The following is a 952758-nucleotide window of genomic DNA, read 5'->3' on the forward strand; positions in this document are numbered from 1 at the left end:
CCAGGCAATTTGTAAATTTTGGGCCAAATTTTGAGTTTTTATTTTATGATCTAAAAAGATGCAGTAGGCTCTACTGATGCCTTTTTATGCAACTTGGACCGAGAAATAAGCTTTATTTAGGGAAATATTGGTACTTGAAAAAAGGGCCAAAATTGAAAAAAACGTCAAGGGGTAAGTCCAGGCATTTTGTCAATTTTGGGCCAAATTTTGAGTTTTTATTTTATGCTCTAAAAACATGCAGTAGGCTCTACTGATGCCTTTTTATGCAACTTGGACCGAGAAATAAGCTTTATTTAGGGAAATATTGGTACTTGAAAAAAGGGCCAAAATTGAAAAAAACGTCAAGGGGTAAGTCCAGGCATTTTGTCAATTTTGGGCAAATTTTTGAGTTTTTATTTTATGATCTAAAAAGATGCAGTAGGCTCTACTGATGCCTTTTTATGCAACTTGGACCGAGAAATAAGCTTTATTTAGGGAAATATTGGTACTTGAAAAAAGGGCCAAAATTGAAAAAAAACGTCAAGGGGTAAGTCCAGGCATTTTGTCAATTTTGGGCAAATTTTTGAGTTTTTATTTTATGATCTAAAAAGATGCAGTAGGCTCTACTGATGCCTTTTTATGCAACTTGGACCGAGAAATAAGCTTGATTTAGGGAAATATGGTACTTGAAAAAAGGGCCAAAATTGAAAAAAACGTCCAGGCATTTTGTCAATTTTGGGCAAAATTTTGAGTTTTTATTTTATGCTCTAAAAAGATGCAGTAGGCTCTACTGATGCCTTTTTATGCAACTTGGCCCGAGAAATAAGCTTTATTTAGGGAAATATTGGTACTTGAAAAAAGGGCCAAAATTGAAAAAAACGTCAAGGGGTAAGTCCAGGCATTTTGTCAATTTTGGGCCAAATTTTGAGTTTTTATTTTATGCTCTAAAAACATGCAGTAGGCTCTACTGATGCCTTTTTATGCAACTTGGCCCGAGAAATAAGCTTTATTTAGGAAAATATTGGTACTTGAAAAAAGGGCCAAAATTGAAAAAAACGTCAAGGGGTAAGTCCAGGTATTTTGTCAATTTTGGGCAAATTTTTGAGTTTTTATTTTATGATCTAAAAAGATGCAGTAGGCTCTACTGATGCCTTTTTATGCAACTTGGACCGAGAAATAAGCTTTATTTAGGGAAATATTGGTACTTGAAAAAAGGGCCGAAATTGAAAAAAACGTCAAGGGGTAAGTCCAGGCATTTTGTCAATTTTAGGCCAAATTTTGAGTTTTTATTTTATGCTCTAAAAAGATGCAGTAGGCTCTACTGATGCCTTTTTATGCAACTTGGACCGAGAAATAAGCTTTATTTAGGGAAATATTGGTACTTGAAAAAAGGGCCAAAATTGAAAAAAACGTCAAGGGGTAAGTCCAGGCATTTTGTCAATTTTGGGCCAAATTTTGAGTTTTTATTTTATGCTCTAAAAAGATGCAGTAGGCTCTACTGATGCCTTTTTATGCAACTTGGACCGAGAAATAAGCTTTATTTAGGGAAATATTGGAACTTGGAAAAAAGGGTAACAAATTGAAAAAATAATAATCTCGTAGTACATCATTGCAAGCAAAAATTTCAGTTTCAAATTTGGCCTATTCATCCTGGTAAGGTTCGTCAAAAACAGGGCTACCACGTGAAGGTCCCAGGATACCAGCCCCACACGCTTTCCAGAGTCGTCAGGGCCTTTGCACCGTCCTCCCGGGCGGGTCAGGTCCGCCTCCCCAGAGTTATCCAGGGTGGTCCCCTACTGTAGTAACGCGGTCCGCTAGCCGAAAAGACTAGCGGACTACTTCCGTTGGCCGACCATTTGTGATAACACCGGCACCATCCTCAGGTGAGGAGCCCAAATGCACCTTTAAGATCAGCCACCCAGTGGCCCGAGCCGGAAGTAGGACCCCACAAGCCACGTGCAAGTGTCCAGGTCCCTTTAATCATTCGTGTTGTACCACCGCATTTCCGGTTCGCAGGCACCACCAAATTAACCCCCCCAAAATGTGTAAATGCTTGCTTGCTTGCAATGGTGTATTTACAAGATTGCAGTTTAAGTGTTGTTAAAAAAAAAAAATAATCGAAGGTAACACAAATTTCAAATAATAATAGGTTATAATATCGTGGACACTTACTAGGTGCTAGATTGGGGGGCTTGTGACATGGGACATATCAAACCAACACATCTGGAATATTTTTATCTTACTTGACTTTTGAAGACATGATGCACAGATGACTTGCTAGGACGTCTTGACGATGCTGATCTTTTCAGACGTATTGGGCTACTCTACACCCTGCAGCCTTCAAGATGTCAGTAGGGGTGATTCCCTTCATATTTGATTTCAGGAACAACTGGATTAGAAAAACTTTAAATATCAAACCAACACATCTGGGATATCTTACTTAAAGACACTGGACACCTTTGGTAATTGTCAAAGCCAGTCTTCTCACTTGGTGTATCTCAACAAGTGCATAAAATAACAAACCTGTGAAAATTTGAGTGCAATTGGTTGTCGCAGTTGCGAGATAATAATGAAAGACAAAACACCCTCGTCACTCGAGGTTGCATGCTTTCAGATGCTTGATTTCAGGACCTCAAATCTAATTCTGAGGTCTTGAAATCAAATTCGTGGAAAATTACTTTTTTCTCGAAAACTATGTTACTTAAGAGGGAGCCGTTTCTCACATTGTTTTATACTATCAACATCTCTCCATTACTTGTTAATACCAAGTAAGTTTGTATGCTAAACATAATTTTGAGTAATTACCAATAGTGTCAACTGCCTTTAACGTTTGAAGACAACAATCGCTGGGTCGTTCCTTCATGATCCAGAGATGAACCGCTACGATGTCTTGACGATACTGTTGTTTACAGACGCGTTTGGTCTCATTTATACCCTGCAGCCTTCAAGATGTCAGTAGGGGTGATTCCATCTATAGTTAGTTTCAGAAACTTTGGTTTCAGGAACTACTGGCCCTGAAAGATCAAGTTAACAGATATTGTCTATGCAATTGCAAGTCAATATGTTTTTTATGTGCAAATAATCTTGCAGGGGTAAATACAATACAACACAAAAATGTTTTATATACCGTAATTTTATCAAGACCACAGCAGTTTCTGCTGATATACAGCAAAAGAAACGTGGCAATCAATGATACAAATATTTGGCCCAAATATTGAGTCACGATTTTATGCTCTAAAATAATGCAGTAGGCTCAAATGTAGCTTTTTATGCTGATATACAGCAAAAGAACTGTGGCAACTTGGACCGAGATATAAGCTTTTTTTAGGGAAATACTGGAACTTGAAAAAAGGGCCAAAATAATATAAAAAAAGACAAGGGGTAAGTCCAGTAATTTTTTCAAATTTGTGCAAAATTTTGAGTTTTTAGTTTATGCTCTTAAATGATGCAGTAGGCTCTACTGATGCCTTTTTATGCAACTTGGACCATAAGCTTTATTTAGGGAAATATTGAAACATATAGGAGTGGTGATACAGTGGTTTCATTCACAAAATGATGATCTTAAAATCGCAATTACCCATTCAACAGTTATGCCTTATAGTTTTGAAGAGTTTTTAATCACCTGAAAACACAAAACACTGTTTTTAACTTTTGAATCTGGCTCACTTCCTCACTGCTGAAAACAAAGAGCGGACTCCCTTTCTGAAACGGTCGTAATGTACACCCAAACTCTGCTTTGACATTTAGAAGGAATCCTATTCTATTATCTGAGTGGGTTTTGTTTAAATACCTCAATATTCCCGTCACCTTGGCAATGGCTATTTTGAGTCGTCTCCTACAATCCGTCTTTTCATGGGTATGAAGAAAGCTGGCGTATCACATCACATCGATGACATTTACCAGATAGTTGTAATTTCTTGCATCTTGTATGCTTTGGAAAACTCCACCATTCATCTCCCGTTCCTGAGAGTGTTTATCCCGCCATGCTCAACAAAAGCCTGGACACAAAGTGAAAGACAAAAAAAAACGAAAGGGGGGACATCGAGTGCTGCCTGAGAAGAATGGATTTCATTTCCGACAAAAGTTGGCCGTTTGTCTTGTGTTGATAAAAGGTTTGTGCAGGTGTATAATATAAGGTTCCCAGGTCCCGTTTTGTCTTGTAACAGAGTCCCACAATGGCAGCAGAAAGAGGAAGGGGACCGAATACAAACAACCATGTCCGTTTTAGTTGTGTGGGCTTTCTTCGTAAAAAGAACTATGCCCTGTTTCCATGAATGGGGAGATAGCATAGAGGGGAAAAGAGAAGGTTTTAAATTCCCTCCAAATAAAAGAAGCGGAGGGGAGGAAGAAGGGTAATGAATTGTTGAACAATACTGATAGAGCTTTGTGCTGTACATGAATGTGAATGTCAAATATCAGCCATATTGTCCGCATTCAAGAAAAATCTATTTGACTAAAATCTGTCCTTTTATTCCTATTTATCTTGACCGAAATTACTTGAAAGGCTCGTAGCTTTGCATTGTGATTGAATAAGAGATCTGCAGATACCTGTAGGCTAGTTTGATAATAAAAGTTTTTTATTTTTTTTGTCTCAGTAGTACATGAATTTAAAATGCTACACCCGAGATAAAACACAAACAACTCGGGAAAAGTTTAACTTGTGTTTGGCATCAACTCAAGAAATTTGTTCAAATACTTACAAAGTCACACTCAAACAATTCTTGTAACTTCTATGATTTTATCAGTAAGTGAAACTCCCTTTCCAAACAGGGCAGTAGAACATGTCAATTGTTTACAGAATAATGCATCCAGAGTTTGGGATAACACGCTAACGCCGAAAATAGTTAACAGTGTTTGCAACCAATGCTAGACTGTCATAAGAAATAACTCACTGAACTATAGTTAATCTTGTACATTGTTACTTCATCATGAAATGTTATCAATTAATTACAGCAGCAGGTAGTTAGTCTAGTTTCCATAATTGAAGTGTTCAGACACTTACACACCATTTGAAGAATAGTCGGCAGAAAGGAACATGTCTCTAAGTCTCTTGTTGCCACGGCGATGGTTGATGACAAAAAGAACCATTTATTGATCCAAAGTTGCCATGGTAACAGAACTTGCGTCTTTACATCCCCAGCTGCGTGGCTGTAGTCTGCGGAAGAAAAACACAAAAATCCTTAATGTTAATTGAGTCGAATACTTAATTACCAAAATAAGAATAAAAATAGAAATAATGAGTACATTCCCTTTGCATTAATTGACAAGCCGACAACGAAACAAGATCCAGAATAAGCTCATCGTAACAAAGGAAGATTATCATTCAGGAAATTGTTAATTTGTGATGAACAATGAGAAGGATTAGATCTGTTGTAATGCCGACAGACGGAAACATTTTTTATTGTTAAACTAATGATTGTGTTTTAACCAGAAAACAGTACCACTCATACCGCTGTTAACTGCCAAAGGGTTTAATTGCACGGTGATTAGCGGTAACAAGCAAAATTAGTAAAACAAAGCTTGTTGAGCTTGGAACAAACTATCTGTGCCCAAAGCAGGCACTTTCTTAAAGCTGGGTTTATTTTATGCATGAGGATAAGGAGCTCCTAACGTACACCTTATCTACAGCCTATAAGCAGGCCTTGAACTTTGTTCTTGAAGGGGCACAGCAGTTTTCCTCTGATGATAAGGGCCACTTTTATGAGGAAAATGTCAACTTGTATTTGAACTTTAGTAAGTGCATGCACCACAGCAAAAGCGTAGGGCACGTACACACAGCAGATGCTGTGGGTGCAATGAGATATTTTTAGGCTGGTAATGCATTTGTCAACGAAGTTAAAACCAATAGTATTACAAAACACAGCCCTCACTATAAGAGTTGCTAAGCAGATGCTTGTTGATTGATGTAGTCATCAAAACCGTGTAGGGAACCAGTCATAAACAGTATTAGCGACATGTTACTTTGGCAGGTAATCAGTTTCTGCTAAGCCTGAATTTCTGTACTAAGCAATTTTTTGAGATACAGTTTTTAAAATAGGTCATGGTAGTTGCATAGTTGCAAGCACTTTAAACCAAATATAGCGCCCTCATTGTTCACCCAAAGCCAACACTACACTGCCAAACCCATATACTAAAAACAGAACTCCATATTGCTTTTCATAGGTCGATGGTTTTTTTAAGAAGTAACAAAAACTACCCCAGGGTGTGATTTTCATTCTGACACATGATGCAACAATAGTGCGAACGCTCGAAAACCACCTCATGGCTGAAACAAATACGGTGAAAATAAAAACAGCAGTCAAAGCCAGGGCTAGCGTTAATGGAATAAAGAGAAAGCCCCACACCACAAACTGCCATGGATTGTGTGAATGGGGATTAGCATTTAGAAAGGGGGGGGGAGAGGGGGGGGGTTGTTTAGAGTATTGTGAGAAGCTCACATCCCATTTGGTATGGATAATATTTCTTTTATGACTGAATAGAAGTTACACAGTCTTCACACAGCATGAGGGCCATCCCTATACCTACATCCACTGCGCCAATAAACCAACTGATTTGATCATGAGGTCTATTTCTCCTCCTCATCAATCCAATATTTCTTCCTGGGGAAGTGAGGCCTGCTTTAATTTCACCACGCAATGCCGGAGATGAAAATAGCCATATGTGTAATTTTATTACAGAGAGGGTTTTTTTTCCTCTCGATATATTTTTTCTGATTGACTATTGGCTATAGTACAGAGTGGTTTATACAACGGGTAACCAAGTGCATCTTTCAATCAGCGGGCACAGTACCCTAATAGCATTATCAGAATCTAATCCTACAATTTTCATATTGTGAGAGGCCTTTTTACGGCCGGTGTATCCGCCCTCGCGACTGCCCTTGTTTTGCGTTAACGTAATTACCGGCCGGGAAACAAACAACGATAAGGGGATCACAATAACACGATGGTCTGTTTCTGTCTAGCTACACTGGGACTGTATTAATCAGCGTCTCATATCTACGATCCAATTAGAATTCATGACATGGAGACGGAGGAGTCTGATTGGTCAAGGGTGAGCCAATCAAATGGAGTGGACTGAAAATGACACACCAAAAAATCCCAAATGGTTATTACAATGGCTTACAATGACTTTGGCTCGCACAATAAGCCACTGAGCTAGGCTCAGAGGGGATGGATTGTTATAAAGTAACCATTTTCACAGTGGGCAAACTGACTACAGGCACACTGGGATGGGGAGGGTTGGGTGGGCAGGGTTAGGGGTTTAAGAAAACCTCTGCAATGTCTATCCCGTCTCAACTCAAAAAGCCTGAATTTTTTTTTTTTTTAAATCATTCACAAACCATAGAATAAAACATTTCAGACAGAGTTCACATAACTTGTCTGTTAAATTCAGTATTAGTAGCTCAAACAGCAGATATCACTTATTATGAGTGAGATATTTAACAATTACAAGATCCACAATTGAAGAAAAACCCAACATATCCTCACACAGTTGTTTCAGGTTTAACAAAAAGCGAACAAAATAAAAACAATAGCTCACAGGGATTGTGTGCCTACATAACTAGATCAATGAGCATCAGTTTATTCCTCAATGTTGCCTCAGCGGCCAAATGCAAAAGTTGAAAAGACAAAACTCCGTTCATCTCTTCTAGAACTTAAAACCATCTTTTCTTTCCGAGGAAGAATCAATTTCCACTTTCCCTGCCAAGTTTATTTTATCTCAAGAATGTATCCTCCAATGTTGCCACATCAGCCAAATAACGTTCTCTTCGTGAACTAAAAACCATCCTTTCTCTCAGAGAGACAGAATCAACTCGAACTAAAAAAGACAACAAAACGCTCTCCTCTTCCCAAACTAAAAACCACCCTTTCTATCCAAGAGCGAATCAATTCCCACTTTCCTTGCCAAGTTTATTTTCTCTCCCTAGTCCCTCCCATAGTCTCTCATTCGATGTTCGTCGGGGGCGCTTTTGTGGCCAATAACCCAGAGCAGCCGACTTGCCTGTTCTCTAGAGACGAAGAAGTCACAGCTTGTAATATGGTGTAAATCCGAGTCGATCCAACGAAACCGATCCACTCCCACAATTCGATTACGGCTTTCATTCGGACGCCACGCTCACTTGACTCCGCACAAGACCGCTTTTAGTAAAAGCACCATAATTTCACTTGCATATCACAACCCTGTCCGCTATACTTCAATTCATTTTTTTCTTCTTCTTTCTACCCTTGTAGTTGCCGGGGACAGTAATCAGAATAAATTGTGATCGGGGTAGATTGGCGTTAGCCAACCTTGGTTACTCCTAAAATCAAATAAGGGAAGAATATGCAGAGAGAAAAAGACACACAGGCGATAAATCTATAAAGTGGGCCTTCATATACCTCCCTACGATAGAAACAGTTAATCTCAGGATTTTGATCATGAAGGGGTTAGTGTAGTGGTCCGTTCCCGGTGGGTGGAAAATTGTAAATTAAATTAGAAGTTACAATAATATTAAAGCCAAACATATCCAGTTGAGCAATCTTTAGGAATAAACTCTTCTCATCCAAATCAATGGCATATAATTGGAAGACGAGAGAAATGGATGGAAATCGAATTAGCAAAGGACTGAACAAAATGAAAACGGATTAGATGAAGTTTCTGAAGGGAGAAGGTCTTGATTGTGATATGACTTGCTTTAAGGCTATTTACATAATTGACAGACATGACGGGAGCGAGAAAAATACATTTATACTTTATGAATTTTAAGTGGTTTATGATGAAATATAAAACGCCACGGCTCGACAGTATCATCCCCTCAACCTTTCTAAAAAAGACTCGACTATTTAATCAACTTTTGCTTTTCATGTATGTTATTAAAGCAATCGCACAACATTGGTAAACAGTATTGTCCAAAAAGGCCCACACTTTCTGTATCACAACTTATATATAAAATAACAAAACTGTGAAAATTAAGGCTCAATCGGTCATCGGAGTCAGGAGAAAATAACGGGAAAACCCACCCTTGTTTCCGCACGTTTCGCCGTGTCATGACATGTGTTTAAAATAAATCCGTTATTCTCGATATTGAGACAATTGTGTAAAGCATTTCAAGGGAAGTCTTTCACCATTACCTTCTGTAAACCCTGTCAGTTTTTTGTAATTCTGTGAAGTTTTAATTTTTGTTCTGTTCAGAAAGTGTCCAACGGCTATAAGAACAAGTTGTTTTTCACTTTACTCTGTGCTTACAAAATTTCCTTTTAGCAAAGTTCAACAGCTTTCTGAAGAAAAAAAACTGAAGAGAGAATTTGTACAGCTTCTTTGAACTGTGAATGACCAAAAATGAATGTATTTATTTATAAAAAGAAATGTGTAAGGAAACTGTTGTTCAAACGTCAGTTTTAATTTAGATTTTAGCCCTAGATGAATGAGTACCAAATCCATGAACAAACCATACAGACTAGTTGAGGTGTTTCGTGGCTTTCATAAGAAAGTGCAGCCTAAGTTTGATTTTAACTAAGTATAGTTCAACATGTTTTGTTGTCGAACAAATTGGAATAGCAACAACTCAGTAAAATCCTAAACAAATCCAATAAAATAAGCCCATGTCTCTAACAAATACAATGTAAAAGACCTACATGGAAAGGGTTATCGACAACCTGACCAGACAAAGTTATTTTAGATTCAAGATTATACACGATTGAAACAAAAACAAATTTAACGGAGCAGGACTAGAACCAAAGACCTCCGTATTAACGTACCGGCTCTCTACCAACTGATCTATCCAACCCTATGGTATTTCCCTATTATTAGTCAATATCTTTGTTCAGGAGTGCCAGGCTTTGTTCAAACCCAAGTTGTTCAGTGTCTTCCCAGTCAGTTTTTTATACATATAGTTTATTTCAGGATTTTAAAGTAGGAGATAATTCTATATTTCTACAATATGGTTTCACTTAGAAAGAAAGTATCTCCTGAAGACGAGCTGAGTTTGTTGTTCCAAATGCAAGACCACACCGTCTCTTTTCAGAGCCAACACTCCCACAAAAAATATTTTCACACGATTGTACCCGCAAGTTTACTATTTCTTTATAGTTTCTTCCTAATCCACACCATGCAAAGCTTCAAACAATACTTGAGGATGAACTTGTTCTTAACAAGCTTTATAGAACCATGACACACACTGACACCTCATATTACAGAGAAATATGCATCAAAGACCTGCCTCGGCCGAGAAAGAGTGAAACCACTACTGTCTGAATAATCCATTTGATTCTATCAAGCATGAAGTACAAGAAATTGAGTCACTCAAATCACTAAGAGCAAGAGGAACACAGATTCAAAAATCAATTAATTAAAATAAATCCAGCAATTGTAGGGGCAGTGAAATGCTATCATAGTCAGTGCTGGATGCATGCTCCCGCATCGCCCGAGCAAATCAGCCATCATCGCAGCTGTGGTTCCGCGGGCGACAGTTAACACCGCCGGCATGAACACGGAGATCGCTACCAAATGGGAATGTCATTCCGGACTTTAGGGGATCAATAGGACGTAATGTGGTATAAGATGTCTAGTGGACTATGATCAATACAACATTAAATTAATAGTGGGAATTTTTTTTTTTAAGTAAAGGGGGCAGATGACAAGTGGGGTTGTACTTGGTTTAGGTCTAGACATTTTCAGAAGTGTTAAGTCAGACTTGATGGAAGCCTACAGGAGCTTTGCAGGAATGATTTGTTGTCCCTTTTTAGAAAACACGATTGAGGGGGATCACATGGACACCTGTATTAACAATGATTAAAGAATAAAGACTTCTCTCATAGCAAATACTTCATCATCTTCAAGAAAATGCCCTTTACAAAAAAATATCCATCTGGAGGCAGCAATTAAGAAAGAGACGAAACCAGATAATAAGAAGTTTGTGAAAGTGTCATGGGATGTGTCTTCAAGTCACTTTATATTATGTACTCCTCCACCAACTTAGGCAACTTCTGGTCAAGTTTCTTATGTTCAGCTCAATTTTGTTTCTATACTACTGCCATAACTCAAACTAGACTTCTACCATATTCAACTCATCTCTTAACACAACCAAGGTGTGAAGGCAGTCTGGTGTCCCTTATAGGCATTATACAGAAATCTATAGAAAACACACAGGGAGCCCAACCAAGATGGCAGTGACTCCAGTCAATTCTCACTTCTAAAGAATAACATATAATAAGACAAATTACACTGCATAATGACTACATTATCCTACGCTATAAAGCGCCATTGTCAGTCGCAGAATGCTGGCGGAAATGGACACTCCGCTAAATTGATATACAGATGAGGATAGAGGAAGGGAGGAATCATGTACACAATTGATGTTTTCTCTGGGACGATCTAATGCATGTATTGACTGGTGACACCTGGCTAATCAATTAATACATTATACATTTCCTGTTCAATTAAGCAGATAGATACTTCATTAGTTAGATAGACTGTGAGAGGTTTTTGACCAGTAGACGAGAGCTATATTTACACTGGGGCGATCAATTTCACACTAACACAATGATGTCATTTGATAGAAGAGGAAATGATGCTGGAATGAATTGAGAAAAGAAACTTTTGTGTAAAGTAATTGTGGAAATGAATAAACTTGTAGAGAAATGAAACAGACAAACAAACAAACTTACCAGGGTTCACCATTAACCCTAGCCCAATATACATTGTCCAGTCAAAACTGCTGTAGGCTATTGAACAATAACTTGCGCAACCTACTTGCACATGTTGTAATACTCATATTTATTCCTTTTAAGATTTCAATAATAAACTATAATTATTTGTTAAGTTATTTACAAGTGTGTGAATGTAATTTCATTTGATCATTTAACCGGTTGTTGTTACTACCATTAATAGGCCTACTTTAGAAAGATATATTTATGACATCTTAAAGCCATTGGACCCTTTCGGTACAGGAAAAAAAAAAAAATGTTCACAGATTTACAAATAACTTACAGGGTTTACAGAAGGTAGTGGTGAAATACTTCTCTTGAAATATTATTCCATAAAATGCTTTACTTTTCGAGAAAACAGTAAAACAATATCAATTCTCGTTAACGAGAATTACGGATTTATTTTAAACACATGTCATGACACGGCGAAACGCGCGGATACAAGGGTGGGTTTTCCCATTATTTTCTCCCGACTCCGATGACCGATTAAGCCCAAATTTTCAAAGGTTTGTTATTTGATATAGCAGTTGTGATACACGAAGTGTGGGCCTTGGACAATACTGTTTACCAAAAGGGTCCAATGGCTTTAAGCCTTTAGCTAAAGCTTAAAGTCTTACTCAGTTTTAAGGTATGCTTTTCCAAATTTGTTTAGTTTTTGTTAATACTGTCTTCTAAACACTTTTCTACCTTTTCGAATAAGCCTTTGGGTTGGTTTTATTCTCGTTCTAGGATAGGCTCTAAATGTTTCTTTGTTCAACCCCGAATCTTTTAACAAATTTACCCAGTCAGATTCCCTTGTGGCGTATTGATATTTTTTTGAATAATATGTAAAGCGCACACAATGTCTGTACAAGTACAACTTGTGGTAAACTCCTTTTGAATTACCTCATCAATTAAAAAAAAGCCAAGTGTATATGGCTTAAGCAGTCACAAGGCACCCTGACAAAAACCCTTTTGTCTGCCAGCTCACAAATCTCTTAACTGGTTTAAAGAGAAGAATGCAATCATGGTAACCAAGTGGAATGATTATGTTTTAATTAGACACAATGGTCAAGATCTCAAAGGAGCCCCCAGCACAGTCACTTCCAAGGCTTCTGTGGATGTACTCAGCTGTTTTATCTAAACACTGGGGCGGACAATTGATTGGGTATTACTGGGGCTGTCTATTATAACAGCCTAATGATTAGGCCAAGCAAAAACAAATACCAGTTGATCGTCTGGGTTTTTCCAAAAAGAGGAGGAAGAGGGCATTTAATTTTTTATTTCTTTCAAGCATTTTATTCAGACTGGCCACCAACTCTTCAGTTTAACGTTACTACATACTTTATGCAGTTACAAGTTCTTAAAAGATTAGTAAGTTTAATGAGAAATACACAGAAAAAAAGTTAAATAAAAAAAAAATGAAGAAGGGACGCGGCCTCAAAAAAAGGATGAGGGAGGGGACGATGAACTGGTATTTTTTTTATTTGGCCTTTTTGAGTGCAACTTGCTTCCTCTTCAATGGAGATTACAAACCTTTTTGGGATGAAGGAAAGATTGGAATAAATGGTACTATTGAAGGGAGATTACGTAGGATTGATTGATTGTCAGTAGAAGTGTATTATGGAGATCATCATGTAATGAAGTGTAAGCCGGTAATTGGTGCGTTAATAAGGAACAAGGGGACAACAAAAATCATTGTAGTGAACAAGAGATTGTCATTGTAAAGATATGCATACAAAATCCTATAATGAATTAACTCTCACAACTTCAGGCCTGGAACTTCATCTTTAAAAGGGCAAGGCCATTTTCATTTTGCACGAGCACTTCCATTGGAAAATCTTGAAGTCTATGCTGTGAAACTTTTGAAGGGGCACCAAGGCCAAGATCAGGGGCAACGAAGGCCATGGCCTTTGTGGCATATGTGTAATTCTAGGTCTTTATTTTACTTTTGTCATCACACAGGTTGAATTTATTCAAATTCTAAAATTTATCTTCTATCTGCCAAGAAAATTTCTTAACTTGGAGTTGGCTTTATGGTTTCAACTCTGTGTAATTTTAAAATGTGAGCTAAATTTCAATATTTAAAAGTGAGCGTATTCGAATGTCACAAAACAGAAATACTTCATTCTGTAACTACCTTTAGTAGGGTGAATACTCCAAAATATCAATGACTTTAAAAACTTATATGGTATAAGAAGCACAGCTGTTGATAGTATAAACTATTTTGGGAAAGGATTCCATTCAAAACAATATGATTTGGATAGTTTTTCACACAAAAACATTTTAATCCGATAAACAATTTATGCATTCAGTTGTCTGAGGGTTTGCGAATGCAGTGGCCAGAGATGTCGCTCAAAGCTGCTGTTCCCTACATGTGCACAAACTCATAAAACTTGTTAAAAGACGATCAAAATCTCAAGAGTGCAGTGCTGTACACAAACTACATCCTCCAACCCCAACAACAAGGACTCAAGAAAACTGTCTTTCAAAGGACAGGGATTGAAAAGTACAACTCCAAAGGAAAGACGGGAGTCAATGAAATACCACAACAAATGGGAAAAGGGAAAAGTACAGATGACATATGTCCGAGATTCAATGAATCGTGGAAAGTACCGGACCCACCTGGTGCAAAACGTTACATCTTTATACAATAATCCGACGCTTTGCAAACACCTTTCTTCCAGTTGTTCTCCGTCCCCTCTAGGCATGTTCCCCCGCCTAACGCAACAGATCAGGAATTACGGCACAGTAGATCGTGAAAATACCGGGCAATTAAATCCCTCTGGATCACTTATTTCCTTCTCTCCATAGCGCGAAGAGAGGTTTCCAATGTTCCGTTTCAACGCACGGCAAATTCCCGTTTTATTGCCAGCTGTGTACTGTCCCTAACCATGCCTGATTTTGTTCTGAGCCTTAACTACCCTTCACTGATAGCTCCTCTGGGGCGTGGATAAACAAGTTTATTTCAATACAAGTTGTTGATTTTACCAGGCTAATTGGACTGACAGAATCGTAGAATTGCGTGTTTGTTCGATCAAGCGGACAATGGATAAGCCGGGAAGGCCTGCTTGGATCGTAAGGGCCTCACAATCACATCATTCTTAGAACTTGAACAAAACGTTTTGATTTATAAAATAAAATAATAAATAAACTTTTAAAAAATCTGCTTGTTTGATCATTCATAAACAAAGCCCAACTTCACTTTTTAGACAACTTATTTCTATTCTTTTCTTTTTCTCCCCTTTTCCGTCTTAAATTCTTACTAATTTTTAATTTTTTCTTAAAGGGAGGGGGATCATTGCTATTTCAAATCTATACATGCATGCTAACCAGTTAAAACTTCCTTTTTACAGAAGTCTACCGGCATTTTCACTTGTCCACTGTTTCTGTTTGGTTCAATTCAAAGCCACTAGCATGTCTCAAATGTCTTTCGTAGTAAACAAAATTTTTCCAACCTCATTATTTTGTCAGCCACTTGAATTTTAAACCTTTCAACAATTCGAACAAGATTAGTTCATGTACAAAATGCAAAGCAGAAGAGTCTCTCTCATGGGTCTTTGAGAAAGACTCTGCTAGGGATGAAACGTCGGGCCATTAACTATTTTTTTGCATTTTACCATAGGTCCTTTTGGTTGGAAAGCAGTTTGCAACAGCTTATTCTATTTTCTCAGTTCTAAATACTGTACAACTTATCAAGCATTTGAGCATATGATCTAACACAAATAAGCTGATGATGAAACTAATTCCTCTTTAAAAAAGAGTTCTACACAAAAAATACTTGCGCTCTAATCCCATGAATGCCAACCACGTCTAAAATGTTTTCATTATGTGTACTGATCAATAAACTCCCGCTCACCCATAAAATAGAAAACCCTGGACCGGCTTTGAGCAGACCATTTTACGATAACATATCTACTGTTCGTCGGGGCATTCCTACAGATACCTACTTTTTCACGAGAGTGCTGTCAAAACATCCAACAATACCCGTGATCAATGACTGGGTATTCTTTAATTAAGCAAATCCATGAGAGACTGGTTTGTGTCAATAGCGGAATCAAGTGTACACGACCAAATTAATGGCAACATCGATATATCTTTCATTACCGCGCAGCGATCTTGTTTTTCTTTCCTTCTGTAAATCTTGACGGCCAAGGATATCGGATGAAAGGGAAGGAAAGGCCGCCCCACACATTTTGTGTCACTGAGAAATAATATCACAATGGGATATTACCGGCTGATGCCCCGAGGAATTAGCGGTGGAAAATAGCAGCAAAATATTCTATTTCTGTTTTAAACATGATCAAGTTTCAGATAAATTTTACAATTTCATTTTATAATTTGCTTTAGATGCACTTACCACAGACAGTCCAGCTGACTTGAGTTTTGTTGATGTTCTGGTAAAAGAGAGTTTTGTTGATGTTCTGGAAAAGAAGACACAAGTTCCAGCATGGTTATCATTTCTAAATATAGAAAAAAAAAACATAAAGTGTTCCTCTCCAACAAGAAATGTAAATGAGGTTTTGGACTTTTTGCTTATGGTGAGCAAAAGTACAGAATTCGGCAGTAAGCAGCGCCATTAAACTGGGCCAGGTAACCTTGCTCATATGTAATAATAATTTTGATGCATAGAATTGAAAAGTACACTCAATAAGACAAGACCGGAAACTGTAGTGTACCTCAAGCTTTATATAAATTACGATAAAACAATTATAAATCACAAGTAATAATATTGTTTTCAAACTTTCTTTACTTTTCTCATTCCCAAATACTTCTTTGATAAAATGTTTGAGTTGGAGGTTGACAGTTTAATTAATTGAAAGTTTTCATCTAACAGACACAAGGTACAAGCAAAGTACAGCACTGAAATGAGTATTGACATGAACTCAAACAGCGACAACTTGATTTATTTTTTATGTTTCGGTAAATTACTGTCTGGAAGTCCCCCAGGAGGGCTGTGTTGATTGTGATTGTAGAAAGTAACGCATAGGTGTCCACGAGGGCAGCATTTACGCGATCAATAGCTTCTAAGCTAACAAGTATAGATCGGTCTGCGACTATTACAATAGCGTGGCCACCTAACATCTAATGGCAAAGGGTGATTGTTCCAAATTGCATCGTGTTTATGAAGCAATAAAAGCTACATGTCTAATAAATTTTTGAGGGGTGTATGAACGCCATCGCGCAGGAAAGCGAAGGAGAATGACCAACAAACGTCAGAATTTAATTGCTGAATAAATTGAGTAGTGGTTAATTGTGCAAAAAGAAATTGAATTGCACCAGCCAAAAGGAGAGAGGGTGTCTAGGGCTGTATGACCATTAGAGATAATTCACAACAAAGGGTTCTTTTGTTTCTTTTGTTTAGCTTTGTCAAGGTTTCAAACAAAGGAAGGACGTGGACGCAATTGAAGCCAAAGATAGACAGGGCAGGAAAAATCAATAAAGACAGAGAATTATACTCCTGAAATTGACGACGGACAATTTAACTAAAAAACAGAGCAGGGAGCCACGTTTTCATTGGGCTTCAAAATCTGGTATTTCTTTTAGAGAAAAGGAACCTAAACAACAGTATTGGTTAAATATCAGTTGACATCTTTTTATATTTTGGATTCTAATTGAAATATATTTTACAAAACAAGGTAAAGAGACAGCGTTGGTTATTCATTCACGAATTGATATTCATTTATGCTCTGTTAGTTCCAAGGTTATAATTATAATAAAAAAAAACACAAACAAAAGGTGGCAGCTGCCTAAAGTTATGTTGACAATTTAGACGATTTACAATCAGAGCAGAACAAAGATATTGACAAAATAGGGAGACCGCCAACATAGGGCTAGATTGTTCAGTTAATCCGGAGGTCATTTATAAGTTCAAATCCCGTAAGATTAATTTTTTCTTTGTTCAATGAGCAGTTTCCCGCTGGAGAAGATATACAAAAATAAATATGAAACATTTTCAAAATCTCTCGGCAGAAAATAAATGTTGTACATCTTCACATAAACATGTAGGTGAATCATAATTTCAAATCATTCAATGATACAGGTTGGGAGCAGTTTTATGTGACCACAAGTAACCCATCCCCACCCCCCCCCCCCCCACACACACACACACTAACACCCTCCCCTCTCTGTGACATTATGAAGTAAGACTTCATTCAGTTGTCTTGGGTAGTTAGAGAATTCAGACTTGATCCTTCTAAGTTTTACTCAACAGAACATTCCTCTGCAATATTTTCTGCTTAAGTAGTGGTAGGGCATGAACATGGGCCCAAGTAGGCTGGCAAAGGTTTTTTTTAAGGCACACAAATTCTTTCAGACAAAAAGAACAATATTATACCTAGGTTTACCATGTACACAAAGAATGAACATTGTCTAAAACTTCATCACTCAAAAGTTTATATTCATAGCAGAAATTTGTAACACTGAATTGTTGCCGATTAGTTAATTGTGCGTCTTTCAAGACTGTTGTTTTACAATCAGTCAATACCTGTTCATTAGTACTTATTGTTTATTGTCATTACATCCATCAGTCTCTATACCTCGAAGAAAACAACTTCCTTCCCCCAAACTGAGCGAATGCTCGTTAACAATAGCATCATTGTTGATTCGAAAGCTTCCTTGGTATGAACAATACTGAGGAATGTTCACGGTGAAGACATAGAGTAGACTAGAGAGTTGATTAGGTAGGTGCGCATGTCCGTGCGTTATTCAAAGGATGACTCATTAGCAAACCATTGTGTTTGAGCTCATTGTTACACCATTTTCTTTACTACAATCAAATGTCAAGTGTACGGTAATAGCCCTGAACCTAGGTCAAGCAAGCTAGGGTACCCCACCGAACAATGGAACTGACTAGACAAGTAAAAACAAAAGCTAGATAAATGATTGTCTACATCAGAGAGGAGGGATGGAAGGGGGTGTGGCAAGGGTACCAGACCGAACAATGGAACTAACTCGACAAGTAAAAACAAAAGCTAGATAAATGATTGTCTACATCAGAGAGGAGGTATGGAACGGGGTGTGGCAAGGATGGAGGAGCACAGAAGGAGGGTATCGCATAAAGAAAATTACCAAGAGTTTGTTGTATTGTCTGCTCTATGTTGAAATGAAGGACTGCAATTTACTAATGCTGTCAAAATGTATATTCATCGTTTTTAGGAGTGTTGTTGCAATCGCACTCCTCTGCTTTGCCGAACCTTGCCCAAGGAGTACAACAACATTAAACTTGAATATATTTTGATAGGAAAATTTAAATTTATTCATAGCACGAAATAATAAATAATAATAATAATAATAATAATAAATCTTATAAAGCGCTGGTATCTAGAAAACTATTCACTGCGCTAAAATATGACCAAGGGAAAAATTAATGGTAGGCTTGACTGAAGAGGTAAGTTTTGAGATTGGATTTGAATGAAAAAATGTCAGGTTGTGATCTAAGGGTAAGAGGCAGGTCGTTCCACAGGCGGGGGGCAGCAACCGAGAAACTTCTATCCCCATAAGTTTTCAACCTGGAAGGTGGAACGGCAAGCAAGTTGGCATCACTGGACCTTAGCTGGCGAACGGGCTTATTATGAACTGGGCCACACTTCATAATGCCTCTAAGAATAAATAAAAATGCTTAGCACAGAAAAATATTGCTAAGCAGAAACTGGTTACAATAAACATCTGGTATTTATATTTAACATAATTTTTGTTTTCTATCTTTAGTAGGTTTTTGTGCGTTTGTGGAATCGGCCAAGATTGTCCTAGATATATTTTTTCTTTCTTTTTTATTCATTTATTATTTGGGGTCGGGGAGTAGAAAATTCAGAAAGTAACTGTTTTGTGATACCCAAAAATATTAAGCAAGAATGAAGAAAGGTTGACATTCTAATAAATTAATTCCTGACACCTAGACTTTATAAATCATTATTATCTGTTTACAAACTTCAGCTTCATGTTCTTGATTCAAACAGATCAAGTATTTAAAATCTTTTTTATCCAGACAGTTATACCTCTTCATTGAACCATGTCCTTCCTCTACATTCAGACAATTGCCTTTACCCCTCAAGACACCAAACACCAGCTGAGAAAAAAGGGCCGATCACTTCGTCTAATCTTAAATACCGAAGGCTTGATCGGTTTAAGAGCCCTCCCCACTTTGAAACCCAGTGGAGGGTGAAAACGCTCAAAATGCACTTTCTTTGAAAAGACGGTGGGGGACGACCATTATTGGGCATAATGCCAAGCAAATTAAAGACCTGGTCCCCATGAATATTATTAAAGAGCCCCCATCGCTAACAAGATCCCGAGCCATTATTCTGATTTGGAGGCACGTTGGGCCAGTGTTTGTGTCCCCGTGTCAGCTCCAATTGAGTACCGGTGATCCTGGGTACCAATTGGATTACTCTGACTGTAATACCTGATGAAGACGGGAGTCAGCTACTGTCAGTGTCGCCCATTATAGCCAGGCTCAAATGAAATTAGGGTCCGCTAGCAAATGGAATTGGATTCTTGCTACGTGCAAGTCGGTTGAGCTGTCGTGAGCATTTGGCGTTATCGACCCTCGTAGCTGTCCATCGTCCGTTCGTATGATCCGATTCAATCAATTTAAAACGTTTATGGAGACATCAACGTATGCATGATGGCAGATAGAATCTCTATATTGCTCTTATGCCAGACTTGATTTACTAGTTCACTCCTTTCCCTCTCTCCACCCTCGACCGTCTATGTCAATGTTTTGCAGTTCCTAGTTTTCAATCTCATCAAAACATCAGTAAGCAGCAAATACTGCTTAGTCTATTTGCTAAGCGAAACCTCCTTTCAAGGAATCAGTCATATTGTATCGTATAGGTAAATTTATTGATTTGCTGGTTCACCCACTCCCCCTCCCCACCCTCCGTTCCCAACGTCAATTTTTTGCAGCTCCTGGTTTTCAATCTTACCAAACATTGGTAAGCAGAAAATACTGCTTATCCAGTTTGCTAAGCGAAACCTTGCAAGAAATCTGTACCCAATTTATAAAGCTGTTGAGCAGAAAAATGATGCTTGACAAATATCTTTGCTAAGCAAAAAAGTGAAGAGGGACACCAATTAGATCAATGTAAACATTATAGAATTTTGGTTGGTAACCAGTTTCAGTTAAGCAAGATTTGTCTGTGCTTAGCAAGTTTTTATGCTTACACCCAATGCAGATGATGTAATTTGAGTAGAGCGTCCTCTAGATCACTCATTGGCCTATCCTGTGAGCCGAGCATACACAGTGTTTTTACATTATTTCATCACAATTTTACTTTTAAAATGGCTGCATGATGGGCATCCATGCATACATCAATGCATAAGGCCTAGATTCTCAATTCTCATAGACAAAGCACATGATTTGATTTAGCAAGAAAAACACCATTATTAGTTCCAATTTGAAAGCTCATTAATTATAAAGCTTTGAGGAAGATACCGCTAGGGCCAATAACTACTTTTTGCATTTATACCAGGGTCTTCCTAGTCAGTAAGCAGTTTGCAACAGCTAATTCTATTTTCTTCTTAATTAAATTAACAATCCTCAAGAGAAATGTATCAATCAGACATTATTGTCCAAGCCACGGAAATATCACATGAAGACCACACACATCACTTGGTCTTGTTTTGATTGCCTAAACCAATTAAGATCTAGAATGGATTAGCTTATTAATAAACGTCCCTTAAAAACACAAACTATTTTGTCCTTGTTTGATCTCAATCTGGATTAATTATCTTAATGATTTTTTCACAGGTTGGTTTGATTGTGGGTTTATTTAAAAATGGAGGAAAAAAAAGAAACCTAATCCACCCACCCCCCCCCCCCCCCCTCAAAAAAAAATAATAAAATAAAAAAAGTAAAAAAATTGTAGGTTGATTGGTTTCCATTGAAGAACATTTGGGTCTGGTTGCAAAATAGGCCCACCTTAACTCTTTCGCTAGCGACCAGTTGAACTCCCTTCAGAAAAATAGTTGTAAACAAAAGTAAAACAATCGCACAGCTGGACAATTTTCAGAATGGAAAAAAAGGGCTCTTGATGGTGCTATTGTAAAATGTTTTGGTGTGGGTCGCCATTTGCAAATAAAATGAATTAACAATTAATTTGTCCATATGACATATTTATCCCTAAAATAATTGGTGTATGGTAGGGTTAATTCTATCCATTGACCACAAAAAAGTAAGCAAAATAATAATGCTTTACTTAAAAATGATTTGTTTCCAATTTGACAATTAAAGCATATGCCTCTCTGATTCAAGTTTGTGCCTTTTTGTAGAAACCTAGATGATCAATCTTCTACTAGATTTTTGATTTCAAAAGTCTCTAAAATTTGAAGTTTTTCCCACAAATAATTGGTTAAGGTTTCTTGTCAACCATCAACCTTTAAAGCTTTTACTAAATTCATTGTCAATTTGATTTGTAACTGGAAAAGTCTTTAACGCAAGTTCCTGTCCTCGTAAACAAAATCACCTTCACTTTTAACAAATCTGAAGTTGTAAATAAGTTCCCTTTACTTCACAACACCAAATTCTTCAAGTAATTATGCTCCATTTGACCCAAATTTCATTCTTGTTTTCAATTTGGAGACAGAGACCTACACACTTTAGCGTTTTGAATTTTCTTTCTTGCTCCATTTTGCGGGACCATAAACGGTCTGCCCTAATTCCCATAAAACACAACATCAAATCTTGTGAGTAATTTCTGTGCAAATTGACAGCGGACAAAACATTCGGCCTCCAGGCCACAGCAATCAGGTAATAATCACAGCAAAAGGAGACTTTGTCGGACCTAGATTTCATTTGGATTTTAGTGGGTTGAACTATTTCAATCAGTTTCTAAAGCGATGAACGGCGCACAATCGAGAGGTTTTTGTCGTTGCGGGACAAAGTTAACACAAAACGGTAAAAAGGTGTTGAGAATTAGATAATATCATAATGGCAGCATTCTTGACACATTTCCTTTGAATAGCTGAGAAAGGAATTCAAAAGGAATTAAGGGTTGTAAAATGTTTTCAATGTAATAAACATAAAATTAATGATAAAAGCCGAGTAATAAAAGCAACCGTCTACCATTTTGTTCGTGCCGCCACTTTTGGAGTATGTAGGTCCTACTCTTTCAATCATTCATCTGGTGCTTTTTATTGCTTGAATTTTACCAAAAGAGGTTTTCATTAAACAAGTTGCGACGTTTGAAAAGTTTTAAAATATTAAAACCGGTTTCCTGAATTTATCGTAAATGAAAAACAGACGCTGTGAACTCCCAGATCTTCTGCCAACACACATCAGTTTATGGGTAAAAACCAAAATTAATATTCTTTATCCCCGATGTAAATTTAACATATATTATATAGGTAAGTAATGTTTGTGGTGACACCATAGAAATCTCTTTTGGGTAGTGGTGGCTCTGAGAATGACATTTGGATCAGACTTTCAGGCCTCTATGAAGTATCAGTCCTAGATTTTTTATGGAAAATATTACTCCAAAACATTACATCAACAAGATGGTATAAAAATAATAAGAAACCATGATGTGTGCTAGTTAAGTATTGTTTGAAGCTTTGCATGGTGTGGAGAAATAAGAAGAAACTATAAATAAATAGTTAACTTGCGGGTACAACCATGTGTAAATCTTTTAGAGGGTAAGTGTTGGCTCTTAAAAGAGCCGGTTGGGTCTCGACGTTTCGAACAGTATACTCTGCTCGTCTTCAGGAGAGCAGAGTATCCTGTTCGAAACGTCGAGACCCAACCGGCTCTTTTTAGAGCCAACACTCACCCTAAGAGATTTACACATGGTTGTACCCGCAAGTTGACTATTTATTTATAGTTTCTTCTTATGTTTGCTAGTTACACGAGCCAAAGTATGGTGGCAACGCACAATGCCGTACAAGCTTTTCATTCCAACTGCATGACACGATTCCTCCCAGGAATAAAATGACAATGACTGATGATAACATACACAAAAGGTCTCATTAACCACAATACTGTGTTTGACAGAAAAGGTAATAAAAAAACAATATTTCCATGATAAGTCCTAATCATACAAATTCATCAGCGATCGTTATTGTTGATTGGTGATCATTAGCAATGGCATTGTCCCTGGGAATTTATTGTTCTGAAGTTTTGTTTCTTAGAAATGCCACCTCATCCGTCCAAATCTTCATCTCTTTCAATCTGCAGCCCTTGCACTTTTTTATATTACTTTTTTATGCAAATCTTTATCTCTTTCAATCTGCAGCCCTTGTACTTTTTGGAATTACCTTTTTATGCAAATTGGCCCCAAACAAAGCTAAAAGCCACTCTTGGCAAGGGGCTACAAAAAAAAGAATATAAATTATTATTATTATTATATTATAAAAGATGAACTCAATGGAGCTAAAGGTAGGAGTTGATATTCCTCTTAAAACAGTCTAGATTGTAGAATGGAGGGAAACATGCAAGGAGTTCCAAAGAGATGCAGTATTATGTGGAATAAAACTGTTGGAATGGCTCTTTGTTCTACATCTCAGCAAAGCATTCCCAATTGTTGTTACTTTACTTCTGGTAAGAAAACCAAAGAACCCCCGAAAGAGCCAGGCACTGTGACCTGTAGGACTAAAGAAACATCCAAAGTAAAGATAAGGAAAATGTCTGTTATAGATGCGGGAGGAAAACTCTGAAAACCCAATCCACATGCAAGACTCCAGACCAGGAATGGAACCACTAAGCCAACTTGGTTACTTCAAGATACAGCTATCTCAAGAACAAAAACTTCAGTCATTACTTTTACCCCCATCTCAGAAAATCCCTTCTGAAAAACACAGGCAGCAAAAACGAACAATACTTTTAATAGAATAATTCACTAGAGAATTCTTGTTTTACCATTGAAAAAAGATCAACACACCCACTATTATAAAATTTAAAAAAAGCTTTACAGAATTGTTTTGTCCATGAACAACGATGCAGTAGATATTTAATGATTACAAGGTTTGAGGGTTTCTTTATACAAAAGCTCAATTATTACAGCTGAAACATCATCAACATTGATGGATAGCCCAATTAACAATTAATATGATTTACATTCAAATTCATCATTCTTGCCATTAATGAGTAATTTGGACTCTTTCACAGAAAAAGGGAAATGAGCGTCATTCATATCAAACAATTGGTGACAATTCTACAAAAACGATTCACTGTAATAACAATGAATAATTAAAACAAATTTAATAGGTGCTAAATTTGCATTGGGGATGAAGAAAACAATTTGGTTTTACCCTTACAACGATGTGTGTGATTAGCACTGCATACTCCTTACTTTTTCCCCTCAAGTCCAGCGGAAACAAAATCCATATTTCTCGGGTGGGATTGGAACCAATGACCTTTACCATTCTAAAGCAGATTTCTAGAATAGTCTTTACCAACTAGACCACTGAGATAGCCAGTAGCTAGAGAACAGACACAATCACATTGTTAGAAATCTTGTACCATCCCTTTATCTGTACCTTCCCATTGCAGTACCCGCTGCCAAAACATAGAATTCGCACTGCCTCTAGCTACCAGGCAACCTCGGTAGTCTAGTTGGTAAGATACTGCTCTAGTATTGCAAGGGTCCTGGGTTTGAATCCCACCAGAGTAACTAGCCTGAGATATCTGTTCACAGGACTCGGGAAAGTACTGAGGAAACAGTGCTAACACACATCGGTGTATGGGTAAAAACCAGAATTAATATTCCCTTTATCTGTTAGAAATTCTGTTCAGAATTGAACAAAAAGGTACAAACATTCTTGTACGCTTCTTAGACAGTTTTCTTACAAGAAGATGCCATGATTGAATGCGATAACAACCTTGAACTGAGTTTACATTACAGACATATATTCTGAAATCATTTTAATCTCTGTACTTTAAATGAATTTTGTTTCTTCTCTTCAGAATTTAATTTTAAAAGCTGGACTGGTGACCGCATTGATTTTTGATGGCAATGCAATATTGTTACGGAAAAGGTGCCACACGCCATACTACTGTTGGTTTTACGAGCTGTATAGAGATGTACAATCAACATTTCATTACTTCCCCCGGTTATAGAAATCGCACGGCCGCTTGCATTTTGTGGGACTACGCGGCGATATGAAAGTGCCGTGGCTGGTGCCCAGGCGCTGCGGCCAAATGAAGTGAAATGCCGAACTCTGTCGTGTTATTCAGCGACACTGTGTAAAGGTGTCGATGCAATCAATATGTGAAGGCATTGGGGCTTGGGATCGAGGGAACCTCTCTCTCTCCGCTGTTGGAGCATTCTAAGAGGAGGTTAACGCTTACCCATCGATCACAACAGCTGTGGAAATAGCCCACTTCAAGTTTCATATCAGACACTCACTTAGTAATAACTCCCCGCACGGGGACATGGTGCCACAACCCTCACACCTCTCGCTCACCCCCGAACAATTCTACGTCCTGAACTAGTCAACACCTCCGTCGGGGTGCTTCACAAGGAAGGCGCGACGTGGTGTGTTTGCCGACACCAAAGCCAATATCCTGCATGAGACCGGGGGGCCCTCGTTTGGTCAGAGTTGAACAGAGGTGGGCTGAGGTGTGTTTTATGAGGGCGTCCAGGGGGGTTAGACCACAAAAACCTGCAGTGGGGTGTATAATTGCACTTTTGTATGTGATTCTTTGAGTTGCTGTGGAGCGTACATTGAGCATTGTTGGAAACAGGTGCCCTCGAGGGCCGGGGGATTTCAATTCCGACGAATTGATTCTATTATCTGTGACTATTTGGGCAGACTATTGGAAGAGCAACTCCAAGAAGTGTAGGCATGAGCATTGATCCTTACTCAATATCTGGGTCGTAAGGAAAGGTAGGGTAAAATAACCTTTGACAAATATTAAGGAACACAGGAGGGGGAAAAACAGATTTTAGTTTTTTGAAAAAAATTGAAATGGTAATTTTGAGCAAAGTATTTTTTTATTTTGTTGAGGGTATTGTGTCTCCTCAGTAAATACACAAGCAAAGACTTGTTTGAAAATATAACTAGAATAAAGACTGATCCGATATCAGATAACCTATAAAATAAGATTGTATAAATCCTTTTATTTTTCAGGTTATCTGAATAATCATTATCAGTAGTAAGCTTGCGAACACAAGCTTGCGAACCAGGCAGGTAACTTGATTTGTGTGCAGATGCAAATTAAGTCAACTATGCAAAACAAACAACTCCCCTCCCCCTTTTTTTCAAAAGAAAAAAAAAATTAAGAGAAAACTATAAAGAATGGTACAGATTGCACACTAGGGCTTTTTAAACCCGAGATAGACACCAAGAACAACACTTTCATCAGACATTGGTTTAATTCAGGGTGCTTTAATTGGCCAAACTCAACAAATTTGGTCAAAGAATCCCCACAATATTATTTGAAAAATCCTTGGACACTTCCCTAATAAATTAAGTTCTCAGGCAAACTTCACTAAATCCATAATCAATCTAAATCTATGTTGCAACACAGTATTAGCTACATCACAAGACCCCCCCCCCCCCCCCATACAACCATGGTGCCCCCTGCAATGTCCTACACCGACCGAAAACAATCCCAACTACGCCACTTGTTCAAACTATTCCACCAGTCTCCTGCTAAACCCATCACTGCTAGCCTGGGGACTTGGGTCTCCTGCTCTAGCCTCAGTGACCAGTCATCTTTGTCTGCCCAGGAAGTCGCCCCCTAACAAGTCCTGCTAAGAATCTAACACCCCCCCTTTCCTTTACCGACAATACGATCATTCTGAAGGTACCATGTGGTATTTGACGTCCTCCGCACAGTGACTTTACTAATGACAGTTCCCTGCTATGGCAATCATATTGGTTAATTATGTTCTGAGGTAGTTATTGGAGGGATTAGTGCATCCGTTCTGAAGTGAGAATTCAGCTGCTTGTCTTTTGTAAATAACTTAAATGGTCAGTTTCAAAGATTTATATTTGGGTATATTATAGGAAGGAAGGCCAAGATGGAATAAGTGGGGCAAGAAGGGGAGGGGACGGGGGCATAGTGTGGGAAGAAGGTGATTGGAGGGGAAATGAGTTTTGTGGCCTTAGACTGAATGAGAGAACTAAACTTTGTATTAAAACCAGGCTCAATGTCATGAAGTCTGTACAATTTTGCTGAACAGAAAAATATTACTTAGCAGTAATAGGGCCAGCTAAAATACCATAAAGTGTAAATTTTTATGACTGATTCCCAAGTAATGTTTTGCTTAGCAAACAAATTGCCAAGCAGTCTTTTCTACTTGACCGTTTTACAAAAAAAGCCAGAGTAGTAAATCTCCGCGGTCCAGGATGATCAAATCACGGATCACATACATAGAGTTAAAGCTTCGCCGTTTGAACACGAATCCTCAAACACAAAACACTTCAAATCAAATATTTTGAAGATTAACCCAAATGCTTAACTCATTTACAACGCGACCTGGGTTATGCAAAGTATGTTTATCTGGGAAGATGCCGATACTTTGGGTTCGTAAGAGAGATGCCGATAGTTCGGGTTCGTAAGAGACTGAGAGCATGGCCAAAGGTTATAAAAGACTTGTCCCCAAATTAGACCATCGTCCCTTCAGGCAACTGAAAATGAACTCTTGGTTCTTTTTGATTACCTTTCTTGTCATCACAGGGCAGATGACCAGTCCATTGGCTGCTAAGTTTTATTTTCCAGAATTGACCCTGGTGGTGGAAGTTTGGACATGGACATTGAAACTGGGTTTGAAAACCTACATTTTGGGGCAATGTTGTTACATATTTAGTGGGTTGAAGAGTGTCTATAAGTCAAAGTTAAAAGGACAAGTGAAAACAGAATCATGTCTACATTGTGTATTCATTCAATAAAAATAATGATTCAGAATTGTTACATGCAGGAACGACTGTTTCATTGTGTCATTGCAAACAAAACACTACTTCTTCTAAAACAGCATTTTACGCGCAACTTTGGAATTGTCAAAGCGTTTCTCGCTTAAGATGACCCAAATGTACACACAAAACAAGTACACACAATTAGTTTCTGCAAAGAGCATTTTTGTGTGAGATGTAATGTTTTTGCAAATTTGACTAGAAACACTTTTGCAAAACCTAGATAAAACAATTTGGCAGTTTCTTGTTTGCTTTGAAGAGACAAGATTTGACCACACATTACTACTCCAGAGAAAATAAATTACAATAGACTTACAAAAGGCAAACATTTCTTACAGAAAATGGGTGGTTTTTCACCAAACTGTGTTGTAAATAAAACAAAAAGACATAAAGCAAATTCACCCAAACAAGGCTTACAGCTTGGTATGGGCTAGACAAGAAAAACTATGAAATGGTCGTCAAATAATCTACCTTCATATCTGATGTGGCATTGTGTAAAAACAACAGGTCAACGTGAACGTGTATCTCAGCCTACGTCACAAGATTAAACCAACAAATACTAACCTCGCATGAAAGCTAGAACCAATTTTGACCAAATCTCTCATTTCCCGTCGCAAAAATATATCATGAACACAATCGTAAGTAGGAAAGGGCAACGATGTCGTCATGAAATCACAATGAAGACTCAAAACAACACAAGGACCAGGTGCTGGTCAGACAATCAGGACGGACAAACTACAATAGTTGGCGGCAATTAGCGCTCTTTTTCCAGATCAAAAAGCCATGTACTGGTGATTACTTGTTTCTAGACAGCTGTGGACCTACAGAATCCTTGGAGGGTTACCGAATCAGTACAACAAGAAGCTTAGCGTCTTAAAGGGTGTATGTACTTTTTGTAGAACAAAAAACACAATGTCCACAGATTTACACTAAACTGACACAGTTTGAAAATGATGATAGTAGAAAGCTTCCCTGAAAACATTACGTGCTGAGGTGCTGTAGTTTTTGGGTAATGAGTAAAACAATGTCATGAAAATAATTTTGGTCTCATGAGACGAAAATTATTCTAAGCATTTACAAACGTATTTTCATTACATTGTTTTACTCATTTCTCAAAAACTACAGCCCCTCAGTAAATAATATTTAAAGGGAAGCTTTCCACTATCATTATCTTCAAACCCTGTAAGTTTAATGTAAATCTATGGACATTTTGAAAAAGTACCCAATTCTTTTAAAGAATGTCATTGTATTTGGTGATTATGACAACTTCACAAGCAGGAACAAATAATATGTAAACAAATTTCTCGTTTGGCGGATGTACGCAGATAATCAACTATTATTTTTCTGAAAGCTCTCAGAAAAACTTATAACATCTAAAGCTTGGATTTTCAGCAAGCTTGCAAAAGGCCTCTTGTAACAGCTACTGGAAACTTTCATCCACAGATACATTCAAATAAATTCTCAAGAAAAAATACTTCTGTTAAAGATATCATCAAAAGTCTACACCAGACTTCAACTTTCTATGACAGTTTTGATCATCATCTTAAGATTATATCTACCCAGAAGACTTCACCAGTTCTTCTGCCTCAAAAGAACTGCAAGTTTAGTTTGTAAAGTTTATTGAAAAACCGTGATATTTTTTTCCCTTTCTATTCAGAACGAATTAAACTTTCTTTACAGTAAACACAATCGTGACAACACTCTTCATCACTCGGGATGCGTTTACCGGAAGGTTGTTATAGATTTACAGAATTTGACGACTAGTAATGATCTTTCAGACTGGTTTCTTCACATACCTTAGGATGTGGGGGCGTCTTACATTCTTCTTCTTGAAGTTTACTTTTTAAAACATTAAATGAATCAATTCATAAAAAATAAAAAAAGCCATTGACAAAAAGGGACTTGTTTTTCTGTCTCTCTCAGAGAAACAAATGTTGTGGCCCATATTTGGAAAAAAAAACAATCACCAAAATTTGAGAGACACTTTCAACTTTTCACATCAAAATATTGACACTTTTTGGGGGGAGCTGAGAAAAGTAACTGATCCAAAGATTATGCAGGCTGATGTAGAGGAATTAATCTGTTTTAGTTTAGATAAGAGATTATAATAAAGATATAGAGGCAAAATTGTGAAAGAAATCAGACAAAGTTTCTAAGAGTAATGAATTGGTCAGATTTCAGACACTTACAAGTAACAAATAATCCCATTTCCAAGTTCAGTAAGGATCTAACGACTTCAATATGACATCCAATCGAGAACTGTACACTATCCTTTGGTAATAATGCCTTTCCGTACTTTCATCAAAGAAATGTTATTCTTGATTTTGACGAGAGAATAGATTAGCTGATGCAAACTGCGTACCAACCAAATGGGCCGATGGTATTAATGCAAAACATAGGTAATGGAAAATGGCCCATCATTTCGACCCTAGCAGAGTCTTTTAGCAAAGGCTAAAGTCTTATTTTTATGTTGGAAATCTCGTTAGGATTTCAACCTATGTAGAGAGAAAAATTACGACTTAACTCAGCATCCAGAAAATAAAAGCCTCTTTCATAAAAAAAATTCTTGAGAATCTGCTCAAAATAGTAAAAGAACAAAACAAGTACCTTCCTAGGAATCCCCTCGGCAAATTGAAGGTGACATCAAATTTATCTCAAACAGTCTCAATCTTGATTCATAATCATCACCAACCGATGATAAAGTCATCAGAAAATAAGTCATGCCATAAAAAGCCAACAACAAAATGCCAGAAGTGTGTTCGTATCAATGTATTATCCCAACGAGGTAAGGGGAGTTGACAGCCTTAACGGAGTATGGCGTGGCCAACGACTTGACGCTGATGCTCCCCACCCTTCATGTAATAACCTTCAAGGACTCGTCAATGGCTTGAAGATGGAGTGGCACATCATCTGCGTTTGCTCTGCTTTCAGCGTCGACGACGGGGATTACTAACATTGTTGAAATCGCTCTCTCTCTCTCTCAGAGACTCGTCTCGTTGTGAAGACAAACATTTTTTGAGGAGTAAACGAGGGCCATGAAAGATGACAGCTGTGGAGGTTTGACTGTCACCAAGTTATGTCCAGAGGAAAGATGACCTTAAACTTAAACGTCCCCTCCTACAGCCTTGTGGATTCATCTTATATCACTTACCCTCTGAACTTTACTTTATATATCTCAATAAAAAAAAAATGGAGAAATGTCAAAGAAGTTTTATTCGATGATGGCTTCTTGTATTGTGTAAATCCAGCAAGAAGTTTGGCTGTTATCGCCTACGTGTACATTACCCGTTCCGACCCGCCCGGTATACCATGACTGTGTGACCTTATTATAGTACATGAAAAAGAAAAAACAACAACTTGACGGCCCTTGGTTGAAAAAAAACTAAGAAAAATGAAAGTGATGAGCACTCACTTGCTTCCATATAGTAGGTTACATCGTTCTGAACAAAAACCTCATATCAGGTTTCCTATAAAGCCATATAATACATAAGTAAAATTTTGAAACTTTGCACGGTCGAGATTAGTCTAGTTAAATTTGCAGTAACATCATGTACTTAAGATTTGAAACTGTATGATGTACATACAACAACAACTTGACAGCCCTTGGTTAAAAAAACTAAGAAAAAGGAAATAGATGAGCACTCATTTGCTCGTCAATCTAGTAGGCTTTCTGGTAAAGCTACATACATGAATTTATAAGATGTGAAACTTTCCATGGTCATGATAAGATCTAGTTAGGTTTGCAGTAACATGTATATAATATTTGAAACTGTATGATGTAGATCTTGTAAGATCAACCTGGTTTGGACGCTTAATTCCTACCAGGGAAATCTGCGAAAGAATTGTTCACATAACAGGGCGCTGTAACCACAGAATACCAACGTAAGCAGTACGATGAAATTGGCTCCTGTTTGAAACATTTAGTTTAAAGTCACAAACAAACATATGAAAACCCCAGCATCAATCACAACAAATCAATCTCAATTTTCATAAATCGGGAAATAAGGACCAATCAAAATACCAATTAACTCAAACTACTTTAGCAAATTCATAAAACATATGGAAAAAATACGTCAGCATTATAATTGTTGTTTTTCCGATGAATGATCTACTTGTCTAACAACTTAAACATAAAGTCAAAATTTCCAATAACCCTTTTATCAACCTTCCCGGTCCGTATAAGCCTGGCAGATAGAATCATGCCACATAGATTTGAGGTATTCTTTGAAAAACAAAAATGCGACCCTGTGCCCCATATTTTTTCCGTCTGTCGCTTCTTTGGAACAAACCATCTTTGAATGTTAGCCATCTAGGAAACATTAATGCAGATGCCATCCCGGCCAATCACTTTCAATTATCATCACTCGATGACGATACTTTTGACTGGGCCCTCATCGACTCTGACCTTTAACCTTCCCATCCTTGAAAGGTCCATCTCCGCCGAGTCGACCAGCTGTAGAATTATTCTCGCTAACCAACCGAGAAATTTCAACTCACTTTTCCACATGAGGGGCTCGTTTGACTTCAAACCCCGGGTCAGCGGTGTGCCTTTATCTTCACTTTATGTGCGGAGACCAACAAAGACACTTTATTCATCGCGCCATTTGGAATAAATATCCCTGTTAAATTGGCAACGAATGGTTGCTGGAAAATTTGGTGGTAAAGTTAAGAACCACATGAAGAAATCGTTTTAAGCCTTTTGTACTTTTTTTTTATCGGCGCCCAACAATGTATATCATACAGATATTGTAGACGTTTTGCGGGTTTTAATATTTAATGAGAATTCAAGGTGTTGGTGGTTATATGGGAATTTCAAACACATTTAGGAGTCGCTCTTAGTTTATATTTGTGAGACTTCACTTATTTTTCTGATTACTCAACAAGTCTTATAACACATCTTGATGAATGGTGTCAATGTGCTGAAGTAGCTCCAGTGTAATGAGGCAACTAAGACATGAATATGTACACAGTGCATCATGCTGTAATTAGGCTCAAGTCAGAAAGATTTATGCATAAAAAAAAAATCACACCTGACTGAATTTTGAAGACAGTTCACTCACCACCAACTCAACAATTGAAAACAAACACTTATCCTCTCAATGCTTTCAAATCTAATAGCTCAAATCTGCCACATAGGTAGTGCGTCAACCAATAAAATCTTGATTTTTTTGTTTTTGATAGGGGGTTTAGTTAAAAACAACAAACAAACTAACCCACTGAACTGAAAGAGAAAAATAGTGGTTACAATTTCCTGGGAAAAATCTAGATGCTACAAAAAATGATTAAATCCAGGGGATTATCAAGAACAAAAATTAATATATTCATTAATCAAGCTTGGAATGAGATTGGAGAGTTTGAGAATTGACCTTCCTAAGTAGCCAGACCACAAGTAAAGAGATAAACGCCTCAAGACCTCATTACAAGTATACCTTTTGATCACTATTGCCCCAGAGGGCATTAGAAGACTGCTAAATTACACCAAGTCAATAATAAAACGCTAACGCCCCAACAAACTATCACAGTGAGAAAACATGAGTAGGTAGCGCTTGATTAAGAGTTCGAATCCATTCAATTTATCAACAGCAACCCAGAAAAAACTTGTCCAAACTTTTCATCTGGTACTTGTATCCAACTGTCTGCTATAAATGAACAAAATAGCCCCAGTCTATTTTTCTGATTGAATTTAATTAGGACAATCTATGCCAGTATGGTAGCAAGTCGTAAGGATTACAGAAAATATGGAAGCAGGATTGTATTTGATTATTATTCAGAATAAATTGGGTAGTTTTGAGCCGGTTTTTTCATTATCCCTTGCTTGTGGGTAGAGTTTAGATAAATTAAAACCCTATGAAACCGTTGAATGTGGTGAGATTCGCTGGTGCTGGTGGCTATGAGGTTAGAATAAGAGATTTACTTCATGTTTTTGCAACAAATAATCAATCTGCTTTGAGGGGGAGAGGAAAATGAAATTATTTTACTTAAGAATCCCATGACATGTGTTTGAACGGTTTTTACACAATATCCAAGTGATATTTATAGTTTGGAATAATATTTTGAATTTATTACATGTTTTTTTAAGCCAAGTCCTTTAGCGCGCCTTATTCTTTGGGCCCTAAGCATTCTTGAAACCATTTAAACTCCTTTTGAGTATGCAGTACGGGCAGCGGAATCAGCACACAGATTGCTATAACCACTCACATCAACAATCTTTACCCTCTGTTTTCTAACTTTTTTCATTTCTGGATTCAGTCTCAAAACTGTTGTTCCGACACCCCTATGTTCCGACACCCCTATCTTCCGACACCCCTATGTTCCGACACCCCTATGTTCCTACATTCCTATGTTCCGACATTCCTATGTAACACCCCTATGTTCCGACACCCCTATGTTCCGACACCCCTATGTTCTGACACCCCTATGTTCCGACACCCCTATGTTCCGACACCCCTATGTTCCTACATTCCTGTGTTCCGACACCCCTATGTTCCGACACCCCTATGTTCCAACACCCCTATGTTCCGACACCCCTATGTTCCGACACCCCTATGTTCCGACACCCCTATGTTCCTACATTCCTATGTTCCGACACCCCTATGTTCCAACACCCCTATGTTCCGACACCCCTATGTTCCTACATTCCTATGTTCCGACACCCCTATGTTCCAACACCCCTATGTTCCGACACCCCTATGTTCCGACACCCATATGTTCCTACATTCCTATGTTCCGACACCCCTATGTTCCTACACCCCTATGTTCCAACATCCCTAGTGTATTTTCCTAATCTTAACCCTGACCCTAACCCTAGCGTGTATATCATCATGGGTTTTTCGGAACATTTTCAGGACATAGGGGTGTGGGAATATAGAGCAGTCACCCTACTGGTATCCCTAAACTTGTGCAATTATCAGCTGGTTTTATTTATCGTCCCACCGCCGACCACACCCAATCTTAACGGCAGCTACATTGCTCTCAGCAAGAGCAGGATTGGTCATAAAAGCCACACAATTTTAATCAAACTGTATTTAAATCTTAAGCAAATCCACCTCCAAGGCGTTCAACAAATTAATAGGCTCACAACCTTCTGGCTAAAATATATCTCTTTTGATTACCTCCTTCAAAAACGAAGAGAGAGAAAAAAGTCGGCGTAAAGGACAACAAAGTAAACCAAGCCTCTCCCTTCACTTTATCTCCTCAGCCGTGAAAAAAAAACATGTGAACACAACGCTCTAGTTTCTCAATCCCCTGCCGTGGATTCATGGTTTGTGCTAATCCGAGCAAAGTTAACTGAATGAGATTTTCTACCCAATTTGCCACGGGAGCTACGCGGCAATAAAAGCCGGCGGATGTCGTGATCTGGTACGATTGTCGGAGATGAGCTACGACAGGTTTTGATGCTTAGTTTCCTCGTGGATAAAAAAGCAAAGCAGTAATCGGTCTGGCATGGTGTGCCAAACACCTCTCTGTAGTCGTCTTTTTTTTTTTTTTTTTTTTTTAATCTCCCTGAAGCAGATATTTGGTCGCCTGGCCAAACTACGTCGGTCGCTCTTTGGTACCATATCACTGACAAAAAAACACTCAGCAAAGATTGTGGTAAGGTTTTAGCTGGCAGACTTGTTTCTTATCACCGATCGAAAAATAAAAAATTATCTTAATCTAGAGTGAGATTTTGTGATAGGCTAATGATTAAGATACTCAATTATTTCTGCTGATTAAAAAACAAAAATTGACGGCTCAAAAATACTTCATTGGAAATGACAATATTTTCTTTCATCCTCATAACACTACCAACGGTCTAAAAATGTATTATATCATCTTTTTCTTTTTTTCAATTAATTTGAGATGATATACAAGTAAAGTGAGTAAAACATATTTTCATGTCTCATCTAAAAGTTCAGTTTACTATCAGAATATTTCCCCCGATCTATAAATAGTCAACCTTTCTTGTTTTTCTTCGTCTTCCGTCAAACTTAACCAATTTAGATTTGTTTTTCCATTCCACTCTTGAAAACCATACTTTCTAATTCTCTCAATGTGTTAACTGATACAGTGCCAAGCACTAGGCATCAGTTATGTCTACACACATACTTACACTAAGTACTTAGTTCACTATATGTAATAAAACCCAGTATTAAAGACACCAAAACCAAAGGAGCATGCACGTTTTCAATTTACCGTCTTAGTCAACACGGCCTGTGACTGTCAATGCATTGGGTAGAAGAAAACACAGGACCGTACAACAGACTCGAGAAGTAGTGCCAATGGACTTAAACCGACGAATTAAGCCCAACATGATCCAATTTGTAGGGAAGCTGAGTGCATTTAGCAGGCTGCAGATTTGCTGTTCCTGCATTCTTCTCTAAACCTTTCCCCGATCGTTGTCGAGCGCGCGAATGAGATAATTCGTTTGTGCCGTCCCATTCTGTGGCCGACACCCGGCCATTTGTTACCTGCCGGAATTTTAACGCCCTGACAGTTAAGAGGGAAAGGGCTTGCAGATGATCCGATTGCAAGGAGACAAGAACTACCTCGGACAGCCAGAGCTCTTCTCTCTTCCACTCCCCTAGTGCGCCGTAATTGGTTTAAAAGAGCATGCTCTTTAAAGAGGTTTCTAGTCACATGAACAGCACGCTGTGTGTCAGGCTAGGGCTATCGTGTGACCATTTTAATTGTTTTGTTTGCAGAGAGCGGGCAATTGCAAGACTTTGATAGGATTAGACCATTTTACTCCGTTCTTTGCTAATTCGTTGGGGCTGGCAGGCCCGATCGATGGCAATGAAGTTACAGTACAAGCCCCGATTCCCTTCCACTGTACCCAATTTGTACTCGCCCACGATGAAATGAAGCTAACACAAATACTCCTGACACTTCTCGCCCATTTCTTCTCTTCTCATCTCGCTACCGGTAAATGCTACAAGCGATTCCTTTTCTTCAAAAACTATCTCCCCTCGACACTTACAGTGTGGGGAGTTATTCCATTTAGCAAGATTTCTCGGTAGGAGTATTTTGTTTGATATAAATAAACCAGATACCTTCAAGTCACAAATAAAGGGGGGTAGGATCGGAGGCACGGCCACGGATTGTGACAGCTTTTCATTAGATTTCATCTCAAGGAGGCTTTAATGGACTTTGCAAGAGACATCAAGCAATACTCCCTGCTTCTAAGAGCTATCACATCGGACTGTTTACCAAAGTAAACACCCCACTAGTACATCCGGGGTTCCTGCTAAAGGATCAAAATCTGAGATTGCCAAAAACTTAAGTTGCCTTTAGAAGCGGTCAATTCATCCCCTAATATCAACTTCCCCGTTTGGCCTCGCGCTGCTAAATACAGCATTCTTGCACTCCTGTCAAAGTAACACCATATTTAACGGCACTTTCACGCTCGATGCACAGGTGGAAAAACTGCGGCCCTCTGCGGGGGGCCTTCTACTCCCTTCACGCCCCTGGTCTAACACCCAGCCTGTATCCCTTGCCCCCATCATGGGACGACGCAACACAGAAAAATATTAATTTACTGAATAGATTAGTCACAGATTCCTTGGTGCGAAAGAAGGGTGTTTTGTTGCACTATGCCGAGTGGTAACGCTGTGATAGGGTGTATCATTCACTTATCAATTATCGTCACAAAAAATATATACACTAATTTCAAAGAATAATCTCTTGAGAATTATTCCAACTTACTTTCAGTCAAATTGTGTTCAGATGAGCATTCTAAAGATAGACATGGTTTACAAATGTGTAAGCTTAATGCTAAGCAACTAGTACAATGTATTGTTATACGATTATTTGATTTTAAAAAATCCTTTAAAAATAGTATGATAAGATAACTATTTTGATCAATTTATTGTTAAACTGGGAAATTTATTTACACAGAATCAGGTCTTAAAGATGGGTCTCAAAGATATGGATGTCTCGTCTTGACTGTGTAAAATTGTCTCACATTGAATTCATGATACAGGTAGCTAAAGAAAATGATCAAAATTTAGCACAGGTCTGGAAAAAAGAAAACTATCTCTGAACAAAACAGATTTAGTTGAGGGCGGGTCTTCTTTTTCATTTAAATCAAGCTCTTCTGAAAAAAAAAAGAAACGTTTTGTAGCAATGATTCATAACTTTATTAAAAAACTCTCTTGTAATGCATCAATCATCGGAAAAATTGTGCAGGAGTAATTTGATGTTCCTTGTTTACCTTCCTGTGTGTTCTTTCATTGTGGGCCAATGATTTGAAACAATCTCCCTACTGTCCTTAGTTGCAATCTGTTACTTCATCTGCATATCTAAAAATTCATCTTTCCATGTTAATTACTTTCATGTGCGCTATGATCTTGATGGAATAGCGCCTGATAAATTGGAATTTTTATGTTATCTTTGTTTAGCCCACAATTGAAACAAAAACATATTTCAGATGAATAACCAATTGACCTTGTAACTAAAATTACCCTAATTGGGTGTTTTTTTATACCATTGATTCTTTGTCATGTGTAGTGTGATTTTGAATGGTTTAATATTTTAATTGTACATTGTCACGCACCTTTGAACAGCATTGTCTGAAATTGCCGCAATATAAATTAAATTATTATTATTATCAAGGAGACACAATTACATTCAATAAAATTCTCAGAGTTTGCGGTTTTATTGGTTCTACAATTAGTTCTAGTTGTTTACCCTTCAGTCCACAAATGAAATAAACATTTATTTGGGGAATATTAGACCAAGTGACTGAACGACCTTGTAATGAAAATTACCCTAATTAGTGTTTTTTTTTTTATATGAATGATTCATTGTCATGGATACACAATAACATTCAACAAAGATTCTCTGAGTTTATGGTTTCATTGTTTCATACTGAGTTCTGGTTCTGATCGTTTCAACCAACAATTGAAAAAAAAAATGTTTTTGATATGACCAAGTGACTGAACAACCTTGCCCCCCAAAATGTCCCTAATTATTTAGGTTTTTTATTTCATTGTCATGGACACACAATTACATTCAATAAAAATTATCTTAGTTTATGGTTTCATTGTTTCATACTTAGTTCTGGTTGTGTTCCTCTCAGCCCCAATTTGAAACAAAAACATTGGTGTATGACCAAGTGACTGAACAGCCTTGCCCCAAAAATTACCCTAATTGAGTTTTTCTTTTTGTATGAGTGTTTCAATGTTATGTAAACACAGTTATATTCATTACATCTGCTCAAGGTTCGTGGTCACATTATTGGTTCCTACTTAGTTCTGGTTGGAGAGCATTGAATGGTATCATTGTTAACATCCAAGGCCATGATGCCCTGCCCCCACTCCTACCCCCGTTACATCCCAACACCAAATCGATCGCGACCTTTTTCATTCAGTAACTGGTTCAGGAGCAGCACCATTCGGGAGACACGATACCCTGCGCATTTAACCGGTTACCGCATCAGATCGTTATCTCATCGCAACCTTTGACACCATCGCCCAGCGATCCTCACAGCATTATAGTTATGAATGTTGGAGCATGTAATTTCATTGGAACTCATCCGCATGGGCCCCGTTGTCCTCGCCTCAACTTTGTTTGCAATTCCCTCAACACAGTCTTTTAGCGGGGCGGTAATGCTATCATTTATACCTGGGCGCTGTTGGACAATGCCGCAAAAACATCAGATCTCCACCAGGGGGTTTAGGGTTCTCATTCGGAAGCAGAGAAGTGTGAAATATAAGATTTAGGGACGACTATTGTTGAAGAGTGAGTCTCCACACCCTGGTTGGGATGAAGAATAAAATCACTTCTTATGCCTTTTTACATTTGGCTTTTGTAGTGATTCAACCGAAAGTAGGTTCAGGTTAATTGAAAGCGTAATGTGTGGCTTTGTATTCCATTTTCCTTTAACTTTGGACGTTTGTTCAGTCCTGACCAGGGGGTTGTCACTGATTTACAAAAAGGCTCACAATCAGGAGTGGAAATAATACACTTCCTCTTTTAAGTAATTATACAAAGAACTTCAAAATTCTTTCTCTGTGATGTTAAGCAGTTCAGCAAATTTCAACTTCTATCGTTTGATAAAATGTCTTTGAGGAATATTTACCTATTTAATAATTTGTTATTTTATGAGTCTCACAAACTTATTTAAAACGGGAAAGATTCACAACACCATTTTCTCAAAAACTTACAGCAGTTCCTTGAAAAATTGGTACAATCTTTTACTTCGTCAGCTTTTACATTAGCCTAGACAACCAACATGTTATTATGTGTTAGTGGATTACACACACTATACTTTAAATATTCATGTTTGGCTAACAACACCCTGTAACAATATCTGGTAACAAATCCCGTTAACGAAACCAGGAAACAACACAGGGTAACAATAGCGTGTTAATACAGGGTAACAAGCCTGTTAATAACACCGGTTAACACCAAGCAGCCGTTTTAGAGAAGATATTCAAAGTTCACACAGCTCCATTATCCCTCAGTAAGAGATTTTTAGTTAGGCTGATGTAAGTTACAAGTTATGACTAATTTATTTTTAAGTAGCTGAATCGGGGGATAGATAGTGCATGTTTAGCCGCACCAATTTGCCGAAGCTAGGGTGAGGGTGGAGTAAGTTCTCCGAACAGACACCTCAAAAAGGAGGCAACCTTCCAGAAAAAAACAAAAAGGGGCGACCTCTAAAAAGGAAGCAGGCGGTAACGCTAAACATGTTTTTACTTTTATTTGGCCCAGCCACCTTTTAATAATAAGACATGATTTTCAATCTTCAGCCCACAGTTTGAGTGACAGTACTCTCTCGAAACACCAATGTTTGTGTCTTCCTTTTCATCGAGACTCAATACCCCCCTTCCACATCATGTACACTTTTTTGCAATTTCATTCCGATTTCATTTACCAATATCACGTTCATGGATGGTCAATATTTGTTTACGCCAACCTCAGAGAGGGAAATTCATTAAGGGTTTGGGTGGGTGTACCTCTCACTCGGAAAAATAAAAAACCACAAGTTCAGGGAGAAAATACGTAATACTTTAAAGTACTTTATATGTGTAAATGTCTTTTCTGCAATGTCGTGGAGCATTTTTTAAATTGGATGAAGTGATGAAATTAATTTTCCTTTTCAAAAGGGAGCAACATTCATATTCTGAGGGACATCATCACTTCATGTCTACAAGCGTCCGGAAGTAATCAACTAGGGCAACTTAAGCTGTCCAGCAGAAACCAAGTTTGTTAATCAAAGAACATTTTGTTCAAATTGTTGTATTTTGAAGTAACAATATAAACTAATAATGTAGGGTTTATTAATTTTGGTTTTTACCTAAACATCGTGTGTTGGCACTGCATAATCGGCAAATTTAACATCAATGTAGGGTTTGTCAAATTTAAATGTAATGGTTTATTTGGTCAAAACAATTCGCTTTCAAGGTATGTTTGGAGTTAGTACAGTGCTGTCAAGATCCAGATAAATGGAGGTCCAATGATTTTTTTTATAGACATCACGCATTCAAGTAATCTACAATGAAGAAGAAAGTCTTAAAACATACCTGTTACTTTAGCTGCATGCATTGTTCAGAAGACTGCAGACAGCAATACAGGTTCTTGCCTACACCGTAAAAAAAAAACATTTGAATAATTTGTTTATGAAAAGTATTCCAATATTTAGCAGGCATGTTGAAATGATGTCAAACTTCATAAAGCTGCTTAAAGCTTAGCATATAAAGCAATTGAACAAAACAAAAACAATCTGTCACTGTTATCATACAGACTTTGGCTGAGCAGACAATTTTTCAGCAATATTTTCTGCTTGCAGCACGATGAAATTAGGCCCTGATCTGATTCAATTTCTACAATTGCAATAAGCCCAATATGGCACAAATTCCCTGACAAAATATATAATTTTTGTTGTTTTCACTAACACTTGACAGCAGAATACTACAGTTGCTTGGTTGTATGGAATATTTATGGCAAACTAGAGAATAGGAAATAATTAATACTTCCCAAAATACTTGAAGCATTTTCTCTGAAATTCTTGTTCAAATTTGTCTCCTGTTGTACGTTCTCTACTTTTGTGGCATCCAATTTAACGACTACAACACAACCTTACAGAAAATTAATTTGACAGGAACTTTTGCAATCAGTTCAATTTTGAGAAAATTACCGCAAGTGTTGACTGCCATTACATAAAGAGCCCTCTTTATTTGGGACTACGAGTTCCGACACTTATCTAACGTGTCAATTCATCTTCGTGATTATTAAGTGGCAATTTCCAGGCGTGTAGCTGGTCACTGGATTTAACGAGATTAGCAGCGATCAAGACAAAGTTTCAAAGAGATTAAGATCTCGACATAATGATCTAACCACCCAACACTTTATCTTCCTTCTTCTTTTTTTACAATTCCATATTTAAAAGCGATCATTTTCACTCGGCTGTAACAGCGAGCCTAAACTTGAGCAAAGAGTTGAAACGTAAGGGGTGTGGGGTCAAAACCCCAATAATTCTTCACCGGATTTATATTATATTTAAAGTCGGTGAATCAAAGGGGTAAGGGTTCCGGGGAAATCTTAGGGGAATAAAGTTCTGAGCCTGGCCCTTCCAACGTGCTGATTCTACCCCATGTTTCATAATATGGTTTGTTAAAGATAATTTCACGCTAAGAAACATCTGACAATATCGTAACTAACAAAAAAATTTAATAACAAATGTGATCAAATGGATTTTTTTTTTTAACCCGAGTTTGCTTGATACTTCATGAGAAATAATTCGGTGTGAATTACTGCCACATGTGAGTAAACTGTTCAACAACTTTTTTTCTATTTGACATCCCCCAATATTCCATTGCCCCGCCCCCTTCCCTCATACTCCCGTCAGATACTGTTACACCTGCATACACAGTTAGTGTTATAGTGTAGCCTCAAACCCCATAACTTTTCATAGCTTCATCAGTGCCTTCGGACAAACTAATAAACTAGCCACTTGAGAAACTCCTGAAGGGCCCAATTTGAAGCCATTAATAACTTCCTACAAAACCAGTTAAACTACAAAGCTATACGATATCAAAACGAGCACAAGAATCAACCATTGTGCCGGCCCGGTAATGTTTGCTGATACCAGAGGGCTCGCATTTCAAGAATCTTTTATTCCGGCACAGGATCGGGTCACAAACCAAAACAAACCCGATGCTATATATGTATCGCAGAGTGAACACTTCTACACGTTTCGTTTTCCCGTCGGATGAATAGAGGGTCGCCCTGCCCGCCCTCTCCACAAAAGCTTCTGTACTTTTCGTTTCTTTCCCTCTATTCAGGGGAAATGGGAACATTGAAGAACGAGCCATTGATGTTAAGTCAACACGATTGCCGTTCTAAACCTTACCCTATTCAGAAGCAGACTTTTCCCTCGAGTCCTGGCTCATATCGTCCAGGTTTTTTCTCTCTCTCTCTGTAGAAAAAATTGTACAGTGCTTTAGTCAACAGTAATTCCTATGTGCAAGATGGAGCAAGAAAAGCTTGCAATGTGGTCCTTTCTCCCGAATCTAAATCGAGTTTCCAAACCCAAACGGACCACTCTTAAGCTTAGAGTTGAGTAATTTTGGCGATGAAAAGAAAATCATTTTTTTTTTATGAGTGACAATCACTTTCTCGGACAACACTTGGTTTAGTAATATATCCTCAGAAATGTTTCATTTATCAAAAAGTGGTCAGAAATGTGTTTATTGGGTGAAGGTTTACAAATACAGAGATCGGTAAAACTTGGCTGATGTTGCCCAACAATACCACAGGAGTGGACAATATCAGTGCTTCTTCAAAAGTACATCTTGTAAGCTAAAGTTAGTCCTTACAAAAACTAGACTATACTTTGGAAGTACTACATTTCCTTCAACAACATTGACTGATGGAACCTGGCATAAAGACAGCAAAATGTGGTGCAGTCAAACATTGGGGTTTAAAATAAGCAATTGGTAGTAACAATAAACATGACATTTATAAAGCGCCTTTTACCAGCTGGAGATGGACAAAAGAGAAAAACAGGAAAAATGTGGGGATGCAGACAATATAAACCCAACTAACCTGCAAACAGAGACAAGATGGCCTGGTCTTCAGTGCCTAGGAGTCTGAGACCAGTAGCACTTTTTAAAGACAGTGAACACTATTGGTAACTGTCAAAGACCAGTCTTCATACTTGGTGTATCTCAACATATGCATAAAATAACAAACCTGTGAAAATTTTAGTTCAATCGGTCGTCGAATTTGCGAGATAATAAGGAAAGAAAAAAAAACCTTGTCACACAAAGTTGTGTGCTTTCTGATGCTTGATTTTGAGACCTCAAATTCTAAACTTGAGGTCTCAAAATCAAATTCGTGGAAAATTACTTCTTTCTCGAAAACTACGTCACTTCAGAGGGAGCCGTTTCTCACAATGTTTTATACCATCAACCTCTCCCCATTACTCGTCACCAAGGAAGGTTTTATGCTAATAATTATTTTGAGTAATTACCAATAGTGTCCACTGCCTTTAACAGGAGTGGGAAGTTAGTTTCATGGGCCCCTTGAGGAACAGAGACAGAATGTAGGGCTATGCAGGTACAACCCGGTTAGCAGATGCCCCCCCCCCCCCCCCCATTGAAACCTTGCCTCTCCCCCTCAACTGAAAAATTTCACAAAAGATATACTGTTTATTGTTGTAATACAATGTTCTGTTCTCTTCTTGTTTTATTGTTGTAATATTTTTCAAGCCATATCGACCGCTTTTTTTATTCTGCATCCACTGTAATTTTCTCAAACAGATATGTTACATTGAATTCAATCAAGACAAACCGCACCAGCAACAAAGTCTCATCTTGAAATAAATAGGCTATCCAACCTCAGGGAAGTAAGAAATGAGAGACTAACAATCTCCTTCTCCCAAAACACAAAATTTTGAGCTCTGATTCGTTCAAAACAAAAATTATAAAAACGAGTACTTTCAAAGAAGTCGCATCTCTGAGCCGGTTGACTTTGTTACAGAGAGAGCTTGTACGGCAGATGGCCCATGGCAACAATTTGGAACCCTTCTTGAAAACAAACACCAGTTTAAGGCAAAAAGCCGACATATACAAATGAAATCATCGGAGGGAGGGGGAAATAGGACGGCAGATAATCTATATCTTTTTTTATCAGACTCCGCCAAAAGCCTCGGAAATCCTAGTAACCCGCAAAATCCCGCCCCGACAAGAAAGAAAAAACAGGGGCCTGTAACTTGATCCGATTCAACGGTGTACTGACCGAACCAACACGTCACTGCGGGGGTATAGAAATCGTTTAGTGCCATTTTAGCCTAATGAAACGCGGTAGCGGAGGAGGAATAGACAAATGGCCCCCTGAGCCATTTGTGGCTGTTATAAGATTGACATAAGCTCACGGGCCGGACAAAAGAAGGCGGAGGGGTTTATTCTGACTCTCCACAGTCACCTAACAATGATAATCTGCCATGTTCAATTACCGTCAACTCGCCGTGGCAAAATACTTTCAACCCCAAACACTAGATCCAGACTTTTAGGTAAATTAATCGCTCTTGTCTCTCTTTACAATCCTTCCATGAGGGAATTCAGAGCCCTTCTAGAGGATTAGGGCTTATTTATTGTGGCAGATATTTCCTCTTTCTTACAGCCATTCATCACCATTACTTAAGACTTGGATTTCAATTGTGTATAAAATGAGGACGTGAAATGAGAAGTGCAAAGTGGCATCAGAAATACCGTCAAGATTTTAAAAATTAAACTGTGAATTGAAAGACGTTTCCATTAAATATCAGAAATATCATAATTTAAACAAAAAAAGTAGGGAAACAAATTCATTCACTTCATTTTTGGCAATTGAGCAGAAATGGTTTTTCATGAATGCTAAGGGATAGTGTTTAAGAAACTTGGCTGGAAAAATTTAAATAATTTATTGAAAAATGGTTTAAATTTTCAAAGATCTGTCTGAATTTGCCTAGATTTAAAACTAAAATCGTAAGTCATGAACATCTTGCAAAGCTGGTTTTTATGTTTCAGGTAATTACAAAAACCACTTAGATGACAGAATCACAGTATTCCCCATTATTGCATTTGTTATCTCCAATTTTCTTGTATCTAAATTGAAATAGATTTTGGATTGAACACAAAATAATTGACTGGAGCGGGACCTGAACCAATGGACTCCAGATTATCGTGCCAGGGCTCTACCAACTGAGCTATCTAGCCCTATGTTGGCGGCCTCCCACCTGTCAATATCTTTGTTCGGGTTGCCATTTAGAAGCGGTCAGTTTATTATTTGATGAATTGAAATAGAAGAGAGCTATCTTTGTGTAAGGGATCTGTCCTTGGCGGACTAAATTAATAACAACAACTTGCCGATATCACATCCTATTAATACTGAGCTACTTACAACAACATCAACGACACCAAATAAGACACAGTAGTGTCTTTGATAAACACAACACAATAAAGAAGTATTCAGTACATGAAAATATGAAACGCTGATACATGTGTATACTGCACATGTTTGCAAAGACGCTATAACGATAGAACGGACCACATTGAACCTATTGTGACACCGGACAATGGTAGACGTTATTGGACACATATGACAACAAAAATTGTCTGCACGAACCGCGGGCCAATTACCTCCTCGGTGGAGAAGAATCGTATCGCACGGTTGCGACAACGGCACTTTGCTCAATTTGTGTTGCCGTGGTAATGTCTACCTCCAAGTTTCCATTGTTGTTAAGTTTGCCTATTGTTATACATCAAGTGTTCAATAATATTCTATTGGGTAAGAAAATCTATTGAAATTGGCAAGAGTGAGGAGAGGAACGGAATAAAGGCCACCAGTGTGTTTGGTGAAAATTGAAAAAAAAATAAAATAATAGAAATAAAGGAAAATTTTTAGAGGAAAAACGCTCAATTGTCAGTTTGTCTGAAGGCCAGTTGAAAAATCATTATTCCACAACGAAGAAAAAAAAGGGCGTATGAAAATAAAAACAATCGATAAACACAAATGAATACAGAAACAAAGCAAAACAAAAAACGAACAAATCTATTGACTGTTCCTGTTCGCATGATGTACGGAGTTGATTCCACCGAAGTCACTCGACCTACATCATGCTTGCCAACATTTAAAAACAGTTTTTAAACAACTTGTTTTGAAACTGTGTTTTGTCATCATTGGTTATTCTAAACATAGGTTGAAAGGACAAACTAGTCTGATTCCTGTATTGGATCAACAAGAATCAGCATACTAAACAAGCAGGGTACTTGACCAAAACACAGTACAAAAAAACACCAAGAGATTTGATATTGAAAATAAAAATGGTTTCGTTTTCACAACAAACATTTACCTTTACAAATAATGAGCAATATTTGCCATTCAATCAACTATTTGCAAATGTCTCAATAATAATCAACTATTTTTGATGAACTAGTCGGTGGGAAAGTGCCTAGGGCATGGTTTATTTAGAACACACTCACCTCCACCTGCCCCACACACAAGAAGTTCAAAAATAAATCCCATTTTATACATTCTGTACTGCCCTCTGTTGACAGCTATTTTAAAACTTTTTTATATAAATGAGACATAGCCCCTACCATTGAGTAAAAAACTGGTAAAAAGATTTTTGTTTTGATTTTGAGTTTAATGAAGGGAGAATATATTTTTCTTTTAGTATTTTTTGTTTAAAGGGCATTTAGTTGTTATAATTAAGATATAGAGAATTAGGAGAAAGTTTTCAAAAAGTGTCCATTACATAAACAAATGCTGCTAAGAAAAATCATGCTACTTTAAAAAGACCATGACCAAATTTAATGGAGCTGCTTCAACAGAAAGATTAGCTTAGCACAAGAAAAACACGCTTTAATACTCAAATAAGATTACCAGCCAAAATGCCACTGTTCCACTTGTGACTGTATCTTGATTAGTGCTTAGCAGAAAAGTGTTTGGCATGCTGCTTTAAAGCAGTACTATGAAATTGTGTGTTATTCTGTGGTGACACCCCATAGAATCACAGGGATTATAATTTGGCAGTAAACAGACCCATGAAATTGGGTCCTGCTTGAAACACAAAAGCAGAATTGAACCATTCATTAACAATACAAATACATTATACCCATGCAAGTTTGCAAGCGAAAAAAAAAAACGGAATACAAAAAGCGTTTTACAATGTGCTTAATCCCCTACTGCAAAAGGCCATCACTGATTACACGCTATTTTAATCTGTAACCTATTTCTCTGCAGCAACCACTTTTATGCTTTGTAGCTTTTTATACAAAATTTTAAAAACGATCCGGGGTCCATAATGCTATCAAGCTGTCTCCCGCTAAGTAATTTTTAGTGCCAACTGTAGCAGAAAATTGTGCAAAAAAGGGTATGCATTAGCAAAAGGGTATAATTATAGGTAAAACCAAAATGAACATACTTTATCCCCGATCCAAATTTAACAACTATTAAATCGTTTGCAGTACCCGCTGCTTAAACATAGGTTTCAAACTGCCTCTCAGCTACCAGGCAATTTCGATGGTCTAGTTGGTAAGACACTGCTATAGAATTGCAAAGGTTGTGGGTTTGAATTGCACCCGAGTAATATGCCTGTGATGTTTTTCGTTTTTTTCACAGTACTCTGGGAAGTACTGAGTATACAGTGCTAACATACATCAGTGTGTATGAGTATAAAACCAAAACGAATAGCAAAAGAGTGTTTCATAAACGATGAAGAAGGTTTGACAGTGTGTGTGGAGGCATTAACAATGAAGCTGTATTGTTGGTTGGATCATTTCTCTATGGTTATACAAATCACCGATAAGCTAGCATGGTTCCTGATTTGCTTAGGTTTAGCAGCAATGAAATCAAAACCATTTTATAAGCCGCACTGTAAATAGAAAACATCTGCTTACAGGTTTTTATGAAATTGGACAATTAAGAATCTTGGGTGAATTTCTAACGCCCATAATCAAAACAAAAACTATTGTTTCAAATACATTGATGTTTATTACTTATATACCATAGCACAATTAGCACCAATATCAGAATGAATAGGAAACAAGAAGAAATGGCCAGTTTTAGATGTGAGAGGGGGAAACCCCAACGAGAAAAACAACGCCATCGGGTAGGGACTGAAAACCCAATTCACAAGCAAGGCCCTGGGTCTGAGGTGGGATTCAAACCAGGGTACACAGAGGTCTAAACAGGCATTGAACCTCGCTTTTGAAGGGGCGCAGCAGTTTCACTCTGGAAAGGGGCACTTCTATGAGGAAAATGTAAACTTGTATTGGGAACCTTGCAGTTCCAAGGGCACTAGAGCAAAATCACAGGGCACCGTGGGTTATTTTGAGGGCACCGTGGGTTATTTTGAGGGCACCGTTGGGTTATTTTGAGGCCAGGGAAAGAAACCACTGAGCCAAATTGATCCCCCCGTAACAATTTTTCTCATAAAGCAGTGTTGTGTATCATAACTTGACCTAAAGAAACCAAGTAAAAATAAGAGGCATTGACATGTCTCCACCATGTAACTAAACTAATTTTCATATTTGGGGGTGACTGATTGCCAATAACTTTCTAAAATCAGGTTGTCATGACCGTTGAACAAACCCCTTTGAGGGCTTTTCATATGCAAACACTGAGCAGGCAATGACAGTGGTGTCTGGACGGAGGTGGCTGGCTGAAACCCCTCTTTACACACGCCCTACAATAGCTGTCACAAAAGATGGATGCTGACAATGATGCTTCCGTTTCAAGACAAAACAATTTTCTGTTTTGATGATGAGAATAATACAGTTGCGTGTGACACGGTCCAGTGTGTTCGGCGCAAACAACCATTGTGCCCATTCAGTTTGCGATCACAATGTCATTTTTTATAATCCTTTCAGAACACATCCTATAAAAAGGAGGGTATTTTTTCTTCTTTTCTTTGCAATGCCTTGACTGAATTAGAGAAATCATTGTATCGGCCCACAGACAGATGAATAAAAATTCAGTTTTGTGCATTGATTGAATAGTTTCCGTCATTCATAGTCTATTATTCTAACCATAGAAGCATACAAACACAAATTTGCACACACTATGGAGCATGACAAATAGCGGACAAAAACCTCCTTTTTTGGTCAACTTTTTTTACAGGTTTGTAAAAAGCTCTGCCGCGGGCAACGATTTTGTTCCAGCTGATTTTTAAACAGGTGCGACAAGTTGCGTTTTTTTCTTCTTTTCTTTTATTGAAAAAGACAAAAATGTTGTTGCCATGGTCGGTGAGCCGTAGCGCTTGAATTGGTATAATCGCCAAATAACCAATTGTCGAGTGTCTAAAAAGTCAATGCATCGCCAGTCACACAATTCAATAGGAACAACCCCTGGTTTTAATTTTGTTGTTTACAGGTATTTTTTCCACTCTGAATGGGCCGAGAAGAATAAATTCGCTGAGTCAAGAGTTTGCTTTATCCGGATGAAAAGAGAGTAAAAGTTGTCCGTGGGAGGCTGTCATTGTTTTGGCAAGTTGGCTGGCTAGTTTGGTTAAGGTAGAATACATGCCTTGTGTGTGGCTTTGTAATGTTAAAGAATAGTCATAGCGTTCAAATTCATAAACTGAATCAAACTATTGTTGCTTGGAATGTGTTTATCTGCCAAAATCTACCACCCAGGGGATAAAAGAAAATGCTATTAATACAAACAAATTCAACGTGAGGGGAGCTTGTTTCAATCACTGGTTACCAAGACAAAATATATTAACAAAGTCTGCAGCTATTTGTCACATCAGTGCAACAATCTTACATGTAAACTTGAATTCTTCAAAGTGTAGTATCTTGCTTAAAAGTTCCAAGATGTACACATAGTCCAAGTACACACTCAGATATAATTGTTTGCATGGAGCATTTTCATACCAAGTATGATGTTTTAGCAAAACCAAGATAAAAAGATTTGGCACAGCCACAACGAATGGTACCCAAAGAAAATCTCAAAAACTAAATAGTAAGTAAATCTAATGATAACAGAAATGGTCATGTAAATCGGATGGAACAAGGCTTTATAAAAACAAAATGCACATTATTTCATTGACAGAGTTTTTGAAGCCATCATCCATCTTCATCGATCGGGACTTTATGCCAATTTAAAAAGGGGGATATTGTGGTGTCGTCCCCCCCCCCCAAGCACCGCACACCCGCACACGCAAACTGAAAGTAACGCAGCAGCTGGGCTATTATACCACTGTCTTCTTTTGTCTGGGCACAAACGTTGCCAGACTAAACACTACACTTAATATTTTAATTATTGTAGGTATAATAACTCTTGCGGTTAACATGTTGGATACAAATTGGACACCACATTATGCACCCTAAACCATTCTCTGCCCTTATCACATCCCCCCACCCCCTCTTCTAAGGGAAAGGGACAGTCGCGGAGGAGATAAAAAGAGAACTTGTAACTTCCAACTTGTAAACACCAATCTGATGGACAAAGAACTAATTATTTTCAAACACTTCTCTGGGAGATGAATAATAGGTCGATCTTGTCATCTTTATTAAAGAAAAAAAATCATTACACGCCAAAAAAGACTGTCAAACACAAACCCATGGTCAAATCTGGAAAATTCTTACAACAATATTTCGTCAAAAGGTGGTTTACTAGAAACGTTTTCGAACACATAAAAGTTTGTTTTATTTTTTATGGATGGGTAATTTAGTTTATTGTGCCAGTGTCCAGTGGCGGTGAATCTTTCACAGTTGGATACAATAAAACCGGAAGGCTTTCTTTGGAATGCAAGGTAAACATTTGACACTTGTAAGTCAGTTAATTTTAATCACACAAATAAGGGTGTGATTAACTCTTCGAAAAGGATATAGTTTTCTATTCAAATTGGAAGGTTAGCATATTTTCTGATGAATAAATGAGGCATTTCAGCGGTAAACAACCTATCTCCGAGTACAAAAAGCTAGCCTTGAACAAGATCAAAAGTCCTTCCTTTTCAATTAAACAAATTTGTGATTCAGAACGGAGTCAAGCTGACGTTTCATCAAGTTGTAAACCGACTGAGAAAGATTGACTTCCATAAAGCTGTAATGTTTCAAAGATTAATAAAAAATTTATCAAGAACAAAGCAAGAAAGTAGAGTAAACTAAACCTAAAAAAAGGCCGGGCTTGCTAGTTCAGTTCTGAAAAGCATCCCCAATAACATAAAAAAGTGAAAAAGCTGGGGGACTAGTAAAGTGACAATCTAACTAGTCCCGTTGGCTAGTCACTGGAAAAAGTTGAAAGCAAAACCAGCAATGGTCTTGTACAAAATCAGAGCAGATCAACCCACTTTTTCATGGATGGGACTCATTGGTTACGGCTATAATAGGTCAACACTTCTTTCGTAGTGAGTCGCTGCTCATAAAAGTAAATCAACCTGAACTACGAAGTGTATGTTCAGATTTCCAAGCGGGAAAAAAGGCTTTGATAATTCTCCATTGAAGTTCAGATTATTGTTTGGTTAAAAATATGCGTCCTTTTCCCTACATGATAGGGAATCAGGAAAACTGTTTTTAGTGCAGCCGTAGGGTAAAATTTAGGGTTGAACAGATAAAAAATGAATAGAGCAGGACATAAACTGCGACCTCCGGATGAGTGTGCTAGTACTCTACAAACTGAGCTACCTATAGCCATATGATGGCTGTCTCCATGTTTTGCCAGTATCTTTCTTCGAGGGTACCGGTCAGACGCCATGCAACCTTTCCCTATCTGAAAGGAGTGGAAGGGATAGGAGTACGTTTGCAGTGCAGCCGCGACACTAGGGTAGAATCTTAGGGTAGCCCAAAGTGGTATACTATTTTTTTTTTTTTAAAAGCTAAAAAAAATGTAAATGTTTTATTCTGGAATTTGAACCTCAAAAGTGCAGAAGGATGTATATAATGTACCCACTTTCTGAATAAAGCTACGGACAATTCCTACATTGGAATAACGATTTGGGCGTTTTCATTTAACCAAAGCCCTGCCTTTCCCAAACAAATAGAAATCATAAATGTGTGACTGAACAGAGACAGAAATCATAATCGGATGTAGCCTTCCCTTCAAAACTATCACGGTTGGCGATTTTGTCTTGTTACACGCCGTTCTCATGAATGCGTTTTGAACGAGCTACCAGTTGGTCGCCTTTCAGTGGATTGTTACAGAGACAATTGTGATTGAATCAAGCGTAGTGGTGTATTGACCAACAATAGTAGACCTGGTGGGAGTAGGTCTAGGGGTGTCTGTGAGGGGCAAGACTAGAGGGGAATGTCTGTCTGCTAGATGGTCAATGCTATGACTTTGACTGTTAATGACAGTCAACAATGGATGGCGTTATAAGTGTGACTGCAATGTTGAGACACAGGATATTAGCCAGGATTCGGTAGAAGGTTGTCCAGGTTTGCTGGAAACTTAAAAACTTGCTGTCCAAACTGTTCACTTACGATACATATTCTTGTAAATGACAGATATCTAGGGTATCCAAGACACCCAGCCACTCCTCTGGCTAACACTAAAGTCTGATCTGTCATCGATTTTCAAACATGTTCATTTGAATCTGAATTATAGCTCGTATCTGCATAGTTGAGCCGGCAAAAAAAATGTCTAAAGACACATCACATCAGCTTTGCGCATTGTGTGGATGGGATGGCTTAATTTTTGAAGTGCTTAGTGAGACTGAGGTGAGAGTGTCTTTGAAGATATCTAATGAGTTGCTGGAAATCAAACAACAGGGTAAGGCATTCCAGTCCTTGATGGTGGCCGGAAGAAAAAACTGCTGGCGTAGATTTTGGTTGAGTTGGCAAAACATCCTACTGGAAAGGTATCACAACAACTCTTTGTAGAGAAGACAATAAAGAAATTTCAGCTTTAGACATGGGATGAAAACCAGAGGAAACCCCTGCAGTCAGGTAGGGACTGAACACCCAATCCACATGCAAGGCTCTGGTCCGGGCTCGAACCGGGTCCATAGATGTGGAGACAGAGACAGAAACCACTGGGCCAACATGACTGACCAGAACTGTTGAAGATGCTATGTCAGATTTTTTGCCCAAATCATTAAAAAATATTTTTTTTTTTGAGTGAATGGTATTTCAAAGAGTATCACCCGCTCTAACGAAAAAAAGTTACTTTTACTTTTAATGGTCATGAACCATGACAAAATTTTAAACATTTCTAAAAAACACATAAGAATTGGTCACGTGATATTTTGTCGGGATGCAGACAAAAACTAATTTTGAGCACTTCATTTCACTGCTACTAATAATTGGCGGACTTTTTCGAGCAATGACTCAATCGAAAGCTTGTAACTTTCTCGACCCCCATCAAAATACCTATTAAATTTTAAATCAAAATTTTTGGGTCAAATCGGCCAAAAATCTGATGACATAGCATCTTTAAATGACTTGGCTCAGCTATTTCCTTTATACCAATAAACTTCATAATATTCTAACAAAAAAAACTTCTGCAAATTATTTTGTGAAACCATTGGAAAGTAAACTGTTCACCACATTTTTTACAAATGCCAGCCCAACCTAAACATGTGACTATCCATTTGTATAACATATAAATACTTTTGTGGCTTATGCACAACAGGCCAAGGTAGATTTCACCCGAAGTGTTTTGGACAAAACGAAAGAAATTGTGAAAGGTAAAAAGGTGAGGTGGGTATTAAGGATTAAGTCACATATATCAAAAGCAAGTTATGGCACTTAACCAACTTATTCAACTAGGCTCACAAAAACCTCCAAAGAAAACTTGTTTTCTCCCCTTTCTATTTTCTATTTGTGTACGCTAAGCTCGAGTCATTATGCTCTATTTACTCCCACGACGATTCTATTCTGAATATTTCTCAGACATTTTATTTTCAAGATGAATGAGTTTGTTTTGTTGGATCTTACACCTTTTGTGTCATACAATAAAATACTTTTTGTGTTTGTCTGGGAAGTCTGAAATAAAATGAGTTCATTCAGTGAACCCTTGAGTCCAGGAATAGTTTAACAACAGACTAAATTCTTAGCCCCTTTCACACTAGAGCAATTTAGCAAGGGTCCTTTGCTAAATTGAAGCAAGGTTGTAAAATTGTACAGAATGTACCTTGTGCGAAAGGACAACAAAATCTTGTCTAACATCGCTACATTTTTTTTCCAAGACAGTCTTTTATTTTCCTAAGAGTATGTGATATATAACAGCCGTTAGTGCTGTTTTTTATATTTTGAGTTGAGAAATTAATATCTGAAACATCCAGAGCCATTCACCGAAACGTTGGTTTCCCAAATGACAATGCTTGGGTTTCATTTGCCATGACAGACAGACACATCAATCTACCCGCAAATGAGCTTCAGTTTATATTATAGCACAATAAAACGACCAGGTCAGCTATCAAGCATGAATTCAATTCATCCAACAACAATCACATTACCTCAATGTGTTTTACTAAAGACACATTAACAACTATTTTCCAAAGAATGGTTCACAATATTTCTGGAATTGGAACAATAGTCTGATACTTGCAGGCAAAGTGACGCCTCACATCAGACAAAAACAACCACTAAATGCAGTGGCATCATCAGGCATTTTCATTGGGGAAAAGACACAAAGTCTTTGGGGAGAGAGGAGGGGTGGCTAGGTAATGTATCAGCCGACTCCTTTGTACATTTAGGGGGGTCTCAATTGGGGGAGGGGGGCAATGGGTGGAGGCCGCAAAGGCTGAGAGGACTTAGCATTATCCTGCCTTGTTCAGCGTACACACGACTTCCCTGTTGATATCATCAGGGACCAATTTCATAGAGCTGCTAAGCAGATAATATTGCTTAACATGTTTCTGCTAAGCAACAATAGGCAGGATACCAGTCACATAGGCTACATGTATGGTATTTTAGCTGGTAACCCTTTTCTGGTAAGCATGATTTTGTTGTGCTGAGCTAGCTTTAAGCAGCCCTATGAAATTGGGCCGAATCCTCAAAATAACCCATAGATGGTGCCCTGTGCTTTTGCTGTGGTGCCCTCTGCAAGTTTCCTCTACAAAATGTACATGTTCCTCATAGAGATGCCCCTTACCAGAAGAGCCAAATTCAAAGCCTGTATCATGATGTGTTTCTGAAAACTGAAGATGGTTTGATGTCTTTGAGTCATCCAAACCCGAATACATTCCGCTAAAATTTCCTTACTTTGTTTTCAGAACACGGATCTCTGCCAACTCAACCAAAATTCAATCACCTCTTCCCCGTGAAAAAAAATCCAGTAAAGAAAAAGTCATAGATTTGGCTATTTTAAAGCTTAACACTACCCGCCATCAAACCATCCCTCTATCATTCATAAAATCTACAGTCATCATTAATCATCGTCATAGCGATGAAGATGTTTAATACAATCAGCACCTCATCCCTGATTGCTCATCGCCTCTGGCAACCTCTCCACAGATGGAAGAATGAGAATGGGCTCCCAAGACCCCAAGCTCCCTTTATTTTTGTTCCCCTCCCTTTTTTTGCGGTAAAAACCGTTATCCAATTTGTAAAACTCTGATTCATCTATTTGGGTAGTAAGGATAAGGGGTGGTCCTTGGGGAATAGTCTTGAAAGATTCTCCTATAAGAAGGAGAAATGAATCGACACTTGGAGATAAAATAAAGGAAGACACTGTCTGGGGAGAGGTTAAGATTCTCTCAAGAGAGGGAACTTCAAGTCCACAGTTTTTTTCTGCTGCTTTTTTGTGTTTTTACTTTTTGTAGCTTGTGGGGGTTCTGTATGTTGTATATCACATAAAAACACAAAGAACATTAAAGGGTTAACAAAAAAAAGTTTACTAGTGCAGGATTTGAACCAACGACTTCAAGATTAATGTGCTGGCGCTCTTCTTTGTGTACTCTGTACAAATAATGAGCCATGAGGAAAACTGACTGGGTAAAATGTTACAAGATTTGGGGTTGAACAAAGATATACAAGTTGAGAATTGGTGTCAAAATTTTTTGGGGCATTTTATTGTAAAAACAGTATTACAATTTCACCCTGTTTGACTCATTGAGGGGGGTGACCTTCAAGCCCCGCCCCTTTCTAGAATCCAAGTGAGAAGTATTTCCCAATGATTAGTAAACCCTTAAGCATGAGACCACCGTAAGGCCATCAAGTACATACAGACTAAAGCCTAAATGCCAAGGTGACCCCCGCTGAACAAAACCTCCGCTGATGGATCCGCCAAACTTTCTATTGCGAGTTCACAAGGGTCGTACCCGGAGTACCAACGCTACTCTCAGCAAACACATTGTGCGTTTATCTCCGATAAACATAATGTGGCCCCCGATCACCCATCGATGACACATGCCAAAATCTACCCACTGAGACGATAAAACAAAGTTCAGATTCAGACGACCCTACCCACAGAAATACAGGAAAATCGCCTGGAGTTATAAAAGAACAACCAAGTCTTAGTTTAACCCATCCATGTCATAAGAATGTTCTCATACTCTTAGCGACAAAGACAAATGACACAAAGTGGACCCCCTCACCAGGCCTGGGTGAAGTTAGAGTTGTGCACTACAAAGGCGGTGAGAAGAAAAGGGGTCTTAAACATACTCTCGCGCCCTGTGGGTATAACACGGGGGCAGAATTGGAGAGCAATGACTTACACCCCATGGCTTAATAAAAAGGGGGCTTCAATGGCGGTGTATCCACACCTACATTTTTGAGCTTTCAGAGGGGCCATTCTCTTTGACTATCGTCACAGCTCATCAGCGGGATCGTATCGCTACCCCCCTCCATGATGTGGTAGCTGAACCCGCAGGGGGATCGCAACTTGCCAGGGGGCATGTTCCACCATCTGGAAAAGCCATGGCGGGGACATGGTGAGAAATGCCGAAATGACGATAAAGAATAAGCAAGTTGATGTATACACACAGGGGGGCGGTTTGCCCCGAAAATTGACTATCCAGATGCCGGGGTACCGGTCTCTTCCACAATGGATGACACTTTAGGTAATAATGACCCGGGTTGTATGGGAACCATCTATCAGGAACTCTTAAGTCATTTCATGAGAACATGATAATTATCTTATTGGATATACATTTATAAACGCCGCCGGCAACCACTGCCAAATCAATATGGTTGCCTTTACCAACGCAATGTGAATGAGGAGCGTAACAACGCGTGACATGCCTGGGTTCAAGAGTCAAGCTATGAAAGAGACGAAAATAAGGTGATACTGCAATCTTAGAGCCAAGATTATGGTGCTGTCGTGTTGAGTACAAAGATGTGTGGCAAATGTTTCTATTATAAGGGTAGTGTTTAACATTCAGTCATGAATGGGACCGATGGGAAAAGACAGACATACTAGATCAAGATTACACACAGTTTAAAGGCACTGGACACTATTGTTTATTACTGAAAATTATTGTTAGCATAAAAATTTACTTGGTAACGAGCAATGGAGAGCTGTTGCTAGTATAAAACATAGTAAGAAACAGCTTTCTCTGAAGTATCGTAGTTTTTTAGAAAGAGGTATTTTCGCACTCAAAATAAAAAACCTCAGCTGAAGCCTTTTATTACAGACTAGGCTTGAAGCACCAGGCCATTCACTTTTGTTTGATAGAATTGAAGCAGCTCCCTTTAACACCAGATTCCAACTGTACGCATCTAACTCCGACAACGACGACGTGATGAAATTTGGCGTTACCTTTTCCCTTTGAGTGAAATACCAAGCCCATCTCTGGAAGCCATTATCACAATACAAAATGGATGACTGCGGACAAATTTGGGCCATCAGCCATCTTTGGGGGCTCCCTCAGATACCCAGCAGGTAACTCCAGGGCACACCGTTTTGCAAATGATAATAGCTCACCTTTGAACTTCTCAAGTTGACCTTTGACATGTCGGGAATCCATCTCCAGAAGGCTTTTGTGAGATTCGGCTCTTGGGGGATTACTCAGCATCATGAATGCAAAGGAATCACTTTGATCTGTTTCGTCCAACCTGAAGCACAAAAGAAGTGAAAATATTGGCACAATGCTTAGAAAGCAGAATTCTACCCTACTCAAATCAATCAATCAATCAATCAATATACGTTAATATCCATACTGTCATAAATATACTCTAAACGTGTTATTTATTTAATATGTTTTAAATCCTGGTAGCCCTTAGTTAAGATGTTGCTTTCCTTCAGGGCCCTGTATTAAAAGTTTAAGAAAAGGGTACAATATAATTTAAGTCATTTACTCATCAGAATAAGTGATGTTTGAGGAAACTAACTAGAGAAAGACCACACCCGCCGGCTCTAACTCACTACCCTGCCAAATAATATTGTTGGAACCAGGCTATACTGATTTATACACTGTCTCATGACCAAATTGATCTTCTGACCACCATGGAAAGTCAGAGGCAACAACACCAACGGGAAACTGTCTTTGACACAATTATTGGTATACTGTTTTAAAGTATTCTCGAAAAAAACAGAAAAAAACAGAGGAAATCAGATGAACTGCTGAGAAGCTGCATATGGCTGGATTAAACTTCGTACTGAAACATTTTCGGGAAAAGAAATTTGTTTAAATCTTAGGTAAAGAAACTTTTAACAACTTAATTTATTGCAAAAAATAGTTAATGGCCTGACGTTTCGACCCAACCAGAGTCTTTCTCGAAGAAGACTAAACAAAATCTCATCATGGTTCCAGAAATAAAGTGATTGGAGTTACAACTCTTTTCAAAACCGCCACAACAAGTCTTGCAGACATTGTTCAAGGTGGTCCTCCTAATCTAACTTTCTAACTTCTTTCCCAGAGTTTCAAAAAGTCCTACTTCTCAGTTAAATCTTGAATTGATTATAAACCATCGCTAACTTGAAGGAAGACTCGCTGCTTTATAAATACTCCATCAAAACCGAACCGGCAACGCGACGGTGACAAATGACAACTCAACATTCTCACACTACTCTATCTCCATTTACTTTTATTTGTAGGATCCAAGCACGAGCCACGGGGGAGCGTGAACGGCGGGCCGCTTTACAAAGTCAGCCATTTTGACCCGCTCTTTATTTTGACAATCCAGGAATTGTCTAGCTTTGAATGGAGGGTTGGTGATACATCACGGCGTTGGTCCGCGCTGGAGCTCGAGTCGACCAACATGTGTTATACATCTTGGAGTGCCAAGAATACCTGGGAAGGAGGGCGTCCATCATTCACAGAGACTTCTAGTGTATCTTCACATTTTATCTATCAATACTTGCAAACAAACCTTGTTTTGTATGGAATGCTCCAACTACAACATAACAACTTTGCAATATGAGGCAAGTGAACGAGGGGCATGGAGGAAGACCTCTATTGGTAGTGGGAGAACTTTGTACGGGACAATCTGTGAGAATAGAGTTATACCTTAAGTTATTGCTCTTAAGAATGGTCATATCCAGCACCAATCCATTGGCTTTTTTGGGATGGTTCATAAAATAGGAATACAGCTTTCGCTCTGGATGTTTAAGGAAGATTTACCCCAAACCAAACAGTGCAATTATAATGTATCCACCGTTTCTTAAAAAAGGCTGGTGGGCATAGCTTTAACTGATGACAGTCGGCAAAAAGAAATGCATGAGTACTTTTAAACCTAGAGGTTTAAAACATCTCATTTAATCATCTTTAACAACTCATTCATCCATAGTGTTGCTCTGCTTTCTGTCACAGAACTTAATCACAAAATCATGGTTTCAAAAACTTTTTTTACAGAAAAATAGGCCATCCATCATTTAAATATAGCGACTCCACTAAATATTTATTAGCTAGGACTGCCTATGGGCATTCAGGATTTACAGAGGAACTAAAATGGGATGACAATCTGCCCAGACATGTTCACCTTGGGACTATTTAAAAGCAACACCCCACCACAGTTTACTTTATTATAAATTGACACCCGTTCCTAGAAGACACCTTCAGCAGACCCAACAAAGAATATGCAAATCTCTTTGAGATACCTCCAGACTCTTCAAGTCCTTGATGGAGAAAACCAAACACAACTCTAGACCTCGAGTTGTCTCGAGATGTCCATCTAAGACACCCGCTGCCTTAGATGAGTTTTGCAAACTCGAGACCCTTTCACACAACAGCAAATTTAGCAATGGTCCCTTAATTAATTTGGGCATGGCTGAACATTTTTATAAGAATAGGGGTGTAAATTGGTTTTTTCTATACATCAAACATACCAGTCATAGATATTTTCAATGGAGACAATTTCTTCTAAATCGATTAGAGGTAGGGAATCTTTAAAAAAAACATCAGGAAAATTTTTGAAGATGGCAATTTGAATAAACAGAAGACACAAATTTGGTCCCTGGCAACATCGTTGTTCTTAATTTCTGAGAGACAACAACTATTAAAGAACGAGCAGGATCATCAAGACAGAGTACCAGCGTGTGTTGGTGACCCAGATGACTACTTACAGCATAAGCTTGATGTATCACCTACAAAGACTCCAAGTCGCCAAATAGAGACCGAAGATAAGTCAGCGAGGATCGATAGAGACATCATTTTTAGCTCCGCTGAGATCGCCCGCTAGACGAACTTGCCACAATCTATCAAAGGGTCTCTGAGACTTTAAGAACCCTTGTTGTGTCATCTGCAATGTACAAAGAAGTTTAAGAACATTGGTCAAATGAGATTAATTTGTTACAGTGTTAGAAATCAATTGTTGATAATGTAAATTCTTGAACAAAACCATCTTCAATTGTGTTTTAAGATGTAAGCTTTAGTGTGAGTCAAGGGTGTCTGTGCATCAGCATCATCAAATACATTAAGTTTTTAATTTGAACAATCTGTTTTATTTGTTACTTGCATGTTAAAGTACTGAAAATGATCAATTCAGACAAGTTCTGTATCCAGAATGGTTGTTTCGACCCAAGCAAAGTCATTGAAAAGGCCTGTAGCTAAAATGCAAAAACAGATTTACAAGGGTCAGAACATTGGGCCGTTCACTCATTTTTTAAAACTCAAATAAATCTACAAGCTGAGAGTCAACCAGATAAAGGCAGTCATCACAACCAAATTGCTAAGCACAGATGAATCTCACTTAGCAGAAACATGTTACCACTCAAAAGTACCATGAAGTTCATGTTGTTCCTGGCTTGTGTACTACCCATTTTTTCAGAGCAAAGACGTTTCTTTCAAGAACTTTCTCTGCAAAACAGCTTTATGTAATTCAACCACGGTCATGGTCAGATAACCCAGACTTCAAAGACATCTGAACTTGGAATTGTGACAACTAAAATTACCCAGAAAACTTGCTTCATAATCAAAACATGTGACCACAATCAGACGAATCAAAGAGAACAAAACAGAAACTCCTGTGAAATTCTTCACCCACTCAATTTCTCCTTCATCCCAAAGTTCTTCGGCAACCTCAGGTCATCTGACCACTCCTCTCAAGATGAACCCTCACCCCAAGAATTCACCAAATAATGGACTTTCATCAACAGAGTGCCTCTAGTGCTAAGCCTGATGATGCCTTCCCCACAAATGGAACTTTTTTCCCGAAGGCCAGGATATCCAAAGACCACAAGTTCTTTTCCAGATGCATTGGTGACTGGTTTTAAATTAGGCAGTGTACAGAAGTGAGAAAAGACAGGGTGAGAAAAAACAACTTTGAGTTGAGAGTCTTTGATGGTGAAACCAAACAATTCCTTGGAAGTGGACATTTAATGAGATGTAAGTGTGGTAAAGTCCAATTCCAGATGCAAAAGTTTTTAAAATAAAGCTACAAACAAGAAGTATGAGATAGAGCCCTTTATCATATGTATGATTTAAAAAAGAGAATTTGAAAAAGAGAGCGTGAAGTACTGATGGAAATAATGTATCGTTGTAATTTTCAGGGGCAAGAGTCATGACTGCTGACAAAACAAGTCTGAAACTGGTATACAGATCTTAGGAGGTACAGTGAAATGATGGCAATGCCACCTTCTGATAACTTCTGGAGCAAATGGGGGATGGGGGGGGGGGGGGCTTTGAAATCGGTTGGGCCTAGCTTGAAGGGTAACACAGGAGTTACAGTCTCAAGCCATGCATGTCTCTTGCCACACAGGAACAAAATAATGTTACAAATGTGAGCCACAAATGCGCCATTGTGGCTTTAGATAAAATCAACAATAATGAGATTGCTGACAGTCATGGATGCCACGACTGAGGGCTGATGAGAACTCAGTCTGTTCATCAGAACGAGAAACATTGAACGCTTAGAGAAACAACAATATTAAGAGCCAAATGTTTAAGTCATAAGTATTCAATATGTCACCTCGTACAATCAATCATACTCGGTGCTTCTATGAAAATGGTCTGTGAATGTTTGGATACAGTCGTGACATTTCGTTTTAGGGTGTTTGTGCTTCAGCAAAGGACAACTGTAAAGCGAGGTAAACATTTACGATGGGGGCACCAAGGCAATGACCAGGGACAATAGGCCTTGTTTGCCTCTGCGATCAGCAAACCGGCCAAACCCCATCCTTGCGCAGTTCACCGAGTGGGGAACTTAGTTCAGCAGCTGAATGGGTTTAGCTATGAAGATTTTGTAAAGAAGCACTAAAAGTTGCCAACTAAGAGAAAGGTCATTATAGACCCCTTCCATAAGAGTCACAAGTCCAAACAGGGCCCTCCACTGAGGTCAATGGTAGCCATTGGCTTAGAGTTGTGCCCAATGCCTATTTGACCTCGCGATAGTAGCCAATGAAAGGAGTCTATATAGAACATTCTTGCAAATTATTAAGTAACACTTTTTATGAAACAGCTTTCTGATATTGAGCCCAAGTCGGGTCCTTATACATGAAGGCTTTCTGATACTGAGCCCAAGTTGGGTCTATGACTGAACATGTCTAGTTAGAGCCCAAATTGGGTTGCTCTATGCAAGAGTGCTTTTCTGAGCTCAAGTTGGATCCTTACTCTATGATTGGGCATATCTGTTCTGAATGGATCCAAGAACCCCACACTAGAGTGTGGGGTTTACGTCTTGGATCCATTTGCTGCCCAAGTGCACTCAGTTCTTCCTCACCCAGTACCCGCTGCACCTCTCGGGTCAAGCTACCACTCCTCCTCAGAATGAACCCTCACCCTATGAATCAAACCCCATAATGTACCCTCATCAACAAACAGCGCCTGGTGCACCACCGCTGCCCGACGACAACCCAACAATAAGCCCCCATGATGTATGTAACACAAGGGCATTGGGCGTCGCCTAAGGGGGCGTTGCTATTGCAATATGATCCCACAATCTGAACTTGAGAACCAAATCCAAGAAAGAATTTCTCCCCTTCTCTGTTTGTGATTTAAATGCTTGGCCTAAAGCTCTCGGAGCAATGGAAAATTGATACTTTGAATTGTTACTTTGTTTGCCAACTTTTTTTTGCCGTGATCCCCTGGGAACAATGTTGACGAATGAGAGCAGGAGTGCACTTCAATACCAATGCCCCTGTGAGCTCAAGCTAATATTCAGAAGCTATTCAAATTATCAAGAATGTAATAATTGCAAATCAAATTAGCTGCTTGATGAAATTTACTTCAATCGAAAAGTTAAAAAGGTGCTGAAAATTTATCAAGTGTGGTCTAAGAAAAAACAGAGAAAGTAACTTGTGATAGTGAACTTCCTACCATTCACAACTACAAAGATCTTTTGAGGTTACGTGTCGTTGCTAGACTACCAGCTTTTTCAGTTGTCGCTAATTATTTGGGTGTTAAATAGGGAGGCTTTTCAACAGTGATGTAGCTAGCCAGATTACATGGAGATATTTTTGGCTAGATTCTCAGGTGTTTAGTAACTAGCGTCTGGCATGTAGACCCTTTGCTACCGGTAAGAGGGAGACACTTTGCTTCTCAGGCACATTGTTAAAATTTACAAACAACATTCAAAGCTGTAACTTTTAGTTATAACACCAATTGTCTTGTGGTTTTCATTGAGAGGTAAACAAAATAATGATCAAATTGACTCTCTTAAACTTGTTGACTGGAAGTCACTCTTTTTAAAATTAAAAGTTACCTTACAATGTGGGGCTAAGTATATAGACAAGTCTCTTTGAAGTAAACACTGACCAGTGACACTCAACATTCATATATTTTGTTGTCCCTTTCTTTTTGTATCATGAGTGAGCGCTACGAGCGCCTTTTTGGGGGACGGATAAGTCTTCATTATTAGTACATTGATAAGTTTTAGAGACACAGTTTTGTTGAAAATAAAGGTCAATATAAGAATCAGTCAAAGAGTTTCTTCTCATTAAATGAAGTCATTTTAACAAAATACAAGACCAATTTAAAGAGGATATCCCTTTAAAAGTCACACACCAAATCGCATCGATTAAAAATTGGTTCAACTATGAATTTAACTACCATTTATTATCATAACCACACCATAATGCCCGACCAACAACCAATGCATTGAAAAGGTTTTCTATATTTTTCCCCTTGTCCCATTATGAACACTATCCAACAACTGGGCTGTCTGTAAATATTATGAGTGCAATAAGCAAAACAAATTCACTCCCATTGAACAATTTCAGGCTCAGTACAATGAAAGGCGAGGGAGGTTTGCAAAATGAAATCTAAAAGGCTTGAATAGTGGAACAAACCACAGGGGGTTGCTTTCATTCACTGCTATGTAATACACCCTCTATTGTCTGCCATTCAGAAACTGCAGCGAAGTATTTAGGGATTTATGGCCCATAGTTGGGAAACCACCGTTTCTTTTGATGATGAACTTCGGGTTATACTTTTTAGAGTTTGTTTGCAAAAACAGTTTTTGTTTGCGCCAACAACTGTTGTGAAAAAAACAGCTCAGTCATTGTCCATAAAATGAGTTTGTTAGTGATTATGGTAATACCATTGGTTGCGTTTAACCACAAAATATTTTTTTTTTAATCAAAGTGTTTATGTGGGGGAAAAAATTATTATTTTTCCCCAAAAATATTGAGATGTTTTTAAAATATCTTTAAAGGGGCGGTGTTTTCATGATCAAAGCAGGTCTGAGTTGGCTTTACATTGAATTACGAACTCTTACCAAGTTACTGCAATTATTATCAATTCATCAAAATCCAGTAGGGGGTGATTGTAACATACATGTACATGGCAGTATTTCAGTCAGTCAAGCTAACTTAAATCCATCAAAAACCTCAGTGTTTTTTTTTTTTTTTTTTTTTTTTTGGGGGGGAGGATTGCCACAGACATGGCAGTACTACAGTCAAGCTTACTTGAATCTAATCAATTAAAACCTTAATTTGTGGGGTGGGGGGTGATTATCACAGACATGGAAGTATTTCAGTCAGAGAATCAGTATGAGTTGAAAGTTTTTATAAAGCCCCTTTCACACAAGAGCAATTTAGCAAGGGTCTCTTGCTAAATTGTAGCATGGTTGTAAACTTTTATAAAATGTTCCTCATGTGAAAGGGCAACAATGTTTCTACTGTTCAAGTTCTCTTGCAGAATCTTGTCAAACATTGCTACAATTTACAACCATGCTAAAATTAAGCAAGGGACCCCAGTTAAATTGCTGCTTTGTGAATAGCACTTAAGCAGCCAGCTTCCAGATTTCTGTTTCTAATCCATATCCAAGATCTTCCTGTAATCTAAACATGTTCCAGAAGTTGCAAAACACCAGCCTCTTCAATTACAACATTCTTTCCAAACTCCTTTAGATTATCCGAAACCAATCAAAGAAAAGGAACATTTCTACATATCAAAAATACCATCTAACTACACGATCCTCACAATTCAGAGCTTACTGGCTTAAATTAAAAATTGGAGAAACTGCCGACAATGGTCCGCGCCGCAGCGAAAAACATCTGCGCCGGATACCCAACGCTATCAACGAGGAAGCGTTCTCGTTGCGAATCCAAGAAGAACTGATGTCCGGCCTTTTGTGGTTGTGTCAAGCGACCACTCGCTTCATTAAGTCTTCATAATGTCGCCGGAGTAACTTGAATGTGCTACTTTTGATACAACTAAATACTCGTTCATTGTCGTTCGTTAATCAACATGAAGAAAAAACATTCATTCGTTGTGACAACATTTTTTGTGGCGAAACATTATTTGTGATCGATTGTGAGGGGAAATTGAACTAGGGTCTTTATTTTCTCACTTTCTCTATCATGAAAGGAAAACTCAGTATAAAGTGGAAGTACTTTCTCATTTTGAATCGTGTTAGTTTCTTAGAAGGGGGTCTGTATTTTCCCATCGATTACTAATGCTTGAGTTAACAACAAAGGTTTTTTAAAAATCCAAATTAAAATATTAGTTCAAATATTAACAACTATTAGCTACATACCAACATTAATGCTCCAGAGGAGTATTTTGGGGTGGACAATATCCAAGTCCAGGAAAGTAGCACTTCAAAACCCTTAAAACCACCTTCCAAATCAATTCAATTCAATTCACTTTACTTAACATCAATGCATATTTTTATTAATAAATTTGGAGTAAAAGGCATTATTGTATTTTGTGACCAGAAGCAGCAGGAAAGTGGACGCAAAGAACAACTTAAAGACACTGGACACTATTGGTAATTGTCAAAGACCAATCTTCTCACTTGGTGTATCTCAACATAATGCATAAAATAACACACCTTTGAAAAATTTGAGCTCAATTAGTCGTTGAGGTTGCGATATAATAATGAAAGTAAAAAACACCCTTGTCACACGAAGTTCTGTGCTCTCAGATGCTTGATTTCAAGACCTCAAAATCTACTGAGGTCTCAAAATCAAATTCGTGGAAAATTACTTCTTTCTAAAAAATTACGCCACTTCAGAGGGAGCCGTTTCTCACAATGTTTTATACTATCAACCTCTCCCCATAACTCTTTACCAAGTAAGGTTTTATGCTATTGATTATTTTGAGTAATTACCAATAGTGTCCACTGCCTTTAAAGACCACTAATAAAAGTTGAGAAATTAATTATGAGGGAGCATTTATTTAACAACTTGGCAGTGATCCATTAAAATGTTGTGTAATATTTATATCATAAGATCTGATCACTGTAAACAGCCAAGTACGAGTCTGAGTGTTGTTGTTGGTTGTTTATGATTCTTTTGTGTGAATAATCTCAAATGAGTTCAGATCATTCCAAACAAAATTTACACCAAACTTTTTTTGGGTGGTACAAAGTTGGGTACAACGGGTCAACGTTTTGAGCTCGTACTTTGAAGGGTATCTGTTAAAACCCGCTGCACGGGAACAGGGTTTAAAGGTAAGGTCATATTTTGGTTGCTCCTGAATTTGTTTTTAATTACAGTCCAAAAGTTTACAACAATAGTATTAGTAGTAACAATCCTGCAAAATCCTTTTGTCTGAAATGCTCCCGTTGTTTAGAAATCAATAAAAGCATTTGAGTTTTGGTTGCTCAGTTTTCTGAGGGTTGGTGTCCATTCACAAATGCTGTGGCCAGAGATGCAGTTGGTACCAGCTGTTACCTCGCAAAACCAAAACATGGATGGAGTCTACGTTCTTATTTAAATACCATGGCAGTTTTTACTGGCCTATCATGTGACCAATCCGAAAGCTAAGTGTCCCTTTAAAGGAACATGACAGAATTGGTTTTTGCTAACAAAATAGTTGCTGGCAGTGTAAGCACTTTATGTAATCCACCATATACATAAACTGACAAACTTGTAGAAGTTTGAGATGGATCGGCCACCTGGGTCACGAGTTTTATGTAAATCTGTGATCTTCATGATTTTTGTTTCTTACCAATTCTGTAACGTTCCTTTAAGAGCGCTTACAGACTCTCTAGTTCACTTCAAATATCAATTTTGATGTTTTTGCGCATTAACAAAATAATATCAAATTTGAGGTTTTGCGCATTAAATAGGCTATCTCTCTTTTGATTGGTCAGTCACAAAAGGGAGTAAACAAAAATTAGGGAGCTGACAAATTTCTGATCTTCGATCTCAATGACAGAAACCTTCACCTTGCTAAATATGTGCTTGAAATACCTGGGGCACATTTCATTCCAATATCGAGACCTTTTCCTTACAGTAAATGAAACCCTCTAAAAATGTGGGAGGTCTGTCCGCTTTATAACGATCGTTATTAATCATTAAATAAATTGGCGGAACTAATCAGAGTCAAGAGTTAAAGAGTGGAAGACTTTGAACACACAAACTACAACAGTCTAGCAACAGGATCAGTTCAATGGACTCATGCCGTAGTCACAAAGCTATCGGGGCAGTTTGAGACACCAGGCAGAAAGGGTTAGATAAACCTCTATTCTTCCATGGAGAACTTTGATGTTGTTGACTATATTACCTTTTATACCCCGGACAAAAGAAGACACGATAGGGGATCAAACGGAACACACATTTGGTTTAATCATGGCTGGATTGAATGGGTCTATCAGGAATTGTAGATAGCCATAATGGGTATTTCAAGAGGGGTTCTTTTGTTGGGGTTCTTGTGATTTAAAGAAAAGTTTAATGACATTTTGGTGGTTGTTGATATGACTAGAATGGAAGCGGTTGTATAGTAAATAAAGGGAGGGATACGCTTCAAAAAGTGCGTTGTGAACTGAACCCGAAGTGCTGAACAACTTCACACCCAATAAAAACCAGAAAATACAGGAAAAGTGTATACTAAAGTATCACTGTCATTATTATCTTTCAGTTTTAAATCAAATCTAGGAGTTAATAAATGTAAATTTGTTTTTGAGGGTTTCTTTTTAAAGAACCTGCAAAAGCTCATTGCCCTTTGACTGATATGTTTGAATACGATGATGAAATTTGAGTTTTGGATGTGGGAGAAAACCCCAAATAGGGAAAACCCAAGCAATAAACTAAATTTACATGCCTGGCTTCCATTCAAGGAGTTACACCCGTCTCTTAGCTTGGAGAAACAAAAAAAAGAAGATTACACATATGATGAATTGAATAAAAATGATTTGAGAAGAGACTCTTAAAATCTGAGAAATGGGGAGACATTTGACAAATAAAAAGCGCACACAAAAAGATCTCTCAGCTATTTGACTTTAGCGAAAGACAGAAAATGTATAAATTAATTGGCGAAACGTATTGACCAAGAAACTGTTTACTATGAGAACACTAGCAGGGTGTGTTGAAACAATCACTGTAAACGCTTGGACAATTTACTTTGTCCCTTCAGTTCTCTGGCGATGTTTGGCAAACATTTTACAGATAACAGAAATTTAGGTCTATGGGTTGACATTTGATTGGGGTTACCAAGCAGGTATAGGAACAGGTGATGCTCTGTTTGTTGGTGTTGGCTGTTGACAAATTTGCAGATGCATGATCAGTGGTGGGCGTAAAAAAAAGGTTCTTTATAAAACAGGAATGATATTTTGTCCGTGGAAAAACGTAGGGACAATTGAGTACAAGGGAATAACCTACAGCCTTTTTAAGTTTTCGAGTTATGGGACCCATTTATGTAATCTTTATTAAAACTTACTATCTCCCTATGTTTTTTTTTTATTTCACAACGAATTGAGTGGTACCCTGATAAGGTTCAGCAGAAAGTTTCTTTCCCTGCCTTTCACCTCTGTGGACTTTGGTTTGAATCCCACCACAGACCAGAGCTCATGTATGTCGATTGGGTTTCCAGTCCCTTGGTTTTCCCCTAATGGGACTTTCGTCCCACATCTAAATCTGTGCTCCAATTCACTTTTCTACTGCGTCCTAGCGGAAAGTTACTGTGACCGTCTTTAATGTTGTTTTACCGTGTGTTCCCACCTGGACTTATTTTCCGCGAGGTTTTAAAGCGTGTTTGCGGAGCTGTATTGGACTTTTTAGAGTCCCTGATATGTTATCGTGGCTGCGCGGAAATCTTTCACGACCTCCTTCGGCCTGTTAGTTTCTCATCAAGGTCGCGGTAAGTTGACAGGGGGGTCAGTTTACCATGCGTCCACATTGGTTTATTTTTTTTCATTCTAAAAAGAAAAGTTGTTGAACTCTTACAAAAAAAATTCAAATGGAATATGGCTTAAACCTAAACAATTCTTTCCATTTCCCATTTATCCTGTTACTGACGCTAACCATGCTGTTGGGCTTGTAAAAATAAATAAGTCAATAAAATGGTGGCATTTATAAGGTATTGAAATATAAAAGGCTCTACTACTGCGTCAAATCCAACTGCTGATCACTTGCTATTGACTTCCTGTGTTAAGTTCTTTCTCTCTCGTCAAATCACACAATCAACACAAAGCACAAAGAACACAAAGATAGATGTCTTTCATCAAAGTCCTACCACAATCGCAGAGTCAACAACGATACTGTTCTTAATCCAGAATGTATACAGAACAGAACAAAAGTCTAAATCTATCTTATCAGGTTGTGATAGTTCACCAAGCTCTGTATAATAATATGGTATCCTCATTGTCTTTGTCACTTTGACCACCTGGGGACTCTGTCAGTCTGTTCTAAGCACCCATAGTCCACATCGTCCTGGGTCATCAGACTTTTTGGATATCTTCTGGGGTCATCATAAAACAATACTACGGGATGATGTAACAAATAAAAATACAACAAAAAAGGGGCAGGAGTAATCTGTTTTGTTTTGCTCCTTTAAATCTGTGAAATAGCCTACATTGTAAAAGCAATTTGTTATGTGCCCAGAAAAACAATTTGTAAAGCTCTCACCCTTCTTCCAAGCACTACTTTTGTGTGTGTATCCTGAGAAAATAAAATGGCATTACAGTTAATTTTTGTTGCTAGAATTATCCCCCAAGATATTTTTCCCATTCCCATTCTGAGCTCAAACTTTCTGTGAAGAAACCGATCAAACTTTCACGCTCAGTTTTTTCGAAACAACCTTTTGCATATTCATTGCTTCCACCCTTTTACTTGTAACTTGTTGCTATCTTCTGGGTAGACGCTGATTTTCTATTTTTGTCACTTTATGTGTCCCCTCTTAACCTATAGAAATAAGCTTGTCAGCCGTTGCCACCAAACAGGTCCCTCGCACTTGAGGGGAAACTGGGCACGGTGTACGACAAGTTAAGCAGAATGCGTAATGGGATTTTAAGAACCACGTAAGGAAATCTAGGATTCTTATTTTGAGATGTAGGTTTCAACTTCTAGAACTTATAATGACATGACGGGATCAAACAGCGCCCTCGAGGTCAAATGACGACCTCTCATTTGGGGTATTGACTCCGTGCACGCACGTCACACGCGGGCGACTGTGCCTCGCTCACCATTTTGGTGGGCAATAGGCTTACGTGTAAACGCCGCGTCGCCTAAAACGCGCACTTCACCGAATAACATACAGTGACATTAACCACCAAAATGGGGCATCCAAGACTATTCCTAATGACGACGTCAGGTGAATTGGGTCAATACATGTGCGACGAGTAGGCCTACACGAAATTTATCATTCTATTGTTACGGTACCCAATGCTAACACTAGGATGCCTCTAACCAGCGGGCTAGCTCGGTGGTATAGTCATAAGACCTGCTCTAGCAATGCAAAGGTCTTTAGGTTCGAATCTCACCCATGTGATTTGCATGTGGATTTTGTATTTAGAACTCGCGTATACAAATCAGTATGACTGGGTATTAAATCATTCTAGTTGGGGTCAACCAACTTCAAGCTTTTAATCAGTTCACTACCAGAAAAGATAAACAATCACAAAAGAAAACACACCCCGTTCTACTTAATATCTATACTATAATCCTTAAAGTATGTTAATCTGTCTTCATTTAGGTTTAATCAGAGCTTCTCCAGTTAGTAGGCTGGACACCAAAGGTTGAGTAAACTTTGTAGGATCGACTAGACGGGTTACTGAATGGTACAATGTAGCTATCTTTATATGGTACATGGTTCAAACATAAGGAGAAAAATCACTATTTACATTTCTGCGTACGTCACCTCTACGATGTAACTGAAGTCACCTTCCACCTGAATTTACCTGCCGCAAAAAAGCTTAAAGCGTTCAACAATCGTCCGCTGGCCTAATGCCAAAACACCTGAGGACCAATCTCGAAACTTCACTCTAAAGGCCTGTACACACTACTCTGTACCCCAGGGTTGCCCATAATGGCAGACCTTTTCACACTCATGATCGCTTTATGCCCCGATCTTCCCCTGGTCTGCCCCTGCTAATGGGCATACCCCCGGGATTAGCCACCCCTGCTCTGGAGTAGGGGTAAGCCGTAAAACCCTGGGGTATTCTGGAAATGTGCAACTGGAACCCTGTTGAATACGAACACAGTGTGAAAGTGCGCCAGGGCAACCCTGGGGTAAAACAAGTTTTTGGGGCCTCCCCAGGGCTGTTATCCACAGTGTGAAAAGGGCTTTAGTAGTCCAAATGGCTAGTTCAGTGTTGAAAAGCATGAAACAGAAAAAAGTTATCTTTAGTTTTGTAGGCAAAGGAAGCCATGTGAAGAATCAAGAAATCAGGATAGAATCTTGAAACATCACGCGCCTGCCAGCATTGTGCCTGATGTAGGTCCCTTTAAATAGAGGTGAAACTTGGTGTATCCCAACGAATGCATCAAATAACAAATAAGTAAAAATGTGGGCTCAATTGGTCATCGAAGTTGCAAGAAATTAATGACAGAAAAACACCCCTGCTGCACAATGTGTGTGCTTTCAGATTCCTGAAAAGACTTCAGGCCTAAAGTCTTTCTCAGATTCAAATATTTGAGTGAGAAATTAAACCTCTTTCTCAAAAACTACGTTACTTCAAAGGCAGTCGTTTCTCACAAGTTTTATAATATCAACAGCTCTCCATTGCTCATTACCAAGTATTTTTTATGCTCATTTACTTTGTGGATTATTACCAATGTGTCCAGTCCCTTTAAACCACTGTAGACTTGTGGTTTACCCTTGTAGTTAAAGTAAATAACCACAGAGTCAATTCATGGTCAAATCGATTGTCTTTAAGACCAGAGTGCTGGGTAAGAAGTCTCAGGTGATGTCATAGCCCACACAATAAAAGCACCTCAATTCAAAACAGTTGCTCATGGGGGTAGTGTAGTAGAAGGATTACATTACACCTCAACTACACCCGCAGGAGCACTCTACCCATTACACCTGACATCCTAACAGTAATGTAGACATACCAAAAGTACAAGGGGGTGGGGGGGGGCATGGAGACCAGAGCCCACATTCATAGCTCTTCAAGCAAACAGTCGCACTTTACAGAAGCAGGGAATAAGGAGCTTACGTCAAGCGAATTTCAAGGAAGTTTTACTGGTGCTTGTCTGACTCCACATTACCAGGCATTCTTTGCTTACTTTTGGGGATTAACCCCCCTAAAAAATAAAAAATAAAACCTAATAATAATAAAAAATTTGTAAAGAATAAATAAATAGTTTTCTAAAATGTAGAACAAAAAAATAATAAAGGTCATTACAATAATATTTGTTTCAGCTCAATACACATGTCCAGTCAAACAAGAAACAATAATTACTCTCTTTCTTCCCTTAGTCAGCCATATTCAAATTGAACAAAAGAAATACTGTCATCATCTAATCAGTTAAAAATACTAAGAATAATTGACAGCTAATGACTACAACAATAACATTCTTGGAAAACAAAACACTTGTAATCATTAATTTGCATCGGAATTTGCGGCTGGAATAAGAGGGGGGCCCAACAGCTCAGTCATGCCATCAAAATGTCCAAATAACCTTGATGCCTCAAATTGGAAGCAATTTAGCCAGAGACAAACACTATTGTTTGTTTCAGACCAACTAATCATCCCCTGTAACCACAAAAAGCAAAAACACCAGCCGAGTATAAAGAATGAGTAAGAAAGGGGTGACATGGCCAAAGTACAGGTACACCTGGTAAAGGGGGGGGGGGAGTCCGTGTTTTAGAAGAGAGTGGTGACCACACACGAAACACGCATTATGTATACCGGTGAACTGGAGTGAACTATACGCCAAGCCCACGGCGATATTACATTTCTATTACATTAGGTGCTGCAAAAACTTGAAACAAAAGCACCAACGCAGCTAGACTAGCCATCAACCTGGTGGGGATTCTTTTCTCAAGAAAGCAGTGACTACCTAGGGTTGGGTAGGGATAGATGGTTAGCGAGGCGCTGACAAACTTAAGGCCAGTGCTCCCTGGCCTTGGTGACCTCCGAGGGAGGGGAATGCCTAAAAACAAAAAAGTTGTTTTTCGGTTGGACTACTCTAGGGCAAGCACTGCTCTCTCTGTGTGTGAGGGTATGGAAGCGCAGAAGTGGGGCTTGTTTTTTGTTTTAGTTCATATTTTCATAAGATTGGTTTGGCTGCTTTTGTTTTGCATTTTATGTTTTGGTTTTCTTTTTGTTTTGTCAAACTGGCCTGTCAGTTTTTGAATATCAGTCATGAGATAACAAAACCTGTGTTTATACCTGGTTTCATATTTTGTTTTCTACTTCCTAGAAAACAGTTTGTTTCAGTTGTCCTTGTGAAACATTCAAGTGGCCAGCACCACAAAAAGAAAGAGTAACATTTTGCCACAAAAACCTCAACAGCCCAAAAAGACATACAACACCACAGATAAGTTCACTACACTTTCCACCCAACAATTCAAACACTTTAACAGAAGTGTTCCCATGCACATGGAATGTTGTTTTCCTGCCCTCCGCAGAAATACCTTCCAGATCGTTTTCTCACGTTCCAAGCTTCTTTTACAGTTTTGTTACAAATTAATTTGACAACGTCATAGAGATAACTGTCCGAGATTGAAAAAGCCACTGTGAATTATTTCTGAGGGCTGTAGTAGTGAAAAGTAACACAAACAGTACATGGTACTTCTTTGTGGCATCTCGATATCCAAATAATTAGTCAAGCTGATGGGCATCTTTAAAATGTGTTAGTCAATTATGACGGATAGGCAGAGATTGAAGTTATTTTTATAATAATGAAAGCAATGCCGGTGGAAAGATCCTCATTTTAAAATGACAGCTGCCTAATAAGCCATCTTATAATTGTCTCGATTCAAAACATTCCCAAATTGAGGCTCCATTCCAGGCTCAATTTGGGGATATGATTATTTGGAGCAAAAGAAAGCAATGAAGATGGTAAGATCCTCATTTCAAGATTACCGTTGCCTTCAAGAAATTTTAGATTTGTCTCAATTCAAAACAACATCCCCAAACTGAGGCTCCGTTCCAGTCTCAATTTGGGTAATAATTTTTTTTAAATAGTCGGGCAATTTTTTAATGATCGGAAAGGCGTTTTTATTATTTGAAGATTTAAAAACTAAAATTGCTATAAGTGATTACTGTAATGGTTAAGCCATCTCAGATTTGTCTCCATTCTAAACAACACACTCAAACTGAGGCAGAAAGGAAAAATAAAGTCAGGCTCTTTTTGAATACTGACAATCAGTATTCACAAACCACCACTGCAAAGAGGGAACATGACCAAAATGGTTACCCCTCTATCAATTTTCTTCCTCCATGGTTTAATCATAGAGTAAGGGTGTAATCAAAGCAACAGCAGTCCATTTGGTAACTTTGCAGGCAGTCCTTTTCTTTCTCTGAATTTCTGTGGCCACTCAGTGTGTTGGAATGCAACGGTCTCAAATGACCAATGATGTAGAGTCAAACTACTTCCTGTCTCTACACTTGTTTATTTCTCACCCAAGGTCGTGTTCTATCAATGGATTTGTAATTCTAAACTAGTTGAATAATACAGACTTTACTTTCTTTTTGAGGTGGAAATGTAACTGTTATCTGTCTCTCAGCTGACATTCTTGCAAAAGTTAGGAGTATGGATAAAAGCTTTTCAAGAAGTTTGCTCTTCCAAGGAATTTGATGTTTCTAAAGACATTTTTCTTGTTGTGTTTTGCTAGTTAGTGTACATGTTCAGTGCTAAATACAACTGATCTTCCCAACTTAATTGAGGGATAGACAATAATGGAAAATTCTCAACATGATTCCGACCTCGGTCGACTATAGAGCGATAATGATGTATAATTGGTTTGACTTCCCAAAAGGAACTGGCCGAAAACATTCCTTGAACTCTGAAAACGACTGAAATAAACCAACTTCGGATATTATTCTAGTGCCATTGCCACTGGCAATAGTATAAACTGACACAAATACTTCTGGTCAGGACACCCAAACAAACCTGACAATTGCTAATTGGCGTGATTGTGAGAGTTGAAGTGGTAGTGAACAGAACGGGATGGGGTACTCTACAAATGAATCGGACGTGACTTTGGGTGAATTGGACTCATAAGACAACAACACTTTCTTGGGTTCAAAGTGTGTCATGAGCATGTCAGAGGCATTGTCCTATAAAGGTCTTTTAAGATATTTTATAGATCAGCGGAAAATGACTGAATTATTTTTTAATCATCTTGGAATGGTCGCCAGAGTATACATACCTTCGCTGCTGTTGGGATTAAGGCCTATAAAGAAACTAAAAGACAATTGAACTGGTTGGGTTGGCATAATGGTCTCTTTCCTCACCTTCCACCTCTAGGACCCCAGTTCAAATCACGACGGGGTACTATGTGGATTAGGTTTTCAGTCCCGACCACACTGTGTTGGGTTTCACTAGATTAAGTTTATAGGGTTTTCCTCTCACAATTAAAACAAAAACTTCCTTCCTTGGGTTCTTGGCTAGTGTAGTGATTAAGTTTGATTTTTGGAGGATCCTTGGCTTCATAAAAAGAATAAATAATGAAAAATTTTTTTGTACTATGACCACATGAAACAATTGAGCCAAATACACTCACTTTAAGAAAAAAACAAAAGTATACACCAGTTGTCACCACCACAACAGAAACAAAAGTTCCCTGAAAACAGTTCTCAGTACAAACCAAAGCCCTGCCCCTAACCATGGAGGTCCTCTATACTCTACCCCCAAAAAGCATCAAGCGCAAACGCCAACAAATATATAGGGCATTGACCTATTGGTGTTGCGGACTCTCATACTCTGGCCCACACCCCCCTCTACCACCACAGGACGACGATAAACTAGAGGACCAGGGAATAAAACCAGAAGGAGAGCCCTCACCGAGAGCGCCGCACGCTTCATGACAAGATAGATTGGACTCAAGCCGGGAGCCCACGCCCCGATGACATCGCATAACCTCTCTCTCTCTCTCTCTCTACTCATAGAATTCAATCAAAATTACTAAACCATTTTTGGAGGGGTTTTAGTTGGCCGGAAATGTAAGGCCTAGGGCAAATTGTTTTATCACCAATGAAAAGTCCCACTGATTTGTGTGTATCCACAACTTTCACAAGACAATAACACCATGGAGGGTTCTTCCATGATAACCCTCAACTGTTTTGGGGTTGGATTTTTGGGAATGTTTTTTTTTTTTTTTTTTTGAGGGGTGGGGTTTGGATTTCTTAGTTTGGCTTGCAATTTCCTGCACCTGGTAATATAAACTGGATCAAAAAGAATCAAATGTTCAATTGTGAAAAGGCGTGGCAGATGTAATTTCTTTTTTCAAGTTTGAAGATACAGATAATTATAAACAAAACATAAAAGTGTTTTTAAATAAAACAACACCCAAAAGTCAGCAAATATAGGCCTACGTGTTAGCAAAACATAATATTAAACCCAAAATTTCTCAAAGAAAAAAACATAACTAAGCTACACATGAGATGCATGCGCATTGTCATTACGACACAACCCAGCAAGACATCGTATTCTTATCACATTGCATAATCCAGCAACCCCAAAGTTCTGAACTTCTACACCTAATGTCATGACCTCAAACTATCATCTCTCAGCTAACAAGAAAATATTTTGTGTCTAAAAGACGACTGCTGTCAATCCCACGTGGAGCGGTTATTGGCAGCTCCTTGAGAAACTGACAACATCCGAGAGGAGAAGCTGCGTCTAAGACAGCTCTTCGTCTCCCTTGTCCATCGTCAAACTTATTCACACTTCCAACACGGCGACCAACTGTTCAGAACAAACGCTTCTTCTGCGACACGGGACTGGCGTGCCGTCAGCATTCCAACCCATGGACAGTTGGTCCTCAGAACTATTTTTGTTTTCAGAGTTTCTTTAGTTTCATGAGGAGGGAACTAATTGCCGGGTAAATTGTTGGCGATTAAAATACCGAGGTGTGATGCAAGCACACTGTTAAGATCTGTCTGGTCATGCTGGCTTGGGTATGGAGGAACAAATGCCAGCTCTGCAGCCACAAAAGACTCTCATAAAGGGAATTCTAAAGATGCCCTTGGCAATTGGTATAAAAGGATGACTACATTATTCATATAATCTTAAACTTCAAATTATTAGAGAATTATTCAACAGTTAAAAACCAAGTCTACCAATAGTACTGCGTTCCACCTTTGTTTCACTGTGATCATAAAATCATTTTTCCTTGTGAGACTTTTAAAGAAACCTTAGGCAAAGAACAGTAAATGCTTGCTGTCTAAGGAACTTATCATGCTTAGCAAAGTGTTTCACCAGGGCCCAATTTCATAAAGCTGTTTATTAGCAGAAAATATTGCTTAGCAAGTGTTTTTCAGTTGCAACAATGTTAACTTTATATAAACAAAAAATTGAGAAAGATTTTCTGTGCTTAGCAAGTTGCTTACGGGCTTCATGAAATTGGGCCTCGCTTGTGATAGGTCCAACACATCTATCTGCTTAGCATACCAATTTGTTAAAACAATTAACAGTAAAGTAGCTGTATGACCTTGGGGCATGAGGGACTATTTCATAGAGGCACTCAACGCCATTGCCAAGGGTAGCAGAGCAGAGCCAATATCCTTCCATGAAGTTTCAGTAACTTGAGGAGAGGAATGTCCAATTGGTCATTCACCCTTGAAGAAAAATGCGTTTAAAAACTACTTTCATCTGGTAGTCAGTGTGGTGCTTAACAATCACTACATCATGTGTCAGTCAGGAGTAACTCCTCAGTACACTAGAAGAAGTGTCCGCAGCGAACCAAAACTAAAAACCTTTCCAATCCAACTTGATTCAAATCACCTGTTTCCATTTGTTATCACACTATTCAACTTACAAACTGTTTTTGCAGGCTGGACCCTGTGGTTTCCGATAATAATTACATAAAGAGAGGGTAAGTTTCCATTCATACTCACACCAGATCCAGGATCCTGGCACCCAAGACCCTCTGTCTCATAGAAAGCGTCCTTGAGTTTGCATTCCAGTAACTCCTACACCAGTAGGGGATGAACTTTGACCTCATGATGTCATCCTGGGATCCTTAGATGCCAATGACCTACAAAGGCAGCAACACAAATTGCTCAGTCTTTGTGAAACAATAAATAAGCACAAGGAATTTTATAATTTAGCGAATAATTGAAAAGAGCAGTTGGACAAAAGTTAAATATTCTTTATCTATCTTCCTCTTTGTTCCTTGATAACTACAGAGAACAATCTTACAAAAGAACAAAACTTCAAGCCTATTCTGGAGCCAAGTAAGATGTGAGGAAGTATCAATTTCCATACAAATTATCTTCAAAGACTTAGTTTTGAACTATGGATGTTTTCTCATCATTATTTTGTTTCAAAACATTTATGAGAAAATAAAATCACTTGGTGCAAGTTGTTTCAACCGAAACTAGTTAATAGGGCGATGTTTTGACCCTAGAAGAGTCTCTTTCTTGAAGGCTGAACATTTATTCCATTCATTCATTTGTTCTCACTTAAAGCAAAGAACAATTAATTGAAAACCCTTATTATTAAATAAGTTTATCTTGAATGTTGAAAAAAATCATCAATTAGAAGGTTCGTTTTAGAGTATTTTTTATCAAAAAAACAAAAGAATGAACCTCATAAACCCATTAAAAAACTCTTCACAATTACAACACAACCATTTCAATAAATCTTTCCAAAGTTAATTTCTCTGGTTTGAGGCAGAACACAGGAAGTTATATCACCAGTCACAAGATCTGAACCCCATGTTGTCTTTCAACCACTCCCACATGTTTTAATCACAGATGTTCAACCCCCAGGCCTACTTGTTTCACTGAGACAAACAAGTATTTAATTATGACATTATCCCATAACCAAGGGAGATGTCATTCACCTGTTTGAGTTATTGTAAACAGATGACTTGAGACTAAAACAATGGTGGTAGGGTTGACCTAGTGACCCCTTGAATGGAAAGCCACATGGGGTGGGCTTGGATCTCAATGCCCTTCTACTTCCAATGTAGCAAATGAGGTTCTACAACCTGTACCACTACCATTCAATCATACTTTCTTCATTCATAAATACAATGTAATATCTAGCGTAAGACAGTAGGTACCATCCAATGTAAAGAGGATTGATACAGTTATTGTGAAATGCGCTATATAAGAATTTGTTATTTAAGGTTTTGTGTCAGCAAAATTGCACAGTAGAACAAATTAGAAAGAATTTTGTGGGCATGGCAAACTAGATTTGTTCAAATCCTCTAACAATTCAATACACAATTCAGTGACAGTGACTTGTGGGAACCTACTACAGACAGTGCTATTCTGGATTGGAAGATTGGCAAAGGCTATGCAAGTCTAATTTGTGTTTGAACATTTTGAAGACCACTCGGTACATTTCTTATAATGCATAAAGGAAACAAACTTCAACAGTCCAAATGGTCAAATATGGGCGAGACTTGCACAGTGTATAAGTATTACTTGAACCATTTGGTTTTGGTATACCCCCCCCCCCCCCACCCCATTAGCTCCAGAAATCTTTCAGTCAGTCCCATCCTCTATGGTCGCATACAGGCAATTTATTAGAAAAAATTGACAGGAATGAATTTATTCGTGACGAAGTATATCCCTTTAAGGAGAAAAGCTTCAGGCAACATTTTTTAAAAACACCAGGATGAACATCATCCATTTAGTCGTCAAGATAACCACATGGCAAAATGTGTCTCTTGAACATCACACAACAACAAGCAACGTCAAGGTATCTTCCTCGAGATCCCCCCCCCCCCCCACCCCCAATTGGAAACCTTACTCAGGCTGTCACATACCGCCAATTTACACCCCGTCACTGAAATAATGGTCCCACTGGACATGACGCTATATATAGTTGATTACATGGATGGTGTACACAGCAAGGGATAGACTAAAAGAGAGTCAGGTGACTATAGGGACTGTCGTTGACAATTAAGAACCAATGCTGGGGTATTAAGGCATCAGTTGGGTAGCTTTCACCTTCCGATGAGCATCGGAATGAAGACAGGTTCAAGTGCATCGTTAACATTTTTACACTTTGCAAAATGCAAGACAATTTTTACTAAGAATATTAATATCCACTATGTGCAAATTTCATTGAGACCTCATAATTTATCAGTTGGGTATACTTCAACTTCCGAAGAGCATCTGAATAAGAGTAAGACATAAGTAGAGTAAGAGTAAGACAGGTTCATATACATCCTCAACATGTAATACACTTGCAAGACAGTTTTTACTCAAATGTAAATGTCCACTTAATGCAGATTTTATTGAGACCTAATGATTTATTTCATTACACATCTAATGGCGCCTTTTTATTTATTTATTTTTTTTTTTTTTTTTTGGAGGGGGATAGTGGGGCTCACTGAGACAACTAAATTTGATGAGTTTTTCATGTGTATTTGTTAACATCCACAGGATTTCCTCTTCCCCGAAACAAAACTTTACTCAGTTATATGCCCTAATTACATCCAGTGATTTTAGACCAAAAAAACTGTCAATTTCAAGAACGAAAACCATAAAGAAAAAGCTCAGAAATTACCTCTGAAATAAATTGAAAACAACAAAAAGAAAATCAACTGAACAGATTGAAAAGTGACCTCTGAAGAGAGCTCCTTGCAGCCAAAAATAAGACACTAAAAACAGCCTCTACTTGAAATATACAGCGTGACTGGAATCGCTTACATCGGACTCAAACCTCACAACCGCGAAAAAAGCCCAACCTGAAACTAAAGCCACCCCCAAAGAAAAGATGTCCGCTGGTCAATCAAGCCGGACTAAAAAAGTGACAAAGAAGTATCGTCCATCTTTACATTTCTCATTAACCAGTTTCCGATGTCACATCGCTTCTCCTCCTAAACTGTTGAGTCTGTTAAACCGGGAGTACACCATCAAATTATGACAATCTGGCAAGATACGATTACTCTCCGAAAACCATAGAGAGTAAAGTGTCCAGTGAAAAGTGCAACAACCTCTGTATACATTTTGATACAGTGAATGCAAACATGACGGGCAAAGTACAGCAATGGTTTCTAGGGTTTATAACCTTTAGTTTTCAACTTACAATACTAATTTTAAAAGCTTCACTTTCCAACTTACAGGAAGATACATTTCTTGGAAGAGAAATTAAACCACTTTTCCAAAAAGGGAGAAGTATAGAAAGTTGTTGAATTGAAGGGCTGCTTGGGGCTGAGGTAATTGCCAATTGCGCTGCCAGGAAGCAACATTCTGCTATCCATAATTTCTTAAGTTGTGTTTCTTTTGTCAAACAAGCAGTTGAACCTACATTAAAAAAGAATGCTGGTGATTACTAGTGATTACATAATTCACTGTTTTCTGACGAATGACAGAAAACAGTGAATGTTAAAAAAAAGGTTCAAAATCTCTAAGTAGTTCATTTGCTTCAGGCACTGTTCCAACCACAACACCCAAAAAAAAACTCTTTCTTCAGTGAAAACACAATCCTCTAAAGTTAACAAGCTACCATTATCATTTCCTTTCATTAAATACCACTTAATCCTCTCTGATGTATTTAACTGCCTCCATTAATGCCAACCCTCCCAGCCAACACAAACCATCTCTGTGTACAGATTTCCCCCAAACCACCTATGGAGTATTTCAGACAGTTAACATTTTTGACATTTTGTAACACCCCATGTTGATATGCCCTTTGTTCTTACATACCCCTATAAACACCTTCTTTTGTAACCCACTTCCTCCCTTGGGACCTGTCCAATAACAAGGTTTCCTTTCCCCCTGGGCAGCTGGGCTGCCTGCCCTGGCAGTTGATGGCGATAAAATATTGATAGAGACCAGCAGGAGATTGTTCTGTGAGAGTGTCACATTGTGCCTGAGCACAGACTCTGTACAGTTGTTTATGAAGCTGTGCTTTCCTCATTAACTTTGTAACATCAATTCTAAGAGAATGCAGAAGAATAGCTTCATTAAGCCTGTAAGCACAAAAATGCTAAGCACAGAATAGTACCACTAAGCAGAAACAGGTTAACAGCCAATTTTTGCTTGAAATTGGGCCCACTGCTTCCACTCTTGCAGAACAAACAAACTGAGTGATATCTTCAATAAGATGAATCTAAAATCTTATAAATCTGGGCCCAATTTCATAAAGCCTGTAAGCACAAATATTTGCTTAGCATGAAATTTCTTGCTTGATAAAAACAGGATTACCAACCAAATTGTCATTTGTTGCATATTGCTTGATACTGGTATTCAAATGTTGTTTGCTAAATCCTAAAAATCACGTGGAAATTTGGTTGGTAATCCTGTTTTTATCAAGGAAGACATTTCATGCTAAGCAAATTTTTGTGCTTACAGGCTTTATGAAATTGGGCCCAGGTCATGTGAACTTTCAATAACCAACAAGGACAATGTTTGCTGTAAATAATATTTTAAATCTTATGCACGTTTTAGAGATTTGTAATCTGCAACCAACTCATAAAGCTGCTAAGCAGAATATGATGCTAAACATTTTGTCTGCTTAGCCAAACATATTGATTTGAAAGAACCAGTTACAAACTATTGATCTAGTGGAATCAGAAAATTAGGCTTAGGTCATGCACTATTTATGACCAGTTTCCAAGAAAAAAAACATTTAACTGAACAGCAAGGAAGGTTTAGGGAGGCTGCCAACAAGGGCTAATGGATAGATAGCTTAGTTGGCAGAGCATTGGCATTAAAATTCGGAAGTCATTGGTTCAATTCCCGCTCTAGTATTTCTTTGTTCAATCCTAAATTAAGTAAAGTTTCAATAAAAGCACTCGGATAAGAAATCAGGTCGCGCTAACTTAGACTTTAGATTATTTCTTACTGACAAACACTTTCAAGAAAGTGTCCCTCCTTTAAACTAGTCTAGACTTTCCAAGTCCTTGGTGAACGACCCTTAAGCTTTCCAGCAGCAGGCTCCGTGCCTACACAGCAATTTTCCTCTAAAGTCCATTTTAAATGTTAATTAAATAAAGAATTAACAGTTTGCTCGCTGTTTCATTGACCAAATGGGTTAAGACCCACTGCATTTAAAAACAAATTAGTCTCAAATTATAACTGGAACAGAAAGAGTTTTCTTGAAGACATGTAAAGACCTTTAGTGGCGGCAAACGTCTGCGAGCATAGGGGTCAGTACGTGAGGGCGGTACACTCTGATGTTAATTATTCGTCTAGTTATTCCAACTTAATTATAAACATTCGCAGCATGGTTTATCGTTGTAAACAAATATTTTAATTCAAATGTTCAGACTCATGTAAACAAACACTGGCGACACTTTGTTAATTTTTTTTAAATATTGATTCTTAAGAACTATGTGTGTCAGGCGTGATACTTCACGGAGATGACGATAATCACGATTGCCTCCATGCCCCTGGTCAATTGTCTTCATTCCCTTGAAATGCTCCTGTTAGTAAATTCCCTCATTGGGTGCCCTTTACCAAGGAGAAAGTGTCTTGGTGCCCTTGCCTTTACCAAAAGCGAAGCATACAGTACTTTGTACGATACTTTGTGGTATTCGGGGAAGATTAACGTCTCAGTTGAACGAGCCTGCTTGAAAACAAATCAATTTAAATTAACACGTTCCCCTTTGGCCAAGGACAACCCAAGTAATGGAGGAGTTCAAAGGTGGAATGACAATCCCTCAGGCCTGACATTACATTAATGTTCTTTGTCTGAAAACAAGCGGTCAGTAACCCAAACCCTCCAAAAGACAAACAATTTAAGGAAAACAAAGTAAATGGTTTCTCTCGGTTACTGACTTCAAAAGCCGCCCCAACTACCCCCAACCACCCTAACATAAATTTTCTATTATAGTTACTTTGGTATTTTTACAATTTGCGTGACTGTAAGGGCCCAATGGATACAATAGTTAAGCATTAAAGTCACCTGGAAATAGATTTTTTTTTCTTTCAAACATAAGAGTATATGCTTACAATCAATAAAACAATTTTTTTAGTAAATGTTTGTCACGATTTATATGTTTAAAACATATATAAAGTTGTTTGGGGGCTGACTCCGCCTACCCCTTTTGTGACGTCAATCGAGGCAGACTTTGCCTGCAATGCGTATAGTAAACACACGTGTAAAGTACATGTACGTCCAAGTCGTGAGTTTGTACATTTCAAAAAGTGTTTTTCTGCATTCAGCAGCAATACACCTGGTCGGCATTGCCGGAAAAAAAACATTTTTTATTTTTTTGAAATGTACAAACTCACGATTTGGTCCGTACATGTACTTTGCAAGTGTGTTTACTATACGCATTACAGGCAAAGTCTGCCTCGATTGACGTCACGAACAGCGCTCTCTCGGGTTGGGGTCTACTCTTAAATTTGTAAATAACATAAGAACTGATTTTTTTAAAACCTTAGCTAACTGTTTATTCACATTCCACTCATCAAAACACATATATTAGTGACAAAAGCTTTATTTTGAAAAAATACCACTTCCAGGTGACTTTAAGTTTAGAAAAAGAATTGCATAAATATATTTATTCTCTAGTTTGGAAAACAGTTGACATAGGGCCTTAATACATTTATTGTGTAGAGGAGAAGGAGTTATCAATTAAATCTACCCAAAGTATTAGGGGCTATAAATTCAATACAGTTACCTCCCCCCACATCCGCCCCATCCATCACCACTACAAAGAAATCAAAATCAATCCATCAAAAAAAATCAATCAATTAAAAAAAAATCAATCAGCAACAAATAAATGATTTAGCAAGACCATTCTGTTTAAACAGCCTTCGAAAAAATTACACGCAGTCAATAGTTTCTTGTATGACAATTTGATATAAAAACTCTCACTGTCTGCTAGAAAACCTTTATAATGTTGTTTTGTGTTTTTTTATCAAGTAATAAACAACAAAGGAAACTGACTGGGTATATTTTTTTATAAATGGAATTGCGCAAAGAAAAGTTTACTTGAATGGAACTTGAACACAGCTGCAACCTCCAAACTAATGTACCGGTCGCCCGCACTCTACCAACAGAGCTTTCTAACCCTAAAAGTAGAATGGCAGTCTCCCTATTTTGTCAATAATCTTCTGCCTTTTTTGTACTCAAATTTAAAAGTTCCTGTGTTAAGAAAATACAACAACCCGCTAAAGGTTCCTCGCAAAAATATATTCAGCATGACAACAGGTGCTTATTGTGGACCCAAACAATGAATGCAAAGACCCAATGACTAATGTGTGTCACAGTTAAGCACACACACCCCAACCACAGTCAACACTACCCTATTGTTTTCATCAAGTACCCATAAAACGCATAATGTGGACATAGCATTTATACTGCTTTATGAATTGACCAGTGGACAATAGCGAACATTTGCACAAACAAGCCCCCCACACAAACCCTATTGAATGACACCACAACAGAACCTATAAAACCCAGATATGGGACTATATTCATGTTTACTTTCACAGCACTTGAAAACAAAAGAAGGGGAAACACACTTGTCTTCCGCCTTTGTTAAGAACTTCAGTAAATATTGCTGTGGACAGTTATAGTTTGATAGACCTATTAAAGGCAGAACACAGCATAGATTTCTAGATAACTGTTTTTTGAACGATCACTTTACCTTCCAGTTACATTACACAGCAATGATCTGGACCCAATATCACAGAGCTGCTTCAGCACAAAAAGTAGCTAAGCACAACAACATTATGCTTACCAGAATTTGATTACTAGCCAAAAAACATGCCTCATCTGTAATCTGTGACTGGTATCCTGCTATTTTTTTCATAGCAGAAGTATTGCAAACAATATTTTATGCATTGTTGCTGGTAGATTATTTCAATAAAGTTGAGTAACTTTCAAACAGCTTTTTTTCTTCAGCTAAACTTTCCTCCATTTGTCTTTTCTTAGTACAGATTTCTCCGACAATAACGACATGACTCAAGTTATTGTAACGTGAGAAATAACTAACTAAAACATGTAAGAACACTTAGCCCTGTCTAAGTATATCTTCAGTTCACCAGATATTTCTTCCATTAAAATTAAATTAATTTGAAAGTGTTGCCTTGACAGAAATAAATAGAAACTTACAGATGGTTAGTTGTTGATGTGTCCCTTAAGACGTAGCTAACCGGTTGCCAGCTACACAAATGTCTTTTTATGTCCTCTTTCTGCCCAACTATTTTAACGATCATGATCTAAACGGCAGTTGTACTTGCGCCAATTAAGTAAATCCATCGCAAAACATCGACGAATCGCTTTCGCAGATGCCCTGGCACGAAACAGCACCAAGAACCCTAACCCCCTCGCATTGACAAGATCATCAGGATTCCCGATCCAAGGAACTTAGGAAAGCTTTTCACCAGGACAGAAGCAAAGTAGAGAAAAGGACAGAGGGCAAAGTGTCATCGCACACTAAGAACGCTGAGGGAAGTTGGCTGATTGGTTAAATTTGTATGTCCTTGTGAGCAAGTTATCCTCAATGGATGAGTATTGGAAGACCATGTGGATGCACTATGAAATAAAGTGAGACGGAATTACGAAGGAGGTAAACCTCAGAAAGGGGGTTCTGTTACCATAATACGCAGAGCACAAAGAACTTTCTTTCTTATCAATATTCTGAAAATAAAAGACCATGGAGTAAGCACTTTGCCATCGCGACACCGTTGGGGCGACACAACGTCATCAGAAATTTTGACTAATAGATCGCACATGTTCTATGATGATTTTTTTATTAATATCGTAATTTTGTTAGAGGGAATCATGATGTGGGTCAGCAGGTATCAGGTAGCTTTGAAGGTTTGTAATGTGTTTTACACTTGTGGAAAGTAGTTTCTCATTGCGCAGTAAGTGACTGAAGTTGAGAAACTTGCAGACACTTGGCAGTACTATGTAATTTTGAAAAAGGGTAATAATAATATTATATAATATCAAAGTCTTATATAGCACACTTATCTACCAAACAAGGTACTCAAGGCGCTATGAAACCACAAACTTTCAGAAAGATAGGATATTGCAGTAATGAATTTTCAGACCTAATTATTTAGCACCTTAAAAGGGTTACAAGGTGCTACGGCGCATACAGCAGCCACAGCCAGGAACAGCGGGGCGAACCCCTTCTCTTTTCCAAAAGTGCACTGGGTTCTTTTACATGTGTTACACAACACATGGGACCAACGGCTTTACGTCCCATCCAAAGGACGAAGCAATGGTTAAGTGTCTTGCTTAAGGACACAAGTGTCACGGCTGGGAATTCGAACCAACACTCTGCTGAGCAGAAACACCAGAGTTTGAATTCGGTGCTCTTAACCGCTCAGCCACTACACTTAAAGTCCGTTATAACAAGATTGCCGGGACTGGCCAAATCACCTCTTTATAACAGGAACATTGCCAAACAAACACAAACAAAACAGAAATGAGATTCTGTCATACCATTAAAATACCACACCAGTTTCTTCATGTTTTCGCAACAAGTACACTGCTTCATCTGAAACTTTTACAGGTGACTTTTATTGTATCTCCATTGAAAATTTAGCCTATAGTCAGCATTAAGTTAACTAAATAAATAATTCAAGACACTACCTGTAAAGATTTGGTACAGTGTTGATGAGTTTTGGTGTAACTTTGGGGTGGGAATTGCTAATTTTGGTCTTCTAATACAATGATTAGTGGGTGGGGCAGCGAGTCAAAAGTCTTCTAGTCGTCAGAACTATCTTCATCAGTTGTCAAGTAATCCTAACCGGAAAGAGAGTTGGACTATATTTCATTGAACTTTGGAAAACAAATTGATCCCTGCTTTTAAAACGACAGTTTGAACTGGGTTGAGTTGTAGATGTACATGGGAATGACCCCTGAAATTTGTTTTCAATCAAAGATGATTTGAAAATGCAGAGGTTTTTAGAGAAAGAACAACTGAGATGGTGTTACTGTACATTTTCTAAGATCTGACATTCACTGTCCTAAATACCAGAGGTAAAATACAGCTGATGTCAAGAAACTTGGCTTGACAACACATCCTTTCAAGGATTGTTCTGTGCCAACAGAGAAAATAAAGTTATCTGTCATTTTGTCCTACTGTAAAGCCATCGTCAAAGAGAGTAGACGAATTGTAAGAATGGCAAATATTCATCCTCAACCCTTCTTCATTCATGTTTTACATTGATACAAATATCTCCAGGTAGTGTCATTGTACCTTCAGAATTTTCCAAGTCAGAATCGGTCGGAGAAAGTATCCAACACAAATCACAAAATTTCTTTTCTTTAAGAGGGATCCTTCAGAGGTGTAAACATCAATCTGTCTTGATTATCGAATAGGTGGAGGGCAGCCTGTAGGTATAACACGTCAAAAGGAACTAAAAACTTCGTCCAGGGTAGAGTTATTTAGGACAGACACTGGGGAAATTAACAGTGGTATAGAGATGTCTTTTTACACTAAGATTCACTCAAAAATCATCAAGAAAAGCTTGTAAAACTCGCACAAAAAGAGGAGTCCGACCGATGCAATACCCCCTCAAGATAAGCAGTTGAACACTTGAAAGCACTTTACAACGAGAATTATCTAGTGTGGGCACCGGGGAATACCAAGCAGTGTGACCGACTTGTTACTCGAGGTGACGGCTCACTTTTACGGGGTACCGATGTTGTGAAGGCCCTGGTCGCTGTTTCCAATTTGGGTTCTCGGTGATGATGTCTCAACGTCCCCAGAGTTTGGTATTTTTTAAGGATAGGCCAGTCGGCAACAGAAGCGTAAGATGATGAAATTAAATAAGACTGGAGGTTCAGGGGGAGTTTCTATACCACTAATGAAACTGCCTCTAATTTTTATCTAGTCTCCACCACCCTTCCAATCACAAAGTCAACATAACCAACGGACAAAATCATGGAGCTCTCGTCGTGGAGGGAAAGAAGGAAGAGAAAAAAAAGGAATTAGGGTACTATTCACCGACTATAAATGAGATTATTCAGGTTTGGGAGAAGGCAAATGCGGCTTACAAAATTTGATTGTGCAACCGTTATTTGTTATGTATTATTGACATTTGGATGATAAAGACAGCCACGGATCTGATTTCATCAACGTTCAAATTGCTATAAATCAATTTTACGAAACCCGGGCCTCATGGCCACGGACGATTCCTTGATAAATTTTTATTAATCCGTATGATGGGATCAGGAGCTTGCAGCCACACCGAATCAAATAACAAATGACGTCGCGAAGGGGCCCTCAAGCTAAAGGGAGGAGCATATTGTGCGACAATTTGCCTGCGAATGATCTGCAAACCCCAGCGCTGGAAGAGACCGAGGGGGGACTGGAAGAGAGCGAACGGGGGAAAAAACCTGGCGATCTAATTGGATCTGGATGCTTTTAATTCCATTACGGGAACTTGGTGTTCTGTAGCAAGCAGGCAATAAGCTCCTTAAAGAGTAGAAGAAAGATATCTGGAGTAAAAGCCCCCAGATGAGTGCACATCCTGAGCTTAGCTTAACAAGAGTGATTTAGATCGACCAACGACTGTATCTGTTTCATTTTCCTCTTCCTCCACGATTTATGATTCTCGATGAATGATTCAGAGACATCTATTGAAGATACTTCCTGACTAGGCTATGGGACTGCCTCCAAGATTAACATTTCATTCTCTGTTTTTATATAATATTTCTTACCATTGCTTTCCGAGGAAACCCTAAAATCCCCTGGGTACTGAGCCCCTCCAATGAATGACAGACACCATTTTCCTCGAAGGCTCCCACACGACGACAAAAAAAAACCCAGCGGTATCGTACTTTCGTTCTATTCATCCTCACCATCATTCAATTGCTGCTGTATTCTTTCTTGCATTGATTCCCCCCACAATGACCGCCTCAGTGTTTGCGCTCAATGAATGGGATGACATTTTGAATTCAAAGGGCAAGGCAGCCTCCCTAAGAAAAGACAGCGGAAACTGTTATTAATATTGAATCCTTGGTGCAGCAGTATTACGGCAGGATTACGGAAGACAGAACAATGGTTGCTGAAAGATTAGGTGACAGTTGCACAAAGGAAGCCTTGCAGGGTAGATTGAATATCCAACAAAGAGGTCTGTCTGGAACTAAATCTCAGAACTATTTGAATGAGGAGGTGGAATTTATTATAAAGACCCTTTTTTTGTCCTTAATCAATTATAAATGATAAAAGCAAAATCAAATAACTGTGACTTGATATGGCTACTTTCTGGGTGCTGAAGCAGATTATTTATCACAATTTTGATGTAATACTCAAGGTTTTTCAGAGACAGTGTCCAAAATGAAAAAACTCTCTTAAAATCTAAATAACACTTTCTTTTAGTTCGAATTCAATTAATTTTAAAAAAAACTAGCATCCTGTTATATAGGATGCTAGTTTTTATCTTAGTAGGAACGGTTCATGCGCTCTGTATCCCTTTTGCAAAAAGCGCTATATAAGAAAGGTTTTTGTTATTATCATTACATTTCGTTTTCACAGAAATGAGATCCTAAGATCTGCTTCACAGGTTTTATGAAGTAGTCACAGATAAGAGAAGATGAGACAAATCTGTTCCTAGTGCTTGAATGTGAAACTGTGTAGATAGCGTTGCTCTCGGTCTTGTCACAAATTCTCTGGCCCAGTAAAGGTTTTGAGTTAAAGCCCTGCAGTCTTGTGAATTTAAGCCCAAAATTCAAGCCCTGTAGTTGCTTCTTTAAGCTTATTTAAGACTGTGGCCAGCATTTAGTATCTCAGACCCCATCATAATAAGACTCAATGAATACCAATCAAGATAATTCCCACAGCTCAAAACTCTTCCTCACAAATAAGATTTTATGTTTTCACGGGCGTGATGCGATTAGCGTGTTTTGAAGGCCCAGGCTCACCATTCTATCCGCTAACAGGATTCCCGTTTTTCTTCCAAAGGCCCTACCTGCCTCTAATCAAATATTAACGTGTGCACCATGAAAGAGACTCAGAGTTTGGCTGATAGTATTAACCAGTGTTAAGTACAATAACCTTGCTTACAATACAATGTGTCATAGTTCGAGATCATTGGATTTATAGTCCGAGGAATATTGTTCAAGGGGGATATGGTTGGGTAGAGGAGGAGAAAACACAAAATCAAAACCTTGCATTTTTAATTCTCAATGTTTTTCTAATTACTACAGGCATGTTAACACTTGGAGATTATGCTAGGAGACCCTAATTATAGTTATTTGTTTGTACAGTAGTATTTGAAGTAACATCTGAGCATCGCGAAAGATGATGCAGTTGTACAACGGTGATCACTGGGCTGTACAGCATGGACTTCATTGAGTGGCTATACATGTAGTAGAGACCCACTCTGGAAAGGCCGTCCCGGCTACAATAGTTGCAGGTGAATAAGGAGGGGGCTGGGGCTGCTTCTGCCAACGCCTTTCTGGTGGGCTAACTGTGCATGTCCATAAAACTATATTTAAAATATTTATATGATAATAAACAAAGAAGAGAGTGTCATACAAGGGGAAGGGAACAAACAAACAACAATACAAAAACAAACCATTGACTGACCAAGAGAAGACGAAATGAAGAAGAAGCAGGGTTGAATGGTTATGAGAAAAGAAATGTCTTGAGGAGGCAATTGTAGACAGCGGACCATGCAACGCTGCTTCTTTTAAGACTTGGATTGGGGGTGACTCATACAGGCAATTGAGCATCCCAAGAATGTTTTTGAATGCGACACAAAAGTGAGAAAAGCCCTTAATTGAATCTTGTGCATGTCTTTAGTATTAAAAGATTAATATTAATAAAGCATTTAATTTGTGTATACCATTCGTGATTTTTCCCGACCATGCATAATGTGAATTATGCCTATTCAGGCTTTGGACTCTGTTTTTGAAAGGGCAAGGGCACAGGGCATTTTCTCCTTGGGCACCCTAAAGAAACTTGGTAGTTAATACTATACTAAAGCATTTCAAGGGCACCAAGGCAATGACCAGGGGGCATGGAGGCAATCCGTTAATTATCAGGCCTCACTGTTTGAAAGTGTTTTATTTTATCAAAAATAAAATCAAAATATAGCACCACAAAAAAATGCAGCAGCACTCTGCGCCACACATTTGAAACATCATCCTCAAATTGTAATGTGGCGCATTCCTAGACTCTATACAGTAAATTCTTCTCAGAAACGACAGAATTGATCCTTTGAATTGTCCATGTTCCTACTCTGACCAACAATTTCAGGAGATCCACCGAGCGAATGTCGGACGCCACAGGAACTCCCCTGGTCCCATGGTGAGATTGCTGCGATCCAGCTGAGATAAACAATGCTGGCTAAGGAACCCAATCTGGATTCCTCACAACTAAACATGGCTAGATTAAGCATTAAAATACTTGCTGAGATGACCATGGGGAAGCCCCTTGAAGGTCAAAGATCAAGGTCAGAGGTTAAAGTATCCAATCTCAAATGGGCTACTTTGGGTTATTTCAACTGATGTGGAACAAAAACTACATTGAGAAAATTTTGATTGATAAGGAATGTATTATCATTATAGATGCTCCTGCATTATGGGCTTTGTAAGAATGTCTGATATAAATATTATTAGAAACACAAAAGCTTGAGTCTGGTGCTCTTATCCGCTCGGCCATGACACGGCAGCGCCATGCCAAACTAACTGGTTTAAGATTGCTAATACCAAACTTCATTTGACATTTTGCAATACTTAGTGCAAGGTTTTTGGTGATGCAACTCATCTTGAATAGTTAAACTGATTTCAGATTGCAAGAGACGTTCATAAACTTGTTTAACCAGGCTCAGCAAGTCTTGACCGATAATAAACTATTCATCATTTGCTTTGACTTTACATCTAGATCAAGCGTCACAGTGACCAAAGTATCTGACATCAGAGACTGAACGAGACCAAATCCATCGGTATGAAAGTCAGTCTAAATATGTAATCCCTCATAAAAGCACTACATTACCCCTCGCCTTATTTAAAAAACTAAAAAGCGGCACTCCTGTCACAACTCTGATGAATTTCCGCATAGCTGAAAAGTTGAGCATTGCAGAAAAGTCAAGTAGGAAGAATAAGGTCATACGAACAAAGTCAATGATGACTGCCCTAGTTTAAAATAACGACCATCAAACGACTGCCCTGACAGTTCCATTGTCAGAAGTCTAGAGCACTCGGCGCTCTTTGTGTCTGCGTTGTGAATTACTTACTACTTCTATTCAAACAGCTACCTGATGGAAGGCCACTGCGTTAAAAAACAAGTGGGGCATTTTGAGGAAAACAGTAAAACAAGCGTTTTGGATATTTTTCCGATGGCCACATTCAATTCATCATTTAATTGTGTAGGAAACAAGGTTATTGTTTGTCATATAAAATGTGTACTAATTACATAAAAGCTTGAATAAAGGGGAAGTAATTGTGATGGCTCCATGCGCTTCATATTGAGGGTATATTTAACTACTGCCCTTTGGGGAAATCTTCAACCAGTATTTATCAGTCCATGTCAATGCTTGCATAATTTACAGTAATTTGTACGTGTGTCACGCTTTGAGAGTTTTGAGACAACAATTTGATGATTTTTTTTGTTATAACTAAGGCAGAGCGACATAACCATGCAAGTAACCAAAAAGATATTATATGTTTCTACTGAAATTTTATAAATTTATTTTCTTTACTGATAAAAATATAAATAAACCCTGGGAGTTAGACCATAAACAAAATCATTCCTTAAAATCACCTGGAAATAGATTATTCTTTTTTTTAAACATAAGAGTATATGCTTAAATGAACAATAAAACAATTTTTTTAGTAATTGTTTGTCACGATTTATATGTTTAAAAAATAGATAAAGTTGTTTGGGGGCTGACTCCGCCTACCCCTTTTGTGACGTCAATTGAGGCAGACTTTGCCCACAATGCGATTCACCGTGCAGGGTAATCCGAATGGACCGTCTGCTTGCACAGCAGCCACAGTGCGTGCAGTCTGCTCCGTGACCATAGTTCTATACGTAGGCATCATACCAATCAAGTACCCAGACGTAGTGTACGAAGCCGGACTACACATTTTCTCTTCAAGTATTGCGCCTCTTCAAATATTTTTCAATGTTTTTGTCCAAAGATCGAAAAATAATAAAGAATAATGAAAAAATAAATAATTTTACGTTGACTACAACTATAAAAACATGTAGGCCTAGAGTATTGCAAAAGCCTAATGTAATTTACTTGTAGCTGCATATTCAGTTTACATGCATTCTGGAATCACAGGTATGCAATAAAATAAAATAAAATCAAACATGGAGGTAAAATTGGACTTTGCCAATGTAGATGTAGCCACATAAATAAAAAAATTCAACATTAAAAAGCAAGACTTGTCCCCAAACTGCCTCAATCAAAAATTCAACAACACAAGTATAGAGTTCACAGCGCGATATTTATATGAGCATTTCTAGGTTTATTTCTTGGAAAAGAAATCATTTAACACGATAACAGCCCGTCATGCCCATGGCTCTGCTGTGCACACAAGGTTTCCATGCTGGTCAGCAGACAACATGACAGCTGCCAAAAACAGTACACAACCCCTAGCCCACGTTTTCCCGGTCGAGCATCACAAAACACAAGGCTTATTTACATCGTTCCTACAAAACGGTTCACAATATTTGTAATGCCAGCTTGGGCAGACAATCAACTAACTAACGTTGATCATGTTAAAATACTGTATGAAATCACTTACCTCATCAAAAATATGAGCAATAATTGAAAACGAACATCCTCCCGTAAATGTTTCGTCAGTCGCCATGTTTGACAGGATACAAGTAGCTATTAAAACATCAACCAATGGGGAGTCAGCTTTTCAACAGGTTGGGCGGAGTCACATTAATTATTATTCATTTATGCGCGTAATTATGTTACGTGTCAAGCAAACCAATCAGACAAGGGGGAATATAGGACAACACGCACTCTTTTTTGACAGGCACTTGGATTGGTCAATGTATAATTAATTCATACGCATTCTGTCACATAACTACCAATCTTGTTAGCTGTGCGCACGTTTGACGAATTGGTCCTTTTGAACTTTACCGCTCTGTCATGCCAATGAGAACTTGTGTTGTGTGTGTAGTGTATGTCACTGATATGGTAATACACTATTCCGTTGCTGTATTGTACATAATAGTTTTCAGAACTCCAGCGGTAATCAGTGGTGAACAGAAACCGTAGTAACTGGTTGTCGATACAGCGAGCTCCAGGATTTTCATAAACATACAAGTGAGCACTGTCGCTAAGAAAAAGAGACTTGATATTGAAGGAGGAATCTCTTGCTGGTCGTAGTTTTACACTTCTGTCTCCCGGGAAAGAACATCCAGCAGAATTATGGATGGGATAACCAAAGCTAACGAACATGTCAAGCGGCCCATGAACGCCTTCATGGTCTGGTCAAGAGGACAGCGCCGTAAGATGGCCCAGGAGAACCCCAAGATGCACAATTCCGAGATCAGCAAACGTCTCGGTGCCGACTGGAAGTTACTTTCCGAGGAGCAGAAACGACCGTTCATCGACGAGGCCAAACGGCTAAGAGCCCTCCACATGAAGGAGCACCCGGACTACAAATACCGCCCACGACGCAAGCCCAAAAACATGATGAAGAAGGACCGGTATGCCTTCCCAATCCCGTGTATACCCACAACAAGTTCCTACGGACCAGTTACAACATCAGCTAGTGATATAACAGCCGAGAAGATGAGACAGTACCTACCATCCGCCATGTCCGCCCACCCCTACTCAATCCTCGATCACCACAGCTCCAAACTCGACTCTTCACCGGCTATGCGAGCCGCTGAGATGGCCGCTGCAGCCGGGGCGCTATACCCCTCGCACCTGTCGCCGTACCTGTACCCACCAACACTACCAGGGAGTGCGTTCGGAAAGATCCCTCCAGGCGCAACCAGTCCAATCCCTCCACATGCTCACAGTGTACACAACCAATCTCAGTATATGATGCCGTACGGATGGCCAGGGAGTCCTGATATTCAACGACCGGTTGCGTACATCTTAGTCAAACCGGACATGGAGCCCCATTACGGGGTGCCCCATCCAGCCATTCGACCCACCGTACCCGTACCGACGAGACCCACCGCTGCAATATAAGACGAACTGCCGTCTTAAACAAAACTCTGTACAGCCTTTTAAAACTGAGACTTCTACGATGGCTTTCTGCTGAACTAAAGACAGTACGAAATGACGAGCTAGCTTCATTGCTAGTGATGTACTATTATTAAACACAGTACCTTTCATGAGTTTATTTCTCTGCGAACAAAGTTTGACAAGGGGTGAAAAAATTGTGTTTGTATATAATCTCTGACTAGATTGAATCCCCTATGTATATTATACTTATTTTTCGGCAGGTGTTTAAAATAAACTGTTTTAACACAGGGCTATTTCGGCTCTTTGCAAAATTCCTCATTCATGTTATTGTGATTGTAAAAGGTTTTAGCACAAAATAATACTACACAGTGTTTAAATTAGAGTGTGATGATTTTGACAATGATAAAGCAACTATAACTTTTGTACAATTATTATTTTCAAATCCTATACTTGGGAAAAACATAGTGTTATCTGATTGAAGTTTAATCCACTGTTTATTTGTTTTGTATGCAACTTATTTCCATGTTTATTTTACAACTTAGCCTATCATAGCACAAACGGTGTGTAAGATGCGCGAAAGAACTCATTTTGTTTCATTTAATACTTTTCTCTGAAATACCAATCGTGGCAAAAATTGCATACAAAACTAAAACTGGTTTAGATGAACACGAAACTTGTTGAAAACAAACAATTATTTGTCTCAAATGAGCAATATTAGCAAGTTTTAAGATGAATATTTTTAACCAGGGTGGAAGTATTCTCCTTTGTGGACTAAACGTTTTTCTCTACCTGGTAGAAATATTATATGGGTAAAAACAAAGTACTAAATTACTCAAAAATTATTCAGTTCTACTTTTTGTTTGTGGAATTTAAATTACGCAGTGTTTGAGCTAGCACAGTTGGGTTGTGTCCAAAAGAATGTTTACTAAGTTTTGTAACAAATTCAAAATTGTTCTTGGATGAGGAAAAGTCAACTTTGATCTTGAAACATGGGAGCAAATTTTATCAACCAATAACATTTTCAACAATTTTATGTTGGTTCTGTATTGTGGAAAGAAGATTTGAAAAAGGCAAAGACGCATAATTTTGTTATAAGATTGTATAAAATGTTGGTGAATTTCTTATTTTGAATACAGTTTGACCAGGCCTGGTCACATCCATTTTACTTGAATGATGATACTTCTTGATAAATTCATGACATGTTTGAACAGTTCTAATTCACAAACCCCTTTTGGGGAGCTGTCGTTTTGCTGACACAAAAAAATATATATTGAAATCTCTTGATGTTTAAGTTTGGAAATTTAACAAAGTTCGACCTGTTGTAATTAAGGGTCATTTTAAAGACTGTTTATGCAGACTTCCTCGGTATTTCTGAGGTCATTTAAATTCGTTTAACACTTCTACCTTCACTCACCAAATGGACTGCTCAAAATATTACTATTTTGAGCTAAATTTACTCATTTATATATCTAATTCTGTTTTTATATGGCATTTCTTGTATAAGTTCACACAGACAATCTCAGAGTTTTGAGACAGAACTAAGATTCTTCTTGGCATAAAGAAAACCTTCGCTCTATCTAACCCTACAATTTCAAATTCTCTAGAAACTTACTAGTTTTTTTTGTGGTTTGACAAGTGTAACTTTGGTTTGACAAGCTTACAAGTGTGTACTATTTACACTTAAAAGTGACAATTCTTATTAGAAATAAGGTAACAAAATACGCAATAACAGTAAGAGATTTGTTTTTCTTGAATTTAAATTTTTGTTTCAGTCATTTTTTTTTTTGACAGTTTTTTCCAGTTGTGAAATTTGGTAGCCCCAAAACACTCTTTAAAAATTCATAGTTTGTGGTGTGGGAATAGTTTTGGTGTATAATGTTATCTAGCTTTATTTTTACAGTCCAAAATGTTACCAAGTAAACACATGGTTTTTTTTTAAGTTCAACAACAAAACCAACTTCTCATTTTATTCTTTTTGGAAGATGGGTCCTGTTTAGAATTGACTGTTTGGTGTTTACTATCTGTAATTAATGTACATTTTTTGTTACCAATGTTGAAAATGTTTGTTACAACTGCCTGTGCAGTGGTAAACGATTTATGAGAAATATAACACGAAAGAAGCTAAAGCTTTATGGTTTCAAAATGTTTTGTCTTTATTGTGATTTGTGGTAATAGTTAAGTTTGCTTATTTTTAGGGAAGTCGGTTTTTTAGTACTCTATCTTCTTATTTGGTGGAGGAAATTTTCATTGCCAACATGGAGGTGCAATATTGGTTAGGGGGCTCGATATCATTTTCTGTTTCACAAATTGTAACTAACCAAAGAGATAAAAACAATGCAAACAAGATTGTTAGTGGCCTGACGTTTCAGCCCTTGCAGAGTTTTTCTCGAACTTAAAGAAAGACTCTGTTATGGTCGATATGTCGGGTCATTTACTACTTGTTTTTCATAATTTAATTGTTTCGATTATTAGAGAAAGGACCTCTCTATGCTACGAGCAACAATGACGAATAATTGGAAAGGACAATGCTGCCCAATTCATAAAATATGATCACCGGAAGTGTCATTTTAATAAGATAACTGAAAAGACTTAACACAAAAGAACATCGGAGTTATGTGTATGCCTACTTTAGAAGTTAACAACATTTTCATTTTGCCGCAGGGAGCAAAGCTTTCCATATTTTACAGTGGGGAGATACGCTTGGGATACTTTTGCAAATAGTTGTGAAAAAAAAAACACTGGAAATGTCACACTCACTTATTAGTCAGCTATCTCACTTTTACAAAAAAAGTTCAGGAATGCAAACTAGGTTTTTATTACTGAGTCATAAAATGGTGTGTTGTGATTATTTGAGCGCGGGTGCATTTTACTTTCCCTTTGCTTCTTCACAGACGCTGCACTATTCTACAAAGCCTGACTCAAAGGGGCATTACTTCATTCCACAGTGGTGCTTTCGTAGAAAGAAAAAGCTTAAAACTTGTTTTCTTGGCCTGTTACGCATTGTGTACCATCGCTATTCTTCCGTCCACAAAAGCAGCCCAAACACAAGTATAAAAGGCATGAATAGCCAAGTCATTGCTATGCAATCTAAGAGCGCTTAAAGCTTTTTTTTTTTTTACTTCACCCCATGAGCGGTAATTATATAAAAGAAAAATAACCGAAAAGGCATAAAATAACAACACAATAAAAAAACACGGGGAGACTCAATAGGCACGTATGACATAAATAAATAGATGAAAGGCAGATTGCGAAGAGCTGTTCACTGCTGAAAAGGATTTAAATGAAGCACGGACAATGAAGGGTTAATACTTAGTAATATGCATGATAATAAACGCCTAGAGGATATATTCAATGATGAATAGCCCGGCCTTGGCTGGAGTAAATAAGACTAAACCACTGTGAATAGACCAGCATGAATAGTTAGGTGTGGCTATTGTGCCTGGCTCAATAGGCAAGCTATTGAAGTTTGCAAAAGGGACAATAGCAATCCGGGGTGGATTTGTACAGCAGACTGGCCGCGTTGTCAATGGGGCGGAAGCTAAACCCACTACCAAAACACCTAACAGAAGATCGATTCAAAGTGTAAGTACAAGGGAGCGAAAAAATATATATCAGGGGGACTGTTTAGACGGTGAAAATACACCACTTGGAGCGGCGATTAAACCCGAATCTCAAATTAAAATGTTACAATTTAATGATGAATCGGACGCAGTTGGGACCTAGGAAGTCGTTCGCGCTCTTCGAAGCTTGTTGAGAGTTTGCCATAGAAATCTTTGAGTGTTTCTTTTAGTGATTCTTGTCCATCAGTTAGCACTGAATAAGTGACAACTCAAGGTTTTTTTTGGTTTAGCTCTTTTTGGTTGTTGCACACAAAGTAAAGGCCTAAACAATGACACGATTAGTCAAGGCATTGTTGGTCCAATGAATAGGCGGACAGCTGAAGAGGTTTGTTTCTTTAGAAAGTTGTGAATTGAGTTGGCGCTTTTTCCTGGTTAAAGATGAACACGTCTGCAAACGACCCGTGTTTCCTTTTAATTCCATGTTGTATTTTTTACTTTATTGAAACATACGTGCAGTTGACTTTGGTCACCAAAATGAGAAGACCAAAGATAGTTTTGTTGGGTGTGTACCACTGTTTTAATGGTGATAGAAATAAATTCTTACAATTAATGTGTTAATTTGTTACAAATATAACCGATTTGCTGCAGCATTTATAGTCCCAAGCGTAGCTACCGACAGTGGTTCACGAAGCTAGATCCATGAACACGCGCTCACAGGTTTCTTCCAAATAATTAAATTCTCTTCCTATATGAATGAAAATATAAAAAAATATGTAGGCCTACTCGTAATCGAACAAACTTAACTGTGAACATTTAAGTTCAAAGTGTGTAACTGTTTTTTAGACATTGCCAAAAATCCATCACACAGGAAGAATAATCCGTACCTGGAATACACAACCTGAGAAACGTTTATGACAGTAACGTTTCCCAGATTAAACTTTTGTGTGGATAAAAACTGCTATCTTTTTTTCACAACCACATGACTTCACCGTGGAACGATTCTCAATATGATTTATACTGTCGAAAACTGCTGTACTTCTAACAAAGTACAAAATTGTTGCCATTAATTTTAAGAGCGATTTAATACCGAACACTTTCCCTTGATCAGAAGTTTCAAGACATAAGAGCTTCCCCGAAGGCGAGCAGAGTATACTGTTCGGAAAGGCGAGACCACACCGGCTCTTTCCAGAGCCAACATTTTCATAAAAGGGATTTACGAGTTCTATCCGCAAGTTTACTATTTATTGATAGTTTCTTCCTATAAGAGCCCCATTTTGCGATCAGACATCACCAGGACCCAAACCAATCGATGAGTTTAGGACACATCTGTCAGTCATGACATGGACAACCAAATACATGTTAACTTTTCTGCCATATATCTTACTAAAATCTTCACAACTCATCATTGCAATTTTATAATAAATGTTGACTTCATGTGCAGTTCCAATTCTACATTTTAAAAGAAAATACATACAAGTGCATTAAGCGTCTGAAAATAGTCGCTCAATCTATAAGCTGTTACGTGTGGCATTCCTCATGCCACTCTTAAAAACATCACAATACAAAGCAATAAAAAGAGACCATAGTTGGACAAATTCCATGTGGACAACAAGCCCTTCTCAAGGACTGGAAGAAAAATACTTTGGACACAAAACACCGGCTGAAACTTTCGAATCTCTCACAGTCCCCTTTTCGTTGGGGTGTTTTGTCACTTTTGTCCGGGAGTGAAAAGCCAGATTTGTATCGCTGGCCGATTCAAACTGGCACAAAGAATCCATATTGAAATGTTTAAAGGAAGTCTTTTATGGGCAAGTGTACCTATTTACATGTATCTGGGTCGCTATGCGAAAATAAGAAACCCAAACTATACAGAAAAACACTTCTATTTTTAAACAAATTGTCATTTTTTGTACGTCATGTCTGGATCGTTGAGGCTACAGTTCTTATTTAAAAAGTTTGTTTTTATGTTGTCAACGAAGATTCACTGGTTATGTTTACCCCATTTCGAATCCTCCAGTTAAACGGTATTTTCAGCTCGCACAGAAATGGGTGAAAATAATTCAAAATCTTGTGTGCCAAATGGTGTTATTGCTTTGAAGATCAAAATGTACATTCTGTGACAGGACATCTCAACCTTTTTACAACATTTTGTCAACTAATTTTCGGGTGTCCAACCGACTACCGATCTAGTTGACAAGGGAAGTTGAAAGACGTAAAGGTGAGTTACTTTCGAACCTAGAAGAGAAGAAATAATATTGCAAGGAAAGGCAAAACAAGACTAGCGCAAATAACATGTTTCTGTTCGACTATATTCAAACCATTTAGACAGGAACCATTGTATACATAAAAAGGTTATCCCTCCTCCAACCCTAAGCCAAACCCAACCATTGTATACTCGATCAAATTTAACAAAAATCTTAATTGATACATGATTTCTTTTCAAGTTGAATTAAGCTTTAAGTCTAGCTTGGGGGATAAGTTTATAAAAAATATTATTTACATATCCTTTTGAGGTTTTCTGATAGAAAATCCCCTTGGGTCAAGAAGAGTTATTTTCAAGCAGAGGTTTTCAAAACAATGAAACTGTAAAAGAAAATCTGAGACAATGATGTATATTTTAATCTTAAGGCATCTAACACTGTAAATACATTATGAAAAGAAATGTTCTCGAAATGACACCAATAGGAAAAGAAGTCCAAGCAGAGGTTTTCACACAAAAAAATGAAGCTGTATAGGCTACGAAAAATCTGAGACAATGCTGTATTTTAATCTTAGTCTAATGGCATCCAACACTGTAAAAAAATCATGAACAGAGATGTTCTTAAATGACACCATGAGGGTAGGTTGGGACGGGGAGCAGCCCACAGATTCTCCTTAGAAATGCTAATTACTATTCAATCTATCTAATCTGAACACGGTCTTTTTGTCCTCCCGTCTATTCATTCCATTGTTGGGTACCACTGCTGAGAAAACTACTGAACAGACCCTTTAGTTGAAAGCTGAATCGTCGTGAATAGAGCGAGCATTCACTCCCTCTTCGCACCGGGGATAACTCTTCAAAAGCCCCCGTCGATATCCCATTCACGACCCGCTCGGCGGTCGCCGGACTATGAATGCCCCGAATTATTTCCAATTTGGGGGAGCACAATAGACACAAGTAACTCTGGAAAAAGCCATGTGTTGCTTTCATTAGATAGGAGAACAAAAGGAATACAAAACTCTATCCTAGTAAGCTCTATTCTTAGCTTTTCAGTGCTATTCAATGCCGCGTGCAAAGCGCTTGGTGGTTTCTGGCAGGTTCATCAAAAGCGGTCATTCGGGCCTATTGAAAAACCCTTACAGAAACTATGTACTGATTTAGCTGGCTAAATACTGAAAGCAATTACAAAAGTAAAGACAGCTTATTTCAAGTGGCTGTTTCTCCACTATCCTTATCTCTTGTTTTTGTCGAGGGAGGGTTTAGATGAGAGGAAAATGGTGCATATTATTCATGAGTTTTCACACTACGTTTTAACAGAAAAAAAAACCCACATCAAATTCTCACCCGGGATCAAAACTAGGCGGGAATTATTTCGACCCTTACACAATGGACTACTGAATCAACACTTATTGTTGGTTTATTTCTTGTTTTCAAAACCTTTTGAGCACGGGGCACATTAGTCTGCTTGGGGACACAAGAAATAGAATTACCTCGCAGTGAATGGGTGGAAATTTCGTTTGTGATTGTGTGGCGAAAAGAAAGGAAAAGCAATGCTCGTGCAATTAAGGCGTAATAAATCCACAGCTGATGCCCGCCAGAGCAAATTCGGATGCCGCGTGTTTTGAGCGGTAAACGGTATGGGTTTTGTTGTCAGTAAGAACATCGGCTTGGTAAAATGAATTGGGTAAAAATTAATTGGGGAAAGTTTACATGATTATGATTAAGGTTGTATGTTGTGTGTGTGTTTTTAGTGATGTAATTAGCCAATTAGGGCGTACATGTTTAATAAGGTATGTAGGCCTACTAATTTGATGATCATTCTGTATTGTTTTTGGCCTGCCAATCAATTGTGTTCATTGGATCGTAAGCATAGAGAAATGACAGACTGTTGGTAAGAAAAGCAAATTCTAAAGGTGTGTGCCAAAACCGAACGTTACTTATATTTGTTTATTCAAACAGGATATTGCACCAACTCACAACTCGTTTTTCGATGAATAAATATTAAATTTGAACTTGCCTTGCCACGATGAGGGAAAAATAACTATGTTTTCTTCTTTTATAAATGAAACTACGGGAAAAGGATGTCAAACTCATTACTTACTTCGCATCCCATCCAAACGATACGGTAAAATAATTTCTGAATGGTGACCAAAACGCCCTCACAAGGCGAGTGAAATATAACAAATAAGTTATCAAGAGGATGTATTTTTAGATTCTTCGCGGTTTTCTCTGTTACTCTGAATTCTGTACGTGAATGAGGGCTTACGCATTACCCTTGTGGTGTATTTTACACAATGGAAAATTGAACCCCAAAAAGTTTGTCTTTGTTCAACTTGGACCCCACGGATGAATTCTTCAGAAAAGGGAATAATAGAACCATGGACTTAGAAATACCTCCATAAATAGACCAACCATTGCAGAGCCCCATAAACCCGATCCAAGGTGCTTTGTTTATATTATGGATAATTAAATTCTTCGTGCAGATGAGAATATCTGACATTTGTTATCGAAAGGCAATACATGGGTAGAATTAAACAATATTTAGCGTTGCTAGAAGTACTAAACTGTGCGTTGATACTTCAAAGAAACGGCATATTAAAAATGTGGTTTAGTTGCTTACCACACTAACGCCACCGTATCGTATCCACGGCCTTGTGTATGCATCAACCACAGAGCGTGCAACTGCAAGTTCACAAGCATGTCCCAGAATTTACCCTTTTCTTCTGTTCTGTTGGCCACATTTATCCGGTTGTTGGGGTTTTCAATGTTATGTCTTGCCAACATAAGGTAGTTGACTTTGACAGTTAGTAGCGGCATTTCGAGGAAACTGCGCCGTGCCCCGTGCTGAGGAAACGGCAGGCAATTCCTTCAGATTCGTCATCTCTTTCGTACTTTACTTTTATTAAATGTGGTTTGTGGTTTTTTTAAGCTCTTAAAAGAGTTCTCAAGCTTGTTTTGGAACGACCGAAATGGTTGGACAATTTTTTCTGCCCAGGCCTCTCTATCCCATTATTTAAATAAAGACACATAGACCTACAAATATTGTTTTTTTTATGGTTAGAAAACAATCACAAAGAGCAAATTTTCTAAAGGAATGTTTTACCTCAGTAATCCTACTATAATAACATGAAATAGCCCTAACAAGTCACCAGTTTCTTATTTCTATTGACGCGATAGCACCCACAATCCAAGGTAGGCGCTCAAAGTCCCTACAATTTAAACTGAGACGATTTGCGTTATTTTAATAAAACACCATAACTTATGACGAAGTGTTCACACTGCAGCCCTGCAAATTGGTTGGAAACTTGACGATCACTCTTACCAAAGTTCACTCTTCCTAAAAACAAATGAATGTACAATGTACCTGCAATTATAATGTAATTACTATTTACTATTTTCTAGTTTGCAAAATGATGGCCCAACTAAAAGTAAACCCCCAAAACAAGCCTGTGATGTAGCGCCCTCTTACGACACGAGTGCTACAGTTTACAACCACCTCCTCAAGCCGTCACCACGAACCGCGCGAGCAACCGACAAAAGCATCGAACAATCACTTTGCTATGTTGAAATTAATTCCATTTCCTTAAAAAAAAGACGACAGCACACGAGAGCTGGTCCCATCTGCAAAAACCTTCAATCTACCTGAATTAAAATTAAGTTATGAAATTAGTTCCTTACACAGATCCACATTGTTAAAACTAAAGGAAGTAATTAAAGGTCATGTGCGCTTCATTAATCAGCGGTACATTTCCTTTTATATTCCGGTAATTTGTGAAGCTGTAGAGGAAGTTATCAATTACTTAAATCAGTTTGTATTTGCACTTAAGGAAACTCTCCTCACATAACCGCGTACAACGCCATTTATGTAGGGAATAGCAAATGCAACTTAAATCAACTTAAAATTAAGTTCTAAAGAACAATGTTTACAAAACATAGGGGCATACAGCCCTCTAAAACAGAGTACAATAGTCGAACCTTAATCTTCTTTCAAGACCATCAATTAAAACTTACATATTTTTTTCCCAGATGGTGTTCAGTGCAAATCTCAATCCACATCCTTTTGCTCTGACTTGTCTTATCCATCCCTTACAATAACTCATTATAAAGCACACAGGAGTAACTCATTATAACTCATTATAAACTCATTATAAAGCCCATTATAATGAGTTTATCATGAGTAACTATTGAAACTCTTGTAACTCATTATAACTCATCATAGAGCCCTTTGACAAGGGTCCTTTGCTAATTGTAGCAAGGTTGGAACATTTTCCGAAAGACAGTTAAGTAATGTCCAAGGTCCCTTTTCACCATTGTTCCTTTCATTTCACCATTGTCCCAATAATTATTTCTATATTTTTCGGAGGTCATGACCTCAATCTTCCTAAAGCGGAAGTTTTGAACAAGGACGTGCCCGAAAACATTTTGTGAAGTCTAGACTAATCCTTCCAACATCCCCTCCCGTTTCAAATCCCAATAGGGGTAATTTCCCCCGTTGGTGTTAACACATGTATTGTAAATGGCATGGGGTGATTATGCAACGAGAAGTGGACCGTGGAATTAACGGTCCTGGTAAAAGCGCCCTCTGTTGGCTACAATGGACGGTCGCATTTTTATAGCAATTCTAAATTGCAGATTTTCCGCAACTCAAAGTTAAAACTTACAGTTGCGGAAATCGAACCGTCGGATAAAGATCGAACTTATTTGTTTAGTTTTCCCTCCCCTTTTGAAAAGCATTCACAAGTGGAAAGTATCTTGAACTTCAAAGGTCAAATCATAGTAATTAAGTTGTAATGTGTTTACAGATAAATTTGCGTACGACATGAGCTATTTAAATATAAGTGTGACGTCATTCCATTGTAAACCACGCCCACTTTACGCTTAATTCTCTACTCGAAAATACTCAAAATGATATCTTGCTAGTTTGTCTTACGAGAATTTCGCAAAAAGCCAAGACGCTGAGTTTCAAAAATAGACTCTAACATTTGTATTTTTCTATCAAGTAATCAGTGCAAATGCTTCACTGTATTGTTTAATATAACACTACGTGTTTTGGCCGATAAAATCCGATAGTTGGTGTAAAATCTAGAACAATACGTTTCAGTGTCCAGAATACCCTCCCCCGCCCACCTCTTAAAGCGATGGCTTTGTGACAGTTTCTCAGACTTGACATTCCTCGATCATATGGAAAACAAAATTATTACCGATTTATTTTGGATTTAGCAGATTTGTGTTCATTTGTTTTGAAGTATTAAAAGTACGTCGTATTCTCACCGAAACCAAAACATCTTTCAATAGTTTTGAAGATATTACAAAAAAAAAATCATGTCTTTATTGGCGAAATAGATACATGTATCAATCTTCAATTCACAGACTTCCGTGTGCCGAAGCCAACCATATTAAATTTCCCTTCAACGCGTATACCCGACATAAAGAGGTATACTAGCACAAACCGGTTTTTAATAAGCGGTTGCTAGGTGCCATTTTCCACCAACAATTGATATTTTCTGCCGCAGCATAAAAGATAAAAAGGAGACGGTGCACTGAATGGCAGTAATTGCTTCCAGTAATGAAGTTCCACAGCAAACACAATTGGAAGAACACAGGGTGCCAGTCTGTACGTATATCGAATGAATAGGTGAGTATTTCACTGGTCCATTCAATAATAACCCAATTTGACATTTTCCTTCATTCATCTCAATTCTATAGGCTCTCTTTTGAAGCTTTCCCTCGCAGGGTGATATCTTGACAAGCCGCCATTATACACTGCACGTAGTAACTCCGACACTTAGAAGGACAGCGATTAATTTTGGCGCAAAAAAACCATGACAACCGTTTGGGGTCTTTTGAAAAGCACCGCGAGGTTGGGATTTTTGTTTGAAAAGGCTGTTTACAATAGATGCGTGTTATTTCATCGTGGCATTGGTGAGATTACATATCTAGGAGTCAATTGCATACCTGCAACACGATACCTATTAATACACCATCACTTTGGAAATGACACAATAAAGTCTATCTCTCAACAAGCTAGGAGTTTGATTCAGAATATAACCGCTCTACGAAAAAAGACTGGACTGAATATACACGCGATATCGTGAATATAAATAAAAAACATTTTCATTTAATAACAATCGCGGGCTTTTGGTGCACACAACACTACATCATCTTGTGTGCCATTGCTTCTTTAGAAATAGCCAGCAATTCATATATTCTGTACTTTTGTTACATGACTTGGCTATTGAAGGGCGATGAAAAGGCGCTTCTTTCTGTGGACACGAACGCCATCTGCTTTTGCCGCAATTCAGGCAAATCTGAATGCAATCCAGACAGTTTCTCTTGTTCTGTGGATGAAAGAGTTTCTTAAGGGAGCCGACGGGCAGAATCAACGCTGGTTTCGTCGACTGTGTAAATCTTCACAGTTTTTTCTCATTCAGAAATGACTGTGTGCGTAATGGAAGTAGGTTTGGTTGTGTGTCCTTGCTCGCAAGTGAGCTCTGGAGGAAAGGGTGGTTCATCAAAAGGAACGGACGGTTCACCAAGGATTACTACTCTGTCTTCAGTGCCAAGTTGTTTCACTGCTGCTTGTGGATACCTCCTGGGTTTACTGGTTTCTTCAGATTTATGTGACTGAATCAACTAAACATGTCATTGAGTCAACTCAAAATACAATTTCTCTGCGAGATGGTTCACCAAGGATTACTACTCTGTCTTCAGTGCCAAGTTGTTTCACTGCTGCTCGTGGATTCCACTTGTGGGTTACTGTGGTTTCGTCAGCTTTATGTGACTGAATCGTCCAAACCTGTCATGGAATCAACAAATCTCCACGGGATGATTCAGTCTTCGCCGTTAGTGGATTTTAAATCTTCAATGCGATCTCCCTGAAAGCTCTCATGAGCGGGAAATGGAAATATCTGATGAGGACTACGTTCTCAAGTTTACCAGGCCTCAATACACCACTTTCGGATTTCTTCTTTCGAAACAATATAGGCCTGAGAGGATACAATTTGTGACACCGTGATCCAGTATTTAGACTGCAGTACTGCAATCACAAGGTTGTAGGTTCGAACCCCACCAAGCTGCCCGCTGCTTTCACAATGAATAGAATAAGTATTGTCAGCTAATTACTGATTCACAACTTCTTGATTTGTGCAATTCATAATCACAGACGTTTTAACCAAAGTTTGTATGACAGAGAGATTGGCTGTTGCCAGCTTGGTGTTTTATATTCCCTATCCCTTGTGGGAGTTTGCCGAGTTCCCTTGACGGATAAAAACAAGGAGTTAATGACCTGTGAAACCTTTCAGTGGAGTGAACCGGAACGATACCCGGATTTGACACCTGTGGAACTGGGATATATATGGGATATTTCCCCGGTTTTCTCGACAACTAAAGACTTGTTGTCAATCTTCTAAAACAAGGTTTATCCTCAACATTTCGGCTTGGTTCACTGCAGTTTCCGTGAAAGATTGGTTTTTTTTTCTTCATTAAACAACCTGGACATGTGCGGCCAATAAGTAAATTGTGTATGCATTAATTCAACAATTGTTTACTTTAAGAGACAATGACGAATGACACAGCTTCGGTAAAACAATTCTAGAATTTTTTTTATATTCTGTGGCTGAAAAAATTATCTCGAGTGAGTTTAGCCTCAGGTGACGTCTTGAGTTACTGCGACTTCGCGATTCTTTACAAACTATTATCTGTATCTTACAACAAGTATTTCTTAATCTTGGCTGGAAAGTTTGCAGTTTGTGATTGAAATAAGATGGTGTAGCTGGATCATACTATACTCTACGATGTTCATTTATAAACATACACAAATACCACCCAGTGTGCTCATTCTTGGTACGTTATGGAGACCAATGACAAAACAAACAAGAGAAAACAAAAGACTCCATAAGGGAATTCTAAAGACTTGGATGCTCCACATGGAAATTTGTGTACATAGGATACTCTTATATGCATGGACACAGGAAAGCTCCACAAATACCACCATCAGTGTCTTAATCATCTGAAATGTATTGCTAAACAATAGATGTCAAGTGATCCCTTGTTTAAATTATTTCAACAAATTGTCATTGACGGAGCTGGAGTCGATGCGTTATCCTTTTTGGAATATTATTACTGTGCTACAGTAGGAGCTATATCGCCTGGTTGGACAGACATTGGACAAGAGAATAAAACATATCACCAACAAATGTGGTAAGTGACCTTGGGAAGCAGTTTTTCAATTGCTTTCTACGTCCCCCCCCCCCCAATTAGCCCCTCAGATTACCCATGGAGGAAGAAATTGCACCAAAATTATTGCAATGATGTTCAAGTTACCCTCGGTCAAGAATAACGCTTGCTCAAAGTAAATTCTTTTCTGGCAGTAAAACAATTAGCAATGAATGTTTTCCCCTTATATTTTATGCTTACACCTATCCCCCACCCCAAGAGTAACAGGGCCCAATTTTAAAGAGCTGCATAAAAAGTTGCTTAGCACAACAGCGTTTAGCTTTCCAGAATAAGGTTACCAACTAAAATACCATTGTATCCTGCAGAAAATAAGTTAATGGACAAAAGAGGGCGCTATTTAACATGAACGGTTGTATACCCGCGAGCACTGTGATGGTGCAGCTTTTTTTTTTTGACAATTTTGTTGAGTCTTTAAAGAATGATAATTTAAAGAGTCTTTAAATACCAAAAGAATGATAATTTGCAAAAAGAGTGTGCTTCATTACCCATACTAAATACAATTTGTGACATCATGACTGTCTGACTGTGACTAATGGTTTCATTAAACTCGATGAGGAGGTTGACGATGTAATTTATTCGTATGAAAACGATACATTTCACACTAAATAAACTAGCTTTACAAGCAGACAAACCTCAACACCTTTTTTGACCAAAGAACGCAGCGCACAAAATTGGCCCACAGACGAACATTCAAGGCGATGTTTTCGGCTGCGAATTATAAAAGTGGCAGACGGTACCGTACCGCGACAATGAATAGCGCCCCCACGAGTCATGCAAAACTTTGGACGAATTCAGATTTGTGTCGGACACACTCTCCCGCCCAAAATGAGTGAAACAAGATGGAAACGGACTTCTCTGCAGCTTTTGACGTAAAATGTAAGCATATTTATGTTCTATATTATCGACTGAACATGTAGGGCATGTTGAAAATTTATGTAGCTTTTGTTTCAACGAGCAAAAATGGTGTTAATTTTGAGTTCGTTTGGTCACCATTTTGAGTTCGTCATGTATACCTAATTAGCACGTGTACTGTAACGAATGTACGCGTTTGGGCCGCCTCCAACACAAACCTCCTAGCTTGTGCAGAAGCTGGTAGGAATTCACTAAACCAATAGTCGGTGTTCTTACACTTTAAAATTAGGTTAATTTAAATGACTAGCGAAAGTGGTATCTTCTTGTAATTGCTTTTAGGATGAAATTGATATCCAATCATATTATTGAGATCAAAATGTAGGCTACTACAAGTTGAAGTTTCTGACAATGGCAATTTGGAGGCCAGTACACACCAACCCATACCCCAGTCCAAAGGGAAATGCTCTACTACATTCAAATGTGAATGGGGGTCGTGACAAAAAAGGTGCATTAATATTGACGTTCTTGGTATTTTTGGAATGAGCGATTAAACCCTTTGTCATCATTGGATAAGTGGGATGCAGAAGCGCTTTGTTTTCTGCATCTTAAATTTTTAGAATACACTGAAAAAAATACCCGTTAAAACAACGGCACTTTACCTGGCAGCTAGGGTGCCAGGTAAAGTGTCGTAAATTTTATGGTGGAAGTTTTGTAAACTACCCCTTCAAAGCACAATATTACAAAACTTCCAACTTCCTAGCTGCCAGGTAAAGTGTCGTAAATGTTATGGATATTTTTTACAGTGTTATAGATGGACCCAATAGCCATTGCATGTCCCAATATGTATGACCTGCGCCCATGAAAATAATTTAATCTCATTTTTGCCCCTTTCTCCCAACATATTATATATATATTTTTTAAGAATAAGTAAATAATACTGATGAAAATAATGAAAAGAACGGTTTTGTTGAACTTGTTTTGCACTATAATTTTGGTTGACACACTCTTCCACTCAGTCCACAATACTGCGAATTGTGGTGTTACGTGGAGCACACATTTAATACTTTACAGTAATATTTATGCCAAAATTAGTTGACTTTGTGGGTGAAATGTTACTAGTGTAATTGTATGAGCCAGCTTAATGGCACCATTGTTTAAAAGGAGATACATTTATTTGAGGCTAGAAAAGACAAACAAGTCATCGTACAAGCAGATAGCTGCGGGGTATAATCTGTGTTTTTATTTTTAAGGCACTACAAAATAATATGTTTTCTTCTGCATAAATATTTTCAAAAATTGTATTTATTGATAGTACTTAGAGGTTTAGATCCTGGCTGAAAAATTTCCCCACCAACATTGAGTTTTTTTATTTAGAAAATTACAATATATAGACTTAGAATGTGATGAAAGTCAAACTATTTAAACAAAAAATCCTCGAACAACATGCCCACCCAAAACAAATTAGTGATCAGTTTATGTTGTCTAGCTCATCGAGTGAGTTTTGAAAACCAAAGGAATGGACTAATTGAACACCCAAAATCAATTTACATGTATAATTAATGATATGTAATAATACTATAGAAGAAATTTCAGATCATACATGTAATGATGGGAGTTTGTAATAAAGTAACACATTTTGTTCATCAATAAGGTTGTGCTCCTGTAGCATGTAGCTCGTGGGGTTATTCACCCTCCATCCACGCCGTAAGTTCGCCGGGCCGGCAGGTGCAAAATGCCCGGGTACTGTACCAGCACTCAGACGGTCAGACCAGACGCTGTAATTATGTCGGCTACATGATTAAAACATGCACTTTCCAAGTTCGTGTCGTTAAACCGCGGGCTGAGTTAACCACTTTGTAATAACCTTTTCGGAATGACGTCATCACCACTGGCTTATTTCCAGAGTGCGTTTACCTTCAAACTGGCGCAAAAACTGTGTTAATTTATTAGTTCTAACTCGGTTGGAGAAATAATGCTTCCCCAAGGCACTTGTAACAGAGAAAGATCACACGGTGTTTATTTGGGAAAAAAATAATGTCAAAATTGTTTCTTAGCAAAACTGACATATTTTCAGTCTTCACCAGTCAAAGTTGAAACATAATGACTAGCGCCCCCATGTGGTTGAAACGGTCCACGGTGGTTTTGGGAAAAAATTGTCAAATTTGTTTCTAAATATTATTTTTGTTCAGGCTTCAGTCACAGAATGACTAGCGCCCCCTTGTGGTTGAAATTGTTCATGGGTTATGTGAGGGCGCTAGGCAGTCTTCCGATATGTCTTTTTGTGTTGAAACGCCGCCAGGCTGTATGCATCAATATTGTATCGGTGATTTTTCTCGTTGAAGATAAATATAGAATGTGACATTATAGCATAGGTCCTAGTTTCACCTAAAAAGAAATGTAAAAAACGGCTCACCGGACATTAATTTATGGAGAAAAGAAAACGCTAGAGAAATTGTTTTTGCGTCCGATTTAAAAGAACAGGATTTCCCGGCTTCGATTAATCAAGTGATAGATTTCAAAAAAATCCTCTAAATTTAGTCATTGATGTTGAACTAGTATGATATCGAGACCAGCTTCAATGTTTTTCTTGGTGGGAGATGACCAGCGCCCTCTTGTGTTTGCAATCCTACTATTACCTTAGTCCCTCCCATGAAAGACTTTATCTGTTACTTCATACAATATTGCGGACTGTGAAATATTAAGACTTTCAATTCAAAAGAATATGAGACGTGGGTAGTGGAGTTGAAGATTTGGAAAGTAATACATTCCCGATTTTTCATTTTATCACCGTAAATACACGTTTAATGTTTAAATTGTGATTGCAAAGAAAGAAATTGTGAATATTTTTTGCAGTTTTTCGTGTAGAAGTTCCCTGTATCAATAATTGTCATTGAGAAGTTCCAGTTGTCTAAAATACTGCCATGTTCAAGGGTGTCTGACTCTATATAGGTCAGTATAATTGCGCCACTCACCCAAATATACAGTATAACCAAATGTGCAGTATATGGTCTGGTACCCTGTGTGCGCACGTGCGTTTTCTATAAAAAAAAAAAAACTTTTGAATTGACGAGCTGTGGCTTCTTGTCGCAAGTTGTCGCACTTTCTCAATACACGGCTCCGGCTTCTTGCATCTGACCATCTAATAAAATAAAATGGTCACAGATTAGGAATGTTTAAAATGAAAACTAGGTGATTGCTAAGAAAAAAAACTCTACACACAGCCAATATGTATGTCACATTAACAGTTAACAAATACCCTCACATTGTTAGATCTAGTCATATTCTTTATTAAAAGCAAAAGTCGTGCATGAGGAGAAAAAGATTTTACCTTATGGTCGAGATCAGAAAAATAAATAATTCGGGGCGAAAGTCAAACGTTCCTATTGGACTTCACTCAACTATAACAATAATTTCACTAGCTTGTAAATGCTTTACTTTTCTCTAGCGCATACAAAAATAACCTGCGAGAAGTATGAAAGAAAAAAATTACATGTTCCCTCTCGCATGTCATAAAAGAAGAATAGACTCAAAGCTTTAAATCAAATTGATCAAAACCTACTCATCACAAAAAATGTCTGGTGAAAGTTAGTCAAGCATCGTTGTTAATCTATTTTGTATCTTATAGTTTTATTTGCGTGATCCTTTGTCGGCTCAGGACCTCTACTTGGTTAATTTCAAAGCATTGTCCTGCAAGCCATGACCAATACATTTTCGTTCGGAATTCAGTTACGTACAGATGCTGAGTACAGGTAAATGACCAAAGAGAATGGAAATTCAAGCAGTCGAAGGGATATATTTATGTCTTTGTGATTTAAATGAGAGTAGAAGGTTTGATATTTTCCCGGACATCTTTTTTCTCTCCGACATTGTTCGGACGCAGCGGGTCGTCATTGTTTGGTTGTGAGGGAGTTCAAGGCTACAGAGCTGTCTGAGGCTCGCTCGAACCGTGGTGAAACCTCGGAGTCTTGGCTTTGGGACGCCGATTTATTTCTCTCCTAAATTTAGAAAGCTATAATTTTTGGATTGATAACGCAATATTATTTATTTTATGTTGTATGTGGTGTTCATCAGAATCTTGTCTTTGTTTCCTCCCTGACATAAATCCAGTCAGTTCTACAAAATGTTACATGGTGGACAAAAATGCGATTGAATTGATTATAAAACAATCAACTTGATAAAAAAAAATAACGAAACGTTAGAAATCTGGAATTTAAAATAATTATTGAAATTTATATAGATGAATAAATACATTCTGATAACTAAAGTTGTTACTGCACCCATGCTGCACTCAATTCTCGGAGTTAGAAACGATTTTAGCATTCAGCGAGCTTTAGTCGTTGTTAACACATGCAACGTCAGAGTAGCAGTCGTTGTTAACACATGCAACGTCAGAGTAGCTAAGTATTGTTTGAAGCTTTGCATGGTGTGGAGAAATAAGACAAAACTATAAATAACTAGTAAACTTTCGGATACAACCATGTGTAAATCTCTTAAGGTGAGTGTTGGCTCTGAAAAGAGCCGATTGTGTCTCGACGTTTCGAACAATATACTCTGGAGATCTCCTGAAGACGAGCAGAGTACACTGTTCGAAACGTCGAGACCCAACCGGCTCTTCTCAGAGCCAGCACTCACCCTAAAGAGATTTACACATGGTTGTACCCGCAAGTTCACTATTGTTCATAGTTTCTTCTTATCAGAGTAGCTGTTTTCACCTGAATTTCTGACAGAAAAATAAACAAATATTAGTGCAACCAAGTCAAAATTACTCCATTATTACAAATTCCATAACTCATTTTATTTTTATGCAGTACAAGTGTCACCCAGTGAATAACTATAGAGCACTCTGTAGTTGGAATAATATTGAGATTAAAATCAATCAGCTGTTTTTTTCGAGGCAATGGTTTCTTTCACATAATGTGCGTAAAACAATGGGTTTTGTAATGAAATCCTAGTTATTTTAATGAGTGAAGTCACTGGCTCGATTGAGGGGCGGGGGCGGGGGACATGTGACATATCACAGTTCTATAGATGCCACCTAGCGTCACAATAGTCCTACATCAAGTGAAGTTGACTGATGTTAACTGTTACATGTTAACACCATTTTACCGCTCATCGCAGTAAACAGGATCGTAAGTAAACACAAATTGAACAAACGTTGCTCAGAAAGGGGACGATTCTCAGTGGATGTAGCTGTTAGGGTCAGCAGAATTAGAAGTAATTTAATTAATTTAAACCATATTTACACAACAAAAGGAGGAGCATGTTCAAAAAGCGCCACCTTGCCCCTTTGAATTGTGCAGACAAACTGAGTAGACTCTCCAGTGTACATATCATAGTCTGACCACGACAGTTATGTCTCCAATTTGTTGACTTTTTTCATTTTGTTCGCCTGGGTTGGTCATAGTACGTGCATTCGTAGTGTTTTATCATTATTAGTCGTACCACAGCAAACTCACGTACGTCTACTCTTTAGACCTTCAATGTTTCCACTTTGGGGAAACAAATGAAATAGATTACGTCTTAAATAAATAAGAAGTTAAACAGAGATGAATAAAATTAATAGCGACTGTTTTATGTCGGTATTGTTAATCTAAAGTCTAGTTACATAATAGAAGTATGGTGGTCTTTGTTCTGATTGAATGAATAGTACATGAATGGTCGTCTGTTTAATCTTTGAGAAAACAAATCCTAATGGGAACACAAAGAACAATGATAAAAGTTACATTATGAAATATTAACAAGCAAATAAAGCACAACTGGTTGATTTCGAAAATAAAATGTAAACTTTGCAAAGACTCCCTTGATGAAAACACTTTGTTCTGATTTTAAGCCCCGTTTACGTCACACTTCTAGGAAGAATTGGGCCATGTATTTGGCGGTAGAACCACCCCGTGTAGGCTTCAAAAAGCCGTCTGAACAAACTTCCGAAACAGAAAGCATTTTGGAAGATACCAAACCACGAATTTTCTTTTCAAACTGGTTAAACGTTGCCATGGCAACATGCAGAGAGAGGACAATTTTTTGCTAGAGTCCCCCCACACAAAAATATAAATCCCTGTTCCATTGTTTGGGCTCACGTTTTAGGGTCCCTGGCAGTGGAAAATCGAAATGAATTCCACATGAAATCCTCGTTTTTATTAGGAGTGCAGATTTAGAGACACGCCCGTGAAACAAAGGCGGGGAAGGGCCACCGTGGGGACGAGTGTGACAGGCAGTTGGTCGAGCGACTGTAATGTGCAGAATGCGTGACTTCCCGCTCAAATTTTGGCGGGAATTGATGGGTGTGATTTGTCGTCTGTATGACTTAATTTTTAAGAACTACCAAATAGACAAAAAATCTTAAGTTAACCAACCGTTAAAAAGTATTTGCACTTTAAAGGGGTACGTCGTCTTCCTTTATTATAAAAACAATCAATAATTTGACGAGGAAACTTTCCTTAAAAATGCTACAGGATTTTAATGACATGATCCAATATCGTTTTCAGACAGTTACTAAAGTATATTCTTATTCAAAACCTCTAGTTTTCAAACACACAAGCCAAACAGCCTACACGAACTTTTTATAAACTTTTTTCCTTATGTTTTCTAGAGAACAATAAAAACAAAATTGATATTTTGCCGGTAGTATGACGCGTGTAGTTTGGAAGAAATTATACCAGCCTAACTTTGATATTGCTATTGATAATAATCGGAAAAGTCTCGAATATATCTTCTAAACAGAAGGAAATATATTCATTTTTTATATAATTACCAGGTCTCAGAGGTTTAATGCACTACAATTTCTTGACATGTGGATAGATATAGGAATTTTAAAAGGGACCCTGCATTAGGCATGAAAGTCTTTATTATTTTTGTATGGGGTTTATGAAAATGACCGGTCATGAATTTCTCTCAGTGACATTTGACTCTGTGCATCATACTCATTAATAAGGAGATATTGTTTAAACATTAACAACAAATGTTTATTTTAAGTCCTTTTATGGCCCGTCAACCTTGCTTCAAATGTTGAGAACACTGAGAAGTTTCCTTTAAAAAATCTGGGTTTAAAACCAAAGAATGTTTTAATTATATCTCAATTAGAACGACCATTCTCAAATCGTCAGTGCTATCTATGACCAGGACTTCACATTTCAGATTGGCTTGCACCAATTCTAATCGTCAATCCACAGTCCTTCGATATAAATACAACAATAACCTCTTCAAAAATACTACACGACACATTTTAAAGACCTCATATCAACATACGCGTACTCGCTTTTGATATAAAAGCATGCACCCGAGTCTAATGCATCTCTAAATACAAAAACCCTGAAATTGGATCCACAATAAAAACTGTATACGATCTCGATCTAGCATGTTCCCCGGGGAAGAGCGACGAGCGATCGCAATCACGGAGCGAAATCTACCCCGTCATTTGGCTTCAGATCTCCGGTCGTGTTTTACGTCTGTAATTATGATTTACCAATCCTCCCTCGACATGCTGTCTTCATGTTTAATAATCACGGTATACAAGAAGAGGGGGAAAGACATAAACCTAGGCTTGCTAATGAATTGGTCCCGGGTGGTGGGGGTAAAGCACACCAGTAGTGACCGGCCGTTCATCGCGGAAGAAACACGGCAGGTTTTTACTTGAACGTCAACGGTCGCCGGCTCATTTCGTAGATTGCCCCGGCCCACGACACTCGCCTAATTGTAACGGCAAACAACACCTTATGCCACGCTGCGTGGTTGGGTTTATACACACCAGTTATCATGTGTTATTACTCAGCTCGTATACAAACTGTAGCCAGGTATTTATTTGTTGACTTACATGAGCCATAAATGTCAAAGCAACGGCTCTCCAATGATAATTACTTGTTTGTTTAATATTTTAGTTGTTAATAAAAATGATATTCTGATAACATTCTTGAGGACTACCCATTGGGAAAACACAAATACCGTGTTATATCCGTGCATGTTTATTTTGTCTATGCATTCACTCGTGTTCTATACACATCTTACGGTTTATTATTTTATTATTGTGAAGCGACGAGAGTGTCTTTTATGATGATTTTAAGGTGCTTTTGTTTCTTTGAGCGCTTTATTGTTCTTTTGTTTAACTTTATCACATTGTTGGGGCGTGGAGTCCAAATTAGAAATGTTTAATTATTTATTTTATTTAGCAGAGGAGAAAGACAATTGTTTGAGTTACCTTAACCATTATGAGTCAAACTCATCCAGAGCCAGTCGATTTCACAAAGTGATAGTCCTATAGGCGATATTAAAAACGCACGGCTAGTTCTATAAGTTAGGACGAGTTAGTCGTCCTAAGAGTAGAGATAAGACTTGTCTTAACTCTTTGTGAAATCCACCCAGGGCTAGGATAGGGCTAGTGTTATGTTCTATTTGATTCCAGATGACTTTGACGAACCAGGGCCCAGTTTCATAGAGCTGCTTACTAAGCAGTGCTTAAGCAGAAAATATTGCTGAACATCTTTCTGCTTTTCCAGAAATGAGCAGGATACCAGTCACACATTCTACATGAGAACGGTCTTTCGGCTGGTATACCTCATTCTTGTAAGCTTAGTTTTGACCCCAGCTCGGATTTGACGTTGAACTTGGACTTCGGGTCACGTATGATCGTTTGAGATTGTAAAGACTATCATTTTGTAACAGAACTGACGTAGGGTCATGGTCAGTGTTATGGTCCGTTTGGTTCCGGTCAGGCAGACCCACAACTTGGATTTCAATTTTGTGATTTGAAAGGTTCTCGTTTGTAAAGGAAGAACCGATGCCGCTTGCCCCCCTTTAAACAATCTTACAATTGTTTTCATTTGTAAGTGGACCTCAGAGTCCTTTCCATATAGCACTTATCCATTTTCAGTCAGTTTTTATTCCTTTGAGTTTTACCGATGAAGCGTCTAGCAATCGTTCTTTTATCATACTAGGTCGTCCCTCTGGAGCTAAGCAACACAGCTTCATCTGAAAAGAGAACTCTTTACACTCTCATTTTTTGTCATCTTCTTCTCCACTCCTCGCAAGAATATTAACTACATTTTGAGCGCCTCAAATCCTTTTAGTATGTATTTACGTGAACTGTAGCACTCCATTTGTCCATACAGTGCTGTGTAAGAATGAATAATAAATAAAACACGTTCGTCACATGGGATTTAAATCCCGTGGGAGATGTAATGGAAACGGGTTTTTATCCTTCTCTCTTCCATTTATGTTTTATGGAGAAAATGAATCTAGTATAGAACTGTGGTTTTGTAACAGTTGTATACTGTAAGAGACTAAGCGCGCAGCGAGACTCTGTGCATACTTTGGCATACTTTAATGTCAAAAATTTAACAAAAGACATGTACAGGGTGCCAACTAAAGCCATGTGTTATTTGATGCAGTCACTTAGTTTTAGTGTCCATGTTTACCAGTTAAAACATGGGCCTTTTTACGAAATATGTACTTGGTAGCGTCTTGGGCTCTGTTCGCCCGATTGCAGATCCGTCAGGAAAGCTCACGTGTTTTAAATAACTGAGCCTGAGACCAAATCGAGCAGTGGTTTCGAAAAGGGTCATAATGAGGGACGTTTGGGACGCTAGGTGGCAGCAGACTTATCAGGTAAATCCATTGTTCTCGGCAATGCGCATTTTCAGTGAACTACGTAAACAATAGAACCTATATAGGCTTACGTCAGCCATTTTTAAGTGAGCAGTAATTGCAACACGGGCAGTTCTATTTGTTCGAGCTATAAGTACCTTGAAAACAAGACTACGGGTTCATAGTGTTACGTGTACTTTTCTTTTTTAATTAGTAAACAATGTTTTAGCGCCAAGCTTGTAATATATAGTCAGAATATCACCATTGTTAACTTGTCACCAACCTGTATTTTTTTTTGTTTTTTTTTTTTTTGGGGGGGGGGGGGGGGCTGTTAATGGCACGCAGTCACGCAGAGAGCTTCATTTTCCAAACAACAATGAAATTCATATCAGCCACGGGAAAACAATCTGGTAATTTAATATCCGTTTGGTTAACGAGGCGTGGCTGCATTGTTTAACAAACAATGGGAAACTTTTTATTATCTAGACTCGTCTCATAAATTATTTCGCGGCTTACTTGGTTTTGACCATGTTGTCTGAGCTACCTTGAAAAATTAATTAGATAATTTTAAGGCAATTACTGACTGTCAAAATGTCTACATAGTTTATAAAATATTCATAAAATATTATTTTATTTATATTTTACGTTTTGCACAGCACCTTTTCTGCGAAATGTTTGAAATTTGAAAAGTCTCTGCTAAAAAACTGAGTGTCAAAGCGCCTAAGGAACAATTCCCTGGTTAGAGGGATGTTTAAGTCAGAAGCAAATCCCTTTACTTGAAAGTTTTTTAAAGCAATTATGACATTATGTGCAACTTGTTCTTCGTAGGCATAATTACAATTCCTACTTTAGTCTGGTTTCCTATTGTTATGTCCATGGAAAAACAAATTGTAATTAAATAGCCAGAAAGGTATATTTAAAGACTGCACATTATTGACATTATTGGTAATTGTCAAAGACCAGTCTTTTCACTTAGTGTATCTCAACATATGCATAAAATAACAAACCTGTGAAAATTTTAGCTCAATCGGTCGTTGAAGTTGCGAGAAAATAACGAAAGAAAAAACACCATTGTCACACGAAGATGTGCTTTCAGATGCTCGATTTCGAGACCTCAAAATCTAATTTTGAGGTCTCGAAATCAAATTCGTGGAGACACTTCTTTGTCGAAAACTACGTCACTTCAGAGGGAGCCGTTTCTCACAGTGTTTTATACTATCAACAGCTCCCCATTACTCGTTACTAAGTAAGGTTTTATGCTAATAATAATAATTATTTTGAGTAATTACCAATGTGTCCTTTGTCTTTAAGCAGAGGTCAGAGGTCAGCCCTTGTACCCAAATGAATTGTCATTACCCTTTATCCAAGAACCAAATATCAAGCATGTTTTACTTCATAGCAGAATTTGTGAAAAAAAACATTAATGTGAAGTGCTTACAAAACATGCACAGCAGTTCCCCATCGAATAAAAACGAGTATACCTTTAACGTCGCTACCTCCGTAGGTTTGTCCATTTCAAATGGGTTCGTGATAAGTAGAATATTTAAAACAAGACAGTTCTCTACAGAACAAAATCTACCTGGCAAGTAGATACACATATGATGTTATCCCAAACCCAATAAATATTGATACCTCACCATGCAATGCCTCAAATCCATTGAACCCATTTAATACATTGTTTTTTTAGGTTTTTTTAATACAACTCCCGTAAAAAAATCCATTTTGATGTCACATCTAATGCATTCCATTATTAAACAAATCTTACTGGTGCTACCGAATAATAATGAAACGCATGCGTCAAAATGTCTTCGAGGTTTTCTTGATGTGAACGCAAGATGTCGTGTTAACCGAGTTGCCATTTTTATATATAAAGATTCCTTGTCTACGGCAGCCCACTCCAACAATTATAAGCTGACAAGTTTCCCGTTATCTTAACACTAGACTGAACACCAATGGATGCCGCAGCTAAAATTAAATTGCTTAATTACTCATTATTGTCAATGTCACTTTCTGTACATATGGTCGTTACTCTTGGATAATGCCTACATCTACAGTTCTCTTTTGCATTAATTCAAAGCACAGACACAAAAGATTGCCCCATACTGTTCCACATCGTGCACTCATTAGTAGAAGTGACATTGTCGCTAGTGGGGGAGAGAGAAAAAGGAAACCAGGGCTGTCCTGCAACAGTACTAAAACCCACACCGCCTTATTTAATAAGCGACGCATTAAGAAAATTGAAGGCTGTATGGTGGAGACAGTAATATTTCCCCTGTCCATGTAGACCGTCAGCGCCTACACCCCATCCACACTCTCCTGTTTTTTTTTTTTTTTATTTCCCAGAAGAGCGAGTAAGATACAGCACAAGTTACCAACGGGGGGATGGATGATGTCTCGCAAACCAAAATTCAAGTTGTAGTAGCTACTCGGAGGAAAGGAAACAGATAAATATAAGATGGAAGTGTGGGATTAAAGACAACACGTATCGAATCACGGTGGGGTGATGTTACACCGGTTAATCAAGCGATGTAGCTACGGGGGCCCTCAGGCCGTTCTGACGGCGTGTTGTAGGCCGCTGACCGGACAAGTCTGCTCTCTCGCAGTTCCACTCTCATGCTCTACTTTCCTTTTTATCTTTTTCTCCTCAAATATTCATGTTCATCCTTAGACGTATACGAAAGGCGTCATATCCATAGCAGTATACGTTGCTACATTTTGTAATCATGTTTTAGTTGCTGCTGACAAAATAATTTTGAATGGTACGTTGACGGGATATCAGGCTTAATAATTGTTAGCTTGACGTGTAGGCAAAACTGCTCTTACGGCTAATTAGTTGACGGGAGTTGACGGGAGTTACACGAGATGAACCACTTTGTCACCGTTTCGTTCATTTTAGGACGCTGACTGTTATCCTCGTTTTGATTTTGGAGATTCGGGTTCAGTTTCAGATTGCAGTCTGAAAACGTTATGTTTCGGCTCTGTCTTATAATGACGTCATAAGTTCAAGACAAATTTCAGGGTGTGTGGGTGAGAAGGGGGGGGGGGGGGCACAGTGGTATGTTTTTGTATTGTTCTCTCCTGCTCTCTTAAGAGCTGATTTTCATTGACGCCATTTTGTCTTCTGCAACTTATTTTTATGAATTTTATTGTTTTATTCAGTTTACCAAAGAAACGAGCTCGTATCAACTAGGGAAGATAAGTATGTAGATGAAACAGCCGTCAGCATCGCAACCGTCACAAAAATGGCAACTGTAGTTACTGTTATTTGCTCGGTCATCTCTGGAGACGACGGCAATTTAATCATGTGTATGCACCACTGGCCTTCTCCCGCGCTGTCGCTGGGGGGTCTTTTATAACATACTCCGCTGAAATAAGCTTTCCCCTCCTCGTCTTCACGAATTATTCAACACTTTATTTCCACTTAGAGCGATTGAGACAGACCGGAGCATAGGGACGCAATGGTCGACAAGCACCGGGGATTGGAGCGCCGTATGCTGGCGGACCCTCGCTGGAGGTCACGGTGGTGGCGCACGGTCCCACGGGGATTCCCCCTTTCCCTCTATGAACTCACTGAAACTTTTTTCTTCTTTCCCTGAAGCAGAGATGGTACACATGTAATAAGATTGGATTGTCGTCTCGTGGGGAATAAGGAACGGGCCAGTAGAACCCAAGTATGTTTTTAGTCCGCTCAGGGCGTGTGCTATCCCCGGAGATACCACTCTGGCATTTGATTGGATTGGTTTTGGTGATCGGAAGCCCAAAGACTTAGGAAATCTTTCTACATGCGGGCCAAGTTGAATTCAGCCGTATCCCTAGGCTGCTCAGTCTCTAGTTGTTTGTAGCCATTTTGTGATTTGTAATCCTTTACGATTGGACTGATTCAGTTCGATGTTAAATAAGTGTACAAGAAAGATGAAGAATCATGTCTTTGGATGGAGTGCTGTTGATGATTTCATGTTGAAATTACCCAAATAAATTATTTGAAAGACATTCTCTTTTCATACGATTCATAAGACAATGTTAGGCAATTTAATGTTATTTTAACGAAGATGCAAAGATTAGCAAAGTTTCGCGTATTGGTGATTTTTGTATCACCTAAAATACGAATGGTATTTTAGTACGAAATGGAGTTTGCAATATCAATTAAAGATATTTGCTTGTACAATTAACTAGGACATAAACTGTCACTTATACAATTTATGGAATATTAAAAATATAACGACATTGTAGATGATAAGATGACTAATTAAGTTGTAACGTTTTTCTTGATGCTTTTATTTAATCCTGTGTTGAAGATGGTACCATTGCAATATTTTGAAACGTTAATTTTTTCAAACCTTAAAAAAGTGATAATAATAATAAAATAACATTACACATCCGTTATGAAACTTCAGTTGAAGGACAGCATTTTCAAAAAAAGCGAAAATGCATTGAAGCTGTCAACTATTGATGTATATGATTTGTTTGCGCTTAAAAAATATAGATTTCTCATAAATATGAGTCAACAGCAAACATCAACAAGAACAGCAGGAACAACAACAACAACAACAACAACGACAACTCTCAAATACAGAAGGCAAAAATAATATACAAAGATGCATTTGCCAACTATTTAGAATAAAACAGGTAGACTAACGGTTTCAAAATTTCTTCCTCGATTAGTAAAAACAAAACCCTTAATATCTCGAAGCTTTCCGAGTTAGACAATACCTTCATTCCTTGTTTTTATTCAAAACACTAAGTTGTATACACTTTTCTTAATAACACTTTCGAGTCTAGATAATGTAATAAATAGTATTTTTTTAGGTTCTTCTCGCCATCTTCCAGTTCCATTATTTCTTGTTAGTCTACAGGAACAATATTGTCCACTTACTTAGCAATTTAAGACCAAAAATGACTCCCGTTTCTTCCCGTTTATTGCCATTAACTAAAAGCAAAATAATATCAACCCCAAATGGTTCTAAATTAATTATACGCAGACGAACGTCGGCGAAGAGGAAATAATTTTTCACTTTGTTTTTGGTTGAAACATTTTCAATCCATTATCTAGAAATATTGCATTATAAAAAATGAAAAAATAAAACAGACACTAAAATGTAGCATTGACGTCAAGGGTTTATCTTGAAGGAGGTTGTGAAGGAGAGGGGGGGGGGGGGTAGATAGTCCAGACATGCTATTATATTAAGCGATCCTGACCCGGTTTACGCGTGAGTTACTGCTAGCCGTTAGAAGACCTATATTATATTGTTTTCTTTGTTTGTTAATGACTACTTTACCGCCTCCTTCACTTTAAATTTTACTTGAGATTTCTTGCCTAAGCTTTTTAAAAATGGTTAGCACGTGATCCATTAGAGGGGGTGGGGGCGGGGGTTAGGGGGGAGGGAGGGTCGGTCTGTTACACTCGGTAGAGTACACAACTGCTTAATGCACGCGGTTATCGTATGGAATTCTTGTAGTGTGATAAGGCCGACCAGTGTGAAACACAGCGCCGAGTTACTGACTTTACAAACACTACAGTGTTAGGAATAGAACACGAGTTTTAATTTCGTCCATTTTGAACTAAAATGTTACGGTGTGTTAACTACCCGAACACTTGCTTTCGTATCTTGATTCGCCAAACCGCTGTTCAGATTTGTTTTCAAAACAAGTATTTGAATATCGTTTTAATCCTGTAGCCTTCAATGAGTATAAGAAGACCAACAAATGCTGAGATTCGGTTATACATCTCTTGACTGCCAGGTGCCTTGTATTTTAATGTTAGTGTTTCAAGTGAGGTTTGCGGTGACAATAATATGTTCATAAATCTCTTTTGAGTACTTTTGTGTTGGTTCTGAAAAAACCGGTTGTTTACTATTTGCATAATGTATTATTGACAAGGTTAATCCACATGTTAAATTTAAATCAGAGATAACGAATATTATGTAGTTTTATACACTGAAACCTAACTCAGTTTTTTCCCGAGTTCTGTGGAAAAATTTACAGCATTTACAAGGTTTATCCACTTGAAAATAATACAAAGAAATACCATGTTACCGAGAACTGCGTTGGCCAGCAACAACACGCATGCGTCGCCCTACCCTGAAGGGTCCTCAGCAATCGGTTGAATATCACATCGGTTATTGCCTACCAAGTGGTCTACTAAGACAAATCAATAAATATAACCAATTAGGTTTCTTCAGGGAAATTGTCAATGCTTATCGATTTTATTTTGATATGCTAAATTAAAACAAGAACTGGGTTACAAAGGACTGTTTTTCTTGAACATGCATTCCTATTCGGTGATATAAATTCGTTTTTTAAAAGGTATTCTGTTTTTAGATTCAAACTCGCTCATAGTTTTTCCTCCTGAAAAGACGAGCAGAGTTTACTGTTCGAACCGTTGAGACTACAAGTCTTTTCAGAGCCAACTCCCACAAAAGAGAATTATTACATGGCTGTACCGATAAGTTTACTATTACTTATAGTTATCGTTCAAATTTCGTTTTCTTAATCAATACTGCACAATTCAATGCTCTTGTATTTAATCAAGCTCTCTTCTGTTGTTGGTTGCAATTAAATATCCACTTGTCAGTTTTATATTTCTCAACTTTATTTGCTAGTTCTGGTACTTTCTCCCAAATGCAATTTTAATACTGTACAACTCAATGCTCTTGCTAATACATGTATTTAATAAAGCCCTCTCTGTTGTTGGTTATAATTACATATCCACTTGTCAGTCATTATGTCTTGATTTTATTTGATAGTTCAGATATATCCATGTTCTTCAAAATGCAATAATATATAAATTTCAAGTTCTATTCAGTTGCAGCTGTCATGATATCGCCACTGAAGAAAATTAATATAATTATATAACAAATCAGCTGAATGCTACGTGACCATGAAAGTATCAATTACTAAATTTGGAAATTCCAATCAACGACATCAAAATCATTTACAAGACATTTTATGAAATAATTTGTGTAATATTACTTTTTTTCGACAAGACGCGGAAAGATTAAAACTAAACAAGATTATCTGTCAATTCTTTGACTCTAATCCACACAAATCATATTTTTGTCCATCTTTTTAAACCATTGAACATGTCAGATGGAATCTATCCATGTTGTCAAATTATTCTCAATGAACAATAGATACAAACATTTAATCCTGTCATTATAAGACGATGTACCCTAAATGGATTTATATGAAGGCTATTTTGGGATTCTTAATTATATCCGAGCCCCTTGTCCTTGGTAGAGGAAGGACGCGAACGCCGGCATCTCGTCGTATTGGACGGTAGGAAAAACGAGTCGTGGGGAGGTTGTGATGACTACAAGATTAAAAATACACTCCATTCGCGTAACATGCTGTTTTTACAGATCATTTTTTTATCGGAGTGGGTTGCTTCTCAAACCGCAACAAAGACCAGATTTCCATGTACGAAGCTTCTCGTATCTTTCATTTTTAATTACATCGTTTTCGTATAGTGTTTTGATCACTGTTCATTCTTCTGAAGACGATCGGAGCATACTGATCGAAACGTTGAGTTATCAACCACCGGTTCATTTCATAACCAACACTACCCAAAAGAGATTTCCACGCGGTGTTTCCAAATCTTGGATAGCAATGTGACAATTGTAAGATTTAACCACAGCATCTTTCACAAACTGATAGCGTATGCTACAATCTTTATAGTTGAGTTTTGTCCGCCAAGTCACTTGATAGGTTTACATGTATTGTAAAACAAACTTCAATATTTCGCGTTTGTTCTTGAAAGAAATTGTACACTCCCGGGTCAGAGTTGATCCGGTCTCTGATCCCTGTGTGGATTTCACAAAGAGTTAAGACTAGTCTCATCTCGAGTTTAATACCCTCAATAGTCCTGGGACTAGTCCTAAGTACGGACTGTCTTTGTGAAATTGACCCCTGGGGCCTGACCCATTTATGGGTCGGTGTTACTAGGACTCTGTATATGACTCAGAAATGAGTCAAATTGACGCAGAATCCGAGCTTAAATCATATCATTTTTTTAAACCAGTTTCCAGATTTGCCTGACCCAGAAAGGGTCAAGCCCCTTGGACACGGGTCCGTAAGGTTGGGAGTGCGTACGGTATATATGTGTTTTGGAATTATGATATCAATCGGGCAGGTCTGAAGTTATACGGCACTCTTAAATAATTATAATTGACATTAGAGCTTTATAATGAAATTAAAGATTAAACAAAATAACATCATTTGTTTAAGGTTTTATAGAAAATAAAAAATAATTTATGGTGAAATTGTTTTCCCCATTATTGAGTAACATATACTTATCATCAATTGTAATGCTATAATCAATGCGGATTTATTTTGTTTAATCTTTTTCATGGACAGGCTACTCTCACCTTCAACTTGTGTGAACAAAATCGAGTTCAATCGATCGGTTTAAAACAATACCCCTGTGGGTTCTGCTTATGTAAACATATCCTTTAAAATATATATGAATTACTGAATAGATGCTTAAGTTTTACAAATCTTTTGATGCCAGTATTTATACTTTTGTTTTAACCTTGACAGCCCCTGTACAACTTGTAACTATTGTGTATGTCTAACGATTTAACATAAATTGTACCGCAACAAATCGGATACGTCAATTCGTAGTTAAAAACAAAAAGAAGACATCGCTTAAAAAAAATTTTTTTTATAAACTTGTTTCGCATTTTGTTGCTGTAAACAAATCCCATAAAATGCATATGAATTACTTTAATAGATGCGTACATTGTACTGTATAACCAATTGGATACGTTATTAAAAACAAGTACGTGTAGCAGACATCACTTAACAAAAAAGAATATGTTAGCAACTTGTTTCGTTTTTTTTTTGCCGGGTAAAAAAAATTCTCAGCAGCGGTTCCCTTTTCTATGGAAATTCAGGTGTTTCTTTACAAAGCGTCACGATCCAGTGTCACTATCGTCATGTTTATTTCGCTATCGCCGTGAGTTTAGCCCCGGGGTGGGGAGAAAAAAGTAGAGCACTCTGTCAAATTTCCCAAGATAATCTCTTTTGAATACATGCTCCCTGGAGGCAGGCAAAGAGACAGGGGGAAACGTAATTTCGATACTGCTCCCAGAGTTCGCATGTACATGACTATCTCCATGGAGTAACTATACCGTGCTTGATTTCCCACGCGGTGCGCTCGGCGACAATTTCAGGGGGAAATTACCACATGTTTTTCCCCGCGTTTTTTGAGTAGTCCGGCATTGTGGCGTGGTTGTCGCTGATGAAATTTTCTTGTTTGTTAGCGAGGGAAAAAACGAGCGGGTGCTTTTGTTGCTTGTATTTTAGTTCCTTTCTGGGACCTAGCTCGACAGGTGAAATTCACTTCGGTCTTGCATGAAAAGAAGAAGAGAGTAAAGGGAAAAAAAATACCGCGTATTTTTCTTTAGATGAAATAAGAAGAGTTTTTTGTATATGGAAGTGAGGAGAGCTCTTGTATGCGCGCGGGTAAAATGGAAGGGAATTCGCTAGCTGAATTGAAAAGTGGCCTTTCTTTTCTGAATGCATGCGAATGTAACGGCGGCTCGCCGTGCGCGGATGTATTGAAATAAATCAAATAGACATATCGACTAGAGAATTGAGGGCAATGCAATGTTTGCAGCTATTGTTCGCTACGTGAAAATCTATACGCGCAACAATGGGCCAGTCAAAGAAAGAAAGGGCTCACAGTATCCTTGGGTTTCGCGATGATTTTGTTTTCAGAATTGAAAAGAAGTCTCTTTTGATATTTTTTGTATCCATTGGTGAGACAGACAATGCCATTTTGTACAGGATTGAAACTATAAGTGGATGGCAGCTTGGACGGGGTTGTAGTCCAGCCAGAGAGTTGGTATTATGTAGTAGGCATGGCAGTCCGGGGTTGTCTGAGAGAGAGAGGATGGATGTTAAACACTACGCTATGATTTAGAAAGTAACGGTAAATACCACCAAATGGGAAATATAAACCACGTATTTTTGTTTCACCAGTAGCGGTCAAGGTGCTATGCTGTACATGAGAGTTTGGGAATCAAAGATGGCGGATATTTGGAGTTTGATATTTTCGTTTGGAGTGTTTTAAAAAAGTAGTCCGACCTGGAATAGGCCTTCGGTTCTAAGAGACCATGTTGGGGGAGAATATTAATCAAGGTGTTTTTGAACTTTGCCTTAAAGGATTACTGGTGTGGTTTGGTGACATCTTTTGGAGAAAAAGAGGTTGTTGCGCTTTGAGGATGTTCAGGCCATCAGAAACCCCTCTAGCGTGGGATAAGGTAAGCTGTCTTATCTTGATGGAGTAACACATTTTTTCTTGGAGTTCTATATTTGCATATTTGTACCACGTTTGTTTTAGGACACCATCCAGCTTTTCTTTTCGTCTTATAATCCAGTGTGAAATATTCCGAACATCCAGCGGAGAATGTTTCAAGTTTGCTGTTAGGATAAGACAAGAAAACTCTCACACAACGAACGGCTTTAAGACAGGGACTCAAATATTTGCGATTAATAATGGAACAATCTTAAGCCGTGTAGACGACGTGTGGTGGTTGAGGGTAGGTAGGCTGTCAATTTGTGGTCTTGGACCAGACTCGCCCTAGTGGGAAGTCAAGGCGTTATCGGATTAGCGTAGATACGACACAGGTTTGATATGCTTGGGGCGGGGTAATTACTATTGGCATACGGAGTGGTGGTCTTGGTAGCCAGGGGTGATGCTGGGACGGGTTTATAACTTGGGGGAAGGGGACGGTCGGGGGTATCCCAAAATAAAATCATAACAAGAATTTAAGATTTAAAAAAGAAATTATGCGAACAAGTATCTTAAGCGTTTTGATATAATTTATCATAACCTAATACATATCTTATTATGTATTTCTTTTTTTTATCTGATGAAAATGTTAATTTTCCTTGTGGTTTATTACTTGAAATGTTGCTGTAGAATATAAACTTTCAGGATAACTGTTTTTTTCTAAAGCAATTTTATAACCGGGGAATAGTATTACGATAAGACTAAACGTCTTAATATGTTTAAGTAAACTTTTGAATTATTGTATAACCTAATAATACACAACAACGTTTCTTGTGTGTACTTCCAGAGCTCTTTCTTAGCCCCTTGAATATTTTTTTTGACATGAGTCAAACCCTGTTTTTCAACACAATATAATTACATAACTCATATAATTGTTTTTTTTGCGCATAACGTATTTAAATTATAGACTGTGTTGGCAACAGTGACATGTTCCTTTCTGTGTAAACACAAATCGTCACTGTTAATGATAAATCCACAAAAGAGACCACACTAAATTGCTCCCGTACGTGACGTATGATAACTTCAAGATACCTCTTTAAAGACAGTAGTTAGTCCTGTGATTATACCAAACTAGGAGTCAGTAGTTCTGTGATTGTGACCTCACTTTCTTTAGGAGGCAGTAGCCTGTGATTGTCACCTCACTAGGGGCGGTATATGTGATTGTGACTACACTGTGTGAGGCATTAGTCCTGTGATTGTTACCTTTACCTTTAGGAGGCAGTAGTTGTTCTTGTAAATTGTGACCAGGCAGTAGTCCTGTGATTGTGAACTCACTTCACCTTTAGGAGGCAGTAGCCTGTGATTGTCACCTCACTAGGGGCAGCAGTTGTCATGTGATTGTGACCACACTGTGTGAGGCATTAGTCCTGTGATTGTTACCACACTTTACCTTTAGGAGGCAGTAGTTGTTCTTGTAATTGTGACCAGGCAGTAGTCCTGTGATTGTGAACTCACTTCCCCTTTAGGAGGCAGTAGTCTGTGATTGTCACCTCACTAGGGGCAGCAGTTGTCATGTGATTGTGACCACACTGTGTGAGGCATTAGTCCTGTGATTGTTACCACACTTTACCTTTACGAGGCAGTAGTTGTTCTTGTGATTGTGACCAGGCAGTAGTCATGTGATTGTGACTGTATTTTAGGAGGCAGGAGTCCTGTGATTTATGAGGCAGTAGTTAGTCCTGTGATTGTGACCGCACTTTACCTTAGAGGGCAGTTAGTGATTTATTACCACACTTTACCTTTAATTTTAATTCTGCGCGAGAGTCTACACACGATTGGTTTTTACTCTTTCATACCCTTAGGCTTTTGATTGTGCTGGATCGATACAGTAGTGACAGACGATGTCATTTTGGCGTCTCGGGGATATCACGTAACTCTCTCCGTCAGAAAATATCAGCACGTCTGAAAGTCTAGGCGAGAAATATGTGTAATTCTTTTTAAAGGGAAGGTAAACGTTTGGTAGTCACTCTTTAGAGTACAGCAGCTTTCGATGTATAGTATAAAGCATTTGGAGAAACTTCAAAGTTATGTGGTTATGCAAAAACGATATCCGTCTCCTAAAATTTGAATCTGGGAATCGTTATTTCAACTACAGAATAAAATTCCTCAAATAGGACACTTAAAGGCAGTGGACACTATTGGTAATTTCTCAAAATAATTATGAGCATAAAACCTTTCTTGGTAACGAGTAATGGGGAGAGGTTGATAGTATAATACATTGTGAGAAACGGCTCCTTCTGAAGTAACGTAGTTTTCGAGAAAGAAGTTATTTTCCACGAATCTGTCATCATTATCTCGCAACTTCGACGACTAATTGAGCTCAAATTTTCACAGGTTTGTTATGTTATGCATATGCTGAGATACAGCAAGAGAGAAGACATGTCTCCAATAGTGTCCAGTGTCTTTAAGATGGTTTCAGGAATGTGGCACATTGAACATTGAACATGGTGTGAGATACTTTCGATACAATGGTTAACAATGCCTTAACATGTCTGTTACTTATATATATATACATGTATTTTTGTTTTCAAATACATTTGTTTAACTTTTCGCCCGCGAAGAAAAACACAAGTTTTGTCTGTAAAAATAAAATAATAAACGCCACCTATTGTCGAGTTGTGGTTGGAGTGAGGACAAAGTGTGAATGCATTTGAAGTTGAGGAAAGTGCTAAAACAACACACTCCGTTATCCATCAGGCGGACGTTACCTTGTCAATGTATACCTGAGGTTTGTAGTATTGTTTTTGCTAAAAACATCAGCATTGAGGCATTATTTTAGCGGCAGCAACGTAAACACAAGTTGAACAACAGCCATGGCAACTATTCAATTATTGTCTGAATAGACAGGAATAACAGACAAATGTTGACTAAAAATGGCGAGGAATACCTGAAATGTCTATGTAAGTAAAGAAGTAAAATACAGTCAACATTCAGAGTGGACATGTGGGAATAAGAACAATCGAAAGACCATTTGTTATCTTTATTCTTTTGGTTTTTTTTTTTCAAATGAATGTTATAGGCAAATTGTTGATGTATTAGGAAAATTTAAATAGAGGGACTATTCATGAGTTCTCCACCAACAATAACATGTGCCCCCCATCATGATGCAACATGATTTTTAAATTATTTTTGTACTTTAACTTTCAATGGTTCTGTAAGTTTATTCTGTCACTAATATTGCCATGATCACAAAATCTGTCTATAGCTAAAACAAAACAATAAAGTAACATACATAAAATAATTTAAAAAGCCACAAACAGCGACACAGTTTTAAAGAAATTATCAATGATTGGTTGAGCTGTGTTTTTAGTGAAAACAAAATGGAATGATGATGGTGGCTCCTGAAATAACTATGATGTGAGATCTTCAACAAAAGATGATACATTTTTACCAAATACAACACTCCTTCTTTTCATTGAAAACATATTCATTTTTAAGGGGACAATGATGAGAATTTCTGAAACTATCCGAAAAAATAAAGACATATTTGTTTTTTAAACTTCCGAGAAGCCTAATCTGTTTAGAAGGACAAAGCTACCGTGTATTATTAAAACATAACTATCGTCCTTGACAACCTCAAGAAGACCTTGTCGATTTAAGCACCGTGAGTGATCCAATTTGTAATTATTTAGAACTCCCAATTATTTAATTACTTTTGATACTCGTTATTTTTTCCCATTGTATTATTTCTTTTAATATCTCATGAGAAACATCACATAAATTTAATATATGAAACAGAGAGGTGTTTGCTAATTATATTTATAAGAAATATTTTACCATTGAGATTTTTGTTTAGTTTTAAATTTGAGAAAGGTCCAGTTCCGGAAGCTATGGCAAACGCTCACAGTGAAACCTAGTTTTTATTTTCTCTCTTATAATTTATAAGTAACATTATTTTTTTTATTAGTTTTCCTCTCATATTTCCTCATATTTATTTTAGTATTTCTAAACTTGGGGAAGGCCCAGTTTTGTATTTTTGAACTTGGGGAAGGCCCAGTTCTTGATGCGATAGCAAACGCCCACAGTAAAAAAAAAAAAAAAAAAATTCATGTTGTAGTTCATTCGATCAGAAAGCAAGGAAATAAATATATTTTGATTCTCTCTCGCGATGTAATAAAATTGTCATCGTATTTTCATAATTTCTTCCACCCGGGTTCTCATCTTTGTATATATACCTCCTCAGGTCTTTCCTAGCCGCTAGTTCTATCAATCAAAAATGGAAATACACAACAAAATATATAAAGACAAGCTCACTTAAGGGTTTCAAGTGAGGGACATTTCGAGAACAATGGTTCAGGTTCGCCTGACTGGCTACGTAAACAGTCGGGGCTCACAGCCCTACTTGTGAAGTAAATTGCAAAATGTGATTAAGCTACCAACCAAGGCCAAGTCAGAACGACCAAGCTATTGTCAAAAGAAAATGCTGCGAATGTTTGGAGGGGATAATTTTAATGGCCTGAGAAGGTAGATATATAATTCTCACTTTGGATTATTTACCTCTGGCGTGCTTTTGGTTTTTTTATGTTTGTGTAAGGGTGGCTGGGTGTAAGGAAATATCTGAACCGTCAAGCGATGGATTGAAATATAGCACTTCGGGGGTTGTTAAAAAATACATAGTTTTTTACTTTTCAATAAAACATGGAATAGTAGGTTTTTGGGACTTGTTTTTAGTAAGACAACAAAATCATTTTGTAAATATATAACAGATAATTGTTATTGAGGAAATAATTATTAACTAGGGATGACTTTATAATGTCTCACATCTTCGCTAGTCTGACATTTTCCAAGAGACAAGACCATGTGAAGAGAACCTCATACCATAAATGTATTGAAGTTTTGTTTAATCATATCAATTACAGTAGGCTACTGAAGACAGCTATCGCATCTCCTTGATTCTGGAGGAAGTTCCCTGAAATTCAACCAATTATTCTTTGTTTTGATGCAAAAAAAGAAAATCTCCCTGATTATGGAAACTTGCCGTATTATGTTGAATTCAATTCTAGATATCTCCCTGCGTTGACTTTTAGAAGGAAACTATATTTTGCTTTTCTTTATCCCAGAGTTAATATCTTGAAAATATACACCACTACCAGTATACTTTATCATCATTGCTTTGTATTTTCGAAGTTTTCCTGATAAATCTTCTGCATCTTTGATAATTATTATTTTGTGTAACACACTGAGTTGGCAGTTATATATTTCATTAATATGCAGAAAAGAAGAATACCCAAACTGTAATTTAATATTTTACACATTTCTAAAAGAATGGGCTTTGTTCGATATTAATATGCGTGTTACTCTTTAAAAGTGTAGATTTTCAAGACGAGAAACTAACAAATTATAATTCGATTAAAAAGTTACCCTTTCTGCAATTCCTTCCTTGTTTGTGATTTTCTTTCCCTGTAATTTTTGTGTCTATAGTTTGCACGCTGGCAGTGGGAAATCAAGTATGATAATAATATCAGCAAATTGAAAAGCAACGAAGGTGTTATTGAAAATTAATTTTTCTGTCGTGCTTCAAAAATTGGACCTGCAGACTTGAGTTTTGACTGGGCCTTGTTGAATTAGTACGGAATGTACTCGTGGACACTTGCGGGGTAAATCTAGCGTGTAGCTGAACACAATGCCTGACAATGTGGTGTTTCACTAGATGCAGAAATTATGGGAGGTGATGGTAGACATGGATTGGGGAAAAAGGCAGGACTGTCAGGGGGTTGGGATAGAGTGAACAGCGAGGAGATGTTTAATTGTCATTACAAAGAGCAAATGAGTTGGTAAATGGCCAGGCGGGGATCGACCACGACTGCGGTATGTACGCTTCGCTACACCCCGGACGAGAGAAGTTGTTAGCGATCGCAGTTTTTCCCCCGTCGTGTATCACCTACCGTGATAGCGCCACGTTTAAATTCGTTGCGTTAAATTCGCCTCTCGATTTAGGCCATTAAAAACCACTTAAAGTACCCCCTTTTTTCTTTTCTGAACTGCCGCCCGAGCGATGGACAGGCTAAGGGTAAGGCCGACTGAGAGAGACAACAAAAAGGGGTGGAGGGGGAACGGAATTGCCTGGGAAGGTTTTAAGATGACTGCTTGGAGGCAGGGCCGATGGGTTCTTGTCCATTTATTTCCAGTAACTACAGTAAGATGCTTTTGTTCGAGTCTCTGTATTAGGAATCGCCCACCCACCACTCTAATATTCCTTTCAAATCAATCCTTTACAAATCTCTTGCTCCGGATATCCTCTTTTCACCGGCTAAATCTCCTCAGATATTTTTATTTTTTTGAGATTTTGAATTTTTTTTTAGGAATGCCGTGACTCCTGAGGGTATTGAGTAATATTTAATGGGTGTACGATCGCGTGTTTATTGCTAAGGAGTTCACTTTTGCTATAAAGCCCCCCCCCCTCCCCATTTTGATAAGATGCGCCACATATTGTATATTCGAGGTCTACACAAAATAAACATCAAATAATAGCCTACTTGTGTCAATAAATAGGTCGAATAGATGTGAATGGTGAACCGGGAACTGTTTACTTATTCAGTTATTTTTTGTATCTATATAGTGGAGTTCTTACATTGATTCACAATCCAATAACTATATCATTTCATCTTACATTAAACAAGAAAACCATTGATGCTTCAGATTAAACATAATAAAGTCTTTGAGTTTTGTGATTTGTTGTTGCTTTAGTTGGGTGACAATGGATAGGCAGAATCAAGCTTATCATGCAGTTGGAAAAACTCCAGCAAAGATAAAAGGTTGTGGAAGTGTCACTATACTTTTCTTTATTGTTCATTCATCTGTCTTGAACCAGCGTCTTATTGTTCATGGTGTGCCCGGATGTCATCTGCCAATACATCGTCTTGAAATAAACTCTTAATTGAAACTTAAGATGTTAAGTTAATCGGAAGGTTTCTATAAATCTATCGACAGAAAAGGTCACAAAGCAAACCCTTTGTTGTTCACTTTCAAATCTCATTCATAGTTGCTGAAGCTAAGATCGTATTAGCTGACCAGTGAGTACACTCAAGTATTTTCTTCACTAAATATGTGGAAAAATACTTCAAGGTCAGAAAATTTACCTTCACTTAGAAGGCCCTCTGGGGTTAAAACACCATCGGTACTCTCTCCAGATTCCCTCGGGGAAAAACAATTTCGTCTTTGAGAGAAAAAAAAAACCCGTGTAGACGCTCAAATTAAATAATATTTAAAATGAAATAAAGGGAGAGACGAAGAAAGAAAGGAATTTTGAATTGTCGACGTGGTGCGGGCAATATGATTTGTTCTTACTTGTTTAAGAAAGGGAGAAACGGTAAAAAAAATCCTGGTATATTTTGTTTGACTGCCAGGAAACTGAGCGAGTTGTTTGCGAAAGCCCCGGGGAGGAAAGCGATGAACAACGGCACTGGTTTCAACACGCTGTCGCTGTTAAACAATTACAAGCCCGGAATCAATTTCTCGCAAGATTTTTGTCTTGTTTTTTTTTTCTTCACTCTTGGAGAATTTTAAAGGGAGAGGGGAAGATGTCCCCAGGAGATGATTTTCTTACATAACCGTGGCCTTGGTGGTTGACATTGAAAACAAAATCTCAATGAGTTTGCTGTTTGATGATAATACAATTTTTGGGGGAAAAAAAATTGTTTTTATATTACGAGAGTTAAAAAGTAAACGAGATGTTCAGTCTCTTCAGGAAAAATAGTATTATTGTAAATTTAATTTATGATAGCCCTAACTAAAATAATAAAAAAATAATCCGCATATTATATTCAATTTTTTAAAGTAATTTTACTATACCAACAAGGAAAGTGACGTTTTATTTTAGTACATTTATACCAATAAATGTCACAGTGATATGCAACCAGATACTTACAATAAAAAGTAATTCATTTATTTGCACACAAACATAATATTGTTAACAATGCAAGTGCAAATTACAATGGCGGATCAGGCACGGACCTTACAATTAAGCTATTGTCATTGGGCAAAGCAGATGACAAAAGAAGAAAAGGATCAAATAATCGAATAACTAATTTCAATATTTGTATTGTCAATACTACAACACAGTGCGCCTCTTTAGACAAAATAAACTTGAGTGACAGCCAACAACCAACTTGTGAAACGCGTAAATTGTTCATTGGATATGAGAGTAAGTTTTGTTTGGACACTTCGATATTGGACATTATACATTTCGGACTGTACAAACCTACGGGAATGTCCAATATCCAATATCGAGGTACAAGGTAGACATTCACTGTACAAACCGATGTGAATGTCCAATGTCAAATAGCAAACTAACTTTACTATACAAACCCATTGTGAATGTTACATGTCCAATATCGAAAAAGCAACAATGACATTCGCTGTACACACATCTGTGAATGTTCAATATCCAATATCGAACCAACTTTACTATACACAAACCCGTGCGAATGTCCAATGACCAAGATTAAACTAACTTTACTGTACATACCCATTGAGAATGTCCAATGTCCAATATCAAACTAACTTTACTATACAAACCCATCATTAATGTCCAATGTCCAATATCGAAAAAGCAACAATGACATTGGCTGTTCACACATCTGTGAATGTCCAGTGTCAAATATCAAACTAACTTTACATACAAACCCATCGTTAATGTTCAATGTCCAATATTGAAAAAGCAACTATGACATTCGCTGTACACACATCTGTGAATGTACAATGTCCAATATCAAACTAACTTTACTCTACAAACCCATTGTGAATGTCCAATATCAATATCGCTGTACAAACCCGTGCGAATGTCGAATGACCAATATCAAACTAACTTTACTGCACAAACTCCTTGTCAATATCCAATGTTCAATATTAAACTAACTTTACTATACAAACCCATGTGAATGTCCAGTGTCCAATAGCAAATTCACTTTATTATACAAACCCATTGTGAATGTCCAATATCAAATATCGAACCAACTTTACTGTACAAACCCGTGCGAATGTCCAATGACCAATATCAAACTAACTATGCTGCACAAACTCCATGTCAATATCCAATGTTCAATATTAAACAAACTTTACTATACAAACCCATGTGAATGTCCAGTGTCCAATAGCAAACTAACTTTACTGTACAAACCCATGTAAATGTCCAGTGACGAAAGAATGCCAAGTTGCCTTGCCACACATAACACCATGCTGCATATTCATACAGTACGATAAATCATAATTTTCATCTTAATTATGAGATGAAAATCATCATTGAAATAGATTTTCTACGTCCTCGCAAGTCAGCTGTTCCCAATAAGGAACTAGAGGTCTTCGATCTTCTCTATCCGGAACGAATGTCATACGATACTGCGACCCTACCACTGACAAACCCCGGAGTTTGTCATCGAATACCTACACATACATCACAGCTAAAACACGGTTCCTTATTGTGTGTACACCCCGTATTGATAGTTGAAGCCAGGGACCGATTTCTACAAGCAACCGATGTCTATTTTCCCCCCTTCTTTTTAATTTCATTGTGAGGTTGGTTATTTGACACCGGTGTGCTACAAGACGACCACAGAAGAAGATACTAAAAATTCTGAGGGAAATTTTATTATGTTGACCTAAATGTTTGTTGATTATGGCGGGACGGGGAAGTGTGCACATGGCGTTTTTGTGTCGGCTGCATGATGACGAAATTCTGGTGGTGTTTTGTGCTTGTATTGAACGCCATCACAAGGGGAGAGGAATGAATTTGTGATGTAGATTGAAACAGGTTGGAGGAGGCTGGAGTAGGGGTAAAACAATTGCTTATCTCTTTTATCGTCAATGTATTGTTCTATAGTTTCTGTCTACGTTCTGCTACGAGCAAAATGTATATTTTTTAAATCACCTGCGTGAGTACTGAAACGTGCAGTGAAGACACCACTGCGTGTTGTTCAAAATTGCAGCTTAAGTTTTGCAGTTGTCATGATTACACTAACGTTGGGTTGAGGATACGTTATATCTATTTTTCTATATCTCGATTGTTACTCTTTGCAAGTGTTTTGAAAGGGAAAAGTAGGTTTTCTGAAATGGTGAAGTTGTCAGAAATGTGTAAAGCGTCTTGTATCTTTCCTGAAAATAAATGGTTGTGTTTCTATTCAAGCCCAGATGATGAGTTTCTTATACAGTTGTTTATTATACATTTTGGCTGTAAATTGGTATGTTTTAGTTTATACTTACTATGCCTTATATGACAATGGTCCAGTCTGAATCAAAGCTGAGGCCATTTCCCCTTCTATCATTATACATTATATGTATTGTATTAAGATATAGTGCTTTAGTTTTACTCTGGACGCTAAGAGTAATGTTGCCAACCAAATGAGATGAGAGTTACCCTTAACTTGAACTTTGCATTTGGGAAGGTTTAAATTTCACAGTTCCTTTTATTTGTTATAACCAATTATACCTCCCTAAACATATCTCCTGTATCAGCCTTTGTTTAGAAACCCAAGTCATTGTTATTGGCGAAGAGACGAAAATCCAATCGGCAGTTTATGTACATGGCTCGCTGTGCGTCGACTAAAGTCAATAAATACCCACTTCTCGTCTGCAGGAAACTTCGAGTTCACGTCACGCGGTTGAACTTGTACTCCTAAATTCCTACCTTACTTTTTTTTCTTAAGAAACTTTACCTTTCTCAAATACTCAGAATCAACTGTCAAGGTGGTACTAAGACGTAAAGTCATTTTAAAAGTAATAAGTGTAGTTGATTGGTACCCGGTGGGCGCCATTTTTAATTCAAGGGTCAGGCTGGGGTCATTTAGCTTCAGCCTGCGTTAAACTTTTAAACTTCATTCTCCTAGTACAATTTGAGATGTTATAAGAAGCGATAAAAGGCATCTCTAAGTAGGTATTTTGGAATTAAAATGAAAGTTTGTGCGGACGTTTTATCAGTATGGTACAATGTTTTGTTCGAAGTCTTTAACCAAAGCATTATAGGGCCTTTCCCCCTTAAAGTTTATTTATCCTAGAAACAAATCTGTCGAGTTGTCATCTTCATTAGGCCCTACTAAAAGCAAAAAATGAAACATTATCAATGTTTAGCTTTACAATTTAACTTATTTTATTCCCACATACTTTAAAACTGTTTGCAATAATTTATTTACAACGCGTGGTGTAACGCACCTTACTACAAGGGGTGAAAATTGCGAGGTAAAAATTGTTTCAGTTCATTTTGCAATGTTGTGAGTTTTTTTTAAATACATATTAATGTCACAGGTAGCAGAATTCATGTGTTATGCCAAAATACAACAATGTTGAATAAGCAATACCGTATAATAGTCATATATTATCAAGCAGTTAAGTGCAGTCACAACCGACCCTCAACAATAGCAAAAAGCAGTTTGGACAGTAGTGCTATAGTTTGGCATTGGGAGATTGCCTGGTCTTCAAAACATGGGTTTGTCAGAGACTCGAGAAAACCAATAACTCGAGGCTATCGCGTGTGCAGTGGTTTCACATGACCCGGGACTGTGCCCGGCAGCGGGCGCTAGCTGCGGTCTAGCACACCCTGGATTGAGACCACTACTCTCGGTGTCTGTTTTCACCGGGGTGACACACTCGGGGTGGGAGAGCGAGCCGGCCGTCATTGTGCTTCGGAACCCCGTATCGGATTCCCTCGTAGTGCTCCCCTACGCGCAGACATTTTCATGTAAACATCCTTTCTTACCTCTCATGTTTAAAGGTTCTCCTGCTTGCCTTGCCAATCACCCGAAATAACCTCAGTGCTAGTACGGCATCATCTTAAAGCTGTAGGATAAACTACTCCGCATATTCTTCATACACTTGAAAAAACTGAAAATAGTGTGATGAGAAATTATTACAGCCTGTATAATAGATGAGAATGCTGCCGACGAAGTGGCAATAAAGGAGTTTGGTCTGGGCGTGGAAGGGGGGGGGGTAACAAGTCAACACACAACCATCTGACATCGACTTGGTTTAAAGAGGAGCAATGCTTAGTTTGTACAGAAAACGTTCAGGCTCTCATTAGTTATTGTCGTTTGAAAAAAAGTTCAGAATTTATTCACATATAATAAATTTTTGGGGGGTGGATTGCTCACCATTTGTTAGCTCTCGTTATACCAGTACCAATCCTTCATTGACGTTTTCCTATCCAAACTACTATCAAAGTTAAGAGAGATAGCACTTGTGTCTTTGCCCCCCGCTTGCCCCTTTCCCAAATGAAAAAGTCTAGTTATTCCACAGATAACTCCTCACATCAATCTTGCTTATTTTAATTGACACAATCAAGAGCTACTCTAGTAGCTTTTCCCTCGTACTGTATCTCTTTGGAACTCCTTGCCTGATGTTTCCCTTCATCCTATGATCTGCCATCTTTTAAGAGGAATATCAGTTCCTACCTTCAGCTCCACTGAGTTTCTGCATTTCTATGTTTTCTTCCTTGTAGCCCTTTACCTAGAGAGGCTTTTAGCCTTGTTTTGGGCAAGCTTGCATATAGAAAAAATATAAAGAGGTAAAAGAAGCAAGTTAAAATATCAATCCTTTCGTTGTTTCACTAAAATTGTACCAGCGATGTTAATAATTGCTTGGATTTTATGGATTTTTTAAAATAATATAAAACAATAGGATGAGGATATATCTCAATTAACAACCTATTCTTTTAGAGGTACTGCTTCGGCCTCCCTCCTTTAAAGTTTAATCAGTGAGAAACGAGGAAGGACTACCATGCAATGACCGCCAATTTCACAACCTTTCTAGCCAATCTCAATGACAAAGTCGAGTTATTTTAGGATATTCCCTCCGTCATCAATCTATAAAAAGATGAAGTAATGAAATTTGTAACAAAGATTTTTGATATGGTTTAACCTTATGCTGGGATGTGAAATGAAGCTTATGTCTGTACGTGCACTGTGGAGAAAATGGTATATCATTGTGTTTCTTATAGATAAGATATGGTATCTCTTGAAAATTTGTTCATCTTCGAAAGCAAAATGCAATCAGTTAATTGGTTTTCCTAATTGTTGAACACTGCGTAACTCCGGGGGGGGGGGGGGGCTTGATTTGAAATAATTATACTTCGGTCAAGAACGCGAGCATTGTTATTTCATAAAACAACAATTACATGTAGAACTCGTTTTCCCTTATCAAAATGGAGCATTGAGTTAATATACTCACTAATGGGTTCAATATAACACTAGCGGTAGATGCAGACAAAAATTTACTTTGGATACAAAGTGAGTGAAAATATATCAGATATTGTGTTGAATACCAGGCCTTGAACTTCAGTCTTGAAGGGGTACAGCCATCTTCCTGGTAAGGGGCACCGCTTTGGGGATATGTAAGGTTGTATTGGAACCTTGCAGACGGCACCACAGCAAAAGCACAGGGCACCAAGGCACTTGCTCGATGTGGGTGCTGGATGTATATCGAGGCCTGGAAAATACAACGTCCATCAAACCTTTTGTTGTTTGTTGAAAACAAGATCTCCATTCTACCATAAAACAAATGCTCAAATCAACCCATAAATGCAAGTCTGTTTATGAAGGGAAACCCATTTAAAAGATGACAGCTCAATGAACATTATGATTGTCAATTAGTGCTCCCTCCCCTCCCTTTATTGGCAAATTCATCTTTGTATAACACTCGTTTTTTCCAGCATTATTATAAGCCCGGTCCAAATATTGACTGAAAGGTTTTGGTTGTTTGCATTTCATGATCACAGATATGTACTCAAACAAACCAAGCTAAAGATCGAATTTTGTGAACTTCAAACGGACGGAAAGAAATTCACTTTTTTGATCGTATAGGAATTGAGATATTGTTTAGTTTCCTTCATGGTATAACATAAATCATTAACTTGGGCTTCGATTGGTGGACTGAATAAATAGTGATGTCGAAAACTTCGCATTAATGGTTAGGATAGTAGACCATTAAAGGCAGTGGACATTATTGGTAATTACTCAAAATAATTATTATCATAAAACTGTACTTGATTACGAGTAATGGGGAGAGGTTGACAGTATAAAACATTGTGAGAAACGGCTCCCTCTGAAGTAACGTAGTTTTCGAGAAAGAAGTAATTCTCTAAGAACTTGATTTCGAGACCTTAAATTCTAAATCTGAGCATCTGAAAGCACACAACTTCGTATAACAAGGGTATTTTTTCTTTCGTTATTATCTTGCAACTTCGACGACCAATGAGTCCTCCAGAGAAATAGCTCCGTCTATAATTGTCAAGGGTATGACAGTACACACACCGTGATCTTATTTGCTTATTGCAGTTGCCCTAAAAGAAATGAGCCCCTTAAGAATGCGGGAAAAAACCTAAAGAAACATATACACCGTTTTACGTTGTTTTGACACAACCCCATTTGATGAAATGTCAAAGGTACTTGAATGTTGTTTCCGTTGAAATAGACCTTATGACGTCATTTGAGTTGGGCGCCCTCGGCTAAAGGGGTCAAAGGAAGGTTGCTCATTGGTCCATTCTGTGCAAGGCGCGTACGTGTGTTTTCCCATTGTTTGATGAACGTTTCACCTCTAAGATGGCGGCGTTATGACGTCAGTGCATTCCTTTAATTCCGTTCTCGAAGGGGCACATCAATTTCGTCTGGCAAGGGGCACTTCTATATGAGAGAAGTTTTAATTTGTATTGGAACTTGTCGTAAGGTCTATAATAGATGATTGGAATAATCTACTCGTAGAACAAAATATTATTATTGTTTTAGGTCAGGACGCATTATTTAAAAACCAAGTACAGGTAGATCATGCTGTGATGTTTAATATCATGACCTAATATTCTAACACGGTTGGAAACAAAGTATCCACAACTTGACTCTCCACCTACTGACCACACCAGATGGCAAAGGCCTCCTCTCTTCAGATTTCTTATCCGGTTTCGGGTTTGACCAGGAAAGTGTCTGTATATTAACCCGTCCTTTGAATCCGATACACCGGGGTTCAGGTTCCGGCTACTCCGCCTACTAAGTTCCGTTAATCTTGCCTCTGGGTGTACTTGGTGCATGGGCACTGGTAGGGTCAGCGAGAAGGTCTCCAGCTGTCACATGGGGACAATACAGGGGTGACCTTATAAATGTCTTGAATCCGAAGCAAAGCAACATACTGTATGTCATAATTGCACTGTAGCACCAAGGCGGTAGCAAGGAGTGGATATTGCACCCCCGCCCCCCCCCCCCCCCAAAAAAAAAAAAACACAAACAAAACAAAAATGTAATGTAGCGCTTTACCTATATGGCTGGTCTCTTCCTTCTTCCTTCTTTGCAGATAAGTTTGCTCTACACAGTATTTTGTTGTAAGTCAGCTTGATGAACTGGACCACGGGGCCAATGGGTATTTGTTTTATCACAATAGTTTCACTTGGTGTTACCGCAAACCTAACCTAATTATAACTCCACCATGCACAAATCTAAAATCCTACTCCAGAATGCTGTTAACTTTATAGATCCAATCAGTCGGTGACCATAACCTGTTTCTGATCTCTATTTTAAACCTTCTTGGGTGAGAGAAATGGCCTTATTTCATTCCTACAAAGAGACGTCCGTGATCTTCAAACACAGCTGAAATATAGATCCATCGATGGATGGCAATCATTGAGCCGTTTACGGGACATTTAAGACGGGTGTACTTGTCGCCACATCAGAAGTAGTCAAGCACACCCGACGACTGACCGTGGATGGGTAGTGATATACCGCTCTGTAAAGAGCTCTTGCCGAGGTGTTTTTCTTCACGCGGTCTCTCGATCCATTTTCAAGGACCTACTCGATTCACAAGGGTCTCTCAAGATGGTCTGAGGGACAGGATCTCTCGCCGATCAGACGCGGATTCATTCTTGAGACGGGGACATTGTTTTTTCTTTCTCTTCACCACTTTTGCCGGTGCGTTCGTGTACAGCTGTGTTGTCAGTCGATGCTGAGCTGTGGATGAGACAAAGTTTAAATTGGAAGAATGACTTAATTGCAGTTTGAGAATATCTGTGAGTTTTTTTTTTTAACCACAGAGTCGGTCATGCCTTAAAGATGACAAGTTATTTTCTACCTTTACCGTGTTAATGTGCATGTTAGACTCTTTCCGTTATGTCCTTTCCTTGGTTGTCATTTACCATCGGGTTTTCCATGCAATCCTCATCATAATCCCTCCATCTACGTGTCTTGCTGCCCATTTCCGTTTTATTTTGGTGTGAACTACTTAGTATTCAGTGTCAAGACCTGAAACGAATGTACCTGACTTGGACACTATCAGAAAGGACCTGACTTATTTAGGCACTGCCAGAAAGTATCTGACTGGCCTAAACACTAAACAACAAGTGCATGAGCTATAGACACTGCCATAAAGTACATGGACACTGCCCGAAAGTAACTGGCTGGTCTAGACACTGACAGAAAGTACCTGACTGACCTAGATCTAGGACACTACCAGAAAGTACGAAGACACAAGAAAGTATTTGACTGTCCTAGACACTGCCAGCAAGTATCTGACTGTCCTAGACACTGCCAGAAAGTATCTGACTGTCCTAGACACTGCCAGAAAGTATCTGACCTAGACACTGTCAGAAGGTACCTGAACACTGCCAGAAAGTACCTGACTCACCCGGACACCGACTCAATAAGTTTCTAGCTGACCTTGACCAAGTCAGAAAGGACCTGAATATTATTGAGAAAGTACTTTTAGGCAAATGAAGGTACATTAACATTTTCGATGATATAAAAACTATAGGATGCTCACAAAAGTAATCAGCGACACAAATATTCAGCAAAAATGGTATATAAATAATGTATGGCACATACTATAAAATTATACCTCTGGTATCTTGGTCAGGGACACACGCAACTATATTTAGAGGTGGGTTAGACAGGGCAAACCTGACCCAGTAACATAGTTAGATCCAACACTTAATCTATTCCATTCTCAACCCCTGAATTTTCATTCATAAGGGACCTTATTATATCAGAATATAATAAATAATTTGTTTTCCTACAGCAAACGACCTATATCAAATATCAACCTTTATAATGTGTGTGTGTTCGTGTGTGTTTGCCTTCATGCAAAATCTTCATTTTTAGAGCACTTTTTTCTTGAATTACTTTCGTTTGATAATAGTGAACAAGGGTTATCGCCTTCATAGTCCGTAAGGATGTAGGCATGGGTACCTTCCACTATTAGTGGCTGGGCTGGTAGAGCGGAATATACTATTATTGATTGAGGTGCATGCTGGTCAAACTTGATCGCTAGCTAGACCAGCATGCACCTCATTCCATGCCTGAAGCACGCATACCGAAATATTTGCGAAAGTTTCTGTGCACTACCTTCAAAAGTTAAAATAACGCCCTCATATTACTGTCAAATAAATGAAAACAGCTCCATTCGGGTTTGTGAGGTCATTTTGTCTCCTCTGATAAATAAAATCACAAGAAAATGAGGAAGAATGAAAAAGAAGTGAAAGCCCTTTTTCAACATCAAAATATTTGTTGAGGGGAGTTGGGCAGGTGAAGACAGCTTCTTGTCCCGGGGGTATGTCGAGCTTCCAACCCCCCTCGGTAGGGATCTTGTTGCGAGCTCAAACCCCTCTTGCACTTTTTAAAGGAACACATTTTGAAATTTGAGCGGACAATGGACATGTTTACCTAAGTTTTGAATGTCACGGATGGATTTATATGGAAAATGTTTGCTCCCTCTTGTATTTATCTTGTTCAATTTATGGTCGTAGTTTTAATGTCAAGCTGAATGCAGCGGACATGTTTTGTTATCATTTTGTTCTGATGAACTTTGTTCAACCCGGGTTTATTTTTTGAATGAAGGTTGACAATTCACCGAGTATGAACATTTGAACTGTTATTTATTGAATAAGTACCCCTGAGATGATTGTTTTAGTTTCTGCACCCTCTATTCTGTTAAAAATATGAAATGTCTTTTTGGAGATAACAAAATGAGGGAAAGAAACACGAAGAGTTCGTCAATTAAAAGGAAGAAAACACTGAAGTCCCCTTATTGGCAAATCTTATCATGCCCCTGAAAATAAAATGTATTTATCATACAATATTCCATTCACTGCTGCGAACATACAAACTCTTCCCTCCCTTTAAAGTGAAACACGTTCTCATTCAATATAACCACACAACTACAAATTATTAAATGTGTCTATAGTGTCTTATGGACACCCAAAGTGTGGTGCCCCTTTAAGCCTACAATGGGGGGCTACTGCGAGGCACAGGTCGAGTAGCATGAAACCTCCGGCTGCTCCGGGGCTGGGGCGAACAGGGAGGAAACGACGGGCTTGGGTTCCCAACCTCAGACCGGCAATTGGTGTAACCGAACGCGGCTATGGGACGCGCTCTTTATTTGGTTTGTAGCTCCGTGGTTTGGAGAAAAAGTATACCTTCATCAGAACCCTGGTCAATTATGACGGTGAAGAAAGTCTAATTTATTTCGGAATATTTGCTCTGTTGTAAAAGGTTCCTATACACTGAACACAATTACGCGTTGGCCTTACTGGTCATAACATGTATTAAGCCTACTATTTTAAATGTAGTCAATCATTGCCTTTGTTATATACATCCAAAGCTAGGGCTACAAGAACAAGAACAACAACAACAACAACAACAACAACAACAACAACAACAACAACAACAACAACAACAACAACAACAACAACAACAACAACAACAACAACAACAACAACAACAACAACAACAACAACAACAACAACAACAACAACAACAACAACAACAACAACAACAACAACAACAACAAGAACAACAACAACAACAACAACAACAACAACAACAACAACAACAACAACAACAACAACAACAACAACAACAACAACAACAACAACAACAACAACAACAACAACAACAAGAACAACAACAACAACAACAACTACCACAACAACAACAACAACAACAACAACAACAACAACAACAACAACAACAACAACAACAACAACAACAACAACAACAACAACAACAACAACAACAACAACAACAACAACAACAACAACAACAACAACAACTACCACAACAACAACAACAACAACAACAACAACAACAACAACAACAACAACAACAACAACAACAACAACAACAACAACAACAACAACAACAACAACAACAACAACATCAATATTAACAGCAAATCAACAAAGAACATTCTTCAAGACCACGAAGTATCATAAAAAGAAACATTAACAACAACAACATCAACAACAACAAATAAACAAAACAAACACATCAACAAAATTTTTAAAACAGTTAAAAAATACCAACAACAACAACGACCGACGTCAACAACAACATCATCATTATAATAACCATAATTCGTTTATGAATGCTTTTCAAAAATTTTATTTTGTTTTTGTCACAATTGAACCCAGTACAACGTTCATACTTTCCATTCAAGTTCATACTTTCAAATGAACAGCCAACAAGTCTGTTTGAAAAGAGGGCAATAATTCCCTCGTTTAGCCGTGAAAACCTGTCAGCAGAATTTGCCATTAATGATGGACAATGTTTCCCCTAGGGCGATTTATGAATTAATTGATTGATTCATGCAAAGTTGATTGCTTGCTTGCATCATACAGAACCAGCACACCTGACATGAAGCAGACCACACGTTCATCTCAAAACAAAAGAAGACAATAATGATGCATCGGTTTTCCGACTAACATGTTCCATCATATTTGAACAGTACAATGCACTGTTTATGAAGCCATTTGTCAAAGTCAGTCTATTGTTAGTTTTTTTTATGGTCAAACTACAGCAATGGACTTTTTGAGAAACGTTGACGTGATATTTTGCTGGCGCCATCTCAGTTATTCCTACTTTTGACCTTTTTATTTATTTGTTTGTATTTGTTTATCTTAAATGGTTGGAATGTCAATTGTTATTTTGTTCATTTTCTCCAGCCCTCAACGACAATATTATGTGAACTATAAAAATGTAAACTACGATATCCCTTTATTATGCCACTAGTTTTGAAAAACCTAAAATCTCAGATCAATATTTTTTAGTTGTAAAATATTACTGATTAACTTTCTCATAAAACCAATGTGATTGTATGGGGAAATTGATTGTGACATAACTTACTTTTTTATTTACACTCTGTATCTTTTGTTGGGGTGCAAAATTCCCACACTTTACTACATCATCAGCAGATGTGACGTGTAACCGGAAGGTTGCCATTGTCCAATTAATTCTTAATTTATTGCAACACTTGATTAGCCTAATTGTCAGAAATGTAAAGTGACAGTGCATAACAAAAGGCAGCAAACAGCCACAAGGAATAGATAAATTAAATTTGCATTTACGAATCATCAAAGTGTGATTGGGGAGAAGAAAAAACAGGTCATGATTGGGGGGGGGGGGGGGCTGCAAACTCTACGTCATCGTTAAGACAACCAATAGCAGCTCAGGCACAGGTGGACAATAACTAGGCGAGTTCAGTGGCGGGATTTTTAACACATTGAGTGGATGTTCCCCGCGTTTGACGCGCTAGGTTGCGCTGTGGAGAATCAGGTTCGCGCCATTACACGAGCTCGGCCACGTCTCGTGAAATACTCGGGGTGTAAATCAATCAAATATGACGGGGGAGAGGGGGAGCTGGACGAGGTGACGAAAGTACAGCTTTACACCAAGACGGGATTTGAGAAAGTGCAGAAGTTGATGTTTTGGCACCCTCCAACCCGGCTGTTCCCGGAGAGGGGACGCCCGAGTCGCGGAATTTATTATTAAAAAAAAAAATGATGGTTTAAGATATGAAGTAATGTATCATCCACATAACTTGGAATCTGTGTTATATTTCCAGCATATCATAAGAATATCTGACTGGCTTTATTGACTTGGGTTACATAAAACCGGTGTGTGTGGATGTTTAAACCTGTTTGGATGACTCCTTACAAAGGTCATGGGTTCGATTCCCACCCGAGTAGTGTACATGTGATTGAATGCGATTGCCCACATGCTCCCTGGAGAATTTCCAAGAAGAATTTATTGCTTATTAGTATTGCTTAACTACGTAAAAAAAGTATTGTTATCACATTTGTGGAGTTGATTAGCCGATTAGGGATTTTAATGATGCACTTTCAGGAGTACACTTTATTCGTTTTTTGAGAAATAATTTCAACCACAGTAATGATAATTTGAAATATTAATAATTCACACCTAAGGCATGGAGGCAATATTAATTTGTGATATTTCATGCAGTGCTGCGTAGACAGCTAAATTACATCAATAATTAAATATAGTAATTTTTGTAGTAATTGGTTAATAATTTTAATGGCGGCTTATATTTTTAAAGACAGACAACATATGTAGTTGTGGTTTTCTTGTGTATTTATGCTTTCCCTGTTTCTTAAATTGCGTTAAATATCGCCCCTGCCATGTTGGTTCATCGATACGCCCTTTATATTACTAGTGTGTTCACTGGCAACTAGCAACTAGCAACGAGCAACTAGCAACTAGCAACTAGCAACTAGTAACTAAACACAAGTAACTACTACATAGTTACTGATTACTGTTACCAGTGACTGACTGTAACCATAGTTTTAGCTGCCAATATGAACACCATCCCCCATGCCAGTTTGTATAGTTTGGTGTTGTATTTTTATATGAAAATAAACCAATTTTGAATTGAATTGAATTGAGTAGTGCATTGCTTATAAATCGGCACGCCATGACGGTTGCCTGTATTGCTTGAACTTGGGTTTCTCACAATATTATTTGCGCGTCGATCATGCGCATTGGACATGCATATTACATGTACTATTGACCAGAGTGCGTCCACCAATTGTTAAATTATATAGCAAGTATTCCAGTGGTGGCCACTGAAAAAAGCTTTCTTACAAATCAAATTACTAGTTAGTTTTTAGTAAAACCTGTGTTCAAAAACTGTTGTCCCCTGTGAGTCAACTATACTTTTTCCCCAGAATATTAAAAATGTCCAACAGTTATTTTCCCAGATTGGTCGTCCTAATAAATTAGCATTGCCAGTTGGATAGCTCTATACTGGTGTTATAATTGATTTTCAAATTTGTGCTTCTGTTTGGATACTTCAACACTTCTATTCCGCTCTTTGAATAATTTTTTACTCTTTCTTTATTTATTTTTTTCTTCTGGTGCGTGATTTATAATCGGGGGTGGTGGACCCCACAGTCACACCAACCGTGAGTTCGGCACTTACATCGGCCCAACGAAAGCGTCTATTTCACGCTCTTGGTCTGCCTGTATAACGCAGGTGGCCCAGGCACCCTCCGGGTCGTTTTGGAGTGGAAGAGAAATATCATCATCCGTAGCAATTAAATATTGATATGAAGTCTGACGGATTAAGCTTTTTTTCTTGTAAGTAGGGGAATAGCTAACAGGGAAGTTGGAAAGGATTACAATTTGTGGATGTCAGGACAACTCGAGAGCGATGGATAAAAATAAATCTACTTATACCTTTCACAACTTGAAATTAAAGGAATTGTAAATAAAGCTGCAATGGTTGTTCGCACATTTTCTTTTAGTTTTTCCTTCACCCCCCCCCCCCCCTCTCTCTTTTTCTTTCTCGGAAGTAAAAAACCCGCAGACATTTTAAAAGACCTGTTTCAGATTTAATTGATGGAAGGTTTGTTCAAACTTTAGATGAATGAACACCAGTCCTTGGGTTACTATTGAGAATGTGCATTTGCAACAGAGTGTGGGTTCGAATCCTAGGCATGGCACTTTTGGTCCCTGAGCAAGGCACCAAAATTGCTTCGTAAAAAGTTGGGAAAGTAGTGCAGTATGCTCTACCAGCAGGTTCCTTGTGGATGATACCCAAGCCCACATCCATATGGACTGTAAAGGGGGTAACCCTGATTCAGCCCTAGGAATAGGTGACTCCTAGTGGATGATACCAGAGCCTACATCCATATGGACAGTGAAGGGGGTAACCCTGTTTCAGCCCTAGGAATAGGTGACAAGGTGTCCCTGGTGACAGTTGATTTGGGTCGACAGCCCAAAAGTGAAGTGAAAGCCCTAACAATAAAATGGCCATCCGGTCGCGTTTTTTGGCGACTTCTTATAAATAAAACAACAACATAAGGTATTCTGCCCAAAACTTGATTCTGCAAATGACATTGCATTTTTGTACAGATTCATACAATTTAAGAAATATGCATTTGTTTTCTTATTTGTTTTCCCTTCGTGCCCCCCCCCCCTCACTTTTTTTTATTATCTAATTCATGCGTTTCACTTCTATTTAGACTTTGGTTAAATTTAGACTTTGCATGAAAGAGAAAATTACGTCGAAAAGTGCTGCACGTGTACATTTATTTTTATCATCTGTTAAACAAAAATGAAATTGTTTTCAATACATCAAATGCAATTATAAAACAGACAAAGAGATAGCTTTTGGCGCGAAGCAAATTTTAACCGCCACAAAAAAAAATCATTCTTTGAGTCTGGTGTAGACACTAAATCAACCGTGGTTTAAATTGATTTCTACATTCTATTCATCATTAAGTCTACTTGCTCTAAATTATGCATAAACGAGGCTTTTACGACAAACCCCACAGGTCGGAGTGAAATCGTAAGCGGATCGGGCATTAATATTTCACCCGGGAAATGACTACATTCACGGGGGGCTCCAGAGCTTGCTCTCGCCTCGTTCCTCCTGATGATGTCTCTACACAAAGGATAACAGGCTGTTCTTTTGAACGAAAATACCTAGCTTTGTTGAAGGTGATAGTGTCTTGTTGGAACCACAAAAAGATATCACAATGTAATTATTTCCTTTTTGTTTGACTAATGGCAGTGTAAAGTATTTTCACTGATACTTACAGTGCGTTATTTGGGCGATAGTGAGCCCAGCACGGCGCTTGTAATAGCGCGAAGATATTTAACACGGTATGTTATTTCCCACGATTTTGTCAACAGCTGTTTTCCTCCTAAAAACAGATGCAAAGGTCCCATTCGGTTTCTACTAGTATTGCTCAAGTAAATACATTAACTGTTTTTGGGAGGGATGGGTGCTTTTGTTTTTCTCAGTTTTTGGTTGCCTGATACATTTTCCTTCAGAACATCATTTAAGAAGAGATTCCAAAGCACTATATGTTAAGATGTTGATCTTGAATGATGTCAATATATATTCTGTTTGGCGGTAACACCATTGTGTGTATCTATACTTGATGGGTAGATCATGTTCTTTTGAGATCTTGTCTTGCTTTGAATAATGACACTCACACTGGAATTTTAAGTTTGTGTGTGCAACCCGAAAAGGGATTAAGGAAGAACAAGGCTTTTATACTGCATCTTGGGTTTGTAAAGGTGTTTTAAAAATGTGTCTTGTAAAGCAGTTGTTCCTTATTCATCTGGTGCAGTTTGTTTCCTCCACCTTTGCCTGTACCCACTTTGACCATTATGACAAAGCCCTCTACGTTAGTAAACGACTTGCCCTCTTTCCTCTGTCTTGTCTCATTACGTTGGATTTATATATAACTGGAAGTGGACAAATCAATACTGGCTGGATTTCTGCCATGCTTCGTGTACACGGTAAAACCTTATTTGTTAACATTTGGGTCAGCAAACACCAGCAAATACAACGGCAAACATTGCAGAAAATAACTCTGTTTATTTTCTCACGAATAATTAGTGCACGGCTAGTACTTGGTGCCTGCTTCTCCGGACCTCATATACAAGGGGCTAAAAATAATCATCAAGGCTGGTCTAGAGTTGGAAATTGGGCTTTGGGTGATGGCTATTTAGGGGAGGGGTAAATCTTCATAAAATTTACTAAATCCAAACGCAGTCCAAATTGTGATGAAAGTATACGTATGAGAAAATAGAATAAGCTGTTGCAAAATGCTTACACCCAAGGTAAAATGCATCCTAGAGTTGGAAATTGGGGCTTGTTAAAAAAATACTTGTAAGTTGAACAGCTCAAAACGCGGCCTATCAATGTACAAAAATGAGTTGCCTGACGTTTTGACCCTAGCAGGGTTTCTCGAATGCGAAAGTATATTATAATTTCACCTTTGAGTTCGAGAAAGACTATGTTATAGGATGTAACATTGAAAGGAATGTGCCTATATAGAGGCCCACTGTAGTTATATACAAAACCATGTTCGTAAGTCACAATACATTATTAATGAACACAGCTGTAGGTGGTTGACAATTAGCGTGAAATTTGTCGATTTATGATAACCGAAAGCGGATATCACTGAGGATTGAGATTCGTTTTAACAGTATTTATTGGTTTGATTTCACGGTACCTTTACACTAAAATGCTAATGTGTATAAGTGTGAGTCAAAAACAATAGCCTTCTTTATTCCCGATGATGATTACATCAAAATATTCTGGTTCAAATCTTACTCGAAAATATTTTTTCAGATTTAGAAATCTATATTTTGACGCAATATTTTACCAAAAACCATTAAAGCTGAAAAAGGGAAAAAGTAAGAATTCGGGAATCTTTAACGAAAGTATGCTGTCTCGTCTCTGAATGAAAAAAGAAAACAAGAAGGAAAAATGTACTAAATCATAATCAGTTTAAGATATCAAGGAAAAACTGCGAAACCAGTTTGGTTTAACTTAAGAATATGATGATCGACGCAGAGTGACAGAAGATTTTTTTTACTTTTCTAATAACATCGAGCCCTGACAAAAAAAAAACAGTGTTTACTCGTGGGTAAGTTTTTATTGCATACACTTCCTATTATCGATGTGTTTGTACAGGGATTTAGGTTGAGTAAATTTGCACGGACGTGGGGGACACAATTATTTGATGATAACTTTCTCCAAATCGGAGGAATATTTTTGTGTATAAGCTGTTCTCATTCAGAGCTATTAGTTTTATTAGGGCACAGTCGTACAATTGTATAAATGGAACTTAAGGCGGATGTTGATTGTGATTTGAAGTGACTAAAGTGACAGGTCTTTATTTGCTTTGTGAATGTTTGGATTGTTTTCGTTTCCCACGCTAACCTTGGACTGTCTATAGAGGTTTTTGTGGGGTTTGTAAAAATGAGGTAAATTATGCCTTGAAGAAACTTAAATCTACTCAACTTCATAGAAAAGAACGCAGCTAATCAGCTTAGGAGCAAAACGATTAAAAATAGGTATTTGTTGAATAGATGTCGCCATGATTGTAAAAAGTACATAACTGAAAGTCAAAGTGCCTGCTGCCAATTCTCTGAAAGGAAGAACAATTTAACGTTTTAAAAACACAAATTGGCAACGTTGCCCTTAACCAAACAAATGCAACCTTGTTTAAAAATAGCACTGTGAATGAAGGTTTTATTATGAATAAATGTATACGACTCTTTGAAAAATTCGGCTGCATAAGAAATTAAACAGAAAATGTTTTAAGAACAGAAAAATAATGAATGTTTGAAAAGCAGTTTTTACCCTTGATTGTCTTATAATCAAATAAATAATTTTAAATGTTGAACGGTTCAAAACCAAACAATATTAGACACTATTTACAAACACCACATTATCTTAAAATTCACAATGTTCAACGAAATTGTTTGTTGTTACAAGATGTTCACACAATTTTAACAAAAAGACTAAAAACATTGTCTCAAGACACAATGCCTTAAAAATAATATAAACAACATGATAAGACGGTTGATTTGTGTTTTGTGTAATAGGCCCACATCCCACAGTCTTTTTTTACAAGGGTTATCGTTCAAACACACACTAGCATCTACAAAACCGTGTCACCCACAAGAGTTGAAAATAATAAAAAATTTGACAATTAATTTTGTAGAACTTCACGCGTGGCTTCACCCTGTTTCAATACACAACACCTCTTATCTAATAAATAATACCGCCAAGCAGCGACCATCTTCAACTATTGCTCTGTCATATTGCATACTACCGGATATTCTTCACTGGAAACTCAGCCGCCCGCAAGACCGTTTCCGCGACATGAGCGAAGCTGAAATTGTATTACCATCTACTCCAACGTTCATGCATCCGTCCGTCCGTGCCGGCAACGGCTCCAAGGTTTTACGGCGAGTGACGGAAAACCTACAATGTCTCGGATGTGGTATATGCCACATGGTTTTTTTTTGTTTTGTTTTTTTTGTATATTAATGTCCGATATTAAATCAAGTGCAAGGTCGAATCTTTATTTGCAAAGTGAGTAACAACAGGTGATAATTGCATCTAATGATGTAAAGGGGAACAGACTGGATGTGTGCCAAGTCTTAGCCCCAGACGTCTTCTGGTTGTGTATAATGGTATACAAGTGATGAGAATTGACCATGGGATAAAGTCTGTGTAAGACAATCATTTACGATAATTGCAACTTATGATATAAAGGGAACCGAGTCTTAGTCCCTGACGTCTTACGGTGGTATGTGATGTTAACCAATGTATGAGAAATGGCAATGCAAGAAGGGATTGTGTCTATAAGTAGTTTTTGCTTAATGTCAACTTATTAAAAATAACGCTCTCAGTAAATGCAGTTGATGTCAAATGAACCAACAAAAAAAAAACCAGTTTACTAACTGGACAAGAATACTACTGTTTAATTAGGGTATTTTGGACCAGACTTTCAACATAACAACCAACATTTTAACTTCCTACTTCCTGTAAGAGTGAATATATTTGACAGTTCCGAAGTCGTCAATTCGGTGCAGTGAATGAATCTGGTACTATGAAAGAAGTTATTCACTTGTAGCCACAGCCAGGATACCAGACATGACGTCACTACATTTAGATTCGTAAAGAAACAGCATTAAAATTGGTCACCTCACTCCCAATAATCATATCTTTAAAATAAATATACACTCATTAACGTGCAAAACAATTGCAGTAAGTAATAAGTGTTAATTTAACACCTTTTGTGTAATGTCACATCACCCGTGCTGTCAATTTCAATACCCCATTTTCTGCAGTGATGCAATCAGGTAGGGCTTAAAGGGTCTGGTCTGGGGTGGGATTTGAACCGGGTCCACAGAGGTGAAAGGCAGGGAAAGAAACCACTGAGCCAACCTGATTGTTAAGGTGGTCCTAAGTTTTTAGACAGTTAGAACATACACTTTATACTACACATTTACTGTTAATATTTTTTAATTGTTAGTATTTGCGACATGATGTAGATAGGTTATTAATTATGCCACATAGAGGACTGTATTCGCTTCATTTTAAGGTGTTACAAGTTTTTATAAACTTAGAACGACACTTTATAATATAAGTTTATTTTTGTTCTAATTGTTAATATTAAAACATGTAGCTAGGTTAATTAATACGCCACATCGAGGTGTTTCCATTCCGAATGTACACGCTACATTAAACATTGCGCGTTTTGTCCGACTAGCATCATTACATACAACATTATTTAATTTTTCCCCTGCTGGGAGTTGACCTCGAGATTTTCCTCCCTCTTCCATTCCTTAATGAATTCGACAAGGGATTGAATCAGGATCTTTTCAATTCGTCGTTGAGTTTGATTTTTTGCCCATCCACGTGGAACGCCAAAAAGACCGGGGAATGCTAGAATGTTACCGCGAATCTCCCAGACCGTCGGGCGGTCGTTGTTATGTCTTGAAAGGGCCAAATCGCGCGTAAACATTGCAACCGTTCTAGGTCCTTTTCCCCTTTAGCGGTTCTGAAGTATAGAGATACCATTATGCCCCATATAGTGTAGCAAAGCATGTGCTTTTATTAAGAGCATAAAGAGATCTATACTGACAGCAGAATAAGAGCGCGTGTCTTTGAAGCTAAGTGTCTTACATATTAGATTACCTTTTATTTGAAACGCCACGCGGAGGCAAATTTGTGTACCTTTCTTAAGTGTCGATTAACTTTAATGTATACTTCCGCAAAATCAAAAAACGATAATAATTTACAAAAAAATCCTAGTATGTCGGTAGCTTATTTCTGACTTATGACCCGACTTTTGAACGCCAATTGGTAAATTTTGTGACGTCATCAAAAAGCGGCCATTTTGTTTGCCATTGTGATGCTATGTATAGTCAGTTCACTGATAGAGAATGTACAAGAAGAGACGAGGCCATGCATTGTGTTCATTACTCCATACGGAGTAGATTGCATGTGGTGTGTACACGCATTCTCAAATATGCATTCCTGTGGAGACTTATATTGTTCTTTCCTTTGTCCATGCACTTATCATCCTCCCATAATAGACTTTGTACACATAGTTCATCGTAGAGCTCTTTGGAATTCCCATTATAATAAGGAAACCTTTTGTTTTCCATTTTGTAGTCATCAGTCTCTTAAAGGTACCGAATGAACACAATGTAAAATTATTTTTTATTTGGATAATTTTCCCGTCAAGGGAAGTTGGAAAACTCTCACGAGGGGATATAAACACCAAGTTTGCAGCTAGTTAAAGTCACCTGGAAATATAATTTTTATGTTTAGAGTATGTTTATGAACAATAAAATATATTTTTTAGCAATTGTTTGTTACGATTTATATGTTAATAAGTAGATAAAGTTGTTTGGGGTGACTCCGCCTACCCCTTTTGTGACGTCAATCGAGGCAGACTTTGCCTCGATCGAACATCGAACACACGTACGTGCAAGTACATGCAAGTCCTAGTCGTGAGTTTGTTCGTTTCGAAAAAAGGTTTATTTCTCGCATTTTTCCGGCAATGTCGACCAGGTGTATTACTGCTGGTGTATTGCTGCTGGAGGCAGCAAAACAACTAAAAATGGGGTCAGTTTGCAAACTGGTCCGGTCCAACGTCTTTTCCAGCGCTGTGCAGCAAACACTTCGAGCCGTCGTGCTTCAAATATCGCGCCTCGATTGACGTCACGAACAACGCCCTCTCGGGTCGGGCCTACTTTTAAATTGGTTACAAAAATGGAAACTAAATTTTTAGAACCTTAGTTAATAACTGTTTATTCATATTCTACTCATCAAAACACATATTTAAGTGACAAAAGCTTTATTTTGACAAAATACCATTTCCAGGTGACTTTACCCTCCCTCACAGAAACATAATTTTGTTTAACGTTTGTTAATATGAATTGTACAAATCAACAAATTGTGATTCTGTAACCAGACGACAAAACATATTCTAGACATTGTATAAATCAACAGTCATCTTGGTAGGATTCGAACCTACAACCCTTGTGATTGCAAGTCCTGTAGTCTAACCATTGAACCCCTCGTATGATGTCCAGACAGCTCTCAACTCACGAGAGTGGGCTTCGTTTTTACTATGATCTGTCCAACGTACTTCACAATCGAAGTTGATTTTGAAGTCTGAAGCTAGCTTGGTTCCACTAGTACACCATTATGAAGGGTGACGCTTAACAAACCCCTGATATAACAAGCAAGGCTGCCGGTATGCTGAAGTCACGCGCATGTTGTTACGCCCGATGGGCAGCTGTTGTACCAATGAACTCTCCTCTTTCTCCTCGGTGAGGGCGCTTTTTAAAAGTGTGACGTCATATGCAAGGGTTCTATTGAAATGCGTCGGGCCCTCTTATCAAGAGGGAATCATTATTGGTTGTTGGTATTGAATACAGGGATCCAGACGAAGATGGTTGGGACGCATTAATTATGATACTTAAATAACAATAAAATATATACAGTAATTTAAGTATAAGTAACAAAATATTTTTGAAAGCAGATTGATTTAAAAACAAATAAAACGGAGCAAGCAGCAAACAACAAAACGAATCAAAATAATACATCTACAGCTTTGCTGATTGACTAGAAAGTCTTTAAAAATCTATGCGTCAGAAAGTCAAACTTACTGTAAACAAAGAACAATAGCAGGATTTGAACTTGACGTGGTGGGAAAACGATTCAGTTACAGTTACAATTCAAGTACAGTAACAACCGGTTTACTTAAAAACTGCAAAACCCGATGTGTTGAAATGGACACCGTGGGTATTTTCAAATAATTATGATACCAAACAGAGAATCAACTTAAGCATCGTATGCTGTTAAAATAACACCAATGTAATAGTTTTTGTAGAAATTAGTGTTATTTGAACACCCTGTGGTGTTCTGTGTATTCTGTTGTTGGTATCTACACGATAACACCCATGGTGTCAAGTTAACATCATAGTTTTTGCAGTGTATGTCCAATGAGTTGTGACGGTGTAGAAAACGACCAGTGGTGTTACAACCCGACGTTTCGATCAGTTTCCCCTGAGTGCTGATTGGTGTTCAGGAAAGACCAAATTGTTTGTTGTTGGAATTAAGTGCAGTTTTTATGTGGAAAATCCCCATTATTGTCCATTTCGTGAAAAAGCAATGGACAAAGTTTCCACACGTCAAACTCTCGTGTCAAACTCGTCCCAACAGTCACTTTATGTAAACAACATACTCCTCATACCTCCATAATAATACATTCTGAGAAAGAAAACGACAATTATATTATATCCACATCAAACTAAACACAAACGTATGAAATAATTATCGCACATTGTTTGTTTTATGCAACCAAGCGCCTTGGCTGAACCCTGGGAAATGGTTGCGCGTATTTTCTTTGCATTATTTCTACCCCGTTGCCGGCCGTAATTGCTGCGTGACACACGGCACACAGCGCCGGCCCGAGACGCGTGACACTCAGGCCGGCCTCTTGGTGAATTTCACGGCTGAGGTTGGCCCTTTCCGTACACGAAGGTGTCAAAATTGTTTCCCAAAATCAGCGGGAAGCTGCATCTTTTGGTTTAGGGGAAGCTAGTTTATGAATAATGGCATAACAAAAAAACAAATTTTTCATAATTCATAATTTTATACTGAATAGGTTGAAAGGATCGATCGTAGAGCATTTATGTATACACTTTCTTTGTTTTTCTTAGTTATTTTCAGTTTATTTATTTATTAATTAAATGTTTTGTTCTATCTGTTTGATGGAGACAGAAAATGGTGTTGAGTTTGACACGATCTAATCACAATGGTAAAGAGTTATTGAATGAAATAATTTAAAGTCTAAATGAACAAGTCTCAAAATATAATAATAGTAAAAATGTCAATATTTTTAATAGGCTTGATTCTAAATTATTAATAATTGTTTAATTGATTGATACATTTTGAAAAAGTACAAGGCGTTTTTAAACAGAACTATAATTTCATATTTCATCATGGAAGGTTCCTTGTGATACATGCTTGGGAATGGGCCCTTGTGCTGATGGAGCGACTAGATTTCCTGGTGATCTCATGTCGCAATGTGACACGGTGACGTTGTATCAAGAGCCACTAAAGTAATTTGGGTAGTGAGGCTGTTATCATATTCTGCGTGGGGTGAGTCGATGGCAATGCGTCAGTAAAATAAAACAAATTGTTATACAAAATAAAAATGACATGTCGTGTAGAAAAAAAAATGACATTTCCTATGGCACTTTCAGTAAAGATGCGCGCATATTGTGTAAGGGTAATGTCAAACTAATTTACAGGCAATCAGTTCCAGGCAATCTCCAAGAAGAGAATCCATTCACATTTTAATGTTCACCTATTATTTTTGGTGATCGTATAAGACATTGTTTGAAAAATTACTCATTTGCAACAAAATGGTCTTGTAGCATGCGATGCAGTTGGTTGCCTCCAAAGTTGCCTGTAAAAGTTGTCTCGTGTGACAAGGCCCTGACATCGTTATAGCAGGACTTATTAGTATACCGTGTTCCAATCCCAGTGCAGGCATGTATGCTTAATTTTTGAAAGGGCAAGGGCACCAAGGCATTTCCTCCTCGGTAAAGGGCACCCTGTGAGGAAATTTAAAATTTCTCCTGGAGTATTTCAAGGGCACCGAGGCAATGACCAGGGGGCATGGAGGCAATCGCCTTCGTTGCCTTCGTGAAGTATCAGGCCGTCCAGTGTTTTGAAACATCTCTTCGATTGACTGAAATCCAAAAATGCAAAATGGCGGACAATGAGCTCTTCTGAACATCACCTTGGACAATTAATTAAAACTGCCGGACGAATTTCCTTTCATCTCCGCTGCTCAAAGGAAGTCACAGCTTCAGTGGTATATATAACAAGAAATCATCTTTGCAACAAATGGCGCGAGATGGCCTAAGGCCACGAGGCTAATTGTCAATTTCAAACCATCATCGTCAATCAGGTATATCGACGACATCATAAAGATGGGAAATGCCTGGGGTTATGCTACATGCAGAGTTTGGGCGCCATTTTGTTTGCGTAATACATAATCATTTTGTTGCCTGCAGGGAAAATCCATAACTGTGATTTTATGAACAATGATGTTGTTATTGACAGTTAATTTTACATTTGGCAGAACTTCATGGACTGTTGAATTTTCTAAAAATATTTTACAAAGCAATGTGCGACGGTTTCAGTCTTCTTATGTTCCCTGAGATGCATACAGTAACTTTCTGTTACAGTAGGAATAGTATTGAATTCATTACCAATCTCAATGAATTGTTTGTTAAGATAAAAACCTTTTGGTGTGCCTTGGTTATGAGATTATTCATATTTATTTAGCCTAAAATACCTTGCAAAAAGTCATCTTATCAGGGCATACATGTTTTGTTTTAAAGTGTCTTTTTGCACACGTGTATCTCAAATAACTTTGGTGAAGCTTGGACCAATTTGTGGATTTTTACGATCAAATTGCTTCTCTGTTCAACCAGTCAAACTGAGTGTTGTCTTAAGGTAAATCAGTCTACACCAATGTACCTCACTGAAAGCATAACAATTTATCCCGTACTCAGTATTCATACATTTTTTATTTATTTATTTTCTCTGCAAAGTTTGAAGTCAGTAAGTCGACCATATATTTAAATGCCGCCCTCTTGCGTCAAGAAATCAACATTTTAAAGGTAGCGAGTTCACGTTACGGGCACGGTACATTGTCACGTGCTAACCCATTCAAGTAGAATCGCACTAAGGTGAACCATGACTTGCGAATACAAAAACAGCGAATATGACAATATTAGCGGGGGAATAAATTATTTGTTTGTAATCAAGTAAGCGTTTTTTACGAGATCTTCGACCAATCTTCGTAGGGCCTACATGGTCGGTATCCAATATTTATGACATTATACCCAACATAGACTTGAGGATACCAAAGTTGTCCTTTTTGTACTTGACAACTCTGCAGCAAGGGCCGTTGTTAGTACATGCTGAAATATTTGTGTTCATTGTCTTAACCATATCGTACACACTGGTCAGCACATGAAATGGTATCCTACACTGGACCATACCACACGTTCTAGAGGGGGTTTGAATCACCATGGGTCACTTGGGGGGGGGGGGGTGCTTGACAAAACTTTGCTATGCATCTTCCCTTGTGTACAATATCGGCATGTTATTTGATAGTTCCTTGCTCTATGGTAGATGAAACCAAATTACAAACATAATTAAGAAAAATAAATAAGTTTAAATTACCTGAAAGTGTAAACAGCACATTAAGATAAAAGAAATTGTTGCAAAATGAAGCATGTGGTAGCAACGTAGGGCAGCTTGCAACCAAACATCGCTTGAATGTTTTACACTACGAATTAGAAGTTAGTATTACAACAAGCTCGGATATCTTTATTTTACAGTTAATTTCAGTAAAATGAATACCGTACTACGTATAAATAGTGCTACCTGTCATACAAGGGGATAGTCGGTATAACATTGTGATTAATTGTACCACTGTACAGAAAGCCAAATCTTATCAAACAGAGTATAGGTAGCAGCCTTTTTAAAAATATTATTTTGAAACTTCTTAACCCTTTTAGTGATAAAACACAAAACATTTTCAAGCCGTGATTCCGATCCAACGACTGTTTGAGTTTGATGTTCATGCTTGATATAGATAAAGACATTAAAAATTTATTAAATTAGAGTTCAGTATTAAATAGTCGTTTGTTGATCGATCAGTCTTAAGGCTCATAGGTTAATCGGTAAATAATCAAGTTTAGTAAAATCTCATGACATTTCTATATATAGGCATATGTTATGAAATAAGTCATGCCAGTTACATTTATATGAACATAAGTGGGTTGACCCAGTTACTGGAGATAATTCTTATGGTACACGCCCTTCAAGGATAAATGGTGTTGTATTAATAGACTTTCCTATGAGTTATTTTAATAGTGTGTAAATTTCTATTATAGTCCGATTTGGCTTTACCTTGTAGTATCTGAATGAGGAATAATGATCTGAATAAATCTTCTCTTTTATTCCTTATCAAAATGAGCGGCGTTATCCAAATAAATACTTGGCCAGCATAATGAAGTGATGTCTGAAGCTATTCTCTTTATTGTTACCAACTGTTTGTCCGTCGGAGTTCACGTGGGGACATCCTTTATCATGCCGTCACAAACGACGCAAAGCCCGCATAGAATTGAGCGTAGGTTGCGGGTACTCGTAGTACAAACATGGCCATTGGGTCGTTTTGTAAAGCCCAGACGACGCACGACAAAAGGCAGCTTTTTACAAAGCCAATATATTATTATTCTCACACAAAATTATCTAGAAGAGCCTACAGAGGGTCTGAAGTACTACCTTTTGTCCCGGCCTTTTCTTTTGCTAGTTTGTTTTTGGTATAGTTACTGAACGAACCCCAACCTCGTCAATTGAACACTTTATAATAAAATGATGTAATAGGGCACAGGGATACGTAAATAAAGGCAACAATCTGAGAGGGGTTCCCCATAACATTGTGTGGTTGTTGAACTAAGAGGACTGTTGTGCTTCTGTATTATTGCTCCAAAAAAACAAAATGGCGGTTTGTGATTTGACTTAAACTATACCTCACCAATTGATTGACCACAAATCTTTAACCGAAGCCCAGCTGTATTTAACCATGGCATGGATGGTGCTTGTTTTTTGCGACGTTACTGAGTACAGAGTCTACATGCCGTCTGTGAAGCCTTACACAGGGTGGTTCCAACCTGGAGTTCCTACCGAAGTTTAAACACTGGTTTTTGAGTGACGCGTAGGGCGAGTGGCCGTGGCCAGGTTTTCGAGAGTGCCGGAAATATAGGCCCTTGTTTACCGATGTGTTTGCTGAATTCCACGGAGCTGAGTGTGTAGTTAGCGACCGAGTGCCTCGCCCTTCGTGGGGCCATGAGCACCGATTTGCGGTGTGTGACGAGTGCATTCTTTGGTAGTGATGATAACTTTTTTTTATTGTGTATGATTGCCTGGTAAAGTCAGTTAAGAGTTTCTTTGTAGCTGTATAGATTATTTTAGTCACTATTATAGTAAGAAAATTGCCACTGCTAAAAACTTTGTTTATTAGTATAAAGGCAAAGTTAGTTTTAAAACAAAGTGATAAAGAAAAACAGTTGGTTTGAATTTAAAACTGTACAAAATGTTACTAAACGAATTAGTTTGGTTTTTTAAATGCGTTTGTTGCATGTGTTTTAACTCAAGCTAATTCATCGGCTTCTTTTGAGATTCATTAAACTATTCTAAACTTTACAGAATGACGGAAAGCGGTTTTCTTCGTTTACCTTTCGTACATTGCTAAGCAACTCTTTGCGTAAGTTGTCGTTTTGTTTAATTAATTAAACAGGCTTTTGATAACAATACGATTGGTCGAAAAATACATTTTATGGTATGCATGATTATTTCGTTAGTTTACAATCCTTGAGTTTTGTAAAAGTGTACCGGATTTGCTCTCTAGTTGTCAGAGTTTCATACAACTTTTTCATAAGAGAATTTCATTAAACACTGTTAACTAAGCAGACGGACCCTTGTAATGTACGCTCCTTTTATAATGGACTAATGCCGGATGTTCATCCAGTTACTATTCAAAAGTTTTGGCAACGAATTTCACATAATGTAAATCCATATATTTATTTAATTGTAGTCGTTCCCTGTGTCGACTGTGTTGTGGCATGGTGGTGTATAAAAAATAAAACACAACTCTATAGTTATAACTATCTCCAGATTCAAATTGTTTTACTATGGGAAACTAATTTAATGACTTTTGTCCTAGTTAATATAAACATCAAAATATATCCGTTATATGAATCAATGTTAGACTTATCTACTTTAAAACTCCAAAGTCTAACTGTATGAGAACAAATTAACCTGCAGTTTCCTCCATTTGTTGTTTTCCTTTTTTGTTTTTTTTTTTACCCTGAACTCTTGCAACTGGGACCATATCTTACTGATAATCACCCGAGCAAACGAGACCCGACTTTGGGGTCTGCTTGACACTCAACGCTGACACTAAACAAACACAAAATACCCGGCCGATAATCTGGCGCAGTAGAGTGTCCCCCATCACTGCACCAAACAAACCCCAATGAGGCCCGGACGGGCCCCTAAATGAGGTGATCCTATCGGCCTGGGATCGAACTCTAAACCCCCGGTGTAGTCCCCCCGACAGGTGGGTGAGTTGAGCTGCGAGTTCCACGGTACTTGATGCTTGGACCCTGGTCCCTTATTCCCGAAACGAAACCTCTTAAAAAACACTATGTAAACCTTAGGCTTAGGACTAACCAGAGTGTCTGGCCAAAATGTGGGCTTTATTTTTTATCACTTTCCCCGTTGATCTTTTCTCTAAATATGCACACATCGCGGACTTGTGTTTGCTCTGGTGACATATTTGATTTTCTTATCAAGCAGACCTGTTCAAAATGAAGCCAGTAAGTAAGGCAAGCAACAAGGCACAGTAAAGCGAAAACTAGGGCAGCACAAAGTTAGTTTGACATTGTTTTTTTAAATTATAAAACAAGAACAACTACGGGTCCATCAATGTAATTGTTTCTAATTTGACTCATTCAACTAAATATTAAGCTGTTCCGTAGTGTTTCATGACGAAGCAGACATCATACCTTTTATATACAATAACAGTTTGACTGTGCCTTCCAGAATATGTAGTGGTAAAAGTGTTTTTCTCCTGAATTATTCACAGTAATTTTAAATTTAAATGTTTGCTGATTTTATCGAGCTGGTGACTTGTTAACTGATGCCAACAACAGAAGGCATTCCACGATAAAACAATATGAAGCAATTTGATCATTTCGCATTTTGTAAAAGCAACATAAGTGAACTGCTTGCGTTATAAAGCTAGCTCACCTGTTTCCGGAAATTATTGCACTTTGGCTTGGTAACTAGATTGCTCCTAAGTGAATTTGTGTTCTGTCTCGTTTGATTATTTAATAGCGGTACAAATTGTGTGAGCACAATGATGAAAGGTCAAAATAAAAAACTACAAAATGTACGGGATGAGTCTCACTAGCACTTGAATGAACATATAAATTCCCATAAGAAATGACTGTCCGTTGGACCCAAGAGGTTTGGACCAAAGCGTTATACAGTTCTTCCTTAAACTTGGCTCAATATCAATGATTGCGGTTTACACAGTAATCATCACGATCTAAATGGGTGATCTTGCTCACTATCCAGACAAACTAAGCCGGAATGGTATGTAAGAACAAAAACTCAGACTGGAAATATCACTTATAAAGTTTACAAATCCTGAGAAATCAGTAATGTCAAAGTAAAAAGCAAAATGTTTAAAACCATGAAAAAACGTTGTTTATTTCAATTGCCACAATCAAAACAAAAACATTGGCTCACTAGAATTCATGCTTTTCACACACAAAAAATCCCTGATCGATTTGATCCGGATTCCGGGTCCAAGAGGGCGTCGGACCCATTTCGGGGCCAGGCTGACACGAAAACTGGTTAGAAATTTACGTGGTTTTTGTTTCGAATTCTGCGTCAGTTTGACACAGTTTTTGAGTCAGTTTGACCCTCATTCAAGGTCAGCATGACCCATAAATGGGTCACACCATACCCGGAATCCAGAACAGTGCATAAGAGTGGCTTTCTCTAAGCGGGGCCACCTTAGTTGATGATTATTTTCTAAAGTCAGTTGCATGGTGAGTTTGTTACAAACCAGGGCAAGTTCGATTAGCGACCATTAAATCACCCATTTTGTAAATTATCAATGGTTACCTACGCATGCAATACATCCTAGGTACCAGGCAAAAGCACCCAATGGACGACTCTAGTCCGTCACTTGAACTTGCCCCCTGTGGATGGGAATGTTTTTACTGTTTTTTTTAACCAACAGAGCTAAACCTTGATTAACACACTCATCGGCGTATGGATAAAACAGAACAATAGTTCCTCGGTGCAAATTTGACGCTTACTGCATTTGGTGTGGTACCCGCTGCCCAGATAAAGGATTCAAACTGCCTCTAGCTACCGTGCAATCTCGGTTGTGTAGTATAAGACATAGCATAGCAAGGTCGTGGGTTCAAATCCTACCGAGTAATATGCATGAAGTTTTCTTTTTCACAGGACTGATGGAAAGACTGAGTACAGTGCTTAACATACGTCGGTGTGTTAAATAAAAATATAATATTTATTATCCCAGATGTAAATTTATAATGTATTGAAACGTTATATTAACCTTGGGTTAACAAAATAAATAAATTAATGAATAATATACCTTGCATTTATGCAATTTAGTCAGGTTTTAATATTCACCACATTTATACGTACAGTACTGATGTACGTAAAACAAATCAGTAAAAATCGAAACGTCGTCTTGTTTATACACTGCCACATTAGTGAGATGGTGTTGGCCTTTATATAAAGTAAAATAAATCAGTTTTCTCTTGGCTTATTATTGAGGCAGTACTTGTTTATAGATTATGAAGGTCAGATCGTGAACAATTTTCTCTCGAAGACATAAATTGTCGATCGAAACGTCGTCTTGTTTAGACACCACTGCTTCCAACTCATTAGTAAGATGGTGTTGACCTTTATATAATGTGAAACAAATCAGTTGTCTCTAGTTAATTAATGCAGTGTTTGTTTATTATGAAGGTCAGATCGTGAAATTTCTTCTCTTGAAGACGTAAACTGTCGATCGAAACGTCGTCTTGTTTAGACACCACTGCATCAAACTCATTAGTGAGATGGTATTACCGCAAACTTTACCAGATCATGTTCCAATGGTGAAATGAATCTCTGCTTGTTGACGTTTTCATACCAGACAAGGCAAGGCCGTGGAGTTTCTGTTTTCGGAAGTAGCCGTATAACTTTACGCGAAATATCCATTTCCTAAATAGACTGGATGTGTTGCTCAAGGGAGCTACCAATAGGGCCAAATTTTATTAAGCAAAAAGTACTGCTTAGCAAATTTATATTCTAAGCAAAATATAGGTCGGGCAGCAGTCACAACAATGGCAACTTTAAGGACTGTTGGCTGGTAACCAGTTTATGTTGGGTCTAAGTACTGTCTGTGCTTTGCAAGTTTTTGTGTTAGAGCTTTGTGAAATTGGGCCAGGCCAAATGTTTTTCAAAGCAACGATATATTCGCTAAATATGAAAAGCGTAGGTACCAGTCGCAATGTTGTGAACTGCATTGTGTTTTAGCTGGTAACCCGTTTCTACTCTTGGAGAAATTGTTTGCTTATCAACTTTATGAAGTATAGATCATTACCAATAATATAAAAACACATCTCAAGGTTATTTGTCAGTTTTTTGTTTTTCTCTAAACAAAACAGACCATTCATAACCAATGTAGATAGCAACTTCTCTGTTTAAACAAGGGTTGTGATTGTTCACTGCATTTATTAGTCACTCTAATAACAGTTCTTTGTACAAATACAAAATACAATCGTTAAACAACTGGCTGTGAAAAACAATGTATATTCCTAATGGCTTACATAAGAGGTTTTTTTTTTTTTTTTTTTTTTACAAGGGGGCAATTCAGTTTTATTTTCACGGAAGTAATAACCGATCTATCCCGCACCATTGATGTTATAAAACAACACCATTCGCCGACTGAAAATATGCAATTTACATGTCACCCGACGCCTAGCTAGCCAACCGCATCCAACTTCATAACTTCCTGTAACCGAAAACACCTATAACCTAGCGAGCCTGAAATAAAATATTCGATTTTTTATTCTCTCTTTTTCCCCTCCTGGCCCCAGCCCTAGTTGTTAATCATTGGCGATGTCTAGGCCAGCTGTACTACTACTGGAACGTGTGGCTAGGCTGCGAGGAGAAAAAGTGCAATGCCAGACGAAATTGGGGGTCATAAAGGCTGCTGGAATGTAGACTACGAAATGAATACGCGTTTAGAGGAAATAGAACCATCCAAGTTACAGAATCAAACGAACTACGGTGTGGGCGCACGGACGGGAAATTGTGGCGAGGTTTTTTTAAAGAGCAAAAAGGAACAAATCGCGTGCGAAGAGTTTTGCCTGAGCGTGGCCGAGTAGACAGACAGGCGGGCGATTAGGTGAAATATCTCCCTCTGACTTCAGTCGCGGTGTGCGCACTAGACTGGAAATGCTGGGCTGGTTGGTAATGATTTGTGTAATTCGAAGAAGAGACGTAGGTCCCCCAGTCAGTGCCTATAGTTTAGTAACGAAGTCAATAAATAATAAGTCTAGAAAAAAAGTACTGTTTCTTCTAACGTATGTAAGTTATGTAAACGCGGATCAAAAATACATAACAATACATCTAGATCTATGATAAACCAGGAAGCACATTTTGAAATTATCAACAAAATAACAAATCTACCAAGCAAGTAGATACAAACATGGTGTTACTGTAAACCTAAAGTTATTAAACTAAAAAAAAAGGTGCAATAACGTTACCAATACTCAACAAACAGTAACACATTATTGTTGGTATACTTGTACGTCTTAGGCTTACATGGTATGTGACGTCATGATTCACAGGTGCATGTGCCATATGACAACGAATAATGATAAAACTGTCAAAGGTGCCATTATTATGCAATGACTAAGCTCAATCAAACTTTCATATTTTATGTTTATGCATGAACTTTAGTTTGGAGACAGCTTATTGTAGTATGCATGTACTGATGGAGGGAGTTTCGCAGAATTATGTTTTTAGTGAGTTTTACGAGCTCTGTAAAGATTGTGTGGAGTATATCATAAACAAAAATGGCTAATGATTATGGTACAATTCAATGAACACTACATACTCCCAACATAATACATGGACCCACCGTGTTTACTTTTTAGCAACGTTGATTTCGCGCCATGTGCAATGAAAACAAGCAATCTTTCAAATATTCCATGTGATTGTTTTTCTTTCACCGTCTCCAAATACACTCGAAAAACATTTTGTTTTGTCGAGTCCTGAAGTTATAACAACAATCACAGCTCTGAGTAAATACGAACGCTTCCGCATTTTCATGTTTCGGTTGTGACATAATAAATGTACACATATCTTTTCTTAAAAGTACGAAAAGGAAGTTCTAAAAAAGAAACAAAAATGTCCATATTTGGAATGTTATAACTGTGTAGTGTTAAATCAGAAGCAGTTACTGGTTTTAATACTAGGATTGTGTGTTTAATGAAAACAAAGTCCTCAATGGAGAAATGTCATGTTCAGAAAATAAAGTCAGGTTAGGCCCGGGTTTACCGTAATAAGGTTACTAGCCAAAATAACACTCATTCCTGATATCATGTTCATGCTTAGCAGAAATTCGATAAGCAATATAAGCGGCTCGATGAGCTTAGGCCCAAGTTATCTCCACTATTGAAGAAACTGTTTAAAACTGACTTTCTAAACGCTGTACAAACCCACTTGCCATCGGATTGTGAAATTCCTTGAAGACCAAACGATTTCACAGCTCGAAACGTCGATACTCAACGTCTGGATTTATACAGACAAATACAAAAGAGACTGCTTTCAAAATTAAGAACAAATTACGAATAAATTGTTTAATTATCTTTACTTCTTAAAACCTCACTTGGCAAGCCCGTTTTTGCAACAGATGTTACAAAAAAAATCCGTAAACTGGGAACAAAATAAATAAGACTAAACTAAGATCAAAGCGCAAGAGCCAATATAACTCGCAAATTACTGCAAAAAGTTCACCTTCAACTTCAAATGAATTCTTTACAATTACACTGGTAATCGTTTCAAAACATGGCAGTACTCGTGCTACTTTCAATGGTACTCCAGTATAAAGAAGTCAATGTACACATTGGTTTCAATAATGGTTTCAATCAATGGGCATGTTGAAACACTGTACATTTGTATTGGTGTGATTTGTTTTGTGTTAAAGGCAGTGGACACTATTGGTAACTACTCAAAACAATTATTGGCATAAAACCTTACTTGGTAACGAGTAATGGGGAGAGGTTGATGGTATAAAACATTGTGAGAAACGGCTCCCTCTGAAGTGCCATAGGTTTCGAGAAAGAAGTAATTTTCCACGAATTTGATTTCGAGACCTCAGATTTAGAACTTGAGGTCTCGAAATCAACCATCCTCTTGCACACAACTTCGTGTGACAAGGGTTATTTTTCTTTCATTATTTTCTCGCAACTTCGATGACCGATTGAGCTCAAATTTTCACAGGTTTGTTATTTTATGCATATGTTGAGATACATCAATTGTGAAGGCTAGTGTTTGACAGTTATCAATAGTATCCACTGCCTTTAATGTAATACGCGATAATTGAGTATGTATAGGATTTATTCATTGGGATGTAATGGAGTTTTTTTCCACGTTTGTGGTTGGGAATTTTGAAGTTTTCAAACTACATTATAAACAATTGCATTGTGTGGTTTGTTTCGCTCCTGTTTAAATAAATGTACAGTATTGCGGGAGTACGTGGCGAGTGACAATTCCAATTTGATACAAGTTTATAATTATAAAAAAAATTGCAACTTGTAGGATTCCTTTAAAAATACTTTTCTGAGATTGCGTTTTAAATAGTTTGAGTTTTATTTGTTTTAGGATGTTCTGTTGAAATTAGTAATAATAAATTAGCTGTATAGTAGATTGGACTGTGGTTAGGGGGAACATTTTTATTCTGTGCTGGTGGCCCAGATTCTCTCCCTGAAGTTAAATAGGGAAGATGACGCCCAGTCATCCATTGTTTGGTAAGGGGAAATCTAGAGAGCAATATTCCAGTCAACGACCGGGGGTCTCGGTCCAGCAGGCAGGGTGAATGGTACCGGACCAAATCGCCTGCAGTCCCTGGGTTATCTCTTTGAAAGTTGGGGGTATTGAGAGGTAGTCGTGATGAATGGGGCGAAGTGATGGAATGAATAGCTCATGAGGGTGACTAAAAAAGCCTTGGTCGTAATAGAAAAGCTTTTAACCCAAAGAATAATCACCGGGTAGGGTTTTTGTGAGGGAAAGAATTGGGAAGGGATTTAATACCCTCCAAAAAAACCACTCCAATGTTGACAATCAGCCACTGGTTGCATCTGAAGGTATGGCAGTGGGGGTCACACTGTTTCCTTAGTCGGAAAAAGTGAAGGTATTTGGAGAGTTGTTGAACAAACTCCACATAAAAAGTACCATAAATGATCGAATTTGAAACCCTAACACCATGCAGTTTTCCCTCCCTTGACCAAACTTTAAAATTCCAGCATACAAACGACTAAGGCATTAACGCCAACATTTACGGCAATTGCCCTAGTTGTTTTCATTTTTTAACCCCCTTCTATGACCTAATTCTAGCTATGTTAATCCCTCGGACGAAAGACAAGTCAACAAAAGAAGGAATGCACTATAAACATTTACAATATATACATCCCCGCTCCCCCCAAAAAGCACAACTACGACAGGTTTTGTTTTTAACATCAAGGAATGTCCGAAACAAGACGCAAATGCAAGTTGATAAACTTTCATCAAATATCAGACAATAAACTCTAAAAAAAGACAATTTGTATGTTTGGCAAACTGTGACATCCACGCCAAGTACTAAAAAAAATAGCCACCGGAAAAGTAAAAAAATGTAATCTTCAACATATTTTAGCGAAATTATAGTCCGTGTGCTCATATTGGTTTCAAATTTATTGGCATGGCGTAGAATTTTTGCTTCACACATAAAACTACAAGACACAGGAAATTCATGAGCCTTAATATTTTCATTTTTGAGCAGGATATAACAATGATGAAACACTGTTTTACTGTCATCCTAAAAGCAGGTGCTACTAGCTACTGTTATCAATTATGACACAAGCTTGGCTAATCAAGTATATTATGCTATATTTGTATACAGATAACATTGCCATGCACTGTTAGATAATCTCAAAGCATTGAGTAACTGTATGGGACTTTCTATACACAAGTTATGTAGTGGAATGTGAATTTAGAACTAACTTTTCGCCCTTTGATTAAATTGATATTCTTTAATTTGATCACAGTGGTGGCTTATTTTTTTAAACTAAAAAATAGTTTTATGACGGTTTTATTTTTAGAGTGTGTTGTTCATGATTGTTTGCAGTGTTAATCATGTAGACAGATTATCGCCTAGAAATTTAGATTTGCTTAAGTTATTACATCTGAATTAAAATGTGATAATGAGTGGTTGTTTGAGGATCGGTAGCACCCCTGGCATATCAACAGCAAACTTTGTTATCAACTGTTGATGTTGAGCTTAATTTTATCTCCATCTTGGCTGGGGTGCAAGACGGGCTATCGCGAGCGGTTCGCGTGCTATCTTGGCCCCGCAAACCAACCGCATGGATCGGGTGTCATGGCGGGGGCTTACAGATCCGAATTCACCGATGAGAACTACACCCCGTGCACGCCTCAGTTAATAACCATATCAAGTGGTAACGAATGAAATACACACCGTTTTTTTCTTCTTGCAGATACTTGTTACTATTTCCAGTGATTTATTCGTTCTGGTTGCGTGAAATAAACATGTAAACATGAGGGTGTTGATGGGTGATCGAGGAAAATACAGAAGAGAAAAAAACATACCGCAGAGGGCGCTGTTAATGCCCCCTTGTATATAAGCTTGAGTCCAACAATTCGTGAAATTTACAAGAATTTACCCACAAAGGTGTTTTATAATGATAATTAACTGGTTTTAATTCCGTTAAATGTACGCAAGCGAATAACAACATAATTAGACGATGATTTAAAAACTAATGAAAATAATGGTAAAAGCAAGGAAATACCACAATCCCCCCCAAAAAATGAAGAAAAAACCCACCCTTACAGCACTTCCCAGACATGGACATTTTTGAACTTATTTTGTGTTTAATTGATGTGCCCTAAATGTTATAAGTGGCATTTATTGCAATGATCATGATTAATGTTAGATTGACTCTAATTAAGTTCCAACACTGTTTATACAAACATTTAGCTTTTGACTGAATGTAATCTTGAAAAGTTTATTGAGTTACAATGATGAGAATAAATAACGGTTTGTGCTACTTCAAACTATCATGATAAAGTCAAGGACTGAAGAAAAGACCCTTTTAAACAGGTTCATTTATGGAAGTCAATTCGGTTGTTAACAAATCACAGATAAGTAACCAAACTGATTCTAAAACTGACAATGAAGTTCTTTTGAATTGCATTGAAATGGTAGCTCACACTGCTGTACAAATGTATATTGTTGACAGTATATTGTTGTATTTGTTAAGATATGAATACAGGCCAGATAAATACAGCTAAAGTGGTGAGAATGTACTGTTAAGTTTGAAAATAAGATTCACTTGAGTGTATTGGGTGGAGATTATACTGTGACCTCTTAAGTTGTGTGTGTGTCATCGCCAGGGAAACGCAAGAGCTACAAAAGGGAATTTTGGGGTGAATTTTGTTTTGCAAACCCAGGCTGAAGCGGGGTGCATGATGGTAGAGCTAGCCCCTAAACCCCGCGTTATTGATACGGTATGCTTGATTGGCGCGTGGGCTTTGTGTCAGTCAAAGCCAGCTTTTTTTCCCCCTTCTTCTTCTTCACTTTTTTGCGTGCGCACACCTGCAACACAGAGTTCAGCTTGTGTTTGCCTATGGTTGGCATGACAGGTCGACCGGAGTTGTTTAACTATTCATAGCCCTGCGAGAGATGGACTCTGATTGGCTAGCTGCCGTGGTTGCTTTTGTGCGTGCATTCATGCTCTCAAAGGGAACACCCTTTCTGCTGCTCTCCATAACAAGGCAACCAATTATCAACGGGCACTACGTCACCTGTCAGTGCCGATGACATCAGTACTGCCTTGCTGCATAACAATAGAGGCTTCGGTCGTCAAGAACGCCGTCGCTGATTGGCCAAAGCACGACTAATTCTCTCACTGCCAATCAATTACACATGGACGTGATATCCGAAGTGGGCTAAAAATAACGAGGGCTTCACACTGAACAGTCGCATTCGAAGCGTAGCTCTCGTGCAAGGCATTTCACGTGTACTCTCTTCGTCAACACTCTATACAAGTTATACCACTACGGTGCTCAAATAATGTACAAGTCCACGTCTGATATGATGGAGCAGACGGAGTTGAAGCCGAATATCAGCGTTGCTGCTATGGCTAGCCCAACGCAGTCGATCAGCCAGGTACACCATGGCCAGCCTGGTACACCCGTAAGCATGGTGGGCACACCCGGAACTCCAGGCAGTGGCGGTAAGAACATTCCGAACGATAGAGTAAAGCGGCCCATGAACGCCTTCATGGTCTGGTCAAGAGGACAGCGCCGTAAGATGGCCCAGGAGAACCCCAAGATGCACAATTCCGAGATCAGCAAACGTCTCGGTGCAGAGTGGAAGTTGTTGTCCGACGAGCAGAAGCGACCGTTCATCGACGAGGCCAAGCGATTGAGAGCCGTCCACATGAAGGAGCACCCCGACTACAAATACCGGCCAAGACGCAAGACGAAGACCCTGATGAAGAAGGACAAGTATGCTCTCCCCGGAATGATCTCCCCGGGACAAGGCCCACCAGGCATGCAGAGACAAGTACCAGACGGCATGCAGGGGTACCACCATTTGAACGGTTATATGAACGGTGGCTACCCAATGATGCAGCATGAACAGCTCCAACATTTACAAGCCCACAGTTTCGGCGGTTCACAAATGGCCGGGAACGCTGGGCTTCACCCCCGCTACGAGATGCCCGGTCAACCCATCTACCAACCCATGACCTGCGCACCGACAGGGTCCTACCTGAACTCGGCAAGTTACTCCACACCGGCGTATGCCCAAATGCAACAGCAGTCCTCAAAATCCGATCAAGGGTCGGACCGTGCAGCAGCCATATCTGCCGCCCGGAACATCTCGAGCGATTCCCTACGCGACATGATCTCAATGTACCTCCCAGACGGTAATGATCCGAACGCCCAAAGACATGCGGCAATACAAGCTTACCAACAGAGTGTGTCCAGTGCCAACGGAACAGTTCCCCTCACACATATGTAAGATGAAGACTAAAAACTTTAAAACTGTTTTGTGATACAGGTAGTGAACGAGGCACACGCCATTTTTGATGACACTAGAACTTTGGACTAGCGTTGTTGCTATCGTTTCACGCAGACATTTTGAGGCCACAGTTTGGGAGTCTTCCCGCCCAATTTTTCTGTACGCAAACATGTACATTATTTTGTGACTTGTTTATTATACACGGGATCAAAATGGTTCATAGACGTGTGTTATTTTATACATAATGTTAACACGAGAAGTAACCCATTAACTTTACTGTACCTTGAGTTGTTTTTGAGTTTTGGAATTTTTTTAATGCCTCTGTTTTAGGCCACTTTGTGTGTATATTTTGGCAACCACTTTATTGACTAAACAGCGTGAAACATTTTACAAATGGCGGAATTACTTACCTACGCAAAAGTTTGGTTTGTTTAAAAATTTAAATTGCTGTTTGCAGTAGTGAGAGGTGTTGTCTCGAGAAGAGAGAAAAAAACTACAAAATGCTACTAAAAACTTTCAAAAGCCTCTGAAGGTTTGTCAATATATAATTTTTCCAGAGACTTTTTGTTAAAACTTTGTAATTGTCTGAATCATGTTGTATGAGGGTATAAACCTTAAAAAAAGATATTTTTGTATATATTTGCACTGTTGTAACTTGTTAAATATTTTTGCAATTTCTGAGACGCAGTCTCGTTTTGTTGAAAATGAGGCCCTGCACCAAAAAGGTTCAAATGGCAAAACAAGAAAAGAAAAATTACTTACGAGTTTTAAAAAAAAATAGGTAAAGCTGTTTGTACTGACTTAACCAGAAAATTCGTTTTGGTCGCTGGGAATTCCCCCTTCCTTTTGGGCCGTTGAGCTTCAAGTTTTCGTTTTCAATGTATCTATTATTTGTATTTATGGGCATAAGAATTGCCATTTATACTGTATAGGGTATCCCCATGCTATTGTGTAAGGCTTGTGTTCAGTGCCCATTCATTGCGCCCGGCGCTCAAAATATTGTTTCATCGTTAAAGAACTATGGACTGTGTAGGGACAATGGCGTAGTTTTTCCAATAATGGCGCGCTTGACAATGGAAACAATGCAGTATTTAGACGAGGGAACCCCCTTGCCTTGTTGGGTCTGGCTTCACTTAAAATATCGCTCAAAGTACATCATCGTAAATTGAGTTGAATTGATCGAACATGGTTAGAAGGTTTTTGATTTATATGGTGCTTTGCTCCTTACCTTCAGCGGTGCACTAAACAAGTAATTTAGTTTGTAGTTTTTAAAGAAATATACTTTGGGTGTTTTTTTAAGGGATTGCTTGCCACTTTGTTTTTCTCTCCATTTATTTCTTTGACTGACGCTATAAGAAGAAAAAATACGGGATAGTAATTTTTATCGGGAAATCTAGCTAGCTAGTTTATCTTTACATGTTACTAACACATTTTCAATTAATCTTTCTGAAATTTGATTTTCAAAAGTTCTACTTTTCAAATGACTACATTTTGTCTTAAGGAAATAAACGGGCTGTGTGCCATTGTATGTCAGGGTAAACTTGCTTTTCTTGTCTATTATTTTCTCAATTAAATTTTTACTTTCAGTTTTCAAAACATTAGTTTACAATACAACTTGTCTTAAAAATTTGATCTTTTTTAGTTACAGTTTCAATCACTTTATATATTTATCAAACTTTCAGATAAATTCATGTAGAATTAATTTGTTAAATCTTACCTTATGGGAACAGAACAAGAAATGTTTGAAGTGATGCTCTTGTAAAAATTATGCAGTTGCGTTTCGGCTTGGGTTTTTGGAAAGAACTTGGGATATTCTCACGATCTAAAAAACAATACGTTCAATTGATTTTACACTAGTTGCGATTTTTTTTGCATTAAGCTGTTCAGGTTTTGGAAAACGTTGACAGAAAATTGTTTACGGTTTAAAAAATATTTGGTATGATCATTGCCAACAATTTAATAGGTGGGGTTTTGCGTATTGAAATCTACTGAATGGTTTAGAAGTGGTTAGTTTTATCTGACGCAACATGGGGCATCGTTTCGCTTGAGACATTTCCATAAAGTTTATCGTTCAGGATTCACTCGTTGCCTTGGAAAATGTCTGATAAATGAGTAAATAGTTACAAAAATCAAAGGCCATTGAAATATATTAATGGTTATAGGGTCTTGTGGAAATATTTATTCACGATAAATATTTCAATAACAAAACTGACCGTCGTTCGCTACTCATTTCAAAATATGGAAGTAATGACTACATATTATTCACTGTTGTGATTTTTTGACAAGACTTTATAAGAAACGTGTTGGTTTTTTGGGGGGTCTTTTCCACAAAAGATAAATTTTTGTAAATTTGTACAACCTTACTATAATTTAGCAAAGGACCCTTGCTAAAATTCTCTCGTGTGACGGGGTCTCAAGATTCAATTCAGTATCGGGTGGGATAAGGACATGATTTATTAACAACACAACGTCGTGGTTTGCCTGAGTGAGCCACTTTCTCGTCGGCTATGCCCGAGTGAGCGCCAGTCGCCCGCAGCCTCAGTCGCTGTCCCTCGCTAATAATACAGCGCGCCAAAAACATCGCGAGATGAACGTGGTGAAGCCGCGATTCCAGAAAAATGTTATAACAATAATTATCATCACAGCATATAATATTGGCTTGAAAGTTGTTATATCATTTGGTGATGGTTTAGGCACAGCAGTATACATAATGAATTACATATTTAATATGAGTGACGGAGGCAATTTATGCACGGTAGTTGGTAAAATCAAGTGGGATTACTCTGCAATTTGCGATGTTTGACTTTCTTGTTGATGAGACACTTGGAGGTAAATAAAATTGACTTTTGGAAATGCAACGAATTTAGCGACTTGGAAGCTGATAATTCACACCGATTTTGCTGTGTCTAATCTTACGCGACAATATAGTTTTGAAGAGAAAGTATAATCATAAACTGTTTACATGCAATGATGCCACTGAGATTAAAGTAAACGAATTTAGGCCGGCATGTACATGTATCCACTTTTGCTCACACTCAAGATTGTTGGCAACAAACCAATACGTAAACAGTTATTTATCTTATCATTTTTAATTTATATTTTTCCCTTGATTATTTACTAATAAAGTTATAAAAACAAAAAATCTATTGGATGTTAAATTATCCAAATCAGAATATTATTTATTCAGGAATATTTTATGATCGATTTGCGGTTGTGAAATAACATTTGGTACCCTGCAACAAAAGTGACAATGTTAAAATCTTGTATACAAGGACCCTTGCCACCCCATTGGCATTTCATGCCCCTGTTATTGTATTTTTTGTCCCCGTTGTGAAAATGGTGCAATTCTGAATTCACAACTCTCCGACTATAGTCTGGCCCTCGGCGGTCGAAGCCCCGCCGTCTACCTCCCGCACGCTAAATTGTCTTGTTACGCTCAAGAGTAAAATACGACGAGTCGAAACTATACGATTGATGCTTATTTTATTGATCTGCTTGTTTCGGGGACGTTGCGTTAATTTACCAGCGCACTGGGATTTTGTCACTTTGACAACGGGGTGGATGGTTCGCCAACGCCCGGGGGGCCTGCTAGACTTGTTAGGTAGTTGCTCGTGTTCGTACCAACTTGCCCTAATTTCAGTTTGTACATTGAAGAGCAAACTTTGCCTGATGAGTATTTTGCACGCCGATAGATCATTGAACTCGGACCTTAGGCTGATCTCACTGGCTCTTGTTTACCGACCCAATTGTTTGAACGAATACCAGTTAAATGTGTTCCACAAACAGTACATTTACATTATAGGTCGGCCTAATGTTTGTTTATTATATGGGGCCTTCTATCTATACACGCTATGGCGTTATGATTGTGCACGACAAATCTTAGTGCGAAAGTACCATATTCATCTGAACACATGTTAATATTTTTTATGAGCTGAAATCATAAACAAAAATCAATGATTTCATATAAGGACACGTGCTAAGCTGACTGACCATGTGCTTGTTTGAAAAACCGATCATAGTGGGAAAAACAATTGCTGAGCAGTTGGGCGGGAAAACTGCTGGGTGATTGTTGTTTTTTACACTTGGTGACGAGGGTACAATTTTATGGCGCTGGCCTACGACAGAGTTGTTGCTCACAACCTTCGGAATTTCTACGCTTAATTGGGCAGTGTAAGCGAGAAAATCCATTTTGCAAGCTGCGGTGCCGTGAAATTTTACCCTTGTTTTTCAAGCAGCATTGTGAAAAACGACGTTTCGTCTGTGAGCAATAAATTCGGCTCTTGAACGTTATTGAATATTTTCACATTTTAAGTGAGTAGGATTTGAAACTTTTCATGTTGGAAATACGATATGGAAAGGTTTGCGTTAACACCATGAAATGACTTTCTCTAATGAGTTGGGGTGGTTCTGAAAAAACCGTTGATTTCAACTCGACGTTTCGATCAGTATGCTCTGATTGCCTTCTTGAGAAAGCAGGAGACGTTCAGAGCATACTGATCGATAACCTAACGACAGGTTGTCATACTTGATACTATGACAACCTACGCCAAGTTGTCACACTCAATATTCAGATTTATGTGACAACCTACAACAAGTTGTCACTTTTGATATTTATCCATCACATCCATGTGACAACCAAGTGCTTCATTCGTGTTTACCTTATTTATCTATGTACGTTGTGGTTGTGTGGATGTATACGCAAGCTGTATGCCACTGTAAAACCCAAGGTAATTAGTTACGTAAAATATGCGCTGGTAAAGTGTACTTCATTAGCTCCTGGAATTACTTTGATTAAAACCATGATTGGTAAGAATAAAATAAATCTAAATTAAGAAGGGTTTTTTCTCTCTTGATATTGTTGATTGTGGTGTGGAAACAATTCGACTTAATACAAGTGTAGATTTGAATTTAAATTGTTGAAAAGAGGCTGTTTTTTTGACCGGATATTTTTTTTACAAAATTAACCATGCACAAAACACAAACAAGCAACTATCCCTTAAAACATGTGCTTAAAATATTGCTTAGCTGCACATCAAACAAACCATGGGCCAATTTCACAAGGAGTTGAGATTGATCTTAACTGTGTATCAGTCTAACTTGCTAAGCAAAGTTTGCAAAGTTTGATGTCACAAAAACTATCATGGTAATACTGATAACTCGTCTTAAGAGATTGAGAGAAACAGGTCCCTCTGAAGTAACGTAGTTTTATAGACAGGTAATTTTTCTCTCAAATAAAAAAAAACTTCAGCCAAAGCGTTTCAATTCTACCTGAAAGCACACAAATTTGTGCAACAAGGGTGTTTTTTTCTTTATCATTTCACCAATTGAGCCCAAATGTTCACAGGTTTGTCATTTGATGCATAAGTTGGGATACCCTAAGTGACAATACTGGTCTTTGACAATTACTAATAGTGTCCAGTGCCTTTAATACCGCAATGCCAGACCGTGTACTGGAGAATGACGTGACATAGGTGTAGCATCAGTGTGAACACAGACAGCCAAATGCAGTCATGTTTTTGTTTTGTTTTACGCTGGATTTAGACGTCATCTAACAAGAGAGTTGTTTGTCTCATGTAAGATGTGCGAATAGCTCCCAATCATAACAATATTTCTGTCATTCTTACCCCTGGTGTTGTTCCTATAGGTCAAAGGTCATGGTGATTCATTAGACGAATGAAATAAGCATAACATGTGATCGTTCAAGAAGGTATTCCTGGGGATTCAACGAAATTGTGAAACTACCCACAGGCGTGCGGTTTCATAAAAAACATATTTGCAAAATAGTTTTTTATTTTCATGAAAATGGAAATAAAAAACTCTTTTGCAAACACCCTTCTGGGAAAAACTGAACGCAAGTTAAAAACAGACAGAACCCGAGTTGGTGGCTACAGCTACGGCTTCGACTGTTGCTAGGGGTGTTGCTAAGGACGCACTCTATGCTTCAACGCATTATGACGTGGTGATCCAGCCGTAATGCAGACGATAAAATTGTCTTTATCATGTTCCCTCCATCTTGGTCCTGTACCTTGTACCAAACAACATAATTGAATGCTTATATTCACTGTACACAGAGGATCCAGACTATTCATCCTTTCAGCCTCGGTTTGGTTACATTGATTTGAATGGAAGAAAAATCAAGATGGCCGCACCATGATAAAGGTCTATTGGACCTCTCAACTTCTTCGCATGCCTTTTTGTTAAAATATTTTAATAAAATGTACAGACATGCGGATGCTCTCTTAAGGTGAATCTCGCGTCTTAAAGTGTTTAGCAAAACAGGTGGTGGTAAATTAGGATTTGGCGAGTTGAGCTGTGCAAAGGTTTTCCCATAGTCTGAGTAGTAAACCAAGATATTAAGATATCGTATTCATACACGGATATAGATACTGGCGTGTAGGGAGAAAGCAGTTCAGTTGTATGGAGTCGCGTGGAGCAGGTGACTTTTAAAGGGAAGGTAGTGCCACAGAGCAACGGTAGGGACTTCCTTATTGAGATTACTCCACAAAATTTATGATCTTCAAAAATGACTTGGCGAAGAGCACTGGAGAGCTGGTATTATAAGATATGGTGCAAACAATCCACTTAACAGAAACATAGTTAAAGAGGAGGAGAGAACATGTCATCATAAAATTTAATTTGAGGAAAGCTTCATGCATGAAGCCTTTCTCTGGCACCTACGTACAGGACCACCCATGCATCAAGGCTGTTTTGTTCTTTCATTATTTTCTTGCAACTTCGATGATAAATATTGAGCCCAAATGTTCATAGGTTTGACGTTGGGATACATCAAGTGGGGATACGAGTCTTTGAAAGTTACCAAAAGTATACCCCCTCTTTAAAGAAAAATCCAGGCATGAATATGAGCCAGCCAAAGGATATGAAACACTTTAATACCGAAACTAGAAACTACTGCTTAGCAAACCTCGTTGCTTAGCAAAAATTGAGCGGGGCACCAGTTTGATCAATGTAAGCCTCACGGAATGTTGGCTGGTAACCAATTTCTGTTCAGCAAGATTTGTCTATGCTAAGCAAGTTCTTATGGTTACAGGATTTATGTAATTTTGCCAAGATTTGTTTGTTTTCATTAAACCTTAAAGTCTGTGTAATGTAGTCGATGGTCGTCTTCGTGTTGCCATCTATAGATGTGTTAATACAGCCTTTATGTTGCAACAGGGTAGTTGAATGCAGCCGGTGTCTTATAGTGAGATATCATACCAGTATCTTACTTGCGATTAACCCTAATGTTTACATTGCATCGACGTTACCATGGTGATAGATTAAACTATCATTCAGGCTTCATCGGTGTAGGCTTTTCCCTAACTGGTTGTCAAAATAGCTTGTGTTGCACTTAGATATTGTCAATGCAGTTTCAATGTGTAGATTGTTATTAGTGCTATTGATGGTTGCTATTTTTGGTTTTGAATCTTGATTTGTTTCTTCATGTGTAGAAACTGAAGATTATTAGACGATCGTCTTAACATCAATGTTGTCTCCAAGGATGCGATGAGAAAAACCTCTTTTTGTATAAACATCATGCATATTTTTTTTTTAATTATTGTGGTTTAAAACATGGCAAAAGGAGATACTGTTTAGAAAGTGATATCTGTTAGACCATGTAACCTCTGACATCACATGTTTACATAATAGCCACAGACCCTGGACTTTCTGCAGGCACGATTTGTACACAACTCAATGAAAGAAAACATAAAATCTGTTATTTTATGGAGATTGCACCGTCTAATTTTCTTAATTTTTGTGTAAAAGAAAAGGGGGAGATCTCGAAACATGTTCAGCTGCTGTTGATTTATGAGGAAGTTGTGACACAAAATGTAAAACTCCCATATGACCAGTGCAGTATCTTGCCTGCCAGAAAAGCACTGGGGTGTGCAAAGTTAGTTTTTGTAAACAAAGGTCAAGTCTATATTGTGTTTTTATTGAGGCTTGGACAAGGCATTGGAAATATAAAACTTACATTTTTTATATTACACAATTTATTTGGCAGATTTTTTAAGACACTACTTTTGTGTGATTGTTTCTTATGAAATATAAAGGAAATTGGTGAATATCTTACGTGAATGACGGAGAAATGTGTCAAATAATTAAAACTGCCTTTTGTTTCTACTGCCGTAATGCTTTTAACTGTTGAACCAGGCGGCATGGTATCCACAACCTACTCAAGCGTAGACTTGTCGAAGGCGCTCCTTTAATATTTCTCAAGATATAAAAAATGATTAATTTTGCCACATCTAACCTTGCTAAGAAGCAATTACTGTTAGGCACTTGCTCACAAGGCGTTGTTCCTTTGTCCTAATTCTCACAGTAACAATGGTGGTTGCTGTTGATACTGTTTCGTCACAATAGAGCTATTGTTCTCCCGGCGTATAATGCTGAAATTTTCGCTCAATTTTCTCTCATTCCAGGGTTAGAGCGAGCTGGTGCAGCGCGTTGCTAGCAAGGCTCCATGGTCGACAGTCAAAGGGAATAATGAGGTGTTTTTGGTAGATTCGCGTCAAAGCTTCGTCCTTAAAATATCAGCTAAATGTGGTAAGTATTTGAGTAGTGGGTTATCTTCCATGTGATGTTTAAAGCTTTGCATGATGTGAAGAATAAGAATAAACTATAAATACAGTCAGAGTAAACTTGCGGGTGCAACCATGCAATGAACCTGTTTTAAGAGAGTGTTGGCTGAAAACAGCCGGTTAGGTCTCGACGTTTTGGACAGTATACTCTGCTCGTCTTCGACAGCTTGAAGCTCAGGTTATCTTCTCAATTGTGTTTATGTTATGACAAAAGGCATGGTATACTTGGTCTTGTGATATTATTTTAAGAGATGGCAGACCCTCATTTCTTTTCATTTGTGATTGTCAACAGATTATTATCACGTACAAATTGTTGGCAGTGATAAAATTAAGATTTTATCTTAGATAGTCTTTTTAAAATTCTGTTGAAAAATACACATGATATTAATTCAGGCTAAAACAGTTTTGCAAAGAACTTTATGCCACACTGCAATATAGTTCCCGTAGACCATTTATTGTTGTCTTACGGAAAATTCATTAAAAAAGTTTCCGCTGAAAGTACAAAATAGTTTCGTATATTTAAAATGATAAAAAAAAGGTACCGATTAGAAATGTAATACCCATCCATCACTTGGGTGGGAGATGGAGGGCGTGGCTAAGGAAGTGAGATAGAAGGATGGAGGTTCATTCCCCGACTGAGTACCGCCCACTACTTCCACAATCCACCGTCTCTTTAAAACTCCATCCACCAAACCATCACTGCTGTACACCCATAAATGATTCTTAATTTTACAAAAACAGGACTCTCCCCATTTTGCCGTTTTAGAAGCCCGGAAAAAAGGTGACATACGACGGGTAAAAAACCATCAACTTAATTGAATCGTTATACCGTATAGCGCCCCATCGACATGTGGTATAACATGTTTTTTCGATTATCTTACGCTAGACCTGCAGAATTTTTATCACCAATGTCAAAAAATTAACTCAATTGGAGGAAGAGTTCCTCCGGGACGAATTTGGTTGTGCTACAATTAACTCTAGTAGACACACGGACGAGGTAGTTGGGATGGCTAGTAGCTTCTTCCTGTTTGGAACGACTGGCTTGGGGAACATTGCGGTCGTAGAATGATTTCATCCATTCGTAGAAATGCTACAAGTGCTATTACATCTCTTGGGGGTTTGGATGTTGTTTGCGTCTAAAATTACGCACAGTGTGCTCAAATTAGCTAAGAAATGGCGATGTTTTCAGTGCGGTTGTTGTTTGCTTAAAGGCACTGGGCATGTTTGGTAATTGTCAAAGACCGGTATTCTCACTTGGTGTATCCTAACATAGGCATAACATAACAATTGTGAACAACTGGGCTCAATGGGTCATCAAATTTGCAAGAGAATAATGAACGAAAGAACACCCTTGTTTCATTACTTGGTGTGCTTTCAGATGCATAATAAAAGGCTTCACCTGAAGTATTTTCTTATTTAAGTGAGAAATTACCTCTTTCTCAAAAACTATGTTACTTCAGAGGGAGCCGTTTCTCACAATGTGTTATACTATCAACATCTCTCCATTGCTGGTTACCAAGTAAGTTTTTATGCTAACAATTGTTTTGAGTAATTACCATTAGTGTCCAGTGCCCTTTAAAATAACTTTTTAAAATGTTACTACGGTATGAGATGAAATGTTGAAACGGGATTGTCTTTAAAGGATTTATTGGGGGTTTGATGGACACTATTTAGTTAATTGAATGGGAGTGATGTATTGTAATTAAATCCTTTAATATTGCCGTGTATTTATATATATTATGTCATAAAATATCTCACTGTATGAAAATTTGTAATTATGAATACTGTAAATTCAGTCTAATTAGCTGTTGTGAAATGAAGCATGTAATTATGGAAAATGGTGGACCAGGTGCGGGGATTACAGCATATTATGAGCTTGGCAATAAAATATACATACCGTCAAATGAAGACTTTGTGTAATTGGGATGAAACGTCGGGTGCACGGCAAGAGTGCTCTCTGCTATACGAGACTCACCTCACCAAGGCTAATGTTCCTTTAAAGGCACTGGATACTTTTGGTAATTACTAAAAATAATTGTTAGCATAAAAACTTCAAGAAGATTTTTATATATTTATAATTCATTCGGGATTTGTTGTTCAAATGAAGACTTCGTGTTAAAAAAACATCGGATGCACAGACCAGAGTGCTTTCTTCTATACAAGACTTACCTCATGCAAGAATGATGTTCCTTAAAATTCCTTAAAGTATTTACAAGAAGCTTTTTTTATCTATTTAAAATTTATTGAGATTATTAAAACACAGAAGATATTGTCAATGGTCATTTAAATACCAGAGTTTCAAATGGAGACTTCGTATATTGTTAATGAAACGTCGGAGCAAAAGCAAGAGTGCTCTTTTCTATACAAAAGTTACCTCCCGCAAGAGTAAAGCAAATCTGTAACACCCTTTTGTAAATATTATATTCATATGAAATTCTTTCAGATTTTTAATACGCAAAGCTTTTTTTAACGATCATTTAATTACAAGGCAAAACTTGAGTACGACAGCAGACGTACTTTCCAAAAAGCTAGACCCAAAACAGATTACATAAATACATAAACAAATTAACAAACCTAGAAATTCACATTTTGATCAATGTAACATTCCACTAACGTAGTCAAAACTTGAACACGGAAACAGAAGTGCTTGCAGAAAAGTTCAACCAAAAACAGCTCAGTAAATAAACAAACTACCCCAGAAATTCACATTTTTATCAACGTACTATTCCACTAACGAACTCCCTGTGATGTGAAAGTATTTTGACACGAGTATAAAGTGTGTTGACTTTACTGCCGTCTCCAAAAAGAAAGGGGAGGTCCCTTGAAGCTGATTTCATTGAACAATCCCGAACAATTAAACAAAAATGGTGGTCAGGGAAATTGTTTGGGGGCAATTCCGGTACTCTGCATACCCGAGCCACACTCGCTTATATCCGCTCTTAATTTCAACAACACCCGCTCAATATTGTTACACGTTTCTTTCCATTATGAAGGCCCTTGATTGTTCGTCATTAAAAAGCCATGAATGGTTCCATTTTTATGGAAATTTTCAAGTGAATGTGTATATATACAAGTCCGTTCCACCATCAATAGACATTCTCTTCTCTGCATGCTCAATATTGTTCCGTCTATACATAGAAAACCCCTTCGCTCGACACACAAGTTATTGTCAGAAAGAAGCTCATATTTGTTGGATGTTTTTCTTTTCTTTCGATTGAGCTCAAACCATTGAATACAATTGCATGACAGACGGGCATAAGGGTTAGTTCTTTTTTCTTGGGTGTTGGAGTACGGCACACTGCAGTTTGCTGCCTCCGTAATAGTGTTCGGGGTAAACTACACATAGCAGTGTCATGAATTCTACGATTTGGAGTGGAGTTTATAGACTACAATCTTGAAGGCGAGTTTGTGTCTTGGTGAAGTAGACAAGTAGAGGTTTAATGCTGTACTGGTGAGAAGTGTGTGTTCAAATGTTGCGTGATCTTGTGCAGTGAAACAACGTGTACGTACAGCGAGACAACTCGTACGTGTGCTACGGTGTGTTGTTTGCATGGTGAGTATGCACGAGTCAAGTTGCACGTTGTGTCACCCCTTCATTTGGTTGATCTAGTATTTTGATAAACTTTGGGGGGGGGGGGGGAAAGAGTATTTGTAAAATGTCTAGCATGTCTCAACCACCAAAAAGCAGGGAAAGTCACAAACTTGGCAATACATTTGATGTAGGATGCTTAAAATATTTGATTCGTTGGTAAGCAAGCACATTAACTAGTAGGGGTAGCTTCATAATTATATGAAAAGAATACCTACGATTTTAAACTTGACATTTGACTAAAAATTTATAAATTTAGGTGAGGTTTACGTTAGCACCATGTGTACATATCTTTTGAGTCGTGTTGGTTCTGAGAATAACAAGTAGTCGACAACTCTACGTTTCGACATGTGCTTTGATTGTCTTCAGGGGGGACTATGTTGCTAGATGGTGCTTAAGTACTGTCTTGGAGATTAACAGGTAGCTGGGCGTGGCTCGATACAGAATATGCGATGCGAATCTGATGTCAACATAGCATGAGTCCTGTTAATTCGTAATTATTTACTAGTTCATATTTTGTGTGTAAAAAACTTTTGTACTATTTATTATGGTGCAATGTGTTTCAATTTGGGGTTCTGCATAAAAATGCAATGATTATTATTGTGTATAATGTACTATGCATGATTCGGTCTAATTCATTTCAAAAACAACAAAAACAAAAACATCAATATTTTAATAAATACAGCACAAATATTAAGGAATCGGCAAACTCAATGCATAATAATGCATTTAACAGGTGTACAGCAAAAACTGAGTTGTTAAAATTGACACCGTTACGTGTTGTCAATATATTTCAAACAAAAACAAATCAAAATGTACACCAATTAAAAAATACTACATTTCTTATTGCGATGTTTCGATGTTGTCGTGAAGACTTTAGGATTTTTGTGTAAGGCAGAAATAGTCTTGTAACCACTTTCCCACACCTTTGTACCAAGAAATTGTTGTTATATGAAGCCTTTGTGATAAAGCAGTGTTTTTCTCGCTGCGTATTTCCTCATCTGCTTTTCCGCACAAATGCTGTTCGCCCTTTACCGTTCACCTTTGCAACGATATGTTGCTGTCTGGAACCCTGACTTACCCATATACGGAAAAGACTTTTTGAAACCCAGTTAACGTCTGACCCAGAAAGTTTGGTTTGGTATGTCAACCCGGCATTTCTGACGATAAAATCAATGGCGATACTCGGAAACCTATAAATTATGCTGTCTGCCCATATGTTAATATTAGAACGAACATAACTTGACCAATCCCACCATAATTGGCCCGAAAATGTAATTTTTATGAATGTTTTTCATTCTTGTTTACACAACGAGCTATTCGAACACCTTTATTCCACGTACTGCGTCTCTTTGAAACTCCTTACTTGGTGATGTTCCCCTGCATCCTACAATCTAGGCTGATTTAAGAGGAATGCCGACTTACCTTAACAGTTCCCCTGACTTATTTTTCACATTTAATATTATTTCTTCGTGTAGCCCCTTACAAAGAGTGACTTTTAGCCTTACTTGGGGCGAACTTGCATTAAAATAAAATACAAGGCCAAACACGTATAACGGTGTATGACCCATAAACAAAAATTGTACACAAAATTTACTTGTATCATCATTTTCAAAACAAAAGTTCAGTTTGTAGCATGGACCATGTTAGTTATCGCATAATTGCCCTACATTGCTAGCACTGTAGTAGTAGACCCTACTACTTGTAAAATAGGTATAACAGCAAGGAGTACAACAATCCATTCCCGCGTAAACACTAAGGTAAACATAGATGGCGGGGGAAAACTCTGTCTCGCGCGTCCACCACAGCCGGTGCAATAATATGCATACATATTACTGTAACACGTGCAAGAAGACCTGTGGAAAAACCGGACTTAATTAGCTCGTCGTTTCTACACACAATCAATATGGTTACACTGCCTCCCGAATACACGGTAGCTCGCTGAAATATTTCAAATTATGTCTGGTATTTTTTTCACTCGGATCTAATTGCATGTAATTATACGCAGAAATGTGGTCTTAGCGCATGGTGCATCTGATTGGTTGAGTTTGGCGGGATCAGATCGCTGAAGCTGAAGATTTTGTTTTGTTTCAAGGGAGGTAATTAGCCACGCCCACAATGTGGGGGACACCTCTCGCTCATCGTTTTTTTTTTTTTCGTAATTACCAAACGTCGGCGGTGAACAGTTCGCTGCTAACAACAGGTGCTGGCGAATATGATCATCATTTTAGCTTAGATTAATGAAAATATCACCGGACGTTGAACTAGTTTACTGTGAACCTTTGGCTTGAAGGTCTTGGGTTGGGAGTTTTAAATAGATTTGTCACAACTTGCAGAGATAAATCATGTTTACTGCGCAATATTTAGGCTTATATGCAACATAAACTATTTTGGTTGGCACCTTTTTTTTTCTCCTTTTTTTTTTAGTATGTTTTTTTTTTATAGAGAGCAGAGACATTTTTTGCTATGAAAGAAACAGAAGAAACAAATATTTATATTTATATTAAGACCATGCTATCCTCTGCCCTCTGTTGCTCTCTGTCTTGGCCTGCCTCATATCTGTATCCATGGTTTAGGATCAGATAACTGTTCTTCAAAATTGTATGAATTGTTAAATTATACCACCATTATTCTATCAACCGAACGATCAACCCAAAATTACTCAAAAAGCCAACCGCGTAATAATATTAGCTGACCTAGTAAACTATATTAGCCTGTGTCAATTCCTACAGTATTTAATCATTCAGGTTATTACATATATTTAAACAAAATACCAATGTTCAGTTTAATTAGTTGTGAATGGTTCCGATTCCGTGTGGTGGAATTGAATTCATTATTAAATTTATCATTTTATTCCCCATCAGTGAAAACCAATGATTCATTACAATTTATGTAAGTTACGCACAATAGCATGAACCATGCAGTAAGTGCACCTACCATTAGATTGGGGGCCACTGGTGCTGTTGTGTTTTGTTTGTAAATACATGCGGTGCATCATCGTTTAATATAATATCAATTTTAATTTTATTATGGGAAATGACCTCCTTATTGCAAGGGCCTTCTCTAGAGTTGGTCGCCTCGATGAAAATGTATTTCAATAGAGGAAAAGAGTTTGGAACTAAGTGAATTCAATTCAATAACTTGGGTGTGTTGTTTTTGCGTATTAAGTGGAGCAATTACATCTATGTATGCGGAGTTGGTTTTCATTTGGGTGATTGTGTGCATACAAAGCAACAGGTGAATGGGTCAATTTATGTTCATCAAATGGGCTGGGTTCATTTTACTTTATTGTGTTTATCGAGGAAATCACTGAACAGACTGGAAAACACACGGTTATGCCGTTCAGTTTATTAAAAATTAGTACACATTTCAAATGATACCCTTAAAATGTTAAATGAAAGTTTACTTGATAACTTCGGTACGATTATATTAACTCTTCACAAAGTAGTGAAACAATTTCGCATTATCCTACACTGTCCGTCGAATAACAAACATGCAAATAAAAATTTGCCAGTTTTTAACTGACCCTTGGTACCTTGAACCATCAAAGAAAAAAATCTGCAAAACTACAACTGGCGTTAGAAAAATACTGTACATTAATCAATATGCGCCACCATTATCGACAATCAATATATACATCAATAAAAATGGCTGTTGTTCAAAATAACAAATTTTAGTTGTAATATAATTTTATTTCTGGCTAGTAGCAGATGCACAAACGCAAATTTGAGATCATTTAAATTTTAAGTTACACCAGTTTAGGTTTTTAAGGACTATACAATCAACTGTATGCAACATCACACCGTCGCCTACTGTAATAAACAGATGATGACATAAAATATTTAAGTGTACTAATATGTAGCAAATAAACAATTAATGCAAATTTCTATTTTTTTCCTTCAATTAAAAATGCTGATTTCAATTATTGGCATTTCATTAATGTACTTCTAAATAAAAAACTGCCTTAAGAAATTGGATCACTATGAAAACAGAACTGAACATTTTTGGAAAAATGGAAGATGAATACCAATATTTCAATTAATTAATTAGTCTTTGAATACCAATTAATTTATTCATGAATGTATTTCTTAAGATAATGCCTTAGTTTGAAAAACTGAATTGAACACTGTATTCGAAAGAAGAAAAAAAGGGAAAATGAAAACCTTTGTTGATTAATTAGTCTTTGAGTATGGTGCTGTGAAAGAGGGAATCCCCCAGCCTTGTGGATTGTCATTCTGTCGTTGTGAAAGCAGAATTGAAAACTGTTTTAGAAAAATGGTAGATGATTAAGATGAATACCAATAATTTTTATTTCTGGTAAATAATTATTAGTCTTTGAATATTGTCATAACTAGTCTTTGAAAATGGTGTTTTAATAGATGGATTCCCCACTCATTTATTCATGAATGTATTTCTTAATAGTATTAGTAAACTGCCTTAAGAGAATAGCTTAGTTTTAAAAATGAAACACTGTTTTCGGAAACATGGAAAGTGAAAGCCATGCTTTTGGTTAATTAATTAGTCTCCATGGTGTTTAAATAGATGGATTCCCCACTCGTTTATTAATGAATGTATTTCTTAATAGTATTAGTAAACTGCCTTAAGAGAATAGCTTAGTTTTAAAAAAGAAACACTGTTTTTGGAAACATGGAAAGTGAAAGCTATGCTTTTGGTTAATTAATTAGTCTCCATGGTGTTTTAATAGAGGGATTCCCCACTCTTTTATTCATGAATGTATTTCTTAATAGTATTAGTAAACTGCCTTAAGAGAATAGCTTAGTTTTAAAAAAAGAAACACTGTTTTTGGAAACATGGAAAGTGAAAGCCATGCTTTTGGTTAATTAATTAGTCTCCATGGTGTTTTAATGGAGGGATTCCCCCAGCCTTGTGTATTGTCATACTGTCCTAATATGTGTATTTCTGACACAATGGATACCGATTCATGGCTCGTTGTTCTTATGAATTATTCAAACCCAACGCACGTTTCGATTTTTACCATAAGCGGGCAACTTCCTCTGCGTCAAGTATTAACACCTACGGCTGTTGCATGTATACACTTATCATTACATGCTGGACAAGGTGTCGGTTAGGGCTCTTAATATCAAAACGAATGTTTACAATTTTTCAGTTATACACACACATGATGGCTTAAAGGAACTGGACATGTTTGGTAGTTACTCAAAATAATTGTTAGCACAGAAAACGTAATTGGTAACGAGCAATGGAGAGCTGTTGAACACTGTGAGAAACAACCCCATCTGAAGTAACGTAGTTTCGAGAAAGAAGTAATTTTCCACGAATTTGATTTCGAGACCTCAGAATTGTATTTTGAGGTCTCGAAATCAGGCATCTGGAAGCACACAACTTTGTGTGACAAGGGTGTTCTTTCGTTCATTATTATCTCGCAACTTCGACGACCAATTGAGCTCAAATTTAAAATATTTTCACAGGTTTATCATTATTTTTATGCATAAATTATGTTGAGACACACCAAGTGAGAAGACTGGTCTTAGATAATCCGATAGTGTCCAGTGTCTTTAATACTTAGCTATTTATAGGGCGTGTGCAGAGGTTCTACAAAGGGAACACGAAACTGCAATTCATTAGTTACCAATTTAACTCAATTCCATTCAATAACGTTGTGGCTGTCGATGTTTGTTAGTGTTAGCGCCAATTCTTGTTTTGGTCTACACAGCGACATGCAACAGCCGTCTAACTTCACAGCAGACACTTATTTTCACAACACTGTGTTTTTCTCCCGCGCCATATTGAAAATAAGTCGTTAATTTATGACTCAATGTAGTTCTGATTAAGTATTAAGAAAGTCCATGTGTCCAATCCGAAGTAAAACGTAATGATAGATTTTCTTAATTGATGTATCAAGGCTACTGCTGCACCACTGGTGAGATGGGTGTCGTGTACACTGATACAGTAAACAAGTCTTTCTCTATTTCAGAATCTATCTCAAACAAACGAGTCTTATTGGAGGTAACGAGGTGAAAACATTTCATAAATATGTGAATCCATAATGATCAGGAACGCGGTAAATCGCAACGTGCCTCTAAACAATTGGTCGGGAATACATAATTAACCAATAGTGGAGGTATACACGACTGGGTTATGCTGGTTTTGAGAGAGTTCTAGCTTTTAAAGGGCACTGGTATTGGTGCACGCTAATTTTCCGTCGTTGATTCTGCAGACATTTGGAAGAGAGATGTTTTTTTATTAAAGACTTCTAGCTTTTAAAGGGCACAGCTGGTTTCCTTCGTTTATTCTGCAAAAATATTTTGAGGGGGATGTTTTTTTAAAGAAAATTCTAGCTTTTCAAGAGGACTGCTGGTACGGATGCGAACTCAAATTTTCCATCGTTTATTCTGCAGAAATGTTGAAGAGTGTTGGTTTGGTTTTTAGATACTTCTAACTTTTAAAGGGCATTGCTGGTTTCAGTCGTTTATTCTGCAGATATAGTTGAGGATTTTTTTTTGTAGAGACTTCTATCTTTTAAAGGGAACTGCTGGTGGTACGGGTGTGTGACTCTTAATTTCCGTCTGCAGAAATTTTGAAGAGAGATTGTTCAACCTGAAATGGATCAATTTTTACATCATTAAGGCAAAGTGTTTGTTCGTTGATTACTGATTACACAAACAGTTCAGATCATAAGAAAACGCCAGAGCAAGTTTGTGTACATGATGTCAAGACGTAGCGGTGCAATAATAATCAGTGATCACCATGGTAACTTATAGTAATAAGAGTAGGCATGAATTTTCATGCTTATTTTGCCGTGTGATTATAGCGATAACAAAATAGCTACGGTGTTTTGGTAGATACGTAATATAGTGCAGCCATTTTGACGTGGCTTTCAGTGTAAACGCACGCAACCAAAGCAAGACTGGGAGTAAATATTAGTCGGGTTACTTTCTTAGGTATGATAACAACACTTAAAGTAACTACTATGTAAACGGGAGCGCGACGAAAAAACTCTGAAAATACTAGATGGGTTATGTGTTTGCTACCAAGCTACAAGTCTTAGTTCCTCTGCTTAGAAAAATTATGCTCAGAATAATTAGTCAAAATAAACCATCCATTTCAATCTACTGGTGGTTCCATCCATCTGCTAAGCAGCTGTTATGTTGCTAAGCAAAATTGGGTAATAGAAATGTGCCCATCAGCATCAGGCCAGGCAAACAAAATGACATTAACGCGAGAATTTTATAACATTTTGATGCAGTTGAACAGTTTGGTGATTTCTGCCACTGGAAAGTGTACAGTTTATATTTTGCCTTTGAAACCTAGAATGCATGATTCTTACCAATTGTCGCTTTAAAAATAAGTGATTGTTCATAACAGCCTTTGGGTAAATGTTTAAACCGTTCAATGTCATCCATAGATTTATAGGACCTGACGTTGAGCAACTTAGTTTTAGGGTCAGGGATCGCGAGTCGGGTATTTTTTGTAGAAATAAAAAGCGACTAGACATTTTGCTCCCAGGTTGTGAAGTGTGAACTATCGGTGGAGCGTTTTAGATGAAAACATGGCTTTCGACCACAGTTGTAAGCAATTAAATATGAACGGAAATATATTTTGGTGGTTAGGGATATTCAAAATGAGTTCATAAAATAATACATTACTTTCATTGGTTAGTTTTAACACAGAGGTTTTGTTTAGCATCTCTGGTCGTCTAAACAAAATGGATAACATGTAAAAAGTATTTATTTTTTTCACATTGGTGATGATTGATATTTTTGTAAAAGCCTGGTCATACTGTTCGTAAAAGGTTAATGAGAAAGTAGACTTAGCTGTTGTAAACTTCTCACCAACCAAAGGGACCTATGGTATAAAATACAAAGAATGTTTGATGACCTGACGTTTCGACCATAGCAGAGTCTTGCTCGAAGGATAAAAAAAAAGATTAATGTAACCATTATTGAATTCTTTGTTTACGTATGAGCATAACTGTTTACTTGCTCATCAAATTTTGTTCACCTTGCAAAAGAAGAAAAAATGCATTGTTAAGAAACATACAGTTTCACTGACAACCCACAATACTGTTGTGCAGAGTTCTTGAGGTATGGTCCATGCCATTAATAGATTCCACTATGTTTGAAGAATAGTCATTGATTATTTTGGCTGTTAAGAAAGTGGTCCCCATGGCAACAACTCAGACACGCATGCTTCAGAATGCCTGTCTTCATTAGTTCATTAAAACACTTCCGTATTTTTTCATTTCCTGGATGGCCAGCACGCTGGGAGAGCAGATAGGGGGGGGGGGGGTAGGGGAGCGCAATCAGTAAGGATGGTCGCGGACCCTCTTACTTAATACAGGGGAGATGTGGGATAGATTAAGCTCAGTGGAATAGGGGTTGAGGTTGCAGTTCAGACGGTACGGAGAAGCTCAGTTAATACTTGAGGAAAATTAGAGGCACTTTGTAAAACCAAAGATCTCTTTTTATAGCTCCGTGGTTAAACGGACTAGCATCTCTAGTGGCTTATTTATAAAGGCAGTTTTGGGATGGGAGATATGAGATAGATTAAGCTCAGTGGTGTAGGGGTTAAGGCTGCAGTTCAGAAGTTGATACGTGGGGAAGTTGAGAGCCACTTTGTAAAAATGGTAAAACGGACCTACAGCTCTTATGACTTAATATGCAGTTTTGGAAGTGGGTATACGGGTTAAGACAGTGATTCCTTATTAACAAGTTAGCATCCACCCAACTTGTGTAATAACACTTCTTCCCAAAAATGTTCTTCTAATTATGCATTTATCATGTGCCGCCATGTTGTCTTCTCCATTCTTCACCAAGCTATAAGATCAGTCTGGCTACTTTTGGTGTAATGGTAAATAGTAATAATTATTAGTGAAGACAAGGGACATGACGAAGACGTTTGATCATCGGTACCGTATCTTTCCTATTGGCTGGTACCAACCACTTCTATGTGTGTGCTGCGTAACTATGATACGTGTTCGGTCGAAAAGGCAGCTTACCAGCCGTGCTTTCCTTTTGTTTCATATTAAAGGTGGCCCTTTGTGACATGTTAAAGTCCATAGTCCAAAATAGTGCACTTTTTGGGGGTGGAATATCGTCACCAAAATGACAAGCATGTGACATCATGTCATGACGAAAAGTGACAGAATTTACACGAAAGACAATCAAGTGTCATTGAATGAGTGAATCTAACAAAAATATATTTGGCGGGAACTCGATGGATGAAGAACAAAGAAAAGTCATTGCCCTCTATAGTGAATAATATAACAAATACGGAACATTTATAGTGGTTGAACTGATGCAAATCAACCTGATTTGATGGGTTCTCTCTTCCGAAACTCCTTGTCAACCCCAGCCTCTCTCACCCTAAGGCTTTGAGACAGATGTTAAGACAATCAAACAAGGTTGTCAGAATAGAAGTCATTGCACTTTAAGATACCATAACACACCGGTACAGCAGTATTAATGAAGCTTCATCAGACAACCCTACGCTTCCTTCAGTCGGAGTGGTGGGGTGGCTGGCGCCAAATTCAATGGGGAATAAAGTGGGGTTGACGAAACAGTTTTAAAAACAAACAGAGACTGGTCTCGGCAGAAGGGCGATGGGTTTGACGAACCCTACCACCCTACCAATAGGTCATGCCAGAAAGGATGTGGGTTCATAAAATCACACATAGGCAGCTGAAGATACACCGATAGTTTTGACAAAACAAATTTTCCCGACAGTGAGGTTATTTCATCAACACATCCCCCGATGATGGAGCAATACAATCAAATTCATGAAACTGGAGTACATAAATAACAACTGAAACAAAGTAAATGAACTCAACTCCAGTGTCGCCATTATGCAAACACGATTGGTCTAATTGCTACTTTATTTTCAATTAAAAAGAAATGTTTTGAAGAGAGTTTCGAATAAAAGAATTACGAGTAATTCGAAACTGCAAAACGATTGGCTAATTGCTTTTTTATTTTAAATTAAAAAAATGTTTTGAAGAGAAATTTCGAATAAAAGAATTGCGATTAATGCAAACTGCTTGCTCCTGAAGACAATCAGAGCATACTGATCGAAACGTTGAGTTGTCAACCACCGGTTCTTCTCGAAACCATACTAAAAACTTGCTTTCACACGGTGAACACAAACCTCACCTAATCTGTTTTCTGTCTCACTCATGAACACCTGACTTTCTCTAATTTCTACATGTATCGCCACTCCCACCTATTCCGGGGGTTGGTCATGTAGAACTATGCGATACATCTCTCCACCATTGTCCTCTGCTGATAATAACATTGGATTCATCCCCCAATCGGACGTCATTTATAGATTTTGCAATTACGCAAAAAGGCTTCCAAACTTCAACCTTTGATCTGTTGCAGACAATTTTTCTTGCTGAACAATACATACAGCTGTGTAGTGTCTAAGCCTACTACCCTACAACATCAATCATTTTATACCATTAAACCATCTACAACTGCTAGGGCAAAAAAAAAAGGAAAGACCCCTCACAGATCTCTGACTATGGGACATGATTCGTAGCTGACGTATCAACCCAAGGCATGTAAATAACAAAAAATGAGATTTGTGAAAACAAACTTTTGGGCGATTTGTTAGGAATTGGGGTATGAGCCCCCTGCAGTCTGGACTCATCGGATAGTATTGGAAACAAACTGTTGTTTTAATGATATCGCCACCTTCAGGCTGAGAGACTACGGTTGAAAAAATAATGTTAGAGTGCGGTGCTTCATTCTGAAAATCTAAAAAGACAGTATCACCTGCTGTTGATGTAGTCGACGGCTGTTTTGTGTAGGGACTAAGGTGGCTGAGCGTGGTTTAATTGATGTGTAATTGTTTACATAGCGCTTTAAATGACACCAACGATATATAACCTTGACACAAACTCTGAAACTGTAATGAATTGACCGTGTAATAAGTTTAATTATTGAATCAATTATTCTGTAATAATTGTCCATTGAATGCTTCTTTTCTTTCATTCATTGTGTCAAAATTAACGAATTCTATCTCTGCACATTAATGTCAAGAATAGAGTTAAATCAATTTTAGTTTTGTTTTAATAGTTAGAAAATGGTACAAGTGTTTGGTTTAACATTTGGGATTAGAGTTTTGTTGTTTTCAGTGACATAGAACAGTCGCCTGCTGTTTTGGGACTTGCTTTCCCCGGCTCCTCTCCCCATCACCTGCCGGACATAGCTGGATGCCAAACCACCCAGCTAGGTCGGCAATCGAATCGTGTTGTCGTCCCTCGCGTCGTGTCGGCGAGTGGTGTTGGGGTGGAGGCTGTTAGGGGGGGGTTGCGTCAGCCTGGACTCAGAATCGCCTGGCACACAGAAACAAAGACAACACACTGCCGAAGTGATTAGGGTGACCTGTGTATACATAGTCTAAGCGGTCATGGCTGTGGTGGAGCGTGCAACATGTTGGCAAGCTGAGGTCAACGTGGTTCCCTTATCCCGATAGCCCCTACCCCCACTTCACCGGTAAAATAAAATATGAAAAAAATCAAATGTTTATTTACAATAAAATCCGGGTTGAGCCAACCCCCATAGACGGACATTTTGAATGCACGCTTATACAGTCATACATAATAAAGCTATTAGGAGATGGTAATCTACGTCATTTTATCTGACTGAAATCTGTGGATTAACCCACTTAACTTCATTTGATACCCCGATGTATGTAGTCAACTGCTGAGAAAAATGAGTTTTGGTTTTTTACGACCTCCAGATGACATCAAAGTTTTATTTCACATGAAAATTACAGGAGAGTTTGTAGCTGTAACCACTGCTGTCAGGATCGAGCTAAGCTTTGGCAGCATGCTTCACGGGGGATGTATTGAACCAAACCTACTCTAATATAATGCGTTCTAGGTCATTAAAACAAATATTGATAGCTGTGAACATGGTGAGACCAACCATGGAGGAAGGATTTGGACCAACGGACAAGTAGAATGATGGAGACAATTCTTGTTTCATGACCAAGAAATTAAGTACGTTTGCCCTCGTAGTTTGGTTGACGAGACATGTGGATATAAGTTGCAAAGGACAGGGGAGATTGGATCCTTGGCTTTCATAGATGTGGATACACCATGTTTGTTCAATTTTTTTTTTTTTTTTTGGGGGGGTGGTTGTTTGTTTGTTGTTTGTTTGTTTGTTTGTTTGTTTGTTTGTTTGTTTGTTTGTTTGTTTGTTTGTTTGTTTGTTTGTTTGTTTGTTTGTTTGTTTGTTTGTTAAGATGATCTTGCCATGGGATCTCACAATGGGATATAACCACCAAGCTGGCAACAGCCAATCTCTCTCTACCTCCATGCTCATACCAGTTTTTGGCAACATTGGGGTATTAATAAAGTGAGACGCTGACAAAGCGATGACGTCATATAAGGGAGAACCGGGAATGACCAAACAAACAATGAATCTCAAAGTTCAATCTTCGTTGTGAGGCACATGAAGAAGAAACTTAGCACAGTTTAAAGGCTAAGCCCACCCCTAAATTTATTGTAAAAAAACACATCTTCGTCATCTTTAATAATCTTACAGACCGTTTGTATTTTCTGGTGTGCGTTACTTTCTCAGATTAACTGAGTTTAAACAATGCAATTATACCCGAGTTTTTAAAATTGTAAAAGTCATGTAATTCAGCTCTTTTTCTGCATTGTGATTGTAACAATAAACCAATTAATAATAAAACAGTTAAATGTAGAAAAAAATAAACAATGTGAAACCATCACCGAGACAACGAGGTTGAGAAGTGAATTGGCCTTCCTGTAAAGGACGATTTAGACGGGAGGCAAAGAACGTTTTACTCCACTCCAAATCAAGTGGCTACTCCAAAAATGAGTAGAATCCCTCGCGGGGTAATGCGAGTATAGCTTTTAAATAGTGCGGTATGCCGTACAGTAATCAGACACAGTACTAAACCGCAACGATAAAGTGGAGATACCGAGTTGCTTGCTACTGAAGATAGCAAGAGAAACTGAAGAGTGCGGTGAGGGACTAGCTGTGTTATGGAGATCAACAGCGGTGTTCTCTCGGGTTATTAGCGCCACGTCGGATCGATCGAAGCCCCTGGATCATTTCCCATCGTTAAAAGTCCTCTGTCTATCTTAGTTTAGAGTGACATGACTTGACTTTCGACTCTGAGATATAGCCAGGCTATTTGATAATGCAAATCTATCGTATGCTGTAGCAGTTGCACCTCATGTTAAACGCATGATTATAGCATGGTCTTGAAGCCTAACTTAATCAAATAATGACAGCACAGTTTCTTGATTCTGACCAAAACAAAACTCAATCCAAAAACAGAGGGTGTGAAATTTATAAATTATGATTTGTAATGTATGTTCCGAGCGCTTGGATCTAAATCATTCGACCAATTGAATCGGGTGAGACCTAAAGCTAATACGACGAGCTGAGCTCTCAGCCGTAAATACGGCTATTTTACCGGTAATTTGAGGCGATTCATCGGCGTTGAATATTCATGTCGCCCGCTGTATTATGATAAAAATCAAATTGGATACCCTTCTTAGGAAGGAATTTGACTGTCTGTTAAAAAAGACAGAAAAATATGAAATGCTATAAAAATGCAAACAATCTTTATTACACAATATTTAAAAGTATTGATATTCCCAATGACAGAACGCGCATTTGAAATGGTTCAGTTTGATTTGTGATTAGATACATTAGTTTGTGTGCAATAATTTGTTATTTGGAAGTATAATTGGCCTATATATAATCTAGTTAAATTGATTTTCAATTGGAAATCATAAAAAGTGTTAGTCCAAAGGAAAATAAGAACAGCCCGATCGTAAAATGTCCGACATTGCGCAGCTCATTGTTTTAAACTGATATAATTCAAGTGGATTTATATCAATATTTCCCCCACTCCTATTAAAATGGTTTAAATTAAATCATTTTTTATAAGAGTTTTCGGCTATGCAGATGTCACCACCACTCTCCGTTGTTTTAATCAACATAGCTAATGCACACATGTTTAGGTCTGAGTGCAAGACCATTTACAACACGTTTGGTTGTGAGCAGACGACCATTTACTGCGTAATGTGCTTCAATATGTGTGCGTCGACCTTGGCGGCAGGTGTCGTTACTTAAGCTTAGCGGCGGGAAAACTGATGGACGGAACACGGCCACTCAGATAAAAAATGTGTTATAGGGTTTCTTAAATACAAATCTCTGTTTCACCCTTTTTGTTCAAAATATTCATCAAAATGATGACTTGTTAGTGATTTTTATAATTGTAAATATGTTTGTTTTCATTGATGAAAATTTAAATAAAGAAATAATGCATTGATAATATTATAAATCATTAGTGTTATCCTCCTAAATCCATGCAAATCAACCCGATTGTTATTGGTTCCCGGTCATAATTTTTCCCTCAGATGAAGTTTCGGTAAGCAATAATCTACTACAGTCTCGTGCGATATTGAAGTACTGAAAACGCGAGCATTTTGCAACAAAACGCTGCGTTAAAATCAACGCAAACAGCCATACCATGTACTGCTACCGTATCTCCACCTCACTTCCGTACCCCCACCTATTAACCCCAACCCAAAGGTGTTTAAAACCATCACCAGGTGATGACAGCCTGGGGGTATAAAACCCCTCTAAACCCTAATTTTTTTTAATTGTTGCTCTCTAATTTGCATGAATTAATTTAAAAGTGTACAACACGTGTGGAACCTATTTGTCTCTGTAGACATTGCTCAGTCAGCCGTGACGTTTATGTTGCAATCTGCATGTCGCTGAACCTATGAGAGACATATGTTGAGTTAAATATATATATGTATACTTGTATAAAACACCAGTTCATAAAACAAAATGCCATAAAATATCTGTAAAAAATATTGGATTTTATGTGGTTTAAGAACGATCTGAGATTTCAGTCCAGTAATTTAATGGATTCATTACATGGTGAAGAAACACCAATCTTGCAAGTCTTCAAAAAATAAAAACACGCAAAAATTCGTATTTTGTTTACAGTTTTATTGCAAAATATTGACATAATTGTTCACTACCTATTTATCTATATATCTGTAAAAAATATTGGATTTTATGTGGTTTAAGAACGATCTGAGATTTCAGTCCAGTAATTTAATGGATTCATTACATGGTGAAGAAACACCAATCTTGCAAGTCTTCAAAAAATAAAAACACGCAAAAATTCGTATTTTGTTTACAGTTTTATTGCAAAATATTGACATAATTGTTCACTACCTATTTAAAAAGACCACTGTAGTTTCCCAAATCAAGAATGATATAAGAAAGAACTATACAAAATAGTGAACTTGCGGGTACAACCATGTGAAATTTTCTTAGGGTGAGGTTTGGCTCTGAGAAGAGCCGTGTTTGTCTCGACGTTTCGAACAGTATGCTCCGAGAATGCATTCTCCTGAAGACGAGCAGAGTATACTGTTTGAAACGTCGAGACCCAACCGGCTCTTTTCAGAGCCAACACTCACCCTAAAATATTTACACATGGTTTTACCCGCAAGTTCACTATTTATTTACAGTTTCTTCTTATTTCTCCACACCATGCAAAGCTTGTAACAGTACTTGATATGATTGTTGAGTGATTTGATGTGGGTATTATATATTTATATCACTCTATTGTGAATTGCGATGTAATAGATGTAAACCCACATTCATTATCTATAAGTCCTATTGTGTGAACACAATAGGTTTATGGTCATGCGTAACAGATGACTGATGTTTGTTTTTCCACTGATATTAAATGATTGTTGTTTATTTATTAGGTAGGATGGAATCTGGAAGCTGGAGTCTACATGAGATTCTGATTGTGTGCAGTTGCTTTCCATGAGATCAACATAACCACATTTTCGGTAAGTCTATGTTCTATTCTAGCCTATATGTTAAACTGCAATGTTTATTCACACGCCCTAGCTGCCATGTTGGTAGCAGATCAGCTGTCACATATGCGCATGAGCAGTTTTGTCCCGCTCGCCAAAATGTGTATATTCCTTCCTTAAGAGAGCGCGCGGTTTTTGTTTTTATCTCCTTTTTTTTGCGTAAAACCAGTAGCACCTGGTGGGACACCGACTCTACCGAGAGAGAACCGGGGCTGTGCGTAAGACCAGAAGGTACCTTCCAATGTATGTCTCCCCCGCTGTGACGACACTACCACATACTGTGAATCTAATAGCACAACAAGGATAAGACCTTGTGGTTGTCTGAGGAGGGTCACGCTCGCTGTGGGCCGTGAGTGAAATGGAAACCTAGCTCTAAATCCAGTAGTTTGTTACCGATTACAATCTGTCATAGAGTGACGTGTCAATTTGAGGCTGAGTAATGGTACATTGATTATAGGCGTGGACGTACGGTTGGTAATGGTCGTATTTTATAAGAGTTATGATCGATTCATGTTCAGTTAGGTTATTAATAACATAATAGGTATGCCCCAAAAATAGTAAGAGAGAAAATTATCCCCAACAATGCTTGCCAAATCAAGTTTAAGCGAAAACAATCCGTGACAAATCCTTGCTGGTTTAATTCTCGAAAATCTGACTGTCTGTGAAACTTCCTCAGGTTGGTATATACTTGGTGTGTTTATTCATAAATAAGATACTATGTCATTTCTTTATGGTTTATTCAAATCTGTGGATATGAGTAAAATATACTCCTCTTATAAAAACAAATGCTGCGTCTTACTTTTGAAGTTATTAAATTTGTAACAGAATAATTTTCATAACACCATTGTAAACTAGTTGGCAATTACGTCATTATATTATGATTTGTAGACAAGAACGTATGTCGTGTGAATTACGACAGGAAATATTTATACATTTTTTCATAATAGCCATATCGTGTGAAATGGTTAAATGTTTTAGTTAATGCCTCGTTAAAGATGTTGTAATGATGTGAAATTGCCCTGGTTTCCTTTGTGGAACTCTATCTACCGGATCCTTGGGAAGGAGGTTGATGGTAGGTCTGTTTCGTACCCATCGTGTTTTAATTGAATAGAAATCGAGTGCACATGAACTTAAAGTATTGTCTAAACCAGGTACTTGATCCGGTATGAAACGCTCGTGAATTGACATTAATAGGACAAGCAGATTAATTTCCATCCCCGTAACTGTGTCTTCATCTACGGATGTTCCTCCCGTCACAAGCTGTCCTCAGGATACCCTCAGGCCACTCATCTCCCCAATGAGTATTTAGGGCTATCTCGTGATATAAGACCCTTCAATGCACCCCACCCCCCCCCCCCCCCAAAAAAAAAAAAAAAAGAAATAATAATAATAATAATAATAATCACTCATATCATATCCGCACAAAAACCTACATGAAACAAAGACGAGCAGAATGTGAAAGTACCGTATGCTGATAAAACTAGACCTATTTTTTTTTTCATTTTTTGCTTTCCAATTTTTTTATCGATTGTGAACGGAGAAGAGCGAGGGGTCCAACACCCCGGGGCGACCGTCGCTCTCTCAAACAATCAGCCCGTAGGAATTTGATACTTTGGGGGACAGAGGCCATCCGAATGCAAAACAAAGGCAGATGGTTGAAGCGGACGGGGACTGTTCTCTGCTGTCGTTTTGTGGATGAAGGAAAGAAAAACAGGACTTCGCCTGGAGTTATTCCTTACGTTCCTTACGTGATAACTAGAGTGTTAGGTATATGGGTATAGGGACACTGGACTGACGTTGATGCTATGCTTAAGGTCTATTAAGATTGTATTCTCCCTTGTGTTCTACCCGGTGCCTCCTTAAAGACACTGGACACGTTTGGTAGTTGTCAAGGACCAGTAATCTCACGTGGTACTTCCCAGCATAAAAAATAAAATAACAAACCTGTGAAAATTTTGATTGAATTGGTCGTCGAATTTGCAAGAGAATAATGAAAGGAAAACACCCTGGTTGCATGACTTCGTATGTTTTTATTTATTTATGAGAAATTACCTCTTTCTCTCAAAGACTACGTCGAAACCTTGAGACTATACCGGCTCTTTTGAGAGCCAACACTCCTTCGAATGAGATTTAATACATGGTTGTACTCACAGGTTTGCCATGTATTACTTGTAGTTTTTATTCTTATTGGTTTAAACAGTTTATAATGATAATAATCAAAGAGCTCACATTGTTAATTTATGTCGAACGCTGGTGGCGTTTGTCCCTCGTGGTATAACACACACATTACATTTGAGTACCGCATATAGAGGACAGAACATTATGTATTATAAGCCCTTAATTTTGATGAATAGTATTGATAAACACACCATGTCCAATTCAAACAGTGTTATGAATTGCATACGTCAGTCACAGTGTTTATTAATAACTGGTTTTTAGTTTGGCCTTTAAAGTTTACCAACTACCCGTTCACGTATCCCTTTAAAGTGACAACCTGTATGAATTTAATTCGTCAAGATTAACACTCAACCCTATTTACACAGCGAACGAACGATTCATCTTCATGAGCAATCCTCACTTTAAGGGATTATAAAGCTGATGTATCCCTGTAGAGAGAGAGCTAAGTCTCGGAGTAAGATTAATTGATAAATCACCCGGGACCCACTGATCATATTCGCTCCATCAGCTCGACTCCTCCGTTCAACATGAGTGATGATGCGTCTCGGAGATGTCAACAGGTAGCGGGAGGAAGACGACACTTTGCCCGGGCTCTGAGCGGCTATTTACGGCAGGGTGGTTGCCTGATAGATGTCAATGTAACTCGATTTGGGTGGTCTTAAGGGGGGTGTTGCTAACGAGGGGAGATGCTTGCGTAGGCAATGAGGCACGTTTAGGGTGATGGACTGCTATGTCTGAGCTCGTCTGGAGGAGTTTATTTAAGATGTTGTCTCTTGATGCTTTTAAAGGGATGTCTTTGCAGCCGGAAAATATATTAATATTTCATGAATGTATTGTTTCATTAAGTTATTCATGTTGTGTATGTTGTACTCTGCGCACGCATTGGTTAATACTGCTGATTAAATATGTATACAGTGATTGAAGCCGGTGGGACTGCTCCTTTAAAGTAACTACTCGGGGGCTTCTCAAACATCTAGATTATCATTCATGTTTAGTATGAATGTATCTATTAATTTGTTTATTATTATTTATTAAGTTATTGTGTGTTCGTGGGCGGGGGGCGGGGTAGTTGGTGGAGGCTGGATGTATAGGTAGACGGAGGTTGACTAGCTTCTTCTCTGAGCAATCTACTGTGACGTGGGGAAGAGGTTGTCTGTTCTTCTTTCCTGCTCATTCGCGTCCCTGCGTCCGGCATGGAATGCCCGTAGGCCCTCTTTATGTCCTTTATTTCCTACCATTAAATAGAAAACATTATCCAGAATGCAAAAGAGGAAATGGCATTTTGATAAATAAAATTGCCTTTAATTTCAGACTGACTTTGGAATAACTAGGGTTTGTTTGTAACAATGGATGGTTGGGATACTTATGAATGGAGGCAAGGCCATGGTTGGGAGATGAGTTCTCTGGAGAGGAAATTAAATGGCTGAATGGAAACAATAGTCGACGTGTTTAGGGAGTTGGAGTGGAGAAATACAGATGTTATCTTGAAATGCTGTTATCATTGACAGAAACCTGACTGGAAAAAATGCAGTAATCAAAAAGCAGGAAAGGCAGAAACAGAATTGAGAGTTGAAGTTTCGTTTCGAGCGACTTATGAACTACCAACTCAAAACCACTATTACTTTCCCCTTATTTCAGTTAATTATAAATTACATTAGCACTATGGTAATATCAAAATGGCACAAGTGTTTAAAAGGAAATTGAAGTTACAGACCTTTTAGAAATGAATTTACAAAAACAATAACCGGGCAGCGAGATGGTCTGCAAATATAGCGCGTACCAGATAAACTGGGCTATACCTTGGCCCTAGATAGCCTAAACTTTCAAAAGTTGTGATTCACAATCAAAGGTGCCCCCAAGAGAGGCACATCATCTTCTTGTGTAGTCTCTTGTTATAATAGATGTTAAATTTGGATCGGGAATAAAGAATATTGATTTTGGTTTTTACCCATACACCGATGTGTTAGTCTCTTGTTGTTGAAGCGATGTTTTGATCAGTGTGCTATCATCGCTTGATATCGTCGCCCATGGATGTATCGCCAAATGGTCTAACATTTGCCGGGGGAACATACTCAATGGCCTTTGTTTGTTTTGTGACGACACGCCGAAGATGCGAGCCTCCTGACGTTTCAGTCGTTGTGTCTTCAGCACATCTTCACATCACCTCAGAGGTTTCTTCAAAACTGATACCTTGATCACTTGAAACATTGCCAAAGATATCTGTTTCGCCAAACCGGATGTTACTTGATCCCATCCGTCTTAAGGATGCCCCAAGCTACACACACTACACGAACTAGCTCATTAATAACAGTTAAGTTAGCTTGATATTGAACATTTTGACATTCACATAGATTTGAGCAGCGAATATCAATGTTGATTTTCCAATATTGGACATTGGTCATTCCAGTGAATTCCAGTCTACCATGTACATCGATGTTGGACATCCACGTATGTTTGTATGCAACGAATGTCAATGTTGCTTTTTTATATTGGGCATTGGACATTCACCGCATAGGTTTGTACAGTGAGTGTATACCCTGTGTGAATGCCAAATGTACAATATCAATGTACAAGCTACAAGGTAAACCTATGTGAATGTCAAATGTCCAATGTCGATGTCGAGGTAGACATTTACTGTACAAACCGATGGGAATCCAGTGTCCAATATCGAACTAACTTTACTGTCATCAAACTCATCTAAGATCCAACTTTTAAAAAGCAGATGAGTAAAAATGTCACTTCAGACGCAATACCTTTTCGATTTTCAATACTTGACATTGGATATTCAAATAGGTTTGTATAGTGAATGTCAACCTATGTTGAATGTTGAATGTTGTTTACTGTCCACTTTCGAACAAACTTAACTGTCATTTCTATGATCTAATATAAACCCAGATAAGGACCAATTTCCCTTCAGACGCAATCCTTTCATTTCAGATTCACCCACCCGTAGACTTACAAATAATACACTATTATGAAAATAATTATCTTTAACAAAAACCTGTTTGCATAACTCTATCTCTGTACTCTTTATCTCACGTTTAATGCCCGCACTTAAATTTAACGACTAGATATTAAACTCTTCTTTTGTTAATTCTATTAATAACAAAAAACGGTATCAGAAAAAGTTGCTCAAAGCTTGGAATTATCTATTGACACGCTTGGTTGATAAGCACTATATAGGGGCACCCGTATTATTACAGGAAACTCAATTATATTGCCAACTGGATACTGTATTGAGAATGTGGGTCTGTAAAACTAATTTGCTGACCGTATTGTAGCGTATTTAGTGATTTCAAAGAGTTATAATTGTTGATTTTAGAGCTTAAAGTTTACTTTTGTAGTTGACTGATCATTTTGGTTGTTGGTGCGTCGGTTTTAGAAGTCATTTGTAGCGTGAATAAACGGTAAATTAATAATATATGACAATAGATGATTTGAAAACCGACAACATAATATTTATTTAGAATCAACAAATAATTCAGGGAACACTAATTAAATAAAAAGCAATGTAATTAAGGTTTATCGGAGTGCACGCTACCTTCTACGGTTCAAATTAAAGTTCTTTTAAGATTCTAATTTGATGAGAAATTACTTCTTTCTCTTTCTTATACTAACAACAGCTCTCCAATGCTCATTACAAAGTACGTTGTTATGCTGATGTACATTTTTGAGTATTTACCGATTGTTTCAAGCGCCTTTAAAGATGTAACACACTAATGATATACACCAATCTCGAGCCGATAAATCGATACGTGATCAATATTGCGACAATATTAAAACGAATACATTCTTGATACCCACAACCACTATCCTCGCCAAACCTTTCCATCGGCATTCCCTCAAATTGGTCGAGCATCGACCATCATGAACACCACTTTCCCTGTGCAACCCTAATGCAATTTATTACCACATAATTTTCACACATTTGTTCGAAGCTACTAGTACTAAATTGACTTGTCCTTAATTTATGTTTTCTGATCGATAAACGGCCTCTTAAGTAAGTGTCATATCTTCAAGATGAAATTGTAATCTATTTTCACAGAAAAGGTGACAGATTGATTATTGGAAGAATAAATCTATAATAGGTGTTTTGTCCGCCTATACTTGACGCGATCATTCTGAGTAGTAGCTACTTATGTTAATATTAAAGTGCAAAATATAAGTAGCTGTTGCAAACTGCTTACCAACCAAAAGGACCTATTATAAATGCACAAACTAGGCCTGACGTTTCCACCCTAGCAGGGTCTTTCTCGAAGACAAAATGGCGCAACACAACACATAATGAACAGGACCAAATTTCATAGAGCTCCTGAAGCAGAAAGTAGTGCTTATGAACTGTCTGCTAAGTAGAAATGAGCAGGATACCAGTCACAAATTGTATTTGTGACCTGATTGTTTGGCTGGTAACCTGATTCTGGTAAGTATTACTTTGTTGTGCTAAACTACCATTTGTGCTAAGCAGCTCTATAAAACTGGGCCCATGGTTTATTAATGGAGTGTGCTATTTCTCCTCACAGCCTCGTTATGGCTGCATTGGTTTGAAAAGGAAGAACGAACATGGCTGTAGAAGTCTGTTACGACTTCAAACCTTAGTGACGTCAGTGTCAGCCGGAAGTTCATTGCAGCTGACCTGTTTTTACGAGCGACCCTTTATGCACTGCAGTGGGACCGGAAGAGATTGGCGAGATACGAATGAAACCCAATGATGGGACTATGTAGGTCCCTTTTGTGGGAGGGGCATCGCCAAGGGAGGCATGCCACTCAGTGATGAGTATATATCTATGCCTGTTTCACATAGAAGCCTTGTTTCATCAACTCAATGTGAGGTTGGTCTCAAATGTTGTTGTTTTTGTCATGTTGTTTTCTCAACAAATTGATACTTTCAACATGGGCTTGATTCAATACCCAATTATTCGAAACTCCAGGAGTCTAGTCCGGGTCACAGGACCCTGACCCATTTATGAGTCAGTTCGACCCGCATTGTGACCCTATGTCATACTGAATGAATATGAGTCAAATGCAACATTTTAACCCATTTTCCGGATCAGCATGACCCAGAAACAAGTAAGGGCCTAATGGGACCAGAAATCGAGTCAATTTCACCTAGGCGTTTCTATTTAGTAAGATTAGGTCCAGATCTGTTGAAGATTTTTTTTTGAACAAGCAGCTCAGAAGAGGAAGTATATTAAGACCTTACAATGTCTTAACCCCCATCTTTTCCAGATGATCTCACTCCATTTTGCATATATCCAACTGTATCTTTTAGGATAAATTGCCAGCAAAATTATCAAAACATTGTAGTCATAATAGAACCATGTAATTTATTTATGAGTGATTTTTAATTGCCTCATTGATCTGTTGATTGTAATAGGAACTTGTATACGTAAATGTTCCAAATGATCAGTTTTCAATTGTGCCTTAAAACTTTAAACCAGTTTGGGGGTATATAGTTTCTGAATGCTCTGCAAACTTTAATATATTGTGGTCGGTCGTGTAACCATGGACCCTTCTTCCATGAAGCATGAACTAAACCTAGTTCCATTAGTTGATATGTCGGTTATAGCTTCACATCGGGAAGGGACTTTTTGCAGTGCAGACGGTCTCATGACACGGCATGGGACAGGTGGGGGATCCTGTCCCGAGGCACTCGCCCGGCCTGATATCAATATCCCACCGCTCCTAAACCCCGTGACTGCGGGCCAACGTTACGGCGAATTTCCTTTTAATTATCGGTTTCTCTCTCGCCAGTCGAGTGGTTCATAAAACCAGTTCCTTCAATTCCTACACAAACGGGCAGGTTTTATGGTTAATTTAGCACTCACGGGTCGCGCAGTCAGGCAGGGTGGGTTCTAGCGGCCGGTAAGTGATAGAGAGAAAAAAACTTCTCCTTACGGAGTCTTATAAAAAATAATGTGGAGTTCCAGAGAGGGGGAGCTAGTCAAGCAAGGATAAGATGTTCTAATACGCCGCGAGGGCGTCGTGAAAACCGTATTGAACGATACAATTCGAGCTCCAATTTAGCGGGTTCAACGGGGTGTGTGGGTTGGTAATGGAGCCTGTGGGCCGGGGAGAAGGCTGCGAACGACTTGGTACTGAATTTAGGGCAGTAGTCGCAGTTTGAGTTTCCACACGACCTAGCAAGTATAGTAGAACCGTGATCGATCCGGACGCAGACCCGGACCCGTAGTCGTATGATCCGGGCGGTCGTTTGTGCTGAGCGTGCGCAGGGAACTCCGGCTAGACGTTTCCCGGACCGTTGCTCCTGCTCGCTCCAACAACAAATAATAAACTAAAAATAAAAGATTAAAAAACACAGGACTTTGAAGTGACACAATGTGACATATGACAGCTTTTTAATTATTTGTTCTTTGGAAAACGATCATTGTAAACCTTGAATGAGGTTTTCGTTGTGGTCGCTTTGCGACTTGCACAAAAACATAAAGGTGTTTGGGTATAAAAAGAGGCGATACAAATGCATGAGTTGTCACCTTTTGACCATTACTGCATTTAAGTTTGACAATGATGCGTTTGACAAGAGTGAGTTTAAAACCAACACAGCTCGATTGTTGAGGTTGTTATAAATAGGACTTGCCAAGGACTATAACCGATGCATTGAAACCACTCCTAAACGGAACACTGCAACATAGAATAGACTTGGGAAAATGTATATTACAAACTAATGGTAGAATTTGTTATTTATTGGTATGAGTTGTCTGTATAAAGGCTACACACAGTCAACACTCTTTCTCTCTAAATGCAAATGAGTAAAAAGGCACTCTTTGAAGAGCCATAAAGGACAACTCTTTTTCGAGTGGTCTTCCACTCTTTTAGATTGAAGTTAGCATCTTTTTGAATGATTTTTCACTCTGTCCTGGAGTGAAACTTCTCTAAAAGAGTGAAATAACCACCACTCTTTTTAAAGGGTCATATGAGGGACATCTCGAAATGCGATGAGTGGTTTTGTTCACTCTTTTACATTTAGAGAGTAAGGACGTTCGGCTGTATGTAAAGTCTAGTCCCCAATCTCAGTTTTGTGTTTCTTTCTTTTGTTTTGTTTTCATTCAAACAACGTTCATGAAAGAGGTTATTTGGCCAGTCCCATGTGGTGTGTAGAAGAGGCGACTGCTATTTGAAAGCATGTAATGAGCCCCTCTTTTAAAGGAACACGTTGCCTTAGATCGGTCGAGTTGGTCTTTGAAAAGCGTTCTGTAACCGTTTGTTATAAAATCGGTATGGTTAGAAAGATGTTGTAAAAGTAGAATACAATGATATACACCAATATGCCTCGAAATTGCGTGGTTTTCGTTTTACCTCGTCGAAAAACACGGTCGGCCATTTATGGGAGTCAAAAATTTGACTCCCATAAATGGCCGACCGTGTTAGTTCGCGACGTAAAATGAAACCGGTGCAATTTTGAGTGATACTTGTGTGGATCATTGTATTCTACTTTTAAAACATCTTTCTAACCATATACATTTCATAACAAACGGTTTCAAACGCTTTTCGTAGACCAACTCGTCCGATCCAAGGCAACCTGTTCCTTTAAGCGCATTTGTTTCTGGATAAAGTGACAGTTTGGATGCTCAGTCAATCGTCCTGAAAATGTAAATTTTTCGTTTGGTGTTGTTATTTTGTGCCATTCAATGCAGTTTGATTAAACTGGTGCGAATGGAAAACATTCTGACGACAAGGATTGAAAAAGACATACCTAAGTGCTTGACTCAATTCAATTCAAATTCAATTCAATTCAATTAAAAAAACTTTATTTATCCTTTACACAGGCAATTACAACAGTAGACCAGCTCCATATAAAAATATTAATATACAATATACAAAAAATATAAAAAATATAACGATTACTTAACAAAATAACACAGACCAAACACAGATTCAACCAATGGATTAAGTAATATTTTTGATTTATGCGTATCGCGCAATGTATAGTTGTTTTTGAGATATAAATAAACATAATGAGAAATTCGACTTAGTAAGTATAGCTTTTACAGTAAGTTGTTTACCATTTACAACCGCGTCAAACTAAATCCAAGTGCTTAGTACATTTTGTGGAACTAATGTGTTTTTAGGAGATTTAATACCCTCTCAACGTATGTCAAAATAAAGTACGATACCCACATCTATGTTTCAAGCCATCAGGGATTTTACCCTGGGGCTATTTAAAAATCCTTTCACAATAATACCAGTCAAAGCGAGTCTGCGAATGCCTGGGTGTTAGCGTGTCTACCCTACCGGTTCTTTTAACCCTCACTCAAGCGAAAAAAACACCAGGGTCCCAGAATACCATTTTCTACCCCGTCGCAACTTTTTTTATCTGTCATACCTTGGGTGGTGTTGTTGTTTTCGTGAAATCGCACTAGCCACTAAATTTTAATCCCTGTTTACCTAGTTGATGGATTAGTGGAGAGAAGAGAGTTTCTGAGAGGTTACCCTCCCTCTTTAGAGCTACTTCTGAGGTTATGCAGGCATGTATAAACCTCCATAAAGCCATACAAAAGGGATACCGTACCTTGTTCCGGGGTTCCATTGGGATCTAGGGATTCCCGGTGGGATCCAGGGATACCCGATGGGACCTTCTCGATGTGGCGCTGCCTTCTGGGAGACAAGAAGACTAATTAAACCCATTTGCTAGCTATCTAGCCACGCCTTACGAAATGCATTAATTTGATTTGCTGATGGGTGTGGAAAGATGATTTATCTTGTTTGTCATTTTCTTGGTGAAGGTGTTTATGGTTGTTTACTGTACACCAAGGAAGTAAAGCACAATAATATCTCAAAAAAAAACATAATATGCCTTGAGCAAGGGATTTTGCTATAACCAAATAAATCATCTAGATTTAAAGTTTAAAGTCTGTACGAAAACATGTCTATTGAAGCACAGTTGCAGTTTCCATGCGTTGTTTATGCTGGTCAAGAACATAAGATCCTGTAACACTGTCTGATGCAGCGGCTGTTTTCTTTAAAATTCATGTTCGAAACGTTATTTATTACTTCTTTTAAATGCACACAAATTTCCTGTCAGCTGTTCAAATAGATTCTTTGAAATGAACAACTTTATTGGGTTCATTTTACACTGCCGAATACTTGCGAGCCATACTTTGGTGTGGACATAGCAAGGTTTATGACTTCACTATGAATCAAACCAGCTCCGGGTCCCAGTGGACATGCCACATATCCGGGTTGGTGTGACCCGGAATAAGTTTAAAATGACCCAGAAACGGGTCAGCCTGGCCCAGTCATTGGTCAAGCACCATGTAACCCAAAAATCCAGGTTAATTCTCATCTGAAAGTCGAAGAATTGTCTCCATCTGTTGAAGTTCCCCGGGTGGTTGTTTGAGAACAACTTGACAACAATTGGGGCCAACCTCCCAATGAGTTGATAAAATATCCTTGATCAAATATCGGAATGATGTTGTCATCCGGTAAACAAAATCCTGGTCATTACTGATCCGAGAGTTGAGATAGTTGTCTTCAATCAAATACTGTTTAAGTTTTCGACTTGTTGTGAAATTAACTTGACAAAAATATTCATTTGGGGCAAAATTCTCATTGGGTTTTGAAGAATATACACCTTGATAAAATGTTGGAATGATGTCATCATCCGGGAAACACAGTCCACATTAACCACATTTAAACAAAAACATTCTCAAGCTTCCGCAAGAAAAGAATGACATATATATCCGCCATTCTTACAAGACGCGTGGATAGCTATTTCAGACCCAGTCGCTGAATACATGACATGTCCTTGTGAACTCAAGTCTCAACAACAAAGTGACTTTTCCTTTCTTGGTTGTCAGTTAAGCCTATTTTTCCTTCTATAAACCGAAGACTGTCGCTGCTTCACTGCTGTATTGTTACTGCAGTTCAATAGGGATCTCAACTTGTTACGAAAATTCGATTTGATTTTCAAGCTTTGGAGTCAACAAAAAGATTGGAAGGTATTGATAAAGGACCGGAAAATCACTGTTTTGTCTGTTCCCAAGAAGATGAAAATAAAAGATAGGGGAAGCACTTCAACAAAAAGTAATTTCTCATAACACGGAACGCTGTCTAAATGGCTCTTCTTCATTATGACTCGTAAGCAGAAATCATTGCTAGGCGTATTTGTTTGTAAGCAGAAAACTTGGTAACCAGTTAAATACGGTATCTTTTGCGTAAATTTCTTTGGCAAACAATAATCTGATTTTGGTGGTAGGATGGTCTGAGCACAGACGGTCTTAGCAATGCTAGCAAACAAGCCGCTTACCGAAGTGCTAAGGGCAACAGCTGCCTTAATACATGTAGATGTTCTTAGACTTAATAGTGCAAATGTTTCATTTGTGAGCCTTTAGCCATTGGTCAAAAAGTTTATTTCCCCTGCAAACGCAAAAAGACTCATCGCTTCACAGCATCAAACAGTGATTTAAAATGCAGAGTGGCTTATTTCTTCGAGTTAAATTGTCTACAAATATGTCTTCAACAAATTTCAATTGCATTTCGCCTGGACATCAAACTACAACCGTCTTAATTGGCAGATGGCATAGGTCTCCCCTGACTCGTAGAGTTTTACAGTTGGTGTACCTCTATCAATAACAGAAATACATCAACCGATTTAACTCTAAAAGCACTGGCTTCTCCACGTCAAATACTGAAAAACAGAAAACCATGTATTTTCTCCGTCTGGTGTTTTAGGGTTGTCGGTCCATATACATATTTTTTGAGCGAAAGAGCAGGCTTTTTGCTTAGTAGGTCGTGATCAATACGCACGACAGAGACACAACTGTAAATTACTATGACCTCGAGATAATAAAATAAACGCTTGGTTGACAGAGAAAATGGGGTCAGAGCCCTGATTTCTACATGAATTTATTGGCTAAATTGGTGCAGTAAAAGAAATTTCCAAAAACTGGAGCAAAAAATCAAAACACTCTCGCCATAAGAAATTACATGTACAGACGGCGAGGGTTGATTTTCTGCCGGTGGTAATTTTTAGTGGGTGTATTGTTGCTTTTTTATAGAACGTACTTTTACGTTTTGTGTTAATCGTCAATTTATTGTCAATATTGTAAGAATAAATTAATTATAAATTGAGAATGAAAACACGCGGTCTACACGAATTGCTAAGGATTTCGTTTGTGAAATAATTGACGGACAATTGGTTTAATGAATGGAAACTAGGTCTGATGTAGACTGCAATGGTCAACGAAATTATTCCATTTAATAACAACTGTCGGCAGTTTAAAATAGAGTTATAGTTTTTTTTTTATTATTATTATTAGTTGCTTCTTATTTTTGTCTTCTTCTTTCTTAGTAGTGGGTCAAAATAGCTTGACGATGTTAAGTGTGTGTGGTACCTAAACGCTGCTTAGTGTAGTGCAGTTGCTTTGAAGTACAAGCACCACCTTATTGTTTATTTGGTGGTTGTGGGTAAAGTCTATGATCCGCAGGCAGGCATCTTGTGCAAGGCGTGTACGAAGCCCATTTACGAATTCCTAATTTGGATTCAGATTGTGTTTATATAATAGTAAGGACCAAATTGTTCAGCTATGACTGAAGTGACTGTTCCGGTCAGGGACAGTGTATGTATTGGTTGAAGATCATCGTATCGTCAACTAATTAGTGCTTCCCTGACTCTGACTAGATTAAGAGTCACACGGGTTCAAAGTTTATGTCCATTTCTAGAGTCATCATGACCCTTTAGTTGGTCTTTCTGACTAGAAATCCAGGTCAATAACTTGTTCCTGACTCAGATTATACTTAAAGGTCATCTGAAGCAACTAACGGCTCTCATTGATCCCTGCTTGCATACGGAACCCGTTCCTTCCGGAACTTCTTAACAATAATGTGAAACCTCTAGTCTGTTTCAAATTTTTCATTTCCATATTTCTGATCACTCTAACCGAGTGGTCGAAAAATCCAACATCTTCATCTTACATAAGAAAGTTCTGGTCAAACAAGCCAAGACGAAATCCTAAGATAAATCGGCGCAGATGGCCCGGAAAATCCTCAGAGATTTCCAAAACACATGTTGGTCTTACCCGATACGTTTTCCATGCATAATTTAAGGCCTTTAAACACACGGAAAGCTCGAGCTGTTATCCGTAAAATTTCACCGGCGAGAGGATTGAAATAATATGAAGAATTTCAGCCAAGAGAAAAATCTTGTGTTTGTTGTTAACGGTGACACCATGTAAAAAATACCTTTTTTGTATACGTAGTGGTGGCTCTGGGATGATCTGTAACTGCCTATTGCATGGCTATAAATGTGCGCCAAGGCTCTATTAATTCAGTTCAATTTAGTTGAATTCAATCTATACATTCAAGACATGAACCTACATAAATTTTGCAATTACAAAAAAATGCTATTACATGTGACTTTTGTTTCTAAAAAAAAACCGAGAGAGCTAATTGTATGATGACTTTAATGGTATGGCTTCCAAATGATGCCTTTTCATTAAAAAAAAAGGAGGGAAACATTGAAGGAGATTTGTGAATCCATTTTGTGAAATGAGTTCAAGTCTTTTGTATAGTCCTCTGATTAAGGATATGATTTGAGTTTAGTTCCAAGATTTGAGTCGCAAGAATATTAGTTATTTGAGTCACGTTATAGTTTGTTGAGTTATAAAATTAACGTTCATTTCTGTCACTAATTATTAAATATTTGGTCACCAGAGCTTGTTTTGGTCACCAGAGCATGTTGGGGTCGCCAGAGCATGTTGGGGTCGCCAGAGTACGAATTATTTGACACATGGGTATAAGTTTGAGACGCAGAGAAACTCGAAAGTCCGGTCAGATAATGAGTGACGCAGTCGACCGGTCCAGGGTGAATCATTTTAGGGTATTATATCAATTTTCCAGGTCGCTAAACTGAAATGTTTTCCTAAGACTTATAAGTTGTTGTTGTTGTTAGTTTAACATCCTTTGATGTTTAAAGTTCACCGTTAATGAAGTTACTCCGCTACCTCTTACTAAGAACCCTGGCAGCAACAATTTAAGTCTAGACTTTAAAAATCAATCAACGGCCACAGCTAATTAACATTTTAATGATTTTTGTTAGACCAGCTCTTCCATTTTGTGGTTAGAGGAAAATCCTTTACTTGGGGTTCAGGTAGGGATGGATTATGGGTGAGGAAAACACGGTCGAATAGCTTGGGGATCCCCGTGTGAAAAAAGCTTTCAATGTCACGGCAAAGTGTTCGATTGCTAACCCGTAGTTTTTTGTTCTTTGCGGTTTTGGGTTTTCTGAAGGAGAGGTAGTCGGGACGGGGGCTTTTTAACAGGTCATGGAGCAGGGGCATTGTTACGGGCAGACAGTTTCTTTGTTGTAGGAGCAACTAAATATCCCACGGATTCGGGATCCTGAGTTTACAGTCGAGGGTAGGAATTACTTTCACTCAGTTTGGCAAAATTTCTGCCAAGATTGTTTAAAGGTTTTTTGTACAATATAAAACGTACAGTACAATAACCAATGATATAAACATACATCAGGTTCCCTGACTCTCCTGTAACTGATTGTACGTTAAGACATAGATTTCGCAGTTTCAGTGGGTTTTTTTTTCAGAATAAAGCCAAAATTCCCAGAGCTTCCGAATAGACTGGTAACCTAATGAAACATGTCCGCCAAATAAAAGCTCATTCAGAGGAAGTTTTTTCTTTCGCAGGTAATATTTTTTATTTGGGGTGGTCAGGTTGGTGTAGGCTTTCCTCGCCATCCACTCCAAGGACCTTGGTTCAAATCAATATGAAGTTTCAGTCCCATTATGACTGTGTGGGTTTTTCTTGTGATTTTTCTCTAGAGGTTTTCCTCCCACGTTAAAACTGAAACTTCCCTGTCTTCTCTCCATTGGGTTTGTGGCCACAGTGATTGAGCTCTCTTTAATCTGAGAGTCCTTGGCCACACAATTAAAATAAATGAAAACATAAAGTTGTGTACCATAATCTCTAAAACGAAATCAGAGAGTTTGTGTGCGTGAGAGTCAAATGCTAAAACAAGGTTCATTATTTTGTTCGCCTTCATTGTACCTTTTAATTTGTGGACCCTTTAACGTCTTCCACGTTTATGTTTTCAAATGCAAAACTAAAAACATCTTTCGAGATTTCAAGGACAACTTGAGAGCAATTTAATCCGTCTTTATTCGATTAAAGTTGGAGTGTACTCCTCAAAATCAGAATACAAAAGTATTATTTGATGTGAAAGAATGTGTGTGTTGGAATTTTTTGAAGTCGTCCTGCGGCTAGTCATCTGATGACAACATGCTTTTATTGGAATTAATTTGCACTTGTATTTGGTGATAAGGGGGAGATGGAATTATCACCCTATTCACTGCGGAACAATAGCCCCCACAGCCCCGGCGTCCCTGTAAAGACTGTTTTGCTGTTGTGAGATAATTGCTTCATCAAATTCCATCAATCTGTGGTTGATAATGGGGAGCTTCAGTCAACCCTAGTACCCAAATCAAATTAAAAGCTTCGATGCGTGGGTGCCACCCAACCCCAGCTTAAAAACACCGTGTTCTAGAAGGGGGAGCGGCCGGTGTAATAGCTACAGGGGTTGGGTGGTTTTTTTTTTACCAGGGTGTCGGTAGGCCTTCTCCTGGAACCCCCTTTTGTCCTGGAGATAATTAGAAGAACCCACAACAATGGGTGCAAACGATGGTCTGAGACGGTGAAAAGGGGGGCTTTTTGAGTTGTAACAGCTCCCTTTGTTCACCGGGCTTTTATGACCCCTTTGGGGGATGCAAGCAAAGCTGATTATCGTGGGGTGAGGGAAAGCGAATTGACCCACTGGGTTTTGGTTGACACACCACAAGGTAAATTACCGGCCCGGATCAAAGGAATTGAGGTGTGCCACCAATGTCATGATGGGGAGAAATTTCCAAGCTTCCAATCTTCTGCTTAGCACTAGTAGCATGACCAGGGGGTGTTACTCTGAAAAGTGGACCAATGATAGTCCCCTGTAGCAACCCTTAGCATGTCATGTCCTTCTTGGGTAGTTTAATTAACTGCTGGTTTGCCACGTTTTAACTGGTACAAACACGTGTGACTTAAACTCACGTTGACTTGTTGTTTTTAAGGCAAATAAAAATAGGCAACTAGGAAGAGAACTTTAAAGGGAATTCTCTTTGGTTCTGAGTTGCTCATTCTCAAGGGATTCCCCCACTTGTCCAGCGCAAGAATATATATTTTTTTTGTATGTTACAAATATAACTTACATGTATTTGCTCGAAGTTTAATCCATCAAATCTTGAGTGTTTCGCGCCATTGGGCTTGCCCTACAGTCGGTTAGAAGCATTGCAAACACAATCAGAAAGTATAATCCCATGTTATTCTTATTTCATAATGTTGTAATCTTCCATTTAGAACAGAAGTCATGAGCAAACGTAGAGTAGAAGTCATGCCCCCTAACTTAAAACTATTTTTCATGTACATGTCGACAATATACAGTCTAACACTAAAACGTAGCAAATACTTAGTTTATTTAAACTTAACTGAACTTGATCTAAACTTAGTCATTTAGCTTTCGAAAAAGACTGCTAGGGTCAAAACGTCAGGCCATTTTTATGCTCGCATCTATGACATATGTCCTTTTGTGGTAGCATTTTGCATCAGCTAATTCATAAGTTTCTCGTAAACTTAGCTAGTTACAAAAGCAATGCATTTCCATAAATAAAATTGAAAGAAATTAGACTACAGTCTTGCAGAAAATGAATTAGTTTTTCGTTTGACAACATTTCTGCCTCGTAGTCACAACACTGATGACAATCTACTTATTTCCAGATGCTGCTATTGTCGATAGAGGGAGCTGTTCACCTCTTTATAGTGACGCGCTAATTACTTTGATGGGAGACCTAATCGAGTCTAATGAGGAATGGTGAATAACAAACAGGTTAGTACACGAAAAGAAACCGAACAAACAACTAAGGATTAAAATACAGGAAATCTTAAAATCTTGGAGATTTATTATATTTCTTGAGAAAATTAAATAGAATAAGCCAAAAGTAATATCTTAGAGTGACTCTATAAGAAAATTTTCATTAAATGGCATAATTAAGACGAAACATGGAGGGAAAAAATAAGCAAAAATTAATATAAATTCTCCTCCTTGGACGAAATAAGAGTCGAACGGACTGACTCTAGCTGTGTTTAGGCTTTATTGTGTGAGCGATTTCCATTGCGTTTCTTTTACGAATTTAATGTACTTCATATTTGTTTATACTAAATACATGCTTTCACGTAAAGCATGTTAATGTTGTTCATTGGGACCATAGTGAACTGCAGTTTTTATTAAAATGATCATTACTTTAAGTGTTTTTTTATCAAAGTAATTTTGACTGTTAATGTTCGTTATTCATGAATATTTACTTTAACCTGATGAATATAATGAATATTTAACGAACTCTCGGAATTGATCCGTTTCGATTTCGGATAAGGGGACTACTGCACTTTTGAATTGAAAAACTGATGAACAACAAGACTGTACAGCATTTTAGTCTATTAGGGAATTGTGAATGGAAAATGACTGTGAACTTGGCTTTTTCTGGTGTTGCGTTATTTTAAAACATTTGACACAAATTGAAATATCTTTTACATTATATCCTGAAACAAACACAAACATATCTTTGAACATGCTTATTGTGTACACTGCTTTGGGGCAGTCTTAGAACAGACACATCGTAACAATTGACTTTTGATAAACTAGAGATATTGGGATTGCATTTGTTTTATATATTTATGTGAGGAGAACTCAAATTGACCCGTGACGTAGACACACCTTGACAACTAGAACAACAGAATTGATAGTGCATGTAATCTAACTTGAATTGTACTGCACTATCTCAAACAATGGAATGACTAAAAGAGACTTAATTACTTCCCCATGCATCGGGCATGAAACGATTCCCATTCATGCTCAATACTGAAAATGACATTATGAATAAAAGGGTGAACAAAAGTCTTTTTTTTTTTGTATGAATAGTGCGTTTTACTGAATTGTAAAACCGGAGTATATGAACAGAAACTAGTGTTGGGTAATTTGTGTTATGACTGTCTACTCCTATGTCTTATACACTGCTTGTCACTTGCACGCTCAGTGCATTATACCAATGCATTGAAAAACGCTTGTTTTGTCACATTGAGTAAAGTGCTTTCATTGGCATTATTTCTATCGCCTCGAATCTCCCATTCAACTCCAACCCCGCTATGGTTTTTGGCGACAAATGAAGAAAAGTGTTTTTTTGTATTGGGGTATGCATGGGTAATAGTACAGGGTATTTTCTTCATTGCAAGGTTTTGTGCATAGGTTTTTTTGAATGGGGCTTTACACGCGGCGATATTGTATGGGCGAGGGTCAATACATTGGGATAATTCTCACAATGCGCAGCCATGGCGGGCTTTATTTTCGCTGAATAACTTCCAACGATCGTGTCTTTATACGTTATTCTCTTTTCAAATTGTGTTTCTTTTTTCCCCACTTGGAACTATAGCATTATATACCAGTAGGTTGTTTCATTGCTTTCCAGTAGAGGCGCTAGGCGGCAGTCTGTGCGGACTATAAGCAAGCTGCTTTCGATTGGAAATATATATCTGATGATTTTAACTTGAATTTGCTGGGAGTGGGTTTGCCTGCATTTCTGGGGAATGTCTGTTCGGTGGCAGAAACTAGGAAGCAGTTTGTTCTAATGAGGCTGCGCCAGAACTTTGACGTCACAGCTCGGTCGGTTATGGGGTGGTTTATGGCCGTGTGTGTGTATTGAGCTGTGTGTGGACGAACTGTCCATCCAAATTCACGCTGGAGGTAAGACTGGCATGTCACTGATCATCAAACGCCATCTTGGTTTTTTCATGTAGCAGTTTTTCAAAAACTCATAATTGAAACATGAAAAACCATAGAGAAGACGTGTAGGGTGAAGTTGTAGGCGACTCAAATGTTTTTGAACGGTATTCAAGTAAAACTGTGTTTAAAGTCATGACTTCACATTCTTTTTCTTTTAAGCATGTCTAAACTATTAGGAACTGAGAATATTTTGAATCCATACTTATTCATAATTCCGAGCTTTTCTTAAAAAAAAAACAATTACATGTTTGTAAACTATTTCATTTCTGATAATCGGTCGAAACTGTTCTTATAGCGTTCTAGACCACGGTTCGTAAAGAGAAAACAAATCGATGTATGCCCATTGTACATGAATGACACTACTTGTTTTTATTATTATTATTTGTATTGTGCAAACTGACATAGTTTGTATTATCTTTAAGGGGGTCAAGGGTACCAGACTTGTAATACGAGGATGTGACACACTTATTGAACTAGTCTGGCTTTGCTGTTTCATCGCCGTTGAGTCTATCAAACCAAAGATTATTATGTTTCTATAATTTACCCTTAACCTGGACAGGAGAATTGTAAAAAGTGAGCACAAGTCCCCTATAGACGATTAAAAGTCCCCAATGTATTACTGCAACTTCAATCTTCCTAATTGTATAATTTTATGAATTTGAAGGAATCGATTAAATCATACATTGATCGATTAAGTATTAGATGAATTTGTTACGTCATACATGAATCGATTTGGTCATGCATGAATCGATTAGTAAGTCATGCATGAAACGATTAAGTCAAGCGTTAATCAATTAAGTGATGCATAAATTGATTATGTCATACATGAACCGATTAAGTCATGCATGAATCGATTATGTCATAGATAAATCTAACAAATTTGAATTGATTTTCGATTTGTTAAAGATATGTTTGACTTGTCATCTGAAACAATATAATGCTAAACAAATAAAATAATTGAAAGCCAAATGCTACATGTGTGGAGAAACTAAGTTTCTTTCGCGATTGTCAGTTGTTACTAGGGTGATGTCTAAAAATAGAAAATAACATCGACAAAGATCGATCTCTAGGTACACATCCACGAATTTGTTACCTCCAAAAAACATATTATGACCATAACGATCCTGTCTTTATTCGTTCTAATCTGATTATCTTAATCCCATTTAGTTAAACATCATTAAACCGTTATATTTCATTTTGGTATAGTATTTGACTCGACATAACCCAAACGGGTTTGTTTTGTAGCCATGGGAACATTTATTTGTGATGCTGTAGTTATTTTTTAAACTGTTTCATCAAATTTATTGAATGGACCTAGTTTTGTGCTGAGGAAATGTTATGTAGTTCACATGGTTCGAGGATGGAATGGGTTTGTGGGTATTTTTCAATAAATATGTGTCATTCCAGCTAACTTGGTGACTACCAAATGGATAGCGTGTTCGTATTCATTGTGATATACTTCGTGTTCCACTTTAGCCCCATTCACACGAGAGCAACTTATCAAGGGTCCCTTGTTAAATTTAAGCAAGGTTGTAAAGGTTTACAACATGTACCTAATGCAGTCAAAATGATAAGTTGTGAACATATTTGTTGGTCAACTTTACAGAATCGTCACAGCAGTCAGCACCATACTATTCATGTTTCTGTGATAATTTTAATATAGTACATTGTATATAATTATTTATCGGTTATGTTTTTGCCTGCTCGTGTTGTGTTTATATCTATTCTGCAAACTCACACCAATGAAATAGTACTTTTATACTAGAGTGTTTCTTGCGGTAATAGCCTCTTTGTTCTGAAGATACAATAATTGCATGCAACTGTGACTGAAACGTCGATGAAATTGCTGTTATTTGGACATCTACATGCAATTTATCATAAGAGACTTCCCCCTATGAAAAGTGCAGTAACTCAAGTCTACTCAACACCTTCAAGTAAATCCACTCTGAATTTTATTTACTCAGGGAGCGATTTTTTATTTGAGAAGTGTTAAAGTGTTCGACACTCTTCCCACGGAACAACAATTTCTTTGCTTTCTTTCGTGAACCCCGACCGGGCTCTGCGAGTCGCCAAACGGTGACCCTTTCCACTTCACGACGCCAGTGAACCTTGTAGTTGTAGTCCGCAGTTTGTTAATAACAGTTATTGAAAAATAAAACTCCCGCGGGTTTAAACGAGAGCGCCACAGTGGGGCACGCAGCGGCCGTCCGCAGCGGGTGTACACACGGCGGACGATGATTGGAATGAAATTGCCAATACCGAAAAAGGAGCTGACGAGACGACATGTGGTGGACGTGTGAATTTACTCATTGCTACGTCATTTGAAGGGGATGAGTGCAAATTAATGAAGAAAAACTAGACGGCGATTTAGTTCAGTTCACGCTAGATATTATGTATGATGGACGGTATTGGTTGTGACGTTGTTCGGATGAATTGAGCATTTCTAGTTTTGCGTAAATTTAAAAGAGTGTACATAAGTTTATTAATAAAATATGAGATTCTGCACTTAATTAGCAGTTCCATGTTCCCCAAGCTATTATGTTAAATGCATTACTTCGGTAGCAACGAATATTCATTAGCATGCTACTCAGAATCGCCAAGTTTGAGTCTGAACAAGTTAATTGTAAACAAACAAACAAACGCCCAAAGTAAACAAACAAACAGGCAATGTGATTGTGTTCATGTATTGGGTTGTGCTTTACAACGATTAGTCGCAATGATCAACATTACTAAAACATGTTGAGGGAGTGGAGGCGTTCTTAATTTATTTGGGGGGAAATTCGTCTGGTGTCGACCGGATTTTGGAATTGTAAAGGCTTTTCAAATATGGTTTCCTTGAGTCTTATTTCTTACTTTTAGAAAGATGTTTATAAATTGTTGAGTTATAATTTACGTTTCATATTTTGAGTTTGATAGTAGTAGATGCTATACATGCCAATACAAATACTTTCACCTGAAACACACTATTTCGCAAAAGTGAGTTTTCCTCGAACTCAGCTTTGTTTAAATTGCTCTTTATGAAAGTTATTTATATTATACATTTTCGATCGACAAATTTATAAAAAACGATTTACAACCAATATTTATTGGGATTTGTGTTTCAATCTGTCTGTTTTATAACTTAAGGCCCTAATGCAATTATCACTTTGCATAGAGATATGTGTGTAAAATTTAATTCAATACTCTCGGATAATGCCAATCGATACAAATTTACCTAACTGCTTCTAATTCATCAAATCGATTTTAGATACTTTACAAATTTGTGAAGGGCTTAAAGGACCTTTTGCATCCACGAGTATTTATTTATTTATGATATTTGTTTTCTGGGAAAACATGAACACCTAAATTCGTAAGGATACCAAAGTTCAAATAACCAATGAGTTTCTTGAAAACTGAAAGAACTTGGTCAAGTTGAAACCCATACCAAAGATTTTCTCATAAACATTAATTCAACTTTTAACGATAACTTATTCTTCTTGAATTCACGGATTAAGTTAATATATTCGTTTAACAAAAAAGCAGGTCTAATATTTCATAACAACTTGCTGGTGCTCACCAACTCCGTAAAGATGCGAATTATCAAACTATCAACTTCAATACAGTGATACACGAAATGTACTTGTACTGCCACATTCCGCAAAAAGTACGAGAGAACTTGCTTGAACCGCGACTTGGCAAAGTAGACTGACGGTTCAGTTGACCTTTTCTACGGTACAGTGACTAGCAGTCGTTTCACGGTACTCGCACCCGGCCCCGGAAACTTATTCCCCGTTGTACACAGGCGCCAAAAGACCCAGTAAAACCCCGTGAACAACCTCGTGGTAAAACTATCGAGTAAAAGCTCCGAGTGGATATGATGTAAAGTTTACCAAAGTGAAAACCATTTCGGAAAATCTCACATGAATAGGAATCTATGTTATAATCAAAATGTGTTGTTTATAATTATTATAATGGATAACAATAGTTTATAATATATAAAAAAGAACTTAACTACATTGCAGCATATAGCAATATGAAGAGAAACATTACGGACATAACTAGTAATACAATAGTCGTCTATACCAAATGAATTGATTTACTACTAAGCAGCAAGATAATGCAGTATAACACTAACAGTAATCTAATATCCCCATACTAGTTTTAGCCAGAGGGGTGACTGGGTGTTTTATCTGTCATTTACATGTAAATAATCTTTTAAGTGAACAAATTGGGCACAAAGTTTTTAAATTTCTAAAAAAATGTGGACACACTTTTACCAAGTCCTGGCTAAAACCTCGACGCCTATACAGAGTAAACCGCAATAGGTGTAGACTAAACCTATACGTTCGTCAAACACTTTATTTATGTTACAAACACTGCAATTCTATTTTTAAAACATTTCATGAATACGAGTAAAAAGTATCCGTTAACTCATCAAAGCACTTGTCAGGTTTCTGTTTTTTCCATTGATATAAATACAATTCAATCAATATCCATTCTTTATAAATACAATTCAATCAATATCCATTCTTTAAAACATAATTAAAAGTCACATTCATGCTGAACTTTCAAAGAGTGAACCAAAAGTCATTATGAAGGACAATTTGTAATAGTATTTCATATTATCTTTTTGGTTGTAAAGGTACCAGACTAACCAGACTTTACAAATGCTGTATTTTTTGCCAATAACAACCTTCTCTGTATACATTATTTTGATTGCAGGTACATCCTATAGTAAAATGAAGAGTGTCCATACAGTCCGTTTGTTAAACAAATGAAGAAACTTTCCACCTTCTCGTCTTCCAGACTCCAAAGTGGTGGAGGACCATACAAGTCAGTGGCAGCTAACATGGTACGTGAAATGTCTGATCTTACTTTAGTTAACTTTCAGGGGCGGGGCTTGAGTGGGATGGGAGGGGAAGTCACCTGATCTAACGACACAAAAATACAAGTATTTGCATTGCTTGTGTATGGAGAAAATATGCTATTGAGTGAAGATCTATAATTGACCGCGCTTCGTCATGAAGACACACTGAGTCTGATTATCGAAACGTCGATAAAGCATTCTCAATTGCTACATGTACCAACGCATTTTACACTATACAATAGTATGTCTCGGACAAGGTTATACTTGTTTCACAAACATTCATGGATGTTTTAACAAACATTATCCTATAGCATAAGTGAGCAAATTTTTAATTTTAGGAGTGAGGAAATCTAGTGAATCTAAAAGGCCCAAGGAAGTATGTCTGGTTTGAGGGGCTCAATAAAAAGACAACATTATTATCCGCAGCATGAAATTGAACAAGACGTGTAGCAAATGTGAGTCATCACCCACCGCTTGAGGGCCGGGACTGCTTCCCCCTTCCCCCAGTCGATATGTCAGCTTTTCAGGGCAATAAAATCAAGCTAGCTCTTTTTGATAATGAACTGAATAGAGAATATTCTCATTATTTTCGGGTATCATAAATTACTTTTATAAAGAAGAATGACAACCTCATTTTACCAAAAACCATGCACCTTTTAGCCCCCGTTCGCTCTGATAGGGCTGGACGGAGGGGGTAGTATAAAAACAGAATGGTTAAAAACAAACGAACAACCAGGAAATGAAATTGTGTCGGCAGACTTCAAACTCTCCTTTCCCTCAGGGGATCGATTGGAAACCGAGTTTGCCATAGGTTTATCGACTGAGTCGTTTGAACAATCTAGACTGCCTATAATGTTTACATGGTGGACTTGTAGCAAGGAGAAGGGGGTAGGGTGGCATGGGGTCTTCACCCCTCTAGGGGTGTGCTGGTGCGCCGTTTCTGGGGGTATAAACTCGGCAGGCAAGAGGGACAGGGCTAAGGATGTTACGTTGTTTGATTACTGATCTTAACTAAAAGGCTGGAGGGGTTAATGATATAACGAAGCATTGATGAAGATCACTCTGGAGAGGGGAGTGATAAAGAAGTACGAGCTGAGCTTAGTGTTTGAGTCAATAGAATAAGTGGAATGTACGTGTCTTTGCAGTGGCCCAATTGGGTAATAGTCATGTGCTATCACAGTGCTGTAGAGTGTGGATCCAAATAAAAACTCCCGGGGTGACCCGGATTCTATGTATGTGTCAGGTTGACCCGGAAGCAGTTTAACAAAGGCCCTTGCTCTCTACGGTTTAACTAGACTTGATCCAAGTCCCAATCCCGTGAGAGTCCATTTATTTTCAGTCCCATCGCATTGTTTGCTATCGGCACGATGTGCTTAGGGACTTCCCTCACGAGGACGGGACTTGAATCAAGTCTACGGTTTGACCTGTTTTCTTGGTTCGACTGCATTGGACCATAGAGCTAGGACTGGACACAGATTCTGACTCGTACTGCCCATGGGTTACGCCCCAGACTTGGATTGGTTCAACTCGACCCGGATCAATGCTGACCCATGAGTAGTTTGAAGCGGGATGCTAATTATACTTGGAATGAAACTCTTGCTCAATCTATTTCCATCAAAACTAGTTTCTTCCAAACTTTTTTTGTTAATTGTGTATAACAAGTAAGGTGTTGGTTTTATTGAAGCATGCAGTATATACACCTATCTTGTCAGGTTTTAAATCTAGTGTTGTCTGTTGTTGGCGGCTTATGACGGGTAACTTATGCAGTGTGTCATGGAACTTGAAGTCTAAAGGTGCGAATGTATTCGAAAAGCACTTTGTGGCACACTTCTGTCTGTAATCAAGGCTGCAAAGTTTAGGCTGGCCCTTCATTGTATCGAGGTTCAAATTTACTTGTTGACGTCTGGTTACCAGTCTGTTTTTCATCCAAATTAATGTTCATTTGCTGCTTTTTGTTGCAATAGGCACACCATACACGTTGTTTGCAAATAATCCATGATTATCTCTTAATGATTGTCCTTTTCTCAAATCCGTTGCTACAGACAGAGAATATTAAACGCAATCTATTCTGTTCAACTGGCCAAAATGGAAGTTTCACATTGGTGATAAATAAGTAACCAATGAACTGGTTGTCATGAATGACTTTCTCAATGACATAAATAAGTACATAAAATCGCATTAAAAAAACTGACAATATTTGGAAGACTGTCATGTCTCGAGTTAACAATTGATATATTCGAGCCTTTCTCATACGAATTTCAGTTTCTATTCGAAACTTCACAAAGTAACTCCCCTGGAATTTAACCAAAGAATGTTCTCTTCAGTTTAGATTAAGCCAATTTGATGCTTGATTTTGGAACAATGTCCGCTCTTTCACTTTTGCAAGGATTTTTTTTGAAAACCAGTGACCTTTTTCCTCCCGCCCCAAAATCTTTTCCCCGATTATTTTGAAAACAATTCTTGAATTGAAACGAAGGTCACAACTCAGCGCCAAGAAACAAAACAGGAAACGTGGATATTAGTTTTTGCCGAAACCACCTTGCTGTTTGTCTCACCTCGGTCCGAGGAATCTCCCCGCATTTACGGAGTTTAATCCCCCATTGTTGCGGCCTTTGTGAGGACTGTTTGTGCCGCACCATACCCGGAGGTCATTTGTTTAAAGAAATATCGATCCACACGAAGGTTATTTTCTTCTTCTGAGGAGAGAAACAAGCGATTCGGGAAGTTTGGTTCTAATTCTCAGAGTGACAAGTTTCTGTGTGGTGCCGCAGTTTCATTTTGAGGCCAGTCGAGAGATAAACAGGTTTCTATGATACATGTGAAATGGTTTCACTTCATTTCTGAATTTTCGTTTTTAATTCTCAGACTGACAAGTTTCTGTGTGGTGCACAGAAGTTTCAGTTTATGGCGAGCCGAGAAATCAACTCTTACATGTAAAATTGTTTCACTTCATTTCAGCAAGTTTCGTTTAAAATTCTCAGACTGAGAAGTGTGGTAGGTAGGGTTTTTAGGCGAGTCGACAAATCAACTGAAACATGTGAACCTGTTTCACTTCATATCAGAAAGATTCCCCAGTTTCTTAACAAATTGTGAAATTGTCAATTTGAAGATTTAACACTCTAAAACGGATGCGTTATTGGTTATTTGAATGCGTGGAAGATGGTTGTGTTTTAAATACATGCAATACGTGATTCGGAGAGGCAGTGCGCATTATGAGATATGCATGAGGTTTACTTGCTGCAAACAAACAGACAATTTCGGAGGTGCATACCACAATATCCAAAGCTTTGCATCCCTCATTAACAATCTTAGCAAATTTCCCCTGTCATACTTTGGTCACACATTTCTAATGTTGGCAAAAACGAATACTGTAAAGCGCTAATAATTTACGTTTAAAAGATTTTAGAACTTATTGGTTTTACAAATGTTAAACTACATTATGCCCTTATTAATCCAACTCAAACTTTCCATTGGGTTTTCTTGGGTATATTGTAGGCCTATTCGGGATAGACCGGTGTTTGTATTCTTTGCAAAACATATTGATATTAATTTGATATTAGTTGTGGTTTATAAATACATTGATGTGAGTCAAATAAAGGTCATATTATCAATTAACACAACAGGTAATGAATTTCGATTACAAAGTGTTAGGTGCATGTTTGCGGCCTGTTTATTCGCCTCAAGTACGTCCGCATATCTCAATTACGTCCGCATCTAGAAGAATTTAACCTTCTATTAGGTTTATTAAACGATGTACAATCGTGTGTCCATCGCCGCTAATTAAAATCTATCTCCACCGAACACAAGGCTGGCGCCGTTTGTAGTGTTTAAAACCACCAGTCCTGTTTATTGTTGTTCTCACACCGCAGGCATTTTTAATTACTAAAACGGTAGTGCGTGAAAGCAATACATTTGCAAATACACCACGACAGAGTTAACCCACCCTAAACCAGACTGCAACCTTTCACAACGGTCTGGTGTCCAAAGCATTAACAATCAGGTTTCGTTGACCCCAGGCTACTGTACTTCCACAAACAAAAGAGGGTTTGTATTCATCACCGACGAAGAAAAATAACTGTGTTCCTCCCCGGGCCAACCATGTTCCCCTCGGTTCGCTTAGCGGGGTGTGCCTTTTTTGTCAAGAGTTTTTTTTCTTCTGCTGCTTCGCACTTTTTAACACCGTTTTTTGGGAACCCCCTCGAGAAAATTCACGGTCCGGGGTTTGGCCCTGGCGTATTTTACACGGGTCACTCTCTCGGGTAGGTTGGCGTTAAATCCCCCATGAACTAAAGAGACCTCGCGCGGGTTCGACCTTATGATACCGTGCAATCAAAAAACGACAGGGGCAATAAGCGAGTTGTTTTCCCATCTATTCAACTTGGTGTTTTTCTTACTAAAAATTCTCAAGGGAAACAAAACACATCCACGGGCAGAACAATGGTTCTTTTTAGTCGAGAGAGGTCAGAAAAAAACACTGAAAAAATAAACCCTCAATGCGGTGACACATAGTGAAGCTTTTTTTCTAACCGCAATATTAAGTTAAAACATTTTAAGAAAACATAAGATAGTTGTAGCATTTTATGTCATGTGTAATAACAAAGTGTCTCAAAATATAATATTGTGTATGTATTATTTATTAAGATTTGTGCCATCAAAAAGGGTATCCGTTTAAACTCTACATTATTTACCGTCAAGGCATATGAATGACAGACATCGGAAATATTATTAACTATTAACTGGAGAATAAATCAATTGCAGTCCATGTTTTGACAGTTCAACATTTTATCTGAAATATTCTAAATGTCTTTCAACAACGATAGAAATGGTCCTTGATTTTCTTTTTTTCCGAAATCCAAAGAAGCACGCGGACGTTCAACGAAAAACAATCTTTAATTGATGTAATTGCCAAAATAACAAAACCTAAACATTTGGCAACCAATGTTGATGAAGCCTCACTGGTTGGTTTGTGAGAATGAGAATTAGTTTACGATTTTAAAAACCAAACTTGTATCATCATTGTTAGAGTAAAGTCATGTGCTCTATGCTAAAACCAACTTCACGAGTCAGTTGTTTTGTTGAAGGTTCTATTGCTGTGAAATTAAAACTTTTCTTTGACCTTCTTTCAGTTCTGATTAGCAGCACTTGACTATAACCAAGCTCACTCATTCAGAAATAAGTGGTGAAATTTATGTTTTACTCAAATATTCCAATCCATTTTAACATTAACTCCAAACAACAATGAACCGATTTGCTTTCATCAAATACCCATAAATAAAACAGTCCTTACAAGTTCGTACAAAATAAACAGTAACAAACAAACTAAATCTTGAGGTGGTTCCTTGACAAGTACATCAGAACTTCTCAAAGAATACAATTCTAGGTCTTACTAGTAATCCATTCATTAGAGTGCATTCTTTGTGTATTTGGAGGGAATTGTTCTGCAAAAACCTTGAAGCGCAAGCCGCGGCTATGAGAGTTTAATCTATTGTATTTAAACAGGAACAGATTTCTAGATGTTTAGAGTTTCAAAAGGAAAAGGGTTCCGTGTTGTATGGCACCATTGAGGGAGGGTCTAACTGGTTTGTGGACATGTATGATGGTTGAGTTGACTTCTTTTAAATAGTTGTTTTGAAATTGTAATAATTGAACGCCTCTGATCGAAACTGGAACCGAATCTTCATTTACAATTATTTCATGTTCCTTAACTCCAAACCTCACTCCAAAGTGAACTAAATTAATTCTAGTATTGCAGTTCTACGGACAGATATTCCAGAACAAAACCTGACAAATAAACCATAAGCGTGGTGGATATTTTACCGCAATTCACTGAAATTGTTTGATTTGTACTTTTAGAATTCAAGTATGTTTGCTTAATGTATGCATTCAACAGTCGACGTGCAAACATTTATCCATAATTGGCTTTCTTCTGTATTGTCTACTTCAAACAATCAACATGTGAAATGTTCATTGAAATTAAATGGATTGATTTAGACAAAGTACTTTCTCTTTGTCTCCTGGATTACATGATTTGACAAACCAGAACGAGAATTCTATGTTTGGGAGGTTTGGGCTTATTTTAGTATTTCAAACTAAAAAAGGTTTTCATAACATTTGGAACTGGCCTTTTAATACAAATTAAAACAGGTGTATCATTACGACTGACCTAAATATCGAGGGGAAAGAGTTGGCTGTTTTCAGGTGAATTTGACATTTATTAATTGGGTTTCAAACGGGAATATTACTTTGGAAAAAGAATATTATTGGTACTTATCAACGAAAAAAGGCTATTTTAAGAGGAAGTTTTGTGTGAGTTCGATCTAGAAAGACTGCATGGTCGCCCAATAACTTTTTTTGTAAGATTACTTAAATACAAACTTTTCTTGGTTCTCCAAAAAGAAGTTAGTGGATTGTTCTTTGGCCCGATGTCAATTGGGATTGTGCCTTTACACTCGCAAATAAAATTAAAGAGTATAACAGTAGATTGCTGTGACATTTTAAAAGAGTAATATAGTGTCGTTAAAAATCAGAGCAACATGTCAAAATTGTCGACTCCTCGAGGGTTTTTCTATTTGTCGTGAATAATGTCTTTTACTTCTTCAAATCATTTTCAAAATCTGTGATATAGTATTGCCTGGGGACCTTGGTGTCGGCTAATTCACTACAATTCTATATAAATTCCTTTACATGTGGACTTTTGTAAATGGTTATAACCTACAAATGTGTTTTTGTTGTTTGGGCACTTGGGGTTGGGTTGTGTGCATGTGTGTATTCTTAATGGCATTCGTCCTTCACGTGTTATCAACTTCCATCGATCATTTTTATTCAAATCGAGGAACCTCGATGGATTTGGAGGTACTTAAAAGCCACTCAGGCGGTCATAACGAAAAGATGGCACCATGTTGATTGCTACTCAGCCGCGCCAATTTGGTTCCACTTTTTTTTGAAGGGGGGGGGGGGGTAAGCTTTAATCCTTTACCGCCGTGGTGTAATGATTTTGAAGATGGGTATGAAACGTCGGATTTCTTCATTAGGTATTCTGAGAAGGGGTGCAGGGGACCATAAAGGCTCAGTAGTCGATTTCACAAAGATGGTCCAAACTTATAGGACTAGTCCTATATAGGACTCTTTAGGAGGCATTAAAAACTTCAGGCCAGTCCTCAGATATGACGAGTCCTAACTTGAGATTAGACTATTCTTGTGAAATCCAATCCCCTAGACACGTTTGGTAAATACTCAAAATATTTATTACATAAAAACTTATTTTGGTAACGAGCAAAGGAGAGTTGTTGATTGTATAAACATTGTAAGAAACGACTTCATCTGTACAACCTAGTTTTTAAGATAGTATTTTCTCACCATATTTGAATCTGTATAGACTTCAGAAAGCACACCAGTTTGTGCAACAAGGTAATTGTTCCTTTTCTTTTCCTGCAACTTCGATTAGCAGTTGAGCCCAAATTGTCACAGATTTGTTATGTTATGCATAGTGTTGTGATACACCAAGTGGTAATACTTCTCTTTGATAAAAACGTGTCCAATGCCTCTAACATTAAAGCATCGAGTCCAACTGATGTAACACTTATTCCCCAATTATGATTCTGTAACAGTACGCATATACTATGTGCTGCCATGTTGTTTTCATCATTCAAAGGCAAGAAAAAAAATGGCCTTTGACAATTACAAAAAGTGTCCAGTGCCTTTAAATGCAGTGGTATGGAAGTAGTGATGATTGGGTATATCATCATGTTCACCACATTCACACGCATCATCCATAAGACTTTTCGGACATCCTATCGATTGAAAAGAATATCTTTTTGTCTTCCTCCGTAATCCCTAGATGCATTATCGGTCATACGTCTACAGCTTAAGACTTTCTGTCTCCCGTGGGGGTCTAAAAACCTCATTGACAAGAATTCAGTGTGTCCGTCACAAGAGGGGTGATATAGGTTAGCCACGCCCATGAGAAGGGTGGTTGTATGTGGAAGGACGCAGTGGTAAACAGATTGACCGATATTCTTCCAAATCTTTGATGGGTTTTAAGAATGGGAGCAAAAGAAATGAGTGAAACTCAGATGAAAGAAAGGTCTGGTTGATGTCTTTGAGTTGGAAGCGACTCTTGACTATAGATCGATTTCATCTTTTGTTTGCCTAAAAAGATTTAAGGAGAATCCTAAGATGATGAGGGTCCGCCATGTTGGCCAAGTTTGATAGGTATTGAAACAACGCGTGGGAGTCTATAGTGGTTTCTGCGAAACCACCGCTGCGGCATTGCCGGGTTTTGTGGTGTTCTTGTTGGTCATTTATTGTTGTCCGTACTTTGTCAATGAATGTACACACTTCACGTCTTCATGTTGAGGCTTACTAATCTTGCTTTTCATGTGATTTCTAAAGAAGTTCAACAACATTTATAATGTGCTTAGTCACGGATGGAATGTGTTCGTTGGTTGACGTGGATCAAGTTCATTATCGGGGAGTAACTTTGAGAAGTTGTAAAAACATTCCTTCGTTGGAATGTAATGGTAATTCTGTTGGCATTGGCTGCATGGTGCAATTTTGTTGGTAGATGTTAACAAGAAATTGGCCAAAGGGAGGGTGTACCCTTGGCTATCACTGAAACTGTTGATAATGTATAATGTGTTGAGAAATGATTCCCTTCTTAGGAATGTGGTTTAAGAGAAATAGATTCAATAACATTTCAACATGAGAAATGATTCTGCATAAAGCGTTTCTCAGATTGTATATTATTCCAAACTACGGACTACTATTCCTGTGTGGACATAACTACTCCAGATATTCGGCGATATCTCAAAATAGATAGCACTTTTTGAAATGCAGTTTGTACATGTTAGTTTTATGTTGTATATCTACAATTTTATAGAAGATTAAAGAATATAAAGTTTACATAAACCAAATGCCTTTAAGCTAATGTTTAAATCAATCAGTCAATTCATTATCTGAGTCATTTGACAACATTTTATCTTTATCGGGTTAGAAGAAGAAAACAAAACAATTTAAAAGTTGTTATTAGTTTGAAGGAATTTGTTAAGAAGTCATGGTACGCACCGAGCCTATAAAGCCATAGTGGTGTCGTGTGGTACGACTTTGCAGATATTTGTGTATCTGCTTTTCCGCTCTTTCCACTTGATTACTATATGCATGGTTGTCCTGGAAAACATTCACAAGTTATTTAAAAGATATCAATATTTTTGTTTGATTATGTTTGTTTTGCCAACCCTAAGTCTGTGGTCTATGCTTTGGAGATTCGTTGATGCTCAAAGAACTAATTTCTAGATTTCATGAATTCAAAGAAAGCCGTCAACCACTTGTTGGTCTGTTCTATCTCCAAGCTAAGCACAATAAAACACTCTAAGCTAATAATTTCCAGCTATTTGGAATTGTTAAAACGAACGGGTGAATTTAGCCTCCATTTACGACCACTCGGACAAAAGCTTGACAACTCAACTTAAAATTCCATGGTCGTAACGTTTTATAACCTGGAGATATTTTTCCCATCAAGATGATGATGCATTAGTTGGGGGAGCAAGTTATGTGGGATGGAATTTTTGGGGACCTCATCACGCCCCCTTCCCAAGCCATCACGCCGGAGTAAATTACCCCCTGACGCCTCGATGAAGGTTTAATTGTCACCGGCTTAGGAAATCAGTACCACGAAAACGGCACCCAGGCCACACCTAGACAAAAGCCGAACCAACGGGGCGTGAGGGCTGAGGGTTTAATGACCAAACTTTGATGGTTCTCCTGGAAGTATCCCACGCATGCACCTCCTCTTGAAAGGATCCTCAGCGGGAGACTTTACCAAACGCTCTCGTCTTCAAGGGGGAATCAAATTGTGTTTGTGGCTTCTGGGGGTATCTGGTAATTAAAACACTTTGGTGAGTGTTAAGAGTGACATTACAGAGTGGGTTGTTATGTGAATTTATGTCCATCTATCTTTTACCTGAGACATGTTTGTGAGGAAGAATTTACATAATTACTGGAGGCGTGTTTTTTTTTAAGAAAAGGAAAGTACCACAACACCATGAGGAGTAAACGGTAAACAAAACGAAGCCATTTTTATTTAACGACGCGAAGTTCTTCTTGGTCATTTAAGTGAGTTACTGTTGATGATTTGTAGCAATCTTCACAGACCAAAACAGTTGTATTCTGTCACTGTTGTAAGTCCACATATATATTATACACCAGAAATGGAAAGGACTTGTAGAACTCAAACTTGTCTACGAATAAAAATCACTCAAAACGAAAAGCAGACAAGAAACACTGTAGAGACGGAATGTAAAAAACCAAAAACAGAATTTGTTTTTTTGTTATTTTTATCCGATTTTGAGTGTAACAGGGGGCTGCCTTCGACTTCCAACATTGTACCATGACTCTAGAGTTCACTTCCTGAAGACCTCAGATAACATGCACAACATCACTCTCTTCCACCAGAAACTTAACACTTCCAACCAATTCGACAGGAAAGTGCGCCTTATGAAATGTTGTATTATTACTATTATTATGCCGGCCCAGTAATCATTTTGTGGGTGTGGCAGGTCCTTCCTTGATGTCAGGAGGGAGGAATCACCCGCCAAGATTATACCTAACGTCATATGATGATGTGACCCAACCACCTTACCAAGAACCTGTTTGACTCCCCAATCGATAACATGAATGACAAAAGATGTGCCATTATCTCTCGGTAATGAGTTAAAAGTTAATCCCTCATCGATATTTTGTCTTAAACCTTTAAGATCCTCCCCACAATGGACAATCGATTGGTCTGGATTAAGAAGGAGGATATGGGAGTCGGAGGATTGTTTTATTTCCCCTGAAGGGGGAAGTTGTTTTCTTATAAGTCTTTAGAGTAACTTAAGTGCTTTGAATTATAGGAATTGTTTTAGTCATTTCCGCAATACCAAATTTTAATATATTCGCTAAATGAGGTCATTGCGATCATTAACCTGGTGTACTGTGAAGGACAGATATTCATCTAAAACCTCAAAGTTATTGTTATTGTTTAAAAACCACTTTTCCCGGAAAATTCGTTCTCCTTGGGTAGGGTTTTTACACCGAGTTACTTCGAAACAATAGGGTAGCCCGAGGAGCAAGGCGACCCGTGGCCAGATGCGTGTACATCCGGTCAAGGCGCACCGTAGATTTCACCAAATGTTCCCATGAACGAGTGAAGCAATGAACGTGTATAGTTGTTAAACATGCGGGCAGGCCGTACTTTCCAAGATATGCATGGGTTTTTTTTAACAGCAAAATGTTTGATTTTAGTGTTGGCCACTTGCCAATTTCGTTTGCCCTTTTTAAACACAATTTCCTTCCTAATAGAAGATCTCTCAACTGATGTTTGGTTCTCCTAACTTTTGGTTTGGTGAACTATTTTCAATACCAAAGTCATTTTCTTTGGAATGTAATTTCTCTCAATCCAAAAGTCCTACTTGTCACCGGACCCGGGTTCATAAAACATTACAAGCTTTTGAGTTAACTAAAACAAGCTATTCGAGAAAAGTTAGTTTTCCTAGGAATTGACAACTGTGGAAATCTCGAGGCACAGCCACGCCCCTTTTTACCATTCGAGCAATGGAGCTGTTATCTTTGATTCTAAAACGACATGTACATGTTTATGTATTTCCTTATTCGTGGATACCAATAAATGAGGAACCGCTCCATACGTGGATCATTGGCTCTCATAAAATATGAAAATATTGCCTATCACCTCTTCGACCCCTAGATCATTACGACTCTCGTATACGGCGTTAGGATATCAATTATCACGCTCGAAAATGTCCCAACATCAGACAGTTTGGAACCAGCACTTTTTATTTCGTTTTTGTTAGGCTGTTCAAATCCGGTATTTGCTAGGCCTATTATCTTGACGAGTGCGGTCGGGAACGGGTAGGGAAAACCGCCCGAGGGGAGGCTAGGTCAATCTTAGGGGTCGTGACCCTTGTAGGGTGTGCTTGAATAGGGAACCGTGGCTGCTTCGGGTTATTGACAGGAGTGCATGAAAGAGATGGAACCGGGAACTACTCATGATAAATTGTGTTTTTGATGGTGGTGGGTTTTTTTATACCATGGAAAATGAAGAGTTTTTCATATAAGTTATTTGCGGGTATGTACGTCATTGCCTTTAGGACATATGTTAAAGAAGAAATTGAGAAAATTCTTAACTTTTGTTAAAAGGGTGTTTTTTTTTTCCTTGCATATCTGTCTCCTAAATCGCAGGTAGATGTTGAGTTGCGTGCAGGCATATGCCTGCATAAAAATACTCTTTGAATATATTTTTAAATAATTATTGTCACAATATCTGAAGATACTTGAACCTCACAGTGAATTATTTCTCAATAAATCAACTTGTCAATAAATTGAATTGCAGTCATTACAAATTAAGCTCTGAGTGAATTTCTCACTGGCATTTATGACATTGATAATAAATTGCTTTTCTTATTGATTGAGCTTACTGCCCCCTCCCCCTCCCACTGGCTAGAAATATCATCGCTTCAGTTATACTGATGCATCATTTGCAAAGAGATATTTTAATGCTACAGTTTTTAGCAAATTGTATCGAGGGTTTTACACCTTTGTGCGGTCTTTTTTGCCGTCTCCCCTAGTTTTGTGGGTTTTTAATATTGATTGCATCCTAAATTTTTCGTGTAATTGTCATCGAATTGGGAAGTCAGGTTTTAGAGAACAGTGAATATGTTATCATTTGAACCTCTAGTTGGTATAACATTAAATTTATCACAACTTGAATATGTATCTTGATATAACAGTTATCACAGTTTAAATCTCTAGTTTCATAGTAGCTTGCAGCGTAAAGGCAGCGGACACTATTGGTAATTACTCAAAATAATTATTAGCATAAAACCTTACTTGGTAACGAGTAATGGGGAGAGGTTGGTGGTATAAAACATTGTCAGAAACGAATCCCTCTGAAGTAACATAGTTTTCGAGAAAGAAGTTATTTTTCCATGAATTTGATTTATAGACCTCAGATTTAGAATTCAAGCATCTGAAAGCACACAACTTTGTGTGACAAGGGTGTTTTTTCTTTCATTTATCTCGCCACTCCGACGACCAATCAAGCTCACATTTGCACAATATTTCGTTTGGTATATCAGTTAATCTCTATTTTGACATTAATTATCACATTTTGAATCTCTATTTTGGTATAATAGTTTTCATTCAATTATCATAATTTGGAACACAAGTTTGATTCCAAATTTATAAAGCAATCTGCCAAATGGGGGTAATGAGCTTCTGTGACAAGCATATATCATTCTGCTATCCCCTTCGGCTAAAATAAATGTAACTTTATAAATAAGTCATTTAGTTATACAAGGAAATACAGAGGCAGTTGGTGTGGAGATAGGGCAAGCCTTTAATTATATTCCATGGGAAATTGGAAACATGTCAGCGGGTCTTTGCACTTCTATGACAAAATGTGTACTGGAATGAACTATTTTTATGTACTGTCGAGATAATTAGTGGTGAAAAAGACGCTAGACAAAAACGTGTTCCGAAAAGGGTGTTCGAAAAAGGGAATATCGGAATGTTTTGTGGGCAATCTTTCAAATTTTTGATGATTACGTACGGATTTAGGATTTGAGGCATTGCATGGTGAGGTATAGATGTATATTTGGTTTGCGGTAACACCATGTGTTTTTCTACTTGCTGGGTAGATTGTGTGCTTTGAAAACTTGTCTTGCTTTATATTATACAACCACAGAGTAAATTTGTCGGAATTTAGGAGACTTTTCTATTACCGCAGATTAGATTTTCGGAAAACGGGAGACTTCTCAGTACTGAAAAAATACTACCCTGTTTATTAACTACTACCTGGCGCAGAAGGTAGTAAATCGGCCTGGACCACTACTTTCGCTTAGTGGATCGACATGAATTGTAGATATTCTCACCCTTTTTGTTTTCCATGTCGTTTTTTGAAGATGTGGATAAAGGAATATTTTATAATCAGAGTATGCTTATCTCACAACACGTGCCGGAATGCATCGAGCTTCGTCTATGAAATATAGAAAGTTTTGTTGCCGATGAAGTGTGTACAAGTCGTTTTCTTGTTAATTATCTTGTAAAACTCTTGTTTCGTTTACATGAATCTTAAGACACGGTTATGTGGTTTCATTTGAAGAAGGAAATAACACACGAGAATATACTTTATATATGTGTAAATGGTTGGTTTCGGGAGTGAGTTGAAAGCACCGTAGCAGACAAACAGGGTCCATTTTGCGGTGTGCATTGAAGGGCGCCACCATCTTTTGTTCGTATTCAACTATTACACATATAAAACCTAAAGTCAAACTGCCTGAGTTTAGGCAAAACTGGCCAAACTTTAAAACTTCCACCAAGTTGTCAGAACTTGGACGGGGTACTGACACGTATCGTATGTATCTCGTCTTGGCCGTTGCTCTTTTAGGTTTCACACCAGGGTCTGAATATAAGCAAATAGAAGATGTGTGTAATACACTTTCAGACTTTTATGTTGAACAGTTTGTGTCATGGTAGTAAAAGTACCAACAACTAAAAGCAACGAGTGACATTTTAATCAAGATATTTTAAATGCTTCACAGTTATATTTAATCACTTTTCGCTCAGTCTTTACACCAGGACAAATAATCCCATTGTTTTACTGATTTGTAGAAGGATGAGTGAGGCACACTAACACTTGTGTGTATCCTCATGGAAGTAGCCCATGGAGGTACCTCCAATGCCTAAACATAGTTTAGACGTAATTTGCAGTTCAGACATTTGTGTTCATTACAACTGAAAGAAAAATGTGAGTTTATAGGTATATTTCCCCTTTCACCCAGCTTATCACAAAAATCCCCTTTCTGTCCCTGTTTCCTTTATACTGAGAAAATAGTCCTCGTCAAAAAATAGTGTTTTTTGTTAATCTTTAGCCATGCGAGAAGGCTGTGGTGATGGACTAGCCAAGCGTGTCGTTGAACAAACACTACCAAACTAGCAGCTTCGATGGGTCAGGGTCGCCAAAAATAAACCCATGCGGTACTGGGTACTTGTGTATCCAGTAGCTTTAGGCGGTACGGGGAAAGATAATTCCGTTTCATTTAATTTATTAATTTTACATGTAAAAATGCAAAGTACAAACGTAAGAACGATGAAGAAGAAAAATGTTGATAAATTTATACTTACTGAATCTGTAATTTATTTAATAGGAAAATCATGGGTAAAGTGGTGTGTTGAACAATAGTTGCTCAAATGACCAGATCTGGCTTGTTGAAACGTTGAGTTGAGTTGTGACTCACACTGAGAAACGCTAGAGTGACATGGTTAACCACAATCAAAACCAGAACCCAAGGTTTTCTCGTGAAGACAACAAGTGCAGTGACCGAAACGTCGAGTCACTAACTAATTAAGAAAGTCGTCAACGATGTCACTGTTTGTTTACCAACACAGGCAAATTTTCAAATCTCACTGAATACTAACTCAAATTGTTGACTTATTGTTCTAATGGTTATAGTTGAGTGAAATGACTGTATTATTGAACAGTGGAGTTAATAATTTAATCTTTTGGATTCGTGGTAGGTTTTGTTTTGCCTTTTTTGTTTTTTGGTCGTAAAAATGTGCAGCAATAACAAGAAGATTGTTTGAGATTGTAATGTTGGCATTTTGTTATTAATACTTCGTTGCTCGAGTGGAGTTTTTTACGATTTTCCTCTGTGCCTTTTTTCGGCAGGGTTTAGGAAACATCCCTTGATCCGTTCTTCTCCACATAAAAAGTTTTCTGACGAGGGCTATTTGCCTGTCCAGTTCTTCGAACATAAGAGTAGATAATTTCGTCCCTTGTTGATAGATGTAGAGCCAGTGATTATTAGTGTTCGTGCACACCGGGATCCATCCACACAACTCCAAAACTCAACATTAAGGTTCTGTTTTCTTTCTTCTTTTTCTTAGCAATGTTCAGATTTGCAGCAAACGATGAAGGGGTTAAACTGAGGTGCTCAGGATGTTTCCAGGACGATGTCGCCATCGAACCAACTACTTGAGGGGATTGGAAATGACAGACATCTGAAGCAAATTCCAGGAATGAAAATGACAGGCCAGCCATTTTTCATTATTATTATTTCAATTTTGTTTTTCCTCCGAATCTGCGTCAATATGGCTACGGCTGATTTGCCGCGTCATCATGCAACCGTCATAGCTGTAGCCAAAGTCGCCAATTCGGATCGAACTACTTTACGCACTAGTTTCAGCTTTGGTTCTGCAATGAATTAAAATAGAGAAAGTAGATGCATCAAGCCCAAATTTTACAACTCCTTGCGTGACCTTTGACACCTCGTGTTAACACAAAGAGCGCCCTCTGTGAAAATGCAAGATGCAAAAAACAGTAAGCTGGTGGAGGAAACCACATTACCAAGTCCCTTAGTACTAAATGAGTGGTTTTTAAAATAATGGCATGGGCGTTTTTGCTCAGACCGTTGTGCCGCCAAGTTTGAAGCCTTGTTTCCTTCTGACGTTGAGCCGGACCAAACGCCAAACTCCAAGCCTGCCTCCGTGGTTTGGAAGGGGGCCGCCTGGAAGGTGTAAAATATTGTTGGGTTTGAACCTGATACCGTTGTGTAATAACAACAATCCACAGATACTACCAGGGTTGGATTAGAACCTGTGACCCATGCCTTCTAGTGTCCATCCCACTGTGGCATGTGAGAATCTGAGCTAGTGATGATGTTCACATCCACAGCTAGTCACTGAGTCTCAGCTATGGTGTTATCGTCATCCAATGGGGTTTCTAATTCAATATCACAAGAGGTGTACCCGTAGTAGTTTGTTTCAGTGAGTTCCTGAACTGTTCCTTTATTGCAAACAAAAAAAGATATTAAGAAATAGATATGGAGGGAAAAACACGATGTCTCCGTGATGGTGAGAAATATATTTATTTCAAAACACTTTTCTTGAAAGGTTTTTGTTGAAAATGATGAAAATGTTTAATATTACGATAAAGATAAAAAGTTTTAAATAACTTATTTTATGTTATCCTTTATTTGTTTAATATTTACAAACAATTGAAAGCATTACTGCCTGAAAAATTATAAATAATCCGGTTCTCTAAATATACTTCAATAAACGACTTACAGAGCAATAGCATCATGCATTATATTATGTGTTTACTTTATTTAACTACACTACTAATTAAAAAGTAACACGCTTATAATCCCAAACCTACCCTTACTCCACCCAAACGTAACTTTGCCCTTCACGCTCTAAAATGTGTTGCCTTTAAAACTTCTGAACTCGCTCTCAAAGAAGATTAAGATTCTATCGGATTCAAAAGTTTACAAAAGGCGGAAACCTCAAACAAACCATGAAAACATTAGTCTCTCGGATGTTTTCTTAACAATTTTATTGCCAATTCGTGCTGCCATCTTCAATTATCAGATGTTCTTAGACAACTAGTAAATTAAATTGATGCTTTTTCATGTACAAGCCTTTTTTGTCATTGACTCAACCGGTCTGAGTCTTAAAAGATCAGTTGTATATCAGTAAAAAATTAATCAATTGTATTCATTGTTTGAAATGAAGGATTAAAAAATGCACTCAAGTTCACGATGCAACTACAACATTTGAAGGGAACTTACAAAAGAAGATGCGTTCTGACATTTCTTCAAGTATTAAAAAGAAGATTATGCATAGTGCACTGAGGAAGAAATAAGTTCGTATTTGTTCCTAAACTATAGACGGATTACTGTTCAGTAATACTATACACCGGTAGAGGACAAGAATGCCGCAAAACAAACAAGAATAAATTGAAAATAGTGAATTCAACAAAAGGGAATTTTGTTTAGCAAAGTCTTGTTTTAAACCTTTGCATTTCGGCAAGTTGTCGATTCACTTTTACAAAACTTTGTGTCAGTTGCAAGATCCATAGTTCTTGACTCGCCGACTGAATTTTGCGTAGGGTGTACCATTGAATTTTGTGAGCCTTGATTGGGTAAGCAATTGACTTGGTGAGTGCTTGACTAAGTGAACCCTTGATTTGGGTGAGCCCATGATTTGGGTGAGCCCATGATTTTGGGTGAGCCCATGATTTGGGTGAGCCAATGATTTTGGGTGAACCCATGATTTGGGTGAATCCTTGATAAGGACAAGAAGAAGATGACACAATCTTATAAAGCGCAACAATAAACTGAAGGAAGAAATCGCGATGCACTTTACACAAAAAATAACTTTGCAAATGTCAAGGGAAGGAAACTTGCAGTAGGTGGGATTTGAGGTGGGATTTTGAAAATGTCCAGGGTACCGGTTAAGAACTGTGGGTGAAGATGGTTGAGCATTCACTTAAACTAAACCCATGAAGTCAAGTTACCAGACGTTACACGCGTTCACACACTATAACTACATATAGGGAGTTACGAGAAAAATTCATTAAAATTAAAGAGCTCGCCTAAAATAATTTGTTTTATTTTAGAATAAATTGTGAATCAATTTGGGAAGGCGTAATCTAAATTCCACATGTGTCGGTTCGTTCAAACATCTGAATTCAATACAAGCACGAATTAGAGTCAAGAACCGACCGCCTTTCGTAGGAAATTAACCACATGTTGCTATTTGCTGTAAGTCTTTTTTCAAAGGCAATTGTATGTAACAAATAGTTTTTATGAGGTTTTCCTTTCGAAAGCCAACCTAAATACCTAAGTTATTGTGTCTTCATTCACCAAATGAATGAATATCCGATATGAGGGAAAAAAATACCAATTCAAAAGGCGTTTCTTTTCATCCTTCAAATAAAAGTTGTTATCGTTTGCTGTTTACATATCAACTATGTGTAGATATACACTGTATTGGTCTTTATGCACACACGATACCAAATCGAGCATTAGGAACCTAGTCTTTTATTCAGCCGTAAAAGGCATATTTACTTGGATTGCAATAAACACAAAGGTTGTATCACCTCTATGAAAAGCCTTTCATCTGTATTGACGAAGCTGTTATCATTTTGGACAAAAAGGATTTACTCACGATTTGGTAAAGTTATAGAAAGCGAAGGACTGTTTGTATCAAAATTAATAGACCTATTTTATCTGACGGACAATATGCGGTTAATCACTGTTTGATAACGCGCATTCACAGAGAAGTATTGATGAGTGTGCCATATTATTATTAATGAGAAATGCTGCAGTCAGGTCCGTCAGATGCATCACAAGTTTTACTTGATAAAGAAATTTCGGTTTGAATTTCTACAGATTTTTTTTCCAGCGATTGCTGAAACTACCAACAAAAGTGACATAAAACTGTTTGTTTTAAAAATTAAATCAACACAAAATCATTCAAGTTAAATACTAAACAACACTTTTTAGTAAAACTTCCATAAAAGAAAATGTATTAGAAATTGACTACAACTTGGGTGGATTTCACAAAGGTAGTCCTAACTTAGGACTAGTCCTAGGCAATGCTAAGAGATAGGACCAGTCCTAAGTTAGGACCAGTAACTATTGGACTGGTCCTATTCATTCATTCATTCATTCATTCATTCATTCATTCATTCATTCATTTTATATTAAAAAACCAACTGGCAGCACAAAGCTGAATAATGTGGCATTACAAGATAACAATATTGATAAAAATAGCACAGATAAAACACACAAAAATTGCACCACCGCGGGGTACAAAGTAACTCTTAGCATTGCCTAGGACTAGTCCTAAGTTAGGACTACCTTACTGGTCCTATCTCTTAGCATTGCCTAGGACTAGTCCTAAGTTAGGACTACCTTACTGGTCCTATCTCTTAGCATTGCCTAGGACTAGTCCTAAGTTAGGACAACCTTACTGGTCCTATCTCTTAGCATTGCCTAGGACTAGTCCTAAGTTAGGACAACCTTTGTGAAATCCACCGCTGTATTCTTAATGAAAAGACAAGTAACTGTTTGAATAGATACAAGTCTCAGAGGAAAAGCCAACAAAAGTCACAGGGGGCAGGATGCCGACTGAGCTTTCTTTTCAAGATTGTGAACTATTCAGAGAAGAAAGGATGATTCAGGTTTTGTCTCCCCATCTTGTTATAAATAGTAAAACAAAGTTTGTTGTGTTGTTAAAGGGTGTATGTACTTTTTGTGGGACAAAAAACACAATGTCCACAGATTTACACTAAACTTACACTGTTTTAAGATAATGATAGTAGAAAGCTTCCCTGAAAATATTACGTGCTGAGGTGCTGTTGTTTTGGGGAAATGAGTAAAACAATGTCATGAAAATAGTTTTCGTCTCATGAGACGAAAATTATTTTTTAGCATTTATAATGATTTTCATGACATTGTTTTACTCATTTCTCAAAAACTACAGCACCTCAGTAAGTAATATTTGAAGGGAAGCTTTCTACTATCATTATCTTCAAACCCTGTAAGTTTATTGTAAATCTATGGACATTTTGAAAAAGTATCCAAATCCTTTAAGCATTAGATAAGCGAAAATGGTATTAAATATTCTTCACTGAAAGTAATAAAGTGAACATTTTTCGAGATCTGCACACAAACGAGTCTGGTTATTTCTAGTATTAAAATTTCATTCAAAGTAGCAAGCTCAATGCATTTGTTCTACCATTATCTTTTTAAAGATTAATTCCGAAAAGTTAGTTTAAATGACTTTGCATTTCATTGTTTTTCTTTACAGGATTAGATAAACAGTTCCTATGTGATTAGCTCTGGTGATTTGTCTTCAAAAGAGCAAGATCATTTTCATTTTCCAAAGGGCACTTCAAATTGGTGGGAATTTTGTTTTATTGGATCCATTGGTCAAGATCCAAACTAAAAATGGCCGGCGTGGGTTTCCATGTGATTTCAGGTCTGGTTTGAATATGACTGCTTTTTTTAAATTAAATTTGACCATTTATAATCAAAATCTTAAATTTTATCCAGATTGTCTGCATGATAAGAACATTTTCCCTTCAAGTAAGATATATTTATCTTAAATTCAAAGTTGTATATGATAAAATTGAAGCCCAAATTTAAATGCACGGTGCTGAAAATTCTAGGAAAAAGTACAAATAATCCATTGTGTACTTTCAGACTCAGGATGCTTATTTTGACATAAATCTCTGGATCTACCCCCACTTATCAAATAAAGCAAGAATAGATCTATTCTTTCATCCCCTTCTGACACCAGAGTACATTTCTTATTTGCTGAATGAGAGACTGACAAAAAAACCGAAGAAGAATGGTCTCAGCATAGTTATTGATAATGCACTTTTTATAAACACTGTTTTAATTAAGAGGGGATACAACCGTTTGCACAATAGGCCTAAGGAGCTAGAGGAGGCTGTGGTGATCCCAAGCTCATATGGTATATTGGTAGAGATTCCGGAACTGGATCTCACTGAATTTGGACATTGATGAAAGAGAATATCCAATTTGGGCTCCGGTGAGAGCTGGGCTTCACGGAACAAACAGAGGAGCGGGACCCGGGGGAGAAACACGTACTGGCCGGGGAGCTAGCAGCACGAGGCAGCTACGCTTTGCGTGCTCCCGGGCTGAGGCATCATCACCACAGGGGAAGAGTGGATTTATTACGAATTTGCCACCACAAATCAAATATCTTGTATCTTGTTTGAAGGGGATCATCGTGATCATCAGACGTCATTTGGGGCTCGGGTTAGGGATTGAGACTACGAGATGGTTATCGCGAGGAGGATGCCATGATGATACTTGGGGTCTTCACGAACCGTTTAGACGGGGGAGATGGGTTCGTGTAGAGTGGAGGGAATGTTTCACCCAGTGATGTGGAGTCCCTTACTGTAAGACAAACAACGGGAAGGGACATGTCGATAGTGATAGATAACCCATTTTGTGGTTATTAATTCTGGCGTGTGAGAAACAAAAGTTAATTGAAAAGGGATTGAGGAATGACCGTTCATTTGACAATTTGTAACGCGACAGAAACGGGTCTACTTGACCACAAGATTCAAGCCTGATAATTCACAGAGGCAATGAAGGGGATTGCCTCCATGCCCCATAGTCATTGCCTTGGTGCCTTTGAAATTCTCGGGTAGAAATTTACCATCTCCTCATATGGTGCCCTTTCCCAAGAAGAAAATGCGTTGGTGCCCTTGCCCTTTCAAAAACGAAACATAGCCCAGCAAAATTTCAGTTAGCAAACGTTTTTGGTAAAAAAGAAAATCTTAAATAAAAACAAAATACAACAAGAAACACAATCAAAGATGCCCCAGCAATCCTTTTAAAATGTAAAGTATAGAGCACATATTTTCCGGAGAGGACCTTTTTTTAAAGAGCTGATCATAAAATAGATGATTGTCAGATATCTGTGTGTAAGACTCTTTACGCAAATGGCATCGCCCGTTTGTTTACTCGTTGTCAAAATTATAGATTACCCTTTTTTTCAAAAAAAAAGAGGAAGATCTTCAACAAAAAACAAGCCACACACAGCTGCAATTAATTAATTTCCGACGATAGGTTATTATGAAGTAGCTTTGGTGTTGGGGGGGGGGTATTGACTTAGTTATTATTTAGCAGTTAACTGTATCGAGGGTTGTCACTTCGGCCTCTACTTTTACAGAGCGTTGGGTTGGACGTATGGTGGACGAGCTGCCAGCTATTGTCCTTGAATGATAGGCGAGGGGTTGTCGAGCAGCGGACGGCCTGCGAACACGTGTGGTGTCCCCCTCCCTCTTCTACCGTTGTTGTCCACCAGGTCCTCTCCCCATGCGAACCCGACCACAAGGGCACTGACATTCAACACTTATGATCGGGACCTTTAGATTAAAAAGAGCTGACTGGGAGAGAGAGGTTGTGATGGTATAAGTTGCATTTCACTTGATAAGAAAAGTTCAAGCCACCTTTTGCTAGTATTAGTGGAGTTTTTGCGATGAGTGACAAGTGTCAAGTACGAGTGGAACTCCCATCTATTAAAATATCGACAGAGTGCTTGTTCGAACTGAGTTATCAAACACAGTGTACTAACTAGAAATCAATTATGGATTATCAGTTCATCTGAACCATGGACTGCTGGAATGTATTGATTCGACGTATTAAACGAAATAATGAAATCATGAAATCAGACAACTTAAAAAAAAAAAAAAAGGCTTATGGCTAGCAAAATCATGAGGACTATAAACACAATTTCTCATGCGTGTTTGCCGTTATTAATCATTGTGTGTAATGTTCCCGAAGCCGAATTATTTAGTGAGCAATCGTACCCAAACGTTTACACAAATTTTAAACATAATAAATATGTGCCTAAACGTTAAGTAATCATTATAATAATAATAATAATAATAATAATAATAATAATAATAATAATAATAATGAACACTTATAGTGCGCCGGTATCCACCACAAGTGATGCTCATTATGCGCACAAAAGTTCACACAGATCGTAAACGCAATATTTATGTACCCAAACGTTCACACAAAGTGAACGTAAACGTAACAGTTACCATACCCAAACGTTCACACAAAACAAACGTAGACGTAATAATTACAGTACCCAACGTTCACACCAAACGTAAACGTAAACAGCATGTACCCAAACGCTACGTTCATCGTCAGACGTCGATAAATAAGTTGATCGATATTGAGCCGCACTTTTGAGTTTGAAGTCAAATAAGCGGAAAATGGTGCCGCACCGGTCATTACCTTCCGCCTGTAGACCAAGCGGTCATTATTTTGCCAATTTGCCCGAAAGCTCTATGTTTGACGTTGGCTTTGAAAGACACTCTGTGCGTTGCGTCACAACGTACTGTATTGCGTCGAGGTAAACACTGTACTTGCTCAACCCAATTTGCATTAAAACAGTTATGACGTCTGTGACTTTCTGATGTTTGTTACAACATCAAATAACACTAAAACACTTTGACTACGTGCGTTGGGACTATTACCACTTCCGTAAAAAGTTGCATTCTCGGTGACGGGTTGGGAATCCATAGATGGGCACTGCGAAAGAGTGTGTCACCTAGGGGCCTTTTCGAACCGACGGTTTGGTTCTGGGCAAAGGCTTCCTCGTAAAGTAGGAAACGTGCGCATATCTGAGGCTTCAAATAGTCTGACGGCACCCAAGCTTGAAGCCCAAGTCGTCGTTTTGAAAAGACCTTGGACGCGTTCCAAGGGAAGATTCGTAAATGGGCTCGCAGAAGACTGTGACAATGTCGTGCATTCAGACACAATCGCCAGTACGTGTCCTGAGTGCCGAGTTGGGAAATCGTAAATGGGCACTGCGAAAGGGTTAACAACTTCCTGCTTGCAGCCCGTAAGTCATAAAATAAACGATTTCTTTGCTGTTGGCATTGGTTTGAGAATTGATATGTATCTTTGTTTTGAATTAAATTAATTAAACGGAAATCTTCTTTCTTTCGCATCATCTTTAACTAGAAGAGGGTATCGAGTTCATTGACTCAAATATTGGAGTTGAAAAGAGGAAGCAGGATAAATTCTTAACTCCTTCGGGTGGATTTATTGTCAAAACAGCCTCCATCTAAAACATTAGTCGATAGACTTTCCAACTCCCCTCGAGGCAACTTCTAGATAGTGATTGAAAAAGACTTCCTACCGAACGTGAATTTCACGGACTTCTTTTTGGTAGGTGACAAAAAGCTCTCACCCCAAAACACAAACAAGATCCTCTACAGCTAATTTGTTCACTTTTTTTTTTTACATTGCAAACTATTACATACAGACGACTTTCTAATGACCAGAAGTGGAAAAACATCTCAGGCTGCGTTTCCCCCTCTTCGTCAATAAGTCCCACGAAGCATGGGAGGGAATATAAAAATAGCAAGAACAACATAATATAGAAAGAAACAAGTCCAATGAACCCCATTGTGGAGTATTGTTGGCAGGAATTCATCTTTATTGACGAAGGGTACAAACCCCCCCTGTGGACGGCGCAGGAGTTTAGTATGAATAGCCTCAGGATAGATAAATACCAAATGTATTGAGACGAATGGGAGCAGCAAATCAACCGGCGTTTTCCCCCGCAAGTATCGTCTCTCACCAAGTAATCGCTCGGGCTTATTTGCCCAATAACACCCCATATCTATTGCGAGCGACAGCCCCCCCCCCCCCCCCCCTCTTTTGAATGAGGGGAGACTTTCGCCCGTCATTGTCCGGACACCCGAGCGACCTTTAACGGGGTAGAAAGCAAAGGTACCCCCGGTCGATATCTCGGAGTAGGGACACCGGGAGAGAATTGGAATCTGATACGACAGCCATTATCACACGGGGGAGAGAAACACTCCAAACGGCCATATTGGTTTCCCGTTTCTCTCTTGACGTCACCATGGCAACGGTGAGTTGATACTGTATCGTGGTGTGCTTTTTCCCGCGGTTTTTTTTTTTTTGGCGTGTGTGGAAATCTCGCCCGTTGCGCGCTGCGGCATTGATATCACTATTATTGGATAATAAGTCTATCTTTATTGTCATTGCCATGGCAAAGGAAAATCCATACCGGGAAACTGTGGGTAGGCCTCACAATGATCCGCTGAATTGAACTGCAAATTATCTCGTAAAAGGATCTTCATGCCCCAAAATCTTAATTAACATAAACAGTATCCGTTACAAAAATTGAAACAATGTTGAAAAGTTTTCATTCTGAATCCTGCAGTTCGAAAACATCTCCCTGATAATTGCATTTCACTTGTTAATCGATTAAATTATTGTCCAAAACGATCGATGTTTCTGCCAAATTTAAGTTGCATTTCTAACTTCTGAATCAGAAACTCCGTCTGTTACAAAAAAAAAAATACAATCTAGTACTTGATCAACAACTCAGAAACTGAAACTGCTTAATAGTGAGTTGAACCAATAAAATTCAAGGTGAGAATTTCATTAGCCAATCAGGAACTATGGCTCGTTACTACTAACCAATCACGTTTAAATAAACCACGCGCTTGGCTCTTTGGCGTAACATTTGGTATCTCCGTTTCAGTCGAACTACATGTGTATCTTAAACCCTTTTCAGACGACAGCGATTTAGCAAGGGTCCATTGTTTATTATTAAGCATGGTTGCTTACAGCTTTTGTGAACGGAAAGCAATGTTTATACTGTTCATAAAGAACTGCAAACTTGAGAATATTTTACTAGGGACCTTAGATAGTCCAAACATTGTTGCCCTTCTAAACACAGTTCAAATTGTAGAGTTTCACAACCATACTCAATTTAAAACAAGGGTCCCCTGCTTAATTGCTGTCGTGTGAACAGGGTTTTAAACCTTCATACAACCTCATGAACATGTCTGCTGAATTCTAATTAAGATCCATGGCACACTTTTCCCAATTCCCACCTCATCGTCTATATCAGATAGTGGTGGCTAATTCACCTCTTCTATCAACCACATACTTCACAGGACAGCGCGAGAGTAAATGGCGGCATCATGAGCCACTCGGTCGCTATAAACGGCCCCGATTCGGTCGCTCTAAACGGGCCAACTATTTAATGATTACAGAGAAGTTTACCGTACGTGCTTGGCCTCTAATTGACACTGGCACTCCCCGCAAGCCGACGGATGGGACGGCCTGGAATTGACGGCGTGTAGCTAGGTTTGATAAACGCTTGGAACCGCTTAAACGGCAGTTCAAGCTCCGTTTAGAAGTCATCATTACTCTGAAGTGGAGTTGGAGAAGAAAATGCGAACACTGTCGTATTTTAACCATGCCATTCGACATTTGGTGTAAACTTCTCTTACAAGAACAAAACTGAAACACACACAACATGTGAAAGTATTTTAAAATTTTAAAGTGTTATACGTGGCGTAATGCCGAAACCTACTCTGTGAAGAGAAATCTAGCTGAGAATATTGTACCCTGCTCATTACCTGCTCAATGTTAAAATTTGCGTTAGAACTGCGGAAAATGCGTCACAAAGGTTACCGTGTACACAAGTTCAACAATGTTAAAATCCCTTATAATAGTTATATCATTTTATTGCTGATACTTCAGTCGAACCGTCCTATCCATGACTGTCTGGTTCCTAGGCTCCTGTCTATGACTTTAACTAATCAGAAGTCTGAGGCTAGGGTCCTAAATACTAACATTGAAACAAATAGTGATGGAAGGGACTAATTAACAAAAGGGACTTTATAATGCAAAACATTAGGTCTATTCTACCTTTGACAATTGGCATACTGATTTTGCACACAAAGAATGATGGCAGAGTTTTGTCCTGCCCTTAAATCCCTAAGCCCCTTTTGATTGACACCCCTCTGGGGCATGTGGCGTGGTCCAGCTTAGGGTATCAAGGCGATCTTATGCGCAATCTAGTGTCTAGATGTGGTGAAGACAATGGGATTTTTCAAAAATGTCAACACTTGCTTAAAGTATACCTCAACTGGTCGAGATTAGACAATGGGGAAAATTTACTTTTTCATTCATTTGTTTTTCTCCTGTTTTTAACAACAATGAACTGCAGCAAGTTATAATCGATTCTTCACTAAAAAAAATGTTTAAATACTTGAGGAGCAAATTTATTTTTACACAAGTCTTTGGGATTGTCCAACAATGGTATCAATTATTTATATAGTTCTTACCATCATCACAATGACATTACAATAGAACAAAAGGATATAGTATGACATTTAATCAATTTACAATATACAATTACCCAATATTACCTAAAAAAAAGAAATGTTTCAAATTATATTCTCATATTGATTGACAGGACATCATTTCTTGTTGAAGACAAAACCAGGACGGGGTAAACAGAGTCAAACCACAAAGCTCCATTGAATGACTGTATATTATACTCTCATTTGTCCCTGTTTTATATATACAACTGCGGCTGCGACTTCTGTGTGAAGAGCACACCACTCCCCAAAACGGGCCCGCGGTCTACAACGCGTTTGCAGATTGAGTAAACATCTACTGCACTACTGCCAAAGGGCACGGACACCCGAATAAAGAATTTCCATTTTTTTGTTATCATCGAGGGAAAAAAATATCAATTTCCATGAGTTTCTGTGTTTGGGGGAAGGTAGCACCCTAAAGACCGGGGGTGTCCGTGCTTTGGTAGCGATCCACACACACCGCCTCGGTGTTGTATACGAAAACGTGCCACATCGGCGCAAGGCCGTCAGATATGCAGTGTTTACCGTTCCAGGAGGAGACACAAGCGGGGGACGGGCGCACCACGGACCGGCACGGCAGCCAGAGCAAACATAGAGTAGCTACTCCTTCTGCGTGGAAAGTCAACATTGTAAGTACTGTGACCTGAGAAGGGGGTAAAGAAATGAATGGTCTAGCCACAGACTCGTTTTTCGTATTCCAGACGGTGACTGCTGCGGAACAGTAACATGTATTAATGGTAGAGGCTTCACCTACTTACACTTGCCCTTATCAACTTTCTTCAAAGTACGTTGGTGGAAAAAAGTTCAAACTACTAATTGCGAAAAGTGCACTGATTCGAGAAAACGTAGTCCAGTTTTCGAGTTATGAAAAAAACAAAACATCATGATTGTTTTGTTTTCAAAGAAATTGTAGCAAATCTACAAAGGGATTTTTGAATTCTAGATGGGCTGAAACAACCATTAATCAAACATGGTGTTTTTTAATTATTTCACGGTGTAAATGAATGTTTCATGAGGGCATCCATTGATATTCATGTCTTATACACAGTTAGCCCTTATATCAGCATGTCATAGTTTTCTGACAATCACCCACTTATTGTCCTTATTTCTTGTACGTTTTCAAGACAAGTTTTACAAATTCTTCTAGAAGTAGGCCTAAGTTGTATTCAATCGTAAAGTTCACTTTACGAAACTGAGATAAGACGAAGCAACGTGTCCAGAATGGAAGAAAGGTTCACGTTCCGGATTGATGGCCCCCGCGTTCAAGATTATAGCCACGCCCTCTCCAAGAAACTACAAGTTGGGTTGAACATTGAGGGCGCCCCATGGAAGACAACTTGAGAAGTAGTCAGGAAGTGACAATTCAGCTAGAATGTTACAGACACATAAGGGGGTAAGAACAGATGCAATTAACTAAAGACAATATTGAACATGAAAAGTTGATTTTCCAACAGGATATGAGACCCAAATAATTGCATGAATGGGGTTTATGTTGTGTGAAATTCTGCCTTCGTGAGTCCTATGTTCAGGTCGCTGTAACTGTGCTGTGCATACACCAATTATGTGTGATTGATAGCATGTAGTTATTATTTCCACATAGCTCTGTCGTGCTATAAAACCATGTGGTACATTGCAGTTTAAAGTACTGTGTGACCTTTGACCCTACATTTGGCAATGTTGTCCGTGTTTTTAACAATGAGTTTGATAACTGTGCAGGAATCACCTCATTAGCATATTTGAACATACGGGCTGCAACACTGCCTTTTATTTAGACTCCAACGGCAGAAGCCGGTTTGTATAGAAACTTTACATTGTAGAGGGGGGATTGAAGATGTTTGACGGCAGAAAGAGACTCGACATTGGTCTTATAAAGTCATTGTGATGTGTGTCATGTGAAGATAAATACCCAGTTCCTGGTTCACTTTTGCTATACTTTACAGAGTTCAATTTTGCTATTTTAAACGCGAAAAGGGAACAGACTGCGTTAACGGTTGCGTTTTAAAAAAATACTCAACAAACACAGGTCCAAACAATCAATGTTTTTTATTTTGTTTTGCCGAATAATATGATTAGTTCTTTTTTAATACCGCCAATTCATTTAGTGTTAAAATAAAATGGAGTTACATTAACCGTCAATTTAGCAACAGCGATGTATTCAGTCCAATTCATCGTTCTGCTTGAATAATATGTAAAACAAATATCACTGTTTCTTTTTCATTAATTAAAAAATACCAAAACAAACAGCCATTGATTGACACATAATCAAGATAATACATTATGCTGGGATTATATGCAATGTCACTAATACACACTCAATATAGGTCCGGAAATACCGTCGCAAAGAAAAGCACGTCGCTCGTTATCTTCTTGATTAATTGCTATATTTGTATAGCGGTTAAATTTCCTAAAGAGCACGTGGTTGTGGCTGTATTGGGCGCACGTTTTTAAAGCCTAGAGGTACACACAGTTAAATAAAGATGCTCAATAGAGCAAGGTGATTAACTAACTATTTATGAATAAAGGTTTTACCTTTAACTTGAATTGATAACTTTATGAAACATAAGGGAATTCAACATTATAGTTTCTGCAAAATCATTCAACTGTTTAAAGGCAGTGGACACTATTGGTACTTAAACCTTACTTGGTAACAAGTAATTGGGAGCTGTTGATAGTTAAAAACATTGTGAGAAACGGCTCCCTCTGAAGTGACATAGTTTATGAGAAAGAAGCAACTTTCCACGAATTTGATTTCGAGACCTCAGAATTAGATTTTCAGGTCTCGAAATCAAGCATCTGAAAGCACACATCTTCGTGTGACCAGGGTGTTTTTTCTTCGATTGTTATCTCACAGGTTTGTTATTTTATGCATTATGTTGAGATACACCAAGTGAGAAAACTGGTCTGGAATAAGGAGAAAATAAAAATGTACATTTGCAAATCTGGGTATAAAACTGTGGTGTATTTTAAAGCTATTGCAACAATAAACCAGAGTGATTTTGGAGCAAATTATTAGTTGCCAAGATCATGCAAAATACTTGAGACAAAATGCTGGAGATGTGGATTGTAAAATCTCTAACATCTCTAATGTTACACTGGCACCCCCGAACAAAGGTATTGACATAATAGGGACACCGCAAACATAGGGCTAGATAGCTCAGTTGGTAGAGCGCCGGCACGTTAATCCGGAGGTCGTTGATCCGAATCCCACTCTAGTCAATTCTTTGTTTCAACCCAAAAATCATTTCAAAATGTACCCAGTCAGTTTCCCTTGTGGTTTATGCTCTAATAAAACATAAAAGTTTTGATAAAAGGGTAATTTCTTTCAAGCAATTTTCCTGAAGAAAAAGATAAGAATTTTAAATAAATAATATTTACCTTGTTCATAAATAATATTAAATGCGATAGGCATTGAACTTTAAAAAGTGCTTTCATTACACTGTTGTATGTTAACAATTCGTTTATTGTTATTTCCATAAAAGCTTTCCCTGTTGATATCTTTACCAATCTAAAGTAGTTTTTTAAAAACGTGTTTTTGATTTGAACTGATGTTAAAATTAATTTCACATAAATGATAGAAAATCAATTTCCAACTATAATCTAGTCATGCCAAGAAATATTTTTCCCGCTTTATCTTCAAACGATTTTGGATCTTACGAGAAAGAAAAATATTAATGCACCGATTGCAAAGGAAATACAGAAGTGGATTACTCAGGCTTAATTTTTGTTAATCGCAGTAAATAAATCAAGATGAATATGGGGAAATAATTAAAACATTGTGTAAGAAGAAGATGCACTTCAAGTGAACTCTGTTGATAGTTAAGGGTTTAGAAAGTCTTGGAATTCAAAATGATGAAGACTAAGAGAAGACATCTCGAGGGATTTTTCGGTTATTAGTTCCAAGTTGTTCTTTTGTCGTCCCTCTGGCCATAACCTTTACGGATCTTCACTGCTCTGTCATCGTGATCTTGACTTTTATCCAAAAAGTACAAGAAGGATAACAATTTTTGTGGGGGAGAAGTAGAAGAATAGGGAGTATGTTATTGATTTACCGGTGCGCACTGTAAATTCAAGATGATTTAATTATGACTTCACTATGGAGGAATTCACATCCGAAGAAAGGAGACTTGGAAATTAGAAAATCATATTTGTGGAAGATGAAAGAGATCATCTGCCGATGGGAATGTTGGGTTGACGTTGTCAAGGGCACGGGTACAGCGAGAAACAAATGAAGTTGTCTGAACAATTGTTTGGAAATCTAATTGAAAAAGAAGAGCACAAAAGAACCATACTGCATCTGCACAATGGCGGAGGGGGAAGCCAAGATTGCTTTACTGCAAAATTACACGACACAATGAAAGGCGTCTGAATGAGATGCATAAACAAGTGACTGTATTCCTAGGTAGTGTGTATGTGACATACGTTACTCTCTTGTTAACCTCCCCAGAACTTATCCGATTTGAGAGGAGCACATCCATCTGTGAGGAAAGGATTAACCACAGCATTAAGGTGGTGTAATTTCATGCGAAATATTGCCTAATACGAGTAACCATTATCCAATTTGTCTCCCCCCCTACCTCTCAGGGACACCAAGGGTCTGGAGAAGGTTGCGGGAGGGATTGAGAAAGACATAGGCCTACCACCCTCATCATCTTAATGGTAGATGGCTTCATGAAGATAGACGGAACTGACTGTATTAAAGACGTGGAGTCAACAGTATGATACAGCGATTGAGCAGGTCATTGGGGAGCTTTCAGTCCATTAAGAAAAATTGCACGGGGCTTTTAACTTCCCCGATCCGCAGTGGGCGATAGCTCCCCGTGTAAAACCGTCTCACTTAGGATTACAGGGACTTTCCAGTAACAATTTCAACTCTCTACGGACTAACCCTTTGGTTATAACTTAAGTATACGATCTTTCTCCAACACAAAAGTTGAATCGTCATAGAGCGTGTAATCCATTGTCTTGTTTTTATTCTCAGCCACAAATCGTGAACAGCAGAACTGTTTTTCTTTTCAGTTGATCGCTAACCACAAAAAGTGAACTCGCAGTTCAGGTCTTTTAGGAATTGAGATATGCGAGATATTGTGAGAAGCTTTTTAGCTGGATAGTGTTAGTCTATGATTAAGACATATCGCTATTATAACAGACTGTGCCTTAGCAATTCATAAGGGAGAATAATCAACTACAAAGCTTGTCTATACTTCAAAGGTCTCTTATTCCTTCTGTGAAATCAAAGGAAATTAAGTAACAAATATTCTGTAATTAAAGAGTGTTTTGAATGTTCATTTGGTGTACTTTTCACTACTTTTCACTACATCGTTTTTTTTTACACAGCACAAATTAGCAACTTTATTTATATATTATATGTTTTTTTTCTTTTTGCATTCTGGCTCATTGATTACAAAAGATCACCAGCAACAAAACAAAACTTTACAAAACAATACATATAGTTTGATTTGTTATAATTACTTGGCTTAAAGAAAAAACATATGATGGCATTACATTTGAAATTAAGTTTACTCACTTTAAAAAACAAAGTTCAGTTTCTAAGTTTTGTAATCAGCGTCTAATGTACTCTTCTACAACAATTGATCAAGCAGATTATTTGTAAGAATTCTTGTGCAATATTTGACCCACAACCCTAACAAAATGTAGGCCGCGGTATGGGCACGAAGCAATCGTCGCTTTTCCCAATTAGTCTAGAAAAATTCTCATTTTTCAAATCTTGAAATCTACCTTTACACAAATTTTAATATCTCTGCTTTTGTTGTGTATCTCCACGTTATCTTTGAGATTTCAGTTTCATTTTCCGAAAATGCCCAAGTAACAAAAACCCGAAGGTCTTAGAGTATTACGCTGTAAGACAATTAAGTATCTTGTTTTTCGTCTGTGAGGAATGCTCATCATTCTAAGAGCCAGATGCCCCTCGAGGCCAGTCTCTATAATGTCACTCCCAGGAGTGGTCGCAAGTTACTTTGAAGTTGCCTGAGAAACCTTTAGTGATACGCACCGTACGGACCAATTAAAGAAATTACGATACAATGCCAGTACCTGGCTTACGCCACTGAAGAGAATTAAACTTGTAATTTTGACCTTGAAGTATTCCCTCTTTCATTCAGTCTGACTTTAGTCGATGTTCTTTGGGGCTGTCAGCAGAAGAATCAAACTGCTTCGCCTAAATTGGATGACTCTGCGTATCAATATGATATCCCCAAGGAGTTATAGCAGCACAGAACGCAAAAGTCAATGCAATTTATATTTTGTTATTCCCTCCCACTGCGCACTGATATCGCTAGTACGCGCTCTCTAACTGCAGATTACGTTCGTAGTCATACACAGTCGGTGCTGTGTTGTGCATTCCATAGGGAGATGCAAGCTCTGTCGCTGTAAATGCGCGATGGCAAAACAAAGGCCAAGGTATAAAACAATAAAGTGTAAGATTACGTTTGGTTGTGTATAGGTTTTTCTGTCTGCAGTTATAAGGTGCTGTTGTTTTTTTGAAGGGGTAAGAGGATATGATAATGGGACGCCCTCTGTTGTCGATTGTAGACATCCTTCAATAAAGATACATTTTGCTTTTAAGCGTAAACAAATACATACAATGAAGAGGATTTTTTCATAATGCTATTAAAATATCAAAAGAAGCGATACTGGGTGCGCATGCCTGAACCCGTGCTCAGCTTAAGTTTAATTAAATAATAAATTTTAATTTTTGTTTGTTTCCGATTTGGTGGTTTGCAATTTTACACATGAACATTTCAAAACTGCAAAAATAAATGTTTAAGAAACTTGGAAACATTTTGTCATAGTAAACATATCGGGTTAATACCCTGTTATTCATCCAAACAGTATAATACCCTCTTCAAGACAAGCACTCTTCGTAAGAGGCAAGCGTATTGAACTGGACTTAAAATGGCCACCGAGCCGTGTAAACTTTTCCCAAAAGCAACAAAACTTCAACATGATGCTGTAATTCACCCTACAGTGTGTAGCAGAGAAGAAGAAAAAGAGCCATGTGGCTTTTTTCTCCCGCGGTTTTCGAATGTGACTCGCGCGTGCATTATGTTTCAATTAAGATGATTTCTTTTCCGCACGAACGAGAACGCTTCGGCGAATGAAGTTTAATTTTTTGACTAGGGACTGTCGATGTTGATTTCCCGACGGGGGAGTTGCGACGGTTGCTCCCCTCTACCGCTTGACTGCGCCCCGCAGGGTTCGGCTTCTCTCGTGATCGACAAGTCCGGAGGTCCTTAAATGAAGACTGAAAATGAAGGTTCAGATCGCTGACTCGCGCATTTTGTTTTTTAGGATTTTGTTTTAACTGTGTAGGTTTTGTTCATCATTCAACATTATGAATGCATATTGTATGTAACCTGTAGGCCTGAAGGCCAATATCTTGTTTTGGTGCTCCTGTATAAATAAAACGTAGATACATTTTGAAAGCATAATATGAAAGACTAACAATTAAAAGGATAAACAATAACCCATTTTCTTGTAACACGTTTGGTTCATTTCGTAAAAGAAAAAGTGAATAATAAAGTCATGAATTTCAAGTGTTAACCTTGTTCTCAAAGATACTGTTTAGTGTACAACAAGAGTCTACATAATGCACTAACCCTGGAAATGAGTATGTCTGTTAACCTTGTTCTCACATACACCACCGCTCAGTGTGTCGTGTTCACCGAACCGCAGCTCCTGGGATTGAGAGTGATGACATAAAAGCATGTGTTGAATGTTTACAACATGGCGGCCCCCATGAAAGGTCACAACACTGGTTAGTTTGTGCTCTTTCATTGGAAACTTGAGTTTTGTGAATGTTGTAGAAGCCAAAGCTTGAAGTATTTTATAAAGGAGTGAGACTATTAGTGGCTCACAGCCAAGGAACGTCTCAGGAATTTTGCACTGAAAGACAGAAAAGGTTTCCATTGTGAGGAGGAATTGCTCCAAACTGTTGTCAGAGCGGACTGATGTTGCAGGACTGGTGTCCACACAACTGGAACATGGTGAATATATTTCTTTTTTCAATTATAGCCTAAGGGCCATGTCACACGAGGCAATTTGCAGAAGAAAATCCATTCATATTTCAATGTTCATACAACATGGGATCGTAAGATATTGTTTGAAAAATTACTCTTGGGCTACAAAGTGGTCTCTGTAAGAGTCCCTGTTGCCTGTAAAAGTTGCCTCGTATTACAAGGCCCTATACTCCCCATTTAAATAATGCTCTGTTTGATATATGAAACTGTGATATGGGTCTTGAAAGTAGAGGGGCAGGGTATGTTTTTAAACAGTAGGGTTGATTTCACAAAGAGTTAGGACTAGTCTTATCTCGAGTTGGGACCAGTTACTCATCCTAACTTAGGACTATCCATGCAATTTGTATATCTCCTATAGGACTAGTCCTATCCTAACTCTTTGTGAAATCGACCACAGGTTGGATAATTCCAAACATCAAATTAGAAAAAGCTATGCTTTAGAGGAGGAAGTATTTCACGGGTGACAACCGGTGATAATCCCATCTGTAAGAAGTGGTAGTTTTATAAAAAAATCTTTGAATTTTTATAAAAACAAACGCCATTTCAGCCTCGCTGACTCTTACCCAAACGTCAAGTCAGTATATATTTCTACAACGTAGTCAACCGTTATAAGTGAGCGCACGTTTTCTCCCCTCTCAGTCAGGGTTATGGGTACGAGGTTTTTTTCATAGAGAATTTAATGTTACTTCGTAGCAGTGAGAAGGATATGCATTTAATTTGACGTGAGCAGCGAGCGGAAACAGTTCGCGACACCGTTCGCAAGAAAAACGCTTTTGCAATCAACTTCAAATCAAGGATACGGGAGAAACCGTTCTAACGAAGACGAGGGTATGGCTATAAAATAATAATTTAGTAGCTAGGTGTTTTTGATGGCGGGTTTTTAAAGATAATTTGTCTGGAAGTAAAGACAAATGAAGCGATGGTCTCCGATGGCGCTCACAGCGGCTGCCTTTATTGATGATTTCAAATGTAGGTCTGTTTTAATGAAGATTAAATTAAATTGTATATTACTTATTCTCTTTGGAAAGTAAACATTGAATCGAAAATAACGATTTCACACGCTTACCAGTTACCCTTTCAACAGATAAATGGTAAAAATAAATATAATATAGAAATTACAATAAAGTTATTAATAATACGCCAGTTGTGCAAGGGGGTTGAATGAAGAAATAGACCAGGCTTTAAACAACTTTTACGTTTGTCAAGACCGTAACGTGGTAAAATGTGGTTCTTTAGTTTCCACTAGAAACATACCACTGCATTAGTCTAGACCAGGTTGAGGTTTAATTCCTGAGTTCCTGAATTCCGTCTCTATTCAATACAATTTGCGTTTGTAGTCCTGAATAATTGAATCAATTGTCTGAAAACAAGATGTCTATACGTTTAAAACTGCTGACAGATGTACAGCTTGTAAATTCCGTATTTTGTCATCTCAAAGACGATCAGAGCAAACGCCGAGTTCTTACATCACCAGCTCTTGGAATAGAAATATTAAAGCTCATTTTTAAGACATAGTGTCACCAAATACCGTAGTTTTTTAGATTGGTTTCCCAAAATGGAAAGTTTCAACCACTCTGCGTAACTCCTACAACTTTTGGAAACTCGACTTATTGCAAGTTCTGCGACCGGGTTCTCACCACCCCATATATATGATTTGGCTCCTCAAGTCAGCAAACTATAATCAGGATATTGAGCTGGCCTCACATGATCATTATCAAGTACTGGCTTTAACGCTATTAACTTGGTGTCATCCGATTAATAAATCCCAATTGTTGATACAAGCCCAGTTAAGAACATTCAGAGCCTCCCAAATTGATGCTAACTCTCTAAACACCGACACGCATGCAAGCTATTATGACTGTTTGCCAAGCACTCCATCCAGACACGACGAGTTGTTCATTAAATCCTTCGCCTGGACTTGGCCTTATTTGCCGAGGGTTTATGCTCGTGCCATTTTTGTCATCCGATGTTAATGAGAACGGACACAGTTATTATTGCTCGTTTGAAAGTGACACGGTTCTGTTAATAGCTTTGAACACAGTATAAACACCGCGTACGGCGGCGAGCATAATTTACACGGCGTGCAACAGAAATTATATAAGGAAGGAATTTTTATTGAGTCGTTGAGACTAATTTATAATAGAATTAGAAGGCGGATATGAGTTTGTTACCACAGTCTAGCCTATAAAATATGCATTTATACGTCTGTAGGTGCAATACCAATTTTTCATATACTGTAACTTTGAGTTGGACTTTGCATCGCGGTGTGTACAGATTCACACACTGCTATCTTCTAAAGGTATCCATTGGTTTTACGCACGTAGTTCATCAACGCCTCAAAAGTATGGGTTATCAGGTAGGTTTGACTTTATAATGACTGAACCTTTATCGATGAGTTCATGTTGACTGGATATTGACGTCGCCATTCCAGTCTCAAATTGATTGCATTTACGAATCCAGCTTCCTACATCGTCTCGTGCTTCTCGACCGTACGGAAGGCTGGAGAGAGCCCGTAGACCCCTACCGTACGGCACCCCGAGAAAAGCAACGCTTGCACGACCGATTTCAGAGGGGAGAGGTCTTAATAGTCGTTTAATAAGTGGTCGCCTTACAATTAAGGCATCGATCGGGTTGACGTTGAGAGCCATGTAGAAGCTAAACTCACTTGCAACACGGCGCCTCAACCCGCGCTCGAGTGAACATGCGGACTGTTATTACAAAACCCCATCATCTTCACCCAGCAACATCTCTCGTTGCATCTAGAGTCTGACTAAATATCCACGTTTTTTTTCTCGCTCTCTTTGCCCTGGGCACAGGCTCCTCATGTAGCAACCCACTCACGGCCACTTCAACATCTTGCTATTTACGATGGCGCGAGCGCTAATAACGTAAGACGTTCCCACTGGCCGTAATTTGGTTAAATTTGCCTCGCTGTGCGATCCTCATGCACGACTGGCCCCGGCCGATCGGCGATTTCCGCCGTAGTGGAGTGGGGGAGCGAACCCGATGGTAGGTCGGAGCGAGTGAGCCATTTTGAGTATTACGTCGTGGATATCCCGCTGGCGAGCTAAATGGTCGTGTGTGGAAGAAGCCACGACTTCAGGGAGGAATGAATGACAGACAAAATGGAGAGATACTACAAATTGGTATTGCCTAGGGAGGTCAAGCAAGACATCTCATCCAAATGGCTATGGGATTGGAAAAATGAGTGTGTATTATCTCAAAATAAAAATAATGACATCGTAGATAAAGGATATTTGGATATAATTTGAGCTTGATGCCAGACGTCGTTACACCAGAGGTTGCATGATGGGGGTTCACTAGATGGAACTATAACAGCGACACTTAAAACCTTTTGTTAGCTTCAAGTAAATATCAATTTATTGTCAATGATTAAGGGGAGGAGGGCTACAATTGAAATAAAGATACCATTAGTTTTTAATCTCTTACCAGTTGCTTTGTTGTTATCGTGAAATGTCTGATATCTTTTAATGGGGAAAAATACTTAAAATGCAATTATTATACACTCGTTCTTACATCAGGTTAGCCATGGAACAACACAGTTGTTACTAATTATAGTTTATTGAAATTAATGAAAAGTGTACTTTCAACAATAATTTTCAATCGCAAAAAGCGGTCATTGTATATTTCAATTGCCAATGCACTTTACTCGTATTGAATATCTTGTTCACTGCCACTAAATGGTGCGGAACGCTGCACCACCAAAGTTCGTATTAACAATGGGTTATTGTCTCAGAATTGGTAACAGGAAGACCATTTTGGTAATGAGTGTTTGACCTTTTTGTAACCCCAAGTTGCCTTCCATAAGCCACGTGTGACACTCGTTAGTGTGTCTTTCACTGTACATTGGAATGCTCGTTTTCTTTGCTTCATCTACATGGGCTGCAACATAGTTTACACACTATTTTTAAACCATTGTACTCGCAAAGAGGAAAATGGACTAGCACTTTAATTACTAACTAGTAATAAAATAATGAACATTCAACTTGTCTTTAAATAAAAACATTCAGGACATAGTCGAATACTGAATGTTTATTTTAATTGACTCAGTATTTCACTTTCTCAATTAAAAAATATGTAGGCCTAAGTTAATAAAATACAACAGTCAATTTGGCAAGCTTGGATGGTTGCCCAAATAGGACGATGTGTAAAATCACATACCATTTGTCAATGAAACAAGGAAGGTGTAAGTGGTTGCACTTTAAGACTAACTAATAACATAAGAAACTGCATGAGCTTTCGTAGTAACAACTACTTTATCAATATATGATAAAGTCTACACATCTCGATTCTGACTTAGAATAAGACTGCTTTAAAAGGCCGATTGAGGGCGTGCTTGCTCATAGGTCAGAGGGTTGTGTTTCGCTGATGGACTGATTGTAAGAAAAACAACAACATGTACATCAATACCTTTAATTTTGTGACGTTATTTTCATTAAAGTAAATGGTTCTTAATCCGGTAGTCATAAAACTTCAAAGTTTCAGATTAAACAAATATACGAAACCCTTAGGCTTGTTCTCGATCCCTGAAGTTTCAATTTTTCAAGTTCCAATAACTTGAATCGATCGATACTGAAATGGCACAAGAGGGCCTTCGATTTGATGAAGTTGACACCTACACCCCTCGCCCCACCTCCCACTATAGTTATGACCCAGTAAACTGCGAACTACAACGTGTAGGTAATAACGCCATTTTGTACACAACTCATCTTCTTTTACTTCCAGGTGCAGTGGTTCACGTCCGACGGCTGATTTGTGTTTTGAAGTTATTCATAAATTGATAACCTTTAAAATATTGAAAGTGGCCGGCCACTGAAATGAATTCACTGCCGACGATCTGTATTGTAGGTCTACTATTATTTTTGTATGTAATGATTTGACAAGAATGGTGAAACAAAAATAATCAAATTCAAGTGATACAATTATTTTAAAAAAACCAAATTACTTCAACAAAGTATGATGATTCATCACATGATGTAATGTTGCAGGAAAAGCTCATACAGTTTTTTTAAGGACTTTATGTTTTAGTCTTAAGTGCTACCACACACATTTCTTGTTTTACAACAAACTAAACATGAATCAGTCGTTGACTATTGACTGTCCCTTAGCCAGCTGCATCACGACCTGCTATCACTCCCAGCCGGTTTAATTTCCGGACCTAAGACACGGAACATTTCGATTGTATCACTCGTAGACCCACAGACCACGGGGATACCGGCTCGCAGTCCCCCGGTCTTCACTGCTCCAGCAACCCGGCGCTGCCGAGCCGAGCCGGACGCGTCCCCGTTCTTTAATTAATTGAGTGTAAAGACGAGTGTCATGGCGGACTTTACCGTCTCTGACCACGCCGTCTATACTAATCAAAAGACGGGGTTGGATTCTACCACCACCTGGCAAAATTCCCTCCAGGATTGATTAAGATGCATTTTCTCCTTTAGAGCAATTTATGGGGGTTTATTTTAGAATTGTCGGATTAAGTTGAACTATTTTAAAGATGAACCTTAAGAGAAAAGCTAGACAGAATTTAACGACAAGCTGACCGATCAGCCATTCGGCACCAAGGGTTGGTTAAACAAGAATTACACTTATTAAAAGCAACTTAAGAGGTTGTATATAGTACCATAGACTTGCCTTAAAAGTTGGCCGTTTTGATTTCAGATTCGTACATGTTATTCGTAAACGTTGAAACACCAATATACAGCAAATACAAACTTGAGGCTTCATTTGGCCTATGGTAGTGTATTATTAAAGGGAAAAAAGATTGTGAGTTTCAGACACTAGAAAACATTTGTAAATAGAAAGCCTAATAACAAGAAGCGAATGCACATGTTGTTCTATTTAGATGAATAGAAATATATATATGTTGAGATAGCTAGATGAATAGATATATAAACAGATAATTATATACATTTATTGATAGATAAAAAGGTTTATTCACAGTAGTTACCACAGCATACAAACTGAATTGCAACTATAGTACATCTTAAAACGTTTTTATTCTTCTCATGTTGTGAGGACCTTAACTTTCATTGTCGTGGACCCAACATCGAACCCTGCGGAACCCCCACTGTACTTGGTTACATTGGTGAGGATTTATCCTCAGACGATTGGATTTCCGAGATTCTCCTTTTATGGGATGCTAGGAACACGATGATAATATCAACATCCTTGGAGCTTGCTCTGGGTATGCCAATTTGATAGAGCAGTAAAAGACGAAAAAACGTTTATCCCTTTTCTAACTGAACTTGTTTATGTTCAACTCAATCATATACAGATACAACCTTACCTCTTTCAGGTTATCTTACAAAATCTGGTGTATTCATTTTAATATTTCACCTACCTCAGAAGAAAAAGTAAACACCAAGTATAAACCTAGGACAAAATGCTCAAGTGCACGCGTTTTAATTCAAACGGACAAAATGAATAGAAAGTATAAAAATCTAGAAATATATGCTTTTCATTGCGAATCAGCATAATCTAGATCAGCAGATCTTGATAATGTTGATAATTTTGACAGGTCTTTTAATCCCCTTTCAGAACTCTGAAGATTTTTTGCATTAGTAATAATGATCGCGATAACAATCACGCCCAGATTCAAAAGACGGTCAACAAGATTGTTTATATTGCAATATGTTCACGGACCAGTTCCATAGCAATATCAGAAATCATATAAACCGTGAGAGGTGTTGAGTTGGTGCAGTCGCAATGCTTCTCTTTACACGCTTAACCTACTTTAAGAAATAGAACGGATTTTCGGCTGTACTTAATAGGAACCAATAAAAGGCCAAGTTGTATCACCAGTATTATTGTTCATTCAATTGAATATTCATATCAAAAAGATTAATGAAATACGTAGCGAGAATGAACGTGAATTAAAGATCGTGGTACCTTTGATCGGATGACTATATGTTACAGGTTTACCAATATTATAATTCATAATGAAAACGTTAACTAAGTTTCTGATGTTTTGTTTTAAGGAAGCTTTTGGCATGTCTGACAAGAAAAATACATTGCGAAATAAAGGCAAATTGCTGGATTGGTCTCAGTAATAATAATATGTTTGTTTAGAATGTAAGTATGCTGCGTTGAAAGATCATTACCGGTACCAAGCAATAGTTTTGTCTGTAATACTGTACAGTCAATGAAACAATAAAAAAAAAACGTCGAAGCTTGTTTCAATCTCCTCAGTCAAAAAGCTGAACGTGCACAAAATCAAAGTTTTTTTTTAGTTTTTTTTTTACTGAACCGCGAGCGGCGAATTTAAAGAGATGTCAAGAGGTTGATTGGAATCTAGAGGGTTGTATTTATTTAACTCTTCCGAAATTCTAACCAAGTCTACCTCATCTCTTTTTTGGACAGTGCACTCGATCTTACTCTCCCATAATTATGACACTTGTCACGTATCAGGTAGGAACCAGCTTCGTGTTACCCCAAGCATGAGAAGGGTAACAAACAAGCCCAAAGGTACCCCCCGTGGTTTGGCGACACCAGCCCTTTTGGAGGCTCAGCCCTTGGGCCGGTGAACATCAATCAGATCACCCATCCACATCGTCATGCCATAGAAGGCCTAAATATCAACATATTTGTATTCAAAGGCTTGTACACTCAGCTGTGAAAAATAAATATTATATTATAGGCTGTGGTGGTAAAACATAATTAGCACCAATGTGAACCTTAAGTACGGGATTTGTGAAGTGACTGCTGATAATAATTATGTTACCATTCCGTGCGTGATACGTAGCCTTTCTCAAGCCGCATGGCACTTTCGGGGCTCCGTACTTTTACGTAACCAAGAAACCGTTTTTCACCGTTTTTCTGAATAGTACCTTTGTATTGTAAGTGATGTCCTCAAACCCACTTAAACAGTACAGTGTGAAGGACTGCAGTTTAATAAAACACGCTCAAAGAGCAAATGTTTTTGTACAAAACTTTCCACAGTTTATAGTTTGTGAAACGTGGTTTCTTTATCCGTCATTACACAAGTCAACGTCACAGAAGGTTGGGTTCCACACTGATGTTCACAATGGCGTTGTAGTTTGTTAAGATCCGGTTATGATCCGAGTACAAACGAAGAATATTCTGTCTTAAAGACCAAACTTTAATAGTTTCTTGGTCTGTACTCTCAAAAAGACAACATCACCTCGTACTTAATTAGCTCGATCACTCCCACGTTGTGGCATACCCTTGTTGTTGTCTACATAAAGAAGGAACGCAAGTTGTTACAGAATGTGTTGTTTTGATGTTGGTAGTTCGAGCTCCAGATTTGGGTTTAAGATTGTATTTTCAACTTTATGTTATCCAGTAGTTGGCATGGATGCATCGAAACACAACACACATCAGTTTAGTTCTGTCATTTTAGACCAGCTTAAATTTGTCCAAGAGTAGTTTCTTCTTGATTTCGCTCCCCAAGTCCAGGCACTGACTACCTCCCGGCGTATACCGTGTCTCTATATGAACCATCAACACAACTGCAAACCACCCTCAAATTGACAATTCTGGCTGCTTTTTTATTCGCAGGGTTTTCAGATTTGCACTGTTCACCAACAATACCGTGAAATCCTTGCCGAGCATACAGCATGAACGCACCGTATCACGGCCTGAAAGAAGCCCTTTCAGACCCGGTAACAACGGACTCTCTTCATCACAGTTGCACCTCGGAACAAAGTAAAATACCTCACTGAAAGGCAGTATAACAACTACTTGTATTGATAATCAAGATCAACAATAATACAATCTTAACACCGCAGGTTCAAAGACAAGTTCTAAGAGTGTTTCAATGATATGTTACGGATCCAGCACTGAATAATGGGCTTTCATAAACATCAGTTTTTATCCGTTGTTAAAGTTTCTAAACGTTTTGCACCTGTCTCTTAATATTATTGTTAAATAATTAAATTGTTTTTTTAATTACGCATCAATGACGTTTTTAAGAGTGAAAGTCTAAATCACTGTTTTGAATACCCGACCAAGAGTTTAGAACTTAAACGACTATGGTTCCAGTTTCAAGTAAAGACCGCTGTGTGATACGAGACATAAGATCGTCTGTATATATTTCTTGTTTTAAGAAAAAAACATCTTTTAAATCTGATTCTATGATTCAAAATTCACACGATATAATGTTTAACAGATACATAAGATTTGCATTTTATCTGATTTTTGTTTCGTGCACTTGTCAGAATTAGTTATTGGTTGTCCACATTTTGAGTATGTCTCCTTTTTCAACTCTTTTACTACCAAAATACATCACTTTAGTTTGAAAAAGAACTACACAGACGGTCAAAATTACCCAGAAATGGGTTAAAGAATCCGAGTTCAAATCCTGATTTTGTTTATGGTTCAACCCCTGGAACCAGTTTTACAAGTGCATTGTTTTTATTTAGAGCTCATATCTGGTTTAAGATTTTGGTTTGATACATTAATATTTCTATAGCTATTTCATGGAATCCATTTTTGCCTTTTTTCTCGAGTATTAGTAATAGCATAAAGAAATAACAAGTAAATTTAGTATATTTTCTATTTTTATAAACCTGTTTGATCATAGCGAATGAGATTCAATAACTTGGCATCGAGGTGCTGTTTTTTCTCATTCATCATAGCCCCAGGCTCTGTCGGTAACAACTATACTCAAAATAACCGCTCCATTGGGTTCCCAGCAAACAGATATTCTAAGTCAACGGGGTGTGGAAGATTAATAGGGGGCTGATTTGGACGGGTCGACCTTCGGTTCAGGTCTCATGAGAAAAAACTCTCAACACTTCTTTTTGCCAACTTTGTGTAATAATTTTTGAATAAAAGTAGAGCACAAGAGTTAACTGTCTGGTATAAAATGTAAAGACCTCTGTACAAAGACTGTTTAGATCATTTACAGATTTAAGTGTTTACCGACGATTTTCCTGAGGGGATGAGTAACAAATATAATTTTTTTTTTATCACAAACAAATTTGAAACACAAAGAACTGTTCCCGCCATTAAACTGATACACAGGAACCTACCCCCTCCCCATACAAAAGCTCAAATAATTTCAAACATTTCTCTTAATAAAAGTTATTTTCAGTGTTGTTGAAACTACGATTTCAACGCACTTCTTTCCACAGTTGCACTTACGCCGACCTGTGTTTCTTCTATGAGCTGAAAGCTCAGAATTCTTTGGGTTCAAGATTTTAAGCCTTCGAGAAAGACTCTGCTTATAGGGTCTGCTAGGCTCTGCAAAACGTCAAGCCATTAACTTTTTTTTGCAAATTCACGAACTTTAATCGAAGCCAAAATCGAATCTAGGGACGAGCTCCAGAGTGCAGTGATGGGTAACTGGAATATATATTATTTAAAAACACTTTACAATGTACGGCAACAATTGCCTTTTACCAATTGTCATTATGACATATGATTAATGGCTGGCGACAAACGAAAGAACGGTCCTTTTCAAAAGGCCGACAGCAATTTGAAAAGACCGACAAGGTCCAGGCTCGTCGTCATGGTGGAGTAGTTTCAGACAACCGAACAGCCATTTTTAATCTTTATAAGTTAGTCAAGATTTATTCTTTACACCGAAAGGGGCGGGCCTTGAGGATTATCGAACCTATTCCAGTTTAAAAAATTAAAGTTCAAGCTTTGTAGAACTCGTGCACCCTTTATACTTCACATTCTTCTGCTATATTGGTTTGCGGTAACACTATGTTTACTGGCTGGGTAGACTGTGTGCTTTTGAGAACTTGTCTTGCTTTACATTCTAATAGTTAACTTTTCGGAATTCGGGAGACTACGACCGCAAAATAGATTTTCGGGAGAATTCTCAGTTTGTGTGAACCTTATGTCCTTTACATTTCGATAAGTTTGATTTTTCATTGATAAAACTGATTTTTCATTGATATAACTTTGATAACTGACTCAGAACTAAAATTCGACAGTAAATATCGGTTCTTCCTTCATCAGCAATTCTAATTTGCATACCTCTACCCATCCTTTCCATCCCCAGTTGGTATTATTAACCCACGCATATGGCGTTCTAGATTAGGGAGAGGGCGTAGACTATTGGGAGGGTGCAACTGTAAGGAGTAAATTGCTGTAATTTTGTCAAGATCCACGTGAAGAGTGTTGTCACTGTCACTGACTCCTCATGCGTTTATTCACCCCCGAGTAATAACGAGCCATCTCCTAAGACTCGATGAGTTCTTAAATAAGAGGAGACAGAGTTGATGAGCTGCCGTGGGTCGGTGAATAGGGCCAGGGGTAATAGCTGGCGATGGCCCGCTGTAAGATGTGTCGGTCGTCCTAGTTCACGATGACGTGGTAGTTAAAGAGAAACTCCGAATGTGGAGACAACAGAAAGGATCCCTATTTTTATCTTTCATTCAGAAAAAAATATTTAGGGTTTTACACTTAAAGCTTTGTTGTTCATCTTGCAACAGTTATTCTTCAACCAAAATACAGCACTCAATTCTTAAAGACAATTTTTTTTAAAGAAAACTGTCGAAGAGAGCGAAGAGAGAGCAGAGTATACTGCTCGAAACGTCGAGACCCAACCGGCTCTTCTCAGAGCCAACACTCACCCTAAGAGATTTACACCGTCATGAGTGTACCTGCAAATTTACTATTTATTCAAAGTTTTTTACTAAGAAAACTATATACCAATACTCGTTTAAAAAACCAAACTAATACAAGCTATGTAAACCAAACTAGTACAAGGTGAAACATCATTCTCTGACAACTGTATAGCGATGTTTTCTTGAAAGTGTGAACATTATTTGCCGGAGAAATGGTCACAGGTTTGTAGTGTAGTGTGTTCATTGAAAACTAGAGGGAAGGTAGTTTGCACTTCCAAAAACCAACATTTGATTCGTACCTTTAAAGTTAGGTCCCAGCATTGACCTCAATTCGTAAACCTACTTCAAGTGGTGTTCCAGAATGACACACCGACCTCATAACGTCCCTTCTGATTGGCTGACCAATCCATCAACCACCGAACTCCGCGTATCCCAGACGACCTCTCATAATCACTTGGATCTGTCTGAGCCATCTTTTATTTTTAGGCGCCAATGCACGCCAGTGCCAAATACCTCTCACGGACAACATTCAGTAAAGGAAAATGGTTTATTTGGAAGTAAATCCCCCATCGTACTCCATGTCCACGTGACGAACGGTGGACATCAGTCAATGCTGGTAGTTTATTCATCGTTGGTTGACGACAAAATAATCATCCATTGTAACTTCACAAACACTAACGGAATACCGCATTTTGCATCACTCAAAAATTACATTATGAAATGAAAATTATTGTGTTAATTGGTTGAAGTTTTAGGAAGTGTTGGCTATATAGCTTGTGAAATGACTTAGAATTTACAAAAACATGTGTAAACAGTTACTTCAGCTCTTGCAACGCAACAGACAACTATTGGTGTACCTTTTTATAAGGCTAATGTAGTTTAAAAAAATTACATTTATATACTTATTTCTTTGTTCAACCTTCTGTATGATGCATAACGAACATTCCTGAATAAAAAATTAGAGGGTTATTTTTGTCAACAAAATCCCAGACGTCGGTTTTCTCAAAGCGCTAAGATTCATGCTTACTTGAGTTCGCCAATTTTATGCAAAATATGACGTCACATTAAAAAATCCCAATGTAACAGTCAACATTTTTCTGGGGAAAAAAAAACAGAAAAATGCCCCAAAAAGAACTACTTTTGCCTCTTGGTTCAAACACATTTACTTCAACGTAAACAGCCCCAAAGATTTTACCATGCAGCCCAATTGCGATATTGAAGTTGAGGCTGAACTTATTTTAAACTTAACATGGTTGGCCAACAGCGCCACCAATCGTCCGGGTCACTAACGAACTATTTCTCAGTCGTTCCTGGCCAGCAATCAGAGAAACAACCCAAGTATATCGATTTTTCACGGTAGAAGAGTTTCTCTCATTACGCCATAAGTAAACATAATTAATTGCCAGGAATTCTATCTTTTCGGTGAGGGGAAGTGATGTATTTTCATTCAAGAGGAAAATAACCCCCTAAAAGGGAAAGCATTTTGACAACGCTTGATAAAATAATATCTGTATATATTAAATTTGTGAAATTAAAGGAAATTTTTCATCAGTATTTCTTCGTAGATATTTAGCTTGGTTTGTTAGATGCGTCAACACACATAAGCTTCAAGAGGTTTCTAAATCTCATGTGTTCATAACCACCATCTTTACACATTTGTTTTCGTGGCCATTTTATGAACACAGTTTGAAAACCACTGATATAGTAGTTTATGTCAATGTCATTTATAATTTTATGAATTAAAAATCGCTGTGTTAATGATGAATACAAAAAAAAGCTCGAGTTTGTCGAATACAAGATCTGCAAAGAGTTTTAGACATGTTAAATATTTGTTTGATGTTCATTTTGGTGTCTTTGTAAAAAAAAAAGTGTGTATAGTGTGAGTGTGGCTGTGTACGTGTACGTTTAGATTGTACAGCCTTGTTCTTTGCATTCTTTCCATAAACCACCTAACTTGACTCGCCCAGTTTGTAACGTATAGGCCTACAGCAGCCTTATGATAACATACATCCAATTTATACCCTTGCGTGTTTTTATTTTCATTCTATCTAACTGATGTTTTTGAAACCACCACTTTGCCAAAAAATCAACCGTTCAGCTTCAGTTATGTAGAAAATTGTATAAAATTAACCGAAAACGTGCAACCAATATGTATACCATTTTTTGGTATTCCGTTGCAATACCGACATCAGCCCCAGCAACTCTCCCGGGGAAAAACACGCTAATTGCCCGTCATAGCACGCTCGCTCAGCACGCCTCATTTCGCAGGCGGTCGATTGCCAAAATACATCCAAAAAACCTCGCTCTTTTTTTTGTACTAACACCGAGCCAACAACATCTCTCTCGATATAAAATAATAACAAAAAACTCCCAAGGTCTTGTCAATGACATTGGTGTTATTTTCATCTCGTTTCCCTTAATTGTTCTCGGGATGGGAGTACTGCGTTCGCGTCTTGGAGTCGCACGTGCCCGTATTATTATAAGAACTCGGGCTGTGGTGCAGCCTGGCTCTATGTCCTCCCTAAACCAGTGAATTTTGTTACATCGGAGATAAAAGACCTATAGAAATGGCGTGTCTGTAAGGCGATACAGCGGAACACTGCTCCTATATTAGGCCTATTTTAAGAGCTGTATTAGAAAACCCGAGCATTCCCTTGGTTTTATTATTAGCAATGTGGTTGTTATTCATTGGTGAAGGGGGAAGGCGATCAGACGAGGCGGGAACCCGATCTATTCTCGAAAGGGCAGACTATTGTTGCAATTTTTTAATAAATCAATGAAAGTGTTATAGGATCAGAGCCTCTTTTTTTCTTTCTGTGCTTGGAAATGTGAGATGGATATATTGACCGATATTCTGCTCTCTAGAGATTCTGCCAATCGAAGCTGGGGAGAGAAAAATAAGAATGTAGATAAGAATTTATTTTTAAAAAAGGTAATTTAATTCTAATGTACGTTTGAGTTTTGCTCAAAACTATAAAGTGGGTATTGATTCCCAACCTGTGAAATTTGACGGGGTAAACAAAGAAATAATACGAGTGACTTTTTGTATGAGAATAAGACGACCCGACCTTCCAAAATGTAACAAATGAAATGTTTATTTTTTAGGTCCGGAAGAGCAGTGCCTACGAGGCGTTGCTTTCTATGTGTGGCCTTAGGCCTAACATGTCACATGAGGCAATTTACAGGTAACCCGTTTCAGGCACTCCATCAAGAAGACAATCCATTCACATTTTGAATTTTCATGTAATGTTTTTTTTTTGTGGGTTGTAAAAGACAACTGTTTGAAAATACTCGTGTGCAACCAAATGGTCTTGTAGCATGCACCGCAGTTGGTTGCCTCCAAGCTGCCTGTAAAAGTTGCCTCGTGTGAACAAGGACCTATATAAGGGGCACTCACAATTTTTATTTTTTTGTTCCTTCTTCTTCTAAGTCGAGTTTATCTGTGAGAGCTCGAAATGTGTTAAATAATTTGTGTAGGACTAACACTAATACGTATTTTATTCTCAAAGTCCAAAATCATGCATTTGTTTCTGAAGATTCAGATAACTCAGCATCAAGAAGTCAAAAAGGGAGCTTGTTTTGATACTTTGGTGCTACACAATGTCTTTTTCAATAAACCAATTGTGTTGTGTAGTATCATCCTTAACGTTCGAGAAACATTTTCGAGGTTCAAAAAGTCGATCAGACAATTAACTTTTTCTTACACATGTCATTTTGGTTGGTAGGCATTTTACAACAGCAAAATCTAAATTTCCCTTAAAAACAAATAAATAAATAAAATAAACAATAAAAAATATCTCTGAACTATTAAGGCAGTTATGTGCTGGTTTTGACCGAGTGTGCCGCGTTTAATGATTACTTTTCAACAGCATTTACACTGTTTTGGGCTCCCCTCCCCATATCCTTTCTCGCCAGCCCCCTCCTCCCCAGCCGAAAGATGCGGCTCAATCTTGATCAGCATGACACGGCCAACAGAGGGCGCTGTGACATGCCCACGTAAATTTTACACATAAGTCGCAATTTTGGTGAACGCCTGGTCATCAAAACGATGTGAAAAACACCATTTCCTGAAATATATACCACAATTGAACAAAACAGAAACAGATAACCAACAACATGGTAAGTTATACATTCTCTTCAATGCATTTTAGTACTAAATGTATTGGTTTTATAAGCATTTTTACGTTTTATTTTGTTCTGTTTTGTAAGACAAAAATCTAAATTGTATTGTATTGCAACGATTGGCATTGCAAAGGTGTGTATTTCCGACACTTTTGTTTCACACTATATCGTGTCGTGAGATTGTTGCATGTTGCATCCAGTTTATTTTACTTTCACAGGAACAACAAGGAAAATTGTCTTAATGTTTGAACCAAATGTTGTTTGTGTATTTCTGTGTACCTATGCTGTGCTGTTGTAACAAGTGGGAGAATGTTCTGATGTTTTTGTTCTTGACTTGACTTCTTGTTTACTACATTTTAAAGAGTGGGCGGGGCATGGAGAAAAAATGTGAAGACCGAAAGACATTTGGTTTTACCTTTTTTTCATACAAATTTGTTTCTTAAAGACATTGGACTTGTCAAAGACTAGGCTTCTCACTTTTATTTTAAAATATTAACTCTGAGTCTGACTAGCTTGTTTCGATAACAATGACAATGAAAAGTTCTTATTCACCCCATTGTTCATGCCATTCCAAGAGATTGGTTCATGTATCCAACCAAAGACATTAATGATTAATTAACATTCTAAACAAGTGAAAACATGGGATTTGTTTGTATTAATAATATGGTACTGCACTCTCCTCCCCCCCCCCCACCTTTAAAATACTTAAAGTGCAAATAGGCTAGAAGCATGAGCAAAGGAAGGGCTCCTCATCTAAAAAGAAAAATTAGCCAGGTAAAGTCATAGTTGTGTTTTTATAATTGTAACCCTCCATCATCCCGACGGCCGCAGACCAGATGTTTAGGAAACAACTATGGTAACAAAAGTTCTGATTGGGCAGTTTCAACCATTTTGAGTTTCTCACGGCAGAGAGTGTGTTAAGATTTGTAACGTATGACATTGACTAAACTTATTACATCGTTCTGTTTTGGTTGTAGTTGCAGTTCATGCTGTTATTTAGCCGTCAAGGGAAGCTACGTCTACAGAAGTGGTATCATGCCCACACTGAAAAGACAAAGAAGAAAATCACCAGAGAACTTATCACGACAGTGTTGTCAAGGAAACCAAAGATGTGTAATTTTCTGGAGTGGAGAGATTTAAAGATTGTTTATAAAAGGTATTTGAAAATGATTGGGAAAAGTAAGATTTGTACTTCAAACAAATGTCAGGGCTCTAAATGGAGACTAAACAAAGTCAACAATTATCGAACATTGCCACATGTCACTGAAAACACAGCAATGTTGCTACTTTTTAATGGACTATTAATTTTTTACCGAGAAAAACATGCAAAACTTTCATGGATTGAACAAACTAATCACATCATTTACAGAATGTTTTATACAAAAGGATTTGTCAGGTTTTCAGGATTTATTAAATTTGTTAAAAATGTTTTGCTGATGTTGTTTTTTTTCCTTCTCGTGTCAGGTATGCAAGTTTGTATTTCTGCTGTGCAATTGAAGATCGTGATAACGAACTGTTGACGTTAGAGATCATACACAGATACGTGGAGCTTCTGGATAAATATTTCGGGAGTGTAAGTTGGCAAAACATGTTTCTTTCTTAATTATTTATGCTCCCTGTTGTCCCTTTATTAAATGCTCTTACCTGTAGCTGTACTAACATTCATCTTTTTACAAACATTGGTTAAGGATTTAGCCTTGGAGATTGGGTCATAGATTGATTTTTACAACGCAATTTTGATTTACTGGGGGACAAAATTGAAAGAAAGATACAATAAAAGTCACATGTGAAACTTTCAAATGAATTTCTACTTGCTGAACAAACAGCGCAAAACTGCTACGGTCATTTCACAAGAGCGTCGAAGAGGCTACCATCCCCTTTGAATTCTGAGAAACAATTCATGCATAAATCCTTCCCAGCCATTTTACGTTGACTTGTCTCACTGAAGGTATATACATGACCGCATTAATAAAAACGTTGTCTTTCCTTTGTATAGGTGTGTGAATTAGACATCATCTTCAACTTTGAGAAAGCGTACTTCATGCTCGATGAGCTAATGTTGGGAGGCGAGATACAAGAGACGAGTAAGAAGAATGTCTTGAAAGCAATCCAAGCCCAAGATCTACTCCAAGAGGTAAGAACACTCAAAGACAATTGACAAATCTTCCGACATTGACGAGAACAAACTAACCCGACTCTTTCCAAAGTCACTGATTAAACATTCAACTCAAGTCTTACTCATTCTGTCCAAAATAAAAAAAGTAAATTAAGTCAAAAAAATCTTTCTGAGAATGTTTCTTGACTTAACAGAAAATTGTTTCTTTCTTCACTGAAAGTTGACGAGAGAAATCGTAGATTTATTCTATCATGTCTTGGGTATCTTGTCTGTTATCATTAGGCCATCATGGGTTATGGGCAAATACTCGCCAAGCAATGCATACAAATTTGTACAAGTTGGGAACGTAGTGCATTCTGCTCTACCAGCCAGGCTTCTAGTGGATGACACCTGTGTCTACATCCTTATGGACTGTGAAGGGGGTAACCCCTGATTCAACCCCAATAGTAGTTGCTTATCTGCCCCTGGTGGCAGTTGCTTTGGTTGATAGCCCAAATCAGTTTAGGAATAGCCCTCGCCCTGATGTGGCTGTCCTGGCTTGTGATGTTAGGCGATCTGTTAAAAAAAACAAGGATGCGCATGGAATTATGTGCATTGCTTGGCTTGTATTGTCATTTTTACGCACTCCACACAATGCATGATGGGCACATGGATTTCTAATCTTATTAGGTAGTCACACACACTATTGTTATCTTCACGTGTTTCCGGACGTGGATGCCGCGTTCTCACAACTTGTGTTAGTTTGATTTTTTAGAGTTTTGTTCATAAACGCGAAGACTCCTGCAAGGAAGTGTTGATGCAGAAGTATTATTTATAATCAGTGGCAAAGTTTGATGATGTCAGGAAAAGAAAATGAACGCTTTTGTTTGACTGTCGGGGTTATTGATGTAAAATGTGTAATTTAAGCGACTTAAACAAATCTTATTCTCAGTACAATAGGGTGCAAGTCTTAGTCTTTTGGGTCTGTTAAATTCACACATTATTAAGACAAGTTTTTCAAGACAATTGTTGTTTTACCCTTATACCTTGTCATGTTGATGCAACAAGGTTAAATGTGAGTTTTAGAAGCCCTGCATCTCACTAAGTAAACCCAGATGAGTGAGTAAGGTTTGTGGTGACACCATGTAAAATCTCTTTGTGAGTAGTGGTGGTTCTGAGAAAGGCCGGTTTGTATTGCTCGATCTTTTGGGCAGTGTGCTCTGACCGTCTTCTGGAGAACTTTGATGTACACACAAAGTCGATGGACACAGAAATAAGGGTTGTAAGACGGAGCGTGTTCGCAACTTTTTTTCTCAAGAATTTAGTTACAACCTTGCTGCAGCGTCATGCCGATGACTGGTACCCTTTTGTGCTGAAGTGAAAGGCCCATGTCACACGAGTCAATTTACAGGCAACCTTTTCCAGGCAATCTCCAAGAAGAAAAACCATTCATATTTGAATGTTCACATATTTGCTTGGCGATTGTAAGACATTGTTGAAAGAGTGACTCCTGTGTTGCTAAAATAGTCATGTATCATGCACTGTAGCTGGTTGCCTCCAAGTTGCCTCGTGTGACAAGGTCCTTAAGTAGGATTTGAAACTTTACATGGTGGAATTACGATCTAGTAAGGTTTGTGGTAGCACCATGTAACGATAATCTCTAATTGAGTTGGGGTGGTCGACGTTTTCATCAGTATGCTCTGATCGTCTTTTGAAGAAACGAGTACCTACGGTTCTTTTCAGGACCCCCCCCCCCCCCATCTCAACTAGAGATTATCTTTACATGGTGTTACCGCAAACCTTACTAGAGCCCTTAGATCTATTGTTGAGAACTTCTTATGTTTATTGTTGCTGCTTCGGACTCAACCATCACATCATTATACACATCAACATCAGGAGATGCAGGTACGGTTACCAGTTGTCACTGCCTTGGTTCACCAACTTGCTCAGAATAAATAAACTATCCAAAGGGTCGCACAGCACTGCAGTGGCCTAGCTATCGTCTCCCAAGCTCCTCGCATTCATTTCATATTTGATTCCATGAAAGCATTCCAGTTTGCTGAAGTATCTCATTAGAGATTCCATTCAAAGCTGCTCTCATCAAAACCTTGTTGCGGATCCCCATCATTGCTGTATAGTCTCTTATCTTTACTACTTATCATATAATAAACCAAAAGGGAAACTGACTGGGCAAATTTTGGTGTTGAACAGAGAGAAATTTGATAGAGCAGGATTTGAACAATCGACAACAGAATTAACGTACCAACTGCTCTATCTAGCCGAATGTTGGTGGTTGTCTCCCTATTTTGTCAATATCATTGTTCGGAAGACTGCCAGCACAGGTCTAGACACACATGTTGCTTAGTTAGTGGAGTGCCGGCATGTTTAAATTTTTGGTTCAAACCCTGCTCTAGTAAATATTTCTCTGTTCAACCCCAAATCTTTTGTACTTGTATGGTAATGCGTGGACCCAACTTCGATCAGCTTCTCAGAAATGAAATACCATGCTCACTGCTGCTACTTGTACTTTTGTGTTCACAGTCAAGAGTGAAATGTCAAGTAATGCATGCAAGGTTTTATCCAGGGTGTGGTAAAAGGTTGTCTAAATTGGCTGGAAATTTAAAAAGTGGGTGTCCAAATTGTTCACTTACAATCTGACAATATAAAGTGACTTTTAAAACAGTGTCAAAATTTAAAACATGGTGTCCAAAAAACACCCAGACATCCCTCTTGCTTAAACTATGAATGCATGAGACTGGGGCCTGCTGGAATTGTTTACAGACTTCGCGGCTAACAGTAAGGGTTATGGTCACCCTCAAATAGCTTGAGAAGTTAGGCTTGAACACTCTAAAACCCCGCTTCCTTAAGCCCTGCTTTTTACCTCATGTGTTTGGAATGGAAAACAAGTGTTGACGTCACAATTCAATATTTTTCAGCAAATATTCTGGAAGAATAAAAAACATTTTTATTTGAGTGGATTGTTTGTTGCGATGTCAAGTTTTGTTTCACACTCACATGGAGTATAATCCAGGCTTATTCAATGACAATTCAGGTCTGTACTTAATCCAGCGCCCAGCCTTAAATTTCTCATTTTCTTTTTAGTGTAATACTTCAACATCATTCTCCAACATCCATCCGGCTCCACCCCTCCCCCACCTCCAGATTAAAATAATCTTAAACAAAATAATAACACCAAATTATGTCTGATTATTATTTACAAAAATGTATTTTTGTAATGTATTGTATCAGTGCCGCACATACACAAATTTGATTTTAGTTTTGGCGGAGTCCGGTATTCTTCCTGAGAAGTGACTGATCGATTAAATTCCGTCCCTTATTGCAGCAACACAATCTAACAGCGCTGTGTTAGGCACATCTCACCAAAGAGTCATACATACATGTATATCGTACAGTGTATTGTATTCTATGTATTAATAATAATATTTAAATTGTTTTTATACAAAATCATCAAATATACTCTTAAGCATGTTTTTCTTGACTCACAGAATCAGGGCTGGAATTCCACAGAGCCCACAGATAACCTTTGTTTCCCCAGGTCTTTGGCTTGCTACCACCTTCCAAATTTACCATTGACTTCAAGATTTTCCAATGAAATTGCCCTTTGCAAGAGTGCACAGCAACAATCATGGGTACACTTTTTGTTACAAAGACACCAAATAAACAACAGATTTAGCAACTCTTTGCAGATCTTGTATTCGACAAAGCACTTTTTATTCATCATTGACACAATGATTGTTGATTGATAATGAGATAAGTACTACATCAGTTGTTTTCTAACTGTTGTTCAACAAATGGATTTCAACAAAGTGTGTACCCATGACTGGCTGTGCACAAAATCAAATTGCCCCTCAAAGATGAAATTCCAGGCCTGAAGCACCACGACCTTTCACCCCTCTCACCCCTTTCACCCTTTGACCTTTCACCATCCTCTGTTTTCTTTTTAATGTCTTGTAGGAAATGGAGATGCCTTCAAGTATTCTTGAGGAGCTTGGTTTCCTCTGAGACACCGTCTTGTTGTTGTCGTTGTTGTTGTTGTGATTTCTTCTTCCCCAAGAGCACCCCCTTGGTCTTATCTTCCTTATTCTTGCATCATCTTTTCTTAAGTTCTTGCATGCCACCTCCAAACCTTTCCACGTCTGCACTCCTGCATGTTAGATGTACTTCCAGTCATCGGACAACTCTGAGACACGCATTAAGAACTTATGATAACTTTAAAAGTTTGAAGGAGATTAAGTTGTTTCCACAATAAATTTACAAACTTTAGTTGAGGAGGAAACCGTTGAACAGCAAAACATTTACTTTTTATTTTAAACTCTTGAAATTTATAGACCCCTTGCATGTGACATCACAAAAAAGCACACCCACTGGGGCCAAAAAGCGCCCTTGTGGGGTCAAAGGAGGCAAATCATGGGCCGATAGCTGGCTTTTTGCGAGAAAATGGTCGCACAACCTCAGCATCCCTTAGCGTTTGGCATTGTTCAAGGGGTCTATTAATTTAAGAATCATTTACTCATCTTGTCATACATGTAGAACCATTTTTCCGGCCGCTATCTTTGATTCTGTAAAATTTGCCGAGCCCTGTAATTTTAAGACATCCCTGAAGCCCTACTGACATTAAATCAACCTTATCACATTGCAGCCATTTTGTTTTAGTCCCTCGTTCAAATACATTTAACCAAACCGAGGCTGAAAGTAATTAGTCTGGTGCCTGTTTGTATAATGTTAGTAAGCACTTAAGGAATGGCAACAAACACAGGGAACCAGACAAAATGGCTGCAGTATGATTAGGATCCATCCAGCTTTTATCCCTCACCCTTTGCTCATCTTATCCCTCCATCCTTTCATTCTCACCCCCTGCATAGGAAATACAGGCTACCGTCGCCGCATTAGAACAGCTTGGGTTCCTTTAAAGCTTGTATGTGTGCTTGGCTCTACCATTTTGCCATGGGGAAGTCAGCTGGTGTTTTGGTATTTTTGTTCAAGGCACTGGACACCTTTGGTAATTGTCAAAGACCAGTATTCTCACTTGGTGTATCCCAACATATGCATCAAATAACAAATCTGTGAAAATTTTGGTCTTCGAAGTTGCAAGAGAATGATGAAAGAAAAAAACACTCTTGTTCCACAAATTTGTGTACTTTCGTCTGCTTAATAAAAATTAATGCGGCAGCTGAAGTATTTTGTAATTTGAATGAGAAATGATCTCTTTCTCAAAACAATGTACTTGAGGGAGCTGTTTCTCACAATGTTTTATACGACCAACTTGCTCGTTATCAAGTAAGCTTTTATGCTAAAAAATCATTTTGAGTAGTTACCAATAGTGTCCAGTGCTTAAAGCTACATGTATTTATAACTACTTCACTTCTGACTCCAATGAAATTGTTTTACTGTTTTTCCTCACATTTTTATCTAGTACTAATCAAACTTCCCGATGTTCACTTTGCTTAGGATCATACTTAGGTAGGATTTAAAACTTTGCATGGTGGAAGTATAACTACGAGAGGTTTGCAGTAACACCTTTTGAGAATCCTGTTTTTTTTTAATAGTGATGGTTCTAAAAAGAACTGGTGGTTGATAACTCCACGTTTCCATCGGATTCTCCTATGCTCTTATCTCCTGAAGACAATCAGAGCATACTGATCGAAACATTGAGTTGTTAACCACTTGTTCTTTTCTGAGCCAACACTACTCAAAAGAGGCATTCACACGGTGTTACCACAAACCTCTCTTAGGCTATCATATTAAAATGTCTAAAGTATAACTTTGAGTGATATGCCATACATGTAGAAGTAGAGACCCGGGCGCTTAGCTCCTGCTCATTGCTTTTGTATCGCTTTACATTTCTTAAAGCTAAGGCCACAAGTTTGCACAAGTGTTGACAAGAGACCAATATTGCCTGGTACCTTTTATATGTTTTTGAACATGAGTACCAGTCACTATTAGCCGATAGTCGTCGAAAGGTCGTTGTGCAAACTTGGCCTTAACTACCAGCTGTACTGTGCCAATAAAAAGTGCTTTGCAACACCAAAGTAGCAGGAGTTAGACCCTAAAGGGTAACTGTTAGCCCTGACCTTGGTATTGATCCTGATTGATAACATGGACAAAATGTCGTCTCTACGTGTTACCCTTTAGTATCTACTGCTTAGATTTAAGAGTCTATTCTACACTGTAAAAATAACTCCTGGGTCAGAATTCACCTATGGGGCTAGACCAATTTCCGTACAAAGCTGACCCAACAGTTTTTTAAGAATGGGATTTGAACTCAGATTCTGCATCAATTTTAGACCCATTTTTTTGTAAATTTTGATCCAATCTGTGTCATAATGACCCTACAACTGGGTCATGCCTCACAGAACCTGGTTTGGGTAAATTCTGACTCCGATAATGTTTTTATATCATGGCTGAAAGGTGATGGAAAGTGATGGTTTAGGATAATCACTTTTGAATTATAGTTGTAAAAATAAGAAAATTCTGTATTTTTTCTTACTGCATGTTTTTGGAGGAAGTTATTCACAAATAAGATGCAATGTAGTGAGTACTTGAGATACTCTTTCAAAAGGCGTACATTTTTAAGGATGTGGCATTTGTTGCCGCTTTCCTGTATGCAAGTAAAGATTTGATGGTATACACAATGAATTACACTTAAAATTAAGCAGTAGCGTACTTTATAAACTGAATCCTTTTAAATTGATAGCATTTGGATAAATTAGTGCTGCATGTCAAATTCAAGCTGTTTTGCATGGAATTAGAAGCAGGTTTCATGGCATTGTTTACAGCAGACTACTGCACTTTAGTACGGTGCCCTATAAAAACAATTAATTATATGAACTGTAGCGCCAGTGGTGTAACTAGGGTGGGGGAATGGTGGGGCACACCTCCCCCTTTCCCTCCTCCCCCCCCTGCCCCCATTGATGTAAGCAGTAGGCAGTGTCATGAACTTGCGCCCAGGCATAATGGATGTTGAATACTCAGTTTAGATTCCCTTGTTTGCATGATGAGATACCAAACCATGTGATTGAGGTGAGTATTGGGTAGTTCATAACCAATGGTAGACTTTGTAACGCTAGGTGGCAGCAGACATTACCAGGTAAATATCAATTGTTTACATAGTTCTTAACATGCGCACATTACCGAGAACAATGGCTTTACCTGGCAAGTCAGCTGCCATCTAGCGACCCAAAAGTCCCTCATTACCAGATGAAATGCAATTTTCATAATTTTGTGTTGTAGCTAGAATATTCATGTGAATTCCTACTGTAAGTTTAATCCTCAAATTCATATACATTCCATCCTCTCCCTATTTTTATTATCAAAATGCAGCTCACTGTAAGTAATTGTTCTAGTTAACCCTTGGTAACGTTTTTATGCAACTGTACAACTCTTAAATAGGCCCTATCTGTATTTAATTATGTAGCAGTAAAACTTAAAGCGGACAGTAAGTCTTAAAGGAAATGCTTCATTTAAATCCAACTGTTTATTAAAACAGTAACAAAACGTTACATTCCAATGTATGTCAAAGACATGGTACAACATTTTCTCACAAACTCCCAAATTGAGCAAATTATCTTCTGAACAGTGCCCAATTTAATAAAGCCTGTAAGCTTAATAATTTGCTAAGCGCAATACAACTCTTGGTTTCAGAAAGTGGTGACCAGAGAAAATTCCATAACATTTACATTATTGGAACTGGTGCCCCACTCTTTTTGTGCTTAACAACTTTACGAAATTGGACCAGGTCATCAAAAAGTGTGTGTTTTAGGGTGTATGGATACATATATCTTACCAAAACATCAACAGAAACAGATGTGTTACCATTTATCTTATCGTTAGGTCAACCAATCAGTAGCTAGAGTTTGTGAACTGTTTTAGAGGTAAACCACAGTGCTCACATTCCAATGTTATATTAAGTGACCTAAAGAAAGTTTTGCTGTATATAAGATTATATTCAATTATAGTATATGAATTTATAAAGGAAAGTTGAACTATTTGCATTTGCTGAATTATTGGAGATTATTGAAGATTTATGAGTTCTACCCTTCATTAATAATTTTGAAATTTGTTCTACATGTACTCAGTATTTGTTGCCTGCATTGGTGTAGGGCAAACTTTAAATTATTTTATTATGGCTTGACATCACAATGCAAGAACATCATCAATTAAAATACTGGTGGATTTTTGTATACAGTCAATCTATAAGAAAACAATATACGTTTAGCCAATTATTACAACAGAGTAAGGCGGTGTGTGAGCCAAGAGGTTATGGCTTTGGCTATAGTGATAACACGAAGCCACTAGCCAAAGCCATTAGTTCCAACGCCGTCTATCTTATATTGCACATGTATGTTCACTATTATAAAGAATTGTTCTATATATTTTTGAACACATTCTGTGTTCTCGATGTAAAGATTTTATCAAATAAATGCTTAAACTCATTTTAACTTCAAAATATTTTGGATGTAACTTTGTAGTCATCTTTTAGAGAGGTACATGGTGTAGGCAATAAGAAGTAGCATGATAAACTGGCGGGTAGCACCAGTGCATGGGTATAATATGGTTGTTCTCCTGTCATCCAATTCAGAATACGGTTTGCATATTCAGAATACAGTTTATTTTTATTTTCAGAATACAATCGCAAAATACAGTTTGCATAATTTGAAATCTGTTCGTGAAGTTTTGTAAAAGTTTCCCAAACGCATCCTTGGCTGTGTGTTGAGTAGTGATTGCTTTACAGTTTTAAACGCCAGTGTTTTAAGTTGGACTCGTCTGCATTGATGGGTCGGTGAAATGGCACCAAAGTAACCATTATTTTGGGTCTTAACTTGGACTTCAATAAATTGTGGATGACACCTACTGTTGATGACTTGTTGACAGTAACTGCTCCTAGCACAGAACTTGAGTTAACTTTTGACACTATTACCAGTAGATTTTGAAGACTAGTCTTTTCTTTCTGTACTGTACTTCACTGAGACCTGACTTACATTTTAAACAAACTGACTTGAGACTTGATTTGAAACATTTCTTCAGTGAATTAAAAACTTGACGCAAGGAAAACGAGACTTTACCTTTTAAACCATGTTATCTTTCAGTTAGGATACTTTTATGAATTGTCCCGATCTCGGTTCATTTCTGATGAGCTATCCCCTCTCCCCACCGTCACGGTCTTGAGGCTTCAAGGGATGGAACATTTCTCCCGATGAAAGCAGTCTTCCCATAGAGAGTAGATATTTCATGAGGAGATCCTCAAACTAAGTTTACATTGAGAAACTTTTTCTTATATATATTTTTTTTAAGTGCTTCAACCACAAAAGAGTGATTCAATGAAAATGTCTAACTATGTCCTGAAAAACAAAAATTTAATATTTTACCAAATGATTTTATTTACATCTATTTATTTTCGTTACCATATTGTCATCAGTTCTCGTCTGTTCCTTAAACTTGTTGAATCAGCCTCATTTCATCTTTCTTTTCAAACTTGTTTCCTAGGAGACGGAAGTAAACAAAAGCGTACTGGAGGAGCTTGGTTTGTCATGATGACGTCATTGGACTACTCCACCACCGTATGAAGGCATTAGATATAATATGTATCTTGTTGTATGGGGCCCCTAATATAAGGGATATTATACCTTTTCAGGTGGGCAAAGCACATAAAAGGTACAATAGAAATTCCTTTTACAATATGAGAATGATGTAGTTTTTGACCAAACGGTAGCTGACGCCAATGGCAAACTATAGGAAGCCATCGGTACAAAAAGCATTTACATGTAATTAATTTATTGAAATCCTGATATTTTTTAAATATATGCTGGACATACCTTCTTATTGAAGTCCAAAGTGATGACAACTTTCTCTATGTTAGACATTTTGATAAATTGTTAATATTTTCATAAACTCACAGGGCAGCCCGTACAAAATGGCGCCAAAACAAAGAAGACATCGACCACCTTTCCCATTTTACAGGCTCCTTCATAACTGCCTGATCTTTAAAGGTTCTGTATACGTTTGATATTGACTCTGACAAGTAATGGCAATAACATACGTTGTAAGAAAGTACAGCAGTTTTGATTAGTATGATGCATTGTGAGAAACTTTCACTTCAAAGTACTGTGGTAACGTACAAAGCTATCAATTTGTATCAAACAAATTTGAATGTAAGCAGCTTTAAAACAGCGGTACGTTTCTCAGATTATGACTTCTTAGAGGAGTTATTTTTCCTGCGATGATACATTCGCTCCAGAGTTTCGGCGATATTTAAAAAAGAAATGAAATTTTCACAGGTTAATATTGTCTTGTATACATTACTAAATTTACAAATGATTTAAACAACTGAGCTGTATACAGGAGGTATACATTGCCTTTAAAAAAGTTTGAGATGGCGTTAAATTCACTCTTTGTTTATAAGACAAAATTAGAAACAAAGACAAAAATTGCGAAGCGAAGTAAATTCTTAGTTTGTTTTTGTCAAATAGCCTTACTGTTATCAATATATCAGTAAATAGATGGGGGTAGTTTGGTGCTGGTTTCACTTCAATAATTAGTGGCGTAAATATTTGTCTTGAAATTTGATCAATGTCTTCTTGTGTAGTTTAAGAACAGTTCTACAATATTTGGTTTTGTATTCAGTGTCAATAATGTTGTCAAAATGTGCTACAGTTTTTGTAATGTACATGTATACTCTTTAACCGTAAGTAGTAAGGTTACAATAATATTAAGCATTCGTAGTTGTACTTTTCAAATAATTCAGTTGTTTATGTATCGGATACATTCCCGGATGTAGACGAAAGCCAGTGTATGGGATTTTGGAATCCATATTTGGCTTTGGCTTATGGCTCTGTTAGTCAATTGGAAGTAATGCCCTTCCATTATGCGAACTTATAGATGGAGTTTTAGGCTAAGCCGTTTGCGGTTTCGGAAATGATTATAAATTAAAAAAAGTAGAAATTACAAGTGTTTTGAGTTCCATGAGTTTTTTCTTTTTTGGAAGTCATGCGTCTCAGATACAATAATTATGTGTGTTTAGATATTTCATGATGGAGTTCGTCTTTGCCTTTGTATGGTATGGCTTACCCCCCCCCCCCCCCTCCCTCTGTCTACAACCACGTGCCTCTTTCTATGACAGCGTACCGATGGGGGCGCTCTCAGCAGCCGTTGACCATTTCGAACAATAGAGCCTGCACGTGTTTGAGCACTGCTGACCCAATACAATTTGCATCATTTATTCTTCAATGAATGTGACCGAGAACCATTCTTTTCTTTTCTTCTTTTTTTACTTCCTTTTTATGATACCGATTTGGTCCTTATAGAAATGTCACTTTCTACCCCTGTAATATTCAACCATCTCTGTTTGAACTATCAAAGTTGTAACAATTTTGAACAAAGCAGTTTTGCGTGTGAAGTCTGATACAGTCTGACGGTACGGGGACGTCTGGTCTAGCCTAATTTATTCATCACATGTTGGTCAATTGCTGTCTGAGCAAAACAACTGGCTTTGAGTTCACAAGATTCCTCAAATTCCTCTGACAGAAATTATGCAAATGTGGGCCAGTTAATGAGCTTTTAATTCATATGCAAATTATTCTTGTTATACTATCAAAATGGTCCTTAATCGTGTGTTTGAGACTGGAATACAATGGCGACATAGCTCTCTTTAATCCCTCTCTTCTAAATGGATTCTGCCTCTGAGTTTACCTTTATGTAAAATGGCTGCCCTTCCGGCCCTGTATACAAGATGTATGGCGCTTATGATATCGGTATCTACTTGCTGGGAATATTGATGTTTTTGGGGACCTTGTCTGGCTTCATATTCTATTACCGCGGAGTAGGTTTTTCGGAACTAGGGAGACTAACTTCTCAGTTCTGAAAAGAACTATCCTGCTTATGGCTTCAATGACTTTCTAACAACTACCTGGACGGAACAACTACTTTTGCTTGCTGGATCGTGGGGACTTCTCGTTCTAATTTGACTACCGTGGAGTGAGTTCTTAATTGGTCTCAACATTTCGGCTAGCTTGCTCTAGTTATTTGACTGATGTGACACCAATATACTTTAAAGGAGACAAACATTGGCAATAACGAGTTCAACATGGACGTGTGACAGTCTTATGCCTTTATCATCCATTTGCAACAATGACAGCCTTTCCATTGTCAATGCAAAGTGTCCTTGAAAATTCTAGATGGACTTATTATTCCGAGGACGGCTTCGTAAACTGACTCGGTGTTCAGAGAGTTCAAACGACGGCAGTGATTTAAGCCGAGCTGACCGACCTATTTTTGCAACACCATTTGTCTTTGGAATGTGTTGTGTTTTTGTCAGTGGATCTAGTTGATGATTGAAGGCATGCTTACAAGATTTGGGAAGATGGTAAGTGAATATTTTTTTGTTAATTGCTCCTTGTTTATTGTGATAAGACATTGTTTTCATGAGGAGGAGATTTTGTGTTTAAAGTTGCAGTTGTTTACCCTCTTCTGCTAAGGGCATGCTTATAGGAACAAATACAAACTATTGAGACTCAACTTTCAAGTTTAATCTAATTATTTATTACAGCTTGTTGGTTTAATTTGACTAATCCTAAACTTCAATAAAATTTCGTGTTTAAATGTCTGAGACTTTGATTAGAAAATTAATATAGGCACCATTTCCTATCCTAACTACAAAATTCAATGTGACGTCACACGCACAGTAAAATTACAGTAAGAGAGTAGAACATAATGAAAAGTTACACAACATTATTAAAGCCATTATACACTTTCGGAACAGAAAAAAAAAGTTCACAGATTTACAAATAACTTACAGGGTTTACAGAAGGTAATGGTGAAAGACTTCTTTTGAAATATTACTCCATGAAATGCTTTACTTTTTGAGAAAACATTAAAACAATATCAATCCGCGATATAGAGAATTACAGATTTTTTTTAAACACATGTCATGACACGGCGAAACGTGCAGAAACAATTTTTCCCGTTATTTTCTCCCGACTCTGATGACCGATTGAGCCTAACTTTTCACAGGTTTGTTATTTTACATATAAGTTGTGATACACGAAGTGTGGACCTTTGGACAATACTGTTTACCGAAAGTGTCAAATGGCTTTAAGAGTAACTAATACCACACTAAAAATTAGACTTTGACGTTTTCTAAAAATGGCTAATTAAACAATAATTATAAGGAAACCACCCGACTATAAAACTAGCGGCATTTAAGCTGGTAAAGCCACTTGGTGCCAGACGGCTGGCATAGACATTTCAGCACTCCTCCCGTGTCTTGGACCCTTGCCATGAGAGTGGTTTTTGCTCTTCCAGCCATGACTTCCTTTACCGTGGCTCTTACTTCCCCAGCTCTTACCCCCACTTCCCTTACTGTGCCAACCACTTTGCCAACCACCTCCATTGCTATTACTACCACTACCAGAACTGGAATTTGGATACCATGGTTTCGGTTTGTTAGGCTTTGGTTTGTTCGGCTTTGGTTTGTTAGGTTTGGGCTTGTTAGGCTTGGGCTTGTTAGGCTTGGGTTTGTTTGGTTTCTGAGGTTTGTTACCTCCGCCTCCACCTCCTCCGCCCCCTCCACCTCCCCCACCACCTCCTCCACCTCCCCCACCACCTCCTCCACCCCCACCCCCTCCACCTCCACCTCCCCCACCTCCACCTCCACCTCCCCCACCTCCATTGCTAGGAGGTTTGGGCTTTGGTTTCTGAGGTTTGTTGCCTCCGCCTCCACCACCTCCCCCACCTCCACCTCCCCCTCCACCTCCTCCACCCCCACCTCCACCGCCCCCACCCCCTCCACCTCCCCCACCTCCACCTCCATTACTAGGCGGTTTGGGCTTGTTAGGCTTGGGTTTGTTTGGTTTCTGAGGTTTGTTGCCTCCTCCACCACCTCCCCCGCCCCCTCCTCCTCCCCCACCTCCCCCGCCCCCTCCTCCTCCCCCACCTCCCCCACCTCCCCCACCTCCACCTCCATTATTCGGCTTGTCGGGTTTATTTTGGCAGCAGTCGCAGTCACATGGCTTACTAGGTTTTGGCTTGTCAGGTTTAGGTTTGTTACCACCTCCCCCTCCCCCACCACCACCGCCACCACCCCCACCACCACCTCCACCTCCACCGCCACCACCTCCACCATTGTTTGGCTTGTCAGGCTTGTTAGGTTTTGGCTTGTTAGGTTTAGGTTTGTTACCACCACCACCGCCCCCTCCTCCCCCTCCCCCTCCCCCTCCCCCACCTCCTCCCCCACCACCACCACCACCACCTCCATTGTTTGGCTTGTCGGGCTTGTTAGGTTTTGGCTTGTTCGGTTTCGGTTTGTTACCACCACCACCGCCCCCTCCTCCCCCTCCCCCTCCTCCCCCTCCCCCTCCCCCACCTCCTCCTCCACCACCACCGCCTCCTCCACCACCACCACCACCACCACCACCATTGTTTGGCTTGTCAGGCTTGTTAGGTTTTGGCTTGTTCGGTTTCGGTTTGTTACCACCACCACCGCCCCCTCCTCCCCCTCCCCCTCCCCCACCTCCTCCTCCACCACCACCACCTCCACCACCACCACCACCACCACCACCATTGTTTGGCTTGTCAGGCTTGTTAGGTTTTGGCTTGTTCGGTTTCGGTTTGTTACCACCACCACCGCCCCCTCCTCCCCCACCACCTCCCCCTCCCCCACCACCGCCACCTCCTCCCCCACCACCACCACCTCCACCACCACCACCACCTCCACCACCACCACCACCACCACCACCACCACCTCCACCCCCTCCGCCCCCTCCTCCCCCACCCCCTCCGCCCCCTCCCCCACCTCCCCAACCACCGCCCCACCCATTAGTCCATTTTGACCAGTGACGTTGTTGAAGCACTTCATTGTCTACCTGTCCAAGTTGGTCAGCGCTGTTGAGGGCCATTTTCTCCAGAACTTCCACCTTTCTTCGTTCCAGTGGAGCCGGAAGATCCAAGTGTCTTTCGGTCTCAACTTGTAAAGCTCTGTCTCGTTGAAGGATTGTCTTCTGAAATCAAAATCAAAGATGAAATAATAACATTGAAACCAAGCCAACAGTGGTACCTAATGGCTAGGGCAGCGAGAATAAATTGATTGACGTAGTCAAAACCATCTCGTTTGAAATCCACTGTTGTCATGTCCACAAAAAGATAGGAAACTCGTAATTGGTTTTCATCTCACGACATAGCTTCTTTTGTCATGTATACAGCCTGGTGCTGGATTTGTATGAATTGGTGTGTTCACAAAGATAACTTTAAGTTATCTTTGTGAACAAAGACTAGTCATATTAATAATATGACTAGTCTAGGACTCTTCACGAGTTGTTAAAAACTATTAAGGCTAGTCCCAATCTAGTACAAGTCTCGTCCTAGCTCGAGATAAGACTAGTCTTAACCAAACGGTCTTTGGTGATTTTCATCCAAGTCAAGTGTTTTGCGCAATACTCGTATAAATACGAATATACAAACATAAATAATCCTTGCAATGCCATTCATGTCTAAATATTTGAATATCATTTCTGATTTTGTGTAATGTTATGCATTCATGTAAATAACTCGTCTAGCTGTGATTTTGTGTAAATGTCAGAGGTAGCTTAAGGGCCAACCCGTGCAGGGAGCACTTGATCGTTTCTCGGCAGTCTAGCTGCCCAACCCTGAGTGTGTCTACCCCCGTACAAACATCCCGTCCTCGCTGGACCGTACCCATATCTTTCACTCCCAGAAATCGTCAAGATAACTCTGTATTGATGTTTATTCTTTGCTTTTTTATCAGATAATATTCGTTTGTGGTGGCGGAGTAGTGTATATTTATGAAGGGTTTGTGTGTGATTTGGGTATCGGTCGCCCACTCACTGTTGAAACATGACAGACTGAAAAAGCTGGTGTGAAAAATCAAATTAATGGTCGCACATTTAGATGGTGTTGCAACGACCGTTAGAATCAAAATGGTTTTGACGTGGTATGCCTAGGCTATATCTTCCTTTTTGAAACGGGTGCTTTGTTTGCAATGGACATGGTCCAAGTTTTTTTTTTTCTCAAAATAGTTGTTTAATCTCTTGAACATCTGCAGTGCTTCTCATCAAGTAACAATATGTTTGGTAATTACTTATTCTAGTATTTACCGGTCTTTGGACACTGCACAAAACGCCGACTTCTACTGTCAGAAACTTTTGTAACCTTAAGTCCCAAATTTTGAGATGTCTTGTTACCGATTAACGATTAAATGAGTAAACAGCACAGCCTTGTAATTTTGTATAGCCATCCCCCCCCCCCCACACAAACATTTGGATTATACCCTTTGGCGATCTTATCAAGATTAATTGAATTGAATTAATTTAATTTAACTGAGCCAAACTTGCGAAGATACATGATCGAATCTCAAATGAAACTAACTAAGAATGTTGATAGATCTTTGGTTTTTTTTAGCTTCACAATCTACGACTAAATGCAATAGTTATGCTTGTTACATCTAATGAGAGAAGGTACATGACTTATTCATACTTTTTATAAATAATTTGTGCAATTTTGTATTTAAAAACAGAAAGCAAATACACTGTCTGGCATGAGTGTCAGGGAAAAGTTAAGACCATGTTCTTATAAAAAGTTGGCTTTCAAGAGTAGAATGATATTAGATAATGCTGAATATATTAAGATGGTTTGTATTACTCACGCTTACCATAAGATCTTGCTCTCTTTGAAGCTCAACGGTCGATCGCTTCGCTGGGTCCGGGAAAGAGTTGTCCAGGGGCCGAGTCAAAACACCGTGGTTCAAACACACAATCACCACCAGGGCAGTGGTGAGAGCCTGCCGGGCTAGCGGAGCTAAACGCCCCATGGTATGAGCTTAATGTGGTCACGCCTTGTCTTCAGACTTTCCCTGTACTGTGCTTGTGACAACCCAATATTATACTTTACACAATTATTTGTTCGTCATGTCTGATTTATGTTGTGGTGTGTTGGTATAGATTTGGCTGGAAATGATGGTGGCTAGCGAACGAGCTGTATTTATGCTCAACCAAACAAAGACCAAATTTTGTGCCAAATACTTTTCGAGGACATAAGTGGTTATTGATAAACCAAAAAAACATTTTACGATGTAGGTGTGTTGTTTGTTTAAGTAAAGCGTACTTCAATTCATTAGGGTCAATATTAACATTCAGACGTTTTTTCAAATAAGGCAAAACTTTTTTACGGTTGTTTTCAAATTATTGTTGGGGTCTTTGAGGTCCCAGATTGTGCTATAGTAAAGCAAACATAATCAGTCGAATTGTAATGCCTTTATAACTTCCAAACATCAATTAACTCAAGCCTTTGACAAGCTTTAGTGTCAAAAATCATACATTTATTAGCAGCCATAATTGCAGTCTTTAGTAAAACATTTCAATGTGACTTGTAGCTTGTAAATCATCTGTGATCCAAACATTGATTTTTGTTTCATTATTAAAAACAACAATTTTAAACAAAACTTCTCTACTAAAAAGGATGGCGAGTACTAAACTTCAAATTACACCTACTGTAGACCAAGACTATTAATAACTCACGAGTAATTCTGTTTCATAGATTAAAGGTATTAAATGTCCGTGCTTACAAGAAATCATGAACACTATTAACATTCTTCGCAACAATTTTGGAGAAACAGTTTCACTCTGGCAGGGCAACTGGACGCCAAACAGGCGGGAAAATTAAATCACGAACATCACGTTTGCCTTTCCCTCCTTTGCTCTTTTTTCCTTTTCCTTTACTCTTACTTCCTTTACTCTTACCTCCTTTACTCTTACTTCCCTTTCCCTTACTTTTACTTCCCTTTCCCTTACTTTTACTTCCTTTTCCTTTACTCTTACTTCCCTTTCCTTTGCTCATGCTTCCCGAACCCTTGCTCTTACTTCCTTTACTTTTACTTCCCTTTCCTTTACTTTTACTTCCCTTTCCTTTACTCATGCTTCCCGAACCCTTGCTCTTACTTCCTTTACTTTTACTTCCCTTTCCTTTACTTTTACTTCCCTTTCCTTTGCTCATGCTTCCCGAACCCTTGCTCTTACTTCCTTTACTTTTACTTCCCTTTCCTTTACTTTTACTTCCCTTTCCTTTACTCATGCTTCCCGAACCCTTGCTCTTACTTCCTTTACTTTTACTTCCCTTTCCTTTACTTTTACTTCCCTTTCCTTTACTCATGCTTCCCGAAGCCTTGCTCTTACTTCCTTTACTTTTACTTCCTTTTCCTTTACTTTTACTTCCCTTTCCTTTACTCATGCTTCCCGAAGCCTTGCTCTTGCTTCCTTTACTCTTACTTCCCTTTCCTTTACTTTTACTTCCTTTACTGCTTTTGCCTCCTTTACTTTTGCTTCCCTTACAGTGGTTGTGACTATGGTTGTGGCTATGTTTATGACTGTGGTTGTGGCTAGCGCTATGGTTATGGCTATGCTTATGGCTATGGCTACCTTTGCCTTTACTCATCTTACTGTCTGAATCTTCACATGACCCGCTCTCGGAACTATCACTTGGTTCCGGGTGCCAAGGTATCCAGGGACGCTGAGTTGTCGGAATTACAGCAGTGGTGGGTATCGGTGCCAATGTTGTTGTTGTAAGACGCTTGGTAGTGGTAGGTTCCGGAGTTGTTGTTGTTGTTCTAGTGGTTGTTGTAAGGCGCTTGGTAGTGGTAGGTTCCGGAGTTGTTGTTGTTTTACGGGTTGTTGTAAGACGCTTGGTAGTGGTGGGTTCCGGGGTTGTTGTTCTACGGGTTGTTGTAAGACGCTTGGTAGTGGTGAGTTCCGGGGTTGTTGTTTTACGTGTTGTTGTAAGACGCTTGGTAGTGGTAGGTTCCGGGGTAGTTGTTGTTCTACGGGTTGTTGTAAGACGCTTGGTAGTGGTGGGTTCTGGGGTAGTTGTTGTTCTACGTGTTGTTGTAAGACGTTTGGTAGTGGTGGGTTCCGGGGTAGTTGTTGTTCTACGGGTTGTTGTAAGACGTTTGGTAGTGGTGGGTTCCGGTTCCATGGTAGTTGTCTTCTTTGTAGTCGCTGGTCTCGAAGGTGTTGGATCCGGGCCCCATGGAAACGGTTTCGTAGTCTTTGCTCTGGGAACAGTTGGGTCAGGTCCCCACGGTAGTGGTTTCGTAGTTTGTGGTCTTGGATGTGTTGGATCCGGACCCCATGGAAGCCCTTTAGTAGGCGTCGGTTTCTCGGTAGATGGCTTGGTATGCATGCAATGGCATTGATGACCATCATGGTCATGGTCATGGTTCTCATTTGAGTCTTGCTTACTATTGTCACCCAATGGCCATGTTACCCATTCACGCTTCTCTGGATGGCCGTAGTCCGCTTCCGTGACGTAGGCTCCGTCGTCAACATTTGTGAAAACTCTCTCTTTGATGGTGTTTTCTTGGTTGGTCGCGTGGCGCTCGTGGAGAAGTTGTCTCTGCAAGAAAATAATATGTTGTTAACGTTTCATGTACTGCATCATTTATAAATCACTTTTATAAAAACTATTACATAAGCACCGACTCTCCTTGTATCATCACCTTTATTATTAGGTCTTATGCTATGGGTATTTTTATGAGCTAGGTCTGGGAGGGCACATCTTTTTTATGACAGTTTTTTGTTTTACTTTTGCCCTTCCCTGGACGGCCTGTGCTTGTTTTAATTGTATTGTCCGAAGAATTTAAATACATAAAATAAAATAAATATTGTTGGAAAATTAACATAACCAAAGGAAGACTAGCGTATAGTGCATTTTTAGAAACTTCCTTTCCTCGAACGTGTCATTTTTTTCTTCCGAATCAAAATCAACTCACTTGGGCCTACTTCTTCTCAGACGAGGTTGAACTTAATTGGTTCATAAATTCGAAGTTCAAATCAAAAACATAAAAAAATAATATCGATGGAGAATGTGGAATATTCATTCTGGTTTGGAGATTGAGGGTTTGGAAACTGAGACGCACGGAAATGGTACCATTGTGTCAAATAATTGTAACTTCCGATTTAAGACAAAGGTTTGTGAGGGGGGCATGATACGCACGCCCCCACCCCTGTCCAATGATAGGAATATTTGGGTACGAAACCTCCTCCCTTCTCTCTTGAAAACCCCTCAGTGAAAGGAACGGTTTACTCACCACAAAGTCAAAGTCGGCTCTTTGATGTTGCTCAGCGGATTCACTCGCCGATACTGAAATAGAGTTAGACAGAGGCCGTGCTATAACACCGGGCCTCAAACAGACACAGACCAGTATCGTAACGAGAGCTGTACGTGCTAGCGCTGTGGAGAGCCCCATGGTGATACAACCCCGTCCTCGGTACCTCAGCTAGTTCTGTACTACGTCTCGCCAATATCAAACTTTTATTATGAATGCTTCTGAAATTGTAATCCCTGTTTTATTATATGGGTGAGGCATCACTGAACATCATGATAGAAATGCAAATGACTACCATAAACTACAGTTAAATGGTTGCTACCAAGTTACAGTATTATTCGGCATCAGCTTAGCTGCTTTGTTATTGTTTGTGTTCTTAACCATTATATAATCTTTTCTTTGGTTTAAACCGCCATAAATGTCTTGATTAGAACTGATTAAAATTTAGCTGTGTAGCCCGTTGGTGCGCAGTATTTTCTGGAGGCAACTTCCTAGCAACAATATCTCGCATATACAGCAGTGGCACAAAATCTGCTTATCTGGGTGGGTGGGGGGGGGGGGCAGGGGGGCAAGCTTGAAATTACGGGGCGTAATCACACAAACAAACAAAATGACTGCCGTGGAGATTTGTTCAATCCTTTAAAAATCACAAATTGAGGTTTAATCTACGAACAACCATCCCACTCTCCTTACTACGTCATTCTTGATACACACGTCACGTACTGTTTATAGAACATACGAATCACAAAACTGTAATATTTAAATTGGTTATGACGTCATGACAAGAGCAGTGGTCTCTGCACGCGGCCCCCGGTTGAGAGCGCCCGTGTGTGCTGTTAAACTGGGTGAAAGGTCGAATTTCCATGTACAGCCACCAACTCTCCTTTGATCATAACACAGCCCCTTCAGTTACCAATGGATCTTGCTTTAAGGAATCATTGCAAAATATTGTATGGTCCCGTATATCTTAAATTGTAAAATACTAATTATACCAATCGACTTTTCGTAACTTGGTTTTGATTGGAGGCATGGGAAATTATAACAAATGTTGAGGGCCTATTTATTAAACTAATTTAAAGTAATATTGTATAGACTAGTTTGAATGGCTTCCTATGAATTGGAAATACAAAAAAAATACTAACAAAAAATACACAAAATTGTGTCGACCAACATAATCATTCAAACTTGATTTATTGGACCTAAGCAATGTATTGAACAAAACATCAATCGTCCATTATTTTATTAAAACTGACGAGACAAATTGTGCATTAGATATGTGAAAATTGATTACATTTACTTATACATTCGTAAAAACCTAGATTTTCCAATATTTGTTAGTACTACGACACTAAGAAAACAAAACCATCGAAAGAGATGTCAAAAGCCTGGACACAAAACTATTGTTGAGGTTCGAGTGTATTCGTTATTATACCAAACAGCATTGAGCAAAAGGTAAATTGTTTATCCCACTATCGATGTCAAATCTATATCCTTGCTTCTTTTGGCACGTTTTTAACCGCCATATTTTATTTACAATTACAATGGAAATTACTTTGAAGAACATTAACTACTAAACGGATTAAACCTTAATTAGTATACAAAACTAAGAAACCTACATCAAACAGTTGTACATAAGAATGAAGCATTTAAGGTAGAATAATAGTGAAGTAAACAAATCAATCTAAAGATTTACCAGTTTTATTTCAGACACTGATGGAATAAACAGAAGTAAATAATGTTTGTCAATCCTGACAATAGAGCATTTTATGGAAAAATTAAAATTAAAATATGCAAACCATTGACATTGTAAAAACCTACTCTTACTAAAAACAAATTCAGTCCTATGACACTAAGAAAACTAAACCATAGCAAGAGGTGTTCGACTGAAGCACAAACACCTAGTAATTGTTGGGGGTTCCACAGGTTTCATACCCATTTGCTTATTATAAAAAACTGTTGTGATTATATTCAAGATTGTCTGAAATTGATTTGATAGGTGAACATTATAAATAACTTGAGACACTTATAAACAATACACTGTAAAAAGTTTCCTCCTGTCTGTTTCTAGTCAACTGATAAAAAACAAGTAGTCGATTGAAATGATTCAACTTAATGTATAAGTACACAGTGTCCACATTGTATATAGTAGGGTTAACTAGAATATATCGCACTAACATTTAGAAGATGACTGTGTTTTATAGTTGCATTCTAACAATTCTAATCCTTCAAACCACTACTTAATGAATATGTATATGAATTCAATTTGCATATTTCAAGTTTGCATATGATGAATATTAATTAGTCCTCTTGTTGTGCTTCAGTGGCGGCGACCATTCTGCTGAAATGTGAGTCTGGTTTGGCCAGCAACACGGACGGTTTGTCAAACTCAGCAACCTGTTGAAAAAAAGTAAAACAAATGTTAGGCTTAAATTCTTATAACTACTCAAAATGTTGGTGTGTGCTTGCCTGTATGAAGGGCCTTAAGCTCTAGCCCTTTTTCAATGCACACAAAGTACCTTTTTGGGGAAACACAAAGTATTTGTTTCCAGTATTACAAAGCTGTAGGCAATACAATGTCTCATAAGGAAAAAGTTTGAGGATTGTTGTTACATTTCTGTTGATAAACATACACCCAAGTCATGTTTTTCCATTCCCATGCAGAATCTAACCTTCCTTGACAATGACTTTCAGGGTATTTTTAAACACAAATATGCATAATTCCTTGCAACCTTTCTTTGGTAATTTTTCGTTACGAAGTTCATTTATAAGTTCTGCAATGAAAAATTCTACAGGTTGGTTGAATCGGTTGGGATTCAAATCCACGACCCTGGCACTTGACCACTAAGCATGGGTCTTGGTGATGAGACTTGTGTACCTACCCTTCCATCGTCCATGACTAGAATCCGGTCTGAGTCCATGATAGTGTTGAGTCTATGAGCGATGGTCAGCATAGTACAGTCACTGAAAGCCTCTCGGATTGTCTTCTGGATCAGAGAGTCAGTCTCTGTATCAATAGCAGCTGTGGCCTCATCTAACATCAGGATCTTTGGGGTCAAAGGTTAAAGGTCAAAGAGTTAATGTGTGTTTAACATATGAGGCTTCACTGAAAATTAGGATTTGTGGAGTGAAGGGTCAAAGTCAAGTGTTCAACAACTGGGGCTTCATCTAACATTGGTATCTGTGGGGTCAAAGGTCGACGATCAAAGTTTACAAGAATCAAATCTGTGTTCAACATCCACAGCAGCTTTTGTCTTAAACTGGGGTCTGTGAGGTCAAAGGTGGAGATTCAGTGTTTATGTGTCATGAAAGAGCAGTGGTCTTGTCTGACATAAGGACCTGATGTGTCAAAGTAAGATTCAGAAACTCAAACTCAAACTAGAAATCATAACTGCTACCTACCCTACTGTTCCTCAATAGAGCTCTTGCCATACACAGGAGTTGTCGTTCACCAACAGAGAAGTTATCACCACCCTCTACAACAGGTGCATCAAGCCCGCCCTCTAGTGACCGAATCTACAGTAGCAACAAGAGAAACTTATTAGGTTTTTTTCCTTTTGGAATGGTTTAACTTGAGACCACTTCAGATAAATTTGTACATTACAGAAATCAATGATGAACCCACACTATGCTGATGAAAAAAAAAACTTGAGTTTTATGGGCTTGACGTTTTCTTATGAAAGAGGATACATAAGAAGTGATTTAGGAGTATAGAGACAATAGAGTTAAGATGTGAAGATGTACTACTTACCTTATCAGCCATGTAAGAGCGATCAAGAGCCTGCCAGATGTCCTTCTCAGATTGTTGCTCAAACGGATCAAGGTTGTATCTAGCATGGATCAAGGGAAGAAACATTGTCAACAATTTAGTAACTTTGCTTACAAAAACAGTGACCTTGTAACATTCCAGGGCCTTTTTGACAGGCAAGATACGACACTGGTCATTGTATAGAAAAAAATTGTGTATTGGGTCATAAAAGTAACAGCTGACATGTTTTTGAGATGTGCCCACAGTGCAATCTTCACAGAATATCAAATTGTATGTTTTCTTCTATTGGGGTGTGTACAAATCGTGCCTGCAGGAAGTCCAGGCTATATGGCTCTTTTGTAAACATGTGATGTCACAGGTCACATGGTCTATCAGGTATGTCCTAAAGTGACAAGTTCTGTTGTGATGTTGCTCCATCTTTCATCTTTGGTCTTCTTTCGAGTACATCATCTACTCTAATTCAAATGTTTGGCCAGGTTTGGGCGCATCCCACAGCCCTCATTGGGCATATTTCATCTTTTGTGAAATGAGCTTATGCCTTTATTTATTCTGATAAAAATGAAGAGGTATCTCTCCCGCGTCCTCTACTTACCGGACCGTTCCGATAAACAAGACAGGATCCTGAGGAATGATTGAGATCTTCTGACGTAGATCATGAAGTCCGATCTCGCTGATATTCACATCATCGATAAAGATGTCTCCAGCTGATGCCTCGACAAGACGGAATAGGGCGATGGCAAGAGAAGATTTACCTAGTAGTACGATGATGAGGAAATAGAACAAACAGGAGTTAATTTATGGGTGACCAAAATGTGCTGATCTAATCTGGGAAGAAAATCATGGTTCTTGCTCTTCTTCTTCCTTTTGTTTCCTTGATGTGTGATGGTTACAAGACATTTTTCTCATTTATTTAGGCAAAGAATATCACACTGGTATTCTTTGAGGAATTTTGCAACAAGTTCTTCTTTAGTTGCATACAATATAAAGCAATATCCCCAGCTTTAGTCTCCAGCTCTATTCCCTAGGTCTAATCCCTAGCTCTAATCCCAATCCCTAGCCCTAATCTTTCTTACCAGATCCGGTTCGTCCAACGATGCCAACTTTTTCCATGGGCCTGATATGAAGTGAGATCCCTCGGATAACGAGAGGCAAACCTTCTCGGTACCTCATCTGATATCTCTTGAAGCGGATGTCTCCCTTTGAGGGCCAACTCTTAGGCGGCTTCTTATCTTTGATCGTCAACGCAGCTTCCATTTTCAGGTCCTAGGTAGAGAAAAGAGAATAAAAAGCAAACCATTTAGAAGAAGGTGTATTCAATTAGGTCGAGTCGGTCAGTAGTGCGAGAGATCATCTTCAGCCCTGCCACCTCGAGAGCCTCTGATGGTTGCTTTTCATGCTTTCATTGAACCCAGGTCTTGACACTCCTGGGGTGACAGGGCTTTTTCTTCAACTCCGCGCCACGCATCTGAAACTCTCTACCACTTTATCTAAGATCTTGTCTCTGTACCACAACATTCAAATCTCTTCTCAAAACTTATCTTATGTCACGTCTTTTCAAGGACTTTGTGTCTGTTTTCTTATGTTTTGTTTCTGGTGAGAGTTGTCTAAGTTGACACAAACAACCATCCTTACCTTCATGTAAGACAGGATCCTCTCCACCGATGTGAAGCGAGCTTCTGTCTCGGATGCCATTAGAATCAACATCTGCATGCAACCTGTCAACTAACAAACAAAACAAAACAACACTGTTTTAAACCAGAAATGAGATTTCAAGAATGTCAACATTCCTGGTAAATGGCTTGCGGGCCTTGGTCCCCCTTATTCTAAACCCAGAACCTTCAAGATGTTACATTTCAGGAGGTTTACAGACTCTATGCATCGCCCAAAATACAAAACTCCACGATAGGACACAAGGTGAACTATTTGTCTCTTTGATTGCTTTACTTCTTTCAAGAAAACCTGAAGGCTCAAGGAGATTTTGAGAAAATCTTGTAATCAGAAAAAAATCATGAAAAATTACAAGCCGGATAATCAACCAGTCCTGCAGAAAAAAATCAACAATCACTTCAGATGGGATTCAAATCTAGAACCTACCACTTTCTAGGAAAATGTCTTCTCGATTTCACAATGATTCCTGTTTCACTCCTTTTCAATGAGTAGGAAACAACCCACTTATAACCTCCATCCCAGCATCAATGGTTAACTCACCCTTAGTGTGTAAGTAATGGCCAGACCAGCAGTGGCAGCTGGGAAGAAGGATGGCATGAGGACAACGGCCGTGCTAACCAATGCTAAGAGAGTCACTACCAAGAAGTCGAGTCGAACCCCGGCCCATCGACTGCAAAGTCTGAAAACAAGTAGTGGCGAGGAGTTGTTGTCCAGAAGATCCCGAAACCTGGTCACAAGAAAAGAAACAAATCGCTTTTGAAAAATCGGGTGTCATTCAGAAGCCATTCAATCTGACAAAATATGAAGACCACCAACAATGCCAACATTGAATTAGGACTAGATTGCTCAACTAGATTTGAATTCAATGAGTTTAATCTTTGTGTGTGGTGGCTGAGCGGTCAAGCAGTCAACTGCACTGGACTCGATCTCTGGGGTTCCTTATCAGCAGAGGTCAAAGGTTGAAATCCTGCTCTCGTCAATTTGTCTTTATTCAACCCAAAAATGTTTTAAGCATGCACCATACCTACCTGATGATAAACTCTTTGGTCTTATTGTAAGCATGCACCGTAGCAAGCCCCTGGGATGTCGCACTGATGTGTGAGAACCACGGAGAACGAGTCACGTTCTCAATCCTCTTCAGATTGCGGATCGTGTTGCGATATAAGACGAGGATGAGGTAGAAGATGCAGGTGATGGGAATAATGAGCATGATCAGCTGCCAGAAGACGATCAACAACATGACGAGAGCAAAAACGAAGTTGAAGAGCTGGGCCATAAAAGACTCTACATTAGTCGGCAAAAGCGTGTCAACTGTATACAAAGAAATGCAAATAATAAGGGAATAAAAGAGTGGCGATGAGTTCTTGAATGGTCGTTTAAAACCGGCAGGGTCGTGGCGGTGTGATAAAGGCCCAAGCTGACAATTATGAGGTAGACAATAAGAAGTTAAATTGGTGTACATAAGCTTGCGCGCCAAACACGCAAAGCCAGCCAGTTATAAACAGCTCCAGCCATGTCTTTATCAGCCGTTTAAACGCCCCCACGTGACGCACTCTCCAGAACAACGCTAATCAAACATCATTTAAAAGAGATTTTCACATGGTGTTAACGCAAACCTATCTTAGTTATACTTTCACCGTGCAAAGTTTCAAATTCTACTAGTGATTTAGTTTGGTGTGCTGACTTCTTATTAGCAGTCAGCACTTGGAGAACTGAAAACAATCTTAAAGGTTTTTGGCTTTCAACTTACTTTCATCTAAATCCTTTGAGAATCGATTGAGGATTCTGCCGGTCGGAGTGGTGTCGAAGAAACTCATTGGACTGCGAAATACTTTCAGGAAGACGGTGTCATGCATGTTGGACGCAGCATTCAGAGCGGCCTATAAAAGAAAATCATAAATAATAAGAAAGACAAACTGTATTGAATATTAATGAATTAATAGCACTTTATCGCACATGATTTGCATCTCAAAGTGCTGATTTTTATTTTAAGGTGTGCAGAAATACGCTTTATTCCTTTTAAATAGCAAAGGTGCGGTGGTTCAAAATGCAGTTATCTAACCCAAAATTCTTTTTCTTTTACTGGAGTGTTGTACTGGAATAATTCTATGTGGTTTTCCTCCCATATCTAAAACTGAAACTTCCTAGCTTGTTGAGTGATTAAGTTTGTTTTTCTGAGAGTCCTTGGCTTCACAACTAGAATAAATAAAATGGTTTGAAGCTATTATACCTTCATATATAGAACACTCTTGAATGCAGCTAGAACGAAGACACCAACCAATGAGAAACCATATACCATCATGTAGATAGAAATGTATTTATTATCTCCAATCAGCGGCGGCCTACCAAGCTCCTGAGAAAAGAAAGAGGAAATATAAAGATCAAAATCTCTGGTCATCGTTAAAACTTGAATCATTGCTGTTATCAATATTGAAATCATTGACAATTCCGAATTAACCATCATGCTATTTACTGCTAACAAAACTGTCAAAACTGATCATGTAAATCACAAGTTGTTTGGACACGACAGCCAAACTCCCAACTTAATTTTCCATATTTTTTGCTACCCTCCCTGATAGGTTTGTAGACCCCTTTATTGCAACCAGTTTGTAAGAAAAACTCTACTGCTCTTCAGCAAGTTGTCAACTACTTTAAGAGAAACTGTTGTTAATTACTTTCCTAAGCTTCAGTAGTCTCAATTTCTCTTCTGTTAATCCCAAGATTATCCACTCACGATGAGTCTTATTATTACTAAGTTACAATAAAAGGGAGGCCAGGCAGCGTGTGCGATTGAAAGTGGCTGGAAAAACGCCTAGAAATCCATCGCAAACTACTCACAAACCCAGATGAAGGTAATTTGACTGGGGTATAAGTTTACCTTGAACATCTACCTACCTCCTCAGTCATTGTGCCGTTCAGAAAGTCGTTAAACCACAATGACAACCAGTAGTTGTTGAACGTCAGTAAACCCAACATGATCGTGAAGAGACACAATGGCACACCAACTATCAGGGGACCACCCATGGCTTTGATGTATCCAATGTACGTCTCGGACTTGACTTTACCTTCACCAACCTCCTCGGCTAAGATCAACGTACCTAAAAAGAAAAAATACAAGAGGTCAAGAAACAGTTTGAACCATCATGAGGCATCATCATCAAAGATCTTCTTCTTAGGCATGGTCATTATCCTCTCCGTTCTGCTGCCTCAACCCGACCCATTGTACCTAAATCTCATACCACCCACTATTGCGACCATCCATTTTCTCACATTGCACCAGTCTTATGAAACGAGCTACCCAGCGACATAAGAAACACTCACTCTCTCAACACATTTCAAACATTTCAATCGTTGCCACCTACTCCTGGCGCTGAATCAGGGGTTACCCCCTTTACAGTCTGCAAGGATGTAGGCAAGGGTATCATCCACTAGGAGCCTGGCTGGTAGAACAGAATACAATACCTTCCCATTTTTTAAGAAGCAAGTGTCTTGATCAAGGGAACAAGTGTCATGACTGGGATTTTGACCAACACTCTGCTGCTGACAACACCAGAGCTTAAGTCCTTTGAACAAGACCGCTTGTTTCCTTTACCGTCATCAGTTGGTGCAGCCTCCATTTCCACCTGGCCAAGAACACTCTCGGCACGAGAGCGCGTACTCATCGTGCTTAGCGCCCTCTGGAGTCTCACGCCCGACCCCTCGTCCATCATTTCCTCTTCATCATCATCATCCTCCTGCTTGGAGTGAAACGTCTCGATGAGATTGGAGTAGAGTCCTTGTTTCTCCATCAGCTCCCCATGACTACCTCGCTCAGCGATACGACCGTTCTCCATCGTAAGAACGACATCGCAATCCTTCAAGTACTGCAAAGGTCAAGAGTCAATGGTTACGAGTCAGAGGTCAAATTCCAACAGTGGATTTCATAACATCAACGCTTTTGGTTTGTATTAAACACACAGGCTTTGAATTTCGTTCTTGAAGGGGCACAGCAATTTTCCTCTGGTCATAGGCACTTTTGACATCACAATGACAAGAGAATAAGTATTATTGTCTAGTTGCTGATACACAATTTCTTGATTTGTGTTTTGCAATTAATAATCATAGATGTTTGTATGAGACAGAAATTGACTGTTGCCAGCTTGGTGTTTATATTCCCTTGTGGGAGTTTGCCAAGTTCCCTTGACGGGAAAATCATTTAAACAAACAAACAAACAAACAAACAAACAAACCTGAAGCTGGTGAGTGACAAACAAAACAGTCTTCCCTTTCAAAGCTCCGCTGATGCATTCTTCAAAGATGTGTTTACCAACGTGAGCATCTACCGCGCTAAGAGGGTCGTCTAAGAGATAAATATCTCGGTCAGCGTAGAGGGCTCTGGCCAGACTGATCCGTTGCTTCTGACCACCGCTCATATTCAATCCTCGTTCTCCAATCTAAAAGATTTGATAATTTGATTCCACTTTTGTAAAGATAAGTTAATAAAGAAAATATTTTAGAATATGATTGTAATTTGTTTTTATTTGGTTAGCGGTAATACCATGTGTATATCTACCTGCTTGGTCATGTTGGTAGATTATTTCCTTTTGAGAACTTGTCTTGCTGATATTTTCTACTACCCTTGGAAAGACTTTTTCAGAATTCAAGAGACTTTTCTACTACCGTGGAGTAGATTTTCTGAATTCAGGCAACAAATCAGCCAGGACCACCACGTTTGCTTTGTGGATTGAGGGGACTTCTCGATATAAACTTTATTACCAAGGATCGTAATTGAAGGACAATGAACATTTATTTTTTTCAAAATGTACTAAACTACTTAACAGTTTGGCTTGGCTTTAAAGAAGGGAACCATTGAACATTGTGTATATTTTACAATGCTTGAAAGTAGTTCCCTGTAGACATTCTATAGAGTGAATCAATTGGTTTCTGTGACATACCTCGGTCTGATCTCCGTTTGGCAAGATTTCTAGATCCATTCTCAAACTACAAGCCCAGATGACATTATCGTATTTATCCTCATCAAACGGCATCCCAAACAAGATGTTCTCTTTCAATGTTGCGTTGAAAAGCCACGCCTCTTGAGCAGCGTATGCGATGGACCCGCTGACGACGCAGTGACCTTTGGGCATGTGCATGTTGTTCAAGATGGCTGCCACCAAGGACGTCTTGCCGCTACCTACACTGCCACAAATACCTGTTAGACGACCCTAGGGGTCAAATGCCAAAGTTTATAGGTAAATTTATGTAACATATTAATGGTTTGAATTCAATCAGTAAGAGGAAAAACTGACTACGTGACCATTTTCTCTCTAAGCAAAGATTTTCTTTTTGTTCAGTTTAAGTAACCTTTCTCTACCAGACAGAGGTAGAAGGGAAAAATAGCGTGGCATGACCAAGGGTTTAACAGCACCAGACTCAAGAACTGGTCGTTTCATTTGAGCCTGAAGTCTTTTATTATGTGAGTAACAAATTACCTCTTCGAAGGGAGTCGTTTTTTGTAAAAACGTTATACTATCAACAGCACTCCATTGCTCGTTACCAAGTAAGTTTTTATGCCAACAATTATTTTGAGTAATTACCAAAAGTGTCTAGTGCCTTTAAGGCGAGAGCTACAATTTAACTCCAGGGAAAAACCCACCTTCTCCAGAACAAAGTTGATATCGAACAATGTATCCGTAACTAAAGAGGGATCAGGTTGTACGACCGGTGAGTGTTTAGAAGCTCCAATCAAACGCTCAATCTCTTCGTCATTCCAGCTCTTACGACGTTTACAGTTGGTTACGCTAGTATCACGATCTGGTCTAGCACCATCAATACCATTTGCTTTCATCTTTTTAGAATGATTGTCGCCCTCGTTTGGTAGGGGTGTCGTACTTCCTTGAGAGCTCTCGGAGGAGGAGGAGGAGGAGGAGGAGGAAGAGTCAGTATCATCTTCATCCAAAGAAACCTGAGAAAGATAGAATTTATGTTTAATTTACTCCTTCAAGTTTCATTATCCTCCTTTAAATTTCATGATACTCCTTAAAATGTGCATTGTACACTACTCACAATTCTGTGTTTTCAATTCAAACATCTGGGTTGGTGTTGTTGTCTCCTTTGTAACCTTCTATCTTTAGGACCCCAGGTTCGAATCCAGCAGCAAAAAGGGTTTTATTAGGTACATAGACTGCTTCTTGAACATGATGCGAGTTTGATTGGGTTTACGATCCCTAAACGACTCTGTGGGTAATCACTGGAATATTTCTCTAGGGGGACTTCTCGTTGTTAAGTTCACTGATGCTGAGTGATTTCTTAATAGGTCTCAACCTTTTGACTAGCTCTCTGTCGTCTTAGTCATGATTTTAACACTTACCTGGACTGAGAAATCTACTCGTTGATTCTTGAACACAACGGCAGCGGGCTTAGAAGCAGGACCATCCTTCTTGTCAGATTTGTCAGCTGATTTGTTGTCGTCCTTGACTTTGTCCCAAGAGAAGACAGCATCTCTGATGACAACGCTGTATTTGTCGTTGGGTGGCATGATACTCATGGGTACTGCTGGCTCCATCATGAGAATGCTCTGAAAGAAATATATCTCACAAAATTATCACACATAATATCACATCCTATATCAGATTTTTGGTGTCATGGCCGAGTGGTTTAGAGCATCGAAGTTCAAGTTCTGGTGGTCTAGTCAACGGAGTGTTGGTTCGAATCCTGGTTGCGACACTTGTGTCCTTGAGCAAGATGCTTTACTATAATTGCTTCTCTTCGGGGCAATCAAGCGGGAAAAACCATCATGTATTGTTTTCTTTAAACTTGTACCAAACCATCTAAGGTTTTTTTTTTTTTGACAAATATGAATGATGATTTTGGAGGTAGAATGTTGCAGTCAAAAAGAAACCATGTATTGACCAGAACTGCTCAGTTCTGTTTTCACCAAATCTAAACTTACCTTTAACCTATCCACACCAATCTTGGCCTCAGCGAGAGCACGGATGGCCCATGGGGTGGGACCCAAGACAAGGCCGAGGGAACCGAAGACCGATACCAGAGTGAAGGCCTTGACAAACAGAAAAGAAGATGAGTTTCTTGGTTAGTTTACCTGGGCTGAATTTGTCTGCCTAATAAAACTTGCAGGAAACCGGTTAATACGTCATTCAGTTTTGGCTGGTAGTCTGTTTATGATCAGCTTGTTCTTGTATATTTGGTTTGTGGTAACACCATGTGTGTATTTACTTGCTGGTTAGATTATGTTCTTTAAGGAACTCGTCTTGCTATGACTTCTACTAACACCGAGTAAATTTTTTGGAATTCAAGAGACTTCGCAGTTCTGAAAAGAACTGTCCTGCCTTTAAACTACTGCCTGGGCAGAAAGTAGAAAATCAGCTACTACTTTAACTTTAGTGGAGCGAGGAGACTTCTCGTTATCAACTTCACTACCACGGAGTGGTTTCTTTATAGGTCTCAACGTTTCAACTAGCTTGCTCTAGTCAAGTAAGGCTTTATATAACTTGAAATGTAAAAATTCAACTCACCCCTGCTGCATTCAGACCCTCATAGTTTATCACCGTGGCGATGATGATGGTGATCACCGTGGCAACGTTGGGTGTCAATGGAAACACAGCGATGATCATACTCTGCATGTAGCCAGCTTTCTCCAAGTAACCTCTCTCTTTAGCTCTGATTGCTGGGGATATCAAATAGAGTCAACATTTTGCATTCAGTTGAGTAACTAAGGGTCTGGGAGGGGGTGGGACGAAACGCAACAACCACCCCAAACCAAGTGAAATCTGGAATTTTGAGATTAAAAACTTTTACTTATCATGAAGCATAATGGATTTTTTAAATAAATTTTTAAAAAGCAGACTTCTGAGTTTTGAGTGTACCTGCAATAGCCTTGGAAAATGGCACTTCCCAAGCATACATCTTGATCAACTTGACGTATGTTAGGAGTTCATTCATCTTCTGGACTCTTAAGTCGGTTACTTTGATGCTCCGCTGTCTGATCATTGATTGTAGCTTACCCATTACGATCTGAAATGGAACGAAAAGACAGTTAACAACTTTCTAATCTATCGTTCTCACTGACGACAATCTCTGGTCAGGGGCACTATGAGGAGAATGTCAATTGGTATCGGAACTTTTCAAAGGGCACCACAGCGAAAGCACAGGGCACCGTAGCAAATGCTGTGGGTACCGTGCGTTATTTTGAGGCCTGCTCTTGTAAAAAGGTTCCTGTTAGTTTGCTAAGTCCCATTGCTGTGGTTGCTGTGGGTTAGTTCTAGGCCAGATATTGTTCATGGTACATAAATCAAGCACATTGAACAGAAATCCAGGACAGAATTTCATCTTTGAGAGGGCAAGGCCATTTTCATTTTGCTAAGGGCACTGCCATTGGAAAATCTTAAAGTCTATGGGAAACTTTTGAAAGGGCACTAAGGCCAAGACCAGGGCAGCAAAGGGTGTGGCCTCCACCTAATTCCAAGGCTGGAAATTCCCAGTCGGACTTACTGTCAGGGGCCAAAAGATGACAAACGTAGAGAAGACACCGACTAGAGCTGGCCAGCCAGCCACGTAATAGCCATAGCCAAGGATAGCCGAAAGCAAAAAGATGGAGAAGAATAAGAAATTAACGAAGACAATGGCATCGAAGATTCGCTGTGAGTCATTGGAACAGATGTTGACGATCTGCAAATAGAAGAAGATTTTTTCAGAGTAAAAGGCGAGTTTAACAAATGACTTATTTGATTTTATTTGAGGTAGGTTGGTGCGAATGGGTGAAACTCTCCACCTTATTACTTGTTTCTTGCATCAGAGTAAGTTCTTATTATTATTATTATTATTATCATTACCTCTCCAACGCTTCGTTCCTGCAGACTACGTAGCTTGGCAACTCTCTGGAACACCATGGCGAGAATCCCAGAGCGAGCTCTCGTTGCTGTTTGCAGATTTAAACTCCAATGCACCGTATCCAACAGAATCCTACACACATTGAGTCCAATGAGTATGCCCACCCACATCAAACCAGTTTTCCAGTTCTTGTTTCTGAACTCAGGGTCTGAGTTACTGGCAAAGGCAAGAAGCTGCCCAATCACAAAGGACTGTAAGAAAATATATTAAAAAGTTCTGATAAAATTTATGATACCTGCGAGGGCAGAGATTGTTCTTGTGATTGATTAGCTTAGTGCGCTACATATTTGGCGGCACAGGCTTTATACGCCCCAGGGAGCCGAGATGGTTTAAGGAATGAATTGAATGGCCCAGTGACCAGGGGTTCTAATGTTGAGCGCTTTGAGACCCCCTCCGGGTGTATAAAGCGCTATATAAAAACCGATTATTATATTGTTATTATTATTTTTATTATCCTCAAAGATGAACATAAAACAGACATCCTTTTTCATGTACAGGTTCAAGACCCAAGTTAGTCTTGATTGACGACACTGTTTGCTTATGTTGGTAGAGGGCGCACCAATGTCTGCTTTGGAGGCCGACTCGAAGGGACTGGGCAGATGAGCCAGATGTTTGTGTTATACTATCTCTTCTCCCGAGGGAGTAGACGGCTGTGCCTCATAGCTCAGTTGGTAGAGCATCTGCCCGGAGTGTCAGGGGTTTTGGGTTCAAATCCAAATGAGGACCGTTTGGTTTTTCTCTCATCCAATGTTTGATTATCTCTTCTCCAGTAATTTCTGTTGCGAAACTTGCGATATCACTGTTTTAAACAAAATCAAGACTAGACCGAGATCTGAGCAAAAGACTGCAAACCAATGGTTTGTTGAAGTGAACGTTTTGAAACTTACACCAGAAATGAAACTGCAACTGATAGCAGTGAAGCCAAACATATAGGCAACGATATGACGCGTCCGGATGAATCTTACAACGACCCACGCCAAGGAGGCCTTCTCAATTCCTTTCTTGCGGATTTCTTCCTTCCATAACTCCTCAACCCTGAATATGAGAAGAAAAAAATGTTGAATTTTCATCAGGATAAAGAATATATTTAAACCGAATTAGCACTGTATACACAGTACTTTCCCGAGTTCTGTGAAAAAAATCAGGCATATTACTTGGGTGGGATTCAAACCCACGAGCTTTGCAATTCTAGAGCAGTGTCATACCAATTAGCATCTGAAAGCACACAACTCCATGTGACAAGGGTGTTTTTTTCTTCCATTATTATCTATCAACTTGAACGACCAATTGAATTCAAGTTGTCACAGGTTTGTTATTTTGTGCATATGTTGAGATACACCAAGTGAGAAGACTGATCTTTGACAACTACCACTAGTGTCCAGTGTCTTTAACAAATTCTTGTCCAGTGAAATAGTTGAGGTACAAGCCTTGATGTCGCGTGGATTTTCCCCAAAATTCAAGCTCTGGAGATTTGACTTACTTTAACCCCGCTACTAACGCCGTATCTGCTGGAGACAGTTCATAGAGATCTGCAAAAGTCAACAGCCGAGTGTAGGCTTTCATGAAGATCTCTGTCATGTATGTCGCAAACACAAACGACAACAGACCGTAAGAGTCGTAGACTGCTCGGTGTCCACTGAATTATAGGAAACAATCAATTGAAAATACATGAATCCTCTGCATAGAAACAGGACTTTTTCACATTATTTGTAATTTACTAATAGTAGACATTGCAGGAAATTAACAACAGATTGTATTAACTTGTTGTTTTTCTGGGTAGTTTTTTGTGTTTGTTTTTGTTTGCTTTTTGGGGTAATTATCTTTATCTGCTGAGCAACAATGTACAGTCAGCATGCTATGAAAGCAGAAAGGTTTAATATTCCACAGTCTGGTTACAATTTTGACTGGAGGTGGCGGAGGGTGGACTAAAGAAGAATAGACTTTTCACTAAGAACAGCAGCTTTCAATAATGTTGGAACATGATTGAGTTATGTTTGACAGCTGGAGGTTCAGGGGAAAAGAGTTGGCATAAACTTGTGAGTTGGTAGTATAGGAACTTCAACTTGTTTGAGTGACGTCATCTGCATCTGTCAGGTTTGTATAAGTCGATCGTCTGGTAGTTTATCAAGATGCCCATTTATCATTTCATGAAGGCAATTCAGTCAACAATGCTTCCCTTCTTTCTTTAAGTTTATATTCTTGTTATGCAATGGAAGCCATTCTTACGTCTGACTTGGCCGAACAGGCATGAGGACTTTGAGCCTCCGACCATAACGATACCCCCGTCTTCTTCGACGGATTTCATCGTACGACTTGGGTTCTGCGATGAGCTCAACATCCTCATCTGTGCGGATATCTCCAAGGGCGCCGCTGTCTACACCCGTCCGCAGGAAGTCTTTAGATGGGTCAGGGGTCATGGTTGCACCTTTACCCTATGCCCCGGGTTGGAGATGTGAACTGCATAGAGAAAATGATGGGATAGACAAGTTAATTTGAATCCTTGATCAATATTAATAATGTCCGGGACCAGTTTATAACATAGTACTTAGTTTTAGGTTCAATAAAAAAAAGGGAAAAATTCCCATATGGTGCCACCAATTTGTCATTCAATATGAAATAATATAGTATCTAATTTATCTCCAAAATCCAATGACTAAATGAGATATCCCTTTTTGAAAAAACTGGTGAAAAAGTGGTGGCGCCATACGGAAAGTTATCCAGAGAAAAGTTTCCGTATGGCGCCACCACTTTTTCATTCGATATGAAATAATATAGTATCCAATTTACCTCATTGAGATATCCCTTTTATTTTTTAGTAAAAAAGAGTGAAAAAGTGGTGGCGCCATACGGAAAGTTATCCATTGACTCACCATCCTCATAAGGTGGCCAGCGAAACCACAAACAATAAATAATTTCTGGATCCACATTTTTGGGGGTGAAACTTCAACTTTGCTAAATAATGCAGCACATACTTTTGATCTTTGATGATCAGACCATGATAGCGCGCGTTTTGTTTACCATGTAATTATTGGACTCTTGGGGGCGTCATCAGAAGAAGCAAGTTTTCCACGGCTGATTGCACTACTTGCAGGCTGTGCGCTCCATTTGGCAACTGCACCGCCCACCAGCCAGATCAGCCCCAATTTTGATGAACAAAAATTCTAATAAAATTCTGCTAATTCTAATATTTAAAACATTCGCAAAGCAGGCCTATGCTTGTCAGCAAAATATGGTATTTAAATATTTGATGTGCAGAAATCATGATGGCCCTGATATAACAATTATTTTAATATTTTTCACAATAACTATTCCCATGCAGGCACACAAACGCATTATCAGAGGGAGGGGGTGACATGGATAGAATGGATAGTAGGATTTAAGTGTTTTAAAAAGACTTCCCTAGTTCAAAGCAATAATATTAATGGTTCCCGATTCTTTAAGTTGTTTATCCTTAGGCACGGGATCATAATAGCTTATACTTAACGTTTATACGAAAACAAACAAAATTGAAACACTGGCTTGTTTTAACCATTTAGCCACTGTACCGCCCAGCCGCCTCTATGCGGTACGAGGAAACCTCGCTAGCTTGTGTCTGTAGAAAAAAACGGAACATCAAAATAAAACTCGATAGTCATTAGTAGGTCTACGCATTTGTTAATATATTTAGTTGTTATATATCGTTATTAATTCTCCCTTCACAGTTGACTTGTCGAAGCTAATGATGATGAAATAATTTAGCTCTTACGAAAAAACCGCTCATTAGTAAACAGGAAATTGTTCATCATTTATGATGATATTGTCGAAAGTTAACGCCTTCGCATTTAATCAGTATGAGCATTGAGCCAGATAAAAGCCTTGAAAAGCTATTGTGTCCATTTCATCCGTGCACAAAAATATTCGCCATAAAAATTACCGTAGCCGTTTAACGAGAGGCATTTATTGTTCCCATGAGAACTTGTACTTTTATACAAATATTACCGAAAGGGTAAAAAATTGTGCATACATATTAAGCCATGGCTATCTTTTAAAATGCGAACTACGATTCCAGTAATTTACTGCAAGAATCTTGAGAAATTGGTTTTGCAGCAAACTCGGGCGGTGCAGGGACTAAAGGGTTAAAAATGGGACGCCTTTGCCGGTGGATAACAAAAAAACTTGGACCAATGTGCATTGGCGTTGTGCTTTCCGACTGACCGGTAAAAATAAATAAAGACCCGGGTGCCATAGCCAGTCCAAATGCCGTTAACTGATTCGGCCCCCGGGGCCTACCCTGACCTTCACCTCTGATCGACTGATTCTAGAATCAGAATTAAACAACCTATAAAAATAACTTTTTGTGATTGACCTAGCTGTTTGTTTTTTTGTGTGGGATTTTTTATGGGAAACAAGTTGGGGCGATGACATAAAAATTTTGGCTATTTAATTATCAAACCCTACAGTCCCTTGGTCCCTTCCGTCTCGTTCCGGAGTGCAAGGGTTTCCAGTAGGGGAGATACTCTCTCAGTGGTTTTAAAAAGTGTATATCCAAGACATGAGGCAACAACTGATTATATTATGGACTTTTCAGTGATAACAAGTCTGTAGGACATTATTCTTGTTTGGTTTTGAAAAAAATTAACAACCGCGTGGATAGTGGCAAATTTAATTTGGAAATCCGGCCCGGATTTTAAACGCATAGCAAGAAGGGTTCCTTCTTGCAAGTGCAATTGTTTCACAACGGGTGTGTATTTAACTAGGATGCTTGTTTAAGTGAGTGTTTTTATCGATCTGTAACAATTAAACTGCAGGCCAATAGTGGAAGGAGGTGCAACTTTCCACTTGGCCTACATGTACATGTTTTTAACGAAAAACTGGTATTACCGACAACAAAGCGTGTCGTTTCTTGATTCTCAAAGTGGGTATAAAAATAAGGATTTTGTAAGAACCAAACTTGTCTGCGTGTGACTTTAAAATTCAAACGCAACCATTGGGCCTATTTTGTAACTACAGCGCAAGTAATTTCAATACAGCAGTTACAAAAAATAATTAATAGTACATTTATCATCTGCCTGTATAATTAGACTTTGATATGATCAGTGACTACAATAGGCCTATACAGACCCAATGTTTGAAACCATTATGTACTCTGAACCTTCCTAAACAGACCAATGAAAAGATTTAGCCTGAATCAGATATTTCCATTAATGTTTAATAATAATCCAAACAAAGCGATACTGTATCACCAGAAATAAGTTTAGTAACAGGTCATTCTGTGGGCGCGAGACGTCACCTATGGACCTATATTATAAAGTTCGCGCGGCACACCCCTTCTGAAAACCACAATCAACAAGCCTCAAAACACCATCAGATTAAATGGACTCGATCACCAAGTTTTAGAACTTGTTATTTAAAAAGATACATTTAAAAGGCCAATGAATAATATTGTAAATTTATATTTTTACAAGCACAGTTTGCCTGTTTTGATTGGTAGCGTCATTGTTATTTATTTATTTTATTTTATTTTATTTATTGTAATTCTTCGGACAAAAAAAAAGCAAAACAATAAAACAAGCACAGGCCGTCCAGGGTAGGGCAAATGTCCAAAAACTGTCATCAAAAAAGATGCGCTCTCCCAGACCTAGCTCATAAAAAATACACATTTATATACTACACATTAAACATTCTAAAATTGCAGTAAAAATTTAGACAAAATTGTTCCATTTTGATAGAAGCAGTAAGCATTGACACTCAATGGAAACCTTTAAAAAGCAAAGTCTATGTTATTATAATTATTTCCTCGCACACTGGGAAGTTTTTGTTAGATGGAACTTCTGTTCTCAGAGGCAACCGACTGCATTAATTGCCAGCAAACAAACTCTCCTTTTTTCAAATAAATAATAGTATCTCATTAGTGTCTCCGAATTAACTTGCCAATGTGAGCTCTTGCCAAAATATTGTGTTGAATTTGTTTCTAAACACACGATGAGTAATCGTATACGCAGGGGGACAATTTTGAAGTGTACCCCAGGGTGCCCCCACGAAAAAATCGCGATACATAAGGGGCCTACTGCCATCATTAGGAACAACAAGCTCCCCCATGCCCCCATTTGGGGAAAATATCCCATACACTACTGTTTATAGTTATACGAAATAATTATCACGCTGTTGGTATTAGCCGGTAGTTTGTACAAAGTTTTCTTCACAAAATGTAAATTGTCAATACTTTTTGCGAATTCAACCAATCATGTGTCGTTGCTGAGCTTGGACTTACCTTAACGTTTCGTCAATGACCACGTTGCAAGTCTCTTTTGGTGTAGATCCAAAATGGCCACTTAACTTTTAAGGATACATGCTAGATCAGTGCTTTGTGTAAGATGGTTTTGTTTCTGTAATCAGAGACAGACAAGAACACTTTAGTTTGCTTGCAGACCTCGTGAAAACTTACAATTGAAATAATTGCGTTTTTTCATAACAAGCGTAATTCTTTACCGTAATTTATACTATTTTGAGTGTTGTAAAGTCACATGGCACTTGTGATCACCACATGCTATTTTGCCATTAAAGACATTTTTCTGCGGAGAACATTTTGTCATTTGTCATAGCTTATGTTACAACAATTTGAAATGAAGAAAAGTTAACAATAAAATACTTCATAGTAAAACTATTTGGTCTCCTAAAAAAGAATTACCGCAACAGCCGGGAAGGCGCGGACTTTTAAAGACGGCTTAAATTGACCTTATCGTAGCATGCAGTCGATGAACTTCGTGAGTAAAATTCAAGAAATTGTAAGAATTTAAAACCAATATCTTACCGATTCCTAATTCACGTCTGTTCACACCCAACCACCAGAGGAAGTCTGATCAGGTATACTATCAATGTCACGGCGGATACACCGTTTATAATGACATGTTAACAACTTCACCCTAGTGCACTATGAACTAAGAATTCCTCAATCAATGAGGCCTTTTAGTCATAATCAAGTCAAAGGTTTGGACCGTGCACCGGTGGTGGTGGTGGGGGGGGGGGGGGAGTCGAGGGAGGTGCAAAGCGGTGGGGCAAAGGTGGTCCTTATTGTACCGCCCATGTCCAAGCTCATGGTGACTAAAATAGGAGCTAAAATTTATAAATATGCAGGGGATAATAGTAATACTTTTAGATTATAGATACAACTGTATCTGTTCAGTAAATAATGGTTTACTTGTTGTGGTTTTTTCTGTTAATTGTTCTCTATTGTCCCTTCTTGAACGCCTATTTGTTCTACTTCTAGGTGGATGTTGCGCTATACAAGTGTTATTATGAAAATGAGCTATGGATGTAACAACCTGTACCTGAGATTATGTGTTTCTGGTCGGGTGTGAAAAGAATGTCTTGGTGTGAAAAAAATGTCTTGATGTATGAAAATGCTCCTCTTTTACAATTTTGTCACCTCAGCCTCGTTTTCGTTAAGCCTATGAATTGGTGTGAATGAGGCAGGAAAGTTCTTCAGGGACCAATGAAACAAGTGCCATTCATTTTTTGCATTTGTATGAGCGCGCATCCCACCCATTATACCAGCCCCGCCCCAACCGAGGCCAAAAGGTAGGCTGCGGGACTAGGATTCGACCGACCGTTGTGACTTAAGTTCATGACCTCTTGCCTTACTCCACAGGGAGGAAGTCATGGGAACGCAAGCCCACAACTTCCTACTGCCATTTCTCGCATACCTAAGTTCGGTGTTGAACTTGATTCTGTGACTCCACATCCAGACGTATGCAGTGTAGGAGCAAAGAGCGCTCAGCATAACCTCTCACCTACATTTTTATGACCACTATGACTTTCGTTATGTCGTTAAAGAAACAACAGAAAGCCAGGCCCAGCCTTGCTCCCGTATTTGTATGCACTGTTTTAGTGTCAGCTAGAGCTTATGTTTTACCGTGGTCCATTGTATAGCCTCTTATGAATAAATTTGATCTTGGCTATGGCTATGGCTGTTACCATGACAACACTAACCAAATTCGCGCGTTCTGATATTAGCCACCATCCTCAACTCACAAAGGCAAATAACATGACATGTAAAGTTATACAGGTGGCATTATAGTGGGATGGGTTTCTGTATACAGTGTCTAGATAGCAGCAAGTCGTGAGCATACATGACATGTATGTGAGTAAAAACAATTGTAATGTCAATAAGTAAACTATTTCTAGCAATCGATTGTTTCAAGATAATGCCCAAAACCAAAGTTGAACGGACTATAAACAAGGATCTACTGCAGATCATAACAATATCCACTTACATTTGCATCTGTCTCCAAAGACTGAACAATTTGTATTTAAAAGTCCCGATTTAACTTAATATTTGGTTTCGTTAACTCCCAATCACGTTTTGTCTCGTAGTTCCAACCTGCACAAAATACAGCAAAATAATTAAGAGGTACCTACCTGTGGACTCCTTACGTTTCACACGGAACTCAGTCTCACCCAAACCCAAATCGACTGCCGAACAGGCGGAATAAAGTATTCCATAAACAATCCACCAACGACGTGCAAGGTTAAGGGTCAAACCAACAACCACGATGTGTGTTACGGAGTGAACTTTAACCAAGATATTAATTTGTGAACAATCAAGTTCAGGTTGGCATTATGTGTCTTTTTTGTGTCCTATTCGTTTAAAGGCAAAGTTTAACTCTAGTTTGTGGAACTGTTTTGTTTTATTCCTATGTGAATCTCTGGAGCGAATGTGTATACGCATGAAGAACAATCCCTAATAATAGGAACACACAATCTGAGAAAGTTGCCGACAGTAACGCTACTCAGATTTAAATTTCGGGTCGTAAAAACTGATGTTTTTTTTTTTACAAAACTGCCCTATTTCAAAGTGATGTTCCACAAAATGCTTTACTTTCGAAAGCTGCTGAAGGCTTTTAACAAAAAGTTTGTATTGCAATTAGTTTTTAGAGATTACCAGACCTATATCTTCCCTTTAAGCTTTATCAAAGATTAAATTTCTCTGTGGCGGTCAATTCCAAACAGGTGGTCAATGGTGATGATTTATTTCTTCATCGGCGTGTTTAGAGCGCCCTCTCTGTCAACACAATCGACACCGCTTTTATTTATTTGAATGAGGATACAAAGTTTATGGGTTTTGAGGCATATCGTGAGGTATCAATTGTATATTTTTTGGTGTTCAGAACTGAAAAGTTCCCCGAATTCCGAAAATCTACTCCACGTTCCGAAAACCTACTCCGTAGTAGTAGAAAGCAAGTCATGTTCTATAAAGAATAGGCTGCATATAGTAGGTATAGATTTATACATGGTGTTACCGCAAACAAAATATACAATTGACACCAAGTTTATTTTCAGACAAAATAACGAGACTTAACTGAGCTGATTTTTGATACACTGAGAAGAACTTTGATTTTATTATTTATTTATTTTTATGGAACATTATACAAAGTACAACTTGAATAAACTCATTTTGTCAGTCAGGTTTCAGGCAAATTCATGGTTTTTATTTTGAATTGGGGGAAAAAACTAAAAAATTTAAAGTACATGCGATATCACTCCACGACCATATTACTCTGTTTAGTATCCACACTTTTCTTTTGTTTAGTATAACACAGTATGGCACTTCAAAAGTACCAGACTAAGTTTGCTTCTAGTCTCGTTTTGGTCGCGTACATTTAGGGAAACAAAAATTGATGTAATGTCCTTCTAGATAAATTGCGAGTAAATTATGTCCAAGGATCTTGGGTCGTACTTTTTTACCATGAAAATAGGCCATAATTTGTAATTTAAAATTTATGTACAAATCTGGAAATCTTATACACTCAAATTGTCACAACATGTGTCATTAATGAGGGCGCATTTAAATAAATTCATAATAAAGTTTTACCAGAAATGCAGATTGTATATACTGTTCGTTTAAAAGAAATCCAAAAATTAGTCCTTTCCACAAACAAAATGATGCTAATTACAACCACACATGCGTACAGACAGATTTGGTAGGCAAATTCAAGTATAGAATTATGCACTTGATGACGCACAAACGTGTGTGCGTCATGCCTACGTCAGACCATACCAAAAAGGTGCGATGTTCTCTCATTTTTGCTATACAAAGAGTTATAGTACGCACGCACGAAATGCAATTTACATAATTCCATAGTCAAGGACTTACATGTACAATAATACTTTAACATAACCAACAAAAGTCACAAATGACAAATTAAGGGAATCAAATAATATGTCAACCGATCAACAACAAAAATAATAATTTTGAAACAAATTTTAAAACAAAAGAAACACCGAAAATTGTGGCAAAATTTTGAAGGCAATAACATGTGCACAATTTCATAGACCTGGTAAGCAGTGGTCAACACTAATGCTCAGCAGATACAGGTTACCAGCCAAATACCATTGGAGTAATGTGACTGGTGACCGGCTATGTTGAGCACTAACATTTGCTTAGCATTTCTGTGGAATTGAAATGGCATCTGATGTCATATAATCTTGTCCTTGAATTAACACTTTCTAGAAGTTTTTTTCAAATCCCAATAGTGCTCAGGATAACCAAGCATAATCTCCTCAACGTTATGCCAGTTTAGATGAATATTTGTATTTTATTCATTTTAAGCTCTAGGCGTTGTGCATCCATAATTGGACGGTACATCCTTGATGTTTCTCTCCCAAAGATATTTAAACAATATGGATGACAAGTTGCTCAGAACAAAAATAGCCAATTGATTAATGTTTGTAACAAGCAGGTAATTTTTGGCATGTTTACAGTACAGTTAGCACAATTTAATAGAATTTGAAGATGCAACATCAATGTATTGTTCTTCTGACCAACTGCAGAACTTAACAGAAAAAGATGTTGATTTGTTATCAAGGAAATTTATGCCAGTTGTGTCCAAATAATCTTGGACAGTTTTGCTAGTGATTCCCGGATTGCAGAATATCCACTATTTTATACAAACATAATTCACTTTACAACTAATTATCCCTAGAAATCTCAAATGTAGCCATGTTTGAGAAAAAAAGTTTGAAAATCTTCAGCACATCCAATAATATGCACAAATACACTTACAAACCAGCACATTGTCAGACGATAAGGCCTTATATGAATTAAATTTACAATGTTGCAACTTGAACTGGAAGTTTGCTAAGCAGTATTTTCTGCTTAACAGCTATATGCAAGTGGGCCCTGCACTACAGGGTTCGGCAAGCACAGAATACTGTGGTAAGCAATTACACGTTTGTATTATGCCCTGAATCAAATTGAACTGCTCAAATTAAAAGATTATATGAAAAGTAAAATGAACCTGGATTCAATAGTTAGTTACATATATTCATTTTATTATTCATTTTAATTATTCTGACATCACAAGAAAGAAATATTTTTGCATCATTAGATTAACATGCCTTGTAATGCTGGCCTACGCTGCCCAGTGAAGTTTACTTTTGGGATGACCAATGAACATGTAGATGACTATGATTCAGTTTTGATGATTTTAAACAGCTTTCAATTGATAATTCCCACACACAAAAAATCATTTGTGATTTACAATGAGGTCCAGAAGCGTCAGATTTAGTTCAGATTTATCGACCAGCATTTATGCCACGGAGTGGGAAGATGAATTGGGAATACTTGAGCAAGTCAATGAAGCCTAGGGACTTGAGATGAATGGAATGTATCAATCCATGTAACGAAAGAAAGAAAGAAACAAAATAATAAACACGACGGCTGTCCATCTTTGTTATCTGTCGACGAAGGCCATGATGGGTGTAAGCCGTCATTCTGCGTTAATGCAAAAGCTCTCCAAACAGTTGAAATGGCGCCCTCAAGAGGATGGAGAGAGAGGTATAGACCCGCCTATAACTGCGAGTGACCTCCCAGCAATACTTTTAGATAATGCAGTCAAAACGTACGTACATGTAGTAGTGTCTTTTATTCATCATCGTTTATATACAGAGTTTTTTTTTTTGCGGAGTGTAGGGATTCTGTAGTCGCTATGGTTGAGTTTTAAGATGAAGGCTCGGTCCGTCTATTGCATTCTTATCGACTGAATAATCTGGAAAATGGCTGCAAGACAGAAAAGTAAAGGACAATTAGAATATGATTTATACTAAATTTTACTTTTACCCTTACAGTTAGCACTGTATACTCTGCATTTCCCGAGTTCTGTAAAGAAAATCACAGCAATATTACTCAGGTGGGATTTCAACCCACAGTTTAGAATAATATGATTGTTTTCAATTATGTGGGTTAAGCACTTTTTAAATGAAAGTCAGTGTCTTTCCTATTGATTTGGTGGGCCTGGAATTACAATCTCAAAACAACTTTCTTTGTCACTGAATTCAATTGACAGAATGCTGATGACCAAGATTAAGTAAAAACAACAGAGGAATGTTGAAAATTCATCATGCCAGTTTCGGCTCAACATTGACCAATCCATATCTAACATGACCTTGTATGGTCAAATAAATACACCAGGTACACAAGGGATAAAAACTACACTAAATTCTGTATGACTCATTGCAAACTATTTCTCAAACCTCTTTCTATTAGAATGCTTTTCATACCTTAACATTTAGTGATAATTTCAAATTTATCACAAAAACACTAAGAAACAAGCCTGATGTTTCAAGGGGGCACAAGTATGTGATTTCCTCCAGCGCTTTGGTGCCTCTTACATAGTTCCTTAAAGGAACACGTTCCCTTGGATCGGTCGAGTTGGTCTTTGAAAAGCGTTTGTAACCGTTTGTTATAAAATGCAAATGATTAGAAAGATATTTTAAAAGTAGAATATAATGATCCACACAAGTATCACTCAATTGCGTGGTTTTCCTTTTACTTCGTCGACAAACACGTTCGGCCATTTATGGGAGTCAAATTTTTGACTCCCATAAATGGCCGACCGTGTTTAGTTCGTAAAGTAAAAGGAAAACCACACAATTTCGAGGCAAATGTGTGTGGATCATTGTATTCTACTTTCAAAACATCTTTCTAACCATATGCATTTTTTAACAAACGTTACAAACGCTTTTCCAAAGACCAACTGGACCGATCCAAGGCAACGTGTTCCTTTAACCAAGGAGAAGATGTCTTAATTGGTGCCCTTGCCCTTTCTTCAAGAACGTAAAGGCCGCTTAATATATGTCTCGTCTTGTTCTGAGTTACTTACCTGATCCACAAACCACAAAGATGAAGAGTCCCAATAACCATGGAGCAACTGGGTATTTGTCGTCTGAAGGTTTCTGAAGAAAGAAAGTAATAAAAACTAATTCACAAATAATGGAACGGAAAGGTTTTTGAGTATGGTACAAAGCATGGTTAAATTATTAAAAATGGCAAGATACAAACATTACGGAGATAATTTCTATGTGCATTTTGATTTGTTTTGAAAATAGAAACCGTGCATACACAGGTGGTAGAGAGTATGAGGTGTTTGTGCATCCTACAGACCAGCACAAATTTGATTTAGTTTTCCATATCGGTCCCAACTAATGTATATTGGACTTGACATCCCTTTTTCAATGGGCAAATGGAAGTGTATCGATCATCGTTGATTACAGACCAAGTTTGTTTTAAACAGAAATGAAAGGTTATTCGTGAATGCGATATCATTGACAAATCATTGTAGAAAATAATTCTCGAAGACAGTTCTCTAAGAACAACTCTTCCTGGCAAGTAGATACACACATGGTGTTACCGCAAACCAATACACAAAAATTCTTGTTAATTATTTTAATTCTTACGCTTCGCTTAGTCACAAATCTCAACAGCAAAGAAAGGCAGGAGGGTCGAGGGTTACAAAACAACATCAAGAGAGTGGTAGAGTAGTAGTAGAAGGTAGGAGAAACTTAGGAAAAGTTTCCGTATGGCGCCACCACTTTTTCATTCGAAATAAAATAATATAGTATCTAATTTACCTGATTGATATATCCGTTTTTGTAAAAATGAATGAAAAAGTGGTGGCGCCCTACGGAAAGTTATTCGAAACTTAGGTTAGCGGTTTTCAATCACCTTCATACATTCATTTCAATCAAAAACCAAATTCAAATGACCACACACCACTTGAATTTGCTTGAACTTTTAAAAAGTACAAAATAACAATTAAAAATAACTAGCCTAATTTATAATGAATTTAACATTATTCATTAACAATATTACGTAATTATAAATAATAAGTTTTAGTCCAATGGCTGGCTAAAGGAAAGAACGAAAGGGGCAAGATGGACGTATTGAATTGTATGTCCTCATTTTCCATGACCCATCCATATGTTTGTGTGTGAACATAACGGATTAGGTAAAGGGGCCGACCTCCCAATCACACACACAGCAGTGGGTGGGTGGTGAAAAACGTAACCAACTTTTCTTACCGATGATTTTGGAACATTTCCTCTTTTCTCCACATTTTTCGATGCCTTCTCATTCGCTAGTCTCATTCTCTGTTTGCTCGGCATGATTGTTTCGGTTGTTTTTGGTCGAAGATCTTCAGAAATAATAAGGCAATACGCCGTAACTTTGGCAGCGAATTTTTATCCACGTAGCAAAAAGCGTAATCCGCTTGGGTCAAAGGTCGAACCACTGAACGCATTAAAGTAATATTCATCCGATTGAAAGTAGTGCCTTTCAGACTAAAATGTATTTCGCTCCAAAACAACTTCTACTTAAAACATGATATAATTTTAGATCCAATTTAACTGTTTTATATTCATTGGATTGTTTTAACTTGACTTTATACAATTTTCATCAAAGTACCCTGCACGCGTATTAATATTAATTACAATGAGCCCGGAAGCGTGTTCTTTTAAACATTAAACTTTACTTCCACCGGGAGACTTCACACTTGATATAATCTTTGAACTAATTCATGTTTTAGGAAGGGGTTCGAAACGTCATAGATTGTTTCGAAACGGGTCAACGGCTCTCGTACCTAAGTCAACTCGTACCCAGGTGAACTCGTAACCCTTCGATCGTCCCCAGCGCCTTGCTTTAACCAAAGGCGCTGGGATGGGCAAACGTATCATGCACTGTCATTTGTTTCATACTGCGCAGTCCCATCATGCATCACACTCACACTGCACCATATTTCTATGCACTGTACGCATGACGTACTTCCTGAACAAGAATCTGTGCAAGCGATTAGCCCATCCCAGCGGATAGACTGGCCGCAGGGGCCTGGGCCGAGCGAACTCGTAACCCAAGTCAACTCGTACCGTACAACCACAACGTACATTGTATGCCAAAACGGAGAATTTCCGTGCGGCGAGATGTTGTAAGCGATAGGAAATAAAAATGATGTTCTACCATCATGGAGCTCACTTTTATTAATAATAATCTCACGAATTTCGTTTTTAATAATGTTTGTTCCATCTCGTTTCTGCTTTTTTTTCGCGAGGATATTCATTCAGATCCATTGTGGTTTCTTTTAAATTAATTAATTTCCCGTGTTGACGGGTCGCCGTGAAAGGCTTTTGAGCAGAGCAGATGACGGGTCGCCGTAAAAGGCTTTTGAGCAGAGCAGATCTGCACACTATTTTAACAATATTGTTCCACTTTTTCCAACCAAAACACTTAAGTTCTGATTATCTTTTTCCGAATGAAATAACCCAAAAAGTCATTCAAACAAAAAAGTTCTTTAGTTCTGATTAATTTTCCCCACCGTAGGGCCTAAGTAAAAATAAAAATATTAGGCCATTCCGTGTCTGTTCGTTACCTGCAACATGAAAAAAAAAAAATCATTGTGAAGAGCTAACTGATTATTAACAATATAAATTATTAAATTAAACTACAATATTTATTTATCAGTACGAGTTGAAACAAAAAGAAATTGTAAAAATTTATTTTGGTACGAGTGGACTCGGGTACGAGTTGACTCGGGCGAGAGTTGACTCGGGTGCGAGTTGACTCGGTTGCGAGTTGACTCGGGTGCGAGTTGACTCGGGTGCGAGTTGACTCGGGTGCGGGTTGACTTGTGGCGAGTTGACTCAGGTGCGAGTTGACTCGGGTGCGAGTTGACTCGGGTGCGAGTTGACTCGGGTGCGAGTTGACTCGGGTGCGAGTTGACTCGGGTACGAACAAAAATATTGACAAAATAGAGAAACAAAGATATTGACAAAAATAAAGAAACGGCCAAAATAGGGTTTACAAAATGGCCGCATGAGCGCCCAGGCCGAATGTTAGGCCAAGTGTGTGTTTTGGCGACCCCAACCAAAGTCCAACCGAGTCTTAATCGGTTACCGGTTGGCATGGTCTGAACCGCATCGTCACAGTGCTCAACCAAACACGCAAAAATGCTCAACCGATGATAATAAGTTAATAACCAAGCTTTATGATTGGTCTGTTAAGCGTAAGTTAATAACCAAATTAGACCAGGTAAAATTAACTGTTGTGTTGAATACCGCCCTCTTGCGTGTGGACAACTGCTGCTTTATGATTGGTCTGTTAAGCGTAAGTTAATAACCAAGCTTTATGATTGGTATGTTAAGCGTAAGCTTACGCGCAACAGACCAATCATAAAGCAGCAGTTGTCCGCAAGTAAGAGGGCGGTATTTAACACAAACGTTAATTTTTCACCTGCAAACAAATTACCACCGTTATACCAGCATAGCGCCCTCATTTTTGTGTTGGTGCAATAATTAAAAACACAGTCCACATGTGTCATGCATGTCAACACGAAGACCACTCAGCTAGCAGCTCAGCTCAACTTCAGTTCTGGAACTTTGAATTTGTTCATAATTTCTTCAATTTTTTTGCAGAACTTTCGCCATTTCTGTGGGTACAAACTACCATCTCTTCATGAGGAAATCCCAAACTAGAACTGATCGCAAGGAAGGTAAGCAAACACTGTCACTGACTGCGCTACGCTCACTCGGCAGGCAGAGATCTGGGCCCAATTTCATAGAGCTGCTAAGCACACGAATTTGCTAAGCATGAAATTTCTTCCTTGATAAAAACAATATTACCAACCAAATTTCCAAGTGATTTTCAGGATAAGCAAATAACAGCTGAATACCAGTAACGAGCAAAATGCAACAAGTGAAAATTTGGTTGGTAATCCTGTTGAAATTGGGCCAAGGTCGAAGGTTTATCTTTTAACGCAATTCAGAACCGCAATGCATTGTGGGTAGGCAGAGGGGTCAAAACATAGAGTTATAATATATAAAATAAGAACTAGAGGGCCCACTGAAGTGCATTTTGTTGGCGACCCCAACCAGAAACATTGGTCATTCGTTGAGCATTTTTGTGTGTTCGGTTGAGCGCTGTGACGATGCGGTTCAGACCATGCCAACCAATAACCGATTAAGACTCGGTTGGACTTTAGTTGGGGTCGCCAAAACACACCCTAGGCCTAATATGCGGCCCGGTTGGGCGGTCTCGGAGCTCCGGCAGTCTCAGAGCTCCAGATTACCAAATATGGTAGTATTACGTCATGCCGTGCCTGCGCACACCAACCGAAAGTAGTCGATACAAAGAACGAAATTCGGGATTTATATTTTCTCCGGATCCTCTGAGTACCCACAAAAGGTACCCAGTTCCCCTACCCTCTGTCCACGATCTTCATTCGGTGACAATCAACATCACTTGGTATGCCGCCCTCTAGTTTTAAAAAGAGGCATCAAGTTTTGTTCGCTCGTCCCTCGCCTGAATGTCTGACGTCATTTTTCGAGGCTCGTGAATAACACCAGAGAATTGCAAAACTGGCGTGTAGGGTTAGAGTGAAAAACAGGGGCCCAGTCTAGCTCGTCCCCAGCGCCTTGCTTTAACCAAAGGTCCTGGATAGACTGGCTGCTGGGGCCGAGCGAACAAGTTTTGTTCTCGCCGAAAACAAAACACAAGGATGACCTTTGTTTAAAGCATTTTAAGTCGTCACTGTGGGGGATGCCTGTTAATGTATTAAAAGTATTAATTGTCCATGATTACTTCATTGTTGTGATGACTTGCGGTTGATTTCATTTTATTTGTTACATTATGTCACAATGACAAAATAGCAGTCCGCCCTCACTTGATTAAAGACACTGGACATCTTTAGTAATACTTTTCAAAGTGCAGTCTCACTTGGTGTCTCAACATATTGAAATGCACAAAATAACAAACCTGTGAAAATTTGAACTAAATTGGTCGTCGAAGTTGCGAGATAATAATGCAAGAAAAACACCCTTGTAACTGTCATACAAAGTTGTGCTTTCAGGATGTAACCAGCTGAGGTCTCGAAATCAAATTCAATGAATTATTTTAATGAGAAATTACTTCTTTCTCAAAAACTACGTTGCCTCTGGGGAGCTGTTTCTCACAATGTTTTGTACTATCAACAGCTCTCCATTACTACCAAGTTAGGTTTTGTTCTAAAAATTATTTTGAGTAATTAGTGTCCAGTGCCTTTACTCGTGTGTTAATTCTATTTTTTACTTTTATCATAACGACAAAATAGTAGTCTGTCGCCCTCACTCTTGGTTAAAGGAACACGTTGCCTTGGATCGGCCGAGTTGGTATTTGAAAAGCGTTTTTAACCATTTGTTATAAAATGTATATGATTAGAAAGATATTTTAAAAGTAGAATATAATGATCCACACAAATATTTCTCGAAATTGCGTGTTTTTTCCTCGTCGACTAACACATTTATGGCCGACCGTGTTAGTTCGTAAAGTAAACGGAAAACCATGCAATTTCGAGGCAATTTTGTGTGGATCATTGTATTCTACTTTTAAATCATCTTTCTTACCATGTGCATTTTATAACAAACGGTTACAAACGCTTTTCGAAGACCAACTCGACCCGATCCAAGGCAACGTGTTCCTTTAAGCAAAAAGCAAAGATGTAGCTTAATCTCCTAGAAGTTTTAACAAATATTACTCAAATTTTTCTCGCCGGGCAGCTGGTTTTGGAAACCCATCCAGTAGCTGTTTAAAAACACCATCCGTCATCCAAGATGGCAAAAGAGTAAATTTAAATTTTGAAAAATAAGTCCACAGCTCCCCAACTAAATATCTATGCTTGGGCGACCGGGAGGTGACCGCATCAAACATGGCGTCTATAACTGGCGTGACGTCATCCCAGCATTCCTCGCGACTCTGGTTGTATATGTCAGCTTGAGCGTCGAAATATTCCCTGCCGTAGTCTTGTTGCACGTCCGCGCTCATATCTTCCCACAATGCATTGGCTGTGGCAATGATTACCTCTTTGGAATTCATTCCTATGTTTGTTAGTTTACCATATTCGCCCGGTTCAACGATGGCAACCTGGAGAGATAAACACAAAAGTATAACGTTTACAGTTTATAGAACGTTAAATACTTCACACTTGGTCAATGAGAAAAACTTTAGTGCATCTGTGGATGGAGGTTTCCATTAGTTTACAAACTTGTTGTGCCTCTGTATATCGTAGTAAAACCATGGGAGAAAGAAATCCCTCCATTTAGGTATATTGTAGAAGACAACTGGTGCTGTTGTGCTAGCGCATGCCGTCACAATGACGTTTCAGTCTACAGAAAAGTAGTTTATACTGCACAGATGACTTGTGTTCCAACAAAAAGTTCAAGTAGCCTTGTACGTAACTTAAAGGTTTTATTTTTTAATAAGTTGTTGTTAATGCAAGTTGTATTTAGTGGCCATTTTGCCTCATTAGTTATGTCCGGTCATTCGTATGGTACCTTGACTCCCCAAGGGCTCATCTCGTAACGTAGTGTGTCTGAAAAGCACTCCACCGCGTATTTGGTCATACAGTATGGTGAGTTGGACGGAAGTGACCACAGACCAGAAATACTAGCCACATTCACCACACGACCTAGAAATTAGTAAAAGCCAACAAAACTTGATCAGGGTAACTTTCTTTGGTGCAATTCTTGTATTATTGGAGTTAAGATAATATACTTCGGTAGTGGTTCCAACATGGACATGCACACATTCCTTAGAAGTTTTATTATGTATACTTTTTTATTCGTCTAGACATTGTTTAGTGTTTGTAAAATCATCCTCTTTGTAGCCGTATACTAATTTAATTTCATAGAAAAGTATACTGGGGAAGTAAAAAAGACAGAAATGTTTTCTGATTGACCCTCGTACATCTTAACTTTTATCGAGTTGTAGTTCAAAGCATTATGAATGTTGAAGAGCCGCGTTTGCAGATTTCCCGATTTGATAGTGACAAGTAGCCTATAGGCCACACATGAAGGGAAAAACGCATGCACGAAAACTTTCAGTGTGTTGGTGCACCAATGCGAATCCATTGAAAGTTTTGACCCCGCTATAACTTGTTGTTAAAGTAACTATGGCCCTTTTCGAAACCACGGCTTCGGCTCCAGATTCGGCTCATGGCCCGCGACTGTTTTGACATTTTGCACGTGCTTTGCGTACAGGTGCTCAGGGCTTCAGACGGCCTGAAACCGAATCCAAAGCCGAACCGTGGTTTCGAAAAGGGCCTATAAGGGGCCTATATGCTATGCAGTTATACTATTTAATGTGCTTATCAAGAAAGTTATGAATTTGGTCCCCAGATTATGAAATTGTTACTCTTGCTAAAGGTACCTTTTGATTTGCGAATAAGAGGCAGCATTGCACGCGTAACTCTTATTAGTCCGTAAAGGTTAACCTCTGCTATATTCTTGTACCGATTCAATGATACCCATTCGATGTGCCCTGGGCTCCAAATACCAGCGTTATTCACTACTGCCAATAACTCTGAAAACAAACATTTAAACAGAAGATTATTGAGTTTATAGGGTAGAAGAACACGTGGCTTCTCAAAGCTGAATTCCTGGTCAGTGTTGGAGGGAGGAGGGACATGACAAATTGACACCTTAATCGGGATCAAGATCAGGAACTTTTAGGAGGTGGTTTCATTTCACAATTATGGAGATCAAGGACAAAACAAAAATGGAACAAAAATGTCTCCATCGGGGAATTCATAGCTGAGGTGCTACACAAGGAATTTTGTGTCTACAGTCTTTTGTTTTTTTCTTCTATGACTATACATCAGGGTTTTTTCCTTCTATACATCAGGGACAAAGGAAATAACAACAACGGAACTATTTTCTTTACCTTTTCCTTGTGTTTTCAATTCTTTCTTAATGATCTCCTTTGCCCTCTGGACCGAGTCGTCAGACGTGACGTCACAGGGGACGATAGTCAATCTCGATGATGTTTCTTGAACAAGGTTGCACGCCCCTGTCCCGTCTGATAGAGAAACATAAACAATCATAATAATTCTGCATAATTTCATTCATCATTTTAATATTTCTTTCCCTGAACTTGTTATTATTAATGTAATATTATAGTTTCTTACCATAATCATAACCTGGGAAAAAGTTCATAGAGCTAAAAAAAAGCAGCTAAGCACAACAAATCTACTTAGAATACCAGAATAAGGTTACCAGCCAATTAACCATGGCACGTGTACAATTTGTGACTGGTATCCCGCCAAAAGAAATGTGCCCCAGGCATGTTCTGCTTAAGCTGTCTCAAAGCTAGTCTCCACAATACAGTGTTTATTGTAAAAAATTACCATACTTTCCAGACAGAATTACGTTATTCCATGTGTCAATTGTGTCTAAAAATTCCCATAATTGTATAGTACGGCGACAAATTTCTACCAAAAAAGTTGTCAATTTCAAAATGCTATTGTAAAGTACAAATTCATTTTTCGTTGTTAATTGCTAGAAATCCATGGCTTCCATATCGCATGTTTTTATAATAACTATAGTCATCATAATAATATCAGACTTGGTTCGTCAACTTTCAAAGGCAAAAACCTAGACATTTGACCGAGATTCTGTACCATGACGGTCAATGGGGAAAACGTGGTCCAATAAAGGTCAATCATGCCTAAAGACTGCCCCGGTTCTGTTGAACAGTTCATGCAAACACAAACAGTTTTTTAATACCCTTGAACCAGGTCCGTGGAAATAAAAATAAAACATAATACAAAAACATTGAAAAAAAGTCCCCCCCAAAAAAAAAATCCACACAAAAATTGAGAAAAAAGGGTGTAAACAAAAAATAAGCGCGAAAATAGACCAACTGACTTGAATCGGGCCTTTTATAACAAAAATCCAACTCGTCCCGCTTCGCTGCCCAACAGGCGGCACTAAAAACGTGCCTATGTATTTTTCTTTCATATGCACCCTCTATCCCCTTCCCCCACAAAAAAAATGAAAATAAGCTATGTCCAACAACGGACCTGCCTGAAAGAAACACGATGTTTCTTGTGTAAACAACATCTTTACTTCTTGTAAGCAACATGTTTGAGCTAGCAAATTGTCTGATTGAGCAACATGTCCATGAAATTTCCCTCCCGCCATTATATTAAAGAATAATTCTCCGATGGTATCAACATTACCTGGTAAATAGCACCCAGCCAGTACAGTAAAGCCAACGCTATCCAGTCTCCTTGCCAATAGATTACCGAAACCGGTGTCACATCCTGTGATAAATACTGCCCTACCCTCGGGACTCACTCTACCCCTGGGTATAAGCTTTTGGAGAAAATCAAGGGGAAAACATAGATATTGAAAATAAAAGTTAAAAATGATGATCCGTTTACAGATTCAATCATGCGATTTGAGGCAAAGATGGTGGTATCAATATATTTGGTTTGCGGTAACACCATGTGTGTATCTACCATGCCAGGTATAGATTGTGTTCGTTTGAAAACTGTTCAAACTTTATAAAATTCTTATAAGAAAAATCTACCTGGCAAGAAGATAACACACTAATGGTGTTACCACAAACCATATTCACTCAATACTGAACATTACAGTATATGACATTGCAATTTTTCTGGATTTCAAATTGTTGTGTTTTGACATTGGACACTATTGGTATTTGTCAAAGACCAGTGTTCTCACTTGGTGTATCTCAACATACGCATAAAATAACAAACCTGTGAAAATTTGAGCTCAATCAGTCGTCGAAGTTGCGAGATAATAATGAAAGAAAAAGACCCTTGTCACACGAAGTTGTGTGCGTTTAGATGGTTGATTTGAGACCTCAAATTCTAAATCTGAGGTCTCGAAATCAAATTCGTGGAAAACTACTTCTTTCTCGAAAACTATGGCACTTTAGAGGGAGCCGTTTCTCACAATGTGGTATACCATCAACCTCTCCCCATTACTCGTCACCAAGTATATAAGGTTGTATGCTAATTATTATTTTGAGTCATTACAAATTGTGTCCACTGCCTTTAAGTCGTCACACTATTTTAAATGTTGTTTTACCTTGGCACCAATGTACAGACCAGAGAGAGCAAATAGCACTGATATAACTTTCGCGCCATAACTATCTTCTGCCTTATAAACAGCAAGTGCGACGAAAGTTAGTAAGACCCATGATGCAAAGTAGGTTCGGTTATTCACAGGCATGGCGGCATAAGTCACAAAATGGCGTCACTTTTTTGGTGGTTGCAGAATGGGGACTCAAACCCAAAACGAGCAAGTCCGCCCCTGGAACAATGTATACTAATCGGGCGGACTTTGAACCAAGTGCGTACTAAGTAACATGGGACACTAAAGATAAAAACACACTATAGGCTCATAGTCATGGTCATATCAGCCTTCGTGCTTTAGTTACCCGGAGTCTGCTAAACGGGGGTTAAAGTGTCAACATTTGCACAGACAAAAAAAATCTATCACCGAATAAAGTTTGTCTTGCTGTGACTGAATAAGAGACTGATAAAGTTTTTTGCCAGCTGGCTGCCCCCTCCACCCCCCCCCCCCCCACGTGTGGTTAATACAATTTTGCCTGTGTCAAACTCCTGCGTAGCAATCATTACTACATGTACTAGCTGTCTGCTTTCTTCATTCATGCCCCATTAATACCCGTCACTACTTGGTATTACTCGGACGTGACTGCCTAATGGTTTGAAAGCCCTTTTTAAATCGTCGTCCCCTGATTTCCCAGTCCCCCACATTCTTCGGAACAATCACCAACCCCGATCAATTCAACCATAGGGTGTGTTTTGGCGGTCACTGTTTTGGCAGTCACTGTTTTTACAGTCACTGTTTCGGTCATGCATAAGCAAGTAATTAATGGCCTACTCAACACCGAAACAGTCATTGGACGAACGTGCCCAATATTTAATATTAACTTCTGTTGCTATGTTTGATCTAAGCTCCCATTGGTTGATCATAGGCCTTGTGCGCGCAGTTAAAAGTAAAATACGCCTACTCAGACTAGATATATTAAGAAGAACTTGACTTCAGTGTGGCAAGGTACAGTAATATCTGGGTGCCGTCGCTTTGCCGTTGGAGTGAGACTTACATTTATTTACCAACTCAAATTTAAGCAAACATGGCTACCGTATCGTTATTTCGTGCTGCAACGGCTGCACGATTTAGCAACACAGTGACAAGAACTCGCAGGTAAGTATTAGGTGTTGATCTCCTGTAAAGTGAGTGTGGTAACTGTTTTCTGCAAACGAGTAAAGTCGACTTCCGTCTGAGACCTAGCCTTGACTCAAGGCTATTGGCGTAGTGTGCCCCGGCCCGGCGCGGCACAATTCGGCAGTCTGCACGCTGTGCATACACGAATAATGTACACACACACATACAGTACATTGTATGTACAGTACATTGTACAGCGAGAACAGTATAGCGAAGTCGTGAGTACGATCGTGTCTTTCAACTTTCAACCTCGCACACGTGGCTAAGTTAATAGAAATACTCATGTACCGTATGTGTACCATACAGATGGTAATGTGTATGTACAGTAGGTATGTGTGTGTACATACGCTGTACACGTATTATATGCACTGTGTTATGTATGGGGGGTGCGCCGGCGGTACTGGGATTTTGCAGGTCGCGCCTGGCTGTAGCGCCTTGATCAAGGCTATCTGAGACCTCTAAGTTTCATATCCCCGCGCGCCCGCAACATCATCCTCGCCCCGCCCTGCAGTACACACTTTACATCAGCACATGTATAGAGAGGCCATTATTTGGCTTATTATTTCATTGGATGGACAGAACATGGCTGTGTGCCTTGATTAAGCTTCACTTGGTAAAATGAAGGAAGCCGTGGTCATGGCCATACAGCAATCTTATTCACTTCATCTCATTATTTGCTTTAAATGCAAACATAATAGTTTTTCCTAGTCTACGTCAGGCCATTAAAAATGTCCTGACGTAGACAAGGCTAGGCCATACGGGCACTGTCCAGCGCACTCACACACCTGACTTTACAATGATCAGTGCTGACCTTGTCTTGATGACTGACCTTTGTAATTCAAATTTTCACAGGTTTGTTATTTTATGCGTATGTTGAGATACACCAAGTGAGAACACTGGTCTTTGACAAATACCAATAGTGTCCATTGTCTTTAATGACCTGATAGGGTGCCGTTTATGTTCACAACTTGATCTAAGAAGGTCCTTACTATACTCTTCGTTCACTCCAAGCGAGGTAAGTATACAAAATGAAGAATCATGCCACCTCACTGCGTTGTGTCTTTCGAAAGATTTATCATAATTATAATGTTTTCCTGTTCTCGTCTTTTGTTAATGTTCGAAGTTTGTTCAGTGTGACAGTCACGCAGCCGAGCCGGCAGAGCAGAGAGTTCCACCCTGTGTCTTCCAACAAGGCCCTGCTTAAATGTAAGAATCGTAAACGCTCTCATGGCACAAAACTTCTCTCAAATTTGGGTTCAAGTTTTGAATTGTTAACAATTTCTTGTTCTGTCGGGTGTACACTGTACATTGATTAACAACCCCCTGTTTTGCCACATTTAACGCCACACCCTTGTCGTTCTTGTGCCTTTTGGAATTAAAGGATTGAAAATAACTCTCTGTGCATGCATAATATTTCGTGTCGGCTTTATTCTGCCTTTTTTTTGCACCAACGAAATGTATGAAAAGTCAAAAGACTTAAACTGTCAACACATTATTTTCGTTTATGTGTTTTTAAGTCTTTTCTTTTTTAAGTATAATTTCAACACATTTGTTAAATCAACAAAGTTTTGTCAGCACGTGTATCTCATTCTTTAGTTTTATATTTACTGAATATTGTACTCTCGCATATTTGAATATTTTCAGAATTTTGTTCACACGCTCTTATCTTTCTTACGTGTAGGGCAAACTGATCTACAAACTTCCAACTTGAAGGCGCCAGTGTTTTCCCGCCCTTTTAGCACAGAAGCTCAGATTGAAGACGAGGATAACGTCTACTATGAAGGGTTGGTCAGACGTATTCGTAGCGGGGATATGCAGATGATTGACGTTCGTGATCTATCGGAGCTTGAAGAGTTTGGGACCATCATACCAAATGTCTGTCATATTCCAGGTGATTGTACAACCCCTTTCACACGAGAGCCATTTTAGCAAGGGTCACTTGCTAACAAGGTTGTAGGCTACAGTCGTAATTTATCTGACATAATATACATTTGCCTTATTCAAGTTTTGTCATAACAATTATTGCAGTAAATTTACCATCGGCAAAAAGTTACTTTAGATGTACGCCATAACTATTTCAAGTATATGTTGCCATTGACATTTGTCACTGATATTGGTTTATTGATTGTATCTGATATTGGTTTGTTGATTGTATCTGATATTGGTTTATTGATTGTATCTGATGACACTCTTTATGATTTTCTTTGACCAGCAAGTCTTTCACCGTAGTAGGCCACAGTCAATTGGCTTCTGTTCAAAGTCTTGATTTAATTATTTATTAAACGTATTTTGAAAACAAAGAGAAGAATGTCAGAGAGAGACAGAAGTTTTGATGTTTCCCTTCGTTTTTTTGTGCCCACATTCAAGAATGACAGAGAGCAACGGTATGTTTTCTGATTTGAATAAACGTATCATTTCAGTCTCAAATAATTCCAATGAATTAAATTAAATATTTTTTCACTTGTTGCTTTTTTACAGTACTGCAGGTGGAGGCAGCGCTGAAACTGTCTGATGAGGACTTCAAGGCCAAATATGGGCATCCTAAACCTAAAAAGACGGATGAAAACATCGTCTTTTCGTGTAAGAAAGGCATCCGGAGCCTGACAGCACGGAATACCGCCAGGGACATGGGATTCAAAAAGTAAGTAAAATATCATTTTTGTTTCGTGAATTTTTACCGCCTTCAAAAATTCATTATACCTGCTCAACGATCTCGCGAACTACTCATCAATGAAAACACTGCGTCGAAAATAATGTCTTAGACAGTCAGATCACACAGAACGAAACGTCGAGCAGTACAAACCGGCTCTTCTCAGAGCCACCACTACTCACAACAGAGATTTCTTACTTGGTGTCACCACAAAACCTCATCTGACCATTTCATGCTTTGAAGATACGAAAAGAAAAACAGTGTACAGTGTATTTTACATCATGACTGTTTTTTTGTTTCTTTCATTATAAACTAAATCAATTGATTCTTTTCACAACTCCATGTTTTTTTGTTTCAGAGCGAGACACTATCCTGGTGCGTGGATGGAATGGGCCAGAATGAACAACCTGCCATCCCCTAAAGAGTAGAGGACTTTGGAAAGATTCCGGGAGAACAAACTATTCTTGGTTACTGAAATTTTAATCCAGAATTTACCTGCTCAAACTGAAAGTTTATAATCAGGTTTTTCATGGAACTTTAATCGGTTTTAAAGCGGTTGTGTCGAGGGTTATAGCATTGGTTGTGGGTTAAACAAAAATTATTATTCTTTTCCTTGTTTTCTTTCTGCTGATTACAGTTTCGCTATTACAGAGGTGTTTTTTAAAAGTAAAGCAGTTAGCTAAGCACAGGTTATCGAGTTAAGGTTACCGACCAGCCAAACTATCTTATTGACCCATTTCACCTGACGACATCATCAGACAAATCTTGAATGCGCCATACTGGTGGGCAATTTCACTGTGCGTTTTTATATTACTCTATGCATTGAGTATGATGCGCATTAGGCGACACGTAAACCTAATTTGCCCACCAACATAGACCTTATCGCAAATACCAATGCGCAAGCGCAGACTGTTGAATGAGGTGCTTTGTGGGATAGATATGAATCAAATTTTGCTACCAGCTAGACCACAATGCATCTAATTCCAAGCTTTACACGCGCGCCCCAGTATTTGCGAAAAGGTCTATGGGAAACGTGGCGTCAGTCGCCGCGTGTGACGTGACCCATGACACGCGTGCAAAGGGTCAATAGGCTAGTCATGGAAATTCATATGTTAAATGTTTGATGTATTATGTCTTTGATTCATTTGTTTATAACTGTTAATCGGAATGGTTTCCAATCGTCGTTTTATCATAAGCCAATTGTTAACAACAAGTTTTCTTCTCATCAGCTCCAAGAGCTAATTCTGATGAAGCGTTGGGTCTTTGTTCGAATTCAACGTTGTGGTCATTTAATGTTTTCAAAAGCTGACGAGTCATTGAAAATGTGTGGAAAATAACATAACAAGTCTCTACTTCACATTTTCTGTAGGTCTAGACTTGTGTTTTGTTCCGCTTTGTGATTTCAAACTACAAGTATACAGTCTGTAACATCCTGCATGAATAAGTAGAGCATGTACGTCGATTTTACAATAAGTAATCGCGTTATCTGACTGGTTTGATTACGGCTTTTTGAAATAAACACACCTGGTCTTCATAAAAACGCCATTTTGCTCGCCATTGATTGTCAGTAATAACTTTGTCAAGGTGTAACCAGACAATTGTTGCCGTTAATGTTTCAATCTGGCACACTGCCATGAATAACATTATTTTTCATGGAACGACGTTGAATGATTAGGCAACCCCTGTACAAATAACACTGACTTGGGGCCTCTCCACATCAATGCCGATCTACCCGCCATTATGTCATGTGCGGGTACAGCAATTGTCACCCTTGAACCTTTTCAGAATCCTTTCTCTAATGGTAAGACCTATAGTCGCAGCAGCAGACAAACGAGAGTCTATATAAACCCTTGCTTGAGTTAGGACCCACCACCAATCTCGACACGCTGATACGAATTGTAAACAGTATACACACACCGGTTGTGATTTCTATAGGTAGGTTTTCGGCATAGGTCGTTCCATTTTGTTTTGTTTTAGCCTTGCACTGCTTTTTTAATAGTGTGTGCAATTCGCTGTTAACACGTCGCCATTAATCATTATTTGTTGTGTGCAGTGAAACGTTTAACGATGCAAGTGTGTGCAATTCGCTGTTGACGTCGCCATTTTAGTCATTATGTTTATGTGTGCAGTGAAACGTTTAACGATGCAACACACATATGAATAAAAATTTGCTGAGAAATAATATGACTATCGTTACGTATTGTGTTTGTGAGCAATATGCACGGCAAGTTTTTGTAGTTGGTAGGAGGGGTTTGAATCCCTGAAGTTCACTTGTGTCGTTGACCAAGACACACTGTTGCCTTTTGACCTTAAACCTACCCAGTGTAGCCTTTTGTCAATGCCTTCGTGACGTGGGCAGCTTCGTAGAGCCGCGATCCAAAGCGACTGAGGGAAGAGGAGACCACGCACGCAGTGGCGAAGCCATGCGGACTCGCGCGCGTGGTCTCCCGTTCCAGTCGCTCCGCTGCTTACGAACTGTCCAAGTAACGAAAACCTTGTCAGAAGGCTAAATCCGGGGATGAGAAACACAAGACTTTTATTTGAATCCAGACTTTTCAAGTCGGCCTGGTGGCCATTGTTTTTCCTTGTTAAAGAAATCCTGCTTTTTGTGATCCACTCCAGTGCTTATGAGACTGTTCCCAAAAGATGTTTTTGTCAGCCATACCACCCCTGTTTCATGTCTTATGGACATTGTCGAGTAAACATATCCTTAGGGAACGGTGTTAAAATGACCCAACTCGCACTACCACCCATGACCACGCCCTGCGGGGACACACAAAAAGGCCCCAATATCCCCCACCGCACTAGACTTGATTCAAGTCTTAGATCGCGGTTATTCCTCTGCATCCCAGCCACGAATAGGATATACAAGAGGGCGCTGTTTGTAGCGGCTATAATCAGGACGAATAAAAGCCACGATCAGAGACTTGGAACCAAGTCTACCACCGCCCCTTTCACCCCTCACACGAGACCCAAGATCCACTCAGGGAAAGCAGCCATGCAGCAATATTTGTGTGCATGAGTTTCGAAAGCATGACAGCTTTACAAATTAATTGGAGTGGACTGTGGACTTTACAGTGGGCCGATAAGTTGTTATCTAAAAACTAAATACTTTGTTCTTTTTCTTATGTAATTATTGTACACCAACTGTTTCACACACAATAATCTCGAGAAATTACGGTAAGTCAATGGTTTAGTCACCGGCTTTCAAGCCGATCGTTTGCACGAATTTGTTCTTTTTTCTTCGATCCTCGTGGTAATATCGACACTGTTGGCACTCTTACTAAAAAATAAATATCTTGCAGATTGAAACCGACAGGGATGCGTTTTGGCGGCTGTAGCCAATAATTGTTTCTGTCACTGGCCAGTGATCATCCAATATATAATAATAGCCAATTCAACGGAAATAGTTATTGGTTACGACTGCCAAAACGAACCCCAGAATAATCTTCACCCACAGTAGTTTGAGTTGATGGAGAAAGGAGATAAGATGGAGTCCCCGTTACTTGAAGACGAGCAGAATGTTTACTACGATGGGCTAGTCAAACGAATACAGAGCGGTGATTTGCAGCTCATTGAAGTCCGGAACGCTCCGGAGTTAGCTCAGACAGGAACAATCATCGAGAATATCTGTCATGTTCCAGGTACGTCTATTTAATTTGTCCTGATTTACCAAACCACTTCATACCACCATGCATTTTAAACCAAAGTCTATTAACTAGCCTTTCGGGGTTTTTTTCTCCTCAATTATTTAGTTCCCGAATTAGAAGAGGCACTCCAGCTTTCAGACGAAGCCTTTCTTGCCAAATATGGGCATCCGAAACCCCAAAAGACACAAGATAATGTGGTGTTCACCTGTAGGATTGGCAACCGGAGTTTGAAGGCGCTAAATATAGCGAAGGCATTAGGTTACACAAAGTAAGTTTTGAAATTGATAGATAAAGAACAAATTAATCGTCCTATTATACATTATTAAAAATGCTTAGGGCTGAAGAAAAATAAATCGCCATAGGGCCTAGATAAAACAAGGCCTCCATTGCCTAGGTTTGGGCCTTGGTGTCCTTTACCATAGCCTTCAAGATTATCCAATGGAAGTTGGCCTTGCAAAATGAAAACGGCCTTTCCCTCCAACCAAATGGAATTCCATGCCTGAAACAAGATCAAAGTTCTAGTTGCCAATCGAATTAGGGAAACGGGCACATCTTAAAAACTTATCCAGTTGTACTACTCTTCGGTAAAGCATGTGGGCCTACTTTTTGTGTGATGACGTCAGGTCATTAACTTGGGTTGATATGGTTTGTTTCCTGTGAGTTTCTGATGGTTTTTAAAACGTTTGTTCCTTGTTCTTCTTTAACTTCTTCTTCATTCTTTTCTCAGAGCAAGACATTACCCCGGTGGCTGGACTGAATGGATACAGAAGAATCCAAGAAGCAGCAGTAGTAACTAGTCGACCATCGAGTATCTTAAAGATTTCGGGAAGTTCATTCCCTTAGCAGCCATTTTGAAAATTTTCAATTGAAAACTTTTAAAGAGAGATTTTGGCTCATTTTCTTGGCTGATTTTACCATGAATTTGCGCCTTAAATATTTGAGATTTATTGATTGATTATGAGGTGAAAATCCTCTCTGTGTCTCCATTTTTTTACTGAGCCTCGTTTGGGGCCTCTTGTCTGTATTAAAGTGTACGTAAAATAATTCAAAGTGGCTTCATCTGAACGCCAGTGTTGAAGAAGTGTCTTGTCAACGAAAGTGACGAGTGCACTCTAGCTATAATTATTTGTTCTTACCACTAGGTGGCGCCGTTCGGGTATTCGTTCAGTTTGTTTGGTGTTGAAAATTAACGATAACGATTTTCTAGCTACTTTTTTTGTGTATTTAAAAAATAATAATACTCAGCCTGTCAGGTTGCTAAAAATTTTAAAATGCATATGGTTGGAAAGATGTTTTAAAGGTAGAATATAATGATCCACACAAGTTTGCCTCGAAATTGCGTGGTTTTCCTTTTACTCTGCGAACTAACACGGTCGGCCATTTATGGGAGTCAAATCAAATTAATAGCCGATCGTGTTAGTCGACGAGGTAAAAGGAAAACGGTGCAATTGCGAGGCATGTTTGTGTGGATCATTGTATTCTACTTTTACAACATCTTTCTACCCATTTATGCATTCTATAAAAAACGGTCACAGAACGCTTTTCAAAGACCAACTCGACCGATCCAAGGCAACGTGTTCATTTAAAGTCGCCCAGCCTCTTGTAAACCAATAAAGTTATTACTTACTATTCGGACAACTAAACTTCAGATTTCTTTTCAATTGTTGGCAGGTCAGTCGTTTGCCATTTCGGCGAATTACCTCCAAAAGCATTAGCGAACCTTTTTCCCCAAAACCGTTACTGCCAGTTTTATGAAGCATCCCTCCACTTATCAAGCCAAGTGACAAACAAGCTATAAAGCGGAACCTCAAAAGGTAACGGTGCTAACATTGACTCCAACAAGATTTTAAGGGTAGCCATTATGTTTCCAGTTTGGCGCACGGGTTATGGTCTATTTTGGTGTAGTGCACACTGACATAATAATTAAATTTGTATCCGAAACTGAAGGGAGAACTAAAATTAATAAACATGGGTTCAAACCCGAATTATTTCAAATCTACCTGGTCAAAGTTTCCTTTCTGGTTTTTTCCTTTCTGGTTTATTACTTGATATTTAACATATAATTAGGCCTATATAACCCGCAAGACTGAGCCTGATATTAATTAGAGTTAAATATTTTATGTTTTCGATATGGCCCTACTTTGTTCATCTCCCATGAACAAGCTATATAACTCCGGCCGATGGTTGCGAGGGAGCGCGCATGGACTCTACCTCCAGAATGGGACGAGAAGTGTGGCGCCAGGAGACACTTCGACCCCCTTCACACTAACTTATAATGCCTGTTTTACCATAAGACAAAAGAACCATTCAAACTACCGTAAAAAAAAACAATGTTCTGAAGAAAAAAATATATGCTCCCTGGGTACCCATAACCACTCTTAACCGCTTACCCACCACGCCACATCGCATGCACCTATCCCAGGAGATGACTTTTTTTTTTTTAGAAAGGGAACAGCGCCACCAGCCGATCATAACTTCTGGAGCATGTCTGGACCACGCCTCTATAGATCGTATTTGGGTGTTGATTTTTTGTATTCGACTCTCGCTGAGAACGCATTTTGAAGGAAGTCACCAGCGGTTGTGTGCCAGACTATTTTCTCACATGATGTGTAAGCACGTATTGCTAGTAAAATAAAATTGTAAAAGCCCAGTGTTTTGAGAGGAAATATTATTTTTAAGTTAGCTGGAATATTTTAAAACTTAATTATACTTATAGTATGTATTATATTAATGTATTGGTGCAAATTTTGATTTGAATTAATAATTTTGTAACAATTTATATATTTTTAGGGTAAAGCAATTCACTTTGAGGGCCGGATAGATTAGCCCATGACGTATTTTTATGTCACGGAAAGTACGGTGCATACCCGACGGTAGTTTTCTTGTTTATCAGTCATTTCCAGCTGATTTTTCCATCATTTTTACAGAGAAGAAAACTACAACGGAGACAACAAAGAGGAAGGTAAATATACTAAGATGTTTCGATAATAATATGTCATAAAAGGGTACAGTTTGGGATATGAAGGCAGTTAAACTTAACGAGGTGTAATTTTGCAAGAAATCGTCTGAATTTGATAACGTTAGTTAGAGACTTCAATTCAATCAAGTTTTATTGATGGCTGCTACGCATCCGTCACAATTTTTTCATGGCACTTGTCATAGTCAGTCATGTCCTACCTCTCTTTTCATAGTGAAGAACTTCCACGCATTTTGTTGTAGGCTTCGAAAGTATTTGTCTATTTGATTTGGATGTTTATTGTTGTTTTTGAACGTCTCAAAAATACAATTGAAAATTATCATTTATTTTACTTTATTTATTTCTACCTCCATGATTTAGTTCATGACTTCTTCAGTCAGGAGTCACCATGTCAAAACTTAGCTCCATCTTTTGTGCTAACTGAACCCCCTCCACTTCTTACAAACATACTTAGTTATATCAGAATGTGTGATGATTTCAGAATCAAATAGAAACTTACAGATTTTTTTGGCAAACATTTCCCCCAGTTGTTGCTTACAAATTGTCTATTCTATGACGTAGAGTGCATTATTGCAAAAAAAAAATAATTGTGCCAGCTCGAATCTCCTGGCTGACAATCACTCGAGTAGACATAAATGTCGACGCCATTTACATGTATGTCTACTGATGTGCATGATCATTACCTGTGCTGTTGCAACACCCTCAACCCTGTTTGTAATTGGAAATAAAGTGATTTGTTTGGAATTGAATTGAAAAGTTTTGTCTTTTTTGAGTCCACGATCCTCCTTGCCGCTGATTGTTCGTGTTTCACGACGGTGGGGCTGTAAGTGAGGAACACCTCTTTGACTAAAAAAGAATACTAACCAGTCAGCAAAATCATTCAGTTTGCCATTGCTCTAGACTTTTCATTCACTTGTTCTATTTTTTTTATTATTAAATTTTAGATTTATGGAATTTTACTATACTGTGCCCACAGTCATCGGCTGATTCATCTTGTGCTTCTGTTTATGCAGATTGTACAAAGTTTTATGATAGGTAGTTGCCTTGGCACCTTCAAAAGTTTCCAATGGAAGTGTCCTTTGCAAAATGAAAATGGCCTTGCCCTCTCAGTCTCATACTAATAGATGGAATTCCAGGCCTGTCACATACAATTTAGCCCTTTAATTTTCACAGGTTTGGTATTTCATGGTTGATCTTGAATCCTGATACTCTAATGCACAAATCGCCTCAGATGTGGCTGTTCCTGGCTGTTGACGTGCAGTCCCACATGCATCGCTAAATTTTGCACTTTTCTAGCATGATCTTAAAGGCAGTGGACACTATTGGTGATTACTCAAAATATTTATTAGCATAAAACCTTTCTTGGTGACGAGTAATGAGGAGAGGTTGATGGTATAAAAAATTGTGAGAAACGGCTCCATCTGAAGTGCCATAGTTTTTGAGAAAGAAGTAGTTTTCCATGAATTTGATTTCGAGACCTCAGATTTAGAACTTGAGGTCTCGAAATCAACCATCTTAACACACACAACTTCGTGTGACAAGAGTGTTTTCTTCTTTCATTATTATCTCGCAACTTTGATGACCGATTGAGCTCAAATTTTCACAGGTTAGTTATTTTATGCATATGTTGAGATACACCAACTGTGAAGGCTAGTCCTTGACAATTACCAATAGTGTCCACTGCCTTTAAACGCTGGTACAAGGAACATTTGTCTGCGAATATATTATTGTAATGTCAGCTCTAACCATCCTGTACAATACCTTTAATTAAGTAAAGCTGTTTCGAAAAGAAGAAAGAAAAAAAAATTGTTGAAGAATTTGACAAGTGAAAACAATTGTTTCTGTTTGACTACAGACCGTACTGACATGACCTAAAGCATACTACGTCCACCATTAACAGTCTGACCACTGCCTCATCCTTCGTCTTCACCACGGCTTAGTTAACCTCTGACCCCCTTGGCATCATGACAGTAGGGATGAGAGGGAGTCCCACGGGGGGTGGGGACTCCGGGTCAGAGGGTAACCCAGCTACAGACACGAACCCCCAGCAACAGACCCAGCCACAGACCCCGGGACCGTCTCAGCCTATTACACCGTCGAGTCCACAACAACCACCAACTCAGGTTCGTATATTTCTTATTTTCTATCTCTATTTTATTCATTCTCCTATGACTAGGGTCGAATTTTATAAAACCTGTAAGCACAAAAAATGCTTAGCGCAGGAAAATCTTGCTCAACAGAAATTGGTTATCCCTGTAAAATTCTAAGCAGTATTTTCTATGAAATTGGTACAGATTGTTGTTAAAATTTATAAGCTACTTGTACATGTGTTGCATTAACTGCATCTGACTTGGTTCAAATTTCATGGCTCTGCTTACCATAAAATTAAGCGCTTATAACTCATAGAATCACAGGCTTTAAAGGGAACCCATAAGCGCATAATTTTAGTCAAGGCAATCAATTGCAATCAATGCTAGTATGGTGATGTTTTTCTACTGTAAGTTAAAACCTAAGTTTGTAGGCTAATTTATTCCAAAAGCATTTGAGAGAATTCTAGTCGAGAGGTTAAAGTCATGTATTGAGGCCATACATTATTCGATCGATCATATCCCTCGAGTTCATGTAGCAGATGTCCATTACTTTACCACAGGGAGGAAGTGGAGACAGCGATGTGGAAGTGGATTTAGAAGAGCCAGAATTCCCTCTGGAGGAATTGAATAGGTTGGATGATATGATCAACAAGCCTCGGTGGGTCGTGCCTGTGTTACCCAAGGGAGAGCTGGAGGTGCTACTGGAGTCATCTATAAACCTCTGCAAGAAAGGTAAGTTGTCATCAAACCTAGTTAGATGTGTATATTTACAATCAAACCTAGTTAGATGTGTATATTTACACAATGTCTTGTGGATTCATTGTTACTTTAAAAAAAAAAAAAAGTTGATTTCATTTATTGCCTTGAATCGTCTCTTCTTGCTCCATCGCTTTTGTAAGACTTCCTCTCAGTGTCCCAATGAGAGTATCTTTCTTTTCTCTCGTTGAATCTGTCCCATTCTCGGCGCTTGTCCCTCTGCTGTCTCCGTATGGCAAATAAAAAACATGTTTTAGCGTCCTGCCTTTTTTTAAAGTAAAATAAATATAAAATAATTTTTATTTAATTTTTTTTATCAGGGATCGTTAAAAGTTGAAGTAATATATATATATATATATATATATATTTAATAAAAAAGCAGGCGCCTCTAAAAAGGAAGCGGGCGGGAAGGTTAATTAAACTTGATAACAGCTGTGGTCTTGATAAAATGGCGGTATATAAAACATTTTTGTACGTATGTATTTATGTATGTATAACTTTGTTTTGCCCTTTATGTGGCAGGACCCTGGCTGGAAATGAGTTTGTTAAATCGATCTAATAAAAAATGAGAACACATGTATTTGTGTCAGGAGGGTTTTTATTTTAGGTGGTAAAATTTTTTGATGTTTTAGTATTGTATTTTTGATTGACAAATTATAAGACAGCTTAGTGGTGATTTACTAAATCACCCAAGTTTCAAAGGAAGTTGTTTGGCATTTTCTGATAATGTGAACTCAATTCATGTACCTCCTCAGTTTGGGAATCTGAATAAGATACAATTTATGTGTGAGACCTAAGTGTGATGATGAGGTACAATTCATGTATCTCAGCTTGGGGATGATATAGACATATCCAAGTTGCTGTAAGATAATAGTGTTTTATTTTTTTCTCTCGGGCAGGAGCTGATGTACGCAGTGAGGCATGCCAGCGATTCTTCAGGGATGGCCTGACGACATCCTTCACAAAAATTCTGACAGATGAAGCTGTCAGCGGTTGGAAGTTTGAGATCCATGTGAGTTTGCTTTGAGATCCTATTTTCCAATTTTTTGACTTGGTGGGTATCACCCAAATTGGTTTTGTTACCAGTGTCTCTCATTGCAGCTCCCTATTTTGATGTTTCTACCGTTGTTTTTTTACAGCGATGTATTATGAAGAACACAGAACGTCTGATCGAGCTATGTCTAGCCAAACTGGATCAAGACTGGTTTCCTCTGCTGGATCTTCTAGCTATGGCTCTTAACCCACTCTGCAAGTAAGTCTAAAAAATCACCCTTTTTTAAAAACCATTCCTAAGTTTTGGGAAATAAAGTCTGAGACATGGAAAGTTGCTTTTGTTTATGCTTGATTGAAGTTAAGATTTGCTATTTGATGAAGTAACTTATGGTTTATTTCAGATTTCATGTTTACAATGGCACACGCCAGTCAGAAACCGTCCCACAAGGTTCACAGGTAGGCTTGTTTGTTTGTTTGATAGGTTATTTTTGTTTGTATGGTTGTTGTCAAGGGAACTTGGCAAACTCCCACAAGGGGCTATAAACGCCAAGCTGGCAATGGCCAATCTTTCTCATACAACCAGTGGTTTATGTTATTATTAACTGTACTGCCATCGTTTTTTGCTCTTCTTTCAAATAATAGACCAAAGCGAGACTGAAAGGTCAAAATAATCTGGTCCCTTTTTGGTATGATGTCAATCAGGACCCATTATTGTAACTGAAGTCAGGGGACATGTCAAAGATGATGGCAATGACAATGGTCCATGTGGACTACATATGAGCCAAGAAAGACAATTTTGAATCATTCATCAAAAAGGTACTAAAGAACATAATTTACCCAGCAAGTACACACACACAATGTGTTATCAAAACTAAGTTATACATTGCTTACCATGCAATGCCTCAGATCCCATGTACAGTGACCATGGTTTACTACCTTATTGTTCTAATATTATTTATTGTTTACATTCTTGTTTACAGATGAACAGCAATGAATTGTTTGCCAGACCTCCGGATTTAAGAACCCCCAAAGTAAGTAAATATGAATTTGATGTTGGTTAAATTGAGGAATGTTAAAACGTTCTTCTGTATAGGTGTGTTGTTGGGACAGAGTTTTAAATGAAATTGCTGACATTTCTTCTCTTTTTCTAGGGCTGGTTAGTGGATCTTGTCAACAAGTTTGGTTCTCTGGGAGGATTTGATATTCTTATGAAGAGATTCTTGAATGAAACCCAGCCGTTAAATGTACCTATCATACATGCATTACTAAGGTGAGTCTGTGTATCTGAATAGGATCTAAAACTGAATTTATAGTTGTTCAGACTTTTGGCTGAATTCAGACATTTTATGTTGACCTGGTGAAGAAAATCAGACAAAATTTTGTACCATAAATAAAGAAATCCTGCTCATTGGTCTACTTCTCTAGTGCTTTAGATACTGTTTCCAAAAGCTCCTTGAAATCTATAACCCCAGGGGTTACCAAACAGTAGGAAATGCATCATTTCAACATACCTTTTGAATCTATATCCAAGTTTCACACTTTTTCATTAGTAATGACTCTCACCCCTAATAGTTGACCAAGCATCAAAATGGTATATCGCACCTTTTTTGTTTAGAGAAGATAAAGAAGTCATTTCAAATTTAGATGTTGGAGGAAAACTTAATAAGGGAAAACCCATGCAGTTGGGTAGGGATTGGAAAACCAATACCATAAATACAATGCAAGGTCCTGGTCTGGGACGAGGTGAAAGGCAAGGGCAGAAACCACTGAGCCAACGTGAATGTTCCTATCGTACATGCACTAGTATGGGCTCCTTGTACCAGTGTCGCACCCACACTCGTCTTGATGCCAGGTTTTCTCAATTTAATGTGCCACAATTTCCCTGTAAGAGGTTTCACCCATGACCAGCTCTTACAGGATGAATTATAGCGTATGGGGAAAATTACAACAAATCAAAACAGAAGAAAAATTAACAAATGGGAAGTTTTAATAATAGTTTAAACTTGATTTCTTTTTCTGTCTGTCTCTTAGGCCATGGGGACAGTGCTATGAGCTACTGACTTCACATATAATCCTAAGCCATTTCATGCCAGTCATGGTAAGTACAAAGATTTCACTTAGCTCTTAATTTACGACTGTCAGAAATAAGTGGATACGGGTATACACACCCTATATACACCAGCCCATTATCATAAGATGTGGGTTTTATATCTTTCTGTTTACTTTGACAGGATCGTATTGTTAGTTATTTGGACAATCTAACAGACGAAGAATTGAAGAAGGAATCCAAGAACGAGGCAAAGAACGACGCTCTCACCTCAATCATCAAGGTAAGTCATTACTGCTAAGATTCTTGCAGATGTACCTTTGACCTTTTGGTTGATGTCACATTGAACAATGAAATTTCCATGTAGTTGGACAGTAGCACCAGCGTAAATTCATCCAATGAAATCATTGATTTGTGAGGTCAAAGCCTGTGATTAGACTTGATGGATAAAGACAGGAGATCAAGGTAATGCCTCTAGCCACTAGGCTAGCTCGGTTGTCTAGTGGTAGACATCTGCTCTAGCAATGCAAAGTTCATGGGTTCGAATCCAACACAAGTGATTTGCCTGTGGATTTTGTTCACAACTCTGGAAAGTACTGAGTAAACGGCGCTTAAAAACAAATTTAAAACATATTTTTTGCCCAAAGTTAGATTGTTGGGATTAAATCCATCATTTGTAAACCAATAACTTGATCCTCTCCTTAATCCCTTATTTCACAGTCTCTGAAGAACCTGGTATCCAGGATTACGAACCAAGAGGATAAGATCAAGAATCTGGAGATGTTTCGTCTCAAGATGATTCTCAGGTAAGAAGAGATTAATCCTACACCTTGACAAGGGTTTCCCGTAACTTTTTTGTCCACTCAGCCGCAGGGTTAGTCAACCAAAATTTTGGGTGGCCCGCAAGTGTGTTCCCTAGCCTGCATGTTTTAATGCACACAATTTTCAAAGCGTAAAAAAATAGAGTTCGCAGAATATATTTTTTGGACGATCTTATCCCTTTATTTCTGCCCTTAGTACTTTGTTTATCAACAATATTTTTCATGGATTTGTGATTTGAGGATCGGTTTCATAGTTCCTTTTTCTGAGAGTCCTTGATTCACAACCAGAGTAGATGGAATGAAAAGAAAGTGTTGGCAGTGCTGATCACAGTTCTTCCACTTAATGCATTATCTCCAGTGATTGTGCATCAGACTTTAACTGGGCCCAATGTCATGACTCTGCTCACCGCCAAAATCTGCTCTTACGATCACCATTCTCCACTGTGTAAGCAAAGAGTGCTTAGTAATGTGGTGTACCCATGCACACAACCAAAAAATATCCTGCTAACCAGCGAAATACGCTTGATATAACCAGAGCCCCTGCTTTTGTACGGGCTTTCGGTAAGCAGATCCATCTAATTGGAACCTCGTACCACGCTACATCTTCAATTGTATGCAGTCTCATCTTAACTGTCTGTACATTTTGCCAATGTCTTGTAGACTTCTTCAGATATCTTCATTTAACGGCAAGATGAACGCGTTGAATGAGGTGAACAAGGTGATAGCCAGCGTGTCGTATTACACTCATAAACACAGTGGTATGGAGGAGGAAGAATGGCTGACTGCGGAGAGAATGGCTGTAAGTTTCCTCTCATCCCTCCATTTACAACAAGTCTTTGAAACATTTGGGTGAAATAAAGTAACATAGGGGTGGTCATGTTGGTGTAGTGGTATCTTTCCTCTCACCTTCCACCTCTAGGACTCCGGTTCAACTCACGCTTTGGGCACCATGTGGATCGGGTTTCAGTCCCTACCGGACTGCGAGGGTTTTAGCTGGAATAATTCTCGGGGGGTTTTCCTCCCACATCTAAAACTGAAACTTCCTTCCTTGTCTTGTCTCCATGGGGTTCTTGGCTTGTACTGTGATTCATTTCCCTTTTCTGAGAGTCCTTGGCTTCACAACTAGAATTGATAATTGAAATAAAATAAATTAACTGTATAAACCAATTTTAAAAGCTTCCAAATCTAGATTTACAATTTTTAAAAGAAAATTGATGTAAAATTTTGGTTTTACAAGTCAGTTTCTTGTTAGGATGATTAGATTACAGCCGTGTTGTACTGAATCAGATTTTTTTAAAGTAAGACACGACCTTTTAAGACACGACCTTTTAAGACATGACCTTTTAGGACATGACCTTTGAAAACATGATCTTGTGAGATGTACTAATGTGACTTTCTTTGTGACTTGCAGGAATGGATTCAGGAGAACCAAGTGCTTTCTATTGTGTTGAGGGACAGTCTTCATCAACCTCAGGTAAGATCACTTCCTGTCATGTCAAAAGTTAAAAGTTATGTGTTCTGTATTTGGTTGCATCAAAGTTGCCTGTGAAAGTTGCCTCGCGTGACAAGGCCCTTAAAAAAACTTTTTTGATAAAAGTTTGATTATATCTAACGTAAATTTCTTTCTGGATCTTTAGTATGTTGAGAAGTTGGAGAAGATCTTGAGGTTTGTGATCAAAGAGAAAGCTCTGACAATGGAGGACTTGGATAACATATGGGCAGCTCAGGTAAGATGTAGATCACATCTCAGATATGCTTAATTCTAGCTGCTTCTTTTATTGTTGTTGTCAAAAACATAGATTGAGGATTGAGGTATACTGTTTACGACCAGTTTTCTACTAGGTTTTCAAAGCAGGTTTGCTTAGTAGCATCTCTGTGGTTGTGACTCAACATTCATATATTCGGACTTTGATTGAACAACAATAATCTTGGCTTGTAGCAGTAAAATCTGTCATTTCATTCCTTCAGCCATGTAAGCTCCAAACTCAAGTCCGGTGCTTTAAACCCCCCGACACATCACAGATTGTATAAATGGCCCAGCGATAAACATTGGTTATATGGATTTGCAGTACCATATCCTACAAAGTCAGACAATTTCCTGATTATGATTTTGCAAAATTTGAGACCTTAAATTCATTTTAATCCTTAAGTTGATTATTACTTTGTTTGCATTCCTAGGTTGGGAAACACGAAGCCATCGTCAAGAATGTACATGATCTTCTTGCCAAGCTAGCCTGGGATTTCTCTCCTGAGCAGTTGGACCATTTGTTTGACTGCTTCCAGGTAAGTTCTCAAGCTATATCGCATCCCAAAGCTCTACGTTAAGTTCTATCTTGAAAGAAAGAATGGTCCCAGGATGAAGTGAAAATTAAGTCTGTTTGGGAAAATCAGAAAAAAGGATGCAACTTTAAAAGGGTATTGAGGCTGGGCACGATCATCAGATGTTTTTTTGCTGCTTGCCGTTATTACGTTTGAGACAAGACAAGATACCATGAACCTCATCTTCATCGTAGCATCCTCCTGAAGATGATCAGAGCAAACTGATCGAAATGTTGAGTTGTCAACCACCAGTTCTTTCCGAACCAACACTAAAAGAGGTTTAAACATTGTGTTACCGCAAACCTCACATTTTTATACTTCCACTATGCAAAGTTTCAAATTTTGATTTTCCTTACAATCTTCTTCCAGGAGAGCTGGTCATCCGCCTCCACCAAGCAACGAGAGAAACTTTTAGAATTAATCCGTCGACTAGCCGAGGATGACAAAGATGGAGTGATGGCACATAAAGTACTTGGTTTACTGTGGGCCTTAGCTCATCAGCAGGATGTACCAACGGATATTATGGATCAAGCTCTCCATGCTCATACCAAGATTCTGGATTATAGCTGCTCACAGGTAATCGTTAAGGCCGTCAGAGTGGGGATAAACAAATAAGTCTCATAGAATTTATTCTGAGATACTGTTGATTAAGTAAGAAATGAAGGCGTTTTAGTTTTGAGTGATTATTTTCTATTTTGATGTCATGCTGAGAAATGTGGCTGATGAAAATCAGGAGGAAAATGTTCCTCTAACACACAATTTTTATTTTGATATGCGAAATAAAAACAAATATATAAATGAATCCCTGTTCAGAATCAAATTAGCTTTGAGTGATTGCGTATTGAAAACTAAAGGATTGGGCAGAAACTGTGACATACATTTTTATGAGTTGTTAACCACCTGTTCTTTTCAGAACAAACTCTACTTTAAGTGATTCACACATGAAGTATTTGCAAGCCTCACCTAATTATAATCCCACCATGCAAAGTTTCAAACTCTACATATGAGGTTTTAGTTAACCTTATTATAATCACACAAGTTTGACTTTGGAATTGAGCGCCTGAACCATTTTCCTGATCTGTTTTTGTTTTTTCCAAGCAGGACCGAGATGCCCAGAAGATTCGTTGGATTGATCAATTCGTTGAGGAACTACGGAAGGACAAGTGGGTTATACCAGCGCTGAAACAAATCAAAGAGATTTGCTGCTTGTTTGGAGAGGTAAGAAGTCTTCAGATATCTATCGGGAAATATCTTAAAGAGGATTTCATCCTTATAAGTTGTAATCAACGTTGGTTTTCCTGTCTAGGATGGTGGCCTTTTTTAAAGGACAGTATCTGTGTACGGCACAGGGGAAGAGTCCTATATAGGGCTAGTATCCTGTTGTACATTTACATTGGCTCACCCAGATCTTTGAATGTTCACATTTTTTTACAAGCTTCTGTGTAAAAGGCAGAGTCTCCTGAATTATTCCACTCAGGCCTGGTGGTTTGTCCGTGTAAGGACAAGGCCATTTCTGCTTAACAGAGGGCATTTCTCCCCCTTTCAAGTTGCCTCCTTTATTTCCAAGTTATAAGGCCAGGGGGCCTAATTTCATAGAGTTGCTTAAGCAGGAAGAGTAGCTGAGCACAACAAAATTATGATGACCAGAAGAAGTTTACCATCTAAATTACCATATTATCAAATGTACTGTAGACACCTCTAGGACTAATAATTAGAACCTGTATGGACACTCCTTTCCACATTGTTTAAATCTATTATCCTTTTAATCGTGCAGCGCACTAGTCAGCTGAACCAGGTAGGTGGTCAAAAAATAATTTTCCCAGTTTTCAGATTTTTTGAGATGGTTGAGAGATTTTGTACGATTTTCTCTAACTGTAGTTGTGCTCATATTTGGAAAGAAACATTTTCAATATTGTAATGAATTCACCAAAATAGTTTTTGGTACTGTTTTTATGTTGGTTTCAATTTTCTTGAATGATTTTATTATCCGGCATGGGTTTGAGACGTGATTTTCTTGTTAGAGATAGTTCAAATTTTTATTGAGGATGAAAAGTTTTACTAACTGGTTTCATTTTTTGGGGGATGGTACTTTTGACTTGTACATCTCATTGTATGGTGGTTGTTTTATTCAAGTTGGTATTTCAAATTGATATTTTGGAAGTTTTGTGATGTTTTTGAGTTCACAAAGTTACCTGTTTTTTTTTTTTTTCCAAGTCTTAGAAGCTTTTTGACAATCTTTTAATGCTTTGTGTAGGTTGGAGTGTTAAAACCTTTCAATTTTAATGTAACAAACTTACCTTAATCATGTTCCAGGTTTGCTTTTATTTCTTGTTTTTGGATAGTTTTTAATAGGGTTGGAGTTTTGTTTTTTTGGAATGTGAAATGCATCCATTTGACTCTGTAGCACATTGAATGAAACAATAGTTAACCAAGTTGTGTTGAATAGCTTTTTAGAAATTTGCCGTTAGTTGCAATGGTAGTTGTTTTTTAATCTTGTGGACTTTCTACAGGAATCTTAAAGCTCATACATTGGTGTAGGATGTGGCAAGTTATTTTTGATGGTGACACATTTTGACATTAGAACTCATTATTGCATATACTTTCATGCTTTTTTGCAATAAGTTTATCATAATATTATCGAGTCATGGAGAAGAACTGAAAATTGGCCCCAGAACAAAGATATTATAACTCTAGATCATGTGGTAGAGCACCGGCCTGTTAATCCAGATGTCACTGGTTCAAACCCTGCTCTTGTCAATTTTCCTTTGTTTAACCAAAAATTTGAACTTTATAAAAGATTTGTGATCCTTTCATCTTTTGTCAATCTAAGGGATACCTATAAGTTATACCAAGCATCTTTGTTTAATAACATTGTTTTAATTGTTTTCTTGCAACTTGTTACTTCCAGGCACCCCAGAACTACACCCACGCCCAGCGCTGTCCTCATGTTCAATATCGTCATGACGTCATCAACATGCTACAGCAGAAACACTCCCTCGTCACCTTAGTAGCTGAGAACTTATCCAGTTATATGAACCATGCCAGGCAGATCGCTAAAGGTAAAATAATAATAAAGGATGAGAGACTGTGCTTGGTAGTGCACCTATTTTAATGGGAGTGACACCCCCCTGAATCCACCACTGATAGAAGTCATTTATTTATTGTTATTTTCCAATGTTTTTTTCCCGATTGTTTACTTTACGTACGGTGTGTTTGTTCTGCCTTCAGAAAACCCAGAGGTTGACCCCCATGATGTATCAACAGACAGCCGATACAGCCACGTTCAACAAGTGCAAGAGAGACTTAATTATCTGAGGTAGGCAGGGCATGGCATTTCATCTTTGAGAGGGCAAGGCCATTTTCATTTTGCAAAACACACTTCCATTGGAAAATCTTAAAGTCTATTCCAAAACTTTTGATGGGGGCACTAAGGTCATGACAGCATACATGCTTAAGCACAACAAATTAACATGCGTTTAACAATGTTTGCTAACTTGAAAAGGGTTACTAGCTTAAGTATCATATTACCTGCATTGTTTGTGACTGGTTCCCTGCTTAGGTTTGCTTACATTTTAAAGCAAAATTTTCTGCTTTAAGAAATTTTATTTTTTAATAAATATCGCTCCTTGAAATTAACAGATGTAGGGTGTCCCTCCCTAAGAGAAATTGAACGTCTCAAGGTTGACGAGGTAATTTTTGAGTATTTTCTTTTACAGGTTCCTTCTGAAAGATGGTCAGCTGTGGCTATGTGCCCCTCAGGCTAAACAGATCTGGAACTGCTTAGCTGAAAACTCTGTCTACGTCAGTGATAGGGAAGCGTGTTTCAAATGGTTCTCGAATGTAAGCTTTCTTCGCAAATGTTTTTTTTTTTTTTTTTTTTTATTTTAGTACCTTAAACATAGATATTGCTTATAAACCCTTCAAAATCCACACTGCCACTTTTTCATTATTTTGACTTGTAAAATCTTATTAAATTAGCCTTTTTACTTTACTTCTAATTTTTATTGTAGTTGATGGGTGAGGAGCCTGACCTGGACCCTGAGATCAACAAAGATTTCTTTGAGAATAACATCCTTCAACTGGAGCCTTCTCTACTAACAGAAAATGGCATAATGTAAGAAACCTCATTTGTTAACAAAATAAAATATATAAGCCTTTTTGAGGTATGGCAGACATTATTTGAGTGCACTGTTTGGTTTGGGTGTATACAGACAAATTTACCCAAACCTTGTAGTGTTGTAGCGTTGTGTCCGCCATATCTCAAAAAAAAGGCTTGTTTCGCTCATGAAACTTAACTTTGGTTCAAGTGTTTGATAAAAATGATGGTAACCCTTGACCCTTGTGTCGTGTTTGCAGGTGTTTTGATCGTTTCTTCAAAGCGGTGAATTCCAAGGAGGGTAAACTGGTTCCTAAGAGACGTAACTACCTGATGGACGACCTAGAGCTGATTGGTCAAGACTACCTTTGGAGAGTCGTCCTCTGTGCATCTGATGAGATCGCTAATAGAGCCATTGATTTGTTGAAGGAGATCAACACTAATCTAGGACCAAGGTTACAAGGTGCTCAGGTACGTCATGTTACCCGCTGACTCTTAGTTTTTATTTCAGCAATTTAATAGGGAGACCACTAATGTAAGGCTAGATAGCTCAGTAGGTAGAGCACCGGCACAATAATCTGGAGATCATTGGTTCAAATCCCGTTCTATTCAATTTTTCTTTGTTCAAACCCGATTTAATAGATCAATCAATCAATCAAAAAGAAACTTATAAAGCGCAAAAATTTACAGTTTGCTCCAAGGCGCTGATGTCAAAGTTACATCCGGATAAAGAATTCTCTTGGGTTTTCCTCCCACATCTTAAAATTAATCTTCCTTCATTGTCTTCTTTCCAATGGGTTCTTGGCCAGCAACAATTAAGTTCCCTTTTTTGGGAGTCCTTGCTTCACAACCAGAATAAATAAACAAAATGAAAATTAAATAATTAACTTTGTAATCTACCCCCCAGGTTGACATCCATGAGGATTTCATCCAGTCCTGTATGGATCGTCTGAAAGCGATGTATGATACTCTCCGTATCCTTCAAGAAGATAAAGATGGAAACGATAAGGTGCAGCAGGAGGCGGTGAGGATGACTCGAGTCTTGACGGTACTCAGAGAGTACATCAGTGAATATGATTCAGAGTATACTGAGGAGAGAACTATTCTGCCAATGGCCAGGTAAGAGAAATTATTTTTTTATACGATCTTCCCGTCAGTGTGGAGCTTAAAGGCAGGATAAACTTTTGGTAATTATCAAAGACCAGTATTCTCACTTGGTGTATCCCAACACAAGTATACAATAACAAATCTGTGAAAATTTGGGCAAAATTGGTCATCAAAGTTGCAAGATTCACTATGGTGTGTTTTTAGGTCTCGTGTGCTTAGTTAGATGTACACCATCTTTACATGTATTTTTAACTCAGAAAATGGTAGACCATCAGCAGATAAAAGCTGCGATCTATGTCCTCGCAAGCAGTTGATAGGTCATATCTTGAGGTGTTTGCGGCTGCTGTCATTATGACACTCCGTATCATCTCAAAGAAGTTGACTCTTAGCTGAATGATCTTATCTCTTTAAGACACTATTTCACTTTGATTGTTTTATTTCTTGACAGAGCTCATAGAGGCAAACATGTGACGCTACTTGTGCGATTCCCAAACCAAGGACGTCAGGGTGACGATATTGATATATGGTCCCATACCAATGAATCTTTAGCATCAGTAAGGAGGCAGATACTGCTCAGGTAACTAATCACTTTCTTTCATTTCAAAGTCTCATTTATTTGGATACGTCAACAACAGAAACCAGGAATACTCTTAACGTGTCAAAGATGAGTCAGAGTTCGTCCCCGTTCATCTTCACCATCATCAGCTACCCGACACCTTTTGTCTTCTTCCGCTGCTCATTTCCAGCTTTCCCCTGGACCCCGCACCATGACACGCTTTGGTGATCGTGCTTTCTCAGTCATAGCTCCAACACTTTGGAACAAGCGTTCAACCCACATTTAAGCGCCACCTTCATTCAACACTTTTGATACTTTTAAAGGGTTTTATCAATCTGAATAGTCTGGTAATAGCGCTTAGAAACACACACATATACATTTTGTGATTATTATTTCTACTATTATTAGCCCTTGATTTATTTTATCTTGCAGAGTCAAGGCTAACACGACGACAACTCGAGTTGATCTTTATGTGAATGGTGAGCTCCTAGACCCAACGGAAGATCGAAGGCTAGTCGGAAAAATTCCTCTCAGAGACAAAACAGTAAGTTTATTCAGTTCTGGCAGCCAAGTTGTTTAAGTGTGTTGGTTCCAAACCTGGGCTCAGATTCATAGAGCTACAGAAGGGTTCTGCTAAGCAATAAATAGCAGGATAGCAATCACAGAAAATACTTGGTACAACTACTAAATGTTACTCTGCTTTTGTCATTGTTACACAGCTGATTACAGCCAAGCTATGCCCCGTGGGTACCAACATGCCTTCATCACCAGATAGCTCATCAGATTCCTCCACTGGTTCCCCGCATCATCCTTCTGAAGGACCCAATGTAGAAGCAGAGAAAAGTCTACCGGGAGTGGTAAGCCACCTCAAGAACATAAACTTCATTTTCATTTATTTATTCTGGTTGTGAAGCCAAGGACTCTCAGAAAGGTTTCTCACTGTACAAGTCAAGAACCCCACAGAGAGAAGATAAGGAAGGAAGTTTCAGTTTAAGATGTGGGAGAAAAACCTCAGAGAATTAATCCAGGGAAAACCCAGTTTCCGGGGTTGGATTTGTACATTTTGACAAAATGCTGGACAGTTTATGTGTGCAGAAATGTGATGCGTGTTATGTAAGAGGTTAATTAACTCTTCAATGATGAGGTCAAGGGAGGTCGCAATTTGTTGTGACCCTTGACGGAGTCTTGCTGAGAGAGATTTGCCAAAACACTTTGTGATTCAACATAATTCTAAAGTTTTGATTAATTCTTGTGATATTTCAGCTAATGTCAACCCAGCATAAGTACGCAGATTTCATCTTTCATCTTGCTGATATGGGATGTTCATTGGAGATCAATCCACTTAGAGACGGTGCAAGAGCTCTCCTCAAAATCATCCCATCTGGTAAATAATAATAATATCAAAATCATACATAGCGCACTATCTACCAACAAGGTCCTCATGTTTTCTTTAATCTTTATACATCAATTTAATTCATATTGATTGATTGAACATTGATCATGGTTGACTATTTATTGATTATTGAATATTGATTGTTTTATTTACAGATACAGCAACTGTGGATATGTTGAATGAAGTGTGTAAGCACAATTCAAAACTCGGTGAACAATCCTCATCTCCATCTTTAGAATCTCTGTTCTTTGGCTCCTCGCAATCACAAGTACTCTACCATCTAGAGGTAAGATTAATTCCCTGCACTATGTGTTGACAAGAACTATTCTTGATCCATTAAATTACTTTTTGAACCTTTAGAATTAGCTTTATTAACCACAAACCTATAAAGTGTCAATGGGGATTTTTCTTTTCAGAAAATAGATATAGCTGTTGCAAACTGCTTTCCTATCAAAGGGACCTGTGGTTTAAAAGCAAAATAAAGTTAGTCGCCTGACGTTTTGACTAAACAAAACTTCTTTTTTTTTATCAGGTGGTGTATTCCTTATTGATGCCTGCTCACATGCCACATGGAGAGTCTGCTTTTGAATTCCAGGTAAGAACATCAAGATTCAGTTTCTACTTAAGCAGGATATATTACTGAACTATATTTATCAAGAGAGACCAATCTTTCTAGTTATGAAAAGTGATTAATGCTTGTCTGCGATATTATAAATACCATGCTCTGTTTCATAATAAAAGATTACCCACGATTGCATTTGTACCACTATGATGATGGAACAAAGTGAGGACCATGCTTACATTAATCACAAATTGATATTTTGTAACTGGTTATACTTTCTTTGCAGTATAACTTCTTGAAGAGCGGTGGTGTTATGTGCGTCATGAGTATGCTCACTAAGAACAACTTCCTTCCCAACGCAGACACGGACACAAGAAGGTACTTATGATATTTCATTTAATTGTACTTGATAAATATATAGTATCTTGCCTGCCGGGTAAGGCCCTGGAAGAATTTTTGTCATTTAATTTATTCCGGTTGTGAAGGTAAGGACTGTCCGAAAAGCAAACTTAATCACTGTACTAGCCAAGAGCCCCATAGAGAGAAGACATGGAAGGAATGTTCAGTTTTAGATGTGAGAGAACTCTAGAGAATTGTTCCAGGGAAAGCCCACGCAGTCCCGAGGGACTGAACACCCAATCCATGTAGTGCCCCAGTGTGATTCGAACCTGGGTCCCAGACGTGGAAGATGAGGAAGACACCACTATATGCCAACCTGACAACCCTATACAAGTAGACATGGTTTATAAATTAATAAGTTTAAACAGAGAAAGAAACTGATGGATGTAAAAGACTTTCAAGTTCTTGTGGAAGAAAGTAACAATATTTTGTTGTCTTCTCCTCTCGTCAGACTGTCCCTCCAAGTTGTCTTGAAGATTGCTAAGCTGATGTTAACCACGGTGGGTTACGCTAAGATCGCCTTCGTTGCCGAGGCTTGTCAGCCAGACTCTGGATCCCAATCTCCACAGCTTCAGGTGTCTGCAAGCACTCACAACCAGGCAGTGGTGTTGCAGCATGCACTGCAGCATATACCTAATCCTAACGCTGAATGTGTGCTAAGGAACGTTGCTGTTAGGCTAGGAAGACATGCAGCTGAAGGGGTGAGTAAAAGGAACCAATATTTGTTTAACTGTCGGCTGGTGGTGAATCTTAAACTATAACCTTGAAATTTGTTTTATTTGTTTGTTTTAGGCAAAGATAGACACGCCAGATCTAAGCGTGGTCAAAGCAGTGCAGAAGATAGCCTGGTCAGCCGGTTGTGGATGTCTGCATCTATTACATGGCTCCAATGAAGAGGTTCACAAAGGCTATGAAAAGGTATGTTGAGACTTTCTTACTAGAAGATTAGTATGAGAAAATAGAATCATTTTGTTGCAAACTGCTTACCAATCAAAAGGACCTCTATGGTATAAATACCAAAAGTAGTAAATGGCCTGACGCTTCGACCAGCAGAGTCTTTCTCAAAGGCTAAAGAAAGACTTTGCTCGGATCAAAACATCAGGCCATTAACTATTTTTTGTGGAAGATAAGTGGTCAGTTGAAAGTGAAGTAATTATTTTTAACTTTGTAAAAAACTGTTCAGAATTTCAATGGTTTAATTTGGAAATGAGAAAGAAGTGTTTAACAAATAAACACATTGTGAAAGTAATTCACATTTTTTTTATAGATCCTGTTCTTACTAAATAAATTTAATAATATTAAAATATCTTCAATTTCTCATAAACCCAGGATAATGCGAGAATTCCAGAGAGTGAAGACGTTGCATTATGTCGTGAAGCCCTAGAGGTACTCTCTGTCTGTCTAGCCTTGTGTCCAGCCGCTCTAGAAGCCCTCAACAAGGATAAACCGTGGCAATGTTTTATTATCGACCTCCTTCTACTGTCTAAGAGTCGACCCATCAGGATATCTGCTATGGATCAGTTTCTCTTGATGGCAACCAAGTGCTCCAACGGACATAAACCGCTGTTTTTCTTCATCACGCTCAGCTTTACTGTTCTTCCGGTAAGAATCTTTATTTATAATAAGTATTTAATCGATGTTAATAATGATAACAATAATAACTAGTTCTTATTAAGTCATTTTATGATAAGTGTATGAATGCGTTATACATTATGGGCCAATAACATTCCTGTGATCTTTCTCAGCTCCCTGGGGAGTGTACAGCCCTAGGCTGCCCTGGCACTCCAACAAAATTTTCATACACAATATCAGCCTCTACCCTTGCAGGTACCCATTTATACCCCTGGGTGAAGAGAAGCAATTATAGTAAAGTATCTTGCTCAAGAACACAAGTGTCATGATCGGGATTCAAACCCCTACTCCGATGACTAAACCACCAGAACTTGAATTTGATGCTCTAAACCACTCAGCAATGACACCCTATAGTTTTAGAGTCCACTTTTTTGCATGAGTGCTTCTGGTAACAACATTTTGCTGAAAATCTTATTTCATTTCTTAAAAAATCGGTTAGCCAAGCTGGGCTACTGAGCATTAAATAACATTTTATTTCTTCATTAATTTTTGATTACAGAGTACAGCCAAGGACCATTCCAAGCATTGTTCAGAATATTTCTCTTTGCTCTGTCGTCTGCTCAACTATGCCTTCGCTACCAGCACCGCCATGTCTCAGGCTGAAATACTCCTTAATAATGAGATTGACTGGATTAAGAAGATAAGGGTAAGATTAATCTGGATTAGTCTATAGATTCATTCATGGATAAACCTTTTTAGTCAATGTCTAACAAGGAGCAGCAGATTAAAAGTGATGACGGAGTACCACTGGGTGTGAGAGAAGCAATTGAAGTAAACCATCTCGCTGAAGGTCACGCGTGTCAAGATTGTGGTTCGAACCCATACTCCGATGACTTAATCACCAGAACTTGAGTTAGGTGCCCCAGGCGACTTGGTCATAATAATAATATGGACTTATAATGCGCACATCCTTGAAAAACCAATCAAGGCGCATTAAAAATTTAAAAACCAAGGATGGCACAAAAGTTCCGAACAAGTGAAGAGAAAAATTAGCGAAACAAATGGGACTTCATTTCTCACTTTCTCACATTTCATGCTCTGATCGTCTTCAGAAGACGCAAACCTTTCCATATATTCCAAAAGTATTGTTTGACAGAGTGTGGCAGGGACCTTGTTCCAAATGGCAGGTGCAGCATTGGCAAAGGCACGCTGACCTGAGCGAGATATGTGTGAAGCTTGCACACAGTGTATTCACAATTAGTTTTTAATATCACCTAATGAGTATATCGTATAATTCCGATTCCCATCCAGGATGTTGTCTTGAGTACCGGTGAGAATTACTGCGAGGAAGGTCTTCTAGAAGGTCATCTAGGTATCTCTAAGGAACTTCTTGCCTTCATGCCGTCAGAGAAGAAATTTCAACGTGGCTCAAAGAAAGATGGATGTCAACTTATCAAGGTGAGACGGTTATTTTGAAGTTACGAGCTTAGACTAAATCTCAAGTTGATCAGCATTCTCCCGTAACAGTGGTTTGCAGGCCAGAGGCCAGTTATAACACCCGCGGACCAGTCAGAGTTCACTCCAAGTGGTCCGGCTGGCTAGTTCAGTGTTGAAAAGCATCCCTATTTCATTAAAAATATTGACCAGTGAAAAATTTGGCGGACCAGTGAAATGACAAGCTAACTGGACCTATGGTATTAACGCAAAAAATGGTTAATGACGTTCCAACTCTTCTTTGAAGGCATTCAGGATACTGCATTTGTAAATAATTTTTTTGTTCTCCAACCCAGCCCATAACAATTGTGTTTCCTTTCTACTTTCTTCCCTCCCAGGAGCTGATGGAAGACTTCTTATTCCCAGCTTCAAAGATAGTCGTCCAGACTCGTAAGAATGGTGCCGAGACTCCCCTGGACCCCATCAGACCAATCTGCTACACTCCGCCCACCACAAACGCAGCTTTTGACCTCTTGGTGGCGCTATGTAACAATTGTGTACCCAACCTTAAGATGGTCGCAGAGACACTTACGGATATGTACTACTCAGGTAGGAACAAAAAAACAGGAATTTTAATAACAATAACATGTTCTCCTGAAGACCATCAGAGCATACTGATCAAAACATTGAGTCGTTAATCACAGGTTCTTCTCAGAACCAACCCTGATTGAAAATGTACTCATGGTGTTACTGCAAGCCTCTCTTATAGTGGCTTCTTATAAAGCGCTTGAATCCATCACTCAGTGATGCTCATGGCGCTCCATCATTGTTGCTCCTGGTCACTGGGCCATTCATTTATTCTCAGCTCCCTGGGGAGTATACAGCCAAGTAAGTTTTCACTAGCAGAATATTTCCTAACTTTGTGTCTTATCTCTCTTGATGTAGGTACAGAGGTGCCCCTGTCAGAGTGGGAGTACCTACCCCCTGTTGGTCCAAGACCAAACAACGGCTACGTCGGATTGAAGAATGCTGGGGCAACTTGTTATATGAACTCTGTCTTGCAACAGGTAAAGGGGGTGATTGTAGGATAGATTAGTTAGGAGGTTGGGTTGGGTTAAGGAGGGGCTTGGCTACATTAGTAAGGAGGGTGGACTAGATTAAGGATGTAGGACTGGATTGAAGAATGCTGGGGCATTTTGTTATATGAACTCTGACCTGCAACAGGTAAAGGGAGTTGATGTAGGCCGGATTAGTAAAGGAGGGTGGGAGAGAAGATTAGTGAGGAGGGTTGGATAGATTAGTGAGGAGGGTTGGATAGATTAGTGAGGAGGGTTGGATAGATTAGTGAGGAGGGTTGGATAGATTAGTGAGGAGGGTTGGATAGATTAGTGAGGAGGGTTGGATAGATTAGTGAGGAGGGTTGGATAGATTAGTGAGGAGGGTTGGATAGATTAGTGAGGAGGGTTGGATAGATTGAAGGGTTTTGATCCCTTTTGAAGATCAGGTTTTTGCCCATGACATGAATTCCTACTCACTGGGAATAAAGATGTATGTCATATAAACTACCTGTAGAAGTTTCAGCTTCGTTAGTCGTCAAGTTTTTGAGAAAACAAATTCTTGTTGTTTTTGTTCTGATTGTTTGAATGTTGTCTATGACTGCAGCTGTACATGGTGCCAGATATCCGAATGGTTGTTCTAGCTACAGAGGGAGCAGCCACAGATGTAGATGACGACTTCTCTGGTGATGAAAAGCAAGACACAGAGGTGAGATTACACCCACTGGAAATTGAACAGCAAATTATTCACATATTAGAAACAAATGCCATCTTTTTTATTCAAAATCCTGCTATACTGAAAGCTGTTGAATTATTACAAATTTACAAATTATTTTGTTAAGTACATGTGGAGTTGTATTTTGCCTGGTAAGTTTATTCTGGTAAGCGAAATTGTTTTTTGTGCTTAGCTGCTTTTCGTGCTTAAGCAGCTCTATGAAATTGGGCTCTGGTGATGTTTCCGTGATTTAATGACCTACATATGTCCTTTATAATCATTTATCAAACCTTATTTATTGACAGACTAACATCGACGTTGGCGATGCTGAGCATAGTGGTAGTCCAGAAGGACAATCAATTCTCTCCAAACAAGAAGAACGGAAGGAATACAACCTGTGTGTCTTGAAGCAAGTACAAGCCATCTTTGGACATCTAGCTGAGAGTAAGCTCCAGTACTACATCCCGAGAGGATTCTGGAAGCATTTCAAGTAAGAGAACGTCCTCTCCTTCCATCTTATCTCATAGATATTACTGACTTGGAGTTGAGAAAATTTCAAGTTGTTTATTATATAAAGTAGTTAATGGCCTGACATTTCGACCCTAGCAGAGTCTTTCTCAAATGCGAATTCCCTAGATATCAGCGCTATACAAATCTGATGATTATTATTATGACTAATACCTGTGCTACAGTTTAATGGTTGCTCCCTACTTTTCTAGACCTAATCAATACCTATCTTGAATCAAAATCTTAGGGCCATGTCACATGAGGCAATTTACAGAAAACAAGTTCCAGGCAATCTTAAAGAAGATGTCAATTCACATTTCAATGTGGACTTTATTTTGTTGGGAATCGTAGGACATTGTTCAAAGAGTGACTCCTGTGTTTACTAAAATATTCATGTAGCATGCACTGCAGTTGGTTGCCTCCAGGTTGCCTGGAAAAGTTGCCTCGTGTGACAAGGCCCTGACACTCTTAGCATGTTGTCTAGACTTACCATTGATTTATCTTCCTTTTCTTTCTGTCCTGAAGGTTATGGGGCGAGCCTGTGAATCTACGAGAGCAGCATGATGCCTTAGAGTTCTTCAATAGTCTAGTAGACAGCCTAGACGATGCTTTGAAGGCCTTCGGTGCCAACGCCGTCTTCGCTAGAGTCCTCGGTGGCTCCTTCGCTGATCAGAAAATCTGTAAAGACTGTCCTCACAGGTAAATAGTCAGTAAAATTGTTTTGATTTTAGCAATCGTAAGTAATCTCAAATGCTTTGTAATAATGACTGTATTTCCTGAATTTAGTACTGATGTCTCAATATAACTTTTTTTTGTAAGCGCTGATTCTTTGCTTTAGTAAGTAGGCCATGAAGATCAGCCAAACTTCATAAAGCCGTTTAGCAGAAAATTATTTTGCTAAGGTCTTTAGCTAAGTTCTTTGGTAAGCAAAAATTGAGAGGGGCACCAGTCACAACAATGCAAACTTAATGTAGTTTTGTCTGGTAACCTGTTTCTGTTAAGCAATTCTTCTCTGTGCTTAGCAAGTTGTTGTGCTTACAGGCTTTGTTAAATTGGGCCCTGGAAGTTTGGGTCTTTAGCAACGGATATCAGGTAATTCAAAGTTTGAATATTTATTTTTTTATTCAGGTACTCGAGAGAGGAATCCTTCACGACTCTGAATGTAGATATTCGTAATCATCAGAATCTTATAGATTCCCTGGAACAATACGTCAAAGGGGATCTGCTAGAGGGCGCTAACGCTTACCACTGCGAGAAGTGTAACAAAAAGGTCAGTCTAAGGTCAAGAGGCTAATTTGCATAGAGCTGCCGAAACACACTGGCTATTGCTGGTGTGCTGTCCTTAGCATTTTATCTTTTGCTCAGTAAGTTATCTTCTGCTTAGTAAGTTATCTTTTGATGAGCAACTGTGTGAAATTTGGTTCTGGGAGGAAAATTCTTTAGTAAGGCATGTGCACTTTTTTTTTTTTTTTTTTTTTTTTTTTTTTTTTTTTTTTTTTTTTTTTTTTATGTCTTTAAATTTAGCTGTATTCTGGGAAGCAATAAGAAGTCTTTAAAGTGTTAGCTTTATAAGATTTTCTTGAAATACTTGTCAGTTTATGTTGAATACTTTCTCAATCAAACCATTGTTATACTTCGTTATGGTATGAGTTTTACAATTTGTGTTTGTTTTCTTCAGGTGGATACAGTAAAGAGGTTGTGTATTAAGAAGTTACCGAGTGTCCTCGCTATCCAGCTCAAGAGATTTGACTACGACTGGGAAAGGTATTTACAGATTTTATATTTCTCTGCAAAAGCAGGCATGGTATTCTTCCTTCTTTAGAATGCTTTCCAGGATTTTGTTTTTTGTTTTTTTGTGATTCAACAGCCTGAAGAAGTTCTGTAAAAGCCTACACAATACGTACATGTAGGTCAGCCCTTTTTTGGCAACGTATTAATTTTTGTGATTTTGTCAAATTTCCTTTCAGAGAATGTGCAATAAAATTCAACGACTACTTTGAGTTCCCTCGGGAGTTTGATATGGATCCGTACACAGTAGCTGGACTCGCTAAAATAGAAGGTAAGCAGGCCTTGCACTTGAGCTTTTTGTACTGGTCTCGACAAACTATCAGAAGTAATTTGTACACGGTTCGTCATTTGTGGGGGAAAAATTTTCCTGCCACACCGGTACTCGAGTCGAGTTACGTCCTATAGCCTTAGATTTCAAGGGTCTTTCTCAGGATCCTCGCTGTTCCAAAAAGCGCCGCCTTCTGCAACAGATCTACCCTCACATTTATTATTATGATTATTATGATTATTATTATGCGTGTGGTTTTGCAGGTGAAGTAATCCATGATGAAAGAGAGAGCAGTGACGAGAATGAAGAAGAAACTCCACACAGCACGAGGTATCGTCTAGTAGGCGTAGTGGTCCACAGCGGCCAGGCCAGTGGTGGTCATTATTACTCCTACATACTGCAAAGGTAAGATCACTAAAGCAACCATTAAAAGCAATGGACACTATTGGTAATTTCTCAAAATAATTGTTAGCATAACAACTTACTTGGTAATGAGTAATGGACTCTTGATTTGTTGAGATGTAGAACCAAGAGTCATTCCAATAGCTTTATTCCACATACTCCATCTCTTTGGAACTCCTTGCCTGGTGCTTGTTTCCCCCCATCCTAGAATCTGGACTGTTTTAAGAGGAATATTAATTCCTGCCTACAGCTCTCCTGAGTTATTTTCATGTTAAATTTTTTTTTTTTTTTTTTTTTTTTTTTTTTGATAGTATAAAACATTGTGAGAAACGGCTCCCTCTGAAGTAACATAGATTTTGAGAAAGAGGTAAATTCTCACTCAACATTAAAATACTTCAGGCCTGAAGCTTATTTAGGCATCTGAAACCACATAACTTTGTGCAACTTACTATGTTCATTCTTTTCTTTACTTATTGACAGAAATGGTGATTTAAATGGAAAATGGTACAAGTTTGACGACGGTGAAGTGACGGAATGCCGCATGGATGATGATGAGGTATTTAATAAACAGTTTCCTCTTTCCTTCTGAACTTCATCACAAATGTGGATTTGAGACATTGCTTTCTCCTGAAACTGATTTCACAGAGAGTTAGGACTATTCCTAACTTAGGACTAGTTCTAGGAGATATACAAAACAGATGGCTAGTCCTTAGTTAGGACGAGTAACTCTTCCTAACTCTTGATAAGACTATTCTTAAATCTTGAGAAATCCACCCAAGCTGTTGACTATCCATTTTTAAATATGTGGTTGAGAGATTTCTTCAGGAGTAACAAGCAACAAAGAGCTGTTGATAGTATAAAACATAACTATAAAACTTCAACTTAATTGGGTAGAAACTGAAAACTCACTCTACGTAGGTTCTACTGCAAGAGTGGATTCGAACCAGTGTCCATAGAAGTGAATGACCAGAGGTGGCATCAAGGTTCGCTTGTGATCAGAATCTTAATCTGTCCACTTCTTTTTTAGGAAATGAAGAACCAGTGCTTTGGAGGAGAATACATGGGAGAGGTGTTTGATCACATGCTCAAAAGGTACGTCTTATTTAAGAATGGGGTGTTTCTGTAAGCACAAAATCTTGTTAAGCACAGACAAATCCTGCTTACCAGAAACTGACTTTGCTGAGCAGCAGCATTTTCTGCTAAACATCTTTATGAAACTGTTACTTGTTGGCATGGTCACAACGTTTCGATCAGTATACTCAGCCTGTCTTCAAAAGCCTGCGCTTTCTAGGCTGTGTCAGGCAGGACTCAATTGAGGGTGGGTTGGACTCTATTCTACTTGGTTCATGAAAAATGTATAAATTATAATAATTAAATTACGATGACACTTCTGGCACCAAAACAAGAACTTTGCTATACACAAAGACGATCAAAAGTTGAAAGCTATGATTTCCGAAATAGATGGGTTTTGACATGTGTTCTAAATTGAGAAAAAAAATAGATGGGTTTTGACATGTGTTCTAAATTGAGAACAAGTATCAGCTTGTTTGAGTGGAAGGCTGTTCCAAATAGATGTGAAAAGGCTGGTATAAACACTAACTCGTCAAACGCATAAACGTTGAGTCTGACCTGTCCTTTGACCCCTGGGTGTTGTCGTGGGATTGATTATGGTGCAGCACATTTCTGTGTATTTGATTCATCATTTAGGATGTCCTACAGGAGGCAGAAACGTTGGTGGAATGCGTACATCCTCTTCTACGAGCGGATGGACCCGCCTAAGAAAGATCTCGATAAAGCACTGGAAAATCTCACCATCAGTAAGTAATCTCATTTTCTGTCTATGATATTGCATGAGGGTTGATAATCTGAGGGGAACCAGGCTCAATTTCATGGCTTTGCTTACTGCCGAATTCCGGGCTTACGATCACCGTCCATTGCAAGTAGCGAATTTCTGCGCTAGCTGTGTAAGCGTAGAATGCCTAGTAATGTGGATTATGCACACGCACAAGTAAAATTCCCTGTGAAATAACCTGTGAAATACTGTAGCAGAGCCATGAAATTGGGACCAGTTTTGATCAACAAATGTCACAGAGTATTTAGCTTGTAAAGGAGTGAATAGGCCTGATGCAATGAAGTTAAACAAGCCGCTATCTTAGAGGTAAACCGATGATGAAACCATGGAAACGTACAGATTTGTACGCGCATCGCACAGGATTGGCCAATGAGCAACCTCCTTTATGTGCATCTGACCCATTGGATGCACAAAAGACGCAAACATTACACTGTTTAAATTGCTGATAATATTATCAATACCTTCACATTACCTCGAAAATAAACTGACCTTTAATGAAAGTTATTTCATTTTTTTCTAGCCCCAAAGAACCTGATGAAGATGCCAGCATCGATCCAACGCCGTGTCCGACGTCAGAATATCCAATTCATGCACAGTCGTATGCAGTACAGCATAGAATACTTCCAGTTTATCCGGAAATTGGTGACGTGTAACGCTGTGCTGTTTAACATCCCTCAAGGACAGGACCAGTTGGTACGCAATGATTGCAATGATTTCTCAAAAGTTTTTATCGAGTTTTGTTTTCCTTCTTTGTCACTTGAGTCTGTGTTTGTAAACTTGTACAACTCTTGCAGATGACCGCATGATTTGTTTAGTAAATTACAGGGCTCAAAAGCCCTAGGCCAGAGACATTTTAAACTAATAAATACAATCTTTCATTTCGGTTGAGTATTGAAGTATTGCGCCCTTAAGACAAATGAGATAAATGTTCTCTCGAAGCTTGTTCCAAAAACGGCTAAACTTATTTTCTCATTTGAGCCCTGTCTTGTAACAGATTCTCTGGTCCAGTACAAGTTTTGAGGTACAACCCCTGCATTCTTGTGGATTGTTTCCCCAAAATTCAAGCTCTGTGTTACTATTTGATTTGATTTGTTTTGTCAGGGTCCTGATGCCGAAGAGCTTGCCATGATTAGTATTCAACTAGCATCCAGATTCCTCTTCAGTGTTGGCTTTCATACTAAGAAAACACTACGGTAAGAAACAACTTACTAAACCATGGACCTTTCTTTGCAGGTTTTATAAATCCCTAGCCAAAGTATCATAGGGTTGGAGTTACCATTGTGATTCTGTTTATTGTAAGGGGTTGAGATGGCAACCAATCAAATCACCAAGATCTGATTCAAACTTCATTTTCGTGACAGAAATTGTTTCTTTTAAGCAATTATGAAGTGAAACCTTAAGATTAAAAATACAAGTCGAAAATGTAAATTCATTGATTGAGCAAATAAACTAGGGAGGAAATGCAGATGTTTCTTTGTCGGTTTGTCCTGCATTTAACTGAACAGAGTTTGGAAGAGTTTCTCAAGTTGTTATTTCTAGGTGAGGGAACCAGTGTCATATATATAATAACTTAGTACATCTGGTTGGTTTCATGTTTCAGGGGACCAGCCACCGAGTGGTATGACGCCCTCTATGTTCTATTACGGAGCAGCAGGAATGTCCGTCGGTGGTTTGCCCAACATGTTCTCTTTGCACATCCGTCAAGGTTCTCAGAGTACCTTCTGGAATGTCCCAGCTCAGAGGTAATTACAAATCGTTTTCTTCTCATTTGCAAATAGTTTTCAGGCCTTTTTGCCAAGGTCATTTTTCATTTCATTTCATTTCATTTGCTCTGGTCGTGAAGCCAAGGACTCTCAGAAATGTGAACTTCATCACTATACATGTACTAGCAAAGAACACACTGGAGTGAAGATGAGGAAGGAAGTTTTAGATGTGAGAAGAAAACGCCAGAAGAAAAACCCATGCAGTCAGGCAGGGACTGAAAACCCAATCCACGTAGTGTCCCAAGCGTGATTCTAACCGGGGATAATTACCACTATGCCAACCTGACCACCCATTATATAACCAACTCTCTTCAAGTCATGGCCGAGTGGTTAAGAGCACCGGATTCAAGCTCTAGTGTTTGATCAGCAGAGTGTTGGTCGAACCCCGGTCGTGACACTTGCAAGGTAAAATTGGGGAGGTAGTGCTTTCTGCTCTATTGGCCAGCCTTCGGACTGATGATACCCAAGCCTACATCCGTATGGACTGTAAAAGGGGTAGCCCTGTTTCAGCCCTAGGAGTAGGTGGCAATGGCCTCCGGAAAAAAATAATTGTAGCCAACACCTTGAAGTTGCCTTCAGGCCTTGTGTGTTTGGCGACTTGCATAAAAATATAGTTAAAAAAAATTACAAAAACAAATTCTCTTGAATTTTCTCAAATTATTTTTATCTATTTCTTCAGGTTCGGAATGCGTTTGCTAAAGTCATCGTAATCTTAGCTCACTTCTCGCAGCCAGATGGTCCTTTTAGTCCACAGGGACATGGTAAGTTGTTCAATCCTACAGGCTTCGTCAGGTTTTTTTCACTGATCTCCGTTGTCATTCAGATGAAAACACTTGGACCTTATAACCAGACCTTTAGATATCTATTTGAAATAGAGAGAGTCATGTAGGATTGCTCCTGTACTTCGGCCCAATGATCTGGTCTAGCGGAACATTCTAGTGTGTCAATGGATAGCAGGTGTGTGCCCATGGGAATGTTCTTTTGCTCTTGAAACGTACCTGACATTTGAGATGCTTCCTTATCACAGTGAAGCGTAGTTTATAAAAAAAAAATGATTGGTAGAGCTTCTTTAAAAGCAGAAGATATTGCTTAAAATAGTTCACTGTAGAAATAGTCAGTCATGAACAGAACAGATGGTGTGATATTTTTAATAATTTGAACAAGATGTCTTGATGAAAAATTTGTTTTGATTGTTCTTCTTTTTCCTCTTCCACAGTGGGTCAAAGTTCAGAGACAGCTGGTACCCTGAGTGACTATCTACTCCATGCTGTCTTGTCTCTTCTTAAAAAGGAGGTCTCTGACCATGGAAGACACTTGACACAGTACTTCCATCTCTTTCAGATGTATGCTAACCTTGGTGTACCAGAGGTGAGATTCTTAACCATGTATTGCTTCTCTGCACCTAGGTGTCTAATAGATCAAATTTACTTGATTGACATGCCCAAGTAAAGCCTTCACACGCACAAAATAGGGAATACAAATTTCGTAATTAAATCTTTCACGAGGATGTTAACTGTGAGACTTTCTACCACCCAATTTTGTTGTAATTATTTGTTTATGATGTGGCGTGTCATGGCCAAGTGGTTAAGAGCGCCGGACTTTCCCGAGTTCTGTGAAAACAAATCACAGGCATATTGCTCGGGTGGGATTCGAACCCACGACCTTTGCAATTCTAGAGCAGTATCTTACCAACTAAACCACCGAGATTGCCCGGTAGCTAGAGGCAGTTTGAATCCTATATTTTAGCAGCAGGTACCGCAACGATTTTATAGTTAAAGACTATACTTACACGCTCACGTTTTCTTACCTCCTCCTTGCAGAGAACACAACTACTGAAGCTGAACGTACCATCAACCTTCATGCTAGTAGCTTTGGATGAAGGACCTGGACCAGCTATCAAGTACCAGTATGCAGAACTTGGCAAACTCTACTCCGTCGTGTCTCAACTAGTCAGATGTTGTGATGTCAGCTCACTAACTCAGTCATCAGTGGCGGTAAGTTTGGAATCTAACACAACCCCTGCCTCCCCCCCCCCCCCCCAGTTTTCTTAACTTTACTTAAATATTGTACAATCTCTCAACATCAACCAACTCGCATCCTACATTCTTCCTAACACAACCTTCTCGTCGAGCAACGGACAAACACTAAAGCAGGAGACCAAGCCTTCTCCAATGTGGGCCCAGCCATGTGGAACTCACCTCAAGATAGCTGCAGAAAAGCAAACTCACTTGAATCATTCAAGAATCTGCTGAAGACACACTTGTTTCAAACTCACTTGAATCATTCAAGAATCTGCTGAAGACACACTTGTTTCGCCGACAGTGATTTTTATTTTGGGCCAGCTCTGGTTTAGATTTTTTGATCACATCCAAGCTCTTTGCAGCCTCTGGAAAAGATGCTCTATAAATGCGAGCTTATTGTTATGACACAAAGTTTTAAGAGGATTATCTCTGTCTTGTGAAGCAAAATCTTGACTATTTTAGTGAGCGTTTCCTGTGAGGAAACACTCATTTCTTTCTTCGTTTTGATTTGTAGGGATGTGCAGTAGAATAAGACACAAATATTCAAGTCCATCTTGGCAGTCAGAATAGCTCAGCGGTCCCTGCCTTTCACACCTCTGTGGACCCGGTTTCTTATTTTCCTGATCGGAGCCTTGCATTTGGATTGGGTTTTTCAGTCCCTGCCTGACTGCGTGGGTTTTCCCTATAGGAGTGTTCCTCCAACATCTAAACTGAAATTTCTTTATGGTGTTCTTAACAAAAAAGTTGGTTTATGTTCCGACTATATGATTCAGATTCAGATATCTTGACTATTTTAGTGAGCGTTTCTGTTTCTTTTTTCTGTTTTTCAGGGAAATGCCGCTGTTGATAACCCCCATGGTGATAACGTCTGTATCCAATCCATCATGCCGATTCAACAACAAGTAGCAGATCAGCTGTTCCTAAGAGGTGGTTATGTCAAGAAACTTATTGAAGATTGTAACAACTCAGATGAGACGACCAAACTTCTTAAGGTACGCTATTTACTTCTTTACATTGTTTCCACTGTCAGTAGAGTGTGATGGCCAAGTGTTTAAGAGCATTGAATTTAAGTTCTGGTGATTAACTCATCAGAGTGTGGGTTCATGGCTCGGTCATGACACTTGTGTCCTTTTCTTCACCAAGGGGTATAAATGGGTACCTGCAAGGGTAAAGGTTGATATGATGATTGAAAGAGCCTTCAGAGCGCCCAGCAGCTCGGCCTTTATACTCCCCAGGAGCTGAGAAATATTAAAAAGGAATGTTATTGACCCAATGACCAGGGCACTAATGTAAAGCGCATTGATACGTTATTGTAAAATGTGCTATATAAGAACTAGTTATTATTTATTATTTAAGCGAACCACTTGAATATACTGTTCTGAGACATCATCTTCCCGCTCTTTCTTATAGTTCTGCAGCTGGGAGAATCCCAAGTTCTCTTCGATGGTACTTGGTGAGCTTCTATGGCAGGTAGCTTACTCCTATACGTATGAGTTAAGACCCTACCTAGATCTACTCCTACAGATGCTCCTCCTGGAAGATTCATGGCAGAATCATCGCATCTTGAACGCTCTCAAAGGTGAAGACATAATGCCAAGTAAAACAAAAATTTATAATGTTTTTCTTTTCTTTCTTTTTTTCTAAATACAACCGGCTGGGCTATTTTTCTAAATTTATTGTTATCATCTGAGATCGTTAAAATGATATTTTGCTATTTATTTTTTTCGTTAAAAAAAAGAGGGGAAGAGGCAGCCTCTAATAAGGAAGTGGGCAGGGACACTTAGACATAAGGAGCAAGAGAAACTTTAATTATTATGGTTTATTTATTAACTGCACTGGCGGCCAAGCAGGCCGAAAAAGTACATTTACAAATAAAAAATGGTCTGTTTAAAAAAAATATAAATATATATATATAAGAATGTCATTATTTTAAAATTAATTGCAAGAACAACCCAAAAGCACATTTAAAAGCTTGAATCAACACTGGTAGTCAGGCAGTCCAAAAAGAACATATTACAAGTAAAACTGGTACATATAGAACAAAATTTTACACATAAAATTTGAAAAACTACAAGATTTAATACTCTCCAAAAAGAAAAAAATACACTGCTCGCAGAAGTTTCAAAACACCACAACAAAAAGAAGAAAAAAACAGGAAGTGGTCAAGATATCTGGTGCATGTTTGTGGTTTAAACACCAACACTACTCAAAAGAGATTTTCACATGGTGTTACTGCAAACCTCTCTTAGTTATGCTTCCACCATGAAAAGGTTTCAAATCCTACTTGCAGTCGTTCTCAAAGGCTAAAATCCTGACGATTGAATGTTAGTCTCGGATTGAAATATTTTTCTTTAACGTGGTTTTATCCCTGCCCCCAACTCAGGTATACCAGACGACCGGGACGGATTATTCGACACAGTGCAACGTTCCAAGAACCACTATCAGAAGCGCGCTTATCAGTGCATCAAATGCATGGTTTCCCTCTTCTCAAACTGCGAAGCAGCGGGCAGGCTGCTGGCATCACACGGTGATCTCAAACGCAAATGGAACTGGTCGGTAGAATGGCTTGGAGATGAACTGGAAAGGGTGAGTATTTGGAGAAGATTGTATTTTAAAAATTTATTTTTTAAGGTAGTGGAGAAGGCTTGTTTTAAAATCCATGCTCAATAGAATTATTGCTTTTGAGAAATGCCCTGAAAGCTTTTCAAAATGTCTCATAAAATTACTCGCTATGGTTTGATTATTTTGTTTGTAATGGACACAACAATGAAATCCTATTTAAATCTGTACATTCTTTGACCTCTTGGTTAAAATGATAATATATAATTTGCTTTTTTATTTTACAGAGACCATACTCGGCCAATGCTCAGTACACGTATAATAATTGGTCACCACCGGCTCAGTCCAATGAGACATCCAATGGCTACTTCTTGGAACGATCGCACAGCGCTCGTATCACACTCGCTAAAGCTTGCGAGCTCTGCCCTGATGATGTAAGTTAAATTAAAAAAATGAAAGACTAGATGTTTGACTTCATTTTATTCAATGTTGCTGTCCTTCTAGCCTTGACCTCATATAACCTTTGACCATTGTTGACCTTTCAACCTTAGGAACCAGAAGATCTAGATGCCATGGATGAGCAGGAGGGGTCACCTCAAGACGATCCTCCGGTTACCAACTACCAACAACATCTGCCCCACCTACAGCAGCCTAATAACCAAACAATCACATCACAGGTAACAATCAGTTCTTTGTTTCTTACCAAGAGATTCTATTTTGTTAGGTAATATATGATGGGGCCACAATAGAAACCAATTAGTGACTTCTTGTATGGCGCTCATATCCGTCACTAAGTGATGCTAAGGGCACTTCAACATTCAGTGATTTCCTGCAAGGTATTTTGGAGCTACGTTTTCAAGTATAAGACAAAATCTTTTACATGATCACTATGTAGTTGTTTTAAGGTGCTGTGGCGCAATATGCTGCTGATCAAACCAGGAGCACTGGACAACCAAAGGGGTCTATTCTGTAGCTTATGTGTGGTGCTTACTATGTTAGAAAAGATAAATCGCCCCCTCTGTTGACCAACTTCCTCCAGGATGGATTCATATGGAGCATTCTGAAGTAACATCTAATTGTTTTCTTTACACTTTAGGCGCAAGATGAAGAAACATCACCACAGGAAGAAACGCCCGCAACTACTAACGTTCAAAATAAACCCCAGCAAGCACCCAACAACCAACAGAATGTAACAGCACAGGTGAGCTTCACACAGACATTGCACAGTACATGTAGGTGTCAGTTTCATGGAGCTGCTTGTGCTTCTCTTCATGTCCACAGTTGGATTCTTTAGATTTCCTCACTTTAAAGAATAAATCCTAATTCTCGTTCTGTTTCTTGTGTCTCACAGAACAGTCAGCTACAGCCACAAGTGCCAAACAACCAGCAGCCTCAGAATTTCCCCCCAAACAACCACCAAGCTAATATCCACAGACACCCAAATGCTATCAACAACACCCTTCATGGCCCGCCCAACCCCCCAGCTCATCGGGGGCAGCCAGGAGAGGAGACGCCCGAACAGACCACAACAACAGAGGAAGGAGAGGCGTATCCTAGCAACAAGGATAAAGAAGCGCAATAACAAATTGCCCAAGATGTTTGTTAAGTAAACATAGATCTCTTGTATAAGTACATCACAGCTAAGGTCAAGTTTGAGGGAGGGACTAAAGTTGTCCATTGGGCAATATTGTCTGGTACCCAGGATGTATTGCATGCTTAGGTAACCATGGAATATTGACTAGTGGTTGACATTATGGTTGCCACTCGACTTTGCTTTTAATCTTTGGCCTTGTCACAGGAGGCTATTTTTTACAGCCAACTTGGAGGCAACCAACTGCGTCGCATGTGAAAGGAACACTTTGGTACAGCAGACATTTTTCTGATACTATGTTACTGTCGTCAAGACAATTAAGTGGAAATTAGCATGTGATTGGGTTTTTTTTTCTTGGAGATTGCCTGTAACTGGTTGCCTGTAAATTGCCTCGTGTGACATGGCCCTTAGGCCGCTACCCTGTCCACCATGTGAAGGGCTTGTGTCAAAACAAAGTGTGGTACAATTTGAAGTCTGCAACTATGATTTGACGTACTTGCCGACAAGTGTCATTTGTAATCCCCTAAAATGATACAGTGCTATTTGGTGGCATTTTTCACAAGGGGTTCTACAATCTACTTAGTTTGATCAGGGCCTTACTTCATGAAGCTGTTAAGCAGATGCTAAGCAAGAATTGAGTGGATAACTCGTACTGTACATCGCATTGTATTTGGCTGGTATTCTATTTCTGCTAAGCCATCTATTTCTGTGCTTAGAAAGTTTTTATGCTTACATGCTTTATGAAATTGAGCCCTGTGCACAAAGCTCACTCAAGTGATCGTCAGCTTTTTGTGATAAATAATTCTGCTGAAGCGTCAACTGTGAGGTTTTTATGTGGGTCTTGGTAAAAACCAATGTTTGTTGTTGCGGCCTTGTGTCTGGTATGTTTTGTTTCTGTCTGAAATTGTCTTAAGTGTCGTAAAAACATTGGGGAAAATGTGGAGTGAAGAGGTTGGCCTTAGATGCAGTGTCAATCACAATAATTAAATAGATGTTAAATTTGCGTCCGGGATAGCAAATATCATTTGCTTTTACCCTATACACCGATGTGTTTTAAGCACTGCATACCCAGTACTTTTCTCAATTCCTGTGAGAAATTGTTGCTTTGTGCGCTCCTAACATATAGGGTTCGAACTGTCTCTAGCTACTGGGCATTTTCGTAGTCTATTGGTAAGTCATCTGCTCTACTTCTAGCAAAGGATCATGTGTTCGAATCCTAGGAACATGGATGTGGATTGATTTCTGGAAAGTACCGAGTACACAGTGCTTTACACGCATTGGTGTATGGGTAAAACCATATAATATTCACCATAATTTAGTTTACGCAGACTATATGAAAAACTCTTCAAGTTAATCTATATGCTGTTAGAATAAACTGCTAACATTGCATACAAGACGACATTATTCATATAGTAAGAGTTAACCAAAGTAAAGTTGGCCGAGATAATTATTAAAAGTATTGACTAATATATTGCCTACAAAGATCGCAACATGATGTGTTAGAAATATAGTTGTATGCACTACACACACAAAATATATGTATATATAATACGCAGATGTCAAATCTCTGACAAAAATAAACAAGTGCACTTTTTTCCGCACCACGCCTATTTGAGCGATTCCTTTCACATCAAAATGTGAGGAATTTTTGGAGTTGTGCAATGTTTTTGAGCGTCAGGGGCAGAGAAGAAAAACCCATCGAGCTGTTTCATGATGCTGCATCATGGCTGTTGAAATGTTTGTACAGAAATTCATGTCAAATAAAAAGCCTGTAATCTGCATGCTATTATAAACCTTGAAAGAGTTTGGCTTTTGCATGGCGGAGTATCCGGTTGGTTAATGTGAAAATATAATGGACGTTACTTCACTACAAACGCAAAGTTTTTTGTTGTTGAGAAAAATGTCTGTAGCGGCTGCTTCGCTTAGCTCAAATCTTGTTGAGCTGTTGAAAAGTTTTTGCAGACCTGGAATTACACAGAAGCAAAAGTCGTCAGTCTCCCCATGGCACAGAAAATATTGCTTTACAACTCATTGCTAAGCAGAAATAAGAAGAGTACCAGTGACAAATTGTACATCTGACATGGTAGTTTTGCTGGTAACCTTATTCTGGTAAGCTTAACTTGTTGTGCTTAGCATTTTTTTGTGCTGAAGCAACTCTATAACATAGGGCCCCGGTCTTGGATGTCAAGTTTTTCCAGAGACTTCAAGATTTTTTAATAAAAGTTCCTTATACAAAATGAAAATTACTTAACCGTACAAAGATAATTCCAGGCCTGTATTTGCAAGAATTTGTTTATTTTGTTGTCATGTTTAATGGCTACGACTGATTAAGGATTATGTGATTCTGTGTGATATATGACACATGGACATTCAGTCTTATCTACGTACACTTAGAACAAACCTGTGAAAATATCTTCAAATTTGGTGACCATGGTATTGTCAAAAGGATAAAAACCACTTTCCTGCTAATGTTGGTTTTGGAAAGGGGTGGGGGTTGCATATTTTGTAGACTATTCGCACCTATTTATGGAAATTAAAATATAATTTTAAAGTTTAGTATGTATAAATTTGCCTTATGTTGGGATTTACATACAGTAATTGTTTTGTCAATGCCTCCGAAAATTTTGTGTTGGTGTTGTAAATGGGTTTGGATGCACGCAAAAGCAAAGTTGGTTAGGAACTTTGCCTTCAGTATCGAGGATGTTTCAATCGGAAGATTTGCTTTTGTTTGGTCCTCCTTTTGCAGCTATTGTTAAGCTTAGTAATTGTTGGTAAGCAAAACCTGGTTACCAACCAAAATGCTATAATATAGTATTCTCTTTGTGACTGGTTCTCTTCTAATTTATGCTTAGTTAACATTTTGTTAAGCAATAGTATTCACCCATCTTTAAACTGTTGAAGTTTCTGGACATTTTGCAAGTCATTTTTACTAATAGAAACGAAACTGTCTTATTCAAATCCTATTTTATGAAATTTAGCATCAAGAAAACTACTTTGTACGCCTGTATGAGTTTAGTACTCATTTTTTTAATTCCTTGTTTCACTTTGCGTTTGTAATCTATCTTGTGACTTAATTATCACTGTTTGGTTTTGTTCTTAAAAGTCATCTTTCTTTTGTTGTAATATGAGTGTAGATTGTTTATGAGTGATTACGACAGTCCTTAAACCCTCACCCTCCAAGAAAAAATTCAAATCTTTATTTTCTTAAAGTTTCAAGGAAGGGCGTGTCTTCTGTGACTTTTGTATTTATCGGACAGTAGATGTACTTTGTGATGCCAGGTTTGGGAAAAAAATTCTCCAGTCCCAGAAAAACAGAAGGAAACCTTTGTTTGTTTCTAGATGTTATTATGGAATTCATTATATAAATAAATATACCAGAGATAACTTGGAAAAAGATAAACAAGTTACAAAATATGATTAAAAAAACTTATTTTGTTATAATCTATGCAGGGTGGTTGAGTTTGAAAGCATTGTCAATGTTCTTTGAATAATTTGGTATTTTGGATAAATCTCTGAATGCCGCAGAAGCCTAAACTTTGAAAGGTTTGCAGCAAGCTTTTCTATGCGTTTATTTCAATAAAATTGGATCAAAACTTTGTGCTGAACAAAGTTTGTTAACATTAATAACAAATTGCCCTTATATGATTTGGGTTTGTAAATATGTTTAAGAAAATAAACACAAAATAAGACAAGAAAATGTATAGCTATTTAGCAACTGACGTACACATGTTATTAGAACAGTGTAGTCAAAACAAAACATGATTTAATTCATAGCCGTTAACAAAAGTTTCTCAGAGCTTTCGTAGGTTAAAGTAGATCTAGCCAGAAGGCTTTATAATTTATAAAAAACAGTTTATAAAAGTGCAAATTATAAAATCCAGTGATTTCTATTATCAACAAAAAAAGTTATGGAAAACCATTTGCTGATGGTTTATAGTGTAAAGATGACATTATTGAAAGCTAGTGTTTTTTAGGGTTTATTGTATTGTATTGATCATAATTATTCGCACGGGGATTAACAACGACAAAATAACTTCATTTTCAGTTGAATAATGTTAACTGTATGTGTGATAATTGATGGAAAAAAACAAATAATGGAACTTTCCATCCTATCCCTAATGTTGTATGTACAATGGAAGATTAAACCGCTATGGGGCACGCGATGACATGTTCCGTTGTTTCTGACAAGTTTTGAATTTTCTTTGAGTCGTTGATTTGTGTGTTCTGTTGATGTTTGCGTCTGTTTGTCTATTTGTTTTATTGTTTGTATGGTAATGTTTTGTTGCAAAAAAAAAAGATTTTTCTCCCAGCAAAAACTTGGATCTTAAAGGGAAGAATCGCTCTTAAAATTATTGGCAAAAACAACTTTAAGTTCGAACCAGCAGCTTTCAGATATGCAGTGTTAATGCCCAAGAATTTGAATCTGAGAAGCATTACCGCAGTAATGTTTGTTTGGACTACGTATTCCTATAATATGAGGGATATTTTCCTGCGTGGACAAACTCGCTCCGGATTTTCAGCAATATCTCAAAAACCAACCATATAAAATTTTCACAGGTTAATTTTTGTTTGTATACAACCAAAATTATATAGGATTAACCAAATCAAAAAACTGTCCAAAAACCCAAGGGTATACTTTGCCTTTAACATTGCCCATACCAACAAAACCGCCAGAGAGAGTCAAGGGCTATGACTTGACGGCTTATGACGGTCAATAATAATTTGACCTTTAGCCCCCACTCCTCTTATCCGATGTGATTTGTAAAATCGAGGTTGCTGGTGGTGGACGTGTGGAACGCGCGTTTGTTGTGCAGGGAAAGTGATTTACGATGGCGACTACTGCTGGACAGCGAACGTCTGGTAGAATTTGGCAATATTATGTACGAGGCACTGCTTACCCCCAGAGCAAGCTGCAAACAAGTAGAAAGGTAGGGAATTAAGTTAACTTAATCGAATTAAAAAATAACTAATGACTTGACACACTAGTTTGAGTTTTCACACTCTCTCGCGCACATACGGCTGTCCATCCACATGATCCAGAAGCCGGTCTTCTCGGCTCGCCCCCCAAACAAGCTCGCACCTCGCACACAACCAAGTCGCCCCAAACAAGTAGCTGTGGGTGTTTATAAGGAAAAGTTTCTGTATGGCGCCACCACTTTTTCATTCGGATTCGATATGAAATAACATAGTATTTAATTTACCTCAATAATGAGATATCCCTTTTTGTGAACATAAGTGAAAAAGTGGTGGCGCCATACGGAAAGTTATCCACGAGATTGCTTGGGGGGGGGGGGGCACGACTTTGTCTTTGTTGTGGAGGGAGATTGTAAAAATCACCCAAGCAGGCCGAGTTTGTTTATCACTCGTTTATTGGGTGCAATGGTGGTGGTGCACCAAGCCTTTTTTTTTACATGTTGGAGAACGTTGCTCTAATAATAATTTGTAAGCAGTCCATACCTTGACCTCTGACCTCTAATAACCTCTATCCCTATTTATGTAGCTTCTATACAGACACTCGCCATGTGCCTCGTCACTATGCCGAAATCACTCCATCTACACAACAACAAAACTCAACCCGGATGAGAAGGTAAGGTTCCTCCCTCACCCCACCCCAAGGCCCCTCCCCTTCCACATTTCATCCATCACCAGGGTAGCTCTGCTTACCATAAGCAAAGAATCAGCGCTTAAAGAAGCTGGCAATGCCGCACTTAATCAAGCGTATTTGACAGGTTAGCTGGGATGGTTTTGCTTGTGTGCATACATACTCATCGTTACTAGGCATTCTTTGCTTACACAGCTAGCGCAGAAAATTGGCGCTTGCACAGTAAGCGACAAATTGTAATCATAAGCACAGAAGCAGAGGCAGTAAAGCATTATACCCTGAATCAGTGACTCTCAGCCCCAGCCCACCCCCCCCAACCACTCACTTGAAGAAATGAAGCAGAACAAAACAGTCTGCACTTTTACCATGATGATCCAATTTTGGTCAAGTCCCCTGTGTTCATCTATTGCCCATCCAGCCTCTTTTGATATTGACAAATCAGGGAGACCACCAACATAGGGCTATACAACTTAGTCGGTTTAAGCGCCAGCACGATAATCCATAGGTCGTTGGTTCAAATCCTGCTCCAGTCATTTTTTCTAAGTTCAACCCAAAATTAAATAAATAAAAGGTGGTTTGTTTACACCCAATAATAGTGACTTAAGAGATTTTGTATTGACTTTATGCATATTGTGATAATCTTTGTTTGTACAGACTTTTGATAAGATCCTGATCGCTAACCGTGGTGAGATTGCATGCCGTGTGATGCAAACATGTAAAGCAATGGGGATCAAGACAGTCGCTATATACAGCGAAGCAGATGCTAGTGCAGTAAGTTACCATTCTGTTAAATGTATGTTTAAAAAGCCTTTTAAGACGTTTTCATGTTTCTGAAGATTCTGAAGATTCTCTTCTCGGAGAAAACTGGTTCTTTCACTTTCACTCTTGTACTGGCTAGACTCGATGAGAGTATGGTGCCAGGGCTGTGCGGGGGTATGGGATTTTATTGGAGCAGTTGTTTGAAGTTGTTCAAGCTCGGTGCATTCACTAATGAGTCGTCAAGGGCATTCCACTCTACTATGGTCTTTGGAAAGAATGAGTTTTTGTGGATACCCGCGGGCTCTGTGGGTTATGAAGCTTCTACTATTTATATGATGTGAGCGTCGGGTTGCTGGCATTGGGTAGCCTAGATATGGTTGCCTGCCTGGTTGCCTTGAGTGACATGGCCATTAGAGCTTATTAGGGGTTTCATCTCTAGACTAATAAGTGGAGCCTGCTACACAATGAAGAGTCTCTCCTTGCTGCATTTCTAGTTTTGTACTTTTTACACATGCTTTGTATATTTTATATTTTGTGTATTTTTTGTTTTGATAGCTTCATGTACAGATGGCAGATGAGGCAATGTGTGTTGGTCCAGCAGCGTCAAGAGAAAGTTACCTTAATGTGGATCGCATCATGGAAGTCATTAAGATCACTGGAGCACAGGCCGTAAGTACCGGCAAGCAGTCAGTCTTTGTAGTGAACCCTCCTACTATTACTGTGTTCCTTGAGGCAACCCACTCATACCCCATTGTGTTTCGTTTCTTGAAGCAACCAACATACATGCTGTCAGTCTTTGTATTTAACCCTCCTACTAGTACTGTGTTTCTTGAGACAACCAACCCATACCTCGTTATACCTCGTCATGCCACAGCGGTGGTATTTTGAGGCTTACACATGCTGATGTAAAGTAGAGCCATTGCCCAAAGTGCTTCAACAAGAGTAGTACACTAGAGAAGCCACCAGCTCTGCTCAACTTCAATGGAACTTGGGCCACGATTGAAAGAGATGAGGTTCTCAACCTTGGTCAATATCTACCGTGGTAATCTGCGGCACTGGTCACTATACATATAAAATACAATGACAGGAAAGTGTGGCGTGGGTTACTGCAATATTGTGTGCTCTTCCTAAAGTGCCCCTAATTCCATTGCAAATGTGCTCATATAAATAAAGATTTAGCTAAAAAAAAAAAATTTTCATGAGTTGATTATTTGTACTTTGATTTCTCCATCAGGTTCATCCAGGCTACGGTTTCCTCTCAGAGAATAAAGACTTTGCCAAGAGATTGACAAGCGAGGGCGTTGTCTTCATTGGTCCCGGTACGCAGGCAATCCAAGCCATGGGGGATAAGATTGAGAGTAAGATCTTGGCTAAGAATGCTGGAGTTCACACGATCCCAGGGTTTGATGGCGTTATCAAAGATGAAGAAGAAGCTGTTATCAAAGCCAATGAAATCGGTAAGTTTGGCTTTTTTTAAAGATTCCCAGCACACCATGAATAAGTTTAATAAAGTGTTGAATTAAAAGGCTCCATTTCCCCTATAATTACCAGCCCATGTGGTTGGGACCAGTTATGGAAGGATTTTGTAACCACTCTTGACGGATAATGGGTTTTTCCTCAATTTGTTTGACAGACTTAAGGCAGATGTTTCTCAAAGCCTGCAACAACTTTGGTTTTCATCAATTTTATTGCTGTCGCCTGATGGCAATAAAATATTCACCTTAACTTTCCAGTGTGTAGAATGCACAGGCAAGCACCTACCATAATATCCTTCGTTTCAACCCTACAAAGAAGGACAAAGGAAAACATACCTTGTCAAAACCCTTTGTGGGGGTTATTGTTTAACAGAAAATTTGTTAGAATACTGACGTTTATTTTGAGGTTTGCACAATTTCTTGATCGTTTTGTATGATATCTATGTCTGGATTACAGGTTATCCAGTGATGTTGAAAGCATCAGCTGGGGGTGGAGGTAAAGGTATGAGGATAGCCTGGAATGACAATGAAGCTAGGTAAGACATCTTGAGTCAGGTAAAGTTTGAGTACTAGATTAGGGAGAGGTATATGGGCTGTAAGCTATACGTGAATACATCACATCTCAATCTTAAGACACTGGACACTATTGGTAATTACTCAAATTAATTGTTAGCAAAAAACTAATTGGTAACAATCAATGGAGAGCTGTTGATAGTACAAAACGTTGTGAGAAACGGCTCCCTCTGAAGTAACATAGTTTTTAAGAAAGAGGTAATTTTTCATTAGAATATTAAAAGACTTCAGCTGAAGTCTTTTATTATGCATTTCTTTCCTTATTCTCTTGAAACTTTGATGACCAATTGAGCCCAAACTTTCACATGTTTGTTATTCTATGCACATGTAGAGATACACCAAGTGAGAATACTGGTCTTTGACAATTAGGGAGCGTGTCAAAAGTCGGAACGGTAGGAACGTTCTTTTTGGATCGCAAGAGTATCCCCGCCGCTTTACTTGGACCGGTCCTTTGGACCGCCAGAGCGATCTTTTGGATCGTTCCAAATGCGTGACCGCGTCCAATCTCATGTTAGAACGTTCCTAATGTCATGATGTTGCGATCCTGCGGGCATATGCCCGCAGGAACGTTCTTTTGCGCTTGGAACGTGCCCGACTTTTGAGACGCTCCCTTACCAATGATGTTTGGATCCTACCAGAGTCTTTCTCAAAGGCGTAATTATTTAAATTTTGTGTATTTATCCGATGATACTTGCATGTTGTCATACGGCGACTTCTGACCCCTAAATTATTACTTTTCTTTGTTTTCATTTCAGGGAAGGGTTTCGTCTTTCCTCACAGGAAGCCGCTTCTAGTTTTGGAGATGATCGGTTATTGATCGAAAGATTTATTGATAATCCCAGACACATTGAAATCCAAGTGAGTAAACTCAATATAAATCCTTCGATTTCTGATTCCCAAAACTGTTCATGGATCCTACAAAATTTGTCATACTTTGTTCCCAATGGTTTGGCAAAGGCTAGAGAATTCAACACAAGTTTCTTTATTTGTGATGTGATCAAGCTAGATGAGTCGTTTGTCGGAAATATCAGTATGGAGAAACTGGCCTAAACATACCAACAGGGGGTCAATTTAAAAAAATATTTTGTGGGGTAAATTAAATTAAAAAAATTATCATATTTTTTATTGGAAACTTCCTTCCTGATAAAAAGAAACATCAAAAGGGCTTTTCAAGAAAATGTGTCATGTATTTTCAATAAGCAACTTGACTGAACTCCTTTTTCTCTTTTTTTTTCTCTTTCATCTCTTAGTGTTCCTAATTTCCCAACTTTTGAACTAAAGTCTTAACTTAATCTGACTTTTATTTGCAGGTTTTAGCCGATAGCCATGGAAACACAATTTACCTAAATGAGAGAGAATGTTCTATTCAAAGAAGGAATCAGAAAGTAGTAGAAGAAGCGCCAAGGTAAGTTGTTAAACAACTCTGCGTTGTTTCTGTGATTTTATTCCAGTAATATACATATGAGCCTGCTAACAATCAAGAGACCAAAATGGTATTTACATTCCTTGTGTTTTTATAAATTATAAAAATTACAAGGAACTATCTCCCTAAGGAATGATTCTTCTTTGAGTCGAAAGAGGCAATTGCCTTGGTGCCCCCTGCAGGCTTGATGTTTCACAGAGGCAGCAAAGGCAGTTGCCTCATGTTTCCCTGGTCATTGCCTCGGTGCAGGCCTAATTTCATAGAGGCAAAAATTAATAGGCAATTGACATTATTACAAATTGAATGATAATAGAATGACAATGTGGGGAAAACATCATTTTCCTGTTACCAAAGTGTTCAATCTGCCAATAAATATTAAAATATTTAAATAAAAGTAATACTTTTTATACAAAACTGGTTACATGTGTTGTGCTGTGTTTCTTACAAATGCTACCGACTCTTTCAATTTCACAGGTTACATATAATTCAGCTGTTTATAAAAGTGGAATGAATGGACCCCAAAAACCCCAACTCTGATCCAGTTGGAACAAATTGGCTAATAAATATATAAATTGTTTTACCCTTACACCGATGTTAATTAAGCACTGTATTTTTAGTACTTTCCCGATTTCTGAGAAGAAATCCACAGGCAAATCACTCGGGTGGGATTCAAACCCAAGACCTTTTCACTGCTAAAGCAGATGAATATAGTTTTGGATTTGAAAGATTTTTTTATTTTATACTGAAAGATTAAAACAACATTACAGAATTGGTTTTTGCTAACAAAACAGTTGCTGTCAGTGTAAGCGCTTTATGTAATCCATCATATACATAAGCTGACAAACCGGTAGAGGTTTGAGATTGAACGACCATCTGGGTCACGAGAGAATAGTGGAAAACCGATTACAAATTTTGCATTGCATTGATGCCAAAACAAAAATTAATAAAACGCTCACTGAGCGATAAACTCCAAACGCGAAATTTATTTATTTATTTCTCATCAAATAATAAATGACATTTCAAACAGAAATATTTCAAGGGATGTTTTCTACTATTATCATCATTAGACCGTGTAAGTTTTCTGTAAATCTGTGGTCTTCACGATTTTTGTTTCTAACCAACTCTGTAATGTTCCTTTAAGTTTGGCACTTTGTACGAAGAAGTTCTTGCAATATTTTGTATAAATGCATTTTAACATTAAGTCTGTGAATGTTGTTTCTTCTTGCTTCTAAAGCACCTTCTTAGATGCTGAGACAAGAAAAGGCATGGGAGAGCAGGCTGTGCAATTAGCCAAAGCAGTTAACTACGTAACCGCTGGTAAGATATATTCAAAAATAGTTCATACTCAGAACAGAGATTATTTAAGTGAGAAAATAGAACTAGCCGTTGCAAACTGCTTTCCAACCAAAAAGACCTATGGTATAAATGCAAACTACTGTAAATGGCCTTCAAGAAAGACTCTAATAGGGTCGAAAAGACCATTAAACATTTTTGCAACTGATTTTTTTGATTAAAAAAAGTGTTTGGTTTAGTTCGATTTACGAGGAAACTCAAGTAGGTTTACATTTGGACCCTAGCAGAGTCATTCTCGAAGGCTAAAGAGAAAGGCTCTGCTAGGGTTGAAAAGTCAAACCATTCACTTTTTTTTGCAGAGATTATTTAATCAGAGCTCAATTTTAGGGGTAATTCACAAACAGCAAGGCTTGTACCTCATGATTGTTACTAGAATAAAAAAAAAGGCAAAAGTACAGAATCAAAATGTTAAAAAGTATGATAGGACAAATCACTATGGTTCAGTGGTTAGACTTTAAAATTGATCTTTTATAACAGTAGTTCAACTATGAATGATAACATAATAACATTTGATTAAAGATGTGTGAATGTGCAGCCACTTACAGTGTTAATTGGAATTAAATATTTATTACAATTGTTACAATTCTTTTGACAGGAACGGTGGAATTTCTTGTTGACTCTCAGAGGAATTTTTATTTCCTTGAAATGAACACCAGGTTACAGGTGAGTGATTAATTTTCATTTTCACAAAACTTTACACAACTTTGTATAAGTCCAATTGTGCAAGATCTCTTGTGTAAGTGGAGCGCAACTTAAAAGCACTGGACACTATTGGTAATTACTCAAAATAATTGTTAGCATAAAAACGTACGTGGTAACGAGGAATGGAGAGCGGTTGATAGTATAAAACATTGTGAGAAACGGCTCCCTCCGAAGTAACAGTTTTTGAGAAAGAGGTAATTTCTCACTCAAATATTAAAAGACTGCAGGCAAGAACCCTTTTATTATACATCTGAAAGCACACACATTTGTGCATCAAGGGTGGGTTTTTTATATATTATTTTTGATTACCAATTGAGCCCAAATTTGTTATTGAGCCCAGGTTTGTTATTTAATGCATATGTTGGGATGCACAAAGTGTCAATACTGGTCTTTGACAATTACCTAAATAGTCCAGGGCCTTTAAGCAATACTTGTTGCGCAAGTGGACTTACGCAGTTTCGTGATATCGGCTACTTGGTTGACCAATTGAAAATTGATCATTTGCTTCAGTTAAAATCAAATATCTGACAAGTCAGACAGCAAAGCAATCTATGACAATTGATCAATAGTCAATAATGTAATGAGATATTGGTGTATTTATTGAACAGGTGGAGCACCCATTTACTGAATGCACAACAGATGTAGGAAGTTTACTTGAAAATTACTTGAAAATTTATCATCGGCTGAATTAAAATCAATTATAATAATAATAATAATAATAAGACATTTGTAAAGCGCCTAATGCAAAAGCCTCCAATTATCTGACAAGTCAGTCAGCAAAGCAATCAATGATGATTGATCAATAATCAATACGGTAACAATATATTAGTGTATAGTGCCTTTAAGCAATTATTGTTGCACAAGTGTAATTGTGTTTGTGGAGCACAAGTAGACTTAAGCCGTTATTGTGATATCAGCTTCTTGATTGATCAATTGAAAATTGATCTGTGAATATTGATCAATAATCAATACGGTAATGAAAAGTAAAACTCAATTATCTGACAATTTTTATAACAGGTGGAGCATCCAATCACTGAATGCACAACAGGTGTGGATATAGTACAAGAGATGATCCGAGCTGCTAAAGGCTACCCTCTACAGTTGACTCAAGCTGATGTTCCCATTAATGGCTGGGCGGTAGAGTGTCGAGTCTACGCTGAGGTAAGAAACAAACAAAACAAAAAGCATTTATTTAATATTAATTTTGGTTTAACGTTTACACTGATGTGTGTTAGCACTGTATACTCAGTACTTTCCTGAGCTCTGCGGAAAAAAATCACAGGCATATTACTCGGGTGGGATTCGAACCCATGACCCTTGCAATTCTAGAGCAGAGTCATACCAACTAGACCACCGAGATTGCCTGGTAGCTAGAGGAAGTTCAAATCCTAATTATTTGATGTTAGTATACAGAAGTTTACACCAGTCAAGGGCCCAATTTCATTGAACTGCTAAAGCATGAAAATAAGCTACACAAAGTTATGCTTACCAGCCAAGGTTACAGTGTCACATGTACAATTTGTGACTGGTATCCTGCTAATTATTGCTAAGCAGGGTTTTTGAAGCAGTAGTAGCTCTTTGAAATTGAGCCCTGGAATTACTCTAAAGTTGAGGAGGCCATGGTCTGTCGTTAAAGAGGTCGGTAATACATCACTCCATTTCTCAGATCGCTACTCTGGCTCCTGGTTATTAGCTCTTTGATGTTGCTAGATCGGCTAGATTAGGAAAAGCATCGCATTACTTCATCAAAATCACAATTTACCGAAACTGCGAACACGATATCATCGTTCAAGAATTAGTATCGATTTTCGATAATATTGTGTTATCGCCAAAGCTTACTCAACACATTGACCAAAAGATTCTGCTGCTCACGACATGCTCCTACATATCATCAAATGTCAATTTCTCTCCAAAAGTTTCAATGCATTTCTTCAATTTACACTCATTTGACACTTCATAATATCAACTAGCAAATGGTGAGGTATCAATATATATATATATATATTTAGCTAGCGGTAACACCATGTGACATGTGTATCTACTTGCAAAGTAGATTTTGTTCTGTAGATAACTGTCTTGCTTTATCTTCTACTACCTGGGTGGAAGGTAGAAAATCGGCCAGGACTACTACTCTAGCTTTTAGTGGATCGTTATTAAAGATGCTATGTCAGATATTTTGCCGATTTAATCCCAAATTTTTGATTTAAAATTCAATAGGTATTTAGATGGGGGTCGAGAAAGTTACAAGCTTTCATTTGAGTCATTGCTCCAAAAAGTCCGCCAATTATTAGTAGCAGTGAAATAAAGTGCTCAAAGTTTTTGTCGGGGTCCCGACAATATCACGTGACCAATTCTTATGTGTTTTATAAGAAACGTTTTAATTTTTGTCATGGTTCCTGACCATTAAAAGTAAAAGATATAAACCTTTTTTCGTTAGAGCGGGTGATACTCTTTGAAATACCATTCACTCAAAAAAAAAATATTTTTTAATGTTTGGGGCCAAAAATCTGACATAGCATCTTTAACTTCACTACCGTAGAGTGAGTTCTGAGTTGGTCTCAATTTTTGACTTGCTTGCTCTTGTCATCGACAAGAGACTTTTAATATTATTATTATTTATTATTACTATTATTGTTATTAGTATTATGTAACTTACCATCAGGTGTAACCAGTACTAATAGTTGATAGATAAGACTCATTGCCGATTGGAAAACCTTTTCCACAAAGCACCTTAAGTGCCTTCCTGAACTGCTTATACTTGATGGCGTATATAAACGGGTTTAGACAACTATTAGCAGCAACCAATGCAACCGTGGAGAGAAACCAAACGGACGTATAGTCAACATACAGACCCAGAGCAATTGAGACAATAACAATCTCGTTAGGGAACCAACACACCGCATAAGTGATGAAGACAATTAGGAGGGTTTTGAAGGTGTTTCGACGAGCCCGCATCAGAGATTCGCCCTGGCTCTCGACAGCTTTGCTCCCGCTGGTGCTTGGTACTGCTGCGGGGGCAACTCTGCCTCCGGCACCCTTCTTTAAGATGATAGTGATGTGGATGTAGATGAAGAGCACACTTAAGACTGGAATGAGATAAGTCAGAATGCAACAGGAACCAAAGATGATACTTGCAAAGGGGAGGTCTACTTCTGGACACTTGCCGTTTTCAAAGGAATTCATGAAGATGTTGTAGATTACAAACGTAAATCCAACGAGCCAAATAGTGACGATAGTGATGATGACGTTTCTAGGAGTGGCCAGTCGCTGGTATCGGAACGGCCAGACTATAGCCAGGTATTTTTCACAGGTCATAGAGACCAAGTTGAAAGTGGAGGTGATGAAAAAAGCCCAGATGAAGTACTGTGAGATCCAGAAGTAGCAGATGAAGAACCCTCCAGCCCCGAGAGGGAGTGGATCTGGGATGGGTACCACACTACTTAGAAGAAGCACAAGAGATCCAAGGAAATCAATCAAGGCTTGGTTGAAGATGAAAGCGTTGGTGATAGTGTGCATGAAATGGACTTTGATGATCACAACACACACTAGACTGTTGCCAAAGATGCCTAGGCAGCCGACAATACTCAGGAAAACCTGGAGAACTAGATTCTGCTCGGCCATCGTTCGACAAAAATTCAAATACTCTCTAAGACAATCTGCTTCCTTATATAGTTTCCATCTTAGCTTTGTTGCCTTTAGAGAGCATCGTACTTCCTTTGTAAAGAGTGGGTTATTACTTGTCCGCAAATACCCGGAAGTGTTACAAAGACAGATTGTGTTGCATTCACTGGTAAAGATAAATTCTTCTGTGCTTTTGAGGAATCGAACCTGCAAGATTGAATTATTTACAAGAGATGTTCACTTCCTTTATTAGTTTAAATGGCAGAAACTTCCTCATTTCGTGATAACATAATAAGTTATGAATGGACCCACGAGTAAATCACTTCTGCTTTTTGATCAGAAATTGTAAAATATCTCTCAACATTTCAACAAATAAAATAAAAATCAATCAATCAACAATAAATTACTAGCTGCTGCAACGTGATACAATTATACCTCAATGGCCTTTTGTGCTTCCAGTAATTTGTGGGAGCTGACAATATACTCGGTCTTTTATGTTATTTTTAAAAATTATGATTATTATTTTATTTGCCATAACAGTGGAAGTAATTCATTTATGTCTGTTTGATTGGCGGACAACATGTGAGATTTTCTATTCACATTCTTAGTGTGATGCAAAAGTGCATTTGAAAGAGTAACTCAATTTGACTCTCTTGTTTGCAAAGTAACTTTTTTGTCTTTTTTTGTCAGAAATATTGTCATGGGGAAACTTGTAAGTTTACGGTAAGAATTATTAGAGTGGGCTGAGTGAGGGTATGCTTAAAGTCGATTGGGGGAGATTATTTTAGGTAATTGTTTTGTAATCTAGGGATGGTTGCTGATAAAATTGTACAGTGTGATAATCTGGTTCCATAATATCCTTCTAAATTTATTCAGATTATTAATTTTGTTTTTACCCCCAGAAAAATCTACAAAAATGGTGTTAAATAACCTGAAAAAACGTTCTTTTTAAGCGACTAAAATGAATTTGCCCCATGTGTAAGTCAGCCATAGCACTCTACAGTTTCTACCAACTTTTTTCCTAGGGGCAGTGTTTAATTGTTTATTTTTTTATAAGAAATTAACTCTTTTGCAATTAGGCAAAGCTAAAAGACATTCAAAGCTTTCTCCGGGGTTTTGACTGCAACTTAGAGTAGATTGAAAATTTTTAAAAACATGCAAAAAGGCCACGCAAACTTACCCCAAAGAAGATAACTACCTAGCCATGATTGGTAGTAAGTGTTGCAAGAGAGTGTTCATGAATCTGGTTTTGTCGGCCAAACAGTGTCTTGAGTGCCTTTCTGAACTGTTTGTACTTAATGGCATAAATGAATGGATTTACACAACCATTTGCAGCAACCATGGCAACCGAGATGAGATAAACAGCAGATGTTAAGTCAACAGCCCCTCCAAGGAAGAAGATTGAATAAATTACAATATTTGGTGTCCAGCAAACAGTGAAGACGATAAACACAATCAGAAGTGTCTTGAAGGTGTTACGTCTAGCTGTCATCAAGGACTCTCTCTGGTCAGCTCCACCTCCACCACCAGATGGCTGAACTGCTGGTGCAGGACCAAGTCTTGCTGCTCCTTTCTTTAAGACGAGCGTGATGTGGACGTAGACGACTAGCATGACAGTCAAGGGAATGAAGTAAAGGATAGCGTTCACTGAATGAACAAAAATCTCTGGATGCTTCAACGGTTTAAGTTTGCACTCCAAATTCTCATAGTAGTAAAAGAACAACTTGAACAAATTAAGCACAACACCACAGATCCAAACACACAGTACAGACAGAGTGACAGTCCTGTGAGTTGCAAATCTTTGGTACTTGAAAGGATACACAATGGCTAGGTACCTTTCTAGGGTTATGGCTACAAGATTATAGGTTGATGAACAGAACAGACACCATAAGAAGAAATCTGACACCCATAACCTACAGAGGAGTTCCCCTCCAGCCCCAGGAGGGAATAGATCTGGGATGGGTATCACACTGCTTAGAAGAAGCACAAGAGATCCAAGGAAATCAATCAAGGCTTGGTTGAAGATGAAAGCGTTGGTGATAGTGTGCATGAAATGGACTTTGATGATCACAACACACACTAGACCATTGCCAAAGATGCCTAGGCAGCCGACGATGGTCTGGAAAATCAGGAGGGCTGGATTCTGTTCTGGCATGACTCTAGACTGAAGGATGTCCTCTTAGTTCGGGCTTTTATACCTTTCTCAAACCTTTTAAGATCTTAAAAATGGCCGTCAAGAAAATACAGTAAATCCTTCGGTAAACAACAAGACATCTCTTTGATGTTTCCCTCCATTGTGAGTAGCTTGACTAAGATTGAAATGAACGGGACAAACAAATAGGAGACAGAAATCTTAAAAGAAGAAGTTTGAGACCCCATAACCTACAGATGAGTGTCCCTCCAGCTCAAAAAGGGAGTGGGTCCTAGAAATGTTTTTAATGGACTTGATTCCTCGCAACCAATTTACTAAAATACTCCGCAATTTGGATTGACAGGTAGCCTAGGTCCAGACATCAGAGCTACCCATTTATTTTATGATGTAAGGTCGTGCAATCAAAATAGGAATCAATTAAGAGACCCTGGTTTTTGTGTGTTCAGATTGGGAGGGGGGGTCGGTTATGTATTAGATATTTTTACATTAATGTGTTTCAAGGATGAATTCTATTTTGGATTGTAATAGTTGAGTTGGCCTTGATGTGGTTTTATATTAAAGAATTAAAAAGATGGAAATGTCATAGTGACCAATATTTCAAGGCTAGACAAAAAAGTGGAATTTGGGAAACGATGTCAGGATACAAAGAAATTAATTTGTAATGAATAGTGGTACAGAATTACTTTTTTCCATAAGTTTGCTGTGAGTTGCAAGTGTGTTTGTACAAATAATCAACCAGTTTGATTATTTCTGATAAATTTCTTCAACAACCAACTGGGAAGCTTCTTGTCATTAAAATTAAAACTCAGTTGTGGAATGTTGGTTCACTACCGTAGAGTGAGTTCTGAGTTGGTCTCAATTTTTGACTTGCTTGCTCTTGTCATCCACAAGAGACTATTAATATTATTATTATTTATTATTACTATTACTGTTATTAGTATTATGTAACTTACCATCAGGCGTAACCAGTACTAATAGTTGATAGATAAGACTCATTGCCGATTGGAAATCCTCTCCCACAAAGCACCTTGAGTGCCTTCCTGAACTGCTTATACTTGATGGCGTATATAAACGGGTTTAGACAACTATTAGCAGCAACCAATGCAACCGTGGAGAGAAACCAAACGGACGTATAGTCAACATACAGACCCAGAGCAATTGAGACAATAACAATCTCGTTAGGGAACCAACACACCGCATAAGTGATGAAGACAATTAGGAGGGTTTTGAAGGTGTTTCGACGAGCCCGCATCAGAGATTCGCCCTGGCTCTCGACAGCTTTGCTCCCGCTGGTGCTTGGTACCGCTGCGGGGGCAACTCTGCCTCCGGCACCCTTCTTTAAGATGATAGTGATGTGGATGTAGATGAAGAGCATACTTAAGACTGGAATGAGATAAGTCAGAATGAAACAGGAACCAAAGATGATACTTGCAAAGGGGAGGTCTACTTCTGGACACTCGCCGTTTTCAAAGGAATTCATGAAGATGTTGTAGATTACAAACGTAAATCCAACGAGCCAAATAGTGACGATAGTGATGATGACGTTTCTAGGAGTGGCCAGTCGCTGGTATCGGAACGGCCAGACTATAGCCAGGTATTTTTCACAGGTCATAGAGACCAAGTTGAAAGTGGAGGTGATGAAAAAAGCCCAGATGAAGTACTGTGAGATCCAGAAGTAGCAGATGAAGAACCCTCCAGCCCCGAGAGGGAGTGGATCTGGGATGGGTACCACACTACTTAGAAGAAGCACAAGAGATCCAAGGAAATCAATCAAGGCTTGATTGAAGATGAAAGCGTTGGTGATAGTGTGCATGAAATGGACTTTGATGATCACAACACACACAAGACCGTTGCCTAAGATGCCGAGGCAACCAACGATACTCAGGAAAACCTGGAGAACTAGATTCTGCTCGGCCATCGTTCGACAAAAATTCAAATACTCTCTAAGACAATCTGCTTCCTTATATAGTTTCCATCTTAGCTTTGTTGCCTTTAGAGAGCATCGTACTTCCTTTGTAAAGAGTGGGTTATTACTTGTCCGCAAATACCCGGAAGTGTTACAAAGACAGATTGTGTTGCATTCACTGGTAAAAATAAATTCTTCTGTGCTTTTGAGGAATCGAACCTGCAAGATTGAATTATTTACAAGAGATGTTCACTTCCTTTATTAGTTTAAATGGCAGAAACTTCCTCATTTCGTGATAACATAATAAGTTATGAATGGACCCTCGAGTAAATCACTTCTGCTTTTTGATCAGAAATTGTAAAATATCTCTCAACATTTCAACAAATAAAATAAAAATCAATCAATCAACAATAAATTACTAGCTGCTGCAACGTGATACAATTATACCTCAATGGCCTTTTGTGCTTCCAGTAATTTGTGGGAGCTGACAATATACTCAGTCTTTTATGTTATTTTTAAAAATTATTGTTATTGTTTTATTTGCCATAACAGTGGAAGTAATTCATTTATGTCTGTTTGATTGGCGGACAACATGTGATATTTTCTATTCACATTCTTTGTGTGATGCAAAAGTGCATTTGAAAGAGTAACTCAATTCGACTCTTTTGTTTGCGAAATAACTTTTTTGTCAGAAATGTTGTCATGGGGAAACTTGTAAGTTTACGGTAAGAATTATTAGAATGGGCTGAGTGAGGATATGCTTAAAGTTGATTGGGGGAAATTATTTTAGGTAATTTTTTTGTAATCTAGGGATGGTTGCTGATAAAATTGTACAGTGTGATAATCTGGTTCCATAATATCCTTCTAAATTTATTCAGATTATTAATTTTGTTTTTACCCCCAGAAAAATCTACAAAAATGGTGTTAAATAACCTGAACAAACGTTTTTTTTAAGAGACTAAAATGAATATGCCCCATGTGTAAGTTAGCCATAGCACTCGACAGTTTCTACCAACTTTTTTCCTAGGGGCAGTGTTTTATTTTTTATTTTTTTATTAGAAATAAACTCTTTTGCAATTAGGCAAAGCTAAAAGACATTTAAAGCTTTCTCCGGGGTTTTGACTGCAACTTAGAGTAGATTGAAATTTTTTAAAGAACATGCAAAGAGGCCACGCAAACTTACCAAAAAGAAGATAACTACCTAGCCATGATTGGTAGTAAGTGTTGCAAGAGAGTGCTCATGAATTTGGTTTTGTCGGCCAAACAGTGTCTTGAGTGCCTTTCTGAACTGTTTGTACTTAATGGCATAAATGAATGGATTAAGACAACCATTTGCGGCAACCATGGCAACCGAGATGAGATAAACAGCAGATGTAAAGTCAACAGCCCCACCAAGGTAGAAGAGTGAATAAATTACAATATTTGGTGTCCAGCAAACAGTGAAGACGATAAACACAATCAGAAGGGTCTTGAAGGTGTTACGTCTAGCTCTCATCAAGGACTCTCTCTGGTCAGCTCCACCTCCACCACCAGATGGCTGAACTGCTGGTGCAGGACCAAGTCTTGCTGCTCCTTTCTTTAAGACGAGCGTGATGTGGACGTAGACGCCTAGCATGACAGTCACGGGAATGAAGTAAAGGATAGCGTTCGCTGAATAAACAAGAATCTCAGGATGCTTCAACTGTTTAAGTTTGCACTCCAAATTCTCAGTGAAATAAACGAACACTTTGTACAAATTAAGCACAACACCACAGATCCAAACACACAGTACAGACAGAGTGACAGTCCTGTGAGTTGCAAATCTTTGGTATTTGAAAGGGAACACAATGGCTAAGTACCTTTCTAGGGTTAGGGCTACAAGATTATAGGTTGATGAACAGAACAGACACCATAAGAAGAAATCTGACACCCATAACCTACAGAGGAGTTCTCCTCCAGCCCCAGGAGGGAATAGATCTGGGATGGGTATCACACTGCTTAGAAGAAGCACAAGGGATCCAAGGAAATCAATCAAGGCTTGGTTGAAGATGAAAGCGTTGGTGATAGTGTGCATGAAATGGACTTTGATGATCACAACACACACAAGACCGTTGCCTAAGATGCCGAGGCATCCAACGATGGACTGGAAAATCAGGAGGGCTGGATTCTGTTCTGGCATGACTCTAGACTGAAGGATTTGCTCTTAGTATGGGCTTTTATACCTTTCTCAAACCTTTTAAGATCTTAAAAATGGCCGTCAAGAAAATACAGTAAATCCTTCAGTAAACAACAAGACATCTCTTTGATGTCTCCCTCCATTGTGAGTAGTTTGACTAAGATTGAAATGAACTTGATTCCCAGCAACCAGTTAATTTATAATCCTTCTTGATGGTCGAAAGACATGTTTCATATACCCCGTTTTCAGAGCTACCTATTTATTTTATGATGGATATATAAAGTCGTGCCATCAGAATAGGAATTAAAAGACCCTTTTTGTGTTATTCTTTATTTTTGGGGGGATAGTACTTTATTTGGTACTCTTATGAGCTACCCTTTTATTTTATGGATGATTTAAAGTTGTGCAATAAGAATGGGAATTAAGGTTCCCTGTTTTTGTGGGTTTTTGGTTGTTCGTTTTTGGGGGCTAGTTCCGTTTCCGATGTTCTTACATGAAAATGTTTTAGAGGTAGGAATTCCCTCTGGACTGTAAAGTGGTTGAGTGGGCTTTAAGTGATTTTATATTAAAGGATTAACAACGAATGAAAATGTCATAGTGGCAAACATTTCAAAGCTAGACAAAAAGTGGAATTGAATACAATGTCAGGATTTATGGAAATAAATTTTCAGTAAGATATATTATTTAACAATTTACTTTTTTTCATTAGTTTGCTCAGAGTTGCAAGTGTCTTACAAACATGTTGAATGGTCAAATAGTTTTATTCTTTCTGATGAATTACTTCAACCAATTTTTTATAAATTAAAACTAAGTTGTGGAATGTTGGAACTCCTTTGTAAGAAAATTCTGGAAATAACAGTTGTCTGTTGTCTTTATACCGGATTTGTTGTCTCTAATTATAAAGTTATTTTTCTCAATTGTTTGACTTGAAACTTGATAAAAATAGACGTTGTTGAAGAATTGTCTTTAAATAATTTGATCAACCAAAAGGTTTTGTGTGATTTCATCGATTTGACAAAACAATTTGAAAAACTTACCCAAGATATTGAGAGTTTGTCATCAAGGATTGGCACTCAGTGTTGCAAGAGAGTTCTCAGGAACTTGGTTTTGTCGGCCAAACAGTTTCTTGAGTGCCTTTCTGAACTGTTTGTACTTAATGGCATAAATGAATGGATTTACACAACCATTTGCTGCAATCATTGCAACTGTAATTAAACTAGTGGGAGACGTTAAGTCATCGATAACGCCAAGACTGAAGAGAAAGTATTTGACTTCATGTGGTGTCCAGCAAACAGTGAAGGCGATAAACACAATCAGAAGAGTCTTGAAGGTGTTACGTCTAGCTCTCATCAAGGACCCTCTCTGGTCATTGACAACTCCACTTCCGCTACCAGATGGCTGAACTGCTGGTGCAGGACCAAGTCTTGCAGCTCCTTTCTTTAAGACGAGCGTGATGTGGACGTATACGACTAGCATGACAGTGAATGGCAGAAAGTATGTTGCGATTACAAGAACAATACCAAAGATCTCCGAGTATGGAATCTCCACTTGCATGCATTCACCATTCTCATTTTGTAAACCAATCATAGGTCGCAATGCAAACAGAAATGCCAAGATCCAAACGCAAGCAATAGTCAGAATGATATTTCTGCGAGTTGCCAGCTGTGGGTATTTGAAGGGGAACACGATAGCTAGGTATCTTTCAAGAGTGAGTGCCACAAGGTTGAAGGTTGAGCTGATGAAGAATTCCCAATAGAGGAAACCTGACTCCCATAACCTACAGAGGAGTGCCCCGCCAGCCCCAGGAGGGAGTGGGTCTGGGATGGGTATCACACTGTTTAGAAGAAGCACAATGGATCCAAGGAAATCAATCAAGGCTTGGTTGAAGATGAAAGCGTTGGTGATAGTGTGCATGGAATAGACTTTGATGATCACAACACACACTAGACTGTTGCCTAAGATGCCCAAAACACCTATAATGATCTGAGAAATCAGGAGTGGTAGATTCTCTTCGGCCATGATGCGACACTGGAGACTTCAAATCAAAGTGGCTGGCTTTTATTGTCTATTGGAAATAACAATCAGTCATGGCATTATTAAGTTCATCAGGATTTATTATATAAACAAATTTTCTTACCAATCATCTCTGTCATTTTGTAGGGTTGAATATCCTTTAAGAAACTTTTATATTACTCTTAAAATCAGTTAATGCTGTGCTTTTATTGGGTTTAGGCTTTCAAGCCATCGCTACAACCTAAAAATTATGGTTATAATAAAATTTTCTAGTCTTGCGACCTGTTTTGTATGTTTATCTTTAGATTTTTAGAGTTGTTAAGTGGCAAGATGCTGAGTGTTTTCTTCAATTCAATCTTCTTGGGGGTAGACCATTCTCTTTCAAAACGGGAAATCATGAAGATGTAGGATTTTTAACGGTCTGACCTGACCCCGGTGTAATGTATAATCCTCTAACAAGGTTTGTTGCCATAGACAAACAGTGAAGAGCAGAGCAAAAGGCTTAAGAAGTTGTTTCAGTTGCTACTCAAAAATCATCACTTGTGAAAAGTTCAATACTAGCATTCAGTGTGCATTCCTAGTCTTTTTGTTTAGTGAAGTTTGCTCCCTTTTAGTTTTTATTTTGTAAGTGTCTTTTAATCTTCAATTCTTTGTAAAATTTTGCTTTTTAACTTTGTCCTACATGTTGATGGTGTAAAACGTTTTTTTACTAATTCATTTTTGTGTTGAGGGCCTCCATGGAAAGCACGTGCTGATCGGAGTTTAACCTTGTTTAAGGTCACACAAAATTAAATTAAACTAATCAGTTTGAATTTTTTTTTTTCACAATTATGTCACTACTCATACATTCTTGATAAATTAACCAAAATTCTGTACAATTTATGAATATTTCAAAAGCAATCATGTGATTTGATCATTTTGGCAAAACAATTTGAGAAACTTACCTAAGAAGTTGATAATTCCTTATCCATGATTGGTAGTAAGTGTCGCAAGAGAGTGCTCAGGAATCTGGTTTTGTCGGCCAAACAGTGTCTTGAGTGCCTTTCTGAACTGTTTGTACTTAATGGCGTAAATGAACGGATTGAGACAACCATTTGCTGCAACCATGGCAACCGTGATCAAATGAAATGGTGTTTTCAAGGGAATGTTCACACCAAGATTGAAGAGAAAAAACATGACTGTGTTTGGCGTCCAGCAAACAGTGAAGACGATAAACACAATCAGAAGAGTCTTGAAGGTGTTACGTCTAGCTCTCATCAAGGACTCTCTCTGGTCATTGATAGCTCCACCTCCACTCCCAGATGGTTGAACTACTAGTGTAGGACCAAGTCTTGCTGCTCCTTTCTTCAAGACGAGAGCGATGTGAATGTAGACAACTAGCATCACAGTGAATGGTAGAAAGTATGTGAGGATTGCAATAGCAATACCAAAGATCTCGGAGTTGGCAAAATTTGTTTTTGTACACACACCATTTGCATTGTAGTTAAGGACAAGCTGACGTGAACTGAAAAGAAATGCCAAGATCCAGACGCAAGCAATAGTCAGAATGACGTTTCTACGAGTTGCAAATCTTTGGTATTTGAAGGGGAAAACTATGGCTAGGTATCTCTCCAGCGTTAGGGTTACAAGATTAAAGGTTGACGCACAGAACAGACTCCATAAGAAGAAATCTGACACCCATAACCTACAGAGGAGTTCCCCTCCAGCCCCACGAGGGAGTGGGTCTGGGATGGGTATCACACTGCTTAGAAGAAGCACAAGGGATCCAAGGAAATCAATCAAGGCTTGGTTGAAGATGAAAGCGTTGGTGATAGTGTGCGTGAAATGGACTTTGAGGATCACAACACACACTAAACCGTTGCCTAAGATACCTAGGTATCCCACGATGGTCTGGAAAATCAGGAGTAGTAGATTTTGTTCTGCCATGATTCTAGACTGAAAGTTTGTGTTAAGTGGCTGGCTTTTATTTCTGGTGACTTATAAACATCTGCATTCGTTCCCAGTAAAAAAAGCTATTAAGTCGCGGGGGGGGGGGGGGGGGTTCTTAAGGATTCTAACATTTCTAGGGCAGTTAAGACCATGCAATAAACAAACTTAAAGCAATGGCCCTACTTCTTTTAAGAAAGTAGCATGTTTTTTAGAGCATGGCTCTATTCAGCAAAGCTTTAACAGTCTTTATTGTAACCTACATGTTAAATTACCTTTTCCTTACTTTGTGCAGAGCTGCTCGAATTTTACTTGGAGGGAAGGGGTTGGGCTTTAAGTGTTTTCTTTTTTATCAACCACAACACACACCGAGGCCAATTGCAGATAGGTGGCTATGGTTATGGCTACTACTGTTTCTAAGGGTGTTACTAAGGACACCCTATAGTACAATGCATGAGAACGTGAAAATCTAGCCATAGCTGTAGCCACAAATTTGGACATGTCCTGAACCATCATCACAGATCTAAGCACCAGACTTTGTCAAGCCCTGATGTACAATCAACGACATACTAGTCAAGGTACCAGACTTGATTTTTAGTGACCTGTAAAAACTTGCAATACATCCGAAGTAGAAGGTTGTTAAATCTGTTTCCTCCTTCTAGTTTAGTTTTGTTTTCTGGGGCAAGCCTTTCTCATGACCTACATGTATATTAAATTATAAAACTCAATTAAGCAGCGACCGGTATTTCCTGCCTCACTGCTTCAAACCTTATTGGGGGGTGTCAATGTTTTTTCTTTGTCTTCTTTCTTGAGACAGCAGATACGCCTTCAAGGAAATTATTATTTGACAAATTTTCTTGTGATTATTTGGCACTAAATCTTTTTGTTGGAATCAGGGTTTTTTTACAGAATGAAACTGTAAATGTAACGGAGTTCAGACATAAATGATGGTTTATTAGATTGCTTATAAAACAGATTTTTAAATATTGCATTTCGATGACAATCTATGCTCATACAGTACATGTACAACTTTAAATTAGAAAAGCAATTGTTTACTTTTTACCCCTCAGCCCAACCTGATTTGTTGTTAGGAATAAACTCCTGTACAATTAGGCAAAGCTGAAAGACATTTACCTAAAACTACTACTAGGGGTTTAAATGCAACTTAAAGTAGATTGATAAAGTTTAAGAACATCAAAGGTCCTGCAAACTTACCCCAAAGAAGATTACTACCTAGCCATGATTGGTAGTAAGTGTTGCAAGAGAGTGCTCAGGAATTTGGTTTTGTCGGCCAAACAGTGTCTTGAGTGCCTTTCTGAACTGTTTGTACTTAATGGCATAAATGAATGGATTTACACAACCATTTGCAGCAACCATGGCAACCGTGATCAAATGAAATGGTGTTTTCAAGGGAATGTTCAGACCCAGATTGAAGAGAAAAAACATGACTGTGTTTGGCGTCCAGCAAACAGTGAAGACGATAAACACAATCAGAAGAGTCTTGAAGGTGTTACGTCTAGCTCTCATCAAGGACTCTCTCTGGTCAGCTCCACCTACGCTACCAGATGGCTGAACTGCTGGTGCAGGACCAAGTCTTGCTGCTCCTTTCTTCAAGACGAGAGCGATGTGAATGTAGACAACTAGCATCACAGTGATTGGTAGAAAGTATGTGAGGATTGCAACAGCAATACCAAAGATCTCGGATTTGGCAAAATTTGTTCTTGTACACACACCATTTGCATTGTAGTTAAGGATAAGCTGACGTGAACTGAAAAGAAATGCCAAGATCCAGACGCAAGCAATAGTCAGTATGACGTTTCTACGAGTTGCAAATCTTTGGTATTTGAAGGGGAAAACTATGGCTAGGTATCTCTCCAGCGTTAGGGTTACAAGATTAAAGGTTGACGCACAGAACAGACTCCATAAGATGAAATTTGACACCCATAACCTACAGAGGAGTTCCCCTCCAGCCCCACGAGGGAGTGGGTCTGGGATGGGTATCACACTGCTTAGAAGAAGCACAAGGGATCCAAGGAAATCAATCAAGGCTTGGTTGAAGATGAAAGCGTTGGTGATAGTGTGCATGAAATGGACTTTGAGGATCACAACACACACTAAACCGTTGCCTAAGATACCTAGGCATCCCACGATGGTCTGGAAAATCAGGAGTAGTAGATTTTGTTCTGCCATGATTCTAGACTGAAAGTTTGTGTTAAGTGGCTGGCTTTTATTTCTGGTGACTTATAAACATCTGCATTCGTTCCCAGTAAAAAAAGCTATTAAGTCGCGGGGGGGGGGGGGGTTCTTAAGGATTCTAACATTTCTAGGGCAGTTAAGGCCATGCAATAAACAAACTTAAAGCAATGGCCCTATTTCTTTTAAGAAAGTAGCATGTTTTTTAGAGCATGGCTCTATTCAGCAAAGCTTTTACAGTCTTTATTGTAACCTACATGTTAAATTATCTTTTCCTTACTTTGTGCAGAGCTGCTCGAATTTTACTTGGAGGGAAGGGGTTGGGCTTTAAGTGTTTTCTTTTTTATCAACCACAACACACACCGAGGCCAATTGCAGATAGGTGGCTATGGTTATGGCTACTACTGTTTCTAAGGGTGTTACTAAGGACACCCTATAGTACAATGCATGATAACGTGAAAATCTAGCCATAGCTGTAGCCACAAATTTGGACATGTCCTGAACCATCATCACAGATCTAAGCACCAGACTTTGTCAAGCCCTGATGTACAATCAACGACATACTAGTCAAGGTACCAGACTTGATTTTTAGTGACCTGTAAAAACTTGCAATACATCCGAAGTAGAAGGTTGTTAAATCTGTTTCCTCCTTCTAGTTTAGTTTTGTTTTCTGGGGCAAGCCTTTCTCATGACCTACATGTATATTAAATTATAAACTCTGTTAAGCAGTGACCGGTATTTCCTGCCTCACTGCTTCAAACCTTATTGGGGGATGGGGGGTGTCAATGTTTTTTCTTTGTCTTCTTTCTTGAGACAGCAGATACGCCTTCAAGGAAATTATTATTTGACAAATTTTCTTGTGATTATTTGGCACTAAGTCTTTTTGTTGGAATCAGGGTTTTTTTACAGAATGAAACTGTAAATGTAACGGAGTTCAGACATAAATGATGGTTTATTAGATTGCTTATAAAACAGATTTTTAAATATTGCATTTCGATGACAATCTATGCTCATACACTACATGTACATGTACAACTTTAAATTAGAAAAGCAATTGTTTACTTTTTACCCCTCAGCCCAACCTGATTTGTTGTTAGGAATAAACTCCTGTACAATTAGGCAAAGCTGAAAGACATTTACCTAAAACTACTACTAGGGGTTTAAATGCAACTTAAAGTAGATTGATAAAGTTTAAGAACATCAAAGGTCCTGCAAACTTACCCCAAAGAAGATTACTACCTAGCCATGATTGGTAGTAAGTGTTGCAAGAGAGTGCTCATGAATTTGGTTTTGTCGGCCAAACAGTGTCTTGAGTGCCTTTCTGAACTGTTTGTACTTAATGGCATAAATGAATGGATTTACACAACCATTTGCAGCAACCATGGCAACCGTGATCAAATGAAATGGTGTTTTCAAGGGAATGTTCAGACCCAGATTGAAGAGAAAAAACATGACTGTGTTTGGCGTCCAGCAAACAGTGAAGACGATAAACACAATCAGAAGAGTCTTGAAGGTGTTACGTCTAGCTCTCATCAAGGACTCTCTCTGGTCAGCTCCACCTCCGCTACCAGATGGCTGAACTGCTGGTGCAGGACCAAGTCTTGCTGCTCCTTTCTTCAAGACGAGAGCGATGTGAATGTAGACAACTAGCATCACAGTGAATGGTAGAAAGTATGTGAGGATTGCAATAGCAATACCAAAGATCTCGGAGTTGGCAAAATTTGTTCTTGTACACACACCATTTGCATTGTAGTTAAGGATAAGCTGACGTGAACTGAAAAGAAATGCCAAGATCCAGACGCAAGCAATAGTCAGTATGACGTTTCTACGAGTTGCAAATCTTTGGTATTTGAAGGGGAAAACTATGGCTAGGTATCTCTCCAGCGTTAGGGTTACAAGATTAAAGGTTGACGCACAGAACAGATTCCATAAGAAGAAATCTGACACCCATAACCTACAGAGGAGTTCCCCTCCAGCCCCAGGAGGGAGTGGGTCTGGGATGGGTATCACACTGCTTAGAAGAAGCACAAGGGATCCAAGGAAATCAATCAAGGCTTGGTTGAAGATGAAAGCATTGGTGATAGTGTGCATGAAATGGACTTTTATGATCACAACACACACTAGACCGTTGCCAAAGATGCCTAGGCAGCCGACGATGGTCTGGAAAATCAAGAGTAGTAGATTCTGTTCTGCCATGATTCTAGACTAGAGACAGATCCATTCTTGCTGGCTTTTATACTTTTCTCAAGGCTTCCACTTTTTCTTCAAATAGCACTCAGTAAGGATAGCATAGACTTTTTATGAAGTTTCCTTCCATTTTTCAAATATTCTTAAAAACAATGTTTGTCGAAGGTGCCGCTGTTCCCAGGTTAATACTTTCAATCTACCTAGTAGCTGCTCTCGTTCAATTGTTCAAAACATCTGAGAGTTCCATAAGCATATGGAAGATGGCCTCACAAAAAAGACGTTTTAGTTGTGCAACCAACAGACAAAGCCCTATTTGTGTTGTTTTGTTCTGGGTTTTTCTGCATCTTCGTTTTATCTTCGATTCTTCTGTGTCAATTCTCAAAAATAGTAAAGGTCGTACGGCCTCGAAACTTATCAAATAGTTAGACCTTTAGATGAGACCGCCACTTTGTTTTGGACAGTCATCATCCATAAAGACTTTTTAAATTAATGCGTTTCAAAGCGTCCAGCGTCTATGGATACGGAACTTGACTCACTCCTAAGTCCTTAGACGGAAGCAAAACTGTTTTACTCTTTGTGTGATTTAGTCAGATTACCATGTTGAAGGTTGTTCTTCTTCTGAAATGGTTGCATCTCAGGAAGGAAGTGGACTGTCTTTAACTCTCTCAGGTTTTGTTCTTGTTGTATTGTGTCCAGCCTTGGTGAACGAGAAAAGATTTTGACGGTGAACGTAGTTTCCTTTGGATCGAACTAGGTCACTCAAGTAATGTCGTCCTATTTTCTGTTGTCAGGATCGGAAAGGTGGAAACAAAAATCTTTTTTTGGACACTTGTCAACTTGATACAAAAGGATCCATTCAAAGTCCTTTTTAATTCAAAAGGTTAAACTTTACTATCTTTAAAAAAAATATTATTTGCATATGACCTAGTAAAGACATTTTACAAAACCTCCATTAAAAAATGTTGAAATGTTACAACAGTTTGAAAGAGTTGCAGAAGTAAAGTATACAATACAAACAAAACTAATTGGTAGGTAGAGTTTGTTCTTAGAGAACTGTCTTGTTTCATTCTACTGCCACGGAGCTTTGAAAATAACTGTCCTGCTTTTTAAACTATTAATTACTTTTTTTATTTTTTTTTTATTCCAGGATCCGTATAAGTCGTTTGGTCTTCCATCCATTGGACATCTTTACAGATACGAAGAACCGAAACACATTCCTAATGTCCGTGTTGATACTGGTATACAAGAAGGAAGTGAGATCAGCATTCATTATGATCCGATGATCTCAAAGGTGAGCTAAATCACCCCGTCGCTTATTTTTTAATTATTTATTTAGACCGCAAATGACTTGATTTGAGTATAGCGCCCTCGTCTAGAGGTCAGAAGGAGGTTGTTCATTGACCACATCCTGTGCGCCGCTCAAACAAATCTTTGAGATTCCATTTTAAGTTGCAGCCCTCCCACTTATGGACTCTTAGAACACGACCGGACTTTACTTTCTTTCCGGTCACATCTTCAAACTTACCTACTTTAATCAGGCATGTCATTCACTCTCCCAAGGTCTCAGCACAGTGAATAGTTTTTCTTGATACCAGCGAGACACAATTCTTGTTATTATGTCATTTTACTAAAGTATTTCCCTTTTTACCGGTAACCCCTTGGGTCTGGCTATGTCTCATATCCTTAGATCTTAAGGGTCTTTCTCAAGATCCTCGCTCTTCCCAAAAGCATTGCCCTCTGTAACAATTAATATTAATATTATTTTTATTTTTTAACTCTGTATTTTCTTGTCGTTTCCTCCATCAGCTGATAACTTATGGCAAAGACCGGGAAGAAGCTTTAAAATTGATGACCAAAGCCCTTGATTCTTACATCATTAGAGGTAATGAACACTATTAGAAACAAACCTGCTGATAACTGTAGCAACTTGTTTATCTTTATGTGTGTTGTAAGGAGTTTATTTTGGTTAAATGTTATAGCATCTTAAGTGACTGATATGATTGCTATGTTTTTCTTGTAAAGCGCTTCAAGACTTTCTGTGTGAAACGCTATAATAAGCGGTTTATTATTATTATTATTGATTGATTGATATAGATTGATTACAATAGAGGTCTATTGGTCGCCATCTTTGATGAGTTGTGCACTCGTGGTGAGCTATTATCATTGGCCGAGAGTTGTACACTCATGCACTTTTCTATTATTTTCCATCAAAGATGGGGGTCAGTGACGTGTTTTGGAGTCCATCTACTAGAAGCAATACTTAATGAACAAATTAATTAAGTGACTCTTTTGTCTTGCAGGTGTAACCCACAACATTTCTCTTCTTCAAGACATCATTAGTAATCCAAAGTTTATATCTGGAGATATCGACACAAAGTTTCTACCAACGGAGTATCCTGATGGATTTAAAGGTAATGCACTGCTGATAATAAAAGTTCCTTTATCCACTACTCTAATCTGTTGGGAATAACTGGAGGCCTTTTCAAAATGTGATCTCTTTACCCTCGGTCTACCTCGGGGAATAGATAAGTTGCAATAGACGCCATCTTTACGGGCAAATTGCATTTAAGCTTGCAGGCGCATCAAGCGCTCAGTTTATTAATGCAACCACGCTGTTTACTAACCAATCAGGCAACGAGTTTTGTGAAATCTGCGCATGCTGCACGCCGTTCTCGTGCAAAACACATGGCTATGTGTTCCAAATTGCCCGTAAAGATGGCCGATTTACGTCATGTGGGAACTATCTATAGCCACCCCTGCTCTTGAGTAGAGGTAAGCGGTAAAACTCTTGGTAATGTAGCCCAAACCGTGTGGAATAGGGACCTAGGCAGGGACAGTGTGAAAGGGGTTCATCTTGGGGTAAAAACAAGAGGTAGAATGTGAACAGGACAAAACAGATCAAAACATGTGTATACTCTAAAAAATTATTATGGAAGACAGTTGTTAACTGTTTGAAACACGTGCACTTTAATGATTAAATGAGCTATAAATGACATTATGGCTGTCCTCCAAAAAAAAGTGATAATACAAATGTTTGGTTCTGTGTTTTTATGCCTAGGTTACCAACTACAAGCTGATGAAGAAACAATGCTTGCTGCTGTAGCTAGCTGTGTGTATGTGAAAGATGAAAATAAAGCCAGACAATTCCTCAACCAAACAAGGTTTGTTAGAGACGTTTGAGACATTTGGAAGGGGGCAGGAAATAAATATAGAATTAGACATGAAAGTAAGGTTATTGTGAAGTTACAGGGCAAGTTATTCCATTTGGCAATGGGGTTGTAGGTAATAGATGTTTGCACCTAAACAAAAAATGTTAAATTATAAATAATTATGAAATGAGCATCAGAAATCTTTGAAATGATAACAAAGATTGAGGGTAATAATTATTTGTATATAATTATTAATTATTTTCTCTTGTGAATCTTAGAGTTCCTTCAGTACCGAGTAAAGTTGAAGATTGTCGATTGAGGGTAACAGTGGCTGGGCAAGATTATGATACAGTCATCAATGAAACAGAGCAAGGGTATAAGGTGAGTAGATTAAGAAACCATCTCGGACTTTACATTTGGTTGGGAGGTGAACAAAGAAAAATTGAGTGCAGTGGGACTTCTTAAATATCAGTGAGCTTTGACGAGGGATTTTTTATATAGAAAGGTTTGCGGCACATGTGTAACACTTTGTAATGACTATCTCTAAATAAGTTAGGGTGGTTCTGAGAAGAACCGTTGGTTTCACCTATAAGTAATACTTAAAACTATTAATAATAATCATTTTATTTTTGTTGTAGGTTACTGTTAATGGAAAAGACGTAACAGTCGATGGATCATGGTCTACTGCACAGGATATTATCACACCAAGCATTAATGGAAACCCATTTGATTTACAGGTAATGTAACAATAGAATTTACTCTAACACAGGGAAAATGTTTTTTATGAAATTGAGAAGTTGTCTACACTGTCATATTTGTCAAAATGCTTTCTAAACGGTTCAACTACTCTGTTGTTTCAAACTGGTTTCTTTCCCTGCCTTTGACCTCTGTAGACCCCGGTGCGAATCCTATCTCGGTAGACCGAAGCCTTGCATGTGGATTGGGTTTTTAGTCACTACCTGATTGCATAGGCTAACCCCATTTGGGGTTTTCCCAGCCGCATCTAAAAGTAAACAATTCTTCTTGTTTCTATTCATCCTTTTATTGGATGTGTAATAACATAAATGTTTCAATTATTACTTGTAGGTTATATCCCACGCAGCAACAGGAGCTGTGCAGCTGCAGTTCAAGGGCACTGTGGTAGGTTGACTTGCCTTTTGAATATAAAAAAGATTACACAAATTATTTCTTTTCATTTTCTTGTGACCGGGAATGGATTCCACAAAGAGTTAAGACTAATCCTATCTCGGGTTAGCTTGAGTTACTCGTCTTAACTTAGGACTAGCTTTAAGTTTTTAACATCTCCTTAGCTAATCTTAACTGTTTGTAAAATCAACCCCAAGGCTGTAATGTAAAGCACATTGATGTGCTAGTGTAAAATGCAGTATATAACAACTAGTTATTATCATTATTTTTATCTTCTAGTTTCCTCTGACGGTGCTTCGTAAGGAAATGGCCGATCTTAAGTCCTTGATGCCCGAGAAGGTCAAACCTGACCAAAGCAAAGAGGTCATATCTCCAATGCCTGGGAAGGTTCAAGCCATTAAGGTAGAGATTGGTCAGAAGGTCTTTGAAGGTCAAGAAGTGTGCGTCATTGAAGCCATGAAGATGCATAATAGTTTATTTGCTCTAGCCACCGGGAAGGTAAGATTTTTTCTTTTTAATTAATGGCGGTACTTCAATAGACATTCAATAGACAGTTCCTTGGTTTGAAAGGGCAGTCTGGTTGGCCTTTCACGTCTATGGACCCGGTTCGTACCTGGGCCTGAGCCTTGCATGTGGATTGGGTTTTACAGACCCTACCTGGCTGCTTGGGTTTTCCCTTTAGGGGTTGTCCTCATCAAGACATGTATTTGCGTTGTCCCACCATGGGCTTGAATCCCAATACGTTGCATACAGATGTCCACTTACAAGATGTTAGTTGTGTGAACAGGTGCATGAACTGTGTTATACGTTGGGTTGGCACCATTTCCTCAATGGTCAAGACTGCTTCTTGTCGAGCCGTGTCATATGAGTTTGGACACCATCTAGTTCTATTTTGGTTGCATCCAATTGTAACTCATTGACAATACATATATTGTGTTTGGGTGTTTTGTCATCATAAATCATGTCTTTTGATACAAATAATTTATTTTGATTTGAGGTTGAAATGCTGGCACATTTCCGGAGGGCTTTGGTTCAAATCCCGCTCTTCTTAAATTGTCTTTGTTCAACCTCAAATCATTCGGAATATAAATAATCATTTTCCCTTGTGGCTTATTATTTGATATTTTATATTGTTTACAGGTGAAATCTATCATGTGCGCTGTTGGTGACAGTATCGCAGAGGAAGATATATTAATCGAACTGGAATAAATGGAGTCAAACCCACCACTAGAGGGCATTCTACAAAAGGGTATTTATAGGAATCGGTTTTATTCATAATGAAGATACATAAAACTAGGAATATTCTTCACACTAGGGTTACATATCTATGGATCTTGTGAGACAAACTCTCCGTATGAAAACCCTCCATTTCCGATGTTTATAAAGTTACTTTGTAGGGAATGGTTTCAGAATAACTGCGTATACAATTCTGTAATATTTAATATCAAACTTCCATTTTATGGAAAGTTTGAGAGTATTTAATGCTAACGAGAAGTGCATGTATTTAAAATAATGTCCATGTACAGACGGGTTTATCTTAAAGTCCGAGTCAAAAAGATTGGCATTTTATGGAACTAAAAGTCAGTGTGGTTTTTAGCTTGCTTTGGTTTTCTTACTTTATTTTTAGATCTACCTTTATGACTGATACAAAGGTCTTCAACATGTCCTGCTGTGGTGGGGGAGGCCTCAATTAATTTATAGCATTCTTATTTTTGGCACTAAAAAGAGCGACAGACTCTCAAAAAAGATGTCCTCATTGCAATTTACAACATGGCAGAAAAAAAATGTCTTTCGTTAAGGTGTTGCTTCAAAGATCATTTGCTTTTAATGAGTAGGTTCATTCAGGAATGAAATGCAGTTATTTACTTGTGTACTATCATGGTTTCACTGTACCGCATTATTGTGGTTTGAGGTTTTAGAGATACACGCGCTTTAGGGTGTGCCCTTTAACTAAAAAGTACTAAATACTTAATAGATGTTAAATATACGATTGGAACTGCCCCTAGCTACCGGGCAATCTTGGTAGTCTAGTTGGTAAGACACTGCTCTAGAATTGCAAAGGTCGTGGGTTCGAAACCCACCTGAGTAATATGCCTGTGATTTTTGTTCACAGGACTCGGGGGAAAGTACTGAGTATACAGTGGTAACAAACATCGTCGTTTCGGTAGAAACCAAAATTAATGTTCTAAATACTCGGATCATTTACATGTAGCTGAAACAAGCTGTGGATAGTCGCAGGTTTAACTAACGAACCTTCAATCCGTATGAATAATAGAACCTTCAATCCGTATGAATAATAGAACCTTCAATCCGTATGAATAATAGAATGAATCTGTAGACATTTCTTTATGACATGATTTATTTCTGTTATAATATATTCTTCACATTATATACACTATATTCTTCATAGATTGTTTACAAGCACACAATTTGTTTACATGTTTACTTTGTTTACATGTTTACTTTGTTTACATTATTAGGTAACATGACATGATTTGCAGGGTTCTACCACCATACAGCAGACTCAACAAACACTGGGTGTACACAGGTACATAAATGCTTAAATAGTTGTCATTTTCTACGTCAAATCAACACAATTCTACTTTGAAGGAACACTGTAAAGTGAGACCTTAGAACAGAGATGAACCATGGAATTATATGACGCTCAAAGCAAAGCTCAACTCAGGTTGATGATTATTCATGATTATTCATGATTATTCATGATTCATGATTATTTATGATTCATGTTGTACATTTATCAAATGTAACCAACAAGTGTCATTTCATACAAACAAACGGCAAAATTCTATTTTGATTAAACCAGTGGTTGAAATGGGCGTTGAGCGCAGTAATCTGTGACCTCAAAACAGTAAATCTTTCACTGATTTCAAAATTGTTGCTTCTTCAGAATAACCTAAAGGAAGACGCATATATTACAAATGAACTCAATTATTTTTTACCCTGTTAACACAAAGATTGAACATTTTTGCTTTAACACTGCGGTTGAATAAAGACATCAAATACATCGTCTGCACTAAGCTAGGTTTCTGCATTTTTACTCATGTTATCTCCTAAAAGCTCAATCTTATTACCATGTTTCATAAATACAGTCAATATTTAAGGATCTCAATTTGCAGGTTTTGCATTTTTGAGTGCTGATTTCAGCTAGGAAACTAGGCTTAATGGCAAACCATATTTGACAGTCAAACTTGTCAAAGAATTCGCTGAATTTGTTTTGATACCTGTATATGCTAATACTCAAGCAATATTGTTGTCTTAAGCAATTAGAGGCGTTTACTGAGAAGTGACTAAATTTATCAAACCAGGCTCAAGATTGTAACAATATTCAGACTTTTATTTCTTATCAATCTTTAAATCTTTATCGAGAAGAATTGTACATTTATTTATTGCACATTGAAAGAACAAGACAAATATCATGATTTAAACTAGAGAAAATGTTCTTCTTGTTTGTACTAATCCTCCACAGGTTTGTTATTGGCCACCCATAATCCTTAAAATATCTTTATACTGTTTGAATCTTTATTATGTAAAACCTCCAGGTTAGTGACTTATGAAGCTGTGTCAACTTAAAGCAGATTTTCTATAGCACCAATTAAAGAAAGGTCATTTTACTATCATGTAAGGTCAAATTATTAAAAAGGTATTCTGTTACAGCAGCCACCCATAGCCTTGTGAACTTTTCGCTCGAACAAAATTATGTAGCCTTATGATTTTTTCTGAAAAGTTCACAAGGCTATAGCCTTATGATTTTTTCAAAAAAAGTTCACAAGGCTATAGCCTTATGATTTTTTCCGAAAAGTTCACAAGGCTAGCCTTATGATTTTTTCCGAAAAGTTCACAAGGCTATAGCCTTATGATTTTTTCCGAAAAGTTCACAAGCCTTATGATTTTTTCCGAAAAGTTCACAAGGCTATAGCCTTATGATTTTTCTCGAAAAGTTCACAAGGCTATGATTTTTTTAAAAAAGTTCACAAGGCTTATGATTTTTCTCGAAAAGTTCACAAGGCTAGGATTTTTTCCGAAAAGTTCACAAGGCTATAGCCTTATGATTTTTTTCTGAAAAGTTTACAAGGCTATATATATAGCCTTTTGATTTTTTCCGAAAAGTTCCCAAGGCTATAGCCTTATGATTTTTTCCGAAAAGTTCATTGATTTTTTTGAAAAAGCGTCATGATTTTTTTCTAAAAAGTTTACAAGGCTTATGATTTTTTCCGAAAGGTTCACAAGGCTATAGCCTTATGATTTTTTCTGAAAAGTTCACAAGGCTATAGCCTTATGATTTTTTCTGAAAAGTTCACAAGGCTATAGCCTTATGATTTTTTCCGAAAAGTTCACAAGGCCTTATGATTTTTTCCGAAAAGTTCACAAGGCTATAGCCTTATGATTTTTTCTGAAAAGTTCACAAGGCTATAGCCTTATGATTTTTTCAAAAAAGTTCACAAGGCCTTATGATTTTTTCCGAAAAGTTCACAAGGCTATAGCCTTAAGATTTTTTCTGAAAAGTTCACAAGGCTATAGCCTTATGATTTTTTCCGAAAAGTTCACAAGGCTATAGCCTTATGATTTTTTCCGAAAAGTTCACAAGGCTATAGCCTTATGATTTTTTCAAAAAAGTTCACAAGGCTATAGCCTTGTAAACTTTTCAGAAAAAATCATATGATTTTTTCTGAAAAGTTCACAAGGCTATAGCCTTATGATTTTTTCCGAAAAGTTCACAAGGCCTTATGATTTTTTCCGAAAAGTTCACAAGGCCTTATGATTTTTTCAAAAAAGTTCACAAGGCTATAGCCTTATGATTTTTTCAAAAAAGTTCACAAGGCTATAGCCTTATGATTTTTTCAAAAAAGTTCACAAGGCTATAGCCTTATGATTTTTTCAAAAAAGGTCACAAAGTTCACAAGGCTATAGCCTTATGATTTTTTCAAAAAAGTTCACAAGGCTATAGCCTTATGATTTTTTCAAAAAAGTTCACAAGGCTATAGCCTTATGATTTTTTCAAAAAAGTTCACAAGGCTATAGCCTTATGATTTTTTCAAAAAAGTTCACAAGGCTATAGCCTTATGATTTTTTCCGAAAAATTCACAAGGCTATAGCCTTATGATTTTTTCAAAAAAGTTCACAAGGCTATAGCCTTATGATTTTTTTTCTGAAAAGTTCACAAGGCTATAGCCTTATGATTTTTTCTGAAAAGTTCACAAGGCTATAGCCTTATGATTTTTTCAAAAAAGTTCACAAGGCTATAGCCTTATGATTTTTTCAAAAAAGTTCACAAGGCTATAGCCTTGTAAACTTTTCAGAAAAAATCATATGATTTTTTCTGAAAAGTTCACAAGGCTATAGCCTTATGATTTTTTCTGAAAAGTTCACAAGGCTATAGCCTTATGATTTTTTCCGAAAAGTTCACAAGGCCTTATGATTTTTTCCGAAAAGTTCACAAGGCTATAGCCTTATGATTTTTTCTGAAAAGTTCACAAGGCTATAGCCTTATGATTTTTTCCGAAAAGTTCACAAGGCTATAGCCTTATGATTTTTTCCGAAAAGTTCACAAGGCTATATGATTTTTTCAAAAAAGTTCACAAGGCTATAGCCTTATGATTTTTTCAAAAAAGTTCACAAGGCTATAGCCTTATGATTTTTTCCGAAAAATTCACAAGGCTATAGCCTTATGATTTTTTCAAAAAAGTTCACAAGGCTATAGCCTTATGACCGACCGACCGACCGACCGACCGACCGACCGACCGACCGACCGACCGACCGACCGACCGACCGACCGACCGACCGACCGACACAAGCCTTATGATTTTTTCCGAAATGTTCACAAGGCTTATGATTTTTTCAAAAAAGTTCACAAGGCTATAGCCTTATGATTTTTTCAAAAAAGTTCACTTTTTTGAAAAAATCATAAGGCTATGCCCTTGTGAACTTTTTTGAAAAAATCATAAGGCTATAGCCTTGTGAACTTTTTTGAAAAAATCATAAGGCTATAGCCTTGTGAACTTTTCGGAAAAGTTCACAAGGCTATAGCCTTATGATTTTTTCAAAAAAGTTCACAAGGCCTTATGATTTTTTCCGAAAAGTTAGGCCTTATGATTTTTTCAAAAAAGTTCACAAGGCTATAGCCTTATGATTTTTTCCGAAAAGTTCACAAGGCTATATGATTTTTTCAAAAAAGTTCACAAGGCTATAGCCTTATGATTTTTTCAAAAAAGTTCACAAGGCTATAGCCTTATGATTTTTTCCGAAAAATTCACAAGGCTATAGCCTTATGATTTTTTCAAAAAAGTTCACAAGGCCTTATGATTTTTTCAATATAGCCTTATGATTTTTTCCGAAAAGTTCACAAGGCTATAGCCTTATGATTTTTTCTGAAAAGTTCACAAGGCTATAGCCTTATGATTTTTTCAAAAAAGTTTACAAGGCTATAGCCTTGTAAACTTTTCAGAAAAAATCATATGATTTTTTCTGAAAAGTTTACAAGGCTTATGATTTTTTCAAAAAAGTTCACAAGGCTATAGCCTTGTAAACTTTTCAGAAAAAATCATATGATTTTTTCTGAAAAGTTTACAAGGCTATAGCCTTATGATTTTTTCAAAAAAGTTCACAAGGCTTATGATTTTTTCCGAAATGTTCACAAGGCTTATGATTTTTTCTGAAAAGTTCACAAGGCTATAGCCTTATGATTTTTTCTGAAAAGTTCACAAGGCTATAGCCTTATGATTTTTTCTGAAAAGTTCACAAGGCTATAGCCTTATGATTTTTTCCGAAAAATTCACAAGTCTATAGGCCTTATGATTTTTTCCGAAAAATTCACAAGGCTATAGCCTTATGATTTTTTCAAAAAAGTTCACAAGGCTATAGCCTTATGATTTTTTTAAAAAAGTTCACAAGGCTATATATAGCCTTACGATTTTTTCCGAAAAGTTCACAAGGCTATAGCCTTATGATTTTTTCCGAAAAGTTTACAAGGCTATAGCCTTATGATTTTTTCCGAAATGTTCACAAGGCTTATGATTTTTTCAAAAAAATTCACAAGGCTATAGCCTTATGATTTTTTCAAAAAAGTTCACAAGGCCTTATGATTTTTTTAAAAAAGTTCACAAGGCTATATATAGCCTTATGATTTTTTCCGAAAAATTCACAAGGCTATAGCCTTATGATTTTTTCAAAAAAGTTCACAAGGCTATAGCCTTATGATTTTTTCAAAAAAGTTCACAAGGCTATAGCCTTATGATTTTTTCCGAAATGTTCACAAGGCTTATGATTTTTTCCGAAAAATTCACAAGGCTATAGCCTTATGATTTTTTCAAAAAAGTTCACAAGGCTATAGCCTTATGATTTTTTCAAAAAAGTTCACAAGGCTATAGCCTTATGATTTTTTCAAAAAAGTTCACAAGGCTATAGCCTTATGATTTTTTCAAAAAAGTTCACAAGGCCTTATGATTTTTTCCGAAAAGTTCACAAGGCTATAGCCTTATGATTTTTTCAAAAAAGTTCACAAGGCCTTATGATTTTTTCAAAAAAGTTCACAAGGTTATAGCCTTATGATTTTTTCAAAAAAATGTTCACAAGGCCTTATGATTTTTTCCGAAAAGTTCACAAGGCCTTATGATTTTTTCAAAAAAGTTCACAAGGCTATAGCCTTATGATTTTTTCAAAAAAGTTCACAAGGCTTATGATTTTTTCCGAAAAATTCACAAGGCTATAGCCTTATGATTTTTTCCGAAAAATTCACAAGGCCTTATGATTTTTTCAAAAAAGTTCACAAGGCTATAGCCTTATGATTTTTTCCGAAAAGTTCACAAGGCCTTATGATTTTTTCCGAAAAGTTCACAAGGCTATAAGCCTTATGATTTTTTCAAAAACGTTCACAAGGCTATAGCCTTATGATTTTTTCAAAAAAGTTCACAAGGCTATAGCCTTATGATGTTTTCAAAAAAGTTCATTTTAGTTATGATTTTTTCCGAAAAGTTCACAAGGCTATAGCCTTATGATTTTTTCTGAAAAGTTCACAAGGCTATAGCCTTATGATTTTTTCCGAAAAGTTCACAAGGCTATAGCCTTATGATTTTTTCAAAAAAGTTCACAAGGCCTTATGATTTTTTCCGAAAAGTTCACAAGGCTATAGCCTTATGATTTTTTCAAAAAAGTTCACAAGGCCTTATGATTTTTTCAAAAAAGTTCACAAGGCTATAGCCTTATGATTTTTTCAAAAAAGTTCACAAGGCCTTATGATTTTTTCCGAAAAGTTCACAAGGCTATAGCCTTATGATTTTTTCAAAAAAGTTCACAAGGCTATAGCCTTATGATTTTTTCAAAAAAGTTCACAAGGCCTTATGATTTTTTCCGAAAAGTTCACAAGGCTATAGCCTTATGATTTTTTCAAAAAAGTTCACAAGGCTATAGCCTTATGATGTTTTCAAAAAAGTTCATTTTAGTTATGATTTTTTCCGAAAAGTTCACAAGGCTATAGCCTTATGATTTTTTCTGAAAAGTTCACAAGGCTATAGCCTTATGATTTTTTCCGAAAAGTTCACAAGGCTATAGCCTTATGATTTTTTCAAAAAAGTTCACAAGGCCTTATGATTTTTTCCGAAAAGTTCACAAGGCTATAGCCTTATGATTTTTTCAAAAAAGTTCACAAGGCCTTATGATTTTTTCAAAAAAGTTCACAAGGCTATAGCCTTATGATTTTTCAAAAAAGTTCACAAGGCTATAGCCTTATGATTTTTTCCGAAAAATTCACAAGGCCTTATGATTTTTTCAAAAAAGTTCACAAGGCTATAGCCTTATGATTTTTTCAAAAAAGTTCACAAGGCTATAGCCTTATGATTTTTTCCGAAAAATTCACAAGGCCTTATGATTTTTTCAAAAAAGTTCACAAGGCTATAGCCTTATGATTTTTTCAAAAAAGTTCACAAGGCTATAGCCTTATGATTTTTTCAAAAAAGTTCACAAGGCTATAATCCTTATGATTTTGTCAAAAAAGTTCACAAGGCTATAGCCTTATGATTTTTTCCGAAAAATTCACAAGGCTATAGCCTTATGATTTTTTCAAAAAAGTTCACAACGCTATAGCCTTATGATTTTTTCAAAAAAGTTCACAAGGCTATATATAGCCTTATGATTTTTTCAAAAAAGTTCACAAGGCTATAGCCTTATGATTTTTTCCGAAAAGTTTACAAGGCTATAGCCTTATGATTTTTTCCGAAATGTTCACAAGGCTTATGATTTTTTACGAAAAGTTCACAAGGCTATAGCCTTATGATTTTTTCAAAAAAGTTCACAAGGCTATAGCCTTATGATTTTTTCAAAAAAGTTCACAAGGCTTATGATTTTTTTCTGAAAAGTTCACAAGGCTATAGCCTTATGATTTTTTCAAAAAAGTTCACAAGGCTATAGCCTTATGATTTTTTCTGAAAAGTTCACAAGGCTATAGCCTTATGATTTTTTCCGAAAAGTTCACAAGGCCTTATGATTTTTTCCGAAAAGTTCACAAGGCTTTAGCCTTATGATTTTTTCAAAAAAGTTCACAAGGCTATAGCCTTATGATTTTTTCTGAAAAGTTCACAAGGCTATAGCCTTATGATTTTTTCCGAAAAGTTCACAAGGCCTTATGATTTTTTCCGAAAAGTTCACAAGGCTTTAGCCTTATGATTTTTTCAAAAAAGTTCACAAGGCTATAGCCTTATGATTTTTTCTGAAAAGTTCACAAGGCTATAGCCTTATGATTTTTTTGAAAAGTTCACAAGGCTATAGCCTTATGATTTTTTCAAAAAAGTTCACAAGGCTATAGCCTTATGATTTTTTCAAAAAAGTTCACAAGGCCTTATGATTTTTTCAAAAAAGTTCACAAGGCTATATATATAGCCTTATGATTTTTACCGAAAAGTTCACAAGGCTATATGATTTTTTCTGAAAAGTTCACAAGGCTATATATAGCCTTATGATTTTTTTCGAAAAACTCACAAGGCTTTATGATTTTTTCACAAAGTTCACAAGGTTATAATAAGCCTTGAAAATTTTCGCTTAAAAAAGTGTATAAGGCTACATGAGTAACTACTGACCTTTGGTGACATGAATGACAAGACACTAACTGGAGGAAGAGGACAACTAGATACAGACGTCAATTAATGCATAAGGATTTAAAAGTGCTCATGAATATATACGTACAAGCATGGTTTCCCCTCTTGGCTTTGCATGGTTGCCTTGTTTGGCTTGGCATGGTTGGCTTGTGCGTAAAACACTCACCTTTTACCAAGGTGACCACGGTTCAATTCCCGGACGGAGCCATATGTGACTTGAGTTGTGCATTGGTTCTCTGCTGTGCCGCGAGGGCTTTCCAGACAATACAGTTTTCCTCCCTTTGGAAAATATCAAACACTTTCGATCTTTGGCTGTGCTCCGTGGTCATAATGGGTTGATGTGGCTGGCAGCAAAAGGCGCCCTTGCATGCCAGCTTCTTGAACACGTTGTAGCTCTTAGCTGTGAGTAAGGATGATAAGCCTCCAAGTTATTTCTATTATAAGCATTATGGCATAAATTAGCATACATTTAGACCACAATAAACTATTTTACATGTATATGGACGAAGACACTTCAACTGCAATTAAATATTCATAATGTATTACCTGAATATTCATGATACAGACCTGAATATTCATGATACAATTCCTGAACATTCAGGACACAATTCCTGAACATTCAGTTACAATATCTGAATATTCATGATACAATTCCGGAATATTCATAAAACATACCTGAATTTTCCTGACAAGTTTTACTAGCTCAATATTTCAATGAGAGACACCACGATATCGTAGACGACTGCAAAGATGAAGTAAGTAGCCATGAGGAACAGCAAGGGTTGCAGATACGGACTCGTTTGAAAAGGTATCACCAAATGGCTGTGAGAAAACAAATAAGAGACAAGTATAATAACAGTGGAGTCTTTTAGTCATCAAAAAAGACTGCTAGGCAACTTAATATTTTTTGGGCATAATGAAAATATTAATTAAAATTAATAACCAAATCAACTCTAGTCACCAACTCACAATTACTTTTGGTTGAAGTCGTTTTCATTCATAGCATATGTTGCAGTATTTTTTGCTATGAATGATTCATGCAGTGATAAATAGTTTTACAAGTTTATTTTGAAAGTGCTAGATTAACTTTGGAACGCTAAGTGGCAGCAGACTTGCCATTTGTATATCCTTCTTTACTTCGTGCTGAGCTTCAAACATTACTGAGAACAAAGGATTTAATTGGTATGTCTGCTGCCACCTAGTGCCCAGAAAAAAAAACATTGCCTGACTAGCTCTGCTGTTATTATACTTGCATGGCTACCCAGCACTTGTTCTCGAGTGTAACTTTAATCATCTATTAGAAATAAACCCCTAGCTTAAGACACCACAAACTCGAGCGTCTCGGTAACTAACCTGTATTTTTCTGAGCGACTGTTTCTGATCATTAAGAAGATGAAGATGCCTGCCTCAGTGTTAAGGAGTAGAGATGCAATCTTGTCCAACATCGTCACAAACCCCTGAGATCATAAAAAAACAAATCATTTTTAGAATTGCAAACCCAACAAGTCATCAAAGTTCAAATAAAGGCACTGGACGCTATTGGTAATAACTCAAAACATTGTGAGAAACGGCTCCCTCTGAAGTATCATGGTTTTTGAGAAAGAGGTAATTTCTCACTAAAATATTTGAAACTGAAACAGACTTCAAGCCTGAAGCCTTTCTCGGGCATCTGAAAGCACACAAATTTGTGCCACTCTGATGACCAATTGAGCCCAAATGTTCACAGGTTTGTTATTTTATGATATAATTGGATACACCAAGTGAGAATACTGGTCTTTCACAATTACCAATAGTGTCCAGTGCCTTTAGCAATGTATTTTACTCATTTGGATTTAAGAAAAGTATGCTCCTTCGAGGCAAGGTACAGGTGGCCCCTTTCAATCAAAAAGTGTCTGTAAAATTGAAAGATACATGTAGGAGTGAACTCTTACATTACACAAATCTTCCACTGGCAGGACTGGGTGGTTGTGTGCTGTCTTTATTTAAGGAATTTGAATAAATACACTCTTCCCTAAGCTTCAAATGTCTCAAATCAATGAGTTGTACTCACTTTTGGATCCAGCATTGCAATAATGAAGACTAACGAAAACACAGCAAGACATAAAAATGGACGACAATATCTATAAAAAAAAGACAGCAGAAAAGAGTACTGATTGTTAGATGAGGTTTTGCTTAAGCACCATGTGTAATAACCTTTGAGTAGTGTTGGTTCTTAACAAACCAGTGGTTGACAACTCAATGTTTCGATCAGTATGCTCTGATCGTCTTCAGGAGGATGCTGGACTCTGTTGCTAGTTGCTGCTTATTTATCATTTATAAGACGAGTCTTGAGGGAAGTTTAGAACAAAGTTAGATGGAGACTTCTTCTGTCGTAAAAGTACAGTCCACCATCAGGTGTATTGCGTACTGTGGTTGTTGTGTGCATGCGAGGGTTTGGATATATACAGTGCAGGTGGGTGAACAGTGAACGTGCGGCTAAAAACAGCTCAGTCTGACCTAGTGGAGCTGGACTGACTGTACACCCTGCTTAAAACTAGCAAGAGTTGTGCAGTTGATCAGGTCTTCCGGGAGATTGTTCTATATCCTAATGCTATTGGGGAAGAATGACTGTTGGTAGACCCCTGTCCTGATGAATGGTATCATGTATTTGTAAGAATGACCCCTCAGAGAAACGGTGCATGGTGCCAGAAATGTGTGTGGGACGTCACCCAGGTTGGTCACCATCCTGTACATCATAACTGCCTTAGCCTGTGCAAGTGTGGTCCACTGAAGTTGGCTGTCATGTCAGACAGTTTCAAATAGAGCGTTGAGGTTTATTGCCTCATGACTCAAGACAAGTTTTAAGAAAGCTGAAGATGATGTGAAGATAACTCACCTCTGTGAACATAAGAAGCTGTAATTTCTTGCTGGATTGTTGACGTGTCGATCAATTCTATCCCAAGCCATCTGAGCGTCTAACCAACCTAAGACTGTAACCATCCAAAAATAATAATAATAATAACAATTTATTGAACTTATTATTGCGCTCTCTCCAGGACCAGCCTGTTCGAGAGCACATAACAATTTAACACAATTCCAGTTAAAAAAATAATGTTATGAAAATTAATTATTCCAAACGAAAACAATCAATGCGTAATTACATCAAATATCCATTAAAAAGTTATAGCAATCCATTAAAAGGTTACAGCAAATAACAAAATTCCATTACAAAGTTACAGCAAATGAAACACTTAAAGGGAAGGTATACATTTGGTAATAACTCCTGAAATTAATAGCAATAATAACCAATGGTTTGAAGCCTACAGCAGCTCTTGATAGTAGAAAGCATTTTGAGAAACATTTCTACTCAAAATAATGTTGTTATGTAAAAAGAGATCACTTTTTATGCCCCAAAATTGGAATCTGAGAAGCATTACTGCAGTAATGCTTCTCAGATTGTGTCTTGCTCTTGGGGATTTTTCTTCCTGCGTTGTCATAATTAGTCCACATTTTGTTTGTCTTCGTGTACATTTTTATAGGTTTAAAACAAGCAAAACTGTTCCCAAAACCTAAGGTACACTTTGCCTATAATCTGTTTTGAGATTGCTAATATTACACAATGTTGTTTAGGAATACGTTCTAGGGTACCCATTGTGGGGTAGCAAGTCAACGGTTCACAGTGACTGGCTAATATTAAGGTAACTTACATGAGTGCATGAGAGCCGATCCAACTGTTAGGTAAGACACTGTTATACTGATCGTAATGAAAAGCTGAATCAGATTTAGTTCTATCCCCCCTCGGTCCATACTAAGATAACTTACATGAATGCATGAGAGCCGATCCGACTGTTAGGTAAGACACTGTTATACTGATCGTAATGAAGAGCTGAATAAGAACAGCAACCCAGGAATACTGAGGGTAATCAGTCTGCAAAATCTGAAAGTTAAGAAAAAATGTCAGACTTTAATTTTCAAATAAATGAAAGTGGGTTCGATTTACAAAGAACCATTCACGAACAACCCTGAAGTGAAATGACTCCGTTGTGTACAAAGTCTCAACATGATATAGACAAATAAATCCCACCTTGTCCCGATCTCATTTAATCTCTGTCTCGCTTAATAAACATCTCACTGTAATCTCCATTTCACTTAATATCCATCATGTAAAACCTCTAATCCAAAAATACTTACTTTTGTCAGCGGAACTGTCGCTATTTCACCTTCTTCCTCGGAACTGGAATAAGAGAAGAGAGCAAGATGACATGACCTTAAAGAAGGCCTCAGAGGTATTTAAGAATAATAAGGTCTATTCTAAAAGGTTTAAGTTCAGATGATGTCTAAATCCAAGACAGAGACAAAGATCAAGTTATTAGAAGAGCTTGGTATGAGTTGGTTACTGTCTTGACCCATACCCTACCCCCTCCCCTTGATAGGTAATATCGCCCTTCTTAGAAACTCACTGTCCTAGAGATAGATCTTCCAGAGATAGACCTTCCAGACACTCATGTGGACTGGGTGTAAGTAGCTTAGGGTCTTGACCCAGCCGTACCCTCAACCATCCCCCCCCCCTCATGATGACATTATGCCCCCTCTTGGAGACTCACTGTCCTAGAGATAGATCTTCCAGACACTCATGTGGACTTGGTGTAAGTAGCTTAGGGTCTTTACCCTGCCATATCCTCAACCATCCCCTCCCCCCCTCATGATGAAATTACAACCTTCCCCCACCCTTCTTAGAGACTCACTGTTCAAGAGATATATCTTCAAGACACTCATGTGGACTCGGTGTGAGAAGGTTAGTGTATCACCCCAACCCAACTACCCTCTCCCCAAGCGCCCTCTTGGAGACTCACTGTTCAAGAGATAGATCTTCAAGACACTCGTGTGGACTCGGTGTGAGTAGGTTAGTGTATCACCCCAACCCAACTACCCCCTCCCCAAGCCCCCTCTTGGAGACTCACTGTTCAAGAGATATATCTTCAAGACACTCATGTGGACTCGGTGTGAGTAGGTTAGTGTATCACCCCAACCCAACTACCCCCTCCCCAAGCCCCCTCTTGGAGACTCACTGTTCAAGAGATAGATCTTCAAGACACTCGTGTGGACTCGATGGGAGTAGGGCCACCCAACTACCTCCCCCAGCCCCCTCTTAGACTCACTGTTCAAGAGATAGATCTTCCAGACATTCATGTGGACTTGGTGTGAGTGTGTAGGATATGGTGATAGTTGACCCACTGCTGTTGTCGTAATCTGTGATATGACTGACGACCTCGCAGTAGTTAGTCTGAGGTACAATGTCCAGCACCGCCCAGCACCTGAACAAAACAACAACCACAATTGTCACACACAAGGGGTCACTCAAATGAAGTTCAATTTCTCTCATGTTTGAAAAAGATTGAGGAGAGGTTTTGAGAAATTATCTTACCAGAAAATATTGAGTATTGTGCACGTCAGAAGACCAAGCAAGACGGCCCACATAAAACATCTTATCTGGAATTAGATAATGTTAAAAAAGAAATAAGTAAAACAATTATCAAATGATGATTAGTTATCCATTTCATAAAACCAACAGCAATACAATACAACTTTTAGAGTATATTTTCCAAAAAACTTCACACATCACTGCTGGAAATGTTTTACAAGTTTGACGTGATGTCTTCATTTATTTTTGAACTGTTTGCATGATACATGTATATTACCAGTGTGATCGATTATTTGTTCTTTTGGATCCAGTTCAATTATTTACCTGTGTCTTCTCAAACTCCAGTCTAGCGTACATCATTGGCATTATGTTGACTACACCACCTAATAAAATAATTAAAGAAGCATACCAAAGGTCAACAACTCAACAATACAATTTAAATATGCATAAAATAAAAAGTCTGTAAACAAAATTCTCAATTGGTCACTGATGATTGTTGCAAGAAAAAAATGAAAGAAAAAACACCCCTGTTGCACAAAATTGTTCAGGTCTGAAATCTTTTAAAGTTCCTTCTTGCTCAGCTTCAAATATTTGAGTGAGAAATTACCTCAGAGGGAGACGTTTCTCACAATGTTTTATACTTTTAACAGCTCTCTATTGCTCGTTACTAAGTAAGTTGTTATGCTAATATATATTTTGAGTAATTACCACTAGTGTCCAGTGGAAGGTTTAGAACCATTGAATCCAACCCTGTACTTACCTAAAGCCACTGTTCCCATGAGGAATGGTGAACCGATGTAATGAAAGTCGTTAGATATCTTGTTGGAAACGGCTGAACCAACACCAAATGTTACAATCACCTTCGAGAACAACAACAAAATAACAATTATTAATAAATGTTAGGTTTACATCAAGGATAGAGAATAACAAACTATAATAACAATAAAGGCATTAATAAAATGCAAAACCAGTTTAAAGTGTTGACAGCTCCACCCTTCCAGGGTAAAAGAGCAGAAACTGAAAATGTTTCGTCTTATAAAAGATCAAATCTGGGTAAATTTAGGGCACATTTTCCATTTCAAAGTTTCAAATGCATGTGTATGACCTAACTCTGCCTCTTTTTTTACACTTTCATCCCTTTATACGGCAACCAGGTTATCTCTGTAGCCTTTACTGTTTTTTCTCGAAAATGTAATTTTTCGTTTTGCAGTGGAAAGACAGAGGGGTTATTCTTTTTATTGATTTTATATCTCAAAGATTAATAGAATGATAACAATGATTGAACTTACCGTAGCGACCAAGACACCTCCTTTAGCAAGAGTCATCAAGGAGACGACGGGTTGAACAAACTTTTGAGCGAATACAATCGCCAAGGAGAGGACCCAGACGAAGATTGGTATGACGTAAATATACCTGAAAATAAGATGGTAAATGTTCAGATTGGTATGACGTAAATATACCTGAAAGTAAGATGGTAAATGTTCAGTTACTAAGAAGAAATTGCTTGCATAACTCAATCACCAGACATCCTTTATAATCAAACTTGATAAAGTAATTCAGGCTAAATTCTAAAGTATTATTTGTTTGTTATATATTGCTTACTTTTTTTGCTTTTGTCTGGTTTACTTCTTCATTCATCTTCTTGTATTTGCTCCTTTGTAATTATGTTTTGTTTGATCAAGTAAATAATTTAAGGAATAAAAGTAATGCCACAGATGGATCTTACTTGATATTGAAGACTTGAGCGTAGGCTTCACTACCAGCTAGAGCATAGCTGATGAGAATCGACACACTGTTAGGAGGGAACAAAAAGAAATTTTTATCATATGTTGTTACCTCCAAGCCTCTCTGTGGTTACAGTTGTTGCCAAAGTGACGGGGTCCATGGAGTTTTAAAATAATTTGGGAGGCTAATCATCACAGCTAAGAGCTTAATTGCCAACGATGCGATTCGAGAAGCAGGCATGCAAGGACGCCATTGGCAGCCAGCCACATCAACCCATTATGACCACCAAGCACAGCCCGAGATCGAAAGTGTTGGAATTTTCCCGAGGGAGGAAAACTGGATGGCCTGGGAAAACACTCGTGGCACAGCAGAGAACCAACACACAACTCAACTCACACATGGCCCTGGCCGAGAATCGAACCGGGGTCAACTTGGTGAGAGGCGAGCGCTTTACGCACAAGCCAACCATGCCACCAGTTTTGTACACCTGAGGGGACAAATGACAGCCGAAGCAAAATTTGCCCCTGCGGGTGTAAAAACCCAACAAATATTTATGAATGGAAGAGACTTAATAATGGCTGTACTCACAATTGCAAGAGAAGAACGATATCAAAGAGTTGTCTTAGTCCCATCGGTAGGAAGAGACAGCCGAGCATGTGTAGATTAGGAGTAGGGGGTTTCCCCAAAGATGCTGGAGTTCTCCTCTCTCTTTGGTTACTCTCATTACCTACAAGCAAACATAAAACAAGCTTAAAGGTGAACTTTTGCCAGTCAAGAAGTCCATGATATCTGACCTTTGACCTCCCAGAGCGACAAGGATATTAGTTTTTTTGTTTTTGTTTTTTATTATTGCAATGAACTTTCACATACTCAAGGCCAAATATGGTTCCCAATTGGCAGCATTTTCTTGGGACAACTCTTAGGGTTATGTCACATAGGGCAACCTGTTCCAGGCAATCTTAAAGAAGAAAAGGCATTCATACTTCATACTATTCTAGGGGATCGCAAGACATTGTTTAAAAACAGTTGTCCTGTACTATGTAAAGCAGTTGGTTGCCTCCAAGATGCCTGTAAATGTTGCTTCGGGTGACAACAAGGCCCTTAATATACTTTAGAGATTGAGTTTCTCCTTGAGTTGTTTACCTGACCCATCTTCTGTTGACTCGTCTGACATCATGTCTTGTAGAGGAACGTTAACTTCCTCACTGCATACGGCCTGTTGTCATCAAATATAAACACTGAAATATTAGTTTGAACAGAAAGTTGTTACAATTTAACATGTTTAATGTTTTGATCAAGTAAGTTCAACTCCAAATCAGTTTAACGTTTTGATCCCAATGCTTGTGCCATGTATAACCATAAATTGCAGAGAGCAACATAATTTGGAACAATGACACATGTAAAAACCTGCATCTCGAGATTACACTTTGAAATGAGCCACTATTCTTCAAGTTTTCTTACTTCAATTATAAAATTAAGTATAAGTATCAAAACATTGATTTATACTAACACCAAAAACAAAATGTAACAAAACTCATCATATCATAAAGCACATGTTAACACAGAAAAAGGAGGGGAAATTATAAGCGGTACAAAATTTAAAAAATAAAACAAACAAAACACTAAAATAAAAAACATAAATACAACTTGCACATTAGAGTTAAAATAAATTTAAGCACAGCATTCAATAACACGCAACTTGTGCAAAATGATCTAGCATCTAACTCACTTACTACCATTGGGTTACTGCACGGTACTTGACATGTTGACCAGACTATATCCAGAATGCTGAAATATTATAGAAAGTGTTTCCTTATCTTACATTGGGTACCTTATGCCGTTCTATCTGATATGCATACGCCCTCTGGAGTAAGTCCATGAAGAAATAGATAAGAAGTGCCTAAGAGAGAAAAGAGGAGATTAAGAATCAATAATCTTACTCGGAAAGGGAAAATGTTATCTAAACAATTGGCCTAGGCAGGTGATTTTTAACTCCTTTCTGTGTGGCAAGTGTTTGTTTGTTAAGATGATCTTCCCGTAAAGGGAACTTGCCAATCTCCAACACAGGGATATAAACACCAAGCTGGCAACAGGCAATCTCTCTCATACATACATTGGTTTAACGCCTATGATTAATGAATTGCACAAATCAAAGAAATTGTTATTCAGTAACTAGACGACAAAACTTATTCTATTCATTGTGCAATAAGTGGTTAGCTTGGTAGGAGTTAAACCCAAACCTTTGTCATTGCAAGTCCTATGTTCTCTGTTCTGAATTCTCACAAACATTTTTTAAAACAATATTATACAAATTTCCAAATCTTATTTTATCTTGACAATGCTTGACAAGAAGCAGGCACAGCTTGTTTTCCCTTTAACAGGCTAATGACTTGACACATGAAGATACCAACCTGCATAAAGAAAGCCACGATGAAAGAAACCAAGAAAGGAGACAGTCCAGCATGAGCGAGAGTTACTGGCAACCCTGAGGAAATAGGAGGGGAGGGGGAAGCATGATGAGAAAATAAGAACCTAAGTAACTGAGTCAAGAGGGAATTCAGTTGAGTGTCAGAGAGACCCTCAATGTCTGATGACGTCCGAGTCCTTCAAGATGAGATTCAGATTCAATCACATTTTAGATATTTTCAATCTGTTTGTCTGAAAGTAAGTAATTACATTGATATTTTTTCTGTTGATGCGAGCACTCTGCAGCACATTTGTAAATTACAAGAGTTTGATCCTTAATAGAAGCGAAGTTATATTTAACACCATTATGTATATCAGAGAGTGCTACATTCGGAATCAAAACAGAAGTTCCCTTTTCTAATATTCTAATGCAATTTGCATTTTTAAATGTTGTTTCGATTGAAGCAAGTTTAGATTGGGCCAGCTGTTTCAACTTGTTTTTAATGTAATAATAAACCAGAAATAACTAATCACTGTATCCATCATTTAATCTAACTGAATTAAACAACAAATATTCTGTAAAAGGGTCTAAATTGGAGTAAATAGGTAAAAAAAACAATCTGACTAGTTACCTAGGATTCCTGTCCCAAGAATGCAGGCAATCGTCACAAAATCTGACGGGAAAAAAATACAGAGAAAAATCAAATAACTATAAGACATTAAACAAAAAAAATTATGTTCTTGAGGATGCTTTCGGACCTAAGATTATACTGTACAGACATACATAACAAAATGCAAACTACATTATGCATGCTACATGTAGTTTAAAAGTAAACAATGCGCTGGATAAGTGCATTAGATCCAGACTTATGGGTTTAAAGGGAAGGTACTGGTAATTGTCAAAGACCAGTCTTCTCACTTGGTGTATCCCAACATAACCATAAAATAACAAGCCTGTGAAAGTTTGAGCTAAATTTGTCATCGAAGTTGTGAAAAAATGACAAGAGAAAAACACCCTTTGTGGACAAATTTGTGTGCTTTCAAGATAGGAATAAAAGACTTCTGGCTGGAAGTTTTTTATAATTTTAGTGAGAAATTACCTCTTTCTCAAAATCTGTGCTACTTCAGATGGAGCCGTTTCTCACAATGTTTTATACTATCAATAGCTCTTCAATGCTCGTTACCAAGTCAGTTTTTAAGTTAATATTTGTTTTGAGTAATTACCAAACGTGTACCTTCCCTTTAACGTTAAAGGGGTAGTCACAACGATAGAGATTAAAGATCAAATACATTAAAGGAGATTAGCATGTTGCGATGGCTTCTAAGCCATTGAAACCATTGTAATTGTATTGAGGCTGGAGGGAAAAATAGTCAAGCTCCTCATTAATTTGTTTAGGTATTTGTTAAGGTATTTTCGTGTTGTGAATAATCTCTAGGAAAACCTGGAAAAGTGTCCGTATGGCGCCACCACTTTTTCATTCGATATGAAATAAATAGTAATAATTTTAATATTATTTTACCTCAATGAGATATCCCTTGTAAAAGTGGTGGCGCCATACGGAAAGTTATACAAAAACTTTTCCATTACTGTGTGATTATAAAATAAGTATGAGATATTGCTCCACCAGTTGTGTTGACATTATTAATACAGTTGTGAAATTTTGTGTTAATTAATTGACTCTGTCCTTGTTAATGACCTATTATAGCTGACCCGCTACTTTCATTGTTAAAAAAATAATACAGAAAAAAACCCAGAATTAATTGAATGGATTCAATCTAGTCAGTTTTCAACCTAGCAGAAACATGAGCCAAGTAATTGGCCTTTTTTTCAAGCTGTGAGTTTGGCACTTCAAAAGGAATGACCTTTAAATGAATATACTTTTTGCAGTAATTTTTTAAAATAATATGCCTCAATCGATTGTAGTCATTGGTTTCAGAATTTCTGTTTTCATATTCAACAAAAAAGCACAGTTAAAAAAACATATAATTATGTCGTAGCACCATTCATTTAACTACAGCGCACTGCTAAATTGCTATCTTGGTTAACAAAACCAGCCATGCGTTTTACAGCCTGTACGTTCATGGATCGATTATGTTATGGTTTTATGAATATGATGAATATATGTTGCAAGTGTGATTCTATTTTAATGTACTCTCTCCATCATGTCCGTACACAGCTAGATTGCATCAGTTTCTTCACCTTGACCGATTTGGGATTAAATTTGAGAAGGGGGAGTGTCCACTGCACAAATTAATCTGAAGTAAAGCCTTTCTATACACACACGACATTGACAATGACAGCCTACATTTCATCCAATTATTTATTACTAAATGATAAAGTAAAGTAACATAACAATGAATTAATAGTGCTTACAACACTGAATATAGATTGCTTGTCTCTCTTATGTCTTCCAAACAGCTGATTTTACATTGCCAAGTTGCATTTTATAAATGTGATTCTATTTCTCACTCTAGCCAATGCTCTAGTGCTACATCATCATACATTACATGTAGTCTATTTTTAATTAAATTGACAGCCTACAATCATTATCAAATTATTTATTACAATATCTATAAATATAGGCCTATATATAATTTTAAAAAAATTAACATAACCGTTCATACTTACAACACTGTATATAGATTGCTTGTCTTTCTAATGTCTTCCAAACAGCTGATTTTGCATTGCCAAGTTTGGTTTCAATCTCTCGTATAACCTCCGGCATTTGACCGTCACTGGACGATGCCGACCCATCACCATACCCGTCTCCAGCTCGCCCCGGACCGCCTGGCCCTCCAGCCGGCAACCGCATCTGACCATTCCACGTCGACACTTCGTGGTCATCTTCTAACGAGATGGACACTTCTTCTGCGTCCTCAGTCAGTGCTATTTCTTGGCCATCTTCCATCACAAATACCCTCGTCTGGTGAAGAAGAATTCGATGGGATTCTAGTCAGTCGTTTGGAGGTAAAATCTGCTGGAATGTGCTGAAAATCCACCTCTAGAATTATAAATTATTATTGCTTACCGTGTGAAAAGTACCTACTCAACATAAAATTGACAGGACCGGCGAGTTGATTGAGCGCCCTCTTGTGACATTGTTTACAGAGTATAGTCTGATACCTAAATATATTAATTGTGTATGAAGTTAACGTTACAATGTGTCTGGGTACAATACTGTATTACTCCCTTTCACATGTTTCAGATATTCTGCCGCACAGCGTTAAAAACCGTCTGTAATTTTACCCCATTTCCACTTGTAAATCGTCTCAAATTTCGGTGTGGTAAGTAATGAAAGAAAGGGCTATATTTTCTACATCTCCATGTTCTTAATTAATGTTTAATTCTTATTTTATCAATGTTTACTGAGCGGGTTTCCTGTGAGCTAACCTACCTCCGGGGTCGGAGCCATCGCAGACCGCCCGAGCAGGCCGTGTTATCTGATGATTCTTCGGCGGCGGAATGAAGGAGATTATGATGACCCGTTGTTGTACAACTTAAAAACTCTCATACACTTTAGATTACTTAGCAGAACAGTGATACATCACGAAAAGATCTAAATGTTCTTATATTTTAATCACTTTTTCATCATCATTCCTATATTCCCTTTTTTTTTTTTAACAAAATTATGTTATGATTTGTTTGATTTGTTTTAATTGTGTCAATTAAAATTTCTGTTTACAATGTTAACATATTTATTCTTATCTAATTTCAGTCTCAAGCATGGCATCCACAGTAACAGAGATTTCAAGTACGAAAAGCTTTAGAGGATGGCAGAAGTTCTTCAAACATGAAAGGTAATTTCACTTGCTATAATAGTTCTGGTTTGTTCTTGTTTCTGCTTTCATTGTAAAAAGTATTTTATAGACTAGAGGCATAATTTGTTGTTAGTAATAACACAGTCCATAAACTATTACAAAATTGAGTCAGAGAAGTTAATTTGAATCAGTATTGGATTGACAAGCATACTTCATCCATGAATTGAATGGAAATTGTAGTTTTTATTTGAAGTTTTAAAACTTGTGTGTGTTTTATGAATCTTTGTGTAAATTATGTGTATTTATATATATTTTTGTTTACAGTGCCGAGCTGAAGTGCTCCATGAACTTCGGTATTTATCTACCATTAGAGGCTGAGACTGAGAAACTTCCAGTGTTGTACTGGTTGTCAGGTAAGAGTCCTACGCTTGAATAGACCTGGAATGATACAAGCGGCATCAGATCCGATACCTTTTGCTCTTCAGTCTTGAACATTAAGATGAAGCCATATTTGATGAGACTGCTTTGAAACTTATAACGACAGTAGCAATTTTTTTCCGATCCTAGGTTTGACGTGCACCGAGACAAACTTTGCCATGAAGGCAGGAGCACAAGGTATGGCTGCAGAGTCCAAAGTCATCATAGTCATGCCGGATACCAGTCCACGTGAGTATTATAATATGCATCAGGCTCTGTGTACACCAGTGATCAAGAACTGGCTGTCGGGTTCGCAAAGTGGCAACTTTCCTCACCTTTCACCTCAAGGAGCCTGGTTCGAATCACGCTAGGAGCACTGTGGGAATTGGGTTTCAGTCCCTGCCTGATTGTGTGTGTTTTCTCTCCCACACTAAAACTTGAACTTCCTTCCTTGTCTTCTACCCATTGGTTTCTTGCCTAGTACAGTGATTAAGTTCACTTTTCTGAGAGTTCTTGGCTTCATAAACCAGAATAAATGAATGAAATGAAAACCTCACGAAAAGGTTAATTTTGTGATGAGATTATTTTTGATTCTTTATTTTGTTTTCTAGGAGGTTGCAACATTGAAGGAGAAGAAGATGGATGGGACTTTGGAACTGGTGCCGGTTTTTACATCGATGCTACGGAGGACAAATGGAAGACAAATTACAGGATGTTTTCTTATATCACTAAAGAGGTATGGTTGGAAGAGCTAAAGGTCAAAGGTTCATATCTAAGGTCAAATAGCATTCTTATTTTGCCTTTTTGCATATGTCCTTTTGGCAGACATCTTCTTTAAAAAAAGTTTTGTTTCAGTAAATAATTGAGTTTGTTTGACTTCATGACTTCTTTTTCTTGTAGTTGCCTAATGTCATCAATGAGAACTTCAGCACTAAGCCTGATGTCATGTCCATATTTGGGCATAGGTGAGTTATTCATAATTTCTGACCTATTTTTATGACTTGTCAATTGGAAGGGAATATTCCGACAAGTAAAGGTTTGAGCTCAATTTCATGTAAGCACAAAAAGTAACTAAGCATAGCAAAAGCATAGTTACTAGAGTAATTTACCAGCCAAACTACCATGTCACATGTACAACTTGTGAATGGTATCCTGTTTATTTCTGCTTAGCAAAGAAATTTGCAATATTTTAGTAATTGAAGGGAAATATGATAACAAGGCAAATGAGCACATTTGGAAAAAAAGTTGTTGAAGTATTTGTAAAAAGAACAGCGCGTAGAAAGTACCTAACTTTCTGAATCAACTCTGATATGTTTTCAAATCGGTTTGTTACCGTTTCTATTTTCAGTATGGGAGGACACGGTGCATTGGTTTGTGCTCTGAAAAACCCAGGCCAGTACAGGGTAAGTACATAAATATGAGAATCGTTGTATCACTATCAGACCTTAAAATAACCCACAGCAAACACAGCAATGGCCGTGGTGCCCTGTGGTTTTGCTGTGGTGCCCTTTTACCGTGGTGACCTTTGCAAAGTTCAAATACAAACTTACATTTTTCAAATAGAATTGTTCCTTACCAGAGGAAAATTGCCGTGCCCCTTCAACAGTGCAGTTCAAGGACTGATTTTATATTTTTGATGGAATTTCAAGATACATTTATTGGAAGACTGTTGTTTAGGTTGTAGCATTTGTTTCATCAGTTTTCCCTTTCTGTACCTTAGTCCGTGTCAGCCTTTGCACCAATCTGTAACCCAATGCAGTGTCCATGGGGACAGAAAGCTTTCTCTGGTTACCTCGGATCTGACCAAGAAACATGGAAGGTAAGTCTGTTGGATGGAGTTGCTGAGTTAAAATCAAACCTATTGAGTGTGTTGGATTTTTTTAGGGCTGTAATAGGAAATATTGCAGAATTTAATCGTAGTTTGAAAAGAACATTGAAGGCAATAGAAAAAAGGAGAACTTTCTATTGCTACTTTTTGTGGGAGCTACTAAAGGAAGTTTACACTTGGGAGCTAATGATTAAGTTTCTCTTATTGATTGGGATTTATTACAAGGAAGTTTCGCTAATTGGTTTCTATCCATTATTTAGAATTCATGAACTTTCCTAAACAAATAGCTTCCAATAATTAACCCAAATTCTACAAGATTATATATTTGGTTTGTTTATCTTTAATTGTACGAATGCAAATAAAGGTAATATCCGCTTGTTTTTACCATAGCAGAGTCTTTCTCAATTAACCATTTATTGTTTATTGTTTCTAGGAGTATGATTCGTGTGAGTTAGTGAAGGGCTACAAGGGACCACCCCTTGATATACTCATTGATCAGGTATGTTCTATTCCTTCTTCAAACCTTAAGTATTTTGCCTGAAATACTCTCATAATGCAATGATAATTTTTTGGAACTATGCTATATAAGAGCCAATTTTATTAAATTTAGTAAACGGCATTTGAAGACCCCACAAATCGCTGTTGAATTTTTGTTTTAATTTTATAAAACTGTATCTAAGGCTATGGCTAGGGCTAAATATCCGAAGCCGTTGATTTCGGATATGGCCTTTTATACCAATGTATCAAAATAAGTCAATAATTTGTAACATATGTTGAGAACCATCAATTTCACACCACATAACACACCCTATTGGTTGATCTGCATCTACTCTTCATGACTATTAATTTTATGAATTTGTGACTTTGTTTTTGGTTTCTAGGGTAAGGCAGATAATTTTCTGACTGCATCTCAGCTATTGCCTGATAACATGGTTGCTGCTTGCGCTTCCAGTAAGATGCCAGTTACTTTGAGAATGCAAGAGGTAAGACGTTGTTAAAGACGGATTGACCAATCTTAGGGTACAGATCCTGGTCTGATTGGCAGCATATTGCACCACAGCACCTTATAAACCACAAAGGTTGAGCAGGTCTCATAAAGGTAGCTCCACATACCTAGACAACATAGTGAGCGATTTGATACGCTCCAAGGGATGTGATAAAGCCCTTTATAAGAACCCAGTATTATTATTACATTATCTACTGAAGAATGTCAGAAATGTTTAATTATGGCTGGTCTTCTCAAATGAAGGGTCACTGTTAGGGTTAGTGGGAAATGTGCCATTGTGAAGATTTTAGGTATAGTCTACAATTATTGGGGAAATGTTTAGGGTTAGTGGTAAAATAAATTACAGCGAAAGAAAATTTGGATATGGTGGTGCAGTGTGTTTGTGGAGAGTGGTTGTCTTCATGTGTGTTCAATATACAAAGAATAGATTGGTTTTGTTTTACCTTTCATTACTATACTTGTCCTCAGGCTGGCATTGTTGTTTAAGAATGTTTCCACCAATTAAGTTTGTATTTCAACCTCTGAATAACAACTAAAGAAGATGGAGACAAACGATATGAAATGATATTTTTTTTGAAACGCGCTTTGTTCTTCATTATTATTGGTTACAATGACGTGTTGTTTTCTGTCAATCTCATTCTCAGGGTTATGACCACAGTTATTACTTCATTGCCACGTTCGTAAACGACCACATCAAGCATCATATGAGATACCTCAATGCCTGAGGATCTATTGACATCATCATGACATCATCATGACATCATCATGACCTCATCGATGGATCACAGTGAGCAGCTTTACTTAATTGAATCATATTGATTTGAGATCAAACTGATCTAGGATCAAATCTGTCAGATTATTAAACAAATGTCTGTGAGACAAATCAATGTTTTATAAAGTCTTGCTTTTCTAGTATTTAAAATTGGAAAACTCTTGTCATTTAAATGAAAACAGTAGATTTTTGAAATCTCTTGCAATCTTCTTTTCGCAAATTTTGATACTTTTAAAAAAAAGTTCCAGCAAAATCAGGCCCAACTCTTTCCTCAAGCCTTGCATCGAGATCATACTTAAATATTAATATTATGAGTACATTTTATGAGAAAAAAAACCTTTACATAAAAAATAACCTTGTTTGTTGAGCAAAAATTCTCTTTTGGGAGACCAGCCTCTTCCAGAAGTTGAACAATACACTATGTTAAGACTCAAGTACACACTTCCCAGCCTTGTCTGATGCATCGATAGCTTTAAATATCGCCCTCTATTGTTGAAATACATCCAGCCACAGTTAACAAATGATCCTGTCGATTAAAATATTTACAAGATAACAATCAGATATAAGATTTTTTTAAGCATTTTGTCATTTCTTGTTAAAAATTATGCAACCAAATTTATTTGAATTTTTCAAAGACATGTATACGTGTTGCCTGTCACTAAATTTGCAACTGTTTTTGTTGGTTTTTATTTTAGATAGCTCTTAACTGAACAATTTTAAAGAGGAAAAAAAAGTAAATCTTTATTCTACAATTACACAAAAATATTTAAAGATTGTTAGCATATTCTTTGATGGCTCTCTGGAAATGTAAAGTAACGAAAACTGGACACAACTTTGTAAGTTTTGATGCCCAAAATAGTAACTACGCTCCACTTTTTAAGCTAATAAAATAAAGAAACAAAACAAGTAATACTCACCTAAATTTTCCATCAATTCTTTCTCTTAGCCAATAGGTTTTTTTGATAATGTCATGTACCTTTCCTCTATTCAACTAAATGTAAAAGCATCCGAGTAGTCCGGTACCTTTTCAGTAAATTGATAATCAGTATTCACAAGTGATTAAATGCAGGCAGGGAACATGACACAGCCAGCGGATGTATGATTAAGGTTTAAATTGCTGACTTGTTGAGAATGAGGAAATCAGTCTTCAGAATCTAAATTCCAAACGTTGTTTTTAAAGCTGTTTGACGAGTAAATTTATACAGTGCCTAGAGGTTCCAACAACAACAGCTTGAAAACCCACTTTAGAAAATTGCAGTAAATTGGATGAATACTTGTTCGAGAAATTGAAGACAAACTATTGATGTTTTAGCAGGAACTTGTGCACGTTCATATAAAAGAAATCAAATTGAGTGTTAAGGAAACAATTGCTCATATTTGGATCAGATATCGAGTTCAGAAAGGTTCAACGTCTGATACAGTCTTCAGATTGTTTCATCAATTTAAAGCAATAATGTATTGCGCCTAAGAGCCATGTCACACGAGGCAATTTACAGGCAATCAAATCCAGGCAATCTCCAAGAAGAAAAGGTATTTACATTTTGAATTTTAAACATTATTCTTTGTGACTGTAAGACATTGTTTGACAATTTACTCATGTGCTATCAAAGTGGTCTTGTAGAATGCACTGCAGTTGGTTGCCTGTAAAATTTGCGTCATGTGACAAGAGAGACGTAAAACCAAGACATTTCCAAGCATTTTGTAACAGAAAAGAGCCTAAATAAAAGATTGAAACCTGAAAAACTAGGGAGTTTGAGTTGTGTGCTTTCAAAAACCAAAGTAATTTGGTCCACTGCAATGAAAGTTGATTTACAAAATTCAAGTGATTGCTTTATTTTCTTACATGGTGTCAATCACCAACTTTGAAATTAAGTAACAAATTTGATGATCTACTGTGATTCAGTAAGATACTGGAAAACAGCTGCTAAAATATTATGGAACAATTACAATTAGTTCAAATAAACTAGAAAATTAAACAAGCTTTCTTTAAGATCATGCAAAATACATCACATTCTACACACAATGTTTGTACAACACAATCCCATACTTATACTAGGTGGATAATAAGGGCCCAATTTGATGGCGCTACTTACCGCCAAATTCTGCGCTTATTGTCATTCCTCTGTTACTGTGCAAGCGCCAAACTTCTGCGCTAGCTGTGTTACTGAAGAATGGCAAGTAATGTGGAGTACGCACGCACACAAGTAAAAATTCCCTGCTTACCAATGAAATATGCTTAACGTAAGCAGGGAATTACCTCTCTCTGTAAGCGGCGACTCTTTGCGCTTACGGTAAAGAAGAGCCATGAAATTCAGCTTGGCGATCTGATTTGTATGAATTATACCTGCTGAATTGATTCAAAATGTTGGAATGCCAAAAAAAAAGAAAACATGAACAGAATGTTGAAGTTTAATTTGTAAGTTTGGTAAAATTTAACAATGGGACCAATTGTTCTGTAAAATGGCACAAACAGTTTGTGTTTGACTATTCTCTTTTGCATTACCTTTACCTGACGGTTATTGGCAGGAAATTTTTGTATTTTCAGATAATTAAATATGGAATTGACCTTTACAAAGGAAGGCCTGCCTTGCCCTTTACAAGAATGACGTTTAAAACCTAAAAAATCACAGCTTTTTTTTGAGGTTTTTTTTTTACATTTCAATTACAAACAGTCAGTAAATTACAATGTAAATATCACTCAACAAACAAAAAGCTACACACCAAAATAATTAATCATTTATATATATATTATTTTTCTCTGCTAAAAAACTTGGCAAGTTTGCTTGTTTTTTACAAGAATGTTTTGGCAACTACTAGTCACCTTGGTGGAATGTTTTCATCTGATAGTAAAATGCAATGTCTACACCACAGGGTAGAGGTTAAGCCTCTGGACTACACGTTGTCTGGTTACCGTTGACCGAGTTAAAAAAGTCCACAAATCCCCCAACCTCCTACCCAGTAAGGCATCTTGGGTAGGATTCGAACCCAAAACCTTTGCCGTGCTAGACTAGTTGTCTTACCACTAGACCACAGTGCTAGGTAATAAAGGATTTGCCCTGCTTCAACTCTCAACCGGGCTAGCTCCTGAGTGGTCTAATGGTTATCTATCTACTCTAGTATGACAAAGATCATGGGTTTTGAATCCCACCCAAGTGATATGCCTGTGGATTTGTTCTTCAACAGGACTTGGTAAAGTACTGAATATCTTAATTTCTTCAGCTAAGAACAAAATACAATGTCTCTACTTACCGCCGCAATCAGCGTTGCAATAAGAATTCTTCGCTTATAGGGCAAGCACTAAATGTCCCTGCTAGCTGTTTAGCCAAAGAATGCCAAGATATGTGGAGTACACATGCGCAGAAACAAAAATTTCTTGCTAACCTTTGCTAACGCTAGCCTTGCTCAAGGCAGTCGCATTATTCGCTCCGAAAAGACGCAGCTGTAAACCCACCCGCCGTATACCCTGTGCATGGTGTGTGCGATCACACCGAATGACCCACCCGTATACACACTGTCACATCGCACGAATACTGTTCACACAAGTCATCACACTCGTACACCACTAACCGCATGCGGAGGCCTCCGCATGCGGATAGTGTACGGGGGCATCGTGTCGTGCGATGTTACGCACAGTGAATACGGGTGGGTTTTACGCACAGTGAATACGGGTGGGTTTTAATACAGCGGCGGTCTTTTTTCGGAGTGAATAATTCGACTGCCTTGAGCAAGGCTATGCTAACGCTTGATATAAGTGTGGGTTCCCTGCTTATTCTTTACTTACGGTAAGCAGAGCCTTCAAATTAGGCCCAGGTTGCATTGAGGATTCAGGAAGTGAGAAAAAGTTTCTTTAGTATTTGCTCTGAGAAGGGGGTTATAACTGGAGGTGGGTTAAGATTTTCTCTCATAGAATGCTTCTCCTTTTAAGCTGCAAATACAACCAAAGTTGTTTAGAATACTCTTACATTATTTACAACAGCTACATGAATACGCAGACAATGTTTTAGCAAATTGTCCTGTCATATTTTGACATATCTAAAAATGGGTTATGTACAGAGATTTATGTCTTACAATGGGAACCAAAATACTGAAGAAAACAAAAATCACCAAAAAACTTTTGAATTTTAACTCATAATCTGACAATATTAATTAAGAATTCAGTATGATCTGATATAATTTTGACCCCCAAAAGTTTATTATTTATTTAAAATTATGGAATTTTTGTCAATCTCACCTCTTTTTGAATACAGTCACATGTCAGACTTCAAGCAGACTAGGTTTGAAACTAAAGCCACAGTTTGCCGAAACTCCACAAAACCTTCCTGTCCTCATTCACAATTAATGAACTCCCAAGAATGATTGCTCATAAATAATGATTTAGTGTATACAGGAGAAAGTAACACACTGAGTGACTCAACATCTTGATGGTTACTTAATACTGGAATATAAACAGACTCAACCCTGATGCTGATCAAATGTGACCAGGGCCCTCCTTGAATAAGGCTGTGTTTGAGTACCAATACTGCTAAGCACAGAATAGTTGTGCTTAGCATAAACAGGTTACCAGCCTAAATTACATTAAGTTTACATTGTTGTGACTGGTGTCCAACTAATTTTGTAAGCTTTATGACAATAGGCCCAGGCTCTCAGAAGGCGACATAAAAAAATTGACAACTTCTTTAAAAAAATTCTCTCAACCCTTTTGTATATAAAGGAGGTGTTGAAACACACTTCAAACCTTCTGAGAACTGCTGTTGAAATTGATTATTTTGAGATGAAAGTGACCGTCCGAATGAGGTCTGGGACAAAGGTTCGTAGCTCCATGATTTCTTCAATCAATCAGAGTGTTTTCAATCTCAATTTTTAGAGTAATACAAATATAAGAATTGTGTAGTGTCGGGTGTCAGGACAGGATATTGACCGCACTTGTCAGGTATACTTCAATTAATCCTGGAGTTATCTCAACTCCAGAGGGAGTATAACCTTCAGGTGCAATCAATAACTCTCCTTGTAGTTTCTTAGATGTTTTGGTGAGATGTTCTCATGAGTTTCTTAGCTGAGTTGGTGAGATGTTCTCATGAGTTTCTTAGCTGAGTTGGTGAGATGTTCTGATAAGTTTCTTAGATGATTCTAGTGAGATGTTCTTGTGAGTTTCTTAAATGAGTCTGGGCTTGAGTGATGAGATGAGAGGCTCATCTGGGTTGTTCAAATAATCGATTGACGTGACCTCATAGATTGCTTGCTTAGATGGTCGTGTCTCGCAGGCACTACTGACGTCATACGTGTAACCAGTTCTGTATAAGAGACAAGAATCAGACGAGAAGAGGTTTGTGAAGATGACAAGCAAAATTCAACGAAAGAAGAGATAAAACTCACTGAAAGTGCAGTCTTGTCTTTATATTGTCTATATTGAGTGGCCATACTCATTCAAAACTAAACAAAGCTGTCCAAAATAATAACAAAAATTGACAAGCTTTACAGGTTTTCAAAAGAAAAAAATAAACACTTATTGATAAAACTTGATTAAGCATTAAAACCAAAGATGATTCTACCTATTACTCATTAAAAAATTATACCCACACACAAAACAAGGTCACTCTAAATATCTTGGACAAAAACAAAATCTCAAAAACACAGGTTTCAGACGATATTTTTTTATTTTCCTGAGTTTTTCACAGGTTTATTGAGGGAAGAGATTTAAATCCTTATTTTCCAGGGAACAATTCAACCCATAAATTCTTCTGTCACTTTATAAAAAAAATGAATTATTTATGGACATTCATCTCAAGTTTCTTGCTCTTATTTTTCAAATCTTTGGTCCTCTAGGAGTATAGTAATGACAGAGTATCAGATAAAATTGCGACTTAGAATGTCCATTTCTTTTATCCCTTGACATTACGTATTACAACACCGATAAGATAAATTCTTAAAAGATTCCCTCTTGGGGTTTCGCAAAGACGGATAATTTATTCATAATAAACCTTGAAGCAGTGATTTAAGCTTCAGTCAAGAGAAAGAGTCTAAAGAGACTGTGCATGAAACAAGTTTGTACGGACTTCATCCGGCCTCGCTAGCAAACTTCTCAAATATCAAAGTAATTAGTTCACGCTTCACTGCAATTTGTGCAATTTCTCTTAAGTTCAGTACCTTTGCCCTGGGATTTGGAGTTAAAAAGGAAGACTTTTTCCACTTTTTCCTAAGCCTTTAAGAAGACTTTGCTAGGGTCAAAACGTCAGCCATTAAGTATTTATTGCATCTTTTTAAAGTATGATAGAATCCTTCAGAACCACGTTTCACTCAAAAGAGAGATTAACCTTCATGATAATGCAAAACATCTGACTTTATTGTCTTTCCCTCATACAACCTTCAAGTCTTATGAAAAGAATCCATAAAATCCTCCATAATGAGAGGCAGAGATGTACACAGAAACGGGGTATTGGGACGATATTCTGTATTTTTGATTTATTTTTAGTTTAACTTGAATCACCACCTTCCCCCCCCCAAATAAAACCCAAAACAATAACAACAACAACAACAACACATATCTTAATAAAAAGAATATATAAACAAAGTTAAGAAAGAAATAAACAGTTTGATAAATTAAAAAAAAACATGTAAAACAAAATTGCTTTAAACTTCAAATAAAATTCAAATAAATTCTTAACTGGTTCAAACCTCATCCAAAGATATTATTCTAGGTGTATAACTGATGAAAGTAAAGTATATAGACATATCTACAGGGAATTAAACAATGTGTTTTACATTAGGTTGTTTAAACTTGTTCATTATTTGGATGAATGCGCACATCAGCCACGTATCCAACTAGCTTGAGAAATAAAAAACGGTTCATAATCACCGACGCAACTATATTGCCTACATTTCAATCGTCAGGGGGACATATTATGCCTGTTTCAATCACTAGGAAGAACCAAGTCTTTTAGCCGACCATTATATAGCCTCTCAGAATGGCCATTAAGGGGGGGGGGGGCGTCTTGGTCTACCTCTTCCTCTAAGCTAGAACTCGTTAGGTAAAATGACATTAGTGAAGATGGAGAGGATCAATCATTGTTTGGTAAATTAAAGGGAGTGTAAAGAACCACATTTTATCATTATATCAATGATTCTGGATAGTTTTAATCTAAAAGATCACTGTATCCAATCTCCTCTAGAGGAATATTTCCCTGAAAAGGTTCATCAACCAAACAATGAACAATCCCTCATAAACCATGATTAGTGTGCTAATTTACAATGCCTTATAGAGACCCACGACATAACAAAAGGACTCCATAGGAAAACTCAAAAGACAGGGATGCTACACTAGGAAATTTATCTACAAAGTCTATGGGAAACTACTAAAGGGATGCTGAAGTGAATTAAAATAAAACACTTAATTTTGCTGTCATTTATTTCTGATATATGTATTGAACATCAATAAAATGTGTTTTGTTTATTCCCGACATATCTGACTTGCGTAATGAGCCTTTTGTGGATTGTTACCGCCCCTACCATCGACGTCACGTCGGGAATTCAAACATATCGTCAGCAAAAAGAGTCTGGTCCCTAACTACACGCGCTAGGTACCAGGCCACACAGTGCACACGTCTTTATATGCACACAGCCAGGGGGCCCAACGGCTCGGGTTACCGATATGACGTCACGTTTATGCAAACGTTTAATCTCTTGAAAACCATTTTTAAAATACTTGCGCATTTAATAAAAATAAAAAGTTAAAAAAATTCAGGTTTAAAAAGTCATGTTTAATGGATTAAATGAATTTAAAAAAAACACTGCAGCCACCCTTTAAGTGCAGGGACAAAGGGAAGAACAAAAGGGAGCTCCACAAGGATGCATTTCTAAGAAATTATGAGAAATGTTTCATGATGTTTTGATTTCAAGGGGATCATTTAGACCTTCAGGCTAGACCTCCAGGCTACCTTCGAGGTTGACTATAGTCTCTACTGGTGTTTGTAAACCCCCTACCTCCCTAGCCCCACCCACTCTTTGGATCTACCACTTAAGACAATAGAAGTCTCTGGAGCCACCCAGATGGTCTATTAGTCTATAAATAGTTCACTGTAGACTAATTAGCTAGTTAACCTTTAACTACAGGCCTTAAATTGAGACATAATGTAGTCAGGTTGAAGCGTTCCCAGCTTAGGCAAACATTAATGAGCATAGAGTAGAGCATAAAGTTAGAGATACCTCCAAGTACAATACCTCCATGAAGGTATAGATACATCAATGGAGGTACAATTACCTCCATTGAGGTAGAGATACCTCTTTGAGTAGAGAGAGAGATTGGCTGTTGCCAGCTTGGTGTTTCTAACCCCTTGTGGGAGTTAGTCAAGATCCCTTGACAGGAAGATCATTAAGACAGACGGACAAAACTGTCTATTATTTCTCTGCAGATTAAATATTAATTCCTTCTAACACACAACATCTTAATAAATCCCTTAATGGGGTCCTTTTATTGTTATATCTTAAGCCCTTTGCAGCATGCTTTGAGAATTAGTGTACTTCTGTCTTTGTTTACAATATAATTATGAATATAAAATTGTATTCTTTCACTTTTCACACATAATCTATAGGTTTCTTGTCTTTGATTTCCCTCTCTTTCTCGCTATTTTTATTTAAGTTGATAGTTTAATCAAGCTGGAAATAAGATTCTATCAAAGTATCTTTAGAATCTAGACAAGAAGTATCTGTCATTACTCTTTATCTACAAAGCTACTCTAAGAGTATGCTTACCAGCTTTGAATCAACAGAGAGTACGTTTGCTCAAACTGGTGTTCTGTACTTTTTCTGAATGAAGATAAGGTACAGATTTTGAAATGATAAACTCCTGCGTCTGGGAGCTTCTACCATGTTTTAAATCAAAGTTCCTTCCTTTACATTGACATCTTGTCAAAAGCATTTTTATCAATTTTTTTTATTTTCCTGAAGAAAGTAATCAATGTCTGAGCCTCAAAGTATTAGTTGCAGGTGGATTCATCTTGTGAGACTCTGAACATTGATCTCCAGAAACTATGTACCCAGTTTCTCATTCTCAATAAGTCCTTTGACATTTTGACGGACTATGATAATACCGAGGGAGTATCTACAGACATAATTAGGAGTGGTCTGAGAAATGGCATCAGTTTAGTTTGAAACATGTGCTTCTCTTTATTTGGTTGTATAACAATTATTGGTATTAGCTCCATATTTGCAACGTTAATTTCTTTTAAGACATTGTGTGGCAATTGTGCTGTTGGATGTTTAACAAACCAAATAAGTAAAAAACAAAATACTTACTTTCTCAGATCGGACATTGGGTCATAGTGCCCTACTTTGTTTGACTCTGTGCGACTCTGTAAAGCGCAAACACAGACGACCATCATACAGACTGCAAAGAGTAACGCACCAGCCAAGCAACCAATCACAACGTAGAAACGCCAATTATCTTTCTCTTCGACATCAAGTATTGTTCGACTCTCCAAAACTGGTGAAGAATGAAAAGAAAAATGCAAAATAATTAGACTTTATTAGCATAATTTACATGCTGTTATGATCAATCTGTTGTACTTCTTACTTGGAAATTGTTTCCCTTCTGAAATCTAGACTGTTATAAGAGGAAGTATGATGAGAGTTAAATTAGGTGAGGTTGCGGTAGCAATATGTAAAAATCTCTTTTGAGTACTTGGTTCTGAAACTCCTAAATTCGCACCTTCAGCTCGCCAAGTTATTTTTATCTGAAATATTTCCAGCCTTGTCTTTTAAAACGTATTTATTAGCCTTTTAAGGACTATATAAAATGCGCCCTTTAAAGAGAAAAATTATCCATGTGCAATGCACAGTGAAATAACTCATTTCTCAGGGGATTCTGATAATTGTTAGAGCAAATAAACCTGTGCAGAGTTGGTTTGATTTTATCATCAACGCCAGTCACTTGGTTAGGTAGGTGTGGTTCACTCAGGTAAATTGGCGTGTCAGTAGCCAGGTTCAAACAGAATAAGTTCTGGGCCAGTAGAGTGACTTACCAATAAACAGGTACAGTTAATCATTTATTACAAGTCCAAACAGCTTCAATATATTTCCATGGCAATCTCTTGACCTGTGAATAAGTCTCGTTATGAAATGGCTACATTGTTTAAAGACGTCTTGCCACATGGTTGTTAAGAAACAGCTACATTGCTTAACAACGATCTCAAGGAGCATTCCAAGGTTGTAGTAACAGTAATCACAAATCAGACGGGCACTCATCGGAAATAACAATCTCCTCCGACTTGACGTGAGTGCTTCCCGAGCGCTAAGTTTTCTACAAAGTGTAGAGGGAGAAATTGCTTGGGGTTGTAATTAGGTTTTGTTTGCTCGACGATTCATCATGGGGAGAAGAAAATGGGACAGCTCGATCAACTTTGGAATTGTGACCATCTCTTAAGGAGCCAAGGAGAGGGATTTTAGAATGTGAACAGAGCTGCAAATATTTGCATCTTACATTTACAATCAAATTTTGCATATTTTAGAAAGCTGTGAAGTCTAAAAAGCTTGGGGAAAGTGGGAGGTGGACAATTGATATTTTATATTTACACCTCACATAGGCTTATTACAATCGTTGGTTTAGCATCCTTTTTACATCCTTGGTTTAAACATCTGATTGTGATTATGAACTGCACAATTAGATTAACTGTGATTCATTGTAACTCTAGAATTATTGTCATGGTAATCAGTTTAAGATTTCAACCTATGTGATGGCTAGATCTATAGTTTGACTGTATGTGACCTCTGTCACGTTGTAACAAGCATTGCATTGTACCCCATATGCTGTAATCATAATGTAGCCTGATTCCAGTTGTATGGAGATAGGACCAGACTATTTTACCCTCAGTCTCCGCTTGATAGTTCATGGTTGTTTAATTTAACTCAAAATAATATACATTCTTTACAAATAAGTTTGAGGGCCAATATAAAATATTTAAAATATTTTTTCAGGAAAAAGAAAAAAGCTTTTGAAAAAACTGTTTTGAGAATAAAACAAGACTAATTTATATCTGAAGTGATTTTGCATAGGGGTATGCTATCAGAACAGGTGTGATTTTTAAATAGGAAGATCAGAGCATACTGATTGAGACAACACATTGTTTCACCACTTCACCAAGGCGTGATATTAATTGGTCTTGAGAAAAAAAGTAAGAAAATCGTTTGAGTACTAAGGCTGGGGTAATTGTTCACATGGTGTGGGGTTTAAAGGCAGTGGACACTATTGGTAATTGTCAAAGACTAGCCTTCACAGTTGGTGTGTATCTCAACATATGCATAAAATAACAAACCTGTGAAAATTTTAGCTCAATAGGTCATGGAACTTGCGAGAAAATAATGAAAGAACAAAAACACCCTTGTCACACGAAGTTGTGTGCGTTTAGATGGTTGATTTCAAGAACTCAAGTTCTAAATCTGAGGTCTCAAAATCAAATTTGTGGAAAATAACTTCTTGCTCGAAAACTATGGCACTTCAGAGGGAGTCGTTTCTCACAATGTTTTATACCATCAACCTCTCCCCATTACTCGTTACCAAGTAAGGTTTTATGCTGATAATTATTTTGAGTAATTACCAATAGTGTCCACTGCCTTTAATAGACTTTTCAGGATTTTTAATCACATTTTTTCAGACTTTCCTTTCAGGAAATCAGACCTAAGTAGGAATATCATGCACAATAATTTAACTCAACTCAATGTACAAAGAGATGCAATAAATCAAACTAGACTAGATCGTAAATATCAAGCCTGTTTTCAAACGCTTTGCAAGGTATGACTAGCTTTTATTAAGAGAATAACACAGCAAAGAAACATCTGTTACAAGATGTGTTCAAAACAACAGCGATGTTTCAAAGGAAATAACCAAAGGTCTGGGGGTTGCTTAGAAGGTGTTGTTGAAACAAGATTTAATTAAAAATTGTGTCTGCTACAAAGAACACTGAGGATTTCTCAGTATTATGTTCATCACTTGAGATTGAGAAATTTCTCACTTTGTTTTCATTTTGAAAAACTTTAACTTGATTTGCCGTCAACTCTACAATGAGGACTTTACAATAGGTTTCAAATGGTAATAAATATATATTGAATGAAAACCAAACCAGAATTTCAAAGCATTTAAAATTCAGTTGGAGTTTTACGAAGTTGTGTTTCTGTAAAATTTGCAATTTAAATTTCAAAATATTAAATATGCTTTGAAAGAAACCTAAAATAAAAACAGGGTTTTTATAAGCACTTTAATTATTAGAAGAAAACAAATGTTTGTTTTTTCTTTTTTCTTTGATTACCAGGGATTAAGGTTACCAGACTATTTTGACCTTCAAGCCTCACTTTGATTACATTGGTTTGAATGGCTAAACTATGATAAGCATCCATTATATCATGTATGGTTCCTAGACTTACTTTCACACACGGTACCGATGATCCCTTGAGAGCAATGACATGTGAATGAGTTGATTCCATCATTACAGGTTCCTCCGTTTAAACACGGAAACGATTCACATTCATCTATATTTACATCACAATGAGTACCTAAGCAAGCAAAAGAAATAAAAGAAATAAAGAAATAAAGAAATAAAGAAACAAAGGAATAAAGAAATAAAGAAATAAGAAACGAAGAAATAAAGAAGCAAACCTGGTCTCTATAATTGAGTTCATCAAAACAGACAGACAACCAAAAATTTAAGCCACCATGAAATAAATTTGGTAGCTTGTAGAAAGGTTACAAAAGTAAAACAAATATTATCAGCCAGGGAACTGACTGGGTTAAACCAAGAGCAAAAGTAAAACACACCAAAGTTTTTGCAAAGGTTTTACCAAAGAAAATAGAATTAGCTGTTGCAAACTGCTTTCCAACCCAAAATAGTTTATGGTCTTTTTGTTTTTCAAAAATATTACCAGTACAATTGACAGCAACAATTGACTGCCTTTGTTTTAAATGTAAGCATTACTTTAAACTTACACTTGCAAAAAAATAATCATATATAATTAATAATAATGGAAAAACGTTGTTTTTCTTGACATTTCTCCTTGGGGGAATAAGCCTTGATATACAGTGTCTTACCCAAGCACCAACCTTGTTCACGTACCTGCCATTTTACTATTACTTCATAGGCCACTTGTTTGTAGTGAAAATGATTGAAATACGATCGCATATCCAATCACAATTCCATTATTATGGAAGAGTTAATGGTCTAAGTTTGAAATCCCATCCACCCCCATCGTTCTAGGCTTAGCGATTACGGTCCACAATGAGACAGGGGAGGATTCTAGTTACACTCTCTTTAAGGAGGGATAAGTGTTCTTGAAGATGACTTAGATGACAGGATGCTCAGTCAAAGATGAGACTTGGCTGAGATGTGATCGCTTCGTTGACGATATATTATGAAATAAAGATGATTTCTATACAGATATTATTTTCAAACTTCTACTTCTGATTGTTTTTGTTAGATTTTGTTATTATTTCAAACAGGCATGCAACTGTAGTTTGTCGGGCCACAGTAAGACTTTGAAACCCAAAACTTCCTTGAATATGAAGCAATTCTTGTATCTGTCTAATCATGATCAGCGCCTTAGATGATTTACAAAACTGAGTTTGTGATGTTGTTACTATTTATTATTATTCTTGTACAAGCACTTTAAGTTAGTAAAACAGTTCTCCAAGAGGCAAACAAGTAGTTAGTTTTTGTTATGAATGAAATATTGTCCAAATTGCCAGCAACAAATCCACATAAATCCTATTTCTTCAAATCATTACTCAACAAAATCAGCATGCCAGTATTTTCTTCTCCCACTAAATTTGCAATTTGAGATTGATTTCCAACAGTTCACTCCTCCATTACAGCAGCTTCAAGCTGCTAACCATGTATGCACAGCTACAGAACAAAGCTTCAAGCTCACAGCTAAAACCATGTCATAAACCTAATTCCGATACTACCCCCCTCGCCCCACCGAAATACCTCTCATGTTCTACCCTATAAGCGTTAATTAAATCAGCATTCACATTACTTAGCTGGTCCCTTTTAGTCTAGCGAGAGGATTGCGCCGATAGACCCTAACCCCCTTTAGCTATTATCATTCTCGTCTATACACTGTTTACACATGCAATATTCGTTGCCGTAGTATTTCAATGGCTCCCCGTTGGAGTGCAATGTGATAGGCTTTTACAAAACGTGAACTGAACACATATCGGGGGCCTAAATCAATGATAGCTTTTTGACACGTATTGATCCGGCTATGTAAGAATTAGCCGCTTACGCCCATCGTATCTTTATCCGCGACAAACTCCGCGACACTCTGTTTGTACGATTTTTCTGTAAAGTGGTGATCTGATCTATAAATGCTACTGTAGTGTACATAACCTGGTGGGTTTTGCTGCTGTATTAAAATAAATTACTGAGGTGTTTGTTTTATTTTTTGCAAAGTGGAATTTAATCTCCACTTACCTGAAGACTAAACTTAGCAGCACTTTGCCTAAATCTTCTCTCAATCAATTCTTAAAGTTGTTACTGAATTCACAAATGTGTAAGATAATTAGGAGGCCCGAAAAAGCAAGGACAGGCTCATCTAAAAGAAAGTCTTGTTTACCCTCTCTCTCTCTCTCTCTCTTTCAATTCAATACCTTGAAAGGTTTTTTTTCTTTCTGAATAAAGTAAAAACAAAAAGTGCAGCTTTGTCAGCTTTTTAATTCGACTACAAAAACATTGCCAATATTTCTGACTGAGCAAAGTTTGAGCAAAGGTGAATCCTTCGTTGCAAATCCCAGCCTCCAAACTCCCTAAGGTGCAATTACTTCATGTTAAATAAGACCAAACCATGACAACCAGTCGTACGCAAACGTAGTCGTAGCTCAACTGAGCATGAGCAAAGCAGGACAACAAAACGTTTTCCCAATCCATAAAATCCATCACAAAAGGAACGCAGATTTGTCACTTGTAATGGAACCACTTCCGACAAATTCTGACAAATTATAGAAATGCTTTCACGAAGCAGTGTCTCTAACCAAGGGAAAACGGATTATGTGTTATGGGCGAAATAGTTTGCCATTAAAATTCTCCAGCAGAGGGCAAACAATGCCTTTAAGATCCTCCATTAATAGAATCAATCAATCTTCAACTCTCAATGCAAGTTATCCAAGATGTGGCATCTTAGATGCTAATTTGATGGGAGGGTTTATAGAAAAAAAGAGTTTATCCATCTCTGAGAGTCTGAAAGGAGGTTTGCAAAAACCTAGACAAACACAGTTATTTCTCCTCTTAGTGTCTCCTCTTTCTATATTTCATATCTACTTTCTTTCCTAGGCATTGAGTAATATATTTTGTGGGGTTCTTTTTCTCACCCGAATAAACTTTCTGAGCACAGACAGTTTTTTTGTTTCTACACTTGTTCTAGTCACTGTGAATTCAGTGGTTATAAGTTTGATAGAATCGAACCCACAACCATTTGATTGCAAGTCCTGCAGTCCTGACCACTTTCTTTCCTGAGCATTGAGGTAAAAAACCTCTCTTACCTGAGAACCCTTGTGAGCAGAGACAGGAATACGTATTTCCTCTGTCTACACATTGCGTTGCATTGTTACACGGTTGACTGGCACACAGATCCACCTTGGTCTCGCATCGATGACCTGTGTAGCCAGGTCCACATGTGCATTCAAACCGATTCAGAAGATCTACGCACTGACCGCTATTCTGGCATGGATTGGAGACGCACTCGTTGTATTCAACTTCACAGTGTGTTCCTGTGTAACCTGTTCAGATAAAGAAATAACACTCATTAGTGGAAAGCGTTTATGGTATTTACTTTTCAATTCAAATCAATATTGGTCTTTTTGAATTTTTTTGAAAGTCACAAATTCTATCCAATACATAAATTGATAATTATGTAGATTTGAAGCGTCATACAAACCAAAAATTACAGCTTACAAAACAAAACAAAGTGCAAAAATAAACTGTTAATTTAATAGTTAAGTTTTTAAAAAAATTCCAAAAATTATATATTTGATTATGAGAACTGATATAAATTAAACCAAGTTAGTCAAAGGTGCAACTAAGAGAGTCAGTACATTTTACGTTTTAAGATTTTTTTTTTACAAACACTACCGTCCTAATTCCACTAGCCCTTACCTCAGGTAGCTTGTGGTAGTATCATGCGTAAACCTCATTAAAGTAGTGTTGGTTCTGGGGGGAAACGTTGGTTGACAAAGAACCAACACTTCTCAAAAGATATTTACCCATGGTGCTGTGGCAAACCTTACCTGATTCTACTCCCACCATAGAACAGTTTCCAAACCTACCTAGCCCTTACCTGGTGTGCAGTAACACTGGGATCACACCCCTACCCCGCCCTAAATCCACTGGTAACCGCTTACCCCACCCTAATTCTATTATCTCTTACCTGGTGTGCAGTAACACTGGTACCCATTCACTCTATCCTCACAGATCCCTTCTACACATGGACTACTCATACACTCGTCGGCTTCGATATCGCAATGTTCTCCCATCATGCCTCGCTGGCAGATACACTGGTACTCATGCCCGTCATAGCCTTGTTGTTTATCAAGGCATGTTGAACCTTCTGAGCATTGGTTTGAATGGCAACCATCGTATTCCTCACAATGGGGACCAGTGTAGCCTTCGCAACAATGACAGGTGAAATCAGCCTGTAGGGAAGAAAACAAAGTGAAGACAATCAGAGCATACTGATCGAAATGTTGAGTTGTCAACTACTGGTTCTTTTCAGAACCAACACTAGTCAAGAGAGTGTTTCACAGGGTGTTACAGCAAACCTCTCTTGTTTTATATGCCAACAGAGCTCGTTTACAGTTTATAATAATTTCAGTTCTAACAAAGAAAGGAGGTTGAATGCATGGGTTCGAATCCAACCTAAGAACTTGGCAGAGCTACACACCAGTGTGAGTGTAAACAAAGTATACTCTATCATTGATTCTAAATCTTTGTATCATTTCAAATTAAATTGTAAATTCTCATTCTGAAGAAGATGTGCATATAGTATACAATAGAACGTGTTGATTACAAACTTGAAATGTGTGGGGAGTCTTGGGGGAGGGGGGGGGGGGCACAGTGAGAAATGCACAGGTGTATCCTTTAACCCTAAAGTGCGACTGAGTTAGAAGCCCTCATAGAATACATGCATGATCTAGTACTGGGTAACACAATCTACATCTCAGCATATATTATACATTGCTTTGGATACAGTTTCCCTGGAATCAATGCAAAGCATGCAGCTGCAATACTCGACTAAAGAGAGATGGATATCGGCATCGGATGCAGAAGAGAAAGATTTGGTAGATAAGAATGAAATAGAAGAAGTATAATAAACAGATCGGGAAATGATTCCGAGGGATAAGTACAACTGAATAAATCAATTTAAAGATGGAATTGTTTTTGGAACTAGAGGCATTGAACAAAGATCTGATTCTGGATGTGTTTCCATGGTTACACTCTCAAACCAACAAGTTTTTTACAACAGCCTGCATTAGATACAGATCAAATGATAACAACTCATTATTTCAACACTATTAGCACCAACTTGTTTGTATTCCTAAAGGAACAAACTAGTACAACCGATCCAAAATTATTATCGACTTTGAATAATCAGTTGGGGTATTCGGTAGCATCATTAGTATAGGTTCTGAAGAGGTAAGTATTAACAAAACCTCAACACAAGCAATTTTGTATGCCTTTCGAATATATTTTGTTTTTTTGTGTTTTCCAGCAAACTTGTTTATTACATTTGCCTGGATTTGTAATAAGCTATTATCATTGCAAGCATTATTCAAATCTAATTATAATAATACAGTTCTTTCAACCTTTTTATTGCAAATAATTGTAATTTTATTATGGTTCTGTGTTCTTATGTTGTTTCTTCTTTAAAGTTACATGGTTAAAAACATATGTTAAATAAATTATGTAAAACATGAAACCTTCCTAGAATTAATCCAAAATATGAACTACTTATGAACGAACCAAAAGACACAGCATAAACAGATGTCCCTGTTTCCTTCTATTCCTCCCCTAAAGGGTTTGAGAATTCCTGAACTTCCTGTCAAATTGTAAGAAAAGTCACGCATTTAGTCAAGACCACGGCAACCAGACTCCGTCTTAAACACACGGTAGACGGGACATGGAGGAAAGACTTGTTTTCATAGTGTGTTAAAGGAACTGCATGTAAATAGGCTAGGTTTCTATGTCAAGTACCCCTCCAATATGCCTTAAGGTTTTCACTGCACTGCACAAAGAAACATCTTAGACTGGGCGGGTCCACAGGGTGGGAAGGGAGGCTGGGAAGTAAGGTAAACTGGATGTACAGTACATTTACAGCGAGGACAAATTGACAATATTATCCCAAATCAAGACTTTCAGAGCATTGAATTGTTAAGGTGTCAACCACCGGTTCTTTTCAAAACCAACACTACTCTACTGGAGAGAAAATTATGGCGAAACCACAAACCTCTCCTAATATTTCAAGACTACCATAAGTTCACAATACATAATGAAACAAAACAATGGAAAGAAAATGTGTGCATAAAATTCAGGGTCGTATGTACCTGTTTTTCTCTTGGTTTTTTTTTTCATAATTATTAAGACAAGCAAGTTTAACTTTTCTCTCATTACATACTCTTACCTTAGTAGATAACTGCCTCTTTACTGTAATGCAAGTAATTTTTAAAGAGCAACGCACTGAAGTTACATTGATTTACATGCCAATATCCTTGCAATGATCCTTGCAATAATACTGCAGTATTTTCTTGTTCATAATCCTCATTGATTGTAGTGAAGTGTACTTTAGGGGTAACAAAACAAACTGATGAGAATGTGAACAAAACTGATGTGTGAGTTGTTATTACTAGTGTGAATGTGATGTGTGAGTTTTGGTTACTAGTGTGAATTACGCTGGCAACAGACACTGAGAACTTAAGAGAAATGTATCCAGCTGTAATGATTGGATGTACATCTGGCAATCTATACAGGGACGCCCAATAATTTATCATATTATTCTACAGTTAATGAAAAAAGTGTCAGGAAAATGTGAGCTTGTCATCTCATAATATTTATGAATATTGAGTAATAAACCACAAGGGAAACCGATTGTTTAGATTTTTAATATTGTAGGATTGACAAATCTGCAAGACTTGAACCTGTGACCTGTGGATTATCGTTCCGGTGCTCTTTTATTTGAAGTAATTTTAAGACCTAGTTTTAATAGTTTTAGTTTCAGGTACTTTGGTATATTTTACATAAGGTGCCTTTTTATTGTAAATACATACTGTCAGAAAGATCCATCTGCAGTTTTCCAAGAAAACAAAATTTGACTCTGGACTTCCTCAGATCGACTTCCCAGGTAATTTGAGCAAGTTTTAACGTAGGTGTAAATTTATCCGTTCGGGTACAAGCTTTTTGTTATGAGGACATTGGTTGATCATGAGGGTAGAGCAGTGGGGGGGGGGGGGGGGATCAATCCAAGGATTTACACCAATCAGCTTAGAAACGGTCATACCCCCCTAAGGGGTCTAGGAACCTTCTGCTCAGTCGTGAAGAAAAGACAGAAAGGAATTGCAAAAAGGGAAATTTGACTCAAAATGAATAAAAGAAGTCGGGAAAGTCCATTTCCTGATTTGATTTCTACTCCTGTGACTTGGTTGTGAACTTTATAAAGAGCTCTGCACTATTGAGTTGACTTCTTTATGCACATTTCTAGCATTTTTATTTATCTGTCTGTTTGCCATGAGCTTGCTGAAAGGAAAAATACTGCTTTTTAGTCGGCAAAATGACTTAATTTTAGTCTAGTATTAATTTGCTACCTGATACTCAAAATATGGACTGAAAATATTTTAGAGGGGGGGGGGGGGCATTACACAACCCTACACTCCCCTAGCCCTGGTCCAATGTTGGCGTCACAACCTGATGAAGGGCCAACACCATGCTAATAAGAATCGATCACGCTTATCATATGTCAGAACAGAGACAGCTCTATAGATTTGTTGGCGTGATCCCTGCTGATTTGTTGCAATGTAAAGTGGTTCATGGGAGGGTGATGTCAAGTTGTTGAGAAATATTTTAAAATGCAAAGCAATCCAGGTGATCCATCTGGGTTTGGTTTAAGACTTTATCAAATCGTAAGAGAAGATTCTTAAGAAAGAGTTTGCTAGGGTCAAATCGTTAGGCTATTACCCTTATCTTGCATGTCCTTTTCTATTTTCTCACTCATCCAACTTTCCTTGGTAGGGTCAAAATGTCAGGCCATTAACAATTTGTTTGCATTTGATACAATAGATATAATATAGTTGGTAAGTAGTTTGCAATAGCTAACTATGTTTTCTCACTATATCAAACTGTCACAGAAGCTTCTAATCTAGCTTTCGAAAAAGACTCTTCTAGGGTCGAAAAGTCAGACCATTAACTATGCATCTTTGGTTGGTAAGCAGTTTGCAACAGCTACTTCTATTTGTTCAAGATTCTACATTCTGTGGCAAACGTAGAAGTCTGAATGCCAGAAAACACAATATATAAGATAAAATCAGCACAATAGATAAAATGTATAATTAGCTATTTCTAATGAAACTCTATCTTATCTTCCCATTATTTTTTTATTTTTTTTGTCACCAAACTTTTCTTGAAAAAAAAACATCTCCCACTCAATACTCACAAAATCCTTCCGTTTGTTCACCTTAAAATAACACAGGACGATTTCAGCGTAGGTTTTTAATGGTGGTTCATGACCAGCCATGGCGCCATATGTTATTAGACTCAAGCTTTCCGATAGTTCAAGTTACCCGTCGGCTCTGCCCTCAAACTACCCCCACAAAACACAAAGATTAGACAGCCCAAGTCCAATATCACATTCCTCTAGCCTTACTGATAGTTTTCTTTTATTTCAGTCATAATAATGATGAAACCAAGACGGATTTGAGACAGACTTGTGGACGAGGCGGAGTAAAGATGGTCAGTTGAGGTGTTTCTTAGCCTCGGGCAAGACACTTAACCATGATTGCTTTGTCCTTTTGGATGGGACATTTAAGTCCTTTATATTACATGTGTGGGTCTTATAAACAATTATTTGTACTGAATAATATAGAACAAGAGCTGTGTCATAAGAGAGCAAGAATGTCCTCAGGGGTTTCTTGCTCCAGACAACCTTATTTTTTAACAATTTTCGTTTAAGATGCTTTTCTTTGTAATTGATTTTTCACAACAAGAAACAAAAACTCTGATACATTTAGACATGAGGAAGAAAAAGATATTGTGTGTTTGCTTTTGGAATTGGGGTAAATTTATATATAAAAGTAGGAGTATATTTTGGTGAGATATACTTGCTCCTACCTGCTTGGATTTAACTGGATTTATCCCGTTTGTTACACTGTGCAATCAAACTAATCCCCAATTCTACAACATCAACCAAGCTGTGACTAAATACTTGCTCACTTTGTTGAGAAAGGGGAATAATCTTAGATCTTAGATCCACCCCATCAAGATTCAGGGCTGTAATTATATGCACACCTGGTGTACAATGTGCATAGTAGTAGGTCACATGATCTGCTCCAATCAATCAAAGTGGCTCAACGAAGGAAATTGTGTACAGTATAACGACTAAGGGACTACTTTAAGAAATTGGGTTATTTAGAAGGGAACATTTCCGCAGCTGAATGTTTGCTTAAATCAAAACTCAAACCCAACACTGAAAGCTAAAGAAACATATTAAAAACATATATTTAATACTGCAGATGTCTAGTGCTATTTGTTCAGCGCTCTAGAGCATGCCTAAATGATATTGAAAAGGAAACACCTCAACTTGTGAAATGAGAGCTTGTTCAAATGTGTGTCATTAAGTCCTTATTAAACAGTGTTTCTGTATTATTAAAGTGTGTAGAGTGACAGGCAAAACCCACATGAAAAAAAACCATCATGAACAGTCATGAAACAGTCTTGAAACAGTCTCGTTCCTTTGCACTGTTATCGCAAAAAGAAAACAGACACAATATCACAAGCTAATCATGAAATAGGAAGAAACACTCGTGTGAGAATTTGAAGTAAAAATGAGCAACATAACACATCTTGAAACAGTCTTGAAACAGTCTCATTCCTTTTCGATGTTGACGCAGGTGGAAAGTGACATTGCATTTGAGCGACGTGTTGCTTGCTACAAGAAGACACAACGACTCCAGGAAACACTACGTGCAGGTGCTAGCTAGCTTCTTACCTCACTATATTTCCCTTGATACTTAGCGCGGACATGTGCAATTACACCACACAGTACACCCCTGGGGGTGTCTAGCTAGTGAAACACACCGACAGGTCGGTATGATCTTTGCCGCTAAACACATGGCGATATTATGGACTAGATGGGGTCTGCATAATGTGAATTCAAAGTACAATGTTTTGGGGTTTGTTTTTTAGAATGAAAAGAACATTAACCTCTCTAAGAAAAAAAAATGATATTACAAAATCTGAGATATCATTATGTAGTCCACTGGTCCCTTTTATTTATAAAATTATTTCTCAAATGCGGATTCTTTTTTCTCTCATGAAGACGAGTAGAGTATACCGTTAAAAAACGTTGAGACATTCCGTCTTTCCCACAAAAGAGGTTAAATATATGGTTATACTTGGAAGTTTACTATTTCTATACTTCTTATAGAAAGACAGCTTCAGAAAAAAATAAACAAAGAAAACCTTCAAGATAGTAAACACATATGTGGACTGTGTGTGTATATAATTATTTAAAAAACATGTTTGTTTTTTCTTTTTCTTTTCTCCTGAAGATGAGCAGAGTATACTATTCATAACTTCTGCACCACACCAGCTCTTTTCAGAGCCAAAACTCACACAAAAGAGATTGTTGTAACCGCAAGTTGACTACTTCTGGTTACTTCTGAAAAGAAAGCACTATAAGAAGAGGACTTAATGAGGAAGGAGGAACTCCTTATCAATACTCAGGATCATTAGGAAAATATTTCAACTTTTTGTGAACAATGAGAAAAATTCTTAAGAGGAAGTTTGTAAGAATGAATGGAAAATTAACCTCAATAAGAAAAAAATATGTGACATTTCAAGAATCTGTGGAAGCGTAGATTTCTTTTGCAGAGTTTGTTTGTTTGTAGAGTTTGTGTACAATAAGAAGAATTTTACAGTCAGAGTTTTGTGAGAATGAATAGCAAATTAACCCCTCTAAAAAAAAATATGATATTACAAGAATCTGTTGAGTCATGTCCACTGTTGGTTTGGTCAAAAAGTTGCCTCAGACTTTCAATACAACTTTCCTTTAAATATTATCAAAAACAAGAATTGCTGTCCTAAAATGGCTTACACAAAATAATTGATGAATCATGAAATGTATTTTGACTCATACAGTGAAGGGTATGTTTGTTAATCACTCTTAACATTAATGGAAATAAAAGCTTTTGGTTAAAAGCCTCCAGCAGATTTTGAGAAACATTTCAACCAACATTTCACTTCGAGGTAATGTGGTTTTAAGAAAAGGGAAAACAAATTAAGCCTAAAGTTTTAATCTGAGAACAATACAGTGAGTAATGTTTTTAAGATTGTGTATTCCTGCAGAGACATATACACTCGTAATTTTTTACTTTTTTGTTTGTTTGTGATACCTCAAAAGTGCAACCACCTTTTGAAATGAAATTTTCACATATTAGTTTTAATATATGCCTCTACATTTATATGAAATTAAAATATTAAAAAGGTTCCCAAAACCAAAGGTATACTTTGCGTTTAAATAATGAACAAAACGCTCCAATGACACATTCAAGACATGATTAAATGACATGCGCAAGACTACCTTAATAAGGGGGCCCACTAATAGCCTCCACACGCCTGCACCATTGATATCCCGATAGTGGAGTTTGTGTGCAGTACTGAACAGATACATACAGTAATTGATGAACCATGAAATATGTTTTTCGCAGTAATAATTCCTTTAATCGTCATTTAAAATAAATAACAGTTCTTGCAGACGAGGAATCTCTGCTCTCTCATCACAGAGAAGTTGTAGGTTAAAAAAACAAATTTGCCGTTACTTAGTGATTGATATAGCCTCATTTCAGGCATTTTGTCTCCCGGGAAAAAAAGACCAATCACTGATTAATCAAGACTGATTATAATGACTTCATGGTTGGACATGGATTTAAAGTCTTAATGTTGTTTTAAACCTTGGCATCGACACGTTTCTGTAATTAGTTTTTCACTGAAAGTGTCAGTAGCATTTTGTTTTCGTTACTGTAAGGTAAGGAAGTTTAACAAAGGCTTTAAAATAGCCACTAGGTATAGCAGGCCTGACACTCAATGGAGGCGACAAAGGTGATTTACCCCCATGGCCCTTGGTCTTTGCCTTAGTGCCCTTGAAATGCCCCTGTAGAAATGTACAATTTCCTCATAGGGTGCCCTTTACAAAAACGAAGAATGAAGGCCTGGTATAGCGTTGCAAATGACTTCAATGTTTGTTCAATAATGTGCAGACATTTTTGGAATCAAGACAAATTACAAGTAAGTAAAGTTTATGGTAAATCTTGTAAAAATCTCTGTTGTGAGTTGTGGTGGTTCTGAGAGGAGCTGGTTTGTTCAGCTCAACGCTTCAGTCTCTGTGCTCTGACCGTCTTCTGGAGAAGACAAATTATTATACAGGTCTAAAAAGAACGTGGAATTTGCACGTATTCAAATACTTTTGGGAAGACCGTCACAGGTTAATGGAGACTGCTTCAAATAATTTCATGCTTGGACACTGATGTCTTAATGTTGTTTTAAAACCTTCTGGTCGGCACGTTTCAGTAATTAGTTTTTGAGAATGACAAGCAAGACAAATTATATAGATCTAAATTTGAATAATTGATAAAGATGGATACTTAATAATGAAGAATTATGTCATTATTTCTGGGTTGATGGCTAGCAGAAGATTATTCTGAGGACAATAATGCTTGTATGAAAGTATGCCAGAATAAAGCAACAAAATTTCAATGTATCAAATATTTAACATTGTTGTCTTGTCTCCCAGTTTGTAGTTTATCTGTCTAGGCTGTCTTCTACAAGCCCATTTGGAATTTATCACTAAGTGAGCGTTTTATTCGTATTTATTTTTTCATTTTTTTAATCGAAGTCTTGCAAATGTGTAGTCTGTTTTACACTATTTTCTCGTGACCCAGATGGCTGATCGATCTCAAACTTCTACAGGTTTGTCAGTCTATCATTAAGTGCTCACACTGCCATCAACTGTTGTGTTAGCAAAACCCACTTCTGTAATGTTCCTTTAACAATGTGTCCAGTTTTCCTCGGTGTTTTTCTCCTGAGCTGCTGAAACAACATTCCTTTTGATTTGAAGTGCAAGAACCTGTCTCGTCCAACATGAATGACCACGCAACATGTTTCAATGACCTATCAACAAGGACACTACAAGTCAAACTCCCGTAGTAAGAAACAACACTTACAAGCTACAATCTTGTCTTGGCTCTACTCCTCTGACTGAGAATAAGGTCCTCTAGCAAGCTGTATGGCTGTGCCTAAAATAGGTCAAGACCCGCAATTACTATGTGCTTCTCAATTGCAAGATAAACACTGTGCCACTCTGCCGTCTTCGATTGCGAAAAGATGGGCCAGGAACGCATGCTAAAACGGTTTCTTGAGTGTATAGTGACGACACTTTAGTCCTGTATCCATCATTTTGGTACATCCAGAGTCCTTCCTGAAGACTATTAAAGAGAACGGTGTCAGCTGAGAAATATTTAACTTATTTGGGTAGGGCTGGATGCTGTCAATGAGTAAAGGCATGCCTGATGCTTCACGAAGGCAATGAAGGTGGTTGCCTCGTGCCCCCTGGTCATTGCCTCATAGGGTGCCCTTTTACCAAGTAGAAAACGCTTTGCTGCCTTTGCCCATTCAACATCGAAGCATCAGGCCTGATAAGGGTACAGTACCCAAGACATCTGCTTTCTGAGAGTAGCGGTACAACTAGATGTTGTTCCAGCCAGAACTGAACACAGCTCCTAGCAATACCATTGTTCTCTGCAAGGTCCAAAATCCTACTTGAAAGTAGAATTTTGTTAACATTCAAGTGACTTGGGTTAATGGACAACTAATTTTAAAGTTAATTGTAACTTTGCTTACAAGTTTCAGAGATGAGTCAAATCATAACTGTTGTCTTTAACTACAATTGGGAATGGAATACACTTGATGTAAATTTCCAGCAATTATTTGTGACTAAAAGCTATATTTAGTTGAATCAGTGAGATTTATTAAGTTCGATATTACTCACCTATAAACAGTTTAATTGTAAAATACCGTATACAAAACTTTTCTTGGAACTTGCTTACCTACCTAATGAAACCGTTGAATGCTTTTACTCAGTCGAGCAGTTTCCTTACCGGTAAACAACTTTATTAAACATTTGTCCCTGAAGTTCTTTTCAACCTTAGCATTTGATTTTCTCCTTCGCAAAGGTGCTTAATTTTATAATCAAATAAACTGAACTGTAATTGCTGTACTTTACCACCACTTTGTAGCCTGTACCTTCACAGGGAATTCTGGTCCGTCGTTGTTGTCTACAATTTAATTTTCATGATTAGCTTTAGATGAAACGTTTAGAGGAGAGGGGTTTTAAACGTGTGTAAAGCCAAGGGTGATTGTACAATACATGTTCCTGATATGTCTTTAGGGACTCCATGGACTAAGGCTGACTAGTCGACAGATTTTAATGAATTCATCTTGGGGGAACCCTGAGGGGGTTACTAAGACATTTTTTTTTTTCAATTCTAAAGTGAAGAAATAATTACGTGTTATTATCCAAGCGTTGCTGCAGGCAAGGATAGAATGTGTAAACTTTTTACAAGTCGTATTTCCTGAATTAGAGGGAGAAATATGTCACTCATTCAAATGTTTTATTCTGGGCCTATTTTACTGGTGTAATTTCACAGAGCAGCTTAAGCACAAAAATAGCTAACACAATTATGCTTACCAGAATATGGTGACCTAGTTTTATTTTCAATTATAAGCAGTGTTTTCTACTTGAGTAGCTCCATGAAATTTGTCCCTGGTAGAAAAGTTACACATATGTCCAATAAAACCTGTAAAGTGAAATATTAAATCAACAACAGACATTCTCTGTTTGCCCTTTTGAAATTTATTTCTTATACTTTTCCTGTAGTCGTCAACAATCAATATACGCAGTCAGTACGTGACAGGTTACCAGTGAAGCATAGCGCCGGTGTCTTTCCCTCCTTTCCTTTGATGTGACCGTGCATTCCAAATGTGTTGGGTTGAGACGTTGGAGACAATACTACAGAAATATCAACACCCAGGGAATGAGTCTGTGCAGCATTTTTTGCAGAGCAAAATATTTAGACTAAACTTGTTTTGTGCAAAAATGATTGCTAAATTAACTAGGTAAATCACATGATGCTTACAAATTCCAACTGTTTTTGTCAATAAACTTCAATAAAGAAATATGCTATTAGTTACAAGTTCAGAGTTAATAGTTGCTCAAATTGCAGGTCTGTTTATTTTAGTTGTTTGTATTATTTTGGTTCCATTTATTACATTTGTTCTTCTCATTGTTATGAGGTTTTTATTTATATATATATATAAAAATATTTTTTTACTCCATTATTTTTTGCTAAGTCTAATCTGTTTAAATTAATTAAATGTATTTATTATACCAATTTGTCCTTAAGATTATAATGTGTTTATAATTGATTTGTTAAACTGATTATAAATTTTAGTTGATTTTATTTTCATTTTTAAAAGCTTTTTGTCAACATATTTTTGTTTATTTCTTTATGAATTAATTTTATATAATTTTTTGGGGGGAAGGGCTAAGATAACTACAATAATAGATGTTCATAGTTGACGTCTGCGCTTCAATTGTAGTACAAGTAGATATAAAGCATTTTTATTATTACAAGACTTCTCCGTCTGTAATCCTGGCCTTGATTGGAGATTTAGACATCGTCGTCATCTTTATCATCTTGAGAACGAGGAGACAGATTCCACTTGAAGTAAAGATGATAATCATCAATGTGTCTAATGGCTCGGACCAATCACAAGGACTTTGTCTTACTCCTTCCTCCATGGTCTCTCAGAGAGGTGGACAGAGTGTCTCTAGGTCTTATGAAATAGTAAGACACTAACGGTAAGCAACTGCCAAGACGAAGACAATGAGAGGTTAGTATCCTTACAAGATTGTTAAATGTGAAAACAAATAACTGGACTATTAAGATAAGATGGTAAAGCAAAGATGAAGACAGCAAGGGTGGAAATTTTTTCTTAGAGAGGAGAACAGAGTATGAAATAATAAGACAATAACAGTAACATGGTGAAGCTACGGCAGATCCTAATACAATTTATATCGTTGCTAAAATTTGAGAAAAAAAGAAGTAGGACAATGTGATGGTGGAGAGGCAAGAATGGAGATTTTTTTTCTCAGAGAGGAGAACAGAGAATCTCTAGGTCTTATGAAAAGATAAGACAATAACTGTAAGAAACAGCTAGGACGCAGACTATTAAAGGTTTGTATCGTACAAGATTTTTTAAATGGGAGAATTAAGTAGTTGGACTTTGAAGTTAAGATGGTACAGCAAGCATGTAGACTGCTCAAAGTTTAAACATTAACTTACTAAACCAACATCAGACAAAGGGACAGCCAAACCAACAACAGACAAATGGACAGCCAAACCAACATCAAACAAATGGACAGCCAAACCAACATCAGACAAATGGACAGCCAAACCAACAAACAACCCATCCAAGAACCCATCCAAGAACATCTTCGACGAACATGACACGATCACCATCACTCTAAAGTTTCTCCTTCACAGTCTTCTATTCCCTCCCTACGGAAGGCAAGAAACAAATTATACATCAGTTTCCACCTCTCCTCCATCATTTTCTTTCAAAACACAATTTGGTTGGCACCTCATAGAATCACCTGCTTCATTCCAACTGTAATAACAGTCCTAAGAGGCAACAACCTTCTCAAAAAACTCTCCTGTGAATGGAAAACGCAGAAAACCACTGTTCTATAAACCCTCAGTTGTCTGCTAGAGTTTTATGGCCCAAGGTGTTGGACTTAGGTGTTTCTTAACTCATTGCCGGACACGTGCGGAAGAAAGAAACTCCTGCAGATGGACAGGAAATGCTAATATCCGTTAGCAACGGCCGGTCTTTGGCCGTTGTCGTCGATAACGATGAGAGGAAATTCTAGCAATTGATTTCCTATCAGCTGGATACTCTGCTTGTATAACTTCACTGATTGCTCCTTGGGCGATTGAGGAGCGTTTCACTTTGAATAGAAATCATGTCAAGTTTAATACAGGGAATTGTCTCCTTGATGTTTTCTTTGCCGACTTTTTATTGCCGCTGTATTGTTCCACTAGACATGTCAGGATTTCTTGATGCTGCTTTGTAAAGCAGGTCATTTATTGTAAAGGTTAGTTAAATAAGGCAGTCTTCTGAAAGGTTTGGAGACTTTAAACTTTCAGATACCAAATAATGCACCACAAGGGAAACTGACTGGGTAAGCGCTGGCATATTAATCCCGAGGTCATTGGTCCAAATCCCGCTATAGTAAATTTGTCTTTGTTCAACATCAAATCATTTAAAACTTTCACTTTTTAAGTATGTGCAGTAAAAGATAATCTCTTACTTGGAATTTTTTCTTAAAGTCTTTTCAAAACTTTTAGACTATTATAGGAACTATAACTAAATAACGTGCACCAGTCCAGCATTCTCCTGAAGACGAGCACAGTATGCTGTTTGATTTGTCGTGACCACACTGGATCTTTTCAGAGCAACACTCCTCCAAACGGAGATTTACACACGGTTGTACTTGAAGGTTATCCAAGTTTCTATCTCAACATGCAAGCTTTAAACAACTTAATAATCAAAATATCTTAATAATCAAATCTCTTAACAACTAAACAGCAATGAAAACAACCATAAGGAAAACAAATAATCAACTTAATTCTATGAAGCAGTCTCTTGTTTCAAGTAAAAGAAGCAAAGCAAATTGGAGGGAAATGGAATTGATAAAATTATAAGAGAAAACACTTTGACATTTGACGAAAGTGACCCTTAACCAAGATGTTCCTTGAACTATTTTTCAATTGACGTACCTGAGTCACCATTGTAGCGCAGTGTCCATGATCCAAGCACAGCATGCCCGCAGGGGATTGTGGGTAATGGCATTTGTTGTCCTTCACCGTAATATTGACTCGTAATCCCAGGCGACATTTGAACAGAGGATTTGGGGTCGTTACTGAAACAGAAGAGAAAAATAGACGTCATATTTGCCATTTAGTGTCAATTACCAGGGTCCAATTTCATAAAGCCTGGAAAAGCACAAAAACATGCTATGCACAGAAAAGTAACGCTTAGTATTACCAGCCAACATTAAATAAGTTTAAATTGTTCTGACTGGTGCCCCACTCCATTTTTGCTGATCAAAACAAAAATCAAGCAGTATTTTCTGCTTAACAGCTTTATGAAATTGAGTCCAGACTAAAGAGCAACCAATTAAGTTCAGATTGATAAAGTGGTGTGTGTAACCTCAATGGACCTGGGTTCAGATCCCTAAGCATCAATTGCAGTGTGTGTTTTCAGTCACTGCTTGATTACGTGGGTTTCTCTCCTACATCTTAAATTCTTCCTAATCGTCTCCTCAAGATGCCTTAAGGACGATGCACTACAGTGCAAGGCACTATGGCTCCCTTGTTTCATTATCAGTAATAAATGATAACAATATTTATGTCCTCTTGCATATTATTAATGAGTTTGCACCATGTGTATAAACCTCCTGAGATGTGGCAGTATGGAAGTTACACAAGTGCATGAGTGAAGAAAACATCAAATGTAGGTCTAACCATTGTGAAGAATGTTATTTTGGTTTACTATTAAAAACTCAATCTTGAATCAGTATTTTCTTTTATTTTCGGCTTTGTTCTAGATCTATCACTTTTCCACAGAAACTTTTACTGTTTGTGTGTTGGTTAATAAGAGAAGATTTATAAAACATGCAGGAGGCAAACAATAGTTGTGTACTTTCCAAATCACTCAAAAGAGAGATTTAATTGTTTACATTATAAGCAAGACACTACTTGAAACAACAAGATTTTCTGGAATTCGGTAAAGATGACAACAAGAAGAAAATATTATCTAAAGTATCCAAATCAATTCATCTAACTGACCAATATTTTATCTCAAGCATACCCTTCATATAATATATCAAGATATAGTTTACTTAAATAGTAGTTCGGCTTTGAGGCATTGCAACTGAAGTATTCCACACCACTCACTACGCGCAATGTCCTGATTCACATGACGTCATTGCGTCTAAACTGTGTCATTGACATCACTTTTTTACCGTCACTTATTAAAGTTGACAATTGAAAGGCCACTGCTCCCATTAAAACGAAGATCGCCGCTTTACAATTCCCATGAAGATGGTCATGAAAACACTCTCCAGTGAGGCTCCACAATTCCACATGTATTTCTAGAACCTATACTAAACTTCTCTCCGTAGACCCTAGATTTCAAGCGGCTCTCCTTGATGGAGGACGACTCCGTTGTCTTAACAATATTTCCTCAACTAACAAGTTTTCTACATTGGTTCTGTCAGGAGGTCTTTGACTCTTCTTTTCTGCTGAATCTTGTTGATGTAGTTGGATGAAGGGGTAACCCCCCCCCCCACATGCTTAACTTTCTTTAATTTGAGTTCAAACTAGTTTGAGTTGCTGTAACTTTGTATCAACAGTTTATGTTATTTAACTAGCAAGAATACAACTGCAGAACCTTGATGTAGTCAGATGAAACTGGGGTACGGTTTTAAGAAAGGAAGTTTTCTTTAAATTGAGGTCTTGTTGGGTTGAGTTTAAAATATGGTAACTTTGTATCAAGAGTTTGCGCTTGAACTATCAAGAATACAACTGTGTGCTTTCTGCCTTGCTCTCTCTCTCTCTGTATTCATGTACTTTTGCTTCTGTTACACTTTTACACCTGTTTATGAGTGTTGTATTGTCACTTAGCTTTCGAGAAAGACTCTGCTTGGGTCGAAACGTCAGGTCATTAACTATTTGTTGCATTTATACCATAGGTCCGTTTGGTTGGTAGGCAGTTTGCAACAGCTTATTATATTTTCTCAAGAAAACAACTTGTATATATTATATTAAATGTATGGTCAATCTGAAAGCCCAATCTCTACACCATTGTGAGGGTAAATCGACAAACATTTTCAGCAGAGCTTTGCACCTGTTTGCGTTCACAATGTCCCCTAAATCAGATGATAACCCTCAACTAATTAATCAATCTATTTATAACTCTTAGCTGAAGATAACACGATCGCACCATCTCCCCTCACGGGCAGGAAACTATAACAATATTTACCTGCAAATTCAATATCCTTACTATAGCCCTTCGTAGTTCAATCAATATGAGATGCTGAATGACCAACGTCCCCCCCCCCTCCCCCTAGCTGTGGATGGTATTTAATAAAAGCCAAATTAAACAGGTTAATGTCTGCTATCATGATTATAATATAAACAAATTTAACCTACTCATGATCACTGGTCAAATTATGGATGATGAGCAGGCAACTCTGGGGGTCAATGGATGGGAATTGTGTCAAAGGGAAAAGATTGATAAAATAGTTTTATGAAGGACCATGGCTTATTTGACTGAAGATGTTTTCAGTTTTTACAATGTAGGTATCAAAAGTAACTTAAATGTCTGAAATATACATCCAATACATTTGAGTATTATACAACATATGATTAGCAAACACATCATTCTGAACATCAGGGTCTGTTAGAAATTACAATTAGCATAAAATATCAATCTGAATATAAAAATAAGGCATTATAAATTTCTTTTCTGGTTATTGCTGGTCCACTTGCAGGATGAGTGATATTACCTTTAATCTTCGTTTGTTTATTTATCATCAATTTATCTTTTCTAAGGTTTCAGCTCAGTTGACCTATCTCATGTATATTTATCTTCTTTCATCTTTTCTAGTTTTCAGTCCGTGTTGCCCATCTAATGTCTATTTATCTTATTTTATCCTTTCTTGTTTTCAGGCCATCTCAAGATTTCTATTTATTGTTTTCATCCAATAATCTACATCTCCTCTTCCTTCTTATCTCCCCCTCCATCCTTCTCTCATCAAACTCTCATCTAAACCTCATCCCACATGGGGGTCATCTTCAGACAAATTGTTGCCGCACCAAGACAAGCTTTTCCTTGTAATCGGAAGATCCCCATCCAACAAAAAAAGGCACTTAGGGATCCTTAGCTACAAAGTTTCATCTAAACAGAAGAGGGAATCAACATCGTTGATCAATCAACATTGGCCGGGAGTACTTCAGGAAACGATAAGGTAGGATAGAACATCTGCCTGGACAACGAGAGACGGCCGGACCGATGAGAAAGCTAAAATATTGATGCAAGCAGGAGGGCAGAAGCGTGATAGCGTCGGGATTTATCGACTTAAACCGGGGTACGACCGGTATCCAGAAATAAATCTGTGTGATTGCTTCACTGAGACTAAAAATGGAATGTTGATGTAGGAAATACTCTTGTTTGGGCTTAGACAACTGAGCTGTAATGGGCGTCATGGTAATTGGAGAGTTTATATAACAATGCCAGGGAAATGTCCTCAGGAAATACGAGAGAACAAATCTAAAAAACAAACTCGCGTCGTTTCATGCATACACTGCAATATTATGTTTAGATAATCATTACAGAAAATTGCAAGGTTTTCTTCATTATTACTGATGATTGCTTATAATGTAAAACAAGGAATGTAGTTAGCACTTAAAACTAATTAAACAAAAAAAACTGCAAACTTTCGCACCAACAGATTGTTTTGGTTTTTTTTTGTTTTTTTTTAGGATTTTGATATTTGGGTTAATAAAAACATATTATATGTTTTTACGTGGGAGGATGTTAATATTCCATCCACAATGTGGCCTATTTTGGTTGAGCGATCCATCTTATTTCCTTGGTTGTAAATTATGTTTTCAAGCTCAATTTTATTCCATCAGTAAGCAGACATTTTTTGCTCAGATGCCTCTTAGCATCATGCATAAAATTCATCCACCACGCTGCTTCAAAATTATGTCCAGGTCATTCCAAGTCAATGATGATTTGTCGTTGCATTGTCAGTTCATTATTCATGTGGACATTTTATTTGCAAAGAGTCAAAACAGTTTTATACAACAACCGTTTTCTCAATTGTGATGATTTTGGCAATCTTGGTCGGCTATTATTGACAATCGTTTTTTATTTGTTTTTGTCTGAATGACCTGGTGGCAGTCCTTAGAGATTAAGTTTATCCTGTTTTAAGAAAACATATTTTATTTTTTATCTTCTCTGTTTTTTAGGTTTTGTTGGAAATATGTTTCAATGCAAAATGGGCTTTGGTAGCAATATAAAAATTGCATGGAACAAACTCATTACGCAGGAAACACTGAATGTTAAAGCGCCTTTAACATCACTGAAAGACGGATAGCCACTATTATTATTATTTGTATCATTAAATTAGGGTCTGTTACAACAAGAGCAAATCATCGTCAACTGTTTAACAGCCTCATCAACTTCAGCTTGGTAAGTTTGGTATTTGCCACTTTGTCTGAATTTCTCGTTATAAATCTAAAACCAAGCCCTCATAAAATCTTTCGTTGCTTTAACGAATCCACAGCTTCTGCCTCGTAGCAAGTCAATTATAACAATCAAACGGAATACACATATCGTTAAATTTGGATCTGTTGCAACAAGAGTAATTCATTAACAGCCTCATAAAATTCAGCTTGGTAAGTTTGGTATTCTCCACTTTGTCTTAATTTCTCGTTAGTAATCTACCTTCCCTCATTACTTTAACCAATCCACAGCTTCTGCCTCGTAGCAAAGTTTCCACCCAGGCAAACCTGATCGTGTTATCAGTAGATGCAATTCAATTAAAAGGTTTGTCTAACGGTAGAGGCGTACAACGATTCCTATCCACTGATCCTAATTGTTTCTCTTGATTTAATTACGCGTTATGACGCTGTTACAATACCTTGTTAATAAGCAACATTGTGCTGATCGGTTACGGAAAAGAGGTTTCAAATAACTCATAGTGTAGATTTAAACACATCTACCTTGAATGTTTTAATTCAAATGTTTTTACGTTGCTCGTTTCTATTGTTGTACACAACATCGGTTCAATAATAACACATATTTCACCAAGAAACATGTATGAGAATCCTTTATATTTAAATTTCGTAAGTCTGGAATATTTCTTCTTTTTCGATGTAAAGGTAACATATTTTGGCATAATTTGAAATAAATGTTTGCAGGTTTATAAAACATCTTTGGTTTCTGGAAGAGTTAATATGAAACTCAAGTGTTTATAAAAGGTAGGGTCATACTTTGGTTATGACCCCGGGAACAAATTGTGTAATTTTTATCAGAAAGCCTACTTGTTATCTAGATGGTAAATTTAGTAAGTGACCTGAAAAATGGTTTCGTTTGAAATGCCATCGTTGATCAATAAAAAATATGTCAACAAATTTCAATTTCCAAAGATCACCTTCAGGTGACTTTTGGTAATTCACATTTCAGCCAGAGATGCGTTCAATGAAAATACAGTGAAAAATTGTTGTTTTCTCAACAAGTAAAAATAACACTGTATTCAGTTGAAACTATCACAGTTGACTTTTATTGTATGTATTGAGTATTTGACTTATAAATCAACATAACATTGACAACAACCACTCTATTAATACCCTCCGCATTGAGAAAATCTCATCAAATTTAGGTCGCCCCATTTTTCAGAAAACAAAAACACAGCTGAGGTTATTTTATAGACTTGTAGTTCACTCAGACATGACTTTAAATACCTAGCCTTCATCATCTATCACTAGAGAGCCACCAAACACAACCTTGGCCCAAATCTCTCAATCAAGACACAGTTTTTTAGGGTCAGGAGTGTGGCATTTGATGTTGGCATAACAATTCTGCTGTCTATTTCACTACTAATGTGGACTGGAAATAACATGTTTCCACAGCAAGCGTTCAATCATCCAATTATTGAAAATGACCTCGCAATTATTCACAAAAATATTCGTAGCAATTTTGTGAACAACTGAATTCCAACAAAAGAAGCTAACTTCTATGGTACTGCTACAGTAACAGCTGTATTTCATTGCTAGGCAACCACTCTTAACATCTGTGAGTCTGTGACACAACTGTTGATATGGCGACATCTGCTGATTTGTAACGTAAATTCAAACAATAGAAAGCTATTTATGCAATTTAATGAGACATCTGTTGTGTCTGAAAGTGGGTGTAACAGTTATGACTAGACTCAATTAAATGTACAGAAATCAGCCTGTTTTTGTAGGTTTATGGCTCTTTAGGTGTGGCACTTATATTCAGTCCCTACCTGACTGTGTGGGTTTCCCCCGGAATATTTCTCTGAGGTTTTCCTCCCACATCTAAAACTGAAACTTCCTTCTTGTCTTCTCTCCATTGGAATCCATTGTAAAGATTAAATTTGCTTTTCTACTAAGGGTCCTTGGCTTCACAATTAAATAAATACATGAAATGAAATGTTTGAAGTCAACACTCTCGTTAAGAGAAGATGTTTACTTTCCAGGAAAATTAAGTTTAATAAATGTCATAAAATAATCCTATTACTCAATTTAAATTTGATGGATGTTTAACATCGAGGTAATCAAGGCATAGTCATAAAGATACAATAATCTCGCACCTGGATACAACAAAAACATTCTAATTGCTAGAAAGGTTTAGAACAAATTTGCTTTCCATAAATATCTACGCTTCATGTAAACACCGCCTACCGCCGTCTCCATAATCCTGTTCTTCGTTACAATGTTTTGTCAGGAAAGCTGAGGGAATACTTTTGGGCGCCACGGAAGAATAACATGCCTTAATCGTTGTTTATCGGCTTCACGCCATATAAGTATCTCTAGAGACTACACACACCAACGCGCAAATCGTATAAAGATAAATGTTACCAAATCAAGTTACCCCAAATTTAAGTCTTTTTTATTCGGTATTGGCCGACAGAAGTTTGCGGCGCGGCCAAGCGATGTTTGGAATCCGTCGGCGCAAACACCCTGAGTCTACGTACGAGCCTACGGGGGACCCAACCCCTGAGACGGTCAGAAGATCTAATTAGGCTAGTTAAGAGAATCTCACTTGCCAATCTACCATGGATTAAGAGTGTCCCAGAAGGTTTAGACGTGTCCATTAAAAGCGCTGACTGGAGACGCTAACTTCATTAAGAGAAATAACCGGTATCTTGTGGCAAACAACTACAGGGCTCCCCCTATACAGAAACTACCTGATACAGAAGCTGTGAAATTCTATCGCCTCGGGGCTGCCTCATAGATCCTAACGGAATATTTAAAAAAAAAAAAAACTTTGAGAGGGGTGTCGAGTCCCAGTGGGTGAGGTAATGCCAGCCAACTAAAGGAATCTGGCTATTTGATTTAGCCCGAGTAAATGTTTGTTGTAATGGAGTGTGTGGATACATAGATTCGGATGTACATTAATGCAGCGCAGCGAGAGGACGAGGAACAACATGGAATGTTTAGTAAGAGGTGATGAAAATAAGATGGAGGGATTGAGGAGGTGAATGAAATGAAAGCGGACCCTGTAACTTGAGAGAAAGAACAGCAGCGAGTGAGATTGAGAAAAACAGAGCCAAGATAACAGACTTAGGAAAGGAACGGACAAAAAGTAATGCTATCTGAAATATAATTTTCAAGGAACGGTTGAGTAAGAAATCCACAAGATCATTGTCTAGTTACTTATTTTACAAAGATATAAAATATGAAATTATTAGAGCCAGGATTACAGACAAGATAGACATCGGAAAGAAACAGACAATAAGTAATGCCGTCTGAAATGTCACTCTCAAGGCACGGTGTGAGTAAGAAATCCACAAGTTACTCTTTTACAAAAGAAATATGAAATGATTAGACACAGGATTACAGACAAGATAGACCTAGTAAAGGATTTGACATCAAGTAATGCCATCTGAAATGTCATTCTCAAGGAACTATGCGAGTAAGAAACTCACAAGATCATTGTCTGGGTTACATATTCCACAAAGATATGAAACTGTTATGTTATTTTTAAAGGGTGTGTAGAGTTATCAACATTTCACATGGAACAGATTCACCTCTTTACTCATCAAAAGAGACACACATACTCAAAACCATTATTTACAATAAGGTGTATGACAAGATAAAATTCATGTAAATAAAACCGTGACGATTATCTAATAAACAAACTGAATCCACTGAAAGAATGTTTTGTCAGGCTTCTAAAAATATCTGTTAAATTGATTCCTTACATAAAGAGAATCAATAAAACATAAAGCAGCATCAACCAGCTTGTGTTTGCAGTGTGACCTTTGTTATAAATAGGCCAGTCTACACTTGACAATTATTGTTATTTTAGCGCGAGGGTTCGGGTAAAAAGTAAATTTCTTAATCACAGCGCTAGCATCGCACAAGGCTAGCATCACACAAAGCTAGCATCGCATAGAGCTGTCATATTGTGTGTGTGCTGTAACAGTAACACATTGCAATTATAAACAGCCGAGCCCAATTTCAAACAGCTGCTCAAGCAAAAATAGTTGCTTAAAACTTTCTGTTTAACAGAAATGAGCAGCATACCAATCACAAATTGTACATGTGACATAGTATTTTGGCTGGTAACCTTATTATGTTAAGCATAATTCTGAAGTGCTTAGCTACATTTTGTGCTTTAAAGAAGCTCTATAAAAAGTTGGCCTTGTCACGCGGCAATTTTTACTGGCAACTTGAAGGTAACTCTCCTGTATGCAAAAGGAACACTTTGGTTGCAAAAGAGACATTTTTCTTACTAAATTTTTATCCAGATTTTTTTTACCGATACAAAAACTTAAATCTAGCATTTTTACTAACCACAAGAAATTGAAATGTATCGATGCCCTTTTTTCGTTGAGATTGCCTGGAAGTGGTTGCCCATGAGTTGCCCTGAATAAAAATGGTCCTCAAAAGTTAACCCATCCTAGGCATCTGGGCCCAAGTTTATGCCTCTGCCTACCACAGAATTCTGCACTTCACAGCATATGAATCAATGGGCGGTAAGCTCTGACTTCCACTGTATTATGCAGTGTCATGAAATTAAGTCCTACTGGCTCTAGCTCACTGTTATGACAGCCCGGTTCTACTCAACTCGCTCCTGCTCCACTAGCCCAGTCACCGGCATCCAATTAAACCTATCTCTAAGATGCTAAGTTTCAGCAAGAAACTCAACCCAACGCCTTGAGGCAACTATGGACTGTGTGAATAGAAGACGCCAGTGTGAAGGAACGAACCTTGCCCCGAGGAGGAGAAACGCAAGATGCGTCTCAAGAAAAACATTCACTGCTCGGTTTGTTAGAAGGGCAAGAAGTCAATACGGAGTCATCTTCATATATGGAGATGGAGATGAAGGTAGTCCAGTTAAGGAACTGTGGACATTATTGTTGGACAAAACACTCAATACAACTGAAAATCTTGTTAAGACATTGATTTATACCTTGATTGTCCAAGAATATTTTTCTCATATCCATACAATCTCAGAGTCAAGCAAGATTTTTTTCTTTTCTTCTTTTTTCTTTTTTCAAAAAATGTTTTAAGATTATTACACAATGTTATGGTAGGGGGGAATATGTTTACAATGGGTGTGCCTGTAAAAGAAAGTAAATTGAATTTGTGATTACCAAAAAAAGAGGAGCACTTTTCAATCTCTATTTATATCATCTTTCTAAGTTGTAAGAATTCAAGTAAGTAGCACACAAGCTAAATCTTCTGCAGACGATTCTGACTAACACTCAAACATATTCCAGCAGCATCTCTCCACCTCGGTACTTCAATCATATGCACATAATCAAATCAAGCTTGTACAAGTATGTAAATGTTCCTAGGCGTACCATCTCCACCTCTCCCACAGGAGAAACATCCACCGAGAGGGTAACTGATTCCCATGTATAAGAGTCAAGTGGGTTTCCATTAACCATCTAAGACATTGGGGAATTTCACGATCCATAAATGTGATACACGTCAGGGAGAAAGGGACGAAGGAGAGACGGGGGTTTCTTTTTACGGTAGTGGTACAAGCCTAAGAGGCTATTATAACACTTCTTCCTTTCTGTCAATCGACTCTTGGGAGAAGAGATGTTTCCGAAATTCTTACGGCCATGACTTAATGGAGATCGCTATGGAAATCTTTTCAGCGTGATTCTATTCTTCCGTGACACGGTTTCGGGAGAAAATTACTTCTAGCAGACTCCGATTGTGTAAAAAATGTGGCACGTAAAGTGTGTATGAAAAGGACGCATTCTAGAATGAAATTTGATTGTTCGAAATACCAAAAAGGCTAAAGAGATAGCTGTGACATTTATTGCAAAGTTTGATCGCTCTAAATTTCATGAGTCATTCAAGGCTCAATTTGATAAGATGGTTGTTGTCTTGTCTTGTCTTGTCTTGTCTTGTCTTGTTCTTAAAGGGAAAGTATCTGTTTATAATCACTCTCAAAATTAATGGCCATTTGGTTAGAAGCCTACATCAGCTTTTGATAGTTTCAAGCATTTTAAGAAACACTCCACTTCAAAGTAAAGTGGTTATGTAACAAGATAAGTTTTTATGCCCCAAAATTTGAATCTGAAGATAAGCTTCTCAGATTGTGTATTCCCCATAGGGATTATTCTTCCTACATGGACATAAGTGCTCCAGATTTTTGGCAAGATCTCAAAACATGACCTCAAAAAGCGAATTTTCAGATGTTACTAGTTATAATGCACATTTTTATATAGGATAAAAACAATGAAACAGTTCCAAAATATTGAATGTATGCTTTGCTTTTAAGATAATTGTATAAGATTGATCTGAAGATGTGCATTTTCTAACATTTACAGTGAAATCATGACAAGACAATACCAAATAAGATAAAATTACTATCATACTTGCATAGTGACTTGAAACCCCAAAGTATTATAACTGAGCATTTATCCTTTAAGATGCTCTAAGACGCTGGAGGGACTGAGAAGCTCAGATGATAAGATCTTTAAGGAACCAAGTCATTTCATCTTATTCAAGTGTAGCTACGTGTTCATATGAAGACAGAATTGTCCTCAAAGGGTCATATCACCTTTATGACTCAATGTTCAAGACTTCTTCAAATTTTGACAAATCTACAAAATTTGGTTTCCATGGTTGGGAAAATTGCTATCTGATGGGAGGGGGGGGGGGGTGCAAGATTTTAGCCAGAACTCAAACAAATAGTTCATGAACAATACCATCTACAACTTAGACTCACTGACCAGGTTAGATTGGGATTCCAGAATAATGAAACAATTTCATCCTTAAATTGCCTTAAGCTACTTTTGCTCCTGCCTTATTGCACCATTATTGAATATTACTTTTATCTTACTTTCTCCCATCCCCCAACTATTCATAATTTCACTATTTCCCCCCCCCCCCCCTCCTCCCCCAGTGTTTGGCGCAGATTTAGGCAAAAGAAACTAGAACAGCAATTGCATCCAAGCGAGCGCTACTTCAAGAACTCGACAACATCTGATAAAAATTCATATTGCAGAATTAAATAAAAAAGAGCCGGTTTTCAAATTTGATAAGAGATGTTTCTAGGTTGCCATTTTACTACAAGGATTAAGTGTCTCTCGGTGCTGAAGGGGAGACTCCAGAATTACTCTCAAGAATCGTCACTTCAGAAGTTAACAAGATGCTGCCCCTACAATGAAAAATCTTTTAAGATGCCTGTAAAAAAAGTGCAAAGACCTTCCCTGGTCCCAAGTCTGAAACTTATTATTAAGCCAGGCAAGTGGCTCCACCATCCCAGTGTTCACAAAGAAATCCTTTGTCAGTTGTTCTTCTTTTTGGGTTTGTTTTTCTTTTTGTAAATACACATTATCTGAATATATGAGGAAGATATAGAAAAGAAAGGTATTTTTTAACGGAAGAATGAAGTGGCTAGGTTCAAAACAACTTATCAAAAGTTCCTTATTTCTCAATATGTAACATAGTTTCTATACCGTTCTTCTCCTTTAGGTTTTTGCATACTTTGTCAAATATGTGAATCGAATTGAATTGAATTGAAGTGAGAAAGCTGCTCCTTACAAGGTCAAATCTCTTACAATGTCTGTAATAAAAGTGCGAAGACCCTTCCCTGGTTCCAGAGTCGGAAACTTTGATTCAAGTGTTTCTTGAGAGAGGCGGAAGTTCCTGCCTGCAATCCAGGTTGAAAGGAATTCAATATTGATCCATTCTCAAGTTATTTGCACAGCCCGTTTTGCCGAGGTGCGTAAATCCCAACTGGGATCTGTACACTGAGTGTGAAGTGATTTTTATAAGGTTAAAATGTTTGGGTGTTTTTTTCTTTGATGGGATTAAAAAGTTGGAGTATGTTTTGTTTGGAACGTTGTAGAAAGAGAACGGGGAGAAAGACTTGAGCCGTATCGAATGTGGTGGCTTGGCTATGGCTCAGCTGTTTCCAAGGGTGTTGTTAAGGGTATCCTATACTTCAACGCATGATGACGCAGTCATTCAGCTGTAGCCATGACCAAAGAAGCCAATACAGACACAGCGTTGTTACAAAAATAAAGCATTTGAACATCTAAGAAGAGGGAAGTTCCTGTAAGTTTCTTGAGACATTGTATTTGATGATAGTTTTTGCTACAAAAGCTTATGCAGTTTTGTTTATATAATTAGTCAGTCTTCAAGTGCGACTACTACAGACTAACATAGCTACTTTTAAGTATTTGTTTTATTATCAATAACTCAAAATTTTACAGAGAGATTTTGAAGTGAACAAACCTGTAGGCCTATGCTCTTTCTCAAACAAAAGCGTCTTTTCATCACATTTAATATCTCTTTCTTCTTAGAAGAAATGACAACACAACACACAGAAACATGACTTAATGTGGTCTTCCTTTTTCATTGAGAGTTAAGTTTGAAGACAAGAATAATTACACAATGAGTCTTGTCAGGAACACGGGAAGAAAGCTGGAAACCTAAAGAGAGAGACTTCAGACAAGATGATGGGGAAGAATAGTGTGATGTCCTTCTCCAAGACTCACAATTATCACCTTCTTGTAAGGAACACAGTAAGAAAGCTAAAAACTGAAAAGAAATAGAGAGACTGACAAAATGATGGGGACCAATAGTGTGATGTCCTTCTTCAAGACTCACAATTATTACCTTCTTGTAAGGAACACAGTAAGAAAGCTAGAAACTGAAAAGAAATAGAGAGACTGACAAGATGATGGGGAGCAATGTGTGATGTCCTTCTCCAAGACTCTCAATTATTACCTTCTTATTGATCGTTTCTTTGTGAGGGGGTTGTGTGCCTGCAGGGAGTATACTCAGTAACAACATTAAGCTTGTCCGAATGGGTAGGGGTTTTTTCTCAAGCACGGACGCGACCTTTAGGTTTGTAGAAGTTATTACCCTGTGGCCGTTTGTTTCTTCTACTTCTTCTTTTTTTTCGATTTGAGAAAGAGCTTGATCTTCCTGTTTATGAACGCTTTGACTTTAAATAAATGCTATTTTTGCATCAGGGTAGATAATATAATTTACTTTGACCTTTACACCGATGTGTATAAAGCACTGTAGTAGTGACTAACTGAGGCTCAACTAGTCAATTAGTAAATTTCACTAGTCGCTCAGCACTAATACCTGGTACTTTCTTGAGTTCTGTGAAAAAGATCCACAGGCAAATCACTCCCGCTGAGTATTGAACCCCTGACCTTTGGATTGCTAGAGCAGATGTCTTTCCAATTGACCACTGAGTAAGCTATGTGGCTAGAGGCAGTTTCAATCCTATCTAGCCGCAGGTACTGCAATTATTTAATAGGATTTATTTCTGCAACAAGGAAAAATAATACAATTTGTTTTTTGGCTATGACAGCATACCTTTGAAATTTTAAATGTTTTAAAATATTTTAAAATGGAAGTTGCTTTTACCCCAAAATAACTGTTCCCCTTAGGATCTGAAGAATACATGCAAGTTTTACTCTTGATTTACACAACATATTTTCTAGGAAATATATTTCAAGATATATATATATTTCATAAATTTCAATTTCATAAAACCTTTGCTTTTCTGTGGCAGTTTTCTCCTAACGTCACAACCAAAGAAGAAGTCGATAAATTTGTAGCCCGCCTCTTTGCAAATCACATTGAAATACTGTTACCTAATACACCTTACAAGGTGCTTTCAAACAAAAATCATAAAGCAATGCTACGGGACTAGTAATCAAATTGCCTCGTTATAAATATTGAATAACTTTTTTAATGATCAGGTTGAACAACAAATTAATCTTGAAGTTTTGTTCACCTCTGGAACTCTGATACAAGAGGTGAATCTCACAAAAGAACTGAAGAGAATGTCACGCAAGGTTAATCAAGTTTCAGTACGTAAGAACAACTATAGCTTCAGTAGAGAAATCAATGCTTAATTTAGTTAAGTCAATATTTTCTGGAAGTCAATTTTATAAAAAGTCAATATTAATTTGGTTTTGGAATGAAGGAATGAATGAGGATGAAAAGAACGATCACTGAACAGGATGACGTTGTCGGCAAAAAACATCCTACGCAACGAATTGAGTTAATATGAAAACGTCAGTTTGTTTGGAACTGGTGAAAGACAGTAGGACATTACTTTTTTGAAAACATAAAAAGGACGGATTAATTTGTCAACAGAACAAAAACAACTGCGCCTACGTTTTTACTTCTGATATATTATTGCATATCCAAGAGAACAAGTGCGAATAACAGTATGAATTAAAGAAGACGAAAAAGAAATGTTGAGTTTTAGAAATGGATGGAATAACCTACAGGGGAAAACCCACATAATCAGGTAGGGACTGAAAACCCAACCACATGCAATGCTCAGGGTCTGAGGTAGGATTCATCCCCAACACAAATTGTGAAGACACTGAATTTCATTGAATGGTAATCTACTCTAAAATAACTCTTTGATTGAAAAACTAAATTCAAATTGTTCTATATATACATATATATGTGCACCCAAATAGTTCTGTGATAAGCTTTGAATTTAAACAAGTTAAATGAAGAAAATTCCTTTTAATTTCTTTGGTTTAATTTATCAGGCTTTGACTTAAAGGAATCCCTTCAGACTTCCTTGCAGATTTCTTTTTTTGATTCATTCATTCATGAACATCACATTAGCATTTAGATTGTTTGGGTCAGACCGCTTAATCCAATGAAAAAGTTCTGTTCAACACACAACAACATATGAATTTTATACTTTGTAATGAAGCAAATTCTTCAACAATGTGGCCATGCACTAAAGACCAACCACAGATAAACTTTCAACCAATCAAAGCCATTTTGGGATAAGTTCGACCAATCAGATCAGTCCTTACTCCCAAACCCACACCCCCCCCCCTCAAAAAATTAATAAACTTTAAAATGATAGAGAAAGATATAATACATAAATAGTCACTGAAACAAATACTTTTCAATTTGATTAAAGTGTAGTGAACTTAATAAGCACAATGAAAAGGTAATAATTTATCTTTTGTTGTTGGAGGCAGGCCTCTCAACTCCCAAGCACACATTGTCAGGGGAGTGAACAGCCCACACCCCCAGAGTGAACAGCCCACACCCCCAGTAATTCCTCCTCAGTAATTGGTTCTAGCCAAAGCTATTAATAAAGGCCCTAGTTATGTGTAGCTATTTGCACCTATGTGCAGAGCTAGGCTTTAAAAAGACTGATGAGGGAGGATGTAGGTGGGGGAGCTCAGCCCCACACCCAGGTCCCTCCTTCACAGTGATGGGGTCTTTTAAAAGCTACTGAGTATGTTATGGTTTAAGCCCCAAAGTATAGCTGATTGCCATCAGAGTTGCTTTAAAGAGACGTATGGAGGCAGCCCCTACTTTCAAGGGAGGAGGGGCTACAGCCTAAGGAAAAATCCATCTTAGATTCTATGATTTAAAATCCTTAAAAACAACTTACCTATGAAGAGGTTACTGCCAGGGGTCATAAAACTGTTGTCAACAACAAACGGGATCATCTGGGACTGTGGTGTAACGGCCTCCCCATAGGAAGCATCGCATGCGTCAAATCCCTCTACGCCGACACGAAACGCCTGCATGCTGAACGATTCACCCGGTACAAATCTGCAAGAATCAATGGAGAGATTTCATAAGGGGGAAATAAGAAACTAGCGCTCCTTCTCAGTATTCTGAACGGGGGATTGGAAAAGGGAAAACAAGGCATCTTGGTCGGAGGAAAAGACGCACATGTGGGAGGAAATTTAGAAAGTGAAATTGGAAAATATCCCACTTTGGGGAAATGGGTTATTTATGACTGTGGAATCTCATCCTGATTCTAAAGTGAGGCATTTGGGAGGGTTATGCCCAACAATAAATTATGTCAAACAAATTCAACTTGCATTGTATGGTTTAGAATGGTAGGGGAGTTTTACAAAAGATGTGATTGCTTTCCAATGATGAGAAAGAAGTTTCCACTATAAAAACAAAACATTATTCAGGATGAAATCAGCTTTTTAATTTTGTTTTGGCAGGGTATGAAACTCAGTTTAAAATCAGTAAAACCACAACATTTTGAATTGCAATTGACTTCATATACCCATTAGCTGGGGCATACTACTTGATATTTGCAAAAAACATGAATAAAAAAGAGCATTTAAGAAAGAAAACATCTCAAATGTCAAAGAGAAAAGACAGCCCCTTGAGCATGTTCATCCCATGTCAAGATTCAAGATTTTTTGACTAAATTGACATTGAATAGTTAGGGCAAATTTCAACCCAAACGCAGTTTGATCTGTTTTTATCTCTGGATAAGATTCAACGTCAGGCTTCTCCTTAACACAATTTGGATGAAACCTTGTGATTTTACGTTTTTCCAGTAGATTGGGCACGACAGTAGAACGTGACGCAAGCGTGTTGAAAGAACATGCTTGTCTGTATTAAAGGAAAGAGAACTATTGTGCGGGTGTGTTGCTCACTTTCTCATAATACACCAAGCACTTAGAGTAATGAAAAGAAACAAGGGTAGACCTTGACATGTAGCCTACATCGCTCAATACGTGTCTTCTAAGATGATGTTTAAGGAACTGGACGATGATATGAATGTATGATAAATAGCAAGATTCATAAAATGTCCATCAGCAAAAAATGGACCCTATTTCAAATGACATAATGTAAATTGTTTTCTTCTTTATAGCCCCCCAGAAGGACTCTGCTAGGGTCAAAATATCAGGCCATTAACTATTTTGGGTATTTATATCATTATATAGGTCATTTTGGTTCGTTTGCAACAGCTAATTATATTTTCTTATAATTCAAAGAAATCAAAACTGGTCTGAACCTGACCCCCTTGCTTAAGTCGAGTGGTGTCCTCGAATCACGATGGTTCCCCAAGCCTTCCTGTCCCCCATTGCTGACTTGAAATCTGTTGATTCAAGTCCTGTGTCCATTTTGAGAATGTCAGTGTAAGTTAGTGCCGGTCTACCAGGTTTCCTCTTCCCATGCTTAGGGGTCCACAGAACAATATTGGACACTGGTTCGTCTTTGCTCCTGTAGCAGTGGCCAGCAAAACCTGACCCCCACCCCTCCCCACCCCTCCCCACCCCTCCCCACCCCTCCCCACCCCTCCCCACCCCTCCCCACCCCTCCCCACCCCTCCCCACCCCTCCTTCACAAAGTACTAAGATTCATCTTGTCGATATCACCATAGTATTGTAGCATCACACTTTGCTTAGCTAAGATTGATGATACACACTTAGGATCCATCTTAGCTCTTTGTGTCCTCTGGTTAGGTTATTACACATCCACCCAGGTGTATAAGGACAATACAAAGAATGACGACTGAAGACAAATGATCCATCTTTCTTGAATTGTTCCTTTAAATCAAATCGTGCTCTGAACAAAAGACAGTATAGTCCGAGCTTTGCAACTGTGGAGACAGTTTAGATTGTGTCCCTGTAGGTTTTGTTACATTCATGATCTAAGTCTTGGGTTAAAGTCTGAGGATTTAAGACTCCTCCTTTGCACGTACATGAACGGAAGAGGCTATGATTCACAAGAAAGAAATCTGATCACGGTACTTCATTCATTTATAGGTGTTTAGTACTTGTAGATAAAGGAAAGAAACTGAGGAGAGATTTTCTTTCAAAACCAACATCTATGACCAGGATGTCATTAACATGATTGTTCAATCGCAAGAACATGACCATGATGTAAGTTTAATTATTCTGATGTCATAACCCTATTTCATGTCAAAACACTTTTTAAGGATTTAGGGAGAAGCTGTGGATTTGGTAGTAGAGGAAAGCTAAAGGTTTTTGAGAGAAATTACTTTTGCAAATCATCAAAAAATAAAGGGTGATCTCTGAGTGCGCTCTCCCTAACCATTTTTAAAGAATCACACTCGTTGTTCTGAACTGATGCTTGGGGAAAAGTTTTTGAAGAAAGTGCTTTCTCGAGATAAATTACTTTTGTTAATCATCACCCAAACAAATCTGTATTTACAGATGGTGTCTCATTGCACTCTCCATTCAAATTTTCCAAGAATCAAACTCTTCGTTCTGAGACACCTCGGGAATAAACTTTGAAGTGAAAGTCCTTGACAACTTCTTGTAAGGAGCGAGTTGATGTTTCTACAGTTGAATGAGAAGACGTTGATGCAGCGAGCAGTTCATGAAGAGAATGACAAGATGGTTTGTTTTCCCAAGAGGAGATGATACAAACACTTCACATTAGATTGCTATGGAGTAGGAAGAAACAGCACAACACTTAAAGACACAATTGCTGTACGACTTGTTTAAAAACACAAGACACAGGCTTGAGATTTTCCTTTTAATTGCAAGTTAACCTTTTGTTTTTGGATGTGTTTGATTGTTTTAATCCTATATAATTATTGATGTATACAACAAAACTACCCTATGAAAGTTTCATTTCATAAGGTGCTAGTATTTTTGAGATATCACTAGATATCTTGAGCAGTAATGTCCGCGTAGGAAGAATAAACTGTAATTGGAAAGCACAATCAGAGAAAGGTTTTATGCATGAAACATTTCTTAGATTCAATTTGTTTTAAACCCCTTTCTCTAAAACCTTAATCCTTAGAAGGGAATTGTTTCTCAAAGTCTTGAATACATTATCAACAGCTAGAGTGCTTCTCACCTAATAAGTTTGTATGGTCATTACTATTACGGGTAATTACAAAAGGTACCCTGCCATTACATGGTTACAATTATTTTTCTTCTAAAAAACTTTTTCTTCTAATGGTTTCAGCTCACTACCATCCTCCGTAAGTATTTTTAGAGAACTGCTCACCAACCAAAAGTGTCAAAAATAGATAATGGCTTGATGTTTCCACCCTAGCAGAGTCTTTCTTAAAGTATATTTTTAAAGTGTAGACTTTCAGTTCAAGACTTCACAGGCAAGCCGACCCTTTAGCCAGAGTTGAAGATGTGTTTTGAACATGGCCGAGACCCCTATAGTATTTATTATTAAAGCGTAGATTACATAAGTCAACAACTCCAACATAGGCTTATTATTCCAGGCCGAGTGATTCTAGTGCATATATGTATAATCAATGTTAATGTTCATGCTACTGGATTGATTGTGTATGGATGCGTATGACGGTTGCGCCTGAATGCTCAATCGCACGTCATCCTGGGATTCTATGAGTCGCAGCCGCTCAACACTCAACGCTCACCGCTCATCACTGGATATAGAAAGAATACAAAGCTGGAATCTCAAGACAGAAGATTCTAAAAGATTTATTCTTTAAATCGCCTGTCGCTGGATATAAAAAATATGCAAAGCTCCTAATGTAAGTTTCTGAATGATGCCTGCTAAAAAAAAGACTTATTCTTCAAACTGTTGTTGAGAACCCTTATTCAGGCCTTGATTTTCGTTCTTGGAGGGGCACAGCAATTTTTCTCTGGTAAGGGACACTTCTAAAATGTATTTGTATTGGTACTTTACAAAGGGCGCAACAGCATAAGCAGGGCACCCAGCACCATGGCAATTGTTGTAGGTGCTTTGGGTTATTTCGAGAGCTGATTAAGATTGATCAATCACATAGATTATCCAGTCAATCAATCAATCACCAATCAATCAATCAATGAATCACCAACAACCAATCAATCAATCAAATAAAATATTGTGACGAAGTTTCTGATTTCTTTTCAACCTTCCATGTAGATCGTCTTTTCCTTGCTCTCATATTTCATGATCTTCCACAAAACAAAATGAAACATCAACAACTATAATATTACCCCACCAAAATACAACCTGTAGACATTCCTGAACAGCTCGCCATTCACGAAGAGCAAGAACAACACCATAAACAAAAATACTAAGAGAACGTCCTGAAATAAATTCAAATTGTAAATTTGCCTGCTTGAGTTTCTTGCAGTGTGTACCGTGTATAAGATTACACATTACGGCGCTTGGTGGAGGGAGCCACGGCATATCAAATAGCCAGTAGATGCAAGCAGTTTAACAATTCACCAACGCAATCTGGTCACTTGGATTCAACGGACAAGAAAGTGACTCAGTGTAATTGGCTTCTAAATTCTAGTCACGACACGATACGATCCCAGCATTCCCGTTTCCCTCACAAGTGTGAAAGTTTACACAGCGACTGGGAAAAGCCGCGATGGACTTTTTTGACATTACACTTGGCGATGTGGCAGTGGTATCTGGGTAAGGAATCGTAGAACCTTTTTTTAGAAGAGAATTGTGTACTTAGAGTAATTGCAATCGGTTGTCGAGATTGCATTTGACAAGAGTGCCAAGAATTAGCACTCACAGAAGAAACTGGACAGAACCTCGTTTAGATAATTCTCTTATGGTAGGATTGTAGACTAGTTTTGTCAAAAAAATGCTGATTTATTCTCAAGAAAATAACAAAAGTCACTTTTGAAACTAAAAGCATAATACATTGACTACTTATTAAGAAAACTATCATGGTATCAAGTAATTAATTTCATCAAGAATGCCAAACACTGGCTGCAGCATTCACAAATGGACACCACTGAAATTTGAATCTCTGAAACCAACTTTGACTTTACTTTCATCTACTCCTAATCAACAGGGGCATTTCAAATAGTATTGCTGGATGTTTACTATCTTTATAGCAAGGACACCTTCAAATAAAAATACACTTTTTTTTATATATTTTTTTAACTTTTTTTCTTTCTTGTTTTTATATTTTTTTCGGGGGGGGGGGATTATTACCAGTACCAAAGTATGCTCCTACCTTTGATGGCCCATTGAGCTTAATAACATTATCCACGTTGTCAAATCTTAAAACATGAGACTCGAACGCAGGTTATTAAAATCTAGAGAATACTGCTTCTTTGTTAGTACTTGGAGTAAAACTTCGCACACACTTTGAGAGAGAGTCAGACATCCACAGTTTTTCTTTAATGAGTTCCTTTTTAAAATAAAGGGCACTTAGTTTTAAACATTGGCACATAACATTGTGTGAAGTATTGATTTGTATGGTGCGAATTTCTGTTTGTAGTGTCACTGGTTGCCATGGCAATCAAAGAAGAGAAAAAAGGTAAAGGTACAAAAGGAACAAAAGCCATCATCTGATGACGTCTGCAAGTCTCAAGTACATGCTCCAAGTGTGAGCTACAAAGTCTTGGTTCAAACATTTCTTGAGGAGTTGCTCTTTTTTGTTCTCTTAGGTTTTTAAGGTCGCGAAATATGAAGTGGCAATAAGAACATTTGAAAGGGGGTATCGTGTTGTGCATTATTGGATGACATTCCTTTGTATCAAAGGTGACCCATCTTGATTGGAAAATCAAGGGATGAGAAAATTTAAAATATGAAAAAATAGATAACGACAAGTAGTCAGGGGAGAGGAGAGCAAGTCGAATGCAATCAGTGTACGATACAGCCACCCTTGGCGCAAGCTTTAGCGGCTGGAAATTGTTATCAGATTGTGCAAGACACTTTGATTCCACTTTGAAGCTGCTGAAAGAACCAATTTTCCTCTAACAGTACAGAAGATGAACAAAAAGTTTCAGACCTTAGTTTTGAAGTTAATCAAAACACTGAAGGGGAATTGAAAGTTAGATATTTGTTTTTGTGCCAATTGTGCCCCGCAACATGTATAGCTACAAAGACCCTTTTATGGTATTATGCCCTATAAAATCCCGTTATGGCATGTTTTTACTTCCGAGTTTATGAAACGCACCATAATAACTGTAACTCCTTCACTTTCATTTATCCCAAACTTTAGTATATGCTATGTCCAAAATCCCTATCCCCACTGGAAAGGCCTGAAATTAAACAAAGGCCAGCCACTGTTGCCCCTTCAGAAGTTTCCCATTGACTTTATGAAAAAGACCCAACCCTCTCAAAATTGAAATTCCTTTTCCATCTCCCTTCTCATTCTCCATTTCCTCAAGGCACAAAATTCCAAACAGGGTTCAACACTCTCGACCTATTTATTGTAATTGACAAAACAAGTTCATCTCAACATAATTTGTTTGAATATTGGACTTATTAGCACACAGCGTCTCAAGACAGTCTTTCAAGACAACCTCTCTGAATTGATATTAATTTTTGTTCTTTCTTCCTAAAGGGCATGTCAATCATAAATCCAGATGGACTTAATAACAAAAGATGATATTTGATAGCATCGGATGCATTCAAGATGTTCGGGGAGCGTGCAAATGTTATTCTTAAGAAGTGGAGCGGAGTCTTTACGAGTATCATCTTGCTAGAATTGAATCGATCGTGTCTAACACGAGATGATTCACTCCATGACATCCGATTGTTCCTGGCATGTATCAAAATCACAAAAACAACTCAGGAAGTGACTACTTTATTGTCGAATAGAAGAAGAGGAAATGAAGACAGCTTTTACAGAGGAATTATTGATTTGGAGGTTCTTCATGCTAGCTTGAGGGAGTGTAAAGTCAAACTCACGTTCCTCGCAACTTTTGAGAATGAGAATGGGGAAAATAAAATTGCAGAAGAAAATGTTTTTTATACATTTCAAATCAACTGATCAAGAATAGATGTTTTAAACTATGTTCCAAATCATCTACTCCAGTTAATTGCATACAAAGAAAGAACCTTCCAGAGATTTAACAATCTGCAAGAAAAAAATGCAAAACAATTGCAAGAAAGAAAAAAATGTGGGTTTTTAATAAAAAGTGTGATCAACATTTTTGACAGCGTATTGGCTTAAATTGTGTGCATAATGGCCCGATACAAAGCGTTTTACACAGGGCTTGAAATTAACACTGGACTGCAGGCCTAAGGCCAGAGATTTAGCATTGGGCCAGTTAACTCAAGACTGGACAAGTCCGGTGGTCTTGTGCTTTAAATTTGACTGCCACAAATGGCCGACCATGTTAGTTCACAAGGTAAAAGGAAAACCATGCAATTTCGAGGCATATTTGTGTGGATCATTGTATTCTACTTTTACAACATCTTTCTACCAATATGCATTTCATAAAAAATGGTTACAAACGCTTTCCAAAGACCAACTTGACCGTTCCAAGGCAACGTGTTCCTTTAAGATTGATTCATAACACCTCTTTGTGGAAATCTGTCAAATATCTTTCAATTCTGTTGAGTATCTAGAAGTACATTCACATAAGACAAATGAGATCAATCTTCTCTTAACACTTGTTCAACACATTTAGATTCTGGTCTTGTAAAATAACTTCTGGTCCAGGACAATAATTTGAGCGACAATCCCTGCCCCTGTAGTCTTGTGGCTTTTCCTCCCTAATTCGAGGCAAGCAACGTGAGGAGAATCCCGCCCGAGGAGAAAGAGGCAATTATTATAATAAACCCTCAAAGCGGTTTAACAAAACACTACAACATAATACCATAGAGGATGAAGCATAATAATACTAAGCCACACACTGCTCTAGAATTGCACAGGTTGTGGATTCGAATCCAACCAAGCAAAAATATGCCTGTGATTTTTATTACAGAACGCGGTAAAGCACTGAGTATACAGTGCGAACACACATTGGTGCAAGGGTAAAACCAAAAACAATTCTTTATCCCTGATGAAAATTTAACATCTATTAAAACCACATCTTCATTTCAATCCAAAGAATTCAAGTAATACCACAAGAATTCACAAAAAAAAATCATCGCCAAAACAGGGGTCGGTATCAAACAAACACAAACCGACTAAAACTAAGAAATACCTCCACGTACTATGGCCCAATTGTTAAACACCAAAGAGATATAAAAAAAGGTGAAATTTCCATTGCATTTTCCGCCAGAAAAGAGACGAATAGAATGCATCCAATTTGTAGAAACTTGCAGCTGCATGGTTAACGAGACGAGAGAAAATCCCAACTTAGCTCGGCAATTCATCCTCCAACACCCTCCGTGCCGTTCGTGGATTTGATTAAAACCGTTGCTATGTATTGATTTGATCAATTACTTTCATGGTGTTAGGTTTTTCATCAGTCTTTCTGTTTTCTTTTCTCTCGTTTTCTCTCTTAACTTGACAATTGTAAATGTCAGCGTGTGTAGCAACAGCAACCTTTGAGAAAGCGTTATGTTGTTGTTGTAATTGTTGAGCTTTTTTATTAGAGAAGTTTAAAGCAACTGTTTTATATGCGGGACCATGAACCCGTTGTCAGAATGTCTGAACGGAGTCTCAGAAGAATCCATAACGAAGACGCCGTCGGTCTTTATAAAAAAGACAAGGTCCAAGCTGGTTGACCACTGAGTTTGATCAATTAATTTCATTTTAAAAACTGGCTCTTCTCAGAGCCGCCACTACTCACATTAGAGATTTCACATGGTGTCACCACAAATATTACTTACTTAATCTCATTTTCTGCTCTGTACTGATGTGTAATGTTTATTTATACCACACATATTATGTTACATGTACCTGTGACAAACATGTTTACAAAAGAACTCAGTGCTTGAGAGAAAAAATAAACATATAACATTTTATGGAGATTGCATCGCTAAATGTTTCATCAAATTGATATTGTAGAAAGGGGTGGACCTACAGTGAAATGATTCTCAAAGTGCTTGATATTATCAAAAGCTGCTGTAGGCTTTTAACTAAAAGTTTTGATTGCTATTAATTTTAAAAGTATATGTTTCCCTCTAAGGAAATTGACTTTCCTCTCTAACTTTCTTTTCTAATAACCTCAGAAATCTCACAACAACCAGGGACATAATTTCACTCAATTTTTTTCAAAACAACTTTTTACCATTTTGACAAAAGTAAGTCTGTATTCTTTATTGCATTGCTCTACGAAGAAAATATCTGAGAATTAAATGAAATTATTATCATCTTGGTGATTCACCACTGGGCACCCAACCAAGGGCCTCGGGCTGTTTGAAATTAGAATCTAGGCCTACCCAAAAAGCAATTCCACATTTAAAATAAATTGGCACAACACTTTCATGTTAAGGTATTTCTTGAGGCGATTTAGGCAATGAAATTGGATTGAATGTTTGTTTGGGGTTAATTTCACCTTAATTGGACCCTTTTGCAGAGTTCTCTGAGATGCTTCGGAGAGAAACATTTATTATCAACTAACTTTTAAGTGTTTTGTTTTCTCTCTTTTTGTTCTAATTATTGTGCTTTTGATTCCTGCAGGCATGCAGGTAAACATTTTCTAGGAAAATTATGTACAAAACAAAAAGGACAGACATAAGGATTGCATGTCAATATTGTTCATGGCAACAGAATTCAAGCCTGATACTTTGCTGTTGAAGGCAAATCTAGAACTTTAGAGGAAAGATCCACAAGATTACAAGGCTTGTAATTAATTAAAAGTTGTTACTGAAACTGAATTTAATTTACACGACCAGAAGCAAATTGAGTTGAACAAGTACAAAATTGTCTTTGTGTAAGTGTACTTCGATACTCAACGGAATTGAAATACAATTATCACATACCTATTCTACATGTTTCACAAAGATGAATATTACACACTTTAAAAAACACAAGACCACTGGGTTAAAACCAGAGTTTTTAGAGCATTGTCACTGGAGGTCAAAGGTTTTAATCCCACTCATGCCAATATTTCTTTGTGCACCACAAAGTTGACTAATAAGACTTGTAAGTTTTAAAGAACTGGTCTACAAAACTAGTCACTGTGCTATGACGTCAGAAACAAGAAGTTTGCCTGAAAAGTAGAAAGCGAAAAGCCCTCATCCAAGTTGCTCTATGGTCCGAACTTGATGCCAGGAGGATTTGATTACGTTCGCCTTGGCTGCTCTCCAGCATGTGACTTGAATCTCCTTTAATCTCATCATAGTCCGGTACCTCCCTACTGGCTTAATAAGACTGTTTAATGACATATCCACGGTCTAACCCCTAGACTCCTTCAAACACACACAGCAATCGTCCCCTCACACCTCCAGTAATAAGACTAGCATTGTACCAATCCCATGGCGCCTGATATTAACGTGAACCAACTGACAAAAACTTGAAATATGATCACCAGTGCACACTGTCCTAACGCAATCTTGTGTTCTAACTCCGTACCCATGGGAGACAAGACAAACTTCTGTGTTTAGAGAAGGGGTCGAAGCACTGGCCGCAAGACTCACATAAGGTGAAGAGAGGGGTCCCTATCGTACCCAACAACATGTCAGTCAATCATTATTTCCCTTCTTGCTCCATCACCTCCAATGTAATCTCGTTTGATTATTTGTCTTTTCTTTGAGTCACAGAGGGAACTTAGGTGAGATTTCTAATAAAGAAAGGTAAATGGAGAATGTCTTTCAATGAGCGCAGTCAAAACAAGGAGCAACCTGATGATGGGTTGTCAAGACTTTCACAAAATCCTGAATTCTAAAGAACTTCAAATTTTCCTTTAAAAAAATCAGTAAAGCTGGAACATTTAAAATTAAAATCATAACATTCTCATTTATTTCTCAACTATTTTACAAGCATTCTCCCCTCCCCCCAAAAAAAGAACAAGATTTCTACTCATTTCTAGAAGTAAATTTCTTAAATTGCTGAATTCTAAAGATCTTCAAATATTCTGTTGAAAAAAATACGTTAAGCTGGAACCTATTAAATAAAAACAATTATTTTACAAGCATTCTGCAAAAACAAATAACAGCACAGATTTCGACTAATTTCTACAAGGGTCTTAAGTGTTTGTTTTTAATATTTTTGTGCTACGGTCAAACTCTCAACACGACTGTAAAATACTTGTAATAATTCTCAAGGTCAAAGGTCAAACTATTTAAAATAAAATAAAACACTCAAGGTGTAATGTAAAATGCAAATATTTCAGCTTGTCAGGCAAAGAATCTTGTGATTTATGTATAAAGTATTTCTGTCCGACGATAATCAATTCCTTGTGATTGATTATTTGATATAAACATTCTTGAAAGACATATATCAGACAGCCCGGTTCAGTCGACCACACAAACCAATCTCTACCAAAATGTCACAAGACGTCAACACAGGGAGAGGGAATCCACAAAGAAATTCAATAAAATTAGCTTGAGATTTTCAGTTGCCCGAGGAGTCATTTAATTCATGGGGTCGGATATTAGAGCATGCTAGGATTCTTTCCCAGTCATGAACGAGCCTTTAGGGTGTAGAAGACGGAGTCTTATTAGCCCGGTAGTATCTGTGATTCTGAATATCAATGGAATGGGATTCACACGGGCGTGTGTTTAATTCCACGTCCTTCCACTAAAAAAAGTCAACAACTCCCCGGTTAAATTCATCCCCATATTCTCCCATGCACTTTATCAAATCCCAAGCGTAGATTTTAAGCGATTCTTGGTCCCCGTGTGGGGTTTTTAGGCCGAGGAAGAATGATTGAAGGCAAGAAGAGAAGTGACGATGTCAAAGATTGGAAGTGCAAATGGGAAAGGGATTCAGAGGTTTCATTTACTACTTCATCTGTCATCTCTGTGTGTTTTAAAGTAACGTTTTCAAGTCTTTATGTTTATGTATTAGAAGACAAGACAGTAAGCTATTGGATAAGATGGATAGATTATACAAGAAGAACTTGAAGAGGGTAAAATGGAAAAAGTCTTCAGGGATGGATTTTCACAAAGGACTATGTCTTATCTCGAGTTAGGACGAGTAACTCGTAACTTACGACAAGCTTTAAGTTTTTAGTAACACCTAAAGAGTCCTAGGACTAGCTTTAAGTAGAGACCATCTTTGTGAAATCGATCCCCGATACTACAGCCCCTTTCTCACCACACTTTAATCCAAAGAATCTCCACCTTAAATAAAAATTTAACACCAAGATTCTCCAGATGAAGTGAGAGCATTCACACTACACTTTTCAGGGCTGAAAATTCTCCAGATTAACAAACCCCAAACTTGCTTATAATCAAGGTAAAATGCTGCCCAGGACTAGGGTTAACCCACCAATCTCCTTGTTAGTATGGAACTGGCTAACTAACAATTCTCCGGGTCAGTTTTAATCCATGTAGAATAATTTGTAAACAAGTCGGCAATTACAGGTATCAAGGGTGGGTAGTGTGAAAAGATCTCACGTAATTTATTCACAACTTTCCTTCAGCAAGGCACAATATTTCTTTCTTCAATGTACTTCTATGAGTTACTTCAATAAACCATCCCAATGTTAGAGTCTGATGGCAACAGTATCATGATTATTTTGTTCTGCAACCTTCTAATGGGTTTCCCAAGGACGATGATGTAAATATTAAAGTTACCATGGAAATCACAGGAAGATGAAGTGGGGAAGTTGCATCAAACCAGGGTACTTCATAATTTATATTACAGGCCGAGGTTGTCACCATAATTTAGTAACGACTTCAAGAAGATGCTATGAGATGAGAGACAAAACATCCGGATAACTCCCAATTCTTAATATTTGAGATGTAATGAAATATGAATTGAAAAATTAATCAAATTAAGGAGGGGCTGTAAGGTCAAATTCACTTTTGTGATTTCTTTATTTTCTAACAAATACAGTCATTATGCAAATGGGAAAAAAATATACAAGTCTCTAACTTCATGTTAAAATTATGTAAAGTTCCACTGTGTTTGATACCCTTCAAATTCATTTTTTTTGTTAAAATCCCAGTGAATTCAATGACATCACATGTCAAACATGGTCTGTATGTTTCCCTACAAAGAATTATGGTCTACACATTTCCCTTCAAAACATTTTCAGTTCATTCCTGAATGTTGAAGAGATTCAATCAAAACGTCACTGAATTGGAACCTTTTGACTCTTTCCAAAAGACAACGTGTATGGCTTAAGAAATGTCAACATTTGACTGTTTTACTCTTTCTCGTTGATTGTTTGAGGCTTTAATTTTGTAACTCCAGCATCTTCTAGATGTTTAGGGATCTTCAGCCTATTGCAGCAAAAGATCTGTCTGATACAATCATTGCGAGCACTAGACGACAGTAATTAGTTGTGACGCAAATTGTCTACTCTGACATTTCAGTAATAATGTTACATACTGTTCAGCGTGATCTGGAGTGCTTCCTTATAGAGAGTAAATAAATTGATAAAGAATTAACGTAAATCAAAATGCCAAGTAAAATTGGTAACAATTTTCCAAATCTAGTCTGGAATTCTCAAAATTTACGTTTGGCTGGAATTAAATTGATTATGGATGACAATTGACCGGATTCATGCGTCAGTTGAATTAATTTATTTTGGTGAATTTTTTGTTGAGGGTTGTGCATTTTAAATGGTGAATGTTATTGTAATTATGGGAGGGTGTTTATTCAGGTAGTGGCACTGACAACACCTGTGTACAAGTACACTTGTTTAGAGAATAAATTACAATAATATATTGTGGTTGGGTTTTTTTTGTGATGAGTAATGACTCACAAATAAACATCCGGAATTGTCTATAAACTGACTACGCCCTTAAATCTGAAGGGATAGAAACAGGGTGTTTAAACTAGATTGGTGACGACAGAAAACTAATGCAATATATTGTTGGCTTCAAAGGTCTATTTTATAGCCAAAATCACTATAAAGGTAATATACAAAAAACAAAAATGCCAGACTAAAAAGAAAAACAAAACAATTATTTTTGATATTTCTTTCAAAGCAAATAATGCCAAAGATTTTTTAGTTAACAATTGTAATATCACAAGGACCAAACCAACTGTTTTGACAAGACTGACCCAGTTAAAATTTCGTTTCCTAAAACAAAGAGAAGACCTTGTAGGCTTATGTATTAATTTCTCCGGTGACTACATGCTAGGAATGATGTATTCCGTTTCTGTACAACAGCCGTGTCTTTCATTCAATGTCTTCAGCACATCTTGGGATTTCCGTCACATACACAACTAATATTATGATAAGACTTCTTTACTTCCCTACAGTCATACACAGTCAGACAATTAATCGGAAGATTGTTTTTACAGTCCCTCTCAAGAACCACCAGGTACTCTTCCTCCTCAAGACAACAAGGAATTTATTCATCTCTCAGGTTGCTTCCGCAAATCCCTCCAAGACCTTTTGATTTGAAATTCATTCTTCCTGTCTTCCTGTTAGATAACGATCCCTTGTTCTTGGGTGGCGTATACTAATTAAGTCCAAGATTGCGGCGTTGACATGTGCACCGCTAACAAAACTTAATTAATATTCGATAAGGTTCTTTAGCGATCAAGACGGTGAAGTAAAATCAATACATTTTTAGAGATTTGTTTGTGAGCAAAAAACTTGAACATATTACTAATTAATGGTTTTTCAAGTGCCAACGGACGACCAAATGCCAACGGAATCTTACAGATGACAGGAAAAAACAAAGCAATCCTACTTTGATTTTAGAATTCAAGACAGACTTAACTACTCCATCATTAGTCAAGTGTAATTGATTTAGCTGTCTTTTTTTTCCAAGGCTGGACCCAAAGTTTGTAGTATGCAATAAGTAAAATGACAGAAAATTAACAACAAGAATTCCATGAGAATTCCATGGTTGTCTCGCATTATGAGACTGTTGAGATCGTTAGCAATGTTTTTTTACCATGTCTCATGAGTAAGAATTGCCAAAGGAAGTGATGATCTATTCATCCCGACATCAAGGGAAATTGGCAAAGCTCCCATAAAAGGATATAAACACCAAGCTGGCAACAGCCAATCTCTCTCATTACAAACATTGGTTTCAAGTCTACCATTATGGATTGAATAAGTCAAGAAATTGTGATTTAGTAACTAGATGACAATACTTATTCTAGTCATTGTGAAATCAGCCTTTAGCTTCTAGGTTTCAAACCCACAACCTTGTGATTACAAGTCCTTTGGTCTAACCATTGGAATAAGACGACAATGCTTATTCTAGTCAATGTGAAATCAGCCGTTAGCTTGGGGGATTCCAACCCACAACCTTGTGATTATAAGTCCTTCAGTCTAACCATTACAATAAGATGACATTATGTTTTTTATTTAGCTTGGTAGGATTCGAGCCCATAACCTTGTGATTACCAAGTCCAACCATTTTGACTATCCAGTGACAGTTTAAGGAGAACAACCAATTAAGGCAGTGAAGGGTAAATGTTGACACACCCTTCACACCTATTGTTCAGAGCCCCACCCTGCCCTGCCCGCCTCCTAGTGCACCACTGGGAAATAATCTGACATAAGACAATATGGGAAAGAGTTTGAAGTGACTGGCTTACCTGACAAACTGCCCATGCTGTATCTGGAGTGGCTTAAGCTGAACATCAAGGGGGATATTCTTGGTGCCGTTGACTCCAAAACATGACACCTCGGAATTACAGTTCTCCTGAAATTAGACCCAATATCATGAAAACATTATCATCAATAATGAAGAATACACATTGAAGCTTCCTGCAAAGGGAAGAGGATTAACCCCAGGTAATTCTGGAGGTGTTGGGTATATGAAGAGAACAGGTGTTGGTTTACTTGACGTTTTGTTGAGTATAATGATTGCACTCGATTGCTAGAAAAGCCATTAAAGTATACGACACAAATAATAAAACATAATGAGTCGCTGTAATACAATCTAAAAGAGAATCATTGTGAAATATGACAGGATTTTCAGCTTTAGCTTTTTTGTCTGAATCTGTTTGCCGAGTACAATGTACAACAGGCATGCAACTGCCCATTGAAAAAAAAAAAGGAAAATTTTCAAAGGCACAACGAAAGTGCGGAGCGAGGCAGACGAAATGCCACGGGACATGATACCCACAATGGTACCCTAGAAAATGTTGAGGTTTATTATGCTCTTAGGTGCATTTTTAGCATGTACTATGCTTATTTTACATGATTTTAGTTGTACACTGTTAATGCCAGGCATATATTAGGCTAAATAAAATAAAAACAAAAAAACGCGGAATTCCGCGGAAACGCGGAAGAGTTGCATGCCTGGTACAATATGTACATCAACAACAGTCCATCTAAAAGTCTTACTTGTGAAAATACATTTCTTTTGTTTTTAGTTCTTTTGTTACAATCCAACAGCAAAATTAGCGCCAATAACAGAATGAATAGGGAACAAAAAGAAATGTTCAGTTGATGATGTGGGAGAAAAACCCAAAATGGGGGAAAACCCAAGCAATGAGGTAAGGACTCAAAACCCAATCCACATGCAAGGCTCCGGTCTGAGGTAGGATTATATATCCAGGGTCCACAGAGGTGAAAGGCAGGGAGAACAAATCCACCGAGCCAACCTGATCCCCAGGTTAGTTAAAACAATCACATGATGCCCCCTCCTTCTCGGGGGATGGCCAAGGGGGTTTCTTGGAACTAAAGGAATGGATTTAATAATCTTCCAAAAAATAAATGTTGACCACCCCTTTATGAAACAGGTGGAACAGATAAGAATGTATGAGCCATCATCATTAAGGGCTATAAGCTACTGGCTGCATAAGGCCTACTTCGCAATTAACTTTAAGTAATGTTTCGCCTTCCAGCAAGAAGGTATATGACTAACAAGAACTGTGATTGGTTAGAGTTCTTCCACAAGGCACCAATCAGGAGTAGCCTAAGGGGTTTAACTCGACTTAATCCTATCACAGGAGACTGTGTTTATAAGGCTGGGATAATATTGGAGGATTATGTTGACAGTCAACTTTACAAAAAGGTCATATACATAGTATCAATCTCTTTTATTACTTTTTTGCTGCATTTTCTTTTACCTTTTTATGATTAAATTTGTGTATCGCTGTGGAATTCTACTTGTAATAAATTGTTGTTGTTCAATATAAGGAGTGTGTTTTCTGCAGAGAAAATACTATCTCGTCTCAAAAAAGTATGATAAAACAAGCCTGTGACAATTTCACTATATGCAGGCCATGAACTTCACTCTTGTAAGGGAACAGCAATTTTCCTCTGAAGGGGCACTTCTATGAGGTACCGCAGCAAAAGCACAGGGCACCACAGCAATTGCTGTTGGTTTATTGGATCAGAGGCCTGCGTATAATCACATTTTTGAAAAGGGGTTATGGATCCATCGAGTGTTATAGTTTGTCCCAACGTGCTGTCTGCCAAGGTGGTTTTATGGTATCGTTGCACAATTTTCTCACAATAGTCACCTCCAAGTCTTTTTATTGCCCTTTTTATTTGATTTCCCTCTTTCTGTTTATAAAATTCCTGCAAACATAAAGTGTGATGAATCATACTCTACTGAATGCAAATTTGCATAACAGCTTCTGCCATTTTCATATCTCTGTCCGTTTATTCAGAAACTTACTTAGGTTTTCTGAATTTCCATTGCATTTTCTGAGACCATCGTAAATGAAGCATTTTTTTCAAGCCTATGAATCCTCTATCGTTAATCCCTTTAATCTTTTCAGAACAACTGGAATAAGACTCTATCCAGACCCAACAAGCGGGATAAGTAGATTAGGCGTTACCATAGCAACAGTCGTTAATGAAGTCAGTGGGAGTAATCCAATCAGAATGTGAGGTGATTTGGAAGAGAACTCTGGATTCTTACTTAATACAATTTATTATATCTTTCAGAGTGTGAAGCAGACATGAGGAAAACTACAAGCGCAGCGAAGAAGAAGTTTCCTGCTCAGAATGTCTTAAGCAGCAATTAAGTTAAGAAACTCACTTAATACTTGGTCAATCTGTGAAGGAAGTCTTCTTTCCTTCCTTCATGGTCAACCAAATGGTCATTTCTTAATCAGCTTTTCATCAGCGCTAGATCAACGCTAATAAGAGCAACCTGTCTTTAAGATGCGGGCAAATTGCGACCTCATCACCTTGAATGTCTCAAGACACCTGCCTATCAATCATTAAGAGAAATAACTTCAAACATCCCTAGGCAGCAGCCCTTTCAAAAAGAAATAAAGGTGACATCATGAGAAAAAAAATCAAATTTCTCTTACTACTGCTGTAGTTCCTTAAAGACACTAGACACATTCAGTAATTGCCAAAGACCAGTCTTCTCACTTGGTGTATCGCAACAAGGCATAAAATAACAAACCTGTGAAAATTTGACCTCAATTGGTCATCGAAGCTGCAAGAAAATAATGAAAGAAAAAACACCCTTGCTGCAGAAATTTGTGTGCTTTCATATACCTGAGAAATGCTTCAGGCCTAAAATTCAAGTAGTTTAGTTCTCTTCCAAAAACTGTTACTTCAGAGGGAGCCGCTTCTCACTATGTTCCATAGTAAATAACATCTCTCCATTGCTCATTGCCTTTATTATCAAAATTGTTTGTATTTTCAGTTTGTGTTTTAATTTCTTGGTCAAATTTACCCATCCTTCCTAATCCTTCTTTTCCCAAGCCCCTCTTCATCCCAGCAAGAGAAATCCCTTGATACCTCACGAACGCCAGAGAAGAGCGAAATGATCACACAGATGACTAGTTACTGATTACCAAAGTGTCCCGTTAGACATAACACACACAAGATGAAGTTTAGAACTAAGGTCTCGCTGTGTACACAGGTTCTGCCGAGCTTCTCGCTTTCTTTTCCCAATGTGCAAACTGGCATTTTACAACACACAGGCCTGATATTTCAAGGAGGCAAGTGCCTCCATGCCCCATGCCATGGTCATTGCCTTGGTGCCCTTGTAATCCTCCTTAGAAATTTGACAATTTCCTTATAGGGTACCCTTTACCAAGAAAAAAAAATGCCTCGGTGTCCTTGCCCTTTCAAAAACAAAGCACAGGCCTTGACACATATTACTAAAAATGAATCGCATAGGACACACGGGTAAAGTACGTGCAGCATCATTCGTCACTTACCAAGAAACTACTGTTAGGTTGTAGGGCTAGGTACTTAAGTACTAGAGCTCGGCAACAGGAGTACTATGAGTCTACTGGCTTGTACACTTGGCAGTAAATTACACGGATTCCACTTCCTTTTTATTCATGGAAGAGTACAATTTCTTCTCGGGTAGAAAGCCGCGATGACGAAAGGGAATAAGGGACTTATGCATAAACTAAATCCAATTCCATTAATGTATTAAAAGACGATGTGTATACACAGTACAGCAACCCTATGATTTAATTGTGTGCGTCACTTTTTGTAGACTAAAACTAAATCTAAAAAATCCATGGAATTATGAATTCTCCATCGCCGGCACAACCTCAGTTGTCTGTACATAACAAGGATTATTTTGTTTTCTTATTTATTCATAAACTTATTTATTTTGTTTCAAGTATTTTTATGATACTTTTTTTGTGTATACCTTGCACGGTTAATTTGATTTATTTGTCTCTGTTTTTATTTTGTTTAATTAGTTTATATTTGATTCTCTTCTGTTTTTCTTAATTTCCTTTTTTTATTGGTTTTATTTATTTGATTTTGTATTTTTTATTGATGTATTGTTTTTTAGGGAGAGGGAGGGTAGATAGACATTCTACATGAGAGAGAAAACTTGTATCATTACTGCCAGGCCAAGCTGTTCATTAAGGAACGAAAATTCTAACTGATGGAATAAATTAGAAACAAACAGTAATTGTTTGCACTTTACAGGGTTATGTAATTGCTTTTCAAATGTTTATATATTTTTATTTGATTGATTTCAGTACAGTTTGGTGTAAACACCATGTGATATTATTTAGTGTATATTTACTTTTAATATACTGCCATGGGAGATTCAGTCATCAAACCATTGCATGGCCTGCCCTATCATGAAACAGCATACATTTTGGTGCCATTCACAGTGCATTTACGTCCACATTACTGCATGCTCGACCCCACCATTTGTTAAACACAGCCACACAATGTGTGATACGCAGCAGTAAATGGATGCCAAAAAGCGATCTTGCACAATCACATATTTATTTTTATAGTCTTATCCTTATCAATAAAACCTACTTGAATGTTGTGTAAAGCAACTAATAAATGTTTTGCGCTTTGCATGTGTTGGAGAGAATATTTTATTTGATGAAACATAAAATATTTTATTACACCAAAAGTATTCTAACCATTTAACTCATAAACACTCAGTACTTGCATTTCTTCCCAGACTAGAAATAGATCCAATAAAAGATGCTTGGTGCATCATCATTTTGACATGACTTTGATGTGATTTGAAACAAACTGTCACCTTGGGGTTATGCAATTATGCAAGTATAATAAATTACATCGGTATTTAAGTAATGGAAAACAGTTTTAGCCATTTGCAGACCTTCAATTAACCATAATTAACCAACAAAACACACAGCAAATGCTTTTTGCTGTGGTGCTTTTCATAAATTTCAGATTCCAATTGACATTTTCCCCATATAATAGAGGTGAGCAAAATTGCTGTACCCCTTCAAGAATGTAGTTCAAGGCCTGTGTTTGGTAATCCATAGCCTATGGACTAAAAAAGAAGACAATCTTGAGTACAAACTATGATAAATGTGGGTTGAACCAGGCTAGGACATACCTTTCCATAATTCCATGTGACATCCACTATTGTCTCTGTTAGGTTTGCCTGCCAGGCTACCTCACCCTGGACCAGTGGCAGGTCACACGCTGTTTGCAACTGTCCATAAAAAGAAACATTATCAATTAATATAATAAAGGAAATATTAATCAATTAACTATAGAGTGTGCACTAACAATGGTAAGATTGAATTAGTATAGACCCAGTAATTACTGAGGCACTGCAGGGCCTTTTCATCGAAATGTTGTCATCTTCGATCGTGTTAGTTCGACCATGAAGGAAGGAACTACAACTGAAGACGACAAACAAAAATAGGTAGGAATACAGTACCCTAGTTTCTGGGTCTAAAATGTAAAGATTTGCACAATGATGAAGATGATCATGGTTGGAAAATTTCCCTTATAATTGTCGTTGTCCCAAGTCCAAAACTTGATGATTGAAAATGTCAGTGCTAACTTAACATTATTCATAACATTCTCATGAGGCTGGATGGTTTTTAATTTTAGTAGATTTAGGGAAAAGACAACACTTTTTTAAGCAATTTGTGTTTAACAAAATTCATGAATGAACAGCGAAAAAAAACCCAGGAAATTGACTTAGGGGATGATATCTAGATACAATTTCAACTACCACAATACAATTTACAAACTGTGTAGTCACTGCTCAATCTGTTGTAATGATCTATAGTCTCAAATGACAGTAGACATAGTTTATTACAAGGACCACAACCAAGTCTACATGAACCCACATATCTGCATGGCCTCAGATATCCCTCTTGCACCGAAAAACGGTTGACAGTTTGTGAAATGTGACACCAAACACCGCGTTGTTTTGTACTAAGCGCCTAGCAACAGTTTCACAAGAAAGATTTGGTGACCCATGCCATCATTCATGGCCGAGCCAAACTCTCAAAAAACAACAACAAACATTCCAGAAAACTTTGAAACAAAGCTCGTTCTTGAAAAGGTAATAAAGTATATTGGTGAACCAGGAGGATAAAAGAACAGATTTAACATTGATTTTATCCATTGGTAAATTAACACTAGCAAAACATTCCGAGTGCGAGGGACACCACAGTAGCAGTTGTTGGTCCGGTTGGTCTGAAACAAAAACACACAAACTTACCGTGGCGTTTGCCGAGTTCTCTGTCCATGCCGCTAAATTCACGAAAATAAATGCAAGAAATGTGACACTCCTTCTTAAAGTAATCCAGGGCTCCATTGTCCTAAGTCAGTATTCAAAATCCCAGACAATCCACAGCATGTAGGTGAAAATACTCCGCAAAGTTTACACTGAAAAACTTCAGTATCATTTTGATTGAACGGCAGTTGCCTTTTGAGATAATTGTCACTTCGTGCTGTGGACGTGTGTGTACGTGCCGTGTGTTAAGCGCAACGCACGGCACCTTCGGCGGTTTGGCGCACTCCGTACAAGTTTCATTTTTAACCATGCGGTTTAAAGCCCGCCCTCTCCAGTTTGTACTTTGTCAAGATTTACCGTACATAATTATTTTAAAAACCTTTTTATTTTTGGGTCAAGAACCTACAGCCAGTGACTAATGTGCCGGCTAAGTCACTTTGTATTGTTCAACCCCAAATTAATTTAAAATGTAGGCGTACCCGTTGGCATGGAGTGCCCAATAAGAAATTATTAGTCACCCAATTAATATTAATAATATTTTACTTTCTATTAATGAGAAAGCGTGAACATCCAAAAGAGCATTGAGCTGTAACTCTATGGCCTGAAACCCCTGAAGATGTTATGAAACATTAATGAAGAAACGTCAGTTTGCGGCCCCTTCACATAAATTTAGCACCAGTCGGCACGTCCACCTGTGTCTAAGGTCTCGGATGACTGTTTTGAATAAGAATGTTTTAATTAAGTTGTCTCTGTATGTTTTTTACTGATAATTTTGTTAAGAAAATGAAAAAAAATTGTGAAGAAACTGTAATTAAGTACAAGAATAGCATCTGGGGAACCTCAATAAATGACTTTATCTTGTTTGTTTTTTACAATAAACAGTTTGTTTTATTAGTTAATTTTTACATTGTTTATACTTTTAAAACCGATTGTAAACACATTCAAAAGAAACGTTTTATCTCAGACTTTAAAAACAAAACAAATTGGAGTAATTCAATTAATAACAACCCTCTACTTCTTCATTGTCTTTAAAAAAAACTCCTGCAGACCTTGTTTTATCTTTTTTTAGAAAATAATTAAATCTCAGACAAGAAAATTGTTCCCGTTTCCAATGACTGGTGAATGAAACTTACACGCAAAGGGTAACGTATCCTTATAATTAAATAACATTCCAGGAGAAATAAGAACTTTTATGAGGGAATTGCTTTCAATTTGTTTGAAATGAAATTGTATTGTTGCTATAGGCACCGGTGTGTGTGCATGTTTTGTTTTTCTAATCAATATTGGAATGCAATTATAACAAGGAAATGTAATTATATTTCCCTCTCTTAAATGTGTCCTGACTTTGTCCTTTCCTTGGGTCAAGATGGTGGTGAATTAAAATCAGTGTTTTTGATGAAAAACGGACATTGAGGGGAAGATATTTTTAGGCTTCAAATCTAAATAAAATACGTCCTTAATGTTTACCCTGACAATTGTTTTATTTTGTTTTATTTTTTTTCCTATTTTTGAGTTATATACATACCAAAACAGAGTCCAGCCCCAATTTGTCTAACTGGATATAAAAAACATTGAATTTGAAGGTTTTTTCCCCAAAAGACCAACAAATCTACACTCAAATGAAAAATAATAAAATAATTCATCAGCTCCAAATAAAGTTTCTATTATTAACTTACTAAGTAGGTACAAACACATAACCATTAAAGAAATAACCGTGGAAGAAAGATAATTAAATCATCAGAAATTGGAAGTACATCACACTGCAAAACTACATACAAACAATACAATTAAATAATATTTAATTAAATAATATCCAACCAAGCACTGTCACAGAAGTTAATGATTGGTTATACTTCTAAAAGCAAAACAATAAAGTTAACTTATAAAATTGTTCTATAAAAAGTGGGGAGTGAATACTAAAACAGGAGCAAGCATTCACTGATCCAAATCCCTCATTTTAAAAACAAATGTTCTGCTTGAACTTTCTATCATCTCATGTTATCCATTCAGTGAAAAATACTAAAAGTATCAATTTGACCTCACTTATGGGGGAAACAAATGTAAAAAACACACCAAAAATCATAGAAAATGAAGGGGGAATGCATTCAAATGTATTCATACTTTACCAGAATAAAACGAATTGCAAAGAAACAAAACCATTAAACAAATTTCAGCTTGTTTCATTTCAAATTTCCCACCATCTCAGTCTGGCAGCTTAAGCCAGAATTCCTTTCTCAACTTGAAAGCTACTGCAGCAGGGAAACAATAATTAACGCAGTATAACCCAAAATCAGAGATGTTCGGTTGGAAAAAAAAACCTGCAGTACTACACCATTTATCTTATTTCTAAAAATAGTTTATCTTACACTAATTTTGTACATGTCACAGAAAAAGTTGGTGACATTACCACAAGTCTCTGATATTGCTTGCACATAGGCCTTGTCACAAGAGGTAACTTTTAAAGGCAACTTAGAGGCAACTGACTGCAGTGCATGCTGCTAGACCACTGGAAGCACATGGCTCATTTTTTCAACAATGTCTTACGATCAACAAGAAAAATATGTGAACATTGAAATGTGAATACCTTTTTTTTTCATGGAGATTGCCTGGAACTGGTAGCCTGTAAATTGCCTCGTGTGACATGGGTCTTTGAAAACAATAACCATGGTATCAACCATCAATGTTTGCACTCTGACAACAAAATGTTTCAGTCGCTGTTTTGTTCACAATATATTTGTGATCAGACGAGAAGTACTGTGCGTCCACTATTGCCTCGACCTCTTTGTTGTTTCCTCCTTGAATTGTTTGGAACATTCATAGGTTGCTGCTGGAATTGGCCGAATCGATCATTTAATGTTCCACCAACCTGAGGGGACAACAAAGAAACTCTCTTAGTAAACATAAGTCAAATCTCATTGTACCAGGGGGACAGATCCTTTTCCGTTGCAGCACCACATCTCTGGAATCAGCTATCTCTTCATATTAAAACCTCTAATAATGTAATAATAATGATAATATCAAAGTCTTCTATAGCACACGTATCTACCAACTAAGATACTCAAGGCGCTGAGTATATACAAACTTTCAGAAAGGTTATTGCAGTGATGGATTCTGAGACCGAATTATTTAGCACTGTATACGGGTTTACAAGGTGCTATGGCGCATTAAGCAGCCACAACCAGGAACACCAGGGCGAACCCCTTCTCTTTTCTCTTTTACATGTGCTACACAGCACATGGGACCAACGGCTTAACGTACCATCCGAAGGACGAAGCAATGGTTAAGTGTCTTGCTTAAGGACACAAGTGTCACGACTGGGGACTATGCTGATCAGAAACACCAAAATAGAATTTGGTGCTCTAAACTGCTCGGCCCAGCACTTTCACTCATTCTACAAGTCTCTTAAAACACACCTCATGTCAAAATTCTTTTGGGTTCCCGTCCCTTTTGTTTTTTCTCTTCTCTTTATAGGACTTGCAATGTCAATTCCTAATGAGTGACAAGGCTCTGAGGAGGCTAGAGCCACTATCTCAGACCAGACTTAGTTTGATTGCTTACCTGCATTGCTGGTTTCTTCCTGTTGATCTTGACTGGCTTGAAACTTCTGAATTAGAAAAGACAGAAATAAAAGGTGGTGTTTATATTAAAAGTGAGGGTATACATTTGGTGATCACTCTAAAAAGTAGTGGCAATAAAATCTGTTGGTGAGAAGCCCACAATAGCTTTTAACAGTACAAAGCATTTTCAGAAACATTCTACTTTTGAAGTTACCGCGCAGCTTTTCTCAAATTATGTATTCCAACTGGAGATTATTCTTCCTGCGTGGACGAATTTGCTCTGGATTTTCAACAATATCTCAAAAACGTGACCAAAGGTATAATTTATCTTTAATTAGTTGGTTTGTTTCAATATCGTCCTGGTTAGTTTACCTGCGTCAAATAATCCAAGTGTGGACAACAGTAACATTTCCCCATAGGAACGGTACCCATGACTTTGAGTAAATATGATGCAAATGTTACTTAAGAAACTCACTGTGCGGCCCTTGGGTTACTGATGGAGATAGTGAGAAGCTTAGGGTTGATCTTAGGGATGTTCACTCTCTGTGGTTTCTGTCTTTGAGCTTTCTTAGATTGGTTGTTGTTCTGGCGTTGTGTGTTGATGAAGGAGTTCTTGGGAGCTGGCTGAAACTGGTTGGTTTGGCGTTGTTGTGTGTTGATGAAGTTTGTCTTAGGTACTTGCTGGTTTTGTTGTAACCTGAAAGATTGGACAACAAAGCAAAAATTAAACAATAAAATCAATCAACAAAAGTTGAGGAGGTAGTGCTTTCTTGCTCTACCAGCCAGGCTTCTGATGGATGATACCCAAGCCTACATCCGTATGGACTGTAAAGAAGGTAACCCTGTTTCATCCCAGGAGTAGGTGGCAATGGCCCCTGGAAAAAATAGTTGATTGTAGCCCACAACTTGAAGTGGCCTTCAGGCCTTGTGTGTCTAGCGACTTGCATATAAAAACAAAATCATAAATAAATTAATCAATAATTTATAAAGTGCCTTAATCAAAGTTTGCTCAGAGGCGCTAAGGCAAGGAAGACAGAAATAAGTCATGATGGTAGGTCTCCTGAAACAAGTGGGCTCTCAGAAGTGGCTTGAATGATTGTGTTGAAGGATGTTGTGTCCCTGATGTGATTTGGAAGTTTGTTCCAGAGTTTAGGTCCATAAACTGAGAAGGCTCTATCAGCAAAAATGACGTGGCCTGTTCTTGGCACAACAAAGTATGGTGAACACGCAAAACGAATTTGAGGTTTTATCAATGGAAAACATTTCAATAAAACCTAGAGGACACAAGTTTCTTTTAAATCAGGAAAGTTTGAGAGCATCGAGACAAATAAAATTCCTGCTATAAAAACCAATACTCATTTCTTATACATTAAGCTCACAACATTAAGCTATGAAATGGTAAATTTTAGTGTGTATTTTTGTATAACATATTTTTAGACACGCATTTCACTGTACAATTTTATATTTTTGCAAGTGACAATAAAACATTTATCAAAATTAAATTAAAAAAACGCAACACAAGGTACCTAAAGTTTGTCCACTTACCTTTTTATTTTCTGCTTTTGCCTCCTACTCAGCTGCTGGTTTGTCTGAGGGATATTTGCCTGCACATTAACCACATTCTGCCGATTCACTCTTTTCCTTGTTGCTGTCTGTGGTGTCTGGGGTATCGTCTGAAAGAGGATGGGAAGAGAGTTTATTATTATGATCTCAAGATACTGACCCTGTAAGACATCTGCTCTAATGGCAAAGGTTGTCGGTTTGAATCCCACCCAAGTGATATGCCTGTGGATTTTTGTTCACAAGCCTCGGGAAAGTATTGAGTATACAGACATCAGCAAATAAAAACAATCACTACACATCGTTGTACATTTATACCATCTACTGTGGTTTTAAATGACAAAATCAGCAAAGCTAGCCAGCCTGCAATATGACATCTACAGTGAGTGCACCTACACAGTACACAGTTGAATTGTTTTAAATGGTTTAGTTGACTCAATGGCAAATGTTATTATGAATATTCAGAGGGTCACAAATGCAAAATAACTGTAACTTTGTAGGAGTTGTTATAAACACAAACCTGGATTCCTCTCCTCTGGTTGAACTGCTGCTGCCTTGCCGTCTTGGTCTGTTGTACTCGCTGTTGTTGTTGCTGTTGCTGCTGCTGTTGCTTTTTATAACGATTGGCAACTTGTGTTCCTGCTGATTTCTTCACTGCCACTCGCTGTTTGCCGATCTGTAATGGAAATCCACACACAGGTTACAAAAAATGACAACTGATACTTTGTAGTTCTATATTTTTATCCAGCTCTCATTAGAACTTCAAGATTCCTCATTGCCTGAAATGGCTGCTCATTTATACAATGAGGTTTGCAATGGCACCATCAATGATGTTCTTACTCAGGCCTTATATTTGATTTGTGTAAGGACAAGGCAGTTTTTCCTTCATAAGTTAAGGGCACCTCAATGAGCGGAAATTACAATATCCTGAAACTTCGTTCTTGAAAGGGCAAGGGCACCAAGACAATTTCTCTTTTGTAAAGGGCACCACTATGAACAAACTGTACATTCCTCTTGGGTTCTTTTAAGGGAGGGGCATCTATACAATGACCAAGGGCACCAAGGTGATTGCATATGCCTGGCATGTTTACTGACTGATGTAATAACTAGTTACTCTCATGTTTTCCCAGATAATACTTTGACTGTGATGCCGCTTAAAAGCGGCTTCAAGACAATCAGAGCATGTCCATTGAATCTTTAAGTTTTTCAAAAACTCAAAACAAAAAGACTTTGCTTGTTCACCTTTCTTGCTGGAAGTCTGTTCATTTTTGCAATGCCCTGCTGCTGAAACTTGGCCACGCCCTTTGCAAGAGTCTTCTTCCCTCCTATCCGAGCACGGAACTGTTTCAGTTGACCCCCACGACCTTTAGCCTGGAGACCAGCTTTGGCGGGGCCAGCTTTCTTTCCTTGTTTCTGCCCAGCTGGACCCGAGGGGCGATTCTTTAAGTTTGCAGCCGGCTTCTTTTGCTTTGCCAGTTGACGAGTTTCTTTACGTCTCTGCTTGATGATGTCATCTGTATATGAATAATTATTTAGAATTTAAATTATTGACATTTTCTGGGAAAACAAATCTCAAATCTTTATTGTGGTTTCATTGCCTTTTAGTGGAAGCTTCAAAAGAAGAAAAATTTGAATTATCTTGTACTGCAACAGAAAATTTGTGCGAACAAGGTCTGCTATTAAAAGTGTAATTGACAATTGTAAAAATGAGGTAAATTTTGCAATTTAGCTCTACATGCTCTAGTTTAAACTAAAACACAAAAAGCAATAGAAATGTTTACATAATAATAATAATAATAATAATAAATGAGACTTATAAAGCGCATTTTACAAAATTCAATGCGCTGGAAGAGTGCTACGGAAAAGACGATTATGAGAATAGATGTGTTTTTAATTTACTCTTGAATGTCTGGAGTGTGTTGGTGTTCCGAATATGACTTGGTAGGGCGTTCCAGCACCATGAACTAGGCTGTAAAATTTATCTTTTCCCCTTTTTTTTAATGTCTCGACCGCTTGTTGCGCGATCGACCGATTGTTGGCGGGATCGACCGATTGCTACGCGACCAATAGATCTTTCAATAGTGCAGCGTGATCGACCGATCACACAGCTTGACCGATCGTGCCCAACATATTCATTTTGGTTTTTTACCCATACACCGATGTGTGTTAGCACTGTATACTCAGTACTTTCCCCCGAGTCCTGTGAAAAAATATCACAGGTACCCCCTGCCAAAACATAGGATTCCGAAACTGCCTCTAGCTACCAGGCAACCTCGGTAGTCTAATTGGTAAGACTACTCTAGAATTGCAAGGGTCGTGGGTTCAAATCCCACCCGAGTTACATGCCTGTGATATTTTTTATATAGGAAATTCCTTTTTAATTATAAATACCTCTTTGAAACTAAACAAATTTTTAAACCACCGGCTGATTTTTAATTTATGTTAATATTTTCTTAATCACACCAGCTGTTGTAAGATTCAGCTATTGATGTAAAATCTCACCACAAAAAATCAATACAAATTGCAAGGAGACAAACATTGGGTCTGTTTGTAAATTAATTATCTTCTATTCAAAGATTAACAATACATGAAACCAAACCAGAAATCTCAAACACATACACACACTTCATGCAGGCACCGCCCATTAACTCCACAAAAGGAGCCTAATGCTCCATTCATAAAAAGCAAGAGCTCTTTTGATTGGTTTGTTTACATAAGCAGCAAAGCCTGATTGTGTTTGTGGGTTCTCAAGGCCAGGCTGTGGCAGCCAGGCCTTGGGTATTCCAATCTCAGGAGCTGGGATTCCCTGGTGATGAATGCAACTGTGGGGTTTTTCGTTGACCATTCATTGTTTACTTTTCTATTCAGTGAATGGGTGTGGACAAAATGGCCTTCAGATCACACAAGAACTTTCACCTCCTGTGCGTACTTTTTACATTAGTCCAACCAACAAAGTAACTTTGCACAAAAACACAAACAATTTAACTAGCTACATGTACGTACTTCCATGTACGACACTTTTAATTTCTAATCCAAATACCATCAAAATGAAAAATCCAAGACAAAAATATGAAATTGAATTTGGCTTTTATGAAAAATTTTACACATTGTTTTTAGGTTGGTTTTACTTCACATTGTAGACTTGATTAAAAAAAGTGGGTTTTTTTTTGAAAAAAAAGAAAACAAGATTCAACCCACTTAAAAAGGTGTAGTTAATTGTAAATTTGTTGCTTTTTTCAAATTAAGGTTTTGTATATTTTGCTAGCACTGAACATGTTACAGTGGCTGTTTTTGTGGGATTTTTACCAATAACTTCAAAATTTCACTTCCCGAAAAAAAGTCCTTGTTGAGAACCACACATTAGAAAAAGAAAAAGTAATTATATCCATTTAATTGTCAGAGTAAGGTTTAAAGCCATTGGACACTTTCGGTAAACAGTATTTTCCAAGGCCCACACTTCGTGTATTACAACTTCTATATAAAATAACAAACCTGTGAAAATTTAGGCTCAATCAGTCATTGGAGTCGGGAGAAAATAACGGGAAAACCCTTGTTTCCGCACGTTTGGCCGTGTCATGACATGTTTTTAAAATAAATCCTTAATTCTCAATATCGAGAATTGATATTGTTTTCTCAAAAAGTAAAGCATTTCATGGAATAATATTTCAAGGGAAGTCTTTCAACATTACCTTCTGTAAACCCTGTAAGTACACATCTGTGAAATTTAATTTTTTTTCTGTTCCGAAAGTGTCCAATGGCTTTAATACAGACCAAGAAAATTTCCTAAATATTATGCACTATGGAATAAAATGGCTGTAGTGTGGATTAAAACGTGGAGTGTCCGTTTGTGCCCATAGTCATTGTCAGATTGATAAACGGCAGGCATTCCACTAAGGCTAACTTTGCAACAATGGACTGGTCGGAAATCACTCAAATTCAAGATACATTTTTACTATAGTTAGTAACCTGGGAATTGACGATCCCATCAAACTGTAACAAAACAATTGATTTGATAAAATAAAATGAAGAGCAATACAAAAATACAATATAATATTGATAAACAATTTACTTTATTTAATTTGTATGGAATTCAATTGTCTATTCACAATTTACATGATTTAATGCAGTTTATCTCCACATTCACTTGTTTGGAAACAAAATTCCCCACCAACATTCAAGGCAATAATTGAGAATAATGCCTGCTATGTCAAAGTTCATTATTTATTTTTTTATTTTACTTTTCACTCCGCCTTTGGTAAACAGTAAAACAATCCATATTTGGGCCGTAAACACAGCATACACACAGTTGGGCCGTAAACACAGCACACACACAGTTGCACGTATACTGTGCACAAAATAACACTGTCTGCTGTTTTCGTGGGCTGGGGATTGGGACGAAAAAGGAAACGCAAAACTCACCAAGGCTCATGTCAATTTTGTCCATCTTGACCACAAATTCTGATACTCTAATGCTTTTAGAAAAACACCAGATAGCTGAAAAGTTCTTAGACTTCGAAACAAACGAAGTAAATTCGGGTTTAAGTTGCTGGAGAGCAGCGTATGAAGTTCCTTCGTTTACCCCAAGCTAAATCGAAAATGAATCGCAAATAGTAGCAGCGCCCTCTTTAGACCAATATTGGACAATCAACAATGGCGCTGGGTAGGCCGGTCGGTTTTTATTTCGCGGCAAATTTGATGTGCAAAAGACCAGAAGCGCTACTCGATTTCTATTAAACGTCCCAGAAAGGTTAGTTCAAAATTGTCTTTATTTTTGTGAGCATCATTTAACTTTTACGGTGTCAATGTTTGTTAAGATTTACTGTCAAGAGCACCGACCTAATAAAGTAAGTTGAAGTAAGAAAAAAAGTTTAATATTTTTAATAAGAAAAATTAGTTTTGTCAATCATCTATTACCTGACAAGTTTGTTTTGTGTTTTTTTAAGGGGGGGGGATGGGGGTTGATATAGACCTGACTCAGTAGAGCCCCACTTTTGTTGCTAAGGTTACGAATTTGTGAGAATTAAAACTAACAAATATCGCAAATAACGTAAACAATCGGACAGACAACTATCTGCATGACTTTGCGCATCAAAATTGTTGTACTTGTTCGTTGTAAATGTAAGTAAACCAGAAAGTCTTGTTTTCACTCATTGTCCATTTTGTTTGCCCAAGTTTAATTAAATCAAATGTTTTTGTTTGTTTGATTCATTTCATGCATTTTTAAGAGCAAAGCAAAAACTTAAAGTGACAAGACATCTTTGACGATGGCAGAGTCTGACTCCATTGTTGGTGAAAATAAAGAAGAGTTGATGACTGACCTGAAGGAATATGAAGTACAGTTCTTTGGTTTCACACCGAAGTCATTCATAGATGGAGGTAAGTAAAGAAGGGGTTGGAGTAGTTGCGATCGCAACCCTCCTGACGACGGAAGAGGGTTACGTTATCGCAACCTGGGTTGGAGGTAAGTAAGAAGTGGTTGGAGATAGAGAAGTTGTTCTCTTAGAACTATGAGGTTAGTTCCGCTATCATCTCCATGTGGAGACAATTGCGGAATGAACCTCATAGTCATAGCTCTAGGAGCGGAGTAGACTAGTCAACTAGTAGTAGTTGCATTGTTGTTACCATCCAGAATGTCTGAAATATTAAGAAGTCCAAGTGTCAGCAACTCAAAAAAGTAAAGGATCTTTGTGAGGACTGTTTTAAAATGTCTTGAAATAACAATAAAGATGCTCCTAGTCTCAGTCGCTCACGATACTATCAGATGTACTCCTAGATCTATGAGGTTTGTGGTGAAGATAGCGGAACGAACCTCTTAGTTCTAGGAGTGTGAAGCATCTTTGGGAGGAATGTTTCAACAAATGATGATGGATCAACTCTGCCCAACTTTTTTTTGCAGTTCACAACGCCTTGGTGGATTATCTCAACGATTCAGTTGAAGTGACAGAGAAATTTCTTCTGAGTGAGGTAAGATAAAATAATCTATAATTCGACTCTTTAAAATCAATATAAATTTTTCCTTCTTCCCTTATGTTATGATATATCGACCCAGAAATTTTGATAACAAATGACTTAACAAATCATATAACATCGACATCCTGCTAGTGCTAGAAGCATAATCCGCCGACTTATCAGGGAGAAGGGATTACGTTTTTCACATACCAAGCACCAAATGAAATAATATCTGATTTATTAACATTCTGATTATCCCTCTACAGGCTGAAGCTAAATCAGAGGAGGTTACACCAGAGTTTGTTAGAGAGGTAAACTTCTTCTAAGTCAATCTTTTTCTTAATAGAAGTCAATACAAGAATCACTGTTCAACTGAACAGTTTGTCCACATGATTAATTAATGACAATTGTTTCTTTTCATTCCTCAAGGCATCAGATCGATTATTCTCTCACTTCCTGAAGACATTTGATAAAGCTTTTGATCGTCTAGAGACGTACCTCAAGAAGAATCTCTTCCACATCCCAAGCAATGTTCTTCTACCAGAAGATGCGGTGAGTATTTCAGGGATGAAGAGAAAAGAAAGCCGAGTCTGGCTTCTCTACAAATTAAATTGGTCATGGTCTCTATTCTGGCCCCCTTGCATTGACCGTTACACCGAGTTAAAAAAAAATGGAAGCACAGGCCTTGAAATGACCCACGACACCCACAGCAATTGTTATGGTGTCCTGTGCCCCTTACTAGAGGAAAATTGCTGGCCCCTTCAAGAGCAAAGTTCAAGGCTTGGAAACATGTATGCGACACGCGCCTCACGTAGCTCTCGTCCGATCATGATAGGCCTTCATTGATCTCGGTGGGGGCGCTTTCTAGGCTTGTAATGTCATACTTAATGGGTCTATAAGATAAGACAAGGAAACTTGCGATTCTTATTTTCAGGTCCACTGGCAAGATTACAACGCTAAGGATGATGCAAAGCTGGATACAGAGTTAGAGAAACTCAGACAACAAATCAAATGTGTAAGTTGGTCTTTTGGCTTCTGTTGGACTCCCTAGGCCAAGAGATGACTCGCCTTCTTAATTTTAACCTACTCGCCTTTACCTTCTTGGTTATGTTGGGATCAGGTTGGCTTAGCGGTTGACTTCAACTATGTGGACCCCGGTTTTGAATCAGACCGGAGCCTTGCATGTGGATTGGGTTTTCACTCTCTACCTGATTGCATTGGTTTCCCACCCACATCTAAAACTGAACTTTTCAAGTCTTCTTGTTTCCTATCATCCTGTGTTTTTGTGCCAATTACTGTTGGATGTGTAATTAAATGAATGTTGTCTGGATGCAGCAGCTCTGGGATTGCATTTCTGTTGTCTACTAATAACAAAAATAAAAATAATTATTCAACTTCTTTTCTGTATCACATTTTTTCTGAAGTCTCAGTATGTGAATGCACGTTTAAGACAGTGGCTACAGGAAGCCGAGGTTGCCCAGGCTCAACTCGACGCCTTCTTACTTCAGATAAATCAGTTGCATCAAATCGTCAACAAATCAAAAAGTAAGTATGTTTCCCCATCAACCCCTAGTAGCTGCTTAGTGGGGCACAGATTCTGTGATCTCACTGATCCTTGGCTAACATCGACCTCATGCCCTTTTTTCGTAAAAAGTGTTAACAGTTCGAGACAAAGGTAAAATTTTGGGTAGATTTTTGCAACTGTTACAAAATGAATACATATTGTGGAAAGAAACTACAGTTTCCCTTTAAATATTCCTTAACAAATAGTTTTGAACAAAGAAAGTCAGGCATTTTTTATTTCAGAGCAAGTTTCGCACACAAAAATGTTTCATTCAATTCGAAGTCTGCTCATGCACCATTCATCCATTGGCTTGATCAACAATAATTTGTTTGAAGTAAAAAAAAAAAATTACATTTGATATTTTTGTAGTTTCAGACCTGAACGAGTCTATAGTTTTCACAGCAGCCAAAGTTCGCAAACTGAAAGATCAGCTCTCACTAGTAATGCAACAGAATCTCATTGATACACAGGTAAGTAAGCGCAGGAACTAGACTTGGAGTTGAGGCATTGATAGAATAAATTTTTACAATTGGTTTTACAGTTTTGTCCAATACACAAACCAACAAATTATATTGACCTTTTTATTTTGCTTAGGTACAACTGGACCTACCAAGCTCAAAGTCTTGACAACAGCACTTTTTTTAATAAAAAGGATACCAGTCATTCTCAATGGTTTCCAGTGATGTGACTGCCACATGAATGAAGGTGAATTCTAACTATCAATGCATCTTGGTGGCGCAGTGAATGGATTGGGTTTCTGTCTTCTTGTGGAACTGAATGGATAATTGTTTTGTCTCTTAAGCAAACTAGACTAACTACCTACACCAAACTGAAGCCATCCTAGGTCAACCTTGCTTCACCAAAACTGACCATGCCAATGGAATCATTTATGGGACTACCATTCTTAGCTGATGTATACTTCCTTCAAGTGGAAAGCACATGCTGAGCAGCTGTAGAGAGAATTAAAGTTGTTAGTATCTTTCATTACTAAGTCATACACCGCGATGAAAGAAAAACTTAAGAACCAACCTATCTTTGTTTATATTTAGTTAGTACTTAGCAGTTTATTGGTTTAGTTTTTCTAAACACAGATAAATATACATATAGAATTTGATATATTATTTGGTTTGTCTGCATTATTTGTATTAATTTGTATAAAGGAGGGAAAATATACCGACTGAAAGAACCATTTAAATTCACAGACACAAAAGTTGAGATCCCTAACAGCACGTTGAAAATTGAATTATACATGTAGTCTTAAGGCCATGTCACCATGAGGCAATTTTCAAGCAACCAGTTCCAGGCAAACTCCAAGAAGAAAAGGCATTCTCATTTCCATGTTCACATCTTATTCTTGGGAATAGTAAGACATTGTTTGAAGAATGACTTATGCACTTAACCAAAGTGGTCCTGTAGCATGCACTGCAGTCAGTGTGGTTGGTTGTCTCCAAGTTGCTTGTAAAAGTTGCCTCGTGACAATGCCCTATGATGTAACAATGATATGAATCTACAATCTACTTTTATTTTTATGTTCAACAGTGAGGTTAGCAATTATTACAATACAAAACAAATAAACTTTTTCATTATATTATTTACAATAACATATTTACAATTAACTATTGTAAAATCTTTTTCATCATAGTGGGGTGTTTGATAAAATAAAAAACAAAAGTGACCTGAAAGGGTGTGTAAAATTAAAAATAATTCTTTGCCATAATTTATTTTTGAAATACAAATAACAAGTTACTCACATACATACACATTTTATGAAATACACTCTTTATATCTGATAAACCAAGTACTAGTTTAATACTATAATAAAGCTTTTTAAAGAGCAGCAACTTTTTACAAAGGAGGGTGCAGTGATTAGTTAGAAATTGGTTTTCAGATATACTTTAATTTCATTGGTTGATTATTATTGAAAGCACTAAAACTGGCCAATGGGAGACTCTGAAAAACTGTAGCACAAGGGATTAAACATCAGCCATTAATCTTCCAGGTTTGAGACTCTGGGTCACTGAAGCGGTTCAACTATCCACCAATCACAGAAAAGGGATTAAACATGAGCTACTTCTCTACCAGGTTTGAGACTGAGTTCAACTATCCACCAATCATGCACAAGGGATTAAATTTCAGCCACTAATCTATGAGGCTCAAGACATTGAATCACTTTGGCAGTTAGTCTATCAAGCACAAGGGATTAAACAATCAGCAACTATCAACGTGGTTTGAAACCAGTAGTCTGCAGAATAATAAGCTCGAGTAAATCTAAACAAATTTTAAACGTTACAATTAGAACGAGAATCACAAACATATTATGCAGTGAGAATTATTTGATGAATATCTTGGAACAATCAAGGTGTTCCAATTTCAACTGGGCATCTTTGATACCTACATCAAGGTCAATACTTCAGGGCCCAATTTAATGGCTCTGCTTACCGTAAGCAAAGATTCAGTGCTAATCTTGCGCAAGCATATTTCACAGATTAGCAGGAAACATTTACTTGTGTCTGTGCCTACTCGACTTTACTAGGTATTCTGCCCTTGCATAGCTACTAGCGCCGATATCTGGTGCTTGCACAGCAAGCGGAGAATGGCGATTGTAAGCACAGAATTCAGTGGTACGCAGAGCTATGTATTGGGCCTTGATTTGGATTAGTGAACCTACTGCAAAAAAAAATATGAGATTCAAACTGCCTGTGTTTTTGTTCACAGAACTCTGGACAGAACTGAGTATACAGTACTTGCACACATCGGTGTAAGGGTAAAACTAAATAATACTCTTTATCCCTGATGCAAATTTAACAAATTAACATCTTTAAGAGTCAAGTTCCTTCTTACGAGTCTCCTGATAGATTGATATCCGTCATGACATCGTCTCGTTCTGCCGATCCTTCACTGATGTGAACCTCAGCCGGTGATCTCAGGTTATCGTCGCTTCCTTCCATTTGGGCAGGAACATCTGGGACCCTTGGTTCATCTTCAGAAGGTAGTGGGTACTCCTTGATCTGGGTGTCTTTGGTTAGACGGTTGATGAAATTGCTCTGCACAAACAAAAGCATAAAAATGTAAGACTCTGCTAAGCGCTAGGGTCAAAATGTCAGGGCCTAATTTTATAGAGCTGCTTAAGCACAGAAAGTTAGCTAAGCACAAGATATGCTTACCAGAATAAGGTTACCAGCCAAACTGCCATGTCAAATGTACAATTTGTGACTGGTATCCTGCTCATTTCTGCTGGGCAGAGATAGTTAAGCACTATTTTCTGTTTAAGCAACTCTATGAAATTCGGCCCAGGTTATTAACTATTTTTTTGCATTTATACCATAGGTCCTTTTGGTTGGTAAGCAGTTTGGAACAAATGACTCTAATTTCTCATGAAAAAGTACCTCTGACAAACTAACAACCATACTACTTCATAGATTGTCGCTGTATTTCATGTGGGTTTGTTACGGGTTGGTGGTTACTTTATGAATGGAGTTACAGTCTACCCTCATTGTAAAGAAATATTTATACATTTCATTGAAGCTAAGTTCATGCAAACAAAATTGAGCCAAAAATAAGAGAGTTTGGTAAACTAAAACAATAAAGCAATACATGGTTCATGCTAATCAATTAAACATAATTACAACCATGGAAGCAAGCACCACCTACAGAATCTTGAAAAAGAAAAGATGCATCACCGGTTTGGGAAAATAATAAATGGGGGAGGGCGTACTGGGTGAAAAATTAATAACAGACACAAGGCACCAGAAAATGGTTGCATGATTAAACAGAAGGAAAGATCTGAAGTAAAACTACTAAAAGTTATTTTTTTACATTGTTTGAAAGGTGTTTTATTAAGAGAACAATTTTGAGTGAGACTACCGGGCATAAGAACCAAGGTAATGTGGGCTTTGAACTTGCTGAGAAAAATGCCAAGCCTGATTTGACGGTGTTTGTTTTATTACCAGTTTGTTTATTACTATTGAAAAGAAATGATGAACAATCAAAACAAAACAAGCGAAAATAAAATAACTACATTTAGTAAGTGCAAATGATCGTAACATGGGAGGGAGTGACACCACAGTGACAAAGGCAAGACATCATAACAAGCTTTGAAACAGAGAATTCTCAACACATATTTCACAATCTTTTTTTTTTTTCAAGGCCACGCAAACTTGCTGAAATACTAACTGTTTAAGTTTTACATGGAGTGTTTTAGAGGCTTCATTGCCAGAGGGCTGACGTCTTCAAGTTCGGGTGTCTCCGGCACGGACACTAGTGGGTATTCACGGATCTGTTGGTGGGCCGCACGACCCTGGTATGCCCCCTGTCGATGAAAAGTGGAGATTGGTGGCAAGGGTGAATGTACATGGAACCAGAACGAGAGGTGTAGGGTAGAGGTAAGCAGAGAGGTTGGGAAGGAATGAAGGGGGTAGAAAAGAGTTAGCCCACACAATATATAGTAATTGACGTCATTCAATCAAAATTGAATGCTTTCATTTAGGAAGACGTTTATCCTGGTGAAGGCATTTAAACAAAATTAATTTGTTTCCTTTTTTTTTGAGATAGCCAACTCGCAAGGCCGTTGGACACTTCAAGGTGAGGGCTACACAAAACTGATTTGGACTCCCAACCCAAATCAACTGGCACCAGGAGCATGTTGCCAACTACTCCTGGGGCTAAAACACGGTTATCCGCTTCACACTATGCAAGGATGTAAAGTAGGCATTGGTAACATACACTACGGCCTGACTGGTAGAGCAAAACACACTACCTTCCCACATTTCCTTTTTAAATTCACTTGTACAAATGTACCCCAAATCGACGTTGGAAGTTTTAGTCAGATCCCTTTACAATGCAGAATAGTACTAACATTGCCACAGATGTACACAGGGTGTCTGACAGAGATAGCCACAGCATTATACAAGTCTATTATGCACAAACTACCCAACAATAAAGAAACATAGACAAAGATACACAAAGACAAAACATGTGTTTATTTCTACAACAATGACTGACTAAGTTAGTATTTAAGTTAACAAAGCAGAAAAGAATGTTGAAGTTAAGCAGTGTATCAATGCACTTGACGAATGCTGGTAGTGGGGGTCATTAAAAAAAGTTATATGCAGTTATTGACCATAATTGCTTCTCATCACCCAGGAGTAAATTGGAAGAAAACCCCAATAGGGAAAACCCAGGCAATCAGGTAGCAACTGAACACCCAAACCACATGCAAGGCTCCGGTTTTGGGTGGGATTTGAACCAGGTCCACAAAGGTGTAAGGGGAAAGAACCCGCTGAGACAACCTGATCCCCTAAAAACTGGGCCCAATTTCATAGAACTTCTTAAGCAGAAAATATTGCTGAACAAATGCCTGCTAAGCAGAAATGAGCAGGATACCAGTTACAAATTATACACGGGACATGATAAGTTGGCTGGTAATCTCATTCTGGTAAACAAATTTTGGTTGCGCTTGGCCACTTTTGTGGTAAAGCATATCTATGCAATCAGGCCCTGGTCACAGTAGCAAATCCACCAAATTTAAGCAGGGTGATGAGATGGACTTTGTAGGATTTGTCTTACCTTAATCTGCATCCATGTGAGTCTACTACGAGTCTCTCTATCCATTCCATATACTACAGCATTAACCAATCCTTGTAGAGGAGATGTTAAAGCATGTAGAATCACCAACGCAAACACAGGCTGACCAGGCTTAGCTGCATTCTGGATTCTACAATTAACATATTGGAAACAAAAATTATTAATTTCTTATAACAAAAACTGGAAGAAAAAACAATTCCTTTAAAGGAAGGCCACTTTTTTCAAGTAAAAGATATTCCATGATAAATATTGGTTGTTTGTTTGTTTGTTTACTAACTTCCAGTAAAGTAAACAATAAGTAAAGAAACAATAGCTTGGAAGAAAATAATACATTTTGAGCAGAGGGTCATCTAGAAACCCATAGGGCTTGTATCGATGACCCTATGTAATTGCCAACAGGAAACTATAAATATCACAACATAGAAGCTCACAAGATCCAAAAGAGCAGAATGGCCTTAAATGGCACAACTTGGGTTGAATTTATTAGTGAGTAGTGAAGCTGGACTTGAGCCTCATATTTTTAAGGATTTACAAAATTTTAAAATGGAATAGGCTTATAGGGAGAGGCGAGGCCATGTTTTCACCATTACCTGTTTATTAACGGGAATACAGACAATGCTAGATAGATAAATGGATAAGCTTGAAGTGGTCGAATCTCAGCTTTCAGAATCTGTCTGTTTCTTTCAATCTCGGGCTCGTATGTACCCTGCCAACTCTTGACCTGGATAAAAACAACAAGGAAAATAAACATCAACAAAACTGCGAAGGAAAAAAAGCACAGAAGGGAACCAGTCATAAACATCATACATCACACTGTATTTTGCCAGGAAACTTGTTTCTGCTAAGCAATATTTTCTGCGCTAAACAGTTCTATGTGCTAAACAGCTTTATGAAATGCGGCCAAGGTAGCTATAGTGTGTTTACCTTTTTGTTTAAGACGTAGATGATGTAGCTGTACATGATGAATGTTGCTATGATGATGATGAACAAAGGGCCATACCACCTAAAACAAATTAAGACAATAGTATTTATACATCAGAAATATCATTGAAGTAAAGCCTTTGGGTCCTAAGGGTTGGAGTCAAGGAAGATGAAGATAAAAAGGATGAGAATAAGAAGTTTGTCCAACTTACACAAAGAATCTCCAGGCAGTTGCTTCCTCCTTGATCCAGCTAAAGACAATAAAACATTTGTAGAAATTAGACATGCAGCTTCATTGTGGTATAAGAGCAAACAGGCAAGCACACTAAACTTTGCACAGTACAGGGGATCAGCTGATCAGGTCCCAATTTCTTAAAGTCTGTGAGCGCAAAAACTTGCTTAGCACAGAATAAAATTGCTTAGCAGAAGCACAGGTAACAAACCCAACTTCAATAAAGTCACAATGTTGCAACCGGTGGCCCTAATTTGCTTTTTGCTATGCAGAGAATGATGTTAAGGAAAAATCTGAAATGTTGGTTGTTGGTTTAAAATACCAAACCCTCTGAATCATCAGGGTTAAATGTTAAAGAAACACCTTGCCTTTGGATCGGTCGAGTTGGTCGTTGAAAAGCATTTGTAATTGTTTGTTGTAAAATGCATATGGGTAGAAAGATGTTGTAAAAGTAGAATACAATGATCCACAATAACATGCCTCGAAATTGCACGGTTTTCCTTTTACCTCGTTGACAAACCCGGTCGGTCATTTATGGGAGTCAAATTTTTGACTCCCGTAAATGGCCGACTGTGTTAGTCCGCAAAGTAAAAGGAAAACCACTCAATTTCGAGGCAAATTTGTGTGGATCATTGTATTCTACTTTTAAAACATCTTTCCAACCAAATGCATTTTATAACAAACAGTACAAACGCTATTTATAGACCAACTTGTCTGATCTAAGGCAACGTGTTCCTTTAAGACCTGTAAGTTAAAGGTGTATAGGAATTCAAAACAGTCTTAAGGGAAACAGTTCACCTTTGAAGAAAACAACAATTTCTGGAAAGATTCTGACAAGTTCTGCAGAAAGTTTGTCACACAACCAAGTTAGTGCGATGTTTCCACTTAGATGCTTTGCCAACTATATAATTCAAATTCAGACCAACGAGGGAGACATTTTTACTCACCACCAGGCCCCGGCTGGCCCATAGTTGTCTCCAATAAATGGAAGTAGAGACACAAATAGCGCTGTAGTCCAACATACCACATGGTACCATCTGTAATATCAAATAGTTTGGGAAAATTTCTGATTTTTGTTTAGCTTTCAAGAAAGACTCTGCTAGGGTCAAAGAGGCTGTTAACTATCTTATTGCATTAAACACTTTGCATCTATTTAGGAGTTGTAAAATCCATTACTTTTTCTGTGCGCTTTCTGCCTATCTCTCTTTCGTTTCTTCTGTTACACCAGTAAACCTGTTTATGTTTATTGTGTTGTCATTTAGCCTTTGAGAAAGATTCTGCTAGGGTCTGAGCATCATCGATTAACTTCTTTGCATTTGTAAAGTTGGTGTTAACAGTCAAGGTTGAGAGGAATATTACTTTTTCGATGAAATTCATAAACTTAAGTAATACTTACATTTCATATCGATCTGTTCTTATCATTTTGACTGCTATGAGAAAGAGGTTGACAGTGAGGCAGGTAACCCATAGTAACACGGCCCAATCTAGAAAGAAAAGTATAATTCTAAATAAAGCAAGTAATTATAAATCTAATCTAAGTTTCTAAAACAAAATTGTTCATGCATAAATACAAATTTCAATATACAAAAATATTTAAATTTTATGCACAATGCTTGAAGAGTACATTGCTTGCCACCTAAACAACAAAGTAAGTTACTTTTTAAAGACATAACATTAGATCGGTACATCATGTCCGATAATTAACCCAATACTTTTAACAAAACTTTTGTAGATGCATCCAGAATAAAAAAAGAAATGTGCAACAGCATTAAAATAAATGAACCATGTGAAATTTTCAGCCAACTCCTCTTTTTCAGAGAGCGAGAAAACATAAAAATTTGATTTTAATTTTGCATTTTTTATTTTTCACAGGAAGTACCGTAATTTTCGGATTATAAACCGCGCGGCGTATAAACCGCACTTCCTCAAAATATACAAAAAAATATTTAGGTGTGGCGTATATGCCGCGCGGCGTATAAACCGCGACCAAAATAAAAATAAAAAACATGAAAAAAACTAACCTCAAAACACGGAAGTGAAGTACGCAAACCTGCCGCGCGTTACGGGTGATTTTTTTATCTCACACTATCAGTCCTGAGTTATACTTTGTTTCCATCAACAACCCTTTTCAAGAATTTGCGATTTGATGATCGGTTGTGTTGACCATGTTTTGTGAACTTCTTTAGGAACAAACTGTCCGTGAATCAAAGATCGGTCGACAACGCACACCGAGAAATAGTTGAACTTTGCCCTGCATCGCATCGCCCTCTGTAGACAAAAGTTGTCCACGTTTGATTAGACTGCGCCCCGAGCCTCGAAGCGTGGGTCAGACGTTCAAGCTATTCGTTGTACAATGGGCAGCCGCTCTACTCGATCCGTCCGAAGTCGAGCCAAGATTTTATGAATGGAACTATCACCGGCCAATCAACAACGGCCAATCATCAAACGGCCAATCACCGCATGCGTACACACAAAGGGGCCGTGCTTGTTTGCGGTCCTCTTTGTGGCGATGTGCAGTGACAGGCGGGCGGCACATCAGTCAGTCTTGTATAGTTGCCGCAATGTGGGAGTTGCGTCGTAATTGCGTAGAAATGTATTGAAGTTTACACTTGATCGTAATTGAAATGATCTATTATAGGATAGTATTCTTTTTGTAAGCTGGCAGCACCCCCTTTGCGGGACGACATTATTGTTTGTGTTGGATAATTATTGATGAAAGTTTCAACTGAAAATACGTTTATTATTGTGATACTGAAAAAACCCAATAACAGTTTTAAAAATTGACAAAGTTAAATCCTACTTTATTTGTAGGTAAGTGAGATCGTGTTGCAATAAAAATTAACTTCAGACAGTGCGTTGACTATCGTTTCAACATAGGATTCGTCTGCAGAAGCAGTGATAAAGAAACAGTGCGAAGATTTATATCCAAGGAATCCTTTGCCTTCCGTTTTGTTTAAATAGAAAATAGACAAACCAAAACCAAACAGTCCTTTTCAGGGCTACATGTACCACAACACAAACGAGAGTTGTCTATGACTGTTGTTTCTGTTTACAATGTTTAAAGGAACATTTTTTAAACATGTAAACAGCTCCTAAAAAAATTCCTTTATAAAATATAAACGAAATAATAATGGGGACGGCTAAAGTTGTTCCCTCACGTTTATTGTATAGCGGTTGAAACAAAATACGCTACCTTATTGTTTGCGTAATCATAAGGACAGGGGATTCACTTTTATTAAACATCGGAGTAGACGGGAAATAAGGTTGAAATGGGTCTTTCAATAAGAAAAGTGGTTGTTTCTCCCTCCCTTTTATTGTAGTCCCACAACGAGGATCCACAACAGATATTGCAACGACGGACGGGCGGACGGATGTAGCGTGTGTGTAGTAATGTATCCTGCAGCGTGCACATTATGCACATGTACACATGCGATTTCGTAAAGCTAGCAATCTGTTAATTGCGCTGCTCAATCTCGAAATTGCACAACCGATGTTGGGGGGCACCGTATTGAGCGATGTTCGCCGACGGGTTGCGCTACGCCATCATATTTGCGCCGCCTGGAAATAAAATTCCCAATGTTACTGGACTCAACAATCAGGCGGTTTGAAAACGTTTTGTTTGACCCCCGGCGCGGCATAGTTCTTTGCGTACGTCCATTCACCATTCTGCTGTGCGTGGTTGACCTGAAGAAACCGCTGGCCGGCTGACACGACGAGTGTAGCCTGGATGTCTGACGTCAGTATATAAAGATCGTGGGATAAATAGACAGGGGACGAGTCTATTTCGCTGAGACACGAGTATAGCTTGAATGTCTGACGTCAGCATGTACAGATCGCTAGGATAAATAGACGGGCACCAGTCTAGTCTAACCCGAGTTGCGCTGAGTGAGGGGGAGCTGAGGGCGGTTGATAAACGTTTTACAAAGGAAACACGGTTCGGAATACAATTGTGGTGGGATTTTCAACAGGATTTTGTCATCACACAGGCAGGTTTTTGTTCTCGTTGAAGAAAAAAAACATTATTATTAAAATAGTTTACGAACGATCTTTCTTTTAAAAAATGCCGTTTTTCTCTTAAATATTTATACGTCGGCTTACAAGCCGCCCGGAGAATAAACCGCAGGAGTTCAAAAAAATGTCAAAATCAACATATAAACCGCGGTTTATAATCCGAAAATTACGGTAAGCATTTGTTATCTGATGATTTGCAAAAGAGGAAGTTGAATTGGAAATATCAAATCCTGTTTGTAGAGTGAGATATAACTCCACTGTAAGTCACACCCACTTCACCCAGCAGGCTCCACTCATGACCAGCAGCCCATAGGAATTGCACTGAGCTAGCTTTACTAGTATTGATTTACGCAGGAAAGGTTGAGGCTTGCACGTGATGCTATACAGGATTAAATCCCACACTTAGCTCCAAATGTAGGGAACAAATACTGAGTGCTTTCATACGCCCTTTTAGATAAAATGCTAAAAAAGAACCTATTATTATTATTATTCCTTGAAATAAAATAAACATACCCCAGAAAGACAGCCAGAAAGCTTCAAAGTCGCAAAGCGGACCATCAGGTTGAACGTTAGCCTACAATCATGGAAATGAGTAATAATTAACGAATTAATGCAGTTCTGGAACAACACTTAAATTCTGAAAAATTATACTTTGAAATTTAACAAAACAATTCAAGCAAAGATCTCTAACAATGGCAGGGAACAATTGCATTCATTGATTTCATCTAACAATTTCATTCTTGTATAGCAAAGTATTCCAACTGAACAAGTTAAGTACACACTGAATAGTTATAATGACTGGAAAATTATGATGTTCGAGTAGCAACGGATACACTTTGCTAAACTTATGATGTTCGAGTAGCAACGGATACACTTTGCTAAACTTATGATGTTCAAGTAGCAACGAATACACTTTGCTAAACTTTACAAACAAGGGAAGTTGGAGACCTTTCTCAAGACAAAATACAGTCTTCATTAAAGCAGTCTTCTAATCATTAAAGAATAAGTTAAGGAGGAATAAAACTTACCATTAAGTAAGCCGTACTGTCAAAGAAAGCAGCGATAGTCAGATATAGAATCAGTCTCTGTACAAACACTACATGCTTCTTGAATAACCAGATTACTCCTATCATAAATACACTGCGGGAAAAAAGAAACAAACCTTAATTAATTAACAAGAAACAACACAATGATCACAAACTACAAAATTTTGCAACAAAAGTTTTGACTGCACAGAAGTTTAATTGGTCATCAAACTTTTCCTTTTAGTCAGTTTATTTCCCTTTTAGTCAGTTTAGATTAAATGGCACTACTGCAAAATGGAAGTCCCAACTGCTCAATTACAAAACAAGGTGTAGTAGATAATCCAATAGCCAATGCCTAGCAACTATGGCTTAACACAAAATCACAATCTCCCAGAATCCCTAGGCCACCATATTCTCAAAATTAATTACCAGAAATGATGGCGGGCGAATTTTAAAATTTTGCTCATCAAATATTTTTGATTTTGTTGACTCACCTTCCAACCAGCGACAATGCTGCCATTGCTTTCTTGACTCCAACCACCGCATCCTGAAAAATTCATCAAATCATCAGTTATTTATAATAATTCACGCTGTCAGACCAAAGTAAAAGCAAAGGAGTGATGCAGAATAACCTACCATCGAGAAACATCCCAATATTAATAGTTCCTGGCTATGGCTAAGTAAAGACGTATACTCTAGGTAGAAAACCACACATCAAACACATCTGCAACACTAGTTGCGATAGCGTAATCCCTCCTGCCGACGGCGGTCCGCAATCGCAATTACTGCAACACAGTAGTTGTGTCAAACCAAGCCCCTTACATCCTCAGGTGCAAAAAAAAAAAACAAAGGCCGGAAGGTGGTGGCGAGGTCGTAAAATTTTTCCAACTCATCCGCTGTGCTCTACGTATCCATCGGATCCTCCACACACCAAACATTGTCAACAAATGGCCAAATAAATTAATATAATTTAATTTCATAACTTCTCTGGTTATTCAAATTCAACTTAAATTTGTTCAACAACAACAAAAACATGTTTTTTTAGTATACTAACTGCATAATTTAAAAAGGAAAACTGTCCACTATTCACTAACCACCACCGGGGCTGAGTTGCCGCCCACCTCGGCCAGTTGACACATTCTTTCCATACCAAAAATAGTTCCATGCTGCCAAAAACTTGTCTAGCCTAGTTTCTTTCATAATTTTTTTCAGCTTAGAATTTCAACCAGTTTCAACTTACACATTTCCCCTGATGTCCATCAAATAAGGTACAAGTTGTTCCAGGTGCCAGTGTTGTCATTAAGTCACCATCATCGAATGGCGAGGTGAAATTATCGGCACCTAAATCGACTTCGGCCGTCATGATTATTTTGTAGTGCTCCTTTATTTTTCTGCTCTTTTGATTTTGTGTATTTTGGTTTTTCACTGATTGCACTGGTGTACAACCTTTGATGTAAATGCTAGAGGATGTCAGATTGTTCGGTACCAGCGAAATAATCTTTGACCCAATTTATTTTCAAGATGGCGCCGTCCATGACAAAATTGTGTTGATCGTGAAGTGTGGGTATTTTCCCCTATTTTGTATAGAAGTAACACATTTTCTTTATAAATATTACAGGCGATGCTACAATTTGTACTTTTTAATAGATATTTTTAAGCTACAGGGTCCGTTACGTCTCATTTAGCCTGGAAAATCTGAGTTAGTTGTGGCCTTTTTTGTTCAACGCGCCGTCTCGCTCGCTTAGTCAACTTTTCTTTCAATAAGCGTTTCATTCATGGCTTAGTTAGACATTACCGACATTAGTAATGCATTTTACACTTTTGAATCGTGTTCTTTAGTTTCTAAATGGATCATGGTAGATTAAAAAGGTAAAATGCTTACATTGACAGAAATGCCCCGTGTGTTTTTTTTTAATAAAAATTAAGTTGAATCCCAATTAATTTTAAGATTTGAATTATTGTTAATGCTATGAATATGTGGCATCAATCAAGACTTTGTTATTTGTTCGTTTGTCTGGATTTTATATATATATTTGACTTTTATTTATTTGTGGTGGGGACTAAGGCGTTGTAACTTATGTTAATAAAATAAGGTCATTATTAATACTGTACAAGTTAAAACTGCTTTTTGAATGGCCCTCCTAAGACAAATCGTTCTGCGTAATTTGTTTGCATGTATATTGTTTTAATCATGATGAGCCTTGATGCTTTCAGATATTAAATCAACTGTTGCAGACGTTGGGATTCGTAATCAAGACATAACACCGACTTGCTTGCAGCCAGCAGTAAGGATTCTGCACTGGATTTTGGAACAGTTCACGGGAAGCGACTCAAAGCTACACATTAACTTTAAACTTGTGACGAATTAATAATCAAGCAAGATGACAACAGCTGCCAGACCGACCTTTGCCCCTGCTCGGGGAGGTCGAGGAAAGGGTGAAGGGGGTGACCTGAGTGCTATGTCAAAGCAGTACTCTAGTCGGGATCTACCAGCACACACCAAACTGAAATACAGGTAAACTATCAATCATGCCCCTGGTCATTTCCCATCTTAATCGTGCGTTTCATGTTAAATGTTTCAATATTACAATAAATTGTTTGTTTAACCAATACCACATTTCGCCCGTAACAGTGGTCCTCTGGCTAAATGCCAGTTAAAACCTCTGGGGACAAGTCAGAAATCTCTCCAAGTGGTCCTGTTTGCTAATTCAGTGATGAAAGCGTCCATATTTCATTTCAAATATGGACTACAGAAAAAGCAGACAGACTATTCAAATGACAAGCTAACTGGTCTTGCTGGCAAGTCACTGAAAAAGTTAAGCGCAAACCCTGAATACTTACACACAAAATACAATTATATAGTGGTTGCAAATCATACAATGATATTTGACATGTAAATCTCACCACTGTTTTCATCAGTAGACTCATGGAGTTCCATTTGATCAGATAAAGTTGTGTTTGGTTTCAGGCAAAGTGGACAAGAAACATCAGATGACGTCAGCCGTCGTGACTTCCGTAAAGAACTGGAAGAGAGAGAACGAGCTGTAGCCAGAGAGAAGAGGGGTGATCGTGGGAATAGAGGTCAATTATTTAACATTATAAAAAAAACCTCTAATGGCTCGTCTTGTTGTTGTGATATCAATTTTGTTTACCTTTGTGTACAAAATTTCCTAGTTGCATTTTTATTTTTTTTCACAGTTTTTTTCTAAATCAATGTTTTGGTGCTGTACAAGTGGAAGCAAATTTCATGTGTTTTCACATGATAAATAAATTGAACTGAATTGAAGTATTTATACACTTTGTAGACTTGATGTTTCATAGGGGATAGAATTCTGTAGTCGAACTGTTTCCTATTAGAAAGTGTGCATGTCATTTGTTACTTTCATAACGCCTCTTTCTGGCTCTCTGTTAAGAGGCTTTGTTGTTTTTAGTCTTAAAAAGTCAGAACTGTCTGAAATTAATGAATGACTAACTTATCATTTAACATTGCCATCTCTGTTGTTTTTATTTAACTTGTAGATTCTTCAAGTAGTGTGAGTAGTGGCAGTGCTAAGAGACCACGTATTGAACAAATCCCAGCAGCAAACCTGGATGCTGATGATCCAATTGATAAAGATGATGATGAAGATGTAAGTGTGACATCTTCTTCTTATCTTCTGTAACCATACTACAAAACCATAACTTTTAGGCACATTTGTGTAATGTCAGGGTTGTCTTTTGCTGAGCACATACAAAATCTTTCTTAGGAAAATAAGGTCAAGAGCCCAAGTGCATAATTAATTTATTGCTAAGCAAATAACTCTAACAAGCAATTACTAAATTACTATTATCAAAAGTAACATTATGTATTGATGACATTTCAGAGCGACTCCTCCGACAGCGATGATGACACAGCTGATCTGCTCGCTGAGCTTAACAAGATCAAGAAAGAGAGATCCCAAGAGCAGGCTAGAAAGGTCAGTAAGGTCACCAAAGGTCACTAAAGGTCAAGCTGCAAGTAGAATAAAATCAACAACATCATGGCTGGACCACAAGAAAATGATGTCATTATATGCTAACGTGCCTTTGGGGTGAAAATGTTCCGTTTTCAGAGGCAAACTTGCTTTACTAATACATTTTTTGCGCATACTGTAAGCAGCAAAAATTATCAAACACTAACGATATCTCGTTGAGATTTGTTCATCAAATTGGCAACATGAAATCGATATAAAAGGTGGGAAGGAAATGCAGCTTTGAGAAACAAAACCCTGCTCATTGAGGCTCCAGAAACAGCTATTTAAGCTCCACTTTTTAAGGCCAGTTTGACTTTTGTAAACAATGGGGGGAAAAGTCAATCTTGCTGTAGTACTTGAAATCAACATTGAAAGCTGTTTGAGTAAGTTATGTTTATCCTTCTATTATTATTTTTTTGTTTATAGGACCAAGAGAAGAAACTTGAAGAGGAGAAAATTAGAACAGAGAATATTCTAAGCGGCAATCCACTGATGTCAAACTCGAACAAGAGTGACTTCAAAGTCACTAAAAGGTTTGTCTAAAACAAGACGGGACACAACAAAATTAGTTACAAAATGGTTTTGAAACTCTGTGGAAAAAATTACGATTAACCATCACCCTTTAGCCTTTACAAAGACTCTGCTAGGGTAGCAATTTACAACAGCTTATTCTATTTTCTGAGTTGTAAACTAAACACATTTTTTTTTTAATGGTCTATTTGGCTGGAGCAAATTTTCGTCACAAGTGGTGACTTTCAATTCAAAATCTGAAACACTCAAACAAATACCAATACTAATTTACAAATATTTAATAAATGTACTAAGGTGAACTGTAAGACAAGTAGAGATGTGTTTTAACCTTCATTCTTCTCTAACCTGGCTCCCAGTGGATGATACCTATGCCTACATGGTGATCGCTTATACAAAAATAAAAATATTTTAAGAAAACCGTTAGTATAACAGTAATATTATTTTTTGTTTAGATGGGATGATGATGTTGTCTTCAAGAACTGTGCGAGAGGAGAGGATGACAAGAAGGAGAAACAATTCATCAACGACACGCTCCGGTCGGAATTCCACAAGAGATTTATGGACAAATATATCCACTGATGTCAGGGTCAACGTACTTTGTAAAAACTTAAACAAACTTTCCACTCACCATGAAAACTATTATGAATTGAAGTTTATTTTATAACAAAAATAACCTCTTAAAATAAAGCATTTATTAGTTTTTGTTGTCAAACATTTGTGTGGGATTCTTTAAACCAAAGCATAGAGTGAAGTTCTTTTCGACAGACTTAAATTATATCCACCATCTGGAATGGATCATCATCTTTAATCTTGTTTTCAATAAAGAAACCTTACAACAGGGATGACAAATTTCTCTCAAGTAAGACTTAAAGTCAGCCTGGTTAGGAAAATCAGTTGGGTTTTTTTTTTCACATTCAAAGAAACCTTGCTCGTTCATCTATTACTCAAGAGCTAGCTGAGGAAACTGTTCCTAAAAGCTCTGTGAAATCTAAAACCCCAGAGGTTACCCAAAGGTGTAAATGCCATCATTTAAACATTCTCCTTGGATTCTACTGTCAGCTTTTTGTCGGGAATGACTCTTACCCCTGATGCAACTAAATCAAAAGATCTAAAATATCACCCACTGTTTTCTTGATATATCTAACACCTCCACAAGTATTCTGCATGTGAGGGTGGCTAAAAATTTGCTTTTTTTACCTGGAAGTATTTTATAGTAGTTTAAAACCTTGGAGTAAATTTGTGTAGAAGTAAGATACTTGTTTGATGGAAGTAGCATGTGTAAATAAACCAGTACATGTATTTGAAACGCTTTGTGAAAACTATGTATTTTTTATGCTTCTGATATAAACAACCAAAATTAAATTGGCAATAAAAATGTCTTTCTTTAAAGTCTGCAATAAAAGCATGAATACAATCTGCTTGTCAAAAGGAAAACCTAAAAACATAAAATTTCATTTTAAAAATATCACCCTGAAATCGGATCCAAATCTAAAAATAAAAGCTTTGTTTATTACTAACCATGATGCATATTTAAAAGCAGCTTCTTCAGTACCTTCACCTTTATATTACTGTTTTAACATAATAATGTGAAGAGCCATGGGCATACAAACAGCATTTCTAGAACTTTATCTGGAACTTTACCAACGTCAATCTATGTATCCTTTCTGTTTGTAAGAGAACCTATTCTAAAACTAAAGCCTTTGTTCTAAAATATTTTCTGAAAATACTAAACATGATGTATATTTAAAAGCAAATTCTTCCGTATAATCCCTTTCAGGTAAATATTTCTCTTTTAATTTTTTAATATAGAGCCTTGGGCTTTATATACCGATTTGTTTTAGTTGATTTCTGGAACTTTATCAACGTCAATCCACGCATCGATTCTGTTTGTGAGAGAACCTTTCATTCTGACCATGTCATCCATCCGTCCGTCAAACAAAGCAAACATTCCACCTGAAATAAATCAAATATTTAGCAATCAATCACTTATGTTGCATACCAATTATGTCGCATACCATTTGATGCTTAGAATGTTTTGCTTGCTGTTGTATTATATTTGTCCAAGTTGTTTACCTGTGTGGATGAAAAGAACTTTCTTTCCCTTGAAGCATTCTGGTTTTTCTTTCATCATTTTGATCAGGTGAAACGCTGCTTTCCCGGTGTATACAGGATCGAGGAGGATGCCTGTTGCCTCGGCAACAGCACTAATAAACTCTGTACAAACAAAGCAAATTTATTCAATCAGGCAACTATAATGGTGAACAGAATACCTAAACCCTTGCCTGTGCTTACAAACATACGGTGCCATAGCCCAATTCCATTCTGACTGTTGGTTTAACATGCTAACCATTTACACAAATCAGCTTTAGAATATTGGGATCCAGTAAATTGAAAACTATAGTCTTGAAGTCTGGTGTGTAGGCATCAGTTGTCCATATAATTTGAAAGTTTTCTTTAATATTTTGGGATAAGATTTCTAGTCGAAACCTCTACATCATAACTGGTCAGCACAACACAAACTTAAGAACAAAACAACTTTTTCTTGTGTTAATTATTTCTGGTCAATTAGATAGAGCTAAAATGTCCAGTGGTTGTTGAATATTGGAGGAGTGGGTGGGGGCGAGCCATGGGTATCTTGAAGTACTCTAGCTACTTACCTAATTCATCTGGTGATGAGAGTGCGTAACCTCGCCCCTGTGCCTCTTCATACATCTCACACATATCTTGAGACTGTACCCCAGGGTGTTTCTCACTCCAGTTCAAACCATCTAAGGCCTTGTTTATCTCAGAGTGGAAATACTCGCCAGTGTCACCTACAAGCATCCCATGAATTCTGGAAACAAAACAAAAAGAAAAAAGAGGATGGACAGATATCAAGTGATGTTTTTGATTGATTCTCCCTCCGGATTAAAACAAAATATCTCAGATATGCAACTTTTTATTCCCCAAAAGAGAACCAATACATGCCCACCAATCATTCTACAGAGTTTTCAGTCTTCTATGCTAGTAGTATTCAAGAAAAAAAATTATCTCTTGGGACTAGTTTTATGACTCTGCTCATCATATTTCACAAGTTATCAGAAAATGTTTGCTTGTGCAAGTGCATCTTCCACGTTACAAGGCAATTTCACTTACACAGTGGGCGCAGAATTCAATGCTTGCCCTGCTAATGTAGAAATCAGCGGTAAACAGAGCTATGAAATTGGGCCCTGATCAGCTAAAAGGTTGCATGCTACCGGTACTTCTTAACAAAAAACTTACCTAAGATGAGAGTTGCTGAGATAGTTAGACATGCTTAGTCCTCCGATCGTTCCTCCACTACCAACTGCAACAGCAATGTCTGTGAAATTATCCGGGACTTTCTATTAAAAAAAGGAAGTAACTTTAACAAGTTTTTCGTAATTACAAAATAAATTAAGTTCCCATTAACTCAGACGATCACATATTTTGCCCAAACCATGCGCCGTTAAATCAAGCTAGTACCTTATCATTTGGATTTTACCATACACAGATGTCCCGAGTTCTACAAAATAACCACAGGCATATTACTTGGGTGGGATTCGAACCAACAACCTTTGCAATTCTAGAGCAGTATCTTACAAACAATACCACTGAGATTGCCCGTTGGCTAGAGACAGTTTAAATAAAGCTAGTACCTGTTTAAGGAGCTCTTGGAATGTTTGAACGTAGCCGAAGAGTCCAATTGAGTTGGTCCCTCCACATGGAATGGAATATGCCTTCTCACCTTTCTCTTCACTGCAGGAAAATACAAACAACTTTTTGAGATTAACAGTTGTCTGCTGGCTTTGGACCAGTGCAAAAGGTGACGGACTAGTAAGATGGAAGGCTAAGAACTGGTCCTTTGACCAGTCACTGAATGGGCAAAACCTGAAAGTATGAGTTTGTGTACTATTTTCTTGCAAACATTTCTGCAAAGGGGGCGAGGAGATGAGGAGGATGGGGGGGGGTAAGTTTGCTGAGTTTCCAGGCTTGAAAAAGAAGGAGGATATTAATGGATACAGCCTGCTTTTTTTCACAATTCCCCAGACCAAATCAGATAATACACTTTGTTTGTTTTACCTAATTTTCTTCTTGAAGTTTTCCATCCTTTGATGGATGTCTTCATTATAAACTGCATCTCCAGGAATCAGATGAATGTGGGTTCCTACAAGACGATCCAATAAGACATTCCCTTTGCAAGTTGCCTTCTCTGGGTCCTGGAAAAAGAAAAGACACATTGACACAGGCAAGCCAGGATGATAAAGACGATACTCATCATAACATTGACACAGGCAAGCCAGGATGATCAAGACGATACTCATCATAACATTGAGCTGTCAACCACCGATTCTTTTCAGAACCAACTCAGAAGAGATTTACACATTGTGCTACCACAAATCTCACCTAATTATACTCGCACCATGCAAAGTTTCAAAACCTACTTATTTGTATTCTTGCTTGACACGTACCAGTTCTGTACTCTTGAGAAGAAGATGAGTTTTGAGTCCAAGTTGATGACCTGAGATGGTTGTAGCTCTGCTGTGGTTTGATTGAATACCACCACAAGTAATGATCGTTGAACATCCTTTTGAGATGGCATCAGCGAGCAAGAACTCCAGTTTCCGTACCTGATTGAAAATTTAAGTATAACTTTAAACTCCACAATTTGGTTTTCAAAGTTTAGAACAAAATCTTTATTTCTTTTCAACAATAACTTTGCTCCTCACCTTCCCCCCTCAATTAAGCAATTCTTCAGCATTTTTTTGCAGCTGCATCATGGGAAAAGTTTACATCAACACCCCTCTAAAATGTCAATTTGAGTTTAAGTTAAATAAAGGCCACACCCACCACTCGCTGCATACTGAATCATAGGATTTCATCTTTGAAAGGGCAAGTCCAATTTCATTTAAGAAAAGGCACCTCCATTGGAAAATCTTTACAAAGTTAACCAGCATGTTTCAAAAGCCATGGCGGAGACCTTTGCCTCTCTAGCATCCGCGTGATTTGGTGGGCTTTACCTTATTTCCTGAAAGCTGTGAGCCTGTCATATCGTCGCGTTTAATATACAACTCAAAATCTTCAGGAACGCCTGGGACATACCATCGATGAATAGGGGTGTCTGGATGGACAAGCTGTCAAAAAAGAAAAATTGCAGTACATCAAAGGTCCTACTCTTTTGTATGAGAAAGAGTAATGCTTTATAATTTTAAAGACACTGGACACTAATGGTAATTGTCAAAGACCAGTCTTCTCACTTAGTGTATATAAGCATGCATAAAATAACAAATAAACCTCTGAGAAAATTTGAGCTCAATTGGTCGTCGAGGTTGCGAGATAACAATAAAGAAAAAAACACCCTTGTCACATGAAGTTGTATGCGTTTAGATGGTTGATTTCGAGACCTCAAATTCTAAACTTGAGGTCTCAAATCAAATTCGTGGGAAATTACTTCTTTCTCGAAAACTACGTCACTTCAGAGGGAGCTGTTTCTCACAATGTTTTATGCCATCAACCTCTCCCCATTACTCGTAATCAAGTAAGGTTTTATGATGATAACTATTTTGAGTAATTACCAATAGTATAGTGTCCACTGCCTTTAATTTATAATAAAGGTGAATGCAAGTTGATCATATTTATATCAATTCATAAATATTAATTTTTTAGTGCAGCAGGTTCGCAGGTGTTCATATGGTCATGGTCTATGGTGAAAGGTACAGAACTGCGCCAAACTTTATCTATCTGAACAAATCGATAAATATTTTTCCAACCATGTCCATAGGACACCCAGTGAGATCCGATCTGTTTATTCAGCAGTTTTGCAAAATCTCTACCTCCATGATCGAATTAAATAAATGGTTTTTATTTAAGGTCCACAAAATCTAAACTAAATTATAAATAAAACACCAACCTGTACACGATGTTTGGGTACATTATCCAGCTTGCTAACCCATTCAGGCGGGTCATAGTTGATTAAAGACTCATTTAATCGCTGTTTATTGGCACTCATCTTGGACGTCTACCTTCCAAGATCAAGTCAACTCTCATGCAGTAGATAGAACCGTCCGTAAACTTGACCAGTCCGCTGCTTAGTCATCCATGTAGTAAATGATCTTCAGACGTATTTATTCGTGTTGGCATGCATGACATGTGGACTGTGTGTTTAATTATTGCACCAACACAAAAATGAGGGCGCTATGCTGGTTTAACGGTGGTAATTTGTTTGAAGGTGAAAAATTAAAGTTTGTGTTGAATACCGCAATAATTAAAAACACAGTCCACATGTCATGCATGTCAACACGAAGACCACTCAGCTAGCAGCTCAGCTCAACTTCAGTTCTGGAACTTTGAATTTGTTCATAATTTCTTCACTTTTTTGGCAGAACTTTCGCCATTTCTGTGGGTACAAACTACCATCTCTTCATGAGGGAATCCCAAACTAGTTGCGATAACGTAACCCTCCTCCCGACGGCCGCCTCCGGCCTGGCGGCCGTCGGGAGGAGGGTTACGTTATCGCAACTAACGTTATCGCAACTAATCCCAAACTAGAACTGATCGCAAGGATGGTAAGCATCGTCATACAAAGTTGTGCTTTCAGGATGTAACCAGCTAAGGTCTCGAAATCAAATTCAATGAATTATTTTAATGAGAAATTACTTCTTTCCTCAAAAACTACGTTGGCTCCGGGGAGCTGTTTCTCACAATGTTTTGTACTATCAACAGCTCTCCATTACTCATCATCTCCAAGTAAGGTTTTGTGCGAAAAGTTATTTTGAGTAATTAGTGTCCAGTGCCTTTACTCGTTTGTTTGTGTTAATTCAATTTTTTACTTTTATCATAACGACAAAATAGTTACGTCTGTCGCCCTCACTCTTGGTTAAAGGAACACGTTGCCTTGAATCGGCTGAGTTGGTATTTGAAAAGCGTTTTTAACCGTTTTTTATAAAATGCATATGATTAGAAAGATAAGTAGAATATAATGATCCACACAAATATCACTCGAAATTGCGTGGTTTTCCTTTTTCCTCGCGACTAACACGGTCGGCCATTTATGGGAGTCAAATTTTTCGGTCGGCCATTTATGGGAGTCAAATTTTTGACTCCCATAAATGGCCGACCGTGTTACTTCGTAAAGTAAACGGAAAACCATGCGATTTTGAGGCAATTTTGTGTGGATCATTGTATTCTACTTTTAAATCATCTTTCTAACCATATATATGTGGTGAATGCCGCATGCATGCCGAACCAGTTCATGTAAGAGGGAATGAAAGTCAAGTCTAGCCTGTACAGCCAAACTTCAGAGCTAGCAGCGCGAGAGCGCATGACGTACACAATCATTGGATAACTTTCTGTATGGCGCCACCACTTTTTCACTCATTTTTAGAAAAAGGGATATCTCATTGAGGTAAATTAGATACTATATTATTTCATATCGAATGAAAAAGTGGTGGCGCCATCCATACGGAAACTTTTCCGGTAGAAGTGCTGAGGTAGGTGAAGCTGGGGTGAAGTAGATTTGTTTCTGTGTCACATCACAACAAATCTACTCTCAGGCTGAGCATGGCCAGAGCTGATCATGTTCTACATGGGCTGTAGTATAGCATTACATCACACAGTGTAGCACAGCATAGCACCAGCATTGATGAGATTTTGATCGACATTCTTTCATCCATTAAACATTTAACTATAAACGTTAACTACTTGTTATATTTAACTTAGCCCACTTAATACCACCATACTAGCTCAATCCATGTAGCCCAACCACACTACTCACTGCATTCCATTGTTAATAATAATAAGTACAGTTACACTACAGTATTATTAGTAAAAATCCTCCATGATTGTATCAAGGAAGAACTCTCAATCTCATCATTGTTGACGCGGCATGCATGCATCATTGAGAGGAAGATTGGAACTATGATTTCGCAGCCGTCGATTTCACAAACTCTTCCTAACTTAGGATTAATCTTAGGACGGGTTCAGATCCGTATCCAAATACGTTAGGACGCATTGAACCCATCCTAAGTTAGGAGAGGTTACTCGTCCTAACTCGAGTTAGGATTAATCCTAGCGTTTCATGAAATCCGCTGCAGGCCCCCTAGCAAACTCGCTCCCTGACAAAGTTGCCCCCAGACAAAAGGAAGGGGAACTGGTTTCTCATTCAAGTCTAGTAAAAAACCGAGACACAACCAAAGTACAAACACTGGCTGTAACATCTGCAGTTTAGGGAAGGATATAAAAATGTGTGTTTTGTGTTCATTTTATTTCTTAGGTGACACTTCATTGACATCCAAATTATACAGATGGAGCTAGCTTCAGATGTTGACTCACTGCACACCTGCACACTGTACCCTAGCTAATCTCAGGGGGCGTAATTTCATGGGCACCGTGTCTACTAATAATGCACACATCCTCAGGCCAGGCTTGACTTGACCTGAATTTGACCTTAACACCATGGCTAGATCCCTGGTATCATTTGTCCAGATAAAGAACCTATTCAGTTGTTACTGGGCACCATGCCAAGGATTTATTTATTCAGGCCATGCAGTCAACTCATGGCCTTGGAGTATTTGCAAACAGTCATTAAACAGAAAAGGCACGTGTAGTTCACATTATATATTGAATCTTGGTACCTGGGTGCAGTGCAGTCGCCAATTCTCAGTTACGAGATTTCATCATCGGAAGGAGAGTTCATTTAAGAATCCCTCACCAGCAATGGAAACAGAGATGATAAAACGGACAGCATTGATAGAGAATGGAGGCGGAGAAGCGTCTTGCGACGGTCCGGTACCCTCAGATTTCTTATTGCAGTATCATCCTGCTGATTGGATGAAACAACTTCAACTTATTCCAAAGTATAGAGTAAAGGTAGGTGAAGTTTATTCAGAAAGAGCTTTATTTCGTCTTTATAAGTTTTTATTACCCTCAAAATAGAATGCTTATAACTCACTATAAAAGGGAAACTGCGACTGGGTAAATTTTGACAAATTTGGGTTAAACAAAGACAAATTTACTAGAGTGGGATTTGAACCTACGACTGCTGAATCAACATTCCAGCGCTCTACCTAGTGAGCTATCGTACCCCTAACTGGAGGTTTCCCTATTTTGTCTTGTTTGGGGTACCAGTCAGAAACCATACAAAGCCTTCATTTAGGAACACTTTACAAAAATGAGTGAAGATCACCAACTTTTTAAAAGTAAGATAAGTTTATATTAGTAGTTTGTATGAGGCAGTTAGTTCTTTTCTTGGAACCAAGATAAACCAGAAAAAACCCTGTTAGGCCTACCTCTCAATGTGCAAAGTATATATTTGTTTATGACGATTGTTTGATATTGGAGTATTTACCCATGGTGTGTAATATTAGACTACAAAAGACACGGCTCGACCCTAGCCATTATCAGGTACCTGAGCACCATATCAAACAGACAGAGCTATAGTTCTGTTGTTGAAAGATTTCTTGCCAGGTTTTTGAATGATGCAAGACCAGCCCAGGTCATGCTGTGCTGTGCTTTGTGGTTGTACTATCCAGAGCTATGCTTGATGTAGACGCAGCTAGCTGTATATACTCAGCTTGGCTCTGGTCTGGCATGTGGATTCCTTTTAGTTTTCACACAAAACACATTCCTTGGAAAAATATCCCACGGAATTCTTGAGAAATTTAAAATTCCACCTATCATGTACAATGTGCATAGCCTTTTGTGTGCAATTGCCACTGGATGGTCATCATTTTATGTCAAGCACTTAGGATGAAATAGGGAAAAGTTTGTCAAAGATTCTCTCAATATATAAAAGCAGTCTCAAACGGCACCCACTCAATTGCCGAAGTGTCCTGTGCTTTTGCTGTGGTACCCTCTATCTGCAAGGTTCCAATACAAGCTTACATTTTCCCAATAGAAGTGCCCCTTAACAGAGGGAAATTGCTGTGCCCATTCAAGCAAGAACGATGTTCACAGCCTGATCAAGTACTGTAGGGAAACTTAAGTCAGTTCAACAAAGGAGAAAATATCCAGAATTGTGCACAAAACTGTGTGCAAATAATAACTGTGATAGCTGTTGACCCAGACTTTGTACATAGATTATAATATGATAATGTGTGGCCATAACTGTCTGGGTATTTGGTGTCAGGGTCGGGTCACTGGAGGTCAGTCTGTCTGACAACTTGAACAGATGTCTCTCCAGAAAGTGATTATCTCTCAAGTTTCAATACTGGCTGAAGAAAATACACAAAATCAAGTGTCAGCTGTGTCATTTTGTAAAATATGTCAACATTAATCAAACTATACTTTTCCCTGAAGATGAGCAGAGTATACTGTTTGAAGTGCTGCCATAAAGACTTCCCACTCATGGTTGTATTATGGTGTAACTGGCAAGTTTGACTAATAGTTACTTTTTATTATCCACACTATGCAAAGTTTCAAACAACACTTGAAGTTTGATATTGTAAAATAATTGGGAAACAAACTATAAATCTGAAGGGCCCTGGTGTACCAATACATTATTTACATGAAATTCGGTCATCAATATGTGGAGTAATCTAGGATATCAATGAGTATGACTCCCCAAGGTCATTGCACTTTGAAGAAATGGCTTAATAGGTCATTAGGGGATTGCCTCAATGGTATTCTGTTTCTTGGGTTAAACAATAATTATTTCCTTTGACAAACATTTCCAAATTCTCTTTTTGTTATTATTATTTAAAGCTCATCCATGGAGTCACCCCTATCCAGAGATGGTACCTTCCCAACGTTCCAGCCAATTTTGAAATCCACATCAAACGAGATGACCTGACAGGATGTGAACTTTCTGGTAACAAGGTGAGGAAATTTGATGACACTGAAAGATTTTTGATCACAGTAAAACCATTGTTAGGGTTTAATTGATTGCTTACATGGATGTTGAAATTTAGTTATCTTAACAAAACTCAAGAATGCAGGCCTCAAAATAAGCCGCAGCACCCACAGGAATTGCCGTGGTACTGTGTGCTTTTGCTTTACGAATTGGCACAATAAAAAAAAGTAAAACTTAAATTTGGGGGGGGGGGGAGTTTTTCACAACTATTTCTCAGGACATTTGATACTGGTATTTACAAAGTTCATCGAATGGCTCATCTAAGTGTCTTAATTTTCTTTTCCTCCAAGAGTTATTCTATTTATTCTCCACACAGGCTCGTAAGCTTGAGTTCCTCCTTGCCGACGCCATAAATCAAGGCTGTACCTCCGTCATCACATGTGGATCATCACAATCAAATCATTGTCGAGCTACTGCCATAGCAACAAGACAGCTTGGCCTGGAACCCTACCTTCTACTTAGATCTCCCGTCTCAGTAAGTTCAAATGTACTGAACATTCTTTGAATCAACTGTACCAGCTTTTTTAAGTTGACCTTTATCCCGATGTGGTCTGGTTCCCTACCCTCATGGTGACAGGGATAGTCTTATTCTCATTTTATAATGGGACCAGACTTATTTATCCTGCCAGCCTCAGTTTGAGTTTTAATTTAATTGAATGGAAGACAAACAAGATGGTCAACCAATTGATGTTTGCTGAACTCAATTCTATGCAGGATCCAAATGAAGTTGTTTGTACAGCAAATATGTTCCTGAACCGTCTAATTGGAACACATGTTTATCTGCTACCTAAGAAGTCTCAATATTCAACGGATATAAAACCACGTATGGATCAACTGGTACAGAAAATAAAGTAAGTTTTCAACACTCTATATTGCTTTTGAACTCCTTCTGTATGTGAAAAGGACGCTAGGTGGTGGCAGTCTCTTTTTGTAACTTTATTGTTGTCGGAAATGTGTGTTTGTTCGAACTATGTAATCAGGAAAAATTACGGGGTATGGCTTTTGCCACTTAGTGACCCAGTTTTAATACTAACCCGATTTTATGGTACTGACCCAGTTTTAGTACCGACCCAGTTTATGGTACTGATGAAGCTTAAGTTTGAGAACTGACAAAGTTGTAGTACTGACCCAGTTTTATTTTGACCCAGTTTTAGTACTGACCCAGTTTATGGTACTGATGAAGCTTAAGTTTGAGAACTGACAAAGTTGTAGTACTGACCCACTTTTAGTATCGATCCAGTTTTAGTGACCCTGTTGTGTAGTACTGACCCAGTTGTAGTATTAACATGCTTATAGTACTGACCCAGTAATGTTGATTTCTATACAGAGAGGAGACGGGTGAGAGTGCCTACCCAATACCAATAGGTGGCTCTACAGCAATAGGTTTATATGGCTATCTGGAGGGATTCAGGGAACTACTGGATCAGGTGAGGATCTTATCTTATTGACCCTGCAATTAACCCTCAATTACCCCACAATTACCCCTCAATTACCCCACATCCCATAAGCCCATGCCTCGCATCTATTTGATTAGGGTACACGGTAAACAAAGCCAAACAACCAATGCTGACCAGGGCCCAATGTCATAAAAATGTTAAGCAGAAAACACTGCTCGACACATTTCTTTGTAAAGCAGTGGGGAACCAGTCCCAACAATGCAAACTTAATGTCATTTTGGCTGGTAACCTGTTCAAAAATACTTAATTGTGCTTAGTTAGTTTTTGTGCTCATAGTCTTTACAAAAATAGTTTCTTTTTTTAGCTTTACGTGAACTCTACAGATTTGTTGTTTGTTAACTTTTTTGAGAAATTCTTTTTTTGCCATTTACCATGCTAAAATAGCGTCTTTCCACTAGACCACTGAGCTTGCCTAGTAGTCAGAGGCAGTTTGAATCAAATAGTTTAGATATATTCTACTATACGTTTTCAAGATACGCACAGCTTGTTTACAATCAATCATTTTGGTTATGGTTTAATTTGACCTAGGGTGTTGCAGACCAGTTTACAGACATCGCTATTGCATGTGGAAGCAGTGGTTCTACTGCTGGTCTGGCTCTTGCCAACTACCTCACCGGCTCCAGACTGAAGTAAGTGCAACCCAGCAGCAGTCAATGTGATATGACAGACCTATCTTTAGATCAGCTAATAAAGAAAGGAATCTGGCCTTAATTGCTTCTCTTCTCCAAGGAGTATCAATGGAGGTCTTTAAAGGTTGAGATAGTAGCTCTGAGAGGTTTATACTCTTGGGGTGTTGAGAAAGTTCCTATCAACAGTTGAATATGAAGGTTGTGGGTTCATGCCCAACCTTAGGTGCTTTAGCATAAACCAGTGTAGAGCAAACATAGGCTCTCACTGCTTCACATGCTTGTCTTAATATGAAAATTAAAATGTTTCTTACAGAGTCCATGGCTTCATCGTCTCGGATGACTCAGAGTTCCACTCTAAACAGATCAATGACGTCTTGAGGGAAATGGATGTGAAGGATAGCAATGGTAAAGTCCTGCAGTCTGAAGATATTGTCCACCTAATAGATGGAGTCAAAGGAAGAGGCTACGGACTGTCAACTCAAGAGGAACTGGGTAAATAAGAAAACAAGAATAGAATGAAGTCATTGAAAGAAGTTTTTTTATACATTTAAATAAATGGTATTACCTAAGAGGTTTGCAGCAACACCGTGTGAAAATTTCTTTTTGAGTAGTGTTGGTTTTGAAAAACCAACGATTAAACGATTCAATCAGTAAGCTCTGATGAGGTTGCGGTTAAAAGATTTCAAACTAATTTGTACAATTTGTACAATTTTTTTAATCCACAAATATTTGCTGATATTGAGTTCTATATGAACTCAAAATTCTCTCCTTTAGAATACTGTTCGAAACGTTGAGACCACATCGGTCCTTCTCATCATAGCCAACACTTCTCCCAACCCAAAGTAGTTTCATACATTGTTGTTCCTGCAAGTCTACTACTATTGTTTTTCTTATGATCCAAACCATTTAAATCTTAAAACTTCTCTGACATTTTGTTGTTTTTCTTTTGCTAGATCTTGTTGGTGAGGTTTGTAGAAGGACTGGTATTATCATTGAACCTGTGTACACTGGTAAGAGCGTCCATCATCTACTCAGGCTAACAAAGGAACAACCACAACTATTCAAAGGCAACAAGATACTCTTCATACATTCAGGTGAGATGGTTAAATCAATGTGTGAGGCTGTTTCCAAAATGGCTTCTACGGCTATGGCTAGAGCTATGGCTGATTGCTGTGTCAGCATGTGTTGAAGTACAGGGTGCTCTTAGCAACAGCCATAGCTGCTACGGCTATGGCTAGAGCTATGGCTGATTGCTGTGTCAGCATGTGTTGAAGTACAGGGTGCTCTTAGCAACAGCCATAGCTGTTACGGCTATGGCTAGAGCTATGGCTGATTGCAGTGTCAGCATGTGTTGAAGTACAGGGTGCTCTTAGCAACAGCCATAGCTGTATCCAAAACTGCCAATTCAGGTATCGGCCTAAGGGCCTAAGGGCCTTGTCATATTAGGCAACTTTTGCAGGCATTTGGAGGCAACCAACTACTTTGGTAGCACATGGGTAATTTTCCAAGCAACTACCTGGACAAATATGAGAAAAGTCTTATGTGAATGTATTCTCTTCTCGGAGATTGCCTTGAACTGGTTGCGTGTTAAGACTATGCTAGAGAACTGCTGTCCCTTGTGGGGTTTCTATAGAAGGCTGGGTGAGTAGGAGTTGGGGAATGGGGTCACTGGTTACTATCTAAGACATTTAGATTTGTCTCTTATTTCTCCTGAAAGAAAGAGATAGATACAGAAGCTTGAGGGAGGCACCAATATGGTAAGCAATTATATTGAGATGTAATGCACAGGTGTCTCTCTAAAAGAGTGGCTCAACAGTGACTAGTGTTGTCTTTGTGTGTTCAAATCTGTAATTGAAGGAATTTGTTTTGAATTTTCTTCAGGAGGACTTTTCGGACTCTTTGATGGACGTATGGATGAGACAGTAAAACAGATGGGCAGAGATGGGAATCATATTCATGAATGGATGGAACTCAGCGATCAAGCCCCGGACTTGTCACTCTGACTCTGAACTCTAGTGAAGGCGCCCTCTGTTGGTCAACAATGAACAGTTATTGAACATTTTTAGATTGCCACAAAATAGAGCAGAGTAGTGGGTCGTGCTTGGTTTTGGGTCCGTCTTAATTTTAATGGCGGACTACTTTTCTAAACACTCTAAAAACTCAATCTTCCATAAGTTATATATGAATTATTGCCACTGACTTACAATCAAAGTGGTCAAAAAAAAGATCAACATAGGCTTGAATGAAGTCGGAGATCTACACCTACTAAATGAATCTTTGATGAAGTTAAACTGGCCCTACTTACTTACTGAATGTCGCCCTCTACTGGTCAAAGTGGGACAGCCAGAATGGCCGTAACTTCTACCTCCATGTTCTGCTTATAGAGTAAATTTTCAAGACCCAAATCTCATCTCTACTTTACTGTCATTAAGACTTAATTTGGCCAGTCCCACCAGTCTCGCTTTGTTTGAGACATACTCCCATTTGTTGTATTTGCTGAAAAGGTCAAGACTTTTTCAGTTTTTCTTTGTATGGGCGTTCTACTACCATCCAACTATAAGTTGTCTAGTCCTAAAGATGGCGGTCTCCGTTTTTTGTCAATAAGAAATGTTCAGGGTTTTTTTTTGGGGGGGGGGGGCAGTAGAAGCCATACTTTGCTTATGTTTTTGGGTGGATACTTGTTCTCTTAGCACAAAGCTGCTCATAATTGTTTTTAGAAGATGTTAGACAGTTTATTTTAAGCAGTGTTCTGGATTGATTAAATCTCCGAGTCTTACTTTGTTTTGGCAGAGGGCCGTGGTTAAATCTTCCCAAATTTTGTAATATATTCGCAACACACCAAATGCTCTTTGTAAAGATTTAAGTAATTTGTATTTGCAATTTCCAACGAAATTGAATAAATTACAACTTTAAATGCATAGCATTACGGATACTGTAATTTATTCCTTACAGGGAAATTCAAGGTTTCCAACATCCTGGCTCTATGGAAGATTATTTTTGCAATTTTATCTGTCTGTCATTGAACAATAATTGTATAGATTTTTATGATTTCTACCAGTATAAAATTATTTTCAACGTATGTTTGTCTGTTCTATTTGCAATATAAAAAAAAACAGGAATTTCGGAACTGGAATAAATTTGATGTTTGTGCGTGTATTTTGTGCTGGTCTGGTGTAACCTTGAACATTTGTAATAAACAAATCAAAAAACCTAGACTAGAAACTATCAACAAGAACCTATTTTAACCAGAAGTTACATCTGGGGTTTAATGAGGAAATCAATTTCAAACAAAACCGATGAGTTTTTATTTATATCCCCGCGAAAATGGGAAGTTTCTCATTTTGCAAAGCAGACAAAGGACCATTACGCCACAAAAGGATTGAGTCACTACTAACTAACATTCCTCGCCGAGGGCGCCCTGTACTTCCTTGTAAACTAGTTGGCATGGTGTAGAATGCATGTGTGTGAAATGAATGGGCTTTTCTTGTTTGCTTTTTGTTGTGTGATTAATGCACATTCCGTGCATAAGTAGGTACACAGTCACAAATCGTACATTGTGCATGTGTGTCTCTTTTACGGTAGTAGACTGATCATTTCACCTGAAAACCACAGTAAATCATGGACACAAATCTTACAAGTAGTTCGAAGGTCGTGAAATCGTGAACGGAGTGAAAGATCCAGGCAGTGAAATTTAAGGTAAGTGGTTTTATTTTTGGAAGAACGCGATCGCAATCTTGCAGGTTGTTGTCGAAAACACCGGGGCCGTCTGGAACACAACTCCCGCCACAATACATCTGATGAGGCGAATAAATCCTATTGTCAGGATTGTATTTTCGCTATTTGTGTACGTTTTTTAATCATTGTTTTGTAAAGGTCCGAAACTGCAAGGTCGAAACCCAACACAATTTTCTCATCGATGTACCAGATATGCGATCGTGACCAATAAATGTTGTTTTTAAAAGATTGTCAATTGTTGTGTTGTTTTGATTTTTGCCGAGTATGCACTTTACTGCAGTGCTGGGGTAGATCATATTCATATAGGTTATTCACAATACAAATCGATGTGTATTGAGTAACTGAATTCTATTGCTATTTATTTAAGGACAGTACCGTATAATTTACTAAAAAGAAATCGAAGCATGATTTAAAGTTGTTTCAATAATCTAGCTCTCCATACATGGAGGTTTTCGATCACCACCACAAGTATTTTGTATCAGCAGCAATATCACCTAAACTTTTATAGACTAAGTAACTGGGTTCCTGTACTTTTTATTGTTATTTTTTTATTTATTTATCTTTCATATAATTATTAATAAATTTCAAAATTTAAATAAATGAGTACAGCGCCCCAGTTACTGGGTGTAGTAAGTACTTTGAGAATGGAGAGGGAAAATGATAGAAGTTCCAGTAACTGTATATGTTGTAGATGGCCGAAGTTGAATACTGACTTAGCTCATGTTTTGCGAGAAATGTATGGAATCACAAAGATTTATAACGAGTAAGTTTAATAACAAGTTAGCTTAGTTCTTATGAATCCTGTGAACAAACTAGTCTTCTAGTTGAAGCATAAGCCACTCTTGATGTTATAGAGGGGAATGTTTCTTTGTTTTAAACTTTATGTTTTAATTAAGGCTTATTTATAAGTGCCTACTCTTAAAAAAGAAGAGAAAAAAGAGAGCTATAAACAACTAAATGTGAGACAAGGAAGCTTACAGCAAAGAAACCCCCAAATCTCATGTCAAACCAGAATCTTGCTTGTGATTTCAGATCCCTTTTTGTTTAAAGGTCTTCTTCCAAAAACAACAAAACTGATCCTTTTATTCAGGATCACTGGTTCTCAAGTCAGAGGTATTTTTGACTTTGGAAATCCATTTTCTATATTCCTATCTTAAAATAAAGTACACAAAGTACTCTGAACCTAGGGTGCCCTTATCATACAAAATAAATAAATGGGGAAATTCCCCAAAAAGTTTGGTTATGTCCTTTCTCATGTTAATCACAGAAAATAAACAACCTATGGAGGGTTTTAAAGTACATTTTTCCATGAGAAATGGCAGCAAATGTGAAAGAGAGTTGACATTCCACAGAAATTGTGTTTAGTTTTAGTTCCAATGTTCAACCAAAGGACTGTGGTGGGTTGGACAATTTAAGACTGGCCAACAGTCCCCCATGCTGAAGAATCACAGAGAGGGTATTTTGGTTTCTTTGTGAGCTGAGACTGACTGTCCTGTCCCCCATGGGGTCACATTGATCAAATACTTCCTCCAAATGGTTAAATTCACCCAATTACAGCATCCCCTCTTCACTGTGTCCCTGTACACAAACCTCATGAAGTTTCTTGTGGGTTTTTGTAGCTCACTTGGTGTGCCCCATTGAGTTCAGGATGGCCCCATACAAAGTATGTTTAGTTTTTAATGCTAGTCAGGTCAACTAACTGGTTCCATCAAATTTAATATATGAAATCAAATTTATTGAAATAATATTTTTGAAATGCTGGGAAAATCATTCTTATGGTGTGATATTGCATATGGCCTTGAATTTTTAGACAGCTATAAAAGCATTGGCCTTTGTTTGAAGCACATCTTTGTTGATGATGTACCTTAGGGGGTTCGGAGCACTTTTTAAAGAACAGCCTATTTATTTATAGGTTTGCCATGGCTCAGTTTTTTAAGGCTGATACACAACAAAACAAAAACCCCACAACATGTTTTTTTTTGGGTGGGTGGGGGGCGGGGGGTTGAAACTGAAATCAAATTTACATAAAGCATCAAGATAGTACCATTTGAAATGCACCAGATTAGACAGAAGATACTTTAAAAACCAAAGATAAACACCTAGTAAAACAATCAGAGCAGCCCTGTTTTAATTCTGCATATTTTGGCAAAACTTCCAAAATTTTGGTCCAGAATGTGGCAGTTTTAACCAATCCTGAGGAGATTGGAGAACCTTACTCTATTTCCCTATGATGTGACAGTTTAATCTGTAGCTTATTTACAGACTTAAACCCTTCCCATCACAGCAGCCTAAATTCCCAAGCCAATTGATCGCAAGGATACGTGCAGATTTTCAGTCAGTCTTTTTGTTTGGGTTCAACCCTGTGAGCTGTCCCCTATGGGGGGCAACATTGATGGAATGCTTCCTCTAAATGGGTAAAAAACACCCAATTAAAACATTCTACTGGAGAGTGCAGCATCCTCGCTTTATTGTTAGAGTGGCTATGAATTAGTGCAGTCAACTGTTTCTCTTTATCTAATTTACAAAAACCCTCATTATTGCATCTTTTGTACACCAAAATGACAAATGGGCCCAATCATAGAGTTGCTTAAGCAGAAAATATTGTATTGCTTAGTAGAAATGACTGGTCATAGATTTTACATTCGGCTCTCGTTAGCAGATGTTCCATTTCACAACAAAGATGTTACCAGGGTTTTGGTACCCAATTAAAAAAAACTGCCAGCTTCAAACATTACAAGAGTCAGAAACCAAAGGACTGAGCCAGTCTAGTCTTTGAGCTACACCTGTTATTATGGAATGCATTTAAGAGAAAAGATCAACCTGAGACACAGCTAGAGGTTCACATAGGCCAAATCAAAATAAAAACATGTTTAGCGTCCCGCCCACTTCCTTTTTATAGGCTGCCTCCTTAGAAACAAAGAAAATCTTATTAAAATGATTTATTTGTAAATGGAAAACAAAGGATTTATTTAAATGATCTCAGCAAAAAAACAAGTTTTGAAAAATACCCCAGCTGTTTGTCTTAGACAGCCATTTTGAAAAGAAGAAAAAGAAAAAAAAGACCCTTTTCCTTCCTTTTTCAAAAAGGGAGGATGCCTAACATGTTTGTTTTTGATTTGGCCTTACACATTGAGTATGCGGACGTCATACATCATGTATACAATCAAGTGATTTATGACGAACCATACACTTTTGATCTTGTAGCAGGGATGGGCCTTAATCATGTGGTGTGGCTTTGTTACTCTCTGCACTTGAATGTTTACGAATTCATCTTCAACTACGTGATGATTGAAAAAGTAGTGTTGGTGGTGCTTCAGTTTGTCATGAACTACGCGATGATAGAAAAAGTAATGTTTGCAATAGTGCTTGAAATACCATGGTTACTATGCGCATCGAACAGGCATGCTTACGAAACGGAAGACCAATGCCTGCATTTACTTGGAAGACATGGCCTCTGTTGCCCTGCTCTTGACCTTAAGTGGCCCTTAAGATTTTCCAATTGGAAGTGCCCTTTGCAAAATGAAAATGGCCTGGCCCTCTGATCTCAAAGATGTAATTCCAGGTCTGAGAACCTGTGTTGATTTCAAACAGAACTTCCCAATGGATTCTAAATTGAAGAAGTGGTAGAAAAAAAATCAAAGATTGAAGTTTATGGAGATGTCACACTTTCATTAGAACCGTAAAGCTTACCGAAAGTCACTGCAAACAATAAGATTAAAATTCACATAACACATGGCCTACATACCACACATTATACTCAGGAAAGTACTGAGTATACATTGCTTAATAGGTGTATGGGTAAAACCAAATAATATTCTTTAGCCCCGATCTAAACACAGTTTTTGAACAAAATTTGAGCAAATTTGTTAAATCTTGTAAACTAGCAGTGCCCTACGTCTACCTATAAAGTGGCATGAAGCATTATTAAATATCTCTCTTGACCCGTCCGCCAGAGGGCATTATTTGGGATCAGACCTTTCTAAAGCAGGGCAGGGCAATCATGCTACTGACTCCTTGTCTTCAAGACCCCAGGGATTGCTCAAATTCCTTGTGAGCCAAAAGCAAAAGATGAATTTCTGGTATGTGAGGTTGTTGTACACAGTGACTTACGCATGCAGTATTATGAATGTATGGTACCTACGCACCTACGAATGTCTTTGAAAAAATAGAGTCTAATATAAATTTTGTTACTAAGCAGATGATCTGATTGTGTGCTCTAATTTCACAGTACTTGTGACTTGTGTTACAAGCACTTGTAAAATGGGCCCAATTTCTTAAAGCTGTTTAGCAGAAAATACTGCTTAACAAATTTATTTGCTAAGCAAAAGATGAGTGAGGCAGCATTTTACATAATGTGAACTTGGTGGAATAATGGCTTGTAACCTGTTTTTGCTAAGCAAGATTTTCCTAAGCTTAGCAAGTTTGTTGTGCTTCCAGGCTTTATGAAATTGGGACCAGTGATACGAGCACTGGTAAACTGTTACAAGGTGCTACATAAATGGGTGACATAATTCCAAACATAGCTTTGCATACCTGTAGAAAAAAAAATAATGAGCTCTTAAGGATGCCTTCGGGCGTGAAAAGCGCTATAAAAGAACTGTGTTATTACCATAGCCACCATTGTTGATGGTTTTTAAAATTGAAATATAGAATATAGAATGTTTACTTTGAGTTTTACAATTACATAAGAGGGTTGCACTTTTTGAGATTGTTTTGCAGACCTTTAAGAAAAAAATGTAAATCTGTCTAGTGTGAAATGCTGGGAATTATCAAACAATGGAGGTAGCTAGTAGTTTTGTTTTACAAGCTATAAACATTGCAAATTACAAGTGCCATGAATTTAACAGGGGCTTGAAGGCAATTCAATTTGACTTCCCTTGACAAGTGTTTGCTTTTACTTCATTAAACAATTTAACAACAATTTTGTTTTAATACTGAAGAAGGCATCATGAACGAGGTGTGCAATCTTTTTGGATTATCTCCTTATGTAGCCAGAGATAGAACAGCAGATGACATTTCATGTATTTGTCATTTTTTTTGACAAGCAACATTTTGAGAAATCTGTCACAGCGAATGTTCTCATGTTTGTGGTTGTTACCCTCGGCTCGTGCGCCCGGCCTAAATTCCCTGAATCGTCATTCGCTGATGAGTCAGCATCTTGGAATGGAACTCATCTTTACTATGGACTCTGGGGCCGTGGGAAAAATGCAACGAGAGTTCAGACAACCTCCCTGGAATCCAGGAGCAGAGGAGATAAGAACGTGATAGAGGAGAGGTTGGGGGAAGAGGGATGCTGGAGAGGAGTGGTTTGGGAGAGCAGGGGGTAGGGTGGAGGAGACAGGTGAACATGTTCATGTAGATTGCTCCATCTTAGACGACTACATCTAAGATGCTAATGAAGAGTGATGTAAAGTCATGTTGGAGAAACTGGTTACAATCATTTTCCTCATGAGATGAGCAGACCTGACTGGTAAAAATGCCTCTTCTAACATCTTAGAACATTTTCACAGTGATGATGGAAGGATGAAGGAATGGAAGTTTTGCCAGTCATCTAGAGAAAAGATGATTATAAATGAGAAGAGCAGAAAGTAAATTAGAAAAGGAAAGCAGATGAAGACAAGGGGGCAGACGGATATTCATCAGATGATGATAATAAAATGCAATAAAGAGCAAGAGATGGAAATAAGTTATAATGTTAGAGGAGTAGTTTATGAGAGTTCAGTGAGTAGGGACAGAGGAGGGTTGGGCAGACAGATAGCCATCATCTTTGATACTCATCATTTTACATTCAAGGAGTAGGGATGAGGAGACAGTGAATAAATAAGATGGTTTCATTGATGGTGGATACAGGGGAGTCTTCAATCGTCATCCAATAATAGGAGGAAGACGCAAACTTAGAGGGGATGTGATGAAACATTATGGATGAGAGAGAGAGACTGATTGCTGAGTGTGCAGGGGATACTAGGCGTAAGGAGAAATGTTGAGGGAGTCTTAATATCCTCAGATAAGAGTAAGATGCCCATGTGATGAAACATTGTACGGTGTGGGAGTATACATACAGTACAGTGTGCGAGAGATAAATGCTCGGGGAGTCTTAACTATCCTAAGAAAAGATGCAAAGAGAGAGTGAGAAGTGATGAAAGAAGGATAAATTAAGACTTTCAATCCATGAGGCAGGAAGAGGGCATTGATGAGGAGGAATCTTCCCAAGATGTCATTGAGATTGAGATGCTAATTGTAATGAGAACTTCTGTAAGGAGAGAGGCTGTGTAAGCAGCTGCAGTGAGACTTGCTCAGGGATGACGTAAATGCTTTGAGATGAGCAGAGGATGAGAGATGATAGAAATGATAATTAAGAAAATCAAGTTGAAATATTGTCGGATGATGGCTGGGATTGAAGATATTAGATACATCTTCTGATCTTTCATCTAGTTTACTTGTAAGGTGTAAGTTAAGTAATAGAGGAAGGGAATATCTTTTTTTGTGTTAGCGGTCAACTTGATTCAGCGAGGTGTGTCTTAAGTTCAGGGTCCTTTTTTCGTGGCTCTGCTTACCGTAAGCAAAGAATCGGCGCTTACTTACAGAAGCAGGGATCGCTTACGTCAAGCTTATTTCGCTGGTTAGCAAGGAATTTTTGCTTGTGCGTGTGCGTACTCCACGTTACGAGGCATTCCTCTTTCACACACCTAGCCCAGAAATTTGGAGAATGGTGATCGTAACCGTAGATCTTGGCGGTAAGCAGAGCCATGAAATTGGGCCCTTGACAGGAGTGACGATACTGCACCACTCAGACGGGGCTAGCCGTTGGAATACTTTACACTGTCTGAACTCTACCCTACTCGATGTGGTTATAGTCTGATGAGGAAATATAACTATTTGTTGACCATGGAGCATCCTGGAATGCGGGAGAAGATAACAGGGAGGCTCATGATAAGATAAAGTCCACAGTTATTGTGGCTAGGAATACAGGGCGAGGGCAATGGTCAGTGGCCAGGAACGGCTGGATTGGTCACTACTGGTCAGTACAGTAGTGACTCACTAGAGCATGTTTGTCAGTCTTGTCTGTCCGGCAACTTAACATACAATATCACATGCCAGGATTTGATAAGAGGGTATGAACATTTGCTGGAAAGTTAAAAACTGGGTGTCAAAATTGTCAAAGAAAAATGTATAAAGGACAAATAAAACAGTGTGTCAAAAGACACCCAGACACCCCTCTAGCTAACACTTGTATTCCGGAGGCCTTTGTGCATTTTTTAGTCTTTCAGCCTTTATGAAGTGTGTACCCCTTTCAAACAAACTCCAAGTTCTTGTGTTTCTCGAAGTTTTAGAGACCTTGTATCCAGACTCAGGAACATAATATGTTGCTGTACTGGAATAGAATAAGTCTAGTAGAAATGTGATGTTTTATTATTTTGGGGTTGGCATGCTCGAAGATGTGGGGACTTACACAATTGAACAAAGGGTTCCACAACTGTTTTTATTTGTTAATCTGGGTCCCCACAACGTGATTAGTAAGAAAAGGGAATAATAGGAAGTCTCAACAACTGGGTGTGCTAAAGTGTGTGTGTCACAGTTTAGTATAAAAGTGACTTTACAAATATTACAAACTATTTTGATGCACAATAAACTTACAAAACGTCCTTCAGTTGTTATTTCTTGAGTCACTGTAACTTAAGTTATTCTGGAGTTATGTTGGATCTAGATGACATCCAATACCTCCTTGTGAGATGATTTAGGTTTCCTTGATCTACCTTTCCTTTTTAAATTATAATAAGTCAGGGAATTCTCTCACAACACTCATCGAACGATACCTGTCGTTCACAGAACAAAACCCGAAAAGGAAAGTTCACTTATGAAAAAATTCCTTTTCAATTTATCCCATGTAAAGTTGCCAATGAATCAAATTGGGTCTGTTGAATTCCGGTCAGTCGCATGTTGTGACAACGTGACCTTGCGATTGAACCCCACGGCTGGACCACATTCCTGCTCTGGGACCCTCCATTGTCAAGGCTTCCTGTCGCAAGAAACATGACTAAGATTTATAAGGGTCAGTGCTTTGAAAACCATAATTCATGTACGAGAGTGGAGAAATTTGTTTGCGTTATAATGAGAATTACCTTCTTGCAGTTTTTCTTGTCTTAAGGAAGTCTGTGGAATGTTTTAAAAGGATGGGAACTTTTTGTGAGAGACTTTCTGCACGTAGATGAATTCATTGAATTCTTCGAAAAGAAGAATTAATCCAAAGTGTGAGAATCAACTCACCCCAAGGTTTTGATAAAAAAATTATAATAAAAGGTGATAATTCTTAATTGAATCTTAAATTGCAGAATTGAATTAACCCTATTACTTCACTCATTTTAGAAGGGCCGGACAGTTTTTCCTGAAGTTACGGTCACCTCTTTAGAGAAATGAATGTTTCATCTGGAACATTTCAAAGGGCACTGAGGCAATAACCAAATGTAGGCTATAGATCTGTGAAGTATTGTACCAGGCTGTATTTAAAGCCTTTGCTACGAAAATTGGGCTCAAATGAAAAACAAAGACAGATACTTTTATTTTTTTAAGTCATTGTTTATCATCATTGTGCTTCTGGGAACGCACCCCACCAGCAATAACTCTTTAAAACTTGGGCCATCGGAAACAGAAAAACAAAATGATGATACAGCTTTAAAACTCGAGTTGAAATTTTTGAAGTTTTTTACTACAATATGACCACCCATGACTTGTAAACTGTAACTTCAGGCAGAAACTGAAATTAATATTCTCTGTCATTTATGTATCTATTTTTATCATTTATATAAAATACTGGAACATTACCACATCAAGGGTAAAAAACTTCATCCATCCCTCCCAATTAAACTTCTGAATTCCAATCACCCAGTAAACATTAACAAGTAAATATCAAAGTTAAAAATGCATGCACTTGCATTTATTTCAAACACGTACTATCAAAATATGCCAGGAGTAAAGAATGGCCTAGCCTGCAACATCACAGCCAAGAATTTACTAAGAATATTATCATAGGCATTCTTACATTCCATGCCTGTCCAGGTTGGCGGAGTCCAGGTTGGTGGACTAGGGCTATGCGTACAGGCAGGTTTGTGGATCAGTGTTGTTGTGTAAAGTGTGCATAGATCACCTTGGGTTGATTCCATCTCAGGGTCTTATGCCCACTAGGTTCGTCTACACCACTGGGAGTAAGTTGGACTCTATGGCATGCGAGGAACATGTTAGTAATGTGGGGCTAGCGTGGACTGTTTCTCACGGTATTACTGATGTGATAAGTAACTGAGGTATGTAGTACAGCTAGACGTTCTACCTCCACGGTACAGTGTACTTGGAGAGTCGTAAGTTGAACAAGCCACCACCAAGACGGTATAATTGCTGGAAATATTGTGGGTTCATTGTTGTGAGCTGACGGCAGGAAATATGGTGGAAAACTTGGAGCAGGACGCTGGTTTGCAAGATTAGAATGTTTGGCAATATCCTGGTAACTTTCATAGAATTTGGTCATTGTTGAAAGTTTGAAATACTTTTGTGTGGTTGTTGGGGACAGCCTAAATTGATTTGAATGTTTTTGAATCCTGCACAGTTCTATTGTACTCTCTACATCTTGGCCTTCCTCCATGATCTACATATTAGTAGAAAGTTATTCAAATGTTTAGATTTGGTTATCCATGGATGTTTTATGATGATTATTTGTTGTATGGCGACAGAAAAACGATGTGTTTAAAACTAGACTAGTAGTAGTAGTACAAGGTTACCAGTTACTAATATAGTCTAAATACTACATCAAAGTTTATTGTTACCACCTGGTTTCATCCTTGATAAAAAAGAGTGATTTTTATCAAGCCTTCCCTAAGGACCGAGACATTATTTTAAGTACCATTTCCTGTCTAACCATATTATTTCATTTCCTACAGATTGTAATCATTGCTGGTGTAAGTTCTGACTGGGATCTATTATTACAACTGTCAGCTGGAAGTAAAGGCATCCTACCCAATCTTCCTGTCCGTAGTCTGAGATGATCCTTAAACCAGAGGACGACAATACAGTACCGAGATACCTACTTCTAAATTTTGTTTCAATGGAGGGCAAGTGCAATAATGGCGGAGGCGAGAAGGAGCTACGACTGCTGGACTTACTGCAGGACAAACAAACGAGGGCGCCATCCGCGCATCGAGCATGGAATAGTGGGAGTGGTGTCGCAGGGTTCCCTCATCTCTCTCCTATGGTGCAACACAAACCGATGAAAAGTGAGGAACAATTATTCCTGCGGACGAGCGATGGACGTATTCTTCAACATAAACCCACGAAGAGTCAGGACTTCCTTAGTGATAAAGAAATGGCGTTCTTCTCGCAAGGGGCGGTGGGTGAGAGCTCAAAATATGACTTACTCCATATCCCACAAACTGCTAATAAACTCAGTGCATTAAACATTTCCTGTAACAATTCCTCTAAGAGTATGGAAAGTCTTCCACAGTCTGGTTCCTTGTCTCATGACCGAGGGGCCGAAACAAGACATAAGAGTTCCTCTCATGAGAACGTGCAAAGTTCACGTCTAGACTCTCAATCCGTATTTTCCTCTTCGTCCGCAAGTGCCCGATCCGGAGGAAGCATCATGGAAAGCCTTGTTCGTGAGTTTGGACTTAAAAACACGAGCCCATCCGTCGAAGTTAGTGATTTAAGTGACTCTGAATTATCGCCAAACTTTTCTTCCGAGAGACCGCCGCCTCCGAGGTACCCTGGTGGTTCGACCTCATCACCTTCCTCTTCGAGGCTCAGTGATCGTGATTCTCAGAGCAGCGATGGTGGAGACAGTTCAACTTTCTTCAGCGGATCTTACAATATGAAATCTAAGTCTTCTGAGTCATCAAGTATGTTTGAAACCACGACAACGACAACAACAACAAGGTAAGAATTATTCATCAACTATAAACAAGCTCAATTTAAAAGATTGAGAACATACTGTAACAATGTTTTGTACAGGTAAGATGTTTCATAAAGTGCTAAATAAAACTTTTAAAAACTGATGGCAAAAAAAGTTGTTTAAACTTTGAATTTAGTTAAAATATAGCCAACACTCCTCCTAAAAGAAATTTGACACAAACTTGCAATTTTACTATTTATAGCTAAGTACTCATGTCCACACCTTGTAAAGTTTCAATCCGAGATTGATGGTTTCAAAGTTTGACTTTGTGCCATCATGTATTTGTAGCCAAATTGCATTACACTATAGGGCCTAGCTCACTTATTTTTAAAAAATATAGTAATCCACGTTTTTAATATTTGCAAGTGTTTACTTCCAAAACATGTATAAATCCAATACAGATGTTTTGAATTTTGTCCATGGTTGATTTCACGGTAATCTGTGCACAAGTTGTTGATTTGAATAAAGTATGAGTCCACTTAGCGATGTTAAACCCAAGACCCTTCGGACATGAGGCACTTATTGCAATCATCATAGCCACCTGATGGAATACCAATTAAGAAACTCAAATATCTGTTATGAATTGTCCACCCTGGCAGGAAAGTGGGTCAGAAATTGAGCGGGCAAGGCGTGGAATTTAGATCTGGAAAATTATCAGCGTATCCCCGGGGGTGATGCAAGGTTCCAATTCGAGGGTTACTGACAGGAAGTATTGGGTAGTCATTATGAAGTATCTTTGAGTTCAGGTTTCTATTGGAGGGTGTCTTATCAGTGCCAGACTTGATGACTGGAATGTGGGTTATTAGTGAACATTGCCAAAACAGACTGGTTTCAGGAAATATGGATACCCCCCACCTCTCAACTCTCTCCCAAAGTTACAACAATTCAGTTTAGTGGCCTTGTTTCTTATCACCAATAGTAAGCCAGCCTGCTCACTGATTACAAAGATTGTAGAGAAAGGACAAAGATCAACCAAATTAAAAAATAGAGAAAATAGAATTAACCGAAAGGTTACTCTATGGTTGAATGCAAAACATAGGCCATTAACTATTTTTTTAAATTAAACATTTTTTCACAAAATAAGATTTATTTGTATCACTGGTTTGTCAGGATTGGCTTCAACCTTCATTTGTAAAAATGAACAAAGAACTCATCATTTTGATGGCATTTCAGTTTATCATCTACCATAATCTCACAACTACCTGTGTTATCTCATACAATGTTGGTTGTGCAAGGGAAGAAGGAAATTGGTTCAGCCCTTGCTCTATTGTTCATGCATGGTTCCAGCCAGCTAAACATAGAGTGGACCATATATAATGAGACTAGATGTTTGCTAAAATGTAGGCTATTTTCTCTAAGGCCCAACTGTGTACTACTTCATGTACACTACATGTACAGCCTACGCTCGTTATTTAAATGGGCTGGGCCTGGCCAAATTACCTCTTTATTATAACAGGAATGATGTTGTACGAAGACAGCAAGACACAGAAACACAAAGCAGTATGAGGTTAAGGACATCAGAATGTACTCTTTAGAAGCAGCTCTCTTCACTGAATCTTTGTTACGAGGGTTTACTTTAGTACACTTTGTACTTTATACGCATTTGACCCTAATTTATCAAGGATGAAAAATACTGATGTTTACTTGTAAAATTCCTTTTTCTGAGAAGTGTAGTATTGGTAAAAAGCTTTGCTGTGGCAAAAGTCCAATAAACTCTTTGGAAAAACAAACTTTTGGGGGACAAAAGCTACATTCCAATACCTCAAAAGTTTGGGTATATTTTTTCAGGTTTCTTGGCAACTTGCCACATCGAGTTTTACTTGCACTTCCTTGAAGATTTAATTTGGCCGTCCTTGGAGAGATTGTTCAGACCATTGAGGACCTTGCCTTGCATTGCCTTCCCTGTACACACATATTTGTATGTAATCAAGAATGCTCAAATGATAGCTTGAAATCCAAACTTGATCCTTCAAGGAATTACCCAAAAACCTTGGCATTTGTCAAATCCACAAAAATCCTGTTAGATGGTTGAACGCCTGTTACATAGCTTGGAATCCATACTTTGGCAGCTGGTTTCAATGACCCCATACTTGACATTCCTGGTCATATTGTTCATACCATAGAACAAGGTGACTGTGGAAAGGTTTGCAGTCTACAATTGTGTTGTTACCTGAACTTAAGGCTGGAACTTCAAACAAGTTGTAAAAATTCAGTTTGACCATGAGGTTGTTTGTCCCAACTTAAGAATCAGAAGAAACAGTTAGAACTAGAGATAAAACAAGGACAGAGCAGACAAGATTGTGTTTCAACAAATCCAGAAGATTGTTCATAAAAACTTATTATGCCAACTTGAAAGAAGCACTTGAAAGGAGTACATCATGTGACAAAACAAAACTACAGTGTATTCCTAAATGTATCACATGATCTTGTTATTCACTCACTAAAGTGCAACTTAGTTTATTAAGTTTCTACAGATTGGGTAGAGTGGTGCAATGCTTGCTCTGCGGTAACATTCCTTTGTTGAAAGCTACAGGAATGTATTGAATGTGTGGTTGCTCACAAAACCCCAACGTAATACATACTGCACCTTTAATGTGCACACAACTTTAATAGCACACAGATGTATTCTCAAGGTCATTCTTGTTGTAAACAGTATGTGACATCATCTATACGTTTTGAAGTTATTATCATTCTTTAAACATGACACAATGTCTTGAAAATCTATTGTCAAATTCACTTTGAAAACAGTTGTCATCTAATAAGGATGTTATTTTAAAATATACTTAGATTTTCATCTGTTAGGAATATTTCTAGGGAAAAAAGTGATTTATCTTGATGGAATTTCATGTTCCAACTGACTGCACATCAAGTTCATTATGCACTGTTGGGCTGCCTTCAGTGTGTGCAATGTTGAATTTGAACTCTGTGGCCTTACTGGGCAGTGTTACTGGCATTGTATTATAGCGCTACAGAATGTATACATTTTTGTGGTCTGGGTTTTGCTGGTGACTGGTTACAGTTTGTCATATGACCCAATCCCCCACTGTCAAATTGCAATATTTGTGAGAGTACAATAGCAGCTTTATGTTTAGGGATTAGTCATGGGGTAAAATGTAAAGGATTCTTACCTTAGAGCATTGTTTGAGACACGAAAAGAGCTTCATACAACAGGGATTGTTGCTAAGGAGTCAGAGTTTGTAAAATAATCAATTTATTTACAGTCTTACAGACTCTAGCCACAATTTGGGGGGGGGGGGGTTCACAGGACTGCTGGACTTGTAGTTTAAAAATATTTACTGGACTAGAATTGTTCATAATAGAGTTTTATGCTAACCTTGCCCTAAGAAATTGTGTAATTTTATGGACAGAATTTTTGTGGCAAGCATAACACTATGTAATTGGTCTCTGGTGGGAATGACAATAAACTTACATGTAGTGTGAATCTGAGGAATTTCTATGTCAGTACACAAAGAAACTAATTTTATCTAATGAAAAAAAGAAAAAATGCTGGTCCCTTTTTCTAGCTCTTGCACTTTGCTCTTTTTTCCTGATGGTAAGGGGCACTCTTCTATGAGGACAATTTATGGAAAGGGCACCACGGTAAAAGCACAGGGCACCACTGCAATTGCTGTGGGTTATTTTGAGGCATGGAATTTATTATAGGATGCAGGGAGAATGAGACAAATTCTCCTAACGCTTCTTCATTAAATGATGCAACAATTTCCCCTAGTTTGACCTTCACAGCTGGCTGTTGCAATTATGTATGCCACTGTAGAGTTTAACTAAACAAAATTATGGTGTGATGATTATCAATTTCATTCAACACGTTGGAATTAACACAACCTGTTTAATACCATTCATGCTCGATGAGGATTCCACTATTCTGTTTGAATGATTGCCTATGGATGTCAGATGAGGGTAATTTGGTAAAGCGTCGGTTAACGACGTGTAAGAATAATAGTAGAGTAAATCATATGGGAGTGTTTTATATGGAGCATCAATGTACATTGATGATCCACTGACAAATTTAACTCTGGTGATGTCATGTATTATGAACAGATCACGCAAGTCTCAAATGAAAAATACTTTAGTCCCCACGTAATTTGCAACACATGTAATGGAATCAAAATTGGCGCTTTCACTTTCAAAAACACGCAAGAATTGAATTACACTTTACCCAATATAAAGTGTTTGTATTCAAATTAAGTTAAATTTACAAGTACATTGTATGAGAATTTTCAGACTTTTTATTGGAATTCAGACTGTTTTATGTCTGGCCGATAAGAGCTCTATAGTAAGAGTAAATTAGCTGTTTTTTTCCCCAGATACAGATTTTCTTCCAATGTTCTAGCAATTACCATGGGACTATAAGATTTGAAGCAATATGAATAGTCAGTGTTTTATGTATTGGCAAGCAATTAACTGGACTATAGTTGGACAGAATTCTGACTGGTCCTTGGAAATTTTAACTACTGTTAAAAAGGGAATGCTGCTATAACTCCATTGGTGACCAAAAGATTGTCAAGTTCATCCATATCTCCTCAAATTTGATCCGAATTTCAAACCTTCCTCAGCAATGAATCCATTGTGTTTAATAACTGATAAAACATTTATGTTTTCTATTCCCTTCCTCTACAGTTCCAGCCCAAGTTCCTCCCCTAATGCCGACAGTAGCCAGCCCTCTAACATCCCATTTGAGGTGGATCATGAGGCAATTGCAACAAGAGCGACTCACATGGTTGAAATACTCTCAGAAGAGAACATGGCCTTGAGGCAAGAACTTGAAATGTACTCACAGAGAGTCAGCAAATTACAAAAGGTAATGAACATACTTTTTTTTGTGAAGAAAAACTACCTTATACCAATCCCTGAAAAGCAACAGCAGACCAAAGGCCAACCAGTTAATGTACTATAGTAATGAATACAAGATGCTCTGTTGTTTTAGTCCAGTGCTTTGGGAGGTAGTACAGGATCAATGATTCCTTCAAGTCACAAGTCTGCTAGGGTTATAAAAGCCCACCATGGAGGATCCAAGCCATGCTCCAAGAGTGATGATTTTAGGGCCTTCAATAGGGGACTAACCCATGGGGGAATATGCAGCAATTTGTCCCATGGCTTGTTAGGGTTTTACACTACATCAAACACCACTTTACTGGTGGTATAGACTGGAAGGTCAGGTTATATGGCAATAACCCTGATGGGATGAGAGTGTGATGTGAGATGGAGTGGTTTGGACATGCTGGATTGGGTGTTATTAGAAGGTGTTAGTTGAAGGTGTTAAAGGGGCGTGAGAAAGTGACATCTGCTGGCAGTGGTTTATTACTTGAGCTTGTAATTTCAACTTCAAGTTGGAGTTAAAACGTTACACAGATTGTGTTATCGATTCCCCATAAGTGAGTTACTTTGAGCATTAGATACAGTTGGGCTGCAGCTACGTGCTTTGAGCATGCTTAGAGCTACAGAGCTAGCCAAGGTTTTTACCTCAGCTAGACTAACACCTGTCACTTATGATGCTTCAATTAAGGCCCAAAGGGGACAGTTCTTCGCTAATGGCGCAATCTTAATTGGTTTATTGCTTGTTTTTGTTTGAGCATAGAGCAGCAAGGTATCCACAATGTCTTACATCCACTACCAAAGGGGACAGGACTTGGCCCTTGCTATGGCCTTATAATCAACCACCTATGCTATGGTTAACTTGGGTTGGAATGATTTGGGTTCATAAAGAAACTTGTTTTATCTTCAACTCCATCAACCACTTTGTCAAGTGCTCAATCTTACTCTGTTTATTGCTTGTTTTTGTTTGTGGTAATAGTTTGAGCAAGACATCCACAGAGTCCAGACATCTCATGAGATGCTCGTAGAATCCACAAAGAAGAGAGAGCAACTTGAGGTACTAGTCCGCTCTAAACTTGAGGCTGAGATTAAGAGGTTACAAGAGCAATATAAAGAAGTACAAGGTGAGACGATGTCTTGAGTTTCTGGTCTAACCTAAAGGTTCTTTCAGGGTACATCTTAAATCATTTGCACCAAACTCCTTATCTTACATAGAATTTGTGGCATGCAGAAATCACAAGAACAAAGTTCATTTGGATAGGGTTTCCCCTCATGACCTCATTGTTCAGAAAAACATGACATACATGCAATGTACCTTTTAACTTGTCAAGAAGACTTATCCAGGCTTTTTTACCATCAACATATCTGAAATATTTATCCAATTAACTGACTTGCTTAGAAATATCTGATTTTGATTTTGCCATCTGGTGTAATATTCTTGCAGAAAAAAAGGGGGAAAAAAATGTCTTTAAGATTAATTTTGACTGAATTTTTTTTTTTAATTTTTGATGAGGTGACGCAAAATTATCAGCCAGCTGGACGGGTCGACCCTAAAAAGTTTTTATGAATAAATATATAAAGAAACAGTCTTGAGTCATATTGGAAGTGTGATGATCAAGGGTGGATTCGAACCAGAGCCCACTGGGTAAAATACAGGATAAGATGGGCCAGCCCGATCCATTGACGTCTTGTTTGTTCTTATCTTTCAGGTCAACTAGAGAGATCCAGAACCCAATTGTACCATCATGAGAGAAATACGGGTCATGTGAGCGAACTCAAACAGGAGATTAGAGCCAAAGATTCCATGATTCAGAAACTCGCTACAGAAAGTAAGTACAAATCTACTCTTATTTTCTTTTAATTATGCTGACAGTATCTCAAAGTCTATGAAATGCACACAAAACAACCCCCCCCCAAAAAAAATAAATAAATAAAATAAAATTGCCAAAACTCTCTGAGAAAAGTTATTCACAGTTTGTTACTTTTAAAATTTGATTTAACCAATACATGACCAGACAACCATATTCGATCTAGACCACTCTTGAACAAAATAGTAGCTAGTAAAGTATTTCTTCTACTTCATGAATACTTTTAAACGGAAAATGCAGAGGATTTTAATAACAGTTGTATTCGAAGACCCGTTCTGGATATAAAGTAATTTTTTAGTTTCTTGGATTCTAGATCAAGATTTAATGATGAGCAACCAACGAATGGAAATGGAACTATCGGCTCAAAGAGCGACTCTCTCAGAACAAAGACAACATATTGATGTACTGGACACAGCGCTGTCAAACGCCCAAGCTAATGTTGTCAAACTTCAGGAAGAGGTAAGTTTGAGTTTGAATCTAGGATCTCATAATTTTGTTTCTGTTTCCGAACATCGCTCTTGACCTTTGTTAATGTTTTCCAATTTGCCTTATTGAAAGATTTCCTTCTCATTATTATTATTATTATTTTTTTTTTTCAGTGTCGGAAACGTCAGGTTTATGTCGACAAGGTCTCATCTCTTCAGAAGATGGTCTCTGCTCTCAAATCAACATACCAGAAACGAGAACAGATCGAACAGAAGCTGAGAAATAAACTGGAGAAGGAAATCGAGAAACTCAAAGGAATGCAGGTAATGAAAATCAAGAAGCTTTCCTTCCCGAATCCACCCTCCAGTTATTAGACCATCTCTTTTGAATGCTCTTCCACTGAACAACCTCAGACTAGTAGACACTCTCCCGAGCTTAAAAACTAACTTGAAAACTCACTGGTTTAGTCTAGGCTTGAAGTACCATCATTAGCAGAGGTTGCTTGCTATGCGCCATTAACATCTTTCTGACAGATATGGCGCTTTACACATTATTTTCTATTGAGAGAGTTTTGTTGATGGTTTTCAGGTTGAAAATAGCAACAAGTGAAAACTAGTTGTAGTCAGTCCGATATATTGATCCGTACTTCTTAATTCACAGAGCAATAACCCCAACCAAGATGAGGGCGTATCTGAGCTGGATGTAGAGTGTAGTAACCACACCCTTCTTGAACTCCTTAAAGAAAGAGAAGATGCCATCTTAAGATTGGAGTCAGATGTTACCAAGGTAAGTAACTCTTGTTATCGTCGGCTTGTTTGTCAAGATTGTTTTAGTAGTGGTGCACTTGAACTTGTTCGTGTTCCTGGTTCAAATTCCCCTGAAGTTAACTTGTGTCTTGATTTTATTTTTGGCAGTGGGAGCAAAGGTTTCTTGAGGAGTGTACGTTGAGACAGTGCTTTGTGGAGTCAACATTGACAAGGTTAGTTTTGTCTCTACATTTCTCTTGCACTCTAATAAAGTGGAGTTTTGAGCTCCAACATTGACAAGGTTTGTTTGGTCTGTGCATTTCTTGTAGCTCCAAGATGAAAATGATGACAACAATTGAGTGTGGGTTCAAATCCTGGTTGTGACACTTGTGTCCTTGAGCGATACACTCTGCTGTAATTGGCTCCTCAGTGTGTTATCTATATGAATGGAGTACACTGTAGAAGTAGAAGCTGTGATAACTGATTGACTTGTGTTCTTTATGTCATTAGTGAGGCTGGATTGTTCAACCAAGAAGCAGAGCAGGTACGAGCTGAGGCTCAGGCCGAGAGAGCGAGATACATGGATGATTTACAACATGTTCAGAGTCAATTCACAGATATGGAATCCAGGTAAGAAGTCAATTAAGTTATTGTTGAAGTAGTTTTATTGAAAAACCTGCTTGAGACCGTTGAATAAAATCAGTCAGCTTGCAACTCTCTCTTGCCATTTTGTCTTTAAGAAAGAAGGGTTTCAAGAATCCATCGCAATTTCTCCACAAGTTAATGAAAGAGGGGAAAAGGCTAGCCCCTTTCTTGGACATGTCAATCAGTAATTATTATTACGACTGTAGATAGGGAACGTGATGAAACTGGTGGCAATTACTGAACGTCTGCTTTGTTTTTCTTGTTATAGAATAAATGCGTTGACAATGGATCTATCTCATAAAGACACTATCATCCAAGTACTGAGGAGGCAGATCCTAGACCAGGATCCAACCATCTCTATGGAGCGATTGACGCGTCCCCATTCCTCGTCATCTCCGCTAAACTCCAGTCACAGCATCCAGCGTGGTTCAGCGGAGTCGCTCCACAATCTCCCACGATCTCCGGGAAGCTCCGGTTCACTTCACAACATCGGTTTGTCATCCTCGTCAAATTTGGGAAATAAATCACCTCTTAGCTCGCTTCAGAACCTGATGAGGTCACCAGCAGGGTCATTCCAGAGTCTTGTACCGTTGGCTACAAGCCGAGGTCATGGGTCACAAGAGAGGTTGCTAGGGTTGAATGATTCGGTTACGTCACTTAGTACATCGGGACTGTCTATTGCTGGAACGGGTAAGATCTTTTGTTACAGTTTCAGTACAAAAAGTTGAAAATATAATAAATTGCGAGTATTTCACTTTAGACATGTTCAAAACATGTAACAATAAGATACAATCGTAAAATGTCAGCACAATGGAGAACAACAACAATGGAACAAAATCAGCCAAGAGCTTGTTTAAAGAGCAAAGTTTTAAGCTTTTTAAGACAAACAGAGACTGTATCAATTGAATGTGAGCAGGTAACTCATTACAAAGTTTTGGTGCTTGACTTAATTTGGGTTGATTTAAAAGCAAATTGTGAAAATTCTGTCTATACGATGTATTTTGGAACTGTGAAACACAATCAGACTTAGTAATGATTTCTTTTCTGCTTGATTATTTTCAGATGGTAGTGAATCAGACTTGGCTACATTAGCAAAGGAGAGAACTGTACTAGATGAAAAACTCAAGCAGCTGGACCAAGAAATAGCAGAACAGGTTAGAATTTCTTAAGATAACTGGTTATTATCTAAGATGGTTGTATATGATAAGGGCCCATTTTCATTAAGCTGTTAAGCAGAAAACGCTGCTTAGCAAACAATAAAAAAAAGAGAGGGGTACCAGTTGCAATAAACTTTATGGAATTTTGGTTGATAACCAGTTTTTACCAAATCCTGCTAAAACATTGATGCCAAGTACCACCCTTCTCAATCTCAAAATCATTTAGACAAATAAGAGTAAAAAGCTTTCCTGAGACAAGAGAATTCCTCCCATTGGTAATGAGGCAAATAAAATGTCACTGTCGAGCAGACAGGGCATTACACTGGTATGAGTAAATTAATAACCTGGTAAGTATTATTGTCAAGCTTAAGAATGATTAGTCTTTCCTCCAGCCGCCAGGGGAATGTATAGACTCGGTAACATTCCATACATTCTCTTTGCAATGAATTAGCCTGGGTTACTTTTATAGCTCTGGAATTCCACCAGGCTGGAAGATAACCTGCCTTAGTTGTATTGTAAGGGAATGTGATACTTCAATTAAAATGGGTTGATGGGATTCAAAGATTGCTTTGTTCAGTCAAAATATTGCATAATGATAAGGAAGGTAGCGTCTTATGAATGCCTACATGTAGAGAATGTTATGCTAGAAAATAGTTGAGATATTTGTGGATAGTATTATTGGACAACTTCGCCCCATTCCGATCAATTTAGCATGCTGCTTTGTCTGTGACAGGGCCCCTGTCTGCAATAGCAGTAACCTATACTGATTCTTGCTTTACCATAGAGGACCACACTATCCTTATTCTGATTATTGAATATTAGAATTGGAGAAAACAATTTGGCCATAAGATTGTCTGTTATGCAGGAGTGACAACATTTGAATAAAAAAAGCATCTGGTGGTTTTCCTGAATTGTACACTAAATTGGATAATTTACACTCTTGGTGTTATAAAATTGTCATCCCACTTGGAATTTTGGAGTCTATCTAATTAGTGTTGACTAAAGAGGGAAATCTGAAACAGATCAAGTCATTTTAAATGAAACCATAAATATGACATATTGGTTATATAATTTCCGAGTTCCTTTTTGGTGATTCATGTATTAAAACTGGATGCTTTATAGAAATATTGGTTAGAGGTCTCAGTATGAAACAAGGAAGGAAGTGGTAGCACTTTTAAAGAATAACTAATTACATTAAAAAATGCATATGAGCTTTCATAGCAACAACTATCTCATCAAATGCAAAGATGCAATTTTTAACTAACAGGATAAAACGTGACTGTTTACGCAATCAGAACTCACTGGCATATTTCTGGAATAAGGAATCCAGGCGGATGTCCTATTCTGACGTCATAAGACAAAACATGAATTGGACATGAACATAAAACGGTCTGTAAAGTAGGCAATTATAAACACAACATTATTCACTGTACTTAAACTTTAATGCTGTCATGCCAACTCCAAATTCCAACTTGAGTCACCATCTGGTATAAGTGAGACAACAGATCAGGGAAGAATTTAAATGATTTTAAAAGTTGTTATTGGAATTCTTGTGATAAAATGACTTCATGACTTGAGTTACTCTGGGTGTGTAGACAGGGTGAAAACTTCCCGCGTTCAAGATTTCACTCAGATTTTTTTCAAGAATTTTGTTCAGGGTTTTTTCTTGGTTAGAAAGTTTAGATTCTTGTTTGTCCGATTCCGCTTTATAGAAATGATCTGCTTGACTGGTATGTTGAGTATGCTTGGCCAAGGCCCAAAATAACTGAGTTGCGTGGCTGTCCTTGATGCAAAGACCAGTACACGTTTCAAGGCAAGACAAAGAATCGTTGACTGTGGAGTGAAACATTCCTGTATATTCAGGTTCATACATGTACATGTACTTCATTGCATAAAGGCATGGGTCATGTGCTACTCAACCCAGTTTCGTTAAGTTACTTAGCAAACAAAATGGTGCTTAGCATACTTTGGGAATGGTGCTTAGCATACTTTATAAAGACTTATTTTCTGATACATGGTTCCTACATCAGTGGTTTATGCATAACAGTACTCCAACCAGTTTCATTAAGCTACTTAGCAAACAAAATTGTGCGGAGCATACTTTAGGAATGGTGCTTAGCATACTTTATAAAGACTTATTTTCTGATCTATTTGATAACCACTTTCTGATTGCTAGAAATCATTTCATGGTGCTCTATGTGAGATGTTTTTTACCAATAATGATGTTTGAGTTTAGCGGGGGCTTGGGTGGTTATTCTGTCTAGTGTGGTGGGGGTGTGTGCATGGGTTTCAAGGGGAGGGTTGCAAGGGGAGGGTTGCAAGGGGAGGGTTTAGGATTATGCAGGACACACAGCTTGCCCATCAGTACAAATATCTAACATTACAAATTAAACCCCAGCTACACATGTACATCTTTCTTAGAAGTTGACTTCAAAGAAAGTTTAAACCCAAGGACACCATTTTGTGTCCTTGTGGATTTTCAGATTTCAATAAATTTAAACCATATTTCCACCTCTGACCCCCTGGGCCGTGAAGAAGCAAGAATGTTACCAGAACTTGACCTTCTATCCTTTGTCCCAGTTTATAAAACATCCCTGGGGTAGAGGTTGTGAGGAGTGATGGGGAATTTACCACACATTCCAAGCATTGATGTTTAGTAGCCAATGAATGATTGGCAATCCTTGAGTGGATATAGTACAGTTGTTGTAATTGGTTAGTTTGTTTATGCTCTTGTCTAATGTCTCTATTAGGAGAGGTCTAATTGGTCAGCAGGGTGTCTCGTAAAGCATTGATTTGTTTTAATATGTGTCAATTGTAAACATAAATCTATTGTTAAAGGCAATGTATACCTATTTGGTTTTTGGATTCATTTGATTGTTAAGATTGCATATAAATTTAGATGTACAGTAAAATTAACCTGTGAACATTTCATTTAAATAAAAGGTAGCTTTTTTGAGATGTAAATACCAATAGGTGCTACTTTATTATAAACATCTCTTGACAATGCCCTAACAAATATTATTACTATTTTAATGAATAAACCTGAATACATGGATGGAACATATTCGACTATACGCTTACATTTTGACAAACAACAAAATAACACCCCAACCCCAAAACCTCAGATGCCCTAAAGCATTCCATTGAATTCCGACCCACAAAGAATTTCAGAAATCAAGTTACTTTCCAATATGGCGAGGTCTCCCTCAGTGTTGTATATCTCAGCTATGCCATATTCCCTCCTTCCTCCGTCAGTCTCAAACAGGTCTTTATTAATTTATACTAAAATACCTTCCCTACATCCTTGCTGTTAAAGGCACTGGACACACTTGGTAATTACTCAAAATAATTGTTAGCATATAAACTTACTTGGTAACGAGCAATGGAGAGCTGTTGATAGTTTACTTGTGAGAAACTGTTCCCTCTGAAGTAACATAGTTTTTGAGAAAGAGGTTACACGTTTGGTAATTGTCAAAGACCAGTATTCTCACTTGGTGTATCCCAGCATATGCATAAAAATAACAAACATGTGGCAATTTGGACTCACTTGGTCATCGAAATTGCAAGAGAATAATGAGGGAAAAACACCTTTGTTGCATTACTTTGTGTGCTTTCAGATGCATAATGAAAGGCTTCAGTTTTTTATTATTTGAGTGAGAAATTACCCTTTTTTCAAAAACTGGGTTACTTCAGAGGGAGTCGTTCCTCACAAATACTATCAACAGCTCTCAATTGCTCGTTCCCAAGTAAGTTTTTTTGCTAACAATTTGAGTAATTACCAAGCATGTCCAGTGCCTTTAAACCCTGCGTACATCTTAGCTGTTCTGCACTGAGTGGTATGGTGAAGTCATTCCAGAGTATAAATAACACATACATATGGATTAGATGTACATTCTTGTGCGATGAATCGTCGTCTATTACGGTCTCCTTGACTAGACAATGACCTTTTAACCTTATCAAGTATTTCTTATGCGGTCTGGGGACTCCATACAAACTCATTCTTAGTTTTTAATCTTAGGGCAATTGTAACCACAGGTATTATTTCACTCTGCATGTTATTTTTCATCTTGTTTGGTTTCTTTTTTATTCTGAGCAGTTGAAACCACAAGTATTATTTCACAGTGTGGATTTTCTTTTATCTTGTTTGATTTTTTTTTTATACTGGGCGATTGTAACCACAACTTTTGGCGCCACAATCAAATAAATACAAATCTTTTTCTGGCATAGTGGCTCTTAACCACACTTTGGTTTTGAGACCACAGACTTTTTTATTTTACCCCCAAGAAGGAAAACAACAACAATCTAAATGCTAAATTGGGCTTATTTGGCTACATGGCTAACTATTTGGTACATTTGGTGATAACAATTTCATCATTGTTTGTTTTATTATGTATCAAACTTTGAATCAACACAGCAAGTTAATTTTCTGGTAGTTGATGACTTATTCAAAGGTGATAGGTTGCACATTTTTGATACAGCTACTGTTTAATAATTACTGTAACAAAAATTCCACAATAAAACTTGACCACTAGGAATTTAGGAAATGACCTGGAATGTCCAAGGTCACTCTGTACATAAGGGGCTAGGTTTGTCCTCTGTTTGTTTGTTAAGGTGATCTTGGCAAATTCGGCAAACTACCTTTAAGGGGATTTAAACACCAAGCTGGCAACAGCCAATCTTGCTCATACAAACATTTGTTTAATGTCAATGATTATGAATTGTACAAATCAATTGTTCATGGTAAATAAACATTATTAATTAGTATTTTTGTTAATTTGTTTAATTGCAGGATCATATACTGGAGTCATTATGGAAACCCTAAGGGATTACAGAAGATGATCTTCAGATTACAACTCATCCACTACAGTACCCTCTTTCATTCACTACAGTACCCAATCTCATCCACTACAGTGTTTACGAACAGCGCCCTCTATAAAACTATTAGGTTTTGGTTCAGAGTAGTTATTGTTTGTCACATGTCTTCCTCTTTGAGAATAAAATCATTTGAACCGTGCTGCAGGCAGTTATGGTTTGTGAATTCTCAGATCCGACTCAGATTAAAGTGACTTATTGTACCATATTTGTAGTCAATTACGATTTCTTATCATCTACAGTAACTACTAAGCTGTAAAATGTTGCTGACCAAGACATTCTGTATTTACACAAAATGTACCAAGAATTTAAGGTCACAGGGTAACAGTATAGACTGCTGGAATTTCATTTAACTGCAAATATATCGCCGAAAATGTGCACAAGAAATACAACACCAAAATGGCGCAACCAAGACATATCATTGGTGATGACATCGGAAACGATGTCTGTTCAGTATTTTAACAGTGCTCCACACTCGGGGCTCACTGTCGGTTATAAAATGGCTTTAGGAAAGATTTACACAAGCCAACTAAAATTACTTTATCTAGAAAACGATTTTATGCATTTTACGATTATACAGGAAGTGCGAGTGATGTTGTCACCCAGGGTTGGCTATTTTCGCTTGAGTCCCCCCTAAAGCCTCCTGTATTAAATTTTTACAAGTCCCCTAAAGCAGACATTTTCAAACTATCAAAACAAGAAATAGACAAGACATCAAACAAAACTGGAAAGCAGTTATTACTATGAGGTCACAGTACCCCAGCTACAATTGAAACCATAGCAGTGGCTACTACATGCACCTCAGACAAATTGCTACAACTAATGGATTAAGTCTGTATCATGCCACCACTTTTTCATTCTTTATGAAATAGATTGGTGTCAAATTAATTCAAATGAAATATTCTTTTTGGTGAGAAATGAGTGAAAAAGTGGTGGCAGGATACGGAAATCTTTCCCAAGTACATCAAGTGTTGGGTATGAACATAGTAAAATATTAGCACACTTTGTCAATTAGACATGGATATACAGGGATAAATTAAGAAAATGATGGTGGGGGTTTCCAAAAGGCAAGACTTGTCGAGTTGAGACCCCATGATGTGTGTAGCTTAAAGGTTTACAATGATAACGGGGTATGTAATCAAACAAACTAACCAGTACTTACATAGCACAGTACAGATGATGTGGTTTCTGGTTCTTGCTTGGTTGGTGCAGGAGTAAATCCTCCACTGACAAACTGCAAATAATTCCAAAATTGGGCCAGCTGGCAAAATGAGAGCTCCGTTCTTCCAATTGCGGAGTCCACACTAAACCATTCTGTTCATAGTTTGTATAAATGAGCCAGAAATCTCCAAAAGCTGGCCAGATAACGTTTTACTGACAAAATGATAGTTCCATGCTTCCAATTGCAGAATCCAAATTGGACAATGCTGTCCATATTTTGTATAATTGTAGCAGAAAAAATGATAGCTCCATTGCTTCCAATCGACAAGTCCACACTGGAACATGCTGTCCATAGTTTGTGTGTGACAGACAAAATGATAGCTCCATTCACCACTGAGACCAGTTGCAGAGTGAACCCTAGACCATGTGCTCATAGTTTTTATAAATGAGGCAAAAATCTTAACAAAAGTCTCCACTTTGGGACTATTGTGAATTACCAGACCTTGCTTAGTAACAGAAAAGAACTTATGTAATACTTGGCATATGCTGGTTGAATGGTTGGACAGCTGGGTAGTCACAAAGGGTCTTAGACAAATGAATAAGATTGAATGTAGTCTTGCATAACATGTACTGGTAAATAAACCACTGTGTCAAACTGTGTCAATTCAACCTGAGTAAAGGTCACCAACAAAGGGCTCTGCCAATAATTCAAAACTTAAATTAGTAAATTCACATTAAAAATATCAAACAAGTGTTTTAAATTTGTTTGAGTATGTATGCAAAAGGGATAAAACTGTTTGAAATACTGGGAAGTTTTCATTGATATTTGTTGATACTTTACTAATGCTAAGCAGCAAGGTGGAATTGATCTTAAATTTACCTAATTACAATAGTCTTGATTGCGCCATTTTGGGAAGCACCGCCCCATGTGTTAAATGCTGTAGTGCACATTTATGCGATGCCGGGTTTACTGTTAATGAGATGATTTCCACAAGGGATGAATATTATACAACTTGTGTACAGTTAATACATGCCTATGTACTATGTTCAATAAGGGTATGCTCTAAAGTTATACACAGTACTTCAGTCTATGATGAGTAACATTCAGTGGTTTGTATTTCATGTTTTGATCTGGGACTTATTAAAGAATTTGATCCCTTTAGCAATGCAGTACAGTGTGTCAACGGAGCCAAACTTTAGAGGTGTGTTTGCTTGCCTGCCTGTACTCTATACAATGTTAAAACTATATGCAAATTTATTACGTAAAACTTTAGCGTACTTGGCTGTATTTCTCAAACTTTTCCACTGGCTGGACCATTTGTACAAAGCTATATATCAAATCCATTTACGCATTTGTTTATATTGTTAATAAAAACCGTTGTAACTGGTGAATGAGGAAAGTCAATCTTGCCATTGTAATAAGCTTGTTTCTATTTACATATTTTAGTCGTATGTTTGGTGTTTTTTAGTTTTTGTGGACATTTCTTTTAGACTGTTATGTCTGGATTTCGTGCTTACTATGTTAATATACTTTCTGCTGTGCAGAAGTCTGTTTTGATATATTCAACCTGATTTGGTTCCTCATCAATTTGCTAAGCAGAGATATCTTGCTTAGTAGAAATGAGTCATTTTGTCATGTCCCTAGTTAAAAAAAATTCTGAAAGTATTACTTGGCCATAATTACTGCAAGCATTTTTAGGCTAAAATGGCTAAAATGGCTGAATCAACAATGTTATTGTACAGATATATATGTACAGATAACAAAATAGAAATAAAACTAACTCAGATAAGAAATTGACTCGTCAGATAAAACTTAAAATTGACAGATGATCGTATTGGACAAGGCTGTAGCTATAAACAAAGCTCTCAATAAACATAGATTGTCACTTTTCTTCTTTTCTGATTCCCAATTCATCCTGTTTATTTCTCTGTCATGATCAAGTAGTCAGCTCAATGTTCTTGTGAAATGAATAATCAAAATGCAAAAAGAAAAACTTCATTGCCCAACCCTAACCCTAAATTTGCATAAGAGCAAACTCTTGCTCAATTGTCTGTAACTAATGTTAACTAAGTTAATTTCCTGTTGTAGCTGTGCTCAGTGAATATGACTATATTCTTATCTGGGTGTAGTTTACAACTATTTATAATGTTACAATGACGCGATGTTCACAGTGCCTTGGTTATAGCCCCAGCCTTACACGTTCACATAACGTCAACTTCATCATTCTGGAACCAAACATGGCTACTTGAATATTAATATAGAACTCAAAGTATCAGCAACCACAAATATTTGTTTGTATTTTGTATTATGGGGAGAAAATGGATGTCTAAAAAGAAGAAAGAAAAAAAGGATGTAACAGAAAAATGTTTTATTTACAGTATACTAGAGAAGGAGAACATGGTAACATTGCATTTCACATGTTTTATAAACTTTACACTAAGAGTTAGGCTACATTGGTATATCTGCAGTCCTTTATGCATCTAGGGTGTTGACTACAACTATTCACTGATAAAATTTAAGTTTTGTACATACTTCTGTAAAAACAAAACAAAAACCTTGTAAATAAAACTGTATTAATAACCCATGCACTTATATAATATACACTCTATGATGTTTTCTGCAATAAAAGAATTTAACTTTTGATGACAAATTGACTTATGATTTCTTCTGTGAAATTTTGAAAATTAATAATATCCATAGAAGCCTATTCAACTAAATGATTTAAAAAACCATGATAAAAAAATTCAGCAGATTTGAAAATCTATGATCCACAAACGTCTTGTATCTGACTAAACGATGTCACCTTCAGCTAATTAGAAATTTCCTCATAGGTCGCCCTTTACCAAGGAGAAAATGCCTTGGTGCCCTTGCCCTTCCAAAAAAAAGCATACAGGCCTGTTCTTGGTAACCCTCCACCTTTAAGACGTCCCACCTTCAGTCTTCAACTCTCCTTCCGTGCTTAAAGGTGACTGCATACTTGCAGCATGAACCAGCGACATCAACATGTTGGTCTCTGCACCTGACGTCCCAGATGGAGAATCTTGCGGCTCGACCTTCACGCTCGGCATTTCAACTTTGACCTTTGGTGATGGCTGCTGGGGCGGTCTGGTGATGACAGTTGATGACTGGGTCACTACAACGATCTTCTGTGTGGAAGTGCCTGCGGGAGTCGGGGTGCTAAACTTTGGGGTTGTAGTCTTACTGCCACCGATGACTTTGACGAATGTTGTTTGGGTTGGAGTGGAGGGTGGTGAAGTAACTATTGTTGATGTCTGAGAAAGAAAAGAAATTGAGTTAGTTAAAACGTACATCACAGATTACATAACACAATCAGATTTAAAGAAATAGTTGTTTATGGCCCCTTGCACCAATGTCAAAAGCGTCAACTGTCAGCTGAGCTTGCTACTTTAGAAGTTAACGGCACAGTGAACTGGGTAAAATGACAAACATCTTTAAGGAAATAAGATGACACTTACTTGAAGCGGAGACACAATGGTGGAGCTTTTAGAGTTTGGCGTTGTCACAATGACAATCTTCTGGGAGCTTGAGGCCGCTGGGGATGAGGACAACCTCTGGAAGGTGGGTCTTGTAAGGAGTGTTGGGGTTCGAGGTATACCTGCTGACATAGGGGTTGTATGTGATGAACCACCGGGTAAAGAGGTACGAGGAATTAGTCCGAGGCTAGAGGCGGAGCGAGCCTGTAGGGGAAAGATAAGGATATTCACAATAATTTCAGGAAAATTTACTCTCATACAATGATGATGAATTCTGATTCTGATTGAATTTTGAACAAGAATAAGGTTACAATCCACCATACCATGTCACATGTACAATTTGTGACTAGTATCCTGCTCATTGTTGCTAAGCAGGGAGTTTTAAACCAGTATTTTCTGCTTAAGCAGCTTTATGAAATTAGGCCCTGGACATGCAACGACACTTGGCCTAGTGGTTTCTTTCCTTGCCTTACACCTCCAAGACCTTGGTTCGAATCCTGTCAGGGGCACTAGTGGATTGGGTGTTAGTCCCTACTTGACTGCGTGGGTTTTCCACTGGAATAATTCTCTGGGGTTTTCCTCCTACATCTAAAATTGAAACTTCCTTGCTTCTCTTCATTGGGTTCTTGGCTAGTATAGTGATTTAACTCGCTTTCCTGAGAGTCCTTGGCTTTAAAACCAGAATAAATAAATAACTCCTCTGTACCTACCTGGGATAGATTTAGTGATGGTCTCCCGTGATGACTGGAAGAAGACTGGGAACCAGACAGAGCAGGCTGAGTTCTCAGCTTAATAACCTGGGCAAATAGTGCGGTACCCAAGAAGCCAAATTCAGCCTTGTATGCGTCAACTTCATCTGGGGTTGAGCGGGTCTGCTTCAGGTATGGACCACAGTGTTTCTGAGATAAACAAACAAGAAAAGTAAAAAATCCAAGGGCCTTGTCACATGAGGCAACTTTTACAGGAACCAACCGCAGTGCATGCTACAGGACCACTTTATTATTAGCACATGAGTATGTTTCCAAACAGTTTCTTACGATCCCCAAGAAAAAAATGTAAACAGTCAAATGTGAATGCCTTTTCTTCTTGCCTAGCAGAGTCGTTCTCATAAGCCAAAATAAATGTCAGGCCATAACTATTTTTTGCATTTATACCATAGATCATTTTGGTTGATAAGCAGTTTGCAACAGGTAATTGTATTTTCTCAAAAATATAACATTGAACATCAAATAATACAAGTTGTGGCTGCAGTCTTACCAGTACAAGTTGTATGAGATGATCTGTAGCATTCTTATCCACGTTACCAACGATGGGTGACTCCGACGCCAACCTAACCCTGTCGCTGATTGATAGAAGTTTACCTAGCACCATTGTCTTAATGATCTGTACACATGTAAAACAAAAAAATTGTTGGTTTTTAGTCTCGACAGAAATCTTCTAGAAAGGGAAGGGGGTGGAAACCTCTTGAATCTTACTCAGACATAAGACATAAAGAGACATAACAAACCTTTAATAAACCTCCAAAAAAGAAGAAAAGTGAACCCAAGATTTCTTTACAGCAGTGCAAATAACTGAATTCTTTTTTGCTTAATAAAAAGTTACCAATATGGTCAATTTTGTCAAACTAACTTTCTAGCTGAGGTTTGCAGTATCACCATGTGTAAATCTTATTGGGTAGTGTTGATTCAGAGAAGAACTGGTGGTTGTAACTAACTTTCTGTATGTTAAAGTAAATGTTTGGCAAACCAATAGTTCAAATAGCGCCCTCTACATGGCATTTGTGGATCATAACGCAGAAAACTGACCTCAGTTCCAAGTTCACACAGCCCAGAGAGGGCGCCATACACTGCAGCCATGGTTGCCTTCTCATCGCACAGACACTTGTCAAACGTCTTAGAAATACGCAGCTGTAAGTTGTTTGTCGTCGTGCTGAATTTTCTGCAGAGGGCAAAAAGAGAAGAGTAAGCTAGTAAGTTCAGTCTTAGCTGTAAGATCAATCTTAGCAGAAATCAGATCAATTGTGCAATATAATTCTTGTAGTGGTATCTATCCTTGCCTTCCCAACAGGGGCACTATGTGGGTTAGGTTTTCAGTCCCTACCTGACTGCGTGTGTTTTACACCCTAGAATATTTCTGTAGGATTTTCCTCACACATCTAAAACTGAAACTTCCTTCGTTGTCTTATCGCGATGGGGTTGTTGGCTAGTACAGCAGTAAGTTCACTTTTCTAAGAGTCCTTGGCTTAACGACCAGAATAAATTTAATGAAACTTACTTGCAGATGCCAGAGATAAGTCTTGATGCAAAATCTCTTAATGCCCAGTGATTCTCAACGTCTGGTCTTAGACAGAGTTGCTTGCTGACGATGCATGTCATGACGGCTGGTACTAACTCATGAAGCTGAAATATTCACAAACAAATTTGTGGTTAGATGCATAAACCATTGATGAGAAATGCGTTAAAAGTTCAATTTATTTGTGCTCAATCAAGTTAAAAATAAAATGAAATAATTCAACATTGATTAAGTAATGAGCAAGTTTGTAGTGGGAGACCTATTATACCATTGTGAAGAAGAATTTATACATCAAACAATTTGAAAAAACATAAAATAAAGATTGGGGGGGGCTGTTTTGAAAACTCGCTAATTTCTAATTACTAATCCAGAGAAAATAGAATTAGCTGTTGTAAACAGCTTACCAACCAAAAGAACCCAGTCTAAATGCAAAATTGGCCTGACGTTTGGGCCCTAGCAGAGTCTTTCTCGAAGGCTAGAATAAAAACTTCAATGAAATGACACCGTTTTGCTTCTTACTTACATATTTTTCGAGGTAGAGTGTGGTATTATCCATAAGTGCCTTAACCATCCTCATAAGATAGATGAGTAGAACAAGATTATTCTGAACGACGTTTACTTTCACTCCTTCTGAGATGAAAGTACTGAATCTCGGTAGCATCTGATACAGTCCAGGATCGCTAGTCAAGCTGTTCAGAGCTTCCTGTAAGGATGCCATCAAAAGATCATTTTCATTTCAGGATAGTGAAAACAAATTTTGATTTCATTATGGACATGAATTTGCTTAAATGGATAAATAAACCACTTGCATATGATGAACTGATGCTCTACTTCTCATGTGAGGTTGTCCCCTTGCACCCCGCACCTACACACAGTATGGCCAACGAGCATTCACAGTCAGCTCACCAACATTACAGTGGCTGATTGCGCATAGCATGTTTTCATTGTTTGTCATTGAGATGTCCATTAATGTTCCAAAGATTAAAATAAGAAAATCCATCTTACTGCTCTTCTTGTTTCAGATGATCCAACGCATGCTTCTGTTATCTCCTTGTAGTATAGTTGTTGCTCCTACAAGAAATTAAATAACATTGGCTCAATAATATTCATTAGATTATTAGAGAGGCGTTTTCTTGTATTTCATTTTGGATTTAACAAAGAAAAATTGACTAGAGAGCGGGATTTGAAGCAACGAACTCCGGTTAAAATCCCACTCTATTAAGTTGGATAGTACAGTGATTAGGTTAGCTTTTCTGAGAGTCCTTGGCTTTACGATCAGAATTAATAAATGAATTTAAAAGAAAAAAGTACTTACCACAGACAGTTCGTGTGTAATAACAGGTTTGAGTTTGACTGCTTCAGCTACCAATGCCCCTTTGCCTTTGAGTCCATGGGGTGTAGGTTTACCCCCATCCTCTCCTGGCTTGCCTCCAAGCTGGTCTTTGGATAACGGCTTCTTGGGGATTAAGGTGTCCGTTGCTTCTGTCTTCTGCTGGTCTCGTCCAACTAATGTGAAGAGAAAAACAGCGGAATTGTTTAACACTGTTATTAATTAAAGAAATTCTAAAAGGTCAGGAACTAACACAAAGATTCTAAATCTGAAAGCCTATTCGGCGATGGACAAGCAAATCCATGAAATTGTCCCAGTTATGAATATATTTGTTGGAATTGGAATATTGATAGTTTTGACGCACCTGGAGGTGGATTCTCAGGAATAGCTGGTTGAACTCCTTCAATACTTAACCAATGAGCTGTGGATAAAGAACAATGTTTGTCATATTAACATACATGTACATATATTTGTGTTCTTTGTGCCAACCTAAGATGTAGGTGCAAGTTTGTTGCTACTTGCAGCTCCACATAAAAAAGTGAAGATAACTTTTATTTACCTTTCAACAAAAATTCAACTTTGAAAATTCATAGCCTGATTCTAGGTCAACTCAATCAAATAAACAAACACACTTAGCGCAGGAAAATCATGCGAATATAGCTTACCAGCTACAATGCAACAGGATATAAATTGCTTTTGACTGGTATGGATTCTCGCTTAGCACAATATTTCACTAAGCAATATGACTAACCTTTAAGGCTGACGTCTATAGGAACCTTAGGTAATGGTGTGCTGATTATATCTGATAACTCAACTTCTTTCTCTTCAATAAAATGCAGCTCTCGTCCGCCACCGCTGGCAAAGCGGAATGGGATGGATTCAGGAGTGGTAAAACCATAGAGAGGCTGTATGGAAATCAATAACAACAAAGAGACAAAAATAGAAGGAAATTAAGGGCAATCACTTTACGCTGACAACAATTTCATTTTTAAAAGGATTTTTAATTATTTTTTAAAACTATAGTCTTGGTGCAAGGCGTTATTATGGATTTTATTGTTACACGACCACCATGCTTATTAATAACTCACCCACAGTGAGCGCTAGCGGGGACTACAATTTTTTATTTCTGTGAGGAGTTGTTCTTTGGTCAAGTCAGGCTATAATTTTTCTGATTTTTCCAGGGGGGAAACACAAACCATTAGAAATCAGACTTTAGTAGGAAGAATGTCTTGCTTGGAAGTAGACTGTACCTCAACATTCTGAATCCTCAAGGCGTTGTCAAAATCTGACGTTGACACTCTCTTCCTTTTACTCTGCCTTGCAAACTTTTCTGACTCCTGTGGGCAAAAAATAGTAACAAATATTAAAATGAGTTTATCAGCAAAGATTGATAATTCATTACAGATTCCTCAATACTCCATGAGGAAAACTCTCATGGATTTATTTTAAAGGCTGGACATTTCTTATCACTATTAGAGTTGGTCCAGAGTAGAAATAGGCAAAATTTTACATAAAGATGACATAACAATCCTCAACGTCCTGGTGAGAAAATACAATTTCTCTATTTTGTCCTTGGTTGGATTATCTTCTTCCAAAGACAACAAACTTATGTTCAGTCTGCCGAAACCCATGTCACCTATGTTTTCCCACTTTTTTTTTACTGAAGAAAAAACCCATATGTCTTAAAGAATAATTCAACATTAGAAATTCAAGGTTTAAGTCCTTACTTGGATGAGATTCTTGAGTCTGAAGGTAACATCTTCAGCCAACATGAGAGACGCATCGTCAGGAAGATGAGAAACACCGATGGATTCAGCAATGACCTTCACTGACTCAGGGGTCAAGTTTGCTTTAGCTTTCTTGCGTGGTTTGTTGGGAGCCATGATTGACTCTTTGCAGCTCTAGTTGGAACTAGTCAACAAGTCACAAGCACCTCAAATATTAAAAAAAACAATCTTTTAGCATCTTTCTGGAAGGAAGAACTTAAGAAGGAGGTTGGGGCTTCATGGCACCAATTGTTTTATTGATTGAAACAAAGAATTTGAATACTTTTAAGTTTTAATGTTAAATGAGAAAAGGTTGGCCTATTTCAACATGGGGATATTTGTAATTTCCTTAGTTTGTGAAGTGCCTTGAAGTGGTGGTGTTTCAGTTTGACTTCTACAATCAATACAATGCAATGTCTTACTCTTGGTTTGTTTTACTTACTTTTGCATGTTACCAATTTTCTTTGTTAGGCCTATTTATTAATATTAAAATAAAATAAAATTGATTTAGTAAAGTATTATACTATTAGTAAATCATGAGTACGAAAAATTTTCACAATTTTTCACAATTTTTTTTCTTATCACAAGGAATTTCTGATTTGACTATCTAATTACATGTACTCATTTATTTCCAATGAATGAAAAAGTGGTGGCAGTATAAAATTGACCAATGGCCAATGCAATTTTATTTTGAGTTTTTGTGTTTGTAAAGAGAAAATATGCAGAACAGCAGAACTATTGTAAAAACTTGAAATCACTAAAGGATGCTGTACCTTACAATCTTATGCCCACGGTTGCTCGGCTATTACAAAACCCGCAGACTCATTCAGAAATCTAAAAACCAGAGGGAAAAGCAGAGACGAAAAATATTTTTGTGCGCGCTGCCATTTTGATTTCATTTGACGCCTGGGTATGCGACAGTAAGTGTGTACATCAACCTCCGCTCTTAAACATTGAAAGACACTATCGACTCCGCAGGCACCAGACTCAATCAATTACTTGGTTGAGTCTACTATTTTTGTAGGTGTGTTCGAATTAATTTTCTTTGTTTGTTTGTTTCACACCAACTGCTTATTTTAAATTATAATTTTTCAAAAATGTATTTTAATGCTTATTTTAGTATTTCTGGTTACAATATTATAAATATTTTGCTTAACTAAACCCCAATTTGAACAATTTGTAAAGTTTTGGCGCATGATATACCCACATTATAATGGAAAAATTTATATTGGGAAGACGCGTAACTACAACAACAATAGGACCGTCTGCAGGTGCATGGGGTGCTGCAGGTGTTTTGGGAAGGTTCGTGGTTTAGAGAGCTAGAATCACTGATTTATGTCGTAGAAGGTAAGTAAGAGGAGATGAAAAAGTCTCGATCTGGAGAAAGTCCTCATCATTGATATTTAATTGTGTCTATGTGAATTGTAGTACAATTTGTACAACCTTTGTTTTCACTGAAGTGTAATTATATTGTATTGTATCTTTGACATTGTCCCCCTTTTGTTGGGGGTGTGGTCAGATGGGGGTAGGGGTACTGTATGGGGTAGTCCTATATCTGGAGCTATGCATGGGGAGGTATGTAGGGAGACTCATGTATAGGATGTAGTACTTTCCATTCACTAAAAAATGAATAACGAAAATCAGGGCAAGAGAAATATTTGTAGTAGGTATTTATGGGAGTGCGTGTCATTGTTTTTGTAGTTCATGAAATAACAAAAGCAAACAAAGCAAACTATCCCGATGTAATTTTCCCGGATTTCTGTTCTTAATTGTCCTTGGATAAAACGTGTAGACACACACAATGAAACATTTTGTTGTTGCTTGTTAAATTTCATCTCCAATTCAGGAATCAATTTTTCTAATTCATGGAGTGCATTTCCTTTCCCTCTGCAGATCTTGCGATTCGTGTTTAAATCACAATGGTACTCTTCCTCAACATCAGTATCGGCCAACGAGTAGAGGTCTACTTCAAGGGACAAATCTTCTCTGCTACGGTTAAATATAAAGGAGGATTATCGAACGTCACTGGGGACTGGGTTGGGGTAGAGTTGGACAAACCAGGTAGGAAGAACCAAGTGGATTAATGGAACATGAGACAGACATCCCCTTTTGTGAAATAACCCACAGCAATTGCCATGGTGCCCTGGGCTTTTGCCGTGGCACCCTTTGCATTTTCCACATAGAAGTACCTAGTTGCGATAACGTAACCCTCCTGCCGACGGCGTAGCCGGAGGTCCGGCTGTCAGCAGGAGGGTTACGTTATCACAACTAAGAAGTACCCCTTGCTAAAGGGAAATTGCTGTGCCCCTATCAAGATCAAAGATTAGTATCAAGGCCTGAGTGGCAAATAATTAACAATTTGTGAACCTGTGAATTGTTTGGAAGGGATAAACTGTAGTTCCAAAAACCCAGTCTGGGTTGCTATGCTTTCCCTCCCAACTTCCCCTCGTCCTCCCCCCCCCCCCCCAAGTTGAGATGTTCATTGTGGAATTTAACGTTATCCAACATAATCCAACATTAATTTTATCCAACATAATTATGTGATTTTTTTATTTTGCAGTTGGCAAGCATAGTGGAATCTTCAAAGGTCGAGAATACTTTACCTGCAAAACAAAACATGGAATATTTGTCCATCCTTCTAGAATTCGGTTCACCCCTTTAAAAAGGAAGTAAGTTTATTTTCGTAGTATGTAACATTTTTGAGGAAGCAAAAATAGTTTAAAAGATGCTTGCTTTAATAACTTAACTTAACTCATAAAATAATTTTTTAAGCTAACATTGATGTGTTATTAGCAGTGATTCAGTACTCCCAAAATTCTGTGGAAAAAATCCACAGAACAATCAATCGTGTGGGATTCGGACCCAAAACCTTTGCATTGCTAGAGCAGATGTCTTACCTCTAGACCACCAAGCTAACCCAATGGATAGCAGCAGATACATCTATTTACTCATTTTGTGTTCTTCCTTTCCAGTATATTTGATACGTACAAATCAGTGAGTCCACGGTCGTATGTTGAAGAAACTCTGTTTAGACCAACCTCAGGTATGTCACCTCTTTAAGAATGCTATCATTATTATTCCAATTCTAAATGTATTTTGAATCCGTGTACCTTTACAAATTTGTCTTTCAACTCCTCTAAAGTTTTCTTTTCATTATTCCTAACAGCACCACGAGTTATTGGCCCATACGACCCAGTCTCTGTGTCGGAAACCTTTGCTAGATCGGCATCTGCAGGATTTTATGGTAAGATACAAATTCAGTTTCAGATTCTTTCCAAGAATAATCTTTTTGCGCTCAAAATAAAAGTGCATCAAGGCACACCGTCATTTCCTTTGTTTACTTCAGATTTCTTGTCATAACATTAATATAATTGTTCTCTTTCCAGATATGAATGCTTCCTGGCACGCTGGTAAAAAATGTCTTTCAAAGTCGGAGAGTTTCGCTTGCGCTCCTACCCCGGACTTCCATCGTAGTCACAACGTTGGCAGAACATTAACTCCTAAGAAACCTCAACGTCCAAAATCAGCCATGGATTTAAGTATTTCTAACGGCAGGACATCACCATTACGGACATTCTACAGTCGTACGGATTCACCGTTTATTAGCAGTCCAGCAGTACCTAAAACTCATATGCCCAGTGAGGCGTTGAAGCTACAAGATATGAGGGGTTGGTCTTGTACCCAGAAGCCTCGAGAATGGTCAATATGATATGGCAAGACGGGTTGATGTGTCTGACCAGTGTTGGAGGTCTCAGTCTCGATCTTGACTCCATTGATTGATACAACATTATATTCAGTATATCAGGGAGATTTATTCAATACTTAATACATTCATATCAGTAAGTATAACAAATGGCGACTTATTGACCAACTGCACCCAAAGAAAGTTAGTTAAACTGCTAGTTAACTAACTACCAATCAGTCGCCAGACCATTATTAGACTTGAGCCTCATTTTGAATCTTATAGACTATGTAAGCAAAACCTAAGATGGCTACACAAGTGCTATTCAGTCATTTTGCAACCATAATATTCTCAGGATTAACAAAACACGATGCTGAATTTGTACATAAAATCAGACTGATATTTCCACAAATGTTACTTTAGAGTAATTAGTTTTTATATTTTGATATCTTTAAGAGCAGACTTGTTTGTTAAGACATCTACATGTAAATGTGTTTTGCTGACTGTTGACGTGTGTGAGAATTTTTTTAATAAATTCCCTCAGTAGTATAAAGTAAATAAAATAAAAACGATTCATAAACTAAAGCTCGACTTTGATGTCTTTGTGGTGGTTTCTTGCTTATCTTGTGAGAAGAAAAAAAGTTTCAACTTCTCTAGCAATAGCCTAAACTCTTCCAAAATCTACCCCTTGTCTTCATAGCCTAATTTGACAGAGCTGCTTTAGCAGAAAATAATGTTTTAAACAAAATTCCTGTTGAACAAAAATTAGCAGAATACCAGTCACAGATTCTAGTAAGCAGCATTGCTTCTTCAGTAGCTCTATGAAATTGGGATTCAGTGGGGTTTTAAGCACTGTCTTCTCCTTGACAATCAAGGGGAAAAATCCCTATAAAATGATGGCAAAGCGATTAAAAACAAAACTCACAAGCTGTTGAAACATTGAGTATAAATAAAAACAATTGTAAAAAGTCTGCAAAGCAACATGGCTCTCATCTACTGACAAATACACAGAACTCAACAGCTGTTAAACAAAGAAGAAAAAATGTTGACAAAAAAATTCCTAATGAGAAAAAGAATTGATGCAATCACTTTTGTTTCTTATCCGACATGAGGCTGTTATGTAATGAGTTGACATCGTTAACGAATACGTCCATTTCTAAGAGACCGTTTTCATCAAACCAAGATCCTACCGATTTGGTTACCGAGTCCTCTCTAGTGGTATTGGTGGTGTGGTCGGTGTAGTTCAAAACTAGGGTGTACATGTCGTCAAATCTGAGAAGGGAAAAAGAGAAGAACAAGTATTAATTGTTTGGTAACTGTGTATCTACTTGCTGGGTAGATTTCCTTTTAAAAACTTGTCTTGATATTTCTACTGCCGCAGATAGATTTTGGGGAATTCGGGAGACTTCACAATTCTAAAAAGAACTGTCCTGCTTATGGGAGACTTTGGGACGCTAGGTTGCAGCAGACTTACCAGGTAAATTTCCATTGTTTACGTAGTTCTGAGCATGCGCATATTACCGAGAAAATGGGTTTTACCTGGTAGGTCTGCTGCCACCAAGTGTCCCAAAAGTCTCCCATTAACCACTACTTGAGCGGAAGGTAGGACATCAGCCGAACTCTCCCTTAGTGGATCGAGGGGACTTCTCTTCGTAATTTTCAATGCAGTGGCGAGAGTTCCTAATGGGTCTCAAAGTTTTGTCTAGCCTGCTCTAGTCATTTGAAGGGGCATCACGGCCAGGCAGGTCACACATTAAAGTTTTGTCTAGCCTTCTCTAGTCATTTGAAGGGGCATCAAGGCCAGGCAGAGCACACATTAAAGTTTTGTCTAGCCTGCTCTAGTCATTTGAAGGGGCATCACAGCCAGGACAAGGCGCACATTAAAGTTTTGTCTAGCCTTCTCTAGTCATTTGAAGGGGCATCACGGCCAGGCAGGGCACACATTAAAGTTTTGTCTAGCCTTCTCTAGTCATTTGAAGGGGCATCAAGGCCAGGCAGAGCACACATTAAAGTTTTGTCTAGCCTGCTCTAGTCATTTGAAGGGGCATCACAGCCAGGACAAGGGGCACATTAAAGTTTTGTCTAGCCTGCTCTAGTCATTTGAAGGGGCATCAAGGCCAGGCAGAGCACACATTAAAGTTTTGTCTAGCCTGCTCTAGTCATTTGAAGGGGCATCACAGCCAGGACAAGGCGCACATTAAAGTTTTGTCTAGCCTTCTCTAGTCATTTGAAGGGGCATCAAGGCCAGGCAGAGCACACATTAAAGATTTGTCTAGCCTGCTCTAGTCATTTGAAGGGGCATCACAGCCAGGACAAGGCGCACATTAAAGTTTTGTCTAGCCTGCTCTAGTCATTTGAAGGGGCATCACAGCCAGGACAAGGCACGCATTAAAGTTTTGTCTAGCCTTCTCTAGTCATTTGAAGGGGCATCAAGGCCAGGCAGAGCACACATTAAAGTTTTGTCTAGCCTGCTCTAGTCATTTGAAGGGGCATCACGGCCAGGACAAGAAGCAAAACGTAGCATGGCCTCGGAGTAATTCCAGGACTACACTATAAGCATGGCAAATTTTGAAACCCTGAGACGCAATGCCCCAGCCAGGTCCAATAAGAACAACAAAGACAATCAAAGCGTAATGATTAAGACAGTAAGCTGTCAAACACTGGTTCTTTTCAGAACCTAAACAAGATTTTCACACAGTGTTACCGCAAACCTCACTCTTCTACTCAGAACCCTAATCAGAGGTTAAACCTGGCGTAAATTTACCTCTTCATGTAAGAGTCAACAATCCAGATGTTATCTGGGTCAACCCCAGCAGGATCCTTCTGATGAACAACTAGAAAATGATTCTGCTCAATGAATGAGGTGTACAGAGTAAGCACGCTCATCATGGCAAAATATGTGAGAAAGAGTTAAGGATCACAATTTCATTAGTATTGCATTTATTAATTCTGGTTGTGAAGACAAGGACTCTGAGACAAGCAACTGTAATCAGTAGCCAAGAACCTGCTTGGAGAAAAGACAAGGCTTAACATTAGTCCCGTGGTCATTGGGCCAATAACATTCCTATAATCTTTCTCAGCTTCATGGGGAGTACATCCCTGGGCTGCCATGGCCTTCCAGTGGCTTTTTCATACACAATTTCAACCTCTACACTCGGAGTTACCCATTTATACCCCTGGGTAAAGAGAAGCAATTATAGTAAACCATCTTGTCAAGGACACAAGTTTCATGGCAGGGATTCGAACCAACACTTGGTTACTAACCACCAGAACTTTAATTCGATGCTTTAAACAACTAGGCATGACACGGCCATACAATACTGAAGTTTCTTTGTAAAGGATATGATATGACGCATACTGCCAGTACAAGTCTTGATTCAGGGAATGGATGGAGGTAGTCGTACACTAAAGCTGTAATGGCAAACAGGCAGGATACAGTGCAGATTGCGAGACGTTTGTCTATCATACCATGATTCTCAACATAGTTGAAGCGTTTTGTCAAAATCTGAAGGGAAAAAACATTAAACAAAGTCGTTGTTATCATAAAACGAGGTGAAGGTCCAGACTTTGTGAGTGGAATTTTCATTTTGTAAAGGTCACTTCATTTGGAAAACCTTGAAATCACTGGGAGCATTTGAAGGGGCACCAAGGCCAAGACCAGGGGCATTGGATGGCGAGGGCCATGGTTTTCATGGCATTCATGGCATTCATGTAATTCCAGGTCTGCTCTTTATTTTACTCACCAATCTAACAGCATCGTCCAATGCATTCTTGACAGCCGAGCCGTTCCATTTATCCACTTTCACCGGCTCAGATAAGGGCTGCATCGTAAACAATCATCATAAATAATCAAAATAAAATTTAGACAAACTGTTATTCTGCATCTTCTGTCAGGACAGATTTAAATGCAGAAGTCGGAGAGTACATTTCTACCTTCCTGATCTTATCAATTGACTGTTGTTGTTGGCTTTACCAAAAATATCCGGATCTGTTCATGGATTTGGATCTGCTTGACTTGGACTGTTGGAAGATAATTTCATTAAACTGCACTTTCAGCTTTTTTACATGCAAAGCGGCAAAATGTCTGTGCTTGTTTGGGATTGGGCAAACAAAAGTTTCATTTCAAAAAGCAAGGAAGGGAGGCTTGGATTGGAGGAATTCAATAAGTAAAGAAAGTAAAACAATGGTAAAAGTTAAAACAGATGAAATAAAAACTAAATAAACAGGTGTTTGAATTATTCTGAAATTAATTGAATTATATGCACGTATATTTTAAGGGCAATTTAAATTAAATTTTACTTTCTTCAGGTGTGTTTCTTTTTACTAAAAATATTGCATTAGGAGCTGGTGCCCAGGTCGGGCACGACCGGGCTCTCGCGGCTCTACACGGACGGACAACGGTCGATTGTCACCACCATCACCATCAAAAGACTGCGATAGCATAGCCCGTTGTCCATATGTCAAGAAAAACACAAGCCTCTTACATAAAAACAGAAAATGCACAAACACACTAAAACCTACAATCCAATGCTACAATAAAGACTATTCACATAAATGTATTTAGTTTGTGAACAAATGTTGTTGTATCAGGATATTGACAAAAATATTTTTTTTACTCACGTTTTCTTTTCCCGAAGCAGCCATGTTTTTGCAGAAATAACGTGAAAAGTAAGTACACGTCTATCTAACGCGCGGTGGCGCCCTTCCAAAATCAACCGCCAGTCTGTATGCAATTTGCATAATTATGACGAAAGCGGTAACTTTAATCCAATAACTGCAAATTGCTTTATTGTTTATTCTATTTTTATGAATAAGATCAGCGATATTTTTGGTTCAAGGTTTTTTCTTTAAAAGATAAGTCTTGACTTTAACAGGGGTGACTTTGATTTCAGTCTGGCAAAAAAAAAATATATAAAAACAATAGCTGTTCCGACTGAATCGGAACAGCTAATAATTTTATCAATTTAAAATTTTACAAATTCGAATTAAAAAGGGTTTGAATTTTTTTGTATTCATGTGATTTCATAATAAACTTTTTGAGAAGTCAAATAAGTAAAGAGACATCACAAACAGATTATGAAGTACAGATGATGTGGTTTATTTACAGTCAGATAAACACATAATAGAGCACCCATTTTTATAATATTGTTTATTATTCACAATCATACACAAAGCATTTTGTAATATAAGGCAGATATGTACAAGCAAAATAACTATGAGGTAATAATAATAAATTTAACAGTAACAAAACCTGAACCAGTTCTTTCGGTAGTTTTATTGTGACAACATTATGGTCTGTGTTTATTACGCGGCTTTTCTAAATAACTTTGGGTTGAACAAAGACAGGGAGCTTTCTCTGGATTAACATGTGTTGGTGGCCTCCAAATTTTCAATATCTTTTACTGCTTGATTTTGCAAATTTTATACAGAAGAATAAAATCATATCAATATTAGTGTGAGTTATTTTAAGTGGAGTTAAGATGAGTAAATAAATATGCTACAGTAGTGCAAAGATTCCAGAACAATCATCATTTTATAGTTTTGATTTTTATAATGGTGGGTCGTCTTTGAACTAACTGGTTATTATAAAAACACTTGAACTTACTTAAAATATATTTAAATGTCTTAAAATATATTTAAATATTCATAAACAAGCATTGAAGCGATAGTGTTTTAGAGGATAACTGTTTTCCTTCTGAGCCTGCTAAAAGCTATAATGATGAATACAAAGTCAACTTTGCAAAGTCAACATATCCACCTTAATTTATCTTGTGAATGATTTGAGCCAACAAAGTAGAGAAGTTCTGAAAACGTTGTGACCATCAAGTTGTAACCATCACCTTCAAGTAATCTACTTAGTAAGAAACTTGGCATCTTAAAATGTATAAAATACATGCCACTATTCTGTCATTTAGGGACACAACCCAGTTGTTTTCAATGGGCACAGGGAGCCCACGAGCTGGAAGCCCCCCCCCCCCCCTCAAATGAGATTACTTTACTTTCATAAATCAAATAAGAGAATATAAACCCCTAAAAAGACACGTTTAAATAAAAATATGAAAATGAGATATACAAGCAGTATATTAAGAATCATTCACTGTTTGTTTTTGTTCTTTGAACAAATTGGACCAAAGAGCAAAAAAATTATTCACAAAAGTTTCACAAAAAGAATAAATCTGACCAGCCAGCTGATCTCGTTTGCTGATGTGGACAAAAAGGGAGAAGGATAAATACCTAGAAATTCCATAAAATTACAAATCCTGTCACTTTTTGTACATAGCACAGCCACAGCATATACAATAAAATGATATTGATTAAAATAAAAGAGGATTCTATATCCTTTTTTTGTAAGTACATGCTATTTTGGGAATCGAAACCAGGATCTTCTTCCCTTTCTTAATTAAGTAGCCATCTTAGACTTTCATGTAAGTTTTATACAAAATAAAATCAAAAGTTCATTCTCTATACATAAATGTACATAAAACAATATACAATGATGTTTTTTCCAGGATTTAAGTAGTACATCTGTGCATGGAGCATTGCTCCATGATCCGTGACAATTTACAAAGCCACAAATTATTGTACAATTGAACTGGAAGACTTCTTTTATTTTCATTAATCATATGCATGCCTGTTGAAGACATTCAAACTTTTAGGGACAAACTTGGGCAAGTTTTCAACTGAGAACAAATTAAGAGTAAGAAAAACCAACAATAACTATTTCTATTAAATCTTTTGGGACAGTTGTTGCTTGTGTGAGCTAGTGTTTTCAGTAATAACTATGGCTAGCTCACTGATTATCCTTACAGCCACAGCCACCTTGAGATATGGTGGACAAAGTACTAGTTTGATACTATCAGGTTTGGGATAATTTGTCTGTATACATCCAGGCCATACAGTGCACCTTGCCACCATATCTCATAAAGGCTAAAAAGGTTCAATTTGTTTTACTTAATGGACACAGCTTCACAAACAACCCAAGTCCAAGGGACAATGAGCAGATGGAACAACCAACACCATCCACCCTAGTTCTTGTTGACACACCCCTGAGAATAATCTCAGCCCAACGATGGACTTGACACCCCTACAGATGCACCACAAAGACAGTACTTTTCTTAGCTCACTCTACACCAGTCTTCCCCTCGTCTTGAAGGAGCATGCAAACAGCGCCCTCTTGGGATTGCTCCAGACCTCACTTCTTACCGATGCCGAATAAACCTTTTCCCTTTTTCTTGAAAACATCTGATGATGATATTCCTCTGGGGAGATCGATGCTTTTGTTTGGCGTCTTCAGAATCTTGTGTTGGTAGGCGTACGGCATGGTGGAAACTTTACGAGTCACGACTGTACAATAGAGGCAAGAAATAATGCATAGATTTATGATAAAGATACAATTAAAATCGTAATTGATTGCAGATTAATTATAAATATTTTTAATAGATGTTAAATTTGCATCGGGGATAAAGAATATTAATTTTGGTTAATAAATATTTTGGTATAAGAAGGGCAAAAGGGCAACTTTCCTCCAGCGCATTTCAAAATCTAAAGCTAGCTGTCCTGATAGCATCACCTTCACAGGATAGCCCAACCGTACACGTTTTTTGCAGTTAAAGTTATGATACAAGTTGATTTGAAGGTTTAAGTTTATCTCTTGGTCTTGATAAAGGAACACAAGGAAATGTTTACAGGCAACATGTCAACAAAAATAACCTAACAATTAAAATGGAAATGGAAATTTCTTCATGGAGACTTCAAAGAACGTACCTGAAGCATCTTGTGGTTTACCAGGTTGCTGTTCACCAACATTCTTCATAGCAGCTTCACGTGTTGAGCTGGGTATACTGAATCCTGCACACACACAGAAATAATATTAGGTTGTGATGTTTAGTTTGTGTAATTATTTATTTATGAATCTTCAAAGTGGAGAGTCAGTCAATTGATTGTTTAGGTCATGGAATTAGGACTAGGGAACAAGACAGGGAATTTACACCAACAATCAGCAGTTAGCATAAGAATACAACATTGCTCACTAGATTCTACTTAACTTACTATTTTTCAATATCATTAGTCATGTTTCATTTTTGCTTGCAACGTGTTACTATAGTTTCTTCTAATGACTCTGTCATTTGTTATTGTGAGTTCAGACAGAAATATCACATAGATTAATTGGAAACACACCTTTTTGTTGATCGTCAAGGACCATCTCTCGTTCCTTGTTAAACATCTTGAGCCAGAGTTGCTTTTCATCTTCTCCTTTGCAAGATAAGATGTGCAACTTGTTTGTCTCAGTGTTGTGGATTGTGAAGGCGTGCTTCACTGTTACATTCCAATGGGAGTCTATGGGGGAAAAAAATCAAAAATAATTCATATGTCACACAATTTATTTTTCAAAAAATATTTTCAACCAATTGGGATGCCCCCCCCATTTATAATTGTGTAATTTTATCATCATTACAAACTTTGTATCTTCTGTAAACTTTTCTGTATTTGACCCTTGGTAGCCATGGGAATAAACCAATAATGAATCTTGAATTAACTGTTTGCAGTTCTGAAACTGGACCACTTACCTTTCCCATCAGACTTGTCAGAAACGTTACTCACATCAAGATTGATTTTCCGCTTGTACAACAGAGCTCCTTTCCAATCCTGTAAGTAAATGTAAAAGTGATTAAGCGTTTTGATTTCCTTTGCAGTATTAGAGGAAGTAGATTGATGGTTAAGGGATATAACCAATAACAGGCACTTCTGATACTTCTACATTGTACGTATAGCTTCTTATAAACACAATAGTACTCCTTTAAGTGATCAAAACTCCTTAGGAATGTGCAGCCCTGGCAGTCAATGCTCATAAATAACGTATCAATCACAAATCAAAATAAAAAGATATTCTCTATTTTGATTAAAGCTACTCTGTAAAAACTTGAGTGTTGGTAATCCACTTTTACACTTCTGACATTACTTGCAAGAAAAGTATAAGAAATGAAACATTATAATACATGTGCAGGTCCTACATCTCTTACCTTTTTACAAACAACTAGCTGATGATCAAAGAGAAACAAGCGCCTGCCAGTAGTTCGTTTGCCTGCCAGAACGATGATGTCACCAGAATGAATCAACTGTGTACTCTTCTCTAGAATGTCTTCACCCTAGGAATTAAAAAAATAAAAACATAATACAATATAAATCAAATAATTCAGAGGTTTCTGTTAGAAATTCCCTTTCTTCTTCAAACAGAGACTTCCTATGGAACTTCCCATTGGAACTTCCTGTTGTGAGTTTCCATTGGAACTTCCCATAGTGAAACTACTTACTTCCCAGTCTCCAATCATCTTCTGCCATGCAGCAATCTTCTCAATGTTCTCAATTCGTCTCTTCCTATCATTGATCGAGACGGCCACATCCTTCATGACTTCTAACGCATCTTGAAGCTCCAGATAGTCAGCATGTTGAGGGCGTGTGTACTTAAGAAGCTCTCGTAGCTGGAGAGGATATTTGCAGATCTTTTGGACTGGGGTTAAGAGGAAGCCATCCAAGCTGATTTCTATCATGTTTTGTAGGAGCCGGCAAGCCTGAATAGTCATAAAGAAATGGCAAAAATTAAAATTTTGCATTGTTAAAAAAAAAAAATGGTTATCAAAGGCTTAAATTCCAGATCACGGACACTCCATGACTTCCAAAAATTACAAAAACTATAAGATTCTTCCTACCTCAAAGAATTGTCTGTATTTCTGTTTTTCTTTCAGCTGCTTGAGTTCTCGAAGCGCTCTTGGATAGTTGTTGCAGTATTCAGAATACGTTTCAAACCCGTTTTTCTGAAGAAGATAAAACAAACAAATAGAAGAGGAACATAAGTGGAAGAAGTTCATTTTACCTTTAAGATAAGAAGTTACAACCTGCGTAAAAAAAACATTTGTAACAAAACATTTTAAATGTGAAACAGCTGACCAACACATGGGTTCAAAGTTTTGGAGAATTTTAGTTTATTGGTAAGTAGTACAAATAAGTTAAATTTTCTGTGCTTAGGTAACTTTGGTGATTAAAAGTTTTTAGAAGAATCTTATTTTCCAATCTTACATGATCTAAGAAGCAGCCTCCTATCCTGCTAAGATCTGCTCGATCCTGATTAATAGAAGCTTCTAACTGAAGTAAGAATCCTTTCTGGAAGCTGTAGATCTCCTCAATGTTTCCAAACAGACTATTCATCACTTTATCTGAGAACATCTCTGGTCTGTCCGATGCTTGGCCGATGTAACCCTGTGAAAGGACAACGAAAAAATGACTTGAGAGTAAATATTTGGAGTCGGATTTGAAACTTTGCATGGTGAAAGTAAAATCAGGTTTGCAGTAACACCATGTGAAAATCTCTTTTGTGTAGTACTGGTTCTGAGAAGAACAGGTGGTTGATAACTCAACATTCCAATCAGTATTCTCTGATCAGTATCAATAAAAGTATAGTTCGAAAACTAGATGACAATACTTATTCTAGTCATTGTGAAATCAGTGGTTAGCTTGGTAGGGTTCGAACTCACAACCTTGTGATTGCAAGTCCTGCAGTCTAGCCAGTGGATTGTGGCGACCCTACGGATAATCCCTAGCCTTAGGTTTCAAACTCACCTCACAGACATCTTTAAGGTGGTGAACATAATCTCTCTCTGTGGTGATAATCTCCTCCACGACCTTTGCCCTGACCTGGTCGTTGCTAAGGAAGCTCAGGCTGACCTTTCTATTCTTCTTAGACAACGGGATCCTCTTGGATTGTTCTCGTTCTTCTTTCAATCTCTCGACACATTCTTCTACTGTCTCTCCTTGACTTACTCGCAACTGTATGAAAATCAAAATCAAATTAAATCAAATATCAGGTCTGTTTCGGACAAAATTTTGCTTCATTTTCATGTTGAGAAATCTTCACATTTTATCAAAGTTGCAGCTTGAAGGATTATAGTTTTGTGTGCATCATTTGATGAATTAAATTCATGTTATTTTATTTTATTTAAAAAGCAAAAAGTCAAAAGTCCCAGAAAGTTGATTGTAAGAATAACATCAAAGTATCTAAAACACTGTTCTGTCTTCCCGCGTTTTCTCACAGAAAATATCATTAGCCTTTCAAACTGCTTAACTACAAAAAGGAACTATGCTATAAATACCCCCCAAAAATTGATGGCCCGACGTTTCGCTCCTAGCAGAGTTTTTCTCTGCAAGGGTCAACACATTCAGGCCGTTGAGTACTTTTCTGTATTTTCTTTAAAAGATGTTCCATTATTTGTAGAAGTTCTGTTTCCATTTTTTCTTTGAGACCGGTTCAACTGATTGTTTAACAAGTAGCTATAGGCTTTACAATGCTCTTCTTTGACTCAAACAGACTTCCTAAACTTCACATTTAAAGATAACGAAAATGATGAGTGATGAGAGACTTGTATCCTTACCCTAACAAACTGGGCGGGTACCCATCCTTCCACTTCTCCTCTGCAACCCCACCACCAGTTCTTATCTCTCATGTCAGTCACTTCGATAACATCACCGGAATTGAAAGCTAACTCTGATTCATCCATAGTAACATGGTCCCATAGAGCCTCGGCAAAGGTTGGCATCGTGTCTGGACTGTAGGCCTGGGGGAGGGAGGGGTAGGAAAAAAAACCCACAAAGGTTCGGTTAATGGTTCCTTCATGAAGACAGTCCCAACTTGGACTAGTCCCAGGAATTATTAAAAACTTAAGGTCAGTCCTAAGTTAGGACGAGTAAACTCGAGATTAGGCCGGTCTTAACTCTTCGTGAAATTCACCCCTTCTCTCCTAAAGAGTGAAGGGGAGAGGAAACAGGGGAGGGTTATGGGGAGAGGAGGGGTATTCTTTCATTCTTTGGTTGTCAGTAATGACTGCTTAAGAAACAATCAGTAGAAAGTAAAAATTGATTTATACTATGTGCACCAAATTTCAAAACACCCTTTTTCACAGATCATTTGAAAAACAACCTCCAAGGAACTATCTAAGGAATGGGATGGACACAGCAAAGTAAAATAAAAGTAGAGTTTGAAAATTATCCAAATTGTACTTTTAAACCAACAATCATATTTTGTGGTTAGTACAAACTGATAGAAAACAATGGGTTTTCTCTGCTGCAAAACAAGGTCAGAGCAAGAAAGAACGGAATGGGGGAAAAACAAGCAAGATTTATGCAAAGTGTTTAAACAAGAAGTAAAGAACAAAAATAATTGCTTCCCTACACCCAGGAGTATAGATGGACACCTGCTAAGTATTTATACAATCTGCTTAGCTGAAATAGAAGAGTCTGGATTTTACCAAGCACTTCAAAGAAGATTTAGTTTTAAGAACCAGACTCACCATTCTGCCATTCCAAAAGGCGCTCTATAAAAACCCCAAATGAAATGTTATTTTCAGATTTCAGAGAAAAAAATACTGGAAATGTTTTAATTCAATCATTTAAACGTATCTGCATGTACGACTACAAAGGAACATTACAGAATTGGTAAGAGAACAAAAATCGCCTAAGATCACAGATTTACATAAAATTAAGGCCTACACTGTCTAATGATGATGATATTAGAAAAAGGCCCTTGAAATATTTCTTTCTGATATGTCATAATTTTTGATGAGAAAAATAAATAAAAATAATGTCCTGTTTGGAGTTTATCGCTAAGTGAGCATTTGATTTTTTTAAATTTTTATTTTTAGATCAATGTCATGCAAAATGTGTAATCGGGTTTTCACTATTTTCTTGGATCCAGATGGCTAATCGATCTCAAACTTCTACAGGTGTGTCAGTTTATATGGTGGATTCAGGAAATGGCCACACTGCCAGCAAATGTTTTGTTAGAAAACAAAATTCAGTAACTGTCCTTTAAGCAAACGAAGTCTGCAAATGGTGAAACTATAGTATCTCAAGGTTGTAATGCTTCAATATCCGTTACCTAATCCTCTTTAATGTTATTCTTGCTCAAATAATATTAATGCAGGTACAATAAAAGTTGACCCTTGTATTGTTTCATAGCTTGATTTACCATACTAGTGGCTAAATCTATTATTATTTTTATGAAAATGTTGTTGCAGTAACTTGTTTAGAAAAAGGGTGCAGAGATAGCATGTTTTAAAGTTCTTGATTTTATTTATAATTTACCTCAAAGTTGTACTGGCTGCCAAAGGAAGTCAGGACTTCACCAACCTCAGATCCAATCACTGGAGGAAATAAAAATAAACATTTTTGAAACTGATTGTCAAAGCTGAGGATGATTTTCAAATTTCCTGAGATTTTAAAAAGTTTAAAACCTCTTATCCATGTAGTGAGGTTTTAGCTGCCTAGGTTTTCTTTTGTGCTTGACCTCTGAACTAATTATGCTGGCACTCCCAATAAATATTGACAAAATAGGGAGTCTGCCATGATAGGGCTAGATAGCTCAGTTGGTAGATTGCTAGCACGTTAATCCACAGGTGTTGGTTCAATTCCCGCTGTAGTAAATTGTGTCTTTGTTCAACCCAAATCACTTCAGTTTTGTGCATGTGTGGATGTCTGACTTATTATCATGTTTGTTTATTGGCTTTTTCAGGAGGGGGGGGGGGTTAAATATTTCTTGAAATTCTTTTCATTTATATGCCAAAAGTTTGATGAACTTTGTCTTTTCTCTTTTATTGCTTTGTTGTTTAACACAGGGCTTTGAGGCTGTTTTATAGCATAACTCACTTTATGAGTTTCTTTATTATAATTTATAATTATTTAAAAACTCACAATCTGCTAGTGAGTTTTTTCTTGGAGGAGGTTGGTGTCCCGGTCCTTCCATCATTGACATATGATCCGGTATACTGCTTGTTCTCATCATATTAGTAGTCTTAGATGTGTCAGGGGTGATCACGATGGATGGCTGCTTAGGATTCTCATCTTTAGGCTTCTCTTTCTCGATGATGCTTGAGAGGTCAGAGAGAGCCCTGCGTCTGAATGCTGGTTTTGTTTGACAAGACGCATCTGAAGATGCTATTAGAAGAAAGAAAAAAACAGATTTTTAAAGTGATATGAAAATTGTATACTCAAAAAATAAAAAATTGCAAAAAATAGATAATGGCCTGATCTTTTGACCGTTGCAGATTCCAGAAAGAGTCTGATGATCGAAATTTCAGGCCATTAACAATTTGTTTTATTTTATCATAGGTCCATTTGGTTGGTAAGCAGTTAAAAGCTAATTCTATTTTCTCAAAATTATAACTAACGACAAAATTTATAGCTTTGAAAACAAAAAATGCTAACAACATTTCAAAATGATGACATACTTTGTTTGGTAAGTATTTTCACAAACTTGAAAAAGCTGAACAATACCATTTCTTACCCATGATCAGTTTGTTTTAACATAGCCTTGCTTAGGTAACATTTTATAAGTGTTGTTTTCTTGCTGCTCTACAAACAAGAGTTTAAAGGAATTTATCAAAGGTCATGGATCGATTACACGCAAAAACCTTTGAGCAATTTTACAAAAAACTACCATCTACGATTAATGCTGGTACATCTTCCTACAGTGATTCTGTTGTTGATTTTAGCTGGTATTTGTCTTTCATTATATTAAGGTGTTTTATAGTATTGTTCTAGCTTATATCCATTTTACTTCTCATTTTAGTATTGACTATATACATTGAATAGCTTCCAGTTCTCTCAGATACTGTCATATTCATTCCATTTTCTTTTGTGCATTTGTAGCATAGTCATCATAAATATTTATTTTTGATATTTTGTCCATATTTTCATGTGTAAAATTTAATTTGACCTTCTGCTTGAATGAAGTTTTATTAATAAACCATTTCAATTCAATATTGGACTTTTAAGGTGAAAGTCAGACTGCTTAGAATCAGTCTCAAAATTGTTCTTTACTGAACTAAAAAGTCTCCTGTTTTCCCAAATCTTCTCAACAGCAGTAGAATGAATAGCAAGAAAAGAGCTTAAGAACAATCCACACAATAAAATATAGAGACACACACACTGTGTCAATGCAAACTGAATATACATTGATACTTCACTATGCAATGCCTTAGAACCCAATGGTTGTAACCTGACGACTGAGGGGAAGGGGGGTGACTGCATAACAACTTGGTTTCAAGACCGTGAGTCAATAACTGTTCAATTTGCATCAGGGATAAAGAATATATAGTACTGAGAGAATACAATGTTTACACACAAGTTGAATTACAAAATGAATTACTAGTCCATAAATGATGACAGTTTCACAGTGGATTGAGCAATACAACCTACCTTCCTCTTCAAACTCTTTGATAGCATTAGTAATCGCCTTTATATCTCCCATATCAGTCTTAGAACGTCTCGGTAGATGATTCGGTTTGGGTAACCTCTTCAAGTCGGCCTCCATGGCCTTCTTAGTAATGTCTTCCGCTAAGGAGAAAGTGACTTTCTTAGGGGAGAGGATAGAGTCTGAAATCTCAAAGGCTGATTGTGATCCGAGACTGAGACGTGTTGACATCGGCCCTCTTACTCGACTCACTGTAGAAAGAAAGAGAACAATCAGCTTTAGAATAGTATTACAATAAGATGATTTGGCTTTTATCATGGTGAACCCATCTAGTTAGGCTTTAGTAGTCAATGTTGACTCCATGAAGCAAAAAGCTACAAACTGAGCTTTGAAAGAAGACTGTTTTGTCAAGGGTTTAAAGGCCTTGTCACATGGGGCAATTCTTAAAGGCAACTTGGAGGAAACCAACTGCGTCGCATGTAAAAGGAACACTTCTGGAATACAGGAGACACTCTTCTTAATACAATCTTACTTTCCCCATCAAGACAATTATGTGGAAATTAGCATGTGGATGTTTTTTCTTCTTGGAGATTGCCTTGTGAACTGGTTGCCTGTAATTTGCCTTGATGTGACATGGCCCTAAAGTTGATAAAAGAGTAACTCTATAAGCTGCTAATTAAGTCTTAACTCTTACACACTGCCTGGAATGAGCAGACGCTACGTCTTCTACAACTCTTGCAGAATTTGCTCTCTAGAGACATTTTCCTCTCAATGATCCAAAGAAACCAAGCTTGTTGTTAATTTAACAGCGGTTGAACAATGATAATGATAGCACACAAGGTGCACAAATTCCAATGGTGGTCTGATTTAACTGAAGGTTTAGTCTACAAAGACTCTTCACATTATTCAACCACACATTGCTAAACTTCAGGAAACATTTAACCTTAACTGTGCTTTGGATTTGTGTCCGTCTTAACATACACTCGGTGTTTCTACATTTGTAAATTCCCCAGTAATTTTTGATGGTGCCGGTGTTGCACACACAAAATGACAAACTCATGTTAACTTCCTGGAAATAACAAAGTGACGGTGAAAATACTTCCTGATGGAATTCTGGGGATTTTTGTCTCAGACGCCAACAGCTCCAACTCTTGTTATTGGAATCAGATTCTTCAAGTTACAATATCTGGATGTCATTAAGTTATGTTTTTGATTGTCATGACTACCATATGATGGTCCATTGTTTACTTAATCCCATTTCAGTTGTCTGAATGAAACTCACATTCTGTTTTTTTTATGTTTTTTTTTATAGTAAGTAGATCAAGCCATCACAAACAGACAGAAAATAAAACTTGTTTAAATCCTTTTTTATTGTTAATTTGTTATTATTACAGCTGATATGCAAAATTTCTGGTTGAATTTTCTTTCTTTTTTGTCATTTCTTTGTGTGTGCGTTTTGATGTGAGGAAAATACCTTAAAAAGACAGACATTTACCCTTAACCAATTCAAAAATCTTTTGTAAGTTACAAAAGTTATATTTTACTGAAGATGGCATCAAACTGATCTATTTTTCAAACTTGAAATGGTTGGCAAAGGTCATGGGTTTGAATCCCACCTGATTAGGCCTGTGATGTTTTCAGAGAACTCCTGGTACTGAGTATACGGTGCTGACACACATCAGTGTAATAAATAAACCAAATAATAAACTTAGAGTGTTTTGCACTTTCTACTGTTTCAAATGATAATAATGAAGATTTAAAATGCATTATTTACACCAACAAATTGCAGAAAATAATCCATGAATGTTACTCACCCCCAGTCGCTGACTCTCTCCTGCCGATAGTAACAGCAGATAACTTCCTCTCATCTAGAAACCCATCATTAAAACCTCCTTGGTGATCACCTAATGCCTTCTCCCATTGTAGATCACCAATATCTGATGATAAAGGTCTTGAAGGAGGGTTACTGCTACCGAGAGAAGAACATGGACTGCAAAGATGACTGCCAGTATCACTGTCACCCTAGAAACAGTAAATAACATCAAATAAAACAAACAATAAACAATAACAAATAATGCTAGAAAATGCTCAATTATGATAATCGGTAATATAAGAAATATTTTTGCAGTGACACCATTGATAAAACTCTAGTGAGTGATGGTGGTTCTGAAAAGGACCAGAGGACTCAACGTTTCGGACAGCGTACTCTGTCTGTGGTCAGATCGAAGTTAGGTAACTAGCAGAGTCTTTCTTGAAGGCTTTGAGACAGACTCATTTTTACACAAAACAAGACGGTGATCAGATTCTTTTAATATCATTTCAATATTTATATCTTTTCAATATTTCCACAAAAAAAATCAAAAAAATTAAGGGGAGCTGACTGAGTAAGTTTTAAATTGTTTAGATTTGAACAAAGAAAAGTTGACTAGAGCGAGACTTGAACCTCTGGATTAACGCTCTCCCACAAAAAAAGAAGATTTATAAACTTACAGCTAAGGAAGCTTCCTCTGCAGCTCTGTCTTTAACAATGCCACTGTCTACACTGCTCCCTGGTATCGTCTCTGCACTCAGCTGCATAGCTACAAGATGAGCATTCTCCATCGGTGATAAACCCTTCTTCCTCTGTCTTATCGGAGCTCTCAAGGAATTGCAGCGTTGGAATTTAGTTACTCCTTCATGATTCTCCCCTAACGCTCCTTCCTCAGAGTTCTTGTACGGCATGCCATGCCAGGTTTTCCTTAAGGTTGTGTCTCTGCTCAAAGGAACAGATCGGAGGGTGATGAGATGAGGTAGTTCTGGTGAGTGGTACGGGATGTTGGTGGTGTTTAGAAGAGGTACGGGTGTGGGTGGTGTTAGACATTCATCTTCGTCATCAGTAGTACTCCCATATGAAGGCATTCCTACAGGGTCTATTTTAATGATTTCAGGTCTAGGTTTTGGTTTACTTTGCCCCTTCTTCTTACTCCAATGTTTTATTCTCGACAGGAGGACCTTTGGAGAGACAATTTTACCCTCTTTCGCTTCTTCTTCGTCTTTGGGTAAACTCTTCAGTGGTGTGACTTTCTTTATTTCACCATCACTCTTGTCTTTCTTGGGTGTTTCAGTTTTTGGATAGTCATCAAAAGTTGTTTGGAATTGAGAGACTGATTTCCATAAGCTTAGAGTAGGGAAACTTGGTCTGGGGCTCTTGTTTGAACCAGGGAGTGATACTAGACTGCCTCTACTTCCGGACCTTTGTAGACCTCCTCTTGGGATGTAGCAAGGTGTCGGCGGGGTGCCTGGAGGAGTTTGTGTAAGCTGCTTTAGCTCTTGGTTCAACTGTCCAATTTGAGATACCAAGTTCAGCTCGGAGGATTTAGAAGATGGAGAAACAGGTGACTCTGATGACAGAAGATCTAAACGACCTTCGCTCAAGGCGATCGCCATGCTTTTCTTTCTCCGTCGGAAGGCTAGCAACGATTGCCCCAGAACGACTTCAGAGTTGTTGTCATCCTTTTCCGACGGTTTAACGTCCCCGCCATCAAGTGTTGGCTCATCTGGCACTCCATTTTCCAAGTTCCCAAATAGTTGAGCAAGTCCTGGTCTGAGTTTCCTCTGAGGGATAATTAATTCGGAGGGGTCGCTAATCTCAGTACTTGAGGGTCTGGAGGATGTCTTGCCCTCTCTATCTCGTTCAATCCTCAACTTTGTCTTATGACTCACATCATCAAGTTTCCTTCTAGTATCCTTGAGGCTCTCTGTGCCTGATCCAGAGGCGGACCGAGGTCGGGAAAGCTTCGGTCGACTGGAGACGTTGTTGTTGATTGGTGTTCCATCGCTCAGATAACCTGGACTTCGACTCCCTGAGTGAATCTCATTGATGTTGTCTCTACTTTGCAAACACGTCGAGTCGCTGTACTGTCTACTCAAGTCTGAATCACTATCAGTACTCAGCTGTTGCTTTAAGGAAAATCTCTTCCCGATTCCAGTTGTCATAGCTGACTCTCTCATTGTGCTGTCAGAAGGTTGGTAAACAGTACCTCTTGGCAACACTCCCTGATCGGAATCAGGACTCAAAGAGTAAGACTGAGTAGAATGAGGATTTGGATTTAACTTCCAGATATCATTCTCATTTTCATGTTCTGTCTGTTGGCGCTCGGCGTAGACACTCTCTAGTTTGGATTTGAGCTCATCTGAAGGTAGAACCCATGGGGAAAAGGTTGAGACGGGAGCTGTCTTAATTCTTGTGAAATTTTCCTTGGGTTTTGTCAGACTGTTAGATGCTTCGACACCATCCTCATTGTTGTTGGTTTGATTCTTGGGTTGATGTGGGAGAATAATACCTGGTGGTGTGTGGGGACTCAATGGTAAGCTCAAGTCACTTTCCTGCAAGAAAGAAAAATGTCTCGGGTTTTAATAAAATTCATAAGATTAGAGTTTGAAACATCTTTGTCAACGTATCAATTCTTTTCTAACTCAACACTATTCTTCAAGAACATAACCAGGGAACAAAAAAACATAAAACTTTAAAGAGCCCCATTTTCAGGTTCTGATGAAGAAACTAAGTTCTATAAATTGATGGATGGAAGAAGGTTACTTGTTTAAGACGCTTTAGCAAGCTTTGCTTTTGGATAAGTGTGCATTCTACTATCAGCTAGAACAACCTGTTTGTAAGTCAGGTGTTTGTAAACTTTTTAAGTTATTAGTAACTTTAAAAGAAATATTCAAGACAGAAAGTGCCATTTATCAGATCATGATTCTTTTCACTACACATGTAAAAAACAGTTCTAGAGCTTCAACATTTCTTTGTGAGAATCTTAAAATAAAACTAACCAATTCAGTTGTACCTGGGTTGGGTTTTGTAGTGAACTATTGGGTAAGCCGGATGTGCTGTGGCCGTGGTTTGATTTAGGTCACAACTATCGGCAGGTTATTGCTTCAATCACAAGAAAAACTCATATTTTTTTCTATCTAGTTCACAAAATTAGATAGAAACCATTTTTTTTTTACAGAGTTTGTATACAAAGTATAGTTTGGTTTGGTGACAATGTGATATGTGAGTGGGTAGTTTGCTTTGTAATGACTCCTCGGCCATGTTCCAATATGAAGTATTTTTGTCTGAACTACGTGATGAACCATAGGACAAGTCCAGTCCTTGCTCTATGGATGAACTACATGCTTGAACTACATGATGTCAGGGTATATATATGGCAGTGAGAGGTGTCATCATACACCCAAGGTGGGATGTGAACCCTAGGTCAAGGAGATCAACGTAAGAGAAGTAGCACCTCAACTCATTTACCAGGAAAACCACAAATTCACAAAGGCTGACATAAGATACACCGTCAACGAAATGAGCAACAAAAGCCAAACTGAAGCCTTTTCAGAAAGTTGTCATGGGTATTGTGTGTGTTATTTATCATGGTCTGATGGGTAACACAAGTCTGTATAAGGCTTTGTTAGATTTGGTAAAGCAAATAAGGACTAGCATTAATGGGAAATCTGCTGAACTGTCTACTGTAAGTGTAATGAAATATGTATGAATCAATATTTGTCAATATTTATTTGTAATACCTGCCAGCATTTTCATAAAGAGTGAATGAGACACTGGTATAAACTTTTTACTATCGCAACAAAAAATCAAATCAAATTTCACTATGACATACTTTACACTATACAGCCACTGCGGTTACAGAATTGTACAACAATATACCATGAAAAATAACAGCGAATTAGCAATAACAGTGTGAGGAGCCAGTCTTGTGTGTGTTAATGACTGAGTTGGTGGTTGGCTGCTGTTATGGACTTTGGCCAGCCACCAACCTCCAATTACGCCATCTGTCTATGAAGAAAAAAAAAACTAGAAACAATTCGCACAATTATAACATTTGATTGATACATGCACAACAAATTCATTGCACAGGTATACAGAATCTTCACACAACGACTTGTTTGTGGCCAGTCTTCACCACATGTAAATCCACCCACACATGACCAGTCTTCAACCAATCAGAGTGCGCAAACTCTCTGAGATATTTATTAATAAATAATACCAATACAAATAAATGTTATGGTCAACCACAGGTAATACAAAAACAAATCCAGTGAATTGTAAAGAGCATTACATCAAGGATGGTAGCACTAAATAAACTGACCCACCAAATAAATGACATGTACTTTCTTTATACTATTTTAATCAAAGATGAAAGTGTTCTTTCCTCGATTATGCAAAAACCTTTGATATTACTCACGGCCACAAGTCAGCTGACAATTCACAATGCTTTTACAAGAAGATGGGAGTAGATTGCATTGAACAGTTTTTCTGTCTGGTCAATGATAATCACCTATTGTTTACGGGTAAGGTTACTGCCACAGGATCACAATTACAACTCAAGTGAACAAAGAAACTCTCTACTCACCTTTTTTTGTAATCGATACGTTTTTGTAATCAATATTTTCATTTGAGAGGCTGCTTTGTAAAGTCTTTTTGATGGAGTGAGCGTTCATTGTGTTCCTATGGCCCTGCGTTGTCCAGAGGGGTCACTAAAGAAATATATTCTCCCATCAAATGACACCTTGCACAAGGCCAAAAGGGGTCAGTATATTTTGACGAATTATGGGAATTTTAAAACTTATCAGGCATTCACAGATGGGAAGTTTGCAGAAGGGATTATGAAAGTTTACCAAGTTTTGTCCATGATTGTAAACGGAAGTTTCTGTGTATTTTTTGCTGGAGGGCATTTTACTTATTTATGTTTGGCCCAGATGTTAACTTAGATTTGTTGGCTTATTTTGAGAAAGGAAATTGTCAGAGCATGTATTCCCATAATTGAAATGAATTAGTTTGCAAGTGAGTTTATTTATCAAAAAAAATGGTTTTACATGTTCCGCTTGGTTTCATCTAGAATTGAATAGTACAAGATCATGAACCCTTTAACTTACCTTCCACACCTTTTTTTCACAAGTAAATTGAAAAAAAAAAAATACAAAACATATATTTCTTTAGAAATTGTATTCAGACTGTTATCGATATACATCTACTAATAAATATATGTTCCTCCAGGGTTGAATAGGTATGGGTATACAGAGCAAGGAACAGTGGGTACTGGTAAAATGAAGTTATAAAGTCTCAACTTGGGGAAAACTTAGAGCAGTTTGCTCTGTTTCCCTTATGGTTTGTGGTTTATATGGACAAAATGGTATATAGACAAAATCAAAGAACACTAACATCTGTTTCTGAACTCACAAAGGAACTAAAAACCTACCTATATGAAGAAACAAGCCTTTGACTTGTAGAAACTTTCTCTAAGCTAAAAGTTTCCATCATTTGGTCCCCTTATACTTCAAAGATCAACCAAGGGGTGTATAGTACCAGATGAGTTTTATACTTCATTGACAACTCCTTGGTTTTGGGTACTGGTTTGGACTCTAGTCTGGGCCTATCCTTCCCAATGTTTATTTATTTGAGAAATCGCTCTTAATTTTCAGAAACTGGAAAACAGAAATGAAATACCACAACCATTTATGGATAAATTGTTCTAATTTCTAAACCTACTCACCTAAACACAAACACGTCAAAAAATAAATTGGTAATAAATAAAATAAATACCAGAGAACAAGGTTGTTCCCACATGACATATAGAACATTATTTTAGGGTGTGAATACTTGCCCTACATAACAACTACTTGAACCTTTATCCAAACAAACCTTTTAAACCCAAGCCATATTTTGAAGCTGTCTTTAAAAGATGTTGATGTGGAGGTAACAACATAAATCAAAATCAATCTCAAGTAAGAAGGGGTAGAGGATTTATTTACTACAAGTGACAAGTTCCATCAGGTGCTTAGATGCAAAAGAGCAAGTGGTCGTAACCTTTACCATAACCAACTTAACGTAACCTTTACACTTACACTACTACAGTGTTTCTAAGCTCAGCTGACACAGATTGTCTTCATAGGTTGAATTTCAAGTAAATGTATAAATTGTCCTTGCACCCTTTACAAAATGCTCACTTTTTATATTTAAGATGAAAAAGATCTAAAAAGTTGTGGCAGAACGTAAATTCTAAAATTCATTCATCACGATGGTCATTTGCTATGAAACCACATTGACATATTTAAATCACAAATTTGCGTGGTGTTAAATGAATCCGGGTGATAAAATTACGAACGAACCCGTGATAAAAACTGGGATCATGACCTCCTCTAAAAATCACATCCCTCCCCAAGATCAGTCGTGTGAAACGGTGCTTGTGTACTTTTATTTCTGCCCAGTGCAGTCTGTTAATTCTTTGAAAAACCTTTTCAATAATTTTGTGTCACGGGTCATAAATCGTCTACACAGAGGTTTCATAACTGAACACAACTGCTTTATTGGCTGTATGGCATTGCAGACTTTTGCTTAGAGGCAGTGAATACCTTTCAGAATGTGTATTTATAAGAAATAATACCAGTCTCTGCTGATCAGGGAAAAATGAGCTATGAGCAAAACATAAATACTATACACAATATTGATCCTTGTACCTGTGCTAAGCATATTACAGGACAATCTAGACCTTTTTAAGAGGAATATGAATTCTACCTTCAGCTCCAAAGTTATTTTCATCATACTTGCATTAGACAAATATTTATGTTTAGGACCATCATTTTAGAGAATTCTTAAACAACAGGCATGATGTTTGGTCTTTGGAATGAGTAGCAATATTTGATTGAATTCAAGGGTTGACCTATGTACACATGGTGGATGCTCTAATAACATTTCAGGCTAGTTTATTGCAGTTTTTCATATTTTTCCGAGGGCAGAAAAATAAAAAACAAACTTAAGTAGAAATTGGAATGTACCGGCAAAAAATCTGGAGGACTTTGAGTGAGTGACTTTAATTAACCATCATCTGTGACCATCAGTCCTAAAAAGTGACAGGTATGGTTGAACAGGTGTCAAAACATTTACTGATAAACTCACTTGAGGGTACTACTGACAGAGTCCCTGAGGTGTATTTCAGCCCCTGTCAAACAAGAACAATTTAGCAAGGGTCCTTTGCTAAATTTGTGAAAGTAGTGTCCAAGTCCCTTGTAAAATCTTGTACAACTTGCTACATTCTTAAAGGTATGATTGCCAATTAATCATGACATATTTGGGCATAATTTGATTCAGTAACAAGGATTTCTGTTTATGCACAAAGTAATTTTTGTGGATTGGTGTGGAGTGAGTAAATATCCTGGGGTGGATTTCATAAAGAGTTAAGACTAAGGTCTTATCTCAAGTTAGGGCGAGAAAGGATCTTAGGGCTAGTAGTCCTAAGTTAGGACTATCTTTGCGAAATTGAACCCTGGAGTCTTATCAATGAAGACTGGTACCAGCAGAAACAGCCAAGGATTTCTAGTTAAGGATTCGTTTGAGAACTTTTACAGGTGTGGATTTTATGGAGGCCAAGGAGGTCATTTAAAGGAGGCAAAGGAAGTCTGTTTATAGGTCCAGTGGAGGAAGTGGGGATCTCCCATTCTTCTTATCAATTAACTTTCAAGGAATAAAAGTAAGCAAGAAGAGGGTGCATTATGTAAACTAAACTTTGGTTGGAATTTGGAGGTGAAATTTATGGATCCTAAGTAAACTACTCTATACAATAGGTCAAATTTGCATCGGGGATAAAGAAAGACACTGCTCTAGAATTGCAAGGGTCGCCGGTTCAAGTCCCACCCGAGTTATATATGTGATATTTTTTCACATCACTCAGGAAAGTACTGAGTATACAGTGCTAACACACATCGGTGTATGGGTAAAAACCAAAATTAATATTCTTTATCCCCGATGAAAATTTAACATCTCTAGCTACCGGGCAACCTCAGTAGTCTAGTTGGTAAGACACTGCTCTAGAATTGCAAGGGTCGCCGGGTTCGAATCCCACCCGAGTTATGTCTGTGATATGTTTTTCACAGGACTCGGGTAAGTACTGAGTATACAGTGCTAACACACATCGGTGTATGGGTATAAACTAAACTACTCTAAGCTGACTTAGGATGATTGAGGCTGTGACCTCACAGTCTGGGCAATTTATTGACACATTTGTCAATCGGTTCCTCTGGTCCTCTTTATGTTTGTAAAATACCTCTGTCAACCTGAACAAATTACAACCAAATACCCAGATGTCGACCCTAACAATAAGACTAGAAATCATTAATACAATTTTGGTGTAAATCTCATGTCAACAGTGTGGGAGCGTCACTGAATGGGGGATAAAGAATATTCATTTTTGGTTTTACCAATATACAATGATGAAGTTTTGGCTGTTAGTGTTCAACTGTTAGAATTTGTCATGTCCCATTAGGCATTTCACATATTTTCTATATTTTAGTGATTACTTCTTAAATCTATTATGATAATGCATGAGTGAAAGTACTTCTGTTAACCAGGACCCTACAGGGAGAATATTTAAAGAAAATAGAAAAACAAACAAAATGTAAGAATGGAGTCTTCCCAAGGGGAATTGGTCAACACTTTATAGAGGGTCGTTGAACTTTGGTGTGATTTTCCACTAACTAAACGGTGATGTTTGTACTTGGACCCAGGGGTTGTTTGTGTTCCTTCCTCAGGTGTTGCAATAAAAGTCATTTCAATTTCATTCTGGGTAGTTTCTTTAAAAATGAAAGGTACAGACTTGCAAATAGTGAAAATAAAAGTTTCAATATCTTCTTATTGGATTTACATTTAGAATAAAGAAGGTTGTAGTTGCACTTGAAGACTAATGATAAAACTGTTAGTATCAACAACTACATTAGATGCAATGAAATATTCTGTTAAATTTGATTTGTATCAGGCTTTGCTTTCTTCAAAGTTTAAAAAGAAAGCCACACTTAGTCGACTTTTGTTGTCGGACTAGTTTTCTTTTTTTTTCTTTTTTTCTTTCTTTATTTATTTATTTATTTGTCCAGTACATTGGATCTGTGTGTGAAAGTCCTTTAGCTTCATAAACATCTTTTATTACTTTTTTTTTTAAAATGCAAACAAAGTTAATGGCCTGACATTTTGACCCTATACAAGTCTCTCTCGAAGGCTAAATGACTACACAACACAACACAACGCACATGAACAGGTATATATTAGTAAGTGTAATTTAAGCAGTCAAGTGGCAATACAAGAATTAGAGAGAAGGTTAGAAAGCACACAACAAAAAAAAAACTAGGGGTAAACAACTTATTTTTCTCAGAAAAAGTTCATCTTTGACCAGACATGAATTAGCCTAACTAAATTAGCTAAATAGAAACTTTTAGAAAGTTCAACTTGTATTGGTCTAATTAAATCCAATCCTATATTCCATACAGAGGTAGACTCTGGGTCAAGAGTAGAATCCAAAGGTAAACGTTCCCAAGTTCTTGAAGATATCCGACACTTTCCCGTAAACAAATAGAATATTTGCAAGGAGTATGTTCCCAGGCATCTGATCTACAACTGCTTCAGAGACAATGAGAATCAGGTTTCAGGAATTTAAGAATGAAACTTATCTTGGATTGTTGGAAGGAAACTTGAAATCATCGCACTCTAACCTTTAACAATACAAGAGGTGAAACTATTTCTTAATTAAAATGCGGTCGTCTCATGAATAATGTGTCTGACTTGGACTGAACCAATTATTTAGTTGTTTGATTAAATTTTGTAACCTCTTTTGATTTGGGGTTGAGCAAAGAAAAATTTACCCCAAATCATTTAAAATTTACACAGTTATTTTACTTTGTAGTTTATTGTTTGATTGTTCTGAGTTGGTTTCCCCTTTTTGTGGCGAAAAAAAACATGCACCTCTATCATCCTGCAAAGAAACAAACCCCAACACCCAGTTCAACTATGGAGGCAAGCAGGTTTTAGGATCCCACCATTACTGGAGAGCACATATTTCAGCTTCACCTAAACATTACTTATGAGTACATTTGGGTGAACAAACACTCGAAATTGACAAAGTATTTTCACCTTCCAATGTCAAGCAAACATTCACTAGAGTGTGATGACGCAGGTTCGATCCCTAGAATCTGAAAGAAGGTTTCAAACCCCTAAACAAATCCATACTAGGCAAAATCCCAAGGTTTTTGGCTAATGTTGCGTTTCGGCGACTGATTCTTTTGTAGTTTTGTGAATGAGCACCTCCTGATGCACGGACAAAAGTAGGACAAAAGTGTCGGTAGGATAGCAATCCTTGAAATAGGTTAACGACACTTCGACTAAGGGAGGATTGAATGGTGAAAAATACTTGTTGTAAAAAGAGATTTGAGTTAACAAAGGGTATGGTTTGATAAGTCGCTTTGTTATGAATGTATTAATGATAGGTTTAGGCTAGGAGATTGACATGGTCTAGTTCAATTTGACAGTGTTTATAAAGTATGATTAGGGCTCAAATGATTCTAGTTCAAAGCGACCTCGAATTGGCTCATTGGCGGCTTCTAAGACAACATGAAGGTGCTTACTGGCTGCTTAAGATTCTGCTCAGCACAAAAACAATAAAGGTGCTTACTGGCTACTTAAGATTCTGCTGAGCATAAAGACAGTATTGTGCTTATTGAGCTTGGGGTTATATACAAAAAATGATAAATGCTTCAATTATTCAGGATATGAGCAGAGTATACTGTTTGAAACGTCAAGACCAAACAGCTCTCTTCAGAGCCAACACTCCCTCAAAAGAGATTTAATACATGGTTGTACCCAGAAGTTTACTATTATTTATAGTTTGTTCTAACATACAACTTTGCTAAATTGTAAAAATTCAAGAAGCACTCAAAATTACCCAATAGTGAAAGCATCTACCACATATTCCGTTTTCTCGTAATTACTATACCCTGCCCCCTCATCCATACCCCCAATACCCCCCCAAAAATATACATAAAATTGAAAAAATACTAGTAATAGGCATACAACTGCAAGTGAACATTATCTAGATAATAACACAAGTTTCCTCGGGGTCACTGTACAATTTCAGTGACACGATCATGGGTAGATATAGAGGGCAGAGACTTGTTCATATTACTGGCGCCGTTTTATCTCTTGAAGTTGATGTAACTTATCAATGTATGAGGCACAAGGTACTTATGCGTTGCTTGGTTTACTGATAAGTTATATTGTAACATTAGTATGCAGTTTTGTCAACAAGTCGTTACAATAAGTTGATTAAATGGATTAACTGGATCCTGCATCATTTTTGTTTAAAAAAGGAGATGGACTACATAAAATTGTGGCAGCATGAGAGAAAATAATAGGGCCAAATTAATGCAATATTTGAAAAGTTAACAGAAGGTGTTTTTGTAAAACTACCTATAGTCATTTATCCGTTTTCTCAAAGAGAAATTCTTCATGACCTCACATTTCGACCCAAGTAAGAGTCTTCATGTTTAACAATACATTTCAATTTTGTACTTATATTCTACAAGACCATTGATAATCTTGCTATTTTCCCACTCTTGCTAAAAATGTGAAATATTCCATATTGACAATAGGCTAATGTTTTAAGGTTGAAACTATTTGTTTTTGCAATGTTTTCAAATTCCAACATGTTGTGCCTGTTTAAAGAACTTAATACCAGACTAGCTTTTTTTCTCCTGAAGATGAACAGAGTATACTGTTCAAAATGTCAAGAACAAACCGGCTCTTTTCAGAGCCAACACTCACACAAAGAGATTGTATACCTTGTTGTACATGCAAGTTATTTTTAGTTACTCCTTACTTGTTCACACCATGAAATCTTCAAACATCACGAAAGACTAGCGAGTCACTAGCTGATTGACCAAACTCCTTGAAAACAAGATTAGCTCCAAGTTAATTGATACAACTCTCTGGGTCTTTTTATTGATCCATGTAGGATAGAATGAAGAACAAATGACTTGAGAATGTCTCTCCCAGGGCCCATGTATCTAATCCTCACAAACTGACTACAAGTATGATGATTCCATGGCTTGGCCAGTTCTTACAAAGGTGAAAACGTCAATCCACTCATTCACATGTCAATGAATACTATAACTTGTTACAATTTCACAACAAAGTGATCACCAAAATGCTTGACTTAAATGAACTTACTATATTCTTCAAATTAAACAAATAAGTCTTAAGGCAATATATTAATTTTGGGTTGAACCAAGTAAAATTGACTCAGGTACTTGAACCTGTGACCTCTGGTTTAATGTGCAGGCTTTCTACCAACTGAGCTATCTAGCCTTAATGTCAGCGGGCTCCCTATTTCGTCAGGATTGTTTGGGATGCCATAAATCTCTTAGCAGATAGTCTTTATTTGTAAGGATCCTGACCCTACAGTTTGACTTGTAGGTTTCGGATCATCATCACTACGAAAAACACTCACAAATTCCAGAAAATGCTCTAGTAACAGAAACAGTGCTCTTAACATCATATTTGTGTCCTGACTTTGAACATGGCAAATATTTTATATTGACCTTGTCAAGAAATACATGAATAAGGTAGAGGAGGCAAACAGTGTATCCCGCCATGGCCCCGCTAACGTGACATACCACTACATCACTCCATCACAATTTCACCTTACCCTTCTCCAGTATGCATTCAATATAAGAAAAGTACAAAACTCCAAGAAAAACCTCCAACAACAAAAAACTGTAACAAAAGCAAGTTTACTTACCACTTAAACAAATTTCTTCTGGCCATGCTTGGGGGTGCTTAGCACAATGGACACCAACAAAAAATTCCCTTGTATCTTGAGCAAAACTTGAAGGGAATTTTTCAACAGCGTGCTTGATCAAATTTCGTGTAAACAGCGGAAATTTTTCCTTGTAGGTTATGTGTAACTCTATTCCCATAAGGGTCGAAAGCAAACACGACCGCTTGAAATCTAGCGACAAATACTGAGCTGTTCCTTCACTGCACTTCTGTTTGTACTGCTACCGTTTGTTAGCAAAGACTTTATGTGAGTGGTTAGTGAGAGGGCCCTAAACTGAATCCTAGATGTGCACAGTGTAAAAAGTTCTTAACTTAATCCAACCCAAGGTTAGGGTAGGGGAGTGCAGTCAATACATGAAGTATCTAAGTATCTATTGGTGGGTTCTGAGGACTGACTTGACAAAAGAGATGACTATTTGAAAGGGCATTAACACAAGGATATAAAGTCTTTATTGGTGTTCTTGTATTATTACCAGGCTAATGGTTATGGCTTTAGTAAGTACGTGTTTAACATCACACATTTAAGTGTGAACTTCACAGCCTAGGCATAAAGTCCTTTTAACCCCCAAAACAGGACATAACCCCACTGTTGATGATAAACGTTTTATGCAGTGGTTTTAGAGAAGAAGAAAAAGTCAATTTAGGCGTTACTTTAATAAGGTGTAGTCATTCCAAAGATTGTAGTTGGACATGGGGTTTGCCATTTAGTTGACACTTCGGAAAGGTGGAAAGCTTATTAAGATCTGGAAGTTGAAAACCGAGACCAAAACCAACCTGGAGATTTCTGTCTTCAGGCCTCAAGGGATCATGTTATGGCTGTGTCCAAACTGGTGACTACAGACGGCTACCGCTAGATTTCCACGTCATCAAGTGTTAGAGAGTATATCCTTGGCAACACTCATAGCCACAGCCGCCAATCGGATATGGCTTAACTCTTATTTAGAACAATCCACTCAAATGCCACCTCTTTATAGCCTTCCCCCTCCATTACCAACAAGAAAGCTTAAACTGGATTGTTTGAATGTGGTTTTGTGACTTGACAGGTATTGTCTGGATTATCTGCCTGGATTATCTGCCTGGGTCGAAGAGATGATCCCAGAGATTATCCTTGTGATTTATTCTGTCTCATTTCAACAGGCTTTAGAGTAAGACAACTCTTCAGCCGGGATTTAGATGGGGGAAGACCGAGTACATGTAATCATAAAATAACTTCCTTGACAACCATTTCTTTTAAAAGAGGTTCGCGAAAGTCTTTTGAGTAGTGTTGGTTCTGAAAAGAACGGCGATTGGCAAGTCAACAATTTGATTAGTAAACTAGGAAGACCACAATACAGATTTACACATTGTGCTATAGCAAACCACTTAACAACTTCTTTTGAAAACTGTGTTTCGGTCAAATAGTAGACAAGCTCATAACAAACAACCAATGACACACAAACTTCACAAACTTCCTTCCAACTGTCAGCATAAAAATCACAGAATAACATGATGATCCTGATACAGGAAAAGATTTCAGATTGGACCACACTTATCTTCCTGATAACCAATCTTAACTTGTCTACCATTAGATATTCTTCAATAATCAATCCACATAGTTATAAAGTTAAATCTTACCTTTAGCCGTAGAGAAAGGTCTCTATGCTTTATAAACCAAGATCAACATTAGAACTCTATCCTGAAAGTTTGAGCAAGACATGTTTTTATATTCCATCCCAGCTTGAAGAACCACGGGCACGAAGGTAGAATCACAACAGTCTGAAGGTAACTGTTTTGGTTCCTAAGTGATGATCCATTAAATGACCAATCTCTATTTGACCAGAGGCTGAGACAACATTGTCATGAGATTAACACTTCCTAAACTAATTAACAACCTGCTTGTAGTTGCTTAACTGCTTACAGTTAGTGGGCGTTTACACAACATGCTTATCTTCTTTGTGTTCAAGGGGAGGGATAAGGACTAAATGCTGTGAGGGACAGGGAGTAGGATTAAGTGATGAGTGATGATGGTGACTTCTTTATTTGTGATGGAATAAATGGACCCTCTGTTGGTCAGGACATGGAGGTTGAACTGGATATCAAGTTTGGTCAGGATTACAACTTGAGCATTGTACAAGTTGGAAGTCTCAGAAACTGGAACAAGCCAACCATACAGAGAGGAAAACAGTTCTATTTTGTACAAATTTAACTTGAGGCATTACAAAACGATTACTGTATTGTGAGACCAATAAGTATAGGTGGAATATCATCAATCATGGATTGATTTCAATACTGAAGGATGACACATTGCTTTGTACCCTTAAATGACATTGTGTTTCTTGACAAGGAACCAAACAATACTAATTGTAATAAGACATGGCCTGCAATAGCTATTTTTGTGAAACCATATTGCATAGACCTCCAGGCCCGTACACTTGCCATTAATGAGAACAACACAGTAGCAAAGTGACCAACATCTATATCAATTTCCCCATTTCCACTTAAAATATCTAACCAATAAACTAGTTAAACAAAGATCTAACTTAGATGTATTGCTTCGGCTTAGCCTAGCAGTAGGGGGTAGTTTTGGAGGATATAATATGTCATGCCTGAGTTTAAACCTTTTAAACAGATACCACTTGACCTGAGTCTAAGATTAAAACCCTTTCCTACCACATCCCACCATCACTGCGGTTGTTGCATTATCTTATCACTCTGTTTTATATAATCAAAAATTATTAATAACTGTATTTACTTTACAACAAGTCAATACTGATTACAGGATCAGTCTAATAGGATTAATTGAACTTCGACCTAGAGGATTGACCAACTGACCCACTAGTATTGGGTATTGGTGTTAGTAAATGACATCATAAAAACACGCTAGGTTTGAAAGATGGTCAGGTAGTTATGACAAATGTGTGTACAGAGAAATAATCGGCTGATTATAGAAATAAATCTGAGGACAAACTAACTTACTATGCACACCTGTACGAAATGACCTGTTACAGTGTAATACCAGGGCCAACTTTCATAGAGCTGCCTAAGTAGAAAACTTTGTTTAAACTTCTGCTTAGCAAAAATAAACAGAATACCAGTCACAAATTGTACATGTGACATGGTATTCTGGATGGTAACCTTTTTTTGCTAAACATAATTTCGCTGTGCTTAGCAACTTGTTTTGTTTTCTTCAAATTTCAATCAAACTTTACACAGACTGAAATTTATAGTCTATAAATTGTTGGCAATTGTTTAAAGTGTTCTGAAATATTTTCTACTGGCAAAAATTGTTTGCTTATAGTAGAGCCAAATATTGTCAAGCTGCTAAGCTGAAAGTTAAAATTGTTTGCAACAAACTCAAATTAATGGCCCACATACATTGGCTATTCAATGGTTAATATTTTCTTCATAAAACAATTGGTATTAATAAGCAGATTGATGATATTCAGGCGAGGTGTTTTGAATTAACTGTCTTACCTCTTCAGCTGAGATGTCTTCATCTTCAAACTCTGTCATCTCAAAACTCTCCAAGTAGCAAACATTCTCTAGACTCTTCTCTCGTTTCCATGACAACCGTTTCTTGGAATTCTTCTTCCCTGAGATTCTAGAACCCGGATCTCTTAGAATGGCTGACAATCCAGAGGCATCTGTGGAGGTGTTGACTTTCAAAGAAGCTGGTGACGGGTCGTCGTCAGATGATATGCTCAGAAAGTTACTGGCATTCAGGTGTGGTGATGACGTAGAGGTAACTTTGGTCAAACTAGAACAATGAAAGTCATTGTTCTGCTGTTCAGCGAAGGTACTGTCAACAAACACCTTGACAGTATTCGGGGAAGACAGATTGTTATCTGTGATGTCAGAAAAGGACAGAGCTTGTTTTTTTGTATCAAGGTGTTCTGGTGAATCTGGTTCAATTTTCAAATCAGGGGCTGAAGGTGAGGTTTTCAGGCTTCTTGAAGAGACTTTATAATCATCCTTAGACTGGAGTTTGAGGTCTTTGAGATCAGTTGAAGATCGAGATGATCTTAAAAGTGGAAGACTCCATCTCCATCTGCTTTTTCTCTTGAGGAGCTGTCCTCCTTCATCTGTTTCCTGATCTTCAGAAGACGGCAGCTTTTCTTCCTTGGGCTGCGTTCCTTCAGTATCAATTATAGATTGAAGAATACTGTAAGGAGCAACAGGTACACTCCAGCGATGTCTCATTTTGGGTTTATTACATTGAGAATCATCTTGCAAGACGTCTTTTGTTCTCTTCAGTGAAGACAAAAATCTCCTACTCCCATCACCACTTACTCCATACAACTTTCTTTGTGGTTTCACATTTGACGTCCCAGATGTGCTGGATAGACTTTCATCAGAGAAGACAGGAGCAACAGTTTGAACAGGTACTGCATTGATTTCATTTGAACGACTCTTCTGACGGGAACGTCCATTGTTGGTAAGGTGTGACCGAAAGTTATGCGACCATTGTTCAAGTGTGGCAGGCATACTCCATCGGTTTAATCGTCCGTCTTTGTGGACGACTCTCTGACCTGGACCAAGTATATCCGAGATAGCTCTTCTCCTCTTCACCACTGTGGTTCCTTTCATGTCACCATCGTAACCTCCGACCTTTGGTGGTTCATCAATATTCATGAGGAATTCAAGCAATTTCAATGGGTCGGAGCAGGAACGCAGATATTTCCCTTCAGTTCCAGAGTTCTCTTTGGTGTAAGGGTGGAACGAGTTCTTCTTGTGATTTGGTTTCAGAGTACCTTCCCCAGCATCCATCATTTTCTCCAGAGCACTTAAGCCACTTTCTGCATTTCTTTGATCCCTTAGATGATCCTTGCTGTTGCTCTGAACATCATGCGGTGATTTGATGCTAGAAATTCTTCTCCTTGGCTTTGAGCTTTGCTGGTTGAAGTCCGCACTAGCCTCAACACCTGTACAGGAATGACAACAAAATGTTCAAAAGTTTTCAAAACAACCTACAAACATTCCAGCGTGTATGGCACTTCTGATCTTTTTGCCAGGTGGCTTTGTTAACACAAGGTTTAAGGGGCAATCCTAATAATACTCTTGTATTTTTACAACAAACTTTTTCTAAATGCAACTTCCTGGGGCTATTACTCCTCAAGCTATGATCTTTCTGACGCTACACATTCAACCCAGTCACGTACTCCATTGAAAGCAGAGATTTTGTATCAAGATTCCTGAAGAGATCTTACCAAAAGAACAAGATAATTTCTGCAACGAGAACATGCGTCAGGTTAAAACTCAGAAGTCAAGAAAAATCCATTGAAACAAGAAGTGGATCAGCTCTAGTCTTGTAAATTGCGGCAGTAAAACTGAATACCTCCACTCGAATTGCTACCCATCCTATGATTCTCAACGAGGCCTATAACCCTAAGCTGCTATGTTTTAACTCACACACCAAGAGTTTTGACTTTACGTATGGAATCAAAAACAACCATCTATAAGGACGGGAGTTTTTGTAAGCAATGGATACTATTTCAAAGGTATCCAGCGGTGTTGCGTAAACAGAATGATGAAGTAAATAAATATGATATTCACCTCATTGTCCAATGCTAGGTTTTGTGACTCTTAACAAAGGGAACCAGTAGCGTTTTGTTACATCGGAGAAGTTTAAAGTGGGGTTGTCACAATTATTACATTTCGGACACAATTTATTTTTTTAACTATACCCCTCAAAAAAAGTGTTTAAAAAATCTTACCAATGAAAATAAGGTGTAGTTATCTAATCGAACACACAACTATAAAGGAAATTAATATTTGGATGCAGATCTGAGCTTGCAGGGTCCAACTTCATGGCTCTGCTTACCGTACGCAAATAATTGGCACTTACGAACACTTTCATTTCTCAAGAAAACCGACAACATTTTGTGAATGATGTCAAAAATAAATGTCCTGGCACTATGAAATTTCAGCATTACTTCATTGAATACCGCAGTATGATTAGTGTTCTTATTCGGGCACCACAAATGCCGGCTGGCGACTCGAATGAGACATCATTTATTTCTATTTATTGACATAATGTTATCAATCACAAGAGGGTTATCTCAAGATGTAAATAGCAGATATTCTGAGACAATCGTTGTATTTCAAACTGGTCATATATGGATAAATAATGACAAGGGATTGATTTATGAGCAAATAATGGCACAAATGCGGTTGATTTTATGGAGAAATAATGAAAAATAAACCGCGCCGCCTCGTTGCCAGAAGAAGAAAAAAGATATCGCTCAACATTTTTGATTGATTATTTTAATTTATAGACAACAATAGACCACAGTGGTGGTCTTACTCATATTCATTTTCTTTTCCTTGATTTCTAGCGAAGCTTGAACTCAGACGCTGATGTATACAGATTCACAACAGAAAGCCCACTCATCGCATGAATCACTGGCAAATTTTAAAAGAAAATTTCTCCGGTGGTTAATTTTTCTAATTGATGCTGCAAATCATATGGATCGGTCTATTTGAAGCCCAATAATTGAATGTGCTGTTTGACATAGCAAAGTTAAAAGTTAATTGTCTGAAGAAAATAAAGTGTATTCATATTTTGTAAGAAGAAAATAAAGTGTATTCATATTTTTGATAGAGTTCAGCACAATGTTTGTCAAAGGTTTCAAGACTAATTTTACATCAAGCAACAAACCATTTACAGCCCATTATGCCTGAAGTTTGATTCTTTCACACGCCCATTAAGTATTTATCGCACACTTTATTCAGTTTTATCATAAATTTGAACCATATTGTCGCCATCTACAAGTCTGAATCTATAGGGTTCTGCGTTCACAATGAGCTAGGTAGGCACTTAATGGTGAAGATTATGAATACTAATGGAGTAGTTGGTAACAAGTTGGCGCCAGACCAAGATAGGTACACTCCAAAGTCTACCAAACCCGGTACCACAGCGACTCCATGGTACATGGTTGGTTCTGTGTCAAAACCACACTTGACATGGTTGGAAGTGATAGTATACTTCCTCATGCAGTCCTTAAACCTCTTTTGCATGTTTTAACTTCAAGTGATTAAAGTAATTTTAATGATTTAAGTGAATGATTTCACTTTGACTTGTAATGTGATGTTCTCATAGATTTTGTTTATGCAAAGACTTCAACATGTATTGGTTTAATTTTTGTTAATGCACAAGATATTTGTATGATACCTTGTTTTAGCATGGAGGTAGGACTAATCCTACCTCCATGGTTTTAGAGAGTATGATTATGTCCAACCAAGCATGATGGTGCATTCGATTCCCACCTGTTCTTTTGCTTAGATTCTCGCCAAAGGTGCCTGAAAAATTGTTTCCTAGCTTTATGTGTCTTTGCACTGACACAAAGGTATATCCTAAGTTTTAATGTAAACTTACATTAAAATATCCGTGAAAGCAATACTTCTGTACTTACAACATTCCAATATCACTGAGGTATATCCCTCTGGTCAGGGTCGTTATAGAAACAAGTTTGATAATCAATGTTACCCAGTCCATCATCCAACGTTACCCAGTCCACCTCTTTCAACTTTGCTCAATTCTTTTTAATAGCTGGTTTTATGACGATCTTGTCAATCTATCACACTACATGTACGCCCAGACAGCTTATAAAATGGTACTCCAGGACAGCTTAAAAAGTAAACTGGCCTTTTTGGCAGGAATTTTTATAAGAAAAAGTTGTTTTCACCAGCATTGAAATCCACAAAGAACTCCACCATTCACCTATACTGACTAAGTGTTGTTGTTGTTATTGTTATAATCATAAACTCATGGTCCAGTGGGTGACACGAATTGGATAAAAGCTGATTGGGCTTTTGTGACTAGCCACCCACATCTTAATGACATATTTCATAACAACGAACCGTAAAATTAAAGAAATTGACAAAGACTGATTAGCGACTTGGAACATTGATTTGTTGGTGTTTACTTTTTGGCCTGGGTAATTGTTTTGTCATACTATTGGTTACATACAAATTGTTCAATTTCTACAAAAATATGAGGGCAAAAAGTTCATGATCTATAAATTTTTCAGGTGTGACGAGTCAACAGTTTTTTACAGTCACTGACAATTTTAAAAAGGTACAGGCAGCGCACAACTTTGTATGTTAATTTTTCAGGTTTATTTCAGACAAATTTCTTTGCTAGGCGGAAATTGAGTGGGGCATCAGTCACAACAACATAAAACCCAACTTAACTTTTCTTTACTTAGCAAGTTGTTGGTGCTTACAGGCTTTATGAAATTGGGCCCAGGTGAAGAGCCGTAAGGGTTGTTTATTGCCTCAGCCAAATTCCATAATGGTAGCCAGAATGATGTTATTGGTACTGGTATATTGAGCACAAAGCCGTACGTTCCGTTGCATTACACACACATTCAACATTCACACCTCGTCAATCGAGTCTTATAAACTCATTAGGTCTGTGCTTTGAGTTCTCTAGACCGTAAAGCTCAACAAACCGTAAACAACAATTTGTGTCATTCCCTAAAGGAAAAGCACCCAAATACTATTAGGTTTTTATGTACAACCAGCTTGTGAAATGTAATTCCCTTAAGCGTTGTCCTGTGACATGGGCGCAATTTCATAAAGCTGTTTTAAAAGCAGAAAATACTGCTTAGCAATTGTAAGGCAACAGTTGCAACAGTGTCAGTTTTATTGAATTTTGGCTGGTAGCGAGTTAATGATAGGCAAGATTTTTCTTGGATTAACAAGTGTTTATGCTTCCTGGTTTTATGAAGTTGAACCATACCTTCCATATTTGACTTTGAAAGGCATGCCAGTCAAAGCCTTCATTTGGAACAGTCTAATGGGAAAATTACATCAAAGCACTTGCATTTATTTGATACTCCAAGCTTCCAACTCTCAAACCTCTTCAATTACCTTTAATGACACCACAACATGGCTGGTAACCATGTTCTGGTAAGCATTTTTTTGTTGTGCTTAGCTACTTTTTGCTCTATGAAATTGGGCCCAAAAGGTGGTCTGTGTGTCTATTAGACTGTTTTGAAATAGAAAAATGCCATACTTCATCTGTCATTTATAACAACAGGTAGGCCTATTGGAAATGAACCATTTTGTCTTTTAATTAATTTGTGAGCAAGCTTGGCTTACATCCAATAATTTCATTATAATGGGGATTATTTACCTCAAGTGCTTCCATATAGGTTCAGCCCAGCTCAAATCCACATAGTATGAGGTGTTTTGTTATTCATTTCTCTGACAATGTATGTGACTCTGGGTGAAGTTATGTCAAATGGTGGTAATTCTTCTATTGTTACTTGGTCTGTGTTATAGGTTCGACTCAGTGGCACAGTAGGTTTATGATAATGAACTTGTATCCAGTGGTGAGCCTTGCCATTGCACTTTTTCAATCTATGTGTATTTTGATCACATTCATTGTATATTTTGTTACTTTTTAGCAAGTGTTTTTGTTACCCCTCTGAAGTTGGTGTTGTAAACAACATCAAGAATTTGCTTTTTGAATGATACAGTGCTTTCTACCAATACAGATTCAAAATGTTTTTGATCCTGCAGAATTTAGATCATTCCATGTAAAATTATTCTATTTATAAAATTAAAAAAATACAATAAACATAATTTGTTATTTCAGCTTTCAAAAATAATTGATTTCAAAACTTGTTTTTGTATATTTCATTTACAATGTATCAGCTAATGCTTTGATTTGTGAAAAAGTTTCAGCGAATTTTTAATATGTAATAAGAGAGTAAACTTATTTTGGTTTTTATATTGGATTTAGTAACATGCCAAAGAGGTAACTAGTTACATTTTTTCAGTTTTCATTAAATTTTGTGCCAACTTTTGGTGTGATCACCTAGCAGTTTTGAATGATGTGTTTCTGAAATTTCTTTCATTTAGAAATCAATTACTTGTGGATAAGAATTCAAATTTCTTACCTGAGGTTTTGACTGTTACTGCAGATTTTGTCCCATACTCTGTCCCATCTCGTGGTTTACTGGAAGACACTTTATGAGGTGCAGTGATGCATCTAGGGTCCTCCTTAATACTGGAATGAATTGCTTCTCCTTCTCCGTCAACTGAGCTTGCCTTTAAGTCTCCTCTTGCCACCCGGATGGCAATCTCATGACCAATCTTACTCTGGATGAAACCAGTGGATTTTGAAGAGTCTCTCGGATGTTGGGGTGATTTTGTCCAAGTGGATTGGTTTCCATTTTGTTCATAAGATCTGGAAGATGCTAACAAGTCTCTCTTTATATCTTTAATACTTCTGGTAATGTCTTGGGATGTTTTGGAGGAAACTTCATGCAACTTGGCATGATTTATTGTGTCGTCAATTGACTTGGCGACATTTTCTGGATTTGTGATATTCCCAGATTTTATGCTGTCAGCTGCTGTGGCACTGTTAACTAAATTCAAGTTGCCATCTGAAAAAGTTTGACCGACTGGTTTAAGATGATGAAATTGCTCTGCCTTAGGGCTGTAAACTAATTCGGATAAGTAACTTTCTGAGGACAAAGTCACACTTTTCGGTGATTTAAATTCTGAGGTAGAGGTGAATGTTTTGTTTTTGGGCGTCATGGGTTCATCATCTTCTGTATCTTTGACAGTCACTGGCTTTTGAGGAGATGTTTTGTCTTTCATACTCCATGTTTGAGGATGGTTTGTGACTTTAATGACCTCTGGTTCCGTCTCTAGATTGTCTTGGAACAAATCCTTCTCAGAGTTCTCAGATGAAGACACAATATGGTCCTCCATTCCTGAAATGGAGTAGAATTTGGCCGGCGTCAGTCGACAGACTGGAGAAGCCTCGTCAAATGAGAAATCAACGTCTATTGAGCATTCTGACGGCGTGGTTGCTAAGGACGAGGAATTCTCGGTTCCGCTATCGCCTCCATCTAGACTCAGTCTAAAGACAGGATTGTGTGTTTCTGACTTGGATCCCTTTTGCCGCAGTTTGACTTGTCGATGTGGTCTTGGGATGCTTGATTTTTTAGATGAGGCGGGGACTGGAATATTACTGACGGAATGAGACCTCATTGATGTATCCCTCATTGACGATACTGTACTGCCAAGAGGGTAACTTGAAGAGCCTTTGCTGCTCAGATGAACCTTTACCATCGCTGGTAAAGGTTTTGGTGAGATTTGAGATGGTGATCCTGATTTACTCCTGTCTTGGCCAATGCCTGAATGTGTTTTTGATTTAAGTGTAGGTATCGCTTTGGGACTTTCTGATCGGCGTGTTAAGGGCTGTGGTTTGGGACGTCTTGGAGGGGGCTTAGGAGTATCCTGAACGTTCAATCGCTCTCTACTTCTTGAACTTTCTCGTGAAGGTTTTGAAAACTTTGTCAGACTACTTGATGGAGACGAGGTTGTTGGTTTAGGAAGAGCATGTTGTCGTCTTGGTGGAACCTTTGGTGTCATTTCTACATTTGATTGTTCTGCTTCTACATTTGATTGTTCTGCTTCGTCTACGGATCGATTTCGCCTGTGGAGTGGAACACTTTTGGATGGAATTTTTCCTTTATCATCTCGACTACACGAGTTAGTGTTACTGTGTTTAGTGACCTTATGCTCTGTTAAGCAGTCCACCTTTGCAGCAGATCGAGACGCATGATCTTTTGGAGGGGAAACCGACGTCTTGAAATTAGGAGCTCCAGTATCTACATGTCTTGAAACACTTTTTGGGTGACTAGATCCTTTGTTGTTGGAACTGTTGGAGTTCATATCCACATGTTCCTTTAAGCCCTCCGGAGATTTCTTTTTAACCTTTGAGGACTCTGGAAGTCTTTTTATATCTGGTCCTTTTGAGATATTAGTCCTTACTTTATTAGTACCTTTGGATGTTTTGTCACCTGTAGGTAAAGGATCTTGAGCTTTTTCACTTTTCTTTGATGCATCATTTCTCTCTTGAATTACTTGCTTAGCATCATATGTTCTCCCTAAACCATAAACTGATTTGGATCTTTGTGACGTCCTTCTAGAGGACGTACTGACAGGATCTTTAAGTATTTGCTCCTTGGATGTTTCTGGAGCTGAGGATTCAATTTCAGGTTTAGTGAAAATATCCAGATTCCGTCTTGCTGTGCCAGATCCCTTGGGTCGCATTCTTGGAAGGGTAGCTGCTCCTGATCCCAAGTTATGAACATGAAGTGGCTTGATTCCTCTGCCATATCTGAAGGCTCCTCGTCTCGTCAAGGAGGAAGAAGGAGACAGCGGAGAGAGGTTCAAGTCGATACCGCTAATGTCAAGATCTGTTGGACTTGTGACCAGTTGAGAATCCCCAGAACTTTCACTGTCATTTTTACTCCGCAATCCTTGACGCGTCACCCGTGGGTTAGTCCGAACTTGTGGTGGGCGAATCCCTGATGCTTTTCCTTTTCTTTCATTTGTTGCATCAGATGTACCTGCTGATTTAGCTCCTGCCCTCCATGTTGGAACATGGCTCCTTAAGGGGTGAGAATTATCGTGAGGAACTCCTGAGCTATCCATTTTGGAACTGGTGTCGTTGGTACTGTTTGTCAGAACATGATGTTGCTGTTGTGCATTTGGCAGTCACTAGATTGAATCGTGCAGCTGGTGTATCTTACTACATGCCAGTATTGACAACTTGTCATGAAGTGCCTCATGATAGACCCCATGGCCCCACCATAGGCCCAATGGATGTTTGTATTTGCTATCAGTTATGCAAACAAGCAAAGTCTGTATTTACCCAAAACAACACCATGAAAAAGAAAAACAGTAGCTCTTTGATGATGATAGCGATTAGCATAGGGTTGTGGTGGAAACAAAAATCAACTTGTACTTATCATGATCAACGTGGGTAGTTCCTGATTGGTTGAGTGGCGCTGGGTGACCACATTTGTTCTGATTTGGTCTAACACTCTGGGTGACATTAACCCGATTTCTGCACTTGAGTTTTACCTAATGTATACATCACTTCTTGCCCTCTTGTCATTGTAAAGAATACACCACAGTTCCAATCCACATTTCAAATCTCGTCCTCATAATTTGTTTTACCAACTGCTGGGTTATACATCCATGATCTCATGACCTATCGGGTCCAAACTTTAGACATAATGTTTCCTTTTCGTCACAGTGTTTCCACAGCAATCTTCTTGTTTAGTAACAACAAAGACTCTTTCAAAAAAGATCCATGACAAAACTGAAGTTCACCCCCTGGAAGCTAAAGATCGATGGCTGCAATAATTTCATTCTATCTTTCTGAATCTGAACTTGCCCTGAAGCTCGCTGACTATTCAAGCTTGACACACTAGTCACACACTCCAGTTTAAATGACAAGAGCTTAGCCAAATGCAACTGATGTGATTATTCCTCAACCACAAATTTCCAAGAGACTGTTCAGTTCCATTCAAATCCAATTCACTGAAAGACACTCATGCAAAGCATTAATTTATTCTCATCGAAGAAGCTCTTAGGTACCTTTTTTAGTTCAAAACTTCAAAACAGCACAACTTTCAGTTTGTTGTACAGTTGTAAACAGATGAAGGTGGATGTGTAGCAGAATTCCTGGACTCTCTGTTTCAAAACACACAAAAGGAGCACAATGAATGAACAGTAGGGGACAAAAATCAATGAATGTAATAATACAGAGTAAGCTTAGGAGGGTTTTTATGCAGTGTTGTATCAGCCTGGGAGATCAATATCTGATAAACACCTGATGAAGGTAGTGTGTATTGACTAATTCTAAAAGCGGACTAAACCTGTACTGAATATACTTATTATAATTATAGCATATTTCATACAGCAATGGAGGTTTGGGAATTTCAACTGTCAAGCTTCCAAGAAATATTTTCAATGAGAAGTATCCTCCCCAAAAAACTTCAAAAGAATTGCTCAGGTGTTCACAATAGGGAAGTACTACGAAAACGATAGGAACAAGTTCTGGCTAAAGTATGTTTATACATTTTTCATTGTAGGTAACACCAATTTCTTTTTTTCATAATTTTTTTCAAAAAGGAATTTTTAAAGCAACAAAATTGCTGGGATGACCCAAGTATGGTCTTAGGTTGAGCTTTGGGCTGTGTCATCATTATCAAAGCAGACCTATGTCTGTACAAGAAGATAGGAACTCTCATTTTATCTACTGCACGTAAGCCCTTTCTATGTATCATACCTACGGAGAGCGTGCAGGGTTGCATGTAACTGGGTGATCAGAGATCAGAATTCTGGTACAGCCACAGACCTGGGCCCAATTTCATAGAGCTGCTAAGCACATTTGCTTAGCATGAAATTTCTCTTTTGATATAAACAGGACTAGTAACCAAATTTCCATTTGTTACATATTGCTTGTTACTGGTATTCAGCTGATGTTTGCTTTTCCTGCAAATTTGGTTGGTAATCCGGTTTTTATAGAGTCCAAATGAACAAAAACACTACCTTTAATTTTAAAATCATAAAAGGTTTCTTGTATAACACTGCTGATTATAAAAGGTGAACTTGGTAATGGTTAAGACATGCATTAAGTGAGTATTCAACTATTTAAAACCCAAGTTTAGACACTTCAACGGTTTAGTGTTCAACCAAGCTAAACTGTTGAACTCTGCACAAAACCTGTAACAGTGATCAGAACACATCACACACTGGCAATTCTTATCTTTTTAAAACTAGATGTATAAATCTAATCAACACTTACCATGTTAAAAGTTCAACATGTCCATTTCCAAGTGCGTTGGTGATTACTGTGTTTTCTGCCTACGCAAATAAAGAGATTTGAGCTCATTGAATAAACTCCTACTATGGGTAGGTTTAGTCACACACTATTTTATTCCAACACGAACACAATGGCACCACAAGCTGTTTAACAACACTGAAAGGGTTATGGCAAAACATCAGGCCTTTTTTTATAAACCCAACCTTGGTTGGCGTTAAACTGCACTATTTAGGAATTTGTTGAAATCAATTTTATCTGAGAAATATTTAGAAAACACATACGTCACAAGTCTGGTATGTGCCGATTTTATGACAGTTTCAGTTTGTCAATAAGATTTTGTCTTCTTCAAATTCAGACAAAACTTTTGAATGGTCTCCAAAAATAATTGTTTAGTCAGGTTTTTAGACAGTAGAAGTGAGAAAAAAACAAATAAAACCGACATATATACATTTGCTTAAATTTAGTTTTTCATTTAAAATAAAAAATTGTGTTTGTAATGATCGACATTCTTTAATAACTTTACATAAAACTTTAACTCTTGCACATTACATCTTGAAAAATGATAACAATAGAATTAGCTGTTGCAAACTGCTGACCAACTTAGGTGAGTCTCTATCCTTACTAAACATTCAAGAAAGGAGTCAAAACATCAGTCCATTTTTTTGCATCTTTAAACAATTATATAGCTCTGAGACAGCATCTTAACCAAACAGTTTTACATCAAATTCTTACCTTTGAATTGCGTAAATTGGGCCAGAATTATGAAGCCATGTGATTGGTTGCCATCATTTTTGCAGCTTCTAGGATGTGTCAAAGGTCAAAATTCAGCGAGTCACATCTTTCCTAATGAATAACAAAAACATCTTTAAATTTCAAGATAAATTTTAATCTTTAAATTTCAAAACAACTTTTGTTTGAAGTATGACAAACCATTGTTTACTTTAAATTAAAAGATACAAACTTGTTTGACCCTTTCAGACATGAACTCACTTTATGAGCTACAACTATCACGCTCTAGTCATCTGCATGTATAGCGGTACATAAACAAACTTGGTAGAAACTTTGTAAAAGATTTCATACAGCAATTAAAGAGCCAGTACTGCCCCCTGGGGTTTCTGTCCAAACTACTGCTCTTAATCCTACACAAAAGAGAAACCAGTATAGCGCAAAGTATGAATACATACCCCATGATTCCTTTAAGAGGAGTTTCTTTAAAGTTAGGGTTGACCATTGTTGGATTACTTCATTTCATATAGGAACACTACACATCAGGGGAGGGCTTACTAAATAAAAAAAACTGAAGTTCACTGGTATCAACCATGTAAACCTTTTACGGTGACTAACTAGTAATACTAATAATAATAACAACTGGATTTATATAGCACAAAATTACCAAAGGATGCACTTTCATTGCTATCAAACTAAACCGTTACAGCTTTTCAGGATGTAGAAATGATTAATATTTCTGAATGCTTTATTTTAGCATCAATGTTAAACAGACTTGAAGAATTGTTTTTATTTTATTGGAATTATTGGAGTTATTTGAAAGCTGCCACATTTATTTGCCAATTTTTCTCTTTCACTCATTATGGTTTATGAGAAGAAGAAAAAAACATATTTACAGCTGTGTGTATAAAATTATGAATTTTTCTTTTGAAAATGTCCAAAACCTGCCACAAGTTTTTCATTTGTTATGAACATGAACACAATTAGTAGTCTAATTTACTCAACATAGATTCCTTTTAATTAGTAAGTGGTGGCAGCATTACAAGCGTGTTTTGAACAGACGACAATCACAGAGCCCACCTGTCGGAATTATAGGCCAACATTGAACATGAACAGTGTGTGGAGAAAGTCTTACCCAATTCTTCTATAAAACTTGTCTTCACATCTCACTTTCTCAAATTTCCTGCTCAACATGTTACCAAAATGTGCAATTTGATACGTCGTATCCATCGTGTAGTACGATAATTTAACATAACAGGTGTATTTTACTAAAACAATAAACACAAAACAACACTCATTGGTCTACAAAGACGAGAACTTGAAAATAATACCACTTTTTCTTTTTATAAACGTGTAGTTCATTTGCGTGCATGCGCATAGGTACCAACTACAGTGTGCGTTGGTATCTCAGTAAGAATGGACCCACGGTCTTTGATGACGAAATTTAATAACAGCAGAAGTTTCATTTAATTTTCAGCAGCAATTTTAAAATGTACTTCAGAGTTAAAACAGTGGAATATTTATCATAATTACAACAAAGATGAATATGCCACCCAATAAAGGCACACAACTTTGACGCACGGTGGCGCTATTTTGTTTGAATCAGTTCAAGACTGCAGGACTTACAATTTACAAGGTTTTGGGTTCGACTCCCCAAAGCTGACCACTGATTGAGTAATGACAAGCTAGTTACTGAATCACAATTTCTGGATTAATTTTGTGCAATTTATTTTCATAAACGTTAAATCGATGTTTGTATGGGAGGTTGGCTGTTGCTATCTGAGTTCACTTGAAGAATGCTATGGGTTTAGTGTTTGAGTTGCCATGTGAATAATACTCTGGTTGTTGCAGGTCGCACTTGCCCGGTTTTCTAGTAAACAAAGTAGACCTATCATGTGACGCGCTCTCAACCAATAATAAGACAGAATTTATGTACGGGTTGTTTTAATATAATATTATATTCAGCAGTTGTTTTCACATACCAGCACTTCTCAGGTACACCGGAAAAAAAATATGTTGAACTTAAAATAGGACTGTCCATTATTAAATAAATAGTCCAGATTGGAGGAATTCATTATAAAGCGCATAAATATTTCTACTGCAATTTATTTCTGAATTGATACTCAACAAGCACTTCTAAGAAATCACGCCAATAGTTAGTATGAACACATCGTCGGGAAAGTGAATAAAGTTGATTATTCAGTTCGATTTGGATCAAGTTTTTGTCTTTTTACTACACTCATTATGTCGGCTGAATTTGAAGGAAGTTTATTTCGCAAGAGGATTTTGCTAACTGGAGGAGCTGGCTTCATGTAAGTCGGGTGGTGGTCAAATTAGAGAACAAACATATTTTATAAATATTGGTGATTAAGTTTCTCTCTCCAGTTATGGATGAGTGCGACTTACACTAAACAAAGAGAAAAATTATATTCACCTTTATTGCCATAGAATATACTACAATAAGGCACTATAGATTGAAGAAATTAAAACAGTTTTCTTTATGGTTTTGAAGGAGGGTGGAATTTTCATCTGGAGAAAAAAAGGATGTAAAAGCTTAAATTCTTTATTAAGTTTATTTAGTTGTTCTTAGCCACCGGAAGCCTCACTCCCCTACATCATTTTACGAAATTTAAAGATATAACGCGTTGTTGAAAAGGGCCGTTTAATTGCCGGAAATGACAGGAAATAGCCCCTACCTAAACTTTTATTTAAAATAATTTGTTTTTAATTTTTAATTTTGTTTTCTATTTTGTGTTTGTAGTGGAGGTCACACAGTATGTAACCTAGTGGAGAGGTACCCTTCATACTACGTCGTGAATTATGATAAGGTAGATCTGACTTCTTCAACGGAGTTTCTGAATTCATACAAGAAATTGGGAAAATACTACTTCGATCTCTCAACCTCAATTAATGGCTTATCAATGAAAAAATGTCCATGACACGTGTCTCCCAACTTCTGAAATAGTGTCATTCAATGTACTTTTCTCGATTTTACTTTATACATTTTTACCTGGAACTGAAATCATCGAAAACCCTAGCAAAATTGCGCCATTTTGGGACAATTTTCCTCTGAGGTATACCATGGAGGAATTTCTTCCTCCATGGGTATACGGTGTGATGCAGATTTTAGGCAACGCGAAATTTACACGTCTCTTGACTTCTAAAATGGTAGGCGTGGCATAGTCGTATGTGACGTGCTTTTAAGGGGTCAAATGGTAAAACAATGAGGGGAGTCTTTTAGAACAGAGACAACTGTATATTGGGAATATTCTTAAAATGTTCATTGTTTTCGTTTGTCATTACAGTTGGAATATTGCTCATGTCTAAAGAACATCGAACGGATAGCAAATAAGCCTAACTACAAATTCATAGAGGTAAGTACCAATTGGCTAAAATTGTGACCTAATATTTATGTTAACTTAACTTATACTTCTCGACAGTCCAATATTCACCAACTAATTATTTCTTTGTTCAAAAACCAAACTTATTGTTATGTTTAATAAGAAGGGCATTTTTGGGGGTTGGAGTTTTTGCAGTGTTCACCGTATACAAGGGTTGACAATTGGGATTATTTATTTGCGTAGGGAGACCTTTGTGACGAAGACAAACTACGCGATGTCTTCCAACAAGAGCGGATTGATACAGTTTTACACTTTGCTGCTCAGTCTCATGTAGGTAAGTGAATCAAGTTAAGGTATAATCAACAGTTAATGCATTTAAATTACTTCAACTAAATTAGAGATTTGTTTTATATTTGCCATAAAGAAAAGGCAAAGAAATACACTATAACTTTATAGTGAGGGGATCAGGTTGTCTCAGCTTGGGTTATTTCCCTGCCTTTCACCTCTGTGGACCCCGGTTCGAATCCCACCCAAGACTAAAGCCTTGCATGTGGATTGGGGTTTTCAGTCCCTACATGATTGTATGGGTTTTCCCACATCTAAAGTTTTCCTTCCACATCTAAAACTCAACCTTTTTTCTGCCCTTCATCTGGCGCCAAAAACTGGTGCTGTTTGTGTACTAAAATTTAATGTCCGATCAATAAATAAAGGTGAAAACATACAGGCCTTTGCACTTTCATTTTATTAATATATTAAAGGATTCCGGTTTTCTTTAACTGTCTGTACTTTCCCTGTGTTTGACGACAGATAACTCCTTCCGGAGTGTGGATAACTTCATTCGGAGCAATGTTGAGGGTACCAGCAAGCTGCTTGAGACGGCCAAGCAATATGGAGGCGTCTCGCTCTTCCTTCATGTCAGTACAGATGAGGTGTACGGGGGAAACAGTACAGTAGTAAGAATCAATCACCAATTATTTATTAATTAGCTGTTCCGACCGTCCGTCGGAACAGGTATTGTTTTCGTCGAGATTTCTAAAACGTTTTACAAACGTTTTTTTTCTCAAAACGCCATAGGTTTAACGCACGACTTTTTTGTGGCAAGATAATCTCAGAAACGGTAGAAATGACAGACTTGAGTTCTATATTAAATCGAAGCTTAGTACGTAACTTAGTTTTTCTACGTATGATTTTTAATTTTGGTTATTTCGGCAGGATTGAACTGAAGGCTCCAGACTTTCATCGCCTTAAGTATTCACCTTCAAGAAATGACCAAGATAAGATCTTAAGCTGTTTTAAATATAACATGTAAGTTTTTATATCCCTGCTCTATTTACCGTGCAGGCATTAGACGAGACAGCACCGTTGAATCCAACTAATCCGTACTCAGACTCCAAAGCACAGGGTGAAATTATTGCCAAGTCGTACTACGACAAGTACCGCTTTCCTGTCATTATTACACGGGGCAATAACGTCTATGGCCCCCATCAGTTCCCCGAGAAGGTCGTGCCTAAGTTTATTGGACTTCTTCTACGTGGGAAGAAATGGTGAGAATGGAAAGACTATTGGTGTTCATAAGTTTACAGACTTCATTCATTTACTATCCGTCAATCATTTAGGCGAACAGCTCTTTTTTTAGAGTAAAGTTTGAATTTTGCCCATTTTTTCAAAGGTATAGGCCTACACTTTGAAAGTGGATATTTTTGCCCGCTAATCTGTTGTACAAAACAATTTTGTTGTTGTGAATGAAAGTTAAAAACTTATTGAATAAAAAAGTAATTCATTTAATTTTAATCTATAATATTATACAAAACACAGATTTGTCAGTACTTTTATGGGACATCCTCTACAAAATGATATCAAATTGACATTATGCAATGCCAGTAAATTTAGTTTTATGCTTCAGTATTTTTCTCGTCTGGGTTGCGTGAATAGCAAAATCACAACGACACACAGACTATGGAATGTTTACCTTTTACCTTTTGAGACCGACAGGCGTGGGATGACACATCAAAGGGTTTTATAAAATGCTGGTACAGGAAGTGAATTATCACCTTTGTTTTATACTGGTATATTTATAGCTGCATCCACGGCGATGGAACTCCTACCCGTAATTTTATGTACGTACAGGATGCAGTGGAAGCCTATCTGACCGTCCTACATAAAGGCAAAGTCGGAGAGATTTATAACATTGGCACAGAGTTCCGTATATGTGTCAATGATTTGGCTAAACAACTAACTAAGAAGGTGAGGACAATTCACAGGGAAAATTCACTTTAAAAACTGCCGGGTTAGATTGGGTGGTCCAGAGGGGACTGACTCCAATGTTTTATAATGACCCGAAATATGTGTCAAAAAGACCCAGTTATGGATCAAAATGAAGCAGAATCCGAGTTGAAATCTCATTTGTAAAATGTTCCGTATTAGCTTGACCCGAATCAGGTCAGGCCCTTGATGAGACCCAACACCCGGGTCAGTTATGATCCAAGAGGGGGTTAGAGTGTTTAAAACAGACACACTAAATATTCGCAGTGTCTTACCAACTAGACCACTAGATTGCCTGGTAGCTAGAGGCAGTTCCAATCCTATGTTAAGCAGCGGGTGCTCCAAACGATTCAATAAATTAGTGATACGATACGTTGGATGAAAAACGCAGTCTAAAAAGCATTTAGTTATCTGCGGAATTTATCTTACAAAGTATACAACTTCTTATAATGATAAACCTGCCAGAAAATCAAACAGAATGTTCAATATTATGCTATTTGTGACGTATATGGTGACGTCACATTTTTAGGACTGTTTTATTCTGTTAAATTTCTGCTGCATTCAGGATGCATTGCAGTTTTTATTGACAAGCAATGAACACTATAGTCTGGTTCTTGTTCATATAGATACGTGGCCAAAAGAAGGATGCAGAAAATGAGGAAGGACACACGGAATACGTAAAAGATAGGTCAGTTACCAGACATTACGGATGAAATCATTAAAAAGTAAACGGTGAAAATGTCATAGGTTAGATCTTCCAGATTGGAAAAATGTTGAACATTGCGTTTTGAAGGGGTTTATAATAAGATAGGGCGTTCTTTCAAACAAATTGCATCGAAGGCATTTGCAACGTTTGTTGACATGTAAAGGAAATCGCTCTTGAAGCTAAAATACTTCCATAACTAATGTTAAAGTTTGTTGACATGTAAAGGAAATCGCTCTAGAAGCTAAAATACTTCCATAACTAATTTTATTCTTCATTGAGTATTTGTTTTGTTGATAATAAGAGAATAAAAATAACTGAAAATACGGATGTAAAAGTGTAAACAAATAACATTAAATGAAGCAAACCTCTTTATGCCTACATACAAAGAATGCAAACAAAGGTCACATGAATAATATGACAGTAATAATTTTTAAAGTGAAGTTTGTGCATGTCGAATCCTTATTTCCTAGATGATATATTTTAACTAATTCCTTTCTTTTTAGACCACATAACGACAAGGATTATCCCATTGATTCATCCAAACTACGAAGTCTTGGATGGTCCCCTAAGATGCCATGGGATAAAGGATTGGATATAACCAGTAAGTCTTTTCTTACAAAATTGCGATTAAACAATTTTATTTATTTATTCTTTATTACCCCAATTGGCAAACACTAACGAACACTTTGACTTTGAAAAGCTTACTCTTCCAAGGCACTGGACACCTTTAGTAACTGTCAAAACCAGATTTGCACTTGGTGTATCCCAACCTATGCATGGATAATAATCTGTGCAAATCTTGGCTCAATTGGTCATCGAAGTTGCAAGAGAATAATAAAAAGAACGAACACCCTTGTTGCACAAATTTGTGTGCTTTCAGATGCCAGAGAAATGCTTCAGGCCTGAAGTCTTTCTCAGATTCAAATATTTCAGTAAGAATGTACCTCTTTCAGATGGAGCCGCTTCTCACAACGTGTTATACAATCAACAGCTCGTCGTTGCTCGTTACCAAATAATTTTCTATGCCGATATAATTTTAAGTAATTACCAAACTTGTCCAGTGCCTCAACACTTAAATTACAAGAACTGATGTCAACTTTAAGTCTTGAAAGCTAAACAGTACTGTTTTAATATATTCATTTTGATTTTACCCATATGCACCGATGTAGCATTGTATGCACAGGCATACTACTCGGGTGGGATTAGAACCCACAATCTTTGCAATTCTAGAGCAGTATCATACCACCAGCCCCCCCCCCCTCCGAACCTTGGAAAGTACTGAGTTATACACATCGGTGTTTATGGGTATGCAAATTTAACAACTATTAAATGATTATTTGGTCTCTCTTTGCAGTTGACTGGTATCGCGATAACTTTCAGAATTGGGGCGACTTGGCTGAGAGGGCGCTAGTTCCATTTCCCAACGTCATGGGCGAGAAAGAACCATCGGAATCCATGGGAGATGAACCAGAAATGTAGAGAATGTACAGACATAATAGATTTTAACATAATTTGTGTCACTATCCGTCAAGATAGGTATGTCACATTCAGTTAATTGCCCACAATAAGTGGCCAAGGGGTTGCCGACTCTTCACGCCTCGTTTTGGCAATATCAAGACAAAACAAGATGGTAGCCATAAAGGTATCAAACGAGAAAAAACCATCAAAACAGTAAGCTTGAAAGGGGCAGTAGTGGTTTGACATTTGTTGATATAATTACTGAAATGTAATGATAAATGTTTGCAACTTGTTTGTACAAATAATTGCTTTCAGGGAAGGGACACCCTTTAGAACCAATTAGTGCTTCTGGAGCTAAATGACCCCAGAATGGGTGGCCTATGTAAAGTGCAATATGAATTAATGACCACTAGGTCTCAAATGCAATATTATAAATATCCATTGTTTTATTAGCAATTAACTATAAATCAGACAATGGTCCTGCGTCACCAGCAAACTAAACTTGGGAGGGGTTGCACAGAAAGTCAGAAATAATTAATTATTTATTTATTGTATGTATACTAAATCTTCGTAGATAAGTACATACAAACAATTGTCCAGGCCAAACTACACGTTAAACGAATCTGCCTACAACATTTATAATGATAAACATTCATATACTATTATAGAATAATTAAAAATGAAATAAACATAACTAGGTTAAATTTTATTCTAATCGATAGAGTGGCATTTGTGTACCTGTTTATTATTACGAGCGTAATGTTTAAACTTCCTGCTTCGTGTGAAAATAATTTTGGGTGAAAAGTGGGTGAAATACATTATCAATAAAATAAATCGATAAACAAAATTCGGTGTGAAGACGGTTGTTTGTTTGTTTGTTTGTTTGTTTGTTTGTTTGTTTGTTTGTTTGTTTGTTTCAAGGATTGGTATCCAATCCATATAATCACGTGATCCATAGACACATTCACCATGCATGATTGACTATTGGTCAATTTCTGGCCACGTGATAAATCTTCTTATTTTAATCAGTAATTAAAATGGCTGTTCATTTCACACAATGGAGCTATTGGTCGGATTAAACTTTCTCATTCTTAACAAAGGAGCTATTTTGTTTGAGCATTAAATTTTGGCATTCTCATCAGCGGATTAACTTTGTGAGTTATCTACAATGGAGCTATTTTGTAAGAGGATGGAGCCAGATATATTAAAAACAATTCTGCAAATTAAAATAAGGGGTTCTTTACATAAAGTAGGTCATACTTGATGATTTGTTGAAATTTGTTATTGAGTAATTTAAGTCACAACCGCAACTTTGGTAATCACTGCAAAATTAACTTCAATTTGTAATTTTGTTTGGACAAACTGTCTGAAAAGTAGGCCAAAGTTAACTTTGCAAAAAGGCGAACAACGAGACGAGAGCCATTTTACAGCCGACTAATATTGGTGGGTTACATAATACGCGCCGACCATAGCGAATAGTTCTTCATAAGTTTTGCTTTTAAAAAATAAGACGGATTTTCATCTCACAAGTCTTCAGAGAATCTTTATTGTTCCATGTGTTCCATTTAATATAATCCCGTTCACTATCGTCATTGGTTATCCTACGTGAGTAGTACCTACTGTTTAGATTACACTTGAAGCAGTCGTTGTACCACCACGCCCCATGATATCTTACGGCACAACCATCTTCGTCATTATCATTTTGCTTGTCTTTCGTGGAGAACATCATGCCATCGTGTTTGTACGACGCGTAGACATGTAGGATAGCGTCCCCTGCAGTGCTGTTCTCGTTGTAAGAATCCACGTTGAGCCGAAAGTTTTCTCCAGAAATACGAAAACCTTCATATTCCGACCAGGCTGGCTCATCTAACCAGTTTTCGAAGTCAAACCTTATCTGCCAGATTCCTACTGATTTATTTTCAGTCAGACCGCGGAGGTTGTCGTTCCCGAGCCAGAACTCACCGTCCAAGTCACCAAAACCAACACGATAGTCGACCCAGTTGCGGTAGAAGTCAATGCTACCGTCTTGACGCCTCTGGATGACGATCCATCCCCCGCCATCAGTCTCCATGTCACAGTACACCCTCAGACCATCACTAAAGCCAGCGGGAAATATTGTGAAGATACCATTCTCGGTATGACCTGCTTCAAGAAGCTTCTTGCAACTGCTGTAACGAGGCTGGATTGGGGTTGGTGTATCAGGTAGTGTAGAGGGTTTGGGATCAGGCAGAGAGAGGAGAGGCGTGTCTACATCGGCATCAAAGTACACACTCCCAAAGTGTGTGATGAAGTGGTCAGGATACCGAGCCCTGGTAGCATTATTCTGATCACACAAGTGAGTGTCAATGTGGTAATTGACCGATAGGCACTGAGGATCAGCATGGCAATAACTCACACATTGAACATGAGATCGTGTAACAGTCTGCCGGTAGGAAACTTGCCGCAATTCTTTATTTTCGGCAGATAGAAACTCTCTTTCTAGATGATGACCACATGACTGATGTGCAGTTACTTGCAACACAGTTTGAAGAAACATTAACTGCAGTGACAAGATAAAGAGATATGGATATTTTTCCAAAAGCTTTTTGGGAGAGCCAAAGTGAGATCCTGTCTTCTCCATGGTTGCATCATTTGTTCTGTTGTCATTTGTCATCGTCAGCCAAACCCCCCTACCTCCTCTCGGTACACACGTATTGGTTACCATGACAATACTTAGTAATAAACCCTTTCCCTTTGTTATAGATATGATCTCCGTCCAAGTATTACAAAATAACCTTTAAACGAAAGTTGGATTTGTGTCTTACTGGATGCTATTTACAGAAGCACGCAAAGAACAAAATACGTTGCAATTCCTGATCAATAGAATCGTGCTAGTGGCAATTGGCATAAAGTATGGTCCTTGACAGAAACAAAAGACTGAAATAGACAAATGCCATCTTTCCTGCCAGATTATATAAAGCAGGATAAACTGCATTGACGTACAGTTTTGTAAACCATGCAAGGCCGTCTCTCTTTAAATAGAATAGTTTAACACCACAAATTGCAAGCATGTAATAACAAACAGTGAGAAGACATGCAGTGTCACAGAAACAAATAAAACAGATTCTAAAAGAAATCTAGTCCAAACGTCCAAATAGTTCTTTTAAAACACCAGGACGAAAAAATAGCCGTTTCGGCTACCAGACAGAAACCCTTTTAAAATATTAATGAAACGGACGAAAATTATAAGCGTTTCGGCTATAGGGCCGAAACCCATATAGAAACATACCCCCCCCCCCCCAAAAAAAAAGGGGGGGCAGGGACATACAATAGAAAAGGGAAAGTTTGGGTTACAAACTGTGGTCCTTTAAAAAAAACGTTTGAATAAAGACAATGCATATAAATAGCATTTCAAACCATATTTTTAGTGTACATCTGCGTTTTTTTTTATTGCCAAGGTGTCCAGTCTGTAACATTGGTATAAGTTTTAACAAAGTAAAGAAGATAAACAAGATCAAACATGCCACTTACAAACCAAGATTTGGACATCTCATCCAACATTTCAAGTAAACTCTGTTGATGGGCATTGCAGCCAGCTCCAACACTTTGTTTTTAAGACTATTTACACTAAAGGTAGTCAATACTTGATTTCACCAAATATTGATCTTAAAGCCTTGTCACACGAGGCAACTTGGAGGCAACCAAGCACTCAACTCATTCTTCAAACAATGTCTTACAATCCCCAAGATTAACACAGGAATATTCAAATGTGAATGGTTTTTCTTCTTGGAGATTGCCTGCAACTGGTTGCCTGTAACTTGACTCGTGTGACATGGCCTTACATGCTGAACGACTTGAATAGTTAGGTTTCTCAAAAGGTGTTCTTTAAGATATATGGTGCAGCATTGGTAACATCATCATGTCTTATAAACAGCCAGCCACTGAGAAACAAATCTCATCTTTTTAAGATCAATCTTACAAGATTCTCAACTCAACTGAAAGTTTTAAGTTTCTATTACTGATGGACATGCAACTTTGTAATTGCAAAAGAAAAGAGAACATGTCCAATCATTGTTAGTTGTAGTATTTATATTTTTCTTGAGGCTTTATTTCGATTAAAAACTGCTAATCAGCTGGACAAGTTGTATGGCAGTATTGATGAACAGGTATCAATGCTTCACCTTATATCCAAACAAACAACAACATATTCATCTTCATATAGATTAAATAACACATAACTTAAACACTTGCCCCTGGATTCTTGAAATGCCAATGTTTAAAAAAATATAACTTAAAAAGCAACTTTTTGTTGAAATAATCCCCGTTTCCCCATAAACTATTGCCAAACGTTCAGTAAAAAGCAATTTATTCTGTTTTTGAGTTTTTTTTAGATAAAGCAATAGTATGATTCAACCTTGGTAATTTTTGTAGAAACAAAATGGTAGAAATATAACCCCTTTCCCACACCCAATTGAGAATACCATCAGCATACTTTGGGCATGACAGACAGACAGACAGCCTGACAGACAGACAGCCCGACGGACAGACAGACAATGGCCGATATAATACAGTTATACTCTTAATGTTTCTGCTGTACAAACAGTGTAAATAATATGCCTTAATGTTACACAATCTCTTACGTTTAGATATACACGTTAACGTGTTTTTTTTTCAATACAAATTGCATGGCTTAAGATCCCAAGCTAACATTTTTGTTGCCCTTAGTTAAAGTTTCCTCAATTAGCCTTTACAAACATTTTACGATTTGCAGTTTTTAATTCTTCCTTCATTAGCACACTATTTCCATCAGTGTTTTTCCCTTTATGTACAAAGATCATTTCTATTTTTATTTTATGATTATCCCTTGATTTGTTATTAATATTTTGTTCATGTTACACTTTTGTCTTAAGATTAATTTTGTTTTTAATTTCTAAAAATAAATCCTTATGTTAATGAGTGGATGCGTGGAGACCTTGTTTCATAACTAGATAAGGCCTTTGGCCGAGCTTACACCAATTTAGTCTAACTTACGCAGTTACTCAACTTGTGAAGAAATCAAGAACACAAATCAAACCAAATCAACACAGTTCTGATCAAGCGTTGATTCAAAGTTGGTCAAAATCATAATCCCAAAGAATCCTATAAACACTTATTCCTTAAAACTTCCACACCAAACTAAAACTCCCGAAACAAATCATCATCATGTCTCCTTATACATGTAAATGTTGGTTTGATGCGATAAATAAACCTTTAACCAACTCTTTTAAAGGAATTTAATCTATGACTTTGTGCGATATTTTGCCTCCGATATGAAGAAGGACTAATTAGACGAAGGTGGTCATAAAACGAAGGATGGATTCTACACTCTGGTAAAATTACCACAAACGGTTCAAACCAAACAACGACCCTAAAATCCCTACTACTGAGCAGTTGATAAGTTAAGCTTCCTTGGAATGGATGTCTTTATAAATCAAACTTTGCTGACAAGGGATAATCGCTCTTGGATAAGACCTTCTTTTAAAAAAATCTTACAAGCAGCAGTTCCATTTCTTAATGAAGGATAGTGTGTAAGTGTCAGGGCTTCTAGGCAACAAAAGGACCTACTTTTATTTGGGAATCAGCAACGCGGTGTATTTGAGCATCATGGAATCGCAAAAATCACAATCCGTATTAAAAGGAAAGGCTTTACTGACATCGAAAAAAGTCCAGAGAAAATTAGGGACAAGGAATTCCATTAGCTAGGGTGATCAATCTGGAACAGTAAATCAAATTAATGTTCTCTGCACAAAAATAATTTTCAAAAGTGGTTGAACAGATCTTAGTGCAGGTTAGCGTCAATGAACAGATCCTAGTCATATTAGCGCCAAGGGTTCTACTAAGCCTTCCCTCAGCCAGCAGGACAGTGGAGTAACTTTATTTATTTATAATATCAATGCTTGATGATGACATTTGCGGATCCTCTGTGCCGAGGTATAAATTCATGAAGGCTAAATGTCTTCAGCAAATTTAAGGTCCTTTTTTTGGTATGCTATCCTTGCAGTAAGTGACATCACATCCTAATGAACAAGTTTGTTTGCGTTTATGAAGCCTGTGGGTTGAAGTGCATAAGAATACTTCTTAACATCAATCTTTAAGAATCATTGTTAATCCGAGCAGTCTTTGTTTCTATCTTACATTACATTGATTGATGCTCAACTAAATACAAGCCTTCTGATGCTTTATAAAGAATAATGTCACTTTAGATCCAAGTCCAACGTTGCAAATTAATCAAACAAAAATATCAGCAATTCCTAGTTACTTTTGTTCGAGACCAGTTTATAATGCCAATAAACGTAAACTTCTATACTCTGTTTCCAACTCCAGCAGTGGTAAATGAAGGACTGCACTTCCAATGAACAATCTCCAAGTCTTGAGTAAAGATTCTTGAATCACCATCACAAGATTTAAGAGTAGTTACATCCAGTGCCTAACATTGCGCTTGAAGAATGTAACACAGCATTTGTCTGGACATGATAAGCCGACATCCTAAACTCAAAATAAATCCAAATTCTCTGCAACACTGCACCAAAAAACAAAACTCAATAAACAAATTCAAGCAAACTCTCCTTGCAGCAATATTGGTTCTCAACGTGAGGACAGCCTTGAATGATAACAAGTCTGGGACGTAAAAACGTCGTTATTCCACCTTCGTTATGAGAGATGGAAAGAGAGCTGTCCCTCTTCAGCAGCTAGGCGGAGTTTAATCTGCATGATTTCAGAAGAGCTGTAGTCTGGCAGTTTCAGGTAGTTGACGCACGTCATGACGGATGGCAGGAAGTTGTCTGGATTCTCAGTAGCCTCAAAGGTTTTACGGACGATGGTCAGAAGAGGTGTGAGTGCCTTGAAACCTAGAAAAAAAAAAAAACGAAAAGAAAAAAAAAAAGAATCATAAGATAACTTTTAAAAGGCTTCAACATTCATTCCAAAGTTTTGTGTTCCAATTTCATTCAAAAACTTTGGAAGAAACTCAACGATATTACTAGATGAGATAATCATTTGATCTTTCCGGTCAGTTTTGAGTTAATAAAAAAATAAATGATAATCCAGCACTTTACAAAAAGATCAAAGCGCTGTACACAAAAATATGAGACAAAAAAAATAAAAGACAGGGGTTACGAGAATCAAAATATTTTAGAGGTTTCCTGTAAACTTACCCCCAACTGGTAGTCTGGGACTGCCGGTAACAAACTGCAGGAACTGTCTTTGCTGTTGGGGGTCATACGACGCAAGAATCTCAAACAGGAATTTAACTGCGTGGCTGTAAGGGTAACAACAACAAAAATAATAACAATAACAATTATAATATCATATCAGTTTAAATTATATTGCTTCATATCTTTCATAAATGACATTCCTGGCAACGAAATGTGTAGTTTTTTAAGCTCGTTAAGAACGGTTTTATGAGACCATAATACAATACCTTGAAACAGGCCTAAAAATAATCCACGGCACCAACTGTGGGTGCCCTGTGCTTTAACTGTGGTGCCCTTTGCAAAGTTTCAAAAGTTTTAGATTCTCTTCGTAGAGTGCTCATTACCAGAAGAAAAATGCTGTTCCCATTCAAGAGTGCAGTTGGGGCCTGTTTTAAGGTATACAATGTGTACACATGATGATGGAGTAACAGATAGTAAAATTGTAAATTATAGCCCAAGACTAACACTGACCTGTCATGAGTGTAGCCATGGTCTGGACGGCAGCATTCAATCAACGTCTTGATATCCCACGGCTCACTGCTGTTTCCACAAAACATTTGATCCAGCTACAAGAAAACAGAGAAACAGACAGTGAGTCAAAGAATGTTCAAAACATAGAACCTTGATGTATAGTAACTGCTTATTGATGGTCTTATACAAAGTATTTAGAAGTTCTTAAACTGAGCATGGTATTAAAATTATTTGCTCGTCAACCGTAGTAATTTATGTCTTACCTCTTCAGGATAGAAGCTCTGTAGATTGGACAGAGGGAAGACTGACTGAAACCCGTCCCTCATGGCTTCAAACTGCCTGGACACCCCTTCTACAAGAGTCCAGTGGACCACAAGCTGTAAGAGTAATACAACACAAAAGGTGAAACCATTGACAAAAAGGGTCATAAATTAAATTTGAAAACAAAAGTGTTCAGCATTCTTGCCGTCTCTTACGCACTTATACTGAAGTGCAGAGATCTAACTTGTATCATGTGACATAGCAACAGCCTGCAATAATATGAATTTAAACTGAGCATCACATTGTGATAAATGAGTCAATATCATCATCTTTCTATACTTTGCAGAAACCTACACAAATAAACTCACCCAATATCTTTACTGCTCCTTTTCTCATTAAGAAATTAACTAGGTTTTGTTTCTTTTATCCAATATGTACATTCTTTAAGACAAACTCAATGATATTTAAGATGAACAACTTACCCTTAGGTATTCTTCTAGATTATGAATGGTCACCACCAAATCCTTTCCACCTTTCTTCAACTCGATGTGACTATAACCAGCGAGAGTAAAGTCCAGACCGAGATCTTCCACTGAGCTTCCATCGATAGTCAGACTATCTAGAGCTAGCTGGAGGCTGGCTGGCGTCTGGGTTCAGAAATAATAAAATAGAGATTGTTAAAGGACATCAGTGGAGTAGGGCGCCCTCTCACATGTGCTCTGCCTAGTAATCTATATTTGCTAAGCAAACGTTTTTGTGTTAAGCAAGTTTTTGTGCTAACAGGCTTTTTAAGACATTGGGCTATACGTGCTAAACAGTAAGTCACACTTAATGCAAATGTTAACCATCAATAATGTAGTATCTTTAACTTTTGAAAATGGCAACACATCAACTTGAGAAATTATTTAGGAACTTTTATGAAGATGTAACAAGAAAAGTGAATCTTACATGTGAGCTGTCTTCAAGTAGTTTCTTCTTCTGTTGCATTATTTCCTCAAGTTGGTAGAAGGATCTCGCCAAGACGGGATCGATGTATTGAAGATCATAGGAGTTTAGTGACTCGGATTTACCCAGAAGCCACTTGAAGAAGGGTAGGCTCAGTGGTATATCAATCTAACAAGAGGGAATAAGGAACTAGTAATTAGCGACTGACTCAATGGTAGGCTCAGTGGTATATCAATCTAATAAGAGGGAATAAGGAACTAGTAATTAGCGACTGACTCAATGGTAGGCTCAGTGGTATATCAATCTAAAAAGAGAATAAGGAACTAGTAATTAGCGACTGACTCAATGGTAGGCTCAGTGGTATATCAATCTAATAAGAGGGAATAAGGAACTAGTAATTAGCGACTGACTCAATGGTAGGCTCAGTGGTATATCAATCTAATAAGAGAATAAGGAACTAGTAATTAGCGACTGACTCAATGGTAGGCTCAGTGGTATATCAATCTAATAAGAGAATAAGGAACTAGTAATTAGCAAATCCCACTTGAACAATACAGCTGAATACACACATTCTGTGCAACTTAACAATTATCTTCCACAAATGCCACAATGATATCACTTCAACTCACCATTCTAGAATCCATCAGGGCTTTGGCCATGAACTTCCCTAGAAATCTAAACTTGGCTTTGATTTTATTGACTGGGACTGTCTTTGCAGTCCGGCTTAGCGGTGATGGAAAGAGACCATGGGAGCAGTGGACGTACTTTACTCCAGCTTGGGCACCTGGGTTAAGATAAGATTGTTTTTTATTCAGACAATGCTTCAAAGTGTACAATCCACTAACATCAGAAATTATTCTGTACCTGAAGATCTCTTTAAAGGAAAACTAAGCCTGAACAATAAGATAATTTAGAATGCTTACAGCCAGAGACTTGAGTTTATTGGTTGATTAAACAAATATTACAAAAGTCATAGCCAGAGGCCGAATTGAATTTGACTACTCAAAAAACAATTAAAAAACAGACAAAAGGCCAAGTAAAGAGTCTACTAATATTATAATAAGCATGATTTGAAACGCTACAATTTAACAAAGAAGCCTAAAATCTAAGAGATTAACAATATAAATATTAATTAACAAATTACAATATTAAAAATGAGTCTCAAAGCATAAACACAAAACATCAATAAATTAAAGTTTGATAAAAATACAAGTTATAAGCCAGCATAAAAAGAATCAGGTAAGTTCAAACTCAATCTTCACAGTGTGACAAGAACCAAATATAACACAGATCAAAGACAAGTTAAGAAAAGCTTAAAACCAAACAGATTGCATGAGGTTGCATTTGGCATTAAATAATACAACAATTCTTGATTAAATACACAAACTAAAATAAGGGAAAGCATCAGTGTGGTAAAAGAACATGATTACACATTGATAAGAAGTCACAGATACAATAAAAAGGTTCAAAATGAAATATTGACACAAAATCTAAGGAGTTACATATGACTAAAGGTTTTCATGGTGGTAGGATAATAAGCAAGATTTTGTGGTGTCACCGCAAAACGTTTCTTATTATCTAAGAGTTGTATGGTTTCTTAAAGATAAAAATGACATCCTCTTTGACATAGATGAAAGCATGTACTCACCCTTGGCCTCAGGTAGCACTACATGATCACCTCTCCACAAATCAAGATCAGCTCGTTGAAGCTCCTGGGATACTAATGCATAGAACTCCAGGGTTGGACCTAAGCCAGTGCCAACCTTTAGGAAGAAAGAAATAACAGAGTTTTATTTCCGATATCTTAAACTGTCTCAAGAAGAACCACATTATTACATCTCCACATATCAAGATCAGCTCGTTGAAGCTCCTGGGATACTAATGCATAGAACTCCAGGGTTGGACCTAAGCCAGTGCCAACCTTAGGAAGAGAGAAATAACAGAGGTTTATATCTTTCCGATATCTTAAACTGGATGGACCAATGAGCAAGTTTCTTTTGAGCTCTAAACGAGAGCACCATACTCTAATGACATTGTCAGTCATGGGATTGTTCTCTAGCTTTGAGTCACTTTTCATCATTTATAAGAAGTCCATCTTACATGCTTCCTTTCTTTCTTACCTCATTACTGTATTGGATTTCTAAGATGGCTCTAGATCCAGCCAAATCATCCATTACTGTCTCTGCCTGCTTCAAAAGATCATCTCTGGATACTGTTCTCTGTTTGGAAAAGAAAAAAAAGAAAAAAACAGATTCAGACTTTTGCACTAAACCTTAACAATTGTAAGTATAATTCAGTAGTTTGACTGAAGTAATGTCTTGTTAGGCGATCTCTCATAAACGATAAAGAAGAAAATAAATCTTTTAAAACATGACTTTACCTTTCTTCGGTCCAGTCTTGGAGCGACTCGTTCATTAGAGTCAGACGTATTCATATCTGGATTATTCTCTTGTAATCGTTGCATGGCGCGATCACGATCAAACGCAGTCGCATAAAACAACATCTGACGTGTGTCGAAAGGCAATAGGAAAGGACTGCAAGAAGAACGGGAAATAAAAGTGTTAAATGTTTCTTATTTCTAAATCTCTGTTCTTTTATAACAGAAAGGTAGTAATAGGAACATTCAAACACAGCTTTTAAATTGAAATCAAAAGAATACATGCAAAGGGAGGTATGATTGCCATGTAAGAAATCAATCAATCAATCAATCAATCAATCAATCAATCAATCAATCAATCAATCAATCAATCAATCAATCAATCAATCAATCAATCCTAACATTTTTGTGGCAGCATATTTCCAACAATCCATGCTCATGACGCTGTACAGTAAGCTCTTGTAAATAGGTGAGATTTGAGTGATGTCTTTAAAATCTGTATTACAGGTGATTGTCTGATGTCGTTAGGAAGACTGTTCCAAATCCTAGGGCTGTGAAAGAAAAGGCGCGGCCACCCCAACTGTGTTTGCTTCTAGGAATGGATAATGCAGATTTTTCCGAACTGGAGCACAAGTTATGAGTTGTTTTATGGAAGGTCCGTAGGTTAGTCAAGTATGCTGGATCACAGGAATTCAGACATCAGTACACAAGCAGCATGATCTTGTATTGAATTCGAGTCTCAATTGGTAGCCAGTATAAGTCCTATAGGATAGGTATTACGTGGTCAAATTATACTTGATATCAAGCAATTCAGATGTTAATAGTAACAGCCAAAGGATAAAGGGCAAACTCTGCAGCGACTCACCATGCTCTGGCCACAGCGTTGAGCCAAGACGGTAGATTTCCAGTCATGATAACTAGAGGATCTTGAAGCTGTCTAGCTGCTTTGGCTGTTAGCTTGCTGTTGGTCAATTCAGCTGGGCTAAGGGCAGGTTGGGGCAAGGCTCCCTATGGGCAAACAAAATAAAGTTATAGTAATTAGTGGTGTGCAGTCTTACGAATGAGAGGCAAATGAAAGCCTTATGAGGAGGGCGTTGTCAAATAAGTGGACGAACCAAAGCCTTGACATTTGAACTATTAGAGAGTGACTTACATCATAGAGGCAATTCCAGTGTTTACAGAGACCATAGAGTACCCTAAGCAGGGATACAGCCTCAACTGATGGGTCATCTATGACCACACCACCAGGTAGCTTTGGCGTGAGGTAGAGGTCTAATGGCGAGACAACGGCAGGGCAGATTCCATCTGGGTCAAAGGGAAGAAAGACATAACATTCTTTCATTACAAAGACATGTTTTAGTGTTGTTTATGTTATGTGTAAATGTGTCAATCTGAATGAATCTTTAAGAATCTTCTCCAGGAAGTTTTTAAAAAAATTTTTTTTTAAGGTGCTCAGCATCTTGGATTGTATTAGCATTGGGCACTCAATCATCTAAATCAATATTCTGGGATTCTTTATAATCAAGGAATGCTGTCAGTGTGTACACTGACTGATGTTGTTACTCTATCAATCATAGAGAGCACATGTCTGGACCCAATTTCATAGCTCTCCTTACCTAAGAATCAGCGCTTACGGAAGCAGTGAATTCTGCACTTATGTCAAGCGTATTTCACAGGTTAGCAGGCAAATTTTGCTTGTGCATGTATACATTCTTCACCTACGTAGCTAGCACATAAATTCAGTGCTTGTACAGTGATTGGGGAATAGTGATAGTAAGCGAGAATTCGGCGGTAAGCAGAGCCATAAAATAGGGCCCTGGTCTTGATAGAAAGTAACCTCATTGGATTCAGAGTTTCTCTAAGCATCTTGACTACTATAAGTAACTTACCAAGCCACAGCTCATCATGTTTCCTTGCCTTACTAGTAGCCTTATGGGAGCTGGTTCCTTTACCACGCTTTGTAACGCTACTCCCACTCCCACCACCACCACCTCCGCTGCTACTAGTGCTTGTGTTGCTACTGCTGGTAGTGGCTGACTTGGGAGTTATAAGGCTTGCTTCAGGGCCGTTCTCACTGGCTGGACGATACCTGGAGATTGGAATACAGAGCGTTGATATTAGGTTGGCATACAGAAACAGAATCTAGCGTAAGTTGTGCTATTCACAGTTAGGCATGTGTATGAATTGTCAACAAGTATACATCAAAAGCCATTTTCACACTGTATCTTTTATCCCCATTGAGTACAGCCCTTTGGTGGCCCCAGGACTTTTTTACCCCTTGGTTACCCCATCACACTTTCACACTGTGTTCCTATTCCATGGGGTTCTGATTGCACGAATCAAGAATACCCGGGTTTTACTGCCTACCCCTACTCCAGAGCAGGGTCGGCTAATCCTGGGGGTATGCCCATTTGCCGGGGTAGATTGGGGTAAAGTGCTAAAAGGCCATATAATACGAGTTTCATCCAATTAATACTAACCATATAATATGAGTTTTAATCCATATCCCAGCTCTTCCTAGGGGATTACTTTCATCGTCTGTATCACGGTCCTCCTCTGTCATATTACCAAACTGCTTAATAGACTGGTATACGGTCATATTGTAAGGGAGTACACGGTCATTAATGACAAACTCCAACTTGTGTTTGATGTTCATGTTGGAACTGGAGAAAGCTGCGGCCTGGTGGGATCAAATCACAAGAGGGGGGTTATGTAAGTATACACATATTGAAAAAAACACTTCTAATACAGAAAAAAGGTCTCCACCACAAAGTGATACCTTCCCCAAAGCAAAGACACAAACGAACATTGAAAGAGAAAAAAACACTTGCTGTTACTTTACAAGTTAAAAGAAGTTGAAAACATTGTTATAAATCCACATTAACACATTCTGAACAATTTTACAATACAAAAGTAAGACAATTCTTACCAGAGACTCATCAATGTCATCATCTGACGCATCATCATCACTATCCTCATCTTCTTGTCTCAATCTGCCGTAACCCCTAACAACTAAATATCTCTCAATAGCTTGAACTAAAGCTAGAGGATCAATCTTAACTGGTCCTCCTCTCCACTGTCGAAGAGTTGTGCATTCTGGGTGACGTTGTAGCTGACACTAAGGAGAAAAGCAATCAAGAAAAAGAAATATTGTGAGGACAAATTCTGTAAGAGATCTAGGTGTCACTTTGGCAATGAAAGAGCACAAAATTATCTTTGTTTTCCCTTCAAAAATTCAGACTCGTAAGTACCTTGACTAAAATGCATCGGAAAGAAAACATTCCATGAAAAATTGTTTTGTCTTGGTGGCTTCTTTGTTGTGTGTATATCTTGAATATTTCATATAAGATACAACGCTCAGACAATTTCAAACTTGCGCATAAAGTTAGTGCTATTTTAGGACCGGAACAATGACAACAATATTCTTACCTGTTTGTTTCTTCTGAATATTCAAATTTATGAAATGAATGGAATTAAATTTAACTTATTCTTGTTACACAAATGACATAAAGATTCCACCCACCTTTAGTTGATGAGTGTTGAAGAACTTTAGCGCTTGTGACCCTCGAGTTCCAGAGCTGCTGCTACCTGGGAGGTCATGAACTTTGACCGGAAACTGTTCAAGGTGATTGATACATCCATTGATCTTACTGACCAAGGCAATGAATGGAGGAGTAACAAGGTGATCAAGGATTCGCACTGGTGTGGAATCTGGCAACTGCAATATCAGAAAAGGTACAACATTCATCAGTTTGGTTTCAAAGTTGCCCCAACAATTATTATCCATACTTTCAAAATTTGCAAAAGGGTACTGAGCCAGGGCCTCAACTGTGTCATGGACGAGTGGCTTAGAGCATCAAATTCAAGTTCTGGTGTTTAAGTCATTGGAGTGGGGGTTTGAATCCCGGTCATGACACTTCTTTGAGCAAGATGGTTTACTATGATTGCTTCTCTTTATCCAGGGTTATAAATGGTACCTGCGAGGGCAGAGGTTGATATTGTGTACGAAAAAGCCTTTGGAGTGCCACGGAAGCTCAGGGCTATTTACTCCCCAGGCCCGATGACCAGGGCACTAATGTTAAGCGCATTAACCAGATTTAAACAATCTTACCGGACAATGAAGGAACACATGCAGGAACCGTTTCAGTCTTGTATAACGATCCAGTGACTCCCTACCGCTGTTTGATGTCAGGAAATTTAGCAGTCGACTGACCAGCCCGCTGTGTAAGATCTCAAACGGAGATACGTCAGAGTTGGAGAGAATGTTGGCTATTTCTTGAAGGACGGTGATGTCTTGCTCTTTCTGTAAACAAAAATATTGACAAATATCAACGATGGCAGACGAATGTGTTCGCTGTGGTTCAGTGGTTAGACTGCAGGACTTGCAATTACAAGGTTTAAGGTTCGAAACTCCCAAGCTAACCGCTGATTTCACAATGACTAGAATAAGTAGTGTCATCTAGTTACTGAATTACAATTTCATAGACGTTAAACCAATGTTTGTATGCGAGAGATTGGCTGTTGCCAGCTTGGTGTTTATATCCCCTTCCTTGGCAGGAAAAAACCAAACAAACAAACAAAATAAAAAATAAACAAACAAAAGGTCCAAGAGTCTGAAGGAGAGATACTTACATCCAGCACCAGTTGATCGACAGCAGTGCAGAGTCTATTAAGCATACTTAGAGCTGGGTGACTCTCTCCCTGCATCTCTTCTCCAAAGTACTGGTTTATAAACTTATTAGCTATGAAGAGAAATAATAAGGGATGTGAAGCATTGCATGGTCAGGTATCAATATATATTTGGTTAACAGTAACATCATGTGTGTATCTACTTGCTAGAAAGATATGTTCTTTTGAGAGCTTGTCTTGCTTTATATTCTACTACCGTGGGGTAGATTTTACAGAATTTCGGTGACTTCTCAGATCTGAAAAAAGAACTGTCCTGCTTATTAACTACTACCTGGGTGGAAGGTAAGAAAATGGCCGAGACAACTACTTTTGCTTAGTGGATCGAGGGGACTGATTATTATTAACTTCACTACCAGGGGGGTGAGTTCTTAATTGGTCTCAACATTTCGACGAGCTTTAGTCATTGCCAGGAAATAAAGAATAGAACCGAAATGATGTTGGAAGGAAGAATAGTCTGGTCTCCTTTGGAAAAAGGCCTGTGTTAATGGCATTGAGTAAATAGGGCACCTTACAGACATGACTGTTTCGGAATCGATTGCTAGCCTGTCCTCCATACCACTCCAACCTACCTTGTTCTTTGATCCATGATTTCACTTTCTCTTTCTGGCTACTACTGGTAGAGCTGCTACCACTAGCTGATGCAAGATGCATTGAAGCAGTCAGCCCAATGCCCTGGCTATCCAAACCAAACCCTCTATCTGAATGATGATGACCGTGATGTGAACTTGCTCGATGAAGTCCAGATTCACGAGAGGATTTCTCGCAGGGTGGTGTAGAGCCAGATGAGTTAGAATTGCCGCTACCTGGTGGAGTTGTGCCATTGCCGCTGCTGTTAGAGCGCCCCCAACGTGAGGGGTTCAGAGATGAAAGGAAGGAGCGCTGGCTGGCCGTTGCATTCTTGCCTGAAAACAAAGTTTATCATAAACATTTTGTGATTGTTTATATTTTATTGAGGTCAACTAAGATTAATAATTATATTCCGAGACCCTGCGTCTTGGTGGTCAGGTTGGCAAATATCTAGAGTGAGCCTCTCTGCTTCAACTTACCTACTGCTGCTTTTCCTTTAGCCGAGGCAGACGGTCGACCTGTAGGTGTAGATTTACTTCCTCCAGTCATTCCACTTAGCCTTGTGTGATGAGCCTCCAAGACATCAAATGGTGATGGGGTTGTGTTGCTATCATCGTTGCTTGCATACTTACTCTTACGCCCAACGGCACGCTTGGGTGGTCTCTTCCATTTTAAGACATCACTAAGTCTCCTGAAATGGATCAGATCAGGTTGATCAGAGCTGATAGTGTCTAATAACTCAGATAAGTTCAAATCAACCAAGAAATATTTGTCAGTAATTAAGTAGCAAATAAGTAGGATTTGGAACTTTACATGATCGGAGTAAAATTAGGCAAGGTTTACGGTAACACCATAGCTTTAGTCCCAGCTCAAGCCTACACGCTTCACCGAGCTAAGCCCAGCTTAACCTGTTCCCACCTACACGCACCATTGAGCCAAGCCTTACTACCAGTAAATCGTTAAGGTAGTACTTAAGCAGCATCCAGCAACAGAGTCCAGCGCCCTCCTAAAGACGATCAGAGCATACTGATCGAATTGTTAAGTTGTTGAACACCAATTCTTTTAAGAACCATCACTACTCAAAACAGTTAACACATAGTGCTACTACAAACCTCACCTAATGAAGTAGTAATTAATAAAGTTTATTGATCAAGCTGTAGCCTTACCCCTGTGGAGGAGTATCAAAGTCTGCTCCTACGTCAGCACTTCCCGTGTCTCTGCTACCTGGAGGTGTCTCTCTTGATGTACTTGGGGTATTCATCTTAGCCTTGAGGGGTGGGGAGGAATCTGCCTCTATGGGTGACTCTGCTAATAGCTTGACTTGATGCATCACACCTTATGGAAACAATATCATATAATTCAGTCTTAACTCATTGCCCTATAACTATTACATCACTGCAGAAAAACAAGAAAACATTTATGTATTCTGCCACCACTTTATCACTCATTTTTACTAAAAGGAATATCTCATTTGAGTAAATTAGATAGTTATTAATTTTTCAACAAACGGAGTAGTGGTAGCAGGATACAGACATTTTCGCAAAAAAAATCTTTCAGCATGAAGTGAGAACAACTTTAAGATAAAAGATGTTTTCTTGAGACCTACCTTCTCTTCTGAAGTAGACATGGAAGATATCTGGGAGTTTTTGCATTAAGATCTCTGCCATCTGAAGAGCACCAACGACGACTTTATAATCCTGGGATGACATCATAGCTGCTATGTGGCTGTTAACAAAACATCAATATCAAATGATTAACACATCAATATGAAGAAAATTTACTGCATGGCTATATTGATAAACCAAACCAAACGCCACTTGGATGTCCCCTGCCCAGTGCAGCTTGGTTTGGTACTGGTCATGGTCGATTTCGGGCAAACATGTTCAGGATGAGCTTGATTGCAAGTCCAGCCTGTGAGTGTGGAACTGCCCTCCAAACAGCTGCCCACATCACCAGTTACTACTATTACCTTGATACAGCGTGGCTCTTTAGGATGTCTTGAAGTAACTCAGCTTCAGCAAAGTACACCATCCTCAAGATTGCTTTCAAGCATTTGTGTCTGACAGCCGGCCCAGCCTGAATCAAATCAAATCAAATGATATCAAATCAGTTATGGATTTAGATCATACACATCAAATGATATCAAATCAGTTATGGATTTAGATCATAAACAACCATCTATTTATATATAGGGAAGGGTAATGAAGACCATCGCCATACAGTGCCATATCAAAGTTCACACATTGGCAAAGTGCATGTGTGAATATAATTATTTACACTAACACCTTGTCCCATGTACACATTTATTCCTTGGAGGTGAGAAGTGTAGATATGTTTTGTAGTAACAAGCCATCATGGGGGTTTTAATGGATTTGTACTAGTACCCCAAACTAACTACTTTTAACATGGGGCTAAGAATATCAATCTTATCGGTCAAAACATTTAAAAGTTGACTTACAAATGAGTGGAGTACTGGGATGGTTTTTGAAACAGAAGTTTGGACCTGGATTTGAACCCACACTGTGATCATTTTGGAACAGTGAATAGCTAGAAATGATACAGGGCTAGGACAAGAGCCTGAACTAGAGTTGGCTCATTTAGAGTATACATACTGAGGAGCTGTAGACTTCATACAAGACTGCAAAGAGAGCTTTAATGAAGAGAGCTGCAAGATCTCCATCTTCCTTCAAGAGGGAGGCTCGAGCATCTTCTTTAGATAAAGTAGGATTGGCTGAAAGTGAAAGTAATATAATAATTGGTATTGGGTCAAACTGTCATAATAATAACAACTATTTCTTACAACGCGCATTTCACAATAACTGCATCAAGGCACTATAGGCCAGTAAAATTTCTGTAATCTTTCTCATCTCACAGAGACGTTTATACAGAATTACAAAACTTAAAGGAAAAAACAGTTACCTGCTGAAGCAGAGTATGGTGAGTTAGGTTGTCGTTGTACCGGTAAAGGGATCAAACAAGAGGTTGGGAGGACAGGTTGTCAATCAATTATAACAATACTAACCTGCTGATGCAGAGTATGGTGGGTTAGGTTGTCGTTGTACCGGTAAAGGGATCAAACAAGAGGTTGGGAGGACAGGTTGTCAATCAATTATAACAATACTAACCTGCTGATGCAGAGTATTGTGGGTTAGGTTGTCGTTGTACCGGTAAAGGGATCAAACAAGAGGTTGGGAGGACAGGTTGTCAATCAATTATAACAATACTAACCTGCTGATGCCGAGTATGGTGGGTTAGGTTGTCGTTGTACCGGTCTAGCTGTTCCTGTATCTTCATTAATCTGTTGCATGGCATTGAAGTCAATGGTGTAAGTACGACCCATGGTGGAAAGACAAACCTCATCCTCACCGGCCTGATGGGCAGCCTGGGGAAACAAACAAAAATAAAAACTCTTAAGTAATTATATGGGATTAAACAGTTGGGAAGGTAGTGCATTCTGCTCTACCAGTCTGGCTCCTAGGGGATGATACCCATGCCTACATTCTTAGAATGTGAAGGGGATAATCCTGTTTCAGCCCCAGGAGTAGGTGGCAATGTGCCCCTATGACAGTTAAGTGTAGCCATTACATTGAAGTGGCCCTGTGATGTAAGGCGATCTCTCATAAAACAAATATACTAAACAAATATTTTAAAGTTACCTCAATGATTCTGTTATCAATCCGTGTATAGGAATGCCACATGCCCCGATCATCTCTCCATTGCCACATGGCTGCGTCTGGTACCTGATGGCTACCTTTCCTGATCATAGTGTTAATAGCAAAGATTCCATCACTGGGTAGCTTGGGCATTAGCTCGCTGAAATCAAACACACAAAAACATTGACAATTCAGTTAAATATAAAACAAGAATACAAATGTAGGTGTCAGTTTCATCTGAAAACAAAGTGAATTTGATTACTTAGTACATGTCTTTAAACAATTACTGGTGACAAATCTGTAGAGTAAATGGTGAACAGAACTTCTTTAGCCAAAGCGTTGATTTTGATGAGACCCAGTTCATGGACAAACTTTGCTTTAATTTCTCTGTACTCTGTGAAACTTCTTGAAACTTACCCGATAAGCGATGTGATCTCATAGAGTTCCTGTGGACTTCTGGAGACAAGCTTCAAAAAAAAATAAAAATTTATTACAAATCATGTCAGTTCAATTATCAGTAAATCAATCTGGGTTTTTTTTTTTTTAAAGATGAAGTAGCATAAATTGTTGTACAATGTTGCACCATTTGCTTTTGTCGACAAAGCAAACCCTGCCAAACACAAAATTTCAAACATTTAAGTTGGCTTGGTGCTTAGTAGAAACCAGTTACCTGCTTACTGTAATTAGTTTGCGACTTATTCCTGCTTAGCAACTTTATTTACTGAGTAGCATTTTCTAGTAAGCGGTTTAAGGTTCTCAATTACTTAATGTCATACCTCTATTTCTTGGCTGGCTTGAACTGAAGATCCCATTAAGAGGTAGCCAATCGTGTCTGCAATATCTACAGAGAAGAGTACATAATAAACACCATTAATTCATATCATAATCTTGTTGATGAAGGTACCAGAACTAAGGGTCAGTTTGAGGCGTTGAGGGTCAGTTTGAGGCATTGATGGTCAGTTTAAGGCGTTGAGGGTCAGGTTGTTTTGGTCAAGGGGATGTTTTCATTTTTTGGGGTACTTACTCTGTTTCAGAAGCTGTACAGCAATCTGTGGGCAGCTTGAAGGCAAGATGGAGGTACTGAGGCCCAGTTTGAGGCATTGAGGGTCAGTTTAAGGCGTTGAGGGTCAGGTTGTTTTGGTCAAGGGGATGTTTTATTTTTTGGGGTACTTACTCTGTTTAAGAAGCTGTACAGCAATCTGTGGGCAGCTTGAACACATTAATGAGAGCATTCTGATGACCATAATGAAAGTTCCTGTACTGATGATAGGTGGACTGACTACCAACTGAAATCACAAATATCAATAATGTTATCAACAAACTAGACGATGAACAAGAAATTCCAAAGTGATGTGTGAAGCTCTGCATGGTGTGAATAATAAGAAGTTACTATCAAAAGTTAACTTGCAAGTACAACCATGTATTAAATCTTTGTTGGAGTGTTGGCTCTAAAAAGAGCCTGTTTGGTCTTGAAATTTTGAACTGTATACTCTGTCCGTCTTTAGGAGAAAAGGAAGAAGAACAGAGTATACTGTTCGAAACGTCAAGACCAAAGCGGCTCTTTTCCGAGCAAACACTCCCACAAAAGAGATTTATTACATGGTTGACCTCATTAGTTTACTATTTATAGTTAATTCACAGAAATTCTTTAAGAGCAGAGAGACATAGATCAATGGACTGTGGTCTTACCAGTTGTTGCAGGTTTGTGAGGAGTCCATGGGACGCTATCTGCTGCAGACGTTTCTCATCATGCTGAAAGTTGTCCACAAGGCGAGCAAAACATAAACAGCAACTTTCAACTGACTTCTTGTCCTGATAGAGAAATTACAAACAGAATATTCATTTTAATGTTTAGAATAAAATGCATGGCAACACACAAGTTGTTATCATGGTAAATATTATATGGGATTTGAGGCATTGCATGGTGAGGTATCAATGTATATTTGGTTTGCGGTAACACCATGTGTGTATCTACTTGCCAGGTAGATTCTGTTCTTTAGAGAACTCGTCTTGCTTTTATTTTACTACCGCAGAGTAGATTTTTGGAATTCGAGAGACTTCTCAATTCTGAAAAGAACTGTCCTGTTTATTAACTACTATCTGGGGGGAAGGTAGACAATTGGCCGGCACTACTACTTTAGCTTTAGTGGATCGAGTGGACTTCTTGTTATTATGGTGAACATTTTACCTGATGTTGAAGTCGACTGGTGAGTAAAGGCAGTGATTCTGTGACTAAGTTAAACTCATCCATGCCGATACTTTGACAACAATTAGCTGCAACAGCTAAAGCATTCCTCTGTGCTGCAATGGAGAAGAACTCAATATACAGAAGGCATGACGTCAAACCACCCTGAAATATGAAGGATAAATTGTCAATTCATAGACCACTTCTAGTAACAGTGGAGTCAAGTTTGTAGTAAAGATCTGTGAAACCAAGACCAATCTATTGAACTCAGTAGGGCCCACAGTCATGGCTCTGCTTACGATGACAATTCTTTGCTTACAGGGAAAGCGTTGAGTTTTCTAGTAATGTGAAGTGCCTAAGTGCAAAAGTTCCCTGCTATCCCTTAGAATAGGCTTGACATAATTAGAGTTTTATCTTTTTCTAATACGTGGAATTTTCTTGCATCATTGATGAAATACATGAATATAATAACAACAACAATGAAAAACCAAAAGCATTTAGTTTACTAATTTTGAGAGGGCTAATTGAAGATGAAGAGACTTACCGCTTGTAGAATAGCTTTACTATGTCTCCTTGAGAGCATCTCTAATGCAGTCAGTGATTGCTCTGCTACATCCATACATTGAATCACTTGAAGCTACAATAAACAACCACAAAAGCTATCAGTATTAGGATCAATATGAAATCAACGTGATGCTAGTAGGATTTCAAACTTTGCATGGTGGAAGTATAAATAGGTGAGGTTTACGGTAGCACCATGTGAAAAATCTCTCTTTGAGTAGGGTTGCCTCTGAGAAGAGCCGATAAATGACAACTCAACGTTTTGATCAGTATGCTCTGATCATCTTCAGATAGATACACAGTTAAGTTCAATCTTAGCTCTTTGTGAAATCAGCCCCTGGACACCAAGCTTTAAAAAAAACAATATCTTATGCATCTAAACAAACAAAAATATTTTAATTCATCAATATCTTATGTTTAGCCTTGCTCAGAAACAGCCTCTTGTTTGGCATTCAGTATGTCTTGGTTAAGACACATCAGTCTGGTCTTAAGTGTTTCTCATCACAGCGAAGGCATTAACAGCTCAATTTATATTAATCCTCAGTAAAGTTTGAATGCAAGGGATACCTTTTCTAGAAACACTGGGATGGCATCCATAACGACAGTAGAGGACCTGGGTAGAGCCTCCATCATGTAGGTCAGAGCTCGGCAAGCGTGATTCATCTAAAAAAAGTAATCAATATTACCAACATTGTTACAATACTCCTTAAATTACTGTGGCCCAATTTCAAGGCTCTGCTGCATACAGTAAGCAAAGAATCTGTGCTTATGGTAGCAGGGTATTCCGCGCTTACATCAAGTGCATTTCATGGGTTAGCAGGGAATTTTTTGTTTGTGGACATGCTAGGAAAGTAAGAATTCTTTTAAAATAAAAGGGGATGGAATTAAATGTATTTAGGACCAAGCACTACTAGGGTTGTATTCATCATCAATACAGGCCTTCAACTTCGCTCTTGAAATGGCACAACAAGTTTCCTCTGGTGATGGGCACTTCTATGAGGACAATGTTAATTTCCATGAAACCTTGCAAAGGGCACCACAGCAAAAGCAAAGGGCAGCAAGGCAATTAATGTGAGTGCTGTGGGTTATTTCAAGGCCTGACAACATGTGAAATAGACTTGTACTTACGATATCAAAGTTATGTTCCATAGCGAGCAGAGTTGTCAGGGCAGGAACGACCTGTTTGACCGGGAAGCCCCCCAGAGTGTCTTCATTACCCATCACCAGAAGTTGACACATCTCAATCACGGCCTGTAACTGCTGACTTTCATCACCGGTAGCCTGTAAACCGGTAAGCAGCTGATGGGCTCTGCTACCTATTAACAAAATGATTGAAATGAATGTAAGGTTGCTGCATTTAAAAAAATTGTAATAATTTAACTGGCACGTACAATAGACTTTATGCATTGATGTTATCCAGCTACCATCTTAGAGGTAAACCAAGGATGCATCAATGGAATACATTGGTGTAAATGGTGAAACCAAATGATGTTCTCAAAATTACTTTAAATTGACAGCAAGTGGCTATATATAGAATATGAACTTACTAGCTCCAGTACCCATGCTTCTGTGTAACAACTGGTGCATACGAGGGCCAAGAGCATTGAACAGATGTGGAGGTAGGCCCCTTGCTTCTAGAAGGGCTGCATGGAGGTCAAAGGTCATAGGTTAAAGTTCATATAATACACAAAATAGGTAATTGGTTTGGATTGAGTGTTGTCATTATTACAGAGTTGGAATGACAGCATTATGTTTTAGCCTATTTGAGCAGCTATGGATTGTCGTGTGGGCTTCTAACCAATTGTGTTGAATGTTGGTATTATTTGTTTATATATAAGAAAGCCCAGACATTGCTAAGATTTTTCATTTCTTTAATCAAATATCATCAGTAAAAATATCAACAGAAATAACATGAAACAGAAAGTGAAGCTTTGTGTTTAGAAATTGAGGCGCAATATTAACATGCTTATATCCGGATGTGACCTCTTAATGTGAATGGAAGCAGGTCAAAACTTGGTGGTCGTTTGTTGCTGCTATGTTCTATAACTGGTTAAGATGCTAGCTCAATCTAAGATCTCCGGACTCTACATACCTTGAAGTCGCCCCACCTCGGAATCATCAGACTCTCCCTCCCCTCCTAGGGCCAAAGCTGGGGCTCCTCCCCCTCCTCCAGACCCTGAAGCTGTACACAAAACAAAAACAGAAAATCTTTTATAGAAATTTGATGAAAAGAGTTGAAACTTTTTCAAATTAACTAAGGGAGGTTTGCGGTAACACAATGTGAAAATCATTTTTGAGTTGTGTTAGTTCTGAAAAGAAAAGGCGGTGGACAACTCAACGTTGCAATCAGTTGCAATAAGGAGAAACTTTGAGTTGCTAACCATCGGTTGTTTTCAGAACCAACACTACTCAACAGAGATTGTCACATGGTGTTTCTGCAAACCTCTCTTTGTTACTTCCACCATGCAAATTTTTCAGTTTTAACCATTTAAACAAATGAATGACATTCATGTGCATCTGTTGTACTTTTTCAGCAAACTTAACAACTTTTTCAGTCCTGCAAAAAAAAAAAATAAATAAATAAAAAAAAAAGAAAAAAAATGGGAGACTGTCTGATGATTTGATGTTACTATGACAACCTTACCTGCACCAATGGCCCCTGGGGCCGAGTCCTCGTTGGCGTTACGACCAGTTGATGAAGCGCCCTCTGTGGTTGCGTCTCGTCCAGATGAGGTATCTGATCGACTGCTCCCGCTTTGTGCTCGCTTGCTCATCCCCGAGCTGCGCCTACTTCTGTTAAGAAATTTTAAAAAAGAAAAAAGGAACAAATGTTGTCTCTTGTTCGAATTGGTCCGAGTCTCCATAAAAAAATGCAACAATTTTGTTTTTCTGAAATATTGTCTTGTGACAGGAAAAAATCATCGGACACAAACAGTTATTATTTTAATTTGCAAAATGAAATCAAGCAAAGTAGGAACAAACACGCGACCCACCCTAATCATTACTACTATTCTGGGTTGAAAACAAGACTTCCTAGAAATAAAAAGTCAAGCTAAATGAGGGACTTAGGACTGTAATGAATGGACTCATTGAAAAACCAGGTATAGGACGCACAAGTAAGACTCCATTATTTCAGTTATTTCCCTGAAACCCTGATAAGCTTGAAAGTAAAACCTACAAACACACACAACTGATGTAAGTCTACATTTCCTACTTCCCCAAATTCATTCAAAAGGGAAAAACTAAATGACTCAGACCCATAGTTTTTGTGACTTGGATTATTCCAATGGTACTAGTTCCTTTGCTTTACATACAATAAATTAATTTAATATAAAAAAAGGGGGGAAAATGTGTTCAAGGCGATTGTCTTTTAAAGTAAAGTGAGCACATACTTGTAATTACATATTTTAAAAGATTAATTTGTTTAAATTTCTTGACAATTTCAAGACACTGTGGAAATTGGTAAATATAATTCTTTTTAATTGTTAGTTATTAATAACTTGATTCATACAGGTTCCCACAAAACCGATCATGTAACATCCAACAACAACAAATTCCAAAAACTACTGTAATTTAAAATTAAATGATTTCACTTTTCACCCAATTGTCTTGTAGAAATGTGACATCAGCATACTGTACACCCATTATAATATTCACCGGGATCTTAAAATATACCCCAGATTAACCCAGCTACTTGAATGAAGGAACAGGAAATGTTTGAGTGATTCGTGCTTGTCAGGAAAACTGCTGCGTTCATGTTTGACCCAGATGTACACAATAAGCCAACTTGGGGTTGTTTTAATGACGGTCATTAAAGGGGTTCAGACATGACTCACGGAGGTAACTGAGGCAGCTACCTCAATGCCCCGGGTCTTGCCTTGGTGCCCTTTGCAACGTTCATATTACCCTGCCTCAATGCCCCGGGTCTTGCCTTGGTGCCCTTTGCAACGTTCATATTACCCTGCCTCAATGCCCCGGGTCTTGCCTTGGTGCCCTTTGCAATGTTCATATTACCCTGCCTCAATGCCCTGGGTCTTGCCTTGGTGCCCTTTGCAACGTTCATATTACCCTGCCTCAATGCCCCGGGTCTTGCCTTGGTGCCCTTTGCAATGTTCATATTACCCTGCCTCAATGCCCCGGGTCTTGCCTTGGAGCCCTTTGCAACGTTCATATTACCCTGCCTCAATGCCCCGGGTCTTGCCTTGGAGCCCTTTGCACCGTTCATATTACCCTGCCTCAATGCCCCGGGTCTTGCCTTGGTGCCCTTTGCATCGTTCATATTACCCTGCCTCAATGCCCCGGGTCTTGCCTTGGTGCCCTTTGCATCGTTCATATTACCCTGCCTCAATGCCCCGGGTCTTGCCTTGGTGCCCTTTGCAACGTTCATATTACCCTGCCTCAATGCCCCGGGTCTTGCCTTGGTGCCCTTTGCAACGTTCATATTACCCTGCCTCAATGCCCCGGGTCTTGCCTTGTCTTGTCATTGCCTTGGTGCCCTTTAAAATGTTCCAATTACATAGAGTAGTTAACTCTTGAAAAGAAATGTCCCAATGAGGTTTCAAATGTTAAATATATATGAGACTTGCATAGCAGGTAGTAGTAACTTCAATGTATAAGTGATATTGACTGATCAAGTGTGTGCAGTTAAGATGCACTCAGCACATGACTCCTAATATCATATTGCAGACTGGCTTAACATTGCCTTTATCATAATACAAAACCTATTGAATGATATTGAATAGTCATTCAATATGAGGAATGAGTGTGTAGTTACCTATTCATTATATGATAGTGCACTACAGGGTGACATAGTGCATCATTGAATCACTCAATAGAAGGATTGACTAATGTACAATTTAGATGTGGAGAATCAATATTGTCATCCCACCCAAGTAATATTCATTTGATTTTTATTTCACATGACTTGGGAAAGTGACTCATAAACAGTGCTTCCACACAGCGGTGTATATAGGTAAACCAAAATTAATATTCTTTATCCCCGATGCAAATTTAACATAATATTGTCATCATTATGGAATAATATTATAAACTCAGCACAGTGCGGACATCTTGGTTTTGTTCCGTTCAAACCAATGTAAACCATACTAGTTTCCTATCAGGGCAAAACTTCAGAGAGCTGGTTAGCAAAAAAAAATGCTTACAAATGTTCTACTAAGCACAAACGAGCACGATACTAGTCACATATTGTACTTGTGACATGGTACTTTATCCAGGTAAGTATATTGTTTTGTGCTAAGCATATTGTTTTGTGCTTAAGCAGCCCTATGATAATGGGCCCTAGTGGAAGCAATCTATTGATACTACACGTTCTCAGTATCCTGATAAAGATAGTGGTTCTTACCTGGTGCTGGCACAGGTTCCCGTGTTGGTGTCTGTGGCACGTGGCCTTGAGCTATCTGGTTTCGGAGATGAGGTCCTCGCCTTAGACTTGCCTGAAGAAAAAATCACAAAAAAAACCAAAATAGTTACCCGTTTTCCATTCATTTAGTATACCCCATCAAATAATTAATGGCGTGATGTTTCGGCCCTAGCAGAGTCTTTCTCAAAAGCTGTCAAAACATACACAAAATAAACAATCCTAAAATTCCAATAGAGAAAATAGAATAAGCTGTTGCAAACTGCTTACCAACCAAAAGGACCTATGGTATAAATGTAAAAAAAATTAAATAATGGTCTGTTGTTTCGACCCTTGCAGAGTCTTTCTCAAAGCCTTCAAGAAAGACTCTGCTAGGGTCGAAACGTCAGGTCATTAACTATTTTTTTGCCAAATTAAAATTGAGCAGTACATTTTTGGAGTCGTCTTCACTCGTGACTTGACTCACTTTTGCTTGAGGTGGTCCTTCCTTTCAAAGGACCCTTAAGACTGGACGGCAAAGCTGTTCCTTTCTCTTCAGTTCCAGCGGGACAAGGAGTTGATGAAGCCCGCCCTCTATTGGCCTTCTGACGGGTGCTTACACCGGACGTAGATGGCTGGGATGGGACACCAGTAGATGGATCTGTCGATGTGTTTTCTGACGATCTATGATCAACAAAAAGAGATTAAGGTTACATGAATTGTTATGTACACATAGATGGGCACTATAAAATGGCACTTTTAAGAACTAAAAAAATTGTAAAATTGCGGGTACAACCATGTATGAAATTTTTATTGTGGCAGTGTTGGCTCATAAAAGAGACGTCAAAGTCACGGCGTTTCAAACAGTATACTCTGGTTGTCTTTGGGACTTATTGGCAACTTTGCTGCACGTAGGGTGTGTATAATAATCAAGAAGCCAAGCAGTAGTTCATTAAATGCTGTACAGGCATGAATAAACTACATGTGGAGTGGTAAATTCATGTAGTGTTTTATTTTCAAGCAGGATGTAATATAATAATACGAGGAGAGAGAGATTTTTAAATAACATATACCTATGGTAAGAGATACCACCCAAGCGTGACTTTGGTGTCCCAGAAGTAGACGTAGTAGCGGTCGATAGTGCCTTGGACTCGGTCTTTGTTGACGTTGTCGGAGGGGTGGAAACTGTTGCTGATGGTCCGGCGCCCCAGGGTGGGGCAGCCCTCCTTTGGGCACTCGTCCTGCCTGGTGTCCGGCGCGGTGCGTAGTAGTCTAAGGCCTCGTACTGGTATGGATGATCCCTGGAGAATGAGCGCAGAGACCTGAAGGTGATCAACGGGATCTCTTCGTTGAGTCCTGGCAAAGTTGTCTCCCCAGTCTCAGATTCAGGATGGTCAGTACTGGCTGAACGCAGCCGTAGCTTGCTGTGTTTCTCCCCAATGGTGGATTCGCTTGCCGAAGACGCTGAGGAACTACTGGCCTTACGCTTCTTACCTAGGCCTCTGCCGGGAACAATGATGCTAGAGTCCTTAAACTCCTCAGGGACAACTCCACTCTGCGACGGATCTCGACTATGGCTCAAGAACAACCCAGGGCCAGAGCTGTGGTCGAAGTTCAGGTGTCTGTCAAAGGTATTTGCATTCAGTTCACTTGAGGGTTTAATGTCGTGTGGTGTGGGATGTTTAGTGATGATGCTTTGGGTCAATCCAGGGCCAAGATGGCTAAATTGGATGGTAGCGTTCAGTTTGACTTCCTGGATCTCACGTGGTGGTTGCTTAGTTGGGATGCTTAGATTTAACGGCTCCGATTTACGCTTTGAAGCTTCCCCGGTTACCTTAAAATTACTGCAACAAAATAAAAACTTTAAAATGAGATAAGGTGAAATGCACAACTACTCTATAAACAATCAGGATATATTTCCGCCACAGTGTTTCCACAACTAATTTTAATATGCTTGAGACCAAAGATGCACTGGGTTGACAACATCCGAGAATGGTAAAGTTGTAACCTTACAAAGGGCACCAAGGCAAAAGCACAGGGCACAACGGCAATCGCTGTAGGTGCTGTGGGTTATTTTGAGACCTGAACAAGGTTTGATCCCCCACCTTCTTTTTGAGCTATTCTTGCTGCTTGGAGCTGCTTGCTGGGCGTTGACAAACACAGAAGATTCAAAATGATTGACAGAGGTGGAAGCGGCAGTCGTTGTGCCACGTCTAGTTGTGCGACGCTGGTGATGAGACCCCCCTGATTGGTGGAGACTAGGGTTGTGGTCGGCCATAATAGGCGGCGGTCCAAGACGGAGACATACCCAGCCCAACGCTTTTATGGCTCTAGCTTCTGTTGGAATAATCAACACAATATCTTGTTAGTAATAGGTCTTGAACTTCACATGTGAAGGTCCATGACAATTTCCCTCTGGAAAGGGGGCACTTCTATGAGGAAAATGTATATTGGGCCTCGTGAAAAGACTAAATGAATTCACATGTATAATCATTTGGCATTGAAATAAGGCATTTAACAATAGTAATACATGTAATTACACTTGTTGTAGCTTAAAGCTCTGTTTATACTTCCTGGGAATGCAAATTCAAGTGAGAAATAAATTTTGACATCACAAATTGGCAATGAAAAATTTGCAACAATTGAACTGTCTGCAAAACATTCACTGCAAAAACAGCCATGTGCACCAAAATTCGCTTTGCATGCGCATTTGCAGTTCAGAGAGTGAACATGGCTTAGTATCCACACGTACATAAAACATTTATTACGTACAGTGGATATTTAACCTCAGTACAAACAAAGATATTGACAAAACATACAGACTGCCAATAGCTCAGTTGGTAGAGCACTAGCATGTTAATTCATAGGTCAAAGATTCAAGTCCCACTCTTGTCTTTGTTCAACTCACAATATAATGTATACAATAGATTACATTGACTGGGCTTTAGTTAGTGTCATATAAAACCACTGGAGGTAGTCTCTCTGATATATAGCAAGTAATAACTCAATGGTTTCACCTCTGGTGTACTTGTTAATCAAACAATTTCCCCTTACATGTAGACATTATAATATCATTATGGATAGTCGCTACCTACAGAAAAGTGACACTGCCCTGTGAAGGATGAAATTACAGGCGTCTGTAACTCATAAAATATTGGCATATTAGGCATCTAGATCCCATACTAGATAGATCTACATTCCTGTAATTTATAATGCTTGTCTATATACAGAGATTCAATTGATGCATGGGGGTCAATGCATACAGAATATCTGAGCTCAGGATGCATTTATGAACAATGCATGAGGCCTGACACAAAGGCAGTACATACATAGACTGTATGCTCAATTCATTTCATTTAAACTTCAATCCTTAGTGGGTCTTATTTATCTCCAGATGTTCATAAGGTTATCAAGATGGACTGCACTAAGTAATCATAATCAGACGTGATATTCGGCCCTTGGAAAAAAGCAGGACAATTTCATCAAATTCAAGGGCTACCTTACACCATGCACATGGTGTGAGCTTAAAAATAGAAATTTCAGGCTATTTCAATCACTTTTGCCGATTTTCGAAGGGCAAAACAAAAATCGAAAATCAGACTAAAGCTGAGCAGGAAGAATATTATGCCTGCACATCACAGATTTTGTTTTTACTTCTTATTTTAAGACATTTGTATGAGGCCAGGGCTTCACAATTTATTTGATAAACACATGTATGTAAGGGCAAAAATAGCATGGATTATTTGCCTGTGTTTTCAAGTATCCTGAGCAGTAATTCTGTAACATGTACAACCTGAAATATCTGCCCATATTTATATACGGTAAATAATTCTATATGTACAAGCAGATCTTGCGTGATAAGATTACGATCATGACAAGATGTAATAATTTAATTAATTATGCTAATTAGTAAACAAGGTCAAGATCACTCGACTGCAACGAAAAAGATTTAAACGTTAATCAATCACGAATATGGTCATGGATCATGCAAAGGGATTACTGGCAATACCATAGAAACAATTATTAACAATATGTTTGCCCGCAGCAATGTATGGTGTCATGGTTGTCTAATGAACTGAACCAGTTAAATACAAACTGGTATTTGAACTGAATTTAACGAATGTGTTTGCACATCAAGAAACCTACTCCATACCAGAACATTGTGCCAGTAAGAATTTAGAACTAACTGAAGATGTTTTTTTAATATTTTTTTATTCAAACAACATGTCTAAATTACTCACTTATTATCTATCACTTTAAAGTGACGGGTAAAACAGGGTGTTCCAAAACAGGAATTTCATGTCACAATTTGGCATTAAATGAGTTGCTGTTTTGTGTTCACTGCATAAAACTAATTTTTTAGGAAGAAAAAATAACGTTCTCATGATCAAATTAATCTTGCGTACACCGTCACAAATGCTTCAACATTAAACACACTAAAACACTTGAAACATATTCACATTGCGACAAGATTAACCAAGCTCAGTGTCCTATTAACATTAATTATGACATACGTTTTAAAACTAACTGCAAATTAGAGCAATATATTCCACAAGGAACAATGTAAGAGTTAGAGTGCATGATCACAGTCCAGGCTACCTCCATGGTCCAGGGTGCATGATCATAGACCAGGGTGCTTACCACATAATGTACATGTAGTAAGCCAAGCTTGCTTCAGACCTCACAGGAACTCAACGATTCCAAATTTCACAATACTTGCTTTGTTGTCAGTTTTGCTTGTATGACCGAATGATGTGTACATTGTACCCTTGTGTGTACATGTATCATGTATAATTCAGTGTGTACATGTGCTTACATCTATGTGGGTGTGCACATAGGATTCTAGACCGCTCAAGGGCACTTAGTGGTTTTAATTCACAGAAACTGTACTAACTGCTGCAGGGGAGACTACCATGAAGTCATGCTTGGCTTTTAATAGACACTCACACAATCCCTGCATATTGGTGTGTACACAGCACAGCTCCACTTCATTATGACTACACAAAACTACAGTGAATAGAAACAGTCTGCTCCCTTCCAAATAATGACTCAGCACTATCATTATATTAGAGGGTACACAGGATGCCATGCAGCTAATGCAGCATTATCATGACACATGACCATACATTGTGAAGGCCAACACATAACATTGGCATTTCCCTGCCCTACATATCATGGTGTCCCCTAGGATTTGTTCAAATTTTAGGGCATTCTGGACCCAAACATTGGAAGTTTGGCCAAAGCCTGCTGAACAAAAACACAATCCAGTGTTAATCCTTTGTTTTAAAAGGCAATCTGTGCAAATAAACAAAGGCCCATTGTATGTTCATTGGCGCATCACTCAATCCATAGAGAAAGAACCACATACTGAATCCAACAAGATCAAACAAAAGGTGCAGTTGGATTTTGGAGGGTTGGTTGCCCAAGGTTTTTACTGATTTGTCTTTGTCATCTGTTTGATACTCACAAATCAATGGGTGCTTAAAAATCAATGCAAACAAACATGTGACCTTCCATGGCCCTTCCTCATTAACATTCAGTGTAAATTTTGATTAATTCTTCCCTTCATGCATAATGTAAGATTACACCAATGTGTCTCAAATCACCAACAATTGGAGTTACTAATCTATGAAATGTGTACAATTTGCTAACTAAATTGATTAGCAGACCTACGTGTACAATGTACATCCATCAAAAGCTCATGGAGGAAGGAAATGACAAGACCATGGAAGATACATCAACGGGAAAGACAAATACTGTACGTACAATACAGTACCCAAACATGTAAACACACTTTTTATACGTTACATATTGGTTCAAATGTAAACTAAATATACTTGTACCAATAATTCACATTTTCAGGAAACTCTACCCAATCAAAACACTTTTTATCTAATTTTGATCAAGTTCAACTGAGCTCTCTCTCTCTCTAGTGCTTGCAGTTCCTGATGGTTCAAAACTGCACCAGTGTACACAATCCTATTTCAGCTGCCATAGAAATTAGTTTGTTTGTCCTGCTATTTTCATCTGTTCTCGGCCATTGGTCCATAATGGTCTGGACCCCAATCTCCCCATCTTTACCTCCATATCATACTCCTCGCCACAAAAATCTTCTGACAACCAAGGGCCTTTCTCAAACCTTGGCTTGTGCTCCGTCTCTGGCTTAGGCTCTGCGCACTGCAGCTTGAAGCATACTGTGTATTTTGCAGGCTGTGGTTCAAACATCAGCAGTCAAGAGCCTGTAGCTGGAGTCAGAGGTTTCAAAAAGACCCCATGATATATTTAACACCAGCATCTCCTACCGTAAGTTCCAAGCCACTTAATGAAATCCTCAAATGTTGGTGTCATGCCACCCATAACATTCCTTACAGGAAGTGCACGTAATTATTACGTTTAGCGTACGTCCCAAACTGCTAACATTTTAACTACCTTCCTTGGCCTTGAACTTCGCTCTAGAAGGGGAACGGCAATTTTAGTCTATCAAGGGGCACTTCCATCACAGGAAAACTTGAATTGGGATTTGCATTGGCAGGCCTGATACTTCAGGCAATTGCCTCCATGCCTTGGTGCCCTTGCCTTTAACAAACTATACCATACAGGGGTGCATTGGGTACCATGCAGCAAAAGCACAGGGAAACACAGGGCAATTGCTGTGGGTGCCCTGGTTATCATTGTAATTTGAGGCCTGCCCTTCATTTTACTAGCTATTTTCAAACCGTTGTAAACATAACACAGCGCAATAATTACAAATTAAGCAAAGTAGTCAGATGCTGGTATTACAGTTTAAGTAGCCCAGCCTCATAAAATCTACTGTGTGCTATTAAACTCAATCAATTGCCCTTCGACACAAATTTACATGAATTAGTAGGCCTAATTGTACAAGATGTATTTAACTGAATCTGATCGATAATTTTTGTCAAAATGATTTGCAAAGTAACATGAAAGGTTTGCCACTAACGATGCCAGTGCAAACGTGTTCTGTGTACATAAATTGAACATGACATGCAGCCTTTTGGTCCGTGACCCTTAACTGTGATAATATGAAAACATCATTTTTGCATTGTGTATGCACGTCATGATACATGTAGGTAGGGCTACTTCATAAACATATACAACATTTTACAATACCATGAACACTGTACTTGTACACGACTTCACAAATAGTGATCAATAAATCCCCCCCCCCCTTTATGGGAGGTTGTCTGCTACACTGCCCCGCCTATTCAGTAACCAGCCAGACTCTACCACATAAACCACAGAGTTAACTCCGAGCCTCCACAGTCCCCTGCTATGTACCATAAGGTGAATCATACCCAACCGGTTCATGATTACTGATCAAGATAATGCATACAGGAAAAACTTCTGCATCTAACTCCTGTATCTGATTGATTTAATCCCGGTGAAAGATGAAGTTTAAGGAATAGCGACTGGAATGAATTAGCAATAAAGCAAGAGACCCATCCACTGGCTATATAACTAATTTATGCAGTGTGAATCAAACACAATATTGAACAGTTTTATAACTTGGATATTTATGATGTAAACTCACTGTGAATTATTTTAAATGGCCAGAATCAAAGTGCAAAAATACAGTGTTACGTAAACGTACAATTTCATGTTTAGCCTACATTTACATGGTGTATTGCCCATGTCTTGGGTACATGTAGTACCTGAACGTTCATGTGGTACATCATGTGTATGGACACATTATAGAAACTCAGCTCCTTTCAAGAATGCTGAGTACATGTGGCACACCCTGTATACAATGCGTACACTGCATACGTGTACATTGTTTAAGTAAAGGTTGCATGCCTTCCTCCATGCTAAATTTGTGGTTAAACAAAGGCAAATTTACTCAAGCAGGAACTGAACCATTGACATCTGGATTAACGTGCCTGTGCTCTACCAACTAAGCTAACAAGACCTATGGTGGTGGTCTACCTACAATACAACCCAAATTGTCTCAAGTTCACCCAGTTAGTTTCCCTTGTGGCGTATTACTTGATACATGTTGGTGAACTTACAGTATACGCAATGTACACAGTTCTTTAGTGGCACATAAACCTCATACAGGACCCAAGAGTCTTGTATGGCATCACATCTGCATTATTTCTCCATGAGTACATGAGGGTGTTTGTGTTGAGTGCCAAGGGCTTTTAGTTGACTGATGACCTTAACTCCATTCATGCATAATGTGTTTATTACAAGTTTTTAAGCATGTACGCACACATCACCATTGAGTCCATGGTATTGTATGGGTGAAGGAAGTAGAAGGTGACCAATGCATGCATAGTACAATGTACATCATGTACAGTTTGTTTTAATGTTGTTATTTAACATCAGTAAAATCTGCATTTTTGCAATTTAGTATCCACCAAACCAAACCCCATACCCATAAAAACAACATTTTTAAATTTTGGATTAAACATCGGGATTTGAACCATCGACCTTTGGATTGAATGACGTGTCAGTGCTCTACCAACTGAGCTATCTAGCCAATAGATGTTGATTTATTGCATTCCCCCTATTTTATCAATATCTTTCTTAGGGGTGTCAGTCAAAACTTTAAATATAAATAATACATTATTTTGGCATGTTGTTCATCATGTTTGCTTACATTTGATTTTGCTAAGCTTCAACCAATCGTCTTAACTCACTAGCCCAGAATGATTTAAATGACAAATTATATTCAGGGCTCAATTTCATAGAGCTGCTTTTAAAACTAAAAGCACAAAAAGTAGCTAAGCACAAAACAATTATGCTTACCAGAATAAGGTTACCAGCAAAAATACCATGTTACATGCACAATTTATTTACGTATCCTGCTCCCTTTTACTTAGCAGAAATTGTTAAGCAATATTTCCTGCTTAATATTTCTAGTTCAATGAAACTGGGCCTTGTAAATGAGGTCAATATCTTTGCATCATGTAACAGAATGGTTAATACACTACATGTCTGATGCTGTATTGTTAATCAACTCATTGTTGTATAACGTCCTGGTTATGTAAGTTGTGATTGTAATTATGTATGCTGTAGGTCTATGTAAGTGTAGGCACACTCTGTACAAAAGGAGCGTTCCATGAAACATTACGCTTGCTGTTTATTTGTTTATAAATAAATACCAAGCAAGATTGTATTTTAATTAAGAAGCGTACCCCAAGTGTATAAAACACCCAGTCTTGAGTCTTGAGTAGTGTGATCCCTTTGCAGCACAAATTTGGCTAAACTGGGATGGGTGCAGTGTGGCGTCACGGCCGTAAAGGTGCAAGTGAAGAAAGAAATTATGCAGGCAGATCGTATACATTATATTTCAACAAACTTGCATTTCGGTAATTATTCACCACGAACAATGTTTGTTAAAAAATGGAATTCCACTCAGCTTCGCCTCCGTAAATGGATCATTCTATACACCCCCTACTTCAACTCATGGTGCAAATATTTTTTAAATGAATGGCACGTGGCATTCACAATTAACATTAAAAAAATGTACACACCCCCCCCCTGCCCCCCCCCCCACCACAAAAAAATAATAATAATGTGAGAAAGACACTTATCTGAGGTCCTGCACTTTGTATCAAACAACACAATGTTATTAAAAACAAAAATATAGGTAAAGAAAAATCTTCAATTTTTGTTCAAAATGTTATCCGATTCAATATAACAATAAAAGAAGCAATTTTGCGGGGTTTGCAGTATTAACATAGGCTTGTTGTACTAAAATAATTTATTGTTGTTGCACTTTTACCTGGAGTCCTGGACTCCATTGATGATTTTAATTGATGATTTTGATCGAGAATCAATGGAATTTTTAGGGACGCAAGTCTTAAAACGCACACAACAATAATGATGAAAGGAAATCATGATTACCAAGTCTAAAAATTCTAAAAGTTTCTGTATGGCGTCACCACTTGTTCATTCAATATGAAATAATCATGAAATAATATAGGATCTAATTTACCTCATCAATGGGTCTGGGATATCCCTTTTTTATAAAAATGAGTGAAAAAGCGGTGGCGCCATAACTACAGAGTTATCCCTGTGAATAATCAAATTATGTAATAAAAGTCATGAGTCAGACGAGAGCAGACCAGACGGGGTAAACTCCAAGCATTCCCCCCCCCCCCCCCCCATTCTTGTTCTACCACTTTTCTCCAAAATGGTACATGCCATGGCCAACACTTGAACACTCAATTTTGTACTTGATTGAAAAGCCACACTCACTCCAGCCAGGGGCAGTTTAAATAAAACATTTATCGTTTAGTTTATTCAAATATTAGCTTGTAAAATGGAAACTCCATAATGGCTAGAGCATAAATAGAATTTACCAAGTTGCACAAATTGTATAACACAAACCTGGCTACGCAATTCAGTCACGCATTGATCCGATTCGTGCACGACAAAGCCGAACAAAATGGTTTCCAAAAACACAGTTCCCAGACTACAGAATAAAATTGCACCACACAAAGTGATCAAATAAAAATCGCAAAATCACCCCACAAAACAAAAAATATGAATCTGAAATGTAAACATTTTGAAGGAAGAAGGTGATACATACACAATGTCGAGTTTCAGAAGAAGCTTTAGCAGCTAAATCGGGTAGATTTCATCGAAATTCTCAGCCATTAATTCTCCTGCCCTGACGAAATGGCCTCCCCGCAGAACACTGACCTTTGAGAGCAAACCCTTCCGGTTTTTGGTCTTCCGCCGTCGTCTTGATTTAAGATTTTTCAGCAGCAAATTCATAAAGAAAAAAAACAAGTTGTCGATGCTTTAATTAAATTAGTTCAAAAGACCTTCCACGTTTTTTTCTAAACAGAATGTTATTTTTTAATGGATTTTCCAAAGTTATTCGTTCATCACTTTTAGATTGATTAGTGTCATTATGCCATTTTATTCGATGCGTTCGTCATACCTAATTGCACAGCGCCCTCAATCGGTGCAATACCGTTTATGGCAACGCTTTCCATAAAGTTATCATTGTTAATGAGGCATTATGAATAATCTCCCTCCCCCAAACAAAACAATTGTTTATTGTTTAATAAGTCCATGCTCGTCATATGTTTAATCATACAATTATATTTTCCTGTAATTAAGCCATTAGTCGCCATGGGAATTTTGTATTTGAAAAAAAAAATAATGGACAAAGAAAAAAAAGAAAAATTCTGTCAGTGTTGGATTACATTGTTAATGAAAATTATTAGACTTCCTGCTGATGGGGAGCATTGAGCCTTTCGATAATAACTACTGCAAGAACACATAATGTAGGCCCTAAATGCTTGTTCTGTGGTTCCATTATTATAATAGACATTTTATACCCTTGATTAGAAACTGCTTATTGTCATTAAATGAAAACCATGAAGTATCTACTTGAGGAATAACAACACCTGCCAAAGATTAATCGACTCTTTTTGATTGCAAAATATTACTCGAAAGCAAAATGCAATTGCTGACAATCATAAGACGTCTTATACAGCCCCTATCCCGCGAAGAAAATCATTATTAGGGGTATACATGTATTATTATTCGATATCTCATGGAGACTATGAGAAAAAATAGGAAAACATAGAGGAAGAAAAGGTTTCCGTCTGGGTCTCCAAAAGAAATTGTGTGCAATGAGAAGATGTCATGCAGCGAATGACAAAGGAAAGAAGTATAAAGAAGTCTCCACGGGAAGAATTAATGAGATTGTTTGCGCCTGTTTTGTGTCTGTTGCGTCATTTCATCCCTTCGCAAACACACCTATTAGGTATTGTCAACATTACTGTGATCTCTGGTAAAAAATAATGAATAAGTACATTTTTGTAAATAAATGAAAAATAAAAAATAAACAATTCAAAATAACATGCATCATACTTTGGTATTGTCTTTTTGAAAAATCAACAGAATAACTGTTTTTCATTGAATGTGCACGTTTTCACCCTACCTCCTCGTTATTTCATGCTATGGTGCTCAGTTAGGGAACGTTATTACACAAGCCTCCAAGCTCCACAAGCAAGGCCATTTTGATCACATGTTGAAACTTTCTTGTCAATTTTTAATTACGACTTGTCTGGGACATCTGCATCCCCTGTAGCAATTGTCATTGGGTCAGGCATTTCAATATCCTGTATGGACTCTCACCTTTTCTTGTTTTTTTTTATAGTGAGTTACTTTTTGATTAGTTAGTTTTTTCTCCCGATTTGTCGTTTTCCTTGATGACCCGCGTATTGAAGAAGTAAATTAAGACACTTTGAGCATGTGATGCTTTGACCTCATCGCACCTCAGAGAGAAGAAGGTTGCCATGCAAAATAAATGAGCAACCTCTTGTTGAAATTCTATGTCCCATTTCGAAACTGTGTCCAGTCTTCGTCATCAGTAGTACAGATTGCACTTTCAGCAATGCGCTTCGAAAGAGCCGCACGACCGGGAGTCCTGAAGCAAAATACAAGGTTTCCAAAGGGCATTCGAGAGTGACGTCATTATTTCAGTTCATTGACTTTATTCGATTATAAAACATTTCAATAATGGATGTTTTACAATCTTTTACAATGATGATTCTGTAGTTTTTCTTTTCATTTTAAACTGTTACAGAGAAGGGGGGGGGGGCTTATAATGTCCAGAGCTCCATTTACCGTTTTCAGTTTGCTGTAATAGGCCTACTTTGCGGCTCCTTATTTGAAATTTTGTCTTGTTATAGCATGGATTCCCTCCAACAACTTATCATACCACCCTTGCAAACTCCTGACCATTACTATAGCCACACTCAGATATTACGGAAGTTCGTTCTTTCCCAGAACTGTCAAACTTTTGAACTCGCTCCCAGTTGTGGTGTTGGCCGCTACAACTTCAGAGTGCGGCCTTAGTGTAGACTTGTAGGCTAGTCGTTAAATCGGCCCCACGCGCTGAGATAGTGCTCTCGCGAGATCACTGCTCTCGCGCGAACTGATGGCTCTCCGATTTCGACTCTAGCCTTAGGGAGGAGCTGCACCAAGCCTACATCAAGGACATGTACTAGTAAGCAGCAGCCAAGTTTTTACTAGCACTTTGTCGAGCACCAAGTGAGTTCCAGTTGTCTTGTCTTCAGCACCTTAAGTTTCTTCAGTTTTTTTCTGATGGGACTTTTGTGTCCGATCTGCCGCTACACCAAAAATCAAGCACCCTTGTCCTCTTTAAGGATCCTGTCGAGTAATCAACGAAAACGTAACGTAAACTTCTGTCATGATACCTCAATGCAATGCCTTAAAAACAACCAGCTGCCTTTGAAAGAGAAAGTTCGGCAATCCCAACTCAGTCCTGATATAATTCACAGAGGCAACGAAGGCAACTGCCTCCATGCCCCCTGGTCATTTCCTTGGTGCCCTTGAAATACTCAAGTAAAAATGTACAACCCATAGGATGCCCTTTACCAAGGAGAAATTACATTGGTATCCGTGCCCTTTCAAAAACGAAGCATGCATGGCCTGCCCACCTTTTCATTAGTTCTAGGACTAAGTATAGATTTGCAAAACAAAAACACACACATATACACTCCAGCTTACTAAATTGAGTCCACAATAGACAAGACGCCTTTTGCCATCTCCTCGAGAGAGACGAGAAAGCCCCCAAGATACAACATGAATGGTGCGAACATGCGTGCTGTCTCATCACTGCTCATTGTACATGATAAATGAACCAATCAGTCTCTACAGCGCTGGTGACGTTGGTATAAATTAGGCAGCCAACCCTCGGTGACGCCGATTATACAACACACTTTTCACTATTACCAAGATGTATAAAAAGATGAAACACCCTATCAAACGACTTGACTCCCGTATCCAGTTGATAGAACACTGATGAGAAAAATGCTGTTCAGTCATGCTGTGTTGAACCATAGAGCGAGGAAGACTGGTGCTGTTATCTAATATTTACTGAAGATAAATGCAGTGTTGAACTTGTTCCACTGTTTTAGAGAGCACACTCAGAAAGTTATTTCTTCTGAGGGATTGGGTATTCGAGGCAATATGGCTGAAGCTCTACTGATTCTTCGCATACTCAAGACAATTATTGGTGTGGTAGGCATCTTAGATAATGGACTGGTCATTTTGGTGATCAGCAGAGTGAAGTTCATGCACACTCTGACCAATACCTTCATCTGTCACCAAGCTGTGATTGATTTCATCGGCTCTTTGCTCCTTCTACTACAGAGCAACATCCCCAACCCGGACCCTGTACCAGACACCATGGCGGGCCAAGTTCTATGCCGTGTGTGGATCGGAGACGCTATGCTCTGGCTCTTCTTCGTCATCTCAACATTCAACCTTCTTGGATTGACTCTTGAGAGGTATGCCGCTATCGTCTACCCGTTGAAGTACCGTACCTTCTTCGACCGTCGCCCAGCCATCATTATAATGATACTGGCTTGGATCATTGGTATCTTGCTCAAGTCCTACTCTTTTATCATATACAACGTAGTGGAGGGTGTCTGTAAATTCCAGCGTGTTTCTGTCTCCTTCATCATCGGTCCCCTTCTCATTGTTCTCCAGTACTTCTTACCGGCTGGCGTGATGCTCTTCTGTTACATTCACACTGCCATCTCATTGAAGAAAGGTGCTCTACGAGTCGCCCCTATGCCAGCCCCCGTAATTATACCCGGGTCCGAGCCGAAGCCCCCCGTGGTTGTGAACGACCAGCAGGAGTCCCTCTTCCGCGCCCGGCGAAACACCTTCAAGACCCTGGTCATCGTCTTCGCTGTATTCCTTATCTGCTGGAGTCCAAGTCAGATAACTTTCTTCATGTTCAATTGTGGATGGCTTCAGTTGGATTTCACCGGTGCATTGAATGTCTTCAGCACGTTCCTTGTTGCGGCTAACTGTTGTATCAATCCAATCGTTTACAGTATTAAGTACAAGCAGTTTCAGAGAGGAGTCAAATGCTTGTTTTACGGCGATGCGGCAACTCGTTCTCATATCTCTGGTGAGCTGTATGGATCTTCAAGCAACAACGGTACAGCTGAAACACACACCGGTGGAGTCGATCAAAATAAAGGACACTAAAATAACATTTCTGTTGAACTTAGAGACAACCTGATAAAGCCACATTCTCCACACTGGACTTTTGGATTCAGAAAAGTAACTTTACTAGTGACAAGTTCTCCAGTTAACTGCACCTGTTCTTTAACTAATTGAAAAGTATTAATTAACGATAACAAGGTCTGTACGTTTCCCCCATATACAAATTATACTTGGCCTGAGAAGAAAACCAAAAGCCAAATGTACTTTCGTGTTATTGTAAAAACTTATTTTTGATGTTGGTGGCTTAATTGAAACGTTATAATGTGTTTACTGTTTGTTTAACATAAAATAATATATTACATTTTAATGTATTAAACATGTATTGTCATCGGATTTAAACATTACGTCTGCTCAGAACTATAATGTCACATAGCTTTTCTAAAATAGTGTAATGATCAAAGGGGATCGAATGAAAAATGCATTTATAAATTTGATAAAATTTATACAAATCAATCAATCGAGTGTTTGACTTATAGAATGAATGATTTTTTTGCAAAACAATAACTTTGAAGACCATATTTTTATCAATAGACCCAAATTACCAGGAGCTGAAAATGTGCAAAGGAATTTATCAAAAACTTACAAGATGCACGAATTACCTTAAAGGTCTGAGCTGGCGATTAATCTTAGGTTTTACTCTTAAACCAATGTTTGTTTTTACTGCTTGTGATCTTCAGAATATTCACCTTTTCGGTAATTAATTTGAGGGAATTATTAGTAGTGCCTTATCAAAATCGTGGTTACTTATAGAACTTGTGTTCGAGAGGCTTCAACTTGGTTGCGTATAAGACATACATTTCCGAAGTAGGGTCACACAGTTGAAAAACGGAAAAGTAAAGTTTGAATTTTTAGAAAACAAATTTAGAAAACAAATTGATGTCGCATAATAGATGGGTCTGCATTTTGTTTTGCTTGAAGGGAACCAACAATCACTTTGCACAGCACCTGCAAAAGTGTCTTTAATTATTATTTCTTAGAGTATATGTACACTGTAAAAAAGAAATTCATTAAATGGGATAAAACAATCATGGAATAATATGAAAACAATCGTGGAGTTTGTTCATGCCTATATAAGACGCTCTTCCTGAGAAAGTGAGCACAACTCATTATTATTAATATCACAAGCCATGATGCGACAGGTGCGCGTCCTGGTGACCTAAGTCCTTCGCTCTAGGGGATCACTTTTAAAACTTCCTTATGTATTATTTTACTCTTCCACTTCCTTTCCTTAAGTCGTGGAGGGGGGAAACAAATACAGACAAATACTTGTGTAATTTGTTTTAACTTGCCCTTATCATACATTGATATCCTTGAAATTGTTTAACCATCTATTAGGGATTCGAAGAAGCGACTCAACTCTGAAGACTGGTATCTGTAATCGAAGTCTCTTTCTAGAGAGAGCGAAGATAGAAATGCTGTAATGAACCCAGAAAGAAGGGTAATCAGGCTACATAAGGTGATAAAAGCAACGGTTCAAATCAACCCAGTCTTCTCAAACAAAGAAATAGTGTTCGAGCATGGTTCGAGATACTTCTAAACTTGTTGGTCTCTCCTTAGAAAATTAGAAAAAGAGAATAATGGAAAGAAGACGCCGAGTCATATTTCACAAGACGAGGCGTTAAATACCTTCCAACAAACACCTTACATAACTGTTCAGGGACACCTGGCAGTTTAATTAGGCCCAGTCCCATTGCAGTTGCGTAAGATGAACAAACTACCACAATGATTATCCATAGTGAACCAATTAAAGGTTAAGGTTTTGGCTGACTGTCAAGAAACAAGGCTTGTTTTGCTTCAATGGTGTGGGCGCGCTAGTTGTTAATGGGCAACTATTTCTAACTGCACCATTAACACAGTAATTTACCATTTTTCTTTGAAAGGTGGTTCATGGAGTTATAGCTCCTTTGTTCGACACACAACCTTTTCAATTCCGAGAACACCGAAAGGCCTGTATGCTCTGTTTTTGACAGGGCACCCTTATCCCTGTGATAAACTTCTACTGGGACATTTAAAGGGCACCAAGGCAATGACCAAGGGCACCTATATTGCCTCTGTGAAGTATCAGGCCTGCTGGTGATATTAAGAACCCCATCCCCCCAAAAAATATATATATATAAATAAACAAAATTAGGGACTGGTTTCTCTATGCATTCTGAAATCTATGCCAGAATTATCCAAATATGGAATAAGTAATACCAAGGGTCAAATCCAATTGCACGCTATAAGCACATAACAAAATGTACACCAAATGTTGGTTTTATTTCCAAAGAAAATTAAACATAATATTGTTTTATTTCCGTAGTTTTGTATGAGCTGCATCAAGCTCATTTGATATTAACAAGGATGCTTATTGTGATACTGTACAATGTGAATGCATAAAACACACAGTTTTGTCCCAGAGCTTATCTAGTATAAAGCCCTTTATCAATAATTATAACATATAGTAAGCGTCAATACAGATTTATGTAAGAATCCACCGTCCTCACATTTATAGGCTCCTCTTCTACACGCTCCAAAAAATAATAGTAAGCAGGACTTTCAAACTCTGAAGTCCCATTTGTTGTTTTTTCCAGGACAACATTTTGTATAGAGTTCCCTTAAGCAGAATATTTACCTGCTAAGCAAAACTAAGCAGGCTACTATTCGCAGATTGTTCATGTGACATGGTATTTAAGCTGGTTACCTTATTCTGTTGAGAAACTTTTCTGTGCTTAGCCAATTCGTGTGCTTAAGCACCGCTATGAAACTGGTTTCAGATCTTGTGAGACGCAATGAACATGACTGTACCTTCTTGCGTTTGTCGCTCAAATTGGACAGGAATAGGAAGGGGGGTGGTGTATGTTGGCTAATAATCCTTTTACTCAATGATTTACATGTTAGAAATATAATAAGTGTTTTATTAAATGTGTGTATCGATATGACACTTTAACCAAAATGCCTCTCTAACAAATCTTAGCTCATCTGGATTAGCAATGATATTGAACAATCAGTGCACTGATAAAACTAGATTAGCAATTACACTGACCAATCAAAGCACTGATAGAACTGGACCAGCAATGACACTGACCAATCAGGGCACTGATAGAACTGGATTAGCAATGACATTGACCAATCAGAGCACTGATAGAACTGGATTAGCAGTGAACTGACCAATCAGAGCACTGATATAGAACCTGATGAGCAATGAATTGACCAATCAGTGCTCAGAAAGAACCGGATAAGCAGCGAAACTGACCAATCAGTGCACTGATAGATCTGGGTTTTTAGCAAGGACTTCTCAAATGAAACTGCAAAAGCCAAGACCAGGTCACAGTGGACACAAACTGTTGGCAATTAAAACAAATTATCATAAATAAATACATTGATTATTAAGTGTTGGCAGCTGAATTTGCATAATGGAGAGTGCATTATCATATATTGCTCACCCTCAGATATAATAATTAATACAAAAAACAAAACCCGGACTTATTGAGACATCCCCAACCCCTACGATTATGCTCGGAACCAACCATATCCATACACTCCACATCCAAGATGATTTGGTTCTGCAGTACTGGCTTCATCACAATTGTGGGTGGTTTTTATGTAAATTACAAAATGTTGCTGTCGTGTGAAGTCCTAATCATTGCAAAAATTAAGCTGTTATAATAAGTAAATAAAGCTGGGACAAAAACAATCAATTGTAACATTTATGTTGTGAGGCAGACATGTCTACACCACAGGGTTCGAATGGGTGTTAACTTAAATAACAAAAAATAAAAACCCCAACATGATTAAAAAGTCAACGTTAAGCTCATCGTAGATGAACTTGTGATTAAAAAAAACAAATCTATCACCCCCACCCCCTGTCTCTGGTCATAAGAAAATGAAATGACTTAATTTCACAGAGCTTTTTAAACAGAACATGTTGCTCATCAAATCTCTTTGCCATGGACACCAGTCACAAACAACCTACATTACACGATGCTTTAGCTGCTCATCTGATTCTGATTAGCACACATTGTTGAAATGGTAAGCAACTTTTCTTGGATATTTAGCTCTGTGATGTTTAGGTCAAGTTGGATTTATTAACACTGCAAATCCTTTATACTGCTTCTTGAATCAATGGATGAAATGACCGCTATAGAATGAGCCTCAATTCAATGTTTTTTGTTTATTTAAATAAAATATAATAAGATGACTGGTGTTGTTTCCACTCTGGGGTTGAAGGACTGATAATATACACTGCACTTCTTGTTTATCTCATGCTACGTATGTGTAGACTTTCCTGAAAACGGTAAATGGAAAATAAGATGGTTAACGTTATTAGATGGAAATATGCATCTGGGATAAAGAATATTCATTTTGGTTTTATCCTAAACACTGCTGTTTGTAAGCACTGTATACTCAGTACTTTCCCGAGTTCTGTGACAAAAATCCCAGGCATATATATTCTTAAGTTATTTTTTAAAGATGAATCATGATATTAAGAATGGTACAAAATTATGCATTAGATATTTAAATAAAATAAGTCATTTTTTCTCTAGACTGTTTTCTGGTAAAAAAACCCACAATTTTCTAGACTGTTGCCTGGTAAAAAGAAAAGCAGTTTTGTTTAAAGCAATTTTCTAGACTGCTTGCATATTCTATAAAGCAATTTTCTAGACTAATGTCTTGTACAAAGCATAATTGAAGGGGTTGTATTGGTAAATGGTCAGGGTACAGATTTGGGTTGTAGGAAAGGTTATGATTTAAGGGAAGGTATTTTAGTATGGCAGGGGGGCCTCACCTGTCTTCTGTTGTCCTGGCTAAATACTCCCTCTCAATAAGGCTTTCTATTCTCTTCTTGATGACCACTGGACTTGGTAGAAACCTAGATTTGAGCTGTTCGGTAACCTGAAAACAAAAACAGAAACAACTTAACATTTTTTTTTTTTTTTTTTTATGCAAGAGTACAAATTCAAGTTGATTGTGAATTTGCTTTGTTGGTAATAATAGCCCTATGACAAGCATGATGCACTTATCTTTAGAAATGTACAATAACAATTTCTGGTTAATGCCATTTTTATTGGCAACTTGGTTTTGTCTTTGATCTGGTCAGTCTCTAGAGATATCAAAGCAAACCATATTGCTGAAAACAAAAACAGAAACAACTTAAAGTATGGACAATTATTGAAAAATACGAATGCACAAGAGACTTGTTAGCCGAAATGGTCTAGACCAATTAAAAACTCACTTCTTAATGAGAAGTCCCCAGATCCACTAAGCGAAAGTAATAATCCCCGCTGTATTTCTACCTTCCCACAGGTAGTACTTAAAAAGCAAAACAGTTTTTTTCAGAACTCAGAATTCTCCCGAATTACGCAAATACACTCCCCGGTGGTAGATTCATTTATAGAAAAAACACAATCTACTCAGCAAGTAGATACACATGGTGTTATTGTAAACCAAATACTAAAACCTACCTCTGCTACTAGTACATTATGTTGTCTCTTCTTCCTGGACTTCATGATGCGAACGATTGCTGCTTCTATCGTAAATCACTCAGTTAAGAATTAAATCAAGCACAATGTTCTGCACAACTTGGAAAGGTAACAAAGTCTAAAGCTTTGAAGTTGTTACTGATCAATCTGGCAAAGAACTTGTCTTTGTACTTGTCTTTGTACCACAAAATTCAAATCCTTTCTCACAACTTATTTTATGTCACAGGTTTTCAAAGACTAATTTTGTTGTGTCTGTTTTTTTTCTTTTCTTTTTTCTTTTTCTTTTTTACTGTTCCTTGAAACCTAGCAGGGTGGATATGTGCACATTACAAGTCTTTATTGCTATTATTATTATGAGTCAATCTTTGGGTAAAGGGAACATAATAAACTCCAAGTATTTGAAGTAAAGGATATTCATGCTTCCTGTCTTCATCGACCCTCGTCCTGGTTTCTTTCCTCTCTGGTTCAGACTCGCCTTTAGCCGCCACTAAAGAATGAAAAATACAATCACAAATAATGCCAGTTATTTTCAAACTATGTTTCTTACATCTACACAATTTCATTAATTATCTCATAAGAAACTATTTTTCTGCTTGAAGAGAGTGGTTGTACTGTGTTCTGATCAATACAGCTGAAATAAAACCACTCTTTATACAACTTCACAATCATAGCAACACAAAGTACATCTTATTTATTTTAGCAACAGACTTCTTGCACAAGTCAGCAGTGCAGTGGGGGCCATCAAGTTGATATTGATATAAATAGCCAGTCATCGTAGGAAAAATATCAACCCTGTTCTGTCTTTACTTTAGTGTTGATGTTGAAATCCAAAGTAATAATCCATAAATTCTTATCTGTTGGTCTAGTTTCTGACTCACCTGTTTGGATCTTGACCCTGAATAGCTTGGAGGTGAACTGATCGTTGACTGTAAAAATGTGACTATTTTCTGTAAAACAATAAAGTAAAACCATACAGAGTCATTAGATTCAAATGTGTAAATGTCCCCCTGTTCTTTGGTTCAACCAAGTGAAACAAAGCAAACATTTTCCCAACATTGTAAGTCTGAATATTATAGCAAATCAGTAAGTAGAAAGTGCCAATATTAAGTAGTCATACATACCGATTTCTTTGCACTTGGGATCCTTGACTAATATTCTCTGTGTGGGTTTCCCTAAGGCTAGTGACTGTAATGCTCGTATCAGGTCCTTCGCTGGGATATCCGTCTCTTGGCCAATCTCCTGTTAAGTGGGAGGAAACAAACAAGATTAGATCAAGTTTTGTCTTCAAGGTCAGCAGACTACTTCTGCATAAATCCAAGTGTCTGATAAGACCTTGTGAAGAATGCTCAGGAGCTGATTTCATTGAGCTGCTAAGCAAAAATAAGCAGGATACCATTCACAGACTACATGTGCAATGGTATTCTAGCTGGTAACCTTATTTTATTGTGCTTAGCTCCATTTTGTGCTTAAGAAGCTCAATAAAATTGGCTTGTGGTCTTAGCTGATCATCAATAATGAAGAGTTACTTGTGCTATGATCTTTCTAGAAGTAGGACCTTCTATTTTCCATGATGGTAATTACAAACTCATGATGTTTGTGATAACACTGTGACATTGCTGGACTTTGACTGTGTACTTAAGACGACTTCTATTGGTTTATCAATAAGAATGGCAAGGTTTAATAAAATGATTCATACCTCATACGTGACTTGTTCTCTTGAATTGAATAGCATCAGGATACACATCTGATATGTAGAAACTTGGATGATGTGTCTTTTCAGTTCACTCTTACCAACCTCCTAGTTGTAGATAGGAGAAAAGAACATAAGGGTCACAACAGAGTTTAATTTGTCCTGCTTAAGAGAAGTCTAATGCCCTACAAAATGATTTGTCTACCCTTAATATATAGTACAGCTGGTTTAGGTGAGGTTTCACAATGTGAAAATCTCTTTTGAGTAGTATTAATTCTGACAAGAACTGCTGGTTGACAACTCAATGTTACGCTCAGTATTCTCTGATCATCTTCAGGAGAATGCTGGACTAAGTGCTACCTTGGCTCGGTGATGGGAGAAGGAGGGAACAGGAACTGAGTTTAATACAGTTCAGGTTGTGGTTCAACAGACTTACAATCTTCCTATGATAAGGCCGGTTCATACTTCCTGTTGACGTCACAAATTCGCAACGAAATTCGCACCGAGTTCAGTTGCACTCAACTCACTTGCGAATATCGCTGCGAAAGGAGGGTTGTGATGTCAAATTCACGCAAAATTCGCTTCGCATTCGCATTTGCAGGAAGTATGAACCGGGCTTTATTCTGCAGAATTTTCTGTCTTTTCTCAATCTCTGCTTCTTGTCTGTACAATGTTCAGTACTGTACAGCAGTGAGTATTATTCGTAGCAGTGAGTATTATTCTATAACACTTACCTTTTTTGAGCCGTAAAATACTGCGTGTAGATCTGCTGAGCCGAGCTGTGGTGTAAGTGAGATCTGTCTCCCTGTGTGTTTTGTCAAATAAAACCTCTTGAAGGCTTCAAAGGCTCCTCTTGCCTGGTGTGGTATGGTGCACTGTGGTGTGGCGGACTGAGTGGGCCAGAACCCAGTAGTTAGGACCCGAACACTGAGATCTACTCCATACATGTTGATCTGTCAAATAGATAGAGACTAATAACACTACAGTCGAATACTTTCTCTTTCTTACTTTCTAGTGTCGCATTCATGGTTGGAGATAGTCGCACTGCCAGACACACCGGGGCAAACCCCTTGTCTTTGCGATAAGTGTGTACTGGGGTCTTTTGCATGCCCTGATAGTTTTTTAAAGCAACACACATGACCTACAGCTTTACGTCTTATCCGAAGGACAAAGCTATGGTTAAATATCTTGTTTAAGGACACAAGTGTCAGGACCGTGACTTAAACCCACACACTGCATATCAGATACAGCAGAGCTTGTGTACGGTGCTCTTAACCGCTCCGCCATGACACTGCCACAGCACACATCTAAACCAGAGCCCAAACCTAAACTTTGGTTTCAATGCTGTACACATAAAATCTGACACTTACTTGAGCTGTTTGTACATGATTCTTGAACTCATCCATGAAGGTGTTGGACACAGTCATGTCTTTAAACATTCCTTCTAGTTTGGATGTGAACTGGCAGCCGCATTCCGTCTGGAAAAAAATACAATAGAAATAGGAAAGTATTACGCTTGAATGACTCTAATTATGTTGTTAATACCAAGCGGGAGGGACCAACAATGAAAGCAGAAACTTCTCTTCCAAGTTTTACCAGTTAAAATACACCCCTTGCATATGACACCATACTCTCAAAAACCGCCCTAACTGAGGCCTGAGGAGGCAAGTCATCGGACAATAGCTCTTCTTTGTGGGTAAAAACGTCCTCGTGACCCCAGCATCCCTGTAGCGTTTGGCATTATGCAAGGGGGGTCTATTCATTGCATAAGTTGTTTCAGCACATTAGTTGCCTTAAGCTACCCAGTGACATTGGACCCTGATGCTTCACTTTTATCTCCTTATTTACTTTAAGCTTTGAGATCATGTTTTTCTCTGAGTCATCAGAAACACTCTTATTAAGAAGTAGTCTCTTTGCAAGATGTTGCTTGTAGTAACGCTCAAAGACATCCTTCTCTTGTAAGAACCTAAACAACACCATGCTCTTGTCCAAGATTGCTTCCACTTCTTGTTCCGTTAGCTGAGAAGGAAACAAAAATGGTAATTAAATTATGATTGTAATGATGATTATGATCATGTCGTATGCTATGTCGGTCTCTTAATAAAGTGTGTCGGCCAGTTGATGGCTGTGTCCAAAGCTTGATGAAAGACTGTAAAGCCCCACTTAAGGCCAAAGTGTGGGCAGTCAGTTGTTGTGTGATGCATTGTCTATGGTTCACCAGATTCACAAAGCAAGAATGCAGCAAGGCCCTGCATCAGTGCAGCACTGATTTAGGAGGCCCCTGATAAACAATGTCCTACTAATGCTTAGTGTATCCTTAAATTACCTTGATATTAAATGCAAACCCCTTATAATCTTTGTATCTTCTCCATTTTTGGAGGTTTTGAGGAAATAAATAAATAAATAAATCAATAATGCCTGGCCCGATGAAACAATTGTTCTAGGTGAGGTTTGCGGTAGCACCAAGTGTAAATCTCTCTTAAAAATTGTTGGTTTTTGACAACCCAACGTTTGGGTCAGTATGCTCTGATCGTTTTCAGGACAATGAGTTGTTAACCAGCAGTTCTTTTCAGAACCATCACTATCACAAACCTTTACTAATTATACTTTCATCATACAAAGTTTCACCTCCTACAATTTGTTTAGTCAAAACATGAAGAAGAATATTGGAGAGAATTTGTGGAGAGAACATATGACTTCCTTACCCCTTTGACGCCTTTCTTTAGCTTGTCATCGATGAATAAGGACAAGTACTCAGGGGACTTGGCGTTGAGGTTGAGGAAGTATTCAAAATCTCCTGAGATGGTTTGTTTAAACTTGCGATCATTGTTGAATGATTCTCGCAAGAACATGTCGAATCTATCCTTCAGCTCTAGCAGGTCCTGAACAAACAAAAAAACAAATATCCGTTAATGTTTGGTTCCCAAAATAATCTACATGGCCAGAACAGAAAAGGCTTGTTCGATAGTTATTTTTTTGACAAAATGCCCTCTCAACCACATTGCTTGTGTAAATTCAGAAGACCAGCAACTCTCTGAATCTAAATTATGTAGTTGGCAAAGTATCCTAATGGAGACATCACACCAACTTTTTGTACAGAAGACAATGGTTAAATATCAGCTTTAGATGTCAGGGGAAAACCCCTATAGGGAAAACCCACAAAATCAGGCAGGGAAGGGAAACCCCACCCAGTCAGGCAGGGAAGGGAAACCCCACCCAGTCAGGCAGGGATGGGAAAACCCACCCAGTCAGGCAGGGAAGGGAAAACCCACCCAGTCAGGCAGGGAAGGGAAAACCCACCCAGTCAGGCAGGGAAGGGAAAACCCACCCAGTCAGGCAGGGAAGGGAAAACCCACCCAGTCAGGCAGGGAAGGGAAAACCCACCCAGTCAGGCAGGGAAGGGAAAACCCACCCAGTCAGGCAGGGAAGGGAAAACCCACCCAGTCAGGCAGGGAAGGGAAAACCCACCCAGTCAGGCAGGGAAGGGAAAACCCACCCAGTCAGGCAGGGAAGGGAAAACCCACACAATCAGGCAGGGACTGAAGCCCCCAATCCACATGCAAGGCTCTGGTCTGAGCTCCAACCAGGGTCCATAGAGGTGAAAGGCAGTGACAGAAACCACTAGGCCAACCTGACTGCCATCAACCATGTTACTCGTCTAAATTCACAAAAGCAACAACTTAACTAAACACACTGTATTGTGTTCAAGTACTCTAGTACCTGAGCTGAGACTTCAACCTTTAGTAGACTTAACCCTCCCTCACCACAACTTACCTAGACATACTGTATGGGGTTCTTTCCACAGTCTTCCTCTAGTACCCGAGGTTCTACCCCGGTCTTTCTCTAATACCCAAGGTTCTACCCCGGTCTTTCTCTAGTACCCTAGGCTCTACCCCGGTCTTTCTCTAGTACCCAAGGTTCTACCCCTAGCCTTCCTGTAGTACCCAACAACTTACCTGGACATACCGTATGGGGTTCTTTCCACAGTCTTCCTCTAGTACCCAAGGTTCTACCCCCAGACTTCCCTCTAGTACCCAACAACTTACCTGGACATACTGTATGGAGTTCTTTCCACAGTCTTCCTCTAGTACCCAAGGTTCTACCCCCAGACTTCCCTCTAGTACCCAACAACTTACCTGGACATACCGTATGGAGTTCTTTCCACAGTCTTCCTCTAGTACCCGAGGTTCTACCCCGGTCTTCCTCTAGTACCCAAGGTTCTACCCCCAGACTTCCCTCTAGTACCCAACAACTTACCTGGACATACTGTATGGGGTTCTTTCCACAGTCTTCCTCTAGTACCCGAGGTTCTACCCCGGTCTTCCTCTAGTACCCAAGGTTCTACCCCCAGACTTCCCTCTAGTACCCAACAACTTACCTGGACATACCGTATGGGGTTCTTTCCACAGTCTTCCTCTAGTACCCGAGGTTCTACCCCGGTCTTCCTCTAGTACCCAAGGTTCTACCCCCAGACTTCCCTCTAGTACCCAACAACTTACCTGGACATACTGTATGGGGTTCTTTCCACAGTCTTCCTCTTGTACCAATGCCTTGCCTTGCTCCCTTAGATACCCGCTCACACACTTGCACATCGTCTCCAGACCCTTAGGGACTCGAATGAAAAGCTTGTACATACACGCCAAGTCTGTAAGAAATGTGTCAAGATGTGAAAAATACATGAAGTTTCATCACTCTGAATTCTCCAAAAATGTAATTAAGCAGTAAATCCAGTAATGTTTTGAAGATTGCTCTGCCCAAGTAACTCATTAAGTAAACAAGCAAGTTGAAGCTTTGTCTTCAAAACACCACAGGGCTGATGATTGATGCATTAACTTACCGTCTTTCTTGTTGTTTTTCAGCATGTGGACTACACCTGAGTTTTCCATCTGCAAAGGGAGAGATTAAACATGTTCATTAACACTGGCCTCTTTCCTTCGAAAAGTACTCTAAGTTTTGATTTAAGAAAAGAACAAGGGTTCAATTCCAGTACCAGCATTGCAAATTTAAAATTGTTTAATTCAAAAATAGTTAAATACTTACATCAACAATGTTTTTCATGTGTTTGCTTATCAACTCATCCTCTAGAACCTACACATAAACAAGAAAAATCAAGTTAAGGTACTTTGAATAAGTAAAAGAATAACTCAAAACCTGAGGTCAAACTTTATAGTGTTGCCTAGAGCTAGCAAATATGTATATACATATGCAGGCCTCAAATTGACCCACTGCACCCACAGCAGTTGCCGTGGTGCCCTTTGCAAAGTTCAAGTACAAATTCACATCTTCCTTATAGAGTGCCACTTACCAGAGGAAAATCGCAGTGCCCCCTTCAAGAGCAAAGTTCAAGGCCTGGGCCAATACTTATGAGTGACTAATAATCCCTAAGAGTCAATTTGTCAATAAAGGGTTTGGTTGTGGGGGTGGAGGCAATACCTTAACAATAGGTTCCTCTGTTGATTTATCTAGGTAGTGTGCTGCCCTCTCTGCCTCTTCATTAATACGAGCCTCAACCTTGCGGATGTAAACTGAAGCACTGTTTTCAGCAAGGAACTTCTGGCTTTCCGCCTATGTACAAGAAGTAAAGATAAAGTTCTGTCAGACTGTCAAACTGTTTAGGTTATCAGGAGTCGATTTCACAAAGAGATAGGACTAGTCCTAACTTAGTACTAGTCCTAGGAGATATAAAAAACTTCCAGCTAGTCCTAAGTTAGGTTGAGTAACTCATCCTAACTCGAGATAAGACGAGTCTTAACTCTTTGTGAAATCCACCCCTGGGCCTTTACAAGAATGTTCCTGTACCCAAAACATGCCAAACCTTGATGTGATGAAAAGGAGCCACTTGTCAAGTCTATTAACACAAACCCAGGGGTCTTTCTAAAACCTCAGCTTGGGCTCTGGCTCTAGGCTCCGTCTGGTGATGTTTGAAACACCGTGTGCAAAACACTAATTCTCAAAAAATGTATCTGCCTGAAGGCCGAGCTGCGTTTCCAATACATTAGCAGCGCGTGGAGCCCAAGCTAGAGATGAGGCCCAAGCCAAGGTTTGAGAAAGACCCCAAGATTCTTTCTCTGTCCATTGAAACCAAACGGCTTGATGTAGAATGGCTTACCTGATAAAACTCAGCTGACTGTTCTAAGAAGGGTTGCTCAAAGTCTTCTTCATAAACTGATCTGGAGTCAATTCCAAGAACCATCAATGTATGGCAAGCATTCTTTACTGCTGATCTGTTATGTCAAGGTAAACACATGCTTTCAATCAAGGGATTCTCAGTGTACTACAATTACCATCTTTTTTCTTAGCAAGTTTTTTTTAAAGCTAAGAAAACTTGTGTGTGTAAACAACTACACATGTATGACATTGACTAAGAGAGGTTTTTGGTAACACCATAAGAAAATCTCTTTTGAGTAGTGTTAGTTCTGAAAAGAACCGGTGGTAAACGAATCAAGGTTTCAATCAGTATGCTCTGATCGTCTTCAGGAGAAGCATACCGAGAAGAATGAAAAAACTGATCGAAACGTTGAGTCGTTAACCACCGGTTCTTTTCAGAACAAACACAAGTAAAAAGAGATTTACACAAGGTGCTACTGCAAGCCTCTCTTAGTTCTACTTCCACGATGCAAAGTTTCATATCTCACATTGTTTGTAGTGAATATGGACAGTGGAAGTGGCATCAATAAATTTTGTTTCTTACCTGTCGACAACTTCTCCTCTACGTTCCTTCATGACCAGCTGAAGTAGAGTCTGTCGTAGATGGTCACGAATGTTACCATAGCGGACCACCTGATCACGGAATATTTTCAGCCCCAGGTTGTATACATTGTCCACTTTGTTCTGCTGTACGTATACACGGTCCTGTCAAACAATGGCAATGAGCTATAATTAAACTGTCCAGATTCTCTCCATAGGGACAAAAATCTGAAGTGATTCCGGAGAAAATAATATAATAACAATGCTACAAGCGTTTTTTTTTTTAACAATTCAAATATTTTGTTTCATAAATCATTGGCCATCTGGGGGCCTTTTATTGCCCGATTATTGTTAGCAATCTTATTTTTATCCCATCTTTTGGTCCATTTGTAATTACAAAACAAAATCCCTGCAGGTGACATATTGAAAATGTTTCATTTAAAGGCCAGTGTATCCGATTTAGAACAAGTTTGTTTGTGTTTCAATTACAAACACTGTAGCAATGCAGTGTAATGCTATGCTTACCAGCCCCGTGATTATTCTTACATGTTAAAGTATAACAAAAACAATAACATACATTTGTCATTTATCAATGGCCAAAAAATAATAGAAACTAAACCGTGTATTTCTTTTAGTTGAGAATATAACATTTCAAGATTGTAGTTTCAATAAAAAAATTGGCTGCTTCAAAGCCTATAGAGCCAGAACACAAAGCACAAAGGAAGTGCCATGGCTGCTACAGGTAGATATCCATAGCATTAATTATTGGAATTATCACCATTGTATCGACATATACACCAGCAGTAAATAACATTAAATAAATAATAATTTGTTTTACAAATGTCATCCATCATTATGTTCATCTTCCTAGCACAGTGTCTACCTTTCAATTAACAATACACAGTACATACATGTATAAACATTCATTATAAAAGTATCTAGTATTCAAGGCCCATGGCAATTTAAACAAGGATTGTAGATTGCATTATACAAAGAATCAAAGATACTGAATGTAAATTTGACTGGTAGGTAGATGTGACTGTTGTAATATAATATACACATGTAACTTTGTATAAGCCAGCTCTGATCACCAGAGGGAAATATCTACCAAGGCCAAACGGACAGACTGGATATAACATCAAGACAAACCCTAACCATTTGCCTTTATGGTTGTAGGAATTCCTGGGATGCTTGAAAAGTAACGTAATCATGTCTTGGTTCAGGAGGGAGGTGATTGAGTTATAATGAATCAGGGGGTCACATGAGGGTGAAGTGATGGAAGGTGAGAGGGGAATGGGGTTGGGGTGAGTGGGGGCAAGTGGGGATGAGTGGGGGTGACAGGGGGTGAGTGTGAGTAGGGGAGGGAGGCAACTTCAATGAAAAGAAAGGGGCTCAGGAAAGAGACAGGAAATGTTTCCTTCGTCCAACATGTCAAAGAGTGATGTAAAAATGTAAAACAATGACAAATAAAGATGACATAACATTGCAACTTAAATTACAGATAATAATAATTAGTAGACAGAAGTTTTAACGGCTGTTATAAATACATTCTCAATTAATTGATATGTCCTTCTAATTGCCCCAATACAGAACTCAAGGTAGCTGCCAGCATGTATTGAAAAGGGTCTAAGCCGGGTTCTCCTCAAGCGGTTTTGATTTTCAAAATATCAAATGCGCCTGTTAAAAAATATAGCGACCCAGACAAAATCAAATGGATTGGTTTTTGCCTGAGAAAAATTTAACCCTGTGGAGAACCCTGACTAAGGAATTTATCCAAACTTCTTTTAAGTTAAAACTCTTTAAAAACTTGCAAACTATTAAATACAACAGTGGTATCTGATAATACGAAAATATAGGATAGTAGAGAGGGTTTTACTTACCATGTACATCAAGATATCTCTGATCATCACCATGGCAGTCTGATGGTCATTCCATGCTGCGTTTAGTGTCTGTAAGAAGTTGTTATTCAGTGACGTCAGAACGTCAGCTCGAACCTGTTGAAGAAAAGAGTGAGAATCCTCATTATGCTTTGAATGGAATCATCAGTACAAAATTGTTTATCATCAGAGGTTGGGTCAATTTACACTTATTTAATTGCCTGACTGGTCACTAAAGATTTGTGTGAAAGCTGTCAGTTTTCAGATTATTAAAAAATACCTAATGTTTTAATTTCATGAGAACAACACTTGCACTTTACATAAGAATAGCTTAAATTTGCATCGGGATGAAGAATATTATTTGGTTTTACCCATACACTGATGTGTGATAAGCACTGAATACTGTGTTTTCCTACCACCTGCGAGCAGATATCCACAGGAATCTACTCTAGAATAGGGGTGGGAGGAGGAAGGGGGTTCAAACCCCACCAGGGTAGTATACAGATTATGGTGGTAGTTGAAAATCAAATAGAATCTTACCTTTTCCACTAGATGTTCAGTGACGACATCTCTAAGCCCTGTGTATAATCGTTCACCATGTTTATGTAGCACCATGGTGTAGGCATTCCTATATAGCTCCTCAAAGCTAAGACCACTATTATTCTTACGTTGGATCTCCTGTATAGCGTTCTTCAGCAAAGCCCAGATGTTGTCAACATACTTGTCATCCATGTTAGTCTGAATGAAGACAAAATAAACTAGGATGAGAAATATTCTCTGCCGGCTACCTACAACTAACTGCGTCCTGTTATATGTGATGACTGCTGTGGTTTTTATGAAGTTTAACTCCGTTCTGAGGTTAGGCTCATCAAACCCCTTACAGAGCCCAAAATGTTTGTCAGCTTTCATCAATATGACAAACTGTATTGATCTCTCTTGATATTATCAAGTATTAAGACAAAGTTACCAAAACTAAGACGCTACTGAAAATTTCTTGATGTAATTGATTTCCTAGAAAAAGCAGGAATAAAAACACATCTGCTTAGAATAAAGTCGCTACATTCTTTCTGCCACACAAACGAGAAGAGACTTCATGCTACAAGTGGATGTGCTCTAATTAGACAGTTCCACTTCTATCCTAAGAACGGGGAAACATCAAATTATCCACTGGTAATTAATAGTTAAGGTTAAAAGTTGATGCTACTGGATGTTGTGCATGAGTGACAAGGGCCGGCCAAAGAAAAAATTCATCAATCCTCGTGATGACCAGACCAGCAGACCTGGACCACTCGGCTTGGACTTAAGTGGGGCAACTAAGTTAGAAACTCCTTAAACAAATTGGTAAGTGGATTCTTGGCCAATTTTAATATGATGTACACTAATACGCTTTTGGCATACATTTTGTTTAAAAGCTACAGACTTATACCATTAACTGCTAACATAGCCCACATCTTTCAGTTTCAGAGACTCAAAACTTGACAGGTCCCAAATCTTTCTAAATCCTCCTGTTTTTTTCTCTCCTAAATATGTCGAATGACCCAAATCCTTCTGGATCCTCCTGTTACAAACTATGAATTAGGATTTTTGCATACTGAACACAGGACATACAACAAAATGGTATGAGAATTATATAGCTTTAATGCTGGCAAACGCGTCATGTGTTTATCACATGTATTTGTATTACAATGAAAATATTCTCAGCATGTTGTTTATACGGGTTTGTATTGAGTAAAATGACATTTTTACAGTCCTAAAATAATAGAAACTAAGTCACGCCCAATGTGTCTGACATCACTCAAATGATAAAAAAGTCAGAGTTTAATTTTAATGTGCATTTGACACAGAGGATCCCTACCAGGAAATGATGTGGTACATGAATGTACATACATTATTTATGGATCCAAAGGCCCCGCCTCTGCCCCTAACAAATCATCATATTCAATCTTTTGTACAAAGCAACACAGAGGGTCATAATGTATGTCACACTGTGTTCTTGATTGACAATGACATCCTGGATCTGTCAGTGTAGGTCATTCTCTTTGTATGTAAACAGTGGGAAATCATCCACACAAATTATACATTAAAATATTAATTACATTTAAAAACATTATAAACAATTTTTAATAAACAAACAATCATTCTCATAACTAGGATCTATCTATCTTCAAGTTAAACATTTCTTGGGATTTTTTTCAGAACTAAAATTGTGATTATAAGTTGTTCATACATGTTCAAAATATGTTGTTAATAATTGTTCAATTAAACTCAAGCACAACTAGTGAATTTCTTGGGCTTTGATAGTAAAATTTACAAATCAATCATAAAAAGTCCAACTCCCTCAATATCCTCTTTGCAAAGTGCAGGAACTAAAAGGAAGATCCAGAAGTAAAAGGACCATGATGGGTTTCTGATTTGAGAGGATTTGGAAGGAATTGGGCAATCAGATTATTTTGTACACAAGAGAAAATGTAGGGATTTGGACTATATGCAGCTTGCCTAAAATAGGTTTCCAAAGCAAGGATAGGGGTGGCTGGGTGAGGGGAATGTATGAAGCCTGTCATATTTAGAAGAATGTCGGCCCTTAACTCTCTTCTTCTGACCTGAGGGATATGGGGAATTTGGGCTAAGCAAATGGTCTAGTCTCTTGTGTTAGATAGGGTTAGGGGAACAAAATTAAAGTTGACTACTACATATGTAAACATTGACCAGCATAATAATTCACAACACCTTACAAAAAGAGTTACAATTGGTACCAACCAGGCTAATATTTTATGAAGGTTACATCAGATCATGTTGACCTGTGTTGCCCTTCACCTTGTGTTCACCTTGCCCTTGATTATCGATGCCCCATTAAAAATTACAATTCGGGGAAACCAATTTTCACACAAAAGTAACCTGATCACTGCAATAAATTCCTGACCTGTCTGTACCTACCTGTCGAAATTTGTTGGTTCCCAATTTGGACCAACCAAATATTTGTATAAAATGTATATTGTATTTTTGTATCCAAATTGAGTCTGCATTTTCCATACTTTATTAAAAAGTCTGCACAGCTTGGACTGCATTTTAATTTTGTAAAGCCTTATTAATTTTTTGATTTAGAAGTTCATGATTGAAATTTAGTAGTAAATCAACTTTATTTTAATTTTTTATTTTGTAAACAAATAAAAATAAGTAAGAATTATTGAAATAAAAACGAATAAAATAGATTTTTCATTTTCAACAAATGATTTTTCTTACCGGGAAAGCCCGAATCCGCATCTTTGTGTCTTTCTTCGAACCCTTCGTTAAACTCATTTTGATTTGAAGTCGTCTTCACGTTGATTTAAAAACATCAAAACTTTGTATATTCGCAGTTCGGTGAACACCCAAAATTGTCGGTGACACACCATTCACCGATGTCAGTCGACGTTCCGTTTGTGCATGCAGCAGGCAGACTGTACACCGAGTGCTCAGCCGTAGCTCTCGAGCAAAACGGCTTCAAAATGCCTCTTAAACCAAACTATGTTTCTACTCTCTTCTGGATATCCTCGGTTGATTCTAATTTAAAAAAAATATGAGACTATTTTAAACAACTGGTGTTAAATAGTCACCAAAAAACGCAAATTCCTATCGCTATTTTTAGACGAGAAACGCATCGGTGGAAGTTTATAGACAGTAGAGATTTGTTTACCGCTTGACCTCCGTCCTATTTTACCCATTCGCCTCAGTTAACAAGATAAGTTTTCACGTAAATTTCCTTTCTGTGGAAATTTTATTCCCTAATAATTTACAAAATTGCACTTCTCTCGGAATAAAACGATGTTTTTCAGAAATTATTTATTTTTCGGAAATAATAGGAAGCTCAGGCGAATGAATAAAAAGTGACCTTTGCGAGTGAGCTGGTTCTAGCTAGCTCCATATGACGTAAATAATACAAAAATACAGCAACAATAATGTGAGTGATAATGAACTTGCTTTTAAAGTAAAACAAAATAAAGAAAAGAACGAAATACTTCTTTTTCGTTGTTGTTGTAGTTAATATTTATTATCAATCTAGATAAATGATTTAATAAAAATAAACCGCCTAAAGAAATTCTTCAAATTCTTTCAGATGTTTTCCCCATTCGATTTAAAGAGAACAGCCGTCACGCGGGTACCAGTTAAGAAATGCATGTCTTTGTTCTGTCCCAACTTTAGAATTGTCCCAACTATAGTTGGGCTGTCCCAACTTGAGTGTTACAGATGGGACGCGGCTGGGATCCAGAATCTGTAATCAACTAGTCTTGTCTCGTGTTGGTTTGTCACAATTTTCCTAACGTGGAGGGCGCTGACACTCACTAACCGCTCGCACAACGCGTGGAACGTGAGAGCGGTCGAGAGTGATAGCGCCATCCACGTTGGAAAAATTGTATCAAATCAACACGAGAAGGTCTTTTACCAAGCCTAGTTGTTTACAGATTTCTGGGTCTAACTATAGTTGGGCTGTCCCAACTAACACTCAAATTGGGACTGGGCCCAACTACAGTTGGGACAATTCTGAAGTTGGGATGAAACATCTTTTCTACGCAGTGCGAACCGGCAACGTTTTTGGCTTCCTGTCAAAAATTTAGCATGTTTTCGGTTTAAATATGTATATTTTCTTCATTTAGAGCTATGTCATATGGTAATGTTATTGTGGAGGTATCGAGGAACAACATTATAAAAACGGTAAGGAAGTGTTAAAGTTGTGTAAGAAAATGAGCATAATTAAAACCCCAAAATGGAGAATTTAGTCGGGTGCTTCTTTGGGAGTGTAATGATTTGTGTTTAAGATACGCTGTTAGAAGTAAGATACCATGCAGGTGTTCTTTAATTTTTTTTTTTCATTCATTGATCATTCAATTTTTTTTTTTTCATTCATTTCGCTTTTGTTGTTATTGTGTGGTGGTCAGTCAAAAAGTAAGGCAATCATGTGAGTGATTAATTGTGTGCTTGTGGTTCTGCAGTTTGGCTGAGTTTTTTACTTGGTTGGGGGCCAGTCCACTGTTGGGGGCATGACCATCATGGGATAATTCTCTTTCATTTTAATATTTGGTTTGGTAATTGGAGGATTATTTATTTAATTGTTAATTAATGATTGATGATGTTTTGTTTTCATTGATTGAAAGTGGAGTAAAGTAATAAAGGCAGTCCAGTGGAACAACAATTTCATACTCACAGCACATAGGAAACGCTATTTTCACTGATACACTACAGTACAGCACCCTGTTTGTCGCTACCTGAGCTGAGTAGCTGACATCATTGTGACAAGTGTGACATGAATAAAGATTTATGTATTGAAGTTACCAAAGAATTGGACATTCTTGATTGCATAGTTGAGTTGAGAAGAGCTTTTGTAAGTGTTTTTATATATTGAAAGAGTCTTTTGCATTTTTTTTTTTTTTTTCATTCAAAATCTTTTCCTCTACCACCATTCTGTACCTTTTAATGCATTGGCCATTAAACTGATATTGTTATTCATTCTTATATCGTTTTATTTATCCAGGTCTCCTTAGATAGTTCATCACATATTTACGGTTGGCAAGTCATTCAAACCATTCAGGATGGGTAAGAAAGTCAACAAGAACTTTGTTATGCTTTTTTATTAAATGTGGACTAGTTTTCTCTTTAACTCATATTCCCTAGTAGTGTTCTTTAAACGAACTGTTTCTACTAATACTATTAAACAAGTTTTGCTCTACTTAAAGGCAGTGGACACTATTGGTAATTGTCAAAGAAAATTACTTCTTTCTCGAAAACTATGGCACTTCAGAGGGAGCCGTCTCTCACAATGTTTTATACCATCAACCTCTCCCCATTACTCATCACCAAGAAAGGTTTTATGGCAATAATTATTTTGAGTAATTACCAATAGTGTCCACTGCCTTTAAACATTTTTCTGAAATGAACCCAAGGATTCTTACACAAGTTATTTACAACGTTACATTTTTAAATGCAGGGAAGAAAACAGCACTGCATCAGAAAACATCATTTTGAGGAATAGCAATGGAGTCCGACTTCTACCAACCAAAAAATTACAACCAGCCACAAAAAAGAAGACAAAGACAAATCTGAGGCACCTGCACGCACAGATAATGGGTGAAGGCGGAGTCAAGGAGAATGGGGAACAGAGTGACAAGGTTCAAAGGTCATACAGAGGTGCTGGCAGGTTTGTAAAATACTTGAGTTTTATGAGAAGTTAGTTTGTCAGTTTCATTAACATTCAAAGACGTTGAATCTCGATTGATGAAACGAAGACTACATAATTGGTCATGCCATTATTCTGTAAATTATTACCTGAGTTGAGTCTGACCACATTCTAGTAAATGACATTCATTTTTAATAGTATTGACAAAGGTGGTGGTACTCAAAATTTAAAAATGTATTTTATTCACCCCAAAAGTCGCTAACAAACTGAAACTGAAATGTGTTCTATTATTCCACTGCAGTGAATCTGAACATCATCCCCATAGTCATTCCAGCACAGACCATCCTGAAGCATCAAAAGACACACACCAAGAAGAATCGAGTCAAGTGTTCGCACCAACTGAGAACAAGAAGAGGAAAGTCCAATGCGGTGAGGCGGGAGACTCATCAAAACATACATTCAAAAAAGGTATAACCGATGATCAGACCTCATCAAAGATGTCCACTCGACTGACAGACTCCCTAGAGCATGAAGTAATAAGGGACTTGACAACCAAGCCTCAACTGGAGGATAAACGATGCCAAGAATGTGGAAGCACAGGAGCGAGACGAAGTACTATCAAGATTGGATTCAAAAGAAATCATGGCTGGATCGGAGACGAATCCCCTCCTCAAAGTACAGTGAACCTAACTCTGAATCAGCGAGGGTGCGCTGCATGCAAGTCCAATAATGACTGCCAAACAAAGGAACCCAGAAAAACTAAAATTCTGGGCGTGATTTCTTGCGTTGATACTCATACAAAGACAGATTCAATCTTTGCAAGTAAAGCAAAACAGGTTCCAGAAAAGGGTACTACTCTTAAGGCTCGAATTTCTTTAAATAAAGGGTCATTTAGAGCAGTGTCTGATAAACCTGCTGCATTTAAAAGCAGATATTTTCCAAAGGGAGAAAGTGAAGATTCAGCCAGTTCAACAAACAAAACTCTTGAAATTAAGAGGAAATCCGCTAAAAGCAGCAAAGCAAACACATCTCATGAGCCCATCAGCTCTTCAACTCAAATCAACAAAGAGATTAGCGGAGCATCTCTGGTTGAATCATCTGACAGCAGTTGTGGATATGCCTCTTCGAACGTCAACAAGAGCAGCAAGACGTCTGCGGAGGTACTTATTAACACTAACAGCTTACATCAGTGGATTTCAACAACTATGGTTGCTGATGCTGGAAATTCAGCATGCGATGATACTGATGTTTCAACAAGTGATGATACGGACTGCAAAGTAAAAAGTAAACAAGCAACCAAAGTAACCAAAGAAAGGAAAGTTCCAGGTGTTATCAGTAGCAAACATTCTAAAAATGCTGAGAAAGAAGGGGATATATCAACAAGCAAAAGTGAGGATCAAAGGGCTGAGTGTTCATCCACAACTGATACCCTCAACGAAACCGCTAACTCTGTTCATAACAAATTTAAGATTATCCACACCCAAGGACCTATGGCTCCAAGAAAATCAGCTACAAAATGTGTTGATATTGTAGCAAAACAGTTTGAAAATGGAATTCAGCAGAAGTTTCACTTGATCAATTTACAAACGGTTCAAAGTGATCCTTTAGATCTAGTTGACAACTTTGTCGAGAACGGCGTAAAGGATGGGCTGCATGAACCCAAAGAGGTTGTTAATAATGGGGAGCAGAGTTTCATTGACGATCTTCATGATGATGAAATAAATTCAATTCACACAGACTGTGATTCAGAAGAACCGGATAGAGGTAAGAGTCATGTCTGAATAAATTTCTTAGGCCAAATTTAACTTTCATACTGAAAAAGCGTGTAATTGGCACATAGAACCAAATAAAGAGAGGAAGTTTGTCACTAATTATGCTGAAGTTGATTAGAGGAGTTGACTTGACCTTGATGTCATTGGATAAGACAAGGTGGTTCTTCATGAAATGAAAAAGGTTATGGGATAATAGTTATGATACTGGCTGGACATGTACCAGAGTCTAACCCCAGCACAAAGACATTCATTTGTAGTGGAACATATATCTCACAAGGTGGTGGTAGTTTGGAAACTTTATTTGTTTTAACCCGAAATATTGTCAACAACCTGAAGCTGAAATTTGTTTGATTATTTGCAGGGAGTGGATTGGTTTAAAGGAAGGAGTTTAATTGCAAGTTATTAACATTGAGATATTCTAGTGATCTGATAATGATTTGGTTGATTTACCCATAGGTACACAAGCTAGTTCGTACATATCTGACGATGTAGTTATCATCAATATTGGCAGGAATGAACTAAGACGCTCTGACCTTGATACACTACAAGAAGGAGAGTGGCTCAATGACTGCGTGAGTTAAACACTCAAATCTTACTTTTTTGTTATGCTCTTGTTTCTCAGGAATTAACAAACTTATTTTTCTTAGAAAAACAAATGAAAGGTATTGTGCTGAACTTTTTCCATTCCTATTTCATTGATATGAAAAACTCTTCTAAATCACTCCTTATTTGAGGTGAAAAGGTTCTGGTAAGCTATTAAGAGGAACAAGGTCATAGACGAGGAAGCTATCTGTCATGTAAACAACGAGTGTGTGGTCATTAGCTGGGGAGAAGGCGTGGGTGCTTCCCCTTTTTAAAACTCATTTATTCTGTGAAATTTGACGGATCTTTAGATTGCAAATTCAAAGTCTACATTAACAATAACTTGAATACTCCTCGATACTTGTCTTTAGAGGCTGAGTGCATTCTGTAATCATGAATTCTTTGATCTTATTAAATTTGTGTTTCTTATCTGTGAAGGTGATCAATGCTTACTTCATTCTTCTTGGTGAAGTTTCTCCACTCAACGTCTTCAGTCATAGCTCCTTCTTCTTCTGGTCCTTATATAAGAGAGGTTATGAAGGAGTGAAACGATGGACAAAGAATGTGAGTCGGACCATAAAACCTTTACCTTGTCAACCCTAATTTCATTGTACCTTCACCAAGTAGCCTTCAAATCAAATTCTCGAAACCACAAGATTTCTGGTATAAAATGCATGCAAGAAACTAAGGCCCAATCAATAGTCATGTGTTGCTGTTGTGGCTGATAACGTATTAATATTTTGTGCTTAGCGAGCTTGGGTAGATGGCATCTGCAATCATTTCTGATAATTTATAATATTCCGTTTTCTTTAGGTTGATTTATTTGCCCAGGATGTAATCTTCATACCGGTTCATAATAAGAGTCATTGGACGCTGGTTGCAGTTGATGTGAAGAAAGGCATTATTGAATATTATAATTCATCAACGTTCCATGACGGATATCCACATAGTGTAAAAGTAAGCAAAAGCTTTGATAAGCTGCTAACTGCTTGTTCTTTAAAAAACCCAATACCTCTTCCAAGAAGGAATTATTAAAGTATTATTTGGTTTTACCCTTTCACCGATTTGTAGTGCGAAAAAATATGCCAGGCATATTACTCGGGTGGGATTCGAACACACAACCTTTGCCAATCTAGAGCAGACGCCTTACCAACTGGACCACCGAGATTGCCCGGAAGCGAGAGGCAGTTTTAATCTTATATTTTAGCAATGGGTACCAAAACAATTTAATAGATGTTAAAATTATGACTGAATTTTAGGGTTTTCAGAAACCAAACAATTCTCTCAAATATCAATACTGAAAATGTTTTTAAAGTGTCAAATGAAAACTCAGATGACAAATTGTTTATACTCTGTCCCAATTCTTTGATGGTAGCACATACAGCAATACCTGAAGGATGAAGCAGTACATCGTGGGAAGACGGAATTCTGTAACTTCAACTGGGAGATGTTTATCCTGGATCAAATCCCCCGGCAACAGAACAGCGATGACTGTGGGCTCTTCATTTGCCAGGTGGGTTGAAATTTTCATAGGTTGCTTTCCTAAGAAACATTCTTTAAACTTAATTGTTGTACAGTTTTGCTGTGGTCCCAATAGACCCCTTCCTTATGACGTCACCCTCCCAAAAAGCATCATCACTTGGACCAAAGGAATACTTTGTATACTTTGTAAGGCCATACAAATGTTAGCAATTTTAGACAGCCTTTATTTTATACAAATATTTTTCTTCTGTTTAAACATTGCTTCTTAATTTCTCCGCATAGTATGCCAAGAAGATATGTCTGCAGCAGAAGATGAACTTCAATGCTGAGAGGACGAATGTTCTAAGACAACAGATGCTGCATGAGTTGATGCATGAAGAAATAGACAAAGAGGAACCCAAGGATGGAAAGAGCTGATGCAGGATTACATGAACACCTAGTCCTGATTAGAACATTGTTCCCATTTGAGAATATCAGTCCCAATTGTTCTGCGCCTTGAACACCCAGCAGGGTGGATATGTGCGCATTACAAGTCTTATTATTTATTATTATTATTATTACACCTGTCCCTATTTAGACCACATGTACCAGTTGGGAACATTTTTCCTATTGAGAACGCCTATTCCTGATTAGAACATTGTTCCCATTTGAGAATATCAGTCCCAATTGGTAATACCTGTCCCTATTTAGACCACACGTACCAGTTGGGAATATTTTTCCTATTGAGAACACCTATTCCTGATTAGAACGTTGTTCCCATTTGGAAGACCTGTTTCAGTTGAGAAGACTTTGTTTGTGATTCCTTTTGAGAAAACCAGTCCCTCGGTTTGTCCTAATGTTAGGATTCCTAATCCTGTTAAGAACTAGAACACCAGCCCCCCAAACACCTGTTCTTGTTTCTAACACGGTTTAACTTTGACAACACGCTCCCATTGAGAACACTTTTCCCACTCAGTTGCCAGGGGTTGATTTCACAAAACCCTTCCTAACTTAGTACTAGTCTTAGGCAATGATAGAAGTTAATACCAGTTACTGGTCCTAACTTTATAAAAGACTAATCTTATCTCTTTGTGAAATCAACTCCAGCTCCCACTGAATTAGCGAATGCGCTATTTCACATTGAGATCACCAATTGCGTCTTTTGTTGATCTCAACAGAATTCATTCTTGTTGAAACTAGTTGATGTACCCAATGGAAGGCCAATAGTTAGCTTTTTTGTAACATTGCGTTGTCTTCATGTCAAGCACTTATTAAGCCATTATTTGTGAAGGTTGTGTTAGATGCATCTTTCCTTTGTCTATGAAGTTGTGTCTTTGTACACGTGTTGCAGGAATATAAGGAGCTTACCACTGTGTCACAAACCCATCTGTATTTTAATTTGTTAATTTTGTTGAGCTTTTTTGAACGTGGCAAATTCCATATAAAATGTGTGCTGTCAAATTTGTCAGACTTGTCTCTTAAACTGCTACACATGTTTTGTGCATGCAGTGCTGAATGTAGATAATTCTGCACCAAGTTAATTTGTACAATTTCTGTCAAATTGAACTTCTTGAGATAAAGTAGTGTTTGGTTTTTAGTTTTGAATTGCCATTTATCCAGCGGACCATCGCTTCGGTGAACAAGTGTATAAGTAGAATTGTATTTGAATGCAGTTGCTCAATACAATGCCATAGGCAAAGGGTACTAGGAAATTTCAAGACAGAAATTAAAAACATATTTGTTAATTATAAATGAATCTTTTCATAATATTATGAAAAGATTCATTTATAATTTCTTTTTCTTGTAACTTATTTCTTGTATTTGGAGCAAGACTGGCCTCCAGATTAACGTACTCAAGGTTGTTGATTTAAGTCCTACTCCTGTTAATTTGTCTTTTTCAGCAAAAACTATTTAAAATGTTGCCAGTCAGTTTCCATTGTGGTTTATTACTTGATATTCTTATATATTTAACGAGTTTGAAGAATACATTCTGTGTTACTACAATCACTCTCCTTATAAAAAGCACACTACAAAGAGGTTTTGCTTGGGAAGAATTCGCTTCTCAAGTCCCAAATATCATTTGTGTTTCTTTGTTTTGCTGGAATTTGGCAATTGGGCCAGTCCCAGTGGTCTTGTTATAATAACAGTGGACTGTAATTGTTATGTTTTTAAGTTGGCTTCTTGTCATTTATGCAGTAGACCTTTATCATGGATGACAAGGTTAAACATAAATACTATACAAGACTAATGTTTAAAGTAAAAGTAGATGGTTAAAGTAAATAAATAGCTAATCATATACATGTATACTACATATATATTTACCTTCAAGCAAATTTGTTTCAGATTGGTTGAACCGTAGCAACAAGTGGTGTGATATATACTGATACCACATGACCCTCATCCCACCCTACGTACTCCAACTCTGCGCATTGCACTATTAAAAGCAATACGCAAAATATGCATCAAGTTTGCTTGAAGATAAATTTGTTATCACACAGGGCACTTGTGGATATGGGACGCAGAAGCGCTATATTTTCCCGTATTTCACTCACTCGATGATAACTAGTAGTACTATGTTTTTTGTTTCATCTGCATGTGCTATTCTAAAAGTCTACTTTCGTGTTTTTAAATGCCTGAATGCTGCCCCCATGATGTAATAGGTGTTTAGTCAGCCAAGTATTTAAATAAAATAAAAAAGTTGACCGCAATAAATGAAATTGTCTGGATTAGATTTACTAGTGTGAATAGGGTCTTTACTTGGTCATGTGTTTTATGAGTTCAGACTGAATAACAATGCCAATAATAGCTCCACAAATCAACGTTTGTCCGGCAGTTAGCGATATCCTTTGTATACCACAAAATGTATGAGTTGGTACTTGGAAGTCCTCATTTGCTGCTCAATATCATTCTGTCTGCACAAAACATGTTCGGTTTGATCGTTCCCCGTTTCTAACGGTGTTGATCAATGAGACAAGATGAAGGATTCAGTCGTCCTCTTCTCTTTTCCTCTTGAGTGCAATGAAAGATCCACCAACAGAAGAAGATGTCTGCTCTGTCTTAATGACTGTCTGCATCGTAGAAGGAGTACGGGATATTACGATAGTCGATGGAGCTGCCAAGACAATTAAAAGGATGAAGGATCCAACCATTCAGTCATCCTCTTCTCTTTTCCTCTTGAGCGCAATGAAAGATCCACCAACAGAGGAAGATGTCTGCTCAGTCTTAATGACTGTCTGCATCGTAGAAGGAGTTCGGGATATAACACTAGAAGGCTGCATGTTGATAGTTGGTGTAGCTGCACAACAAAGACAATCAGTTTAATGAGAGTTAGGTTCAATTAGGTGGTTATTTCATGCAGTCATATTTTATTCTTGTTCGCTATATACCCTAATTGAGCAAAAATAAATACAGTTGCCTCTTTGTAACAAGAGCAGTGAGACTGGCCGAGTTACCTCTTTATAACAGGAATGTTGTTATAAGGGGACAGTAAAACAAAGACACACAAAGCAGAAACGAGATTTGGGACTTCAGAATGTATTCTCTATTTACAAGTGATCATTATATTGATGACTGACTGTACTTTGTGTTTTAGCCCAACTGTTTTAAATTTAAAGTAATTGAAAGTTTCTGAGGTAGTCATCATGACAAAGGAAGACTTACAGCTAGCTCGAGATGAACTCTTGATGATGCTTAGAGGTGAGCCTACAGTTCCTTTGCCTGTCAGTGAAATGCTGCTCGTCTGAGTTCGGCTTCCAATATTGTGCTTACTGGAAGTCAAGGTGTAGTTTGATGAATGTTTGTTTCCTGGAGAATTAAAAGCAAATAAATACAGCTATTAAGTACAGAGGGCCAAGTTTCATGGAGCTGCTTAAGCACAAAAAGTAGCTTAGCACACCAAAATAATGTTAACGAGAACAGAGTTACAAGCCAAAATAAAATGACATGTTTACAATTTTTGACTGGTATCCTACTCATTTCTGCTAGGCCTGTCCTCATCGTTGTCATTTTTTTCTCCATTTATCATAGCAGTCCAGACAACTCTGGATTTAATTTGACATATATCTTACCTGAGCTTAATGATAATCGGGAAGGCATGGTCAAGGTTGCCTGTCAAAAAAGAAAAAAATATTAAATTAATTAATAATTGTTGAACTGAGAACTTTTTGGCTCCATGTTGCTTTTCTTAAAAAGGAGTTTTGTTTGCATTCTGTCAAATAAACAAATGGCAGCATTACAAGCTAAATGTATTCAGTTTTGTGTCATCTCAGACATCTATTTCTTGAATGAGAAAGCAATAATTGACATGACATTATGTCTTGAGATTATTACCCTTTTGTGGAGTGGCCTGAGTCGGTAGTTGGAAGCGGAGAGGCAGTATCTGTCAGGAGGAAGGCGTGGTCCATTGTGAGGTTTTATGGCTGGGAGAGGATTGTTGTTCTTCTGTCTTGCAATCTCCATCAGGAACTGAAATTAAATCAAACATTTGTTTTTATTATTTTTAATAGTATTAATTTTATTAGAATTAAAAAGACATATGGACAACATATTGGCATTAAACACAATCTTTTTTCTAAAGCCAGATGCATATGACTGAAATTAAAATAGCATATGACTGGAATTACAAATATTTATTTAAAAAACTGTGGACCGAAGGCCTTTACTACCAAAAACCTCTGCCCTCCATTGTCACCATCTTGTATCATATTATTCTATTGACAGATTGTCTGTTTGTGATACATGGAAAAATAAACAAACAAACAAAACATACCTCACGAGGTGGTGGTGTGGTAAATGAATGATCGAGTCGACTCTTTATTGCCAACTTGACATCATCTACATCTATTTCAGTTCGTCCGGCATGCCCAGTGTATGCTTGAGCATCCTCCAAAACATCAGTCATGTATCCTGCAATTAAATCAACAAAACTTCATTTTAAAATAGTCTAACAAATACTTATTTAAAAGGGGTTCTTCTTAATTGCTTAACTCTTTTGTATGTCCTTCCCCAATTTTTGTATAGAAAATCCTTCCATATCTTACCACAATTCATATTCAATCATATATGATATAGTCATAACATTTGAATCATAACAATATATATGCAGCAGTACACTACACATTTAAATCAATATTGAAATATTTTTCATCCTTCCTAAAAAAAAAATCCTACATTACGTACAGCATCGCCAGACTCCCAGACAATGTTCAGACTTTATTTGTTTAATCATTTTTCGAAACACATCAATCAAATTAAATATTTCTTTAATCATAATGACAAAAAACAATGTGATTGTTAATTTTGTTGTGAATCAGAATGAAGGGAGAGCGTCCGGAAACTGGGCCTATATGTTGTTCTCGCAGTTTAAATTAAAAACAAATGCAACACTTCATAAATAACAATATTTTCCTCACTATTTACGAAACTTACGGTATGTGAATTCCAGCATCTGGTTCACAAGTCTGGGTTCATAGTCCGAGACACCCATATCCTTCAAAATAGCCATCATTACCTCAGCATCTGTGGGAACAGCTTTGGTCGTTTGTGCAGCCGCCATAGTGAGTGTAGCGCCCTCTACGACGAGATTCTGGTGAAGCAAAATGAGTGTAGCGCCCTCTACGATAATATGCTGATGAGTATGGGGCCCTCTACGACAAGATGCTGGTGAGTTTTTCATGGGGGGGGGGCGGGCACCAGGGGGCGGGGCAGACCGATCAAACCATTCTCTTTTATCAATGTTCATTAATTATTATTGTAATAGAGGCTATTTTCCTTGTTATGCTCCATGAATGAGATCAGGTTACACCTCCTCGTCGAGCCACCCCCCCCCCCCCTGCAGTTGTGGGGAGATACCATAGAGCATTTATATAGCTCTATGGGAGATACCCATGGGAGCATTATGAGTAGAGCAAACCTTTGTTTATAAATAAAGGAACCTTGTACATGTCGAGTCCGGACAACACACTGGTCATGTGGGAAATTTGACAGTTTGTGTCATATGGTGTGATTAGCCTATTTCCAATCATTCTAGGATTAGGCGGCTGGACAACTTTTGTTTGTGCCCCATTTCTTATCAACTCAGTCGACGCTTGCTCTATTCTCTATGAGTCAGAGTACAGTACAATATCCATAAGATTGTCAGTTTATTTCCATTGAGCTGCAGGAAGTCAAGGCTCTGTGTGGCTCCTTTGGTCTAGATAAGAATCTACAATTAACCCAGAAAAGAATCCCTTTCTAGTCTTCCAGTCCAGAATTGTGCTGCCCATAAGAGATCATAAAAGAATGTCCTCCTATTATACGTCTGTAATTTCTCTTACACTCGGGAGTCATGATACTGTATTTCAGGATTAATTCAGGTTTTAATAGGTTTTATTCAGGGTTTATACAAGTCACATCCTGGTTTTTGCACCCTCGCCTACTTTTAGTAAAAATGGACACGCCCCTGTCGAGGGAGCACACGCAGGTGGTTGGTATCGATCCCGCTATTTACCGCCTGTTTGGGCTCAGATATTTTCTCGTGTGGCTCCATGCATTGAGTGTTAAAAGACTCGCCCACTTTGGGCGAGCCTTAGCGCAGTATGAATGAAACGATGATCCCCCTGCACACTGTTAGGGAGTAGAAGAATTTCGCGCTAATTGTAGCGACTTTTCTGCCGGTATTTTCGTTGAAAACAACTTTGACCGGTCGCCACAACCTACAGCCAATGAAGTATTTGGGGAGGAGTTTATAAGGTAATTATTAAACCATCGAAACTTAAAGTAATTCAAGTGCAATTTAATTGAGGAAGTGTTTCGGTTTGATTACCGGAAAAGTGAATGATACACTTACTACATATTTTTTACAGTGAGTAACACTAGCACTGCGTTGTGTGTGTGGTGAACATGGGCGGAGTCGACGAACTGTAAAAAAAAAAATTGGGGTGAAATTGTTGGTCACCATAACTCGATCATCCTGGGCTGGGCAGATGGGATGTAATGTTTGAACCTCTTCTAGAATAATCAGATATAGATTCATCTAACTTTGAGTGAGTCATGGTAGGCCTATTTTTAATTTTTTTTTTTTAATTAAGTGGAAGTTAAAAGGGATAACTTTCCGTATGGCGCCACCACTTTTTCACCCTTTTTTACAAAAAGGGATATCTCATTGAGGTAAATTAGATACTATATTATTTCATATCGAATGAAAAAGTGGTGGCGCCATACGGAAACTTTTCCGTTAAAAGTGATAACTGTGTGGTTGGTTCCGCTGTCGCTCGTACTAAGACTGAGTCGTATCTGGATCTCCTTTTAAACCTCATCATATAATTAAGTGGATCATGAGGTACTCATTCCTCTTACTAACTTAAGTCCTAGAACTAAGTACTAAGTTTGATTAGAAGTTGTAATTGTATGATTGTAGAACTAAATTTAAAGGTTCATTCCACTTGACTAACCTAACTATCGTTTCCACGGACTTCATAGACTAGACTCATCTCCACAATCATTATATAGAATTTTCGATAAATGCTATTCAACGCTTTTTGTCTTTCACGTTTATCCACCTGGAGTTCTTTCTTGAAACTGGACGACGTCAAAAGTTAGGCTTTTTACGTTTTCATTACTCCAGACTTTCATTACTCAAGTGAGCTCTAATCGGAGTGGGTCCTGAAAATCCACTCTGTTAACAAAAATTGAAAACCCCCATAAATTCTCACTTTTATTCAGAATCCTCACCTACAACTAGGAACCTATGTCAGTTTCCCCTGGTAACCAATTTGTATGCTGCGGGCAGGCAAAGTCACACAAGATACATTCCATTCTTTGACACATTCCAATTTTTGTTACTGTGACATTATGCCTGACCTCGACAGTACATCCGAACTACATTAAATACCCAACCCATTTTGCATTTGTACTGAACTCCATTTTTAATTTATAGACACCCATCTGTTTCGCTGGGTCTAGGCTCCTAGAGATCTATGAGTTCAAAGATTGAGTTTGTTTACCATTTGCTAGCACTGTGTCTACTCGGGAACAGATTGTTATCAAGTTGTGTTTCATGCTACTGTATTCAATACACTGTACAGTTACACCCCTTCAAGTATCCTTTGAACTTGTGCAACAAATCTCAACGATTTACGACACATATTGACAGACAAACCGCACAGTTATATGTTAAGCCAGTTTAGTATGGGGTATGTAGTGCTGCATTGTTTTTTTATTGGAAAATGAATGTTTTTCTCTTTTATAAACACCTTCCTGCTTTTTAATTATCTTTTGTTTAAAGGTAGAAGGTTGTTTTGAAACACAAATTAGCTCTGGAGTTTGGATGTTTAAATTTTAATTTTAAAACCAATAATAATAATTTGACAGCTGCGACCCAACTGAACTGAGATTTCCTTCTACACTAAATCTAATTACTCGTTATACTAGTACTTAGTACTTAATTCCCACTACTTTATTCCCACTATTACACTAAATCTAATTACTCGTTATACTAATACTTTATTCCCACTACTTTATTCCCACTATTATACTAAATCTAATTACTCGTTATACTAATACTTTATTCCCACTACTTTATTCCCACTATTATACTAAATCTAATTACTCGTTATACTAATACTTTATTCCCACTACTTTATTCCCACTATTATACTAAATCTAATTACTCGTTATACTAATACTTTATTCCCACTACTTTATTCCCACTATTATACTAAATCTAATTACTCGTTATACTAATACTTTATTCCCACTACTTTATTCCCACTATTATACTAAATCTAATTACTCGTTATACTAATACTTTATTCCCACTACTTTATTCCCACTATTATACTAAATCTAATTACTCGTTATACTAATACTTTATTCCCACTACTTTATTCCCACTATTATACTGAATCTAATTACTCATTATACTAATACTCTATTCCCACTACTTTATTCCCACTATTATACTAAATCTAATTACTCGTTATACTAATACTTTATTCCCACTACTTTATTCCCACTATTATACTAAATCTAATTACTCATTATACTAATACTCTATTCCCACCACTTTATTCCCACTATTATACTAAATCTAAATACTCGTTATACTAATACTTTATTCCCACTACTTTATTCCCACTATTATACTAAATCTAATTACTCGTTATACTAATACTCTATTCCCACTAAAAAGAGTTATGTTGTGATTTGAAAACCACAACAAACGTGTTTATCCAAGAAATTCTTAATATTGTTGTAAGATGGGAGGAGATGAGAATGTTTTAGTTCATTTTGCAAATGAAATCTACATCAAATACTGTTTGAAATCCTTTGCAAATTAACATGAATGGCAAAAAGAAACATGTCATGAAATTAGTGCAAATTATACATCAAAAAAGGGGGAAAACACTTTGTTTTGAGAGATGTTCAAACAAATCATGATGCCAAAGATACTCATAGGGTTTACATTTTTATTTATTAATTCTAATTTGGAGATCAACAAAACTCAAACTTGAGAGATGTGAATCAAAGTCAAAATTAGTCACTGGGAAATTCAGTTGTCTCTGTTGTAATCAATCAATAATTACACTATTCCTTTTATGTTAAATGTCCTATGTCATGACTATGATCTACATACTGTGCAAATGGAATGTATCTGATGCCATTTGTTGCTCATTATCGACACTTATCCTGATAATAACAACAAAGTTATTGACAATTAATATTTGAAGTATCTTTGTTATGCAATTAAAATGTACATTGTAGTTGTTTGCATGTGAACAGCAAACATGCATAGAGTAAAAAACTGTTGTGATCTTTAACAAAAGTCATACACTAAACTTCCTTCCTCCATGCACTAACTAAAAAATGCTTATGACTATATGGAAATCACCCATCCATGAACCCCTGACAATGGAGGTAAAAATCTCTGTCTACCTCCATACCTTAACTCACAACATCACATAAAAACCTACGCAGGTAGGCAGTTCGTGGTATTATGCCCAGTCCTGATAAAAACAAACATGGCCGCCAGTGATGAGTCATACAGTATCGGCCATTGTTATTTGGTATGTGAGCCTATTGTGTGGACTTCTACTCAGTGGGTTAGAGGACACACCTGTAGAGACTGCTAGTTGAAATAAAAAACTTGTTTGTTGGTCAGCGGTTGGTCAGCGGTTTCATTGAACTATAGGTGTTTTTTGCATGGGTGCTTTGTAGGTTTTTCTGATGATTGTTTAATTAGAGAAGAATCTTTAGTTACAAGTAGATGCTTGTTTTCAACTTTTTCAAATGGATACTTGAAGGGTTATTTGTCTGGTCCCTTTTTGGTTTTAAGACATGACTTATTGAATACGTACACTTGGTACAAGACAAAAATGGTGCCTGTCGTATTCTTGAGTTACCATTTCTTTCCCTTATCATGACAATGCCATCCGATCATGTTTGCATAAATGTACACGTTTCCTATGTTATGAGTTGTAACCTTTGGAATAGCCATAATGCATTCAGATACACATCCTTTCAAAGTCAGTTATCAGAAGATTGTCTGCAAAATAAGTAAAATTAGGTTGTATTACATCAACAGTTCTGTTGAACACAGAGAAAAATTCCCAAATTGACAATTAACTTAACTGTTGTTTTTCTGATCGAGTATTCCTCCATAAATTGTATGGTTGCCTTTCTTATAAAATTTGTATAAATTGACAATCAATCTTGATAAACAAGTTTTGTTATTAATTTACAGATCAAAGGATGGCTTGTATACATGTATGACGCATGCAGTTTTTAAATGTACCTACATGTACATGTATACAGTATTACCAGATAGGGTACACAATGCAAGGGCTTCTTGTGAACCCAGAACTTACATTTCAGACGTGCTCTAAATTCCATGCTATCCATACATGGGAATAATACTTAATTCTATTGTGTATGTCTGTAAGTGTGACCGATAATAAAATGCGGTCATGAGAATCGTGTGTGTGAAGCAACACACATGGGAGTTGATGGTTTAAAGTGGGAGGGTTTTTAAATTTACTCTCTCTTGGTATTAGTCATTCTAAGTCACGACTACAATTTAATTGTTATCTTTCTTTGAAAGACTCTAAATTGTGTCGCTGATTTCGTTTGGCATGAAAAATATCGGACTGGTTTCACAGGTCTATGGTCTGATTTACTTCTGTTGCTTTATGGATACTACAAAGGCTTTGTCGCTTTTGTATTGTAAGTTATATCCTTTTTTATTGAAATATGTAAAGATTTTTTTAGTTGTTTGGGATAGTGGTCCATGAAGTTTTATTGTTTCAGTTGGATACGTTGCACTCACAGTAATTATTTCCATGCTCTATGGTTAAACTGTCTTGTTTTTTTTTACAACGTGGCATCTGTATGTGATACAAAATGAAATTTTAATACAGTTTTCTTTGACTTGTAAGGAAACTTTGAATTGCAATAATTAAATGTTATTGTCATAATTCAATGCACCTGATTGGTTCTCACATATTGAATTACTTTTGCTTTGATTTAATGTTGTTTAATTCTTTCCTTTGATTCAGTTGATGAAGTTTCATGCCTCGGTTGAAAGAGAACTAATCTAAGTGGAAGTAGTGCCTTGATAAGGCAGTCGTCACCATGGTGATTCTAACAAAGGTAGGTTCAATCTTAAGAACTACGAGTATTCTTTTTCAATATCCCCTCCCTCCCCCTATAAAAGTGTACAGAGAAAAATGTTTTTATTTATTATTAGGTTTTTAAAGAGGCAATAAGTTGACGCTGTTATGTTTGATGTATGTTTTTAGGGTGATTGCGTGTGGCTTGATGACCCACGGAAGACAAGTAATGAGGTGCCCATTGGGGCCATGGTCAAAGTCGCTGATTCTGGACAGCTTCAGCTTCGAGATGATGAAGGAAAGGTTAGTACAAGAAACTATTAGTGGGCATCTTGACTTTTGGATCAGTATGCTCTGATCGTTTTCAGCAGAATGAAGACGATCATAGCATACTGAACGAAACATAAGTACAAGAAACTATTAACAGCTCAGAAAAACAAAGAACCTAAAACTTTGCATGGTGAAGATACAATCACGTGAGCTTTGCGGAGAAACTGTGTAGTAAACCGCTTCATGAGCTGTGTTGGTTTTGAGAAGAACCGATGGTTAACAACTCAATGTTTCAATCAGTATTCTCTGATCATCTTCAATCAAAATGTTGAATTGTTAACCACGGATCTTCTCAGAACCACCACGAATCAAGAGATTTATTACATTGTGTTTCCCTAAACCTCACTTGAAAGAATCTTGAAAGTAGAAATGTTTTATTTGATGATGTTATGTTATTTGTTGTTTCCCAGGACCATTGGCTGTCCCTTGATGTGGCCTCCAAGCTCCGAACGATGCATATATCATCTGTGGAAGGGGTGGAAGATATGATTAGACTCGGTGACCTACATGAAGCTGGTATCCTGCGCAATCTTCTCATTAGATACAAAAATAACCTCATCTATGTGAGTCATGGTTACCAGTTATCACATTTTAGTTATCTTTGCACATAAGTATGTTTGCTTAGCAGGTTTATTTGCATTGTCACATCTTGATTTGGCACAATGTTATAAAGCTGCTAAGCATTACAAATTTTGCTAAGCAGGTTTACTTGCATTTTCACATCCTAATTATTTTGGCACAATGTTATAAAGCGGCTACGCATGACATTTTTTGCTAAGCAGGTTTATTTGGATAAACAAGCTGGGCACCAGTCAGAACAATGTGAATTACATGGCATTATGGCTGGTTGTCTGTTTCTGTTCAAGAAACACCTTAAGTACCTAATAATAATACTGAACAGTTTTTAAATAAGCGCAAAATTACGATGAAGTTTCAAAGCGCTTTGGGAAAGTGAAAGAGTGAAACAGGCTTGTGAAAGTTAGTGCAATCTTATATAATCTTAAATGAATGTTTGTTTGCTTTCTTCTCAGACATTCACCGGTTCCATTCTGGTTGCTGTCAATCCCTATCAAGTCTTGCCAATCTACAATGTGGAACAAATTAACTTGTATAAAGATAAGAGAATCGGAGAGCTTTCTCCGCACATCTTTGCCATTGCGGACAATTCTTACTATCGGATGATCAGAGGCCAGAAAGATCAATGTGTTATCATCAGGTAAAACCCATCACACTCGTTACTTTTCAAGATCACAAAGTTACACGTTTAATACACCCTATGCAGCTGGAATGTGATCTTGGATTTCAGCAATGATTTTTATCACAGCACCTTGTAAACCATTGAAAAAGTTGAAAACAAGGAGTAGCTCTCATACTCAAACAAAGTCCCACATACCTTGCCGGAAAATACTGATTATTGAAGCGCCTTGAGCGTCACTGAATGACAGATATGAGGGCTATATATATAAGTGCTTATTTAAGAAGCAAATATCATTATAATAGTTGCAATATCTTGTTACCATTTTCAGTGGTGAAAGTGGAGCTGGTAAAACAGAGAGTACAAAGCTGATCCTACAGTTTCTAGCCGCAGTGAGTGGACAACATTCCTGGATTGAGCAACAGATTATTGAGTCTAACCCCATCATGGAAGGTACAGTCTAACAAATCACAATTAAAGTCAGGGCCCAATTTTAAGGCTCTGCTTACCGCGAGCAAAAAACGGCGCTTGTGGAAGCAGGGAATTCAGAACTTACATCATGTGTATTTCACAGGTTAGCAGGAAATGTCGGCGTACACAGCTTGCCCAATAATTATATAAAGTACTTTTCCTGGATATTTTAAACTTAGGTTAAATTTTTTTCTCTACTATCCAGCCTTTGGAAATGCCAAGACGATCCGTAACGACAATTCTAGTCGGTTTGGCAAGTACATCGATATTCACTTCAGCAACAAAGGTGTGATTGAAGGAGCTAAGATTGACCAGTACTTATTAGAGAAGTCTAGACTTGTAGGCCAGGTAAGTCAATCAGGGGTCGGTTTTTTCATATTTGTTTTTCCATTTTCTGTTGTATATCTTTTTTCCACAGGGCCTCAGGGAGAGCACTGACGGGGCTACCCTGTATAAATAATACTTAATAATAATAAATCACACATCCCATGGTAGCCTGCTAATGAGCCACTCAATATCTATACTCTCTACTCCCCATCTCATGGCTGGTGCAGACAAGGTCGTCAGCGCCTACTATATGAAGAGTACATCGCAAGACTAGTATCACAGCATGTTCTGCCCTCCCTGCTAGAGATTCAGAGACTAGTAAAGACGGGATAAAATGGGGAAAGCTTGTGTCCACCTGCTGTGGAGCCGACTGATGATGACTAACAATAATAGTGCCATTGATCAGAAACAAATGAAGACATGCATATTTTTCTTGCTCCCATCAGCTCCCTGATGAGAGGAACTACCATATCTTCTACTGTATCCTGAAAGGCCTGACACCAGATGAGAAGCAAAGACTGGAGTTAGGAGAAGCAGAAGACTATAATTATCTCATCCAGGTATCTATGAAAAGCTTTCTCTGACCTTAAATAAATCTTCAACTATTTGGTTTGGAAGTAGAGTACATTTATATGAATTGTCTGTTTATTTCACATTTATTAAGCCGATTACTGTGTTTGGTAGATTGGATAGCGGCTCTGTGGTTTGGTATGTTTTGTGGATATGCAATTATCAGGTCATTACTTCTTATTTTACCATAGGTCCTTATGGTTGGTAAGCAGTTTGCAACACCTAATTCTATTTTGTTGTCTTATTAATAGGGCAACTGCATCTCCTGTGACGGTCGTAATGACAAGAAGGAATTTGCTGATATCCGCTCCGCTATGAAGATCTTGACATTTACTGATTCTGAGATCTGGGACATCATGAGGCTGCTGGCGGCTATCTTGCATTTTGGAAACATAGAGTATGAGGCGATAGAGTCATCCAATCTTGATGCAACAGGATTTAAGAGCCACGTAGAGCTGGGCATTATCTCCAAACTTCTAGAGGTTAGTAGATTAAAAATATTAGTAGCAGAAGTGGGATAATTTCTTCTACATATTTGTATACTTTGTATCAGATTTTGTATAAATATTTTGTTTCATAGACGTTTTTGTTTTAATAATACTTTCAATGACAGAGAATTACCAAGTCTTACATAATTTATTCATAGTGGGATATAAAGTAATCCGGCTTTTTTACTCTGCTGAATTTGAGAAGAGTCTAAACGGGATGATTCAGTGGAAAAGTTATGGGTTTTTTGGAGATATAATTTGTTATATTGATTGATTTCCTTTTTGTTTCCAATATTTATAGATTAACCAGCGAGCTCTTGAAGAAGCCATGACCACCAAGTCTACCATGGCACAAGGAGAAGTCATTATCTCTCCAGTCAGTCGACATAAAGCTATTGATATGAGAGATGCTCTGGTTAAGGCAATCTATGGACGTATGTTTATCTGGATTGTCACCAAACTCAACGAGGCAACCTATAGGGCACCTGTAGACCGGAATGCAAAGAGACTTAGCATTGGCTTGCTGGATATCTTTGGCTTTGAGAACTTTGGCAAGAATAGGTAATTAAGGCATTCAATAAGGCTGTATCCGAATTGGTGGCTACAGCTAGGGCTACATCTAGATTTCCGCTTCATCATGGGTTGAGGTATAGGACATCTTTAGCAACACCCATAGCAACAGCCTTAGCCGTAGCTGTAGACGCTAATTCAGACATAGCCTAAGAATGGTTAAGCGATCTTGATTTAAGATGATAAAAATAGCCTTTGAGACTCAGCTAGGGTCAAAGTGTAATGCCATTTACTATTTTTTTGGATGATAAGATAAAGATATTGAGAGTGGTATTTTCTATTCCTTCTTCCCTCTAGTTTTGAGCAGATGTGCATCAACTACGCCAATGAGAATCTGCAACAGTTTTTTGTTCGACACATCTTCAAACTGGAACAGGTATTTAAGTCAATTTTTTTTCTTGGACCAAAAAGTTTTTATGATTTTGAGTCGTCACATAAATGATTTAGTCATAACTCAAGATATTTAAATTTCTATATGAATATAAATTTCTTTTATTTCTTGTCCTCTAAAGTTGGAATTTGTCTGTATTTTTTGCCAACAGGAAGAATATGATCGTGAAGGCATCAAGTGGCAGCATATCAAGTTTGTTGACAATCAAGAAACTCTGGACATGATTGCAGCCAAACCCATGAACATCATTGCATTGGTTGATGAGGAGAGCAGATTCCCAAAGGTCAGTCATAGGGGTCATATGTAAATGTATTAGGTCAGAGGTCAGTTGGACAAATTGAACATTTTGGTCTTGTGTGTTTTGTAAAATTATAAGACTTCATTTTCTAAACTTCATACAACAAGTTTTTGTTTGGATGATTAATAACAAAAATTAAAAAAATCCTTTCCAGTATTGGATTTGTTTCTGTTACTTTGACATTGTTTCTTTTGTTATTTATCAGGGAAGTGACAAGACGATGTTGAACAAACTGAACCAGCAACATGGACGCAACCCTCTGTTTGTCCGATCCCCAGGAGCACACAGTACTCAATTTGGTATTAACCACTTTGCAGGCACCGTCTTCTATGAAGCCATAGGTGAGTAACTTAGATTTCTAAATTGAAACAGGCCTTAAATATACAATGACCATGTATACTCTAGGGCCTTTCTGGGAGGCAAGAAACTGCACTGGTCTTGTGGGAAGTTTTACACTTTGTGTCATGATTTCTTCATCAATTTGAGAGTTTTAAGTATAACAGCTGAACAAGTTTTAAAATTTGTCCCCTTTCTTCATATCAAAAGTTGAGAAAAATGAGATGCAATCTCCACAAATATACTCTTCCATTGAGATGTGTACAATTTATGTCTAGTTTTTCTTGCAGAGTTAGTGATTCAATGTGTGTGTGACATAATTGATTTAAATTGATTTCCTCTTTCTCAGGTTTCCTTGACAAGAATCGTGACACCTTCAGTCCAGACTTCATCAAGCTCATTGAGACAGCCGGGAACAAATATCTAAGACGTCTGTTTTTCCAAGACATTAAACAGAGCGGAGACACTCGTAAGAAGTCGCCCACTCTAGGCACACAGTTCAAGAAGTCTCTGGATTCACTCATGAATACTCTTGGACAATGCCAGCCATTCTTTGTTAGATGCATCAAGCCGAATGAACACAAGAGGGCTGGGGTAAGAAAAATAAGAATGATTATAATAAAAGTAGGATACACAAATCAAAAAATAAATAAAATATCATTTAATTTGAGAATGGTACTTGATTTAATTTGATCAGAACGTTTATCCCAGAAAACCTCAAAAATTTGCAGAAATGATTTGATTTGATTTGATGTGATTTTGATTTTTGATTTCTCCACAGGAGTTTGAGCGAGACCTTGTTGTGAGACAGTTGCGATACTCTGGGATGATGGAAACCATAAGGTAAGAAAAGATTAGCTTCATGGATCAGTTAATTAAATCATAGTTTTTGCAGTAATACATTGGTTGCATGACACATTTATTTTTAATGTTTACTCACAAATGGTGAAAAAAAAACAGGTCACATAACACCCTGACGAGTCCCCTTTACATTCTGAAAACTGGTTGTGAAAACTTGTCGTTATACAACTACCGTTTTGAAGGGAATAATCAAACGGTCGCTACGGGACGGCGGTTGAAAGAGTTGAACCTTGATTATTTGTCCACCTTTCTAAATAATCGGTCACTACGGGTCGGAGTTGAACCTTTAAGCGAGAAAACCTTGACTATTTGTCCACTCTTTCTACTTTAGAATCCGTCGTGCTGGCTACCCTATCCGCCACACCTTCAGGGAGTTCATTGATCGATATCGGATGCTAGTAATGGGTGTCAAACCATCTCATATGGAAGACTGTAAAGCTGCTTCTATAAAGATCTGTAAAGCTCATCTTGGGACTCAAGACTGGCAGCTTGGTCATCACAAGGTGTTTCTGAAGGTAAGAAAGTTACTCTAGACATTCTAGCTCTAGGGCCAAATTTCATTGAGCTGCTTAACGCTAAGCACATTTTCGTGCTTACAGTAGCAGAAAAATTTGCTCAGAGAATTCCTTGTTCAAAAAGAGCTTAATAATTTCACTTGCTATTTTTATTTTGGACTTTAAAAATTGTGTTTTTCAATTCAATTCATTTTTAATGATCCTACTGTGGAGGAACATTTCTTTGCAATACACAAAATAATTACACATAATCATAATAGAATTTTACTACTGAAAATAAATGAGATAAATTAAAAAAATAAACCACATAATGAACCACAAGGGAATCAATTAAACAACACTTCCAACCGTTTTGTAGGAGTTACAGACTTTGATCGATATATTTTTGTTTTCTAGGACGCCCATGATCTTCACCTGGAGTTAGAACGAGACAAAGCCTTGACGGCTCGCTGCGTCATCATCCAAAAGGTCTTCAGAGGTTGGTTCTATCGCAAGAAATTCCTTCTGATGAGGAAAAGTGTCACAATCATCGCGAAGGCCTGGAAGAAGTATGCACAAAGGATACGCTACTTGAAGATGAAGAGAGGTTACCAGCGCCTGCAGGCCGTTCTGCGTGGAAGGGTGCTCACTTACCGGTATCAGTTTATGCGCAAGAGACTTCTGCGATTCCAGGTAAGTTAAGGCTTAGTCATGACTTAACGTTGGTTAGTACTGTTTGCAAAAAGGAATATGGAATAAATGTCTCTGTCAATTTTGTGGGTTTCTTTTCTCATGCCACTAGGAGCTTCTCCTAAGAAGATATTGTGACATGTGTTTCTTCCAGAATTGGCTGAAAATCTCCAAGGGTTGACGAAGTATGAACCCCCCACAAATAAAGAACGAATGACACCGAAATGATATGTTTCAAAAGTAATGTGTTTTCAACTTTCATCTTTCCCAAAGTCTCACTGTCGAGGGTTCATCATCCGTTCTGAGATCAACCACTACCTGGCAAGTATCGTCAAGATCCAAGCTGGTTTCCGTATGGTACTGCAGCGCCGAATCTATAAGAAGCAACTTGCAGACTACCGACGAAGAATAGAAGCTGAAAGGATACGCAAAGAAGAGGAGAAGAAATTGAAGAAACAGATTGGAGCTAAGAAAGCTAAAGTAAGAAAGTCACTCAAATAAACTTGTTTTTAAGGTGTAGTATGGGCACCATGATCAACATGGTTTCATGAGGCAGTGTTTCAAAGTTGCTACTTTCCTGTGGAATAAGCTCCCTGTCACACTCGACAATTTTAAGAGGGAACTAAAGTTACAATTGTTCACAAAGTCTTACATTGGGTTAATTTGAGTACTAGTATTTTATACCACTTTGTGTAATGTTTATAATATTAGTTTTATTATTATACTATGCTCTGCCACTTTCCGGATCTCAGTGTTCCCTTTTCTGCCTCTTCAAGGTTAGTGTGATCTAAACTGAGTCGGTTAGACGTTGTTGACCTTTGCCTGTTCTGTCTGGTTTTAATCTTGAGCACAGGAAGAAGCTGAGAGACGGATGCAACAGCGTATTCTTGAGATGGAACAAGCCGACCTCAGACAACAAGAAGAGGAAGAGCATGAGAAAGAAGCTAAGAAAGCTGCCATTGCTGAAGCTGAGAGGAAAAGGAACATTGAGCAGTCGACTGAAGAAGTTGTTGATGATCTCTTTGGGAAGTATGAGGATGATGGGACGCAAGCAAGGGGGCCTAGGGGCTTCGAGGTAAGTCTGAAAGCTTTTCTTTTGAATTTATGAGTAATCAGGATTGTTTACAGAGCCCCTTGTTTAAATGGCCAGTCAAAAGTTACAACTACACTTTCCATTGGGGGAAGACTAATGAGATAACACTGGGAAAACGCATGGGGTAAATTTGAAATAGTTTTGAGTTTCAACGAAAATAGACAAGAGTGGGATTTGAAACTGCAACTTGATTTACACTCTACAAACTGGGCTATCTAGCCCTACATTGGCGATGGCATTGGCCTTGAAGGCTTCTGAGTCAAAGTTATTCAGTTAACTTTTTTAATTCCAGGCATGTGCCATTGGATTATTGTCCTTGCTGCTTTGTTTTATTATTCCTGTATTTTGTATTTTTTTGTTATACTTAATAAAAAAATATAAAAAACTAATAATGATGAATTTTTAGGATTTTGAGGAATCTCGTCAAGCAGCCATTGACATCGGACCTGATGATCAAATGATGGCACCAGCCGTACCAGAATCTGAAGAAGATATCACGCAGTATAAGTTTGCTAAGTTTGCTGCCACCTACTTCCAAGCTGGGGCTACAACTTCATTCATTAAACGGATGCTCAAAGAACCTCTTCTAGATCTGAGAAATGAGAATGACAGACAGGTTAGTTGAAGCAAGATGAATTTGTCTCCTCAAGAAGCTGTAAATATGATTTTAAGGAAGTTTAGAAAGTGAATGTGTTTCTGATTCCTCTTGTTGATTTCGTACTGACCTTAAAGTAAACTGTTTAGAAATATCTAAAAAATAGTCAACCTGTGGTTACAACAACCATGAATAAAATCTGTCTTGTGCGAGTATTGGTTCTGAAAAGAGCCGATGTAGTCTTGATGTTTCGAACAGTATACTCTGCTAGTCTTATAGAGAAACTGTTCAGATTGAAAATCAACTTGTTTATGTTCCTTGTTTATTTAACTTGATATTTGTCTTGTTTGTTTGTTTATTAGGCTGCTCTGGCTGTATGGATTACTATTCTACGCTTCATGGGTGATCTTCCTGAACCCAAGGCTCATTCTTCGGTAGTTGACAGAGTAAGTCTTTTTTCTCGATCGGTTTAACCCCCCCCCCCCCCCCAAAAAAAAAAAAAAAACTATAGGTGATGTTACTAAAGCTAAAACATGATAATTGTAGTCATTGTGTTTCTGATGTTGGAGTGAGTTTTCATAATAATCTATTTATTTTCTTAGGATGGCAAGTCAGTTATGACTAAGATTTATAACACACTTGGAAGGACACGAGGCAAGAAGGAGCTAGAAGAAGCTAGAGAAAGCATGAAGGATGACAATCTGGTAAGATTTATTCACTCTTGTTCACTCTAAATCACCCCCAGTGATTCAAGTCTGGTTTGCTGCTGACTTTGACTCATGCCTCCATGCCCCCTGGTCATTGCCTTAAAATGCTCCAGTAGAAACTTACAATTTCCTCATAGGGTGCCCTTTACCAAGGAGAAAATGCCTCGATGCACTTGCTCTTTTCAAAAACCAAGTATACGGGCTTGCAGTACTGTACCAAAGCTAGATAGTATTGAAATATTTGCTATTCCAACTTTCCAAGATAGGAAAACAATATTCTTTAAAGGATACATTTTCTACTGGTAAGCAGAAGAATATAAGTTTTAGTGTCTAGCAATTGAATTTGTTTCATCTTGTTTGGGGAAATTTGTAATTTATTTATTTAAAATTTGTTGTTACTATCTATTTAGCCACCAATGTCTGCCCATGTGGGTGCCGGTCGTTCCAATAAGAGCACTATGCGTAAAAAGCTGGTATCCCTGACTCTGAAGAAGAAATCCAAGATAACACAGGAGGTAGCGGACCGGATCCGAGATGGTGATGAGGTTGAACATAACAACACCATGGTGATTGATCGACCAACATCTAATCTTGAGAAGCTTCATTTTATCATTGGGCATGGAATCTTACGACCTGAGCTCAGGTAGGTGTCTTAAAGAAACAAGACAGTTTGCATACTTGCAATTCACTCATTGTAGTATCAAGATTGATGGTAGTTTTCCTCGCCTTCCACTTCTTAGACCATGGTTAAAATCCCAGCAGGGTTTTGAACCTGTGACATTCATGGCTTTGCCTACTGAGGCATCTAGCCCTGATGCTTGCTGTCTCCCTATTTTGTAAATATTTCTGAGACTGCCAACATTGGGGCTGGGGGTTTAGTCGGTAGAGCGCCTTGGCATATTACTCCGGAGGTCACAGGTTCAACTCCCGCTGTAGTCAATTTTTCTTCAACCCCAAATTAACTTAAAGTTTGTCCAGTCAGTTTCCCTTGTTGTTACTTGATTATTTGATTGTCTATGTGTCCCTATAGGGATGAGATTTACTGTATGATATGCAAACAGTTGACTAACAACCCATCTAAGAGTAGCCACGCCCGTGGGTGGATCCTTCTGTCTCTTTGTGTTGGATGCTTCTCTCCTACTGACAGGGTAAGCTGCTTAAAGAACTCCTTACTCTTTTAGCTGGCGAGTTTGTAAGACTAAAGTTACTGGGAAAAACTTGTCAGTTTGTTTGAACTTAGGAAGACTTACAAAGTCTTATGAGCGTGTACGAACCAAATATCATGCCTGTTTTAAAGATTGTGATCTCATGGATTTGTGTTTTATTGTATTAACTTGTTGATTTGTTTGATTTTAACTTGTGTAGTTTGTGTTTTATTGTATTATTTTGTTGATTTGTTTGATTTTAACTTGTGTAGTTTGTGTTTAATTGTATTAACTTGTTGATTTGTTTGATTTTGATTTGTGTAGTTTGTGAAGTACCTACGTTGTATGATCAGTGAGGGTCCAATCGGCTATGCACCCTACTGTGAAGAAAGACTGAGACGAACTTTTGCAAATGGGTCTCGGACTCAACCTCCTAGCTGGCTGGAGCTACAGGTAAGCAGATAGGGATCAAATCAGAGGGATTCAAATCAATAAGTCTTTTTTGAGATATGGTGGACATAATACTATGACACTATTAGGTTTGGGTAAATTTGTCTGTATACACCCAAACCAAACACTACACTCCTATAGTGTCCACCATACCTCAAAACGGCTAATAGACTCCTTGCATATTGTGAAAGGCTAAAGAGACAGATGCTGAGATCACGTGCATGCTTTTACACACATTGAACAGCTTTCATCGATTTGACCCTTAACCTTTGACCTTTACATCCAGGCCACTAAATCCAAGAAGCCATTAATGCTTCCCATTACCTTCATGGATGGAACAACTAAGACTCTACTAGCTGACTCTGCAACAACAGCTCGAGAACTCTGTAGTCAACTATCGGAGAAGATTGGTTTAAAAGATCAGTTTGGGTTTTCTCTCTACGTGGCGCTGTTTGATAAGGTAGGTTAACAAAAGATAAGACTTAAGGCTATCCATGGTGGAAAATACTATGTAAGGTTTGCCGAGACACCATGTAAAATCTCTTTGTGAGTTGTGGTGGCTTTGAGAAGAGTCGGTTTGTACTGCTTGACCTTTTTGGCAGTGTGCTCTGACTGTTTCTTAGGAAGAGCACACTGACCGAAACGTCGAGTACAAACCGGCTCTTTTCAGAGCCACCATTACAAAGAGATTTTACTAATACATATTTAGTTTACTTTACATGATAGTATTTGCTTGCATTACCACAATTTGTGCATCCATTCACTTGATAAATGATAGATGTCTCCATTTTAACTATGTGACTTCTCCCCCTAGGTATCATCATTAGGCAGTGGTGGCGACCATGTTATGGATGCTATATCACAGTGTGAACAATACGCAAAAGAACAAGGAGCCCAAGAACGTAATGCTCCATGGCGTCTATTCTTCAGGAAAGAGATCTTTGCTCCATGGCATGATCCTACGGAGGATCCGATTGGAACTAATCTCATCTATCAACAGATCGTGAGAGGGATTAAGTTTGGTGAATATAGATGTGATAAGGTGAGACAACTCTGAGATTAATTTCATTTAAACCTGAGATTAATGAGCTTCTTCTGCCTATCAATTGATTTGATGGATGTTGAGTTTGGTAATCTCAATTTGGAGGCGGTTTCGGTCTTTGTAATTTAACTGCAATTCAGCCTTTGGCTGCGAATGTCTTTGTTTTTTAGTTACATCTTATTTTGTGTTTATTTAGTAAAATATTATGCAGAAATTTTAAACCAATGGTACAGTAGTAGATTAATCAAACAATATTAAATGTTATTTTGTGTCTTGTTATGAAGGATGCTGATTTGGCTGGCATAGCTGCTCAGCAGTACTACGTAGACTATGGAGCTGATATGGTCTATGATCGTCTTATCAACCTCATCCCGACTTACATCCCAGATAGCTCCATGACTGGATCCAAGACGCTGGAGCGATGGGCACAGATGGTCCTTCACGAACTCAAAAATGTTAGTACTTCTTATTTTGTGTCTTGATACAAATTAACCAATGTGAGACTTTTGAGATGCTGGCAGCAGCAGACATAACCATCCTTCCTTGCTGCTCTGAGTATGCATGCACATGCATAGTATTGGGCAAGTAGGTCTGAGCACATGCACTGCTGGCAAAAAAGGGCCGTCCAAAAGTCTCCTATTGTGTTGTTGTTAGCAAATAAAATGTTTGACGTTCATCTTTTATAGGTTTCTTGCATGGGTGTTTAATTTAGATTTTTAGTTATCATCGATGAATTGTTCTTAAATTTCTGATATGATCTTTATACTTCAGAGCTACTACGTCAAGGAACATGTTGACAAGATGCGTGTAAAAGAAGATGTAGTGAACTACGCTCGCTACAAATGGCCGCTGCTCTTCTCTCGATTCTATGAGGCGTTTAAATTCTCAGGGCCCAGTCTGCCTAAGAATGATGTGATTGTTGCAGTCAATTGGACCGGTGTGTACGTTGTTGATGACTTGGAACAAGTTCTTCTGGAACTTTCCTTCCCAGAGATCACACAGGTGTCTAGTAGCAGGTATGTGCTGCATTGCGGGTAGTGTAGGGCATTTCAAATAAGTTACATAATTTGTAAGTTTTAAAATTATGTTCTGTTCTCAAAGTCAAACAAGTTTCACAATAACTGAGGAGTTTTAATGACTGAAGTTAAAACGTTAATTGGGACTTTCCGTTGTTGTTTCAAACAGGACGGGTAAACTCCACGGCCAGAGCTTCACTGTTCTGACTGTCAAGGGTGATGAATACACCTTCACCTCTTCAAACGCTGAGGACATCCGAGATCTGATCGTCTTCTTTCTTGAAGGAATGAAGAAGAAATCTCGCTTTGTTGTAGCTCTTCAGGATAACCCTGAACAAGGTAAGATGAGTTAACAGTTTGTGTGTTTCTGTGCTAGACTAGAATTTATTTATAATACTTTGTCAGTTTGTTACCTTGGGGCCTTGTCACATGAGGCAACTTCCTGACAGGCAACTTGGAGGCAACCAACTGCACTGCATGCTGCTAGACCACTTCGGTAGCACATGAGTAATTTTTCAAACAATGTCTTACAATCGTCAAGAAAAATACATTTAAATGTTGTTTTTTTTCATGGAAATTGCCTGGAACTGTTTGCCTGTAAATTGCCTTGTGTGACATGACCCTAAAAGCTGAACTTGTAGTAATCTTTTAGAGTTTGTTGCATGTTTTCAGGTCAAGGGTCATCTTTCTTGAGTTTCCAGCGAGGTGATCTGATCATCCTGGAGCAAGAGAATGGAGATACATTAATGGAGAGTGGTTGGTGCTATGGTGAGAATGATCGTACTGGACGTAAAGGGGATTTCCCGGCAGAGTGTGTTTACGTTCTCCCTGCTACCTCTAAACCTGCTCCTGACATTGTGGTAAGATCTTATTACCATGGTAACGCTAATCATCACCATTTCAGTTTTTAGTACAAACTCTTGGTAAATAAATACAGGTCACCTTCTAAAATGCTATGGGATGAATATTAGTTAGGAATTTTTCCGTTATGGTTTTGGTTTTTGTGAAAGGGGAGAGTGGGTTTGGGTACTTTTTCACTGTTGAAATTTGTTTAGTTTTTTAGTCCAGCTTGTTTGTCTGCTTGTTCTGGTATAATGTCCTGTTTGTTTGTCTTATTGTTCATGTTATCCATCATGCAACGTTAAGTCAACGCAACAGTCTTTCTCTGAGAGTTTTAACAATTTAATTTCTTGTCTTCTGTGAATGTTCAGGCGTTGTTCACAATGCAACCCCAGGAGATGTCTGATCGTATGCTTGCATCTCATGAAGAAGCCATGAAGAATGGCGAGACTCATCACAGACAACATACCCTGGAGGAGTTTGCTATCGATCACTTTAGGCCACCTCCCAAGAGGACATTGAGAGGGGCTGTAAAGCGTCGTACTAGGGTGAGTCTTTCAAAACCAATCACTTTAGGCCACCTCCCAAGTGGACATTGAGTAGGGCTGTAAAGCGTCGTACTAGGGTGAGTCGTTCAAAACCAATCACTTTAGGCCACCTCCCAAGTGGACATTGAGTAGGGCTGTAAAGCGTCGTACTAGGGTGAGTCTTTCAAAACCAATCACTTTAGGCCACCTCCCAAGAGGACATTGAGTAGGGCTGTAAAGCGTCGTACTAGAGTGAGTCTTTCAAAACCAATCACTTTAGGCTACCTCCCAAGAGGACATTGAGTAGGGCTGTAAAGCGTCGTACTAGGGTGAGTCTTTTAAAACCAATCACTTTAGGCCACCTCCCAAGAGGACAGTGAGTAGGGCTGTAAAGCGTCGTACTAGGGTGAGTCTTTTAAAACCAATCACTTTAGGCCACCTCCCAAGTGGACATTGAGTAGGGCTGTAAAGCGTCGTACTAGGGTGAGTCGTTCAAAACCAATCACTTTAGGCCACCTCCCAAGTGGACATTGAGTAGGGCTGTAAAGCGTCGTACTAGGGTGAGTCTTTCAAAACCAATCACTTTAGGCCACCTCCCAAGAGGACATTGAGTAGGGCTGTAAAGCGTCGTACTAGAGTGAGTCTTTCAAAACCAATCACTTTAGGCTACCTCCCAAGAGGACATTGAGTAGGGCTGTAAAGCGTCGTACTAGGGTGAGTCGTTCAAAACCAATCACTTTAGGCCACCTCCCAAGTGGACATTGAGTAGGGCTGTAAAGCGTCGTACTAGGGTGAGTCTTTCAAAACCAATCACTTTAGGCTACCTCCCAAGTGGACATTGAGTAGGGCTGTAAAGCGTCGTACTAGAGTGAGTCTTTCAAAACCAATCACTTTAGGCTACCTCCCAAGTGGACATTGAGTAGGGCTGTAAAGCGTCGTACTAGGGTGAGTCGTTCAAAACCAATCACTTTAGGCCACCTCCCAAGTGGACATTGAGTAGGGCTGTAAAGCGTCGTACTAGGGTGAGTCTTTCAAAACCAATCACTTTAGGCCACCTCCCAAGAGGACATTGAGTAGGGCTGTAAAGCGTCGTACTAGAGTGAGTCTTTCAAAACCAATCACTCTAGGCCACCTCCCAAGAGGACATTGAGTAGGGCTGTAAAGCGTCGTACTAGGGTGAGTCTTTTAAAACCAATCACTTTAGGCCACCTCCCAAGAGGACAGTGAGTAGGGCTGTAAAGCGTCGTACTAGGGTGAGTCGTTCAAAACCAATCACTTTAGGGTACATCACATTGCTGTTTTCACAGCAAATGATTTGAGGAGTTGAGCACAAGTCAATTGATGCTAGTGATTCGTTTGTCGCACCTAGATTTGTATCGCATTTGCGTTCACAGGAAGTATCAACCAAGGCTAAAGATAATATTGAGTAGGGTTTGTATTTTATTGAGCTGTGTTCTATTTGTTTTATTGTTACAGGATAATCTTTGGAGTCACACCAAGGAAGCTATAAGACAACCTCTGATGAAGAAACTGCTCAATAATCCAGAGATGGCTGAACAAGCCTGCGATGCTTTTGAAGATATCCTTTCAATTAATCAATCATTCACCCACCCATTCAATCAATGTATTGTCCGCGGATTGATTAATTGATCATTCGATTAATAACAAAAAAGCTTGTCTAGGAGAGACCAACACGGTGTGTGAACTCACTGTGACTTTATAAACTTGTTTTTTAACCTGATAGGAAGGGAAAGTGTTTGTCAATGTTAGACTTTGAGATTTGAGTTTAGGGAACTTAAAGTGGTTATCTCGTTGTTTGTTACATTACTCTCCTTGACTTCTTTGTACCTGTTCTGAAGTACATGGGTGACTTCCCAACGAAGAGGTCATATCGTCATGGTAATGACCTCTCAGATAAGATCTTTGAATCTCCGTTGAAGAATGAGCCGTTGAAGGATGAGATTTATTGTCAGCTTATTAAACAGCTGACGGATAACAGGCTCAAGTAAGTCACGTTCGTTTCCTCTTTCTCAAAAACTTTGTTTCTTCAGAGGGAGACAACCCTCACAATGTTTTATACTATCAACAGCTCTCCATTGCTCATTACCAAGTAGGTTTTTGTCCTAACAACTTTTTTGAGTGATTACCAATAGTGCCTTTTAAGCTTCTCATCATAATTGATTTCTTACAGGTTGAGTGAAGAGAGGGGTTGGGAGTTAATGTGGCTCGTTACTGGCATCTTCGCCTGTAGTCAAACCCTAATGCCAGAAGTCACTAAGTTTGAATGCTACATAATAAGCCACTATTATTATTATTATAAATGGTTCCTTGTAGATTGAGTGAAGAGAGGGGATGGGAGTTAATGTGGCTCGTTACTGGCATCTTCGCCTGTAGTCAAACCCTAATGCCAGAAGTCACTAAGTTTGAATGCTACATAATAAGCCACTATTATTATTATTATAAATGGTTCCTTGTAGATTGAGTGAAGAGAGAGGTTGGGAGTTAATGTGGCTCGTTACTGGCATCTTCGCCTGTAGTCAAACCCTCATGCCAGAAGTCACAAAGTTTCTACGTTCAGGAGATAACCATCTATCTGTCGACTGCCTCCATCGATTGCAGAAAACTATTCGTTATGGTCAGCGTAAATACCCCCCTCACTTGGTGGAAGTAGAAGCCATTCAACACAAGACTACGCAGATATTCCACAAGGTGTACTTTCCTGACGACACGGATGAGGTAAGAGGGTCGTTATTAAACAGAGATAAATTGAAAACTTGTATTGACTCTACTTTAATTTGTTGAATTTCTTGATTTGTAACTTTTCCTGGTCATCTAGTGTATTGTGCCATGTTTTTAATAATGTTTTATTATGGTGTTCATGCATCTGTTTTGATTTCTATTTTGCTTATTTTCTCTGGTGTACTTTTTCTTCTGTGTAATTTTGTTATGGTCTTTTTTAGTTGTGCTCCCTCGAACAGGCTGGTCCTGGAAAGAGCGCAATATAAATTCAATAAACTATTATTATTGTTATTAACGTTGCCTTGTATGTTATTTGTTACTAGCTGTGTTACTTATGGGGCACACATTTTCTGAAGTTTTTCTTTGCTAGTGATATTGTGTTGTATTTGTACTTGGTGTATACTGCTGGCCTGGTGTTCATTGTTTGTTCTTTATCTTTGTATTGTAAATTGTAAAGTCTGTTAGTTGTGGAGTTGAATATTTGTTGTTTTATAATGGAACCACTTGCTCTTCAATCGTTGTTGCTTTTAGGCTTTTGAGGTGGATTCAGGAACACGGGCCAAAGATTTCTGTCAGAGTATCGGTCAACGTCTTCGGTTGAAGTCCTCGGAAGGATTCAGCTTGTTTGTTAAGATTGCTGATAAAGGTAAACATGCTATTTACAATTCAGATGTATTTATTATAATAGACTGTTGAGTAGGTTTTTTATCCACAGTGACAACAAACAAATCACCAGAGAAAACCTAGTGAAGAAATCCATCCTTTAACATTCATTCATGAAGCTTTTCAACCCAAGAGTATAAATTATTTTGAGTCATGCTTATGTTTTCTTGTCATTTTGTAGTGATCAGTGTCCCAGAGGGTGATTTCTTCTTTGACTTTGTACGTCATCTGACAGACTGGATCAGGAAAGCTAGACCAAGTAGAGAAGGTAAGAGACAGGTCAAATGTCATCTGAAAGCAAAGTGTTGACAGGAGTTGCAGCAAATATCAGATGATTGTTGAGTTTTAATTAGAGTTGCTGAACTTACATCCATGTCATCTGAAAGCAAAGTGTTGACAGGAGTTGCAGCAAATATCAGATGATTGTTGAGTTCTACTAGGGTGTTGTGTGGAGCGGATTAGGCCTTTGTAGGTTGTTTTTGTGTGGATCGCCTTTCGTGATTATTTTCGCTTTTTGGTTATCTGCAGGATTGTTCTCTGTAGTCGTATTTATAGTGTTATTTCTCTTTATGTACTGTTTGTGTGATGCCTGGAAATAAATAAATAGAAATTAATTTGTATTTCTATTAATATTTATCTTTGGCACGTAGGATCCATGCCTGTCTTAACCTACCAGGTATTCTTCATGAAGAAGTTATGGACCAATACAGTACCAGGTCGAGATCCAAACGCTGATGTCATCTTTCACTACCATCAAGAGCTTCCTAAGCTCCTACGAGGTTACCACAAATGTTCCAAGGAGGAAGCTGCTCAGCTAGCTGCTCTTCAGTACCGAGTCCGATTCAGCGATGATAAATCTGAGTTTCAGAATATTCCTCGGATGATGAAGGAATTGCTGCCGTCTGATATGATAAGGGTTATGTCTCCTGAGGATTGGAAGAGGGTAAGTAGATTTTGCTTTTTTTAAACAATTTTGTAGCAAGGAGGAAAACTCTGTAGATTAAATTCATTTTTATGTGAAGTGTGGGTGTTGTAACTACCCATGTTTTTTTAGTCTATATGAATAGTTTTGTTTATTATCCTTTTCTGTAATTGGCCGCTTGGTTGCTGTTGGTTTGATCAATAAATATAATATTTGTTATTGTGATTTGTTTTTCCCCAGGCTATTGTTGCTGCTTATAACAAACATTCTGGCAAGTCTAGGGATGAAGCTAAGATTGCTTTCTTGAAGATCGTTTACAGATGGCCAACGTTCGGCTCATCTTTCTTTGAAGTCAAGGTGAGATATTAGCTCTGTTTATTACTCTTTAAAAAAGTGTCATCCAGTAATCTACTTTGATTCATGTCTTGAATTTGTTTCTTCATTGATTTTGTTGTTTTTGTTTTGATTGACAGGAAACATCCGAACCCAATATGCCGGAGATTCTTCTGATTGCAATCAATAAGCTTGGGGTGAATTTGATTGACACTCGCACTAAGGTAAGAATCTACAAAATGGACTCCGTTTTCAAAAATAATTCTTTCGTTCCTGAGTTAATGAGAAAAAGATGTTTGCAACGGTGTCCAAAGTTACCATGTGTGTTTATCACTTGTTGGGGTTTTTGTTTTTTAGGTTTCAAACTATTATTAAGGTTTCCCATCATGACAATATTTATACCATTTAAGCCATGTCAAATCTCTGAACATTTATATTTTCAATGTTGGAACAGGCCTGTATGCTTCGTTTTTGAAAGGGCAAGGGCATCTAGGCATTTCTCCTTGGTAAAGGGCACCCTATGAGGAAATTGTAAATTTCTACTGTTTTATACACCCTTTACATGTCTCCACTTTTGAATTTGCGTCTTTTTACAGGAGACCCTTGCCACGTACCCCTTCACTAAGATTTCAAATTGGAGTAGTGGTAATACCTACTTCCATATGACTATCGGCAATCTAGTCAGGGGAACCAAGTTACTATGCGAAACATCACTGGTAAGTACATGTTGAAGTCTTGGGGTTAACTGTTGTGGGGTTTTAGAACAAGTACAGGGTCCAATTTCATAAAGCTGTTAAGCAGAAAGCACTGCTTAGTAAATTTCTTTGCTAAGAAAAAAACTAATGGGGCACCAGTTGCAATAATGTAAACTTTATAGAGTTTTGGCTGGTAACTAGTTTCTGTTAAGCAATATTTGTCTGGGCTTAGCAAGTTTTTATTCTTACAGGCTTTATGAAATTGGGCCCAGGTGTTTCAGGCTTTGGATATTATTTTATTTGTACTTTGTCTTTGTTTTTACATTCATTCCTGAATTTATTTTCTTGATATTTGAATCATCATTTGTATGACCTGTATGCTCCCATTTTATTGATTGTCTTTTGTTCAATCCTTGCCAGCTAGATATGAGCTATTTATGTATTTCTGTAACCAATATGTTGTCCCTCAATAAGCATTGTTTCTTGTGCAATAATTATTTGTATCTACCTTTTGTAGCGTGTTGATACTTGTGGTGCTATTTAACTTGTGCGAGCAATGTAATTTCTTCTTATTGGAGAGTAAGAAAGTGTCCACTATGTGTGTGTAGAATCTATACTTAATGCTTCAGTTGTATTGTATTTCTGTATCTGTTTAGATGAACGTGTCATAAACATTATCGTGACAATACAGATTGATATAATGCTCTTATTCACTGCTGTTCCCTATTCGAGTCTCTACACACAAATGGCTGACTGAGGTTGCAGTGAAAGCCCATACCTCCCCATTCTTGCCTTATTTCTCAATTCACTATATCCTGTGATATTCTAAGACCTAGTGATCTAATATTACTTGAGTGAATGGTTGATTCTGCATGCTATTTAAACTTGTTTTTGATGTGTTTGTTTATTATTTAATAGTAATATTTAGATATTTAAGCTGGTATTTAAATTTCTATCTGCTTGTGTAGTTTAAATACTTTTATGTATCAGATGTTAATTGTATTTTTCATGATCATACTTTTGTGAAATGGTAGAGTAGAAGTATTAGTCAGATTTTAGGTTTAAATTTGCATAATAAAGAAAATATTGGTGTTTACTTAAACTTATTCTATTTTCAAAATCATTAATTATTTTGTTTTGTTTCTAGGGCTACAAGATGGATGACCTATTGACCTCTTACATCAGCCAAATGCTGACCAACATGAACAAGCAACGAGCCAACAATCGCAAGTAAATCATATATATCCCTAATCATCCCTCAAACCAGTTGTACCAGCTGAAACCGGAAATATTACTAGTTCAACTCTCTGGAACTGGATACAAGTTTACAATAGTACAGTTAGCGTAAACTAGAAATAACCAGTTCACAACTGTGTAGCTAGCTGACACTGGAAATAACCAGCTCAACTAGCTTTAACTGGATACAACCAGTTAAAACAGTACAGCTTTTGTTAATAATTTATTTTTACAAAAAAGCCACAGCAACTGCAAGTAATGTGCATTTTTATTTTGGTATACATGCTAGACGGAACTGGATTAACCTAGTTCCATCCTGTTCCTACCAGTTGTGTAGGATTTATTTCTACCAGTACTTTTTACAGTAACATTCCTGGGTTGACTGCCTCAACCCCACTTACTTGTTTATATGAAATATCATCATATGCAAGTAAAGTATGTACTACTTACCATTCCAGTCTAGTTCTTAGCAGGTTATAGTAGATGACCTGCTGGAACTAGATTCAACCAGTTTAGACTGGATGTAACTTGTTAAACGGGCTCAGACCCGTTGACTGTTTGGTTGCTTGTTATTTGCCCATTGCATGTGCCTTGTACTGTATGGGAAATAACGTCAACCTATGTTGATCATACACATCATTCCAATTCAGTTGTAAGTTGTTTGTACTAGCTTGAGCTGTGTTAAACAAAATACATTTTTTAATGACTCTGAGCAGTCGGCAAATAGAGTATTTGATAACGTACACATACCCATTATTGCAAACCAGTTATGACTAGTTTAGACTAGTTTAGACCAGTTTTAACAGGATTTTTTCCAGTTTGAAGTATTTGTTTTCCAGTTTTTATGTTGAGGGTATCAGTCATTGTGATTTTATTTTGAGGTTACTGGGACTAACAGTAGTAATCCGCTGGTAATTCAATTGGATTTACTAAGTTTTACAACCCAGAATTTAGTTCTTGAAAAGTTATTTTTCTTTTCTTTATTTGTGTCTACAGCATTACTATCTGTATATTTGGTTTACTTTTTTTCTTGTTAATGGGGGTTTATAACATTGGAATGAATACATAATACAAACTTAATCTTGGTGCAGACATTCATTTTCCCAGAAGGTTAAAATAGACTGGTTCTTTTTGGTTCAAATGATAACAAGTGTACTTAAATTGTATTGGTCATTGGGAACATTACAAAGATGGTGGAAGTTTAGGCAATGTTTAGAGATATTCTAGCAAGTCCATAGAGAGGGTTGTGGGTTTGAAGATATTAAAAACATATTTAAGCGTGAATCATATTTACTAGATTGATTTCGGAAAAAAGGAGAGGTGCATTGGATCATGAATATGTTTCCCTTTGAATTAGAACACCCCTCTTTTCAAATGAATAAAGTCTGCTTGTTGGTGCATTAGAATTGTTATGATGGCACCCTCCATTTGGTCCCTGGGGATGGTGGTAAATTGTTTGCTCTATCAGCCGTTTTGGGTCTGTGTGTTTGTAAAGACACATTGCTTCAAGTAAAACTCATACTAACCACAGAACAATCTCTGTGTTTGATACAAGTATATAACTTGTGTTACATGAACTGCAACAAATTAGAATGCTTAATTTGTGTCAAAAATATTCCACCTGAGTTAACATGTTTGATTCAGAGTGAGATCGTCCACACATGTCAGAAGTTGCTTTATTTTGTATTTCAAATTATGGAGCTCAAAAGAAATTGCTGCAAATACACTGTAGGGGATCTCTGTACATAAGCCTCGTGTGAACTAGAAACAAAAAAGGTAATGTTGTCATTTTGCACGCAGTCACAGTTGTTGGGACCTGCTATCGTTGTTCTAATATTCCGTTTTCTAAAAACAAGTCTAGAAGCGAATCATGCATAATTCAAATATGTTTATAGTATGTTTTTAAAAGGGCGCTCGGAAGCATTTAAAACAGTTCCTTTGCATATTCTTCCTCAAAATAACTATAAGTGTGTGGGGATTTATCTTCTCTTTTTTGTCTTTACCTGTTTTAAAAGAAGTATTCAATCATGTTTTTTGAAGTTAGAAACAACCAAATAATAATCTGTAGTAATTTGTACTCCTATCTTATAGATGAATTTGTATATTAGCAATCATTAAACAGAATAATGTTGCCGCTTTATGGTTGTGGTTTCAGACCAACCAATGTTTGACAACTTTATGTATATTTATGCTACGATGTTACAGTGACTATATTTTATGCCTTTAAGATTGTTAGCGAATCAACGAGTAATAATTGAAACCTAGTGCCTTTCACACATTAATCTTACCAGATCTATTATAATTTCTTACTTTTTCATAAAATTTCAAAAATGTTGGATGATTTAGAATAAGAAGTGATTTTTCCAGATATTAATAGAAAAGCAAGAAATAAAACATTGTTTTATTAATAACTGTATATTTAACCATGGTGTTTGTGTTTTTATTTGTATCACAAAATGTGATTTTTATTTAAGTTTCATTCCTGAAATAATTCACTTCAAACACACTTCAAAGATTTCCAGAATGATGTTGACCAATTTTATTTTGTTTAATTTCACACAAAATATGCGATTATTAAAAAGACCTTCCCAATAACATAACTGGTACATATTGGTGTTATAATGTAACATGATGTTTATTAACTCATACTGCAACACAATTAATAAATAACATGTCAGTTCAAACTGAATAAGAAATCTAGCAATTAACTTTTGGAGCGATACAGTAAAAATGAAGTTGTTAATGATACTGTAAATGTAACAAAGATTTTTTTTAAAGTAGGTCAAAACTAGCCTGAATAGTGAACATCTGACGTCACACTACGAGGCTCAGGAATACAGCCAGAGATCTGCTGTAAAGCCCACGTACATAACCACCTTTGACCTCACATATTTTCACATAGCTTTTATGGTTCTGGAGATTCACAGTTTAATTTGATGTACATGTGTATACATATAAAGCCAACACCTTTCCTTATCCTTGCACATAAGGACAGGGAACCAGTCTAGGTCAAAACAAACACACCATGACAACTAAAAATAATGAATTACCATCTTGATGTTGAGGGCGCTGTTTTCGCATGGCGAATATCCCATTTAGTTTATGAGTGTACATGTAGTACAAACTTGTCACTGCTATGATTAATTGAAGTGCGATGTTAAGAAATCTAAAATGACAGCTCTTCAGGGTTTTTTCTCTTACTAATAAAATACAAACTTCTATTTACTTCTTAAACCTATTCGTTGTGAGTAGTACTGAATAATTACAATAATATGGCAAATAATAAATGCATATCATTAACACTATTTAATATACACAAAGCATAAATGCAACCAATCGGCAATTTTTTCATATTTTCTTTTTTAAAGTTTGAATTGTAATTAAAATCAGTTAGATTTTGCCCTTTGTTAGTGAAAGAAAAAGTGTTGCGTAGAAATTTACCAGAGTTTTACACAAGTGCTTTGACGTCTTCTGTAACAAAAAATTACCCAAGAAAGGCCAATAGCCTATAACTACAAAGCAATGTAGTTTAACACCTCCATAAACATCAACAAAAGATTCTCACAATGTCCCAAACAAGTGGGGAAAATAAAAGAAAAATGTTGCTTAAAAAAAAGGATAATTGTCAAGTAGTTAGCAAAAACTCTACAATGCCCGCTTGTTACGATGAAAGGCCAATATCATGTACCTTCTTGTATTATTACAGCGAAAAAACAACTATTTTTTATTATTGCTTACAATTAGTGTTATTGTTAGGTTTCATAGCTATTTTAATGTACCTGCAAATAGTAATAGATAAATAATTAGAAACCTGATAAAATTGAAATTAATTACTTATGTACAAGGAAGACTTTTATCCTATATCATGACTTTTAGGTCTAATACATTAATTTTATTCCAAGATTTAAAAAAAACAACCCAAAGCCAAACAAACAAACAAACACCCAAACTGTGGAAGGTAATGTTTTGTGAGGAATTTTGTGGATATTTTAAAATTAGCTGAATTGGAATAAGAATCAACATTTCAGAGAAGATAACAATTGTTCTTGTTTCCAAAAACAAAGCTGCATCTCAAACTCACATTGTAGGTTTACTAGATGAATACAGATATTTACAAAACTAAACCAATCTAGCAACAATAATTGGTTAAATTCGTGTTCAAAAATGTAAAGAACACTTCAAATCAGTTTATCAAATAACCACTTCAGCTTATTACAGTCAAAAATTAATTTGAATCAAGTTTTTAGAAAATAAAACAAAATATTTTTGAAATATTCACCATAAATGTCATAATTGTTTTATTGGTTGACCGTTAGCTCGAACATAAAACACTCTGTTGCATTAAGGTTTACGTGCGAGATACAAGCATCACCATTCACAAAAAGTCAAGTTTTTCCCAAACTCCATCTTTCAAAATGTTACTCTGTACATTATAGATTAATGTTTCTTACAATTCTTTAATAATGTCCAAGTTTCATGGCAATGATTACAAACTACATTTTCTTAAACGTTATGAAGTACATCTTTGTATATATTACTTACGAATGCTTTATTCCACAATCAATCATTTATAATTAGGTAGCCAAATATACAAAGCGTGGCATTCATTGGGACTTCAAAGGGCCAGGGTGGAGAGGCCTTCCACCTGCACCTGTTCCTTTTTGATTTTAAATAAGAAAGCAACAAGGTCTAACATACATAGTTTCTTTTCTGGGGATTTCCCTTCAATCTTCTCCCAAATACTTGCAGCTTAATCCCCATGTATGAGGTCCCCATTTCCAACTAGAAGTGTCTTAACTTTTTACATGCAGTCCCAGACCCCAATCAATTCCAAACCTGTAATGAAATAACGTTCACTTTGATTGTCCTTTACTCAAATTTCTTCAGACCATCCGTTAGTCATGGCTTTACTGGACTGTCTCCCGTTAGCCGTGTCTCTTTTCAGGGTGTGTAGTTCTTCACGATTCTCTACCACTTTAACTATAAATGGACTACCAGGAACATGTTTATCTGACCATTTGACCTGGATGGCGTACTCGCCGCTCTCATTGGGGTTATAGCGAACATCGATCGTACGATCCTTTGTATCACTGCGTCTCATCTCAACCTTAAAGGCACCTAGAAAAGCAAAGATAAAAAAAAATTGTAAATTTATTTTATTTTTATAAATAATATTTGTGGACTCTGGCATTAACCGCTGTGATCCACCAGCAATCAAGGGGCAAAGAGAACAGTGGAGAACCGTTGTGAATTATGACCAACATACCTTTTGGGCCATGAATTCGTACTTTGAGTTGTCCTGCCCCAGCACCTTTAGTCTCACAGATGAAACGGCCGTTAAATGATGACAGTATACCATGTTCAAGACCAGGTCCAAAACATCTTACTTTACTGGCATCAGGTGGTGCTGCTACTCGAAGGAGAAATGGACTCCCTGAGGACAAAATAGGCAAACATTTCTTTCTTAATTTTGGTAGAAGTATCAGCTTTAAGTATACCCATCTTGTAATGACATGTTTGCTTTCCCCAACATGTTTTAAACAGAATCTGGCCATATTTATTTTCTTATTGTAGCTGTGGTTACAAAGAGAGAGTACAGTCAACCCTCGCTTTAATGAGCAAAGTTCCCAAGAGGTTCTGCCTATAAAGAGTACTAACTAAAGTCTTGAATCTTATTCCTACTTTGTTTTTCTTTCTTTTACTAAATAGCGTTCCTGTTATAAAGGGGTCATTTGGCCAGTCCCATCGTTTTATATCAAGAGTCAACTTTACTAATTTGAGTGTATGCTTTGAGAGTTTTGTAGAGGAATTGGATGCAGATGTCTGTAGAGTAATCTGATAAGCTATTACAGCACTAACCTTGTATGTGATCCTCTCCATACTTGACTTCCAGAGTGTGTCGTCCAGGTTCAGATGGTGAGATGAGTAGAGAGTATGTTCCGTTGCGATTATCACCAATGTGAACCTCTGCCATTGTGTTGGGACCAACGCAACGAGCTGTTAACTCACCTGGAGGAATAACAAAAGCTGATTGATTAATACATCTTTCAATTAGATCACATCTTTTCAGAGCAGTTACAAGAGCAGTTCGTCTATCATCATCATTCAGCAAAGACTTGCGTCCAAGGCCGCCTCATCCTCAAATTGTTATGGGGGACACTCTTGGTGTCGCCACCATCACCTGATCTCCATTCAATCGCCTCCCCCATACCCCCCCCCAACCACAAACAACAAATCAAATTGACGTCAATTGTTGAGACCGTACCTGATCCAGCCTCTCTGCTATCAATAACGAGTCTAGACGTCTGATTAGCCACGATGGTCTTGAGGGCTGCACCGCTTGCATGGACACGGTTAGCATGAGCAGCATCAGCAACATTAAGCTTGAATGGTGATCCAGGAACCTGTCTGTCTGACCATGTCAAATGAAGCAGGTACGCACCTGTAACACATGGAAGAGGAGATGATAAGAGAGTATTGGTAGTTCCTAAAGTTCTGCTGGGTACAATAACATGGAGGCCACTCTGATGGGCATCATCAGGCCTGTATGCTTCGTTTTTGAAAGGGCAAGGCCACCAAGGCATTTTCTCTTTGGTAAAGGTATGGCACCCTATGATGAAATTGTAAGTTTCTACTGGAGCACTTCAATGGCACCAATGCAATGACTAGGGGCATGAGGGCAATCGCCTTCATTGCCTCTGTGAAGTATATCAGGACTGCTGAGGAAAATAACTTTAAGGCCACTGATGGGTATCACAATAAGAACCCAACTGAAGTCCTTTGTTTCTGATTTAGTTTTCTGAGGCCACTGATGGGTATCACAATAAGAACCCAACTGAAGTCTTTTGTTTCTGATTTAGTTTTCCACCACAGAATGTTATAAACAAGGAGTAGACACGTTCTTGACATACCTGCAATGTCAGGGGTGAATACTGCCTTGTAGATGTTGTTCCCTTGGGGGATGAGGGTGACCATGATATCAGACTTGACCCCACTCATCCTGAGGTTAGGTACACCTGCAAATGGATTTTGAATAAAAACAATTCAAGTTCAACTGAAAAGGCAGGAACGGTTTAGAGTTAATGAGTTCACCAAAAGAGCAACCAATAACCATAATGTTGTCGGCATCAATGAAGAAAAGGTACCAGCCAATATGGTGTGTAAGGTGCGTAGGATTGTGGTTGGTTCCCAGTGCAAACTACAAGATAAGAAAGAAGTTGATTTACCTGGCCCTGCCTGGGAGCCGTCGATGAAGAACTCACTCAGCTGTGAGACTTTACTCTGTTGCAAACCTGGGCCATGACATCGGACTCTTGTATGGTCCACTGGTACCCGCTTCTGTCTGCATGTCATCCTGTACGGGGAACCTTTGATCAAGTGGTCGTTCCAAAGTATTCTCAGCATGTAGTCACCTGTTACAAGAAATTAAAACAACCTATAATGGTTGGGAATTATGGAACACCACTTTAATCAAAGAAACTGGGTTTAAATTCATTAAACTCTCTAGCCAGTTCACTAATCACCTTTGTATCAGTTTTTTAAACATGCTAAGCAATTTCCTTTCTGCTTAGCACCTCTAAGACATACTGATCAAACAAGTTCAGCTGAAAGACAACTGATGTTGAGCCTGGTGGATTTATTCTTACCTTCTTCTTCAGGGACGAATCGGATGGTTGCTCTGCCATCTGCCTCTAACTCTATCGGCAAATGCACTCGTCTGTTGCTAGGCAACTGTAAGTCAGCCACCATCTTGCCTGTATGGATGAGAAAATTCAATTGCTTAGTTTTTTAGAAGTCACATTAGTTTGAGTGGCTCAATACCCATGCGTAATAATGATGTAAGGCAGTTTAAAGAGCATCAACTATTAATTTCCATCAAACCATTTAGGAGAGTGACTTTTACCTGGTCCTGCCTCCGCTGTACTGAGCTCCAATAGATAAGCCTTTCTATGTGTCATGTTAATGATTCCATTGTCTCCCATTCCGGGGACATGACCACCTACAACTCGGACCTTTCTCGGATCCGTCACTTTGGGATGGAATGGACTCCCTGAATATTGAGACAAAAAATTCAATGTTTTGAAGTTGACTAAGAGAAACTTTAGCAAAAAAACACTTTAGAATTCACCTGCAAAAATGAAAACTCTCTATTTACATTCCATAAAGTGACTTTTTAATGTTGTTATTATAAGGAATTTATCAGTCTTTGTGGAACGTGACTTGTACCAATTGATCACCGAAGTGATCAAGAGTAGCTTATTATAACACACTCATTGATATTAAAGCAAAAGATTGATATTATTCTAATCATTACACATAGTGAGTGCTTTGTGATGCACCATCAACTCCAGCAAAGTCAATCGAAAACACAATAGTGATTTGAGGTGGTTAGAGTTTTAAGAACCAAAGCCTAATTGAACAACATACCATAGATGTCTTTGCCATTCCATGTGACTTTAATGCTAAATAGCCCAACTTCAACTGGTATATAGGTGACTGTGTAGGTCCCACTGGTGTTCTTATCAATACTGCACTTAGCAATAGAGTGAGGGCCTGAAGAAAACAAAGTACCAGTTTCAAGTTAGATTTAAATAGCAGCTTAGGTACTTCCTGGTTTCTGCTCAGCGAGATAATTCTGTGCCAATTTTCTGGCTTAGATATTGATAAAGGTGTAACTGAATACAAGCAAGTAGAACAAATAAAAAAAATTGTGATTGGAAACTACTTAGCAAACTAAAAGACTTTTGTTTGGTATGAATACTAAAAACGTCATGACGATTCAACCATACCAGAGTCCTAAGCATTCAAGAAAGACTCTGCAAGGGTCAAAATGTTTTTTAGTAAATATTAATAAAAATACAAATAATAGTTTATTGAGTTTATAATGCAGTCTCTCCAGGACCAGTCTGTTCAAGAGCATTTCAATAAAAAGAAACAGCATTTTAAGCTAAAAATAGATGATCACGTAGACCCATTGAATAGGTCAACAAATTTACATTAAGGGTGTGTACCAAAGTCAAACCAGTGAAGTGGAACATTTCATAAAAGACATAGTCATAAAAAGCGTACCACAGGTGTGAAAAACCCAAACAAAAAATCCATTTGAATAGCAAAATACAAAAGCACAAAATCTGTAAAACAGTATTTAATTCTGAAAACAAAATTTAGTGCATAGTTATAAAATATGTTAAAAGTAAATTAAGTAAAATAATAAAATCAATACAAAAACAGAGAAACCAAAAAAAATGTTTTAAGAACTGCACAAGATTAAAAAATATAAAACAAACAATTAATTTCCCTGATGATAGAAAGAATTTGAACAAACATTAACATATAAACAGAAAATAGACTACAGTCAAACAAAAACAACAAAGAACAGAAAACTATTAGACAGTAGTTAAAAGACATATGCTAACCACAAAACAATAACATTGAAATAAAACCCCTAAACATAACACAATGCAAAAGGGACGCGTCTTCAGAGTGCAAAAATAAAAAGTTCTACAAATCTTTTCACAATCAAATACCAGCACTCCTTTATCTATCCAGCGCGTCCGAACCACAAAAGTATCTTTGCTTTGATACTCTCCATTTGTGATGGAAGGTCACATTTGATTGTTGTAAACTTGTTCTGTATCCTTTGCTTGTAAGTAATGATTATAAATGATGGGTCTGCGTGGGATGAATGGCTATAGTAGCTAGTCGAACCAAGGTTATGCTCCACCCACCTATAGCTGCTGTTTGCATTAGGTAGCCTTAGGACTCAATATTAGAATAGTTACAAATACTTAAGATCTGATACGATTCACAAAAAGAATGAAGTGTTGTTGGGATCTTCGTACAAGTAGTTCGTTTGTTTGTTTGGTTTATTTCCATTTGCACAACTTGAAAAAAATGTCCTTAGGCTGTATGTCTCGACAGGACACAGCACAAAAGTTTCAGATTTCTCCGATTCTCTTTCCTGAATCATATAAAATCTTTTGCCTACTGCCCAGAGGCAGTAAGCCTTATTAATTTTTTATTTTAAGTCTTCGTACATAATTCTTTTTTAGCAGGGGCCGTCCAGAGTAAGGCAAAAGTATAAAAAACTGTAATAAAAGCGATGTGACCACGCCAACAAATGGCTTACAACAGGTAAATAAAAATAGAGGAAATAAAAGCATGAATATAAAAAATAGAGATGATAAAATATTAAAATACAGAGCACTTTAAAAACAAATAAATAATTGCAAGTAATTGAATGCTAACCTTCCACAATGACTCTGAGTTCTCCCTTTCCAGCACTGCGTGTATCTACAGTAAAGACTGCAGGTTGATCTTCCTTAGCCCTAGATAACCCTTCTCCAGTTGCTACACATTGTGATGCATCATGAACCTCAATCTTCATAGGGTCCTCTGTAAATATAACATACACACAAACAAGGTTTTATTAACAAGGATTTGGTCAAAGGGTGTCCTGAAAAGTTAAAAACTTGGTGTCCAAAATGTTTACCTACAATACACTTACATGACAGATAAAACAGGTGTCCAAATTTAAAACCAGGTGTCCAAAAGACACCCAGACACCCCTTTGACAAACACTATGCACACAAACATCAGTGTCAATTCTAAGAATACAGATGAACGACTATACAACCCTTAAAATTTCTAGGAACTTTTATAGAAAGGCTTGGCACAAACATGAAGCCATTTAATTTCTCAGCTTTCTCTAACCCAATTGTATTAAAATAATTCTGTTCTTCCTATCCTCAACCAATCAAAAAACAAACAGCACAAACACCAGCTTACAAACTTTGTTGGGTTCAGCTTTTTTAGTCCAGAAAACTTACCTGTAATGTCTTCTCCATTCCATTTGATAAACACATTGTAAGTGCCGCATTCCTTGGCCTGTGTATGTACAGTGAACACCTTTCCTTGTCTTACAATGCGTACAGGTAACTGGTTGAAGCCATTATTAATCTCAACTAGAAGTTCACCATAACCAGCATCCGACACGTCAACTAAAGATCAAGAAAATATCATTAGTCTTGTTTAGTCGACAACATTTGACCAAAAACAGAACTTTCTGCAACAAAAAGTATTGGAGTTGTTAACCCTGAGTTATTTTCAGAACAAACACTACTTAAAAGAGATTTGATAAAAATGTCTTTGCTGTAGCAAAAAAAGTCAAACCAATGTAAACCTACACGTTATCTGTTTCTGTTAAGCAATACTTTCTGTACTTAGCATGATTTTGTGCTTACAGGCTTGATAAATTTGGGCCCTGGTTGTAGCCTTACCTTGGAACTGTAACTGTTCTCCGACCGATGCTGATGACATTGTACCAATACGGATATTCTTTGGATAAGACGCTTTGTCAGGTTCAATCATGAGATTAATTGGAAAGCCATCAATGACGTCATCTCGACACCATATTGACAACTGTAAGATTTAGAGTTACAGAAAGTTAATCACTAGAATACCTCAACCCAATCTCAAGCATTGTAACTGTCCTTAGTACTTTCTTTCTTCTTCTTTTTCATCAAAAACATCTCTCAATAGTTTTATCCAGTTATAAAGCACAAGGCAACTGACTTAGGGTCGAGCAAAGAAAAATTTACTTGAGCAGGACTTACATCTGAGACCTTCAGATCAACGGCAGACACTCTACCAACCTCTATGTCTAGCTCTATGGTGTTATTTCAATAGTTTGTGTGTACATATTGAGAGAAAAGATTAAACTATAGTGCCTATAGTATTAATACTGAGCACTGTTACATTTAAAACCAACACCCTAATCATACAGTGCCATTCTGGAAGTCTCAAGTCATCAAATAAACCAATATATAGTCACCTTGTGGAGTCCTTCTTGCAGAGGTACAAATGTCAGCTCAACTTGATCACTTGCTATTGCCTTTAAGGCGATAGCAACTGGCTGCCCAGGGGCTTGAAGTTCTGCTCTGATATCCTTGAGGGTGGCTTTAGTATTAATCACATGCAGTCTCAGAACAACCTGCAAAAATACAGATAGTTGGGGAGAAGCTTTCTTTTGAGTTTCCAAGTCTAGGGCAAGGAGAAAACTAAAAGGTGTCGATTTCACAAAGATAGTCCTAACTTGGGACTAGTCCTAGGACTCTTTAGGTTGTTTAAAACTTTTGGCCAGACCCAAGTTAGAACGAGTAACTCGTCCTATCTCAAGATAAGACTAGTCTTTACTCTTTGTGAAATCCACCCCAGGATTTTCAACTTTATAATGGGACAAGGCCATTTTCATTGTGCTAAGGGCACTAACAGATATTTTTAGTACAATTTGGAATATTTTGAAAATTGTTTTCTGGATTTTTTGTTAGGGGAAAGCTCAGGACATTCATCAGCAAATTGATGATACTCACTGGAACATTAACAATGCCGTGTATTGTGTTCTTCAAAGCACTGTGTCCTGGAGTGACTTTGTCTTGTACTTGAACGCTTGTTAACTGGACACACTCCGCCCAGTGTACCTATAAGTAAATACAAATGGAAAATATTAACAAACTACACGTACACAAAAGGAAGAATGAATTGAGGTCATCATTATGAATCATTTTTCTTTAATACTATCCTGATCCTGGATAAGAATAGACTATTTCGAGAACAAACATGTACTCAATCTCTTTGAGGCAGTGTTCACTCTAAAAAAGAGCCGGCTTGGTCTTGTTCTTTCGGCAGTATACTCTGCTTGTCTTCAGGAGAAAAAATAATAAAATGTTTCTTGCTGTTTTTTATATCCAAATAAATTCAAATATAATCAAATCATTTAAATTTTCTTTCACATTAGTACATAATTCAATTAATGAGGAAGTATTTGGTGCATCGGTTGATATGAGTATTTACCTTGGGTGGTGGGGGTTCACTTAAGACGTAGGAGTTTTCTTTTGGCCAGGGTGCAGTGTGTTGAAAGCGAGCAGCATAGGACATAACCCCAAGTTCATCTACATCAGGGCTAGTAAACTCCCTAGCACTCAGGGTGGGTTTAATGCCAAGTTTCTTGCCTGCTTCAAGACCTGTTGGAATTAAGTGTCAACCACAAAAGTAGTAAATGCACATGCTAAGTGGATGACCTTGTTTGATATGCACCAAAGCTATGGAATGATCAACTCTTTATGGATCTTTAAAAGCCAGCTTAAGACTTAGCTCTTTGAATCTGCTTACATTTAGTCTATAATTTCACTTGTCATCTCCACATGAAATTCTTTTAACTCTTGTGTCCTTAATTGGCTCCACATTGCTAAGTGCCTTGGAATAGGCCGCTTACATGATGGCGCTCTTCAAATGCATTCTGCTCTACATAATTTTTTGTTCACAAAGAGAGGGAGAAATCTTGCAATTGTTAGTGTTAGTAAAAAGGCAAATTATTGAGTCTAAAAGCAGATGTTAATATTAAAAGAAAGATGTTAGAGCTGTTAAAGAAAACATTTAGAGGTTATAATATCCATCAACATCTTCAACATTTGAAAAGCAGTGAAACATCAAAACAATAACAAAACATATCAATATGATCGGGTTCATGGATTTTAAATATGGCAGTTGCTCACCGTGAAGTAGCAGAATGCCTCACCAACATTTGAACCTCAAACTCTTTGATAACATTCAACAAATGAACCAATGCACCTCCCAATAGTTTCTATAATTGTGAACATATTGTGGTTGTAAATCCTGGATACAAACCCTTTTCAACCCAAGTACCTTTTCCACTTTGGAAGACAACATAAGAGCCTTGACATCTGATCCATTATGCATAAACTTTTACAACTCAAATGTTGAAGTTGACAGTTAGTGCTGCTAATTGGTACTCTATACAAAACACTTAGTCTATCTGTTTCAGACATTACATCTTTACCTTACACAGTCACCAAGCAATGCACAAGTTAAATCCACTCTATTCATCTGAACACTTCAATGATCCTGGCTTCAAACATCAAGTTTTGTTGGCTTTCCATGATCAACATTTAGTCCTTTTTAGGAACAATTTTCACCAATAATGTTGTACACACCCACTTCAAGTAAACCAATGTTCGGTTCCAGCACCACTAAAGATAACTGTCCACACACAGCACAAGAAGCGTTTGTTACTTTCACCAGGGTATAGAGTCTCTATGTAGTGATTTACAAGCCCCAGGTTTAATGCTTTGCAAATCCCTCTATAGATCAATTCCCTGTTTTGCATTTGAATCAACGCTGCGTTTCCTGCTGGCTTTTGGCATAGTGTCACCTTCCTCCTCCATGGTCATACATACAGTCTTTTAGTATGACAAGTTAAGCGTTATGATGTATACGTTTACCTGCAAGTATACTGCAATGGGCTCGGTTGAGAGATTTTAAGTAGCTTAGGGTATTTGAGTCGATTGTTCCCTGTGAATAAAACCTATAAGTGGGTAGAACCGCGATGGCATGCAAGCCTATTTACAAATCACTTCAGGCAATGACTTATGAGGCCCATGGTGTTACCATGGATTTATTCCTTCATGGTGTTATAATCAACATTGTTTCTGCATCAATGCACACAAGTAGACAAACTAACAAGAGTGCAACGAGTTCAAGTCACATCTTGAACACTTTCTCAGTTTACACAGGAAACTTCTTCCTTATTGCCTTAGAAAGAGATGTTTTGAAAACATTAATGAAAACTTTCTTAATTTGATGGGGTAGTTCAAAAGAAGAAATAGATTAAAGACACACCCTTCTTAGATGGGACAGGCCTGGCCAACTGTTTCAAAAGACTTTCTTAGGGTTCTTCCCTCTACCTCTACTTAAGTCACTTTAAAAATGACAGGCAATTTGGAAAGATCCTTAGTTTAGAAAAGCTGTTTTGAAAAAAAGTGTTCTTCAATCTCCTCCATCAGTAGAAGTCTATATAAAGTTTTCATTTGAATTTGAAAAAAAGCTTGAAGCTATACAAAAAGGTGTAATTTTACATTCCAACCATCTTGCACATCAGGCAGGTGGTCTCAAAACTTGCCACAAATTGCAAAGAACGTTGTTTGCCCCAATGATAACCTGGCCATGAAAAATGTTCCCTTTTTGTTCATGTTCATCAAAACAACATGTGCATATTTCATATTGATGCTGAATTCAATTGTTTTTCTGCAGAAAGCATTCCTCTTCATGTTATTTCCACCTCACAAATTTGTAGATGTTTTTTGCTTGACGTTCTACTTCCCCTACAATTGTTGAATATATGCTACCCCACTGAGTTGATAATAAATGCACAAAACCTGTCAATATCACAGTTCAGCTGGATCATGGGGAAATTATTCATGCTGTTTGAAAGTAACATAAAGCTACCATTAACAAAAAACCTGAACTCCACTCGTGGATTTGTCTGACCTTTCACTAGGCATGGCCTACATCCAATAAAAGGAACAAACCAAGGACCTCTCGACAATAGGACACAGTGTGGGATTGTTTACTCATGGCCCTACAATAATATATTTCAATGCTTCATTATTGCAGAGCTAAAATTTAAATATTTTGCAGCTTGTGTGACATGCTTCACCAAAATGAAAGAAAAGTGGCTTAAACCCTCTGATGAAGAGAGAATTCTAGTGACCTAAAGTGAGAACATTTTAACAAAAAGTTGAGGCAACGATACTCGCTACTCGATATGATTATGGGAAACAAAATTATCATGAATCATATTTATTTTTGCACTACACAGACCAAGAAAACTTTGAGAAAAAAATGTGTAAAATGACATCAAGTTAATTATTTCTGTGTTGAAGAATATCATCAATTACTTGAAATCATAAACAAGAACTAAACAGTTTGAAACATGACATAAATTGAAAGCAAAGTTTCCCCGTTTTTTGTTAGCAAATTTGTTAAGCCACACTATACACAGAGACTATGATTCTAAGTAAAAGCCCAACACCAAAATTGAAGCTCTTAAATCAGATTAACAGATTTAGGATTAGTTTCTGATTAGTAAACAAGATCAAAACTTATCAAACAATATGATATGTTGACCTATAATTTGAAATTGACTTTATTATCCTGATGGCTGGCATTCTAAATTTTAGACAAGGGTGAAAAGTCCTTCCTCTGCTAACCATGTGATGTATTCGATGACAGGCAGGCCCGATACTTAACGAACGAAGGCGATTACCTCCATGCCCCCCCCTTGCCCCCGGTCATTGCAGCCTTGTTGCCCTCTAAATGCTGAAGTAGAAACTTTACAATTTCCTTATAGGGAGCCATTTATCAAGGAGAAACTGAATGCCTTGGTGCCTCTGCCCTTTTCAAAAAACGAAACATACAGGCCTGTACAGGGATGTGTTAAGTTAGTAAGCTGCTACAAATGTTAAGCTAGTTAGGCTACTACTCCCGGCTTGAGCAAACTCATGATGGCTGCTTAACATACCGTTCATGTGACCATATGAAGACTCAGTTGAAGTGTTTCTCTTAACATGATGCGTAGTGGTAGCATGAGTGGTACCATGGTTTGTACCAATACCACCATTACTGTGCTTCATCACAGGAACACTTTGGGACCTGTGGTTTCCTTGCTGAATATGCATAGAGGAACTTTGAGACTTTTGAGGTACCTGCTGAATATGGACAGAGGAACTTTGTGAACGCTGTTGAGGTTCCTGCTGCATATGGACTGAGGAACTTTGAGACTTTTGAGGTCCCTGCTGAACATGGAACGAGGAACTCTGCGACCGTTGATTACCTCCTTGCTGCATTTGGGCAGAGGATTTTTGTGATCTTTGAGCTCCCTGCTGCATTTGGAACGAGGAGCTTTGAGACTTTTGAGGTCCCTGCTGAATATGGAACGAGGAGCTTTTCGACTGTTGATGCGGTCCCTGCTGCATATAGAACGAAGAACTTTGAGACTTTTGAGGTCCCTGCTGAATATGGACAGAGGAACTCTGCGACCGATGATGTGGTTCCTGTTGCATTTGAAAAGAGGAACTCTGCGACCGATGATGTGGTTCCTGTTGCATTTGAAAAGAGGAACTCTGCGACCGATGATGTGGTTCCTGTTGCATTTGGACAGAGAAACTTTGAGGTCCCTGTTGTACATGACTGGAGGAACCATATTTGTGTTTCTTCCTCTGTGTTGATGATGAAGATGAACTTGAATGGGATGACATCTTACTAGCATGTCCTGCTTCCACTGTTGGCATTTGGCTGGCCTCGGATAGGGTTAGTCAACCCCAGCAAGATGATGGAAAACTGTGCAGGATTGGGTCTTTTTAAGGTTTCTTTAAAGGTAGTGTATCGATGACAGTGTATGATATCTTGAAAACCTGAGGTGGGATGATGGGGAAAAGGTTAATTCAAGATTAATAACAAGTGCTGGAAAAAAAAGAACTTGAAATTCCATCTTCACAAAGCTAGTCAACATTGGGACGTTTTTGTGTATTTCCAGGACAAGTTAAATTTCATTTCTTTTTCTGTTCAAAGCTTTAATGAATTCAAAGCTGCAGTAAAAATGGTGAACAAATATTTAGGATGTGCAAAAGCAATATTCGGCCAAGAAAAATGCTTAGCATTGAAGCACAGTAAAGTGTGTCTGTTCATTGGTTCCCTTCCATTTGTGCTTAGCATTGTTTAGCTTAACAGCTTTGTGAAGATGGGTTGAAGTATGCATCACACACAAGTCACACTGTTATTAAAAAAAACAAGAACAATTGCATTCAAGCCACAGCAGATAGAAACATAGGAACGAAACACTCCAAAGTTAATACGTCACACTCTGTGCACTTGCTCAAAGTCACTTCACACTTTTACAGGTTTAAAACTTTAAAAAAGAAGAAAAACAGTACAGACAGACTATAGAAAAGCAGTACAAATTTAATACAGAATTGTGGAAAAAAAAACCACTATTTCAACAAATAAATATCTGAAAAGTGTCAGAAGTAACTGGAAGCCAAAGTACTTCACAAAGACTCTGTCCTTGATTATACAATACCCAAAACCTTTCACCCAAACAAATCATGAATTAACTTCTCCACTACACTGTGTGAAAGTAGAAAAAAATCTACCTCAGAATGAGTGATAGTTTCCCACAACTGGCTTTCCAGTCATGTATACTTAAAGTTTATTCAAACTTTCAATTTAATAGCAAAAGGCTAGACCCTTGATTTAAATGACAAAGAATTAAAGAGGAATGTGATAGAAACAATATTGACATTCTGTGCCCTGGACCCATTTATAGCCAAAAAGGCACCCACTACAGAAGCTTAAAGGGACAGTACACTCAATATAACTTTGTAATGGGTAGTTCATAGTACCCTTTCCTCCACAAGACAAAAACACAAATGACACTCTTAATTCAACACATGGCACCTGTTTCCCTCAAATGCTTTTCACTTGTAAAATTATAATTTTCTCCACTTGAAACTCCTTTTTATGAATCCCAAATACTTGAAGGGTTTTTTAGTCAAACCTTTTCCCATTTTCCCACACATCAACACTTTATCCTTGAATCTAACCACAGTTGAATACCATCTCACAATAGCAGAGTGACTTGGTGTTGCTTTAACCTGCTTAAATAGTTCCCATGGCAGCCATATTGGTTCACTTGAAATATTCTGTACATTTTGTTACAGAAGTTCACTTAGAGAAACCATGGCCAGTTTAGTAGGAGCAAGAGGCTTTATAGTTTCATTTTTGAAGTGACATCAATATTTTTCATTCTTGGAAGGTGCTCTTATTAAGCGAAAACCAGACCATCCAAATCTGGACTTGGTTGCAGGTGAAAAACAGATAAAGTAAAGAGGCCCAGCCCAAAACAAATTGTGAAACATTGATCTACCCGATAGCTGGATCATAACTCAAAGCTAGATTAGTTGACTTATATCGTCATTTTTTATTTGTCTCCATGATTTTCAACAAAATGTCCAGAAAACCTTGAAGTTTTCTCTTTTGTAAAAAAATATTTCGAAACCAAGAATTTCAGGTCAGATGCATATGGTGAACGGGGTCCATTAGCAGAACAGCTTACAATGGAAATACACAAAAAGGTTGGGCTACAGTTTGAGTAAAGGAATGTAGATCAATTTAAACTGGTATCAACTATCAAATTATTTAATATGGCGTGTTTTTGGATTGGCCTTGGTTCCCTTTCAAAGTCACAGAGATTTAAACAAACAAAAATAAACAAAATAATTGTTGAAGTGCAACTTATGGAAAGTGTTTTTTCCATCTCCAGTATGAATGGTGGTAATTGACACTTAAAACAAAACAAGCTTTCAGATTAAAATACTACAAGTCACTTCTTTTGTGATAATTACCAAGGTTTTTTTAAATACTAGAAAAGGCTGCCAAGTACGAGTATACAGTGCTTGTGGTTTTGATGATTTCTAGAACTACCTTTAGGTTGACAAGGACAAGATTCAGACGCAATGCTTGAGTTGGTTAAGATCTTTAAATACTTGTAACATTCCATTAGTTCCTTAGGCAATTATACTATTCATTTCACACCCAACTACAACTTCAGTGACAGCGTACAGTGACTCACTTGGCAAAGTCAATACAACTTGTTTGAGCAATGTAGATTGTTTTCACTATTTGATTTGAGTGGGAGGGGCAAATAACTTTTGGAAATCAATGGACAAGAATTTAGTTGAAACATAATTTTTCAAAAAATAAAAGCTAAATATGATATTTATTAATGTGATTTTCAATTAATGAGGTCAAAACAAGTTTTGGTCAGATGTCATCATTTGTTGACTTTTAAGATGACTGAGGCAAGTTAATATTGGAAGACGGTCGCATGGTTCCTATAAAATATACAGGGTTGGAAGATGGTCTCATGGTTCATCAGTCTCAGATATACAGGGTTACAGAAGAGTGTACATTTGGATTGATTTCTGGAGCCATCAATTGAGGTTTAGCTATTGTGAGTTCTGGTAGTTATCTTGAAAAATATGTAAATAGTTTAACAAAATTTATTTTAAATGACCGGGTAAAGCTCATGCCAAATAAAAACAAAATGCCTGCTTGTTTAAAAATAATTTATTTAATTAGTATTACAAAATATTCTTTAAGAATTATGCCTTAAAGATAATTTTGTTATAAGAATTAAACAAATCTAAACCACAGAAGACTTTTTCATGGTACACAGTGAGTCAATGAAGTTCTTACCTTTTTGAAGATTTAAGGCTGCCTCTAGTTGAATGCAGTTTAAAGGGAAGTGGTATTTATAAATCCTTCTTAGGAGTCATCAGAACTTGTAGAGTTTGTGCTTAGCCTTGAACTCCCAACTGCAAGTTACTTTCTCCAATCAACAAACATCATGATTTTATAACAACGCCATTCCGTTCCGATCAATAAAACTTTAAAACCCCAAACGGGGTATATTCCAGTGTGTTTCTAGATTCCTGATGTAACCTGTTCACGTCGTATATACTCCATAAAATAAAAAAACACTGGCGAGATCAAAGACCAGTTCTGGGCTATTCTGACAGTTAGACTTAGAGAACAAAACACTTCCGTAAGACAGATGAGGCTGTCACTAGTAATGACTATTGGTAGACCAACTCATGTCAATAACGCAGCCCTAAGAAAACATATACGTGGAATATTGCATGGTGTCCCTGTACTGAGTAGGTAAGCAACCACAGTAGTTGTGTTATTCATGCCTGAGTGATTCTCAATACTTCTTGGGGTATAGGTGGAGTAGGTTAACAATAGGACCAGCATAGACTACTTCATTCCTAAGGATCGCTCATGCATCACCTGGCAGCCAGGAGTACAACTTGTTGTCTAACTTTCCCAGATGACAATACACACTTGTTCCCACAGCCTCAGGGCTAAAGCATTTAGAAGAGAAGATCAAACTTGCTACTGAGCTTGGATGTGATAACTTTCTGATATTAGACTAGCCTTAAAAGAGTTCTGTGGTCGGAGGACTATTGGTCAGTTTATGTCTGAGAAAAGAAAACTGTCTGGTATTATGCTAGCCTAAAAAAAGTTTATATTATGAATAAATAACTAGTCTTTATAAAGTGCTTGACACACCCAAAGGAGGCTCAAAGAGCTTCCAAACATATTACCCCTGGATGGTCACTGGGCCATTTTATTAATTCCTTAAACCATAAACCATTCTCAGCTCCATGGGCAACAAATATGCACCACCAAGCTAAATCAATCACAGGAACCATGTTTGCCCTCACAGGTACCCATTTACCCCTGGGTGGCCGGAGAAAAGCAATTATAATAAATGGGCTGCACCCAGGAACACAAGTGTCAAGACCGGGACTCGAACCCCAACTCTGCTGAAACAAACACCAGAGCTTGAGTTCAGTTCTTCAATCCGCTCGACCAAGACACCTTTAAGTCTGATCAGGGGGATTCTGTGGACTTTAAAATCAAGTAACCACATCTTAATTAATGATTGAGAAACAGATTTCTCACTTTTGTAAAAGATACATAAATTATACACTTGTATCATTCAATCAAGGCTAGTAAAAAAAGAGTTCCCAATAAATATTTGTAATACTCGGCTGACGGACTTCTATGAAGTGAAACCACTGAATGAACAGCCTTTCTTTCCCTGTGAAAGTCAAGTTATTTTTCTTTACAGTGACTGTTATTCAAATGTTATGATGGGGCCTGTGGTTAGGATTACTTGTAAATGACTTTTGTTGTTATAGCGACACCTGAATTGTATGAAGACTGCCAAAAACACGACCCAAGGTTCTGAGGCTTGTGAGTAGCGTTGGTTCCCTTTAAAGATGGGAACATATTTGATAGCCTGGGTCAAGTTGTAAGAGGATAGGTTTAAAGAATTGTATCAATTTCCGTGTATGTATAAAGCATTAATGAATACCGATTCTCATGATGGCAAGGGATTAGACTGATTTGCGGCCCAGCCTTACTTTGGTTTGTTAATGTATGAGCAAAAACTAAGATGGCTGCTCTGCAATAACTGTCTGTTTAGATAAAAGAGAAAAATACCCAGACTATGGAGTGCATGCAAATGCCTGCAGAGCTAAATGCCAAATCTATTGCTGTCAAATTATTGATCTGTTTATGCCAAGTATAAACTGAACAGCTTGTGTGGCTTGGCTCAAAACAGAGTCAGTCTGAAAACAATTATCCTATTTATAGTTTGCCTTGTAAATTTCATTCCAATAACCTGAAATAATATATATACATTTCTAATTTTGATTTCTCAAATCAAGTCAGCTTTAACCCCCAAAGTATTGAATGCCTCCTGCCATGGCCTAGAAGACCACTCCAGTTGTTAGAAATAAAGTGGACTTCAAAACAACAGAGGGCGCTATACTCATAACTTTGTTGAAACTTGGGTCCAATCAGTGGTGCCTAAGGTGTAAAAACTAGTGGCTGATGAAAATGTCAAGATGTTTACAAAATGAGTGATCTAAACTTTTGGTTCATTTTCTGGCAGGCAAATATCTCTGTGTGTATAGATTGATATGGTATTTGAAAAACTTGTTTAAATGCAATGCAGACCTTGCCTTAGAGCCTACTTGGTAGAATCCATTGTTTTGAGATGAACATGTGAACTGACTGGATAACTTCAAAAATTGATATTTATCAGTATGTCTGCTGCCACCTTGTGTGTGAATGTTTCCTAGTTTCAGACGATCAAGTTATCTCAATCTCTAGGAAATGATGAAGATTAAGATTACCTTTTTGGCAGTTGGCCAGTTTGTCATTTTTGTTGAGGTCCCTCCATTCAGGACATGTTCCTTCTGCTACAGCCTCTACTAAAGCACATAAGACACGCCCATCATTCCAATCACTCTATAAATAAAACAAAGACACATAACATATAAGATTTCATGTTTTGAAACTTTCTTGAGTTTATAATGTCAAGAGCAATCCCCACTATTTTCTCATGATATGGCTTTAAAGTTTGTCATTAATTTTGTTACTGGATGTATGTTTTTACTGACTCATCTCAGTTAAGTGTGACTACTGGCTCTTTGCTTGTTACATAACTTCTTATTTGGAGTTCACATTGTTAATCTTTAGGGAAAGCCCCTTAAGAGTAACCCTCTCTGTACAAATAAATTTTTCAACTTTATTATCTATATTTATTGTTTTATTACTAGAATTACCCTCAAAGACTCGGACTATTTTTTTCTTGTAAGTTGCTGAATATTTTGGAGAATCTATGGAAAAGATTGCAGCATAGAATAAAGCTTATTATCTCGTCACCAAAACAATTCATCGTTAATATTTAAAAAAGATGCGGTTAAACATTGACCAATACTACAATGTAAAGTACTATTCTGGGTAATCATTAATGTCCGTACATTATGAATCAGTAAATAATACATCACTGGATGTACTCAGCAGGTGATTTGGCAACCATTGCTCACCGTTTTGGACTTTGATCTGTCTGTACACAGCACCCTCAGTCTGTGAAGGATGTAATTCACTACAGGTGTCACATTCTACACCTGTGTTTGGTTTGTTCTAAGCCTCCGTTTAGAGTTTTTACTAGAGATGAAGTTCACAAACAATTAACAAATATCAGGCCTAGAATTACACAGAGGCCACTGCCTCCTGCAGTTGCCCCTGGTCTTGGCCTAAGTGCCCCTTTAGAAGTTTCCTATAACATTTTCCAAAGGAAGTGTCCTTTTCAACATTTGAATATTATAAACATATGAGGTGGCAGTCAGATTTGGGGGTGGATTAATTTTTGCTTGGGGAAGAAATCATGACTTCTCTACCCTCCTCAACCTGAAAACCCCTACAAAATATCAAAACATTTAATTTCCAAAGGTCTTTGCTTGGTGGGCGAGACGCCAGGGAATAACTAAAACAACTTTTTACCTGAAAGTTATGAACATTAAGCTCTGGTACTTTCTTCCGCACCCAGTTGAGGGTGCTGTACCATCCAGGTCCCTCTGTCCTTAGAAAGTATGATAAGTACGTCATTCCACTAAGCTCATCAATCTGAGGATGGCACATGTCTTCAGGAGATAAAATCATTGGAACTTCAAACTTATCTTTAGCCATCTGCATGGCATGGGTGCAGTTCTCACGGGAATTGGAAGGGTTCAGAGATTTGAAGTTTGTCATCAGTGTTGGGTCGCAGTAGTTTATCAAGGCACTGTGTGGACAAATAACAATAATATTATGCAGTTCTTATATCGTGTTTTATCAAACTAAATGAGTATCTCAAAACACTCTATAATTTGACACAGCATAAAGTACAAAACACTCATTTTGAATTTGACACAGCATTATAAGTAAAAATTGAAAGGTGCGGGTGTCAGACTCATATTTCAAAATGTTGTAGCTTTCTTTAGTTATGTAATAATACATGGAAAGTAACAAAGCTTCATTGTGCTGCCATCTATATAAATGTATGTTCAGAATGAGACAAAAAACATAAAAGTCTGTTGAAGATATTTAATATGTATCTTTGTGGTCAAAGGCAAACTTCCACATGGCTACTTTAAGATAAATTGTTAAAAGTAGCATTGATTTTTCTGACCAATATGCCACTTTGTCTTGATCAATTTTGGCTTCTGCATCTTAGAAACTTCATCTTATGTTTTTTTTTTATGCCACTTCTCCCTCTTACCAACCTGAGTGCAGTTCCATCGTTCCAATCTGTAGTGAAGTTTGAAATGTGTCTGTCTGGAAGTACAGCATCTATCCAATTAAGCATGGATTTCTTGCTTGGTACCTTAGTCTGCTTTGATCCAGTACTAATCTGATACTTCTGGATTAAGCGCCATATTAGTCCTAAGATCAGCTTAACATTACCCTCCACTACATCTTCAGTTCCTGGGAGGAGATAAAAGGATTTAAATCAGATAACTGAAGGATCAGGAGAAACAGTGCATTTAATATTTATAATTATTCAAGTAAAACAAAAGTTCTTGGGAATGAGTGAAAAAGACTTAAATCAGTGAACACAATAGGGTTACATTAATGACTATTCACAAACTCGATCCCATGGTAACAGCTTTTGTTATTTTTTTTGGAAATATATCTATTTAGACATAATTCATCTATATTTCCATACCATAGCCTATTTATCATAACTTTGTGCTGTATCCTTATTTGTCTCTACTGTTAAACAAACACAGACACACTGTTGTACATGCCTCCCTTATGCAAAAATATCAGACAAAAAACACACAAAGTGATTGTTGCAAGCTAACATAATTATTTTAATTACCTTTGCAGTCTGTGGTGAACTTAGAAAGCAACAACCTTAACAAACAGTTGTTGCATTATTCATGAATAGCAGAATGCAAATTTACAGTGAATATTGAAGGTCATGGTGCATAGAAAGCTGTAAAAGCTGTTATGATTTAAACAATCAATACTTGGATATTATTCACAGTTATTATTTCAATAACAGATGGCATGTACAATGTATTCAGACACTATAAGATGTGATGAAATCATGGAACAGTTCAAATTTATCTCTGTGAAATTAGCAGATTGGGCAATGTAATGGTTTGTTTACAAAGAATACTTGTTGCAGAGTGCTGATGAGTATTTACTGAGTCATTACATTTTGCAAATTTTTGCTTTAATCCATTTTTCTGGAATTGTAGTAGTTGGCCTTGAGCTCTTTAGTTGAAAATTGGTAAACTTCCTCTTACAAATTTCTACGTCTTGTTTATTTAGAACAATTTTTTTCTTCGGTTTGCAAATATGATTCTAAATCCTTGCATTCACAAAGTTGGCTTTAATAGCTCTGCATGTTTTTCAATGCTGCTAAGTTTGGATTTTTTATTATTTGTTGTTTGTGTGTCTACTATATCTATGGCAGTTGCAGGGTTTTAGATGTGTCTTTTGGGGGGAAATGTTAATAATACAGTGCGAATGGCAAAAGATTAGAGCAATTTAATACATGATGGCAGTATATTTGTATACTTCATATTCTTCACCATGGATGCATTGTCTTTTAAAATAAAATAAAACAAAACAACCAAGATATAAAATATATTTGTAGTATTCTGAGAACTCCCAGTAGATGAGAAATGTATGATTGCATATGAACTGTTTAATCAGCATCAATATCATGCAGACAGAGTGATATATGAAATAATAACTGGAGTTGAGTTGATCTTCTAAAGTCAACATATGTATTGACATCAGAAGCCAAAATCGACATCGTCATTGTCTGTTGTATTAAAGTCCACTTAACTGTTTGTAGAGTTAACTCTGCACTTTATGCAGAAGGCTAAATAATGGCGACGATATGTAGATACAGATAGGCTGAGTATTGTAAAGATAAATTAATGTGACAATTACTGGTGTATTGCTAATATCACGTTGTACTCCTTCGTTTCCATGGTTTCTTATGTTACACCGTCAACGGAAAAGTGTGCAATATTTAGTAAATGACTGCCTCCCTTTTCAAGCCAAAATATCAATATTGTTTCATGAAATGTTGCTACTTGTGACAAATAAATAAAATCAAAGTGGAGAAGGGGTTAGGAAGTTAACCAACGTGAGGAACTACAACAAAACTTTGGCTATTGATACATACCGATGTTAACGAGTTTGATGCCTTCTTTCTCAATCATCTGCAATGCATGGGTGACATTCTCCAGTTTCTGGGCTCTCATCTTTGGGTACTTACAATAGCGACCTTGTCTCTTATAAAGTGCCCCGCCAGTTGAAGATGTCAGCTGTTCAACCAAGGCTATCAAGACCAACCCATCTTCAAGATCCGTCCGGAAGTTCTCGATGCGTTTCCCGGTCGGTTTGAGTTGTTCGTTACACCAATTCATGAATGTTTTCTGTTGGATTTCAACCCATCTTTGCGCCTGTGCATCCCATACTTCAGTGGGCTTGGTATCGGGTGACTGCTGGGTCGCTCCGCCTGATTCGCTCCCAGGAGCAGGCAGCGTCATGATCTCAGGAGATTTCGATGTAAACATGATGCTTGATTTCGTTGAAGTAACTCCCGACTTAAAGTTAGAGCACAATTATCGACGTATTTCGCTTCAAACTGTCGTAGTTTAAATTGGAGATATCTGAATCCGGATCTTCTGCAACTTCTTAATTCCTTCCCCTTGAGTAAATACCACCGCGTTCCGTCGAGAGATAAACCAGAGAAGGGAAAGCACCACAAGACGGTAATAAATTTACTCCACTGTAATTGCAGAGTTACTCACCGTGAACATAGCAGAATTACACAGAAAACATAATAATAATATGTAGATAAGCGGTCAACTTTACTCGCCATTTTCCTTCATTCAAAATGAGATGTTGTTTTATACCGCGATTTCTAAAAGTGTACGATAAAAAACTGTCACTATCTGGACCAATAAATACTTTGTCCAGAGCGCTCAGAAATAAAAGCAATCAGTTCGAATCAAAATGTAATCTCAACAAACCGAAACTGCTAAATTCATCCAAATCTGCAAATTTACCGAAACCCAATATCAGCTGCAAATGAATGTACCAGCAGATACATACAGTTAATGACATTTCTGGCGCTAAAAACATTTCCCGTTTTACCATGCGGATGAAACGCCTGCTGCATGCAACGCACGTATTCATACAGAGACACGTGACTTGTGCATAGTCCATGAGACACGCCTGGTGAAGGTAAAACCCAAAGGTCGCCTGCTGCATGTATTGATTATTAATAACGCTTTGTGAATATTAGTGTATCATTTGTGAAGTATCTATTAATAGGAGATACTAGATGTTTTCTATACATAGAGATTCACAAAATATCCGTCAATTTAATTGAACCTTTTTAAATTAATTTAATCTTTCTGATGAAGCACCATTAGTTTGGAATTCAGTTTATAATGTTCCTTTAATTAAAAACCCCAATTATTGTCAAACAAGTGTCAAAAGTGGTATAGATTTCCAACTCTTGTTTTTGCATCAAATTTTAAGGTAAATCAAACCCATCAAATAACCTTTCAAAACAAACAAACAAACAAACAAGCAATGAGCCAGACAAACATACACTGATGGCAAAAAGCACTGCAATGAATGAAACAAAAACTCTGCATTAACTTCATTAGTATTTATTCATTTTAATAAAATGTTTGTGTAATTTGAAGTTGAGGTAAGACAATACAAAGACACAACTCAGTAAATAAACACTGATCTGACAAGTTTATATCCTATACCCACCGATGTCTAGCTTAGTTTGACAATACATCAGGGGTGGATTTCACAAAGAGTTAGGACTAGTCTTGTCTCGAGTTAGGACCATTTACTCTTCCTAACTTAGGACTATCCATGCAATGTGTATATCTACTAGGAATTAGGACTAGTCCTAACTCTTTGTGAAATCGACCCCCAGGCAAAAGAGCAAACCCCGGTCCTGTCCCTATCTCGTTTAAATTTTAACCCAATTCTGTTGGTATTGCACTGAGTGATTTCTGATAACCAGTTTCTTATTTATTTATAACTTTAAAAAAACATTGTATGGTTAGCATCTTCTGAAATAACTATAGACCTTTCTAAAGCCACTGTTTGGTGACACTGTTTTGATTTGAAGAAAAACAATATGGCTGCAGCCACTGCACTATTATGAAGAAAATACAAAGGGCAAGCTTAAAAGGCCATATCTCAAAATGTAATTTTCCACATTATGAATTACTAAATATGGAACTTATGGGTACTCAGGACTAGTAAACTAGATAAACAAGCGGCTTTGTAAACAGCAAGTTCAATGTGCCTTATGAGAAAGGCAAAGTATATGAATAAACATCATACTTCACAACTAGAGGGCGCTATTTAGAATTAAATTGCGTTAGAACCAGGCACGATACTTCTTCTTTGGGAACAAAATAAGAAAATGTTGTTGAGTACCAGGGCTAGCCTACATATTATATACTCATGGTTTAGGCTTTAAATAGACATTTTAGACTTTGTAATTTTTCTGATTTTTACCAAAGGCTAAGAAAATCAGAAATCAAACTGAAGTAGGAAGAATATCATGTCTGTTAGAACAAGGCTAATTTGATTTCTATGAAATGTTAAACAAATGTTATCATTTTATTATCAATATCTGTATTATGTACTGTATGGAAATGGACAGAATGAACAAAACAAGTTTACTTTTTGTTTATAGTTAATTCTTAAAACCAGTTTCATTTGACAGCTGGCAGAGTGAGGCTGTGAATCAATCAGTAAAATGATCTCTGCTTTTGCCTTTAATATTAGTCTGAGTCCAAGCCCATGTTTATAAAAACAAGAAATAATAATTGTATCTGCCTCACCTACCTAGTCTCCTTTCTACCCCTTTCTGCTAATTGTTTACGTATCCCGCGTTTTTGCAAAAAGTTTTTATGTTGATCTTATAAAGAACGGTAGACCTCTGATGTAGCTGTCTAGTTTGGTCTTGAAGATATGACTGTCGATTGGTTGGCCAAGTTTGCTTAGAGGATTCCTCACAACATGTTCAACAAAAAGCTGCAACAAAACACAATAGAAGTTTACTTCATACAGCTAGTTTCATGTTCTGTAAAGCTCTTACTGAATATGCAACTTATAGATATATGTACTTTGTCATTGATTGACATGGTACCCCCCTGTAGTGGATGTTGAATGAGAGAATATGGGCATTACAGGATTATGTCTTGACTAAAAGTAACAAAAGTAACAAATCAATGGTTTAGCATGTCCAGTGGGTGTCCCCCTCCCTCTTTATGGTTTCAAAAATGAAACATACTGAACCGTGTTGAACCTTCAGATAATAACAAAATGTTGATGTTCATTCATAAACATTATCAACTTACTGCACTGTAGATATATTGAAGTTCATCTTTAATTGATATCACACTGAGGCTTGTATTCATTACAAACTTCAGACCACTTGCTGTCTCATGGAAGTGTAGTTTGTATGCGCTGGTACAGAAACTTGTAAACCCATCCTTGCTGAGAATGATAAAAACAAGCAGTTAAGGAATCATAATGGGAAAGTTGTACTTAGAATAGATTGCCCTTTAATCCCAAAGCAGGAATTCAATTTATCGATACCCTTACATTACATCCATGGTTTTAATTTGAAAGTAAAATTACATCCTTTTAATTTACAGATGGTGACCCTAAATTCATCAAAAGAGTTGATTTTGCATTATTCAATAAGACTTTTAACCTGAAGACAGTCAGGTCATACTGATTGAAACTTTGGGTTGTCAAACACTGATTCTTTTGAGAATCAACACTTCTAAAAAGAGATTTACACATGCCGCTAACACAAACCTCACCTAATTATACTCACACCATGAAAAGTTTCAACTTCCTACTCAATAAGACTGAGAACTATCCTAAGAATCCAGGGTTGGGTTTGGTGTCGTTTTAAATTTATAATTGATTGAGCTGAGAACCAATTGCTGGTTCGGTTGAAAAGGATACAAATCCACAGGTGCCATGCGACTGACAAATGACTTGATGGAGAAGATCATTCCATACATCAACTTAAACTCCTGTGAGAAGAGAAAGAAAAATGCAACATTAAAAGCTTTGAATTGGAATTAATTGGAGACATGAAGTTGCAATAACGTAGCCCTCCTCCGCAGTCCCTCCTCCTGCCGCGAAATACACTGTATTCATCATCATAAGTTAAGTTTTCTAAACAACTAAAATACTCTATCTAAAAAATATCAATTAATAACTAGCGCATTTTCAAAAGATTTTTGTATTTGAACAGAGTAAAATGTTGACAGTATTTTGATGTAAGCAAACCTCTTCCTGAGATAGCCCAGAGTGTTTATGCCGATTCCATTCCTGGTAGAACAAACACACACCATTACGGTCAAAGATGTAGAGGTTAAATACCGTCATTTTTTTTATATCTGCAAAGGATTCAACAAAAATTAAATTGAAGATCAGGTTTTATAATAAGGTACACCTAAATTAATAGTAAGTCAAGAAAACTGTGAGATTTGTGTTCATTTGTTTTCAAATTCAAGATAACTTGATTGAACTTGAATAGATTTCTGTACCAACCACCACCATGCCAGTGCCACCACCTTTTCACTAACTTTTAATATGGTTTACCAAAACTTCCAACAAAACAAAAGGAAAATCTCAAGTGAGAGCTTGAGTAAATGAGATACTAATTTATTTCATAACAAATGAAAAAGTAGTGGCAGGATACGTACATTTTCCCGAAGATCGTAACCCTCCTCCTCCCAACCCTGTGATTTGTGATGGTCCGTCTATTATTATTGTGACCCCTGTCGCGGCTAAGTTGTAAGTTATTAAAAAAGGATGTACAAACATTGATTTGATTCATTTCATTCGAAAAAGTGATCACTGTCCCTTACTTGTAACACTTACCGTAATGTAAAATACAAACGATCACATTGCCATCTGACTAGTCGTGAGTCTCAAGAAAATGATTTTTGACTTGAAGTTTACTCCCAGCAAACCATGAACTCCGTAGAACAATAATACAGACGTAAACAGGTAGACGTCACTGACTTTACAAGTACTTCAATGCACCAGTCTAACAAAGAAAACTATCGAGTGAGGGCGCTAGACGACACACCACAAAACACACCCGACCCCGCCCCACTTTATAAAATAATTAGCTGTTTACAAACATTGATCACCAATTTTGTCTATAATTAAATAGGCTTAGCAAAGTGTGCCCTTTTATTTGGCGAAACTTTAAAACGGTTTTCACACAGTAAAATATTACCCCCATCCTCCCTTTTTTGGTAAATTAATAATTTATGTATTTAGTTTTCTGGTGGACAACATTCTCTGGTTGTCATGATTGTTTTAGAGAAAATAAAAAAACTCTATTAAGTAACTGGACTCAAGATTCTTTGACCTATCGGAGACAAATCGGGGGAAAAAATCACACTTGTAAACTTCTTAATTATTTATTTTACAAAGGTTTTATTTATTTGCAAAGCAGATTTAATTTGCAGGATTTTGTAAAACGTTAAACTCGGCAAGCTAGAAACAAAATTTTTAATTTCCAAGAACTTCAAGTTCATTATACTGTATTCTTCCCCAAAGCCACCATTTTTAAGTTTGGATCATTGCCAGATTTGACTTGAGTAGTTTGTATGTATTCGTTTTTATACAATGAAGCCAACAATCTTGCAATTAGTTATGACCCATTGTAAGTTTCTAAAAACATAAAGTGCACAGTAACTGATTTATTTTATACACTATATACAGGCAGCTACATGTTTTAACAGGATGTAAACTTTCGGTGATTTTTGTTTTTTACATGAAATGTTGCTAGCAAAACATGTTCACAAAGATAATCATGTGAAGATTACTCTGCATGTTCTTGGGCTGTTTTTCTTGGAGAAATATTTGACAAAAATTGGGCAATCAAGTTTCTCCTGTCCAATGCAGAATCATGAACTTTCTGATGCAGTCTTAGATTAAGGTTTTCTGCAAATGATTTGCCACACTATTTACGAACAAAAGGTTTATCCTCCTGGTGTACTGAGAGATGCTGCCTTAAGTAATACCTTACTTTGAAGGATTTACCGCATGTTCCACAAACAAATAACTTCTCTCCACTGTGGATTAGTTGATGCTCTTGTAATTTGTTTTTTCGGGAAAATGCCTTGCTGCATTTATCACAAACAAATGGTTTGTTGCCAGAATGTATCATTCCATGGTCCAGGAGGTTTCTTTTCCAGGCAAAAGATTTACCACAAATTTCACAAGGAAATGGTCTTTCACCAGTATGGACTCTTTGATGAAGTTTTAGGCGACTTTGTCGAGTGAATGATTTTCCGCAGATGTCACAAACCCAAACTTCTACGTCGGTGTGAAGCTTTCGATGTCCTTTGAGTTTTTGTTCGTTTGGAAAAAATTTCCCACAAATGTCACATTCGAAGGGTTTTTCTTCAATATGACCAGTTTGGTGACGTTTTAAACTCTGCTTTCGTGAGAATGATCTTCCGCATGTCTCGCAAACAAATGGCTGCTCTCCAGTGTGAGTTGTAAAATGCTGATTCAGATTGCCTCTACATGTGAATTGTTTGTTGCAAAAGCTGCAGGCAAATTTCTTATTCTTCAGTTGCTGCTTGTTTTGAGAGTTACTGTTCGAGTGATGTTCACACTCAGTTTGATCATTGCTCCCCCCATGTTTGGAGTCACAAGTGATGAGGTCTTGTTGCTTGAAGATCAGAGAGTCTTGGATTGAAGATGCTGAAGTTTCCATAATCGAAAAACCCCTCTGCATAACTTGAAACATGTATATAAAATAGAAAAAATGTTGTCAGAAATGTTACTCAAAAAAAGGACAACAAGTAAACAACCAAAAGAAAATCAATAATAATAGTGTAAACAATACTGTTTCAATTTTTATGTTTTGTCAGAGGGGAATGTTTGTTTGGGGATGATATCATTTTATGCTTTAAGGCAAACGATAATACACCTTCCATCTTAAAAGTTAAACCATGGGGAAAGAACTAAAAACTTACCCAACATTAATTAGCCAACTTGGTTGCGCGATGACAAACAAAGAGCAAGTTGTCGATGCTCTTTTTTTTTATTTTGACCTTTCGATCAGTTGATTTTTTTTAGATCGATTGGTCTACTCGACCTATGTAAACACTAAAAGCGCCGAGTGAGGGCGCTCGACTAAAACGCTTGGCACACAGCACGGGGGTGCACCCACTAAACTCCATGCACAATCGCTAATAAATGCTTAACATTCAAAACAATATAATAAAAATACTACTTGTCTGCCAGCCTCTTAAAAAACAGTCCGATATGTTTTATGATAACTTATCTGCAGATTTCTTTTCAATTTTTGGCAGGTCAGCCGTTTGCACTTGTTGCTTTTCCCAGAAAGTAGCACCCCCTGAAAATAAACTTTTTTCCCCAAACACAAATCGATTTGCTGCATATAATTATGCACATCCCCCTGTTCTTCCATTTCCTCTCAAACCTTGAGGTAATTCGAACCAACTTTGAAACCTAAATTTAACCAAAGTATCCTCAAACATTGAGGTAAATAACCGTAGGCTGTGATATAGTGTATTGCACCCACACAGACAGGTAGAGAACAGGTGAGGTATAAAAATAAATGATTAAACAGTTTGAGACAAAGTTTAGTTGTTGATATGTTTTTAATGATTCTAACACTTGAACGAGTATACACCCCAAAAAAAAAATAATAATAAACATGTTTATCATTAAATACATCACATGTATCATGCACTAACTTCATACAAATATATACTTGGCTTGGTTTGGGTTTACATTAAAAAAAAAATGCATAGTGAGTTTTTGTTTACATTCCTTCAATACAAAATGACACACTTTATGAGTCATTTGTCATTTCGGACTTAACACAGGTTGCTACATATAGTGGCATTACTTATAATGACATTACTTATAATGGCATTACTTTTATGGCATGTGTAGGCAAGACCTAAATCCAATGGACCCAGCTGTAGTAGAATCTTCCTTCATTTCCCCTGTTGGGTTTCAAGGAAGAACAACAGAATAACAATCTCAGTGAACACACCCAACTTGCCAACAAGTTTAACATAAAAAATGCCCAATAATGCTTGGCTAAAATATATTACTTTAAAAAAGCTACAAGTATTATAATTCCTTTATATCATAAAATAACACACCTTGAAACTACAGTAGCAAGAACAGTGTTTTTTAAATAATCTTGTTTGTAATATATAATACAAGATAAAAATGGTACTACAAAAAAATAAAATAAACAGTTATTTATAATAACAAATATAAGCCAGCTTTTGACAGCTTGTTTATAACATTGGTACAATTGAAATATCAATACTTCTGTGATATTTAAATGTTTATTCAAATGTAGGTTTTTGTATTATACTGCTTTTTAAATGAAATATAAATGTACAATTTTCAGGTAGTTTGATGTACAGTATTTTAAAAATTTATAAATTTATATATCTAAGTGTAATTTAGGGCAAGATTCAACCCCCTTTGTAACAACAAAGCTCGACGGGTTGTATTGACTTGCAGACCTGATAGTAGTGATACTTCACAGAGGTAACAGGGGCAATTGCGTCCATGCCCCCTGGTCATTGTCTTGGTGCCCTTGAAATGATCCAGTAGAAACTTACTATTTCCTCATAGGGTGCCCTTTACCAAGAGAAAATGCCTTGGTGCCCTTACTCTTTCAAAAACAAAGTATACAGGCCTGAACTTGTTTCTTTGGAAGACATGTTTGCTATGAATTTATCAAACAACTGGCATTTATCCAGTGTTGAATCATGAATTTTCTGATGCTCTGTTAGATTGCTACTTGTAGCAAAACATATACCACACGTTTTACAAGCAAACTGCCTATCATTAGTGTGAGCTGAGGTCTGATGACGTCTAAGGTGGCCTCGAAGTGTAAAGGATTTCCCACACGTCCCACAAACAAATAACTTCTGCCCTGTGTGAACTGTCTGATGCTCCCTTAGTTTAGTCCCTCTTGAGAAACCCTTCCCACATATAGCACATACATGGGGTTTCTCACCGTTATGGATTGATAGATGCTCTTTAAGATTCCCTTTACTTCCGAAGGCTTTGCTACAGACGGGGCAAGCAAATGGCTTCTCACCAGTATGAACTATCTGATGTTTTTTCAAACTAGAAGGTTTTGTGAAGAGTTTACCGCAAATTTCACAGCTTAAAAGATTCTCTCCAGTATGGTAGGCTTGATGATTTTTTAATTGGGCATTAAAAGCAAATGCTTTACCACAAACGTCACAACTGAATGGCCTATAGTCAGTATGCATAATTTCATGTCGACGAAGGGTTCGTTTCTGTGTGAAGCATTTCCCACAGATGTCACAAGAGAATTGTTTTTCACCGGAGTGTACAGTCTTGTGTAAGGTTAGATTGTACATCTCAGCAAAAGACTTGTGACAAATCTCACAACTGAAGGACTTTGTATCGTCAGTGTGGATGAGATCATGGTTTTGCAGCTGATCTACTGACGAGAAGAATTTCCCACAAGTGTCGCACACAAATGGTCTTTCCACATGGAGTAATTCATGTTGCTTTAGGGTTTTCTTTCGCACAAACGATTTAGCACAAACTTTGCAAGCAAATGGTCTTTCACCAGAATGAATCGTCTGATGAAGTTTCAAGTCTACTTTTCGTACGTAAGATTTTTTGCAAGTGTCACATTTGAAAGGTTTTTCCTTAGAGTGAACCAACAGATGCTGTTTCAGGCTTCCTTTCACAGCAAAGTCTTTCCCGCAGGTGTCACAAACAAAAGGTCTCACACCAGAATGAAGAATTTGATGTCTTCTTAAATTGCCGACATTGGAGTAACTTTTGCCACAATCCTCACAAATATGGGTTTCTGTTTTAATGTCATTTGAGATGAGATTGTCACCAGATAAATGGTCCTTTTGATGTCTCCTTAAACTACTTCGATTGAGGTAGCTTTTACCACAATCGTCACAGGTATATGGTTTCTCCTTGGCTGAGTCATCTGTTTCAATGTCATTGTCAATGAGCTGATCCATGGTGTCATGACTGTAAAGGTACAAATTGACAAAATATAAAAAAGAACAAAGTTTGATCTTCACTCTAATTTTTATTCTGTGCCAATGATGGGGCCCAGCTCACCTAACTCCTACCCATGCCTACCCTGCTGATTTTACCCAATTGTTATGTTTTGTTTGAAGCCCAACAAAGGGCCAAACAAAAAACAAAAAAACAAACAAAAACAAACAAACAAACAAACAAACAAACAAACAAAAAACAAACAAACAAGCAAACAAACAAACAAACATACAAACAATCAACCAAAAAACAAACAAACAAACAAACAAACAAAACAAACAAACAAAACAAACAAATAAACAAACAAACAAACAAACAAACAAACAAACAAACAAACAAACAAACAAACAAACAAACAAACAAACAGACACCCCACCCCAACAAACAAACAAGCATTAAATTATTAATAACAAACAACACACACAGAAAAAACAACACACACAGTCTAGTCAAGTCCAACTTTGCCCGACACTTTTTTGAAAGTAAATTCACTTTGTTTCATCCAGTGTCAATGAAATAAGTACGGATTCCAAGTGCAAAGCGTTCCAGTTTTCCTTTGTATCTTATAATGTGGCAAATGATATTTTCTTACCCAAATCAGCTTGAAAGAATTTTTATTCGCGAAGTTTAGTTGAAATGCAAGACTAATAATATTATAGTAAATACACTACTCTTTGTATGACAGCGGTTGTTTTCAGGAAGTGCCAGTCTACATCAGAATGACAATGCACCAGACGGATATACTCTAAACTCGTTGCATGGAAGTAGGAACCAGACTTTTAATCAAAGTGATGTTATGTCACAGGAGGGCGCACTTCAACTCAGCTCGTCTGCTGAGTCGAGGTTGTCTATTATTTTAGGTTCTTGGACAGTACACGTCCGTTATGCAAAAAGTATTAAATTTATACTAAATTTGTATAAATGTTTGATGGTAATGCAGATATGGGAGGACTAAGGTGAAACACTGGTAACAAGTTAAGTTTGGGTACAGGGGAACTTTTTGACAAGGAAAAGTACAGTAGGCGCTACTATCCACCCCATACAAACCTTGTTCATAACAAAAGTTTAATTACTGTACCTTTAATTTGTCCGTGTAAATCTGGGCTATAATAGAACAAACTCATAGCACAACGAAAACTAGCTTATTAAATTACAAAAAAATGACTTATGGTCAAACTATTGTTTTATTTCCATTTTTAATGTTTGTTTACTTTTTTATTAATCATACCCTTTTTTGGATACCAGAGCAAGCAAACAGAACTATCGAACCATTAGACAATATTTCTCATTGTTCACCGATTAATTACCTACCTAATTCAAAAGAGTAAAAAACTATATGTTTGGTGTATTTATTACCAGTTGCTACACAAACTGATGCGTTTGTGAATTTATTTTAGTAAATGTGGATTCATTGTTGTAGAACTGCTCAGTCCAAGCCAAGAAAAGAAAAAAAAAAAACATGACGACGAAAAATTGGTACCGATCCCGGTGAACAGTCTGCAATGTCATAATGTGGGGAAATACCCTTTTTTTGTCTGAGTAAAGGCAGTGCACTCAAGTCAATAACGTTGATCACCAGGTGAAATCTGCATAATGCGTGGGTTTGAGTCAAATCCTTATAGGGCTAAGGCCACACTTATTATCATCTGCGATGTACAAACAATATAAAACAATCCGAAAGTGAAAGACCACAGGGCTAGGTCGTTTTGGAAGCAGTATGTGCGTGCCTGGGAATCGCACAGACACGGAATGAATTAGGTGAGAGGGTCACGCTGAAAACGCCTTCCATGTCCGGTTTCGGGTCGTTATCTGGTTGTTGGAAAGTAAACCTCTGCATTAGGTTTGTCATGAACAGGAAGAATTCCATGCGAGCTAGCTGTTCTCCAGGACACGATCTGCGGCCTGCATACCAAAAAGGGCAAAGTGGAAAACAATTAATATCTAGAAAATTAATTTGTGCTACTCGTAACTTCCCTTATATACGTCCTCATCCCAGAAGCTCGCCGGTATTGGACAACACCGTAAAATGAACTGCTGGAATGTTTTCTTTCACACGAGTGTTCAATGTCAAAAGCACCTACCCAACTAGTTGCGATATCGTAACCCTCCTGCCGACGGCGGAGCCGGAGGGTTACGAGCCGCTTCAATCGAAAAACGGCGAAATGGTCAAACACGTACAATTTCAACAGCTAGTCAACAGATTTGCTCGATTTTTTCCCCTTTCGAAAATCATGACTTAAATTCTAAAAACACGACCTTAATCCTCAATATCTAATGAATAACACTCAACACACTATTGAGAAAGTATATTGAACTAAAGTACAAAAACTTACCAGATCCCGGAGCGAAACAGTCCCAGGTTCTATTTTGAACCTGTCGCTACGCCATTTTGTGACTTCCCGATGTTCATTGCTGTAAGACTAAACCATTCTGTTAAAGGGGTGTTATAAGGCAGCGCGGCAGTGCGTGTGCGTTGTCCGTTTACTATGCCCGCTGTTCACTCACTTAAAGCACTGCCGCACTGCAGCACCCCTTGTAACACCCCTTTTTACAGAATGGTTTAGTCAAACCCGGCTGCGGCTCGGTCGGCTGGTACCTGCGGTTGGGTTCAGCGCTTGGTAACCAGCGACAGGTTCAAAATTAGAACCTGGGAAATTTGTGACTGTTTCGCTCCCGGAATCTGGTAAGTTTTTGTCCTTTTTTTTCAAAATATTTTCTCGATTGTGTTTTTGAATCTTAATCATTAGACATTGAGGATTACGTTCGTGTTCACAGAATTTGTGTCATTATTTTTTAAAGTGGTAAAAAAATGAGCAAATCTGTTGACTAAAATATTTCGCCGTTTTTCGATTGAAGCGACTCGTAACCCTCCGGCTACGCCGTCGGCAGGAGGGTTACGTTATCGCAACTACTACCCAACGTGTGATTACTGTTCGACGGTAGAAAACTTAATTCACATGCAATAATCGTTTGCCATTTTCGTATAAAACATACTCTGACACTGAAATGTATAACTGCACCTTCCATTAGGATTTTTGAATGAAGTATACCTATTCCAAACGGGAGATATGATCCGTGCGTCGGCTTCACAACCTCCTTCCCGTCTTTCGACAAAAACCGCTCCGGTCGGAACAGCTCTGGGTTATCCCAGTAATCCGGATCGAAATGGGCCGCATAGATGTTAACGAGTACCGTGGTTCCCTTCGGAATATCATAACCCATTAACTTAGTATCATATGTGGCGAGGTGAGGCACGGCTAGTGGTCCTGCTGGTCTGAATCGGAACACCTCTAACATGACGGCATGGCAATACGGTAGGTCACAGCGATCACACCATGTTGGTTGACGTCCGCAACCGATCACGTGTTCCAACTCCTCTTGGATCTGGTTTAGAAACATCATGGACAATAAAAAATATGCCGAAATTAATCTTATTGCATGTTTGTTGGCTCCCCTATTCTGAAAATGAACATATGATTATTTTGTATGGTAGGCCTAGCCCAAAACGATTATGCTAAAATTCGAATCGATGTTGTCACACCCGCACCTCCATAGGCCCAAGCCTCCGATCCTATAACCACGCCTACCTTTAGCTGAACATCCGGGTACTGTGTCATGATGAGTAGTAACCATGCCAACATGTTTGCTGACGTATCAGTGCCTGCACCAAACAGATCATGGAGCAACCTTTCGACATTCTCCTCAATAAATGGACACTTTGAACTCTCACGAACTTCCTTGAAGAACAGGTCAATCATATCCCTGATATTTTCAGGGTCAAACGTAGACTGGTGCTCTCTAACAATAGCCTGTCAAGTTCAAAAGATACCAAGTTGAATAAATGCATTGGTTTATTTGATTTATGGTGAGGTACCAATAATTTGGTTTGCGGTAACGCCATGAGTATATCTGCTTGGTTTATTATACGAATTGTAAAAACAAAAAACAAAAAGTGAAGTATTTGCATTATTTTCGCCCTGACTTTGACAAAATTCCAACCTGCATGTCTTTTCTGCGTGCAGCATCCAGTTCTCTGAGTTCTTTATACAAAGGAGTATAAAACAATAGGGGGAAGTAATTGACGAGGCTTGTGCGTCCGATCATCATCCTCTTTCTCAGATTCTCTTGAAGCCTGACGAAGTTCTTGTTGTCATAATCGAATCGATGACCGAATGACATCTGGCAGATCACGTTGGATACTGCACTAGACAGCTGCAGAGTATTGAATTGAAAACTGGATTAGACAATAATCAAATTATCACGTGAGTCATAATATTATTTCAGAAAGCTGATGAAGTTACTAAAATAGTGAACTTGCCGGTACAAAAGTGTGTTCAATCTCTTTTGTGTGAGTAAAGGCTCTGAAAAGGGCCGGTATGGTCTCAACGCGACGTTTCGAACAGTATATCTCCATGTCTTCAGGGGAAAACTTGACGTCGCGTTAATAATATACAATAGCGCTGGACGACATTCCCCTTTCTTATTTCACACATAAACTATATTGGATTCTGACAGGGACAAGATTTGTCTTTAAAGGAACACGTTGCCTTGGATCGGACGAGTTGGTCAAAACAAAAGCGTTTGTAACCGTTTTTTATAAAATGCATATGGTTGGAAAGATGTTTTAAAAGTAGAATACAATGATCCACACAAGTTTGCCTCGAAATTGCGTGGTTTTCCTTCTACTGTGCGAACTAACATGGTCGGCCATTTATGGGAGTCAAAATTTTGACCCCCATAAATGGCCGACGTGTTAGTCGACAAGGTAAAAGGAAAACCACGCAATTTCGAGGCATGTTTGTGTGGATCATTGTATTCTACTTTTACAACATCTTTCTACCCATATGCATTTTATAAAAAACGGTTACAAACGCTTTTCAAAGACCAACTCGACCGATCCAAGGCAACGTGTTCCTTTAAGAGATCAATGTAAGACAACCTTACCGGCATGCGTGGATTGAAGGGCGTTTCCTTGTACTGCTCGAAGCAATCACAAAGAATCCGAACTTCCTCATTGATACGGAGCGAGATGCTCGTCTTCCCTACTCCGAAAGTTCTCATTGCACCCACAGTGAACCGCCGTACGGCACGCCAGTTATCACCAGTGTCGTACAGTATGCTTCCTATGATTAGTAGAATATTTTACACAATATAGATGATTTAATATGTTTAAGAAGAGTCTTGGCCGTTCTTCGTTAAGAGTGTCTTATCTTATAAATATTAAAAGAAGATGAGTCGTGAAGTGATTATGATCGTGTTACTGTATTGTTAGCAACCGATGAGAAGTTCTTTGGTTTTCATTCATGGAGAATCCAAGAACCTTAAAGATGTTGTATCCTTGTATATTAGTATCTTACACTGGTGTCAGTGGGTACAAATGTACATTGACATGGTACTCAAACCTCAGCTCTCAAAGCTGACTCACTCTTGAACAAGGAAAGACTGGTGGCCATGACCTTAACCAAGTTTACCTTGACTTTTAACAGATAAAAGAGGACTTTCCCTCCGCCGGAAGGATTGTGTGCAAACAATATTGTTCTGTTTTTTCCAATGTTTGCCTGACTCTTGACTACGGACAAAAAACATTCGGGTTTTTTTGCACACGAGTCATGTTTTGCTTGCGTGATAAAATAAGGGTGATTTTCGCATTGGGGCAAGAGACCCAACACCAACATTCTTGGTTTTTAGGGTGATGGAAGAACTGTGAGTGTCGTAAAAGATACCATAGTTCTACAGACTAAAACATGGGGGGGGGGTCAGACTCACCTTTTGACGGGAACGTCAGTCTCACTGTCTCTGGTACTTTCCTCTCTGAGAATGCATCTGCCTGTTTGACAAGCGCCTCTTGTATAGAAACCGCATCATTAAGAACCAAGATAAGAGATCTACCGAGATACAGAGTGAACAGCTTCCCGTATTGCTTGGCTAGAGAGGTGAAGGCGAGGTGCAGGGGTGAACCTTTGAGTTGGAGTGCGTAGCCAACTACCGGCCAGCCAGCGGGACCAGGAGGAATAGTGTACGGGTTATGACACCAATGTCGCATTGCCAGGACAACCAAGAGAAATATCAGAAAAGCTTGTGCATTGCTTGAGGAGGTTGCAATGGTAGCTAAGGTGCTTTCAACAAGGCTACTCATTGCTGAGAGAACGTATGGAGAGTAGTGTCAACGTATTCAACCAGTGTTGTGACGAGTTCATCAGTGAGGAACCGACTGTATGGCTTCAGGTGCGGCTACTAATCAACGATTGTAGCTGGTGGTATACATCCTGTGGTATTTGTATGTCAATGGCAGAAAATACGTCACTAAATTCTCACCTTTATGCAAATCCAAGTTTATGCAAGGTCGTATTGTACTGTGATTGTTATTGTCCGTCAGAGTCAATGATCCACATCCAGTTCAAGTTTAGTCTGTGCCGCATTCATCCATTGTCTTCATTTACAAGAATTGGTGCCTATACTCTTTACTCCGACAACAATGTTCCGAACATATATCTCCGTATGCTTTACACGCTTGGCTTAGGGGTAACAATTTGTGTGTGCCGCTATGTGTGAAGAAATACTATCATAAAATGGCAAACAGTATTATTGTGAACAAACAACTGAAAGTGAAACCCGTCAGTCAACAATTTTTAACTGGGTTAATTATTACTTGTACATCGCCGACACGTCACTTGGGGGCGGCTTCATCCCGACGTAAGCTGAGCATGAAGGAAACTAATGCACTAAATACGTCTTTGAAATCCACCCGAACTGCATGAAAGGAAAATCCTTGCATAGTTTCACTCCCACACTATAACGAATTATTTGAATCAAACTATCAAAAACGCCCCTAGCTGCTATCAATATAGCACTTCAATGCGATTTTCGATCCTTTATTCAGTTAAAGTTATATGAGGTCATTAGACGGGCAAAGGAAGCTTGCCCTTTTGCCTTGAATTTAAAGTAGGTTTATGGACACTACGGATGTATAACAATGGCACTGAACTGACTGGTCGGGTTGTATTTTGGTTTGATGTGTCCGTTTCCTAGACCAAACCGAGGCCATAAGTGCAAGGACACGCGCCTTTTTGAAGTTAACATTTTGCTATTGTTTTCAGTGTTTGTGTTTACATCTGGATTAGTTTGCGTTCGTTATGGGGAATATACCACGACGACAATCGTCTCCAAAGACGAAGATGAGAAGTTTAAAGCGCTAAGGGAAAACAGGAGCAACGAATTTTATATAGAAGATACGTCCCTGAAAAAATTGCATTTTGAAAACCCATGGACGGTTAATCACCCTTTTAAACGCTTTATTCGCCGATAGGTTCTCTAGGGCATGGTCACAACAGTATTTTTTGTTTTAATTACAGGAGTTAGGTTTTATGTTTTGTTTGAAACTACAATTCGTTTAACCATCAGTGTCGTGAAGACATCGTCATGGAACATTAATTGTGCACGCTCGGACCTTCACCACCAGCTAGCACCATCTTTGATTACTTTTGCAGTTCTTAATAAAGTTGAAATTGTCAACATTTAAAGATGCTATGTCAGATTTTTGACCCCAAACATTAAAAAATAGACTTTTTTGAGTGAATGGTATTTCAAAGAGTATCACCCGCTCTAACGAAAAAAAGTTTAACTTTTACTTTTAATGGTCAGGAACCACGACAACAATTTAAAACGTTTCTTATAAAACACATAAGAATTGGTCACGTGATATATTGTCGGGATCCCGACAAAAACTAATTTTGAACACTTTATTTCACTGCTACTAATAATTGGCGGACTTTTTCGAGAAATGGCTCAAATGAAAGCTTGTAACTTTCTTGACCCCCATCAAAATACCTATTGAATTTTAAATCAAAATTTTGGGGTCAAATTTGCCAAAAATCTGACATAGCATCTTAAACAGTCATTGGTCAACCCCGACTTGTTTAACCACAGCTCAACTTCAGAATTTCAACCTCTTAATGACCTTATTGTCCTTGGCACACGGATCTCTGCACTCCTGTATCCTGTGAAAAAATAATATGGCAATTTTTAATAGTTTCGGCGGTTGTTTCAAAAGGTTCCATATTTGACACAAGAGGGCGCTATATAGTTTGGTTACACTTTTGCATTAGCCTCTTCACCAATATCGAGTGGTCTTTGTTGAAGGCACCAATACTCTTGTCGAACGACCTCCATGTCAAATACAACGAAAAGTGCCACAGTAAATAAGTTTACTAAAGTGAACAAAATGGTAACTTAACTAGTAGCATTTCGAAAAAAATACCAGGAAAACATTGATGAAAAACTCAGTTGGTTACAACTTTTAGGAGACGTTTTCCTTGCGATACCACAAACCCAGGCCTTGTGCTGTATTTTATTTGTTAAAGAAGCCCCATGAAAGGTTTAGCAGCCCTGATTGTAAACATGTATTGTCATAAATGTATCTTTCTGATGTACTAATGGTAGCTATCTCACCCAGTTTAAAGGAACACGTTGCCTTGGATCGGTCGAGTTGGTCTTTGAAAAGCGTTTTTTGACCGTTTATTATAAAATGCATATGGTTAGAAAGATGATGTAAAAGTAGAATACAATGATCTACACAAATATGCCTCGAAATTGCGTGGTTTTCTTTTTACCTCGTCCAAAAACACGGTCGGCCATTTATGGGAGTCAAAATTTTGACCCCCATAAATGGCCGACCGTGATAGTTCGCGACGTAAAAAGAAAACCGTGCAATTTTGAGAGATACTTGTGTGGATCATTATACTCTACTTTTAAAACATCTTTCTAACCATATACATTTCATAACAAACGGTTTCAAACGCTTTTTATAGACCAACTCGTCCGATCCAAGGCAACGTGTTCCTTTAAATATTAAAGGAAGTAACATATCCACACTCAACAACTAAAATAACAAATTTTATAAGTTTATTATTCACATCCGAAAAGATGAAATCTGAGCATTTTAACCAAGTATGTTGTACATTTGTTTTTGTAGCCCACATTGCAAATTGAGAAGTGTTATTTACTAACCAACAACAATTCTTACTAGACAATGTAAACCAGGCTAGTGCACATGATAACCCAGTAAACCCCTGGAGAATGAATATCCACCATGACCCTTGATCAAGATGGTGCAATTACTCCTCCTGCATAGGTTGTATTCACTATAAAAAGGCCATCCTCTTCCTTAAATTCTTCATTATTTCGACATAATTTGTTTATTTTTTCATCATGCTAAGACTTATTACAAGTATTCCTTTTATAAAAGTAGTGATTAAAATCAAACATTTAAAATAATGTACAGTTTTGTACATGTTTACTCATTCAAAATAACCAGAAAAGTTGTGAAAGTTTTCACAGCCTCAGTTCTCTTGATCCAGTTTTCAGTTCAGAAGAATGAAATCCAAATTTAACAGCATGTTGATGTGAAAGTTTTCACAGCTCTTGTTCTCTTGATCCAGTTTTCTGTTTTTGAAGAATGAAATCTACATTTAACAGTGTTCATGTGAAAGTTTTCACAGCTCCAGTTCTTTTAAATGAGTTTCCTGGATTTTATTCCACATTTATCAGTCAATTGAGGTTTCACAGCTTCTCTAATTTCTTTTTCAGTCCATTCCTCATTAGTGCAATCTGCGAGCCTGCAACGTACATCCCAAAACAGGTCTGGAAGATTGTTATTGCAATAAATTGTGTCTTGAAGTACCGCACCTTGCCTGACCAGAAATTAAACAATGTCCTTTGGTCCGACTTCTTGAGGCTTAGTTTAGGAATTTTGACCGTATCATAGCGTTTAGCAAGAGCAGCACTGAGAGGACCTGCCAGGAAAAATGGGTACACAGCTCCTGTGAAACAAAAATAATCACAATTGTCAAAGGAGATAAACATAGAATCAAACCCTAAAGGGACAGCCCCAGCATGGAAATTTTTTTAAACCCTTACAAGGTGCACAACTAGACAACTTATGAAATGTTTCTTTTGCAACTTTAAGCATATTTCTATCACATAAACTTCTTCTACTTTGCCTCGGAAATTTGTAATTGGTTAGGGTTAGCTGTATTTTGAATTGAATTTATTTGATCTGTTCTGACTGGTAATTTGGATAAACAAGGACCAAATAATCTGGAACAACATATTTAGGACAAGTCTTTATTATAACCGAAGCAGATCTGCCCCTTTAGACTATGAAAATCAACTTTTGTTATTCTCACCGAGAGCAAAGTTTACCAATCCTCCTCTGATGTCGGCACAAATCTCACATTTCATATTTCCAAGTAGAATGGGTTTTGAGATCAACTCTGACCATGCTGGGGTCATAATCAGAGCAGGCATTATGGCCATAGGAAGACTGGTGAGGAAGAGACCTTTACGAACCATCAACATCCGTCTGAAGAAGGAGTTACTGATGACGCCTACAAGGCCTGCATTGACCGACAGCATAAGGGGTCCCATGTCAAACGGCCACCTGGACAACATAACATGATAAATGTATCAAACAAATTGTTTTTAACAGGTCATACAGCAAAATATAAATGGGTTTTCTTACATCTAAACATATTTTGTTTAGTAAGCTATTATAACCTTTGTTGGTTAAAACAAGGAGACTGTCAAAGTACACTGATCTTAACATCGAGCAAACAACAAAACTGGCTATTCTCAACAGAGCCACCACTACTCACAAAAGTAATTTTGGCATGGTGTCACTACTTATTTAAAACAAGGTTTTTTACCAAGTTTAAAAACCTTGTTGTATTGAGTTGACAAGATAATGTTACCTCTTGCCAGAAGGAAGTTCTTGTATTTGCTCCATTTGCATCTTCATAGCTTCATCTGGTGAGATGAGCTGGAACTCTTGTTCGGAGACGGAGGTTGAATTTGTTGTCATAGTTGCAGCATCTTGGATGATCGAGGGCATCCTGTTTGCCATGATGACTTAAGTATGTGTTTTCACACGCAAAATCTAAAACAAAGAGAATAATTATAAAGCAACTGAATAGATAGGTTGAATCAATCATCATCATATTACCCCTACTCCTAGAACTATGATGAGGTTCAAGTCTTTAAGAAGGAAGAAGAAGAGGCATGACAACAACTTCGGCAGATTTCAAAGAGGAATTGTTACGCCAGTCAAAAGGTCATGTGCCATTTGTTTTTATATCAAAATTCAGGAATAAACAAAACAATTTCTGAATGAAAATGTACACAAGTAGACCCAATGTGAAATGTGATGCAGTTGAACTTTTTGGAATTCGACAAAAAATGCAAAAATCAGGATAGTTAGACAGAAAAACAAACACATAACATTTTATTTGAGAAACCGATTAAACAATCCTTTAAATAAATAAACTGTTTCTCGTTCTATGAACTGACTTGGCCTTTTCTCCACTTGACCATTCACGCATGCGATGTTGGCCTACGTCATGTGTGCAGTTGTAAATGCAATGCATTGCTATTATTATATGCTGATCTGTGATCTAGTGAAAATCATATTCGGTTATCACTCACTGACACTCAGCAGTGCACGAACAGCAGTAGTTCATTTTGCATACCCAAAAACGAGCACACAAAGAATTTCTGGCTCAGTAGACTTGCACTGCAGATGGTTGCATGTTACTGGGTCTAGTCGTTGACACATTAAATGGATAAAACAAGCTAATTTCATTTTTCATGAGAGTTTGTAGCCAAAAACTAACCTGATTGCTGCACTGCACTGACGATATGGATGGAAAAAATGTAATTTCTGTGCACATGTGTAGGTCAAAGGTTAGTAGGTCACCATTGTCACGTGATCGAGAGTCGACGCGCGGTCACTCGAGGTCGCCATTTTGCCATTCGAGTAAATAACCAGCACATTCAACGCCATAGAAACTTTAAAGAACCGTACACATTTACATCGTTGTTAGAAACATTTAAGGCTTAGGAGACCTACTCTGTTTCATAGGGTGATATATCTACAAGTTGGTTGGTTGTCTTCTACTTATATTGTTTTTTTTTGAAGGAGTGTTGTTTGGACTTCACGGACGTTCACAGGAGGAGTGTTGTAACGTGTCGTGTGTATCAGCAAAGTTTGTGGATTATTTACGCGCCTACAATCCCATACCGTGCGCGTGTGGGCCGGGCCGTCTGCTGTGTACGTGTGTGAGTGTTTGCTACATGCGTCGCAACTGGTGACTCGTGAGACGGAGCTTAACTCTTTTTCCTCGGATAATCGTAGGATTTACGATCAAATTTGCTTGGAATTATGCCCGTGCGAAAACAAGGTTTGTATAATATGGTTAAACATTGTTATGTATGTATAAAAAATAAAGCCTCCCCCCCCCAAAAAAAAGGGGAAAATATCTCCTGCCACCATTTTTCATTCGTTATTATTATATATGGCTGTGCATGGGCCATGATGGATGGTTGGGGATGAGATAAAATTGTGGTTCTGAATTTACTCTTCCTCCCTCGACATCAATCAAGCAAGAAGAGTCAGACACTGTTGTCTTTGTTTCATCAAAATGAATGAAAAAGTGGTGGCAGGATATGATTGAACATGTTGAATGAATTGCGATAACGTAACCCTCCTCCCGACGGCCGCCAGGAGGAGGGTTATGTTACTGCAACTAGATATGAATATCTTTTCAAATATGATGACTGTAGTAGGGCCTACTAATGACACTTGATAATGATTTAATATGAATATGCTTGACCTTGAAAGTGAAACCAGGTAGGCCTAACATTAACAACTGCTGTAGCCTAACTAAATGATTTGGTGAATTTTGCGGAAAAGTTTCCGTATGGCGCCACCACTTTTTCATTCGATATGATATAATATAGTATCTAATTCACCTCAATGAGATATCCCTTTTTGTGAAAATGAGTGAAAAAGTGGTGGCGCCATACGGAAAGTTATCCAATTTTGCTGTTGTTGATGTTTTATTTTTGTTTATTATTTATTTATCATAGTTAAATTGATTTGTATCAATTTTTCATGTTCCATTCCATATTTCATCTGGTCATGCTTCTTATGATTTAATTTGTTAATATTTGAGGTAGCGTCATCACCTGAGAGTATGGAGTGTGGTGGGTAGACCCACCACTTTTTCACTCGTTTTTACAAAATGGGATATCTCATTGACGGTTGAGGTAAATTATTACTATATTATTTCATATCAAATGAAAAAGTGGTGGCGGCACCATACAGAAACTTTGCCTGACTTGCTAATGCAACATAATCACACACAAAAAATCACAGTTAAAAATCTTGTCACAACAGAAAAAATATAGAAACCTTGGATTTGACCACAGCACAAGGGTTAAATAATTATATATTTTGTCAGCCACTAACAGGACAAGTTCTACAACATTGTCCAATGCATTGGTTTCTGTAGGTCATGTGAAATTCCTGGCACTACACATTTGCACTTAAAACATATGCAATTACTGACATCCTAACAACAATAGGAACAAAGCCATGCAGTGATTTGTGCATGTACACAAGGATGTAATTAGTAATATTGTCAGTGCACTCAAACTACAGTATGTAGATTATTGATTTTACTACAAAGTCAGGTTTTATCAAACATAAAAACAGCTGTTGGAAGGGATGCTTCGCTTTCTGAATTTCTAAACAATGTAACTCAAACACGAAGATAACGAACCATTTTACACTAGAAAATTATACCTACATGTGTATGTTCCATTATCCTTGAGCCAATTGGTCACTCAACCAAAAAGTTGTATTAATATTTATTACAGAAATGTGCCGAGCCTGGTGATAAACAAACTCCTGTTATTTGGGTTAGTCTTCACTCTTCAGTTTGGGAGGCTGACGGTTTTCAAAGTGATTGTTTTTTAGGACTACATGTTCTATAAATGTGTGTTATGTGCCTGACCTGATCTGGATAACTCAAGAAAACTTTGACCATGGATAATAATGTGTTCTTCATTTTTAAAAAAATGTTCTAAAAATAACTTAATAATAGGAAGTTCCCTACTTAAAGTCACACAGGAAGTCCTTTCAAAACATTAGAGGCTTCCTCCACCATTAAAGCTAGCTAGGCTACCCAGACCCATCTATTAGTGTTAGTCAGAACTCACTATGTAGACTTCCTGGCCTGGGTATAACTTGTTTCCTCTATGAGCCTAGTGTTTTCTGTGTTCTCAACTAAAGTAATAGGGCTTTATGTTGATTGTATAAAACATAAGTAAATTGCTGACTTATTGTATGTACTTCTTCTTCTTCCTACGAGTACAAGCCTCACTTGTGAGTAATATCGTACTATGAAGTGCAAAAGTAAGCAGGCCGCGGGAACATGTCGGTAAAAAAGCTCACAGAAATACGTGAAGTAAGGTGTACACAACAAATGTACACAACAAACTGTTTCTAGTTTCAGGTGTACTTCTGAAGTATCCAGGGCTCTCACAGAAAACAATAAAACATTGTGATGTAAAAATACACCTCAAGTAGACAACCCTAAGGTTTGAACCACGATGCATTTATGTCAATTATGCCATGATGTCTGTTACAATAAATGTCCATGGATAACTCAACCCTTTGTTAAATAGGACATATTTCCCGAGGATGTCACTGTGCTGAAGCTGTCAATGTGTCAGTGCTAGAGGACCCTGTGCTGTACTCTTAAGCTATCAGTCATTTGTACAGTCAGAGAAGTCAGGATTCAAACTATAAAAAAACAATCAGTTAGAAGTAATTTGTCTGTTCTCCAACCTTCCCTCACAATCTGATTTTATACCGGACCATACATGTTTGTCTAGTACCCCACCCCCCCCCACCCCAAGCCTTCCCATTTGAATCTACTCTTGGATTAAAAAATACAAGTTAATTATGAACTACATGTATACTGCAGTTTACTAGTGCCAGACTGAGATTCTTTATGAATTTTTGATGATGCTTTTAATATCAACAGTGCATTTTAAAGATACCCTGGTGTAAAATTCATCTAAACCCCTGGGAATAGAGCACAGAGCTGATGATGTTACACTCAATTTAAAGGACAAGCATAACATTGATTTTCCATTCACAAAGTAAATTTAAACACGGTAGGCCCTTCATGTAGTATGAAACACAATGTGTAAGCCTATTGAAAACTAAGTAATAATAGGAAAATGTATAGTCTTTGACTTATCAGTGTCTATTTCTCTGAGGCATTTAATTAAGCCAGGATTCAGCAGCCACCTTTATGCATCAGTAAACTAAATCCCTAGCCAGAAAAACAATAATTATTTAAACACACAAAGTCAGGTAGAGGGAACCAGTCTAAACAAGGTGTGACTTTGTATTTTAACTCATGACCTGTTTCAAGGACAAGTTGAGTTCTCTGTGCTTTTAAAATAGTAGATTGATCACAATGTAACCTAAGTTTATTGACTCAGTAGGCTTCTATACTCATGAACCAACAAGGCATTGACCAATGTAACAGCTTAAATCATACCTCCTATTGTTAATCAAGCCATAATGAATGCTCCTATGCTTTTATATTTTTCATTTTACAAAAAACTTGACAAACTCTAAAGCCTGATCCGGGCCTGCTGTGATTTCATGGTGCTGGTTGCCATGCAATTCTTGTTAATGCCATGCAAATATGCATGTTTTGCTGTGACCATTAAAGCAGTTAGATTTGGGCTCTGTTGTCTTTTCCAGTGGAAGGATTATTGTTGTTGTTGGTAAAGACTTAAAGCAGTTCTTTTAACCTATTGACAGCTATTGTCATCTGCAGACGTGACCTTCAATCATGTCAATGGTACATCATCTCTGCCTGGGATTCCATAATGCTATGCAGCGAGATCTATGATTGTTTGTACTTCAGGGTGCAATTTGGTCATATTGCTTTAAGATGGTGGAAAGGCAGAAGGGAATTCTATATAGGCCTAATAATATAGTCATGGAGGTGGGGAATGAAATAGTCCACAATAGAACAAATTATTGGAATGAAATTTTGGCAACCTTTGTGGAGTTTTAGTTGCACAATAAATTGGCTGCAATAGTTGGATGATTTTAGAAACAAGAACAATGAGTAAAATTACACATTTTGAAACTATGATTCATGCATTTGTTTGTAATCACAGTACCAACGTGTCTTACATATGGACACTGCGCACAAGTATGATTGTAGGTAGAAAAGACTATAAAACAATTTAGCTATAGCACTTTTATTACATGTTGAAACCAAAGATCAAAGGTCAAATTGCATATTTCAGCACTGACTCTTTTGTAAACATAGAATTGACTATTGTTTGTAAGCTGAACACAAAATGTGCATTGGTGTGGTATGGTGAGATGGGTATTCCATTTCCTTGTTCAGTAAATTATTATTTTGCCTCATTACTGTTTACCCTACAGGTTTTCCTTTTGAACCTTTCAGTGACTAGCCATTAGGACTAGTTACATGTAGCTTGCCAATTAACTGTTGACTTGTTCACTGGTCGATCCTTTAAGGTTTCCAACATGATTGTTAGTTGTGGATGAGAAAACAAAATAGCTTGTAAATGGCTTACCAACCAAAATGACCTATCCAGGTATGAAGGCAAAATATAGTATATTGTGGCCTGACATTTTGACTTAAGCAGGGTCTTTCTCAAGAAAGACTAGGGACATTGTTTAGACACAGATGGTGATTTTTTCCCTGATGGCATTTTTTGTTTACATTCCTATGTCAAGTATACATAATGCAGAGCATGATCAGGGGTGCTTTTGTACAGTGGTACAGTTTACAGTGTACTGTAACTATAGTACAAGTCAATACTTGTGTTAAATATCTTGGGGTCATTCCTCTTCCCAATATTAACAACACTGAATGATGTATTTGCTGTTTTGATAAGGAAAGTCAGTAAAATTAGTCACTGTAGTTCATCACAATCACAATCAAGGAATTTGGTATTTGGCAATTGATGCCACATGTATGACTGTTTTGTGTTTATTTCTGTATATTTCCTCTTGAAACAGTCCATATAAGAATATTAACACAAAACCGATACTCTGGTTAGTAACACAATGCAGAGATGTGTACATTGTCCACATTACTGCAATGGAGTGTTTTGTTTTAAACCAAAACTAAAAGTGAACAAAAGTCTTCCCTGTAAAAAGAGTGCATGACAGTTTTAAGCATTGCATTTTGTTCAGTAATTAAAGCCCTGTAAACAGATTCCATGACATTTTTAAGCATTGCAATTTGTTCAGTAATTAAAGCTTTATTTATTAACCATCATATCAAGATACCATTTTTGAGGACCTTCAGAATGTGCGTAATGTACTTTTCAACATCATACCACTTTGGGAGGTTTCAATATGAACACAATCATAGTATTTCGGAAATGTAGCATCCTATAGACCTTATGCGCATGACGTCATTTCAGTAGGGAGCCCTCACCTAGAGGTCAAAAGGAGGTTGTTCATTGGCCAATCCTGGGCTCCACGCGTACAAATCCGTGCGTCTCGATTGTTTCGTCACAGTTTTTCCTCTAAGATGGCGGCTGGATGATGTCAATGCATAAGGTCTATTGTCAAACCTGAAACTGTCAAACATTTCACACTTGTGGCGTGTTGAACAAGAAAATTATTACATTTAATTTTAGATATTGACCTTACTAGGTGTTATAATAATTAAAATTATCTTGTGTGTGTGTTCATTGTTTTACAGGTTATTTTTTAATTACAATTTTACCACCAGAGCTTCACTTGGTTTTGCACAAATGGTGTAAAGTGTTTTTAATAATAAATAGTCATACATCATGACCAAGTGTGTACTGTTAATGTACACATAAGATTTTGTGTGAGGTGGTAACACTTCCTTGATCAGTTGATTTTTTGTTATTGATTGTTAGGTTACTGTTTTCTAAAAAAAAAGTCACACAAATAAATCATCTCAACTTAATTATGTATACGTTATAATCATGCATGTGAATGTACCTGTGCTAGTTATTTGTTAAGTCGTACTATTCACTCTAATTTTCAGATTGTTACACCTTTTTTTTTCTTCACAGAGGCCCATCGGGCGTTGGAGTTATTGGAAGATTATCATTCCAAGTTGACGAAGCCTGGAGATCGACCGCTTCGCAATGCCATCGAACGTGTCATTCGCATCTTTAAAAGTCGTCTCTTCCAGGCATTACTTGGTAAGATTAACAAAAAAAAAATTATTTTGGCATTTTATTGGTGTTTCTGTGTTAATACTAAATGACAGCTTTTGCAAAGTTTCTCTCACATATTGACAGTTTACGCTTATAAAAAACATTGCTGTGCTTTCATTAAAAAGCTTTTGGAAATTCTGACTCAAGGAGTACAATGTTTTGGCTGGCTTCACTTTTCCTGTTGCATGCATGATTCAAATATTCGACAAAAGTAAACAAGTGTGAAATATTGGAATAGCTTACTTTTTGTTATTGTTGTGTAGTTGAGAATATTTTAAAAATAAGAATTTTTATTGAATCCTCTACAAACTTTGACTTCTTTATGAGTTTTGGTGGAGAAAATGAACTACAATGACTGGTTCCACACTTAAGAGTTGCCTTAACAGCAAATCTATTAATTAACAATATATTTTCTGCTAATCAGCTCAGTGTTACACTGTTCTCAGTTGTGACACTTGACCTTTAAACTTCAATCTTTCTCCCTTGGTTGTTCAATGCTATCATTCCTTCTCTCAGTTTCAACACTGACTTACCCAAACTGCAGGATTATGAGTGGTATACTGGAAGTGCCTAGATACTTGTTTTAATTTTTACTCATATAGTTGAACAATAATTCCTTTGCACTAGCCTCTTTAAAGCAGCTGTCCCGTCCGCTGTCTGTGGGCAATAAATCATTTTATGAAGGATGTTACTATTAAGTTTAAAGTAATGTAGTACATGCGCTATGGGTTTAATATCTTAAACAAAGGGTTAGAGATTGCACATATTATGTAGGCATTCATTGTATGTTTGTGAGTTCCATAATTCAGAAGTACATGTAGGTGTTGATGTCCTTGTAAACCAGTCTCATGTTTGGACTATTATAAGAAGGGTTTGTTATCAAAGGACAGGTCTGGCCCTTTAAAGAGGTGAAATTCCAGACTTGGCAGGAGATAGGAATTATTTATTTTCTTCGTTTTCAAAGCAAATACATTAAATGTACATTACAACATGGACATGTACATGTACAGTATGTACATGGAGCATGTCTTGAAAATCTAAGGATTGGAATGTGTACATTGGTACTGTCTGTTAATGCCTTTATGTACTTTACACTAAATTCACTTCCCAAATTAGTGTTTTAGGTAGCCTATTTGTCATTAAACAAATTATGAAAATTGTGTTGTATACATTTTACACTTTAAAGAAGATACATACATCATGTCACCCTTATTCTTTAACTACTGAAAGAGAATAAAGTATTTAGAAATAAAACACATGTAGGTCATCTGTCTGGTGAAGTTTCATACCTTCCATGTCTGGTGGACTGGGGATGTCAATTATTAACTTGGGTAAAGAGTTCATACATGTACAATACAGCATTAATCACCACATGGTTTTTGCAGCTGCAAAATACCAGCTGTTGTAATTTTATCTTGACATTGCAGAGTGATCTGTAATGCATGAAGAGTCCCTTCATTTGACATAGTGTGGTGCCTTTAATTATCTATATATGGTCATTTGGGAAGATTTTTAATTAAGGGCACAATCAGAATTATGTTAAACAATACATGAGGTGTGAACACAAGTATTACGTATGCATGGAATCATTAGCCAAAAACAAATCAAATATTTGACTCGTTTTAAAGACTGTATACTTGTAGATAATACAGGGTGTACTGCACTTTAGGTTATCATTATTAGCTTAAAAGATTTGTGAAGGGTTGGTAGATAATTAATCCAGGTATGGTTTTTCTTTGAACTCTAGAACATACCATGCCACTTAGAAATAGCGCCAAATCCAATGCTCCAAGGTGCTTTACTTAACCGCTGAAGAGTGCTAGATTGTGTTTGCTTATAGAAGCGCCATTAAAGTTAGACCTTGGTGGCAGTTTACTTAAAGTTTGAACCTTTGTTTTTTAACCATTTAAATCAGAGTAAATGATGTTTGAAGTTTTGCATGGTGTGGAAAATAACTACACTTGCGAGTATAACCATGTGTAAATCTCTTTTGGGAGAAGTGTTGGCTCTGAAAAGAGCTGGTGTGGTCCCGACATTTCAAACGGTATTCTCTGCTCGTCTTCAGGAAAGTACATTCACCTTAAGACGAGAAGTTTACTATGTATTTATAATTCCTTTTTGAATCAGAATATTTTAATGGATGCTGGAAAAAACACCACTCCGTCCCTATTATATTAGAATTTTGTGACTTAAAGGGCCAGAAGGCAAAGATGGTTAGTGCGGACAAAAACACTTTTTAACGTGGTAGTTCTTATTTTTTGTTTGATGAATTTGGGGTTTAATAATTTGTAATTTTAAATTTAGATAATTGCTAATCTTGTGAGCATGCTCTGCATTTTAAAATCATGGACAATAAATAAATGTTAGTTTGATTAAATAAAAATCAATGTACACAACGTTTGAGCTACAATCTTGGAGGCACAATGTTGAAGACGAACGTACACAATGTGTGAAGTGAGAATCTGGTAGACTATTGGCCAGGCATAATGTGTACATTCATCACATACACGTACATATATATGTACTTTGCGTTTATCATGTTCATGTACAGTACATGTAGGTATGCCTACAGCAGTCCCATTGTACTCCTAGCATGCCTAGTCTGTGTAGTGTTGACATTACCACTAGTACTTGCCTTGCAACATGTGGATTTGTGTTAATCTTTGATTGTCCTGGATTCCTAATCAAAGTACAGTGACTAGGCGCTATAAATGAAGCTTTTCTCCCTATGGGGGGGGGGGGGGGGGGGTCTGAGAGCTTTTGAAATAATCTTAACAGTCATGCATTATGGTGCAATACTGTACTGCATACTTGTAATCTGATTCTTACTGGCATATTGACAGAATTGTGTGTGAACCGTGATAGACAGTGCAGGTTCATAATGGAGGCACTTACTGTTATTCCACTTTCTCAACTTGGCTTTGAAACTAAGAAATTAATGTAATTTCTGATCGTGGGACAGGACCATGTTGTTTTTACATTGTTTGGACCGGCAAGGAAAGTTATACAGTCTGTTTGGGTACTTATGAATTCTAGTTTGTTCATGGGGCAACATTTAAGTAGTTTACACAGTTTATTAAAATTCACTCAAGGACTTAACAAAACTGGGGCATTCTGGAACTTGTGCCCTCAATCGAAACGAGGTCCCCAGATTGTCTTTTCCATTGGTGTTTATCTTTGGCTTTGGCTTAAGTGTAATCTGGGGCATTCTTAAGGCTATTTAGTTTATGTGTTTTTGTGAATATTGGTTGTGTGCATATTATGCCTGGAATTCACAGGACCACCCTCCCCCTTTGGAAGAACATGCATTTGTGCACGTAATGGCAAAACATCAACAATAGATACTCGGTATCCTTGGAATTTTCTACATTTATATAGCTATTGTGGGAAACTGTTGTGTTTCTGTTTTGTCATGATGCTAAGAAAGCATTCATAACAAGCATGGTACAGTGATAGAGAAAAGGCTTGCTTTTTATAGTACAGGTGACCTCGTCCATCATGCTGGACACGCCCTCTTTTTGATTCATTGCTGGCGCTCAACTGTAAAATATTTTGGGGCACAGATAATCAGAATGTGGTGGGTCCCAGATAATTGTTAAATTACTCTCTCATCAATTATTACTTGCTCTTGTTTTTGCCAACATTTGGTACTGTAATTATGTCAACAGTCAACACACTCACATTTTCAACATTAAGCATGAACTTGAAATTCATACTATTTTAGAAGAATCTTTAAAACATTGCCTTTTAAAACTTGTCACAGTTGATCTTGCACCGGACGCCACACTCTGAGACATGACAGGACAACAGAATGATTTGCCATTCAAATGTAAAAATCAAATACCAATGTTGTCTTATATCATCTTACACTGAGTAGGATATCTCAGAAAAATGACAGACATTGTAGTAATACTTGAAAGACCAAATGTTGACATTTGTAATTCCTTGCAGTTGGTCTTGCACAGTGTTCCAGTGTGTAATGGTATGACAGATGGGTTTAGGGTTAGCGGATACTGCATTCATAACACATCAGTGTTGATAATGCTGAATCATACAGTGTTCTCTATTACTCATTCACCACTCTCACTAGCAAATCTTTAAAGGGAACTTTGCCAAGATTCAACCCCAAGAGTTTCAAATAAATACAAACACTCAGATGATACTGAAATAGAATGTTGATACCTTTTAATCCCTGTAACCTTTCTCATCGCAACACACTGAATTATGTGAAAATAAATGCTAGGGATAGAAGTAATGTATTGATACATCCCCATTGTTTTGTTCTTTTCCCTCACTCAGGGACAAAATATGACTAAGTATTAATCACAAGAAAGGAAGTATTTTGTTTTGGTTACACACTGACATTTATGGATTAAGTAAGACAGGTGGAGTGTTTCTGTGTAGTTGTGAAAAATGTGCACCTTTGTAAAAAATCTGGATGCTTGTAGAAAAACATTTCTTGTTTTTAAGTATTTCTGTCCGAAAGGCCTCGATTCTGAGAAATGGTACTTCAGGTTTTTCTGCATTGTTTATGAAGGATCTGTAATTAAATCACCCAGCGAGGCGAACTATTACCATTTAAAATGCATGTTCGGTTCAAAATTTAGCAATTCTATCTGTTTTCTTATCCAAAGCCATACTTATTTAATATTATTGACTACAATGTCAAACACAAGAACATACATCATGCTGTCATGTAGTGATTGATACCAGTTCAGCTTTAAACACAAGAGAGTTTTGTCGAAGGTTGTCTGTCTTATTTCCTATAAATAAGAAATGTTGTACATGATCTTTAAGAAAAGCTGAAGGGTTGCGTGGGTGGTATGGCAGAGACACAGAACCATGATGTTGGTTAATAGTGAGCTAGTGTAGACATGTCCAATCCAATGTGGGTGTAGACCATGGTGTCAACACACACCCTCATCAGGAGATGTTATGTCAACCACCAAAATTCCTTAGGATTTTTTTTTCGGTTAGGGGCAAGCTTTGGACTGACCCTTACCTTCTTGGAAGCATTGCTTTGAAGGAGTGGTTGGGTAACCTGTTTCTCTGTGTCTGGTATTGAATGACAACAAGACAAACCAAACAGTGTAAGACTACTGACACTGTCTGGGTTATTTCATCAGGAACTGCTCAAATTTAGATGATTTAATGTTTTGAAATTCCATCAAATTTATCAGACAAGACGTTCATATTGATGTAATGAAGAAACAGAAGTAAAATTGTGTCTCATATTTCTTATCCCTATATTAAAAACAAAACTAAATGTATTCAGTCCTTTCATTTAATTTTGTAATGTGCAAATAATATACATGTAGTTGTAGGCCTTACATGTTTAATGTAGGCCTACGAGTACAGTACATGAATATGTAATGTTCTTGCACTTTTGGCAAACTATAGGTTTACTGCACGATACAAATTATAGACTTGCTGTAAAATCCATCGCCACTTTCTGTCTGAACTGGGTGTGAGAGGAAAAAAATCAATTACTAGCCCTGAATGAATGCATCTTTTTTGTAGTACAATCATGCAGTGTTGCTTGTCATTTTGATTTATTTAGCTACGATATGTCCACAATGATATAAAAAGTCTAGTACGTTGTCTATGTGATTGATGAGAATGCTGAGCAGAAATAGATGAACTTTCTTTTACCTTGACTCACAACTGTTGCTAGCCGTTACTGCCAAGTTAAAGAGATGACTTATTGCTATTTAAATATTTGTAGGATCAGAGCACATTAAAACTGCATCACATCTTATTTCTTAAGAATAACATCTTATTCTTACAGTACAGAATAAACTTAGTTATTCCTGTTGTGTTCATTGGATTAATCTTCATGGGTAGGTTTTGGTGAACATGGTCAGTTGTTTCAGAGGTCAAGTTTGCCTGTCACACAACTCTATCATTCTTGGAAGTGTCTAAAGAATGTTTTCCTTGAAATCATATTTTGTTCTTATTTCAAGAATTAAATTGTTAGCAGTTTCTCATATATTTTAACCCTGTTTTGTGTCAGTTCTCATTTTGTGTGTTGCACATGATGCAGCCTGAATCTATTTATAAGTCTGCTTCGGTTCTCTTGGACGGCTCCAAAATTTGTTGGGTAAACCATGGAGGTAAACTACCTCCCGCCCCATGATAAGAAATTGTAGTCACGATAAGAGTATCCCCAGCATAACATTCAGCGTCACTGAACACGATAGAATATCAGATAATTATCTCTCTAGAAAGGTTATGAACTCAGCCGCAACGACAGGTGAAACTAAGAATGATGGACACTCTAGAGTCAAAAACAGCTAGCCCTGAATTATTGACACAACGTTGTATAAATACATGCAGGCTTTGCACTGTAACTCACACTTTAATCAAACTAGGTCATTCTTAATGGCATTATTATAACTTTTTTAACTCATTTGCATCAAGAAATCTATTGGGTGTTGTGAGGCTAGAGTGGAATGGACAAATCATTATTGGAGAGGTGAATTGACAGTGAACCTAAAGTCAAAATTTTTTGAGTATATTTTAAATTTGTAAAAAATAATTGAAATAATGACAATGATCTTTGAAAACTTGTTGCCTCTTGTTCTAAAAAAACACCCACCTGGAAATCTAGTTTCAACTATGAGCCCACTACCATGCACGGGATATTAATCTTAAAGCACCAATCACACAAAAAGATACACACAACGTAGAAGGCCCTTACATCATCTAGCATGTTCCCTGACCTTTACGCTTCTTGTATCTGATTTGTAAAATTATTTGTGTACGTAGCAGTCCTTTATATCAGTGGTCCCTGCTGTTGCAAAGCCTGTCACGTTGTTTTCTCTTTCTTGATGGTATTTGTTTACATGATGGTGTTCAGCGAGGTGTAATTTTATATTATCCCTTATGGTTAGAGTTAGTGAAGATAAAATAAATTGAAATGACACACACTCCTATGTATCCAGATGGTGCTCATTAATTGTTATGCCAGTTTTGAAAAATCATTTGATCTCGATGGCTCATCTTTTTGTGCAATTTTATCGTTGAATGCTTTTGAAGCATTCATGCATTGCACGACGCAGTACCTTTCATGTGGAGAACATACATCATACATTCTAGTTGACTTTCTAGTCAATAATAATAATCAACAAAGTGTAGTTCCCCCAATTTCTTTCCTGCATTGTTGCAATGATAGGTAGTCCGTTCCTTTTTTTAATTTTTTTAAAACTTATTATATTGATTTTTTATAACCAACAAAGAAAATGTCAAAATATTTTTCTGCAAGAAAAATTATTTATAATAGTTGTTAACACTAAAATTGATATTGTTTATTGTGTGCGTTGATTCACTCAATGCAATCTAAATCAAGGACTATAACCTTACCCCCTTAGGTAAGAAGGTGTAGTTGCTGTAATGTGGTCCCTGGATTCCACACCCTTGAGGCTACACATGACACCTAGGGCTTCACTGTGTGTCCCATGTTTACCCACTCTAGGATATGATAAACCCTTAGAAGGATCAAATCACAGAAAATGTAAAATCCTTTGTCATTTTTTACCATCAAGGCTCATGGTGTTTGATAATGATGGACACAATGTATATTGACTTGTTGTTTTAGTAGGATTGCCTTGGTCAAGGACATATAATGTCTGGACGATGTGATAACAAACAAACACACACACACATACACATTTACAAATCCTAAAGACCATCTTTTACAGAGCTTTTGTAAAAATACAATTTGATGTCATTTTAGTATGGGAATGCACATTAACATAAATATTATTGGTATTAAATTCTTTTTATAGATATTAATGCAACAATTTTGGTTAATAAAAAGAAACCAAGTCAGATACACCATATCTGTACCATGGATGCTAGACAATTAACACAGAATTCCAAAAGCCATATTTTTTTGATATTTATGATTTATCTGAGTGCTGAATAATAAATGTGAGTCTGTCAGTGCGATCGCTCATCCATACACTCTCTGCTCCTTCACTAGTCTCTTGGCTTCTTCACCTCTAGTCCCTATCATCTTGTCCAATTATAAGATGTCCCCTGCCTCATCAAAAGAAGCTGTGTATTCACTCCTTCATGCTCGCTGATTCCATTTACCAAATACCGTTAGATTCCACACTGGCGTTTCTCCATGTCATGTCATGCACCGCTGCGTTGTTGCCCATCACTGTGTAGTAAGGGACGGTCAAGTCAGGCATGGTGCTGTTACACACACACACAAGCTGCCGCTACTGCTGCAGTTGACAAACAGTAGGCAGTCTCTTGTAAATTGGAGAAAATGAGCTGAGCCAGTCAAGCATTCATTTTTAATATATTTTTCAATTTTGCTTATTTTTAGAATAGTATGTTTTTCTTTATGGGAGCGGTTAGGAGTAGGCATATGAAAAAAAGGCTTGATTATAATAATTGAAACAAACTAACACGGTGCTGCTCCGTTTAATCTCTGTAAATCATTAAAAAAACCAAAAAAAAAAACCAAGCACTGCTGATCTTGAATAATTTGATGGCACAAATAAAAATGAAATTGAGTATTTATAAAAAAAAAAATTTTTAAGGATCAGTTGTGGGAGTTATATTGAAGCCATTTTGTATTACACTTGACTGTGAATTTGGATTCTGGTAGCGACCAGTATGGACTTTTTCCTGTAATGCACTTATCAATTATTGGATATGATGTGAATTTAGCAATTTGTGTTGACTGTTACAGAGAGAGAGAGAGAGGGGGGGGGGGTGGGGGCAGTCTGACAGGTATTGTCTTGGGGTTTGTTTCCATGATGTACATTCACATGTAATGATGGGAATTACTAGACAAGTGTAATCATACTGCTGATGGGTAGTTAAACATGGCGGCAGATATCGTCTAGGGATTTGAGATTGTGATTATTGTAAACTAAGAGTGGAATTGGGTCGTGACGTTCACGCCTTTCGAGGTGTTGTCGATCACCTGGCAAGATAACATGAGTATTTCATAATTTGACACGACTGTGCTTTGCATTCTGACCTTAAGGGGCGAGTATTTGAGTTTTACTTTGGACTCTTACTAAGACTCGTACTCAGATGTTCACCTGTACTTACTTATTCTGCTCAGTACCCAAGTGTCAAAGTGACTCCCTCTGTTTCTTGTAGTAGAACCCATACACATTACAAGACAAGTTCTCAAATGGTGTTCTTTGAAACAAACTTACAGAGGGTATATTGTAACTGTCGGGAGGCAGTATACAGAACATTATGATAAAGTCCTGAAGAGCTTTAGGAAACAGACTATGGATTTCACACAAAAACAATTAAATCAAACCGAATGATGGGTAAAAATCAGCTTGCAGTAAACTGGCATTTAAAGTGCTTGGCCATTATTGACTGGAGAAACTCGCACATAGCTACATGTACGATGCAGCGGATCGTTTTTGCTCATGAGTTAGTCTCTATAAATAGACATTCAGCCTGAAACCATTCTTTGGACTGCAACGTTTTCTTTTTTCTTTTATAGCGGTAAATTTCCCCTGATTTAATCACGTCATTGGAGAAACAACTTCCCAATAAACACACACTGCAATCTTGGGTCTAGTTTTCTGCTCTCTGTGCATCGAAACCGCCACCGTGTTATTAAAAATGACTTGTTCGTTCTGTTTATTAAAAAGACCTAGCCTAGGTAGGAAATGCAGTGGATTGAATTTGATGGAAGATGGACGAGGCTATTGTGCATGGCCTATAAATGGTTTCTGTATGTAAATGTAGCTGCCTGTACTTGTAGGTTGCATGGATGATTGGAAATGCACAGTGACAATTGAAGTCGGCGTGTAATACATTTTCTGCAGTTATAGAAATTTGTTTAATTAGCAAAACATTCTAATGATTCAACGGTAGTAATTTATTACATGTGGACAGTAGGGGTATGTACGTACCAATCACACACATTATACATTGTAACAATGGACCGTAAATTAGTGATTGTGTGTTTACAATCATTGCTTATTGGCCAGTTATTTGTGGTGGTTTAATATGTTTCATAGGGCAGACTTCTTTTCTTTAATTAGTGATACTTCTTATTACTCGTCAAGGTTGAATTGTTCTTTGCTTGTGTTTATTTTGTTGGTCATGTCATCAAGTAGATGTTGCAACTGAAAATAAAAGATTTACAATCTTTGTATGTTGGATACTTTGAAACTACCATACTTAATTCATTCATCAATTAATGGTTTTTGATAGTCAGTTGGGTAAGTTGCAATGCTAAGCAAGAAATGTTGTGCTTACCAGCTTAATCTTGTGGGTCCATTGTAATCATAAGAGCTGCCTCGTTGCAATAACCATATTGTGGCAGAATTTGCTGAAGCAGAACATAATATTAGTTTTTGCTGAGGAGAATTATTATGATGCTTAGCAGATTATGAGCAAACTATTTTGTCCAGTACATACACCTACACATGTATCTTTACCACATTGTATCATTTTGTCATGATGAGCCATGTGCACCTCCAGCATCGCACATTGTACTTATTAAATTCTGTTTCACTTCATTGTTTTCCCTTCCTTAAATTCCTGTTCCCATGGTAACCTATCATTGACGTGTACTAACATTCACAGTTTTACCAGGGCTGCCAAATCAAACTTTTTTACCTTATTGTTTTACCTTTCTTCTTGATTAGTATGCATATTATTCTTCAGTACAACTTGTTTGCTACTGATGATCATCTTCTTGTGATTGAGCAATTATAATGTAGTTGGTTTATAGAGACTCAATTAAGTTCATTTGGTTTGAACTCAAAGTGGATTAAACACTTAATTGGAATGTCTTTATAGTGCTATTCACTGGTTTGATTTTAATTCAAGTGATGGTGAATCAAAGTGTCCGCTAGAGCGAGACTCTTGTTGGGGGGGGGGGGGGGGTTCAATGGCACTAATAAGTGGCTTAGGCTGTGTTCTAATTGGTGAATACAGCTAGGGCTACAGCTAGATTTCTGCTTCATCATGGGTTGAGGTATAAGACGTCCTTAGCAACACCCATAGCAACAGCCTTACCCATAGCTGTAGACGCCTATTTGGATTCGGCCTAGGTCTGCAGACATGGCTCGATAATATAACAAGATAACACATTACACTGTCATGAAAGCTAGCTGCAGCCAACAACCAAAGCCAAATTTATCTTTTTATAATAGTAATATAGTCTGGTGAATCCAATACAAATCATCATGCTGCCATCCACCGAGTCAGCTAACCACTCCTATAAAAAAAAGGCATTTCATCTTCATTTATTGCATATTTCATAAAAGAACAAAATTCCAAATCTTTCAACTCATGATCAACCTCATCTTTTGAGTCTTTTTTGACCTTTGACATTTAAGTCCAAAGTTCAAAGTATTTTTTTGTTTTTCTTCAAATTGTTTGCAGATATTCAGGACGCCTGTGTCTTGTTACCCGTTGATCAAAGTAAGCCCCAGATTCTCCTTCATACTTGTAGTGTGTGTCAGACAGTGTGTCAGTGTAGTTTATAATCCCTGTAGTGTCGTCCCTGTTCCCTGTTTACATGTAGTTGTTTTAGAATACCCTAGATTACTTTTACTTTTTTTTTTGAGGAGAGGCATGTTGGAAAGTGGTATCCAGAAATGGTGAATGAAAAGAGAAAAGTAGAAAGGCATGACTAAGATTCCTAAGCATGTGAATTATGTTTGAATGGTATACATATGATATATTGTTGGTTCTGAAAGGGGGTTCGGGAGGAGAAGTAGGTTGGTGTGAGGGGGTTGGACACGGAATATAAAGAAGAATCAGAAAGATAGGGGATGAATTACTTTGTGGGTACTATATATTCTAGACATTTAACAATGAACTAAGCTTGGGCGATATCACGATATTATCGAATATCACGATATTAATTTGGAAACGATTTTGATATCGGATGGATTTGGTTTTAATCGAAATATCGATATATTGCGATATGTCGCGATATATCGATATATCGATTAAATATCGCGATGTATTTGCTAGCTGAGACATCTTGCACCCCATAGGTTTGTAGTAAAACCAGAAGAATAGGTCGTTAGAACACCTCTCTTATGCTATGACTGTCTCTTCTACAACTTTCACTTGGAGTTTTAAGACTGATGATGTCAAATTTCATTAATCGCGATTATATCGAATATCGCAATATATTGTCGGCGATATATCGTGAATAAAATAAATCGATATCGCCCAAGCTTACAATGAACCATACAGCACATTTCCCTCTTTACTTTCTGTGGCCATAAAACAAGCATAGAGGAACAAAAGCTGGTCAAGCAGAATATATTGCTTTAAGGGAACAAGTCACAAACAATGAACATTATGTTGGCTGGAGACCTGTTAAAAGTAAGAACTGTCATCCCTTAGCAATTTTGCAATAGAGCATTTTTTCCAAACTTGTTATAAATTTAAAATTAGTTAAAACAGAATAAGTTTTGTTAATGTGTCTGAGATGTTTGTTTCAAAGATCCCTTGGTTATTTTGTCTTGTAGTCTTGTGCCAGTTTTTGGTGCCTGTTTTTATTTCTGTATACAAGACACAGAGCGTCTGTTGCATGTCCCCCCCCCCCCCCACCCCTCCCACACACAAATCACCTGTAAGCCTGTGACTTAAACCCCCAGGCAGCGTTTTCTTGATCACTTTAATGCAGGTTATTGAGTTAAGCCCCAGGTAATATGCTATGCACTTCATGCATGCATTATTCATTAGGTTACATTTATCGTCAACAGAGGGGGCTATTCAAGTTTAGTGAATTATCTTGTTATCATAATGCAGTGAATGTTCATGCATCATGCTATTTGGGTTTGTATTTTAGTTTATTTTTGTTTAGATTTGCATTTATTTTTGCAAGACTAAAGCATGTCCGAGTTAAATTGCTAGCTGCAATTGATGTTTTTTGTTGCTATTGGCACATGAGTTTGTTAAAGTAGTGACTGAAACATCTTGTTTGAGCATGTACTGTAGGTAGGTTTTTAAAATGATGCATTCTACATTAACTGTCTGTAGTTGATCCTTGAACATACATTGCATGTTTTATTGTGTACAAACACACTGTGACCCTTCCTAACATAGTTAAAATTGACCCTGAATCAACTCACAAATTACTCTATTATGTTAGCTGTCTTTAATTTTACTTAACAAAATAAACAACATTCCCTTTGGAGACAATGATATAGAATTTTATTTGGCTCTGAAATGAAGATTCATTGTGAGGAGGCATTCCAGGCCCAAAGATGGATGAAAATTCCTAAATAAAAGCCACAATAGTAGCAAAGACAGCCTAGATGCTTTTCAGTATATTTGAAGTGCCTACATGCTTTGTATGGCACTAAATTGGCTTGTCTGCTAGCGTGGGTGGGAGGGGAAGATGCAATTAAGGTTTTCTCTGCGGAACTGAAATTGGCTGATTTGATTTGGAACGCACAAGGCTGCCATGTTGGAAATAAGCTATAAAAAGCTATAAAAATCAACTGGTATTTGAGTGGTGAATGAAAAGGGTACCAGACATTTGGGATTCGAACATTTCATGTAGAATGTTTACCCCTTTCATGTACGCTTCAAACAACTAGCCAAACATATTTTAAAGTGGAACCAGTCTAATACAAAAATGGGGGTATTGTTTGGCGGGTCGGTTGGTTTATTTTAAAAGTACTCCATTATTCTTTATGGGCAATCCATTTCTTGTCGTATTCTAATTTAATAGTTTGATCGTTATGTCAAAAATCCTTCAAGATGCAATAACTTCCTTGTATTGAATAAACACTGTCGAATTTCCAGTTTTACCACATGATGCCTGCCATATTTAATATATTTTATAAAAACTGTCATTTTACAAACTTGTATTGTTTATTTCCTTCCACATTAGATATTCAAGAGTTTTACGAAGCCACCTTGATGGACGGTAGTAAAAGTGTCACTCAAAAAACCATGGAAACTCTTGAAGTGGCCTCCAAATGGGAACAACAAACGTATGCAACTCCAATGCGCCCAGATAACTCACCGGTATGTACAGTATGTTACGGGGCTGGAAATACACAGAGGCTGTAGCCTCAGTTGCCCTGATCTTGAACTTGGTTGCCCTGATCTTGGCCTTTGTGCCCCTTTCATAGACTTTATGATTTTGCAAACGAAGTGCCCATAGCAAAATAAAATGGCCTTGCTCTCTCCAAGATAAAATTCCAGGCCTGATGTTAATTGTTTTTGAAAGTCATGTTTCCATTTTTTATTTGATAGAAATTAGTAAAACTGAGAGTTACCTGAAGAGTTTTCGGTGTTGATAACTGAAAGTTTGAAGAACTCATGATAATCATTGTTAACTGGCCCCACGAAATCATGTTAGATTCATCCAAATCATGCAAAATGATTGTATTGATTTGGAGAGTTTGGTAGGGTGTGTGAAGAAAGTAAACACAATTGTTTCTGTTTTAGAATCAAAACAAACCAAAACAATAAAACTTTCCAAACAGAATTCTTTGATTTAGACAATTCAAAATAAGAATTTCTGTTTTAAATGGGATCTGAGACTAAGATTCACACTGAAGTACAAGTTATAAATCGTTTTGTCAGGTTTAATGTTATATAAATCCATACAAAGTTATTCTTGCTGTTAATCAAGTCCAATGTGTATTGTGATAATCAGTCAATAGGAAAGATCAATAGCCCCCTCTATTGGTAAAACTTGGTAAGTATGTGCAGGTAAGTACAGGTTGACGAACTTAGAAGGTCATGTATCTATAGGCACAAAATTAAAAAAAGCTTCAAGATGTACAAGTTTTTCAGTTGTGTACAGTGGTCACAGTATATTAGCGAGGTTACAGCACATACCAACCGCATCTCTGGTTGTATTGAGGGCAGTATTCACTATTCAAACGGACAGAGGATTCAGAAGAAATCATTTTGTAGGATGCCTATGAAAACCTTTTAAGAGTCGACTCTGGCTTTTTGATAACAGTTATGCAATTTCTTGACTGTTCATGACCAAAGTATGACCCTACCTTTAAGTGTTTTTAGTTGATTTGTAAGATGAACACTGTATGACTAGAAGTCAACTCTAGAGAGATCATCAAAGCTCAAGTCAGATCTGTCCAGGAGGGAGATACTTAAATGTCATCATCAGCTCAGCTGATGAAATGACAGTTTGTAACAGCTTCTCTTGAAAGGTTAATTATGGACCATTGGACCCACTATGTGTTTGTAATATTTATAAGTCAATTCACTGCTATTGTTGTTATGAAGCTTCACTGGAAAGCTGAACCAGTAATAATGAAGATTTCTATTCAAGCTAAGTTTTCATGATATTATTTTGGAATTAGTGCAATTATCTAAGTTACTACATTAGAGCAGTTCATCTATGAGACAAGGTCAAAAGATTAGACACATTGTTTTGACATATTTAAAAAATAAATACAGGCATGTATTTTAAAGTAAATGACAAATATATATTGGTACTCATACCATAAGAACTTCGACAGGAAAATGAACTGTTAAACTGGAAGTTTATTCCCTCTGCACAAATATGAACACAGACTCTTTAGAATTTGAAACTAGGACAATTATTTGATGGCCTAAAGCCGATATGAAGCCATGATGTTTGATAGTTGGAGTCAGCTGTATAAGTCTAGGAGTTTTAGAATTAAACCTCCTGCATCGTTCAATCAAAACGCCATTCTTGTCAACCTCCCACCGGCCTCATCACATCACAAATAAAAACACTCTTTGCATTTCTAGCTTTAGTTCCCATACTGTGAAGTACCTTGGTTTTATCTCTCCTTAGTGTATGTAACATAAGTACATAACACATTAATGTTACATCTGGGACAGGGAAGTTGGGACCAGCGTGAGAAGAATTGAATAATCTGACGTTATTGGATGATTTATTTGAAATCGGAGATCAGGGTAACTTGATTTTAATTTCACACTAGGCATTGCACCTGTTCAGATATACATAGGGTGCACATGCTCAAATGTACAAACTATTTTTACTTTATTTTTTATTGAGCAATTGCACTTTGATTTGCACAAATTTAAAAAACATACTTTAGTTCATTCAGCTTGTTTGAAAGTTTAGTTAGGTGTGTCAGTTTTTATTAAAGGCAAACAAAGCATTTTTTCTCGTAAATTTGTTCTTCCAAATGAGGGTTTTCTCATCGAATACATGTAGATAACTGCTCTTATTTCTAGAAAAAAATCCAATAGAGTTGGTAGGTTTGTTATGACCTTATTTGCAATGTTTTTAAATAACTTTGTTTGTTGGATTGTAAGAACTTTGAAAGGACTTTTGCCACAAATTTACATTAATATTATTTAATGTCCATGACATCTTTTAATGACATCGGAGGCATCTGTGTTTTTACTGCTGTTTTTCAATTTGTTTTCTATCAGCCATTTCCCCCCCCACCTCTATTCCTTGATACATAACAAGAACCCTCTGTCATAAGTTGTTGGTCCTTCCTCCATAGTACACATGTATTCTTACTTGGTTGGCTTGTCTTGGCCTTGGAAGTGTCCATCTTCACATGTGTGGGTTGTAAGTTAGATTTAGATTCACCTTCTATTTGGGTAATTGAAACCATCCCTCCAGACATATGTCCTCATTATATTAAATAATCTTTACTATTTTAAGAACGAGGCTGGTCAGTCCAGTTTTACACCCACAAATTGGATTGCATTTCTTCAATTTACATCCAATCCAGCGGAATCTCTAACATTCTGTTCCCCTGCCATTAATTTGTGTCTTGAAGAAGAGAAAGCCATAACTTGACCCACCATGTTTCTTGGGGTTGTAGGGCAGAGACAGTGCAGATTCACTCTAGGGAGTTATTGGTTGATAATCAGTAACCTTTATACGATGACCAACTGGCAATGGTTGGAATTCCCGGAGGGAGTAGGGCAAGGATCATTGAAGCTGCTTAAAGGAGGTATAGTACACCACAGTCAAACTCCAGTCTTATGATTTCAGAATTATGGCCAAGGAATGCTGTCTAGCTTTTGATAAACTCTTCTTTTTTTTGCTGTTGTTGCTGATACGAGTTTCAAACCAGATGTTCTTGGTCAGTAATCTGGCTAAATTGTTTTCTCCCCTTGATTCTTTTGTTCCGATGCCATTTCTGAGTAAAATAATAAGCCCATTGAATTAGTGGATGATTTATCTTGACTTCAAATCTTGCTATGCGAATGGTTGGCAATAGAGGCACATCTTACTGGGAAACATTTGTGCCATAAGTGCACTATCCTTGGCCCAGCATAGAGTAAGGCTCTGTGCATGGGAATCATATGCAGAGAGTGAGACAGTACAGCATCTTTAAGACGTTGAAGCAAGATGATACAATTGGTTCAGCTTACAACCAATGAACTTTACCATCCAGTCAGAGTTTGTTCACCCAGTAATATATAAGGCATGTTTATGCACACACGCATACTGGTGGCATTCAATATTTGATGTGTTATAATATAAGAGGCCTCCTCTCTATGGATGTTAAATAATGATGTAGCCTGAGTAATTAAATTTATAATTCCCTGTCAACTGACACCTTTGCTGCTGTGAAAAGCCCCATATACTCTCAGCTAATGGTGACATGTAGTCTCCTCTCTGCAATTACCTGGCTAACATGGCTACCCACAACATAATGTTAGACACAAAATACTGCCACTTCATGTGTATGGTACATTATACTGCAGAAGGGGTACCCAAGGGTTTACCAGGGTTTTACCCAATTAATGAGAGAGAGTGTTTAGTTAAGGAGGGGGGGGGGGGGGTATTAGCTCAATTGGGATAATTAGGGTAAGGATTTCTCTTTGGGAATCATATGGGTTTAAGAGGGTTCCCAATGAAGATAAAAACACCACAACAGGATATATTAAAATTGAGACTAGTGTTGAAGATACAACTTTTTTGGAGCCAATATTAACCTGATGTCAATAAGGAATCTTACAAAATACGTATGTTGTTTAGTAATGTTAGGTTCAAGCAAAGGCTTCAGACCAAAAAGGTTTAAAATGAAGGAGGCGCCTGAACCTTGGTTTTCAAATTGCATCCCTTTATATAATAAGGCCTTGGGGTTTTTGATCTACACTGAACAGTAGGCATTGATTTTGCTCTTTCATGGAACTCTTGTCTGTCAGAGTGACTGAGCAATGATGACTTCAAGAAATACAGACTGAACTCTTTATGAACCGTCTTCATGAAATGTGAATTCTACTATGGGGTATGATCAGCTGTCTTTGTAGACTGGTCCCCTGTCTGTATTCGGAAGGTTCAAGACGCTTATTGGTTTTATAGAACTGGTAATTTAAATGATTTGTCGTGTCTGCTTATACATGGCCACATGAGGGCGTTGTTTTGTTAAAAAAGGGATTCACAGAAAAGCAAACAATTCAAAAAAGTTCTGGTTGGACACATTTGAGCATTATAACGGATAAAAGGTGTGAATGAAATCAAACTGTTTTTAACGTATGATATTTTAGATAGTGTTGATTTCCTTAAAAGTTACACATCTTTAACAATTTCTTGTTTTCTGTGTAATTGTAAGTCAAAACCATAGCCTTTTTTCAACCAGCACCATCTCCTCAATTAGCTGAAACTGGGTTAGAGTTTGACAAATGGCTGACTCCAATATGGATGTATATATAAGTAATGGTTTTAACATTATGCTGTGCATACTGATTGGACAATGTCCAACTGATTATGTATTTTAAGGAGTTGTTTATCAGTCTAGCGTCTGCCGGTCTCCGGATATAAACCTGAAGGGGGATTGATCTAAACACCATATGCAAACTGTATAGTAACTGCTTAGAGTAGAGAAGAGAATGTTACATGAGAACATTGACATGGATGATACACTCTATGTTTCAGATGTTAACATGATGAACTTAAAACTACTGAACATACTGAACACAAACCATAATAAAGGTTCTTATTGCATGGAGCTGTTCAGCACACAATCTCAGTCCAGGAAATTCATCTTTGATGGGCAACAAATTTCTGTTGGATATGTTTCGTCTGTTAACTTTTTTAAAGGGGCACCGATGCCTAGACCAGGGCAAGGGCAGCCATGACCTTTATGGCCTCTTGTAATTCCAGGCCTGAAATTTTACAGTTTTTTGAAGAAAAAAAACCTGCATCGTCATTCGTATTGTATGATTTGACTCAAGGTATTATTTTTGCTAATTAGATTCAGAAGCAGTTCAAAAAGCAATACTGACTAATTTACATTACTTTGTGAACATGAAGAGAAAACAAAACACACTTGTCTTTAGGCCTACTGGCAATTTGTTTTGTTTTTGGGTAGTTTTAAAACCATTGTACATTTTGTGTGATGCAAAACTGCATACGTGTAGAAACAACATTGCTTAATTGAAGCAGTTGTATAACCGTGCACATTCACCCTTTGGCTGCTTGCATACAGTCTATAGATCACACTGTGTATACAATCACACTCATCTCCTGCAGTCTTGAAATACCGTCTCCTGACAGAGCTGATGAATGTTTATGTTTGGAATGTCTTCTAGACCTGGGTTGAAGGAGGAGTAAGACGTGGTGTACAGACAGACCAGCCACATGAGGTAGTATCATCATTCCTTGAGCTGTGAGAAGATGCTATCCACAAATCACCTTATCATCTTCCAAGAAGTTTTTATAACAAATCTTTGTATTTCTACTCATTGTTTCTGCAATCAGTTCATGATGGAGATCTGAAGGCTATCATTTTCTGAATGACTTTGAAGCACCTTTTATTTTTTGAGTGGAGAATGTTTTTTAGTACCAGTGCTATCAGCAGACACTTTGAGTAGAGACGAACCTAATGGAAGTAAACCAGTTTATGCCGCCTGTTTACTGGTCCAGCTGTTTTCTTCTAGAGTCCTGTGCAGCCTACAGACAGGATCTATATTTGGATGAGTAGTTACAAGGAGGTTTATAAAACATCTCAAGTGCTGGTGAAGTTAAAAGAAAAAAAGTAAACTCTTTTCCTGCTGCTTAATATTTGTCTTTGGATGACTTGACTTTATGGATCGCTTTTGTCTCAGTGGAATGGAAACTCATCTTTCATAGTGACAGCTCTGTTACTGTAGGGAGTTTATCTGGAGAGTGTGTCTCTCCCAGAAGAAATCACCTTCGATTTGCTTACTTCATACTTTGATTCATTGATTATTCTGTGTAGCTTTTTGTACCTTTAAAACAAGGATATAGCTTTAGCAGGAGGCATCTTGATTGTTTTATGTACATCTCTGTTTTATGTATGTGTTTGAAAGTCCTTACAAATATGGCTTGTTTTCTTTGATTGACATCTGTTTATAATGAAGAGATAAATCACTATGTGGGCAGTTTATTATCAGAACAAACTACAAGCCATTGTACGTGGTATATAAGGATGCGCAAAGTACACACTCAAAAATGAAGTTTCAATCTTTCAAACTTAAAAATTGTTGGAAAGATCTAAAGCATTAAATTTGAATCATGTGTTACTTCTGTTTGTGTTTACAAAATCTAAGAGGATTCTGAAGATGTAATACTCAGAGAGATGTGCAGGACAAGCTTTGTGCTAAATGCCAAGGAAAATCTCTGTGATTTGCTTGTTTAATCTCATGCCTGCATTCTACTTTGTGCAATGTGAGGTCATTAACCCATAATCTTCTTTGGAGAGTCTGACATCATCATGGTCACAGACATCTTGTCAGAGACGAAGACAACAACTTTAAGTGTGCTCCTCCAATGCCCACTTGCCCATCTCAAACGCAATCTCAAAGGAAATTGCAACATGAATAATAAACAAGTTGGCGGTGGGATGCTTTGTAAAGCACAGGCTTAGGGCCATGGATAACATTTCAGTCAAGTCGAGGGGCTCTGTTGGGTCGTTGTCGGAACCTGTGAAGATCCGCTGTTCATATATGAGGACAGCTCGAGAAAGGATGAGGTTTGGAATCTTTGGACCACCGAGGAGGGTTTACAAAGTAGGTAATATCTCTCTTTATCTTTGTGTGATGTGTATGGTGGGAACAATTATTAGAAGTTTTTAGACATCAATTTTATGTTATGATTAGGAATGGCTATGAAAGAAAAGAGTGAGTTGAATATTTATTTTTAACTGTTTGAAATGTTATTGGAAGCAATGCAATAACTGACCTCACTTTTAAACAATCATTTTATTGTAAATATTCTGATGATTTAGGAAATGTGTTTGTAGTTGGTTTATAATTATCAGGCATGATGTTCTTTCTACTTTAGTCTGTGTTTTTAAATAAAAAAAATTTGCCCTCAGATAAATCAGAAAACTACACTAAGGACCAAATAATATTTATTCACATTGTATTGAAAACATACCTTTCTTGAAGCACACGAGGGCGCTATTGCTATAGACCATGAAAAAGTAAAATTTATTTTCAGTCATTAAAATGTAGTGCGTACATGCACATTCTCAAATACATTATAACTTGCACGTGTACATTTTCTTATGTACATGAATTAGCCTAAATACTTGAATAAATCAAGCCATTAATGCATTTCAGTGATTTTCATTCAGGGCATTGTAGAAATGTTTACTTGTGCAGAGATCTTGATGTGTTCATATTACTGATTGAATGGCTGGTGTTGTGTGCATTCATTGCAATTGCCAATGTTTCAAGAAACAGCATCAAATAACCATTTAATTTTTAAACAGAAACTGGATATTGTTTAATTTGTTGGAAAAAAAAATACAAACAGAAATGCCCTTTAGGGTAGTAACATATTTAGTTTGCTTTAGATAATATCAGATCTTATAAGTTGTCTCCAATATATTCGTGCATATTAAATTCAGATTGTCCAATTCAAATTTCCATTCATGCAAACCTAAGCGGGCTGATGAATAATTCCTTCATATTCAGATGGAATTACGTTACTGTACGTAGTAAGTTGATGTCAGACTGTGATATATTCATACTAGCTTTGATAGCATCTCAGCTTTATTAAATTCATCCCTGGGGTTGCTATGCATTTTACATATCATTATACAACATTGTCATGTACTAGAGTTGTATAGCGCTAGTCTCAAGTTCAAGGCGCTTCTATGTTGTTATTGTAGTGGAGCCTTGAGTCTACATGTACGATGTGAGGGGGTTTCCGGATGGAATGTATGAAAGACCAGGCTAGGATGTTTATCTAGCGCTGGAATAATTGAAGAATGGGGACCCTATATCGTTTTAGTCTTTTGATTTTTTCAATGATGACTAATATTAACATTCGACACTACTGATCTAACGAAAACAAACCATCATAATCTTTTCCTTTAAAGTATTCTATGATTCATTATTTGAAACAAAACTTAATTTCCCTCAGTAAATTTAACCTAAAAAGTGCAGACAATGTAAACCTAGCAATTTGATATTTTTGTATAATTCCACCTGGGACCAGTTCCTGTCAATATTCTAGTGTGCCTTAAGTCAACATTCCATGTATGAATGGAGTCCGTGATCAGACCTCTATACAGAAAGGGCCATCAATGCATAATGCATTCTCATAGAATATGCCATACAAAATTATGCTACCAGGGGTTTTATTGTGTGAGCGTCATTTTCTGTTTTGTAACATTAGAGAAGCTTGAATGAGGCGACGCTGCGTAGCCTATGCAGACTTGACTCGATTATAACACTAACTAATGATGCAGAAATAACACGCTAGACCAAGCTTTGGAATTATTAAATGTGTCAGGTTTAGAGATTGGAATGCTTAGTTTACATCTACACTGAAAACCAACTTCAGAGTTAGTTTTTGATGACAAACTCACATGTTTTCATACTGAAATTTGATCTTCAGTTTATTAATTTAACAATATTTGTTTGCCATGTTTTGTTTTCCTGTTTGCTGGTTGGAACAATAACGAACACTGGATTGTTAATAGGAGGGTGTACCTTTTGTCATTACTCTAAAAATGTTACTTGGTAACAAGACTGTAGCTGCTGATAAAGAATAATATTTTTTAAACCGGTTCCCTTCAAAGATTGGACAATAATATTTCAATATAAAAAGCATTTCTGCATAAAACATCTTCAGATTTTATTCTTCATGCACAGACATAACCATACCAGTTTTTCTGTATTATCTCTGTAAAAAGAAAAAAATGGCAACACTTTTCCTTTAATCTAACATTCTTTGCCCTGCCCCCTCCTTCATACTTTTGAAAACTTTCAGAAGTTTCTGATATTTTCTTTTTCTAGACTAGAAAAAAGACACCTGTCGTAGCCATTATACACCACTCAATGGTAAACTATGGTGAAATGCAGCCTGGTCTCCATTTATGTGATTCAGCAACCATGACAGGGTCATGTCAAAGGTCAATTTCAAGGTCACATTGGCCAGATTCCCTGAGTGAGAATCTTTATTCACTACAGGTAGTCAGCAGCATAAAGCCCCCGAGCATTTAACTGCTTCATGTTACAGGGTTTGACACTTACTGCTGCGTTTTGGATGGTTGTGGAGACTCTGGAGTCCCAGAGTAGTTTGTCATTAAATTTTTTTGATTCTGTTGGATGTTGTGGAGGAGATGTCTGCAGGTTTCACTGCCAGGAGGAGGACGTTTCCAAATGGAGTTAATGTGAGTTTAAGGGTGGCAGTACTTAATGCACATGTGCACCCCCTCCAATTTAAAATATAAAAGTCAAGCTTATTTGAAACATGACTCGTAAAGGTTAACCATTTCCTTCATTAATCATTTGATTTGAACAAACTGTGTGATAAGTGTTGAGTTTTGTCTGGATGGTAGCTTGTTGTTAGTGAAAAGCAAAGATGAATAAATTCAAGGGTTTTCTTGGAAATGTTGAGTAGACCTTTGACTGCTTAAAAGTAAATTGGCCTGAGCTGAACAGGAAGGACATTTCAGTGTTTTCCTATTAATGAAATATTTATGACATCATAAAAAGACAGGTGTAAGAATTTACATTGTGATTGATCACTGCCAAATAATTATATGAAAACAGAAAATGTCTGTTGTTGTTTACATTGTTGTTTTAAATTGACTGATTCTAATTCTAGTACAGGTTATTTTATTTGAGTTGAGACTAACAACCCTCCCCCAAGTCTTGGCCCCCCTGAGCTCAAACCTACTCATCTTACAGACCTGTGAAGTTGTTGAGTTCTGAAACATCACACCACTCTCATTGTTTCCTTGTAGAACATACTACTTGAACATTCATGTTATTACTATGCACGTAGATTGTTCATCAAGTGTTTCCTGCCACTGAATGTGACTCAGACTAGAGATTTAATGTCGGAAGGATTCTAAGCTTCAAAGCCTGGTTTCCTAGAGAAAATTGTAGCCATCAAATGAAAGTTGTTTTGTTTCACTCTCTCCTGAGAAACATTTCTGAGACACTGATAAATGATTATATGCAAAAGTCGCTGAAGGGTTAACACCAATCATGTAACACTAGATGTTTGAGCACCTGTGATAAAGTAGGCTCAGATAAGTGTCTACAAAGTTGATTGATATGGTTAAATTGATAAATATAAAAAAGAAAGAAAGAAAAAAAAAGCACTTTGAACATTGGGATTCACCACCTGTTTAGTTTCTCTACATCACCATACAACCCTCTGCAGATTTTTTACATTGTAGCACTGGATTTATTCCATGAATTTGAAAGTATGAACTTTGATGAACCCATGAAACAAATCTCAATGAAACATTACAGTTGTGGTTTGAATAAATTGAAATGATCTAAATGCCTGAGGCAAACAGGATAACTATGAATGGTTATTGCAGAATGCAGATGGTGTGTTCTTGTAGGCAATCCTTCATATATGCTGTCATTATTATTAGTTTAGGGTGCATTCATCTCATGTTTTATCACTTTCCCGTTATTAGCAATGTGAGATTATATCATTAACTGCTACATGGTAACATGATTTTTGGGGGTATACCTTTCTAGTTGATTTTTCACATCCTTCAATTTTTAAAAAGGTAAAGTTCTGTATTTTCAACACAATACTGTTTCTGAACTTCAAGATGTTTTTGCCTGAGAGGTATGGAGAGACCTTTTGGCATCTTGAATGCTGCTAACTTTCTATTCTGCCTGCAGGAAGAAGACTAAACCTGACTCCTTTTTTCTCTCTCTGGCTTAAAATGCCAGAATTGATACCTCTGTTATGAAGTACAGCCTTGTTTTGACCTTTTTTCTTGCAGGATTAAAATGTTACAAAAACACACTGGCAAGACCTAGACTGGACCAATTTAATGTTGATTGTGGTAGTTCTTAAAAGAGGCTAGTTAAGATTGAGCTCTGCCTGTTTATCACTCGGTGGGGGAACAAGAAATGAAAGAAAATAAATATCAATGGATAGCTTTCTAAATGTCATTGTATCAGCTTTCATCTGGGTGGAAAGTCAAAGAAATTGTAGAGTTTTGTTGATTACTAAAAGATTATCTGATTAATTGTGAAATCTTATTTGGTGTTAATTTAACACTTTTAATGTCTCATGAAATACTCAAATTTAACCTCACATAAACTCTTTCATATGGTTCAGTGTACACCTATTCTAAAAGAAAAAGAATGAAATTGTAATGATTTGAAAGATGTTTTTATGTCCATGAAAGTCATTCAATACAGGCAGGATAACTTGTTTGGGGGACATCTATTGATGTTTCTGTTTTTGGAGTGTCAAGTTTCAATCCGCTGCTATGAATGTTAGTCAGGGGTGCTTTGTCCTCAGGAAAAAGCAAATGCAGATTTATAAGAAAGTGCTTGTTTAAAATCTGTTGGATTGTTTGAAGTAGAACAGCATCAGTTTTTTAGTCCAAGCTGCCTGAGGTGAGAACAAAGCTCTAACGGAAAAAATAAGCATAAAGTCTCGGCTAAGATTTCAGTTTGGTTGTAGATGGAAAGGAGAAATAGCTTATTGACTTGAAAGCGTTTCATGGAAACCAAGAAGCTCTAGTACAATTGCTTGGCAGCGGACTAAGAAGAGGGATTTTTTTGAGCGTGTTACTGAGGCATAGAAGCTGTAACAATATCCTCCTGGACAGAATTTATAAGATTTATCTTGCTTTGACTAGAAATACACCTTAAATCAAGGTATTACTCCGCGCTAGGATTGGCTGACATTCACAGTGTGCGCATGCACTTTTTATAGAAGTGCAACCGATCAATACTGTTTTGGAGAAGAATCTCAAAATGCTTCTGGCAAATTTCTCTTTGCTTGATTCTCATGGTTGTGGTAGACCATCTATTTGGAATCAAATTCGTCAAGGTTCACTTCATTTGAAGAAATAAAATCATTTTGGGGGATAAATTAAATTTTGAATAGAATTTAAAAAGATAAGAAGTAAGAAGAAAATTTTGGCAACCTGAAGTCCTAGTTATAATAAAACTTATAAACAGGAAATATTAAACACAAAATATTTTTGGGATAAAAAGTAAGACAAAAAGCATGGTTTTTATTTCTGAGATAAATACAAAATGTTTGCTCTTGACTGAATATTATTGTTTACTTTCATTTGTTAATTAGAAATATAAGCCTAAATTGAAAGTTTCTTAATCTGTCTACTGAAAATAATTTTTAGATTAAAAACTTAAATTTTAATACTAAATTTTAAATCATTTAAAATAAATAGATTCTTATTTAATTGTTTTGCTTTTTTCAATTCAATTTTTAAATTCCAAATGTAAGGAAATAATATCTTTGTTTTGGCTTAAAAGGTTAATATAAAAAGAAAATGTGCAAGTAAGCTGGCAGCTTTGTGAATAAGAGAGTGACCATCCTACTGTATTGGTTGGATTGAACCGTGATTTAGAGCGATGACTGTATACTGTATTGGTTGGATTGAACCGTGATTTAGAGCGATGACTGTATTTAAGATTGGAAAGGGCACTGAGTGTCAAGACTGCGTTGTATCTTCCTACCTCCATGGTTGTTTACATACTCTAGATCAGTAAGGAGGTTATTATATGATGTAATGTCAATCTGTATTAATCAGTGTTACACTTAAACACGTACTGAACGGAAGGCAAGCTATGATGGCTAGTGACAAGCAGGAATTACAGGTAAGCTGATAATCTTCCTGTTTCTAGGGATGAGTTGCTCCAACTACTACTGGTATAAGCAGTGAAGATAAACAGATTACACTATGCGATGTGTACAGGGAATTCTGAGCTTAAGGATCTGTGAATTTCATACTTGCTCTATGATTTCATTATTTTATGGAGCTGCTGGATGTTTGAATTTGCTATGGTCTACAAAACATGCTTAGCAGATAGCAGTGAATTTTGTTAATGCGTGGTGATTGTTTGATGCAAAATGTTGCTAAGCATTAGATAATTAAATATTGTTTGTCGTAAAGCATCTGATTGACCACTGGGCATAGTTTTGACTTGTTAAATGTTGTGGTACAATAAGATCAGTTCTTAGTCATTGTGTGATGTTTACTTGGATTGCATTGTATTTTTTGTAAACCATGTAGGCTATAATTCTAAAAGGCTTTTGCTCAACATTTCTTGATTGTCATCTGTAGTAGAAATTTTGAGATAACACGCTGCACAAGGGCAATTCAGCTTGAGGCATCAATTCTTCACATATTCAAGACTGTTTTACTCCTGGCGTGTGTTGTATTTTTGCAAGCTGTAGTTAAAAATGTGAAGACAAGTTCATTCTTAAAGAATATAAACAATTGTATTGGTTAAAGCTTTTAGTTCATTATTCCAGATGGGATTAATTTAATAACTGTGCTTTACAGTTATAAACGCCCATTGGATATAAATAACTCTGTTGTTTGCTTCAGGATCATAAGCTTTTTACCAGCTGTACATGTTAACAATGTGGCCATTGGGGCATGCAGTGATACTCCAGAGAGGATAGTGCCAGGCTATGGGTACAATTACTACCACTGTTCAGTGAACAATTATAGAAGGTCTGCAGATAGACATGTACATGTGTACATACTCATGTACTGATAGGTTTGTGCGTGTAGAAGGCATGTACAATAGTCTGGTGTTTCTATTGTTACAATCAGGGCAAAGGTGTATTGTGTGATCATACCATAGGGTTTGCCTAGTGGTGATAAATGCGTTAACCGTTGAAGTTACAAAATCATAACCTGGAGAAGTACGTGGATTTAGCCCCAGTGGTTTCAATCTTCAAAGGGGGTAAGAAAGCACAGTGTACAGGGGTCCATGGCCCTGTTATAGACTCTATAGATCAGGTAGGTTTTTACTTGAGGGGTTGCAATGGATTGCAAAAGCAAGTTGGAATGCTTTCAAATCGATCACAAATGGTGGTAAAGACTAGTATGGGTAAGACTTGGCTAGTTTGTGTGTTGTGGAGGCATAGTAGAAGGTGTGTGTGTGATTTGAGTGTGTTAGAAGGCCATTAATATTAATACAGATATCACGTTGAATGATTGTGTGTTGGTATTTATTGAATCTTGATCTGAATTAGAGTGAATCATTATGTTGTGGTGTGTATTGAGATCTAAACAGGATAAATTATGCTTGGTTTAGTTAGTTAGGTCACATACCAAATGACATACCAAGAACAATTGATTGGGTAAGGATCATGGACTACGCTTAGAAGGTAAATCAATGCATCCACCATGGGGTTGTGTTCCCCGCAATATAGTTTGCCACTCACTTCCAGATGACGTGTAAACACATGAAGACACTAAAACACAAGGCGTATATATAGACACGTCAATGTGTACAAGGTGTTCATGTGTGAGTAATGGTTGATGTGATAACACACCCATAACGTATTGCGTGGGGCGAGCTTGACATTGGTGGACATGTTTGACTCCCTCAGAAGGCTCACCGTGTAGCAAGCACTGGTCATGCAATCGGGACATCACACTGTGTTGACCTGTGAAACAGACAGGGTTAGTGTTCCTAAAACTAAACCTAAGGAAGGTACTAGGAAAATGTGGAACTCCCAGATCAAACCGGTTAATACGGAATCTTAGTCTACCGAAAAGAAGGACCTGTCCATTTGGCCCTTTCAACCTCACAATGCTCGATTAAAGTCTACTTGATTGATGGATCTTGCTATAAAGTGTGAACAAATTGTTTGTTCAGAACCAGGCTAGTGGTAAATTTGCAATACATTGTTACCAGGTATAACTGGTTCCATAATAAATTTTTGAACATTCATTTTGAAGCGAAATATTGTTAAAAGATACCTTAAAAAACCCTGAATGAAAAGCCTTAATCAAAAGGAACTGGTTACTTACTTTTGATTTTTTATTGCCAGAATAATTCCTTATTGATTGTTGGCAGAATTGCCTTTTTTATGTTTCAATCGGCCGACTCCTTAATCCGAAACTTATACAAAGATGTATGCTGTAAATTATTGGTGGTGATGTATTCCAAATGCAAATGAGTATTTGCTGATTTGTAGTACAATTTTATTGTATAAGTCATTCATCAATGCTGAGGTAGTCTCATTCAATTAGTAGTATCAACCTCATTCAAATCAGTACAGAGAAATACCCAGGAGTATTTCAATTTATATCATGTCCATATTTATTGCGGCCATCAATAATACAGTTTGTTAAATAAAACATGAGTATTTGATGGGAGTGGAGGTTTATGATGATAAACATAAAGCACGGTTGGAATAGGACACTTCTTGATTTAGCACTTAGAGATTAGATGATGTACAGAATATTCATGATGGTGCAGTGTTCCGTGACAAAGTTGTGAGCATCTCACTCCGCCTTACAGAGTCTCTCGTCCCAAGACTCTTAGGTGACTAGTTCTGATGTGAATTTGATCAAATTGCTGTCAATGTTTAGCGTCAACAGAGCCGTTGAGTATCACAACCATCCTTACATCTCTATCTCACACTACGACCATCACGCAGAATAAATGGAAAATCACAGCCACTTGACGGCAAGAGGGAGTTTGACCATGGGTATCTGACACCTAAATGCAATGTAAATGTTATTCCACGTGCGCTGTGAGGAAGGGCAGTGTTTTACGGCAATCTTGTACTCGTCAATGATCACGGATTGAGACAAGGGTTTGGCAAGCAGCGGTTGTGGTGGCAGGATTTTGTTCCTTATAATAACATCAGTGAGTCTAGTGTAGAGCCATGGTAAGAAAGATGAAGACTAGTGGGACCTGGTTTTGCATGTGCTGCATCTCAAAAGTAAGTCAGTAATTACAAAAATATTCAGTATTAATAGTTTGGTCATTTATCATTTCCAATTGTGTATTGAACAGTCAACATGGCCTGAGACTCGGTTGTCGTGTTGATTCTTGCGATTGACTTGTTGCCAGTTTTTGCTAAGCAGGTAATTTGTTATGGTAGGGGTGTTATTAGGATTAATAGCTGTAAGCAATTGGGCAATGTATGGCTTGCAATGTTTAGTGAAGTCATATTTTGTTGTGCTAATATGTAGCTTCTGTATGATTCCCACTTGATCCAAACTCCTAGGAGAAAAGAACCCTTTATTATTTGACGACAGACATTGTATAAATGGAGACAGATCAAGGATTGTGAAACAGACGGTACATTCCTGTTTCTTCTATCTTAATACATCTTGGACTATTGACTTAGTAGATAAATGCGTAATAAGTTACCAGGTCATGTGTATTTGAATGGTATTTAACCAGAGCCAAAGTCCAAGTCGATATCATATATTGTCAAATAAAAAAAAACTGTCTTCACAAATTTCACAAGAATGAACATGTATGTAAATTTGTTTTTGAAAAAAACAACCTTTACATATTTGGTATTGTGTAATTTAAAAATAATGAAGGATAGATCTTTTAACATACTTATCAGTTGAATTTAAATTCATCAAGCTTATTCTACTTAGTCACATTAGTACTTCAATGTATTGTATGCAGTGAATATAACAACTGTGGGTTGTAGGCAAAGTGGAATTAGCCTTTGCAACCTGCTGTTTAAACCCAAATGACCTGTGGTATAAATGGCAAAAAAATAAACCCAAAACAACCCTAAAACAACTCAAGATGAAATAAAACATCAATAAACATGTGTTTGTTGCATAACAACCACTTGGGTATCAGGTTTAACAAATTATGTGATTGTGAAATGTATGACCATGGTGGCGTAGTTTAGTTTGTTGACCTATTTTAATGAAATTGCCAGTCCCAACTGGTGTATCCATTGTACTGATGTGACCCCATTCTTATAAAATAAATTAGTAAACAACATTGACGTTGTTTATTCCATTATTTGTTAAACCATGAGTTGAAACTGAAAACAATCGACATAACTGAGATTGGGTCTTTAGGGAGTTTTTTAAACAGAATTGCATCACCCCAAATTATGAAGTGAGACCTCTGTTGACCAGAATTGTTTAGGGTTTAAGCTTGATGAATCAACATTTTTGTGCACCTGTACGCATAGGTAACTGAAGGTACTTACTACATTGCTGTGACATGACTGTCAGTACACTAACTGTGTAGTATAATCATACTAAGAGTACCTTTGTGTTTCCTTGAGAAATGCATGGAAATGGATTTCTTTGGATTTTCCATGATTTTTAGGATTTTCTCAAAATCTCTTTGAGCTTGAGCCTTGCACTTTATCCATGCTGTGTCTAAGTCGCTAGCTGCATTTTCCTTGTGACGCACAGGGTAGGTAAACCTCCTGTGAAATCAGTGGTAAACTTAGCTGGATTCAAACCCACAACATTGTGATTGCAAGTCCTGCAGTCTAACCACTGGAACAAGCTGATAGAATCATGAAATTTCACAATCATCAAATCACATTTCTGTTATTGTAGCAGGATAGATAAATTCTAAAGTGATGAATTTTATTATAATTGTCATGGATACATTATGGCTGCATTTTGAAAACCATGTGAATACTCTTGTCTGTATTGTAATGCAGCTGCTTACAATAGTTCCTGTGTATAATTGCTGGTATTTAGTGCTGCAGTCAAGTCCAATAAATAGAAATTCAATTCACGTGGAATTTAAGGGTTGGGTGGTGAATGGGTTTCTTTGTGCTGACTGCAATGAAGCTAGAAATGTGATTATTGTGTTTAGTGCTTAGAGTTTGAATGAACGTTTATGATTGATGAGTGTCATTCAAGTCATAAGTGTGAAATTAATGTCACTAAGGTTGTGTCAGTGGGTGTTCTCAGGCTAGCAAACTCAAAGTGAAACATGAGTAAAATGAGTTGAACTATAATGTGCGACAGAATCAGGCCCAGCCTTTTTGAGATACTAATATGACCATGTTACGGTGACAATCCTATGGGTGATATAAATAGGATTTCACTTTTGATTTTTTTTCCCCATATTTAACAAGTGATTGGAAATGTTAACATTGCTTAAATAGAAGTTTTATCCAAATAGTTTGCAAACCAGTCTAGCATATCTTTGATGACTGAGAATAAAGAAAATCCCTAATTTAATCAAGAAATAGTGCTCTGTTTTTCACCATTTAATGCTTGTCTGTCTTTTTTAACAAAGTGTGCAGCCACGATAACATTTGTAAGAGCATACAATAATGCAAGATAAATATCAGCTTTTTCTAAAATCTGTTTTTACTGGTCAGCCACACCGCAGTTGCCCTTGGCAACAAGGGAGCGCATAATACTGCCTGCATTTCCCCCGACTATAAATCAATTATTGTGTAGAACAAATGTTGCGTTTGGGTGTTGAGCATTTAATTACATCAGTTGGTAAATCAACCACACCTCATTATTAAATCTTAAGATAGAACTGTCACCATTAGAGATGTAAATTCACCATGTAGTTGAATGTACATAATTACAGCTTAGGGCAACAAGGATGAAGTGATGTACCTGATTAATGCTATCAGTTAAAGAGCCACAAGTACTGAATGAAAAGGAAATCTTCTCCTTTGTATTTATTTATGCTACTGTGGTGAATTTGATTCAGATTCACAGTAATGATAACAAATTTTATATCAATATTTTTAATTAAAGCAAATTTCAAACTTTGTACATTTGCATGATACATGCGTACATTGGAATTACCTCTGAAATCTATAGTTATTGAAAAGAACAGTGGAAAGTGTCTCAACTTGGTTGTAAACTATGTTTTTTTTTTTTTAATATTGTCCTGACAGTGAAGGTCTTAAGAATTGCAGCACAAAACAAACTACATAAATGAAATGAGATCAGAGGACTAAAACATATCATCATATACACTGTATAAACCACATCCCTTTTGCCATTATGCAAACAATTCTGTAATAATTTTCTTTCATGAGCTAATTTCAAAACAATGTAGTGCCCTCTTGTGTTGTAAATGTAGACTATGAACTATGGCTATAAGTTAATACAGTCGTTGCTCTTTGGTTATATACAGTCCTTGCTTGCTCTATGGTTATACCATGGAGGTAGAAATATAGTCTACATTCACAGATGCTTCCATCTTGACTCACCACCTTCCAGACTTATTTGTATTTTCCAGTTAACCGCACAGTCATATCTTATCATCACCCTCTTCAAGAATTCTCCTTAACACACAAGGGAATTCTACAGATTCAATTATTCATATTGTGCCAATAGAAACACTCGTCGGCGACATCTAAGTACACACAGTTAGCATTTGGGTTTTTGTTTGCATTGCAATGAAATGTCACATGGGGAACCGTGGGGCTTTTGAAGACATCTATAGCTAGGCTCGAATTCCTTTTGCTTTAAGAGTTTTTATTAATTATTTTTGTAGAAAGCCGCAAATATGTTGAGCAGGATGTCACATGGTCACATCATTTGGTTTACTTGAGATAAATTTGTTGATGTTTTGTGCTTCATGTGCAAATGAAATGATACATCATAATGTCCTAATATTACTGTGTATTTCTTATCGATAAATATAGTGCAAGAAAACTACAAAATACATCCTTAGATGACCCCTGAAGTATGGTCAGATTGAGGCTGGGTGAAAAGGTCTCAGGGTTCCTTTTTGATATGAATTGCTGTACATGGATTATTATTGCACACACAGGAAACTTGACCATTTATAGGGAGTAATTTCATTAAAGAACCAATGGTATTCAATTAAGAGGTCATTCCCATGAGCCTGCAAGAATGCAAAGTCTATTTTTAGAGTAGATGAGAAAATCATTGGATAAATGACAGAGATATTTGCTGTCAAATGGAATGGTATGGATTGCTCATCATTTATGACTCAGTCCAGTCATATGGTTGGATTGGACACATGTGAAAAAGGTCTATATGCTGTGGTTTTTACTCTGGAACATATAGCGCTAAATGTACAGTGCTTAAACAGTGTATGCATATTGAAGTCACAAGAATTCAAGTGACATTGTGTCTTCTTAAGAATATAGCTAACAGAAAGCTGAAAACAAACCAGAAATATATTCATTCAAAGTGCAAGATGATTAACTTAGACCGTGTTTAGAATTTAATTTAGTTTTTAAATCAATTTTGTTGAGAAGACATCAACCTTTATTTAGGAACATGTTTTGGGCATACCATAGTACTTTACAATGAGAATAATCCAGCAGCCACAATTCTCATCAGGTATTCCCCAATCTCTTTCATAAGATGGTTTTGGAGACGAGTAATTGACTCTGTAATTTACAGTGGCATGACTAGGACGTGACTAGTACTGTGTGTGTGAGGTTGCAACACGCACAACAAAAAGCCATACTGCTCCCATTTGCTGTTCCGCCATCTTGTTTATATTCAAGATACAACAAAAATGAACCCGGACATGAAGAGTCTGGACTCTTGTTGTGTAGTGAAAATCAGATGTAATAATTGATGCAACCTCAAGGGAACTAGACAATTTATTTGTTCTCACTCCTTATTGCTGAGACTACAAGGATGTGAGAAAGTGTCATTTATGAATGTCCTGTTGTGAAATAATAACCCATGGGGTGTGGAAGAGAATGAGTTTACTTCCCAGCCATTCTGGTCCAAGTGTTTAGTTTGCACATCTTGGTCTTGGCAACTAATTATTATCTTGGATCCTGGTTTTAATAGTATGTAGGATGATTCCTATGTACAAAGCTGAAATTCAAGGTATTTTGGAGCACATATGTTGTTGAGAAACCATAATAGCCTTTATATACCTGATGTCCTGAGGTTATAGTTTTAATCCAATCAGTGACTTGATGCATGAGTAATCTAGTTACTTCTACATCTTTGCACATCATGTATTATTTCATTGCTGTGTTCAATCATTGTTACATTATGCACAGCCAAAGTGCACCAGCCTATGATGCTTTGTGCAGTTGATCCACTGGATAAATGTTGCTTGCTTCTTCAATTTGGACTGATTTTCAAGTTTGTTTTTGCCTAATAAGCAAGATAGTGTACGAATCTTGATTGTTGTCTTTACCAAGGAAAAATATATATATATATTTTTTGTCATTGGGTTTTCAAAACCCAAAATTCATGAGCAGTATTACTGAACGTATTATGTAAGCTTCATTAACGTTCTGCTTGATGATAATTTGATGTTATCCATGCCCCAGTAATCACACAGTGTGCTAAGTCATGTACCTGATGTTCTCTTATGACCATCATGTACTTGATGATGAAATGGGATATCCACACCCTACTGAGTACAAGTACATTATGCATACGTTAACAAACTGTTCATGTTGGTCCATGCAGAGGTGTTCACAAATCAACTTGCAGCTAAAAGAATCATTTTACATTCAAAACAATGTACTCTAAACCGAGCTGGAATGATCAATAGTCTGGTGCCTCATCATAATGAAGGTGGTCTAGTCTATGCGTTGAACACATGTGTACATTGCTATTATTGTCAAGTGACAGTCAGAGTTTAAGACCTGCCTGTAGTTCTAAAAGCCAGACTTAATGACCCAATCATTTCTTAATTTGTATGCAAAGTAACAAGTCTTGTAGTCTAGACGTAGGGGGGGGGGGGGGGTGAGGTGGAAAACAACTTTATTGACTCTTCAAATACAGGGTCCAAATAGTGTACTGTCAATAAAGATATAAGACATTTTCAATTAGTTTGTTGCCGCCCACTCACTTTATTGTGTGCGCACCTATACAAGTCAGCGGTGCACCCACTGTGATAAGTTCAAATAATTAACATTGACGACATAAATCTTGATCTAGAACTATCAAAGCCAAGTAAGATTATAATGTTGGCATTTAGCAGGGGACCTGGTTGTCATTGCAAAGGAGTGTGATAAATGTCTGGACTTTGACACTTTGAATATAGAACACATGGTAAGAGAAAACACAAGCTGTGTGAAGTACACAGAGTGTGGCTTGATGGAGGTGTATGTGTAATTATTGGAGCACAAACATTTCTTGCACTTTTAGGGAGTGTGGGTGCAGCTTCCTTGTTGATGGAGGTTGCAATCTACATGTACTTCATTGAACTTGTCGTGCAGCTTTGCTTAGTGAGCCAAGATTCACAGAAAGTTGAATTTTGAGAGAGAAATAAGAAGCTGATGCAATGGTGCAATTAACTACATGAAACTGATTACCCACACTTACTGCACTGCAAACCCCTCACAAACACAGCAACAAGCTTTGAATATTTAGGGTAGCCCTGACATGCACTTAGCAGTAATTTCATGTTGAGTGTAGATATGGTACATGGTACATGTACATTATATTCAACAATGCTGTGTTTATGGCGTACTGTTGATACTATACTTGAAATATGTAAACAGATTCTCTTCTTGAACTTTGATTATAAACTGTCTCTGGAAATGTCACAATAGTTATGTACGGTTTATTTAATCTTGTCACTAGGTGAGAGGCAAATGTAGCATTCCTTATGCCCAGGGCTCCCGGTATTCTGCTATATAGCCAAGGTCCCTATATTGATCGTGATGTAAACCAACCGATGAGTCTAAACCCACGCAATCAATTGTTCTGCGTTCTTGTAAAAATAATGGCCTCTTTTAAATGTAAATTATGGCATTTTGCAACCTAAGGGAGAGAGAAGACATAAGGATCTATATTCAGAAAATATTCAACAATAACAGTTTATAAGTGACAGAATGGAATTGGTAAACTTTGATGTCAACATGCTTATGAAAGAATTCAGGAAAACAACCTTATCATTAAGTTGACTGAATGAGCACCTTCTAACATCACTGTAGATCAATACACCTGCAATTTGAAAATAACAATTTAATTAGAAGAAAAATTTTCTGACAAAAACCCTCTACCTTGTAGGGCACTTAAAGTGGGTTTGTGTGTCAGACAGAAATGTTGGTTGGATCTCTTGAGACTGTCTCTTAATGAAGATTGTCATAGTTTAAGTTTAAGGGTTAATTTTCTATTATGGATTAACTAAAGTATAGTTTCCTCCCAAACTCAACTTCAATAGACAATCCCTTTAAAGTTGTTACAAATACATTTCTTGTCTCTTTTAGTCGACAGATGTCATAAATATTCCCACTTGAAGTTCCAGAAAGCTAATTCCACCCAACTGGTCTGTGTTTTTTCCCTCTCTGATTAAATTCATGATGCAACCATCTGACATTCTATTATAAAACGTGGAGAGTCCACAAAGGAGTGCTATGATGCCATTGGGCAGAGTGAGCACCAACGAGTAGAGAACACTCATGGGGAGTGCCTAGAGAGACCTAGAGCCATTCTAAAACCCTCCTCTCTTTGGCCAGTTTTTTTTTACGTCTGAGTTCACCAGCTGTAACTGCTCCAATATGATGCTAGGGTTATCCTTAGTAGTGTGTGAGATTTATAGATGTACTGTATGTGTGACTAGGCTGTCATTGTTCATCAGTAATTTTAATATTAAGATCTCTTACTAGTGGTGCTAGACAGGCCTGACCTTTCCTTGGTCATTCATCCACATCTTTTTTTTCCTTTTTTTTCCCTTGAACCCCCTCATTCTAACCCTTGCTCTTGTACCTGTCCATTCGTAATTCATCATTTGTGGGCTACAAAGCTGGTTTGGATGAAACAACTAGAATTCTACTGAAGTGAATAAGAGTGACTCATGGACATAGTGCATTATGAACTTAGTGTGGACGGCACGCCGTTTTAATAATCAGGCATTGTGTCAAGAGTAGAAACACTGAAGCATTGGATCGTCACTTAAAGGCAAGCGTTTGTCCGTAGACGGTTTATTAATCAACCTGTCGGCCTAGCCATCTGCCAATTATCTCCAGCTCTCATCAGTGTATTGCTTCTCCTGCATCCATGGCATCTGGTGAAACACCTTAGGCTTTTCTTCTTCTATGGCTGTATCATCTAAGAGAGGACTCTTAGACATGGGTTGTGTTCTTCATTCTTACTCTAGAGTCTCATTATCATTGAAGCAACGTTTGCACATGATAAGTGATGCGTGAATGACAGTATCTTTAACATGCAGGTGTCATCTGGCTCAGCGTTTAAAACAAAAAAGGCTTGAGTGGAACACTCAATCAGTTGTGGAGTAATGCCACTTTGGTGCCATTATTTGTAGGGTAAGTCATCCCATCACCACGGTAACTGCTGCATGAGTGATGTCACCTTTAAGAATATCTGGTCTTCTCTACATTTACTGAAGGCTGCGGTTGCCTCGTCTCTCTCTCTGAGTCATCACACATGTATTCATAGCTTACTCCTCTCCAACCTCTGTTGCTCATCTTTTCTTCCATTCACAACGTAAACCTCCATAGTGGATTGGGATCCCATCAGCTGTTGTCATTATACAGGAATTCTCAGTCAACAGATTAGCTTGAAATGAGACGGCAGTATACAACAGGCAACAGCTACTGAAGGATTCAACAATGGACATGAAAGCGTCAACTAGTGATTTAGTATCGATGGAAACCCTCAACACTTATTATATTCTAGTGGAATGTTCAACCTACAAAGTGCCATTCTACACAGATCTTTTAATTTAATTTATATTAGTTACCTTGGATTCTCTGAAGGAACGGATTATTTTTCCATTTAGTTGGAGACTTCACCACCAGCAGAAATTTAACCTTTATTGAATACTCAATTAGGGAATGACTTTGAATTACAACTGAAATAAATGATAAGTGGATTTCATAAAGAAATTTGAATTTCACCTGAATCCACACAGTCTGTATCCACGTGGACATCAACATAACATCTTGGAGTTGATCTGGATTCGGTCATTAGTTCATTGACCTGTATGGAGAATTGAAAGTTGGCCCCATTTCTCTGATTTAGGATTCGATCTACCCAACTGTTGCATCAATTATTTATGCTGTAGAATACTTGGATCTATGTGAATAATGATCGAAGGACTGACCTTCTAACTTTTCAACTGACTATGATTTCTTAAAATCATTTGTTTCTTCTGGAGACAATCGTCAAGTTGTACACAGAGGATTTTTCTCAAATGGGGAGATAAGATTTTGTCATCAGCAAAAGTTTTGAATTAGAGCATTACAACTTCAAGTCTGCTGAGTACCAGTTATAAACTGGTTGCCAACTGTAAGGAAGTAATGGATATTGGAATTGGTTGTAAGCAGTGTGATTTCATCTTCATGTATGTGTACATGAAGGGACAATCTTCAACCCCGAGCCAACCTTGTGTACACTACAACAGGTTCTAGCCTTGCATGCCTTTTATCTGAGGTACAGCATTACTGGAGGCCAACCGTTTGATTCAATTCAGCGACTGCTGTGTCTTTGTTTATCAGGGTTGTATACGGTCTACAGAATACATAGCTGCAGGATAATATCTGCATTTGGCATTGGGCAGGAACCCATGCTGTGTTAAATTACATGGAGGCTGTATCATCTAAGTTTGTGCATGAGTTGTAAGACTGTCTGTGTGAAGAGAAATTAAAACTAGACAACACTCTTGAAGAATAATCACAGTAAAAATACGCAATGTGGAGTGCGTATGATGGGAACCATAGAGGGCGCAATGAGATTCACAGCCCGGTGCCGGATCCATCATCGAGTGCGTGGTTTCCATGTGAATGCGTTGTGGGACTGTTTGGCTGCAAGAAGAAACCTCTGGTAATTTCAGTTAAACAATTTTTCATGTTTTGAATTAACTATGAATCTATTCAGTTTAATCTACTCTTCATGCTCTGCAAATATCTGACAGTTTTCAAATTTTGTCAAAAGACGTTGTTGTACAAGAACATCGATTCTTCATTATGTAACCATAATATATCAGAGGACCCTCCTCAACATAATGTGTTTTTAGTTATGGATGCACATTAGTCAGAAAGCTATCTAGGTTTTTATTTAAATGTCAATCCTCAAAAAAAGTTCAATTTGGCCTACATGAAATTTGCACAGATTATAACAAATTCAAGATGGCTGTTTTGTAAGTCCAGTTATATTTTGTGATTTATTCATGTTCACAAATAAGTACTCCATGATGTTGACTGAAGATTGATTTCTTTCTCCCTCCAAATGTTAGAACATTTGCCTTATCTATTGGGAATGAAATATGCATGTGATTATTTAAAGCTCTGTCTAGGTAAAATACCTTGCATGCTCAAACCAAAAAGAAATGTGTGGTAAGCTATGAATCCCACACGTATGTTTATATGGTTCATACACAATGGAAACATCAATGTACTTCTAGGACTGTCTGAGGTTGTGAGAATATGAAGTCTGAAAATGGTCTCGTAAAAAATCCAGTCTTCCGTATACTTACAGAATGTTGCAGTGATAGTATGTTAGGATACATGGGGAGCATGGGGAGCATGAACAGCATAAGGGGTTATTAAGACATGTTGTTGTCCTATGCAAAGGCATGGAACTACTCAAGGGGCCTGAAGAACTGGACTGTTGCCATGGAAACCAGATATTTAAATGATGCACTTTTGTTATGTTAAATAATTCAACAGTGTGCAGACGAAAAGATGAAGTGTGCTATGGACATTAACATAAACGACTTGGTGATACATCCTATTGATTAATAATAAATATCTATGGGTTTTCTGATAAGACTTAATCAGGAAATAAATTTTAAGAACAAAATAAAGTGAAATTCATACAGATAAATTAACATGTAGAGAAAGGGTGCACTTTTTGAAGTCGTATAACTCTTGAAAAATGATGCGATTATGTTGAAACTTTGTAGATTGTTAGATATTGGCAAGTTCTCATGAATTATGAAATGACGTATGACGTCATGATGACGCCATCACATGATTTGTTATGATTTTTTGTCCTTTTTGAACCTTTAAGTCATAAATTGCCATCTGAACACAGTATAATCCAAATGATTCGTTAAATAGGCTGGATTGGTCATAACTGCTTTGATGACAAGAGAGTTTCAAATGCAGTTGAGAAATTTGAAAATGTTATTAACGAAACAGCTCTGCATAATTTTTTGTGCACAAATGCAATCATGTCTAGTTGATATTTAATTTTTAACGATTTGTTAAGTCTTGTATCTGCGATTCTCATGTTCCAACTTTGATGCAAAAAAGAAAATTAAGATCACAAGATTTTCATGTTTGTTTGAAAGACCTAGTTATCTGAACTTCATATGAGTTATTTCCCCATTCACAAATTTTTTCTTTTGTTACTTTACAAGCCTAGTGTACAGGTGTATGGTCAGAGTATGGTGTTATAGATGTAATATATACAGCATGCATTAGCCAGCTTGCATTAGCAAGCTGTACGTTATAGATAACATGTAAGAATCAATATTTGGAGTGATTATTTTCAAGGATAAGACTGCGCTGCATGTTGGATTGTGATCAATAAGAATGAGGTTATACAGCAACAGTAATTAAGACAACTTAAAGGGATTGTGCACTCCCTCTTAGTTTCATGATAATGACCAACATGTTAGTTTACTAGAAACCTTGTGATATGCAGTTTTCATGATGTGGGATCTTTGAATATCATTAACGTTTTGTGAATGAGCTAAAACCCTACACTATTATGATGAGAGTATTCAAGCATCATATTGCAACATCAATATCATATGGATCCAGATGTGTCATACTTCAACCCAGCCATGTGCACAGTTGCAATGTAAGGGGGCAAGTAGTGGTACTGACTTTGTGGATTGCTTCAAACAATCGTTGATAATGTAATGATGAACAACGCTCACTATGAAGAAGCAGAGGATTTGACACTTTGTCTCAAAAACCCAGAGGACTGAGTTGACTTATTCCCTTTCCCTGGTAGCCTGAGGCAACTCATTGCACTGCTTTTAGTGGCTTTTTCTCTTGCTCGTTTTGGTTGATGTCAATATGGCCTTGCTCAGATAGATTGACCAAAAATTGACAATTTAAAAATAAATGGGTTTTCCCAGATTTGTCTGTACAATGTACATTGCTTGTATAAGTAGGTTTAGATGCTTTAATGGAATCGTAGATCTTTGGTTATTGGTGTTTGTACCAATTTATGTCATTGTTTTGTCAAAACAGTCACAGTTTTATAATGAAGAAGTACAAAGCAAAGAAATAAGAATCAGATAAAAATTTGTACTTTTACTCAATCAATATTTTAGTAGTAAAAGCTCCTGAAATTTCTTATTCAAGAGGAAATATACAAAGCAAAATATAAAATCTATAAAAGTGCGGTAACACCACAAAAGAAGACTAGATAGATTATATAGAAAGATAAAACTTTATTATCCATCACTGGGAAATTAAAACCTCAAAGCTGACTATGAAATGCATAGTAAATGATACAGGATAAGGTGCTGGCATGCTTTTAAAATGAAATATATCAACTCTGTTGTGTAGACTAACCTTCACTAAACTCACACATACTCAAGGTGGAGATGACTGTCCTGTTTAACCATAATTTCATTTCAGTTTAGGTTGCCAAGGACTTTGTGAAATAGACATTTTGGTTGTAGTTACTTTGAGGTTACCAATGTAAGAGTGGGCACCAGTTGCTTCTGGGCATCACCGGTAGTAGATGTGATATAGCCAACTCTGTATAGATTTGAACCTACTCTGTTTATCTCAAACGACATAGAGGTTCATTAATGCAATTAACTAAGACACATCAAGTGAACTGTTAAAGACTAAGATCTAAGATGGCTGTGGAATGGGATGCCGTGGAGTGGGATGATCTGATGATGTTGCTTAGTAATGTTGAGGTGATCACTTACATGTGTAATTTCAACTGAAGGGGTTACAAAGATCTGGTTCACACTTTGAACTCTGTTTGTACACACTCATTAATCATTGGTTGATTCAACACTATTCTCCGAGCTTTTTTTTATACTTAAACAATGCAAAGATAATGAACAAATTACAAGTAGTTACAGTCAAAGTTGAGACTCTGCCAATTTGACAGTAACTTCCTTCACCCTTTTGGAAAGACCTGAAAGTATTGAATGATCTTTTCAAACAAGTAAATAAATTAGTTTTCCATTTTGTTTGTTTCTTTCTTTAGCAATATCACTATCCCGACGAGGATTCCACAGCTTTAGATGGTGCCCCACGGCTGGTTCCCGTAGTCGGCTCCAGTGTACCACAAGTAAGAGAAAACATACAAAGCTACGTCTCGCAGTCAACAGTGTTGCCGGCTGAGGTAAGAGATTAAAAAAGAAAGTATAAAAACAAATATACACATGTACAATGTCTTCCCCTGACAGTTTACAAATGTAGGTAATTCTTAGAATACATCAAACATCTAATCAACTACCGTAATCATGGACATGCTATCCACAAATTGTGCCCCTCACAGTTCTCTGAAATTGGGTAAGCACAAAAGCAGCTAGATTTGGTTATCTTCTAGAGATGCTTGAGTGAGCTGGATTGACATCTTTCTTGATAACAATCTCTTGTACATTAGGGTACAATTTTACAACAATATCAATCCCCATAGCTTAAAACGACAAGCAGAGCCCTAACTCGATTGGGTGATGTTACCGCCGCAGCAAACAGCAGCACAGTCCGTAATATTATTGCCTATGGACTTAATCAGATGTTGGTACAGTCTTAATTCCCTTGCCTGAGCTCTAATTCTATTATTGTTTAGAGGTATGTACATGTAAGTAAAATCATTTGAGTCTCAATTAGAGATGAGTAATTATGCACTGCTCAGATTTACTGATTCATGGTTAGAAATAATAATCATTATAACTGCAAAGATGAAGGAATATTTGTGAATGTATAAATACTAACAATTAATCAAAATGATTTAAAACAGGAGGTTGCAGATTCAATCTGCTCTAGTCAATTTGTCTTCGCTCACCCCCCATAAATTGTTTAAACCCCATTTTTGAGAGTTCAATAAACATAGAAATACATGGCCCAGTTTCATGTAAAGCTTTGGATTTAGGATTTAAGGAAACATAATTTACCATCTTCAAAACAATTCCAAATTTTTGGGGTGTGACTTGTCAAATATCAACTGTCATCAAAATGAAATTTGACAAAAGTCTTTGACTGTATTTTGATGATCAACATTTGATTTGACACAACACGCCATACTTGAGATGTCAGAATGCAATTGGCACCCACGCATTAATATCAGCTCGTCTATTCATCTCTGCATTGTTAATGCTTGAAGCATTTCTGTCAGACAGCCCCAGTCATAAAACAACCCAATTGATATTTTCCACAATTTGCCACGAGAAAAACAATCTGACAATATCATCTCGGTGGACATTGGATACCAATTATTACAAAATAAACACATCTTTGTCTTATGGACACTTGGTTCAGAGGATAAAATAAAAAATTTACATAACAAATGTTTCCTATTGGGATAATTTGGCATGATATTATTTTATTTTAGCAAAGATTGTTCACTTTTTACTTAAAATAATCCCAGTATTAACTTGGAGCAGCAGGCAGAACATTGAGTGATTGATGCGTTCTTGTTTTTTGTCTTCCCCCTCACTTTTAGGGGAAGGGAAAGGTCTTGGAGACACTAATAAATACTAAGCTGTATTTTAAGATTCATTATCTTGGTTTTTTAAGATGAATTATTTATGGCATGGAAATGCAACGTTGACCCTCTTTAAAACATAAATCATGAATGCGATCTGAAATCATCCACATAAATGGTTTTGATGTACATGTAGTCATGACTTGCCATACATTGTAAAGTGTCTGCTGATGTCATAATTATGAGAAACACACTTAGTGATTCAAAATGTCCTATTCGTGAGATTGTAGCATGCATGTCACGAATGTAGGTTTCTAAGAGGAGATCATGATAACAAACTTGATCAATCAAATCATCATAATGTGAATGAAGTATGATTTCTGGTAGTGTGTGGAGAGAAAACACTCCAGAGATTTGGATGAAATCCAGAAGATTCAGTGGAACTTCAGTTGTCAAAAGAACTTCACAAAGCCCTCTGAGGATCAAGATACAACTGGCTTCAAGCTGGTTGGACAAACATAGAATAACTTTGCAACTGTACTATTCTATTGCAGTTTGTACTAGGTTCCCTGTATGTAGCCGAACGAAACCAACTGTTTTACAATTGTAAAAAGAAACTAGAATAATTCTTACCTCATCTTGGGTACATTGATTTGATTGGGCCAAAAGCAAGATGGTTGAACCGTTGTATGAATGCTGTTTGGATGTGTCTGAAACACTTGTTCAATATACAAAAAGTATGTTCAAACTATGTGCATGACAGTCGACATAGAACTTCAGATTATATGAAGAAATTAATAGCCTATGTCCTATATGCCAATACTGAATGCAACCATCCAATGACAGAAATAAATTTAATGAAGTGAGATACAAAAATAAAAAGTACATGTATGGCTAGTTCTTCATAGTCTTGCACTTTAAAAAGCACAACTACATAGTCTGATCCCATGTTGTTGTAATGTGAATGAGTATTCCTTATTGGTGTTGAACACAGGGGTTATGACAAAGATTGTGGCAACAGTGAATCAATGAAGGAGGTACATGTACATAAACCTGACAATGCTTGTCATCATGGTGTCTGTGATGTCATACAACAGCTTGGTGTGATGTCATACAACAGCTTGGTGTGGGAAAAGGAGTGCCTGATGTTTCTAAACAGAGCCCTCTGTTGGCCAAGTATGGAAAGGTTCATGGATTTATTCTTGTCTGCAGCAGTGATGATGAAATAAGTGTGTGCTGAAAGAGTGCATTATAGAGAGCATAGTTTAACACGTTAGAATCAAACCTATACTAAGCAAGTCACACGTCTGTTTTTCTGGCAAGACTGTAGAAAACTATTTCATTTGTACATTAACTGCTTTACAATGACATTCATGTAAATTTATGCTAACAGGGTCTGTGAATTAGGAGAAACTAATTGACTTGATATGAAATTTTCTTGCTACTTATATCATTATGCCCAACCTTCTCTCTACCATGGTAACCATCTGACATCGCTCCCCATCCTTGATATTCCTATTTCTAATCCTTGTCATCTGGTCATTATCCGCTGTGTACTCCAGAAATTATGCACTCACCCCTCCCAACTAATTCATCCCGTAAAACCCTGGAGCAAGAAGGGTTGTGAATTATTATGTAGTCATATTTATGGTGCTTACACGCACAAGACTTGGTGTTGATCAGCTTTTAAACTATGTGGTCGGGTCACACTGTAATATGCAGTGTCTTGACTAATCAACTTTCTTATAACCCGAGTGTTAAACTCTTTAAGTTAACCAGTTTAGTTAATTTAATATTTACAGCCACTTAAATGTGCAATTTGCCTACAGGCCAATGCAAGTCATTTTGGATCCATGTGTTACCAGTAAAGGTGCCATGTTTTGATTTGATTAAATCATACACACTACATGTACATGCTTTAGTGGAGATGATTTATTTTAAAACTGTTGCGGAGAGGTCTGTGTACATCATGACAGAACTCAGATTGGCAAATCTTGACAAGATGGACAAAGTGGCTTCCCATAATTCATGTAACAGGAAAAATAACTGTCACTTAGTAGTCTGGATAAAATGAAGTATAAGTTGCTTTACAATACCTGGCAGGAAAATAGTGAATATTGAAGCACCTTGAGCTTCACTGAGTGACGGATTAGAGAAATGCATACCAAGCCATAATTATGAGTAGTTAATGTTGCAAATACATTTTTGCTAATATTAAAATGTAGACTTCAAGGCAAACTTTGATTTCCTTTGGAATGTTTCAAGGGTCTGGTCAAGATGGAAATGGAAATCGGCAGGAAGGCCTTTTCCCGACAATGTGATATGGTAGTGGCTAATCAGAACTTTCAAACCGCTAGAGCCTTGCACATAAACCTGTAGGCACACACACACATACCTGGCTTTAGCTACGACCAGATTGGATTTGAAATGTGCTCTGAATTTCAACCCTTGGTTATGTGTTTGGATGTAATTGATATTGGAATAATCCTGAAGCCAACATCTGGCCTCCTTCTCTCTCAATCCTTGAAGCTCAATTTCATTGGGAGTTTGTTTATATGTCTCTTCCTTACCATGGTTAATGTTGCAGCGTGATAAATGCTACACATTGAAATCAAAATAGGTTGTCATATCTCAGTTTGGCAGAGTCCCTCGTTAAGATTGTATAAGATGGAGGGAAACGCAATGGTGTTATTCTTAAAAAAGTATCTTAAACATGTGCATTAGGTTTGAATCTCGCATCTTCTGTGTAATCACTGCAGCTGATATTAATAATTAGCATCATTCATCAACTCTTGTTGACCACTTATTCAATCTTGTGCAATTATGCTAATGTGTGTTAAAATGATGACCATATCCCCAGTGTTACATCCTAATAAATCAAGACATTTGGGGGGGGGGGGGGGTGGATATGGGCCCACATTGTCTGGGGAAGCGGCACAGCCATCAAACACTCTTTCTAACTAGTGGATTACATTTCCCGAATCCGCATTTGTATCACTGTCATCAAAGTGAAGGGAACATTTATAATGTGGCTCTCTCTCGACTCTGTTTGTGTGATTGTGATTTACAGTCTCAGATTAAATTAAAGATACATGTATAACAGAGCTTTTATTAATGAGAAACTAATGAAAAAGTAACTGTAAAAATGCATTTCTAAAAAAAAAAAAAAAAAGAAAACTGGGAGGAAAATGACAGTTTGAATCATTTTATTAAACAAAAATAAAGAGTAGAGCCTATTGTATCTTGTACATGTACAATTAGGCATATTGGACTGTTGTTTTAGTGAAGACATGTAGACTACAGGGCCTGTTCTCTAACCAGAGAAGCAACTTGATGGATATTGGAAACTTGTAATAAATCTCAGAAAGCAATCAATGACAGACAGTCTGTTAGTAAATCACACCCCTCCCCCCTCTCCATCAATATACCCACAGTTTCACTGTGTATTGTGAGCATTGTTTTTCTTAGGGCGCTTATAGATTTCATGGAAGACAAGAACAGTTTTTTTCTTTTACCAAGTGTAGCACAAAGCGTCTTTTCTTTTTTGAAATTATCCAAACAAGTCAAACTAAATATCAGTGCTGTTGTCTCTTTTTCTCTTTATATAAGGAGAACTTTAAATTGGAATCATCAATTTGTGTTATTGATTCAAACTTTATGTTCCATGATAATATCAGCTTTATCACCATCTGCAAATTAGATGTAGGATGGCAAGTTGATGATATGCAGTTTCATGAGTAGTTAGCAGACCTTGCCTGCTACAGCTTTAAGCACGAATCATCTTGCCGGGGGAAACAGAACTGCATAAAACAATGCACATCTTAAGCAATCTGCATAGTACAGACTTTTGTCGCTGGGTCCAGAAGCCATTTGGTTTTACTACGGAGATGGAGGAAGGAAATACACTTATGTTCTCTGTCCGAGTGGTCAAGTAGCCATATGCTGACTATTTCTCCCATTGCTTTGCCCAGAATGCTAGTATCTTCAAGTCTCTTATTGAAGTGGCAAGGTGTTTGTTTGAGTTCACCCATCTGCCTCAAGCTTCAGACAAACTCCATTGAAGCATGACAGGTTTGTAGTCAGATTCTTGCCTCTCGTTCAACATGGCTCCTGCTAAATAACAGCAGTTAAATTCTAAAAATCAACGGAATATATTATTGTGTCTATTTTACACCCTTTTTGTGTATGGGTTTGACTTGTCACTGCTTAAATTTTTGGTCAGTCTATAAACTGCACATCTTACAGATGAGAGATGGCCAGCAGTGGCTTTGCATACATATTAGTAATCCTATGAGTCACTATTTGACAGAAAGTGCTTTACATTAGTCATATTAGTCGGTGTTTGCATAGAGTTCATGCCAAGTCAAACTTGCTACATCAGTGAAGATCAGTAAGAAGGGGGAGATGTACAACATGTACATGTAGTATACAACATGGAACAGATTTAAAATTTTCTTGAGTACAAGTATGAACATTAAGAAAACCCCAAGGAATGAATCAATTAAGTGCTGATAAGCTTAAGCATTTCCCTGATTGCACCTGTCTAACACGACAACCAGCTTTAGTTATGAAGGAGTCCATATTCATGTCTATTCACACCTGTATTTTGTGAGATCCTTGGCACCAACGATGCAGACTAAACTTGATGCGCGGCACGAAGGTGTAGGGACAGAGTGAGAAGAAGAAAGCGGTCATGATGAAGACAAAATATGTTAAGTGCTTGATTTCTCACTTGGCCTGCGATTGAGGCATGTAGTTTGAGAGGACCGGCCTAAGTATGTGTACTTTATAGACCTGGGGAAAGTTGAATTGGAGAGGTTACTACAAGGAAGCATTTTAAATCTGCCTTTGGATATTTTTTTTTAACGAGGTGTTGTGGATGTGTGAGGCTGTTGAAGAATAGAGCTCACATGTATTACATGTACATCCCTAAGCTTAAGGTTGGGTCCTTATTTTGTAGTGAATAAAATACTTGATATGAAATAAGCAGAGAGAAAAGCAAAGGTTGGTGTTAAATCTCAGTGTACATGATTTTTGGTGTTGTAATTTACACAACCCTGTTTTTAGTTGGTTTACTAAATAAATTATATTTAGTTTATTTGTTTGTATTATTGGCTGTATCGGCTGCTACATGGTTAATGTCAATGCAATAGTGAATCAGTCTTTCTCCAGGCCTTCTCTTTAAATCATGGTGATACTTTGACATTTCCATTGACATCTGAAGACGTAACAAAATCAAGACAGTTATACTGTGATGATCAACACGTATTGTTACATCTCATTTTTGCATATTGTCTGGTTTGTAATGAACATATTGTCACAATATTTGTAAGAAGAAGGGTGTACCCAGCAGTTTTTATACATAGCCAATTTCAAGCTGTTCACAAGTCATTTTCAGCACCTGATACTTTGTGTAGACAGTCGTTGGAGTTGAGAACCTATCCTGAGATTTGTTGACGAGCACTGCCCATCCATTATATGTTGTAAGCCATCGTTGCCTATCAGGAAGAGCCTCTTGTACTTTCTTTGAATCCCCAATGGGCCTGGTGGCACTGGGCGGATTTTACTGCTCTACAAAATCCATACAACGCTTTTTTCCCAGATTGAAGATTTAGACTGAGGTGTTTATATCATTGGTTTGGTGATATTTTATACGTTTTGCAATCATCTCATTTTCAGATTGATCATTAATTTAGATATGAAAATTTTCAGACATTTGAAATCGGACCTTGTATGTGTAAGTTGGTGTAAAAGTTGCTCTGATTTTCCTGCTCTTTGATTCCTGCTACTTCTCTAGCACTAGGATACTGTTCCCAAATGCTATGAAACTTGTGACTACATGGATGGGTTACCATGGTAACATGTCACTCCTCATTCCTTCAATCATGTAGATCCTAAATTCAGACCTTTTTTTTTTTACCAACAAAAAAATGCCTGTCTTTTACAACAAGTAGTAACAAATGGTTTTTAACCCTCTAATTTTCTTTTGAATATTGAAGACCTAAAACAGACTGGAGTGAAACCTGTAAATTAATTTCAAAAGAAGAACATTTAATGTGAAGTGATGAACTGACAGACTGTTGTATTTATTAATTAACTTAAGCGATACCGAGTGATGCAATGCATGTAGGTTAAGACACATACAATTAACTAAGACAAAATTGAATTTGTATGACATTTGATAACCCTCGTAAAAGTTTGGTTTAATTAGTACCCTGTTGGAGATCTATATGGATTATTATTGATGACTATAATACTGCATATGTACTGATGTGACCCTACATGTATTGCCAGAAAGCAGTAAGCTATTAATTAACATTTGCCTGGCGTTCTACAATCATTGGATGGTACTTGAAGTACCGAGGTGCTGCTAGCCGCTGGGAATCCAACTTTGTTGACACTTCTCCTTTAATCTTGATGAGTAACGTCGTCCCATCTCATTACCAAGCCCACAATATCAGAACAAATTCAGAACCTTCTCCACCGCTGTGTAAAATCAGGATAGAAAACAATCTCCTGTTTCTGTGGCAATTCTTTCATGTCGACATATACCTGTTTGGATTTTATTGTTTAATGTCCATTGTTGCCGCGTCTAATCAAAATCAGGTGTGATCTTCAATGAATTTGTCTGCTGGTCAAATTTGAAACGTGAAAGAGATAATTACTTCGTGAGATACATTAGCCGGAGCGGCACCTACATTGGGAGATGTACGACTGCGTGTTCTGAACGTCTCATGCTTAGCATACATGACACGTGTGTGAATACACTGTGCATGTGAAAGTGTATGTAGGATGTATGAGTGTAGGCTGTGTTTGTAAATTTATCATTCATTGTGCTGTAAGGGACTACACTGGAAGCTTAATACACAAACCAACCACCTGTTCTGGAGGGAGGGAATTCACATAACTGTTATCAATGCTTGGTTGATATTGACATTTCTACATCTGTGTTTGTGTGAGTCACTAGCGTGAGGTGTACATCTGACATTGTGTACAGTGGAAGTAGTTGGCCTCTGTGGTATTGATACAACGACGCCATGATGCACGTTTTTGTTAATGTTTCAGCTTCGCTGATGTACTCCAAGAAGAAGGTTTGATTAAACTGCACTTTATTCTCTTCACTCAGTCTCTTTGTCCTCAAGCTCTCTGTCCTGCTTTCTTAGTGTGAGCCTGAATTACTAGTGATTTCCAAACTGCAGTTCTTTTGCCATGATATATTACTGTGCATGTTTATTTGTACAGTTTGCCTAACATACATGTGTTACAGTCAAGGTTCTTCTGACCATTCAGTTATGCCAGAAGCTTTCAGTAGGAAGTGATACTGAAACAGTCATGACAACGACTATTCAAACAAAATGGCTAATATTAACTCATAATTGCCATCGTCAATATGCTGATTAAGTTAGCATAATGCTGTTTTATTATAATGTTTCAGGGAAGTGTCAATGTGTGTGTAGCCCTCAGTGTGGGTCTATAGAAATACATACACAAAATATAGAAAGGTGGAAACTTACTGTTTTTTTTCAATTGATGTGGCTGAGGCTTAAGCAAATATAAATGGATTCTTTGCCTTATCCAATAACCATCACTTCTAACGTGATTTGACCTACATGTAGCATTATCATTCAACTGTCAGCTCTTAGACTACCATGACTCACCTAAGTCAAAAAGCGTTGGCAGCACGTTGACTGTTTCCACAATTACAAGAAAGCATCAGAAACTAACTCTGTGTTTCTTGCTGTCGGAAAAACAAAAGATGCTACATTTCGTTTGATACATAATGCCTTATAATTATTTAAATTATGCATTAATTAATTTTAAAATCAAACATGTTGCCAATGTGTTGCATACAAATCAATTTTATGGCATAATGATTGAAGGAAAGGAGGTATCATGTTCTGTTATTTTTATCTGAAACATTTATACAACAATCAATATGTTAGAATAAAATGTAAAATGATGGTGGTGTCTCTCTATACTTTTGCAAAATTGACTTCATGAAATATCTGCAAATAAATTTAGCCATAATCGGGTATATACATCGTATTCATCTCAATGCATTATTCTGACATTATTCAGTTTGGAGAGATATCTTACAAGGTTTATGGAAGATTATCAGATTATTCACTTCCATTGCCATGGTAATGGTAATTATAGTGTCTATTAGAGGAAGAAACCAAGCATCCTCTACGTCATCAACAATCCATTGTACTTTTATTTGTATATGTTAGATTTGTAGGAATTAAAGTTGATTTCATTTACAAACCAAATACAAGACTCAAGAGAGTTAATAAATTTCAAGTTTTTGATTTGAATCGCTAAACACCAGTCTAATTCTCTTAAGAAACCGTTGAGGTAAGGCCTAGTAAGAAATGTCAAATTTAAAAGTCTTGGACTTCTTTTTCCCCCTGAGGGATTTCCCCTTACATATGTATTGACTTCATGTATATAATGATCATTAAGATACTATTTTGGGTAAACAAGATTTGCTTCTAAACACTTTCTACATACAATGCACAATTCTCCTATGTAAGTCTTCAAAAGCCTTTGAGAAAGACTCTGCTAGGGTCGAAACGTCAGGCCATCAATCAACTATTTTTTGCAAAGATTTTATAAACTTTCAAAACAATAACAAAGACTGCAGTGTACACTGTACCTTTAATCTTCTTTGTTGTCCACTTTCCCTTTTTTCTTCTTTTTTCTTTTCTTGCCTGATTATCATTCACTGAGTCAACAGTGAAGGCAGGTGGCTATTGATTGGTGAACCGAAGAACACTGATTTAGGGATAGCTGGAAATATCCCCAAACCTGGCAAATAAGATCACTCTTGCCACACCAGTTCGGCCAGAAAAATTATTTCAAGAACTGCTGAAGGAAATTTAGATAGAGAGTGGCATAAAAACCATCATTTCTTGATTTCAAAATATTGACTTGGAGTAGCAGTGTGTAATTATCTCATAAAAACAACTTTTGAAAACTTTCCTCCTTGATGGCTGACTTTTTTACAAGATTATTTATAGAATAGGAACTTCCTGATGTGATCAATATTTCAGAGAAATCTCATGCACAAGTGATGTTATTGTGCCCTTTTACCGATGTAGGACATTTATTTCTGACCAAATTGGAGCATTTATTTCAACATTATACAAGCTATCCTTGCCACAACACCATGATAGAAAGTCACTATTAAAAGACTGTTTACATGGTGTCATTGTCATTAGATGTAGGGAACTTGGTTGTTAGTGACGGATTTAAGATACACACCCACCCTTTAACTGCATCCTTGATAGTTGATTTCAATTCTTCTTAATGATCTTGCAAGACTCTGTGAGTGACCTGGTTTCCGTTTTATTGATCAACCTGCCTCACAGTTTCCTTTCCAGTCTCATCTGTGTTTTGTTTCCATTGGTTTGCCATTCCATTTGCTTATCTCAATCAATCTGTCATTAAACAAACCAGGGGCTGTTTGTCAAAAAAGTGTTTTTCTGGAAGCTGTGCAGACAGATAATAAAAGCATACAAATCAAGAAATAGACATACAATGATGTTATATCTCAGTTTTTGGTATAAACAAGATTTGATATACCTGTCTATGAAGTATATTTATATACTTGTTATTGACAGTGCATATCAGAATTCTAGATGAAATTCAGCACCAAGCACAGAGGTCAAGTCTAAAGCTACATAGCTGTCTGTTAGTTTATTTCCTCCATGTCTTTAATTTTTTTATTTGCTATAAAAAGTTTAGCTCCTTACAACATTATTTAAAAGCTGTTGTGGAAATTTTTGTCAAGAGACACGTTTCCACAAAAACCTAGCATCTCTAATTTCTACTGACAGACAGTTATTATTTCATCCCCATCCTTGCACATTTTTCTGTTTTTCTTGTAAAATGTCTTTTCCTGTCGACTTGTCTTGAGGTATAATTCCCGCGAGTCGGATTTCTCTTCAAAAATACCTTCTTTTCATGATGACCGATAAAAACGGACTACGTTTCATCAAGTTTATTTGTTGATGGTCTGTCAGTACAAAACTGAAGCTTTAGCTTTTGAGATTGGTATTATTTGCTTGGATCAGAGTTGCCCTTTGAGATTGCATGGTTATCATGGAAACCTTAGACTCATTATTGTGTGTTTGCGGCATCTATTATCAGGAGATGAAACTGGATTCTGGTTCTTGTCAAATAAGCTGTCGATTCAAGCCATCGACTGAAGTCAACTTAAATAGACTTTTTGTTTGCCCATTCTGTTCTATTTCCAGTCAAATAAGTAAGTTAATGAACTTCAATTCCAAACAAACTTCTGTAAAAGTTGCAACTGGTAAATGTAGAAAGTTTGATTTTATTTGTCTTGTTTTGGAAAGCAAAATATAAAATAAAAAAATAGAAATTTATGAAAAGCGTTAAAAAAATGTTTGCATATGTTTCTATTTTGAAGTCTTTCATATAATTATCTAAAGCTAGATAAAACAAAACAATATTGTACGCTAAAATGGTCCTCATATTAGCCTGTAATGACTCAGCTCCACCCTCCATTGTTAGCACAAGGCCACCTTACTGAACGACCAGTTATTTATAAACACTAGATCTGTCTATGTAGCCATTGTCACAAGACAAATTCCAAATTTTTTAGGGAAATTATAATTTAGACAATATTTAAAAATATTTTTCTCAAAAAGTGTATTTTGTACACAAATTTCGAAAGCATGGAGAGTTATATCCTATTCAAACATATTTTTCAGAATGGTGTTTAAATGATATTGATATTGTAAATGGGTTAATCTATAATCAATAATGATATTCATGAGCTGTGTCGTGGCATAACACCTGTTGCTTAAGGCTTGCAACAGTCGCACAATTCACTCTATCCCCCCTTTTCTTCTTAAAAAAAAAAACCTTTATCCTAGCTTCCAGCTGTTTACAACTTAAAGTTGTGTATACATTTAATTGCAGTATGCTTGCACGTACAAAAATTCAGCACTCATTCCCTCAAATAATTTTATGGACACTCCATTCCACATTGCCTTTTAGATGGACAAGAACATGTAAGAAGCTGGCTTTCATTCATTCATTCATTGATGGGTTTTTCATTAAAAATATTCCATGGCGCCAAAGGCTAGACTGCTAACGTTTTGTACATCAAGTCAAAAAGATAAAAAGGAAACATTGAATGAAAGTGATTCCCATGAGATAGTATGTGTACATGATGCATACTGTATCACTCTCAACCTCAGTAAAGTTATTGAAAGGGGGATGGTACATGATATTGAAATGAATAATCAAAAAGTGAGTATTGAAGAGCTATAGAGTCAAAACAGATATAATGGTTTGTTTACGGATGTGCCTAACAAGTCTCTCATCCGACTGTCAAACACGTTTCTAGTCTCCACTGACACTAGGTACAGACACTAACCTCAACAGGAGAAAGTATCCTCCCATTTCTTCACCTGATGCAACAGATATTTGGCTTAATTGAGATGATCATTATGAATCATGGAGCTATATGAACCAGGCATTTTAGTTGTTAACTGAAATGTCAAGCGAGGCACTAATCAGAAAGCATGCTGCGATATAATGCACAAGTTTGATATTCAATCACTTATTTTCTTTATCTTCTGATGATTATTTTCTACATATTTTCATTGTTGGATACTTGTTGGCAAGGGTTTATGTAAAAATAAGAGAAGGTTTATCTGTGTTGGGAATCAAATAGATCGGTAGAAGGAATCCAGCATGATTGCATGACTGAACCTTTTTCTTCTTCTACCTATCTGAGTTGTAAAAAGCCTCTTTGCTTTTTACCATCGTCTTCAACACTAAGGCCTGGACTGCTTAATTTCATACCTGAAGTGTCAATTTCCAACGTCACTGTACATTCATTCAAACATAATCAACGCTCTATCCAAACCCAACCTCTACGTTTGTCTATTTAACCATAACTGCCTCACTTTAGCCTACCCTTGGCCTCATGTATTTCATGCTTATTTACCTTTTTTTCTTACTCTTAAAGCCTGTTATTTTTCCAGCCTACATGTATTATATTTCCAGCCACTTATATTTCTTACTGACTAATATTCCTTTCCATATTGCGCTACATCACGGTTGGTTAGGTTTCTTCATTTTACGGAATAATGCCTTCAACTGACAACGTCATCCTTTAAATTGATGATAACATTTATATTATATTATTCTGAATCTTCATTTAGAAGTGTTTGTTTCTTGTGCTTGATGCACCTGTAGTCTAAAGTGAGTCAATTTCAAGAAGCATTGGTCCATCTCTTCATTTAGAAGTGTTTGTTTCTTGTGCTTGATGCACCTGTAGTCCAAAGTGAGTCAATTTCAAGAAGCATTGGTCCATCTCTTCATTTAGAAGTGTTTGTTTCTTGTGCTTGATGCACCTGTAGTCTAAAGTGAGTCAATTTCAAGAAGCATTGGTCCATCTCTTCATTGTATTTACACCTAACGGGAATTAGAGTATTATGTACGATGTGTGAACAATTCTAGATATCCTGCTAAAAGTACAAACAAGTTTGTTTGCGTTCATGACTATTTTTTCTCTAAATATACTCATACGTGTATTCCTTGATATTCTTGAAATGTCTTTCATCCAATCAGTAGACATAATAAATTATGTGAGATCTTAGCTTTTCCAACTGACTGACATAATATGTGAGATCTTAGGTTTTTAGCTGGATTGACATCTGGCCCCATTGACTCTGTTAACATCAAGATGGGTTGTTAACAAGGATTTTAGCTTAATATACTGAAAAGTGCTTGACAGCAAGAATTCTAAGATTAAATCAATCAGAGGAAATTATTGAAGTGAATATATGAACACCGTCCTGTAGAGATTTAAAAACCTTTTTTTCTTTCTAAGTTTGAGGTCTGGAACTAAATTGTGTCATAGGCATACAAGGTGGAAATGAAATGCGGATTTTGGATTAGATGGAATTGAATTTCTTGTATGGCCAGGGGTGATGAAATCACTGTTGTTCCAGAGTCAAAGATCAAGGTTGGCAACTCATGATTTTTATGGATATTGGCATTTATTGAAGAACAGTCTGGCTTTGGTCGTTATACTGACCTATATTGGTAGGATGGGAAGCAAATTGATTTGTAAAATAATCTCTCTCTGTATGAATTCAATACACAGCATTGATTATGAAGTTGTAGTATTATAAGACCTTGATGTAATGAGGGTTAGGAGATGTAGGATTCAGTACTGAACAATACATGTATTTGTATAGTTTGCTTTTGCTCTATGGTCTCAATATAGGTGATGGGAGGGAGTGAAGGTGCAAGCACTGCTTCGATCTAATGATTTTTGTTGGAATTGAAATGACCAGAACCCTTTTAGATGCTTAGAACAAAATATTACCATGGTTCTGCTGCTGTCTGCTTGTGTCTTATTCTGTCCCATTGGCGTTTCCTTTGGGATTATTTGCTGATGTTTTGATTTTATAGCATTGATCTTCAAGGTTCTTTACACTATTTTAAAGAGGAAACGCCTTCTTCATCCCAGTGAAATTCACCTTTTTTAGATGAAGAATAGATTGGAGCATGGTGTCAGATGACTAGGTATCATTAAGACACTACCTTTAAACATGGATGAAGAAAGAGTAGATCAAGCAATGAAGATAGCGGCATCCTTTCACAATCTCCCCATCCAGGGGAAATCATTTGGTGATAACTTTAGCTTAAAGAGTTTGCAATCTTGGCATTGTTCCTGCTTCTCATCATAAATTTATAGCTAGAGTAAATTGACCTACTTGTCTTCATTTTCAATCCATTTTGAGGCGTCAACTTTGCTTATTAACCAATTTACCTGATATAAAAATCTACACCAGTGAGCACGATGTCACTACGTATTGCGACATAACTTAGTTTTTTTTCCCCAGTGACCGTTGGAGCAAACTCATCAGCTATGAAACGTTCTCCCAAACGGAAACTCCATCTTGAGGCAAATTTGGACCATTGGAAACTGTTGGCCCCCTGGCTAGGCTTGACTCGTACGTTTGCTTTGTACCTTTACTGCAACACGCTTTGTAATTTTACTATCGTCCCTCCTTGCCACTTCATCTTTTGTAAAGTAGAGTTGTTTGTGCAGCGTGTTAGATACGACAAAAAGTCTGCGCCATTAAATGAATGTATGGAGTTCTCTAGCAGTAATGAAATTGCTTCACCTGTCCATAGGCTTTTTGACGTATTGATGGAAGAGGTCTACAGCTACAGGATAATGAAAATGTACATGAGATGGCAATTACACAAATTAGATTGTATTAATTTTCCATTTTGGGAGCGACTATTAAATTGGGTTGGCATTACATGTAGGCGGGTAGTGGTTTCACTGCCATGCAAGCACGGACAATTTGTGCTGCTGTGTATACTTGTAGGTTCTGCTTGTAGGTTAAAATAATCTAAAATGCATTGAGAGGTTTGCAGTTATTTAAAGGAATGAATTTACCATTGAGTATGAAATTGACCCATTTAAGAGTATGGTAATTTAACCGTTGGGTTTTCAGGTGTGTGTTCTTCCCCTGGTCTAGGCCTGTAGGTCACTTCACTTTGCACACCAGTTCAGATTGCATAATCTACAAAATAAAGTCAATGCAATAAAAATGTGTGATAATAAATTGTCAGTGATCCTTTACACGACAAAATTTGTACTGATGCATGTTATGAGAGTTGTTTATAATTTTGTTTTCTTTTCTTCTTGTTCTTCCAACAGCCGAGTCCTTCCCCTGTCTTTGTAAATGCTGACCATCTTAAACAGTCTCCCAACGAGGTATCACCAAGCGACAGCCTTCCAATGGTAAGAATACAGACATGTCTTATTTATTTGAATCCAATGTCTAAATATGATTTAATATCTTAAGATATTCAAGGATATTTGTGTTTATACTAACCAAATATGATCAAACCAAACCAGTACAATGTTGTGTGTAGGTAATCTTTACGTTTTAGGAGACTATTTGACTTAAGTTTTCTTGACATTTATTGAAAGGAAAACTCTTGGGCATAAAATTGTTTTCTTCATGGCATTGAAACAGCCATGAATCTTCTACAAAAAAGGGGGAATAAAAAAAAATAAAAAAAGAGAAGACCCCCCCCCCCCAAAAAAAAAAAGACACACACAAAAACAAACAAAAAAAAAACACACAAAAAACAGCTCTTTTTAAAATAGACAAAGTGGGTCATAAAAACAAAGTTGGTTATTATACCATAGAATAAGTGGTTGACATGAGCTTTTGAGATATATGCAAACAGTGAGCTCAGGTGTTGTTGTTCATCATTGAAGTGCTTCACTCCCTAGACACAGCAGGAATTAAATGCTGAACTCCTGAACTGGCAAATAACACCATGCAAAAACATATTTACATTAGCATGAGTTGATGTATGTGGGGCAGTGAGTTAGTCTGGAGGATAGAGATGATGAGAAGTTTCACACATCTTTCCCCCTCTCTCTAGCGTTATACAAGCAGCCTCAATGTATCATTATTAGCTTAAAAGCTTTCTTGCTTCATTGATTGCCCTCAAGTTATATTCTTCATCATGTACAAAGTGTCTACAGCACATCACTGTATTAATCCTCCATCCCAATCCTTTAACGTGTTACATCTCTGCACATTTGGCAATAAATTTCAAGATATAAAATGTTTTTGAATTGAAGGTATCATGGCCCACCCACTGTTTGTCTTTGAGAGTAAGCAGATAATTTCCTTGTAAGCATGTGTTGTGTATGAACTGAAAATCAAGGTATCATGGTACATGAGTACAATGTTATACCATTTATTCCTCCATAGTTGTATTAACCACCATGCTTGCAAACTGTGTACTGTATTATTATTATCAAGGATGTTGAATGGTTGCTCATGGTATAGTTCTATCATCTTGGAAGTGGTGAATTATTTAGTGTTGGCTCAATGTCATTTTGAGTTGTCTTAATTTATTTATTTTGCAATTTTTGCAGAACAATATAGACGAGTGGGAATATGAAGACATCATATTAAATCGGGTAAGCTTCTGTTTTGGTTGAACCATCAGTTCATGAGTAATTAATACTCACCGGATAGACTTCAATAGCATGCCTGCCTCAGTGCTGTTTGCTAACAATGTGTGGTTTCAAACACATTGAGCTCATTAAAATCTGAACAATACTGTGGTTTAAATTACAATATTTGTGGTAGTTTTTCACAATAAAAACCCCTGGCTTTCAATCCCTGGATTGAAGAGAATGAGCAGAATTCAAAATGTTTAAAACGTAATTATTAAAATAGGTACAAAGATGATATTCACAAGATTTCTGAATGTGATTGATTTTCCCCTACCTCCATAGTTAGAATGGAATAATCAGTGTTAAGAAGCCAAGAAGATTTAGTAGCGATGGAAGGAATGAATGTATGAGTAAATGGCTTGTCTCTATTTCAGGGAGGAGCTGGGCTTGGGTTCAGCATAGCAGGAGGAGTGGATAATCCACACATTGGAGATGATCCAAGTATCTTCATTACTAAGCTCATCCCAGGGGGTGCAGCAGCAGTTGGTGGAAGACTCAGGTAAACTCACTCTTCATTCTGGCTGTTGAATTTCTAGTTAAAGATCTAGGGTCTTAAGAATTTATTTCACTCATTGGGTAAGATCCAGGATTCTTTATAATTCACTTCAACTAAGAGTGTGTAAGTAGTAAGGAAGTTATCAACTTTAAGCTACATAGAAGAGGGTACCGCCATGTGAAGAAATTCAATATTAAAAGCTTCTTTTTGAAAGGTTCTATTTTTAGTCAGCGTTAAAGAATTTATTAAAGTGTAAAAAAATAATTATTGGCTCTTACTCCAAAACATCAATATCACGGGTTTCTTTCTATGAGAGTTGCCAATAAAGACAGTTCCTGAAAATGAAATTTGAAATATTGAGAAAATATTGAGACTTTTTCAACACACACTCAAGATTCATTATTTTGAGCTTTTGTTTCATTTTGAGTTTTACAAACCTATACTTCATTTTATATAAATCAACAGTTTGTGAAAAATCTAAGAAGAAAAAGAACTAAATAATTTAGCATTTTGAATTCATTTGATTATTTGGGCACTGTATGTTTAATTTGTAATTTGTGTGTTTTTGTTTGTAGATTGAACGACATCATTGTCAGAGTAAATGACTCAGAAATACAGAATATTCCTCACCAAGTTGCTGTAGATGCTCTCAAAAGAACAGGAAATATTGTCAATCTGGTGAGTGACCCGCGCAGCTTTGTATCTCTCAATTTAAACAATAACGCTTGTTCTTTGAAATTAAGCCAAGATATATCATATCTTTTGAGTAGTGTTGGTTCTGAGAAGAACTGGTGGTTGACAACTGTCACCGCTGATCATCTTAAGGAGAATGCTGTGTTGTTTATCTCCCATTAAACTCAATGAAATCATAGTGAGGCTTGGAGGGGAATAAGCTGGTCCTTTAATATCATATGAGGATTAATATAAATTGAGCTCTTAATGCCTTCGCTGTGATGAGAAACACTTATGACCAGACTGATGTGTCTTAACCAAGACATACTGAATGCCAAACAAGAGGCTGTTTCTGAGCAAGGCTTAAAACAAACAATCTAATATTGTACAACTCAATTTAAACAATTGCAATTGTTCTTAGAAGTTAAGCCTAGGTATGTCATCAAATTGACGCTAATTTGTAATGAAATGTTTTCTTCTCAGGTTATAAGACGGAGAAGGCAACGACGTCCTGGAGATGTCCTCCGAATCAAACTGGTTAAAGGAACAAAGGGGTTAGGTTTTAGCATTGCTGGAGGGTGTGGGAATCAACATGTAGCTGGAGACAATGGTATATTTGTAACCAAGATCATCGATGGGGGTGCTGCACAGATGGATGGGAACCTGCAGATGGGGGATAAGATTATAGCAGTAAGTATTAACATCTAGGACTGTAGCTTGAGGGGTCAAGATGTCTTGAGTAGTTTCTTTGAAATGGTTTCTGTGTTGAGTACAAAGTTGTTTGAACTCATTCTAACTTAATTAACAAGGGGACTTTCCAATATGATTGTATTGATTGAAAAAGTAGATGGTTAAACCTAAATACAGATCCTTACAGAAGCTATGTAGCATTGATTGTCTTTCTGTAAGGCAGCTTATTGAAGCAAATCAGCCTTTCTTGTAACCCTACCAAATGCCTTCGCTGTGATGAGAAACACTTAAGACCAGACTGATGTGTCTTAACTAAGACATACTGAATGCCAAACGAGAGGCTGTTTCTGAGCAAGGCTTAATACTATTGTTTTTAACAAAGAACTTTCTCACTTTCTCATGACTTTTTGCAAATCTAACTGATCTTCCCCAACGTTATTTTTAGGTTGGAAACCGTAAACTAGACGAGGTAACTCATGAAGAAGCTGTAGCTGTCTTGAAAGCAACGAGTGAGGTCGTCATGTTGACTGTCGTCAAAGGTGCAGTACCAAGCTATCCCCCATCGCCACCTCAGAGTATAACATCACAACCTGATGTCTCCAACATTGCTCCTTCCTCACCGCCACCACGTAAGAAAAAATCTATTAATATCCCGAATCTTCCAACAAGAACCATTCACTTTAAGCCACTTGTTGGATAACTTCACAACAAGATGTCTTCAACATTGTTCCATTATTGCTTTTAATGCCTTCGCTGTGATGAGAAACACTTAAGACCAGACTGATGTGTCTTAAATGTGTATCAATCTTATTGTTAAGCAAAGCGTGATGTCACAAAACAAATCACAATAGTGTTGAATATACAAGGAATCTCTGTGCTTTGTGCAACCAAGCCCTTGATACCTAGTTATAGGGTCCAACATACATCAATAAAGAACCTGATGTCTCTATCATTGCTCCTTCCTCGCCACCCATCCACCACTTCAAGAAATCTTTTCCACTCCAATGTTTTCCAAAGTTAATTATTGTTTTTTTTACTATATTGCTTTCCTTCAACGTGATGTTATTTTACCATTGCAGCCTATCCAGAACCCAAGGTTATCAGTGTTGCCTCCACGGGTTTGAAATCTGAGCAACCTCGACGCCCAGCTACCCCTCCCCACCAGGAAATGTCTGATATGAATCCACCTCAATATCCCGAGGGATCCTACAGCTCTATGCAGAAGCTGCATAATATCCCGCCTTCACCCACAGGTACCTACGAGGGAAATGGTATCAAACCATATGTACAAAATGATGATGACTTTCCAAGGTATGTTTTTAGTAGACCTAGATCATGGCTGTGTTGTTTTCCTCCCATTTAACCCAATGTTGTCGAAGTGAAGCTGAGAGGGGATCAAGCTGGTCCTCTGATATCATAGATTATTTATTGATGGATGTTAAATTTGCATCGGGATAAAGAATATTCATTTTGGTTTGACCCATATACACCGATGTGTGTAAGCAATGTATACTCAGTACTTTCCAGAGTTCTGTGAAAAACAATCCCACCTGAGTAATATGTCTGTGATTTCACAGAACTCTGGTGAGTACTGAGTTTACAATGCTAACACACATCGGTGTATATCTCACTCTGGTGAGTACTGAGTTTACAATGCTAACACACATCGGTGTATATCTCACTCTGGTGAGTACTGCGTTTACAATGCTAACACACATCGGTGTATATGGGTAAAATCAAAATTAATAGTATTAACTGAGCTGTTAATGCCTTCGCTGTGATGAGAAACACTTAAGACCAGACTGATGTGTCTTAACCAAGACATACTGAATGCTAAACAAGAGGCTGTTTCTGAGCAAGGCTTAAACCTAAACATAAGATATTGATGAATTAAAAGTTTTTGTTTTGTTTAGATGCATAAGATATTGGGTTTTTTTAAAGCTGGCTCTCCGGGGCTGATTTCACAAAGAGCTAAGATTGAACTTAACTGTTAAGCAAAGCGTGATGTCACAAAACAAATCACTACGGTGTTGAACTTAAGAGGAACCTCGGTGCTTTGTGCAGCCGACTATTAATTTGTTGCATTGTTGAGTGAGTGCAATTGAGATTGGCAAATGTGTTCACATTCACTCCAGGCAGTCAACATTGTTAAACATTTCAGATAAGGCTCCACCCCTTTTCTTGCCTTTTTGTTTTGATTGAGTCTTTCCTCATTGCTTTTCTATCAATATTACGTTACAATGACGTCAATACATTCAGGATCACCACATCTCTTCCTCACCAGCTGTAGTTTTTCAAAGCGTCTTTTTAATTTGATTTGCAACCACAGGGAGCCAAGGACTGTGATTCTTAACAAAGGAGCGACTGGCTTAGGGTTTAACATTGTAGGAGGGGAGGATGGGGAAGGTATTTTTATCTCCTTCATTCTGGCTGGAGGAGTTGCTGACCTCAGCGGAGAACTCAAGAGAGGAGATCAGATTCTATCCGTAAGTCTTTTCAAAAGCTGATCTGTTTGTCATGGGATCATAATGGTTTGAATAGAATGCTTTTATTTGTTACGATAATGAGTGGTAATGACTGTAGCTGTGGGTCTTATCCACCACATTAAATGAATTAAAATGAATTGTTGTCATTGTGTGGTACACATAATATGTTTTGTGACTAGTTTTGTGTATTTGCAAGAATCACCGTTCTTTTAACCAGAACAAGATTTGTAAAGCCCTTTTTTATGGCTGATTTTGTGCACACTATGTCTGTTCAGTTGTGCTTTGGTTTCACTCAGTGTTTTTTTCCCTCTAAACCCAAGAAAATCAAATCATCTGGGTGTCCCAGTTATTGTGCCTGTGTTACATATAACACCTTTGTAGAGAAAAACAACTCTGAACTGTTGTAAAACCTTTAAAGTGTTTTTTTTCAATCTCTTGTAGATGTTATCTCGTTCACTGTTCTAGATATTCAAGATGCAAAGCCATAATGATAACTCCCTCTGGCTTGTGATTGTTTTTACTCTGTGCGGGGGTGTTAGCTTCTGTTTACCATAACAACGCTCCACTCTCAATCACCTTCACTTTGATGATTAAAGCACTGATGTGTCTAACCAAGACATACTGAATGCCAAACAAAGAGGCTGTATATGAGCAAGGCTAACAAAAACTGCAGTGTTATTCTAAGGATTAATTTAGATCTTGGTTAAACTAGTCTTAACCTTGTTCTTGGGGAAGTGTTGTTTAAAAAGAACAGAAAATATATATTTTTATAGTGTCTGATGTTGGCCCTAGCCCCTTGGATGGTTCTTTAGTTAATCATCCTGTATGAAACAAAATCGTTATAAAGTAACTTATAGCTTAACTTGGGTTGACTGGCCAAACAGTATTAGTTTGGGTCTGTAAAGTGCAGCGCTTGATTATGAAACTTGGACAACAACTTTGGACTAATGGCAATACCTCAAAGAAGGTTTTCTTTTTTTAGCAAAAACTTTTTTTTAAATTACTCCATTGAGAGTTGAGCAAATTTTGAATCTATTCATTAATGTTTGAATGTGTTTGTTTTGATCCCGTAGGTAAATAAGAAAGATTTACGGAGTGCTACTCATGAAGATGCTGCTCTAGCGTTGAAAGGGACGGGACAGACTGTAGTTATTGATGCTCAGTATAAACCAGAAGGTAACACATTAATAGCAATCTTTTAAAGGAGACAAAAAAATGATCAATTTGTTTACATTCGATCAACCCTTACATTAATTAAAATCGGTCAAAACCCTTGCCCATAGATGTTTACCATAACAACGTTCCACTCTCAAATGCCTTCGCTGTGATGATTAAACCACCTATGACCAGACTGATGTGTCTAACCAAGACATACTGAATGCCAAACAAAGAGGCTGTATCTGAGCAAGGCTAACAAAAACTGTATTGTTATTCTAAGGATTCATCACTCCATAGCGTTACCATTAAATCAGACTTAATTTCATGGCATCTGCTTAACTGCAAAATTCAGTGCTTACTGTGCCTGTTAAACACAAGGTTTTATTAAGCGCAGTATAAATTTGTCCCACTGTATTTTAGACACTTCATAAATCTACATTAGGAACGAGTTGGATGATAAGTTTGAATATCTTGATGAAATGAGAGTAATGTGGACTCAAAGCAGTTTTATAGCGGGCTTGTTACTTAAAATTATTTGAGTTTGTGAGGACGTCTAAATCATGTCAAGTAGTTGTGGACTTAAAGACAGCCTGCTTACATCGCAATACTGCTTACACATTTCATGGTTCCCTTTGTTAAATTCATTGCTAATCTGTAACAATTTATTGTCACTGACAAACATTTTATTTACAATTTTGATGACTAGAATACAATCGATTTGAAGCCAAGATACAATCCTTGAGGGAAGAAATGATGAATAGTTCAGTCAGTACTACAGGCAGTCTCCGAACAGCACCAAAACGCTCGCTCTATGTCAGGTAAGTAATTTACATCTGTAAACGGCAAGGTCGAACAAGATGTACTAAAGAATAACATCACTATGACTCTTGAAGGGCAAAGCAATTTTGCACTGGTAAAGGGCACCACTATGAGGAAACTGTCAATTTGTATTGGGAACTTTGCAAAGGGCACCACAGCAAAAGCACAGAGCACCACGGCAATTTATGTGGTGGCTTATTTCGAGGCCTATTATGAGCTTGATTTGGCTTTTGTGTTGTTGTCAATTTGTTATTTGATGCATACACTTTCATTATTTTATTGAGTGGCATTAATTATATAGTGATATATTCACATTCAATAGCTTTAAAAAAAATTGTTTTATGTCTTTATATGAGAGCCTTTATGTTTTTGTATTTATTTCCTTGTTGTAGAGATGGCTTTGATATTTTTTGTTGATTAAAGTGTGGAATAATTGAGCTGTTAATGCCTTCGCTGTGATGAGAAACACTTAAGACCAGACTGATGTGTCTTTACCAAGACATACTGAATGCCAAACAAGAGGCTGTTTCTGAGCAAGGCTTAAACCTAAACATCTTTAAATATTTAAATGAATATAACTAGATGTAGCAAAGCCTTATTTCTATCATTATGAACCTCATCCTCAGAGCCTTGTTTGATTATGACAAGACAAAAGATAGCGGACTACCCAGTCAAGGATTAAGCTTTGGTTATGGTGATATTTTACACGTAACCAATGCTAGCGATGATGAATGGTGGCAAGCGAGACAAGTCCTTCATACTGGAGAGGAAGGGGAGATGGGTGTCATTCCCAGTAAAAGGAGGTAAGAAATTAAAGAAATCAAACTCTACATTATTGCCTTTGCTGTGATGAGAAACACTTAAGACCAGACTGATGTGTCTTAACCAAGACATACTGAATGCCAAACAAGAGGCTGTTTCTGAGCAAGGCTTGATGTAAAATGCAAGGTTCTTCCCACTTTTCAAAGGTGTAATTTTTGTTTTGATTATGAAACTATTGACAAGATATTATTTGCGATTTGTTAGTGGTAATTTAACCAAGGAGTTGGAAGGTTTGAATGGATGGGTAAGGGGCAAAGAGGGTCCTTAACAGTTGTTGTAGTTATGGGCTTGTTTTAAGATTGAGACATTTTCTTGTTCCTAGGGTTGAGAAAAGAGAGAGAGCCAGACTGAAGAGTGTCAAGTTTTCAGGCAGAGGAGGAAGTTTGGAAAGCAAGGTAAGCCAATGCTGCTGTGATTAAATGTTTCTTGAATTGTTTCTTTCTGATACTTGATTGTAACTCAATTATAGGAATTGTTATGAAATGATGTTGTGTATTTTTATCTTGTTTCCCTTCCTGCCCATTGAACATAATAATACGTAGTTGGATTTTGTAGTTTGATGCATTTGTGTGTGTGTGTAATGTAGGTATTTTTATTGTCTGGGCAAGGTTTCAAATAATAAGATATTGAAATAAGAAGCATTGTTCCATTGACATCATCTTATTAACTGTTTGATTTTCTTCATCAGGGGTCAATGAGTGAGAAACGCAAGAAGGGTTTCTTCTCGCGGAAATTCAAGAAAGGACGAGAGAGTGACCAAGACACAAGCGATGCTGAACGTGAGTTTACTTTATTGCACTTTCTTTCCCAGACTAATGGCCGACATTATTCTCTCTTTTTCTTTGTGATGTCACTTTGTATAATTATTCAATGCTATCTTTTTGGCTCTTTCAAGAAACATTGGCTGCAATTGTTAGTGTTTGATACTTCAGTGTTACTTCAACTCCTTCTTAGAATTCTCCATGAAGCCACATTTTACTTAGTGGACACTTCTCATCAGAAAAGCTGCTGTATTACGTCAAGGATTTTTTCTTAGCTTATCCAGGGCCAAGATCATAGTCGTTGAAATGTAGAAATTTCAGCTGCTTGAACAACAAAAGTTTTATTATTTTGTATTCTTATTGAGCGAAATTGTTTTCTAAACTTTTTTCCCCTTCATTTTTAGGATCATTTACCACCAAATTTTCTACTTTTAAAAGTTTTGTTTTGCCTTCTTTCCCTAAGAAAAATTTACTTAACCAAACATGATGCTTATTTTCAGGTCTTGTGACTTTTCTTAAATAGATTTTCTGTTTGTTTTTTATGTTTTACTTTGTTGAAATACTTTTTCCGCCTATTTTCCCCCTATTGGGGAATCTCCCCATCTCTCATGTTACAGACATCACCTCAAACGCCAGCGATAGTGAAAGTAGTTACCGTAAGTTGGTTCATGACCTTTGACCCTAAGCTCCATCGCTTCTTCCATCACAGTTGACCTTTGACCTCCACTGCCATAAACATTTCTAGCATAATGTACCCATTTCGCTTTTGTTGTGGAGTTGGTTTGTTTGTTTTTGTAAATGTCTGCTATTTCCAGTTTGGGCCATCTTGGAGTACAGAAGACAAACCGATAGTCTCTGACCAATGTGCTTTAACATGTCTCCTTTGCTGGCTCTCCATGCCTTGTTATTGTTTGTAACAGGAGTTAGCATTGGGAATTAGATGGTTACATGTTTGTCTGTCTGTGTGATTTGCATGCTTTTGACTTGCTCAACCAGTAGCCATAACTTAGTAGGTTTTTTAATGTTAGGATTTTAACATTGGGTCTGTGGTCACACTAATGCTTTTTGCACCAGTTATTCCTAATTCATTTCTTTGTGTACTGTAACTTGTAACCCATCCCATTTGAATCTCCTCTATGAGCAGCCTTGAGTAGGTTACTATAGACAACATCATGACAGTAGTCAAGTTAACCCTCATGTAATCAAACGCAATGGGACTGTCTTGTGTCTTGTCAACAGAACAATAGTTCCCTGGAGGGTAGCGCAAAGCTTAATCTGCTCACCCCAAATTTCTTCTCATTAATCTGCTGTAACAACTTCATCTGAAATCAATGACTAACTCAATCCAAAACCAAACTTGATGTGTGTTTGTGGAGCGACTACAAAGGTTCAGACAGGGTCTTGTACTCATGTACAACAATGGATTCATTCATTCATTCACATCTAAGTATTTATGTCTTGCACTCTGACTTTTATTGGTTCAGTATCAGTCATTTGGTTCGGAAATCCAGTGTTTCTTGATGCATGCATATATTTAGTTGTTTTTGTGAAATGTAATTGTTCATTGGTGCAATTCGTCTAAATCATGAAGAATGCTGACTGCCATCATTCCTAAATCAATGTTTCCACTCTACACCTTAAACCTTTCCTATCACCACACAAAACCCCAATCAGACCCCCCCCACCCTTCCCAAACCATGACCAGAGCTTCCAAACTTACAAGCTGTTTCTCCCTCCTTCTTCATGTCTCATAACCTGCTTAAGAATTTCCCAAACAAAAGGTAAAGATGTGCTTTTAGGGATTCATCACCCATAACCCTAACCCTTATTCATTAGTATCTACATTTATTATTGATTGCGAAATGATCATTCAAACTATCTTTTTAATGTCATACTTTGTACTAGACTCTGATTATCAAATGAACTTGTTTTTGTATTTTGAAGAGTATAGGAAACATCATATGTTGTTCATAATCAAAGAAAATAACTTTAATTTAGTTGTCTAGTTATGTTCATAACCAGTAACACTAACACTTGGCAAGTCTGCTCTTTAACCAAATAGTTCTGTATTTATTGGTAATGATAACATTTCATTCTAAGTAAGGGTGTATCACATTGCGCTTTTTGAAATAAATTGTTCATTGAAGTCTCTACTGGCTTTGTATGTTCCACAATCACAAGGATACTTGCTGATAAAAGTTGCCTTATATTTTTTAATCCACAGGAAATGATGAGATGATCTTGTCATACGAGGGAGTTGTTCAACAAGAAGGTATTACAATTTATTTTCTTATAAAATTGTTTGACCCAACTCTTCTTTCAGTCCCAGATTAATTTTCTCATTCACTGGAATACTTTGTAAATTTGCTTGTATTTCGTTGGATGGTTTATTTGAGTGTGTATATTTCTGTCCTTTTTATCTGTGTAACTTGTAATCATTTATTTAAACTAATAATTGTTATGTGCCAACTGAAACTAAATTTCTGTATATTTATAATGCAGACAATAAGTTTGTAATTCAAATACAGTTGGGCGTTTTGCTGGACTTTTGGAATGTTTTCAATAAACCAATATACTAAACCAAATCAATATTAATTTTTTTTAAGCACACTGTTATGTTGGGAAGGAGGAGTCTTTCTTTGAACCATCATTAAGTCGTATTTGACAGCGACCTGTTCTGTTTTCTTTCTTAGTTAAATACACCAGGCCTGTGATAATCCTTGGACCAGGCAAAGATCGCGTCAACGATGACTTAATCTCTGAGATGCCAGAGAAGTTTGGTAGCTGTGTTCCTCGTAAGTTCTTGTACTTGTAAAATAACAGATTGAATCAAGTGTTGTTACAAAGCAAGAGTAATCATAACAAATTGAACAAGTATTTTACAAGTATTTTTTGTTCATTTTGACTTTAAGGCACGATTTGAAATCCTTAGTTTCATGTGTCGTAGTTCCACCTTCATCCAATAGTCAAATGTGGCTTAGCTGTCAATGTTTTTGTTTTTAATCTTGCATTGTACAGATACAACAAGACCGAGGCGACCACATGAAGTCGATAAAAGAGACTACCATTTTGTTGAGTCCAGAGAACAGATGGAGAAAGATATTCAAGATCATTTATTCATTGAGGCTGGTCAATACAATGAGAACTTGTATGGAACTAGTGTAGCATCAGTCAGAGAAGTAGCAGAGAAGGTAAGAACAACCAACTTGCTTAGACTGGCTGTCTTATTGTCAGTGATTATATGTACCAGGGGATGTAACTTGTTTTCTTTACTCATTTATACCAGGGTAAACATTGCATCCTTGATGTTAGTGGGAATGCCATCCGTCGCCTGCAGGTTGCCAACCTTCATCCCATTGCTCTATTTATCCGTCCTAAAACACCAGAGATGATCATGGAGATGAATAGGAGGATGTCAAGGGAGCAGGCAGAAAAGACTTTTGATAGAGCTGATAAACTGGAGATGGAGTTTGGAGAGTTTTTCACAGGTTAGTTTGCTACAGGTGTTTTAAAGGAAAGGTATACATCACTCTTAAAATGAATGGGAATAAAAATCTTTGAAAAGAAGCTTACAGCAGCAATCGAGAAACATTTCACTTCAAGGTAAAGTGGTTACGTAAAAAAATTACAGTTTTTATGCCCAAAATTTCTTCAGACTCTGTATTCCTATTAAGGATTATTCTTCCTGCGTGGACATATTATTCCCTTCGGATTTACAGGGATACGTCAAAAAACGCAATCAATTTTTGAAATTACTTTTTTAGATGTTGAGATAAACTTTGTGGATAGTACTGTAGCTCAGAATGACAGTAGGAGACCTTTTAAGAGTAACAAGTATGTTTTTGTTTGTTTTCTGCAGCCATTATTCAAGGTGACACAATGGATGATATCTACTATCGATGTAAAGATGTGATTCAAAAGCAGTCTGGCTCATTCATCTGGGTTCCTACTAAGGATAAATTGTGATCCCAGTTACCCACTAGCACCCACTACATCCCTTGTCATAACCAGAAAAGGGTACCGACTTGAGCCTGGCCAACCCAGATGGCAGTTTCATGATGTGAATATGAAGAATGTGTACAAAGAATTTCTTAAAGGAGCAGAACTGGTTTGATCCAAAGGATGTCTCGTTGTGAACCCCGTACCCATATAGCACCCACTCCTATCCATATCACAACTAGAGAAGAACCCAATCGGACCCATTATAGGAGCTTGTATCAGTGACATTTTATAAAATAACAAAGGAAGATTTCTATTTAAAAACAAGACTGTTTAATCTACTGAGTAAGAGTTGCTCAGTATGATTTCCAGTGCATAGATTTTGCCTTTTGTCCAACCATAAAGAAGTCTAACTACTTGGTTATTCAGTATCCCTATAAAGAGGTTTTGATGCTTTGGGGTTTTGTGAATAATTGTGGTTTAGTGTAAGAAGTCCCCCCCCCTTCCCTAGCTCCCTTTGTTTTACCACAAGAGTATAAATATCTCTGATGTGTAAAAAGTGTACATTTAGCACATAAAGAGGCCTATTGGTATAACACACTTGTATTTCACAAAGAAGTCAGTGTAAAAGGGCAGCATGCAGTCTTGCTTTTTGACTTTTCTGACAAATGAATTGCTTTGAATAGGTTCCTTGGGTTGCATTTGTTTTGACTTGAAACACATTTAGTTTCTTGGGAATGGTTTCCATTGGGGTTTTCTTAGGAATGTTAACTGAATGCATTCTTTTAAGTGCACTGTTGTTTGTCTTTGTTGTATGATTATTTATGTTTTATTTTGGAGGAACCTCAGCTTTGTTTATTCAATTCCGTATGGGGTAAGTTCTTTAGTTAACTTTTTGTATTTTTATTCAAATTTATGAAATGCATGGAAGCTCATGTCTGCTGTAGGTGCTTTTCAACACAGTTTCCAATTACTTCTCTTTGTACCTATTGAGGGACATATTTTATTTCAAGGTGATGTTATTTCAGAAAGAATGTTGTAAATTCACGATATATTGTTTTGTATTTAAGTTCACGTTATCATAGAGTTTGGGTTCATATTATTTGTTTTCCTTTGAAATAAAACGAGATATTTGAGGGTTTCAGGAGTGGATGTACCGGTCATGCCAAGTTTAGAAAGTTGTGTTGCAAAGAATTTTTTTTTTTTAAGCTCACTATTTTGATGCAACAAGTTGTTTTGCTTTAACATCTTATACCAGTCATCTTGTTTTACTGTTTGCCTTTTTGTTTTTCACTGTAGACTACCCAGTGAGAGTCTATGGCCAATAAATAGTCTGGTCCTATTCAGGAGCTTTATCACTTTACCAGCTAAAATGATTGCAATTAAACATAATGAAGTCCAGCACAAAATTGCTACCAATGTAATAAGCAACATTTTTGTTAGCATTGATTACTTCTGTTAATGTACAGTTCTTTGCTGGGTGTCAGTACATTAAATTGCTTAGCAAAACAACGTTGCATTTAGCTGGATTGTGGGCAAGATGTTCGCATCATCTATGGGTTACTTTTTGGTCTTGTTATAACCATCGTACGGAAGGTTGTAATTTTTCATTTAAAAGGACAGAATTACATCCAAAACCAAGAACAAGTATAAGGTAACTGTACAAAGGGACAGAATATTGGGACGGAGGTTGACAATTTACTCAGTTTAGTTTAGTGTAAACATACACTGTACATGTATCCAAGCTTCCGTTGGGAAGAGGTTATGGCAAGAATTGTTACAAATTTTGGCTAGTTAAAATACTACCTTTTTTAACGAAGTTTTCCATGAGAAATTATGTGTAAATTTAAACCTATGGTAAAAGATTTAATCAAGAATTATGAAACCCCAGTAAATTGAACAGAAAACTACATTTACGTGTAAGTGGTACTTTCTCATTCACGCTGGCCAGAACATAAGTCAGAATTCCTAGGCTTCACCGGTGTAGAACAGTGGGGGTTAAATAAGGCCTCTGTTTCGTTTTTGGTTTTTTTCCTTCTTTTTTTAAAAACTATAATTATGCAAAAAAGCTTGTAGATTGCGCGTACTTAAAAAATGCTTTACATAAAAATTGCATGCCTATATACATCAGTTGATATGGAATTGATGTGGTGATTTTTTTTCTTGATTTTTTTTAACACAATGTATTAATCAGATTAATGAGTGGTGTATTATATTAATGATAGACATGCACAGTTACTGGACTAGTTATTATTTTCCTATTGTATGAGAATTCAAATTAAAAACATTAAAAAAAACAACTATAGTTGGCTTAGTTCAGTTCTGTTGGTCTTGTATTTTTTGCCAATTATTTATAAAATCTAGACAAACACATACTTTTGAATAAAAGTAAAGGAAACTTGACAAGAGTGAGTAACAGGTCAAAACAATAATATATTTATTCTTCAATACATACATGTAAACCAAAATTTGTGGCTTTAAAACCAAAAGTGAACAATGGAGCACTGAAATACTTAGTTATGAACATAGCATTCAGTACATTATTGCAAAGTCATATGTTGGATTTAACAAGGGTTATGGCAATTTTGAAATTGTGTTGTCATCAGTTTTTGTTACTACATGTATTTCTTTGTTCTTTCTCACTTTTAGGTTTTTCCTTTGGGCTACTATCAAAGGGCGTATCTAAAAAGAAATGTGTGTGTTTGAATAGGAACATGTGATGAGTTACACTTAGACTTGTGGACAAGTCGTTAAAGGAACACGTTGCCTTGGATCGGTCGAGTTGGTCTTTGAAAAGCATTTGTTATAAAATGTATACAGGTAGAAAGATGCTGTAAAAGTAGAATACAATGATCCACACAAACATGCCTCGAAATTGTACGGTTTTCCTTTTACCTCGTCGACTAACATAGTCGGCCGTTTATGGGAGTTAAATTTTTGACTCCCATAAATGGCCGACCGTGTTAGTTCGCACAGTAAAAGGAAAACCACGCAATTTCGAGGCAAACGTGTGTGGATCATTGTATTCTACTTTTAAAACATCTTTCCAACCATATGCATTGTATAAAAAACCGGTTACAAACCCTTTTTATAGACCAACTCGTCCGATCCAAGGCAACGTGTTCCTTTAATGGTCCCACGCGATGAGATAGTTGAGTTGTGGCGGTGCTCTCGCGAGATCACTGCTCTCGCGCGAACTGCTGGTTGCCCGACTTCTACTCCCCATTAATGGGGCAACCAGCAGTTCCGATCTCGCCATAGCACCACCACAACTCGACTATCTCACTGCGTGGGACCATTAATGACTTGTCCACAAGTCTAGTGATGAGTATGTTAGTTGCTTAATTCCCAACTGACATTTGCTTATGACAAATCTATTTATAAATCTCAAGGTTCTGACTTGTAGTTTCTTAAAATACCTTGTAAAATTAGTACACGATTTTGTTTCTTTGCCTTAACAGCTGAACAAAGAAACTATATACATGTATTAATTCAGATGTTCTATGGTTGGTTTTGTGGGTGTATCAAAATAGGATCACACAACACTGCGAGTCTACAACATTTTGGCTAAGAGGGTAAATAAATATTACTGATCTTCAAATCAAACATTCAAATAATCTCATCCAAAGCTTGCTTGAATTTCACGATATCCAAGAGGCTCTTGAATCCAAAGTCTTTTTTAATCTCTGTGAAGAAAAAGTCTGGTGCATCTGTTGCGATTGTCTTGAGGCCTAGTAGTCTCTGCCCGTTGTAGCCTTCTAATCGGTTCTTTAACTCACTCAGACCATGAGCTGCTAGCCAAGAGCTGACCTGGCAAGTACTCCAGGAGGCTACTTCCCTAGCATTTGCAGGTGGTTTGGGCTGTTTTATGGACACACTTGCTCTATGGAAATTGTTGGGCCTTTTCACTTCAGATTCGGGAGCTCCAGGGTTATTTAAGCTGCAATCTGGAATACAAATTAGAACACAGATTTAACATACTTTATTAAGGCTGTTTTCTATTGAGCATAAATAAATGTGATAATTCAGTCATTCATACACACAAATTACATGATGATATTCCAGTGAACTCCTGCCATACTCCAAGGTTTGTCTACCCATGGTCTACCAAAGCTAGCTTTATAATTCTGAATTGTTGTTTGGGGAATCACTTTACCATTATCAGGTTGATTCTCTTCGCATATACGTCCTCTGTCTCCAAGTAGTTGCTTTAACTTCTTGTGATTCTCGTCCAAAGTCTTTGATATACTGAAATCCACCCATAGTTTGGTTCCGATCATAATACCAAGCCAGCCATCAGGATCATAGTCTTCTTGTAGACGCAATGGGATAAAAGGTTTCTGTAGCTTGTAGGTGTACTCCGCCTCTGCAATAAATGAATATACAACATGGTGGGCATTGTCTGGATAAATGGACGGTGTGTGGTGGCGGAGTTGTAAAATACTGCATTAAAGTTTGGCCTTTCATAATATGTTACATTTTGTGTCTGGGTTATTGGGTTTGAATAGATGATTGAGTTTTCTTCTATTATCCAGACAAATTGTAAACATTGAGTTTTCTTCTATTATCCAGACAAATTGTAAACATTGAGTCTTCTTCTATTTACATGTGATTGATGCCTCTGTCTAGATGCTAGACAGGCTTTGATAAATAGCAGATTAGATGTAGGTAATTGTGGGATGCAAGATAAACCTCATATAGAATAATATCCATAAGCTGATTGTGGTTGAATGTATTCCCAAGAATTAAGAAACAAGAAACTCAGTTGAACGTGGCCTGTGGTGACCATTGATCTGACTAATGTGTATATACATTAACTTTAAGCAAGAATTGACACGTACCTGTTCGACAACTTGGACTGTTTTTGTACTTCTCTGTAAAGCAAATGAGAACAACGGCTGATTGTTCAACTGCAGCAGCCATTGACTCTAAAGTCGAACCACCTGTGAAAAGCGATAATATACAAAATGCTTAGTACATGAAATTAGTAGGAATGGTTTCAGACCGGAAGTTTTATCAAGCTGCTTCTTCAGGAACAAATGAACTTGAATTTTGTTTAGTGTTACTGCTCTGGTCATTTGAGACTTTTGAAACATCCACAATCATCTGAAAATTTCTTTTCTGAAATCCCTAATTATGGCTGCAAGACGACATCTTCATTCCTGATCTTAGAACCAAAAGATTGAACCAAGAGTCTTTCTTACCCATGTTGTCCACATCCATCCAGACATTAAACCCAGCTTTCTTCAAGTGTTGTTTGAGTCGAATCATTTGAGTCTGTACACCCCATTGATAGCTGATCATCACATGCTTAGCGGGTGAATTGACATCAAACTCATCTCCATTCAGAGATTCAATATCTAAAACTGTCTCCTTTCCAAGCTCATTAGCTTCTGATTTATCCTGTTGTTGTAAAATCAAATAATTGACATTTGAAATGATTTCTGAGAGGGGGGAAAGTTGCTGATTTATTATCAAAATCAAACATGCAATAAAGTTATAAAACTCCCTAGAGTATTACCGCTGTTAAAAAATACGTGATTTGCCTTTTGTGCTGAGCATGACATCATCAAATAAATTTTGAGCTGTTTCAAATTTGCTGAGGATTAGTAGCCAACCTTGTCTCTGTTCTTGGCAGTCTTTGCTCTAGTCTTCTGGACACCATTATCTTCATCAAGCATCCATAGGACTGTCTTGCAGGCATTGAGTGTCGCTGCGTCTGTTTCCACGTTGGAAAGATTTGTCAAAACTGTTTGAGAGAGGTGGACATCGGGTTAAAAGAAATAATTAAAAAGTGATGATGACAAACAACACGACTTTTGGTGCTGAAAACTAACAAAACAATGGAATAAATTAGTTATAAATTAAATTTAATTTTAAGTGTTTGAGTACAATTTGTTCAGTGATTCTTAAGCCACATAATAACTAACCTTCAATAAGCTTTTTGTTATTCTTGAAGTTTTCCTTATTATCTGGATGAAATGCTAGCTTCCAAACAGCTCGAGATGCACTCCGTTTCTCAGCAAGGTTTTCTGTTGTCATCATAGTTATCAGCTTCGGCACAATGTCATTCTGTTAGATAGAATTCAGAACAAACAAAATAAACATAAAGGGATTTAATCAATGAAACCTGCTGTAAGTTCACCATATAGAACCCTTACAGTCTCAAATCCTTGTATAATTGCCAAGAACTTGTGAGAGAAGAACATTTCATATCATCATGGCCCAAAATATGAATCACTCCTTACCCCAAGGATTTATTAAGAGCAATGATTTATTATATTAACTAAAGTCACTTACCTTGACTAGGTTCACTTTGTTATTATCATTTGCTGCCAGAAAGCAGATCCCATCCATAACTACAGCTGCTGAATAGGTGTAATGTTCACAATAGTGTTCTGGCTCATCTAAACACTTACCCAGCACCTACATGGAATATAACAACACTTGATGTTAATATTAACATGATTTGTACATTAAAGCTCAATAGAGTGAGTACAACAGTTTTCTGAGAATAGAGCAATGATGCCTCCCTACTTCTAGAAACTACAAGGCTCACGGGGAGCCTATTAGTTTCGTAGAAGTAACCCCGTCCCCTCCTCGCAACACTTCCTCCTCCCTTGATTGATTGACTTATTTGCCGGTTTTTTTTTAAAGAAAAATACTGTGAGATGCCCCACAGAAAGAGATAAAAGTGTTCATGTCATAATTTGAAGGGTTAAGTAAAAACTGAGAGGTTTGAGATCTCTTCGAATCTTCAAGAAATAATATGAAAGTTGGAGATCTACCTTTAAAACAAACTTAATGTTGTCATTAGTTGTATTGAGTGCTTCGTTCTCATCATCGTTGATCAAGTACACTAGGCAAAAGAGAGCCTTAGCGCGCATGATCAGAAACCGGCAATTCAGTAAATCTGTGAGACAAGAGATAGAGATGCAGATTTAATTTCAAATTTGAATATTTAATGTATTGGAGATGTTTGACTGGTTGTTGGATTATACTTTGGGTCATTATGTCGTCCTGAAGGCATTGCCAGGACTCCAACCTGGAATAAAGTGACCCTTCACCCTTCCCATCTCGAAAACTTGGATGCATTCCGCTTGGAAGAACTTTTCCAATTTGATGAAGCCACTTCGTGCGTGATGAACGACGTCACTGAAGAATATTTGTGAGTATATTGTCGTGCTCTATTTTTTATCCATAGAAATTGCTAAAATGTACACCTTTAGTTACTGTACCCTGAAGTTGTTTAGACCTTCTTTTCCTAGCGGTCGTCTTAATAACAACAACACTCATAATTTCCCCCTTTCCCCTATCATTTTGGACAGATACCTGATATTATTACGCTTTGAAAACACTCAAATTGTTGACAAAGTTTTTAAAAAGGAGGTCAACATGTACGTACCTTGTAAATGATGTACCACGTTGGCTTGCCGAAACACATTTTTGTTGTCAATATCTTTCCGTATGATATTAGCAAGAATGTTGACCATTTTTTTAAGTGTTTCTCGAGGAGAATCCCAAACTGCTTTTTTCATGCCATGTTTAAGTGCCTCTTGGTTCATTAATGGGTGTTCAAACTCTTTGGCCATCAGGGGAATTATTCCATACCGCTGGGTCCCCATCTCTGTACATAACCTGCAGGCAACGTGTGTGAAACTAATGGTTGCTTGTTTGAGGAGATTAAACACAATGTATTGTCTCTCAAGTTCATTGGATTCGTACATTTTATCATCGTAAACTGCCTTCCATATTTTCACGAAGAGTTCTGGATATCTTTTACTGATGAGCATATTTGCTGTTTCATTATCTGCGACATTGCTCATCTCACACACAGTGAGCAGGTTTTCCATGGCTGTATCTGTGGTGTAATCGTCTGTAACATGCAACTCCTCCAACGATTTAATAAACCCAGGAAGAAGCAGTTCTCTCTTGGCGGAGAATTTCTGAAACTTTGAAGCGTCATCACTTTCATTGAGTCTGACTGCATTCCCACCTGTAGATGTTGCTATTTTCAGGAATGCAATGCATTTTCGAACTACGGTGAGCTGTTTCTCATGTTGCGTAGTTGGAGTAGCTCCGACCACTTCATGTTGTGGTTTTACTGTCACTGGTGTTATTTGTTGGGTGCCTTTTGAGCTAGCACTGCTTCCCATGATGTAACCTTTTAAAATAAAGTGTACAAAAAGTACTCAAATAAGATTCATAGTTGAGCTGGTTGAGCAATATAGAATTTGCGGTAACACTTCGGTTTTTTTTAAATCCCAGTTTACTGTAGGCACTGTAAGATGTTGAATCCCAGTTTACTGTAGGCACTGTAAGATGTTGATTAAACAAGTTCATAACAATCGCTCTCGAAAGTTGTTGTCGAATCATGAGTAGTATTATGTACTTTATCCAAAACAATTATATTTGGTTTGCGGTAACATCATGTGTGTCCTTGCCAGATTTTTTTCTTTATTATAGGGAACTGTCGTTTCGGATTTTGGGAGACTTGTCAGATCTGAAAACAACTGTCCTACATTTAACTCATACCTGGACTGGGCGGAAGGTAGAAAGTTGAAAATCGGCTGTGACTACTCAAAGCTTACAATAGGGGATCGTTATTTATATCCATATCGAAGTAAAAGAGGAAGATAGAGACTTTCATCTGCCACTCGCTATTGGCCCTCCCGAATAATAAACATCACTTTTTGGGGGGTCATGAAATAACAACACTTTACCAAAAAGTGTATTTTAATTAAAAGTACATGTACATGTTACTGTATAAGACGAAAAGATGCAAGTTCCAAACTTACATCAAGCCAATTTTTGGTAATAAGAATTTAAGAGATTCCTTGATGATGCAAGAGTGGGATCCTTCCAGTCGATGATTTTACAATCATGTATATATAGCAAAGCCATCGAGAAGAAAATATCTTCGTGGTGTGTTTCAATCAAAGAGATAGCCCTTCTTATGATTCTCGAGCATCTTAGTTACAAGTATGATTCAGTACTGTTTTAAACTTAACTACTTCTGGCGAGAAGAAGTTACCAGATGTCACAAATCGTTACCTTGAGCATGTAAGAATAAGCCCATCTGAGCTTTAATTACTAACCTTAGTTTCATAAGCCAGAAACTGCGTTCTCTTCAGTTTTTTTCGGCAATAAAATGGCCGCTATAACTGCCCCAATTCGTATAACGTGCACATAATGGTTTTACAAAGCAAACGGAGCACCGGAGCAACAAGCCGGATCGATCATCCTTTTGTTATGTAATTTTCAATTGTTGGCTCAAGGATTCGTTGAGAAAGACGAGATGCACAACATGGCGACTAAAAGAGATATGTAGCCTCTGCCAATCAATTAAGCCTCTGGGCGTTGGATAATAAAATTTATTAATATCGGTTTCTGACTTTCCAGCTATATTAAGGTGTGGCCTCTGTTATCCATTTTTTTGTTACACCTCCATTAGCTCCACGTACACAGATATGCCTACATCTGTCACATCCTTGCTCTATGGTCACATGTGGCATGTCATTAGTGTATCTGTCTAGCGTATCTCAATCTATGGTGCTCTGAACAGCAAAGTGTGGGTTTGAGTCCTGGTCTTACAATAACAAGACACTTAAACTTCATTGCTTCGTCCTGAACTTTGGGTGTGGCGAGATTCTTGAGTGTTTGGTTTTGGTGCTCAGACGAGATCGAACCAAACCTCACTTCATGATCTTTGAGCCTTAGGTTTCTTGGCTAATATAGTTTATATAATGTTAGGGCCTAATTTGAACGTGTGTCCTTTTAGATGACCGTGGAGGGAAGATAAACATGGAAAAAGACAAATCAAAACCAATATGAGTATCTATTTCAACCACTGAATTTAATACGAGGACTAAGACACGATGCTAAAGCCACATTTTGGTCTTGTAAAAACTATACGTTTGGTTGACTCTGAATATAAATGGCAAAACAAACTTCTTGGTAAGAAGTTCAACAGCTCATGGATAGTATAAGGCATTTTGAGAAACATTTCATTACCAAGTACTGTTTTTCAGATCGTGTATTCATATCAGGGATTATTCTTCCTGGTGGAAATATTCGTGCCGGATTTTCGGCGATATCCAAAAAACGCTATCAGCTTTTGAAATGAAATTTTCCGATGAATGGTACCAACATTTTGTTTTGTTCTGCCTTAATGCGTACAACACAACAACGTATTCCCACAATAGTTGAAGCATACAGAAAAAACATGGTTAATGTTCAATGGCCAATTCTGAATATATTGTAAAATTAACCATTATGAGCCTATTTTTTTTTTTTTTTAACTTGAGCCTGTGAGAACTTTAAAAAAGTTCTCAATTCACATCATTTGGGCATTGACCTCATCCTGTGATGGTTGTATGCTTTTACATCTGAGTTTACATCTCAGTTGAAATAATTCCATATAGGTCTGATATAAAGGATTATAAAATATACTTGATTCCATCCAACATTGGAATATTATGTAAAAACAATGCAATATATATTCAGTTATATTAAGCAAATAATTAAAAGGCACTCAATGTGGTTGGATAATTTGACCTAACAAAATATGAACGGTGTTTGTTTTTAATTAAAGTTTTACAAACAAATGCTGAATATACGAAACTCCAGTTCTCCTTCATATTTCTGTATGTTTGGTTTGCGGTTATGTCGCTGTCCCCAGCCGTTACTTGTATAATCAAATAATCTCATCCAAAGCTTGCTTGAATTTCACGATATCCAAGAGGCTCTTGAATCCTAGGTCTTTTTTAATCTCTGTGAAGAAAAAGTCTGGTGCATCTGTTGAGATTGTCTTGAGGCCTAGTAGTCTCTGTCCGTTAAAACCTTCGAATCGGTTCTTCAGTTCACCAAGGTCATTAGTTACTAGCCAAGAGCTGACCTGATCGCTACTCCAAGACGATACCGTCTTTGCGTCCATGAAGTCGGTTACTTTAGGAACGGTGTTGCGCCGAGTAGATGAAGTACGAGTGATGGTACTGTTTAGTTTGTCTTTAAAAATGGTACAAAAGAAGGAAAACGTTATAATCTTATACAATAGCTCGGGTCTTTGGCCTACTTAAATATGCTTTTCCAGTTTTTTAAAGTATTTGTTATGTTCAAATCATTTTGATGAAAATACTCGTAAATCTGGTTTAAATGACAACAAAATGTATGAAAATGACCTTTGTTTGTACCTGTTTTCAGCGTACTCTTGTTCTCTTCGCCTACACGTCCTCTATCTCCAAGTAGTTGCTTTAACTTCTTGAGGTTCTCTTCCAAAGCGTGTGAGGTACTGAAATCCACATAGAGTTTGGTTCCTATCATAATACCCAGCCAGCCATCAGGATCGTATTCTTCTTGTAGACGTAATGGGATGATAGGTTTCTGTAGCTTGTAGGTGTACTCCGCCTCTGTAAGGTGCAGTCACAGATAAATAAATTGACATACGTCTTAATATGTTGCTAACTAGAACTACACCGACCAGTTGAGGTCTCCTCTCCAAACACCTTTACACCTTGTTGAGTTGTGTTCGGAGTATCATATCAGATTCGAATATTGTCATTGTGTCATTTAACACTAAAGTAGTTATATTACTGTAGACACTTACCGGTGCGACAGCTAGCACTTAGTTTATATTGTCATTGTGTCATTCAACACTAAAGTAGTTATTACTGTAGACACTTACCGGTGCGACAGCTAGCACTTAGTTTATATTGTCATTGTGTCATTCAACACTAAAGTAGTTATTACTGTAGACACTTACCGGTGCGACAGCTAGCACTTAGTTTATATTTCTCCGTGAAGCAAACTAGAACTACAGCTGAATGTTCCACTGCGGCTGCCATAGACTCCAATGTTGAACCACCTAAAGCAGATATAGAGACAACTTAAAGTTATAGGCCTCGATTGTACAATAACTGAATCTGCATCAACTAGAACTACAGCTGAATGTTCCACTGCGGCTGCCATAGACTCCAACGTTGAACCACCTATAGCAGATAAGAGACAACTGAAAGTTATAGGCCTCGATTGTACAAGTACTTCAAGGGAACTATATATTTTCAGGGCTCCTTATTTGAAAAAAAAAACCACCACAATTATAACTTGAACTAGAAAATGAACTTTGAAATAATGGGGTTTGATGGGTTGTTTAGAATGAGTTTATTGGACGTCTTACCCATATCGTCAATATCCATCCATACATTGAATCCAGCAGCCTTCAGAAGCTCCTTAATCTTAATCATTTGTGTCTGGACACCCCATTGGTAGCTGATCATCACGTGAGGTGGATTGTCATCCATATTAGTCCCATCATCATCAAGGTCATTGTCGTCCAAGGAAACGACGTCCTGATCAGGGTCCTTCGCCTCCGTGACGTCACCAGCAGTTTGTGTTTCCTATAGGACCATGGACACAAGATAAGAGCAAATGCACCATTGGTGTAATAAGGGGATGGGCGTTGTGTTGTCTAACTGGTGAAACATGTGGACTTGTGTAATTGACATGGCATAATGCTGGGGGATGAGACTAACGAAGGTTGGTCTTACCGTTCCGTCCTTATTGGCAGTCTTGGGACGTTGCTTTTTAGCCGTCTTTGGTCGGCAACTGTTGCTGCCGTCTTCAACGTCGAGCATCCATAACACCGTTTTACATGCCTTAAGGATATGTTGATCTGGTTCATTGTGGGCTAGTTCCTTCAAGACTAGTGTTCAAACAAATTTAAAATAATATTAAAGCTAGTTTTTGCAGAGAATAATGTCCTTGGTTAAAAGGGCTTCGGCAAGTTCAATGTTCATATAGGGGACCATGTTCATAAACTATAGCACGTGAACCTATAAAGACAAACCTGTTATGAGCTTTTCATTCTCCTTCAATGTCGTCTTATTGTCTTCATGAAAAGCCAACTTCCAGATGACGCGTGAAGCACTGCGTTTCTCAGCCAGGGAATTTGACGTCATCATCGGAATAAGTTTTGGCAATAAACCATGCTGTATTATACAGGAAAAGACAATAAGAAAAAGTGATCTCAATATTGATAAGGTTTGTATGCTTCATGTCCTGATCAAGTGTACAATCGTGTCATTCTAATTCAAACCAGAGACCAAAATAATAATCAGGCCTGGTGGACAAACATGATTGGTTCATTTGTTGTGAATGTTGTTTTATTCAAAGACATGACCAAGGTACAAGGTTCCAAACATAACCCGGTCTCATCTGCAAGAGAAGTAACTAATGTGAAATTTATAATGAAGTAAAAAGGTCTCACCTTAACGAGTTTAACTTTATTGGAGTCATTTGCAGCAAGGTAGACGATTCCATCCATGACAACTGCAGCTGAGAATGTGTAGTGTTTAGAATAATGACCTTTCTCGTCTAAACACTTCCCCAAAACCTTGATAGGCAAATAAACAGATGGAAGCTGTAATTAGTATCAACTTTTTGCATCAGTTATTTACGGCTCATTGAAAACCGATACTCACACCTCAGAACATTAACATGTTACGGCACATTGTTTACCTTCAGAACATTAACATGTTACGGCACATTGTTTACCTTCAGAACATTAACATGTTACGGCACATAGTTTACCTTCAGAACAAACTTGATGTTGTCGTCACCTTGGTTCAGAGCCTCGTTTTCATCTTCGTTGATAAGATATACCAATGTAAAGAGGGCCTTTGCGCGCATCAGCAAAAAATGGCAACTCAGCAACTCTGTGAATGGGGAAGTATAAACATTAGAGGAATAAGTTGTTTTGTTTTCATAGTAAGTTTGTTTATTTTGTTGGTTTTTAAACATTTGAAAGGGCCGCGGCTCTTTAAAATTCAAAACGGCTGGCCGTTTGGTATTTTGTAATATGGAAAATAAAAGACACTCGCAATTAAAAATTCAAATCCATGTGAATCAATGGTTGACTGTTTTGTGTGATTGGGATCGTACAGGGGCTTTAAAGCCTAAAATATAACTGTGAATCAATGGTTGACTGTTTTGTGTGATTGGGATCGTACAGGGGCTTTAAAGCCTAAAATGTAACTTTACCTTCGAGATGCTCTACCGCGTTGGCTTGACGATACACAGGTTTACTATCAATATTCATCCTTACAATATTAGCAAGGATATTAACCATCTTCTTCAGAGTCTCACGAGGAGAATCCCACAAAGCTTTACTCACACCCTTCTTAAGACTATTCATAGACATCAATGGATGTTTAAACTCCTCCACCAGCAATGAAATTATTCCGTATTTCTCACTTCCCATGGAGGCACATAAACGTTCATTCACGTGAGTGAAATTGATGGTTGCCTGCTTCAACAGGTTCAAGACAACATAGTCCTGATGACGTTCCTTCGATTCGTAGATATCTTTGTGGTAAACGGCCTTCCAGATTTTCACAAAGAGTTCAGGATATATCATTTCAAGCAATTCATTTGCTGGTTCTGTATCTGTGTACATATCGCTCATGAGGCAGATATTGTATAAGTTAGAAAGTGCAGTTTCGTCGGTGTAGTTGTCAGTAGTTGTGTAAAGTTCATCGAGGGAGCGTCGAAACTCCGGGCGAAACGCCTCGCGTTTGTCCGCAGTTTTCTCATCATTCTGCGCGTTTTCACCGGCGTTGTGTTTGACGGTATTTCCTCCAGTATTCGTGGCAGTTTCGAGAAAGGAAATACACTTGCGTAGAATTTCCTTTTTCTCTTTGGTGTCTGTTTTAATTTCAACAGAGGTAGGAGTTGTTGAAGAGGCACTTGGTTCAGTAGTTGGTTGCTGGGCAGGGGATGTTTCAGTAGAGTTGGTTGGTTGCTGGGCGGGGGATGGTTCGGTAGAGATGGTTGGTTGCTGGGCGGGGGCTGGTTTAGTAGAGATGGTTGGTTGCTGGGCGGGGGCTGGTTTAGTAGAGTTGGTTGGCTGATGAGCGGGAGATGGTTCTGTGGGCGTGTCTTTGGTGTCTTTCTCAGACGGCACCCCTTCTTGAGGGGTGTTCAGATCAGGGGCTGCGGGGGTTGGATTCACTGGAGGTGCCGGCAAGTTGGGGGCATCTCTTGAGGTTTCTTGCTGGGGTGTCTTTTGGGTGTCACCGTTTGCTTTTTTTCCACCAGCTGCCTTTACCAAGATTGGTGGTTTGTTTTTACTGGCAGCGCTACCCATACTGAAGTCTCTGAGTAAATAAACAATAGTATGCATGTGTTTGCACTGGAAATGTATTATTATAACTTTTGATACAGAAGGGCACTAAAAAATCACATACATTTTTAAAAGTCAGTGTAAGATATACATGGAAGGAACATGACATGAACATTAACAAACAGTAAATAAATAAACGAATAAATAAATAAATAGACAAGTTCAGCTATTTATCGCATGAGGTCCCAGCTGAGGCTCAACGTTTTGACCAATCCAATGTAAGGAAAACAACGTTTACATTTTGCGACAACATGAACGTTTACTTTATTCATACCTCAAGCCGCAATCCTCGAAATACTGGCACTCACTGAAGTCACCTTTTCAGAAAATCATCGTTTATTTTAAGAAATATACTCCATGATGTAAATAACGTGTGACTGTCTTGTGTGTCAATGGCCACAACACTTCACCATAATAATTATGTGTAGCTAAACGAAGGCTTTATGCCGATAGGTTAAAGTATAACATATTATGGTTTTGTTAATTTTATAGAGCAATGGAGGTATGAATGGAAAAACGACCTGATGAAGGCTTGTGTAATGGTATTATGGGTTGGCACTCCTATTCCAGGTGACTGAATCCATTGGTAAATGGAAGAGGTTGTCATAGCAGCCCAACAGGTTAATACTAAAACGTCACCAGTCTCTTGGCAACCGCTTGGTTGTTTGGCTTTGATGGAAGGTCATGGTCACCCTTTGTTAATTAACGTAGTGAAGGCATACAGCAAAAATTGTAGTGCATCAAAATACTATGCTCAGCTTGTGTATGATTTGGACGACAAATATTGCAGTGCATTTTGTAGTACAAAACAAAAGGGTGTAGAGGACGCCGGTTAAAAAAAAACACATTCATTTCACGGTGTTTTATTCTTGCAAATTTTGATAGAGTATTTTACATACACTCTTAACTTCCCATTTGTAAAATTTTGATCATCAACTTACAGTAATTGACGTAGGCCTACCCTATTTACCCCACCCCTCCCCCTCCCCTACCGCCCGATCATTCTTCGTTGTTTATTTGTGTGTGTAATTTCTGCCTATCTCTCTTTTAATACCTTTCCATCTCAATGTTTGTGTTACACTAGAATTATATGCATGCATTATGTATCTTATAAGTCTTTATTGTTGCTTTGCCGGTATGCACACATTAATTACTTGTGAGAAGAGATACTGTAGACTTGCCCAGTCCCTCCGAGTCAGCCTCATAAACAGGCGATGTAGCGCCCTCTACCGGTGACTAATAAAAGGAACATGGTTTAAATCAAGACTACTTCTATTGCATGTATTGTGTAGTGAACTGACAAAGACTCGGCTAGGGTCGAAACGTCAGACAAAACTATCATTTTTTTGCTTAACCATAAGTTCTTTTTGCTGCAACAGCTAGTTTATTTTTAGAATCTTTACGCTGTATATTTGTTACTACGGAGGTAGTGATAAAACCTTGATTTGTGAATGCAAATTAAAACAAATCCTATTATAGACACCTTTCAAAAAGAATTACAGAGCCATCCTTCTAAATTAAGACCCATAATGTCCTCAGAAATGTGTTTGCAAGTCGACCAGAGTGTCTTCTATTTCCATCTTACAGAAAGTGTACATCAAAATCACTGAAACAGAGTCTATGCTGCTATCACACAATACTTTATTTACAAAACAAGTAAAACACAAGTTACACAACTACCATGTCCAACATAATGAACATATTAAAATACAAAGCTTAGTGGAAAATGAGTATCAATGAATTCACTTTTCATGTGTCGATTATTATGGGTAGAAAATATGATATGCTTTCTGCTGCATTGATGACATCTGAGAGAAAACACTAATCAGATCCAGAGGTTAACACAATATTATCAAATAAACTTTGCTTCAAAAGACTGTTTGATTAGTAAGAGTTCAACTTTTAGCGTCCATTCCTAAAAATTATGAACACATACCCTGTTAAACCACCTCCATGGTTAAACTAACAACTGGACATTTGTTCATATTTTCAAAATGAGAAATTTCAGAAATAAAACTTCAGGTATATTCAGCGGTATAAGGTCATCTTCATTTTTTCGAAAACACAGACATAATGACAGTCTCTTGTCTTCAACAGTGAAATGTTGTATCATCTCTTTTACTCTATAAAAAACAGTTTCTCAGAACATATTCTGGTCAAGGGTTTGTAGCTGTCTTAAAGCTGCTTTCCCGTAGCCTCCTCGGTCGCTGTCAAAATCTGTCCTATACTCATCCCTCACCTAAAAGAGAAACAAAACAATTATGAAGAGAAATTATATCTTCATTATTTGGGTTTGCCTTTCAATCTCAATTTTCGTCCAGTTCCTCAGTTTTGGTCCGTATTTATTCATTTATTACAAACTTACAATATAATATAAAAATATGAACTGTTAGATTTCGATGACCTTTTTGAACTCCACAGTTCAGTGAGTAACATTGACATACCTGTCCTCCGCTCTTGCCTCTACCAAACTGCCTCCCTTCAAGAAATCCAGCATCCCAATCTGTTCTAATGATGCGATCATCCAGACGAGTCCCACTCACAAATCTCAAAGCATTAGCAGCATCCTCTCTTGTGTAATATCTAGAACAAGTAACTTGTTAAGGAATAAATTCTGAAATATTCTAACATTTGAGAATTCCAGGCAAAGGCTCGGCAAATTGCTGTGTAGTTAATCCACTGTACTGACCTATTTTCATGGATCTAGGTTTTATTAATAAAGCCGCATTCGACGAGAGCATCAACATTTAAAAATGTGTTAGTAAAAAGGAAAAAATACTTTCCAATAATATGAGGCAAGAGGCAAACTCTTTCAATCATGATCGTTTAAAATTTCTAACAAAGGATACTCTACAAAGCAGAAACCACAGGGCGTCTTTTTGACCTTGTCAAGGCCCATGATGATTCGCTTCAGGTCGCCACACTTTGAAAAAAGCTCATGGATTTGTTCCTCTGTAGTGAAGAAGGAGAGATTGCCGACGTACAAAGTTGTACTCTTCTTTAAAAGCTTTTCTTGATGGTCAAGTGCACCCTGTTTTATAAAACAAAACAAACAAATCAAATTAACCAAGAAGAAACTACTACTACACTAGCCCCATTCTAGTAATGATAAAAATGCAGCATTTTAGCATGTTTAATAAAGCAAGGAGGTAGCTCTATGGTTTCATTTGATGAAATCTACTTGCAACACTACTGGTTGTTTGTGCTGACATGTGTGCTGATTGATACAGTTGCTGGATTTATGAAAATCTTAATTTAAACTGTACATAACCTGAGTGATAACACCGTATGTACCATATATGGATTATCGCTAATATATTAATAATGCCTTCTCCAATGCCTTGCACAATGGCCACAAGGCACTTTTGGAAGGAGAAGGATGGAAACAGCTCACATTCGACCGTCCATTGTGTTGTCTTTGTGCGAAATCAACCAGAATCAGGATCGTATTCTTTTTGATTGGAATTATAAAATATAATATAACATCAATCAATCACATTATAATCATGTCGTGTGCACAGTATTCAAAATACCTTGGGTTATGTAGAGACAATATATTGTTTTACATAATTAATAAATTAATAAATACAAATTAAATTTACCCTGAAATGCTGATCTCTATACGAACTGAGCTCAAAAGCATGATCAACTCTGGTGATCGCCGCCATTGCTTTCCTCTCTCTGAGGGTAAATATGCGAGGGCGCCCTCTATAGATGACCTACATTTACGGCGATGTAAATAATCAGCATCGTACCCACGTGCGAGTAGTATTACGAGGTTAACTTTAAACATGGCGTACACGTTTCCACCACGAGGATTTCCACAGCAGGAAAACAGTCAACAAATTCAGCCAAATTCTGGAAGGCCCCCTTTCCCACCTTACCCGCCACCAAGACATGTTTTCCATGGGACACCAATGGGCAATCAAACTGGTCATGACATTCCTTCGTTTGGAACAGAGAACTTGCAGTTCGGACCGCGACCACCGCCTCCGTTCATGAGATTTCCGAATCCACGCGCTGTCTTCAGACCGCCATGCCGCCGAGGCGCATGGATGGGAGGCCCGGGGCCACCGATGCAGTTTGACCCACGAACTAGTCAAGTACGTCCGTGCCGTCCGACGTCGCAATTTAATCAACTTAGTCCTGCCTTCACAACCGATATAACAACTTATGAGTCTTGGCCGGCTTCATCATGCCAGCAACCAGGCAAGAATGCTCAACAAAGACAAGTTGGACAGGCTCCTCAGGCCCATCAGGGGGTTAGTATAGAATAATATTTTTTTATTTCACAATGATCATGATACATGCTCTAACTGTTGTCATGACTGGAATGGAAGTTGTGTCAGTTGTGACCGCACTCCCCCATCCCACTGTCTGCAGCTGCAGGAACGAGGGTTATGAATAATTATCACAACTTAAACTAGGCTAGAATAGAAGGCCCTAGACCTAGACCCAGTAACTGGGGCGCTGTACTGTACTCCTTCTTTCGGTACGACAGAAAATGTCAAAATAAAAAAAAGGAGTACAGCGCCCCAGTTACTGGGTCTAGGTTAGAGCTAATGTTTAGTAAACTTAGTCCCATAAAAACATTAACACTATTGTTGTGCAATCCACTTTGTATCATTTCCTCTAGACTTGATACTATTATTATTATTATTATATTATAGCACTTTAAAATTAATACCCAAATGTTTTGCTGATAAATATTGCTTTGAAATTAGACCCAGTAACTGGGGCGCTGTACTCCTTTTTTCGAAATTTTGCCATTCTCGGGCATACTGACCGAGAATGTCGAAATTTCACAAAAGGGAGTACAGCGCCCCAGTAATACTGGATCTACTTTGAAATTAAATCTGTTGGACTTACTCACTGATCTTAAAACTTGTCACTACTGAATGCATGCTAATCCACTGCCATGGCCCCATACAAAAATATTTTAAATAAAATAAATAGTGCCCATAATATGTTGGACTCACTAAATGGTTTAATTACCTTTCAAAATATTTTAGGACACAGATAAAACAAAAGGTTTGTGAATTATCTTAAAGATTTTAACATGATTTCTTTTGTCCCACCATTGTTTAGGGCCCTTCCCATCAAACTGGTCAGAGAAGTCGAACAAATCAACAAAACAATTCCAAAGGGAATGAGTTTTCAAACCAGAAGAAATCTAAAAACAGACGATTGAAGAAGAAAGGACCTGGTAATCAGAAAGGACCTAAACAGAAAGGCCAAGGCAACAAAACCGCACAGGTTAGTATTTTATACCATGTAGGTAGAATTATGTTTATACTAACACTAACAGTAACACAGGCATATATGCTTGTTAAGAGCAAGCAAGAGCATGAAATCATTTTCTCAATGCTAAAGGGCAGCCTATGAAGAATTTGTCAATTTCTACTGATTTCAACAACAGCAAGTCAAGGACCAGGGGGCATTGGGGCAATTGACTTTGTTGCCTCTATGACGTATCAGGCATGCTAACACACAATGTGGCACATGAGATTAGGGTTAAGGTGTACATTGATAGGCTGGAATAAAAATAGTGTCTAATTAGCGATATTATTCTGCTAAGTATGGAATTTTAAACAGAAACCGTTTTTAACCGTGAGTCAATTTTTTTAAATTATAGGCTAAATGTATGTTTTTGTTTAACATATGAGACAGCCTTTAATTACTTTTAATATTTTTGTTTACAACAGAGCCTTTCCTCTGATGCCACTCCATATTACTGTGATGTGTGTGACCGAGGGTTTAAAGTTCAAGAGTTACTGGATGATCACTTGAAGCAACATACAAAGGTAGGTCTTACTCGGCTTTCTTAAGACTAATGAAACAGCTCTCTACTAAGAACACTTTTAACAACTAAACAACCGCACAACTATAATCTGCCAAACTGAATTGAGAACTTTCCTTATCAATGATAGCTCTGATCTTTTATCATCTGCTGTTGTGTCTTTTTTGTACTTCAGTGCAGTCACCCAGGATGTAGGTTTGAAGCTCACTTTAAGGTTGTCAAGAGCCACGTCAAGATGCAGCATGGTCCAGGGAGCAAGAAGGTTGCTTGGTTACATACCTCAGAAGAGATTACCAGATGGAGGGAGGAGAGGAAAAGGTTAGCATCGCTCTCAAGATCAATTTGTTACAGCTTTTGGGGGATTGAGTCATCAGTTATTGATTCAACGCATGTAAAAAAAACCTGTTTAAAAGCAGATTTTGTAAATTTTAAATGACTCAATCCGAAAAGCTACTTCAGTCGCACTTCAGTGTGTTCATTTACTCCTCATTGAAATTGACTAAAGATTGTTCTCTGGAAAGTTGTCCTTCAAAGAGGCTTCTCAACCTTGCATCTGGATTAGATTGAAGGTTGAGCTTATATTTACAAATTCATTAAAGTCAATTTTCAACTTAATAAGGCAATTATTTTCCCAACTTATTTTTTGAGTACAGGAACTACCCTTCTGCTGCCAACATTGCAAAGAAAGAAGAAATGTCTCGAAACAACAAAGAGCAAGGAGTTGCACTTCAGAACAAGTTTTTTGGGTAAGGCTATTAATTTATTTTCCCTCAATTAAAAACAAAAACAAAATTGTATCAAAATCCTTTTAGTAAAAAGTTTGTATTAGAAATGAGTGAAGCTTTGTTTAAGGTGCTATCCCCTACTCAATGCGGTGGGAGTCAATGTTTAAGGCCAGATCGCTAGCTAATGGATGGGAGGCCAGCTTAATTCCTTCATCCTTTCATGTATAACATTCATTGTTTGGCAAACACTTGGACTGTTTTGTTTCTAGAATACAGTCATTATTACTAGTTGATAAATGAAGTTGGTTTAAATTTGATTTGGTTGCAGCAAAATGAGACAGCATAAAAATAAACGAGGCAAGCATCAACTCAAAGGTCAAACCATGGATCAGGGCATGGATGCAAAGAAGCCCAGGATAAATATGACAGGTCAGTTTATCAAAATCTCTTTCAACACTGACTCTCTGTAGTTTGGCTTGAACTTGATGGATTCAGTACTGAGTGGATGAGGTACCCATGTCTGTATGAGAGCAAACATGGCCCAAATTTCATGAAGCTGCTTAAGTACAACAAGGAGCTAAGCACAACACGATTATGCTTAACAGATTAATGTTATCAGCCAAACTACTCTGTTGCATGTAGAATATGTGACTAGTATCCTGCATGCTTAGTAGAACATTGTTAAGCAATATTTTCTGGTTTAAGCAGCTCCATGGGCCTTGGAGTGTACTCGGTCAATCAAAAGATAAAGGTTGAGGTTATTATAGACTAGGAAGACTTTGTAAAGCTGTAGCTGAGATATTCCATTGTAAGACAGAGTAGTTAAGTTGAATTGTTTACCTTTTTCCTGAAGACAAGCAGAGTGTCTGTTCGAAATGCCAAAACCGCACTGGTGCTTCTTAGAATCAGCACTTTTCTGGAAAGAGTTTTGATACATGTAGTTGTATAGTTTTCTACTTTAGCTTTCATTGATTATTCTTAGTGTTGACTTTGACTCCTTGTATAGATTTGAGTGATCTGAAGCCCAAGATTGAGACTGAATCTGCTAAGCTTCCATCAGGTTCTCTTGCAGCTCTTGCATTAGCATATGATGACAGTGAAGATGAAGTGACTGAATTACAGCAAGGTAATCAATAATTATTTCCATCATTCAACCAAAAGAATCATCCCTCTTCGATAACATTGGTAGGAATGAGATTAAAACAGGTTTCATTCTGATTAAAGACTTTTTGTATCATTCACTGTCGATACGGGGACCAATTTTTCCAAACCAATTTTGTATCACTTTTTGGAAGTTTGCATTAATTCCAGTTTGTCCACTGTCAAGAAAGTACCAACTTGATTGATTATGGAGCGCCATAAAAAATAGAAGAAAAAAAGAAGCAAGTTAAACAATTTAGAAAGCTTAAACAAAAGCAGATGAGATACAGTCTGCTAGTTGAATAATGGATCCTTTTTTTCACTAAACTGGTATTACCTATCATCATTCCTTAAAGATAATTATTTCACTTTGTTTTGTATGCTCCAAGGTAATTAAGAAACAGTGCCATACAACATTGGCTTCAAAATATAAGATTGTTAAACAACAACATTCAGTGGAAGGGTTGCCCTGTATTATATAAGTTTTGTTATCATGATGTATACATGTATGTTGATGAACTGTCCTTTAATATGTTTTATTTTTAATTGTTTGTATTAAAGAGACTGAAGTGACTGCAGTAGAGAGACATAAGCAGGATGCATCCACAAATCGCCCAACAAACTATCAAGAACGATTTCACAATAAGTATAAACAGAAGAACAAAGGTAAAAATAGGAAGCCAAATCGAGGTACAAGATGTGGCAAACAATTGAAAGAGAAACAACGCTTACAGGAGCAACTGAGACGAAGACCTAACCTACTGGAAATGGTAAGTCCAGTCAAAATTAAAAACAATAAAACATCAACAAAGAATCAAATTGAAAATGTTACATGTAGCTTATTTTGTTGACTTGACGTTGCACATCAAACTTATCCATTGTTAGTAAAAGGTTTTGACTTGAAGAAGTTTATTTTTCACTCTTATATCAGCTTTTGGCTCCAGATATCCGACGTGAGCGCAACATAATTTTACAATGTGTGCGATATGTTGTCCAGAATGACTTCTTTGAAATTGGTGAACCAAACACAACACAGAGCATAGCATCAGAGGGACCCTGCCCAAATGCCACAGAGACTAATGGAACCAGACAAGACTATGATGTACATGATGATTGTAAAACTCAAGTATGTCAACTAAAACCAGAGGAGGATGATGAGCAAACTTCCTTTGATTCCAAAGATGTGGTGACTATGGAGGAGAAAAGTCTAGTGTCTCAAGAAACTCATGCTGGAATTGAAGACGAGACTCACGTAGCAACCAACGGTAACATCCAGGTTGGTCATGGAGGAAGTGAGGAAAGAGACATTCTGAGTAAAGTCGTAGAAAATCCCCAGGCTGAGTCAGATACAAATGAGATAAAAGAACCTGTGATTAACCTTGTTGTACGCAAGGATGAGGTTCCCATAGCAACAAACGGTGACATCCAGGTTGGTCATGGAGGAAGTGAGGAAAGAGACATTCCGAGTAAAGTCATAGAAAATCCCCAGGCTGAGTCAGATACAAATGAGATAAAAAAACCTGTGAATAACCTTATTGTACTCAAAGATGAGTTTCCCATAGCAACAAATGGTAGCATCCCTGATGGTCTGGGAGATGAGTGAAGTCATAGAAAATCCCTAGGCTGGGCCAGACACAAATGAGATTTAAAAAAATATGTGAATAACCTTGTTGTACTCAAAGATTAGGTCCCATAGCAACAAATGGTAGCATCCCTGATGGTAGCATCCTTGATGGTCTTGGAGATGAGTAAAGTCATAGAAAATCCCCAGGCTGGGTCAGACACAAATGAGCTTAAATATAAAGAACCTGTGAATAATCTTGTACTCAAAGATAAGGCTCCTAGGGCAACCAAAGACAAAGTCACTTCAGGTCTTGAAAGAGAATTGGACGATTTGAACATTGACAAACTAGCACCGAGTAAAGGAAATCTTAAACAATTTGAACATTGACAAAACTAGCATAGAGTGAAGGTCAAAGAGTGAATCTTCTTGATGAAAGTGATAGGGAAAAGTTGATGACTCCCTGCTATTAGCACATTCATTTAAAAGGTTGTTGACGGGAAAAACATGCATGATATTTTGATTCCTTGTTTTCAATCCAAGAAGGATGGCAACATCAGAGAGTGTCAAAGGAATCTTGCAGGACTTAAGTTTACAAGGCGATCACAAATAATAAAACTTTTTGTTACGTGATGATGTACATGATGGTACGTAGAAGAGAATAATTGTTACTTTAACGTCCAAAGATGACAGAAAAGCAGGGAAAATGTATTGAAAAGCCCTTGAATAAATAAGCCAACCAGCAACAAAAACAAACTTGATTCAGATATATTATTAGACTGCTACAGTTATTAAGCAGGTTGAGCTGGTTGAAATAACAGTTCATGCATTTTTATTAATTTCAGCTTGTGAAATTGACCTTACTTTTGTTTAACTCATTTGAATAACTCTTCCAACACACTGTTTGTAAGTACTGACATGCTGTTGATGCGGAAGTAATGTTATTATATGAACTATTTATTATTCAAATCTTTGTCATTATCCTTGTTATACACACAAAAATAACTTAATAATGAAATGGAAGTACATTGTTAAATATTGTTATTTGGGTTTAAAGGGTGAACAATATAAAAATTAACCAGATTGACAAATAAGGGAGCTTAACTTTGCGATTCAGCCATTGGCTACCCTAATAAACTACTTCAATAATTCTTGAGCAGACAGTGTCAACATCATTCTTAGAGTTTTATCTCTAAGGCTGATTTTCATTAATCTTTTACTGCAAAAAATTGCCATTTTTCTTCTCTGAAATGTTGACATTGTTTGAAAATAATTTTCTCAAAAATGAATCAAGACCAAAGGCCATTTATCAAAATAACATGCATAAAGCCACTCAAAGCAATTTTTGACATTTTTGAAAAACTCAACAGTAAGTGTTAATTGGACTTATACCAGGTTTTTTTATTTTTTTTTTATTTTTACAAGCCTTTTATTTCAGATTTACATATTTTGTTAAATGCAGGGATCATCATGGGTTTGAATCTCACCCAAGTAGGATGACCATTGAATTAATGTAAACTGAACACACTGCAGCACTGGGGTGGGGGATGCACCAAGTTTTCAGTTGTTACACTGTGTTGTTTGGTAAAACTAGTAATAATATTCATTTCCCAACATGCAAATAATATTACAATAAAATTTACACGGTCTTTAAGAATGGTAGAGATTGCGTGTGGATCAGTTATTTCTTTGACTAATCATATTAGTGTCTCATCTGAATAACAATGAAAACAAAACAAAAACCAGTCAAATGTCTTGTTTTGCATTGCTCTCTCGCATTCCAAAATTAAGGCAAACTAAAATAGGACGGGTTTTATAAAAGACTGAATCGACTTCAGAGATAAGACCTATGATTGTGGGGAGTGCAGACTATGCTTGAAGTTAGAAAGCAATGAACAAACAACCCACAGTTTATTTGCAGATTCTGCTAAGCTTAATGGAATAACAGAATCAAATATATGGTAGCCCTGGACATGCTGAAGCACACTCTCAACAAAACTCTTCACCTGGGAGTTATTTCTGGATTCTGGTGACTCTACTGTTTTAAATTTGTGTCTGTTCTTCCAGAATGGAGGTACAACAACTTTCGCCTCCTGGTGAAGGAAGTCTGTGGTTTCTTCTTCTAAGAATGTATCTGGTGCCATGATTGTATCATGTTTATATAACAATTTAAGAATACCTGATGACTTCATCAAGTCTATATCTGAGATGCATCCGGAGTACAAGTCACTGACAAATGTGACGGCCCCAAAAGGACTTATGCCCACCAGTCCCTTGTAGGTTGAGCAGACACAAAGTTGTGTTTTGGGATCAAACTCTTGTACCATGACTTTAGTTGTAGTAAGAATAATTCTGGTGCTGGGGAATGCCTTCTTCAGACACTCTGGCATGTTTTCATTGATAGATTTCCGAGTTGGCCAGATGCGCAATGAGCTTAGGGGAATGTACAGGTAGTTAATCCATGTCAACAAGATTCGAGTGACTGTTTCTAATGATATGTTGAATCTAACGGCTAGATCCTGCTCACAGAAGCCTCGTCTCAGATGACACATTAACATGAAGAATTGATCAAGGAATGGAAGTGACTCTCCTGTCACAGCCTCCCCACTTGAACATAATTCATAAATACAATATCGCTGGACTTGCCACCATCTGAAAATACTTCCTGTTGGTTGTAATGCCAAGAAAGCTGCTTTAAATGTGGCATAGTCACAGAATCCGGTGTAGAATTCCATTGCTCTAGGGTCGTAAGAAAACCTTTCCAAACAGAAGAGCTGATTGGTTAGGTGAACACAATATCTTTCAAGGACTTGGATGTTATTTTGAGCATCTTGGAGTCTGTCGTCAGCTGGTTCGACAGAGTAGCTGTTAACTTGTTGATCCAGGAGCAACTCTTTGTCCTCGGTCTTCACAACAATAGCAGTCGATCCATTGTTCATACATTGTTCAACACTGGCTTTCTTTATAGGCTCTTGTCTGCAATTACAAAGACAAATTAAGATTGTTTTATAGGTTGATTCACCTCCCACAATGTATTGATAATCATTCAGAGCAAATAACACAGATCCAAATAACACAGTTTACAAAATGTTCAAAATTTGCATAAAAATCACATCAGCCTGTGGCATAAATAAAATCTGAGCTAATTAGCAAAATGTTAGGTTGACCAAAGAAAAATTGACTTGAATGTGATTGAACCAAATCAGGAAGTCTTTGTAACTTTGTAAAACTGTTCTCAAATCATGAAACAAAGATGCTATCTGTAGTTTTAGGAATTAAACTTATAACATTATTTGACACTATGTAAGCATGTAAGTAAGAATGTGTTTTAGAGCTAAAACGACAATCGAGCTTACCGCTGATATTTGACTCTTCCAGATGGTTGGAACTTGGCTGGTATTACGTCTGGTTTCAGTTTGTGTAGTCCATTCAGAGTTTTAATGAAGTCACATTTCAAAAAATGCTTGGAACAAACTCGTGTATGCTTTTTTAACTGTGGAAAAGAAGTAAAGCAGGGATTAGTTAGCTAAGTAATTACCAAAGAATTGTTTCTGAATTATCCTTTGCTATTTTTCTTGAGCTTTACCTTTGAGTAAATTTTCTGCAAATACGGTTTCCAAGGATTTACATCAACTAATATTTCTAATATATAAACCTTTCTCCCAAGTAAAGGCCACTTCCATGTTATTATGTTGGTGGGTGCATCTACCCCCCCCCCCCCAAGGGCCCGGCCCCATGGGTACTTAATCAAATGAACCAATTTAAACAACAACCAAAACCGTTGGATCATGTATAACATGTTTTATCGTTGTCCAGCCAGAGGAATCTGTTGTTTTCTGGCGCGTCTTGCAACTGATGATAATACGGCTCTCTTAATATTTATGCATGAGGTACGTCACAACAATGCTAACTCAAAACGAGGCGATGGGCGCAGCCACTGCAAGTGATGGGGAACGTGCGCCCATAGCCTCATTTTGGGTAAGAATTATGACGTCATGCATAAGTATATAAGAGAGGCGTATTGATTGTTACTACTGGACAAGTCACAAAAGACACAATTTGACTTTGTGGAATTTTTTTAGGGGATTTAATCGTTATTGATAACAAAGTTATGTTCTCCTTTTTATTAGGAATAGGAGTGACATGCTCCTATTTAAATAATTCTTGGTATTTTACATTTTCACAATGTTACTGTTGTTGGCTACTAAAATGGTCATTTTGAAATCTTTCTCTTATTTGACAAGCATTATGCCTTCAATGGACTTTGGTTCCATAGTATGGTTATTCATCTCCAGCAGAGTCCATGGCCTCATGTTCATCATGGCCCTATTGCATAATATTAATAATTGCTCCAGTAGAGTATGAGTATGCTACACACTGTCACTGGGTCGAAAAAACTAAAGCAACTTACCACAAGGTCGAGTCCAGTATTCTGCACAATCTTAGCTACCCACTCATCTTTCAAACTCTTTTCCACAGGGAAACGATGAAATGATAGTTTCTTGTCGGGATCATTTCGCGAATCATTGCGACAACTCGGTATGCAGCAATAATACACCATCTTTATTGGGCATCATATAGTGTGATGCACACAAAATAATGGCAGTGTAATGTAAACAACACTAGCACTGTATACAAAATACATGCACGGACGTTTACACAGTACACAGTATGCCTATAGTGTACATGAAGGGTGCTAACTTGTCATAGAATTATAAGAACTAGAGGGCGCACTGGCCTATATACGCGCTCCAGCATCACTGACCTATATGCGCGCAGGCGGCCATTTTCAAGTTGATGCATCCTTGGTTGAATTACAGGATAACAACACCATCTTTCATCTATATGATCTGCAAACACCAATCTTTCTTATACTAAAGATTCTGCCCGAAAGCACCGCAATTATAATAACTCACAATGTAACAACTTAGGACCACTGCCCCGACATTTTACCAACCTACCTCCAAGCGCCCAAGAAACAAATAAGAACAGACGGCAAAGTGGAAAAAGGTTTTAAACTATATAATTAGCAAAGACCTTTATTATAATTCAATTATCTGTAGATTCGCAATCTACTGTAATACATTCGTTACGAAAATACCACCCTTCGGCTCTATCCACACTTTCTCGTCCATTCAGAACGTTGCTCGGCATTTTTGAATGATGTTTAGCAATATTCCATCAAATGTTTTATGTTAGCTTTGGTTTGACTTTCTTCCTTTTCATCATCTTATAGAAGGACGAAGTTGCCAGCAACTGATGATTCCCACTTCTGTTTCCAAGGTTCAGTATATACTGAGGGGTCGTTCAGGCCAGGGACAAATGCTTCGTTAACGAGCTCACCAGGTACCACCGGTACCGCTGGTATACTACATACCAGCTCACCAGGGAAAACCACAACCAAAAATATTCGTTTGTATTTTTAAAACCAGAATGGGAGGAGGGGGGCAATTTTGTTCAAACAACTACAGGGGGGTATAACAACTGAAAGGTTGTTCTGTGAAACATACAGGTTTTCCCAAGTGTTGTTTACATTGACAACATTTAGAAAATTAGTCAACAAGGTTTTAACTACGCAATTTATTTTACAATTTGATGGTATGTAGGCATAGCTACACGCAGTTAATTGTCCCCCTTTGAGTAGGCCTACGTTATAATGGTGCGGTCCCCAGACCCCAAAGCATGCTTTACTCGTATCCATCTATTCAGTTTGACTCTATGAGCCAAACGGTTCTTTATGAGCCAATGGTATTGAGGTACTCCACGCATCCAACGTCGCCAAGACCGTCCATCAGTCGTAAGACAGTACGGTATTTACCCTACACAAAGAGAAACAATAGGTTGACAAAATAAACCAGAGACAGTACTTTACAAATCGACACAGATGAAAACAAAACCTACCAATTTCGTAATAAGGAAATAAAATATTCACGCAGGATCCAAACTCCTTCTTCATTCTGACCCTCTAATGTCCAAGTGTGATCCGAACTCCACTTTATTCTGACCCTCTATGTGCAAGTACGTGTGATCCAGACCCCTACTTAATTTTGACCGTAGAGTGTTCACGTGTGATCCAAACTCCTTCTTCATTCTGACCCTCTAATGTTCAAGTTGGGTCTGGACCCCACTTTATTCTGACCCTCTAATAGTTTGGGCGGACCCTCACTTCATTCCGACCCTCTTATATAGTTGAACACGGACCATCATTTCATTTCATAGATCGAATGCGTCTGGTATAATAAATTAAATAAAATAACTAATCACTGACTTACATGTAAGAAAGTTTCCAACAATGCGGGAACTTCTGATGTGTCCAGATAGATACGGAGTGGGCCGGATGACGTCCGGTAGTCGCCAGAACGAATTGGACATGTACATGGTATACCGTTAGTCGCAAACTCACTTGGGCAACCGTGGGCCGCCTGCAGAGCACTGGACTCATCACATACGTCATAGGTACTGATACAAAAAACAACAAATCAAATCTTTAATTTCAAAGGCTAACGATTCATCCTCCAAGTTATTCATGCTGATGAGGGGCAGTTCTCTTTACATCTTTTGTTAATGTAAAATTATTTTACAGTTTGGACTATCACGGGAACGTATATGAAATGAATTATTGCCCCCCGAACCATTCTTTATAAATAAAACAATAATGTAAATAATGGAATGATTAATGAATTGCTTCCTACCAGCTTCCCATCTGCGATACACAAGGAACGTTTATTTCGGTAGTCCACACCCATAATACTTTGACGATCTTCTTGATAGAGAGAGAAACCTGTAGGGGTTTTGTGAAGTTTCTAGTCAGCTCTATATCAAAATCTATTGATGCCCAATCGTTGATTGCAACTGGATCCGGTAGAATGGAAAGCCTGCGAACTTGTAAAGGCGCGTTCACTGGAAAATCTGAAAGAATTGTTGTTTTGTAACAATAAACGCTTTAAACTGTATTTACAAAAAAATTACCAAGATAGCGACAAGAATCATGCCCCCCCCCCCCCACGTGAGGTAATTTTTTAAAATAATTGTTGATTGCACTGAACACAACAAGCAAATTCACTTGTTAAAGTTTGTTAACCTCGGCAACAGTTAATGACATTGTTTGGTCGGTCTGTCTCTTTGCCCGCTCTAACAGTGGTGAGCTTTAGTATAGACACTGTTCTTTGTAGAAAATTTCCCCAAGATAAGTGAAAAATGTTTTAATAAGTTAATCAAAAATACAAGACAAGACAAGGCCAAACTTGTTATGCTCTCTCGACTTTTTCAATTTTACAATGGCTTCTGTTATTTGCAAAACTTTATAATAACTATTGCGCAATTTTTCTTTTGCCTGAAAAAATAAGATCGGAATAAAGCAAATCTTTTAAAAGGTTGCATGACTCATAGTGTTGACGGTTGCTAATAGGATACAAAGATGCCAAAACACAAGAACCCAGAACGTACCTTGGCATGAATTCCACGAGAAAGCTCCATCAATTGGAGAAAACACAAGGAAACAAGAGATGAGGAAAACAATATGTGGACAACCCATGGTGATTGTCATAGGAGCGAGAGAGCGAGAGAGCTTCTATATGAACGTCTGTGGCCCTTCAGTACAAACTACCAAATGCTCTGAGATAACTTTGTTTGAATAATACTGATTTTTTAGTACGCACTCACGTTATCAAAACAAACCTATGACCTTCTTAATCACGTCATGGCAACATGATCGTAAAAGCTATGGGGTAAACGTTTCCAAGAATGGAAAACCGCATGGTCAAGGTTACAGCTGTTGGTTTAATTGGATTCTACCTCCATGATTGGATGAGGAATGGTCTTTAGTTCAATAATCAATGTCTTAGGTTTACTTGATGTCAAGAGTCAAACCATAGAGCAAAGAAGATAGTAACCCAGTCTGCACTTTTCCTATGGGGGGGGGGGGCGGGGGGGGGTCATGGTTTGTGCATCATGGACAATAATGCAAATGAACATTTAGAACGACATGAGAGAACAACTGCTGAAAATGAGTTGTTATATAGCAACGCCACCTCAAGTATGCAAGCCACGGTAGCTGTGATTGGTTCATTGGTTATAAATCTCACATCCAACCTTCCGAGCCTTCATGTCACACAAAGAAGATTATTCGTGCATATATAATTAAATAAATAAATCAAATCGTAATATAAATTAAAGGAGAACGCACGATTTTTTTCGCAAGCAGTTAGTTACTTTTGCAAAGGGGCCGTCCATCAGCAAACCTTTTTCTTCTAAAAATTCAAAGGTCTTATTATCGGTAAGCCTACTTAAATGTTTGTGACGTCAATTGAAACGCCTCTCTTAATATTTATGCATGACGTCACAATTCTTACCCCAAATAAGGCTATGGGCGCACTTCCCCCATCTTGCAGTGGCTGCGCCAATCGCCTCGTTTTGGATTAGCATTGTGACGTACCTCATGCATAAAAGGGTGCGTTCGTTTAGCTCCTCTGGGTCGACCCCGGTGTGTGGCGTGTTTTTTTTTCCAGGACAAACGTGTGAAGATAATTACCCACGTTCGTCCTGTAAAAAAAACCGCCACACACCAGTATGAGGGGCCGTTTATGACTAAATGAGCAAACCCATATATATATAGGAGCAAAACCATATATATAGGAGCAAAACCATATATATAAGAGCAAACCCATATATACAAGAGCAAACCCATATATATAGGAGCAAACCCATATATATAAGAGCAAACCCATATATACAAGAGCAAACCCATATATATAAGAGCAAACCCATATATACAAGAGCAAACCCATATATATAAGAGCAAACCCATATATAAAGGGGCAAACCCGTATATGTTTGTCATTTATATTTGAGGTTTTTGGTCCTTTATAGATATTTGCCGTTGATCCTTTATATATTTTCGGTGGTCTTCTATATATTTGTTTTGATCATTATATATTTGTTATTTTGCTCTTAAATATATTGGTTTGCTCTTATATATGGTTTTGCTCCTATATATACGGGTTTGCTCCTATATATATGGGTTTGCTCCTATATATATATGGGTTTTGCTCCTTTATATATAGTTTTGCTCCTATATATATGGTTTTGCTCTTATATATGTGGGTTTGCTCTTATAAATATATATGGTTCTGCTCTTATATATATATGGGTTTGCTCATTTAGTCATAAACGGCCCCTCATAATATAGTCATAAACGGCCCCTCATAATGGATGGCATTTAACACACGAAATCCCATGGGCAGTTTTGTGACAAAATGAGGATCCAAGCTTGAGAGCTGTCGACCAATCAGATCTTGGTATTTTTACCTGCACATTTCTTAATGGATGGCATTTAACACACGAAATCCCATGGGCAATTTTGTGACAAAATGAGGATCCAAGCTTGAGAGCTGTCGACCAATCAGATCTTGGTATTTTTACCTGCACATTTCTTAATGGAGGGCATTTAACACACGAAATCCCATTGGCAATTTTGTGACAAAAATGAGGATCCAAGCTCAAGAGCGGTTGACCAATCAGATCTTGGTATTTTTTACCTGCACAGTTCTTAATGGAGGGCATTTAACACACGAAATTTTGTGACAAAGCAAGGATCCATGGCCATCCAATCATATCTTGCGCTTAAATTCTGGCGCCGCACTCAATTTTTGCTAAGCAGACAAACCTGCTGAGCTGTATTCATAAAATTGGCCCCTGGATGTGTGTGACATACTACGTCAGAGAGCAGACCAAGCAGAACACAGGAAGTAAAAGCCCATGAAATGCAAGCTATTATCCATCTATTGAAATCATTCATAAATACAGTGCCTTTCTTCGGGCCCAGCTTTTGTTTGTTGTTATCATGTGGAGTTTTCTACCCCTCGACTATTTTAAATAGAACCTTTGTTTTGATGATTTACCCAGTTGTAAAAGTATTACGTAAGTTCCTTTTCTTTGCTGTTAGCACGTGATTCAGTGGAAATTTCCGTTCAGATTTTTCTCGCTTTTGTTAAAACTCTGGCAGCGTAGTTGGCCAGTTGACTCAACGCTAAGCTACGGTAAGGGTGATTGTGGCAGGATGCGGATGGGATCTTTTTGAAGTAAGATGACTGAAGTTAGTTAGATATTATTTTATATTTATGGGAGTGTTTTGCCTTATTTTCATGTGCACCATGTGCTATGCTGTTCTACGTAACTTAATACTGTGTTCGCCGTCTATATGCTTCTTCTCGTATCGTAGGACGTCCTGTTTTCAAGGTGTCCCTAAAATCGCGGCAAATCTGTTACTTCTCGTGCTTAATGTAAAAACAGTCCCTAAATAAAATGTTTGTGGTTTGACCATGGTTTGACTTGCCAAGCAAAGAGTCTCCTATCACTTGACCAAAACTTAGAACCATGTAAGGCTCCACTCGTTAGTTGCACTTGCAAATGCAAAAAGTTTTAGTGTTTTAGGCGTTTCTACAACTTTTTACAATGTACAAAAATTGGTCACAGTGTTGGGCCATATAAAGAAAAATTGCCCTCCGGATAAGTTTTCTCGAACACTTTTCAATTTACATCTCACGATGATCAGATCTTGTGACTGAACATTCTTTGGAGAATTTTGTTTTAACCCTTGATAATATTAAAAATTAAAACATTTTTTATTTTGCTAGGTGATTCAATTATCACTATTTATTTATATGTTTTACTATAAATATTAAGGAAACAAAATAAAAAATACAAGTCAGATTTGAAAGCCAATAATTGTTCACACTTTTTATTAACTTTTTATTTATTTTAATTTTTGCAAATTATCATGGTTGTTTTTAGAATGTCATACAAAATATTTTGAATAAAATGAAGAAACTTGCTGGCTATAGAGTCACACAAAGTCTCATAGAACACTTGTTGTCACTGCAAATGTGTCTTCCACGTATGGCTTCACCAGGAAACCATACTTTCTCGTTTGCCTCAAACTAAACAAAATGGGACGCTGTTGAAGTCATCGAAGATTGGTGTGTTGTGTGAAAATTTCAATATCCACCATGTTTTAATGTGTTTGCATTCTACTTATAAACAAATGAAGGTAATTAGGGCATCATACCCTGAAAACAGGACCGTGGAGGGTATGACTACAATTAGATTCTGCTACCTAGCTATATCAACTGTCCCATCAAACCTCTAAATCTATATTTTTATAATTGAAACATTTAGCCCACCTTGTTGAGCTGTAAATGGCTCTCTTTTAACATGGGGCTCATCACAGTCGCCATTACAGTGATGAGACCGATGTTCAAAGAGCGCCATTTACAGCTCTACAAGGTGGGCCAGGAAATGTTTTGCCCTTCACACTCCTGGAATTCTTATTTAAAATTGCATCTGGTAATTAGTCTATTTGCAAGCTTGTCTCTATGTTGTTTGTTCTCACAGTGAGCTCAGCCGCGTTGGTCCAGAAAATTATCCCTGCAAAAAAGAAATTGCAAACAAATGCTTACCCAATTTTCACCCTCATTAGTTAACATAATATATGCCTCCCCCCTCGTTGAATTGTTTCAGCTTTAAGACTGTTTTTTCCTTCAATTTAACATCTAATTATTTGAAGTTTACAAGGTCTATTGTAGCCTGATTATAGTCCAAACAAATGTCATCTACTTTACATTTTGAGCATAAAATTGCATTATAAAAAAAAACCTTGTCACACGAAGTTGTGTGCGTTTAGATGGTTGATTTCGAGACCTCAAGTTCTAAATCTGAGGTCTCAAAATCAAATTCGTGGAAAATTACTTCTTTCTCGAAAACTATGGCACTTCAGAGGGAGCTGTTTCTCACAATGTTTTATATCATCAACCTCTCCCCATTACTCGTCACCAAGAAAGGTTTTATGCTAATAATTATTTTGAGTAATTACCAATAGTGTCCACTGCCGTTAACGTCCCATCCAAGGGACAAAGCAATGGTAAAGTGTCTTGCTTAAGGACACAAATGTCACATCTGGGGATTGGAACCCACACTCTGCTGATCAGAAACACCAGAGTTTGAATTTGGTGCTCTTAATAGTACTTCTACAACTCCAGGTTATCTTTGTGGGCTAATGCATACCTCCACCTATTAAGTAGAAACGCTACAGGAACTCTGCATTTGACATACTCACACTATGAAAATCTTCTTGTAAAATAGAGTAAAAATTCATCATTCTCCTTGAAATTGCCTTTTACAATCCCTTTTGACCTTGTTTTAATGCAGTTCTCTGCTAACTAGCCATAACCTTAGTTTTAAATTGTTTTCACTGTGCTGTACTGCCAAACCCTCCTAAGGCTATCATGAACACAGCCAGATAGATTACTGTTTAATGAGGGGAAGTCAACCTGAGTGATAAGTGGTTTATTGGTAAGCCTTCACCTTGTTTAAGGTTAGCAGTACTGTGTCCAGCCAGGGATCTAGGGTCCTAGCTCTATGGTCCAGCAGTGTCCAACATACTGTGCTTGTTTACATTTGGAGTAGAGCATGACATAGTAAAAGCAAATGAGGCCGTGAAATTGGGGAAGTGTGAAATTACATTTCAGAGAATTAGTCAACAACTTAAAAGGTCTGGGCTTGGATGGGGAGCATTCCTTGAAACCATAGTGAAAGTCACAGAGCCCAGGTGAAGAAAAAAATGCCCCAAGGTGAATTGGCTGGTTTACAAAAGAGAAACAATTAAATTTCAGCCAACTCCTGCCTTCAATGAGATTTCGGATGGTTTCACAGTGGATAGTGTCTGGTGTGATATCTTTTTAATTTACAGCAACAACTTTGCCAAAACCAAATATTCCCCAGCGATCATTCATTTACAATCCTGCATGTGGAATGGGCTGCTTATGGGAAACCGATCTTTGCCAAACTTCTTTGAAACCCGATCTTCTTAAGACTGGTTAATAAAGGAAAGTTAAACAGTTAGTGGTCACTCTTAAAAATAGTGTTAATGAGACAAATTTCGTTAGAAGCCTACACAAGTTTATTTTATAGTATGTGGTTGGTTATGGATTCTGGATTCAAGCGCTTAGTGTGTGATCCAAAAAGGCCAGGGTTTCACTTTGAACTTTGACCTCAGTGTGGCAATAAAATTTAACAAGTTATGGAATTAGATGACGGTATAACTTTCAATCAATGTTTAAGTATTTACCAAAAAATATATCTGGAGAACCGTAGTTGCTACATGCAAGATCTTTGCACCCTGTGAAAGACCCTGGATATTTTTTTTTAAAGCTTACACAAAGTGTGTGATCTTTACTTCTGTTTAAAAATTAAAGCATTTGGATACTTTGGTAACACAAAAGACAATGTCCGCAGATTTACATTTAACTTACACCAGATATAATGATTGTGTAAAGCTTTCCTAAAAATATTACTATCTGAGGTGCTGTAGTTCTTGAGAAATTCGCTCTACATGTTTAGTAGTTTTTGTGAATGATAACGGCAGGAAAACAAGAAGTGTAAATGCACCAAAAATACAATAACATGACAAACGTATTATAAGCAAGTTTACATGTAATTGGCATTCCAATGCATTCAGTCTCCTTCAAGTACATTATTTAGCACCTTGCCCCTCTTCCAAAACTACTCTCTAACCACTGGAGCTACCATCTTTTACTCTGATGTTGGCAAACATGCTTCACAACTTAGAGAATGTTATCTTTGTTTCCCAACAGGCAGTGACTGAGATTGAGAACCTGGGATGGAGTCCTTCTCATCTACATGCTCTCTCATGACAGACCCTGCAACCACTGTAATCTCGTGGTATTACGGCACAGAGGGATTACGTCCATCCTAAAGGTATATTATTATCACCATTTATTCACTCTAACATCAAACCTGCACCAAACTGCATGATTAACAAGCTCACTCCCATCTACACCATCACTTTAAAATGTACTAAGCTCATTTCCATTCTTGCATGTTACATCTTAACAATCAGGGGTTCGTTATACGACAGCGAAAACGTACCCCATCTATAACTTCACACCATCCGTTATCAGTCACTTGTCATGTAACAATCACTCACACCATTTATATGCACCTGAACTATTCCCAAACTAAATGGAATCATTCTGTTTGGAGGTGCATTTTCTGAATGTATGTATTTTCTGTTCTTTATTTACTGCAATGGTGAAATGCGGAACCAACTGCCATTGGAATACGCAATATGGAGTCCAATAGAAACTGCACCAGTCATTCCAGGGCCATGAAGACTACATTGGAGCTGTGGTGAGCGGAGGTTGCTGCGAGGAAAACAACACTTACACATTTTAAAGTTCAGGAATAGAACCTGAAGGTATGTTTATGTTCAGGATGTTTATAGTTTAGAAGTTCTTGCAGGACCAAAATTGTAAACCAAAAATCCTTAAAATTATCATATTTGGTTAATTTTGGTTAAAGCCAATGAACACTTTTTGAACAGAACAACAAATTAAAGTTCACAGATTAATAATTAACTCACAGGTTTTACAGAAGGTAATGGTTAAAGACTTCCCTGTGAAATATTATTCCATGAGATGCTTCACTTTTTGAGAAGACATTGATACAATTATCAATTCTCAATATTGAGAACAACTGATTAATATAAACACTTGTTGTGACCGGCGAAACGTGCGTAAACATAGGTGGGTTTTCCCGTTATTTTTCCCCCGACTCTGATGACCGATTGAGCTTAAATTGTCACAGGTTTGTGTACAAGTTGTGATACACGAAGTGTGGGTCTTTGGACAATACTGTTTTATCATGATACGTGCTATTGCTTAAAGACAGCATCAGGCAAAGAACAATGTCAAACTGAGTTTTGCTCTTCACTACTTTTCAAATTGATATGAAAATTGTTGAGTTCTTTTTTTTTTTTTTTTTTTTTTTTTTTTCTTTTTTTTTTGGGGGGGGAGGTCTCTGACTTTATTTGATAATGGTGTAAAATGCTATTATGTTTGATACCCTTCAACATCTTTTATGTTTCATTCCCTTCAGCTGTTTTCCAGACCCTGATGACATTGGAGCTGTGGTGAGTGGAGGTATGCTGTGCGGAAACGACACTCATTTTAAAGTTCAAGAATACAACCTGAGGGTAAGTTTATTTGCATGATGTTAATAGTTTGGAAGTTCATTCAGGGCCGTAATTTGTAAAGGATTTTCCTGAAATGATGATAACTTGTTAATTTATGTTAAAGAGGGGCTCCTGCAAAGGTCAAATTGAGCTGGGAGATTCACTATTTTTCAATAAAATTGTTTATTTGGGGGAAGGGTCTCTGACTTCATATTGTAATGGTGTAAAATGCCATTATGTCTGATGCCCAACAATTTATTTTATAGAAATAAAATAATAGTGGATATCATCATATTTTGAAATACATGGTCGATAAATTGTTGTACATAAATTGTTAATTTCATTTTGAAACTCTGATCATTCAATCCAAAGGGCATTACATCTGAGTTAAAGCCATTGGACCCTTTACATAATTTACAGGGTTTACAGAAGGTAATGGTGAAAGACTTCTCTTGAAAAATTAGTCCATGAAATGCTTTACTTTTTGAGAAAACGGTAAAACAATATAAATGCTCGTTAGCGAGAATTACGGATTTGTTATAAACATATGTCATGACACGGCGAAACGCGCGAAAACAGGTGTGGGTTTTCCCTTTATTTTCTCCGGACTCTGCTGTCCGATTGAGCTCAATTTCCACAGGTTTGTTATTTGATATAGAAGTTGTGATACACGAAGTGTGGGACTTGGACAATACTGTTTACCGAAAGGGTCCAATGGCTTTAATGTGACTTTTTTATGTCCGATGATGTCATGTTACATTAACTCAATGATTGAGCTAATTTTGTGGTTTGAATGCAGTTATTGTATGATTCTCCATACAGGTGATGTCACAAGGATAATGGCTACCAAGGATCATGGAAGGAGGACGAGGGTGTCTTATGGTCTGAGGATGCAAATTTCCAGGTAAGACGACTTAAGAAAGTAAAATACAGTAGAAGTTATTTTTCTGTCCATAAGTATTAAGTCGTAAAAAAAAGTGCTTTTGAAAAGTTAATGTGGCTTATTTTGAATGCCCAAACAAAACTAGCTCAATAAACCATGCAGTTAAACCATTAACAGAACCTAAACATTCCTTTCTTTCCTCTGATGTGTTCATCAGTGTTCATCAAAGTTTAACGAAAAATTTACAATTTTTATACGATTTGCTAAATGCAGACAAACGAGTTGATGAGAAATATTTGACTCTCTAAGAATTCAAAGAAATAAACCCTAACGAATAATATGATTGAAAAACTCAAACCCACATTTATGTTCATATAAATTATTCCTAAACTAAATGGAATAATTCTATTTGGAAGTGCATTTTCTGAATGTATCTATTTTTTGTCTTTTATTTACTGCAATGGTGAAATGCGAAACCAACTGCCTGTGAAGTACGGAGTCCAATGAAGACTGCACATCAATGGCATCTGCGTTCGTGCTGGTGACTTCCATCTGCCGATGACCAAGAAGACAACCGATGGTTGCCTAGCTTCATAGAGGATAGTTCCTGTCTCCCTGGTGGATGAGAGAATGCATTGCAGTCTAATGGATCAACAACAGATGTAATAATGGCAACTATACTTGTTTTGACATAAAACTAAAACAGATGTTACACATGTAATAACATAACTTTAAAGGATTGCGCCGAAAGTTTGTTGCGTCAATCTTTTTACAACAATCGATCTCTTTGAGATGACATAAATAGTTCAAACCTGTTGCTGAAAAGCAGCGACTGAACTCAATTTTTGAACTAACTTAGTGATGCAGTTGTTGAATGATTCTCCATATACAGGTGATGTCACAAGGATAATGGCTACCAAGGATCATGGAAGGAGGACGAGGTAGTCTTATGGTCTGAGGATGCAAGTTTCCAGGTAAGACGACTTAAGAAAGTAAAATACAGTATAAGTTGTTAATGTCCATAAGTATTAAGTCGTAAAAAGGTGCTTTTGAAAAGTTAATGTGGCTTATTTTGAATGCCCAAACAAAACTAGCTCAATAAAACCATGCAGTTTAACCATTAACATAACCTAAACATTCCTTTCTTTCCTCTGATGTGTATATCACTGTTCATCAAAGTTAAACGAAAAATTTACAATTTTCATTTCGATTTGCTTAATGCAGACAAACGAGTTGATGAGAAATATTTGACTCTCAAAAATTAAAAGAAATAAACCCAAACAAATAATATGATAGAAAAACTCAAACCCAACTTTAGGTTGACCTAAATTTTTCCCAAACTAAATGGGATAAAAATATTTGGAAGTGCATTTTCTGAATGTTTCTATTTTTTGTCTTTTATTTACTGCAATGGTGAAATGCGAAACCAACTGCCTGTGAAGTACGGAGTCCAATGAAGACTGCACATCAATGGCCTCTGCGTTCGTGCTGGTGACGTCCATCCGCCGATGACCAAGAAGACAACCGCTGGTTGCCTGGCTTCATAGAGGATAGTTCCTGTCTCCCTGGTGGATGAGAGAAAGCATTGAAGTCTGATGGATCAACAACAGATGTAATAATGGCAACTATACTTGTTTTGAAATGAAACTAAAACAGATGTTACACATGTAATAACATAACTTTAAAGGATTGCGCAGAAAGTTTGTTGCGTCAATCTTTTTACAACAATCGATGTCTTTGAGATGACATAAATAGTTCAAACTTGTTGCTGAAAAGCAGCGACTGAACTCAGTTTTTGAACTAACTTAGTGATGCAGTTGTTGAATGATTCTCCGAATACAGGTGATGTCACAAGGATAATGGCTACCAAGGATCATGGAAGGAGGACGCAGGTGTCTTATTGTCTGAGGATGCAAGTTTCCGGGTAAAGGACTTAAGGAAGTAAAATACAGCATAAGTTATTACTGTCCATATAAGTATTAAGTCGTAAAAGAAAGTGGTTTTGAAAAGTTAATGTGGCTTATTTTGAATGCCCAAACAAAACTAGCTCAATAAACCATGCAGTTTAACCCTTAACAGAACCTAAAGATTCCTTTCTTTCCTCTGATGTGTTCATCAGTATGTTCATCAAAGTTTAACGAAAAGTTTACAATTTTTATACGATTTGCTAAATGCAGACAAACGAGTTGATGAGAAATATTTGACTCTCTAAGAATTCAAAGAAATAAACCCAAACAAATAATATGATAAAAAACTCAAACCCACATTTATGTTGACCTAAATTATTCCCAAACTAAATGGAATAGTTCTATTTGGAAGTGCATTTTCTGAATGTATCTATTTTTTGTCTTTTATTTACTGCAATGGTGAAATGCGAAACCAACTGCCTGTGAAGTACGGAGTCCAATGAAGACTGCACATCAATGGCATCTGTGTTCGTGCTGGTGACGTCCATCCACCGATGACCAAGAAGACAACCGCTGGTTGCCTGGCTTCATAGAGGCGTGTTCCTGTCTCCCTGGTGGATGAGAGAATGCATTGCAGTCTGATGGATCAACAACAGATGTAATAATGGCAACTATATTTGTTTAGACATAAAACTAAAACAGATGTTACACATGTAATAACATAACTTTAAAGGATTGTGCATAGAGTTTGTTGCATCAATTTTTTTAACAGTCTGCATCTTTGAGATGACAGAAACTTCAAACTTGTTCATGAAAAGTAGTGTTTGAACTCAATTTTTGAGCCAATTTTGTGATTTTATTTTGAAGCAGTAGTCCCGTAATGATCATCAGATGGTTACATTATATTAGTCTCTATATGGTTTGTACTGATGTGATAACAACTTTCTTTCAGATGGTGCACCCCTAGAGGTCATCCGCTAGATGGTGTCTATACAAGAATGCTACCAATGGCCATTGATGTAGCATTCTTACATCAGCTGAATGACACAGCACACAACCAGAAACAACTGAGCTTAAGATGCTGATGCTGGACGGGGCGTAGAAGGCTGCCATCAGAGGTTCTCAAGATGGCGTCGGCTAAAGACAACCTGTCGCTCTACTACTTACATACAGGTTATGTGATGACTACTTTTCTGCCATCCTGTCAACATGGACCATGAAGATGTGACATCACAACACAGTTAGATACGTCATGGCTTGAGGAGATACATTAAGTATTTCTACAACTACTTACCAGGATCCTTGAAGGTAAGATCTCTTTTAGCTAATAAATCTGAGAAATCCATTAACGTGCGGAAAATAAACTTTGCTTAAACACAAAAATTATTTTTGTTTCAATTTTGTTTTATACCATATTACAGGATGAACAGAGTGGAACAACTAAGAGCTGGTTACGTCAAGATGCTGAGCCACATTATGCAGCACCAATGAAATTGTTGCTTCAACACCGTCTTTGTAAAGAGGACTGTTTCTTCATGATGACTGCCCTCATCAAAGGTCATATCCACCAGCCTCGACTGTTACTAAGGATGTACTTTGACCAATGAGTAGACGTTCCAAGAGCATGAACAACATTGAACAAATCTTCCAATGGATCTTGACATTACAGCATGATCATCCAGATTCATCTGCAGATTGAACTCACTTACACAACAAAGTTTTCTTATTGTGGAACAATGACTTGAATATTTATAGTATTGCTTGAAGCTTTGCATGGTAAATAGAAATAGGAAGAAACTATAAATATGTATATTTGACTTGTGGGTACACTCTTTTGTGTGAGTGTTGGCTCTGAAAGACCCTTTGTTTGTGTGAGTGTTTGTTCAAGGCTGATTTGTCATGGTGTCCCAGACTGCCGTGTGCTTTATGTTTCTTGATTCTCAGGGATATGAATGCAGCGGGTCTCCTCTGTGTCATCGCATTCGGAGGGAATGCTGGTCGTCTGTGTGAAGTGATGTTTGAATCTTGTTTGTTTCTGGGAAGGTCTTGAGTTGAGCTTGGCTGACGATTCGTTGGAGCTTGTGAGATGCATGGCCGATGTCTGGAAGGGTGATGGTAGCCTTGAACTGCGGACTTTTGTCTACTGGTGTGATGAGGAATGGCTTGGGCTGGCTGTAGGAATTTAAGGTCTTTAAGTTGTTGAGTTGTAGTGATGTCTTGATGTGATTAAGTTCCTGCTTCAAGCTGCCTTGTTCAACTTATTTTGTAGACAGAATACGTAATAACTTGTAATGAGATAACTTCTTACAAGTTAATGTATTCACATGTTTATATTGCTTGTTTGTAATGAGGTATTTCATTACACTCATGCAAAACATCCTTGCAATGAAATACCTCATTGCAAGTATGTCAAAGTTTCAAGTGCGTAATGAAGTACTGCATTACAAGCATGAAACAAGTTATGTAAATTTGTAATGCAATTGCTCATTACAAATATGAAACAATAGGGTAAACTCATCAGAAATATAAAGACAACAAGCTTGTCATGTAGTGTAAATGAGTGGTTTAACATTACAAACTAATAAAATTTAGTTTTACTTTTACTGAATTTGATTGATGTATTAAATATGAATGGTACCTTTTATTAAGTGTCACTCTGTCTTTCCGTTATTCATCCAAACAATATTATAAGTGTTCTGGGGGTACCCCCACATGGTGGCCACCATGTTTTTTTTGTATTAGTTATTATTTAAGGACATAAATACTGTGACTCACAATAACTGTTATTGAGGTTTTAAATTATGGTCATGACATTGTACTGTGTTCCTTGAGGATGTTTTAGTCCTCATTATTATGCTAATAAATTACAATGGTCATGACATTGTATGTTTATTGAGGGTATTCGAGTAAACTTATTAATTATAATGGGCATGGCATTGTAGGTTTATGGAGTCCTCATAAGTATGTTAATTAACTACAATGGTTTTGACATTATACTGTGTTCCTTGAGGGTGTTTGAGTCCTCATTGTTATGCTAATTAATTATAATGTTCATTGTTATGAGCTAGGCAGTGCTATTTATCATAAATTTGTGCATGATGTGGAGTTTTTGCTCAATAGAGGGCGCTGTTCGCCGGGTACCGAGTACAAGTTGCTATATTAATTAATTACAATGGTTATAACAAAGGTGACAACATTTATATTATCTACTGTTAATTATGTTGCATTAATGTCACACTCAGTATCCATAATCTTTATACCTTTCAATATTTGAGATTGCTCGTTAATTATGGTATTTTTTTAATACAAAGGACATGACATTGGTTTTATTATCTTGTGTTAATTTTGTGGCAAAAATGCCACACTAAGATTGGTATTGTGATATACCATTCGCAACAGTGTTATAGTTGAGAGTACTTGTTAACAAGGTTTTTTTTAATTACAAAATTGTTGACAAGTTTGATAATGTCTATGTAGTAGCTATTTGATGCTAATATCAGGGTTTTCAAGAGTACTTTCTCACAAGAGTGTTTCTTCACTCTGCAGACAATGGGAGCTAGCCACTATTAATAATGACTTCCGATATAGGATATTGATTTAAATTATATAATGTATCTTATCTTAGACAAAGGAAAGTAATTAACTGGTTTTACTGCTAGAAAACAGTATATACAATTTTCTTTAACCGCATAATCCTGGTCAACAACTTTAATTGAAAAATTGAAACCATTTAAGTCATAGTTATTATAGATAAGTTTAAGTGGGGTTTTCCAGAGTATTTGTTATCGCTGGTTTTTTACTCCGTAGGCTAGGTATCAAAGGGGGGTAACATTTCCAATGAAGCAATCGTTGTAATGGTTACACACTTTGATGTATTATGATCCCTTTAACTGTTGTGGGGTGGAAGATGACAACCTTCACGTGGTCCACCCTGTTGTTAACTAATGTCATCAAAGACCTTTTTCGCAAATTCTTTTGGGAAGCCCTCGCTGTTGAACAAGGTGCATGCTGATCCAGCTCGCAATCAAACTTGATCGCTATGCCTGCGTACCAAGTATTTGCGATGAGGTCAAAACCAATCTATGTAGCAACCCCTTGTTTTCATACTGGTATTGTCTTCTAACCTAATTAATTTCAGTTAGCTCTATTAATGCCTATTACCATAACTATCAATCACTTAGAGGCAGTGGACACTCCCGGTAATTATTCAGAATAATTATTAGCATAAAATCTTACTTGGTAATGAGTATGGGAGAAGTTGATGGTATAAAACATTGTGAGAAATGGCTCCCTCTGAAGTGCCATAGTTTTGGAGAAAGAAGTAATTTTCCACGAATTTGATTTCAAGACCTCGGATTTAGAATTTGAGGTCTCGAAATCAAGCATCGAAAGCACACAACTTTGTGTGACGTTGGTTTTTCTTTCATTATTATCTCTCTACTTTGACACCGATCGAGCTCAAATTTTTACAGGTTAGTTATTTTATGCATATATGTTGAGATACATCAACTGTGAAAACTAGTCTTTAACAGTTATCAATAATGTCCACTGTCTTTAATTTTTAAGTGTTTTTTGCCCGTTATGTGTATAGTATTTTCAAAATGTTCATTTTATTTTGCCACATTTATGTTTATGGCTTAGTGTGAAATAAATACCTTGGTCATGTGAAACAAGAAACAACTTGGTGGTAATTAAGATTTTAAAATAATAAAATACCCCTGTAAAAGAAATTGCTTTTTTTTTGCCACTAGTGAGAAATGTCTTAAAACACATTTTACTTTAACCCAAAGCCACTGCACTCAAGCTTGGCTGCACTACTTTATTGCCAAAACTATAAGAATAATTATCCCTAGATCAAGACACAGTTAGAGATATCGCAGTAACGCTTCTTATACTTCTTTTGAGATATTATTGCAAAAATTCCTGAGAGAAGAGAGTCCCATAGTAGTACACAATCTGAGAAGTTGAGATATTGCCAAAACTCTTAAGCAATGTGCACTCAGTCTGAGAAGTTGTGTTACCTCTGTACACTTTGAATACTTCTTTTAAGATATTGCCAACTTGTAAACATTATAACCACTATAATATTATTAGTCAAGGGCTGTTCCCGTCAAGGCAATATTTTAAATGGTCAAAATTAGTTTAATAGGACACAGAGTGCAATTTCCACCATTCTCCCCAGGACCTGAACAATCTCGGGTTTGCCCCTCCCATCATCCCCCATCCCCCCCCCCGGGGGCCTAGGTGGCATGGCATCCAGGGACCATTATTTCACAGAATTGTATGTTAAGCAGAAACGAGCTGGATACCACTCGCAAGCTGAACATGACATGGTATTATGCTGGTAACTTTAGTCTGGTAGTATATTTTGTTATAACAGAGCAGAATATTAATTTCATCTAAGAACAGCCCTAGCGCCCTCTGTAGACTAGTTATGTTTAGTGTTGCATTCCGCGATCAATTCAAGATGGTGAACATCATCGCGGGAAGTATAAAATGAGTAAGTGGACAATTTTGACTGTTAATATCTGTGTAAAGTATTATTTATGAAGCAACTAAAGCACACAAGTCAAGCTAAGGGCTGTTAGAGTACATTTATCTGGTTCATTCCGCCGTCCGCTCGAGAGAAGCTACTTTTAAATCGTTTTCTTCGGATAGCTGGTCTACGCATCTATGTAGTAAGCTAAGCCTAATGTACACGTTTGTATGTACGTAGTGTACTGAAAAGCATTGTTTACGTTTGGTAATTGTTATTTTGTTAAAGACCAGTCTTCTTACTACTAGGTGTATCCCATATAAACCATAGAGGGAGTCGTTTCCTACATTATTTTATACTTCCATCAGCCATCCAAGTCCAATGATCGTCAAGCCAGTTTTTAAGTTAATTTTTATTTTGAGTAATAATAACCAAACGTGTACTTTCCTTTTAATAATACTAAGTAGGGCTATAACTATAAATCCAGACTAGTTAGTATAGTTAAAGTACATGTTAACGTAGTGTCACCGTGGTCAGGTGGTTAGACTGCAGGACTTACATCACAATATTGTGGGTTCGAATCCCCCAGCTAACTGCTGTTTTCACAATGACTAGAGAACAAATATTGTCGTCTAGTTACTGAATCACAATTTCTTGATTTGTGCAATTCATAATCATAGATGTTAAACCAATGTTTGTACTATGAGAGAGATTAGTGTGAATGGTGAGTTGCGATATCGTAAACCTTTCTCCCGGGAGTTAACAAGACTGTGCGCACAAAACGACAGATTGTCCAAAATAATAATAATAATAATATTAATAATAACAATTTCTGGAGGTTGGTGGGGTCCTGCTGGAGGGTAGTGACATTATTTGATGCAATTGACATAATAATTTATAATTTATCCTTAATTTCTATTCTTTGACCATTGATCTGTTTTAGATTCAATAAGATCTTCACCATACAATGAAGTAACTTAATGCACTCCCGGCATTACTCATTCTGGCCAGTAGCTATAAAGGTAAGTTTAATTTTTTTTAATTCAATAGACAAGGTCTAATGAATGGAACGAAATGGTAGTCATGAACAGCAGTGTGAAACCGGAAGGGTCTTGGCCATTTGGTAAAGGCTCGAGCGAAAGGCGAGGGCCTTTAATCATGGCCACGACCCTGCATAGTTTTAAACACAAATTTAAGAACGAGTGAATGCTCTTTTATTCCCATTCATTTATGCCTTTTTGGTTCAAAGGCATAATACATTAAGAAACTCTGTAAAAATGTATCCGTTTTCTGACGACCTTGAGCTCCGTGCGTTTGTTTAATTTCTATGACTCGGACACTTTTTGGATGCATTCTTGGTGCAAGACATTCCTCGTTTTTCTTTAACACAGCGCGACCAACTCACCAACAGCGCCTGCATTGCCCGCAACAAGAACTGTCTTGCACCAAGACTAGTGTATAGTAACCAAAAATAATTGGTTATAAACAGAGTTCCAGCTGGTCATTATCAACATTAAACACTTTCTTTGTTATGCTCTTGCATACTCACTTTCTTTTTTTAATGGAGCCTTTGTTGCCATGAAATTCCTTTGAAAGCATTTTGTAAGACCTTTGTAAGTAAGCACTGACAATGCATGAAGTTCTGCTACTCTAAGCAGCATGGTCAGTGGATGCATAGAGTTAGGACAGAGGTGACTGTGGTAGTGCTGGGCTGGCCATTTTAGTAGTAAAAGGTGAATAATAACCTGATGGAGTAGTATTTGGCCTATACTTCCATTTGCACCATGTGCCATGTAAGTACCATGTGTTCTACCGTGACTACCAAAATAGGTTCTTTTTGCTAGCTACCGTTTCTTTAAATCTCAAGCCTTAGAGTGACAAACATTTTGCCCTGCACTTCTTGCAACTGGGAGTTCCTTACGTTGGGCCTCAAAACACAGATCAATTCTTCAAGAAACATCTTATCATGGTCAACATTGACTTTCTGAAAAATGGCACTTTGATTACTTAAGTGATTTATATTTTATACATTCTTTCATATTCATTAATCCCTTCACAATTCATATCTGTGGCTAGAAATGCAAGTTCAGCATTCGACATACACTCATAAACATACATTTTTGAGGGGGGAAAAACGGATGAAGAAGAAAGACACCTTACATTTTATACAGTTTAATTAATATTTATATCTTTCTAAGGTAGCCCACCTTGGTGGGCTGTTAATGCAATATTTTGGTGCAAGGTTTTAGCCAGAATTTGGTAAAAGGGTGTCCAAATTTGCTGGAAATTTTAAAACTGGGTGTCCAAATTGTTCACTTACAATAAGTTTACATGTAAATGACAGATGAAACAGGGTGTCCAAATTAAAAACAGGGTGTCCAAAAGACACCCAGACACCCCTCTGGCTAACACTATGTTTTGGTGGAGCCATTTGATGCGGCAGTCATGGCCGAGCTGATGAGAACACCAAATTCAAGCTCTGGTGTTTCTGATCAGCAGAGTATGGGTTCGACTCTGAGTGGTGACATTTTGTGTCATTAAGCATTTTTAATAATACTTTGTTTTACATGTACATTTACAGTGCGCTTTATCACACCCCTAAGGGGCATATCAAAGTGCGCATTATTTTACCTGCCAGGTACAGTGGAGCTTACATTTATGAGACCTATTTTTGGAAATTGTTTTACAAGGTGCTATGGCGCATTATGCAGCCAATTAAACCAGGAATACTGGGGCGCAGTAACCTGTTCGCTTTTCGATATGAACTGCACTATTTTTACATGCTGTTTACAACACACGGGACCTACAGCTTTACGTTCCCATATGTTCCTGGTCTGATCCGCAGCATATTGCACCACAGCACATTGAAACCATTACATGATACTGTAAAGGAATATGTCTCTTACTTTGATACATCCCTGTATAAGAACCAAGTATTAATATTACTATTTATTTATTATAATTTAGGCCCTGATGTGATTCAAGTGTGTTTGATCATGAACACTTGTTTTAACTGATTATGTGTACGTTTTGTTCTCTTGTAGACCATGCTTTGACAGAAACTCTGATACAAATGTTTCTGACAATGATTTGTAAATCATCTTGCTGTTGTTCTGTGGTAAGTACATACATGTATTTTAAAATGGTCTTTATAGAGGCACTGAACACTAGTAGTAATTACACCAAATAATTGTTAGCCCAAAAACTGTATAGTTTTGGTCACGAGCAGTAGAGAGCTGTTGATAGTATAAGCAAATTGTGAGAAACATCTCCTTGTGAAGTAACATAGGTTTAAAGGTTTAAAGGTAGTTTTCGAAAAAAGTTTTGCAACAAGGGTGTTTTTTCTATCGTTATTGGGTTTTTTAATTTTGATGACGAATAGGCCCTTCCTATGAAATATGCAAATGAGACGTGCACATGCGCATAAACACCTATGGATGACAAATTCAAAAAAGGAGTTGGATCGTGCATGCCGAACTCTTGAGGGAGCTGGTTTCATGTTTGGCTTTCATTTTCATTGGCCAGATGCCAGTAAGTTATTCTGTAGCTGTTTGTCTGTAGAAACCAAAAGAAAAAGGAAACAAATAATTGTCTTCACTTTAAATCTCTTATAAATAATTGGCACAAACGAAAATATGAGGATGTAGAAAGGAACAATTTAAAGCTGATTGTGAAGAGGCTGATCAAAGAAGTGGAGGAACTTAAAACCGGAAAACATCACTCTATGGCTCAAAATCTTGGCTCTGCTTACCGCAAAATTATTCTGCGCTTATGAACACCAGCATTTAATTTCTTCACTAGCTGTGTATAGTGTAGAATGGCTAGTTGTGATAAGCTGGAGTACACACACATACACATGCCAGAATCCCTGCTAACATCATCAACAATTCAATAAACAAATTAATGAAAGAGTCTAGCTACAATCCTTATGGTTGAAACACCCTGGTTTACCAATATTTGACAAACTGTGGACTTCTTTATTGCCTCGTTGACTCATTTATGGAATCCACCCAGACAAAGAGCCTTACCCTACACCTCCCTCACCCCCTCCACCCTTTGCTATTCACACCACAAGTATGAAGTTGATCACTGTTGACTTCTTCATTGCCTCTCTGATTCATTTAGGGAATCCATATTCCAGACAAAGAGCCTAACCCTACCCCTCCCCCACCCCCTCCACCCTTTGCTATTCACACCACAAGTATGAAGTTGATCACTGTTGACTTCTTCATTGCCTCTCTGATTCATTTAGGGAATCCATATTCCAGACAAAGAGCCTAACCCTACCCTCCCCCACACCCTCCACCCTTTGCTATAACACCACAAGTATGAAGTTGATCACTGTAGACTTCTTTATTGCATCTCTGATTCATTTAGGAACTTCCATTAGGAACTTCCATGTTCCAGACAAAGAGCCTAACCTTAACCCCCCCCCACACCCTTTGCTATTCATACCACCTAGTATGAAGGTGATCACTGTCTGCTGCTCCATGGCCTCTCTGATTCATTTAGAGAACTTCCATACCAGACAAAGAGCCTAACCCTCACCCCCCCCCACACACACACCCTTTGCTATCCACACCATCAAGTATGAAGGAGATCACTGTGTGCTGCTTCAGTGCCTCTGATTCATTTATGGGATCCATATTCCAGACAAAGAGCTTAACCCTAACCCCCTAACCCCCCCCCCCTCCACCCTTGGCTATCCACACCACCAAGTATGAAGGTGATCATTGTGTGCTGCTTCATTGCCTCTCTGATTCATTTAGGGAATCCATATTCCAGACAAAGAGCCTAACCCTAACCCCCCCCCCCCCCACACACACACCCTTTGCTATCCATACCACCATGTATGCAGAAGATCACTTTGTGCTGCTTCATTGCCTCTGTGATTCATTTAGGGAATCCATATTCCAGAGAAAGAGCCTACCCCACCCCCCCCCCCCACACACACCCTTTGCTATCCATACCACCATGTATGCAGGAGATCACTGTGTGCTGCTTCATTGCCTCTCTGATTCATTTAGGGAATTCATATTCCAGACAAAGAGCCTATAGAAATTCAACTTAAGAATGGTCAAAGTGAAGTCTTGATTACCTATAAACATGATAAATGAAATAGAATGCCTAAAGCGAAGCAACATTGAATGACTGAACGAGAAAAACGCAATCATGTGCGCACATAACAAAATGGAATGCAAAAAGAGCTAAAAAGAAACCCTAGTTTGAGATGAAGGGAAAAACGTCTGAATTAATAGAGACACCAGACTGTGAGTCCATGAATATGAAGTATTGAAAACAAAGTAATCTGTTTTCATGATTATTGAAATTGTGCACCATGCCTCAAAGAACAAAGAGTACCCACAACTGTGATTCATTTTTTTTGTATGTCCTTTCCTTAACTGGGTCTCTTTATGTTAATGTCACCTACAAGTTCAGAATCATTTTGTAATGCTGTGTGTCATTGTTCATAAATAGTTTTACAAAATATTTAAATTGAATGTGTCTTTTTTTCATGTTTCTTAGGATTTGTCTATGTGAAATGTTTGACATCACTGAAGGAGCAAGTATCATCAAAGGACTATGGTTAGTTGTGTTAAATGCAAACATTGGATGCATATGAGAATGCATGGTGCAGATTGATCAAGTTCTGACAATGCAAAAAGGAAATGTATTCAATATTTGTTGTACTATAATCACTCATAGATGCTTGTCCTTTGAAAAAATGCTCTCCATGAATATGCAAAAGACACAGAAACTTGTATACCCAACACTGAAATGCAGATAATGCCATGTAGATTTCAATCCTGTCCTCCGTTACTTTTCCACAGACATGCTGTGAATGATTTTTTCTGGTACCTACAAATGATGACACTTGAAGCATTTTTCCTTAATCCAATGACAAACATTTGTGTGTGTGGTCTATATAGATGTATCCCTGCACGTATGTATTTTGTTAGGAGTTATGAATGATTGTTGTACAAATTGTAAATGAATTTCATTTTGTAACTGAAAAGTGTTTGATACTTCATAATGTTTTAAGTGTAGTTGTTACAGTATGAAATGGACTCTATTTGCTCCTGTACATTATCCATGAAACCATATCATTTAGTTGTGTACAGTAGATAGAATGAATGAATGAACGAATGAATGGATGAGAGTTATGTATTTGTGCACCTTTCCTGTCCCCAAAATGCTATGCAAGACAGTATGATTCCTTATTGAAGTTGTAAATGTGTACATGTAAGAAATCTTTATGTGCTTGTTCATTTTCAGATTTGCTTGATATTGTAGGAGTTTGTTGACCATCAGACTGTCATACTGCCTTGCATGCATTAGTGTTGTTCTTTTTTGTGTTGTCTTCAAAGCCACGGTGCGATGTCATTTTTTTTTCTTTGAATCCCACCCGATTAATAGTTTTTTTTTATGCCTTTGATATTTTTTCTTCGCAGAACTCTGGTAAGTTCTGAGTATAAGTGCTAACAATTGTTGGTGTGTAAGGGTAAAAAAAACAAATTAATATTCTTTATTCCGGATGCAAGTGTAACATCTATAAATCTTATGCAGTACCCGCTGCTACACTTACGATTCAAAATGCCTCTAGCCACCGGGCAATCTCAGTGGTCTAGTTGGTATGACACTGCTCTAGATTTGCAACGGTCGTGGGTTCGAATCCCAACCGAGTAATATGCCTGTGATTTTTACTTGTGTAAGTACGGAGTAAACAGTGGCAATTCATCAGTGTATATGGGTACAGACCAAATTAATATTCTTTATTCTGGATGCAAATCTATTAAATCATTTGCAGAACCTGCTGCTAAGCAAGGATTCACACTGCCTCTAGCCACTGGGCAAACTCAGTTTTGTAATTATGTTTTTTGGGGGGGAACTTGCAACTTGAGAGAACAGAAAGTACCATTTGTTTCTGGGGTATAAAGGTCAAAGGTATGGAACTATCGCCCTTTTGTACACCTTGATAATGCCATTTGCATTATGACTTAATCTGTGAAATTCCAATCAGATAGTATACTTTATATTCCCAGAAGTTCACAAAATTGTACACTCCTCATTTACATTAAAGCTTAGGAGTTACAACAACATACCTTTTTTTTTATTACCGGTATTATTAATCCTTTAAAAAAAAATTTTTTTAATCCTTTTTTCAATACGAGTGTTCGATATGACAATTAATAGAAATTGTTGTGCCATGGCTTTGAAATATTTTAATTGTGAGCTGACAACTTTGCAGTTTATCTGTCTTGTTACGTGTTTGTGAATACATACGTGTACCTGTACTTGTTTATGTTAATTTATTTCTTCAAATTGTTTTTTAATTTGAAATAAAAAGCAATGGTGTTTTAAAGGCAGTGGACACCATTGGTAATTGTCAAAGACTAGCCTTCACAGTTGGTGTACATGTATCTCAACATACTGTATGCATAAAATAACAAACCTGTGAAAATTTGAGCTCAATCGGTCATCAAAGTTGCGAGATAATAATGAAAGAAAAACAACCCTTGCAACACGAACTTGTGTGCGATTAGATGGTTGATTTCAAGACCTCAAGTTCTTAACTCGAGGTCACGAAATCAAATTTGTGGAAAATTACTTCTTTCTCGAAAACTATGGCACTTCAGAGGGAGCTGTTTCTCACAAAGTTTTATACCATCAACCTATATCCATTGCTCGTTACCAAGAAAGGTTTTATGCCAATAACTATTTTTAGTTATTACCAATAGTGTCCACTGCCTTTATTTGGGTATTGTAAAGTTTGTTATTGCGAATAAATCATGTGTATCTGCAGTAAAGAAGTGTCTGGTAATTTTTACTTTTATGTTTATTCTTAGGCATTAATGTGTAATTGTGATGAGTTGTCAGCTCTCAATTGAAATACTTTTAATTTTAAAGATTTGGTATGTCCACAAATTGAATGTGTTTTCCTGACCAAAAACTGAGTGATAATGCTATACCTTATTATTAAGACTTCTTTTGAAGAATAATGGAATACCTTATCTTTAGAATAAAAGTGACATGTATTTGTGTTGGGTGTTTGGTTTTAATAATTTGTACTAATTGGACAAGAGGACACTTTGGACCCAACTTCCCATGTGACTACATTGTAAAAAGTGAGGACTGTGAGTATGAAAAACCTTTCCTGGACACAATCACGCCACATGCACAATATTGGAATGGAATTATTCTGCTACCAAGCTAACATTTCATGAGTGCAAAGCCTCGGGAACATACTTTTATTTTTTATTTTTATCTTTTTGGGGGAGGGGGGGGGTGGGGATGGGGGGAGTGGGATTATGCAGTGTGAAGGGGGGGGGGGGGGGGGGTTAGTCTACATTTGTAAACCTAATTAAACTCAAAAGATGGAGGCAACAGCGTTTGGAAGGCTCGTCACCCCAGTATGATGTCTTGCATTGTATCCCAGTACGGTCTGTCTCTCATCATGGGTGATCAGCTCCTATAATGGTGACATTATGAGATTGCACTCATCATGCAAAGGTGCGTGCCACTTCTGCATTGATGCGGAGGTGCGTGCTGCTTCTTTACGGTCAAACTCCATCTTTAGACTCGGGCAACGATAGCCCATCAATTAACTATGTTGAAGAAATCTCCTAAAAAGAATCGTTAAATATAGGATAGTAGAATAGAATAGAATCAAATAGAATAGAACCAGTACTTGGTGACTGTAAACCTCCTTCAATTAGCCAATAGGATGGAAAGTGAAGTCCAATACAATTTAGTAAAGGTAAAAGGCTAATGTATGACGCTTATTGTCATGTTTTTGATTTGCTCTTAATTTAGTGTTTGTTTACTGGTGGGAGTTTAATAGCTTTTGAGTCCACTCTTCTTTTTCTAGTTTGTGGCACACTTAAATTATGGTGGTTCAGATATTAGGTTTATTTTCCATACCATTAGGTAGTGCAATATAATGAAAAACTACTTAACAGAAGTTAATCATATAGTGGGAGGTCGCAGACAAGAAGCCTAAGCTTGTACAAGGACTGATCTCTTCACAAAGAATACATACATGTACAAATAGGAAGTTCTGATAGAAACATAGTTACTGTTAGATTGATTTGAACTCCTTATTGGAATGGCCCTGTTTGTGAGTTGAGACTGCTGTGGTATGATAAAGATATCCAAATGGTCGTAAAGTGAATCAAATTGTACTTTTGTGTAAAACCAACATTGTTAATTAGTTAATGTCCACTGTTTTGCCTATTAGATAAACGTCAAGTTTTAACTAGATTAAAAAATTTAAATGATTTTGTAGTCTTTTGAAACCCCACTACTTATTAAGTGAGCTATACACCAGTGGATGATTTTTGCAATCACATTGCGACTCCTGAAGCGGATTAAAATTAATTTGTCACAGGTTCATTTTATTGTATTCTCTACCATTGATATGGTTCAAAGAATCAAAGGTATACACTAATTGTACAAAATCCCGTTTCAATAAATTCAGACGCCCCAATCTAATCTTACAATTAACATGCTTTTAAATTTGCTAACCAGCAATATGACTAAACTTGTAACTGAAGTCTTCTGATCAAATGGTTTGTATACATTTTAAAATGACTAATTAAAGACTGACATACATGTAGTAAGAATTACAGCAGCTTTGTATAGTAAAGTGCACTTTGAGACACATTTCACTGTGAAGTAAATACATTGCCTTTTAAATACAAGAAGCATAATGGCAGTAACGCTCTTCAGAGTGTGTATCCCTATAGGGATTATTATTTCTTTGTTGACATTTGCTGGGAAGTTTTTTAAGATTGTATACAACTACATTTATAAAGTATTAAAACAATTGAACGGATAGTTCCAAGAAATATTTTGCCTGTGAACCTGTTTATGGTACTGCCTTGTCTTGTCTTTACTGCACAAACTTCTGCCACTGGGCTATAAACGTGCAGACCCTCATGCATGCATGCCCCTACATTTAAGTTAAAATTAATGTGTCAATGTAGGTACACTGTATGTATTTATGTGTTGAATCTGAGAAGTTTCACAGTATAAAGCTTCTGAAATTCTGTTTTACAATAGAAACTGTTTCCAACAATCAAAAGAACTCTGCATAAATTTACCTGTGAATCTACCTGTATAGATCCTAATGGTACTGCTGTGATTAATTACAATTTGCTGTGTTCAAATTGCAAGTCCATTTGTACCCACTTTTATAATCACAATAAAATGTCTTAACGAAAAAGAAAGAGCTGTGTTGTGTACAATGCGCTGACCCATGTACGTGTATAAAGTGTTTCCCCCACAAGGAAAAGAAGTTTAGTTGTCCTGCATATATGTACACTTTCAATATCTAAAATTAAATAGAACTGTTTCCAAGCTGTGATTTCCTCTTACACCATTACTAACCATAGCTGGCCTTAAAAAATAAATGCATATGTACTACTGTACCACTACTTCAAAATAATGCTCAGTACCTCAAATGCTCTTTTTGTCGAAGCTACATCAGGGTTACACTAAGTCAATGCATGTGCGTCAATCAGGGGTAGGGGAATTGGGGACATGTGTGTCCCCCCCATGTTCTAGGGTGAACAATATTCCCCCATTTTTTGCTAACTTGTGTGTCTCATAAGAGGGTAAATACATGTACATGCGTGTCGTCTCCATACTTTTTTGTTCTCTTGTACTGTAGTTACTGTATGTTTACTTTATTGAGACGTGCCATCTCTGTATGCCATTGTCAGTCTGCGGCCTGTATGACTCATTTGTGCGATATATTGGTCATGTTTTACCCAGGTAACTTTGCACTAAGGGCTGTTATTATTTGACTCCATATTCATTTGAGAAGTATGTGAGGGTGTTTATTTTGTTCTGTTTTGTTTGCCATTAGGGCTCTTAATTGCCTTAGATTGCATCACAGAGCATCTGAAATGCAAAATTTGTTTATGTAGGCAGGCCCGGACTCCAGGCCGTAAAAGGCTTTGTGTTCCATTACAGTGCTCACAAAATGCATAAGATGTGTCACAACTTATTACTGCTGATGATCAGTTACGAGTCTAGCCCATTCTTCCTTGGACTTAACTAGCGTATGACATGATCCCCAGACAAACTTATGTTTGGCTAATTCCACATAAATGTTGTGTTGTTTTTGCATTGAATTGTAAAAGCTCATTATATGCTTTCAAATAATTACTGCATGCAAAGTAGACAATCTAAGCTGTCCAAAACCACTTTTCCCTTTTGTCTCCTTAGATTGATAAATGTTTATGATAATTGAAGTTCAAGGATCTGGAACAGGTGTGGGTACCCTAAATTAGGAGATAAATATTGAATCACACATTTGTGTTGTAGTTCACATCCAATTAAGATATGTATTTATGGTTAAATATCAGCTTTGAGACCTTTTGTCCAACCCCGGTTAAAATTTACACTCCCACATTAAATATTATGATCACATACTGTGGCGTGTTTCCTGCGAGACTAATTTGAATTCGGGAGTCTTGGGAGAAGTCTAACCACTAGGCCTAAAGTTTCCCTTATCCCGAATCCAAATCGAACCTCAGACCAGGGGAATACTACGAGCAGTCTCGGGCTAAGGCTGCAGGCTCGTTTTGGGGGAAATCTACCGCCCGATCGGTTACTGTTTGTCTGTTGCACTATGGGGCAGGGTTGGAAATATCTTTGGAGGTTTGGGAGAACATAAATGAGGGGACTGTGACACACAGCTCTATGTGAAAGAACTCTTTAATTGCCTCCTGGGCATCTCACTTTCTCAAATCCAATCGAAATACCTTCAACAAACCTGTCTCCCCAAATGTACTCCTGGGAGGACCGATGCACTTGCAAATTTTTCAAGGCCAAAACGCACGCACTAGCACGCCGACTGTTTTGCTTTGTCTCATTCAAGTTTGCAAAGTAGGTGGACTATTCAACTGATAATGAACAAGCACTTGTCAACCCCAGTGAGGTCACTCTGATCGTCGATCTCTGTGATCAACGTTGGGCCATCCAAGTTCCCTGTGAACTTAGCCCTGGAGGCCTTACACTTTCGTATTGTACTACAGTGATGTCCTGGATTTCTGGGGCCGAAAAATGTCAAAGCTTCATAACTCAAATCTTACCTGCAAGAAAGTACCAATTTCAACAGATTCACATTCCATGGCAGCATACATTTTTCTGCGGTGGGTTTTGATCGTCATATATTCTTCACAAATCCATATTTACTGAAGTATATCCTTGTTTTGGTACTGGCACTGGACACATTGGTAATTACTCAAAATTATTAATTGTTAGCATACAAACTTACTTAGTAGTAACTAACAATGGGGATCTGTTGATAGTATAAAACATTGTGAGAAACAGCTCCCTCTGAAGCAACATATTTAGAATTGAATTTGAGACCTCAGCTGAGGTCTTAAATTAAATAATCTGAAAACACACAACGTTTGCCGTTTTTTCTTCCATTATTGTCTGTTATCTTCGATAAATATTGAGCTCCATTTGTTACAGATTTATTATTTTATGCGTATATTGAGAAACACCAAGTGAAAGGACTGGTCTTCGACAATTACCAAAGGTGTCCAGTGTATTAAATGTATCTACTATCCAATTCGCCTGAACTAAAAAACAAAACCATTTTTGTTTACTGATATTTAGTAAAGAGAATAATGTGACGTCTTGAAATAGTTTCCCGTCAGTCGTATTATGTCCCGTCAATCACTTTTTGTCCCGTCAGGTGAATTGACACAATTGGCCGAAAAAGAGGAAAAGAAACTGTCCCAACGGACTGGTCAAATGCTTACATCCCTACAGGGTACATTTGCCGACACAACAGGTTCAATCTCTTTTTGGAGTGTTTAGCCTATGAGGTGACATTGTCACTCTGTTTCACCATGCTTGTGGCCTTCTGTGATGACAGCAAGTCGAGGAAGAATCCGAGAAGTTGTAGTTTGAACTATTGAAGAAAGAGAGAGAGAAAAACAAAATTGTTTTAATATGTAGTCATTCAGATGAATTTCATTATAATATGTACAAATAACACAGGCACATCATAAAGTTCCTAGCAAGACAGGATTAAAAGGGTTTTTAGAAGGGGGACACGAAAAAGCATAGCTAACGTTTGCAACGTTATTTTTGGACCCCCTTATTTACTTGTTTAAGGTCATGAGAATGAAAGTTTTAGATTTGCGTCCGGGCATTTTTGAAATGACATGATTTTTTTTTTCTTTTTTCATTATTCATTATTTTGCACACGAAGATGCGCAATCTTCAAATTGCGCAAAGTGGAGCTCGATACACACATTTGCCTATTCTGCATAGCGCAAATTAAAAATTGGGCAGAATATTTGTGGGGCAAATTTGTTGATTGTGCTCGACAGATGAACGGCAGCAGATCTTATGCGTGTTAAACTGCAAAAGGAATGATAGCGATCGCAATCACAATCGCGGCGGAATGTCTGCCTTGTATAGTACTACTACTAAAATGTGTAAATATAACCTTTTACCCTTGTTTGATGATTTTAACTTGAACATTTGTGATGATGCATAGAACTTGTTATTATTATTATTATTATTTTGTGAAAGTAATTAAATTCTCGACGGTAGCTTTCAGAGCATGCGGGCGGTGGACGCAAATCTAGCATTTTCGTTCTCATTGCCTAAAAGTCTGTGAGCTTCCATCTACAACCTAGTCCTACGTATTCTAAGTATAGTACATTAATAGTAACACACTTACCGATGAAAGTGAAGAATTCCATACAACGATGCAACTTCTTGTGCAGTGGCCCGGTCACAACACCAGTTCAATGTCAATGAGCACGAACATGAAGGTCACAAACACTGTTGAAACGACATAAAATAGGCTCAAGTATCAAAGTAGAAAGTAACCTTACTGACTACTTCTTGGGACAGAAGCTATCTTATTATCTGTAGATCCTCTCTTACAAAAAAGCTTGTACAATCCGTGAAACAAGTGTACGATGTTGAGATACTCCTGGAAGAAAAGCATGGGCTCAAGCCATTTGTACATTCGTTAAACGTACGCGAAGTCTGGGTGGCGCTTGAAAGTAGACTTGTATTTTATACCAGTCCTTGCATTTTGTGGGTACTGATTATTAAAGTATTGTTAGACTTGCTACAAGGCATTGTAAATTAATGCATCAGAGATAACTGTTTGCGTTGTTTTAAATGCAAAAAGAACATAAATGAAATATATAATGTGAAATAAATTGATGTAAGTATATATCAGGCCGAAAACTGAATACAAACTTTAAACCCAAAAGGCTGAATTATAACAACATGTCAACAAATATTAGTAATTAAAAAAAGTAACAAAAATAAAATAAAAATTATTATAATAAGAAGCAGCATTATGTAATCTGATTTACTTGGTAAGTCCTGAAAACATAAACAAAAGCAAAGTTGCTGTTCGATCATTAAAAGTTTCAAGTTGACAGGAAACAGGTGAAAAACATTGTTTCCAAATGTGAAGTTTTCCAAAACAGTCAGTAAATGGTGTTGTTGCTTTTCAAAGTGTCCAAATTTGAGGACTGAAAGAACAATACATTATCAAAACGTAATGGAAACAGATTTTGTTGATGACCTGTTGTTTTGAAACAAAGACAGTTATTTTATTCCTTTAGAAAGAAACAAACAATAATATTAAATTCATAGAATTAAAACAGCAATTTTACACAAAATACAGTGACTTTAATAATCAAACCTAATTTTGAAAATAACGTTAAACTGTGATTTAAAATTTTGAAGGTGTTTCTGTACATACTGTAATTAAAGTATAGTAAATGTCCCTGAATTACATATTGTAAAACAAGTGCTGTAAGTTTTCCTTGAAGTACATATAGTGTAATTAAAGAACACTGAATTTTCTTTGAAGTAAACTTCATTTGTACTGTAGGTAATTTATTAAAGTGAAAGGCAGTGGACACCTTGGTATTAAAACTACTGAAAATAATTATTGGCATTAAATTGGTGATGAGTAATGGGGAGAGCTTGATGGTACAAAACATTGTGAGAAACGGCTCCCTCTGCAGTAGAGTAGTTTCTAGAGAGAATAAATTTACAAAAAATTTGATTTTGAGATCTCAGATTTCGAATAAATAAGGTCTTTAAATGCACCCATCTAAAAGCACACAACTTTATGTGACAAGGGTGTTTTTTCGTCAATTATTCTCGCAACCCGACGACCAATTGGGCTCAAATTTTCACAGATTTGTTTTGTTTTGTATATTTTGAGATACAGCATGTGAGAAGATTGGTCGTTGACAATAGTGTCCAGTGTCTTTAACAAAAAAATAGTTAATTTATGTACCTAGTAATTGAAAATAATTTTACTACACAGAATGTCAAGTAACATTCTTGACAGTCATTAAATGGACAGGTACGTAGAGCTTTTATAATCAGCTGGAGAGTGAACCTTAAAAAAGCACAATGAAAAGGCTTTGTAAAGTGCCATGTATCGAGGCATGGGTACTGTCATACATTTTGTAAACCACCGGTCTATGGCCGCAGACCCCATTTGGATCTTTAACCTGATAAAACTTATTCTTAGTGGGTGTGTCCATTTGACCTGCTGAAATGTCCTTAGACCCCATTTCTAGTTATTTTTGTTATTGAGAGTTATCTTGATAAAAGCTATTAATAGTATTAATAGAAGGTGTGTCCATCCGACCTGCTGAAATGGCCTAAGACCTCTTTTGTAGTAAGCTTTCTTATTGAGAGTTATCTCAATAAAACCTGGTAATAGTTTGTGTGTCCTGCAGACATGCTGAACTGGCCTTAGCTCATCTGGAGGTTACCCTAATAAATCAGACAGTGACTTTGGTAGGGGTGGTGAGGTGTTTTATGGTGGGAGGGGGGTTAAATACTGTTATTATTATCATGTTATGGTGGGAGGGTGACAACCCTAATGCTGTATGCTCCCTGTCATGCCTACTGAAGGCCTCACCCGAGTTGTACATGTTGATATATTTTAAATGAAAGCTGGCATTCAGTCAGGTGTTGAAAAACCACCTTAATTTTTTGGGGTGCATTCAATGTGTGAATATAGTTAAGTTTACCTGCCTGAAAATAAGTTCCTGTTTAACAGGCTAATAGACTTAAAATGCACTCTGAGAAGTGTTGTTGTCATATGTGAAAATGTTTTCTTGTTGCTGTCAAACTTTGGCCTGTAATTCTTGGTCATGCTTTTACATAACCACATTAGTGTAATGTGAAATGTCGTTGCAATTGAATATACAAAAGTTTGTATTTATTGTAGTAAGCAGTACTCTGTAATGCCCTTACATGTGTAAGAGTGTTATCCCAATGTAACCAGGTCCCTTTAGACATCCTAGTAAGCAATAGTTTACAGTGGAGTAAGACTGTTACATGTGTAAGTGTATTTACCCTTACATATGTAAGAGTGTTACTCCACTGTAACCTGTTGCTTTATTAATTGTTGATGCTAGTAATGAACAGTTTGTAATGCCCTTACATTAAGAGTGTTAGTCCACTGTTACCTGTTGCTTTATTAATTGTTGATGCTAGTATATGAATAGTTTGTAATGCCCTTACATTAGGAGTGCTACCTACTCCAATGTAACCCTTCCCTTAAAGTGACACTATTTGAACTCTCTAAAAGTTCATCTGTAAAGTTCATCTATCAATTTTTTTTTTTTAAACAACAGTTGGATAAATATATTATGTTGAACTGTTGTAGTTGCACTGATCAATTGTTATTTTTGTGTTTATCCCTACTTGAAAGAAACCTTCTTCTCTAAACCACCGATAATCAGCCTTCTTAGTATTAACAGATTTGGTTACTGATTGTGGTATAAAAATCTTAGCATTTGATGACAACCGAAACAGATGTGTATTAAAAAGTGTTGTTATTAGTATTACGATTTTGTTTGTTGTCTGAAATATTTTATTATATAATATTTTGCCTCCTCTCCATGCCCATCTTGCTAAACGTGTGTTACTGTTTTTTTTGCCGAGCTGTGTCATCTATACCAGTTGAAATTTAACTTGTGTGTCATTATGGTTAAATTTCCCAGAGTGTTACGTTTACAATGCATCGCTAGACTATTGCTTATTGGCCACAAACACAAAGTTTGTTTTTCTACTTGTTCGGTCTGAATATGTAGACATCGTGTCCAAACAATCTAAAACGTGAGACTTACCTTAATACTTGAATCTCTTTGTTGATCCCGGCAATGTAGAATTTGTTTTCTGTTGGCTTATTATTAAGAAATGGTTGTTTTTAGCTGTTCTTGGTGATCGTCGTACTATGTTATCGTGGATGACCTGAAGGGTTTGTGATTGAGAGACCGGCTTACATGCTATTTGTTTCCGATTGGTTTGTTAAAAAAATTGAATGGTCTGTGATTGGTTCACTTTCAGCGCTGAAAACGATAGTTTGCATATGAAATCGACAAGTTTCGAGCGTGAAAATATGGCTTTTCGGTAATGTCGCGTTGTTTTTGAACCATCTTCCGCTGTAATCTTATAATAAACAATAACAAATCATTTTTGAGATAAGTTTTGTAAGGTTCGGTAGAACTGTATGTGCTGAATGTGTATTTCTCTGACGACTTTTAGCAACAATTAGCAACCATGACTAGGATGTTTGGAACTTGAATGCACTTATATATGAACCCTGAAGCTTCGTTAGATGTGAAGAGGCAGTGGATAGTATGGTTCCCAGCTGCGGTAAGCTTCACTGCTAGGCGCGCTATACATGCAGTGGATATTCTCTACGAACACAGAGTGATCCACAACCCGACCACAAAGTCATGCGCCACTTTTAGAGTGGCAATTATTTGTGGGCGGGGTTAATTTAATTTGTATTTGTGGGTTACTGGGTAGGGTGGGGCTGCACTAGCTATAGGTATATGCAAATGAGGCATACGACAAAATACAAATGTAGGAAAACGACCGTCAATTGAATTGAACGTAATTTCTTTTAAAACACCGTCAAGATGGCTCTATACAGCGTGAAGACATCAAAAAGACCGTCATTAATTAATTTTTTTCAATAAATTTTTATTTAAAACAGCGTGAACACTGAACGGCGCACCCGATGCATACCATCACTGACCATCTACCATCTACCATCTACCATCTACTATCTACCATCTTCCGAACTCTCTGTGACCCCCATAAAACCTCCGTGATGGCCCCATCACACCGTCAATAATTTCTTTGACCATCAAAGGAGACCGACTGACCTTCATTAACACTAGTGTACTTTTCAAATTACCTAAATATTAAATCCTGAAAATCATCGCGACAACTACAGCGTCAATAGCGTCAAACCGCGTAAAACGACGGTAAACACTAAACCGGCCAAACAATCATAACGTACTTACAACCTAATCACAATGTGGAACCCACATATAGCACTACAAAGTGCCGAATACAATGCAAGTAATTGTGAACCTTCCCTAAACCAATTAAAGTATTGAAGTTTCCAGTGTGACGCAAAACATAAACTTAAAGTATCCCAGCCCAGTACAGAAGTTATTGAACGTCATTAACATTTTGTTTTATTCCCC

The 952758-nt window shown here is 37.7% G+C and overlaps 49 protein-coding genes, 4 long non-coding RNA genes and 1 pseudogene across 98 annotated transcripts; 23 read left to right on the plus strand and 31 right to left on the minus strand.

Annotated features, from left to right (window-relative positions):
- Window positions 1-97592: 97592 nt before the first annotated feature.
- On the plus strand, window positions 97593-100683 carry LOC139944815 (transcription factor Sox-14-like). The gene has a single exon (XM_071941928.1). The coding sequence runs from the start codon at window positions 97787-97789 to the stop codon at window positions 98558-98560; it is 774 nt and encodes a 257-aa protein (XP_071798029.1). The 5' UTR covers window positions 97593-97786; the 3' UTR covers window positions 98561-100683.
- An 11701-nt stretch (window positions 100684-112384) lies between these two features.
- LOC139944817 (uncharacterized) lies at window positions 112385-254340 on the plus strand. 5 transcript variants are annotated; one of them, XR_011787023.1, is made up of 6 exons: window positions 112385-112516; window positions 189717-189840; window positions 209228-209314; window positions 227294-227402; window positions 234051-234180; window positions 250135-254340. It is a non-coding gene; the product is annotated as an uncharacterized lncRNA (long non-coding RNA). The 5 variants fall into 5 exon arrangements; XR_011787024.1 differs by lacking the exon at window positions 112385-112516 and adding an exon at window positions 133155-133242; XR_011787025.1 differs by lacking the exons at window positions 112385-112516; window positions 189717-189840 and adding an exon at window positions 193108-193428 and having other exon boundaries at window positions 209232-209314.
- LOC139944816 (transcription factor Sox-3-like) lies at window positions 180219-182836 on the plus strand. Its single transcript, XM_071941930.1, has one exon. The coding sequence runs from the start codon at window positions 180343-180345 to the stop codon at window positions 181294-181296; it is 954 nt and encodes a 317-aa protein (XP_071798031.1). The 5' UTR covers window positions 180219-180342; the 3' UTR covers window positions 181297-182836.
- A 30992-nt stretch (window positions 254341-285332) lies between the features above and the next one.
- Window positions 285333-298521, plus strand: LOC139944909 (AP-1 complex subunit sigma-2). Of its 3 annotated transcripts, none has more exons than XM_071942079.1 (5): window positions 285333-285458; window positions 286439-286617; window positions 286926-287034; window positions 287458-287595; window positions 297061-298521. In XM_071942079.1, exons 1-5 carry the CDS (start codon window positions 285456-285458, stop codon window positions 297106-297108), a joined length of 477 nt encoding a protein of 158 aa, XP_071798180.1. In that variant the 5' UTR covers window positions 285333-285455; the 3' UTR covers window positions 297109-298521. The 3 variants fall into 3 exon arrangements, with proteins under 3 accessions (XP_071798180.1, XP_071798182.1, XP_071798181.1); XM_071942081.1 differs by lacking the exon at window positions 297061-298521 and adding an exon at window positions 292440-297024; XM_071942080.1 differs by lacking the exon at window positions 297061-298521 and adding an exon at window positions 291532-292433.
- Window positions 298522-304878: 6357 nt separating this feature from the next.
- On the minus strand, window positions 304879-307977 carry LOC139944964 (uncharacterized). The gene is made up of 2 exons (XM_071942162.1): window positions 307664-307977; window positions 304879-306969 (listed from the first exon to the last, which is right to left on the minus strand). Exons 1-2 carry the CDS (start codon window positions 307820-307822, stop codon window positions 305200-305202), a joined length of 1929 nt encoding a protein of 642 aa, XP_071798263.1. The 5' UTR covers window positions 307823-307977; the 3' UTR covers window positions 304879-305199.
- Window positions 307978-308747: 770 nt separating this feature from the next.
- On the minus strand, window positions 308748-330450 carry LOC139944963 (ATP-binding cassette sub-family C member 5-like). 3 transcript variants are annotated; one of them, XM_071942159.1, is made up of 27 exons: window positions 330402-330450; window positions 328255-328369; window positions 324231-324461; window positions 323485-323640; window positions 322892-323039; window positions 321947-322195; window positions 321606-321782; window positions 320981-321128; window positions 320630-320781; window positions 320047-320154; window positions 319465-319671; window positions 318751-319059; window positions 318050-318319; window positions 317345-317548; window positions 316708-316978; window positions 316011-316213; window positions 315346-315468; window positions 314866-314995; window positions 314144-314426; window positions 313656-313842; window positions 313080-313169; window positions 312521-312710; window positions 312040-312199; window positions 311430-311508; window positions 311081-311194; window positions 310561-310725; window positions 308748-310075 (listed from the first exon to the last, which is right to left on the minus strand). In XM_071942159.1, exons 3-27 carry the CDS (start codon window positions 324419-324421, stop codon window positions 309980-309982), a joined length of 4410 nt encoding a protein of 1469 aa, XP_071798260.1. In that variant the 5' UTR covers window positions 324422-324461; window positions 328255-328369; window positions 330402-330450; the 3' UTR covers window positions 308748-309979. The 3 variants fall into 3 exon arrangements, with proteins under 3 accessions (XP_071798260.1, XP_071798259.1, XP_071798261.1); XM_071942158.1 differs by lacking the exon at window positions 330402-330450 and adding an exon at window positions 328795-328907; XM_071942160.1 differs by lacking the exons at window positions 328255-328369; window positions 330402-330450 and adding an exon at window positions 324875-324977.
- Window positions 330451-331449: 999 nt separating this feature from the next.
- Window positions 331450-336425, minus strand: LOC139944835 (stress-associated endoplasmic reticulum protein 2-like). The gene is made up of 3 exons (XM_071941956.1): window positions 336342-336425; window positions 335144-335216; window positions 331450-334041 (listed from the first exon to the last, which is right to left on the minus strand). The coding sequence occupies exons 1-3, from the start codon at window positions 336423-336425 to the stop codon at window positions 334004-334006; spliced, it is 195 nt and encodes a 64-aa protein (XP_071798057.1). The 3' UTR covers window positions 331450-334003.
- Window positions 336426-340695: 4270 nt separating this feature from the next.
- On the minus strand, window positions 340696-345393 carry LOC139944836 (D-beta-hydroxybutyrate dehydrogenase, mitochondrial-like). Its single transcript, XM_071941957.1, has 6 exons — window positions 345177-345393; window positions 344300-344435; window positions 343003-343137; window positions 342490-342642; window positions 341616-341749; window positions 340696-341205 (listed from the first exon to the last, which is right to left on the minus strand). The coding sequence occupies exons 1-6, from the start codon at window positions 345318-345320 to the stop codon at window positions 340816-340818; spliced, it is 1092 nt and encodes a 363-aa protein (XP_071798058.1). The 5' UTR covers window positions 345321-345393; the 3' UTR covers window positions 340696-340815.
- A 738-nt stretch (window positions 345394-346131) lies between these two features.
- Window positions 346132-351178, plus strand: LOC139944837 (thiosulfate sulfurtransferase/rhodanese-like domain-containing protein 3). The gene is made up of 5 exons (XM_071941958.1): window positions 346132-346319; window positions 347464-347546; window positions 348022-348231; window positions 348819-348981; window positions 349349-351178. Exons 1-5 carry the CDS (start codon window positions 346249-346251, stop codon window positions 349416-349418), a joined length of 597 nt encoding a protein of 198 aa, XP_071798059.1. The 5' UTR covers window positions 346132-346248; the 3' UTR covers window positions 349419-351178.
- On the plus strand, window positions 350786-354635 carry LOC139944838 (rhodanese domain-containing protein CG4456-like). 3 transcript variants are annotated; one of them, XM_071941959.1, is made up of 4 exons: window positions 350786-350925; window positions 352451-352634; window positions 352746-352908; window positions 353368-354635. In XM_071941959.1, exons 2-4 carry the CDS (start codon window positions 352463-352465, stop codon window positions 353435-353437), a joined length of 405 nt encoding a protein of 134 aa, XP_071798060.1. In that variant the 5' UTR covers window positions 350786-350925; window positions 352451-352462; the 3' UTR covers window positions 353438-354635. The 3 variants fall into 3 exon arrangements, with proteins under 3 accessions (XP_071798060.1, XP_071798062.1, XP_071798061.1); XM_071941961.1 differs by having other exon boundaries at window positions 350797-350925; window positions 352454-352634; XM_071941960.1 differs by lacking the exon at window positions 350786-350925 and adding an exon at window positions 351978-352170.
- Window positions 354636-355452: 817 nt separating this feature from the next.
- On the plus strand, window positions 355453-394471 carry LOC139945606 (ubiquitin carboxyl-terminal hydrolase 9X-like). 3 transcript variants are annotated; one of them, XM_071943016.1, is made up of 61 exons: window positions 355453-355602; window positions 357473-357740; window positions 358268-358439; window positions 359363-359475; window positions 359603-359715; window positions 359858-359912; window positions 360437-360487; window positions 360608-360726; window positions 361488-361554; window positions 361688-361786; window positions 362224-362309; window positions 362985-363123; window positions 363736-363798; window positions 363962-364051; window positions 364503-364607; window positions 365013-365219; window positions 365745-365861; window positions 366418-366438; window positions 367552-367702; window positions 367872-367959; window positions 368360-368483; window positions 368654-368757; window positions 369000-369210; window positions 369647-369858; window positions 370295-370423; window positions 370835-370946; window positions 371122-371259; window positions 371666-371786; window positions 371951-372081; window positions 372328-372390; window positions 372644-372735; window positions 373208-373457; window positions 373549-373674; window positions 374086-374358; window positions 374888-375034; window positions 375640-375786; window positions 376161-376371; window positions 376708-376829; window positions 377425-377526; window positions 377838-378022; window positions 378565-378738; window positions 379168-379309; window positions 379718-379803; window positions 380007-380098; window positions 380359-380500; window positions 380978-381053; window positions 381525-381589; window positions 382205-382314; window positions 382870-383042; window positions 383451-383542; window positions 383950-384091; window positions 384792-384873; window positions 385329-385480; window positions 385933-386106; window positions 386964-387125; window positions 387544-387712; window positions 388517-388719; window positions 388980-389126; window positions 389244-389369; window positions 389789-389893; window positions 390044-394471. In XM_071943016.1, exons 2-61 carry the CDS (start codon window positions 357582-357584, stop codon window positions 390272-390274), a joined length of 7860 nt encoding a protein of 2619 aa, XP_071799117.1. In that variant the 5' UTR covers window positions 355453-355602; window positions 357473-357581; the 3' UTR covers window positions 390275-394471. The 3 variants fall into 3 exon arrangements, with proteins under 3 accessions (XP_071799117.1, XP_071799118.1, XP_071799119.1); XM_071943017.1 differs by having other exon boundaries at window positions 382217-382314; XM_071943018.1 differs by lacking the exon at window positions 366418-366438.
- A 586-nt stretch (window positions 394472-395057) lies between these two features.
- Window positions 395058-428250, plus strand: LOC139945056 (propionyl-CoA carboxylase alpha chain, mitochondrial-like). Of its 2 annotated transcripts, XM_071942313.1 has the most exons (21): window positions 395058-395211; window positions 395784-395870; window positions 396540-396656; window positions 397200-397313; window positions 397879-398101; window positions 398577-398655; window positions 399448-399550; window positions 400003-400097; window positions 401350-401432; window positions 402064-402131; window positions 403188-403331; window positions 421471-421614; window positions 422130-422205; window positions 422624-422734; window positions 423382-423484; window positions 423751-423853; window positions 424111-424209; window positions 424559-424612; window positions 424898-425116; window positions 425759-425867; window positions 427099-428250. In XM_071942313.1, exons 1-20 carry the CDS (start codon window positions 395113-395115, stop codon window positions 425825-425827), a joined length of 2190 nt encoding a protein of 729 aa, XP_071798414.1. In that variant the 5' UTR covers window positions 395058-395112; the 3' UTR covers window positions 425828-425867; window positions 427099-428250. The 2 variants fall into 2 exon arrangements, with proteins under 2 accessions (XP_071798414.1, XP_071798413.1); XM_071942312.1 differs by having other exon boundaries at window positions 425759-428250.
- On the minus strand, window positions 406990-407946 carry LOC139945333 (melanopsin-like). The gene has a single exon (XM_071942684.1). The coding sequence runs from the start codon at window positions 407944-407946 to the stop codon at window positions 406990-406992; it is 957 nt and encodes a 318-aa protein (XP_071798785.1).
- On the minus strand, window positions 413064-414023 carry LOC139945334 (alpha-1A adrenergic receptor-like). Its single transcript, XM_071942685.1, has one exon. The coding sequence runs from the start codon at window positions 414021-414023 to the stop codon at window positions 413064-413066; it is 960 nt and encodes a 319-aa protein (XP_071798786.1).
- Window positions 414981-415943, minus strand: LOC139945335 (D(1)-like dopamine receptor). The gene has a single exon (XM_071942686.1). The coding sequence runs from the start codon at window positions 415941-415943 to the stop codon at window positions 414981-414983; it is 963 nt and encodes a 320-aa protein (XP_071798787.1).
- LOC139945336 (melanopsin-like) lies at window positions 417177-418133 on the minus strand. Its single transcript, XM_071942687.1, has one exon. The coding sequence runs from the start codon at window positions 418131-418133 to the stop codon at window positions 417177-417179; it is 957 nt and encodes a 318-aa protein (XP_071798788.1).
- A 6303-nt stretch (window positions 428251-434553) lies between the features above and the next one.
- LOC139945017 (uncharacterized) lies at window positions 434554-447288 on the minus strand. Of its 2 annotated transcripts, none has more exons than XM_071942246.1 (19): window positions 446883-447288; window positions 444886-444927; window positions 444259-444332; window positions 443670-443747; window positions 442991-443063; window positions 442436-442574; window positions 441849-441914; window positions 441412-441535; window positions 440883-440982; window positions 440447-440505; window positions 440126-440190; window positions 439860-440015; window positions 438892-438934; window positions 438523-438637; window positions 437597-437690; window positions 436772-436841; window positions 436075-436178; window positions 435397-435543; window positions 434554-435121 (listed from the first exon to the last, which is right to left on the minus strand). In XM_071942246.1, exons 1-18 carry the CDS (start codon window positions 447160-447162, stop codon window positions 435420-435422), a joined length of 1806 nt encoding a protein of 601 aa, XP_071798347.1. In that variant the 5' UTR covers window positions 447163-447288; the 3' UTR covers window positions 434554-435121; window positions 435397-435419. The 2 variants fall into 2 exon arrangements, with proteins under 2 accessions (XP_071798347.1, XP_071798348.1); XM_071942247.1 differs by having other exon boundaries at window positions 434555-435121; window positions 443679-443747.
- Window positions 447289-447434: 146 nt separating this feature from the next.
- LOC139944887 (S-formylglutathione hydrolase-like) lies at window positions 447435-452945 on the plus strand. The gene is made up of 11 exons (XM_071942040.1): window positions 447435-447538; window positions 447970-448051; window positions 448337-448425; window positions 448580-448678; window positions 449041-449165; window positions 449330-449394; window positions 449778-449832; window positions 450150-450248; window positions 450691-450756; window positions 451139-451240; window positions 451908-452945. Exons 1-11 carry the CDS (start codon window positions 447451-447453, stop codon window positions 451986-451988), a joined length of 951 nt encoding a protein of 316 aa, XP_071798141.1. The 5' UTR covers window positions 447435-447450; the 3' UTR covers window positions 451989-452945.
- Window positions 452138-520269, minus strand: LOC139944886 (uncharacterized). The gene is made up of 10 exons (XM_071942039.1): window positions 520017-520269; window positions 518892-518990; window positions 513715-513821; window positions 498082-498245; window positions 482166-482308; window positions 468434-468698; window positions 467550-467786; window positions 464444-464572; window positions 461324-461510; window positions 452138-457326 (listed from the first exon to the last, which is right to left on the minus strand). The coding sequence occupies exons 1-10, from the start codon at window positions 520110-520112 to the stop codon at window positions 457188-457190; spliced, it is 1566 nt and encodes a 521-aa protein (XP_071798140.1). The 5' UTR covers window positions 520113-520269; the 3' UTR covers window positions 452138-457187.
- A 635-nt stretch (window positions 520270-520904) lies between these two features.
- Window positions 520905-529744, minus strand: LOC139945457 (uncharacterized). Its single transcript, XM_071942808.1, has 7 exons — window positions 529568-529744; window positions 526391-526662; window positions 525669-525824; window positions 525134-525261; window positions 524064-524285; window positions 523590-523635; window positions 520905-522897 (listed from the first exon to the last, which is right to left on the minus strand). Exons 1-7 carry the CDS (start codon window positions 529590-529592, stop codon window positions 522772-522774), a joined length of 975 nt encoding a protein of 324 aa, XP_071798909.1. The 5' UTR covers window positions 529593-529744; the 3' UTR covers window positions 520905-522771.
- A 40-nt stretch (window positions 529745-529784) lies between these two features.
- Window positions 529785-533677, plus strand: LOC139944978 (protein MIS12 homolog). Its single transcript, XM_071942185.1, has 9 exons — window positions 529785-529895; window positions 530374-530524; window positions 531045-531112; window positions 531364-531408; window positions 531527-531649; window positions 532032-532112; window positions 532522-532642; window positions 533031-533131; window positions 533256-533677. The coding sequence occupies exons 2-9, from the start codon at window positions 530413-530415 to the stop codon at window positions 533286-533288; spliced, it is 684 nt and encodes a 227-aa protein (XP_071798286.1). The 5' UTR covers window positions 529785-529895; window positions 530374-530412; the 3' UTR covers window positions 533289-533677.
- Window positions 533678-533828: 151 nt separating this feature from the next.
- LOC139944975 (cyclic AMP receptor-like protein A) lies at window positions 533829-545857 on the minus strand. Of its 3 annotated transcripts, XM_071942179.1 has the most exons (12): window positions 545674-545857; window positions 544928-544980; window positions 544437-544548; window positions 543922-543982; window positions 540794-540881; window positions 540345-540434; window positions 539378-539416; window positions 539169-539247; window positions 538835-538965; window positions 538227-538374; window positions 536835-536970; window positions 535570-535705 (listed from the first exon to the last, which is right to left on the minus strand). In XM_071942179.1, the coding sequence occupies exons 1-11, from the start codon at window positions 545794-545796 to the stop codon at window positions 536845-536847; spliced, it is 1050 nt and encodes a 349-aa protein (XP_071798280.1). In that variant the 5' UTR covers window positions 545797-545857; the 3' UTR covers window positions 535570-535705; window positions 536835-536844. The 3 variants fall into 3 exon arrangements, with proteins under 3 accessions (XP_071798279.1, XP_071798281.1, XP_071798280.1); XM_071942178.1 differs by lacking the exon at window positions 536835-536970 and having other exon boundaries at window positions 533829-535705; XM_071942180.1 differs by lacking the exons at window positions 536835-536970; window positions 545674-545857 and adding an exon at window positions 545070-545249 and having other exon boundaries at window positions 533829-535705.
- Window positions 545587-549544, plus strand: LOC139944976 (spliceosome-associated protein CWC15 homolog). 3 transcript variants are annotated; one of them, XM_071942183.1, is made up of 7 exons: window positions 545587-545701; window positions 546648-546948; window positions 547402-547514; window positions 547953-548062; window positions 548297-548389; window positions 548852-548958; window positions 549409-549544. In XM_071942183.1, exons 2-7 carry the CDS (start codon window positions 546815-546817, stop codon window positions 549533-549535), a joined length of 684 nt encoding a protein of 227 aa, XP_071798284.1. In that variant the 5' UTR covers window positions 545587-545701; window positions 546648-546814; the 3' UTR covers window positions 549536-549544. The 3 variants fall into 3 exon arrangements, with proteins under 3 accessions (XP_071798284.1, XP_071798282.1, XP_071798285.1); XM_071942181.1 differs by lacking the exon at window positions 545587-545701 and adding an exon at window positions 545886-545993; XM_071942184.1 differs by lacking the exon at window positions 545587-545701 and adding an exon at window positions 546284-546302.
- A 1228-nt stretch (window positions 549545-550772) lies between these two features.
- LOC139944974 (uncharacterized) lies at window positions 550773-555068 on the minus strand. The gene is made up of 9 exons (XM_071942177.1): window positions 554865-555068; window positions 553975-554088; window positions 553426-553584; window positions 553037-553173; window positions 552613-552712; window positions 552218-552318; window positions 551614-551789; window positions 551030-551170; window positions 550773-550909 (listed from the first exon to the last, which is right to left on the minus strand). The coding sequence occupies exons 1-9, from the start codon at window positions 554961-554963 to the stop codon at window positions 550794-550796; spliced, it is 1143 nt and encodes a 380-aa protein (XP_071798278.1). The 5' UTR covers window positions 554964-555068; the 3' UTR covers window positions 550773-550793.
- A 125-nt stretch (window positions 555069-555193) lies between these two features.
- Window positions 555194-565019, plus strand: LOC139944981 (uncharacterized). Of its 9 annotated transcripts, none has more exons than XM_071942193.1 (11): window positions 555195-555356; window positions 555503-555519; window positions 557226-557821; window positions 559655-559768; window positions 560119-560277; window positions 560517-560653; window positions 561130-561229; window positions 561788-561888; window positions 562202-562380; window positions 562842-562982; window positions 563770-565019. In XM_071942193.1, exons 3-11 carry the CDS (start codon window positions 557408-557410, stop codon window positions 563889-563891), a joined length of 1467 nt encoding a protein of 488 aa, XP_071798294.1. In that variant the 5' UTR covers window positions 555195-555356; window positions 555503-555519; window positions 557226-557407; the 3' UTR covers window positions 563892-565019. The 9 variants fall into 9 exon arrangements, with proteins under 9 accessions (XP_071798298.1, XP_071798294.1, XP_071798295.1 ...); XM_071942194.1 differs by having other exon boundaries at window positions 555195-555352; XM_071942197.1 differs by lacking the exon at window positions 555503-555519 and having other exon boundaries at window positions 555194-555352; window positions 557257-557821.
- LOC139944980 (transcription initiation factor TFIID subunit 6-like) lies at window positions 562271-602048 on the minus strand. Of its 2 annotated transcripts, XM_071942192.1 has the most exons (15): window positions 601921-602048; window positions 601109-601314; window positions 600632-600718; window positions 600133-600286; window positions 599746-599802; window positions 599367-599557; window positions 599057-599122; window positions 598575-598754; window positions 598034-598158; window positions 597565-597697; window positions 597017-597142; window positions 596470-596658; window positions 595742-595963; window positions 592266-595537; window positions 562271-562376 (listed from the first exon to the last, which is right to left on the minus strand). In XM_071942192.1, exons 2-14 carry the CDS (start codon window positions 601262-601264, stop codon window positions 595184-595186), a joined length of 2040 nt encoding a protein of 679 aa, XP_071798293.1. In that variant the 5' UTR covers window positions 601265-601314; window positions 601921-602048; the 3' UTR covers window positions 562271-562376; window positions 592266-595183. The 2 variants fall into 2 exon arrangements, with proteins under 2 accessions (XP_071798293.1, XP_071798292.1); XM_071942191.1 differs by lacking the exon at window positions 562271-562376 and having other exon boundaries at window positions 595184-595537; window positions 601926-602034.
- On the plus strand, window positions 565399-591158 carry LOC139944979 (uncharacterized). Of its 4 annotated transcripts, none has more exons than XM_071942186.1 (13): window positions 565399-565584; window positions 575550-576540; window positions 581195-581375; window positions 582369-582513; window positions 583099-583218; window positions 583571-583716; window positions 583857-584006; window positions 584344-584469; window positions 584598-584662; window positions 584940-585059; window positions 585343-585764; window positions 586137-586228; window positions 591021-591158. In XM_071942186.1, exons 2-13 carry the CDS (start codon window positions 575651-575653, stop codon window positions 591051-591053), a joined length of 2490 nt encoding a protein of 829 aa, XP_071798287.1. In that variant the 5' UTR covers window positions 565399-565584; window positions 575550-575650; the 3' UTR covers window positions 591054-591158. The 4 variants fall into 4 exon arrangements, with proteins under 4 accessions (XP_071798287.1, XP_071798291.1, XP_071798290.1 ...); XM_071942190.1 differs by lacking the exon at window positions 565399-565584 and adding an exon at window positions 571080-571093; XM_071942189.1 differs by lacking the exon at window positions 565399-565584 and adding an exon at window positions 574803-574919.
- Window positions 602049-602414: 366 nt separating the features above from the next.
- LOC139945469 (uncharacterized) lies at window positions 602415-604857 on the plus strand. The gene is made up of 6 exons (XM_071942821.1): window positions 602415-602494; window positions 603041-603208; window positions 603708-603816; window positions 604120-604190; window positions 604314-604391; window positions 604534-604857. The coding sequence occupies exons 2-6, from the start codon at window positions 603067-603069 to the stop codon at window positions 604854-604856; spliced, it is 723 nt and encodes a 240-aa protein (XP_071798922.1). The 5' UTR covers window positions 602415-602494; window positions 603041-603066; the 3' UTR covers window position 604857.
- A 67-nt stretch (window positions 604858-604924) lies between these two features.
- LOC139945470 (signal peptidase complex subunit 2-like) lies at window positions 604925-609489 on the minus strand. Its single transcript, XM_071942823.1, has 5 exons — window positions 609450-609489; window positions 608573-608650; window positions 608170-608334; window positions 607594-607724; window positions 604925-606101 (listed from the first exon to the last, which is right to left on the minus strand). The coding sequence occupies exons 1-5, from the start codon at window positions 609471-609473 to the stop codon at window positions 605915-605917; spliced, it is 585 nt and encodes a 194-aa protein (XP_071798924.1). The 5' UTR covers window positions 609474-609489; the 3' UTR covers window positions 604925-605914.
- A 414-nt stretch (window positions 609490-609903) lies between these two features.
- Window positions 609904-651379, minus strand: LOC139944907 (uncharacterized). Of its 2 annotated transcripts, none has more exons than XM_071942076.1 (20): window positions 651190-651379; window positions 650061-650171; window positions 649311-649365; window positions 644593-648193; window positions 638159-639606; window positions 622558-624432; window positions 621882-622089; window positions 620073-620318; window positions 618567-618809; window positions 617961-618019; window positions 616253-616435; window positions 615444-615650; window positions 614904-615083; window positions 614537-614641; window positions 614141-614398; window positions 613850-613975; window positions 613397-613475; window positions 613008-613166; window positions 612594-612677; window positions 609904-612173 (listed from the first exon to the last, which is right to left on the minus strand). In XM_071942076.1, exons 4-20 carry the CDS (start codon window positions 647144-647146, stop codon window positions 612022-612024), a joined length of 8166 nt encoding a protein of 2721 aa, XP_071798177.1. In that variant the 5' UTR covers window positions 647147-648193; window positions 649311-649365; window positions 650061-650171; window positions 651190-651379; the 3' UTR covers window positions 609904-612021. The 2 variants fall into 2 exon arrangements, with proteins under 2 accessions (XP_071798177.1, XP_071798176.1); XM_071942075.1 differs by having other exon boundaries at window positions 649311-649369.
- A 711-nt stretch (window positions 651380-652090) lies between these two features.
- LOC139945066 (dTDP-D-glucose 4,6-dehydratase-like) lies at window positions 652091-658656 on the plus strand. Its single transcript, XM_071942322.1, has 10 exons — window positions 652091-652366; window positions 652816-652882; window positions 653360-653428; window positions 653639-653729; window positions 654203-654348; window positions 654737-654939; window positions 655474-655639; window positions 656284-656345; window positions 656867-656964; window positions 657718-658656. The coding sequence occupies exons 1-10, from the start codon at window positions 652299-652301 to the stop codon at window positions 657840-657842; spliced, it is 1095 nt and encodes a 364-aa protein (XP_071798423.1). The 5' UTR covers window positions 652091-652298; the 3' UTR covers window positions 657843-658656.
- A 663-nt stretch (window positions 658657-659319) lies between these two features.
- On the minus strand, window positions 659320-660474 carry LOC139944797 (ficolin-2-like). The gene has a single exon (XM_071941907.1). It carries the CDS (start codon window positions 660472-660474, stop codon window positions 659320-659322), a length of 1155 nt encoding a protein of 384 aa, XP_071798008.1.
- A 753-nt stretch (window positions 660475-661227) lies between these two features.
- LOC139944781 (E3 ubiquitin-protein ligase TRIP12-like) lies at window positions 661228-696996 on the minus strand. Of its 2 annotated transcripts, none has more exons than XM_071941888.1 (42): window positions 696653-696996; window positions 688203-688434; window positions 687171-687941; window positions 686585-686781; window positions 686104-686194; window positions 683386-683531; window positions 682834-682923; window positions 682289-682384; window positions 681870-682057; window positions 681309-681404; window positions 680725-680817; window positions 680184-680345; window positions 679685-679807; window positions 679170-679281; window positions 678772-678836; window positions 678413-678462; window positions 677999-678155; window positions 677571-677724; window positions 676955-677073; window positions 676312-676418; window positions 675949-676067; window positions 675509-675677; window positions 674822-675033; window positions 674345-674677; window positions 673719-673828; window positions 673198-673389; window positions 672610-672804; window positions 672016-672204; window positions 671567-671766; window positions 670976-671175; window positions 670240-670391; window positions 669952-670094; window positions 669090-669243; window positions 668830-668928; window positions 668358-668472; window positions 667339-667493; window positions 666713-666877; window positions 666247-666411; window positions 665767-665880; window positions 665504-665598; window positions 664994-665097; window positions 661228-664687 (listed from the first exon to the last, which is right to left on the minus strand). In XM_071941888.1, the coding sequence occupies exons 2-42, from the start codon at window positions 688373-688375 to the stop codon at window positions 664491-664493; spliced, it is 6567 nt and encodes a 2188-aa protein (XP_071797989.1). In that variant the 5' UTR covers window positions 688376-688434; window positions 696653-696996; the 3' UTR covers window positions 661228-664490. The 2 variants fall into 2 exon arrangements, with proteins under 2 accessions (XP_071797989.1, XP_071797988.1); XM_071941887.1 differs by having other exon boundaries at window positions 683386-683534.
- A 3081-nt stretch (window positions 696997-700077) lies between these two features.
- Window positions 700078-701296, plus strand: LOC139945592 (cholecystokinin receptor-like). Its single transcript, XM_071943001.1, has one exon. The coding sequence runs from the start codon at window positions 700078-700080 to the stop codon at window positions 701107-701109; it is 1032 nt and encodes a 343-aa protein (XP_071799102.1). The 3' UTR covers window positions 701110-701296.
- A 2043-nt stretch (window positions 701297-703339) lies between these two features.
- On the minus strand, window positions 703340-720512 carry LOC139945015 (cullin-3-like). The gene is made up of 20 exons (XM_071942245.1): window positions 720084-720512; window positions 717384-717581; window positions 716847-716960; window positions 714971-715131; window positions 714389-714503; window positions 713713-713844; window positions 713320-713367; window positions 713117-713165; window positions 712779-712924; window positions 710985-711161; window positions 710128-710298; window positions 709650-709757; window positions 709014-709232; window positions 708286-708387; window positions 707711-707828; window positions 707468-707536; window positions 707004-707076; window positions 706572-706641; window positions 705896-706002; window positions 703340-705394 (listed from the first exon to the last, which is right to left on the minus strand). Exons 1-20 carry the CDS (start codon window positions 720138-720140, stop codon window positions 705370-705372), a joined length of 2259 nt encoding a protein of 752 aa, XP_071798346.1. The 5' UTR covers window positions 720141-720512; the 3' UTR covers window positions 703340-705369.
- An 870-nt stretch (window positions 720513-721382) lies between these two features.
- On the plus strand, window positions 721383-727247 carry LOC139945101 (uncharacterized). The gene is made up of 9 exons (XM_071942367.1): window positions 721383-721532; window positions 722350-722411; window positions 722803-723012; window positions 723293-724755; window positions 725220-725335; window positions 725784-725909; window positions 726159-726302; window positions 726721-726858; window positions 727110-727247. The coding sequence occupies exons 1-9, from the start codon at window positions 721479-721481 to the stop codon at window positions 727242-727244; spliced, it is 2448 nt and encodes an 815-aa protein (XP_071798468.1). The 5' UTR covers window positions 721383-721478; the 3' UTR covers window positions 727245-727247.
- Window positions 727248-729950: 2703 nt separating this feature from the next.
- On the minus strand, window positions 729951-732366 carry LOC139945102 (transcription initiation factor TFIID subunit 9-like). Its single transcript, XM_071942368.1, has 6 exons — window positions 732234-732366; window positions 731575-731711; window positions 731136-731270; window positions 730874-730913; window positions 730467-730610; window positions 729951-730101 (listed from the first exon to the last, which is right to left on the minus strand). Exons 1-6 carry the CDS (start codon window positions 732358-732360, stop codon window positions 729956-729958), a joined length of 729 nt encoding a protein of 242 aa, XP_071798469.1. The 5' UTR covers window positions 732361-732366; the 3' UTR covers window positions 729951-729955.
- Window positions 732367-733397: 1031 nt separating this feature from the next.
- On the plus strand, window positions 733398-760646 carry LOC139945045 (unconventional myosin-VIIa-like). The gene is made up of 42 exons (XM_071942299.1): window positions 733398-733535; window positions 738338-738431; window positions 738581-738694; window positions 739132-739284; window positions 739753-739937; window positions 740248-740369; window positions 740593-740735; window positions 741161-741274; window positions 741536-741766; window positions 742074-742333; window positions 742640-742718; window positions 742885-743016; window positions 743237-743372; window positions 743717-743961; window positions 744149-744210; window positions 744560-744743; window positions 745140-745415; window positions 745686-745892; window positions 746266-746487; window positions 746912-747121; window positions 747463-747546; window positions 747703-747804; window positions 748218-748450; window positions 748838-748955; window positions 749277-749405; window positions 749689-749862; window positions 750217-750444; window positions 750729-750899; window positions 751216-751460; window positions 751630-751799; window positions 752133-752320; window positions 752672-752848; window positions 754304-754406; window positions 754676-754832; window positions 755305-755563; window positions 756098-756212; window positions 756411-756497; window positions 756880-757172; window positions 757392-757508; window positions 757625-757708; window positions 758081-758200; window positions 759327-760646. Exons 2-42 carry the CDS (start codon window positions 738414-738416, stop codon window positions 759411-759413), a joined length of 6534 nt encoding a protein of 2177 aa, XP_071798400.1. The 5' UTR covers window positions 733398-733535; window positions 738338-738413; the 3' UTR covers window positions 759414-760646.
- Window positions 760647-761952: 1306 nt separating this feature from the next.
- Window positions 761953-787279, minus strand: LOC139945046 (filamin-A-like). 2 transcript variants are annotated; one of them, XM_071942300.1, is made up of 19 exons: window positions 785880-787279; window positions 783955-784156; window positions 783194-783473; window positions 782041-782155; window positions 772268-772437; window positions 771787-771894; window positions 771249-771407; window positions 770695-770836; window positions 770245-770415; window positions 769664-769810; window positions 767843-767968; window positions 767319-767465; window positions 767062-767169; window positions 766642-766827; window positions 766327-766431; window positions 765681-765857; window positions 765275-765424; window positions 764682-764849; window positions 761953-764533 (listed from the first exon to the last, which is right to left on the minus strand). In XM_071942300.1, exons 1-19 carry the CDS (start codon window positions 786271-786273, stop codon window positions 764289-764291), a joined length of 3300 nt encoding a protein of 1099 aa, XP_071798401.1. In that variant the 5' UTR covers window positions 786274-787279; the 3' UTR covers window positions 761953-764288. The 2 variants fall into 2 exon arrangements, with proteins under 2 accessions (XP_071798401.1, XP_071798402.1); XM_071942301.1 differs by lacking the exons at window positions 782041-782155; window positions 783194-783473; window positions 783955-784156; window positions 785880-787279 and adding exons at window positions 775794-776685; window positions 779528-780117 and having other exon boundaries at window positions 761954-764533.
- A 79-nt stretch (window positions 787280-787358) lies between these two features.
- Window positions 787359-790794, minus strand: LOC139945047 (trafficking protein particle complex subunit 1-like). The gene is made up of 5 exons (XM_071942302.1): window positions 790649-790794; window positions 790052-790161; window positions 789722-789792; window positions 789103-789241; window positions 787359-788776 (listed from the first exon to the last, which is right to left on the minus strand). The coding sequence occupies exons 2-5, from the start codon at window positions 790148-790150 to the stop codon at window positions 788651-788653; spliced, it is 435 nt and encodes a 144-aa protein (XP_071798403.1). The 5' UTR covers window positions 790151-790161; window positions 790649-790794; the 3' UTR covers window positions 787359-788650.
- Window positions 790795-791188: 394 nt separating this feature from the next.
- Window positions 791189-792890, minus strand: LOC139944926 (uncharacterized; annotated as a pseudogene).
- A 351-nt stretch (window positions 792891-793241) lies between these two features.
- Window positions 793242-888827, plus strand: LOC139944921 (disks large homolog 1-like). 10 transcript variants are annotated; one of them, XM_071942102.1, is made up of 25 exons: window positions 793242-793359; window positions 807819-808080; window positions 813806-813937; window positions 825338-825376; window positions 827814-827950; window positions 857191-857328; window positions 873359-873442; window positions 874601-874645; window positions 875059-875183; window positions 875756-875858; window positions 876336-876542; window positions 876988-877171; window positions 877622-877853; window positions 878872-879028; window positions 880102-880204; window positions 880893-881004; window positions 881632-881808; window positions 882150-882222; window positions 882516-882606; window positions 883206-883244; window positions 884813-884860; window positions 885282-885383; window positions 885607-885779; window positions 885875-886076; window positions 886448-888827. In XM_071942102.1, the coding sequence occupies exons 2-25, from the start codon at window positions 808062-808064 to the stop codon at window positions 886552-886554; spliced, it is 2829 nt and encodes a 942-aa protein (XP_071798203.1). In that variant the 5' UTR covers window positions 793242-793359; window positions 807819-808061; the 3' UTR covers window positions 886555-888827. The 10 variants fall into 10 exon arrangements, with proteins under 10 accessions (XP_071798203.1, XP_071798202.1, XP_071798205.1 ...); XM_071942101.1 differs by lacking the exon at window positions 793242-793359 and having other exon boundaries at window positions 807622-808080; XM_071942104.1 differs by lacking the exons at window positions 793242-793359; window positions 883206-883244 and having other exon boundaries at window positions 807622-808080.
- On the minus strand, window positions 793457-796854 carry LOC139944925 (uncharacterized). Its single transcript, XM_071942113.1, has 2 exons — window positions 796440-796854; window positions 793457-795817 (listed from the first exon to the last, which is right to left on the minus strand). The coding sequence occupies exon 2, from the start codon at window positions 795805-795807 to the stop codon at window positions 794455-794457; it is 1353 nt and encodes a 450-aa protein (XP_071798214.1). The 5' UTR covers window positions 795808-795817; window positions 796440-796854; the 3' UTR covers window positions 793457-794454.
- LOC139944924 (cytochrome P450 2U1-like) lies at window positions 796963-802393 on the minus strand. Its single transcript, XM_071942112.1, has 6 exons — window positions 801614-802393; window positions 800792-800970; window positions 799847-800059; window positions 799435-799656; window positions 798898-799231; window positions 796963-797749 (listed from the first exon to the last, which is right to left on the minus strand). The coding sequence occupies exons 1-6, from the start codon at window positions 801981-801983 to the stop codon at window positions 797544-797546; spliced, it is 1524 nt and encodes a 507-aa protein (XP_071798213.1). The 5' UTR covers window positions 801984-802393; the 3' UTR covers window positions 796963-797543.
- LOC139944927 (transmembrane protein 126A-like) lies at window positions 804727-807593 on the minus strand. Of its 3 annotated transcripts, none has more exons than XM_071942114.1 (4): window positions 807514-807593; window positions 806596-806780; window positions 806032-806285; window positions 804727-805665 (listed from the first exon to the last, which is right to left on the minus strand). In XM_071942114.1, exons 2-4 carry the CDS (start codon window positions 806745-806747, stop codon window positions 805406-805408), a joined length of 666 nt encoding a protein of 221 aa, XP_071798215.1. In that variant the 5' UTR covers window positions 806748-806780; window positions 807514-807593; the 3' UTR covers window positions 804727-805405. The 3 variants fall into 3 exon arrangements, with proteins under 3 accessions (XP_071798215.1, XP_071798217.1, XP_071798216.1); XM_071942116.1 differs by lacking the exon at window positions 807514-807593 and adding an exon at window positions 807370-807503; XM_071942115.1 differs by lacking the exon at window positions 807514-807593 and adding an exon at window positions 807326-807408.
- A 113-nt stretch (window positions 888828-888940) lies between the features above and the next one.
- Window positions 888941-895705, minus strand: LOC139944923 (uncharacterized). The gene is made up of 10 exons (XM_071942111.1): window positions 895626-895705; window positions 893933-894691; window positions 893316-893440; window positions 892828-892953; window positions 892458-892599; window positions 892146-892276; window positions 891732-891930; window positions 891369-891470; window positions 890684-890893; window positions 888941-890474 (listed from the first exon to the last, which is right to left on the minus strand). Exons 2-10 carry the CDS (start codon window positions 894681-894683, stop codon window positions 890137-890139), a joined length of 2124 nt encoding a protein of 707 aa, XP_071798212.1. The 5' UTR covers window positions 894684-894691; window positions 895626-895705; the 3' UTR covers window positions 888941-890136.
- A 695-nt stretch (window positions 895706-896400) lies between these two features.
- Window positions 896401-901321, minus strand: LOC139945161 (uncharacterized). 2 transcript variants are annotated; one of them, XM_071942444.1, is made up of 9 exons: window positions 900565-901321; window positions 900115-900239; window positions 899792-899917; window positions 899372-899513; window positions 899073-899227; window positions 898703-898922; window positions 898289-898390; window positions 897708-897935; window positions 896401-897534 (listed from the first exon to the last, which is right to left on the minus strand). In XM_071942444.1, exons 1-9 carry the CDS (start codon window positions 900986-900988, stop codon window positions 897224-897226), a joined length of 1833 nt encoding a protein of 610 aa, XP_071798545.1. In that variant the 5' UTR covers window positions 900989-901321; the 3' UTR covers window positions 896401-897223. The 2 variants fall into 2 exon arrangements, with proteins under 2 accessions (XP_071798545.1, XP_071798544.1); XM_071942443.1 differs by having other exon boundaries at window positions 897720-897935; window positions 900565-901093.
- A 2008-nt stretch (window positions 901322-903329) lies between these two features.
- LOC139945024 (nuclear cap-binding protein subunit 2-like) lies at window positions 903330-905392 on the minus strand. The gene is made up of 4 exons (XM_071942258.1): window positions 905308-905392; window positions 904555-904736; window positions 904150-904288; window positions 903330-903944 (listed from the first exon to the last, which is right to left on the minus strand). The coding sequence occupies exons 1-4, from the start codon at window positions 905371-905373 to the stop codon at window positions 903846-903848; spliced, it is 486 nt and encodes a 161-aa protein (XP_071798359.1). The 5' UTR covers window positions 905374-905392; the 3' UTR covers window positions 903330-903845.
- A 104-nt stretch (window positions 905393-905496) lies between these two features.
- Window positions 905497-910976, plus strand: LOC139945292 (uncharacterized). Its single transcript, XM_071942638.1, has 9 exons — window positions 905497-905967; window positions 906794-906961; window positions 907411-907509; window positions 907681-907823; window positions 908159-908251; window positions 908559-908659; window positions 909237-909356; window positions 909932-910140; window positions 910302-910976. The coding sequence occupies exons 1-9, from the start codon at window positions 905497-905499 to the stop codon at window positions 910971-910973; spliced, it is 2076 nt and encodes a 691-aa protein (XP_071798739.1). The 3' UTR covers window positions 910974-910976.
- Window positions 910977-912770: 1794 nt separating this feature from the next.
- On the minus strand, window positions 912771-915605 carry LOC139945293 (uncharacterized). The gene is made up of 3 exons (XM_071942639.1): window positions 915343-915605; window positions 914288-914424; window positions 912771-913907 (listed from the first exon to the last, which is right to left on the minus strand). Exons 1-3 carry the CDS (start codon window positions 915490-915492, stop codon window positions 912779-912781), a joined length of 1416 nt encoding a protein of 471 aa, XP_071798740.1. The 5' UTR covers window positions 915493-915605; the 3' UTR covers window positions 912771-912778.
- Window positions 915606-915967: 362 nt separating this feature from the next.
- On the minus strand, window positions 915968-918541 carry LOC139945167 (ganglioside GM2 activator-like). Its single transcript, XM_071942450.1, has 4 exons — window positions 918378-918541; window positions 917624-917840; window positions 917204-917390; window positions 915968-916750 (listed from the first exon to the last, which is right to left on the minus strand). The coding sequence occupies exons 1-4, from the start codon at window positions 918475-918477 to the stop codon at window positions 916667-916669; spliced, it is 588 nt and encodes a 195-aa protein (XP_071798551.1). The 5' UTR covers window positions 918478-918541; the 3' UTR covers window positions 915968-916666.
- A 6047-nt stretch (window positions 918542-924588) lies between these two features.
- LOC139944929 (uncharacterized) lies at window positions 924589-927237 on the plus strand. Its single transcript, XR_011787039.1, has 3 exons — window positions 924589-925203; window positions 925884-925980; window positions 926782-927237. It is a non-coding gene; the product is annotated as an uncharacterized lncRNA (long non-coding RNA).
- Window positions 927238-928712: 1475 nt separating this feature from the next.
- On the plus strand, window positions 928713-932470 carry LOC139944928 (uncharacterized). The gene is made up of 3 exons (XR_011787038.1): window positions 928713-929407; window positions 929702-930057; window positions 930171-932470. It is a non-coding gene; the product is annotated as an uncharacterized lncRNA (long non-coding RNA).
- Window positions 932471-934197: 1727 nt separating this feature from the next.
- LOC139945554 (uncharacterized) lies at window positions 934198-942492 on the plus strand. Its single transcript, XR_011787086.1, has 4 exons — window positions 934198-934249; window positions 935169-935247; window positions 937270-937343; window positions 939752-942492. It is a non-coding gene; the product is annotated as an uncharacterized lncRNA (long non-coding RNA).
- Window positions 942493-952758: the final 10266 nt, after the last annotated feature.

This window comes from Asterias amurensis, chromosome 12, assembly GCF_032118995.1.
Source record: "Asterias amurensis chromosome 12, ASM3211899v1".
Taxonomy (NCBI): domain Eukaryota; kingdom Metazoa; phylum Echinodermata; class Asteroidea; order Forcipulatida; family Asteriidae; genus Asterias; species Asterias amurensis.

What these genes read in the sequence shown, in the direction of transcription:
- LOC139945457 (XM_071942808.1), bottom strand. Translation starts at nt 529,592, where the DNA reads ATGGACAAAATTGACATGAGCCTTG. An exon ending in ACCAGAGGAGAGGAATCCAG is followed by an intron (nt 525,262 to 525,668) that starts GTTTGTGTTTAT and finishes ATCCTCTTTCAG; the next exon opens with ACGATACCCCAGACACCACA. An exon ending in GGAAGAAACCAGCAATGCAG is followed by an intron (nt 522,898 to 523,589) that starts GTAAGCAATCAA and finishes TTGTCCCCTCAG; the next exon opens with GTTGGTGGAACATTAAATGA.
- LOC139944838 (XM_071941959.1), top strand. Translation starts at nt 352,463, where the DNA reads ATGGAGAAAGGAGATAAGATGGAGTCCCCGTTACTTGAAGACGAGCAG. An exon ending in GAATATCTGTCATGTTCCAG is followed by an intron (nt 352,635 to 352,745) that starts GTACGTCTATTT and finishes TCAATTATTTAG; the next exon opens with TTCCCGAATTAGAAGAGGCA. An exon ending in AAGGCATTAGGTTACACAAA is followed by an intron (nt 352,909 to 353,367) that starts GTAAGTTTTGAA and finishes TTCTTTTCTCAG; the next exon opens with AGCAAGACATTACCCCGGTG.
- LOC139945333 (XM_071942684.1), bottom strand. Translation starts at nt 407,946, where the DNA reads ATGCCAGAACAGAATCCAGCCCTCCTGATTTTCCAGACCATCGTCGGC.
- LOC139945293 (XM_071942639.1), bottom strand. Translation starts at nt 915,492, where the DNA reads ATGGTGTATTATTGCTGCATACCGAGTTGTCGCAATGATTCGCGAAAT. An exon ending in ATACTGGACTCGACCTTGTG is followed by an intron (nt 914,425 to 915,342) that starts GTAAGTTGCTTT and finishes TCTTTTCCACAG; the next exon opens with TTAAAAAAGCATACACGAGT. An exon ending in GGAAGAGTCAAATATCAGCG is followed by an intron (nt 913,908 to 914,287) that starts GTAAGCTCGATT and finishes TTGTAATTGCAG; the next exon opens with ACAAGAGCCTATAAAGAAAG.
- LOC139944835 (XM_071941956.1), bottom strand. Translation starts at nt 336,425, where the DNA reads ATGCCGAGCAAACAGAGAATGAGACTAGCGAATGAGAAGGCATCGAAA. An exon ending in GAAATGTTCCAAAATCATCG is followed by an intron (nt 335,217 to 336,341) that starts GTAAGAAAAGTT and finishes TTCTTTCTTCAG; the next exon opens with AAACCTTCAGACGACAAATA. An exon ending in CTTTGTGGTTTGTGGATCAG is followed by an intron (nt 334,042 to 335,143) that starts GTAAGTAACTCA and finishes TCTGTCTTGCAG; the next exon opens with CCATTTTCCAGATTATTCAG.
- LOC139944975 (XM_071942178.1), bottom strand. Translation starts at nt 545,796, where the DNA reads ATGACGGCCGAAGTCGATTTAGGTGCCGATAATTTCACCTCGCCATTC. An exon ending in GCATTGTCGCTGGTTGGAAG is followed by an intron (nt 544,549 to 544,927) that starts GTGAGTCAACAA and finishes TTTTTCCCGCAG; the next exon opens with TGTATTTATGATAGGAGTAA. An exon ending in AGAACAGATCGATATGAAAT is followed by an intron (nt 540,435 to 540,793) that starts GTAAGTATTACT and finishes TTGATATTACAG; the next exon opens with ATGGTACCATGTGGTATGTT.
- LOC139945101 (XM_071942367.1), top strand. Translation starts at nt 721,479, where the DNA reads ATGTCATATGGTAATGTTATTGTGGAGGTATCGAGGAACAACATTATA. An exon ending in ATTCAAACCATTCAGGATGG is followed by an intron (nt 722,412 to 722,802) that starts GTAAGAAAGTCA and finishes TTTTAAATGCAG; the next exon opens with GGAAGAAAACAGCACTGCAT. An exon ending in GTGGGCTCTTCATTTGCCAG is followed by an intron (nt 726,859 to 727,109) that starts GTGGGTTGAAAT and finishes TTCTCCGCATAG; the next exon opens with TATGCCAAGAAGATATGTCT.
- LOC139944976 (XM_071942183.1), top strand. Translation starts at nt 546,815, where the DNA reads ATGACAACAGCTGCCAGACCGACCTTTGCCCCTGCTCGGGGAGGTCGA. An exon ending in ATAAAGATGATGATGAAGAT is followed by an intron (nt 548,063 to 548,296) that starts GTAAGTGTGACA and finishes ATGACATTTCAG; the next exon opens with AGCGACTCCTCCGACAGCGA. An exon ending in CCCAAGAGCAGGCTAGAAAG is followed by an intron (nt 548,390 to 548,851) that starts GTCAGTAAGGTC and finishes TTTTGTTTATAG; the next exon opens with GACCAAGAGAAGAAACTTGA.
- LOC139944974 (XM_071942177.1), bottom strand. Translation starts at nt 554,963, where the DNA reads ATGAGTGCCAATAAACAGCGATTAAATGAGTCTTTAATCAACTATGAC. An exon ending in CACAGCTTTCAGGAAATAAG is followed by an intron (nt 553,585 to 553,974) that starts GTAAAGCCCACC and finishes ATTTTCAATCAG; the next exon opens with GTACGGAAACTGGAGTTCTT. An exon ending in CTCATCACCAGATGAATTAG is followed by an intron (nt 551,171 to 551,613) that starts GTAAGTAGCTAG and finishes TTGTTTGTACAG; the next exon opens with AGTTTATTAGTGCTGTTGCC.
- LOC139945292 (XM_071942638.1), top strand. Translation starts at nt 905,497, where the DNA reads ATGGCGTACACGTTTCCACCACGAGGATTTCCACAGCAGGAAAACAGT. An exon ending in CTTCAGAACAAGTTTTTTGG is followed by an intron (nt 908,252 to 908,558) that starts GTAAGGCTATTA and finishes ATTTGGTTGCAG; the next exon opens with CAAAATGAGACAGCATAAAA. An exon ending in GACCTAACCTACTGGAAATG is followed by an intron (nt 910,141 to 910,301) that starts GTAAGTCCAGTC and finishes CTCTTATATCAG; the next exon opens with CTTTTGGCTCCAGATATCCG.
- LOC139944836 (XM_071941957.1), bottom strand. Translation starts at nt 345,320, where the DNA reads ATGCCTGTGAATAACCGAACCTACTTTGCATCATGGGTCTTACTAACT. An exon ending in GTCTGTACATTGGTGCCAAG is followed by an intron (nt 344,436 to 345,176) that starts GTAAAACAACAT and finishes TTTCTCCAAAAG; the next exon opens with CTTATACCCAGGGGTAGAGT. An exon ending in ATTGAAAACACAAGGAAAAG is followed by an intron (nt 342,643 to 343,002) that starts GTAAAGAAAATA and finishes GTTTGTTTTCAG; the next exon opens with AGTTATTGGCAGTAGTGAAT.
- LOC139944887 (XM_071942040.1), top strand. Translation starts at nt 447,451, where the DNA reads ATGTTTCAGATATTCTGCCGCACAGCGTTAAAAACCGTCTGTAATTTT. An exon ending in TCGTCTCAAATTTCGGTGTG is followed by an intron (nt 447,539 to 447,969) that starts GTAAGTAATGAA and finishes ATCTAATTTCAG; the next exon opens with TCTCAAGCATGGCATCCACA. An exon ending in ATGTCCATATTTGGGCATAG is followed by an intron (nt 449,395 to 449,777) that starts GTGAGTTATTCA and finishes TTCTATTTTCAG; the next exon opens with TATGGGAGGACACGGTGCAT.
- LOC139945470 (XM_071942823.1), bottom strand. Translation starts at nt 609,473, where the DNA reads ATGGCTGCTTCGGGAAAAGAAAAC. An exon ending in CTGCTTCGGGAAAAGAAAAC is followed by an intron (nt 608,651 to 609,449) that starts GTGAGTAAAAAA and finishes TTTACGATGCAG; the next exon opens with CCCTTATCTGAGCCGGTGAA. An exon ending in CAGTATGCGTCATATCATAT is followed by an intron (nt 607,725 to 608,169) that starts CCTTTACAAAGA and finishes TTTCTCACATAT; the next exon opens with TTTGCCATGATGAGCGTGCT.
- LOC139945066 (XM_071942322.1), top strand. Translation starts at nt 652,299, where the DNA reads ATGTCGGCTGAATTTGAAGGAAGTTTATTTCGCAAGAGGATTTTGCTA. An exon ending in ACGTCGTGAATTATGATAAG is followed by an intron (nt 652,883 to 653,359) that starts GTAGATCTGACT and finishes TTGTCATTACAG; the next exon opens with TTGGAATATTGCTCATGTCT. An exon ending in TGCTGCTCAGTCTCATGTAG is followed by an intron (nt 653,730 to 654,202) that starts GTAAGTGAATCA and finishes GTTTGACGACAG; the next exon opens with ATAACTCCTTCCGGAGTGTG.
- LOC139944923 (XM_071942111.1), bottom strand. Translation starts at nt 894,683, where the DNA reads ATGGGAAGCAGTGCTAGCTCAAAAGGCACCCAACAAATAACACCAGTG. An exon ending in CTGCCAAGAACAGAGACAAG is followed by an intron (nt 891,931 to 892,145) that starts GTTGGCTACTAA and finishes TTACAACAACAG; the next exon opens with GATAAATCAGAAGCTAATGA. An exon ending in CAGTCCAAGTTGTCGAACAG is followed by an intron (nt 890,894 to 891,368) that starts GTACGTGTCAAT and finishes CATTTATTGCAG; the next exon opens with AGGCGGAGTACACCTACAAG.
- LOC139945024 (XM_071942258.1), bottom strand. Translation starts at nt 905,373, where the DNA reads ATGGCGGCGATCACCAGAGTTGATCATGCTTTTGAGCTCAGTTCGTAT. An exon ending in ATAGAGATCAGCATTTCAGG is followed by an intron (nt 904,737 to 905,307) that starts GTAAATTTAATT and finishes TTTATAAAACAG; the next exon opens with GGTGCACTTGACCATCAAGA. An exon ending in GAGGCAAGAGCGGAGGACAG is followed by an intron (nt 903,945 to 904,149) that starts GTATGTCAATGT and finishes TTTCTCTTTTAG; the next exon opens with GTGAGGGATGAGTATAGGAC.
- LOC139944964 (XM_071942162.1), bottom strand. Translation starts at nt 307,822, where the DNA reads ATGGGGCTCTCCACAGCGCTAGCACGTACAGCTCTCGTTACGATACTG. An exon ending in GAGCCGACTTTGACTTTGTG is followed by an intron (nt 306,970 to 307,663) that starts GTGAGTAAACCG and finishes ATTTTCTTGCAG; the next exon opens with AGACAACTTCTCCACGAGCG.
- LOC139945046 (XM_071942300.1), bottom strand. Translation starts at nt 786,273, where the DNA reads ATGTTTACATCGAAATCTCCTGAGATCATGACGCTGCCTGCTCCTGGG. An exon ending in GTGAACCCCCACCACCCAAG is followed by an intron (nt 771,895 to 772,267) that starts GTAAATACTCAT and finishes ATTTACTTATAG; the next exon opens with GTACACTGGGCGGAGTGTGT. An exon ending in CGGCTCCCAGGCAGGGCCAG is followed by an intron (nt 766,432 to 766,641) that starts GTAAATCAACTT and finishes ATCCATTTGCAG; the next exon opens with GTGTACCTAACCTCAGGATG.
- LOC139944797 (XM_071941907.1), bottom strand. Translation starts at nt 660,474, where the DNA reads ATGACAAATGACAACAGAACAAATGATGCAACCATGGAGAAGACAGGA.
- LOC139944981 (XM_071942197.1), top strand. Translation starts at nt 557,408, where the DNA reads ATGGCTAGATCCCTGGTATCATTTGTCCAGATAAAGAACCTATTCAGT. An exon ending in CAACTGGTACAGAAAATAAA is followed by an intron (nt 560,654 to 561,129) that starts GTAAGTTTTCAA and finishes ATTTCTATACAG; the next exon opens with AGAGGAGACGGGTGAGAGTG. An exon ending in CTCACCGGCTCCAGACTGAA is followed by an intron (nt 561,889 to 562,201) that starts GTAAGTGCAACC and finishes TGTTTCTTACAG; the next exon opens with AGTCCATGGCTTCATCGTCT.
- LOC139944907 (XM_071942076.1), bottom strand. Translation starts at nt 647,146, where the DNA reads ATGGATAGCTCAGGAGTTCCTCACGATAATTCTCACCCCTTAAGGAGC. An exon ending in CAAAGAGTTTGAAGAGGAAG is followed by an intron (nt 618,810 to 620,072) that starts GTAGGTTGTATT and finishes TTCTTCTAATAG; the next exon opens with CATCTTCAGATGCGTCTTGT. An exon ending in AATACAGACAATTCTTTGAG is followed by an intron (nt 614,399 to 614,536) that starts GTAGGAAGAATC and finishes ATGACTATTCAG; the next exon opens with GCTTGCCGGCTCCTACAAAA.
- LOC139944781 (XM_071941887.1), bottom strand. Translation starts at nt 688,375, where the DNA reads ATGGCCGACCACAACCCTAGTCTCCACCAATCAGGGGGGTCTCATCAC. An exon ending in ATGAAGTCTACAGCTCCTCA is followed by an intron (nt 676,419 to 676,954) that starts GTATGTATACTC and finishes GATTTGATTCAG; the next exon opens with GCTGGGCCGGCTGTCAGACA. An exon ending in ACATGATGAGCTGTGGCTTG is followed by an intron (nt 670,392 to 670,975) that starts GTAAGTTACTTA and finishes CCTTTGACCCAG; the next exon opens with ATGGAATCTGCCCTGCCGTT.
- LOC139944979 (XM_071942186.1), top strand. Translation starts at nt 575,651, where the DNA reads ATGATCCTTAAACCAGAGGACGACAATACAGTACCGAGATACCTACTT. An exon ending in TCAGAAACTCGCTACAGAAA is followed by an intron (nt 583,219 to 583,570) that starts GTAAGTACAAAT and finishes CTTGGATTCTAG; the next exon opens with ATCAAGATTTAATGATGAGC. An exon ending in ACCAAGAAATAGCAGAACAG is followed by an intron (nt 586,229 to 591,020) that starts GTTAGAATTTCT and finishes GTTTAATTGCAG; the next exon opens with GATCATATACTGGAGTCATT.
- LOC139945056 (XM_071942312.1), top strand. Translation starts at nt 395,113, where the DNA reads ATGGCGACTACTGCTGGACAGCGAACGTCTGGTAGAATTTGGCAATAT. An exon ending in AGCTGCAAACAAGTAGAAAG is followed by an intron (nt 395,212 to 395,783) that starts GTAGGGAATTAA and finishes CTATTTATGTAG; the next exon opens with CTTCTATACAGACACTCGCC. An exon ending in AGATCACTGGAGCACAGGCC is followed by an intron (nt 397,314 to 397,878) that starts GTAAGTACCGGC and finishes TTTCTCCATCAG; the next exon opens with GTTCATCCAGGCTACGGTTT.
- LOC139945336 (XM_071942687.1), bottom strand. Translation starts at nt 418,133, where the DNA reads ATGGCAGAACAAAATCTACTACTCCTGATTTTCCAGACCATCGTGGGA.
- LOC139944924 (XM_071942112.1), bottom strand. Translation starts at nt 801,983, where the DNA reads ATGAGTAGCCTTGTTGAAAGCACCTTAGCTACCATTGCAACCTCCTCA. An exon ending in CACGCAGAAAAGACATGCAG is followed by an intron (nt 799,657 to 799,846) that starts GTTGGAATTTTG and finishes TGAACTTGACAG; the next exon opens with GCTATTGTTAGAGAGCACCA. An exon ending in ATATCTCCCGTTTGGAATAG is followed by an intron (nt 797,750 to 798,897) that starts GTATACTTCATT and finishes TTTGGTATGCAG; the next exon opens with GCCGCAGATCGTGTCCTGGA.
- LOC139944837 (XM_071941958.1), top strand. Translation starts at nt 346,249, where the DNA reads ATGGCTACCGTATCGTTATTTCGTGCTGCAACGGCTGCACGATTTAGC. An exon ending in CAACAAGGCCCTGCTTAAAT is followed by an intron (nt 347,547 to 348,021) that starts GTAAGAATCGTA and finishes TCTTACGTGTAG; the next exon opens with GGCAAACTGATCTACAAACT. An exon ending in AAATGTCTGTCATATTCCAG is followed by an intron (nt 348,232 to 348,818) that starts GTGATTGTACAA and finishes GCTTTTTTACAG; the next exon opens with TACTGCAGGTGGAGGCAGCG.
- LOC139945469 (XM_071942821.1), top strand. Translation starts at nt 603,067, where the DNA reads ATGGTACTCTTCCTCAACATCAGTATCGGCCAACGAGTAGAGGTCTAC. An exon ending in TCTGTTTAGACCAACCTCAG is followed by an intron (nt 604,191 to 604,313) that starts GTATGTCACCTC and finishes TATTCCTAACAG; the next exon opens with CACCACGAGTTATTGGCCCA. An exon ending in GGCATCTGCAGGATTTTATG is followed by an intron (nt 604,392 to 604,533) that starts GTAAGATACAAA and finishes TTCTCTTTCCAG; the next exon opens with ATATGAATGCTTCCTGGCAC.
- LOC139945161 (XM_071942444.1), bottom strand. Translation starts at nt 900,988, where the DNA reads ATGAGCGATATGTACACAGATACAGAACCAGCAAATGAATTGCTTGAA. An exon ending in GAATGAAAAGCTCATAACAG is followed by an intron (nt 899,228 to 899,371) that starts GTTTGTCTTTAT and finishes TTTGAACACTAG; the next exon opens with TCTTGAAGGAACTAGCCCAC. An exon ending in CTGCCAATAAGGACGGAACG is followed by an intron (nt 898,923 to 899,072) that starts GTAAGACCAACC and finishes ATGGTCCTATAG; the next exon opens with GAAACACAAACTGCTGGTGA.
- LOC139944886 (XM_071942039.1), bottom strand. Translation starts at nt 520,112, where the DNA reads ATGGAGCCCTGGATTACTTTAAGAAGGAGTGTCACATTTCTTGCATTT. An exon ending in TCACATGGAATTATGGAAAG is followed by an intron (nt 513,822 to 518,891) that starts GTATGTCCTAGC and finishes GTCTAATTTCAG; the next exon opens with GAGAACTGTAATTCCGAGGT. An exon ending in CATCGGTACCGTGTGTGAAA is followed by an intron (nt 461,511 to 464,443) that starts GTAAGTCTAGGA and finishes ATTCTTCACCAG; the next exon opens with TTTTGGAGAGTCGAACAATA.
- LOC139944927 (XM_071942114.1), bottom strand. Translation starts at nt 806,747, where the DNA reads ATGGCAAACAGGATGCCCTCGATCATCCAAGATGCTGCAACTATGACA. An exon ending in GAACTTCCTTCTGGCAAGAG is followed by an intron (nt 806,286 to 806,595) that starts GTAACATTATCT and finishes TATGTTGTCCAG; the next exon opens with GTGGCCGTTTGACATGGGAC. An exon ending in ATTGGTAAACTTTGCTCTCG is followed by an intron (nt 805,666 to 806,031) that starts GTGAGAATAACA and finishes TTTGTTTCACAG; the next exon opens with GAGCTGTGTACCCATTTTTC.
- LOC139945334 (XM_071942685.1), bottom strand. Translation starts at nt 414,023, where the DNA reads ATGGCCGAAGAGAATCTACCACTCCTGATTTCTCAGATCATTATAGGT.
- LOC139944816 (XM_071941930.1), top strand. Translation starts at nt 180,343, where the DNA reads ATGTACAAGTCCACGTCTGATATGATGGAGCAGACGGAGTTGAAGCCG.
- LOC139944980 (XM_071942192.1), bottom strand. Translation starts at nt 601,264, where the DNA reads ATGGCTCCCAACAAACCACGCAAGAAAGCTAAAGCAAACTTGACCCCT. An exon ending in TATAGACGTCAGCCTTAAAG is followed by an intron (nt 599,803 to 600,132) that starts GTTAGTCATATT and finishes CTTTATCCACAG; the next exon opens with CTCATTGGTTAAGTATTGAA. An exon ending in ATCTCATACAACTTGTACTG is followed by an intron (nt 596,659 to 597,016) that starts GTAAGACTGCAG and finishes TGTTTATCTCAG; the next exon opens with AAACACTGTGGTCCATACCT.
- LOC139945606 (XM_071943016.1), top strand. Translation starts at nt 357,582, where the DNA reads ATGACAGTAGGGATGAGAGGGAGTCCCACGGGGGGTGGGGACTCCGGG. An exon ending in CACAACAACCACCAACTCAG is followed by an intron (nt 357,741 to 358,267) that starts GTTCGTATATTT and finishes ACTTTACCACAG; the next exon opens with GGAGGAAGTGGAGACAGCGA. An exon ending in GCCATTTCATGCCAGTCATG is followed by an intron (nt 361,555 to 361,687) that starts GTAAGTACAAAG and finishes TTACTTTGACAG; the next exon opens with GATCGTATTGTTAGTTATTT.
- LOC139945167 (XM_071942450.1), bottom strand. Translation starts at nt 918,477, where the DNA reads ATGACAATCACCATGGGTTGTCCACATATTGTTTTCCTCATCTCTTGT. An exon ending in CTCGTGGAATTCATGCCAAG is followed by an intron (nt 917,841 to 918,377) that starts GTACGTTCTGGG and finishes CAATTCTTTCAG; the next exon opens with ATTTTCCAGTGAACGCGCCT. An exon ending in TGTTGGAAACTTTCTTACAT is followed by an intron (nt 916,751 to 917,203) that starts GTAAGTCAGTGA and finishes CTCTTTGTGTAG; the next exon opens with GGTAAATACCGTACTGTCTT.
- LOC139945592 (XM_071943001.1), top strand. Translation starts at nt 700,078, where the DNA reads ATGGCTGAAGCTCTACTGATTCTTCGCATACTCAAGACAATTATTGGT.
- LOC139945017 (XM_071942246.1), bottom strand. Translation starts at nt 447,162, where the DNA reads ATGGAAGATGGCCAAGAAATAGCACTGACTGAGGACGCAGAAGAAGTG. An exon ending in TCTTGGGACAGGAATCCTAG is followed by an intron (nt 444,333 to 444,885) that starts GTAACTAGTCAG and finishes CTATTTCCTCAG; the next exon opens with GGTTGCCAGTAACTCTCGCT. An exon ending in CGACAGTTCCGCTGACAAAA is followed by an intron (nt 438,638 to 438,891) that starts GTAAGTATTTTT and finishes CTTAACTTTCAG; the next exon opens with ATTTTGCAGACTGATTACCC.
- LOC139945045 (XM_071942299.1), top strand. An exon ending in ACAAAAATAACCTCATCTAT is followed by an intron (nt 739,285 to 739,752) that starts GTGAGTCATGGT and finishes CTTTCTTCTCAG; the next exon opens with ACATTCACCGGTTCCATTCT. An exon ending in TTGGAGCTAAGAAAGCTAAA is followed by an intron (nt 745,893 to 746,265) that starts GTAAGAAAGTCA and finishes TCTTGAGCACAG; the next exon opens with GAAGAAGCTGAGAGACGGAT.
- LOC139945047 (XM_071942302.1), bottom strand. Translation starts at nt 790,150, where the DNA reads ATGACGGTATTTAACCTCTACATCTTTGACCGTAATGGTGTGTGTTTG. An exon ending in CTGGGCTATCTCAGGAAGAG is followed by an intron (nt 789,793 to 790,051) that starts GTTTGCTTACAT and finishes CTCTTCTCACAG; the next exon opens with GAGTTTAAGTTGATGTATGG. An exon ending in CGCATGGCACCTGTGGATTT is followed by an intron (nt 789,242 to 789,721) that starts GTATCCTTTTCA and finishes TATCATTCTCAG; the next exon opens with CAAGGATGGGTTTACAAGTT.
- LOC139944925 (XM_071942113.1), bottom strand. Translation starts at nt 795,807, where the DNA reads ATGGATCAGCTCATTGACAATGACATTGAAACAGATGACTCAGCCAAG.
- LOC139944909 (XM_071942079.1), top strand. An exon ending in TTAAAGATTGTTTATAAAAG is followed by an intron (nt 286,618 to 286,925) that starts GTATTTGAAAAT and finishes TTCTCGTGTCAG; the next exon opens with GTATGCAAGTTTGTATTTCT. An exon ending in CCCAAGATCTACTCCAAGAG is followed by an intron (nt 287,596 to 297,060) that starts GTAAGAACACTC and finishes CTTGTTTCCTAG; the next exon opens with GAGACGGAAGTAAACAAAAG.
- LOC139945335 (XM_071942686.1), bottom strand. Translation starts at nt 415,943, where the DNA reads ATGGCAGAACAAAATCTACTACTCCTGATTTTCCAGACCATCGTGGGA.
- LOC139944921 (XM_071942102.1), top strand. An exon ending in TCTCTTCCAGGCATTACTTG is followed by an intron (nt 813,938 to 825,337) that starts GTAAGATTAACA and finishes AATTGTTTGCAG; the next exon opens with ATATTCAGGACGCCTGTGTC. An exon ending in CAGGAAATATTGTCAATCTG is followed by an intron (nt 875,859 to 876,335) that starts GTGAGTGACCCG and finishes TTTTCTTCTCAG; the next exon opens with GTTATAAGACGGAGAAGGCA.
- LOC139944978 (XM_071942185.1), top strand. Translation starts at nt 530,413, where the DNA reads ATGGCAGAGTCTGACTCCATTGTTGGTGAAAATAAAGAAGAGTTGATG. An exon ending in GAAGTCATTCATAGATGGAG is followed by an intron (nt 530,525 to 531,044) that starts GTAAGTAAAGAA and finishes TTTTTTTTGCAG; the next exon opens with TTCACAACGCCTTGGTGGAT. An exon ending in AATCGTCAACAAATCAAAAA is followed by an intron (nt 532,643 to 533,030) that starts GTAAGTATGTTT and finishes ATATTTTTGTAG; the next exon opens with TTTCAGACCTGAACGAGTCT.
- LOC139944963 (XM_071942159.1), bottom strand. Translation starts at nt 324,421, where the DNA reads ATGACCCCTGACCCATCTAAAGACTTCCTGCGGACGGGTGTAGACAGC. An exon ending in GCGTTAGTAGCGGGGTTAAA is followed by an intron (nt 323,040 to 323,484) that starts GTAAGTCAAATC and finishes TCTCATATTCAG; the next exon opens with GGTTGAGGAGTTATGGAAGG. An exon ending in CCATTACTTACACACTAAGG is followed by an intron (nt 313,170 to 313,655) that starts GTGAGTTAACCA and finishes TTTGTTTGTTAG; the next exon opens with TTGACAGGTTGCATGCAGAT.
- LOC139945102 (XM_071942368.1), bottom strand. Translation starts at nt 732,360, where the DNA reads ATGGCGGCTGCACAAACGACCAAAGCTGTTCCCACAGATGCTGAGGTA. An exon ending in GATGCTGGAATTCACATACC is followed by an intron (nt 731,712 to 732,233) that starts GTAAGTTTCGTA and finishes ATTTAATTGCAG; the next exon opens with GATACATGACTGATGTTTTG. An exon ending in TCAGGCCACTCCACAAAAGG is followed by an intron (nt 730,914 to 731,135) that starts GTAATAATCTCA and finishes CTTTTTTGACAG; the next exon opens with GCAACCTTGACCATGCCTTC.
- LOC139945015 (XM_071942245.1), bottom strand. Translation starts at nt 720,140, where the DNA reads ATGAGTTTAACGAAGGGTTCGAAGAAAGACACAAAGATGCGGATTCGG. An exon ending in TATTTTACGGCTCAAAAAAG is followed by an intron (nt 708,388 to 709,013) that starts GTAAGTGTTATA and finishes ATCTACAACTAG; the next exon opens with GAGGTTGGTAAGAGTGAACT. An exon ending in ATAATGTACTAGTAGCAGAG is followed by an intron (nt 706,003 to 706,571) that starts GTAGGTTTTAGT and finishes TTTTGTTTTCAG; the next exon opens with GTTACCGAACAGCTCAAATC.
- LOC139944815 (XM_071941928.1), top strand. Translation starts at nt 97,787, where the DNA reads ATGGATGGGATAACCAAAGCTAACGAACATGTCAAGCGGCCCATGAAC.